Below are 1,153,433 nucleotides of genomic sequence, written 5' to 3' on the forward strand. Positions count from 1 at the left end.
TTTTCGTACGGATAAGTGCCCAGTGAACGGTTCGTTTAGCTTTATATATTGTTCCGGGTGGGCGTTGTTTTGGTTTTTCGGAAGTGTTAGACCTGTAAGAGAAAAATTTAAATGGTTGGGAAAGGCCATGGGATGTAGAAATATTTTTTCACATTTACTTCCTTGTAAAAACAGGTAAATCAATAGGGTTTTTCGTACGGATAAGTACCCAGTGAACGGTTCGTTTAGCTTTATATATTGTTCCGGGTGGGCGTTGTATTGGTTTTTCAGAAGTGTTAGACCTGTAAGAGAAAAATTTAAATGGTTGGGAAAGGCCATGGGATGTAGAAATATTTTTTTCACATTTACTTCCTTGTAAAAACAGGTAAATCAATAGGGTTTTTCGTACGGATAAGTGACCAGTGAACGGTTCGTTTAGCTTTATATATTGTTCCGGGTGGGCGTTGTTTTGGTTTTTCGGAAGTGTTAGACCTGTAAGAGAAAAATTTAAATGGTTGGGAACGGCCATGGGATGTAGAAATATTTTTTTCACATATACTTCCTTGTAAAAACAGGTAAATCAATAGGGTTTTTCGTACGGATAAGTACCCAGTGAACGGTTCGTTTAGCTTTATATATTGTTCCGGGTGGGCGTTGTATTGGTTTTTCGGAAGTGTTAGACCTGTAAGAGAAAAATTTAAATGGTTGGGAAAGGCCATGGGATGTAGAAATATTTTTTTCACATTTACTTCCTTGTAAAAACAGGTAAAGCAATAGGGTTTTTCGTACGGATAAGTACCTAGTGAACGGTTCGTTGAGCTTTATATATTGTTCCGGGTGGGCGTTGTATTGCTTTTTCAGAAGTGTTAGACCTGTAAAAGAAAAATTTAAATGGTTGGGAAAGGCCATGGGATGTAGAAATATTTTTTTCACATTTACTTCCTTGTAAAAACAGGTAAATCAATAGGGTTTTTCGTACGGATAAGTACCCAGTGAACGGTTCGTTTAGCTTTATATATTGTTCCGGGTGGGCGTTGTATTGGTTTTTTGGAAGTGTTAAACCTGTAAGAGAAAAATCTAAATGGTTGGGAAAGGCCATGGGATGTAGAAATATTTTTTTCACATTTTATTTCCTTTTAAAAACTGGTAACTCAATAGGGATTTTCGTACGGATAATTACCCAGTGAACGGTTCGTTTAGCTTTATATATTGTTCCGGGTGGGCGTTGTATTGGTTTTTTGGAAGTGTTAGACCTGTAAGAGAAAAATTTAAGTGGTTGGGAAAGGCCATGGGATGTAGAAATATTTTTTTCACTTTTACTTCCTTGTAAAAACAGGTAAATCAATAGGGTTTTTCGTACGGATAAGTACCCAGTGAACGGTTCGTTTAGCTTTATATATTGTTCCGGGTGGGCGTTGTTTTGGTTTTTCGGAAGTGTTGGACCTGTAAGAAAAAAATTTAAACGGTTGGGAAAGGCCATGGGATGTAGAAATATTTTTTTCACATTTTATTTCCTTGTAAAAACAGGTAAATCAATAGGGTTTTTTGTACGGATAAGTGCCCAGTGAACGGTTTGTTTAGCTTTATACATTGTTCCGGGTGGGCGTTGTATTGGTTTTTTGGAAGTGTTAGACATGTAAGAGAAAAATTTAAATGGTTGGGAAAGGCCATGGGATGTAGAAATATTTTTTTCACATTTTACTTCCTTATAAAAACAGGAAAATCAATAGGGATTTTCGTACGGATATGTACCCAGTGAACGGTTCGTTTAGCTTTATATATTGTTCCGGGTGGGCGTTGTATTGGTTTTTCGGAAGCGTTAGACCTGTAAGAAAAAAATTTAAACGGTTGGGAAAGGCCATGGGATGTAGAAATATTTTTTTCACATTTTATTTCCTTGTAAAAACAGGTAAATCAATAGGGTTTTTTGTACGGATAAGTGCCCAGTGAACGGTTTGTTTAGCTTTATACATTGTTCCGGGTGGGCGTTGTATTGTTTTTTCGGAAGTGTTAGACCTGTAAGAGAAAAATTTAAATGGTTGGGAAAGGCCATGGGATGTAGAAATATTTTTTTCACATTTTACTTCCTTGTAAAAACAGGAAAATCGATAGGGATTTTCATACGGATAAGTACCCAGTGAACCGTTCGTTTAGCTTTATATATTGTTCCAGGTGGGCGTTGTTTTGGTTTTTCGGAAGTGTTAGACCTGTAAGAGAAAAATTTAAAAGGTTGGGAAAGGCCATGGGATGTAGAAATATTTTTTTCACATTTACTTCCTTGTAAAAACAGGTAAATCAATAGGGTTTTTCGTACGGATAAGTACCCAGTGAACCGTTCGTTTAGCTTTATATATTGTTCCGGGTGGGCGTTGTATTGTTTTTTCGGAAGTGTTAGACCTGTAAGAGAAAAATTTAAATGGTTGGGAAAGGCCATGGGATGTAGAAATATTTTTTTCACATTTTACTTCCTTGTAAAAACAGGAAAATCAATAGGGATTTTCGTACGGATAAGTACCCAGTGAACCGTTCGTTTAGCTTTATATATTGTTCCGGGTGGGCGTTGTTTTGGTTTTTCGGAAGTGTTAGACCTGTAAGAGAAAAATTTAAATGGTTGGGAAAGGCCAAGGGATGTAGAAATATTTTTTTCACATTTTATTTCCTTGTAATACAGGTAAATCAATAGGGTTTTTCGTACGGATAAGTGCCCAGTGAACGGTTCGTTTAGCTTTATATATTGTTCCGGGTGGGCGTTGTTTTGGTTTTTAGGAAGTGTTAGACCTGTAAGAGAAAAATTTAAATGGTTGGGAAAGGCCATGGGATGTAGAAATATTTTTTTCACATATACTTCCTTGTAAAAACAGGTAAATCAATAGGGTTTTTTGTACGGATAAGTACCCAGTGAACGGTTCGTTTAGCTTTATATATTGTTCCGGGTGGGCGTTGTATTGGTTTTTCGGAAGTGTTAGACCTGTAAGAGAAAAATTTAAATGCTTGGGAAAGGCCATGGGATGTAGAAATATTTTTTTCACATTTACTTCCTTGTAAAAACAGGTAAATCAATAGGGTTTTTCGTACGGATAAGTACCCAGTGAACGGTTCGTTTAGCTTTATATATTGTTCCGGGTAGGCGTTGTATTGGGTTTTCAGAAGTGTTAGACCTGTAAGAGAAAAATTTAAATGGTTGGGAAAGGCCATGGGATGTAGAAATATTTTTTTCACATTTTATTTCCTTTTAAAAACAGGTAAATCAATAGAGATTTTCGTACGGATAAGTACCCAGTGAACGGTTCGTTTAGCTTTATATATTTTTCCGGGTGGGCGTTGTATTGGTTTTTTGGAAGTGTTAGACCTGTAAGAGAAAAATTTAAATGGTTGGGAAAGGCCATGGGATGTAGAAATATTTTTTTCACATTTACTTCCTTGTAAAAACAGGTAAATCAATAGGGTTTTTCGTACGGATAAGTACCCAGTGAACGGTTCGTTTAGCTTTATATATTGTTCCAGGTGGGCGTTGTATTGGTTTTTCAGAAGTGTTAGACCTGTAAGAGAAAAATTTAAATGGTTGGGAAAGGCCATGGGATGTAGAAATATTTTTTCACATTTTATTTCCTTTTAAAAACAGGTAAATCAATAGGGATTTTCCTACGGATAATTACCCAGTGAACGGTTCGTTTAGCTCTATATATTGTTCCGTGTGGGCGTTGTATTGGTTTTTTGGAAGTGTTAGACATGTAAGAGAAAAATTTAAATGGTTGGGAAAGGCCATGGGATGTAGAAATATTTTTTCACATTTTACTTCCTTATAAAAACAGGAAAATCAATAGGGATTTTCGTACGGATATGTACCCAGTGAACGGTTCGTTTAGCTTTATATATTGTTCCGGGTGGGCGTTGTATTGGTTTTTCAGAAGCGTTAGACCTGTAAGAAAAAAATTTAAATGGTTAGGAAAGGCCATGGGATGTAGAAATATTTTTTTCACATTTTATTTCCTTGTAAAAACAGGTAAATCAATAGGGTTTTTTGTACGGATAAGTGCCCAGTGAACGGTTTGTTTAGCTTTATACATTGTTCCGGGTGGGCGTTGTATTGTTTTTTCGGAAGTGTTAGACCTGTAAGAGAAAAATTTAAATGGTTGGGAAAGGCCATGGGATGTAGAAATATTTTTTTCACATTTTACTTCCTTGTAAAAACAGGAAAATCGATAGGGATTTTCATACGGATAAGTACCCTGTGAACCGTTCGTTTAGCTTTATATATTGTTCCGGGTGGGCGTTGTTTTGGTTTTTCGGAAGTGTTAGACCTGTAAGAGAAAAATTTAAATGGTTGGGAAAGGCCATGGGATGTAGAAATATTTTTTTCACATTTTATTTCCTTGTAATACAGGTAAATCAATAGGGTTTTTCGTACGGATAAGTGCCCAGTGAACGGTTCGTTTAGCTTTATATATTGTTCCGGGTGGGCGTTGTTTTGGTTTTTCGGAAGTGTTGGACCTGTAAGAGAAAAATTTAAATGGTTGGGAAAGGCCATGGGATGTAGAAATATTTTTTTCACTTATACTTCCTTGTAAGAACAGGTAAATCAATAGGGTTTTTCGTACGGATAAGTACCCAGTGAACGGTTCGTTTAGCTTTATATATTGTTCCGGGTGGGCGTTGTATTGTTTTTTCGGAAGTGTTAGACCTGTAAGAGAAAAATTTAAATGGTTGGGAAAGGCCATGGGATGTAGAAATATTTTTTTCACATTTTACTTCCTTGTAAAAACAGGAAAATCGATAGGGATTTTCATACGGATAAGTACCCAGTGAACCGTTCGTTTAGCTTTATATATTGTTCCAGGTGGGCGTTGTTTTGGTTTTTCGGAAGTGTTAGACCTGTAAGAGAAAAATTTAAAAGGTTGGGAAAGGCCATGGGATGTAGAAATATTTTTTTCACATTTACTTCCTTGTAAAAACAGGTAAATCAATAGGGTTTTTCGTACGGATAAGTACCCAGTGAAAGGTTCGTTTAGCTTTATATATTGTTCCGGGTGGGCGTTGTATTGGTTTTTCGGAAGTGTTAGACCTGTAAGAGAAAAATTTAAATGGTTGGGAAAGGCCATGGGATGTAGAAATATTTTTTTCACATTTACTTCCTTGTAAAAACAGGTAAATCAATAGGGTTTTTCGTACGGATAAGTACCCAGTGAACGGTTCGTTTAGCTTTATATATTGTTCCGGGTGGGCGTTGTATTGGTTTTTCGGAAGTGTTAGACCTGTAAGAGAAAAATTTAAATGGTTGGGAAAGGCCATGGGATGTAGAAATATTTTTTTCACATTTACTTCCTTGTAAAAACAGGTAAATCAATAGGGTGTTTCGTACGGATAAGTACCCAGTGAACCGTTCGTTTAGCTTTATATATTGTTCCGGGTGGGCGTTGTATTGTTTTTTCGGAAGTGTTAGACCTGTAAGAGAAAAATTTAAATGGTTGGGAAAGGCCATGGGATGTAGAAATATTTTTTTCACATTTTACTTCCTTGTAAAAACAGGAAAATCAATAGGGATTTTCGTACGGATAAGTACCCAGTGAACCGTTCGTTTAGCTTTATATATTGTTCCGGGTGGGCGTTGTTTTGGTTTTTCGGAAGTGTTAGACCTGTAAGAGAAAAATTTAAATGGTTGGGAAAGGCCATGGGATGTAGAAATATTTTTTTCACATTTTATTTCCTTGTAATACAGGTAAATCAATAGGGTTTTTCGTACGGATAAGTGCCCAGTGAACGGTTCGTTTAGCTTTATATATTGTTCCGGGTGGGCGTTGTTTTGGTTTTTCAGAAGTGTTAGACCTGTAAGAGAAAAATTTAAATGGTTGGGAAAGGCCATGGGATGTAGAAATATTTTTTTCACATATACTTCCTTGTAAAAACAGGTAAATCAATAGGGTTTTTCGTACGGATAAGTACCCAGTGAACGGTTCGTTTAGCTTTATATATTGTTCCGGGTGGGCGTTGTATTGGTTTTTCGGAAGTGTTAGACCTGTACGAGAAAAATTTAAATGCTTGGGAAAGGCCATGGGATGTAGAAATATTTTTTTCACATGTACTTCCTTGTAAAAACAGGTAAATCAATAGGGTTTTTCGTACGGATAAGTACCCAGTGAACGGTTCGTTTAGCTTTATATATTGTTCCGGGTGGGCGTTGTATTGGGTTTTCAGAAGTGTTAGACCTGTAAGAGAAAAATTTAAATGGTTGGGAAAGGCCATGGGATGTAGAAATATTTTTTTCACATTTTATTTCCTTTTAAAAACAGGTAAATCAATAGGGATTTTCGTACGGATAAGTACGCAGTGAACGGTTCGTTTAGCTTTATATATTTTTCCGGGTGGGCGTTGTATTGGTTTTTTGGAAGTGTTAGACCTGTAAGAGAAAAATTTAAATGGTTGGGAAAGGCCATGGGATGTAGAAATATTTTTTTCACATTTTACTTCCTTGTAAAAACAGGAAAATCGATAGGGATTTTCATACGGATAAGTACCCAGTGAACCGTTCGTTTAGCTTTATATATTGTTCCAGGTGGGCGTTGTTTTGGTTTTTCGGAAGTGTTAGACCTGTAAGAGAAAAATTTAAAAGGTTGGGAAAGGCCATGGGATGTAGAAATATTTTTTTCACATTTACTTCCTTGTAAAAACAGGTAAATCAATAGGGTTTTTCGTACGGATAAGTACCCAGTGAAAGGTTCGTTTAGCTTTATATATTGTTCCGGGTGGGCGTTGTATTGGTTTTTCGGAAGTGTTAGACCTGTAAGAGAAAAATTTAAATGGTTGGGAAAGGCCATGGGATGTAGAAATATTTTTTTCACATTTACTTCCTTGTAAAAACAGGTAAATCAATAGGGTTTTTCGTACGGATAAGTACCCAGTGAACGGTTCGTTTAGCTTTATATATTGTTCCGGGTGGGCGTTGTATTGGTTTTTCGGAAGTGTTAGACCTGTAAGAGAAAAATTTAAATGGCTGGGAAAGGCCATGGGATGTAGAAATATTTTTTTCACATTTACTTCCTTGTAAAAACAGGTAAATCAATAGGGTGTTTCGTACGGATAATTACCCAGTGAACCGTTCGTTTAGCTTTATATATTGTTCCGGGTGGGCGTTGTATTGTTTTTTCGGAAGTGTTAGACCTGTAAGAGAAAAATTTAAATGGTTGGGAAAGGCCATGGGATGTAGAAATATTTTTTTCACATTTTACTTCCTTGTAAAAACAGGAAAATCAATAGGGATTTTCGTACGGATAAGTACCCAGTGAACCGTTCGTTTAGCTTTATATATTGTTCCGGGTGGGCGTTGTTTTGGTTTTTCGGAAGTGTTAGACCTGTAAGAGAAAAATTTAAATGGTTGGGAAAGGCCATGGGATGTAGAAATATTTTTTTCACATTTTATTTCCTTGTAATACAGGTAAATCAATAGGGTTTTTCGTACGGATAAGTGCCCAGTGAACGGTTCGTTTAGCTTTATATATTGTTCCGGGTGGGCGTTGTTTTGGTTTTTCGGAAGTGTTAGACCTGTAAGAGAAAAATTTAAATGGTTGGGAAAGGCCATGGGATGTAGAAATATTTTTTTCACATATACTTCCTTGTAAAAACAGGTAAATCAATAGGGTTTTTCGTACGGATAAGTACCCAGTGAACGGTTCGTTTAGCTTTATATATTGTTCCGGGTGGGCGTTGTATTGGTTTTTCGGAAGTGTTAGACCTGTAAGAGAAAAATTTAAATGCTTGGGAAAGGCCATGGGATGTAGAAATATTTTTTTCACATTTACTTCCTTGTAAAAACAGGTAAATCAATAGGGTTTTTCGTACGGATAAGTACCCAGTGAACGGTTCGTTTAGCTTTATATATTGTTCCGGGTGGGCGTTGTATTGGGTTTTCAGAAGTGTTAGACCTGTAAGAGAAAAATTTAAATGGTTGGGAAAGGCCATGGGATGTAGAAATATTTTTTTCACATTTTATTTCCTTTTAAAAACAGGTAAATCAATAGGGATTTTCGTACGGATAAGTACCCAGTGAACGGTTCGTTTAGCTTTATATATTTTTCCGGGTGGGCGTTGTATTGGTTTTTTGGAAGTGTTAGACCTGTAAGAGGAAAATTTAAATGGTTGGGAAAGGCCATGGGATGTAGAAATATTTTTTTCACATTTACTTCCTTGTAAAAACAGGTAAATCAATAGGGTTTTTCGTACGGATAAGTACCAAGTGAACGGTTCGTTTAGCTTTATATATTGTTCCGGGTGGGCGTTGTATTGGTTTTTCAGAAGTGTTAGACCTGTAAGAGAAAAATTTAAATGGTTGGGAAAGGCCATGGGATGTAGAAATATTTTTTCACATTTTATTTCCTTTTAAAAACAGGTAAATCAATAGGGATTTTCCTACGGATAATTACCCAGTGAACGGTTCGTTTAGCTCTATATATTGTTCCGGGTGGGCGTTGTATTGGTTTTTTGGAAGTGTTAGACATGTAAGAGAAAAATTTAAATGGTTGGGAAAGGTCATGGGATGTAGAAATATTTTTTTCACATTTTACTTCCTTATAAAAACAGGAAAATCAATAGGGATTTTCGTACGGATATGTACCCAGTGAACGGTTCGTTTAGCTTTATATATTGTTCCGGGTGGGCGTTGTATTGGTTTTTCGGAAGCGTTAGACCTGTAAGAAAAAAATTTAAATGGTTGGGAAAGGCCATGGGATGTAGAAATATTTTTTTCACATTTTATTTCCTTGTAAAAACAGGTAAATCAATAGGGTTTTTTGTACGGATAAGTGCCCAGTGAACGGTTTGTTTAGCTTTATACATTGTTCCGGGTGGGCGTTGTATTGTTTTTTCGGAAGTGTTAGACCTGTAAGAGAAAAATTTAAATGGTTGGGAAAGGCCATGGGATGTAGAAATATTTTTTTCACATTTTACTTCCTTGTAAAAACAGGAAAATCGATAGGGATTTTCATACGGATAAGTACCCTGTGAACCGTTCGTTTAGCTTTATATATTGTTCCGGGTGGGCGTTGTTTTGGTTTTTCGGAAGTGTTAGACCTGTAAGAGAAAAATTTAAATGGTTGGGAAAGGCCATGGGATGTAGAAATATTTTTTTCACATTTTATTTCCTTGTAATACAGGTAAATCAATAGGGTTTTTCGTACGGATAAGTACCCTGTGAACCGTTCGTTTAGCTTTATATATTGTTCCGGGTGGGCGTTGTTTTGGTTTTTCGGAAGTGTTAGACCTGTAAGAGAAAAATTTAAATGGTTGGGAAAGGCCATGGGATGTAGAAATATTTTTTTCACATTTTATTTCCTTGTAATACAGGTAAATCAATAGGGTTTTTCGTACGGATAAGTGCCCAGTGAACGGTTCGTTTAGCTTTATATATTGTTCCGGGTGGGCGTTGTTTTGGTTTTTCGGAAGTGTTGGACCTGTAAGAGAAAAATTTAAATGGTTGGGAAAGGCCATGGGATGTAGAAATATTTTTTTCACTTATACTTCCTTTTAAGAACAGGTAAATCAATAGGGTTTTTCGTACGGATAAGTACCCAGTGAACGGTTCGTTTAGCTTTATATATTGTTCCGGGTGGGCGTTGTATTGGTTTTTCGGAAGTGTTAGACCTGTAAGAGAAAAATTTAAATGGTTGGGAAAGGCCATGGGATGTAGAAATATTTTTTTCACATTTTATTTCCTTGTAAAAACAGGTAAATCAATAGGGTTTTTTGTACGGATAAGTGCCCAGTGAACGGTTTGTTTAGCTTTATACATTGTTCCGGGTGGGCGTTGTATTGTTTTTTCGGAAGTGTTAGACCTGTAAGAGAAAAATTTAAATGGTTGGGAAAGGCCATGGGATGTAGAAATATTTTTTTCACATTTTATTTCCTTGTAATACAGGTAAATCAATAGGGTTTTTCGTACGGATAAGTGCCCAGTGAACGGTTCGTTTAGCTTTATATATTGTTCCGGGTGGGCGTTGTTTTGGTTTTTCGGAAGTGTTGGACCTGTAAGAGAAAAATTTAAATGGTTGGGAAAGGCCATGGGATGTAGAAATATTTTTTTCACTTATACTTCCTTTTAAGAACAGGTAAATCAATAGGGTTTTTCGTACGGATAAGTACCCAGTGAACGGTTCGTTTAGCTTTATATATTGTTCCGGGTGGGCGTTGTATTGGTTTTTCGGAAGTGTTAGACCTGTAAGAGAAAAATTTAAATGGTTGGGAAAGGCCATGGGATGTAGAAATATTTTTTTCACATTTACTTCCTTGTAAAAACAGGTAAATCAATAGGGTGTTTCGTACGGATAAGTACCCAGTGAACCGTTCGTTTAGCTTTATATATTGTTCCGGGTGGGCGTTGTATTGTTTTTTCGGAAGTGTTAGACCTGTAAGAGAAAAATTTAAATGGTTGGGAAAGGCCATGGGATGTAGAAATATTTTTTTCACATTTTACTTCCTTGTAAAAACAGGAAAATCAATAGGGATTTTCGTACGGATAAGTACCCAGTGAACCGTTCGTTTAGCTTTATATATTGTTCCGGGTGGGCGTTGTTTTGGTTTTTCGGAAGTGTTAGACCTGTAAGAGAAAAATTTAAATGGTTGGGAAAGGCCATGGGATGTAGAAATATTTTTTTCACATATACTTCCTTGTAAAAACAGATAAATCAATAGGGTTTTTCGTACGGATAAGTACCCAGTGAACGGTTCGTTTAGCTTTATATATTGTTCCGGGTGGGCGTTGTATTGGTTTTTCGGAAGTGTTAGACCTGTAAGAGAAAAATTTAAATGCTTGGGAAAGGCCATGGGATGTAGAAATATTTTTTCACATTTACTTCCTTGTAAAAACAGGTAAATCAATAGGGTTTTTCGTACGGATAAGTACCCAGTGAACGGTTCGTTTAGCTTTATATATTGTTCCGGGTGGGCGTTGTATTGGTTTTTCAGAAGTGTTAGACCTGTAAGAGAAAAATTTAAATGGTTGGGAAAGGCCATGGGATGTAGAAATATTTTTTTCACATTTACTTCCTTGTAAAAACAGGTAAATCAATAGGGTGTTTCGTACGGATAAGTACCCAGTGAACCGTTCGTTTAGCTTTATATATTGTTCCGGGTGGGCGTTGTATTGTTTTTTCGGAAGTGTTAGACCTGTAAGAGAAAAATTTAAATGGTTGGGAAAGGCCATGGGATGTAGAAATATTTTTTTCACATTTTACTTCCTTGTAAAAACAGGAAAATCAATAGGGATTTTCGTACGGATAAGTACCCAGTGACCCGTTCGTTTAGCTTTATATATTGTTCCGGGTGGGCGTTGTTTTGGTTTTTCGGAAGTGTTAGACCTGTAAGAGAAAAATTTAAATGGTTGGGAAAGGCCATGGGATGTAGAAATATTTTTTTCACATTGTATTTCCTTGTAATACAGGTAAATCAATAGGGTTTTTCGTACGGATAAGTGCCCAGTGAACGGTTCGTTTAGCTTTATATATTGTTCCGGGTGGGCGTTGTTTTGGTTTTTCGGAAGTGTTAGACCTGTAAGAGAAAAATTTAAATGCTTGGGAAAGGCCATGGGATGTAGAAATATTTTTTTCACATATACTTCCTTGTAAAAACAGATAAATCAATAGGGTTTTTCGTACGGATAAGTACCCAGTGAACGGTTCGTTTAGCTTTATATATTGTTCCGGGTGGGCGTTGTATTGGTTTTTCGGAAGTGTTAGACCTGTAAGAGAAAAATTTAAATGCTTGGGAAAGGCCATGGGATGTAGAAATATTTTTTTCACATTTACTTCCTTGTAAAAACAGGTAAATCAATAGGGTTTTTCGTACGGATAAGTACCCAGTGAACGGTTCGTTTAGCTTTATATATTGTTCCGGGTGGGCGTTGTATTGGGTTTTCGGAAGTGTTAGACCTGTAAGAGAAAAATTTAAATGGTTGGGAAAGGCCATGGGATGTAGAAATATTTTTTTCACATTTTATTTCCTTTTAAAAACAGGTAAATCAATAGGGATTTTCGTACGGATAAGTACCCAGTGAACGGTTCGTTTAGCTTTATATATTTTTCCGGGTGGGCGTTGTATTGGTTTTTTGGAAGTGTTAGACCTGTAAGAGAAAAATTTAAATGGTTGGGAAAGGCCATGGGATGTAGAAATATTTTTTTCACATTTACTTCCTTGTAAAAACAGGTAAATCAATAGGGTTTTTCGTACGGATAAGTACCCAGTGAACGGTTCGTTTAGCTTTATATATTGTTCCGGGTGGGCGTTGTATTGGTTTTTCAGAAGTGTTAGACCTGTAAGAGAAAAATTTAAATGGTTGGGAAAGGCCATGGGATGTAGAAATATTTTTTCACATTTTATTTCCTTTTAAAAACAGGTAAATCAATAGGGATTTTCCTACGGATAATTACCCAGTGAACGGTTCGTTTAGCTCTATATATTGTTCCGGGTGGGCGTTGTATTGGTTTTTTGGAAGTGTTAGACCTGTAAGAGAAAAATTTAAATGGTTCGGAAAGGCCATGGGATGTAGAAATATTTTTTTCACATTTTACTTCCTTATAAAAACAGGAAAATCAATAGGGATTTTCGTACGGATATGTACCCAGTGAACGGTTCGTTTAGCTTTATATATTGTTCCGGGTGGGCGTTGTATTGGTTTTTCGGAAGCGTTAGACCTGTAAGAAAAAAATTTAAATGGTTGGGAAAGGCCATGGGATGTAGAAATATTTTTTTCACATTTATTTCCTTGTAAAAACAGGTAAATCAATAGGGTTTTTTGTACGGATAAGTGCCCAGTGAACGGTTTGTTTAGCTTTATACATTGTTCCGGGTGGGCGTTGTATTGTTTTTTCGGAAGTGTTAGACCTGTAAGAGAAAAATTTAAATGGTTGGGAAAGGCCATGGGATGTAGAAATATTTTTTTCACATTTTACTTCCTTGTAAAAACAGGAAAATCGATAGGGATTTTCATACGGATAAGTACCCTGTGAACCGTTCGTTTAGCTTTATATATTGTTCCGGGTGGGCGTTGTTTTGGTTTTTCGGAAGTGTTAGACCTGTAAGAGAAAAATTTAAATGGTTGGGAAAGGCCATGGGATGTAGAAATATTTTTTTCACATTTTATTTCCTTGTAATACAGGTAAATCAATAGGGTTTTTCGTACGGATAAGTGCCCAGTGAACGGTTCGTTTAGCTTTATATATTGTTCCGGGTGGGCGTTGTTTTGGTTTTTCGGAAGTGTTGGACCTGTAAGAGAAAAATTTAAATGGTTGGGAAAGGCCATGGGATGTAGAAATATTTTTTTCACTTATACTTCCTTGTAAGAACAGGTAAATCAATAGGGTTTTTCGTACGGATAAGTACCCAGTGAACGGTTCGTTTAGCTTTATATATTGTTCCGGGTGGGCGTTGTATTGGTTTTTCGGAAGTGTTAGACCTGTAAGAGAAAAATTTAAATGGTTGGGAAAGGCCATGGGATGTAGAAATATTTTTTTCACATTTACTTCCTTGTAAAAACAGGTAAATCAATAGGGTTTTTCGTACGGATAAGTACCCAGTGAAAGGTTCGTTTAGCTTTATATATTGTTCCGGGTGGGCGTTGTATTGGTTTTTCGGAAGTGTTAGACCTGTAAGAGAAAAATTTAAATGGTTGGGAAAGGCCATGGGATGTAGAAATATTTTTTTCACATTTTACTTCCTTGTAAAAACAGGAAAATCGATAGGGATTTTCATACGGATAAGTACCCTGTGAACCGTTCGTTTAGCTTTATATATTGTTCCGGGTGGGCGTTGTTTTGGTTTTTCGGAAGTGTTGGACCTGTAAGAGAAAAATTTAAATGGTTGGGAAAGGCCATGGGATGTAGAAATATTTTTTTCACTTATACTTCCTTGTAAAAACAGGTAAATCAATAGGGTTTTTCGTACGGATAAGTACCCAGTGAACGGTTCGTTTAGCTTTATATATTGTTCCGGGTGGGCGTTGTATTGGTTTTTTGGAAGTGTTAGACCTGTAAGAGAAAAATTTAAATGGTTGGGAAAGGCCATGGGATGTAGAAATATTTTTTTCACATTTACTTCCTTGTAAAAACAGGTAAATCAATAGGGTTTTTCGTACGGATAAGTACCCAGTGAAAGGTTCGTTTAGCTTTATATATTGTTCCGGGTGGGCGTTGTATTGGTTTTTCGGAAGTGTTAGACCTGTAAGAGAAAAATTTAAATGGTTGGGAAAGGCCATGGGATGTAGAAATATTTTTTTCACATTTACTTCCTTGTAAAAACAGGTAAATCAATAGGGTTTTTCGTACGGATAAGTACCCAGTGAACGGTTCGTTTAGCTTTATATATTGTTCCGGGTGGGCGTTGTATTGGTTTTTCAGAAGTGTTTGACCTGTAAGAGAAAAATTTAAATGGTTGGGAAAGGCCATGGGATGTAGAAATATTTTTTTCACATTTACTTCAATGTAAAAACAGGTAAATCAATAGGGTTTTTCGTACGGATAAGTACCCAGTGAACGGTTCGTTTAGCTTTATATATTGTTCCGGGTGGGCGTTGTATTGGTTTTTCAGAAGTGTTAGACCTGTAAGAGAAAAATTTAAATGGTTGGGAAAGGCCATGGGATGTAGAAATATTTTTTTCACATTTTATTTCCTTGTAAAAACAGGTAACTCAATAGGGTTTTTCGTACGGATAAGTGCCCAGTGAACGGTTTGTTTAGCTTTATACATTGTTCCGGGTGGGCGTTGTATTGTTTTTTCGGAAGTGTTAGACCTGTAAGAGAAAAATTTAAATGGTTGGGAAAGGCCATGGTATGTAGAAATATTTTTTTTCACATTTTACTTCCTTGTAAAAACAGGAAAATCGATAGGGATTTTCATACGGATAAGTACCCTGTGAACCGTTCGTTTAGCTTTATATATTGTTCCGGGTGGGCGTTGTTTTGGTTTTTCGGAAGTGTTAGACCTGTAAGAGAAAAATTTAAATGGTTGGGAAAGGCCATGGGATGTAGAAATATTTTTTTCACATTTTATTTCCTTGTAATACAGGTAAATCAATAGGGTTTTTCGTACGGATAAGTGCCCAGTGAACGGTTCGTTTAGCTTTATATATTGTTCCGGGTGGGCGTCTTTTTGGTTTTTCGGAAGTGTTGGACCTGTAAGAGAAAAATTTAAATGGTTGGGAAAGGCCATGGGATGTAGAAATATTTTTTTCACTTATACTTCCTTGTAAAAACAGGTAAATCAATAGGGTTTTTCGTACGGATAAGTACCCAGTGAACGGTTCGGTTAGCTTTATATATTGTTCCGGGTGGGCGTTGTATTGGTTTTTCGGAAGTGTTAGACCTGTAAGAGAAAAATTTAAATGGTTGGGAAAGGCCATGGGATGTAGAAATATTTTTTTCACATTTACTTCCTTGTAAAAACAGGTAAATCAATAGGGTTTTTCGTACGGATAAGTACCCAGTGAAAGGTTCGTTTAGCTTTATATATTGTTCCGGGTGGGCGTTGTATTGGTTTTTCGGAAGTGTTAGACCTGTAAGAGAAAAATTTAAATGGTTGGGAAAGGCCATGGGATGTAGAAATATTTTTTTCACATTTACTTCCTTGTAAAAACAGGTAAATCAATAGGGTTTTTCGTACGGATAAGTACCCAGTGAACGGTTCGTTTAGCTTTATATATTGTTCCGGGTGGGCGTTGTATTGGTTTTTCAGAAGTGTTTGACCTGTAAGAGAAAAATTTAAATGGTTGGGAAAGGCCATGGGATGTAGAAATATTTTTTTCACATTTACTTCCTTGTAAAAACAGGTAAATCAATAGGGTTTTTCGTACGGATAAGTACCCAGTGAACGGTTCGTTTAGCTTTATATATTGTTCCGGGTGGGCGTTGTATTGGTTTTTCAGAAGTGTTAGACCTGTAAGAGAAAAATTTAAATGGTTGGGAAAGGCCATGGGATGTAGAAATATTTTTTTCACATTTTATTTCCTTGTAAAAACAGGTAACTCAATAGGGTTTTTCGTACGGATAAGTGCCCAGTGAACGGTTTGTTTAGCTTTATACATTGTTCCGGGTGGGCGTTGTATTGTTTTTTCGGAAGTGTTAGACCTGTAAGAGAAAAATTTAAATGGTTGGGAAAGGCCATGGGATGTAGAAATATTTTTTTCACATTTTACTTCCTTGTAAAAACAGGAAAATCGATAGGGATTTTCATACGGATAAGTACCCTGTGAACCGTTCGTTTAGCTTTATATATTGTTCCGGGTGGGCGTTGTATTGGTTTTTCGGAAGTGTTAGACCTGTAAGAGAAAAATTTAAATGGTTGGGAAAGGCCATGGGATGTAGAAATATTTTTTTCACATATACTTCCTTGTAAAAAAAGGTAAATCAATAGGGTTTTTCGTACGGATAAGTACGCAGTGAACGGTTCGTTTAGCTTTATATATTGTTCCGGGTGGGCGTTGTATTGGTTTTTCGGAAGTGTTAGACCTGTAAGAGAAAAATTTAAATGGTTGGGAAAGGCCATGGGATGTAGAAATATTTTTTTCACATTTTATTTCCTTTTAAAAACAGGTAAATCAATAGGGATTTTCGTACGGATAATTACCAAGTGAACGGTTCGTTTAGCTTTATATATTGTTCCGGGTGGGCGTTGTATTGGTTTTTTGGAAGGGTTAGACATGTAAGAGAAAAATTTAAATGGCTGGGAAAGGCCATGGGATGTAGAAATATTTTGTTCACATTTTACTTCCTTATAAAAACAGGAAAATCAATAGGGATTTTGGTACGGATATGTACCCAGTGAACGGTTCGTTTAGCTTTATATATTGGTCCGGGTGGGCGTTGTATTGGTTTTTCGGAAGCGTTAGACCTGTAAGAGAAAAATTTAAATGGTTGGGAAAGGCCATGGGATGTAGAAATATTTTTTCACATTTTATTTCCTTTTAAAAACAGGTAAATCAATAGGGATTTTCCTACGGATAATTACCCAGTGAACGGTTCGTTTAGCTTTATATATTGTTCCGGGTGGGCGTTGTATTGGTTTTTTGGAAGTGTTAGACATGTAAGAGAAAAATTTAAATGGTTGGGAAAGGCCATGGGATGTAGAAATATTTTTTTCACATTTTACTTCCTTATAAAAACAGGAAAATCAATAGGGATTTTCGTACGGATATGTACCCAGGGAACGGTTCGTTTAGCTTTATATATTGTTCCGGGTGGGCGTTGTATTGGTTTTTCGGAAGCATTAGACCTGTAAGAAAAAAATTTAAATGGTTGGGAAAGGCCATGGGATGTAGAAATATTTTTTTCACATTTTACTTCCTTGTAAAAACAGGAAAATCGATAGGGATTTTCATACGGATAAGTACCCTGTGAACCGTTCGTTTAGCTTTATATATTGTTCCGGGTGGGCGTTGTTTTGGTTTTTCGGAAGTGTTAGACCTGTAAGAGAAAAATTTAAATGGTTGGGAAAGGCCATGGGATGTAGAAATATTTTTTTCACATTTTATTTCCTTGTAATACAGGTAAATCAATAGGGTTTTTCGTACGGATAAGTACCCAGTGACCCGTTCGTTTAGCTTTATATATTGTTCCGGGTGGGCGTTGTTTTGGTTTTTCGGAAGTGTTGGACCTGTAAGAGAAAAATTTAAATGGTTGGGAAAGGCCATGGGATGTAGAAATATTTTTTTCACTTATACTTCCTTGTAAAAACAGGTAAATCAATAGGGTTTTTCGTACGGATAAGTACCCAGTGAACGGTTCGTTTAGCTTTATATATTGTTCCGGGTGGGCGTTGTTTTGGTTTTTCGGAAGTGTTAGACCTGTAAGAGAAAAATTTAAATGGTTGGGAAAGGCCATGGGATGTAGAAATATTTTTTTCACATTTTATTTCCTTGTAATACAGGTAAATCAATAGGGTTTTTCGTACGGATAAGTGCCCAGTGAACGGTTCGTTTAGCTTTATATATTGTTCCGGGTGGGCGTTGTATTGGTTTTTCAGAAGTGTTAGACCTGTAAGAGAAAAATTTAAATGGTTGGGAAAGGCCATGGGATGTAGAAATATTTTTTTCACATTTACTTCCTTGTAAAAACAGGTAAATCAATAGGGTTTTTCGTACGGATAAGTACCCAGTGAAAGGTTCGTTTAGCTTTATATATTGTTCCGGGTGGGCGTTGTATTGGTTTTTCGGAAGTGTTAGACCTGTAAGAGAAATATTTAAATGGTTGGGAAAGGCCATGGGATGTAGAAATATTTTTTTCACATTTACTTCCTTGTAAAAACAGGTAAATCAATAGGGTTTTTCGTACGGATAAGTACCCAGTGAACGGTTCGTTTAGCTTTATATATTTTTCCGGGTGGGCGTTGTATTGGTTTTTCGGAAGTGTTAGACCTGTAAGAGAAAAATTTAAATGGTTGGGAAAGGCCATGGGATGTAGAAATATTTTTTTCACATTTACTTCCTTGTAAAAACAGGTAAATCAATAGGGTTTTTCGTACGGATAAGTACCCAGTGAACGGTTCGTTTAGCTTTATATATTGTTCCGGGTGGGCGTTGTATTGGTTTTTCAGAAGTGTTAGACCTGTAAGAGAAAAATTTAAATGGTTGGGAAAGGCCATGGGATGTAGAAATATTTTTTTCACATTTACTTCCTTGTAAAAACAGGTAAATCAATAGGGTGTTTCGTACGGATAAGTACCCAGTGAACCGTTCGTTTAGCTTTATATATTGTTCCGGGTGGGCGTTGTATTGTTTTTTCGGAAGTGTTAGACCTGTAAGAGAAAAATTTAAATGGTTGGGAAAGGCCATGGGATGTAGAAATATTTTTTTCACATTTTACTTCCTTGTAAAAACAGGAAAATCAATAGGGATTTTCGTACGGATAAGTACCCAGTGAACCGTTCGTTTAGCTTTATATATTGTTCCGGGTGGGCGTTGTATTGGTTTTTCGGAAGTGTTAGACCTGTAAGAGAAAAATTTAAATGGTTGGGAAAGGCCATGGGATGTAGAAATATTTTTTTCACATTGTATTTCCTTGTAATACAGGTAAATCAATAGGGTTTTTCGTACGGATAAGTGCCCAGTGAACGGTTCGTTTAGCTTTATATATTGTTCCGGGTGGGCGTTGTTTTGGTTTTTCGGAAGTGTTAGACCTGTAAGAGAAAAATTTAAATGGTTGGGAAAGGCCATGGATGTAGAAATATTTTTTTCACATATACTTCCTTGTAAAAACAGGTAAATCAATAGGGTTTTTCGTACGGATAAGTACCCAGTGAACGGTTCGTTTAGCTTTATATATTGTTCCGGGTGGGCGTTGTATTGGTTTTTCGGAAGTGTTAGACCTGTAAGAGAAAAATTTAAATGCTTGGGAAAGGCCATGGGATGTAGAAATATTTTTTTCACATTTACTTCCTTGTAAAAACAGGAAAATCGATAGGGATTTTCGTACGGATAAGTACCCAGTGAACGGTTCGTTTAGCTTTATATATTGTTCCGGGTGGGCGTTGTATTGGGTTTTCAGAAGTGTTAGACCTGTAAGAGAAAAATTTAAATGGTTGGGAAAGGCCATGGGATGTAGAAATATTTTTTTCACATTTTATTTCCTTTTAAAAACAGGTAAATCAATAGGGATTTTCGTACGGATAAGTACCCAGTGAACGGTTCGTTTAGCTTTATATATTTTTCCGGGTGGGCGTTGTATTGGTTTTTTGGAAGTGTTAGACCTGTAAGAGAAAAATTGAAATGGTTGGGAAAGGCCATGGGATGTAGAAATATTTTTTTCACATTTACTTCCTTGTAAAAACAGGTAAATCAATAGGGTTTTTCGTACGGATAAGTACCCAGTGAACGGTTCGTTTAGCTTTATATATTGTTCCGGGTGGGCGTTGTATTGGTTTTTCAGAAGTGTTAGACCTGTAAGAGAAAAATTTAAATGGTTGGGAAAGGCCATGGGATGTAGAAATATTTTTTCACATTTTATTTCCTTTTAAAAACAGGTAAATCAATAGGGATTTTCCTACGGATAATTACCCAGTGAACGGTTCGTTTAGCTCTATATATTGTTCCGGGTGGGCGTTGTATTGGTTTTTTGGAAGTGTTAGACCTGTAAGAGAAAAATTTAAATGGTTCGGAAAGGCCATGGGATGTAGAAATATTTTTTTCACATTTTACTTCCTTATAAAAACAGGAAAATCAATAGGGATTTTCGTACGGATATGTACCCAGTGAACGGTTCGTTTAGCTTTATATATTGTTCCGGGTGGGCGTTGTATTGGTTTTTCGGAAGCGTTAGACCTGTAAGAAAAAAATTTAAATGGTTGGGAAAGGCCATGGGATGTAGAAATATTTTTTTCACATTTTATTTTCTTGTAAAAACAGGTAAATCAATAGGGTTTTTTGTACGGATAAGTGCCCAGTGAACGGTTTGTTTAGCTTTATACATTGTTCCGGGTGGGCGTTGTATTGTTTTTTCGGAAGTGTTAGACCTGTAAGAGAAAAATTTAAATGGTTGGGAAAGGCCATGGGATGTAGAAATATTTTTTTCACATTTTACTTCCTTGTAAAAACAGGAAAATCGATAGGGATTTTCATACGGATAAGTACCCTGTGAACCGTTCGTTTAGCTTTATATATTGTTCCGGGTGGGCGTTGTTTTGGTTTTTCGGAAGTGTTAGACCTGTAAGAGAAAAATTTAAATGGTTGGGAAAGGCCATGGGATGTAGAAATATTTTTTTCACTTATACTTCCTTGTAAGAACAGGTAAATCAATAGGGTTTTTCGTACGGATAAGTACCCAGTGAACGGTTCGTTTAGCTTTATATATTGTTCCGGGTGGGCGTTGTATTGGTTTTTCGGAAGTGTTAGACCTGTAAGAGAAAAATTTAAATGGTTGGGAAAGGCCATGGGATGTAGAAATATTTTTTTCACATTTACTTCCTTGTAAAAACAGGTAAATCAATAGGGTTTTTCGTACGGATAAGTACCCAGTGAAAGGTTCGTTTAGCTTTATATATTGTTCCGGGTGGGCGTTGTATTGGTTTTTCGGAAGTGTTAGACCTGTAAGAGAAAAATTTAAATTTTTGGGAAAGGCCATGGGATGTAGAAATATTTTTTTCACATTTACTTCCTTGTAAAAACAGGTAAATCAATAGGGTTTTTCGTACGGATAAGTACCCAGTGAACGGTTCGTTTAGCTTTATATATTTTTCCGGGTGGGCGTTGTATTGGTTTTTCGGAAGTGTTAGACCTGTAAGAGAAAAATTTAAATGGTTGGGAAAGGCCATGGGATGTAGAAATATTTTTTTCACATTTACTTCCTTGTAAAAACAGGTAAATCAATAGGGTTTTTCGTACGGATAAGTACCCAGTGAACGGTTCGTTTAGCTTTATATATTGTTCCGGGTGGGCGTTGTATTGGTTTTTCAGAAGTGTTAGACCTGTAAGAGAAAAATTTAAATGGTTGGGAAAGGCCATGGGATGTAGAAATATTTTTTTCACATTTACTTCCTTGTAAAAACAGGTAAATCAATAGGGTGTTTCGTACGGATAAGTACCCAGTGAACCGTTCGTTTAGCTTTATATATTGTTCCGGGTGGGCGTTGTATTGTTTTTTCGGAAGTGTTAGACCTGTAAGAGAAAAATTTAAATGGTTGGGAAAGGCCATGGGATGTAGAAATATTTTTTTCACATTTTACTTCCTTGTAAAAACAGGAAAATCAATAGGGATTTTCGTACGGATAAGTACCCAGTGAACCGTTCGTTTAGCTTTATATATTGTTCCGGGTGGGCGTTGTTTTGGTTTTTCGGAAGTGTTAGACCTGTAAGAGAAAAATTTAAATGGTTGGGAAAGGCCATGGGATGTAGAAATATTTTTTTCACATTGTATTTCCTTGTAATACAGGTAAATCAATAGGGTTTTTCGTACGGATAAGTGCCCAGTGAACGGTTCGTTTAGCTTTATATATTGTTCCGGGTGGGCGTTGTTTTGGTTTTTCGGAAGTGTTAGACCTGTAAGAGAAAAATTTAAATGCTTGGGAAAGGCCATGGGATGTAGAAATATTTTTTTCACATATACTTCCTTGTAAAAACAGGTAAATCAATAGGGTTTTTCGTACGGATAAGTACCCAGTGAACGGTTCGTTTAGCTTTATATATTGTTCCGGGTGGGCGTTGTATTGGTTTTTCGGAAGTGTTAGACCTGTAAGAGAAAAATTTAAATGCTTGGGAAAGGCCATGGGATGTAGAAATATTTTTTTCACATTTACTTCCTTGTAAAAACAGGTAAATCAATAGGGTTTTTCGTACGGATAAGTACCCAGTGAACGGTTCGTTTAGCTTTATATATTGTTCCGGGTGGGCGTTGTATTGGGTTTTCAGAAGTGTTAGACCTGTAAGAGAAAAATTTAAATGGTTGGGAAAGGCCATGGGATGTAGAAATATTTTTTTCACATTTTATTTCCTTTTAAAAACAGGTAAATCAATAGGGATTTTCGTACGGATAAGTACCCAGTGAACGGTTCGTTTAGCTTTATATATTTTTCCGGGTGGGCGTTTTATTGGTTTTTTGGAAGTGTTAGACCTGTAAGAGAAAAATTTAAATGGTTGGGAAAGGCCATGGGATGTAGAAATATTTTTTTCACATTTACTTCCTTGTAAAAACAGGTAAATCAATAGGGTTTTTCGTACGGATAAGTACCCAGTGAACGGTTCGTTTAGCTTTATATATTGTTCCGGGTGGGCGTTGTATTGGTTTTTCAGAAGTGTTAGACCTGTAAGAGAAAAATTTAAATGGTTGGGAAAGGCCATGGGATGTAGAAATATTTTTTTCACATTTACTTCCTTGTAAAAACAGGTAAATCAATAGGGTTTTTCGTACGGATAAGTACCCAGTGAACGGTTCGTTTAGCTTTATATATTGTTCCGGGTGGGCGTTGTATTGGTTTTTCAGAAGTGTTAGACCTGTAAGAGAAAAATTTAAATGGTTGGGAAAGGCCATGGGATGTAGAAATATTTTTTTCACATTTTATTTCCTTGTAAAAACAGGTAACTCAATAGGGTTTTTCGTACGGATAAGTGCCCAGTGAACGGTTTGTTTAGCTTTATACATTGTTCCGGGTGGGCGTTGTATTGTTTTTTCGGAAGTGTTAGACCTGTAAGAGAAAAATTTAAATGGTTGGGAAAGGCCATGGGATGTAGAAATATTTTTTTCACATATACTTCCTTGTAAAAACAGATAAATCAATAGGGTTTTTCGTACGGATAAGTACCCAGTGAACGGTTCGTTTAGCTTTATATATTGTTCCGGGTGGGCGTTGTATTGTTTTTTCGGAAGTGTTAGACCTGTAAGAGAAAAATTTAAATGCTTGGGAAAGGCCATGGGATGTAGAAATATTTTTTTCACATTTACTTCCTTGTAAAAACAGGTAAATCAATAGGGTTTTTCGTACGGATAAGTACCCAGTGAACGGTTCGTTTAGCTTTATATATTGTTCCGGGTGGGCGTTGTATTGGGTTTTCAGAAGTGTTAGACCTGTAAGAGAAAAATTTAAATGGTTGGGAAAGGCCATGGGATGTAGAAATATTTTTTTCACATTTTATTTCCTTTTAAAAACAGGTAAATCAATAGGGATTTTCGTACGGATAAGTACCCAGTGAACGGTTCGTTTAGCTTTATATATTTTTCCGGGTGGGCGTTGTATTGGTTTTTTGGAAGTGTTAGACCTGTAAGAGAAAAATTTAAATGGTTGGGAAAGGCCATGGGATGTAGAAATATTTTTTTCACATTTACTTCCTTGTAAAAACAGGTAAATCAATAGGGTTTTTCGTACGGATAAGTACCCAGTGAACGGTTCGTTTAGCTTTATATATTGTTCCGGGTGGGCGTTGTATTGGTTTTTCAGAAGTGTTAGACCTGTAAGAGAAAAATTTAAATGGTTGGGAAAGGCCATGGGATGTAGAAATATTTTTTCACATTTTATTTCCTTTTAAAAACAGGTAAATCAATAGGGATTTTCCTACGGATAATTACCCAGTGAACGGTTCGTTTAGCTCTATATATTGTTCCGGGTGGGCGTTGTATTGGTTTTTTGGAAGTGTTAGACCTGTAAGAGAAAAATTTAAATGGTTCGGAAAGGCCATGGGATGTAGAAATATTTTTTTCACATTTTACTTCCTTATAAAAACAGGAAAATCAATAGGGATTTTCGTACGGATATGTACCCAGTGAACGGTTCGTTTAGCTTTATATATTGTTCCGGGTGGGCGTTGTATTGTTTTTTCGGAAGCGTTAGACCTGTAAGAAAAAAATTTAAATGGTTGGGAAAGGCCATGGGATGTAGAAATATTTTTTTCACATTTATTTCCTTGTAAAAACAGGTAAATCAATAGGGTTTTTTGTACGGATAAGTGCCCAGTGAACGGTTTGTTTAGCTTTATACATTGTTCCGGGTGGGCGTTGTATTGTTTTTTCGGAAGTGTTAGACCTGTAAGAGAAAAATTTAAATGGTTGGGAAAGGCCATGGGATGTAGAAATATTTTTTTCACATTTTACTTCCTTGTAAAAACAGGAAAATCGATAGGGATTTTCATACGGATAAGTACCCTGTGAACCGTTCGTTTAGCTTTATATATTGTTCCGGGTGGGCGTTGTTTTGGTTTTTCGGAAGTGTTAGACCTGTAAGAGAAAAATTTAAATGGTTGGGAAAGGCCATGGGATGTAGAAATATTTTTTTCACATTTTATTTCCTTGTAATACAGGTAAATCAATAGGGTTTTTCGTACGGATAAGTGCCCAGTGAACGGTTCGTTTAGCTTTATATATTGTTCCGGGTGGGCGTTGTTTTGGTTTTTCGGAAGTGTTGGACCTGTAAGAGAAAAATTTAAATGGTTGGGAAAGGCCATGGGATGTAGAAATATTTTTTTCACTTATACTTCCTTGTAAGAACAGGTAAATCAATAGGGTTTTTCGTACGGATAAGTACGCAGTGAACGGTTCGTTTAGCTTTATATATTGTTCCGGGTGGGCGTTGTATTGGTTTTTCGGAAGTGTTAGACCTGTAAGAGAAAAATTTAAATGGTTGGGAAAGGCCATGGGATGTAGAAATATTTTTTTCACATTTACTTCCTTGTAAAAACAGGTAAATCAATAGGGTTTTTCGTACGGATAAGTACCCAGTGAAAGGTTCGTTTAGCTTTATATATTGTTCCGGGTGGGCGTTGTATTGGTTTTTCGGAAGTGTTAGACCTGTAAGAGAAAAATTTAAATGGTTGGGAAAGGCCATGGGATGTAGAAATATTTTTTTCACATTTACTTCCTTGTAAAAACAGGTAAATCAATAGGGTTTTTCGTACGGATAAGTACCCAGTGAACGGTTCGTTTAGCTTTATATATTGTTCCGGGTGGGCGTTGTATTGGTTTTTCAGAAGTGTTAGACCTGTAAGAGAAAAATTTAAATGGTTGGGAAAGGCCATGGGATGTAGAAATATTTTTTTCACATTTTATTTCCTTGTAAAAACAGGTAACTCAATAGGGTTTTTCGTACGGATAAGTGCCCAGTGAACGGTTTGTTTAGCTTTATACATTGTTCCGGGTGGGCGTTGTATTGTTTTTTCGGAAGTGTTAGACCTGTAAGAGAAAAATTTAAATGGTTGGGAAAGGCCATGGGATGTAGAAATATTTTTTTCACATTTTACTTCCTTGTAAAAACAGGAAAATCGATAGGGATTTTCATACGGATAAGTACCCAGTGAACGGTTCGTTTATCTTTATATATTGTTCCGGGTGGGCGTTGTATTGGTTTTTCGGAAGTGTTAGACCTGTAAGAGAAAAATTTAAATGGTTGGGAAAGGCCATGGGATGTAGAAATATTTTTTTCACATTTACTTCCTTGTAAAAACAGGTAAATCAATAGGGTTTTTCGTACGGATAAGTACCCAGTGAAAGGTTCGTTTAGCTTTATATATTGTTCCGGGTGGGCGTTGTATTGGTTTTTCGGAAGTGTTAGACCTGTAAGAGAAAAATATAAATGGTTGGGAAAGGCCATGGGATGTAGAAATATTTTTTTCACATTTACTTCCTTGTAAAAACAGGTAAATCAATAGGGTTTTTCGTACGGATAAGTACCCAGTGAACGGTTCGTTTAGCTTTATATATTGTTCCGGGTGGGCGTTGTATTGGTTTTTCAGAAGTGTTAGACCTGTAAGAGAAAAATTTAAATGGTTGGGAAAGGCCATGGGATGTAGAAATATTTTTTTCACATTTACTTCCTTGTAAAAACAGGTAAATCAATAGGGTTTTTCGTACGGATAAGTACCCAGTGAACGGTTCGTTTAGCTTTATATATTGTTCCGGGTGGGCGTTGTATTGGTTTTTCAGAAGTGTTAGACCTGTAAGAGAAAAATTTAAATGGTTGGGAAAGGCCATGGGATGTAGAAATATTTTTTTCACATTTTATTTCCTTGTAAAAACAGGTAACTCAATAGGGTTTTTCGTACGGATAAGTGCCCAGTGAACGGTTTGTTTAGCTTTATACATTGTTCCGGGTGGGCGTTGTATTGTTTTTTCGGAAGTGTTAGACCGGTAAGAGAAAAATTTAAATGGTTGGGAAAGGCCATGGGATGTAGAAATATTTTTTTCACATTTTACTTCCTTGTAAAAACAGGAAAATCGATAGGGATTTTCATACGGATAAGTACCCAGTGAACGGTTCGTTTATCTTTATATATTGTTCCGGGTGGGCGTTGTTTTGGTTTTTCGGAAGTGTTAGACCTGTAAGAGAAAAATTTAAATGGTTGGGAAAGGCCATGGGATGTAGAAATATTTTTTTCACATATACTTCCTTGTAAAAAAAGGTAAATCAATAGGGTTTTTCGTACGGATAAGTACGCAGTGAACGGTTCGTTTAGCTTTATATATTGTTCCGGGTGGGCGTTGTATTGGTTTTTCGGAAGTGTTAGACCTGTAAGAGAAAAATTTAAATGGTTGGGAAAGGCCATGGGATGTAGAAATATTTTTTTCACATTTTATTTCCTTTTAAAAACAGGTAAATCAATAGGGATTTTCGTACGGATAATTACCAAGTGAACGGTTCGTTTAGCTTTATATATTGTTCCGGGTGGGCGTTGTATTGGTTTTTTGGAAGGGTTAGACATGTAAGAGAAAAATTTAAATGGCTGGGAAAGGCCATGGGATGTAGAAATATTTTTTTCACATTTTACTTCCTTATAAAAACAGGAAAATCAATAGGGATTTTGGTACGGATATGTACCCAGTGAACGGTTCGTTTAGCTTTATATATTGGTCCGGGTGGGCGTTGTATTGGTTTTTCGGAAGCGTTAGACCTGTAAGAAAAAAATTTAAATGGTTGGGAAAGGCCATGGGATGTAGAAATATTTTTTTCACATTTTATTTCCTTGTAAAAACAGGTAAATCAATAGGGTTTTTCGTACGGATAAGTGCCCAGTGAACGGTTCGTTTAGCTTTATATATTGTTCCGGGTGGGCGTTGTTTTGGTTTTTCGGAAGTGTTAGACCTGTAAGAGAAAAATTTAAATGCTTGGGAAAGGCCATGGGATGTAGAAATATTTTTTTCACATATACTTCCTTGTAAAAACAGGTAAATCAATAGGGTTTTTCGTACGGATAAGTACCCAGTGAACGGTTCGTTTAGCTTTATATATTGTTCCGGGTGGGCGTTGTATTGGTTTTTCGGAAGTGTTAGACCTGTAAGAGAAAAATTTAAATGCTTGGGAAAGGCCATGGGATGTAGAAATATTTTTTTCACATTTACTTCCTTGTAAAAACAGGTAAATCAATAGGGTTTTTCGTACGGATAAGTACCCAGTGAACGGTTCGTTTAGCTTTATATATTGTTCCGGGTGGGCGTTGTATTGGGTTTTCAGAAGTGTTAGACCTGTAAGAGAAAAATTTAAATGGTTGGGAAAGGCCATGGGATGTAGAAATATTTTTTTCACATTTTATTTCCTTTTAAAAACAGGTAAATCAATAGGGATTTTCGTACGGATAAGTACCCAGTGAACGGTTCGTTTAGCTTTATATATTTTTCCGGGTGGGCGTTTTATTGGTTTTTTGGAAGTGTTAGACCTGTAAGAGAAAAATTTAAATGGTTGGGAAAGGCCATGGGATGTAGAAATATTTTTTTCACATTTACTTCCTTGTAAAAACAGGTAAATCAATAGGGTTTTTCGTACGGATAAGTACCCAGTGAACGGTTCGTTTAGCTTTATATATTGTTCCGGGTGGGCGTTGTATTGGTTTTTCAGAAGTGTTAGACCTGTAAGAGAAAAATTTAAATGGTTGGGAAAGGCCATGGGATGTAGAAATATTTTTTCACATTTTATTTCCTTTTAAAAACAGGTAAATCAATAGGGATTTTCCTACGGATAATTACCCAGTGAACGGTTCGTTTAGCTCTATATATTGTTCCGGGTGGGCGTTGTATTGGTTTTTTGGAAGTGTTAGACCTGTAAGAGAAAAATTTAAATGGTTCGGAAAGGCCATGGGATGTAGAAATATTTTTTTCACATTTTACTTCCTTATAAAAACAGGAAAATCAATAGGGATTTTCGTACGGATATGTACCCAGTGAACGGTTCGTTTAGCTTTATATATTGTTCCGGGTGGGCGTTGTATTGGTTTTTCGGAAGCGTTAGACCTGTAAGAAAAAAATTTAAATGGTTGGGAAAGGCCATGGGATGTAGAAATATTTTTTTCACATTTATTTCCTTGTAAAAACAGGTAAATCAATAGGGTTTTTTGTACGGATAAGTGCCCAGTGAACGGTTTGTTTAGCTTTATACATTGTTCCGGGTGGGCGTTGTATTGTTTTTTCGGAAGTGTTAGACCTGTAAGAGAAAAATTTAAATGGTTGGGAAAGGCCATGGGATGTAGAAATATTTTTTTCACATTTTACTTCCTTGTAAAAACAGGAAAATCGATAGGGATTTTCATACGGATAAGTACCCTGTGAACCGTTCGTTTAGCTTTATATATTGTTCCGGGTGGGCGTTGTTTTGGTTTTTCGGAAGTGTTAGACCTGTAAGAGAAAAATTTAAATGGTTGGGAAAGGCCATGGGATGTAGAAATATTTTTTTCACATTTTATTTCCTTGTAATACAGGTAAATCAATAGGGTTTTTCGTACGGATAAGTGCCCAGTGAACGGTTCGTTTAGCTTTATATATTGTTCCGGGTGGGCGTTGTTTTGGTTTTTCGGAAGTGTTGGACCTGTAAGAGAAAAATTTAAATGGTTGGGAAAGGCCATGGGATGTAGAAATATTTTTTTCACTTATACTTCCTTGTAAGAACAGGTAAATCAATAGGGTTTTTCGTACGGATAAGTACCCAGTGAACGGTTCGTTTAGCTTTATATATTGTTCCGGGTGGGCGTTGTATTGGTTTTTCGGAAGTGTTAGACCTGTAAGAGAAAAATTTAAATGGTTGGGAAAGGCCATGGGATGTAGAAATATTTTTTTCACATTTACTTCCTTGTAAAAACAGGTAAATCAATAGGGTTTTTCGTACGGATAAGTACCCAGTGAAAGGTTCGTTTAGCTTTATATATTGTTCCGGGTGGGCGTTGTATTGGTTTTTCGGAAGTGTTAGACCTGTAAGAGAAAAATATAAATGGTTGGGAAAGGCCATGGGATGTAGAAATATTTTTTTCACATTTACTTCCTTGTAAAAACAGGTAAATCAATAGGGTTTTTCGTACGGATAAGTACCCAGTGAACGGTTCGTTTAGCTTTATATATTGTTCCGGGTGGGCGTTGTATTGGTTTTTCAGAAGTGTTAGACCTGTAAGAGAAAAATTTAAATGGTTGGGAAAGGCCATGGGATGTAGAAATATTTTTTTCACATTTACTTCCTTGTAAAAACAGGTAAATCAATAGGGTTTTTCGTACGGATAAGTACCCAGTGAACGGTTCGTTTAGCTTTATATATTGTTCCGGGTGGGCGTTGTATTGGTTTTTCAGAAGTGTTAGACCTGTAAGAGAAAAATTTAAATGGTTGGGAAAGGCCATGGGATGTAGAAATATTTTTTTCACATTTTATTTCCTTGTAAAAACAGGTAACTCAATAGGGTTTTTCGTACGGATAAGTGCCCAGTGAACGGTTTGTTTAGCTTTATACATTGTTCCGGGTGGGCGTTGTATTGTTTTTTCGGAAGTGTTAGACCGGTAAGAGAAAAATTTAAATGGTTGGGAAAGGCCATGGGATGTAGAAATATTTTTTTCACATTTTACTTCCTTGTAAAAACAGGAAAATCGATAGGGATTTTCATACGGATAAGTACCCAGTGAACGGTTCGTTTATCTTTATATATTGTTCCGGGTGGGCGTTGTTTTGGTTTTTCGGAAGTGTTAGACCTGTAAGAGAAAAATTTAAATGGTTGGGAAAGGCCATGGGATGTAGAAATATTTTTTTCACATATACTTCCTTGTAAAAAAAGGTAAATCAATAGGGTTTTTCGTACGGATAAGTACGCAGTGAACGGTTCGTTTAGCTTTATATATTGTTCCGGGTGGGCGTTGTATTGGTTTTTCGGAAGTGTTAGACCTGTAAGAGAAAAATTTAAATGGTTGGGAAAGGCCATGGGATGTAGAAATATTTTTTTCACATTTTATTTCCTTTTAAAAACAGGTAAATCAATAGGGATTTTCGTACGGATAATTACCAAGTGAACGGTTCGTTTAGCTTTATATATTGTTCCGGGTGGGCGTTGTATTGGTTTTTTGGAAGGGTTAGACATGTAAGAGAAAAATTTAAATGGCTGGGAAAGGCCATGGGATGTAGAAATATTTTTTTCACATTTTACTTCCTTATAAAAACAGGAAAATCAATAGGGATTTTGGTACGGATATGTACCCAGTGAACGGTTCGTTTAGCTTTATATATTGGTCCGGGTGGGCGTTGTATTGGTTTTTCGGAAGCGTTAGACCTGTAAGAAAAAAATTTAAATGGTTGGGAAAGGCCATGGGATGTAGAAATATTTTTTTCACATTTTATTTCCTTGTAAAAACAGGTAAATCAATAGGGTTTTTCGTACGGATAAGTGCCCAGTGAACGGTTTGTTTAGCTTTATACATTGTTCCGGGTGGGCGTTGTATTGTTTTTTCGGAAGTGTTAGACCTGGAAGAGAAAAATTTAAATGGTTGGGAAAGGCCATGGGATGTAGAAATATTTTTTTCACATTTTACTTCCTTGTAAAAACAGGAAAATCGATAGGGATTTTCATACGGATAAGTACCCAGTGAACGGTTCGTTTATCTTTATATATTCTTCCGGGTGGGCGTTGTATTGGTTTTTCGGATGTGTTAGACCTGTAAGAGAAAAATTTAAATGGTTGGGAAAGGCCATGGGATGTAGAAATATTTTTTTCACATTTTATTTCCTTGTAATACAGGTAAATCAATAGGGTTTTTCGTACGGATAAGTGCCCAGTGAATGGTTCGTTTAGCTTTATATTGTTCCGGGTGGGCGTTGTATTGGTTTTTCGGAAGCGTTAGACCTGTAAGAAAAAAATTTAAATGGTTGGGAAAGGCCATGGGATGTAGAAATATTTTTTTCACATTTTATTTCCTTGTAAAAACAGGTAAATCAATAGGGTTTTTTGTACGGATAAGTGCCCAGTGAACGGTTTGTTTAGCTTTATACATTGTTCCGGGTGGGCGTTGTATTGTTTTTTCGGAAGTGTTAGACCTGTAAGAGAAAAATTTAAATGGTTGGGAAAGGCCATGGGATGTAGAAATATTTTTTTCACATTTTAATTCCTTGTAAAAACAGGAAAATCGATAGGGATTTTCATACGGATAAGTACCCTGTGAACCGTTCGTTTAGCTTTATATATTGTTCCGGGTGGGCGTTGTTTTGGTTTTTCGGAAGTGTTAGACCTGTAAGAGAAAAATTTAAATGGTTGGGAAAGGCCATGGGATGTAGAAATATTTTTTCACATTTTATTTCCTTTTAAAAACAGGTAAATCAATAGGGATTTTCCTACGGATAATTACCCAGTGAACGGTTCGTTTAGCTCTATATATTGTTCCGGGTGGGCGTTGTATTGGTTTTTTGGAAGTGTTAGACATGTAAGAGAAAAATTTAAATGGTTGGGAAAGGCCATGGGATGTAGAAATATTTTTTTCACATTTTACTTCCTTATAAAAACAGGAAAATCAATAGGGATTTTCGTACGGATATGTACCCAGTGAACGGTTCGTTTAGCTTTATATATTGTTCCGGGTGGGCGTTGTATTGGTTTTTCGGAAGCGTTAGACCTGTAAGAAAAAAATTTAAATGGTTGGGAAAGGCCATGGGATGTAGAAATATTTTTTTCACATTTTATTTCCTTGTAAAAACAGGTAAATCAATAGGGTTTTTTGTACGGATAAGTGCCCAGTGAACGGTTTGTTTAGCTTTATACATTGTTCCGGGTGGGCGTTGTATTGTTTTTTCGGAAGTGTTAGACCTGTAAGAGAAAAATTTAAATGGTTGGGAAAGGCCATGGGATGTAGAAATATTTTTTTCACATTTTACTTCCTTGTAAAAACAGGAAAATCGATAGGGATTTTCATACGGATAAGTACCCTGTGAACCGTTCGTTTAGCTTTATATATTGTTCCGGGTGGGCGTTGTTTTGGTTTTTCGGAAGTGTTAGACCTGTAAGAGAAAAATTTAAATGGTTGGGAAAGGCCATGGGATGTAGAAATATTTTTTTCACATTTTATTTCCTTGTAATACAGGTAAATCAATAGGGTTTTTCGTACGGATAATTGCCCAGTGAACGGTTCGTTTAGCTTTATATATTGTTCCGGGTGGGCGTTGTTTTGGTTTTTCGGAAGTGTTGGACCTGTAAGAGAAAAATTTAAATGGTTGGGAAAGGCCATGGGATGTAGAAATATTTTTTTCACTTATACTTCCTTGTAAGAACAGGTAAATCAATAGGGTTTTTCGTACGGATAAGTACCCAGTGAACGGTTCGTTTAGCTTTATATATTGTTCCGGGTGGGCGTTGTATTGGTTTTTCGGAAGTGTTAGACCTGTAAGAGAAAAATTTAAATGGTTGGGAAAGGCCATGGGATGTAGAAATATTTTTTTCACATTTACTTCCTTGTAAAAACAGGTAAATCAATAGGGTTTTTCGTACGGATAAGTACCCAGTGAACGGTTCGTTTAGCTTTATATATTTTTCCGGGTGGGCGTTGTATTGGTTTTTCGGAAGTGTTAGACCTGTAAGAGAAAAATTTAAATGGTTGGGAAAGGCCATGGGATGTAGAAATATTTTTTTCACATTTACTTCCTTGTAAAAACAGGTAAATCAATAGGGTTTTTCGTACGGATAAGTACCCAGTGAACGGTTCGTTTAGCTTTATATATTGTTCCGGGTGGGCGTTGTATTGGTTTTTCAGAAGTGTTAGACCTGTAAGAGAAAAATTTAAATGGTTGGGAAAGGCCATGGGATGTAGAAATATTTTTTTCACATTTACTTCCTTGTAAAAACAGGTAAATCAATAGGGTGTTTCGTACGGATAAGTACCCAGTGAACCGTTCGTTTAGCTTTATATATTGTTCCGGGTGGGCGTTGTATTGTTTTTTCGGAAGTGTTAGACCTGTAAGAGAAAAATTTAAATGGTTGGGAAAGGCCATGGGATGTAGAAATATTTTTTTCACATTTTACTTCCTTGTAAAAACAGGAAAATCAATAGGGATTTTCGTACGGATAAGTACCCAGTGAACCGTTCGTTTAGCTTTATATATTGTTCCGGGTGGGCGTTGTATTGGTTTTTCGGAAGTGTTAGACCTGTAAGAGAAAAATTTAAATGGTTGGGAAAGGCCATGGGATGTAGAAATATTTTTTTCACATTGTATTTCCTTGTAATACAGGTAAATCAATAGGGTTTTTCGTACGGATAAGTGCCCAGTGAACGGTTCGTTTAGCTTTATATATTGTTCCGGGTGGGCGTTGTTTTGGTTTTTCGGAAGTGTTAGACCTGTAAGAGAAAAATTTAAATGGTTGGGAAAGGCCATGGATGTAGAAATATTTTTTTCACATATACTTCCTTGTAAAAACAGGTAAATCAATAGGGTTTTTCGTACGGATAAGTACCCAGTGAACGGTTCGTTTAGCTTTATATATTGTTCCGGGTGGGCGTTGTATTGGTTTTTCGGAAGTGTTAGACCTGTAAGAGAAAAATTTAAATGCTTGGGAAAGGCCATGGGATGTAGAAATATTTTTTTCACATTTACTTCCTTGTAAAAACAGGTAAATCAATAGGGTTTTTCGTACGGATAAGTACCCAGTGAACGGTTCGTTTAGCTTTATATATTGTTCCGGGTGGGCGTTGTATTGGGTTTTCAGAAGTGTTAGACCTGTAAGAGAAAAATTTAAATGGTTGGGAAAGGCCATGGGATGTAGAAATATTTTTTTCACATTTTATTTCCTTTTAAAAACAGGTAAATCAATAGGGATTTTCGTACGGATAAGTACCCAGTGAACGGTTCGTTTAGCTTTATATATTTTTCCGGGTGGGCGTTGTATTGGTTTTTTGGAAGTGTTAGACCTGTAAGAGAAAAATTGAAATGGTTGGGAAAGGCCATGGGATGTAGAAATATTTTTTTCACATTTACTTCCTTGTAAAAACAGGTAAATCAATAGGGTTTTTCGTACGGATAAGTACCCAGTGAACGGTTCGTTTAGCTTTATATATTGTTCCGGGTGGGCGTTGTATTGGTTTTTCAGAAGTGTTAGACCTGTAAGAGAAAAATTTAAATGGTTGGGAAAGGCCATGGGATGTAGAAATATTTTTTCACATTTTATTTCCTTTTAAAAACAGGTAAATCAATAGGGATTTTCCTACGGATAATTACCCAGTGAACGGTTCGTTTAGCTCTATATATTGTTCCGGGTGGGCGTTGTATTGGTTTTTTGGAAGTGTTAGACCTGTAAGAGAAAAATTTAAATGGTTCGGAAAGGCCATGGGATGTAGAAATATTTTTTTCACATTTTACTTCCTTATAAAAACAGGAAAATCAATAGGGATTTTCGTACGGATATGTACCCAGTGAACGGTTCGTTTAGCTTTATATATTGTTCCGGGTGGGCGTTGTATTGGTTTTTCGGAAGCGTTAGACCTGTAAGAAAAAAATTTAAATGGTTGGGAAAGGCCATGGGATGTAGAAATATTTTTTTCACATTTTATTTTCTTGTAAAAACAGGTAAATCAATAGGGTTTTTTGTACGGATAAGTGCCCAGTGAACGGTTTGTTTAGCTTTATACATTGTTCCGGGTGGGCGTTGTATTGTTTTTTCGGAAGTGTTAGACCTGTAAGAGAAAAATTTAAATGGTTGGGAAAGGCCATGGGATGTAGAAATATTTTTTTCACATTTTACTTCCTTGTAAAAACAGGAAAATCGATAGGGATTTTCATACGGATAAGTACCCTGTGAACCGTTCGTTTAGCTTTATATATTGTTCCGGGTGGGCGTTGTTTTGGTTTTTCGGAAGTGTTAGACCTGTAAGAGAAAAATTTAAATGGTTGGGAAAGGCCATGGGATGTAGAAATATTTTTTTCACATTTTATTTCCTTGTAATACAGGTAAATCAATAGGGTTTTTCGTACGGATAAGTGCCCAGTGAACGGTTCGTTTAGCTTTATATATTGTTCCGGGTGGGCGTTGTTTTGGTTTTTCGGAAGTGTTGGACCTGTAAGAGAAAAATTTAAATGGTTGGGAAAGGCCATGGGATGTAGAAATATTTTTTTCACTTATACTTCCTTGTAAGAACAGGTAAATCAATAGGGTTTTTCGTACGGATAAGTACCCAGTGAACGGTTCGTTTAGCTTTATATATTGTTCCGGGTGGGCGTTGTATTGGTTTTTCGGAAGTGTTAGACCTGTAAGAGAAAAATTTAAATGGTTGGGAAAGGCCATGGGATGTAGAAATATTTTTTTCACATTTACTTCCTTGTAAAAACAGGTAAATCAATAGGGTTTTTCGTACGGATAAGTACCCAGTGAACGGTTCGTTTAGCTTTATATATTGTTCCGGGTGGGCGTTGTATTGGTTTTTCAGAAGTGTTAGACCTGTAAGAGAAAAATTTAAATGGTTGGGAAAGGCCATGGGATGTAGAAATATTTTTTTCACATTTACTTCCTTGTAAAAACAGGTAAATCAATAGGGTTTTTCGTACGGATAAGTACCCAGTGAACGGTTCGTTTAGCTTTATATATTGTTCCGGGTGGGCGTTGTATTGGTTTTTCGGAAGTGTTTGACCTGTAAGAGAAAAATTTAAATGGTTGGGAAAGGCCATGGGATGTAGAAATATTTTTTTCACATTTACTTCCTTGTAAAAACAGGTAAATCAATAGGGTTTTTCGTACGGATAAGTACCCAGTGAACGGTTCGTTTAGCTTTATATATTGTTCCGGGTGGGCGTTGTATTGGTTTTTCAGAAGTGTTAGACCTGTAAGAGAAAAATTTAAATGGTTGGGAAAGGCCATGGGATGTAGAAATATTTTTTTCACATTTTATTTCCTTGTAAAAACATGTAACTCAATAGGGTTTTTCGTACGGATAAGTGCCCAGTGAACGGTTTGTTTAGCTTTATACATTGTTCCGGGTGGGCGTTGTATTGTTTTTTCGGAAGTGTTAGACCTGTAAGAGAAAAATTTAAATGGTTGGGAAAGGCCATGGGATGTAGAAATATTTTTTTCACATTTTACTTCCTTGTAAAAACAGGAAAATCGATAGGGATTTTCATACGGATAAGTACCCAGTGAACTGTTCGTTTATCTTTATATATTGTTCCGGGTGGGCGTTGTTTTGGTTTTTCGGAAGTGTTAGACCTGTAAGAGAAAAATTTAAATGGTTGGGAAAGGCCATGGGATGTAGAAATATTTTTTTCACATATACTTCCTTGTAAAAAAAGGTAAATCAATAGGGTTTTTCATACGGATAAGTACGCAGTGAACGGTTCGTTTAGCTTTATATATTGTTCCGGGTGGGCGTTGTATTGGTTTTTCGGAAGTGTTAGACCTGTAAGAGAAAAATTTAAATGGTTGGGAAAGGCCACGGGATGTAGAAATATTTTTTTCACATTTTATTTCCTTTTAAAAACAGGTAAATCAATAGGGATTTTCGTACGGATAATTACCAAGTGAACGGTTTGTTTAGCTTTATATATTGTTCCGGGTGGGCGTTGTATTGGTTTTTTGGAAGGGTTAGACATGTAAGAGAAAAATTTAAATGGCTGGGAAAGGCCATGGGATGTAGAAATATTTTTTTCACATTTTACTTCCTTATAAAAACAGGAAAATCAATAGGGATTTTGGTACGGATATGTACCCAGTGAACGGTTCGTTTAGCTTTATATATTGGTCCGGGTGGGCATTGTATTGGTTTTTCGGAAGCGTTAGACCTGTATGAAAAAAATTTAAATGGTTGGGAAAGGCCATGGGATGTAGAAATATTTTTTTCACATTTTATTTCCTTGTAAAAACAGGTAAATCAATAGGGTTTTTCGTACGGATAAGTGCCCAGTGAACGGTTTGTTTAGCTTAATACATTGTTCCGGGTGGGCGTTGTATTGTTTTTTCGGAAGTGTTAGACCTGTAAGAGAAAAATTTAAATGGTTGGGAAAGGCCATGGGATGTAGAAATATTTTTTTCACATTTTATTTCCTTTTAAAAACAGGTAAATCAATAGGGATTTTCGTACGGATAATTACCAAGTGAACGGTTCGTTTAGCTTTATATATTGCTCCGGGTGGGCGTTGTATTGGTTTTTTGGAAGGGTTAGACATGTAAGAGAAAAATTTAAATGGCTGGGAAAGGCCATGGGATGTAGAAATATTTTGTTCACATTTTACTTCCTTATAAAAACAGGAAAATCAATAGGGATTTTGGTACGGCTATGTACCCAGTGAACGGTTCGTTTAGCTTTATATATTGGTCCGGGTGGGCGTTGTATTGGTTTTTCGGAAGCGTTAGACCTGTAAGAGAAAAATTTAAATGGTTGGGAAAGGCCATGGGATGTAGAAATATTTTTTCACATTTTATTTCCTTTTAAAAACAGGTAAATCAATAGGGATTTTCCTACGGATAATTACCCAGTGAACGGTTCGTTTAGCTTTATATATTGTTCCGGGTGGGCGTTGTATTGGTTTTTTGGAAGTGTTAGACATGTAAGAGAAAAATTTAAATGGTTGGGAAAGGCCATGGGATGTAGAAATATTTTTTTCACATTTTACTTCCTTATAAAAACAGGAAAATCAATAGGGATTTTCGTACGGATATGTACCCAGGGAACGGTTCGTTTAGCTTTATATATTGTTCCGGGTGGGCGTTGTATTGGTTTTTCGGAAGCATTAGACCTGTAAGAAAAAAATTTAAATGGTTGGGAAAGGCCATGGGATGTAGAAATATTTTTTTCACATTTTATTTCCTTGTAAAAACAGGTAAATCAATAGGGTTTTTTGTACGGATAAGTGCCCAGTGAACGGTTTGTTTAGCTTTATATATTGTTCCGGGTGGGCGTTGTTTTGGTTTTTCGGAAGTGTTAGACCTGTAAGAGAAAAATTTAAATGGTTGGGAAAGGCCATGGGATGTAGAAATATTTTTTTCACATTTTATTTCCTTGTAATACAGGTAAATCAATAGGGTTTTTCGTACGGATAAGTGCCCAGTGAACGGTTCGTTTAGCTTTATATATTGTTCCGGGTGGGCGTCTTTTTGGTTTTTCGGAAGTGTTGGACCTGTAAGAGAAAAATTTAAATGGTTGGGAAAGGCCATGGGATGTAGAAATATTTTTTTCACTTATACTTCCTTGTAAAAACAGGTAAATCAATAGGGTTTTTCGTACGGATAAGTACCCAGTGAACGGTTCGGTTAGCTTTATATATTGTTCCGGGTGGGCGTTGTATTGGTTTTTCGGAAGTGTTAGACCTGTAAGAGAAAAATTTAAATGGTTGGGAAAGGCCATGGGATGTAGAAATATTTTTTTCACATTTACTTCCTTGTAAAAACAGGTAAATCAATAGGGTTTTTCGTACGGATAAGTACCCAGTGAAAGGTTCGTTTAGCTTTATATATTGTTCCGGGTGGGCGTTGTATTGGTTTTTCGGAAGTGTTAGACCTGTAAGAGAAAAATTTAAATGGTTGGGAAAGGCCATGGGATGTAGAAATATTTTTTTCACATTTACTTCCTTGTAAAAACAGGTAAATCAATAGGGTTTTTCGTACGGATAAGTACCCAGTGAACGGTTCGTTTAGCTTTATATATTGTTCCGGGTGGGCGTTGTATTGGTTTTTCAGAAGTGTTTGACCTGTAAGAGAAAAATTTAAATGGTTGGGAAAGGCCATGGGATGTAGAAATATTTTTTTCACATTTACTTCCTTGTAAAAACAGGTAAATCAATAGGGTTTTTCGTACGGATAAGTACCCAGTGAACGGTTCGTTTAGCTTTATATATTGTTCCGGGTGGGCGTTGTATTGGTTTTTCAGAAGTGTTAGACCTGTAAGAGAAAAATTTAAATGGTTGGGAAAGGCCATGGGATGTAGAAATATTTTTTTCACATTTTATTTCCTTGTAAAAACAGGTAACTCAATAGGGTTTTTCGTACGGATAAGTGCCCAGTGAACGGTTTGTTTAGCTTTATACATTGTTCCGGGTGGGCGTTGTATTGTTTTTTCGGAAGTGTTAGACCTGTAAGAGAAAAATTTAAATGGTTGGGAAAGGCCATGGGATGTAGAAATATTTTTTTCACATTTTACTTCCTTGTAAAAACAGGAAAATCGATAGGGATTTTCATACGGATAAGTACCCAGTGAACGGTTCGTTTATCTTTATATATTGTTCCGGGTGGGCGTTGTATTGGTTTTTCGGAAGTGTTAGACCTGTAAGAGAAAAATTTAAATGGTTGGGAAAGGCCATGGGATGTAGAAATATTTTTTTCACATATACTTCCTTGTAAAAAAAGGTAAATCAATAGGGTTTTTCGTACGGATAAGTACGCAGTGAACGGTTCGTTTAGCTTTATATATTGTTCCGGGTGGGCGTTGTATTGGTTTTTCGGAAGTGTTAGACCTGTAAGAGAAAAATTTAAATGGTTGGGAAAGGCCATGGGATGTAGAAATATTTTTTTCACATTTTATTTCCTTTTAAAAACAGGTAAATCAATAGGGATTTTCGTACGGATAATTACCAAGTGAACGGTTCGTTTAGCTTTATATATTGTTCCGGGTGGGCGTTGTATTGGTTTTTTGGAAGGGTTAGACATGTAAGAGAAAAATTTAAATGGCTGGGAAAGGCCATGGGATGTAGAAATATTTTGTTCACATTTTACTTCCTTATAAAAACAGGAAAATCAATAGGGATTTTGGTACGGATATGTACCCAGTGAACGGTTCGTTTAGCTTTATATATTGGTCCGGGTGGGCGTTGTATTGGTTTTTCGGAAGCGTTAGACCTGTAAGAGAAAAATTTAAATGGTTGGGAAAGGCCATGGGATGTAGAAATATTTTTTCACATTTTATTTCCTTTTAAAAACAGGTAAATCAATAGGGATTTTCCTACGGATAATTACCCAGTGAACGGTTCGTTTAGCTTTATATATTGTTCCGGGTGGGCGTTGTATTGGTTTTTTGGAAGTGTTAGACATGTAAGAGAAAAATTTAAATGGTTGGGAAAGGCCATGGGATGTAGAAATATTTTTTTCACATTTTACTTCCTTATAAAAACAGGAAAATCAATAGGGATTTTCGTACGGATATGTACCCAGGGAACGGTTCGTTTAGCTTTATATATTGTTCCGGGTGGGCGTTGTATTGGTTTTTCGGAAGCATTAGACCTGTAAGAAAAAAATTTAAATGGTTGGGAAAGGCCATGGGATGTAGAAATATTTTTTTCACATTTTACTTCCTTGTAAAAACAGGAAAATCGATAGGGATTTTCATACGGATAAGTACCCTGTGAACCGTTCGTTTAGCTTTATATATTGTTCCGGGTGGGCGTTGTTTTGGTTTTTCGGAAGTGTTAGACCTGTAAGAGAAAAATTTAAATGGTTGGGAAAGGCCATGGGATGTAGAAATATTTTTTTCACATTTTATTTCCTTGTAATACAGGTAAATCAATAGGGTTTTTCGTACGGATAAGTGCCCAGTGAACGGTTCGTTTAGCTTTATATATTGTTCCGGGTGGGCGTTGTTTTGGTTTTTCGGAAGTGTTGGACCTGTAAGAGAAAAATTTAAATGGTTGGGAAAGGCCATGGGATGTAGAAATATTTTTTTCACTTATACTTCCTTGTAAAAACAGGTAAATCAATAGGGTTTTTCGTACGGATAAGTACCCAGTGAACGGTTCGTTTAGCTTTATATATTGTTCCGGGTGGGCGTTGTATTGGTTTTTCGGAAGTGTTAGACCTGTAAGAGAAAAATTTAAATGGTTGGGAAAGGCCATGGGATGTAGAAATATTTTTTTCACATTTACTTCCTTGTAAAAACAGGTAAATCAATAGGGTTTTTCGTACGGATAAGTACCCAGTGAAAGGTTCGTTTAGCTTTATATATTGTTCCGGGTGGGCGTTGTATTGGTTTTTCGGAAGTGTTAGACCTGTAAGAGAAAAATTTAAATGGTTGGGAAAGGCCATGGGATGTAGAAATATTTTTTTCACATTTACTTCCTTGTAAAAACAGGTAAATCAATAGGGTTTTTCGTACGGATAAGTACCCAGTGAACGGTTCGTTTAGCTTTATATATTGTTCCGGGTGGGCGTTGTATTGGTTTTTCAGAAGTGTTAGACCTGTAAGAGAAAAATTTAAATGGTTGGGAAAGGCCATGGGATGTAGAAATATTTTTTTCACATTTTATTTCCTTGTAAAAACAGGTAACTCAATAGGGTTTTTCGTACGGATAAGTGCCCAGTGAACGGTTTGTTTAGCTTTATACATTGTTCCGGGTGGGCGTTGTATTGTTTTTTCGGAAGTGTTAGACCTGTAAGAGAAAAATTTAAATGGTTGGGAAAGGCCATGGGATGTAGAAATATTTTTTTCACATTTTACTTCCTTGTAAAAACAGGAAAATCGATAGGGATTTTCATACGGATAAGTACCCAGTGAACTGTTCGTTTATCTTTATATATTGTTCCGGGTGGGCGTTGTTTTGGTTTTTCGGAAGTGTTAGACCTGTAAGAGAAAAATTTAAATGGTTGGGAAAGGCCATGGGATGTAGAAATATTTTTTTCACATATACTTCCTTGTAAAAAAAGGTAAATCAATAGGGTTTTTCATACGGATAAGTACGCAGTGAACGGTTCGTTTAGCTTTATATATTGTTCCGGGTGGGCGTTGTATTGGTTTTTCGGAAGTGTTAGACCTGTAAGAGAAAAATTTAAATGGTTGGGAAAGGCCACGGGATGTAGAAATATTTTTTTCACATTTTATTTCCTTTTAAAAACAGGTAAATCAATAGGGATTTTCGTACGGATAATTACCAAGTGAACGGTTTGTTTAGCTTTATATATTGTTCCGGGTGGGCGTTGTATTGGTTTTTTGGAAGGGTTAGACATGTAAGAGAAAAATTTAAATGGCTGGGAAAGGCCATGGGATGTAGAAATATTTTTTTCACATTTTACTTCCTTATAAAAACAGGAAAATCAATAGGGATTTTGGTACGGATATGTACCCAGTGAACGGTTCGTTTAGCTTTATATATTGGTCCGGGTGGGCATTGTATTGGTTTTTCGGAAGCGTTAGACCTGTATGAAAAAAATTTAAATGGTTGGGAAAGGCCATGGGATGTAGAAATATTTTTTTCACATTTTATTTCCTTGTAAAAACAGGTAAATCAATAGGGTTTTTCGTACGGATAAGTGCCCAGTGAACGGTTTGTTTAGCTTAATACATTGTTCCGGGTGGGCGTTGTATTGTTTTTTCGGAAGTGTTAGACCTGTAAGAGAAAAATTTAAATGGTTGGGAAAGGCCATGGGATGTAGAAATATTTTTTTCACATTTTATTTCCTTTTAAAAACAGGTAAATCAATAGGGATTTTCGTACGGATAATTACCAAGTGAACGGTTCGTTTAGCTTTATATATTGCTCCGGGTGGGCGTTGTATTGGTTTTTTGGAAGGGTTAGACATGTAAGAGAAAAATTTAAATGGCTGGGAAAGGCCATGGGATGTAGAAATATTTTGTTCACATTTTACTTCCTTATAAAAACAGGAAAATCAATAGGGATTTTGGTACGGCTATGTACCCAGTGAACGGTTCGTTTAGCTTTATATATTGGTCCGGGTGGGCGTTGTATTGGTTTTTCGGAAGCGTTAGACCTGTAAGAGAAAAATTTAAATGGTTGGGAAAGGCCATGGGATGTAGAAATATTTTTTCACATTTTATTTCCTTTTAAAAACAGGTAAATCAATAGGGATTTTCCTACGGATAATTACCCAGTGAACGGTTCGTTTAGCTTTATATATTGTTCCGGGTGGGCGTTGTATTGGTTTTTTGGAAGTGTTAGACATGTAAGAGAAAAATTTAAATGGTTGGGAAAGGCCATGGGATGTAGAAATATTTTTTTCACATTTTACTTCCTTATAAAAACAGGAAAATCAATAGGGATTTTCGTACGGATATGTACCCAGGGAACGGTTCGTTTAGCTTTATATATTGTTCCGGGTGGGCGTTGTATTGGTTTTTCGGAAGCATTAGACCTGTAAGAAAAAAATTTAAATGGTTGGGAAAGGCCATGGGATGTAGAAATATTTTTTTCACATTTTATTTCCTTGTAAAAACAGGTAAATCAATAGGGTTTTTTGTACGGATAAGTGCCCAGTGAACGGTTTGTTTAGCTTTATACATTGTTCCGGGTGGGCGTTGTATTGTTTTTTCGGAAGTGTTAGACCTGTAAGAGAAAAATTTAAATGGTTGGGAAAGGCCATGGGATGTAGAAATATTTTTTTCACATTTTACTTCCTTGTAAAAACAGGAAAATCGATAGGGATTTTCATACGGATAAGTACCCTGTGAACCGTTCGTTTAGCTTTATATATTGTTCCGGGTGGGCGTTGTTTTGGTTTTTCGGAAGTGTTAGACCTGTAAGAGAAAAATTTAAATGGTTGGGAAAGGCCATGGGATGTAGAAATATTTTTTTCACATTTTATTTCCTTGTAATACAGGTAAATCAATAGGGTTTTTCGTACGGATAAGTGCCCAGTGAACGGTTCGTTTAGCTTTATATATTGTTCCGGGTGGGCGTTGTTTTGGTTTTTCGGAAGTGTTGGACCTGTAAGAGAAAAATTTAAATGGTTGGGAAAGGCCATGGGATGTAGAAATATTTTTTTCACTTATACTTCCTTGTAAAAACAGGTAAATCAATAGGGTTTTTCGTACGGATAAGTACCCAGTGAACGGTTCGTTTAGCTTTATATATTGTTCCGGGTGGGCGTTGTATTGGTTTTTCAGAAGTGTTTGACCTGTAAGAGAAAAATTTAAATGGTTGGGAAAGGCCATGGGATGTAGAAATATTTTTTTCACATTTACTTCCTTGTAAAAACAGGTAAATCAATAGGGTTTTTCGTACGGATAAGTACCCAGTGAACGGTTCATTTAGCTTTATATATTGTTCCGGGTGGGCGTTGTATTGGTTTTTCAGAAGTGTTAGACCTGTAAGAGAAAAATTTAAATGGTTGGGAAAGGCCATGGGATGTAGAAATATTTTTTTCACATTTTATTTCCTTGTAAAAACAGGTAACTCAATAGGGTTTTTCGTACGGATAAGTGCCCAGTGAACGGTTTGTTTAGCTTTATACATTGTTCCGGGTGGGCGTTGTATTGTTTTTTCGGAAGTGTTAGACCTGTAAGAGAAAAATTTAAATGGTTGGGAAAGGCCATGGGATGTAGAAATATTTTTTTCACATTTTACTTCCTTGTAAAAACAGGAAAATCGATAGGGATTTTCATACGGATAAGTACCCAGTGAACGGTTCGTTTATCTTTATATATTGTTCCGGGTGGGCGTTGTTTTGGTTTTTCGGAAGTGTTAGACCTGTAAGAGAAAAATTTAAATGGTTGGGAAAGGCCATGGGATGTAGAAATATTTTTTTCACATATACTTCCTTGTAAAAAAAGGTAAATCAATAGGGTTTTTCGTACGGATAAGTACGCAGTGAACGGTTCGTTTAGCTTTATATATTGTTCCGGGTGGGCGTTGTATTGGTTTTTCGGAAGTGTTAGACCTGTAAGAGAAAAATTTAAATGGTTGGGAAAGGCCACGGGATGTAGAAATATTTTTTTCACATTTTATTTCCTTTTAAAAACAGGTAAATCAATAGGGATTTTCGTACGGATAATTACCAAGTGAACGGTTCGTTTAGCTTTATATATTGTTCCGGGTGGGCGTTGTATTGGTTTTTTGGAAGGGTTAGACATGTAAGAGAAAAATTTAAATGGCTGGGAAAGGCCATGGGATGTAGAAATATTTTTTTCACATTTTACTTCCTTATAAAAACAGGAAAATCAATAGGGATTTTGGTACGGATATGTACCCAGTGAACGGTTCGTTTAGCTTTATATATTGGTCCGGGTGGGCATTGTATTGGTTTTTCGGAAGCGTTAGACCTGTATGAAAAAAATTTAAATGGTTGGGAAAGGCCATGGGATGTAGAAATATTTTTTTCACATTTTATTTCCTTGTAAAAACAGGTAAATCAATAGGGTTTTTCGTACGGATAAGTGCCCAGTGAACGGTTTGTTTAGCTTAATACATTGTTCCGGGTGGGCGTTGTATTGTTTTTTCGGAAGTGTTAGACCTGTAAGAGAAAAATTTAAATGGTTGGGAAAGGCCATGGGATGTAGAAATATTTTTTTCACATTTTACTTCCTTGTAAAAACAGGAAAATCGATAGGGATTTTCATACGGATAAGTACCCAGTGAACGGTTCGTTTATCTTTATATATTCTTCCGGGTGGGCGTTGTATTGGTTTTTCGGATGTGTTAGACCTGTAAGAGAAAAATTTAAATGGTTGGGAAAGGCCATGGGATGTAGAAATATTTTTTTTCACATTTACTTCCTTGTAAAAACAGGTAAATCAATAGGGTTTTTCGTACGGATAAGTACCCAGTGAACTGTTCGTTTAGCTTTATATATTGTTCCGGGTGGGCGTTATATTGTTTTTTCGGAAGTGTTAGACCTGTAAGAGAAAAATTTAAATGGTTGGGAAAGGCCATGGGATGTAGAAATATTTTTTTCACATTTTACTTCCTTGTAAAAACAGGTAAATCAATAGGGATTTTCGTACGGATATGTACCCAGTGAACTGTTCGTTTAGCTTTATATATTGTTCCGGGTGGGCATTGTATTGGTTTTTCGGAAGCGTTAGACCTGTAAGAAAAAAATTTAAATGGTTGGGAAAGGCCATGGGATGTAGAAATATTTTTTTCACATTTTATTTCCTTGTAAAAACAGGTAAATCAATAGGGTTTTTCGTACGGATAAGTGCCCAGTGAACGGTTTGTTTAGCTTTATACATTGTTCCGGGTGGGCTATTGTTTTTTCAGAAGTGTTAGACCTGTAAGAGAAAAATTTAAATGGTTGGGAAAGGCCATGGGATGTAGAAATATTTTTTTCACATTTTACTTCCTTGTAAAAACAGGAAAATCGATAGGGATTTTCATACGGATAAGTACCCAGTGAACGGTTCGTTTATCTTTATATATTCTTCCGGGTGGGCGTTGTATTGTTTTTTCGGAAGTGTTAGACCTGTAAGAGAAAAATTTAAATGGTTGGGAAAGGCCATGGGATGTAGAAATATTTTTTTCACATTTTACTTCCTTGTAAAAACAGGAAAATCAATAGGGATTTTCGTACGGATAAGTACCCAGTGAACCGTTCGTTTAGCTTTATATATTGTTCCGGGTGGGCGTTGTTTTGGTTTTTCGGAAGTGTTAGACCTGTAAGAGAAAAATTTAAATGGTTGGGAAAGGCCATGGGATGTAGAAATATTTTTTTCACATTTTATTTCCTTGTAATACAGGTAAATCAATAGGGTTTTTCGTACGGATAAGTGCCCAGTGAACGGTTCGTTTAGCTTTATATATTGTTCCGGGTGGGAGTTGTTTTGGTTTTTCGGAAGTGTTAGACCTGTAAGAGAAAAATTTAAATGGTTGGGAAAGGCCATGGGAGGTAGAAATATTTTTTTCACATATACTTCCTTGTAAAAACAGGTAAATCAATAGGGTTTTTCGTACGGATAAGTACGCAGTGAACGGTTCGTTTAGCTTTATATATTGTTCCGGGTGGGCGTTGTATTGGTTTTTCGGAAGTGTTAGACCTGTAAGAGAAAAATTTAAATGGTTGGGAAAGGCCATGGGATGTAGAAATATTTTTTTCACATTTTATTTCCTTTTAAAAACAGGTAAATCAATAGGGATTTTCGTACGGATAATTACCAAGTGAACGGTTCGTTTAGCTTTATATATTTTTCCGGGTGGGCGTTGTATTGGTTTTTTGGAAGGGTTAGACATGTAAGAGAAAAATTTAAATGGCTGGGAAAGGCCATGGGATGTAGAAATATTTTTTTCACATTTTACTTCCTTATAAAAACAGGAAAATCAATAGGGATTTTGGTACGGATATGTACCCAGTGAACGGTTCGTTTAGCTTTATATATTGGTCCGGGTGGGCGTTGTATTGGTTTTTCGGAAGCGTTAGACCTGTATGAAAAAAATTTAAATGTTTGGGAAAGGCCATGGGATGTAGAAATATTTCTTTCACATTTTATTTCCTTGTAAAAACAGGTAAATCAATAGGGTTTTTCGTACGGATAAGTGCCCAGTGAACAGTTTGTTTAGCTTTATACATTGTTCCGGGTGGGCGTTGTATTGTTTTTTCGGAAGTGTTAGACCTGTAAGAGAAAAATTTAAATGGTTGGGAAAGGCCATGGGATGTAGAAATATTTTTTTCACATTTTACTTCCTTGTAAAAACAGGAAAATCGATAGGGATTTTCATACGGATAAGTACCCAGTGAACGGTTCGTTTATCTTTATATATTCTTCCGGGTGGGCGTTGTATTGGTTTTTCGGATGTGTTAGACCTGTAAGAGAAAAATTTAAATGGTTGGGAAAGGCCATGGGATGTAGAAATATTTTTTTCACATTTACTTCCTTGTAAAAACAGGTAAATCAATAGGGTTTTTCGTACGGATAAGTACCCAGTGAACTGTTCGTTTAGCTTTATATATTGTTCCGGGTGGGCGTTATATTGTTTTTTCGGAAGTGTTAGACCTGTAAGAGAAAAATTTAAATGGTTGGGAAAGGCCATGGGATGTAGAAATATTTTTTTCACATTTTACTTCCTTGTAAAAACAGGTAAATCAATAGGGATTTTCGTACGGATATGTACCCAGTGAACTGTTCGTTTAGCTTTATATATTGTTCCGGGTGGGCATTGTATTGGTTTTTCAGAAGTGTTAGACCTGTAAGAGAAAAATTTAAATGGTTGGGAAAGGCCATGGGATGTAGAAATATTTTTTCACATTTTATTTCCTTTTAAAAACAGGTAAATCAATAGGGATTTTCCTACGGATAATTACCCAGTGAACGGTTCGTTTAGCTTTATATATTGTTCCGGGTGGGCGTTGTATTGGTTTTTTGGAAGTGTTAGACATGTAAGAGAAAAATTTAAATGGTTGGGAAAGGCCATGGGATGTAGAAATATTTTTTTCACATTTTACTTCCTTATAAAAACAGGAAAATCAATAGGGATTTTCGTACGGATATGTACCCAGTGAACTGTTCGTTTAGCTTTATATATTGTTCCGGGTGGGCATTGTATTGGTTTTTCAGAAGTGTTAGACCTGTAAGAGAAAAATTTAAATGGTTGGGAAAGGCCATGGGATGTAGAAATATTTTTTCACATTTTATTTCCTTTTAAAAACAGGTAAATCAATAGGGATTTTCCTACGGATAATTACCCAGTGAACGGTTCGTTTAGCTTTATATATTGTTCCGGGTGGGCGTTGTATTGGTTTTTTGGAAGTGTTAGACATGTAAGAGAAAAATTTAAATGGTTGGGAAAGGCCATGGGATGTAGAAATATTTTTTTCACATTTTATTTCCTTGTAATACAGGTAAATCAATAGGGTTTTTCGTACGGATAAGTGCCCAGTGAACGGTTCGTTTAGCTTTATATATTGTTCCGGGTGGGCGTTGTTTTGGTTTTTCGGAAGTGTTGGACCTGTAAGAGAAAAATTTAAATGGTTGGGAAAGGCCATGGGATGTAGAAATATTTTTTTCACTTATACTTCCTTGTAAGAACAGGTAAATCAATAGGGTTTTTCGTACGGATAAGTACCCAGTGAACGGTTCGTTTAGCTTTATATATTGTTCCGGGTGGGCGTTGTATTGGTTTTTCGGAAGTGTTAGACCTGTAAGAGAAAAATTTAAATGGTTGGGAAAGGCCATGGGATGTAGAAATATTTTTTTCACATTTTATTTCCTTGTAAAAACAGGTAAATCAATAGGGTTTTTTGTACGGATAAGTGCCCAGTGAACGGTTTGTTTAGCTTTATACATTGTTCCGGGTGGGCGTTGTATTGTTTTTTCGGAAGTGTTAGACCTGTAAGAGAAAAATTTAAATGGTTGGGAAAGGCCATGGGATGTAGAAATATTTTTTTCACATTTTACTTCCTTGTAAAAACAGGAAAATCGATAGGGATTTTCATACGGATAAGTACCCTGTGAACCGTTCGTTTAGCTTTATATATTGTTCCGGGTGGGCGTTGTTTTGGTTTTTCGGAAGTGTTAGACCTGTAAGAGAAAAATTTAAATGGTTGGGAAAGGCCATGGGATGTAGAAATATTTTTTTCACATTTTATTTCCTTGTAATACAGGTAAATCAATAGGGTTTTTCGTACGGATAAGTGCCCAGTGAACGGTTCGTTTAGCTTTATATATTGTTCCGGGTGGGCGTTGTTTTGGTTTTTCGGAAGTGTTGGACCTGTAAGAGAAAAATTTAAATGGTTGGGAAAGGCCATGGGATATAGAAATATTTTTTTCACATTTACTTCCTTGTAAAATCAGGTAAATCAATAGGGTGTTTTGTACGGATAAGTACCCAGTGAACCGTTCGTTTAGCTTTATATATTGTTCCAGGTGGGCGTTGTATTGTTTTTTCGGAAGTGTTAGACCTGTAAGAGAAAAATTTAAATGGTTGGGAAAGGCCATCGGATGTAGAAATATTTTTTTCACATTTTACTTCCTTGTAAAAACAGGAAAATCAATAGGGATTTTCGTACGGATAAGTACCCAGTGAACCGTTCGTTTAGCTTTATATATTGTTCCGGGTGGGCGTTGTTTTGGTTTTTCGGAAGTGTTAGACCTGTAAGAGAAAAATTTAAATGGTTGGGAAAGGCCATGGGATGTAGAAATATTTTTTTCACATTTTATTTCCTTGTAATACAGGTAAATCAATAGGGTTTTTCGTACGGATAAGTGCCCAGTGAACGGTTCGTTTAGCTTTATATATTGTTCCGGGTGGGCGTTGTTTTGGTTTTTCAGAAGTGTTAGACCTGTAATAGAAAAATTTAAATGTTTGGGAAAGGCCATGGGATGTAGAAATATTTTTTTCACATATACTTCCTTGTAAAAACAGGTAAATCAATAGGGTTTTTCGTACGGATAAGTACCCAGTGAACGGTTCGTTTAGCTTTATATATTGTTCCGGGTGGGCGTTGTATTGGTTTTTCGGAAGTGTTAGACCTGTAAGAGAAAAATTTAAATGCTTGGGAAAGGCCATGGGATGTAGAAATATTTTTTTCATATTTACTTCCTTGTAAAAACAGGTAAATCAATAGGGTTTTTCGTACGGATAAGTACCCAGTGAACGGTTCGTTTAGCTTTATATATTGTTCCGGGTGGGCGTTGTATTGGGTTTTCAGAAGTGTTAGACCTGTAAGAGAAAAATTTAAATGGTTGGGAAAGGCCATGGGATGTAGAAATATTTTTTTCACATTTTATTTCCTTTTAAAAACAGGTAAATCAATAGGGATTTTCGTACGGATAAGTACCCAGTGAACGGTTCGTTTAGCTTTATATATTTTTCCGGGTGGGCGTTGTATTGGTTTTTTGGAAGTGTTAGACCTGTAAGAGAAAAATTTAAATGGTTGGGAAAGGCCATGGGATGTAGAAATATTTTTTTCACATTTACTTCCTTGTAAAAACAGGTAAATCAATAGGGTTTTTCGTACGGATAAGTACCCAGTGAACGGTTCGTTTAGCTTTATATATTGTTCCGGGTGGGCGTTGTATTGGTTTTTCAGAAGTGTTAGACCTGTAAGAGAAAAATTTAAATGGTTGGGAAAGGCCATGGGATGTAGAAATATTTTTTCACATTTTATTTCCTTTTAAAAACAGGTAAATCAATAGGGATTTTCCTACGGATAATTACCCAGTGAACGGTTCGTTTAGCTCTATATATTGTTCCGGGTGGGCGTTGTATTGGTTTTTTGGAAGTGTTAGACATGTAAGAGAAAAATTTAAATGGTTGGGAAAGGCCATGGGATGTAGAAATATTTTTTTCACATTTTACTTCCTTATAAAAACAGGAAAATCAATAGGGATTTTCGTACGGATATGTACCGAGTGAACGGTTCGTTTAGCTTTATATATTGTTCCGGGTGGGCGTTGTATTGGTTTTTCGGAAGCGTTAGACCTGTAAGAGAAAAATTTAAATGGTTGGGAAAGGCCATGGGATGTAGAAATATTTTTTTCACATTTTATTTCCTTGTAAAAACAGGTAAATCAATAGGGTTTTTTGTACGGATAAGTGCCCAGTGAACGGTTTGTTTAGCTTTATACATTGTTCCGGGTGGGCGTTGTATTGTTTTTTCGGAAGTGTTAGACCTGTAAGAGAAAAATTTAAATGGTTGGGAAAGGCCATGGGATGTAGAAATATTTTTTTCACATTTTACTTCCTTGTAAAAACAGGAAAATCGATAGGGATTTTCATACGGATAAGTACCCTGTGAACCGTTCGTTTAGCTTTATATATTGTTCCGGGTTGGCGTTGTTTTGGTTTTTCGGAAGTGTTAGACCTGTAAGAGAAAAATTTAAATGGTTGGGAAAGGCCATGGGATGTAGAAATATTTTTTTCACATTTTATTTCCTTGTAATACAGGTAAATCAATAGGGTTTTTCGTACGGATAAGTGCCCAGTGAACGGTTCGTTTAGCTTTATATATTGTTCCGGGTGGGCGTTGTTTTGGTTTTTCGGAAGTGTTGGACCTGTAAGAGAAAAATTTAAATGGTTGGGAAAGGCCATGGGATGTAGAAATATTTTTTTCACTTATACTTCCTTGTAAGAACAGGTAAATCAATAGGGTTTTTCGTACGGATAAGTACCCAGTGAACGGTTCGTTTAGCTTTATATATTGTTCCGGGTGGGCGTTGTATTGGTTTTTTGGAAGTGTTAGACATGTAAGAGAAAAATTTAAATGGTTGGGAAAGGCCATGGGATGTAGAAATATTTTTTTCACATTTTACTTCCTTATAAAAACAGGAAAATCAATAGGGATTTTCGTACGGATATGTACCCAGTGAACGGTTCGTTTAGCTTTATATATTGTTCCGGGTGGGCGTTGTATTGGTTTTTCGGAAGCGTTAGACCTGTAAGAAAAAAATTTAAATGGTTGGGAAAGGCCATGGGATGTAGAAATATTTTTTTCACATTTTATTTCCTTGTAAAAACAGGTATATCAATAGGGTTTTTTGTACGGATAAGTGCCCAGTGAACGGTTTGTTTAGCTTTATACATTGTTCCGGGTGGGCGTTGTATTGTTTTTTCGGAAGTGTTAGACCTGTAAGAGAAAAATTTAAATGGTTGGGAAAGGCCATGGGATGTAGAAATATTTTTTTCACATTTTACTTCCTTGTAAAAACAGGAAAATCGATAGGGATTTTCATACGGATAAGTACCCAGTGAACCGTTCGTTTAGCTTTATATATTGTTCCAGGTGGGCGTTGTTTTGGTTTTTCGGAAGTGTTAGACCTGTAAGAGAAAAATTTAAAAGGTTGGGAAAGGCCATGGGATGTAGAAATATTTTTTTCACATTTACTTCCTTGTAAAAACAGGTAAATCAATAGGGTTTTTCGTACGGATAAGTACCCAGTGAAAGGTTCGTTTAGCTTTATATATTGTTCCGGGTGGGCGTTGTATTGGTTTTTCGGAAGTGTTAGACCTGTAAGAAAAAAATTTAAATGGTTGGGAAAGGCCATGGGATGTAGAAATATTTTTTTCACATTTACTTCCTTGTAAAAACAGGTAAATCAATAGGGTTTTTCGTACGGATAAGTACCCAGTGAACGGTTTGTTTAGCTTTATATATTGTTCCGGGTGGGCGTTGTATTGGTTTTTCGGAAGTGTTAGACCTGTAAGAGAAAAATTTAAATGGTTGGGAAAGGCCATGGGATGTAGAAATATTTTTTTCACATTTACTTCCTTGTAAAAACAGGTAAATCAATAGGGTTTTTCGTACGGATAAGTACCCAGTGAACGGTTCGTTTAGCTTTATATATTGTTCCGGGTGGGCGTTGTATTGGTTTTTCAGAAGTGTTAGACCTGTAAGAGAAAAATTTAAATGGTTGGGAAAGGCCATGGGATGTAGAAATATTTTTTTCACATTTACTTCCTTGTAAAAACAGGTAAATCAATAGGGTTTTTCGTACGGATAAGTACCCAGTGAACGGTTCGTTTAGCTTTATATATTGTTCCGGGTGGGCGTTGTATTGGTTTTTCAGAAGTGTTAGACCTGTAAGAGAAAAATTTAAATGGTTGGGAAAGGCCATGGGATGTAGAAATATTTTTTCACATTTTATTTCCTTTTAAAAACAGGTAAATCAATAGGGATTTTCCTACGGATAATTACCCAGTGAACGGTTCGTTTAGCTCTATATATTGTTCCGGGTGGGCGTTGTATTGGTTTTTTGGAAGTGTTAGACATGTAAGAGAAAAATTTAAATGGTTGGGAAAGGCCATGGGATGTAGAAATATTTTTTTCACATTTTACTTCCTTATAAAAACAGGAAAATCAATAAGGATTTTCGTACGGATATGTACCGAGTGAACGGTTCGTTTAGCTTTATATATTGTTCCGGGTGGGCGTTGTATTGGTTTTTCGGAAGCGTTAGACCTGTAAGAAAAAAATTTAAATGGTTGGGAAAGGCCATGGGATGTAGAAATATTTTTTTCACATTTTATTTCCTTGTAAAAACAGGTAAATCAATAGGGTTTTTTGTACGGATAAGTGCCCAGTGAACGGTTTGTTTAGCTTTATACATTGTTCCGGGTGGGCGTTGTATTGTTTTTTCGGAAGTGTTAGACCTGTAAGAGAAAAATTTAAATGGTTGGGAAAGGCCATGGGATGTAGAAATATTTTTTTCACATTTTACTTCCTTGTAAAAACAGGAAAATCGATAGGGATTTTCATACGGATAAGTACCCTGTGAACCGTTCGTTTAGCTTTATATATTGTTCCGGGTTGGCGTTGTTTTGGTTTTTCGGAAGTGTTAGACCTGTAAGAGAAAAATTTAAATGGTTGGGAAAGGCCATGGGATGTAGAAATATTTTTTTCACATTTTATTTCCTTGTAATACAGGTAAATCAATAGGGTTTTTCGTACGGATAAGTGCCCAGTGAACGGTTCGTTTAGCTTTATATATTGTTCCGGGTGGGCGTTGTTTTGGTTTTTCGGAAGTGTTGGACCTGTAAGAGAAAAATTTAAATGGTTGGGAAAGGCCATGGGATGTAGAAATATTTTTTTCACTTATACTTCCTTGTAAGAACAGGTAAATCAATAGGGTTTTTCGTACGGATAAGTACCCAGTGAACGGTTCGTTTAGCTTTATATATTGTTCCGGGTGGGCGTTGTATTGGTTTTTTGGAAGTGTTAGACATGTAAGAGAAAAATTTAAATGGTTGGGAAAGGCCATGGGATGTAGAAATATTTTTTTCACATTTTACTTCCTTATAAAAACAGGAAAATCAATAGGGATTTTCGTACGGATATGTACCCAGTGAACGGTTCGTTTAGCTTTATATATTGTTCCGGGTGGGCGTTGTATTGGTTTTTCGGAAGCGTTAGACCTGTAAGAAAAAAATTTAAATGGTTGGGAAAGGCCATGGGATGTAGAAATATTTTTTTCACATTTTATTTCCTTGTAAAAACAGGTATATCAATAGGGTTTTTTGTACGGATAAGTGCCCAGTGAACGGTTTGTTTAGCTTTATACATTGTTCCGGGTGGGCGTTGTATTGTTTTTTCGGAAGTGTTAGACCTGTAAGAGAAAAATTTAAATGGTTGGGAAAGGCCATGGGATGTAGAAATATTTTTTTCACATTTTACTTCCTTGTAAAAACAGGAAAATCGATAGGGATTTTCATACGGATAAGTACCCAGTGAACCGTTCGTTTAGCTTTATATATTGTTCCAGGTGGGCGTTGTTTTGGTTTTTCGGAAGTGTTAGACCTGTAAGAGAAAAATTTAAAAGGTTGGGAAAGGCCATGGGATGTAGAAATATTTTTTTCACATTTACTTCCTTGTAAAAACAGGTAAATCAATAGGGTTTTTCGTACGGATAAGTACACAGTGAAAGGTTCGTTTAGCTTTATATATTGTTCCGGGTGGGCGTTGTATTGGTTTTTCGGAAGTGTTAGACCTGTAAGAGAAAAATTTAAATGGTTGGGAAAGGCCATGGGATGTAGAAATATTTTTTTCACATTTACTTCCTTGTAAAAACAGGTAAATCAATAGGGTTTTTCGTACGGATAAGTACCCAGTGAACGGTTCGTTTAGCTTTATATATTGTTCCGGGTGGGCGTTGTATTGGTTTTTCGGAAGTGTTAGACCTGTAAGAGAAAAATTTAAATGGTTGGGAAAGGCCATGGGATGTAGAAATATTTTTTTCACATTTACTTCCTTGTAAAAACAGGTAAATCAATAGGGTTTTTCGTACGGATAAGTACCCAGTGAACCGTTCGTTTAGCTTTATATATTGTTCCGGGTGGGCGTTGTATTGGTTTTTCAGAAGTGTTAGACCTGTAAGAGAAAAATTTAAATGGTTGGGAAAGGCCATGGGATGTAGAAATATTTTTTTCACATTTACTTCCTTGTAAAAACAGGTAAATCAATAGGGTGTTTCGTACGGATAAGTACCCAGTGAACCGTTCGTTTAGCTTTATATATTGTTCCGGGTGGGCGTTGTATTGTTTTTTCGGAAGTGTTAGACCTGTAAGAGAAAAATTTAAATGGTTGGGAAAGGCCATGGGATGTAGAAATATTTTTTTCACATTTTATTTCCTTGTAATACAGGTAAATCAATAGGGTTTTTCGTACGGATAAGTGCCCAGTGAACGGTTCGTTTAGCTTTATATATTGTTCCGGGTGGGCGTTGTTTTGGTTTTTCGGAAGTGTTAGACCTGTAAGAGAAAAATTTAAATGGTTGGGAAAGGCCATGGGATGTAGAAATATTTTTTTCACATATACTTCCTTGTAAAAACAGGTAAATCAATAGGGTTTTTCGTATGGATAAGTACCCAGTGAACGGTTCGTTTAGCTTTATATATTGTTCCGGGTGGGCGTTGTATTGGTTTTTCGGAAGTGTTAGACGTGTAAGAGAAAAATTTAAATGCTTGGGAAAGGCCATGGGATGTAGAAATATTTTTTTCACATTTACTTCCTTGTAAAAACAGGTAAATCAATAGGGTTTTTCGTACGGATAAGTACCCAGTCAACGGTTCGTTTAGCTTTATATATTGTTCCGGGTGGGCGTTGTATTGGGTTTTCAGAAGTGTTAGACCTGTAAGAGAAAAATTTAAATGGTTGGGAAAGGCCATGGGATGTAGAAATATTTTTTTCACATTTTATTTCCTTTTAAAAACAGGTAAATCAATAGGGATTTTCGTACGGATAAGTACCCAGTGAACGGTTCGTTTAGCTTTATATATTTTTCCGGGTGGGCGTTGTATTGGTTTTTTGGAAGTGTTAGACCTGTAAGAGAAAAATTTAAATGGTTGGGAAAGGCCATGGGATGTAGAAATATTTTTTTCACATTTACTTCCTTGTAAAAACAGGTAAATCAATAGGGTTTTTCGTACGAATAAGTACCCAGTGAACGGTTCGTTTAGCTTTATATATTGTTCCGGGTGGGCGTTGTATTGGTTTTTCAGAAGTGTTAGACCTGTAAGAGAAAAATTTAAATGGTTGGGAAAGGCCATGGGATGTAGAAATATTTTTTCACATTTTATTTCCTTTTAAAAACAGGTAAATCAATAGGGATTTTCCTACGTATAATTACCCAGTGAACGGTTCGTTTAGCTCTATATATTGTTCCGGGTGGGCGTTGTATTGGTTTTTTGGAAGTGTTAGACATGTAAGAGAAAAATTTAAATGGTTGGGAAAGGCCATGGGATGTAGAAATATTTTTTTCACATTTTACTTCCTTATAAAAACAGGAAAATCAATAGGGATTTTCGTACGGATATGTACCCAGTGAACGGTTCGTTTAGCTTTATATATTGTTCCGGGTGGGCGTTGTATTGGTTTTTCGGAAGCGTTAGACCTGTAAGAAAAAAATTTAAATGGTTGGGAAAGGCCATGGGATGTAGAAATATTTTTTTCACATTTTATTTCCTTGTAAAAACAGGTAAATCAATAGGGTTTTTTGTACGGATAAGTGCCCAGTGAACGGTTTGTTTAGCTTTATACATTGTTCCGGGTGGGCGTTGTATTGTTTTTTCGGAAGTGTTAGACCTGTAAGAGAAAAATTTAAATGGTTGGGAAAGGCCATGGGATGTAGAAATATTTTTTTCACATTTTACTTCCTTGTAAAAACAGGAAAATCGATAGGGATTTTCATACGGATAAGTACCCTGTGAACCGTTCGTTTAGCTTTATATATTGTTCCGGGTGGGCGTTGTTTTGGTTTTTCGGAAGTGTTAGACCTGTAAGAGAAATATTTAAATGGTTGGGAAAGGCCATGGGATGTAGAAATATTTTTTTCACATTTTATTTCCTTGTAATACAGGTAAATCAATAGGGTTTTTCGTACGGATAAGTACCCAGTGAACGGTTCGTTTAGCTTTATATATTGTTCCGGGTGGGCGTTGTATTGGTTTTTCAGAAGTGTTAGACCTGTAAGAGAAAAATTTAAATGGTTGGGAAAGGCCATGGGATGTAGAAACATTTTTTCACATTTTATTTCCTTGTAAAAACAGGTAAATCAATAGGGATTTTCCTACGGATAATTACCCAGTGAACGGTTCGTTTAGCTCTATATATTGTTCCGGGTGGGCGTTGTATTGGTTTTTTGGAAGTGTTAGACATGTAAGAGAAAAATTTAAATGGTTGGGAAAGGCCATGGGATGTAGAAATATTTTTTTCACATTTTACTTCCTTATAAAAACAGGAAAATCAATAGGGATTTTCGTACGGATATGTACCCAGTGAACGGTTCGTTTAGCTTTATATATTGTTCCGGGTAGGCGTTGTATTGGTTTTTCGGAAGCGTTAGACCTGTAAGAAAAAAATTTAAATGGTTGGGAAAGGCCATGGGATGTAGAAATATTTTTTTCACATTTTATTTCCTTGTAAAAACAGGTAAATCAATAGGGTTTTTTGTACGGATAAGTGCCCAGTGAACGATTTGTTTAGCTTTATACATTGTTCCGGGTGGGCGTTGTATTGTTTTTTCGGAAGTGTTAGACCTGTAAGAGAAAAATTTAAATGGTTGGGAAAGGCCATGGGATGTAGAAATATTTTTTTCACATTTTACTTCCTTGTAAAAACAGGAAAATCGATAGGGATTTTCATACGGATAAGTACCCTGTGAACCGTTCGTTTAGCTTTATATATTGTTCCGGGTGGGCGTTGTTTTGGTTTTTCGGAAGTGTTAGACCTGTAAGAGAAAAATTTAAATGGTTGGGAAAGGCCATGGGATGTAGAAATATTTTTTTCACATTTTATTTCCTTGTAATACAGGTAAATCAATAGGGTTTTTCGTACGGATAAGTGCCCAGTGAACGGTTCGTTTAGCTTTATATATTGTTCCGGGTGGGCGTTGTTTTGGTTTTTCGGAAGTGTTGGACCTGTAAGAGAAAAATTTAAATGGTTGGGAAAGGCCATGGGATGTAGAAATATTTTTTTCACTTATACTTCCTTGTAAGAACAGGTAAATCAATAGGGTTTTTCGTACGGATAAGTACCCAGTGAACGGTTCGTTTAGCTTTATATATTGTTCCGGGTGGGCGTTGTATTGGTTTTTCGGAAGTGTTAGACCTGTAAGAGAAAAATTTAAATGGTTGGGAAAGGCCATGGGATGTAGAAATATTTTTTTCACATTTACTTCCTTGTAAAAACAGGTAAATCAATAGGGTTTTTCGTACGGATAAGTACCCAGTGAAAGGTTCGTTTAGCTTTATATATTGTTCCGGGTGGGCGTTGTATTGGTTTTTCGGAAGTGTTAGACCTGTAAGAGAAAAATTTAAATGGTTGGGAAAGGCCATGGGATGTAGAAATATTTTTTTCACATTTACTTCCTTGTAAAAACAGGTAAATCAATAGGGTTTTTCGTACGGATAAGTACCCAGTGAACGGTTCGTTTAGCTTTATATATTGTTCCGGGTGGGCGTTGTATTGGTTTTTCGGAAGTGTTAGACCTGTAAGAGAAAAATTTAAATGGTTGGGAAAGGCCATGGGATGTAGAAATATTTTTTTCACATTTACTTCCTTGTAAAAACAGGTAAATCAATAGGGTTTTTCGTACGGATAAGTACCCAGTGAACGGTTCGTTTAGCTTTATATATTGTTCCGGGTGGGCGTTGTATTGGTTTTTCAGAAGTGTTAGACCTGTAAGAGAAAAATTTAAATGGTTGGGAAAGGCCATGGGATGTAGAAATATTTTTTTCACATTTACTTCCTTGTAAAAACAGGTAAATCAATAGGGTGTTTCGTACGGATAAGTACCCAGTGAACCGTTCGTTTAGCTTTATATATTGTTCCGGGTGGGCGTTGTATTGTTTTTTCGGAAGTGTTAGACCTGTAAGAGAAAAATTTAAATGGTTGGGAAAGGCCATGGGATGTAGAAATATTTTTTTCACATTTTACTTCCTTGTAAAAACAGGAAAATCAATAGGGATTTTCGTACGGATAAGTACCCAGTGAACCGTTCGTTTAGCTTTATATATTGTTCCGGGTGGGCGTTGTTTTGGTTTTTCGGAAGTGTTAGACCTGTAAGAGAAAAATTTAAATGGTTGGGAAAGGCCATGGGATGTAGAAATATTTTTTTCACATTGTATTTCCTTGTAATACAGGTAAATCAATAGGGTTTTTCGTACGGATAAGTGCCCAGTGAACGGTTCGTTTAGCTTTATATATTGTTCCGGGTGGGCGTTGTTTTGGTTTTTCGGAAGTGTTAGACCTGTAAGAGAAAAATTTAAATGCTTGGGAAAGGCCATGGGATGTAGAAATATTTTTTTCACATATACTTCCTTGTAAAAACAGGTAAATCAATAGGGTTTTTCGTACGGATAAGTACCCAGTGAACGGTTCGTTTAGCTTTATATATTGTTCCGGGTGGGCGTTGTATTGGTTTTTCGGAAGTGTTAGACCTGTAAGAGAAAAATTTAAATGCTTGGGAAAGGCCATGGGATGTAGAAATATTTTTTTCACATTTACTTCCTTGTAAAAACAGGTAAATCAATAGGGTTTTTCGTACGGATAAGTACCCAGTGAACGGTTCGTTTAGCTTTATATATTGTTCCGGGTGCGCGTTGTATTGGGTTTTCAGAAGTGTTAGACCTGTAAGAGAAAAATTTAAATGGTTGGGAAAGGCCATGGGATGTAGAAATATTTTTTTCACATTTTATTTCCTTTTAAAAACAGGTAAATCAATAGGGATTTTCGTACGGATAAGTACCCAGTGAACGGTTCGTTTAGCTTTATATATTTTTCCGGGTGGGCGTTGTATTGGTTTTTTGGAAGTGTTAGACCTGTAAGAGAAAAATTTAAATGGTTGGGAAAAGCCATGGGATGTAGAAATATTTTTTTCACATTTACTTCCTTGTAAAAACAGGTAAATCAATAGGGTTTTTCGTATGGATAAGTACCCAGTGAACGGTTCGTTTAGCTTTATATATTGTTCCGGGTGGGCGTTGTATTGGTTTTTCAGAAGTGTTAGACCTGTAAGAGAAAAATTTAAATGGTTGGGAAAGGCCATGGGATGTAGAAATATTTTTTCACATTTTATTTCCTTTTAAAAACAGGTAAATCAATAGGGATTTTCCTACGGATAATTACCCAGTGAACGGTTCGTTTAGCTCTATATATTTTTCCGGGTGGGCGTTGTATTGGTTTTTTTGGAAGTGTTAGACATGTAAGAGAAAAATTTAAATGGTTGGGAAAGGCCATGGGATGTAGAAATATTTTTTTCACATTTTACTTCCTTATAAAATCAGGAAAATCAATAGGGATTTTCGTACGGATATGTACCCAGTGAACGGTTCGTTTAGCTTTATATATTGTTCCGGGTGGGCGTTGTATTGGTTTTTCGGAAGCGTTAGACCTGTAAGAAAAAAATTTAAATGGTTGGGAAAGGCCATGGGATGTAGAAATATTTTTTTCACATTTTATTTCCTTGTAAAAACAGGTAAATCAATAGGGTTTTTTGTACGGATAAGTGCCCAGTGAACGGTTTGTTTAGCTTTATACATTGTTCCGGGTGGGCGTTGTATTGTTTTTTCGGAAGTGTTAGACCTGTAAGAGAAAAATTTAAATGGTTGGGAAAGGCCATGGGATGTAGAAATATTTTTTTCACATTTTACTTCCTTGTAAAAACAGGAAAATCGATAGGGATTTTCATACGGATAAGTACCCTGTGAACCGTTCGTTTAGCTTTATATATTGTTCCGGGTGGGCGTTGTTTTGGTTTTTCGGAAGTGTTAGACCTGTAAGAGAAAAATTTAAATGGTTGGGAAAGGCCATGGGATGTAGAAATATTTTTTTCACATTTTATTTCCTTGTAATACAGGTAAATCAATAGGGTTTTTCGTACGGATAAGTGCCCAGTGAACGGTTCGTTTAGCTTTATATATTGTTCCGGGTGGGCGTTGTTTTGGTTTTTCGGAAGTGTTGGACCTGTAAGAGAAAAATTTAAATGGTTGGGAAAGGCCATGGGATGTAGAAATATTTTTTTCATTTATACTTCCTTGTAAGAACAGGTAAATCAATAGGGTTTTTCGTACGGATAAGTACCCAGTGAACGGTTCGTTTAGCTTTATATATTGTTCCGGGTGGGCGTTGTATTGGTTTTTTGGAAGTGTTAGACATGTAAGAGAAAAATTTAAATGGTTGGGAAAGGCCATGGGATGTAGAAATATTTTTTTCACATTTTACTTCCTTATAAAAACAGGAAAATCAATAGGGATTTTCGTACGGATATGTACCCAGTGAACGGTTCGTTTAGCTTTATATATTGTTCCGGGTGGGCGTTGTATTGGTTTTTCGGAAGCGTTAGACCTGTAAGAAAAAAATTTAAATGGTTGGGAAAGGCCATGGGATGTAGAAATATTTTTTTCACATTTTATTTCCTTGTAAAAACAGGTAAATCAATAGGGTTTTTTGTACGGATAAGTGCCCAGTGAACGGTTTGTTTAGCTTTATACATTGTTCCGGGTGGGCGTTGTATTGTTTTTTCGGAAGTGTTAGACCTGTAAGAGAAAAATTTAAATGGTTGGGAAAGGCCATGGGATGTAGAAATATTTTTTTCACATTTTACTTCCTTGTAAAAACAGGAAGATCGATAGGGATTTTCGTACGGATAAGTACCCAGTGAACGGTTCGTTTAGCTTTATATATTTTTCCGGGTGGGCGTTGTATTGGTTTTTTGGAAGTGTTAGACCTGTAAGAGAAAAATTTAAATGGTTGGGAAAGGCCATGGGATGTAGAAATATTTTTTTCACATTTACTTCCTTGTAAAAACAGGTAAATCAATAGGGTTTTTCGTACGGATAAGTACCCAGTGAACGGTTCGTTTAGCTTTATATATTGTTCCGGGTGGGCGTTGTATTGGTTTTTCAGAAGTGTTAGACCTGTAAGAGAAAAATTTAAATGGTTGGGAAAGGCCATGGGATGTAGAAATATTTTTTCACATTTTATTTCCTTTTAAAAACAGGTAAATCAATAGGGATTTTCCTATGGATTATTACCCAGTGAACGGTTCGTTTAGCTCTATATATTGTTCCGGGTGGGCGTTGTATTGGTTTTTTGGAAGTGTTAGACATGTAAGAGAAAAATTTAAATGGTTGGGAAAGGCCATGGGATGTAGAAATATTTTTTTCACATTTTACTTCCTTATAAAAACAGGAAAATCAATAGGGATTTTCGTACGGATATGTACCCAGTGAACGGTTCGTTTAGCTTTATATATTGTTCCGGGTGGGCGTTGTATTGGTTTTTCGGAAGCGTTAGACCTGTAAGAAAAAAATTTAAATGGTTGGGAAAGGCCATGGGATGTAGAAATATTTTTTTCACATTTTATTTCCTTGTAAAAACAGGTAAATCAATAGGGTTTTTTGTACGGATAAGTGCCCAGTGAACGGTTTGTTTAGCTTTATACATTGTTCCGGGTGGGCGTTGTATTGTTTTTTCGGAAGTGTTAGACCTGTAAGAGAAAAATTTAAATGGTTGGGAAAGGCCATGGGATGTAGAAATATTTTTTTCACATTTTACTTCCTTGTAAAAACAGGAAAATCGATAGGGATTTTCATACGGATAAGTACCCTGTGAACCGTTCGTTTAGCTTTATATATTGTTCCGGGTGGGCGTTGTTTTGGTTTTTCGGAAGTGTTAGACGTGTAAGAGAAAAATTTAAATGGTTGGGAAAGGCCATGGGATGTAGAAATATTTTTTTCACATTTTATTTCCTTGTAATACAGGTAAATCAATAGGGTTTTTCGTACGGATAAGTACCCAGTGAACGGTTCGTTTAGCTTTATATATTGTTCCGGGTGGGCGTTGTATTGGTTTTTCAGAAGTGTTAGACCTGTAAGAGAAAAATTTAAATGGTTGGGAAAGGCCATGGGATGTAGAAATATTTTTTCACATTTTATTTCCTTTTAAAAACAGGTAAATCAATAGGGATTTTCCTACGGATAATTACCCAGTGAACGGTTCGTTTAGCTCTATATATTGTTCCGGGTGGGCGTTGTATTGGTTTTTTGGAAGTGTTAGACATGTAAGAGAAAAATTTAAATGGTTGGGAAAGGCCATGGGATGTAGAAATATTTTTTTCACATTTTACTTCCTTATAAAAACAGGAAAATCAATAGGGATTTTCGTACGGATATGTACCCAGTGAACGGTTCGTTTAGCTTTATATATTTTTCCGGGTGGGCGTTGTATTGGTTTTTTGGAAGTGTTAGACCTGTAAGAGAAAAATTTAAATGGTTGGGAAAGGCCATGGGATGTAGAAATATTTTTTTCACATTTACTTCCTTGTAAAAACAGGTAAATCAATAGGGTTTTTCGTACGGATAAGTACCCAGTGAACGGTTCGTTTAGCTTTATATATTGTTCCGGGTGGGCGTTGTATTGGTTTTTCAGAAGTGTTAGACCTGTAAGAGAAAAATTTAAATGGTTGGGAAAGGCCATGGGATGTAGAAATATTTTTTCACATTTTATTTCCTTTTAAAAACAGGTAAATCAATAGGGCTTTTCCTACGGATAATTACCCAGTGAACGGTTCGTTTAGCTCTATATATTGTTCCGGGTGGGCGTTGTATTGGTTTTTTGGAAGTGTTAGACATGTAAGAGAAAAATTTAAATGGTTGGGAAAGGCCATGGGATGTAGAAATATTTTTTTCACATTTTACTTCCTTATAAAAACAGGAAAATCAATAGGGATTTTCGTACGGATATGTACCCAGTGAACGGTTCGTTTAGCTTTATATATTGTTCCGGGTGGGCGTTGTATTGGTTTTTCGGAAGCGTTAGACCTGTAAGAAAAAAATTTAAATGGTTGGGAAAGGCCATGGGATGTAGAAATATTTTTTTCACATTTTATTTCCTTGTAAAAACAGGTAAATCAATAGGGTTTTTTGTACGGATAAGTGCCCAGTGAACGGTTTGTTTAGCTTTATACATTGTTCCGGGTGGGCGTTGTATTGTTTTTTCGGAAGTGTTAGACCTGTAAGAGAAAAATTTAAATGGTTGGGAAAGGCCATGGGATGTAGAAATATTTTTTTCACATTTTACTTCCTTGTAAAAACAGGAAAATCGATAGGGATTTTCATACGGATAAGTACCCTGTGAACCGTTCGTTTAGCTTTATATATTGTTCCGGGTGGGCGTTGTTTTGGTTTTTCGGAAGTGTTAGACCTGTAAGAGAAAAATTTAAATGGTTGGGAAAGGCCATGGGATGTAGAAATATTTTTTTCACATTTTATTTCCTTGTAATACAGGTAAATCAATAGGGTTTTTCGTACGGATAAGTACCCAGTGAACGGTTCGTTTAGCTTTATATATTGTTCCGGGTGGGCGTTGTATTGGTTTTTCAGAAGTGTTAGACCTGTAAGAGAAAAATTTAAATGGTTGGGAAAGGCCATGGGATGTAGAAATATTTTTTCACATTTTATTTCCTTTTAAAAACAGGTAAATCAATAGGGATTTTCCTACGGATAATTACCCAGTGAACGGTTCGTTTAGCTCTATATATTGTTCCGGGTGGGCGTTGTATCGGTTTTTTGGAAGTGTTAGACATGTAAGAGAAAAATTTAAATGGTTGGGAAAGGCCATGGGATGTAGAAATATTTTTTTCACATTTTACTTCCTTATAAAAACAGGAAAATCAATAGGGATTTTCGTACGGATATGTACCCAGTGAACGGTTCGTTTAGCTTTATATATTGTTCCGGGTAGGCGTTGTATTGGTTTTTCGGAAGCGTTAGACCTGTAAGAAAAAAATTTAAATGGTTGGGAAAGGCCATGGGATGTAGAAATATTTTTTTCACATTTTATTTCCTTGTAAAAACAGGTAAATCAATAGGGTTTTTTGTACGGATAAGTGCCCAGTGAACGGTTTGTTTAGCTTTATACATTGTTCCGGGTGGGCGTTGTATTGTTTTTTCGGAAGTGTTAGACCTGTAAGAGAAAAATTTAAATGGTTGGGAAAGGCCATGGGATGTAGAAATATTTTTTTCACATTTTACTTCCTTGTAAAAACAGGAAAATCGATAGGGATTTGCATACGGATAAGTACACTGTGAACCGTTCGTTTAGCTTTATATATTGTTCCGGGTGGGCGTTGTTTTGGTTTTTCGGAAGTGTTAGACCTGTAAGAGAAAAATTTAAATGGTTGGGAAAGGCCATGGGATGTAGAAATATTTTTTTCACATTTTATTTCCTTGTAATACAGGTAAATCAATAGGGTTTTTCGTACGGATAAGTGCCCAGTGAACGGTTCGTTTAGCTTTATATATTGTTCCGGGTGGGCGTTGTTTTGGTTTTTCGGAAGTGTTGGACCTGTAAGAGAAAAATTTAAATGGTTGGGAAAGGCCATGGGATGTAGAAATATTTTTTTCACTTATACTTCCTTGTAAGAACAGGTAAATCAATAGGGTTTTTCGTACGGATAAGTACCCAGTGAACGGTTCGTTTAGCTTTATATATTGTTCCGGGTGGGCGTTGTATTGGTTTTTCGGAAGTGTTAGACCTGTAAGAGAAAAATTTAAATGGTTGGGAAAGGCCATGGGATGTAGAAATATTTTTTTCACATTTACTTCCTTGTAAAAACAGGTAAATCAATAGGGTTTTTCGTACGGATAAGTACCCAGTGAAAGGTTCGTTTAACTTTATATATTGTTCCGGGTGGGCGTTGTATTGGTTTTTCGGAAGTGTTAGACTTGTAAGAGAAAAATTTAAATTGTTGGGAAAGGCCATGGGATGTAGAAATATTTTTTTCACATTTACTTCCTTGTAAAAACAGGTAAATCAATAGGGTTTTTCGTACGGATAAGTACCCAGTGAACGGTTCGTTTAGCTTTATATATTGTTCCGGGTGGGCGTTGTATTGGTTTTTCGGAAGTGTTAGACCTGTAAGAGAAAAATTTAAATGGTTGGGAAAGGCCATGGGATGTAGAAATATTTTTTTCACATTTACTTCCTTGTAAAAACAGGTAAATCAATAGGGTTTTTCGTACGGATAAGTACCCAGTGAACGGTTCGTTTAGCTTTATATATTGTTCCGGGTGGGCGTTGTATTGGTTTTTCAGAAGTGTTAGACCTGTAAGAGAAAAATTTAAATGGTTGGGAAAGGCCATGGGATGTAGAAATATTTTTTTCACATTTACTTCCTTGTAAAAACAGGTAAATCAATAGGGTGTTTCGTACGGATAAGTACCCAGTGAACCGTTCGTTTAGCTTTATATATTGTTCCGGGTGGGCGTTGTATTGTTTTTTCGGAAGTGTTAGACCTGTAAGAGAAAAATTTAAATGGTTGGGAAAGGCCATGGGATGTAGAAATATTTTTTTCACATTTTACTTCCTTGTAAAAACAGGAAAATCAATAGGGATTTTCGTACGGATAAGTACCCAGTGAACCGTTCGTTTAGCTTTATATATTGTTCCGGGTGGGCGTTGTTTTGGTTTTTCGGAAGTGTTAGACCTGTAAGAGAAAAATTTAAATGGTTGGGAAAGGCCATGGGATGTAGAAATATTTTTTTCACATATACTTCCTTGTAAAAACAGGTAAATCAATAGGGTTTTTCGTACGGATAAGTACCCAGTGAACGGTTCGTTTAGCTTTATATATTGTTCCGGGTGGGCGTTGTATTGGTTTTTCGGAAGTGTTAGACCTGTAAGAGAAAAATTTAAATGCTTGGGAAAGGCCATGGGATGTAGAAATATTTTTTTCACATTTACTTCCTTGTAAAAACAGGTAAATCAATAGGGTTTTTCGTACGGATAAGTACCCAGTGAACGGTTCGTTTAGCTTTATATATTGTTCCGGGTGGGCGTTGTATTGGTTTTTCAGAAGTGTTAGACCTGTAAGAGAAAAATTTAAATGGTTGGGAAAGGCCATGGGATGTAGAAATATTTTTTTCACATTTACTTCCTTGTAAAAACAGGTAAATCAATAGGGTGTTTCGTACGGATAAGTACCCAGTGAACCGTTCGTTTAGCTTTATATATTGTTCCGGGTGGGCGTTGTATTGTTTTTTCGGAAGTGTTAGACCTGTAAGAGAAAAATTTAAATGGTTGGGAAAGGCCATGGGATGTAGAAATATTTTTTTCACATTTTACTTCCTTGTAAAAACAGGAAAATCAATAGGGATTTTCGTACGGATAAGTACCCAGTGAACCGTTCGTTTAGCTTTATATATTGTTCCGGGTGGGCGTTGTATTGTTTTTTCGGAAGTGTTAGACCTGTAAGAGAAAAATTTAAATGGTTGGGAAAGGCCATGGGATGTAGAAATATTTTTTTCACATTTTACTTCCTTGTAAAAACAGGAAAATCAATAGGGATTTTCGTACGGATAAGTACCCAGTGAACCGTTCGTTTAGCTTTATATATTGTTCCGGGTGGGCGTTGTTTTGGTTTTTCGGAAGTGTTAGACCTGTAAGAGAAAAATTTAAATGGTTGGGAAAGGCCATGGGATGTAGAAATATTTTTTTCACATTGTATTTCCTTGTAATACAGGTAAATCAATAGGGTTTTTCGTACGGATAAGTGCCCAGTGAACGGTTCGTTTAGCTTTATATATTGTTCCGGGTGGGCGTTGTTTTGGTTTTTCGGAAGTGTTAGACCTGTAAGAGAAAAATTTAAATGCTTGGGAAAGGCCATGGGATGTAGAAATATTTTTTTCACATATACTTCCTTGTAAAAACAGGTAAATCAATAGGGTTTTTCGTACGGATAAGTACCCAGTGAACGGTTCGTTTAGCTTTATATATTGTTCCGGGTGGGCGTTGTATTGGTTTTTCGGAAGTGTTAGACCTGTAAGAGAAAAATTTAAATGCTTGGGAAAGGCCATGGGATGTAGAAATATTTTTTTCACATTTACTTCCTTGTAAAAACAGGTAAATCAATAGGGTTTTTCGTACGGATAAGTACCCAGTGAACGGTTCGTTTAGCTTTATATATTGTTCCGGGTGCGCGTTGTATTGGGTTTTCAGAAGTGTTAGACCTGTAAGAGAAAAATTTAAATGGTTGGGAAAGGCCATGGGATGTAGAAATATTTTTTTCACATTTTATTTCCTTTTAAAAACAGGTAAATCAATAGGGATTTTCGTACGGATAAGTACCCAGTGAACGGTTCGTTTAGCTTTATATATTTTTCCGGGTGGGCGTTGTATTGGTTTTTTGGAAGTGTTAGACCTGTAAGAGAAAAATTTAAATGGTTGGGAAAGGCCATGGGATGTAGAAATATTTTTTTCACATTTACTTCCTTGTAAAAACAGGTAAATCAATAGGGTTTTTCGTATGGATAAGTACCCAGTGAACGGTTCGTTTAGCTTTATATATTGTTCCGGGTGGGCGTTGTATTGGTTTTTCAGAAGTGTTAGACCTGTAAGAGAAAAATTTAAATGGTTGGGAAAGGCCATGGGATGTAGAAATATTTTTTCACATTTTATTTCCTTTTAAAAACAGGTAAATCAATAGGGATTTTCCTACGGATAATTACCCAGTGAACGGTTCGTTTAGCTCTATATATTTTTCCGGGTGGGCGTTGTATTGGTTTTTTTGGAAGTGTTAGACATGTAAGAGAAAAATTTAAATGGTTGGGAAAGGCCATGGGATGTAGAAATATTTTTTTCACATTTTACTTCCTTATAAAATCAGGAAAATCAATAGGGATTTTCGTACGGATATGTACCCAGTGAACGGTTCGTTTAGCTTTATATATTGTTCCGGGTGGGCGTTGTATTGGTTTTTCGGAAGCGTTAGACCTGTAAGAAAAAAATTTAAATGGTTGGGAAAGGCCATGGGATGTAGAAATATTTTTTTCACATTTTATTTCCTTGTAAAAACAGGTAAATCAATAGGGTTTTTTGTACGGATAAGTGCCCAGTGAACGGTTTGTTTAGCTTTATACATTGTTCCGGGTGGGCGTTGTATTGTTTTTTCGGAAGTGTTAGACCTGTAAGAGAAAAATTTAAATGGTTGGGAAAGGCCATGGGATGTAGAAATATTTTTTTCACATTTTACTTCCTTGTAAAAACAGGAAAATCGATAGGGATTTTCATACGGATAAGTACCCTGTGAACCGTTCGTTTAGCTTTATATATTGTTCCGGGTGGGCGTTGTTTTGGTTTTTCGGAAGTGTTAGACCTGTAAGAGAAAAATTTAAATGGTTGGGAAAGGCCATGGGATGTAGAAATATTTTTTTCACATTTTATTTCCTTGTAATACAGGTAAATCAATAGGGTTTTTCGTACGGATAAGTGCCCAGTGAACGGTTCGTTTAGCTTTATATATTGTTCCGGGTGGGCGTTGTTTTGGTTTTTCGGAAGTGTTGGACCTGTAAGAGAAAAATTTAAATGGTTGGGAAAGGCCATGGGATGTAGAAATATTTTTTTCATTTATACTTCCTTGTAAGAACAGGTAAATCAATAGGGTTTTTCGTACGGATAAGTACCCAGTGAACGGTTCGTTTAGCTTTATATATTGTTCCGGGTGGGCGTTGTATTGGTTTTTTGGAAGTGTTAGACATGTAAGAGAAAAATTTAAATTGTTTGGAAAGGCCATGGGATGTAGAAATATTTTTTTCACATTTTACTTCCTTATAAACACAGGAAAATCAATAGGGATTTTCGTACGGATATGTACCCAGTGAACGGTTCGTTTAGCTTTATATATTGTTCCGGGTGGGCGTTGTATTGGTTTTTCGGAAGCGTTAGACCTGTAAGAAAAAAATTTAAATGGTTGGGAAAGGCCATGGGATGTAGAAATATTTTTTTCACATTTTATTTCCTTGTAAAAACAGGTAAATCAATAGGGTTTTTTGTACGGATAAGTGCCCAGTGAACGGTTTGTTTAGCTTTATACATTGTTCCGGGTGGGCGTTGTATTGTTTTTTCGGAAGTGTTAGACCTGTAAGAGAAAAATTTAAATGGTTGGGAAAGGCCATGGGATGTAGAAATATTTTTTTCACATTTTACTTCCTTGTAAAAACAGGAAAATCGATAGGGATTTTCGTACGGATAAGTACCCAGTGAACGGTTCGTTTAGCTTTATATATTTTTCCGGGTGGGCGTTGTATTGGTTTTTTGGAAGTGTTAGACCTGTAAGAGAAAAATTTAAATGGTTGGGAAAGGCCATGGGATGTAGAAATATTTTTTTCACATTTACTTCCTTGTAAAAACAGGTAAATCAATAGGGTTTTTCGTACGGATAAGTACCCAGTGAACGGTTCGTTTAGCTTTATATATTGTTCCGGGTGGGCGTTGTATTGGTTTTTCAGAAGTGTTAGACCTGTAAGAGAAAAATTTAAATGGTTGGGAAAGGCCATGGGATGTAGAAATATTTTTTCACATTTTATTTCCTTTTAAAAACAGGTAAATCAATAGGGATTTTCCTACGGATAATTACCCAGTGAACGGTTCGTTTAGCTCTATATATTGTTCCGGGTGGGCGTTGTATTGGTTTTTTGGAAGTGTTAGACATGTAAGAGAAAAATTTAAATGGTTGGGAAAGGCCATGGGATGTAGAAATATTTTTTTCACATTTTACTTCCTTATAAAAACAGGAAAATCAATAGGGATTTTCGTACGGATATGTACCCAGTGAACGGTTCGTTTAGCTTTATATATTGTTCCGGGTGGGCGTTGTATTGGTTTTTCGGAAGCGTTAGACCTGTAAGAAAAAAATTTAAATGGTTGGGAAAGGCCATGGGATGTAGAAATATTTTTTTCACATTTTATTTCCTTGTAAAAACAGGTAAATCAATAGGGTTTTTTGTACGGATAAGTGCCCAGTGAACGGTTTGTTTAGCTTTATACATTGTTCCGGGTGGGCGTTGTATTGTTTTTTCGGAAGTGTTAGACCTGTAAGAGAAAAATTTAAATGGTTGGGAAAGGCCATGGGATGTAGAAATATTTTTTTCACATTTTACTTCCTTGTAAAAACAGGAAAATCGATAGGGATTTTCATACGGATAAGTACCCTGTGAACCGTTCGTTTAGCTTTATATATTGTTCCGGGTGGGCGTTGTTTTGGTTTTTCGGAAGTGTTAGACCTGTAAGAGAAAAATTTAAATGGTTGGGAAAGGCCATGGGATGTAGAAATATTTTTTTCACATTTTATTTCCTTGTAATACAGGTAAATCAATAGGGTTTTTCGTACGGATAAGTACCCAGTGAACGGTTCGTTTAGCTTTATATATTGTTCCGGGTGGGCGTTGTATTGGTTTTTCAGAAGTGTTAGACCTGTAAGAGAAAAATTTAAATGGTTGGGAAAGGCCATGGGATGTAGAAATATTTTTTCACATTTTATTTCCTTTTAAAAACAGGTAAATCAATAGGGATTTTCCTACGGATAATTACCCAGTGAACGGTTCGTTTAGCTCTATATATTGTTCCGGGTGGGCGTTGTATTGGTTTTTTGGAAGTGTTAGACATGTAAGAGAAAAATTTAAATGGTTGGGAAAGGCCATGGGATGTAGAAATATTTTTTTCACATTTTACTTCCTTATAAAAACAGGAAAATCAATAGGGATTTTCGTACGGATATGTACCCAGTGAACGGTTCGTTTAGCTTTATATATTGTTCCGGGTAGGCTTTGTATTGGTTTTTCGGAAGCGTTAGACCTGTAAGAAAAAAATTTAAATGGTTGGGAAAGGCCATGGGATGTAGAAATATTTTTTTCACATTTTATTTCCTTGTAAAAACAGGTAAATCAATAGGGTTTTTTGTACGGATAAGTGCCCAGTGAACGGTTTGTTTAGCTTTATACATTGTTCCGGGTGGGCGTTGTATTGTTTTTTCGGAAGTGTTAGACCTGTAAGAGAAAAATTTAAATGGTTGGGAAAGGCCATGGGATGTAGAAATATTTTTTTCACATTTTACTTCCTTGTAAAAACAGGAAAATCGATAGGGATTTGCATACGGATAAGTACACTGTGAACCGTTCGTTTAGCTTTATATATTGTTCCGGGTGGGCGTTGTTTTGGTTTTTCGGAAGTGTTAGACCTGTAAGAGAAAAATTTAAATGGTTGGGAAAGGCCATGGGATGTAGAAATATTTTTTTCACATTTTATTTCCTTGTAATACAGGTAAATCAATAGGGTTTTTCGTACGGATAAGTGCCCAGTGAACGGTTCGTTTAGCTTTATATATTGTTCCGGGTGGGCGTTGTTTTGGTTTTTCGGAAGTGTTGGACCTGTAAGAGAAAAATTTAAATGGTTGGGAAAGGCCATGGGATGTAGAAATATTTTTTTCACTTATACTTCCTTGTAAGAACAGGTAAATCAATAGGGTTTTTCGTACGGATAAGTACCCAGTGAACGGTTCGTTTAGCTTTATATATTGTTCCGGGTGGGCGTTGTATTGGTTTTTCGGAAGTGTTAGACCTGTAAGAGAAAAATTTAAATGGTTGGGAAAGGCCATGGGATGTAGAAACATTTTTTTCACATTTACTTCCTTGTAAAAACAGGTAAATCAATAGGGTTTTTCGTACGGATAAGTACCCAGTGAAAGGTTCGTTTAACTTTATATATTGTTCCGGGTGGGCGTTGTATTGGTTTTTCAGAAGTGTTAGACCTGTAAGAGAAAAATTTAAATGGTTGGGAAAGGCCATGGGATGTAGAAATATTTTTTTCACATTTACTTCCTTGTAAAAACAGGTAAATCAATAGGGTGTTTCGTACGGATAAGTACCCAGTGAACCGTTCGTTTAGCTTTATATATTGTTCCGGGTGGGCGTTGTATTGTTTTTTCGGAAGTGTTAGACCTGTAAGAGAAAAATTTAAATGGTTGGGAAAGGCCATGGGATGTAGAAATATTTTTTTCACATTTTACTTCCTTGTAAAAACAGGAAAATCAATAGGGATTTTCGTACGGATAAGTACCCAGTGAACCGTTCGTTTAGCTTTATATATTGTTCCGGGTGGGCGTTGTTTTGGTTTTTCGGAAGTGTTAGACCTGTAAGAGAAAAATTTAAATGGTTGGGAAAGGCCATGGGATGTAGAAATATTTTTTTCACATTTTATTTCCTTGTAATACAGGTAAATCAATAGGGTTTTTCGTACGGATAAGTGCCCAGTGAACGGTTCGTTTAGCTTTATATATTGTTCCGGGTGGGCGTTGTTTTGGTTTTTCGGAAGTGTTGGACCTGTAAGAGAAAAATTTAAATGGTTGGGAAAGGCCATGGGATGTAGAAATATTTTTTTCACTTATACTTCCTTGTAAGAACAGGTAAATCAATAGGGTTTTTCGTACGGATAAGTACCCAGTGAACGGTTCGTTTAGCTTTATATATTGTTCCGGGTGGGCGTTGTATTGGTTTTTCGGAAGTGTTAGACCTGTAAGAGAAAAATTTAAATGGTTGGGAAAGGCCATGGGATGTAGAAACATTTTTTTCACATTTACTTCCTTGTAAAAACAGGTAAATCAATAGGGTTTTTCGTACGGATAAGTACCCAGTGAAAGGTTCGTTTAACTTTATATATTGTTCCGGGTGGGCGTTGTATTGGTTTTTCGGAAGTGTTAGACTTGTAAGAGAAAAATTTAAATTGTTGGGAAAGGCCATGGGATGTAGAAATATTTTTTTCACATTTACTTCCTTGTAAAAACAGGTAAATCAATAGGGTTTTTCGTACGGATAAGTACCCAGTGAACGGTTCGTTTAGCTTTATATATTGTTCCGGGTGGGCGTTGTATTGGTTTTTCGGAAGTGTTAGACCTGTAAGAGAAAAATTTAAATGGTTGGGAAAGGCCATGGGATGTAGAAATATTTTTTTCACATTTACTTCCTTGTAAAAACAGGTAAATCAATAGGGTTTTTCGTACGGATAAGTACCCAGTGAACGGTTCGTTTAGCTTTATATATTGTTCCGGGTGGGCGTTGTATTGGTTTTTCAGAAGTGTTAGACCTGTAAGAGAAAAATTTAAATGGTTGGGAAAGGCCATGGGATGTAGAAATATTTTTTTCACATTTACTTCCTTGTAAAAACAGGTAAATCAATAGGGTGTTTCGTACGGATAAGTACCCAGTGAACCGTTCGTTTAGCTTTATATATTGTTCCGGGTGGGCGTTGTATTGTTTTTTCGGAAGTGTTAGACCTGTAAGAGAAAAATTTAAATGGTTGGGAAAGGCCATGGGATGTAGAAATATTTTTTTCACATTTTACTTCCTTGTAAAAACAGGAAAATCAATAGGGATTTTCGTACGGATAAGTACCCAGTGAACCGTTCGTTTAGCTTTATATATTGTTCCGGGTGGGCGTTGTTTTGGTTTTTCGGAAGTGTTAGACCTGTAAGAGAAAAATTTAAATGGTTGGGAAAGGCCATGGGATGTAGAAATATTTTTTTCACATATACTTCCTTGTAAAAACAGGTAAATCAATAGGGTTTTTCGTACGGATAAGTACCCAGTGAACGGTTCGTTTAGCTTTATATATTGTTCCGGGTGGGCGTTGTATTGGTTTTTCGGAAGTGTTAGACCTGTAAGAGAAAAATTTAAATGCTTGGGAAAGGCCATGGGATGTAGAAATATTTTTTTCACATTTACTTCCTTGTAAAAACAGGTAAATCAATAGGGTTTTTCGTACGGATAAGTACCCAGTGAACGGTTCGTTTAGCTTTATATATTGTTCCGGGTGGGCGTTGTATTGGTTTTTCAGAAGTGTTAGACCTGTAAGAGAAAAATTTAAATGGTTGGGAAAGGCCATGGGATGTAGAAATATTTTTTTCACATTTACTTCCTTGTAAAAACAGGTAAATCAATAGGGTGTTTCGTACGGATAAGTACCCAGTGAACCGTTCGTTTAGCTTTATATATTGTTCCGGGTGGGCGTTGTATTGTTTTTTCGGAAGTGTTAGACCTGTAAGAGAAAAATTTAAATGGTTGGGAAAGGCCATGGGATGTAGAAATATTTTTTTCACATTTTACTTCCTTGTAAAAACAGGAAAATCAATAGGGATTTTCGTACGGATAAGTACCCAGTGAACCGTTCGTTTAGCTTTATATATTGTTCCGGGTGGGCGTTGTTTTGGTTTTTCGGAAGTGTTAGACCTGTAAGAGAAAAATTTAAATGGTTGGGAAAGGCCATGGGATGTAGAAATATTTTTTTCACATATACTTCCTTGTAAAAACAGGTAAATCAATAGGGTTTTTCGTACGGATAAGTACCCAGTGAACGGTTCGTTTAGCTTTATATATTGTTCCGGGTGGGCGTTGTATTGGTTTTTCGGAAGTGTTAGACCTGTAAGAGAAAAATTTAAATGCTTGGGAAAGGCCATGGGATGTAGAAATATTTTTTTCACATTTACTTCCTTGTAAAAACAGGTAAATAAATAGGGTTTTTCGTACGGATAAGTACCCAGTGAACGGTTCGTTTAGCTTTATATATTGTTCCGGGTGGGCGTTGTATTGGGTTTTCAGAAGTGTTAGACCTGTAAGAGAAAAATGTAAATGGTTGGGAAAGGCCATGGGATGTAGAAATATTTTTTTCACATTTTATTTCCTTTTAAAAACAGGTAAATCAATAGGGATTTTCGTACGGATAAGTACCCAGTGAACGGTTCGTTTAGATTTATATATTTTTCCGGGTGGGCGTTGTATTGGTTTTTTGGAAGTGTTAGACCTGTAAGAGAAAAATTTAAATGGTTGGGAAAGGCCATGGGATGTAGAAATATTTTTTTCACATTTACTTCCTTGTAAAAACAGGTAAATCAATAGGGTTTTTCGTACGGATAAGTACCCAGTGAACGGTTCGTTTAGCTTTATATATTGTTCCGGGTGGGCGTTGTATTGGTTTTTCAGAAGTGTTAGACCTGTAAGAGAAAAATTTAAATGGTTGGGAAAGGCCATGGGATGTAGAAATATTTTTTCACATTTTATTTCCTTTTAAAAACAGGTAAATCAATAGGGATTTTCCTACGGATAATTACCCAGTGAACGGTTCGTTTAGCTCTATATATTGTTCCGGGTGGGCGTTGTATTGGTTTTTTGGAAGTGTTAGACATGTAAGAGAAAAATTTAAATGGTTGGGAAAGACCATGGGATGTAGAAATATTTTTTTCACATTTTACTTCCTTATAAAAACAGGAAAATCAATAGGGATTTTCGTACGGATATGTACCCAGTGAACGGTTCGTTTAGCTTTATATATTGTTCCGGGTGGGCGTTGTATTGGTTTTTCGGAAGCGTTAGACCTGTAAGAAAAAAATTTAAATGGTTGGGAAAGGCCTTGGGATGTAGAAATATTTTTTTCACATTTTATTTCCTTGTAAAAACAGGTAAATCAATAGGGTTTTTTGTACGGATAAGTACCCTGTGAACCGTTCGTTTAGCTTTATATATTGTTCCGGGTGGGCGTTGTTTTGGTTTTTCGGAAGTGTTAGACCTGTAAGAGAAAAATTTAAATGGTTGGGAAAGGCCATGGGATGTAGAAATATTTTTTTCACATTTTATTTCCTTGTAATACAGGTAAATCAATAGGGTTTTTCGTACGGATAAGTGCCCAGTGAACGGTTCGTTTAGCTTTATATATTGTTCCGGGTGGGCGTTGTTTTGGTTTTTCGGAAGTGTTGGACCTGTAAGAGAAAAATTTAAATGGTTGGGAAAGGCCATGGGATGTAGAAATATTTTTTTCACTTATACTTCCTTGTAAGAACAGGTAAATCAATAGGGTTTTTCGTACGGATAAGTACCCAGTGAACGGTTCGTTTAGCTTTATATATTGTTCCGGGTGGGCGTTGTATTGGTTTTTCGGAAGTGTTAGACCTGTAAGAGAAAAATTTAAATGGTTGGGAAAGGCCATGGGATGTAGAAATATTTTTTTCACATTTACTTCCTTGTAAAAACAGGTAAATCAATAGGGTTTTTCGTACGGATAAGTACCCAGTGAAAGGTTCGTTTAGCTTTATATATTGTTCCGGGTGGGCGTTGTATTGGTTTTTCAGAAGTGTTAGACCTGTAAGAGAAAAATTTAAATGGTTGGGAAAGGCCATGGGATGTAGAAATATTTTTTTCACATTTTCTTTCCTTGTAAAAACAGGTAAATCAATAGGGTTTTTTGTACGGATAAGTGCCCAGTGAACGGTTTGTTTAGCTTTATACATTGTTCCGGGTGGGCGTTGTATTGTTTTTTCGGAAGTGTTAGACCTGTAAGAGAAAAATTTAAATGGTTGGGAAAGGCCATGGGATGTAGAAATATTTTTTTCACATTTTACTTCCTTGTAAAAACAGGAAAATCGATAGGGATTTTCATACGGATAAGTACCCAGTGAACGGTTCGTTTATCTTTATATATTGTTCCGGGTGGGCGTTGTTTTGGTTTTTCGGAAGTGTTAGACCTGTAAGAGAAAAATTTAAATGGTTGGGAAAGGCCATGGGATGTAGAAATATTTTTTTCACATATACTTCCTTGTAAAAAAAGGTAAATCAATAGGGTTTTTCGTACGGATAAGTACGCAGTGAACGGTTCGTTTAGCTTTATATATTGTTCCGGGTGGGCGTTGTATTGGTTTTTCGGAAGTGTTAGACCTGTAAGAGAAAAATTTAAATGGTTGGGAAAGGCCATGGGATGTAGAAATATTTTTTTCACATTTTATTTCCTTTTAAAAACAGGTAAATCAATAGGGATTTTCGTACGGATAATTACCAAGTGAACGGTTCGTTTAGCTTTATATATTGTTCCGGGTGGGCGTTGTATTGGTTTTTCGGAAGTGTTAGACCTGTAAGAGAAAAATTTAAATGGTTGGGAAAGGCCATGGGATGTAGAAATATTTTTTTCACATTTTACTTCCTTGTAAAAACAGGAAAATCGATAGGGATTTTCATACGGATAAGTACCCAGTGAACGGTTCGTTTATCTTTATATATTCTTCCGGGTGGGCGTTGTATTGGTTTTTCGGATGTGTTAGACCTGTAATAGAAAAATTTAAATGGTTGGGAAAGGCCATGGGATGTAGAAATATTTTTTTCACATTTTATTTCCTTGTAATACAGGTAAATCAATAGGGTTTTTCGTACGGATAAGTGCCCAGTGAATGGTTCGTTTAGCTTTATATATTGTTCCGGGTGGGCGTTGTTTTGGTTTTTCGGAAGTGTTAGACCTGTAAGAGAAAAATTTAAATGGTTGGGAAAGGCCATGGGATGTAGAAATATTTTTTTCACATATACTTCCTTGTAAAAACAGGTAAATCTATAGGGTTTTTCGTACGGATAAGTACCCAGTGAACGGTTCGTTTAGCTTTATATATTGTTCCGGGTGGGCGTTGTATTGGTTTTTCGGAAGTGTTAGACCTGTAAGAGAAAAATTTAAATGCTTGGGAAAGGCCATGGGATGTAGAAATATTTTTTTCACATTTACTTCCTTGTAAAAACAGGTAAATCAATAGGGTTTTTCGTACGGATAAGTACCCAGTGAACGGTTCGTTTAGCTTTATATATTGTTCCGGGTGGGCGTTGTATTGGGTTTTCAGAAGTGTTAGACCTGTAAGAGAAAAATTTAAATGGTTGGGAAAGGCCATGGGATGTAGAAATATTTTTTTCACATTTTATTTCCTTTTAAAAACAGGTAAATCAATAGGGATTTTCGTACGGATAAGTACCCAGTGAACGGTTCGTTTAGCTTTATATATTTTTCCGGGTGGGCGTTGTATTGGTTTTTCGGATGTGTTAGACCTGTAAGAGAAAAATTTAAATGGTTGGGAAAGGCCATGGGATGTAGAAATATTTTTTTCACATTTTACTTCCTTGTAAAAAGAGGAAAATCGATAGGGATTTTCATACGGATAAGTACCCTGTGAACCGTTCGTTTAGCTTTATATATTGTTCCGGGTGGGCGTTGTTTTGGTTTTTCGGAAGTGTTAGACCTGTAAGAGAAAAATTTAAATGGTTGGGAAAGGCCATGGGATGTAGAAATATTTTTTTCACATTTTATTTCCTTGTAATACAGGTAAATCAATAGGGTTTTTCGTACGGATAAGTGCCCAGTGAACGGTTCGTTTAGCTTTATATATTCTTCCGGGTGGGCGTTGTATTGGTTTTTCGGATGTGTTAGACCTGTAAGAGAAAAATTTAAATGGTTGGGAAAGACCATGGGATGTAGAAATATTTTTTTCACATTTTATTTCCTTGTAATACAGGTAAATCAATAGGGTTTTTCGTACGGATAAGTACCCAGTGAACGGTTCGTTTAGCTTTATATATTGTTCCGGGTGGGCGTTGTATTGGTTTTTCAGAAGTGTTAGACCTGTAAGACAAAAATTTAAATGGTTGGGAAAGGCCATGGGATGTAGAAATATTTTTTCACATTTTATTTCCTTTTAAAAACAGGTAAATCAATAGGGATTTTCCTACGGATAATTACCCAGTGAACGGTTCGTTTAGCTTTATATATTGTTCCGGGTGGGCGTTGTATTGGTTTTTTGGAAGTGTTAGACATGTAAGAGAAAAATTTAAATGGTTGGGAAAGGCCATGGGATGTAGAAATATTTTTTTCACATTTTACTTCCTTATAAAAACAGGAAAATCAATAGGGATTTTCGTACGGATATGTACCCAGTGAACGGTTCGTTTAGCTTTATATATTGTTCCGGGTGGGCGTTGTATTGGTTTTTCGGAAGCGTTAGACCTGTAAGAAAAAAATTTAAATGGTTGGGAAAGGCCATGGGATGTAGAAATATTTTTTTCACATTTTATTTCCTTGTAAAAACAGGTAAATCAATAGGGTTTTTTGTACGGATAAGTGCCCAGTGAACGGTTTGTTTAGCTTTATACATTGTTCCGGGTGGGCGTTGTATTGTTTTTTCGGAAGTGTTAGACCTGTAAGAGAAAAATTTAAATGGTTGGGAAAGGCCATGGGATGTAGAAATATTTTTTTCACATTTTACTTCCTTGTAAAAAGAGGAAAATCGATAGGGATTTTCATACGGATAAGTACCCTGTGAACCGTTCGTTTAGCTTTATATATTGTTCCGGGTGGGCGTTGTTTTGGTTTTTCGGAAGTGTTAGACCTGTAAGAGAAAAATTTAAATGGTTGGGAAAGGCCATGGGATGTAGAAATATTTTTTCACATTTTATTTCCTTGTAATACAGGTAAATCAATAGGGTTTTTCGTACGGATAAGTGCCCAGTGAACGGTTCGTTTAGCTTTATATATTGTTCCGGGTGGGCGTTGTTTTGGTTTTTCGGAAGTGTTGGACCTGTAAGAGAAAAATTTAAATGGTTGGGAAAGGCCATGGGATGTAGAAATATTTTTTTCACTTATACTTCCTTGTAAAAACAGGTAAATAAATAGGGTTTTTCGTACGGATAAGTACCCAGTGAACGGTTCGTTTAGCTTTATATATTGTTCCGGGTGGGCGTTGTATTGGTTTTTCGGAAGTGTTAGACCTGTAAGAGAAAAATTTAAATGGTTGGGAAAGGCCATGGGATGTAGAAATATTTTTTTCACATTTACTTCCTTGTAAAAACAGGTAAATCAATAGGGTTTTTCGTACGGATAAGTACCCAGTGAAAGGTTCGTTTAGCTTTATATATTGTTCCGGGTGGGCGTTGTATTGGTTTTTCGGAAGTGTTAGACCTGTAAGAGAAAAATTTAAATGGTTGGGAAAGGCCATGGGATGTAGAAATATTTTTTTCACATTTACTTCCTTGTAAAAACAGGTAAATCAATAGGGTTTTTCGTACGGATAAGTACCCAGTGAACGGTTCGTTTAGCTTTATATATTGTTCCGGGTGGGCGTTGTATTGGTTTTTCAGAAGTGTTTGACCTGTAAGAGAAAAATTTAAATGGTTGGGAAAGGCCATGGGATGTAGAAATATTTTTTTCACATTTACTTCCTTGTAAAAACAGGTAAATCAATAGGGTTTTTCGTACGGATAAGTACCCAGTGAACGGTTCGTTTAGCTTTATATATTGTTCCGGGTGGGCGTTGTATTGGTTTTTCAGAAGTGTTAGACCTGTAAGAGAAAAATTTAAATGGTTGGGAAAGGCCATGGGATGTAGAAATATTTTTTTCACATTTTATTTCCTTGTAAAAACAGGTAAATCAATAGCATTTTTCGTACGGATAAGTGCCCAGTGAACGGTTTGTTTAGCTTTATACATTGTTCCGGGTGGGCGTTGTATTGTTTTTTCGGAAGTGTTAGACCTGTAAGAGAAAAATTTAAATGGTTGGGAAAGGCCATGGGATGTAGAAATATTTTTTTCACATTTTACTTCCTTGTAAAAACAGGAAAATCGATAGGGATTTTCATACGGATAAGTACCCAGTGAACGGTTCGTTTATCTTTATATATTCTTCCGGGTGGGCGTTGTATTGGTTTTTCGGATGTGTTAGACCTGTAAGAGAAAAATTTAAATGGTTGGGAAAGGCCATGGGATGTAGAAATATTTTTTTCACATTTACTTCCTTGTAAAAACAGGTAAATCAATAGGGTTTTTCGTACGGATAAGTACCCAGTGAACTGTTCGTTTAGCTTTATATATTGTTCCGGGTAGGCGTTATATTGTTTTTTCGGAAGTGTTAGACCTGTAAGAGAAAAATTTAAATGGTTGGGAAAGGCCATGGGATGTAGAAATATTTTTTTCACATTTTACTTCCTTGTAAAAACAGGTAAATCAATAGGGATTTTCGTACGGATATGTACCCAGTGAACTGTTCGTTTAGCTTTATATATTGTTCCGGGTGGGCATTGTATTGGTTTTTCAGAAGTGTTAGACCTGTAAGAGAAAAATTTAAATGGTTGGGAAAGGCCATGGGATGTAGAAATATTTTTTCAAATTTATTTCCTTTTAAAAACAGGTAAATCAATAGGGATTTTCCTACGGATAATTACCCAGTGAACGGTTCGTTTAGCTTTATATATTGTTCCGGGTGGGCGTTGTATTGGTTTTTTGGAAGTGTTAGACATGTAAGAGAAAAATTTAAATGGTTGGGAAAGGCCATGGGATGTAGAAATATTTTTTTCACATTTTACTTCCTTATAAAAACAGGAAAATCAATAGGGATTTTCGTACGGATATGTACCCAGTGAACGGTTCGTTTAGCTTTATATATTGTTCCGGGTGGGCGTTGTATTGGTTTTTCGGAAGCATTAGACCTGTAAGAAAAAAATTTAAATGGTTGGGAAAGGCCATGGGATGTAGAAATATTTTTTTCACATTTTATTTCCTTGTAAAAACAGGTAAATCAATAGGGTTTTTTGTACGGATAAGTGCCCAGTGAACGGTTTGTTTAGCTTTATACATTGTTCCGGGTGGGCGTTGTATTGTTTTTTCGGAAGTGTTAGACCTGTAAGAGAAAAATTTAAATGGTTGGGAAAGGCCATGGGATGTAGAAATATTTTTTTCACATTTTACTTCCTTGTAAAAACAGGAAAATCGATAGGGATTTTCGTACGGATAAGTACCCAGTGAACCGTTCGTTTAGCTTTATATATTGTTCCGGGTGGGCGTTGTTTTGGTTTTTCGGAAGTGTTAGACCTGTAAGAGAAAAATTTAAATGGTTGGGAAAGGCCATGGGATGTAGAAATATTTTTTTCACATATACTTCCTTGTAAAAACAGGTAAATCAATAGGGTTTTTCGTACGGATAAGTACCCAGTGAACGGTTCGTTTAGCTTTATATATTGTTCCGGGTGGGCGTTGTATTGGTTTTTCGGAAGTGTTAGACCTGTAAGAGAAAAATTTAAATGCTTGGGAAAGGCCATGGGATGTAGAAATATTTTTTTCACATTTACTTCCTTGTAAAAACAGGTAAATCAATAGGGTTTTTCGTACGGATAAGTACCCAGTGAACGGTTCGTTTAGCTTTATATATTGTTCCGGGTGGGCGTTGTATTGGGTTTTCAGAAGTGTTAGACCTGTAAGAGAAAAATTTAAATGGTTGGGAAAGGCCATGGGATGTAGAAATATTTTTTTCACATTTTATTTCCTTTTAAAAACAGGTAAATCAATAGGGATTTTCGTACGGATAAGTACCCAGTGAACGGTTCGTTTAGCTTTATATATTTTTCCGGGTGGGCGTTGTATTGGTTTTTTGGAAGTGTTAGACCTGTAAGAGAAAAATTTAAATGGTTGGGAAAGGCCATGGGATGTAGAAATATTTTTTTCACATTTACTTCCTTGTAAAAACAGGTAAATCAATAGGGTTTTTCGTACGGATAAGTACCCAGTGAACGGTTCGTTTAGCTTTATATATTGTTCCGGGTGGGCGTTGTATTGGTTTTTCAGAAGTGTTAGACCTGTAAGAGAAAAATTTAAATGGTTGGGAAAGGCTATGGGATGTAGAAATATTTTTTCACATTTTATTTCCTTTTAAAAACAGGTAAATCGATAGGGATTTTCCTACGGATAATTACCCAGTGAACGGTTCGTTTAGCTCTATATATTGTTCCGGGTGGGCGTTGTATTGGTTTTTTGGAAGTGTTAGACATGTAAGAGAAAAATTTAAATGGTTGGGAAAGACCATGGGATGTAGAAATATTTTTTTCACATTTTACTTCCTTATAAAAACAGGAAAATCAATAGGGATTTTCGTACGGATATGTACCCAGTGAACGGTTCGTTTAGCTTTATATATTGTTCCGGGTGGGCGTTGTATTGGTTTTTCGGAAGCGTTAGACCTGTAAGAAAAAAATTTAAATGGTTGGGAAAGGCCATGGGATGTAGAAATATTTTTTTCACATTTTATTTCCTTGTAAAAACAGGTAAATCAATAGGGTTTTTTGTACGGATAAGTACCCTGTGAACCGTTCGTTTAGCTTTATATATTGTTCCGGGTGGGCGTTGTTTTGGTTTTTCGGAAGTGTTAGACCTGTAAGAGAAAAATTTAAATGGTTGGGAAAGGCCATGGGATGTAGAAATATTTTTTTCACATTTTATTTCCTTGTAATACAGGTAAATCAATAGGGTTTTTCGTACGGATAAGTGCCCAGTGAACGGTTCGTTTAGCTTTATATATTGTTCCGGGTGGGCGTTGTTTTGGTTTTTCGGAAGTGTTGGACCTGTAAGAGAAAAATTTAAATGGTTGGGAAAGGCCATGGGATGTAGAAATATTTTTTTCACTTATACTTCCTTGTAAGAACAGGTAAATCAATAGGGTTTTTCGTACGGATAAGTACCCAGTGAACGGTTCGTTTAGCTTTATATATTGTTCCGGGTGGGCGTTGTATTGGTTTTTCGGAAGTGTTAGACCTGTAAGAGAAAAATTTAAATGGTTGGGAAAGGCCATGGGATGTAGAAATATTTTTTTCACATTTACTTCCTTGTAAAAACAGGTAAATCAATAGGGTTTTTCGTACGGATAAGTACCCAGTGAAAGGTTCGTTTAGCTTTATATATTGTTCCGGGTGGGCGTTGTATTGGTTTTTCAGAAGTGTTAGACCTGTAAGAGAAAAATTTAAATGGTTGGGAAAGGCCATGGGATGTAGAAATATTTTTTTCACATTTTCTTTCCTTGTAAAAACAGGTAAATCAATAGGGTTTTTTGTACGGATAAGTACGCAGTGAACGGTTCGTTTAGCTTTATACATTGTTCCGGGTGGGCGTTGTATTGTTTTTTCGGAAGTGTTAGACCTGTAAGAGAAAAATTTAAATGGTTGGGAAAGGCCATGGGATGTAGAAATATTTTTTTCACATTTTATTTCCTTTTAAAAACAGGTAAATCAATAGGGATTTTCGTACGGATAATTACCAAGTGAACGGTTCGTTTAGCTTTATATATTGTTCCGGGTGGGCGTTGTATTGGTTTTTCGGAAGTGTTAGACCTGTAAGAGAAAAATTTAAATGGTTGGGAAAGGCCATGGGATGTAGAAATATTTTTTTCACATTTTACTTCCTTGTAAAAACAGGAAAATCGATAGGGATTTTCATACGGATAAGTACCCAGTGAACGGTTCGTTTATCTTTATATATTCTTCCGGGTGGGCGTTGTATTGGTTTTTCGGATGTGTTAGACCTGTAAGAGAAAAATTTAAATGGTTGGGAAAGGCCATGGGATGTAGAAATATTTTTTTCACATTTTATTTCCTTGTAATACAGGTAAATCAATAGGGTTTTTCGTACGGATAAGTGCCCAGTGAATGGTTCGTTTAGCTTTATATATTGTTCCGGGTGGGCGTTGTTTTGGTTTTTCGGAAGTGTTAGACCTGTAAGAGAAAAATTTAAATGGTTGGGAAAGGCCATGGGATGTAGAAATATTTTTTTCACATATACTTCCTTGTAAAAACAGGTAAATCTATAGGGTTTTTCGTACGGATAAGTACCCAGTGAACGGTTCGTTTAGCTTTATATATTGTTCCGGGTGGGCGTTGTATTGGTTTTTCGGAAGTGTTAGACCTGTAAGAGAAAAATTTAAATGCTTGGGAAAGGCCATGGGATGTAGAAATATTTTTTTCACATTTACTTCCTTGTAAAAACAGGTAAATCAATAGGGTTTTTCGTACGGATAAGTACCCAGTGAACGGTTCGTTTAGCTTTATATATTGTTCCGGGTGGGCGTTGTATTGGGTTTTCAGAAGTGTTAGACCTGTAAGAGAAAAATTTAAATGGTTGGGAAAGGCCATGGGATGTAGAAATATTTTTTTCACATTTTATTTCCTTTTAAAAACAGGTAAATCAATAGGGATTTTCGTACGGATAAGTACCCAGTGAACGGTTCGTTTAGCTTTATATATTTTTCCGGGTGGGCGTTGTATTGGTTTTTTGGAAGTGTTAGACCTGTAAGAGAAAAATTTAAATGGTTGGGAAAGGCAATGGGATGTAGAAATATTTTTTTCACATTTACTTCCTTGTAAAAACAGGTAAATCAATAGGGTTTTTCGTACGGATAAGTACCCAGTGAACGGTTCGTTTAGCTTTATATATTGTTCCGGGTGGGCGTTGTATTGGTTTTTCAGAAGTGTTAGACCTGTAAGACAAAAATTTAAATGGTTGGGAAAGGCCATGGGATGTAGAAATATTTTTTCACATTTTATTTCCTTTTAAAAACAGGTAAATCAATAGGGATTTTCCTACGGATAATTACCCAGTGAACGGTTCGTTTAGCTTTATATATTGTTCCGGGTGGGCGTTGTATTGGTTTTTTGGAAGTGTTAGACATGTAAGAGAAAAATTTAAATGGTTGGGAAAGGCCATGGGATGTAGAAATATTTTTTTCACATTTTACTTCCTTATAAAAACAGGAAAATCAATAGGGATTTTCGTACGGATATGTACCCAGTGAACGGTTCGTTTAGCTTTATATATTGTTCCGGGTGGGCGTTGTATTGGTTTTTCGGAAGTGTTAGACCTGTAAGAGAAAAATTTAAATGGTTGGGAAAGGCCATGGGATGTAGAAATATTTTTTTCACATTTTATTTCCTTGTAAAAACAGGTAAATCAATAGGGTTTTTTGTACGGATAAGTGCCCAGTGAACGGTTTGTTTAGCTTTATACATTGTTCCGGGTGGGCGTTGTATTGTTTTTTCGGAAGTGTTAGACCTGTAAGAGAAAAATTTAAATGGTTGGGAAAGGCCATGGGATGTAGAAATATTTTTTTCACATTTTACTTCCTTGTAAAAAGAGGAAAATCGATAGGGATTTTCATACGGATAAGTACCCTGTGAACCGTTCGTTTAGCTTTATATATTGTTCCGGGTGGGCGTTGTTTTGGTTTTTCGGAAGTGTTAGACCTGTAAGAGAAAAATTTAAATGGTTGGGAAAGGCCATGGGATGTAGAAATATTTTTTTCACATTTTATTTCCTTGTAATACAGGTAAATCAATAGGGTTTTTCGTACGGATAAGTGCCCAGTGAACGGTTCGTTTAGCTTTATATATTCTTCCGGGTGGGCGTTGTATTGGTTTTTCGGATGTGTTAGACCTGTAAGAGAAAAATTTAAATGGTTGGGAAAGGCCATGGGATGTAGAAATATTTTTTTCACATTTTATTTCCTTGTAATACAGGTAAATCAATAGGGTTTTTCGTACGGATAAGTACCCAGTGAACGGTTCGTTTAGCTTTATATATTGTTCCGGGTGGGCGTTGTATTGGTTTTTCAGAAGTGTTAGACCTGTAAGACAAAAATTTAAATGGTTGGGAAAGGCCATGGGATGTAGAAATATTTTTTCACATTTTATTTCCTTTTAAAAACAGGTAAATCAATAGGGATTTTCCTACGGATAATTACCCAGTGAACGGTTCGTTTAGCTTTATATATTGTTCCGGGTGGGCGTTGTATTGGTTTTTTGGAAGTGTTAGACATGTAAGAGAAAAATTTAAATGGTTGGGAAAGGCCATGGGATGTAGAAATATTTTTTTCACATTTTACTTCCTTATAAAAACAGGAAAATCAATAGGGATTTTCGTACGGATATGTACCCAGTGAACGGTTCGTTTAGCTTTATATATTGTTCCGGGTGGGCGTTGTATTGGTTTTTCGGAAGCGTTAGACCTATAAGAAAAAAATTTAAATGGTTGGGAAAGGCCATGGGATGTAGAAATATTTTTTTCACATTTTATTTCCTTGTAAAAACAGGTAAATCAATAGGGTTTTTTGTACGGATAAGTGCCCAGTGAACGGTTTGTTTAGCTTTATACATTGTTCCGGGTGGGCGTTGTATTGTTTTTTCGGAAGTGTTAGACCTGTAAGAGAAAAATTTAAATGGTTGGGAAAGGCCATGGGATGTAGAAATATTTTTTTCACATTTTACTTCCTTGTAAAAAGAGGAAAATCGATAGGGATTTTCATACGGATAAGTACCCTGTGAACCGTTCGTTTAGCTTTATATATTGTTCCGGGTGGGCGTTGTTTTGGTTTTTCGGAAGTGTTAGACCTGTAAGAGAAAAATTTAAATGGTTGGGAAAGGCCATGGGATGTAGAAATATTTTTTTCACATTTTATTTCCTTGTAATACAGGTAAATCAATAGGGTTTTTCGTACGGATAAGTGCCCAGTGAACGGTTCGTTTAGCTTTATATATTGTTCCGGGTGGGCGTTGTTTTGGTTTTTCGGAAGTGTTGGACCTGTAAGAGAAGAATTTAAATGGTTGGGAAAGGCCATGGGATGTAGAAATATTTTTTTCACTTATACTTCCTTGTAAAAACAGGTAAATAAATAGGGTTTTTCGTACGGATAAGTACCCAGTGAACGGTTCGTTTAGCTTTATATATTGTTCCGGGTGGGCGTTGTATTGGTTTTTCGGAAGTGTTAGACCTGTAAGAGAAAAATTTAAATGGTTGGGAAAGGCCATGGGATGTAGAAATATTTTTTTCACATTTACTTCCTTGTAAAAACAGGTAAATCAATAGGGTTTTTCGTACGGATAAGTACCCAGTGAAAGGTTCGTTTAGCTTTATATATTGTTCCGGGTGGGCGTTGTATTGGTTTTTCGGAAGTGTTAGACCTGTAAGAGAAAAATTTAAATGGTTGGGAAAGGCCATGGGATGTAGAAATATTTTTTTCACATTTACTTCCTTGTAAAAACAGGTAAATCAATAGGGTTTTTCGTACGGATAAGTACCCAGTGAACGGTTCGTTTAGCTTTATATATTGTTCCGGGTGGGCGTTGTATTGGTTTTTCAGAAGTGTTTGACCTGTAAGAGAAAAATTTAAATGGTTGGGAAAGGCCATGGGATGTAGAAATATTTTTTTCACATTTACTTCCTTGTAAAAACAGGTAAATCAATAGGGTTTTTCGTACGGATAAGTACCCAGTGAACGGTTCGTTTAGCTTTATATATTGTTCCGGGTGGGCGTTGTATTGGTTTTTCAGAAGTGTTAGACCTGTAAGAGAAAAATTTAAATGGTTGGGAAAGGCCATGGGATGTAGAAATATTTTTTTCACATTTTATTTCCTTGTAAAAACAGGTAACTCAATAGGGTTTTTCGTACGGATAAGTGCCCAGTGAACGGTTTGTTTAGCTTTATACATTGTTCCGGGTGGGCGTTGTATTGTTTTTTCGGAAGTGTTAGACTTGTAAGAGAAAAATTTAAATGGTTGGGAAAGGCCATGGGATGTAGAAATATTTTTTTCACATTTTACTTCCTTGTAAAAACAGGAAAATCGATAGGGATTTTCATACGGATAAGTACCCAGTGAACGGTTCGTTTATCTTTATATATTCTTCCGGGTGGGCGTTGTATTGGTTTTTCGGATGTGTTAGACCTGTAAGAGAAAAATTTAAATGGTTGGGAAAGGCCATGGGATGTAGAAATATTTTTTTCACATTTACTTCCTTGTAAAAACAGGTAAATCAATAGGGTTTTTCGTACGGATAAGTACCCAGTGAACTGTTCGTTTAGCTTTATATATTGTTCCGGGTAGGCGTTATATTGTTTTTTCGGAAGTGTTAGACCTGTAAGAGAAAAATTTAAATGGTTGGGAAAGGCCATGGGATGTAGAAATATTTTTTTCACATTTTACTTCCTTGTAAAAACAGGTAAATCAATAGGGATTTTCGTACGGATATGTACCCAGTGAACTGTTCGTTTAGCTTTATATATTGTTCCGGGTGGGCATTGTATTGGTTTTTCAGAAGTGTTAGACCTGTAAGAGAAAAATTTAAATGGTTGGGAAAGGCCATGGGATGTAGAAATATTTTTTCAAATTTATTTCCTTTTAAAAACAGGTAAATCAATAGGGATTTTCCTACGGATAATTACCCAGTGAACGGTTCGTTTAGCTTTATATATTGTTCCGGGTGGGCGTTGTATTGGTTTTTTGGAAGTGTTAGACATGTAAGAGAAAAATTTAAATGGTTGGGAAAGGCCATGGGATGTAGAAATATTTTTTTCACATTTTACTTCCTTATAAAAACAGGAAAATCAATAGGGATTTTCGTACGGATATGTACCCAGTGAACGGTTCGTTTAGCTTTATATATTGTTCCGGGTGGGCGTTGTATTGGTTTTTCGGAAGCATTAGACCTGTAAGAAAAAAATTTAAATGGTTGGGAAAGGCCATGGGATGTAGAAATATTTTTTTCACATTTTATTTCCTTGTAAAAACAGGTAAATCAATAGGGTTTTTTGTACGGATAAGTGCCCAGTGAACGGTTTGTTTAGCTTTATACATTGTTCCGGGTGGGCGTTGTATTGTTTTTTCGGAAGTGTTAGACCTGTAAGAGAAAAATTTAAATGGTTGGGAAAGGCCATGGGATGTAGAAATATTTTTTTCACATTTTACTTCCTTGTAAAAACAGGAAAATCGATAGGGTTTTTCGTACGGATAAGTACCCAGTGAACGGTTCGTTTAGCTTTATATATTGTTCCGGGTGGGCGTTGTATTGGTTTTTCAGAAGTGTTAGACCTGTAAGAGAAAAATTTAAATGGTTGGGAAAGGCCATGGGATGTAGAAATATTTTTTTTACATTTTATTTCCTTGTAAAAACAGGTAACTCAATAGGGTTTTTCGTACGGATAAGTGCCCAGTGAACGGTTTGTTTAGCTTTATACATTGTTCCGGGTGGGCGTTGTATTGTTTTTTCGGAAGTGTTAGACCTGTAAGAGAAAAATTTAAATGGTTGGGAAAGGCCATGGGATGTAGAAATATTTTTTTCACATTTTACTTCCTTGTAAAAACAGGAAAATCGATAGGGATTTTCATACGGATAAGTACCCAGTGAACGGTTCGTTTATCTTTATATATTGTTCCGGGTGGGCGTTGTTTTGGTTTTTCGGAAGTGTTAGACCTGTAAGAGAAAAATTTAAATGGTTGGGAAAGGCCATGGGATGTAGAAATATTTTTTTCACATATACTTCCTTGTAAAAAAAGGTAAATCAATAGGGTTTTTCGTACGGATAAGTACGCAGTGAACGGTTCGTTTAGATTTATATATTGTTCCGGGTGGGCGTTGTATTGGTTTTTCAGAAGTGTTAGACCTGTAAGAGAAAAATTTAAATGGTTGGGAAAGGCCATGGGATGTAGAAATATTTTTTTCACATTTTATTTCCTTTTAAAAACAGGTAAATCAATAGGGATTTTCGTACGGATAATTACCAAGTGAACGGTTCGTTTAGCTTTATATATTGTTCCGGGTGGGCGTTGTATTGGTTTTTTGGAAGGGTTAGACATGTAAGAGAAAAATTTAAATGGCTGGGAAAGGCCATGGGATGTAGAAATATTTTTTTCACATTTTACTTCCTTATAAAAACAGGAAAATCAATAGGGATTTTGGTACGGATATTTACCCAGTGAACGGTTCGTTTAGCTTTATATATTGGTCCGGGTGGGCGTTGTATTGGTTTTTCGGAAGCGTTAGACCTGTATGAAAAAAATTTAAATGGTTGGGAAAGGCCATGGGATGTAGAAATATTTTTTTCACATTTTTTTTCCTTGTAAAAACAGGTAAATCAATAGGGTTTTTCGTACGGATAAGTGCCCAGTGAACGGTTTGTTTAGCTTAATACATTGTTCCGGGTGGGCGTTGTATTGTTTTTTCGGAAGTGTTAGACCTGTAAGAGAAAAATTTAAATGGTTGGGAAAGGCCATGGGATGTAGAAATATTTTTTTCACATTTTACTTCCTTGTAAAAACAGGAAAATCGATAGGGATTTTCATACGGATAAGTACCCAGTGAACGGTTCGTTTATCTTTATATATTCTTCCGGGTAGGCGTTGTATTGGTTTTTCGGATGTGTTAGACCTGTAAGAGAAAAATTTAAATGGTTGGGAAAGGCCATGGGATGTAGAAATATTTTTTTCACATTTACTTCCTTGTAAAAACAGGTAAATCAATAGGGTTTTTCGTACGGATAAGTACCCAGTGAACTGTTCGTTTAGCTTTATATATTGTTCCGGGTGGGCGTTATATTGTTTTTTCGGAAGTGTTAGACCTGTAAGAGAAAAATTTAAATGGTTGGGAAAGGCCATGGGATGTAGAAATATTTTTTTCACATTTTACTTCCTTGTAAAAACAGGTAAATCAATAGGGATTTTCGTACGGATATGTACCCAGTGAACTGTTCGTTTAGCTTTATATATTGTTCCGGGTGGGCATTGTATTGGTTTTTCGGAAGCGTTAGACCTGTAAGAAAAAAATTTAAATGGTTGGGAAAGGCCATGGGATGTAGAAATATTTTTTTCACATTTTATTTCCTTGTAAAAACAGGTAAATCAATAGGGTTTTTCGTACGGATAAGTGCCCAGTGAACGGTTTGTTTAGCTTTATACATTGTTCCGGGTGGGCTATTGTTTTTTCGGAAGTGTTAGACCTGTAAGAGAAAAATTTAAATGGTTGGGAAAGGCCATGGGATGTAGAAATATTTTTTTCACATTTTACTTCCTTGTAAAAACAGGAAAATCGATAGGGATTTTCATACGGATAAGTACCCAGTGAACGGTTCGTTTATCTTTATATATTCTTCCGGGTGGGCGTTGTATTGTTTTTTCGGAAGTGTTAGACCTGTAAGAGAAAAATTTAAATGGTTGGGAAAGGCCATGGGATGTAGAAATATTTTTTTCACATTTTACTTCCTTGTAAAAACAGGAAAATCAATAGGGATTTTCGTACGGATAAGTACCCAGTGAACCGTTCGTTTAGCTTTATATATTGTTCCGGGTGGGCGTTGTTTTGGTTTTCCGGAAGTGTTAGACCTGTAAGAGAAAAATTGAAATGGTTGGGAAAGGCCATGGGATGTAGAAATATTTTTTTCACATTTTATTTCCTTGTAATACAGGTAAATCAATAGGGTTTTTCGTACGGATAAGTGCCCAGTGAACGGTTCGTTTAGCTTTATATATTGTTCCGGGTGGGCGTTGTATTGGTTTTTCGGAAGTGTTAGACCTGTAAGAGAAAAATTTAAATGGTTGGGAAAGGCCATGGGATGTAGAAATATTTTTTTCACATTTTATTTCCTTTTAAAAACAGGTAAATCAATAGGGATTTTCGTACGGATAATTACCAAGTGAACGGTTCATTTAGCTTTATATATTGTTCCGGGTGGGCGTTGTATTGGTTTTTTGGAAGGGTTAGACATGTAAGAGAAAAATTTAAATGGCTGGGAAAGGCCATGGGATGTAGAAATATTTTTTTCACATTTTACTTCCTTATAAAAACAGGAAAATCAATAGGGATTTTGGTACGGATATGTACCCAGTGAACGGTTCGTTTAGCTTTATATATTGGTCCGGGTGGGCGTTGTATTGGTTTTTCGGAAGCGTTAGACCTGTATGAAAAAAATTTAAATGTTTGGGAAAGGCCATGGGATGTAGAAATATTTTTTTCACATTTTATTTCCTTGTAAAAACAGGTAAATCAATAGGGTTTTTCGTACGGATAAGTACCCAGTGAACGGTTCGTTTATCTTTATATATTCTTCCGGGTGGGCGTTGTATTGGTTTTTCGGATGTGTTAGACCTGTAAGAGAAAAATTTAAATGGTTGGGAAAGGCCATGGGATGTAGAAATATTTTTTTCACATTTACTTCCTTGTAAAAACAGGTAAATCAATAGGGTTTTTCGTACGGATAAGTACCCAGTGAACTGTTCGTTTAGCTTTATATATTGTTCCGGGTGGGCGTTATATTGTTTTTTCGGAAGTGTTAGACCTGTAAGAGAAAAATTTAAATGGTTGGGAAAGGCCATGGGATGTAGAAATATTTTTTTCACATTTTACTTCCTTGTAAAAACAGGTAAATCAATAGGGAAAATCGATAGGGATTTTCATACGGATAAGTACCCAGTGAACGGTTCGTTTATCTTTATATATTCTTCCGGGTGGGCGTTGTATTGGTTTCGTACGGATATGTACCCAGTGAACTGTTCGTTTAGCTTTATATATTGTTCCGGGTGGGCGTTGTTTTGGTTTTTCGGAAGTGTTAGACCTGTAAGAGAAAAATTGAAATGGTTGGGAAAGGCCATGGGAGGTAGAAATATTTTTTTCACATATACTTCCTTGTAAAAACAGGTAAATCAATAGGGTTTTTCGTACGGATAAGTACGCAGTGAACGGTTCGTTTAGCTTTATATATTGTTCCGGGTGGGCGTTGTATTGGTTTTTCGGAAGTGTTAGACCTGTAAGAGAAAAATTTAAATGGTTGGGAAAGGCCATGGGATGTAGAAATATTTTTTTCACATTTTATTTCCTTTTAAAAACAGGTAAATCAATAGGGATTTTCGTACGGATAATTACCAAGTGAACGGTTCGTTTAGCTTTATATATTGTTCCGGGTGGGCGTTGTATTGGTTTTTTGGAAGGGTTAGACATGTAAGAGAAAAATTTAAATGGCTGGGAAAGGCCATGGGATGTAGAAATATTTTTTTCACATTTTACTTCCTTATAAAAACAGGAAAATCAATAGGGATTTTGGTACGGATATGTACCCAGTGAACGGTTCGTTTAGCTTTATATATTGGTCCGGGTGGGCGTTGTATTGGTTTTTCGGAAGCGTTAGACCTGTATGAAAAAAATTTAAATGTTTGGGAAAGGCCATGGGATGTAGAAATATTTTTTTCACATTTTATTTCCTTGTAAAAACAGGTAAATCAATAGGGTTTTTCGTACGGATAAGTGCCCAGTGAACGGTTTATTTAGCTTTATACATTGTTCCGGGTGGGCGTTGTATTGTTTTTTCGGAAGTGTTAGACCTGTAAGAGAAAAATTTAAATGGTTGGGAAAGGCCATGGGATGTAGAAATATTTTTTCACATTTTACTTCCTTGTAAAAACAGGAAAATCGATAGGGATTTTCATACGGATAAGTACCCAGTGAACGGTTCGTTTATCTTTATATATTCTTCCGGGTGGGCGTTGTATTGGTTTTTCGGATGTGTTAGACCTGTAAGAGAAAAATTTAAATGGTTGGGAAAGGCCATGGGATATAGAAATATTTTTTTCACATTTACTTCCTTGTAAAAACAGGTAAATCAATAGGGTTTTTCGTACGGATAAGTACCCAGTGAACTGTTCGTTTAGCTTTATATATTGTTCCGGGTGGGCGTTATATTGTTTTTTCGGAAGTGTTAGACCTGTAAGAGAAAAATTTAAATGGTTGGGAAAGGCCATGGGATGTAGAAATATTTTTTTCACATTTTACTTCCTTGTAAAAACAGGTAAATCAATAGGGATTTTCGTACGGATATGTACCCAGTGAACTGTTCGTTTAGCTTTATATATTGTTCCGGGTGGGCATTGTATTGGTTTTTCAGAAGTGTTAGACCTGTAAGAGAAAAATTTAAATGGTTGGGAAAGGCCATGGGATGTAGAAATATTTTTTCACATTTTATTTCCTTTTAAAAACAGGTAAATCAATAGGGATTTTCCTACGGATAATTACCCAGTGAACGGTTCGTTTAGCTTTATATATTGTTCCGGGTGGGCGTTGTATTGGTTTTTTGGAAGTGTTAGACATGTAAGAGAAAAATTTAAATGGTTGGGAAAGGCCATGGGATGTAGAAATATTTTTTTCACATTTTACTTCCTTATAAAAACAGGAAAATCAATAGGGATTTTCGTACGGATATGTACCCAGTGAACGGTTCGTTTAGCTTTATATATTGTTCCGGGTGGGCGTTGTATTGGTTTTTCGGAAGCGTTAGACCTGTAAGAAAAAAATTTAAATGGTTGGGAAAGGCCATGGGATGTAGAAATATTTTTTTCACATTTTATTTCCTTGTAAAAACAGGTAAATCAATAGGGTTTTTTGTACGGATAAGTGCCCAGTGAACGGTTTGTTTAGCTTTATACATTGTTCCGGGTGGGCGTTGTATTGTTTTTTCGGAAGTGTTAGACCTGTAAGAGAAAAATTTAAATGGTTGGGAAAGGCCATGGGATGTAGAAATATTTTTTTCACATTTTACTTCCTTGTAAAAACAGGAAAATCGAAAGGGATTTTCATACGGATAAGTACCCTGTGAACCGTTCGTTTAGCTTTATATATTGTTCCGGGTGGGCGTTGTTTTGGTTTTTCGGAAGTGTTAGACCTGTAAGAGAAAAATTTAAATGGTTGGGAAAGGCCATGGGATGTAGAAATATTTTTTTCACATTTTATTTCCTTGTAATACAGGTAAATCAATAGGGTTTTTCGTACGGATAAGTGCCCAGTGAACGGTTCGTTTAGCTTTATATATTGTTCCGGGTGGGCGTTGTTTTGGTTTTTCGGAAGTGTTGGACCTGTAAGAGAAAAATTTAAATGGTTGGGAAAGGCCATGGGATGTAGAAATATTTTTTTCACATTTACTTCCTTGTAAAAACAGGTAAATCAATAGGGTTTTTCGTACGGATAAGTACCCAGTGAACGGTTCGTTTAGCTTTATATATTGTTCCGGGTGGGCGTTGTATTGGTTTTTCAGAAGTGTTAGACCTGTAAGAGAAAAATTTAAATGGTTGGGAAAGGCCATGGGATGTAGAAATATTTTTTTCACATTTTGTTTCCTTGTAAAAACAGGTAAATCAATAGGGTTTTTTGTACGGATAAGTGCCCAGTGAACGGTTTGTTTAGCTTAATACATTGTTCCGGGTGGGCGTTGTATTGTTTTTTCGGAAGTGTTAGACCTGTAAGAGAAAAATTTAAATGGTTGGGAAAGGCCATGGGATGTAGAAATATTTTTTTCACATTTTACTTCCTTGTAAAAACAGGAAAATCGATAGGGATTTTCATACGGATAAGTACCCAGTGAACGGTTCGTTTATCTTTATATATTCTTCCGGGTGGGCGTTGTATTGGTTTTTCGGATGTGTTAGACCTGTAAGAGAAAAATTTAAATGGTTGGGAAAGGCCATGGGATGTAGAAATATTTTTTTCACATTTACTTCCTTGTAAAAACAGGTAAATCAATAGGGTTTTTCGTACGGATAAGTACCCAGTGAACTGTTCGTTTAGCTTTATATATTGTTCCGGGTGGGCGTTATATTGTTTTTTCGGAAGTGTTAGACCTGTAAGAGAAAAATTTAAATGGTTGGGAAAGGCCATGGGATGTAGAAATATTTTTTTCACATTTTACTTCCTTGTAAAAACAGGTAAATCAATAGGGATTTTCGTACGGATATGTACCCAGTGAACTGTTCGTTTAGCTTTATATATTGTTCCGGGTGGGCATTGTATTGGTTTTTCGGAAGCGTTAGACCTGTAAGAAAAAAATTTAAATGGTTGGGAAAGGCCATGGGATGTAGAAATATTTTTTTCACATTTTATTTCCTTGTAAAAACAGGTAAATCAATAGGGTTTTTCGTACGGATAAGTGCCCAGTGAACGGTTTGTTTAGCTTTATACATTGTTCCGGGTGGGCTATTGTTTTTTCGGAAGTGTTAGACCTGTAAGAGAAAAATTTAAATGGTTGGGAAAGGCCATGGGATGTAGAAATATTTTTTTCACATTTTACTTCCTTGTAAAAACAGGAAAATCGATAGGGATTTTCATACGGATAAGTACCCAGTGAACGGTTCGTTTATCTTTATATATTCTTCCGGGTGGGCGTTGTATTGTTTTTTCGGAAGTGTTAGACCTGTAAGAGAAAAATTTAAATGGTTGGGAAAGGCCATGGGATGTAGAAATATATTTTTCACATTTTACTTCCTTGTAAAAACAGGAAAATCAATAGGGATTTTCGTACGGATAAGTACCCAGTGAACCGTTCGTTTAGCTTTATATATTGTTCCGGGTGGGCGTTGTTTTGGTTTTTCGGAAGTGTTAGACCTGTAAGAGAAAAATTTAAATGGTTGGGAAAGGCCATGGGATGTAGAAATATTTTTTTCACATTTTATTTCCTTGTAATACAGGTAAATCAATAGGGTTTTTCGTACGGATAAGTGCCCAGTGAACGGTTCGTTTAGCTTTATATATTGTTCCGGGTGGGCGTTGTTTTGGTTTTTCGGAAGTGTTAGACCTGTAAGAGAAAAATTTAAATGGTTGGGAAAGGCCATGGGAGGTAGAAATATTTTTTTCACATATACTTCCTTGTAAAAACAGGAAAATCGATAGGGATTTTCATACGGATAAGTACCCTGTGAACCGTTCGTTTAGCTTTATATATTGTTCCGGGTGGTCGTTGTATTGGTTTTTCGGAAGTGTTAGACCTGTAAGAGAAAAATTTAAATGGTTGGGAAAGGCCATGGGATGTAGAAATATTTTTTTCACATTTACTTTCTTGTAAAAACAGGTAAATCAATAGGGTTTTTCGTACGGATAAGTACCCAGTGAAAGGTTCGTTTAGCTTTATATATTGTTCCGGGTGGGCGTTGTATTGGTTTTTCGGAAGTGTTAGACCTGTAAGAGAAAAATTTAAATGGTTGGGAAAGGCCATGGGATGTAGAAATATATTTTTCACATTTTACTTCCTTGTAAAAACAGGAAAATCAATAGGGTTTTTCGTACGGATAAGTACCCAGTGAACGGTTCGTTTATCTTTATATATTGTTCCGGGTGGGCGTTGTTTTGGTTTTTCGGAAGTGTTAGACCTGTAAGAGAAAAATTTAAATGGTTGGGAAAGGCCATGGGATGTAGAAATATTTTTTTCACATTTTATTTCCTTTTAAAAACAGGTAAATCAATAGGGATTTTCGTACGGATAATTACCAAGTGAACGGTTCGTTTAGCTTTATATATTGTTCCGGGTGGGCGTTGTATTGGTTTTTTGGAAGGGTTAGACATGTAAGAGAAAAATTTAAATGGCTGGGAAAGGCCATGGGATGTAGAAATATTTTTTTCACATTTTACTTCCTTATAAAAACAGGAAAATCAATAGGGATTTTGGTACGGATATGTACCCAGTGAACGGTTCGTTTAGCTTTATATATTGGTCCGGGTGGGCGTTGTATTGGTTTTTCGGAAGCGTTAGACCTGTATGAAAAAAATTTAAATGGTTGGGAAAGGCCATGGGATGTAGAAATATTTTTTTCACATTTTATTTCCTTGTAAAAACAGGTAAATCAAGAGGGTTTTTCGTACGGATAAGTGCCCAGTGAACGGTTTGTTTAGCTTAATACATTGTTCCGGGTGGGCGTTGTATTGTTTTTTCGGAAGTGTTAGACCTGTAAGAGAAAAATTTAAATGGTTGGGAAAGGCCATGGGATGTAGAAATATTTTTTTCACATTTTACTTCCTTGTAAAAACAGGAAAATCGATAGGGATTTTCATACGGATAAGTACCCAGTGAACGGTTCGTTTATCTTTATATATTCTTCCGGGTGGGCGTTGTATTGGTTTTTCGGATGTGTTAGACCTGTAAGAGAAAAATTTAAATGGTTGGGAAAGGCCATGGGATGTAGAAATATTTTTTTCACATTTACTTCCTTGTAAAAACAGGTAAATCAATAGGGTTTTTCGTACGGATAAGTACCCAGTGAACTGTTCGTTTAGCTTTATATATTGTTCCGGGTGGGCGTTATATTGTTTTTTCCGAAGTGTTAGACCTGTAAGAGAAAAATTTAAATGGTTGGGAAAGGCCATGGGATGTAGAAATATTTTTTTCACATTTTACTTCCTTGTAAAAACAGGTAAATCAATAGGGATTTTCGTACGGATATGTACCCAGTGAACTGTTCGTTTAGCTTTATATATTGTTCCGGGTGGGCATTGTATTGGTTTTTCGGAAGCGTTAGACCTGTAAGAAAAAAATTTAAATGGTTGGGAAAGGCCATGGGATGTAGAAATATTTTTTTCACATTTTATTTCCTTGTAAAAACAGGTAAATCAATAGGGTTTTTCGTACGGATAAGTGCCCAGTGAACGGTTTGTTTAGCTTTATACATTGTTCCGGGTGGGCTATTGTTTTTTCGGAAGTGTTAGACCTGTAAGAGAAAAATTTAAATGGTTGGGAAAGGCCATGGGATGTAGAAATATTTTTTTCACATTTTACTTCCTTGTAAAAACAGGAAAATCGATAGGGATTTTCATACGGATAAGTACCCAGTGAACGGTTCGTTTATCTTTATATATTCTTCCGGGTGGGCGTTGTATTGTTTTTTCGGAAGTGTTAGACCTGTAAGAGAAAAATTTAAATGGTTGGGAAAGGCCATGGGATGTAGAAATATATTTTTCACATTTTACTTCCTTGTAAAAACAGGAAAATCAATAGGGATTTTCGTACGGATAAGTACCCAGTGAACCGTTCGTTTAGCTTTATATATTGTTCCGGGTGGGCGTTGTTTTGGTTTTTCGGAAGTGTTAGACCTGTAAGAGAAAAATTTAAATGGTTGGGAAAGGCCATGGGATGTAGAAATATTTTTTTCACATTTTATTTCCTTGTAATACAGGTAAATCAATAGGGTTTTTCGTACGGATAAGTGCCCAGTGAACGGTTCGTTTAGCTTTATATATTGTTCCGGGTGGGCGTTGTTTTGGTTTTTCGGAAGTGTTAGACCTGTAAGAGAAAAATTTAAATGGTTGGGAAAGGCCATGGGAGGTAGAAATATTTTTTTCACATATACTTCCTTGTAAAAACAGGTAAATCAATAGGGTTTTTCGTACGGATAAGTACGCAGTGAACGGTTCGTTTAGCTTTATATATTGTTCCGGGTGGGCGTTGTATTGGTTTTTCGGAAGTGTTAGACCTGTAAGAGAAAAATTTAAATGGTTGGGAAAGGCCATGGGATGTAGAAATATTTTTTTCACATTTTATTTCCTTTTAAAAACAGGTAAATCAATAGGGATTTTCGTACGGATAATTACCAAGTGAACGGTTCGTTTAGCTTTATATATTGTTCCGGGTGGGCGTTGTATTGGTTTTTTGGAAGGGTTAGACATGTAAGAGAAAAATTTAAATGGCTGGGAAAGGCCATGGGATGTAGAAATATTTTTTTCACATTTTACTTCCTTATAAAAACAGGAAAATCAATAGGGATTTTGGTACGGATATGTACCCAGTGAACGGTTCGTTTAGCTTTATATATTGGTCCGGGTGGGCGTTGTATTGTTTTTCGGAAGCGTTAGACCTGTATGAAAAAAATTTAAATGTTTGGGAAAGGCCATGGGATGTAGAAATATTTTTTTCACATTTTATTTCCTTGTAAAAACAGGTAAATCAATAGCATTTTTCGTACGGATAAGTGCCCAGTGAACGGTTTGTTTAGCTTTATACATTGTTCCGGGTGGGCGTTGTATTGTTTTTTCGGAAGTGTTAGACCTGTAAGAGAAAAATTTAAATGGTTGGGAAACGCCATGGGATGTAGAAATATTTTTTTCACATTTTACTTCCTTGTAAAAACAGGAAAATCGATAGGGATTTTCATACGGATAAGTACCCAGTGAACGGTTCGTTTATCTTTATATATTCTTCCGGGTGGGCGTTGTATTGGTTTTTCGGATGTGTTAGACCTGTAAGAGAAAAATTTAAATGGTTGGGAAAGGCCATGGGATGTAGAAATATTTTTTTCACATTTACTTCCTTGTAAAAACAGGTAAATTAATAGGGTTTTTCGTACGGATAAGTACCCAGTGAACTGTTCGTTTAGCTTTATATATTGTTCCGGGTGGGCGTTATATTGTTTTTTCGGAAGTGTTAGACCTGTAAGAGAAAAATTTAAATGGTTGGGAAAGGCCATGGGATGTAGAAATATTTTTTTCACATTTTACTTCCTTGTAAAAACAGGTAAATCAATAGGGATTTTCGTACGGATATGTACCCAGTGAACTGTTCGTTTAGCTTTATATATTGTTCCGGGTGGGCATTGTATTGGTTTTTCAGAAGTGTTAGACCTGTAAGAGAAAAATTTAAATGGTTGGGAAAGGCCATGGGATGTAGAAATATTTTTTCACATTTTATTTCCTTTTAAAAACAGGTAAATCAATAGGGTTTTTCGTACGGATAAGTGCCCAGTGAACGGTTTGTTTAGCTTTATACATTGTTCCGGGTGGGCGTTGTATTGTTTTTTCGGAAGTGTTAGACCTGTAAGAGAAAAATTTAAATGGTTGGGAAAGGCCATGGGATGTAGAAATATTTTTTTCACATTTTACTTCCTTGTAAAAACAGGAAAATCGATAGGGATTTTCATACGGATAAGTACCCAGTGAACGGTTCGTTTATCTTTATATATTCTTCCGGGTGGGCGTTGTATTGGTTTTTCGGATGTGTTAGACCTGTAAGAGAAAAATTTAAATGGTTGGGAAAGGCCATGGGATGTAGAAATATTTTTTTCACATTTACTTCCTTGTAAAAACAGGTAAATCAATAGGGTTTTTCGTACGGATAAGTACCCAGTGAACTGTTCGTTTAGCTTTATATATTGTTCCGGGTGGGCGTTATATTGTTTTTTCGGAAGTGTTAGACCTGTAAGAGAAAAATTTAAATGGTTGGGAAAGGCCATGGGATGTAGAAATATTTTTTTCACATTTTACTTCCTTGTAAAAACAGGTAAATCAATAGGGATTTTCGAACGGATATGTACCCAGTGAACTGTTCGTTTAGCTTTATATATTGTTCCGGGTGGGCATTGTATTGGTTTTTCAGAAGTGTTAGACCTGTAAGAGAAAAATTTAAATGGTTGGGAAAGGCCATGGGATGTAGAAATATTTTTTCACATTTTATTTCCTTTTAAAAACAGGTAAATCAATAGGGATTTTCCTACGGATAATTACCCAGTGAACGGTTCGTTTAGCTTTATATATTGTTCCGGGTGGGCGTTGTATTGGTTTTTTGGAAGTGTTAGACATGTAAGAGAAAAATTTAAATGGTTGGGAAAGGCCATGGGATGTAGAAATATTTTTTTCACATTTTACTTCCTTATAAAAACAGGAAAATCAATAGGGATTTTCGTACGGATATGTACCCAGTGAACGGTTCGTTTAGCTTTATATATTGTTCCGGGTGGGCGTTGTTTTGGTTTTTCGGAAGTGTTGGACCTGTAAGAGAAAAATTTAAATGGTTGGGAAAGGCCATGGGATGTAGAAATATTTTTTTCACTTATACTTCCTTGTAAAAACAGGTAAATCAATAGGGTTTTTCGTACGGATAAGTACCCATTGAACGGTTCGTTTAGCTTTATATATTGTTCCGGGTGGGCGTTGTATTGGTTTTTCGGAAGTGTTAGACCTGTAAGAGAAAAATTTAAATGGTTGGGAAAGGCCATGGGAGGTAGAAATATTTTTTTCACATATACTTCCTTGTAAAAACAGGTAAATCAATAGGGTTTTTCGTACGGATAAGTACGCAGTGAACGGTTCGTTTAGCTTTATATATTGTTCCGGGTGGGCGTTGTATTGGTTTTTCGGAAGTGTTAGACCTGTAAGAGAAAAATTTAAATGGTTGGGAAAGGCCATGGGATGTAGAAATATTTTTTTCACATTTTATTTCCTTTTAAAAACAGGTAAATCAATAGGGATTTTCGTACGGATAATTACCAAGTGAACGGTTCGTTTAGCTTTATATATTGTTCCGGGTGGGCGTTGTATTGGTTTTTTGGAAGGGTTAGACATGTAAGAGAAAAATTTAAATGGCTGGGAAAGGCCATGGGATGTAGAAATATTTTTTTCACATTTTACTTCCTTATAAAAACAGGAAAATCAATAGGGATTTTGGTACGGATATGTACCCAGTGAACGGTTCGTTTAGCTTTATATATTGGTCCGGGTGGGCGTTGTATTGGTTTTTCGGAAGCGTTAGACCTGTATGAAAAAAATTTAAATGTTTGGGAAAGGCCATGGGATGTAGAAATATTTTTTTCACATTTTATTTCCTTGTAAAAACAGGTAAATCAATAGGGTTTTTCGTACGGATAAGTGCCCAGTGAACGGTTTATTTAGCTTTATACATTGTTCCGGGTGGGCGTTGTATTGTTTTTTCAGAAGTGTTAGACCTGTAAGAGAAAAATTTAAATGGTTGGGAAAGGCCATGGGATGTAGAAATATTTTTTTCACATTTTACTTCCTTGTAAAAACAGGAAAATCGATAGGGATTTTCATACGGATAAGTACCCAGTGAACGGTTCGTTTATCTTTATATATTCTTCCGGGTGGGCGTTGTATTGGTTTTTCGGATGTGTTAGACCTGTAAGAGAAAAATTTAAATGGTTGGGAAAGGCCATGGGATATAGAAATATTTTTTTCACATTTACTTCCTTGTAAAAACAGGTAAATCAATAGGGTTTTTCGTACGGATAAGTACCCAGTGAACTGTTCGTTTAGCTTTATATATTGTTCCGGGTGGGCGTTATATTGTTTTTTCGGAAGTGTTAGACCTGTAAGAGAAAAATTTAAATGGTTGGGAAAGGCCATGGGATGTAGAAATATTTTTTTCACATTTTACTTCCTTGTAAAAACAGGTAAATCAATAGGGATTTTCGTACGGATATGTACCCAGTGAACTGTTCGTTTAGCTTTATATATTGTTCCGGGTGGGCATTGTATTGGTTTTTCAGAAGTGTTAGACCTGTAAGAGAAAAATTTAAATGGTTGGGAAAGGCCATGGGATGTAGAAATATTTTTTCACATTTTATTTCCTTTTAAAAACAGGTAAATCAATAGGGATTTTCCTACGGATAATTACCCAGTGAACGGTTCGTTTAGCTTTATATATTGTTCCGGGTGGGCGTTGTATTGGTTTTTTGGAAGTGTTAGACATGTAAGAGAAAAATTTAAATGGTTGGGAAAGGCCATGGGATGTAGAAATATTTTTTTCACATTTTACTTCCTTATAAAAACAGGAAAATCAATAGGGATTTTCGTACGGATATGTACCCAGTGAACGGTTCGTTTAGCTTTATATATTGTTCCGGGTGGGCGTTGTATTGGTTTTTCGGAAGCGTTAGACCTGTAAGAAAAAAATTTAAATGGTTGGGAAAGGCCATGGGATGTAGAAATATTTTTTTCACATTTTATTTCCTTGTAAAAACAGGTAAATCAATAGGGTTTTTTGTACGGATAAGTGCCCAGTGAACGGTTTGTTTAGCTTTATACATTGTTCCGGGTGGGCGTTGTATTGTTTTTTCGGAAGTGTTAGACCTGTAAGAGAAAAATTTAAATGGTTGGGAAAGGCCATGGGATGTAGAAATATTTTTTTCACATTTTACTTCCTTGTAAAAACAGGAAAATCGATAGGGATTTTCATACGGATAAGTACCCTGTGAACCGTTCGTTTAGCTTTATATATTGTTCCGGGTGGGCGTTGTTTTGGTTTTTCGGAAGTGTTAGACCTGTAAGAGAAAAATTTAAATGGTTGGGAAAGGCCATGGGATGTAGAAATATTTTTTTCACATTTTATTTCCTTGTAATACAGGTAAATCAATAGGGTTTTTCGTACGGATAAGTGCCCAGTGAACGGTTCGTTTAGCTTTATATATTGTTCCGGGTGGGCGTTGTTTTGGTTTTTCGGAAGTGTTGGACCTGTAAGAGAAAAATTTAAATGGTTGGGAAAGGCCATGGGATGTAGAAATATTTTTTTCACATTTACTTCCTTGTAAAAACAGGTAAATCAATAGGGTTTTTCGTACGGATAAGTACCCAGTGAACGGTTCGTTTAGCTTTATATATTGTTCCGGGTGGGCGTTGTATTGGTTTTTCAGAAGTGTTAGACCTGTAAGAGAAAAATTTAAATGGTTGGGAAAGGCCATGGGATGTAGAAATATTTTTTTCACATTTACTTCCTTGTAAAAACAGGTAAATCAATAGGGTTTTTCGTACGGATAAGTACCCAGTGAACGGTTCGTTTAGCTTTATATATTGTTCCGGGTGGGCGTTGTATTGGTTTTTCAGAAGTGTTAGACCTGTAAGAGAAAAATTTAAAGGGTTGGGAAAGGCCATGGGATGTAGAAATATTTTTTTCACATTTACTTCCTTGTAAAAACAGGTAAATCAATAGGGTTTTTCGTACGGATAAGTACCCAGTGAACGGTTCGTTTAGCTTTATATATTGTTCCGGGTGGGCGTTATATTGTTTTTTCGGAAGTGTTAGACCTGTAAGAGAAAAATTTAAATGGTTGGGAAAGGCCATGGGATGTAGAAATATTTTTTTCACATTTTACTTCCTTGTAAAAACAGGTAAATCAATAGGGATTTTCGTACGGATATGTACCCAGTGAACTGTTCGTTTAGCTTTATATATTGTTCCGGGTGGGCGTTGTATTGGTTTTTCGGAAGCGTTAGACCTGTAAGAAAAAAATTTAAATGGTTGGGAAAGGCCATGGGATGTAGAAATATTTTTTTCACATTTTATTTCCTTGTAAAAACAGGTAAATCAATAGGGTTTTTCGTACGGATAAGTGCCCAGTGAACGGTTTGTTTAGCTTTATACATTGTTCCGGGTGGGCTATTGTTTTTTCGGAAGTGTTAGACCTGTAAGAGAAAAATTTAAATGGTTGGGAAAGGCCATGGGATGTAGAAATATTTTTTTCACATTTTACTTCCTTGTAAAAACAGGAAAATCGATAGGGATTTTCATACGGATAAGTACCCAGTGAACGGTTCGTTTATCTTTATATATTCTTCCTGGTGGGCGTTGTATTGTTTTTTCGGAAGTGTTAGACCTGTAAGAGAAAAATTTAAATGGTTGGGAAAGGCCATGGGATGTAGAAATATTTTTTTCACATTTTACTTCCTTGTAAAAACAGGAAAATCAATAGGGATTTTCGTACGGATAAGTACCCAGTGAACCGTTCGTTTAGCTTTATATATTGTTCCGGGTGGGCGTTGTTTTGGTTTTTCGGAAGTGTTAGACCTGTAAGAGAAAAATTTAAATGGTTGGGAAAGGCCATGGGATGTAGAAATATTTTTTTCACATTTTATTTCCTTGTAATACAGGTAAATCAATAGGGTTTTTCGTACGGATAAGTGCCCAGTGAACGGTTCGTTTAGCTTTATATATTGTTCCGGGTGGGCGTTGTTTTGGTTTTTCGGAAGTGTTAGACCTGTAAGAGAAAAATTTAAATGGTTGGGAAAGGCCATGGGAGGTAGAAATATTTTTTTCACATATACTTCCTTGTAAAAACAGGTAAATCAATAGGGTTTTTCGTACGGATAAGTACCCAGTGAACGGTTCGTTTAGCTTTATATATTGTTCCGGGTGGGCGTTGTATTGGTTTTTCGGAAGTGTTAGACCTGTAAGAGAAAAATTTAAATGGTTGGGAAAGGCCATGGGATGTAGAAATATTTTTTCACATTTACTTCCTTGTAAAAACAGGTAAATCAATAGGGTTTTTCGTACGGATAAGTACCCAGTGAACGGTTCGTTTAGCTTTATATATTGTTCCGGGTGGGCGTTGTATTGGTTTTTCAGAAGTGTTAGACCTGTAAGAGAAAAATTTAAATGGTTGGGAAAGGCCATGGGATGTAGAAATATTTTTTTCACATTTTATTTCCTTTTAAAAACAGGTAAATCAATAGGGATTTTCGTACGGATAATTACCAAGTGAACGGTTCGTTTAGCTTTATATATTGTTCCGGGTGGGCGTTGTATTGGTTTTTTGGAAGGGTTAGACATGTAAGAGAAAAATTTAAATGGCTGGGAAAGGCCATGGGATGTAGAAATATTTTTTTCACATTTTACTTCCTTATAAAAACAGGAAAATCAATAGGGATTTTGGTACGGATATGTACCCAGTGAACGGTTCGTTTAGCTTTATATATTGGTCCGGGTGGGCGTTGTATTGGTTTTTCGGAAGCGTTAGACCTGTATGAAAAAAATTTAAATGTTTGGGAAAGGCCATGGGATGTAGAAATATTTTTTTCACATTTTATTTCCTTGTAAAAACAGATAAATCAATAGGGTTTTTCGTACGGATAAGTGCCCAGTGAACGGTTTATTTAGCTTTATACATTGTTCCGGGTGGGCGTTGTATTGTTTTTTCGGAAGTGTTAGACCTGTAAGAGAAAAATTTAAATGGTTGGGAAAGGCCATGGGATGTAGAAATATTTTTTTCACATTTTACTTCCTTGTAAAAACAGGAAAATCGATAGGGATTTTCATACGGATAAGTACCCAGTGAACGGTTCGTTTATCTTTATATATTCTTCCGGGTGGGCGTTGTATTGGTTTTTCGAATGTGTTAGACCTGTAAGAGAAAAATTTAAATGGTTGGGAAAGGCCATGGGATGTAGAAATATTTTTTTCACATTTACTTCCTTGTAAAAACAGGTAAATCAATAGGGTTTTTCGTACGGATAAGTACCCAGTGAAGTGTTCGTTTAGCTTTATATATTGTTCCGGGTGGGCGTTATATTGTTTTTTCGGAAGTGTTAGACCTGTAAGAGAAAAATTTAAATGGTTGGGAAAGGCCATGGGATGTAGAAATATTGTTTTCACATTTTACTCCCTTATAAAAACAGGAAAATCAATAGGGATTTTCGTACGGATATGTACCCAGTGAACGGTTCGTTTAGCTTTATATATTGTTCCGGGTGGGCGTTGTATTGGTTTTTCGGAAGCGTTAGACCTGTAAGAAAAAAAATTTAAATGGTTGGGAAAGGCCATGGGATGTAGAAATATTTTTTTCACATTTTCTTTCCTTGTAAAAACAGGTAAATCAATAGGGTTTCTTGTACGGATAAGTGCCCAGTGAACGGTTTGTTTAGCTTTATACATTGTTCCGGGTGGGCGTTGTATTGTTTTTTCGGAAGTGTTAGACCTGTAAGAGAAAAATTTAAATGGTTGGGAAAGGCCATGGGATGTAGAAATATTTTTTTCACATTTTACTTCCTTGTAAAAACAGGAAAATCGATAGGGATTTTCATACGGATAAGTACCCTGTGAACCGTTCGTTTAGCTTTATATATTGTTCCGGGTGGGCGTTGTTTTGGTTTTTCGGAAGTGTTAGACCTGTAAGAGAAAAATTTAAATGGTTGGGAAAGGCCATGGGATGTAGAAATATTTTTTTCACATTTTATTTCCTTGTAATACAGGTAAATCAATAGGGTTTTTCGTACGGATAAGTGCCCAGTGAACGGTTCGTTTAGCTTTATATATTGTTCCGGGTGGGCGTTGTTTTGGTTTTTCGGAAGTGTTGGACCTGTAAGAGAAAAATTTAAATGGTTGGGAAAGGCCATGGGATGTAGAAATATTTTTTTCACTTATACTTCCTTGTAAAAACAGGTAAATCAATAGGGTTTTTCGTACGGATAAGTACCCAGTGAACGGTTCGTTTAGCTTTATATATTGTTCCGGGTGGGCGTTGTATTGGTTTTTCAGAAGTGTTAGACCTGTAAGAGAAAAATTTAAATGGTTGGGAAAGGCCATGGGATGTAGAAATATTTTTTTCACATTTACTTCCTTGTAAAAACAGGTAAATCAATAGGGTTTTTCGTACGGATAAGTACCCAGTGAACGGTTCGTTTAGCTTTATATATTGTTCCGGGTGGGCGTTGTATTGGTTTTTCGGAAGTGTTAGACCTGTAAGAGAAAAATTTAAATGGTTGGGAAAGGCCATGGGATGTAGAAATATTTTTTTCACATTTACTTCCTTGTAAAAACAGGTAAATCAATAGGGTTTTTCGTACGGATAAGTACCCAGTGAACGGTTCGTTTAGCTTTATATATTGTTCCGGGTGGGCGTTGTATTGGTTTTTCAGAAGTGTTTGACCTGTAAGAGAAAAATTTAAATGGTTGGGAAAGGCCATGGGATGTAGAAATATTTTTTTCACATTTACTTCCTTGTAAAAACAGGTAAATCAATAGGGTTTTTCGTACGGATAAGTACCCAGTGAACGGTTCGTTTAGCTTTATATATTGTTCCGGGTGGGCGTTGTATTGGTTTTTAAGAAGTGTTAGACCTGTAAGAGAAAAATTTAAATGGTTGGGAAAGGCCATGGGATGTAGAAATATTTTTTTCACATTTTATTTCCTGGTAAAAACAGGTAACTCAATAGGGTTTTTCGTACGGATAAGTGCCCAGTGAACGGTTTGTTTAGCTTTATACATTGTTCCGGGTGGGCGTTGTATTGTTTTTTCGGAAGTGTTAGACCTGTAAGAGAAAAATTTAAATGGTTGGGAAAGGCCATGGGATGTAGAAATATTTTTTTCACATTTTACTTCCTTGTAAAAACAGGAAAATCAATAGGGATTTTCGTACGGATAAGTACCCAGTGAACCGTTCGTTTAGCTTTATATATTGTTCCGGGTGGGCGTTGTTTTGGTTTTTCGGAAGTGTTAGACCTGTAAGAGAAAAATTTAAATGGTTGGGAAAGGCCATGGGATGTAGAAATATTTTTTTCACATTTTATTTCCTTGTAATACAGGTAAATCAATAGGGTTTTTCGTACGGATAAGTGCCCAGTGAACGGTTCGTTTAGCTTTATATATTGTTCCGGGTGGGCGTTGTTTTGGTTTTTCGGAAGTGTTAGACCTGTAAGAGAAAAATTTAAATGGTTGGGAAAGGCCATGGGATGTAGAAATATTTTTTTCACATTTACTTCCTTGTAAAAACAGGTAAATCAATAGGGATTTTCGTACGGATATGTACCCAGTGAACTGTTCGTTTAGCTTTATATATTGTTCCGGGTGGGCATTGTATTGGTTTTTCGGAAGCGTTAGACCTGTAAGAAAAAAATTTAAATGGTTGGGAAAGGCCATGGGATGTAGAAATATTTTTTTCACATTTTATTTCCTTGTAAAAACAGGTAAATCAATAGGGTTTTTCGTACGGATAAGTGCCCAGTGAACGGTTTGTTTAGCTTTATACATTGTTCCGGGTGGGCTATTGTTTTTTCGGAAGTGTTAGACCTGTAAGAGAAAAATTTAAATGGTTGGGAAAGGCCATGGGATGTAGAAATATTTTTTTCACATTTTACTTCCTTGTAAAAACAGGAAAATCGATAGGGATTTTCATACGGATAAGTACCCAGTGAACGGTTCGTTTATCTTTATATATTCTTCCGGGTGGGCGTTGTATTGGATTTTCGGAAGTGTTAGACCTGTAAGAGAAAAATTTAAATGGTTGGGAAAGGCCATGGGATGTAGAAATATTTTTTTCACATTTTATTTCCTTGTAATACAGGTAAATCAATAGGGTTTTTCGTACGGATAAGTGCCCAGTGAACGGTTCGTTTAGCTTTATATATTGTTCCGGGTGGGCGTTGTTTTGGTTTTTCGGAAGTGTTAGACCTGTAAGAGAAAAATTTAAATGGTTGGGAAAGGCCATGGGAGGTAGAAATATTTTTTTCACATATACTTCCTTGTAAAAACAGGTAAATCAATAGGGTTTTTCGTACGGATAAGTACCCAGTGAACGGTTCGTTTAGCTTTATATATTGTTCCGGGTGGGCGTTGTATTGGTTTTTCGGAAGTGTTAGACCTGTAAGAGAAAAATTTAAATGGTTGGGAAAGGCCATGGGATGTAGAAATATTTTTTCACATTTACTTCCTTGTAAAAACAGGTAAATCAATAGGGTTTTTCGTACGGATAAGTACCCAGTGAACGGTTCGTTTAGCTTTATATATTGTTCCGGGTGGGCGTTGTATTGGTTTTTCAGAAGTGTTAGACCTGTAAGAGAAAAATTTAAATGGTTGGGAAAGGCCATGGGATGTAGAAATATTTTTTTCACATTTTATTTCCTTTTAAAAACAGGTAAATCAATAGGGATTTTTGTACGGATAATTACCAAGTGAACGGTTCGTTTAGCTTTATATATTGTTCCGGGTGGGCGTTGTATTGGTTTTTTGGAAGGGTTAGACATGTAAGAGAAAAATTTAAATGGCTGGGAAAGGCCATGGGATGTAGAAATATTTTTTTCACATTTTACTTCCTTATAAAAACAGGAAAATCAATAGGGATTTTGGTACGGATATGTACCCAGTGAACGGTTCGTTTAGCTTTATATATTGGTCCGGGTGGGCGTTGTATTGGTTTTTCGGAAGCGTTAGACCTGTATGAAAAAAATTTAAATGTTTGGGAAAGGCCATGGGATGTAGAAATATTTTTTTCACATTTTATTTCCTTGTAAAAACAGGTAAATCAATAGGGTTTTTCGTACGGATAAGTGCCCAGTGAACGGTTTATTTAGCTTTATACATTGTTCCGGGTGGGCGTTGTATTGTTTTTTCGGAAGTGTTAGACCTGTAAGAGAAAAATTTAAATGGTTGGGAAAGGCCATGGGATGTAGAAATATTTTTTTCACATTTTACTTCCTTGTAAATACAGGAAAATCTATAGGGATTTTCATACGGATAAGTACCCAGTGAACGGTTCGTTTATCTTTATATATTCTTCCGGGTGGGCGTTGTATTGGTTTTTCGGATGTGTTAGACCTGTAAGAGAAAAATTTAAATGGTTGGGAAAGGCCATGGGATGTAGAAATATTTTTTTCACATTTACTTCCTTGTAAAAACAGGTAAATCAATAGGGTTTTTCGTACGGATAAGTACCCAGTGAACTGTTCGTTTAGCTTTATATATTGTTCCGGGTGGGCGTTATATTGTTTTTTCGGAAGTGTTAGACCTGTAAGAGAAAAATTTAAATGGTTGGGAAAGGCCATGGGATGTAGAAATATTTTTTTCACATTTTACTTCCTTGTAAAAACAGGTAAATCAATAGGGATTTTCGTACGGATATGTACCCAGTGAACTGTTCGTTTAGCTTTATATATTGTTCCGGGTGGGCATTGTATTGGTTTTTCAGAAGTGTTAGACCTGTAAGATAAAAATTTAAATGGTTGGGAAAGGCCATGGGATGTAGAAATATTTTTTCACATTTTATTTCCTTTTAAAAACAGGTAAATCAATAGGGATTTTCCTACGGATAATTACCCAGTGAACGGTTCGTTTAGCTTTATATATTGTTCCGGGTGGGCGTTGTATTGGTTTTTTGGAAGTGTTAGACCTATAAGAGAAAAATTTAAATGGTTGGGAAAGGCCATGGGATGTAGAAATATTTTTTTCACATTTTATTTCCTTGTAAAAACAGGTAACTCAATAGGGTTTTTCGTACGGATAAGTGCCCAGTGAACGGTTTGTTTAGCTTTATACATTGTTCCGGGTGGGCGTTGTATTGTTTTTTCGGAAGTGTTAGACCTGTAAGAGAAAAATTTAAATGGTTGGGAAAGGCCATGGGATGTAGAAATATTTTTTTCACATTTTACTTCCTTGTAAAAACAGGAAAATCGATAGGGATTTTCATACGGATAAGTACCCAGTGAACGGTTCGTTTATCTTTATATATTGTTCCGGGTGGGCGTTGTTTTGGTTTTTCGGAAGTGTTAGACCTGTAAGAGAAAAATTTAAATGGTTGGGAAAGGCCATGGGATGTAGAAATATTTTTTTCACATATACTTCCTTGTAAAAAAAGGTAAATCAATAGGGTTTTTCGTACGGATAAGTACGCAGTGAACGGTTCGTTTAGCTTTATATATTGTTCCGGGTGGGCGTTGTATTGGTTTTTCGGAAGTGTTAGACCTGTAAGAGAAAAATTTAAATGGTTGGGAAAGGCCATGGGATGTAGAAATATTTTTTTCACATTTTATTTCCTTTTAAAAACAGGTAAATCAATAGGGATTTTCGTACGGATAAGTACCCAGTGAACGGTTCGTTTATCTTTATATATTCTTCCGGGTGGGCGTTGTATTGGTTTTTCGGATGTGTTAGACCTGTAAGAGAAAAATTTAAATGGTTGGGAAAGGCCATGGGATGTAGAAATATTTTTTTCACATTTACTTCCTTGTAAAAACAGGTAAATCAATAGGGTTTTTCGTACGGATAAGTACCCAGTGAACTGTTCGTTTAGCTTTATATATTGTTCCGGGTGGGCGTTATATTGTTTTTTCGGAAGTGTTAGACCTGTAAGAGAAAAATTTAAATGGTTGGGAAAGGCCATGGGATGTAGAAATATTTTTTTCACATTTTACTTCCTTGTAAAAACAGGTAAATCAATAGGGATTTTCGTACGGATATGTACCCAGTGAACTGTTCGTTTAGCTTTATATATTGTTCCGGGTGGGCATTGTATTGGTTTTTCGGAAGCGTTAGACCTGTAAGAAAAAAATTTAAATGGTTGGGAAAGGCCATGGGATGTAGAAATATTTTTTTCACATTTTATTTCCTTGTAAAAACAGGTAAATCAATAGGGTTTTTCGTACGGATAAGTGCCCAGTGAACGGTTTGTTTAGCTTTATACATTGTTCCGGGTGGGCTATTGTTTTTTCGGAAGTGTTAGACCTGTAAGAGAAAAATTTAAATGGTTGGGAAAGGCCATGGGATGTAGAAATATTTTTTTCACATTTTACTTCCTTGTAAAAACAGGAAAATCGATAGGGATTTTCATACGGATAAGTACCCAGTGAACGGTTCGTTTATCTTTATATATTCTTCCGGGTGGGCGTTGTATTGTTTTTTCGGAAGTGTTAGACCTGTAAGAGAAAAATTTAAATGGTTGGGAAAGGCCATGGGATGTAGAAATATTTTTTTCACATTTTACTTCCTTGTAAAAACAGGAAAATCAATAGGGATTTTCGTACGGATAAGTACCCAGTGAACCGTTCGTTTAGCTTTATATATTGTTCCGGGTGGGCGTTGTTTTGGTTTTTCGGAAGTGTTAGACCTGTAAGAGAAAAATTTAAATGGTTGGGAAAGGCCATGGGATGTAGAAATATTTTTTTCACATTTTATTTCCTTGTAATACAGGTAAATCAATAGGGTTTTTCGTACGGATAAGTGCCCAGTGAACGGTTCGTTTAGCTTTATATATTGTTCCGGGTGGGCGTTGTTTTGGTTTTTCGGAAGTGTTAGACCTGTAAGAGAAAAATTTAAATGGTTGGGAAAGGCCATGGGAGGTAGAAATATTTTTTTCACATATACTTCCTTGTAAAAACAGGTAAATCAATAGGGTTTTTCGTACGGATAAGTACCCAGTGAACGGTTCGTTTAGCTTTATATATTGTTCCGGGTGGGCGTTGTATTGGTTTTTCGGAAGTGTTAGACCTGTAAGAGAAAAATTTAAATGGTTGGGAAAGGCCATGGGATGTAGAAATATTTTTTCACATTTACTTCCTTGTAAAAACAGGTAAATCAATAGGGTTTTTCGTACGGATAAGTACCCAGTGAACGGTTCGTTTAGCTTTATATATTGTTCCGGGTGGGCGTTGTATTGGTTTTTCAGAAGTGTTAGACCTGTAAGAGAAAAATTTAAATGGTTGGGAAAGGCCATGGGATGTAGAAATATTTTTTCACATTTTATTTCCTTTTAAAAACAGGTAAATCAATAGGGATTTTCCTACGGATAATTACCCAGTGAACGGTTCGTTTAGCTTTATATATTGTTCCGGGTGGGCGTTGTATTGGTTTTTTGGAAGTGTTAGACATGTAAGAGAAAAATTTAAATGGTTGGGAAAGGCCATGGGATGTAGAAATATTTTTTTCACATTTTACTTCCTTATAAAAACAGGAAAATCAATAGGGATTTTCGTACGGATATGTACCCAGTGAACGGTTCGTTTAGCTTTATATATTGTTCCGGGTGGGCGTTGTATTGGTTTTTCGGAAGCGTTAGACCTGTAAGAAAAAAATTTAAATGGTTGGGAAAGGCCATGGGATGTAGAAATATTTTTTTCACATTTTATTTCCTTGTAAAAACAGGTAAATCAATAGGGTTTTTTGTACGGATAAGTGCCCAGTGAACGGTTTGTTTAGCTTTATACATTGTTCCGGGTGGGCGTTGTATTGTTTTTTCGGAAGTGTTAGACCTGTAAGAGAAAAATTTAAATGGTTGGGAAAGGCCATGGGATGTAGAAATATTTTTTTCACATTTTATTTCCTTGTAAAAACAGGAAAATCGATAGGGATTTTCATACGGATAAGTACCCTGTGAACCGTTCGTTTAGCTTTATATATTGTTCCGGGTGGGCGTTGTTTTGGTTTTTCGGAAGTGTTAGACCTGTAAGAGAAAAATTTAAATGGTTGGGAAAGGCCATGGGATGTAGAAATATTTTTTTCACATTTTACTTCCTTGTAAAAACAGGTAAATCAATAGGGATTATCGTACGGATAATTACCCAGTGAACGGTTCGTTTAGCTTTATATATTGTTCCGGGTGGGCGTTGCATTGGTTTTTTGGAAGTGTTAGACATGTAAGAGAAAAATTTAAATGGTTGGGAAAGGCCATGGGATGTAGAAATATTTTTTTCACATTTTATTCCTTATAAAAACAGGAAAATCAATAGGGATTTTCGTACGGATATGTACCCAGTGAACGGTTCGTTTAGCTTTATATATTGTTCCGGTTGGGCGTTGTATTGGTTTTTCGGAAGCGTTAGACCTGTAAGAAAAAAATTTAAATGGTTGGGAAAGGCCATGGGATGTAGAAATATTTTTTTCACATTTTATTTCCTTGTAAAAATAGGTAAATCAATAGGGTTTTTCGTACGGATAAGTGCCCAGTGAACGGTTTGTTTAGCTTTATACATTGTTCCGTGTGGGCTATAGTTTTTTCGGAAGTGTTAGACCTGTAAGAGAAAAATTTAAAGGGTTGGGAAAGGCCATGGGATGTAGAAATATTTTTTTCACATTTTACTTCCTTGTAAAAACAGGAAAATCGATAGGGATTTTCATACGGATAAGTACCCAGTGAACGGTTCGTTTATCTTTATATATTCTTCCGGGTGGGCGTTGTATTGTTTTTTCGGAAGTGTTAGACCTGTAAGAGAAAAATTTAAATGGTTGGGAAAGGCCATGGGATGTAGAAATATTTTTTTCACATTTTACTTCCTTGTAAAAACAGGAAAATCAATAGGGATTTTCGTACGGATAAGTACCCAGTGAACCGTTCGTTTAGCTTTATATATTCTTCCGGGTGGGCGTTGTATTGGTTTTTTGGAAGGGTTAGACATGTAAGAGAAAAATTTAAATGGCTGGGAAAGGCCATGGGATGTAGAAATATTTTTTTCACATTTTACTTCCTTATAAAAACAGGAAAATCAATAGGGATTTTGGTACGGATATGTACCCAGTGAACGGTTCGTTTAGCTTTATATATTGGTCCGGGTGGGCGTTGTATTGGTTTTTCGGAAGCGTTAGACCTGTATGAAAAAAATTTAAATGTTTGGGAAAGGCCATGGGATGTAGAAATATTTTTTTCACATTTTATTTCCTTGTAAAAACAGGTAAATCAATAGGGTTTTTCGTACGGATAAGTGCCCAGTGAACGGTTTATTTAGCTTTATACATTGTTCCGGGTGGGCGTTGTATTGTTTTTTCGGAAGTGTTAGACCTGTAAGAGAAAAATTTAAATGGTTGGGAAAGGCCATGGGATGTAGAAATATTTTTTTCACATTTTACTTCCTTGTAAAAACAGGTAAATCAATAGGGTTTTTCGTACGGATAAGTGCCCAGTGAACGGTTTGTTTAGCTTTATATATTGTTCCGGGTGGGCGTTGTATTGTTTTTTCGGAAGTGTTAGACCTGTAAGAGAAAAATTTAAATGGTTGGGAAAGGCCATGGGATGTAGAAATATTTTTTTCACATTTTACTTCCTTGTAAAAACAGGAAAATCGATAGGGATTTTCGTACGGATAAGTACCCAGTGAACTGTTCGTTTAGCTTTATATATTGTTCCGGGTGGGCGTTGTATTGGTTTTTCCGATGTGTTAGACCTATAAGAGAATAATTTAAATGGTTGGGAAAGGCCATGGGATGTAGAAATATTTTTTTCACATTTACTTCCTTGTAAAAACAGGTAAATCAATAGGGTTTTTCGTACGGATAAGTACCCAGTGAACCGTTCGTTTAGCTTTATATATTGTTCCGGGTGGGCGTTGTATTGTTTTTTCGGAAGTGTTAGACCTGTAAGAGAAAAATTTAAATGGTTGGGAAAGGCCATGGGATGTAGAAATATTTTTTTCACATTTTACTTCCTTGTAAAAACAGGTAAATCTATAGGGCTTTTCGCACGGATAAGTACCCAGTGAACGGTTCATTTAGCTATATACATTGTTCCGGGTGGGCGTTGTATTGGTTTTTCGGAAGTGTTAGACCTGTAAGAGAAAAATTTAAATGGCTGGGAAAGGCAATGGGATGTAGAAATATTTTTTTCACATTTTATTTCCTTGTAAAAACAGGTAAATCAATAGGAATTTTCGTACGGATAAGTACCCAGTGAACGGCTGGTTTAGCTTTATATATTGTTCCGGGTGGGCGTTGTATTGGTTTTTCAGAAGTGTTAGACCTGTAAGAGAAAAATTTAAATGGTTGGGAAAGGCCATGGGATGTAGAAATATTTTTTTCACATTTTATTTCTTTGTAAAAACAGGTAAATCAATAGGGATTTTCGTATGGATTAGTACCCAGTGAACGGTTCGTTTAGCTTTATATATTGTTCCGGGAGGGCGTTGTATTGGTTTTTCGGACGTGTTAGACCTATAATAGAAAAGTTTAAATGGTTGGGTAAGGCCATGGGATGTAGAAATATTTTTTCACATTTTATTTCTTTGTAAAAACAGGTAAATCAATAGTGATTTTCGTACGTATAAGTACCCAGTGAACGGTTCGTTTAGCTTTATATATTGTTCCAGGTGGAAGTTGTATTGGTTTTTCGGAAGTGTTAGACATGTAAGAGAAAAATATAAATGGTTGGGAAAGGCCATGGGATGTAGAAATATTTTTTTCACATTTTATTTCCTTGTAAAAACAGGTAAATCAATAGGGATTTTCGTACGGATAAGTACCCACTGAACGGTTCGTTTAGCTTTATATATTGTTCCGGGTTGGCGTTGTATTGCTTTTTCGGAAGTGTTAGACCTGTAAGAGAAAAATTTAAATGGTTGGGAAAGGCCATGGGATGTAGAAATATTTTTTTCACATTTTATTTCCTTGTAAAAACAGGTAAATCAATAGGGATTTTCGTATGGATTAGTACCCAGTGAACGGTTCGTTTAGCTTTATATATTGTTCCGGGTGGGCGTTGTATTGGTTTTTTGGAAGTGTTAGACCTGTAAGAGAAAAATTTAAATGGCTGGGAAAAGCCATGGGATGTAGAAATATTTTTTTCACATTTTACTTCCTTGTAAAAACAGGTAAATCAATAGGGCTTTTCGCACGGATAAGTACCCAGTGAACGGTTCGTTTAGCTTTATATATTGTTCCGGATGGGCGTTGTATTGGTTTTTCGGAAGTGTTAGACCTGTAAGAGAAAAATTTAAATGGATGGGAAAGGCCATGGGATGTAGAAATATTTTTTTCACATTTTACTTCCTGTAAAAACAGGTAAATCAATAGGGATTTTCGTACGGATAAGTACCCAGTGAACGGTTCGTTTAGCTTTATATATTGTTCCGGGTGGGAGTTGTATTGGTTTTTCGGAAGTGTTAGACATGTAAGAGAAAAATATAAATGGTTGGGAAAGGCCATGGGATGTAGAAATATTTTTTTCACATTTTATTTCCTTGTAAAAACAGGTAAATCAATAGGGATTTTCGTACGGATAAGTACCCACTGAACGGTTCGTTTAGCTTTATATATTGTTCCGGGTTGGCGTTGTATTGGTTTTTCGGAAGTGTTAGACCTGTAAGAGAAAAATTTAAATGGCTGGGAAAGGCCATGGGATGTAGAAATATTTTTTTCACATTTTACTTCCTTGTAAAAACAGGTAAATCAATAGGGCTTTTCGCACGGATAAGTACCCAGTGAACGGTTCATTTAGCTTTATACATTGTTCCGGGTGGGCGTTGTATTGGTTTTTTGGAAGTGTTAGACATGTAAGAGAAAAATTTAAATGGTTGGTAAAGGCCATGGGATGTAGAAATATTTTTTTCACATTTTATTTCCTTGTAAAAACAGGTAAATCAATAGGGATTTTCGTATGGATTAGTACCCAGTGAACGGTTCGTTTAGCTTTATATATTGTTCCGGGTGGGCGTTGTATTGGTTTTTCGGAAGTGTTAGACCTGTAAGAGAATAGTTTAAATGGTTGGGAAAGGCCATGGGATGTAGAAATATTTTTTTCACATTTTATTTCCTTGTTAAAACAGGAAAATCAATAGGGATTTTTGTACGGATAAGTGCCCAGTGAACGGTTCGTATAGCTTTATATATTGTTTCGGTTGGCCGTTGTATTTGTTTTTCGGAAGTGTTAGACCTGTAATAGAAAAGTTTAAATGGTTGGGAAAGGCCATGGGATGTAGAAATATTTTTTTCACATTTGGTTTCCTTGTAAAAACAGGTAAATCAATAGGGATTTTCGTACGGATAAGTACCCAGTGAACGGTTCGATTAGCTTTATATACTGTTCCGGATGGGCGTTGTATTGGTTTTTCGGAAGTGTTAGACCTGTAAGAGAAAAATTTAAATGGATGGGAAAGGCCATGGGATGTAGAAATATTTTTTTCACATTTTACTTCCTTGTAAAAACAGGTAAATCAATAGGGATTTTCGTACGGATAAGTACCCAGTGAACGGTTCGTTTAGCTTTATATATTGTTCCGGGTGGGAGTTGTATTGGTTTTTCGGAAGTGTTAGACATGTAAGAGAAAAATATAAATGGATGGGAAAGGCCATGGGATGTAGAAATATTTTTTTCACATTTTATTTCCTTGTAAAAACAGGTAAATCAATAGGGATTTTCGTACGGATAAGTACCCAGTGAACGGTTCGTTTAGCTTTATATATTGTTCCGGGTTGGCGTTGTATTGGTTTTTCGGAAGTGTTAGACCTGTAAGAGAATAGTTTAAATGGTTGGGAAAGGCCATGGGATGTAGAAATATTTTTTTCACATTTTACTTCCTTGTAAAAACAGGTAAATCAATAGGGCTTTTCGCAAGGATAAGTACCCAGTGAACGGTTCATTTAGCTTTATATATTGTTCCGGGTGGGCGTTGTATTGGTTTTTTGGAAGTGTTAGACCTGTAAGAGAAAAATTTAAATGGCTGGGAAAGGCCATGGGATGTAGAAATATTTTTTTCACATTTTACTTCCTTGTAAAAACAGGTAAATCAATAGGGCTTTTCGCACGGATAAGTACCCAGTGAACGGTTCGTTTAGCTTTATATATTGTTCCGGGTGGGAGTTGTATTGGTTTTTCGGAAGTGTTAGACATGTAAGAGAAAAATATAAATGGTTGGGAAAGGCCATGGGATGTAGAAATATTTTTTTCACATTTTATTTCCTTGTAAAAACAGGTAAATCAATAGGGATTTTCGTACGGATAAGTACCCACTGAACGGTTCGTTTAGCTTTATATATTGTTCCGGGTTGGCGTTGTATTGGTTTTTCGGAAGTGTTAGACCTGTAAGAGAAAAATTTAAATGGCTGGGAAAGGCCATGGGATGTAGAAATAGTTTTTTTCACATTTTACTTCCTTGTAAAAACAGGTAAATCAATAGGGCTTTTCGCACGGATAAGTACCCAGTGAACGGTTCATTTAGCTTTATACATTGTTCCGGGTGGGCGTTGTATTGGTTTTTTGGAAGTGTTAGACATGTAAGAGAAAAATTTAAATGGTTGGTAAAGGCCATGGGATGTAGAAATATTTTTTTCACATTTTATTTCCTTGTAAAAACAGGTAAATCAATAGCGATTTTCGTATGGATTAGTACCCAGTGAACGGTTCGTTTAGCTTTATATATTGTTCCGGGTGGGCGTTGTATTGGTTTTTCGGAAGTGTTAGACCTGTAAGAGAATAGTTTAAATGGTTGGGCAGGCCATGGGATGTAGAAATATTTTTTTCACATTTTATTTCCTTGTTAAAACAGGAAAATCAATAGGAATTTTTGTACGGATAAGTGCCCAGTGAACGGTTCGTATAGCTTTATATATTGTTTCGGTTGGCCGTTGTATTTGTTTTTCGGAAGTGTTAGACCTGTAATAGAAAAGTTTAAATGGTTGGGAAAGGCCATGGGATGTAGAAATATTTTTTTCACATTTTGTTTCCTTGTAAAAACAGGTAAATCAATAGGGATTTTCGTACGGATAAGTACCCAGTGAACGGTTCGATTAGCTTTATATACTGTTCCGGATGGGCGTTGTATTGGTTTTTCGGAAGTGTTAGACCTGTAAGAGAAAAATTTAAATGGATGGGAAAGGCCATGGGATGTAGAAATATTTTTTTCACATTTTACTTCCTTGTAAAAACAGGTAAATCAATAGGGATTTTCGTACGGATAAGTACCCAGTGAACGGTTCGTTTAGCTTTATATATTGTTCCGGGTGGGAGTTGTATTGGTTTTTCGGAAGTGTTAGACATGTAAGAGAAAAATATAAATGGATGGGAAAGGCCATGGGATGTAGAAATATTTTTTTCACATTTTATTTCCTTGTAAAAACAGGTAAATCAATAGGGATTTTCGTACGGATAAGTACCCAGTGAACGGTTCGTTTAGCTTTATATATTGTTCCGGGTTGGCGTTGTATTGGTTTTTCGGAAGTGTTAGACCTGTAAGAGAATAGTTTAAATGGTTGGGAAAGGCCATGGGATGTAGAAATATTTTTTTCACATTTTACTTCCTTGTAAAAACAGGTAAATCAATAGGGCTTTTCGCAAGGATAAGTACCCAGTGAACGGTTCATTTAGCTTTATACGTTGTTCCGGGTGGGCGTTGTATTGGTTTTTCGGAAGTGTTAGACCTGTAAGAGAAAAATTTAAATGGCTGGGAAAGGCCATGGGATGTAGAAATATTTTTTTCACATTTTACTTCCTTGTAAAAAAAGGTAAATCAATAGGGCTTTTTGTACGGATAAGTACCCAGCGAACGGTTCGTTTAGCTTTATATGTTGTTCCGGGTGGGCGTTGTATTGGTTTTTCGGAAGTGTTAGACCTGTAAGAGAAAAATTTAAATGGCTGGGAAAGGCCATGGGATGTAGAAATATTTTTTTCACATTTTATTTCTTTGTAAAAACAGGTAAATCAATAGGGATTTTCGTATGGATTAGTACCCAGTGAACGGTTCGTTTAGCTTTATATATTGTTCCGGGAGGGCGTTGTATTGGTTTTTCGGAAGTGTTAGACCTATAATATAAAAGTTTAAATGGTTGGGTAAGGCCATGGGATGTAGAAATATTTTTTTCACATTTTATTTCCTTGTAAAAACAGGTAAATCAATAGTGATTTTCTTACGTATAAGTACCCAGTGAACGGTTCGTTTAGCTTTATATATTGTTCCGGATGGGCGTTGTATTGGTTTTTCGGAAGTGTTAGACCTGTAAGAGAAAAATTTAAATGGCTGGGAAAGGCCATGGGATGTAGAAATATTTTTTTCACATTTTACTTCCTTGTAAAAACAGGTAAATCAATAGGGCTTTTTGTACGGATAAGTACCCAGCGAACGGTTCGTTTAGCTTTATATGTTGTTCCGGGTGGGCGTTGTATTGGTTTTTCGGAAGTGTTAGACCTGTAAGAGAAAAATTTAAATGGCTGGGAAAGGCCATGGGATGTAGAAATATTTTTTTCACATTTTACTTCCTTGTAAAAACAGGTAAATCAATAGGGATTTTCGTACGGATAAGTACCCAGTGAACGGTTCGTTTAGCTTTATATATTGTTCCGGGAGGGCGTTGTATTGGTTTTTCGGAAGTGTTAGACCTGTAAGAGAATAGTTTAAATGGTTGGGAAAGGCCATGGGATGTAGAAATATTTTTTTCACATTTTACTTCCTTGTAAAAACAGGTAAATCAATAGGGCTTTTCGCACGGATAAGTACCCAGTGAACGGTTAATTTAGCTATATACATTGTTCCGGGTGGGCGTTGTATTGGTTTTTCGGAAGTGTTAGACCTGTAAGAGAAAAATTTAAATGGCTGGGAAAGGCCATGGGATGTAGAAATATTTTTTTCACATTTTATTTCCTTGTAAAAACAGGTAAATCAATAGGAATTTTCGTACGGATAAGTACCCAGTGAACGGCTGGTTTAGCTTTATATATTGTTCCGGGTGGGCGTTGTATTGGTTTTTCAGAAGTGTTAGACCTGTAAGAGAAAAATTTAAATGGTTGGGAAAGGCCATGGGATGTAGAAATATTTTTTTCACATTTAATTTCTTTGTAAAAACAGGTAAATCAATAGGGATTTTTGTATGGATTAGTACCCAGTGAACGGTTCGTTTAGCTTTATATATTGTTCCGGGAGGGCGTTGTATTGGTTTTTCGGACGTGTTAGACCTATAATAGAAAAGTTTAAATGGTTGGGTAAGGCCATGGGATGTAGAAATATTTTTTCACATTTTATTTCCTTGTAAAAACAGGTAAATCAATAGGGCTTTTTGTACGGATAAGTACCCAGCGAACGGTTCGTTTAGCTTTATATGTTGTTCCGGGTGGGCGTTGTATTGGTTTTTCGGAAGTGTTAGACCTGTAAGAGAAAAATTTAAATGGCTGGGAAAGGCCATGGGATGTAGAAATATTTTTTTCACATTTTACTTCCTTGTAAAAACAGGTAAATCAATAGGGATTTTCGTACGGATAAGTACCCAGTGAACGGTTCGTTTAGCTTTATATATTGTTCCGGGAGGGCGTTGTATTGGTTTTTCGGAAGTGTTAGACCTGTAAGAGAATAGTTTAAATGGTTGGGAAAGGCCATGGGATGTAGAAATATTTTTTTCACATTTTACTTCCTTGTAAAAACAGGTAAATCAATAGGGCTTTTCGCACGGATAAGTACCCAGTGAACGGTTAATTTAGCTATATACATTGTTCCGGGTGGGCGTTGTATTGGTTTTTCGGAAGTGTTAGACCTGTAAGAGAAAAATTTAAATGGCTGGGAAAGGCCATGGGATGTAGAAATATTTTTTTCACATTTTATTTCCTTGTAAAAACAGGTAAATCAATAGGAATTTTCGTACGGATAAGTACCCAGTGAACGGCTGGTTTAGCTTTATATATTGTTCCGGGTGGGCATTGTATTGGTTTTTCAGAAGTGTTAGACCTGTAAGAGAAAAATTTAAATGGTTGGGAAAGGCCATGGGATGTAGAAATATTTTTTTCACATTTTATTTCTTTGTAAAAACAGGTAAATCAATAGGGATTTTCGTATGGATTAGTACCCAGTGAACGGTTCGTTTAGCTTTATATATTGTTCCGGGAGGGCGTTGTATTGGCTTTTCGGACGTGTTAGACCTATAATAGAAAAGTTTAAATGGTTGGGTAAGGCCATGGGATGTAGAAATATTTTTTCACATTTTATTTCCTTGTAAAAACAGGTAAATCAATAGTGATTTTCGTACGTATAAGTACCCAGTGAACGGTTCGTTTAGCTTTATATATTGTTCCAGGTGGAAGTTGTATTGGTTTTTCGGAAGTGTTAGACATGTAAGAGAAAAATATAAATGGTTGGGAAAGGCCATGGGATGTAGAAATATTTTTTTCACATTTTATTTCCTTGTAAAAACAGGTAAATCAATAGGGATTTTCGTACGGATAAGTACCCACTGAACGGTTCGTTTAGCTTTATATACTGTTCCGGGTTGGCGTTGTATTGGTTTTTCGGAAGTGTTAGACCTGTAAGAGAAAAATTTAAATGGTTGGGAAAGGCCATGGGATGTAGAAATATTTTTTTCACATTTTATTTCCTTGTAAAAACAGGTAAATCAATAGGGATTTTCGTATGGATTAGTACCCAGTGAACGGTTCGTTTAGCTTTATATATTGTTCCGGGTGGGCGTTGTATTGGTTTTTTGGAAGTGTTAGACCTGTAAGAGAAAAATTTAAATGGCTGGGAAAGGCCATGGGATGTAGAAATATTTTTTTCACATTTTACTTCCTTGTAAAAACAGGTAAATCAATAGGGCTTTTCGCACGGATAAGTACCCAGTGAACGGTTCGTTTAGCTTTATATATTGTTCCGGATGGGTGTTGTATTGGTTTTTTGGAAGTGTTAGACCTGTAAGAGAAAAATTTAAATGGATGGGAAAGGCCATGGGATGTAGAAATATTTTTTTCACATTTTACTTCCTTGTAAAAACAGGTAAATCAATAGGGCTTTTCGCACGGATAAGTACCTAGTGAACGGTTCATTTAGCTTTATACATTGTTCCGGGTGGGCGTTGTATTGGTTTTTTGGAAGTGTTAGACATGTAAGAGAAAAATTTAAATGGTTGGGAAAGGCCATGGGATGTAGAAATATTTTTTTCACATTTTACTTCCTTGTAAAAACAGGTAAATCAATAGGGATTTTTGTACGGATAAGTACCCAGCGAACGGTTCGTTTAGCTTTATATGTTGTTCCGGGTGAGCGTTGTATTGGTTTTTCGGAAGTGTTAGACCTGTAAGAGAAAAATTTAAATGGCTGGGAAAGGCCATGGGATGTAGAAATATTTTTTTCACATTTTACTTCCTTGTAAAAACAGGTAAATCAATAGGGATTTTCGTACGGATAAGTACCCAGTGAACGGTTCGTTTAGCTTTATATATTGTTCCGGGAGGGCGTTGTATTGGTTTTTCGGAAGTGTTAGACCTGTAAGAGAATAGTTTAAATGGTTGGGAAAGGCCATGGGATGTAGAAATATTTTTTTCACATTTTACTTCCTTGTAAAAACAGGTAAATCAATAGGGCTTTTCGCACGGATAAGTACCCAGTGAACGGTTAATTTAGCTATATACATTGTTCCGGGTGGGCGTTGTATTGGTTTTTCGGAAGTGTTAGACCTGTAAGAGAAAAATTTAAATGGCTGGGAAAGGCCATGGGATGTAGAAATATTTTTTTCACATTTTATTTCCTTGTAAAAACAGGTAAATCAATAGGAATTTTCGTACGGATAAGTACCCAGTGAACGGCTGGTTTAGCTTTATATATTGTTCCGGGTGGGCGTTGTATTGGTTTTTCAGAAGTGTTAGACCTGTAAGAGAAAAATTTAAATGGTTGGGAAAGGCCATGGGATGTAGAAATATTTTTTTCACATTTAATTTCTTTGTAAAAACAGGTAAATCAATAGGGATTTTCGTATGGATTAGTACCCAGTGAACGGTTAGTTTAGCTTTATATATTGTTCCGGGAGGGCGTTGTATTGGTTTTTCGGACGTGTTAGACCTATAATAGAAAAGTTTAAATGGTTGGGTAAGGCCATGGGATGTAGAAATATTTTTTCACATTTTATTTCCTTGTAAAAACAGGTAAATCAATAGGGCTTTTTGTACGGATAAGTACCCAGCGAACGGTTCGTTTAGCTTTATATGTTGTTCCGGGTGGGCGTTGTATTGGTTTTTCGGAAGTGTTAGACATGTAAGAGAAAAATTTAAATGGCTGGGAAAGGCCATGGGATGTAGAAATATTTTTTTCACATTTTACTTCCTTGTAAAAACAGGTAAATCAATAGGGATTTTCGTACGGATAAGTACCCAGTGAACGGTTCGTTTAGCTTTATATATTGTTCCGGGAGGGCGTTGTATTGGTTTTTCGGAAGTGTTAGACCTGTAAGAGAATAGTTTAAATGGTTGGGAAAGGCCATGGGATGTAGAAATATTTTTTTCACATTTTACTTCCTTGTAAAAACAGGTAAATCAATAGGGCTTTTCGCACGGATAAGTACCCAGTGAACGGTTAATTTAGCTATATACATTGTTCCGGGTGGGCGTTGTATTGGTTTTTCGGAAGTGTTAGACCTGTAAGAGAAAAATTTAAATGGCTGGGAAAGGCCATGGGATGTAGAAATATTTTTTTCACATTTTATTTCCTTGTAAAAACAGGTAAATCAATAGGAATTTTCGTACGGATAAGTACCCAGTGAACGGCTGGTTTAGCTTTATATATTGTTCCGGGTGGGCGTTGTATTGGTTTTTCAGAAGTGTTAGACCTGTAAGAGAAAAATTTAAATGGTTGGGAAAGGCCATGGGATGTAGAAATATTTTTTTCACATTTTATTTCTTTGTAAAAACAGGTAAATCAATAGGGATTTTCGTATGGATTAGTACCCAGTGAACGGTTCGTTTAGCTTTATATATTGTTCCGGGAGGGCGTTGTATTGGTTTTTCGGACGTGTTAGACCTATAATAGAAAAGTTTAAATGGTTGGGTAAGGCCATGGGATGTAGAAATATTTTTTCACATTTTATTTCCTTGTAAAAACAGGTAAATCAATAGTGATTTTCGTACGTATAAGTACCCAGTGAACGGTTCGTTTAGCTTTATATATTGTTCCAGGTGGAAGTTGTATTGGTTTTTCGGAAGTGTTAGACATGTAAGAGAAAAATATAAATGGTTGGGAAAGGCCATGGGATGTAGAAATATTTTTTTCACATTTTATTTCCTTGTAAAAACAGGTAAATCAATAGGGATTTTCGTACGGATAAGTACCCACTGAACGGTTCGTTTAGCTTTATATACTGTTCCGGGTTGGCGTTGTATTGGTTTTTCGGAAGTGTTAGACCTGTAAGAGAAAAATTTAAATGGTTGGGAAAGGCCATGGGATGTAGAAATATTTTTTTCACATTTTATTTCCTTGTAAAAACAGGTAAATCAATAGGGATTTTCGTATGGATTAGTACCCAGTGAACGGTTCGTTTAGCTTTATATATTGTTCCGGGTGGGCGTTGTATTGGTTTTTTGGAAGTGTTAGACCTGTAAGAGAAAAATTTAAATGGCTGGGAAAGGCCATGGGATGTAGAAATATTTTTTTCACATTTTACTTCCTTGTAAAAACAGGTAAATCAATAGGGCTTTTCGCACGGATAAGTACCCAGTGAACGGTTCGTTTAGCTTTATATATTGTTCCGAATGGGTGTTGTATTGGTTTTTTGGAAGTGTTAGACCTGTAAGAGAAAAATTTAAATGGATGGGAAAGGCCATGGGATGTAGAAATATTTTTTTCACATTTTACTTCCTTGTAAAAACAGGTAAATCAATAGGGATTTTCGTACGGATAAGTACCCAGTGAACGGTTCGTTTAGCTTTATATATTGTTCCGGGTGGGAGTTGTATTGGTTTTTCAGAAGTGTTAGACATGTAAGAGAAAAATATAAATGGTTGGGAAAGGCCATGGGATGTAGAAATATTTTTTTCACATTTTATTTCCTTGTAAAAACAGGTAAATCAATAGGGATTTTCGTACGGATAAGTACCCACTGAACGGTTCGTTTAGCTTTATATATTGTTCCGGGTTGGCGTTGTATTGGTTTTTCGGAAGTGTTAGACCTGTAAGAGAAAAATTTAAATGGCTGGGAAAGGCCATGGGATGTAGAAATATTTTTTTCACATTTTACTTCCTTGTAAAAACAGGTAAATCAATAGGGCTTTTCGCACGGATAAGTACCTAGTGAACGGTTCATTTAGCTTTATACATTGTTCCGGGTGGGCGTTGTATTGGTTTTTTGGAAGTGTTAGACATGTAAGAGAAAAATTTAAATGGTTGGTAAAGGCCATGGGATGTAGAAATATTTTTTTCACATTTTATTTCCTTGTAAAAACAGGTAAATCAATAGGGATTTTCGTATGGATTAGTACCCAGTGAACGGTTCGTTTAGCTTTATATATTGTTCCGGGTGGGCGTTGTATTGGTTTTTCGGAAGTGTTAGACCTGTAAGAGAATAGTTTAAATGGTTGGGAAAGGCCATGGGATGTAGAAATATTTTTTTCACATTTTATTTCCTTGTTAAAACAGGAAAATCAATAGGGATTTTTGTACGGATAAGTGCCCAGTGAACGGTTCGTATAGCTTTATATATTGTTTCGGTTGGCCGTTGTATTTGTTTTTCGGAAGTGTTAGACCTGTAATAGAAAAGTTTAAATGGTTGGGAAAGGCCATGGGATGTAGAAATATTTTTTTCACATTTTGTTTCCTTGTAAAAACAGGTAAATCAATAGGGATTTTCGTACGGAAATGTACCCAGTGAACGGTTGGTTTAGCTTTATATATTGTTCCGGATGGGCGTTGTATTGGTTTTTCGGAAGTGTTAGACCTGTAAGAGAAAAATTTAAATGGATGGGAAAGGCCATGGGATGTAGAAATATTTTTTTCACATTTTATTTCCTTGTAAAAACAGGTAAATCAATAGGAATTTTCGTACGGATAAGTACCCAGTGAACGGCTGGTTTAGCTTTATATATTGTTCCGGGTGGGCGTTGTATTGGTTTTTCAGAAGTGTTAGACCTGTAAGAGAAAAATTGAAATGGTTGGGAAAGGCCATGGGATGTAGAAATATTTTTTTCACATTTTATTTCTTTGTAAAAACAGGTAAATCAATAGGGATTTTCGTATGGATTAGTACCCAGTGAACGGTTCGTTTAGCTTTATATATTGTTCCGGGAGGGCGTTGTATTGGTTTTTCGGAAGTGTTAGACCTATAATAGAAAAGTTTAAATGGTTGGGTAAGGCCATGGGATGTAGAAATATTTTTTCACATTTTATTTCCTTGTAAAAACAGGTAAATCAATAGTGATTTTCTTACGTATAAGTACCCAGTGAACGGTTCGTTTAGCTTTATATATTGTTGCGGATGGGCGTTGTATTGGTTTTTCGGAAGTGTTAGACCTGTAAGAGAAAAATTTAAATGGCTGGGAAAGGCCATGGGATGTAGAAATATTTTTTTCACATTTTACTTCCTTGTAAAAACAGGTAAATCAATAGGGCTTTTTGTACGGATAAGTACCCAGCGAACGGTTCGTTTAGCTTTATATATTGTTCCGGGAGGGCGTTGTATTGGTTTTTCGGAAGTGTTAGACCTGTAAGAGAATAGTTTAAATGGTTGGGAAAGGCCATGGGATGTAGAAATATTTTTTTCACATTTTACTTCCTTGTAAAAACAGGTAAATCAATAGGACTTTTCGCACGGATAAGTACCCAGTGAACGGTTAATTTAGCTATATACATTGTTCCGGGTGGGCGTTGTATTGGTTTTTCGGAAGTGTTAGACCTGTAAGAGAAAAATTTAAATGGCTGGGAAAGGCCATGGGATGTAGAAAAATTTTTTTCACATTTTATTTCCTTGTAAAAACAGGTAAATCAATAGGAATTTTCGTACGGATAAGTACCCAGTGAACGGCTGGTTTAGCTTTATATATTGTTCCGGGTGGGCATTGTATTGGTTTTTCAGAAGTGTTAGACCTGTAAGAGAAAAATTTAAATGGTTGGGAAAGGCCATGGGATGTAGAAATATTTTTTTCACATTTTATTTCTTTGTAAAAACAGGTAAATCAATAGGGATTTTCGTATGGATTAGTACCCAGTGAACGGTTCGTTTAGCTTTATATATTGTTCCGGGAGGGCGTTGTATTGGTTTTTCGGACGTGTTAGACCTATAATAGAAAAGTTTAAATGGTTGGGTAAGGCCATGGGATGTAGAAATATTTTTTCACATTTTATTTCCTTGTAAAAACAGGTAAATCAATAGGGCTTTTTGTACGGATAAGTACCCAGCGAACGGTTCGTTTAGCTTTATATGTTGTTCCGGGTGGGCGTTGTATTGGTTTTTCGGAAGTGTTAGACCTGTAAGAGAAAAATTTAAATGGCTGGGAAAGGCCATGGGATGTAGAAATATTTTTTTCACATTTTACTTCCTTGTAAAAACAGGTAAATCAATAGGGATTTTCGTACGGATAAGTACCCAGTGAACGGTTCGTTTAGCTTTATATATTGTTCCGGGAGGGCGTTGTATTGGTTTTTCGGAAGTGTTAGACCTGTAAGAGAATAGTTTAAATGGTTGGGAAAGGCCATGGGATGTAGAAATATTTTTTTCACATTTTACTTCCTTGTAAAAACAGGTAAATCAATAGGGCTTTTCGCACGGATAAGTACCCAGTGAACGGTTAATTTAGCTATATACATTGTTCCGGGTGGGCGTTGTATTGGTTTTTCGGAAGTGTTAGACCTGTAAGAGAAAAATTTAAATGGCTGGGAAAGGCCATGGGATGTAGAAATATTTTTTTCACATTTTATTTCCTTGTAAAAACAGGTAAATCAATAGGAATTTTCGTACGGATAAGTACCTAGTGAACGGCTGGTTTAGCTTTATATATTGTTCCGGGTGGGCGTTGTATTGGTTTTTCAGAAGTGTTAGACCTGTAAGAGAAAAATTTAAATGGTTGGGAAAGGCCATGGGATGTAGAAATATTTTTTTCACATTTTATTTCTTTGTAAAAACAGGTAAATCAATAGGGATTTTCGTATGGATTAGTACCCAGTGAACGGTTCGTTTAGCTTTATATATTGTTCCGGGAGGGCGTTGTATTGGTTTTTCGGACGTGTTAGACCTATAATAGAAAAGTTTAAATGGTTGGGTAAGGCCATGGGATGTAGAAATATTTTTTCACATTTTATTTCCTTGTAAAAACAGGTAAATCAATAGGGCTTTTTGTACGGATAAGTACCCAGCGAACGGTTCGTTTAGCTTTATATGTTGTTCCGGGTGGGCGTTGTATTGGTTTTTCGGAAGTGTTAGACCTGTAAGAGAAAAATTTAAATGGCTGGGAAAGGCCATGGGATGTAGAAATATTTTTTTCACATTTTACTTCCTTGTAAAAACAGGTAAATCAATAGGGATTTTCGTACGGATAAGTACCCAGTGAACGGTTCGTTTAGCTTTATATATTGTTCCGGGAGGGCGTTGTATTGGTTTTTCGGAAGTGTTAGACCTGTAAGAGAATAGTTTAAATGGTTGGGAAAGGCCATGGGATGTAGAAATATTTTTTTCACATTTTACTTCCTTGTAAAAACAGGTAAATCAATAGGGCTTTTCGCACGGATAAGTACCCAGTGAACGGTTAATTTAGCTATATACATTGTTCCGGGTGGGCGTTGTATTGGTTTTTCGGAAGTGTTAGACCTGTAAGAGAAAAATTTAAATGGCTGGGAAAGGCCATGGGATGTAGAAATATTTTTTTCACATTTTATTTCCTTGTAAAAACAGGTAAATCAATAGGAATTTTCGTACGGATAAGTACCTAGTGAACGGCTGGTTTAGCTTTATATATTGTTCCGGGTGGGCGTTGTATTGGTTTTTCAGAAGTGTTAGACCTGTAAGAGAAAAATTTAAATGGTTGGGAAAGGCCATGGGATGTAGAAATATTTTTTTCACATTTTATTTCTTTGTAAAAACAGGTAAATCAATAGGGATTTTCGTATGGATTAGTACCCAGTGAACGGTTCGTTTAGCTTTATATATTGTTCCGGGAGGGCGTTGTATTGGTTTTTCGGACGTGTTAGACCTATAATAGAAAAGTTTAAATGGTTGGGTAAGGCCATGGGATGTAGAAATATTTTTTCACATTTTATTTCCTTGTAAAAACAGGTAAATCAATAGTGATTTTCGTACGTATAAGTACCCAGTGAACGGTTCGTTTAGCTTTATATATTGTTCCAGGTGGAAGTTGTATTGGTTTTTCGGAAGTGTTAGACATGTAAGAGAAAAATATAAATGGTTGGGAAAGGCCATGGGATGTAGAAATATTTTTTTCACATTTTATTTCCTTGTAAAAACAGGTAAATCAATAGGGATTTTCGTACGGATAAGTACCCACTGAACGGTTCGTTTAGCTTTATATATTGTTCCGGGTTGGCGTTGTATTGGTTTTTCGGAAGTGTTAGACCTGTAAGAGAAAAATTTAAATGGTTGGGAAAGGCCATGGGATGTAGAAATATTTTTTCACATTTTATTTCCTTGTAAAAACAGGTAAATCAATAGGGATTTTCGTATGGATTAGTACCCAGTGAACGGTTCGTTTAGCTTTATATATTGTTCCGGGTGGGCGTTGTATTGGTTTTTTGGAAGTGTTAGACCTGTAAGAGAAAAATTTAAATGGCTGGGAAAGGCCATGGGATGTAGAAATATTTTTTTCACATTTTACTTCCTTGTAAAAACAGGTAAATCAATAGGGCTTTTCGCACGGATTAGTACCCAGTGAACGGTTCGTTTAGCTTTATATATTGTTCCGGATGGGCGTTGTATTGGTTTTTCGGAAGTGTTAGACCTGTAAGAGACAAATTTAAATGGCTGGGAAAGGCCATGGGATGTAGAAATATTTTTTTCACATTTTACTTCCTTGTAAAAACAGGTAAATCAATAGGGCTTTTCGCACGGATAAGTACCCAGTGAACGGTTCGTTTAGATTTATATATTGTTCCGGATGGGCGTTGTATTGGTTTTTCGGAAGTGTTAGACCTGTAAGAGAATAGTTTAAATGGTTGGGAAAGGCCATGGGATGTAGAAATATTTTTTTCACATTTTACTTCCTTGTAAAAACAGGTAAATCAATAGGGCTTTTCGCACGGATAAGTACCCAGTGAACGGTTCATTTAGCTTTATACATTGTTCCGGGTGGGCGTTGTATTGGTTTTTCGGAAGTGTTAGACATGTAAGAGAAAAATTTAAATGGTTGGGAAAGGCCATGGGATGTAGAAATATTTTTTTCACATTTTATTTCTTTGTAAAAACAGGTAAATCAATAGGGATTTTCGTATGGATTAGTACCCAGTGAACGGTTCGTTTAGCTTTATATATTGTTCCGGGAGGGCGTTGTATTGGTTTTTCGGACGTGTTAGACCTATAATAGAAAAGTTTAAATGGTTGGGTAAGGCCATGGGATGTAGAAATATTTTTTCACATTTTATTTCCTTGTAAAAACAGGTAAATCAATAGTGATTTTCGTACGTATAAGTACCCAGTGAACGGTTCGTTTAGCTTTATATATTGTTCCAGGTGGAAGTTGTATTGGTTTTTCGGAAGTGTTAGACATGTAAGAGAAAAATATAAATGGTTGGGAAAGGCCATGGGATGTAGAAATATTTTTTTCACATTTTATTTCCTTGTAAAAACAGGTAAATCAATAGGGATTTTCGTACGGATAAGTACCCACTGAACGGTTCGTTTAGCTTTATATATTGTTCCGGGTTGGCGTTGTATTGGTTTTTCGGAAGTGTTAGACCTGTAAGAGAAAAATTTAAATGGTTGGGAAAGGCCATGGGATGTAGAAATATTTTTTTCACATTTTATTTCCTTGTAAAAACAGGTAAATCAATAGGGATTTTCGTATGGATTAGTACCCAGTGAACGGTTCGTTTAGCTTTATATATTGTTCCGGGTGGGCGTTGTATTGGTTTTTTGGAAGTGTTAGACCTGTAAGAGAAAAATTTAAATGGCTGGGAAAGGCCATGGGATGTAGAAATATTTTTTTCACATTTTACTTCCTTGTAAAAACAGGTAAATCAATAGGGCTTTTCGCACGGATAAGTACCCAGTGAACGGTTCGTTTAGCTTTATATATTGTTCCGGAAGGGCGTTGTATTGGTTTTTCGGAAGTGTTAGACCTGTAAGAGAAAAATTTAAATGGATGGGAAAGGCCATGGGATGTAGAAATATTTTTTTCACATTTTACTTCCTTGTAAAAACAGGTAAATCAATAGGGATTTTCGTACGGATAAGTACCCAGTGAACGGTTCGTTTAGCTTTATATATTGTTCCGGGTGGGAGTTGTATTGGTTTTTCGGAAGTGTTAGACATGTAAGAGAAAAATATAAATGGTTGGGAAAGGCCATGGGATGTAGAAATATATTTTTCACATTTTATTTCCTTGTAAAAACAGGTAAATCAATAGGGTTTTTCGTACGGATAAGTGCCCAGTGAACGGTTTGTTTAGCTTTATACATTGTTCCGGGTGGGCGTTGTATTGTTTTTTCGGAAGTGTTAGACCTGTAAGAGAAAAATTTAAATGGTTGGGAAAGGCCATGGGATGTAGAAATATTTTTTTCACATTTTACTTCCTTGTAAAAACAGGAAAATCGATAGGGATTTTCATACGGATAAGTACCCAGTGAACGGTTCGTTTATCTTTATATATTGTTCCGGGTGGGCGTTGTTTTGGTTTTTCGGGAGTGTTAGACCTGTAAGAGAAAAATTTAAATGGTTGGGAAAGGCCATGGGATGTAGAAATATTTTTTTCACATATACTTCCTTGTAAAAAAAGGTAAATCAATAGGGTTTTTCGTACGGATAAGTACGCAGTGAACGGTTCGTTTAGCTTTATATATTGTTCCGGGTGGGCGTTGTATTGGTTTTTCGGAAGTGTTAGACCTGTAAGAGAAAAATTTAAATGGTTGGGAAAGGCCATGGGATGTAGAAATATTTTTTTCACATTTTATTTCCTTTTAAAAACAGGTAAATCAATAGGGATTTTCGTACGGATAATTACCAAGTGAACGGTTCGTTTAGCTTTATATATTGTTCCGGGTGGGCGTTGTATTGGTTTTTTGGAAGGGTTAGACATGTAAGAGAAAAATTTAAATGGCTGGGAAAGGCCATAGGATGTAGAAATATTTTTTTCACATTTTACTTCCTTATAAAAACAGGAAAATCAATAGGGATTTTGGTACGGATATGTACCCAGTGAACGGTTCGTTTAGCTTTATATATTGGTCCGGGTGGGCGTTGTATTGGTTTTTCGGAAGCGTTAGACCTGTATGAAAAAAATTTAAATGGTTGGGAAAGGCCATGGGATGTAGAAATATTTTTTTCACATTTTATTTCCTTGTAAAAACAGGTAAATCAATAGGGTTTTTCGTACGGATAAGTGCCCAGTGAACGGTTTGTTTAGCTTTATACATTGTTCCGGGTGGGCGTTGTATTGTTTTTTCGGAAGTGTTAGACCTGTAAGAGAAAAATTTAAATGGTTGGAAAGGCCATGGGATGTAGAAATATTTTTTTCACATTTTACTTCCTTGTAAAAACAGGAAAATCGATAGGGATTTTCATACGGATAAGTACCCAGTGAACGGTTCGTTTATCTTTATATATTCTTCCGGGTGGGCGTTGTATTGGTTTTTCGGATGTGTTAGACCTGTAAGAGAAAAATTTAAATGGTTGGGAAAGGCCATGGGATGTAGAAATATTTTTTTCACATTTACTTCCTTGTAAAAACAGGTAAATCAATAGGGTTTTTCGTACGGATAAGTACCCAGTGAACTGTTCGTTTAGCTTTATATATTGTTCCGGGTGGGCGTTATATTGTTTTTTCGGAAGTGTTAGACCTGTAAGAGAAAAATTTAAATGGTTGGGAAAGGCCATGGGATGTAGAAATATTTTTTTCACATTTTACTTCCTTGTAAAAACAGGTAAATCAATAGGGATTTTCGTACGGATATGTACCCAGTGAACTGTTCGTTTAGCTTTATATATTGTTCCGGGTGGGCATTGTATTGGTTTTTCGGAAGCGTTAGACCTGTAAGAAAAAAATTTAAATGGTTGGGAAAGGCCATGGGATGTAGAAATATTTTTTTCACATTTTATTTCCTTGTAAAAACAGGTAAATCAATAGGGTTTTTCGTACGGATAAGTGCCCAGTGAACGGTTTGTTTAGCTTTATACATTGTTCCGGGTGGGCTATTGTTTTTTCGGAAGTGTTAGACCTGTAAGAGAAAAATTTAAATGGTTGGGAAAGGCCATGGGATGTAGAAATATTTTTTTCACATTTTACTTCCTTTTAAAAACAGGAAAATCGATAGGGATTTTCATACGGATAAGTACCCAGTGAACGGTTCGTTTATCTTTATATATTCTTCCGGGTGGGCGTTGTATTGTTTTTTCGGAAGTGTTAGACCTGTAAGAGAAAAATTTAAATGGTTGGGAAAGGCCATGGGATGTAGAAATATTTTTTTCACATTTTACTTCCTTGTAAAAACAGGAAAATCAATAGGGATTTTCATACGGATAAGTACCCAGTGAACCGTTCGTTTAGCTTTATATATTGTTCCGGGTGGGCGTTGTTTTGGTTTTTCGGAAGTGTTAGACCTGTAAGAGAAAAATTTAAATGGTTGGGAAAGGCCATGGGAGGTAGAAATATTTTTTTCACATATACTTCCTTGTAAAAACAGGTAAATCAATAGGGTTTTTCGTACGGATAAGTACCCAGTGAACGGTTCGTTTAGCTTTATATATTGTTCCGGGTGGGCGTTGTATTGGTTTTTCGGAAGTGTTAGACCTGTAAGAGAAAAATTTAAATGGTTGGGAAAGGCCATGGGATGTAGAAATATTTTTTCACATTTACTTCCTTGTAAAAACAGGTAAATCAATAGGGTTTTTCGTACGGATAAGTACCCAGTGAACGGTTCGTTTAGCTTTATATATTGTTCCGGGTGGGCGTTGTATTGGTGTTTCAGAAGTGTTAGACCTGTAAGAGAAATATTTAAATGGTTGGGAAAGGCCATGGGATGTAGAAATATTTTTTTCACATTTTATTTCCTTTTAAAAACAGGTAAATCAATAGGGATTTTCGTACGGATAATTACCAAGTGAACGGTTCGTTTAGCTTTATATATTGTTCCGGGTGGGCGTTGTATTGGTTTTTGGAAGTGTTAGACATGTAAGAGAAATATTTAAATGGCTGGGAAAGGCCATGGGATGTAGAAATATTTTGTTCACATTTTACTTCCTTATAAAAACAGGAAAATCAATAGGGATTTTGGTACGGATATGTACCCAGTGAACGGTTCGTTTAGCTTTATATATTGTTCCGGGTGGGCGTTGTATTGGTTTTTCGGAAGCGTTAGACCTGTAAGAAAAAAATTTAAATGGTTGGGAAAGGCCATGGGATGTAGAAATATTTTTTTCACATTTTATTTCCTTGTAAAAACATGTAAATCAATAGGGTTTTTCGTACGGATAAGTGCCCAGTGAACGGTTTGTTTAGCTTTATACATTGTTCCGGGTGGGCGTTGTATTGTTTTTTCGGAAGTGTTAGACCTGTAAGAGAAAAATTTAAATGGTTGGGAAAGGCCATGGGATGTAGAAATATTTTTTTCACATTTTACTTCCTTGTAAAAACAGGAAAATCAATAGGGATTTTCATACGGATAAGTACCCAGTGAACCGTTCGTTTAGCTTTATATATTGTTCCGGGTGGGCGTTGTTTTGGTTTTTCGGAAGTGTTAGACCTGTAAGAGAAAAATTTAAATGGTTGGGAAAGGCCATGGGAGGTAGAAATATTTTTTTCACATATACTTCCTTGTAAAAACAGGTAAATCAATAGGGTTTTTCGTACGGATAAGTACCCAGTGAACGGTTCGTTTAGCTTTATATATTGTTCCGGGTGGGCGTTGTATTGGTTTTTCGGAAGTGTTAGACCTGTAAGAGAAAAATTTAAATGGTTGGGAAAGGCCATGGGATGTAGAAATATTTTTTCACATTTACTTCCTTGTAAAAACAGGTAAATCAATAGGGTTTTTCGTACGGATAAGTACCCAGTGAACGGTTCGTTTAGCTTTATATATTGTTCCGGGTGGGCGTTGTATTGGTGTTTCAGAAGTGTTAGACCTGTAAGAGAAATATTTAAATGGTTGGGAAAGGCCATGGGATGTAGAAATATTTTTTTCACATTTTATTTCCTTTTAAAAACAGGTAAATCAATAGGGATTTTCGTACGGATAATTACCAAGTGAACGGTTCGTTTAGCTTTATATATTGTTCCGGGTGGGCGTTGTATTGGTTTTTGGAAGTGTTAGACATGTAAGAGAAATATTTAAATGGCTGGGAAAGGCCATGGGATGTAGAAATATTTTGTTCACATTTTACTTCCTTATAAAAACAGGAAAATCAATAGGGATTTTGGTACGGATATGTACCCAGTGAACGGTTCGTTTAGCTTTATATATTGTTCCGGGTGGGCGTTGTATTGGTTTTTCGGAAGCGTTAGACCTGTAAGAAAAAAATTTAAATGGTTGGGAAAGGCCATGGGATGTAGAAATATTTTTTTCACATTTTATTTCCTTGTAAAAACATGTAAATCAATAGGGTTTTTCGTACGGATAAGTGCCCAGTGAACGGTTTGTTTAGCTTTATACATTGTTCCGGGTGGGCGTTGTATTGTTTTTTCGGAAGTGTTAGACCTGTAAGAGAAAAATTTAAATGGTTGGGAAAGGCCATGGGATGTAGAAATATTTTTTTCACATTTTACTTCCTTGTAAAAACAGGTAAATCAATAGGGATTATCGTACGGATAATTACCTAGTGAACGGTTCGTTTAGCTTTATATATTGTTCCGGGTGGGCGTTGCATTGGTTTTTTGGAAGTGTTAGACATGTAAGAGAAAAATTTAAATGGTTGGGAAAGGCCATGGGATGTAGAAATATTTTTTTCACATTTTATTCCTTATAAAAACAGGAAAATCAATAGGGATTTTCGTACGGATATGTACCCAGTGAACGGTTCGTTTAGCTTTATATATTGTTCCGGGTGGGCGTTGTATTGGTTTTTCGGAAGCGTTAGACCTGTAAGAAAAAAATTTAAATGGTTGGGAAAGGCCATGGGATGTAGAAATATTTTTTTCACATTTTATTTCCTTGTAAAAACAGGTAAATCAATAGGGTTTTTCGTACGGATAACTGCCCAGTGAACGGTTTGTTTAGCTTTATACATTGTTCCGTGTGGGCTATAGTTTTTTCGGAAGTGTTAGACCTGTAAGAGAAAAATTTAAAGGGTTGGGAAAGGCCATGGGATGTAGAAATATTTTTTTCACATTTTACTTCCTTGTAAAAACAGGAAAATCGATAGGGATTTTCATACGGATAAGTACCCAGTGAACGGTTCGTTTATCTTTATATATTCTTCCGGGTGGGCGTTGTATTGTTTTTTCGGAAGTGTTAGACCTGTAAGAGAAAAATTTTAATGGTTGGGAAAGGCCATGGGATGTAGAAATATTTTTTTCACATTTTACTTCCTTGTAAAAACAGGAAAATCAATAGGGATTTTCGTACGGATAAGTACCCAGTGAACCGTTCGTTTAGCTTTATATATTGTTCCGGGTGGGCGTTGTTTTGGTTTTTCGGAAGTGTTAGACCTGTAAGAGAAAAATTTAAATGGTTGGGAAAGGCCATGGGATGTAGAAATATTTTTTTCACATTTTATTTCCTTGTAATACAGGTAAATCAATAGGGTTTTTCGTACGGATAAGTGCCCAGTGAACGGTTCGTTTAGCTTTATATATTGTTCCGGGTGGGCGTTGTTTTGGTTTTTCGGAAGTGTTAGACCTGTAAGAGAAAAATTTAAATGGTTGGGAAAGGCCATGGGAGGTAGAAATATTTTTTTCACATATACTTCCTTGTAAAAACAGGTAAATCAATAGGGTTTTTCGTACGGATAAGTGCCCAGTGAACGGTTTGTTTAGCTTTATACATTGTTCCGTGTGGGCTATAGTTTTTTCGGAAGTGTTAGACCTGTAAGAGAAAAATTTAAAGGGTTGGGAAAGGCCATGGGATGTAGAAATATTTTTTTCACATTTTACTTCCTTGTAAAAACAGGAAAATCGATAGGGATTTTCATACGGATAAGTACCCAGTGAACGGTTCGTTTATCTTTATATATTCTTCCGGGTGGGCGTTGTATTGTTTTTTCGGAAGTGTTAGACCTGTAAGAGAAAAATTTAAATGGTTGGGAAAGGCCATGGGATGTAGAAATATTTTTTTCACATTTTACTTCCTTGTAAAAACAGGAAAATCAATAGGGATTTTCGTACGGATAAGTACCCAGTGAACCGTTCGTTTAGCTTTATATATTGTTCCGGGTGGGCGTTGTTTTGGTTTTTCGGAAGTGTTAGACCTGTAAGAGAAAAATTTAAATGGTTGGGAAAGGCCATGGGATGTAGAAATATTTTTTTCACATTTTATTTCCTTGTAATACAGGTAAATCAATAGGGTTTTTCGTACGGATAAGTGCCCAGTGAATGGTTCGTTTAGCTTTATATATTGTTCCGGGTGGGCGTTGTTTTGGTTTTTCGGAAGTGTTAGACCTGTAAGAGAAAAATTTAAATGGTTGGGAAAGGCCATGGGAGGTAGAAATATTTTTTTCACATATACTTCCTTGTAAAAACAGGTAAATCAATAGGGTTTTTTGTACGGATAAGTACCCAGTGAACGGTTCGTTTAGCTTTATATATTGTTCCGGGTGGGCGTTGTATTGGTTTTTCGGAAGTGTTAGACCTGTAAGAGAAAAATTTAAATGGTTGGGAAAGGCCATGGGATGTAGAAATATTTTTTCACATTTACTTCCTTGTAAAAACAGGTAAATCAATAGGGTTTTTCGTACGGATAAGTACCCAATGAACGGTTCGTTTAGCTTTATATATTGTTCCGGGCGGGCGTTGTATTGGTTTTTCAGAAGTGTTAGACCTGTAAGAGAAAAATTTAAATGGTTGGGAAAGGCGATGGGATGTAGAAATATTTTTTTCACATTTTATTTCCTTTTAAAAACAGGTAAATCAATAGGGATTTTCGTACGGATAATTACCAAGTGAACGGTTCGTTTAGCTTTATATATTGTTCCGGGTGGGCGTTGTATTGGTTTTTTGGAAGTGTTAGACATGTAAGAGAAAAATTTAAATGGCTGGGAAAGGCCATGGGATGTAGAAATATTTTTTTCACATTTTAATTCCTTATAAAAACAGGAAAATCAATAGGGATTTTGGTACGGATATGTACCCAGTGAACGGTTCGTTTAGCTTTATATATTGTTCCGGGTGGGCTTTGTATTGGTTTTTCGGAAGCGTTAGACCTGTAAGAAAAAAATTTAAATGGTTGGGAAAGGCCATGGGATGTAGAAATATTTTTTTCACATTTTATTTCCTTGTAAAAACAGGTAAATCAATAGGGTTTTTCGTACGGATAAGTGCCCAGTGAACGGTTTGTTTAGCTTTATACATTGTTCCGGGTGGGCGTTGTATTGTTTTTTCGGAAGTGTTAGACCTGTAAGAGAAAAATTTAAATGGTTGGGAAAGGCCATGGGATGTAGAAATATTTTTTTCACATTTTACTTCCTTGTAAAAACAGGAAAATCGATAGGGATTTTCATACGGATAAGTACCCAGTGAACGATTCGTTTATCTTTATATATTCTTCCGGGTGGGCGTTGTATTGGTTTTTCGGATGTGTTAGACCTGTAAGAGAAAAATTTAAATGGTTGGGAAAGGCCATGGGATGTAGAAATATTTTTTTCACATTTTATTTCCTTGTAAAAACAGGTAAATCAATAGGGTTTTTCGTACGGATAAGTGCCCAGTGAACGGTTTGTTTAGCTTTATACATTGTTCCGGGTGGGCGTTGTATTGTTTTTTCGGAAGTGTTAGACCTGTAAGAGAAAAATTTAAATGGTTGGGAAAGGCCATGGGATGTAGAAATATTTTTTTCACATTTTACTTCCTTGTAAAAACAGGAAAATCGATAGGGATTTTCATACGGATAAGTACCCAGTGAACGATTCGTTTATCTTTATATATTCTTCCGGGTGGGCGTTGTATTGGTTTTTCCGATGTGTTAGACCTATAAGAGAAAAATTTAAATGGTTGGGAAAGGCCATGGGATGTAGAAATATTTTTTTCACATTTACTTCCTTGTAAAAACAGGTAAATCAATAGGGTTTTTCGTACGGATAAGTACCCAGTGAACCGTTCGTTTAGCTTTATATATTGTTCCGGGTGGGCGTTGTATTGTTTTTTCGGAAGTGTTAGACCTGTAAGAGAAAAATTTAAATGGTTGGGAAAGGCCATGGGATGTAGAAATATTTTTTTCACATTTTACTTCCTTGTATAAACAGGTAAATCAATACGGATTTTCGTACGGATAATTACCCAGTGAACGGTTCGTTTAGCTTTATATATTGTTCCAGGTGGGCGTTGTATTGGTTTTTTGGAAGTGTTAGACATGTAAGAGAAAACTTTAAATGGTTGGGAAATGCCATGGGATGTAGAAATATTTTTTTCACATTTTACTTCCTTATAAAAACAGGAAAATCAATAGGGATTTTCATACGGATAAGTACCCAGTGAACGGTTCGTTTATCTTTATATATTCTTCCGGGTGGGCGTTGTATTGTTTTTTCGGAAGTGTTAGACCTGTAAGAGAAAAATTTAAATGGTTGGGAAAGGCCATGGGATGTAGAAATATTTTTTTCACATTTTACTTCCTTGTAAAAACAGGAAAATCAATAGGGATTTTCGTACGGATAAGTACCCAGTGAACCGTTCGTTTAGCTTTATATATTGTTCCGGGTGGGCGTTGTTTTGGTTTTTCGGAAGTGTTAGACCTGTAAGAGAAAAATTTAAATGGTTGGGAAAGGCCATGGGATGTAGAAATATTTTTTTCACATTTTATTTCCTTGTAATACAGGTAAATCAATAGGGTTTTTCGTACGGATAAGTGCCCAGTGAATGGTTCGTTTAGCTTTATATATTGTTCCGGGTGGGCGTTGTTTTGGTTTTTCGGAAGTGTTAGACCTGTAAGAGAAAAATTTAAATGGTTGGGAAAGGCCATGGGAGGTAGAAATATTTTTTTCACATATACTTCCTTGTAAAAACAGGTAAATCAATAGGGTTTTTTGTACGGATAAGTACCCAGTGAACGGTTCGTTTAGCTTTATATATTGTTCCGGGTGGGCGTTGTATTGGTTTTTCGGAAGTGTTAGACCTGTAAGAGAAAAATTTAAATGGTTGGGAAAGGCCATGGGATGTAGAAATATTTTTTCACATTTACTTCCTTGTAAAAACAGGTAAATCAATAGGGTTTTTCGTACGGATAAGTACCCAATGAACGGTTCGTTTAGCTTTATATATTGTTCCGGGCGGGCGTTGTATTGGTTTTTCAGAAGTGTTAGACCTGTAAGAGAAAAATTTAAATGGTTGGGAAAGGCGATGGGATGTAGAAATATTTTTTTCACATTTTATTTCCTTTTAAAAACAGGTAAATCAATAGGGATTTTCGTACGGATAATTACCAAGTGAACGGTTCGTTTAGCTTTATATATTGTTCCGGGTGGGCGTTGTATTGGTTTTTTGGAAGTGTTAGACATGTAAGAGAAAAATTTAAATGGCTGGGAAAGGCCATGGGATGTAGAAATATTTTTTTCACATTTTAATTCCTTATAAAAACAGGAAAATCAATAGGGATTTTGGTACGGATATGTACCCAGTGAACGGTTCGTTTAGCTTTATATATTGTTCCGGGTGGGCTTTGTATTGGTTTTTCGGAAGCGTTAGACCTGTAAGAAAAAAATTTAAATGGTTGGGAAAGGCCATGGGATGTAGAAATATTTTTTTCACATTTTATTTCCTTGTAAAAACAGGTAAATCAATAGGGTTTTTCGTACGGATAAGTGCCCAGTGAACGGTTTGTTTAGCTTTATACATTGTTCCGGGTGGGCGTTGTATTGTTTTTTCGGAAGTGTTAGACCTGTAAGAGAAAAATTTAAATGGTTGGGAAAGGCCATGGGATGTAGAAATATTTTTTTCACATTTTACTTCCTTGTAAAAACAGGAAAATCGATAGGGATTTTCATACGGATAAGTACCCAGTGAACGATTCGTTTATCTTTATATATTCTTCCGGGTGGGCGTTGTATTGGTTTTTCGGATGTGTTAGACCTGTAAGAGAAAAATTTAAATGGTTGGGAAAGGCCATGGGATGTAGAAATATTTTTTTCACATTTTATTTCCTTGTAAAAACAGGTAAATCAATAGGGTTTTTCGTACGGATAAGTGCCCAGTGAACGGTTTGTTTAGCTTTATACATTGTTCCGGGTGGGCGTTGTATTGTTTTTTCGGAAGTGTTAGACCTGTAAGAGAAAAATTTAAATGGTTGGGAAAGGCCATGGGATGTAGAAATATTTTTTTCACATTTTACTTCCTTGTAAAAACAGGAAAATCGATAGGGATTTTCATACGGATAAGTACCCAGTGAACGATTCGTTTATCTTTATATATTCTTCCGGGTGGGCGTTGTATTGGTTTTTCCGATGTGTTAGACCTATAAGAGAAAAATTTAAATGGTTGGGAAAGGCCATGGGATGTAGAAATATTTTTTTCACATTTACTTCCTTGTAAAAACAGGTAAATCAATAGGGTTTTTCGTACGGATAAGTACCCAGTGAACCGTTCGTTTAGCTTTATATATTGTTCCGGGTGGGCGTTGTATTGTTTTTTCGGAAGTGTTAGACCTGTAAGAGAAAAATTTAAATGGTTGGGAAAGGCCATGGGATGTAGAAATATTTTTTTCACATTTTACTTCCTTGTATAAACAGGTAAATCAATACGGATTTTCGTACGGATAATTACCCAGTGAACGGTTCGTTTAGCTTTATATATTGTTCCAGGTGGGCGTTGTATTGGTTTTTTGGAAGTGTTAGACATGTAAGAGAAAACTTTAAATGGTTGGGAAATGCCATGGGATGTAGAAATATTTTTTTCACATTTTACTTCCTTATAAAAACAGGAAAATCAATAGGGATTTTCGTACGGATATGTACCCAGTGAACGGTTCGTTTAGCTTTATATATTGTTCCGGGTGGGCGTTGTATTGGTTTTTCGGAAGCGTTAGACCTGTAAGAAAAAAATTTAAATGGTTGGGAAAGGCCATGGGATGTAGAAATATTTTTTTCACATTTTATTTCCTTGTAAAAACAGGTAAATCAATAGGGTTTTTCGTACGGATAAGTGCCCAGTGAACGGTTTGTTTAGCTTTATACATTGTTCCGGGTGGGCTATTTTTTTTCGGAAGTGTTAGACCTGTAAGAGAAAAATTTAAATGGTTGGGAAAGGCCATGGGATGTAGAAATATTTTTTTCACATTTTACTTCCTTGTAAAAACAGGAAAATCGATAGGGATTTTCATACGGATAAATACCCAGTGAACGGTTCGTTTATCTTTATATATTCTTCCGGGTGGGCGTTGTATTGTTTTTTCGGAAGTGTTAGACCTGTAAGAGAAAAATTTAAATGGTTGGGAAAGACCATGGGATGTAGAAATATTTTTTTCACATTTTACTTCCTTGTAAAAACAGGAAAATCAATAGGGATTTTCGTACGGATAAGTACCCAGTGAACCGTTCGTTTAGCTTTATATATTGTTCCGGGTGGGCGTTGTTTTGGTTTTTCGGAAGTGTTTGACCTGTAAGAGAAAAATTTAAATGGTTGGGAAAGGCCATGGGATGTAGAAATATTTTTTTCACATTTTATTTCCTTGTAATACAGGTAAATCAATAGGGTTTTTCGTACGGATAAGTGCCCAGTGAACGGTTCGTTTAGCTTTATATATTGTTCCGGGTGGGCGTTGTATTAGTTTTTTGGAAGTGTTAGACCTGTAAGAGAAAAATTTAAATGGTTGGGAAAGGCCATGGGATGTAGAAATATTTTTTTCACATTTACTTCCTTATAAAAACAGGAAAATCAATAGGGATTTTCGTACGGATATGTACCCAGTGAATGGTTCGTTTAGCTTTATATATTGTTCCGGGTGGGCGTTGTATTGGTTTTTTGGAAGCGTTAGTCCTGTAAGAAAAAAATTTAAATGGTTGGGAAAGGCCATGGGATGTAGAAATATTTTTTTCACATTTTACTTCCTTGTAAAAACAGGAAAATCGATAGGGATTTTCGTACGGATAAGTACCCAGTGAACGGTTCGTTTATCTTTATATATTCTTCCGGGTGGGCGTTGTATTGTTTTTTCGGAAGTGTTAGACCTGTAAGAGAAAAATTTAAACGGTTGGGAAAGGCCATGGGATGTACAAATATTTTTTTCACATTTTACTTCCTTGTAAAAACAGGAAAATCAATAGGGATTTTCGTACGGATAAGTACCCAGTGAACCGTTCGTTTAGCTTTATATATTGTTCCGGGTGGGCGTTGTATTGGTTTTTCAGAAGTGTTAGACCTGTAAGAGAAAAATTTAAATGGTTGGGAAAGGCCATGGGATGTAGAAATATTTTTTTCACATTTTACTTCCTTGTAAAAACAGGAAAATCGATAGGGATTTTCGTACGGATAAGTACCCAGTGAACCGTTCGTTTAGCTTTATATATTGTTCCGGGTGGGCGTTGTATTGGTTTTTCAGAAGTGTTAGACCTGTAAGAGAAAAATTTAAATGGTTGGGAAAGGCCATGGGATGTAGAAATATTTTTTTCACATTTTACTTCCTTATAAAAACAGGAAAATCAATAGGGATTTTCGTACGGATATGTACCCAGTGAACGGTTTGTTTAGCTTTATACATTGTTCCGGGTGGCCGTTGTATTGTTTTTTCGGAAGTGTTAGACCTGTAAGAGAAAAATTTAAATGGTTGGGAAAGGCCATGGGATGTAGAAATATTTTTTTCACATTTTATTTCCTTTTAAAAACAGGTAAATCAATAGGGATTTTCGTACGGATAATTACCAAGTGAACGGTTCGTTTAGCTTTATATATTGTTCCGGGTGGGCGTTGTATTAGTTTTTTGGAAGTGTTAGACCTGTAAGAGAAAAATTTAAATGGTTGGGAAAGGCCATGGGATGTAGAAATATTTTTTCACATTTACTTCCTTGTAAAAACAGGTAAATCAATAGGGTTTTTCGTACGGATAATTACCAAGTGAACGGTTCGTTTAGCTTTATATATTGTTCCGGGTGGGCGTTGTATTGGTTTTTTGGAAGTGTTAGACATGTAAGAGAAAAATTTAAATGGCTGGGAAAGGCCATGGGATGTAGAAATATTTTTTTCACATTTTAATTCCTTATAAAAACAGGAAAATCAATAGGGATTTTGGTACGGATATGTACCCAGTGAACGGTTCGTTTAGCTTTATATATTGTTCCGGGTGGGCTTTGTATTGGTTTTTCGGAAGCGTTAGACCTGTAAGAAAAAAATTTAAATGGTTGGGAAAGGCCATGGGATGTAGAAATATTTTTTCACATTTACTTCCTTGTAAAAACAGGTAAATCAATAGGGTTTTTCGTACGGATAAGTACCCAGTGAACGGTTCGTTTAGCTTTATATATTGTTCCGGGTGGGCGTTGTATTGGTGTTTCAGAAGTGTTAGACCTGTAAGAGAAATATTTAAATGGTTGGGAAAGGCCATGGGATGTAGAAATATTTTTTTCACATTTTATTTCCTTTTAAAAACAGGTAAATCAATAGGGATTTTCGTACGGATAATTACCAAGTGAACGGTTCGTTTAGCTTTATATATTGTTCCGGGTGGGCGTTGTATTGGTTTTTGGAAGTGTTAGACATGTAAGAGAAATATTTAAATGGCTGGGAAAGGCCATGGGATGTAGAAATATTTTGTTCACATTTTACTTCCTTATAAAAACAGGAAAATCAATAGGGATTTTGGTACGGATATGTACCCAGTGAACGGTTCGTTTAGCTTTATATATTGTTCCGGGTGGGCGTTGTATTGGTTTTTCGGAAGCGTTAGACCTGTAAGAAAAAAATTTAAATGGTTGGGAAAGGCCATGGGATGTAGAAATATTTTTTTCACATTTTATTTCCTTGTAAAAACATGTAAATCAATAGGGTTTTTCGTACGGATAAGTGCCCAGTGAACGGTTTGTTTAGCTTTATACATTGTTCCGGGTGGGCGTTGTATTGTTTTTTCGGAAGTGTTAGACCTGTAAGAGAAAAATTTAAATGGTTGGGAAAGGCCATGGGATGTAGAAATATTTTTTTCACATTTTACTTCCTTGTAAAAACAGGTAAATCAATAGGGATTATCGTACGGATAATTACCTAGTGAACGGTTCGTTTAGCTTTATATATTGTTCCGGGTGGGCGTTGCATTGGTTTTTTGGAAGTGTTAGACATGTAAGAGAAAAATTTAAATGGTTGGGAAAGGCCATGGGATGTAGAAATATTTTTTTCACATTTTATTCCTTATAAAAACAGGAAAATCAATAGGGATTTTCGTACGGATATGTACCCAGTGAACGGTTCGTTTAGCTTTATATATTGTTCCGGGTGGGCGTTGTATTGGTTTTTCGGAAGCGTTAGACCTGTAAGAAAAAAATTTAAATGGTTGGGAAAGGCCATGGAATGTAGAAATATTTTTTTCACATTTTATTTCCTTGTAAAAACAGGTAAATCAATAGGGTTTTTCGTACGGATAAGTGCCCAGTGAACGGTTTGTTTAGCTTTATACATTGTTCCGTGTGGGCTATAGTTTTTTCGGAAGTGTTAGACCTGTAAGAGAAAAATTTAAAGGGTTGGGAAAGGCCATGGGATGTAGAAATATTTTTTTCACATTTTACTTCCTTGTAAAAACAGGAAAATCGATAGGGATTTTCATACGGATAAGTACCCAGTGAACGGTTCGTTTATCTTTATATATTCTTCCGGGTGGGCGTTGTATTGTTTTTTCGGAAGTGTTAGACCTGTAAGAGAAAAATTTTAATGGTTGGGAAAGGCCATGGGATGTAGAAATATTTTTTTCACATTTTACTTCCTTGTAAAAACAGGAAAATCAATAGGGATTTTCGTACGGATAAGTACCCAGTGAACCGTTCGTTTAGCTTTATATATTGTTCCGGGTGGGCGTTGTTTTGGTTTTTCGGAAGTGTTAGACCTGTAAGAGAAAAATTTAAATGGTTGGGAAAGGCCATGGGATGTAGAAATATTTTTTTCACATTTTATTTCCTTGTAATACAGGTAAATCAATAGGGTTTTTCGTACGGATAAGTGCCCAGTGAACGGTTCGTTTAGCTTTATATATTGTTCCGGGTGGGCGTTGTTTTGGTTTTTCGGAAGTGTTAGACCTGTAAGAGAAAAATTTAAATGGTTGGGAAAGGCCATGGGAGGTAGAAATATTTTTTTCACATATACTTCCTTGTAAAAACAGGTAAATCAATAGGGTTTTTCGTACGGATAAGTGCCCAGTGAACGGTTTGTTTAGCTTTATACATTGTTCCGTGTGGGCTATAGTTTTTTCGGAAGTGTTAGACCTGTAAGAGAAAAATTTAAAGGGTTGGGAAAGGCCATGGGATGTAGAAATATTTTTTTCACATTTTACTTCCTTGTAAAAACAGGAAAATCGATAGGGATTTTCATACGGATAAGTACCCAGTGAACGGTTCGTTTATCTTTATATATTCTTCCGGGTGGGCGTTGTATTGTTTTTTCGGAAGTGTTAGACCTGTAAGAGAAAAATTTAAATGGTTGGGAAAGGCCATGGGATGTAGAAATATTTTTTTCACATTTTACTTCCTTGTAAAAACAGGAAAATCAATAGGGATTTTCGTACGGATAAGTACCCAGTGAACCGTTCGTTTAGCTTTATATATTGTTCCGGGTGGGCGTTGTTTTGGTTTTTCGGAAGTGTTAGACCTGTAAGAGAAAAATTTAAATGGTTGGGAAAGGCCATGGGATGTAGAAATATTTTTTTCACATTTTATTTCCTTGTAATACAGGTAAATCAATAGGGTTTTTCGTACGGATAAGTGCCCAGTGAATGGTTCGTTTAGCTTTATATATTGTTCCGGGTGGGCGTTGTTTTGGTTTTTCGGAAGTGTTAGACCTGTAAGAGAAAAATTTAAATGGTTGGGAAAGGCCATGGGAGGTAGAAATATTTTTTTCACATATACTTCCTTGTAAAAACAGGTAAATCAATAGGGTTTTTTGTACGGATAAGTACCCAGTGAACGGTTCGTTTAGCTTTATATATTGTTCCGGGTGGGCGTTGTATTGGTTTTTCGGAAGTGTTAGACCTGTAAGAGAAAAATTTAAATGGTTGGGAAAGGCCATGGGATGTAGAAATATTTTTTCACATTTACTTCCTTGTAAAAACAGGTAAATCAATAGGGTTTTTCGTACGGATAAGTACCCAATGAACGGTTCGTTTAGCTTTATATATTGTTCCGGGCGGGCGTTGTATTGGTTTTTCAGAAGTGTTAGACCTGTAAGAGAAAAATTTAAATGGTTGGGAAAGGCGATGGGATGTAGAAATATTTTTTTCACATTTTATTTCCTTTTAAAAACAGGTAAATCAATAGGGATTTTCGTACGGATAATTACCAAGTGAACGGTTCGTTTAGCTTTATATATTGTTCCGGGTGGGCGTTGTATTGGTTTTTTGGAAGTGTTAGACATGTAAGAGAAAAATTTAAATGGCTGGGAAAGGCCATGGGATGTAGAAATATTTTTTTCACATTTTAATTCCTTATAAAAACAGGAAAATCAATAGGGATTTTGGTACGGATATGTACCCAGTGAACGGTTCGTTTAGCTTTATATATTGTTCCGGGTGGGCTTTGTATTGGTTTTTCGGAAGCGTTAGACCTGTAAGAAAAAAATTTAAATGGTTGGGAAAGGCCATGGGATGTAGAAATATTTTTTTCACATTTTATTTCCTTGTAAAAACAGGTAAATCAATAGGGTTTTTCGTACGGATAAGTGCCCAGTGAACGGTTTGTTTAGCTTTATACATTGTTCCGGGTGGGCGTTGTATTGTTTTTTCGGAAGTGTTAGACCTGTAAGAGAAAAATTTAAATGGTTGGGAAAGGCCATGGGATGTAGAAATATTTTTTTCACATTTTACTTCCTTGTAAAAACAGGAAAATCGATAGGGATTTTCATACGGATAAGTACCCAGTGAACGATTCGTTTATCTTTATATATTCTTCCGGGTGGGCGTTGTATTGGTTTTTCGGATGTGTTAGACCTGTAAGAGAAAAATTTAAATGGTTGGGAAAGGCCATGGGATGTAGAAATATTTTTTTCACATTTTATTTCCTTGTAAAAACAGGTAAATCAATAGGGTTTTTCGTACGGATAAGTGCCCAGTGAACGGTTTGTTTAGCTTTATACATTGTTCCGGGTGGGCGTTGTATTGTTTTTTCGGAAGTGTTAGACCTGTAAGAGAAAAATTTAAATGGTTGGGAAAGGCCATGGGATGTAGAAATATTTTTTTCACATTTTACTTCCTTGTAAAAACAGGAAAATCGATAGGGATTTTCATACGGATAAGTACCCAGTGAACGATTCGTTTATCTTTATATATTCTTCCGGGTGGGCGTTGTATTGGTTTTTCCGATGTGTTAGACCTATAAGAGAAAAATTTAAATGGTTGGGAAAGGCCATGGGATGTAGAAATATTTTTTTCACATTTACTTCCTTGTAAAAACAGGTAAATCAATAGGGTTTTTCGTACGGATAAGTACCCAGTGAACCGTTCGTTTAGCTTTATATATTGTTCCGGGTGGGCGTTGTATTGTTTTTTCGGAAGTGTTAGACCTGTAAGAGAAAAATTTAAATGGTTGGGAAAGGCCATGGGATGTAGAAATATTTTTTTCACATTTTACTTCCTTGTATAAACAGGTAAATCAATACGGATTTTCGTACGGATAATTACCCAGTGAACGGTTCGTTTAGCTTTATATATTGTTCCAGGTGGGCGTTGTATTGGTTTTTTGGAAGTGTTAGACATGTAAGAGAAAACTTTAAATGGTTGGGAAATGCCATGGGATGTAGAAATATTTTTTTCACATTTTACTTCCTTATAAAAACAGGAAAATCAATAGGGATTTTCATACGGATAAGTACCCAGTGAACGGTTCGTTTATCTTTATATATTCTTCCGGGTGGGCGTTGTATTGTTTTTTCGGAAGTGTTAGACCTGTAAGAGAAAAATTTAAATGGTTGGGAAAGGCCATGGGATGTAGAAATATTTTTTTCACATTTTACTTCCTTGTAAAAACAGGAAAATCAATAGGGATTTTCGTACGGATAAGTACCCAGTGAACCGTTCGTTTAGCTTTATATATTGTTCCGGGTGGGCGTTGTTTTGGTTTTTCGGAAGTGTTAGACCTGTAAGAGAAAAATTTAAATGGTTGGGAAAGGCCATGGGATGTAGAAATATTTTTTTCACATTTTATTTCCTTGTAATACAGGTAAATCAATAGGGTTTTTCGTACGGATAAGTGCCCAGTGAATGGTTCGTTTAGCTTTATATATTGTTCCGGGTGGGCGTTGTTTTGGTTTTTCGGAAGTGTTAGACCTGTAAGAGAAAAATTTAAATGGTTGGGAAAGGCCATGGGAGGTAGAAATATTTTTTTCACATATACTTCCTTGTAAAAACAGGTAAATCAATAGGGTTTTTTGTACGGATAAGTACCCAGTGAACGGTTCGTTTAGCTTTATATATTGTTCCGGGTGGGCGTTGTATTGGTTTTTCGGAAGTGTTAGACCTGTAAGAGAAAAATTTAAATGGTTGGGAAAGGCCATGGGATGTAGAAATATTTTTTCACATTTACTTCCTTGTAAAAACAGGTAAATCAATAGGGTTTTTCGTACGGATAAGTACCCAATGAACGGTTCGTTTAGCTTTATATATTGTTCCGGGCGGGCGTTGTATTGGTTTTTCAGAAGTGTTAGACCTGTAAGAGAAAAATTTAAATGGTTGGGAAAGGCGATGGGATGTAGAAATATTTTTTTCACATTTTATTTCCTTTTAAAAACAGGTAAATCAATAGGGATTTTCGTACGGATAATTACCAAGTGAACGGTTCGTTTAGCTTTATATATTGTTCCGGGTGGGCGTTGTATTGGTTTTTTGGAAGTGTTAGACATGTAAGAGAAAAATTTAAATGGCTGGGAAAGGCCATGGGATGTAGAAATATTTTTTTCACATTATAATTCCTTATAAAAACAGGAAAATCAATAGGGATTTTGGTACGGATATGTACCCAGTGAACGGTTCGTTTAGCTTTATATATTGTTCCGGGTGGGCTTTGTATTGGTTTTTCGGAAGCGTTAGACCTGTAAGAAAAAAATTTAAATGGTTGGGAAAGGCCATGGGATGTAGAAATATTTTTTTCACATTTACTTCCTTGTAAAAACAGGTAAATCAATAGGGTTTTTCGTACGGATAAGTACCCAGTGAACCGTTCGTTTAGCTTTATATATTGTTCCGGGTGGGCGTTGTATTGTTTTTTCGGAAGTGTTAGACCTGTAAGAGAAAAATTTAAATGGTTGGGAAAGGCCATGGGATGTAGAAATATTTTTTTCACATTTTACTTCCTTGTATAAACAGGTAAATCAATACGGATTTTCGTACGGATAATTACCCAGTGAACGGTTCGTTTAGCTTTATATATTGTTCCAGGTGGGCGTTGTATTGGTTTTTTGGAAGTGTTAGACATGTAAGAGAAAACTTTAAATGGTTGGGAAATGCCATGGGATGTAGAAATATTTTTTTCACATTTTACTTCCTTATAAAAACAGGAAAATCAATAGGGATTTTCATACGGATAAGTACCCAGTGAACGGTTCGTTTATCTTTATATATTCTTCCGGGTGGGCGTTGTATTGTTTTTTCGGAAGTGTTAGACCTGTAAGAGAAAAATTTAAATGGTTGGGAAAGGCCATGGGATGTAGAAATATTTTTTTCACATTTTACTTCCTTGTAAAAACAGGAAAATCAATAGGGATTTTCGTACGGATAAGTACCCAGTGAACCGTTCGTTTAGCTTTATATATTGTTCCGGGTGGGCGTTGTTTTGGTTTTTCGGAAGTGTTAGACCTGTAAGAGAAAAATTTAAATGGTTGGGAAAGGCCATGGGATGTAGAAATATTTTTTTCACATTTTATTTCCTTGTAATACAGGTAAATCAATAGGGTTTTTCGTACGGATAAGTGCCCAGTGAATGGTTCGTTTAGCTTTATATATTGTTCCGGGTGGGCGTTGTTTTGGTTTTTCAGAAGTGTTAGACCTGTAAGAGAAAAATTTAAATGGTTGGGAAAGGCCATGGGAGGTAGAAATATTTTTTTCACATATACTTCCTTGTAAAAACAGGTAAATCAATAGGGTTTTTTGTACGGATAAGTACCCAGTGAACGGTTCGTTTAGCTTTATATATTGTTCCGGGTGGGCGTTGTATTGGTTTTTCGGAAGTGTTAGACCTGTAAGAGAAAAATTTAAATGGTTGGGAAAGGCCATGGGATGTAGAAATATTTTTTCACATATACTTCCTTGTAAAAACAGGTAAATCAATAGGGTTTTTTGTACGGATAAGTGCCCAGTGAACGGTTTGTTTAGCTTTATACATTGTTCCGGGTGGGCGTTGTATTGTTTTTTCGGAAGTGTTAGACCTGTAAGAGAAAAATTTAAATGGTTGGGAAAGGCCATGGGATGTAGAAATATTTTTTTCACATTTTACTTCCTTGTAAAAACAGGAAAATCGATAGGGATTTTCATACGGATAAGTACCCAGTGAACGATTCGTTTATCTTTATATATTCTTCCGGGTGGGCGTTGTATTGGTTTTTCGGATGTGTTAGACCTGTAAGAGAAAAATTTAAATGGTTGGGAAAGGCCATGGGATGTAGAAATATTTTTTTCACATTTTATTTCCTTGTAAAAACAGGTAAATCAATAGGGTTTTTCGTACGGATAAGTGCCCAGTGAACGGTTTGTTTAGCTTTATACATTGTTCCGGGTGGGCGTTGTATTGTTTTTTCGGAAGTGTTAGACCTGTAAGAGAAAAATTTAAATGGTTGGGAAAGGCCATGGGATGTAGAAATATTTTTTTCACATTTTACTTCCTTGTAAAAACAGGAAAATCGATAGGGATTTTCATACGGATAAGTACCCAGTGAACGATTCGTTTATCTTTATATATTCTTCCGGGTGGGCGTTGTATTGGTTTTTCCGATGTGTTAGACCTATAAGAGAAAAATTTAAATGGTTGGGAAAGGCCATGGGATGTAGAAATATTTTTTTCACATTTACTTCCTTGTAAAAACAGGTAAATCAATAGGGTTTTTCGTACGGATAAGTACCCAGTGAACCGTTCGTTTAGCTTTATATATTGTTCCGGGTGGGCGTTGTATTGTTTTTTCGGAAGTGTTAGACCTGTAAGAGAAAAATTTAAATGGTTGGGAAAGGCCATGGGATGTAGAAATATTTTTTTCACATTTTACTTCCTTGTATAAACAGGTAAATCAATACGGATTTTCGTACGGATAATTACCCAGTGAACGGTTCGTTTAGCTTTATATATTGTTCCAGGTGGGCGTTGTATTGGTTTTTTGGAAGTGTTAGACATGTAAGAGAAAACTTTAAATGGTTGGGAAATGCCATGGGATGTAGAAATATTTTTTTCACATTTTACTTCCTTATAAAAACAGGAAAATCAATAGGGATTTTCGTACGGATATGTACCCAGTGAACGGTTCGTTTAGCTTTATATATTGTTCCGGGTGGGCGTTGTATTGGTTTTTCGGAAGCGTTAGACCTGTAAGAAAAAAATTTAAATGGTTGGGAAAGGCCATGGGATGTAGAAATATTTTTTTCACATTTTATTTCCTTGTAAGAACAGGTAAATCAATAGGGTTTTTCGTACGGATAAGTGCCCAGTGAACGGTTTGTTTAGCTTTATACATTGTTCCGGGTGGGCTATTTTTTTTCGGAAGTGTTAGACCTGTAAGAGAAAAATTTAAATGGTTGGGAAAGGCCATGGGATGTAGAAATATTTTTTTCACATTTTACTTCCTTGTAAAAACAGGAAAATCGATAGGGATTTTCATACGGATAAATACCCAGTGAACGGTTCGTTTATCTTTATATATTCTTCCGGGTGGGCGTTGTATTGTTTTTTCGGAAGTGTTAGACCTGTAAGAGAAAAATTTAAATGGTTGGGAAAGACCATGGGATGTAGAAATATTTTTTTCACATTTTACTTCCTTGTAAAAACAGGAAAATCAATAGGGATTTTCGTACGGATAAGTACCCAGTGAACCGTTCGTTTAGCTTTATATATTGTTCCGGGTGGGCGTTGTTTTGGTTTTTCGGAAGTGTTTGACCTGTAAGAGAAAAATTTAAATGGTTGGGAAAGGCCATGGGATGTAGAAATATTTTTTTCACATTTTATTTCCTTGTAATACAGGTAAATCAATAGGGTTTTTCGTACGGATAAGTGCCCAGTGAACGGTTCGTTTAGCTTTATATATTGTTCCGGGTGGGCGTTGTATTAGTTTTTTGGAAGTGTTAGACCTGTAAGAGAAAAATTTAAATGGTTGGGAAAGGCCATGGGATGTAGAAATATTTTTTTCACATTTACTTCCTTATAAAAACAGGAAAATCAATAGGGATTTTCGTACGGATATGTACCCAGTGAATGGTTCGTTTAGCTTTATATATTGTTCCGGGTGGGCGTTGTATTGGTTTTTTGGAAGCGTTAGTCCTGTAAGAAAAAAATTTAAATGGTTGGGAAAGGCCATGGGATGTAGAAATATTTTTTTCACATTTTACTTCCTTGTAAAAACAGGAAAATCGATAGGGATTTTCGTACGGATAAGTACCCAGTGAACGGTTCGTTTATCTTTATATATTCTTCCGGGTGGGCGTTGTATTGTTTTTTCGGAAGTGTTAGACCTGTAAGAGAAAAATTTAAACGGTTGGGAAAGGCCATGGGATGTACAAATATTTTTTTCACATTTTACTTCCTTGTAAAAACAGGAAAATCAATAGGGATTTTCGTACGGATAAGTACCCAGTGAACCGTTCGTTTAGCTTTATATATTGTTCCGGGTGGGCGTTGTATTGGTTTTTCAGAAGTGTTAGACCTGTAAGAGAAAAATTTAAATGGTTGGGAAAGGCCATGGGATGTAGAAATATTTTTTTCACATTTTACTTCCTTGTAAAAACAGGAAAATCGATAGGGATTTTCGTACGGATAAGTACCCAGTGAACCGTTCGTTTAGCTTTATATATTGTTCCGGGTGGGCGTTGTATTGGTTTTTCAGAAGTGTTAGACCTGTAAGAGAAAAATTTAAATGGTTGGGAAAGGCCATGGGATGTAGAAATATTTTTTTCACATTTTACTTCCTTATAAAAACAGGAAAATCAATAGGGATTTTCGTACGGATATGTACCCAGTGAACGGTTTGTTTAGCTTTATACATTGTTCCGGGTGGCCGTTGTATTGTTTTTTCGGAAGTGTTAGACCTGTAAGAGAAAAATTTAAATGGTTGGGAAAGGCCATGGGATGTAGAAATATTTTTTTCACATTTTATTTCCTTTTAAAAACAGGTAAATCAATAGGGATTTTCGTACGGATAATTACCAAGTGAACGGTTCGTTTAGCTTTATATATTGTTCCGGGTGGGCGTTGTATTAGTTTTTTGGAAGTGTTAGACCTGTAAGAGAAAAATTTAAATGGTTGGGAAAGGCCATGGGATGTAGAAATATTTTTTCACATTTACTTCCTTGTAAAAACAGGTAAATCAATAGGGTTTTTCGTACGGATAAGTACCCAATGAACGGTTCGTTTAGCTTTATATATTGTTCCGGGCGGGCGTTGTATTGGTTTTTCAGAAGCGTTAGACCTGTAAGAGAAAAATTTAAATGGTTGGGAAAGGCGATGGGATGTAGAAATATTTTTTTCACATTTTATTTCCTTTTAAAAACAGGTAAATCAATAGGGATTTTCGTACGGATAATTACCAAGTGAACGGTTCGTTTAGCTTTATATATTGTTCCGGGTGGGCGTTGTATTGGTTTTTTGGAAGTGTTAGACATGTAAGAGAAAAATTTAAATGGCTGGGAAAGGCCATGGGATGTAGAAATATTTTTTTCACATTTTAATTCCTTATAAAAACAGGAAAATCAATAGGGATTTTGGTACGGATATGTACCCAGTGAACGGTTCGTTTAGCTTTATATATTGTTCCGGGTGGGCTTTGTATTGGTTTTTCGGAAGCGTTAGACCTGTAAGAAAAAAATTTAAATGGTTGGGAAAGGCCATGGGATGTAGAAATATTTTTTTCACATTTTATTTCCTTGTAAAAACAGGTAAATCAATAGGGTTTTTCGTACGGATAAGTGCCCAGTGAACGGTTTGTTTAGCTTTATACATTGTTCCGGGTGGGCGTTGTATTGTTTTTTCGGAAGTGTTAGACCTGTAAGAGAAAAATTTAAATGGTTGGGAAAGGCCATGGGATGTAGAAATATTTTTTTCACATTTTACTTCCTTGTAAAAACAGGAAAATCGATAGGGATTTTCATACGGATAAGTACCCAGTGAACGATTCGTTTATCTTTATATATTCTTCCGGGTGGGCGTTGTATTGGTTTTTCGGATGTGTTAGACCTGTAAGAGAAAAATTTAAATGGTTGGGAAAGGCCATGGGATGTAGAAATATTTTTTTCACATTTTATTTCCTTGTAAAAACAGGTAAATCAATAGGGTTTTTCGTACGGATAAGTGCCCAGTGAACGGTTTGTTTAGCTTTATACATTGTTCCGGGTGGGCGTTGTATTGTTTTTTCGGAAGTGTTAGACCTGTAAGAGAAAAATTTAAATGGTTGGGAAAGGCCATGGGATGTAGAAATATTTTTTTCACATTTTACTTCCTTGTAAAAACAGGAAAATCGATAGGGATTTTCATACGGATAAGTACCCAGTGAACGATTCGTTTATCTTTATATATTCTTCCGGGTGGGCGTTGTATTGGTTTTTCCGATGTGTTAGACCTATAAGAGAAAAATTTAAATGGTTGGGAAAGGCCATGGGATGTAGAAATATTTTTTTCACATTTACTTCCTTGTAAAAACAGGTAAATCAATAGGGTTTTTCGTACGGATAAGTACCCAGTGAACCGTTCGTTTAGCTTTATATATTGTTCCGGGTGGGCGTTGTATTGTTTTTTCGGAAGTGTTAGACCTGTAAGAGAAAAATTTAAATGGTTGGGAAAGGCCATGGGATGTAGAAATATTTTTTTCACATTTTACTTCCTTGTAAAAACAGGTAAATCAATACGGATTTTCGTACGGATAATTACCCAGTGAACGGTTCGTTTAGCTTTATATATTGTTCCAGGTGGGCGTTGTATTGGTTTTTTGGAAGTGTTAGACATGTAAGAGAAAACTTTAAATGGTTGGGAAATGCCATGGGATGTAGAAATATTTTTTTCACACTTTACTTCCTTATAAAAACAGGAAAATCAATAGGGATTTTCGTACGGATATGTACCCAGTGAACGGTTCGTTTAGCTTTATATATTGTTCCGGGTGGGCGTTGTATTGGTTTTTCGGAAGCGTTAGACCTGTAAGAAAAAAATTTAAATGGTTGGGAAAGGCCATGGGATGTAGAAATATTTTTTTCACATTTTATTTCCTTGTAAAAACAGGTAAATCAATAGGGTTTTTCGTACGGATAAGTGCCCAGTGAACGGTTTGTTTAGCTTTATACATTGTTCCGGGTGGGCTATTTTTTTTCGGAAGTGTTAGACCTGTAAGAGAAAAATTTAAATGGTTGGGAAAGGCCATGGGATGTAGAAATATTTTTTTCACATTTTACTTCCTTGTAAAAACAGGAAAATCGATAGGGATTTTCATACGGATAAATACCCAGTGAACGGTTCGTTTATCTTTATATATTCTTCCGGGTGGGCGTTGTATTGTTTTTTCGGAAGTGTTAGACCTGTAAGAGAAAAATTTAAATGGTTGGGAAAGACCATGGGATGTAGAAATATTTTTTTCACATTTTACTTCCTTGTAAAAACAGGAAAATCAATAGGGATTTTCGTACGGATAAGTACCCAGTGAACCGTTCGTTTAGCTTTATATATTGTTCCGGGTGGGCGTTGTTTTGGTTTTTTGGAAGTGTTTGACCTGTAAGAGAAAAATTTAAATGGTTGGGAAAGGCCATGGGATGTAGAAATATTTTTTTCACATTTTATTTCCTTGTAATACAGGTAAATCAATAGGGTTTTTCGTACGGATAAGTGCCCAGTGAACGGTTCGTTTAGCTTTATATATTGTTCCGGGTGGGCGTTGTATTAGTTTTTTGGAAGTGTTAGACCTGTAAGAGAAAAATTTAAATGGTTGGGAAAGGCCATGGGATGTAGAAATATTTTTTTCATATTTACTTCCTTATAAAAACAGGAAAATCAATAGGGATTTTCGTACGGATATGTACCCAGTGAATGGTTCGTTTAGCTTTATATATTGTTCCGGGTGGGCGTTGTATTGGTTTTTTGGAAGCGTTAGTCCTGTAAGAAAAAAATTTAAATGGTTGGGAAAGGCCATGGGATGTAGAAATATTTTTTTCACATTTTACTTCCTTGTAAAAACAGGAAAATCGATAGGGATTTTCGTACGGATAAGTACCCAGTGAACGGTTCGTTTATCTTTATATATTCTTCCGGGTGGGCGTTGTATTGTTTTTTCGGAAGTGTTAGACCTGTAAGAGAAAAATTTAAACGGTTGGGAAAGGCCATGGGATGTACAAATATTTTTTTCACATTTTACTTCCTTGTAAAAACAGGAAAATCAATAGGGATTTTCGTACGGATAAGTACCCAGTGAACCGTTCGTTTAGCTTTATATATTGTTCCGGGTGGGCGTTGTATTGGTTTTTCAGAAGTGTTAGACCTGTAAGAGAAAAATTTAAATGGTTGGGAAAGGCCATGGGATGTAGAAATATTTTTTTCACATTTACTTCCTTGTAAAAACAGGAAAATCGATAGGGATTTTCGTACGGATAAGTACCCAGTGAACGGTTCGTTTAGCTTTATATATTGTTCCGGGTGGGCGTTGTATTGGTTTTTCAGAAGTGTTAGGCCTGTAAGAGAAAAATTTAAATGGTTGGGAAAGGCCATGGGATGTAGAAATATTTTTTTCACATTTTACTTCCTTATAAAAACAGGAAAATCAATAGGGATTTTCGTACGGATATATACCCAGTGAACGGTTTGTTTAGCTTTATACATTGTTCCGGGTGGCCGTTGTATTGTTTTTTCGGAAGTGTTAGACCTGTAAGAGAAAAATTTAAATGGTTGGGAAAGGCCATGGGATGTAGAAATATTTTTTTCACATTTTATTTCCTTTTAAAAACAGGTAAATCAATAGGGATTTTCGTACGGATAATTACCAAGTGAACGGTTCGTTTAGCTTTATATATTGTTCCGGGTGGGCGTTGTATTGGTTTTTTGGAAGTGTTAGACATGTAAGAGAAAAATTTAAATGGCTGGGAAAGGCCATGGGATGTAGAAATATTTTTTTCACATTCACTTCCTTGTAAAAACAGGTAAATCACTAGGGTTTTTCGTACGGATAAGTACCCAGTGAACGGTTCGTTTAGCTTTATATATTGTTCCGGGTGGGCGTTGTATTGGTTTTTCGGAAGTGTTAGACCTGTAAGAGAAAAATTTAAATGGTTGGGAAAGGCCATGGTATGTAGAAATATTTTTTTCACATTTTACTTCCTTGTAAAAACAGGAAAATCAATAGGGATTTTCGTACGGATATGTACCCAGTGAACTGTTCGTTTAGCTTTATATATTGTTCCGGGTGGGCGTTGTATTGGTTTTTCGGATGTGTTAGACCTGTAAGAGAAGAATTTAAATGGTTGGGAAAGGCCATGGGATGTAGAAATATTTTTTTCACATTTTATTTCCTTGTAAAAACAGGTAAATCAATAGGGTTTTTCGTACGGATAAGTGCCCAGTGAACGGTTCGTTTAGCTTTATATATTGTTCCAGGTGGGCGTTGTATTGGTTTTTCGGAAGTGTTAGACCTGTAAGAGAAAAATTTAAATGGTTGGGAAAGGCCATGGGATGTAGAAATATTTTTTCACATTTTACTTCCTTGTAAAAACAGGAAAATCGATAGGGATTTTCATACGGATAAGTACCCAGTGAACGGTTCGTTTATCTTTATATATTCTTCCGGGTGGGCGTTGTATTGGTTTTTCAGAAGTGTTAGACCTGTAAGAGAAAAATTTAAATGGTTGGGAAAGGCCATGGGATGTAGAAATATTTTTTTCACATTTACTTCCTTGTAAAAGCAGGTAAATCAATAGGGTTTTTCGTACGGATAAGTACCCAGTGAACCGTTCGTTTAGCTTTATATATTGTTCCGGGTGGGCGTTGTATTGTTTTTTCGGAAGTGTTAGACCTGTAAGAGAAAAATTTAAATGGTTGGGAAAGGCCATGGGATGTAGAAATATTTTTTTCACATTTTACTTCCTTGTAAAAACAGGAAAATCAATAGGGATTTTCGTACGGATAAGTACCCAGTGAACCGTTCGTTTAGCTTTATATATATTTCGGGGTGGGAGTTGTATTGGATTTTCGGAAGTGTTAGACCTGTAAGAGAATAATTTAAATGGTTGGGAAATGCCATGGGATGTAGAAATATTTTTTTCACATTTTACTCCCTTGTAAAAACAGGAAAATCGATAGGGATTTTCGGACGGATAAGTACCTAGTGAACGGTTCGTTTATCTTTATATATTGTTCGGGGTGGGCGTTGTATTGGATTTTCGGAAGTGTTAGACCTGTAAGAGAAAAATTTAAATGGTTAGGAAAGGCCATGGGATGTAGAAATATTTTTTTCACATTCACTTCCTTGTAAAAACAGGTAAATCAATAGGGTTTTTCGTACGGATAAGTACCCAGTGAACGGTTCGTTTAGCTTTATATATTGTTCCGGGTGGGCGTTGTATTGGTTTTTCGGAAGTGTTAGACCTGTAAGAGAAAAATTTAAATGGTTGGGAAAGGCCATGGTATGTAGAAATATTTTTTTCACATTTTACTTCCTTGTAAAAACAGGAAAATCAATAGGGATTTTCGTACGGATATGTACCCAGTGAACTGTTCGTTTAGCTTTATATATTGTTCCGGGTGGGCGTTGTATTGGTTTTTCGGATGTGTTAGACCTGTAAGAGAAGAATTTAAATGGTTGGGAAAGGCCATGGGATGTAGAAATATTTTTTTCACATTTTATTTCCTTGTAAAACAGGTAAATCAATAGGGTTTTTCGTACGGATAAGTGCCCAGTGAACGGTTCGTTTAGCTTTATATATTGTTCCGGGTGGGCGTTGTTTTGGTTTTTCGGAAGTGTTAGACCTGTAAGAGAAAAATTTAAATGGTTGGAAAAGGCCATGGGATGTAGAAATATTTTTTTCACATTTTACTACCTTGTAAAAACAGGAAAATCGATAGGGATTTTCGTACGGATAAGTACCCAGTGAACGGTTCGTTTATCTTAATATATTATTCCGGGTGGGCGTTGTATTCGTTTTTCGGAAGTGTTAGACCTGTAAGAGAAAAATTTAAACGGTTGGGAAAGGCCATGGGATGTAGAAATATTTTTTTCACATTTTACTTCCTTGTAAAAACAGGAAAATCGATAGGGATTTTCGGACGGATAAGTACCTAGTGAACGGTTCGTTTATCTTTATATATTGTTCGGGGTGGGCGTTGTATTGGATTTTCGGAAGTGTTAGACCTGTAAGAGAAAAATTTAAATGTTTGGGAAAGGCCATGGGATGTAGAAATATTTTTTTCACATTTACTTCCTTGTAAAAACAGGTAAATCAATAGGGTTTTTCGTACGGATAAGTACCCAGTGAACGGTTCGTTTAGCTTTATATATTGTTCCGGGTGGGCGTTGTATTGGTTTTTCGGAAGTGTTAGACCTGTAAGAGAAAAATTTAAATGGTTGGGAAAGGCCATGGGATGTAGAAATATTTTTTTCACATTTACTTCCTTGTAAAAACAGGTAAATCAATAGGGTTTTTCGTACGGTTAAGTACCCAGTGAACGGTCCGTTTAGCTTTATATATTGTTCCGGGTGGGCGTTGTATTGGTTTTTCAGAAGTGTTAGACCTGTAAGAGAATAATTTAAATGGTTGGGAAAGGCCATGGGATGTAGAAATATTTTTTTCACATTTTATTTCCTTTTAAAAACAGGTAAATCAATAGGGATTTTCGTACGGATAAGTACCCATTGAACGGTTCGTTTAGCTTTATATATTGTTCCGGGTGGGCGTTGTATTGGTTTTTTGAAAGTGTTAGACCTGTAAGAGAAAAATTTAAATGGTTGGGAAAGGCCATGGGATGTAGAAATATTTTTTTCACATTTACTTCCTTGTAAAAACAGGTAAATCAATAGGGTTTTTCGTACGGATAAGTACCCAGTGAACCGTTCGTTTAGCTTTATATATATTTCGGGGTGGGCGTTGTATTGGATTTTCGGAAGTGTTAGACCTATAAGAGAAAAATTTAAATGGTTGGGAAAGGCCATGGGATGTAGAAATATTTTTTTCACATTTTACTCCCTTGTAAAAACAGGAAAATCGATAGGGATTTTCGGACGGATAAGTACCTAGTGAACGGTTCGTTTATCTTTATATATTGTTCGGGGTGGGCGTTGTATTGGATTTTCGGAAGTGTTAGACCTGTAAGAGAAATATTTAAATGGTTAGGAAAGGCCATGGGATGTAGAAATATTTTTTTCACATTCACTTCCTTGTAAAAACAGGTAAATCAATAGGGTTTTTCGTACGGATAAGTACCCAGTGAACGGTTCGTTTAGCTTTATATATTGTTCCGGGTGGGCGTTGTATTGGTTTTTCGGAAGTGTTAGACCTGTAAGAGAAAAATTTAAATGGTTGGGAAAGGCCATGGGATGTAGAAATATTTTTTTCACATTTTACTTCCTTGTAAAAACAGGAAAATCAATAGGGATTTTCGTACGGATATGTACCCAGTGAACTGTTCGTTTAGCTTTATATATTGTTCCGGGTGGGCGTTGTATTGGCTTTTCGGATGTGTTAGAACTGTAAGAGAAGAATTTAAATGGTTGGGAAAGGCCATGGGATGTAGAAATATTTTTTTCACATTTTATTTCCTTGTAAAACAGGTAAATCAATAGGGTTTTTCGTACGGATAAGTGCCCAGTGAACGGTTCGTTTAGCTTTATATATTGTTCCGGGTGGGCGTTGTTTTGGTTTTTCGGAAGTGTTAGACCTGTAAGAGAAAAATTTAAATGGTTGGAAAAGGCCATGGGATGTAGAAATATTTTTTTCACATTTTACTACCTTGTAAAAACAGGAAAATCGATAGGGATTTTCGTACGGATAAGTACCCAGTGAACGGTTCGTTTATCTTAATATATTATTCCGGGTGGGCGTTGTATTCGTTTTTCGGAAGTGTTAGACCTGTAAGAGAAAAATTTAAACGGTTGGGAAAGGCCATGGGATGTAGAAATATTTTTTTCACATTTTACTTCCTTGTAAAAACAGGAAAATCGATAGGGATTTTCGGACGGATAAGTACCTAGTGAACGGTTCGTTTATCTTTATATATTGTTCGGGGTGGGCGTTGTATTGGATTTTCGGAAGTGTTAGACCTGTAAGAGAAAAATTTAAATGGTTGGGAAAGGCCATGGGATGTAGAAATATTTTTTTCACATTTACTTCCTTGTAAAAACAGGTAAATCAATAGGGTTTTTCGTACGGATAAGTACCCAGTGAACGGTTCGTTTAGCTTTATATATTGTTCCGGGTGGGCGTTGTATTGGTTTTTCGGAAGTGTTAGACCTGTAAGAGAAAAATTTAAATGGTTGGGAAAGGCCATGGGATGTAGAAATATTTTTTTCACATTTACTTCCTTGTAAAAACAGGTAAATCAATAGGGTTTTTCGTACGGTTAAGTACCCAGTGAACGGTCCGTTTAGCTTTATATATTGTTCCGGGTGGGCGTTGTATTGGTTTTTCAGAAGTGTTAGACCTGTAAGAGAATAATTTAAATGGTTGGGAAAGGCCATGGGATGTAGAAATATTTTTTTCACATTTTATTTCCTTGTAAAAACAGGTAAATCAATAGGGATTTTCGTACGGATAAGTACCCAGTGAACGGTTCGTTTAGCTTTATATATTGTTCCGGGTGGGCGTTGTATTGGTTTTTTGAAAGTGTTAGACCTGTAAGAGAAAAATTTAAATGGTTGGGAAAGGCCATGGGATGTAGAAATATTTTTTCACATTTACTTCCTTGTAAAAACAGGTAAATCAATAGGATTTTTCGTACGGATAAGTACCCAGTGAACGGTTCGTTTAGCTTTATATATTGTTCCGGGTGGGCGTTGTATTGGTTTTTTGGAAGTGTTAGACCTGTAAGAGAAAAATTTAAATGGTTGGGAAAGGCCATGGGATGTAGAAATATTTTTTTCACATTTTACTTCCTTATAAAAACAGGAAAATCAATAGGGATTTTCGTACGGATATGTACCCAGTGAACGGTTCGTTTAGCTTTATATATTGTTCCGGGTGGGCGTTGTATCGGTTTTTCGGAAGCGTTAGACCTGTAAGAGAAAAATTTAAATGGTTGGGAAAGGCCATGGGATGTAGAAATATTTTTTTCACATTTTATTTCCTTGTAAAAACAGGTAAATCAATAGGGTTTTTCGTACGGATAAGTGCCCAGTGAACGGTTCGTTTAGCTTTATATATTGTTCCGGGTGGGCGTTGTATTGGTTTTTCGGAAGTGTTAGACCTGTAAGAGAAAAATTTAAACGGTTGGAAAAGGCCATGGGATGTAGAAATATTTTTTCACATTTTACTTCCTTGTAAAAACAGGAAAATCGATAGCGATTTTCATACGGATAAGTACCCAGTGAACGGTTCGTTTACCTTTATATATTCTTCCGGGTGGGCGTTGTATTGGTTTTTCGGAAGTGTTAGACCTGTAAGAGAAAAATTTAAATGGTTGGGAAAGGCCATGGGATGTAGAAATATTTTTTTCACATTTTATTTCCTTGTAAAAACAGGTAAATCAATAGGGTTTTTCGTACGGATAAGTGCCCAGTGAACGGTTCGTTTAGCTTTATATATTGTTCCGGGTGGGCGTTGTATTGGTTTTTCGGAAGTGTTAGACCTGTAAGAGAAAAATTTAAATGGTTGGAAAAGGCCATGGGATGTAGAAATATTTTTACACATTTTACTTCGTTGTAAAAACAGGAAAATCGATAGGGATTTTCATACGGATAAGTACCCAGTGAACGGTTCGTTTATCTTTATATATTCTTCCGGGTGGGCGTTGTATTGGTTTTTCAGAAGTGTTAGACCTGTAAGAGAAAAATTTAAATGGTTGGGAAAGGCCATGGGATGTAGAAATATTTTTTCACATTTTATTTCCTTGTAAAAACAGGTAAATCAATAGGGTTTTTCGTACGGATAAGTGCCCAGTGAACGGTTCATACAGCTTTATATATTGTTCCGGGTGGGCGTTGTATTGTTTTTTCGTAAGTGTTAGACCTGTAAGAGAAAAATTTAAATGGTTGGGAAAGGCCATGGGATGTAGAAATATTTTTTCACATTTTACTTCCTTGTAAAAACAGGAAAATCGATAGGGATTTTCATACGGATAAGTGCCCAGTGAACGGTTCGTTTAGCTTTATATATTGTTCCGGGTGGGCGTTGTATTGGTTTTTCGGAAGTGTTAGACCTGTAAGAGAAAAATTTAAATGGCTGGAAAAGGCCATGGGATGTAGAAATATTTTTTCACATTTTACTTCCTTGTAAAAACAGGAAAATCGATAGGGATTTTCATACGGATAAGTACCCAGTGAACGGTTCGTTTATCTTTATATATTCTTCCGGGTGGGCGTTGTATTGGTTTTTCGGAAGTGTTAGACCTGTAAGAGAAAAATTTAAATGGTTGGGAAAGGCCATGGGATGAAGAAATATTTTTTTCACATTTTATTTCCTTGTAAAAACAGGTAAATCAATAGGGTTTTTCGTACGGATAAGTGCCCAGTGAACGGTTCGTTTAGCTTTATATATTGTTCCGGGTGGGCGTTGTATTGGTTTTTCGGAAGTGTTAGACCTGTAAGAGAAAAATTTAAACGGTTGGAAAAGGCCATGGGATGTAGAAATATTTTTTCACATTTTACTTCCTTGTAAAAACAGGAAAATCGATAGCGATTTTCATACGGATAAGTACCCAGTGAACGGTTCGTTTACCTTTATATATTCTTCCGGGTGGGCGTTGTATTGGTTTTTCGGAAGTGTTAGACCTGTAAGAGAAAAATTTAAATGGTTGGGAAAGGCCATGGGATGTAGAAATATTTTTTTCACATTTTATTTCCTTGTAAAAACAGGTAAATCAATAGGGTTTTTCGTACGGATAAGTGCCCAGTGAACGGTTCGTTTAGCTTTATATATTGTTCCGGGTGGGCGTTGTATTGGTTTTTCGGAAGTGTTAGACCTGTAAGAGAAAAATTTAAATGGTTGGAAAAGGCCATGGGATGTAGAAATATTTTTTCACATTTTACTTCGTTGTAAAAACAGGAAAATCGATAGGGATTTTCATACGGATAAGTACCCAGTGAACGGTTCGTTTATCTTTATATATTCTTCCGGGTGGGCGTTGTATTGGTTTTTCAGAAGTGTTAGACCTGTAAGAGAAAAATTTAAATGGTTGGGAAAGGCCATGGGATGTAGAAATATTTTTTCACATTTTATTTCCTTGTAAAAACAGGTAAATCAATAGGGTTTTTCGTACGGATAAGTGCCCAGTGAACGGTTCATACAGCTTTATATATTGTTCCGGGTGGGCGTTGTATTGTTTTTTCGTAAGTGTTAGACCTGTAAGAGAAAAATTTAAATGGTTGGGAAAGGCCATGGGATGTAGAAATATTTTTTCACATTTTACTTCCTTGTAAAAACAGGAAAATCGATAGGGATTTTCATACGGATAAGTGCCCAGTGAACGGTTCGTTTAGCTTTATATATTGTTCCGGGTGGGCGTTGTATTGGTTTTTCGGAAGTGTTAGACCTGTAAGAGAAAAATTTAAATGGCTGGAAAAGGCCATGGGATGTAGAAATATTTTTTCACATTTTACTTCCTTGTAAAAACAGGAAAATCGATAGGGATTTTCATACGGATAAGTACCCAGTGAACGGTTCGTTTATCTTTATATATTCTTCCGGGTGGGCGTTGTATTGGTTTTTCGGAAGTGTTAGACCTGTAAGAGAAAAATTTAAATGGTTGGGAAAGGCCATGGGATGAAGAAATATTTTTTTCACATTTTATTTCCTTGTAAAAACAGGTAAATCAATAGGGTTTTTCGTACGGATAAGTGCCCAGTGAACGGTTCATACAGCTTTATATATTGTTCCGGGTGGGCGTTGTATTGTTTTTTCGGAAGTGTTAGACCTGTAAGAGAAAAATTTAAATGGTTGGGAAAGGCCATGGGATGTAGAAATATTTTTTCACATTTTACTTCCTTGTAAAAACAGGAAAATCGATAGGGATTTTCATACGGATAAGTACCCAGTGAACGGTTCGTTTATCTTTATATATTCTTCCGGGTGGGCGTTGTATTGGTTTTTCGGAAGTGTTAGACCTGTAAGAGAAAAATTTAAATGGTTGGGAAAGGCCATGGGATGTAGAAATATTTTTTTCACATTTTATTTCCTTGTAAAAACAGGTAAATCAATAGGGTTTTTCGTACGGATAAGTGCCCAGTGAACGGTTCGTTTAACTTTATATATTGTTCCGGGTGGGCGTTGTTTTGGATTTTCGGAAGTGTTAGACCTGTAAGAGAAAAATTTAAATGGTTGGGAAAGGCCATGGGATGTAGAAATATTTTTTCACATTTTACTTCCTTGTAAAAACAGGAAAATCGATAGGGATTTTCATACGGATAAGTACCCAGTGAACGGTTCGTTTATCTTTATATATTCTTCCGGGTGGGCGTTGTATTGGTTTTTCAGAAGTGTTAGACCTGTAAGAGAAAAATTTAAATGGTTGGGAAAGGCCATGGGATGTAGAAATATTTTTTTCACATTTACTTCCTTGTAAAAGCAGGTAAATCAATAGGGTTTTTCGTACGGATAAGTACCCAGTGAACCGTTCGTTTAGCTTTATATATTGTTCCGGGTGGGCGTTGTATTGGATTTTCGGAAGTGTTAGACCTGTAAGAGAAAAATTTAAATGGTTGGGAAATGCCATGGGATGTAGAAATATTTTTTTCACATTTTACTTCCTTGTAAAAACAGGAAAATCGATAGGGATTTTCGGACGGATAAGTACCTAGTGAACGGTTCGTTTATCTTTATATATTGTTCGGGGTGGGCGTTGTATTGGATTTTCGGAAGTGTTAGACCTGTAAGAGAAAAATTTAAATGGTTGGGAAAGGCCATGGGATGTAGAAATATTTTTTTCACATTTTACTCCCTTGTAAAAACAGGAAAATCGATAGGGATTTTCGGACGGATAAGTACCTAGTGAACGGTTCGTTTATCTTTATATATTGTTCGGGGTGGGCGTTGTATTGGATTTTCGGAAGTGTTAGACCTGTAAGAGAAAAATTTAAATGGTTAGGAAAGGCCATGGGATGTAGAAATATTTTTTTCACATTCACTTCCTTGTAAAAACAGGTAAATCAATAGGGTTTTTCGTACGGATAAGTACCCAGTGAACGGTTCGTTTAGCTTTATATATTGTTCCGGGTGGGCGTTGTATTGGTTTTTCGGAAGTGTTAGACCTGTAAGAGAAAAATTTAAATGGTTGGGAAAGGCCATGGTATGTAGAAATATTTTTTTCACATTTTACTTCCTTGTAAAAACAGGAAAATCAATAGGGATTTTCGTACGGATATGTACCCAGTGAACTGTTCGTTTAGCTTTATATATTGTTCCGGGTGGGCGTTGTATTGGTTTTTCGGATGTGTTAGACCTGTAAGAGAAGAATTTAAATGGTTGGGAAAGGCCATGGGATGTAGAAATATTTTTTTCACATTTTATTTCCTTGTAAAAACAGGTAAATCAATAGGGTTTTTCGTACGGATAAGTGCCCAGTGAACGGTTCGTTTAGCTTTATATATTGTTCCAGGTGGGCGTTGTATTGGTTTTTCGGAAGTGTTAGACCTGTAAGAGAAAAATTTAAATGGTTGGGAAAGGCCATGGGATGTAGAAATATTTTTTCACATTTTACTTCCTTGTAAAAACAGGAAAATCGATAGGGATTTTCATACGGATAAGTACCCAGTGAACGGTTCGTTTATCTTTATATATTCTTCCGGGTGGGCGTTGTATTGGTTTTTCAGAAGTGTTAGACCTGTAAGAGAAAAATTTAAATGGTTGGGAAAGGCCATGGGATGTAGAAATATTTTTTTCACATTTACTTCCTTGTAAAAGCAGGTAAATCAATAGGGTTTTTCGTACGGATAAGTACCCAGTGAACCGTTCGTTTAGCTTTATATATTGTTCCGGGTGGGCGTTGTATTGTTTTTTCGGAAGTGTTAGACCTGTAAGAGAAAAATTTAAATGGTTGGGAAAGGCCATGGGATGTAGAAATATTTTTTTCACATTTTATTTCCTTGTAAAAACAGGAAAATCAATAGGGATTTTCGTACGGATAAGTACCCAGTGAACCGTTCGTTTAGCTTTATATATATTTCGGGGTGGGAGTTGTATTGGATTTTCGGAAGTGTTAGACCTGTAAGAGAAAAATTTAAATGGTTGGGAAAGGCCATGGGATGTAGAAATATTTTTTTCACATTTTACTCCCTTGTAAAAACAGGAAAATCGATAGGGATTTTCGGACGGATAAGTACCTAGTGAACGGTTTGTTTATCTTTATATATTGTTCGGGGTGGGCGTTGTATTGGATTTTCGGAAGTGTTAGACCTGTAAGAGAAAAATTTAAATGGTTAGGAAAGGCCATGGGATGTAGAAATATTTTTTTCACATTCACTTCCTTGTAAAAACAGGTAAATCAATAGGGTTTTTCGTACGGATAAGAACCCAGTGAACGGTTCGTTTAGCTTTATATATTGTTCCGGGTGGGCGTTGTATTGGTTTTTCGGAAGTGTTAGACCTGTAAGAGAAAAATTTAAATGGTTGGGAAAGGCCATGGTATGTAGAAATATTTTTTTCACATTTTACTTCCTTGTAAAAACAGGAAAATCAATAGGGATTTTCGTACGGATATGTACCCAGTGAACTGTTCGTTTAGCTTTATATATTGTTCCGGGTGGGCGTTGTATTGGTTTTTCGGATGTGTTAGACCTGTAAGAGAAGAATTTAAATGGTTGGGAAAGGCCATGGGATGTAGAAATATTTTTTTCACATTTTATTTCCTTGTAAAACAGGTAAATCAATAGGGTTTTTCGTACGGATAAGTGCCCAGTGAACGGTTCGTTTAGCTTTATATATTGTTCCGCGTGGGCGTTGTTTTGGTTTTTCGGAAGTGTTAGACCTGTAAGAGAAAAATTTAAATGGTTGGAAAAGGCCATGGGATGTAGAAATATTTTTTTCACATTTTACTACCTTGTAAAAACAGGAAAATCGATAGGGATTTTCGTACGGATAAGTACCCAGTGAACGGTTCGTTTATCTTAATATATTATTCCGGGTGGGCGTTGTATTCGTTTTTCGGAAGTGTTAGACCTGTAAGAGAAAAATTTAAACGGTTGGGAAAGGCCATGGGATGTAGAAATATTTTTTTCACATTTTACTTCCTTGTAAAAACAGGAAAATCGATAGGGATTTTCGGACGGATAAGTACCTAGTGAACGGTTCGTTTATCTTTATATATTGTTCGGGGTGGGCGTTGTATTGGATTTTCGGAAGTGTTAGACCTGTAAGAGAAAAATTTAAATGGTTGGGAAAGGCCATGGGATGTAGAAATATTTTTTTCACATTTACTTCCTTGTAAAAACAGGTAAATCAATAGGGTTTTTCGTACGGATAAGTACCCAGTGAACGGTTCGTTTAGCTTTATATATTGTTCCGGGTGGGCGTTGTATTGGTTTTTCGGAAGTGTTAGACCTGTAAGAGAAAAATTTAAATGGTTGGGAAAGGCCATGGGATGTAGAAATATTTTTTTCACATTTACTTCCTTGTAAAAACAGGTAAATCAATAGGGTTTTTCGTACGGTTAAGTACCCAGTGAACGGTCCGTTTAGCTTTATATATTGTTCCGGGTGGGCGTTGTATTGGTTTTTCAGAAGTGTTAGACCTGTAAGAGAATAATTTAAATGGTTGGGAAAGGCCATGGGATGTAGAAATATTTTTTTCACATTTTATTTCCTTTTAAAAACAGGTAAATCAATAGGGATTTTCGTACGGATAAGTACCCAGTGAACGGTTCGTTTAGCTTTATATATTGTTCCGGGTGGGCGTTGTATTGGTTTTTTGAAAGTGTTAGACCTGTAAGAGAAAAATTTAAATGGTTGGGAAAGGCCATGGGATGTAGAAATATTTTTTTTCACATTTACTTCCTTGTAAAAACAGGTAAATCAATAGGGTTTTTCGTACGGATAAGTACCCAGTGAACCGTTCGTTTAGCTTTATATATATTTCGGGGTGGGCGTTGTATTGGATTTTCGGAAGTGTTAGACCTGTAAGAGAAAAATTTAAATGGTTGGGAAAGGCCATGGGATGTAGAAATATTTTTTTCACATTTTACTCCCTTGTAAAAACAGGAAAATCGATAGGGATTTTCGGACGGATAAGTACCTAGTGAACGGTTCGTTTATCTTTATATATTGTTCGGGGTGGGCGTTGTATTGGATTTTCGGAAGTGTTAGACCTGTAAGAGAAATATTTAAATGGTTAGGAAAGGCCATGGGATGTAGAAATATTTTTTTCACATTCACTTCCTTGTAAAAACAGGTAAATCAATAGGGTTTTTCGTACGGATAAGTACCCAGTGAACGGTTCGTTTAGCTTTATATATTGTTCCGGGTGGGCGTTGTATTGGTTTTTCGGAAGTGTTAGACCTGTAAGAGAAAAATTTAAATGGTTGGGAAAGGCCATGGGATGTAGAAATATTTTTTTCACATTTTACTTCCTTGTAAAAACAGGAAAATCAATAGGGATTTTCGTACGGATATGTACCCAGTGAACTGTTCGTTTAGCTTTATATATTGTTCCGGGTGGGCGTTGTATTGGCTTTTCGGATGTGTTAGAACTGTAAGAGAAGAATTTAAATGGTTGGGAAAGGCCATGGGATGTAGAAATATTTTTTTCACATTTTATTTCCTTGTAAAACAGGTAAATCAATAGGGTTTTTCGTACGGATAAGTGCCCAGTGAACGGTTCGTTTAGCTTTATATATTGTTCCGGGTGGGCGTTGTTTTGGTTTTTCGGAAGTGTTAGACCTGTAAGAGAAAAATTTAAATGGTTGGAAAAGGCCATGGGATGTAGAAATATTTTTTTCACATTTTACTACCTTGTAAAAACAGGAAAATCGATAGGGATTTTCGTACGGATAAGTACCCAGTGAACGGTTCGTTTATCTTAATATATTATTCCGGGTGGGCGTTGTATTCGTTTTTCGGAAGTGTTAGACCTGTAAGAGAAAAATTTAAACGGTTGGGAAAGGCCATGGGATGTAGAAATATTTTTTTCACATTTTACTTCCTTGTAAAAACAGGAAAATCGATAGGGATTTTCGGACGGATAAGTACCTAGTGAACGGTTCGTTTATCTTTATATATTGTTCGGGGTGGGCGTTGTATTGGATTTTCGGAAGTGTTAGACCTGTAAGAGAAAAATTTAAATGGTTGGGAAAGGCCATGGGATGTAGAAATATTTTTTTCACATTTACTTCCTTGTAAAAACAGGTAAATCAATAGGGTTTTTCGTACGGATAAGTACCCAGTGAACGGTTCGTTTAGCTTTATATATTGTTCCGGGTGGGCGTTGTATTGGTTTTTCGGAAGTGTTAGACCTGTAAGAGAAAAATTTAAATGGTTGGGAAAGGCCATGGGATGTAGAAATATTTTTTCACATTTTACTTCCTTGTAAAAACAGGAAAATCGATAGGGATTTTCATACGGATAAGTACCCAGTGAACGGTTCGTTTATCTTTATATATTCTTCCGGGTGGGCGTTGTATTGGTTTTTCAGAAGTGTTAGACCTGTAAGAGAATAATTTAAATGGTTGGGAAAGGCCATGGGATGTAGAAATATTTTTTTCACATTTTATTTCCTTGTAAAAACAGGTAAATCAATAGGGATTTTCGTACGGATAAGTACCCAGTGAACGGTTCGTTTAGCTTTATATATTGTTCCGGGTGGGCGTTGTATTGGTTTTTTGAAAGTGTTAGACCTGTAAGAGAAAAATTTAAATGGTTGGGAAAGGCCATGGGATGTAGAAATATTTTTTTCACATTTACTTCCTTGTAAAAACAGGTAAATCAATAGGGTTTTTCGTACGGATAAGTACCCAGTGAACGGTTCGTTTAGCTTTATATATTGTTCCGGGTGGGCGTTGTATTGGTTTTTTTGAAGTGTTAGACCTGTAAGAGAAAAATTTAAATGGTTGGGAAAGGCCATGGGATGTAGAAATATTTTTTTCACATTTTACTTCCTTATAAAAACAGGAAAATCAATAGGGATTTTCGTACGGATATGTACCCAGTGAACAGTTCGTTTAGCTTTATATATTGTTCCGGGTGGGCGTTGTATCGGTTTTTCGGAAGCGTTAGACCTGTAAGAGAAAAATTTAAATGGTTGGGAAAGGCCATGTGATGTAGAAATATTTTTTTCACATTTTATTTCCTTGTAAAAACAGGTAAATCAATAGGGTTTTTCGTACGGATAAGTGCCCAGTGAACGGTTCGTTTAGCTTTATATATTGTTCCGGGTGGGCGTTGTATTGGTTTTTCGGAAGTGTTAGACCTGTAAGAGAAAAATTTAAATGGCTGGAAAAGGCCATGGGATGTAGAAATATTTTTTCACATTTTACTTCCTTGTAAAAACAGGAAAATCGATAGGGATTTTCATAAGGATAAGTACCCAGTGAACGGTTCGTTTATCTTTATATATTCTTCCGGGTGGGCGTTGTATTGGTTTTTCGGAAGTGTTAGACCTGTAAGAGAAAAATTTAAATGGTTGGGAAAGGCCATGGGATGTAGAAATATTTTTTTCACATTTTATTTCCTTGTAAAAACAGGTAAATCAATAGGGTTTTTCGTACGGATAAGTGCCCAGTGAACGGTTCATACAGCTTTATATATTGTTCCGGGTGGGCGTTGTATTGTTTTTTCGGAAGTGTTAGACCTGTAAGAGAAAAATTTAAATGGTTGGGAAAGGCCATGGGATGTAGAAATATTTTTTCACATTTTACTTCCTTGTAAAAACAGGAAAATCGATAGGGATTTTCATACGGATAAGTACCCAGTGAACGGTTCGTTTATCTTTATATATTCTTCCGGGTGGGCGTTGTATTGGTTTTTCAGAAGTGTTAGACCTGTAAGAGAATAATTTAAATGGTTGGGAAAGGCCATGGGATGTAGAAATATTTTTTTCACATTTTATTTCCTTGTAAAAACAGGTAAATCAATAGGGATTTTCGTACGGATAAGTACCCAGTGAACGGTTCGTTTAGCTTTATATATTGTTCCGGGTGGGCGTTGTATTGGTTTTTTGAAAGTGTTAGACCTGTAAGAGAAAAATTTAAATGGTTGGGAAAGGCCATGGGATGTAGAAATATTTTTTTCACATTTACTTCCTTGTAAAAACAGGTAAATCAATAGGGTTTTTCGTACGGATAAGTACCCAGTGAACGGTTCGTTTAGCTTTATATATTGTTCCGGGTGGGCGTTGTATTGGTTTTTTGGAAGTGTTAGACCTGTAAGAGAAAAATTTAAATGGTTGGGAAAGGCCATGGGATGTAGAAATATTTTTTTCACATTTTACTTCCTTATAAAAACAGGAAAATCAATAGGGATTTTCGTACGGATATGTACCCAGTGAACGGTTCGTTTAGCTTTATATATTGTTCCGGGTGGGCGTTGTATCGGTTTTTCGGAAGCGTTAGACCTGTAAGAGAAAAATTTAAATGGTTGGGAAAGGCCATGGGATGTAGAAATATTTTTTTCACATTTTATTTCCTTGTAAAAACAGGTAAATCAATAGGGTTTTTCGTACGGATAAGTGCCCAGTGAACGGTTCGTTTAGCTTTATATATTGTTCCGGGTGGGCGTTGTATTGGTTTTTCGGAAGTGTTAGACCGGTAAGAGAAAAATTTAAACGGTTGGAAAAGGCCATGGGATGTAGAAATATTTTTTCACATTTTACTTCCTTGTAAAAACAGGAAAATCGATAGCGATTTTCATACGGATAAGTACCCAGTGAACGGTTCGTTTATCTTTATATATTCTTCCGGGTGGGCGTTGTATTGGTTTTTCGGAAGTGTTAGACCTGTAAGAGAAAAATTTAAATGGTTGGGAAAGGCCATGGGATGTAGAAATATTTTTTTCACATTTTATTTCCTTGTAAAAACAGGTAAATCAATAGGGTTTTTCGTACGGATAAGTGCCCAGTGAACGGTTCGTTTAGCTTTATATATTGTTCCGGGTGGGCGTTGTATTGGTTTTTCGGAAGTGTTAGACCTGTAAGAGAAAAATTTAAATGGTTGGAAAAGGCCATGGGATGTAGAAATATTTTTTCACATTTTACTTCGTTGTAAAAACAGGAAAATCGATAGGGATTTTCATACGGATAAGTACCCAGTGAACGGTTCGTTTATCTTTATATATTCTTCCGGGTGGGCGTTGTATTGGTTTTTCGGAAGTGTTAGACCTGTAAGAGAAAAATTTAAATGGTTGGGAAAGGCCATGGGATGTAGAAATATTTTTTCACATTTTATTTCCTTGTAAAAACAGGTAAATCAATAGGGTTTTTCGTACGGATAAGTGCCCAGTGAACGGTTCATACAGCTTTATATATTGTTCCGGGTGGGCGTTGTATTGTTTTTTCGGAAGTGTTAGACCTGTAAGAGAAAAATTTAAATGGTTGGGAAAGGCCATGGGATGTAGAAATATTTTTTCACATTTTACTTCCTTGTAAAAACAGGAAAATCGATAGGGATTTTCATACGGATAAGTGCCCAGTGAACGGTTCGTTTAGCTTTATATATTGTTCCGGGTGGGCGTTGTATTGGTTTTTCGGAAGTGTTAGACCTGTAAGAGAAAAATTTAAATGGCTGGAAAAGGCCATGGGATGTAGAAATATTTTTTCACATTTTACTTCCTTGTAAAAACAGGAAAATCGATAGGGATTTTCATACGGATAAGTACCCAGTGAACGGTTCGTTTATCTTTATATATTCTTCCGGGTGGGCGTTGTATTGGTTTTTCGGAAGTGTTAGACCTGTAAGAGAAAAATTTAAATGGTTGGGAAAGGCCATGGGATGTAGAAATATTTTTTTCACATTTTATTTCCTTGTAAAAACAGGTAAATCAATAGGGTTTTTCGTACGGATAAGTGCCCAGTGAACGGTTCATACAGCTTTATATATTGTTCCGGGTGGGCGTTGTATTGTTTTTTCGGAAGTGTTAGACCTGTAAGAGAAAAATTTAAATGGTTGGGAAAGGCCATGGGATGTAGAAATATTTTTTCACATTTTACTTCCTTGTAAAAACAGGAAAATCGATAGGGATTTTCATACGGATAAGTACCCAGTGAACGGTTCGTTTATCTTTATATATTCTTCCGGGTGGGCGTTGTATTGGTTTTTCGGAAGTGTTAGACCTGTAAGAGAAAAATTTAAATGGTTGGGAAAGGCCATGGGATGTAGAAATATTTTTTTCACATTTTATTTCCTTGTAAAAACAGGTAAATCAATAGGGTTTTTCGTACGGATAAGTGCCCAGTGAACGGTTCGTTTAACTTTATATATTGTTCCGGGTGGGCGTTGTTTTGGATTTTCGGAAGTGTTAGACCTGTAAGAGAAAAATTTAAATGGTTGGGAAAGGCCATGGGATGTAGAAATATTTTTTTCACATTTACTTCCTTGTAAAAACAGGTAAATCAATAGGGTTTTTCGTACGGATAAGTACCCAGTGAACGGTTCGTTTAGCTTTATATATTGTTCCGGGTGGGCGTTGTATTGGTTTTTCGGAAGTGTTAGACCTGTAAGAGAAAAATTTAAATGGTTGGGAAAGGCCATGGGATGTAGAAATATTTTTTTCACATTTACTTCCTTGTAAAAACAGGTAAATCAATAGGGTTTTTCGTACGGATAAGTACCCAGTGAACGGTCCGTTTAGCTTTATATATTGTTCCGGGTGGGCGTTGTATTGGTTTTTCAGAAGTGTTAGACCTGTAAGAGAATAATTTAAATGGTTGGGAAAGGCCATGGGATGTAGAAATATTTTTTTCACATTTTATTTCCTTTTAAAAACAGGTAAATCAATAGGGATTTTCGTACGGATAAGTACCCAGTGAACGGTTCGTTTAGCTTTATATATTGTTCCGGGTGGGCGTTGTATTGGTTTTTTGAAAGTGTTAGACCTGTAAGAGAAAAATTTAAATGGTGGGGAAAGGCCATGGGATGTAGAAATATTTTTTTCACATTTACTTCCTTGTAAAAACAGGTAAATCAATAGGTTTTTTCGTACGGATAAGTACCCAGTGAACGGTTCGTTTAGCTTTATATATTGTTCCGGGTGGGCGTTGTATTGGTTTTTTGGAAGTGTTAGACCTGTAAGAGAAAAATTTAAATGGTTGGGAAAGGCCATGGGATGTAGAAATATTTTTTTCACATTTTACTTCCTTATAAAAACAGGAAAATCAATAGGGTTTTTCGTACGGATAAGTGCCCAGTGAACGGTTCGTTTAGCTTTATATATTGTTCCGCGTGGGCGTTGTATTGGTTTTTGGGAAGTGTTAGACCTGTAAGAGAAAAATTTAAATGGTTGGAAAAGGCCATGGGATGTAGAAATATTTTTTCACATTTTACTTCCTTGTAAAAACAGGAAAATCGATAGCGATTTTCATACGGATAAGTACCCAGTGAACGGTTCGTTTATCTTTATATATTCTTCCGGGTGGGCGTTGTATTGGTTTTTCGGAAGTGTTAGACCTGTAAGAGAAAAATTTAAATGGTTGGGAAAGGCCATGGGATGTAGAAATATTTTTTTCACATTTTATTTCCTTGTAAAAACAGGTAAATCAATAGGGTTTTTCGTACGGATAAGTGCCCAGTGAACGGTTCGTTTAGCTTTATATATTGTTCCGGGTGGGCGTTGTATTGGTTTTTCGGAAGTGTTAGACCTGTAAGAGAAAAATTTAAATGGTTGGAAAAGGCCATGGGATGTAGAAATATTTTTTCACATTTTACTTCCTTGTAAAAACAGGAAAATCGATAGGGATTTTCATACGGATAAGTACCCAGTGAACGGTTCGTTTATCTTTATATATTCTTCCGGGTGGGAGTTGTATTGGTTTTTCGGAAATGTTAGACCTGTAAGAGAAAAATTTAAATGGTTGGGAAAGGCCATGGGATGTAGAAATATTTTTTTCACATTTTATTTCCTTGTAAAAACAGGTAAATCAATAGGGTTTTTCGTACGGATAAGTGCCCAGTGAACGGTTCATACAGCTTTATATATTGTTCCGGGTGGGCGTTGTATTGTTTTTTCGGAAGTGTTAGACCTGTAAGAGAAAAATATAAATGGTTGGGAAAGGCCATGGGATGTAGAAATATTTTTTCACATTTTACTTCCTTGTAAAAACAGGAAAATCGATAGGGATTTTCATACGGATAAGTGCCCAGTGAACGGTTCGTTTAGCTTTATATATTGTTCCGGGTGGGCGTTGTATTGGTTTTTCGGAAGTGTTAGACCTGTAAGAGAAAAATTTAAATGGTTGGAAAAGGCCATGGGATGTAGAAATATTTTTTCACATTTTACTTCCTTGTAAAAACAGGAAAATCGATAGGGATTTTCATACGGATAAGTACCCAGTGAACGGTTCATTTATCTTTATATATTCTTCCGGGTGGGCGTTGTATTGGTTTTTCGGAAGTGTTAGACCTGTAAGAGAAAAATTTAAATGGTTGGGAAAGGCCATGGGATGTAGAAATATTTTTTTCACATTTTATTTCCTTGTAAAAACAGGTAAATCAATAGGGTTTTTCGTACGGATAAGTGCCCAGTGAACGGTTCATACAGCTTTATATATTGTTCCGGGTGGGCGTTGTATTGTTTTTTCGGAAGTGTTAGACCTGTAAGAGAAAAATTTAAATGGTTGGGAAAGGCCATGGGATATAGAAATATTTTTTCACATTTTACTTCCTTGTAAAAACAGGAAAATCGATAGGGATTTTCATACGGATAAGTACCCAGTGAACGGTTCGTTTATCTTTATATATTCTTCCGGGTGGGCGTTGTATTGGTTTTTCGGAAGTGTTAGACCTGTAAGAGAAAAATTTAAATGGTTGGGAAAGGCCATGGGATGTAGAAATATTTTTTTCACATTTTATTTCCTTGTAAAAACAGGTAAATCAATAGGGTTTTTCGTACGGATAAGTGCCCAGTGAACGGTTCGTTTAGCTTTATATATTGTTCCGGGTGGGCGTTGTTTTGGTTTTTCAGAAGTGTTAGACCTGTAAGAGAAAAATTTAAATGGTTGGGAAAGGCCATGGGATGTAGAAATATTTTTTTCACATTTTACTTCCTTGTAAAAACAGGAAAATCGATAGGGATTTTCGGACGGATAAGTACCTAGTGAACGGTTCGTTTATCTTTATATATTGTTCGGGGTGGGCGTTGTATTGGATTTTCGGAAGTGTTAGACCTGTAAGAGAAAAATTTAAATGGTTGGGAAAGGCCATAGGATGTAGAAATATTTTTTTCACATTTACTTCCTTGTAAAAACAGGTAAATCAATAGGGTTTTTCGTACGGATAAGTACCCAGTGAACGGTTCGTTTAGCTTTATATATTGTTCCTGGTGGGCGTTGTATTGGTTTTTCAGAAGTGTTAGACCTGTAAGAGAAAAATTTAAATGGTTGGGAAAGGCCATGGGATGTAGAAATATTTTTTTCACATTTACTTCCTTGTAAAAACAGGTAAATCAATAGGGTTTTTCGTACGGATAAGTACCCAGTGAACGGTTCGTTTAGCTTTATATATTGTTCCGGGTGGGCGTTGTATTGGTTTTTCAGAAGTGTTAGACCTGTAAGAGAATAATTTAAATGGTTGGGAAAGGCCATGGGATGTAGAAAGATTTTTTTCACATTTTATTTCCTTTTAAAAACAGGTAAATCAATAGGGATTTTCGTACGGATAAGTACCCAGTGAACGGTTCGTTTAGCTTTATATATTGTTCCGGGTGGGCGTTGTATTGGTTTTTTGAAAGTGTTAGACCTGTAAGAGAAAAATTTAAATGGTTGGGAAAGGCCATGGGATGTAGAAATATTTTTTTCACATTTTACTTCCTTATAAAAACAGGAAAATCAATAGGGATTTTCGTACGGATATGTACCCAGTGAACGGTTCGTTTAGCTTTATATATTGTTCCGGGTGGGCGTTGTATTGGTTTTTCGGAAGCGTTAGACCTGTAAGAGAAAAATTTAAATGGTTGGGAAAGGCCATGGGATGTAGAAATATTTTTTCACATTTTACTTCCTTGTAAAAACAGGAAAATCGATAGGGATTTTCATACGGATAAGTACCCAGTGAACGGTTCGTTTATCTTTATATATTCTTCCGGGTGGGCGTTGTATTGGTTTTTCGGAAGTGTTAGACCTGTAAGAGAAAAATTTAAATGGTTGGGAAAGGCCATGGGATGCAGAAATATTTTTTTCACATTTTATTTCCTTGTAAAAACAGGTAAATCAATAGGGTTTTTCGTACGGATAAGTGCCCAGTGAACGGTTCATACAGCTTTATATATTGTTCCGGGTGGGCGTTGTATTGTTTTTTCGGAAGTGTTAGACCTGTAAGAGAAAAATTTAAATGGTTGGGAAAGGCCATGGGATGTAGAAATATTTTTTCACATTTTACTTCCTTGTAAAAACAGGAAAATCGATAGGGATTTTCATTCGGATAAGTACCCAGTGAACGGTTCGTTTATCTTTATATATTCTTCCGGGTGGGCGTTGTATTGGTTTTTCGGAAGTGTTAGACCTGTAAGAGAAAAATTTTAATGGTTGGGAAAGGCCATGGGATGTAGAAATATTTTTTTCACATTTTATTTCCTTGTAAAAACAGGTAAATCAATAGGGTTTTTCGTACGGATAAGTGCCCAGTGAACGGTTCGTTTAGCTTTATATATTGTTCCGGGTGGGCGTTGTTTTGGTTTTTCAGAAGTGTTAGACCTGTAAGAGAAAAATTTAAATGGTTGGGAAAGGCCATGGGATGTAGAAATATTTTTTTCACATTTTACTTCCTTGTAAAAACAGGAAAATCGATAGGGATTTTCGGACGGATAAGTACCTAGTGAACGGTTCGTTTATCTTTATATATTGTTCGGGGTGGGCGTTGTATTGGATTTTCGGAAATGTTAGACCTGTAAGAGAAAAATTTAAATGGTTGGGAAAGGCCATGGGATGTAGAAATATTTTTTTCACATTTACTTCCTTGTAAAAACAGGTAAATCAATAGGGTTTTTCGTACGGATAAGTACCCAGTGAACGGTTCGTTTAGCTTTATATATTGTTCCGGGTGGGCGTTGTATTGGTTTTTCGGAAGTGTTAGACCTGTAAGAGAAAAATTTAAATGGTTGGGAAAGGCCATGGGATGTAGAAATATTTTTTTCACATTTACTTCCTTGTAAAAACAGGTAAATCAATAGGGTTTTTCGTACGGATAAGTACCCAGTGAACGGTTCGTTTAGCTTTATATATTGTTCCGGGTGGGCGTTGTATTGGTTTTTCAGAAGTGTTAGACCTGTAAGAGACTAATTTAAATGGTTGGGAAAGGCCATGGGATGTAGAAATATTTTTTTCACATTTTATTTCCTTTTAAAAACAGGTAAATCAATAGGGATTTTCGTACGGATAAGTACCCAGTGAACGGTTCGTTTAGCTTTATATATTGTTCCGGGTGGGCGTTGTATTGGTTTTTTGAAAGTGTTAGACCTGTAAGAGAAAAATTTAAATGGTTGGGAAAGGCCATGGGATGTAGAAATATTTTTTTCACATTTTACTTCCTTATAAAAACAGGAAAATCAATAGGGATTTTCGTACGGATATGTACCCAGTGAACGGTTCGTTTAGCTTTATATATTGTTCCGGGTGGGCGTTGTATTGGTTTTTCGGAAGCGTTAGACCTGTAAGAGAAAAATTTAAATGGTTGGGAAAGGCCATGGGATGTAGAAATATTTTTTTCACATTTTATTTCCTTGTATAAACAGGTAAATCAATAGGTTTTTTCGTACGGATAAGTGCCCAGTGAACGGTTCGTTTAGCTTTATATATTGTTCCGGGTGGGCGTTGTATTGGTTTTTCGGAAGTGTTAGACCTGTAAGAGAAAAATTTAAATGGTTGGGAAAGGCCATGGGATGTAGAAATATTTTTTTCACATTTTACTTCCTTGTAAAAACAGGAAAATCAATAGGGATTTTCGTACGGATAAGTACCCAGTGAACCGTTCGTTTAGCTTTATATATTGTTCGGGGTGGGCGTTGTATTGGATTTTCGGAAGTGTTAGACCTGTAAGAGAAAAATTTAAATGGTTGGGAAAGGCCATGGGATGTAGAAATATTTTTTTCACATTTTACTTCCTTGTAAAAACAGGAAAATCGATAGGGATTTTTGGACGGATAAGTACCTAGTGAACGGTTCGTTTATCTTTATATATTGTTCGGGGTGGGCGTTGTATTGGATTTTCGGAAGTGTTAGACCTGTAAGAGAAAAATTTAAATGGTTGGGAAAGGCCATGGAATGTAGAAATATTTTTTTCACATTTACTTCCTTGTAAAAACAGGTAAATCAATAGGGTTTTTCGTACGGATAAGTACCCAATGAACGGTTCGTTTAGCTTTATATATTGTTCCGGGTGAGCGTTGTATTGGTTTTTCGGAAGTGTTAGACCTGTAAGAGAAAAATTTAAATGGTTGGGAAAGGCCATGGGATGTAGAAATATTTTTTTCACATTTTACTTCCTTGTAAAAACAGGAAAATCAATACGGATTTTCGTACGGATATGTACCCAGTGAACGGTTCGTTTAGCTTTATATATTGTTCCGGGTGGGCGTTGTATTGGTTTTTCGGATGTGTTAGACCTGTAAGAGAAGAATTTAAATGGTTGGGAAAGGCCATGGGATGTAGAAATATTTTTTTCACATTTTATTTCCTTGTAAAACAGGTAAATCAAAAGGGTTTTTCGTACGGATAAGTACCCAGTGAACGGTTCGTTTAGCTTTATATATTGTTCCGGGTGGGCGTTGTATTGGTTTTTCAGAAGTGTTAGACCTGTAAGAGAAAAATTTAAATGGTTGGGAAAGGCCATGGGATGTAGAAATATTTTTTTCACATTTACTTCCTTGTAAAAACAGGTAAATCAATAGGGTTTTTCGTACGGATAAGTACCCAGTGAACGGTTCGTTTAGCTTTATATATTGTTCCGGGTGGGCGTTGTATTGGTTTTTCAGAAGTGTTAGACCTGTAAGAGAATAATTTAAATGGTTGGGAAAGGCCATGGGATGTAGAAAGATTTTTTTCACATTTTATTTCCTTTTAAAAACAGGTAAATCAATAGGGATTTTCGTACGGATAAGTACCCAGTGAACGGTTCGTTTAGCTTTATATATTGTTCCGGGTGGGCGTTGTATTGGTTTTTTGAAAGTGTTAGACCTGTAAGAGAAAAATTTAAATGGTTGGGAAAGGCCATGGGATGTAGAAATATTTTTTTCACATTTTACTTCCTTATAAAAACAGGAAAATCAATAGGGATTTTCGTACGGATATGTACCCAGTGAACGGTTCGTTTAGCTTTATATATTGTTCCGGGTGGGCGTTGTATTGGTTTTTCGGAAGCGTTAGACCTGTAAGAGAAAAATTTAAATGGTTGGGAAAGGCCATGGGATGTAGAAATATTTTTTCACATTTTACTTCCTTGTAAAAACAGGAAAATCGATAGGGATTTTCATACGGATAAGTACCCAGTGAACGGTTCGTTTATCTTTATATATTCTTCCGGGTGGGCGTTGTATTGGTTTTTCGGAAGTGTTAGACCTGTAAGAGAAAAATTTAAATGGTTGGGAAAGGCCATGGGATGCAGAAATATTTTTTTCACATTTTATTTCCTTGTAAAAACAGGTAAATCAATAGGGTTTTTCGTACGGATAAGTGCCCAGTGAACGGTTCATACAGCTTTATATATTGTTCCGGGTGGGCGTTGTATTGTTTTTTCGGAAGTGTTAGACCTGTAAGAGAAAAATTTAAATGGTTGGGAAAGGCCATGGGATGTAGAAATATTTTTTCACATTTTACTTCCTTGTAAAAACAGGAAAATCGATAGGGATTTTCATTCGGATAAGTACCCAGTGAACGGTTCGTTTATCTTTATATATTCTTCCGGGTGGGCGTTGTATTGGTTTTTCGGAAGTGTTAGACCTGTAAGAGAAAAATTTTAATGGTTGGGAAAGGCCATGGGATGTAGAAATATTTTTTTCACATTTTATTTCCTTGTAAAAACAGGTAAATCAATAGGGTTTTTCGTACGGATAAGTGCCCAGTGAACGGTTCGTTTAGCTTTATATATTGTTCCGGGTGGGCGTTGTTTTGGTTTTTCAGAAGTGTTAGACCTGTAAGAGAAAAATTTAAATGGTTGGGAAAGGCCATGGGATGTAGAAATATTTTTTTCACATTTTACTTCCTTGTAAAAACAGGAAAATCGATAGGGATTTTCGGACGGATAAGTACCTAGTGAACGGTTCGTTTATCTTTATATATTGTTCGGGGTGGGCGTTGTATTGGATTTTCGGAAATGTTAGACCTGTAAGAGAAAAATTTAAATGGTTGGGAAAGGCCATGGGATGTAGAAATATTTTTTTCACATTTACTTCCTTGTAAAAACAGGTAAATCAATAGGGTTTTTCGTACGGATAAGTACCCAGTGAACGGTTCGTTTAGCTTTATATATTGTTCCGGGTGGGCGTTGTATTGGTTTTTCGGAAGTGTTAGACCTGTAAGAGAAAAATTTAAATGGTTGGGAAAGGCCATGGGATGTAGAAATATTTTTTTCACATTTACTTCCTTGTAAAAACAGGTAAATCAATAGGGTTTTTCGTACGGATAAGTACCCAGTGAACGGTTCGTTTAGCTTTATATATTGTTCCGGGTGGGCGTTGTATTGGTTTTTCAGAAGTGTTAGACCTGTAAGAGACTAATTTAAATGGTTGGGAAAGGCCATGGGATGTAGAAATATTTTTTTCACATTTTATTTCCTTTTAAAAACAGGTAAATCAATAGGGATTTTCGTACGGATAAGTACCCAGTGAACGGTTCGTTTAGCTTTATATATTGTTCCGGGTGGGCGTTGTATTGGTTTTTTGAAAGTGTTAGACCTGTAAGAGAAAAATTTAAATGGTTGGGAAAGGCCATGGGATGTAGAAATATTTTTTTCACATTTTACTTCCTTATAAAAACAGGAAAATCAATAGGGATTTTCGTACGGATATGTACCCAGTGAACGGTTCGTTTAGCTTTATATATTGTTCCGGGTGGGCGTTGTATTGGTTTTTCGGAAGCGTTAGACCTGTAAGAGAAAAATTTAAATGGTTGGGAAAGGCCATGGGATGTAGAAATATTTTTTTCACATTTTATTTCCTTGTATAAACAGGTAAATCAATAGGTTTTTTCGTACGGATAAGTGCCCAGTGAACGGTTCGTTTAGCTTTATATATTGTTCCGGGTGGGCGTTGTATTGGTTTTTCGGAAGTGTTAGACCTGTAAGAGAAAAATTTAAATGGTTGGGAAAGGCCATGGGATGTAGAAATATTTTTTTCACATTTTACTTCCTTGTAAAAACAGGAAAATCAATAGGGATTTTCGTACGGATAAGTACCCAGTGAACCGTTCGTTTAGCTTTATATATTGTTCGGGGTGGGCGTTGTATTGGATTTTCGGAAGTGTTAGACCTGTAAGAGAAAAATTTAAATGGTTGGGAAAGGCCATGGGATGTAGAAATATTTTTTTCACATTTTACTTCCTTGTAAAAACAGGAAAATCGATAGGGATTTTTGGACGGATAAGTACCTAGTGAACGGTTCGTTTATCTTTATATATTGTTCGGGGTGGGCGTTGTATTGGATTTTCGGAAGTGTTAGACCTGTAAGAGAAAAATTTAAATGGTTGGGAAAGGCCATGGAATGTAGAAATATTTTTTTCACATTTACTTCCTTGTAAAAACAGGTAAATCAATAGGGTTTTTCGTACGGATAAGTACCCAATGAACGGTTCGTTTAGCTTTATATATTGTTCCGGGTGAGCGTTGTATTGGTTTTTCGGAAGTGTTAGACCTGTAAGAGAAAAATTTAAATGGTTGGGAAAGGCCATGGGATGTAGAAATATTTTTTTCACATTTTACTTCCTTGTAAAAACAGGAAAATCAATACGGATTTTCGTACGGATATGTACCCAGTGAACGGTTCGTTTAGCTTTATATATTGTTCCGGGTGGGCGTTGTATTGGTTTTTCGGATGTGTTAGACCTGTAAGAGAAGAATTTAAATGGTTGGGAAAGGCCATGGGATGTAGAAATATTTTTTTCACATTTTATTTCCTTGTAAAACAGGTAAATCAAAAGGGTTTTTCGTATGGATAAGTGCCCAGTGAACGGTTCGTTTAGCTTTATATATTGTTCCGGGTGGGCATTGTTTTGGTTTTTCGGAAGTGTTAGACCTGTAAGAGAAAAATTTAAATGGTTGGGAAAGGCCATGGGATGTAGAATTATTTTTTTCACATTTTACTTCCTTGTAAAAACAGGAAAATCGATAGGGATTTTCGTACGGATAAGTCCCCAGTGAACCGTTCGTTTAGCTTTATATATTGTTCGGGGTGGGCGTTGTATTGGATTTTCGGAAGTGTTAGACCTGTAAGAGAAAAATTTAAATGGTTGGGAAAGGCCATGGGATGTAGAAATATTTTTTTCACATTTTACTTCCTTGTAAAAACAGGAAAATCAATAGGGATTTCCGGACGGATAAGTACCTAGTGAACGGTTCGTTTATCTTTATATATTGTTCGGGGTGGGCGTTGTATTGGATTTTCGGAAGTGTTAGACCTGTAAGAGAAAAATTTAAATGGTTGGGAAAGGCCATGGGATGTAGAAATATTTTTTTCACATTTACTTCCTTGTAAAAACAGGTATATCAATAGGGTTTTTCGTACGGATAAGTACCCAGTGAACGGTTCGTTTAGCTTTATATATTGTTCCGGGTGGGCGTTGTATTGGTTTTTCGGATGTGTTAGACCTGTAAGAGAAGAATTTAAATGGTTGGGAAAGGCCATGGGATGTAGAAATATTTTTTTCACATTTTATTTCCTTGTAAAACAGGTAAATCAAAAGGGTTTTTCGTATGGATAAGTGCCCAGTGAACGGTTCGTTTAGCTTTATATATTGTTCCGGGTGGGCATTGTTTTGGTTTTTCGGAAGTGTTAGACCTGTAAGAGAAAAATTTAAATGGTTGGGAAAGGCCATGGGATGTAGAATTATTTTTTTCACATTTTACTTCCTTGTAAAAACAGGAAAATCGATAGGGATTTTCGTACGGATAAGTCCCCAGTGAACCGTTCGTTTAGCTTTATATATTGTTCGGGGTGGGCGTTGTATTGGATTTTCGGAAGTGTTAGACCTGTAAGAGAAAAATTTAAATGGTTGGGAAAGGCCATGGGATGTAGAAATATTTTTTTCACATTTTACTTCCTTGTAAAAACAGGAAAATCAATAGGGATTTTCGGACGGATAAGTACCTAGTGAACGGTTCGTTTATCTTTATATATTGTTCGGGGTGGGTGTTGTATTGGATTTTCGGAAGTGTTAGACCTGTAAGAGAAAAATTTAAATGGTTGGGAAAGGCCATGGGATGTAGAAATATTTTTTTCACATTTACTTCCTTGTAAAAACAGGTAAATCAATAGGGTTTTTCGTACGGATAAGTACCCAGTGAACGGTTCGTTTAGCTTTATATATTGTTCTGGGTGGGCGTTGTATTGGTTTTTCGGAAGTGTTAGACCTGTAAGAGAAAAATTTAAATGGTTGGGAAAGGCCATGGGATGTAGAAATATTTTTTTCACATTTTACTTCCTTGTAAAAACAGGAAAAACAATAGGGATTTTCGTACGGATATGTACCCAGTGAACGGTTCGTTTAGCTTTATATATTGTTCCGGGTGGGCGTTGTATTGGTTTTTCGGATGTGTTAGACCTGTAAGAGAAGAATTTAAATGGTTGGGAAAGGCCATGGGATGTAGAAATATTTTTTTCACATTTTATTTCCTTGTAAAACTGGTAAATCAATAGGGTTTTTCGTACGGATAAGTGCCCAGTGAACGGTTCGTTTAGCTTTATATATTGTTCCGGGTGGGCATTGTTTTGGTTTTTCGGGAGTGTTAGACCTGTAAGAGAAAAATTTAAATGGTTGGGAAAGGCCATGGGATGTAGAAATATTTTTTTCACATTTTATTTCCTTGTAAAAACAGGTAAATCAATAGGGTTTTTCGTACGGATAAGTGCCCAGTGAACGGTTCGTTTAGCTTTATATATTGTTCCGGGTGGGCGTTGTTTTGGTTTTTCGGAAGTGTTAGACCTGTAAGAGAAAAATTTAAATGGTTGGGAAAGGCCATGGGATGTAGAATTATTTTTTTGACATTTTACTTCCTTGTAAAAACAGGAAAATCGATAGGGATTTTCGTACGGATAAGTACCCAGTGAACGGTTCGTTTAGCTTTATATATTGTTCCGGGTGGATGTTGTATTGGTTTTTCGGAAGTGTTAGACCTGTAAGAGAAAAATTTAAATGGTTGGGAAAGGCCATGGTATGTAGAAATATTTTTTTCACATTTTATTTCCTTGTAAATACAGGTAAAACGATAGGGATTTTCGTACGGATAAGTGCCCAGTGAAAGCTTCATTTAGCTTTATATATTGTTCCGGGTGGGCGTTGTTTTGGTTTTTCGGGAGTGTTAGACCTGTAAGAGAAAAATTTAAATGGTTGGGAAAGGCCATGGGATGTAGAAATATTTTTTTCACATTTTATTTCCTTGTAAAAACAGGTAAATCAATAGGGTTTTTCGTACGGATAAGTGCCCAGTGAACGGTTCGTTTAGCTTTATATATTGTTCCGGGTGGGCGTTGTTTTGGTTTTTCGGAAGTGTTAGACCTGTAAGAGAAAAATTTAAATGGTTGGGAAAGGCCATGGGATGTAGAATTATTTTTTTGACATTTTACTTCCTTGTAAAAACAGGAAAATCGATAGGGATTTTCGTACGGATAAGTACCCAGTGAACGGTTCGTTTAGCTTTATATATTGTTCCGGGTGGATGTTGTATTGGTTTTTCGGAAGTGTTAGACCTGTAAGAGAAAAATTTAAATGGTTGGGAAAGGCCATGGTATGTAGAAATATTTTTTTCACATTTTATTTCCTTGTAAATACAGGTAAAACGATAGGGATTTTCGTACGGATAAGTGCCCAGTGAAAGCTTCATTTAGCTTTATATATTGTTCCGGGTGGGCGTTGTTTTGGTTTTTCGGGAGTGTTAGACCTGTAAGAGAAAAATTTAAATGGTTGGGAAAGGCCATGGGATGTAGAAATATTTTTTTCACATTTTATTTCCTTGTAAAAACAGGTAAATCAATAGGGTTTTTCGTACGGATAAGTACCCAGTGAACGGTTCGTTTAGCTTTATATATTGTTCCGGGTGGGCGTTGTATTGGTTTTTCGGATGTGTTAGACCTGTAAGAGAAGAATTTAAATGGTTGGGAAAGGCCATGGGATGTAGAAATATTTTTTTCACATTTTATTTCCTTGTAAAACAGGTAAATCAAAAGGGTTTTTCGTATGGATAAGTGCCCAGTGAACGGTTCGTTTAGCTTTATATATTGTTCCGGGTGGGCATTGTTTTGGTTTTTCGGAAGTGTTAGACCTGTAAGAGAAAAATTTAAATGGTTGGGAAAGGCCATGGGATGTAGAATTATTTTTTTCACATTTTACTTCCTTGTAAAAACAGGAAAATCGATAGGGATTTTCGTACGGATAAGTCCCCAGTGAACCGTTCGTTTAGCTTTATATATTGTTCGGGGTGGGCGTTGTATTGGATTTTCGGAAGTGTTAGACCTGTAAGAGAAAAATTTAAATGGTTGGGAAAGGCCATGGGATGTAGAAATATTTTTTTCACATTTTACTTCCTTGTAAAAACAGGAAAATCAATAGGGATTTTCGGACGGATAAGTACCTAGTGAACGGTTCGTTTATCTTTATATATTGTTCGGGGTGGGTGTTGTATTGGATTTTCGGAAGTGTTAGACCTGTAAGAGAAAAATTTAAATGGTTGGGAAAGGCCATGGGATGTAGAAATATTTTTTTCACATTTACTTCCTTGTAAAAACAGGTAAATCAATAGGGTTTTTCGTACGGATAAGTACCCAGTGAACGGTTCGTTTAGCTTTATATATTGTTCTGGGTGGGCGTTGTATTGGTTTTTCGGAAGTGTTAGACCTGTAAGAGAAAAATTTAAATGGTTGGGAAAGGCCATGGGATGTAGAAATATTTTTTTCACATTTTACTTCCTTGTAAAAACAGGAAAAACAATAGGGATTTTCGTACGGATATGTACCCAGTGAACGGTTCGTTTAGCTTTATATATTGTTCCGGGTGGGCGTTGTATTGGTTTTTCGGATGTGTTAGACCTGTAAGAGAAGAATTTAAATGGTTGGGAAAGGCCATGGGATGTAGAAATATTTTTTTCACATTTTATTTCCTTGTAAAACTGGTAAATCAATAGGGTTTTTCGTACGGATAAGTGCCCAGTGAACGGTTCGTTTAGCTTTATATATTGTTCCGGGTGGGCATTGTTTTGGTTTTTCGGGAGTGTTAGACCTGTAAGAGAAAAATTTAAATGGTTGGGAAAGGCCATGGGATGTAGAAATATTTTTTTCACATTTTATTTCCTTGTAAAAACAGGTAAATCAATAGGGTTTTTCGTACGGATAAGTGCCCAGTGAACGGTTCGTTTAGCTTTATATATTGTTCCGGGTGGGCGTTGTTTTGGTTTTTCGGAAGTGTTAGACCTGTAAGAGAAAAATTTAAATGGTTGGGAAAGGCCATGGGATGTAGAATTATTTTTTTGACATTTTACTTCCTTGTAAAAACAGGAAAATCGATAGGGATTTTCGTACGGATAAGTACCCAGTGAACGGTTCGTTTAGCTTTATATATTGTTCCGGGTGGATGTTGTATTGGTTTTTCGGAAGTGTTAGACCTGTAAGAGAAAAATTTAAATGGTTGGGAAAGGCCATGGTATGTAGAAATATTTTTTTCACATTTTATTTCCTTGTAAATACAGGTAAAACGATAGGGATTTTCGTACGGATAAGTGCCCAGTGAAAGCTTCATTTAGCTTTATATATTGTTCCGGGTGGGCGTTGTTTTGGTTTTTCGGGAGTGTTAGACCTGTAAGAGAAAAATTTAAATGGTTGGGAAAGGCCATGGGATGTAGAAATATTTTTTTCACATTTTATTTCCTTGTAAAAACAGGTAAATCAATAGGGTTTTTCGTACGGATAAGTGCCCAGTGAACGGTTCGTTTAGCTTTATATATTGTTCCGGGTGGGCGTTGTTTTGGTTTTTCGGAAGTGTTAGACCTGTAAGAGAAAAATTTAAATGGTTGGGAAAGGCCATGGGATGTAGAATTATTTTTTTGACATTTTACTTCCTTGTAAAAACAGGAAAATCGATAGGGATTTTCGTACGGATAAGTACCCAGTGAACGGTTCGTTTAGCTTTATATATTGTTCCGGGTGGGCATTGTTTTGGTTTTTCGGGAGTGTTAGACCTGTAAGAGAAAAATTTCAATGGTTGGGAAAGGCCATGGGATGTAGAAATATTTTTTTCACATTTTATTTCCTTGTAAAAACAGGTAAATCAATAGGGTTTTTCGTACGGATAAGTGCCCAGTGAACGGTTCGTTTAGCTTTATATATTGTTCCGGGTGGGCGTTGTTTTGGTTTTTCGGAAGTGTTAGACCTGTAAGAGAAAAATTTAAATGGTTGGGAAAGGCCATGGGATGTAGAAATATTTTTTTCACATTTTACTTCCTTGTAAAATCAGGAAAATCGATAGGGATTTTCGTACGGATAAGTACCCAGTGAACGGTTCGTTTAGCTTTATATATTGTTCCGGGTGGATGTTGTATTGGTTTTTCGGAAGTGTTAGACCTGTAAGAGAAAAATTTAAATGGTTGGGAAAGGCCATGGTATGTAGAAATATTTTTTTCACATTTTATTTCCTTGTAAATACAGGTAAAACGATAGGGATTTTCGTACGGATAAGTGCCCAGTGAACGGTTCGTTTAGCTTTATATATTGTTCCGGGTGGGCGTTGTTTTGGTTTTTCGGAAGTGTTAGACCTGTAAGAGAAAAATTTCAATGGTTGGGAAAGGCCATGGTATGTAGAAATATTTTTTTCTCATTTTACTTCCTTGTAAAAACAGGAAAATCGATAGGGATTTTCGTACGGATAAGTAGCTAGTGAACGGTTCGTTTATCTTTATATATTCTTCCGGGTGGGCGTTGTATTTGATTTTCGGAAGTGTTAGACCTGTAAGAGAAACATTTAAATGGTTGGGAAAGGCCATGGGATGTAGAAATATTTTTTTCACATTTACTTCCTTGTAAAAACAGGTAAATCAATAGGGTTTTTCGTACGGATAATTACCCAGTGAACGGTTCGTTTAGCTTTATATATTGTTCCGGGTGGGCGTTGTATGGGTTTTTCGGAAGTGTTAGAACTGTAAGAGAAAAATTTAAATGGTTGGGAAAGGCCATGGGATGTAGAAATATTTTTTTCACATTTTATTTCCTTTTAAAAACAGGTAAATCAATAGGGATTTTCGTACGGATAAGTACCCAGTGAACGGTTCGTATAGCTTTATATATTGTTCCGGGTGGGTGTTGTATTGGTTTTTCGCAAGTGTTAGACCTGTAAGAGAAAAATTTAAATGGTTGGGAAAGGGCATGGGATGTAGAAATATTTTTTACACATTTACTTCCTTGTAAAAAGAGGTAAATCAATAGGGTTTTTTGTACGGATAAGTGCCCAGTGAACGGTTCGTTTAGCTTTATATATTGTTCCGGGTGGGCGTTGTATTGGTTTTTCGGAAGTGTTAGACCTGTAAGAGAAAAATTTAAATGGTTGGGAAAGGCCATGGGATATAGAAATATTTTTTTCACATTTTATTTCCGTTTAAAAACAGGTAAATCAATAGTGATTTTCGTACGGATAAGTACCCAGTGAACGGTTCGTTTAGCTTTATATATTGTTCCGGGTGGGCGTTGTATTGGTTTTTCGGAAGCGTTAGACCTGTAAGAGAAAAATTTAAATGGTTGGGAAAGGCCATGGGATGTAGAAATATTTTTTTCACATTTTATTTCCTTGTAAAAACAGGTAAATCAATAGGGTTTTTCGTACGGATAAGTACCCAGTGAACGGTTCGTTTAGCTTTATATATTGTTCCGGGTGGGCGTTGTATTGGTTTTTCAGAAGTGTTAGACCTGTAAGAGAAAAATTTAAATGGTTGGGAAAGGCCATGGGATGTAGAAATATTTTTTCACATTTTACTTCCTTGTAAAAACAGGAAAATCAATAGGGATTTTCGTACGGATATGTACCCAGTGAACGGTTCGTTTAACTTTTTATATTGTTCCGGGTGGGCGTTGTATTGGTTTTTCGGAAGCGTTAGACCTGTAAGAGAAAAATTTAAATGGTTGGGAAAGGCCATGGGATGTAGAAATATTTTTTTCACATTTTATTTCCTTGTAAAAACAGGTAAATCAATAGGGATTTTCGTACGGATAAGTGCCCAGTGAACGGTTTGTTTAGCTTTATACATTGTTCCGGGTGGGCGTTGTATTAGTTTTTCGGAAGTGTTAGACCTGTAAGAGAAAAATTTAAATGGTTGGGAAAGGCCATGGGATGTAGAAATGTTTTTTTCACATTTACTTCCTTGTAAAAACAGGTAAATCAATAGGGTTTTTCGTACGGATAAGTACCCAGTGAACGGTTCATTTAGCTTTATATATTGTTCCGGGTGGGCGTTGTATTGGTTTTTCGGAAGCGTTAGACCTGTAAGAGAAAAATTTAAAGGGTTGGGAAAGGCCATGGGATGTAGAAATATTTTTTTCACATTTACTTCCTTGTAAAAACAGGTTAATGAATAGGGTTTTTCGTACGGATAAGTACCCAGTGAACGGTTCGTTTAGCTTTATATATTGTTCCGGGTGGGCGTTGTATTGGTTTTTCGGAAGTGTTAGACCTGTAAGAGAAAAATTTAAATGGTTGGGAAAGGCCATGGGATGTAGATATATTTTTTTCACATTTTATTTCCTTTTAAAAACAGGTAAATCAATAGGGATCTTCGTACGGATAAGTGCCCAGTGAACGGTTCGTTTAGCTTTATATATTGTTCCGGGTGGGCATTGTTTTGGTTTTTCGGAAGTGTTAGACCTGTAAGAGAAAAATTTAAATGGTTGGGAAAGGCCATGGGATGTAGAAATATTTTTTTCACATTTTATTTCCTTGTAAAAACAGGTAAATCAATAGGGTTTTTCGTACGGATAAGTGCCCAGTGAACGGTTCGTTTAGCTTTATATATTGTTCCGGGTGGGCGTTGTTTTGGTTTTTCGGAAGTGTTAGACCTGTAAGAGAAAAATTTAAATGGTTGGGAAAGGCCATGGGATGTAGAAATATTTTTTTCACATTTTACTTCCTTGTAAAATCAGGAAAATCGATAGGGATTTTCGTACGGATAAGTGCCCAGTGAACGGTTCGTTTAGCTTTATATATTGTTCCGGGTGGGTGTTGTTTTGGTTTTTCGGAAGTGTTAGACCTGTAAGAGAAAAATTTCAATGGTTGGGAAAGGCCATGGGATGTAGAAATATTTTTTTCACATTTTACTTCCTTGTAAAAACAGGAAAATCGATAGGGATTTTCGTACGGATAAGTCGCTAGTGAACGGTTCGTTTATCTTTATATATTCTTCCGGGTGGGCGTTGTATTCGATTTTCGGAAGTGTTAGACCTGTAAGAGAAAAATTTAAATGGTTGGGAAAGGCCATGGGATGTAGAAATATTTTTTTCACATTTACTTCCTTGTAAAAACAGGTAAATCAATAGGGTTTTTCGTACGGATAAGTACCCAGTGAACGGTTCGTTTAGCTTTATATATTGTTCCGGGTGGGCGTTGTATGGGTTTTTCGGAAGTGTTAGAACTGTAAGAGAAAAATTTAAATGGTTGGGAAAGGCCATGGGATGTAGAAATATTTTTTTCACATTTTATTTCCTTTTAAAAACAGGTAAATCAATAGGGATTTTCGTACGGATCAGTACCCAGTGAACGGTTCGTATAGCTTTATATATTGTTCCGGGTGGGCGTTGTATTGGTTTTTCGCAAGTGTTAGACCTGTAAGAGAAAAATTTAAATGGTTGGGAAAGGGCATTGGATGTAGAAATATTTTTTACACATTTACTTCCTTGTAAAAAGAGGTAAATCAATAGGGTTTTTCGTACGGATAAGTGCCCAGTGAACGGTTCGTTTAGCTTTATATATTGTTCCGGGTGGGCGTTGTATGGGTTTTTCGGAAGTGTTAGAACTGTAAGAGAAAAATTTAAATGGTTGGGAAAGGCCATGGGATGTAGAAATATTTTTTTCACATTTTATTTCCTTTTAAAAACAGGTAAATCAATAGGGATTTTCGTACGGAGAAGTACCCAGTGAACGGTTCGTATAGCTTTATATATTGTTCCGGGTGGGCGTTGTATTGGTTTTTCGCAAGTGTTAGACCTGTAAGAGAAAAATTTAAATGGTTGGGAAAGGGCATTGGATGTAGAAATATTTTTTACACATTTACTTCCTTGTAAAAAGAGGTAAATCAATAGGGTTTTTCGTACGGATAAGTGCCCAGTGAACTGTTCGTTTAGCTTTATATATTGTTCCGGGTGGGCGTTGTATTGGTTTTTAGGAAGTGTTAGACCTGTAAGAGAAAAATTTAAATGGTTGGGAAAGGCCATGGGATATAGAAATATTTTTTTCACATTTTATTTCCGTTTAAAAACAGGTAAATCAATAGTGATTTTCGTACGGATAAGTACCCAGTGAACGGTTCGTTTAGCTTTATATATTGTTCCGGGTGGGCGTTGTATTGGTTTTTCGGAAGCGTTAGACCTGTAAGAGAAAAATTTAAATGGTTGGGAAAGGCCATGGGATATAGAAATATTTTTTTCACATTTTATTTCCTTGTAAAAACAGGTAAATCAATAGGGTTTTTCGTACGGATAAGTGCCCAGTGAACGGTTCGTTTAGCTTTATATATTGTTCCGGGTGGGCGTTGTATTGGTTTTTCAGAAGTGTTAGACCTGTAAGAGAAAAATTTAAATGGTTGGGAAAGGCCATGGGATGTAGAAATATTTTTTCACATTTTACTTCCTTGTAAAAACAGGAAAATCAATAGGGATTTTCGTACGGATATGTACCCAGTGAACGGTTCGTTTAACTTTATATATTGTTCCGGGTGGGCGTTGTATTGGTTTTTCGGAAGCGTTAGACCTGTAAGAAAAAAATTTAAATGGTTGGGAAAGGCCATGGGATGTAGAAATATTTTTTTCACATTTTATTTCCTTGTAAAAACAGGTAAATCAATAGGGTTTTTCGTACGGATAAGTGCCCAGTGAACGGTTTGTTTAGCTTTATACATTGTTCCGGGTGGGCGTTGTATTGTTTTTTCAGAAGTGTTAGGCCTGTAAGAGAAAAATTTAAATGGTTGGGAAAGTCCATGGGATGTAGAAATATTTTTTTCACATTTTACTTCCTTGTAAAAACAGGAAAATCGATAGGGATTTTCATACGGATAAGTACCCAGTGAACGGTTCGTTTATCTTTATATATTCTTCCGGGTGGGCGTTGTATTGGTTTTTCGGAAGTGTTAGACCTGTAAGAGAAAAATTTAAATGGTTGGGAAAGGCCATGGGATGTAGAAATATTTTTTTCACATTTACTTCCTTGTAAAAACAGGTAAATCAATAGGGTTTTTCGTACGGATAAGTGCCCAGTGAACGGTTAGTTTAGCTTTATATATTGGTCCGGGTGGGCGTTGTTTTGGTTTTTCGGAAGTGTTAGACCTGTAAGAGAAAAATTTAAATGGTTGGAAAAGGCCATGGGATGTAGAAATATTTTTTTCACATTTTACTTCCTTGTAAAAACAGGAAAATCGATAGGGATTTTCGTACGGATAAGTAGCTAGTGAACGGTTCGTTTATCTTTATATATTCTTCCGGGTGGGCGTTGTATTCGATTTTCGGAAGTGTTAGACCTGTAAGAGAAAAATTTAAATGGTTGGGAAAGGCCATGGGATGTAGAAATATTTTTTTCACATTTACTTCCTTGTAAAAACAGGTAAATCAATAGGGTTTTTCGTACGGATAAGTACCCAGTGAACGGTTCGTTTAGCTTTATATATTGTTCCGGGTGGGCGTTGTATGGGTTTTTCGGAAGTGTTAGAACTGTAAGAGAAAAATTTAAATGGTTGGGAAAGGCCATGGGATGTAGAAATATTTTTTTCACATTTTATTTCCTTTTAAAAACAGGTAAATCAATAGGGATTTTCGTACGGATCAGTACCCAGTGAACGGTTCGTATAGCTTTATATATTGTTCCGGGTGGGCGTTGTATTGGTTTTTCGCAAGTGTTAGACCTGTAAGAGAAAAATTTAAATGGTTGGGAAAGGGCATTGGATGTAGAAATATTTTTTACACATTTACTTCCTTGTAAAAAGAGGTAAATCAATAGGGTTTTTCGTACGGATAAGTGCCCAGTGAACGGTTCGTTTAGCTTTATATATTGTTCCGGGTGGGCGTTGTATGGGTTTTTCGGAAGTGTTAGAACTGTAAGAGAAAAATTTAAATGGTTGGGAAAGGCCATGGGATGTAGAAATATTTTTTTCACATTTTATTTCCTTTTAAAAACAGGTAAATCAATAGGGATTTTCGTACGGAGAAGTACCCAGTGAACGGTTCGTATAGCTTTATATATTGTTCCGGGTGGGCGTTGTATTGGTTTTTCGCAAGTGTTAGACCTGTAAGAGAAAAATTTAAATGGTTGGGAAAGGGCATTGGATGTAGAAATATTTTTTACACATTTACTTCCTTGTAAAAAGAGGTAAATCAATAGGGTTTTTCGTACGGATAAGTGCCCAGTGAACGGTTCGTTTAGCTTTATATATTGTTCCGGGTGGGCGTTGTATTGGTTTTTAGGAAGTGTTAGACCTGTAAGAGAAAAATTTAAATGGTTGGGAAAGGCCATGGGATATAGAAATATTTTTTTCACATTTTATTTCCGTTTAAAAACAGGTAAATCAATAGTGATTTTCGTACGGATAAGTACCCAGTGAACGGTTCGTTTAGCTTTATATATTGTTCCGGGTGGGCGTTGTATTGGTTTTTCGGAAGCGTTAGACCTGTAAGAGAAAAATTTAAATGGTTGGGAAAGGCCATGGGATGTAGAAATATTTTTTCACATTTTACTTCCTTGTAAAAACAGGAAAATCAATAGGGATTTTCGTACGGATATGTACCCAGTGAACGGTTCGTTTAACTTTATATATTGTTCCGGGTGGGCGTTGTATTGGTTTTTCGGAAGCGTTAGACCTGTAAGAAAAAAATTTAAATGGTTGGGAAAGGCCATGGGATGTAGAAATATTTTTTTCACATTTTATTTCCTTGTAAAAACAGGTAAATCAATAGGGTTTTTCGTACGGATAAGTGCCCAGTGAACGGTTTGTTTAGCTTTATACATTGTTCCGGGTGGGCGTTGTATTGTTTTTTCAGAAGTGTTAGGCCTGTAAGAGAAAAATTTAAATGGTTGGGAAAGTCCATGGGATGTAGAAATATTTTTTTCACATTTTACTTCCTTGTAAAAACAGGAAAATCGATAGGGATTTTCATACGGATAAGTACCCAGTGAACGGTTCGTTTATCTTTATATATTCTTCCGGGTGGGCGTTGTATTGGTTTTTCGGAAGTGTTAGACCTGTAAGAGAAAAATTTAAATGGTTGGGAAAGGCCATGGGATGTAGAAATATTTTTTTCACATTTTATTTCCGTTTAAAAACAGGTAAATCAATAGTGATTTTCGTACGGATAAGTACCCAGTGAACGGTTCGTATAGCTTTATATATTGTTCCGGGTGGGTGTTGTATTGGTTTTTCGCAAGTGTTAGACCTGTAAGAGAAAAATTTAAATGGTTGGGAAAGGGCATGGGATGTAGAAATATTTTTTACACATTTACTTCCTTGTAAAAAGAGGTAAATCAATAGGGTTTTTCGTACGGATAAGTACCCAGTGAACGGTTCATTTAGCTTTATATATTGTTCCGGGTGGGCGTTGTATTGGTTTTTCGGAAGCGTTAGACCTGTAAGAGAAAAATTTAAAGGGTTGGGAAAGGCCATGGGATGTAGAAATATTTTTTTCACATTTACTTCCTTGTAAAAACAGGTTAATGAATAGGGTTTTTCGTACGGATAAGTACCCAGTGAACGGTTCGTTTAGCTTTATATATTGTTCCGGGTGGGCGTTGTATTGGTTTTTCGGAAGTGTTAGACCTGTAAGAGAAAAATTTAAATGGTTGGGAAAGGCCATGGGATGTAGATATATTTTTTTCACATTTTATTTCCTTTTAAAAACAGGTAAATCAATAGGGATCTTCGTACGGATAAGTGCCCAGTGAACGGTTCGTTTAGCTTTATATATTGTTCCGGGTGGGCATTGTTTTGGTTTTTCGGAAGTGTTAGACCTGTAAGAGAAAAATTTAAATGGTTGGGAAAGGCCATGGGATGTAGAAATATTTTTTTCACATTTTATTTCCTTGTAAAAACAGGTAAATCAATAGGGTTTTTCGTACGGATAAGTGCCCAGTGAACGGTTCGTTTAGCTTTATATATTGTTCCGGGTGGGCGTTGTTTTGGTTTTTCGGAAGTGTTAGACCTGTAAGAGAAAAATTTAAATGGTTGGGAAAGGCCATGGGATGTAGAAATATTTTTTTCACATTTTACTTCCTTGTAAAATCAGGAAAATCGATAGGGATTTTCGTACGGATAAGTGCCCAGTGAACGGTTCGTTTAGCTTTATATATTGTTCCGGGTGGGTGTTGTTTTGGTTTTTCGGAAGTGTTAGACCTGTAAGAGAAAAATTTCAATGGTTGGGAAAGGCCATGGGATGTAGAAATATTTTTTTCACATTTTACTTCCTTGTAAAAACAGGAAAATCGATAGGGATTTTCGTACGGATAAGTCGCTAGTGAACGGTTCGTTTATCTTTATATATTCTTCCGGGTGGGCGTTGTGTTCGATTTTCGGAAGTGTTAGACCTGTAAGAGAAAAATTTAAATGGTTGGGAAAGGCCATGGGATGTAGAAATATTTTTTTCACATTTACTTCCTTGTAAAAACAGGTAAATCAATAGGGTTTTTCGTACGGATAAGTACCCAGTGAACGGTTCGTTTAGCTTTATATATTGTTCCGGGTGGGCGTTGTATGGGTTTTTCGGAAGTGTTAGAACTGTAAGAGAAAAATTTAAATGGTTGGGAAAGGCCATGGGATGTAGAAATATTTTTTTCACATTTTATTTCCTTTTAAAAACAGGTAAATCAATAGGGATTTTCGTACGGATCAGTACCCAGTGAACGGTTCGTATAGCTTTATATATTGTTCCGGGTGGGCGTTGTATTGGTTTTTCGCAAGTGTTAGACCTGTAAGAGAAAAATTTAAATGGTTGGGAAAGGGCATTGGATGTAGAAATATTTTTTACACATTTACTTCCTTGTAAAAAGAGGTAAATCAATAGGGTTTTTCGTACGGATAAGTGCCCAGTGAACGGTTCGTTTAGCTTTATATATTGTTCCGGGTGGGCGTTGTATGGGTTTTTCGGAAGTGTTAGAACTGTAAGAGAAAAATTTAAATGGTTGGGAAAGGCCATGGGATGTAGAAATATTTTTTTCACATTTTATTTCCTTTTAAAAACAGGTAAATCAATAGGGATTTTCGTACGGAGAAGTACCCAGTGAACGGTTCGTATAGCTTTATATATTGTTCCGGGTGGGCGTTGTATTGGTTTTTCGCAAGTGTTAGACCTGTAAGAGAAAAATTTAAATGGTTGGGAAAGGGCATTGGATGTAGAAATATTTTTTACACATTTACTTCCTTGTAAAAAGAGGTAAATCAATAGGGTTTTTCGTACGGATAAGTGCCCAGTGAACTGTTCGTTTAGCTTTATATATTGTTCCGGGTGGGCGTTGTATTGGTTTTTAGGAAGTGTTAGACCTGTAAGAGAAAAATTTAAATGGTTGGGAAAGGCCATGGGATATAGAAATATTTTTTTCACATTTTATTTCCGTTTAAAAACAGGTAAATCAATAGTGATTTTCGTACGGATAAGTACCCAGTGAACGGTTCGTTTAGCTTTATATATTGTTCCGGGTGGGCGTTGTATTGGTTTTTCGGAAGCGTTAGACCTGTAAGAGAAAAATTTAAATGGTTGGGAAAGGCCATGGGATATAGAAATATTTTTTTCACATTTTATTTCCTTGTAAAAACAGGTAAATCAATAGGGTTTTTCGTACGGATAAGTGCCCAGTGAACGGTTCGTTTAGCTTTATATATTGTTCCGGGTGGGCGTTGTATTGGTTTTTCAGAAGTGTTAGACCTGTAAGAGAAAAATTTAAATGGTTGGGAAAGGCCATGGGATGTAGAAATATTTTTTCACATTTTACTTCCTTGTAAAAACAGGAAAATCAATAGGGATTTTCGTACGGATATGTACCCAGTGAACGGTTCGTTTAACTTTATATATTGTTCCGGGTGGGCGTTGTATTGGTTTTTCGGAAGCGTTAGACCTGTAAGAAAAAAATTTAAATGGTTGGGAAAGGCCATGGGATGTAGAAATATTTTTTTCACATTTTATTTCCTTGTAAAAACAGGTAAATCAATAGGGTTTTTCGTACGGATAAGTGCCCAGTGAACGGTTTGTTTAGCTTTATACATTGTTCCGGGTGGGCGTTGTATTGTTTTTTCAGAAGTGTTAGGCCTGTAAGAGAAAAATTTAAATGGTTGGGAAAGTCCATGGGATGTAGAAATATTTTTTTCACATTTTACTTCCTTGTAAAAACAGGAAAATCGATAGGGATTTTCATACGGATAAGTACCCAGTGAACGGTTCGTTTATCTTTATATATTCTTCCGGGTGGGCGTTGTATTGGTTTTTCGGAAGTGTTAGACCTGTAAGAGAAAAATTTAAATGGTTGGGAAAGGCCATGGGATGTAGAAATATTTTTTTCACATTTACTTCCTTGTAAAAACAGGTAAATCAATAGGGTTTTTCGTACGGATAAGTGCCCAGTGAACGGTTAGTTTAGCTTTATATATTGGTCCGGGTGGGCGTTGTTTTGGTTTTTCGGAAGTGTTAGACCTGTAAGAGAAAAATTTAAATGGTTGGAAAAGGCCATGGGATGTAGAAATATTTTTTTCACATTTTACTTCCTTGTAAAAACAGGAAAATCGATAGGGATTTTCGTACGGATAAGTAGCTAGTGAACGGTTCGTTTATCTTTATATATTCTTCCGGGTGGGCGTTGTATTCGATTTTCGGAAGTGTTAGACCTGTAAGAGAAAAATTTAAATGGTTGGGAAAGGCCATGGGATGTAGAAATATTTTTTTCACATTTACTTCCTTGTAAAAACAGGTAAATCAATAGGGTTTTTCGTACGGATAAGTACCCAGTGAACGGTTCGTTTAGCTTTATATATTGTTCCGGGTGGGCGTTGTATGGGTTTTTCGGAAGTGTTAGAACTGTAAGAGAAAAATTTAAATGGTTGGGAAAGGCCATGGGATGTAGAAATATTTTTTTCACATTTTATTTCCTTTTAAAAACAGGTAAATCAATAGGGATTTTCGTACGGATCAGTACCCAGTGAACGGTTCGTATAGCTTTATATATTGTTCCGGGTGGGCGTTGTATTGGTTTTTCGCAAGTGTTAGACCTGTAAGAGAAAAATTTAAATGGTTGGGAAAGGGCATTGGATGTAGAAATATTTTTTACACATTTACTTCCTTGTAAAAAGAGGTAAATCAATAGGGTTTTTCGTACGGATAAGTGCCCAGTGAACGGTTCGTTTAGCTTTATATATTGTTCCGGGTGGGCGTTGTATGGGTTTTTCGGAAGTGTTAGAACTGTAAGAGAAAAATTTAAATGGTTGGGAAAGGCCATGGGATGTAGAAATATTTTTTTCACATTTTATTTCCTTTTAAAAACAGGTAAATCAATAGGGATTTTCGTACGGAGAAGTACCCAGTGAACGGTTCGTATAGCTTTATATATTGTTCCGGGTGGGCGTTGTATTGGTTTTTCGCAAGTGTTAGACCTGTAAGAGAAAAATTTAAATGGTTGGGAAAGGGCATTGGATGTAGAAATATTTTTTACACATTTACTTCCTTGTAAAAAGAGGTAAATCAATAGGGTTTTTCGTACGGATAAGTGCCCAGTGAACGGTTCGTTTAGCTTTATATATTGTTCCGGGTGGGCGTTGTATTGGTTTTTAGGAAGTGTTAGACCTGTAAGAGAAAAATTTAAATGGTTGGGAAAGGCCATGGGATATAGAAATATTTTTTTCACATTTTATTTCCGTTTAAAAACAGGTAAATCAATAGTGATTTTCGTACGGATAAGTACCCAGTGAACGGTTCGTTTAGCTTTATATATTGTTCCGGGTGGGCGTTGTATTGGTTTTTCGGAAGCGTTAGACCTGTAAGAGAAAAATTTAAATGGTTGGGAAAGGCCATGGGATGTAGAAATATTTTTTCACATTTTACTTCCTTGTAAAAACAGGAAAATCAATAGGGATTTTCGTACGGATATGTACCCAGTGAACGGTTCGTTTAACTTTATATATTGTTCCGGGTGGGCGTTGTATTGGTTTTTCGGAAGCGTTAGACCTGTAAGAAAAAAATTTAAATGGTTGGGAAAGGCCATGGGATGTAGAAATATTTTTTTCACATTTTATTTCCTTGTAAAAACAGGTAAATCAATAGGGTTTTTCGTACGGATAAGTGCCCAGTGAACGGTTTGTTTAGCTTTATACATTGTTCCGGGTGGGCGTTGTATTGTTTTTTCAGAAGTGTTAGGCCTGTAAGAGAAAAATTTAAATGGTTGGGAAAGTCCATGGGATGTAGAAATATTTTTTTCACATTTTACTTCCTTGTAAAAACAGGAAAATCGATAGGGATTTTCATACGGATAAGTACCCAGTGAACGGTTCGTTTATCTTTATATATTCTTCCGGGTGGGCGTTGTATTGGTTTTTCGGAAGTGTTAGACCTGTAAGAGAAAAATTTAAATGGTTGGGAAAGGCCATGGGATGTAGAAATATTTTTTTCACATTTACTTCCTTGTAAAAACAGGTAAATCAATAGGGTTTTTCGTACGGATAAGTGCCCAGTGAACGGTTCGTTTATCTTAATATATTCTTCCGGGTGGGCGTTGTATTGGTTTTTCGGAAGTGTTAGACCTGTAAGAGAAAAATTTAAATGGTTGGGAAAGGCCATGGGATGTAGAAATATTTTTTTCACATTTACTTCCTTGTAAAAACAGGTAAATCTATAGGGTTTTTCGTACGGATAAGTACCCAGTGAACCGTTCGTTTAGCTTTATATATTGTTCCGGGTGGGCGTTGTATTGGTTTTTCGGAAGTGTTAGACCTGTAAGAGAAAAATTTAAATGGTTGGGAAAGTCCATGGGATGTAGAAATATTTTTTTCACATTTTATTTCCTTTTAAAAACAGGTAAATCAATAGGGATTTTCGTACGGATAAGTACCCAGTGAACGGTTCGTTTAGCTTTATATATTGTTCCGGGTGGGCGTTGTGTTGGTTTTTTGGAAGTGTTAGACCTGTAAGAGAAAAATTTAAATGGTTGGGAAAGGCCATGGGATATAGAAATATTTTTTTCACATTTTATTTCCGTTTAAAAACAGGTAAATCAATAGTGATTTTCGTACGGATAAGTACGCAGTGAACGGTTCGTTTAGCTATATATATTGTTCCGGGTGGGCGTTGTATTGGTTTTTCGCAAGTGTTAGACCTGTAAGAGAAAAATTTAAATGGTTGGGAAAGGGCATGGGATGTAGAAATATTTTTTACACATTTACTTCCTTGTAAAAAGAGGTAAATCAATAGGGTTTTTCGTACGGATAAGTGCCCAGTGAACGGTTCGTTTAGCTTTATATATTGTTCCGGGTGGGCGTTGTATTGGTTTTTCAGAAGTGTTAGACCTGTAAGAGAAAAATTTAAATGGTTGGGAAAGGCCATGGGATGTAGAAATATTTTTTCACATTTTACTTCCTTGTAAAAACAGGAAAATCAATAGGGATTTTCGTACGGATATGTACCCAGTGAACGGTTCGTTTAACTTTATATATTGTTCCGGGTGGGCGTTGTATTGGTTTTTCGGAAGCGTTAGACCTGTAAGAAAAAAATTTAAATGGTTGGGAAAGGCCATGGGATGTAGAAATATTTTTTTCACATTTTATTTCCTTGTAAAAACAGGTAAATCAATAGGGTTTTTCGTACGGATAAGTGCCCAGTGAACAGTTTGTTTAGCTTTATACATTGTTCCGGGTGGGCGTTGTATGGTTTTTTCAGAAGTGTTAGGCCTGTAAGAGAAAAATTTAAATGGTTGGGAAAGTCCATGGGATGTAGAAATATTTTTTTCACATTTTACTTCCTTGTAAAAACAGGAAAATCGATAGGGATTTTCATACGGATAAGTACCCAGTGAACGGTTCGTTTATCTTTATATATTCTTCCGGGTGGGCGTTGTATTGGTTTTTCGGAAGTGTTAGACCTGTAAGAGAAAAATTTAAATGGTTGGGAAAGGCCATGGGATGTAGAAATATTTTTTTCACATTTACTTCCTTGTAAAAACAGGTAAATCAATAGGGTTTTTCGTACGGATAAGTGCCCAGTGAACGGTTCGTTTATCTTAATATATTCTTCCGGGTGGGCGTTGTATTGGTTTTTCGGAAGTGTTAGACCTGTAAGAGAAAAATTTAAATGGTTGGGAAAGTCCATGGGATGTAGAAATATTTTTTTCACATTTTATTTCCTTTTAAAAACAGGTAAATCAATAGGGATTTTCGTACGGATAAGTACCCAGTGAACGGTTCGTTTAGCTTTATATATTGTTCCGGGTGGGCGTTGTGTTGGTTTTTTGGAAGTGTTAGACCTGTAAGAGAAAAATTTAAATGGTTGGGAAAGGCCATGGGATATAGAAATATTTTTTTCACATTTTATTTCCGTTTAAAAACAGGTAAATCAATAGTGATTTTCGTACGGATAAGTACGCAGTGAACGGTTCGTTTAGCTATATATATTGTTCCGGGTGGGCGTTGTATTGGTTTTTCGCAAGTGTTAGACCTGTAAGAGAAAAATTTAAATGGTTGGGAAAGGGCATGGGATGTAGAAATATTTTTTACACATTTACTTCCTTGTAAAAAGAGGTAAATCAATAGGGTTTTTCGTACGGATAAGTGCCCAGTGAACGGATCGTTTAGCTTTATATATTGTTCCGGGTGGGCGTTGTATTGGTTTTTCAGAAGTGTTAGACCTGTAAGAGAAAAATTTAAATGGTTGGGAAAGGCCATGGGATGTAGAAATATTTTTTCACATTTTACTTCCTTGTAAAAACAGGAAAATCAATAGGGATTTTCGTACGGATATGTACCCAGTGAACGGTTCGTTTAACTTTATATATTGTTCCGGGTGGGCGTTGTATTGGTTTTTCGGAAGCGTTAGACCTGTAAGAAAAAAATGTAAATGGTTGGGAAAGGCCATGGGATGTAGAAATATTTTTTCACATTTTATTTCCTTGTAAAAACAGGTAAATCAATAGGGTTTTTCTTACGGATAAGTGCCCAGTGAACGGTTTGTTTAGCTTTATACATTGTTCCGGGTGGGCGTTGTATTGTTTTTTCGGAAGTGTTAGGCCTGTAAGAGAAAAATTAATAGGTTGGGAAAGGCCATGGGATGTAGAAATATTTTTTTCACATTTTACTTCCTTGTAAAAACAGGAAAATCGATAGGGATTTTCATACGGATAAGTACCCAGTGAACGGTTCGTTTATCTTTATATATTCTTCCGGGTGGGCGTTGTATTGGTTTTTCGGAAGTGTTAGACCTGTAAGAGAAAAATTTAAATGGTTGGGAAAGGCCATGGGATGTAGAAATATTTTTTTCACATTTACTTCCTTGTAAAAACAGGTAAATCAATAGGGTTTTTCGTACGGATAAGTGCCCAGTGAACGGTTCGTTTATCTTAATATATTCTTCCGGGTGGGCGTTGTATTGGTTTTTCGGAACTGTTAGACCTGTAAGAGAAAAATTTAAATGGTTTGGAAAGGCCATGGGATGTAGAAATATTTTTTTCACATTTTATTTTCTTTTAAAAACAGGTAAATCAATAGGGATTTCCGTACGGATAAGTACCCAGTGAACGGTTCGTTTAGCTTTATATTTTGTTCCGGGTGGGCGTTGTATTGGTTTTTCGGAAGTGTTAGACCTGTAAGAGAAATATTTTAATGGTTGAGAAAGGCCATGGGATGTAGAAATATTTTTTCACATTTTACTTCCTTGTAAAAACAGGAAAATCAATAGGGATTTTCGTACGGATATGTACCCAGTGAACGGTTCGTTTAGCTTTATATATTGTTCCGGGTGGGCGTTGTATTGGTTTTTCGGAAGTGTTAGACCTGTAAGAGAAAAATTTAAATGGTTGGGAAAGGCCATGGGATGTAGAAATATTTTTTTCACATTTTATTTCCTTGTAAAAATAGGTAAATCAATAGGGTTTTTCGTACGGATAAGTGCCCAGTGAACGGTTAGTTTAGCTTTATATATTGGTCCGGGTGGGCGTTGTTTTGGTTTTTCGGAAGTGTTAGACCTGTAAGAGAAAAATTTAAATGGTTGGAAAAGGCCATGGGATGTAGAAATATTTTTTTCACATTTTACTTCCTTGTAAAAACAGGAAAATCGATAGGGATTTTCGTACGGATAAGTCCCCTGTGAACGGTTCGTTTATCTTAATATATTCTTCCGGGTGGGTGTTGTATTGGTTTTTCGGAAGTGTTAGACCTGTAAGAGAAAAATTTAAATGGTTGGGAAAGGCCATGGGATGTAGAAATATTTTTTTCACATTTACTTCCTTGTAAAAACAGGTAAATCAATAGGGTTTTTCGTACGGATAAGTACCCAGTGAACCGTTCGTTTAGCTTTATATATTGTTCCGGGTGGGCGTTGTATTGGTTTTTCGGAAGTGTTAGACCTGTAAGAGAAAAATTTAAATGGTTGGGAAAGGCCATGGGATGTAGAAATATTTTTTTCACATTTACTTCCTTGTAAAAACAGGTAAATCAATAGGGTTTTTCGTACGGATAAGTAGCTAGTGAACGGTTCGTTTAGCTTTATATATTGTTCCGGGTGGGCGTTGTATTGGATTTTCGGAAGTGTTAGACCTGTAAGAGAAAAATTTCAATGGTTGGGAAAGGCCATGGGATGTAGAAATATTTTTTTCACATTTACTTCCTTGTAAAAACAGGTAAATCAATAGGGTTTTTCGTACGGATAAGTGCCCAGTGAACGGTTCGTTTATCTTAATATATTCTTCCGGGTGGGCGTTGTGTTGGTTTTTCGGAAGTGTTAGACCTGTAAGAGAAAAATTTAAATGGTTGGGAAAGGCCATGGGATGTAGAAATATTTTTTTCACATTTACTTCCTTGTAAAAACAGGTAAATCTATAGGGTTTTTCATACGGATAAGTACCCAGTGAACCGTTCGTTTAGCTTTATATATTGTTCCGGGTGGGTGTTGTATTGGTTTTTCGGAAGTGTTAGACCTGTAAGAGAAAAATTTAAATGGTTGGGAAAGTCCATGGGATGTAGAAATATTTTTTTCACATTTTATTTCCTTTTAAAAACAGGTAAATCAATAGGGATTTTCGTACGGATAAGTACCCAGTGAACGGTTCGTTTAGCTTTATATATTGTTCCGGGTGGGTGCTGTGTTGGTTTTTTGGAAGTGTTAGACCTGTAAGAGAAAAATTTAAATGGTTGGGAAAGTCCATGGGATGTAGAAATATTTTTTTCACATTTTACTTCCTTGTAAAAACAGGAAAATTGATAGGGTTTTTCGTACGGATAAGTAGCTAGTGAACGGTTCCTTTATCTTTATATATTCTTCTGGGTGGGCGTTGTATTGGATTTTCGGAAGTGTTAGACCTGTAAGAGAAAAATTTAAATGGTTGGGAAAGGCCATGGGATGTAGAAATATTTTTTTCACATTTACTTCCTTGTAAAAACAGGTAAATCAATAGGGTTTTTCGTACGGATAAGTACCCAGTGAACGGTTCGTTTAGCTTTATATATTGTTCCGGGTGGGCGTTGTATTGGTTTTTCAGAAGTGTTAGACCTGTAAGAGAAAAATTTAAATGGTTGGGAAAGGCCATGGGATGTAGAAATATTTTTTTCACATTTTATTTCCTTTTAAAAACAGGTAAATCAATAGGGATTTTCGTACGGATAAGTACCCAGTGAACCGTTCGTTTAGCTTTATATATTGTTCCGGGTGGGCGTTGTATTGGTTTTTCGGAAGTGTTAGACCTGTAAGAGAAAAATTTAAATGGTTGGGAAAGTCCATGGGATGTAGAAATATTTTTTTCACATTTTATTTCCTTTTAAAAACAGGTAAATCAATAGGGATTTTCGTACGGATAAGTACCCAGTGAACGGTTCGTTTAGCTGTATATATTGTTCCGGGTGGGCGTTGTGTTGGTTTTTTGGAAGTGTTAGACATGTAAGAGAAAAATTTAAATGGTTGGGAAAGGCCATGGGATATAGAAATATTTTTTTCACATTTTATTTCCGTTTAAAAACAGGTAAATCAATAGTGATTTTCGTACGGATAAGTACCCAGTGAACGGTTCGTTTAGCTTTATATATTGTTCCGGGTGGGCGTTGTTTTGGTGTTTCAGAAGTGTTAGACCTGTAAGAGAAAAATGTAAATGGTTGGGAAAGTCCATGGGATGTAGAAATATTTTTTTCACATTTTACTTCCTTGTAAAAACAGGTAAATCTATAGGGTTTTTCGTACGGATAAGTACCCAGTGAACCGTTCGTTTAGCTTTATATATTGTTCCGGGTGGGCGTTGTATTGGTTTTTCGGAAGTGTTAGACCTGTAAGAGAAAAATTTAAATGGTTGGGAAAGTCCATGGGATGTAGAAATATTTTTTTCACATTTTATTTCCTTTTAAAAACAGGTAAATCAATAGGGTTTTTCGTACGGATAAGTACCCAGTGAACGGTGAGTTTAGCTTTATATATTGTTCCGGGTGGGCGTTGTATTGGTTTTTCAGAAGTGTTAGACCTGTAAGAGAAAAATTTAAATGGTTGGGAAAGGCCATGGGATGTAGAAATATTTTTTTCACATTTTATTTCCTTTTAAAAACAGGTAAATCAATAGGGATTTTCGTACGGATAAGTACCCAGTGAACCGTTCGTTTAGCTTTATATATTGTTCCGGGTGGGCGTTGTATTGGTTTTTCGGAAGTGTTAGACCTGTAAGAGAAAAATTTAAATGGTTGGGAAAGTCCATGGGATGTAGAAATATTTTTTTCACATTTTATTTCCTTTTAAAAACAGGTAAATCAATAGGGATTTTCGTACGGATAAGTACCCAGTGAACGGTTCGTTTAGCTTTATATATTGTTCCGGGTGGGCGTTGTGTTGGTTTTTTGGAAGTGTTAGACCTGTAAGAGAAAAATTTAAATGGTTGGGAAAGGCCATGGGATATAGAAATATTTTTTTCACATTTTATTTCCGTTTAAAAACAGGTAAATCAATAGTGATTTTCGTACGGATAAGTACCCAGTGAACGGTTCGTTTAGCTTTATATATTGTTCCGGGTGGGCGTTGTTTTGGTTTTTCAGAAGTGTTAGACCTGTAAGAGAAAAATTTAAATGGTTGGGAAAGTCCATGGGATGTAGAAATATTTTTTTCACATTTTATTTCCTTTTAAAAACAGGTAAATCAATAGGGATTTTCGTACGGATAAGTACCCAGTGAACGGTTCGTTTAGCTTTATATATTGTTCCGGGTGGGTGTTGTGTTGGTTTTTTGGAAGTGTTAGACCTGTAAGAGAAAAATTTAAATGGTTGGGAAAGGCCATGGGATATAGAAATATTTTTTTCACATTTTATTTCCGTTTAAAAACAGGTAAATCATTAGTGATTTTCGTACGGATAAGTACCCAGTGAACGGTTCGTTTAGCTTTATTTATTGTTCCGGGTGGGCGTTGTTTTGGTTTTTCAGAAGTGTTAGACCTGTAAGAGAAAAATTTAAATGGTTGGGAAAGTCCATGGGATGTAGAAATATTTTTTTCACATTTTACTTCCTTGTAAAAACAGGAAAATTGATAGGGTTTTTCGTACGGATAAGTAGCTAGTGAACGGTTCCTTTATCTTTATATATTCTTCTGGGTGGGCGTTGTATTGGATTTTCGGAAGTGTTAGACCTGTAAGAGAAAAATTTAAATGGTTGGGAAAGGCCATGGGATGTAGAAATATTTTTTTCACATTTACTTCCTTGTAAAAACAGGTAAATCAATAGGGTTTTTCGTACGGATAAGTACCCAGTGAACGGTTCGTTTAGCTTTATATATTGTTCCGGGTGGGCGTTGTATTGGTTTTTCAGAAGTGTTAGACCTGTAAGAGAAAAATTTAAATGGTTGGGAAAGGCCATGGGATGTAGAAATATTTTTTTCACATTTTATTTCCTTTTAAAAACAGGTAAATCAATAGGGATTTTCGTACGGATAAGTACCCAGTGAACCGTTCGTTTAGCTTTATATATTGTTCCGGGTGGGCGTTGTATTGGTTTTTCGGAAGTGTTAGACCTGTAAGAGAAAAATTTAAATGGTTGGGAAAGTCCATGGGATGTAGAAATATTTTTTTCACATTTTATTTCCTTTTAAAAACAGGTAAATCAATAGGGATTTTCGTACGGATAAGTACCCAGTGAACGGTTCGTTTAGCTTTATATATTGTTCCGGGTGGGCGTTGTGTTGGTGTTTTGGAAGTGTTAGACCTGTAAGAGAAAAATTTAAATGGTTGGGAAAGGCCATGGGATATAGAAATATTTTTTTCACATTTTATTTCCGTTTAAAAATAGGTAAATCAATAGTGATTTTCGTACGGATAAGTACCCAGTGAACGGTTCGTTTAGCTTTATATATTGTTCCGGGTGGGCGTTGTTTTGGTTTTTCAGAAGTGTTAGACCTGTAAGAGAAAAATTTAAATGGTTGGGAAAGTCCATGGGATGTAGAAATATTTTTTTCACATTTTACTTCCTTGTAAAAACAGGAAAATTGATAGGGTTTTTCGTACGGATAAGTAGCTAGTGAACGGTTCGTTTAGCTTTATATATTGTTCCGGGTGGGCGTTGTGTTGGTTTTTTGGAAGTGTTAGACCTGTACGAGAAAAATTTAAATGGTTGGGAAAGGCCATGGGATGTAGAAATATTTTTTTCACATTTACTTCCTTGTAAAAACAGGTAAATCAATAGGGTTTTTCGTACGGATAAGTACCCAGTGAACGGTTCGTTTAGCTTTATATATTGTTCCGGGTGGGCGTTGTATTGGTTTTTCAGAAGTGTTAGACCTGTAAGAGAAAAATTTAAATGGTTGGGAAAGGCCATGGGATGTAGAAATATTTTTTTCACATTTTATTTCCTTTTAAAAACAGGTAAATCAATAGGGATTTTCGTACGGATAAGTACCCAGTGAACGGTTCGTTTAGCTTTATATTTTGTTCCGGGTGGGCGTTGTATTGGTTTTTCGGAAGTGTTAGACCTGTAAGAGAAAAATTTAAATGGTTGAGAAAGGCCATGGGATGTAGAAATATTTTTTTCACATTTTACTTCCTTGTAAAAACAGGAAAATCAATAGGGATTTTCGTACGGATATGTACCCAGTGAACGGTTCATTTAGCTTTAGATATTGTTCCGGGTGGGCGTTGTATTGGTTTTTCGGAAGCGTTAGACCTGTAAGAGAAAAATTTAAATGGTTGGGAAAGGCCATGGGATGTAGAAATATTTTTTTCACATTTTATTTCCTTGTAAAAACAGGTAAATCAATAGGGTTTTTCGTACGGATAAGTGCCCAGTGAACGGTTAGTTTAGCTTTATATATTGTTCCGGGTGGGCGTTGTTTTGGTTTTTCGGAAGTGTTAGACCTGTAAGAGAAAAATTTAAATGGTTGGAAAAGGCCATGGGATGTAGAAATATTTTTTTCACATTTTACTTCCTTGTAAAAACAGGAAAATTGATAGGGTTTTTCGTACGGATAAGTAGCTAGTGAACGGTTCCTTTATCTTTATATATTCTTCTGGGTGGGCGTTGTATTGGGTTTTCGGAAGTGTTAGACCTGTAAGAGAAAAATTTAAATGGTTGGGAAAGGCCATGGGATGTAGAAATATTTTTTTCACATTTACTTCCTTGTAAAAACAGGTAAATCAATAGGGTTTTTCGTACGGATAAGTACCCAGTGAACGGTTCGTTTAGCTTTATATATTGTTCCGGGTGGGCGTTGTATTGGTTTTTCAGAAGTGTTAGACCTGTAAGAGAAAAATTTAAATGGTTGGGAAAGGCCATGGGATGTAGAAATATTTTTTTCACATTTTATTTCCTTTTAAAAACAGGTAAATCAATAGGGATTTTCGTACGGATAAGTACCCAGTGAACCGTTCGTTTAGCTTTATATATTGTTCCGGGTGGGCGTTGTATTGGTTTTTCGGAAGTGTTAGACCTGTAAGAGAAAAATTTAAATGGTTGGGAAAGTCCATGGGATGTAGAAATATTTTTTTCACATTTTATTTCCTTTTAAAAACAGGTAAATCAATAGGGATTTTCGTACGGATAAGTACCCAGTGAACGGTTCGTTTAGCTTTATATATTGTTCCGGGTGGGCGTTGTGTTGGTTTTTTGGAAGTGTTAGACCTGTAAGAGAAAAATTTAAATGGTTGGGAAAGGCCATGGGATATAGAAATATTTTTTTCACATTTTATTTCCGTTTAAAAACAGGTAAATCAATAGTGATTTTCGTACGGATAAGTACCCAGTGAACGGTTCGTTTAGCTTTATATATTGTTCCGGGTGGGCGTTGTTTTGGTTTTTCGGAAGTGTTAGACCTGTAAGAGAAAAATTTAAATGGTTGGGAAAGGCCATGGGATGTAGAAATATTTTTTTCACATTTACTTCCTTGTAAAAACAGGTAAATCAATAGGGTTTTTCGTACGGATAAGTACCCAGTGAACGGTTCGTTTAGCTTTATATATTGTTCCGGGTGGGCGTTGTATTGGTTTTTCAGAAGTGTTAGACCTGTAAGAGAAAAATTTAAATGGTTGGGAAAGGCCATGGGATGTAGAAATATTTTTTTCACATTTTATTTCCTTTTAAAAACAGGTAAATCAATAGGGATTTTCGTACGGATAAGTACCCAGTGAACCGTTCGTTTAGCTTTATATATTGTTCCGGGTGGGCGTTGTATTGGTTTTTCGGAAGTGTTAGACCTGTAAGAGAAAAATTTAAATGGTTGGGAAAGTCCATGGGATGTAGAAATATTTTTTTCACATTTTATTTCCTTTTAAAAACAGGTAAATCAATAGGGATTTTCGTACGGATAAGTACCCAGTGAACGGTTCGTTTAGCTTTATATATTGTTCCGGGTGGGCGTTGTGTTGGTTTTTTGGAAGTGTTAGACATGTAAGAGAAAAATTTAAATGGTTGGGAAAGGCCATGGGATATAGAAATATTTTTTTCACATTTTATTTCCGTTTAAAAACAGGTAAATCAATAGTGATTTTCGTACGGATAAGTACCCAGTGAACGGTTCGTTTAGCTTTATATATTGTTCCGGGTGGGCGTTGTTTTGGTGTTTCAGAAGTGTTAGACCTGTAAGAGAAAAATGTAAATGGTTGGGAAAGTCCATGGGATGTAGAAATATTTTTTTCACATTTTACTTCCTTGTAAAAACAGGTAAATCTATAGGGTTTTTCGTACGGATAAGTACCCAGTGAACCGTTCGTTTAGCTTTATATATTGTTCCGGGTGGGCGTTGTATTGGTTTTTCGGAAGTGTTAGACCTGTAAGAGAAAAATTTAAATGGTTGGGAAAGTCCATGGGATGTAGAAATATTTTTTTCACATTTTATTTCCTTTTAAAAACAGGTAAATCAATAGGGTTTTTCGTACGGATAAGTACCCAGTGAACGGTGAGTTTAGCTTTATATATTGTTCCGGGTGGGCGTTGTATTGGTTTTTCAGAAGTGTTAGACCTGTAAGAGAAAAATTTAAATGGTTGGGAAAGGCCATGGGATGTAGAAATATTTTTTTCACATTTTATTTCCTTTTAAAAACAGGTAAATCAATAGGGATTTTCGTACGGATAAGTACCCAGTGAACCGTTCGTTTAGCTTTATATATTGTTCCGGGTGGGCGTTGTATTGGTTTTTCGGAAGTGTTAGACCTGTAAGAGAAAAATTTAAATGGTTGGGAAAGTCCATGGGATGTAGAAATATTTTTTTCACATTTTATTTCCTTTTAAAAACAGGTAAATCAATAGGGATTTTCGTACGGATAAGTACCCAGTGAACGGTTCGTTTAGCTTTATATATTGTTCCGGGTGGGCGTTGTGTTGGTTTTTTGGAAGTGTTAGACCTGTAAGAGAAAAATTTAAATGGTTGGGAAAGGCCATGGGATATAGAAATATTTTTTTCACATTTTATTTCCGTTTAAAAACAGGTAAATCAATAGTGATTTTCGTACGGATAAGTACCCAGTGAACGGTTCGTTTAGCTTTATATATTGTTCCGGGTGGGCGTTGTTTTGGTTTTTCAGAAGTGTTAGACCTGTAAGAGAAAAATTTAAATGGTTGGGAAAGTCCATGGGATGTAGAAATATTTTTTTCACATTTTATTTCCTTTTAAAAACAGGTAAATCAATAGGGATTTTCGTACGGATAAGTACCCAGTGAACGGTTCGTTTAGCTTTATATATTGTTCCGGGTGGGTGTTGTGTTGGTTTTTTGGAAGTGTTAGACCTGTAAGAGAAAAATTTAAATGGTTGGGAAAGGCCATGGGATATAGAAATATTTTTTTCACATTTTATTTCCGTTTAAAAACAGGTAAATCATTAGTGATTTTCGTACGGATAAGTACCCAGTGAACGGTTCGTTTAGCTTTATTTATTGTTCCGGGTGGGCGTTGTTTTGGTTTTTCAGAAGTGTTAGACCTGTAAGAGAAAAATTTAAATGGTTGGGAAAGTCCATGGGATGTAGAAATATTTTTTTCACATTTTACTTCCTTGTAAAAACAGGAAAATTGATAGGGTTTTTCGTACGGATAAGTAGCTAGTGAACGGTTCCTTTATCTTTATATATTCTTCTGGGTGGGCGTTGTATTGGATTTTCGGAAGTGTTAGACCTGTAAGAGAAAAATTTAAATGGTTGGGAAAGGCCATGGGATGTAGAAATATTTTTTTCACATTTACTTCCTTGTAAAAACAGGTAAATCAATAGGGTTTTTCGTACGGATAAGTACCCAGTGAACGGTTCGTTTAGCTTTATATATTGTTCCGGGTGGGCGTTGTATTGGTTTTTCAGAAGTGTTAGACCTGTAAGAGAAAAATTTAAATGGTTGGGAAAGGCCATGGGATGTAGAAATATTTTTTTCACATTTTATTTCCTTTTAAAAACAGGTAAATCAATAGGGATTTTCGTACGGATAAGTACCCAGTGAACCGTTCGTTTAGCTTTATATATTGTTCCGGGTGGGCGTTGTATTGGTTTTTCGGAAGTGTTAGACCTGTAAGAGAAAAATTTAAATGGTTGGGAAAGTCCATGGGATGTAGAAATATTTTTTTCACATTTTATTTCCTTTTAAAAACAGGTAAATCAATAGGGATTTTCGTACGGATAAGTACCCAGTGAACGGTTCGTTTAGCTTTATATATTGTTCCGGGTGGGCGTTGTGTTGGTGTTTTGGAAGTGTTAGACCTGTAAGAGAAAAATTTAAATGGTTGGGAAAGGCCATGGGATATAGAAATATTTTTTTCACATTTTATTTCCGTTTAAAAATAGGTAAATCAATAGTGATTTTCGTACGGATAAGTACCCAGTGAACGGTTCGTTTAGCTTTATATATTGTTCCGGGTGGGCGTTGTTTTGGTTTTTCAGAAGTGTTAGACCTGTAAGAGAAAAATTTAAATGGTTGGGAAAGTCCATGGGATGTAGAAATATTTTTTTCACATTTTACTTCCTTGTAAAAACAGGAAAATTGATAGGGTTTTTCGTACGGATAAGTAGCTAGTGAACGGTTCGTTTAGCTTTATATATTGTTCCGGGTGGGCGTTGTGTTGGTTTTTTGGAAGTGTTAGACCTGTACGAGAAAAATTTAAATGGTTGGGAAAGGCCATGGGATGTAGAAATATTTTTTTCACATTTACTTCCTTGTAAAAACAGGTAAATCAATAGGGTTTTTCGTACGGATAAGTACCCAGTGAACGGTTCGTTTAGCTTTATATATTGTTCCGGGTGGGCGTTGTATTGGTTTTTCAGAAGTGTTAGACCTGTAAGAGAAAAATTTAAATGGTTGGGAAAGGCCATGGGATGTAGAAATATTTTTTTCACATTTTATTTCCTTTTAAAAACAGGTAAATCAATAGGGATTTTCGTACGGATAAGTACCCAGTGAACGGTTCGTTTAGCTTTATATTTTGTTCCGGGTGGGCGTTGTATTGGTTTTTCGGAAGTGTTAGACCTGTAAGAGAAAAATTTAAATGGTTGAGAAAGGCCATGGGATGTAGAAATATTTTTTTCACATTTTACTTCCTTGTAAAAACAGGAAAATCAATAGGGATTTTCGTACGGATATGTACCCAGTGAACGGTTCATTTAGCTTTAGATATTGTTCCGGGTGGGCGTTGTATTGGTTTTTCGGAAGCGTTAGACCTGTAAGAGAAAAATTTAAATGGTTGGGAAAGGCCATGGGATGTAGAAATATTTTTTTCACATTTTATTTCCTTGTAAAAACAGGTAAATCAATAGGGTTTTTCGTACGGATAAGTGCCCAGTGAACGGTTAGTTTAGCTTTATATATTGTTCCGGGTGGGCGTTGTTTTGGTTTTTCGGAAGTGTTAGACCTGTAAGAGAAAAATTTAAATGGTTGGAAAAGGCCATGGGATGTAGAAATATTTTTTTCACATTTTACTTCCTTGTAAAAACAGGAAAATTGATAGGGTTTTTCGTACGGATAAGTAGCTAGTGAACGGTTCCTTTATCTTTATATATTCTTCTGGGTGGGCGTTGTATTGGGTTTTCGGAAGTGTTAGACCTGTAAGAGAAAAATTTAAATGGTTGGGAAAGGCCATGGGATGTAGAAATATTTTTTTCACATTTACTTCCTTGTAAAAACAGGTAAATCAATAGGGTTTTTCGTACGGATAAGTACCCAGTGAACGGTTCGTTTAGCTTTATATATTGTTCCGGGTGGGCGTTGTATTGGTTTTTCAGAAGTGTTAGACCTGTAAGAGAAAAATTTAAATGGTTGGGAAAGGCCATGGGATGTAGAAATATTTTTTTCACATTTTATTTCCTTTTAAAAACAGGTAAATCAATAGGGATTTTCGTACGGATAAGTACCCAGTGAACCGTTCGTTTAGCTTTATATATTGTTCCGGGTGGGCGTTGTATTGGTTTTTCGGAAGTGTTAGACCTGTAAGAGAAAAATTTAAATGGTTGGGAAAGTCCATGGGATGTAGAAATATTTTTTTCACATTTTATTTCCTTTTAAAAACAGGTAAATCAATAGGGATTTTCGTACGGATAAGTACCCAGTGAACGGTTCGTTTAGCTTTATATATTGTTCCGGGTGGGCGTTGTGTTGGTTTTTTGGAAGTGTTAGACCTGTAAGAGAAAAATTTAAATGGTTGGGAAAGGCCATGGGATATAGAAATATTTTTTTCACATTTTATTTCCGTTTAAAAACAGGTAAATCAATAGTGATTTTCGTACGGATAAGTACCCAGTGAACGGTTCGTTTAGCTTTATATATTGTTCCGGGTGGGCGTTGTTTTGGTTTTTCAGAAGTGTTAGACCTGTAAGAGAAAAATTTAAATGGTTGGGAAAGTCCATGGGATGTAGAAATATTTTTTTCACATTTTACTTCCTTGTAAAAACAGGTAAATCTATAGGGTTTTTCGTATGGATAAGTACCCAGTGAACCGTTCGTTTAGCTTTATATATTGTTCCGGGTGGGCGTTGTATTGGTTTTTCGGAAGTGTTAGACCTGTAAGAGAAAAATTTAAATGGTTGGGAAAGTCCATGGGATGTAGAAATATTTTTTTCACATTTTATTTCCTTTTAAAAACAGGTAAATCAATAGGGATTTTCGTACGGATAAGTACCCAGTGAACGGTTCGTTTAGCTTTATATATTGTTCCGGGTGGGTGTTGTGTTGGTTTTTTGGAAGTGTTAGACCTGTAAGAGAAAAATTTAAATGGTTGGGAAAGGCCATGGGATATAGAAATATTTTTTTCACATTTTATTTCCGTTTAAAAACAGGTAAATCAATAGTGATTTTCGTACGGATAAGTACCCAGTGAACGGTTCGTTTAGCTTTATTTATTGTTCCGGGTGGGCGTTGTTTTGGTTTTTCAGAAGTGTTAGACCTGTAAGAGAAAAATTTAAATGGTTGGGAAAGTCCATGGGATGTAGAAATATTTTTTTCACATTTTACTTCCTTGTAAAAACAGGAAAATTGATAGGGTTTTTCGTACGGATAAGTAGCTAGTGAACGGTTCCTTTATCTTTATATATTCTTCTGGGTGGGCGTTGTATTGGATTTTCGGAAGTGTTAGACCTGTAAGAGAAAAATTTAAATGGTTGGGAAAGGCCATGGGATGTAGAAATATTTTTTTCACATTTACTTCCTTGTAAAAACAGGTAAATCAATAGGGTTTTTCGTACGGATAAGTACCCAGTGAACGGTTCGTTTAGCTTTATATATTGTTCCGGGTGGGCGTTGTATTGGTTTTTCAGAAGTGTTAGACCTGTAAGAGAAAAATTTAAATGGTTGGGAAAGGCCATGGGATGTAGAAATATTTTTTTCACATTTTATTTCCTTTTAAAAACAGGTAAATCAATAGGGATTTTCGTACGGATAAGTACCCAGTGAACCGTTCGTTTAGCTTTATATATTGTTCCGGGTGGGCGTTGTATTGGTTTTTCGGAAGTGTTAGACCTGTAAGAGAAAAATTTAAATGGTTGGGAAAGTCCATGGGATGTAGAAATATTTTATTCACATTTTATTTCCTTTTAAAAACAGGTAAATCAATAGGGATTTTCGTACGGATAAGTACCCAGTGAACGGTTCGTTTAGCTTTATATATTGTTCCGGGTGGGCGTTGTGTTGGTTTTTTGGAAGTGTTAGACCTGTAAGAGAAAAATTTAAATGGTTGGGAAAGTCCATGGGATGTAGAAATATTTTTTTCACATTTTACTTCCTTGTAAAAACAGGAAAATTGATAGGGTTTTTCGTACGGATAAGTAGCTAGTGAACGGTTCCTTTATCTTTATATATTCTTCTGGGTGGGCGTTGTATTGGATTTTCGGAAGTGTTAGACCTGTAAGAGAAAAATTTAAATGGTTGGGAAAGGCCATGGGATGTAGAAATATTTTTTTCACATTTTATTTCCTTTTAAAAACAGGTAAATCAATAGGGATTTTCGTACGGATAAGTACCCAGTGAACCGTTCGTTTAGCTTTATATATTGTTCCGGGTGGGCGTTGTATTGGTTTTTCGGAAGTGTTAGACCTGTAAGAGAAAAATTTAAATGGTTGGGAAAGTCCATGGGATGTAGAAATATTTTTTTCACATTTTATTTCCTTTTAAAAACAGGTAAATCAATAGGGATTTTCGTACGGATAAGTACCCAGTGAACGGTTCGTTTAGCTTTATATATTGTTCCGGGTGGGCGTTGTGTTGGTTTTTTGGAAGTGTTAGACCTGTAAGAGAAAAATTTAAATGGTTGGGAAAGGCCATGGGATATAGAAATATTTTTTTCACATTTTATTTCCGTTTAAAAATAGGTAAATCAATAGTGATTTTCATACGGATAAGTACCCAGTGAACGGTTCGTTTAGCTTTATATATTGTTCCGGGTGGGCGTTGTTTTGGTTTTTCAGAAGTGTTAGACCTGTAAGAGAAAAATTTAAATGGTTGGGAAAGTCCATGGGATGTAGAAATATTTTTTTCACATTTTACTTCCTTGTAAAAACAGGAAAATTGATAGGGTTTTTCGTACGGATAAGTAGCTAGTGAACGGTTCGTTTAGCTTTATATATTGTTCCGGGTGGGCGTTGTGTTGGTTTTTTGGAAGTGTTAGACCTGTACGAGAAAAATTTAAATGGTTGGGAAAGGCCATGGGATGTAGAAATATTTTTTTCACATTTACTTCCTTGTAAAAACAGGTAAATCAATAGGGTTTTTCGTACGGATAAGTACCCAGTGAACGGTTCGTTTAGCTTTATATATTGTTCCGGGTGGGCGTTGTATTGGTTTTTCAGAAGTGTTAGACCTGTAAGAGAAAAATTTAAATGGTTGGGAAAGGCCATGGGATGTAGAAATATTTTTTTCACATTTTATTTCCTTTTAAAAACAGGTAAATCAATAGGGATTTTCGTACGGATAAGTACCCAGTGAACGGTTCGTTTAGCTTTATATTTTGTTCCGGGTGGGCGTTGTATTGGTTTTTCGGAAGTGTTAGACCTGTAAGAGAAAAATTTAAATGGTTGAGAAAGGCCATGGGCTGTAGAAATATTTTTTTCACATTTTACTTCCTTGTAAAAACAGGAAAATCAATAGGGATTTTCGTACGGATATGTACCCAGTGAACGGTTCATTTAGCTTTAGATATTGTTCCGGGTGGGCGTTGTATTGGTTTTTCGGAAGCGTTAGACCTGTAAGAGAAAAATTTAAATGGTTGGGAAAGGCCATGGGATGTAGAAATATTTTTTTCACATTTTATTTCCTTGTAAAAACAGGTAAATCAATAGGGTTTTTCGTACGGATAAGTGCCCAGTGAACGGTTAGTTTAGCTTTATATATTGTTCCGGGTGGGCGTTGTTTTGGTTTTTCGGAAGTGTTAGACCTGTAAGAGAAAAATTTAAATGGTTGGAAAAGGCCATGGGATGTAGAAATATTTTTTTCACATTTTACTTCCTTGTAAAAACAGGAAAATCGATAGGGATTTTCGTACGGATAAGTAGCGAGTTAACGGTTCCTTTATCTTTATATATTCTTCTGGGTGGGCGTTGTATTGGATTTTCGGAAGTGTTAGACCTGTAAGAGAAAAATTTAAATGGTTGGGAAAGGCCATGGGATGTAGAAATATTTTTTTCACATTTACTTCCTTGTAAAAACAGGTAAATCAATAGGGTTTTTCGTACGGATAAGTAGCTAGTGAACGGTTCGTTTAGCTTTATATATTGTTCCGGGTGGGCGTTGTATTGGATTTTCGGAAGTGTTAGACCTGTAAGAGAAAAATTTAAATGGTTGGGAAAGGCCATGGGATGTAGAAATATTTTTTTCACATTTACTTCCTTGTAAAAACAGGTAAATCAATAGGGTTTTTCGTACGGATATGTACCCAGTGAACGGTTCATTTAGCTTTATATATTGTTCCGGGTGGGCGTTGTATTGGTTTTTCGGAAGCGTTAGACCTGTAAGAGAAAAATTTAAATGGTTGGGAAAGGCCATGGGATGTAGAAATATTTTTTTCACATTTTATTTCCTTGTAAAAACAGGTAAATCAATAGGGTTTTTCGTACGGATAAGTGCCCAGTGAACGGTTGGTTTAGCTTTATATATTGTTCCGGGTGGGCGTTGTTTTGGTTTTTCGGAAGTGTTAGACCTGTAAGAGAAAAATTTAAATGGTTGGGAAAGGCCATGGGATGTAGAATTATTTTTTTCACATTTTACTTCCTTTTAAAAACAGGAAAATCAATAGGGATTTTCGTACGGATATGTACCCAGGGAACGGTTCATTTAGCTTTATATATTGTTCCGGGTGGGCGTTGTATTGGTTTTTCGGAAGCGTTAGACCTGTAAGAGAAAAATTTAAATGGTTGGGAAAGGCCATGGGATGTAGAAATATTTTTTTCACATTTTATTTCCTTGTAAAAACAGGTAAATCAATAGGGTTTTTCGTACGGATAAGTGCCCAGTGAACGGTTCGTTTAGCTTCATATATTGTTCCGGGTGGGCGTTGTTTTGGTTTTTCGGAAGTGTTAGACCTGTAAGAGAAAAATTTAAATGGTTGGGAAAGGCCATGGGATGTAGAAATATTTTTTTCACATTTTACTTCCTTGTAAAAACAGGAAGATCGATAGGGATTTTCGGACGGATAAGTACCTAGTGAACGGTTCGTTTATCTTTATATATTGTTCGGGGTGGGCGTTGTATTGGATTTTCGGAAGTGTTAGACCTGTAAGAGAAAAATTTAAATGGTTGGGAAAGGTCATGGGATGTAGAAATATTTTTTTCACATTTACTTCCTTGTAAAAACAGGTAAATCAATAGGGTTTTCCTACGGATAAGTACCCAGTGAACGGTTCGTTTAGCTTTATATATTGTTCCGGGTGGGCGTTGTATTGGTTTTTCGGAAGTGTTAGACCTTTAAGAGAAAAATTTAAATGGTTGGGAAAGGCCATGGGATGTAGAAATATTTTTTTCACATTTACTTCCTTGTAAAAACAGGTAAATCAATAGGGTTTTTCGTACGGATAAGTACCCAGTGAACGGTTCGTTTAGCTTTATATATTGTTCCGGGTGGGCGTTGTTTTGGTTTTTCGGAAGCGTTAGACCTGTAAGAGAAAAATTTAAATGGTTGGGAAAGGCCATGGGATGTAGAAATATTTTTTTCACATTTTATTTCCTTGTAAAGACAGGTAAATCAATAGGGTTTTTCGTACGGATAAGTGCCCAGTGAACGGTTAGTTTAGCTTTATATATTGTTCCGGGTGGGCGTTGTTTTGGTTTTTCGGAAGTGTTAGACCTGTAAGAGAAAAATTTAAATGGTTGGAAAAGGCCATGGGAAGTAGAAATATTTTTTTCACATTTTACTTCCTTGTAAAAACAGGAAAATCGATAGGGATTTTCGTACGGATAAGTACCCAGTGAACGGTTCGTTTATCTTAATATATTCTTCCGGGTGGGCGTTGTATTGGTTTTTCGGAAGTGTTAGACCTGTAAGAGAAAAATTTAAATGGTTGGGAAAGGCCATGGGATGTAGAAATATTTTTTTCACATTTACTTCCTTGTAAAAACAGGTAAATCAATAGGGTTTTTCGTACGGATAAGTACCCAGTGAACCGTTCGTTTAGCTTTATTTATTGTTCCGGGTGGGCGTTGTTTTGGTTTTTCGGAAGTGTTAGACCTGTAAGAGAAAAATTTAAATGGTTGGGAAAGGCCATGGGATGTAGAAATATTTTTTTCACATTTTATTTCCTTTTAAAAACAGGTAAATCAATAGGGATTTTCGTACGGATAAGTACCCAGTGAACGGTTCGTTTAGCTTTATATATTGTTCCGGGTGGGCGTTGTATTGGTTTTTTGGATGTGTTAGACCTGTAAGAGAAAAATTTAAATGGTTGGGAAAGGCCATGGGATATAGAAATATTTTTTTCACATTTTATTTCCGTTTAAAAACAGGTAAACCAATAGTGATTTTCGTACGGATAAGTACCCAGTGAACGGTTCGTTTAGCTTTATATATTGTTCCGGGTGGGCGTTGTTTTGGTTTTTCAGAAGTGTTAGACCTGTAAGAGAAAAATTTAAATGGTTGGGAAAGGCCATGGGATATAGAAATATTTTTTTCACATTTTATTTCCGTTTAAAAACAGGAAAATCGATAGGGATTTTCGTACGGATAAGTAGCTAGTGAACGGTTCGTTTAGCTTTATATATTGTTCCGGGTGGGCGTTGTTTTGGTTTTTCGGAAGTGTTAGACCTGTAAGAGAAAAATTTAAATGGTTGGGAAAGGCCATGGGATGTAGAAATATTTTTTTCACATTTTACTTCCTTGTAAAAACAGGAAAATCGATAGGGATTTTCGGACGGATAAGTACCTAGTGAACGGTTCGTTTATCTTTATATATTGTTCGGGGTGGGCGTTGTATTGGATTTTCGGAAGTGTTAGACCTGTAAGAGAAAAATTTAAATGGTTGGGAAAGGTCATGGGATGTAGAAATATTTTTTTCACATTTACTTCCTTGTAAAAACAGGTAAATCAATAGGGTTTTCCTACGGATAAGTACCCAGTGAACGGTTCGTTTAGCTTTATATATTGTTCCGGGTGGGCGTTGTATTGGTTTTTCGGAAGTGTTAGACCTTTAAGAGAAAAATTTAAATGGTTGGGAAAGGCCATGGGATGTAGAAATATTTTTTTCACATTTACTTCCTTGTAAAAACAGGTAAATCAATAGGGTTTTTCGTACGGATAAGTACCCAGTGAACGGTTCGTTTAGCTTTATATATTGTTCCGGGTGGGCGTTGTTTTGGTTTTTCGGAAGCGTTAGACCTGTAAGAGAAAAATTTAAATGGTTGGGAAAGGCCATGGGATGTAGAAATATTTTTTTCACATTTTATTTCCTTGTAAAAACAGGTAAATCAATACGGTTTTTCGTACGGATAAGTGCCCAGTGAACGGTTAGTTTAGCTTTATATATTGTTCCGGGTGGGCGTTGTTTTGGTTTTTCGGAAGTGTTAGACCTGTAAGAGAAAAATTTAAATGGTTGGAAAAGGCCATGGGAAGTAGAAATATTTTTTTCACATTTTACTTCCTTGTAAAAACAGGAAAATCGATAGGGATTTTCGTACGGATAAGTACCCAGTGAACGGTTCGTTTATCTTAATATATTCTTCCGGGTGGGCGTTGTATTGGTTTTTCGGAAGTGTTAGACCTGTAAGAGAAAAATTTAAATGGTTGGGAAAGGCCATGGGATGTAGAAATATTTTTTTCACATTTACTTCCTTGTAAAAACAGGTAAATCAATAGGGTTTTTCGTACGGATAAGTACCCAGTGAACCGTTCGTTTAGCTTTATTTATTATTCCGGGTGGGCGTTGTTTTGGTTTTTCGGAAGTGTTAGACCTGTAAGAGAAAAATTTAAATGGTTGGGAAAGGCCATGGGATGTAGAAATATTTTTTTCACATTTTATTTCCTTGTAAAAACAGGTAAATCAATAGGGTTTTTCGTACGGATAAGTGCCCAGTGAACGGTTCGTTTAGCTTCATATATTGTTCCGGGTGGGCGTTGTTTTGGTTTTTCGGAAGTGTTAGACCTGTAAGAGAAAAATTTAAATGGTTGGGAAAGGCCATGGGATGTAGAAATATTTTTTTCACATTTTACTTCCTTGTAAAAACAGGAAAATCGATAGGGATTTTCGGACGGATAAGTACCTAGTGAACGGTTCGTTTATCTTTATATATTGTTCGGGGTGGGCGTTGTATTGGATTTTCGGAAGTGTTAGACCTGTAAGAGAAAAATTTAAATGGTTGGGAAAGGTCATGGGATGTAGAAATATTTTTTTCACATTTACTTCCTTGTAAAAACAGGTAAATCAATAGGGTTTTCCTACGGATAAGTACCCAGTGAACGGTTCGTTTAGCTTTATATATTGTTCCGGGTGGGCGTTGTATTGGTTTTTCGGAAGTGTTAGACCTTTAAGAGAAAAATTTAAATGGTTGGGAAAGGCCATGGGATGTAGAAATATTTTTTTCACATTTACTTCCTTGTAAAAACAGGTAAATCAATAGGGTTTTTCGTACGGATAAGTACCCAGTGAACGGTTCGTTTAGCTTTATATATTGTTCCGGGTGGGCGTTGTTTTGGTTTTTCGGAAGCGTTAGACCTGTAAGAGAAAAGTTTAAATGGTTGGGAAAGGCCATGGGATGTAGAAATATTTTTTTCACATTTTATTTCCTTGTAAAAACAGGTAAATCAATAGGGTTTTTCGTACGGATAAGTGCCCAGTGAACGGTTAGTTTAGCTTTATATATTGTTCCGGGTGGGCGTTGTTTTGGTTTTTCGGAAGTGTTAGACCTGTAAGAGAAAAATTTAAATGGTTGGAAAAGGCCATGGGAAGTAGAAATATTTTTTTCACATTTTACTTCCTTGTAAAAACAGGAAAATCGATAGGGATTTTCGTACGGATAAGTACCCAGTGAACGGTTCGTTTATCTTAATATATTCTTCCGGGTGGGCGTTGTATTGGTTTTTCGGAAGTGTTAGACCTGTAAGAGAAAAATTTAAATGGTTGGGAAAGGCCATGGGATGTAGAAATATTTTTTTCACATTTTACTTCCTTGTAAAAACAGGAAAATCGATAGGGATTTTCGTACGGATAAGTAGCTAGTGAACGGTTCCTTTATCTTTATATATTCTTCTGGGTGGGCGTTGTATTGGTTTTTCGGAAGTGTTAGACCTGTAAGAGAAAAATTTAAATGGTTGGGAAAGGCCATGGGATGTAGAAATATTTTTTTCACATTTTATTTCCTTTTAAAAACAGGTAAATCAATAGGGATTTTCGTACGGATAAGTACCCAGTGAACGGTTCGTTTAGCTTTATATATTGTTCCGGGTGGGCGTTGTATTGGTTTTTTGGATGTGTTAGACCTGTAAGAGAAAAATTTAAATGGTTGGGAAAGGCCATGGGATATAGAAATATTTTTTTCACATTTTATTTCCGTTTAAAAACAGGTAAACCAATAGTGATTTTCATACGGATAAGTACCCAGTGAACGGTTCGTTTAGCTTTATATATTGTTCCGGGTGGGCGTTGTTTTGGTTTTTCAGAAGTGTTAGACCTGTAAGAGAAAAATTTAAATGGTTGGGAAAGGCCATGGGATGTAGAAATATTTTTTTCACATTTTACTTCCTTGTAAAAACAGGAAAATCGATAGGGATTTTCGTACGGATAAGTAGCTAGTGAACGGTTCCTTTATCTTTATATATTCTTCTGGGTGGGCGTTGTATTGGATTTTCGGAAGTGTTAGACCTGTAAGAGAAAAATTTAAATGGTTGGGAAAGGCCATGGGATGTAGAAATATTTTTTTCACATTTACTTCCTTGTAAAAACAGGTAAATCAATAGGGTTTTTCGTACGGATAAGTAGCTAGTGAACGGTTCGTTTAGCTTTATATATTGTTCCGGGTGGGCGTTGTATTGGATTTTCGGAAGTGTTAGACCTGTAAGAGAAAAATTTAAATGGTTGGGAAAGGCCATGGGATGTAGAAATATTTTTTTCACATTTACTTCCTTGTAAAAACAGGTAAATCAATAGGGTTTTTCGTACGGATAAGTGCCCAGTGAACGGTTCGTTTAGCTTCATATATTGTTCCGGGTGGGCGTTGTTTTGGTTTTTCGGAAGTGTTAGACCTGTAAGAGAAAAATTTAAATGGTTGGGAAAGGCCATGGGATGTAGAAATATTTTTTTCACATTTTACTTCCTTGTAAAAACAGGAAAATCGATAGGGATTTTCGGACGGATAAGTACCTAGTGAACGGTTCGTTTATCTTTATATATTGTTCGGGGTGGGCGTTGTATTGGATTTTCGGAAGTGTTAGACCTGTAAGAGAAAAATTTAAATGGTTGGGAAAGGTCATGGGATGTAGAAATATTTTTTTCACATTTACTTCCTTGTAAAAACAGGTAAATCAATAGGGTTTTCCTACGGATAAGTACCCAGTGAACGGTTCGTTTAGCTTTATATATTGTTCCGGGTGGGCGTTGTATTGGTTTTTCGGAAGTGTTAGACCTTTAAGAGAAAAATTTAAATGGTTGGGAAAGGCCATGGGATGTAGAAATATTTTTTTCACATTTACTTCCTTGTAAAAACAGGTAAATCAATAGGGTTTTTCGTACGGATAAGTACCCAGTGAACGGTTCGTTTAGCTTTATATATTGTTCCGGGTGGGCGTTGTTTTGGTTTTTCGGAAGCGTTAGACCTGTAAGAGAAAAATTTAAATGGTTGGGAAAGGCCATGGGATGTAGAAATATTTTTTTCACATTTTATTTCCTTGTAAAAACAGGTAAATCAATAGGGTTTTTCGTACGGATAAGTGCCCAGTGAACGGTTAGTTTAGCTTTATATATTGTTCCGGGTGGGCGTTGTTTTGGTTTTTCGGAAGTGTTAGACCTGTAAGAGAAAAATTTAAATGGTTGGAAAAGGCCATGGGAAGTAGAAATATTTTTTTCACATTTTACTTCCTTGTAAAAACAGGAAAATCGATAGGGATTTTCGTACGGATAAGTACCCAGTGAACGGTTCGTTTATCTTAATATATTCTTCCGGGTGGGCGTTGTATTGGTTTTTCGGAAGTGTTAGACCTGTAAGAGAAAAATTTAAATGGTTGGGAAAGGCCATGGGATGTAGAAATATTTTTTTCACATTTACTTCCTTGTAAAAACAGGTAAATCAATAGGGTTTTTCGTACGGATAAGTACCCAGTGAACCGTTCGTTTAGCTTTATTTATTGTTCCGGGTGGGCGTTGTTTTGGTTTTTCGGAAGTGTTAGACCTGTAAGAGAAAAATTTAAATGGTTGGGAAAGGCCATGGGATGTAGAAATATTTTTTTCACATTTTATTTCCTTTTAAAAACAGGTAAATCAATAGGGATTTTCGTACGGATAAGTACCCAGTGAACGGTTCGTTTAGCTTTATATATTGTTCTGGGTGGGCGTTGTATTGGTTTTTTGGATGTGTTAGACCTGTAAGAGAAAAATTTAAATGGTTGGGAAAGGCCATGGGATATAGAAATATTTTTTTCACATTTTATTTCCGTTTAAAAACAAGTAAACCAATAGTGATTTTCGTACGGATAAGTACCCAGTGAACGGTTCGTTTAGCTTTATATATTGTTCCGGGTGGGCGTTGTTTTGGTTTTTCAGAAGTGTTAGACCTGTAAGAGAAAAATTTAAATGGTTGGGAAAGGCCATGGGATGTAGAAATATTTTTTTCACATTTTACTTCCTTGTAAAAACAGGAAAATCGATAGGGATTTTCGTACGGATAAGTAGCTAGTGAACGGTTCCTTTATCTTTATATATTCTTCTGGGTGGGCGTTGTATTGGATTTTCGGAAGTGTTAGACCTGTAAGAGAAAAATTTAAATGGTTGGGAAAGGCCATGGGATGTAGAAATATTTTTTTCACATTTACTTCCTTGTAAAAACAGGTAAATCAATAGGGTTTTTCGTACGGATAAGTAGCTAGTGAACGGTTCGTTTAGCTTTATATATTGTTCCGGGTGGGCGTTGTATTGGATTTTCGGAAGTGTTAGACCTGTAAGAGAAAAATTTAAATGGTTGGGAAAGGCCATGGGATGTAGAAATATTTTTTTCACATTTACTTCCTTGTAAAAACAGGTAAATCAATAGGGTTTTTCGTACGGATATGTACCCAGTGAACGGTTCATTTAGCTTTATATATTGTTCCGGGTGGGCGTTGTATTGGTTTTTCGGAAGCGTTAGACCTGTAAGAGAAAAATTTAAATGGTTGGGAAAGGCCATGGGATGTAGAAATATTTTTTTCACATTTTATTTCCTTGTAAAAACAGGTAAATCAATAGGGTTTTTCGTACGGATAAGTGCCCAGTGAACGGTTGGTTTAGCTTTATATATTGTTCCGGGTGGGCGTTGTTTTGGTTTTTCGGAAGTGTTAGACCTGTAAGAGAAAAATTTAAATGGTTGGGAAAGGCCATGGCATGTAGAATTATTTTTTTCACATTTTACTTCCTTGTAAAAACAGGAAAATCAATAGGGATTTTCGTACGGATATGTACCCAGGGAACGGTTCATTTAGCTTTATATATTCTTCCGGGTGGGCGTTGTATTGGTTTTTCGGAAGCGTTAGACCTGTAAGAGAAAAATTTAAATGGTTGGGAAAGGCCATGGGATGTAGAAATATTTTTTTCACATTTTATTTCCTTGTAAAAACAGGTAAATCAATAGGGTTTTTCGTACGGATAAGTGCCCAGTGAACGGTTCGTTTAGCTTTATATATTGTTCCGGGTGGGCGTTGTTTTGGTTTTTCGGAAGTGTTAGACCTGTAAGAGAAAAATTTAAATGGTTGGGAAAGGCCATGGGATGTAGAAATATTTTTTTCACATTTTACTTCCTTGTAAAAACAGGAAAATCGATAGGGATTTTCGGACGGATAAGTACCTAGTGAACGGTTCGTTTATCTTTATATATTGTTCGGGGTGGGCGTTGTATTGGATTTTCGGAAGTGTTAGACCTGTAAGAGAAAAATTTAAATGGTTGGGAAAGGTCATGGGATGTAGAAATATTTTTTTCACATTTACTTCCTTGTTAAAAGAGGTAAATCAATAGGGTTTTCCTACGGATAAGTACCCAGTGAACGGTTCGTTTAGCTTTATATATTGTTCCGGGTGGGCGTTGTATTGGTTTTTCGGAAGTGTTAGACCTTTAAGAGAAAAATTTAAATGGTTGGGAAAGGCCATGGGATGTAGAAATATTTTTTTCACATTTACTTCCTTGTAAAAACAGGTAAATCAATAGGGTTTTTCGTACGGATAAGTACCCAGTGAACGGTTCGTTTAGCTTTATATATTGTTCCGGGTGGGCGTTGTTTTGGTTTTTCGGAAGCGTTAGACCTGTAAGAGAAAAATTTAAATGGTTGGGAAAGGCCATGGGATGTAGAAATATTTTTTTCACATTTTATTTCCTTGTAAAAACAGGTAAATCAATAGGGTTTTTCGTACGGATAAGTGCCCAGTGAACGGTTAGTTTAGCTTTATATATTGTTCCGGGTGGGCGTTGTTTTGGTTTTTCGGAAGTGTTAGACCTGTAAGAGAAAAATTTAAATGGTTGGAAAAGGCCATGGGAAGTAGAAATATTTTTTTCACATTTTACTTCCTTGTAAAAACAGGAAAATCGATAGGGATTTTCGTACGGATAAGTACCCAGTGAACGGTTCGTTTATCTTAATATATTCTTCCGGGTGGGCGTTGTATTGGTTTTTCGGAAGTGTTAGACCTGTAAGAGAAAAATTTAAATGGTTGGGAAAGGCCATGGGATGTAGAAATATTTTTTTCACATTTACTTCCTTGTAAAAACAGGTAAATCAATAGGGTTTTTCGTACGGATAAGTACCCAGTGAACCGTTCGTTTAGCTTTATTTATTGTTCCGGGTGGGCGTTGTTTTGGTTTTTCGGAAGTGTTAGACCTGTAAGAGAAAAATTTAAATGGTTGGGAAAGGCCATGGGATATAGAAATATTTTTTTCACATTTTATTTCCGTTTAAAAACAGGTAAACCAATAGTGATTTTCGTACGGATAAGTACCCAGTGAACGGTTCGTTTAGCTTTATATATTGTTCCGGGTGGGCGTTGTTTTGGTTTTTCAGAAGTGTTAGACCTGTAAGAGAAAAATTTAAATGGTTGGGAAAGGCCATGGGATGTAGAAATATTTTTTTCACATTTTACTTCCTTGTAAAAACAGGAAAATCGATAGGGATTTTCGTACGGATAAGTAGCTAGTGAACGGTTCCTTTATCTTTATATATTCTTCCGGGTGGGCGTTGTATTGGATTTTCGGAAGTGTTAGACCTGTAAGAGAAAAATTTAAATGGTTGGGAAAGGCCATGGGATGTAGAAATATTTTTTTCACATTTACTTCCTTGTAAAAACAGGTAAATCAATAGGGTTTTTCGTACGGATAAGTACCCAGTGAACCGTTCGTTTAGCTTTATTTATTGTTCCGGGTGGGCGTTGTTTTGGTTTTTCGGAAGTGTTAGACCTGTAAGAGAAAAATTTAAATGGTTGGGAAAGGCCATGGGATGTAGAAATATTTTTTTCACATTTTATTTCCTTTTAAAAACAGGTAAATCAATAGGGATTTTCGTACGGATAAGTACCCAGTGAACGGTTCGTTTAGCTTTATATATTGTTCCGGGTGGGCGTTGTATTGGTTTTTTGGATGTGTTAGACCTGTAAGAGAAAAATTTAAATGGTTGGGAAAGGCCATGGGATATAGAAATATTTTTTTCACATTTTATTTCCGTTTAAAAACAAGTAAACCAATAGTGATTTTCGTACGGATAAGTACCCAGTGAACGGTTCGTTTAGCTTTATATATTGTTCCGGGTGGGCGTTGTTTTGGTTTTTCAGAAGTGTTAGACCTGTAAGAGAAAAATTTAAATGGTTGGGAAAGGCCATGGGATGTAGAAATATTTTTTTCACATTTTACTTCCTTGTAAAAACAGGAAAATCGATAGGGATTTTCGTACGGATAAGTAGCTAGTGAACGGTTCCTTTATCTTTATATATTCTTCTGGGTGGGCGTTGTATTGGATTTTCGGAAGTGTTAGACCTGTAAGAGAAAAATTTAAATGGTTGGGAAAGGCCATGGGATGTAGAAATATTTTTTTCACATTTACTTCCTTGTAAAAACAGGTAAATCAATAGGGTTTTTCGTACGGATAAGTAGCTAGTGAACGGTTCGTTTAGCTTTATATATTGTTCCGGGTGGGCGTTGTATTGGATTTTCGGAAGTGTTAGACCTGTAAGAGAAAAATTTAAATGGTTGGGAAAGGCCATGGGATGTAGAAATATTTTTTTCACATTTACTTCCTTGTAAAAACAGGTAAATCAATAGGGTTTTTCGTACGGATATGTACCCAGTGAACGGTTCATTTAGCTTTATATATTGTTCCGGGTGGGCGTTGTATTGGTTTTTCGGAAGCGTTAGACCTGTAAGAGAAAAATTTAAATGGTTGGGAAAGGCCATGGGATGTAGAAATATTTTTTTCACATTTTATTTCCTTGTAAAAACAGGTAAATCAATAGGGTTTTTCGTACGGATAAGTGCCCAGTGAACGGTTGGTTTAGCTTTATATATTGTTCCGGGTGGGCGTTGTTTTGGTTTTTCGGAAGTGTTAGACCTGTAAGAGAAAAATTTAAATGGTTGGGAAAGGCCATGGCATGTAGAATTATTTTTTTCACATTTTACTTCCTTGTAAAAACAGGAAAATCAATAGGGATTTTCGTACGGATATGTACCCAGGGAACGGTTCATTTAGCTTTATATATTCTTCCGGGTGGGCGTTGTATTGGTTTTTCGGAAGCGTTAGACCTGTAAGAGAAAAATTTAAATGGTTGGGAAAGGCCATGGGATGTAGAAATATTTTTTTCACATTTTATTTCCTTGTAAAAACAGGTAAATCAATAGGGTTTTTCGTACGGATAAGTGCCCAGTGAACGGTTCGTTTAGCTTTATATATTGTTCCGGGTGGGCGTTGTTTTGGTTTTTCGGAAGTGTTAGACCTGTAAGAGAAAAATTTAAATGGTTGGGAAAGGCCATGGGATGTAGAAATATTTTTTTCACATTTTACTTCCTTGTAAAAACAGGAAAATCGATAGGGATTTTCGGACGGATAAGTACCTAGTGAACGGTTCGTTTATCTTTATATATTGTTCGGGGTGGGCGTTGTATTGGATTTTCGGAAGTGTTAGACCTGTAAGAGAAAAATTTAAATGGTTGGGAAAGGTCATGGGATGTAGAAATATTTTTTTCACATTTACTTCCTTGTTAAAAGAGGTAAATCAATAGGGTTTTCCTACGGATAAGTACCCAGTGAACGGTTCGTTTAGCTTTATATATTGTTCCGGGTGGGCGTTGTATTGGTTTTTCGGAAGTGTTAGACCTTTAAGAGAAAAATTTAAATGGTTGGGAAAGGCCATGGGATGTAGAAATATTTTTTTCACATTTACTTCCTTGTAAAAACAGGTAAATCAATAGGGTTTTTCGTACGGATAAGTACCCAGTGAACGGTTCGTTTAGCTTTATATATTGTTCCGGGTGGGCGTTGTTTTGGTTTTTCGGAAGCGTTAGACCTGTAAGAGAAAAATTTAAATGGTTGGGAAAGGCCATGGGATGTAGAAATATTTTTTTCACATTTTATTTCCTTGTAAAAACAGGTAAATCAATAGGGTTTTTCGTACGGATAAGTGCCCAGTGAACGGTTAGTTTAGCTTTATATATTGTTCCGGGTGGGCGTTGTTTTGGTTTTTCGGAAGTGTTAGACCTGTAAGAGAAAAATTTAAATGGTTGGAAAAGGCCATGGGAAGTAGAAATATTTTTTTCACATTTTACTTCCTTGTAAAAACAGGAAAATCGATAGGGATTTTCGTACGGATAAGTACCCAGTGAACGGTTCGTTTATCTTAATATATTCTTCCGGGTGGGCGTTGTATTGGTTTTTCGGAAGTGTTAGACCTGTAAGAGAAAAATTTAAATGGTTGGGAAAGGCCATGGGATGTAGAAATATTTTTTTCACATTTACTTCCTTGTAAAAACAGGTAAATCAATAGGGTTTTTCGTACGGATAAGTACCCAGTGAACCGTTCGTTTAGCTTTATTTATTGTTCCGGGTGGGCGTTGTTTTGGTTTTTCGGAAGTGTTAGACCTGTAAGAGAAAAATTTAAATGGTTGGGAAAGGCCATGGGATATAGAAATATTTTTTTCACATTTTATTTCCGTTTAAAAACAGGTAAACCAATAGTGATTTTCGTACGGATAAGTACCCAGTGAACGGTTCGTTTAGCTTTATATATTGTTCCGGGTGGGCGTTGTTTTGGTTTTTCAGAAGTGTTAGACCTGTAAGAGAAAAATTTAAATGGTTGGGAAAGGCCATGGGATGTAGAAATATTTTTTTCACATTTTACTTCCTTGTAAAAACAGGAAAATCGATAGGGATTTTCGTACGGATAAGTAGCTAGTGAACGGTTCCTTTATCTTTATATATTCTTCCGGGTGGGCGTTGTATTGGATTTTCGGAAGTGTTAGACCTGTAAGAGAAAAATTTAAATGGTTGGGAAAGGCCATGGGATGTAGAAATATTTTTTTCACATTTACTTCCTTGTAAAAACAGGTAAATCAATAGGGTTTTTCGTACGGATAAGTAGCTAGTGAACGGTTCGTTTAGCTTTATATATTGTTCCGGGTGGGCGTTGTATTGGATTTTCGGAAGTGTTAGACCTGTAAGAGAAAAATTTAAATGGTTGGGAAAGGCCATGGGATGTAGAAATATTTTTTTCACATTTACTTCCTTGTAAAAACAGGTAAATCAATAGGGTTTTTCGTACGGATAAGTGCCCAGTGAACAGTTCGTTTAGTTTTATATATTGTTCCGGGTGGGCGTTGTTTTGGTTTTTCGGAAGTGTTAGACCTGTAAGAGAAAAATTTAAATGGTTGGGAAAGGCCATGGGATGTAGAATTATTTTTTTCACATTTTACTTGCTTGTAAAAACAGGAAAATCAATAGGGATTTTCGTACGGATATGTACCCAGGGAACGGTTCATTTAGTTTTATATATTGTTCCGGGTGGGCGTTGTATTGGTTTTTCGGAAGCGTTAGACCTGTAAGAGAAAAATTTAAATGGTTGGGAAAGGCCATGGGATATAGAAATATTTTTTTCACATTTTATTTCCTTGTAAAAACAGGTAAATCAATAGGGTTTTTCGTACGGATAAGTGCCCAGTGAACGGTTCGTTTAGCTTTATATATTGTTCCGGGTGGGCGTTGTTTTGGTTTTTCGGAAGTGTTAGACCTGTAAGAGAAAAATTTAAATGGTTGGGAAAGGCCATGGGATGTAGAAATATTTTTTTCACATTTTACTTCCTTGTAAAAACAGGAAAATCGATAGGGATTTTCGGACGGATAAGTAGAAGAAGAAGAAGAAGAAGAAGAGTTGGTTCTTATATGCCGCTTTTCCCTACCCGAAGGAGGCTCAAAGCGGCTTACAGTCGTCTTCCCATTCCTCCCCCCACAACAGACACCCTGTGGGGTGGGTGAGGCTGAGAGAGCACTGATATCACTGCCCGGTCAGAACAGTTTTATCAGTGCCGTGGCGAGCCCAAGGTCACCCAGCTGGTTGCATGTGGGGGAGCGCAGAATCGAACCTGGCATGCCAGATTACAAGTCCGCACTCCTAACCACTACACCAAACTGGCTCTCAGTGAACGGTTCGTTTAGCTTTATATATTGTTCCAGGTGGGCGTTGTATTGGTTTTTCGGATTTGTTAGACCTGTAAGAGAAAAATTTAAATGGTTGGGAAAGGCCATGGGATGTAGACATATTTTTTTCACATTTTATTTCCTTGTAAAAACAGGTAAATCAATAGGGTTTTTCGTACGGATAAGTGCCCAGTGAACGGTTCGTTTAGCTTTATATATTGTTCCGGGTGGGCGTTGTTTTGGTTTTTCGGAAGTGTTAGACCTGTAAGAGAAAAATTTAAATGGTTGGGAAAGGCCATGGGATGTAGAATTATTTTTTTCACATTTTACTTCCTTGTAAAACAGGTAAATCAATAGGGTTTTTCGTACGGATAAGTGCCCAGTGAACGGTTCGTTTAGCTTTATATATTGTTCCGGGTGGGCGTTGTTTTGGTTTTTCGGAAGTGTTAGACCTGTAAGAGAAAAATTTAAATGGTTGGAAAAGGCCATGGGATGTAGAAATATTTTTTTTCACATTTTGCTTCCTTGTAAAAACAGGAAAATCGATAGGGATTTTCGTACTGATAAGTACCCAGTGAACGGTTCGTTTATCTTAATATATTCTTCCGGGTGGGCGTTGTATTGGTTTTTCGGAAGTGTTAGACCTGTAAGAGAAAAATTTAAACCATTGGGAAAGGCAATGGGATGTAGAAATATTTTTTTTCACATTTACTTCCTTGTAAAAACAGGTAAATCAATAGGGTTTTTCGTACGGATAAGTACCCAGTGAACGGTTCGTTTAGCTTTATATATTGTTCCGGGTGGGCGTTGTATTGGTTTTTCAGAAGTGTTAGACCTGTAAGAGAAAAATTTAAATGGTTGGGAAAGGCCATGGGATGTAGAAATATTTTTTTCACATTTTATTTCCTTTTAAAAACAGATAAATCAATAGGGATTTTCGTACGGATAAGTGCCCAGTGAACGGTTCGTTTAGCTTTATATATTGTTCCAGGTGGGCGTTGTATTGGTTTTTCGGAAGTGTTAGACCTGTAAGAGAAAAATTTAAATGGTTGGGAAAGGCCATGGGATGTAGACATATTTTTTTCACATTTTATTTCCTTGTAAAAACAGGTAAATCAATAGGGTTTTTCGTATGGATAAGTGCCCAGTGAACGGTTCGTTTAGCTTTATATATTGTTCCGGGTGGGCGTTGTTTTGGTTTTTCGGAAGTGTTAGACCTGTAAGAGAAAAATTTAAATGGTTGGAAAAGGCCATGGGATGTAGAAATATTTTTTTCACATTTTGCTTCCTTGTAAAAACAGGAAAATCGATAGGGATTTTCGTACTGATAAGTACCCAGTGAACGGTTCGTTTATCTTAATATATTCTTCCGGGTGGGCGTTGTATTGGTTTTTCGGAAGTGTTAGACCTGTAAGAGAAAAATTTAAACCATTGGGAAAGGCAATGGGATGTAGAAATATTTTTTTTCACATTTACTTCCTTGTAAAAACAGGTAAATCAATAGGGTTTTTCGTACGGATAAGTACCCAGTGAACGGTTCGTTTAGCTTTATATATTGTTCCGGGTGGGCGTTGTATTGGTTTTTCAGAAGTGTTAGACCTGTAAGAGAAAAATTTAAATGGTTGGGAAAGGCCATGGGATGTAGAAATATTTTTTTCACATTTTATTTCCTTTTAAAAACAGATAAATCAATAGGGATTTTCGTACGGATAAGTGCCCAGTGAACGGTTCGTTTAGCTTTATATATTGTTCCAGGTGGGCGTTGTATTGGGTTTTCGGAAGTGTTAGACCTGTAAGAGAAAAATTTAAATGGTTGGGAAAGGCCATGGGATGTAGACATATTTTTTTCACATTTTATTTCCTTGTAAAAACAGGTAAATCAATAGGGTTTTTCGTACGGATAAGTGCCCAGTGAACGGTTCGTTTAGCTTTATATATTGTTCCGGGTGGGCGTTGTTTTGGTTTTTCGGAAGTGTTAGACCTGTAAGAGAAAAATTTAAATGGTTGGGAAAGGCCATGGGATGTAGAATTATTTTTTTCACATTTTACTTCCTTGTAAAACAGGTAAATCAATAGGGTTTTTCGTACGGATAAGTGCCCAGTGAACGGTTCGTTTAGCTTTATATATTGTTCCGGGTGGGCGTTGTTTTGGTTTTTCGGAAGTGTTAGACCTGTAAGAGAAAAATTTAAATGGTTGGAAAAGGCCATGGGATGTAGAAATATTTTTTTCACATTTTGCTTCCTTGTAAAAACAGGAAAATCGATAGGGATTTTCGTACTGATAAGTACCCAGTGAACGGTTCGTTTAGCTTTATATATTGTTCCGGGTGGGCGTTGTATTGGTTTTTCGGAAGCGTTAGACCTGTAAGAGAAAAATTTAAATGGTTGGGAAAGGCCATGGGATGTAGAAATATTTTTTTCACATTTTATTTCCTTTTAAAAACAGGTAAATCAATAGGGATTTTCGTACGGATAAGTACCCAGTGAACGGTTCGTTTAGCTTTATATATTGTTCCGGGTGGGCGTTGTATTGGTTTTTTGGAAGTGTTAGACCTGTAAGAGAAAAATTTAAATGGTTGGGAAAGGCCATGGGATGTAGAATTATTTTTTTCACATTTTACTTCCTTGTAAAAACAGGAAAATCAATAGGGATTTTCGTACGGATATGTACCCAGGGAACGGTTCATTTAGCTTTATATATTGTTCCGGGTGGGCGTTGTATTGGTTTTTCGGAAGCGTTAGACATGTAAGAGAAAAATTTAAATGGTTGGGAAAGGCCATGGGATGTAGAAATATTTTTTTCACATTTTATTTCCTTGTAAAAACAGGTAAATCAATAGGGTTTTTCGTACGGATAAGTGCCCAGTGAACGGTTCATATAGCTTTATATATTGTTCCGGGTGGGCGTTGTATTGTTTTTTCGGAAGTGTTAGACCTGTAAGAGAAAAATTTAAATGGTTGGGAAAGGCCATGGGATGTAGAAATATTTTTTCACATTTTACTTCCTTGTAAAAACAGGAAAATCGATAGGGATTTTCATACGGATAAGTACCCAGTGAACGGTCCGTTTATCTTTATATATTCTTCCGGGTGGGCGTTGTTTTGGTTTTTCGGAAGTGTTAGACCTGTAAGAGAAAAATTTAAATGGTTGGAAAAGGCCATGGGATGTAGAAATATTTTTTTCACATTTTGCTTCCTTGTAAAAACAGGAAAATCGATAGGGATTTTCGTACGGATAAGTACCCAGTGAACGGTTCGTTTATCTTAATATATTCTTCCGGGTGGGCGTTGTATTGGTTTTTCGGAAGTGTTAGACCTGTAAGAGAAAAATTTAAACGATTGGGAAAGGCCATGGGATGTAGAAATATTTTTTTCACATTTACTTCCTTGTAAAAACAGGTAAATCAATAGGGTTTTTCGTACGGATAAGTACCCAGTGAACCGTTCGTTTAGCTTTATATATTGTTCCGGGTGGGCGTTGTATTGGTTTTTCGGAAGTGTTAGACCTGTAAGAGAAAAATTTAAATGGTTGGGAAAGGCCATGGGATGTAGAAATATTTTTTTCACATTTTATTTCCTTTTAAAAACAGGTAAATCAATAGGGATTTTCGTACGGATAAGTACCCAGTGAACGGTTCGTTTAGCTTTATATATTGTTCCGGGTGGGCGTTGTATTGGTTTTTTGGAAGCGTTAGACCAATAAGAGAAAAATTTAAATGGTTGGGAAAGGCCATGGGATGTAGAATTATTTTTTTCACATTTTACTTCCTTGTAAAAACAGGAAAATCAATAGGGATTTTCGTACGGATATGTACCCAGTGAACGGTTCATATAGCTTTATATATTGTTCCGGGTGGACGTTGTATTGTTTTTTCGGAAGTGTTAGACCTGTAAGAGAAAAATTTAAATGGTTGGGAAAGGCCATGGGATGTAGAAATATTTTTTCACATTTTACTTCCTTGTAAAAACAGGAAAATCGATAGGGATTTTCATACGGATAAGTACCCAGTGAACGGTCCGTTTATCTTTATATATTCTTCCGGGTGGGCGTTGTATTGGTTTTTCGGAAGTGTTAGACCTGTAAGAGAAAAATTTAAACGGTTGGGAAAGGCCATGGGATGTAGAAATATTTTTTTCACATTTTATTTCCTTGTAAAAACAGGTAAATCAATAGGGTTTTTCGTACGGATAAGTGCCCAGTGAACGGTTCGTTTAGCTTTATATATTGTTCCGGGTGGGCGTTGTTTTGGTTTTTCGGAAGTGTTAGACCTGTAAGAGAAAAATTTAAATGGTTGGGAAAGGCCATGGGATGTAGAAATATTTTTTTCACATTTTACTTCCTTGTAAAAACAGGAAAATCGATAGGGATTTTCGGACGGATAAGTACCTAGTGAACGGTTCGTTTATCTTTATATATTGTTCGGGGTGGGCGTTGTATTGGATTTTCAGAAGTGTTAGACCTGTAAGAGAAAAATTTAAATGGTTGGGAAAGGGCATGGGATGTAGAAATATTTTTTTCACATTTACTTCCTTGTAAAAACAGGAAAATCAATAGGGATTTTCGTACGGATATGTACCCAGTGAACGGTTCATATAGCTTTATATATTGTTCCGGGTGGGCGTTGTATTGTTTTTTCGGAAGTGTTAGACCTGTAAGAGAAAAATTTAAATGGTTGGGAAAGGCCATGGGATGTAGAAATATTTTTTCACATTTTACTTCCTTGTAAAAACAGGAAAATCGATAGGGATTTTCATACGGATAAGTACCCAGTGAACGGTCCGTTTATCTTTATATATTCTTCCGGGTGGGCGTTGTATTGGTTTTTCGGAAGTGTTAGACCTGTAAGAGAAAAATTTAAACGGTTGGGAAAGGCCATGGGATGTAGAAATATTTTTTTCACATTTTATTTCCTTGTAAAAACAGGTAAATCAATAGGGTTTTTCGTACGGATAAGTGCCCAGTGAACGGTTCGTTTAGCTTTATATATTGTTCCGGGTGGGCGTTGTTTTGGTTTTTCGGAAGTGTTAGACCTGTAAGAGAAAAATTTAAATGGTTGGGAAAAGCCATGGGATGTAGAAATATTTTTTTCACATTTTACTTCCTTGTAAAAACAGGAAAATCGATAGGGATTTTCGGACGGATAAGTACCTAGTGAACGGTTCGTTTATCTTTATATATTGTTCGGGGTGGGCGTTGTATTGGATTTTCGGAAGTGTTAGACCTGTAAGAGAAAAATTTAAATGGTTGGGAAAGGGCATGGGATGTAGAAATATTTTTTTCACATTTACTTCCTTGTAAAAACAGGTAAATCAATAGGGTTTTTCGTACGGATAAGTACCCAGTGAACGGTTCGTTTAGCTTTATATATTGTTCCGGGTGGGCGTTGTATTGGTTTTTCGGAAGTGTTAGACCTGTAAGAGAAAAATTTAAATGGTTGGGAAAGGCCATGGGATGTAGAAATATTTTTTTCACATTTACTTCCTTGTAAAAACAGGTAAATCAATAGGGTTTTTCGTACGGATAAGTACCCAGTGAACGGTTCGTTTAGCTTTATATATTGTTCCGGGTGGGCGTTGTATTGGTTTTTCAGAAGTGTTAGACCTGTAAGAGAATAATTTAAATGGTTGGGAAAGGCCATGGGATGTAGAAATATTTTTTTCACATTTTACTTCCTTGTAAAAACAGGAAAATCAATAGGGATTTTCGTACGGATAAGTACCCAGTGAACCGTTCGTTTAGCTTTATATATTGTTCGGGGTGGGCGTTGTATTGGAATTTCGGAAGTGTTAGACCTGTAAGAGAAAAATTTAAATGGTTGGGAAAGGCCATGGGATGTAGAAATATTTTTTTCACATTTTACTTCCTTGTAAAAACAGGAAAATCGATAGGGATTTTCGGACGTTTAAGTACCTAGTGAACGGTTCGTTTATCTTTATATATTGTTCGGGGTGGGCGTTGTATTGGATTTTCGGAAGTGTTAGACCTGTAAGAGAAAAATTTAAATGGTTGGGAAAGGCCATGGGATGTAGAAATATTTTTTTCACATTTACTTCCTTTTAAAAACAGGTAAATCAATAGGGTTTTTCGTACGGATAAGTACCCAGTGAACGGTTCGTTTAGCTTTATATATTGTTCCGGGTGGGCGTTGTATTGGTTTTTCGGAAGTCTTAGACCTGTAAGAGAAAAATTTAAATGGTTGGGAAAGGCCATGGGATGTAGAAATATTTTTTTCACATTTTACTTCCTTGTAAAAACAGGAAAATCAATAGGGATTTTCGTACGGATATGTACCCAGTGAACGGTTCGTTTAGCTTTATATATTGTTCCGGGTGGGCGTTGTATTGGTTTTTCGGATGTGTTAGACCTGTAAGAGAAAAATTTAAATGGTTGGGAAAGGCCATGGGATGTAGAAATATTTTTTTCACATTTTATTTCCTTGTAAAACAGGTAAATCAATAGGGTTTTTCGGACGGATAAGTGCCCAGTGAACGGTTCGTTTAGCTTTATATATTGTTCGGGGTGGGCGTTGTATTGGATTTTCGGAAGTGTTAGACCTGTAAGAGAAAAATTTAAATGGTTAGGAAAGGCCATGGGATGTAGAAATATATTTTTCACATTTACTTCCTTGTAAAAACAGGTAAATCAATAGGGTTTTTCGTACGGATAAGTACCCAGTGAACGGTTCGTTTACCTTTATATATTGTTCCGGGTGGGCGTTGTATTGTTTTTTCGGAAGTGTTAGACCTGTAAGAGAAAAATTTAAATGGTTGGGAAAGGCCATGGGATGTAGAAATATTTTTTTCACATTTTATTTCCTTGTAAAACAGGTAAATCAATAGGGTTTTTCATACGGATAAGTACCCAGTGAACGGTTCGTTTATCTTAATATATTCTTCCGGGTGGGCGTTGTATTGGTTTTTCGGAAGTGTTAGACCTGTAAGAGAAAAATTTAAACGGTTGGGAAAGGCCATGGGATGTAGAAATATTTTTTTCACATTTACTTCCTTGTAAAAACAGGTAAATCAATAGGGTTTTTCGTACGGATAAGTACCCAGTGAACCGTTCGTTTAGCTTTATATATTGTTCCGGGTGGGCGTTGTATTGGTTTTTCGAAAGTGTTAGACCTGTAAGAGAAAAATTTAAATGGTTGGGAAAGGCCATGGGATGTAGAAATATTTTTTCACATTTTACTTCCTTGTAAAAACAGGAAAATCGATAGGGATTTTCATACGGATAAGTACCCAGTGAACGGTTCATTGAGCTTTATATATTGTTCCGGGTGGGCGTTGTTTTGGTTTTTCGGAAGTGTTAGACCTGTAAGAGAAAAATTTAAATGGTTGGAAAAGGCCATGGGATGTAGAAATATTTTTTTCACATTTTACTTCCTTGTAAAAACAGGAAAATCGATAGCGATTTTTGTACGGATAAGTACCCAGTGAACGGTTCGTTTATCTTAATATATTCTTCCGGGTGGGCGTTGTATTGGTTTTTCGTAAGTGTTAGACCTGTAAGAGAAAAATTTAAACGGTTGGGAAAGGCCATGGGATGTAGAAATATTTTTTTCACATTTACTTCCTTGTAAAAACAGGTAAATCAATAGGGTTTTTCGTACGGATAAGTACCCAGTGAACCGTTCGTTTAGCTTTATATATTGTTCCGGGTGGGCGTTGTATTGGTTTTTCGGAAGTGTTAGACCTGTAAGAGAAAAATTTAAATGGTTGGGAAAGGCCATGGGATGTAGAATTATTTTTTTCACATTTTACTTCCTTGTAAAAACAGGAAAATCAATAGGGATTTTCGTACGGATATGTACCCAGGGAACGGTTCATTTAGCTTTATATATTGTTCCGGGTGGGCGTTGTATTGGTTTTTCGGAAGCGTTAGACCTGTAAGAGAAAAATTTAAATGGTTGGGAAAGGCCATGGGATGTAGAAATATTTTTTTCACATTTTATTTCCTTGTAAAAACAGGTAAATCAATAGGGTTTTTTGTACGGATAAGTGCCCAGTGAACGGTTCATATAGCTTTATATATTGTTCCGGGTGGGCGTTGTATTGTTTTTTCGGAAGTGTTAGACCTGTAAGAGAAAAATTTAAATGGCTGGGAAAGGCCATGGGATGTAGAAATATTTTTTCACATTTTACTTCCTTGTAAAAACAGGAAAATCGATAGGGATTTTCATACGGATAAGTACCCAGTGAACGGTTCGTTTAGCTTTATATATTGTTCCGGGTGGGCGTTGTTTTGGTTTTTTGGAAGTGTTAGACCTGTAAGAGAAAAATTTAAATGGTTGGGAAAGGCCATGGGATGTAGAAATATTTTTTTCACATTTTACTTCCTTGTAAAAACAGGAAAATCGATAGGGATTTTCGGACGGATAAGTACCTAGTGAACGGTTCGTTTATCTTTATATATTGTTCGGGGTGGGCGTTGTATTGGATTTTCGGAAGTGTTAGACCTGTAAGAGAAAAATTTAAATGGTTGGGAAAGGCCATGGGATGTAGAAATATTTTTTTCACATTTACTTCCTTGTAAAAACAGGTAAATCAATAGGGTTTTTCGTACGGATAAGTACCCAGTGAACGGTTCGTTTAGCTTTATATATTGTTCCGGGTGGGCGTTGTATTGGTTTTTCGGAAGTGTTAGACCTGTAAGAGAAAAATTTAAAGGGTTGGGAAAGGCCATGGGATGTAGAAATATTTTTTTCACATTTACTTCCTTGTAAAAACAGGTAAATCAATAGGGTTTTTCGTACGGATAAGTACCCAGTGAACGGTTCGTTTAGCTTTTTATATTGTTCCGGGTGGGCGTTGTATTGGTTTTTCAGAAGTGTTAGACCTGTAAGAGAAAAATTTAAATGGTTGGGAAAGGCCATGGGATGTAGAAATATTTTTTTCACATTTTACTTCCTTGTAAAAACAGGAAAATCGATAGGGATTTTGGGACGGATAAGTACCTAGTGAACGGTTCGTTTATCTTTATATATTGTTCGGGGTGGGCGTTGTATTGGATTTTCCGAAGTGTTAGACCTGTAAGAGAAAAATTTAAATGGTTGGGAAAGGCCATGGGATGTAGAAATATTTTTTTCACATTTACTTCCTTGTAAAAACAGGTAAATCAATAGGGTTTTTCGTACGGATAAGTACCCAGTGAACGGTTCGTTTAGCTTTATATATTGTTCCGGGTGGGTGTTGTATTGGTTTTTCGGAAGTCTTAGACCTGTAAGAGAAAAATTTAAATGGTTGGGAAAGGCCATGGGATGTAGAAATATTTTTTTCACATTTTACTTCCTTGTAAAAACAGGAAAATCAATAGGGATTTTCGTACGGATATGTACCCAGTGAACGGTTCGTTTAGCTTTATATATTGTTCCGGGTGGGCGTTGTATTGGTTTTTCGGATGTGTTAGACCTGTAAGAGAAGAATTTAAATGGTTGGGAAAGGCCATGGGATGTAGAAATATTTTTTTCACATTTTATTTCCTTGTAAAACAGGTAAATCAATAGGGTTTTTCGGACGGATAAGTGCCCAGTGAACGGTTCGTTTAGCTTTATATATTGTTCCGGGTGGGCATTGTTTTGGTTTTTCGGAAGTGTTAGACCTGTAAGAGAAAAATTTAAATGGTTGGGAAAGGCCATGGGATGTAGAAATATTTTTTTCACATTTTATTTCCTTGTAAAAACAGGTAAATCAATAGGGTTTTTCATACGGATAAGTGCCCAGTGAACGGTTCGTTTAGCTTTATATATTGTTCCGGGTGGGCGTTGTTTTGGTTTTTCGGAAGTGTTAGACCTGTAAGAGAAAAATTTAAATGGTTGGGAAAGGCCATGGGATGTAGAATTATTTTTTTTACATTTTACTTCCTTGTAAAAACAGGAAAATCGATAGGGATTTTCGAACGGATAAGTACCCAGTGAACCGTTCGTTTAGGTTTATATATTGTTCGGGGTGGGCGTTGTATTGGATTTTCGGAAGTGTTAGACCTGTAAGAGAAAAATTTAAATGGTTAGGAAAGGCCATGGGATGTAGAAATATTTTTTTCACATTTACTTCCTTGTAAAAACAGGAAAATCAATAGGGATTTTCGTACGGATATGTACCCAGTGAACGGTTCGTTTAGCTTTATATATTGTTCCGGGTGGGCGTTGTATTGGTTTTTCGGATTTGTTAGACCTGTAAGAGTATAATTTAAATGGTTGGGAAAGGCCATGGGATGTGGAAATATTTTTTTCACATTTTATTTCCTTGTAAAACAGGTAAATCAATAGGGTTTTTCATACGGATAAGTGCCCAGTGAACGGTTCGTTTAGCTTTATATATTGTTCCGGGTGGGCGTTGTTTTGGTTTTTCAGAAGTGTTAGACCTGTAAGAGAAAAATTTAAATGGTTGGGAAAGGCCATGGGATGTAGAATTTTTTTTTTTCACATTTTAATTCCTTGTAAAACAGGTAAATCAATAGGGTTTTTCGTACGGATAAGTGCCCAGTGAACGGTTCGTTTAGCTTTATATATTGTTCCGGGTGGGCGTTGTTTTGGTTTTTCGGAAGTGTTAGACCTGTAAGAGAAAAATTTAAATGGTTGGAAAAGGCCATGGGATGTAGAAATATTTTTTTCACATTTTACTTCCTTGTAAAAACAGGAAAATCGATAGGGATTTTCGTACGGATAAGTACCCAGTGAACGGTTCGTTTATCTTAATATATTCTTCCAGGTGGGTGTTGTATTGGTTTTTCGGAAGTGTTAGACCTGTAAGAGAAAAATTTAAACGGTTGGGAAAGGCCATGGGATGTAGAAATATTTTTTTCACATTTACTTCCTTGTAAAAACAGGTAAATCAATAGGGTTTTTCGTACGGATAAGTACCCAGTGAACCGTTCGTTTAGCTTTATATATTGTTCCGGGTGGGCGTTGTATTGGTTTTTCGGAAGTGTTAGACCTGTAAGAGAAAAATTTAAATGGTTGGGAAAGGCCATGGGATGTAGAATTATTTTTTTCACATTTTACTTCCTTGTAAAAACAGGAAAATCAATAGGGATTTTCGTACGGATATGTACCCAGGGAACGGTTCATTTAGCTTTATATATTGTTCCGGGTGGGCGTTGTATTGGTTTTTCGGAAGCGTTAGACCTGTAAGAGAAAAATTTAAATGGTTGGGAAAGGCCATGGGATGTAGAAATATTTTTTTCACATTTTATTTCCTTGTAAAAACAGGTAAATCAATAGGGTTTTTCGTACGGATAAGTGCCCAGTGAACGGTTCATATAGCTTTATATATTGTTCCGGGTGGGCGTTGTATTGTTTTTTCGGAAGTGTTAGACCTGTAAGAGAAAAATTTAAATGGTTGGGAAAGGCCATGGGATGTAGAAATATTTTTTCACATTTTACTTCCTTGTAAAAACAGGAAAATCGATAGGGATTTTCATACGGATAAGTACCCAGTGAACGGTTCGTTTATCTTTATATATTCTTCCGGGTGGGCGTTGTATTGGTTTTTCGGAAGTGTTAGACCTGTAAGAGAAAAATTTAAATGGTTGGGAAATTCCATGGGATGTAGAAATATTTTTTTCACATTTTATTTCCTTGTAAAAACAGGTAAATCAATAGGGTTTTTCGTACGGATAAGTGCCCAGTGAACGGTTCGTTTAGCTTTATATATTGTTCCGGGTGGGCGTTGTTTTGGTTTTTCGGAAGTGTTAGGCCTGTAAGAGAAAAATTTAAATGGTTGGGAAAGGCCATGGGATGTAGAAATATTTTTTTCACATTTTACTTCCTTGTAAAAACAGGAAAATCGATAGGGATTTTCGGACGGATAAGTACCTAGTGAACGGTTCGTTTATCTTTATATATTGTTCGGGGTGGGCGTTGTATTGGATTTTCGGAAGTGTTAGACCTGTAAGAGAAAAATTTAAATGGTTGGGAAAGGCCATGGGATGTAGAAATATTTTTTTCACATTTACTTCCTTGTAAAAACAGGTAAATCAATAGGGTTTTTCGTACGGATAAGTACCCAGTGAACGGTTCGTTTAGCTTTATATATTGTTCCGGGTGGGCGTTGTATTGGTTTTTCGGAAGTGTTAGCCCTGTAAGAGAAAAATTTAAATGGTTGGGAAAGGCCATGGGATGTAGAAATATTTTTTTCACATTTACTTCCTTGTAAAAACAGGTAAATCAATAGGGTTTTTCGTACGGATAAGTACACAGTGAACGGTTCGTTTAGCTTTATATATTGTTCCGGGTGGGCGTTGTATTGGTTTTTCAGAAGTGTTAGACCTGTAAGAGAATAATTTAAATGGTTGGGAAAGGCCATGGGATGTAGAAATATTTTTTTCACATTTTATTTCCTTTTAAAAACAGGTAAATCAATAGGGATTTTCGTACGGATAAGTACCCAGTGAACGGTTCGTTTAGCTTTATATATTGTTCCGGGTGGGTGTTGTATTGGTTTTTTGAAAGTGTTAGACCTGTAAGAGAAAAATTTAAATGGTTGGGAAAGGCCATGGGATGTAGAAATATTTTTTTCACATTTACTTCCTTGTAAAAACAGGTAAATCAATAGGGTTTTTCGTACGGATAAGTACCCAGTGAACGGTTCGTTTAGCTTTATATATTGTTCCGGGTGGGCGTTGTATTGGTTTTTTGGAAGTGTTAGACCTGTAAGAGAAAAATTTAAATGGTTGGGAAAGGCCATGGGATGTAGAAATATTTTTTTCACATTTTACTTCCTTATAAAAACAGGAAAATCAATAGGGATTTTCGTACGGATATGTAGCCAGTGAACGGTTCGTTTAGCTTTATATATTGTTCCGGGTGGGCGTTGTATTGGTTTTTCGGAAGCGTTAGACCTGTAAGAAAAAAATTTAAATGGTTGGGAAAGGCCATGGGATGTAGAAATATTTTTTTCACATTTTATTTCCTTGTAAAAACAGGTAAATCAATAGGGTTTTTCGTACGGATAAGTGCCCAGTGAACGGTTCGTTTAGCTTTATATATTGTTCCGGGTGGGCGTTGTTTTGGTTTTTCGGAAGTGTTAGACCTGTAAGAGAAAAATTTAAATGGTTGGGAAAGGCCATGGGATGTAGAAATATTTTTTTCACATTTTACTTCCTTGTAAAAACAGGAAAATCGATAGGGATTTTCGGACGGATAAGTACCTAGTGAACGGTTCGTTTATCTTTATATATTGTTCGGGGTGGGCGTTGTATTGGATTTTTGGAAGTGTTAGACCTGTAAGAGAAAAATTTAAATGGTTGGGAAAGGCCATGGGATGTAGAAATATTTTTTTCACATTTACTTCCTTGTAAAAACAGGTAAATCAATAGGGTTTTTCGTACGGATAAGTACCCAGTGAACGGTTCGTTTAGCTTTATATATTGTTCCGGGTGGGCGTTGTATTGGTTTTTCGGAAGTGTTAGACCTGTAAGAGAAAAATTTAAATGGTTGGGAAAGGCCATGGGATGTAGAAATATTTTTTTCACATTTACTTCCTTGTAAAAACAGGTAAATCAATAGGGTTTTTCGTACGGAGAAGTACCCAGTGAACGGTTCGTTTAGCTTTATATATTGTTCCGGGTGGGCGTTGTATTGGTTTTTCAGAAGTGTTAGTCCTGTAAGAGAATAATTTAAATGATTGGGAAAGGCCATGGGATGTAGAAATATTTTTTTCACATTTTATTTCCTTTTAAAAACAGGTAAATCAATAGGGATTTTCGTACGGATAAGTACCCAGTGAACGGTTCGTTTAGCTTTATATATTGTTCCGGGTGGGCGTTGTATTGGTTTTTTGAAAGTGTTAGACCTATAGAAGAAAAATTTAAATGGTTGGGAAAGGCCATGGGATGTAGAAATATTTTTTTCACATTTACTTCCTTGTAAAAACAGGAAAATCGATAGGGATTTTCGTACGGATAAGTACCCAGTGAACGGTTCGTTTATCTTAATATATTCTTCCGGGTGGGCGTTGTATTGGTTTTTCGGAAGTGTTAGACCTGTAAGAGAAAAATTTAAACGGTTGGGAAAGGCCATGGGATGTAGAAATATTTTTTTCACATTTACTTCCTTGTAAAAACAGGTAAATCAATAGGGTTTTTCGTACGGATAAGTACCCAGTGAACCGTTCGTTTAGCTTTATATATTGTTCCGGGTGGGCGTTGTATTGGTTTTTCGGAAGTGTTAGACCTGTAAGAGAAAAATTTAAATGGTTGGGAAAGGCCATGGGATGTAGAATTATTTTTTTCACATTTTACTTCCTTGTAAAAACAGGAAAATCAATAGGGATTTTCGTACGGATATGTACCCAGGGAACGGTTCATTTAGCTTTATATATTGTTCCGGGTGGGCGTTGTATTGGTTTTTCGGAAGCGTTAGACCTGTAAGAGAAAAATTTAAATGGTTGGGAAAGGCCATGGGATGTAGAAATATTTTTTTCACATTTTATTTCCTTTTAAAAACAGGTAAATCAATAGGGATTTTCGTACGGATAAGTACCCAGTGAACGGTTCGTTTAGCTTTATATATTGTTCCGGGTGGGCGTTGTATTGGTTTTTTGAAAGTGTTAGACCTGTAGAAGAAAAATTTAAATGGTTGGGAAAGGCCATGGGATGTAGAAATATTTTTTTCACATTTACTTCCTTGTAAAAACAGGAAAATCGATAGGGATTTTCGTACGGATAAGTACCCAGTGAACGGTTCGTTTATCTTAATATATTCTTCCGGGTGGGCGTTGTATTGGTTTTTCGGAAGTGTTAGACCTGTAAGAGAAAAATTTAAACGGTTGGGAAAGGCCATGGGATGTAGAAATATTTTTTTCACATTTACTTCCTTGTAAAAACAGGTAAATCAATAGGGTTTTTCGTACGGATAAGTACCCAGTGAACCGTTCGTTTAGCTTTATATATTGTTCCGGGTGGGCGTTGTATTGGTTTTTCGGAAGTGTTAGACCTGTAAGAGAAAAATTTAAATGGTTGGGAAAGGCCATGGGATGTAGAATTATTTTTTTCACATTTTACTTCCTTGTAAAAACAGGAAAATCAATAGGGATTTTCGTACGGATATGTACCCAGGGAACGGTTCATTTAGCTTTATATATTGTTCCGGGTGGGCGTTGTATTGGTTTTTCGGAAGCGTTAGACCTGTAAGAGAAAAATTTAAATGGTTGGGAAAGGCCATGGGATGTAGAAATATTTTTTTCACATTTTATTTCCTTGTAAAAACAGGTAAATCAATAGGGTTTTTCGTACGGATAAGTGCCCAGTGAACGGTTCATATAGCTTTATATATTGTTCCGGGTGGGCGTTGTATTGTTTTTTCGGAAGTGTTAGACCTGTAAGAGAAAAATTTAAATGGTTGGGAAAGGCCATGGGATGTAGAAATATTTTTTCACATTTTACTTCCTTGTAAAAACAGGAAAATCGATAGGGATTTTCATACGGATAAGTACCCAGTGAACGGTTCGTTTATCTTTATATATTCTTCCGGGTGGGCGTTGTTTTGGTTTTTCGGAAGTGTTAGACCTGTAAGAGAAAAATTTAAATGGTTGGGAAAGGCCATGGGATGTAGAAATATTTTTTTCACATTTTATTTCCTTGTAAAAACAGGTAAATCAATAGGGTTTTTCGTACGGATAAGTGCCCAGTGAACGGTTCGTTTAGCTTTATATATTGTTCCGGGTGGGCGTTGTTTTGGTTTTTCGGAAGTGTTAGGCCTGTAAGAGAAAAATTTAAATGGTTGGGAAAGGCCATGGGATGTAGAAATATTTTTTTCACATTTTACTTCCTTGTAAAAACAGGAAAATCGATAGGGATTTTCGGACGGATAAGTACCTAGTGAACGGTTCGTTTATCTTTATATATTGTTCGGGGTGGGCGTTGTATTGGATTTTCGGAAGTGTTAGACCTGTAAGAGAAAAATTTAAATGGTTGGGAAAGGCCATGGGATGTAGAAATATTTTTTTCACATTTACTTCCTTGTAAAAACAGGTAAATCAATAGGGTTTTTCGTACGGATAAGTACCCAGTGAACGGTTCGTTTAGCTTTATATATTGTTCCGGGTGGGCGTTGTATTGGTTTTTCGGAAGTGTTAGCCCTGTAAGAGAAAAGTTTAAATGGTTGGGAAAGGCCATGGGATGTAGAAATATTTTTTTCACATTTACTTCCTTGTAAAAACAGGTAAATCAATAGGGTTTTTCGTACGGATAAGTACACAGAGAACGGTTCGTTTAGCTTTATATATTGTTCCGGGTGGGCGTTGTATTGGTTTTTCAGAAGTGTTAGACCTGTAAGAGAATAATTTAAATGGTTGGGAAAGGCCATGGGATGTAGAAATATTTTTTTCACATTTTATTTCCTTTTAAAAACAGGTAAATCAATAGGGATTTTCGTTACGGATAAGTACCCAGTGAACGGTTCGTTTAGCTTTATATATTGTTCCGGGTGGGTGTTGTATTGGTTTTTTGAAAGTGTTAGACCTGTAAGAGAAAAATTTAAATGGTTGGGAAAGGCCATGGGATGTAGAAATATTTTTTTCACATTTACTTCCTTGTAAAAACAGGTAAATCAATAGGGTTTTTCGTACGGATAAGTACCCAGTGAACGGTTCGTTTAGCTTTATATATTGTTCCGGGTGGGCGTTGTATTGGTTTTTTGGAAGTGTTAGACCTGTAAGAGAAAAATTTAAATGGTTGGGAAAGGCCATGGGATGTAGAAATATTTTTTTCACATTTTACTTCCTTATAAAAACAGGAAAATCAATAGGGATTTTCGTACGGATATGTAGCCAGTGAACGGTTCGTTTAGCTTTATATATTGTTCCGGGTGGGCGTTGTATTGGTTTTTCGGAAGCGTTAGACCTGTAAGAAAAAAATTTAAATGGTTGGGAAAGGCCATGGGATGTAGAAATATTTTTTTCACATTTTATTTCCTTGTAAAAACAGGTAAATCAATAGGGTTTTTCGTACGGATAAGTGCCCAGTGAACGGTTCGTTTAGCTTTATATATTGTTCCGGGTGGGCGTTGTTTTGGTTTTTCGGAAGTGTTAGACCTGTAAGAGAAAAATTTAAATGGTTGGGAAAGGCCATGGGATGTAGAAATATTTTTTTCACATTTTACTTCCTTGTAAAAACAGGAAAATCGATAGGGATTTTCGGACGGATAAGTACCTAGTGAACGGTTCGTTTATCTTTATATATTGTTCGGGGTGGGCGTTGTATTGGATTTTCGGAAGTGTTAGACCTGTAAGAGAAAAATTTAAATGGTTGGGAAAGGCCATGGGATGTAGAAATATTTTTTTCACATTTACTTCCTTGTAAAAACAGGTAAATCAATAGTGTTTTTCGTACGGATAAGTACCCAGTGAACGGTTCGTTTAGCTTTATATATTGTTCCGGGTGGGCGTTGTATTGGTTTTTCGGAAGTGTTAGACCTGTAAGAGAAAAATTTAAATGGTTGGGAAAGGCCATGGGATGTAGAAATATTTTTTTCACATTTACTTCCTTGTAAAAACAGGAAAATCAATAGGGATTTTCGTACGGATATGTACCCAGGGAACGGTTCATTTAGCTTTATATATTGTTCCGGGTGGGCGTTGTATTGGTTTTTCGGAAGCGTTAGACCTGTAAGAGAAAAATTTAAATGGTTGGGAAAGGCCATGGGATGTAGAAATATTTTTTTCACATTTTATTTCCTTTTAAAAACAGGTAAATCAATAGGGATTTTCGTACGGATAAGTACCCAGTGAACGGTTCGTTTAGCTTTATATATTGTTCCGGGTGGGCGTTGTATTGGTTTTTTGAAAGTGTTAGACCTGTAGAAGAAAAATTTAAATGGTTGGGAAAGGCCATGGGATGTAGAAATATTTTTTTCACATTTACTTCCTTGTAAAAACAGGAAAATCGATAGGGATTTTCGTACGGATAAGTACCCAGTGAACGGTTCGTTTATCTTAATATATTCTTCCGGGTGGGCGTTGTATTGGTTTTTCGGAAGTGTTAGACCTGTAAGAGAAAAATTTAAACGGTTGGGAAAGGCCATGGGATGTAGAATTATTTTTTTCACATTTTACTTCCTTGTAAAAACAGGAAAATCAATAGGGATTTTCGTACGGATATGTACCCAGGGAACGGTTCATTTAGCTTTATATATTGTTCGATTCTGCGCTCCCCCACATGCATCCAGCTGGGTGACCTTGGGCTCGCCACGGCACTGATAAAATTGTTCTGACCGAGCAGTGATATCAGGGCTCTCTCAGCCTCACCCACCCCACAGGGTGTCTGTTGTGGGGAGAGGAATGTGAAGGCGACTGTAAGCCGCTTTGAGCCTCCTTCGGGTAGGGAAAAGCGGCATATAAGAACCAACTCTTCTTCTTCTTCTTCTTGTAAAAACAGGAAAATCGATAGGGATTTTCGGACGGATAAGTACCTAGTGAACGGTTCGTTTATCTTTATATATTGTTCGGGGTGGGCGTTGTATTGGATTTACGGAAGTGTTAGACCTGTAAGAGAAAAATTTAAATGGTTGGGAAAGGCCATGGGATGTAGAAATATTTTTTTCACATTTACTTCCTTGTAAAAACAGGTAAATCAATAGGGTTTTTCGTACGGATAAGTACCCAGTGAACGGTTCGTTTAGCATTATATATTGTTCCGGGTGGGCGTTGTATTGGTTTTTCGGAAGTGTTAGCCCTGTAAGAGAAAAGTTTAAATGGTTGGGAAAGGCCATGGGATGTAGAAATATTTTTTTCACATTTACTTCCTTGTAAAAACAGGTAAATCAATAGGGTTTTTCGTACGGATAAGTACACAGTGAACGGTTCGTTTAGCTTTATATATTGTTCCGGGTGGGCGTTGTATTGGTTTTTCAGAAGTGTTAGACCTGTAAGAGAATAATTTAAATGGTTGGGAAAGGCCATGGGATGTAGAAATATTTTTTTCACATTTTATTTCCTTTTAAAAACAGGTAAATCAATAGGGATTTTCGTACGGATAAGTACCCAGTGAACGGTTCGTTTAGCTTTATATATTGTTCCGGGTGGGTGTTGTATTGGTTTTTTGAAAGTGTTAGACCTGTAAGAGAAAAATTTAAATGGTTGGGAAAGGCCATGGGATGTAGAAATATTTTTTTCACATTTACTTCCTTGTAAAAACAGGTAAATCAATAGGGTTTTTCGTACGGATAATTACCCAGTGAACGGTTCGTTTAGCTTTATATATTGTTCCGGGTGGGCGTTGTATTGGTTTTTTGGAAGTGTTAGACCTGTAAGAGAAAAATTTAAATGGTTGGGAAAGGCCATGGGATGTAGAAATATTTTTTTCACATTTTACTTCCTTATAAAAACAGGAAAATCAATAGGGATTTTCGTACGGATATGTAGCCAGTGAACGGTTCGTTTAGCTTTATATATTGTTCCGGGTGGGCGTTGTATTGGTTTTTCGGAAGCGTTAGACCTGTAAGAAAAAAATTTAAATGGTTGGGAAAGGCCATGGGATGTAGAAATATTTTTTTCACATTTTATTTCCTTGTAAAAACAGGTAAATCAATAGGGTTTTTCGTACGGATAAGTGCCCAGTGAACGGTTCGTTTAGCTTTATATATTGTTCCGGGTGGGCGTTGTTTTGGTTTTTCGGAAGTGTTAGACCTGTAAGAGAAAAATTTAAATGGTTGGGAAAGGCCATGGGATGTAGAAATATTTTTTTCACATTTTACTTCCTTGTAAAAACAGGAAAATCGATAGGGATTTTCGGACGGATAAGTACCTAGTGAACGGTTCGTTTATCTTTATATATTGTTCGGGGTGGGCGTTGTATTGGATTTTCGGAAGTGTTAGACCTGTAAGAGAAAAATTTAAATGGTTGGGAAAGGCCATGGGATGTAGAAATATTTTTTTCACATTTACTTCCTTGTAAAAACAGGAAAATCGATAGGGATTTTCGTACGGATAAGTACCCAGTGAACGGTTCGTTTATCTTAATATATTCTTCCGGGTGGGCGTTGTATTGGTTTTTCGGAAGTGTTAGACCTGTAAGAGAAAAATTTAAACGGTTGGGAAAGGCCATGGGATGTAGAATTATTTTTTTCACATTTTACTTCCTTGTAAAAACAGGAAAATCAATAGGGATTTTCGTACGGATATGTACCCAGGGAACGGTTCATTTAGCTTTATATATTGTTCCGGGTGGGCGTTGTATTGGTTTTTCGGAAGCGTTAGACCTGTAAGAGAAATATTTAAATGGTTGGGAAAGGCCATGGGATGTAGAAATATTTTTTTCACATTTTATTTCCTTGTAAAAACAGGTAAATCAATAGGGTTTTTCGTACGGATAAGTGCCCAGTGAACGGTTCATATAGCTTTATATATTGTTCCGGGTGGGCGTTGTATTGTTTTTTCGGAAGTGTTAGACCTGTAAGAGAAAAATTTAAATGGTTGGGAAAGGCCATGGGATGTAGAAATATTTTTTCACATTTTACTTCCTTGTAAAAACAGGAAAATCGATAGGGATTTTCATACGGATAAGTACCCAGTGAACGGTTCGTTTATCTTTATATATTCTTCCGGGTGGGCGTTGTTTTGGTTTTTCGGAAGTGTTAGACCTGTAAGAGAAAAATTTAAATGGTTGGGAAAGGCCATGGGATGTAGAAATATTTTTTTCACATTTTATTTCCTTGTAAAAACAGGTAAATCAATAGGGTTTTTCGTACGGATAAGTGCCCAGTGAACGGTTCGTTTAGCTTTATATATTGTTCCGGGTGGGCGTTGTTTTGGTTTTTCGGAAGTGTTAGGCCTGTAAGAGAAAAATTTAAATGGTTGGGAAAGGCCATGGGATGTAGAAATATTTTTTTCACATTTTACTTCCTTGTAAAAACAGGAAAATCGATAGGGATTTTCGGACGGATAAGTACCTAGTGAACGGTTCGTTTATCTTTATATATTGTTCGGGGTGGGCGTTGTATTGGATTTACGGAAGTGTTAGACCTGTAAGAGAAAAATTTAAATGGTTGGGAAAGGCCATGGGATGTAGAAATATTTTTTTCACATTTACTTCCTTGTAAAAACAGGTAAATCAATAGGGTTTTTCGTACGGATAAGTACCCAGTGAACGGTTCGTTTAGCATTATATATTGTTCCGGGTGGGCGTTGTATTGGTTTTTCGGAAGTGTTAGCCCTGTAAGAGAAAAGTTTAAATGGTTGGGAAAGGCCATGGGATGTAGAAATATTTTTTTCACATTTACTTCCTTGTAAAAACAGGTAAATCAATAGGGTTTTTCGTACGGATAAGTACACAGTGAACGGTTCGTTTAGCTTTATATATTGTTCCGGGTGGGCGTTGTATTGGTTTTTCAGAAGTGTTAGACCTGTAAGAGAATAATTTAAATGGTTGGGAAAGGCCATGGGATGTAGAAATATTTTTTTCACATTTTATTTCCTTTTAAAAACAGGTAAATCAATAGGGATTTTCGTACGGATAAGTACCCAGTGAACGGTTCGTTTAGCTTTATATATTGTTCCGGGTGGGTGTTGTATTGGTTTTTTGAAAGTGTTAGACCTGTAAGAGAAAAATTTAAATGGTTGGGAAAGGCCATGGGATGTAGAAATATTTTTTTCACATTTACTTCCTTGTAAAAACAGGTAAATCAATAGGGTTTTTCGTACGGATAATTACCCAGTGAACGGTTCGTTTAGCTTTATATATTGTTCCGGGTGGGCGTTGTATTGGTTTTTTGGAAGTGTTAGACCTGTAAGAGAAAAATTTAAATGGTTGGGAAAGGCCATGGGATGTAGAAATATTTTTTTCACATTTTACTTCCTTATAAAAACAGGAAAATCAATAGGGATTTTCGTACGGATATGTAGCCAGTGAACGGTTCGTTTAGCTTTATATATTGTTCCGGGTGGGCGTTGTATTGGTTTTTCGGAAGCGTTAGACCTGTAAGAAAAAAATTTAAATGGTTGGGAAAGGCCATGGGATGTAGAAATATTTTTTTCACATTTTATTTCCTTGTAAAAACAGGTAAATCAATAGGGTTTTTCGTACGGATAAGTGCCCAGTGAACGGTTCGTTTAGCTTTATATATTGTTCCGGGTGGGCGTTGTTTTGGTTTTTCGGAAGTGTTAGACCTGTAAGAGAAAAATTTAAATGGTTGGGAAAGGCCATGGGATGTAGAAATATTTTTTTCACATTTTACTTCCTTGTAAAAACAGGAAAATCGATAGGGATTTTCGGACGGATAAGTACCTAGTGAACGGTTCGTTTATCTTTATATATTGTTCGGGGTGGGCGTTGTATTGGATTTTCGGAAGTGTTAGACCTGTAAGAGAAAAATTTAAATGGTTGGGAAAGGCCATGGGATGTAGAAATATTTTTTTCACATTTACTTCCTTGTAAAAACAGGTAAATCAATAGGGTTTTTCGTACGGATAAGTACCCAGTGAACGGTTCGTTTAGCTTTATATATTGTTCCGGGTGGGCGTTGTATTGGTTTTTCGGAAGTGTTAGACCTGTAAGAGAAAAATTTAAATGGTTGGGAAAGGCCATGGGATGTAGAAATATTTTTTTCACATTTACTTCCTTGTAAAAACAGGTAAATCAATAGGGTTTTTCGTACGGAGAAGTACCCAGTGAACGGTTCGTTTAGCTTTATATATTGTTCCGGGTGGGCGTTGTATTGGTTTTTCAGAAGTGTTAGTCCTGTAAGAGAATAATTTAAATGATTGGGAAAGGCCATGGGATGTAGAAATATTTTTTTCACATTTTATTTCCTTTTAAAAACAGGTAAATCAATAGGGATTTTCGTACGGATAAGTACCCAGTGAACGGTTCGTTTAGCTTTATATATTGTTCCGGGTGGGCGTTGTATTGGTTTTTTGAAAGTGTTAGACCTGTAGAAGAAAAATTTAAATGGTTGGGAAAGGCCATGGGATGTAGAAATATTTTTTTCACATTTACTTCCTTGTAAAAACAGGTAAATCATTAGGGTTTTTCGTACGGATAAGTACCCAGTGAACGGTTCGTTTAGCTTTATATATTGTTCCGGGTGGGCGTTGTATTGGTTTTTTGGAAGTGTTAGACCTGTAAGAGAAAAATTTAAATGGTTGGGAAAGGCCATGGGATGTAGAAATATTTTTTTCACATTTTACTTCCTTATAAAAACAGGAAAATCAATAGGGATTTTCGTACGGATAAGTGCCCAGTGAACGGTTCGTTTAGCTTTATATATTGTTACGGGTGGGCGTTGTATTGGTTTTTCGGAAGCGTTAGACCTGTAAGAGAAAAATTTAAATGGTTGGGAAAGGCCATGGGATGTAGAAATATTTTTTCACATTTTACTTCCTTGTAAAAATAGGAAAATCGATAGGGATTTTCATACGGATAAGTACCCAGTGAACGGTTCATTTAGCTTTATATATTGTTCCGGGTGGGCGTTGTTTTGGTTTTTCGGAAGTGTTAGACCTGTAAGAGAAAAATTTAAATGGTTGGAAAAGGCCATGGGATGTAGAAATATTTTTTTCACATTTTACTTCCTTGTAAAAACAGGAAAATCGATAGGGATTTTTGTACGGATAAGTACCCAGTGAACGGTTCGTTTAGCTTTATATATTGTTCCGGGTGGGCGTTGTATTGGTTTTTCGGAAGTGTTAGATCTGTAAGAGAAAAATTTGAATGGTTGGGAAAGGCCATGGGATGTAGAAATATTTTTTTCACATTTACTTCCTTGTAAAAACAGGTAAATCAATAGGGTTTTTCGTACGGATAAGTACCCAGTGAACCGTTCGTTTAGCTTTATATATTGTTCCTGGTGGGCGTTGTATTGGTTTTTCGGAAGTGTTAGACCTGTAAGAGAAAAATTTAAATGGTTGGGAAAGGCCATGGGATGTAGAATTATTTTTTTCACATTTTATTTCCTTGTAAAAACAGGAAAATCAATAGGGATTTTCGTACGGATATGTACCCAGGGAACGGTTCATTTAGCTTTATATATTGTTCCGGGTGGGAGTTGTATTGGTTTTTCGGAAGCGTTAGACCTGTAAGAGAAAAATTTAAAAGGTTGGGAAAGGCCATGGGATGTAGAAATATTTTTTTCACATTTTATTTCCTTGTAAAAACAGGTAAATCAATAGGGTTTTTCGTACGGATAAGTGCCCAGTGAACGGTTCATATAGCTTTATATATTGTTCCGGGTGGGCGTTGTATTGTTTTTTCGGAAGTGTTAGACCTGTAAGAGAAAAATTTAAATGGTTGGGAAAGGCCATGGGATGTAGAAATATTTTTTCACATTTTACTTCCTTGTAAAAACAGGAAAATCGATAGGGATTTTCATACGGATAAGTACCCAGTGAACGGTTCGTTTAGCTTTATATATTGTTCCGGGTGGGCGTTGTTTTGGTTTTTCGGAAGTGTTAGACCTGTAAGAGAAAAATTTAAATGGTTGGGAAAGGCCATGGGATGTAGAAATATTTTTTTCACATTTTACTTCCTTGTAAAAACAGGAAAATCGATAGGGATTTTCGGACGGATAAGTACCTAGTGAACGGTTCGTTTATCTTTATATATTGTTCGGGGTGGGCGTTGTATTGGATTTTCGGAAGTGTTAGACCTGTAAGAGAAAAATTTAAATGGTTGGGAAAGGCCATGGGATGTAGAAATATTTTTTTCACATTTACTTCCTTGTAAAAACAGGTAAATCAATTGGGTTTTTCGTACGGATAAGTACCCAGTGAACGGTTCGTTTAGCTTTATATATTGTTCCGGGTGGGCGTTGTATTGGTTTTTCGGAAGTGTTAGACCTGTAAGAGAAAAATTTAAATGGTTGGGAAAGGCCATGGGATGTAGAAATATTTTTTTCACATTTTATTTCCTTGTAGGAACAGGTAAATCAATAGGGTTTTTCGTACGGATAAGTGCCCAGTGAACGGTTCATATAGCTTTATATATTGTTCCGGGTGGGCGTTGTATTGTTTTTTCAGAAGTGTTAGACCTGTAAGAGAAAAATTTAAATGGTTGGGAAAGGCCATGGGATGTAGAAATATTTTTTCACATTTTACTTCCTTGTAAAAACAGGAAAATCGATAGGGATTTTCATACGGATAAGTACCCAGTGAACGGTTCGTTTAGCTTTATATATTGTTCGGGGTGGGCGTTGTATTGGATTTTCGGAAGTGTTAGACCTGTAAGAGAAAAATTTAAATGGTTGGGAAAGGCCATGGGATGTAGAAATATTTTTTTCACATTTACTTCCTTGTAAAAACAGGTAAATCAATTGGGTTTTTCGTACGGATAAGTACCCAGTGAACGGTTCGTTTAGCTTTATATATTGTTCCGGGTGGGCGTTGTATTGGTTTTTCGGAAGTGTTAGACCTGTAAGAGAAAAATTTAAATGGTTGGGAAAGGCCATGGGATGTAGAAATATTTTTTTCACATTTACTTCCTTGTAAAAACAGGTAAATCAATAGGGTTTTTCGTACGGATAAGTACCCAGTGAACGGTTCGTTTAGCTTTATATATTGTTCCGGGTGGGCGTTGTATTGGTTTTTCAGAAGTGTTAGACCGCTAAGAGAATAATTTAAATGGTTGGGAAAGGCCATGGGATGTAGAAATATTTTTTTCACATTTTACTTCCTTGTAAAAACAGGAAAATCAATAGGGATTTTCGTACGGATAAGTACCCAGTGATCCGTTCGTTTAGCTTTATATATTGTTCGGGGTGGGTGTTGTATTGGAATTTCGGAAGTGTTAGATCTGTAAGAGAAAAATTTAAATGGTTGGGAAAGGCCATGGGATGTAGAAATATTTTTTTCACATTTTACTTCCTTGTAAAAACAGGAAAATCGATAGGGATTTTCGGACGGATAAGTACCTAGTTAACGGTTCGTTTATCTTTATATATTGTTCGGGGTGGGCGTTGTATTGGATTTTCCGAAGTGTTAGACCTGTAAGAGAAAAATTTAAATGGTTGGGAAAGGCCATGGGATGTAGAAATATTTTTTTCACATTTACTTCCTTGTAAAAACAGGTAAATCAATAGGGTTTTTCGTACGGATAAGTACCCAGTGAACGGTTCGTTTAGCTTTATATATTGTTCCGGGTGGGTGTTGTATTGGTTTTTCGGAAGTCTTAGACCTGTAAGAGAAAAATTTAAATGGTTGGGAAAGGCCATGGGATGTAGAAATATTTTTTTCACATTTTACTTCCTTGTAAAAACAGGAAAATCAATAGGGATTTTCGTACGGATATGTACCCAGTGAACGGTTCGTTTAGCTTTATATATTGTTCCGGGTGGGTGTTGTATTGGTTTTTCGGATGTGTTAGACCTGTAAGAGAAGAATTTAAATGGTTGGGAAAGGCCATGGGATGTAGAAATATTTTTTTCACATTTTATTTCCTTGTAAAACAGGTAAATCAATAGGGTTTTTCGGACGGATAAGTGCCCAGTGAACGGTTCGTTTAGCTTTATATATTGTTCCGGGTGGGCATTGTTTTGGTTTTTCGGAAGTGTTAGACCTGTAAGAGAAAAATTTAAATGGTTGGGAAAGGCCATGGGATGTAGAAATATTTTTTTCACATTTTATTTCCTTGTAAAAACAGGTAAATCAATAGGGTTTTTCGTACGGATAAGTGCCCAGTGAACGGTTCGTTTAGCTTTATATATTGTTCCGGGTGGGCGTTGTTTTGGTTTTTCGGAAGTGTTAGACCTGTAAGAGAAAAATTTAAATGGTTGGGAAAGGCCATGGGATGTAGAATTATTTTTTTTACATTTTACTTCCTTGTAAAAACAGGAAAATCGATAGGGATTTTCGAACGGATAAGTACCCAGTGAACCGTTCGTTTAGGTTTATATATTGTTCGGGGTGGGCGTTGTATTGGATTTTCGGAAGTGTTAGACCTGTAAGAGAAAAATTTAAATGGTTGGGAAAGGCCATGGGATGTAGAAATATTTTTTTCACATTTTACTTCCTTGTAAAAACAGGAAAATCGATAGGGATTTTCGGACGGATAAGTACCTAGTGAAGGGTTCGTTTATCTTTATATATTGTTCGGGGTCGGCGTTGTATTGGATTTTCAGAAGTGTTAGACCTGTAAGAGAAAAATTTAAATGGTTAGGAAAGGCCATGGGATGTAGAAATATTTTTTTCACATTTACTTCCTTGTAAAAACAGGTAAATCAATAGGGTTTTTCGTACGGATAAGTACCCAGTGAACGGTTCGTTTAGCTTTATATATTGTTCCGGGTGGGCGTTGTATTGGTTTTTCGGAAGTGTTAGACCTGTAAGAGAAAAATTTAAATGGTTGGGAAAGGCCATGGGATGTAGAAATATTTTTTTCACATTTACTTCCTTGTAAAAACAGGTAAATCAATAGGGTTTTTCGTACGGATAAGTACCCAGTGAACGGTTCGTTTAGCTTTATATATTGTTCCGGGTGGGCGTTGTATTGGTTTTTCAGAAGTGTTAGTCCTGTAAGAGAATAATTTAAATGGTTGGGAAAGGCCATGGGATGTAGAAATATTTTTTTCACATTTTATTTCCTTTTAAAAACAGGTAAATCAATAGGGATTTTCGTACGGATAAGTACCCAGTGAACGGTTCGTTTAGCTTTATATATTGTTCCGGGTGGGCGTTGTATTGGTTTTTTGAAAGTGTTAGACCTGTAGAAGAAAAATTTAAATGGTTGGGAAAGGCCATGGGATGTAGAAATATTTTTTTCACATTTACTTCCTTGTAAAAACAGGTAAATCAATAGGGTTTTTCGTACGGATAAGTACCCAGTGAACGGTTCGTTTAGCTTTATATATTGTTCCGGGTGGGCGTTGTATTGGTTTTTTGGAAGTGTTAGACCTGTAAGAGAAATATTTAAATGGTTGGGAAAGGCCATGGGATGTAGAAATATTTTTTTCACATTTTACTTCCTTATAAAAACAGGAAAATCAATAGGGATTTTCGTACGGATAAGTGCCCAGTGAACGGTTCGTTTAGCTTTATATATTGTTCCGGGTGGGCGTTGTATTGGTTTTTCGGAAGCGTTAGACCTGTAAGAGAAAAATTTAAATGGTTGGGAAAGGCCATGGGATGTAGAAATATTTTTTTCACATTTTATTTCATTGTAAAAACAGGTAAATCAATAGGGTTTTTCGTACGGATAAGTGCCCAGTGAACGGTTCGTTTAGCTTTATATATTGTTCCGGGTGGGCGTTGTATTGGTTTTTCGAAAGTGTTAGACCTGTAAGAGAAAAATTTAAATGGTTGGGAAAGGCCATGGGATGTAGAAATATTTTTTCACATTTTACTTCCTTGTAAAAACAGGAAAATCGATAGGGATTTTCATACGGATAAGTACCCAGTGAACGGTTCGTTTATCTTTATATATTCTTCCGGGTGGGCGTTGTATTGGTTTTTCGGAAGTGTTAGACCTGTAAGAGAAAAATTTAAATGGTTGGGAAAGGCCATGGGATGTAGAAATATTTTTTTCACATTTACTTCCTTGTAAAAACAGGTAAATCAATAGGGTTTTTCGTACGGATAAGTGCCCAGTGAACGGTTCGTTTAGCTTTATATATTGTTCCGGGTGGGCGTTGTTTTGGTTTTTCGGAAGTGTTAGACCTGTAAGAGAAAAATTTAAATGGTTGAGAAAGGCAATGGGATGTAGAAATATTTTTTTCACATTTTACTTCCTTGTAAAAACAGGAAAATCGATAGGGATTTTCGGACGGATAAGTACCTAGTGAACGGTTCGTTTATCTTTATATATTGTTCGGGGTGGGCGTTGTATTGGATTTTCGGAAGTGTTAGACCTGTAAGAGAAAAATTTAAATGGTTGGGAAAGGCCATGGGATGTAGAAATATTTTTTTCACATTTACTTCCTTGTAAAAACAGGTAAATCAATAGGGTTTTTCGTACGGATAAGTACCCAGTGAACGGTTCGTTTAGCTTTATATATTGTTCCGGGTGGGCGTTGTATTGGTTTTTCGGAAGTGTTAGACCTGTAAGAGAAAAATTTAAATGGTTGGGAAAGGCCATGGGATGTAGAAATATTTTTTTCACATTTACATCCTTGTAAAAACAGGTAAATCAATAGGGTTTTTCGTACGGATAAGTACCCAGTGAACGGTTCGTTTAGCTTTATATATTGTTCCGGGTGGGCGTTGTATTGGTTTTTTGAAAGTGTTAGACCTGTAAGAGAAAAATTTAAATGGTTGGGAAAGGCCATGGGATGTAGAAATATTTTTTTCACATTTACTTCCTTGTAAAAACAGGTAAATCAATAGGGTTTTTCGTACGGATAAGTACCCAGTGAACGGTTCGTTTAGCTTTATATATTGTTCCGGGTGGGCGTTGTATTGGTTTTTCGGAAGTGTTAGACCTTTAAGAGAAAAATTTAAATGGTTGGGAATGGCCATGTGATGTAGAAAAATTTTTTCAAATTTTACTTCCTTGTAAAAACAGGAAAATCAATAGGGATTTTCGGACGGATATGTACCCAGTGAACGGTTCGTTTAGCTTTATATATTGTTCCGGGTGGGCGTTGTATTGGTTTTTCGGATGTGTTAGACCTGTAAGAGAAGAATTTAAATGGTTGGGAAATGCCATGGGATGTAGAAATATTTTTTTTACATTTTATTTCCTTGTAAAACAGGTAAATCAATAGGGTTTTTCGTACGGATAAGTGCCCAGTGAACGGTTCGTTTAGCTTTATATATTGTTCCGCGTGGGCATTGTTTTGGTTTTTCAGAAGTGTTAGACCTCTAAGAGAAAAATTTAAATGGTTGGGAAAGGCCATGGGATGTAGAAATATTTTAATCACATTTTATTTCCTTGTAAAAACAGGTAAATCAATAGGGTTTTTCGTACGGATAAGTTCCCAGTGAACGGTTCGTTTAGCTTTATATATTGTTCCGGGTGGGCGTTGTTTTGGTTTTTCGGAAGTGTTAGACCTGTAAGAGAAAAATTTAAATGGTTGGGAAAGGCCATGGGATGTAGAAATATTTTTTTCACATTTTATTTCCTTGTAAAAACAGGTAAATCAATAGGGTTTTTCGTACGGATAAGTGCCCAGTGAACGGTTCGTTTAGCTTTATATATTGTTCCGGGTGGGCGTTGTTTTGGTTTTTCGGAAGTGTTAGACCTGTAAGAGAAAAATTTAAATGGTTGGGAAAGGCCATGGGATGTAGAAATATTTTTTTCACATTTTACTTCCTTGTAAAAACAGGAAAATCGATAGGGATTTTCGGACGGATAAGTACCTAGTGAACGGTTCGTTTATCTTTATCTTTATATATTGTTCGGGGTGGGCGTTGTATTGGATTTTCGGAAGTGTTAGACCTGTAAGAGAAAAATTTAAATGGTTGGGAAAGGCCATGGGATGTAGAAATATTTTTTTCACATTTACTTCCTTGTAAAAACAGGTAAATCAATAGGGTTTTTCGTACGGATAAGTACCCAGTGAACGGTTCGTTTAGCTTTATATATTGTTCCGGGTGGGCGTTGTATTGGTTTTTCGGAAGTGTTAGACCTGTAAGAGAAAAATTTAAATGGTTGGGAAAGGCCATGGGATGTAGAAATATTTTTTTCACATTTACTTCCTTGTAAAAACAGGTAAATCAATAGGGTTTTTCGTACGGATAAATACCCAGTGAACGGTTCGTTTAGCTTTATATATTGTTCCGGGTGGGCGTTGTATTGGTTTTTCAGAAGTGTTAGTCCTGTAAGAGAATAATTTAAATGGTTGGGAAAGGCCATGGGATGTAGAAATATTTTTTTCACATTTTATTTCCTTGTAAAAACAGGTAAATCAATAGGGTTTTTCGTACGGATAAGTGCCCAGTGAACGGTTCGTTTAGCTTTATATATTGTTCCGGGTGGGCGTTGTTTTGGTTTTTCGGAAGTGTTAGACCTGTAAGAGAAAAATTTAAATGGTTGGGAAAGGCCATGGGATGTAGAAATATTTTTTTCACATTTTATTTCCTTGTAAAAACAGGTAAATCAATAGGGTTTTTCGTACGGATAAGTGCCCAGTGAACGGTTCGTTTAGCTTTAAATATTGTTCCGGGTGGGCGTTGTTTTGGTTTTTCGGAAGTGTTGGACCTGTAAGAGAAAAATTTAAATGGTTGGGAAAGGCCATGGGATGTAGAAATATTTTTTTCACATTTTACTTCCTTGTAAAAACAGGAAAATCGATAGGGATTTTCGGACGGATAAGTACCTAGTGAACGGTTCGTTTATCTTTATATATTGTTCGGGGTGGGCGTTGTATTGGATTTTCGGAAGTGTTAGACCTGTAAGAGAAAAATTTAAATGGTTGGGAAAGGCCATGGGATGTAGAAATATTTTTTTCACATTTACTTCCTTGTAAAAACAGGTAAATCAATAGGGTTTTTCGTACGGATAAGTACCCAATGAACGGTTCGTTTAGCTTTATATATTGTTCCGGGTGGGCGTTGTATTGGTTTTTCGGAAGTGTTAGACCTGTAAGAGAAAAATTTAAATGGTTGGGAAAGGCCATGGGATGTAGAAATATTTTTTTCACATTTACTTCCTTGTAAAAACAGGTAAATCAATAGGGTTTTTCGTACGGATAAATACCCAGTGAACGGTTCGTTTAGCTTTATATATTGTTCCGGGTGGGCGTTGTATTGGTTTTTCAGAAGTGTTAGTCCTGTAAGAGAATAATTTAAATGGTTGGGAAAGGCCATGGGATGTAGAAATATTTTTTTTCACATTTTATTTCCTTTTAAAAACAGGTAAATCAATAGGGATTTTCGTACGGATAAGTACCCAGTGAACGGTTCGTTTAGCTTTATATATTGTTCCGGGTGGGCGTTGTATTGGTTTTTTGAAAGTGTTAGACCTGTAGAAGAAAAATTTAAATGGTTGGGAAAGGCCATGGGATGTAGAAATATTTTTTTCACATTTACTTCCTTGTAAAAACAGGTAAATCAATAGGGTTTTTCGTACGGATAAGTACCCAGTGAACGGTTCGTTTAGCTTTATATATTGTTCCGGGTGGGCGTTGTATTGGTTTTTTGGAAGTGTTAGACCTGTAAGAGAAAAATTTAAATGGTTGGGAAAGGCCATGGGATGTAGAAATGTTTTTTTCACATTTTACTTCCTTATAAAAACAGGAAAATCAATAGGGATTTTCGTACGGATAAGTGCCCAGTGAACGGTTCGTTTAGCTTTATATATTGTTCCGGATGGGCGTTGTATTGGTTTTTCGGAAGCGTTAGACCTATTAGAGAAAAATTTAAATGGTTGGGAAAGGCCATGGGATGTAGAAATATTTTTTTCACATTTTATTTCCTTGTAAAAACAGGTAAATCAATAGGGTTTTTCGTACGGATAAGTGCCCAGTGAACGGTTCGTTTAGCTTTATATATTGTTCCGGGTGGGCGTTGTATTGGTTTTTCGAAAGTGTTAGACCTGTAAGAGAAAAATTTAAATGGTTGGGAAAGGCCATGGGATGTAGAAATATTTTTTCACATTTTACTTCCTTGTAAAAACAGGAAAATCGATAGGGATTTTCATACGGATAAGTACCCAGTGAACGGTTCGTTTATCTTTATATATTCTTCCGGGTGGGCGTTGTATTGGTTTTTCGGAAGTGTTAGACCTGTAAGAGAAAAATTTAAATGGTTGGGAAAGGCCATGGGATGTAGAAATATTTTTTTCACATTTACTTCCTTGTAAAAACAGGTAAATCAATAGGGTTTTTCGTACGTATAAGTACCCAGTGAACCGTTAGTTTAGCTTTATATATTGTTCCGGGTGGGCGTTGTATTGTTTTTTCGGAAGTGTTAGACCTGTAAGAGAAAAATTTAAATGGTTGGGAAAGGCCATGGGATGTAGAAATATTTTTTTCACATTTTACTTCCTTGTAAAAACAGGAAAATCAATAGGGATTTTCGTACGGATAAGTACCCAGTGAACCGTTCGTTTAGCTTTATATATTGTTCGGGGTGGGCGTTGTATGGGATTTTCGGAAGTGTTAGACCTGTAAGAGAAAAATTTAAATGGTTGGGAAAGGCCATGGGATGTAGAAATATTTTTTTCACATTTTACCTCCTTGTAAAAACAGGAAAATCGATAGGGATTTTCGGACGGATAAGTACCTAGTGAACGGTTCGTTTATCTTTATATATTGTTCGGGGTGGGCGTTGTATTGGATTTTCGGAAGTGTTAGACCTGTAAGAGAAAAATTTAAATGGTTGGGAAAGGCCATGGGATGTAGAAATATTTTTTTCACATTTACTTCCTTGTAAAAACAGGTAAATCAATAGGGTTTTTCGTACGGATAAGTACCCAGTGAACGGTTCGTTTAGCTTTATATATTGTTCCGGGTGGGCGTTGTATCGGTTTTTCGGAAGTGTTAGACCTGTAAGAGAAAAATTTAAATGGTTGGGAAAGGCCATGGGATGCAGAAATATTTTTTCACATTTTATTTCCTTGTAAAAACAGGTAAATCAATAGGGATTTTCATACGGATAAGTACCCAGTGAACGGTTCGTTTATCTTTATATATTCTTCCGGGTGGGCGTTGTATTGGTTTTTCGGAAGTGTTAGACCTGTAAGAGAAAAATTTAAATGGTTGAGAAAGGCCATGGGATGTAGAAATATTTTTTTCACATTTTATTTCCTTGTAAAAACAGGTAAATAAATAGGGTTTTTCGTACGGATAAGTGCCCAGTGAACGGTTCGTTTAGCTTTATATATTGTTCCGGGTGGGCGTTGTTTTGGTTTTTCGGAAGTGTTAGACCTGTAAGAGAAAAATTTAAATGGTTGAGAAAGGCAATGGGATGTAGAAATATTTTTTTCACATTTTACTTCCTTGTAAAAACAGGAAAATCGATAGGGATTTTCGGACGGATAAGTACCTAGTGAACGGTTCGTTTATCTTTATATATTGTTCGGGGTGGGCGTTGTATTGGATTTTCGGAAGTGTTAGACCTGTAAGAGAAAAATTTAAATGGTTGGGAAAGGCCATGGGATGTAGAAATATTTTTTTCACATTTACTTCCTTGTAAAAACAGGTAAATCAATAGGGTTTTTCGTACGGATAAGTACCCAGTGAACGGTTCGTTTAGCTTTATATATTGTTCCGGGTGGGCGTTGTATTGGTTTTTCGGAAGTGTTAGACCTGTAAGAGAAAAATTTAAATGGTTGGGAAAGGCCATGGGATGTAGAAATATTTTTTTCACATTTACTTCCTTGTAAAAACAGGTAAATCAATAGGGTTTTTCGTACGGATAAGTACCCAGTGAACGGTTCGTTTAGCTTTATATATTGTTCCGGGTGGGCGTTGTATTGGTTTTTTGAAAGTGTTAGACCTGTAAGAGAAAAATTTAAATGGTTGGGAAAGGCCATGGGATGTAGAAATATTTTTTTCACATTTACTTCCTTGTAAAAACAGGTAAATCAATAGGGTTTTTCGTACGGATAAGTACCCAGTGAACGGTTCGTTTAGCTTTATATATTGTTCCGGGTGGGCGTTGTATTGGTTTTTTGGAAGTGTTAGACCTGTAAGAGAAAAATTTAAATGGTTGGGAAAGGCCATGGGATGTAGAAATATTTTTTTCACATTTTACTTCCTTATAAAACAGGAAAATCAATAGGGATTTTCGTACGGATATGTACCCAGTGAACGGTTCGTTTAGCTTTATATATTGTTCCGGGTGGGCGTTGTATTGGTTTTTCGGAAGCGTTAGACCTGTAAGAGAAAAATTTAAATGGTTGGGAAAGGCCATGGGATGTAGAAATATTTTTTTCACATTTTACTTCCTTGTAAAAACAGGAAAATCAATAGGGATTTTCGTACGGATAAGTACCCAGTGAACCGTTCGTTTAGCTTTATATATTGTTCGGGGTGGGCGTTGTATTGGATTTTCGGAAGTGTTAGACCTGTAAGAGAAAAATTTAAATGGTTGGGAAAGGCCATGGGATGTAGAAATATTTTTTTCACATTTTACTTCCTTGTAAAAACGGGAAAATCGATAGGGATTTTCGAACGGATAAGTACCTAGTGAACGGTTCGTTTATCTTTATATATTGTTCGGGGTGGGCGTTGTATTGGATTTTCGGAAGTGTTAGACCTGTAAGAGAAAAATTTAAATGGTTGGGAAAGGCCATGGGATGTAGAAATATTTTTTTCACATTTACTTCCTTGTAAAAACAGGTAAATCAATAGGGTTTTTCGTACGGATAAGTACCCAGTGAACGGTTCGTTTAGCTTTATATATTGTTCCGGGTGGGCGTTGTATTGGTTTTTCGGAAGTGTTAGACCTGTAAGAGAAAAATTTAAATGGTTGGGAATGGCCATGTGATGTAGAAAATTTTTTTCAAATTTTACTTCCTTGTAAAAACAGGAAAATCAATAGGGATTTTCGGACGGATATGTACCCAGTGAACGGTTCGTTTAGCTTTATATATTGTTCCGGGTGGGCGTTGTATTGGTTTTTCGGATGTGTTAGACCTGTAAGAGAAAAATTTAAATGGTTGGGAAAGACCATGGGATGTAGAAATATTTTTTTCACATTTACTTCCTTGTAAAAACAGGTAAATCAATAGGGTTTTTCGTACGGATAAGTACCCAGTGAACGGTTCGTTTAGCTTTATATATTGTTCCGGGTGGGCGTTGTATTGGTTTTTTGAAAGTGTTAGACCTGTAAGAGAAAAATTTAAATGGTTGGGAAAGGCCATGGGATGTAGAAATATTTTTTTCACATTTACTTCCTTGTAAAAACAGGAAAATCAATAGGGTTTTTCGTACGGATAAGTACCCAGTGAACGGTTCGTTTAGCTTTATATATTGTTCCGGGTGGGCGTTGTTTTGGTTTTTCGGAAGTGTTAGACCTGTAAGAGAAAAATTTAAATGGTTGGGAAAGGCCATGGGATGTAGAAATATTTTTTTCACATTTTACTTCCTTATAAAAACAGGAAAATCAATAGGGATTTTCGTACGGATATGTACCCATTGAACGGTTCTTTTAGCTTTATATATTGTTCCGGGTGGGCGTTGTATTGGTTTTTCGGAAGCGTTAGACCTGTAAGAGAAAAATTTAAATGGTTGGGAAAGGCCATGGGATGTAGAAATATTTTTTTCACATTTTACTTCCTTGTAAAAACAGGAAAATCAATAGGGATTTTCGTACGGATAAGTACCCAGTGAACCGTTCGTTTAGCTTTATATATTGTTCGGGGTGGGCGTTGTATTGGATTTTCGGAAGTGTTAGACCTGTAAGAGAAAAATTTAAATGGTTGGGAAAGGCCATGGGATGTAGAAATATTTTTTTCACATTTTACTTCCTTGTAAAAACAGGAAAATCGATAGGGATTTTCGGACGGATAAGTACCTAGTGAACGGTTCGTTTATCTTTATATATTGTTCGGGGTGGGCGTTGTATTGGATTTTCGGAAGTGTTAGACCTGTAAGAGAAAAATTTAAATGGTTGGGAAAGGCCATGGGATGTAGAAATATTTTTTTCACATTTACTTCCTTGTAAAAACAGGTAAATCAATAGGGTTTTTCGTACGGATAAGTACCCAGTGAACGGTTCGTTTAGCTTTATATATTGTTCCGGGTGGGCGTTGTATTGGTTTTTCGGAAGTGTTAGACCTGTAAGAGAAAAATTTAAATGGTTGGGAAAGGCCATGTGATGTAGAAAAATTTTTTCAAATTTTACTTCCTTGTAAAAACAGGAAAATCAATAAGGATTTTCGGACGGATATGTACCCAGTGAACGGTTCGTTTAGCTTTATATATTGTTCCGGGTGGGCGTTGTATTGGTTTTTCGGATGTGTTAGACCTGTAAGAGAAGAATTTAAATGGTTGGGAAAGGCCATGGGATGTAGAAATATTTTTTTCACATTTTATTTCCTTGTAAAACAGGTAAATCAATAGGGTTTTTCGTACAGATAAGTGCCCAGTGAACGGTTCGTTTAGCTTTATATATTGTTCCGGGTGGGCATTGTTTTGGTTTTTCGGAAGTGTTAGACCTGTAAGAGAAAAATTTAAATGGTTGGGAAAGGCCATGGGATGTAGAAATATTTTTTTCACATTTTATTTCCTTGTAAAAACAGGTAAATCAATAGGGTTTTTCGTACGGATAAGTGCCCAGTGAACGGTTCGTTTAGCTTTATATATTGTTCCGGGTGGGCGTTGTTTTGGTTTTTCGGAAGTGTTAGACCTGTAAGAGAAAAATTTAAATGGTTGGGAAAGGCCATGGGATGTAGAAATATTTTTTTCACATTTTATTTCCTTGTAAAAACAGGTAAATCAATAGGGTTTTTCGTACGGATAAGTGCCCAGTGAACGGTTCGTTTAGCTTTATATATTGTTCCGGGTGGGCGTTGTTTTGGTTTTTCGGAAGTGTTAGACCTGTAAGAGAAAAATTTAAATGGTTGGGAAAGGCCATGGGATGTAGAAATATTTTTTTCACATTTTATTTCCTTGTAAAAACATGTAAATCAATAGGGTTTTTCGTACGGATAAGTGCCCAGTGAACGGTTCGTTTAGCTTTATATATTGTTCCGGGTGGGCGTTGTTTTGGTTTTTCGGAAGTGTTAGACCTGTAAGAGAAAAATTTAAATGGTTGGGAAAGGCCATGGTATGTAGAAATATTTTTTTCACATTTTATTTCCTTGTAAAAACAGGTAAATCAATGGGGTTTTTCGTACGGATAAGTGCCCAGTGAACGGTTCGTTTAGCTTTATATATTGTTCCGGGTGGGCGTTGTTTTGGTTTTTCGGAAGTGTTAGACCTGTAAGAGAAAAATTTAAATGGTTGGGAAAGGCCATGGGATGTAGAATTATTTTTTTCACATTTTACTTCCTTGTAAAAACAGGAAAATCGATAGGGATTTTCGTACGGATAAGTACCCAGTGAACGGTTCGTTTAGCTTTATATATTGTTCCGGGTGGATGTTGTATTGGTTTTTCGGAAGTGTTAGACCTGTAAGAGAAAAATTTAAATGTTTGGGAAACGCCATGGTATGTAGAAATATTTTTTTCACATTTTATTTCCTTGTAAATACAGGTAAAACGATAGGGATTTTCGTACGGATAAGTGCCCAGTGAACGCTTCGTTTAGCTTTATATATTGTTCCGGGTGGGCGTTGTTTTGGTTTTTCGGAAGTGTTAGACCTGTAAGAGAAAAATGTCAATGGTTGGGAAAGGCCATGGGATGTAGAAATATTTTTTTCACATTTTACTTCCTTGTAAAAACAGGAAAATCGATAGGGATTTTCGTACGGATAAGTAGCTAGTGAACCGTTGGTTTAGCTTTATATATTCTTCCGGGTGGGCGTTGTATTCGATTTTCGGAAGTGTTAGACCTGTATGAGAAAAATTTAAATGGTTGGGAAAGGCCATGGGATGTAGAAATATTTTTTTCACATTTACTTCCTTGTAAAAACAGGTAAATCAATAGGGTTTTTCATACGGATAAGTACCCAGTGAACGGTTCGTTTATCTTTATATATTGTTCCGGGTAGGCGTTGTATTGGTTTTTCGGAAGTGTTAGACATGTAAGTGAAAAATTTAAATGATTGGGAAAGGCCATGGGATGTAGAAATATTTTTTTCACATTTTACTTCCTTGTAAAAACAGGAAAATCTATAGGGATTTTCGTACAGATATGTACCCAGTGAACGGTTCGTTTAGCTTTATATATTGTTCCGGGTGGGCGTTGTATTGGATTTTCGGAAGTGTTAGACCTGTAAGAGAAAAATTTAAATGGTTGGGAAAGGCCATGGGATGTAGAAATATTTTTTTCACATTTACTTCCTTGTAAAAACAGGTAAATCAATAGGGTTTTTCGTACGGATAAGTACCCAGTGAACGGTTCGTTTAGCTTTATATATTGTTCCGGGTGGGCGTTGTATTGGTTTTTCGGAAGTGTTAGACCTGTAAGAGAAAAATTTAAATGGTTGGGAATGGCCATGTGATGTAGAAAAATTTTTTCAAATTTTACTTCCTTGTAAAAACAGGAAAATCAATAGGGATTTTCGTACGGATATGTACCCAGTGAACGGTTCGTTTAGCTTTATATATTGTTCCGGGTGGCCTTGTATTGGTTTTTCGGATGTGTTAGACCTGTAAGAGAAGAATTTAAATGGTTGGGAAAGGCCATGGGATGTAGAAATATTTTTTTCACATTTTATTTCCTTGTAAAACAGGTAAATCAATAGGGTTTTTCGTACGGATAAGTGCCCAGTGAACGGTTCGTTTAGCTTTATATATTGTTCCGCGTGGGCATTGTTTTGGTTTTTCGGAAGTGTTAGACCTGTAAGAGAAAAATTTAAATGGTTGGGAAAGTCCATGGGATGTAGAAATATTTTAATCACATTTTATTTCCTTGTAAAAACAGGTAAATCAATAGGGTTTTTCGTACGGATAAGTGCCCAGTGAACGGTTCGTTTAGCTTTATATATTGTTCCGGGTGGGCGTTGTTTTGGTTTTTCGGAAGTGTTAGACCTGTAAGAGAAAAATTTAAATGGTTGGGAAAGGCCATGGGATGTAGAATTATTTTTTTCACATTTTACGTCCTTGTAAAAACAGGAAAATCAATAGGGTTTTTCGTACGGATAAGTGCCCAGTGAACGCTTCGTTTAGCTTTATATATTGTTCCGGGTGGGCATTGTTTTGGTTTTTCGGAAGTGTTAGACCTGTAAGAGAAAAATTTAAATGGTTGGGAAAGGCCATGGGATGTAGAAATATTTTTTTCACATTTTACTTCCTTGTAAAAACAGGAAAATCGATAGGGATTTTCGGACGGATAAGTACCTAGTGAACGGTTCGTTTATCTTTATATATTGTTCGGGGTCGGCGTTGTATTGGATTTTCGGAAGTGTTAGACCTGTAAGAGAAAAATTTAAATGGTTGGGAAAGGCCATGGGATGTAGAAATATTTTTTTCACATTTACTTCCTTGTAAAAACAGGTAAATCAATAGGGTTTTTCGTACGGATAAGTACCCAGTGAACGGTTCGTTTAGCTTTATATATTGTTCCGGGTGGGCGTTGTATTGGTTTTTCGGATGTGTTAGACCTGTAAGAGAAGAATTTAAATGGTTGGGAAAGGCCATGGGATGTAGAAATATTTTTTTCACATTTACTTCCTTGTAAAAACAGGTAAATCCATAGGGTTTTTCGTACGGATAAGTACCCAGTGAACGGTTCGTTTAGCTTTATATATTGTTCCGGGTGGGCGTTGTATTGGTTTTTCGGAAGTGTTAGACCTGTAAGAGAAAAATTTAAATGGTTGGGAAAGGCCATGGGATGTAGAAATATTTTTTTCACATTTTAATTCCTTGTAAAAACAGGAAAATCAATAGGGATTTTCGTACGGATATGTACCCAGTGATCGGTTCGTTTAGCTTTATATATTGTTCCGGGTGGGCGTTGTATTGGTTTTTCGGATGTGTTAGACCTGTAAGAGAAGAATTTAAGTGGTTGGGAAAAGCCATGGGATGTAGAAATATTTTTTTCACATTTTATTTCCTTGTAAAACAGGTAAATCAATAGGGTTTTTCGTACAGATAAGTGCCCAGTGAACGGTTCGTTTAGCTTTATATATTGTTCCGGGTGGGCATTGTTTTGGTTTTTCGGAAGTGTTAGACCTGTAAGAGAAAAATTTAAATGGTTGGGAAAGGCCATGGGATGTAGAAATATTTTTTTCACATTTTATTTCCTTGTAAAAACAGGTAAATCAATAGGGTTTTTCGTACGGATAAGTGCCCAGTGAACGGTTCGTTTAGCTTTATATATTGTTCCGGGTGGACGTTGTTTTGGTTTTTCGGAACTGTTAGACCTGTAAGAGAAAAATTTAAATGGTTGGGAAAGGCCATGGAATGTAGAATTATTTTTTTCACATTTTACTTCCTTGTAAAAACAGGAAAATCGATAGGGATTTTCGTACGGATAAGTACCCAGTGAACGGTTCGTTTAGCTTTATATATTGTTCCGGGTGGATGTTGTATTGGTTTTTCGGAAGTGTTAGACCTGTAAGAGAAAAATTTAAATGGTTGGGAAAGGCCATGGTATGTAGAAATATTTTTTTCACATTTTATTTCCTTGTAAATACAGGTAAAACGATAGGGATTTTCGTACGGATAAGTGCCCAGTGAACGCTTCGTTTAGCTTTATATATTGTTCCGGGTGGGCGTTGTTTTGGTTTTTCGGAAGTGTTAGACCTGTAAGAGAAAAATGTCAATGGTTGGGAAAGGCCATGGGATGTAGAAATATTTTTTTCACATTTTACTTCCTTGTAAAAACAGGAAAATCGATAGGGATTTTCGTACGGATAAGTAGCTAGTGAACCGTTGGTTTAGCTTTATATATTCTTCCGGGTGGGCGTTGTATTCGATTTTCGGAAGTGTTAGACCTGTAAGAGAAAAATTTAAATGGTTGGAAAAGGCCATGGGATGTAGAAATATTTTTTTCACATTTACTTCCTTGTAAAAACAGGTAAATCAATAGGGTTTTTCATACGGATAAGTACCCAGTGAACGGTTCGTTTATCTTTATATATTGTTCCGGGTGGGCGTTGTATTGGTTTTTCGGAAGTGTTAGACATGTAAGAGAAAAATTTAAATGGTTGGGAAAGGCCATGGGATGTAGAAATATTTTTTTCACATTTTACTTCCTTGTAAAAACAGGAAAATCTATAGGGATTTTCGTACGGATATGTACCCAGTGAACGGTTCGTTTAGCTTTATATATTGTTCCGGGTGGGCATTGTTTTGGTTTTTCGGAAGTGTTAGACCTGTAAGAGAAAAATTTAAATGGTTGGGAAAGGCCATGGGATGTAGAAATATTTTTTTCACATTTTATTTCCTTGTAAAAACAGGTAAATCAATAGGGTTTTTCGTACGGATAAGTGCCCAGTGAACGGTTCGTTTAGCTTTATATATTGTTCCGGGTGGGCGTTGTTTTGGTTTTTCGGAACTGTTAGACCTGTAAGAGAAAAATTTAAATGGTTGGGAAAAGCCATGGAATGTAGAATTATTTTTTTCACATTTTACTTCCTTGTAAAAACAGGAAAATCGATAGGGATTTTCGTACGGATAAGTACCCAGTGGACGGTTCGTTTAGCTTTATATATTGTTCCGGGTGGATGTTGTATTGGTTTTTCGGAAGTGTTAGACCTGTAAGAGAAAAATTTAAATGGTTGGGAAAGGCCATGGTATGTAGAAATATTTTTTTCACATTTTATTTCCTTGTAAATACAGGTAAAACGATAGGGATTTTCGTACGGATAAGTGCCCAGTGAACGCTTCGTTTAGCTTTATATATTGTTCCGGGTGGGCGTTGTATTGGTTTTTCGGAAGTGTTAGACCTGTAAGAGAAAAATGTCAATGGTTGGGAAAGGCCATGGGATGTAGAAATATTTTTTTCACATTTTACTTCCTTGTAAAAACAGGAAAATCGATAGGGATTTTCGTACGGATAAGTAGCTAGTGAACCGTTGGTTTAGCTTTATATATTCTTCCGGGTGGGCGTTGTATTCGATTTTCGGAAGTGTTAGACCTGTAAGAGAAAAATTTAAATGGTTGGAAAAGGCCATGGGATGTAGAAATATTTTTTTCACATTTTACTTCCTTGTAAAAACAGGAAAATCTATAGGGATTTTCGTACGGATATGTACCCAGTGAACGCTTCGTTTAGCTTTATATATTGTTCCGGGTGGGCGTTGTTTTGGTTTTTCGGAAGTGTTAGACCTGTAAGAGAATAATGTCAATGGTTGGGAAAGGCCATGGGATGTAGAAATATTTTTTTCACATTTTACTTCCTTGTAAAAACAGGAAAATCGATAGGGATTTTCGTACGGATAAGTAGCTAGTGAACCGTTGGTTTAGCTTTATATATTCTTCCGGGTGGGCGTTGTATTCGATTTTCGGAAGTGTTAGACCTGTAAGAGAAAAATTTAAATGGTTAGAAAAGGCCATGGGATGTAGAAATATTTTTTTCACATTTACTTCCTTGTAAAAACAGGTAAATCAATAGGGTTTTTCATACGGATAAGTACCCAGTGAACGGTTCGTTTATCTTTATATATTGTTCCGGTTGGGCGTTGTATTGGTTTTTCGGAAGTGTTAGACATGTAAGAGAAAAATTTAAATGGTTGGGAAAGGCCATGGTATGTAGAAATATTTTTTTCACATTTTACTTCCTTGTAAAAACAGGAAAATCTATAGGGATTTTCGTACGGATATGTACCCAGTGAACGGTTCGTTTAGCTTTATATATTGTTCCGGGTGGGCGTTGTATTGGTTTTTCGGATGTGTTAGACCGGTAAGAGAAGAATTTAAATGGTTGGGAAAGGCCATGGGATGTAGAAATATTTTTTTCACATTTACTTCCTTGTAAATACAGGTAAAATGATAGGGATTTTCGTACGGATAAGTGCCCAGTGAACGCTTCGTTTAGCTTTATATATTGTTCCGGGTGGGCGTTGTTTTGGTTTTTCGGAAGTGTTAGACCTGTAAGAGAAAAATGTCAATGGTTGGGAAAGGCCATGGGATGTAGAAATATTTTTTTCACATTTACTTCCTTGTAAAAACAGGTAAATCAATAGGGTTTTTCATATGGATAAGTACCCAGTGAACGGTTCGTTTATCTTTATATATTGTTCCGGTTGGGCGTTGTATTGGTTTTTCGGAAGTGTTAGACATGTAAGAGAAAAATTTAAATGGTTGGGAAAGGCCATGGGATGTAGAAATATTTTTTTCACATTTTACTTCCTTGTAAAAACAGGAAAATCTATAGGGATTTTCGTACGGATATGTACCCAGTGAACGGTTCGTTTAGCTTTATATATTGTTCCGGGTGGGCGTTGTATTGGTTTTTCGGATGTGTTAGACCGGTAAGAGAAGAATTTAAATGGTTGGGAAAGGCCATGGGATGTAGAAATATTTTTTTCACATTTTATTTCCTTGTAAAAACAGGTAAATCAATAGGGTTTTTCGTACGGATAAGTGCCCAGTGAACGGTTCGTTTAGCTTTATATATTGTTCCGGGTGGGCATTGTTTTGGTTTTTCGGAAGTGTTAGACCTGTAAGAGAAAAATTTAAATGGTTGGGAAAGGCCATGGGATGTAGAAACATTTTTTTCACATTTTATTTCCTTGTAAAAACAGGTAAATCAATAGGGTTTTTCGTACGGATAAGTGCCCAGTGAACGGTTCGTTTAGCTTTATATATTGTTCCGGGTGGGCGTTGTTTTGGTTTTTCGGAAGTGTTAGAACTGTAAGAGAAAAATTTAAATGGTTGGGAAAGGCCATGGGATGTAGAAATATTTTTTTCACATTTTATTTCCTTTTAAAAACAGGTAAATCAATAGGGATTTTCGTACGGATAAGTACCCAGTGAACGGTTCGTTTAGCTTTATATATGGTTCCGGGTGGGCGTTGTATTGGTTTTTCGCAAGTGTTAGACCTGTAAGAGAAAAATTTAAATGGTTGGGAAAGGCCATGGGATGTAGAAATATTTTTTTCACATTTTACTTCCTTGTAAAAACAGGAAAATCGATAGGGATTTTTGGACGGATAAGTACCTAGTGAACGGTTCGTTTATCTTTATATATTCTTCCGGGTGGGCGTTGTATTGGATTTTCGGAAGTGTTAGACCTGTAAGAGAAAAATTTAAATGGTTGGGAAAGGCCATGGGATGTAGAAATATTTTTTTCACATTTACTTCCTTGTAAAAACAGGTAAATCAATAGGGTTTTTCGTACGGATAAGTACCCAGTGAACGGTTCGTTTAGCTTTATATATTGTTCCGGGTGGGCGTTGTATTGGTTTTTCGGAAGTGTTAGACCTGTAAGAGAAAAATTTAAATGGTTGGGAAAGGCCATGGGATGTAGAAATATTTTTTTCACATTTTATTTCCTTGTAAAAACAGGTAAATCAATAGGGTTTTTCGTACGGATAAGTGCCCAGTGAACGGTTCGTTTAGCTTTATATATTGTTCCGGGTGGGCGTTGTTTTGGTTTTTCGGAAGTGTTAGACCTGTAAGAGAAAAATTTAAATGTTTGGGAAAGGCCATGGGATGTAGAAATATTTTTTTCACATTTTACTTCCTTGTAAAATCAGGAAAATCGATAGGGATTTTCGTACGGATAAGTACCCAGTGAACGGTTCGTTTAGCTTTATATATTGTTCCGGGTGGATGTTGTATTGGTTTTTCGGAAGTGTTAGACCTGTAAGAGAAAAATTTAAATGGTTGGGAAAGGCCATGGTATGTAGAAATATTTTTTTCACATTTTACTTCCTTGTAAAAACAGGAAAATCGATAGGGATTTTCGTACAGATAAGTAGCTAGTGAACGGTTCGTTTATCTTTATATATTCTTCCGGGTGGGCGTTGTATTCGATTTTCGGAAGTGTTAGACCTGTAAGAGAAACATTTAAATGGTTGGGAAAGGCCATGGGATGTAGAAATATTTTTTTCACATTTTACTTCCTTGTAAAAACAGGAAAATCGATAGGGATTTTCGTACAGATAAGTAGCTAGTGAACGGTTCGTTTATCTTTATATATTCTTCCGGGTGGGCGTTGTATTCGATTTTCGGAAGTGTTAGACCTGTAAGAGAAACATTTAAATGGTTGGGAAAGGCCATGGGATGTAGAAATATTTTTTTCACATTTACTTCCTTGTAAAAACAGGTTAATCAATAGGGTTTTTCGTACGGATAAGTACCCAGTGAACGGTTCGTTTAGCTTTATATATTGTTCCGGGTGGGCGTTGTATGGGGTTTTCAGAAGTGTTAGACCTGTAAGAGAAAAATTTAAATGGTTGGGAAAGGCCATGGGATGTAGAAATATTTTTTTCACATTTTATTTCCTTGTAAAAACAGGTAAATCAATAGGGTTTTTCGTACGGATAAGTGCCCAGTGAACGGTTCGTTTAGCTTTATATATTGTTCCGGGTGGGCGTTGTTTTGGTTTTTCGGAAGTGTTAGACCTGTAAGAGAAAAATTTAAATGGTTGGGAAAGGCCATGGGATGTAGAATTATTTTTTTCACATTTTACTTCCTTGTAAAAACAGGAAAATCGATAGGGATTTTCGTACAGATAAGTACCCAGTGAACGGTTCGTTTAGCTTTATATATTGTTCCGGGTGGATGTTGTATTGGTTTTTCGGAAGTGTTAGACCTGTAAGAGAAAAATTTAAATGGTTGGGAAAGGCCATGGTATGTAGAAATATTTTTTTCACATTTTATTTCCTTGTAAATACAGGTAAAACGATAGGGATTTTCGTATGGATAAGTGCCCAGTGAACGCTTCGTTTAGCTTTATATATTGTTCCGGGTGGGCGTTGTTTTGGTTTTTCGGAAGTGTTAGACCTGTAAGAGAAAAATGTCAATGGTTGGGAAAGGCCATGGGATGTAGAAATATTTTTTTCACATTTTACTTCCTTGTAAAAACAGGAAAATCGATAGGGATTTTCGTACGGATAAGTAGCTAGTGAACCGTTCGTTTAGCTTTATATATTCTTCCGGGTGGGCGTTGTATTCGATTTTCGGAAGTGTTAGACCTGTAAGAGAAAAATTTAAATGGTTGGGAAAGGCCATGGGATGTAGAAATATTTTTTTCACATTTACTTCCTTGTAAAAACAGGTAAATCAATAGGGTTTTTCATACGGATAAGTCCCCAGTGAACGGTTCGTTTATCTTTATATATTGTTCCGGGTGGGCGTTGTATTGGTTTTTCGGAAGTGTTAGACATGTAAGAGAAAAATTTAAATGGTTGGGAAAGGCCATGGGATGTAGAAATATTTTTTTCACATTTTACTTCCTTGTAAAAACAGGAAAATCTATAGGGATTTTCGTACGGATATGTACCCAGTGAACGGTTCGTTTAGCTTTATATATTGTTCCGGGTGGGCGTTGTATTGGTTTTTCGGATGTGTTAGACCGGTAAGAGAAGAATTTAAATGGTTGGGAAAGGCCATGGGATGTAGAAATATTTTTTTCACATTTTATTTCCTTGTAAAAACAGGTAAATCAATAGGGTTTTTCGTACGGATAAGTGCCCAGTGAACGGTTCGTTTAGCTTTATATATTGTTCCGGGTGGGCATTGTTTTGGTTTTTCGGAAGTGTTAGACCTGTAAGAGAAAAATTTAAATGGTTGGGAAAGGCCATGGGATGTAGAAATATTTTTTTCACATTTTATTTCCTTGTAAAAACAGGTAAATCAATAGGGATTTTCGTACGGATAAGTACCCAGTGAACGGTTCGTTTAGCTTTATATATGGTTCCGGGTGGGCGTTGTATTGGTTTTTCGGAAGTGTTAGACCTGTAAGAGAAAAATTTAAATGGTTGGGAAAGGCCATGGTATGTAGAAATATTTTTTTCACATTTTATTTCCTTGTAAATACAGGTAAAACTATAGGGATTTTCGTACGGATAAGTGCCCAGTGAACGCTTCGTTTAGCTTTATATATTGTTCCGGGTGGGCGTTGTTTTGGTTTTTCGGAAGTGTTAGACCTGTAAGAGAAAAATGTCAATGGTTGGGAAAGGCCATGGGATGTAGAAATATTTTTTTCACATTTTACTTCCTTGTAAAAACAGGAAAATCGATAGGGATTTTCGTACGGATAAGTAGCTAGTGAACCGTTCGTTTAGCTTTATATATTCTTCCGGGTGGGCGTTGTATTCGATTTTCGGAAGTGTTAGACCTGTAAGAGAAAAATTTAAATGGTTGGGAAAGGCCATGGGATGTAGAAATATTTTTTTCACATTTACTTCCTTGTAAAAACAGGTAAATCAATAGGGTTTTTCATACGGATAAGTCCCCAGTGAACGGTTCGTTTATCTTTATATATTGTTCCGGGTGGGCGTTGTATTGGTTTTTCGGAAGTGTTAGACATGTAAGAGAAAAATTTAAATGGTTGGGAAAGGCCATGGGATGTAGAAATATTTTTTTCACATTTTACTTCCTTGTAAAAACAGGAAAATCTATAGGGATTTTCGTACGGATATGTACCCAGTGAACGGTTCGTTTAGCTTTATATATTGTTCCGGGTGGGCGTTGTATTGGTTTTTCGGATGTGTTAGACCGGTAAGAGAAGAATTTAAATGGTTGGGAAAGGCCATGGGATGTAGAAATATTTTTTTCACATTTTATTTCCTTGTAAAAACAGGTAAATCAATAGGGTTTTTCGTACGGATAAGTGCCCAGTGAACGGTTCGTTTAGCTTTATATATTGTTCCGGGTGGGCATTGTTTTGGTTTTTCGGAAGTGTTAGACCTGTAAGAGAAAAATTTAAATAGTTGGGAAAGGCCATGGGATGTAGAAATATTTTTTTCACATTTTATTTCCTTGTAAAAACAGGTAAATCAATAGGGATTTTCGTACGGATAAGTACCCAGTGAACGGTTCGTTTAGCTTTATATATGGTTCCGGGTGGGCGTTGTATTGGTTTTTCGCAAGTGTTAGACCTGTAAGAGAAAAATTTAAATGGTTGGGAAAGGCCATGGGATGTAGAAATATTTTTTTCACATTTTACTTCCTTGTAAAAACAGGAAAATCGATAGGGATTTTTGGACGGATAAGTACCTAGTGAACGGTTCGTTTATCTTTATATATTCTTCCGGGTGGGCGTTGTATTGGATTTTCGGAAGTGTTAGACCTGTAAGAGAAAAATTTAAATGGTTGGGAAAGGCCATGGGATGTAGAAATATTTTTTTCACCTTTACTTCCTTGTAAAAACAGGTAAATCAATAGGGTTTTTCGTACGGATAAGTACCCAGTGAACGGTTCGTTTAGCTTTATATATTGTTCCGGGTGGGCGTTGTATTGGTTTTTCGGAAGTGTTAGACCTGTAAGAGAAAAATTTAAATGGTTGGGAAAGGCCATGGGATGTAGAAATATTTTTTTCACATTTTATTTCCTTTTAAAAACAGGTAAATCAATAGGGATCTTCGTACGGATAAGTGCCCAGTGAACGGTTCGTTTAGCTTTATATATTGTTCCGTGTGGGCGTTGTTTTGGTTTTTCAGAAGTGTTAGACCTGTAAGAGAAAAATTTAAATGTTTGGGAAAGGCCATGGGATGTAGAAATATTTTTTTCACATTTTACTTCCTTGTAAAATCAGGAAAATCGATAGGGATTTTCGTACGGATAAGTAGCTAGTGAACCGTTCGTTTAGCTTTATATATTCTTCCGGGTGGGCGTTGTATTCGATTTTCGGAAGTGTTAGACCTGTAAGAGAAAAATTTAAATGGTTGGGAAAGACCATGGGATGTAGAAATATTTTTTTCACATTTACTTCCTTGTAAAAACAGGTAAATCAATAGGGTTTTTCATACGGATAAGTACCCAGTGAACGGTTCGTTTATCTTTATATATTGTTCCGGGTGGGCGTTGTATTGGTTTTTCGGAAGTGTTAGACATGTAAGAGAAAAATTTAAATGGTTGGGAAAGGCCATGGGATGTAGAAATATTTTTTTCACATTTTACTTCCTTGTAAAAACAGGAAAATCTATAGGGATTTTCGTACGGATATGTACCCAGTGAACGGTTCGTTTAGCTTTATATATTGTTCCGGGTGGGCGTTGTATTGGTTTTTCGGATGTGTTAGACCGGTAAGAGAAGAATTTAAATGGTTGGGAAAGGCCATGGGATGTAGAAATATTTTTTTCACATTTTATTTCCTTGTAAAAACAGGTAAATCAATAGGGTTTTTCGTACGGATAAGTGCCCAGTGAACGGTTCGTTTAGCTTTATATATTGTTCCGGGTGGGCATTGTTTTGGTTTTTCGGAAGTGTTCGACCTGTAAGAGAAAAATTTAAATGGTTGGGAAAGGCCATGGGATGTAGAAATATTTTTTTCACATTTTATTTCCTTGTAAAAACAGGTAAATCAATAGGGTTTTTCGTACGGATAAGTGCCCAGTGAACGGTTCGTTTAGCTTTATATATTGTTCCGGGTGGGCGTTGTTTTGGTTTTTCGGAAGTGTTAGACTTGTAAGAGAAAAATTTAAATGGTTGGGAAAGGCCATGGGATGTAGAAATATTTTTTTCACATTTTATTTCCTTTTAAAAACAGGTAAATCAATAGGGATTTTCGTACGGATAAGTACCCAGTGAACGGTTCGTTTAGCTTTATATATGGTTCCGGGTGGGCGTTGTATTGGTTTTTCGCAAGTGTTAGACCTGTAAGAGAAAAATTTAAATGGTTGGGAAAGGCCATGGGATGTAGAAATATTTTTTTCACATTTTACTTCCTTGTAAAAACAGGAAAATCGATAGGGATTTTTGGACGGATAAGTACCTAGTGAACGGTTCGTTTATCTTTATATATTCTTCCGGGTGGGCTTTGTATTGGATTTTCGGAAGTGTTAGACCTGTAAGAGAAAAATTTAAATGGTTGGGAAAGGCCATGGGATGTAGAAATATTTTTTTCACCTTTACTTCCTTGTAAAAACAGGTAAATCAATAGGGTTTTTCGTACGGATAAGTACCCAGTGAACGGTTCGTTTAGCTTTATATATTGTTCCGGGTGGGCGTTGTATTGGTTTTTCGGAAGTGTTAGACCTGTAAGAGAAAAATTTAAATGGTTGGGAAAGGCCATGGGATGTAGAAATATTTTTTTCACATTTTATTTCCTTTTAAAAACAGGTAAATCAATAGGGTTTTTCGTACGGATAAGTGCCCAGTGAACGGTTCGTTTAGCTTTATATATTGTTCCGGGTGGGCATTGTTTTGGTTTTTCGGAAGTGTTAGACCTGTAAGAGAAACATTTAAATGGTTGGGAAAGGCCATGGGATGTAGAAATATTTTTTTCACCTTTACTTCCTTGTAAAAACAGGTAAATCAATAGGGTTTTTCGTACGGATAAGTACCCAGTGAACGGTTCGTTTAGCTTTATATATTGTTCCGGGTGGGCATTGTTTTGGTTTTTCGGAAGTGTTAGACCTGTAAGAGAAAAATTTAAATGGTTGGGAAAGGCCATGGGATGTAGAAATATTTTTTTCACATTTTATTTCCTTGTAAAAACAGGTAAATCAATAGGGTTTTTCGTAGGGATAAGTGCCCAGTGAACGGTTCGTTTAGCTTTATATATTGTTCCGGGTGGGCGTTGTTTTGGTTTTTCGGAAGTGTTAGACCTGTAAGAGAAAAATTTAAATGGTTGGGAAAGGCCATGGTATGTAGAAATATTTTTTTCACATTTTATTTCCTTGTAAATACAGGTAAAACGATAGGGATTTTCGTACGGATAAGTGCCCAGTGAACGGTTCGTTTAGCTTTATATATTGTTCCGGGTGGGCGTTGTTTTGGTTTTTCGGAAGTGTTAGACCTGTAAAAGAAAAATTTCAATGGTTGGGAAAGGCCATGGGATGTAGAAATATTTTTTTCACATTTTACTTCCTTGTAAAAACAGGAAAATCGATAGGGATTTTCGTACGGATAAGTAGCTAGTGAACGGTTCGTTTATCTTTATATATTCTTCCGGGTGGGCGTTGTATTCGATTTTCGGAAGTGTTAGACCTGTAAGAGAAACATTTAAATGGTTGGGAAAGGCCATGGGATGTAGAAATATTTTTTTCACCTTTACTTCCTTGTAAAAACAGGTAAATCAATAGGGTTTTTCGTACGGATAAGTACCCAGTGAACGGTTCGTTTAGCTTTATATATTGTTCCGGGTGGGCATTGTTTTGGTTTTTCGGAAGTGTTAGACCTGTAAGAGAAAAATTTAAACGGTTGGGAAAGGCCATGGGATGTAGAAATATTTTTTTCACATTTTATTTCCTTGTAAAAACAGGTAAATCAATAGGGTTTTTCGTACAGATAAGTGCCCAGTGAACGGTTCGTTTAGCTTTATATATTGTTCCGGGTGGGCATTGTTTTGGTTTTTCGGAAGTGTTAGACCTGTAAGAGAAAAATTTAAATGGTTGGGAAAGGCCATGGGATGTAGAAATATTTTTTTCACATTTTATTTCCTTTTAAAAACAGGTAAATCAATAGGGTTTTTCATACGGATAAGTGCCCAGTGAACGGTTCGTTTAGCTTTATATATTGTTCCGGGTGGGCATTGTTTTGGTTTTTCGGAAGTGTTAGACCTGTAAGAGAAAAATTTAAACGGTTGGGAAAGGCCATGGGATGTAGAAATATTTTTTTCACATTTTATTTCCTTGTAAAAACAGGTAAATCAATAGGGTTTTTCGTACGGATAAGTGCCCAGTGAACGGTTCGTTTAGCTTTATATATTGTTCCGGGTGGGCGTTGTTTTGGTTTTTCGGAAGTGTTAGACCTGTAAGAGAAAAATTTAAATGGTTGGGAAAGGCCATGGGATGTAGAAATATTTTTTTCACATTTTATTTCCTTTTAAAAACAGGTAAATCAATAGGGATTTTCGTACGGATAAGTACCCAGTGAACGGTTCGTTTAGCTTTATATATGGTTCCGGGTGGGCGTTGTATTGGTTTTTCGCAAGTGTTAGACCTGTAAGAGAAAAATTTAAATGGTTGGAAAAGGCCATGGGATGTTGAAATATTTTTTTCACCTTTACTTCCTTGTAAAATCAGGTAAATCAATAGGGTTTTTCGTACGGATAAGTACCCAGTGAACGGTTCGTTTAGCTTTATATATTGTTCCGGGTGGGCGTTGTATTGGTTTTTCGGAAGTGTTAGACCTGTAAGAGAAAAATTTAAATGGTTGGGAAAGGCCATGGGATGTAGAAATATTTTTTTCACATTTTATTTCCTTTTAAAAACAGGTAAATCAATAGGGTTTTTCGTACGGATAAGTGCCCAGTGAACGGTTCGTTTAGCTTTATATATTGTTCCGGGTGGGCATTGTTTTGGTTTTTCGGAAGTGTTAGACCTGTAAGAGAAAAATTTAAATGGTTGGGAAAGGCCATGGGATGTAGAAATATTTTTTTCACATTTTATTTCCTTGTAAAAACAGGTAAATCAATAGGGTTTTTCGTACGGATAAGTGCCCAGTGAACGGTTCGTTTAGCTTTATATATTGTTCCGGGTGGGCGTTGTTTTGGTTTTTCAGAAGTGTTAGACCTGTAAGAGAAAAATTTAAATGTTTGGGAAAGGCCATGGGATGTAGAAATATTTTTTTCACATTTTACTTCCTTGTAAAATCAGGAAAATCGATAGGGATTTTCGTACGGATAAGTACCCAGTGAACGGTTCGTTTAGCTTTATATATTGTTCCGGGTGGATGTTGTATTGGTTTTTCGGAAGTGTTAGACCTGTAAGAGAAAAATTTAAATGGTTGGGAAAGGCCATGGTATGTAGAAATATTTTTTTCACATTTTATTTCCTTGTAAATACAGGTAAAACGATAGGGATTTTCGTACGGATAAGTGCCCAGTGAACGGTTCGTTTAGCTTTATATATTGTTCCGGGTGGGCGTTGTTTTGGTTTTTCAGAAGTGTTAGACCTGTAAAAGAAAAATTTCAATGGTTGGGAAAGGCCATGGGATGTAGAAATATTTTTTTCACATTTTACTTCCTTGTAAAAACAGGAAAATCGATAGGGATTTTCGTACGGATAAGTAGCTAGTGAACGGTTCGTTTATCTTTATATATTCTTCCGGGTGGGCGTTGTATTCGATTTTCGGAAGTGTTAGACCTGTAAGAGAAACATTTAAATGGTTGGGAAAGGCCATGGGATGTAGAAATATTTTTTTCACATTTTATTTCCTTTTAAAAACAGGTAAATCAATAGGGATTTTCGTACGGATAAGTACCCAGTGAACGGTTCGTTTAGCTTTATATATTGTTCCGGGTGGGCGTTGTATAGGTTTTTCGCAAGTGTTAGACCTGTAAGATAAAAATTTAAATGGTTGGGAAAGGGCATGGGATGTAGAAATATTTTTTACACATTTACTTCCTTGTAAAAAGAGGTAAATCAATAGGGTTTTTCGTACGGATAAGTGCCCAGTGAACGGTTCGTTTAGCTTTATATATTGTTCCGGGTGGGTGTTGTATTGGTTTTTCGGAAGTGTTAGACCTGTAAGAGAAAAATTTAAATGGTTGGGAAAGGCCATGGGATATAGAAATATTTTTTTCACATTTTATTTCCGTTTAAAAACAGGTAAATCAATAGTGATTTTCGTACGGATAAGTACCCAGTGAACGGTTCGTTTAGCTTTATATATTGTTCCGGGTGGGCGTTGTATTGGTTTTTCGGAAGCGTTAGACCTGTAAGAGAAAAATTTAAATGGTTGGGAAAGGCCATGGGATGTAGAAATATTTTTTTCACATTTTATTTCCTTGTAAAAACAGGTAAATCAATAGGGTTTTTCGTACGGATAAGTGCCCAGTGAACGGTTCGTTTAGCTTTATATATTGTTCCGGGTGGGCGTTGTATTGGTTTTTCGGAAGTGTTAGACCTGTAAGAGAAAAATTTAAATGGTTGGGAAAGGCCATGGGATATAGAAATATTTTTTTCACATTTTATTTCCGTTTAAAAACAGGTAAATCAATAGTGATTTTCGTACGGATAAGTACCCAGTGAACGGTTCGTTTAGCTTTATATATTGTTCCGGGTGGGCGTTGTATTGGTTTTTCGGAAGCGTTAGACCTGTAAGAGAAAAATTTAAATGGTTGGGAAAGGCCATGGGATGTAGAAATATTTTTTTCACATTTTATTTCCTTGTAAAAACAGGTAAATCAATAGGGTTTTTCGTACGGATAAGTGCCCAGTGAACGGTTCGTTTAGCTTTATATATTGTTCCGGGTGGGCGTTGTATTGGTTTTTCAGAAGTGTTAGACCTGTAAGAGAAAAATTTAAATGGTTGGGAAAGGCCATGGGATGTAGAAATATTTTTTCACATTTTACTTCCTTGTAAAAACAGGAAAATCAATAGGGATTTTCGTACGGATATGTACCCAGTGAACGGTTCGTTTAACTTTATATATTGTTCCGGGTGGGCGTTGTATGGGTTTTTCGGAAGCGTTAGACCTGTAAGAAAAAAATTTAAATGGTTGGGAAAGGCCATGGGATATAGAAATATTTTTTTCACATTTTATTTCCTTGTAAAAACAGGTAAATCAATAGGGTTTTTCGTACGGATAAGTGCCCAGTGAACGGTTTGTTTAGCTTTATACATTCTTCCGGGTGGGCGTTGTATTGTTTTTTCGGAAGTGTTAGGCCTGTAAGAGAAAAATTTAAATGGTTGGGAAAGGCCATGGGATGTAGAAATATTTTTTTCACATTTTACTTCCTTGTAAAAACAGGAAAATCGATAGGGATTTTCATACGGATAAGTACCCAGTGAACGGTTCGTTTATCTTTATATATTCTTCCGGGTGGGCGTTGTATTGGTTTTTCAGAAGTGTTAGACCTGTAAGAGAAAAATTTAAATGGTTGGGAAAGGCCATGGGATGTAGAAATATTTTTTTCACATTTACTTCCTTGTAAAAACAGGTAAATCAATAGGGTTTTTCGTACGGATAAGTGCCCAGTGAACGGTTCGTTTATCTTAATATATTCTTCCGGGTGGGCGTTGTATTGGTTTTTCGGAAGTGTTAGACCTGTAAGAGAAAAATTTAAATGGTTGGGAAAGGCCATGGGATGTAGAAATATTTTTTTCACATTTACTTCCTTGTAAAAACAGGTAAATCTATAGGGTTTTTCGTACGGATAAGTACCCAGTGAACCGTTCGTTTAGCTTTATAAATTGTTCCGGGTGGGCGTTGTATTGGTTTTTCGGAAGTGTTAGACCTGTAAGAGAAAAATTTAAATGGTTGGGAAAGTCCATGGGATGTAGAAATATTTTTTTCACATTTTATTTCCTTTTAAAAACAGGTAAATCAATAGGGATTTTCGTACGGATAAGTACCCAGTGAACGGTTCGTTTAGCTTTATATATTGTTCCGGGTGGGCGTTGTGTTGGTTTTTTGGAAGTGTTAGACCTGTAAGAGAAAAATTTAAATGGTTGGGAAAGGCCATGGGATATAGAAATATTTTTTTCACATTTTATTTCCGTTTAAAAACAGGTAAATCAATAGTGATTTTCGTACGGATAAGTACCCAGTGAACGGTTCGTTTATCTTTATATATTGTTCCGGGTGGGCGTTGTTTTGGTTTTTCAGAAGTGTTAGACCTGTAAGAGAAAAATTTAAATGGTTGGGAAAGGCCATGGGATGTAGAAATATTTTTTTCACATTTTACTTCCTTGTAAAAACAGGAAAATCGATAGGGTTTTTCGTACGGATAAGTAGCTAGTGAACGGTTCCATTATCTTTATATATTCTTCTGGGTGGGCGTTGTATTGGATTTTCGGAAGTGTTAGACCTGTAAGAGAAAAATTTAAATGGTTGGGAAAGGCCATGGGATGTAGAAATATTTTTTTCACATTTACTTCCTTGTAAAAACAGGTAAATCAATAGGGTTTTTCGTACGGATAAGTACCCAGTGAACGGTTCGTTTAGCTTTATATATTGTTCCGGGTGGGCGTTGTATTGATTTTTCAGAAGTGTTAGACCTGTAAGAGAAAAATTTAAATGGTTGGGAAAGGCCATGGGATGTAGAAATATTTTTTTCACATTTTATTTCCTTTTAAAAACAGGTAAATCATTAGGGATTTTCGTACGGATAAGTACCCAGTGAACGGTTCGTTTAGCTTTATATTTTGTTCCGGGTGAGCGTTGTATTGGTTTTTCGGAAGTGTTAGACCTGTAAGAGAAAAATTTAAATGGTTGAGAAAGGCCATGGGATGTAGAAATATTTTTTTCACATTTTACTTCCTTGTAAAAACAGGAAAATCAATAGGGATTTTCGTACGGATATGTACCCAGTGAACGGTTCATTTAGCTTTAGATATTGTTCCGGGTGGGCGTTGTATTGGTTTTTCGGAAGCGTTAGACCTGTAAGAGAAAAATTTAAATGGTTGGGAAAGGCCATGGGATGTAGAAATATTTTTTTCACATTTTATCTCCTTGTAAAAACAGGTAAATCAATAGGGTTTTTCGTACGGATAAGTGCCCAGTGAACGGTTAGTTTAGCTTTATATATTGTTCCGGGTGGGCGTTGTTTTGGTTTTTCGGAAGTGTTAGACCTGTAAGAGAAAAATTTAAATGGTTGGAAAAGGCCATGGGATGTAGAAATATTTTTTGCACATTTTACTTCCTTGTAAAAACAGGAAAATCGATAGGGATTTTCGTACGGATAAGTACCCAGTGAACGGTTCGTTTATCTTAATATATTCTTCCGGGTTGGCGTTGTATTGGTTTTTCGGAAGTGTTAGACCTGTAAGAGAAAAATTTAAATGGTTGGGAAAGGCCATGGGATGTAGAAATATTTTTTTCACATTTACTTCCTTGTAAAAACAGGTAAATCAATAGGGTTTTTCGTACGGATAAGTACCCAGTGAACCGTTCGTTTAGCTTTATATATTGTTCCGGGTGGGCGTTGTATTGGTTTTTCGGAAGTGTTAGACCTGTAAGAGAAAAATTTTAATGGTTGGGAAAGGCCATGGGATGTAGAAATATTTTTTCACATTTTATTTCCTTTTAAAAACAGGTAAATCAATAGGGATTTTCGTACGGATAAGTACCCAGTGAACGGTTCGTTTAGCTTTATATATTGTTCCGGGTGGGCGTTGTATTGGTTTTTTGGAAGTGTTAGACCTGTAAGAGAAAAATTTAAATGGTTGGGAAAGGCCATGGGATATAGAAATATTTTTTTCACATTTTATTTCCGTTTAAAAACAGGTAAATCAATAGTGATTTTCGTACGGATAAGTACCCAGTGAACGGTTCGTTTAGCTTTATATATTGTTCCGGGTGGGCGTTGTTTTGGTTTTTCAGAAGTGTTAGACCTGTAAGAGAAAAATTTAAATGGTTGGGAAAGGCCATGGGATGTAGAAATATTTTTTTCACATTTTACTTCCTTGTAAAAACAGGAAAATCGATAGGGATTTTCGTACGGATAAGTAGCTAGTGAACGGTTCCTTTATCTTTATATATTCTTCTGGGTGGGCGTTGTATTGGATTTTCGGAAGTGTTAGACCTGTAAGAGAAAAATTTAAATGGTTGGGAAAGGCCATGGGATGTAGAAATATTTTTTTCACATTTACTCCCTTGTAAAAACAGGTAAATCAATAGGGTTTTTCGTACGGATAAGTGCCCAGTGAACGGTTCGTTTATCTTAATATATTCTTCCGGGTGGGCGTTGTATTGGTTTTTCGGAAGTGTTAGACCTGTAAGAGAAAAATTTAAATGGTTGGGAAAGGCCATGGGATGTAGAAATATTTTTTTCACATTTACTTCCTTGTAAAAACAGGTAAATCTATAGGGTTTTTCGTACGGATAAGTACCCAGTGAACGGTTCGTTTAGCTTTATATATTGTTCCGGGTGGGCGTTGTATTGGTTTTTCGGAAGTGTTAGACCTGTAAGAGAAAAATTTAAATGGTTGGGAAAGGCCATGGGATGTAGAAATATTTTTTTCACATTTACTTCCTTGTAAAAACAGGTAAATCAATAGGGATTTTCGTACGGATAAGTACCCAGTGAACGGTTCGTTTAGCTTTATATATTGTTCCGGGTGGGCGTTGTATTGGTTTTTTGGAAGTGTTAGACCTGTAAGAGAAAAATTTAAATGGTTGGGAAAGGCCATGGGATATAGAAATATTTTTTTCACATTTTATTTCCGTTTAAAAACAGGTAAATCAATAGTGATTTTCGTACGGATAAGTACCCAGTGAACGGTTCGTTTAGCTTTATATATTGTTCCGGGTGGGCGTTGTTTTGGTTTTTCAGAAGTGTTAGACCTGTAAGAGAAAAATTTAAATGGTTGGGAAAGGCCATGGGATGTAGAAATATTTTTTTCACATTTTACTTCCTTGTAAAAACAGGAAAATCGATAGGGATTTTCGTACGGATAAGTAGCTAGTGAACGGTTCCTTTATCTTAATATATTCTTCTGGGTGGGCGTTGTATTGGATTTTCGGAAGTGTTAGACCTGTAAGAGAAAAATTTAAATGGTTGGGAAAGGCCATGGGATGTAGAAATATTTTTTTCACATTTACTTCCTTGTAAAAACAGGTAAATCAATAGGGTTTTTCGTACGGTCAAGTACCCAGTGAACGGTTCGTTTAGCTTTATATATTGTTCCGGGTGGGCGTTGTATTGGTTTTTCGGAAGTGTTAGACCTGTAAGAGAAAAATGTAAATGGTTGGGAAAGGCCATGGGATGTAGAAATATTTTTTTCACATTTTATTTCCTTTTAAAAACAGGTAAATCAATAGGGATTTTCGTACGGATAAGTACCCAGTGAACGGTTCGTTTAGCTTTATATTTTGTTCCGGGTGGGCGTTGTATTGGTTTTTCAGAAGTGTTAGACCTGTAAGAGAAAAATATAAATGGTTGGGAAAGGCCATGGGATGTAGAAATATTTTTTTCACATTTTATTTCCTTGTAAAAACAGGTAAATCAATAGGGTTTTTCGTACGGATAAGTGCCCAGTGAACCGTTTGTTTAGCTTTATACATTGTTCCGGGTGGGCGTTGTATTGGTTTTTCGGAAGTGTTAGACCTGTAAGAGAAAAATTTAAATGGTTGGGAAAGGCCATGGGATGTAGAAATATTTTTTTCACATTTACTTCCTTGTAAAAACAGGTAAATCTATAGGGTTTTTCGTACGGATAAGTACCCAGTGAACCGTTCGTTTAGCTTTATATATTGTTCCGGGTGGGCGTTGTATTGGTTTTTCGGAAGTGTTAGACCTGTAAGAGAAAAATTTAAATGGTTGGGAAAGTCCATGGGATGTAGAAATATTTTTTTCACATTTTATTTCCTTTTAAAAACAGGTAAATCAATAGGGATTTTCGTACGGATAAGTACCCAGTGAACGGTTCGTTTAGCTTTATATATTGTTCCGGGTGGGCGTTGTGTTGGTTTTTTGGAAGTGTTAGACCTGTAAGAGAATAATTTAAATGGTTGGGAAAGGCCATGGGATATAGAAATATTTTTTTCACATTTTATTTCCGTTTAAAAACAGGTAAATCAATAGTGATTTTCGTACGGATAAGTACCCAGTGAACGGTTCGTTTAGCTTTATATATTGTTCCGGGTGGGCGTTGTTTTGGTTTTTCAGAAGTGTTAGACCTGTAAGAGAAAAATTTAAATGGTTGGGAAAGGCCATGGGATGTAGAAATATTTTTTTCACATTTTACTTCCTTGTAAAAACAGGAAAATCGATAGGGTTTTTCGTACGGATAAGTAGCTAGTGAACGGTTCCTTTATCTTTATATATTCTTCTGGGTGGGCGTTGTATTGGATTTTCGGAAGTGTTAGACCTGTAAGAGAAAAATGTAAATGGTTGGGAAAGGCCATGGGATGTAGAAATATTTTTTTCACATTTACTCCCTTGTAAAAACAGGTAAATCAATAGGGTTTTTCGTACGGATAAGTGCCCAGTGAACGGTTCGTTTATCTTAATATATTTTTCCGGGTGGGCGTTGTATTGGTTTTTCGGAAGTGTTAGACCTGTAAGAGAAAAATTTAAATGGTTGGGAAAGGCCATGGGATGTAGAAATATTTTTTTCACATTTACTTCCTTGTAAAAACAGGTAAATCTATAGGGTTTTTCGTACGGATAAGTACCCAGTGAACCGTTCGTTTAGCTTTATATATTGTTCCGGGTGGGCGTTGTATTGGTTTTTCGGAAGTGTTAGACCTGTAAGAGAAAAATTTAAATGGTTGGGAAAGTCCATGGGATGTAGAAATATTTTTTTCACATTTTATTTCCTTTTAAAAACAGGTAAATCAATAGGGATTTTCGTACGGATAAGTACCCAGTGAACGGTTCGTTTAGCTTTATATATTGTTCCGGGTGGGCGTTGTATTGGTTTTTTGGAAGTGTTAGACCTGTAAGAGAAAAATTTAAATGGTTGGGAAAGGCCATGGGATATAGAAATATTTTTTTCACATTTTATTTCCGTTTAAAAACAGGTAAATCAATAGTGATTTTCGTACGGATAAGTACCCAGTGAACGGTTCGTTTAGCTTTATATATTGTTCCGGGTGGGCGTTGTTTTGGTTTTTCAGAAGTGTTAGACCTGTAAGAGAAAAATTTAAATGGTTGGGAAAGGCCATGGGATGTAGAAATATTTTTTTCACATTTTACTTCCTTGTAAAAACAGGAAAATCGATAGGGATTTTCGTACGGATAAGTAGCTAGTGAACGGTTCCTTTATCTTAATATATTCTTCTGGGTGGGCGTTGTATTGGATTTTCGGAAGTGTTAGACCTGTAAGAGAAAAATTTAAATGGTTGGGAAAGGCCATGGGATGTAGAAATATTTTTTTCACATTTACTTCCTTGTAAAAACAGAGCCTCTTGTGGCGCAGAGTGGTAAGGCAGCCGCCTGAAAGCTTTGCTCATGAGGTTGGGAGTTCGATCCCAGCAGCCGGCTCAAGGTTGACTCAGCCTTCCATCCTTCCGAGGTCGGTAAAATGAGTACCCAGCTTGCTGCTGGGGGGTAAACGGTCATGACTGGGGAAGGCACTGGCAAACCACCCCGTATTGAGTCTGCCATGAAAACGCTGGAGGGCGTCACCCCAAGGGTCAGACATGACTCGGTGCTTGCACAGGGGATACCTTTACCTTTACCTTTAAAAACAGGTAAATCAATAGGGTTTTTCGTACGGATAAGTACCCAGTGAACGGTTCGTTTAGCTTAATATATTGTTCCGGGTGGGCGTTGTATTGGTTTTTCGGAAGTGTTAGACCTGTAAGAGAAAAATTTAAATGGTTGGGAAAGGCCATGGGATGTAGAAATATTTTTTTCACATTTTATTTCCTTTTAAAAACAGGTAAATCAATAGGGATTTTCGTACGGATAAGTACCCAGTGAACGGTTCGTTTAGCTTTATATTTTGTTCCGGGTGGGCGTTGTATTGGTTTTTCAGAAGTGTTAGACCTGTAAGAGAAAAATATAAATGGTTGGGAAAGGCCATGGGATGTAGAAATATTTTTTTCACATTTTATTTCCTTGTAAAAACAGGTAAATCAATAGGGTTTTTCGTACGGATAAGTGCCCAGTGAACGGTTTGTTTAGCTTTATAGATTGTTCCGGGTGGGCGTTGTATTGTTTTTTCGGAAGTGTTAGGCCTGTAAGAGAAAAATTTAAATGGTTGGGAAAGGCCATGGGATGTAGAAATATTTTTTTCACATTTTACTTCCTTGTAAAAACAGGAAAATCGATAGGGATTTTCATACGGATAAGTACCCAGTGAACGGTTCGTTTATCTTTATATATTCTTCCGGGTGGGCGTTGTATTGGTTTTTCAGAAGTGTTAGACCTGTAAGAGAAAAATTTAAATGGTTGGGAAAGGCCATGTGATGTAGAAATATTTTTTTCACATTTACTTCCTTGTAAAAACAGGTAAATCAATAGGGTTTTTCGTACGGATAAGTGCCCAGTGAACGGTTCGTTTATCTTAATATATTCTTCCGGGTGGGCGTTGTATTGGTTTTTCGGAAGTGTTAGACCTGTAAGAGAAAAATTTAAATGGTTGGGAAAGGCCATGGGATGTAGAAATATTTTTTTCACATTTACTTCCTTGTAAAAACAGGTAAATCTATAGGGTTTTTCGTACGGATAAGTACCCAGTGAACCGTTCGTTTAGCTTTATATATTGTTCCGGGTGGGCGTTGTATTGGTTTTTCGGAAGTGTTAGACCTGTAAGAGAAAAATTTAAATGGTTGGGAAAGTCCATGGGATGTAGAAATATTTTTTTCACATTTTATTTCCTTTTAAAAACAGGTAAATCAATAGGGATTTTCGTACGGATAAGTACCCAGTGAACGGTTCGTTTAGCTTTATATATTGTTCCGGGTGGGCGTTGTGTTGGTTTTTTGGAAGTGTTAGACCTGTAAGAGAAAAATTTAAATGGTTGGGAAAGGCCATGGGATATAGAAATATTTTTTTCACATTTTATTTCCGTTTAAAAACAGGTAAATCAATAGTGATTTTCGTACGGATAAGTACCCAGTGAACGGTTCGTTTAGCTTTATATATTGTTCCGGGTGGGCGTTGTATTGGTTTTTCGGAAGTGTTAGACCTGTAAGAGAAAAATTTAAATGGTTGGGAAAGGCCATGGGATGTAGAAATATTTTTTTCACATTTTACTTCCTTGTAAAAACAGGAAAATCGATAGGGTTTTTCGTACGGATAAGTAGCTAGTGAACGGTTCCTTTATCTTTATATATTCTTCTGGGTGGGCGTTGTATTGGATTTTCGGAAGTGTTAGACCTGTAAGAGAAAAATTTAAATGGTTGGGAAAGGCCATGGGATGTAGAAATATTTTTTTCACATTTACTTCCTTGTAAAAACAGGTAAATCAATAGGGTTTTTCGTACGGATAAGTACCCAGTGAACGGTTCGTTTAGCTTTATATATTGTTCCGGGTGGGCGTTGTATTGATTTTTCAGAAGTGTTAGACCTGTAAGAGAAAAATTTAAATGGTTGGGAAAGGCCATGGGATGTAGAAATATTTTTTTCACATTTTATTTCCTTTTAAAAACAGGTAAATCATTAGGGATTTTCGTACGGATAAGTACCCAGTGAACGGTTCGTTTAGCTTTATATTTTGTTCCGGGTGAGCGTTGTATTGGTTTTTCGGAAGTGTTAGACCTGTAAGAGAAAAATTTAAATGGTTGAGAAAGGCCATGGGATGTAGAAATATTTTTTTCACATTTTACTTCCTTGTAAAAACAGGAAAATCAATAGGGATTTTCGTACGGATAAGTACCCAGTGAACGGTTCATTTAGCTTTAGATATTGTTCCGGGTGGGCGTTGTATTGGTTTTTCGGAAGCGTTAGACCTGTAAGAGAAAAATTTAAATGGTTGGGAAAGGCCATGGGATGTAGAAATATTTTTTTCACATTTTATCTCCTTGTAAAAACAGGTAAATCAATAGGGTTTTTCGTACGGATAAGTGCCCAGTGAACGGTTAGTTTAGCTTTATATATTGTTCTGGGTGGGCGTTGTTTTGGTTTTTCGGAAGTGTTAGACCTGTAAGAGAAAAATTTAAATGGTTGGAAAAGGCCATGGGATGTAGAAATATTTTTTTCACATTTTACTTCCTTGTAAAAACAGGAAAATCGATAGGGATTTTCATACGGATAAGTACCCAGTGAACGGTTCGTTTATCTTAATATATTCTTCCGGGTTGGCGTTGTATTGGTTTTTCGGAAGTGTTAGACCTGTAAGAGAAAAATTTAAATGGTTGGGAAAGGCCATGGGATGTAGAAATATTTTTTTCACATTTACTTCCTTGTAAAAACAGGTAAATCAATAGGGTTTTTCGTACGGATAAGTACCCAGTGAACGGTTCGTTTATCTTAATATATTCTTCCGGGTTGGCGTTGTATTGGTTTTTCGGAAGTGTTAGACCTGTAAGAGAAAAATTTAAATGGTTGGGAAAGTCCATGGGATGTAGAAATATTTTTTTTACATTTTATTTCCTTTTAAAAACAGGTAAATCAATAGGGATTTTCGTACGGATAAGTACCCAGTGAACGGTTCGTTTAGCTTTATATATTGTTCCGGGTGGGCGTTGTATTGGTTTTTTGGAAGTGTTAGACCTGTAAGAGAAAAATTTAAATGGTTGGGAAAGGCCATGGGATATAGAAATATTTTTTTCACATTTTATTTCCGTTTAAAAACAGGTAAATCAATAGTGATTTTCGTACGGATAAGTACCCAGTGAACGGTTCGTTTAGCTTTATATATTGTTCCGGGTGGGCGTTGTTTTGGTTTTTCAGAAGTGTTAGACCTGTAAGAGAAAAATTTAAATGGTTGGGAAAGGCCATGGGATGTAGAAATATTTTTTTCACATTTTACTTCCTTGTAAAAACAGGAAAATCGATAGGGATTTTCGTACGGATAAGTAGCTAGTGAACGGTTCCTTTATCTTAATATATTCTTCTGGGTGGGCGTTGTATTGGATTTTCGGAAGTGTTAGACCTGTAAGAGAAAAATTTAAATGGTTGGGAAAGGCCATGGGATGTAGAAATATTTTTTTCACATTTACTTCCTTGTAAAAACAGGTAAATCAATAGGGTTTTTCGTACGGTCAAGTACCCAGTGAACGGTTCGTTTAGCTTTATATATTGTTCCGGGTGGGCGTTGTATTGGTTTTTCGGAAGTGTTAGACCTGTAAGAGAAAAATTTAAATGGTTGGGAAAGGCCATGGGATGTAGAAATATTTTTTTCACATTTTATTTCCTTTTAAAAACAGGTAAATCAATAGGGATTTTCGTACGGATAAGTACCCAGTGAACGGTTCGTTTAGCTTTATATTTTGTTCCGGGTGGGCGTTGTATTGGTTTTTCAGAAGTGTTAGACCTGTAAGAGAAAAATATAAATGGTTGGGAAAGGCCATGGGATGTAGAAATATTTTTTTCACATTTTATTTCCTTGTAAAAACAGGTAAATCAATAGGGTTTTTCGTACGGATAAGTGCCCAGTGAACCGTTTGTTTAGCTTTATACATTGTTCCGGGTGGGCGTTGTATTGGTTTTTCGGAAGTGTTAGACCTGTAAGAGAAAAATTTAAATGGTTGGGAAAGGCCATGGGATGTAGAAATATTTTTTTCACATTTACTTCCTTGTAAAAACAGGTAAATCTATAGGGTTTTTCGTACGGATAAGTACCCAGTGAACCGTTCGTTTAGCTTTATATATTGTTCCGGGTGGGCGTTGTATTGGTTTTTCGGAAGTGTTAGACCTGTAAGAGAAAAATTTAAATGGTTGGGAAAGTCCATGGGATGTAGAAATATTTTTTTCACATTTTATTTCCTTTTAAAAACAGGTAAATCAATAGGGATTTTCGTACGGATAAGTACCCAGTGAACGGTTCGTTTAGCTTTATATATTGTTCCGGGTGGGCGTTGTGTTGGTTTTTTGGAAGTGTTAGACCTGTAAGAGAATAATTTAAATGGTTGGGAAAGGCCATGGGATATAGAAATATTTTTTTCACATTTTATTTCCGTTTAAAAACAGGTAAATCAATAGTGATTTTCGTACGGATAAGTACCCAGTGAACGGTTCGTTTAGCTTTATATATTGTTCCGGGTGGGCGTTGTTTTGGTTTTTCAGAAGTGTTAGACCTGTAAGAGAAAAATTTAAATGGTTGGGAAAGGCCATGGGATGTAGAAATATTTTTTTCACATTTTACTTCCTTGTAAAAACAGGAAAATCGATAGGGTTTTTCGTACGGATAAGTAGCTAGTGAACGGTTCCTTTATCTTTATATATTCTTCTGGGTGGGCGTTGTATTGGATTTTCGGAAGTGTTAGACCTGTAAGAGAAAAATGTAAATGGTTGGGAAAGGCCATGGGATGTAGAAATATTTTTTTCACATTTACTCCCTTGTAAAAACAGGTAAATCAATAGGGTTTTTCGTACGGATAAGTGCCCAGTGAACGGTTCGTTTATCTTAATATATTTTTCCGGGTGGGCGTTGTATTGGTTTTTCGGAAGTGTTAGACCTGTAAGAGAAAAATTTAAATGGTTGGGAAAGGCCATGGGATGTAGAAATATTTTTTTCACATTTACTTCCTTGTAAAAACAGGTAAATCTATAGGGTTTTTCGTACGGATAAGTACCCAGTGAACCGTTCGTTTAGCTTTATATATTGTTCCGGGTGGGCGTTGTATTGGTTTTTCGGAAGTGTTAGACCTGTAAGAGAAAAATTTAAATGGTTGGGAAAGTCCATGGGATGTAGAAATATTTTTTTCACATTTTATTTCCTTTTAAAAACAGGTAAATCAATAGGGATTTTCGTACGGTTAAGTACCCAGTGAACGGTTCGTTTAGCTTTATATATTGTTCCGGGTGGGCGTTGTATTGGTTTTTTGGAAGTGTTAGACCTGTAAGAGAAAAATTTAAATGGTTGGGAAAGGCCATGGGATATAGAAATATTTTTTTCACATTTTATTTCCGTTTAAAAACAGGTAAATCAATAGTGATTTTCGTACGGATAAGTACCCAGTGAACGGTTCGTTTAGCTTTATATATTGTTCCGGGTGGGCGTTGTTTTGGTTTTTCAGAAGTGTTAGACCTGTAAGAGAAAAATTTAAATGGTTGGGAAAGGCCATGGGATGTAGAAATATTTTTTTCACATTTTACTTCCTTGTAAAAACAGGAAAATCGATAGGGATTTTCGTACGGATAAGTAGCTAGTGAACGGTTCCTTTATCTTAATATATTCTTCTGGGTGGGCGTTGTATTGGATTTTCGGAAGTGTTAGACCTGTAAGAGAAAAATTTAAATGGTTGGGAAAGGCCATGGGATGTAGAAATATTTTTTTCACATTTACTTCCTTGTAAAAACAGGTAAATCAATAGGGTTTTTCGTACGGATAAGTACCCAGTGAACGGTTCGTTTAGCTTTATATATTGTTCCGGGTGGGCGTTGTATTGGTTTTTCGGAAGTGTTAGACCTGTAAGAGAAAAATTTAAATGGTTGGGAAAGGCCATGGGATGTAGAAATATTTTTTTCACATTTTATTTCCTTGTAAAAACAGGTAAATCAATAGGGTTTTTCGTACGTATAAGTGCCCAGTGAACGGTTTGTTTAGCTTTATAGATTGTTCCGGGTGGGCGTTGTATTGTTTTTTCGGAAGTGTTAGGCCTGTAAGAGAAAAATTTAAATGGTTGGGAAAGGCCATGGGATGTAGAAATATTTTTTTCACATTTTACTTCCTTGTAAAAACAGGAAAATCGATAGGGATTTTCATACGGATAAGTACCCAGTGAACGGTTCGTTTATCTTTATATATTCTTCCGGGTGGGCGTTGTATTGGTTTTTCAGAAGTGTTAGACCTGTAAGAGAAAAATTTAAATGGTTGGGAAAGGCCATGTGATGTAGAAATATTTTTTTCACATTTACTTCCTTGTAAAAACAGGTAAATCAATAGGGTTTTTCGTACGGATAAGTGCCCAGTGAACGGTTCGTTTATCTTAATATATTCTTCCGGGTGGGCGTTGTATTGGTTTTTCGGAAGTGTTAGACCTGTAAGAGAAAAATTTAAATGGTTGGGAAAGGCCATGGGATGTAGAAATATTTTTTTCACATTTACTTCCTTGTAAAAACAGGTAAATCTATAGGGTTTTTCGTACGGATAAGTACCCAGTGAACCGTTCGTTTAGCTTTATATATTGTTCCGGGTGGGCGTTGTATTGGTTTTTCGGAAGTGTTAGACCTGTAAGAGAAAAATTTAAATGGTTGGGAAAGTCCATGGGATGTAGAAATATTTTTTTCACATTTTATTTCCTTTTAAAAACAGGTAAATCAATAGGGATTTTCGTACGGATAAGTACCCAGTGAACGGTTCGTTTAGCTTTATATATTGTTCCGGGTGGGCGTTGTGTTGGTTTTTTGGAAGTGTTAGACCTGTAAGAGAAAAATTTAAATGGTTGGGAAAGGCCATGGGATATAGAAATATTTTTTTCACATTTTATTTCCGTTTAAAAACAGGTAAATCAATAGTGATTTTCGTACGGATAAGTACCCAGTGAACGGTTCGTTTAGCTTTATATATTGTTCCGGGTGGGCGTTGTATTGGTTTTTCGGAAGTGTTAGACCTGTAAGAGAAAAATTTAAATGGTTGGGAAAGGCCATGGGATGTAGAAATATTTTTTTCACATTTTACTTCCTTGTAAAAACAGGAAAATCGATAGGGTTTTTCGTACGGATAAGTAGCTAGTGAACGGTTCCTTTATCTTTATATATTCTTCTGGGTGGGCGTTGTATTGGATTTTCGGAAGTGTTAGACCTGTAAGAGAAAAATTTAAATGGTTGGGAAAGGCCATGGGATGTAGAAATATTTTTTTCACATTTACTTCCTTGTAAAAACAGGTAAATCAATAGGGTTTTTCGTACGGATAAGTACCCAGTGAACGGTTCGTTTAGCTTTATATATTGTTCCGGGTGGGCGTTGTATTGATTTTTCAGAAGTGTTAGACCTGTAAGAGAAAAATTTAAATGGTTGGGAAAGGCCATGGGATGTAGAAATATTTTTTTCACATTTTATTTCCTTTTAAAAACAGGTAAATCATTAGGGATTTTCGTACGGATAAGTACCCAGTGAACGGTTCGTTTAGCTTTATATTTTGTTCCGGGTGAGCGTTGTATTGGTTTTTCGGAAGTGTTAGACCTGTAAGAGAAAAATTTAAATGGTTGAGAAAGGCCATGGGATGTAGAAATATTTTTTTCACATTTTACTTCCTTGTAAAAACAGGAAAATCAATAGGGATTTTCGTACGGATAAGTACCCAGTGAACGGTTCATTTAGCTTTAGATATTGTTCCGGGTGGGCGTTGTATTGGTTTTTCGGAAGCGTTAGACCTGTAAGAGAAAAATTTAAATGGTTGGGAAAGGCCATGGGATGTAGAAATATTTTTTTCACATTTTATCTCCTTGTAAAAACAGGTAAATCAATAGGGTTTTTCGTACGGATAAGTGCCCAGTGAACGGTTAGTTTAGCTTTATATATTGTTCCGGGTGGGCGTTGTTTTGGTTTTTCGGAAGTGTTAGACCTGTAAGAGAAAAATTTAAATGGTTGGAAAAGGCCATGGGATGTAGAAATATTTTTTTCACATTTTACTTCCTTGTAAAAACAGGAAAATCGATAGGGATTTTCATACGGATAAGTACCCAGTGAACGGTTCGTTTATCTTAATATATTCTTCCGGGTTGGCGTTGTATTGGTTTTTCGGAAGTGTTAGACCTGTAAGAGAAAAATTTAAATGGTTGGGAAAGGCCATGGGATGTAGAAATATTTTTTTCACATTTACTTCCTTGTAAAAACAGGTAAATCAATAGGGTTTTTCGTACGGATAAGTACCCAGTGAACCGTTCGTTTAGCTTTATATATTGTTCCGGGTGGGCGTTGTTTTGGTTTTTCAGAAGTGTTAGACCTGTAAGAGAAAAATTTAAATGGTTGGGAAAGGCCATGGGATGTAGAAATATTTTTTTCACATTTTACTTCCTTGTAAAAACAGGAAAATGGATAGGGATTTTCGTACGGATAAGTAGCTAGTGAACGGTTCCTTTATCTTTATATATTCTTCTGGGTGGGCGTTGTATTGGATTTTCGGAAGTGTTAGACCTGTAAGAGAAAAATTTAAATGGTTGGGAAAGGCCATGGCATGTAGAAATATTTTTTTCACATTTACTCCCTTGTAAAAACAGGTAAATCAATAGGGTTTTTCGTACGGATAAGTGCCCAGTGAACGGTTCGTTTAGCTTTATATATTGTTCCGGGTGGGCGTTGTATTGGTTTTTCGGAAGTGTTAGACCTGTAAGAGAAAAATTTAAATGGTTGGGAAAGGCCATGGGATGTAGAAATATTTTTTTCACATTTTATTTCCTTTTAAAAACAGGTAAATCAATAGGGATTTTCGTACGGATAAGTACCCAGTGAACGGTTCGTTTAGCTTTATATTTTGTTCCGGGTGGGCGTTGTATTGGTTTTTCAGAAGTGTTAGACCTGTAAGAGAAAAATATAAATGGTTGGGAAAGGCCATGGGATGTAGAAATATTTTTTTCACATTTTATTTCCTTGTAAAAACAGGAAAATCAATAGGGATTTTCGTACGGATAAGTACCCAGTGAACGGTTCGTTTAGCTTTATATATTGTTCCGGGTGGGCGTTGTATTGGTTTTTTGGAAGTGTTAGACCTGTAAGAGAAAAATTTAAATGGTTGGGAAAGTCCATGGGATGTAGAATTATTTTTTTCACATTTTACTTCCTTGTAAAAACAGGAAAATCAATAGGGATTTTCCTACGGATATGTACCCAGTGAACGGTTCATTTAGCTTTATATATTGTTCCGGGTGGGCGTTGTATTGGTTTTTCGGAAGCGTTAGACCTGTAAGAGAAAAATTTAAATGGTTGGGAAAGGCCATGGGATGTAGAAATATTTTTTTCACATTTTATTTCCTTGTAAAAACAGGTAAATAAATAGGGTTTTTCGTACGGATAAGTGCCCAGTGAACGGTTCATATAGCTTTATATATTGTTCCGGGTGGGCGTTGTATTGTTTTTTCGGAAGTGTTAGACCTGTAAGAGAAAAATTTAAATGGTTGGGAAAGGCCATGGGATGTAGAAATATTTTTTCACATTTTACTTCCTTGTAAAAACAGGAAAATCGATAGGGATTTTCATACGGATAAGTACCCAGTGAACGGTTCGTTTATCGTTATATATTCTTCCGGGTGGGCGTTGTATTGATTTTTCGGAAGTGTTAGACCTGTAAGAGAAAAATTTAAATGGTTGGGAAAGGCCATGGGATGTAGAAATATTTTTTTCACATTTACTTCCTTGTAAAAACAGGTAAATCAATAGGGTTTTTCGTACGGATAAGTACCCAGTGAACCATTCGTTTAGCTTTATATATTGTTCCGGGTGGGCGTTGTATTGGTTTTTCGGAAGTGTTAGACCTGTAAGAGAAAAATTTAAATGGTTGGGAAAGGCCATGGGATGTAGAAATATTTTTTTCACATTTTACTTCCTTGTAAAAACAGGAAAATCGATAGGGGTTTTCATACGGATAAGTACCCAGTGAACGGTTCGTTTATCTTAATATATTCTTCCGGGTTGGCGTTGTATTGGTTTTTCGGAAGTGTTAGACCTGTAAGAGAAAAATTTAAATGGTTGGGAAAGGCCATGGGATGTAGAAATATTTTTTTCACATTTACTTCCTTGTAAAAACAGGTAAATCAATAGGGTTTTTCGTACGGATAAGTACCCAGTGAACCGTTCGTTTAGCTTTATATATTGTTCCGGGTGGGCGTTGTATTGGTTTTTCGGAAGTGTTAGACCTGTAAGAGAAAAATTTTAATGGTTGGGAAAGGCCATGGGATGTAGAAATATTTTTTCACATTTTATTTCCTTTTAAAAACAGGTAAATCAATAGGGATTTTCGTACGGATAAGTACCCAGTGAACGGTTCGTTTAGCTTTATATATTGTTCCGGGTGGGCGTTGTATTGGTTTTTTGGAAGTGTTAGACCAGTAAGAGAAAAATTTAAATGGTTGGGAAAGGCCATGCGATATAGAAATATTTTTTTCACATTTTATTTCCGTTTAAAAACAGGTAAATCAATAGTGATTTTCGTACGGATAAGTACCCAGTGAACGGTTCGTTTAGCTTTATATATTGTTCCGGGTGGGCGTTGTTTTGGTTTTTCAGAAGTGTTAGACCTGTAAGAGAAAAATTTAAATGGTTGGGAAAGGCCATGGGATGTAGAAATATTTTTTTCACATTTTACTTCCTTGTAAAAACAGGAAAATGGATAGGGATTTTCGTACGGATAAGTAGCTAGTGAACGGTTCCTTTATCTTTATATATTCTTCTGGGTGGGCGTTGTATTGGATTTTCGGAAGTGTTAGACCTGTAAGAGAAAAATTTAAATGGTTGGGAAAGGCCATGGGATGTAGAAATATTTTTTTCACATTTACTCCCTTGTAAAAACAGGTAAATCAATAGGGTTTTTCGTACGGATAAGTGCCCAGTGAACGGTTCGTTTATCTTTATATATTCTTCCGGGTGGGCGTTGTATTGGATTTTCAGAAGAGTTAGACCTGTAAGAGAAAAATTTAAATTGTTGGGAAAGGACATGGGATGTAGAAATATTTTTTTCACATTTACTTCCTTGTAAAAACAGGTAAATCAATAGGGTTTTTCGTACGGATAATTACCCAGTGAACGGTTCGTTTAGCTTTATATATTGTTCCGGGTGGGCGTTGTATTGGTTATTCGGAAGTGTTAGACCTGTAAGAGAAAAATTTAAATGGTTGGGAAAGGCCATGGGATGTAGAAATATTTTTTTCACATTTTATTTCCTTTAAAAAACAGGTAAATAAATAGGGATTTTCGTACGGATAAGTACCCAGTGAACGGTTCGTTTAGCTTTATATATTGTTCCGGGTGGGCGTGGTATTGGTTTTTCGGAAGTGTTAGACCTGTAAGAGAAAAATTTAAATGGTTGGGAAAGGCCATGGGATGTAGAAATATTTTTTTCACATTTTACTTCCTTGTAAAAACAGGAAAATCGATAGGGATTTTCGGATCGATAAGTACCTAGTGAACGGTTCGTTTATCTTTATATATTCTTCCGGGTGGACGTTGTATTGGATTTTCGGAAGCGTTAGACCTATAAGAGAAAAATTTAAATGGTTGGGAAAGGCCATGGGATGTAGAAATATTTTTTTCACATTTACTTCCTTGTAAAAACAGGTAAATCAATAGGGTTTTTCGTACGGATAAGTACCCAGTGAACGGTTCGTTTAGCTTTATATTTTGTTCCGGGTGGGCGTTGTATTGGTTTTTCGGAAGTGTTAGACCTGTAAGAGAAAAATTTAAATGGTTGGGAAAGGCCATGGGATGTAGAAATATTTTTTTCACATTTTACTTCCTTGTAAAAACAGGAAAATCGATAGGGATTTTCGGACGGATAAGTACCTAGTGAACAGTTCGTTTATCTTTATATATTCTTCCGGGTGGGCGTTGTGTTGGATTTTCGGAAGTGTTAGACCTGTAAGAGAAAAATTTAAATGGTTGGGAAAGGCCATGGGATGTAGAAATATTTTTTTCACATTTACTTCCTTGTAAAAACAGGTAAATCAATAGGGTTTTTCGTACGGATAAGTACCCAGTGAACGGTTCGTTTAGCTTTATATTTTGTACCGGGTGGGCGTTGTATTGGTTTTTCGGAAGTGTTAGACCTGTAAGAGAAAAATTTAAATGGTTGGGAAAGGCCATGGGATGTAGAAATATTTTTTTCACATTTTACTTCCTTGTAAAAACAGGAAAATCAATAGGGATTTTCGTACGGATATGTACCCAGTGAACGGTTCGTTTAGCTTTATATATTGTTCCGGGTGGGCGTTGTATTGGTTTTTCGGAAGTGTTAGACCTGTAAGAGAAAAATTTAAATGGTTGGGAAAGGCCATGAGATATAGAAATATTTTTTTCACATTTTAGTTCCGTTTAAAAACAGGTAAATCAATAGTGATTTTCGTACGGATAAGTACCCAGTGAACGGTTCGTTTAGCTTTATATATTGTTCCGGGTGGGCGTTGTATTGGTTTTTCGGAAGTGTTAGACCTGTAAGAGAAAAATTAAATGGTTGGGAAAGGCCATGGGATGTAGAAATATTTTTTTCACATTTTACTTCCTTGTAAAAACAGGAAAATCGATCGGGATTTTCGGACGGATAAGTACCTAGTGAACGGTTCGTTTATCTTTATATATTCTTCCGGGTGTGCGTTGTATTGGATTTTCGGAAGTGTTAGACCTGTAAGAGAATAATTTAAATGGATGGGAAAGGCCATGGGATGTAGAAATATTTTTTTCACATTTTATTTTTTTTTAAAAACAGGTAAATCAATAGGGATTTTCGTACGGATAAGTACCCAGTGAACGGTTCGTTTAGCTTTATATATTGTTCCAGGTGGGCGTGGTATTGGTTTTTCAGAAGTGTTAGACCTGTAAGAGAAAAATTTAAATGGTTGGGAAAGGCCATGGTATGTAGAAATATTTTTTTCACATTTTATTTCCTTGTAAATACAGGTAAAACGATAGGGATTTTCGTACGGATAAGTGCCCAGTTAACGGTTCGTTTAGCTTTATATATTGTTCCGGGTGGGCGTTGTTTTGGTTTTTCGGAAGTGTTAGACCTGTAAGAGAAAAATTTCAATGGTTGGGAAATGCCATGGGATGTAGAAATATTTTTTTCACATTTTACTTCCTTGTAAAAACAGGAAAATCGATAGGGATTTTCGTACGGATAAGTAGCTAGTGAACGGTTCGTTTATCTTTATATATTCTTCCGGGTGGGCGTTGTATTCGATTTTCGGAAGTGTTAGACTTGTAAGAGAAAAATTTAAATGGTTGGGAAAGGCCATGGGATGTAGAAATATTTTTTTCACATTTACTTCCTTGTAAAAACAGGTAAATCAATAGGGTTTTTCGTACGGATAAGTTCCCAGTGAACGGTTCGTTTAGCTTTATATATTGTTCCGGGTGGGCGTTGTATTGGTTTTTCGGAAGTGTTAGACCTGTAAGAGAAAAATTTAAATGGTTGGGAAAGGCCATGGGATGTAGAAATATTTTTTTTCACATTTTATTTCCTTTTAAAAACAGGTAAATCAATAGGGATTTTCATAAGGATAAGTACCCAGTGAACGGTTCGTTTAGCTTTATATATTGTTCCGGGTCGGCGTGGTATTGGTTTTTCGGAAGTGTTAGACCTGTAAGAGAAAAATTTAAATGGTTGGGAAAGGCCATGGGATGTAGAAATATTTTTTCACATTTTACTTCCTTGTAAAAACAGGAAAATCAATAGGGATTTTCGTACGGATATGTACCCAGTGAACGGTTCGTTTAGCTTTATATATTGTTCCGGGTGGGCGTTTTTTTGGTTTTTCGGAAGTGTTAGACCTGTAAGAGAAAAATTTAAATGGTTGGGAAAGGCCATGGAATGTAGAAATATTTTTTTCACATTTTATTTCCTTGTAAAAACAGGTAAATCAATAGGGTTTTTCGTACGGATAAGTGCCCAGTGACCGGTTCGTTTAGCTTTATATATTGGTGCGGGTGGGCGTTGTTTTGGCTTTTCGGAAGTGTTACACCTGTAAGAGAAAAATTTAAATGGTTGGGAAAGGCCATGGGATGTAGAAATATTTTTTTCACATTTTATTTCCTTGTAAAAACCGGAAAATCGGTAGGGATTTTCGTACGGATAAGTACCCAGTCAACGGTTCGTTTAGCTTTATATATTGTTCCGGGTGGGCGTTGTTTTGGTTTTTCGGAAGTGTTAGACCTGTAAGAGAAAAATTTAAATGGTTGGGAAAGGCCATGAGATATAAAAATATTTTTTTCACATTTTAGTTCCGTTTAAAAACAGGTAAATCAATAGTGATTTTCGTACGGATAAGTACCCAGTGAACGGTTCGTTTAGCTTTATATATTGTTCCGGGTGGGCGTTGTATTGGTTTATCGGAAGTGTTAGACCTGTAAGAGAAAAATTTAAATGGTTGGGAAAGGCCATGGTATGTAGAAATATTTTTTTCACATTTTATTTCCTTGTAAATACAGGTAAAACGATAGGGATTTTCGTACGGATAAGTGCCCAGTTAACGGTTCGTTTAGCTTTATATATTGTTCCGGGTGGGCGTTGTTTTGGTTTTTCGGAAGTGTTAGACCTGTAAGAGAAAAATTTCAATGGTTGGGAAAGGCCATGGGATGTAGAAATATTTTTTTCACATTTTACTTCCTTGTAAAAACAGGAAAATCGATAGGGATTTTCGTACGGATAAGTAGCTAGTGAACGGTTCGTTTATCTTTATATATTCTTCCGGGTGGGCGTTGTATTCGATTTTCGGAAGTGTTAGACTTGTAAGAGAAAAATTTAAATGGTTGGGAAAGGCCATGGGATGTAGAAATATTTTTTTCACATTTATTTCCTTGTAAAAACAGGTAAATCAATAGGGTTTTTCGTACGGATAAGTTCCCAGTGAACGGTTCGTTTAGCTTTATATATTGTTCCGGGTGGGCGTTGTATTGGTTTTTCGGAAGTGTTAGACCTGTAAGAGAAAAATTTAAATGGTTGGGAAAGGCCATGGGATGTAGAAATATTTTTTTTCACATTTTATTTCCTTTTAAAAACAGGTAAATCAATAGGGATTTTTGTAAGGATAAGTACCCAGTGAACGGTTCGTTTAGCTTTATATATTGTTCCGGGTCGGCGTGGTATTGGTTTTTCGGAAGTGTTAGACCTGTAAGAGAAAAATTTAAATGGTTGGGAAAGGCCATGGGATGTAGAAATATTTTTTCACATTTTACTTCCTTGTAAAAACAGGAAAATCAATAGGGATTTTCGTACGGATATGTACCCAGTGAACGGTTCGTTTAGCTTTATATATTGTTCCGGGTGGGCGTTGTATTGCTTTTTCGGATGTGTTAGACCTGTAAGAGAAGAATTTAAATGGTTGGGATAGGCCATGGGATGTAGAAATATTTTTTTCACATTTTATTTCCGTTTAAAAACAGGTAAATCAATAGGGTTTTTCGTACGGATAAGTGCCCAGTGAACGGTTCGTTTAGCTTTATATATTGTTCCGGGTGGGCATTGTTTTGGTTTTTCGGAAGTGTTAGACCTGTAAGAGAAAAATTTAAATGGTTGGGAAAGGCCATGGAATGTAGAAATATTTTTTTCACATTTTATTTCCTTGTAAAAACCGGAAAATCGGTAGGGATTTTCGTACGGATAAGTACCCAGTCAACGGTTCGTTTAGCTTTATATATTGTTCCGGGTGGGCGTTGTTTTGGTTTTTCGGAAGTGTTAGACCTGTAAGAGAAAAATTTAAATGGTTGGGAAAGGCCATGAGATATAGAAATATTTTTTTCACATTTTAGTTCCGTTTAAAAACAGGTAAATCAATAGTGATTTTCGTACGGATAAGTACCCAGTGAACGGTTCGTTTAGCTTTATATATTGTTCCGGGTGGGCGTTGTATTGGTTTTTCGGAAGTGTTAGACCTGTAAGAGAAAAATTTAAATGGTTGGGAAAGGCCATGGGATGTAGAAATATTTTTTTCACATTTTACTTCCTTGTAAAAACAGGAAAATCGATCGGGATTTTCGGACGGATAAGTACCTAGTGAACGGTTCGTTTATCTTTATATATTCTTCCGGGTGGGCGTTGTATTGGATTTTCGGAAGCGTTAGACCTGTAAGAGAAAAATTTAAATGGTTGGGAAAGGCCATGGGATGTAGAAATATTTTTTTCACATTTACTTCCTTGTAAAAACAGGTAAATCAATAGGGTTTTTCGTACGGATAAGTACCCAGTGAACGGTTCGTTTAGCTTTATATTTTGTTCCGGGTGGGCGTTGTATTGGTTTTTCGGAAGTGTTAGACCTGTAAGAGAAAAATTTAAATGGTTGGGAAAGGCCATGGGATGTAGAAATATTTTTTTCACATTTTACTTCCTTGTAAAAACAGGAAAATCGATAGGTATTTTCGGACGGATAAGTACCTAGTGAACAGTTCGTTTATCTTTATATATTCTTCCGGGTGGGCGTTGTATTGGATTTTCGGAAGTGTTAGACCTGTAAGAGAAAAATTTAAATGGTTGGGAAAGGCCATGGGATGTAGAAATATTTTTTTCACATTTACTTCCTTGTAAAAACAGGTAAATCAATAGGGTTTTTCGTACGGATAAGTACCCAGTGAACGGTTCGTTTAGCTTTATATTTTGTCCGGGTGGGCGTTGTATTGGTTTTTCGGAAGTGTTAGACCTGTAAGAGAAAAATTTAAATGGTTGGGAAAGGCCATGGGATGTAGAAATATTTTTTTCACATTTTACTTCCTTGTAAAAACAGGAAAATCGATAGGGATTTTCGGACGGATAAGTACCTAGTGAACAGTTCGTTTATCTTAATATATTCTTCCGGGTGGGCGTTGTATTGGATTTTCGGAAGTGTTAGACCTGTAAGAGAAAAATTTAAATGGTTGGGAAAGGCCATGGGATGTAGAAATATTTTTTTCACATTTACTTCCTTGTAAAAACAGGTAAATCAATAGGGGTTTTCGTACGGATAAGTACCCAGTGAACGGTTCGTTTAGCTTTATATTTTGTACCGGGTGGGCGTTGTATTGGTTTTTCGGAAGTGTTAGACTTGTAAGAGAAAAATTTAAATGGTTGGGAAAGGCCATGGGATGTAGAAATATTTTTTTCACATTTTACTTCCTTGTAAAAACAGGAAAATCAATAGGGATTTTCGTAATGATATGTACCCAGTGAACGGTTCGTTTAGCTTTATATATTGTTCCGGGTGGGCGTTGTATTGGTTTTTCGGAAGTGTTAGACCTGTAAGAGAAAAATTTAAATGGTTGGGAAAGGCCATGAGATATAGAAATATTTTTTTCACATTTTAGTTCCGTTTAAAAACAGGTAAATCAATAGTGATTTTCGTACGGATAAGTACCCAGTGAACGGTTCGTTTAGCTTTATATATTGTTCCGGGTGGGCGTTGTATTGGTTTTTCGGAAGTGTTAGACCTGTAAGAGAAAAATTTAAATGGTTGGGAAAGGCCATGGGATGTAGAAATATTTTTTTCACATTTTACTTCCTTGTAAAAACAGGAAAATCGATCGGGATTTTCGGACGGATAAGTACCTAGTGAACGGTTCGTTTATCTTTATATATTCTTCCGGGTGGGCGTTGTATTGGATTTTCGGAAGTGTTAGACCTGTAAGAGAAAAATTTAAATGGATGGGAAAGGCCATGGGATGTAGAAATATTTTTTTCACATTTTATTTCCTTTTAAAAACAGGTAAATCAATAGGGATTTTCGTACGGATAAGTACCCAGTGAACGGTTCGTTTAGCTTTATATATTGTTCCAGGTGGGCGTGGTATTGGTTTTTCGGAAGTGTTAGACCTGTAAGAGAAAAATTTAAATGGTTGGGAAAGGCCATGGTATGTAGAAATATTTTTTTCACATTTTATTTCCTTGTAAATACAGGTAAAACGATATGGATTTTCGTATGGATAAGTGCCCAGTTAACGGTTCGTTTAGCTTTATATATTGTTCCGGGTGGGCGTTGTTTTGGTTTTTCGGAAGTGTTAGACCTGTAAGAGAAAAATTTCAATGGTTGGGAAAGGCCATGGGATGTAGAAATATTTTTTTCACATTTTACTTCCTTGTAAAAACAGGAAAATCGATAGGGATTTTCGTACGGATAAGTAGCTAGTGAACGGTTCGTTTATCTTTATATATTCTTCCGGGTGGGCGTTGTATTCGATTTTCGGAAGTGTTAGACTTGTAAGAGAAAAATTTAAATGGTTGGGAAAGGCCATGGGATGTAGAAATATTTTTTTCACATTTACTTCCTTGTAAAAACAGGTAAATCAATAGGGTTTTTCGTACGGATAAGTACCCAGTGAACGGTTCGTTTAGCTTTATATATTGTTCCGGGTGGGCGTGGTATTGGTTTTTCGGAAGTGTTAGACCTGTAAGAGAAAAATTTAAATGGTTGGGAAAGGCCATGGGATGTAGAAATATTTTTTCACATTTTACTTCCTTGTAAAAACAGGAAAATCGATAGGGATTTTCATACTGATAAGTACCCAGTGAACGGTTCGTTTATCTTTATATATTCTTCCGGGTGGGCGTTGTATTGGTTTTTCGGAAGTGTTAGACCTGTAAGAGAAAAATTTAAATGGTTGGGAAAGGCCATGGGATGTAGAAATATTTTTTTCACATTTTATTTCCTTTTAAAAACAGGTAAATCAATAGGGATTTTCGTACGGATAAGTACCCAGTGAACGGTTCGTTTAGCTTTATATTTTGTTCCGGGTGGGCGTTGTATTGGTTTTTCAGAAGTGTTAGACCTGTAAGAGAAAAATTTAAATGGTTGGGAAAGGCCATGGGATGTAGAAATATTTTTTTCACATTTTATTTCCTTGTAAAAACAGGAAAATCAATAGGGATTTTCGTACGGATATGTACCCAGTGAACGGTTCATTTAGCTTTATATATTGTTAAGGGTGGGCGTTGTATCGGTTTTTCGGAAGCGTTAGACCTGTAAGAGAAAAATTTAAATGGTTGGGAAAGGCCATGGGATGTAGAAATATTTTTTTCACATTTTACTTCCTTGTAAAAACAGGAAAATCAATAGGGATTTTCGTACGGATATGTACCCAGTGAACGGTTCATTTAGCTTTATATATTGTTCCGGGTGGGCGTTGTATTGGTTTTTCGGAAGCGTTAGACCTGTACGAGAAAAATTTAAACGGTTGGGAAAGGCCATGGGATGTAGAAATATTTTTTTCACATTTTATTTCCTTGTAAAAATAGGTAAATCAATAGGGTTTTTCGTACGGATATGTACCCAGTGAACGGTTCATTTAGCTTTATATATTGTTAAGGGTGGGCGTTGTATCGGTTTTTCGGAAGCGTTAGACCTGTAAGAGAAAAATTTAAATGGTTGGGAAAGGCCATGGGATGTAGAAATATTTTTTTCACATTTTAATTCCTTGTAAAAACAGGAAAATCAATAGGGATTTTCGTACGGATATGTACCCAGTGAACGGTTCATTTAGCTTTATATATTGTTCCGAGTGGGCGTTGTATTGGTTTTTCGGAAGCGTTAGACCTGTAAGAGAAAAATTTAAACGGTTGGGAAAGGCCATGGGATGTAGAAATATTTTTTTCACATTTTATTTCCTTGTAAAAATAGGTAAATCAATAGGGTTTTTCGTACGGATAAGTGCCCAATGAACGGTTCGTTTAGCTTTATATATTGTTCCGGGTGGGCGTTGTTTTGGTTTTTCGGAAGTGTTAGACCTGTAAGAGAAAAATTTAAATGGTTGGAAAAGGCCATGGGATGTAGAAATATTTTTTTCACATTTTACTTCCTTGTAAAAACAGGAAAATCGATAGGGATTTTCGTACGGATAAGTACCCAGTGAACGGTTCGTTTATCTTAATATATTGTTCCGGGTGGGCGTTGTGTTGGTTTTTTGGAAGTGTTAGACCTGTAAGAGAATAATTTAAACGGTTGGGAAAGGCCATGGGATGTAGAAATATTTTTTTCACATTTACTTCCTTGTAAAAACAGGTAAATCAATAGGGTTTTTCGTACGGATAAGTACCCAGTGAACGGTTCGTTTAGCTTTATATATTGTTCCGCGTGTGCGTTGTATTGGTTTTTCGGAAGTGTTAGACCTGTAAGAGAAAAATTTAAATGGTTGGGAAAGGCCATGGGATGTAGAAATATTTTTTTTCACATTTTATTTCCTTTTAAAAACAGGTAAATCAATAGGGATTTTCGTAAGGATAAGTACCCAGTGAACGGTTCGTTTAGCTTTATATATTGTTCCGGGTGGGCGTGGTATTGGTTTTTCGGAAGTGTTAGACCTGTAAGAGAAAAATTTAAATGGTTGGGAAAGGCCATGGGATGTAGAAATATTTTTTCACATTTTACTTCCTTGTAAAAACAGGAAAATCGATAGGGATTTTCATACTGATAAGTACCCAGTGAACGGTTCGTTTATCTTTATATATTCTTCCGGGTGGGCGTTGTATTGGTTTTTCGGATGTGTTAGACCTGTAAGAGAAAAATTTAAATGGTTGGGAAAGGCCATGGGATGTAGAAATATTTTTTTCACATTTACTTCCTTGTAAAAACAGGTAAATCAATAGGGTTTTTCGTACGGATAAGTACCCAGTGAACCATTCGTTTAGCTTTATATATTGTTCCGGGTGGGCGTTGTATTGGTTTTTCGGAAGTGTTAGACCTGTAAGAGAAAAATTTAAATGGTTGGGAAAGGCCATGGGATGTAGAAATATTTTTTTCACATTTTATTTCCTTTTAAAAACAGGTAAATCAATAGGGATTTTCGTACGGATAAGTACCCAGTGAACGGTTCGTTTAGCTTTATATTTTGTTCCGGGTGGGCGTTGTATTGGTTTTTCAGAAGTGTTAGACCTGTAAGAGAAAAATTTAAATGGTTGGGAAAGGCCATGGGATGTAGAAATATTTTTTTCACATTTTATTTCCTTGTAAAAACAGGAAAATCAATAGGGATTTTCGTACGGATATGTACCCAGTGAACGGTTCATTTAGCTTTATATATTGTTAAGGGTGGGCGTTGTATCGGTTTTTCGGAAGCGTTAGACCTGTAAGAGAAAAATTTAAATGGTTGGGAAAGGCCATGGGATGTAGAAATATTTTTTTCACATTTTAATTCCTTGTAAAAACAGGAAAATCAATAGGGATTTTCGTACGGATATGTACCCAGTGAACGGTTCATTTAGCTTTATATATTGTTCCGAGTGGGCGTTGTATTGGTTTTTCGGAAGCGTTAGACCTGTAAGAGAAAAATTTAAACGGTTGGGAAAGGCCATGGGATGTAGAAATATTTTTTTCACATTTTATTTCCTTGTAAAAATAGGTAAATCAATAGGGTTTTTCGTACGGATAAGTGCCCAATGAACGGTTCGTTTAGCTTTATATATTGTTCCGGGTGGGCGTTGTTTTGGTTTTTCGGAAGTGTTAGACCTGTAAGAGAAAAATTTAAATGGTTGGAAAAGGCCATGGGATGTAGAAATATTTTTTTCACATTTTACTTCCTTGTAAAAACAGGAAAATCGATAGGGATTTTCGTACGGATAAGTACCCAGTGAACGGTTCGTTTATCTTAATATATTGTTCCGGGTGGGCGTTGTGTTGGTTTTTTGGAAGTGTTAGACCTGTAAGAGAATAATTTAAACGGTTGGGAAAGGCCATGGGATGTAGAAATATTTTTTTCACATTTACTTCCTTGTAAAAACAGGTAAATCAATAGGGTTTTTCGTACGGATAAGTACCCAGTGAACCGTTCGTTTAGCTTTATATATTGTTCCGGGTGGGCGTTGTATTGGTTTTTCGGAAGTGTTAGACCTGTAAGAGAAAAATTTAAATGGTTGGGAAAGGCCATGGGATGTAGAATTATTTTTTTCACATTTTACTTCCTTGTAAAAACAGGAAAATCAATAGGGATTTTCATACGGATATGTACCCAGGGAACGGTTCATTTAGCTTTATATATTGTTCCGGGTGGGCGTTGTATTGGTTTTTCGGAAGCGTTAGACCTGTAAGAGAAAAATTTAAATGGTTGGGAAAGGCCATGGGATGTAGAAATATTTTTTTCACATTTTATTTCCTTGTAAAAACAGGTAAATCAATAGGGTTTTTCGTACGGATAAGTGCCCAGTGAACGGTTCATATAGCTTTATATATTGTTCCGGGTGGGCGTTGTATTGTTTTTTCGGAAGTGTTAGACCTGTAAGAGAAAAATTTAAATGGTTGGGAAAGGCCATGGGATGTAGAAATATTTTTTCACATTTTACTTCCTTGTAAAAACAGGAAAATCGATAGGGATTTTCATACGGATAAGTACCCAGTGAACGGTTCGTTTAGCTTTATATATTGTTCCGGGTGGGCGTTGTTTTGGTTTTTCGGAAGTGTTAGACCTGTAAGAGAAAAATTTAAATGGTTGGGAAAGGCCATGGGATGTAGAAATATTTTTTTCACATTTTACTTCCTTGTAAAAACAGGAAAATCGATAGGGATTTTCGGACGGATAAGTACCTAGTGAACGGTTCGTTTATCTTTATATATTGTTCGGGGTGGGCGTTGTATTGGATTTTCGGAAGTGTTAGACCTGTAAGAGAAAAATTTAAATGGTTGGGAAAGGCCATGGGATGTAGAAATATTTTTTTCACATTTACTTCCTTGTAAAAACAGGTAAATCAATAGGGTTTTTCGTACGGATAAGTACCCAGTGAACGGTTCGTTTAGCTTTATATATTGTTCCGGGTGGGCGTTGTTTTGGTTTTTCGGAAGTGTTAGACCTGTAAGAGAAAAATTTAAATGGTTGGGAAAGGCCATGGGATGTAGAAATATTTTTTTCACATTTACTTCCTTGTAAAAACAGGTAAATCAATCGGGTTTTTCGTACGGATAAGTACCCAGTGAACGGTTCGTTTAGCTTTATATATTGTTCCGGGTGGGCGTTGTATTGGTTTTTCAGAAGTGTTAGACCTGTAAGAGAAAAATTTAAATGGTTGGGAAAGGCCATGGGATGTAGAAATATTTTTTTCACATTTTACTTCCTTGTAAAAACAGGAAAATCGATAGGGATTTTGGGACGGATAAGTACCTAGTGAACGGTTCGTTTATCTTTATATATTGTTCGGGGTGGGCGTTGTATTGGATTTTCCGAAGTGTTAGACCTGTAAGAGAAAAATTTAAATGGTTGGGAAAGGCCATGGGATGTAGAAATATTTTTTTCACATTTACTTCCTTGTAAAAACAGGTAAATCAATAGGGTTTTTCGTACGGATAAGTACCCAGTGAACGGTTCGTTTAGCTTTATATATTGTTCCGGGTGGGTGTTGTATTGGTTTTTCGGAAGTCTTAGACCTGTAAGAGAAAAATTTAAATGGTTGGGAAAGGCCATGGGATGTAGAAAATTTTTTTTCACATTTTACTTCCTTGTAAAAACAGGAAAATCAATAGGGATTTTCGTACGGATATGTACCCAGTGAACGGTTCGTTTAGCTTTATATATTGTTCCGGGTGGGCGTTGTATTGGTTTTTCGGATGTGTTAGACCTGTAAGAGAAGAATTTAAATGGTTGGGAAAGGCCATGGGATGTAGAAATATTTTTTTCACATTTTATTTCCTTGTAAAACAGGTAAATCAATAGGGTTTTTCGGACGGATAAGTGCCCAGTGAACGGTTCGTTTAGCTTTATATATTGTTCCGGGTGGGCATTGTTTTGGTTTTTCGGAAGTGTTAGACCTGTAAGAGAAAAATTTAAATGGTTGGGAAAGGCCATGGGATGTAGAAATATTTTTTTCACATTTTATTTCCTTGTAAAAACAGGTAAATCAATAGGGTTTTTCGTACGGATAAGTGCCCAGTGAACGGTTCGTTTAGCTTTATATATTGTTCCGGGTGGGCGTTGTTTTGGTTTTTCGGAAGTGTTAGACCTGTAAGAGAAAAATTTAAATGGTTGGGAAAGGCCATGGGATGTAGAATTATTTTTTTTAAAATTTTACTTCCTTGTAAAAACAGGAAAATCAATAGGGATTTTCGTACGGATAAGTACCCAGTGAACCGTTCGTTTAGGTTTATATATTGTTCCGGGTGGGCGTTGTATTGGTTTTTCGGATTTGTTAGACCTGTAAGAGTATAATTTAAATGGTTGGGAAAGGCCATGGGATGTGGAAATATTTTTTTCACATTTTATTTCCTTGTAAAACAGGTAAATCAATAGGGTTTTTCATACGGATAAGTGCCCAGTGAACGGTTCGTTTAGCTTTATATATTGTTCCGGGTGGGCGTTGTTTTGGTTTTTCAGAAGTGTTAGACCTGTAAGAGAAAAATTTAAATGGTTGGGAAAGGCCATGGGATGTAGAATTTTTTTTTTCACATTTTAATTCCTTGTAAAACAGGTAAATCAATAGGGTTTTTCGTACGGATAAGTGCCCAGTGAACGATTCGTTTAGCTTTATATATTGTTCCGGGTGGGCGTTGTTTTGGTTTTTCGGAAGTGTTAGACCTGTAAGAGAAAAATTTAAATGGTTGGAAAAGGCCATGGGATGTAGAAATATTTTTTTCACATTTTACTTCCTTGTAAAAACAGGAAAATCGATAGGGATTTTCGTACGGATAAGTACCCAGTGAACGGTTCGTTTATCTTAATATATTCTTCCGGGTGGGCGTTGTATTGGTTTTTCGGAAGTGTTAGACCTGTAAGAGAAAAATTTAAACGGTTGGGAAAGGCCATGGGATGTAGAAATATTTTTTTCACATTTACTTCCTTGTAAAAACAGGTAAATCAATAGGGTTTTTCGTACGGATAAGTACCCAGTGAACCGTTCGTTTAGCTTTATATATTGTTCCGGGTGGGCGTTGTATTGGTTTTTCGGAAGTGTTAGACCTGTAAGAGAAAAATTCAAATGGTTGGGAAAGGCCATGGGATGTAGAATTATTTTTTTCACATTTTACTTCCTTGTAAAAACAGGAAAATCAATAGGGATTTTCGTACGGATATGTACCCAGGGAACGGTTCATTTAGCTTTATATATTGTTCCGGGTGGGCGTTGTATTGGTTTTTCGGAAGCGTTAGACCTGTAAGAGAAAAATTTAAATGGTTGGGAAAGGCCATGGGATGTAGAAATATTTTTTTCACATTTTATTTCCTTGTAAAAACAGGTAAATCAATAGGGTTTTTCGTACGGATAAGTGCCCAGTGAACGGTTCATATAGCTTTATATATTGTTCCGGGTGGGCGTTGTATTGTTTTTTCGGAAGTGTTAGACCTGTAAGAGAAAAATTTAAATGGTTGGGAAAGGCCATGGGATGTAGAAATATTTTTTCACATTTTACTTCCTTGTAAAAACAGGAAAATCGATAGGGATTTTCATACGGATAAGTACCCAGTGAACGGTTCGTTTATCTTTATATATTCTTCCGGGTGGGCGTTGTATTGGTTTTTCGGAAGTGTTAGACCTGTAAGAGAAAAATTTAAATGGTTGGGAAAGGCCATGGGATGTAGAAATATTTTTTTCACATTTTATTTCCTTGTAAAAACAGGTAAATCAATAGGGTTTTTCGTACGGATAAGTGCCCAGTGAACGGTTCGTTTAGCTTTATATATTGTTCCGGGTGGGCGTTGTATTGGTTTTTCGGAAGTGTTAGACCTGTAAGAGAAAAATTTAAATGGTTGGGAAAGGCCATGGGATGTAGAATTATTTTTTTCACATTTTACTTCCTTGTAAAAACAGGAAAATCAATAGGGATTTTCGTACGGATATGTACCCAGGGAACGGTTCATTTAGCTTTATATATTGTTCCGGGTGGGCGTTGTATTGGTTTTTCGGAAGCGTTAGACCTGTAAGAGAAAAATTTAAATGGTTGGGAAAGGCCATGGGATGTAGAAATATTTTTTTCACATTTTATTTCCTTGTAAAAACAGGTAAATCAATAGGGTTTTTCGTACGGATAAGTGCCCAGTGAACGGTTCATATAGCTTTATATATTGTTCCGGGTGGGCGTTGTATTGTTTTTTCGGAAGTGTTAGACCTGTAAGAGAAAAATTTAAATGGTTGGGAAAGGCCATGGGATGTAGAAATATTTTTTCACATTTTACTTCCTTGTAAAAACAGGAAAATCGATAGGGATTTTCATACGGATAAGTACCCAGTGAACGGTTCGTTTATCTTTATATATTCTTCCGGGTGGGCGTTGTATTGGTTTTTCGGAAGTGTTAGACCTGTAAGAGAAAAATTTAAATGGTTGGGAAAGGCCATGGGATGTAGAAATATTTTTTTCACATTTTATTTCCTTGTAAAAACAGGTAAATCAATAGGGTTTTTCGTACGGATAAGTGCCCAGTGAACGGTTCGTTTAGCTTTATATATTGTTCCGGGTGGGCGTTGTTTTGGTTTTTCGGAAGTGTTAGGCCTGTAAGAGAAAAATTTAAATGGTTGGGAAAGGCCATGGGATGTAGAAATATTTTTTTCACATTTTACTTCCTTGTAAAAACAGGAAAATCGATAGGGATTTTCGGACGGATAAGTACCTAGTGAACGGTTCGTTTATCTTTATATATTGTTCGGGGTGGGCGTTGTATTGGATTTTCGGAAGTGTTAGACCTGTAAGAGAAAAATTTAAATGGTTGGGAAAGGCCATGGGATGTAGAAATATTTTTTTCACATTTACTTCCTTGTAAAAACAGGTAAATCAATAGGGTTTTTCGTACGGATAAGTACCCAGTGAACGGTTCGTTTAGCTTTATATATTGTTCCGGGTGGGCGTTGTATTGGTTTTTCGGAAGTGTTAGCCCTGTAAGAGAAAAATTTAAATGGTTGGGAAAGGCCATGGGATGTAGAAATATTTTTTTCACATTTACTTCCTTGTAAAAACAGGTAAATCAATAGGGTTTTTCGTACGGATAAGTACACAGTGAACGGTTCGTTTAGCTTTATATATTGTTCCGGGTGGGCGTTGTATTGGTTTTTCAGAAGTGTTAGACCTGTAAGAGAATAATTTAAATGGTTGGGAAAGGCCATGGGATGTAGAAATATTTTTTTCACATTTTATTTCCTTTTAAAAACAGGTAAATCAATAGGGATTTTCGTACGGATAAGTACCCAGTGAACGGTTCGTTTAGCTTTATATATTGTTCCGGGTGGGTGTTGTATTGGTTTTTTGAAAGTGTTAGACCTGTAAGAGAAAAATTTAAATGGTTGGGAAAGGCCATGGGATGTAGAAATATTTTTTTCACATTTACTTCCTTGTAAAAACAGGTAAATCAATAGGGTTTTTCGTACGGATAAGTACCCAGTGAACGGTTCGTTTAGCTTTATATATTGTTCCGGGTGGGCGTTGTATTGGTTTTTTGGAAGTGTTAGACCTGTAAGAGAAAAATTTAAATGGTTGGGAAAGGCCATGGGATGTAGAAATATTTTTTTCACATTTTACTTCCTTATAAAAACAGGAAAATCAATAGGGATTTTCGTACGGATATGTAGCCAGTGAACGGTTCGTTTAGCTTTATATATTGTTCCGGGTGGGCGTTGTATTGGTTTTTCGGAAGCGTTAGATCTGTAAGAAAAAAATTTAAATGGTTGGGAAAGGCCATGGGATGTAGAAATATTTTTTTCACATTTTATTTCCTTGTAAAAACAGGTAAATCAATAGGGTTTTTCGTACGGATAAGTGCCCAGTGAACGGTTCGTTTAGCTTTATATATTGTTCCGGGGTGGGCGTTGTTTGGGTTTTTCGGAAGTGTTAGACCTGTAAGAGAAAAATTTAAATGGTTGGGAAAGGCCATGGGATGTAGAAATATTTTTTTCACATTTTACTTCCTTGTAAAAACAGGAAAATCGATAGGGATTTTCGGACGGATAAGTACCTAGTGAACGGTTCGTTTATCTTTATATATTGTTCGGGGTGGGCGTTGTATTGGATTTTCGGAAGTGTTAGACCTGTAAGAGAAAAATTTAAATGGTTGGGAAAGGCCATGGGATGTAGAAATATTTTTTTCACATTTACTTCCTTGTAAAAACAGGTAAATCAATAGGGTTTTTCGTACGGATAAGTACCCAGTGAACGGTTCGTTTAGCTTTATATATTGTTCCGGGTGGGCGTTGTATTGGTTTTTCGGAAGTGTTAGACCTGTAAGAGAAAAATTTAAATGGTTGGGAAAGGCCATGGGATGTAGAAATATTTTTTTCACATTTTAATTCCTTGTAAAAACAGGAAAATCAATAGGGATTTTCGTACGGATATGTACCCAGTGAACGGTTCGTTTAGCTTTATATATTGTTCCGGGTGGGCGTTGTATTGGTTTTTCGGAAGTGTTAGACCTGTAAGAGAAAAATTTAAATGGTTGGGAAAGGCCATGAGATATAGAAATATTTTTTTCACATTTTACTTCCTTGTAAAAACAGGAAAATCGATAGGGTTTTTCGTACGGATAAGTAGCTAGTGAACGGTTCCTTTATCTTTATATATTCTTCTGGGTGGGCGTTGTATTGGATTTTCGGAAGTGTTAGACCTGTAAGAGAAAAATGTAAATGGTTGGGAAAGGCCATGGGATGTAGAAATATTTTTTTCACATTTACTCCCTTGTAAAAACAGGTAAATCAATAGGGTTTTTCGTACGGATAAGTGCCCAGTGAACGGTTCGTTTATCTTAATATATTTTTCCGGGTGGGCGTTGTATTGGTTTTTCGGAAGTGTTAGACCTGTAAGAGAAAAATTTAAATGGTTGGGAAAGGCCATGGGATGTAGAAATATTTTTTTCACATTTTATTTCCTTGTAAAAACAGGTAAATCAATAGGGTTTTTCGTACGGATAAGTGCCCAGTGAACGGTTCGTTTAGCTTTATATATTGTTCCGGGTGGGCGTTGTTTTGGTTTTTCGGAAGTGTTAGGCCTGTAAGAGAAAAATTTAAATAGTTGGGAAAGGCCATGGGATGTAGAAATATTTTTTTCACATTTTACTTCCTTGTAAAAACAGGAAAATCGATAGGGATTTTCGGACGGATAAGTACCTAGTGAACGGTTCGTTTATCTTTATATATTGTTCGGGGTGGGCGTTGTATTGGATTTTCGGAAGTGTTAGACCTGTAAGAGAAAAATTTAAATGGTTGGGAAAGGCCATGGGATGTAGAAATATTTTTTTCACATTTACTTCCTTCTAAAAACAGGTAAATCAATAGGGTTTTTCGTACGGATAAGTACCCAGTGAACGGTTCGTTTAGCTTTATATATTGTTCCGGGTGGGCGTTGTATTGGTTTTTCGGAAGTGTTAGCCCTGTAAGAGAAAAATTTAAATGGTTGGGAAAGGCCATGGGATGTAGAAATATTTTTTTCACATTTACTTCCTTGTAAAAACAGGTAAATCAATAGGGTTTTTCGTACGGATAAGTACACAGTGAACGGTTCGTTTAGCTTTATATATTGTTCCGGGTGGGCGTTGTATTGGTTTTTCAGAAGTGTTAGACCTGTAAGAGAAAAATTTAAATGGTTGGGAAAGGCCATGGGATGTAGAAATATTTTTTTTCACATTTTACTTCCTTGTAAAAACAGGAAAATCGATAGGGATTTTCGGACGGATAAGTACCTAGTGAACGGTTCGTTTATCTTTATATATTGTTCGGGGTGGGCGTTGTATTGGATTTTCGGAAGTGTTAGACCTGTAAGAGAAAAATTTAAATGGTTGGGAAAGGCCATGGGATGTAGAAATATTTTTTTCACATTTACTTCCTTGTAAAAACAGGTAAATCAATAGGGTTTTTCGTACGGATAAGTACCCAGTGAACGGTTCGTTTAGCTTTATATATTGTTCCGGGTGGGCGTTGTAGTGGTTTTGCGGAAGTGTTAGACCTGTAAGAGAAAAATTTAAATGGTTGGGAAAGGCCATGGGATGTAGAAATATTTTTTTCACATTTTACTTCCTTGTAAAAACAGGAAAATCAATAGGGATTTTCGTACGGATATGTTCCCAGTGAACGGTTCGTTTAGCTTTATATATTGTTCCGGGTGGGCGTTGTATTGGTTTTTCGGAAGTGTTAGACCTGTAAGAGAAAAATTTAAATGGTTGGGAAAGGCCATGAGATATAGAAATATTTTTTTCACATTTTACTTCCTTGTAAAAACAGGAAAATCGATAGGGTTTTTCGTACGGATAAGTAGCTAGTGAACGGTTCCTTTATCTTTATATATTCTTCTGGGTGGGCGTTGTATTGGATTTTCGGAAGTGTTAGACCTGTAAGAGAAAAATGTAAATGGTTGGGAAAGGCCATGGGATGTAGAAATATTTTTTTCACATTTACTCCCTTGTAAAAACAGGTAAATCAATAGGGTTTTTCGTACGGATAAGTGCCCAGTGAACGGTTCGTTTATCTTAATATATTTTTCCGGGTGGGCGTTGTATTGGTTTTTCGGAAGTGTTAGACCTGTAAGAGAAAAATTTAAATGGTTGGGAAAGGCCATGGGATGTAGAAATATTTTTTTCACATTTACTTCCTTGTAAAAACAGGTAAATCTATAGGGTTTTTCGTACGGATAAGTACCCAGTGAACCGTTCGTTTAGCTTTATATATTGTTCCGGGTGGGCGTTGTATTGGTTTTTCGGAAGTGTTAGACCTGTAAGAGAAAAATTTAAATGGTTGGGAAAGGCCATGGGATGTAGAAATATTTTTTTCACATTTACTCCCTTGTAAAAACAGGTAAATCAATAGGGTTTTTCGTACGGATAAGTGCCCAGTGAACGGTTCGTTTAGCTTTATATATTGTTCCGGGTGGGCGTTGTATTGGTTTTTTGGATGTGTTAGACCTGTAAGAGAAAAATTTAAATGGTTGGGAAAGGCCATGGGATATAGAAATATTTTTTTCACATTTTATTTCCGTTTAAAAACAGGTAAACCAATAGTGATTTTCGTACGGATAAGTACCCAGTGAACGGTTCGTTTAGCTTTATATATTGTTCCGGGTGGGCGTTGTTTTGGTTTTTCGGAAGTGTTAGACCTGTAAGAGAAAAATTTAAATGGTTGGGAAAGTCCATGGGATGTAGAAATATTTTTTTCACATTTTATTTCCTTTTAAAATCAGGTAAATCAATAGGGATTTTCGTACGGATAAGTACCCAGTGAACGGTTCGTTTAGCTTTATATATTGTTCCGGGTGGGCGTTGTATTGGTTTTTTGGAAGTGTTAGACCTGTAAGAGAAAAATTTAAATGGTTGGGAAAGGCCATGGGATATAGAAATATTTTTTTCACATTTTATTTCCGTTTAAAAACAGGTAAATCAATAGTGATTTTCGTACGGATAAGTACCCAGTGAACGGTTCGTTTAGCTTTATATATTGTTCCGGGTGGGCGTTGTTTTGGTTTTTCAGAAGTGTTAGACCTGTAAGAGAAAAATTTAAATGGTTGGGAAAGGCCATGGGATGTAGAAATATTTTTTTCACATTTTACTTCCTTGTAAAAACAGGAAAATCAATAGGGATTTTCGTACGGATATGTACCCAGGGAACGGTTCATTTAGCTTTATATATTGTTACGGGTGGACGTTGTATTGGTTTTTCGGAAGCGTTAGACCTGTAAGAGAAAAATTTAAATGGTTGGGAAAGGCCATGGGATATAGAAATATTTTTTTCACATTTTATTTCCTTGTAAAAACAGGTAAATCAATAGGGTTTTTCGTACGGATAAGTGCCCAGTGAACGGTTCGTTTAGCTTTATATATTGTTCCGGGTGGGCGTTGTTTTGGTTTTTCGGAAGTGTTAGACCTGTAAGAGAAAAATTTAAATGGTTGGGAAAGGCCATGGGATGTAGAAATATTTTTTTCACATTTTACTTCCTTGTAAAAACAGGAAAATCGATAGGGATTTTCGGACGGATAAGTACCTAGTGAACGGTTCGTTTATCTTTATATATTGTTCGGGGTGGGCGTTGTATTGGATTTTCGGAAGTGTTAGACCTGTAAGAGAAAAATTTAAATGGTTGGGAAAGGCCATGGGATGTAGAAATATTTTTTTCACATTTTATTTCCTTGTAAAAACAGGTAAATCAATAGGGTTTTCCTATGGATAAGTACCCAGTGAACGGTTCGTTTAGCTTTATATATTGTTCCGGGTGGGCTTTGTATTGGTTTTTCGGAAGTGTTAGACATGTAAGAGAAAAATTTAAATGGTTGGGAAAGGCCATGGGATGTAGAAATATTTTTTTCACATTTACTTCCTTGTAAAAACAGGTAAATCAATAGGGTTTTTCGTACGGATAAGTACCCAGTGAACGGTTCGTTTAGCTTTATATATTGTTCCGGGTGGGCGTTGTATGGGTTTTTCAGAAGTGTTAGACGTGTAAGAGAATAATTTAAATGGTTGGGAAAGGCCATGGGATGTAGAAATATTTTTTTCACATTTTATTTCCTTTTAAAAACAGGTAAATCAATAGGGATTTTCGTACGGATAAGTACCCAGTGAACGGTTCATTTAGCTTTATATATTGTTCCGGGTGGGCGTTGTATTGGTTTTTTGAAAGTGTTAGACCTGTAAGAGAAAAATTTAAATGGTTGGGAAAGGCCATGGGATGTAGAAATATTTTTTTTCACATTTACTTCCTTGTAAAAACAGGTAAATCAATAGGGTTTTTCATACGGATAAGTACCCAGTGAACGGTTCGTTTAGCTTTATATATTGTTCCGGGTGGGCGTTGTATTGGTTTTTCAGAAGTGTTAGACCTGTAAGAGAAAAATTTAAATGGTTGGGAAAGGCCATGGGATGTAGAAATATTTTTTTCACATTTTATTTCCTTTTAAAAACAGATAAATCAATAGGGATTTTCGTACGGATAAGTGCCCAGTGAACGGTTCGTTTAGCTTTATATATTGTTCCAGGTGGGCGTTGTATTGGTTTTTCGGAAGTGTTAGACCTGTAAGAGAAAAATTTAAATGGTTGGGAAAGGCCATGGGATGTAGACATATTTTTTTCACATTTTATTTCCTTGTAAAAACAGGTAAATCAATAGGGTTTTTCGTACGGATAAGTGCCCAGTGAACGGTTCGTTTAGCTTTATATATTGTTCCGGGTGGGCGTTGTTTTGGTTTTTCGGAAGTGTTAGACCTGTAAGAGAAAAATTTAAATGGTTGGGAAAGGCCATGGGATGTAGAATTATTTTTTTCACATTTTACTTCCTTGTAAAACAGGTAAATCAATAGGGTTTTTCGTACGGATAAGTGCCCAGTGAACGGTTCGTTTAGCTTTATATATTGTTCCGGGTGGGCGTTGTTTTGGTTTTTCGGAAGTGTTAGACCTGTAAGAGAAAAATTTAAATGGTTGGAAAAGGCCATGGGATGTAGAAATATTTTTTTCACATTTTATTTCCTTGTAAAAACAGGTAAATCAATAGGGCTTTTCGTACGGATAAGTGCGCAGTGAACGGTTCGTTTAGCTGTATCTATTGTTCCGGGTGGGCGTTGTTTTGGTTTTTTGGAAGTGTTAGACATGTAAGAGAAAAATTTAAATGGTTGGGAAAGACCATGGGATGTAGAAATATTTTTTTCACATTTTATTTCCTTGTAAAAACAGGAAAATCAATAGGGTTTTTCGTACGGATAAGTGCCCAGTGAACGGTTCGTTTAGCTTTATATATTGTTCCGGGTGGGCGATGTTATGGTTTTTCGCAAGTGTTAGACCTGTAAGAGAAAAATTTAAATGGTTGGGAAAGGCCATGGGATGTAGAAATATTTTTTTCACATTTTACTTCCGTTTAAAAACAGGTAAATCAATAGGGATTTTCGTACGGATAAGTACCCAGTGAACGGTTCGTTTAGCTTTATATATTCTTCCGGGTGGGCTTTGTATTGGTTTTTCGCATGTGTTAGACCTGTGAGAGAAAAATTTAAGTAGTTGGGAAAGGCCATGGGATGTAGAAATATTTTTTTCACATTTTACTTCCTTGTAAAAACAGGTAAATCAATAGTGATTTTCCTACGGATAAGTACCCTGTGAACGGTTCGTTTAGCTTTATATATTGTTCCGGGTGGGCGTTATATTGGTTTTTTGGAAGTGTTAGACCTGTAAGAGAAAAATTTAAATGGTTGGGAAAGGCCATGGGATGTAGAAATATTTTTTTCACATTTACTTCCTTGTAAAAACAGGTAAATCAAAAGGGTTTTTCGTACGGATAAGTACCCAGTGAACGGTTCGTTTAGCTTTATATATTGTTCCGGGTGGGCGTTGTATTGGTTTTTCGGAAGTGTTACACCTCTAAGAGAAAAATTTAAATGGTTGGGAAAGGCCATGGGATGTAGAAATATTTTTTTCACATTTACTTTCTTGTAAAAACAGGTAAATCAATAGGGTTTTTCGTTCGGATAAGTACCCAGTGAACGGTTCGTTTAGCTTTATATATTGTTCCGGGTGGGCGTTGTATTGGTTTTTCGGAAGTGTTAGACCTGTAAGAGAAAAATTTAAATGGCTGGGAAAGACCATGGTATGTAGAAATATTTTTTTCACATTTTATTTCCTTGTAAATACAGGTAAATCGATAGGGATTTTCGTACGGATAAGTGCCCAGTGAACGGTTCGTTTAGCTTTATGTATTGTTCCGGGTGGGCGTTGTATTGGTTTTTCGGAAGTGTTAGACCTGTAAGGGAAAAATTTAAATGGTTGGGAAAGGCCATGGGATGTAGAAATATTTTTTTCACATTTTATTTCCTTGTAAAAACAGGTAAATCAATAGGGATTTTCGTACGGATAAGTGCCCAGTGAACGGTTCGTTTAGCTGTATCTATTGTTCCGGGTGGGCGTTGTTTTTGTTTTTCGGAAGTGTTAGACCTGTAAGAGAAAAATTTAAATGGTTGGGAAAGACCATGGGATGTAGAAATATTTTTTTCACATTTTATTTCCTTGTAAAAACAGGAAAATCAATAGGGTTTTTCGTACGGATAAGTGCCCAGTGAACGGTTCGTTTAGCTGTATCTATTGTTCCGGGTGGGCGTTGTTTTGGTTTTTCGGAAGTGTTAGACCTGTAAGAGAAAAATTTAAATGGTTGGGAAAGACCATGGGATGTAGAAATATTTTTTTCACATTTTATTTCCTTGTAAAAACAGGAAAATCAATAGGGTTTTTCGTACGGATAAGTGCCCAGTGAACGGTTCGTTTAGCTTTATATATTGTTCCGGGTGGGCGATGTATTGGTTTTTCGCATGTGTTAGACCTGTAAGAGAAAAATTTAAATGGTTGGGAAAGGCCATGGGATGTAGAAATATTTTTTTCACATTTTACTTCCTTGTAAAAACAGGTAAATCAATAGTGATTTTCGTACGGATAAGTACCCTGTGAATGGTTCGTTTAGCTTTATATATTGTTCCGGGTGGGCGTTGTATTGGTTTTTCGGAAGTGTTAGACCTGTAAGAGAAAAATTTAAATGGTTGGGAAAGGCCATGGGATGTAGAAATATTTTTTTCACATTTACTTCCTTGTAAAAACAGGTAAATCAATAGGGTTTTTCGTACGGATAAGTACCCAGTGAACGGTTCGTTTAGCTTTATATATTGTTCCGGGTGGGCGTTGTATTGGTTTTTCGGAAGTGTTACACCTGTAAGAGAAAAATTTAAATGGTTGGGAAAGGCCATGGGATATAGAAATATTTTTTTCACATTTTATTTCCTTGTAAAAACAGGTAAATCAATAGGGTTTTTCGTACGGATAAGTGCCCAGTGAATGGTTCGTTTAGCTTTATATATTGTTCCGGGTAGGCATTGTATTGGTTTTTCGGAAGTGTTAGACCTGTAAGAGAAAAATTTAAATGGTTGGGAAAGGCCATGGGATGTAGAAATATTTTTTTCACATTTACTTCCTTGTAAAAACAGGTAAATCAATAGGGTTTTTCGTACGGATAAGTACCCAGTGAACGGTTCGTTTAGCTTTATATATTGTTCCGGGTGGGCGTTGTATTGGTTTTTCGGAAGTGTTACACCTGTAAGAGAAAAATTTAAATGGTTGGGAAAGGCCATGGGATGTAGAAATATTTTTTTCACATTTTATATCCTTGTAAAAACAGGTAAATCAATAGGGTTTTTCGTACGGATAAGTGCCCAGTTAATGGTTCGTTTAGCTTTATATATTGTTCCGGGTAGGCTTTGTATTGGTTTTTCGGAAGTGTTAGACCTGTAAGAGAAAAATTTAAATGGTTGGGAAAGGCCATGGGATGTAGAAATATTTTTTTCACATTTTATTTCCTTGTAAATACAGGTAAATCGATAGGGATTTTCGTACGGATAAGTGCCCAGTGAACGGTTCGTTTAGCTTTATATATTCTTCCGGGTGGGCGTTGTATTGGTTTTTCGGAAGTGTTACACCTGTAAGAGAAAAATTTAAATGGTTGGGAAAGGCCATGGGATGTAGAAATATTTTTTCACATTTTACTTCCTTGTAAAAACAGGTAAATCAATAGTGATTTTCGTACGGATAAGTACCCAGTGAACGGTTCGTTTAGCTTTATATATTGTTCCGGGTGGGCGTTGTATTGGTTTTTCGGAAGTGTTAGACCTGTAAGGGAAAAATTTAAATGGTTGGGAAAGGCCATGGGATGTAGAAATATTTTTTTCACATTTTATTTCCTTGTAAAAACAGGTAAATCAATAGGGATTTTCGTACGGATAAGTGCCCAGTGAACGGTTCGTTTAGCTGTATCTATTGTTCCGGGTGGGCGTTGTTTTTGTTTTTCGGAAGTGTTAGACCTGTAAGAGAAAAATTTAAATGGTTGGGAAAGACCATGGGATGTAGAAATATTTTTTTCACATTTTATTTCCTTGTAAAAACAGGAAAATCAATAGGGTTTTTCGTACGGATAAGTGCCCAGTGAACGGTTCGTTTAGCTGTATCTATTGTTCCGGGTGGGCGTTGTTTTGGTTTTTCGGAAGTGTTAGACCTGTAAGAGAAAAATTTAAATGGTTGGGAAAGACCATGGGATGTAGAAATATTTTTTTCACATTTTATTTCCTTGTAAAAACAGGAAAATCAATAGGGTTTTTCGTACGGATAAGTGCCCAGTGAACGGTTCGTTTAGCTTTATATATTGTTCCGGGTGGGCGATGTATTGGTTTTTCGCATGTGTTAGACCTGTAAGAGAAAAATTTAAATGGTTGGGAAAGGCCATGGGATGTAGAAATATTTTTTTCACATTTTACTTCCTTGTAAAAACAGGTAAATCAATAGTGATTTTCGTACGGATAAGTACCCTGTGAATGGTTCGTTTAGCTTTATATATTGTTCCGGGTGGGCGTTGTATTGGTTTTTCGGAAGTGTTAGATCTGTAAGAGAAAAATTTAAATGGTTGGGAAAGGCCATGGGATGTAGAAATATTTTTTTCACATTTACTTCCTTGTAAAAACAGGTAAATCAATAGGGTTTTTCGTACGGATAAGTACCCAGTGAACGGTTCGTTTAGCTTTATATATTGTTCCGGGTGGGCGTTGTATTGGTTTTTCGGAAGTGTTACACCTGTAAGAGAAAAATTTAAATGGTTGGGAAAGGCCATGGGATATAGAAATATTTTTTTCACATTTTATTTCCTTGTAAAAACAGGTAAATCAATAGGGTTTTTCGTACGGATAAGTGCCCAGTGAATGGTTCGTTTAGCTTTATATATTGTTCCGGGTAGGCTTTGTATTGGTTTTTCGGAAGTGTTAGACCTGTAAGAGAAAAATTTAAATGGTTGGGAAAAGCCATGGGATGTAGAAATATTTTTTTCACATTTACTTCCTTGTAAAAACAGGTAAATCAATAGGGTTTTTCGTACGGATAAGTACCCAGTGAACGGTTCGTTTAGCTTTATATATTGTTCCGGGTGGGCGTTGTATTGGTTTTTCGGAAGTGTTACACCTGTAAGAGAAAAATTTAAATGGTTGGGAAAGGCCATGGGATGTAGAAATATTTTTTTCACATTTTATATCCTTGTAAAAACAGGTAAATCAATAGGGTTTTTCGTACGGATAAGTGCCCAGTTAATGGTTCGTTTAGCTTTATATATTGTTCCGGGTAGGCTTTGTATTGGTTTTTCGGAAGTGTTAGACCTGTAAGAGAAAAATTTAAATGGTTGGGAAAGGCCATGGGATGTAGAAATATTTTTTTCACATTTTATTTCCTTGTAAATACAGGTAAATCGATAGGGATTTTCGTACGGATAAGTGCCCAGTGAACGGTTCGTTTAGCTTTATATATTCTTCCGGGTGGGCGTTGTATTGGTTTTTCGGAAGTGTTACACCTGTAAGAGAAAAATTTAAATGGTTGGGAAAGGCCATGGGATGTAGAAATATTTTTTCACATTTTACTTCCTTGTAAAAACAGGTAAATCAATAGTGATTTTCGTACGGATAAGTACCCAGTGAACGGTTCGTTTAGCTTTATATATTGTTCCGGGTGGGCGTTGTATTGGTTTTTCGGAAGTGTTAGACCTGTAAGAGAAAAATTTAAATGGTTGGGAAAGGCCATATGATGTAGAAATATTTTTTTCACATTTTACTTCCTTGTAAAAACAGGTAAATCAATAGTGATTTTCGTACGGTTAAGTACCCAGTGAACGGTTCGTTTAGCTTTATATATTGTTCCGGGTGGGCGTTGTATAGGTTTTTCGGAAGTGTTAGACCTGTAAGAGAAAAATTTAAATGGTTGGGAAAGGCCATGGGATGTAGAAATATTTTTTCACATTTTATTTCCGTTTAAAAACAGGTAAATCAATAGGGATTTTCGTACGGATAAGTACCCAGTGAACGGTTCGTTTAGCTTTATATATTGTTCCGGGTGGGCGTTGTGTTGGTTTTTCGTAGGTGTTAGACCTGTAAGAGAAAAATTTAAATGGTTGGGAAAGGCCATGGGATGTAGAAATATTTCTTTCACATTTTACTTCCTTGTAAAAACAGGTAAATCAATAGGGTTTTTCGTACAGATAAGTGCCCAGTGAATGGTTCGTTTAGCTTTATATATTGTTCCGGGTAGGCTTTGTATTGGTTTTTCGGAAGTGTTAGACCTGTAAGAGAAAAATTTAAATGGTTGGGAAAGGCCATGGGATGTAGAAATATTTTTTTCACATTTTATTTCCTTGTAAATACAGGTAAATCGATAGGGATTTTCGTACGGATAAGTGCCCAGTGAACGGTTCGTTTAGCTTTATATATTCTTCCGGGTGTGCGTTGTATTGGTTTTTCGGAAGTGTTACACCTGTAAGAGAAAAATTTAAAAGTTTTGGAAAGGCCATGGGATTTAGAAATATTTTTTTCACATTTTATTTCCTTGTAAAAACAGGTAAATCAATAGGGATTTTCGTACGGATAAGTACCCAGTGAACGGTTCGTTTAGCTTTATATATTGTTCCGGGTGGGCGTTGTATTGGTTTTTCGCATGTGTTAGACCTGTAAGAGAAAAATTTAAATGGTTGGGAAAGGCCATGGGATGTAGAAATATTTCTTTCACATTTTACTTCCTTGTAAAAACAGGTAAATCAATAGGGTTTTTCGTACGGATAAGTGCCCAGTGAACGGTTCGTTTAGCTTTATATATTGTTCTGGGTTGGCGTTGTTTTGGTTTTTCGGAAGTGTTAGACCTGTAAGAGAAAAATTTAAATGGCTGGGAAAGGCCATGGGATGTAGAAATATTTTTTTCACATTTTACTTCCTTGTAAAAACAGGAAAATCGATAGGGATTTTTGTACGGATAAGTGCCCAGTGAACGGTGCATTTAGCTTTATATATTGTTCCGGGTGGGCATTGTATTGGTTTTTCGCAAGTGTTAGACCTGTAAGAGAAAAATTTAAATGGTTGGGAAAGTCCATGGGATGTATAAATATTTTTTTCACATTTACTTCCTTCTAAAAACAGGTAAATCAATAGGGTTTTTCGTACGGATAAGTGCCCAGAGAACGGTTCGTTTAGCTTTATATATTGTTCCGGGTGGGCGTTGTATTGGTTTTTCGGAAGTGTTAGACCTGTAAGAGAAAAATTTAAATGGTTGGGAAAGGCCATGGGATGTAGAAATATTTTTTCACATTTTATTTCCGTTTAAAAACAGGTAAATCAATAGGGATTTTCGTACGGATAAGTACCCAGTGAACGGTTCGTTTAGCTTTATATATTGTTCCGGGTGGGCGTTGTGTTGGTTTTTCGGAAGTGTTAGACCTGTAAGAGAAAAATTTAAATGGCTGGGAAAGGCCATGGGATGTAGAAATATTTTTTTTCACATTTTACTTCCTTGTAAAAACAGGAAAATCGATAGGGATTTTCGTACGGATAAGTGCCCAGTGAACGGTGCATTTAGCTTTATATATTGTTCCGGGTGGGCGTTGTATTGGTTTTTCGCAAGTGTTAGACCTGTAAGAGAAAAATTTAAATGGTTGGGAAAGGCCATGGGATGTATAAATATTTTTTCACATTTACTTCCTTGTAAAAACAGGTAAATCAATAGGGTTTTTCGTACGGATAAGTGCCCAGTGAACGGTTCGTTTAGCTTTATATATTGTTCCGGGTGGGCGTTGTATTGGTTTTTCGGAAGTGTTAGACCTGTAAGAGAAAAATTTAAATGGTTGGGAAAGGCCATGGGATGTAGAAATATTTTTTCACATTTTATTTCCGTTTAAAAACAGGTAAATCAATAGGGATTTTCGTACGGATAAGTACCCAGTGAACGGTTCGTTTAGCTTTATATATTGTTCCGGGTGGGCGTTGTATGGGTTTTTCGCATGTGTTAGACCTGTAAGAGAAAAATTTAAATGGTTGGGAAAGGCCATGGGATGTAGAAATATTTCTTTCACATTTTACTTCCTTGTAAAAACAGGTAAATCAATAGGGTTTTTCGTACGGATAAGTGCCCAGTGAACGGTTCGTTTAGCTTTATATATTGTTCTGGGTTGGCGTTGTTTTGGTTTTTCGGAAGTGTTAGACCTGTAAGAGAAAAATTTAAATGGCTGGGAAAGGCCATGGGATGTAGAAATATTTTTTTCACATTTTACTTCCTTGTAAAAACAGGAAAATCGATAGGGATTTTCGTACGGATAAGTGCCCAGTGAACGGTGCATTTAGCTTTATATATTGTTCCGGGTGGGCGTTGTATTGGTTTTTCGCAAGTGTTAGACCTGTAAGAGAAAAATTTAAATGGTTGGGAAAGTCCATGGGATGTATAAATATTTTTTTCACATTTACTTCCTTCTAAAAACAGGTAAATCAATAGGGTTTTTCGTACGGATAAGTGCCCAGAGAACGGTTCGTTTAGCTTTATATATTGTTACGGGTGGGCGTTGTATTGGTTTTTCGGAAGTGTTAGACCTGTAAGAGAAAAATTTAAATGGTTGGGAAAGGCCATGGGATGTAGAAATATTTTTTCACATTTTATTTCCGTTTAAAAACAGGTAAATCAATAGGGATTTTCGTACGGATAAGTACCCAGTGAACGGTTCGTTTAGCTTTATATATTCTTCCGGGTGGGCGTTGTATTGGTTTTTCGGAAGTGTTACACCTGTAAGAGAAAAATTTAAATGGCTGGGAAAGGCCATGGGATGAAGAAATATTTTTTTTCACATTTTACTTCCTTGTAAAAACAGGAAAATCGATAGGGATTTTCGTACGGATAAGTGCCCAGTGAACGGTTCGTTTAGCTTTATATATTCTTCCGGGTGGGCGTTGTATTGGTTTTTCGGATGTGTTACACCTGTAAGAGAAAAATTTAAATGGTTGGGAAAGGCCATGGGATGTAGAAATATTTTTTTCACATTTTACTTCCTTGTAAAAACAGGTAAATCAATAGGGTTTTTCGTACGGATAAGTGCCCAGTGAATGGTTCGTTTAGCTTTATATATTGTTCCGGGTAGGCTTTGTATTGGTTTTTCGGAAGTGTTAGACCTGTAAGAGAAAAATTTAAATGGTTGGGAAAGGCCATGGGATGTAGAAATATTTTTTCACATTTACTTCCTTGTAAAAACAGGTAAATCAATAGGGTTTTTCGTACGGATAAGTACCCAGTGACCGGTTCGTTTAGCTTTATGTATTGTTCCGGGTGGGCGTTGTATTGGTTTTTCGGAAGTGTTACACCTGTAAGAGAAAAATTTAAATGGTTGGGAAAGGCCATGGGATGTAGAAATATTTTTTTCACATTTTATATCCTTGTAAATACAGGTAAATCGATAGGGATTTTCGTACGGATAAGTGCCCAGTGAACGGTTCGTTTAGCTTTATATATTCTTCCGGGTGGGCGTTGTATTGGTTTTTCGGAAGTGTTACACCTGTAAGAGAAAAATTTAAATGGTTGGGAAAGGCCATGGGATGTAGAAATATTTTTTCACATTTTACTTCCTTGTAAAAACAGGTAAATCAATAGTGATTTTCGTACGGATAAGTACCCAGTGAACGGTTCGTTTAGCTTTATATATTGTTCCGGGTGGGCGTTGTATTGGTTTTTCGGAAGTGTTAGACCTGTAAGAGAAAAATTTAAATGGTTGGGAAAGGCCATATGATGTAGAAATATTTTTTTCACATTTTACTTCCTTGTAAAAACAGGTAAATCAATAGTGATTTTCGTACGGTTAAGTACCCAGTGAACGGTTCGTTTAGCTTTATATATTGTTCCGGGTGGGCGTTGTATTGTTTTTTCGGAAGTGTTAGACCTGTAAGAGAAAAATTTAAATGGTTGGGAAAGGCCATGGGATGTAGAAATATTTTTTCACATTTTATTTCCGTTTAAAAACAGGTAAATCAATAGGGATTTTCGTACGGATAAGTACCCAGTGAACGGTTCGTTTAGCTTTATATATTGTTCCGGGTGGGCGTTGTGTTGGTTTTTCGTAGGTGTTAGACCTGTAAGAGAAAAATTTAAATGGTTGGGAAAGGCCATGGGATGTAGAAATATTTTTTTCACATTTTATTTCCTTGTAAATACAGGTAAATCGATAGGGATTTTCGTACGGATAAGTGCCCAGTGAACGGTTCGTTTAGCTTTATATATTCTTCCGGGTGTGCGTTGTATTGGTTTTTCGGAAGTGTTACACCTGTAAGAGAAAAATTTAAAAGGTTTGGAAAGGCCATGGGATTTAGAAATATTTTTTTCACATTTTATTTCCTTGTAAAAACAGGTAAATCAATAGGGATTTTCGTACGGATAAGTACCCAGTGAACGGTTCGTTTAGCTTTATATATTGTTCCGGGTGGGCGTTGTATTGGTTTTTCGCATGTGTTAGACCTGTAAGAGAAAAATTTAAATGGTTGGGAAAGGCCATGGGATGTAGAAATATTTCTTTCACATTTTACTTCCTTGTAAAAACAGGTAAATCAATAGGGTTTTTCGTACGGATAAGTGCCCAGTGAACGGTTCGTTTAGCTTTATATATTGTTCTGGGTTGGCGTTGTTTTGGTTTTTCGGAAGTGTTAGACCTGTAAGAGAAAAATTTAAATGGCTGGGAAAGGCCATGGGATGTAGAAATATTTTTTTCACATTTTACTTCCTTGTAAAAACAGGAAAATTGATAGGGATTTTCGTACGGATAAGTGCCCAGTGACCGGTGCATTTAGCTTTATATATTGTTCCGGGTGGGCGTTGTATTGGTTTTTCGCAAGTGTTAGACCTGTAAGAGAAAAATTTAAATGGTTGGGAAAGGCCATGGGATGTAGAAATATTTTTTTCACATTTTATTTCCTTGTAAATACAGGTAAATCGATAGGGATTTTCGTACGGATAAGTGCCCAGTGAACGGTTCGTTTAGCTTTATATATTCTTCCGGGTGGGCGTTGTATTGGTTTTTCGGAAGTGTTACACCTGTAAGAGAAAAATTTAAATGGTTGGGAAAGGCCATGGGATGTAGAAATATTTTTTCACATTTTACTTCCTTGTAAAAACAGGTAAATCAATAGTGATTTTCGTACGGATAAGTACCCAGTGAACGGTTCGTTTAGCTTTATATATTGTTCCGGGTGGGCGTTGTATTGGTTTTTCGGAAGTGTTAGACCTGTAAGAGAAAAATTTAAATGGTTGGGAAAGGCCATATGATGTAGAAATATTTTTTTCACATTTTACTTCCTTGTAAAAACAGGTAAATCAATAGTGATTTTCGTACGGTTAAGTACCCAGTGAACGGTTCGTTTAGCTTTATATATTGTTCCGGGTGGGCGTTGTATTGGTTTTTCGGAAGTGTTAGACCTGTAAGAGAAAAATTTAAATGGTTGGGAAAGGCCATGGGATGTAGAAATATTTTTTCACATTTTATTTCCGTTTAAAAACAGGTAAATCAATAGGGATTTTCGTACGGATAAGTACCCAGTGAACGGTTCGTTTAGCTTTATATATTGTTCCGGGTGGGCGTTGTGTTGGTTTTTCGTAGGTGTTAGACCTGTAAGAGAAAAATTTAAATGGTTGGGAAAGGCCATGGGATGTAGAAATATTTCTTTCACATTTTACTTCCTTGTAAAAACAGGTAAATCAATAGGGTTTTTCGTACAGATAAATGCCCAGTGAATGGTTCGTTTAGCTTTATATATTGTTCCGGGTAGGCTTTGTATTGGTTTTTCGGAAGTGTTAGACCTGTAAGAGAAAAATTTAAATGGTTGGGAAAGGCCATGGGATGTAGAAATATTTTTTTCACATTTTATTTCCTTGTAAATACAGGTAAATCGATAGGGATTTTCGTACGGATAAGTGCCCAGTGAACGGTTCGTTTAGCTTTATATATTCTTCCGGGTGTGCGTTGTATTGGTTTTTCGGAAGTGTTACACCTGTAAGAGAAAAATTTAAAAGGTTTGGAAAGGCCATGGGATTTAGAAATATTTTTTTCACATTTTATTTCCTTGTAAAAACAGGTAAATCAATAGGGATTTTCGTACGGATAAGTACCCAGTGAACGGTTCGTTTAGCTTTATATATTGTTCCGGGTTGGCGTTGTATTGGTTTTTCGCATGTGTTAGACCTGTAAGAGAAAAATTTAAATGGTTGGGAAAGGCCATGGGATGTAGAAATATTTCTTTCACATTTTACTTCCTTGTAAAAACAGGTAAATCAATAGGGTTTTTCGTACGGATAAGTGCCCAGTGAACGGTTCGTTTAGCTTTATATATTGTTCTGGGTTGGCGTTGTTTTGGTTTTTCGGAAGTGTTAGACCTGTAAGAGAAAAATTTAAATGGCTGGGAAAGGCCATGGGATGTAGAAATATTTTTTTCACATTTTACTTCCTTGTAAAAACAGGAAAATTGATAGGGATTTTCGTACGGATAAGTGCCCAGTGACCGGTGCATTTAGCTTTATATATTGTTCCGGGTGGGCGTTGTATTGGTTTTTCGCAAGTGTTAGACCTGTAAGAGAAAAATTTAAATGGTTGGGAAAGGCCATGGGATGTAGAAATATTTTTTTCACATTTTATTTCCTTGTAAATACAGGTAAATCGATAGGGATTTTCGTACGGATAAGTGCCCAGTGAACGGTTCGTTTAGCTTTATATATTCTTCCGGGTGGGCGTTGTATTGGTTTTTCGGAAGTGTTACACCTGTAAGAGAAAAATTTAAATGGTTGGGAAAGGCCATGGGATGTAGAAATATTTTTTCACATTTTACTTCCTTGTAAAAACAGGTAAATCAATAGTGATTTTCGTACGGATAAGTACCCAGTGAACGGTTCGTTTAGCTTTATATATTGTTCCGGGTGGGCGTTGTATTGGTTTTTCGGAAGTGTTAGACCTGTAAGAGAAAAATTTAAATGGTTGGGAAAGGCCATATGATGTAGAAATATTTTTTTCACATTTTACTTCCTTGTAAAAACAGGTAAATCAATAGTGATTTTCGTACGGTTAAGTACCCAGTGAACGGTTCGTTTAGCTTTATATATTGTTCCGGGTGGGCGTTGTATTGGTTTTTCGGAAGTGTTAGACCTGTAAGAGAAAAATTTAAATGGTTGGGAAAGGCCATGGGATGTAGAAATATTTTTTCACATTTTATTTCCGTTTAAAAACAGGTAAATCAATAGGGATTTTCGTACGGATAAGTACCCAGTGAACGGTTCGTTTAGCTTTATATATTGTTCCGGGTGGGCGTTGTGTTGGTTTTTCGTAGGTGTTAGACCTGTAAGAGAAAAATTTAAATGGTTGGGAAAGGCCATGGGATGTAGAAATATTTCTTTCACATTTTACTTCCTTGTAAAAACAGGTAAATCAATAGGGTTTTTCGTACAGATAAGTGCCCAGTGAATGGTTCGTTTAGCTTTATATATTGTTCCGGGTAGGCTTTGTATTGGTTTTTCGGAAGTGTTAGACCTGTAAGAGAAAAATTTAAATGGTTGGGAAAGGCCATGGGATGTAGAAATATTTTTTTCACATTTTATTTCCTTGTAAATACAGGTAAATCGATAGGGATTTTCGTACGGATAAGTGCCCAGTGAACGGTTCGTTTAGCTTTATATATTCTTCCGGGTGTGCGTTGTATTGGTTTTTCGGAAGTGTTACACCTGTAAGAGAAAAATTTAAAAGGTTTGGAAAGGCCATGGGATTTAGAAATATTTTTTTCACATTTTATTTCCTTGTAAAAACAGGTAAATCAATAGGGATTTTCGTACGGATAAGTACCCAGTGAACGGTTCGTTTAGCTTTATATATTGTTCCGGGTGGGCGTTGTATTGGTTTTTCGCATGTGTTAGACCTGTAAGAGAAAAATTTAAATGGTTGGGAAAGGCCATGGGATGTAGAAATATTTCTTTCACATTTTACTTCCTTGTAAAAACAAGTAAATCAATAGGGTTTTTCGTACGGATAAGTGCCCAGTGAACGGTTCGTTTAGCTTTATATATTGTTCTGGGTTGGCGTTGTTTTGGTTTTTCGGAAGTGTTAGACCTGTAAGAGAAAAATTTAAATGGCTGGGAAAGGCCATGGGATGTAGAAATATTTTTTTCACATTTTACTTCCTTGTAAAAACAGGAAAATTGATAGGGATTTTCGTACGGATAAGTGCCCAGTGACCGGTGCATTTAGCTTTATATATTGTTCCGGGTGGGCGTTGTATTGGTTTTTCGCAAGTGTTAGACCTGTAAGAGAAAAATTTAAATGGTTGGGAAAGTCCATGGGATGTATAAATATTTTTTTCACATTTACTTCCTTCTAAAAACAGGTAAATCTATAGGGTTTTTCGTACGGATAAGTGCCCAGAGAACGGTTCGTTTAGCTTTATATATTGTTACGGGTGGGCGTTGTATTGGTTTTTCGGAAGTGTTAGACCTGTAAGAGAAAAATTTAAATGGTTGGGAAAGGCCATGGGATGTAGAAATATTTTTTCACATTTTATTTCCGTTTAAAAACAGGTAAATCAATAGGGATTTTCGTACGGATAAGTACCCAGTGAACGGTTCGTTTAGCTTTATATATTGTTCCGGGTGGGCGTTGTGTTGGTTTTTCGGAAGTGTTAGACCTGTAAGAGAAAAATTTAAATGGCTGGGAAAGGCCATGGGATGTAGAAATATTTTTTTTCACATTTTACTTCCTTGTAAAAACAGGAAAATCGATAGGGATTTTCGTACGGATAAGTGCCCAGTGAACGGTGCATTTAGCTTTATATATTGTTCCGGGTGGGCGTTGTATTGGTTTTTCGCAAGTGTTAGACCTGTAAGAGAAAAATTTAAATGGTTGGGAAAGGCCATGGGATGTATAAATATTTTTTCACATTTACTTCCTTGTAAAAACAAGTAAATCAATAGGGTTTTTCGTACGGATAAGTGCCCAGTGAACGGTTCGTTTAGCTTTATATATTGTTCCGGGTGGGCGTTGTATTGGTTTTTCGCAAGTGTTAGACCTGTAAGAGAAAAATTTAAATGGTTGGGAAAGGCCATATGATGTAGAAATATTTTTTTCACATTTTACTTCCTTGTAAAAACAGGTAAATCAATAGTGATTTTCGTACGGTTAAGTACCCAGTGAACGGTTCGTTTAGCTTTATATATTGTTCCGGGTGGGCGTTGTATTGGTTTTTCGGAAGTGTTAGACCTGTAAGAGAAAAATTTAAATGGTTGGGAAAAGCCATGGGATGTAGAAATATTTTTTCACATTTTATTTCCGTTTAAAAACAGGTAAATCAATAGGGATTTTCGTACGGTTAAGTACCCAGTGAACGGTTCGTTTAGCTTTATCTATTGTTCTGGGTTGGCGTTGTTTTGGTTTTTCGGAAGTGTTAGACCTGTAAGAGAAAAATTTAAATGGCTGGGAAAGGCCATGGGATGTAGAAATATTTTTTTCACATTTTACTTCCTTGTAAAAACAGGAAAATCGATAGGGATTTTCGTACGGATAAGTGCCCAGTGAACGGTTCGTTTAGCTTTATATATTGTTCCGGGTGGGCATTGTATTGGTTTTTCGGAAGTGTTACACCTGTAAGAGAAAAATTTAAATGGTTGGGAAAGGCCATGGGATGTAGAAATATTTTTTTCACATTTTATTTCCTTGTAAAAACAGGTAAATCAATAGGGTTTTTCGTACGGATAAGTGCCCAGTGAATGTTTCATTTAGCTTTATACATTGTTCTGGGTTGGCGTTGTTTTGGTTTTTCGGAAGTGTTAGACCTGTAAGAGAAAAATTTAAATGGCTGGGAAAGGCCATGGGATGTAGAAATATTTTTTTCACATTTTACTTCCTTGTAAAAACAGGAAAATCGATAGGGATTTTCGTACGGATAAGTGCCCAGTGAACGGTGCATTTAGCTTTATATATTGTTCCGGGTGGGCGTTGTATTGGTTTTTCGGAAGTGTTAGACCTGTAAGAGAAAAATTTAAATGGTTGTGAAACACCATGGGATGTATAAATATTTTTTTCACATTTACTTCCTTGTAAAAACAGGTAAATCAATAGGGTTTTTCGTACGGATAAGTGCCCAGTGAACAGTTCGTTTAGCTTTATATATTGTTCCGGGTGGGCGTTGTATTGGTTTTTCGGAAGTGTTAGACCTGTAAGAGAAAAATTTAAATGGTTGGGAAAGGCCATGGGATGTAGAAATATTTTTTCACATTTTATTTCCGTTTAAAAACAGGTAAATCAATAGGGATTTTCATACGGATAAGTACCCAGTTAACGGTTCGTTTAGCTTTATATATTCTTCCGGGTGGGCGTTGTATTGGTTTTTCGGAAGTGTTACACCTGTAAGAGAAAAATTTAAATGGTTTGGAAAGGCCATGGGATTTAGAAATATTTTTTTCACATTTTATTTCCTTGTAAAAACAGGTAAATCAATAGGGATTTTCGTACGGATAAGTACCCAGTGAAAGGTTCGTTAAGCTTTATATATTGTTCCGGGTGGGCGTTGTATTGGTTTTTCGCATGTGTTAGACCTGTAAGAGAAAAATTTAAAAGGTTGGGAAAGGCCATGGGATGTAGAAATATTTTTTTCACATTTTACTTCCTTGTAAAAACAGGTAAATCAATAGTGATTTTCGTACGGATTAGTACCCAGTGAACGGTTCGTTTAGCTTTATATATTGTTCCGGGTGGGCGTTGTATTGGTTTTTCAGAAGTGTTAGACCTGTAAGAGAAAAATTTAAATGGTTGGGAAAGGCCATGGTATGTAGAAATATTTTTTTCACATTTTATTTCCTTGTAAATACAGGTAAATCGATAGGGATTTTCGTACGGATAAGTGCCCAGTGAACGGTTCGTTTAGCTTTATATATTCTTCCGGGTGGGCGTTGTATTGGTTTTTCGGAAGTGTTACACCTGTAAGAGAAAAATTTAAATGGTTTGGAAAGGCCATGGGATTTAGAAATATTTTTTTCACATTTTATTTCCTTGTAAAAACAGGTAAATCAATAGGGATTTTCGTACGGATAAGTACCCAGTGAACGGTTCGTTTAGCTTTATATATTGTTCTGGGTGGGCATTGTATTGGTTTTTCGCATGTGTTAGACCTGTAAGAGAAAAATTTAGATGGTTGGGAAAGGCCATGGGATGTAGAAAAATTTTTTACACATTTTACTTCCTTGTAAAAACAGGAAAATCAATAGGGATTTTCGTACGGATAAGTACCCAGTGAACCGTTCGTTTAGCTTTATATATTGTTCCGGGTGGGCGTTGTATTGGATTTTCCGAAGTGTTAGACCTGTAAGAGAAAAATTTAAATGGTTGGGAAAGGCCATGGGATGTAGAAATATTTTTTTCACATTTACTTCCTTGTAAAAACAGGTAAATCAATAGGGTTTTTCGTACGGATAAGTACCCAGTGAAAGGTTCGTTTAGCTTTATATATTGTTCCGGGTGGGCGTTGTATTGGTTTTTCGGAAGTGTTAGACCTGTAAGAGAAAAATTTAAATGGTTGGGAAAGGCCATGGGATGTAGAAATATTTTTTTCACATTTACTTCCTTGTAAAAACAGGTAAATCAATAGGGTTTTTCATACGGATAGGTACCCAGTGAACGGTTCGTTTAGCTTTATATATTGTTCCGGGTGGGCGTTGTATTGGTTTTTGAGAAGTGTTAGACCTGTAAGAGAAAAATTTAAATGGTTGGGAAAGGCCATGGGATGTAGGAATATTTTTTTCACATTTTATTTCCTTTTAAAAACAGGTAAGTCAATAGGGATTTTCGTACAGATAAGTACCCAGTGAACGGTTCGTTTAGCTTTATATATTGTTCCGGGTGGGCGTTGTATTGGTTTTTTGGAAGTGTTAGACCTGTAAGAGAAAAATTTAAATGGTTGTGAAACACCATGGGATGTATAAATATTTTTTTCACATTTACTTCCTTGTAAAAACAGGTAAATCAATAGGGTTTTTCGTACGGATAAGTGCCCAGTGAACAGTTCGTTTAGCTTTATATATTGTTCCGGGTGGGCGTTGTTTTGGTTTTTCGGAAGTGTTAGACCTGTAAGAGAAAAATTTAAATGGTTGGGAAAGGCCATGGGATGTAGAAATATTTTTTTCACATTTTACTTCCTTGTAAAAACAGGAAAATCGATAGGGATTTTCATACGGATAAGTACCCAGTGAACGGTTCGTTTATCTTTATATATTCTTCCGGGTGGGCGTTGTTTTGGTTTTTCGGAAGTGTTTGACCTGTAAGAGAAAAATTTAAATGGTTGGGAAAGGCCATGGGATGTAGAAATATTTTTTTCACATTTTACTTCCTTGTAAAAACAGGTAAATCAATAGTGATTTTCGTACGGATAAGTACCCAGTGAACGGTTCGTTTAGCTTTATATATTGTTCCGGGTGGGCGTTGTATTGGTTTTTCAGAAGTGTTAGACCTGTAAGAGAAAAATTTAAATGGTTGGGAAAGGCCATGGGATGTAGAAATATTTTTTTCACATTTTATTTCCTTGTAAAAATAGGTAAATCAATAGGGTTTTTCGTACGGATAAGTGCCCAGTGAACGGTTCGTTTAGCTTTATATATTGTTCCGGGTGGGCGTTCTTTTGGTTTTTAGGAAGTGTTAGACCTGTAAGAGAAAAATTTAAATGGTTGGGAAAGGCCATGGGATGTAGAAATATTTTTTTCACATATACTTCCTTGTAAAAACAGGTAAATCAATAGGGTTTTTCGTACGGATAAGTACCCAGTGAACGGTTCGTTTAGCTTTATATATTGTTCCGGGTGGGCGTTGTATTGGTTTTTCGGAAGTGTTAGACCTGTAAGAGAAAAATTTAAATGGTTGGGAAAGGCCATGGGATGTAGAAATATTTTTTTCACATTTACTTCCTTGTAAAAACAGGTAAATCAATAGGGTTTTTCGTACGGATAACTACCCAGTGAACGGTTCGTTTAGCTTTATATATTGTTCCGGGTGGGCGTTGTATTGGTTTTTCAGAATTGTTAGACCTGTAAGAGAAAAATTTAAATGGTTGGGAAAGGCCATGGGATGTAGAAATATTTTTTTCACATTTTATTTCCTTTTAAAAACAGGTAAATCAATAGGGATTTTCGTACGGATAAGTACCCAGTGAACGGTTCGTTTAGCTTTATATATTGTTCCAGGTGGGCGTTGTATTGGTTTTTTGGAAGTGTTAGACCTGTAAGAGAAAAATTTAAATGGTTGGGAAAGGCCATGGGATGTAGAAATATTTTTTTCACGTTTACTTCCTTGTAAAAACAGGTAAATCAATAGGGTTTTTCGTACGGATAAGTACCCAGTGAACGGTTCGTTTAGCTTTATATATTGTTCCGGGTGGGCGTTGAATTGGTTTTTCAGAAGTGTTAGACCTGTAAGAGAAAAATTTAAATGGTTGGGAAAGGCCATGGGATGTAGAAATATTTTTTTCACATTTTATTTCCTTTTAAAAACAGGTAAATCAATAGGGATTTTCGTACGGATAAGTACCCAGTGAACGGTTCGTTTATCTTTATATATTCTTCCGGGTGGGCGTTGTATTGGTTTTTCGGAAGTGTTAGACCTGTAAGAGAAAAATTTAAATGGTTGGGAAAGGCCATGGGATGTAGAAATATTTTTTTCACATTTACTTCCTTGTAAAAACAGGTAAATCAATAGGGTTTTTCGTACGGATAAGTACCCAGTGAACCGTACGTTTAGCTTTATATATTGTTCCGGGTGGGCGTTGTATTGTTTTTTCGGAAGTGTTAGACCTGTAAGAGAAAAATTTAAATGGTTGGGAAAGGCCATGGGATGTAGAAATATTTTTTTCACATTTTATTTCCTTTTAAAAACAGGTAAATCAATAGGGATTTTCGTACGGATAAGTACCCAGTGAACGGTTCGTTTAGCTTTATATATTGTTCCAGGTGGGCGTTGTATTGGTTTTTTGGAAGTGTTAGACCTGTAAGAGAAAAATTTAAATGGTTGGGAAAGGCCATGGGATGTAGAAATATTTTTTTCACGTTTACTTCCTTGTAAAAACAGGTAAATCAATAGGGTTTTTCGTACGGATAAGTACCCAGTGAACGGTTCGTTTAGCTTTATATATTCTTCCGGGTGGGCGTTGAATTGGTTTTTCAGAAGTGTTAGACCTGTAAGAGAAATATTTAAATGGTTGGGAAAGGCCATGGGATGTAGAAATATTTTTTTCACATTTTATTTCCTTTTAAAAACAGGTAAATCAATAGGGATTTTCGTACGGATAAGTACCCAGTGAACGGTTCGTTTATCTTTATATATTCTTCCGGGTGGGCGTTGTATTGGTTTTTCGGAAGTGTTAGACCTGTAAGAGAAAAATTTAAATGGTTGGGAAAGGCCATGGGATGTAGAAATATTTTTTTCACATTTACTTCCTTGTAAAAACAGGTAAATCAATAGGGTTTTTCGTACGGATAAGTACCCAGTGAACCGTACGTTTAGCTTTATATATTGTTCCGGGTGGGCGTTGTATTGTTTTTTCGGAAGTGTTAGACCTGTAAGAGAAAAATTTAAATGGTTGGGAAAGGCCATGGGATGTAGAAATATTTTTTTCACATTTTACTTCCTTGTAAAAACAGGAAAATCAATAGGGATTTTCGTACGGATAAGTACCCAGTGAACCGTTCGTTTAGCTTTATATATTGTTCCGGGTGGGCGTTGTTTTGGTTTTTCGGAAGTGTTAGACCTGTAAGAGAAAAATTTAAATGGTTGGGAAAGGCCATGGGATGTAGAAATATTTTTTTCACATTTTACTTCCTTGTAAAAACAGGAAAATCGATAGGGATTTTCATACGGATAAGTACCCAGTGAACGGTTCGTTTATCTTTATATATTCTTCCGGGTGGGCGTTGTTTTGGTTTTTCGGAAGTGTTTGACCTGTAAGAGAAAAATTTAAATGGTTGGGAAAGGCCATGGGATGTAGAAATATTTTTTTCACATTTTACTTCCTTGTAAAAACAGGTACATCAATAGTGATTTTCGTACGGATAAGTACCCAGTGAACGGTTCGTTTAGCTTTATATATTGTTCCGGGTGGGCGTTGTATTGGTTTTTCAGAAGTGTTAGACCTGTAAGAGAAAAATTTAAATGGTTGGGAAAGGCCATGGGATGTAGAAATATTTTTTTCACATTTTATTTCCTTGTAAAAATAGGTAAATCAATAGGGTTTTTCGTACGGATAAGTGCCCAGTGAACGGTTCGTTTAGCTTTATATATTGTTCCGGGTGGGCGTTCTTTTGGTTTTTAGGAAGTGTTAGACCTGTAAGAGAAAAATTTAAATGGTTGGGAAAGGCCATGGGATGTAGAAATATTTTTTTCACATATACTTCCTTGTAAAAACAGGTAAATCAATAGGGTTTTTCGTACGGATAAGTACCCAGTGAACGGTTCGTTTAGCTTTATATATTGTTCCGGGTGGGCGTTGTATTGGTTTTTCGGAAGTGTTAGACCTGTAAGAGAAAAATTTAAATGGTTGGGAAAGGCCATGGGATGTAGAAATATTTTTTTCACATTTACTTCCTTGTAAAAACAGGTAAATCAATAGGGTTTTTCGTACGGATAAGTACCCAGTGAACGGTTCGTTTAGCTTTATATATTGTTCCGGGTGGGCGTTGTATTGGTTTTTCAGAATTGTTAGACCTGTAAGAGAAAAATTTAAATGGTTGGGAAAGGCCATGGGATGTAGAAATATTTTTTTCACATTTTATTTCCTTTTAAAAACAGGTAAATCAATAGGGATTTTCGTACGGATAAGTACCCAGTGAACGGTTCGTTTAGCTTTATATATTGTTCCGGGTGGGCGTTGTATTGGTTTTTTGGAAGTGTTAGACCTGTAAGAGAAAAATTTAAATGGTTGGGAAAGGCCATGGGATGTAGAAATATTTTTTTCACGTTTACTTCCTTGTAAAAACAGGTAAATCAATAGGGTTTTTCGTACGGATAAGTACCCAGTGAACGGTTCGTTTAGCTTTATATATTGTTCCGGGTGGGCGTGGAATTGGTTTTTCAGAAGTGTTAGACCTGCAAGAGAAAAATTTAAATGGTTGGGAAAGGCCATGGGATGTAGAAATATTTTTTTCACATTTTATTTCCTTTTAAAAACAGGTAAATCAATAGGGATATTCGTACGGATAAGTACCCAGTGAACGGTTCGTTTATCTTTATATATTCTTCCGGGTGGGCGTTGTATTGGTTTTTCGGAAGTGTTAGACCTGTAAGAGAAAAATTTAAATGGTTGGGTAAGGCCATGGGATGTAGAAATATTTTTTTCACATTTTACTTCCTTGTAAAAACAGGAAAATCAATAGGGATTTAAGTACGGATAAGTACACAGTGAACCGTTCGTTTAGCTTTATATATTGTTCCGGGTGGGCGTTGTTTTGGTTTTTCGGAAGTGTTAGACCTGTAAGAGAAAAATTTAAATGGTTGGGAAAGGCCATGGGATGTAGAAATATTTTTTTCACATTTTACTTCCTTGTAAAAACAGGAAAATCGATAGGGATTTTCATACGGATAAGTACCCAGTGAACGGTTCGTTTATCTTTATATATTCTTCCGGGTGGGCGTTGTATTGGTTTTTCGGAAGTGTTGGACCTGTAAGAGAAAAATTTAAATGGTTGGGAAAGGCCATGGGATGTAGAAATATTTTTTTCACATTTTACTTCCTTGTAAAAACAGGAAAATCAAAAGGGATTTTCGTACGGATAAGTACCCAGTGAACCGTTCGTTTAGCTTTATATATTGTTCCGGGTGGGCGTTGTTTTGGTTTTTCGGAAGTGTTAGACCTGTAAGAGAAAAATTTAAATGGTTGGGAAAGGCCATGGGATGTAGAAATATTTTTTTCACATTTTATTTCCTTGTAAAAACAGGTAAATCAATAGGGTTTTTCGTACGGATAAGTGCCCAGTGAACGGTTCGTTTAGCTTTATATATTGTTCCGGGTGGGCGTTGTTTTGGTTTTTAGGAAGTGTTAGACCTGTAAGAGAAAAATTTAAATGGTTGGGAAAGGCCATGGGATGTAGAAATATTTTTTTCACATATACTTCCTTGTAAAAACAGGTAAATCAATAGGGTTTTTTTACGGATAAGTACCCAGTGAACGGTTCGTTTAGCTTTATATATTGTTCCGGGTGGGCGTTGTATTGGTTTTTCGGAAGCGTTAGACCTGTAAGAGAAAAATTTAAATGGTTGGGAAAGGCCATGGGATGTAGAAATATTTTTTTCACATTTACTTCCTTGTAAAAACAGGTAAATCAATAGGGTTTTTCGTACGGATAAGTACCCAGTGAACGGTTCGTTTAGCTTTATATATTGTTCCGGGTGGGCGTTGTATTGGTTTTTCAGAAGTGTTAGACCTGTAAGAGAAAAATTTAAATGGTTGGGAAAGGCCATGGGATGTAGAAATATTTTTTTCACATTTTATTTCCTTTTAAAAACAGGTAAATCAATAGGGATTTTCGTACGGATAAGTACCCAGTGAACGGTTCGTTTAGCTTTATATATTGTTCCGGGTGGGCGTTGTATTGGTTTTTTGGAAGTGTTAGACCTGTAAGAGAAAAATTTAAATGGTTGGGAAAGGCCATGGGATGTAGAAATATTTTTTTCACATTTACTTCCTTGTAAAAACCGGTAAATCAATAGGGTTTTTCATACGGATAAGTACCCAGTGAACGGTTCGTTTAGCTTTATATATTGTTCTGGGTGGGCGTTGTATTGGTTTTTCGGAAGTGTTCCACCTGTAAGAGAAAAATTTAAACGGTTGGGAAAGGCCATGGGATGTAGAAATATTTTTTTCACGTTTACTTCCTTGTAAAAACAGGTAAATCAATAGGGTTTTTCGTACGGATAAGTGCCCAGTGAACGGTTCGTTTAGCTTTATATATTGTTCCGGGTGGGCGTTGTTTTGGTTTTTAGGAAGTGTTAGACCTGTAAGAGAAAAATTTAAATGGTTGGGAAAGGCCATGGGATGTAGAAATATTTTTTTCACATATACTTCCTTGTAAAAATAGGTAAATCAATAGGGTTTTTTTACGGATAAGTACCCAGTGAACGGTTCGTTTAGCTTTATATATTGTTCCGGGTGGGCGTTGTATTGGTTTTTCGGAAGTGTTAGACCTGTAAGAGAAAAATTTAAATGGTTGGGAAAGGCCATGGGATGTAGAAATATTTTTTTCACATTTACTTCCTTGTAAAAACAGGTAAATCAATAGGGTTTTTCGTACGGATAAGTACCCAGTGAACGGTTCGTTTAGCTTTATATATTGTTCCGGGTGGGCGTTGTATTGGTTTTTCAGAAGTGTTAGACCTGTAAGAGAAAAATTTAAATGGTTGGGAAAGGCCATGGGATGTAGAAATATTTTTTTCACATTTTATTTCCTTTTAAAAACAGGTAAATCAATAGGGATTTTCGTACGGATAAGTACCCAGTGAACGGTTCGTTTAGCTTTATATATTGTTCCGGGTGGGCGTTGTATTGGTTTTTTGGAAGTGTTAGACCTGTAAGAGAAAAATTTAAATGGTTGGGAAAGGCCATGGGATGTAGAAATATTTTTTTCACATTTACTTCCTTGTAAAAACCGGTAAATCAATAGGGTTTTTCGTACGGATAAGTACCCAGTGAACGGTTCGTTTAGCTTTATATATTGTTCTGGGTGGGCGTTGTATTGGTTTTTCGGAAGTGTTACACCTGTAAGAGAAAAATTTAAACGGTTGGGAAAGGCCATGGGATGTAGAAATATTTTTTTCACGTTTACTTCCTTGTAAAAACAGGTAAACCAATAGGGTTTTTCGTACGGATAAGTACCCAGTGAACGGTTCGTTTAGCTTTATATATTGTTCCGGGTGGGCGTTGAATTGGTTTTTCAGAAGTGTTAGACCTGTAAGAGAAAAATTTAAATGGTTGGGAAAGGCCATGGGATGTAGAAATATTTTTTTCACATTTTATTTCCTTTTAAAAACAGGTAAATCAATAGGGATTTTCGTACGGATAAGTACCCAGTGAACGGTTCGTTTATCTTTATATATTCTTCCGGGTGGGCGTTGTATTGGTTTTTCGGAAGTGTTAGACCTGTAAGAGAAAAATTTAAATGGTTGGGTAAGGCCATGGGATGTAGAAATATTTTTTTCACATTTTACTTCCTTGTAAAAACAGGAAAATCAATAGGGATTTAAGTACGGATAAGTACACAGTGAACCGTTCGTTTAGCTTTATATATTGTTCCGGGTGGGCGTTGTTTTGGTTTTTCGGAAGTGTTAGACCTGTAAGAGAAAAATTTAAATGGTTGGGAAAGGCCATGGGATGTAGAAATATTTTTTTCACATTTTACTTCCTTGTAAAAACAGGAAAATCGATAGGGATTTTCATACGGATAAGTACCCAGTGAACGGTTCGTTTATCTTTATATATTCTTCCGGGTGGGCGTTGTATTGGTTTTTCGGAAGTGTTAGACCTGTAAGAGAAAAATTTAAATGGTTGGGAAAGGCCATGGGATGTAGAAATATTTTTTTCACATTTTACTTCCTTGTAAAAACAGGAAAATCAATAGGGATTTTCGTACGGATAAGTACCCAGTGAACGGTTCGTTTAGCTTTATATATTCTTCCGGGTGGGCGTTGTATTGGTTTTTCGGAAGTGTTAGACCTGTAAGAGAAAAATTTAAATGGTTGGGTAAGGCCATGGGATGTAGAAATATTTTTTTCACATTTTACTTCCTTGTAAAAACAGGAAAATCAATAGGGATTTAAGTACGGATAAGTACACAGTGAACCGTTCGTTTAGCTTTATATATTGTTCCGGGTGGGCGTTGTTTTGGTTTTTCGGAAGTGTTAGACCTGTAAGAGAAAAATTTAAATGGTTGGGAAAGGCCATGGGATGTAGAAATATTTTTTTCACATTTTACTTCCTTGTAAAAACAGGAAAATCGATAGGGATTTTCATACGGATAAGTACCCAGTGAACGGTTCGTTTATCTTTATATATTCTTCCGGGTGGGCGTTGTATTGGTTTTTCGGAAGTGTTAGACCTGTAAGAGAAAAATTTAAATGGTTGGGAAAGGCCATGGGATGTAGAAATATTTTTTTCACATTTTACTTCCTTGTAAAAACAGGAAAATCAATAGGGATTTTCGTACGGATAAGTACCCAGTGAACCGTTCGTTTAGCTTTATATATTGTTCCGGGTGGGCGTTGTTTTGGTTTTTCGGAAGTGTTAGACCTGTAAGAGAAAAATTTAAATGGTTGGGAAAGGCCATGGGATGTAGAAATATTTTTTTCACATTTTATTTCCTTGTAAAAACAGGTAAATCAATAGGGTTTTTCGTACGGATAAGTGCCCAGTGAACGGTTCGTTTAGCTTTATATATTGTTCCGGGTGGGCGTTGTTTTGGTTTTTAGGAAGTGTTAGACCTGTAAGAGAAAAATTTAAATGGTTGGGAAAGGCCATGGGATGTAGAAATATTTTTTTCACATATACTTCCTTGTAAAAACAGGTAAATCAATAGGGTTTTTTTACGGATAAGTACCCAGTGAACGGTTCGTTTAGCTTTATATATTGTTCCGGGTGGGCGTTGTAATGGTTTTTCGGAAGTGTTAGACCTGTAAGAGAAAAATTTAAATGGTTGGGAAAGGCCATGGGATGTAGAAATATTTTTTTCACATTTACTTCCTTGTAAAAACAGGTAAATCAATAGGGTTTTTCGTATGGATAAGTACCCAGTGAACGGTTCGTTTAGCTTTATATATTGTTCCGGGTGGGCGTTGTATTGGTTTTTCAGAAGTGTTAGACCTGTAAGAGAAAAATTTAAATGGTTGGGAAAGGCCATGGGATGTAGAAATATTTTTTTCACATTTACTTCCTTGTAAAAACCGGTAAATCAATAGGGTTTTTCGTACGGATAAGTACCCAGTGAACGGTTCGTTTAGCTTTATATATTGTTCCGGGTGGGCGTTGTATTGGTTTTTCGGAAGTGTTACACCTGTAAGAGAAAAATTTAAATGGTTGGGAAAGGCCATGGGATGTAGAAATATTTTTTTCACATTTTATTTCCTTGTAAAAACAGGTAAATCAATAGGGTTTTTCGTACGGATAAGTGCCCAGTGAATGGTTCATTTAGCTTTATATATTGTTCTGGGTTGGCGTTGTTTTGGTTTTTCGGAAGTGTTAGACCTGTAAGAGAAAAATTTAAATGGCTGGGAAAGGCCATGGGATGTAGAAATATTTTTTTCACATTTTACTTCCTTGTAAAAACAGGAAAATCGATAGGGATTTTCGTACGGATAAGTGCCCAGTGAACGGTGCATTTAGCTTTATATATTGTTCCGGGTGGGCGTTGTATTGGTTTTTCGGAAGTGTTAGACCTGTAAGAGAAAAATTTAAATGGTTGTGAAAGGCCATGGGATGTATAAATATTTTTTTCACATTTACTTCCTTGTAAAAACAGGTAAATCAATAGGGTTTTTCGTACGGATAAGTGCCCAGTGAACAGTTCGTTTAGCTTTATATATTGTTCCGGGTGGGCGTTGTATTGGTTTTTCGGAAGTGTTAGACCTGTAAGAGAAAAATTTAAATGGTTGGGAAAGGCCATGGGATGTAGAAATATTTTTTCACATTTTATTTCCGTTTAAAAACAGGTAAATCAATAGGGATTTTCATACGGATAAGTACCCAGTTAACGGTTCGTTTAGCTTTATATATTCTTCCGGGTGGGCGTTGTATTGGTTTTTCGGAAGTGTTACACCTGTAAGAGAAAAATTTAAATGGTTTGGAAAGGCCATGGGATTTAGAAATATTTTTTTCACATTTTATTTCCTTGTAAAAACAGGTAAATCAATAGGGATTTTCGTACGGATAAGTACCCAGTGAAAGGTTCGTTTAGCTTTATATATTGTTCCGGGTGGGCGTTGTATTGGTTTTTCGCATGTGTTAGACCTGTAAGAGAAAAATTTAAAAGGTTGGGAAAGGCCATGGGATGTAGAAATATTTTTTTCACATTTTACTTCCTTGTAAAGACAGGTAGATCAATAGTGATTTTCGTACGGATAAGTACCCAGTGAACGGTTCGTTTAGCTTTATATATTGTTCCGGGTGGGCGTTGTATTGGTTTTTCAGAAGTGTTAGACCTGTAAGAGAAAAATTTAAATGGTTGGGAAAGGCCATGGTATGTAGAAATATTTTTCTCACATTTTATTTCCTTGTAAATACAGGTAAATCGATAGGGATTTTCGTACGGATAAGTGCCCAGTGAACGGTTCGTTTAGCTTTATATATTCTTCCGGGTGGGCGTTGTATTGGTTTTTCGGAAGTGTTACACCTGTAAGAGAAAAATTTAAATGGTTTGGAAAGGCCATGGGATTTAGAAATATTTTTTTCACATTTTATTTCCTTGTAAAAACAGGTAAATCAATAGGGATTTTCTTATGGATAAGTACCCAGTGAACGGTTCGTTTAGCTTTATATATTGTTCCGGGTGGGCATTGTATTGGTTTTTCGCATGTGTTAGACCTGTAAGAGAAAAATTTAAATGGTTGGGAAAGGCCATGGGATGTAGAAATATTTTTTTCACATTTTACTTCCTTGTAAAAACAGGAAAATCAATAGGGATTTTCGTACGGATAAGTACCCAGTGAACCGTTCGTTTAGCTTTATATATTGTTCCGGGTGGCGTTGTTTTGGTTTTTCGGAAGTGTTAGACCTGTAAGAGAAAAATTTAAATGGTTGGGAAAGGCCATGGGATGTAGAAATATTTTTTTCACATTTTATTTCCTTGTAAAAACAGGTAAATCAATAGGGTTTTTCGTACGGATAAGTGCCCAGTGAACGGTTCGTTTCGCTTTATATATTGTTCCGGGTGGGCGTTGTTTTGGTTTTTCGGAAGTGTTAGACCTGTAAGAGAAAAATTTAAATGGTTGGGAAAGGCCATGGGATGTAGAAATATTTTTTTCACATTTTACTTCCTTGTAAAAACAGGAAAATCGATAGGGATTTTCGGACGGATAAGTACCTAGTGAACGGTTCGTTTATCTTTATATATTGTTCGGGGTGGGCGTTGTATTGGATTTTCGGAATTGTTAGACCTGTAAGAGAAAAATTTAAATGGTTGGGAAAGGCCATGGGATGTAGAAATATTTTTTTCACATTTACTTCCTTGTAAAAACAGGTAAATCAATAGGGTTTTTCATACGGATAAGTACCCAGTGAACGGTTCGTTTAGCTTTTTATATTGTTCCGGGTGGGCGTTGTATTGGTTTTTGAGAAGTGTTAGACCTGTAAGAGAAAAATTTAAATGGTTGGGAAAGGCCATGGGATGTAGAAATATTTTTTTCACATTTTATTTCCTTTTAAAAACAGGTAAGTCAATAGGGATTTTCGTACAGATAAGTACCCAGTGAACGGTTCGTTTAGCTTTATATATTGTTCCGGGTGGGCGTTGTATTGGTTTTTTGGAAGTGTTAGACCTGTAAGAGAAAAATTTAAATGGTTGGGAAAGGCCATGGGATGTAGAAATATTTTTTTCACATTTACTTCCTTGTAAAAACAGGTAAATCAATAGGGTTTTTCGTACGGATAAGTACCCAGTGAACGGTTCGTTTAGCTTTATATATTGTTCCGGGTGGGCGTTGTATTGGTTTTTCGGAAGTGTTAGACCTGTAAGAGAAAAATTTAAATGGTTGGGAAAGGCCATGGGATTTAGAAATATTTTTTTCACATTTACTTCCTTGTAAAAACAGGTAAATCAATAGGGTTTTTCGTACGGATAAGTACCCAGTGAACCGTACGTTTAGCTTTATATATTGTTCCGGGTGGGCGTTGTATTGTTTTTTCGGAAGTGTTAGACCTGTAAGAGAAAAATTTAAATGGTTGGGAAAGGCCATGGGATGTAGAAATATTTTTTTCACATTTTACTTCCTTGTAAAAACAGGAAAATCGATAGGGATTTTCGGACGGATAAGTACCTAGTGAACGGTTCGTTTATCTTTATATATTGTTCGGGGTGGGCGTTGTATTGGATTTTCGGAATTGTTAGACCTGTAAGAGAAAAATTTAAATGGTTGGGAAAGGCCATGGGATGTAGAAATATTTTTTTCACATTTACTTCCTTGTAAAAACAGGTAAATCAATAGGGTTTTTCATACGGATAAGTACCCAGTGAACGGTTCGTTTAGCTTTTTATATTGTTCCGGGTGGGCGTTGTATTGGTTTTTGAGAAGTGTTAGACCTGTAAGAGAAAAATTTAAATGGTTGGGAAAGGCCATGGGATGTAGAAATATTTTTTTCACATTTTATTTCCTTTTAAAAACAGGTAAGTCAATAGGGATTTTCGTACAGATAAGTACCCAGTGAACGGTTCGTTTAGCTTTATATATTGTTCCGGGTGGGCGTTGTATTGGTTTTTTGGAAGTGTTAGACCTGTAAGAGAAAAATTTAAATGGTTGGGAAAGGCCATGGGATGTAGAAATATTTTTTTCACATTTACTTCCTTGTAAAAACAGGTAAATCAATAGGGTTTTTCGTACGGATAAGTACCCAGTGAACGGTTCGTTTAGCTTTATATATTGTTCCGGGTGGGCGTTGTATTGGTTTTTCGGAAGTGTTAGACCTGTAAGAGAAAAATTTAAATGGTTGGGAAAGGCCATGGGATTTAGAAATATTTTTTTCACATTTACTTCCTTGTAAAAACAGGTAAATCAATAGGGTTTTTCGTACGGATAAGTACCCAGTGAACCGTACGTTTAGCTTTATATATTGTTCCGGGTGGGCGTTGTATTGTTTTTTCGGAAGTGTTAGACCTGTAAGAGAAAAATTTAAATGGTTGGGAAAGGCCATGGGATGTAGAAATATTTTTTTCACACTTTACTTCCTTGTAAAAACAGGAAAATCAATAGGGATTTTCGTACGGATAAGTACACAGTGAACCGTTCGTTTAGCTTTATATATTGTTCCGGGTGGGCGTTGTTTTGGTTTTTCGGAAGTGTTAGACCTGTAAGAGAAAAATTTAAATGGTTGGGAAAGGCCATGGGATGTAGAAATATTTTTTTCACATTTTACTTCCTTGTAAAAACAGGAAAATCGATAGGGATTTTCATACGGATAAGTACCAAGTGAACGGTTCGTTTATCTTTACATATTCTTCCGGGTGGGCGTTGTATTGGTTTTTCGGAAGTGTTAGACCTGTAAGAGAAAAATTTAAATGGTTGGGAAAGGCCATGGGATGTAGAAATATTTTTTTCACATTTTACTTCCTTGTAAAAACAGGAAAATCAATAGGGATTTTCGTACGGATAAGTACCCAGTGAACCGTTTGTTTAGCTTTATATATTGTTCCGGGTGGGCGTTGTTTTGGTTTTTCGGAAGTGTTAGACCTGTAAGAGAAAAATTTAAATGGTTGGGAAAGGCCATGGGATGTAGAAATATTTTTTTCACATTTTACTTCCTTGTAAAAACAGGAAAATCGATAGGGATTTTCGTACGGATAAGTACCCAGTGAACGGTTCGTTTATCTTTATATATTCTTCCGGGTGGGCGTTGTTTTGGTTTTTCGGAAGTGTTTGACCTGTAAGAGAAAAATTTAAATGGTTGGGAAAGGCCATGGGATGTAGAAATATTTTTTTCACATTTTACGTCCTTGTAAAAACAGGTAAATCAATAGTGATTTTCGTACGGATAAGTACCCAGTGAACCGTTCGTTTAGCTTTATATATTGTTCCGGGTGGGCGTTGTTTTGGTTTTTCGGAAGTGTTAGACCTGTAAGAGAAAAATTTAAATGGTTGGGAAAGGCCATGGGATGTAGAAATATTTTTTTCACATTTTACTTCCTTGTAAAAACAGGAAAATCAATAGGGATTTTCGTACGGATAAGTACCCAGGGAACCGTTCGTTTACCTTTATATATTGTTCCGGGTGGGCGTTGTTTTGGTTTTTCGGAAGTGTTAGACCTGTAAGAGAAAAATTTAAATGGTTGGGAAAGGCCATGGGATGTAGAAATATTTTTTTCACATTTTACTTCCTTGTAAAAACAGGAAAATCAATAGGGATTTTCGTACGGATAAGTACCCAGTGAACCGTTCGTTTAGCTTTATATATTGTTCCGGGTGGGCGTTGTTTTGGTTTTTCGGAAGTGTTAGACCTGTAAGAGAAAAATTTAAATGGTTGGGAAAGGCCATGGGATGTAGAAATATTTTTTTCACATTTTATTTCCTTGTAAAAACAGGTAAATCGATAGGGATTTTCATACGGATATGTACCCAGTGAACGGTTCGTTTATCTTTATATATTCTTACGGGTGGGCGTTGTTTTGGTTTTTCGGAAGTGTTTGACCTGTAAGAGAAAAATTTAAATGGTTGGGAAAGGCCATGGGATGTAGAAATATTTTTTTCACATTTTACTTCCTTGTAAAAACAGGTAAATCAATAGTGATTTTCGTACGGATAAGTACCCAGTGAACCGTTCGTTTAGCTTTATATATTGTTCCGGGTGGGCGTTGTTTTGGTTTTTCGGAAGTGTTAGACCTGTAAGAGAAAAATTTAAATGGTTGGGAAAGGCCATGGGATGTAGAAATATTTTTTTCACATTTTACTTCCTTGTAAAAACAGGAAAATCAATAGGGATTTTCGTACGGATAAGTAGCCAGGGAACCGTTCGTTTACCTTTATATATTGTTCCGGGTGGGCGTTGTTTTGGTTTTTCGGAAGTGTTAGACCTGTAAGAGAAAAATTTAAATGGTTGGGAAATGCCATGGGATGTAGAAATATTTTTTTCACATTTTATTTCCTTGTAAAAACAGGTAAATCAATAGGGTTTTTCGTACGGATATGTACCCAGTGAACGGTTCGTTTAGCTTTATATATTGTTCCGGGTGGGCGTTGTTTTGGATTTTAGGAAGTGTTAGACCTGTAAGAGAAAAATTTAAATGGTTGGGAAAGGCCATGGGATGTAGAAATATTTTTTTCACATTTATTTCCTTTTAAAAACAGGTAAATCAATAGGGATTTTCGTACGGATAAGTACCCAGTGAACGGTTCGTTTAGATTTATATATTGTTCCGGGTGGGCGTTGTATTGGTTTTTTGGAAGTGTTAGACCTGTAAGAGAAAAATTTAAATGGTTGGGAAAGGCCATGGGATGTAGAAATATTTTTTTCACGTTTACTTCCTTGTAAAAACTGGTAAATCAATAGGGTTTTTCGTACGGATAAGTACCCAGTGAACGGTTCGTTTAGCTTTATATATTGTTCCGGGTGGGCGTTGAATTGGTTTTTCAGAAGTGTTAGACTTGTAAGAGAAAAATTTAAATGGTTGGGAAAGGCCATGGGATGTAGAAATATTTTTTTCACATTTTATTTCCTTTTAAAAACAGGTAAATCAATAGGGATTTTCGTACGGATAAGTACCCAGTGAACGGTTCGTTTATCTTTATATATTCTTCCGGGTGGGCGTTGTATTGGTTTTTCGGAAGTGTTAGACCTGTAAGAGAAAAATTTAAATGGTTGGGAAAGGCCATGGGATGTAGAAATATTTTTTTCACATTTTACTTCCTTGTAAAAACAGGAAAATCAATAGGGATTTTCGTACGGATAAGTACCCAGTGAACCGTTCGTTTAGCTTTATATATTGTTCCGGGTGGGCGTTGTTTTGGTTTTTCGGAAGTGTTAGACCTGTAAGAGAAAAATTTAAATGGTTGGGAAAGGCCATGGGATGTAGAAATATTTTTTTCACATTTTACTTCCTTGTAAAAACAGGAAAATCGATAGGGATTTTCATACGGATAAGTACCCAGTGAACGGTTCGTTTATCTTTATATATTCTTCCGGGTGGGCGTTGTATTGGTTTTTCGGAAGTGTTAGACCTGTAAGAGAAAAATTTAAATGGTTGGGAAAGGCCATGGGATGTAGAAATATTTTTTTCACATTTTACTTCCTTGTAAACACAGGAAAATCAATAGGGATTTTCGTACGGATAAGTACCCAGTGAACCGTTCATTTAGCTTTATATATTGTTCCGGGTGGGCGTTGTTTTGGTTTTTCGGAAGTGTTAGACCTGTAAGAGAAAAATTTAAATGGTTGGGAAAGGCCATGGGATGTAGAAATATTTTTTTCACATTTTATTTCCTTGTAAAAACAGGTAAATCAATAGGGTTTTTCGTACGGATAAGTGCCCAGTGAACGGTTCGTTTAGCTTTATATATTGTTCCGGGTGGGCGTTGTTTTGGTTTTTAGGAAGTGTTAGACCTGTAAGAGAAAAATTTAAATGGTTGGGAAAGGCCATGGGATGTAGAAATATTTTTTTCACATATACTTCCTTGTAAAAACAGGTAAATCAATAGGGTTTTTTTACGGATAAGTACCCAGTGAACGGTTCGTTTAGCTTTATATATTGTTCCGGGTGGGCGTTGTATTGGTTTTTCGGAAGTGTTAGACCTGTAAGAGAAAAATTTAAATGGTTGGGAAAGGCCATGGGATGTAGAAATATTTTTTTCACATTTTACTTCCTTGTAAAAACAGGAAAATCAATAGGGATTTTCGTACGGATAAGTACCCAGGGAACCGTTCGTTTAGCTTTATATATTGTTCCGGGTGGGCGTTGTTTTGGTTTTTCGGAAGTGTTAGACCTGTAAGAGAAAAATTTAAATGGTTGGGAAAGGCCATGAGATGTAGAAATATTTTTTTCACATTTTATTTCCTTGTAAAAACAGGTAAATCGATAGGGATTTTCATACGGATACGTACCCAGTGAACGGTTCGTTTATCTTTATATATTCTTCCGGGTGGGCGTTGTTTTGGTTTTTCGGAAGTGTTTGACCTGTAAGAGAAAAATTTAAATGGTTGGGAAAGGCCATGGGATATAGAAATATTTTTTTCACATTTTACTTCCTTGTAAAAACAGGTAAATCAATAGTGATTTTCGTACGGATAAGTACCCAGTGAACCGTTCGTTTAGCTTTATATATTGTTCCGGGTGGGCGTTGTTTCGGTTTTTCGGAAGTGTTAGACCTGTAAGAGAAAAATTTAAATGGTTGGGAAAGGCCATGGGATGTAGAAATATTTTTTTCACATTTTACTTCCTTGTAAAAACAGGAAAATCAATAGGGATTTTCGTACGGATAAGTACCCAGGGAACCGTTCGTTTACCTTTATATATTGTTCCGGGTGGGCGTTGTTTTGGTTTTTCGGAAGTGTTAGACCTGTAAGAGAAAAATTTAAATGGTTGGGAAATGCCATGGGATGTAGAAATATTTTTTTCACATTTTATTTCCTTGTAAAAACAGGTAAATCAATAGGGTTTTTCGTACGGATAAGTGCCCAGTGAACGGTTCGTTTAGCTTTATATATTGTTCCGGGTGGGCGTTGTTTTGGTTTTTAGGAAGTGTTAGACCTGTAAGAGAAAAATTTAAATGGTTGGGAAAGGCCATGGGATGTAGAAATATTTTTTTCACATTTTATTTCCTTGTAAAAACAGGTAAATCAATAGGGTTTTTCGTACGGATAAGTGCCCAGTGAACGGTTCGTTTAGCTTTATATATTGTTCCGGGTGGGCGTTGTTTTGGTTTTTAGGAAGTGTTAGACCTGTAAGAGAAAAATTTAAATGGTTGGGAAAGGCCATGGGATGTAGAAATATTTTTTTCACATTTATTTCCTTTTAAAAACAGGTAAATCAATAGGGATTTTCGTACGGATAAGTACCCAGTGAACGGTTCGTTTAGCTTTATATATTGTTCCGGGTGGGCGTTGTATTGGTTTTTTGGAAGTGTTAGACCTGTAAGAGAAAAATTTAAATGGTTGGGAAAGGCCATGGGATGTAGAAATATTTTTTTCACGTTTACTTCCTTGTAAAAACTGGTAAATCAATAGGGTTTTTCGTACGGATAAGTACCCAGTGAACGGTTCGTTTAGCTTTATATATTGTTCCGGGTGGGCGTTGAATTGGTTTTTCAGAAGTGTTAGACTTGTAAGAGAAAAATTTAAATGGTTGGGAAAGGCCATGGGATGTAGAAATATTTTTTTCACATTTTATTTCCTTTTAAAAACAGGTAAATCAATAGGGATTTTCGTACGGATAAGTACCCAGTGAACGGTTCGTTTATCTTTATATATTCTTCCGGGTGGGCGTTGTATTGGTTTTTCGGAAGTGTTAGACCTGTAAGAGAAAAATTTAAATGGTTGGGAAAGGCCATGGGATGTAGAAATATTTTTTTCACATTTTACTTCCTTGTAAAACCAGGAAAATCAATAGGGATTTTCGTACGGATAAGTACCCAGTGAACCGTTCGTTTAGCTTTATATATTGTTCCGGGTGGGCGTTGTTTTGGTTTTTCGGAAGTGTTAGACCTGTAAGAGAAAAATTTAAATGGTTGGGAAAGGCCATGGGATGTAGAAATATTTTTTTCACATTTTACTTCCTTGTAAAAACAGGAAAATCGATAGGGATTTTCATACGGATAAGTACCCAGTGAACGGTTCGTTTATCTTTATATATTCTTCCGGGTGGGCGTTGTATTGGTTTTTCGGAAGTGTTAGACCTGTAAGAGAAAAATTTAAATGGTTGGGAAAGGCCATGGGATGTAGAAATATTTTTTTCACATTTTACTTCCTTGTAAACACAGGAAAATCAATAGGGATTTTCGTACGGATAAGTACCCAGTGAACCGTTCGTTTAGCTTTATATATTGTTCCGGGTGGGCGTTGTTTTGGTTTTTCGGAAGTGTTAGACCTGTAAGAGAAAAATTTAAATGGTTGGGAAAGGCCATGGGATGTAGAAATATTTTTTTCACATTTTATTTCCTTGTAAAAACAGGTAAATCAATAGGGTTTTTCGTACGGATAAGTGCCCAGTGAACGGTTCGTTTAGCTTTATATATTGTTCCGGGTGGGCGTTGTTTTGGTTTTTAGGAAGTGTTAGACCTGTAAGAGAAAAATTTAAATGGTTGGGAAAGGCCATGGGATGTAGAAATATTTTTTTCACATATACTTCCTTGTAAAAACAGGTAAATCAATAGGGTTTTTCGTACGGATAAGTACCCAGGGAACCGTTCGTTTACCTTTATATATTGTTCAGGGTGGGCGTTGTTTTGGTTTTTCGGAAGTGTTAGACCTGTAAGAGAAAAATTTAAATGGTTGGGAAAGGCCATGGGATGTAGAAATATTTTTTTCACATTTTACTTCCTTGTAAAAACAGGAAAATCAATAGGGATTTTCGTACGGATAAGTACCCAGTGAACCGTTCGTTTAGCTTTATATATTGTTCCGGGTGGGCGTTGTTTTGGTTTTTCGGAAGTGTTAGACCTGTAAGAGAAAAATTTAAATGGTTGGGAAAGGCCATGGGATGTAGAAATATTTTTTTCACATTTTATTTCCTTGTAAAAACAGGTAAATCGATAGGGATTTTCATACGGATAAGTACCCAGTGAACGGTTCGTTTATCTTTATATATTCTTCCGGGTGGGCGTTGTTTTGGTTTTTCGGAAGTGTTTGACCTGTAAGAGAAAAATTTAAATGGTTGGGAAAGGCCATGGGATATAGAAATATTTTTTTCACATTTTACTTCCTTGTAAAAACAGGTAAATCAATAGTGATTTTCGTACGGATAAGTACCCAGTGAACCGTTCGTTTAGCTTTATATATTGTTCCGGGTGGGCGTTGTTTTGGTTTTTCGGAAGTGTTAGACCTGTAAGAGAAAAATTTAAATGGTTGGGAAAGGCCATGGGATGTAGAAATATTTTTTTCACATTTTACTTCCTTGTAAAAACAGGAAAATCAATAGGGATTTTCGTACGGATAAGTACCCAGGGAACCGTTCGTTTACCTTTATATATTGTTCCGGGTGGGCGTTGTTTTGGTTTTTCGGAAGTGTTAGACCTGTAAGAGAAAAATTTAAATGGTTGGGAAATGCCATGGGATGTAGAAATATTTTTTTCACATTTTATTTCCTTGTAAAAACAGGTAAATCAATAGGGTTTTTCGTACGGATAAGTGCCCAGTGAACGGTTCGTTTAGCTTTATATATTGTTCCGGGTGGGCGTTGTTTTGGTTTTTAGGAAGTGTTAGACCTGTAAGAGAAAAATTTAAATGGTTGGGAAAGGCCATGGGATGTAGAAATATTTTTTTCACATTTTATTTCCTTTTAAAAACAGGTAAATCAATAGGGATTTTCGTACGGATAAGTACCCAGTGAACGGTTCGTTTAGCTTTATATATTGTTCCGGGTGGGCGTTGTATTGGTTTTTTGGAAGTGTTAGACCTGTAAGAGAAAAATTTAAATGGTTGGGAAAGGCCATGGGATGTAGAAATATTTTTTTCACGTTTACTTCCTTGTAAAAACTGGTAAATCAATAGGGTTTTTCGTACGGATAAGTACCCAGTGAACGGTTCGTTTAGCTTTATATATTGTTCCGGGTGGGCGTTGAATTGGTTTTTCAGAAGTGTTAGACTTGTAAGAGAAAAATTTAAATGGTTGGGAAAGGCCATGGGATGTAGAAATATTTTTTTCACATTTTATTTCCTTTTAAAAACAGGTAAATCAATAGGGATTTTCAAACGGATAAGTACCCAGTGAACGGTTCGTTTATCTTTATATATTCTTCCGGGTGGGCGTTGTATTGGTTTTTCGGAAGTGTTAGACCTGTAAGAGAAAAATTTAAATGGTTGGGAAAGGCCATGGGATGTAGAAATATTTTTTTCACATTTTATTTCCTTGTAAAAACAGGTAAATCAATAGGGTTTTTCGTACGGATAAGTGCCCAGTGAACGGTTCGTTTAGCTTTATATATTGTTCCGGGTGGGCGTTGTTTTGGTTTTTAGGAAGTGTTAGACCTGTAAGAGAAAAATTTAAATGGTTGGGAAAGGCCATGGGATGTAGAAATATTTTTTTCACATTTTATTTCCTTTTAAAAACAGGTAAATCAATAGGGATTTTCGTACGGATAAGTACCCAGTGAACGGTTCGTTTAGCTTTATATATTGTTCCGGGTGGGCGTTGTATTGGTTTTTTGGAAGTGTTAGACCTGTAAGAGAAAAATTTAAATGGTTGGGAAAGGCCATGGGATGTAGAAATATTTTTTTCACGTTTACTTCCTTGTAAAAACTGGTAAATCAATAGGGTTTTTCGTACGGATAAGTACCCAGTGAACGGTTCGTTTAGCTTTATATATTGTTCCGGGTGGGCGTTGAATTGGTTTTTCAGAAGTGTTAGACTTGTAAGAGAAAAATTTAAATGGTTGGGAAAGGCCATGGGATGTAGAAATATTTTTTTCACATTTTATTTCCTTTTAAAAACAGGTAAATCAATAGGGATTTTCAAACGGATAAGTACCCAGTGAACGGTTCGTTTATCTTTATATATTCTTCCGGGTGGGCGTTGTATTGGTTTTTCGGAAGTGTTAGACCTGTAAGAGAAAAATTTAAATGGTTGGGAAAGGCCATGGGATGTAGAAATATTTTTTTCACATTTTACTTCCTTGTAAAAACAGGAAAATCAATAGGGATTTTCGTACGGATAAGTACCCAGTGAACCGTTCGTTTAGCTTTATATATTGTTCCGGGTGGGCGTTGTTTTGGTTTTTCGGAAGTGTTAGACCTGTAAGAGAAAAATTTAAATGGTTGGGAAAGGCCATGGGATGTAGAAATATTTTTTTCACATTTTACTTCCTTGTAAAAACAGGAAAATCGATAGGGATTTTCATACGGATAAGTACCCAGTGAACGGTTCGTTTATCTTTATATATTCTTCCGGGTGGGCGTTGTATTGGTTTTTCGGAAGTGTTAGACCTGTAAGAGAAAAATTTAAATGGTTGGGAAAGGCCATGGGATGTAGAAATATTTTTTTCACATTTTACTTCCTTGTAAAAACAGGAAAATCAATAGGGATTTTCGTACGGATAAGTACCCAGTGAACCGTTCGTTTAGCTTTATATATTGTTCCGGGTGGGCGTTGTTTTGGTTTTTCGGAAGTGTTAGACCTGTAAGAGAAAAATTTAAATGGTTGGGAAAGGCCATGGGATGTAGAAATATTTTTTTCACATTTTATTTCCTTGTAAAAACAGGTAAATCAATAGGGTTTTTCGTACGGATAAGTGCCCAGTGAACGGTTCGTTTAGCTTTATATATTGTTCCGGGTGGGCGTTGTTTTGGTTTTTAGGAAGTGTTAGACCTGTAAGAGAAAAATTTAAATGGTTGGGAAAGGCCATGGGATGTAGAAATATTTTTTTCACATATACTTCCTTGTAAAAACAGGTAAATCAATAGGGTTTTTTTACGGATAAGTACCCAGTGAACGGTTCGTTTAGCTTTATATATTGTTCCGGGTGGGCGTTGTATTGGTTTTTCGGAAGTGTTAGACCTGTAAGAGAAAAATTTAAATGGTTGGGAAAGGCCATGGGATGTAGAAATATTTTTTTCACATTTTATTTCCTTTTAAAAACAGGTAAATCAATAGGGATTTTCGTACGGATAAGTACCCAGTGAACGGTTCGTTTAGCTTTATATATTGTTCCGGGTGGGCGTTGTATTGGTTTTTTGGAAGTGTTAGACCTGTAAGAGAAAAATTTAAATGGTTGGGAAAGGCCATGGGATGTAGAAATATTTTTTTCACGTTTACTTCCTTGTAAAAACTGGTAAATCAATAGGGTTTTTCGTACGGATAAGTACCCAGTGAACGGTTCGTTTAGCTTTATATATTGTTCCGGGTGGGCGTTGAATTGGTTTTTCAGAAGTGTTAGACTTGTAAGAGAAAAATTTAAATGGTTGGGAAAGGCCATGGGATGTAGAAATATTTTTTTCACATTTTATTTCCTTTTAAAAACAGGTAAATCAATAGGGATTTTCAAACGGATAAGTACCCAGTGAACGGTTCGTTTATCTTTATATATTCTTCCGGGTGGGCGTTGTATTGGTTTTTCGGAAGTGTTAGACCTGTAAGAGAAAAATTTAAATGGTTGGGAAAGGCCATGGGATGTAGAAATATTTTTTTCACATTTTACTTCCTTGTAAAAACAGGAAAATCAATAGGGATTTTCGTACGGATAAGTACCCAGTGAACCGTTCGTTTAGCTTTATATATTGTTCCGGGTGGGCGTTGTTTTGGTTTTTCGGAAGTGTTAGACCTGTAAGAGAAAAATTTAAATGGTTGGGAAAGGCCATGGGATGTAGAAATATTTTTTTCACATTTTACTTCCTTGTAAAAACAGGAAAATCGATAGGGATTTTCATACGGATAAGTACCCAGTGAACGGTTCGTTTATCTTTATATATTCTTCCGGGTGGGCGTTGTATTGGTTTTTCGGAAGTGTTAGACCTGTAAGAGAAAAATTTAAATGGTTGGGAAAGGCCATGGGATGTAGAAATATTTTTTTCACATTTTACTTCCTTGTAAAAACAGGAAAATCAATAGGGATTTTCGTACGGATAAGTACCCAGTGAACCGTTCGTTTAGCTTTATATATTGTTCCGGGTGGGCGTTGTTTTGGTTTTTCGGAAGTGTTAGACCTGTAAGAGAAAAATTTAAATGGTTGGGAAAGGCCATGGGATGTAGAAATATTTTTTTCACATTTTATTTCCTTGTAAAAACAGGTAAATCAATAGGGTTTTTCGTACGGATAAGTGCCCAGTGAACGGTTCGTTTAGCTTTATATATTGTTCCGGGTGGGCGTTGTTTTGGTTTTTAGGAAGTGTTAGACCTGTAAGAGAAAAATTTAAATGGTTGGGAAAGGCCATGGGATGTAGAAATATTTTTTTCACATATACTTCCTTGTAAAAACAGGTAAATCAATAGGGTTTTTTTACGGATAAGTACCCAGTGAACGGTTCGTTTAGCTTTATATATTGTTCCGGGTGGGCGTTGTATTGGTTTTTCGGAAGTGTTAGACCTGTAAGAGAAAAATTTAAATGGTTGGGAAAGGCCATGGGATGTAGAAATATTTTTTTCACATTTACTTCCTTGTAAAAACAGGTAAATCAATAGGGTTTTTCGTACGGATAAGTACCCAGTGAACGGTTCGTTTAGCTTTATATATTGTTCCGGGTGGGCGTTGTATTGGTTTTTCAGAAGTGTTAGACTTGTAAGAGAAAAATTTAAATGGTTGGGAAAGGCCATGGGATGTAGAAATATTTTTTTCACATTTTATTTCCTTTTAAAAACAGGTAAATCAATAGGGATTTTCAAACGGATAAGTACCCAGTGAACGGTTCGTTTATCTTTATATATTCTTCCGGGTGGGCGTTGTATTGGTTTTTCGGAAGTGTTAGACCTGTAAGAGAAAAATTTAAATGGTTGGGAAAGGCCATGGGATGTAGAAATATTTTTTTCACATTTTACTTCCTTGTAAAAACAGGAAAATCAATAGGGATTTTCGTACGGATAAGTACCCAGTGAACCGTTCGTTTAGCTTTATATATTGTTACGGGTGGGCGTTGTTTTGGTTTTTCGGAAGTGTTAGACCTGTAAGAGAAAAATTTAAATGGTTGGGAAAGGCCATGGGATGTAGAAATATTTTTTTCACATTTTACTTCCTTGTAAAAACAGGAAAATCGATAGGGATTTTCATACGGATAAGTACCCAGTGAACGGTTCGTTTATCTTTATATATTCTTCCGGGTGGGCGTTGTATTGGTTTTTCGGAAGTGTTAGACCTGTAAGAGAAAAATTTAAATGGTTGGGAAAGGCCATGGGATGTAGAAATATTTTTTTCACATTTTACTTCCTTGTAAAAACAGGAAAATCAATAGGGATTTTCGTACGGATAAGTACCCAGTGAACCGTTCGTTTAGCTTTATATATTGTTCCGGGTGGGCGTTGTTTTGGTTTTTCGGAAGTGTTAGACCTGTAAGAGAAAAATTTAAATGGTTGGGAAAGGCCATGGGATGTAGAAATATTTTTTTCACATTTTATTTCCTTGTAAAAACAGGTAAATCAATAGGGTTTTTCGTACGGATAAGTGCCCAGTGAACGGTTCGTTTAGCTTTATATATTGTTCCGGGTGGGCGTTGTTTTGGTTTTTAGGAAGTGTTAGACCTGTAAGAGAAAAATTTAAATGGTTGGGAAAGGCCATGGGATGTAGAAATATTTTTTTCACATATACTTCCTTGTAAAAACAGGTAAATCAATAGGGTTTTTTTACGGATAAGTACCCAGTGAACGGTTCGTTTAGCTTTATATATTGTTCCGGGTGGGCGTTGTATTGGTTTTTCGGAAGTGTTAGACCTGTAAGAGAAAAATTTAAATGGTTGGGAAAGGCCATGGGATGTAGAAATATTTTTTTCACATTTACTTCCTTGTAAAAACAGGTAAATCAATAGGGTTTTTCGTACGGATAAGTACCCAGTGAACGGTTCGTTTAGCTTTATATATTGTTCCGGGTGGGCGTTGTATTGGTTTTTCAGAAGTGTTAGACCTGTAAGAGAAAAATTTAAATGGTTGGGAAAGGCCATGGGATGTAGAAATATTTTTTTCACATTTTATTTCCTTTTAAAAACAGGTAAATCAATAGGGATTTTCGTACGGATAAGTACCCAGTGAACGGTTCGTTTAGCTTTATATATTGTTCCGGGTGGGGGTTGTATTGGTTTTTTGGAAGTGTTAGACCTGTAAGAGAAAAATTTAAATGGTTGGGAAAGGCCATGGGATGTAGAAATATTTTTTTCACGTTTACTTCCTTGTAAAAACAGGTAAATCAATAGGGTTTTTCGTACGGATAAGTACCCAGTGAACGGTTCGTTTAGCTTTATATATTGTTCCGGGTGGGCGTTGAATTGGTTTTTCAGAAGTGTTAGACCTGTAAGAGAAAAATTTAAATGGTTGGGAAAGGCCATGGGATGTAGAAATATTTTTTTCACATTTTATTTCCTTTTAAAAACAGGTAAATCAATATGGATTTTCGTACGGATAAGTACCCAGTGAACGGTTCGTTTATCTTTATATATTCTTCCGGGTGGGCGTTGTATTGGTTTTTCGGAAGTGTTAGACCTGTAAGAGAAAAATTTAAATGGTTGGGTAAGGCCATGGGATGTAGAAATATTTTTTTCACATTTTATTTCCTTGTAAAAACAGGAAAATCAATAGGGATTTTCGTACGGATAAGTACCCAGTGAACCGTTCGTTTAGCTTTATATATTGTTCCGGGTGGGCGTTGTTTTGGTTTTTCGGAAGTGTTAGACCTGTAAGAGAAAAATTTAAATGGTTGGGAAAGGCCATGGGATGTAGAAATATTTTTTCACATTTTATTTCCTTGTAAAAACAGGTAAATCAATAGGGATTTTCGTACGGATAAGTACCCAGTGAACGGTTCGTTTAGCTTTATATATTGTTCCGGGTGGGCGTTGTTTTGGTTTTTCGGAAGTGTTAGACCTGTAAGAGAAAAATTTAAATGGTTGGGAAAGGCCATGGGATGTAGAAATATTTTTTTCACATATACTTCCTTGTAAAAACAGGTAAATCAATAGGGTTTTTTTACGGATAAGTACCCAGTGAACGGTTCGTTTAGCTTTATATATTGTTCCGGGTGGGCGTTGTATTGGTTTTTCGGAAGTGTTAGACCTGTAAGAGAAAAATTTAAATGGTTGGGAAAGGCCATGGGATGTAGAAATATTTTTTTCACATTTTATTTCCTTTTAAAAACAGGTAAATCAATAGGGATTTTCGTACGGATAAGTACCCAGTGAACGGTTCGTTTAGCTTTATATATTGTTCCGGGTGGGCGTTGTATTGGTTTTTTGGAAGTGTTAGACCTGTAAGAGAAAAATTTAAATGGTTGGGAAAGGCCATGGGATGTAGAAATATTTTTTTCACGTTTACTTCCTTGTAAAAACTGGTAAATCAATAGGGTTTTTCGTACGGATAAGTACCCAGTGAACGGTTCGTTTAGCTTTATATATTGTTCCGGGTGGGCGTTGAATTGGTTTTTCAGAAGTGTTAGACTTGTAAGAGAAAAATTTAAATGGTTGGGAAAGGCCATGGGATGTAGAAATATTTTTTTCACATTTTATTTCCTTTTAAAAACAGGTAAATCAATAGGGATTTTCAAACGGATAAGTACCCAGTGAACGGTTCGTTTATCTTTATATATTCTTCCGGGTGGGCGTTGTATTGGTTTTTCGGAAGTGTTAGACCTGTAAGAGAAAAATTTAAATGGTTGGGAAAGGCCATGGGATGTAGAAATATTTTTTTCACATTTTACTTCCTTGTAAAAACAGGAAAATCATTAGGGATTTTCGTACGGATAAGTACCCAGTGAACCGTTCGTTTAGCTTTATATATTGTTCCGGGTGGGCGTTGTTTTGGTTTTTCGGAAGTGTTAGACCTGTAAGAGAAAAATTTAAATGGTTGGGAAAGGCCATGGGATGTAGAAATATTTTTTTCACATTTTACTTCCTTGTAAAAACAGGAAAATCGATAGGGATTTTCATACGGATAAGTACCCAGTGAACGGTTCGTTTATCTTTATATATTCTTCCGGGTGGGCGTTGTATTGGTTTTTCGGAAGTGTTAGACCTGTAAGAGAAAAATTTAAATGGTTGGGAAAGGCCATGGGATGTAGAAATATTTTTTTCACATTTTACTTCCTTGTAAAAACAGGAAAATCAATAGGGATTTTCGTACGGATAAGTACCCAGTGAACCGTTCGTTTAGCTTTATATATTGTTCCGGGTGGGCGTTGTTTTGGTTTTTCGGAAGTGTTAGACCTGTAAGAGAAAAATTTAAATGGTTGGGAAAGGCCATGGGATGTAGAAATATTTTTTTCACATTTTATTTCCTTGTAAAAACAGGTAAATCAATAGGGTTTTTCGTACGGATAAGTGCCCAGTGAACGGTTCGTTTAGCTTTATATATTGTTCCGGGTGGGCGTTGTTTTGGTTTTTAGGAAGTGTTAGACCTGTAAGAGAAAAATTTAAATGGTTGGGAAAGGCCATGGGATGTAGAAATATTTTTTTCACATATACTTCCTTGTAAAAACAGGTAAATCAATAGGGTTTTTTTACGGATAAGTACCCAGTGAACGGTTCGTTTAGCTTTATATATTGTTCCGGGTGGGCGTTGTATTGGTTTTTCGGAAGTGTTAGACCTGTAAGAGAAAAATTTAAATGGTTGGGAAAGGCCATGGGATGTAGAAATATTTTTTTCACATTTTCTTCCTTGTAAAAACAGGTAAATCAATAGGGTTTTTCGTACGGATAAGTACCCAGTGAACGGTTCGTTTAGCTTTATATATTGTTCCGGGTGGGCGTTGTATTGGTTTTTCAGAAGTGTTAGACTTGTAAGAGAAAAATTTAAATGGTTGGGAAAGGCCATGGGATGTAGAAATATTTTTTTCACATTTTATTTCCTTTTAAAAACAGGTAAATCAATAGGGATTTTCAAACGGATAAGTACCCAGTGAACGGTTCGTTTATCTTTATATATTCTTCCGGGTGGGCGTTGTATTGGTTTTTCGGAAGTGTTAGACCTGTAAGAGAAAAATTTAAATGGTTGGGAAAGGCCATGGGATGTAGAAATATTTTTTTCACATTTTACTTCCTTGTAAAAACAGGAAAATCAATAGGGATTTTCGTACGGATAAGTACCCAGTGAACCGTTCGTTTAGCTTTATATATTGTTCCGGGTGGGCGTTGTTTTGGTTTTTCGGAAGTGTTAGACCTGTAAGAGAAAAATTTAAATGGTTGGGAAAGGCCATGGGATGTAGAAATATTTTTTTCACATTTTACTTCCTTGTAAAAACAGGAAAATCGATAGGGATTTTCATACGGATAAGTACCCAGTGAACGGTTCGTTTATCTTTATATATTCTTCCGGGTGGGCGTTGTATTGGTTTTTCGGAAGTGTTAGACCTGTAAGAGAAAAATTTAAATGGTTGGGAAAGGCCATGGGATGTAGAAATATTTTTTTCACATTTTACTTCCTTGTAAAAACAGGAAAATCAATAGGGATTTTCGTACGGATAAGTACCCAGTGAACCGTTCGTTTAGCTTTATATATTGTTCCGGGTGGGCGTTGTTTTGGTTTTTCGGAAGTGTTAGACCTGTAAGAGAAAAATTTAAATGGTTGGGAAAGGCCATGGGATGTAGAAATATTTTTTTCACATTTTATTTCCTTGTAAAAACAGGTAAATCAATAGGGTTTTTCGTACGGATAAGTGCCCAGTGAACGGTTCGTTTAGCTTTATATATTGTTCCGGGTGGGCGTTGTTTTGGTTTTTAGGAAGTGTTAGACCTGTAAGAGAAAAATTTAAATGGTTGGGAAAGGCCATGGGATGTAGAAATATTTTTTTCACATATACTTCCTTGTAAAAACAGGTAAATCAATAGGGTTTTTTTACGGATAAGTACCCAGTGAACGGTTCGTTTAGCTTTATATATTGTTCCGGGTGGGCGTTGTATTGGTTTTTCGGAAGTGTTAGACCTGTAAGAGAAAAATTTAAATGGTTGGGAAAGGCCATGGGATGTAGAAATATTTTTTTCACATTTACTTCCTTGTAAAAACAGGTAAATCAATAGGGTTTTTCGTACGGATAAGTACCCAGTGAACGGTTCGTTTAGCTTTATATATTGTTCCGGGTGGGCGTTGTATTGGTTTTTCAGAAGTGTTAGACCTGTAAGAGAAAAATTTAAATGGTTGGGAAAGGCCATGGGATGTAGAAATATTTTTTTCACATTTTATTTCCTTTTAAAAACAGGTAAATCAATAGGGATTTTCGTACGGATAAGTACCCAGTGAACGGTTCGTTTAGCTTTATATATTGTTCCGGGTGGGGGTTGTATTGGTTTTTTGGAAGTGTTAGACCTGTAAGAGAAAAATTTAAATGGTTGGGAAAGGCCATGGGATGTAGAAATATTTTTTTCACGTTTACTTCCTTGTAAAAACAGGTAAATCAATAGGGTTTTTCGTACGGATAAGTACCCAGTGAACGGTTCGTTTAGCTTTATATATTGTTCCGGGTGGGCGTTGAATTGGTTTTTCAGAAGTGTTAGACCTGTAAGAGAAAAATTTAAATGGTTGGGAAAGGCCATGGGATGTAGAAATATTTTTTTCACATTTTATTTCCTTTTAAAAACAGGTAAATCAATATGGATTTTCGTACGGATAAGTACCCAGTGAACGGTTCGTTTATCTTTATATATTCTTCCGGGTGGGCGTTGTATTGGTTTTTCGGAAGTGTTAGACCTGTAAGAGAAAAATTTAAATGGTTGGGTAAGGCCATGGGATGTAGAAATATTTTTTTCACATTTTATTTCCTTGTAAAAACAGGAAAATCAATAGGGATTTTCGTACGGATAAGTACCCAGTGAACCGTTCGTTTAGCTTTATATATTGTTCCGGGTGGGCGTTGTTTTGGTTTTTCGGAAGTGTTAGACCTGTAAGAGAAAAATTTAAATGGTTGGGAAAGGCCATGGGATGTAGAAATATTTTTTCACATTTTATTTCCTTGTAAAAACAGGTAAATCAATAGGGATTTTCGTACGGATAAGTACCCAGTGAACGGTTCGTTTAGCTTTATATATTGTTCCGGGTGGGCGTTGTTTTGGTTTTTCGGAAGTGTTAGACCTGTAAGAGAAAAATTTAAATGGTTGGGAAAGGCCATGGGATGTAGAAATATTTTTTTCACATTTTATTTCCTTTTAAAAACAGGTAAATCAATAGGGATTTTCGTACGGATAAGTACCCAGTGAACGGTTCGTTTAGCTTTATATATTGTTCCGGGTGGGCGTTGTATTGGTTTTTTGGAAGTGTTAGACCTGTAAGAGAAAAATTTAAATGGTTGGGAAAGGCCATGGGATGTAGAAATATTTTTTTCACGTTTACTTCCTTGTAAAAACTGGTAAATCAATAGGGTTTTTCGTACGGATAAGTACCCAGTGAACGGTTCGTTTAGCTTTATATATTGTTCCGGGTGGGCGTTGAATTGGTTTTTCAGAAGTGTTAGACTTGTAAGAGAAAAATTTAAATGGTTGGGAAAGGCCATGGGATGTAGAAATATTTTTTTCACATTTTATTTCCTTTTAAAAACAGGTAAATCAATAGGGATTTTCAAACGGATAAGTACCCAGTGAACGGTTCGTTTATCTTTATATATTCTTCCGGGTGGGCGTTGTATTGGTTTTTCGGAAGTGTTAGACCTGTAAGAGAAAAATTTAAATGGTTGGGAAAGGCCATGGGATGTAGAAATATTTTTTTTCACATTTTACTTCCTTGTAAAAACAGGAAAATCAATAGGGATTTTCGTACGGATAAGTACCCAGTGAACCGTTCGTTTAGCTTTATATATTGTTCCGGGTGGGCGTTGTTTTGGTTTTTCGGAAGTGTTAGACCTGTAAGAGAAAAATTTAAATGGTTGGGAAAGGCCATGGGATGTAGAAATATTTTTTTCACATTTTACTTCCTTGTAAAAACAGGAAAATCGATAGGGATTTTCATACGGATAAGTACCCAGTGAACGGTTCGTTTATCTTTATATATTCTTCCGGGTGGGCGTTGTATTGGTTTTTCGGAAGTGTTAGACCTGTAAGAGAAAAATTTAAATGGTTGGGAAAGGCCATGGGATGTAGAAATATTTTTTTCACATTTTACTTCCTTGTAAAAACAGGAAAATCAATAGGGATTTTCGTACGGATAAGTACCCAGTGAACCGTTCGTTTAGCTTTATATATTGTTCCGGGTGGGCGTTGTTTTGGTTTTTCGGAAGTGTTAGACCTGTAAGAGAAAAATTTAAATGGTTGGGAAAGGCCATGGGATGTAGAAATATTTTTTTCACATTTTATTTCCTTGTAAAAACAGGTAAATCAATAGGGTTTTTCGTACGGATAAGTGCCCAGTGAACGGTTCGTTTAGCTTTATATATTGTTCCGGGTGGGCGTTGTTTTGGTTTTTAGGAAGTGTTAGACCTTTAAGAGAAAAATTTAAATGGTTGGGAAAGGCCATGGGATGTAGAAATATTTTTTTCACATATACTTCCTTGTAAAAACAGGTAAATCAATAGGGTTTTTTTACGGATAAGTACCCAGTGAACGGTTCGTTTAGCTTTATATATTGTTCCGGGTGGGCGTTGTATTGGTTTTTCGGAAGTGTTAGACCTGTAAGAGAAAAATTTAAATGGTTGGGAAAGGCCATGGGATGTAGAAATATTTTTTTCACATTTACTTCCTTGTAAAAACAGGTAAATCAATAGGGTTTTTCGTACGGATAAGTACCCAGTGAACGGTTCGTTTAGCTTTATATATTGTTCCGGGTGGGCGTTGTATTGGTTTTTCAGAAGTGTTAGACCTGTAAGAGAAAAATTTAAATGGTTGGGAAAGGCCATGGGATGTAGAAATATTTTTTTCACATTTTATTTCCTTTTAAAAACAGGTAAATCAATAGGGATTTTCGTACGGATAAGTACCCAGTGAACGGTTCGTTTAGCTTTATATATTGTTCCGGGTGGGCGTTGTATTGGTTTTTTGGAAGTGTTAGACCTGTAAGAGAAAAATTTAAATGGTCGGGAAAGGCCATGGGATGTAGAAATATTTTTTTCACGTTTACTTCCTTGTAAAAACAGGTAAATCAATAGGGTTTTTCGTACGGATAAGTACCCAGTGAACGGTTCGTTTAGCTTTATATATTGTTCCGGGTGGGCGTTGAATTGGTTTTTCAGAAGTGTTAGACCTGTAAGAGAAAAATTTAAATGGTTGGGAAAGGCCATGGGATGTAGAAATATTTTTTTCACATTTTATTTCCTTTTAAAAACAGGTAAATCAATATGGATTTTCGTACGGATAAGTACCCAGTGAACGGTTCGTTTATCTTTATATATTCTTCCGGGTGGGCGTTGTATTGGTTTTTCGGAAGTGTTAGACCTGTAAGAGAAAAATTTAAATGGTTGGGTAAGGCCATGGGATGTAGAAATATTTTTTTCACATTTTATTTCCTTGTAAAAACAGGAAAATCAATAGGGATTTTCGTACGGATAAGTACCCAGTGAACCGTTCGTTTAGCTTTATATATTGTTCCGGGTGGGCGTTGTTTTGGTTTTTCGGAAGTGTTAGACCTGTAAGAGAAAAATTTAAATGGTTGGGAAAGGCCATGGGATGTAGAAATATTTTTTTCACATTTTATTTCCTTGTAAAAACAGGTAAATCAATAGGGTTTTTCGTACGGATAAGTGCCCAGTGAACGGTTCGTTTAGCTTTATATATTGTTCCGGGTGGGCGTTGTTTTGGTTTTTCGGAAGTGTTAGACCTGTAAGAGAAAAATTTAAATGGTTGGGAAAGGCCATGGGATGTAGAAATATTTTTTTCACATATACTTCCTTGTAAAAACAGGTAAATCAATAGGGTTTTTCGTACGGATAAGTACCCAGTGAACGGTTCGTTTAGCTTTATATATTGTTCCGGGTGGGCGTTGTATTGGTTTTTCGGAAGTGTTAGACCTGTAAGAGAAAAATTTAAATGGTTGGGAAAGGCCATGGGATGTAGAAATATTTTTTTCACATTTACTTCCTTGTAAAAACAGGTAAATCAATAGGGTTTTTCGTACGGATAAGTACCCAGTGAACGGTTCGTTTAGCTTTATATATTGTTCCGGGTGGGCGTTGTATTGGTTTTTCGGAAGCGTTAGACCTGTAAGAAAAAAATTTAAATGGTTGGGAAAGGCCATGAGATGTAGAAATATATTTTTCACATTTTATTTCCTTGTAAAAACAGGTAAATCAATAGGGTTTTTCGTACGGATAAGTGCCCAGTGAACGGTTTGTTTAGCTTTATACATTGTTCCGGGTGGGCGTTGTATTGTTTTTTCGGAAGTGTTAGACCTGTAAGAGAAAAATTTAAATGGTTGGGAAAGGCCATGGGATGTAGAAATATTTTTTTCACATTTTACTTCCTTGTAAAAACAGGAAAATCGATAGGGATTTTCATACGGATAAGTACCCAGTGAACGGTTCGTTTATCTTTATATATTCTTCCGGGTGGGCGTTGTATTGGTTTTTCTGAAGTGTTAGACCTGTAAGAGAAAAATTTAAATGGTTGGGAAAGGCCATGGGATGTAGAAATATTTTTTTCACATTTACTTCCTTGTAAAAACAGGTAAATCGATAGGGATTTTCATACGGATAAGTACCCAGTGAACGGTTCGTTTATCTTTATATATTCTTCCGGGTGGGCGTTGTATTGGTTTTTCTGAAGTGTTAGACCTGTAAGAGAAAAATTTAAATGGTTGGGAAAGGCCATGGGATGTAGAAATATTTTTTTCACATTTACTTCCTTGTAAAAACAGGTAAATCAATAGGGTTTTTCGTACGGATAAGTACCCAGTGAACCGTTCGTTTAGCTTTATATATTGTTCCGGGTGGGCGTTGTTTTGGTTTTTCGGAAGTGTTAGACCTGTAAGAGAAAAATTTAAATGGTTGGGAAAGGCCATGGGATGTAGAAATATTTTTTTCACATTTTACTTCCTTGTAAAAACAGGAAAATCGATAGGGATTTTCATACGGATAAGTACCCAGTGAACGGTTCGTTTATCTTTATATATTCTTCCGGGTGGGCGTTGTATTGGTTTTTCGGAAGTGTTAGACCTGTAAGAGAAAAATTTAAATGGTTGGGAAAGGCCATGGGATGTAGAAATATTTTTTTCACATTTTACTTCCTTGTAAAAACAGGAAAAACAATAGGGATTTTCGTACGGATAAGTACCCAGTGAACCGTTCGTTTAGCTTTATATATTGTTCCGGGTGGGCGTTGTTTTGGTTTTTCGGAAGTGTTAGACCTGTAAGAGAAAAATTTAAATGGTTGGGAAAGGCCATGGGATGTAGAAATATTTTTTTCACATTTTATTTCCTTGTAAAAACAGGTAAATCAATAGGGTTTTTCGTACGGATAAGTGCCCAGTGAACGGTTCGTTTAGCTTTATATATTGTTCCGGGTGGGCGTTGTTTTGGTTTTTAGGAAGTGTTAGACCTGTAAGAGAAAAATTTAAATGGTTGGGAAAGGCCATGGGATGTAGAAATATTTTTTTCACATATACTTCCTTGTAAAAACAGGTAAATCAATAGGGTTTTTTTACGGATAAGTACCCAGTGAACGGTTCGTTTAGCTTTATATATTGTTCCGGGTGGGCGTTGTATTGGTTTTTCGGAAGTGTTAGACCTGTAAGAGAAAAATTTAAATGGTTGGGAAAGGCCATGGGATGTAGAAATATTTTTTTCACATTTACTTCCTTGTAAAAACAGGTAAATCAATAGGGTTTTTCGTACGGATAAGTACCCAGTGAACGGTTCGTTTAGCTTTATATATTGTTCCGGGTGGGCGTTGTATTGGTTTTTCAGAAGTGTTAGACCTGTAAGAGAAAAATTTAAATGGTTGGGAAAGGCCATGGGATGTAGAAATATTTTTTTCACATTTTATTTCCTTTTAAAAACAGGTAAATCAATAGGGATTTTCGTACGGATAAGTACCCAGTGAACGGTTCGTTTAGCTTTATATATTGTTCCGGGTGGGCGTTGTATTGGTTTTTTGGAAGTGTTAGACCTGTAAGAGAAAAATTTAAATGGTTGGGAAAGGCCATGGGATGTAGAAATATTTTTTTCACGTTTACTTCCTTGTAAAAACAGGTAAATCAATAGGGTTTTTCGTACGGATAAGTACCCAGTGAACGGTTCGTTTAGCTTTATATATTGTTCCGGGTGGGCGTTGAATTGGTTTTTCAGAAGTGTTAGACCTGTAAGAGAAAAATTTAAATGGTTGGGAAAGGCCATGGGATGTAGAAATATTTTTTTCACATTTTATTTCCTTTTAAAAACAGGTAAATCAATATGGATTTTCGTACGGATAAGTACCCAGTGAACGGTTCGTTTATCTTTATATATTCTTCCGGGTGGGCGTTGTATTGGTTTTTCGGAAGTGTTAGACCTGTAAGAGAAAAATTTAAATGGTTGGGTAAGGCCATGGGATGTAGAAATATTTTTTTCACATTTTATTTCCTTGTAAAAACAGGAAAATCAATAGGGATTTTCGTACGGATAAGTACCCAGTGAACCGTTCGTTTAGCTTTATATATTGTTCCGGGTGGGCGTTGTTTTGGTTTTTCGGAAGTGTTAGACCTGTAAGAGAAAAATTTAAATGGTTGGGAAAGGCCATGGGATGTAGAAATATTTTTTTCACATTTTATTTCCTTGTAAAAACAGGTAAATCAATAGGGTTTTTCGTACGGATAAGTGCCCAGAGAACGGTTCGTTTAGCTTTATATATTGTTCCGGGTGGGCGTTGTTTTGGTTTTTCGGAAGTGTTAGACCTGTAAGAGAAAAATTTAAATGGTTGGGAAAGGCCATGGGATGTAGAAATATTTTTTTCACATATACTTCCTTGTAAAAACAGGTAAATCAATAGGGTTTTTCGTACGGATAAGTACCCAGTGAACGGTTCGTTTAGCTTTATATATTGTTCCGGGTGGGCGTTGTATTGGTTTTTCGGAAGTGTTAGACCTGTAAGAGAAAAATTTAAATGGTTGGGAAAGGCCATGGGATGTAGAAATATTTTTTTCACATTTACTTCCTTGTAAAAACAGGTAAATCAATAGGGTTTTTCGTACGGATAAGTACCCAGTGAACGGTTCGTTTAGCTTTATATATTGTTCCGGGTGGGCGTTGTATTGGTTTTTCGGAAGCGTTAGACCTGTAAGAAAAAAATTTAAATGGTTGGGAAAGGCCATGAGATGTAGAAATATATTTTTCACATTTTATTTCCTTGTAAAAACAGGTAAATCAATAGGGTTTTTCGTACGGATAAGTGCCCAGTGAACGGTTTGTTTAGCTTTATACATTGTTCCGGGTGGGCGTTGTATTGTTTTTTCGGAAGTGTTAGACCTGTAAGAGAAAAATTTAAATGGTTGGGAAAGGCCATGGGATGTAGAAATATTTTTTTCACATTTTACTTCCTTGTAAAAACAGGAAAATCGATAGGGATTTTCATACGGATAAGTACCCAGTGAACGGTTCGTTTATCTTTATATATTCTTCCGGGTGGGCGTTGTATTGGTTTTTCTGAAGTGTTAGACCTGTAAGAGAAAAATTTAAATGGTTGGGAAAGGCCATGGGATGTAGAAATATTTTTTTCACATTTACTTCCTTGTAAAAACAGGTAAATCAATAGGGTTTTTCGTACGGATAAGTACCCAGTGAACCGTTCGTTTAGCTTTATATATTGTTCCGGGTGGGCGTTGTATTGTTTTTTCGGAAGTGTTAGACCTGTAAGAGAAAAATTTAAATGGTTGGGAAAGGCCATGGGATGTAGAAATATTTTTTTCACATTTACTTCCTTGTAAAAACAGGTAAATCAATAGGGTTTTTCGTACGGATAAGTACCCAGTGAACGGTTCGTTTAGCTTTATATATTGTTCCGGGTGGGCGTTGTATTGGTTTTTCGGAAGCGTTAGACCTGTAAGAAAAAAATTTAAATGGTTGGGAAAGGCCATGAGATGTAGAAATATTTTTTTCACATTTTATTTCCTTGTAAAAACAGGTAAATCAATAGGGTTTTTCGTACGGATAAGTGCCCAGTGAACGGTTTGTTTAGCTTTATACATTGTTCCGGGTGGGCGTTGTATTGTTTTTTCGGAAGTGTTAGACCTGTAAGAGAAAAATTTAAATGGTTGGGAAAGGCCATGGGATGTAGAAATATTTTTTTCACATTTTACTTCCTTGTAAAAACAGGAAAATCGATAGGGATTTTCATACGGATAAGTACCCAGTGAACGGTTCGTTTATCTTTATATATTGTTCCGGGTGGGCGTTGTATTGGTTTTTCGGAAGTGTTAGACCTGTAAGAGAAAAATTTAAATGGTTGGGAAAGGCCATGGGATGTAGAAATATTTTTTTCACATTTACTTCCTTGTAAAAACAGGTAAATCAATAGGGTTTTTCGTACGGATAAGTACCCAGTGAACCGTTCGTTTAGCTTTATATATTGTTCCGGGTGGGCGTTGTATTGTTTTTTCGGAAGTGTTAGACCTGTAAGAGAAAAATTTAAATGGTTGGGAAAGGCCATGGGATGTAGAAATATTTTTTTCACATTTACTTCCTTGTAAAAACAGGTAAATCAATAGGGTTTTTCGTACGGATAAGTACCCAGTGAACGGTTCGTTTAGCTTTATATATTGTTCCGGGTGGGCGTTGTATTGGTTTTTCGGAAGCGTTAGACCTGTAAGAAAAAAATTTAAATGGTTGGGAAAGGCCATGAGATGTAGAAATATTTTTTTCACATTTTATTTCCTTGTAAAAACAGGTAAATCAATAGGGTTTTTCGTACGGATAAGTGCCCAGTGAACGGTTTGTTTAGCTTTATACATTGTTCCGGGTGGGCGTTGTATTGTTTTTTCGGAAGTGTTAGACCTGTAAGAGAAAAATTTAAATGGTTGGGAAAGGCCATGGGATGTAGAAATATTTTTTTCACATTTTACTTCCTTGTAAAAACAGGAAAATCGATAGGGATTTTCATACGGATAAGTACCCAGTGAACGGTTCGTTTATCTTTATATATTGTTCCGGGTGGGCGTTGTATTGGTTTTTCGGAAGTGTTAGACCTGTAAGAGAAAAATTTAAATGGTTGGGAAAGGCCATGGGATGTAGAAATATTTTTTTCACATTTTATTTCCTTGTAAAAACAGGTAAATCAATAGGGTTTTTCGTACGGATAAGTGCCCAGTGAACGGTTCGTTTAGCTTTATATATTGTTCCGGGTGGGCGTTGTTTTGGTTTTTAGGAAGTGTTAGACCTGTAAGAGAAAAATTTAAATGGTTGGGAAAGGCCATGGGATGTAGAAATATTTTTTTCACATATACTTCCTTGTAAAAACAGGTAAATCAATAGGGTTTTTTTACGGATAAGTACCCAGTGAACGGTTCGTTTAGCTTTATATATTGTTCCGGGTGGGCGTTGTATTGGTTTTTCGGAAGTGTTAGACCTGTAAGAGAAAAATTTAAATGGTTGGGAAAGGCCATGGGATGTAGAAATATTTTTTTCACATTTACTTCCTTGTAAAAACAGGTAAATCAATAGGGTTTTTCGTACGGATAAGTACCCAGTGAACGGTTCGTTTAGCTTTATATATTGTTCCGGGTGGGCGTTGTATTGGTTTTTCAGAAGTGTTAGACCTGTAAGAGAAAAATTTAAATGGTTGGGAAAGGCCATGGGATGTAGAAATATTTTTTTCACATTTTATTTCCTTTTAAAAACAGGTAAATCAATAGGGATTTTCGTACGGATAAGTACCCAGTGAACGGTTCGTTTAGCTTTATATATTGTTCCGGGTGGGCGTTGTATTGGTTTTTTGGAAGTGTTAGACCTGTAAGAGAAAAATTTAAATGGTTGGGAAAGGCCATGGGATGTAGAAATATTTTTTTCACGTTTACTTCCTTGTAAAAACAGGTAAATCAATAGGGTTTTTCGTACGGATAAGTACCCAGTGAACGGTTCGTTTAGCTTTATATATTGTTCCGGGTGGGCGTTGAATTGGTTTTTCAGAAGTGTTAGACCTGTAAGAGAAAAATTTAAATGGTTGGGAAAGGCCATGGGATGTAGAAATATTTTTTTCACATTTTATTTCCTTTTAAAAACAGGTAAATCAATATGGATTTTCGTACGGATAAGTACCCAGTGAACGGTTCGTTTATCTTTATATATTCTTCCGGGTGGGCGTTGTATTGGTTTTTCGGAAGTGTTAGACCTGTAAGAGAAAAATTTAAATGGTTGGGTAAGGCCATGGGATGTAGAAATATTTTTTTCACATTTTACTTCCTTGTAAAAACAGGAAAATCAATAGGGATTTTCGTACGGATAAGTACCCAGTGAACCGTTCGTTTAGCTTTATATATTGTTCCGGGTGGGCGTTGTTTTGGTTTTTCGGAAGTGTTAGACCTGTAAGAGAAAAATTTAAATGGTTGGGAAAGGCCATGGGATGTAGAAATATTTTTTTCACATTTTATTTCCTTGTAAAAACAGGTAAATCAATAGGGTTTTTCGTACGGATAAGTGCCCAGTGAACGGTTCGTTTAGCTTTATATATTGTTCCGGGTGGGCGTTGTTTTGGTTTTTCGGAAGTGTTAGACCTGTAAGAGAAAAATTTAAATGGTTGGGAAAGGCCATGGGATGTAGAAATATTTTTTTCACATATACTTCCTTGTAAAAACAGGTAAATCAATAGGGTTTTTCGTACGGATAAGTACCCAGTGAACGGTTCGTTTAGCTTTATATATTGTTCCGGGTGGGCGTTGTATTGGTTTTTCGGAAGTGTTAGACCTGTAAGAGAAAAATTTAAATGGTTGGGAAAGGCCATGGGATGTAGAAATATTTTTTTCACATTTACTTCCTTGTAAAAACAGGTAAATCAATAGGGTTTTTCGTACGGATAAGTACCCAGTGAACGGTTCGTTTAGCTTTATATATTGTTCCGGGTGGGCGTTGTATTGGTTTTTCGGAAGCGTTAGACCTGTAAGAAAAAAATTTAAATGGTTGGGAAAGGCCATGAGATGTAGAAATATTTTTTTCACATTTTATTTCCTTGTAAAAACAGGTAAATCAATAGGGTTTTTCGTACGGATAAGTGCCCAGTGAACGGTTTGTTTAGCTTTATACATTGTTCCGGGTGGGCGTTGTATTGTTTTTTCGGAAGTGTTAGACCTGTAAGAGAAAAATTTAAATGGTTGGGAAAGGCCATGGGATGTAGAAATATTTTTTTCACATTTTACTTCCTTGTAAAAACAGGAAAATCGATAGGGATTTTCATACGGATAAGTACCCAGTGAACGGTTCGTTTATCTTTATATATTCTTCCGGGTGGGCGTTGTATTGGTTTTTCTGAAGTGTTAGACCTGTAAGAGAAAAATTTAAATGGTTGGGAAAGGCCATGGGATGTAGAAATATTTTTTTCACATTTACTTCCTTGTAAAAACAGGTAAATCAATAGGGTTTTTCGTACGGATAAGTACCCAGTGAACCGTTCGTTTAGCTTTATATATTGTTCCGGGTGGGCGTTGTATTGTTTTTTCGGAAGTGTTAGACCTGTAAGAGAAAAATTTAAATGGTTGGGAAAGGCCATGGGATGTAGAAATATTTTTTTCACATTTACTTCCTTGTAAAAACAGGTAAATCAATAGGGTTTTTCGTACGGATAAGTACCCAGTGAACGGTTCGTTTAGCTTTATATATTGTTCCGGGTGGGCGTTGTATTGGTTTTTCGGAAGCGTTAGACCTGTAAGAAAAAAATTTAAATGGTTGGGAAAGGCCATGAGATGTAGAAATATTTTTTTCACATTTTATTTCCTTGTAAAAACAGGTAAATCAATAGGGTTTTTCGTACGGATAAGTGCCCAGTGAACGGTTTGTTTAGCTTTATACATTGTTCCGGGTGGGCGTTGTATTGTTTTTTCGGAAGTGTTAGACCTGTAAGAGAAAAATTTAAATGGTTGGGAAAGGCCATGGGATGTAGAAATATTTTTTTCACATTTTACTTCCTTGTAAAAACAGGAAAATCGATAGGGATTTTCATACGGATAAGTACCCAGTGAACGGTTCGTTTATCTTTATATATTCTTCCGGGTGGGCGTTGTATTGGTTTTTCTGAAGTGTTAGACCTGTAAGAGAAAAATTTAAATGGTTGGGAAAGGCCATGGGATGTAGAAATATTTTTTTCACATTTACTTCCTTGTAAAAACAGGTAAATCAATAGGGTTTTTCGTACGGATAAGTACCCAGTGAACCGTTCGTTTAGCTTTATATATTGTTCCGGGTGGGCGTTGTATTGTTTTTTCGGAAGTGTTAGACCTGTAAGAGAAAAATTTAAATGGTTGGGAAAGGCCATGGGATGTAGAAATATTTTTTTCACATTTTACTTCCTTGTAAAAACAGGAAAATCAATAGGGATTTTCGTACGGATACGTACCCAGTGAACCGTTCGTTTAGCTTTATATATTGTTCCGGGTGGGCGTTGTTTTGGTTTTTCGGAAGTGTTAGACCTGTAAGAGAAAAATTTAAATGGTTGGGAAAGGCCATGGGATGTAGAAATATTTTTTTCACATTTTACTTCCTTGTAAAAACAGGAAAATCCATAGGGATTTTCATACGGATAAGTACCCAGTGAACAGTTCGTTTATCTTTATATATTCTTCCGGGTAGGCGTGGTATTGGTTTTTCGGAAGTGTTAGACCTGTAAGAGAAAAATTTAAATGGTTGGGAAAGGCCATGGGATGTAGAAATATTTTTTTCACATTTTATTTCCTTGTAAAAACAGGTAAATCAATAGGGTTTTTCGTACGGATAAGTGCCCAGTGAACGGTTCGTTTAGCTTTATATATTGTTCCGGGTGGGCGTTGTTTTGGTTTTTCGGAAGTGTTAGACCTGTAAGAGAAAAATTTAAATGGTTGGGAAAGGCCATGGGATGTAGAAATATTTTTTTCACATATACTTCCTTGTAAAAACAGGTAAATCAATAGGGTTTTTCGTACGGATAAGTACCCAGTGAACGGTTCGTTTAGCTTTATATATTCTTCCGGGTGGGCGTTGTATTGGTTTTTCGGAAGTGTTAGACCTGTAAGAGAAAAATTTAAATGGTTGGGAAAGGCCATGGGATGTAGAAATATTTTTTTCACATTTACTTCCTTGTAAAAACAGGTAAATCAATAGGGTTTTTCGTACGGATAAGTACCCAGTGAACCGTTCGTTTAGCTTTATATATTGTTCCGGGTGGGCGTTGTATTGTTTTTTCGGAAGTGTTAGACCTGTAAGAGAAAAATTTAAATGGTTGGGAAAGGCCATGGGATGTAGAAATATTTTTTTCACATTTTACTTCCTTGTAAAAACAGGAAAATCAATAGGGATTTTCGTACGGATACGTACCCAGTGAACCGTTCGTTTAGCTTTATATATTGTTCCGGGTGGGCGTTGTTTTGGTTTTTCGGAAGTGTTAGACCTGTAAGAGAAAAATTTAAATGGTTGGGAAAGGCCATGGGATGTAGAAATATTTTTTTCACATTTTACTTCCTTGTAAAAACAGGAAAATCCATAGGGATTTTCATACGGATAAGTACCCAGTGAACAGTTCGTTTATCTTTATATATTCTTCCGGGTAGGCGTGGTATTGGTTTTTCGGAAGTGTTAGACCTGTAAGAGAAAAATTTAAATGGTTGGGAAAGGCCATGGGATGTAGAAATATTTTTTTCACATTTTATTTCCTTGTAAAAACAGGTAAATCAATAGGGTTTTTCGTACGGATAAGTGCCCAGTGAACGGTTCGTTTAGCTTTATATATTGTTCCGGGTGGGCGTTGTTTTGGTTTTTCGGAAGTGTTAGACCTGTAAGAGAAAAATTTAAATGGTTGGGAAAGGCCATGGGATGTAGAAATATTTTTTTCACATATACTTCCTTGTAAAAACAGGTAAATCAATAGGGTTTTTCGTACGGATAAGTACCCAGTGAACGGTTCGTTTAGCTTTATATATTGTTCCGGGTGGGCGTTGTATTGGTTTTTCGGAAGTGTTAGACCTGTAAGAGAAAAATTTAAATGGTTGGGAAAGGCCATGGGATGTAGAAATATTTTTTTCACATTTACTTCCTTGTAAAAACAGGTAAATCAATAGGGTTTTTCGTAAGGATAAGTACCCAGTGAACGGTTCGTTTAGCTTTATATATTGTTCCGGGTGGGCGTTGTATTGGTTTTTCAGAAGTGTTAGACCTGTAAGAGAAAAATTTAAATGGTTGGGAAAGGCCATGAGATGTAGAAATATTTTTTTCACATTTACTTCCCTGTAAAAACCGGTAAATCAATAGGGTTTTTCGTACGGATAAGTACCCAGTGAACGGTTCGTTTAGTTTTATATATTGTTCCGGGTGGGCGTTGTATTGGTTTTTCAGAAGTGTTAGACCTGTAAGAGAAAAATTTAAATGGTTGGGAAAGGCCATGGGATGTAGAAATATTTTTTTCACATTTACTTCCTTGTAAAAACCGGTAAATCAATAGGGTTTTTCGTACGGATAAGTACCCAGTGAACGGTTCGTTTAGCTTTATATATTGTTCCGGGTGGGCGTTGTATTGGTTTTTCAGAAGTGTTAGACCTGTAAAAGAAAAATTTAAATGGTTGGGAAAGGCAATGGGATGTAGAAATATTTTTTTCACATTTTATTTCCTTTTAAAAACAGGTAAATCAAAAGGGATTTTCGTACGGATAAGTACCCAGTGAACCGTTCGTTTAGCTTTATATATTGTTCCGGGTGGGCGTTGTTTTGGTTTTTCGGAAGTGTTAGACCTGTAAGAGAAAAATTTAAATGGTTGGGAAAGGCCATGGGATGTAGAAATATTTTTTTCACGTTTTACTTCCTTGTAAAAACAGGAAAATCCATAGGGATTTTCATACGGATAAGTACCCAGTGAACGGTTCGTTTATCTTTATATATTCTTCCGGGTGGGCGTTGTATTGGTTTTTCGGAAGTGTTAGACCTGTAAGAGAAAAATTTAAATGGTTGGGAAAGGCCATGGGATGTAGAAATATTTTTTCACATTTTATTTCCTTGTAAAAACAGGAAAATCAATAGGGATTTTCGTACGGATAAGTACCCAGTGAACCGTTCGTTTAGCTTTATATATTGTTCCGGGTGGGCGTTGTTTTGATTTTTCAGAAGTGTTAGACCTGTAAGAGAAAAATTTAAATGGTTGGGAAAGGCCATGGGATGTAGAAATATTTTTTTCACATTTTATTTCCTTGTAAAAACAGGTAAATCAATAGGGTTTTTCATACGGATAAGTGCCCAGTGAACGGTTCGTTTAGCTTTATATATTGTTCCGGGTAGGCGTTGTTTTGGTTTTTCGGAAGTGTTAGACCTGTAAGAGAAAAATTTAAATGGTTGGGAAAGGCCATGGGATGTAGAAATATTTTTTTCACATATACTTCCTTGTAAAAACAGGAAAATCATTAAGGATTTTCGTACGGATAAGTACCCAGTGAACCGTTCGTTTAGCTTTATATATTGTTCCGGGTGGGCGTTGTTTTGGTTTTTCGGAAGTGTTAGACCTGTAAGAGAAAAATTTAAACGGTTGGGAAAGGCCATGGGATGTAGAAATATTTTTTTCACATTTTATTTCCTTGTAAAAACAGGTAAATCAATAGGGTTTTTCGTACGGATAAGTGCCCAGTGAACGGTTCGTTTAGCTTTATATATTGTTCCGGGTGGGCGTTGTATTGGTTTTTCAGAAGTGTTAGACCTGTAAAAGAAAAATTTAAATGGTTGGGAAAGGCCATGGGATGTAGAAATATTTTTTTCACATTTTATTTCCTTTTAAAAACAGGTAAATCAATAGGGATTTTCGTACGGATAAGTACCCAGTGAACGGTTCGTTTAGCTTTATATATTGTTCCGGGTGGGCGTTGTATTGGTTTTTCGGAAGTGTTAGACCTGTAAGAGAAAAATTTAAATGGTTGGGAAAGGCCATGGGATGTAGAAATATTTTTTTCACATTTACTTCCTTGTAAAAACAGGTAAATCAATAGGGTTTTTCGTACGGATAAGTACCCAGTGAACGGTTCGTTTAGCTTTATATATTGTTCCGGGTGGGCGTTGTATTGGTTTTTCAGAAGTGTTGGACCTGTAAGAGAAAAATTTAAATGGTTGGGAAAGGCCATGGGATGTAGAAATATTTTTTTCACATTTTATTTCCTTTTAAAAACAGGTAAATCAATAGGGATTTTCGTACGGATAAGTACCCAATGAACGGTTCGTTTAGCTTTATATATTGTTCCGGGTGGGCGTTGTATCGGTTTTTTGGAAGTGTTAGACCTGTAAGAGAAAAATTGAAATGGTTGGGAAAGGCCATGGGATGTAGAAATATTTTTTTCACATTTACTTCCTTGTAAAAACAGGTAAATCAATAGGGTTTTTCGTACGGATAAGTACCCAGTGAACGGTTCGTTTAGCTTTATATATTGTTCCGGGTGGGCGTTGTATTGGTTTTTCAGAAGTGTTAGACCTGTAAGAGAAAAATTTAAATGGTTGGGAAAGGCAATGGGATGTAGAAATATTTTTTTCACATATACTTCCTTGTAAAAACAGGTAAATCAATAGGGTTTTTCGTACGGATAAGTACCCAGTGAACGGTTCGTTTAGCTTTATATATTGTTCCGGGTGGGCGTTGTATTGGTTTTTCAGAAGTGTTAGACCTGTAAGAGAAAAATTTAAATGGTTGGGAAAGGCCATGGGATGTAGAAATATTTTTTTCACATTTACTTCCTTGTAAAAACCGGTAAATCAATAGGGTTTTTCGTACGGATAAGTACCCAGTGAACGGTTCGTTTAGCTTTATATATTGTTCCGGGTGGGCGTTGTATAGGTTTTTCAGAAGTGTTAGACCTGTAAGAGAAAAATTTAAATGGTTGGGAAAGGCCATGGGATGTAGAAATATTTTTTTCACATTTACTTCCTTGTAAAAACCGGTAAATCAATAGGGTTTTTCGTACGGATAAGTACCCAGTGAACGGTTCGTTTAGCTTTATATATTGTTCCGGGTGGGCGTTGTATTGGTTTTTCAGAAGTGTTAGACTTGTAAAAGAAAAATTTAAATGGTTGGGAAAGGCAATGGGATGTAGAAATATTTTTTTCACATTTTATTTCCTTTTAAAAACAGGTAAATCAAAAGGGATTTTCGTACGGATAAGTACCCAGTGAACGGTTCGTTTAGCTTTATATATTGTTCCGGGTGGGCGTTGTATTGGTTTTTCAGAAGTGTTAGACCTGTAAGAGAAAAATGTAAATGGTTGGGAAAGGCCATGGGATGTAGAAATATTTTTTTCACATTTACTTCCTTGTAAAAACCGGTAAATCAATAGGGTTTTTCGTACGGATAAGTACCCAGTGAACGGTTCGTTTAGCTTTATATATTGTTCCGGGTGGGCGTTGTATTGGTTTTTCAGAAGTGTTAGACCTGTAAAAGAAAAATTTAAATGGTTGGGAAAGGCAATGGGATGTAGAAATATTTTTTTCACATTTTATTTCCTTTTAAAAACAGGTAAATCAAAAGGGATTTTCGTACGGATAAGTACCCAGTGAACCGTTCGTTTAGCTTTATATATTGTTCCGGGTGGGCGTTGTTTTGGTTTTTCGGAAGTGTTAGACCTGTAAGAGAAAAATTTAAATGGTTGGGAAAGGCCATGGGATGTAGAAATATTTTTTTCACGTTTTACTTCCTTGTAAAAACAGGAAAATCCATAGGGATTTTCATACGGATAAGTACCCAGTGAACGGTTCGTTTATCTTTATATATTCTTCCGGGTGGGCGTTGTATTGGTTTTTCGGAAGTGTTAGACCTGTAAGAGAAAAATTTAAATGGTTGGGAAAGGCCATGGGATGTAGAAATATTTTTTCACATTTTATTTCCTTGTAAAAACAGGAAAATCAATAGGGATTTTCGTACGGATAAGTACCCAGTGAACCGTTCGTTTAGCTTTATATATTGTTCCGGGTGGGCGTTGTTTTGATTTTTCAGAAGTGTTAGACCTGTAAGAGAAAAATTTAAATGGTTGGGAAAGGCCATGGGATGTAGAAATATTTTTTTCACATTTTATTTCCTTGTAAAAACAGGTAAATCAATAGGGTTTTTCATACGGATAAGTGCCCAGTGAACGGTTCGTTTAGCTTTATATATTGTTCCGGGTAGGCGTTGTTTTGGTTTTTCGGAAGTGTTAGACCTGTAAGAGAAAAATTTAAATGGTTGGGAAAGGCCATGGGATGTAGAAATATTTTTTTCACATATACTTCCTTGTAAAAACAGGAAAATCATTAAGGATTTTCGTACGGATAAGTACCCAGTGAACCGTTCGTTTAGCTTTATATATTGTTCCGGGTGGGCGTTGTTTTGGTTTTTCGGAAGTGTTAGACCTGTAAGAGAAAAATTTAAACGGTTGGGAAAGGCCATGGGATGTAGAAATATTTTTTTCACATTTTATTTCCTTGTAAAAACAGGTAAATCAATAGGGTTTTTCGTACGGATAAGTGCCCAGTGAACGGTTCGTTTAGCTTTATATATTGTTCCGGGTGGGCGTTGTATTGGTTTTTCGGAAGTGTTAGACCTGTAAAAGAAAAATTTAAATGGTTGGGAAAGGCCATGGGATGTAGAAATATTTTTTTCACATTTTATTTCCTTGTAAAAACAGGTAAATCAATAGGGTTTTTCGTACGGATAAGTGCCCAGTGAACGGTTCGTTTAGCTTTATATATTGTTCCGGGTGGGCGTTGTTTTGGTTTTTCGGAAGTGTTAGACCTGTAAGAGAAAAATTTAAATGGTTGGGAAAGGCCATGAGATGTAGAAATATTTTTTTCACATATACTTCCTTGTAAAAACAGGTAAATCAATAGGGTTTTTCGTACGGATAAGTGCCCAGTGAACGGTTTGTTTAGCTTTATACATTGTTCCGGGTGGGCGTTGTATTGTTTTTTCGGTAGTGTTAGACCTGTAAGAGAAAAATTTAAATGGTTGGGAAAGGCCATGGGATGTAGAAATATTTTTTTCACATTTTACTTCCTTGTAAAAACAGGAAAATTGATAGGGATTTTCATACGGATAAGTACCCAGTGAACGGTTCGTTTATCTTTATATATTCTTCCGGGTGGGCGTTGTATTGGTTTTTCTGAAGTGTTAGACCTGTAAGAGAAAAATTTAAATGGTTGGGAAAGGCCATGGGATGTAGAAATATTTTTTTCACATTTACTTCCTTGTAAAAACAGGTAAATCAATAGGGTTTTTCGTACGGATAAGTACCCAGTGAACCGTTCGTTTAGCTTTATATATTGTTCCGGGTGGGCGTTGTTTTGGTTTTTCGGAAGTGTTAGACCTGTAAGAGAAAAATTTAAATGGTTGGGAAAGGCCATGGGATGTAGAAATATTTTTTTCACATTTTACTTCCTTGTAAAAACAGGAAAATCAATAGGGATTTTCGTACGGATAAGTACCCAGTGAACCGTTCGTTTACCTTTATATATTGTTCCGGGTGGGCGTTGTTTTGGTTTTTCGGAAGTGTTAGACCTGTAAGAGAAAAATTTAAATGGTTGGGAAAGGCCATGGGATGTAGAAATATTTTTTTCACATTTTACTTCCTTGTAAAAACAGGAAAATCAATAGGGATTTTCGTACGGATAAGTACCCAGTGAACCGTTCGTTTAGCTTTATATATTGTTCCGGGTGGGCGTTGTTTTGGTTTTTCGGAAGTGTTAGACCTGTAAGAGAAAAATTTAAATGGTTGGGAAAGGCCATGGGATGTAGAAATATTTTTTTCACATTTTATTTTCTTGTAAAAACAGGTAAATCAATAGGGTTTTTCGTACGGATAAGTGCCCAGTGAACGGTTCGTTTAGCTTTATATATTGTTCCGGGTGGGCGTTGTTTTGGTTTTTAGGAAGTGTTAGACCTGTAAGAGAAAAATTTAAATGGTTGGGAAAGGCCATGGGATGTAAAAATATTTTTTTCACATTTTATTTCCTTTTAAAAACAGGTAAATCAATAGGGATTTTCGTACGGATAAGTACCCAGTGAACGGTTCGTTTAGCTTTATATATTGTTCCGGGTGGGCGTTGTATTGGTTTTTTGGAAGTGTTAGACCTGTAAGAGAAAAATTTAAATGGTTGGGAAAGGCCATGGGATGTAGAAATATTTTTTTCACGTTTACTTCCTTGTAAAAACAGGTAAATCAATAGGGTTTTTCGTACGGATAAGTACCCAGTGAACGGTTCGTTTAGCTTTATATATTGTTCCGGGTGGGCGTTGAATTGGTTTTTCAGAAGTGTTAGACCTGTAAGAGAAAAATTTAAATGGTTGGGAAAGGCAATGGGATGTAGAAATATTTTTTTCACATTTTATTTCCTTTTAAAAACAGGTAAATCAAAAGGGATTTTCGTACGGATAAGTACCCAGTGAACCGTTCGTTTAGCTTTATATATTGTTCCGGGTGGGCGTTGTTTTGGTTTTTCGGAAGTGTTAGACCTGTAAGAGAAAAATTTAAATGGTTGGGAAAGGCCATGGGATGTAGAAATATTTTTTTCACATTTTACTTCCTTGTAAAAACAGGAAAATCCATAGGGATTTTCATACGGATAAGTACCCAGTGAACGGTTCGTTTATCTTTATATATTCTTCCGGGTGGGCGTTGTATTGGTTTTTCGGAAGTGTTAGACCTGTAAGAGAAAAATTTAAATGGTTGGGAAAGGCCATGGGATGTAGAAATATTTTTTCACATTTTATTTCCTTGTAAAAACAGGAAAATCAATAGGGATTTTCGTACGGATACGTACCCAGTGAACCGTTCGTTTAGCTTTATATATTGTTCCGGGTGGGCGTTGTTTTGATTTTTCAGAAGTGTTAGACCTGTAAGAGAAAAATTTAAATGGTTGGGAAAGGCCATGGGATGTAGAAATATTTTTTTCACATTTTATTTCCTTGTAAAAACAGGTAAATCAATAGGGTTTTTCGTACGGATAAGTGCCCAGTGAACGGTTCGTTTAGCTTTATATATTGTTCCGGGTAGGCGTTGTTTTGGTTTTTCGGAAGTGTTAGACCTGTAAGAAAAATATTTAAATGGTTGGGAAAGGCCATGGGATGTAGAAATATTTTTTTCACATATACTTCCTTGTAAAAACAGGAAAATCATTAGGGATTTTCGTACGGATAAGTACCCAGTGAACCGTTCATTTAGCTTTATATATTGTTCCGGGTGGGCGTTGTTTTGGTTTTTCGGAAGTGTTAGACCTGTAAGAGAAAAATTTAAATGGTTGGGAAAGGCCATGGGATGTAGAAATATTTTTTTCACATTTTATTTCCTTGTAAAAACAGGTAAATCAATAGGGTTTTTCGTACGGATAAGTGCCCAGTGAAAGGTTCGTTTAGCTTTATATATTGTTCCGGGTGGGCGTTGTATTGGTTTTTCAGAAGTGTTAGACCTGTAAAAGAAAAATTTAAATGGTTGGGAAAGGCCATGGGATGTAGAAATATTTTTTTCACATTTTATTTCCTTTTAAAAACAGGTAAATCAATAGGGATTTTCGTACGGATAAGTACCCAGTGAACGGTTCGTTTAGCTTTATATATTGTTCCGGGTGGGCGTTTTATTGGTTTTTCGGAAGTGTTAGACCTGTAAGAGAAAAATTTAAATGGTTGGGAAAGGCCATGGGATGTAGAAATATTTTTTTCACATTTACTTCCTTGTAAAAACAGGTAAATCAATAGGGTTTTTCGTACGGATAAGTACCCAGTGAACGGTTTGTTTAGCTTTATACATTGTTCCGGGTGGGCGTTGTATTGTTTTTTCGGTAGTGTTAGACCTGTAAGAGAAAAATTTAAATGGTTGGGAAAGGCCATGGGATGTAGAAATATTTTTTTCACATTTTACTTCCTTGTAAAAACAGGAAAATTGATAGGGATTTTCATACGGATAAGTACCCAGTGAACGGTTCGTTTATCTTTATATATTCTTCCGGGTGGGCGTTGTATTGGTTTTTCTGAAGTGTTAGACCTGTAAGAGAAAAATTTAAATGGTTGGGAAAGGCCATGGGATGTAGAAATATTTTTTTCACATTTACTTCCTTGTAAAAACAGGTAAATCAATAGGGTTTTTCGTACGGATAAGTACCCAGTGAACCGTTCGTTTAGCTTTATATATTGTTCCGGGTGGGCGTTGTTTTGGTTTTTCGGAAGTGTTAGACCTGTAAGAGAAAAATTTAAATGGTTGGGAAAGGCCATGGGATGTAGAAATATTTTTTTCACATTTTACTTCCTTGTAAAAACAGGAAAATCAATAGGGATTTTCGTACGGATAAGTACCCAGTGAACCGTTCGTTTACCTTTATATATTGTTCCGGGTGGGCGTTGTTTTGGTTTTTCGGAAGTGTTAGACCTGTAAGAGAAAAATTTAAATGGTTGGGAAAGGCCATGGGATGTAGAAATATTTTTTTCACATTTTACTTCCTTGTAAAAACAGGAAAATCAATAGGGATTTTCGTACGGATAAGTACCCAGTGAACCGTTCGTTTAGCTTTATATATTGTTCCGGGTGGGCGTTGTTTTGGTTTTTCGGAAGTGTTAGACCTGTAAGAGAAAAATTTAAATGGTTGGGAAAGGCCATGGGATGTAGAAATATTTTTTTCACATTTTATTTTCTTGTAAAAACAGGTAAATCAATAGGGTTTTTCGTACGGATAAGTGCCCAGTGAACGGTTCGTTTAGCTTTATATATTGTTCCGGGTGGGCGTTGTTTTGGTTTTTAGGAAGTGTTAGACCTGTAAGAGAAAAATTTAAATGGTTGGGAAAGGCCATGGGATGTAAAAATATTTTTTTCACATTTTATTTCCTTTTAAAAACAGGTAAATCAATAGGGATTTTCGTACGGATAAGTACCCAGTGAACGGTTCGTTTAGCTTTATATATTGTTCCGGGTGGGCGTTGTATTGGTTTTTTGGAAGTGTTAGACCTGTAAGAGAAAAATTTAAATGGTTGGGAAAGGCCATGGGATGTAGAAATATTTTTTTCACGTTTACTTCCTTGTAAAAACAGGTAAATCAATAGGGTTTTTCGTACGGATAAGTACCCAGTGAACGGTTCGTTTAGCTTTATATATTGTTCCGGGTGGGCGTTGAATTGGTTTTTCAGAAGTGTTAGACCTGTAAGAGAAAAATTTAAATGGTTGGGAAAGGCAATGGGATGTAGAAATATTTTTTTCACATTTTATTTCCTTTTAAAAACAGGTAAATCAAAAGGGATTTTCGTACGGATAAGTACCCAGTGAACCGTTCATTTAGCTTTATATATTGTTCCGGGTGGGCGTTGTTTTGGTTTTTCGGAAGTGTTAGACCTGTAAGAGAAAAATTTAAATGGTTGGGAAAGGCCATGGGATGTAGAAATATTTTTTTCACATTTTACTTCCTTGTAAAAACAGGAAAATCCATAGGGATTTTCATACGGATAAGTACCCAGTGAACGGTTCGTTTATCTTTATATATTCTTCCGGGTGGGCGTTGTATTGGTTTTTCGGAAGTGTTAGACCTGTAAGAGAAAAATTTAAATGGTTGGGAAAGGCCATGGGATGTAGAAATATTTTTTCACATTTTATTTCCTTGTAAAAACAGGAAAATCAATAGGGATTTTCGTACGGATAAGTACCCAGTGAACCGTTCGTTTAGCTTTATATATTGTTCCGGGTGGGCGTTGTTTTGATTTTTCAGAAGTGTTAGACCTGTAAGAGAAAAATTTAAATGGTTGGGAAAGGCCATGGGATGTAGAAATATTTTTTTCACATTTTATTTCCTTGTAAAAACAGGTAAATCAATAGGGTTTTTCGTACGGATAAGTGCCCAGTGAACGGTTCGTTTAGCTTTATATATTGTTCCGGGTAGGCGTTGTTTTGGTTTTTCGGAAGTGTTAGACCTGTAAGAGAAATATTTAAATGGTTGGGAAAGGCCATGGGATGTAGAAATATTTTTTTCACATATACTTCCTTGTAAAAACAGGAAAATCATTAGGGATTTTCGTACGGATAAGTACCCAGTGAACCGTTCGTTTAGCTTTATATATTGTTCCGGGTGGGCGTTGTTTTGGTTTTTCGGAAGTGTTAGACCTGTAAGAGAAAAATTTAAATGGTTGGGAAAGGCCATGGGATGTAGAAATATTTTTTTCACATTTTATTTCCTTGTAAAAACAGGTAAATCAATAGGGTTTTTCGTACGGATAAGTGCCCAGTGAACGGTTCGTTTAGCTTTATATATTGTTCCGGGTGGGCGTTGTATTGGTTTTTCAGAAGTGTTAGACCTGTAAAAGAAAAATTTAAATGGTTGGGAAAGGCCATGGGATGTAGAAATATTTTTTTCACATTTTATTTCCTTTTAAAAACAGGTAAATCAATAGGGATTTTCGTACGGATAAGTACCCAGTGAACGGTTCGTTTAGCTTTATATATTGTTCCGGGTGGGCGTTTTATTGGTTTTTCGGAAGTGTTAGACCTGTAAGAGAAAAATTTAAATGGTTGGGAAAGGCCATGGGATGTAGAAATATTTTTTTCACATTTACTTCCTTGTAAAAACAGGTAAATCAATAGGGTTTTTCGTACGGATAAGTACCCAGTGAACGGTTTGTTTAGCTTTATATATTGTTCCGGGTGGGCGTTGTATTGGTTTTTCAGAAGTGTTGGACCTGTAAGAGAAAAATTTAAATGGTTGGGAAAGGCCATGGGATGTAGAAATATTTTTTTCACATTTTATTTCCTTTTAAAAACAGGTAAATCAATAGGGATTTTCGTACGGATAAGTACCCAATGAACGGTTCGTTTAGCTTTATATATTGTTCCAGGTGGGCGTTGTATCGGTTTTTTGGAAGTGTTAGACCTGTAAGAGAAAAATTTAAATGGTTGGGAAAGGCCATGGGATGTAGAAATATTTTTTTCACATTTACTTCCTTGTAAAAACAGGTAAATCAATAGGGTTTTTCGTACGGATAAGTACCCAGTGAACGGTTCGTTTAGCTTTATATATTTTTCCGGGTGGGCGTTGTATTGGTTTTTCAGAAGTGTTAGACCTGTAAGAGAAAAATTTAAATGGTTGGGAAAGGCCATGGGATGTAGAAATATTTTTTCACATTTTATTTCCTTGTAAAAACAGGAAAATCAATAGGGATTTTCGTACGGATAAGTACCCAGTGAACCGTTCGTTTAGCTTTATATATTGTTCCGGGTGGACGTTGTTTTGATTTTTCAGAAGTGTTAGACCTGTAAGAGAAATATTTAAATGGTTGGGAAAGGCCATGGGATGTAGAAATATTTTTTTCACATATACTTCCTTGTAAAAACAGGAAAATCATTAGGGATTTTCGTACGGATAAGTACCCAGTGAACCGTTCGTTTAGCTTTATATATTGTTCCGGGTGGGCGTTGTTTTGGTTTTTCGGAAGTGTTAGACCTGTAAGAGAAAAATTTAAATGGTTGGGAAAGGCCATGGGATGTAGAAATATTTTTTTCACATTTTATTTCCTTGTAAAAACAGGAAAATCAATAGGGTTTTTCGTACGGATAAGTGCCCAGTGAACGGTTCGTTTAGCTTTATATATTGTTCCGGGTGGGCGTTGTATTGGTTTTTCAGAAGTGTTAGACCTGTAAAAGAAAAATTTAAATGGTTGGGAAAGGCCATGGGATGTAGAAATATTTTTTTCACATTTTATTTCCTTTTAAAAACAGGTAAATCAATAGGGATTTTCGTACGGATAAGTACCCAGTGAACGGTTCGTTTAGCTTTATATATTGTTCCGGGTGGGCGTTGTATTGGTTTTTCGGAAGTGTTAGACCTGTAAGAGAAAAATTTAAATGGTTGGGAAAGGCCATGGGATGTAGAAATATTTTTTTCACATTTACTTCCTTGTAAAAACAGGTAAATCAATAGGGTTTTTCGTACGGATAAGTACCCAGTGAACGGTTCGTTTAGCTTTATATATTGTTCCGGGTGGGCGTTGTATTGGTTTTTCAGAAGTGTTGGACCTGTAAGAGAAAAATTTAAATGGTTGGGAAAGGCCATGGGATGTAGAAATATTTTTTCACATTTTATTTCCTTTTAAAAACAGGTAAATCAATAGGGATTTTCGTACGGATAAGTACCCAATGAACGGTTCGTTTAGCTTTATATATTGTTCCGGGTGGGCGTTGTATCGGTTTTTTGGAAGTGTTAGACCTGTAAGAGAAAAATTTAAATGGTTGGGAAAGGCCATGGGATGTAGAAATATTTTTTTCACATTTACTTCCTTGTAAAAACAGGTAAATCAATAGGGTTTTTCGTACGGATAAGTACCCGGTGAACGGTTCGTTTAGCTTTATATATTTTTCCGGGTGGGCGTTGTATTGGTTTTTCAGAAGTGTTAGACCTGTAAGAGAAAAATTTAAATGGTTGGGAAAGGCCATGGGATGTAGAAATATTTTTTTGACATTTTATTTCCTTTTAAAAACAGGTAAATCAATAGGGATTTTTGTACGGATAAGTACCCAGTGAACGGTTCGTTTAGCTTTATATATTGTTCCGGGTGGGCGTTGTATTGGTTTTTTGGAAGTGTTAGACCTGTAAGAGAAAAATTTAAATGGTTGGGAAAGGCCATGGGATGTAGAAATATTTTTTTCACATTTTACTTCCTTATAAAAACAGGAAAATCAATAGGGATTTTCGTACGGATATGTACCCAGTGAACGGTTCGTTTAGCTTTATATATTGTTCCGGGTGGGCGTTGTATTGGTTTTTCGGAAGCATTAGACCTGTAAGAAAAAAATTTAAATGGTTGGGAAAGGCCATGGGATGTAGAAATATTTTTTCACATTTTATTTCCTTGTAAAAACAGGTAAATCAATAGGGTTTTTCGTACGGATAAGTGCGCAGTGAACGGTTCGTTTAGCTTTATATATTGTTCCGGGTGGGCGTTGTTTTGGTTTTTCGGAAGTGTTAGACCTGTAAGAGAAAAATTTAAATGGTTGGGAAAGGCCATGGGATGTAGAAATATTTTTTTCACATATACTTCCTTGTAAAAACAGGTAAATCAATAGGGTTTTTCGTACGGATAAGTGCCCAGTGAACGGTTTGTTTAGCTTTATACATTGTTCCGGGTGGGCGTTGTATTGTTTTTTCGGAAGTGTTAGACCTGTAAGAGAAAAATTTAAATGGTTGGGAAAGGCCATGGGATGTAGAAATATTTTTTTCACATTTTACTTCCTTGTAAAAACAGGAAAATCGATAGGGATTTTCATACGGATAAGTACCCAGTGAACGGTTCGTTTATCTTTATATATTCTTCCGGGTGGGCGTTGTATTGGTTTTTCTGAAGTGTTAGACCTGTAAGAGAAAAATTTAAATGGTTGGGAAAGGCCATGGGATGTAGAAATATTTTTTTCACATTTACTTCCTTGTAAAAACAGGTAAATCAATAGGGTTTTTCGTACGGATAAGTACCCAGTGAACCGTTCGTTTAGCTTTATATATTGTTCCGGGTGGGCGTTGTTTTGGTTTTTCGGAAGTGTTAGACCTGTAAGAGAAAAATTTAAATGGTTGGGAAAGGCCATGGGATGTAGAAATATTTTTTTCACATTTTACTTCCTTGTAAAAACAGGAAAATCAATAGGGATTTTCGTACGGATAAGTACCCAGTGAACCGTTCGTTTACCTTTATATATTGTTCCGGGTGGGCGTTGTTTTGGTTTTTCGGAAGTGTTAGACCTGTAAGAGAAAAATTTAAATGGTTGGGAAAGGCCATGGGATGTAGAAATATTTTTTTCACATTTTACTTCCTTGTAAAAACAGGAAAATCGATAGGGATTTTCATACGGATAAGTACCCAGTGAACGGTTCGTTTATCTTTATATATTCTTCAGGGTGGGCGTTGTATTGGTTTTTCGGAAGTGTTAGACCTGTAAGAGAAAAATTTAAATGGTTGGGAAAGGCCATGGGATGTAGAAATATTTTTTTCACATTTACTTCCTTGTAAAAACAGGAAAATCAATAGGGATTTTCGTACGGATAAGTACCCAGTGAACCGTTCGTTTACCTTTATATATTGTTCCGGGTGGGCGTTGTTTTGGTTTTTCGGAAGTGTTAGACCTGTAAGAGAAAAATTTAAATGGTTGGGAAAGGCCATGGGATGTAGAAATATTTTTTTCACATTTTACTTCCTTGTAAAAACAGGAAAATCGATAGGGATTTTCATACGGATAAGTACCCAGTGAACGGTTCGTTTATCTTTATATATTCTTCAGGGTGGGCGTTGTATTGGTTTTTCCAAGTGTTAGACCTGTAAGAGAAAAATTTAAATGGTTGGGAAAGGCCATGGGATGTAGAAATATTTTTTTCACATTTACTTCCTTGTAAAAACAGGTAAATCAATAGGGTTTTTCGTACGGATAAGTACCCAGTGAACCGTTCGTTTAGCTTTATATATTGTTCCGGGTTTGCGTTGTTTTGGTTTTTCGGAAGTGTTAGACCTGTAAGAGAAAAATTTAAATGGTTGGGAAAGGCCATGGGATGTAGAAATATTTTTTTCACATTTTATTTCCTTGTAAAAACAGGTAAATCAATAGGGTTTTTCGTACGGATAAGTGCCCAGTGAATGGTTCGTTTAGCTTTATATATTGTTCCGGGTGGGCGTTGTTTTGGTTTTTCAGAAGTGTTAGACCTGTAAGAGAAAAATTTAAATGGTAGGGAAAGGCCATGGGATGTAGAAATATTTTTTTCACATATACTTCCTTGTTAAAACAGGTAAATCAATAGGGTTTTTCGTACGGATAAGTACCCAGTGAACGGTTCGTTTAGCTTTATATATTGTTCCGGGTGGGCGTTGTATTGGTTTTTCGGAAGTGTTAGACCTGTAAGAGAAAAATTTAAATGGTTGGGAAAGGCCATGGGATGTAGAAATATTTTTTTCACATTTACTTCCTTGTAAAAACAGGTAAATCAATAGGGTTTTTCGTACGGATAAGTACCCAGTGAACGGTTCGTTTAGCTTTATATATTGTTCCGGGTGGGCGTTGTATTGGTTTTTCGGAAGTGTTAGACGTGTAAGAGAAAGATTTAAATGGTTGGGAAAGGCCATGGGATGTAGAAATATTTTTTTCACATTTACTTCCTTGTAAAAACAGGTAAATCAATAGGGTTTTTCGTACGGATAAGTACCCAGTGAACGGTTCGTTTAGCTTTATATATTGTTCCGGGTGGGCGTTGTATTGGTTTTTCAGAAGTGTTAGACCTGTAAAAGAAAAATTTAAATGGTTGGGAAAGGCCATGGGATGTAGAAATATTTTTTTCACATTTTATTTCCTTTTTAAAACAGGTAAATCAATAGGGATTTTCGTACGGATAAGTACCCAGTGAACGGTTCGTTTAGCTTTATATATTGTTCCGGGTGGGCGTTGTATTGGTTTTTTGGAAGTGTTAGACCTGTAAGAGCAAAATTTGAATGGTTGGGAAAGGCCATGGGATGTAGAAATATTTTTTTCACATTTACTTCCTTGTAAAAACAGGTAAATCAATAGGGTTTTTCGTACGGATAAGTACCCAGTGAACGGTTCGTTTAGCTTTATATATTGTTCCGGGTGGGCGTTGTATTGGTTTTTCAGAAGTGTTAGACCTGTAAGAGAAAAATTTAAATGGTTGGGAAAGGCCATGGTATGTAGAAATATTTTTTTCACATTTTATTTCCTTTTAAAAACAGGTAAATCAATAGGGATTTTCGTACGGATATTTAGCCAGTGAACGGTTCGTTTAGCTTTATATATTGTTCCGGTTGGGCGTTGTATTGGTTTTTCAGAAGTGTTGGACCTGTAAGAGAAAAATTTAAATGGTTGGGAAAGGCCATGGGATGTAGAAATATTTTTTTCACATTTTACTTCCTTGTAAAAACAGGAAAATCGATAGGGATATTCGTACGGATAAGTACCCAGTGAACGGTTCGTTTATCTTTATATATTCTTCCGGGTGGGCGTTGTATTGGTTTTTCAGAAGTGTTAGACCTGTAAGAGAAAAATTTAAATGGTTGGGAAAGGCCATGGGATGTAGAAATATTTTTTTCACATTTACTTCCTTGTAAAAACAGGTAAATCGATAGGGTTTTTCGTACGGATAAGTACCCAGTGAACGGTTCGTTTAGCTTTATATATTGTTCCGGGTGGGCGTTGTATTGGTTTTTTGGAAGTGTTAGACCTGTAAGAGCAAAATTTGAATGGTTGGGAAAGGCCATGGGATGTAGAAATATTTTTTTCACATTTACTTCCTTGTAAAAACAGGTAAATCAATAGGGTTTTTCGTACGGATAAGTACCCAGTGAACGGTTCGTTTAGCTTTATATATTGTTCCGGGTGGGCGTTGTATTGGTTTTTCAGAAGTGTTAGACCTGTAAGAGAAAAATTTAAATGGTTGGGAAAGGCCATGGTATGTAGAAATATTTTTTTCACATTTTATTTCCTTTTAAAAACAGGTAAATCAATAGGGATTTTCGTACGGATATTTAGCCAGTGAACGGTTCGTTTAGCTTTATATATTGTTCCGGGTGGGCGTTGTATTGGTTTTTTGGAAGTGTTAGACCTGTAAGAGAAAAATTTAAATGGTTGGGAAAGGCCATGGGATGTAGAAATATTTTTTTCACATTTTACTTCCTTGTAAAAACAGGAAAATCGATAGGGATATTCGTACGGATAAGTACCCAGTGAACGGTTCGTTTATCTTTATATATTCTTCCGGGTGGGCGTTGTATTGGTTTTTCAGAAGTGTTAGACCTGTAAGAGAAAAATTTAAATGGTTGGGAAAGGCCATGGGATGTAGAAATATTTTTTTCACATTTACTTCCTTGTAAAAACAGGTAAATCGATAGGGTTTTTCGTACGGATAAGTACCCAGTGAACGGTTCGTTTAGCTTTATATATTGTTCCGGGTGGGCGTTGTATTGGTTTTTTGGAAGTGTTAGACCTGTAAGAGCAAAATTTGAATGGTTGGGAAAGGCCATGGGATGTAGAAATATTTTTTTCACATTTACTTCCTTGTAAAAACAGGTAAATCAATAGGGTTTTTCGTACGGATAAGTACCCAGTGAACGGTTCATTTAGCTTTATATATTGTTCCGGGTGGGCGTTGTATTGGTTTTTCAGAAGTGTTGGACCTGTAAGAGAAAAATTTAAATGGTTGGGAAAGGCCATGGTATGTAGAAATATTTTTTTCACATTTTATTTCCTTTTAAAAACAGGTAAATCAATAGGGATTTTCGTACGGATATTTACCCAGTGAACGGTTCGTTTAGCTTTATATATTGTTCCGGGTGGGCGTTGTATTGGTTTTTCGGAAGTGTTAGACCTGTAAGAGAAAAATTTAAATGGTTGGGAAAGGCCATGGGATGTAGAAATATTTTTTTCACATTTACTTCCTTGTAAAAACAGGTAAATCAATAGGGTTTTTCGTACGGATAAGTACCCAGTGAACGGTTCGTTTAGCTTTATATATTGTTCCGGGTGGGCGTTGTATTGGTTTTTCAGAAGTGTTAGACCTGTAAGAGAAAAATTTAAATGGTTGGGAAAGGCCATGGTATGTAGAAATATTTTTTTCACATTTTATTTCCTTTTAAAAACAGGTAAATCAATAGGGATTTTCGTACGGATATTTAGCCAGTGAACGGTTCGTTTAGCTTTATATATTGTTCCGGGTGGGCGTTGTATTGGTTTTTTGGAAGTGTTAGACCTGTAAGAGAAAAATTTAAATGGTTGGGAAAGGCCATGGGATGTAGAAATATTTTTTTCACATTTTACTTCCTTGTAAAAACAGGAAAATCGATAGGGATATTCGTACGGATAAGTACCCAGTGAACGGTTCGTTTATCTTTATATATTCTTCCGGGTGGGCGTTGTATTGGTTTTTCAGAAGTGTTAGACCTGTAAGAGAAAAATTTAAATGGTTGGGAAAGGCCATGGGATGTAGAAATATTTTTTTCACATTTACTTCCTTGTAAAAACAGGTAAATCGATAGGGTTTTTCGTACGGATAAGTACCCAGTGAACGGTTCGTTTAGCTTTATATATTGTTCCGGGTGGGCGTTGTATTGGTTTTTTGGAAGTGTTAGACCTGTAAGAGCAAAATTTGAATGGTTGGGAAAGGCCATGGGATGTAGAAATATTTTTTTCACATTTACTTCCTTGTAAAAACAGGTAAATCAATAGGGTTTTTCGTACGGATAAGTACCCAGTGAACGGTTCATTTAGCTTTATATATTGTTCCGGGTGGGCGTTGTATTGGTTTTTCAGAAGTGTTGGACCTGTAAGAGAAAAATTTAAATGGTTGGGAAAGGCCATGGTATGTAGAAATATTTTTTTCACATTTTATTTCCTTTTAAAAACAGGTAAATCAATAGGGATTTTCGTACGGATATTTACCCAGTGAACGGTTCGTTTAGCTTTATATATTGTTCCGGGTGGGCGTTGTATTGGTTTTTCGGAAGTGTTAGACCTGTAAGAGAAAAATTTAAATGGTTGGGAAAGGCCATGGGATGTAGAAATATTTTTTTCACATTTACTTCCTTGTAAAAACAGGTAAATCAATAGGGTTTTTCGTACGGATAAGTACCCAGTGAACGGTTCATTTAGCTTTATATATTGTTCCGGGTGGGCGTTGTATTGGTTTTTCAGAAGTGTTGGACCTGTAAGAGAAAAATTTAAATGGTTGGGAAAGGCCATGGGATGTAGAAATATTTTTTTCACATTTTACTTCCTTGTAAAAACAGGAAAATCGATAGGGATATTCGTACGGATAAGTACCCAGTGAACGGTTCGTTTATCTTTATATATTCTTCCGGGTGGGCGTTGTATTGGTTTTTCAGAAGTGTTAGACCTGTAAGAGAAAAATTTAAATGGTTGGGAAAGGCCATGGGATGTAGAAATATTTTTTTCACATTTACTTCCTTGTAAAAACAGGTAAATCGATAGGGTTTTTCGTACGGATAAGTACCCAGTGAACGGTTCGTTTAGCTTTATATATTGTTCCGGGTGGGCGTTGTATTGGTTTTTTGGAAGTGTTAGACCTGTAAGAGCAAAATTTGAATGGTTGGGAAAGGCCATGGGATGTAGAAATATTTTTTTCACATTTACTTCCTTGTAAAAACAGGTAAATCAATAGGGTTTTTCGTACGGATAAGTACCCAGTGAACGGTTCGTTTAGCTTTATATATTGTTCCGGGTGGGCGTTGTATTGGTTTTTCAGAAGTGTTAGACCTGTAAGAGAAAAATTTAAATGGTTGGGAAAGGCCATGGTATGTAGAAATATTTTTTTCACATTTTATTTCCTTTTAAAAACAGGTAAATCAATAGGGATTTTCGTACGGATATTTAGCCAGTGAACGGTTCGTTTAGCTTTATATATTGTTCCGGGTGGGCGTTGTATTGGTTTTTTGGAAGTGTTAGACCTGTAAGAGAAAAATTTAAATGGTTGGGAAAGGCCATGGGATGTAGAAATATTTTTTTCACATTTTACTTCCTTGTAAAAACAGGAAAATCGATAGGGATATTCGTACGGATAAGTACCCAGTGAACGGTTCGTTTATCTTTATATATTCTTCCGGGTGGGCGTTGTATTGGTTTTTCAGAAGTGTTAGACCTGTAAGAGAAAAATTTAAATGGTTGGGAAAGGCCATGGGATGTAGAAATATTTTTTTCACATTTACTTCCTTGTAAAAACAGGTAAATCGATAGGGTTTTTCGTACGGATAAGTACCCAGTGAACGGTTCGTTTAGCTTTATATATTGTTCCGGGTGGGCGTTGTATTGGTTTTTTGGAAGTGTTAGACCTGTAAGAGAAAAATTTAAATGGTTGGGAAAGGCCATGGGATGTAGAAATATTTTTTTCACATTTTACTTCCTTGTAAAAACAGGAAAATCGATAGGGATATTCGTACGGATAAGTACCCAGTGAACGGTTCGTTTATCTTTATATATTCTTCCGGGTGGGCGTTGTATTGGTTTTTCAGAAGTGTTAGACCTGTAAGAGAAAAATTTAAATGGTTGGGAAAGGCCATGGGATGTAGAAATATTTTTTTCACATTTACTTCCTTGTAAAAACAGGTAAATCGATAGGGTTTTTCGTACGGATAAGTACCCAGTGAACGGTTCGTTTAGCTTTATATATTGTTCCGGGTGGGCGTTGTATTGGTTTTTTGGAAGTGTTAGACCTGTAAGAGCAAAATTTGAATGGTTGGGAAAGGCCATGGGATGTAGAAATATTTTTTTCACATTTACTTCCTTGTAAAAACAGGTAAATCAATAGGGTTTTTCGTACGGATAAGTACCCAGTGAACGGTTCGTTTAGCTTTATATATTGTTCCGGGTGGGCGTTGTATTGGTTTTTCAGAAGTGTTAGACCTGTAAGAGAAAAATTTAAATGGTTGGGAAAGGCCATGGTATGTAGAAATATTTTTTTCACATTTTATTTCCTTTTAAAAACAGGTAAATCAATAGGGATTTTCGTACGGATATTTAGCCAGTGAACGGTTCGTTTAGCTTTATATATTGTTCCGGGTGGGCGTTGTATTGGTTTTTTGGAAGTGTTAGACCTGTAAGAGAAAAATTTAAATGGTTGGGAAAGGCCATGGGATGTAGAAATATTTTTTCACATTTTATTTCCTTTTAAAAACAGGTAAATCAATAGGGATTTTCGTACGGATAATTACCCAGTGAACGGTTCGTGTAGCTTTATATATTGTTCCGGGTGGGCGTTGTTTTGGTTTTTCGGAAGTGTTAGACCTGTAAGAGAAAAATTTTTATGGTTGGGAAAGGCCATGGGATGTAGAAATATTTTTTTCATATTTTATTTCCTTGTAAAAACAGGTAAATCATTAGGGTTTTTCGTACGGATAAGTGCCCAGTGAACGGTTCGTTTAGCTTTATATATTGTTCCGGGTGGGCGTTGTTTTGGTTTTTCGGAAGTGTTAGACCTGTAAGAGAAAAATTTAAATGGTTGGGAAAGGCCATGGGATGTAGAAATATTTTTTTCACATATACTTCCTTGTAAAAACAGGAAAATCAATAGGGATTTTCGTACGGATAAGTACCCAGTGAACCGTTCGTTTAGCTTTATATATTGTTCCGGGTGGGCGTTGTTTTGTTTTTTCGGAAGTGTTAGACCTGTAAGAGAAAAAATTAAATGGTTGGGAAAGGCCATGGGATGTAGAAATATTTTTTTCACATTTTATTTCCTTGTAAAAACAGGTAAATCAATAGGGTTTTTCGTACGGATAAGTGCCCAGTGAACGGTTCGTTTAGCTTTATATATTGTTCCGGGTGGGCGTTGTATTGGTTTTTCAGAAGTGTTAGACCTGTAAAAGAAAAATTTAAATGGTTGGGAAAGGCCATGGGATGTAGAAATATTTTTTTCACATTTTATTTCCTTTTAAAAACAGGTAAATCAATAGGGATTTTCGTACGGATAAGTACCCAGTGAACGGTTCGTTTAGCTTTATATATTGTTCCGGGTGGGCGTTGTATTGGTTTTTCGGAAGTGTTAGACCTGTAAGAGAAAAATTTAAATGGTTGGGAAAGGCCATGGGATGTAGAAATATTTTTTTCACATTTACTTCCTTGTAAAAACAGGTAAATCAATAGGGTTTTTCGTACGGATAAGTACCCAGTGAACGGTTCATTTAGCTTTATATATTGTTCCGGGTGGGCGTTGTATTGGTTTTTCAGAAGTGTTGGACCTGTAAGAGAAAAATTTAAATGGTTGGGAAAGGCCATGGTATGTAGAAATATTTTTTTCACATTTTATTTCCTTTTAAAAACAGGTAAATCAATAGGGATTTTCGTACGGATATTTACCCAGTGAACGGTTCGTTTAGCTTTATATATTGTTCCGGGTGGGCGTTGTATTGGTTTTTTGGAAGTGTTAGACCTGTAAGAGAAAAATTTAAATGGTTGGGAAAGGCCATGGTATGTAGAAATATTTTTTTCACATTTTATTTCCTTTTAAAAACAGGTAAATCAATAGGGATTTTCGTACGGATAAGTACCCAGTGAACGGTTCGTTTAGCTTTATATATTGTTCCGGGTGGGCGTTGTATTGGTTTTTCGGAAGTGTTAGACCTGTAAGAGAAAAATTTAAATGGTTGGGAAAGGCCATGGGATGTAGAAATATTTTTTTCACATTTACTTCCTTGTAAAAACAGGTAAATCAATAGGGTTTTTCGTACGGATAAGTACCCAGTGAACGGTTCATTTAGCTTTATATATTGTTCCGGGTGGGCGTTGTATTGGTTTTTCAGAAGTGTTGGACCTGTAAGAGAAAAATTTAAATGGTTGGGAAAGGCCATGGGATGTAGAAATATTTTTTTCACATTTTACTTCCTTGTAAAAACAGGAAAATCGATAGGGATATTCGTACGGATAAGTACCCAGTGAACGGTTCGTTTATCTTTATATATTCTTCCGGGTGGGCGTTGTATTGGTTTTTCAGAAGTGTTAGACCTGTAAGAGAAAAATTTAAATGGTTGGGAAAGGCCATGGGATGTAGAAATATTTTTTTCACATTTACTTCCTTGTAAAAACAGGTAAATCGATAGGGTTTTTCGTACGGATAAGTACCCAGTGAACGGTTCGTTTAGCTTTATATATTGTTCCGGGTGGGCGTTGTATTGGTTTTTTGGAAGTGTTAGACCTGTAAGAGCAAAATTTGAATGGTTGGGAAAGGCCATGGGATGTAGAAATATTTTTTTCACATTTACTTCCTTGTAAAAACAGGTAAATCAATAGGGTTTTTCGTACGGATAAGTACCCAGTGAACGGTTCGTTTAGCTTTATATATTGTTCCGGGTGGGCGTTGTATTGGTTTTTCAGAAGTGTTAGACCTGTAAGAGAAAAATTTAAATGGTTGGGAAAGGCCATGGTATGTAGAAATATTTTTTTCACATTTTATTTCCTTTTAAAAACAGGTAAATCAATAGGGATTTTCGTACGGATATTTAGCCAGTGAACGGTTCGTTTAGCTTTATATATTGTTCCGGGTGGGCGTTGTATTGGTTTTTTGGAAGTGTTAGACCTGTAAGAGAAAAATTTAAATGGTTGGGAAAGGCCATGGGATGTAGAAATATTTTTTTCACATTTTATTTCCTTTTAAAAACAGGTAAATCGATAGGGATTTTCGTACGGATAATTACCCAGTGAACGGTTCGTGTAGCTTTATATATTGTTCCGGGTGGGCGTTGTTTTGGTTTTTCGGAAGTGTTAGACCTGTAAGAGAAAAATTTTTATGGTTGGGAAAGGCCATGGGATGTAGAAATATTTTTTTCATATTTTATTTCCTTGTAAAAACAGGTAAATCAATAGGGTTTTTCGTACGGATAAGTGCCCAGTGAACGGTTCGTTTAGCTTTATATATTGTTCCGGGTGGGCGTTGTTTTGGTTTTTCGGAAGTGTTAGACCTGTAAGAGAAAAATTTAAATGGTTGGGAAAGGCCATGGGATGTAGAAATATTTTTTTCACATATACTTCCTTGTAAAAACAGGAAAATCAATAGGGATTTTCGTACGGATAAGTACCCAGTGAACCGTTCGTTTAGCTTTATATATTGTTCCGGGTGGGCGTTGTTTTGGTTTTTCGGAAGTGTTAGACCTGTAAGAGAAAAAATTAAATGGTTGGGAAAGGCCATGGGATGTAGAAATATTTTTTTCACATTTTATTTCCTTGTAAAAACAGGTAAATCAATAGGGTTTTTCGTACGGATAAGTGCCCAGTGAACGGTTCGTTTAGCTTTATATATTGTTCCGGGTGGGCGTTGTATTGGTTTTTCAGAAGTGTTAGACCTGTAAAAGAAAAATTTAAATGGTTGGGAAAGGCCATGGGATGTAGAAATATTTTTTTCACATTTTATTTCCTTTTAAAAACAGGTAAATCAATAGGGATTTTCGTACGGATAAGTACCCAGTGAACGGTTCGTTTAGCTTTATATATTGTTCCGGGTGGGCGTTGTATTGGTTTTTCGGAAGTGTTAGACCTGTAAGAGAAAAATTTAAATGGTTGGGAAAGGCCATGGGATGTAGAAATATTTTTTTCACATTTACTTCCTTGTAAAAACAGGTAAATCAATAGGGTTTTTCGTACGGATAAGTACCCAGTGAACGGTTCATTTAGCTTTATATATTGTTCCGGGTGGGCGTTGTATTGGTTTTTCAGAAGTGTTGGACCTGTAAGAGAAAAATTTAAATGGTTGGGAAAGGCCATGGGATGTAGAAATATTTTTTCACATTTTATTTCCTTTTAAAAACAGGTAAATCTATAGGGATTTTCGTACGGATAAGTACCCAGTGAACGGTTCGTTTAGCTTTATATATTGTTCCGGGTAGGCGTTGTATTGGTTTTTCAGAAGTGTTAGACCTGTAAGAGAAAAATTTATATGGTTTGGAAAGGCCATGGGATGTAGAAATATTTTTTTCACATTTTATTTCCTTGTAAAAACAGGTAATTCAATAGGGTTTTTCATACGGATAAGTGCCGAGTGAACGGTTCGTTTAGCTTTATATATTCTTCCGGGTGGGCGTTGTTTTGGTTTTTCGGAAGTGTTAGACCTGTAAGAGAAAAATTTAAATGGTTGGGAAAGGCCATGGGATGTAGAAATATTTTTTTCACATTTTACTTCCTTGTAAAAACAGGAAAATCGATAGGGATATTCGTACGGATAAGTACCCAGTGAACGGTTCGTTTATCTTTATATATTCTTCCGGGTGGGCGTTGTATTGGTTTTTCAGAAGTGTTAGACCTGTAAGAGAAAAATTTAAATGGTTGGGAAAGGCCATGGGATGTAGAAATATTTTTTTCACATTTACTTCCTTGCAAAAACAGGTAAATCGATAGGGTTTTTCGTACGGATAAGTACCCAGTGAACGGTTCGTTTAGCTTTATATATTGTTCCGGGTGGGCGTTGTATTGGTTTTTTGGAAGTGTTAGACCTGTAAGAGCAAAATTTGAATGGTTGGGAAAGGCCATGGGATGTAGAAATATTTTTTTCACATTTACTTCCTTGTAAAAACAGGTAAATCAATAGGGTTTTTCGTACGGATAAGTACCCAGTGAACGGTTCGTTTAGCTTTATATATTGTTCCGGGTGGGCGTTGTATTGGTTTTTCAGAAGTGTTAGACCTGTAAGAGAAAAATTTAAATGGTTGGGAAAGGCCATGGTATGTAGAAATATTTTTTTCACATTTTATTTCCTTTTAAAAACAGGTAAATCAATAGGGATTTTCGTACGGATAAGTACCCAGTGAACCGTTCGTTTAGCTTTATATATTGTTCCGGGTGGGCGTTGTTTTGGTTTTTCGGAAGTGTTAGACCTGTAAGAGAAAAAATTAAATGGTTGGGAAAGGCCATGGGATGTAGAAATATTTTTTTCACATTTTATTTCCTTGTAAAAACAGGTAAATCAATAGGGTTTTTCGTACGGATAAGTGCCCAGTGAACGGTTCGTTTAGCTTTATATATTGTTCCGGGTGTGCGTTGTATTGGTTTTTCAGAAGTGTTAGACCTGTAAAAGAAAAATTTAAATGGTTGGGAAAGGCCATGGGATGTAGAAATATTTTTTTCACATTTTATTTCCTTTTAAAAACAGGTAAATCAATAGGGATTTTCGTACGGATAAGTACCCAGTGAACGGTTCGTTTAGCTTTATATATTGTTCCGGGTGGGCGTTGTATTGGTTTTTCGGAAGTGTTAGACCTGTAAGAGAAAAATTTAAATGGTTGGGAAAGGCCATGGGATGTAGAAATATTTTTTTCACATTTACTTCCTTGTAAAAACAGGTAAATCAATAGGGTTTTTCGTACGGATAAGTACCCAGTGAACGGTTCATTTAGCTTTATATATTGTTCCGGGTGGGCGTTGTATTGGTTTTTCAGAAGTGTTGGACCTGTAAGAGAAAAATTTAAATGGTTGGGAAAGGCCATGGTATGTAGAAATATTTTTTTCACATTTTATTTCCTTTTAAAAACAGGTAAATCAATAGGGATTTTCGTACGGATATTTACCCAGTGAAAGGTTCGTTTAGCTTTATATATTGTTCCGGGTGGGCGTTGTATTGGTTTTTTGGAAGTGTTAGACCTGTAAGAGAAAAATTTAAATGGTTGGGAAAGGCCATGGGATGTAGAAATATTTTTTTCACATTTTATTTCCTTTTAAAAACAGGTAAATCAATAGGGATTTTCGTACGGATAATTACCCAGTGAACGGTTCGTGTAGCTTTATATATTGTTCCGGGTGGGCGTTGTTTTGGTTTTTCGGAAGTGTTAGACCTGTAAGAGAAAAATTTATATGGTTGGGAAAGGCCATGGGATGTAGAAATATTTTTTTCATATTTTATTTCCTTGTAAAAACAGGTAAATCAATAGGGTTTTTCGTACGGATAAGTGCCCAGTGAACGGTTCGTTTAGCTTTATATATTGTTCCGGGTGGGCGTTGTTTTGGTTTTTCGGAAGTGTTAGACCTGTAAGAGAAAAATTTAAATGGTTGGGAAAGGCCATGGGATGTAGAAATATTTTTTTCACATATACTTCCTTGTAAAAACAGGAAAATCAATAGGGATTTTCGTACGGATAAGTACCCAGTGAACCGTTCGTTTAGCTTTATATATTGTTCCGGGTGGGCGTTGTTTTGGTTTTTCGGAAGTGTTAGACCTGTAAGAGAAAAATTTAAATGGTTGGGAAAGGCCATGGGATGTAAAAATATTTTTTTTCACATTTTACTTCCTTGTAAAAACAGGAAAATCTGTAGGGATTTTCGTACGGATAAGTACCCAGTGAACGGTTCGTTTATCTTTATATATTCTTCCGGGTGGGCGTTGTATTGGTTTTTCGGAAGTGTTAGACCTGTAAGAGAAAAATTTAAATGGTTGGGAAAGGCCATGGGATGTAGAAACATTTTTTTACATTTACTTCCTTGTAAAAACAGGAAAATCAATAGGGATTTTCGTACGGATAAGTACCCAGAGAACGGTTCGTTTAGCTTTATTTATTGTTCCGGGTGGGCGTTGTATTGTTTTTTCGGAAGTGTTAGACCTGTAAGAGAAAAATTTAAATGGTTGGGAAAGGCCATGGGATGTAGAAATATTTGTTTCACATTTTACTTCCTTGTAAAAACAGGAAAATCAATAGGGATTTTCGTACGGATAAGTGCCCAGTGAACGGTTCGTTTAGCTTTATATATTGTTCCGGGTGGGCGTAGTTTGGGTTTTTCGGAAGTGTTAGACCTGTAAGAGAAAAATTTAAATGGTTGGGAAAGGCCATGGGATGTAGAAATATTTTTTTCACATTTACTTCCTTGTAAAAACAGGTAAATCGATAGGGTTTTTCGTACGGATAAGTACCCAGTGAACGGTTCGTTTAGCTTTATATATTGTTCCGGGTGGGCGTTGTATTGGTTTTTCGGAAGTGTTAGACTTGTAAGAAAAAAATTTAAATGGTTGGGAAAGGCCATGGGATGTAGAAATATTTTTTCACATTTTATTTCCTTTTAAAAACAGGTAAATCTATAGGGATTTTCGTACGGATAAGTACCCAGTGAACGGTTCGTTTAGCTTTATATATTGTTCCGGGTAGGCGTTGTATTGGTTTTTCAGAAGTGTTAGACCTGTAAGAGAAAAATTTATATGGTTTGGAAAGGCCATGGGATGTAGAAATATTTTTTTCACATTTTATTTCCTTGTAAAAACAGGTAATTCAATAGGGTTTTTCATACGGATAAGTGCCGAGTGAACGGTTCGTTTAGCTTTATATATTCTTCCGGGTGGGCGTTGTTTTGGTTTTTCGGAAGTGTTAGACCTGTAAGAGAAAAATTTAAATGGTTGGGAAAGGCCATGGGATGTAGAAATATTTTTTTCACATTTTACTTCCTTGTAAAAACAGGAAAATCGATAGGGATATTCGTACGGATAAGTACCCAGTGAACGGTTCGTTTATCTTTATATATTCTTCCGGGTGGGCGTTGTATTGGTTTTTCAGAAGTGTTAGACCTGTAAGAGAAAAATTTAAATGGTTGGGAAAGGCCATGGGATGTAGAAATATTTTTTTCACATTTACTTCCTTGTAAAAACAGGTAAATCGATAGGGTTTTTCGTACGGATAAGTACCCAGTGAACGGTTCGTTTAGCTTTATATATTGTTCCGGGTGGGCGTTGTATTGGTTTTTTGGAAGTGTTAGACCTGTAAGAGCAAAATTTGAATGGTTGGGAAAGGCCATGGGATGTAGAAATATTTTTTTCACATTTACTTCCTTGTAAAAACAGGTAAATCAATAGGGTTTTTCGTACGGATAAGTACCCAGTGAACGGTTCGTTTAGCTTTATATATTGTTCCGGGTGGGCGTTGTATTGGTTTTTCAGAAGTGTTAGACCTGTAAGAGAAAAATTTAAATGGTTGGGAAAGGCCATGGTATGTAGAAATATTTTTTTCACATTTTATTTCCTTTTAAAAACAGGTAAATCAATAGGGATTTTCGTACGGATATTTAGCCAGTGAACGGTTCGTTTAGCTTTATATATTGTTCCGGGTGGGCGTTGTATTGGTTTTTTGGAAGTGTTAGACCTGTAAGAGAAAAATTTAAATGGTTGGGAAAGGCCATGGGATGTAGAAATATTTTTTTCACATTTTATTTCCTTTTAAAAACAGGTAAATCAATAGGGATTTTCGTACGGATAATTACCCAGTGAACGGTTCGTGTAGCTTTATATATTGTTCCGGGTGGGCGTTGTTTTGGTTTTTCGGAAGTGTTAGACCTGTAAGAGAAAAATTTTTATGGTTGGGAAAGGCCATGGGATGTAGAAATATTTTTTTCATATTTTATTTCCTTGTAAAAACAGGTAAATCAATAGGGTTTTTCGTACGGATAAGTGCCCAGTGAACGGTTCGTTTAGCTTTATATATTGTTCCGGGTGGGCGTTGTTTTGGTTTTTCGGAAGTGTTAGACCTGTAAGAGAAAAATTTAAATGGTTGGGAAAGGCCATGGGATGTAGAAATATTTTTTTCACATATACTTCCTTGTAAAAACAGGAGAATCAATAGGGATTTACGTACGGATAAGTACCCAGTGAACCGTTCGTTTAGCTTTATATATTGTTCCGGGTGGGCGTTGTTTTGGTTTTTCGGAAGTGTTAGACCTGTAAGAGAAAAAATTAAATGGTTGGGAAAGGCCATGGGATGTAGAAATATTTTTTTCACATTTTATTTCCTTGTAAAAACAGGTAAATCAATAGGGTTTTTCGTACGGATAAGTGCCCAGTGAACGGTTCGTTTAGCTTTATATATTGTTCCGGGTGGGCGTTGTATTGGTTTTTCAGAAGTGTTAGACCTGTAAAAGAAAAATTTAAATGGTTGGGAAAGGCCATGGGATGTAGAAATATTTTTTTCACATTTTATTTCCTTTTAAAAACAGGTAAATCAATAGGGATTTTCGTACGGATAAGTACCCAGTGAACGGTTCGTTTAGCTTTATATATTGTTCCGGGTGGGCGTTGTATTGGTTTTTCGGAAGTGTTAGACCTGTAAGAGAAAAATTTAAATGGTTGGGAAAGGCCATGTGATGTAGAAATATTTTTTTCACATTTACTTCCTTGTAAAAACAGGTAAATCAATAGGGTTTTTCGTACGGATAAGTACCCAGTGAACGGTTCATTTAGCTTTATATATTGTTCCGGGTGGGCGTTGTATTGGTTTTTCAGAAGTGTTGGACCTGTAAGAGAAAAATTTAAATGGTTGGGAAAGGCCATGGTATGTAGAAATATTTTTTTCACATTTTATTTCCTTTTAAAAACAGGTAAATCAATAGGGATTTTCGTACGGATATTTACCCAGTGAACGGTTCGTTTAGCTTTATATATTGTTCCGGGTGGGCGTTGTATTGGTTTTTTGGAAGTGTTAGACCTGTAAGAGAAAAATTTAAATGGTTGGGAAAGGCCATGGGATGTAGAAATATTTTTTTCACATTTTATTTCCTTTTAAAAACAGGTAAATCAATAGGGATTTTCGTACGGATAATTACCCAGTGAACGGTTCGTGTAGCTTTATATATTGTTCCGGGTGGGCGTTGTTTTGGTTTTTCGGAAGTGTTAGACCTGTAAGAGAAAAATTTATATGGTTGGGAAAGGCCATGGGATGTAGAAATATTTTTTTCATATTTTATTTCCTTGTAAAAACAGGTAAATCAATAGGGTTTTTCGTACGGATAAGTGCCCAGTGAACGGTTCGTTTAGCTTTATATATTGTTCCGGGTGGGCGTTGTTTTGGTTTTTCGGAAGTGTTAGACCTGTAAGAGAAAAATTTAAATGGTTGGGAAAGGCCATGGGATGTAGAAATATTTTTTTCACATATACTTCCTTGTAAAAACAGGAAAATCAATAGGGATTTTCGTACGGATAAGTACCCAGTGAACCGTTCGTTTAGCTTTATATATTGTTCCGGGTGGGCGTTGTTTTGGTTTTTCGGAAGTGTTAGACCTGTAAGAGAAAAATTTAAATGGTTGGGAAAGGCCATGGGATGTAGAAATATTTTTTTCACATTTTATTTCCTTGTAAAAACAGGTAAATCAATAGGGTTTTTCGTACGGATAAGTGCCCAGTGAACGGTTCGTTTAGCTTTATATATTGTTCCGGGTGGGCGTTGTATTGGTTTTTCAGAAGTGTTAGACCTGTAAAAGAAAAATTTAAATGGTTGGGAAAGGCCATGGGATGTAGAAATATTTTTTTCACATTTTATTTCCTTTTAAAAACAGGTAAATCAATAGGGATTTTCGTACGGATAAGTACCCAGTGAACGGTTCGTTTAGCTTTATATATTGTTCCGGGTGGGCGTTGTATTGGTTTTTCGGAAGTGTTAGACCTGTAAGAGAAGAATTTAAATGGTTGGGAAAGGCCATGGGATGTAGAAATATTTTTTTCACATTTACTTCCTTGTAAAAACAGGTAAATCAATAGGGTTTTTCGTACGGATAAGTACCCAGTGAACGGTTCGTTTAGCTTTATATATTGTTCCGGGTGGGCGTTGTATTGGTTTTTCAGAAGTGTTGGACCTGTAAGAGAAAAATTTAAATGGTTGGGAAAGGCCATGGGATGTAGAAATATTTTTTTCACATTTTATTTCCTTTTAAAAACAGGTAAATCAATTGGGATTTTCGTACAGATAAGTACCCAATGAACGGTTCGTTTAGCTTTATATATTGTTCCGGGTGGGCGTTGTATCGGTTTTTTGGAAGTGTTAGACCTGTAAGAGAAAAATTTAAATGGTTGGGAAAGGCCATGGGATGTAGAAATATTTTTTTCACATTTACTTCCTTGTAAAAACAGGTAAATCAATAGGGTTTTTCGTACGGATAAGTACCCAGTGAACGGTTCGTTTAGCTTTATATATTGTTCCGGGTGGGCGTTGTATTGGTTTTTCGGAAGTGTTAGACTGTAAGAGAAAAATGTAAATGGTTGAGAAAGGCCATGGGATGTAGAAATATTTTTTTCACATTTACTTCCTTGTAAATACAGGTAAATCAATAGGGTTTTTCGTACGGATAAGTACCCAGTGAACGGTTCGTTTAGCTTTATATATTGTTCCGGGTGGGCGTTGTATTGGCTTTCGGAAGTGTTAGACCTGTAAGAGAAAAATTTAAATGGTTGGGAAAGGCCATGGGATGTAGAAATATTTTTTTCACATTTTATTTCCTTGTAAAAACAGGTAAATCAATAGGGTTCTTCGGACGGATAAGTGCCCAGTGAACGGTTCGTTTAGCTTTATATATTGTTCCGGGTGGGCGTTGTATTGGTTTTTCGGAAGTGTTAGACCTGTAAGAGAAAAATTTAAATGGTTGGGAAAGGCCATGGGATGTAGAAATATTTTTTTCACATTTTACTTCCTTGTAAAAACAGGTAAATCAATAGTGATTTTCGTACGGATAAGTACCCAGTTAACGGTTCGTTTAGCTTTATATATTGTTCCGGGTGGGCGTTGTATTGGTTTTTCGGAAGTGTTAGACCTGTAAGAGAAAAATTTAAATGGTTTGGAAAGGCCATGGGATTTAGAAATATTTTTTTTCACATTTTACTTCCTTGTAAAAACAGGTAAATCAATAGGGATTTTCGTACGGATAAGTACCCAGTGAACGGTTCGTTTAGCTTTATATATTGTTCCCGGTGGGTGTTGTATCGGTTTTTCGCATGTGTTAGACCTGTAAGAGAAAAATTTAAATGGTTGGGAAAGGCCATGGGATGTAGAAATATTTTTTTCACATTTTACTTCCTTGTAAAAACAGGTAAATCAATAGTGATTTTCGTACGGATAAGTACCCAGTTAACGGTTCGTTTAGCTTTATATATTGTTCCGGGTGGGCGTTGTATTGGTTTTTCGGAAGTGTTAGACCTGTAAGAGAAAAATTTAAATGGTTGGGAAAGGCCATGGTATGTAGAAATATTTTTTTCACATTTTATTTCCTTGTAAATACCGGTAAATCGATAGGGATTTTCGTACGGATAAGTGCCCAGTGAACGGTTCGTTTAGCTTTATATATTGTTCCGGGTGGGTGTTGTATAGGTTTTTCGGAAGTGTTAGACCTGTAAGAGAAAAATTTAAATGGTTGGGAAAGGCCATGGGATGTAGAAATATTTTTTTCACATTTTATTTCCTTGTAAAAACAGGTAAATCAATAGGGTTTTTCGTACGGATAAGTGCCCAGTGAACGGTTCGTTTAGCTTTATATATTGTTCCGGGTGGGCGTTGTTTTGGTTTTTCGGAAGTGTTAGACATGTAAGAGACAAATTTAAATGGTTGGGAAAGTCCATGGGATGTAGAAATATTTTTTTCACATTTTATTTCCTTGTAAATACAGGTAAATCAATAGGGTTTTTCATACGGATAAGTGCCCAGTGAACGGTTCGTTTAGCATTATATATTGTTCCGGGTGGGCGTTGTATTGGTTTTTCGGAAGTGTTAGACCTGTAAGAGAAAAATTTAAATGGTTGGGAAAAGCCATGGGATGTAGAAATATTTTTTTCACAGTTTATTTCCTTGTAAAAACAGGTAAATCAATATGGTTTTTCGTACGGATAAGTGCCCAGTGAACGGTTCGTTTAGCTTTATATATTGTTCCGGGTGGGCGTTGTTTTGGTTTTTCGGAAGTGTTAGACCTGTAAGAGAAAAATTTAAATGGTTGGGAAAGGCCATGGGATGTAGAAATATTTTTTTCACATTTTATTTCCGTTTAAAAACAGGTAAATCTATAGGGATTTTCGTACGGATAAGTGCCCAGTGAACGGTTCGTTTAGCTTTATATATTGTTCCGGGTGGGCGTTGTATTGGTTTTTCGGAAGTGTTAGACCTGTAAGAGACAAATTTAAATGGTTGGGAAAGGCCATGGGATGTAGAAATATTTTTTTCACAGTTTATTTCCTTGTAAAAACAGGTAAATCAATAGGGTTTTTCATACGGATAAGTGCCCAGTGAACGGTTCGTTTAGCTTTATATATTCTTCCGGGTGGGCGTTGTATTGGTTTTTCAGAAGTGTTAGACCTGTAAGAGAAAAATTTAAATCGTTGGGAAAGGCCATGGGATGTAGAAATATTTTTTTCACATTTACTTCCTTGTAAAAACAAGAAAATCGATAGGGATTTTCGTACGGATAAGTACCCAGTGAACGGTTCGTTTATCTTTATATATACTTCCGGGTGGGCGTTGTATTGGTTTTTCGGAAGTGTTAGACCTGTAAGAGAAAAATTTAAATGGTTGGGAAAGGCCATGGGATGTAGAAACATTTTTTTCACATTTTATTTCCTTGTAAAAACAGGTAAATCGATACGGATTTTCGTACGGATAAGTGCCCAGTGAACGGTTCGTTTAGCTTTATATATTCTTCCGGGTGGGCGTTGTATTGGTTTTTCGGAAGTGTTAGACCTGTAATAGAAAAATTTAAATGGTTGGGACAGGCCATGGGATGTAGAAATATTTTTTTCACATTTACTTCCTTGTAAAAACAGGTAAATCAATAGGGTTTTTCGTACTGATAAGTACCCAGTGAACGGTCCGTTTAGCTTTATATATTGTTCCGGGTGGGCGTTGTTTTGGTTTTTCGGAAGGGTTAGACCTGTAAGAGAAAAATTTAAATGGTTGGGAAAGGCCATGGGATGTAGAAATATTTTTTTCACATTTTATTTCCTTGTAAAAACAGGCAAATCAAAAGGGTTTTTCGTACGGATAAGTGCCCGGTGAACGGTTCGTTTAGCTTTATATATTCTTCCGGGTGGGCGTTGTATTGGTTTTTCGGAAGTGTTAGACCTGTAAGAGAAAAATTTAAATGGTTGGGAAAGGCCATGGGATGTAGAAATATTTTTTTCACATTTTACTTCCTTGTATAAACATGTAAATCAATAGTGATTTTCGTACGGATAAGTACCCAGTGAACGGTTCGTTTAGCTTTATATATTGTTCCGGGTGGGCGTTGTTTTGGTTTTTCGGAAGTGTTAGACCTGTAAGAGAAAAATTTAAATGGTTGGGAAAGGCCATGGGATGTAGAAATATTTTTTTCACATTTTACTTCCTTGTAAAAACAGGTAAATCAATAGGGATTTTCGTACGGATAAGTACCCAGTGAACGGTTCGTTTAGCTTTATATATTGTTCCGGGTGGGCGTTGTATTGGTTTTTCGCATGTGTTAGACCTGTAAGAGAAAAATTTAAATGGTTGGGAAAGGCCATGGGATGTAGAAATATTTTTTTCACATTTTACTTCCTTGTAAAAACAGGTAAATCAATAGTGATTTTCGTACGGATAAGTACCCAGTGAATGGTTCGTTTAGCTTTATATATTGTTCCGGGTGGGCGTTGTATTGGTTTTTCGGAAGTGTTAGACCTGTAAGAGAAAAATTTAAATGGTTGGGAAAGGCCATGGTATGTAGAAATATTTTTTTCACATTTTATTTCCTTGTAAATACAGGTAAATCGATAGGGATTTTCGTACGGATAAGTGCCCAGTGAACGGTTCGTTTAGCTTTATATATTGTTCCGGGTGGGCGTTGTATTGGTTTTTCGGAAGTGTTAGACCTGTAAGGGAAAAATTTAAATGGTTGGGAAAGGCCATGGTATGTAGAAATATTTTTTTCACATTTTATTTCCTTGTAAATACAGGTAAATCGATAGGGATTTTCGTACGGATAAGTGCCCAGTGAACGGTTCGTTTAGCTTTATATATTGTTCCGGGTGGGCGTTGTATTGGTTTTTCAGAAGTGTTAGACCTGTAAGAGAAAAATTTAAATGGTTGGGAAAGGCCATGGTATGTAGAAATATTTTTTTCACATTTTATTTCCTTTTAAAAACAGGTAAATCAATAGGGATTTTCGTACGGATATTTACCCAGTGAACGGTTCGTTTAGCTTTATATATTGTTCCGGGTGGGCGTTGTATTGGTTTTTTGGAAGTGTTAGACCTGTAAGAGAAAAATTTAAATGGTTGGGAAAGGCCATGGGATGTAGAAATATTTTTTTCACATTTTATTTCCTTTTAAAAACAGGTAAATCAATAGGGATTTTCGTACGAATAATTACCCAGTGAACGGTTCGTGTAGCTTTATATATTGTTCCGGGTGGGCGTTGTATTGGTTTTTTGTAAGTGTTAGACCTGTAAGAGAAAAATTTAAATGGTTGGGAAAGGCCATGGGATGTAGAAATATTTTTTTCACATTTTACTTCCTAATAAAAACTGGAATATCAATAGGGATTTTCATACGGATATGTACCCAGTGAACGGTTCGTTTAGCTTTATATATTGTTCCGGGTGGGCGTTGCATTGGTTTTTCGGAAACGTTAGACCTGTAAGAAAAAAATTTAAATGGTTGGGAAAGGCCATCGGATGTAGAAATATTTTTTTCACATTTTATTTCCTTGTAAAAACAGGTAAATCAATAGGGTTTTTCGTACGGATAAATGCCCAGTGAACGGTTTGTTTAGCTTTATACATTGTTCCGGGTGGGCGTTGTATTGTTTTTTCGGAAGTTTTAGACCTGTAAGAGAAAAATTTAAATGGTTGGGAAAGGCCATGGGATGTAGAAATATTTTTTTCACATTTTACTTCCTTGTAAAAACAGGAAAATCGATAGGGATTTTCATACGGATAAGTACCCAGTGAACGGTTCGTTTATCTTTATATATTCTTCCGGGTGGGCGTTGTATTGGTTTTTCTGAAGTGTTAGACCTGTAAGAGAAAAATTTAAATTGTTGGGAAAGGCCATGGGATGTAGAAATATTTTTTTCACATTTACTTCCTTGTAAAAACAGGTAAATCAATAGGGTTTTTCGTACGGATAAGTACCCAGTGAACCGTTCGTTTAGCTTTATATATTGTTCCGGGTGGGCGTTGTATTGTTTTTTCGGAAGTGTTAGACCTGTAAGAGAAAAATTTAAATGGTTGGGAAAGGCCATGGGATGTAGAAATATTTTTTTCACATTTTACTTCCTTGTAAAAACAGGAAAATCAATAGGGATTTTCGTACGGATAAGTACCCAGTGAACCGTTCGTTTACCTTTATATATTGTTCCGGGTGGGCGTTGTTTTGGTTTTTCGGAAGTGTTAGACCTGTAAGAGAAAAATTTAAATGGTTGGGAAAGGCCATGGGATGTAGAAATATTTTTTTCACATTTTACTTCCTTGTAAAAACAGGAAAATCGATAGGGATTTTCGTACGGATAACTACCCAGTGAACCGTTCGTTTACCTTTATATATTGTTCCGGGTGGGCGTTGTTTTGGTTTTTCGGAAGTGTTAGACCTGTAAGAGAAAAATTTAAATGGTTGGGAAAGGCCATGGGATGTAGAAATATTTTTTTCACATTTACTTCCTTGTAAAAACAGGTAAATCAATAGGGTTTTTCGTACGGATAAGTACCCAGTGAACCGTTCGTTTGGCTTTTTATATTGTTCCGGGTGGGCGTTGTATTGTTTTTTCGGAAGTTTTAGACCTGTAAGAGAAAAATTTAAATGGTTGGGAAAGGCCATGGGATGTAGAAATATTTTTTTCACATTTTACTTCCTTGTAAAAACAGGAAAATCAATACGGATTTTCGTACGGATAAGTACCCAGTGAACCGTTCGTTTAGCTTTATATATTGTTCCAGGTGGGCGTTGGTTTGGTTTTTCGGAAGTGTTAGACCTGTAAGAGAAAAATTTAAATGGTTGGGAAAGGCCATGGGATGTAGAAATATTTTTTTCACATTTTAATTCCTTGTAAAAACAGGTAAATCAATAGGGTTTTTCGAACGGATAAGTGCCCAGTGAACGGTTCGTTTAGCTTTATATATTGTTCCGGGTGGGCGTTGTTTTGGTTTTTCAGAAGTGTTAGACCTGTAAGAGAAAAATTTAAATGGTTGGGAAAGGCCATGGGATGTAGAAATATTTTTTTCACATTTTACTTCCTTGTAAAAACAGGAAAATCGATAGGGATTTTCATACGGATAAGTACCCAGTGAACGGTTCGTTTATCTTTATATATTCTTCCGGGTGGGCGTTGTATTGGTTTTTCTGAAGTGTTAGACCTGTAAGAGAAAAATTTAAATTGTTGGGAAAGGCCATGGGATGTAGAAATATTTTTTTCACATTTACTTCCTTGTAAAAACAGGTAAATCAATAGGGTTTTTCGTACGGATAAGTACCCAGTGAACCGTTCGTTTAGCTTTATATATTGTTCCGGGTGGGCGTTGTATTGTTTTTTCGGAAGTGTTAGACCTGTAAGAGAAAAATTTAAATGGTTGGGAAAGGCCATGGGATGTAGAAATATTTCTTTCACATTTTACTTCCTTGTAAAAACAGGAAAATCAATAGGGATTTTCGTACGGATAAGTACCCAGTGAACCGTTCGTTTACCTTTATATATTGTTCCGGGTGGGCGTTGTTTTGGTTTTTCGGAAGTGTTAGACCTGTAAGAGAAAAATTTAAATGGTTGGGAAAGGCCATGGGATGTAGAAATATTTTTTTCACATTTTACTTCCTTGTAAAAACAGGAAAATCGATAGGGATTTTCATACGGATAAGTACCCAGTGAACGGTTCGTTTATCTTTATATATTCTTCCGGGTGGGCGTTGTATTGGTTTTTCGGAAGTGTTAGACCTGTAAGAGAAAAATTTAAATGGTTGGGAAAGGCCATGGGATGTAGAAATATTTTTTTCACATTTACTTCCTTGTAAAAACAGGTAAATCAATAGGGTTTTTCGTACGGATAAGTACCCAGTGAACCGTTCGTTCAGCTTTATATGTTGTTCCGGGTGGGCGTTGTTTTGGTTTTTCGGAAGTGTTAGACCTGTAAGAGAAAAATTTAAATGGTTGGGAAAGGCCATGGGATGTAGAAATATTTTTTTCACATTTTACTTCCTTGTAAAAACAGGTAAATCGATAGGGTTTTTCGTACGGATAAGTACCCAGTGAACGGTTCGTTGAGCTTTATATATTGTTCCGGGTGGGCGTTGTATTGGTTTTTCAGAAGTGTTAGACCTGTAAAAGAAAAATTTAAATGGTTGGGAAAGGCCATGGGATGTAGAAATATTTTTTTCACATTTTATTTCCTTTTAAAAACAGGTAAATCAATAGGGATTTTCGTACGGATAAGTACCCAGTGAACGGTTCGTTTAGCTTTATATATTGTTCTGGGTGGGCGTTGTATTGGTTTTTTGGAAGTGTTAGACCTGTAAGAGAAAAATTTAAATGGTTGGGAAAGGCCATGGGATGTAGAAATATTTTTTTCACATTTACTTCCTTGTAAAAACAGGTAAATCAATAGGGTTTTTCGTACGGATAAGTACCCAGTGAACGGTTCGTTTAGCTTTATATATTGTTCCGGGTGGGCGTTGTATTGGTTTTTTGGAAGTGTTAGACCTGTAAGAGAAAAATTTAAATGGTTGGGAAAGGCCATGGGATGTAGAAATATTTTTTTCACATTTTATTTCCTTTTAAAAACAGGTAACTCAATAGGGATTTTCGTACGGATAATTACCCAGTGAACGGTTCGTTTAGCTTTATATATTGTTCCGGGTGGGCGTTGTATTGGTTTTTTGGAAGTGTTAGACCTGTAAGAGAAAAATTTAAGTGGTTGGGAAAGGCCATGGGATGTAGAAATATTTTTTTCACATTTTACTTCCTAATAAAAACTGGAAAATCAATAGGGATTTTCGTACGGATATGTACCCAGTGAACGGTTCGTTTAGCTTTATATATTGTTCCGGGTGGGCGTTGTATTTGTTTTTCGGAAGCGTTAGACCTGTAAGAAAAAAATTTAAATGGTTGGGAAAGGCCATGGGATGTAGAAATATTTTTTTCACATTTACTTCCTTGTAAAAACAGGTAAATCAATAGGGTTTTTCGTACGGATAAGTACCCAGTGAACCGTTCGTTTAGCTTTATATATTGTTCCGGGTGGGCGTTGTATTGTTTTTTCAGAAGTGTTAGACCTGTAAGAGAAAAATTTAAATGGTTGGGAAAGGCCATGGGATGTAGAAATATTTTTTTCACATTTTACTTCCTTGTAAAAACAGGAAAATCAATAGGGATTTTCGTACGGATAAGTACCCCGTGAACCGTTCGTTTAGCTTTATATATTGTTCCGGGTGGGCGTTGTTTTGGTTTTTCGGAAGTGTTAGACCTGTAAGAGAAAAATTTAAATGGTTGGGAAAGGCCATGGGATGTAGAAATATTTTTTTCACATTTACTTCCTTGTAAAAACAGGTAAATCAATAGGGTTTTTCATACGGATAAGTACCCAGTGAACGGTTCGTTTATCTTTATATATTCTTCCGGGTGAGCGTTGTATTGGTTTTTCAGAAGTGTTAGACCTGTAAGAGAAAAATTTAAATGGTTGGGAAAGGCCATGGGATGTAGAAATATTTTTTTCACATTTACTTCCTTGTAAAAACAGGTAAATCAATAGGGTTTTTCGTACGGATAAGTACCCAGTGAACCGTTCGTTTAGCTTTATATATTGTTCCGGGTGGGCGTTGTATTGTTTTTTTGGAAGTGTTAGACCTGTAAGAGAAAAATTTAAATGGTTGGGAAAGGCCATGGGATGTAGAAATATTTTTTTCACATTTTACTTCCTTGTAAAAACAGGAAAATCAATAGGGATTTTCGTACGGATAAGTACCCAGTGAACCGTTCGTTTAGCTTTATATATTGTTCCGGGTGGGCGTTGTTTTGGTTTTTCAGAAGTGTTAGACCTGTAAGAGAAAAATTTAAATGGTTGGGAAAGGCCATGGGATGTAGAAATATTTTTTTCACATTTTATTTCCTTGTAATACAGGTAAATCAATAGGGTTTTTCGTACGGATAATTGCCCAGTGAACGGTTCGTTTAGCTTTATATATTGTTCCGGGTGGGCATTGTTTTGGTTTTTCAGAAGTGTTAGACCTGTAAGAGAAAAATTTAAATGGTTGGGAAAGGCCATGGGATGTAGAAATATTTTCTTCACATATACTTCCTTGTAAAAACAGGTAAATCAATAGGGTTTTTCGTACGGATAAGTACCCAGTGAACGGTTCGTTTAGCTTTATATATTGTTCCGGGTGGGCGTTGTATTGGTTTTTCGGAAGTGTTAGACCTGTAAGAGAAAAATTTAAATGGTTGGGAAAGGCCATGGGATGTAGAAATATTTTTTTCACATTTACTTCCTTTTAAAAACAGGTATATCAATAGGGTTTTTCGTACGGATAAGTACCCAGTGAACGGTTCGTTTAGCTTTATATATTGTTCCGGGTGGGCGTTGTATTGGTTTTTTGGAAGTGTTAGACCTGTAAGAGAAAAATTTAAATGGTTGGGAAAGGCCATGGGATGTAGAAATATTTTTTTCACATTTTATTTCCTTTTAAAAACAGGTAACTCAATAGGGATTTTCGTACGGATAATTACCCAGTGAACGGTTCGTTTAGCTTTATATATTGTTCCGGGTGGGCGTTGTATTGGTTTTTTGGAAGTGTTAGACCTGTAAGAGAAAAATTTAAGTGGTTGGGAAAGGCCATGGGATGTAGAAATATTTTTTTCACATTTTACTTCCTTGTAAAAACAGGTAAATCAATAGGGTTTTTCGTACGGATAAGTACCCAGTGAAAGGTTCGTTTAGCTTTATATATTGTTCCGGGTGGGCGTTGTATTGGTTTTTCGGAAGTGTTAGACCTGTAAGAGAAAAATTTAAATGGTTGGGAAAGGCCATGGGATGTAGAAATATTTTTTTCACATTTACTTCCTTGTAAAAACAGGTAAATCAATAGGGTTTTTCGTACGGATAAGTACCCAGTGAACGGTTCGTTTAGCTTTATATATTGTTCCGGGTGGGCGTTGTATTGGTTTTTCAGAAGTGTTAGACCTGTAAGAGAAAAATTTAAATGGTTGGGAAAGGCCATGGGATGTAGAAATATTTTTTTCACATTTACTTCCTTGTAAAAACAGGTAAATCAATAGGGTTTTTCGTACGGATAAGTGCCCAGTGAACGGTTCGTTTAGCTTTATATATTGTTCCGGGTAGGCGTTGTTTTGGTTTTTCGGAAGTGTTAGACCTGTAAGAGAAAAATTTAAATGGTTGGGAAAGGCCATGGGATGTAGAAATATTTTCTTCACATATACTTCCTTGTAAAAACAGGTAAATCAATAGGGTTTTTCGTACGGATAAGTACCCAGTGAACGGTTCGTTTAGCTTTATATATTGTTCCGGGTGGGCGTTGTATTGGTTTTTCGGAAGTGTTAGACCTGTAAGAGAAAAATTTAAATGGTTGGGAAAGGCCCTGGGATGTAGAAATATTTTTTTCACATTTACTTCCTTGTAAAAACAGGTAAATCAATAGGGTTTTTCGTACGGATAAGTACCCAGTGAACGGTTCGTTTAGCTTTATATATTGTTCCGGGTGGGCGTTGTATTGGTTTTTCAGAAGTGTTAGACCTGTAAGAGAAAAATTTAAATGGTTGGGAAAGGCCATGGGATGTAGAAATATTTTTTTCACATTTTACTTCCTTGTAAAAACAGGAAAATCAATAGGGATTTTCGTACGGATAAGTACCCAGTGAACCGTTCGTTTAGCTTTATATATTGTTCCGGGTGGGCGTTGTTTTGGTTTTTCAGAAGTGTTAGACCTGTAAGAGAAAAATTTAAATGGTTGGGAAAGGCCATGGGATGTAGAAATATTTTTTTCACATTTTATTTCCTTGTAATACAGGTAAATCAATAGGGTTTTTCGTACGGATAATTGCCCAGTGAACGGTTCGTTTAGCTTTATATATTGTTCCGGGTGGGCATTGTATTGGTTTTTCGGAAGTGTTAGACCTGTAAGAGAAAAATATAAATGGTTGGGAAAGGCCATGGGATGTAGAAATATTTTTTTCACATTTACTTCCTTGTAAAAACAGGTAAATCAATAGGGTTTTTCGTACGGATAAGTACCCAGTGAACGGTTCGTTTAGCTTTATATATTGTTCCGGGTGGGCGTTGTATTGGTTTTTTGGAAGTGTTAGACCTGTAAGAGAAAAATTTAAATGGTTGGGAAAGGCCATGGGATGTAGAAATATTTTTTTCACATTTTATTTCCTTTTAAAAACAGGTAACTCAATAGGGATTTTCGTACGGATAATTACCCAGTGAACGGTTCGTTTAGCTTTATATATTGTTCCGGGTGGGCGTTGTATTGGTTTTTTGGAAGTGTTAGACCTGTAAGAGAAAAATTTAAGTGGTTGGGAAAGGCCATGGGATGTAGAAATATTTTTTTCACATTTTACTTCCTTGTAAAAACAGGTAAATCAATAGGGTTTTTCGTACGGATAAGTACCCAGTGAAAGGTTCGTTTAGCTTTATATATTGTTCCGGGTGGGCGTTGTATTGGTTTTTCGGAAGTGTTAGACCTGTAAGAGAAAAATTTAAATGGTTGGGAAAGGCCATGGGATGTAGAAATATTTTTTTCACATTTACTTCCTTGTAAAAACAGGTAAATCAATAGGGTTTTTCGTACGGATAAGTACCCAGTGAACGGTTCGTTTAGCTTTATATATTGTTCCGGGTGGGCGTTGTATTGGTTTTTCAGAAGTGTTAGACCTGTAAGAGAAAAATTTAAATGGTTGGGAAAGGCCATGGGATGTAGAAATATTTTTTTCACATTTACTTCCTTGTAAAAACAGGTAAATCAATAGGGTTTTTCGTACGGATAAGTGCCCAGTGAACGGTTCGTTTAGCTTTATATATTGTTCCGGGTGGGCGTTGTTTTGGTTTTTCGGAAGTGTTAGACCTGTAAGAGAAAAATTTAAATGGTTGGGAAAGGCCATGGGATGTAGAAATATTTTCTTCACATATACTTCCTTGTAAAAACAGGTAAATCAATAGGGTTTTTCGTACGGATAAGTACCCAGTGAACGGTTCGTTTAGCTTTATATATTGTTCCGGGTGGGCGTTGTATTGGTTTTTCGGAAGTGTTAGACCTGTAAGAGAAAAATTTAAATGGTTGGGAAAGGCCATGGGATGTAGAAATATTTTTTTCACATTTACTTCCTTGTAAAAACAGGTAAATCAATAGGGTTTTTCGTACGGATAAGTACCCAGTGAACGGTTCGTTTAGCTTTATATATTGTTCCGGGTGGGCGTTGTATTGGTTTTTCAGAAGTGTTAGACCTGTAAGAGAAAAATTTAAATGGTTGGGAAAGGCCATGGGATGTAGAAATATTTTTTTCACATTTACTTCCTTGTAAAAACAGGTAAATCAATAGGGTTTTTCGTACGGATAAGTGCCCAGTGAACGGTTCGTTTAGCTTTATATATTGTTCCGGGTGGGCGTTGTTTTGGTTTTTCGGAAGTGTTAGACCTGTAAGAGAAAAATTTAAATGGTTGGGAAAGGCCATGGGATGTAGAAATATTTTTTCACATTTACTTCCTTGTAAAAACAGGTAAATCAATAGGGTTTTTCGTACGGATAAGTACCCAGTGAACGGTTCGTTTAGCTTTATATATTGTTCCGGGTGGGCGTTGTATTGGTTTTTCAGAAGTGTTAGACCTGTAAGAGAAAAATTTAAATGGTTGGGAAAGGCCATGGGATGTAGAAATATTTTTTTCACATTTACTTCCTTGTAAAAACAGGTAAATCAATAGGGTTTTTCGTACGGATAAGTGACCAGTGAACGGTTCGTTTAGCTTTATATATTGTTCCGGGTGGGCGTTGTTTTGGTTTTTCGGAAGTGTTAGACCTGTAAGAGAAAAATTTAAATGGTTGGGAACGGCCATGGGATGTAGAAATATTTTTCTCACATATACTTCCTTGTAAAAACAGGTAAATCAATAGGGTTTTTCGTACGGATAAGTACCCAGTGAACGGTTCGTTTAGCTTTATATATTGTTCCGGGTGGGCGTTGTATTGGTTTTTCGGAAGTGTTAGACCTGTAAGAGAAAAATTTAAATGGTTGGGAAAGGCCATGGGATGTAGAAATATTTTTTTCACATTTACTTCCTTGTAAAAACAGGTAAAGCAATAGGGTTTTTCGTACGGATAAGTACCTAGTGAACGGTTCGTTGAGCTTTATATATTGTTCCGGGTGGGCGTTGTATTGCTTTTTCAGAAGTGTTAGACCTGTAAAAGAAAAATTTAAATGGTTGGGAAAGGCCATGGGATGTAGAAATATTTTTTTCACATTTACTTCCTTGTAAAAACAGGTAAATCAATAGGGTTTTTCGTACGGATAAGTACCCAGTGAACGGTTCGTTTAGCTTTATATATTGTTCCGGGTGGGCGTTGTATTGGTTTTTTGGAAGTGTTAAACCTGTAAGAGAAAAATCTAAATGGTTGGGAAAGGCCATGGGATGTAGAAATATTTTTTTCACATTTTATTTCCTTTTAAAAACAGGTAACTCAATAGGGATTTTCGTACGGATAATTACCCAGTGAACGGTTCGTTTAGCTTTATATATTGTTCCGGGTGGGCGTTGTATTGGTTTTTTGGAAGTGTTAGACCTGTAAGAGAAAAATTTAAGTGGTTGGGAAAGGCCATGGGATGTAGAAATATTTTTTTCACTTTTACTTCCTTGTAAAAACAGGTAAATCAATAGGGTTTTTCGTACGGATAAGTACCCAGTGAACGGTTCGTTTAGCTTTATATATTGTTCCGGGTGGGCGTTGTTTTGGTTTTTCGGAAGTGTTGGACCTGTAAGAAAAAAATTTAAACGGTTGGGAAAGGCCATGGGATGTAGAAATATTTTTTTCACATTTTATTTCCTTGTAAAAACAGGTAAATCAATAGGGTTTTTTGTACGGATAAGTGCCCAGTGAACGGTTTGTTTAGCTTTATACATTGTTCCGGGTGGGCGTTGTATTGGTTTTTTGGAAGTGTTAGACATGTAAGAGAAAAATTTAAATGGTTGGGAAAGGCCATGGGATGTAGAAATATTTTTTTCACATTTTACTTCCTTATAAAAACAGGAAAATCAATAGGGATTTTCGTACGGATATGTACCCAGTGAACGGTTCGTTTAGCTTTATATATTGTTCCGGGTGGGCGTTGTATTGGTTTTTCGGAAGCGTTAGACCTGTAAGAAAAAAATTTAAACGGTTGGGAAAGGCCATGGGATGTAGAAATATTTTTTTCACATTTTATTTCCTTGTAAAAACAGGTAAATCAATAGGGTTTTTTGTACGGATAAGTGCCCAGTGAACGGTTTGTTTAGCTTTATACATTGTTCCGGGTGGGCGTTGTATTGTTTTTTCGGAAGTGTTAGACCTGTAAGAGAAAAATTTAAATGGTTGGGAAAGGCCATGGGATGTAGAAATATTTTTTTCACATTTTACTTCCTTGTAAAAACAGGAAAATCGATAGGGATTTTCATACGGATAAGTACCCAGTGAACCGTTCGTTTAGCTTTATATATTGTTCCAGGTGGGCGTTGTTTTGGTTTTTCGGAAGTGTTAGACCTGTAAGAGAAAAATTTAAAAGGTTGGGAAAGGCCATGGGATGTAGAAATATTTTTTTCACATTTACTTCCTTGTAAAAACAGGTAAATCAATAGGGTTTTTCGTACGGATAAGTACCCAGTGAACCGTTCGTTTAGCTTTATATATTGTTCCGGGTGGGCGTTGTATTGTTTTTTCGGAAGTGTTAGACCTGTAAGAGAAAAATTTAAATGGTTGGGAAAGGCCATGGGATGTAGAAATATTTTTTTCACATTTTACTTCCTTGTAAAAACAGGAAAATCAATAGGGATTTTCGTACGGATAAGTACCCAGTGAACCGTTCGTTTAGCTTTATATATTGTTCCGGGTGGGCGTTGTTTTGGTTTTTCGGAAGTGTTAGACCTGTAAGAGAAAAATTTAAATGGTTGGGAAAGGCCAAGGGATGTAGAAATATTTTTTTCACATTTTATTTCCTTGTAATACAGGTAAATCAATAGGGTTTTTCGTACGGATAAGTGCCCAGTGAACGGTTCGTTTAGCTTTATATATTGTTCCGGGTGGGCGTTGTTTTGGTTTTTAGGAAGTGTTAGACCTGTAAGAGAAAAATTTAAATGGTTGGGAAAGGCCATGGGATGTAGAAATATTTTTTTCACATATACTTCCTTGTAAAAACAGGTAAATCAATAGGGTTTTTTGTACGGATAAGTACCCAGTGAACGGTTCGTTTAGCTTTATATATTGTTCCGGGTGGGCGTTGTATTGGTTTTTCGGAAGTGTTAGACCTGTAAGAGAAAAATTTAAATGCTTGGGAAAGGCCATGGGATGTAGAAATATTTTTTTCACATTTACTTCCTTGTAAAAACAGGTAAATCAATAGGGTTTTTCGTACGGATAAGTACCCAGTGAACGGTTCGTTTAGCTTTATATATTGTTCCGGGTAGGCGTTGTATTGGGTTTTCAGAAGTGTTAGACCTGTAAGAGAAAAATTTAAATGGTTGGGAAAGGCCATGGGATGTAGAAATATTTTTTTCACATTTTATTTCCTTTTAAAAACAGGTAAATCAATAGAGATTTTCGTACGGATAAGTACCCAGTGAACGGTTCGTTTAGCTTTATATATTTTTCCGGGTGGGCGTTGTATTGGTTTTTTGGAAGTGTTAGACCTGTAAGAGAAAAATTTAAATGGTTGGGAAAGGCCATGGGATGTAGAAATATTTTTTTCACATTTACTTCCTTGTAAAAACAGGTAAATCAATAGGGTTTTTCGTACGGATAAGTACCCAGTGAACGGTTCGTTTAGCTTTATATATTGTTCCAGGTGGGCGTTGTATTGGTTTTTCAGAAGTGTTAGACCTGTAAGAGAAAAATTTAAATGGTTGGGAAAGGCCATGGGATGTAGAAATATTTTTTCACATTTTATTTCCTTTTAAAAACAGGTAAATCAATAGGGATTTTCCTACGGATAATTACCCAGTGAACGGTTCGTTTAGCTCTATATATTGTTCCGTGTGGGCGTTGTATTGGTTTTTTGGAAGTGTTAGACATGTAAGAGAAAAATTTAAATGGTTGGGAAAGGCCATGGGATGTAGAAATATTTTTTCACATTTTACTTCCTTATAAAAACAGGAAAATCAATAGGGATTTTCGTACGGATATGTACCCAGTGAACGGTTCGTTTAGCTTTATATATTGTTCCGGGTGGGCGTTGTATTGGTTTTTCAGAAGCGTTAGACCTGTAAGAAAAAAATTTAAATGGTTAGGAAAGGCCATGGGATGTAGAAATATTTTTTTCACATTTTATTTCCTTGTAAAAACAGGTAAATCAATAGGGTTTTTTGTACGGATAAGTGCCCAGTGAACGGTTTGTTTAGCTTTATACATTGTTCCGGGTGGGCGTTGTATTGTTTTTTCGGAAGTGTTAGACCTGTAAGAGAAAAATTTAAATGGTTGGGAAAGGCCATGGGATGTAGAAATATTTTTTTCACATTTTACTTCCTTGTAAAAACAGGAAAATCGATAGGGATTTTCATACGGATAAGTACCCTGTGAACCGTTCGTTTAGCTTTATATATTGTTCCGGGTGGGCGTTGTTTTGGTTTTTCAGAAGTGTTAGACCTGTAAGAGAAAAATTTAAATGGTTGGGAAAGGCCATGGGATGTAGAAATATTTTTTTCACATTTTATTTCCTTGTAATACAGGTAAATCAATAGGGTTTTTCGTACGGATAAGTGCCCAGTGAACGGTTCGTTTAGCTTTATATATTGTTCCGGGTGGGCGTTGTTTTGGTTTTTCGGAAGTGTTGGACCTGTAAGAGAAAAATTTAAATGGTTGGGAAAGGCCATGGGATGTAGAAATATTTTTTTCACTTATACTTCCTTGTAAGAACAGGTAAATCAATAGGGTTTTTCGTACGGATAAGTACCCAGTGAACGGTTCGTTTAGCTTTATATATTGTTCCGGGTGGGCGTTGTATTGTTTTTTCGGAAGTGTTAGACCTGTAAGAGAAAAATTTAAATGGTTGGGAAAGGCCATGGGATGTAGAAATATTTTTTTCACATTTTACTTCCTTGTAAAAACAGGAAAATCGATAGGGATTTTCATACGGATAAGTACCCAGTGAACCGTTCGTTTAGCTTTATATATTGTTCCAGGTGGGCGTTGTTTTGGTTTTTCGGAAGTGTTAGACCTGTAAGAGAAAAATTTAAAAGGTTGGGAAAGGCCATGGGATGTAGAAATATTTTTTTCACATTTACTTCCTTGTAAAAACAGGTAAATCAATAGGGTTTTTCGTACGGATAAGTACCCAGTGAAAGGTTCGTTTAGCTTTATATATTGTTCCGGGTGGGCGTTGTATTGGTTTTTCGGAAGTGTTAGACCTGTAAGAGAAAAATTTAAATGGTTGGGAAAGGCCATGGGATGTAGAAATATTTTTTTCACATTTACTTCCTTGTAAAAACAGGTAAATCAATAGGGTTTTTCGTACGGATAAGTACCCAGTGAACGGTTCGTTTAGCTTTATATATTGTTCCGGGTGGGCGTTGTATTGGTTTTTCGGAAGTGTTAGACCTGTAAGAGAAAAATTTAAATGGTTGGGAAAGGCCATGGGATGTAGAAATATTTTTTTCACATTTACTTCCTTGTAAAAACAGGTAAATCAATAGGGTGTTTCGTACGGATAAGTACCCAGTGAACCGTTCATTTAGCTTTATATATTGTTCCGGGTGGGCGTTGTATTGTTTTTTCGGAAGTGTTAGACCTGTAAGAGAAAAATTTAAATGGTTGGGAAAGGCCATGGGATGTAGAAATATTTTTTTCACATTTTACTTCCTTGTAAAAACAGGAAAATCAATAGGGATTTTCGTACGGATAAGTACCCAGTGAACCGTTCGTTTAGCTTTATATATTGTTCCGGGTGGGCGTTGTTTTGGTTTTTCGGAAGTGTTAGACCTGTAAGAGAAAAATTTAAATGGTTGGGAAAGGCCATGGGATGTAGAAATATTTTTTTCACATTTTATTTCCTTGTAATACAGGTAAATCAATAGGGTTTTTCGTACGGATAAGTGCCCAGTGAACGGTTCGTTTAGCTTTATATATTGTTCCGGGTGGGCGTTGTTTTGGTTTTTCAGAAGTGTTAGACCTGTAAGAGAAAAATTTAAATGGTTGGGAAAGGCCATGGGATGTAGAAATATTTTTTTCACATATACTTCCTTGTAAAAACAGGTAAATCAATAGGGTTTTTCGTACGGATAAGTACCCAGTGAACGGTTCGTTTAGCTTTATATATTGTTCCGGGTGGGCGTTGTATTGGTTTTTCGGAAGTGTTAGACCTGTACGAGAAAAATTTAAATGCTTGGGAAAGGCCATGGGATGTAGAAATATTTTTTTCACATGTACTTCCTTGTAAAAACAGGTAAATCAATAGGGTTTTTCGTACGGATAAGTACCCAGTGAACGGTTCGTTTAGCTTTATATATTGTTCCGGGTGGGCGTTGTATTGGGTTTTCAGAAGTGTTAGACCTGTAAGAGAAAAATTTAAATGGTTGGGAAAGGCCATGGGATGTAGAAATATTTTTTTCACATTTTATTTCCTTTTAAAAACAGGTAAATCAATAGGGATTTTCGTACGGATAAGTACGCAGTGAACGGTTCGTTTAGCTTTATATATTTTTCCGGGTGGGCGTTGTATTGGTTTTTTGGAAGTGTTAGACCTGTAAGAGAAAAATTTAAATGGTTGGGAAAGGCCATGGGATGTAGAAATATTTTTTTCACATTTTACTTCCTTGTAAAAACAGGAAAATCGATAGGGATTTTCATACGGATAAGTACCCAGTGAACCGTTCGTTTAGCTTTATATATTGTTCCAGGTGGGCGTTGTTTTGGTTTTTCGGAAGTGTTAGACCTGTAAGAGAAAAATTTAAAAGGTTGGGAAAGGCCATGGGATGTAGAAATATTTTTTTCACATTTACTTCCTTGTAAAAACAGGTAAATCAATAGGGTTTTTCGTACGGATAAGTACCCAGTGAAATGTTCGTTTAGCTTTATATATTGTTCCGGGTGGGCGTTGTATTGGTTTTTCGGTAGTGTTAGACCTGTAAGAGAAAAATTTAAATGGTTGGGAAAGGCCATGGGATGTAGAAATATTTTTTTCACATTTACTTCCTTGTAAAAACAGGTAAATCAATAGGGTTTTTCGTACGGATAAGTACCCAGTGAACGGTTCGTTTAGCTTTATATATTGTTCCGGGTGGGCGTTGTATTGGTTTTTCGGAAGTGTTAGACCTGTAAGAGAAAAATTTAAATGGCTGGGAAAGGCCATGGGATGTAGAAATATTTTTTTCACATTTACTTCCTTGTAAAAACAGGTAAATCAATAGGGTGTTTCGTACGGATAATTACCCAGTGAACCGTTCGTTTAGCTTTATATATTGTTCCGGGTGGGCGTTGTATTGTTTTTTCGGAAGTGTTAGACCTGTAAGAGAAAAATTTAAATGGTTGGGAAAGGCCATGGGATGTAGAAATATTTTTTTCACATTTTACTTCCTTGTAAAAACAGGAAAATCAATAGGGATTTTCGTACGGATAAGTACCCAGTGAACCGTTCGTTTAGCTTTATATATTGTTCCGGGTGGGCGTTGTTTTGGTTTTTCGGAAGTGTTAGACCTGTAAGAGAAAAATTTAAATGGTTGGGAAAGGCCATGGGATGTAGAAATATTTTTTTCACATTTTATTTCCTTGTAATACAGGTAAATCAATAGGGTTTTTCGTACGGATAAGTGCCCAGTGAACGGTTCGTTTAGCTTTATATATTGTTCCGGGTGGGCGTTGTTTTGGTTTTTCGGAAGTGTTAGACCTGTAAGAGAAAAATTTAAATGGTTGGGAAAGGCCATGGGATGTAGAAATATTTTTTTCACATATACTTCCTTGTAAAAACAGGTAAATCAATAGGGTTTTTCGTACGGATAAGTACCCAGTGAACGGTTCGTTTAGCTTTATATATTGTTCCGGGTGGGCGTTGTATTGGTTTTTCGGAAGTGTTAGACCTGTAAGAGAAAAATTTAAATGCTTGGGAAAGGCCATGGGATGTAGAAATATTTTTTTCACATTTACTTCCTTGTAAAAACAGGTAAATCAATAGGGTTTTTCGTACGGATAAGTACCCAGTGAACGGTTCGTTTAGCTTTATATATTGTTCCGGGTGGGCGTTGTATTGGGTTTTCAGAAGTGTTAGACCTGTAAGAGAAAAATTTAAATGGTTGGGAAAGGCCATGGGATGTAGAAATATTTTTTTCACATTTTATTTCCTTTTAAAAACAGGTAAATCAATAGGGATTTTCGTACGGATAAGTACCCAGTGAACGGTTCGTTTAGCTTTATATATTTTTCCGGGTGGGCGTTGTATTGGTTTTTTGGAAGTGTTAGACCTGTAAGAGGAAAATTTAAATGGTTGGGAAAGGCCATGGGATGTAGAAATATTTTTTTCACATTTACTTCCTTGTAAAAACAGGTAAATCAATAGGGTTTTTCGTACGGATAAGTACCAAGTGAACGGTTCGTTTAGCTTTATATATTGTTCCGGGTGGGCGTTGTATTGGTTTTTCAGAAGTGTTAGACCTGTAAGAGAAAAATTTAAATGGTTGGGAAAGGCCATGGGATGTAGAAATATTTTTTCACATTTTATTTCCTTTTAAAAACAGGTAAATCAATAGGGATTTTCCTACGGATAATTACCCAGTGAACGGTTCGTTTAGCTCTATATATTGTTCCGGGTGGGCGTTGTATTGGTTTTTTGGAAGTGTTAGACATGTAAGAGAAAAATTTAAATGGTTGGGAAAGGTCATGGGATGTAGAAATATTTTTTTCACATTTTACTTCCTTATAAAAACAGGAAAATCAATAGGGATTTTCGTACGGATATGTACCCAGTGAACGGTTCGTTTAGCTTTATATATTGTTCCGGGTGGGCGTTGTATTGGTTTTTCGGAAGCGTTAGACCTGTAAGAAAAAAATTTAAATGGTTGGGAAAGGCCATGGGATGTAGAAATATTTTTTTCACATTTTATTTCCTTGTAAAAACAGGTAAATCAATAGGGTTTTTTGTACGGATAAGTGCCCAGTGAACGGTTTGTTTAGCTTTATACATTGTTCCGGGTGGGCGTTGTATTGTTTTTTCGGAAGTGTTAGACCTGTAAGAGAAAAATTTAAATGGTTGGGAAAGGCCATGGGATGTAGAAATATTTTTTTCACATTTTACTTCCTTGTAAAAACAGGAAAATCGATAGGGATTTTCATACGGATAAGTACCCTGTGAACCGTTCGTTTAGCTTTATATATTGTTCCGGGTGGGCGTTGTTTTGGTTTTTCGGAAGTGTTAGACCTGTAAGAGAAAAATTTAAATGGTTGGGAAAGGCCATGGGATGTAGAAATATTTTTTTCACATTTTATTTCCTTGTAATACAGGTAAATCAATAGGGTTTTTCGTACGGATAAGTACCCTGTGAACCGTTCGTTTAGCTTTATATATTGTTCCGGGTGGGCGTTGTTTTGGTTTTTCGGAAGTGTTAGACCTGTAAGAGAAAAATTTAAATGGTTGGGAAAGGCCATGGGATGTAGAAATATTTTTTTCACATTTTATTTCCTTGTAATACAGGTAAATCAATAGGGTTTTTCGTACGGATAAGTGCCCAGTGAACGGTTCGTTTAGCTTTATATATTGTTCCGGGTGGGCGTTGTTTTGGTTTTTCGGAAGTGTTGGACCTGTAAGAGAAAAATTTAAATGGTTGGGAAAGGCCATGGGATGTAGAAATATTTTTTTCACTTATACTTCCTTTTAAGAACAGGTAAATCAATAGGGTTTTTCGTACGGATAAGTACCCAGTGAACGGTTCGTTTAGCTTTATATATTGTTCCGGGTGGGCGTTGTATTGGTTTTTCGGAAGTGTTAGACCTGTAAGAGAAAAATTTAAATGGTTGGGAAAGGCCATGGGATGTAGAAATATTTTTTTCACATTTTATTTCCTTGTAAAAACAGGTAAATCAATAGGGTTTTTTGTACGGATAAGTGCCCAGTGAACGGTTTGTTTAGCTTTATATATTGTTCCGGGTGGGCGTTGTATTGTTTTTTCGGAAGTGTTAGACCTGTAAGAGAAAAATTTAAATGGTTGGGAAAGGCCATGGGATGTAGAAATATTTTTTTCACATTTTATTTCCTTGTAATACAGGTAAATCAATAGGGTTTTTCGTACGGATAAGTGCCCAGTGAACGGTTCGTTTAGCTTTATATATTGTTCCGGGTGGGCGTTGTTTTGGTTTTTCGGAAGTGTTGGACCTGTAAGAGAAAAATTTAAATGGTTGGGAAAGGCCATGGGATGTAGAAATATTTTTTTCACTTATACTTCCTTTTAAGAACAGGTAAATCAATAGGGTTTTTCGTACGGATAAGTACCCAGTGAACGGTTCGTTTAGCTTTATATATTGTTCCGGGTGGGCGTTGTATTGGTTTTTCGGAAGTGTTAGACCTGTAAGAGAAAAATTTAAATGGTTGGGAAAGGCCATGGGATGTAGAAATATTTTTTTCACATTTACTTCCTTGTAAAAACAGGTAAATCAATAGGGTGTTTCGTACGGATAAGTACCCAGTGAACCGTTCGTTTAGCTTTATATATTGTTCCGGGTGGGCGTTGTATTGTTTTTTCGGAAGTGTTAGACCTGTAAGAGAAAAATTTAAATGGTTGGGAAAGGCCATGGGATGTAGAAATATTTTTTTCACATTTTACTTCCTTGTAAAAACAGGAAAATCAATAGGGATTTTCGTACGGATAAGTACCCAGTGAACCGTTCGTTTAGCTTTATATATTGTTCCGGGTGGGCGTTGTTTTGGTTTTTCGGAAGTGTTAGACCTGTAAGAGAAAAATTTAAATGGTTGGGAAAGGCCATGGGATGTAGAAATATTTTTTTCACATTTTATTTCCTTGTAATACAGGTAAATCAATAGGGTTTTTCGTACGGATAAGTGCCCAGTGAACGGTTCGTTTAGCTTTATATATTGTTCCGGGTGGGCGTTGTTTTGGTTTTTCAGAAGTGTTAGACCTGTAATAGAAAAATTTAAATGTTTGGGAAAGGCCATGGGATGTAGAAATATTTTTTTCACATATACTTCCTTGTAAAAACAGGTAAATCAATAGGGTTTTTCGTACGGATAAGTACCCAGTGAACGGTTCGTTTAGCTTTATATATTGTTCCGGGTGGGCGTTGTATTGGTTTTTCGGAAGTGTTAGACCTGTAAGAGAAATATTTAAATGCTTGGGAAAGGCCATGGGATGTAGAAATATTTTTTTCACATTTACTTCCTTGTAAAAACAGGTAAATCAATAGGGTTTTTCGTACGGATAAGTACCCAGTGAACGGTTCGTTTAGCTTTATATATTGTTCCGGGTGGGCGTTGTATTGGGTTTTCAGAAGTGTTAGACCTGTAAGAGAAAAATTTAAATGGTTGGGAAAGGCCATGGGATGTAGAAATATTTTTTTCACATTTTATTTCCTTTTAAAAACAGGTAAATCAATAGGGATTTTCGTACGGATAAGTACCCAGAGAACGGTTCGTTTAGCTTTATATATTTTTCCGGGTGGGCGTTGTATTGGTTTTTTGGAAGTGTTAGACCTGTAAGAGAAAAATTTAAATGGTTGGGAAAGGCCATGGGATGTAGAAATATTTTTTTCACATTTACTTCCTTGTAAAAACAGGTAAATCAATAGGGTTTTTCGTACGGATAAGTACCCAGTGAACGGTTCGTTTAGCTTTATATATTGTTCCGGGTGGGCGTTGTATTGGTTTTTCAGAAGTGTTAGACCTGTAAGAGAAAAATTTAAATGGTTGGGAAAGGCCATGGGATGTAGAAATATTTTTTCACATTTTATTTCCTTTTAAAAACAGGTAAATCAATAGGGATTTTCCTACGGATAATTACCCAGTGAACGGTTCGTTTAGCTCTATATATTGTTCCGGGTGGGCGTTGTATTGGTTTTTTGGAAGTGTTAGACATGTAAGAGAAAAATTTAAATGGTTGGGAAAGGCCATGGGATGTAGAAATATTTTTTTCACATTTTACTTCCTTATAAAAACAGGAAAATCAATAGGGATTTTCGTACGGATATGTACCCAGTGAACGGTTCGTTTAGCTTTATATATTGTTCTGGGTGGGCGTTGTATTGGTTTTTCGGAAGCGTTAGACCTGTAAGAAAAAAATTTAAATGGTTGGGAAAGGCCATGGGATGTAGAAATATTTTTTTCACATTTTATTTCCTTGTAAAAACAGGTAAATCAATAGGGTTTTTTGTACGGATAAGTGCCCAGTGAATGGTTTGTTTAGCTTTATACATTGTTCCGGGTGGGCGTTGTATTGTTTTTTCGGAAGTGCTAGACCTGTAAGAGAAAAATTTAAATGGTTGGGAAAGGCCATGGGATGTAGAAATATTTTTTTCACATTTTACTTCCTTGTAAAAACAGGAAAATCGATAGGGATTTTCATACGGATAAGTACCCTGTGAACCGTTCGTTTAGCTTTATATATTGTTCCGGGTGGGCGTTGTTTTGGTTTTTCGGAAGTGTTAGACCTGTAAGAGAAAAATTTAAATGGTTGGGAAAGGCCATGGGATGTAGAAATATTTTTTTCACATTTTATTTCCTTGTAATACAGGTAAATCAATAGGGTTTTTCGTACGGATAAGTGCCCAGTGAACGGTTCGTTTAGCTTTATATATTGTTCCGGGTGGGCGTTGTTTTGGTTTTTCGGAAGTGTTGGACCTGTAAGAGAAAAATTTAAATGGTTGGGAAAGGCCATGGGATGTAGAAATATTTTTTTCACTTATACTTCCTTGTAAGAACAGGTAAATCAATAGGGTTTTTCGTACGGATAAGTACCCAGTGAACGGTTCGTTTAGCTTTATATATTGTTCCGGGTGGGCGTTGTATTGGTTTTTCGGAAGTGTTAGACCTGTAAGAGAAAAATTTAAATGGTTGGGAAAGGCCATGGGATGTAGAAATATTTTTTTCACATTTTATTTCCTTGTAATACAGGTAAATCAATAGGGTTTTTCGTACGGATAAGTGCCCAGTGAACGGTTCGTTTAGCTTTATATATTGTTCCGGGTGGGCGTTGTTTTGGTTTTTCGGAAGTGTTGGACCTGTAAGAGAAAAATTTAAATGGTTGGGAAAGGCCATGGGATGTAGAAATATTTTTTTCACATTTACTTCCTTGTAAAAACAGGTAAATCAATAGGGTGTTTCGTACGGATAAGTACCCAGTGAACCGTTCGTTTAGCTTTATATATTGTTCCGGGTGGGCGTTGTTTTGGTTTTTCGGAAGTGTTAGACCTGTAAGAGAAAAATTTAAATGGTTGGGAAAGGCCATGGGATGTAGAAATATTTTTTTCACATTTTATTTCCTTGTAATACAGGTAAATCAATAGGGTTTTTCGTACGGATAAGTGCCCAGTGAACGGTTCGTTTAGCTTTATATATTGTTCCGGGTGGGCGTTGTTTTGGTTTTTCAGAAGTGTTAGACCTGTAATAGAAAAATTTAAATGGTTGGGAAAGGCCATGGGATGTAGAAATATTTTTTTCACATATACTTCCTTGTAAAAACAGGTAAATCAATAGGGTTTTTCGTACGGATAAGTACCCAGTGAACGGTTCGTTTAGATTTATATATTGTTCCGGGTGGGCGTTGTATTGGTTTTTCGGAAGTGTTAGACCTGTAAGAGAAAAATTTAAATGCTTGGGAAAGGCCATGGGATGTAGAAATATTTTTTTCACATTTACTTCCTTGTAAAAACAGGTAAATCAATAGGGTTTTTCGTACGGATAAGTACCCAGTGAACGGTTCGTTTAGCTTTATATATTGTTCCGGGTGGGCGTTGTATTGGGTTTTCAGAAGTGTTAGACCTGTAAGAGAAAAATTTAAATGGTTGGGAAAGGCCATGGGATGTAGAAATATTTTTTTCACATTTTATTTCCTTTTAAAAACAGGTAAATCAATAGGGATTTTCGTACGGATAAGTACCCAGAGAACGGTTCGTTTAGCTTTATATATTTTTCCGGGTGGGCGTTGTATTGGTTTTTTGGAAGTGTTAGACCTGTAAGAGAAAAATTTAAATGGTTGGGAAAGGCCATGGGATGTAGAAATATTTTTTTCACATTTACTTCCTTGTAAAAACAGGTAAATCAATAGGGTTTTTCGTACGGATAAGTACCCAGTGAACGGTTCGTTTAGCTTTATATATTGTTCCGGGTGGGCGTTGTATTGGTTTTTCAGAAGTGTTAGACCTGTAAGAGAAAAATTTAAATGGTTGGGAAAGGCCATGGGATGTAGAAATATTTTTTCACATTTTATTTCCTTTTAAAAACAGGTAAATCAATAGGGATTTTCCTACGGATAATTACCCAGTGAACGGTTCGTTTAGCTCTATATATTGTTCCGGGTGGGCGTTGTATTGGTTTTTTGGAAGTGTTAGACATGTAAGAGAAAAATTTAAATGGTTGGGAAAGGCCATGGGATGTAGAAATATTTTTTTCACATTTTACTTCCTTATAAAAACAGGAAAATCAATAGGGATTTTCGTACGGATATGTACCCAGTGAACGGTTCGTTTAGCTTTATATATTGTTCCGGGTGGGCGTTGTATTGGTTTTTCGGAAGCGTTAGACCTGTAAGAAAAAAATTTAAATGGTTGGGAAAGGCCATGGGATGTAGAAATATTTTTTTCACATTTTATTTCCTTGTAAAAACAGGTAAATCAATAGGGTTTTTTGTACGGATAAGTGCCCAGTGAATGGTTTGTTTAGCTTTATACATTGTTCCGGGTGGGCGTTGTATTGTTTTTTCGGAAGTGCTAGACCTGTAAGAGAAAAATTTAAATGGTTGGGAAAGGCCATGGGATGTAGAAATATTTTTTTCACATTTTACTTCCTTGTAAAAACAGGAAAATCGATAGGGATTTTCATACGGATAAGTACCCTGTGAACCGTTCGTTTAGCTTTATATATTGTTCCAGGTGGGCGTTGTTTTGGTTTTTCGGAAGTGTTAGACCTGTAAGAGAAAAATTTAAATGGTTGGGAAAGGCCATGGGATGTAGAAATATTTTTTTCACATTTTATTTCCTTGTAATACAGGTAAATCAATAGGGTTTTTCGTACGGATAAGTGCCCAGTGAACGGTTCGTTTAGCTTTATATATTGTTCCGGGTGGGCGTTGTTTTGGTTTTTCGGAAGTGTTGGACCTGTAAGAGAAAAATTTAAATGGTTGGGAAAGGCCATGGGATGTAGAAATATTTTTTTCACTTATACTTCCTTGTAAGAACAGGTAAATCAATAGGGTTTTTCGTACGGATAAGTACCCAGTGAACGGTTCGTTTAGCTTTATATATTGTTCCGGGTGGGCGTTGTATTGGTTTTTTGGAAGTGTTAGACCTGTAAGAGAAAAATTTAAATGGTTGGGAAAGGCCATGGGATGTAGAAATATTTTTTTCACATTTTATTTCCTTTTAAAAACAGGTAAATCAATAGGGATTTTCGTACGGATAAGTACCCAGTGAACGGTTCGTTTAGCTTTATATATTTTTCCGGGTGGGCGTTGTATTGGTTTTTTGGAAGTGTTAGACCTGTAAGAGAAAAATTTAAATGGTTGGGAAAGGCCATGGGATGTAGAAATATTTTTTTCACATTTACTTCCTTGTAAAAACAGGTAAATCAATAGGGTTTTTCGTACGGATAAGTACCCAGTGAACGGTTCGTTTAGCTTTATATATTGTTCCGGGTGGGCGTTGTATTGGTTTTTCAGAAGTGTTAGACCTGTAAGAGAAAAATTTAAATGGTTGGGAAAGGCCATGGGATGTAGAAATATTTTTTCACATTTTATTTCCTTTTAAAAACAGGTAAATCAATAGGGTTTTTTGTACGGATAAGTGCCCAGTGAATGGTTTGTTTAGCTTTATACATTGTTCCGGGTGGGCGTTGTATTGTTTTTTCGGAAGTGTTAGACCTGTAAGAGAAAAATTTAAATGGTTGGGAAAAACCATGGGATGTAGAAATATTTTTTTCACATTTTACTTCCTTGTAAAAACAGGAAAATCGATAGGGATTTTCATACGGATAAGTACCCTGTGAACCGTTCGTTTAGCTTTATATATTGTTCCGGGTGGGCGTTGTTTTGGTTTTTCGGAAGTGTTAGACCTGTAAGAGAAAAATTTAAATGGTTGGGAAAGGCCATGGGATGTAGAAATATTTTTTTCACATTTTATTTCCTTGTAATACAGGTAAATCAATAGGGTTTTTCGTACGGATAAGTGCCCAGTGAACGGTTCGTTTAGCTTTATATATTGTTCCGGGTGGGCGTTGTTTTGGTTTTTCGGAAGTGTTGGACCTGTAAGAGAAAAATTTAAATGGTTGGGAAAGGCCATGGGATGTAGAAATATTTTTTTCACATTTTACTTCCTTGTAAAAACAGGAAAATCGATAGGGATTTTCATACGGATAAGTACCCAGTGAACCGTTCGTTTAGCTTTATATATTGTTCCAGGTGGGCGTTGTTTTGGTTTTTCGGAAGTGTTAGACCTGTAAGAGAAAAATTTAAAAGGTTGGGAAAGGCCATGGGATGTAGAAATATTTTTTTCACATTTACTTCCTTGTAAAAACAGGTAAATCAATAGGGTTTTTCGTACGGATAAGTACCCAGTGAAAGGTTCGTTTAGCTTTATATATTGTTCCGGGTGGGCGTTGTATTGGTTTTTCGGAAGTGTTAGACCTGTAAGAGAAAAATTTAAATGGTTGGGAAAGGCCATGGGATGTAGAAATATTTTTTTCACATTTACTTCCTTGTAAAAACAGGTAAATCAATAGGGTTTTTCGTACGGATAAGTACCCAGTGAACGGTTCGTTTAGCTTTATATATTGTTCCGGGTGGGCGTTGTATTGGTTTCTCAGAAGTGTTAGACCTGTAAGAGAAAAATTTAAATGGTTGGGAAAGGCCATGGGATGTAGAAATATTTTTTTCACATTTACTTCCTTGTAAAAACAGGTAAATCAATAGGGTTTTTCGTACGGATAAGTACCCAGTGAACGGTTCGTTTAGCTTTATATATTGTTCCGGGTGGGCGTTGTATTGGTTTTTCAGAAGCGTTAGACCTGTAAGAGAAAAATTTAAATGGTTGGGAAAGGCCATGGGATGTAGAAATATTTTTTTCACATTTACTTCCTTGTAAAAACAGGTAAATCAATAGGGTTTTTCGTACGGATAAGTACCCAGTGAACGGTTCGTTTAGCTTTATATATTGTTCCGGGTGGGCGTTGTTTTGGTTTTTCGGAAGTGTTAGACCTGTAAGAGAAAAATTTAAATGGTTGGGAAAGGCCATGGGATGTAGAAATATTTTTTTCACATATACTTCCTTGTAAAAACAGGTAAATCAATAGGGTTTTCGGTACGGATAAGTACCCAGTGAACGGTTCGTTTAGCTTTATATATTGTTCCGGGTGGGCGTTGTATTGGTTTTTCGGAAGTGTTAGACCTGTAAGAGAAAAATTTAAATGCTTGGGAAAGGCCATGGGATGTAGAAATATTTTTTTCACATTTACTTCCTTGTAAAAACAGGTAAATCAATAGGGTTTTTCGTACGGATAAGTACCCAGTGAACGGTTCGTTTAGCTTTATATATTGTTCCGGGTGGGCGTTGTATTGGGTTTTCAGAAGTGTTAGACCTGTAAGAGAAAAATTTAAATGGTTGGGAAAGGCCATGGGATGTAGAAATATTTTTTTCACATTTTATTTCCTTTTAAAAACAGGTAAATCAATAGGGATTTTCGTACGGATAAGTACCCAGTGAACGGTTCGTTTAGCTTTATATATTTTTCCGGGTGGGCGTTGTATTGGTTTTTTGGAAGTGTTAGACCTGTAAGAGAAAAATTTAAATGGTTGGGAAAGGCCATGGGATGTAGAAATATTTTTTTCACATTTACTTCCTTGTAAAAACAGGTAAATCAATAGGGTTTTTCGTACGGATAAGAACCCAGTGAACGGTTCGTTTAGCTTTATATATTGTTCCGGGTGGGCGTTGTATTGGTTTTTCAGAAGTGTTAGACCTGTAAGAGAAAATTTTAAATGGTTGGGAAAGGCCATGGGATGTAGAAATATTTTTTCACATTTTATTTCCTTTTAAAAACAGGTAAATCAATAGGGATTTTCCTACGGATAATTACCCAGTGAACGGTTCGTTTAGCTCTATATATTGTTCCGGGTGGGCGTTGTATTGGTTTTTTGGAAGTGTTAGACATGTAAGAGAAAAATTTAAATGGTTGGGAAAGGCCATGGGATGTAGAAATATTTTTTTCACATTTTACTTCCTTATAAAAACAGGAAAATCAATAGGGATTTTCGTACGGATATGTACCCAGTGAACGGTTCGTTTAGCTTTATATATTGTTCCGGGTGGGCGTTGTATTGGTTTTTCGGAAGCGTTAGACCTGTAAGAAAAAAAATTAAATGGTTGGGAAAGGCCATGGGATGTAGAAATATTTTTTTCACATTTTATTTCCTTGTAAAAACAGGTAAATCAATAGGGTTTTTTGTACGGATAAGTGCCCAGTGAACGGTTTGTTTAGCTTTATACATTGTTCCGGGTGGGCGTTGTATTGTTTTTTCGGAAGTGTTAGACCTGTAAGAGAAAAATTTAAATGGTTGGGAAAGGCCATGGGATGTAGAAATATTTTTTTCACATTTTAATTCCTTGTAAAAACAGGAAAATCGATAGGGATTTTCATACGGATAAGTACCCTGTGAACCGTTCGTTTAGCTTTATATATTGTTCCGGGTGGGCGTTGTTTTGGTTTTTCGGAAGTGTTAGACCTGTAAGAGAAAAATTTAAATGGTTGGGAAAGGCCATGGGATGTAGAAATATTTTTTTCACATTTTATTTCCTTGTAATACAGGTAAATCAATAGGGTTTTTCGTACGGATAAGTACCCAGTGAACGGTTCGTTTAGCTTTATATATTGTTCCGGGTGGGCGTTGTATTGGTTTTTCAGAAGTGTTAGACCTGTAAGAGAAAAATTTAAATGGTTGGGAAAGGCCATGGGATGTAGAAATATTTTTTTCACATTTTACTTCCTTATAAAAACAGGAAAATCAATAGGGATTTTCGTACGGATATGTACCCAGTGAACGGTTCGTTTAGCTTTATATATTGTTCCGGGTGGGCGTTGTATTGGTTTTTCGGAAGCGTTAGACCTGTAAGAAAAAAATTTAAATGGTTGGGAAAGGCCATGGGATGTAGAAATATTTTTTTCACATTTTATTTCCTTGTAAAAACAGGTAAATCAATAGGGTTTTTTGTACGGATAAGTGCCCAGTGAACGGTTTGTTTAGCTTTATACATTGTTCCGGGTGGGCGTTGTATTGTTTTTTCGGAAGTGTTAGACCTGTAAGAGAAAAATTTAAATGGTTGGGAAAGGCCATGTGATGTAGAAATATTTTTTTCACATTTTACTTCCTTGTAAAAACAGGAAAATCGATAGGGATTTTCATACGGATAAGTACCCTGTGAACCGTTCGTTTAGCTTTATATATTGTTCCGGGTGGGCGTTGTTTTGGTTTTTCGGAAGTGTTAGACCTGTAAGAGAAAAATTTAAATGGTTGGGAAAGGCCATGGGATGTAGAAATATTTTTTTCACATTTTATTTCCTTGTAATACAGGTAAATCAATAGGGTTTTTCGTACGGATAAGTGCCCAGTGAACGGTTCGTTTAGCTTTATATATTGTTCCGGGTGGGCGTTGTTTTGGTTTTTCGGAAGTGTTGGACCTGTAAGAGAAAAATTTAAATGGTTGGGAAAGGCCATGGGATGTAGAAATATTTTTTTCACTTATACTTCCTTGTAAGAACAGGTAAATCAATAGGGTTTTTCGTACGGATAAGTACCCAGTGAACGGTTCGTTTAGCTTTATATATTGTTCCGGGTGGGCGTTGTATTGGTTTTTCGGAAGTGTTAGACCTGTAAGAGAAAAATTTAAATGGTTGGGAAAGGCCATGGGATGTAGAAATATTTTTTTCACATTTACTTCCTTGTAAAAACAGGTAAATCAATAGGGTTTTTCGTACGGATAAGTACCCAGTGAAAGGTTCGTTTAGCTTTATATATTGTTCCGGGTGGGCTTTGTATTGGTTTTTCGGAAGTGTTAGACCTGTAAGAGAAAAATTTAAATTTTTGGGAAAGGCCATGGGATGTAGAAATATTTTTTTCACATTTACTTCCTTGTAAAAACAGGTAAATCAATAGGGTTTTTCGTACGTATAAGTACCCAGTGAACGGTTCGTTTAGCTTTATATATTTTTCCGGGTGGGCGTTGTATTGGTTTTTCGGAAGTGTTAGACCTGTAAGAGAAAAATTTAAATGGTTGGGAAAGGCCATGGGATGTAGAAATATTTTTTTCACATTTACTTCCTTGTAAAAACAGGTAAATCAATAGGGTTTTTCGTACGGATAAGTACCCAGTGAACGGTTCGTTTAGCTTTATATATTGTTCCGGGTGGGCGTTGTATTGGTTTTTCAGAAGTGTTAGACCTGTAAGAGAAAAATTTAAATGGTTGGGAAAGGCCATGGGATGTAGAAATATTTTTTTCACATTTACTTCCTTGTAAAAACAGGTAAATCAATAGGGTGTTCCGTACGGATAAGTACCCAGTGAACCGTTCGTTTAGCTTTATATATTGTTCCGGGTGGGCGTTGTATTGTTTTTTCGGAAGTGTTAGACCTGTAAGAGAAAAATTTAAATGGTTGGGAAAGGCCATGGGATGTAGAAATATTTTTTTCACATTTTACTTCCTTGTAAAAACAGGAAAATCAATAGGGATTTTCGTACGGATAAGTACCCAGTGACCCGTTCGTTTAGCTTTATATATTGTTCCGGGTGGGCGTTGTTTTGGTTTTTCGGAAGTGTTAGACCTGTAAGAGAAAAATTTAAATGGTTGGGAAAGGCCATGGGATGTAGAAATATTTTTTTCACATTGTATTTCCTTGTAATACAGGTAAATCAATAGGGTTTTTCGTACGGATAAGTGCCCAGTGAACGGTTCGTTTAGCTTTATATATTGTTCCGGGTGGGCGTTGTTTTGGTTTTTCGGAAGTGTTAGACCTGTAAGAGAAAAATTTAAATGCTTGGGAAAGGCCATGGGATGTAGAAATATTTTTTTCACATATACTTCCTTGTAAAAACAGATAAATCAATAGGGTTTTTCGTACGGATAAGTACCCAGTGAACGGTTCGTTTAGCTTTATATATTGTTCCGGGTGGGCGTTGTATTGGTTTTTCGGAAGTGTTAGACCTGTAAGAGAAAAATTTAAATGCTTGGGAAAGGCCATGGGATGTAGAAATATTTTTTCACATTTACTTCCTTGTAAAAACAGGTAAATCAATAGGGTTTTTCGTACGGATAAGTACCCAGTGAACGGTTCGTTTAGCTTTATATATTGTTCCGGGTGGGCGTTGTATTGGTTTTTCAGAAGTGTTAGACCTGTAAGAGAAAAATTTAAATGGTTGGGAAAGGCCATGGGATGTAGAAATATTTTTTTCACATTTACTTCCTTGTAAAAACAGGTAAATCAATAGGGTGTTTCGTACGGATAAGTACCCAGTGAACCGTTCGTTTAGCTTTATATATTGTTCCGGGTGGGCGTTGTATTGTTTTTTCGGAAGTGTTAGACCTGTAAGAGAAAAATTTAAATGGTTGGGAAAGGCCATGGGATGTAGAAATATTTTTTTCACATTTTACTTCCTTGTAAAAACAGGAAAATCAATAGGGATTTTCGTACGGATAAGTACCCAGTGACCCGTTCGTTTAGCTTTATATATTGTTCCGGGTGGGCGTTGTTTTGGTTTTTCGGAAGTGTTAGACCTGTAAGAGAAAAATTTAAATGGTTGGGAAAGGCCATGGGATGTAGAAATATTTTTTTCACATTGTATTTCCTTGTAATACAGGTAAATCAATAGGGTTTTTCGTACGGATAAGTGCCCAGTGAACGGTTCGTTTAGCTTTATATATTGTTCCGGGTGGGCGTTGTTTTGGTTTTTCGGAAGTGTTAGACCTGTAAGAGAAAAATTTAAATGCTTGGGAAAGGCCATGGGATGTAGAAATATTTTTTTCACATATACTTCCTTGTAAAAACAGATAAATCAATAGGGTTTTTCGTACGGATAAGTACCCAGTGAACGGTTCGTTTAGCTTTATATATTGTTCCGGGTGGGCGTTGTATTGGTTTTTCGGAAGTGTTAGACCTGTAAGAGAAAAATTTAAATGCTTGGGAAAGGCCATGGGATGTAGAAATATTTTTTTCACATTTACTTCCTTGTAAAAACAGGTAAATCAATAGGGTTTTTCGTACGGATAAGTACCCAGTGAACGGTTCGTTTAGCTTTATATATTGTTCCGGGTGGGCGTTGTATTGGGTTTTCGGAAGTGTTAGACCTGTAAGAGAAAAATTTAAATGGTTGGGAAAGGCCATGGGATGTAGAAATATTTTTTTCACATTTTATTTCCTTTTAAAAACAGGTAAATCAATAGGGATTTTCGTACGGATAAGTACCCAGTGAACGGTTCGTTTAGCTTTATATATTTTTCCGGGTGGGCGTTGTATTGGTTTTTTGGAAGTGTTAGACCTGTAAGAGAAAAATTTAAATGGTTGGGAAAGGCCATGGGATGTAGAAATATTTTTTTCACATTTACTTCCTTGTAAAAACAGGTAAATCAATAGGGTTTTTCGTACGGATAAGTACCCAGTGAACGGTTCGTTTAGCTTTATATATTGTTCCGGGTGGGCGTTGTATTGGTTTTTCAGAAGTGTTAGACCTGTAAGAGAAAAATTTAAATGGTTGGGAAAGGCCATGGGATGTAGAAATATTTTTTCACATTTTATTTCCTTTTAAAAACAGGTAAATCAATAGGGATTTTCCTACGGATAATTACCCAGTGAACGGTTCGTTTAGCTCTATATATTGTTCCGGGTGGGCGTTGTATTGGTTTTTTGGAAGTGTTAGACCTGTAAGAGAAAAATTTAAATGGTTCGGAAAGGCCATGGGATGTAGAAATATTTTTTTCACATTTTACTTCCTTATAAAAACAGGAAAATCAATAGGGATTTTCGTACGGATATGTACCCAGTGAACGGTTCGTTTAGCTTTATATATTGTTCCGGGTGGGCGTTGTATTGGTTTTTCGGAAGCGTTAGACCTGTAAGAAAAAAATTTAAATGGTTGGGAAAGGCCATGGGATGTAGAAATATTTTTTTCACATTTATTTCCTTGTAAAAACAGGTAAATCAATAGGGTTTTTTGTACGGATAAGTGCCCAGTGAACGGTTTGTTTAGCTTTATACATTGTTCCGGGTGGGCGTTGTATTGTTTTTTCGGAAGTGTTAGACCTGTAAGAGAAAAATTTAAATGGTTGGGAAAGGCCATGGGATGTAGAAATATTTTTTTCACATTTTACTTCCTTGTAAAAACAGGAAAATCGATAGGGATTTTCATACGGATAAGTACCCTGTGAACCGTTCGTTTAGCTTTATATATTGTTCCGGGTGGGCGTTGTTTTGGTTTTTCGGAAGTGTTAGACCTGTAAGAGAAAAATTTAAATGGTTGGGAAAGGCCATGGGATGTAGAAATATTTTTTTCACATTTTATTTCCTTGTAATACAGGTAAATCAATAGGGTTTTTCGTACGGATAAGTGCCCAGTGAACGGTTCGTTTAGCTTTATATATTGTTCCGGGTGGGCGTTGTTTTGGTTTTTCGGAAGTGTTGGACCTGTAAGAGAAAAATTTAAATGGTTGGGAAAGGCCATGGGATGTAGAAATATTTTTTTCACTTATACTTCCTTGTAAGAACAGGTAAATCAATAGGGTTTTTCGTACGGATAAGTACCCAGTGAACGGTTCGTTTAGCTTTATATATTGTTCCGGGTGGGCGTTGTATTGGTTTTTCGGAAGTGTTAGACCTGTAAGAGAAAAATTTAAATGGTTGGGAAAGGCCATGGGATGTAGAAATATTTTTTTCACATTTACTTCCTTGTAAAAACAGGTAAATCAATAGGGTTTTTCGTACGGATAAGTACCCAGTGAAAGGTTCGTTTAGCTTTATATATTGTTCCGGGTGGGCGTTGTATTGGTTTTTCGGAAGTGTTAGACCTGTAAGAGAAAAATTTAAATGGTTGGGAAAGGCCATGGGATGTAGAAATATTTTTTTCACATTTACTTCCTTGTAAAAACAGGTAAATCAATAGGGTTTTTCGTACGGATAAGTACCCAGTGAACGGTTCGTTTAGCTTTATATATTGTTCCGGGTGGGCGTTGTATTGGTTTTTCAGAAGTGTTAGACCTGTAAGAGAAAAATTTAAATGGTTGGGAAAGGCCATGGGATGTAGAAATATTTTTTTCACATTTACTTCCTTGTAAAAACAGGTAAATCAATAGGGTTTTTCGTACGGATAAGTACCCAGTGAACGGTTCGTTTAGCTTTATATATTGTTCCGGGTGGGCGTTGTATTGGTTTTTCAGAAGTGTTAGACCTGTAAGAGAAAAATTTAAATGGTTGGGAAAGGCCATGGGATGTAGAAATATTTTTTTCACATTTTATTTCCTTGTAAAAACAGGTAACTCAATAGGGTTTTTCGTACGGATAAGTGCCCAGTGAACGGTTTGTTTAGCTTTATACATTGTTCCGGGTGGGCGTTGTATTGTTTTTTCGGAAGTGTTAGACCTGTAAGAGAAAAATTTAAATGGTTGGGAAAGGCCATGGGATGTAGAAATATTTTTTTCACATATACTTCCTTGTAAAAACAGATAAATCAATAGGGTTTTTCGTACGGATAAGTACCCAGTGAACGGTTCGTTTAGCTTTATATATTGTTCCGGGTGGGCGTTGTATTGGTTTTTCGGAAGTGTTAGACCTGTAAGAGAAAAATTTAAATGCTTGGGAAAGGCCATGGGATGTAGAAATATTTTTTTCACATTTACTTCCTTGTAAAAACAGGTAAATCAATAGGGTTTTTCGTACGGATAAGTACCCAGTGAACGGTTCGTTTAGCTTTATATATTGTTCCGGGTGGGCGTTGTATTGGGTTTTCAGAAGTGTTAGACCTGTAAGAGAAAAATTTAAATGGTTGGGAAAGGCCATGGGATGTAGAAATATTTTTTTCACATTTTATTTCCTTTTAAAAACAGGTAAATCAATAGGGATTTTCGTACGGATAAGTACCCAGTGAACGGTTCGTTTAGCTTTATATATTTTTCCGGGTGGGCGTTGTATTGGTTTTTTGGAAGTGTTAGACCTGTAAGAGAAAAATTTAAATGGTTGGGAAAGGCCATGGGATGTAGAAATATTTTTTTCACATTTACTTCCTTGTCAAAACAGGTAAATCAATAGGGTTTTTCGTACGGATAAGTACCCAGTGAACGGTTCGTTTAGCTTTATATATTGTTCCGGGTGGGCGTTGTATTGGTTTTTCAGAAGTGTTAGACCTGTAAGAGAAAAATTTAAATGGTTGGGAAAGGCCATGGGATGTAGAAATATTTTTTCACATTTTATTTCCTTTTAAAAACAGGTAAATCAATAGGGATTTTCCTACGGATAATTACCCAGTGAACGGTTCGTTTAGCTCTATATATTGTTCCGGGTGGGCGTTGTATTGGTTTTTTGGAAGTGTTAGACCTGTAAGAGAAAAATTTAAATGGTTCGGAAAGGCCATGGGATGTAGAAATATTTTTTTCACATTTTACTTCCTTATAAAAACAGGAAAATCAATAGGGATTTTCGTACGGATATGTACCCAGTGAACGGTTCGTTTAGCTTTATATATTGTTCCGGGTGGGCGTTGTATTGGTTTTTCGGAAGCGTTAGACCTGTAAGAAAAAAATTTAAATGGTTGGGAAAGGCCATGGGATGTAGAAATATTTTTTTCACATTTATTTCCTTGTAAAAACAGGTAAATCAATAGGGTTTTTTGTACGGATAAGTGCCCAGTGAACGGTTTGTTTAGCTTTATACATTGTTCCGGGTGGGCGTTGTATTGTTTTTTCGGAAGTGTTAGACCTGTAAGAGAAAAATTTAAATGGTTGGGAAAGGCCATGGGATGTAGAAATATTTTTTTCACATTTTACTTCCTTGTAAAAACAGGAAAATCGATAGGGATTTTCATACGGATAAGTACCCTGTGAACCGTTCGTTTAGCTTTATATATTGTTCCGGGTGGGCGTTGTTTTGGTTTTTCGGAAGTGTTAGACCTGTAAGAGAAAAATTTAAATGGTTGGGAAAGGCCATGGGATGTAGAAATATTTTTTTCACATTTTATTTCCTTGTAATACAGGTAAATCAATAGGGTTTTTCGTACGGATAAGTGCCCAGTGAACGGTTCGTTTAGCTTTATATATTGTTCCGGGTGGGCGTTGTTTTGGTTTTTCGGAAGTGTTGGACCTGTAAGAGAAAAATTTAAATGGTTGGGAAAGGCCATGGGATGTAGAAATATTTTTTTCACTTATACTTCCTTGTAAGAACAGGTAAATCAATAGGGTTTTTCGTACGGATAAGTACCCAGTGAACGGTTCGTTTAGCTTTATATATTGTTCCGGGTGGGCGTTGTATTGGTTTTTCGGAAGTGTTAGACCTGTAAGAGAAAAATTTAAATGGTTGGGAAAGGCCATGGGATGTAGAAATATTTTTTTCACATTTACTTCCTTGTAAAAACAGGTAAATCAATAGGGTTTTTCGTACGGATAAGTACCCAGTGAAAGGTTCGTTTAGCTTTATATATTGTTCCGGGTGGGCGTTGTATTGGTTTTTCGGAAGTGTTAGACCTGTAAGAGAAAAATTTAAATGGTTGGGAAAGGCCATGGGATGTAGAAATATTTTTTTCACATTTACTTCCTTGTAAAAACAGGTAAATCAATAGGGTTTTTCGTACGGATAAGTACCCAGTGAACGGTTCGTTTAGCTTTATATATTGTTCCGGGTGGGCGTTGTATTGGTTTTTCAGAAGTGTTAGACCTGTAAGAGAAAAATTTAAATGGTTGGGAAAGGCCATGGGATGTAGAAATATTTTTTTCACATTTACTTCCTTGTAAAAACAGGTAAATCAATAGGGTTTTTCGTACGGATAAGTACCCAGTGAACGGTTCGTTTAGCTTTATATATTGTTCCGGGTGGGCGTTGTATTGGTTTTTCAGAAGTGTTAGACCTGTAAGAGAAAAATTTAAATGGTTGGGAAAGGCCATGGGATGTAGAAATATTTTTTTCACATTTTATTTCCTTGTAAAAACAGGTAACTCAATAGGGTTTTTCGTACGGATAAGTGCCCAGTGAACGGTTTGTTTAGCTTTATACATTGTTCCGGGTGGGCGTTGTATTGTTTTTTCGGAAGTGTTAGACCTGTAAGAGAAAAATTTAAATGGTTGGGAAAGGCCATGGGATGTAGAAATATTTTTTTCACATTTTACTTCCTTGTAAAAACAGGAAAATCGATAGGGATTTTCATACGGATAAGTACCCAGTGAACGGTTCGTTTATCTTTATATATTGTTCCGGGTGGGCGTTGTTTTGGTTTTTCGGAAGTGTTAGACCTGTAAGAGAAAAATTTAAATGGTTGGGAAAGGCCATGGGATGTAGAAATATTTTTTTCACATATACTTCCTTGTAAAAAAAGGTAAATCAATAGGGTTTTTCGTACGGATAAGTACGCAGTGAACGGTTCGTTTAGCTTTATATATTGTTCCGGGTGGGCGTTGTATTGGTTTTTCGGAAGTGTTAGACCTGTAAGAGAAAAATTTAAATGGTTGGGAAAGGCCATGGGATGTAGAAATATTTTTTTCACATTTTATTTCCTTTTAAAAACAGGTAAATCAATAGGGATTTTCGTACGGATAATTACCAAGTGAACGGTTCGTTTAGCTTTATATATTGTTCCGGGTGGGCGTTGTATTGGTTTTTTGGAAGGGTTAGACATGTAAGAGAAAAATTTAAATGGCTGGGAAAGGCCATGGGATGTAGAAATATTTTTTTCACATTTTACTTCCTTATAAAAACAGGAAAATCAATAGGGATTTTGGTACGGATATGTACCCAGTGAACGGTTCGTTTAGCTTTATATATTGGTCCGGGTGGGCGTTGTATTGGTTTTTCGGAAGCGTTAGACCTGTAAGAAAAAAATTTAAATGGTTGGGAAAGGCCATGGGATGTAGAAATATTTTTTTCACATTTTATTTCCTTGTAAAAACAGGTAAATCAATAGGGTTTTTCGTACGGATAAGTGCCCAGTGAACGGTTTGTTTAGCTTTATACATTGTTCCGGGTGGGCGTTGTATTGTTTTTTTGGAAGTGTTAGACCTGGAAGAGAAAAATTTAAATGGTTGGGAAAGGCCATGGGATGTAGAAATATTTTTTTCACATTTTACTTCCTTGTAAAAACAGGAAAATCGATAGGGATTTTCATACGGATAAGTACCCAGTGAACGGTTCGTTTATCTTTATATATTCTTCCGGGTGGGCGTTGTATTGGTTTTTCGGATGTGTTAGACCTGTAAGAGAAAAATTTAAATGGTTGGGAAAGGCCATGGGATGTAGAAATATTTTTTTCACATTTTATTTCCTTGTAATACAGGTAAATCAATAGGGTTTTTCGTACGGATAAGTGCCCAGTGAATGGTTCGTTTAGCTTTATATATTGTTCCGGGTGGGCGTTGTATTGGTTTTTCGGAAGCGTTAGACCTGTAAGAAAAAAATTTAAATGGTTGGGAAAGGCCATGGGATGTAGAAATATTTTTTTCACATTTTATTTCCTTGTAAAAACAGGTAAATCAATAGGGTTTTTTGTACGGATAAGTGCCCAGTGAACGGTTTGTTTAGCTTTATACATTGTTCCGGGTGGGCGTTGTATTGTTTTTTCGGAAGTGTTAGACCTGTAAGAGAAAAATTTAAATGGTTGGGAAAGGCCATGGGATGTAGAAATATTTTTTTCACATTTTAATTCCTTGTAAAAACAGGAAAATCGATAGGGATTTTCATACGGATAAGTACCCTGTGAACCGTTCGTTTAGCTTTATATATTGTTCCGGGTGGGCGTTGTTTTGGTTTTTCGGAAGTGTTAGACCTGTAAGAGAAAAATTTAAATGGTTGGGAAAGGCCATGGGATGTAGAAATATTTTTTTCACATTTTATTTCCTTGTAATACAGGTAAATCAATAGGGTTTTTCGTACGGATAAGTACCCAGTGAACGGTTCGTTTAGCTTTATATATTGTTCCGGGTGGGCGTTGTATTGGTTTTTCAGAAGTGTTAGACCTGTAAGAGAAAAATTTAAATGGTTGGGAAAGGCCATGGGATGTAGAAATATTTTTTCACATTTTATTTCCTTTTAAAAACAGGTAAATCAATAGGGATTTTCCTACGGATAATTACCCAGTGAACGGTTCGTTTAGCTCTATAAATTGTTCCGGGTGGGCGTTGTATTGGTTTTTTGGAAGTGTTAGACATGTAAGAGAAAAATTTAAATGGTTGGGAAAGGCCATGGGATGTAGAAATATTTTTTTCACATTTTACTTCATTATAAAAACAGGAAAATCAATAGGGATTTTCGTACGGATATGTACCCAGTGAACGGTTCGTTTAGCTTTATATATTGTTCCGGGTGGGCGTTGTATTGGTTTTTCGGAAGCGTTAGACCTGTAAGAAAAAAATTTAAATGGTTGGGAAAGGCCATGGGATGTAGAAATATTTTTTTCACATTTTATTTCCTTGTAAAAACAGGTAAATCAATAGGGTTTTTTGTACGGATAAGTGCCCAGTGAACGGTTTGTTTAGCTTTATACATTGTTCCGGGTGGGCGTTGTATTGTTTTTTCGGAAGTGTTAGACCTGTAAGAGAAAAATTTAAATGGTTGGGAAAGGCCATGGGATGTAGAAATATTTTTTTCACATTTTACTTCCTTGTAAAAACAGGAAAATCGATAGGGATTTTCATACGGATAAGTACCCTGTGAACCGTTCGTTTAGCTTTATATATTGTTCCGGGTGGGCGTTGTTTTGGTTTTTCGGAAGTGTTAGACCTGTAAGAGAAAAATTTAAATGGTTGGGAAAGGCCATGGGATGTAGAAATATTTTTTTCACATTTTATTTCCTTGTAATACAGGTAAATCAATAGGGTTTTTCGTACGGATAAGTGCCCAGTGAACGGTTCGTTTAGCTTTATATATTGTTCCGGGTGGGCGTTGTTTTGGTTTTTCGGAAGTGTTGGACCTGTAAGAGAAAAATTTAAATGGTTGGGAAAGGCCATGGGATGTAGAAATATTTTTTTCACTTATACTTCCTTGTAAGAACAGGTAAATCAATAGGGTTTTTCGTACGGATAAGTACCCAGTGAACGGTTCGTTTAGCTTTATATATTGTTCCGGGTGGGCGTTGTATTGGTTTTTCGGAAGTGTTAGACCTGTAAGAGAAAAATTTAAATGGTTGGGAAAGGCCATGGGATGTAGAAATATTTTTTTCACATTTACTTCCTTGTAAAAACAGGTAAATCAATAGGGTTTTTCGTACGGATAAGTACCCAGTGAACCGTTCGTTTAGCTTTATATATTGTTCCGGGTGGGCGTTGTATTGGTTTTTCAGAAGTGTTAGACCTGTAAGAGAAAAATTTAAATGGTTGGGAAAGGCCATGGGATGTAGAAATATTTTTTCACATTTTATTTCCTTTTAAAAACAGGTAAATCAATAGGGATTTTCCTACGGATAATTACCCAGTGAACGGTTCGTTTAGCTCTATATATTGTTCCGGGTGGGCGTTGTATTGGTTTTTTGGAAGTGTTAGACATGTAAGAGAAAAATTTAAATGGTTGGGAAAGGCCATGGGATGTAGAAATATTTTTTTCACATTTTACTTCATTATAAAAACAGGAAAATCAATAGGGATTTTCGTACGGATATGTACCCAGTGAACGGTTCGTTTAGCTTTATATATTGTTCCGGGTGGGCGTTGTATTGGTTTTTCGGAAGCGTTAGACCTGTAAGAAAAAAATTTAAATGGTTGGGAAAGGCCATGGGATGTAGAAATATTTTTTTCACATTTTATTTCCTTGTAAAAACAGGTAAATCAATAGGGTTTTTTGTACGGATAAGTGCCCAGTGAACGGTTTGTTTAGCTTTATACATTGTTCCGGGTGGGCGTTGTATTGTTTTTTCGGAAGTGTTAGACCTGTAAGAGAAAAATTTAAATGGTTGGGAAAGGCCATGGGATGTAGAAATATTTTTTTCACATTTTACTTCCTTGTAAAAACAGGAAAATCGATAGGGATTTTCATACGGATAAGTACCCTGTGAACCGTTCGTTTAGCTTTATATATTGTTCCGGGTGGGCGTTGTTTTGGTTTTTCGGAAGTGTTAGACCTGTAAGAGAAAAATTTAAATGGTTGGGAAAGGCCATGGGATGTAGAAATATTTTTTTCACATTTTATTTCCTTGTAATACAGGTAAATCAATAGGGTTTTTCGTACGGATAAGTGCCCAGTGAACGGTTCGTTTAGCTTTATATATTGTTCCGGGTGGGCGTTGTTTTGGTTTTTCGGAAGTGTTGGACCTGTAAGAGAAAAATTTAAATGGTTGGGAAAGGCCATGGGATGTAGAAATATTTTTTTCACATTTTACTTCATTATAAAAACAGGAAAATCAATAGGGATTTTCGTACGGATATGTACCCAGTGAACGGTTCGTTTAGCTTTATATATTGTTCCGGGTGGGCGTTGTATTGGTTTTTCGGAAGCGTTAGACCTGTAAGAAAAAAATTTAAATGGTTGGGAAAGGCCATGGGATGTAGAAATATTTTTTTCACATTTTATTTCCTTGTAAAAACAGGTAAATCAATAGGGTTTTTTGTACGGATAAGTGCCCAGTGAACGGTTTGTTTAGCTTTATACATTGTTCCGGGTGGGCGTTGTATTGTTTTTTCGGAAGTGTTAGACCTGTAAGAGAAAAATTTAAATGGTTGGGAAAGGCCATGGGATGTAGAAATATTTTTTTCACATTTTACTTCCTTGTAAAAACAGGAAAATCGATAGGGATTTTCATACGGATAAGTACCCTGTGAACCGTTCGTTTAGCTTTATATATTGTTCCGGGTGGGCGTTGTTTTGGTTTTTCGGAAGTGTTAGACCTGTAAGAGAAAAATTTAAATGGTTGGGAAAGGCCATGGGATGTAGAAATATTTTTTTCACATTTTATTTCCTTGTAATACAGGTAAATCAATAGGGTTTTTCGTACGGATAAGTGCCCAGTGAACGGTTCGTTTAGCTTTATATATTGTTCCGGGTGGGCGTTGTTTTGGTTTTTCGGAAGTGTTGGACCTGTAAGAGAAAAATTTAAATGGTTGGGAAAGGCCATGGGATGTAGAAATATTTTTTTCACTTATACTTCCTTGTAAGAACAGGTAAATCAATAGGGTTTTTCGTACGGATAAGTACCCAGTGAACGGTTCGTTTAGCTTTATATATTGTTCCGGGTGGGCGTTGTATTGGTTTTTCGGAAGTGTTAGACCTGTAAGAGAAAAATTTAAATGGTTGGGAAAGGCCATGGGATGTAGAAATATTTTTTTCACATTTACTTCCTTGTAAAAACAGGTAAATCAATAGGGTTTTTCGTACGGATAAGTACCCAGTGAAAGGTTCGTTTAGCTTTATATATTGTTCCGGGTGGGCGTTGTATTGGTTTTTCGGAAGTGTTAGACCTGTAAGAGAAAAATTTAAATTTTTGGGAAAGGCCATGGGATGTAGAAATATTTTTTTCACATTTACTTCCTTGTAAAAACAGGTAAATCAATAGGGTTTTTCGTACGGATAAGTACCCAGTGAACGGTTCGTTTAGCTTTATATATTTTTCCGGGTGGGCGTTGTATTGGTTTTTCGGAAGTGTTAGACCTGTAAGAGAAAAATTTAAATGGTTGGGAAAGGCCATGGGATGTAGAAATATTTTTTTCACATTTACTTCCTTGTAAAAACAGGTAAATCAATAGGGTTTTTCGTACGGATAAGTACCCAGTGAACGGTTCGTTTAGCTTTATATATTGTTCCGGGTGGGCGTTGTATTGGTTTTTCAGAAGTGTTAGACCTGTAAGAGAAAAATTTAAATGGTTGGGAAAGGCCATGGGATGTAGAAATATTTTTTTCACATTTACTTCCTTGTAAAAACAGGTAAATCAATAGGGTGTTTCGTACGGATAAGTACCCAGTGAACCGTTCGTTTAGCTTTATATATTGTTCCGGGTGGGCGTTGTATTGGTTTTTCAGAAGTGTTAGACCTGTAAGAGAAAAATTTAAATGGTTGGGAAAGGCCATGGGATGTAGAAATATTTTTTCACATTTTATTTCCTTTTAAAAACAGGTAAATCAATAGGGATTTTCCTACGGATAATTACCCAGTGAACGGTTCGTTTAGCTCTATATATTGTTCCGGGTGGGCGTTGTATTGGTTTTTTGGAAGTGTTAGACATGTAAGAGAAAAATTTAAATGGTTGGGAAAGGCCATGGGATGTAGAAATATTTTTTTCACATTTTACTTCATTATAAAAACAGGAAAATCAATAGGGATTTTCGTACGGATATGTACCCAGTGAACGGTTCGTTTAGCTTTATATATTGTTCCGGGTGGGCGTTGTATTGGTTTTTCGGAAGCGTTAGACCTGTAAGAAAAAAATTTAAATGGTTGGGAAAGGCCATGGGATGTAGAAATATTTTTTTCACATTTTATTTCCTTGTAAAAACAGGTAAATCAATAGGGTTTTTTGTACGGATAAGTGCCCAGTGAACGGTTTGTTTAGCTTTATACATTGTTCCGGGTGGGCGTTGTATTGTTTTTTCGGAAGTGTTAGACCTGTAAGAGAAAAATTTAAATGGTTGGGAAAGGCCATGGGATGTAGAAATATTTTTTTCACATTTTACTTCCTTGTAAAAACAGGAAAATCGATAGGGATTTTCATACGGATAAGTACCCTGTGAACCGTTCGTTTAGCTTTATATATTGTTCCGGGTGGGCGTTGTTTTGGTTTTTCGGAAGTGTTAGACCTGTAAGAGAAAAATTTAAATGGTTGGGAAAGGCCATGGGATGTAGAAATATTTTTTTCACATTTTATTTCCTTGTAATACAGGTAAATCAATAGGGTTTTTCGTACGGATAAGTGCCCAGTGAACGGTTCGTTTAGCTTTATATATTGTTCCGGGTGGGCGTTGTTTTGGTTTTTCGGAAGTGTTGGACCTGTAAGAGAAAAATTTAAATGGTTGGGAAAGGCCATGGGATGTAGAAATATTTTTTTCACTTATACTTCCTTGTAAGAACAGGTAAATCAATAGGGTTTTTCGTACGGATAAGTACCCAGTGAACGGTTCGTTTAGCTTTATATATTGTTCCGGGTGGGCGTTGTATTGGTTTTTCGGAAGTGTTAGACCTGTAAGAGAAAAATTTAAATGGTTGGGAAAGGCCATGGGATGTAGAAATATTTTTTTCACATTTACTTCCTTGTAAAAACAGGTAAATCAATAGGGTTTTTCGTACGGATAAGTACCCAGTGAAAGGTTCGTTTAGCTTTATATATTGTTCTGGGTGGGCGTTGTATTGGTTTTTCGGAAGTGTTAGACCTGTAAGAGAAAAATTTAAATTTTTGGGAAAGGCCATGGGATGTAGAAATATTTTTTTCACATTTACTTCCTTGTAAAAACAGGTAAATCAATAGGGTTTTTCGTACGGATAAGTACCCAGTGAACGGTTCGTTTAGCTTTATATATTTTTCCGGGTGGGCGTTGTATTGGTTTTTCGGAAGTGTTAGACCTGTAAGAGAAAAATTTAAATGGTTGGGAAAGGCCATGGGATGTAGAAATATTTTTTTCACATTTACTTCCTTGTAAAAACAGGTAAATCAATAGGGTTTTTCGTACGGATAAGTACCCAGTGAACGGTTCGTTTAGCTTTATATATTGTTCCGGGTGGGCGTTGTATTGGTTTTTCAGAAGTGTTAGACCTGTAAGAGAAAAATTTAAATGGTTGGGAAAGGCCATGGGATGTAGAAATATTTTTTTCACATTTACTTCCTTGTAAAAACAGGTAAATCAATAGGGTGTTTCGTACGGATAAGTACCCAGTGAACCGTTCGTTTAGCTTTATATATTGTTCCGGGTGGGCGTTGTATTGTTTTTTCGGAAGTGTTAGACCTGTAAGAGAAAAATTTAAATGGTTGGGAAAGGCCATGGGATGTAGAAATATTTTTTTCACATTTTACTTCCTTGTAAAAACAGGAAAATCAATAGGGATTTTCGTACGGATAAGTACCCAGTGAACCGTTCGTTTAGCTTTATATATTGTTCCGGGTGGGCGTTGTTTTGGTTTTTCGGAAGTGTTAGACCTGTAAGAGAAAAATTTAAATGGTTGGGAAAGGCCATGGGATGTAGAAATATTTTTTTCACATTGTATTTCCTTGTAATACAGGTAAATCAATAGGGTTTTTCGTACGGATAAGTGCCCAGTGAACGGTTCGTTTAGCTTTATATATTGTTCTGGGTGGGCGTTGTTTTGGTTTTTCGGAAGTGTTAGACCTGTAAGAGAAAAATTTAAATGCTTGGGAAAGGCCATGGGATGTAGAAATATTTTTTTCACATATACTTCCTTGTAAAAACAGGTAAATCAATAGGGTTTTTCGTACGGATAAGTACCCAGTGAACGGTTCGTTTAGCTTTATATATTGTTCCGGGTGGGCGTTGTATTGGTTTTTCGGAAGTGTTAGACCTGTAAGAGAAAAATTTAAATGCTTGGGAAAGGCCATGGGATGTAGAAATATTTTTTTCACATTTACTTCCTTGTAAAAACAGGTAAATCAATAGGGTTTTTCGTACGGATAAGTACCCAGTGAACGGTTCGTTTAGCTTTATATATTGTTCCGGGTGGGCGTTGTATTGGGTTTTCAGAAGTGTTAGACCTGTAAGAGAAAAATTTAAATGGTTGGGAAAGGCCATGGGATGTAGAAATATTTTTTTCACATTTTATTTCCTTTTAAAAACAGGTAAATCAATAGGGATTTTCGTACGGATAAGTACCCAGTGAACGGTTCGTTTAGCTTTATATATTTTTCCGGGTGGGCGTTTTATTGGTTTTTTGGAAGTGTTAGACCTGTAAGAGAAAAATTTAAATGGTTGGGAAAGGCCATGGGATGTAGAAATATTTTTTTCACATTTACTTCCTTGTAAAAACAGGTAAATCAATAGGGTTTTTCGTACGGATAAGTACCCAGTGAACGGTTCGTTTAGCTTTATATATTGTTCCGGGTGGGCGTTGTATTGGTTTTTCAGAAGTGTTAGACCTGTAAGAGAAAAATTTAAATGGTTGGGAAAGGCCATGGGATGTAGAAATATTTTTCACATTTTATTTCCTTTTAAAAACAGGTAAATCAATAGGGATTTTCCTACGGATAATTACCCAGTGAACGGTTCGTTTAGCTCTATATATTGTTCCGGGTGGGCGTTGTATTGTTTTTTCGGAAGTGTTAGACCTGTAAGAGAAAAATTTAAATGGTTGGGAAAGGCCATGGGATGTAGAAATATTTTTTTCACATTTTAATTCCTTGTAAAAACAGGAAAATCGATAGGGATTTTCATACGGATAAGTACCCTGTGAACCGTTCGTTTAGCTTTATATATTGTTCCGGGTGGGCGTTGTTTTGGTTTTTCGGAAGTGTTAGACCTGTAAGAGAAAAATTTAAATGGTTGGGAAAGGCCATGGGATGTAGAAATATTTTTTTCACATTTTATTTCCTTGTAATACAGGTAAATCAATAGGGTTTTTCGTACGGATAAGTACCCAGTGAACGGTTCGTTTAGCTTTATATATTGTTCCGGGTGGGCGTTGTATTGGTTTTTCAGAAGTGTTAGACCTGTAAGAGAAAAATTTAAATGGTTGGGAAAGGCCATGGGATGTAGAAATATTTTTTCACATTTTATTTCCTTTTAAAAACAGGTAAATCAATAGGGATTTTCCTACGGATAATTACCCAGTGAACGGTTCGTTTAGCTCTATATATTGTTCCGGGTGGGCGTTGTATTGGTTTTTTGGAAGTGTTAGACATGTAAGAGAAAAATTTAAATGGTTGGGAAAGGCCATGGGATGTAGAAATATTTTTTTCACATTTTACTTCCTTATAAAAACAGGAAAATCAATAGGGATTTTCGTACGGATATGTACCCAGTGAACGGTTCGTTTAGCTTTATATATTGTTCCGGGTGGGCGTTGTATTGGTTTTTCGGAAGCGTTAGACCTGTAAGAAAAAAATTTAAATGGTTGGGAAAGGCCATGGGATGGAGAAATATTTTTTTCACATTTTATTTCCTTGTAAAAACAGGTAAATCAATAGGGTTTTTTGTACGGATAAGTGCCCAGTGAACGGTTTGTTTAGCTTTATACATTGTTCCGGGTGGGCGTTGTATTGTTTTTTCGGAAGTGTTAGACCTGTAAGAGAAAAATTTAAATGGTTGGGAAAGGCCATGGGATGTAGAAATATTTTTTTCACATTTTACTTCCTTGTAAAAACAGGAAAATCGATAGGGATTTTCATACGGATAAGTACCCTGTGAACCGTTCGTTTAGCTTTATATATTGTTCCGGGTGGGCGTTGTTTTGGTTTTTCGGAAGTGTTAGACCTGTAAGAGAAAAATTTAAATGGTTGGGAAAGGCCATGGGATGTAGAAATATTTTTTTCACATTTTATTTCCTTGTAATACAGGTAAATCAATAGGGTTTTTCGTACGGATAAGTGCCCAGTGAACGGTTCGTTTAGCTTTATATATTGTTCCGGGTGGGCGTTGTTTTGGTTTTTCGGAAGTGTTGGACCTGTAAGAGAAAAATTTAAATGGTTGGGAAAGGCCATGGGATGTAGAAATATTTTTTTTCACTTATACTTCCTTGTAAGAACAGGTAAATCAATAGGGTTTTTCGTACGGATAAGTACCCAGTGAACGGTTCGTTTAGCTTTATATATTGTTCCGGGTGGGCGTTGTATTGGTTTTTCGGAAGTGTTAGACCTGTAAGAGAAAAATTTAAATGGTTGGGAAAGGCCATGGGATGTAGAAATATTTTTTTCACATTTACTTCCTTGTAAAAACAGGTAAATCAATAGGGTTTTTCGTACGGATAAGTACCCAGTGAAAGGTTCGTTTAGCTTTATATATTGTTCCGGGTGGGCGTTGTATTGGTTTTTCGGAAGTGTTAGACCTGTAAGAGAAAAATTTAAATTTTTGGGAAAGGCCATGGGATGTAGAAATATTTTTTTCACATTTACTTCCTTGTAAAAACAGGTAAATCAATAGGGTTTTTCGTACGGATAAGTACCCAGTGAACGGTTCGTTTAGCTTTATATATTTTTCCGGGTGGGCGTTGTATTGGTTTTTCGGAAGTGTTAGACCTGTAAGAGAAAAATTTAAATGGTTGGGAAAGGCCATGGGATGTAGAAATATTTTTTTCACATTTACTTCCTTGTAAAAACAGGTAAATCAATAGGGTTTTTCGTACGGATAAGTACCCAGTGAACGGTTCGTTTAGCTTTATATATTGTTCCGGGTGGGCGTTGTATTGGTTTTTCAGAAGTGTTAGACCTGTAAGAGAAAAATTTAAATGGTTGGGAAAGGCCATGGGATGTAGAAATATTTTTTTCACATTTACTTCCTTGTAAAAACAGGTAAATCAATAGGGTGTTTCGTACGGATAAGTACCCAGTGAACCGTTCGTTTAGCTTTATATATTGTTCCGGGTGGGCGTTGTATTGTTTTTTCGGAAGTGTTAGACCTGTAAGAGAAAAATTTAAATGGTTGGGAAAGGCCATGGGATGTAGAAATATTTTTTTCACATTTTACTTCCTTGTAAAAACAGGAAAATCAATAGGGATTTTCGTACGGATAAGTACCCAGTGAACCGTTCGTTTAGCTTTATATATTGTTCCGGGTGGGCGTTGTTTTGGTTTTTCGGAAGTGTTAGACCTGTAAGAGAAAAATTTAAATGGTTGGGAAAGGCCATGGGATGTAGAAATATTTTTTTCACATTGTATTTCCTTGTAATACAGGTAAATCAATAGGGTTTTTCGTACGGATAAGTGCCCAGTGAACGGTTCGTTTAGCTTTATATATTGTTCCGGGTGGGCGTTGTTTTGGTTTTTCGGAAGTGTTAGACCTGTAAGAGAAAAATTTAAATGCTTGGGAAAGGCCATGGGATGTAGAAATATTTTTTTCACATATACTTCCTTGTAAAAACAGGTAAATCAATAGGGTTTTTCGTACGGATAAGTACCCAGTGAACGGTTCGTTTAGCTTTATATATTGTTCCGGGTGGGCGTTGTATTGGTTTTTCGGAAGTGTTAGACCTGTAAGAGAAAAATTTAAATGCTTGGGAAAGGCCATGGGATGTAGAAATATTTTTTTCACATTTACTTCCTTGTAAAAACAGGTAAATCAATAGGGTTTTTCGTACGGATAAGTACCCAGTGAACGGTTCGTTTAGCTTTATATATTGTTCCGGGTGGGCGTTGTATTGGGTTTTCAGAAGTGTTAGACCTGTAAGAGAAAAATTTAAATGGTTGGGAAAGGCCATGGGATGTAGAAATATTTTTTTCACATTTTATTTCCTTTTAAAAACAGGTAAATCAATAGGGATTTTCGTACGGATAAGTACCCAGTGAACGGTTCGTTTAGCTTTATATATTTTTCCGGGTGGGCGTTTTATTGGTTTTTTGGAAGTGTTAGACCTGTAAGAGAAAAATTTAAATGGTTGGGAAAGGCCATGGGATGTAGAAATATTTTTTTCACATTTACTTCCTTGTAAAAACAGGTAAATCAATAGGGTTTTTCGTACGGATAAGTACCCAGTGAACGGTTCGTTTAGCTTTATATATTGTTCCGGGTGGGCGTTGTATTGGTTTTTCAGAAGTGTTAGACCTGTAAGAGAAAAATTTAAATGGTTGGGAAAGGCCATGGGATGTAGAAATATTTTTTCACATTTTATTTCCTTTTAAAAACAGGTAAATCAATAGGGATTTTCCTACGGATAATTACCCAGTGAACGGTTCGTTTAGCTCTATATATTGTTCCGGGTGGGCGTTGTATTGGTTTTTTGGAAGTGTTAGACCTGTAAGAGAAAAATTTAAATGGTTCGGAAAGGCCATGGGATGTAGAAATATTTTTTTCACATTTTACTTCCTTATAAAAACAGGAAAATCAATAGGGATTTTCGTAAGGATATGTACCCAGTGAACGGTTCGTTTAGCTTTATATATTGTTCCGGGTGGGCGTTGTATTGGTTTTTCGGAAGCGTTAGACCTGTAAGAAAAAAATTTAAATGGTTGGGAAAGGCCATGGGATGTAGAAATATTTTTTTCACATTTATTTCCTTGTAAAAACAGGTAAATCAATAGGGTTTTTTGTACGGATAAGTGCCCAGTGAACGGTTTGTTTAGCTTTATACATTGTTCCGGGTGGGCGTTGTATTGTTTTTTCGGAAGTGTTAGACCTGTAAGAGAAAAATTTAAATGGTTGGGAAAGGCCATGGGATGTAGAAATATTTTTTTCACATTTTACTTCCTTGTAAAAACAGGAAAATCGATAGGGATTTTCATACGGATAAGTACCCTGTGAACCGTTCGTTTAGCTTTATATATTGTTCCGGGTGGGCGTTGTTTTGGTTTTTCGGAAGTGTTAGACCTGTAAGAGAAAAATTTAAATGGTTGGGAAAGGCCATGGGATGTAGAAATATTTTTTTCACATTTTATTTCCTTGTAATACAGGTAAATCAATAGGGTTTTTCGTACGGATAAGTGCCCAGTGAACGGTTCGTTTAGCTTTATATATTGTTCCGGGTGGGCGTTGTTTTGGTTTTTCGGAAGTGTTGGACCTGTAAGAGAAAAATTTAAATGGTTGGGAAAGGCCATGGGATGTAGAAATATTTTTTTCACTTATACTTCCTTGTAAGAACAGGTAAATCAATAGGGTTTTTCGTACGGATAAGTACCCAGTGAACGGTTCGTTTAGCTTTATATATTGTTCCGGGTGGGCGTTGTATTGGTTTTTCGGAAGTGTTAGACCTGTAAGAGAAAAATTTAAATGGTTGGGAAAGGCCATGGGATGTAGAAATATTTTTTTCACATTTACTTCCTTGTAAAAACAGGTAAATCAATAGGGTTTTTCGTACGGATAAGTACCCAGTGAAAGGTTCGTTTAGCTTTATATATTGTTCCGGGTGGGCGTTGTATTGGTTTTTCGGAAGTGTTAGACCTGTAAGAGAAAAATATAAATGGTTGGGAAAGGCCATGGGATGTAGAAATATTTTTTTCACATTTACTTCCTTGTAAAAACAGGTAAATCAATAGGGTTTTTCGTACGGATAAGTACCCAGTGAACGGTTCGTTTAGCTTTATATATTGTTCCGGGTGGGCGTTGTATTGGTTTTTCAGAAGTGTTAGACCTGTAAGAGAAAAATTTAAATGGTTGGGAAAGGCCATGGGATGTAGAAATATTTTTTTCACATTTACTTCCTTGTAAAAACAGGTAAATCAATAGGGTTTTTCGTACGGATAAGTACCCAGTGAACGGTTCGTTTAGCTTTATATATTGTTCCGGGTGGGCGTTGTATTGGTTTTTCAGAAGTGTTAGACCTGTAAGAGAAAAATTTAAATGGTTGGGAAAGGCCATGGGATGTAGAAATATTTTTTTCACATTTTATTTCCTTGTAAAAACAGGTAACTCAATAGGGTTTTTCGTACGGATAAGTGCCCAGTGAACGGTTTGTTTAGCTTTATACATTGTTCCGGGTGGGCGTTGTATTGTTTTTTCGGAAGTGTTAGACCGGTAAGAGAAAAATTTAAATGGTTGGGAAAGGCCATGGGATGTAGAAATATTTTTTTCACATTTTACTTCCTTGTAAAAACAGGAAAATCGATAGGGATTTTCATACGGATAAGTACCCAGTGAACGGTTCGTTTATCTTTATATATTGTTCCGGGTGGGCGTTGTTTTGGTTTTTCGGAAGTGTTAGACCTGTAAGAGAAAAATTTAAATGGTTGGGAAAGGCCATGGGATGTAGAAATATTTTTTTCACATATACTTCCTTGTAAAAAAAGGTAAATCAATAGGGTTTTTCGTACGGATAAGTACGCAGTGAACGGTTCGTTTAGCTTTATATATTGTTCCGGGTGGGCGTTGTATTGGTTTTTCGGAAGTGTTAGACCTGTAAGAGAAAAATTTAAATGGTTGGGAAAGGCCATGGGATGTAGAAATATTTTTTTCACATTTTATTTCCTTTTAAAAACAGGTAAATCAATAGGGATTTTCGTACGGATAATTACCAAGTGAACGGTTCGTTTAGCTTTATATATTGTTCCGGGTGGGCGTTGTATTGGTTTTTTGGAAGGGTTAGACATGTAAGAGAAAAATTTAAATGGCTGGGAAAGGCCATGGGATGTAGAAATATTTTTTTCACATTTTACTTCCTTATAAAAACAGGAAAATCAATAGGGATTTTGGTACGGATATGTACCCAGTGAACGGTTCGTTTAGCTTTATATATTGGTCCGGGTGGGCGTTGTATTGGTTTTTCGGAAGCGTTAGACCTGTAAGAAAAAAATTTAAATGGTTGGGAAAGGCCATGGGATGTAGAAATATTTTTTTCACATTTTATTTCCTTGTAAAAACAGGTAAATCAATAGGGTTTTTCGTACGGATAAGTGCCCAGTGAACGGTTCGTTTAGCTTTATATATTGTTCCGGGTGGGCGTTGTTTTGGTTTTTCGGAAGTGTTAGACCTGTAAGAGAAAAATTTAAATGCTTGGGAAAGGCCATGGGATGTAGAAATATTTTTTTCACATATACTTCCTTGTAAAAACAGGTAAATCAATAGGGTTTTTCGTACGGATAAGTACCCAGTGAACGGTTCGTTTAGCTTTATATATTGTTCCGGGTGGGCGTTGTATTGGTTTTTCGGAAGTGTTAGACCTGTAAGAGAAAAATTTAAATGCTTGGGAAAGGCCATGGGATGTAGAAATATTTTTTTCACATTTACTTCCTTGTAAAAACAGGTAAATCAATAGGGTTTTTCGTACGGATAAGTACCCAGTGAACGGTTCGTTTAGCTTTATATATTGTTCCGGGTGGGCGTTGTATTGGGTTTTCAGAAGTGTTAGACCTGTAAGAGAAAAATTTAAATGGTTGGGAAAGGCCATGGGATGTAGAAATATTTTTTTCACATTTTATTTCCTTTTAAAAACAGGTAAATCAATAGGGATTTTCGTACGGATAAGTACCCAGTGAACGGTTCGTTTAGCTTTATATATTTTTCCGGGTGGGCGTTTTATTGGTTTTTTGGAAGTGTTAGACCTGTAAGAGAAAAATTTAAATGGTTGGGAAAGGCCATGGGATGTAGAAATATTTTTTTCACATTTACTTCCTTGTAAAAACAGGTAAATCAATAGGGATTTTCGTACGGATAAGTACCCAGTGAACGGTTCGTTTAGCTTTATATATTGTTCCGGGTGGGCGTTGTATTGGTTTTTCAGAAGTGTTAGACCTGTAAGAGAAAAATTTAAATGGTTGGGAAAGGCCATGGGATGTAGAAATATTTTTTCAGATTTTATTTCCTTTTAAAAACAGGTAAATCAATAGGGATTTTCCTACGGATAATTACCCAGTGAACGGTTCGTTTAGCTCTATATATTGTTCCGGGTGGGCGTTGTATTGGTTTTTTGGAAGTGTTAGACCTGTAAGAGAAAAATTTAAATGGTTCGGAAAGGCCATGGGATGTAGAAATATTTTTTTCACATTTTACTTCCTTATAAAAACAGGAAAATCAATAGGGATTTTCGTACGGATATGTACCCAGTGAACGGTTCGTTTAGCTTTATATATTGTTCCGGGTGGGCGTTGTATTGGTTTTTCGGAAGCGTTAGACCTGTAAGAAAAAAATTTAAATGGTTGGGAAAGGCCATGGGATGTAGAAATATTTTTTTCACATTTATTTCCTTGTAAAAACAGGTAAATCAATAGGGTTTTTTGTACGGATAAGTGCCCAGTGAACGGTTTGTTTAGCTTTATACATTGTTCCGGGTGGGCGTTGTATTGTTTTTTCGGAAGTGTTAGACCTGTAAGAGAAAAATTTAAATGGTTGGGAAAGGCCATGGGATGTAGAAATATTTTTTTCACATTTTACTTCCTTGTAAAAACAGGAAAATCGATAGGGATTTTCATACGGATAAGTACCCTGTGAACCGTTCGTTTAGCTTTATATATTGTTCCGGGTGGGCGTTGTTTTGGTTTTTCGGAAGTGTTAGACCTGTAAGAGAAAAATTTAAATGGTTGGGAAAGGCCATGGGATGTAGAAATATTTTTTTCACATTTTATTTCCTTGTAATACAGGTAAATCAATAGGGTTTTTCGTACGGATAAGTGCCCAGTGAACGGTTCGTTTAGCTTTATATATTGTTCCGGGTGGGCGTTGTTTTGGTTTTTCGGAAGTGTTGGACCTGTAAGAGAAAAATTTAAATGGTTGGGAAAGGCCATGGGATGTAGAAATATTTTTTTCACTTATACTTCCTTGTAAGAACAGGTAAATCAATAGGGTTTTTCGTACGGATAAGTACCCAGTGAACGGTTCGTTTAGCTTTATATATTGTTCCGGGTGGGCGTTGTATTGGTTTTTCGGAAGTGTTAGACCTGTAAGAGAAAAATTTAAATGGTTGGGAAAGGCCATGGGATGTAGAAATATTTTTTTCACATTTACTTCCTTGTAAAAACAGGTAAATCAATAGGGTTTTTCGTACGGATAAGTACCCAGTGAAAGGTTCGTTTAGCTTTATATATTGTTCCGGGTGGGCGTTGTATTGGTTTTTCGGAAGTGTTAGACCTGTAAGAGAAAAATATAAATGGTTGGGAAAGGCCATGGGATGTAGAAATATTTTTTTCACATTTACTTCCTTGTAAAAACAGGTAAATCAATAGGGTTTTTCGTACGGATAAGTACCCAGTGAACGGTTCGTTTAGCTTTATATATTGTTCCGGGTGGGCGTTGTATTGGTTTTTCAGAAGTGTTAGACCTGTAAGAGAAAAATTTAAATGGTTGGGAAAGGCCATGGGATGTAGAAATATTTTTTTCACATTTACTTCCTTGTAAAAACAGGTAAATCAATAGGGTTTTTCGTACGGATAAGTACCCAGTGAACGGTTCGTTTAGCTTTATATATTGTTCCGGGTGGGCGTTGTATTGGTTTTTCAGAAGTGTTAGACCTGTAAGAGAAAAATTTAAATGGTTGGGAAAGGCCATGGGATGTAGAAATATTTTTTTCACATTTTATTTCCTTGTAAAAACAGGTAACTCAATAGGGTTTTTCGTACGGATAAGTGCCCAGTGAACGGTTTGTTTAGCTTTATACATTGTTCCGGGTGGGCGTTGTATTGTTTTTTCGGAAGTGTTAGACCGGTAAGAGAAAAATTTAAATGGTTGGGAAAGGCCATGGGATGTAGAAATATTTTTTTCACATTTTACTTCCTTGTAAAAACAGGAAAATCGATAGGGATTTTCATACGGATAAGTACCCAGTGAACGGTTCGTTTATCTTTATATATTGTTCCGGGTGGGCGTTGTTTTGGTTTTTCGGAAGTGTTAGACCTGTAAGAGAAAAATTTAAATGGTTGGGAAAGGCCATGGGATGTAGAAATATTTTTTTCACATATACTTCCTTGTAAAAAAAGGTAAATCAATAGGGTTTTTCGTACGGATAAGTACGCAGTGAACGGTTCGTTTAGCTTTATATATTGTTCCGGGTGGGCGTTGTATTGGTTTTTCGGAAGTGTTAGACCTGTAAGAGAAAAATTTAAATGGTTGGGAAAGGCCATGGGATGTAGAAATATTTTTTTCACATTTTATTTCCTTTTAAAAACAGGTAAATCAATAGGGATTTTCGTACGGATAATTACCAAGTGAACGGTTCGTTTAGCTTTATATATTGTTCCGGGTGGGCGTTGTATTGGTTTTTTGGAAGGGTTAGACATGTAAGAGAAAAATTTAAATGGCTGGGAAAGGCCATGGGATGTAGAAATATTTTTTTCACATTTTACTTCCTTATAAAAACAGGAAAATCAATAGGGATTTTGGTACGGATATGTACCCAGTGAACGGTTCGTTTAGCTTTATATATTGGTCCGGGTGGGCGTTGTATTGGTTTTTCGGAAGCGTTAGACCTGTAAGAAAAAAATTTAAATGGTTGGGAAAGGCCATGGGATGTAGAAATATTTTTTTCACATTTTATTTCCTTGTAAAAACAGGTAAATCAATAGGGTTTTTCGTACGGATAAGTGCCCAGTGAACGGTTTGTTTAGCTTTATACATTGTTCCGGGTGGGCGTTGTATTGTTTTTTCGGAAGTGTTAGACCTGGAAGAGAAAAATTTAAATGGTTGGGAAAGGCCATGGGATGTAGAAATATTTTTTTCACATTTTACTTCCTTGTAAAAACAGGAAAATCGATAGGGATTTTCATACGGATAAGTACCCAGTGAACGGTTCGTTTATCTTTATATATTCTTCCGGGTGGGCGTTGTATTGGTTTTTCGGATGTGTTAGACCTGTAAGAGAAAAATTTAAATGGTTGGGAAAGGCCATGGGATGTAGAAATATTTTTTTCACATTTTATTTCCTTGTAATACAGGTAAATCAATAGGGTTTTTCGTACGGATAAGTGCCCAGTGAATGGTTCGTTTAGCTTTATATTGTTCCGGGTGGGCGTTGTATTGGTTTTTCGGAAGCGTTAGACCTGTAAGAAAAAAATTTAAATGGTTGGGAAAGGCCATGGGATGTAGAAATATTTTTTTCACATTTTATTTCCTTGTAAAAACAGGTAAATCAATAGGGTTTTTTGTACGGATAAGTGCCCAGTGAACGGTTTGTTTAGCTTTATACATTGTTCCGGGTGGGCGTTGTATTGTTTTTTCGGAAGTGTTAGACCTGTAAGAGAAAAATTTAAATGGTTGGGAAAGGCCATGGGATGTAGAAATATTTTTTTCACATTTTAATTCCTTGTAAAAACAGGAAAATCGATAGGGATTTTCATACGGATAAGTACCCTGTGAACCGTTCGTTTAGCTTTATATATTGTTCCGGGTGGGCGTTGTTTTGGTTTTTCGGAAGTGTTAGACCTGTAAGAGAAAAATTTAAATGGTTGGGAAAGGCCATGGGATGTAGAAATATTTTTTCACATTTTATTTCCTTTTAAAAACAGGTAAATCAATAGGGATTTTCCTACGGATAATTACCCAGTGAACGGTTCGTTTAGCTCTATATATTGTTCCGGGTGGGCGTTGTATTGGTTTTTTGGAAGTGTTAGACATGTAAGAGAAAAATTTAAATGGTTGGGAAAGGCCATGGGATGTAGAAATATTTTTTTCACATTTTACTTCCTTATAAAAACAGGAAAATCAATAGGGATTTTCGTACGGATATGTACCCAGTGAACGGTTCGTTTAGCTTTATATATTGTTCCGGGTGGGCGTTGTATTGGTTTTTCGGAAGCGTTAGACCTGTAAGAAAAAAATTTAAATGGTTGGGAAAGGCCATGGGATGTAGAAATATTTTTTTCACATTTTATTTCCTTGTAAAAACAGGTAAATCAATAGGGTTTTTTGTACGGATAAGTGCCCAGTGAACGGTTTGTTTAGCTTTATACATTGTTCCGGGTGGGCGTTGTATTGTTTTTTCGGAAGTGTTAGACCTGTAAGAGAAAAATTTAAATGGTTGGGAAAGGCCATGGGATGTAGAAATATTTTTTTCACATTTTACTTCCTTGTAAAAACAGGAAAATCGATAGGGATTTTCATACGGATAAGTACCCTGTGAACCGTTCGTTTAGCTTTATATATTGTTCCGGGTGGGCGTTGTTTTGGTTTTTCGGAAGTGTTAGACCTGTAAGAGAAAAATTTAAATGGTTGGGAAAGGCCATGGGATGTAGAAATATTTTTTTCACATTTTATTTCCTTGTAATACAGGTAAATCAATAGGGTTTTTCGTACGGATAAGTGCCCAGTGAACGGTTCGTTTAGCTTTATATATTGTTCCGGGTGGGCGTTGTTTTGGTTTTTCGGAAGTGTTGGACCTGTAAGAGAAAAATTTAAATGGTTGGGAAAGGCCATGGGATGTAGAAATATTTTTTTCACTTATACTTCCTTGTAAGAACAGGTAAATCAATAGGGTTTTTCGTACGGATAAGTACCCAGTGAACGGTTCGTTTAGCTTTATATATTGTTCCGGGTGGGCGTTGTATTGGTTTTTCGGAAGTGTTAGACCTGTAAGAGAAAAATTTAAATGGTTGGGAAAGGCCATGGGATGTAGAAATATTTTTTTCACATTTACTTCCTTGTAAAAACAGGTAAATCAATAGGGTTTTTCGTACGGATAAGTACCCAGTGAACGGTTCGTTTAGCTTTATATATTTTTCCGGGTGGGCGTTGTATTGGTTTTTCGGAAGTGTTAGACCTGTAAGAGAAAAATTTAAATGGTTGGGAAAGGCCATGGGATGTAGAAATATTTTTTTCACATTTACTTCCTTGTAAAAACAGGTAAATCAATAGGGTTTTTCGTACGGATAAGTACCCAGTGAACGGTTCGTTTAGCTTTATATATTGTTCCGGGTGGGCGTTGTATTGGTTTTTCAGAAGTGTTAGACCTGTAAGAGAAAAATTTAAATGGTTGGGAAAGGCCATGGGATGTAGAAATATTTTTTTCACATTTACTTCCTTGTAAAAACAGGTAAATCAATAGGGTGTTTCGTACGGATAAGTACCCAGTGAACCGTTCGTTTAGCTTTATATATTGTTCCGGGTGGGCGTTGTATTGTTTTTTCGGAAGTGTTAGACCTGTAAGAGAAAAATTTAAATGGTTGCGAAAGGCCATGGGATGTAGAAATATTTTTTTCACATTTTACTTCCTTGTAAAAACAGGAAAATCAATAGGGATTTTCGTACGGATAAGTACCCAGTGAACCGTTCGTTTAGCTTTATATATTGTTCCGGGTGGGCGTTGTATTGGTTTTTCGGAAGTGTTAGACCTGTAAGAGAAAAATTTAAATGGTTGGGAAAGGCCATGGGATGTAGAAATATTTTTTTCACATTGTATTTCCTTGTAATACAGGTAAATCAATAGGGTTTTTCGTACGGATAAGTGCCCAGTGAACGGTTCGTTTAGCTTTATATATTGTTCCGGGTGGGCGTTGTTTTGGTTTTTCGGAAGTGTTAGACCTGTAAGAGAAAAATTTAAATGGTTGGGAAAGGCCATGGATGTAGAAATATTTTTTTCACATATACTTCCTTGTAAAAACAGGTAAATCAATAGGGTTTTTCGTACGGATAAGTACCCAGTGAACGGTTCGTTTAGCTTTATATATTGTTCCGGGTGGGCGTTGTATTGGTTTTTCGGAAGTGTTAGACCTGTAAGAGAAAAATTTAAATGCTTGGGAAAGGCCATGGGATGTAGAAATATTTTTTTCACATTTACTTCCTTGTAAAAACAGGTAAATCAATAGGGTTTTTCGTACGGATAAGTACCCAGTGAACGGTTCGTTTAGCTTTATATATTGTTCCGGGTGGGCGTTGTATTGGGTTTTCAGAAGTGTTAGACCTGTAAGAGAAAAATTTAAATGGTTGGGAAAGGCCATGGGATGTAGAAATATTTTTTTCACATTTTATTTCCTTTTAAAAACAGGTAAATCAATAGGGATTTTCGTACGGATAAGTACCCAGTGAACGGTTCGTTTAGCTTTATATATTTTTCCGGGTGGGCGTTGTATTGGTTTTTTGGAAGTGTTAGACCTGTAAGAGAAAAATTGAAATGGTTGGGAAAGGCCATGGGATGTAGAAATATTTTTTTCACATTTACTTCCTTGTAAAAACAGGTAAATCAATAGGGTTTTTCGTACGGATAAGTACCCAGTGAACGGTTCGTTTAGCTTTATATATTGTTCCGGGTGGGCGTTGTATTGGTTTTTCAGAAGTGTTAGACCTGTAAGAGAAAAATTTAAATGGTTGGGAAAGGCCATGGGATGTAGAAATATTTTTTCACATTTTATTTCCTTTTAAAAACAGGTAAATCAATAGGGATTTTCCTACGGATAATTACCCAGTGAACGGTTCGTTTAGCTCTATATATTGTTCCGGGTGGGCGTTGTATTGGTTTTTTGGAAGTGTTAGACCTGTAAGAGAAAAATTTAAATGGTTCGGAAAGGCCATGGGATGTAGAAATATTTTTTTCACATTTTACTTCCTTATAAAAACAGGAAAATCAATAGGGATTTTCGTACGGATATGTACCCAGTGAACGGTTCGTTTAGCTTTATATATTGTTCCGGGTGGGCGTTGTATTGGTTTTTCGGAAGCGTTAGACCTGTAAGAAAAAAATTTAAATGGTTGGGAAAGGCCATGGGATGTAGAAATATTTTTTTCACATTTTATTTTCTTGTAAAAACAGGTAAATCAATAGGGTTTTTTGTACGGATAAGTGCCCAGTGAACGGTTTGTTTAGCTTTATACATTGTTCCGGGTGGGCGTTGTATTGTTTTTTCGGAAGTGTTAGACCTGTAAGAGAAAAATTTAAATGGTTGGGAAAGGCCATGGGATGTAGAAATATTTTTTTCACATTTTACTTCCTTGTAAAAACAGGAAAATCGATAGGGATTTTCATACGGATAAGTACCCTGTGAACCGTTCGTTTAGCTTTATATATTGTTCCGGGTGGGCGTTGTTTTGGTTTTTCGGAAGTGTTAGACCTGTAAGAGAAAAATTTAAATGGTTGGGAAAGGCCATGGGATGTAGAAATATTTTTTTCACATTTTATTTCCTTGTAATACAGGTAAATCAATAGGGTTTTTCGTACGGATAAGTGCCCAGTGAACGGTTCGTTTAGCTTTATATATTGTTCCGGGTGGGCGTTGTTTTGGTTTTTCGGAAGTGTTGGACCTGTAAGAGAAAAATTTAAATGGTTGGGAAAGGCCATGGGATGTAGAAATATTTTTTTCACTTATACTTCCTTGTAAGAACAGGTAAATCAATAGGGTTTTTCGTACGGATAAGTACCCAGTGAACGGTTCGTTTAGCTTTATATATTGTTCCGGGTGGGCGTTGTATTGGTTTTTCGGAAGTGTTAGACCTGTAAGAGAAAAATTTAAATGGTTGGGAAAGGCCATGGGATGTAGAAATATTTTTTTCACATTTACTTCCTTGTAAAAACAGGTAAATCAATAGGGTTTTTCGTACGGATAAGTACCCAGTGAACGGTTCGTTTAGCTTTATATATTGTTCCGGGTGGGCGTTGTATTGGTTTTTCAGAAGTGTTAGACCTGTAAGAGAAAAATTTAAATGGTTGGGAAAGGCCATGGGATGTAGAAATATTTTTTTCACATTTACTTCCTTGTAAAAACAGGTAAATCAATAGGGTTTTTCGTACGGATAAGTACCCAGTGAAAGGTTCGTTTAGCTTTATATATTGTTCCGGGTGGGCGTTGTATTGGTTTTTCGGAAGTGTTAGACCTGTAAGAGAAAAACTTAAATGGTTGGGAAAGGCCATGGGATGTAGAAATATTTTTTTCACATTTACTTCCTTGTAAAAACAGGTAAATCAATAGGGTTTTTCGTACGGATAAGTACCCAGTGAACGGTTCGTTTAGCTTTATATATTTTTCCGGGTGGGCGTTGTATTGGTTTTTCGGAAGTGTTAGACCTGTAAGAGAAAAATTTAAATGGTTGGGAAAGGCCATGGGATGTAGAAATATTTTTTTCACATTTACTTCCTTGTAAAAACAGGTAAATCAATAGGGTTTTTCGTACGGATAAGTACCCAGTGAACGGTTCGTTTAGCTTTATATATTGTTCCGGGTGGGCGTTGTATTGGTTTTTCAGAAGTGTTAGACCTGTAAGAGAAAAATTTAAATGGTTGGGAAAGGCCATGGGATGTAGAAATATTTTTTTCACATTTACTTCCTTGTAAAAACAGGTAAATCAATAGGGTGTTTCGTACGGATAAGTACCCAGTGAACCGTTCGTTTAGCTTTATATATTGTTCCGGGTGGGCGTTGTATTGTTTTTTCGGAAGTGTTAGACCTGTAAGAGAAAAATTTAAATGGTTGGGAAAGGCCATGGGATGTAGAAATATTTTTTTCACATTTTACTTCCTTGTAAAAACAGGAAAATCAATAGGGATTTTCGTACGGATAAGTACCCAGTGAACCGTTCGTTTAGCTTTATATATTGTTCCGGGTGGGCGTTGTATTGGTTTTTCGGAAGTGTTAGACCTGTAAGAGAAAAATTTAAATGGTTGGGAAAGGCCATGGGATGTAGAAATATTTTTTTCACATTGTATTTCCTTGTAATACAGGTAAATCAATAGGGTTTTTCGTACGGATAAGTGCCCAGTGAACGGTTCGTTTAGCTTTATATATTGTTCCGGGTGGGCGTTGTTTTGGTTTTTCGGAAGTGTTAGACCTGTAAGAGAAAAATTTAAATGGTTGGGAAAGGCCATGGATGTAGAAATATTTTTTTCACATATACTTCCTTGTAAAAACAGGTAAATCAATAGGGTTTTTCGTACGGATAAGTACCCAGTGAACGGTTCGTTTAGCTTTATATATTGTTCCGGGTGGGCGTTGTATTGGTTTTTCGGAAGTGTTAGACCTGTAAGAGAAAAATTTAAATGCTTGGGAAAGGCCATGGGATGTAGAAATATTTTTTTCACATTTACTTCCTTGTAAAAACAGGTAAATCAATAGGGTTTTTCGTACGGATAAGTACCCAGTGAACGGTTCGTTTAGCTTTATATATTGTTCCGGGTGGGCGTTGTATTGGGTTTTCAGAAGTGTTAGACCTGTAAGAGAAAAATTTAAATGGTTGGGAAAGGCCATGGGATGTAGAAATATTTTTTTCACATTTTATTTCCTTTTAAAAACAGGTAAATCAATAGGGATTTTCGTACGGATAAGTACCCAGTGAACGGTTCGTTTAGCTTTATATATTTTTCCGGGTGGGCGTTGTATTGGTTTTTTGGAAGTGTTAGACCTGTAAGAGAAAAATTGAAATGGTTGGGAAAGGCCATGGGATGTAGAAATATTTTTTTCACATTTACTTCCTTGTAAAAACAGGTAAATCAATAGGGTTTTTCGTACGGATAAGTACCCAGTGAACGGTTCGTTTAGCTTTATATATTGTTCCGGGTGGGCGTTGTATTGGTTTTTCAGAAGTGTTAGACCTGTAAGAGAAAAATTTAAATGGTTGGGAAAGGCCATGGGATGTAGAAATATTTTTTCACATTTTATTTCCTTTTAAAAACAGGTAAATCAATAGGGATTTTCCTACGGATAATTACCCAGTGAACGGTTCGTTTAGCTCTATATATTGTTCCGGGTGGGCGTTGTATTGGTTTTTTGGAAGTGTTAGACCTGTAAGAGAAAAATTTAAATGGTTCGGAAAGGCCATGGGATGTAGAAATATTTTTTTCACATTTTACTTCCTTATAAAAACAGGAAAATCAATAGGGATTTTCGTACGGATATGTACCCAGTGAACGGTTCGTTTAGCTTTATATATTGTTCCGGGTGGGCGTTGTATTGGTTTTTCGGAAGCGTTAGACCTGTAAGAAAAAAATTTAAATGGTTGGGAAAGGCCATGGGATGTAGAAATATTTTTTTCACATTTTATTTTCTTGTAAAAACAGGTAAATCAATAGGGTTTTTTGTACGGATAAGTGCCCAGTGAACGGTTTGTTTAGCTTTATACATTGTTCCGGGTGGGCGTTGTATTGTTTTTTCGGAAGTGTTAGACCTGTAAGAGAAAAATTTAAATGGTTGGGAAAGGCCATGGGATGTAGAAATATTTTTTTCACATTTTACTTCCTTGTAAAAACAGGAAAATCGATAGGGATTTTCATACGGATAAGTACCCTGTGAACCGTTCGTTTAGCTTTATATATTGTTCCGGGTGGGCGTTGTTTTGGTTTTTCGGAAGTGTTAGACCTGTAAGAGAAAAATTTAAATGGTTGGGAAAGGCCATGGGATGTAGAAATATTTTTTTCACATTTTATTTCCTTGTAATACAGGTAAATCAATAGGGTTTTTCGTACGGATAAGTGCCCAGTGAACGGTTCGTTTAGCTTTATATATTGTTCCGGGTGGGCGTTGTTTTGGTTTTTCGGAAGTGTTGGACCTGTAAGAGAAAAATTTAAATGGTTGGGAAAGGCCATGGGATGTAGAAATATTTTTTTCACTTATACTTCCTTGTAAGAACAGGTAAATCAATAGGGTTTTTCGTACGGATAAGTACCCAGTGAACGGTTCGTTTAGCTTTATATATTGTTCCGGGTGGGCGTTGTATTGGTTTTTCAGAAGTGTTAGACCTGTAAGAGAAAAATTTAAATGGTTGGGAAAGGCCATGGGATGTAGAAATATTTTTTTCACATTTACTTCCTTGTAAAAACAGGTAAATCAATAGGGTTTTTCGTACGGATAAGTACCCAGTGAACGGTTCGTTTAGCTTTATATATTGTTCCGGGTGGGCGTTGTATTGGTTTTTCAGAAGTGTTAGACCTGTAAGAGAAAAATTTAAATGGTTGGGAAAGGCCATGGGATGTAGAAATAGTTTTTTCACATTTACTTCCTTGTAAAAACAGGTAAATCAATAGGGTTTTTCGTACGGATAAGTACCCAGTGAACGGTTCGTTTAGCTTTATATATTGTTCCGGGTGGGCGTTGTATTGGTTTTTCAGAAGTGTTAGACCTGTAAGAGAAAAATTTAAATGGTTGGGAAAGGCCATGGGATGTAGAAATATTTTTTTCACATTTTATTTCCTTGTAAAAACAGGTAACTCAATAGGGTTTTTCGTACGGATAAGTGCCCATGAACGGTTTGTTTAGCTTTATACATTGTTCCGGGTGGGCGTTGTATTGTTTTTTCGAAAGTGTTAGACCTGTAAGAGAAAAATTTAAATGGTTGGGAAAGGCCATGGGATGTAGAAATATTTTTTTCACATTTTACTTCCTTGTAAAAACAGGAAAATCGATAGGGATTTTCATACGGATAAGTACCCAGTGAACGGTTCGTTTATCTTTATATATTGTTCCGGGTGGGCGTTGTTTTGGTTTTTCGGAAGTGTTAGACCTGTAAGAGAAAAATTTAAATGGTTGGGAAAGGCCATGGGATGTAGAAATATTTTTTTCACATATACTTCCTTGTAAAAAAAGGTAAATCAATAGGGTTTTTCGTACGGATAAGTACGCAGTGAACGGTTCGTTTAGCTTTATATATTGTTCCGGGTGGGCGTTGTATTGGTTTTTCGGAAGTGTTAGACCTGTAAGAGAAAAATTTAAATGGTTGGGAAAGGCCATGGGATGTAGAAATATTTTTTTCACATTTTATTTCCTTTTAAAAACAGGTAAATCAATAGGGATTTTCGTACGGATAATTACCAAGTGAACGGTTCGTTTAGCTTTATATATTGTTCCGGGTGGGCGTTGTATTGTTTTTTCGGAAGTGTTAGACCTGGAAGAGAAAAATTTAAATGGTTGGGAAAGGCCATGGGATGTAGAAATATTTTTTTCACATTTTACTTCCTTGTAAAAACAGGAAAATCGATAGGGATTTTCATACGGATAAGTACCCAGTGAACGGTTCGTTTATCTTTATATATTCTTCCGGGTGGGCGTTGTATTGGTTTTTCGGATGTGTTAGACCTGTAAGAGAAAAATTTAAATGGTTGGGAAAGGCCATGGGATGTAGAAATATTTTTTTCACATTTTATTTCCTTGTAATACAGGTAAATCAATAGGGTTTTTCGTACGGATAAGTGCCCAGTGAACGGTTCGTTTAGCTTTATATATTGTTCCGTGTGGGCGTTGTATTGGTTTTTCGGAAGTGTTAGACCTGTAAGAGAAAAATTTAAATGCTTGGGAAAGGCCATGGGATGTAGAAATATTTTTTTCACATTTACTTCCTTGTAAAAACAGGTAAATCAATAGGGTTTTTCGTACGGATAAGTACCCAGTGAACGGTTCGTTTAGCTTTATATATTGTTCCGGGTGGGCGTTGTATTGGGTTTTCAGAAGTGTTAGACCTGTAAGAGAAAAATTTAAATGGTTGGGAAAGCCCATGGGATGTAGAAATATTTTTTCACATTTTATTTCCTTTTAAAAACAGGTAAATCAATAGGGATTTTCCTACGGATAATTACCCAGTGAACGGTTCGTTTAGCTTTATATATTGTTCCGGGTGGGCGTTGTATTGGTTTTTTGGAAGTGTTAGACATGTAAGAGAAAAATTTAAATGGTTGGGAAAGGCCATGGGATGTAGAAATATTTTTTTCACATTTTACTTCCTTATAAAAACAGGAAAATCAATAGGGATTTTCGTACGGATATGTACCCAGTGAACGGTTCGTTTAGCTTTATATATTGTTCCGGGTGGGCGTTGTATTGGTTTTTCGGAAGCGTTAGACCTGTAAGAAAAAAATTTAAATGGTTGGGAAAGGCCATGGGATGTAGAAATATTTTTTTCACATTTTATTTCCTTGTAAAAACAGGTAAATTAATAGGGTTTTTTGTACGGATAAGTGCCCAGTGAACGGTTTGTTTAGCTTTATACATTGTTCCGGGTGGGCGTTGTATTGTTTTTTCGGAAGTGTTAGACCTGTAAGAGAAAAATTTAAATGGTTGGGAAAGGCCATGGTATGTAGAAATATTTTTTTCACATTTTACTTCCTTGTAAAAACAGGAAAATCGATAGGGATTTTCATACGGATAAGTACCCTGTGAACCGTTCGTTTAGCTTTATATATTGTTCCGGGTGGGCGTTGTTTTGGTTTTTCGGAAGTGTTGGACCTGTAAGAGAAAAATTTAAATGGTTGGGAAAGGCCATGGGATGTAGAAATATTTTTTTCACTTATACTTCCTTGTAAAAACAGGTAAATCAATAGGGTTTTTCGTACGGATAAGTACCCAGTGAACGGTTCGTTTAGCTTTATATATTGTTCCGGGTGGGCGTTGTATTGGTTTTTTGGAAGTGTTAGACCTGTAAGAGAAAAATTTAAATGGTTGGGAAAGGCCATGGGATGTAGAAATATTTTTTTCACATTTACTTCCTTGTAAAAACAGGTAAATCAATAGGGTTTTTCGTACGGATAAGTACCCAGTGAAAGGTTCGTTTAGCTTTATATATTGTTCCGGGTGGGCGTTGTATTGGTTTTTCGGAAGTGTTAGACCTGTAAGAGAAAAATTTAAATGGTTGGGAAAGGCCATGGGATGTAGAAATATTTTTTTCACATTTACTTCCTTGTAAAAACAGGTAAATCAATAGGGTTTTTCGTACGGATAAGTACCCAGTGAACGGTTCGTTTAGCTTTATATATTGTTCCGGGTGGGCGTTGTATTGGTTTTTCAGAAGTGTTTGACCTGTAAGAGAAAAATTTAAATGGTTGGGAAAGGCCATGGGATGTAGAAATATTTTTTTCACATTTACTTCAATGTAAAAACAGGTAAATCAATAGGGTTTTTCGTACGGATAAGTACCCAGTGAACGGTTCGTTTAGCTTTATATATTGTTCCGGGTGGGCGTTGTATTGGTTTTTCAGAAGTGTTAGACCTGTAAGAGAAAAATTTAAATGGTTGGGAAAGGCCATGGGATGTAGAAATATTTTTTTCACATTTTATTTCCTTGTAAAAACAGGTAACTCAATAGGGTTTTTCGTACGGATAAGTGCCCAGTGAACGGTTTGTTTAGCTTTATACATTGTTCCGGGTGGGCGTTGTATTGTTTTTTCGGAAGTGTTAGACCTGTAAGAGAAAAATTTAAATGGTTGGGAAAGGCCATGGTATGTAGAAATATTTTTTTTCACATTTTACTTCCTTGTAAAAACAGGAAAATCGATAGGGATTTTCATACGGATAAGTACCCTGTGAACCGTTCGTTTAGCTTTATATATTGTTCCGGGTGGGCGTTGTTTTGGTTTTTCGGAAGTGTTAGACCTGTAAGAGAAAAATTTAAATGGTTGGGAAAGGCCATGGGATGTAGAAATATTTTTTTCACATTTTATTTCCTTGTAATACAGGTAAATCAATAGGGTTTTTCGTACGGATAAGTGCCCAGTGAACGGTTCGTTTAGCTTTATATATTGTTCCGGGTGGGCGTCTTTTTGGTTTTTCGGAAGTGTTGGACCTGTAAGAGAAAAATTTAAATGGTTGGGAAAGGCCATGGGATGTAGAAATATTTTTTTCACTTATACTTCCTTGTAAAAACAGGTAAATCAATAGGGTTTTTCGTACGGATAAGTACCCAGTGAACGGTTCGGTTAGCTTTATATATTGTTCCGGGTGGGCGTTGTATTGGTTTTTCGGAAGTGTTAGACCTGTAAGAGAAAAATTTAAATGGTTGGGAAAGGCCATGGGATGTAGAAATATTTTTTTCACATTTACTTCCTTGTAAAAACAGGTAAATCAATAGGGTTTTTCGTACGGATAAGTACCCAGTGAAAGGTTCGTTTAGCTTTATATATTGTTCCGGGTGGGCGTTGTATTGGTTTTTCGGAAGTGTTAGACCTGTAAGAGAAAAATTTAAATGGTTGGGAAAGGCCATGGGATGTAGAAATATTTTTTTCACATTTACTTCCTTGTAAAAACAGGTAAATCAATAGGGTTTTTCGTACGGATAAGTACCCAGTGAACGGTTCGTTTAGCTTTATATATTGTTCCGGGTGGGCGTTGTATTGGTTTTTCAGAAGTGTTTGACCTGTAAGAGAAAAATTTAAATGGTTGGGAAAGGCCATGGGATGTAGAAATATTTTTTTCACATTTACTTCCTTGTAAAAACAGGTAAATCAATAGGGTTTTTCGTACGGATAAGTACCCAGTGAACGGTTCGTTTAGCTTTATATATTGTTCCGGGTGGGCGTTGTATTGGTTTTTCAGAAGTGTTAGACCTGTAAGAGAAAAATTTAAATGGTTGGGAAAGGCCATGGGATGTAGAAATATTTTTTTCACATTTTATTTCCTTGTAAAAACAGGTAACTCAATAGGGTTTTTCGTACGGATAAGTGCCCAGTGAACGGTTTGTTTAGCTTTATACATTGTTCCGGGTGGGCGTTGTATTGTTTTTTCGGAAGTGTTAGACCTGTAAGAGAAAAATTTAAATGGTTGGGAAAGGCCATGGGATGTAGAAATATTTTTTTCACATTTTACTTCCTTGTAAAAACAGGAAAATCGATAGGGATTTTCATACGGATAAGTACCCAGTGAACGGTTCGTTTATCTTTATATATTGTTCCGGGTGGGCGTTGTATTGGTTTTTCGGAAGTGTTAGACCTGTAAGAGAAAAATTTAAATGGTTGGGAAAGGCCATGGGATGTAGAAATATTTTTTTCACATATACTTCCTTGTAAAAAAAGGTAAATCAATAGGGTTTTTCGTACGGATAAGTACGCAGTGAACGGTTCGTTTAGCTTTATATATTGTTCCGGGTGGGCGTTGTATTGGTTTTTCGGAAGTGTTAGACCTGTAAGAGAAAAATTTAAATGGTTGGGAAAGGCCATGGGATGTAGAAATATTTTTTTCACATTTTATTTCCTTTTAAAAACAGGTAAATCAATAGGGATTTTCGTACGGATAATTACCAAGTGAACGGTTCGTTTAGCTTTATATATTGTTCCGGGTGGGCGTTGTATTGGTTTTTTGGAAGGGTTAGACATGTAAGAGAAAAATTTAAATGGCTGGGAAAGGCCATGGGATGTAGAAATATTTTGTTCACATTTTACTTCCTTATAAAAACAGGAAAATCAATAGGGATTTTGGTACGGATATGTACCCAGTGAACGGTTCGTTTAGCTTTATATATTGGTCCGGGTGGGCGTTGTATTGGTTTTTCGGAAGCGTTAGACCTGTAAGAGAAAAATTTAAATGGTTGGGAAAGGCCATGGGATGTAGAAATATTTTTTCACATTTTATTTCCTTTTAAAAACAGGTAAATCAATAGGGATTTTCCTACGGATAATTACCCAGTGAACGGTTCGTTTAGCTTTATATATTGTTCCGGGTGGGCGTTGTATTGGTTTTTTGGAAGTGTTAGACATGTAAGAGAAAAATTTAAATGGTTGGGAAAGGCCATGGGATGTAGAAATATTTTTTTCACATTTTACTTCCTTATAAAAACAGGAAAATCAATAGGGATTTTCGTACGGATATGTACCCAGGGAACGGTTCGTTTAGCTTTATATATTGTTCCGGGTGGGCGTTGTATTGGTTTTTCGGAAGCATTAGACCTGTAAGAAAAAAATTTAAATGGTTGGGAAAGGCCATGGGATGTAGAAATATTTTTTTCACATTTTACTTCCTTGTAAAAACAGGAAAATCGATAGGGATTTTCATACGGATAAGTACCCTGTGAACCGTTCGTTTAGCTTTATATATTGTTCCGGGTGGGCGTTGTTTTGGTTTTTCGGAAGTGTTAGACCTGTAAGAGAAAAATTTAAATGGTTGGGAAAGGCCATGGGATGTAGAAATATTTTTTTCACATTTTATTTCCTTGTAATACAGGTAAATCAATAGGGTTTTTCGTACGGATAAGTGCCCAGTGAACGGTTCGTTTAGCTTTATATATTGTTCCGGGTGGGCGTTGTTTTGGTTTTTCGGAAGTGTTGGACCTGTAAGAGAAAAATTTAAATGGTTGGGAAAGGCCATGGGATGGAGAAATATTTTTTTCACTTATACTTCCTTGTAAAAACAGGTAAATCAATAGGGTTTTTCGTACGGATAAGTACCCAGTGAACGGTTCGTTTAGCTTTATATATTGTTCCGGGTGGGCGTTGTATTGGTTTTTCGGAAGTGTTAGACCTGTAAGAGAAAAATTTAAATGGTTGGGAAAGGCCATGGGATGTAGAAATATTTTTTTCACATTTACTTCCTTGTAAAAACAGGTAAATCAATAGGGTTTTTCGTACGGATAAGTACCCAGTGAAAGGTTCGTTTAGCTTTATATATTGTTCCGGGTGGGCGTTGTATTGGTTTTTCGGAAGTGTTAGACCTGTAAGAGAAAAATTTAAATGGTTGGGAAAGGCCATGGGATGTAGAAATATTTTTTTCACATTTACTTCCTTGTAAAAACAGGTAAATCAATAGGGTTTTTCGTACGGATAAGTACCCAGTGAACGGTTCGTTTAGCTTTATATATTGTTCCGGGTGGGCGTTGTATTGGTTTTTCAGAAGTGTTTGACCTGTAAGAGAAAAATTTAAATGGTTGGGAAAGGCCATGGGATGTAGAAATATTTTTTTCACATTTACTTCCTTGTAAAAACAGGTAAATCAATAGGGTTTTTCGTACGGATAAGTACCCAGTGAACGGTTCGTTTAGCTTTATATATTGTTCCGGGTGGGCGTTGTATTGGTTTTTCAGAAGTGTTAGACCTGTAAGAGAAAAATTTAAATGGTTGGGAAAGGCCATGGGATGTAGAAATATTTTTTTCACATTTTATTTCCTTGTAAAAACAGGTAACTCAATAGGGTTTTTCGTACGGATAAGTGCCCAGTGAACGGTTTGTTTAGCTTTATACATTGTTCCGGGTGGGCGTTGTATTGTTTTTTCGGAAGTGTTAGACCTGTAAGAGAAAAATTTAAATGGTTGGGAAAGGCCATGGGATGTAGAAATATTTTTTTCACATTTTACTTCCTTGTAAAAACAGGAAAATCGATAGGGATTTTCATACGGATAAGTACCCAGTGAACTGTTCGTTTATCTTTATATATTGTTCCGGGTGGGCGTTGTTTTGGTTTTTCGGAAGTGTTAGACCTGTAAGAGAAAAATTTAAATGGTTGGGAAAGGCCATGGGATGTAGAAATATTTTTTTCACATATACTTCCTTGTAAAAAAAGGTAAATCAATAGGGTTTTTCATACGGATAAGTACGCAGTGAACGGTTCGTTTAGCTTTATATATTGTTCCGGGTGGGCGTTGTATTGGTTTTTCGGAAGTGTTAGACCTGTAAGAGAAAAATTTAAATGGTTGGGAAAGGCCACGGGATGTAGAAATATTTTTTTCACATTTTATTTCCTTTTAAAAACAGGTAAATCAATAGGGATTTTCGTACGGATAATTACCAAGTGAACGGTTTGTTTAGCTTTATATATTGTTCCGGGTGGGCGTTGTATTGGTTTTTTGGAAGGGTTAGACATGTAAGAGAAAAATTTAAATGGCTGGGAAAGGCCATGGGATGTAGAAATATTTTTTTCACATTTTACTTCCTTATAAAAACAGGAAAATCAATAGGGATTTTGGTACGGATATGTACCCAGTGAACGGTTCGTTTAGCTTTATATATTGTTCCGGGTGGGCATTGTATTGGTTTTTCGGAAGCGTTAGACCTGTATGAAAAAAATTTAAATGGTTGGGAAAGGCCATGGGATGTAGAAATATTTTTTTCACATTTTATTTCCTTGTAAAAACAGGTAAATCAATAGGGTTTTTCGTACGGATAAGTGCCCAGTGAACGGTTTGTTTAGCTTAATACATTGTTCCGGGTGGGCGTTGTATTGTTTTTTCGGAAGTGTTAGACCTGTAAGAGAAAAATTTAAATGGTTGGGAAAGGCCATGGGATGTAGAAATATTTTTTTCACATTTTATTTCCTTTTAAAAACAGGTAAATCAATAGGGATTTTCGTACGGATAATTACCAAGTGAACGGTTCGTTTAGCTTTATATATTGCTCCGGGTGGGCGTTGTATTGGTTTTTTGGAAGGGTTAGACATGTAAGAGAAAAATTTAAATGGCTGGGAAAGGCCATGGGATGTAGAAATATTTTGTTCACATTTTACTTCCTTATAAAAACAGGAAAATCAATAGGGATTTTGGTACGGCTATGTACCCAGTGAACGGTTCGTTTAGCTTTATATATTGGTCCGGGTGGGCGTTGTATTGGTTTTTCGGAAGCGTTAGACCTGTAAGAGAAAAATTTAAATGGTTGGGAAAGGCCATGGGATGTAGAAATATTTTTTCACATTTTATTTCCTTTTAAAAACAGGTAAATCAATAGGGATTTTCCTACGGATAATTACCCAGTGAACGGTTCGTTTAGCTTTATATATTGTTCCGGGTGGGCGTTGTATTGGTTTTTTGGAAGTGTTAGACATGTAAGAGAAAAATTTAAATGGTTGGGAAAGGCCATGGGATGTAGAAATATTTTTTTCACATTTTACTTCCTTATAAAAACAGGAAAATCAATAGGGATTTTCGTACGGATATGTACCCAGGGAACGGTTCGTTTAGCTTTATATATTGTTCCGGGTGGGCGTTGTATTGGTTTTTCGGAAGCATTAGACCTGTAAGAAAAAAATTTAAATGGTTGGGAAAGGCCATGGGATGTAGAAATATTTTTTTCACATTTTATTTCCTTGTAAAAACAGGTAAATCAATAGGGTTTTTTGTACGGATAAGTGCCCAGTGAACGGTTTGTTTAGCTTTATACATTGTTCCGGGTGGGCGTTGTATTGTTTTTTCGGAAGTGTTAGACCTGTAAGAGAAAAATTTAAATGGTTGGGAAAGGCCATGGGATGTAGAAATATTTTTTTCACATTTTACTTCCTTGTAAAAACAGGAAAATCGATAGGGATTTTCATACGGATAAGTACCCTGTGAACCGTTCGTTTAGCTTTATATATTGTTCCGGGTGGGCGTTGTTTTGGTTTTTCGGAAGTGTTAGACCTGTAAGAGAAAAATTTAAATGGTTGGGAAAGGCCATGGGATGTAGAAATATTTTTTTCACATTTTATTTCCTTGTAATACAGGTAAATCAATAGGGTTTTTCGTACGGATAAGTGCCCAGTGAACGGTTCGTTTAGCTTTATATATTGTTCCGGGTGGGCGTTGTTTTGGTTTTTCGGAAGTGTTGGACCTGTAAGAGAAAAATTTAAATGGTTGGGAAAGGCCATGGGATGTAGAAATATTTTTTTCACTTATACTTCCTTGTAAAAACAGGTAAATCAATAGGGTTTTTCGTACGGATAAGTACCCAGTGAACGGTTCGTTTAGCTTTATATATTGTTCCGGGTGGGCGTTGTATTGGTTTTTCAGAAGTGTTTGACCTGTAAGAGAAAAATTTAAATGGTTGGGAAAGGCCATGGGATGTAGAAATATTTTTTTCACATTTACTTCCTTGTAAAAACAGGTAAATCAATAGGGTTTTTCGTACGGATAAGTACCCAGTGAACGGTTCGTTTAGCTTTATATATTGTTCCGGGTGGGCGTTGTATTGGTTTTTCAGAAGTGTTAGACCTGTAAGAGAAAAATTTAAATGGTTGGGAAAGGCCATGGGATGTAGAAATATTTTTTTCACATTTTATTTCCTTGTAAAAACAGGTAACTCAATAGGGTTTTTCGTACGGATAAGTGCCCAGTGAACGGTTTGTTTAGCTTTATACATTGTTCCGGGTGGGCGTTGTATTGTTTTTTCGGAAGTGTTAGACCTGTAAGAGAAAAATTTAAATGGTTGGGAAAGGCCATGGGATGTAGAAATATTTTTTTCACATTTTACTTCCTTGTAAAAACAGGAAAATCGATAGGGATTTTCATACGGATAAGTACCCAGTGAACGGTTCGTTTATCTTTATATATTGTTCCGGGTGGGCGTTGTTTTGGTTTTTCGGAAGTGTTAGACCTGTAAGAGAAAAATTTAAATGGTTGGGAAAGGCCATGGGATGTAGAAATATTTTTTTCACATATACTTCCTTGTAAAAAAAGGTAAATCAATAGGGTTTTTCGTACGGATAAGTACGCAGTGAACGGTTCGTTTAGCTTTATATATTGTTCCGGGTGGGCGTTGTATTGGTTTTTCGGAAGTGTTAGACCTGTAAGAGAAAAATTTAAATGGTTGGGAAAGGCCACGGGATGTAGAAATATTTTTTTCACATTTTATTTCCTTTTAAAAACAGGTAAATCAATAGGGATTTTCGTACGGATAATTACCAAGTGAACGGTTCGTTTAGCTTTATATATTGTTCCGGGTGGGCGTTGTATTGGTTTTTTGGAAGGGTTAGACATGTAAGAGAAAAATTTAAATGGCTGGGAAAGGCCATGGGATGTAGAAATATTTTTTTCACATTTTACTTCCTTATAAAAACAGGAAAATCAATAGGGATTTTGGTACGGATATGTACCCAGTGAACGGTTCGTTTAGCTTTATATATTGGTCCGGGTGGGCATTGTATTGGTTTTTCGGAAGCGTTAGACCTGTATGAAAAAAATTTAAATGGTTGGGAAAGGCCATGGGATGTAGAAATATTTTTTTCACATTTTATTTCCTTGTAAAAACAGGTAAATCAATAGGGTTTTTCGTACGGATAAGTGCCCAGTGAACGGTTTGTTTAGCTTAATACATTGTTCCGGGTGGGCGTTGTATTGTTTTTTCGGAAGTGTTAGACCTGTAAGAGAAAAATTTAAATGGTTGGGAAAGGCCATGGGATGTAGAAATATTTTTTTCACATTTTACTTCCTTGTAAAAACAGGAAAATCGATAGGGATTTTCATACGGATAAGTACCCAGTGAACGGTTCGTTTATCTTTATATATTCTTCCGGGTGGGCGTTGTATTGGTTTTTCGGATGTGTTAGACCTGTAAGAGAAAAATTTAAATGGTTGGGAAAGGCCATGGGATGTAGAAATATTTTTTTTCACATTTACTTCCTTGTAAAAACAGGTAAATCAATAGGGTTTTTCGTACGGATAAGTACCCAGTGAACTGTTCGTTTAGCTTTATATATTGTTCCGGGTGGGCGTTATATTGTTTTTTCGGAAGTGTTAGACCTGTAAGAGAAAAATTTAAATGGTTGGGAAAGGCCATGGGATGTAGAAATATTTTTTTCACATTTTACTTCCTTGTAAAAACAGGTAAATCAATAGGGATTTTCGTACGGATATGTACCCAGTGAACTGTTCGTTTAGCTTTATATATTGTTCCGGGTGGGCATTGTATTGGTTTTTCGGAAGCGTTAGACCTGTAAGAAAAAAATTTAAATGGTTGGGAAAGGCCATGGGATGTAGAAATATTTTTTTCACATTTTATTTCCTTGTAAAAACAGGTAAATCAATAGGGTTTTTCGTACGGATAAGTGCCCAGTGAACGGTTTGTTTAGCTTTATACATTGTTCCGGGTGGGCTATTGTTTTTTCAGAAGTGTTAGACCTGTAAGAGAAAAATTTAAATGGTTGGGAAAGGCCATGGGATGTAGAAATATTTTTTTCACATTTTACTTCCTTGTAAAAACAGGAAAATCGATAGGGATTTTCATACGGATAAGTACCCAGTGAACGGTTCGTTTATCTTTATATATTCTTCCGGGTGGGCGTTGTATTGTTTTTTCGGAAGTGTTAGACCTGTAAGAGAAAAATTTAAATGGTTGGGAAAGGCCATGGGATGTAGAAATATTTTTTTCACATTTTACTTCCTTGTAAAAACAGGAAAATCAATAGGGATTTTCGTACGGATAAGTACCCAGTGAACCGTTCGTTTAGCTTTATATATTGTTCCGGGTGGGCGTTGTTTTGGTTTTTCGGAAGTGTTAGACCTGTAAGAGAAAAATTTAAATGGTTGGGAAAGGCCATGGGATGTAGAAATATTTTTTTCACATTTTATTTCCTTGTAATACAGGTAAATCAATAGGGTTTTTCGTACGGATAAGTGCCCAGTGAACGGTTCGTTTAGCTTTATATATTGTTCCGGGTGGGAGTTGTTTTGGTTTTTCGGAAGTGTTAGACCTGTAAGAGAAAAATTTAAATGGTTGGGAAAGGCCATGGGAGGTAGAAATATTTTTTTCACATATACTTCCTTGTAAAAACAGGTAAATCAATAGGGTTTTTCGTACGGATAAGTACGCAGTGAACGGTTCGTTTAGCTTTATATATTGTTCCGGGTGGGCGTTGTATTGGTTTTTCGGAAGTGTTAGACCTGTAAGAGAAAAATTTAAATGGTTGGGAAAGGCCATGGGATGTAGAAATATTTTTTTCACATTTTATTTCCTTTTAAAAACAGGTAAATCAATAGGGATTTTCGTACGGATAATTACCAAGTGAACGGTTCGTTTAGCTTTATATATTTTTCCGGGTGGGCGTTGTATTGGTTTTTTGGAAGGGTTAGACATGTAAGAGAAAAATTTAAATGGCTGGGAAAGGCCATGGGATGTAGAAATATTTTTTTCACATTTTACTTCCTTATAAAAACAGGAAAATCAATAGGGATTTTGGTACGGATATGTACCCAGTGAACGGTTCGTTTAGCTTTATATATTGGTCCGGGTGGGCGTTGTATTGGTTTTTCGGAAGCGTTAGACCTGTATGAAAAAAATTTAAATGTTTGGGAAAGGCCATGGGATGTAGAAATATTTCTTTCACATTTTATTTCCTTGTAAAAACAGGTAAATCAATAGGGTTTTTCGTACGGATAAGTGCCCAGTGAACAGTTTGTTTAGCTTTATACATTGTTCCGGGTGGGCGTTGTATTGTTTTTTCGGAAGTGTTAGACCTGTAAGAGAAAAATTTAAATGGTTGGGAAAGGCCATGGGATGTAGAAATATTTTTTTCACATTTTACTTCCTTGTAAAAACAGGAAAATCGATAGGGATTTTCATACGGATAAGTACCCAGTGAACGGTTCGTTTATCTTTATATATTCTTCCGGGTGGGCGTTGTATTGGTTTTTCGGATGTGTTAGACCTGTAAGAGAAAAATTTAAATGGTTGGGAAAGGCCATGGGATGTAGAAATATTTTTTTCACATTTACTTCCTTGTAAAAACAGGTAAATCAATAGGGTTTTTCGTACGGATAAGTACCCAGTGAACTGTTCGTTTAGCTTTATATATTGTTCCGGGTGGGCGTTATATTGTTTTTTCGGAAGTGTTAGACCTGTAAGAGAAAAATTTAAATGGTTGGGAAAGGCCATGGGATGTAGAAATATTTTTTTCACATTTTACTTCCTTGTAAAAACAGGTAAATCAATAGGGATTTTCGTACGGATATGTACCCAGTGAACTGTTCGTTTAGCTTTATATATTGTTCCGGGTGGGCATTGTATTGGTTTTTCAGAAGTGTTAGACCTGTAAGAGAAAAATTTAAATGGTTGGGAAAGGCCATGGGATGTAGAAATATTTTTTCACATTTTATTTCCTTTTAAAAACAGGTAAATCAATAGGGATTTTCCTACGGATAATTACCCAGTGAACGGTTCGTTTAGCTTTATATATTGTTCCGGGTGGGCGTTGTATTGGTTTTTTGGAAGTGTTAGACATGTAAGAGAAAAATTTAAATGGTTGGGAAAGGCCATGGGATGTAGAAATATTTTTTTCACATTTTACTTCCTTATAAAAACAGGAAAATCAATAGGGATTTTCGTACGGATATGTACCCAGTGAACTGTTCGTTTAGCTTTATATATTGTTCCGGGTGGGCATTGTATTGGTTTTTCAGAAGTGTTAGACCTGTAAGAGAAAAATTTAAATGGTTGGGAAAGGCCATGGGATGTAGAAATATTTTTTCACATTTTATTTCCTTTTAAAAACAGGTAAATCAATAGGGATTTTCCTACGGATAATTACCCAGTGAACGGTTCGTTTAGCTTTATATATTGTTCCGGGTGGGCGTTGTATTGGTTTTTTGGAAGTGTTAGACATGTAAGAGAAAAATTTAAATGGTTGGGAAAGGCCATGGGATGTAGAAATATTTTTTTCACATTTTATTTCCTTGTAATACAGGTAAATCAATAGGGTTTTTCGTACGGATAAGTGCCCAGTGAACGGTTCGTTTAGCTTTATATATTGTTCCGGGTGGGCGTTGTTTTGGTTTTTCGGAAGTGTTGGACCTGTAAGAGAAAAATTTAAATGGTTGGGAAAGGCCATGGGATGTAGAAATATTTTTTTCACTTATACTTCCTTGTAAGAACAGGTAAATCAATAGGGTTTTTCGTACGGATAAGTACCCAGTGAACGGTTCGTTTAGCTTTATATATTGTTCCGGGTGGGCGTTGTATTGGTTTTTCGGAAGTGTTAGACCTGTAAGAGAAAAATTTAAATGGTTGGGAAAGGCCATGGGATGTAGAAATATTTTTTTCACATTTTATTTCCTTGTAAAAACAGGTAAATCAATAGGGTTTTTTGTACGGATAAGTGCCCAGTGAACGGTTTGTTTAGCTTTATACATTGTTCCGGGTGGGCGTTGTATTGTTTTTTCGGAAGTGTTAGACCTGTAAGAGAAAAATTTAAATGGTTGGGAAAGGCCATGGGATGTAGAAATATTTTTTTCACATTTTACTTCCTTGTAAAAACAGGAAAATCGATAGGGATTTTCATACGGATAAGTACCCTGTGAACCGTTCGTTTAGCTTTATATATTGTTCCGGGTGGGCGTTGTTTTGGTTTTTCGGAAGTGTTAGACCTGTAAGAGAAAAATTTAAATGGTTGGGAAAGGCCATGGGATGTAGAAATATTTTTTTCACATTTTATTTCCTTGTAATACAGGTAAATCAATAGGGTTTTTCGTACGGATAAGTGCCCAGTGAACGGTTCGTTTAGCTTTATATATTGTTCCGGGTGGGCGTTGTTTTGGTTTTTCGGAAGTGTTGGACCTGTAAGAGAAAAATTTAAATGGTTGGGAAAGGCCATGGGATATAGAAATATTTTTTTCACATTTACTTCCTTGTAAAATCAGGTAAATCAATAGGGTGTTTTGTACGGATAAGTACCCAGTGAACCGTTCGTTTAGCTTTATATATTGTTCCAGGTGGGCGTTGTATTGTTTTTTCGGAAGTGTTAGACCTGTAAGAGAAAAATTTAAATGGTTGGGAAAGGCCATCGGATGTAGAAATATTTTTTTCACATTTTACTTCCTTGTAAAAACAGGAAAATCAATAGGGATTTTCGTACGGATAAGTACCCAGTGAACCGTTCGTTTAGCTTTATATATTGTTCCGGGTGGGCGTTGTTTTGGTTTTTCGGAAGTGTTAGACCTGTAAGAGAAAAATTTAAATGGTTGGGAAAGGCCATGGGATGTAGAAATATTTTTTTCACATTTTATTTCCTTGTAATACAGGTAAATCAATAGGGTTTTTCGTACGGATAAGTGCCCAGTGAACGGTTCGTTTAGCTTTATATATTGTTCCGGGTGGGCGTTGTTTTGGTTTTTCAGAAGTGTTAGACCTGTAATAGAAAAATTTAAATGTTTGGGAAAGGCCATGGGATGTAGAAATATTTTTTTCACATATACTTCCTTGTAAAAACAGGTAAATCAATAGGGTTTTTCGTACGGATAAGTACCCAGTGAACGGTTCGTTTAGCTTTATATATTGTTCCGGGTGGGCGTTGTATTGGTTTTTCGGAAGTGTTAGACCTGTAAGAGAAAAATTTAAATGCTTGGGAAAGGCCATGGGATGTAGAAATATTTTTTTCATATTTACTTCCTTGTAAAAACAGGTAAATCAATAGGGTTTTTCGTACGGATAAGTACCCAGTGAACGGTTCGTTTAGCTTTATATATTGTTCCGGGTGGGCGTTGTATTGGGTTTTCAGAAGTGTTAGACCTGTAAGAGAAAAATTTAAATGGTTGGGAAAGGCCATGGGATGTAGAAATATTTTTTTCACATTTTATTTCCTTTTAAAAACAGGTAAATCAATAGGGATTTTCGTACGGATAAGTACCCAGTGAACGGTTCGTTTAGCTTTATATATTTTTCCGGGTGGGCGTTGTATTGGTTTTTTGGAAGTGTTAGACCTGTAAGAGAAAAATTTAAATGGTTGGGAAAGGCCATGGGATGTAGAAATATTTTTTTCACATTTACTTCCTTGTAAAAACAGGTAAATCAATAGGGTTTTTCGTACGGATAAGTACCCAGTGAACGGTTCGTTTAGCTTTATATATTGTTCCGGGTGGGCGTTGTATTGGTTTTTCAGAAGTGTTAGACCTGTAAGAGAAAAATTTAAATGGTTGGGAAAGGCCATGGGATGTAGAAATATTTTTTCACATTTTATTTCCTTTTAAAAACAGGTAAATCAATAGGGATTTTCCTACGGATAATTACCCAGTGAACGGTTCGTTTAGCTCTATATATTGTTCCGGGTGGGCGTTGTATTGGTTTTTTGGAAGTGTTAGACATGTAAGAGAAAAATTTAAATGGTTGGGAAAGGCCATGGGATGTAGAAATATTTTTTTCACATTTTACTTCCTTATAAAAACAGGAAAATCAATAGGGATTTTCGTACGGATATGTACCGAGTGAACGGTTCGTTTAGCTTTATATATTGTTCCGGGTGGGCGTTGTATTGGTTTTTCGGAAGCGTTAGACCTGTAAGAGAAAAATTTAAATGGTTGGGAAAGGCCATGGGATGTAGAAATATTTTTTTCACATTTTATTTCCTTGTAAAAACAGGTAAATCAATAGGGTTTTTTGTACGGATAAGTGCCCAGTGAACGGTTTGTTTAGCTTTATACATTGTTCCGGGTGGGCGTTGTATTGTTTTTTCGGAAGTGTTAGACCTGTAAGAGAAAAATTTAAATGGTTGGGAAAGGCCATGGGATGTAGAAATATTTTTTTCACATTTTACTTCCTTGTAAAAACAGGAAAATCGATAGGGATTTTCATACGGATAAGTACCCTGTGAACCGTTCGTTTAGCTTTATATATTGTTCCGGGTTGGCGTTGTTTTGGTTTTTCGGAAGTGTTAGACCTGTAAGAGAAAAATTTAAATGGTTGGGAAAGGCCATGGGATGTAGAAATATTTTTTTCACATTTTATTTCCTTGTAATACAGGTAAATCAATAGGGTTTTTCGTACGGATAAGTGCCCAGTGAACGGTTCGTTTAGCTTTATATATTGTTCCGGGTGGGCGTTGTTTTGGTTTTTCGGAAGTGTTGGACCTGTAAGAGAAAAATTTAAATGGTTGGGAAAGGCCATGGGATGTAGAAATATTTTTTTCACTTATACTTCCTTGTAAGAACAGGTAAATCAATAGGGTTTTTCGTACGGATAAGTACCCAGTGAACGGTTCGTTTAGCTTTATATATTGTTCCGGGTGGGCGTTGTATTGGTTTTTTGGAAGTGTTAGACATGTAAGAGAAAAATTTAAATGGTTGGGAAAGGCCATGGGATGTAGAAATATTTTTTTCACATTTTACTTCCTTATAAAAACAGGAAAATCAATAGGGATTTTCGTACGGATATGTACCCAGTGAACGGTTCGTTTAGCTTTATATATTGTTCCGGGTGGGCGTTGTATTGGTTTTTCGGAAGCGTTAGACCTGTAAGAAAAAAATTTAAATGGTTGGGAAAGGCCATGGGATGTAGAAATATTTTTTTCACATTTTATTTCCTTGTAAAAACAGGTATATCAATAGGGTTTTTTGTACGGATAAGTGCCCAGTGAACGGTTTGTTTAGCTTTATACATTGTTCCGGGTGGGCGTTGTATTGTTTTTTCGGAAGTGTTAGACCTGTAAGAGAAAAATTTAAATGGTTGGGAAAGGCCATGGGATGTAGAAATATTTTTTTCACATTTTACTTCCTTGTAAAAACAGGAAAATCGATAGGGATTTTCATACGGATAAGTACCCAGTGAACCGTTCGTTTAGCTTTATATATTGTTCCAGGTGGGCGTTGTTTTGGTTTTTCGGAAGTGTTAGACCTGTAAGAGAAAAATTTAAAAGGTTGGGAAAGGCCATGGGATGTAGAAATATTTTTTTCACATTTACTTCCTTGTAAAAACAGGTAAATCAATAGGGTTTTTCGTACGGATAAGTACCCAGTGAAAGGTTCGTTTAGCTTTATATATTGTTCCGGGTGGGCGTTGTATTGGTTTTTCGGAAGTGTTAGACCTGTAAGAAAAAAATTTAAATGGTTGGGAAAGGCCATGGGATGTAGAAATATTTTTTTCACATTTACTTCCTTGTAAAAACAGGTAAATCAATAGGGTTTTTCGTACGGATAAGTACCCAGTGAACGGTTTGTTTAGCTTTATATATTGTTCCGGGTGGGCGTTGTATTGGTTTTTCGGAAGTGTTAGACCTGTAAGAGAAAAATTTAAATGGTTGGGAAAGGCCATGGGATGTAGAAATATTTTTTTCACATTTACTTCCTTGTAAAAACAGGTAAATCAATAGGGTTTTTCGTACGGATAAGTACCCAGTGAACGGTTCGTTTAGCTTTATATATTGTTCCGGGTGGGCGTTGTATTGGTTTTTCAGAAGTGTTAGACCTGTAAGAGAAAAATTTAAATGGTTGGGAAAGGCCATGGGATGTAGAAATATTTTTTTCACATTTACTTCCTTGTAAAAACAGGTAAATCAATAGGGTTTTTCGTACGGATAAGTACCCAGTGAACGGTTCGTTTAGCTTTATATATTGTTCCGGGTGGGCGTTGTATTGGTTTTTCAGAAGTGTTAGACCTGTAAGAGAAAAATTTAAATGGTTGGGAAAGGCCATGGGATGTAGAAATATTTTTTCACATTTTATTTCCTTTTAAAAACAGGTAAATCAATAGGGATTTTCCTACGGATAATTACCCAGTGAACGGTTCGTTTAGCTCTATATATTGTTCCGGGTGGGCGTTGTATTGGTTTTTTGGAAGTGTTAGACATGTAAGAGAAAAATTTAAATGGTTGGGAAAGGCCATGGGATGTAGAAATATTTTTTTCACATTTTACTTCCTTATAAAAACAGGAAAATCAATAAGGATTTTCGTACGGATATGTACCGAGTGAACGGTTCGTTTAGCTTTATATATTGTTCCGGGTGGGCGTTGTATTGGTTTTTCGGAAGCGTTAGACCTGTAAGAAAAAAATTTAAATGGTTGGGAAAGGCCATGGGATGTAGAAATATTTTTTTCACATTTTATTTCCTTGTAAAAACAGGTAAATCAATAGGGTTTTTTGTACGGATAAGTGCCCAGTGAACGGTTTGTTTAGCTTTATACATTGTTCCGGGTGGGCGTTGTATTGTTTTTTCGGAAGTGTTAGACCTGTAAGAGAAAAATTTAAATGGTTGGGAAAGGCCATGGGATGTAGAAATATTTTTTTCACATTTTACTTCCTTGTAAAAACAGGAAAATCGATAGGGATTTTCATACGGATAAGTACCCTGTGAACCGTTCGTTTAGCTTTATATATTGTTCCGGGTTGGCGTTGTTTTGGTTTTTCGGAAGTGTTAGACCTGTAAGAGAAAAATTTAAATGGTTGGGAAAGGCCATGGGATGTAGAAATATTTTTTTCACATTTTATTTCCTTGTAATACAGGTAAATCAATAGGGTTTTTCGTACGGATAAGTGCCCAGTGAACGGTTCGTTTAGCTTTATATATTGTTCCGGGTGGGCGTTGTTTTGGTTTTTCGGAAGTGTTGGACCTGTAAGAGAAAAATTTAAATGGTTGGGAAAGGCCATGGGATGTAGAAATATTTTTTTCACTTATACTTCCTTGTAAGAACAGGTAAATCAATAGGGTTTTTCGTACGGATAAGTACCCAGTGAACGGTTCGTTTAGCTTTATATATTGTTCCGGGTGGGCGTTGTATTGGTTTTTTGGAAGTGTTAGACATGTAAGAGAAAAATTTAAATGGTTGGGAAAGGCCATGGGATGTAGAAATATTTTTTTCACATTTTACTTCCTTATAAAAACAGGAAAATCAATAGGGATTTTCGTACGGATATGTACCCAGTGAACGGTTCGTTTAGCTTTATATATTGTTCCGGGTGGGCGTTGTATTGGTTTTTCGGAAGCGTTAGACCTGTAAGAAAAAAATTTAAATGGTTGGGAAAGGCCATGGGATGTAGAAATATTTTTTTCACATTTTATTTCCTTGTAAAAACAGGTATATCAATAGGGTTTTTTGTACGGATAAGTGCCCAGTGAACGGTTTGTTTAGCTTTATACATTGTTCCGGGTGGGCGTTGTATTGTTTTTTCGGAAGTGTTAGACCTGTAAGAGAAAAATTTAAATGGTTGGGAAAGGCCATGGGATGTAGAAATATTTTTTTCACATTTTACTTCCTTGTAAAAACAGGAAAATCGATAGGGATTTTCATACGGATAAGTACCCAGTGAACCATTCGTTTAGCTTTATATATTGTTCCAGGTGGGCGTTGTTTTGGTTTTTCGGAAGTGTTAGACCTGTAAGAGAAAAATTTAAAAGGTTGGGAAAGGCCATGGGATGTAGAAATATTTTTTCACATTTACTTCCTTGTAAAAACAGGTAAATCAATAGGGTTTTTCGTACGGATAAGTACACAGTGAAAGGTTCGTTTAGCTTTATATATTGTTCCGGGTGGGCGTTGTATTGGTTTTTCGGAAGTGTTAGACCTGTAAGAGAAAAATTTAAATGGTTGGGAAAGGCCATGGGATGTAGAAATATTTTTTTCACATTTACTTCCTTGTAAAAACAGGTAAATCAATAGGGTTTTTCGTACGGATAAGTACCCAGTGAACGGTTCGTTTAGCTTTATATATTGTTCCGGGTGGGCGTTGTATTGGTTTTTCGGAAGTGTTAGACCTGTAAGAGAAAAATTTAAATGGTTGGGAAAGGCCATGGGATGTAGAAATATTTTTTTCACATTTACTTCCTTGTAAAAACAGGTAAATCAATAGGGTTTTTCGTACGGATAAGTACCCAGTGAACGGTTCGTTTAGCTTTATATATTGTTCCGGGTGGGCGTTGTATTGGTTTTTCAGAAGTGTTAGACCTGTAAGAGAAAAATTTAAATGGTTGGGAAAGGCCATGGGATGTAGAAATATTTTTTTCACATTTACTTCCTTGTAAAAACAGGTAAATCAATAGGGTGTTTCGTACGGATAAGTACCCAGTGAACCGTTCGTTTAGCTTTATATATTGTTCCGGGTGGGCGTTGTATTGTTTTTTCGGAAGTGTTAGACCTGTAAGAGAAAAATTTAAATGGTTGGGAAAGGCCATGGGATGTAGAAATATTTTTTTCACATTTTATTTCCTTGTAATACAGGTAAATCAATAGGGTTTTTCGTACGGATAAGTGCCCAGTGAACGGTTCGTTTAGCTTTATATATTGTTCCGGGTGGGCGTTGTTTTGGTTTTTCGGAAGTGTTAGACCTGTAAGAGAAAAATTTAAATGGTTGGGAAAGGCCATGGGATGTAGAAATATTTTTTTCACATTTACTTCCTTGTAAAAACAGGTAAATCAATAGGGTTTTTCGTACGGATAAGTACCCAGTGAACGGTTCGTTTAGCTTTATATATTGTTCCGGGTGGGCGTTGTATTGGTTTTTCAGAAGTGTTAGACCTGTAAGAGAAAAATTTAAATGGTTGGGAAAGGCCATGGGATGTAGAAATATTTTTTTCACATTTACTTCCTTGTAAAAACAGGTAAATCAATAGGGTTTTTCGTACGGATAAGTACCCAGTGAACGGTTCGTTTAGCTTTATATATTGTTCCGGGTGGGCGTTGTATTGGTTTTTCAGAAGTGTTAGACCTGTAAGAGAAAAATTTAAATGGTTGGGAAAGGCCATGGGATGTAGAAATATTTTTTCACATTTTATTTCCTTTTAAAAACAGGTAAATCAATAGGGATTTTCCTACGGATAATTACCCAGTGAACGGTTCGTTTAGCTCTATATATTGTTCCGGGTGGGCGTTGTATTGGTTTTTTGGAAGTGTTAGACATGTAAGAGAAAAATTTAAATGGTTGGGAAAGGCCATGGGATGTAGAAATATTTTTTTCACATTTTACTTCCTTATAAAAACAGGAAAATCAATAAGGATTTTCGTACGGATATGTACCGAGTGAACGGTTCGTTTAGCTTTATATATTGTTCCGGGTGGGCGTTGTATTGGTTTTTCGGAAGCGTTAGACCTGTAAGAAAAAAATTTAAATGGTTGGGAAAGGCCATGGGATGTAGAAATATTTTTTTCACATTTTATTTCCTTGTAAAAACAGGTAAATCAATAGGGTTTTTTGTACGGATAAGTGCCCAGTGAACGGTTTGTTTAGCTTTATACATTGTTCCGGGTGGGCGTTGTATTGTTTTTTCGGAAGTGTTAGACCTGTAAGAGAAAAATTTAAATGGTTGGGAAAGGCCATGGGATGTAGAAATATTTTTTTCACATTTTACTTCCTTGTAAAAACAGGAAAATCGATAGGGATTTTCATACGGATAAGTACCCTGTGAACCGTTCGTTTAGCTTTATATATTGTTCCGGGTTGGCGTTGTTTTGGTTTTTCGGAAGTGTTAGACCTGTAAGAGAAAAATTTAAATGGTTGGGAAAGGCCATGGGATGTAGAAATATTTTTTTCACATTTTATTTCCTTGTAATACAGGTAAATCAATAGGGTTTTTCGTACGGATAAGTGCCCAGTGAACGGTTCGTTTAGCTTTATATATTGTTCCGGGTGGGCGTTGTTTTGGTTTTTCGGAAGTGTTGGACCTGTAAGAGAAAAATTTAAATGGTTGGGAAAGGCCATGGGATGTAGAAATATTTTTTTCACTTATACTTCCTTGTAAGAACAGGTAAATCAATAGGGTTTTTCGTACGGATAAGTACCCAGTGAACGGTTCGTTTAGCTTTATATATTGTTCCGGGTGGGCGTTGTATTGGTTTTTTGGAAGTGTTAGACATGTAAGAGAAAAATTTAAATGGTTGGGAAAGGCCATGGGATGTAGAAATATTTTTTTCACATTTTACTTCCTTATAAAAACAGGAAAATCAATAGGGATTTTCGTACGGATATGTACCCAGTGAACGGTTCGTTTAGCTTTATATATTGTTCCGGGTGGGCGTTGTATTGGTTTTTCGGAAGCGTTAGACCTGTAAGAAAAAAATTTAAATGGTTGGGAAAGGCCATGGGATGTAGAAATATTTTTTTCACATTTTATTTCCTTGTAAAAACAGGTATATCAATAGGGTTTTTTGTACGGATAAGTGCCCAGTGAACGGTTTGTTTAGCTTTATACATTGTTCCGGGTGGGCGTTGTATTGTTTTTTCGGAAGTGTTAGACCTGTAAGAGAAAAATTTAAATGGTTGGGAAAGGCCATGGGATGTAGAAATATTTTTTTCACATTTTACTTCCTTGTAAAAACAGGAAAATCGATAGGGATTTTCATACGGATAAGTACCCAGTGAACCGTTCGTTTAGCTTTATATATTGTTCCAGGTGGGCGTTGTTTTGGTTTTTCGGAAGTGATAGACCTGTAAGAGAAAAATTTAAAAGGTTGGGAAAGGCCATGGGATGTAGAAATATTTTTTTCACATTTACTTCCTTGTAAAAACAGGTAAATCAATAGGGTTTTTCGTACGGATAAGTACACAGTGAAAGGTTCGTTTAGCTTTATATATTGTTCCGGGTGGGCGTTGTATTGGTTTTTCGGAAGTGTTAGACCTGTAAGAGAAAAATTTAAATGGTTGGGAAAGGCCATGGGATGTAGAAATATTTTTTTCACATTTACTTCCTTGTAAAAACAGGTAAATCAATAGGGTTTTTCGTACGGATAAGTACCCAGTGAACGGTTCGTTTAGCTTTATATATTGTTCCGGGTGGGCGTTGTATTGGTTTTTCGGAAGTGTTAGACCTGTAAGAGAAAAATTTAAATGGTTGGGAAAGGCCATGGGATGTAGAAATATTTTTTTCACATTTACTTCCTTGTAAAAACAGGTAAATCAATAGGGTTTTTCGTACGGATAAGTACCCAGTGAACGGTTCGTTTAGCTTTATATATTGTTCCGGGTGGGCGTTGTATTGGTTTTTCAGAAGTGTTAGACCTGTAAGAGAAAAATTTAAATGGTTGGGAAAGGCCATGGGATGTAGAAATATTTTTTTCACATTTACTTCCTTGTAAAAACAGGTAAATCAATAGGGTGTTTCGTACGGATAAGTACCCAGTGAACCGTTCGTTTAGCTTTATATATTGTTCCGGGTGGGCGTTGTATTGTTTTTTCGGAAGTGTTAGACCTGTAAGAGAAAAATTTAAATGGTTGGGAAAGGCCATGGGATGTAGAAATATTTTTTTCACATTTTATTTCCTTGTAATACAGGTAAATCAATAGGGTTTTTCGTACGGATAAGTGCCCAGTGAACGGTTCGTTTAGCTTTATATATTGTTCCGGGTGGGCGTTGTTTTGGTTTTTCGGAAGTGTTAGACCTGTAAGAGAAAAATTTAAATGGTTGGGAAAGGCCATGGGATGTAGAAATATTTTTTTCACATATACTTCCTTGTAAAAACAGGTAAATCAATAGGGTTTTTCGTACGGATAAGTACCCAGTGAACGGTTCGTTTAGCTTTATATATTGTTCCGGGTGGGCGTTGTATTGGTTTTTCGGAAGTGTTAGACGTGTAAGAGAAAAATTTAAATGCTTGGGAAAGGCCATGGGATGTAGAAATATTTTTTTCACATTTACTTCCTTGTAAAAACAGGTAAATCAATAGGGTTTTTCGTACGGATAAGTACCCAGTCAACGGTTCGTTTAGCTTTATATATTGTTCCGGGTGGGCGTTGTATTGGGTTTTCAGAAGTGTTAGACCTGTAAGAGAAAAATTTAAATGGTTGGGAAAGGCCATGGGATGTAGAAATATTTTTTTCACATTTTATTTCCTTTTAAAAACAGGTAAATCAATAGGGATTTTCGTACGGATAAGTACCCAGTGAACGGTTCGTTTAGCTTTATATATTTTTCCGGGTGGGCGTTGTATTGGTTTTTTGGAAGTGTTAGACCTGTAAGAGAAAAATTTAAATGGTTGGGAAAGGCCATGGGATGTAGAAATATTTTTTTCACATTTACTTCCTTGTAAAAACAGGTAAATCAATAGGGTTTTTCGTACGAATAAGTACCCAGTGAACGGTTCGTTTAGCTTTATATATTGTTCCGGGTGGGCGTTGTATTGGTTTTTCAGAAGTGTTAGACCTGTAAGAGAAAAATTTAAATGGTTGGGAAAGGCCATGGGATGTAGAAATATTTTTTCACATTTTATTTCCTTTTAAAAACAGGTAAATCAATAGGGATTTTCCTACGTATAATTACCCAGTGAACGGTTCGTTTAGCTCTATATATTGTTCCGGGTGGGCGTTGTATTGGTTTTTTGGAAGTGTTAGACATGTAAGAGAAAAATTTAAATGGTTGGGAAAGGCCATGGGATGTAGAAATATTTTTTTCACATTTTACTTCCTTATAAAAACAGGAAAATCAATAGGGATTTTCGTACGGATATGTACCCAGTGAACGGTTCGTTTAGCTTTATATATTGTTCCGGGTGGGCGTTGTATTGGTTTTTCGGAAGCGTTAGACCTGTAAGAAAAAAATTTAAATGGTTGGGAAAGGCCATGGGATGTAGAAATATTTTTTTCACATTTTATTTCCTTGTAAAAACAGGTAAATCAATAGGGTTTTTTGTACGGATAAGTGCCCAGTGAACGGTTTGTTTAGCTTTATACATTGTTCCGGGTGGGCGTTGTATTGTTTTTTCGGAAGTGTTAGACCTGTAAGAGAAAAATTTAAATGGTTGGGAAAGGCCATGGGATGTAGAAATATTTTTTTCACATTTTACTTCCTTGTAAAAACAGGAAAATCGATAGGGATTTTCATACGGATAAGTACCCTGTGAACCGTTCGTTTAGCTTTATATATTGTTCCGGGTGGGCGTTGTTTTGGTTTTTCGGAAGTGTTAGACCTGTAAGAGAAATATTTAAATGGTTGGGAAAGGCCATGGGATGTAGAAATATTTTTTTCACATTTTATTTCCTTGTAATACAGGTAAATCAATAGGGTTTTTCGTACGGATAAGTACCCAGTGAACGGTTCGTTTAGCTTTATATATTGTTCCGGGTGGGCGTTGTATTGGTTTTTCAGAAGTGTTAGACCTGTAAGAGAAAAATTTAAATGGTTGGGAAAGGCCATGGGATGTAGAAACATTTTTTCACATTTTATTTCCTTGTAAAAACAGGTAAATCAATAGGGATTTTCCTACGGATAATTACCCAGTGAACGGTTCGTTTAGCTCTATATATTGTTCCGGGTGGGCGTTGTATTGGTTTTTTGGAAGTGTTAGACATGTAAGAGAAAAATTTAAATGGTTGGGAAAGGCCATGGGATGTAGAAATATTTTTTTCACATTTTACTTCCTTATAAAAACAGGAAAATCAATAGGGATTTTCGTACGGATATGTACCCAGTGAACGGTTCGTTTAGCTTTATATATTGTTCCGGGTAGGCGTTGTATTGGTTTTTCGGAAGCGTTAGACCTGTAAGAAAAAAATTTAAATGGTTGGGAAAGGCCATGGGATGTAGAAATATTTTTTTCACATTTTATTTCCTTGTAAAAACAGGTAAATCAATAGGGTTTTTTGTACGGATAAGTGCCCAGTGAACGATTTGTTTAGCTTTATACATTGTTCCGGGTGGGCGTTGTATTGTTTTTTCGGAAGTGTTAGACCTGTAAGAGAAAAATTTAAATGGTTGGGAAAGGCCATGGGATGTAGAAATATTTTTTTCACATTTTACTTCCTTGTAAAAACAGGAAAATCGATAGGGATTTTCATACGGATAAGTACCCTGTGAACCGTTCGTTTAGCTTTATATATTGTTCCGGGTGGGCGTTGTTTTGGTTTTTCGGAAGTGTTAGACCTGTAAGAGAAAAATTTAAATGGTTGGGAAAGGCCATGGGATGTAGAAATATTTTTTTCACATTTTATTTCCTTGTAATACAGGTAAATCAATAGGGTTTTTCGTACGGATAAGTGCCCAGTGAACGGTTCGTTTAGCTTTATATATTGTTCCGGGTGGGCGTTGTTTTGGTTTTTCGGAAGTGTTGGACCTGTAAGAGAAAAATTTAAATGGTTGGGAAAGGCCATGGGATGTAGAAATATTTTTTTCACTTATACTTCCTTGTAAGAACAGGTAAATCAATAGGGTTTTTCGTACGGATAAGTACCCAGTGAACGGTTCGTTTAGCTTTATATATTGTTCCGGGTGGGCGTTGTATTGGTTTTTCGGAAGTGTTAGACCTGTAAGAGAAAAATTTAAATGGTTGGGAAAGGCCATGGGATGTAGAAATATTTTTTTCACATTTACTTCCTTGTAAAAACAGGTAAATCAATAGGGTTTTTCGTACGGATAAGTACCCAGTGAAAGGTTCGTTTAGCTTTATATATTGTTCCGGGTGGGCGTTGTATTGGTTTTTCGGAAGTGTTAGACCTGTAAGAGAAAAATTTAAATGGTTGGGAAAGGCCATGGGATGTAGAAATATTTTTTTCACATTTACTTCCTTGTAAAAACAGGTAAATCAATAGGGTTTTTCGTACGGATAAGTACCCAGTGAACGGTTCGTTTAGCTTTATATATTGTTCCGGGTGGGCGTTGTATTGGTTTTTCGGAAGTGTTAGACCTGTAAGAGAAAAATTTAAATGGTTGGGAAAGGCCATGGGATGTAGAAATATTTTTTTCACATTTACTTCCTTGTAAAAACAGGTAAATCAATAGGGTTTTTCGTACGGATAAGTACCCAGTGAACGGTTCGTTTAGCTTTATATATTGTTCCGGGTGGGCGTTGTATTGGTTTTTCAGAAGTGTTAGACCTGTAAGAGAAAAATTTAAATGGTTGGGAAAGGCCATGGGATGTAGAAATATTTTTTTCACATTTACTTCCTTGTAAAAACAGGTAAATCAATAGGGTGTTTCGTACGGATAAGTACCCAGTGAACCGTTCGTTTAGCTTTATATATTGTTCCGGGTGGGCGTTGTATTGTTTTTTCGGAAGTGTTAGACCTGTAAGAGAAAAATTTAAATGGTTGGGAAAGGCCATGGGATGTAGAAATATTTTTTTCACATTTTACTTCCTTGTAAAAACAGGAAAATCAATAGGGATTTTCGTACGGATAAGTACCCAGTGAACCGTTCGTTTAGCTTTATATATTGTTCCGGGTGGGCGTTGTTTTGGTTTTTCGGAAGTGTTAGACCTGTAAGAGAAAAATTTAAATGGTTGGGAAAGGCCATGGGATGTAGAAATATTTTTTTCACATTGTATTTCCTTGTAATACAGGTAAATCAATAGGGTTTTTCGTACGGATAAGTGCCCAGTGAACGGTTCGTTTAGCTTTATATATTGTTCCGGGTGGGCGTTGTTTTGGTTTTTCGGAAGTGTTAGACCTGTAAGAGAAAAATTTAAATGCTTGGGAAAGGCCATGGGATGTAGAAATATTTTTTTCACATATACTTCCTTGTAAAAACAGGTAAATCAATAGGGTTTTTCGTACGGATAAGTACCCAGTGAACGGTTCGTTTAGCTTTATATATTGTTCCGGGTGGGCGTTGTATTGGTTTTTCGGAAGTGTTAGACCTGTAAGAGAAAAATTTAAATGCTTGGGAAAGGCCATGGGATGTAGAAATATTTTTTTCACATTTACTTCCTTGTAAAAACAGGTAAATCAATAGGGTTTTTCGTACGGATAAGTACCCAGTGAACGGTTCGTTTAGCTTTATATATTGTTCCGGGTGCGCGTTGTATTGGGTTTTCAGAAGTGTTAGACCTGTAAGAGAAAAATTTAAATGGTTGGGAAAGGCCATGGGATGTAGAAATATTTTTTTCACATTTTATTTCCTTTTAAAAACAGGTAAATCAATAGGGATTTTCGTACGGATAAGTACCCAGTGAACGGTTCGTTTAGCTTTATATATTTTTCCGGGTGGGCGTTGTATTGGTTTTTTGGAAGTGTTAGACCTGTAAGAGAAAAATTTAAATGGTTGGGAAAGGCCATGGGATGTAGAAATATTTTTTTCACATTTACTTCCTTGTAAAAACAGGTAAATCAATAGGGTTTTTCGTATGGATAAGTACCCAGTGAACGGTTCGTTTAGCTTTATATATTGTTCCGGGTGGGCGTTGTATTGGTTTTTCAGAAGTGTTAGACCTGTAAGAGAAAAATTTAAATGGTTGGGAAAGGCCATGGGATGTAGAAATATTTTTTCACATTTTATTTCCTTTTAAAAACAGGTAAATCAATAGGGATTTTCCTACGGATAATTACCCAGTGAACGGTTCGTTTAGCTCTATATATTTTTCCGGGTGGGCGTTGTATTGGTTTTTTTGGAAGTGTTAGACATGTAAGAGAAAAATTTAAATGGTTGGGAAAGGCCATGGGATGTAGAAATATTTTTTTCACATTTTACTTCCTTATAAAATCAGGAAAATCAATAGGGATTTTCGTACGGATATGTACCCAGTGAACGGTTCGTTTAGCTTTATATATTGTTCCGGGTGGGCGTTGTATTGGTTTTTCGGAAGCGTTAGACCTGTAAGAAAAAAATTTAAATGGTTGGGAAAGGCCATGGGATGTAGAAATATTTTTTTCACATTTTATTTCCTTGTAAAAACAGGTAAATCAATAGGGTTTTTTGTACGGATAAGTGCCCAGTGAACGGTTTGTTTAGCTTTATACATTGTTCCGGGTGGGCGTTGTATTGTTTTTTCGGAAGTGTTAGACCTGTAAGAGAAAAATTTAAATGGTTGGGAAAGGCCATGGGATGTAGAAATATTTTTTTCACATTTTACTTCCTTGTAAAAACAGGAAAATCGATAGGGATTTTCATACGGATAAGTACCCTGTGAACCGTTCGTTTAGCTTTATATATTGTTCCGGGTGGGCGTTGTTTTGGTTTTTCGGAAGTGTTAGACCTGTAAGAGAAAAATTTAAATGGTTGGGAAAGGCCATGGGATGTAGAAATATTTTTTTCACATTTTATTTCCTTGTAATACAGGTAAATCAATAGGGTTTTTCGTACGGATAAGTGCCCAGTGAACGGTTCGTTTAGCTTTATATATTGTTCCGGGTGGGCGTTGTTTTGGTTTTTCGGAAGTGTTGGACCTGTAAGAGAAAAATTTAAATGGTTGGGAAAGGCCATGGGATGTAGAAATATTTTTTTCATTTATACTTCCTTGTAAGAACAGGTAAATCAATAGGGTTTTTCGTACGGATAAGTACCCAGTGAACGGTTCGTTTAGCTTTATATATTGTTCCGGGTGGGCGTTGTATTGGTTTTTTGGAAGTGTTAGACATGTAAGAGAAAAATTTAAATGGTTGGGAAAGGCCATGGGATGTAGAAATATTTTTTTCACATTTTACTTCCTTATAAAAACAGGAAAATCAATAGGGATTTTCGTACGGATATGTACCCAGTGAACGGTTCGTTTAGCTTTATATATTGTTCCGGGTGGGCGTTGTATTGGTTTTTCGGAAGCGTTAGACCTGTAAGAAAAAAATTTAAATGGTTGGGAAAGGCCATGGGATGTAGAAATATTTTTTTCACATTTTATTTCCTTGTAAAAACAGGTAAATCAATAGGGTTTTTTGTACGGATAAGTGCCCAGTGAACGGTTTGTTTAGCTTTATACATTGTTCCGGGTGGGCGTTGTATTGTTTTTTCGGAAGTGTTAGACCTGTAAGAGAAAAATTTAAATGGTTGGGAAAGGCCATGGGATGTAGAAATATTTTTTTCACATTTTACTTCCTTGTAAAAACAGGAAGATCGATAGGGATTTTCGTACGGATAAGTACCCAGTGAACGGTTCGTTTAGCTTTATATATTTTTCCGGGTGGGCGTTGTATTGGTTTTTTGGAAGTGTTAGACCTGTAAGAGAAAAATTTAAATGGTTGGGAAAGGCCATGGGATGTAGAAATATTTTTTTCACATTTACTTCCTTGTAAAAACAGGTAAATCAATAGGGTTTTTCGTACGGATAAGTACCCAGTGAACGGTTCGTTTAGCTTTATATATTGTTCCGGGTGGGCGTTGTATTGGTTTTTCAGAAGTGTTAGACCTGTAAGAGAAAAATTTAAATGGTTGGGAAAGGCCATGGGATGTAGAAATATTTTTTCACATTTTATTTCCTTTTAAAAACAGGTAAATCAATAGGGATTTTCCTACGGATAATTACCCAGTGAACGGTTCGTTTAGCTCTATATATTGTTCCGGGTGGGCGTTGTATTGGTTTTTTGGAAGTGTTAGACATGTAAGAGAAAAATTTAAATGGTTGGGAAAGGCCATGGGATGTAGAAATATTTTTTTCACATTTTACTTCCTTATAAAAACAGGAAAATCAATAGGGATTTTCGTACGGATATGTACCCAGTGAACGGTTCGTTTAGCTTTATATATTGTTCCGGGTGGGCGTTGTATTGGTTTTTCGGAAGCGTTAGACCTGTAAGAAAAAAATTTAAATGGTTGGGAAAGGCCATGGGATGTAGAAATATTTTTTTCACATTTTATTTCCTTGTAAAAACAGGTAAATCAATAGGGTTTTTTGTACGGATAAGTGCCCAGTGAACGGTTTGTTTAGCTTTATACATTGTTCCGGGTGGGCGTTGTATTGTTTTTTCGGAAGTGTTAGACCTGTAAGAGAAAAATTTAAATGGTTGGGAAAGGCCATGGGATGTAGAAATATTTTTTTCACATTTTACTTCCTTGTAAAAACAGGAAAATCGATAGGGATTTTCATACGGATAAGTACCCTGTGAACCGTTCGTTTAGCTTTATATATTGTTCCGGGTGGGCGTTGTTTTGGTTTTTCGGAAGTGTTAGACCTGTAAGAGAAAAATTTAAATGGTTGGGAAAGGCCATGGGATGTAGAAATATTTTTTTCACATTTTATTTCCTTGTAATACAGGTAAATCAATAGGGTTTTTCGTACGGATAAGTACCCAGTGAACGGTTCGTTTAGCTTTATATATTGTTCCGGGTGGGCGTTGTATTGGTTTTTCAGAAGTGTTAGACCTGTAAGAGAAAAATTTAAATGGTTGGGAAAGGCCATGGGATGTAGAAATATTTTTTCACATTTTATTTCCTTTTAAAAACAGGTAAATCAATAGGGATTTTCCTACGGATAATTACCCAGTGAACGGTTCGTTTAGCTCTATATATTGTTCCGGGTGGGCGTTGTATTGGTTTCTTGGAAGTGTTAGACATGTAAGAGAAAAATTTAAATGGTTGGGAAAGGCCATGGGATGTAGAAATATTTTTTTCACATTTTACTTCCTTATAAAAACAGGAAAATCAATAGGGATTTTCGTACGGATATGTACCCAGTGAACGGTTCGTTTAGCTTTATATATTTTTCCGGGTGGGCGTTGTATTGGTTTTTTGGAAGTGTTAGACCTGTAAGAGAAAAATTTAAATGGTTGGGAAAGGCCATGGGATGTAGAAATATTTTTTTCACATTTACTTCCTTGTAAAAACAGGTAAATCAATAGGGTTTTTCGTACGGATAAGTACCCAGTGAACGGTTCGTTTAGCTTTATATATTGTTCCGGGTGGGCGTTGTATTGGTTTTTCAGAAGTGTTAGACCTGTAAGAGAAAAATTTAAATGGTTGGGAAAGGCCATGGGATGTAGAAATATTTTTTCACATTTTATTTCCTTTTAAAAACAGGTAAATCAATAGGGCTTTTCCTACGGATAATTACCCAGTGAACGGTTCGTTTAGCTCTATATATTGTTCCGGGTGGGCGTTGTATTGGTTTTTCGGAAGCGTTAGACCTGTAAGAAAAAAATTTAAATGGTTGGGAAAGGCCATGGGATGTAGAAATATTTTTTTCACATTTTATTTCCTTGTAAAAACAGGTAAATCAATAGGGTTTTTTGTACGGATAAGTGCCCAGTGAACGGTTTGTTTAGCTTTATACATTGTTCCGGGTGGGCGTTGTATTGTTTTTTCGGAAGTGTTAGACCTGTAAGAGAAAAATTTAAATGGTTGGGAAAGGCCATGGGATGTAGAAATATTTTTTTCACATTTTACTTCCTTGTAAAAACAGGAAAATCAATAGGGATTTTCATACGGATAAGTACCCTGTGAACCGTTCGTTTAGCTTTATATATTGTTCCGGGTGGGCGTTGTTTTGGTTTTTCGGAAGTGTTAGACCTGTAAGAGAAAAATTTAAATGGTTGGGAAAGGCCATGGGATGTAGAAATATTTTTTTCACATTTTATTTCCTTGTAATACAGGTAAATCAATAGGGTTTTTCGTACGGATAAGTACCCAGTGAACGGTTCGTTTAGCTTTATATATTGTTCCGGGTGGGCGTTGTATTGGTTTTTCAGAAGTGTTAGACCTGTAAGAGAAAAATTTAAATGGTTGGGAAAGGCCATGGGATGTAGAAATATTTTTTCACATTTTATTTCCTTTTAAAAACAGGTAAATCAATAGGGATTTTCCTACGGATAATTACCCAGTGAACGGTTCGTTTAGCTCTATATATTGTTCCGGGTGGGCGTTGTATTGGTTTTTTGGAAGTGTTAGACATGTAAGAGAAAAATTTAAATGGTTGGGAAAGGCCATGGGATGTAGAAATATTTTTTTCACATTTTACTTCCTTATAAAAACAGGAAAATCAATAGGGATTTTCGTACGGATATGTACCCAGTGAACGGTTCGTTTAGCTTTATATATTGTTCCGGGTAGGCGTTGTATTGGTTTTTCGGAAGCGTTAGACCTGTAAGAAAAAAATTTAAATGGTTGGGAAAGGCCATGGGATGTAGAAATATTTTTTTCACATTTTATTTCCTTGTAAAAACAGGTAAATCAATAGGGTTTTTTGTACGGATAAGTGCCCAGTGAACGGTTTGTTTAGCTTTATACATTGTTCCGGGTGGGCGTTGTATTGTTTTTTCGGAAGTGTTAGACCTGTAAGAGAAAAATTTAAATGGTTGGGAAAGGCCATGGGATGTAGAAATATTTTTTTCACATTTTACTTCCTTGTAAAAACAGGAAAATCGATAGGGATTTGCATACGGATAAGTACACTGTGAACCGTTCGTTTAGCTTTATATATTGTTCCGGGTGGGCGTTGTTTTGGTTTTTCGGAAGTGTTAGACCTGTAAGAGAAAAATTTAAATGGTTGGGAAAGGCCATGGGATGTAGAAATATTTTTTTCACATTTTATTTCCTTGTAATACAGGTAAATCAATAGGGTTTTTCGTACGGATAAGTGCCCAGTGAACGGTTCGTTTAGCTTTATATATTGTTCCGGGTGGGCGTTGTTTTGGTTTTTCGGAAGTGTTGGACCTGTAAGAGAAAAATTTAAATGGTTGGGAAAGGCCATGGGATGTAGAAATATTTTTTTCACTTATACTTCCTTGTAAGAACAGGTAAATCAATAGGGTTTTTCGTACGGATAAGTACCCAGTGAACGGTTCGTTTAGCTTTATATATTGTTCCGGGTGGGCGTTGTATTGGTTTTTCGGAAGTGTTAGACCTGTAAGAGAAAAATTTAAATGGTTGGGAAAGGCCATGGGATGTAGAAATATTTTTTTCACATTTACTTCCTTGTAAAAACAGGTAAATCAATAGGGTTTTTCGTACGGATAAGTACCCAGTGAAAGGTTCGTTTAACTTTATATATTGTTCCGGGTGGGCGTTGTATTGGTTTTTCGGAAGTGTTAGCCTTGTAAGAGAAAAATTTAAATTGTTGGGAAAGGCCATGGGATGTAGAAATATTTTTTTCACATTTACTTCCTTGTAAAAACAGGTAAATCAATAGGGTTTTTCGTACGGATAAGTACCCAGTGAACGGTTCGTTTAGCTTTATATATTGTTCCGGGTGGGCGTTGTATTGGTTTTTCGGAAGTGTTAGACCTGTAAGAGAAAAATTTAAATGGTTGGGAAAGGCCATGGGATGTAGAAATATTTTTTTCACATTTACTTCCTTGTAAAAACAGGTAAATCAATAGGGTTTTTCGTACGGATAAGTACCCAGTGAACGGTTCGTTTAGCTTTATATATTGTTCCGGGTGGGCGTTGTATTGGTTTTTCAGAAGTGTTAGACCTGTAAGAGAAAAATTTAAATGGTTGGGAAAGGCCATGGGATGTAGAAATATTTTTTTCACATTTACTTCCTTGTAAAAACAGGTAAATCAATAGGGTGTTTCGTACGGATAAGTACCCAGTGAACCGTTCGTTTAGCTTTATATATTGTTCCGGGTGGGCGTTGTATTGTTTTTTCGGAAGTGTTAGACCTGTAAGAGAAAAATTTAAATGGTTGGGAAAGGCCATGGGATGTAGAAATATTTTTTTCACATTTTACTTCCTTGTAAAAACAGGAAAATCAATAGGGATTTTCGTACGGATAAGTACCCAGTGAACCGTTCGTTTAGCTTTATATATTGTTCCGGGTGGGCGTTGTTTTGGTTTTTCGGAAGTGTTAGACCTGTAAGAGAAAAATTTAAATGGTTGGGAAAGGCCATGGGATGTAGAAATATTTTTTTCACATATACTTCCTTGTAAAAACAGGTAAATCAATAGGGTTTTTCGTACGGATAAGTACCCAGTGAACGGTTCGTTTAGCTTTATATATTGTTCCGGGTGGGCGTTGTATTGGTTTTTCGGAAGTGTTAGACCTGTAAGAGAAAAATTTAAATGCTTGGGAAAGGCCATGGGATGTAGAAATATTTTTTTCACATTTACTTCCTTGTAAAAACAGGTAAATCAATAGGGTTTTTCGTACGGATAAGTACCCAGTGAACGGTTCGTTTAGCTTTATATATTGTTCCGGGTGGGCGTTGTATTGGTTTTTCAGAAGTGTTAGACCTGTAAGAGAAAAATTTAAATGGTTGGGAAAGGCCATGGGATGTAGAAATATTTTTTTCACATTTACTTCCTTGTAAAAACAGGTAAATCAATAGGGTGTTTCGTACGGATAAGTACCCAGTGAACCGTTCGTTTAGCTTTATATATTGTTCCGGGTGGGCGTTGTATTGTTTTTTCGGAAGTGTTAGACCTGTAAGAGAAAAATTTAAATGGTTGGGAAAGGCCATGGGATGTAGAAATATTTTTTTCACATTTTACTTCCTTGTAAAAACAGGAAAATCAATAGGGATTTTCGTACGGATAAGTACCCAGTGAACCGTTCGTTTAGCTTTATATATTGTTCCGGGTGGGCGTTGTATTGTTTTTTCGGAAGTGTTAGACCTGTAAGAGAAAAATTTAAATGGTTGGGAAAGGCCATGGGATGTAGAAATATTTTTTTCACATTTTACTTCCTTGTAAAAACAGGAAAATCAATAGGGATTTTCGTACGGATAAGTACCCAGTGAACCGTTCGTTTAGCTTTATATATTGTTCCGGGTGGGCGTTGTTTTGGTTTTTCGGAAGTGTTAGACCTGTAAGAGAAAAATTTAAATGGTTGGGAAAGGCCATGGGATGTAGAAATATTTTTTTCACATTGTATTTCCTTGTAATACAGGTAAATCAATAGGGTTTTTCGTACGGATAAGTGCCCAGTGAACGGTTCGTTTAGCTTTATATATTGTTCCGGGTGGGCGTTGTTTTGGTTTTTCGGAAGTGTTAGACCTGTAAGAGAAAAATTTAAATGCTTGGGAAAGGCCATGGGATGTAGAAATATTTTTTTCACATATACTTCCTTGTAAAAACAGGTAAATCAATAGGGTTTTTCGTACGGATAAGTACCCAGTGAACGGTTCGTTTAGCTTTATATATTGTTCCGGGTGGGCGTTGTATTGGTTTTTCGGAAGTGTTAGACCTGTAAGAGAAAAATTTAAATGCTTGGGAAAGGCCATGGGATGTAGAAATATTTTTTTCACATTTACTTCCTTGTAAAAACAGGTAAATCAATAGGGTTTTTCGTACGGATAAGTACCCAGTGAACGGTTCGTTTAGCTTTATATATTGTTCCGGGTGCGCGTTGTATTGGGTTTTCAGAAGTGTTAGACCTGTAAGAGAAAAATTTAAATGGTTGGGAAAGGCCATGGGATGTAGAAATATTTTTTTCACATTTTATTTCCTTTTAAAAACAGGTAAATCAATAGGGATTTTCGTACGGATAAGTACCCAGTGAACGGTTCGTTTAGCTTTATATATTTTTCCGGGTGGGCGTTGTATTGGTTTTTTGGAAGTGTTAGACCTGTAAGAGAAAAATTTAAATGGTTGGGAAAGGCCATGGGATGTAGAAATATTTTTTTCACATTTACTTCCTTGTAAAAACAGGTAAATCAATAGGGTTTTTCGTATGGATAAGTACCCAGTGAACGGTTCGTTTAGCTTTATATATTGTTCCGGGTGGGCGTTGTATTGGTTTTTCAGAAGTGTTAGACCTGTAAGAGAAAAATTTAAATGGTTGGGAAAGGCCATGGGATGTAGAAATATTTTTTCACATTTTATTTCCTTTTAAAAACAGGTAAATCAATAGGGATTTTCCTACGGATAATTACCCAGTGAACGGTTCGTTTAGCTCTATATATTTTTCCGGGTGGGCGTTGTATTGGTTTTTTTGGAAGTGTTAGACATGTAAGAGAAAAATTTAAATGGTTGGGAAAGGCCATGGGATGTAGAAATATTTTTTTCACATTTTACTTCCTTATAAAATCAGGAAAATCAATAGGGATTTTCGTACGGATATGTACCCAGTGAACGGTTCGTTTAGCTTTATATATTGTTCCGGGTGGGCGTTGTATTGGTTTTTCGGAAGCGTTAGACCTGTAAGAAAAAAATTTAAATGGTTGGGAAAGGCCATGGGATGTAGAAATATTTTTTTCACATTTTATTTCCTTGTAAAAACAGGTAAATCAATAGGGTTTTTTGTACGGATAAGTGCCCAGTGAACGGTTTGTTTAGCTTTATACATTGTTCCGGGTGGGCGTTGTATTGTTTTTTCGGAAGTGTTAGACCTGTAAGAGAAAAATTTAAATGGTTGGGAAAGGCCATGGGATGTAGAAATATTTTTTTCACATTTTACTTCCTTGTAAAAACAGGAAAATCGATAGGGATTTTCATACGGATAAGTACCCTGTGAACCGTTCGTTTAGCTTTATATATTGTTCCGGGTGGGCGTTGTTTTGGTTTTTCGGAAGTGTTAGACCTGTAAGAGAAAAATTTAAATGGTTGGGAAAGGCCATGGGATGTAGAAATATTTTTTTCACATTTTATTTCCTTGTAATACAGGTAAATCAATAGGGTTTTTCGTACGGATAAGTGCCCAGTGAACGGTTCGTTTAGCTTTATATATTGTTCCGGGTGGGCGTTGTTTTGGTTTTTCGGAAGTGTTGGACCTGTAAGAGAAAAATTTAAATGGTTGGGAAAGGCCATGGGATGTAGAAATATTTTTTTCATTTATACTTCCTTGTAAGAACAGGTAAATCAATAGGGTTTTTCGTACGGATAAGTACCCAGTGAACGGTTCGTTTAGCTTTATATATTGTTCCGGGTGGGCGTTGTATTGGTTTTTTGGAAGTGTTAGACATGTAAGAGAAAAATTTAAATGGTTGGGAAAGGCCATGGGATGTAGAAATATTTTTTTCACATTTTACTTCCTTATAAACACAGGAAAATCAATAGGGATTTTCGTACGGATATGTACCCAGTGAACGGTTCGTTTAGCTTTATATATTGTTCCGGGTGGGCGTTGTATTGGTTTTTCGGAAGCGTTAGACCTGTAAGAAAAAAATTTAAATGGTTGGGAAAGGCCATGGGATGTAGAAATATTTTTTTCACATTTTATTTCCTTGTAAAAACAGGTAAATCAATAGGGTTTTTTGTACGGATAAGTGCCCAGTGAACGGTTTGTTTAGCTTTATACATTGTTCCGGGTGGGCGTTGTATTGTTTTTTCGGAAGTGTTAGACCTGTAAGAGAAAAATTTAAATGGTTGGGAAAGGCCATGGGATGTAGAAATATTTTTTTCACATTTTACTTCCTTGTAAAAACAGGAAAATCGATAGGGATTTTCGTACGGATAAGTACCCAGTGAACGGTTCGTTTAGCTTTATATATTTTTCCGGGTGGGCGTTGTATTGGTTTTTTGGAAGTGTTAGACCTGTAAGAGAAAAATTTAAATGGTTGGGAAAGGCCATGGGATGTAGAAATATTTTTTTCACATTTACTTCCTTGTAAAAACAGGTAAATCAATAGGGTTTTTCGTACGGATAAGTACCCAGTGAACGGTTCGTTTAGCTTTATATATTGTTCCGGGTGGGCGTTGTATTGGTTTTTCAGAAGTGTTAGACCTGTAAGAGAAAAATTTAAATGGTTGGGAAAGGCCATGGGATGTAGAAATATTTTTTCACATTTTATTTCCTTTTAAAAACAGGTAAATCAATAGGGATTTTCCTACGGATAATTACCCAGTGAACGGTTCGTTTAGCTCTATATATTGTTCCGGGTGGGCGTTGTATTGGTTTTTTGGAAGTGTTAGACATGTAAGAGAAAAATTTAAATGGTTGGGAAAGGCCATGGGATGTAGAAATATTTTTTTCACATTTTACTTCCTTATAAAAACAGGAAAATCAATAGGGATTTTCGTACGGATATGTACCCAGTGAACGGTTCGTTTAGCTTTATATATTGTTCCGGGTGGGCGTTGTATTGGTTTTTCGGAAGCGTTAGACCTGTAAGAAAAAAATTTAAATGGTTGGGAAAGGCCATGGGATGTAGAAATATTTTTTTCACATTTTATTTCCTTGTAAAAACAGGTAAATCAATAGGGTTTTTTGTACGGATAAGTGCCCAGTGAACGGTTTGTTTAGCTTTATACATTGTTCCGGGTGGGCGTTGTATTGTTTTTTCGGAAGTGTTAGACCTGTAAGAGAAAAATTTAAATGGTTGGGAAAGGCCATGGGATGTAGAAATATTTTTTTCACATTTTACTTCCTTGTAAAAACAGGAAAATCGATAGGGATTTTCATACGGATAAGTACCCTGTGAACCGTTCGTTTAGCTTTATATATTGTTCCGGGTGGGCGTTGTTTTGGTTTTTCGGAAGTGTTAGACCTGTAAGAGAAAAATTTAAATGGTTGGGAAAGGCCATGGGATGTAGAAATATTTTTTTCACATTTTATTTCCTTGTAATACAGGTAAATCAATAGGGTTTTTCGTACGGATAAGTACCCAGTGAACGGTTCGTTTAGCTTTATATATTGTTCCGGGTGGGCGTTGTATTGGTTTTTCAGAAGTGTTAGACCTGTAAGAGAAAAATTTAAATGGTTGGGAAAGGCCATGGGATGTAGAAATATTTTTTCACATTTTATTTCCTTTTAAAAACAGGTAAATCAATAGGGATTTTCCTACGGATAATTACCCAGTGAACGGTTCGTTTAGCTCTATATATTGTTCCGGGTGGGCGTTGTATTGGTTTTTTGGAAGTGTTAGACATGTAAGAGAAAAATTTAAATGGTTGGGAAAGGCCATGGGATGTAGAAATATTTTTTTCACATTTTACTTCCTTATAAAAACAGGAAAATCAATAGGGATTTTCGTACGGATATGTACCCAGTGAACGGTTCGTTTAGCTTTATATATTGTTCCGGGTAGGCTTTGTATTGGTTTTTCGGAAGCGTTAGACCTGTAAGAAAAAAATTTAAATGGTTGGGAAAGGCCATGGGATGTAGAAATATTTTTTTCACATTTTATTTCCTTGTAAAAACAGGTAAATCAATAGGGTTTTTTGTACGGATAAGTGCCCAGTGAACGGTTTGTTTAGCTTTATACATTGTTCCGGGTGGGCGTTGTATTGTTTTTTCGGAAGTGTTAGACCTGTAAGAGAAAAATTTAAATGGTTGGGAAAGGCCATGGGATGTAGAAATATTTTTTTCACATTTTACTTCCTTGTAAAAACAGGAAAATCGATAGGGATTTGCATACGGATAAGTACACTGTGAACCGTTCGTTTAGCTTTATATATTGTTCCGGGTGGGCGTTGTTTTGGTTTTTCGGAAGTGTTAGACCTGTAAGAGAAAAATTTAAATGGTTGGGAAAGGCCATGGGATGTAGAAATATTTTTTTCACATTTTATTTCCTTGTAATACAGGTAAATCAATAGGGTTTTTCGTACGGATAAGTGCCCAGTGAACGGTTCGTTTAGCTTTATATATTGTTCCGGGTGGGCGTTGTTTTGGTTTTTCGGAAGTGTTGGACCTGTAAGAGAAAAATTTAAATGGTTGGGAAAGGCCATGGGATGTAGAAATATTTTTTTCACTTATACTTCCTTGTAAGAACAGGTAAATCAATAGGGTTTTTCGTACGGATAAGTACCCAGTGAACGGTTCGTTTAGCTTTATATATTGTTCCGGTTGGGCGTTGTATTGGTTTTTCGGAAGTGTTAGACCTGTAAGAGAAAAATTTAAATGGTTGGGAAAGGCCATGGGATGTAGAAACATTTTTTTCACATTTACTTCCTTGTAAAAACAGGTAAATCAATAGGGTTTTTCGTACGGATAAGTACCCAGTGAAAGGTTCGTTTAACTTTATATATTGTTCCGGGTGGGCGTTGTATTGGTTTTTCGGAAGTGTTAGACTTGTAAGAGAAAAATTTAAATTGTTGGGAAAGGCCATGGGATGTAGAAATATTTTTTTCACATTTACTTCCTTGTAAAAACAGGTAAATCAATAGGGTTTTTCGTACGGATAAGTACCCAGTGAACGGTTCGTTTAGCTTTATATATTGTTCCGGGTGGGCGTTGTATTGGTTTTTCGGAAGTGTTAGACCTGTAAGAGAAAAATTTAAATGGTTGGGAAAGGCCATGGGATGTAGAAATATTTTTTTCACATTTACTTCCTTGTAAAAACAGGTAAATCAATAGGGTTTTTCGTACGGATAAGTACCCAGTGAACGGTTCGTTTAGCTTTATATATTGTTCCGGGTGGGCGTTGTATTGGTTTTTCAGAAGTGTTAGACCTGTAAGAGAAAAATTTAAATGGTTGGGAAAGGCCATGGGATGTAGAAATATTTTTTTCACATTTACTTCCTTGTAAAAACAGGTAAATCAATAGGGTGTTTCGTACGGATAAGTACCCAGTGAACCGTTCGTTTAGCTTTATATATTGTTCCGGGTGGGCGTTGTATTGTTTTTTCGGAAGTGTTAGACCTGTAAGAGAAAAATTTAAATGGTTGGGAAAGGCCATGGGATGTAGAAATATTTTTTTCACATTTTACTTCCTTGTAAAAACAGGAAAATCAATAGGGATTTTCGTACGGATAAGTACCCAGTGAACCGTTCGTTTAGCTTTATATATTGTTCCGGGTGGGCGTTGTTTTGGTTTTTCGGAAGTGTTAGACCTGTAAGAGAAAAATTTAAATGGTTGGGAAAGGCCATGGGATGTAGAAATATTTTTTTCACATATACTTCCTTGTAAAAACAGGTAAATCAATAGGGTTTTTCGTACGGATAAGTACCCAGTGAACGGTTCGTTTAGCTTTATATATTGTTCCGGGTGGGCGTTGTATTGGTTTTTCGGAAGTGTTAGACCTGTAAGAGAAAAATTTAAATGCTTGGGAAAGGCCATGGGATGTAGAAATATTTTTTTCACATTTACTTCCTTGTAAAAACAGGTAAATCAATAGGGTTTTTCGTACGGATAAGTACCCAGTGAACGGTTCGTTTAGCTTTATATATTGTTCCGGGTGGGCGTTGTATTGGTTTTTCAGAAGTGTTAGACCTGTAAGAGAAAAATTTAAATGGTTGGGAAAGGCCATGGGATGTAGAAATATTTTTTTCACATTTACTTCCTTGTAAAAACAGGTAAATCAATAGGGTGTTTCGTACGGATAAGTACCCAGTGAACCGTTCGTTTAGCTTTATATATTGTTCCGGGTGGGCGTTGTATTGTTTTTTCGGAAGTGTTAGACCTGTAAGAGAAAAATTTAAATGGTTGGGAAAGGCCATGGGATGTAGAAATATTTTTTTCACATTTTACTTCCTTGTAAAAACAGGAAAATCAATAGGGATTTTCGTACGGATAAGTACCCAGTGAACCGTTCGTTTAGCTTTATATATTGTTCCGGGTGGGCGTTGTTTTGGTTTTTCGGAAGTGTTAGACCTGTAAGAGAAAAATTTAAATGGTTGGGAAAGGCCATGGGATGTAGAAATATTTTTTTCACATATACTTCCTTGTAAAAACAGGTAAATCAATAGGGTTTTTCGTACGGATAAGTACCCAGTGAACGGTTCGTTTAGCTTTATATATTGTTCCGGGTGGGCGTTGTATTGGTTTTTCGGAAGTGTTAGACCTGTAAGAGAAAAATTTAAATGCTTGGGAAAGGCCATGGGATGTAGAAATATTTTTTTCACATTTACTTCCTTGTAAAAACAGGTAAATAAATAGGGTTTTTCGTACGGATAAGTACCCAGTGAACGGTTCGTTTAGCTTTATATATTGTTCCGGGTGGGCGTTGTATTGGGTTTTCAGAAGTGTTAGACCTGTAAGAGAAAAATGTAAATGGTTGGGAAAGGCCATGGGATGTAGAAATATTTTTTTCACATTTTATTTCCTTTTAAAAACAGGTAAATCAATAGGGATTTTCGTACGGATAAGTACCCAGTGAACGGTTCGTTTAGCTTTATATATTTTTCCGGGTGGGCGTTGTATTGGTTTTTTGGAAGTGTTAGACCTGTAAGAGAAAAATTTAAATGGTTGGGAAAGGCCATGGGATGTAGAAATATTTTTTTCACATTTACTTCCTTGTAAAAACAGGTAAATCAATAGGGTTTTTCGTACGGATAAGTACCCAGTGAACGGTTCGTTTAGCTTTATATATTGTTCCGGGTGGGCGTTGTATTGGTTTTTCAGAAGTGTTAGACCTGTAAGAGAAAAATTTAAATGGTTGGGAAAGGCCATGGGATGTAGAAATATTTTTTCACATTTTATTTCCTTTTAAAAACAGGTAAATCAATAGGGATTTTCCTACGGATAATTACCCAGTGAACGGTTCGTTTAGCTCTATATATTGTTCCGGGTGGGCGTTGTATTGGTTTTTTGGAAGTGTTAGACATGTAAGAGAAAAATTTAAATGGTTGGGAAAGACCATGGGATGTAGAAATATTTTTTTCACATTTTACTTCCTTATAAAAACAGGAAAATCAATAGGGATTTTCGTACGGATATGTACCCAGTGAACGGTTCGTTTAGCTTTATATATTGTTCCGGGTGGGCGTTGTATTGGTTTTTCGGAAGCGTTAGACCTGTAAGAAAAAAATTTAAATGGTTGGGAAAGGCCTTGGGATGTAGAAATATTTTTTTCACATTTTATTTCCTTGTAAAAACAGGTAAATCAATAGGGTTTTTTGTACGGATAAGTACCCTGTGAACCGTTCGTTTAGCTTTATATATTGTTCCGGGTGGGCGTTGTTTTGGTTTTTCGGAAGTGTTAGACCTGTAAGAGAAAAATTTAAATGGTTGGGAAAGGCCATGGGATGTAGAAATATTTTTTTCACATTTTATTTCCTTGTAATACAGGTAAATCAATAGGGTTTTTCGTACGGATAAGTGCCCAGTGAACGGTTCGTTTAGCTTTATATATTGTTCCGGGTGGGCGTTGTTTTGGTTTTTCGGAAGTGTTGGACCTGTAAGAGAAAAATTTAAATGGTTGGGAAAGGCCATGGGATGTAGAAATATTTTTTTCACTTATACTTCCTTGTAAGAACAGGTAAATCAATAGGGTTTTTCGTACGGATAAGTACCCAGTGAACGGTTCGTTTAGCTTTATATATTGTTCCGGGTGGGCGTTGTATTGGTTTTTCGGAAGTGTTAGACCTGTAAGAGAAAAATTTAAATGGTTGGGAAAGGCCATGGGATGTAGAAATATTTTTTTCACATTTACTTCCTTGTAAAAACAGGTAAATCAATAGGGTTTTTCGTACGGATAAGTACCCAGTGAAAGGTTCGTTTAGCTTTATATATTGTTCCGGGTGGGCGTTGTATTGGTTTTTCAGAAGTGTTAGACCTGTAAGAGAAAAATTTAAATGGTTGGGAAAGGCCATGGGATGTAGAAATATTTTTTTCACATTTTCTTTCCTTGTAAAAACAGGTAAATCAATAGGGTTTTTTGTACGGATAAGTGCCCAGTGAACGGTTTGTTTAGCTTTATACATTGTTCCGGGTGGGCGTTGTATTGTTTTTTCGGAAGTGTTAGACCTGTAAGAGAAAAATTTAAATGGTTGGGAAAGGCCATGGGATGTAGAAATATTTTTTTCACATTTTACTTCCTTGTAAAAACAGGAAAATCGATAGGGATTTTCATACGGATAAGTACCCAGTGAACGGTTCGTTTATCTTTATATATTGTTCCGGGTGGGCGTTGTTTTGGTTTTTCGGAAGTGTTAGACCTGTAAGAGAAAAATTTAAATGGTTGGGAAAGGCCATGGGATGTAGAAATATTTTTTTCACATATACTTCCTTGTAAAAAAAGGTAAATCAATAGGGTTTTTCGTACGGATAAGTACGCAGTGAACGGTTCGTTTAGCTTTATATATTGTTCCGCGTGGGCGTTGTATTGGTTTTTCGGAAGTGTTAGACCTGTAAGAGAAAAATTTAAATGGTTGGGAAAGGCCATGGGATGTAGAAATATTTTTTTCACATTTTATTTCCTTTTAAAAACAGGTAAATCAATAGGGATTTTCGTACGGATAATTACCAAGTGAACGGTTCGTTTAGCTTTATATATTGTTCCGGGTGGGCGTTGTATTGGTTTTTCGGAAGTGTTAGACCTGTAAGAGAAAAATTTAAATGGTTGGGAAAGGCCATGGGATGTAGAAATATTTTTTTCACATTTTACTTCCTTGTAAAAACAGGAAAATCGATAGGGATTTTCATACGGATAAGTACCCAGTGAACGGTTCGTTTATCTTTATATATTCTTCCGGGTGGGCGTTGTATTGGTTTTTCGGATGTGTTAGACCTGTAATAGAAAAATTTAAATGGTTGGGAAAGGCCATGGGATGTAGAAATATTTTTTTCACATTTTATTTCCTTGTAATACAGGTAAATCAATAGGGTTTTTCGTACGGATAAGTGCCCAGTGAATGGTTCGTTTAGCTTTATATATTGTTCCGGGTGGGCGTTGTTTTGGTTTTTCGGAAGTGTTAGACCTGTAAGAGAAAAATTTAAATGGTTGGGAAAGGCCATGGGATGTAGAAATATTTTTTTCACATATACTTCCTTGTAAAATCAGGTAAATCTATAGGGTTTTTCGTACGGATAAGTACCCAGTGAACGGTTCGTTTAGCTTTATATATTGTTCCGGGTGGGCGTTGTATTGGTTTTTCGGAAGTGTTAGACCTGTAAGAGAAAAATTTAAATGCTTGGGAAAGGCCATGGGATGTAGAAATATTTTTTTCACATTTACTTCCTTGTAAAAACAGGTAAATCAATAGGGTTTTTCGTACGGATAAGTACCCAGTGAACGGTTCGTTTAGCTTTATATATTGTTCCGGGTGGGCGTTGTATTGGGTTTTCAGAAGTGTTAGACCTGTAAGAGAAAAATTTAAATGGTTGGGAAAGGCCATGGGATGTAGAAATATTTTTTTCACATTTTATTTCCTTTTAAAAACAGGTAAATCAATAGGGATTTTCGTACGGATAAGTACCCAGTGAACGGTTCGTTTAGCTTTATATATTTTTCCGGGTGGGCGTTGTATTGGTTTTTCGGATGTGTTAGACCTGTAAGAGAAAAATTTAAATGGTTGGGAAAGGCCATGGGATGTAGAAATATTTTTTTCACATTTTACTTCCTTGTAAAAAGAGGAAAATCGATAGGGATTTTCATACGGATAAGTACCCTGTGAACCGTTCGTTTAGCTTTATATATTGTTCCGGGTGGGCGTTGTTTTGGTTTTTCGGAAGTGTTAGACCTGTAAGAGAAAAATTTAAATGGTTGGGAAAGGCCATGGGATGTAGAAATATTTTTTTCACATTTTATTTCCTTGTAATACAGGTAAATCAATAGGGTTTTTCGTACGGATAAGTGCCCAGTGAACGGTTCGTTTAGCTTTATATATTCTTCCGGGTGGGCGTTGTATTGGTTTTTCGGATGTGTTAGACCTGTAAGAGAAAAATTTAAATGGTTGGGAAAGACCATGGGATGTAGAAATATTTTTTTCACATTTTATTTCCTTGTAATACAGGTAAATCAATAGGGTTTTTCGTACGGATAAGTACCCAGTGAACGGTTCGTTTAGCTTTATATATTGTTCCGGGTGGGCGTTGTATTGGTTTTTCAGAAGTGTTAGACCTGTAAGACAAAAATTTAAATGGTTGGGAAAGGCCATGGGATGTAGAAATATTTTTTCACATTTTATTTCCTTTTAAAAACAGGTAAATCAATAGGGATTTTCCTACGGATAATTACCCAGTGAACGGTTCGTTTAGCTTTATATATTGTTCCGGGTGGGCGTTGTATTGGTTTTTTGGAAGTGTTAGACATGTAAGAGAAAAATTTAAATGGTTGGGAAAGGCCATGGGATGTAGAAATATTTTTTTCACATTTTACTTCCTTATAAAAACAGGAAAATCAATAGGGATTTTCGTACGGATATGTACCCAGTGAACGGTTCGTTTAGCTTTATATATTGTTCCGGGTGGGCGTTGTATTGGTTTTTCGGAAGCGTTAGACCTGTAAGAAAAAAATTTAAATGGTTGGGAAAGGCCATGGGATGTAGAAATATTTTTTTCACATTTTATTTCCTTGTAAAAACAGGTAAATCAATAGGGTTTTTTGTACGGATAAGTGCCCAGTGAACGGTTTGTTTAGCTTTATACATTGTTCCGGGTGGGCGTTGTATTGTTTTTTCGGAAGTGTTAGACCTGTAAGAGAAAAATTTAAATGGTTGGGAAAGGCCATGGGATGTAGAAATATTTTTTTCACATTTTACTTCCTTGTAAAAAGAGGAAAATCGATAGGGATTTTCATACGGATAAGTACCCTGTGAACCGTTCGTTTAGCTTTATATATTGTTCCGGGTGGGCGTTGTTTTGGTTTTTCGGAAGTGTTAGACCTGTAAGAGAAAAATTTAAATGGTTGGGAAAGGCCATGGGATGTAGAAATATTTTTTTCACATTTTATTTCCTTGTAATACAGGTAAATCAATAGGGTTTTTCGTACGGATAAGTGCCCAGTGAACGGTTCGTTTAGCTTTATATATTGTTCCGGGTGGGCGTTGTTTTGGTTTTTCGGAAGTGTTGGACCTGTAAGAGAAAAATTTAAATGGTTGGGAAAGGCCATGGGATGTAGAAATATTTTTTTCACTTATACTTCCTTGTAAAAACAGGTAAATAAATAGGGTTTTTCGTACGGATAAGTACCCAGTGAACGGTTCGTTTAGCTTTATATATTGTTCCGGGTGGGCGTTGTATTGGTTTTTCGGAAGTGTTAGACCTGTAAGAGAAAAATTTAAATGGTTGGGAAAGGCCATGGGATGTAGAAATATTTTTTTCACATTTACTTCCTTGTAAAAACAGGTAAATCAATAGGGTTTTTCGTACGGATAAGTACCCAGTGAAAGGTTCGTTTAGCTTTATATATTGTTCCGGGTGGGCGTTGTATTGGTTTTTCGGAAGTGTTAGACCTGTAAGAGAAAAATTTAAATGGTTGGGAAAGGCCATGGGATGTAGAAATATTTTTTTCACATTTACTTCCTTGTAAAAACAGGTAAATCAATAGGGTTTTTCGTACGGATAAGTACCCAGTGAACGGTTCGTTTAGCTTTATATATTGTTCCGGGTGGGCGTTGTATTGGTTTTTCAGAAGTGTTTGACCTGTAAGAGAAAAATTTAAATGGTTGGGAAAGGCCATGGGATGTAGAAATATTTTTTTCACATTTACTTCCTTGTAAAAACAGGTAAATCAATAGGGATTTTCGTACGGATATGTACCCAGTGAACTGTTCGTTTAGCTTTATATATTGTTCCGGGTGGGCATTGTATTGGTTTTTCAGAAGTGTTAGACCTGTAAGAGAAAAATTTAAATGGTTGGGAAAGGCCATGGGATGTAGAAATATTTTTTCAAATTTATTTCCTTTTAAAAACAGGTAAATCAATAGGGATTTTCCTACGGATAATTACCCAGTGAACGGTTCGTTTAGCTTTATATATTGTTCCGGGTGGGCGTTGTATTGGTTTTTTGGAAGTGTTAGACATGTAAGAGAAAAATTTAAATGGTTGGGAAAGGCCATGGGATGTAGAAATATTTTTTTCACATTTTACTTCCTTATAAAAACAGGAAAATCAATAGGGATTTTCGTACGGATATGTACCCAGTGAACGGTTCGTTTAGCTTTATATATTGTTCCGGGTGGGCGTTGTATTGGTTTTTCGGAAGCATTAGACCTGTAAGAAAAAAATTTAAATGGTTGGGAAAGGCCATGGGATGTAGAAATATTTTTTTCACATTTTATTTCCTTGTAAAAACAGGTAAATCAATAGGGTTTTTTGTACGGATAAGTGCCCAGTGAACGGTTTGTTTAGCTTTATACATTGTTCCGGGTGGGCGTTGTATTGTTTTTTCGGAAGTGTTAGACCTGTAAGAGAAAAATTTAAATGGTTGGGAAAGGCCATGGGATGTAGAAATATTTTTTTCACATTTTACTTCCTTGTAAAAACAGGAAAATCGATAGGGATTTTCGTACGGATAAGTACCCAGTGAACCGTTCGTTTAGCTTTATATATTGTTCCGGGTGGGCGTTGTTTTGGTTTTTCGGAAGTGTTAGACCTGTAAGAGAAAAATTTAAATGGTTGGGAAAGGCCATGGGATGTAGAAATATTTTTTTCACATATACTTCCTTGTAAAAACAGGTAAATCAATAGGGTTTTTCGTACGGATAAGTACCCAGTGAACGGTTCGTTTAGCTTTATATATTGTTCCGGGTGGGCGTTGTATTGGTTTTTCGGAAGTGTTAGACCTGTAAGAGAAAAATTTAAATGCTTGGGAAAGGCCATGGGATGTAGAAATATTTTTTTCACATTTACTTCCTTGTAAAAACAGGTAAATCAATAGGGTTTTTCGTACGGATAAGTACCCAGTGAACGGTTCGTTTAGCTTTATATATTGTTCCGGGTGGGCGTTGTATTGGGTTTTCAGAAGTGTTAGACCTGTAAGAGAAAAATTTAAATGGTTGGGAAAGGCCATGGGATGTAGAAATATTTTTTTCACATTTTATTTCCTTTTAAAAACAGGTAAATCAATAGGGATTTTCGTACGGATAAGTACCCAGTGAACGGTTCGTTTAGCTTTATATATTTTTCCGGGTGGGCGTTGTATTGGTTTTTTGGAAGTGTTAGACCTGTAAGAGAAAAATTTAAATGGTTGGGAAAGGCCATGGGATGTAGAAATATTTTTTTCACATTTACTTCCTTGTAAAAACAGGTAAATCAATAGGGTTTTTCGTACGGATAAGTACCCAGTGAACGGTTCGTTTAGCTTTATATATTGTTCCGGGTGGGCGTTGTATTGGTTTTTCAGAAGTGTTAGACCTGTAAGAGAAAAATTTAAATGGTTGGGAAAGGCTATGGGATGTAGAAATATTTTTTCACATTTTATTTCCTTTTAAAAACAGGTAAATCGATAGGGATTTTCCTACGGATAATTACCCAGTGAACGGTTCGTTTAGCTCTATATATTGTTCCGGGTGGGCGTTGTATTGGTTTTTTGGAAGTGTTAGACATGTAAGAGAAAAATTTAAATGGTTGGGAAAGACCATGGGATGTAGAAATATTTTTTTCACATTTTACTTCCTTATAAAAACAGGAAAATCAATAGGGATTTTCGTACGGATATGTACCCAGTGAACGGTTCGTTTAGCTTTATATATTGTTCCGGGTGGGCGTTGTATTGGTTTTTCGGAAGCGTTAGACCTGTAAGAAAAAAATTTAAATGGTTGGGAAAGGCCATGGGATGTAGAAATATTTTTTTCACATTTTATTTCCTTGTAAAAACAGGTAAATCAATAGGGTTTTTTGTACGGATAAGTACCCTGTGAACCGTTCGTTTAGCTTTATATATTGTTCCGGGTGGGCGTTGTTTTGGTTTTTCGGAAGTGTTAGACCTGTAAGAGAAAAATTTAAATGGTTGGGAAAGGCCATGGGATGTAGAAATATTTTTTTCACATTTTATTTCCTTGTAATACAGGTAAATCAATAGGGTTTTTCGTACGGATAAGTGCCCAGTGAACGGTTCGTTTAGCTTTATATATTGTTCCGGGTGGGCGTTGTTTTGGTTTTTCGGAAGTGTTGGACCTGTAAGAGAAAAATTTAAATGGTTGGGAAAGGCCATGGGATGTAGAAATATTTTTTTCACTTATACTTCCTTGTAAGAACAGGTAAATCAATAGGGTTTTTCGTACGGATAAGTACCCAGTGAACGGTTCGTTTAGCTTTATATATTGTTCCGGGTGGGCGTTGTATTGGTTTTTCGGAAGTGTTAGACCTGTAAGAGAAAAATTTAAATGGTTGGGAAAGGCCATGGGATGTAGAAATATTTTTTTCACATTTACTTCCTTGTAAAAACAGGTAAATCAATAGGGTTTTTCGTACGGATAAGTACCCAGTGAAAGGTTCGTTTAGCTTTATATATTGTTCCGGGTGGGCGTTGTATTGGTTTTTCAGAAGTGTTAGACCTGTAAGAGAAAAATTTAAATGGTTGGGAAAGGCCATGGGATGTAGAAATATTTTTTTCACATTTTCTTTCCTTGTAAAAACAGGTAAATCAATAGGGTTTTTTGTACGGATAAGTACGCAGTGAACGGTTCGTTTAGCTTTATACATTGTTCCGGGTGGGCGTTGTATTGTTTTTTCGGAAGTGTTAGACCTGTAAGAGAAAAATTTAAATGGTTGGGAAAGGCCATGGGATGTAGAAATATTTTTTTCACATTTTATTTCCTTTTAAAAACAGGTAAATCAATAGGGATTTTCGTACGGATAATTACCAAGTGAACGGTTCGTTTAGCTTTATATATTGTTCCGGGTGGGCGTTGTATTGGTTTTTCGGAAGTGTTAGACCTGTAAGAGAAAAATTTAAATGGTTGGGAAAGGCCATGGGATGTAGAAATATTTTTTTCACATTTTACTTCCTTGTAAAAACAGGAAAATCGATAGGGATTTTCATACGGATAAGTACCCAGTGAACGGTTCGTTTATCTTTATATATTCTTCCGGGTGGGCGTTGTATTGGTTTTTCGGATGTGTTAGACCTGTAAGAGAAAAATTTAAATGGTTGGGAAAGGCCATGGGATGTAGAAATATTTTTTTCACATTTTATTTCCTTGTAATACAGGTAAATCAATAGGGTTTTTCGTACGGATAAGTGCCCAGTGAATGGTTCGTTTAGCTTTATATATTGTTCCGGGTGGGCGTTGTTTTGGTTTTTCGGAAGTGTTAGACCTGTAAGAGAAAAATTTAAATGGTTGGGAAAGGCCATGGGATGTAGAAATATTTTTTTCACATATACTTCCTTGTAAAAACAGGTAAATCTATAGGGTTTTTCGTACGGATAAGTACCCAGTGAACGGTTCGTTTAGCTTTATATATTGTTCCGGGTGGGCGTTGTATTGGTTTTTCGGAAGTGTTAGACCTGTAAGAGAAAAATTTAAATGCTTGGGAAAGGCCATGGGATGTAGAAATATTTTTTTCACATTTACTTCCTTGTAAAAACAGGTAAATCAATAGGGTTTTTCGTACGGATAAGTACCCAGTGAACGGTTCGTTTAGCTTTATATATTGTTCCGGGTGGGCGTTGTATTGGGTTTTCAGAAGTGTTAGACCTGTAAGAGAAAAATTTAAATGGTTGGGAAAGGCCATGGGATGTAGAAATATTTTTTTCACATTTTATTTCCTTTTAAAAACAGGTAAATCAATAGGGATTTTCGTACGGATAAGTACCCAGTGAACGGTTCGTTTAGCTTTATATATTTTTCCGGGTGGGCGTTGTATTGGTTTTTTGGAAGTGTTAGACCTGTAAGAGAAAAATTTAAATGGTTGGGAAAGGCCATGGGATGTAGAAATATTTTTTTCACATTTACTTCCTTGTAAAAACAGGTAAATCAATAGGGTTTTTCGTACGGATAAGTACCCAGTGAACGGTTCGTTTAGCTTTATATATTGTTCCGGGTGGGCGTTGTATTGGTTTTTCAGAAGTGTTAGACCTGTAAGACAAAAATTTAAATGGTTGGGAAAGGCCATGGGATGTAGAAATATTTTTTCACATTTTATTTCCTTTTAAAAACAGGTAAATCAATAGGGATTTTCCTACGGATAATTACCCAGTGAACGGTTCGTTTAGCTTTATATATTGTTCCGGGTGGGCGTTGTATTGGTTTTTTGGAAGTGTTAGACATGTAAGAGAAAAATTTAAATGGTTGGGAAAGGCCATGGGATGTAGAAATATTTTTTTCACATTTTACTTCCTTATAAAAACAGGAAAATCAATAGGGATTTTCGTACGGATATGTACCCAGTGAACGGTTCGTTTAGCTTTATATATTGTTCCGGGTGGGCGTTGTATTGGTTTTTCGGAAGCGTTAGACCTGTAAGAAAAAAATTTAAATGGTTGGGAAAGGCCATGGGATGTAGAAATATTTTTTTCACATTTTATTTCCTTGTAAAAACAGGTAAATCAATAGGGTTTTTTGTACGGATAAGTGCCCAGTGAACGGTTTGTTTAGCTTTATACATTGTTCCGGGTGGGCGTTGTATTGTTTTTTCGGAAGTGTTAGACCTGTAAGAGAAAAATTTAAATGGTTGGGAAAGGCCATGGGATGTAGAAATATTTTTTTCACATTTTACTTCCTTGTAAAAAGAGGAAAATCGATAGGGATTTTCATACGGATAAGTACCCTGTGAACCGTTCGTTTAGCTTTATATATTGTTCCGGGTGGGCGTTGTTTTGGTTTTTCGGAAGTGTTAGACCTGTAAGAGAAAAATTTAAATGGTTGGGAAAGGCCATGGGATGTAGAAATATTTTTTTCACATTTTATTTCCTTGTAATACAGGTAAATCAATAGGGTTTTTCGTACGGATAAGTGCCCAGTGAACGGTTCGTTTAGCTTTATATATTCTTCCGGGTGGGCGTTGTATTGGTTTTTCGGATGTGTTAGACCTGTAAGAGAAAAATTTAAATGGTTGGGAAAGGCCATGGGATGTAGAAATATTTTTTTCACATTTTATTTCCTTGTAATACAGGTAAATCAATAGGGTTTTTCGTACGGATAAGTACCCAGTGAACGGTTCGTTTAGCTTTATATATTGTTCCGGGTGGGCGTTGTATTGGTTTTTCAGAAGTGTTAGACCTGTAAGACAAAAATTTAAATGGTTGGGAAAGGCCATGGGATGTAGAAATATTTTTTCACATTTTATTTCCTTTTAAAAACAGGTAAATCAATAGGGATTTTCCTACGGATAATTACCCAGTGAACGGTTCGTTTAGCTTTATATATTGTTCCGGGTGGGCGTTGTATTGGTTTTTTGGAAGTGTTAGACATGTAAGAGAAAAATTTAAATGGTTGGGAAAGGCCATGGGATGTAGAAATATTTTTTTCACATTTTAATTCCTTATAAAAACAGGAAAATCAATAGGGATTTTCGTACGGATATGTACCCAGTGAACGGTTCGTTTAGCTTTATATATTGTTCCGGGTGGGCGTTGTATTGGTTTTTCGGAAGCGTTAGACCTATAAGAAAAAAATTTAAATGGTTGGGAAAGGCCATGGGATGTAGAAATATTTTTTTCACATTTTACTTCCTTGTAAAAAGAGGAAAATCGATAGGGATTTTCATACGGATAAGTACCCTGTGAACCGTTCGTTTAGCTTTATATATTGTTCCGGGTGGGCGTTGTTTTGGTTTTTCGGAAGTGTTAGACCTGTAAGAGAAAAATTTAAATGGTTGGGAAAGGCCATGGGATGTAGAAATATTTTTTTCACATTTTATTTCCTTGTAATACAGGTAAATCAATAGGGTTTTTCGTACGGATAAGTGCCCAGTGAACGGTTCGTTTAGCTTTATATATTGTTCCGGGTGGGCGTTGTTTTGGTTTTTCGGAAGTGTTGGACCTGTAAGAGAAAAATTTAAATGGTTGGGAAAGGCCATGGGATGTAGAAATATTTTTTTCACTTATACTTCCTTGTAAAAACAGGTAAATAAATAGGGTTTTTCGTACGGATAAGTACCCAGTGAACGGTTCGTTTAGCTTTATATATTGTTCCGGGTGGGCGTTGTATTGGTTTTTCGGAAGTGTTAGACCTGTAAGAGAAAAATTTAAATGGTTGGGAAAGGCCATGGGATGTAGAAATATTTTTTTCACATTTTACTTCCTTGTAAAAACAGGAAAATCAATAGGGTTTTTCGTACGGATAAGTACCCAGTGAACGGTTCGTTTATCTTTATATATTGTTCCGGGTGGGCGTTGTTTTGGTTTTTCGGAAGTGTTAGACCTGTAAGAGAAAAATTTAAATGGTTGGGAAAGGCCATGGGATGTAGAAATATTTTTTTCACATTTTATTTCCTTTTAAAAACAGGTAAATCAATAGGGATTTTCGTACGGATAATTACCAAGTGAACGGTTCGTTTAGCTTTATATATTGTTCCGGGTGGGCGTTGTATTGGTTTTTTGGAAGGGTTAGACATGTAAGAGAAAAATTTAAATGGCTGGGAAAGGCCATGGGATGTAGAAATATTTTTTTCACATTTTACTTCCTTATAAAAACAGGAAAATCAATAGGGATTTTGGTACGGATATGTACCCAGTGAACGGTTCGTTTAGCTTTATATATTGGTCCGGGTGGGCGTTGTATTGGTTTTTCGGAAGCGTTAGACCTGTATGAAAAAAATTTAAATGGTTGGGAAAGGCCATGGGATGTAGAAATATTTTTTTCACATTTTATTTCCTTGTAAAAACAGGTAAATCAATAGGGTTTTTCGTACGGATAAGTGCCCAGTGAACGGTTTGTTTAGCTTAATACATTGTTCCGGGTGGGCGTTGTATTGTTTTTTCGGAAGTGTTAGACCTGTAAGAGAAAAATTTAAATGGTTGGGAAAGGCCATGGGATGTAGAAATATTTTTTTCACATTTTACTTCCTTGTAAAAACAGGAAAATCGATAGGGTTTTTCGTACGGATAAGTACCCAGTGAACGGTTCGTTTAGCTTTATATATTGTTCCGGGTGGGCGTTGTATTGGTTTTTCAGAAGTGTTAGACCTGTAAGAGAAAAATTTAAATGGTTGGGAAAGGCCATGGGATGTAGAAATATTTTTTTTACATTTTATTTCCTTGTAAAAACAGGTAACTCAATAGGGTTTTTCGTACGGATAAGTGCCCAGTGAACGGTTTGTTTAGCTTTATACATTGTTCCGGGTGGGCGTTGTATTGTTTTTTCGGAAGTGTTAGACCTGTAAGAGAAAAATTTAAATGGTTGGGAAAGGCCATGGGATGTAGAAATATTTTTTTCACATTTTACTTCCTTGTAAAAACAGGAAAATCGATAGGGATTTTCATACGGATAAGTACCCAGTGAACGGTTCGTTTATCTTTATATATTGTTCCGGGTGGGCGTTGTTTTGGTTTTTCGGAAGTGTTAGACCTGTAAGAGAAAAATTTAAATGGTTGGGAAAGGCCATGGGATGTAGAAATATTTTTTTCACATATACTTCCTTGTAAAAAAAGGTAAATCAATAGGGTTTTTCGTACGGATAAGTACGCAGTGAACGGTTCGTTTAGATTTATATATTGTTCCGGGTGGGCGTTGTATTGGTTTTTCGGAAGTGTTAGACCTGTAAGAGAAAAATTTAAATGGTTGGGAAAGGCCATGGGATGTAGAAATATTTTTTTCACATTTTATTTCCTTTTAAAAACAGGTAAATCAATAGGGATTTTCGTACGGATAATTACCAAGTGAACGGTTCGTTTAGCTTTATATATTGTTCCGGGTGGGCGTTGTATTGGTTTTTTGGAAGGGTTAGACATGTAAGAGAAAAATTTAAATGGCTGGGAAAGGCCATGGGATGTAGAAATATTTTTTTCACATTTTACTTCCTTATAAAAACAGGAAAATCAATAGGGATTTTGGTACGGATATTTACCCAGTGAACGGTTCGTTTAGCTTTATATATTGGTCCGGGTGGGCGTTGTATTGGTTTTTCGGAAGCGTTAGACCTGTATGAAAAAAATTTAAATGGTTGGGAAAGGCCATGGGATGTAGAAATATTTTTTTCACATTTTTTTTCCTTGTAAAAACAGGTAAATCAATAGGGTTTTTCGTACGGATAAGTGCCCAGTGAACGGTTTGTTTAGCTTAATACATTGTTCCGGGTGGGCGTTGTATTGTTTTTTCGGAAGTGTTAGACCTGTAAGAGAAAAATTTAAATGGTTGGGAAAGGCCATGGGATGTAGAAATATTTTTTTCACATTTTACTTCCTTGTAAAAACAGGAAAATCGATAGGGATTTTCATACGGATAAGTACCCAGTGAACGGTTCGTTTATCTTTATATATTCTTCCGGGTAGGCGTTGTATTGGTTTTTCGGATGTGTTAGACCTGTAAGAGAAAAATTTAAATGGTTGGGAAAGGCCATGGGATGTAGAAATATTTTTTTCACATTTACTTCCTTGTAAAAACAGGTAAATCAATAGGGTTTTTCGTACGGATAAGTACCCAGTGAACTGTTCGTTTAGCTTTATATATTGTTCCGGGTGGGCGTTATATTGTTTTTTCGGAAGTGTTAGACCTGTAAGAGAAAAATTTAAATGGTTGGGAAAGGCCATGGGATGTAGAAATATTTTTTTCACATTTTACTTCCTTGTAAAAACAGGTAAATCAATAGGGATTTTCGTACGGATATGTACCCAGTGAACTGTTCGTTTAGCTTTATATATTGTTCCGGGTGGGCATTGTATTGGTTTTTCGGAAGCGTTAGACCTGTAAGAAAAAAATTTAAATGGTTGGGAAAGGCCATGGGATGTAGAAATATTTTTTTCACATTTTATTTCCTTGTAAAAACAGGTAAATCAATAGGGTTTTTCGTACGGATAAGTGCCCAGTGAACGGTTTGTTTAGCTTTATACATTGTTCCGGGTGGGCTATTGTTTTTTCGGAAGTGTTAGACCTGTAAGAGAAAAATTTAAATGGTTGGGAAAGGCCATGGGATGTAGAAATATTTTTTTCACATTTTACTTCCTTGTAAAAACAGGAAAATCGATAGGGATTTTCATACGGATAAGTACCCAGTGAACGGTTCGTTTATCTTTATATATTCTTCCGGGTGGGCGTTGTATTGTTTTTTCGGAAGTGTTAGACCTGTAAGAGAAAAATTTAAATGGTTGGGAAAGGCCATGGGATGTAGAAATATTTTTTTCACATTTTACTTCCTTGTAAAAACAGGAAAATCAATAGGGATTTTCGTACGGATAAGTACCCAGTGAACCGTTCGTTTAGCTTTATATATTGTTCCGGGTGGGCGTTGTTTTGGTTTTCCGGAAGTGTTAGACCTGTAAGAGAAAAATTGAAATGGTTGGGAAAGGCCATGGGATGTAGAAATATTTTTTTCACATTTTATTTCCTTGTAATACAGGTAAATCAATAGGGTTTTTCGTACGGATAAGTGCCCAGTGAACGGTTCGTTTAGCTTTATATATTGTTCCGGGTGGGCGTTGTATTGGTTTTTCGGAAGTGTTAGACCTGTAAGAGAAAAATTTAAATGGTTGGGAAAGGCCATGGGATGTAGAAATATTTTTTTCACATTTTATTTCCTTTTAAAAACAGGTAAATCAATAGGGATTTTCGTACGGATAATTACCAAGTGAACGGTTCATTTAGCTTTATATATTGTTCCGGGTGGGCGTTGTATTGGTTTTTTGGAAGGGTTAGACATGTAAGAGAAAAATTTAAATGGCTGGGAAAGGCCATGGGATGTAGAAATATTTTTTTCACATTTTACTTCCTTATAAAAACAGGAAAATCAATAGGGATTTTGGTACGGATATGTACCCAGTGAACGGTTCGTTTAGCTTTATATATTGGTCCGGGTGGGCGTTGTATTGGTTTTTCGGAAGCGTTAGACCTGTATGAAAAAAATTTAAATGTTTGGGAAAGGCCATGGGATGTAGAAATATTTTTTTCACATTTTATTTCCTTGTAAAAACAGGTAAATCAATAGGGTTTTTCGTACGGATAAGTACCCAGTGAACGGTTCGTTTATCTTTATATATTCTTCCGGGTGGGCGTTGTATTGGTTTTTCGGATGTGTTAGACCTGTAAGAGAAAAATTTAAATGGTTGGGAAAGGCCATGGGATGTAGAAATATTTTTTTCACATTTACTTCCTTGTAAAAACAGGTAAATCAATAGGGTTTTTCGTACGGATAAGTACCCAGTGAACTGTTCGTTTAGCTTTATATATTGTTCCGGGTGGGCGTTATATTGTTTTTTCGGAAGTGTTAGACCTGTAAGAGAAAAATTTAAATGGTTGGGAAAGGCCATGGGATGTAGAAATATTTTTTTCACATTTTACTTCCTTGTAAAAACAGGTAAATCAATAGGGAAAATCGATAGGGATTTTCATACGGATAAGTACCCAGTGAACGGTTCGTTTATCTTTATATATTCTTCCGGGTGGGCGTTGTATTGGTTTCGTACGGATATGTACCCAGTGAACTGTTCGTTTAGCTTTATATATTGTTCCGGGTGGGCGTTGTTTTGGTTTTTCGGAAGTGTTAGACCTGTAAGAGAAAAATTGAAATGGTTGGGAAAGGCCATGGGAGGTAGAAATATTTTTTTCACATATACTTCCTTGTAAAAACAGGTAAATCAATAGGGTTTTTCGTACGGATAAGTACGCAGTGAACGGTTCGTTTAGCTTTATATATTGTTCCGGGTGGGCGTTGTATTGGTTTTTCGGAAGTGTTAGACCTGTAAGAGAAAAATTTAAATGGTTGGGAAAGGCCATGGGATGTAGAAATATTTTTTTCACATTTTATTTCCTTTTAAAAACAGGTAAATCAATAGGGATTTTCGTACGGATAATTACCAAGTGAACGGTTCGTTTAGCTTTATATATTGTTCCGGGTGGGCGTTGTATTGGTTTTTTGGAAGGGTTAGACATGTAAGAGAAAAATTTAAATGGCTGGGAAAGGCCATGGGATGTAGAAATATTTTTTTCACATTTTACTTCCTTATAAAAACAGGAAAATCAATAGGGATTTTGGTACGGATATGTACCCAGTGAACGGTTCGTTTAGCTTTATATATTGGTCCGGGTGGGCGTTGTATTGGTTTTTCGGAAGCGTTAGACCTGTATGAAAAAAATTTAAATGTTTGGGAAAGGCCATGGGATGTAGAAATATTTTTTTCACATTTTATTTCCTTGTAAAAACAGGTAAATCAATAGGGTTTTTCGTACGGATAAGTGCCCAGTGAACGGTTTATTTAGCTTTATACATTGTTCCGGGTGGGCGTTGTATTGTTTTTTCGGAAGTGTTAGACCTGTAAGAGAAAAATTTAAATGGTTGGGAAAGGCCATGGGATGTAGAAATATTTTTTCACATTTTACTTCCTTGTAAAAACAGGAAAATCGATAGGGATTTTCATACGGATAAGTACCCAGTGAACGGTTCGTTTATCTTTATATATTCTTCCGGGTGGGCGTTGTATTGGTTTTTCGGATGTGTTAGACCTGTAAGAGAAAAATTTAAATGGTTGGGAAAGGCCATGGGATATAGAAATATTTTTTTCACATTTACTTCCTTGTAAAAACAGGTAAATCAATAGGGTTTTTCGTACGGATAAGTACCCAGTGAACTGTTCGTTTAGCTTTATATATTGTTCCGGGTGGGCGTTATATTGTTTTTTCGGAAGTGTTAGACCTGTAAGAGAAAAATTTAAATGGTTGGGAAAGGCCATGGGATGTAGAAATATTTTTTTCACATTTTACTTCCTTGTAAAAACAGGTAAATCAATAGGGATTTTCGTACGGATATGTACCCAGTGAACTGTTCGTTTAGCTTTATATATTGTTCCGGGTGGGCATTGTATTGGTTTTTCAGAAGTGTTAGACCTGTAAGAGAAAAATTTAAATGGTTGGGAAAGGCCATGGGATGTAGAAATATTTTTTCACATTTTATTTCCTTTTAAAAACAGGTAAATCAATAGGGATTTTCCTACGGATAATTACCCAGTGAACGGTTCGTTTAGCTTTATATATTGTTCCGGGTGGGCGTTGTATTGGTTTTTTGGAAGCGTTAGACATGTAAGAGAAAAATTTAAATGGTTGGGAAAGGCCATGGGATGTAGAAATATTTTTTTCACATTTTACTTCCTTATAAAAACAGGAAAATCAATAGGGATTTTCGTACGGATATGTACCCAGTGAACGGTTCGTTTAGCTTTATATATTGTTCCGGGTGGGCGTTGTATTGGTTTTTCGGAAGCGTTAGACCTGTAAGAAAAAAATTTAAATGGTTGGGAAAGGCCATGGGATGTAGAAATATTTTTTTCACATTTTATTTCCTTGTAAAAACAGGTAAATCAATAGGGTTTTTTGTACGGATAAGTGCCCAGTGAACGGTTTGTTTAGCTTTATACATTGTTCCGGGTGGGCGTTGTATTGTTTTTTCGGAAGTGTTAGACCTGTAAGAGAAAAATTTAAATGGTTGGGAAAGGCCATGGGATGTAGAAATATTTTTTTCACATTTTACTTCCTTGTAAAAACAGGAAAATCGAAAGGGATTTTCATACGGATAAGTACCCTGTGAACCGTTCGTTTAGCTTTATATATTGTTCCGGGTGGGCGTTGTTTTGGTTTTTCGGAAGTGTTAGACCTGTAAGAGAAAAATTTAAATGGTTGGGAAAGGCCATGGGATGTAGAAATATTTTTTTCACATTTTATTTCCTTGTAATACAGGTAAATCAATAGGGTTTTTCGTACGGATAAGTGCCCAGTGAACGGTTCGTTTAGCTTTATATATTGTTCCGGGTGGGCGTTGTTTTGGTTTTTCGGAAGTGTTGGACCTGTAAGAGAAAAATTTAAATGGTTGGGAAAGGCCATGGGATGTAGAAATATTTTTTTCACATTTACTTCCTTGTAAAAACAGGTAAATCAATAGGGTTTTTCGTACGGATAAGTACCCAGTGAACGGTTCGTTTAGCTTTATATATTGTTCCGGGTGGGCGTTGTATTGGTTTTTCAGAAGTGTTAGACCTGTAAGAGAAAAATTTAAATGGTTGGGAAAGGCCATGGGATGTAGAAATATTTTTTTCACATTTTGTTTCCTTGTAAAAACAGGTAAATCAATAGGGTTTTTTGTACGGATAAGTGCCCAGTGAACGGTTTGTTTAGCTTTATACATTGTTCCGGGTGGGCGTTGTATTGTTTTTTCGGAAGTGTTAGACCTGTAAGAGAAAAATTTAAATGGTTGGGAAAGGCCATGGGATGTAGAAATATTTTTTTCACATTTTACTTCCTTGTAAAAACAGGAAAATCGATAGGGATTTTCATACGGATAAGTACCCTGTGAACCGTTCGTTTAGCTTTATATATTGTTCCGGGTGGTCGTTGTATTGGTTTTTCGGAAGTGTTAGACCTGTAAGAGAAAAATTTAAATGGTTGGGAAAGGCCATGGGATGTAGAAATATTTTTTTCACATTTACTTCCTTGTAAAAACAGGTAAATCAATAGGGTTTTTCGTACGGATAAGTACCCAGTGAAAGGTTCGTTTAGCTTTATATATTGTTCCGGGTGGGCGTTGTATTGGTTTTTCGGAAGTGTTAGACCTGTAAGAGAAAAATTTAAATGGTTGGGAAAGGCCATGGGATGTAGAAATATTTTTTTCACATTTTACTTCCTTGTAAAAACAGGAAAATCAATAGGGTTTTTCGTACGGATAAGTACCCAGTGAACGGTTCGTTTATCTTTATATATTGTTCCGGGTGGGCGTTGTTTTGGTTTTTCGGAAGTGTTAGACCTGTAAGAGAAAAATTTAAATGGTTGGGAAAGGCCATGGGATGTAGAAATATTTTTTTCACATTTTATTTCCTTTTAAAAACAGGTAAATCAATAGGGATTTTCGTACGGATAATTACCAAGTGAACGGTTCGTTTAGCTTTATATATTGTTCCGGGTGGGCGTTGTATTGGTTTTTTGGAAGGGTTAGACATGTAAGAGAAAAATTTAAATGGCTGGGAAAGGCCATGGGATGTAGAAATATTTTTTTCACATTTTACTTCCTTATAAAAACAGGAAAATCAATAGGGATTTTGGTACGGATATGTACCCAGTGAACGGTTCGTTTAGCTTTATATATTGGTCCGGGTGGGCGTTGTATTGGTTTTTCGGAAGCGTTAGACCTGTATGAAAAAAATTTAAATGGTTGGGAAAGGCCATGGGATGTAGAAATATTTTTTTCACATTTTATTTCCTTGTAAAAACAGGTAAATCAATAGGGTTTTTCGTACGGATAAGTGCCCAGTGAACGGTTTGTTTAGCTTAATACATTGTTCCGGGTGGGCGTTGTATTGTTTTTTCGGAAGTGTTAGACCTGTAAGAGAAAAATTTAAATGGTTGGGAAAGGCCATGGGATGTAGAAATATTTTTTTCACATTTTACTTCCTTGTAAAAACAGGAAAATCGATAGGGATTTTCATACGGATAAGTACCCAGTGAACGGTTCGTTTATCTTTATATATTCTTCCGGGTGGGCGTTGTATTGGTTTTTCGGATGTGTTAGACCTGTAAGAGAAAAATTTAAATGGTTGGGAAAGGCCATGGGATGTAGAAATATTTTTTTCACATTTACTTCCTTGTAAAAACAGGTAAATCAATAGGGTTTTTCGTACGGATAAGTACCCAGTGAACTGTTCGTTTAGCTTTATATATTCTTCCGGGTGGGCGTTGTATTGGTTTTTCGGATGTGTTAGACCTGTAAGAGAAAAATTTAAATGGTTGGGAAAGGCCATGGGATGTAGAAATATTTTTTTCACATTTTATTTCCTTGTAATACAGGTAAATCAATAGGGTTTTTCGTACGGATAAGTGCCCAGTGAACGGTTCGTTTAGCTTTATATATTGTTCCGGGTGGGCGTTGTTTTGGTTTTTCGGAAGTGTTGGACCTGTAAGAGAAAAATTTAAATGGTTGGGAAAGGCCATGGGATGTAGAAATATTTTTTTCACATTTACTTCCTTGTAAAAACAGGTAAATCAATAGGGTTTTTCGTACGGATAAGTACCCAGTGAACGGTTCGTTTAGCTTTATATATTGTTCCGGGTGGGCGTTGTATTGGTTTTTCAGAAGTGTTAGACCTGTAAGAGAAAAATTTAAATGGTTGGGAAAGGCCATGGGATGTAGAAATATTTTTTTCACATTTTGTTTCCTTGTAAAAACAGGTAAATCAATAGGGTTTTTTGTACGGATAAGTGCCCAGTGAACGGTTTGTTTAGCTTTATACATTGTTCCGGGTGGGCGTTGTATTGTTTTTTCGGAAGTGTTAGACCTGTAAGAGAAAAATTTAAATGGTTGGGAAAGGCCATGGGATGTAGAAATATTTTTTTCACATTTTACTTCCTTGTAAAAACAGGAAAATCGATAGGGATTTTCATACGGATAAGTACCCTGTGAACCGTTCGTTTAGCTTTATATATTGTTCCGGGTGGTCGTTGTATTGGTTTTTCGGAAGTGTTAGACCTGTAAGAGAAAAATTTAAATGGTTGGGAAAGGCCATGGGATGTAGAAATATTTTTTTCACATTTACTTCCTTGTAAAAACAGGTAAATCAATAGGGTTTTTCGTACGGATAAGTACCCAGTGAAAGGTTCGTTTAGCTTTATATATTGTTCCGGGTGGGCGTTGTATTGGTTTTTCGGAAGTGTTAGACCTGTAAGAGAAAAATTTAAATGGTTGGGAAAGGCCATGGGATGTAGAAATATTTTTTTCACATTTTACTTCCTTGTAAAAACAGGAAAATCAATAGGGTTTTTCGTACGGATAAGTACCCAGTGAACGGTTCGTTTATCTTTATATATTGTTCCGGGTGGGCGTTGTTTTGGTTTTTCGGAAGTGTTAGACCTGTAAGAGAAAAATTTAAATGGTTGGGAAAGGCCATGGGATGTAGAAATATTTTTTTCACATTTTATTTCCTTTTAAAAACAGGTAAATCAATAGGGATTTTCGTACGGATAATTACCAAGTGAACGGTTCGTTTAGCTTTATATATTGTTCCGGGTGGGCGTTGTATTGGTTTTTTGGAAGGGTTAGACATGTAAGAGAAAAATTTAAATGGCTGGGAAAGGCCATGGGATGTAGAAATATTTTTTTCACATTTTACTTCCTTATAAAAACAGGAAAATCAATAGGGATTTTGGTACGGATATGTACCCAGTGAACGGTTCGTTTAGCTTTATATATTGGTCCGGGTGGGCGTTGTATTGGTTTTTCGGAAGCGTTAGACCTGTATGAAAAAAATTTAAATGGTTGGGAAAGGCCATGGGATGTAGAAATATTTTTTTCACATTTTATTTCCTTGTAAAAACAGGTAAATCAATAGGGTTTTTCGTACGGATAAGTGCCCAGTGAACGGTTTGTTTAGCTTAATACATTGTTCCGGGTGGGCGTTGTATTGTTTTTTCGGAAGTGTTAGACCTGTAAGAGAAAAATTTAAATGGTTGGGAAAGGCCATGGGATGTAGAAATATTTTTTTCACATTTTACTTCCTTGTAAAAACAGGAAAATCGATAGGGATTTTCATACGGATAAGTACCCAGTGAACGGTTCGTTTATCTTTATATATTCTTCCGGGTGGGCGTTGTATTGGTTTTTCGGATGTGTTAGACCTGTAAGAGAAAAATTTAAATGGTTGGGAAAGGCCATGGGATGTAGAAATATTTTTTTCACATTTACTTCCTTGTAAAAACAGGTAAATCAATAGGGTTTTTCGTACGGATAAGTACCCAGTGAACTGTTCGTTTAGCTTTATATATTGTTCCGGGTGGGCGTTATATTGTTTTTTCGGAAGTGTTAGACCTGTAAGAGAAAAATTTAAATGGTTGGGAAAGGCCATGGGATGTAGAAATATTTTTTTCACATTTTACTTCCTTGTAAAAACAGGTAAATCAATAGGGATTTTCGTACGGATATGTACCCAGTGAACTGTTCGTTTAGCTTTATATATTGTTCCGGGTGGGCATTGTATTGGTTTTTCGGAAGCGTTAGACCTGTAAGAAAAAAATTTAAATGGTTGGGAAAGGCCATGGGATGTAGAAATATTTTTTTCACATTTTATTTCCTTGTAAAAACAGGTAAATCAATAGGGTTTTTCGTACGGATAAGTGCCCAGTGAACGGTTTGTTTAGCTTTATACATTGTTCCGGGTGGGCTATTGTTTTTTCGGAAGTGTTAGACCTGTAAGAGAAAAATTTAAATGGTTGGGAAAGGCCATGGGATGTAGAAATATTTTTTTCACATTTTACTTCCTTGTAAAAACAGGAAAATCGATAGGGATTTTCATACGGATAAGTACCCAGTGAACGGTTCGTTTATCTTTATATATTCTTCCGGGTGGGCGTTGTATTGTTTTTTCGGAAGTGTTAGACCTGTAAGAGAAAAATTTAAATGGTTGGGAAAGGCCATGGGATGTAGAAATATATTTTTCACATTTTACTTCCTTGTAAAAACAGGAAAATCAATAGGGATTTTCGTACGGATAAGTACCCAGTGAACCGTTCGTTTAGCTTTATATATTGTTCCGGGTGGGCGTTGTTTTGGTTTTTCGGAAGTGTTAGACCTGTAAGAGAAAAATTTAAATGGTTGGGAAAGGCCATGGGATGTAGAAATATTTTTTTCACATTTTATTTCCTTGTAATACAGGTAAATCAATAGGGTTTTTCGTACGGATAAGTGCCCAGTGAACGGTTCGTTTAGCTTTATATATTGTTCCGGGTGGGCGTTGTTTTGGTTTTTCGGAAGTGTTAGACCTGTAAGAGAAAAATTTAAATGGTTGGGAAAGGCCATGGGAGGTAGAAATATTTTTTTCACATATACTTCCTTGTAAAAACAGGAAAATCGATAGGGATTTTCATACGGATAAGTACCCTGTGAACCGTTCGTTTAGCTTTATATATTGTTCCGGGTGGTCGTTGTATTGGTTTTTCGGAAGTGTTAGACCTGTAAGAGAAAAATTTAAATGGTTGGGAAAGGCCATGGGATGTAGAAATATTTTTTTCACATTTACTTCCTTGTAAAAACAGGTAAATCAATAGGGTTTTTCGTACGGATAAGTACCCAGTGAAAGGTTCGTTTAGCTTTATATATTGTTCCGGGTGGGCGTTGTATTGGTTTTTCGGAAGTGTTAGACCTGTAAGAGAAAAATTTAAATGGTTGGGAAAGGCCATGGGATGTAGAAATATATTTTTCACATTTTACTTCCTTGTAAAAACAGGAAAATCAATAGGGTTTTTCGTACGGATAAGTACCCAGTGAACGGTTCGTTTATCTTTATATATTGTTCCGGGTGGGCGTTGTTTTGGTTTTTCGGAAGTGTTAGACCTGTAAGAGAAAAATTTAAATGGTTGGGAAAGGCCATGGGATGTAGAAATATTTTTTTCACATTTTATTTCCTTTTAAAAACAGGTAAATCAATAGGGATTTTCGTACGGATAATTACCAAGTGAACGGTTCGTTTAGCTTTATATATTGTTCCGGGTGGGCGTTGTATTGGTTTTTTGGAAGGGTTAGACATGTAAGAGAAAAATTTAAATGGCTGGGAAAGGCCATGGGATGTAGAAATATTTTTTTCACATTTTACTTCCTTATAAAAACAGGAAAATCAATAGGGATTTTGGTACGGATATGTACCCAGTGAACGGTTCGTTTAGCTTTATATATTGGTCCGGGTGGGCGTTGTATTGGTTTTTCGGAAGCGTTAGACCTGTATGAAAAAAATTTAAATGGTTGGGAAAGGCCATGGGATGTAGAAATATTTTTTTCACATTTTATTTCCTTGTAAAAACAGGTAAATCAATAGGGTTTTTCGTACGGATAAGTGCCCAGTGAACGGTTTGTTTAGCTTAATACATTGTTCCGGGTGGGCGTTGTATTGTTTTTTCGGAAGTGTTAGACCTGTAAGAGAAAAATTTAAATGGTTGGGAAAGGCCATGGGATGTAGAAATATTTTTTTCACATTTTACTTCCTTGTAAAAACAGGAAAATCGATAGGGATTTTCATACGGATAAGTACCCAGTGAACGGTTCGTTTATCTTTATATATTCTTCCGGGTGGGCGTTGTATTGGTTTTTCGGATGTGTTAGACCTGTAAGAGAAAAATTTAAATGGTTGGGAAAGGCCATGGGATGTAGAAATATTTTTTTCACATTTACTTCCTTGTAAAAACAGGTAAATCAATAGGGTTTTTCGTACGGATAAGTACCCAGTGAACTGTTCGTTTAGCTTTATATATTGTTCCGGGTGGGCGTTATATTGTTTTTTCGGAAGTGTTAGACCTGTAAGAGAAAAATTTAAATGGTTGGGAAAGGCCATGGGATGTAGAAATATTTTTTTCACATTTTACTTCCTTGTAAAAACAGGTAAATCAATAGGGATTTTCGTACGGATATGTACCCAGTGAACTGTTCGTTTAGCTTTATATATTGTTCCGGGTGGGCATTGTATTGGTTTTTCGGAAGCGTTAGACCTGTAAGAAAAAAATTTAAATGGTTGGGAAAGGCCATGGGATGTAGAAATATTTTTTTTCACATTTTATTTCCTTGTAAAAACAGGTAAATCAATAGGGTTTTTCGTACGGATAAGTGCCCAGTGAACGGTTTGTTTAGCTTTATACATTGTTCCGGGTGGGCTATTGTTTTTTCGGAAGTGTTAGACCTGTAAGAGAAAAATTTAAATGGTTGGGAAAGGCCATGGGATGTAGAAATATTTTTTTCACATTTTACTTCCTTGTAAAAACAGGAAAATCGATAGGGATTTTCATACGGATAAGTACCCAGTGAACGGTTCGTTTATCTTTATATATTCTTCCGGGTGGGCGTTGTATTGTTTTTTCGGAAGTGTTAGACCTGTAAGAGAAAAATTTAAATGGTTGGGAAAGGCCATGGGATGTAGAAATATATTTTTCACATTTTACTTCCTTGTAAAAACAGGAAAATCAATAGGGATTTTCGTACGGATAAGTACCCAGTGAACCGTTCGTTTAGCTTTATATATTGTTCCGGGTGGGCGTTGTTTTGGTTTTTCGGAAGTGTTAGACCTGTAAGAGAAAAATTTAAATGGTTGGGAAAGGCCATGGGATGTAGAAATATTTTTTTCACATTTTATTTCCTTGTAATACAGGTAAATCAATAGGGTTTTTCGTACGGATAAGTGCCCAGTGAACGGTTCGTTTAGCTTTATATATTGTTCCGGGTGGGCGTTGTTTTGGTTTTTCGGAAGTGTTAGACCTGTAAGAGAAAAATTTAAATGGTTGGGAAAGGCCATGGGAGGTAGAAATATTTTTTTCACATATACTTCCTTGTAAAAACAGGTAAATCAATAGGGTTTTTCGTACGGATAAGTACGCAGTGAACGGTTCGTTTAGCTTTATATATTGTTCCGGGTGGGCGTTGTATTGGTTTTTCGGAAGTGTTAGACCTGTAAGAGAAAAATTTAAATGGTTGGGAAAGGCCATGGGATGTAGAAATATTTTTTTCACATTTTATTTCCTTTTAAAAACAGGTAAATCAATAGGGATTTTCGTACGGATAATTACCAAGTGAACGGTTCGTTTAGCTTTATATATTGTTCCGGGTGGGCGTTGTATTGGTTTTTTGGAAGGGTTAGACATGTAAGAGAAAAATTTAAATGGTTGGGAAAGGCCATGGGATGTAGAAATATATTTTTCACATTTTACTTCCTTGTAAAAACAGGAAAATCAATAGGGATTTTCGTACGGATAAGTACCCAGTGAACCGTTCGTTTAGCTTTATATATTGTTCCGGGTGGGCGTTGTTTTGGTTTTTCGGAAGTGTTAGACCTGTAAGAGAAAAATTTAAATGGTTGGGAAAGGCCATGGGATGTAGAAATATTTTTTTCACATTTTATTTCCTTGTAATACAGGTAAATCAATAGGGTTTTTCGTACGGATAAGTGCCCAGTGAACGGTTCGTTTAGCTTTATATATTGTTCCGGGTGGGCGTTGTTTTGGTTTTTCGGAAGTGTTAGACCTGTAAGAGAAAAATTTAAATGGTTGGGAAAGGCCATGGGAGGTAGAAATATTTTTTTCACATATACTTCCTTGTAAAAACAGGAAAATCGATAGGGATTTTCATACGGATAAGTACCCTGTGAACCGTTCGTTTAGCTTTATATATTGTTCCGGGTGGTCGTTGTATTGGTTTTTCGGAAGTGTTAGACCTGTAAGAGAAAAATTTAAATGGTTGGGAAAGGCCATGGGATGTAGAAATATTTTTTTCACATTTACTTCCTTGTAAAAACAGGTAAATCAATAGGGTTTTTCGTACGGATAAGTACCCAGTGAAAGGTTCGTTTAGCTTTATATATTGTTCCGGGTGGGCGTTGTATTGGTTTTTCGGAAGTGTTAGACCTGTAAGAGAAAAATTTAAATGGTTGGGAAAGGCCATGGGATGTAGAAATATATTTTTCACATTTTACTTCCTTGTAAAAACAGGAAAATCAATAGGGTTTTTCGTACGGATAAGTACCCAGTGAACGGTTCGTTTATCTTTATATATTGTTCCGGGTGGGCGTTGTTTTGGTTTTTCGGAAGTGTTAGACCTGTAAGAGAAAAATTTAAATGGTTGGGAAAGGCCATGGGATGTAGAAATATTTTTTTCACATTTTATTTCCTTTTAAAAACAGGTAAATCAATAGGGATTTTCGTACGGATAATTACCAAGTGAACGGTTCGTTTAGCTTTATATATTGTTCCGGGTGGGCGTTGTATTGGTTTTTTGGAAGGGTTAGACATGTAAGAGAAAAATTTAAATGGCTGGGAAAGGCCATGGGATGTAGAAATATTTTTTTCACATTTTACTTCCTTATAAAAACAGGAAAATCAATAGGGATTTTGGTACGGATATGTACCCAGTGAACGGTTCGTTTAGCTTTATATATTGGTCCGGGTGGGCGTTGTATTGGTTTTTCGGAAGCGTTAGACCTGTATGAAAAAAATTTAAATGGTTGGGAAAGGCCATGGGATGTAGAAATATTTTTTTCACATTTTATTTCCTTGTAAAAACAGGTAAATCAATAGGGTTTTTCGTACGGATAAGTGCCCAGTGAACGGTTTGTTTAGCTTAATACATTGTTCCGGGTGGGCGTTGTATTGTTTTTTCGGAAGTGTTAGACCTGTAAGAGAAAAATTTAAATGGTTGGGAAAGGCCATGGGATGTAGAAATATTTTTTTCACATTTTACTTCCTTGTAAAAACAGGAAAATCGATAGGGATTTTCATACGGATAAGTACCCAGTGAACGGTTCGTTTATCTTTATATATTCTTCCGGGTGGGCGTTGTATTGGTTTTTCGGATGTGTTAGACCTGTAAGAGAAAAATTTAAATGGTTGGGAAAGGCCATGGGATGTAGAAATATTTTTTTCACATTTACTTCCTTGTAAAAACAGGTAAATCAATAGGGTTTTTCGTACGGATAAGTACCCAGTGAACTGTTCGTTTAGCTTTATATATTGTTCCGGGTGGGCGTTATATTGTTTTTTCGGAAGTGTTAGACCTGTAAGAGAAAAATTTAAATGGTTGGGAAAGGCCATGGGATGTAGAAATATTTTTTTCACATTTTACTTCCTTGTAAAAACAGGTAAATCAATAGGGATTTTCGTACGGATATGTACCCAGTGAACTGTTCGTTTAGCTTTATATATTGTTCCGGGTGGGCATTGTATTGGTTTTTCGGAAGCGTTAGACCTGTAAGAAAAAAATTTAAATGGTTGGGAAAGGCCATGGGATGTAGAAATATTTTTTTTCACATTTTATTTCCTTGTAAAAACAGGTAAATCAATAGGGTTTTTCGTACGGATAAGTGCCCAGTGAACGGTTTGTTTAGCTTTATACATTGTTCCGGGTGGGCTATTGTTTTTTCGGAAGTGTTAGACCTGTAAGAGAAAAATTTAAATGGTTGGGAAAGGCCATGGGATGTAGAAATATTTTTTTCACATTTTACTTCCTTGTAAAAACAGGAAAATCGATAGGGATTTTCATACGGATAAGTACCCAGTGAACGGTTCGTTTATCTTTATATATTCTTCCGGGTGGGCGTTGTATTGTTTTTTCGGAAGTGTTAGACCTGTAAGAGAAAAATTTAAATGGTTGGGAAAGGCCATGGGATGTAGAAATATATTTTTCACATTTTACTTCCTTGTAAAAACAGGAAAATCAATAGGGATTTTCGTACGGATAAGTACCCAGTGAACCGTTCGTTTAGCTTTATATATTGTTCCGGGTGGGCGTTGTTTTGGTTTTTCGGAAGTGTTAGACCTGTAAGAGAAAAATTTAAATGGTTGGGAAAGGCCATGGGATGTAGAAATATTTTTTTCACATTTTATTTCCTTGTAATACAGGTAAATCAATAGGGTTTTTCGTACGGATAAGTGCCCAGTGAACGGTTCGTTTAGCTTTATATATTGTTCCGGGTGGGCGTTGTTTTGGTTTTTCGGAAGTGTTAGACCTGTAAGAGAAAAATTTAAATGGTTGGGAAAGGCCATGGGAGGTAGAAATATTTTTTTCACATATACTTCCTTGTAAAAACAGGTAAATCAATAGGGTTTTTCGTACGGATAAGTACGCAGTGAACGGTTCGTTTAGCTTTATATATTGTTCCGGGTGGGCGTTGTATTGGTTTTTCGGAAGTGTTAGACCTGTAAGAGAAAAATTTAAATGGTTGGGAAAGGCCATGGGATGTAGAAATATTTTTTTCACATTTTATTTCCTTTTAAAAACAGGTAAATCAATAGGGATTTTCGTACGGATAATTACCAAGTGAACGGTTCGTTTAGCTTTATATATTGTTCCGGGTGGGCGTTGTATTGGTTTTTTGGAAGGGTTAGACATGTAAGAGAAAAATTTAAATGGCTGGGAAAGGCCATGGGATGTAGAAATATTTTTTTCACATTTTACTTCCTTATAAAAACAGGAAAATCAATAGGGATTTTGGTACGGATATGTACCCAGTGAACGGTTCGTTTAGCTTTATATATTGGTCCGGGTGGGCGTTGTATTGTTTTTCGGAAGCGTTAGACCTGTATGAAAAAAATTTAAATGTTTGGGAAAGGCCATGGGATGTAGAAATATTTTTTTCACATTTTATTTCCTTGTAAAAACAGGTAAATCAATAGCATTTTTCGTACGGATAAGTGCCCAGTGAACGGTTTGTTTAGCTTTATACATTGTTCCGGGTGGGCGTTGTATTGTTTTTTCGGAAGTGTTAGACCTGTAAGAGAAAAATTTAAATGGTTGGGAAACGCCATGGGATGTAGAAATATTTTTTTCACATTTTACTTCCTTGTAAAAACAGGAAAATCGATAGGGATTTTCATACGGATAAGTACCCAGTGAACGGTTCGTTTATCTTTATATATTCTTCCGGGTGGGCGTTGTATTGGTTTTTCGGATGTGTTAGACCTGTAAGAGAAAAATTTAAATGGTTGGGAAAGGCCATGGGATGTAGAAATATTTTTTTCACATTTACTTCCTTGTAAAAACAGGTAAATCAATAGGGTTTTTCGTACGGATAAGTACCCAGTGAACTGTTCGTTTAGCTTTATATATTGTTCCGGGTGGGCGTTATATTGTTTTTTCGGAAGTGTTAGACCTGTAAGAGAAAAATTTAAATGGTTGGGAAAGGCCATGGGATGTAGAAATATTTTTTTCACATTTTACTTCCTTGTAAAAACAGGTAAATCAATAGGGATTTTCGTACGGATATGTACCCAGTGAACTGTTCGTTTAGCTTTATATATTGTTCCGGGTGGGCATTGTATTGGTTTTTCAGAAGTGTTAGACCTGTAAGAGAAAAATTTAAATGGTTGGGAAAGGCCATGGGATGTAGAAATATTTTTTCACATTTTATTTCCTTTTAAAAACAGGTAAATCAATAGGGTTTTTCGTACGGATAAGTGCCCAGTGAACGGTTTGTTTAGCTTTATACATTGTTCCGGGTGGGCGTTGTATTGTTTTTTCGGAAGTGTTAGACCTGTAAGAGAAAAATTTAAATGGTTGGGAAAGGCCATGGGATGTAGAAATATTTTTTTCACATTTTACTTCCTTGTAAAAACAGGAAAATCGATAGGGATTTTCATACGGATAAGTACCCAGTGAACGGTTCGTTTATCTTTATATATTCTTCCGGGTGGGCGTTGTATTGGTTTTTCGGATGTGTTAGACCTGTAAGAGAAAAATTTAAATGGTTGGGAAAGGCCATGGGATGTAGAAATATTTTTTTCACATTTACTTCCTTGTAAAAACAGGTAAATCAATAGGGTTTTTCGTACGGATAAGTACCCAGTGAACTGTTCGTTTAGCTTTATATATTGTTCCGGGTGGGCGTTATATTGTTTTTTCGGAAGTGTTAGACCTGTAAGAGAAAAATTTAAATGGTTGGGAAAGGCCATGGGATGTAGAAATATTTTTTTCACATTTTACTTCCTTGTAAAAACAGGTAAATCAATAGGGATTTTCGTACGGATATGTACCCAGTGAACTGTTCGTTTAGCTTTATATATTGTTCCGGGTGGGCATTGTATTGGTTTTTCAGAAGTGTTAGACCTGTAAGAGAAAAATTTAAATGGTTGGGAAAGGCCATGGGATGTAGAAATATTTTTTCACATTTTATTTCCTTTTAAAAACAGGTAAATCAATAGGGATTTTCCTACGGATAATTACCCAGTGAACGGTTCGTTTAGCTTTATATATTGTTCCGGGTGGGCGTTGTATTGGTTTTTTGGAAGTGTTAGACATGTAAGAGAAAAATTTAAATGGTTGGGAAAGGCCATGGGATGTAGAAATATTTTTTTCACATTTTACTTCCTTATAAAAACAGGAAAATCAATAGGGATTTTCGTACGGATATGTACCCAGTGAACGGTTCGTTTAGCTTTATATATTGTTCCGGGTGGGCGTTGTTTTGGTTTTTCGGAAGTGTTGGACCTGTAAGAGAAAAATTTAAATGGTTGGGAAAGGCCATGGGATGTAGAAATATTTTTTTCACTTATACTTCCTTGTAAAAACAGGTAAATCAATAGGGTTTTTCGTACGGATAAGTACCCATTGAACGGTTCGTTTAGCTTTATATATTGTTCCGGGTGGGCGTTGTATTGGTTTTTCGGAAGTGTTAGACCTGTAAGAGAAAAATTTAAATGGTTGGGAAAGGCCATGGGAGGTAGAAATATTTTTTTCACATATACTTCCTTGTAAAAACAGGTAAATCAATAGGGTTTTTCGTACGGATAAGTACGCAGTGAACGGTTCGTTTAGCTTTATATATTGTTCCGGGTGGGCGTTGTATTGGTTTTTCGGAAGTGTTAGACCTGTAAGAGAAAAATTTAAATGGTTGGGAAAGGCCATGGGATGTAGAAATATTTTTTTCACATTTTATTTCCTTTTAAAAACAGGTAAATCAATAGGGATTTTCGTACGGATAATTACCAAGTGAACGGTTCGTTTAGCTTTATATATTGTTCCGGGTGGGCGTTGTATTGGTTTTTTGGAAGGGTTAGACATGTAAGAGAAAAATTTAAATGGCTGGGAAAGGCCATGGGATGTAGAAATATTTTTTTCACATTTTACTTCCTTATAAAAACAGGAAAATCAATAGGGATTTTGGTACGGATATGTACCCAGTGAACGGTTCGTTTAGCTTTATATATTGGTCCGGGTGGGCGTTGTATTGGTTTTTCGGAAGCGTTAGACCTGTATGAAAAAAATTTAAATGTTTGGGAAAGGCCATGGGATGTAGAAATATTTTTTTCACATTTTATTTCCTTGTAAAAACAGGTAAATCAATAGGGTTTTTCGTACGGATAAGTGCCCAGTGAACGGTTTATTTAGCTTTATACATTGTTCCGGGTGGGCGTTGTATTGTTTTTTCGGAAGTGTTAGACCTGTAAGAGAAAAATTTAAATGGTTGGGAAAGGCCATGGGATGTAGAAATATTTTTTTCACATTTTACTTCCTTGTAAAAACAGGAAAATCGATAGGGATTTTCATACGGATAAGTACCCAGTGAACGGTTCGTTTATCTTTATATATTCTTCCGGGTGGGCGTTGTATTGGTTTTTCGGATGTGTTAGACCTGTAAGAGAAAAATTTAAATGGTTGGGAAAGGCCATGGGATATAGAAATATTTTTTTCACATTTACTTCCTTGTAAAAACAGGTAAATCAATAGGGTTTTTCGTACGGATAAGTACCCAGTGAACTGTTCGTTTAGCTTTATATATTGTTCCGGGTGGGCGTTATATTGTTTTTTCGGAAGTGTTAGACCTGTAAGAGAAAAATTTAAATGGTTGGGAAAGGCCATGGGATGTAGAAATATTTTTTTTCACATTTTACTTCCTTGTAAAAACAGGTAAATCAATAGGGATTTTCGTACGGATATGTACCCAGTGAACTGTTCGTTTAGCTTTATATATTGTTCCGGGTGGGCATTGTATTGGTTTTTCAGAAGTGTTAGACCTGTAAGAGAAAAATTTAAATGGTTGGGAAAGGCCATGGGATGTAGAAATATTTTTTCACATTTTATTTCCTTTTAAAAACAGGTAAATCAATAGGGATTTTCCTACGGATAATTACCCAGTGAACGGTTCGTTTAGCTTTATATATTGTTCCGGGTGGGCGTTGTATTGGTTTTTTGGAAGTGTTAGACATGTAAGAGAAAAATTTAAATGGTTGGGAAAGGCCATGGGATGTAGAAATATTTTTTTCACATTTTACTTCCTTATAAAAACAGGAAAATCAATAGGGATTTTCGTACGGATATGTACCCAGTGAACGGTTCGTTTAGCTTTATATATTGTTCCGGGTGGGCGTTGTATTGGTTTTTCGGAAGCGTTAGACCTGTAAGAAAAAAATTTAAATGGTTGGGAAAGGCCATGGGATGTAGAAATATTTTTTTCACATTTTATTTCTTTGTAAAAACAGGTAAATCAATAGGGTTTTTTGTACGGATAAGTGCCCAGTGAACGGTTTGTTTAGCTTTATACATTGTTCCGGGTGGGCGTTGTATTGTTTTTTCGGAAGTGTTAGACCTGTAAGAGAAAAATTTAAATGGTTGGGAAAGGCCATGGGATGTAGAAATATTTTTTTCACATTTTACTTCCTTGTAAAAACAGGAAAATCGATAGGGATTTTCATACGGATAAGTACCCTGTGAACCGTTCGTTTAGCTTTATATATTGTTCCGGGTGGGCGTTGTTTTGGTTTTTCGGAAGTGTTAGACCTGTAAGAGAAAAATTTAAATGGTTGGGAAAGGCCATGGGATGTAGAAATATTTTTTTCACATTTTATTTCCTTGTAATACAGGTAAATCAATAGGGTTTTTCGTACGGATAAGTGCCCAGTGAACGGTTCGTTTAGCTTTATATATTGTTCCGGGTGGGCGTTGTTTTGGTTTTTCGGAAGTGTTGGACCTGTAAGAGAAAAATTTAAATGGTTGGGAAAGGCCATGGGATGTAGAAATATTTTTTTCACATTTACTTCCTTGTAAAAACAGGTAAATCAATAGGGTTTTTCGTACGGATAAGTACCCAGTGAACGGTTCGTTTAGCTTTATATATTGTTCCGGGTGGGCGTTGTATTGGTTTTTCAGAAGTGTTAGACCTGTAAGAGAAAAATTTAAATGGTTGGGAAAGGCCATGGGATGTAGAAATATTTTTTTCACATTTACTTCCTTGTAAAAACAGGTAAATCAATAGGGTTTTTCGTACGGATAAGTACCCAGTGAACGGTTCGTTTAGCTTTATATATTGTTCCGGGTGGGCGTTGTATTGGTTTTTCAGAAGTGTTAGACCTGTAAGAGAAAAATTTAAAGGGTTGGGAAAGGCCATGGGATGTAGAAATATTTTTTTCACATTTACTTCCTTGTAAAAACAGGTAAATCAATAGGGTTTTTCGTACGGATAAGTACCCAGTGAACGGTTCGTTTAGCTTTATATATTGTTCCGGGTGGGCGTTATATTGTTTTTTCGGAAGTGTTAGACCTGTAAGAGAAAAATTTAAATGGTTGGGAAAGGCCATGGGATGTAGAAATATTTTTTTCACATTTTACTTCCTTGTAAAAACAGGTAAATCAATAGGGATTTTCGTACGGATATGTACCCAGTGAACTGTTCGTTTAGCTTTATATATTGTTCCGGGTGGGCGTTGTATTGGTTTTTCGGAAGCGTTAGACCTGTAAGAAAAAAATTTAAATGGTTGGGAAAGGCCATGGGATGTAGAAATATTTTTTTCACATTTTATTTCCTTGTAAAAACAGGTAAATCAATAGGGTTTTTCGTACGGATAAGTGCCCAGTGAACGGTTTGTTTAGCTTTATACATTGTTCCGGGTGGGCTATTGTTTTTTCGGAAGTGTTAGACCTGTAAGAGAAAAATTTAAATGGTTGGGAAAGGCCATGGGATGTAGAAATATTTTTTTCACATTTTACTTCCTTGTAAAAACAGGAAAATCGATAGGGATTTTCATACGGATAAGTACCCAGTGAACGGTTCGTTTATCTTTATATATTCTTCCTGGTGGGCGTTGTATTGTTTTTTCGGAAGTGTTAGACCTGTAAGAGAAAAATTTAAATGGTTGGGAAAGGCCATGGGATGTAGAAATATTTTTTTCACATTTTACTTCCTTGTAAAAACAGGAAAATCAATAGGGATTTTCGTACGGATAAGTACCCAGTGAACCGTTCGTTTAGCTTTATATATTGTTCCGGGTGGGCGTTGTTTTGGTTTTTCGGAAGTGTTAGACCTGTAAGAGAAAAATTTAAATGGTTGGGAAAGGCCATGGGATGTAGAAATATTTTTTTCACATTTTATTTCCTTGTAATACAGGTAAATCAATAGGGTTTTTCGTACGGATAAGTGCCCAGTGAACGGTTCGTTTAGCTTTATATATTGTTCCGGGTGGGCGTTGTTTTGGTTTTTCGGAAGTGTTAGACCTGTAAGAGAAAAATTTAAATGGTTGGGAAAGGCCATGGGAGGTAGAAATATTTTTTTCACATATACTTCCTTGTAAAAACAGGTAAATCAATAGGGTTTTTCGTACGGATAAGTACCCAGTGAACGGTTCGTTTAGCTTTATATATTGTTCCGGGTGGGCGTTGTATTGGTTTTTCGGAAGTGTTAGACCTGTAAGAGAAAAATTTAAATGGTTGGGAAAGGCCATGGGATGTAGAAATATTTTTTCACATTTACTTCCTTGTAAAAACAGGTAAATCAATAGGGTTTTTCGTACGGATAAGTACCCAGTGAACGGTTCGTTTAGCTTTATATATTGTTCCGGGTGGGCGTTGTATTGGTTTTTCAGAAGTGTTAGACCTGTAAGAGAAAAATTTAAATGGTTGGGAAAGGCCATGGGATGTAGAAATATTTTTTTCACATTTTATTTCCTTTTAAAAACAGGTAAATCAATAGGGATTTTCGTACGGATAATTACCAAGTGAACGGTTCGTTTAGCTTTATATATTGTTCCGGGTGGGCGTTGTATTGGTTTTTTGGAAGGGTTAGACATGTAAGAGAAAAATTTAAATGGCTGGGAAAGGCCATGGGATGTAGAAATATTTTTTTCACATTTTACTTCCTTATAAAAACAGGAAAATCAATAGGGATTTTGGTACGGATATGTACCCAGTGAACGGTTCGTTTAGCTTTATATATTGGTCCGGGTGGGCGTTGTATTGGTTTTTCGGAAGCGTTAGAACTGTATGAAAAAAATTTAAATGTTTGGGAAAGGCCATGGGATGTAGAAATATTTTTTTCACATTTTATTTCCTTGTAAAAACAGATAAATCAATAGGGTTTTTCGTACGGATAAGTGCCCAGTGAACGGTTTATTTAGCTTTATACATTGTTCCGGGTGGGCGTTGTATTGTTTTTTCGGAAGTGTTAGACCTGTAAGAGAAAAATTTAAATGGTTGGGAAAGGCCATGGGATGTAGAAATATTTTTTTCACATTTTACTTCCTTGTAAAAACAGGAAAATCGATAGGGATTTTCATACGGATAAGTACCCAGTGAACGGTTCGTTTATCTTTATATATTCTTCCGGGTGGGCGTTGTATTGGTTTTTCGAATGTGTTAGACCTGTAAGAGAAAAATTTAAATGGTTGGGAAAGGCCATGGGATGTAGAAATATTTTTTTCACATTTACTTCCTTGTAAAAACAGGTAAATCAATAGGGTTTTTCGTACGGATAAGTACCCAGTGAACTGTTCGTTTAGCTTTATATATTGTTCCGGGTGGGCGTTATATTGTTTTTTCGGAAGTGTTAGACCTGTAAGAGAAAAATTTAAATGGTTGGGAAAGGCCATGGGATGTAGAAATATTGTTTTCACATTTTACTCCCTTATAAAAACAGGAAAATCAATAGGGATTTTCGTACGGATATGTACCCAGTGAACGGTTCGTTTAGCTTTATATATTGTTCCGGGTGGGCGTTGTATTGGTTTTTCGGAAGCGTTAGACCTGTAAGAAAAAAATTTAAATGGTTGGGAAAGGCCATGGGATGTAGAAATATTTTTTTCACATTTTCTTTCCTTGTAAAAACAGGTAAATCAATAGGGTTTCTTGTACGGATAAGTGCCCAGTGAACGGTTTGTTTAGCTTTATACATTGTTCCGGGTGGGCGTTGTATTGTTTTTTCGGAAGTGTTAGACCTGTAAGAGAAAAATTTAAATGGTTGGGAAAGGCCATGGGATGTAGAAATATTTTTTTCACATTTTACTTCCTTGTAAAAACAGGAAAATCGATAGGGATTTTCATACGGATAAGTACCCTGTGAACCGTTCGTTTAGCTTTATATATTGTTCCGGGTGGGCGTTGTTTTGGTTTTTCGGAAGTGTTAGACCTGTAAGAGAAAAATTTAAATGGTTGGGAAAGGCCATGGGATGTAGAAATATTTTTTTCACATTTTATTTCCTTGTAATACAGGTAAATCAATAGGGTTTTTCGTACGGATAAGTGCCCAGTGAACGGTTCGTTTAGCTTTATATATTGTTCCGGGTGGGCGTTGTTTTGGTTTTTCGGAAGTGTTGGACCTGTAAGAGAAAAATTTAAATGGTTGGGAAAGGCCATGGGATGTAGAAATATTTTTTTCACTTATACTTCCTTGTAAAAACAGGTAAATCAATAGGGTTTTTCGTACGGATAAGTACCCAGTGAACGGTTCGTTTAGCTTTATATATTGTTCCGGGTGGGCGTTGTATTGGTTTTTCAGAAGTGTTAGACCTGTAAGAGAAAAATTTAAATGGTTGGGAAAGGCCATGGGATGTAGAAATATTTTTTTCACATTTACTTCCTTGTAAAAACAGGTAAATCAATAGGGTTTTTCGTACGGATAAGTACCCAGTGAACGGTTCGTTTAGCTTTATATATTGTTCCGGGTGGGCGTTGTATTGGTTTTTCGGAAGTGTTAGACCTGTAAGAGAAAAATTTAAATGGTTGGGAAAGGCCATGGGATGTAGAAATATTTTTTTCACATTTACTTCCTTGTAAAAACAGGTAAATCAATAGGGTTTTTCGTACGGATAAGTACCCAGTGAACGGTTCGTTTAGCTTTATATATTGTTCCGGGTGGGCGTTGTATTGGTTTTTCAGAAGTGTTTGACCTGTAAGAGAAAAATTTAAATGGTTGGGAAAGGCCATGGGATGTAGAAATATTTTTTTCACATTTACTTCCTTGTAAAAACAGGTAAATCAATAGGGTTTTTCGTACGGATAAGTACCCAGTGAACGGTTCGTTTAGCTTTATATATTGTTCCGGGTGGGCGTTGTATTGGTTTTTAAGAAGTGTTAGACCTGTAAGAGAAAAATTTAAATGGTTGGGAAAGGCCATGGGATGTAGAAATATTTTTTTCACATTTTATTTCCTGGTAAAAACAGGTAACTCAATAGGGTTTTTCGTACGGATAAGTGCCCAGTGAACGGTTTGTTTAGCTTTATACATTGTTCCGGGTGGGCGTTGTATTGTTTTTTCGGAAGTGTTAGACCTGTAAGAGAAAAATTTAAATGGTTGGGAAAGGCCATGGGATGTAGAAATATTTTTTTCACATTTTACTTCCTTGTAAAAACAGGAAAATCAATAGGGATTTTCGTACGGATAAGTACCCAGTGAACCGTTCGTTTAGCTTTATATATTGTTCCGGGTGGGCGTTGTTTTGGTTTTTCGGAAGTGTTAGACCTGTAAGAGAAAAATTTAAATGGTTGGGAAAGGCCATGGGATGTAGAAATATTTTTTTCACATTTTATTTCCTTGTAATACAGGTAAATCAATAGGGTTTTTCGTACGGATAAGTGCCCAGTGAACGGTTCGTTTAGCTTTATATATTGTTCCGGGTGGGCGTTGTTTTGGTTTTTCGGAAGTGTTAGACCTGTAAGAGAAAAATTTAAATGGTTGGGAAAGGCCATGGGATGTAGAAATATTTTTTTCACATTTACTTCCTTGTAAAAACAGGTAAATCAATAGGGATTTTCGTACGGATATGTACCCAGTGAACTGTTCGTTTAGCTTTATATATTGTTCCGGGTGGGCATTGTATTGGTTTTTCGGAAGCGTTAGACCTGTAAGAAAAAAATTTAAATGGTTGGGAAAGGCCATGGGATGTAGAAATATTTTTTTCACATTTTATTTCCTTGTAAAAACAGGTAAATCAATAGGGTTTTTCGTACGGATAAGTGCCCAGTGAACGGTTTGTTTAGCTTTATACATTGTTCCGGGTGGGCTATTGTTTTTTCGGAAGTGTTAGACCTGTAAGAGAAAAATTTAAATGGTTGGGAAAGGCCATGGGATGTAGAAATATTTTTTTCACATTTTACTTCCTTGTAAAAACAGGAAAATCGATAGGGATTTTCATACGGATAAGTACCCAGTGAACGGTTCGTTTATCTTTATATATTCTTCCGGGTGGGCGTTGTATTGGATTTTCGGAAGTGTTAGACCTGTAAGAGAAAAATTTAAATGGTTGGGAAAGGCCATGGGATGTAGAAATATTTTTTTCACATTTTATTTCCTTGTAATACAGGTAAATCAATAGGGTTTTTCGTACGGATAAGTGCCCAGTGAACGGTTCGTTTAGCTTTATATATTGTTCCGGGTGGGCGTTGTTTTGGTTTTTCGGAAGTGTTAGACCTGTAAGAGAAAAATTTAAATGGTTGGGAAAGGCCATGGGAGGTAGAAATATTTTTTTCACATATACTTCCTTGTAAAAACAGGTAAATCAATAGGGTTTTTCGTACGGATAAGTACCCAGTGAACGGTTCGTTTAGCTTTATATATTGTTCCGGGTGGGCGTTGTATTGGTTTTTCGGAAGTGTTAGACCTGTAAGAGAAAAATTTAAATGGTTGGGAAAGGCCATGGGATGTAGAAATATTTTTTCACATTTACTTCCTTGTAAAAACAGGTAAATCAATAGGGTTTTTCGTACGGATAAGTACCCAGTGAACGGTTCGTTTAGCTTTATATATTGTTCCGGGTGGGCGTTGTATTGGTTTTTCAGAAGTGTTAGACCTGTAAGAGAAAAATTTAAATGGTTGGGAAAGGCCATGGGATGTAGAAATATTTTTTTCACATTTTATTTCCTTTTAAAAACAGGTAAATCAATAGGGATTTTTGTACGGATAATTACCAAGTGAACGGTTCGTTTAGCTTTATATATTGTTCCGGGTGGGCGTTGTATTGGTTTTTTGGAAGGGTTAGACATGTAAGAGAAAAATTTAAATGGCTGGGAAAGGCCATGGGATGTAGAAATATTTTTTTCACATTTTACTTCCTTATAAAAACAGGAAAATCAATAGGGATTTTGGTACGGATATGTACCCAGTGAACGGTTCGTTTAGCTTTATATATTGGTCCGGGTGGGCGTTGTATTGGTTTTTCGGAAGCGTTAGACCTGTATGAAAAAAATTTAAATGTTTGGGAAAGGCCATGGGATGTAGAAATATTTTTTTCACATTTTATTTCCTTGTAAAAACAGGTAAATCAATAGGGTTTTTCGTACGGATAAGTGCCCAGTGAACGGTTTATTTAGCTTTATACATTGTTCCGGGTGGGCGTTGTATTGTTTTTTCGGAAGTGTTAGACCTGTAAGAGAAAAATTTAAATGGTTGGGAAAGGCCATGGGATGTAGAAATATTTTTTTCACATTTTACTTCCTTGTAAATACAGGAAAATCTATAGGGATTTTCATACGGATAAGTACCCAGTGAACGGTTCGTTTATCTTTATATATTCTTCCGGGTGGGCGTTGTATTGGTTTTTCGGATGTGTTAGACCTGTAAGAGAAAAATTTAAATGGTTGGGAAAGGCCATGGGATGTAGAAATATTTTTTTCACATTTACTTCCTTGTAAAAACAGGTAAATCAATAGGGTTTTTCGTACGGATAAGTACCCAGTGAACTGTTCGTTTAGCTTTATATATTGTTCCGGGTGGGCGTTATATTGTTTTTTCGGAAGTGTTAGACCTGTAAGAGAAAAATTTAAATGGTTGGGAAAGGCCATGGGATGTAGAAATATTTTTTTCACATTTTACTTCCTTGTAAAAACAGGTAAATCAATAGGGATTTTCGTACGGATATGTACCCAGTGAACTGTTCGTTTAGCTTAATATATTGTTCCGGGTGGGCATTGTATTGGTTTTTCAGAAGTGTTAGACCTGTAAGAGAAAAATTTAAATGGTTGGGAAAGGCCATGGGATGTAGAAATATTTTTTCACATTTTATTTCCTTTTAAAAACAGGTAAATCAATAGGGATTTTCCTACGGATAATTACCCAGTGAACGGTTCGTTTAGCTTTATATATTGTTCCGGGTGGGCGTTGTATTGGTTTTTTGGAAGTGTTAGACCTATAAGAGAAAAATTTAAATGGTTGGGAAAGGCCATGGGATGTAGAAATATTTTTTTCACATTTTATTTCCTTGTAAAAACAGGTAACTCAATAGGGTTTTTCGTACGGATAAGTGCCCAGTGAACGGTTTGTTTAGCTTTATACATTGTTCCGGGTGGGCGTTGTATTGTTTTTTCGGAAGTGTTAGACCTGTAAGAGAAAAATTTAAATGGTTGGGAAAGGCCATGGGATGTAGAAATATTTTTTTCACATTTTACTTCCTTGTAAAAACAGGAAAATCGATAGGGATTTTCATACGGATAAGTACCCAGTGAACGGTTCGTTTATCTTTATATATTGTTCCGGGTGGGCGTTGTTTTGGTTTTTCGGAAGTGTTAGACCTGTAAGAGAAAAATTTAAATGGTTGGGAAAGGCCATGGGATGTAGAAATATTTTTTTCACATATACTTCCTTGTAAAAAAAGGTAAATCAATAGGGTTTTTCGTACGGATAAGTACGCAGTGAACGGTTCGTTTAGCTTTATATATTGTTCCGGGTGGGCGTTGTATTGGTTTTTCGGAAGTGTTAGACCTGTAAGAGAAAAATTTAAATGGTTGGGAAAGGCCATGGGATGTAGAAATATTTTTTTCACATTTTATTTCCTTTTAAAAACAGGTAAATCAATAGGGATTTTCGTACGGATAAGTACCCAGTGAACGGTTCGTTTATCTTTATATATTCTTCCGGGTGGGCGTTGTATTGGTTTTTCGGATGTGTTAGACCTGTAAGAGAAAAATTTAAATGGTTGGGAAAGGCCATGGGATGTAGAAATATTTTTTTCACATTTACTTCCTTGTAAAAACAGGTAAATCAATAGGGTTTTTCGTACGGATAAGTACCCAGTGAACTGTTCGTTTAGCTTTATATATTGTTCCGGGTGGGCGTTATATTGTTTTTTCGGAAGTGTTAGACCTGTAAGAGAAAAATTTAAATGGTTGGGAAAGGCCATGGGATGTAGAAATATTTTTTTCACATTTTACTTCCTTGTAAAAACAGGTAAATCAATAGGGATTTTCGTACGGATATGTACCCAGTGAACTGTTCGTTTAGCTTTATATATTGTTCCGGGTGGGCATTGTATTGGTTTTTCGGAAGCGTTAGACCTGTAAGAAAAAAATTTAAATGGTTGGGAAAGGCCATGGGATGTAGAAATATTTTTTTCACATTTTATTTCCTTGTAAAAACAGGTAAATCAATAGGGTTTTTCGTACGGATAAGTGCCCAGTGAACGGTTTGTTTAGCTTTATACATTGTTCCGGGTGGGCTATTGTTTTTTCGGAAGTGTTAGACCTGTAAGAGAAAAATTTAAATGGTTGGGAAAGGCCATGGGATGTAGAAATATTTTTTTCACATTTTACTTCCTTGTAAAAACAGGAAAATCGATAGGGATTTTCATACGGATAAGTACCCAGTGAACGGTTCGTTTATCTTTATATATTCTTCCGGGTGGGCGTTGTATTGTTTTTTCGGAAGTGTTAGACCTGTAAGAGAAAAATTTAAATGGTTGGGAAAGGCCATGGGATGTAGAAATATTTTTTTCACATTTTACTTCCTTGTAAAAACAGGAAAATCAATAGGGATTTTCGTACGGATAAGTACCCAGTGAACCGTTCGTTTAGCTTTATATATTGTTCCGGGTGGGCGTTGTTTTGGTTTTTCGGAAGTGTTAGACCTGTAAGAGAAAAATTTAAATGGTTGGGAAAGGCCATGGGATGTAGAAATATTTTTTTCACATTTTATTTCCTTGTAATACAGGTAAATCAATAGGGTTTTTCGTACGGATAAGTGCCCAGTGAACGGTTCGTTTAGCTTTATATATTGTTCCGGGTGGGCGTTGTTTTGGTTTTTCGGAAGTGTTAGACCTGTAAGAGAAAAATTTAAATGGTTGGGAAAGGCCATGGGAGGTAGAAATATTTTTTTCACATATACTTCCTTGTAAAAACAGGTAAATCAATAGGGTTTTTCGTACGGATAAGTACCCAGTGAACGGTTCGTTTAGCTTTATATATTGTTCCGGGTGGGCGTTGTATTGGTTTTTCGGAAGTGTTAGACCTGTAAGAGAAAAATTTAAATGGTTGGGAAAGGCCATGGGATGTAGAAATATTTTTTCACATTTACTTCCTTGTAAAAACAGGTAAATCAATAGGGTTTTTCGTACGGATAAGTACCCAGTGAACGGTTCGTTTAGCTTTATATATTGTTCCGGGTGGGCGTTGTATTGGTTTTTCAGAAGTGTTAGACCTGTAAGAGAAAAATTTAAATGGTTGGGAAAGGCCATGGGATGTAGAAATATTTTTTCACATTTTATTTCCTTTTAAAAACAGGTAAATCAATAGGGATTTTCCTACGGATAATTACCCAGTGAACGGTTCGTTTAGCTTTATATATTGTTCCGGGTGGGCGTTGTATTGGTTTTTTGGAAGTGTTAGACATGTAAGAGAAAAATTTAAATGGTTGGGAAAGGCCATGGTATGTAGAAATATTTTTTTCACATTTTACTTCCTTATAAAAACAGGAAAATCAATAGGGATTTTCGTACGGATATGTACCCAGTGAACGGTTCGTTTAGCTTTATATATTGTTCCGGGTGGGCGTTGTATTGGTTTTTCGGAAGCGTTAGACCTGTAAGAAAAAAATTTAAATGGTTGGGAAAGGCCATGGGATGTAGAAATATTTTTTTCACATTTTATTTCCTTGTAAAAACAGGTAAATCAATAGGGTTTTTTGTACGGATAAGTGCCCAGTGAACGGTTTGTTTAGCTTTATACATTGTTCCGGGTGGGCGTTGTATTGTTTTTTCGGAAGTGTTAGACCTGTAAGAGAAAAATTTAAATGGTTGGGAAAGGCCATGGGATGTAGAAATATTTTTTTCACATTTTATTTCCTTGTAAAAACAGGAAAATCGATAGGGATTTTCATACGGATAAGTACCCTGTGAACCGTTCGTTTAGCTTTATATATTGTTCCGGGTGGGCGTTGTTTTGGTTTTTCGGAAGTGTTAGACCTGTAAGAGAAAAATTTAAATGGTTGGGAAAGGCCATGGGATGTAGAAATATTTTTTTCACATTTTACTTCCTTGTAAAAACAGGTAAATCAATAGGGATTATCGTACGGATAATTACCCAGTGAACGGTTCGTTTAGCTTTATATATTGTTCCGGGTGGGCGTTGCATTGGTTTTTTGGAAGTGTTAGACATGTAAGAGAAAAATTTAAATGGTTGGGAAAGGCCATGGGATGTAGAAATATTTTTTTCACATTTTATTCCTTATAAAAACAGGAAAATCAATAGGGATTTTCGTACGGATATGTACCCAGTGAACGGTTCGTTTAGCTTTATATATTGTTCCGGTTGGGCGTTGTATTGGTTTTTCGGAAGCGTTAGACCTGTAAGAAAAAAATTTAAATGGTTGGGAAAGGCCATGGGATGTAGAAATATTTTTTTCACATTTTATTTCCTTGTAAAAATAGGTAAATCAATAGGGTTTTTCGTACGGATAAGTGCCCAGTGAACGGTTTGTTTAGCTTTATACATTGTTCCGTGTGGGCTATAGTTTTTTCGGAAGTGTTAGACCTGTAAGAGAAAAATTTAAAGGGTTGGGAAAGGCCATGGGATGTAGAAATATTTTTTTCACATTTTACTTCCTTGTAAAAACAGGAAAATCGATAGGGATTTTCATACGGATAAGTACCCAGTGAACGGTTCGTTTATCTTTATATATTCTTCCGGGTGGGCGTTGTATTGTTTTTTCGGAAGTGTTAGACCTGTAAGAGAAAAATTTAAATGGTTGGGAAAGGCCATGGGATGTAGAAATATTTTTTTCACATTTTACTTCCTTGTAAAAACAGGAAAATCAATAGGGATTTTCGTACGGATAAGTACCCAGTGAACCGTTCGTTTAGCTTTATATATTCTTCCGGGTGGGCGTTGTATTGGTTTTTTGGAAGGGTTAGACATGTAAGAGAAAAATTTAAATGGCTGGGAAAGGCCATGGGATGTAGAAATATTTTTTTCACATTTTACTTCCTTATAAAAACAGGAAAATCAATAGGGATTTTGGTACGGATATGTACCCAGTGAACGGTTCGTTTAGCTTTATATATTGGTCCGGGTGGGCGTTGTATTGGTTTTTCGGAAGCGTTAGACCTGTATGAAAAAAATTTAAATGTTTGGGAAAGGCCATGGGATGTAGAAATATTTTTTTCACATTTTATTTCCTTGTAAAAACAGGTAAATCAATAGGGTTTTTCGTACGGATAAGTGCCCAGTGAACGGTTTATTTAGCTTTATACATTGTTCCGGGTGGGCGTTGTATTGTTTTTTCGGAAGTGTTAGACCTGTAAGAGAAAAATTTAAATGGTTGGGAAAGGCCATGGGATGTAGAAATATTTTTTTCACATTTTACTTCCTTGTAAAAACAGGTAAATCAATAGGGTTTTTCGTACGGATAAGTGCCCAGTGAACGGTTTGTTTAGCTTTATATATTGTTCCGGGTGGGCGTTGTATTGTTTTTTCGGAAGTGTTAGACCTGTAAGAGAAAAATTTAAATGGTTGGGAAAGGCCATGGGATGTAGAAATATTTTTTTCACATTTTACTTCCTTGTAAAAACAGGAAAATCGATAGGGATTTTCGTACGGATAAGTACCCAGTGAACTGTTCGTTTAGCTTTATATATTGTTCCGGGTGGGCGTTGTATTGGTTTTTCCGATGTGTTAGACCTATAAGAGAATAATTTAAATGGTTGGGAAAGGCCATGGGATGTAGAAATATTTTTTTCACATTTACTTCCTTGTAAAAACAGGTAAATCAATAGGGTTTTTCGTACGGATAAGTACCCAGTGAACCGTTCGTTTAGCTTTATATATTGTTCCGGGTGGGCGTTGTATTGTTTTTTCGGAAGTGTTAGACCTGTAAGAGAAAAATTTAAATGGTTGGGAAAGGCCATGGGATGTAGAAATATTTTTTTCACATTTTACTTCCTTGTAAAAACAGGTAAATCTATAGGGCTTTTCGCACGGATAAGTACCCAGTGAACGGTTCATTTAGCTATATACATTGTTCCGGGTGGGCGTTGTATTGGTTTTTCGGAAGTGTTAGACCTGTAAGAGAAAAATTTAAATGGCTGGGAAAGGCAATGGGATGTAGAAATATTTTTTTCACATTTTATTTCCTTGTAAAAACAGGTAAATCAATAGGAATTTTCGTACGGATAAGTACCCAGTGAACGGCTGGTTTAGCTTTATATATTGTTCCGGGTGGGCGTTGTATTGGTTTTTCAGAAGTGTTAGACCTGTAAGAGAAAAATTTAAATGGTTGGGAAAGGCCATGGGATGTAGAAATATTTTTTTCACATTTTATTTCTTTGTAAAAACAGGTAAATCAATAGGGATTTTCGTATGGATTAGTACCCAGTGAACGGTTCGTTTAGCTTTATATATTGTTCCGGGAGGGCGTTGTATTGGTTTTTCGGACGTGTTAGACCTATAATAGAAAAGTTTAAATGGTTGGGTAAGGCCATGGGATGTAGAAATATTTTTTCACATTTTATTTCTTTGTAAAAACAGGTAAATCAATAGTGATTTTCGTACGTATAAGTACCCAGTGAACGGTTCGTTTAGCTTTATATATTGTTCCAGGTGGAAGTTGTATTGGTTTTTCGGAAGTGTTAGACATGTAAGAGAAAAATATAAATGGTTGGGAAAGGCCATGGGATGTAGAAATATTTTTTTCACATTTTATTTCCTTGTAAAAACAGGTAAATCAATAGGGATTTTCGTACGGATAAGTACCCACTGAACGGTTCGTTTAGCTTTATATATTGTTCCGGGTTGGCGTTGTATTGCTTTTTCGGAAGTGTTAGACCTGTAAGAGAAAAATTTAAATGGTTGGGAAAGGCCATGGGATGTAGAAATATTTTTTTCACATTTTATTTCCTTGTAAAAACAGGTAAATCAATAGGGATTTTCGTATGGATTAGTACCCAGTGAACGGTTCGTTTAGCTTTATATATTGTTCCGGGTGGGCGTTGTATTGGTTTTTTGGAAGTGTTAGACCTGTAAGAGAAAAATTTAAATGGCTGGGAAAAGCCATGGGATGTAGAAATATTTTTTTCACATTTTACTTCCTTGTAAAAACAGGTAAATCAATAGGGCTTTTCGCACGGATAAGTACCCAGTGAACGGTTCGTTTAGCTTTATATATTGTTCCGGATGGGCGTTGTATTGGTTTTTCGGAAGTGTTAGACCTGTAAGAGAAAAATTTAAATGGATGGGAAAGGCCATGGGATGTAGAAATATTTTTTTCACATTTTACTTCCTGTAAAAACAGGTAAATCAATAGGGATTTTCGTACGGATAAGTACCCAGTGAACGGTTCGTTTAGCTTTATATATTGTTCCGGGTGGGAGTTGTATTGGTTTTTCGGAAGTGTTAGACATGTAAGAGAAAAATATAAATGGTTGGGAAAGGCCATGGGATGTAGAAATATTTTTTTCACATTTTATTTCCTTGTAAAAACAGGTAAATCAATAGGGATTTTCGTACGGATAAGTACCCACTGAACGGTTCGTTTAGCTTTATATATTGTTCCGGGTTGGCGTTGTATTGGTTTTTCGGAAGTGTTAGACCTGTAAGAGAAAAATTTAAATGGCTGGGAAAGGCCATGGGATGTAGAAATATTTTTTTCACATTTTACTTCCTTGTAAAAACAGGTAAATCAATAGGGCTTTTCGCACGGATAAGTACCCAGTGAACGGTTCATTTAGCTTTATACATTGTTCCGGGTGGGCGTTGTATTGGTTTTTTGGAAGTGTTAGACATGTAAGAGAAAAATTTAAATGGTTGGTAAAGGCCATGGGATGTAGAAATATTTTTTTCACATTTTATTTCCTTGTAAAAACAGGTAAATCAATAGGGATTTTCGTATGGATTAGTACCCAGTGAACGGTTCGTTTAGCTTTATATATTGTTCCGGGTGGGCGTTGTATTGGTTTTTCGGAAGTGTTAGACCTGTAAGAGAATAGTTTAAATGGTTGGGAAAGGCCATGGGATGTAGAAATATTTTTTTCACATTTTATTTCCTTGTTAAAACAGGAAAATCAATAGGGATTTTTGTACGGATAAGTGCCCAGTGAACGGTTCGTATAGCTTTATATATTGTTTCGGTTGGCCGTTGTATTTGTTTTTCGGAAGTGTTAGACCTGTAATAGAAAAGTTTAAATGGTTGGGAAAGGCCATGGGATGTAGAAATATTTTTTTCACATTTTGTTTCCTTGTAAAAACAGGTAAATCAATAGGGATTTTCGTACGGATAAGTACCCAGTGAACGGTTCGATTAGCTTTATATACTGTTCCGGATGGGCGTTGTATTGGTTTTTCGGAAGTGTTAGACCTGTAAGAGAAAAATTTAAATGGATGGGAAAGGCCATGGGATGTAGAAATATTTTTTTCACATTTTACTTCCTTGTAAAAACAGGTAAATCAATAGGGATTTTCGTACGGATAAGTACCCAGTGAACGGTTCGTTTAGCTTTATATATTGTTCCGGGTGGGAGTTGTATTGGTTTTTCGGAAGTGTTAGACATGTAAGAGAAAAATATAAATGGATGGGAAAGGCCATGGGATGTAGAAATATTTTTTTCACATTTTATTTCCTTGTAAAAACAGGTAAATCAATAGGGATTTTCGTACGGATAAGTACCCAGTGAACGGTTCGTTTAGCTTTATATATTGTTCCGGGTTGGCGTTGTATTGGTTTTTCGGAAGTGTTAGACCTGTAAGAGAATAGTTTAAATGGTTGGGAAAGGCCATGGGATGTAGAAATATTTTTTTCACATTTTACTTCCTTGTAAAAACAGGTAAATCAATAGGGCTTTTCGCAAGGATAAGTACCCAGTGAACGGTTCATTTAGCTTTATATATTGTTCCGGGTGGGCGTTGTATTGGTTTTTTGGAAGTGTTAGACCTGTAAGAGAAAAATTTAAATGGCTGGGAAAGGCCATGGGATGTAGAAATATTTTTTTCACATTTTACTTCCTTGTAAAAACAGGTAAATCAATAGGGCTTTTCGCACGGATAAGTACCCAGTGAACGGTTCGTTTAGCTTTATATATTGTTCCGGGTGGGAGTTGTATTGGTTTTTCGGAAGTGTTAGACATGTAAGAGAAAAATATAAATGGTTGGGAAAGGCCATGGGATGTAGAAATATTTTTTTCACATTTTATTTCCTTGTAAAAACAGGTAAATCAATAGGGATTTTCGTACGGATAAGTACCCACTGAACGGTTCGTTTAGCTTTATATATTGTTCCGGGTTGGCGTTGTATTGGTTTTTCGGAAGTGTTAGACCTGTAAGAGAAAAATTTAAATGGCTGGGAAAGGCCATGGGATGTAGAAATAGTTTTTTTCACATTTTACTTCCTTGTAAAAACAGGTAAATCAATAGGGCTTTTCGCACGGATAAGTACCCAGTGAACGGTTCATTTAGCTTTATACATTGTTCCGGGTGGGCGTTGTATTGGTTTTTTGGAAGTGTTAGACATGTAAGAGAAAAATTTAAATGGTTGGTAAAGGCCATGGGATGTAGAAATATTTTTTTCACATTTTATTTCCTTGTAAAAACAGGTAAATCAATAGCGATTTTCGTATGGATTAGTACCCAGTGAACGGTTCGTTTAGCTTTATATATTGTTCCGGGTGGGCGTTGTATTGGTTTTTCGGAAGTGTTAGACCTGTAAGAGAATAGTTTAAATGGTTGGGCAGGCCATGGGATGTAGAAATATTTTTTTCACATTTTATTTCCTTGTTAAAACAGGAAAATCAATAGGAATTTTTGTACGGATAAGTGCCCAGTGAACGGTTCGTATAGCTTTATATATTGTTTCGGTTGGCCGTTGTATTTGTTTTTCGGAAGTGTTAGACCTGTAATAGAAAAGTTTAAATGGTTGGGAAAGGCCATGGGATGTAGAAATATTTTTTTCACATTTTGTTTCCTTGTAAAAACAGGTAAATCAATAGGGATTTTCGTACGGATAAGTACCCAGTGAACGGTTCGATTAGCTTTATATACTGTTCCGGATGGGCGTTGTATTGGTTTTTCGGAAGTGTTAGACCTGTAAGAGAAAAATTTAAATGGATGGGAAAGGCCATGGGATGTAGAAATATTTTTTTCACATTTTACTTCCTTGTAAAAACAGGTAAATCAATAGGGATTTTCGTACGGATAAGTACCCAGTGAACGGTTCGTTTAGCTTTATATATTGTTCCGGGTGGGAGTTGTATTGGTTTTTCGGAAGTGTTAGACATGTAAGAGAAAAATATAAATGGATGGGAAAGGCCATGGGATGTAGAAATATTTTTTTCACATTTTATTTCCTTGTAAAAACAGGTAAATCAATAGGGATTTTCGTACGGATAAGTACCCAGTGAACGGTTCGTTTAGCTTTATATATTGTTCCGGGTTGGCGTTGTATTGGTTTTTCGGAAGTGTTAGACCTGTAAGAGAATAGTTTAAATGGTTGGGAAAGGCCATGGGATGTAGAAATATTTTTTTCACATTTTACTTCCTTGTAAAAACAGGTAAATCAATAGGGCTTTTCGCAAGGATAAGTACCCAGTGAACGGTTCATTTAGCTTTATACGTTGTTCCGGGTGGGCGTTGTATTGGTTTTTCGGAAGTGTTAGACCTGTAAGAGAAAAATTTAAATGGCTGGGAAAGGCCATGGGATGTAGAAATATTTTTTTCACATTTTACTTCCTTGTAAAAAAAGGTAAATCAATAGGGCTTTTTGTACGGATAAGTACCCAGCGAACGGTTCGTTTAGCTTTATATGTTGTTCCGGGTGGGCGTTGTATTGGTTTTTCGGAAGTGTTAGACCTGTAAGAGAAAAATTTAAATGGCTGGGAAAGGCCATGGGATGTAGAAATATTTTTTTCACATTTTATTTCTTTGTAAAAACAGGTAAATCAATAGGGATTTTCGTATGGATTAGTACCCAGTGAACGGTTCGTTTAGCTTTATATATTGTTCCGGGAGGGCGTTGTATTGGTTTTTCGGAAGTGTTAGACCTATAATATAAAAGTTTAAATGGTTGGGTAAGGCCATGGGATGTAGAAATATTTTTTTCACATTTTATTTCCTTGTAAAAACAGGTAAATCAATAGTGATTTTCTTACGTATAAGTACCCAGTGAACGGTTCGTTTAGCTTTATATATTGTTCCGGATGGGCGTTGTATTGGTTTTTCGGAAGTGTTAGACCTGTAAGAGAAAAATTTAAATGGCTGGGAAAGGCCATGGGATGTAGAAATATTTTTTTCACATTTTACTTCCTTGTAAAAACAGGTAAATCAATAGGGCTTTTTGTCCGGATAAGTACCCAGCGAACGGTTCGTTTAGCTTTATATGTTGTTCCGGGTGGGCGTTGTATTGGTTTTTCGGAAGTGTTAGACCTGTAAGAGAAAAATTTAAATGGCTGGGAAAGGCCATGGGATGTAGAAATATTTTTTTCACATTTTACTTCCTTGTAAAAACAGGTAAATCAATAGGGATTTTCGTACGGATAAGTACCCAGTGAACGGTTCGTTTAGCTTTATATATTGTTCCGGGAGGGCGTTGTATTGGTTTTTCGGAAGTGTTAGACCTGTAAGAGAATAGTTTAAATGGTTGGGAAAGGCCATGGGATGTAGAAATATTTTTTTCACATTTTACTTCCTTGTAAAAACAGGTAAATCAATAGGGCTTTTCGCACGGATAAGTACCCAGTGAACGGTTAATTTAGCTATATACATTGTTCCGGGTGGGCGTTGTATTGGTTTTTCGGAAGTGTTAGACCTGTAAGAGAAAAATTTAAATGGCTGGGAAAGGCCATGGGATGTAGAAATATTTTTTTCACATTTTATTTCCTTGTAAAAACAGGTAAATCAATAGGAATTTTCGTACGGATAAGTACCCAGTGAACGGCTGGTTTAGCTTTATATATTGTTCCGGGTGGGCGTTGTATTGGTTTTTCAGAAGTGTTAGACCTGTAAGAGAAAAATTTAAATGGTTGGGAAAGGCCATGGGATGTAGAAATATTTTTTTCACATTTAATTTCTTTGTAAAAACAGGTAAATCAATAGGGATTTTCGTATGGATTAGTACCCAGTGAACGGTTCGTTTAGCTTTATATATTGTTCCGGGAGGGCGTTGTATTGGTTTTTCGGACGTGTTAGACCTATAATAGAAAAGTTTAAATGGTTGGGTAAGGCCATGGGATGTAGAAATATTTTTTCACATTTTATTTCCTTGTAAAAACAGGTAAATCAATAGGGCTTTTTGTACGGATAAGTACCCAGCGAACGGTTCGTTTAGCTTTATATGTTGTTCCGGGTGGGCGTTGTATTGGTTTTTCGGAAGTGTTAGACCTGTAAGAGAAAAATTTAAATGGCTGGGAAAGGCCATGGGATGTAGAAATATTTTTTTCACATTTTACTTCCTTGTAAAAACAGGTAAATCAATAGGGATTTTCGTACGGATAAGTACCCAGTGAACGGTTCGTTTAGCTTTATATATTGTTCCGGGAGGGCGTTGTATTGGTTTTTCGGAAGTGTTAGACCTGTAAGAGAATAGTTTAAATGGTTGGGAAAGGCCATGGGATGTAGAAATATTTTTTTCACATTTTACTTCCTTGTAAAAACAGGTAAATCAATAGGGCTTTTCGCACGGATAAGTACCCAGTGAACGGTTAATTTAGCTATATACATTGTTCCGGGTGGGCGTTGTATTGGTTTTTCGGAAGTGTTAGACCTGTAAGAGAAAAATTTAAATGGCTGGGAAAGGCCATGGGATGTAGAAATATTTTTTTCACATTTTATTTCCTTGTAAAAACAGGTAAATCAATAGGAATTTTCGTACGGATAAGTACCCAGTGAACGGCTGGTTTAGCTTTATATATTGTTCCGGGTGGGCATTGTATTGGTTTTTCAGAAGTGTTAGACCTGTAAGAGAAAAATTTAAATGGTTGGGAAAGGCCATGGGATGTAGAAATATTTTTTTCACATTTTATTTCTTTGTAAAAACAGGTAAATCAATAGGGATTTTCGTATGGATTAGTACCCAGTGAACGGTTCGTTTAGCTTTATATATTGTTCCGGGAGGGCGTTGTATTGGCTTTTCGGACGTGTTAGACCTATAATAGAAAAGTTTAAATGGTTGGGTAAGGCCATGGGATGTAGAAATATTTTTTCACATTTTATTTCCTTGTAAAAACAGGTAAATCAATAGTGATTTTCGTACGTATAAGTACCCAGTGAACGGTTCGTTTAGCTTTATATATTGTTCCAGGTGGAAGTTGTATTGGTTTTTCGGAAGTGTTAGACATGTAAGAGAAAAATATAAATGGTTGGGAAAGGCCATGGGATGTAGAAATATTTTTTTCACATTTTATTTCCTTGTAAAAACAGGTAAATCAATAGGGATTTTCGTACGGATAAGTACCCACTGAACGGTTCGTTTAGCTTTATATACTGTTCCGGGTTGGCGTTGTATTGGTTTTTCGGAAGTGTTAGACCTGTAAGAGAAAAATTTAAATGGTTGGGAAAGGCCATGGGATGTAGAAATATTTTTTTCACATTTTATTTCCTTGTAAAAACAGGTAAATCAATAGGGATTTTCGTATGGATTAGTACCCAGTGAACGGTTCGTTTAGCTTTATATATTGTTCCGGGTGGGCGTTGTATTGGTTTTTTGGAAGTGTTAGACCTGTAAGAGAAAAATTTAAATGGCTGGGAAAGGCCATGGGATGTAGAAATATTTTTTTCACATTTTACTTCCTTGTAAAAACAGGTAAATCAATAGGGCTTTTCGCACGGATAAGTACCCAGTGAACGGTTCGTTTAGCTTTATATATTGTTCCGGATGGGTGTTGTATTGGTTTTTTGGAAGTGTTAGACCTGTAAGAGAAAAATTTAAATGGATGGGAAAGGCCATGGGATGTAGAAATATTTTTTTCACATTTTACTTCCTTGTAAAAACAGGTAAATCAATAGGGCTTTTCGCACGGATAAGTACCTAGTGAACGGTTCATTTAGCTTTATACATTGTTCCGGGTGGGCGTTGTATTGGTTTTTTGGAAGTGTTAGACATGTAAGAGAAAAATTTAAATGGTTGGGAAAGGCCATGGGATGTAGAAATATTTTTTTCACATTTTACTTCCTTGTAAAAACAGGTAAATCAATAGGGATTTTTGTACGGATAAGTACCCAGCGAACGGTTCGTTTAGCTTTATATGTTGTTCCGGGTGAGCGTTGTATTGGTTTTTCGGAAGTGTTAGACCTGTAAGAGAAAAATTTAAATGGCTGGGAAAGGCCATGGGATGTAGAAATATTTTTTTCACATTTTACTTCCTTGTAAAAACAGGTAAATCAATAGGGATTTTCGTACGGATAAGTACCCAGTGAACGGTTCGTTTAGCTTTATATATTGTTCCGGGAGGGCGTTGTATTGGTTTTTCGGAAGTGTTAGACCTGTAAGAGAATAGTTTAAATGGTTGGGAAAGGCCATGGGATGTAGAAATATTTTTTTCACATTTTACTTCCTTGTAAAAACAGGTAAATCAATAGGGCTTTTCGCACGGATAAGTACCCAGTGAACGGTTAATTTAGCTATATACATTGTTCCGGGTGGGCGTTGTATTGGTTTTTCGGAAGTGTTAGACCTGTAAGAGAAAAATTTAAATGGCTGGGAAAGGCCATGGGATGTAGAAATATTTTTTTCACATTTTATTTCCTTGTAAAAACAGGTAAATCAATAGGAATTTTCGTACGGATAAGTACCCAGTGAACGGCTGGTTTAGCTTTATATATTGTTCCGGGTGGGCGTTGTATTGGTTTTTCAGAAGTGTTAGACCTGTAAGAGAAAAATTTAAATGGTTGGGAAAGGCCATGGGATGTAGAAATATTTTTTTCACATTTAATTTCTTTGTAAAAACAGGTAAATCAATAGGGATTTTCGTATGGATTAGTACCCAGTGAACGGTTAGTTTAGCTTTATATATTGTTCCGGGAGGGCGTTGTATTGGTTTTTCGGACGTGTTAGACCTATAATAGAAAAGTTTAAATGGTTGGGTAAGGCCATGGGATGTAGAAATATTTTTTCACATTTTATTTCCTTGTAAAAACAGGTAAATCAATAGGGCTTTTTGTACGGATAAGTACCCAGCGAACGGTTCGTTTAGCTTTATATGTTGTTCCGGGTGGGCGTTGTATTGGTTTTTCGGAAGTGTTAGACATGTAAGAGAAAAATTTAAATGGCTGGGAAAGGCCATGGGATGTAGAAATATTTTTTTCACATTTTACTTCCTTGTAAAAACAGGTAAATCAATAGGGATTTTCGTACGGATAAGTACCCAGTGAACGGTTCGTTTAGCTTTATATATTGTTCCGGGAGGGCGTTGTATTGGTTTTTCGGAAGTGTTAGACCTGTAAGAGAATAGTTTAAATGGTTGGGAAAGGCCATGGGATGTAGAAATATTTTTTTCACATTTTACTTCCTTGTAAAAACAGGTAAATCAATAGGGCTTTTCGCACGGATAAGTACCCAGTGAACGGTTAATTTAGCTATATACATTGTTCCGGGTGGGCGTTGTATTGGTTTTTCGGAAGTGTTAGACCTGTAAGAGAAAAATTTAAATGGCTGGGACAGGCCATGGGATGTAGAAATATTTTTTTCACATTTTATTTCCTTGTAAAAACAGGTAAATCAATAGGAATTTTCGTACGGATAAGTACCCAGTGAACGGCTGGTTTAGCTTTATATATTGTTCCGGGTGGGCGTTGTATTGGTTTTTCAGAAGTGTTAGACCTGTAAGAGAAAAATTTAAATGGTTGGGAAAGGCCATGGGATGTAGAAATATTTTTTTCACATTTTATTTCTTTGTAAAAACAGGTAAATCAATAGGGATTTTCGTATGGATTAGTACCCAGTGAACGGTTCGTTTAGCTTTATATATTGTTCCGGGAGGGCGTTGTATTGGTTTTTCGGACGTGTTAGACCTATAATAGAAAAGTTTAAATGGTTGGGTAAGGCCATGGGATGTAGAAATATTTTTTCACATTTTATTTCCTTGTAAAAACAGGTAAATCAATAGTGATTTTCGTACGTATAAGTACCCAGTGAACGGTTCGTTTAGCTTTATATATTGTTCCAGGTGGAAGTTGTATTGGTTTTTCGGAAGTGTTAGACATGTAAGAGAAAAATATAAATGGTTGGGAAAGGCCATGGGATGTAGAAATATTTTTTTCACATTTTATTTCCTTGTAAAAACAGGTAAATCAATAGGGATTTTCGTACGGATAAGTACCCACTGAACGGTTCGTTTAGCTTTATATACTGTTCCGGGTTGGCGTTGTATTGGTTTTTCGGAAGTGTTAGACCTGTAAGAGAAAAATTTAAATGGTTGGGAAAGGCCATGGGATGTAGAAATATTTTTTTCACATTTTATTTCCTTGTAAAAACAGGTAAATCAATAGGGATTTTCGTATGGATTAGTACCCAGTGAACGGTTCGTTTAGCTTTATATATTGTTCCGGGTGGGCGTTGTATTGGTTTTTTGGAAGTGTTAGACCTGTAAGAGAAAAATTTAAATGGCTGGGAAAGGCCATGGGATGTAGAAATATTTTTTTCACATTTTACTTCCTTGTAAAAACAGGTAAATCAATAGGGCTTTTCGCACGGATAAGTACCCAGTGAACGGTTCGTTTAGCTTTATATATTGTTCCGAATGGGTGTTGTATTGGTTTTTTGGAAGTGTTAGACCTGTAAGAGAAAAATTTAAATGGATGGGAAAGGCCATGGGATGTAGAAATATTTTTTTCACATTTTACTTCCTTGTAAAAACAGGTAAATCAATAGGGATTTTCGTACGGATAAGTACCCAGTGAACGGTTCGTTTAGCTTTATATATTGTTCCGGGTGGGAGTTGTATTGGTTTTTCGGAAGTGTTAGACATGTAAGAGAAAAATATAAATGGTTGGGAAAGGCCATGGGATGTAGAAATATTTTTTTCACATTTTATTTCCTTGTAAAAACAGGTAAATCAATAGGGATTTTCGTACGGATAAGTACCCACTGAACGGTTCGTTTAGCTTTATATATTGTTCCGGGTTGGCGTTGTATTGGTTTTTCGGAAGTGTTAGACCTGTAAGAGAAAAATTTAAATGGCTGGGAAAGGCCATGGGATGTAGAAATATTTTTTTCACATTTTACTTCCTTGTAAAAACAGGTAAATCAATAGGGCTTTTCGCACGGATAAGTACCTAGTGAACGGTTCATTTAGCTTTATACATTGTTCCGGGTGGGCGTTGTATTGGTTTTTTGGAAGTGTTAGACATGTAAGAGAAAAATTTAAATGGTTGGTAAAGGCCATGGGATGTAGAAATATTTTTTTCACATTTTATTTCCTTGTAAAAACAGGTAAATCAATAGGGATTTTCGTATGGATTAGTACCCAGTGAACGGTTCGTTTAGCTTTATATATTGTTCCGGGTGGGCGTTGTATTGGTTTTTCGGAAGTGTTAGACCTGTAAGAGAATAGTTTAAATGGTTGGGAAAGGCCATGGGATGTAGAAATATTTTTTTCACATTTTATTTCCTTGTTAAAACAGGAAAATCAATAGGGATTTTTGTACGGATAAGTGCCCAGTGAACGGTTCGTATAGCTTTATATATTGTTTCGGTTGGCCGTTGTATTTGTTTTTCGGAAGTGTTAGACCTGTAATAGAAAAGTTTAAATGGTTGGGAAAGGCCATGGGATGTAGAAATATTTTTTTTACATTTTGTTTCCTTGTAAAAACAGGTAAATCAATAGGGATTTTCGTACGGAAATGTACCCAGTGAACGGTTGGTTTAGCTTTATATATTGTTCCGGATGGGCGTTGTATTGGTTTTTCGGAAGTGTTAGACCTGTAAGAGAAAAATTTAAATGGATGGGAAAGGCCATGGGATGTAGAAATATTTTTTTCACATTTTATTTCCTTGTAAAAACAGGTAAATCAATAGGAATTTTCGTACGGATAAGTACCCAGTGAACGGCTGGTTTAGCTTTATATATTGTTCCGGGTGGGCGTTGTATTGGTTTTTCAGAAGTGTTAGACCTGTAAGAGAAAAATTTAAATGGTTGGGAAAGGCCATGGGATGTAGAAATATTTTTTTCACATTTTATTTCTTTGTAAAAACAGGTAAATCAATAGGGATTTTCGTATGGATTAGTACCCAGTGAACGGTTCGTTTAGCTTTATATATTGTTCCGGGAGGGCGTTGTATTGGTTTTTCGGAAGTGTTAGACCTATAATAGAAAAGTTTAAATGGTTGGGTAAGGCCATGGGATGTAGAAATATTTTTTCACATTTTATTTCCTTGTAAAAACAGGTAAATCAATAGTGATTTTCTTACGTATAAGTACCCAGTGAACGGTTCGTTTAGCTTTATATATTGTTGCGGATGGGCGTTGTATTGGTTTTTCGGAAGTGTTAGACCTGTAAGAGAAAAATTTAAATGGCTGGGAAAGGCCATGGGATGTAGAAATATTTTTTTCACATTTTACTTCCTTGTAAAAACAGGTAAATCAATAGGGCTTTTTGTACGGATAAGTACCCAGCGAACGGTTCGTTTAGCTTTATATATTGTTCCGGGAGGGCGTTGTATTGGTTTTTCGGAAGTGTTAGACCTGTAAGAGAATAGTTTAAATGGTTGGGAAAGGCCATGGGATGTAGAAATATTTTTTTCACATTTTACTTCCTTGTAAAAACAGGTAAATCAATAGGACTTTTCGCACGGATAAGTACCCAGTGAACGGTTAATTTAGCTATATACATTGTTCCGGGTGGGCGTTGTATTGGTTTTTCGGAAGTGTTAGACCTGTAAGAGAAAAATTTAAATGGCTGGGAAAGGCCATGGGATGTAGAAAAATTTTTTTCACATTTTATTTCCTTGTAAAAACAGGTAAATCAATAGGAATTTTCGTACGGATAAGTACCCAGTGAACGGCTGGTTTAGCTTTATATATTGTTCCGGGTGGGCATTGTATTGGTTTTTCAGAAGTGTTAGACCTGTAAGAGAAAAATTTAAATGGTTGGGAAAGGCCATGGGATGTAGAAATATTTTTTTCACATTTTATTTCTTTGTAAAAACAGGTAAATCAATAGGGATTTTCGTATGGATTAGTACCCAGTGAACGGTTCGTTTAGCTTTATATATTGTTCCGGGAGGGCGTTGTATTGGTTTTTCGGACGTGTTAGACCTATAATAGAAAAGTTTAAATGGTTGGGTAAGGCCATGGGATGTAGAAATATTTTTTCACATTTTATTTCCTTGTAAAAACAGGTAAATCAATAGGTCTTTTTGTACGGATAAGTACCCAGCGAACGGTTCGTTTAGCTTTATATGTTGTTCCGGGTGGGCGTTGTATTGGTTTTTCGGAAGTGTTAGACCTGTAAGAGAAAAATTTAAATGGCTGGGAAAGGCCATGGGATGTAGAAATATTTTTTTCACATTTTACTTCCTTGTAAAAACAGGTAAATCAATAGGGATTTTCGTACGGATAAGTACCCAGTGAACGGTTCGTTTAGCTTTATATATTGTTCCGGGAGGGCGTTGTATTGGTTTTTCGGAAGTGTTAGACCTGTAAGAGAATAGTTTAAATGGTTGGGAAAGGCCATGGGATGTAGAAATATTTTTTTCACATTTTACTTCCTTGTAAAAACAGGTAAATCAATAGGGCTTTTCGCACGGATAAGTACCCAGTGAACGGTTAATTTAGCTATATACATTGTTCCGGGTGGGCGTTGTATTGGTTTTTCGGAAGTGTTAGACCTGTAAGAGAAAAATTTAAATGGCTGGGAAAGGCCATGGGATGTAGAAATATTTTTTTCACATTTTATTTCCTTGTAAAAACAGGTAAATCAATAGGAATTTTCGTACGGATAAGTACCTAGTGAACGGCTGGTTTAGCTTTATATATTGTTCCGGGTGGGCGTTGTATTGGTTTTTCAGAAGTGTTAGACCTGTAAGAGAAAAATTTAAATGGTTGGGAAAGGCCATGGGATGTAGAAATATTTTTTTCACATTTTATTTCTTTGTAAAAACAGGTAAATCAATAGGGATTTTCGTATGGATTAGTACCCAGTGAACGGTTCGTTTAGCTTTATATATTGTTCCGGGAGGGCGTTGTATTGGTTTTTCGGACGTGTTAGACCTATAATAGAAAAGTTTAAATGGTTGGGTAAGGCCATGGGATGTAGAAATATTTTTTCACATTTTATTTCCTTGTAAAAACAGGTAAATCAATAGGGCTTTTTGTACGGATAAGTACCCAGCGAACGGTTCGTTTAGCTTTATATGTTGTTCCGGGTGGGCGTTGTATTGGTTTTTCGGAAGTGTTAGACCTGTAAGAGAAAAATTTAAATGGCTGGGAAAGGCCATGGGATGTAGAAATATTTTTTTCACATTTTACTTCCTTGTAAAAACAGGTAAATCAATAGGGATTTTCGTACGGATAAGTACCCAGTGAACGGTTCGTTTAGCTTTATATATTGTTCCGGGAGGGCGTTGTATTGGTTTTTCGGAAGTGTTAGACCTGTAAGAGAATAGTTTAAATGGTTGGGAAAGGCCATGGGATGTAGAAATATTTTTTTCACATTTTACTTCCTTGTAAAAACAGGTAAATCAATAGGGCTTTTCGCACGGATAAGTACCCAGTGAACGGTTAATTTAGCTATATACATTGTTCCGGGTGGGCGTTGTATTGGTTTTTCGGAAGTGTTAGACCTGTAAGAGAAAAATTTAAATGGCTGGGAAAGGCCATGGGATGTAGAAATATTTTTTTCACATTTTATTTCCTTGTAAAAACAGGTAAATCAATAGGAATTTTCGTACGGATAAGTACCTAGTGAACGGCTGGTTTAGCTTTATATATTGTTCCGGGTGGGCGTTGTATTGGTTTTTCAGAAGTGTTAGACCTGTAAGAGAAAAATTTAAATGGTTGGGAAAGGCCATGGGATGTAGAAATATTTTTTTCACATTTTATTTCTTTGTAAAAACAGGTAAATCAATAGGGATTTTCGTATGGATTAGTACCCAGTGAACGGTTCGTTTAGCTTTATATATTGTTCCGGGAGGGCGTTGTATTGGTTTTTCGGACGTGTTAGACCTATAATAGAAAAGTTTAAATGGTTGGGTAAGGCCATGGGATGTAGAAATATTTTTTCACATTTTATTTCCTTGTAAAAACAGGTAAATCAATAGTGATTTTCGTACGTATAAGTACCCAGTGAACGGTTCGTTTAGCTTTATATATTGTTCCAGGTGGAAGTTGTATTGGTTTTTCGGAAGTGTTAGACATGTAAGAGAAAAATATAAATGGTTGGGAAAGGCCATGGGATGTAGAAATATTTTTTTCACATTTTATTTCCTTGTAAAAACAGGTAAATCAATAGGGATTTTCGTACGGATAAGTACCCACTGAACGGTTCGTTTAGCTTTATATATTGTTCCGGGTTGGCGTTGTATTGGTTTTTCGGAAGTGTTAGACCTGTAAGAGAAAAATTTAAATGGTTGGGAAAGGCCATGGGATGTAGAAATATTTTTTTCACATTTTATTTCCTTGTAAAAACAGGTAAATCAATAGGGATTTTCGTATGGATTAGTACCCAGTGAACGGTTCGTTTAGCTTTATATATTGTTCCGGGTGGGCGTTGTATTGGTTTTTTGGAAGTGTTAGACCTGTAAGAGAAAAATTTAAATGGCTGGGAAAGGCCATGGGATGTAGAAATATTTTTTTCACATTTTACTTCCTTGTAAAAACAGGTAAATCAATAGGGCTTTTCGCACGGATTAGTACCCAGTGAACGGTTCGTTTAGCTTTATATATTGTTCCGGATGGGCGTTGTATTGGTTTTTCGGAAGTGTTAGACCTGTAAGAGACAAATTTAAATGGCTGGGAAAGGCCATGGGATGTAGAAATATTTTTTTCACATTTTACTTCCTTGTAAAAACAGGTAAATCAATAGGGCTTTTCGCACGGATAAGTACCCAGTGAACGGTTCGTTTAGATTTATATATTGTTCCGGATGGGCGTTGTATTGGTTTTTCGGAAGTGTTAGACCTGTAAGAGAATAGTTTAAATGGTTGGGAAAGGCCATGGGATGTAGAAATATTTTTTTCACATTTTACTTCCTTGTAAAAACAGGTAAATCAATAGGGCTTTTCGCACGGATAAGTACCCAGTGAACGGTTCATTTAGCTTTATACATTGTTCCGGGTGGGCGTTGTATTGGTTTTTCGGAAGTGTTAGACATGTAAGAGAAAAATTTAAATGGTTGGGAAAGGCCATGGGATGTAGAAATATTTTTTTCACATTTTATTTCTTTGTAAAAACAGGTAAATCAATAGGGATTTTCGTATGGATTAGTACCCAGTGAACGGTTCGTTTAGCTTTATATATTGTTCCGGGAGGGCGTTGTATTGGTTTTTCGGACGTGTTAGACCTATAATAGAAAAGTTTAAATGGTTGGGTAAGGCCATGGGATGTAGAAATATTTTTTCACATTTTATTTCCTTGTAAAAACAGGTAAATCAATAGTGATTTTCGTACGTATAAGTACCCAGTGAACGGTTCGTTTAGCTTTATATATTGTTCCAGGTGGAAGTTGTATTGGTTTTTCGGAAGTGTTAGACATGTAAGAGAAAAATATAAATGGTTGGGAAAGGCCATGGGATGTAGAAATATTTTTTTCACATTTTATTTCCTTGTAAAAACAGGTAAATCAATAGGGATTTTCGTACGGATAAGTACCCACTGAACGGTTCGTTTAGCTTTATATATTGTTCCGGGTTGGCGTTGTATTGGTTTTTCGGAAGTGTTAGACCTGTAAGAGAAAAATTTAAATGGTTGGGAAAGGCCATGGGATGTAGAAATATTTTTTTCACATTTTATTTCCTTGTAAAAACAGGTAAATCAATAGGGATTTTCGTATGGATTAGTACCCAGTGAACGGTTCGTTTAGCTTTATATATTGTTCCGGGTGGGCGTTGTATTGGTTTTTTGGAAGTGTTAGACCTGTAAGAGAAAAATTTAAATGGCTGGGAAAGGCCATGGGATGTAGAAATATTTTTTTCACATTTTACTTCCTTGTAAAAACAGGTAAATCAATAGGGCTTTTCGCACGGATAAGTACCCAGTGAACGGTTCGTTTAGCTTTATATATTGTTCCGGAAGGGCGTTGTATTGGTTTTTCGGAAGTGTTAGACTTGTAAGAGAAAAATTTAAATGGATGGGAAAGGCCATGGGATGTAGAAATATTTTTTTCACATTTTACTTCCTTGTAAAAACAGGTAAATCAATAGGGATTTTCGTACGGATAAGTACCCAGTGAACGGTTCGTTTAGCTTTATATATTGTTCCGGGTGGGAGTTGTATTGGTTTTTCGGAAGTGTTAGACATGTAAGAGAAAAATATAAATGGTTGGGAAAGGCCATGGGATGTAGAAATATTTTTTTCACATTTTATTTCCTTGTAAAAACAGGTAAATCAATAGGGTTTTTCGTACGGATAAGTGCCCAGTGAACGGTTTGTTTAGCTTTATACATTGTTCCGGGTGGGCGTTGTATTGTTTTTTCGGAAGTGTTAGACCTGTAAGAGAAAAATTTAAATGGTTGGGAAAGGCCATGGGATGTAGAAATATTTTTTTCACATTTTACTTCCTTGTAAAAACAGGAAAATCGATAGGGATTTTCATACGGATAAGTACCCAGTGAACGGTTCGTTTATCTTTATATATTGTTCCGGGTGGGCGTTGTTTTGGTTTTTCGGGAGTGTTAGACCTGTAAGAGAAAAATTTAAATGGTTGGGAAAGGCCATGGGATGTAGAAATATTTTTTTCACATATACTTCCTTGTAAAAAAAGGTAAATCAATAGGGTTTTTCGTACGGATAAGTACGCAGTGAACGGTTCGTTTAGCTTTATATATTGTTCCGGGTGGGCGTTGTATTGGTTTTTCGGAAGTGTTAGACCTGTAAGAGAAAAATTTAAATGGTTGGGAAAGGCCATGGGATGTAGAAATATTTTTTTCACATTTTATTTCCTTTTAAAAACAGGTAAATCAATAGGGATTTTCGTACGGATAATTACCAAGTGAACGGTTCGTTTAGCTTTATATATTGTTCCGGGTGGGCGTTGTATTGGTTTTTTGGAAGGGTTAGACATGTAAGAGAAAAATTTAAATGGCTGGGAAAGGCCATAGGATGTAGAAATATTTTTTTCACATTTTACTTCCTTATAAAAACAGGAAAATCAATAGGGATTTTGGTACGGATATGTACCCAGTGAACGGTTCGTTTAGCTTTATATATTGGTCCGGGTGGGCGTTGTATTGGTTTTTCGGAAGCGTTAGACCTGTATGAAAAAAATTTAAATGGTTGGGAAAGGCCATGGGATGTAGAAATATTTTTTTCACATTTTATTTCCTTGTAAAAACAGGTAAATCAATAGGGTTTTTCGTACGGATAAGTGTCCAGTGAACGGTTTGTTTAGCTTTATACATTGTTCCGGGTGGGCGTTGTATTGTTTTTTCGGAAGTGTTAGACCTGTAAGAGAAAAATTTAAATGGTTGGGAAAGGCCATGGGATGTAGAAATATTTTTTTCACATTTTACTTCCTTGTAAAAACAGGAAAATCGATAGGGATTTTCATACGGATAAGTACCCAGTGAACGGTTCGTTTATCTTTATATATTCTTCCGGGTGGGCGTTGTATTGGTTTTTCGGATGTGTTAGACCTGTAAGAGAAAAATTTAAATGGTTGGGAAAGGCCATGGGATGTAGAAATATTTTTTTCACATTTACTTCCTTGTAAAAACAGGTAAATCAATAGGGTTTTTCGTACGGATAAGTACCCAGTGAACTGTTCGTTTAGCTTTATATATTGTTCCGGGTGGGCGTTATATTGTTTTTTCGGAAGTGTTAGACCTGTAAGAGAAAAATTTAAATGGTTGGGAAAGGCCATGGGATGTAGAAATATTTTTTTCACATTTTACTTCCTTGTAAAAACAGGTAAATCAATAGGGATTTTCGTACGGATATGTACCCAGTGAACTGTTCGTTTAGCTTTATATATTGTTCCGGGTGGGCATTGTATTGGTTTTTCGGAAGCGTTAGACCTGTAAGGAAAAAAATTTAAATGGTTGGGAAAGGCCATGGGATGTAGAAATATTTTTTTCACATTTTATTTCCTTGTAAAAACAGGTAAATCAATAGGGTTTTTCGTACGGATAAGTGCCCAGTGAACGGTTTGTTTAGCTTTATACATTGTTCCGGGTGGGCTATTGTTTTTTCGGAAGTGTTAGACCTGTAAGAGAAAAATTTAAATGGTTGGGAAAGGCCATGGGATGTAGAAATATTTTTTTCACATTTTACTTCCTTTTAAAAACAGGAAAATCGATAGGGATTTTCATACGGATAAGTACCCAGTGAACGGTTCGTTTATCTTTATATATTCTTCCGGGTGGGCGTTGTATTGTTTTTTCGGAAGTGTTAGACCTGTAAGAGAAAAATTTAAATGGTTGGGAAAGGCCATGGGATGTAGAAATATTTTTTTCACATTTTACTTCCTTGTAAAAACAGGAAAATCAATAGGGATTTTCATACGGATAAGTACCCAGTGAACCGTTCGTTTAGCTTTATATATTGTTCCGGGTGGGCGTTGTTTTGGTTTTTCGGAAGTGTTAGACCTGTAAGAGAAAAATTTAAATGGTTGGGAAAGGCCATGGGAGGTAGAAATATTTTTTTCACATATACTTCCTTGTAAAAACAGGTAAATCAATAGGGTTTTTCGTACGGATAAGTACCCAGTGAACGGTTCGTTTAGCTTTATATATTGTTCCGGGTGGGCGTTGTATTGGTTTTTCGGAAGTGTTAGACCTGTAAGAGAAAAATTTAAATGGTTGGGAAAGGCCATGGGATGTAGAAATATTTTTTCACATTTACTTCCTTGTAAAAACAGGTAAATCAATAGGGTTTTTCGTACGGATAAGTACCCAGTGAACGGTTCGTTTAGCTTTATATATTGTTCCGGGTGGGCGTTGTATTGGTGTTTCAGAAGTGTTAGACCTGTAAGAGAAATATTTAAATGGTTGGGAAAGGCCATGGGATGTAGAAATATTTTTTTCACATTTTATTTCCTTTTAAAAACAGGTAAATCAATAGGGATTTTCGTACGGATAATTACCAAGTGAACGGTTCGTTTAGCTTTATATATTGTTCCGGGTGGGCGTTGTATTGGTTTTTGGAAGTGTTAGACATGTAAGAGAAATATTTAAATGGCTGGGAAAGGCCATGGGATGTAGAAATATTTTGTTCACATTTTACTTCCTTATAAAAACAGGAAAATCAATAGGGATTTTGGTACGGATATGTACCCAGTGAACGGTTCGTTTAGCTTTATATATTGTTCCGGGTGGGCGTTGTATTGGTTTTTCGGAAGCGTTAGACCTGTAAGAAAAAAATTTAAATGGTTGGGAAAGGCCATGGGATGTAGAAATATTTTTTTCACATTTTATTTCCTTGTAAAAACATGTAAATCAATAGGGTTTTTCGTACGGATAAGTGCCCAGTGAACGGTTTGTTTAGCTTTATACATTGTTCCGGGTGGGCGTTGTATTGTTTTTTCGGAAGTGTTAGACCTGTAAGAGAAAAATTTAAATGGTTGGGAAAGGCCATGGGATGTAGAAATATTTTTTTCACATTTTACTTCCTTGTAAAAACAGGTAAATCAATAGGGATTATCGTACGGATAATTACCTAGTGAACGGTTCGTTTAGCTTTATATATTGTTCCGGGTGGGCGTTGCATTGGTTTTTTGGAAGTGTTAGACATGTAAGAGAAAAATTTAAATGGTTGGGAAAGGCCATGGGATGTAGAAATATTTTTTTCACATTTTATTCCTTATAAAAACAGGAAAATCAATAGGGATTTTCGTACGGATATGTACCCAGTGAACGGTTCGTTTAGCTTTATATATTGTTCCGGGTGGGCGTTGTATTGGTTTTTCGGAAGCGTTAGACCTGTAAGAAAAAAATTTAAATGGTTGGGAAAGGCCATGGGATGTAGAAATATTTTTTTCACATTTTATTTCCTTGTAAAAACAGGTAAATCAATAGGGTTTTTCGTACGGATAACTGCCCAGTGAACGGTTTGTTTAGCTTTATACATTGTTCCGTGTGGGCTATAGTTTTTTCGGAAGTGTTAGACCTGTAAGAGAAAAATTTAAAGGGTTGGGAAAGGCCATGGGATGTAGAAATATTTTTTTCACATTTTACTTCCTTGTAAAAACAGGAAAATCGATAGGGATTTTCATACGGATAAGTACCCAGTGAACGGTTCGTTTATCTTTATATATTCTTCCGGGTGGGCGTTGTATTGTTTTTTCGGAAGTGTTAGACCTGTAAGAGAAAAATTTTAATGGTTGGGAAAGGCCATGGGATGTAGAAATATTTTTTTCACATTTTACTTCCTTGTAAAAACAGGAAAATCAATAGGGATTTTCGTACGGATAAGTACCCAGTGAACCGTTCGTTTAGCTTTATATATTGTTCCGGGTGGGCGTTGTTTTGGTTTTTCGGAAGTGTTAGACCTGTAAGAGAAAAATTTAAATGGTTGGGAAAGGCCATGGGATGTAGAAATATTTTTTTCACATTTTATTTCCTTGTAATACAGGTAAATCAATAGGGTTTTTCGTACGGATAAGTGCCCAGTGAACGGTTCGTTTAGCTTTATATATTGTTCCGGGTGGGCGTTGTTTTGGTTTTTCGGAAGTGTTAGACCTGTAAGAGAAAAATTTAAATGGTTGGGAAAGGCCATGGGAGGTAGAAATATTTTTTTCACATATACTTCCTTGTAAAAACAGGTAAATCAATAGGGTTTTTCGTACGGATAAGTGCCCAGTGAACGGTTTGTTTAGCTTTATACATTGTTCCGTGTGGGCTATAGTTTTTTCGGAAGTGTTAGACCTGTAAGAGAAAAATTTAAAGGGTTGGGAAAGGCCATGGGATGTAGAAATATTTTTTTCACATTTTACTTCCTTGTAAAAACAGGAAAATCGATAGGGATTTTCATACGGATAAGTACCCAGTGAACGGTTCGTTTATCTTTATATATTCTTCCGGGTGGGCGTTGTATTGTTTTTTCGGAAGTGTTAGACCTGTAAGAGAAAAATTTAAATGGTTGGGAAAGGCCATGGGATGTAGAAATATTTTTTTCACATTTTACTTCCTTGTAAAAACAGGAAAATCAATAGGGATTTTCGTACGGATAAGTACCCAGTGAACCGTTCGTTTAGCTTTATATATTGTTCCGGGTGGGCGTTGTTTTGGTTTTTCGGAAGTGTTAGACCTGTAAGAGAAAAATTTAAATGGTTGGGAAAGGCCATGGGATGTAGAAATATTTTTTTCACATTTTATTTCCTTGTAATACAGGTAAATCAATAGGGTTTTTCGTACGGATAAGTGCCCAGTGAATGGTTCGTTTAGCTTTATATATTGTTCCGGGTGGGCGTTGTTTTGGTTTTTCGGAAGTGTTAGACCTGTAAGAGAAAAATTTAAATGGTTGGGAAAGGCCATGGGAGGTAGAAATATTTTTTTCACATATACTTCCTTGTAAAAACAGGTAAATCAATAGGGTTTTTTGTACGGATAAGTACCCAGTGAACGGTTCGTTTAGCTTTATATATTGTTCCGGGTGGGCGTTGTATTGGTTTTTCGGAAGTGTTAGACCTGTAAGAGAAAAATTTAAATGGTTGGGAAAGGCCATGGGATGTAGAAATATTTTTTCACATTTACTTCCTTGTAAAAACAGGTAAATCAATAGGGTTTTTCGTACGGATAAGTACCCAATGAACGGTTCGTTTAGCTTTATATATTGTTCCGGGCGGGCGTTGTATTGGTTTTTCAGAAGTGTTAGACCTGTAAGAGAAAAATTTAAATGGTTGGGAAAGGCGATGGGATGTAGAAATATTTTTTTCACATTTTATTTCCTTTTAAAAACAGGTAAATCAATAGGGATTTTCGTACGGATAATTACCAAGTGAACGGTTCGTTTAGCTTTATATATTGTTCCGGGTGGGCGTTGTATTGGTTTTTTGGAAGTGTTAGACATGTAAGAGAAAAATTTAAATGGCTGGGAAAGGCCATGGGATGTAGAAATATTTTTTTCACATTTTAATTCCTTATAAAAACAGGAAAATCAATAGGGATTTTGGTACGGATATGTACCCAGTGAACGGTTCGTTTAGCTTTATATATTGTTCCGGGTGGGCTTTGTATTGGTTTTTCGGAAGCGTTAGACCTGTAAGAAAAAAATTTAAATGGTTGGGAAAGGCCATGGGATGTAGAAATATTTTTTTCACATTTTATTTCCTTGTAAAAACAGGTAAATCAATAGGGTTTTTCGTACGGATAAGTGCCCAGTGAACGGTTTGTTTAGCTTTATACATTGTTCCGGGTGGGCGTTGTATTGTTTTTTCGGAAGTGTTAGACCTGTAAGAGAAAAATTTAAATGGTTGGGAAAGGCCATGGGATGTAGAAATATTTTTTTCACATTTTACTTCCTTGTAAAAACAGGAAAATCGATAGGGATTTTCATACGGATAAGTACCCAGTGAACGATTCGTTTATCTTTATATATTCTTCCGGGTGGGCGTTGTATTGGTTTTTCGGATGTGTTAGACCTGTAAGAGAAAAATTTAAATGGTTGGGAAAGGCCATGGGATGTAGAAATATTTTTTTCACATTTTATTTCCTTGTAAAAACAGGTAAATCAATAGGGTTTTTCGTACGGATAAGTGCCCAGTGAACGGTTTGTTTAGCTTTATACATTGTTCCGGGTGGGCGTTGTATTGTTTTTTCGGAAGTGTTAGACCTGTAAGAGAAAAATTTAAATGGTTGGGAAAGGCCATGGGATGTAGAAATATTTTTTTCACATTTTACTTCCTTGTAAAAACAGGAAAATCGATAGGGATTTTCATACGGATAAGTACCCAGTGAACGATTCGTTTATCTTTATATATTCTTCCGGGTGGGCGTTGTATTGGTTTTTCCGATGTGTTAGACCTATAAGAGAAAAATTTAAATGGTTGGGAAAGGCCATGGGATGTAGAAATATTTTTTTCACATTTACTTCCTTGTAAAAACAGGTAAATCAATAGGGTTTTTCGTACGGATAAGTACCCAGTGAACCGTTCGTTTAGCTTTATATATTGTTCCGGGTGGGCGTTGTATTGTTTTTTCGGAAGTGTTAGACCTGTAAGAGAAAAATTTAAATGGTTGGGAAAGGCCATGGGATGTAGAAATATTTTTTTCACATTTTACTTCCTTGTATAAACAGGTAAATCAATACGGATTTTCGTACGGATAATTACCCAGTGAACGGTTCGTTTAGCTTTATATATTGTTCCAGGTGGGCGTTGTATTGGTTTTTTGGAAGTGTTAGACATGTAAGAGAAAACTTTAAATGGTTGGGAAATGCCATGGGATGTAGAAATATTTTTTTCACATTTTACTTCCTTATAAAAACAGGAAAATCAATAGGGATTTTCATACGGATAAGTACCCAGTGAACGGTTCGTTTATCTTTATATATTCTTCCGGGTGGGCGTTGTATTGTTTTTTCGGAAGTGTTAGACCTGTAAGAGAAAAATTTAAATGGTTGGGAAAGGCCATGGGATGTAGAAATATTTTTTTCACATTTTACTTCCTTGTAAAAACAGGAAAATCAATAGGGATTTTCGTACGGATAAGTACCCAGTGAACCGTTCGTTTAGCTTTATATATTGTTCCGGGTGGGCGTTGTTTTGGTTTTTCGGAAGTGTTAGACCTGTAAGAGAAAAATTTAAATGGTTGGGAAAGGCCATGGGATGTAGAAATATTTTTTTCACATTTTATTTCCTTGTAATACAGGTAAATCAATAGGGTTTTTCGTACGGATAAGTGCCCAGTGAATGGTTCGTTTAGCTTTATATATTGTTCCGGGTGGGCGTTGTTTTGGTTTTTCGGAAGTGTTAGACCTGTAAGAGAAAAATTTAAATCGTTGGGAAAGGCCATGGGAGGTAGAAATATTTTTTTCACATATACTTCCTTGTAAAAACAGGTAAATCAATAGGGTTTTTTGTACGGATAAGTACCCAGTGAACGGTTCGTTTAGCTTTATATATTGTTCCGGGTGGGCGTTGTATTGGTTTTTCGGAAGTGTTAGACCTGTAAGAGAAAAATTTAAATGGTTGGGAAAGGCCATGGGATGTAGAAATATTTTTTCACATTTACTTCCTTGTAAAAACAGGTAAATCAATAGGGTTTTTCGTACGGATAAGTACCCAATGAACGGTTCGTTTAGCTTTATATATTGTTCCGGGCGGGCGTTGTATTGGTTTTTCAGAAGTGTTAGACCTGTAAGAGAAAAATTTAAATGGTTGGGAAAGGCGATGGGATGTAGAAATATTTTTTTCACATTTTATTTCCTTTTAAAAACAGGTAAATCAATAGGGATTTTCGTACGGATAATTACCAAGTGAACGGTTCGTTTAGCTTTATATATTGTTCCGGGTGGGCGTTGTATTGGTTTTTTGGAAGTGTTAGACATGTAAGAGAAAAATTTAAATGGCTGGGAAAGGCCATGGGATGTAGAAATATTTTTTTCACATTTTAATTCCTTATAAAAACAGGAAAATCAATAGGGATTTTGGTACGGATATGTACCCAGTGAACGGTTCGTTTAGCTTTATATATTGTTCCGGGTGGGCTTTGTATTGGTTTTTCGGAAGCGTTAGACCTGTAAGAAAAAAATTTAAATGGTTGGGAAAGGCCATGGGATGTAGAAATATTTTTTTCACATTTTATTTCCTTGTAAAAACAGGTAAATCAATAGGGTTTTTCGTACGGATAAGTGCCCAGTGAACGGTTTGTTTAGCTTTATACATTGTTCCGGGTGGGCGTTGTATTGTTTTTTCGGAAGTGTTAGACCTGTAAGAGAAAAATTTAAATGGTTGGGAAAGGCCATGGGATGTAGAAATATTTTTTTCACATTTTACTTCCTTGTAAAAACAGGAAAATCGATAGGGATTTTCATACGGATAAGTACCCAGTGAACGATTCGTTTATCTTTATATATTCTTCCGGGTGGGCGTTGTATTGGTTTTTCGGATGTGTTAGACCTGTAAGAGAAAAATTTAAATGGTTGGGAAAGGCCATGGGATGTAGAAATATTTTTTTCACATTTTATTTCCTTGTAAAAACAGGTAAATCAATAGGGTTTTTCGTACGGATAAGTGCCCAGTGAACGGTTTGTTTAGCTTTATACATTGTTCCGGGTGGGCGTTGTATTGTTTTTTCGGAAGTGTTAGACCTGTAAGAGAAAAATTTAAATGGTTGGGAAAGGCCATGGGATGTAGAAATATTTTTTTCACATTTTACTTCCTTGTAAAAACAGGAAAATCGATAGGGATTTTCATACGGATAAGTACCCAGTGAACGATTCGTTTATCTTTATATATTCTTCCGGGTGGGCGTTGTATTGGTTTTTCCGATGTGTTAGACCTATAAGAGAAAAATTTAAATGGTTGGGAAAGGCCATGGGATGTAGAAATATTTTTTTCACATTTACTTCCTTGTAAAAACAGGTAAATCAATAGGGTTTTTCGTACGGATAAGTACCCAGTGAACCGTTCGTTTAGCTTTATATATTGTTCCGGGTGGGCGTTGTATTGTTTTTTCGGAAGTGTTAGACCTGTAAGAGAAAAATTTAAATGGTTGGGAAAGGCCATGGGATGTAGAAATATTTTTTTCACATTTTACTTCCTTGTATAAACAGGTAAATCAATACGGATTTTCGTACGGATAATTACCCAGTGAACGGTTCGTTTAGCTTTATATATTGTTCCAGGTGGGCGTTGTATTGGTTTTTTGGAAGTGTTAGACATGTAAGAGAAAACTTTAAATGGTTGGGAAATGCCATGGGATGTAGAAATATTTTTTTCACATTTTACTTCCTTATAAAAACAGGAAAATCAATAGGGATTTTCGTACGGATATGTACCCAGTGAACGGTTCGTTTAGCTTTATATATTGTTCCGGGTGGGCGTTGTATTGGTTTTTCGGAAGCGTTAGACCTGTAAGAAAAAAATTTAAATGGTTGGGAAAGGCCATGGGATGTAGAAATATTTTTTCACATTTACTTCCTTGTAAAAACAGGTAAATCAATAGGGTTTTTCGTACGGATAAGTACCCAATGAACGGTTCGTTTAGCTTTATATATTGTTCCGGGCGGGCGTTGTATTGGTTTTTCAGAAGTGTTAGACCTGTAAGAGAAAAATTTAAATGGTTGGGAAAGGCGATGGGATGTAGAAATATTTTTTTCACATTTTATTTCCTTTTAAAAACAGGTAAATCAATAGGGATTTTCGTACGGATAATTACCAAGTGAACGGTTCGTTTAGCTTTATATATTGTTCCGGGTGGGCGTTGTATTGGTTTTTTGGAAGTGTTAGACATGTAAGAGAAAAATTTAAATGGCTGGGAAAGGCCATGGGATGTAGAAATATTTTTTTCACATTTTAATTCCTTATAAAAACAGGAAAATCAATAGGGATTTTGGTACGGATATGTACCCAGTGAACGGTTCGTTTAGCTTTATATATTGTTCCGGGTGGGCTTTGTATTGGTTTTTCGGAAGCGTTAGACCTGTAAGAAAAAAATTTAAATGGTTGGGAAAGGCCATGGGATGTAGAAATATTTTTTTCACATTTTATTTCCTTGTAAAAACAGGTAAATCAATAGGGTTTTTCGTACGGATAAGTGCCCAGTGAACGGTTTGTTTAGCTTTATACATTGTTCCGGGTGGGCGTTGTATTGTTTTTTCGGAAGTGTTAGACCTGTAAGAGAAAAATTTAAATGGTTGGGAAAGGCCATGGGATGTAGAAATATTTTTTTCACATTTTACTTCCTTGTAAAAACAGGAAAATCGATAGGGATTTTCATACGGATAAGTACCCAGTGAACGATTCGTTTATCTTTATATATTCTTCCGGGTGGGCGTTGTATTGGTTTTTCGGATGTGTTAGACCTGTAAGAGAAAAATTTAAATGGTTGGGAAAGGCCATGGGATGTAGAAATATTTTTTTCACATTTTATTTCCTTGTAAAAACAGGTAAATCAATAGGGTTTTTCGTACGGATAAGTGCCCAGTGAACGGTTTGTTTAGCTTTATACATTGTTCCGGGTGGGCGTTGTATTGTTTTTTCGGAAGTGTTAGACCTGTAAGAGAAAAATTTAAATGGTTGGGAAAGGCCATGGGATGTAGAAATATTTTTTTCACATTTTACTTCCTTGTAAAAACAGGAAAATCGATAGGGATTTTCATACGGATAAGTACCCAGTGAACGATTCGTTTATCTTTATATATTCTTCCGGGTGGGCGTTGTATTGGTTTTTCCGATGTGTTAGACCTATAAGAGAAAAATTTAAATGGTTGGGAAAGGCCATGGGATGTAGAAATATTTTTTTCACATTTACTTCCTTGTAAAAACAGGTAAATCAATAGGGTTTTTCGTACGGATAAGTACCCAGTGAACCGTTCGTTTAGCTTTATATATTGTTCCGGGTGGGCGTTGTATTGTTTTTTCGGAAGTGTTAGACCTGTAAGAGAAAAATTTAAATGGTTGGGAAAGGCCATGGGATGTAGAAATATTTTTTTCACATTTTACTTCCTTGTATAAACAGGTAAATCAATACGGATTTTCGTACGGATAATTACCCAGTGAACGGTTCGTTTAGCTTTATATATTGTTCCAGGTGGGCGTTGTATTGGTTTTTTGGAAGTGTTAGACATGTAAGAGAAAACTTTAAATGGTTGGGAAATGCCATGGGATGTAGAAATATTTTTTTCACATTTTACTTCCTTATAAAAACAGGAAAATCAATAGGGATTTTCGTACGGATATGTACCCAGTGAACGGTTCGTTTAGCTTTATATATTGTTCCGGGTGGGCGTTGTATTGGTTTTTCGGAAGCGTTAGACCTGTAAGAAAAAAATTTAAATGGTTGGGAAAGGCCATGGGATGTAGAAATATTTTTTTCACATTTTATTTCCTTGTAAAAACAGGTAAATCAATAGGGTTTTTCGTACGGATAAGTGCCCAGTGAACGGTTTGTTTAGCTTTATACATTGTTCCGGGTGGGCTATTTTTTTTCGGAAGTGTTAGACCTGTAAGAGAAAAATTTAAATGGTTGGGAAAGGCCATGGGATGTAGAAATATTTTTTTCACATTTTACTTCCTTGTAAAAACAGGAAAATCGATAGGGATTTTCATACGGATAAATACCCAGTGAACGGTTCGTTTATCTTTATATATTCTTCCGGGTGGGCGTTGTATTGTTTTTTCGGAAGTGTTAGACCTGTAAGAGAAAAATTTAAATGGTTGGGAAAGACCATGGGATGTAGAAATATTTTTTTCACATTTTACTTCCTTGTAAAAACAGGAAAATCAATAGGGATTTTCGTACGGATAAGTACCCAGTGAACCGTTCGTTTAGCTTTATATATTGTTCCGGGTGGGCGTTGTTTTGGTTTTTCGGAAGTGTTTGACCTGTAAGAGAAAAATTTAAATGTTTGGGAAAGGCCATGGGATGTAGAAATATTTTTTTCACATTTTATTTCCTTGTAATACAGGTAAATCAATAGGGTTTTTCGTACGGATAAGTGCCCAGTGAACGGTTCGTTTAGCTTTATATATTGTTCCGGGTGGGCGTTGTATTAGTTTTTTGGAAGTGTTAGACCTGTAAGAGAAAAATTTAAATGGTTGGGAAAGGCCATGGGATGTAGAAATATTTTTTTCACATTTACTTCCTTATAAAAACAGGAAAATCAATAGGGATTTTCGTACGGATATGTACCCAGTGAATGGTTCGTTTAGCTTTATATATTGTTCCGGGTGGGCGTTGTATTGGTTTTTTGGAAGCGTTAGTCCTGTAAGAAAAAAATTTAAATGGTTGGGAAAGGCCATGGGATGTAGAAATATTTTTTTCACATTTTACTTCCTTGTAAAAACAGGAAAATCGATAGGGATTTTCGTACGGATAAGTACCCAGTGAACGGTTCGTTTATCTTTATATATTCTTCCGGGTGGGCGTTGTATTGTTTTTTCGGAAGTGTTAGACCTGTAAGAGAAAAATTTAAACGGTTGGGAAAGGCCATGGGATGTACAAATATTTTTTTCACATTTTACTTCCTTGTAAAAACAGGAAAATCAATAGGGATTTTCGTACGGATAAGTACCCAGTGAACCGTTCGTTTAGCTTTATATATTGTTCCGGGTGGGCGTTGTATTGGTTTTTCAGAAGTGTTAGACCTGTAAGAGAAAAATTTAAATGGTTGGGAAAGGCCATGGGATGTAGAAATATTTTTTTCACATTTTACTTCCTTGTAAAAACAGGAAAATCGATAGGGATTTTCGTACGGATAAGTACCCAGTGAACCGTTCGTTTAGCTTTATATATTGTTCCGGGTGGGCGTTGTATTGGTTTTTCAGAAGTGTTAGACCTGTAAGAGAAAAATTTAAATGGTTGGGAAAGGCCATGGGATGTAGAAATATTTTTTTCACATTTTACTTCCTTATAAAAACAGGAAAATCAATAGGGATTTTCGTACGGATATGTACCCAGTGAACGGTTTGTTTAGCTTTATACATTGTTCCGGGTGGCCGTTGTATTGTTTTTTCGGAAGTGTTAGACCTGTAAGAGAAAAATTTAAATGGTTGGGAAAGGCCATGGGATGTAGAAATATTTTTTTCACATTTTATTTCCTTTTAAAAACAGGTAAATCAATAGGGATTTTCGTACGGATAATTACCAAGTGAACGGTTCGTTTAGCTTTATATATTGTTCCGGGTGGGCGTTGTATTAGTTTTTTGGAAGTGTTAGACCTGTAAGAGAAAAATTTAAATGGTTGGGAAAGGCCATGGGATGTAGAAATATTTTTTCACATTTACTTCCTTGTAAAAACAGGTAAATCAATAGGGTTTTTCGTACGGATAAGTACCCAATGAACGGTTCGTTTAGCTTTATATATTGTTCCGGGCGGGCGTTGTATTGGTTTTTCAGAAGTGTTAGACCTGTAAGAGAAAAATTTAAATGGTTGGGAAAGGCGATGGGATGTAGAAATATTTTTTTCACATTTTATTTCCTTTTAAAAACAGGTAAATCAATAGGGATTTTCGTACGGATAATTACCAAGTGAACGGTTCGTTTAGCTTTATATATTGTTCCGGGTGGGCGTTGTATTGGTTTTTTGGAAGTGTTAGACATGTAAGAGAAAAATTTAAATGGCTGGGAAAGGCCATGGGATGTAGAAATATTTTTTTCACATTTTAATTCCTTATAAAAACAGGAAAATCAATAGGGATTTTGGTACGGATATGTACCCAGTGAACGGTTCGTTTAGCTTTATATATTGTTCCGGGTGGGCTTTGTATTGGTTTTTCGGAAGCGTTAGACCTGTAAGAAAAAAATTTAAATGGTTGGGAAAGGCCATGGGATGTAGAAATATTTTTTCACATTTACTTCCTTGTAAAAACAGGTAAATCAATAGGGTTTTTCGTACGGATAAGTACCCAGTGAACGGTTCGTTTAGCTTTATATATTGTTCCGGGTGGGCGTTGTATTGGTGTTTCAGAAGTGTTAGACCTGTAAGAGAAATATTTAAATGGTTGGGAAAGGCCATGGGATGTAGAAATATTTTTTTCACATTTTATTTCCTTTTAAAAACAGGTAAATCAATAGGGATTTTCGTACGGATAATTACCAAGTGAACGGTTCGTTTAGCTTTATATATTGTTCCGGGTGGGCGTTGTATTGGTTTTTGGAAGTGTTAGACATGTAAGAGAAATATTTAAATGGCTGGGAAAGGCCATGGGATGTAGAAATATTTTGTTCACATTTTACTTCCTTATAAAAACAGGAAAATCAATAGGGATTTTGGTACGGATATGTACCCAGTGAACGGTTCGTTTAGCTTTATATATTGTTCCGGGTGGGCGTTGTATTGGTTTTTCGGAAGCGTTAGACCTGTAAGAAAAAAATTTAAATGGTTGGGAAAGGCCATGGGATGTAGAAATATTTTTTTCACATTTTATTTCCTTGTAAAAACATGTAAATCAATAGGGTTTTTCGTACGGATAAGTGCCCAGTGAACGGTTTGTTTAGCTTTATACATTGTTCCGGGTGGGCGTTGTATTGTTTTTTCGGAAGTGTTAGACCTGTAAGAGAAAAATTTAAATGGTTGGGAAAGGCCATGGGATGTAGAAATATTTTTTTCACATTTTACTTCCTTGTAAAAACAGGTAAATCAATAGGGATTATCGTACGGATAATTACCTAGTGAACGGTTCGTTTAGCTTTATATATTGTTCCGGGTGGGCGTTGCATTGGTTTTTTGGAAGTGTTAGACATGTAAGAGAAAAATTTAAATGGTTGGGAAAGGCCATGGGATGTAGAAATATTTTTTTCACATTTTATTCCTTATAAAAACAGGAAAATCAATAGGGATTTTCGTACGGATATGTACCCAGTGAACGGTTCGTTTAGCTTTATATATTGTTCCGGGTGGGCGTTGTATTGGTTTTTCGGAAGCGTTAGACCTGTAAGAAAAAAATTTAAATGGTTGGGAAAGGCCATGGGATGTAGAAATATTTTTTTCACATTTTATTTCCTTGTAAAAACAGGTAAATCAATAGGGTTTTTCGTACGGATAAGTGCCCAGTGAACGGTTTGTTTAGCTTTATACATTGTTCCGTGTGGGCTATAGTTTTTTCGGAAGTGTTAGACCTGTAAGAGAAAAATTTAAAGGGTTGGGAAAGGCCATGGGATGTAGAAATATTTTTTTCACATTTTACTTCCTTGTAAAAACAGGAAAATCGATAGGGATTTTCATACGGATAAGTACCCAGTGAACGGTTCGTTTATCTTTATATATTCTTCCGGGTGGGCGTTGTATTGTTTTTTCGGAAGTGTTAGACCTGTAAGAGAAAAATTTTAATGGTTGGGAAAGGCCATGGGATGTAGAAATATTTTTTTCACATTTTACTTCCTTGTAAAAACAGGAAAATCAATAGGGATTTTCGTACGGATAAGTACCCAGTGAACCGTTCGTTTAGCTTTATATATTGTTCCGGGTGGGCGTTGTTTTGGTTTTTCGGAAGTGTTAGACCTGTAAGAGAAAAATTTAAATGGTTGGGAAAGGCCATGGGATGTAGAAATATTTTTTTCACATTTTATTTCCTTGTAATACAGGTAAATCAATAGGGTTTTTCGTACGGATAAGTGCCCAGTGAACGGTTCGTTTAGCTTTATATATTGTTCCGGGTGGGCGTTGTTTTGGTTTTTCGGAAGTGTTAGACCTGTAAGAGAAAAATTTAAATGGTTGGGAAAGGCCATGGGAGGTAGAAATATTTTTTTCACATATACTTCCTTGTAAAAACAGGTAAATCAATAGGGTTTTTCGTACGGATAAGTGCCCAGTGAACGGTTTGTTTAGCTTTATACATTGTTCCGTGTGGGCTATAGTTTTTTCGGAAGTGTTAGACCTGTAAGAGAAAAATTTAAAGGGTTGGGAAAGGCCATGGGATGTAGAAATATTTTTTTCACATTTTACTTCCTTGTAAAAACAGGAAAATCGATAGGGATTTTCATACGGATAAGTACCCAGTGAACGGTTCGTTTATCTTTATATATTCTTCCGGGTGGGCGTTGTATTGTTTTTTCGGAAGTGTTAGACCTGTAAGAGAAAAATTTAAATGGTTGGGAAAGGCCATGGGATGTAGAAATATTTTTTTCACATTTTACTTCCTTGTAAAAACAGGAAAATCAATAGGGATTTTCGTACGGATAAGTACCCAGTGAACCGTTCGTTTAGCTTTATATATTGTTCCGGGTGGGCGTTGTTTTGGTTTTTCGGAAGTGTTAGACCTGTAAGAGAAAAATTTAAATGGTTGGGAAAGGCCATGGGATGTAGAAATATTTTTTTCACATTTTATTTCCTTGTAATACAGGTAAATCAATAGGGTTTTTCGTACGGATAAGTGCCCAGTGAATGGTTCGTTTAGCTTTATATATTGTTCCGGGTGGGCGTTGTTTTGGTTTTTCGGAAGTGTTAGACCTGTAAGAGAAAAATTTAAATGGTTGGGAAAGGCCATGGGAGGTAGAAATATTTTTTTCACATATACTTCCTTGTAAAAACAGGTAAATCAATAGGGTTTTTTGTACGGATAAGTACCCAGTGAACGGTTCGTTTAGCTTTATATATTGTTCCGGGTGGGCGTTGTATTGGTTTTTCGGAAGTGTTAGACCTGTAAGAGAAAAATTTAAATGGTTGGGAAAGGCCATGGGATGTAGAAATATTTTTTCACATTTACTTCCTTGTAAAAACAGGTAAATCAATAGGGTTTTTCGTACGGATAAGTACCCAATGAACGGTTCGTTTAGCTTTATATATTGTTCCGGGCGGGCGTTGTATTGGTTTTTCAGAAGTGTTAGACCTGTAAGAGAAAAATTTAAATGGTTGGGAAAGGCGATGGGATGTAGAAATATTTTTTTCACATTTTATTTCCTTTTAAAAACAGGTAAATCAATAGGGATTTTCGTACGGATAATTACCAAGTGAACGGTTCGTTTAGCTTTATATATTGTTCCGGGTGGGCGTTGTATTGGTTTTTTGGAAGTGTTAGACATGTAAGAGAAAAATTTAAATGGCTGGGAAAGGCCATGGGATGTAGAAATATTTTTTTCACATTTTAATTCCTTATAAAAACAGGAAAATCAATAGGGATTTTGGTACGGATATGTACCCAGTGAACGGTTCGTTTAGCTTTATATATTGTTCCGGGTGGGCTTTGTATTGGTTTTTCGGAAGCGTTAGACCTGTAAGAAAAAAATTTAAATGGTTGGGAAAGGCCATGGGATGTAGAAATATTTTTTTCACATTTTATTTCCTTGTAAAAACAGGTAAATCAATAGGGTTTTTCGTACGGATAAGTGCCCAGTGAACGGTTTGTTTAGCTTTATACATTGTTCCGGGTGGGCGTTGTATTGTTTTTTCGGAAGTGTTAGACCTGTAAGAGAAAAATTTAAATGGTTGGGAAAGGCCATGGGATGTAGAAATATTTTTTTCACATTTTACTTCCTTGTAAAAACAGGAAAATCGATAGGGATTTTCATACGGATAAGTACCCAGTGAACGATTCGTTTATCTTTATATATTCTTCCGGGTGGGCGTTGTATTGGTTTTTCGGATGTGTTAGACCTGTAAGAGAAAAATTTAAATGGTTGGGAAAGGCCATGGGATGTAGAAATATTTTTTTCACATTTTATTTCCTTGTAAAAACAGGTAAATCAATAGGGTTTTTCGTACGGATAAGTGCCCAGTGAACGGTTTGTTTAGCTTTATACATTGTTCCGGGTGGGCGTTGTATTGTTTTTTCGGAAGTGTTAGACCTGTAAGAGAAAAATTTAAATGGTTGGGAAAGGCCATGGGATGTAGAAATATTTTTTTCACATTTTACTTCCTTGTAAAAACAGGAAAATCGATAGGGATTTTCATACGGATAAGTACCCAGTGAACGATTCGTTTATCTTTATATATTCTTCCGGGTGGGCGTTGTATTGGTTTTTCCGATGTGTTAGACCTATAAGAGAAAAATTTAAATGGTTGGGAAAGGCCATGGGATGTAGAAATATTTTTTTCACATTTACTTCCTTGTAAAAACAGGTAAATCAATAGGGTTTTTCGTACGGATAAGTACCCAGTGAACCGTTCGTTTAGCTTTATATATTGTTCCGGGTGGGCGTTGTATTGTTTTTTCGGAAGTGTTAGACCTGTAAGAGAAAAATTTAAATGGTTGGGAAAGGCCATGGGATGTAGAAATATTTTTTTCACATTTTACTTCCTTGTATAAACAGGTAAATCAATACGGATTTTCGTACGGATAATTACCCAGTGAACGGTTCGTTTAGCTTTATATATTGTTCCAGGTGGGCGTTGTATTGGTTTTTTGGAAGTGTTAGACATGTAAGAGAAAACTTTAAATGGTTGGGAAATGCCATGGGATGTAGAAATATTTTTTTCACATTTTACTTCCTTATAAAAACAGGAAAATCAATAGGGATTTTCATACGGATAAGTACCCAGTGAACGGTTCGTTTATCTTTATATATTCTTCCGGGTGGGCGTTGTATTGTTTTTTCGGAAGTGTTAGACCTGTAAGAGAAAAATTTAAATGGTTGGGAAAGGCCATGGGATGTAGAAATATTTTTTTCACATTTTACTTCCTTGTAAAAACAGGAAAATCAATAGGGATTTTCGTACGGATAAGTACCCAGTGAACCGTTCGTTTAGCTTTATATATTGTTCCGGGTGGGCGTTGTTTTGGTTTTTCGGAAGTGTTAGACCTGTAAGAGAAAAATTTAAATGGTTGGGAAAGGCCATGGGATGTAGAAATATTTTTTTCACATTTTATTTCCTTGTAATACAGGTAAATCAATAGGGTTTTTCGTACGGATAAGTGCCCAGTGAATGGTTCGTTTAGCTTTATATATTGTTCCGGGTGGGCGTTGTTTTGGTTTTTCGGAAGTGTTAGACCTGTAAGAGAAAAATTTAAATGGTTGGGAAAGGCCATGGGAGGTAGAAATATTTTTTTCACATATACTTCCTTGTAAAAACAGGTAAATCAATAGGGTTTTTTGTACGGATAAGTACCCAGTGAACGGTTCGTTTAGCTTTATATATTGTTCCGGGTGGGCGTTGTATTGGTTTTTCGGAAGTGTTAGACCTGTAAGAGAAAAATTTAAATGGTTGGGAAAGGCCATGGGATGTAGAAATATTTTTTCACATTTACTTCCTTGTAAAAACAGGTAAATCAATAGGGTTTTTCGTACGGATAAGTACCCAATGAACGGTTCGTTTAGCTTTATATATTGTTCCGGGCGGGCGTTGTATTGGTTTTTCAGAAGTGTTAGACCTGTAAGAGAAAAATTTAAATGGTTGGGAAAGGCGATGGGATGTAGAAATATTTTTTTCACATTTTATTTCCTTTTAAAAACAGGTAAATCAATAGGGATTTTCGTACGGATAATTACCAAGTGAACGGTTCGTTTAGCTTTATATATTGTTCCGGGTGGGCGTTGTATTGGTTTTTTGGAAGTGTTAGACATGTAAGAGAAAAATTTAAATGGCTGGGAAAGGCCATGGGATGTAGAAATATTTTTTTCACATTTTAATTCCTTATAAAAACAGGAAAATCAATAGGGATTTTGGTACGGATATGTACCCAGTGAACGGTTCGTTTAGCTTTATATATTGTTCCGGGTGGGCTTTGTATTGGTTTTTCGGAAGCGTTAGACCTGTAAGAAAAAAATTTAAATGGTTGGGAAAGGCCATGGGATGTAGAAATATTTTTTTCACATTTTATTTCCTTGTAAAAACAGGTAAATCAATAGGGTTTTTCGTACGGATAAGTGCCCAGTGAACGGTTTGTTTAGCTTTATACATTGTTCCGGGTGGGCGTTGTATTGTTTTTTCGGAAGTGTTAGACCTGTAAGAGAAAAATTTAAATGGTTGGGAAAGGCCATGGGATGTAGAAATATTTTTTTCACATTTTACTTCCTTGTAAAAACAGGAAAATCGATAGGGATTTTCATACGGATAAGTACCCAGTGAACGATTCGTTTATCTTTATATATTCTTCCGGGTGGGCGTTGTATTGGTTTTTCGGATGTGTTAGACCTGTAAGAGAAAAATTTAAATGGTTGGGAAAGGCCATGGGATGTAGAAATATTTTTTTCACATTTTATTTCCTTGTAAAAACAGGTAAATCAATAGGGTTTTTCGTACGGATAAGTGCCCAGTGAACGGTTTGTTTAGCTTTATACATTGTTCCGGGTGGGCGTTGTATTGTTTTTTCGGAAGTGTTAGACCTGTAAGAGAAAAATTTAAATGGTTGGGAAAGGCCATGGGATGTAGAAATATTTTTTTCACATTTTACTTCCTTGTAAAAACAGGAAAATCGATAGGGATTTTCATACGGATAAGTACCCAGTGAACGATTCGTTTATCTTTATATATTCTTCCGGGTGGGCGTTGTATTGGTTTTTCCGATGTGTTAGACCTATAAGAGAAAAATTTAAATGGTTGGGAAAGGCCATGGGATGTAGAAATATTTTTTTCACATTTACTTCCTTGTAAAAACAGGTAAATCAATAGGGTTTTTCGTACGGATAAGTACCCAGTGAACCGTTCGTTTAGCTTTATATATTGTTCCGGGTGGGCGTTGTATTGTTTTTTCGGAAGTGTTAGACCTGTAAGAGAAAAATTTAAATGGTTGGGAAAGGCCATGGGATGTAGAAATATTTTTTTCACATTTTACTTCCTTGTATAAACAGGTAAATCAATACGGATTTTCGTACGGATAATTACCCAGTGAACGGTTCGTTTAGCTTTATATATTGTTCCAGGTGGGCGTTGTATTGGTTTTTTGGAAGTGTTAGACATGTAAGAGAAAACTTTAAATGGTTGGGAAATGCCATGGGATGTAGAAATATTTTTTTCACATTTTACTTCCTTATAAAAACAGGAAAATCAATAGGGATTTTCGTACGGATATGTACCCAGTGAACGGTTCGTTTAGCTTTATATATTGTTCCGGGTGGGCGTTGTATTGGTTTTTCGGAAGCGTTAGACCTGTAAGAAAAAAATTTAAATGGTTGGGAAAGGCCATGGGATGTAGAAATATTTTTTTCACATTTTATTTCCTTGTAAAAACAGGTAAATCAATAGGGTTTTTCGTACGGATAAGTGCCCAGTGAACGGTTTGTTTAGCTTTATACATTGTTCCGGGTGGGCTATTTTTTTTCGGAAGTGTTAGACCTGTAAGAGAAAAATTTAAATGGTTGGGAAAGGCCATGGGATGTAGAAATATTTTTTTCACATTTTACTTCCTTGTAAAAACAGGAAAATCGATAGGGATTTTCATACGGATAAATACCCAGTGAACGGTTCGTTTATCTTTATATATTCTTCCGGGTGGGCGTTGTATTGTTTTTTCGGAAGTGTTAGACCTGTAAGAGAAAAATTTAAATGGTTGGGAAAGACCATGGGATGTAGAAATATTTTTTTCACATTTTACTTCCTTGTAAAAACAGGAAAATCAATAGGGATTTTCGTACGGATAAGTACCCAGTGAACCGTTCGTTTAGCTTTATATATTGTTCCGGGTGGGCGTTGTTTTGGTTTTTCGGAAGTGTTTGACCTGTAAGAGAAAAATTTAAATGGTTGGGAAAGGCCATGGGATGTAGAAATATTTTTTTCACATTTTATTTCCTTGTAATACAGGTAAATCAATAGGGTTTTTCGTACGGATAAGTGCCCAGTGAACGGTTCGTTTAGCTTTATATATTGTTCCGGGTGGGCGTTGTATTAGTTTTTTGGAAGTGTTAGACCTGTAAGAGAAAAATTTAAATGGTTGGGAAAGGCCATGGGATGTAGAAATATTTTTTTCACATTTACTTCCTTATAAAAACAGGAAAATCAATAGGGATTTTCGTACGGATATGTACCCAGTGAATGGTTCGTTTAGCTTTATATATTGTTCCGGGTGGGCGTTGTATTGGTTTTTTGGAAGCGTTAGTCCTGTAAGAAAAAAATTTAAATGGTTGGGAAAGGCCATGGGATGTAGAAATATTTTTTTCACATTTTACTTCCTTGTAAAAACAGGAAAATCGATAGGGATTTTCGTACGGATAAGTACCCAGTGAACGGTTCGTTTATCTTTATATATTCTTCCGGGTGGGCGTTGTATTGTTTTTTCGGAAGTGTTAGACCTGTAAGAGAAAAATTTAAACGGTTGGGAAAGGCCATGGGATGTACAAATATTTTTTTCACATTTTACTTCCTTGTAAAAACAGGAAAATCAATAGGGATTTTCGTACGGATAAGTACCCAGTGAACCGTTCGTTTAGCTTTATATATTGTTCCGGGTGGGCGTTGTATTGGTTTTTCAGAAGTGTTAGACCTGTAAGAGAAAAATTTAAATGGTTGGGAAAGGCCATGGGATGTAGAAATATTTTTTTCACATTTTACTTCCTTGTAAAAACAGGAAAATCGATAGGGATTTTCGTACGGATAAGTACCCAGTGAACCGTTCGTTTAGCTTTATATATTGTTCCGGGTGGGCGTTGTATTGGTTTTTCAGAAGTGTTAGACCTGTAAGAGAAAAATTTAAATGGTTGGGAAAGGCCATGGGATGTAGAAATATTTTTTTCACATTTTACTTCCTTATAAAAACAGGAAAATCAATAGGGATTTTCGTACGGATATGTACCCAGTGAACGGTTTGTTTAGCTTTATACATTGTTCCGGGTGGCCGTTGTATTGTTTTTTCGGAAGTGTTAGACCTGTAAGAGAAAAATTTAAATGGTTGGGAAAGGCCATGGGATGTAGAAATATTTTTTTCACATTTTATTTCCTTTTAAAAACAGGTAAATCAATAGGGATTTTCGTACGGATAATTACCAAGTGAACGGTTCGTTTAGCTTTATATATTGTTCCGGGTGGGCGTTGTATTAGTTTTTTGGAAGTGTTAGACCTGTAAGAGAAAAATTTAAATGGTTGGGAAAGGCCATGGGATGTAGAAATATTTTTTCACATTTACTTCCTTGTAAAAACAGGTAAATCAATAGGGTTTTTCGTACGGATAAGTACCCAATGAACGGTTCGTTTAGCTTTATATATTGTTCCGGGCGGGCGTTGTATTGGTTTTTCAGAAGTGTTAGACCTGTAAGAGAAAAATTTAAATGGTTGGGAAAGGCGATGGGATGTAGAAATATTTTTTTCACATTTTATTTCCTTTTAAAAACAGGTAAATCAATAGGGATTTTCGTACGGATAATTACCAAGTGAACGGTTCGTTTAGCTTTATATATTGTTCCGGGTGGGCGTTGTATTGGTTTTTTGGAAGTGTTAGACATGTAAGAGAAAAATTTAAATGGCTGGGAAAGGCCATGGGATGTAGAAATATTTTTTTCACATTTTAATTCCTTATAAAAACAGGAAAATCAATAGGGATTTTGGTACGGATATGTACCCAGTGAACGGTTCGTTTAGCTTTATATATTGTTCCGGGTGGGCTTTGTATTGGTTTTTCGGAAGCGTTAGACCTGTAAGAAAAAAATTTAAATGGTTGGGAAAGGCCATGGGATGTAGAAATATTTTTTTCACATTTTATTTCCTTGTAAAAACAGGTAAATCAATAGGGTTTTTCGTACGGATAAGTGCCCAGTGAACGGTTTGTTTAGCTTTATACATTGTTCCGGGTGGGCGTTGTATTGTTTTTTCGGAAGTGTTAGACCTGTAAGAGAAAAATTTAAATGGTTGGGAAAGGCCATGGGATGTAGAAATATTTTTTTCACATTTTACTTCCTTGTAAAAACAGGAAAATCGATAGGGATTTTCATACGGATAAGTACCCAGTGAACGATTCGTTTATCTTTATATATTCTTCCGGGTGGGCGTTGTATTGGTTTTTCGGATGTGTTAGACCTGTAAGAGAAAAATTTAAATGGTTGGGAAAGGCCATGGGATGTAGAAATATTTTTTTCACATTTTATTTCCTTGTAAAAACAGGTAAATCAATAGGGTTTTTCGTACGGATAAGTGCCCAGTGAACGGTTTGTTTAGCTTTATACATTGTTCCGGGTGGGCGTTGTATTGTTTTTTCGGAAGTGTTAGACCTGTAAGAGAAAAATTTAAATGGTTGGGAAAGGCCATGGGATGTAGAAATATTTTTTTCACATTTTACTTCCTTGTAAAAACAGGAAAATCGATAGGGATTTTCATACGGATAAGTACCCAGTGAACGATTCGTTTATCTTTATATATTCTTCCGGGTGGGCGTTGTATTGGTTTTTCCGATGTGTTAGACCTATAAGAGAAAAATTTAAATGGTTGGGAAAGGCCATGGGATGTAGAAATATTTTTTTCACATTTACTTCCTTGTAAAAACAGGTAAATCAATAGGGTTTTTCGTACGGATAAGTACCCAGTGAACCGTTCGTTTAGCTTTATATATTGTTCCGGGTGGGCGTTGTATTGTTTTTTCGGAAGTGTTAGACCTGTAAGAGAAAAATTTAAATGGTTGGGAAAGGCCATGGGATGTAGAAATATTTTTTTCACATTTTACTTCCTTGTAAAAACAGGTAAATCAATACGGATTTTCGTACGGATAATTACCCAGTGAACGGTTCGTTTAGCTTTATATATTGTTCCAGGTGGGCGTTGTATTGGTTTTTTGGAAGTGTTAGACATGTAAGAGAAAACTTTAAATGGTTGGGAAATGCCATGGGATGTAGAAATATTTTTTTCACATTTTACTTCCTTATAAAAACAGGAAAATCAATAGGGATTTTCGTACGGATATGTACCCAGTGAACGGTTCGTTTAGCTTTATATATTGTTCCGGGTGGGCGTTGTATTGGTTTTTCGGAAGCGTTAGACCTGTAAGAAAAAAATTTAAATGGTTGGGAAAGGCCATGGGATGTAGAAATATTTTTTTCACATTTTATTTCCTTGTAAAAACAGGTAAATCAATAGGGTTTTTCGTACGGATAAGTGCCCAGTGAACGGTTTGTTTAGCTTTATACATTGTTCCGGGTGGGCTATTTTTTTTCGGAAGTGTTAGACCTGTAAGAGAAAAATTTAAATGGTTGGGAAAGGCCATGGGATGTAGAAATATTTTTTTCACATTTTACTTCCTTGTAAAAACAGGAAAATCGATAGGGATTTTCATACGGATAAATACCCAGTGAACGGTTCGTTTATCTTTATATATTCTTCCGGGTGGGCGTTGTATTGTTTTTTCGGAAGTGTTAGACCTGTAAGAGAAAAATTTAAATGGTTGGGAAAGACCATGGGATGTAGAAATATTTTTTTCACATTTTACTTCCTTGTAAAAACAGGAAAATCAATAGGGATTTTCGTACGGATAAGTACCCAGTGAACCGTTCGTTTAGCTTTATATATTGTTCCGGGTGGGCGTTGTTTTGGTTTTTTGGAAGTGTTTGACCTGTAAGAGAAAAATTTAAATGGTTGGGAAAGGCCATGGGATGTAGAAATATTTTTTTCACATTTTATTTCCTTGTAATACAGGTAAATCAATAGGGTTTTTCGTACGGATAAGTGCCCAGTGAACGGTTCGTTTAGCTTTATATATTGTTCCGGGTGGGCGTTGTATTAGTTTTTTGGAAGTGTTAGACCTGTAAGAGAAAAATTTAAATGGTTGGGAAAGGCCATGGGATGTAGAAATATTTTTTTCATATTTACTTCCTTATAAAAACAGGAAAATCAATAGGGATTTTCGTACGGATATGTACCCAGTGAATGGTTCGTTTAGCTTTATATATTGTTCCGGGTGGGCGTTGTATTGGTTTTTTGGAAGCGTTAGTCCTGTAAGAAAAAAATTTAAATGGTTGGGAAAGGCCATGGGATGTAGAAATATTTTTTTCACATTTTACTTCCTTGTAAAAACAGGAAAATCGATAGGGATTTTCGTACGGATAAGTACCCAGTGAACGGTTCGTTTATCTTTATATATTCTTCCGGGTGGGCGTTGTATTGTTTTTTCGGAAGTGTTAGACCTGTAAGAGAAAAATTTAAACGGTTGGGAAAGGCCATGGGATGTACAAATATTTTTTTCACATTTTACTTCCTTGTAAAAACAGGAAAATCAATAGGGATTTTCGTACGGATAAGTACCCAGTGAACCGTTCGTTTAGCTTTATATATTGTTCCGGGTGGGCGTTGTATTGGTTTTTCAGAAGTGTTAGACCTGTAAGAGAAAAATTTAAATGGTTGGGAAAGGCCATGGGATGTAGAAATATTTTTTTCACATTTACTTCCTTGTAAAAACAGGAAAATCGATAGGGATTTTCGTACGGATAAGTACCCAGTGAACGGTTCGTTTAGCTTTATATATTGTTCCGGGTGGGCGTTGTATTGGTTTTTCAGAAGTGTTAGGCCTGTAAGAGAAAAATTTAAATGGTTGGGAAAGGCCATGGGATGTAGAAATATTTTTTTCACATTTTACTTCCTTATAAAAACAGGAAAATCAATAGGGATTTTCGTACGGATATATACCCAGTGAACGGTTTGTTTAGCTTTATACATTGTTCCGGGTGGCCGTTGTATTGTTTTTTCGGAAGTGTTAGACCTGTAAGAGAAAAATTTAAATGGTTGGGAAAGGCCATGGGATGTAGAAATATTTTTTTCACATTTTATTTCCTTTTAAAAACAGGTAAATCAATAGGGATTTTCGTACGGATAATTACCAAGTGAACGGTTCGTTTAGCTTTATATATTGTTCCGGGTGGGCGTTGTATTGGTTTTTTGGAAGTGTTAGACATGTAAGAGAAAAATTTAAATGGCTGGGAAAGGCCATGGGATGTAGAAATATTTTTTTCACATTTTAATTCCTTATAAAAACAGGAAAATCAATAGGGATTTTGGTACGGATATGTACCCAGTGAACGGTTCGTTTAGCTTTATATATTGTTCCGGGTGGGCTTTGTATTGGTTTTTCGGAAGCATTAGACCTGTAAGAAAAAAATTTAAATGGTTGGGAAAGGCCATGGGATGTAGAAATATTTTTTTCACATTTTATTTCCTTGTAAAAACAGGTAAATCAATAGGGTTTTTCGTACGGATAAGTGCCCAGTGAACGGTTTGTTTAGCTTTATACATTGTTCCGGGTGGGCGTTGTATTGTTTTTTCGGAAGTGTTAGACCTGTAAGAGAAAAATTTAAATGGTTGGGAAAGGCCATGGGATGTAGAAATATTTTTTTCACATTTTACTTCCTTGTAAAAACAGGAAAATCGATAGGGATTTTCATACGGATAAGTACCCAGTGAACGATTCGTTTATCTTTATATATTCTTCCGGGTGGGCGTTGTATTGGTTTTTCGGATGTGTTAGACCTGTAAGAGAAAAATTGAAATGGTTGGGAAAGGCCATGGGATGTAGAAATATTTTTTTCACATTTTATTTCCTTGTAAAAACAGGTAAATCAATAGGGTTTTTCGTACGGATAAGTGCCCAGTGAACGGTTTGTTTAGCTTTATACATTGTTCCGGGTGGGCGTTGTATTGTTTTTTCGGAAGTGTTAGACCTGTAAGAGAAAAATTTAAATGGTTGGGAAAGGCCATGGGATGTAGAAATATTTTTTTCACATTTTACTTCCTTGTAAAAACAGGAAAATCGATAGGGATTTTCATACGGATAAGTACCCAGTGAACGATTCGTTTATCTTTATATATTCTTCCGGGTGGGCGTTGTATTGGTTTTTCCGATGTGTTAGACCTATAAGAGAAAAATTTAAATGGTTGGGAAAGGCCATGGGATGTAGAAATATTTTTTTCACATTTACTTCCTTGTAAAAACAGGTAAATCAATAGGGTTTTTCGTACGGATAAGTACCCAGTGAACCGTTCGTTTAGCTTTATATATTGTTCCGGGTGGGCGTTGTATTGTTTTTTCGGAAGTGTTAGACCTGTAAGAGAAAAATTTAAATGGTTGGGAAAGGCCATGGGATGTAGAAATATTTTTTTCACATTTTACTTCCTTGTAAAAACAGGTAAATCAATAGGGATTTTCGTACGGATAATTACCCAGTGAACGGTTCGTTTAGCTTTATATATTGTTCCGGGTGGGCGTTGTATTGGTTTTTTGGAAGTGTTAGACATGTAAGAGAAAACTTTAAATGGTTGGGAAATGCCATGAGATGTAGAAATATTTTTTTCACATTTTACTTCCTTATAAAAACAGGAAAATCAATAGGGATTTTCGTACGGATATGTACCCAGTGAACGGTTCGTTTAGCTTTATATATTGTTCCGGGTGGGCGTTGTATTGGTTTTTCGGAAGCGTTAGACCTGTAAGAAAAAAATTTAAATGGTTGGGAAAGGCCATGGGATGTAGAAATATTTTTTTCACATTTTATTTCCTTGTAAAAACAGGTAAATCAATAGGGTTTTTCGTACGGATAAGTGCCCAGTGAACGGTTTGTTTAGCTTTATACATTGTTCCGGGTGGGCTATTTTTTTTCGGAAGTGTTAGACCTGTAAGAGAAAAATTTAAATGGTTGGGAAAGGCCATGGGATGTAGAAATATTTTTTTCACATTTTACTTCCTTGTAAAAACAGGAAAATCGATAGGGATTTTCATACGGATAAATACCCAGTGAACGGTTCGTTTATCTTTATATATTCTTCCGGGTGGGCGTTGTATTGTTTTTTCGGAAGTGTTAGAACTGTAAGAGAAAAATTTAAATGGTTGGGAAAGACCATGGGATGTAGAAATATTTTTTTCACATTTTACTTCCTTGTAAAAACAGGAAAATCAATAGGGATTTTCGTACGGATAAGTACCCAGTGAACCGTTCGTTTAGCTTTATATATTGTTCCGGGTGGGCGTTGTTTTGGTTTTTCGGAAGTGTTTGACCTGTAAGAGAAAAATTTAAATGGTTGGGAAAGGCCATGGGATGTAGAAATATTTTTTTCACATTTTATTTCCTTGTAATACAGGTAAATCAATAGGGTTTTTCGTACGGATAAGTGCCCAGTGAACGGTTCGTTTAGCTTTATATATTGTTCCGGGTGGGCGTTGTTTTGGTTTTTCGGAAGTGTTAGACCTGTAAGAGAAAAATTTAAATGGTTGGGAAAGGCCATGGGATGTAGAAATATTTTTTCACATTTACTTCCTTGTAAAAACAGGTAAATCAATAGGGTTTTTCGTACGGATAAGTACCCAGTGAACGGTTCGTTTAGCTTTATATATTGTTCCGGGTGGGCGTTGTATTAGTTTTTTGGAAGTGTTAGACCTGTAAGAGAAAAATTTAAATGGTTGGGAAAGGCCATGTGATGTAGAAATATTTTTTTCACATTTACTTCCTTATAAAAACAGGAAAATCAATAGGGATTTTCGTACGGATATGTACCCAGTGAATGGTTCGTTTAGCTTTATATATTGTTCCGGGTGGGCGTTGTATTGGTTTTTTGGAAGCGTTAGTCCTGTAAGAAAAAAATTTAAATGGTTGGGAAAGGCCATGGGATGTAGAAATATTTTTTTCACATTTTACTTCCTTGTAAAAACAGGAAAATCGATAGGGATTTTCGTACGGATAAGTACCCAGTGAACGGTTCGTTTATCTTTATATATTCTTCCGGGTGGGCGTTGTATTGTTTTTTCGGAAGTGTTAGACCTGTAAGAGAAAAATTTAAACGGTTGGGAAAGGCCATGGGATGTACAAATATTTTTTTCACATTTTACTTCCTTGTAAAAACAGGAAAATCAATAGGGATTTTCGTACGGATAAGTACCCAGTGAACCGTTCGTTTAGCTTTATATATTGTTCCGGGTGGGCGTTGTATTGGTTTTTCAGAAGTGTTAGACCTGTAAGAGAAAAATTTAAATGGTTGGGAAAGGCCATGGGATGTAGAAATATTTTTTTCACATTTTACTTCCTTGTAAAAACAGGAAAATCGATAGGGATTTTCATACGGATAAGTACCCAGTGAACGGTTCGTTTATCTTTATATATTCTTCCGGGTGGGCGTTGTATTGTTTTTTCGGAAGTGTTAGACCTGTAAGAGAAAAATTTAAATGGTTGGGAAAGGCCATGGGATGTACAAATATTTTTTTCACATTTTACTTCCTTGTAAAAACAGGAAAATCAATAGGGATTTTCGTACGGATAAGTACCCAGTGAACCGTTCGTTTAGCTTTATACATTGTTCCGGCTGGCCGTTGTATTGTTTTTTGGAAGTGTTAGACATGTAAGAGAAATATTTAAATGGCTGGGAAAGGCCATGGGATGTAGAAATATTTTTTTCACATTTTACTTCCTTGTAAAAACAGGTAAATCAATAGGGTTTTTCGTACGGATAAGTACCCAGTGAACGGTTCGTTTAGCTTTATATATTGTTCCGGGTGGGCATTGTATAGGTTTTTCAGAAGTGTTAGACCTGTAAGAGAAAAATTTAAATGGTTGGGAAAGGCCATGGGATGTAGAAATATTTTTTTCACATTTTATTTCCTTTTAAAAACAGGTAAATCAATAGGGATTTTCGTACGGATAATTACCAAGTGAACGGTTCGTTTAGCTTTAAATATTGTTCCGGGTGGGTGTTGTATTGGTTTTTGGAAGTGTTAGACATGTAAGAGAAATATTTAAATGGCTGGGAAAGGCCATGGGATGTAGAAATATTTTTTTCACATTTTACTTCCTTATAAAAACAGGAAAATCAATAGGGATTTTGGTACGGATATGTACCCTATGAACGGTTCGTTTAGCTTTATATATTGTTCCGGGTGGGCGTTTTATTGGTTTTTCGGAAGCGTTAGACCTGTAAGAAAAAAATTTAAATGGTTGGGAAAGGCCATGGGATGTAGAAATAATTTTTTCACATTTTATTTCCTTGTAAAAACATGTAAATCAATAGGGTTTTTCGTACGGATAAGTGCCCAGTGAACGGTTTGTTTAGCTTTATACATTGTTCCGGGTGGGCGTTGTATTGTTTTTTCGGAAGTGTTAGACCTGTAAGAGAAAAATTTAAATGGTTGGGAAAGGCCATGGGATGTAGAAATATTTTTTTCACATTTTACTTCCTTGTAAAAACATGTAAATCAATAGGGATTATCGTACGGATAATTACCCAGTGAACGGTTCGTTTAGCTTTATATATTGTTCCGGGTGGGCGTTGCATTGGTTTTTTGGAAGTGTTAGACATGTAAGAGAAAAATTTAAATGGTTGGGAAAGGCCATGGGATGTAGAAATATTTTTTTCACATTTTATTCCTTATAAAAACAGGAAAATCAATAGGGATTTTCGTACGGATATGTACCCAGTGAACGGTTCGTTTAGCTTTATATATTGTTCCGGGTGGGCGTTGTATTGGTTTTTCGGAAGCGTTAGACCTGTAAGAAAAAAATTTAAATGGTTGGGAAAGGCCATGGGATGTAGAAATATTTTTTTCACATTTTATTTCCTTGTAAAAACAGGTAAATCAATAGGGTTTTTCGTACGGATAAGTGCCCAGTGAACGGTTTGTTTAGCTTTATACATTGTTCCGTGTGGGCTATAGTTTTTTCGGAAGTGTTAGACCTGTAAGAGAAAAATTTAAAGGGTTGGGAAAGGCCATGGGATGTAGAAATATTTTTTTCACATTTTACTTCCTTGTAAAAACAGGAAAATCGATAGGGATTTTCATACGGATAAGTACCCAGTGAACGGTTCGTTTATCTTTATATATTCTTCCGGGTGGGCGTTGTATTGTTTTTTCGGAAGTGTTAGACCTGTAAGAGAAAAATTTTAATGGTTGGGAAAGGCCATGGGATGTAGAAATATTTTTTTCACATTTTACTTCCTTGTAAAAACAGGAAAATCAATAGGGATTTTCGTACGGATAAGTACCCAGTGAACCGTTCGTTTAGCTTTATATATTGTTCCGGGTGGGGGTTGTTTTGGTTTTTCGGAAGTGTTAGACCTGTAAGAGAAAAATTTAAATGGTTGGGAAAGGCCATGGGATGTAGAAATATTTTTTTCACATTTTATTTCCTTGTAATACAGGTAAATCAATAGGGTTTTTCGTACGGATAAGTGCCCAGTGAACGGTTCGTTTAGCTTTATATATTGTTCCGGGTGGGCGTTGTTTTGGTTTTTCGGAAGTGTTAGACCTGTAAGAGAAAAATTTAAATGGTTGGGAAAGGCCATGGGAGGTAGAAATATTTTTTTCACATATACTTCCTTGTAAAAACAGGTAAATCAATAGGGTTTTTCGTACGGATAAGTGCCCAGTGAACGGTTTGTTTAGCTTTATAAATTGTTCCGTGTGGGCTATAGTTTTTTCGGAAGTGTTAGACCTGTAAGAGAAAAATTTAAAGGGTTGGGAAAGGCCATGGGATGTAGAAATATTTTTTTCACATTTTACTTCCTTGTAAAAACAGGAAAATCGATAGGGATTTTCATACGGATAAGTACCCAGTGAACGGTTCGTTTATCTTTATATATTCTTCCGGGTGGGCGTTGTATTGTTTTTTCGGAAGTGTTAGACCTGTAAGAGAAAAATTTAAATGGTTGGGAAAGGCCATGGGATGTAGAAATATTTTTTTCACATTTTATTTCCTTGTAATACAGGTAAATCAATAGGGTTTTTCGTACGGATAAGTGCCCAGTGAATGGTTCGTTTAGCTTTATATATTGTTCCGGGTGGGCGTTGTTTTGGTTTTTCGGAAGTGTTAGACCTGTAAGAGAAAAATTTAAATGGTTGGGAAAGGCCATGGGAGGTAGAAATATTTTTTTCACATATACTTCCTTGTAAAAACAGGTAAATCAATAAGGTTTTTCGTACGGATAAGTACCCAGTGAACGGTTCGTTTAGCTTTATATATTGTTCCGGGTGGGCGTTGTATTGGTTTTTCGGAAATGTTAGACCTGTAAGAGAAAAATTTAAATGGTTGGGAAAGGCCATGGGATGTAGAAATATTTTTTTCACATTTTATTTCCTTTTAAAAACAGGTAAATCAATAGGGATTTTCGTACGGATAATTACCAAGTGAACGGTTCGTTTAGCTTTATATATTGTTCCGGGTGGGCGTTGTATTGGTTTTTTGGAAGTGTTAGACATGTAAGAGAAAAATTTAAATGGCTGGGAAAGGCCATGGGATGTAGAAATATTTTTTTCACATTTTAATTCCTTATAAAAACAGGAAAATCAATAGGGATTTTGGTACGGATATGTACCCAGTGAACGGTTCGTTTAGCTTTATATATTGTTCCGGGTGGGCTTTGTATTGGTTTTTCGGAAGCGTTAGACCTGTAAGAAAAAAATTTAAATGGTTGGGAAAGGCCATGGGATGTAGAAATATTTTTTTCACATTTTATTTCCTTGTAAAAACAGGTAAATCAATAGGGTTTTTCGTACGGATAAGTGCCCAGTGAACGGTTTGTTTAGCTTTATACATTGTTCCGGGTGGGCGTTGTATTGTTTTTTCGGAAGTGTTAGACCTGTAAGAGAAAAATTTAAATGGTTGGGAAAGGCCATGGGATGTAGAAATATTTTTTTCACATTTTACTTCCTTGTAAAAACAGGAAAATCGATAGGGATTTTCATACGGATAAGTACCCAGTGAACGATTCGTTTATCTTTATATATTCTTCCGGGTGGGCGTTGTATTGGTTTTTCGGATGTGTTAGACCTGTAAGAGAAAAATTTAAATGGTTGGGAAAGGCCATGGGATGTAGAAATATTTTTTTCACATTTTATTTCCTTGTAAAAACAGGTAAATCAATAGGGTTTTTCGTACGGATAAGTGCCCAGTGAACGGTTTGTTTAGCTTTATACATTGTTCCGGGTGGGCGTTGTATTGTTTTTTCGGAAGTGTTAGACCTGTAAGAGAAAAATTTAAATGGTTGGGAAAGGCCATGGGATGTAGAAATATTTTTTTCACATTTTACTTCCTTGTAAAAACAGGAAAATCGATAGGGATTTTCATACGGATAAGTACCCAGTGAACGATTCGTTTATCTTTATATATTCTTCCGGGTGGGCGTTGTATTGGTTTTTCCGATGTGTTAGACCTATAAGAGAAAAATTTAAATGGTTGGGAAAGGCCATGGGATGTAGAAATATTTTTTTCACATTTACTTCCTTGTAAAAACAGGTAAATCAATAGGGTTTTTCGTACGGATAAGTACCCAGTGAACCGTTCGTTTAGCTTTATATATTGTTCCGGGTGGGCGTTGTATTGTTTTTTCGGAAGTGTTAGACCTGTAAGAGAAAAATTTAAATGGTTGGGAAAGGCCATGGGATGTAGAAATATTTTTTTCACATTTTACTTCCTTGTAAAAACAGGAAAATCGATAGGGATTTTCATACGGATAAATACCCAGTGAACGGTTCGTTTATCTTTATATATTCTTCCGGGTGGGCGTTGTATTGTTTTTTCGGAAGTGTTAGACCTGTAAGAGAAAAATTTAAATGGTTGGGAAAGACCATGGGATGTAGAAATATTTTTTTCACATTTTACTTCCTTGTAAAAACAGGAAAATCAATAGGGATTTTCGTACGGATAAGTACCCAGTGAACCGTTCGTTTAGCTTTATATATTGTTCCGGGTGGGCGTTGTTTTGGTTTTTCGGAAGTGTTTGACCTGTAAGAGAAAAATTTAAATGGTTGGGAAAGGCCATGGGATGTAGAAATATTTTTTTCACATTTTATTTCCTTGTAATACAGGTAAATCAATAGGGTTTTTCGTACGGATAAGTGCCCAGTGAACGGTTCGTTTAGCTTTATATATTGTTCCGGGTGGGCGTTGTTTTGGTTTTTCGGAAGTGTTAGACCTGTAAGAGAAAAATTTAAATGGTTGGGAAAGGCCATGGGATGTAGAAATATTTTTTCACATTTACTTCCTTGTAAAAACAGGTAAATCAATAGGGTTTTTCGTACGGATAAGTACCCAGTGAACGGTTCGTTTAGCTTTATATATTGTTCCGGGTGGGCGTTGTATTAGTTTTTTGGAAGTGTTAGACCTCTAAGAGAAAAATTTAAATGGTTGGGAAAGGCCATGGGATGTAGAAATATTTTTTTCACATTTACTTCCTTATAAAAACAGGAAAATCAATAGGGATTTTCGTACGGATATGTACCCAGTGAATGGTTCGTTTAGCTTTATATATTGTTCCGGGTGGGCGTTGTATTGGTTTTTTGGAAGCGTTAGTCCTGTAAGAAAAAAATTTAAATGGTTGGGAAAGGCCATGGGATGTAGAAATATTTTTTTCACATTTTACTTCCTTGTAAAAACAGGAAAATCGATAGGGATTTTCGTACGGATAAGTACCCAGTGAACGGTTCGTTTATCTTTATATATTCTTCCGGGTGGGCGTTGTATTGTTTTTTCGGAAGTGTTAGACCTGTAAGAGAAAAATTTAAACGGTTGGGAAAGGCCATGGGATGTACAAATATTTTTTTCACATTTTACTTCCTTGTAAAAACAAGAAAATCAATAGGGATTTTCGTACGGATAAGTACCCAGTGAACCATTCGTTTAGCTTTATATATTGTTCCGGGTGGGCGTTGTATTGGTTTTTCAGAAGTGTTAGACCTGTAAGAGAAAAATTTAAATGGTTGGGAAAGGCCATGGGATGTAGAAATATTTTTTTCACATTTTACTTCCTTGTAAAAACAGGAAAATCGATAGGGATTTTCATACGGATAAGTACCCAGTGAACGGTTCGTTTATCTTTATATATTCTTCCGGGTGGGCGTTGTATTGTTTTTTCGGAAGTGTTAGACCTGTAAGAGAAAAATTTAAACGGTTGGGAAAGGCCATGGGATGTAGAAATATTTTTTTCACATTTTATTTCCTTGTAAAAACAGGAAAACCAATAGGGATTTTCGTACGGATATGTACCCAGTGAACGGTTTGTTTAGCTTTATACATTGTTCCGGGTGGCCGTTGTATTGTTTTTTCGGAAGTGTTAGACCTGTAAGAGAAAAATTTAAATGGTTGGGAAAGGCCATGGGATGTAGAAATATTTTTTTCACATTTTACTTCCTTGTAAAAACAGGTAAATCAATAGGGTTTTTCGTACGGATAAGTACCCAGTGAACGGTTCGTTTAGCTTTATATATTGTTCCGGGTGGGCGTTGTATAGGTTTTTCAGAAGTGTTAGACCTGTAAGAGAAAAATTTAAATGGTTGGGAAAGGCCATGGGATGTAGAAATATTTTTTTCACATTTTACTTCCTTGTAAAAACAGGAAAATCGATAGGGATTTTCATACGGATAAGTACCCAGTGAACGGTTCGTTTATCTTTATATATTCATCCGGGTGGGCGTTGTATTGTTTTTTCGGAAGTGTTAGACCTGTAAGAGAAAAATTTAAACGGTTGGGAAAGGCCATGGGATGTAGAAATATTTTTTTCACATTTTACTTCCTTGTAAAAACAGGAAAACCAATAGGGATTTTCGTACGGATAAGTACCCAGTGAACCGTTCGTTTAGCTTTATATATTGTTCCGGGTGGGCGTTGTATTGTTTTTTCGGAAGTGTTAGACCTGTAAGAGAAAAATTTAAATGGTTGGGAAAGGCCATGGGATGTAGAAATATTTTTTTCACATTTTACTTCCTTGTAAAAACAGGAAAATCGATAGGGATTTTCATACGGATAAATACCCAGTGAACGGTTCGTTTATCTTTATATATTCTTCCGGGTGGGCGTTGTATTGTTTTTTCGGAAGTGTTAGACCTGTAAGAGAAAAATTTAAATGGTTGGGAAAGACCATGGGATGTAGAAATATTTTTTTCACATTTTACTTCCTTGTAAAAACAGGAAAATCAATAGGGATTTTCGTACGGATAAGTACCCAGTGAACCGTTCGTTTAGCTTTATATATTGTTCCGGGTGGGCGTTGTTTTGGTTTTTCGGAAGTGTTTGACCTGTAAGAGAAAAATTTAAATGGTTGGGAAAGGCCATGGGATGTAGAAATATTTTTTTCACATTTTATTTCCTTGTAATACAGGTAAATCAATAGGGTTTTTCGTACGGATAAGTGCCCAGTGAACGGTTCGTTTAGCTTTATATATTGTTCCGGGTGGGCGTTGTTTTGGTTTTTCGGAAGTGTTAGACCTGTAAGAGAAAAATTTAAATGGTTGGGAAAGGCCATGGGATGTAGAAATATTTTTTCACATTTACTTCCTTGTAAAAACAGGTAAATCAATAGGGTTTTTCGTACGGATAAGTACCCAGTGAACGGTTCGTTTAGCTTTATATATTGTTCCGGGTGGGCGTTGTATTAGTTTTTTGGAAGTGTTAGACCTCTAAGAGAAAAATTTAAATGGTTGGGAAAGGCCATGGGATGTAGAAATATTTTTTTCACATTTACTTCCTTATAAAAACAGGAAAATCAATAGGGATTTTCGTACGGATATGTACCCAGTGAATGGTTCGTTTAGCTTTATATATTGTTCCGGGTGGGCGTTGTATTGGTTTTTTGGAAGCGTTAGTCCTGTAAGAAAAAAATTTAAATGGTTGGGAAAGGCCATGGGATGTAGAAATATTTTTTTCACATTTTACTTCCTTGTAAAAACAGGAAAATCGATAGGGATTTTCGTACGGATAAGTACCCAGTGAACGGTTCGTTTATCTTTATATATTCTTCCGGGTGGGCGTTGTATTGTTTTTTCGGAAGTGTTAGACCTGTAAGAGAAAAATTTAAACGGTTGGGAAAGGCCATGGGATGTACAAATATTTTTTTCACATTTTACTTCCTTGTAAAAACAAGAAAATCAATAGGGATTTTCGTACGGATAAGTACCCAGTGAACCGTTCGTTTAGCTTTATATATTGTTCCGGGTGGGCGTTGTATTGGTTTTTCAGAAGTGTTAGACCTGTAAGAGAAAAATTTAAATGGTTGGGAAAGGCCATGGGATGTAGAAATATTTTTTTCACATTTTACTTCCTTGTAAAAACAGGAAAATCGATAGGGATTTTCATACGGATAAGTACCCAGTGAACGGTTCGTTTATCTTTATATATTCTTCCGGGTGGGCGTTGTATTGTTTTTTCGGAAGTGTTAGACCTGTAAGAGAAAAATTTAAACGGTTGGGAAAGGCCATGGGATGTAGAAATATTTTTTTCACATTTTATTTCCTTGTAAAAACAGGAAAACCAATAGGGATTTTCGTACGGATATGTACCCAGTGAACGGTTTGTTTAGCTTTATACATTGTTCCGGGTGGCCGTTGTATTGTTTTTTCAGAAGTGTTAGACCTGTAAGAGAAAAATTTAAATGGTTGGGAAAGGCCATGGGATGTAGAAATATTTTTTTCACATTTTACTTCCTTGTAAAAACAGGTAAATCAATAGGGTTTTTCGTACGGATAAGTACCCAGTGAACGGTTCGTTTAGCTTTATATATTGTTCCGGGTGGGCGTTGTATAGGTTTTTCAGAAGTGTTAGACCTGTAAGAGAAAAATTTAAATGGTTGGGAAAGGCCATGGGATGTAGAAATATTTTTTTCACATTTTACTTCCTTGTTAAAACAGGAAAATCGATAGGGATTTTCATACGGATAAGTACCCAGTGAACGGTTCGTTTATCTTTATATATTCATCCGGGTGGGCGTTGTATTGTTTTTTCGGAAGTGTTAGACCTGTAAGAGAAATATTTAAACGGTTGGGAAAGGCCATGGGATGTAGAAATATTTTTTTCACATTTTACTTCCTTGTAAAAACAGGAAAACCAATAGGGATTTTCGTACGGATAAGTACCCAGTGAACCGTTCGTTTAGCTTTATATATTGTTCCGGGTGGGCGTTGTTTTGGTTTTTCGGAAATGTTAGACCTGTAAGAGAAAAATTTAAATGGTTGGGAAAGGCCATGGGATGTAGAAATATTTTTTTCACATTTTATTTCCTTGTAATACAGGTAAATCAATAGGGTTTTTCGTACGGATAAGTGCCCAGTGAACGGTTCGTTTAGCTTTATATATTGTTCCGGGTGGGCGTTGTTTTGGTTTTTCGGAAGTGTTAGACCTGTAAGAGAAAAATTTAAATGGTTGGGAAAGACCATGGGATGTAGAAATATTTTTTTCACATTTTACTTCCTTGTAAAAACAGGAAAATCAATAGGGATTTTCGTACGGATAAGTACCCAGTGAACCGTTCGTTTAGCTTTATATATTGTTCCGGGTGGGCGTTGTTTTGGTTTTTCGGAAGTGTTTGACCTGTAAGAGAAAAATTTAAATGGTTGGGAAAGGCCATGGGATGTAGAAATATTTTTTTCACATTTTATTTCCTTGTAATACAGGTAAATCAATAGGGTTTTTCGTACGGATAAGTGCCCAGTGAACGGTTCGTTTAGCTTTATATATTGTTCCGGGTGGGCGTTGTATTAGTTTTTTGGAAGTGTTAGACCTGTAAGAGAAAAATTTAAATGGTTGGGAAAGGCCATGGGATGTAGAAATATTTTTTTCACATTTACTTCCTTATAAAAACAGGAAAATCAATAGGGATTTTCGTACGGATATGTACCCAGTGAATGGTTCGTTTAGCTTTATATATTGTTCCGGGTGGGCGTTGTATTGTTTTTTCGGAAGTGTTAGACCTGTAAGAGAAAAATTTAAATGGTTGGGAAAGGCCATGGGATGTACAAATATTTTTTTCACATTTTACTTCCTTGTAAAAACACGAAAATCAATAGGGATTTTCGTACGGATAAGTACCCAGTGAACCGTTCGTTTAGCTTTATATATTGTTCCGGGTGGGCGTTGTATTGGTTTTTCAGAAGTGTTAGACCTGTAAGAGAAAAATTTAAATGGTTGGGAAAGGCCATGGGATGTAGAAATATTTTTTTCACATTTTACTTCCTTATAAAAACAGGAAAATCAATAGGGATTTTCGTACGGATATGTACCCAGTGAACGGTTTGTTTAGCTTTATACATTGTTCCGGGTGGCCGTTGTATTGTTTTTTCGGAAGTGTTAGACCTGTAAGAGAAAAATTTAAATGGTTGGGAAAGGCCATGGGATGTAGAAATATTTTTTTCACATTTTACTTCCTTGTAAAAACAGGTAAATCAATAGGGTTTTTCGTACGGATAAGTACCCAGTGAACGGTTCGTTTAGCTTTATATATTGTTCCGGGTGGGCGTTGTATAGGTTTTTCAGAAGTGTTAGACCTGTAAGAGAAAAATTTAAATGGTTGGGAAAGGCCATGGGATGTAGAAATATTTTTTTCACATTTTACTTCCTTGTAAAAACAGGAAAATCGATAGGGATTTTCATACGGATAAGTACCCAGTGAACGGTTCGTTTATCTTTATATATTCTTCCGGGTGGGCGTTGTATTGTTTTTTCGGAAGTGTTAGACCTGTAAGAGAAAAATTTAAACGGTTGGGAAAGGCCATGGGATGTAGAAATATTTTTTTCACATTTTACTTCCTTGTAAAAACAGGAAAACCAATAGGGATTTTCGTACGGATAAGTACCCAGTGAACTGTTCGTTTAGCTTTATATATTGTTCCGGGTGGGCGTTGTTTTGGTTTTTCGGAAATGTTAGACCTGTAAGAGAAAAATTTAAATGGTTGGGAAAGGCCATGGGATGTAGAAATATTTTTTTCACATTTTACTTCCTTATAAAAACAGGAAAATCAATAGGGATTTTCGTACGGATATGTACCCAGTGAACGGTTTGTTTAGCTTTATACATTGTTCCGGGTGGCCGTTGTATTGTTTTTTCGGAAGTGTTAGACCTGTAAGAGAAAAATTTAAATGGTTGGGAAAGGCCATGGGATGTAGAAATATTTTTTTCACATTTTACTTCCTTGTAAAAACAGGTAAATCAATAGGGTTTTTCGTACGGATAAGTACCCAGTGAACGGTTCGTTTAGCTTTATATATTGTTCCGGGTGGGCGTTGTATAGGTTTTTCAGAAGTGTTAGACCTGTAAGAGAAAAATTTAAATGGTTGGGAAAGGCCATGGGATGTAGAAATATTTTTTTCACATTTTACTTCCTTGTAAAAACAGGAAAATCGATAGGGATTTTCATACGGATAAGTACCCAGTGAACGGTTCGTTTATCTTTATATATTCTTCCGGGTGGGCGTTGTATTGTTTTTTCGGAAGTGTTAGACCTGTAAGAGAAAAATTTAAACGGTTGGGAAAGGCCATGGGATGTAGAAATATTTTTTTCACATTTTACTTCCTTGTAAAAACAGGAAAACCAATAGGGATTTTCGTACGGATAAGTACCCAGTGAACTGTTCGTTTAGCTTTATATATTGTTCCGGGTGGGCGTTGTTTTGGTTTTTCGGAAATGTTAGACCTGTAAGAGAAAAATTTAAATGGTTGGGAAAGGCCATGGGATGTAGAAATATTTTTTTCACATTTTATTTCCTTGTAATACAGGTAAATCAATAGTGTTTTTCGTACGGATATGTACCCAGTGAACGGTTTGTTTAGCTTTATACATTGTTCCGGGTGGCCGTTGTATTGTTTTTTCGGAAGTGTTAGACCTGTAAGAGAAAAATTTAAATGGTTGGGAAAGGCCATGGGATGTAGAAATATTTTTTTCACATTTTACTTCCTTGTAAAAACAGGTAAATCAATAGGGTTTTTCGTACGGATAAGTACCCAGTGAACGGTTCGTTTAGCTTTATATATTGTTCCGGGTGGGCGTTGTATAGGTTTTTCAGAAGTGTTAGACCTGTAAGAGAAAAATTTAAATGGTTGGGAAAGGCCATGGGACGTAGAAATATTTTTTTCACATTTTACTTCCTTGTAAAAACAGGAAAATCGATAGGGATTTTCAAACGGATAAGTACCCAGTGAACGGTTCGTTTATCTTTATATATTCATCCGGGTGGGCGTTGTATTGTTTTTTCGGAAGTGTTAGACCTGTAAGAGAAAAATTTAAACGGTTGGGAAAGGCCATGGGATGTAGAAATATTTTTTTCACATTTTACTTCCTTGTAAAAACAGGAAAACCAATAGGGATTTTCGTACGGATAAGTACCCAGTGAACCGTTCGTTTAGCTTTATATATTCATCCGGGTGGGCGTTGTATTGTTTTTTCGGAAGTGTTAGACCTGTAAGAGAAAAATTTAAACGGTTGGGAAAGGCCATGGGATGTAGAAATATTTTTTTCACATTTTACTTCCTTGTAAAAACAGGAAAACCAATAGGGATTTTCGTACGGATAAGTACCCAGTGAACCGTTCGTTTAGCTTTATATATTGTTCCGGGTGGGCGTTGTTTTGGTTTTTCGGAAATGTTAGACCTGTAAGAGAAAAATTTAAATGGTTGGGAAAGGCCATGGGATGTAGAAATATTTTTTTCACATTTTACTTCCTTATAAAAACAGGAAAATCAATAGGGATTTTCGTACGGATATGTACCCAGTGAACGGTTTGTTTAGCTTTATACATTGTTCCGGGTGGCCGTTGTATTGTTTTTTCGGAAGTGTTAGACCTGTAAGAGAAAAATTTAAATGGTTGGGAAAGGCCATGGGATGTAGAAATATTTTTTTCACATTTTACTTCCTTGTAAAAACAGGTAAATCAATAGGGTTTTTCGTACGGATAAGTACCCAGTGAACGGTTCGTTTAGCTTTATATATTGTTCCGGGTGGGCGTTGTATAGGTTTTTCAGAAGTGTTAGACCTGTAAGAGAAAAATTTAAATGGTTGGGAAAGGCCATGGGATGTAGAAATATTTTTTTCACATTTTACTTCCTTGTAAAAACAGGAAAATCGATAGGGATTTTCATACGGATAAGTACCCAGTGAACGGTTCGTTTATCTTTATATATTCTTCCGGGTGGGCGTTGTATTGTTTTTTCGGAAGTGTTAGACCTGTAAGAGAAAAATTTAAACGGTTGGGAAAGGCCATGGGATGTAGAAATATTTTTTTCACATTTTACTTCCTTGTAAAAACAGGAAAACCAATAGGGATTTTCGTACGGATAAGTACCCAGTGAACTGTTCGTTTAGCTTTATATATTGTTCCGGGTGGGCGTTGTTTTGGTTTTTCGGAAATGTTAGACCTGTAAGAGAAAAATTTAAATGGTTGGGAAAGGCCATGGGATGTAGAAATATTTTTTTCACATTTTATTTCCTTGTAATACAGGTAAATCTATAGTGTTTTTCGTACGGATATGTACCCAGTGAACGGTTTGTTTAGCTTTATACATTGTTCCGGGTGGCCGTTGTATTGTTTTTTCGGAAGTGTTAGACCTGTAAGAGAAAAATTTAAATGGTTGGGAAAGGCCATGGGATGTAGAAATATTTTTTTCACATTTTACTTCCTTGTAAAAACAGGTAAATCAATAGGGTTTTTCGTACGGATAAGTACCCAGTGAACGGTTCGTTTAGCTTTATATATTGTTCCGGGTGGGCGTTGTATAGGTTTTTCAGAAGTGTTAGACCTGTAAGAGAAAAATTTAAATGGTTGGGAAAGGCCATGGGACGTAGAAATATTTTTTTCACATTTTACTTCCTTGTAAAAACAGGAAAATCGATAGGGATTTTCAAACGGATAAGTACCCAGTGAACGGTTCGTTTAGCTTTATATATTCATCCGGGTGGGCGTTGTATTGTTTTTTCGGAAGTGTTAGACCTGTAAGAGAAAAATTTAAACGGTTGGGAAAGGCCATGGGATGTAGAAATATTTTTTTCACATTTTACTTCCTTGTAAAAACAGGAAAACCAATAGGGATTTTCGTACGGATAAGTACCCAGTGAACCGTTCGTTTAGCTTTATATATTGTTCCGGGTGGGCGTTGTTTTGGTTTTTCGGAAATGTTAGACCTGTAAGAGAAAAATTTAAATGGTTGGGAAAGGCCATGGGATGTAGAAATATTTTTTTCACATTTTATTTCCTTGTAATACAGGTAAATCAATAGGGTTTTTCGTACGGATAAGTGCCCAGTGAACGGTTCGTTTAGCTTTATATATTGTTCCGGGTGGGCGTTGTTTTGGTTTTTCGGAAGTGTTAGACCTGTAAGAGAAAAATTTAAATGGTTGGGAAAGACCATGGGATGTAGAAATATTTTTTTCACATTTTACTTCCTTGTAAAAACAGGAAAATCAATAGGGATTTTCGTACGGATAAGTACCCAGTGAACCGTTCGTTTAGCTTTATATATTGTTCCGGGTGGGCGTTGTTTTGGTTTTTCGGAAGTGTTTGACCTGTAAGAGAAAAATTTAAATGGTTGGGAAAGGCCATGGGATGTAGAAATATTTTTTTCACATTTTATTTCCTTGTAATACAGGTAAATCAATAGGGTTTTTCGTACGGATAAGTACCCAGTGAACGGTTCGTTTAGCTTTATATATTGTTCCGGGTGGGCGTTGTATTAGTTTTTTGGAAGTGTTAGACCTGTAAGAGAAAAATTTAAATGGATGGGAAAGGCCATGGGATGTAGAAATATTTTTTTCACATTTACTTCCTTATAAAAACAGGAAAATCAATAGGGATTTTCGTACGGATATGTACCCAGTGAATGGTTCGTTTAGCTTTATATATTGTTCCGGGTGGGCGTTGTATTGGTTTTTTGGAAGCGTTAGTCCTGTAAGAAAAAAATTTAAATGGTTGGGAAAGGCCATGGGATGTAGAAATATTTTTTTCACATTTTACTTCCTTGTAAAAACAGGAAAATCGATAGGGATTTTCGTACGGATAAGTACCCAGTGAACGGTTCGTTTATCTTTATATATTCTTCCGGGTGGGCGTTGTATTGTTTTTTCGGAAGTGTTAGACCTGTAAGAGAAAAATTTAAACGGTTGGGAAAGGCCATGGGATGTACAAATATTTTTTTCACATTTTACTTCCTTGTAAAAACAGGAAAATCAATAGGGATTTTCATACGGATAAGTACCCAGTGAACGGTTCGTTTATCTTTATATATTCTTCCGGGTGGGCGTTGTATTGTTTTTTCGGAAGTGTTAGACCTGTAAGAGAAAAATTTAAACGGTTGGGAAAGGCCATGGGATGTAGAAATATTTTTTTCACATTTTACTTCCTTGTAAAAACAGGAAAACCAATAGGGATTTTCGTACGGATAAGTACCCAGTGAACTGTTCGTTTAGCTTTATATATTGTTCCGGGTGGGCGTTGTTTTGGTTTTTCGGAAATGTTAGACCTGTAAGAGAAAAATTTAAATGGTTGGGAAAGGCCATGGGATGTAGAAATATTTTTTTCACATTTTATTTCCTTGTAATACAGGTAAATCAATAGTGTTTTTCGTACGGATATGTACCCAGTGAACGGTTTGTTTAGCTTTATACATTGTTCCGGGTGGCCGTTGTATTGTTTTTTCGGAAGTGTTAGACCTGTAAGAGAAAAATTTAAATGGTTGGGAAAGGCCATGGGATGTAGAAATATTTTTTTCACATTTTACTTCCTTGTAAAAACAGGTAAATCAATAGGGTTTTTCGTACGGATAAGTACCCAGTGAACGGTTCGTTTAGCTTTATATATTGTTCCGGGTGGGCGTTGTATAGGTTTTTCAGAAGTGTTAGACCTGTAAGAGAAAAATTTAAATGGTTGGGAAAGGCCATGGGACGTAGAAATATTTTTTTCACATTTTACTTCCTTGTAAAAACAGGAAAATCGATAGGGATTTTCATACGGATAAGTACCCAGTGAACGGTTCGTTTATCTTTATATATTCATCCGGGTGGGCGTTGTATTGTTTTTTCGGAAGTGTTAGACCTGTAAGAGAAAAATTTAAACGGTTGGGAAAGGCCATGGGATGTAGAAATATTTTTTTCACATTTTACTTCCTTGTAAAAACAGGAAAACCAATAGGGATTTTCGTACGGATAAGTACCCAGTGAACCGTTCGTTTAGCTTTATATATTGTTCCGGGTGGGCGTTGTTTTGGTTTTTCGGAAATGTTAGACCTGTAAGAGAAAAATTTAAATGGTTGGGAAAGGCCATGGGATGTAGAAATATTTTTTTCACATTTTATTTCCTTGTAATACAGGTAAATCAATAGGGTTTTTCGTACGGATAAGTGCCCAGTGAACGGTTCGTTTAGCTTTATATATTGTTCCGGGTGGGCGTTGTTTTGGTTTTTCGGAAGTGTTAGACCTGTAAGAGAAAAATTTAAATGGTTGGGAAAGACCATGGGATGTAGAAATATTTTTTTCACATTTTACTTCCTTGTAAAAACAGGAAAATCAATAGGGATTTTCGTACGGATAAGTACCCAGTGAACCGTTCGTTTAGCTTTATATATTGTTCCGGGTGGGCGTTGTTTTGGTTTTTCGGAAGTGTTTGACCTGTAAGAGAAAAATTTAAATGGTTGGGAAAGGCCATGGGATGTAGAAATATTTTTTTCACATTTTATTTCCTTGTAATACAGGTAAATCAATAGGGTTTTTCGTACGGATAAGTACCCAGTGAACGGTTCGTTTAGCTTTATATATTGTTCCGGGTGGGCGTTGTATTAGTTTTTTGGAAGTGTTAGACCTGTAAGAGAAAAATTTAAATGGTTGGGAAAGGCCATGGGATGTAGAAATATTTTTTTCACATTTACTTCCTTATAAAAACAGGAAAATCAATAGGGATTTTCGTACGGATATGTACCCAGTGAATGGTTCGTTTAGCTTTATATATTGTTCCGGGTGGGCGTTGTATTGGTTTTTTGGAAGCGTTAGTCCTGTAAGAAAAAAATTTAAATGGTTGGGAAAGGCCATGGGATGTAGAAATATTTTTTTCACATTTTACTTCCTTGTAAAAACAGGAAAATCGATAGGGATTTTCGTACGGATAAGTACCCAGTGAACGGTTCGTTTATCTTTATATATTCTTCCGGGTGGGCGTTGTATTGTTTTTTCGGAAGTGTTAGACCTGTAAGAGAAAAATTTAAATGGTTGGGAAAGGCCATGGGATGTACAAATATTTTTTTCACATTTTACTTCCTTGTAAAAACAGGAAAATCAATAGGGATTTTCGTACGGATAAGTACCCAGTGAACCGTTCGTTTAGCTTTATATATTGTTCCGGGTGGGCGTTGTATTGGTTTTTCAGAAGTGTTAGACCTGTAAGAGAAAAATTTAAATGGTTGGGAAAGGCCATGGGATGTAGAAATATTTTTTTCACATTTTACTTCCTTGTAAAAACAGGAAAATCGATAGGGATTTTCATACGGATAAGTACCCAGTGAACGGTTCGTTTATCTTTATATATTCTTCCGGGTGGGCGTTGTATTGTTTTTTCGGAAGTGTTAGACCTATAAGAGAAAACTTTAAATGGTTGGGAAAGGCCATGGGATGTACAAATATTTTTTTCACATTTTACTTCCTTGTAAAAACACGAAAATCAATAGGGATTTTCGTACGGATAAGTACCCAGTGAACCGTTCGTTTAGCTTTATATATTGTTCCGGGTGGGCGTTGTATTGGTTTTTCAGAAGTGTTAGACCTGTAAGAGAAAAATTTAAATGGTTGGGAAAGGCCATGGGATGTAGAAATATTTTTTTCACATTTTACTTCCTTATAAAAACAGGAAAATCAATAGGGATTTTCGTACGGATATGTACCCAGTGAACGGTTTGTTTAGCTTTATACATTGTTCCGGGTGGCCGTTGTATTGTTTTTTCGGAAGTGTTAGACCTGTAAGAGAAAAATTTAAATGGTTGGGAAAGGCCATGGGATGTAGAAATATTTTTTTCACATTTTACTTCCTTGTAAAAACAGGAAAATTGATAGGGATTTTCATACGGATAAGTACCCAGTGAACGGTTCGTTTATCTTTATATATTCTTCCGGGTGGGCGTTGTATTGTTTTTTCGGAAGTGTTAGACCTGTAAGAGAAAAATTTAAACGGTTGGGAAAGGCCATGGGATGTAGAAATATTTTTTTCACATTTTACTTCCTTGTAAAAACAGGAAAACCAATAGGGATTTTCGTACGGATAAGTACCCAGTGAACTGTTCGTTTAGCTTTATATATTGTTCCGGGTGGGCGTTGTTTTGGTTTTTCGGAAATGTTAGACCTGTAAGAGAAAAATTTAAATGGTTGGGAAAGGCCATGGGATGTAGAAATATTTTTTTCACATTTTATTTCCTTGTAATACAGGTAAATCAATAGTGTTTTTCGTACGGATAAGTGCCCAGTGAACGGTTCGTTTAGCTTTATATATTGTTCCGGGTGGGTGTTGTTTTGGTTTTTCGGAAGTGTTAGACCTGTAAGAGAAAAATTTAAATGGTTGGGAAAGGCCATGGGAGGTAGAAATATTTTTTTCACATATACTTCCTTGTAAAAACAGGTAAATCAATAGGGTTTTTCGTACGGATAAGTACCCAGTGAACGGTTCGTTTAGCTTTATATATTGTTCCGGGTGGGCGTTGTATTGGTTTTTCGGAAGTGTTAGACCTGTAAGAGAAAAATTTAAATGGTTGGGAAAGGCCATGGGATGTAGAAATATTTTTTTCACATTTACTTCCTTGTAAAAACAGGTAAATCAATAGGGTTTTTCGTACGGATAAGTACCCAGTGAACGGTTCGTTTAGCTTTATATATTGTTCCGGGTGGGCGTTGTATTGTTTTTTCAGAAGTGTTAGACCTGTAAGAGAAAAATTTAAATGGTTGGGAAAGGCCATGGGATGTAGAAATATTTTTTTCACATTTACTTCCTTGTAAAAACAGGTAAATCAATAGGGTTTTTCGTACGGATAAGTACCCAGTGAACGGTTCGTTTAGCTTTATATATTGTTCCGGGTGGGCGTTGTATTGTTTTTTCAGAAGTGTTAGACCTGTAAGAGAAAAATTTAAATGGTTGGGAAAGGCCATGGGATGTAGAAATATTTTTTTCACATTTTACTTCCTTGTAAAAACAGGTAAATCAATAGGGTTTTTCGTACGGATAAGTACCCAGTGAACGGTTCGCTTAGCTTTATATATTGTTCCGGGTGGGCGTTGTATAGGTTTTTCAGAAGTGTTAGACCTGTAAGAGAAAAATTTAAATGGTTGGGAAAGACCATGGGATGTAGAAATATTTTTTTCACATTTTACTTCCTTGTAAAAACAGGAAAATCAATAGGGATTTTCGTACGGATAAGTACCCAGTGAACCGTTCGTTTAGCTTTATATATTGTTCCGGGTGGGCGTTGTTTTGGTTTTTCGGAAATGTTAGACCTGTAAGAGAAAAATTTAAATGGTTGGGAAAGGCCATGGGATGTAGAAATATTTTTTTCACATTTTATTTCCTTGTAATACAGGTAAATCAATAGGGTTTTTCGTACGGATAAGTGCCCAGTGAACGGTTCGTTTAGCTTTATATATTGTTCCGGGTGGGCGTTGTTTTGGTTTTTCGGAAGTGTTAGACCTGTAAGAGAAAAATTTAAATGGTTGGGAAAGACCATGGGATGTAGAAATATTTTTTTCACATTTTACTTCCTTGTAAAAACAGGAAAATCAATAGGGATTTTCGTACGGATAAGTACCCAGTGAACCGTTCGTTTAGCTTTATATATTGTTCCGGGTGGGCGTTGTTTTGGTTTTTCGGAAGTGTTTGACCTGTAAGAGAAAAATTTAAATGGTTGGGAAAGGCCATGGGATGTAGAAATATTTTTTTCACATTTTATTTCCTTGTAATACAGGTAAATCAATAGGGTTTTTCGTACGGATAAGTACCCAGTGAACGGTTCGTTTAGCTTTATATATTGTTCCGGGTGGGCGTTGTATTAGTTTTTTGGAAGTGTTAGACCTGTAAGAGAAAAATTTAAATGGTTGGGAAAGGCCATGGGATGTAGAAATATTTTTTTCACATTTACTTCCTTATAAAAACAGGAAAATCAATAGGGATTTTCGTACGGATATGTACCCAGTGAATGGTTCGTTTAGCTTTATATATTGTTCCGGGTGGGCGTTGTATTGGTTTTTTGGAAGCGTTAGTCCTGTAAGAAAAAAATTTAAATGGTTGGGAAAGGCCATGGGATGTAGAAATATTTTTTTCACATTTTACTTCCTTGTAAAAACAGGAAAATCGATAGGGATTTTCGTACGGATAAGTACCCAGTGAACGGTTCGTTTATCTTTATATATTCTTCCGGGTGGGCGTTGTATTGTTTTTTCGGAAGTGTTAGACCTGTAAGAGAAAAATTTAAATGGTTGGGAAAGGCCATGGGATGTACAAATATTTTTTTCACATTTTACTTCCTTGTAAAAACAGGAAAATCAATAGGGATTTTCGTACGGATAAGTACCCAGTGAACCGTTCGTTTAGCTTTATATATTGTTCCGGGTGGGCGTTGTATTGGTTTTTCAGAAGTGTTAGACCTGTAAGAGAAAAATTTAAATGGTTGGGAAAGGCCATGGGATGTAGAAATATTTTTTTCACATTTTACTTCCTTGTAAAAACAGGAAAATCGATAGGGATTTTCATACGGATAAGTACCCAGTGAACGGTTCATTTATCTTTATATATTCTTCCGGGTGGGCGTTGTATTGTTTTTTCGGAAGTGTTAGACCTGTAAGAGAAAACTTTAAATGGTTGGGAAAGGCCATGGGATGTACAAATATTTTTTTCACATTTTACTTCCTTGTAAAAACACGAAAATCAATAGGGATTTTCGTACGGATAAGTACCCAGTGAACCGTTCGTTTAGCTTTATATATTGTTCCGGGTGGGCGTTGTATAGGTTTTTCAGAAGTGTTAGACCTGTAAGAGAAAAATTTAAATGGTTGGGAAAGACCATGGGATGTAGAAATATTTTTTTCACATTTTACTTCCTTGTAAAAACAGGAAAATCAATAGGGATTTTCGTACGGATAAGTACCCAGTGAACCGTTCGTTTAGCTTTATATATTGTTCCGGGTGGGCGTTGTTTTGGTTTTTCGGAAATGTTAGACCTGTAAGAGAAAAATTTAAATGGTTGGGAAAGGCCATGGGATGTAGAAATATTTTTTTCACATTTTATTTCCTTGTAATACAGGTAAATCAATAGGGTTTTTCGTACGGATAAGTGCCCAGTGAACGGTTCGTTTAGCTTTATATATTGTTCCGGGTGGGCGTTGTTTTGGTTTTTCGGAAGTGTTAGACCTGTAAGAGAAAAATTTAAATGGTTGGGAAAGACCATGGGATGTAGAAATATTTTTTTCACATTTTACTTCCTTGTAAAAACAGGAAAATCAATAGGGATTTTCGTACGGATAAGTACCCAGTGAACCGTTCGTTTAGCTTTATATATTGTTCCGGGTGGGCGTTGTTTTGGTTTTTCGGAAGTGTTTGACCTGTAAGAGAAAAATTTAAATGGTTGGGAAAGGCCATGGGATGTAGAAATATTTTTTTCACATTTTATTTCCTTGTAATACAGGTAAATCAATAGGGTTTTTCGTACGGATAAGTACCCAGTGAACGGTTCGTTTAGCTTTATATATTGTTCCGGGTGGGCGTTGTATTAGTTTTTTGGAAGTGTTAGACCTGTAAGAGAAAAATTTAAATGGTTGGGAAAGGCCATGGGATGTAGAAATATTTTTTTCACATTTACTTCCTTATAAAAACAGGAAAATCAATAGGGATTTTCGTACGGATATGTACCCAGTGAATGGTTCGTTTAGCTTTATATATTGTTCCGGGTGGGCGTTGTATTGGTTTTTTGGAAGCGTTAGTCCTGTAAGAAAAAAATTTAAATGGTTGGGAAAGGCCATGGGATGTAGAAATATTTTTTTCACATTTTACTTCCTTGTAAAAACAGGAAAATCGATAGGGATTTTCGTACGGATAAGTACCCAGTGAACGGTTCGTTTATCTTTATATATTCTTCCGGGTGGGCGTTGTATTGTTTTTTCGGAAGTGTTAGACCTGTAAGAGAAAAATTTAAATGGTTGGGAAAGGCCATGGGATGTACAAATATTTTTTTCACATTTTACTTCCTTGTAAAAACAGGAAAATCAATAGGGATTTTCGTACGGATAAGTACCCAGTGAACCGTTCGTTTAGCTTTATATATTGTTCCGGGTGGGCGTTGTATTGGTTTTTCAGAAGTGTTAGACCTGTAAGAGAAAAATTTAAATGGTTGGGAAAGGCCATGGGATGTAGAAATATTTTTTTCACATTTTACTTCCTTGTAAAAACAGGAAAATCGATAGGGATTTTCATACGGATAAGTACCCAGTGAACGGTTCATTTATCTTTATATATTCTTCCGGGTGGGCGTTGTATTGTTTTTTCGGAAGTGTTAGACCTGTAAGAGAAAACTTTAAATGGTTGGGAAAGGCCATGGGATGTACAAATATTTTTTTCACATTTTACTTCCTTGTAAAAACACGAAAATCAATAGGGATTTTCGTACGGATAAGTACCCAGTGAACCGTTCGTTTAGCTTTATATATTGTTCCGTGTGGGCGTGTTATTGGTTTTTCAGAAGTGTTAGACCTGTAAGAGAAAAATTTAAATGGTTGGGAAAGGCCATGGGATGTAGAAATATTTTTTTCACATTTTACTTCCTTATAAAAACAGGAAAATCAATAGGGATTTTCGTACGGATATGTACCCAGTGAACGGTTTGTTTAGCTTTATACATTGTTCCGGGTGGCCGTTGTATTGTTTTTTCGGAAGTGTTAGACCTGTAAGAGAAAAATTTAAATGGTTGGGAAAGGCCATGGGATGTAGAAATATTTTTTTCACATTTTACTTCCTTGTAAAAACAGGAAAATTGATAGGGATTTTCATACGGATAAGTACCCAGTGAACGGTTCGTTTATCTTTATATATTCTTCCGGGTGGGCGTTGTATTGTTTTTTCGGAAGTGTTAGACCTGTAAGAGAAAAATTTAAACGGTTGGGAAAGGCCATGGGATGTAGAAATATTTTTTTCACATTTTACTTCCTTGTAAAAACAGGAAAACCAATAGGGATTTTCGTACGGATAAGTACCCAGTGAACTGTTCGTTTAGCTTTATATATTGTTCCGGGTGGGCGTTGTTTTGGTTTTTCGGAAATGTTAGACCTGTAAGAGAAAAATTTAAATGGTTGGGAAAGGCCATGGGATGTAGAAATATTTTTTTCACATTTTATTTCCTTGTAATACAGGTAAATCAATAGTGTTTTTCGTACGGATAAGTGCCCAGTGAACGGTTCGTTTAGCTTTATATATTGTTCCGGGTGGGTGTTGTTTTGGTTTTTCGGAAGTGTTAGACCTGTAAGAGAAAAATTTAAATGGTTGGGAAAGGCCATGGGAGGTAGAAATATTTTTTTCACATATACTTCCTTGTAAAAACAGGTAAATCAATAGGGTTTTTCGTACGGATAAGTACCCAGTGAACGGTTCGTTTAGCTTTATATATTGTTCCGGGTGGGCGTTGTATTGGTTTTTCGGAAGTGTTAGACCTGTAAGAGAAAAATTTAAATGGTTGGGAAAGGCCATGGGATGTAGAAATATTTTTTTCACATTTACTTCCTTGTAAAAACAGGTAAATCAATAGGGTTTTTCGTACGGATAAGTACCCAGTGAACGGTTCGTTTAGCTTTATATATTGTTCCGGGTGGGCGTTGTATTGTTTTTTCAGAAGTGTTAGACCTGTAAGAGAAAAATTTAAATGGTTGGGAAAGGCCATGGGATGTAGAAATATTTTTTTCACATTTACTTCCTTGTAAAAACAGGTAAATCAATAGGGTTTTTCGTACGGATAAGTACCCAGTGAACGGTTCGTTTAGCTTTATATATTGTTCCGGGTGGGCGTTGTATTGTTTTTTCAGAAGTGTTAGACCTGTAAGAGAAAAATTTAAATGGTTGGGAAAGGCCATGGGATGTAGAAATATTTTTTTCACATTTTATTTCCTTTTAAAAACAGGTAAATCAATAGGGATTTTCGTACGGATAAGTGCCCAATGAAGGATGCATTTAGCTTTATATATTGTTCCGGGTGGGCGTTGTATTGGTTTTTTGGAAGTGTTAGACATGTAAGAGAAAAATTTAAATGGTTGGGAAAGGCCATGGGATGTAGAAATATTTTTTTCACATTTTACTTCCTTATAAAAACAGGAAAATCAATAGGGATTTTCGTACGGATATGTACCCAGTGAACGGTTCGTTTAGCTTTATATATTGTTCCGGGTGGGCGTTGTATTGGTTTTTCGGAAGCGTTAGACCTGTAAGAAAAAAATTTAAATGGTTGGGAAAGGCCATGGGATGTAGAAATATTTTTTTCACATTTTATTTCCTTGTAAAAACAGGTAAATCAATAGGGATTTTCGTACGGATAAGTGCCCAATGAAGGATGCATTTAGCTTTATATATTGTTCCGGGTGGGCGTTGTATTGGTTTTTCAGAAGTGTTAGACCTGTAAAAGAAAAATTTAAATGGTTGGGAAAGGCCATGGGATGTAGAAATATTTTTTTCACATTTTATTTTCTTTTAAAAACAGGTAAATCAATAGGGATTTTCGTACGGATAAGTACCCAGTGAACGGTTCGTTTAGCTTTATATATTGTTCCGGGTGGGCGTTGTATTGGTTTTTTGGAAGTGTTAGACCTGTAAGAGCAAAATTTAAATGGTTGGGAAAGGCCATGGGATGTAGAAATATTTTTTTCACATTTACTTCCTTGTAAAAACAGGTAAATCAATAGGGTTTTTCGTACGGATAAGTACCCAGTGAACGGTTCGTTTAGCTTTATATATTGTTCCGGGTGGGCGTTGTATTGGTTTTTCAGAAGTGTTAGACCTGTAAGAGAAAAATTAAATGGTTGGGAAAGGCCATGGTATGTAGAAATATTTTTTTCACATTTTATTTCCTTTTAAAAACAGGTAAATCAATAGGGATTTTCGTACGGATATTTACCCAGTGAACGGTTCGTTTAGCTTTATATATTGTTCAGGGTGGGCGTTGTATTGGTTTTTTGGAAGTGTTAGACCTGTAAGAGAAAAATTTAAATGGTTGGGAAAGGCCATGGGATGTAGAAATATTTTTTTCACATTTTATTTCCTTTTAAAAACAGGTAAATCAATAGGGATTTTCGTACGGATAATTACCCAGTGAACGGTTCGTGTAGCTTTATATATTGTTCCGGGTGGGCGTTGTTTTGGTTTTTCGGAAGTGTTAGACCTGTAAGAGAAAAATTTAAATGGTTGGGAAAGGCCATGGGATGTAGAAATATTTTTTTCACATTTTATTTCCTTGTAAAAACAGGTAAATCAATAGGGTTTTTCGTACGGATAAGTGCCCAGTGAACGGTTCGTTTAGCTTTATATATTGTTCCGGGTGGGCGTTGTTTTGGTTTTTCGGAAGTGTTAGACCTGTAAGAGAAAAATTTAAATAGTTGGGAAAGGCCATGGGATGTAGAAATATTTTTTTCACATATATTTCCTTGTAAAAACAGGAAAATCAAGAGGGATTTTCGTACGGATAAGTACCCAGTGAACCGTTCGTTTAGCTTTATATATTGTTCCGGGTGGGCGTTGTTTTGTTTTTTCGGAAGTGTTAGACCTGTAAGAGAAAAATTTAAATGGTTGGGAAAGGCCATGGGATGTAGAAATATTTTTTTCACATTTTATTTCCTTGTAAAAACAGGTAAATCAATAGGGATTTTCGTACGGATAAGTGCCCAGTGAACGGTTCGTTTAGCTTTATATATTGTTCCGGGTGGGCGTTGTATTGATTTTTCAGAAGTGTTAGACCTGTAAAAGAAAAATTTAAATGGTTGGGAAAGGCCATGGGATGTAGAAATATTTTTTTCACATTTTATTTCCTTTTAAAAACAGGTAAATCAATAGGGATTTTCGTACGGATAAGTACCCAGTGAACGGTTCGTTTAGCTTTATATATTGTTCCGGGTGGGCGTTGTATTGGTTTTTCGGAAGTGTTAGACCTGTAAGAGAAAAATTTAAATGGTTGGGAAAGGCCATGGGATGTAGAAATATTTTTTTCACATTTTATTTCCTTTTAAAAACAGGTAAATCAATAGGGATTTTCGTACGGATAAGTACCCAATGAACGGTTTTTTTAGCTTTATATATTGTTCCGGGTGGGCGTTGTATCGGTTTTTTGGAAGTGTTAGACCTGTAAGAGAAAAATTTAAACGGTTGGGAAAGGCCATGGGATGTAGAAATATTTTTTTCACATTTACTTCCTTGTAAAAACAGGTAAATCAATAGGGTTTTTCGTACGGATAAGTACCCAGTGAACGGTTCGTTTAGCTTTATATATTGTTCCGGGTGGGCGTTGTATTGGTTTTTCAGAAGTGTTAGACCTGTAAGAGAAAAATTTAAATGGTTGGGAAAGGCCATGGGATGTAGAAATATTTTTTACACATTTTATTTCCTTTTAAAAACAGGTAAATCAATAGGGATTTTTGTACGGATAAGTACCCAGTGAACGGTTCGTTTAGCTTTATATATTGTTCCGGGTGGGCGTTGTATTGGTTTTTTGGAAGTGTTAGACCTGTAAGAGAAAAATTTAAATGGTTGGGAAAGGCCATGGGATGTAGAAATATTTTTTTCACATTTTACTTCCTTATAAAAACAGGAAAATCAATAGGGATTTTCGTACGGATATGTACCCAGTGAACGGTTCGTTTAGCTTTATATATTGTTCCGGGTGGGCGTTGTATTGCTTTTTCGGAAGCGTTAGACCTGTAAGAAAAAAATTTAAATGGTTGGGAAAGGCCATGGGATGTAGAAATATTTTTTTCACATTTTATTTCCTTGTAAAAACAGGTAAATCAATAGGGTTTTTCGTACGGATAAGTGCCCAGTGAACGGTTCGTTTAGCTTTATATATTGTTCCGGGTGGGCGTTGTTTTGGTTTTTCGGAAGTGTTAGACCTGTAAGAGAAAAATGTAAATGGTTGGGAAAGGCCATGGGATGTAGAAATATTTTTTTCACATATACTTCCTTGTAAAAACAGGAAAATCAATAGGGATTTTCGTACGGATAAGTACCCAGTGAACCGTTCGTTTAGCTTTATATATTGTTCCGGGTGGGCGTTGTATTGGTTTTTCAGAAGTGTTAGACCTGTAAGAGAAAAATTTAAATGGTTGGGAAAGGCCATGGGATGTAGAAATATTTTTTTCACATTTTACTTCCTTATAAAAACAGGAAAATCAATAGGGATTTTCGTACGGATATGTACCCAGTGAACGGTTTGTTTAGCTTTATACATTGTTCCGGGTGGCCGTTGTATTGTTTTTTCGGAAGTGTTAGACCTGTAAGAGAAAAATTTTAATGGTTGGGAAAGGCCATGGGATGTAGAAATATTTTTTTCACATTTTACTTCCTTGTAAAAACAGGTAAATCAATAGGGTTTTTCGTACGGATAAGTACCCAGTGAACGGTTCGTTTAGCTTTATATATTGTTCCGGGTGGGCGTTGTATAGGTTTTTCAGAAGTGTTAGACCTGTAAGAGAAAAATTTAAATGGTTGGGAAAGGCCATGGGATGTAGAAATATTTTTTTCACATTTTACTTCCTTGTAAAAACAGGAAAATCGATAGGGATTTTCATACGGATAAGTACCCAGTGAACGGTTCGTTTATCTTTATATATTCTTCCGGGTGGGCGTTGTATTGTTTTTTCGGAAGTGTTAGACCTGTAAGAGAAAAATTTAAACGGTTGGGAAAGGCCATGGGATGTAGAAATATTTTTTTCACATTTACTTCCTTGTAAAAACAGGTAAATCAATAGGGTTTTTCGTACGGATAAGTACCCAGTGAACGGTTCGTTTAGCTTTATATATTGTTCCGGGTGGGCGTTGTATTGGTTTTTCAGAAGTGTTAGACCTGTAAGAGAAAAATTTAAATGGTTGGGAAAGGCCATGGGATGTAGAAATATTTTTTACACATTTTATTTCCTTTTAAAAACAGGTAAATCAATAGGGATTTTTGTACGGATAAGTACCCAGTGAACGGTTCGTTTAGCTTTATATATTGTTCCGGGTGGGCGTTGTATTGGTTTTTTGGAAGTGTTAGACCTGTAAGAGAAAAATTTAAATGGTTGGGAAAGGCCATGGGATGTAGAAATATTTTTTTCACATTTTACTTCCTTATAAAAACAGGAAAATCAATAGGGATTTTCGTACGGATATGTACCCAGTGAACGGTTCGTTTAGCTTTATATATTGTTCCGGGTGGGCGTTGTATTGCTTTTTCGGAAGCGTTAGACCTGTAAGAAAAAAATTTAAATGGTTGGGAAAGGCCATGGGATGTAGAAATATTTTTTTCACATTTTATTTCCTTGTAAAAACAGGTAAATCAATAGGGTTTTTCGTACGGATAAGTGCCCAGTGAACGGTTCGTTTAGCTTTATATATTGTTCCGGGTGGGCGTTGTTTTGGTTTTTCGGAAGTGTTAGACCTGTAAGAGAAAAATGTAAATGGTTGGGAAAGGCCATGGGATGTAGAAATTTTTTTTTCACATATACTTCCTTGTAAAAACAGGAAAATCAATAGGGATTTTCGTACGGATAAGTACCCAGTGAACCGTTCGTTTAGCTTTATATATTGTTCCGGGTGGGCGTTGTATTGGTTTTTCAGAAGTGTTAGACCTGTAAGAGAAAAATTTAAATGGTTGGGAAAGGCCATGGGATGTAGAAATATTTTTTTCACATTTTACTTCCTTATAAAAACAGGAAAATCAATAGGGATTTTCGTACGGATATGTACCCAGTGAACGGTTTGTTTAGCTTTATACATTGTTCCGGGTGGCCGTTGTATTGTTTTTTTGGAAGTGTTAGACCTGTAAGAGAAAAATTTAAATGGTTGGGAAAGGCCATGGGATGTAGAAATATTTTTTTCACATTTTACTTCCTTGTAAAAACAGGTAAATCAATAGGGTTTTTCGTACGGATAAGTACCCAGTGAACGGTTCGTTTAGCTTTATATATTGTTCCGGGTGGGCGTTGTATAGGTTTTTCAGAAGTGTTAGACCTGTAAGAGAAAAATTTAAATGGTTGGGAAAGGCCATGGGATGTAGAAATATTTTTTTCACATTTTACTTCCTTGTAAAAACAGGAAAATCGATAGGGATTTTCATACGGATAAGTACCCAGTGAACGGTTCGTTTATCTTTATATATTCTTCCGGGTGGGCGTTGTATTGTTTTTTCGGAAGTGTTAGACCTGTAAGAGAAAAATTTAAACGGTTGGGAAAGGCCATGGGATGTAGAAATATTTTTTTCACATTTTATTTCCTTGTAAAAACAGGAAAACCAATAGGGATTTTCGTACGGATAAGTACCCCGTGAACCGTTCGTTTAGCTTTATATATTGTTCCGGGTGGGCGTTGTTTTGGTTTTTCGGAAGTGTTAGACCTGTAAGAGAAAAATTTAAATGGTTGGGAAAGGCCATGGGATGTAGAAATATTTTTTTCACATTTTATTTCCTTGTAATACAGGTAAATCAATAGGGTTTTTGGTACGGATAAGTGCCCAGTGAACGGTTCGTTTAGCTTTATATATTGTTCCGGGTGGGCGTTGTTTTGGTTTTTCGGAAGTGTTAGACCTGTAAGAGAAAAATTTAAATGGTTGGGAAAGGCCATGGGAGGTAGAAATATTTTTTTCACATATACTTCCTTGTAAAAACAGGTAAATCAATAGGGTTTTTCGTACGGATAAGTACCCAGTGAACGGTTCGTTTAGCTTTATATATTGTTCCGGGTGGGCGTTGTATTGGTTTTTCGGAAGTGTTAGACCTGTAAGAGAAAAATTTAAATGGTTGGGAAAGGCCATGGGATGTAGAAATATTTTTTTCACATTTACTTCCTTGTAAAAACAGGTAAATCAATAGGGTTTTTCGTACGGATAAGTACCCAGTGAACGGTTCGTTTAGCTTTATATATTGTTCCGGGTGGGCGTTGTATTGTTTTTTCAGAAGTGTTAGACCTGTAAGAGAAAAATTTAAATGGTTGGGAAAGGCCATGGGATGTAGAAATATTTTTTTCACATTTACTTCCTTGTAAAAACAGGTAAATCAATAGGGTTTTTCGTACGGATAAGTACCCAGTGAACGGTTCGTTTAGCTTTATATATTGTTCCGGGTGGGCGTTGTATTGTTTTTTCAGAAGTGTTAGAGCTGTAAGAGAAAAATTTAAATGGTTGGGAAAGGCCATGGGATGTAGAAATATTTTTTTCACATTTTATTTCCTTGTAAAAACAGGTAAATCAATAGGGATTTTTGTACGGATATTTACCCAGTGAACGGTTCGTTTAGCTTTATATATTGTTCAGGGTGGGCGTTGTATTGGTTTTTTGGAAGTGTTAGACCTGTAAGAGAAAAATTTAAATGGTTGGGAAAGGCCATGGGATGTAGAAATATTTTTTTCACATTTTATTTCCTTTTAAAAACAGGTAAATCAATAGGGATTTTCGTACGGATAATTACCCAGTGAACGGTTCGTGTAGCTTTATATATTGTTCCGGGTGGGCGTTGTTTTGGTTTTTCGGAAGTGTTAGACCTGTAAGAGAAAAATTTAAATGGTTGGGAAAGGCCATGGGATGTAGAAATATTTTTTTCACATTTACTTCCTTGTAAAAACAGGTAAATCAATAGGGTTTTTCGTACGGATAAGTGCCCAGTGAACGGTTCGTTTAGCTTTATATATAGTTCCGGGTGGGCGTTGTTTTGGTTTTTCGGAAGTGTTACACCTGTAAGAGAAAAATTTAAATGGTTGGGAAAGGCCATGGGATGTAGAAATATTTTTTTCACATATACTTCCTTGTAAAAACAGGAAAATCAAGAGGGATTTTCGTACGGATAAGTACCCAGTGAACCGTTCGTTTAGCTTTATATATTGTTCCGGGTGGGCGTTGTTTTGTTTTTTCGGAAGTGTTAGACCTGTAAGAGAAAAATTTAAATGGTTGGGAAAGGCCATGGGATGTAGAAATATTTTTTTCACATTTTATTTCCTTGTAAAAACAGGTTAATCAATAGGGATTTTCGTACGGATAAGTGCCCAGTGAACGGTTCGTTTAGCTTTATATATTGTTCCGGGTGGGCGTTGTATTGGTTTTTCAGAAGTGTAAGACCTGTAAGAGAAAAATTTAAATGGTTGGAAAAGGCCATGGGATGTAGAAATATTTTTTTCACATTTACTTCCTTGTAAAAACAGGTAAATCAATAGGGTTTTTCGTACGGATAAGTACCCAGTGAACTGTTCGTTTAGCTTTATATATTGTTCCGGGTGGGCGTTGTATCGGTTTTTCAGAAGTGTTGGACCTGTAAGAGAAAAATTTAAATGGTTGGGAAAGGCCATGGGATGTAGAAATATTTTTTTCACATTTTATTTCCTTTTAAAAACAGGTAAATCAATAGGGATTTTCGTACGGATAAGTACCCAATGAACGGTTTTTTTAGCTTTATATATTGTTCCGGGTGGGCGTTGTATCGGTTTTTTGGAAGTGTTAGACCTGTAAGAGAAAAATTTAAATGGTTGGGAAAGGCCATGGGATGTAGAAATATTTTTTTCACATTTACTTCCTTGTAAAAACAGGTAAATCAATAGGGTTTTTCGTACGGATAAGTACCCAGTGAACGGTTCGTTTAGCTTTATATATTGTTCCGGGTGGGCGTTGTATTGGTTTTTCAGAAGTGTTAGACCTGTAAGAGGAAAATTTAAATGGTTGGGAAAGGCCATGGGATGTAGAAATATTTTTTACACATTTTATTTCCTTTTAAAAACAGGTAAATCAATAGGGATTTTTGTACGGATAAGTACCCAGTGAACGGTTCGTTTAGCTTTATATATTGTTCCGGGTGGGCATTGTATTGGTTTTTTGGAAGTGTTAGACCTGTAAGAGAAAAATTTAAATGGTTGGGAAAGGCCATGGGATGTAGAAATATTTTTTTCACATTTTACTTCCTTATAAAAACAGGAAAATCAATAGGGATTTTTGTACGGATATGTACCCAGTGAACGGTTCGTTTAGCTTTATATATTGTTCCGGGTGGGCGTTGTATTGCTTTTTCGGAAGCGTTAGACCTGTAAGAAAAAAATTTAAATGGTTGGGAAAGGCCATGGGATGTAGAAATATTTTTTTCACATTTTATTTCCTTGTAAAAACAGGTAAATCAATAGGGTTTTTCGTACGGATAAGTGCCCAGTGAACGGTTCGTTTAGCTTTATATATTGTTCCGGGTGGGCGTTGTTTTGGTTTTTCGGAAGTGTTAGACCTGTAAGAGAAAAATGTAAATGGTTGGGAAAGGCCATGGGATGTAGAAATATTTTTTTCACATATACTTCCTTGTAAAAACAGGTAAATCAATAGGGTTTTTCGTACGGATAAGTACCCAGTGAACGGTTCGTTTAGCTTTATATATTGTTCCGGGTGGGAGTTGTATTGGTTTTTCGTAAGTGTTAGACCTGTAAGAGAAAAATTTAAATGGTTGGGAAAGGCCATGGGATGTAGAAATATTTTTTTCACATTTACTTCCTTGTAAAAACAGGTAAATCAATAGGGTTTTTTGTACGGATAAGTACCCAGTGAACGGTTCGTTTAGCTTTATATATTGTTCCGGGTGGGCGTTGTATTGGTTTTTCAGAAGTGTTAGACCTGTAAAAGAAAATTTTAAATGGTTGGGAAAGGCCATGGGATGTAGAAATATTTTTTTCACATTTTCTTTCCTTGTAAAAACAGGTAAATCAATAGGGTTTTTCGTACGGATAAGTGCCCAGTGAACGGTTTGTTTAGCTTTATACATTGTTCCGGGTGGGCGTTGTATTGTTTTTTCGGAAGTGTTAGACCTGTAAGAGAAAAATTTAAATGGTTGGGAAAGGCCATGGGATGTAGAAATATTTTTTTCACATTTTACTTCCTTGTAAAAACAGGAAAATCGATAGGGATTTTCGTACGGATAAGTACCCAGTGAACCGTTCGTTTAACTTTATATATTGTTCCGGGTGGGCGTTGTTTTGGTTTTTCGGAAGTGTTAGACCTGTAAGAGAAAAATTTAAATGGTTGGGAAAGGCCATGGGATGTAGAAATATTTTTTTCACATTTTACTTCCTTGTAAAAACAGGAAAATCGATAGGGATTTTCGTACGGATAAGTACCCAGTGAACCGTTCGTTTACCTTTATATATTGTTCTGGGTGGGCGTTGTTTTGGTTTTTCGGAAGTGTTAGACCTGTAAGAGAAAAATTTAAATGGTTGGGAAAGGCCATGGGATGTAGAAATACTTTTTTCACATTTACTTCCTTGTAAAAACAGGTAAATCAATAGGGTTTTTCGTACGGATAAGTACCCAGTGAACCCATCGTTTAGCTTTATATATTGTTACGGGTGGGCGTTGTATTGTTTTTTCGGAAGTGTTAGACCTGTAAGAGAAAAATTTAAATGGTTGGGAAAGGCCATGGGATGTAGAAATATTTTTTTCACATTTTACTTCCTTGTAAAAACAGGTAAATCAATAGGGATTTTCGTACGGATAATTACCCAGTGAACGGTTCGTTTAGCTTTATATATTGTTCCGGGTGGGCGTTGTATTGGTTTTTTGGAAGTGTTAGACATGTAAGAGAAAAATTTAAATGGTTGGGAAAGGCCATGGGATGTAGAAATATTTTTTTCACATTTTACTTACTTATAAAAACAGGAAAATCAATAGGGATTTTCGTACGGATATGTACCCAGTGAACGGTTCGTTTAGCTTTATATATTGTTCCGGGTGGGCGTTGTATTGGTTTTTCGGAAGCGTTAGACCTGTAAGAAAAAAATTTAAATGGTTGGGAAAGGCCATGGGATGTAGAAATATTTTTTTTCACATTTTATTTCCTTGTAAAAACAGGTAAATCAATAGGGATTTTCGTACGGATAAGTGCCCAATGAAGGATGCATTTAGCTTTATATATTGTTCCGGGTGGGCGTTGTATTGGTTTTTCAGAAGTGTTAGACCTGTAAAAGAAAAATTTAAATGGTTGGGAAAGGCCATGGGATGTAGAAATATTTTTTTAACATTTTATTTCCTTTTAAAAACAGGTAAATCAATAGGGATTTTCGTACGGATAAGTACCCAGTGAACGGTTCGTTTAGCTTTATATATTGTTCCGGGTGGGCGTTGTATTGGTTTTTTGGAAGTGTTAGACCTGTAAGAGCAAAATTTAAATGGTTGGGAAAGGCCATGGGATGTAGAAATATTTTTTTCACATTTACTTCCTTGTTAAAACAGGTAAATCAATAGGGTTTTTCGTACGGATAAGTACCCAGTGAACGGTTCGTTTAGATTTATATATTGTTCCGGGTGTGCGTTGTATTGTTTTTTCAGAAGTTTTAGACCTGTAAGAGAAAAATTTAAATGGTTGGGAAAGGCCATGGTATGTAGAAATATTTTTTTCACATTTTATTTCCTTTTAAAAACAGGTAAATCAATAGGGATTTTCGTACGGATAATTACCCAGTGAACGGTTCGTGTAGCTTTATATATTGTTCCGGGTGGGCGTTGTTTTGGTTTTTCGGAAGTGTTAGACCTGTAAGAGAAAAATTTAAATGGTTGGGAAAGGCCATGGGATGTAGAAATATTTTTTTCACATTTACTTCCTTGTAAAAACAGGTAAATCAATAGGGTTTTTCGTACGGATAAGTACCCAGTGAACGGTTCGTTTAGCTTTATATATTGTTCCGGGTGGGCGTTGTATTGGTTTTTCAGAAGTGTTGGACCTGTAAGAGAAAAATTTAAATGGTTGGGAAAGGCCATGGGATGTAGAAATATTTTTTTCACATTTTATTTCCTTTTAAAAACAGGTAAATCAATAGGGATTTTCGTACGGATAAGTACCCAATGAACGGTTCGTTTAGCTTTATATATTGTTCCGGGTTGGCGTTGTTTTGGTTTTTCGGAAGTGTTAGACCTGTAAGAGAAAAATTTAAATGGTTGGGAAAGGCCATGGGATGTAGAAATATTTTTTCACATTTTATTTCCTTGTAAAAACAGGTAAATCAATAGGGTTTTTCGTACGGATAAGTGCATAGTGAACGGTTCGTTTAGCTTTATATATTGTTCCGGGTGGGCGTTGTATTGGTTTTTCGGAAGTTTTAGACCTGTAAGAGAAAAATTTAAATGGTTGGGAAAGGCCATGGGATGTAGAAATATTTTTTTTCACATTTTATTTCTTTGTAAAAACAGGTAAATCAATAGGGTTTTTCGTACGGATAAGTGCCCAGTGAACGGTTCGTTTAGCTTTATATATTGTTCCGGGTGGGCGTTGTTTTGGTTTTTTGGAAGTGTTAGACTTGTAAGAGAAAAATTTAAATGGTTGGGAAAGGCCATGGGATGTAGAAATATTTTTTTCACATATACTTCCTTGTAAAAACAGGTAAATCAATAGGGTTTTTCGTACGGATAAGTACCCAGTGAACGGTTCGTTTAGCTTTATATATTGTTCCTGGTGGGCGTTGTATTGGTTTTTCGTAAGTGTTAGACCTGTAAGAGAAAAATTTAAATGGTTGGGAAAGGCCATGGGATGTAGAAATATTTTTTTCACATTTACTTCCTTGTAAAAACAGGTAAATCAATAGGGTTTTTCGTACGGATAAGTACCCAGTGAACGGTTCGTTTAGCTTTATATATTGTTCCGGGTGGGCGTTGTATTGGTTTTTCAGAAGTGTTAGACCTTTAAAAGAAAATTTTAAATGGTTGGGAAAGGCCATGGGATGTAGAAATATTTTTTTCACATTTTATTTCCTTGTAAAAACAGGTAAATCAATAGGGTTTTTCGTACGGATAAGTGCCCAGTGAACGGTTTGTTTAGCTTTATACATTGTTCCGGGTGGGCGTTGTATTGTTTTTTCGGAAGTGTTAGACCTGTAAGAGAAAAATTTAAATGGTTGGGAAAGGCCATGGGATGTAGAAATATTTTTTTCACATTTTACTTCCTTGTAAAAACAGGAAAATCGATAGGGATTTTCATACGGATAAGTACCCAGTGAACGGTTCGTTTATCTTTATATATTCTTCCGGGTGGGCGTTGTATTGGTTTTTCTGAAGTGTTAGACCTGTAAGAGAAAAATTTAAATGGTTGGGACAGGCCATGGGATGTAGAAATATTTTTTTCACATTTACTTCCTTGTAAAAACAGGTAAATCAATAGGGTTTTTCGTACGGATAAGTACCCAGTGAACCGTTCGTTTAGCTTTATATATTGTTCCGGGTGGGCGTTGTTTTGGTTTTTCAGAAGTGTTAGACCTGTAAGAGAAAAATTTAAATGGTTGGGAAAGGCCATGGGATGTAGAAATATTTTTTTCACATTTTATTTCTTTGTAAAAACAGGTAAATCAATAGGGTTTTTCGTACGGATAAGTGCCCAGTGAACGGTTCGTTTAGCTTTATATATTGTTCCGGGTGGGCGTTGTTTTGGTTTTTCGGAAGTGTTAGACCTGTAAGAGAAAAATTTAAATGGTTGGGAAAGGCCATGGGATGTAGAAATATTTTTTTCACATATACTTCCTTGTAAAAACAGGTAAATCAATAGGGTTTTTCGTACGGATAAGTACCCAGTGAACGGTTCGTTTAGCTTTATATATTGTTCCGGGTGGGCGTTGTATTGGTTTTTCGTAAGTGTTAGACCTGTAAGAGAAAAATTTAAATGGTTGGGAAAGGCCATGGGATGTAGAAATATTTTTTTCACATTTACTTCCTTGTAAAAACAGGTAAATCAATAGGGTTTTTCGTACGGATAAGTACCCAGTGAACGGTTCGTTTAGCTTTATATATTGTTCCGGGTGGGCATTGTATTGGTTTTTCAGAAGTGTTAGACCTTTAAAAGAAAATTGTAAATGGTTGGGAAAGGCCATGGGATGTAGAAATATTTTTTTCACATTTTATTTCCTTGTAAAAACAGGTAAATCAATAGGGTTTTTCGTACGGATAAGTGCCCAGTGAACGGTTTGTTTAGCTTTATACATTGTTCCGGGTGGGCGTTGTATTGTTTTTTCGGAAGTGTTAGACCTGTAAGAGAAAAATTTAAATGGTTGGGAAAGGCCATGGGATGTAGAAATATTTTTTTCACATTTACTTCCTTGTAAAAACAGGTAAATCAATAGGGTTTTTCGTACGGATAAGTACCCAGTGAACCGTTCGTTTAGCTTTATATATTGTTCCGGGTGGGCGTTGTTTTGGTTTTTCAGAAGTGTTAGACCTGTAAGAGAAAAATTTAAATGGTTGGGAAAGGCCATGGGATGTAGAAATATTTTTTTCACATTTTACTTCCTTGTAAAAACAGGAAAATCAATAGGGATTTTCGTACGGATAAGTACCCAGTGAACCGTTCGTTTACCTTTATATTTTGTTCTGGGTGGGCGTTGTTTTGGTTTTTCGGAAGTGTTAGACCTGTAAGAGAAAAATTTAAATGGTTGGGAAAGGCCATGGGATGTAGAAATATTTTTTTCACATTTTACTTCCTTGTAAAAACAGGAAAATCGATAGGGATTTTCCTACGGATAAGTACCCAGTGAACGGTTCGTTTATCTTTATATATTCTTCCGGGTGGGCGTTGTATTGGTTTTTCTGAAGTGTTAGACCTGTAAGAGAAAAATTTAAATGGTTTGGAAAGGCCATGGGATGTAGAAATATTTTTTTCACATTTACTTCCTTGTAAAAACAGGTAAATCAATAGGGTTTTTTGTACGGATAAGTGCCCAGTGAACGGTTTATTTAGCTTTATACATTGTTCCGGGTGGGCGTTGTATTGTTTTTTCGGAAGTGTTAGACCTGTAAGAGAAAAATTTAAATGGTTGGGAAAGGCCATGGGATGTAGAAATATTTTTTTCACATTTTACTTCCTTGTAAAAACAGGAAAATCGATAGGGATTTTCATACGGATAAGTACCCAGTGAACGGTTCGTTTATCTTTATATATTCTTCCGGGTGGGCGTTGTATTGGTTTTTCTGAAGTGTTAGACCTGTAAGAGAAAAATTTAAATGGTTGGGAAAGGCCATGGGATGTAGAAATATTTTTTTCACATTTACTTCCTTGTAAAAACAGGTAAATCAATAGGGTTTTTCGTACGGATAAGTACCCAGTGAACCGTTCGTTTAGCTTTATATATTGTTCCGGGTGGGCGTTGTTTTGGTTTTTCAGAAGTGTTAGACCTGTAAGAGAAAAATTTAAATGGTTGGGAAAGGCCATGGGATGTAGAAATATTTTTTTCACATTTTACTTCCTTGTAAAAACAGGAAAATCAATAGGGATTTTCGTACGGATAAGTACCCAGTGAACCGTTCGTTTACCTTTATATATTGTTCTGGGTGGGCGTTGTTTTGGTTTTTCGGAAGTGTTAGACCTGTAAGAGAAAAATTTAAATGGTTGGGAAAGGCCATGGGATGTAGAAATATTTTTTTCACATTTTACTTCCTTGTAAAAACAGGAAAATCGATAGGGATTTTCATACGGATAAGTACCCAGTGAACCGTTCGTTTAGCTTTATATATTGTTCCGGGTGGGCGTTGTTTTGGTTTTTCGGAAGTGTTAGACCTGTAAGAGAAAAATTTAAATGGTTGGGAAAGGCCATGGGATGTAGAAATATTTTTTTCACATTTTACTTCCTTGTAAAAACAGGAAAATCGATAGGTATTTTCATACGGATAAGTACCCAGTGAACGGTTCGTTTATCTTTATATATTCTTCCGGGTGGGCGTTGTATTGGTTTTTCGGAAGTGTTAGACCTGTAAGAGAAAAATTTAAATGGTTGGGAAAGGCCATGGGATGTAGAAATATTTTTTTCACATTTACTTCCTTGTAAAAACAGGTAAATCAATAGGGTTTTTCGTACGGATAAGTACCCAGTGAACCGTTCGTTTAGCTTTATATATTGTTCCGGGTGGGCGTTGTATTGTTTTTTCGGAAGTGTTAGACCTGTAAGAGAAAAATTTAAATGGTTGGGAAAGGCCATGGGATGTAGAAATATTTTTTTCACATTTTACTTCCTTGTAAAAACAGGAAAATCAATAGGGATTTTCGTACGGATAAGTACCCAGTGAACCGTTCGTTTACCTTTATATTTTGTTCTGGGTGGGCGTTGTTTTGGTTTTTCGGAAGTGTTAGACCTGTAAGAGAAAAATTTAAATGGTTGGGAAAGGCCATGGGATGTAGAAATATTTTTTTCACATTTTACTTCCTTGTAAAAACAGGAAAATCGATAGGGATTTTCCTACGGATAAGTACCCAGTGAACGGTTCGTTTATCTTTATATATTCTTCCGGGTGGGCGTTGTATTGGTTTTTCAGAAGTGTTAGACCTGTAAGAGAAAAATTTAAATGGTTGGGAAAGGCCATGGGATGTAGAAATATTTTTTTCACATTTACTTCCTTGTAAAAACAGGTAAATCAATAGGGTTTTTCGTACGGATAAGTGCCCAGTGAACGGTTTATTTAGCTTTATACATTGTTCCGGGTGGGCGTTGTATTGTTTTTTCGGAAGTGTTAGACCTGTAAGAGAAAAATTTAAATGGTTGGGAAAGGCCATGGGATGTAGAAATATTTTTTTCACATTTTACTTCCTTGTAAAAACAGGAAAATCGATAGGGATTTTCATACGGATAAGTACCCAGTGAACGGTTCGTTTATCTTTATATATTCTTCCGGGTGGGCGTTGTATTGGTTTTTCTGAAGTGTTAGACCTGTAAGAGAAAAATTTAAATGGTTGGGAAAGGCCATGGGATGTAGAAATATTTTTTTCACATTTACTTCCTTGTAAAAACAGGTAAATCAATAGGGTTTTTCGTACGGATAAGTACCCAGTGAACCGTTCGTTTAGCTTTATATATTGTTCCGGGTGGGCGTTGTTTTGGTTTTTCAGAAGTGTTAGACCTGTAAGAGAAAAATTTAAATGGTTGGGAAAGGCCATGGGATGTAGAAATATTTTTTTCACATTTTACTTCCTTGTAAAAACAGGAAAATCAATAGGGATTTTCGTACGGATAAGTACCCAGTGAACCGTTCGTTTACCTTTATATATTGTTCTGGGTGGGCGTTGTTTTGGTTTTTCGGAAGTGTTAGACCTGTAAGAGAAAAATTTAAATGGTTGGGAAAGGCCATGGGATGTAGAAATATTTTTTTCACATTTTACTTCCTTGTAAAAACAGGAAAATCGATAGGGATTTTCATACGGATAAGTACCCAGTGAACCGTTCGTTTAGCTTTATATATTGTTCCGGGTGGGCGTTGTTTTGGTTTTTCGGAAGTGTTAGACCTGTAAGAGAAAAATGTAAATGGTTGGGAAAGGCCATGGGATGTAGAAATATTTTTTTCACATTTTACTTCCTTGTAAAAACAGGAAAATCGATAGGTATTTTCATACGGATAAGTACCCAGTGAACGGTTCGTTTATCTTTATATATTCTTCCGGGTGGGCGTTGTATTGGTTTTTCGGAAGTGTTAGACCTGTAAGAGAAAAATTTAAATGGTTGGGAAAGGCCATGGGATGTAGAAATATTTTTTTCACATTTACTTCCTTGTAAAAACAGGTAAATCAATAGGGTTTTTCGTACGGATAAGTACCCAGTGAACCGTTCGTTTAGCTTTATATATTGTTCCGGGTGGGCGTTGTATTGTTTTTTCGGAAGTGTTAGACCTGTAAGAGAAAAATTTAAATGGTTGGGAAAGGCCATGGGATGTAGAAATATTTTTTTCACATTTTATTTCCTTGTAAAAACAGGTAAATCAATAGGGTTTTTCGTACGGATAAGTGCCCAGTGAACGGTTCGTTTAGCTTTATATATTGTTCCGGGTGGGCGTTGTTTTGGTTTTTCGGAAGTGTTAGACCTGTAAGAGAAAAATTTAAATGGTAGGGAAAGGCAATGGGATGTAGAAATATTTTTTTCACATATACTTCCTTGTTAAAACAGGTAAATCAATAGGGTTTTTCGTACGGATAAGTACCCAGTGAACGGTTCGTTTAGCTTTATGTATTGTTCCGGGTGGGCGTTGTATTGGTTTTTCGGAAGTGTTAGACCTGTAAGAGAAAAATTTAAATGGTTGGGAAAGGCCATGGGATGTAGAAATATTTTTTTCACATTTACTTCCTTGTAAAAACAGGAAAATCAATAGGGATTTTCGTACGGATAAGTACCCAGTGAACCGTTCGTTTAGCTTTATATATTGTTCCGGGTGGGCGTTGTATTGGTTTTTTGGAAGTGTTAGACCTGTAAGAGCAAAATTTAAATGGTTGGGAAAGGCCATGGGATGTAGAAATATTTTTTTCACATTTACTTCCTTGTAAAAACAGGTAAATCAATAGGGTTTTTCGTACGGATAAGTACCCAGTGAACGGTTCGTTTAGCTTTATATATTGTTCCGGGTGGGCGTTGTATTGGTTTTTCAGAAGTGTTAGACCTGTAAGAGAAAAATTTAAATGGTTGGGAAAGGCCATGGTATGTAGAAATATTTTTTTCACATTTTATTTCCTTTTAAAAACAGGTAAATCAATAGGGATTTTCGTACGGATATTTACCCAGTGAACGGTTCGTTTAGCTTTATATATTGTTCCGGGTGGGCGTTGTATTGGTTTTTTGGAAGTGTTAGACCTGTAAGAGAAAAATTTAAATGGTTGGGAAAGGCCATGGGATGTAGAAATATTTTTTTCACATTTTATTTCCTTTTAAAAACAGGTAAATCAATAGGGATTTTCGTACGGATAATTACCCAGTGAACGGTTCGTGTAGCTGTATATATTGTTCCGGGTGGGCGTTGTATTGGTTTTTTGTAAGTGTTAGACCTGTAAGAGAAAAATTTAAATGTTTGGGAAAGGCCATGGGATGTAGAAATTTTTTTTTCACATTTTAATTCCTAATAAAAACTGGAAAATCAATAGGGATTTTCATACGGATATGTACCCAGTGAACGGTTCGTTTAGCTTTATATATTGTTCCGGGTGGGCGTTGTATTGGTTTTTCAGAAGTGTTAGACCGGTAAGAGAAAAATTTAAATGGTTGGGAAAGGCCATGGGATGTAGAAATATTTTTTTCACATTTTATTTCCTTGTAAAAACAGGTAAATCAATAGGGTTTTTCGTACGGATAAGTGCCCAGTGAACGGTTTGTTTAGCTTTATACATTGTTCCGGGTGGGCGTTGTATTGTTTTTTCGGAAGTGTTAGACCTGTAAGAGAAAAATTTAAATGGTTGGGAAAGGCCATGGGATGTAGAAATATTTTTTTCACATTTTATTTCCTTTTAAAAACAGGTAAATCAATAGGGATTTTCGTACGGATAATTACCCAGTGAACGGTTCGTGTAGCTGTATATATTGTTCCGGGTGGGCGTTGTATTGGTTTTTTGTAAGTGTTAGACCTGTAAGAGAAAAATTTAAATGTTTGGGAAAGGCCATGGGATGTAGAAATATTTTTTTCACATTTTAATTCCTAATAAAAACTGGAAAATCAATAGGGATTTTCATACGGATATGTACCCAGTGAACGGTTCGTTTAGCTTTATATATTGTTCCGGGTGGGCGTTGTATTGGTTTTTCAGAAGTGTTAGACCGGTAAGAGAAAAATTTAAATGGTTGGGAAAGGCCATGGGATGTAGAAATATTTTTTTCACATTTTATTTCCTTGTAAAAACAGGTAAATCAATAGGGTTTTTCGTACGGATAAGTGCCCAGTGAACGGTTTGTTTAGCTTTATACATTGTTCCGGGTGGGCGTTGTATTGTTTTTTCGGAAGTGTTAGACCTGTAAGAGAAAAATTTAAATGGTTGGGAAAGGCCATGGGATGTAGAAATATTTTTTTCACATTTACTTCCTTGTAAAAACAGGTAAATCAATAGGGTTTTTCGTACGGATAAGTACCCAGTGAACCGTTCGTTTAGCTTTATATATTGTTCCGGGTGGGCGTTGTATTGTTTTTTCGGAAGTGTTAGACCTGTAAGAGAAAAATATAAATGGTTGGGAAAGGCCATGGGATGTAGAAATATTTTTTTCACATTTTACTTCCTTGTAAAAACAGGAAAATCAATAGGGATTTTCGTACGGATAAGTACCCAGTGAACCGTTCGTTTAGCTTTATATATTGTTCCGGGTGGGCGTTGTTTTGGTTTTTCGGAAGTGTTAGACCTGTAAGAGAAAAATTTAAATGGTTGGGAAAGGCCATGGGATGTAGAAATATTTTTTTCACATTTTACTTCCTTGTAAAAACAGGAAAATCGATAGGGATTTTCATACGGATAAGTACCCAGTGAACGGTTCGTTTATCTTTATATATTGTTCCGGGTGGGCGTTGTATTGGTTTTTCTGAAGTGTTAGACCTGTAAGAGAAAAATTTAAATGGTTGGGAAAGGCCATGGGATGTAGAAATATTTTTTTCACATTTACTTCCTTGTAAAAACAGGTAAATCAATAGGGTTTTTCGTACGGATAAGTACCCAGTGAACCGTTCGTTTAGCTTTATATATTGTTCCGGGTGGGCGTTGTATTGTTTTTTCGGAAGTGTTAGACATGTAAGAGAAAAATTTAAACGGTTGGGAAAGGCCATGGGATGTAGAAATATTTTTTTCACATTTTACTTCCTTGTAAAAACAGGAAAATCAATAGGGATTTTCGTACGGATAAGTACCCAGTGAACCGTTCGTTTACCTTTATATATTGTTCCGGGTGGGCGTTGTTTTGGTTTTTCGGAAGTGTTAGACCTGTAAGAGAAAAATTTAAATGGTTGGGAAAGGCCATGGGATGTAGAAATATTTTTTTCACATTTACTGCCTTGTAAAAACAGGTAAATCAATAGGGTTTTTCGTACGGATAAGTACCCAGTGAACCGTTCGTTTAGCTTTATATATTGTTCCGGGTGGGCGTTGTATTGTTTTTTCGGAAGTGTTAGACCTGTAAGAGAAAAATTTAAATGGTTGGGAAAGGCCATGGGATGTAGAAATATTTTTTTCACATTTTACTTCCTTGTAAAAACAGGAAAATCAATAGGGATTTTCGTACGGATAAGTACCCAGTGAACCGTTCGTTTAGCTTTATATATTGTTCCGGGTGGGCGTTGTTTTGGTTTTTCGGAAGTGTTAGACCTGTAAGAGAAAAATTTAAATGGTTGGGAAAGGCCATGTGATGTAGAAATATTTTTTTCACATTTTAATTCCTTGTAAAAACAGGAAAATCAATAGGGATTTTCGTACGGATAAGTACCCAGTGAACCGTTCGTTTACCTTTATATATTGTTCCGGGTGGGCGTTGTTTTGGTTTTTCGGAAGTGTTAGACCTGTAAGAGAAAAATTTAAATGGTTGGGAAAGGCCATGGGATGTAGAAATATTTTTTTCACATTTACTTCCTTGTAAAAACAGGTAAATCAATAGGGTTTTTCGTACGGATAAGTACCCAGTGAACCGTTCGTTTAGCTTTATATATTGTTCCGGGTGGGCGTTGTATTGTTTTTTCGGAAGTGTTAGACCTGTAAGAGAAAAATTTAAATGGTTGGGAAAGGCCATGGGATGTAGAAATATTTTTTTCACATTTTACTTCCTTGTAAAAACAGGAAAATCAATAGGGATTTTCGTACGGATAAGTACCCAGTGAACCGTTCGTTTAGCTTTATATATTGTTCCGGGTGGGCGTTGTTTTGGTTTTTCGGAAGTGTTAGACCTGTAAGAGAAAAATTTAAATGGTTGGGAAAGGCCATGGGATGTAGAAATATTTTTTTCACATTTTATTTCCTTGTAAAAACAGGTAAATCAATAGGGTTTTTCGTACGGATAAGTGCCCGGTGAACGGTTCGTTTAGCTTTATATATTGTTCCGGGTGGGCGTTGTTTTGGTTTTTCGGAAGTGTTAGACCTGTAAGAGAAAAATTTAAATGGTTGGGAAAGGCCATGGGATGTAGAAATATTTTTTTCACATTTTACTTCCTTGTAAAAACAGGAAAATCGATAGGGATTTTCATACGGATAAGTACCCAGTGAACAGTTCGTTTATCTTTATATATTCTTCCGGGTGGGCGTTGTATTGGTTTTTCTGAAGTGTTAGACCTGTAAGAGAAAAATTTAAATTGTTGGGAAAGGCCATGGGATGTAGAAATATTTTTTTCACATTTACTTCCTTGTAAAAACAGGTAAATCAATAGGGTTTTTCGTACGGATAAGTACCCAGTGAACCGTTCGTTTAGCTTTATATATTGTTCCGGGTGGGCGTTGTATTGTTTTTTCGGAAGTGTTAGACCTGTAAGAGAAAAATTTAAATGGTTGGGAAAGGCCATGGGATGTAGAAATATTTTTTTCACATTTTACTTCCTTGTAAAAACAGGTAAATCAATAGGGATTTTCGTACGGATAAGTACCCAGTGAACCGTTCGTTTACCTTTATATATTGTTCCGGGTGGGCGTTGTTTTGGTTTTTCGGAAGTGTTAGACCTGTAAGAGAAAAATTTAAATGGTTGGGAAAGGCCATGGGATGTAGAAATATTTTTTTCACATTTTACTTCCTTGTAAAAACAGGAAAATCGATAGGGATTTTCATACGGATAAGTACCCAGTGAACGGTTCGTTTATCTTTATATATTCTTCCGGGTGGGCGTTGTATTGGTTTTTCGGAAGTGTTAGACCTGTAAGTGAAAAATTTAAATGGTTGGGAAAGGCCATGGGATGTAGAAATATTTTTTTCACATATACTTCCTTGTAAAAACAGGTAAATCAATAGGGTTTTTCGTACGGATAAGTACCCAGTGAACGGTTCGTTTAGCTTTATATATTGTTCCGGGTGGGTGTTGTATTGGTTTTTCAGAAGTGTTAGACCTGTAAAAGAAAAATTTAAACGGTTGGGAAAGGCCATGGGATGTAGAAATATTTTTTTCACATTTTATTTCCTTTTAAAAACAGGTAAATCAATAGGGATTTTCGTACGGATAAGTACCCAGTGAACGGTTCGTTTAGCTTTATATATTGTTCCTGGTGGGCGTTGTATTGGTTTTTTGGAAGTGTTAGACCTGTAAGAGAAAAATTGAAATGGTTGGGAAAGGCCATGGGATGTAGAAATATTTTTTTCACATTTACTTCCTTGTAAAAACAGGTAAATCAATAGGGTTTTTCGTACGGATAAGTACCCAGTGAACGGTTCGTTTAGCTTTATATATTGTTCCGGGTGGGCGTTGTATTGGTTTTTCAGAAGTGTTAGACCTTTAAGAGAAAAATTTAAATGGTTGGGAAAGGCCATGGGATGTAGAAATATTTTTTTCACATTTTATTTCCTTTTAAAAACAGGTAAATCAATAGGGATTTTCGTACGGATAATTACCCAGTGAACGGTTCGTTGAGCTTTATATATTGTTCCGGGTGGGCGTTGTATTGGTTTTTTGGAAGTGTTAGACCTGTAAGAGAAAAATTTAAATGGTTGGGAAAGGCCATGGGATGTAGAAATATTTTTTTCACTTATACTTCCTTTTAAAAACAGGTAAATCAATAGGGATTTTCGTACGGATAAGTACCCAGTGAACGGTTCGTTTAGCTTTATATATTGTTCCGGGTGGGCGTTGTATTGTTTTTTCGGAAGTGTTAGACCTGTAAGAGAAAAATTTAAATGGTTTGGAAAGGCCATGGGATGTAGAAATATTTTTTTCACATTTTACTTCCTTGTAAAAACAGGAAAATCGATAGGGATTTTCATACGGATAAGTACCCAGTGAACGGTTCGTTTATCTTTATATATTCTTCCGGGTGGGCGTTGTATTGTTTTTTCGGAAGTGTTAGACCTGTAAGAGAAAAATTTAAACGGTTGGGAAAGGCCATGGGATGTAGAAATATTTTTTTCACATTTTACTTCCTTGTAAAAACAGGAAAATCAATAGGGATTTTCGTACGGATAAGTACCCAGTGAACCGTTCGTTTAGCTTTATATATTGTTCCGGGTGGGCGTTGTTTTGGTTTTTCGGAAGTGTTAGACCTGTAAGAGAAAAATTTAAATGGTTTGGAAAGGCCATGGGATGTAGAAATATTTTTTTCACATTTTATTTCCTTGTAATACAGGTAAATCAATAGGGTTTTTCGTACGGATAAGTGCCCAGTGAACGGTTCGTTTAGCTTTATATATTGTTCCGGGTGGGCGTTGTTTTGGTTTTTCGGAAGTGTTAGACCTGTAAGAGAAAAATTTAAATGGTTGGGAAAGGCCATGGGATGTAGAAATATTTTTTTCACATATACTTCCTTGGAAAAACAGGTAAATCAATAGGGTTTTTCGTACGGATAAGTACGCAGTGAACGGTTCGTTTAGCTTTATATATTGTTCCGGGTGGGCGTTGTATTGGTTTTTCGGAAGTGTTAGACCTGTAAGAGAAAAATTTAAATGGTTGGGAAAGGCCATGGGATGTAGAAATATTTTTTTCACATTTACTTCCTTGTAAAAACAGGTAAATCAATAGGGTTTTTCGTACGGATAAGTACCCAGTGAACGGTTCGTTTAGCTTTATATATTGTTCCGGGTGGGCGTTGTATTGGTTTTTCAGAAGTGTTAGACCTGTAAGAGAAAAATTTAAATGGTTGGGAAAGGCCATGGGATGTAGAAATATTTTTTTCACATTTACTTCCTTGTAAAAACAGGTAAATCAATAGGGTTTTTCGTACGGATAAGTACCCAGTGAACGGTTCGTTTAGCTTTATATATTGTTCCGGGTGGGCGTTGTATTGGTTTTTCAGAAGTGTTAGACCTGTAAGAGAAAAATTTAAATGGTTGGGAAAGGCCATGGGATGTAGAAATATTTATTTCACATTTTATTTCCTTGTAAAAACAGGTAAATCAATAGGGTTTTTCGTACGGATAAGTGCCCAGTGAACGGTTTGTTTAGCTTTATACATTGTTCCGGGTGGGCGTTGTATTGTTTTTTCGGAAGTGTTAGACCTGTAAGAGAAAAATTTAAATGGTTGGGAAAGGCCATGGGATGTAGAATTATTTTTTTCACATTTTACTTCCTTGTAAAAACAGGAAAATCGATAGGGATTTTCATACGGATAAGTACCCAGTGAACGGTTCGTTTATCTTTATATATTCTTCCGGGTGGGCGTTGTATTGGTTTTTCGGATGTGTTAGAACTGTAAGAGAAAAATTTAAATGGTTGGGAAAGGCCATGGGATGTAGAAATATTTTTTTCACATTTACTTCCTTGTAAAAACAGGTAAATCAATAGGGTTTTTCGTACGGATAAGTACCCAGTGAACCGTTCGTTTAGCTTTATATATTGTTCCGGGTGGGCGTTGTATTGTTTTTTCGGAAGTGTTAGACCTGTAAGAGAAAAATTTAAATGGTTGGGAAAGGCCATGGGATGTAGAAATATTTTTTTCACATTTTACTTCCTTGTAAAAACAGGTAAATCAATAGGGATTTTCGTACGGATAATTACCCAGTGAACGGTTCGTTTAGCTTTATATATTGTTCCGGGTGGGCGTTGTATTGGTTTTTCGGAAGTGTTAGACATGTAAGAGAAAAATTTAAATGGTTGGGAAAGGCCATGGGATGTAGAAATATTTTTTTCACATTTTACTTCCTTATAAAAACAGGAAAATCAATAGGGATTTTCGTACGGATATGTACCCAGTGAACGGTTCGTTTAGCTTTATATATTGTTCCGGGTGGGCGTTGTATTGGTTTTTCGGAAGCGTTAGACCTGTAAGAAAAAAATTTAAATGGTTGGGAAAGGCCATGGGATGTAGAAATATTTTTTTCACATTTTATTTCCTTGTAAAAACAGGTAAATCAATAGGGTTTTTCGTACGGATAAGTGCCCAGTGAACGGTTTGTTTAGCTTTATACATTGTTCCGGGTGGGCGTTGTATTGTTTTTTCGGAAGTGTTAGACCTGTAAGAGAAAAATTTAAATGGTTGGGAAAGGCCATGGGATGTAGAAATATTTTTTTCACATTTTACTTCCTTGTAAAAACAGGAAAATCGATAGGGATTTTCATACGGATAAGTACCCAGTGAATGGTTCGTTTATCTTTATATATTCTTCCGGGTGGGCGTTGTATTGGTTTTTCGGATGTGTTAGACCTGTAAGAGAAAAATTTAAATGGTTGGGAAAGGCCATGGGATGTAGAAATATTTTTTTCACATTTACTTCCTTGTAAAAACAGGTAAATCAATAGGGTTTTTCGTACGGATAAGTACCCAGTGAACCGTTCGTTTAGCTTTATATATTGTTCCGGGTGGGCGTTGTATTGTTTTTTCGGAAGTGTTAGACCTGTAAGAGAAAAATTTAAATGGTTGGGAAAGGCCATGGGATGTAGAAATATTTTTTTCACATTTTACTTCCTTGTAAAAACAGGTAAATCAATAGGGATTTTCGTACGGATAATTACCCAGTGAACGGTTCGTTTAGCTTTATATATTGTTCCGGGTGGGCGTTGTATTGGTTTTTTGGAAGTGTTAGACATGTAAGAGAAAAATTTAAATGGTTGGGAAAGGCCATGGGATGTAGAAATATTTTTTTCACATTTTACTTCCTTATAAAAACAGGAAAATCAATAGGGATTTTCGTACGGATATGTACCCAGTGAACGGTTCGTTTAGCTTTACATATTGTTCCGGGTGGGCGTTGTATTGGTTTTTCGGAAGCGTTAGACCTGTAAGAAAAAAATTTAAATGGTTGGGAAAGGCCATGGGATGTAGAAATATTTTTTTCACATTTTATTTCCTTGTAAAAACAGGTAAATCAATAGGGTTTTTCGTACGGATAAGTGCCCAGTGAACGGTTTGTTTAGCTTTATACATTGTTCCGGGTGGGCGTTGTATTGTTTTTTCGGAAGTGTTAGACCTGTAAGAGAAAAATTTAAATGGTTGGGAAAGGCCATGGGATGTAGAAATATTTTTTTCACATTTTACTTCCTTGTAAAAACAGGAAAATCGATAGGGATTTTCATACGGATAAGTACCCAGTGAACGGTTCGTTTATCTTTATATATTCTTCCGGGTGGGCGTTGTATTGTTTTTTCGGAAGTGTTAGACCTGTAAGAGAAAAATTTAAACGGTTGGGAAAGGCCATGGGATGTAGAAATATTTTTTTTCACATTTTACTTCCTTGTAAAAACAGGAAAATCAATAGGGATTTTCGTACGGATAAGTACCCAGTGAACCGTTCGTTTAGCTTTATATATTGTTCCGGGTGGGCGTTGTTTTGGTTTTTCGGAAGTGTTAGACCTGTAAGAGAAAAATTTAAATGGTTGGGAAAGGCCATGGGATGTAGAAATATTTTTTTCACATTTTATTTCCTTGTAATACAGGTAAATCAATAGGGTTTTTCGTTTGGATAAGTGCCCAGTGAACAGTTCGTTTAGCTTTATATATTGTTCCGGGTGGGCGTTGTTTTGGTTTTTCGGAAGAGTTAGACCTGTAAGAGAAAAATTTAAATGGTTGGGAAAGGCCATGGGATGTAGAAATATTTTTTTCACATATACTTCCTTGTAAAAACAGGTAAATCAATAGGGTTTTTCGTACGGATAAGTACGCAGTGAACGGTTCGTTTAGCTTTATATATTGTTCCGGGTGGGCGTTGTATTGGTTTTTCGGAAGTGTTAGACCTGTAAGAGAAAAATTTAAATGGTTGGGAAAGGCCATGGGATGTAGAAATATTTTTTTCACATATACTTCCTTGTAAAAACAGGTAAATCAATAGGGTTTTTCGTACGGATAAGTACGCAGTGAACGGTTCGTTTAGCTTTATATATTGTTCCGGGTGGGCGTTGTTTTGGTTTTTCGGAAGTGTTAGACCTGTAAGAGAAAAATTTAAATGGTTGGGAAAGGCCATGGGATGTAGAAATATTTTTTTCACATATACTTCCTTGTAAAAACAGGTAAATCAATAGGGTTTTTCGTACGGATAAGTACGCAGTGAACGGTTCGTTTAGCTTTATATATTGTTCCGGGTGGGCGTTGTATTGGTTTTTCGGAAGTGTTAGACCTGTAAGAGAAAAATTTAAATGGTTGGGAAAGGCCATGGGATGTAGAAATATTTTTTTCACATATACTTCCTTGTAAAAACAGGTAAATCAATAGGGATTTTCGTACGGATAAGTACCCAGTGAACGGTTCGTTTAGCTTTATATATTGTTCCGGGTGGGCGTTGTATTGGTTTTTCAGAAGTGTTAGACCTGTAAGAGAAAAATTTAAATGGTTGGGAAAGGCCATGGGATGTAGAAATATTTTTTTCACATTTACTTCCTTGTAAAAACAGGTAAATCAATAGGGTTTTTCGTACGGATAAGTGCCCAGTGAACGGTTTGTTTAGCTTTATACATTGTTCCGGGTGGGCGTTGTATTGTTTTTTCGGAAGTGTTAGACCTGTAAGAGAAAAATTTAAATGGTTGGGAAAGGCCATGGGATGTAGAATTATTTTTTTCACATTTTACTTCCTTGTAAAAACAGGAAAATCGATAGGGATTTTCATACGGATAAGTACCCAGTGAACGGTTCGTTTATCTTTATATATTCTTCCGGGTGGGCGTTGTATTGGTTTTTCGGATGTGTTAGACCTGTAAGAGAAAAATTTAAATGGTTGGGAAAGGCCATGGGATGTAGAAATATTTTTTTCACATTTACTTCCTTGTAAAAACAGGTAAATCAATAGGGTTTTTCGTACGGATAAGTACCCAGTGAACCGTTCGTTTAGCTTTATATATTGTTCCGGGTGGGCGTTGTATTGTTTTTTCGGAAGTGTTAGACCTGTAAGAGAAAAATTTAAATGGTTGGGAAAGGCCATGGGATGTAGAAATATTTTTTTCACATTTTACTTCCTTGTAAAAACAGGTAAATCAATAGGGATTTTCGTACGGATAATTACCCAGTGAACGGTTCGTTTAGCTTTATATATTGTTCCGGGTGGGCGTTGTATTGGTTTTTCGGAAGTGTTAGACATGTAAGAGAAAAATTTAAATGGTTGGGAAAGGCCATGGGATGTAGAAATATTTTTTTCACATTTTACTTCCTTATAAAAACAGGAAAATCAATAGGGATTTTCGTACGGATATGTACCCAGTGAACGGTTCGTTTAGCTTTATATATTGTTCCGGGTGGGCGTTGTATTGGTTTTTCGGAAGCGTTAGACCTGTAAGAAAAAAATTTAAATGGTTGGGAAAGGCCATGGGATGTAGAAATATTTTTTTCACATTTTATTTCCTTGTAAAAACAGGTAAATCAATAGGGTTTTTCGTACGGATAAGTGCCCAGTGAACGGTTTGTTTAGCTTTATACATTGTTCCGGGTGGGCGTTGTATTGTTTTTTCGGAAGTGTTAGACCTGTAAGAGAAAAATTTAAATGGTTGGGAAAGGCCATGGGATGTAGAAATATTTTTTTCACATTTTACTTCCTTGTAAAAACAGGTAAATCAATAGGGATTTTCATACGGATAAGTACCCAGTGAATGGTTCGTTTATCTTTATATATTCTTCCGGGTGGGCGTTGTATTGGTTTTTCGGATGTGTTAGACCTGTAAGAGAAAAATTTAAATGGTTGGGAAAGGCCATGGGATGTAGAAATATTTTTTTCACATTTACTTCCTTGTAAAAACAGGTAAATCAATAGGGTTTTTCGTACGGATAAGTACCCAGTGAACCGTTCGTTTAGCTTTATATATTGTTCCGGGTGGGCGTTGTATTGTTTTTTCGGAAGTGTTAGACCTGTAAGAGAAAAATTTAAATGGTTGGGAAAGGCCATGGGATGTAGAAATATTTTTTTCACATTTTACTTCCTTGTAAAAACAGGTAAATCAATAGGGATTTTCGTACGGATAATTACCCAGTGAACGGTTCGTTTAGCTTTATATATTGTTCCGGGTGGGCGTTGTATTGGTTTTTTGGAAGTGTTAGACATGTAAGAGAAAAATTTAAATGGTTGGGAAAGGCCATGGGATGTAGAAATATTTTTTTCACATTTTACTTCCTTATAAAAACAGGAAAATCAATAGGGATTTTCGTACGGATATGTACCCAGTGAACGGTTCGTTTAGCTTTACATATTGTTCCGGGTGGGCGTTGTATTGGTTTTTCGGAAGCGTTAGACCTGTAAGAAAAAAATTTAAATCGTTGGGAAAGGCCATGGGATGTAGAAATATTTTTTTCACATTTTATTTCCTTGTAAAAACAGGTAAATCAATAGGGTTTTTCGTACGGATAAGTGCCCAGTGAACGGTTTGTTTAGCTTTATACATTGTTCCGGGTGGGCGTTGTATTGTTTTTTCGGAAGTGTTAGACCTGTAAGAGAAAAATTTAAATGGTTGGGAAAGGCCATGGGATGTAGAAATATTTTTTTCACATTTTACTTCCTTGTAAAAACAGGAAAATCGATAGGGATTTTCATACGGATAAGTACCCAGTGAACGGTTCGTTTATCTTTATATATTCTTCCGGGTGGGCGTTGTATTGTTTTTTCGGAAGTGTTAGACCTGTAAGAGAAAAATTTAAACGGTTGGGAAAGGCCATGGGATGTAGAAATATTTTTTTTCACATTTTACTTCCTTGTAAAAACAGGAAAATCAATAGGGATTTTCGTACGGATAAGTACCCAGTGAACCGTTCGTTTATCTTTATATATTGTTCCGGGTGGGCGTTGTTTTGGTTTTTCGGAAGTGTTAGACCTGTAAGAGAAAAATTTAAATGGTTGGGAAAGGCCATGGGATGTAGAAATATTTTTTTCACATTTTATTTCCTTGTAATACAGGTAAATCAATAGGGTTTTTCGTTTGGATAAGTGCCCAGTGAACAGTTCGTTTAGCTTTATATATTGTTCCGGGTGGGCGTTGTTTTGGTTTTTCGGAAGAGTTAGACCTGTAAGAGAAAAATTTAAATGGTTGGGAAAGGCCATGGGATGTAGAAATATTTTTTTCACATATACTTCCTTGTAAAAACAGGTAAATCAATAGGGTTTTTCGTACGGATAAGTACGCAGTGAACGGTTCATTTAGCTTTATATATTGTTCCGGGTGGGCGTTGTATTGGTTTTTCGGAAGTGTTAGACCTGTAAGAGAAAAATTTAAATGGTTGGGAAAGGCCATGGGATGTAGAAATATTTTTTTCACATATACTTCCTTGTAAAATCAGGTAAATCAATAGGGTTTTTCGTACGGATAAGTACGCAGTGAACGGTTCGTTTAGCTTTATATATTGTTCCGGGTGGGCGTTGTTTTGGTTTTTCGGAAGTGTTAGACCTGTAAGAGAAAAATTTAAATGGTTGGGAAAGGCCATGGGATGTAGAAATATTTTTTTCACATATACTTCCTTGTAAAAACAGGTAAATCAATAGGGTTTTTCGTACGGATAAGTACGCAGTGAACGGTTCGTTTAGCTTTATATATTGTTCCGGGTGGGCGTTGTATTGGTTTTTCGGAAGTGTTAGACCTGTAAGAGAAAAATTTAAATGGTTGGGAAAGGCCATGGGATGTAGAAATATTTTTTTCACATATACTTCCTTGTAAAAACAGGTAAATCAATAGGGTTTTTCGTACGGATAAGTACGCAGTGAACGGTTCGTTTAGCTTTATATATTGTTCCGGGTGGGCGTTGTTTTGGTTTTTCGGAAGTGTTAGACCTGTAAGAGAAAAATTTAAATGGTTGGGAAAGGCCATGGGATGTAGAAATATTTTTTTCACATTTACTTCCTTGTAAAAACAGGTAAATCAATAGGGTTTTTCGTACGGATAAGTACCCAGTGAACGGTTCGTTTAGCTTTATATATTGTTCCGGGTGGGCGTTGTATTGGTTTTTCAGAAGTGTTAGACCTGTAAGAAAAAAATTTAAATGGTTGGGAAAGGCCATGGGATGTAGAAATATTTTTTTCACATTTACTTCCTTGTAAAAACAGGTAAATCAATAGGGTTTTTCGTACGGATAAGTACCCAGTGAACGGTTCGTTTAGCTTTATATATTGTTCCGGGTGGGAGTTGTATTGGTTTTTCAGAAGTGTTAGACCTGTAAGAGAAAAATTTAAATGGTTGGGAAAGGCCATGGGATGTAGAAATATTTTTTTCACATTTTATTTCCTTTTAAAAACAGGTAAATCAATAGGGATTTTCGTACGGATAATTACCAAGTGAACGGTTCGTTTAGCTTTATATATTGTTCCGGGTGGGCGTTGTATTGGTTTTTTGGAAGTGTTAGACATGTAAGAGAAAAATTTAAATGGCTGGGAAAGGCCATGGGATGTAGAAATATTTTTTTCACATTTTACTTCCTTATAAAAACAGGAAAATCAATAGGGATTTTGGTACGGATATGTACCCAGTGAACGGTTCGTTTAGCTTTATATATTGTTCCGGGTGGGCGTTGTATTGGTTTTTCGGAAGCGTTAGACCTGTAAGAAAAAAATTTAAATGGTTGGGAAAGGCCATGGGATGTAGAAATATTTTTTTCACATTTTATTTCCTTGTAAAAACAGGTAAATCAATAGGGTTTTTCGTACGGATAAGTGCCCAGTGAACGGTTTGTTTAGCTTTATACATTGTTCCGGGTGGGCGTTGTATTGTTTTTTCGGAAGTGTTAGACCTGTAAGTGAAAAATTTAAATGGTTGGGAAAGGCCATGGGATGTAGAAATATTTTTTTCACATTTTACTTCCTTGTAAAAACAGGAAAATCGATAGGGATTTTCATACGGATAAGTACCCAGTGAACGGTTCGTTTATCTTTATATATTCTTCCGGGTGGGCGTTGTATTGGTTTTTCGGATGTGTTAGACCTGTAAGAGAAAAATTTAAATGGTTGGGAAAGGCCATGGGATGTAGAAATATTTTTTTCACATTTACTTCCTTGTAAAAACAGGTAAATCAATAGGGTTTTTCGTACGGATAAGTACCCAGTGAACCGTTCGTTTAGCTTTATATATTGTTCCGGGTGGGCGTTGTATTGTTTTTTCGGAAGTGTTAGACCTGTAAGAGAAAAATTTAAATGGTTGGGAAAGGCCATGGGATGTAGAAATATTTTTTTCACATTTTACTTCCTTGTAAAAACAGGTAAATCAATAGGGATTTTCGTACGGATAATTACCCAGTGAACGGTTCGTTTAGCTTTATATATTGTTCCGGGTGGGGGTTGTATTGGTTTTTTGGAAGTGTTAGACATGTAAGAGAAAAATTTAAATGGTTGGGAAAGGCCATGGGATGTAGAAATATTTTTTTCACATTTTACTTCCTTATAAACACAGGAAAATCAATAGGGATTTTCGTACGGATATGTACCCAGTGAACGGTTCGTTTAGCTTTATATATTGTTCCGGGTGGGCGTTGTATTGGTTTTTTGGAAGTGTTAGACATGTAAGAGAAAAATTTAAATGGTTGGGAAAGGCCATGGGATGTAGAAATATTTTTTTCACATTTTACTTCCTTATAAAAACAGGAAAATCAATAGGGATTTTCGTACGGATATGTACCCAGTGAACGGTTCGTTTAGCTTTATATATTGTTCCGGGTGGGCGTTGTTTTGGTTTTTCGGAAGTGTTAGACCTGTAAGAGAAAAATTTAAATGGTTGGGAAAGGCCATGGGATGTAGAAATATTTTTTTCACATATACTTCCTTGTAAAAACAGGTAAATCAATAGGGTTTTTCGTACGGATAAGTACGCAGTGAACGGTTCGTTTAGCTTTATATATTGTTCCGGGTGGGCGTTGTATTGGTTTTTCGGAAGTGTTAGACCTGTAAGAGAAAAATTTAAAGGGTTGGGAAAGGCCATGGGATGTAGAAATATTTTTTTCACATTTACTTCCTTGTAAAAACAGGTAAATCAATAGGGTTTTTCGTACGGATAAGTACCCAGTGAACGGTTCGTTTAGCTTTATATATTGTTCCGGGTGGGCGTTGTATTGGTTTTTCAGAAGTGTTAGACCTGTAAGAGAAAAATTTAAATGGTTGGGAAAGGCCATGGGATGTAGAAATATTTTTTTCACATTTACTTCCTTGTAAAAACAGGTAAATCAATAGGGTTTTTCGTACGGATAAGTACCCAGTGAACGGTTCGTTTAGCTTTATATATTGTTCCGGGTGGGCGTTGTATTGGTTTTTCAGAAGTGTTAGACCTGTAAGAGAAAAATTTAAATGGTTGGGAAAGTCCATGGGATGTAGAAATATTTTTTTCACATTTTATTTCCTTTTAAAAACAGGTAAATCAAGAGGGATTTTCGTACGGATAATTACCAAGTGAACGGTTCGTTTAGCTTTATATATTGTTCCGGGTGGGCGTTGTATTGGTTTTTTTGGAAGTGTTAGACATGTAAGAGAAAAATTTAAATGGCTGGGAAAGGCCATGGGATGTAGAAATATTTTTTTCACATTTTACTTCCTTATAAAAACAGGAAAATCAATAGGGATTTTGGTACGGATATGTACCCAGTGAACGGTTCGTTTAGCTTTATATATTGTTCCGGGTGGGCGTTGTTTTGGTTTTTCGGAAGTGTTAGACCTGTAAGAGAAAAATTTAAATGGTTGGGAAAGGCCATGGGATGTAGAAATATTTTTTTCACATATACTTCCTTGTAAAAACAGGTAAATCAATAGGGTTTTTCGTACGGATAAGTACGCAGTGAACGGTTCGTTTAGCTTTATATATTGTTCCGGGTGGGCGTTGTATTGGTTTTTCGGAAGTGTTAGACCTGTAAGAGAAAAATTTATAGGGTTGGGAAAGGCCATGGGATGTAGAAATATTTTTTTCACATTTACTTCCTTGTAAAAACAGGTAAATCAATAGGGTTTTTCGTACGGATAAGTACCCAGTGAACGGTTCGTTTAGCTTTATATATTGTTCCGGGTGGGCGTTGTATTGGTTTTTCAGAAGTGTTAGACCTGTAAGAGAAAAATTTAAATGGTTGGGAAAGGCCATGGGATGTAGAAATATTTTTTTCACATTTACTTCCTTGTAAAAACAGGTAAATCAATAGGGTTTTTCGTACGGATAAGTACCCAGTGAACGGTTCGTTTAGCTTTATATATTGTTCCGGGTGGGCGTTGTATTGGTTTTTCAGAAGTGTTAGACCTGTAAGAGAAAAATTTAAATGGTTGGGAAAGGCCATGGGATGTAGAAATATATTTTCACATTTTATTTCCTTTTAAAAACAGGTAAATCAAGAGGGATTTTCGTACGGATAATTACCAAGTGAACGGTTCGTTTAGCTTTATATATTGTTCCGGGTGGGCGTTGTATTGGTTTTTTGGAAGTGTTAGACATGTAAGAGAAAAATTTAAATGGCTGGGAAAGGCCATGGGATGTAGAAATATTTTTTTCACATTTTACTTCCTTATAAAAACAGGAAAATCAATAGGGATTTTGGTACGGATATGTACCCAGTGAACGGTTCGTTTAGCTTTATATATTGTTCCGGGTGGGCGTTGTATTGGTTTTTCGGAAGCGTTAGACCTGTAAGAAAAAAATTTAAATGGTTGGGAAAGGCCATGGGATGTAGAAATATTTTTTTCACATTTTATTTCCTTGTAAAAACAGGTAAATCAATAGGGTTTTTCGTACGGATAAGTGCCCAGTGAACGGTTTGTTTAGCTTTATACATTGTTCCGGGTGGGCGTTGTATTGTTTTTTCGGAAGTGTTAGACCTGTAAGAGAAAAATTTAAATGGTTGGGAAAGGCCATGGGATGTAGAAATATTTTTTTCACATTTTACTTCCTTGTAAAAACAGGAAAATCGATAGGGATTTTCATACGGATAAGTACCCAGTGAACGGTTCGTTTATCTTTATATATTCTTCCGGGTGGGCGTTGTATTGGTTTTTCGGAAGTGTTAGACCTGTAAGAGAAAAATTTAAATGGTTGGGAAAGGCCATGGGATGTAGAAATATTTTTTTCACATATACTTCCTTGTAAAAACAGGTAAATCAATAGGGTTTTTCGTACGGATAAGTACGCAGTGAACGGTTCGTTTAGCTTTATATATTGTTCCGGGTGGGCGTTGTATTGGTTTTTCGGAAGTGTTAGACCTGTAAGAGAAAAATTTAAAGGGTTGGGAAAGGCCATGGGATGTAGAAATATTTTTTTCACATTTACTTCCTTGTAAAAACAGGTAAATCAATAGGGTTTTTCGTACGGATAAGTACCCAGTGAACGGTTCGTTTAGCTTTATATATTGTTCCGGGTGGGCGTTGTATTGGTTTTTCAGAAGTGTTAGACCTGTAAGAAAAAAATTTAAATGGTTGGGAAAGGCCATGGGATGTAGAAATATTTTTTTCACATTTACTTCCTTGTAAAAACAGGTAAATCAATAGGGTTTTTCGTACGGATAAGTACCCAGTGAACGGTTCGTTTAGCTTTATATATTGTTCCGGGTGGGCGTTGTATTGGTTTTTCAGAAGTGTTAGACCTGTAAGAGAAAAATTTAAATGGTTGGGAAAGGCCATGGGATGTAGAAATATTTTTTTCACATTTTATTTCCTTGTAAAAACAGGTAAATCAATAGGGATTTTCGTACGGATAATTACCCAGTGAACGGTTCGTTTAGCTTTATATATTGTTCCGGGTGGGCGTTGTATTGGTTTTTTGGAAGTGTTAGACATGTAAGAGAAAAATTTAAATGGTTGGGAAAGGCCATGGGATGTAGAAATATTTTTTTCACATTTTATTTCCTTGTAAAAACAGGTAAATCAATAGGGATTTTCGTACGGATATGTACCCAGTGAACGGTTTGTTTAGCTTTATATATTGTTCCGGGTGGGCGTTGTATTGGTTTTTCGGAAGTGTTAGACCTGTAAGAGAAAAATTTAAATGGTTGGGAAAGGCCATGGGATGTAGAAATATTTTTTTCACATTTTACTTCCTTGTAAAAACAGGAAAATCGATAGGGATTTTCATACGGATAAGTACCGAGTGAACGGTTCGTTTATCTTTATATATTCTTCCGGGTGGGCGTTGTATTGGTTTTTCGGATGTGTTAGACCTGTAAGAGAAAAATTTAAATGGTTGGGAAAGGCCATGGGATGTAGAAATATTTTTTTCACATTTACTTCCTTGTAAAAACAGGTAAATCAATAGGGTTTTTCGTACGGATAAGTACCCAGTGAACCGTTCGTTTAGCTTTATATATTGTTCCGGGTGGGCGTTGTATTGTTTTTTCGGAAGTGTTAGACCTGTAAGAGAAAAATTTAAATGGTTGGGAAAGGCCATGGGATGTAGAAATATTTTTTTCACATTTTACTTCCTTGTAAAAACAGGTAAATCAATAGGGATTTTCGTACGGATAATTACCCAGTGAACGGTTCGTTTAGCTTTATATATTGTTCCGGGTGGGCGTTGTATTGGTTTTTTGGAAGTGTTAGACATGTAAGAGAAAAATTTAAATGGTTGGGAAAGGCCATGGGATGTAGAAATATTTTTTTCACATTTTACTTCCTTATAAAAACAGGAAAATCAATAGGGATTTTCGTACGGATATGTACCCAGTGAATGGTTCGTTTAGCTTTATATATTGTTCCGGGTGGGCGTTGTATTGGTTTTTTGGAAGTGTTAGACATGTAAGAGAAAAATTTAAATGGTTCCGAAAGGCCATGGGATGTAGAAATATTTTTTTCACATTTTACTTCCTTATAAAAACAGGAAAATCAATAGGGATTTTCGTACGGATATGTACCCAGTGAACGGTTCGCTTAGCTTTATATATTGTTCCGGGTGGGCGTTGTTTTGGTTTTTCGGAAGTGTTAGACCTGTAAGAGAAAAATTTAAATGGTTGGGAAAGGCCATGGGATGTAGAAATATTTTTTTCACATATACTTCCTTGTAAAAACAGGTAACTCAATAGGGTTTTTCGTACGGATAAGTACGCAGTGAACGGTTCGTTTAGCTTTATATATTGTTCCGGGTGGGCGTTGTATTGGTTTTTCGGAAGTGTTAGACCTTTAAGAGAAAAATTTAAAGGGTTGGGAAAGGCCATGGGATGAAGAAATATTTTTTTCACATTTACTTCCTTGTAAAAACAGGTAAATCAATAGGGTTTTTCGTACGGATAAGTACCCAGTGAACGGTTCGTTTAGCTTTATATATTGTTCCGGGTGGGCGTTGTATTGGTTTTTCAGAAGTGTTAGACCTGTAAGAGAAAAATTTAAATGGTTGGGAAAGGCCATGGGATGTAGAAATATTTTTTTCACATTTACTTCCTTGTAAAAACAGGTAAATCAATAGGGTTTTTCGTACGGATAAGTACCCAGTGAACGGTTCGTTTAGCTTTATATATTGTTCCGGGTGGGCGTTGTATTGGTTTTTCAGAAGTGTTAGACCTGTAAGAGAAAAATTTAAATGGTTGGGAAAGGCCATGGGATGTAGAAATATTTTTTTCACATTTTATTTCCTTTTAAAAACAGGTAAATCAAGAGGGATTTTCGTACGGATAATTACCAAGTGAACGGTTCGTTTAGCTTTATATATTGTTCCGGGTGGGCGTTGTATTGGTTTTTTGGAAGTGTTAGACATGTAAGAGAAAAATTTAAATGGCTGGGAAAGGCCATGGGATGTAGAAATATTTTTTTCACATTTTACTTCCTTATAAAAACAGGAAAATCAATAGGGATTTTGGTACGGATATGTACCCAGTGAACGGTTCGTTTAGCTTTATATATTGTTCCGGGTGGGCGTTGTATTGGTTTTTCGGAAGCGTTAGACCTGTAAGAAAAAAATTTAAATGGTTGGGAAAGGCCATGGGATGTAGAAATATTTTTTTCACATTTTATTTCCTTGTAAAAACAGGTAAATCAATAGGGTTTTTCGTACGGATAAGTGCCCAGTGAACGGTTTGTTTAGCTTTATACATTGTTCCGGGTGGGCGTTGTATTGTTTTTTCGGAAGTGTTAGACCTGTAAGAGAAAAATTTAAATGGTTGGGAAAGGCCATGGGATGTAGAAATATTTTTTTCACATTTTACTTCCTTGTAAAAACAGGAAAATCGATAGGGATTTTCATACGGATAAGTACCCAGTGAACGGTTCGTTTATCTTTATATATTCTTCCGGGTGGGCGTTGTATTGGTTTTTCGGATGTGTTAGACCTGTAAGAGAAAAATTTAAATGGTTGGGAAAGGCCATGGGATGTAGAAATATTTTTTTCACATTTACTTCCTTGTAAAAAGAGGTAAATCAATAGGGTTTTTCGTACGGATAAGTACCCAGTGAACCGTTCGTTTAGCTTTATATATTGTTCCGGGTGGGCGTTGTATTGTTTTTTCGGAAGTGTTAGACCTGTAAGAGAAAAATTTAAATGGTTGGGAAAGGCCATGGGATGTAGAAATATTTTTTTCACATTTTACTTCCTTGTAAAAACAGATAAATCAATAGGGATTTTCGTACGGATAATTACCCAGTGAACGGTTCGTTTAGCTTTATATATTGTTCCGGGTGGGCGTTGTATTGGTTTTTTGGAAGTGTTAGACATGTAAGAGAAAAATTTAAATGGTTGGGAAAGGCCATGGGATGTAGAAATATTTTTTTCACATTTTACTTCCTTATAAAAACAGGAAAATCAATAGGGATTTTCGTACGGATATGTACCCAGTGAACGGTTCGTTTAGCTTTATATATTGTTCTGGGTGGGCGTTGTATTGGTTTTTCGGAAGCGTTAGACCTGTAAGAAAAAAATTTAAATGGTTGGGAAAGGCCATGGGATGTAGAAATATTTTTTTCACATTTTATTTCCTTGTAAAAACAGGTAAATCAATAGGGTTTTTTGTACGGATAAGTGCCCAGTGAACGGTTTGTTTAGCTTTATACATTGTTCCGGGTGGGCTATTGTTTTTTCGGAAGTGTTAGACCTGTAAGAGAAAAATTTAAATGGTTGGGAAAGGCCATGGGATGTAGAAATATTTTTTTCACATTTTACTTCCTTGTAAAAACAGGAAAATCGATAGGGATTTTCGTACGGATAAGTACCCAGTGAACGGTTCGTTTATCTTTATATATTCTTCCGGGTGGGCGTTGTATTGTTTTTTCGGAAGTGTTAGACCTGTAAGAGAAAAATTTAAACGGTTGGGAAAGGCCATGGGATGTAGAAATATTTTTTTCACATTTTACTTCCTTGTAAAAACGGGAAAATCAATAGGGATTTTCGTACGGATAAGTACCCAGTGAACCGTTCGTTTAGCTTTATATATTGTTCCGGGTGGGCGTTGTATTGGTTTTTCAGAAGTGTTAGACCTGTAAGAGAAAAATTTAAATGGTTGGGAAAGGCCATGGGATGTAGAAATATTTTTTTCACATTTACTTCCTTGTAAAAACAGGTAAATCAATAGGGTTTTTCGTACGGATAAGTACCCAGTGAACGGTTCGTTTAGCTTTATATATTGTTCCGGGTGGGCGTTGTATTGGTTTTTCAGAAGTGTTAGACCTGTAAGAGAAAAATTTAAATGGTTGGGAAAGGCCATGGGATGTAGAAATATTTTTTTCACATTTTATTTCCTTTTAAAAACAGGTAAATCAAGAGGGATTTTCGTACGGATAATTACCAAGTGAACGGTTCGTTTAGCTTTATATATTGTTCCGGGTGGGCGTTGTATTGGTTTTTTGGAAGTGTTAGACATGTAAGAGAAAAATTTAAATGGCTGGGAAAGGCCATGGGATGTAGAAATATTTTTTTCACATTTTACTTCCTTATAAAAACAGGAAAATCAATAGGGATTTTGGTACGGATATGTACCCAGTGAACGGTTCGTTTAGCTTTATATATTGTTCCGGGTGGGCGTTGTATTGGTTTTTCGGAAGCGTTAGACCTGTAAGAAAAAAATTTAAATGGTTGGGAAAGGCCATGGGATGTAGAAATATTTTTTTCACATTTTATTTCCTTGTAAAAACAGGTAAATCAATAGGGTTTTTCGTACGGATAAGTGCCCAGTGAACGGTTTGTTTAGCTTTATACATTGTTCCGGGTGGGCGTTGTATTGTTTTTTCGGAAGTGTTAGACCTGTAAGAGAAAAATTTAAATGGTTGGGAAAGGCCATGGGATGTAGAAATATTTTTTTCACATTTTACTTCCTTGTAAAAACAGGAAAATCGATAGGGATTTTCATACGGATAAGTACCCAGTGAACGGTTCGTTTATCTTTATATATTCTTCCGGGTGGGCGTTGTATTGGTTTTTCGGATGTGTTAGACCTGTAAGAGAAAAATTTAAATGGTTGGGAAAGGCCATGGGATGTAGAAATATTTTTTTCACATTTACTTCCTTGTAAAAACAGGTAAATCAATAGGGTTTTTCGTACGGATAAGTACCCAGTGAACCGTTCGTTTAGCTTTATATATTGTTCCGGGTGGGCGTTGTATTGTTTTTTCGGAAGTGTTAGACCTGTAAGAGAAAAATTTAAATGGTTGGGAAAGGCCATGGGATGTAGAAATATTTTTTTCACATTTTACTTCCTTGTAAAAACAGATAAATCAATAGGGATTTTCGTACGGATAATTACCCAGTGAACGGTTCGTTTAGCTTTATATATTGTTCCGGGTGGGCGTTGTATTGGTTTTTTGGAAGTGTTAGACATGTAAGAGAAAAATTTAAATGGTTGGGAAAGGCCATGGGATGTAGAAATATTTTTTTCACATTTTACTTCCTTATAAAAACAGGAAAATCAATAGGGATTTTCGTACGGATATGTACCCAGTGAACGGTTCGTTTAGCTTTATATATTGTTCTGGGTGGGCGTTGTATTGGTTTTTCGGAAGCGTTAGACCTGTAAGAAAAAAATTTAAATGGTTGGGAAAGGCCATGGGATGTAGAAATATTTTTTTCACATTTTATTTCCTTGTAAAAACAGGTAAATCAATAGGGTTTTTTGTACGGATAAGTGCCCAGTGAACGGTTTGTTTAGCTTTATACATTGTTCCGGGTGGGCTATTGTTTTTTCGGAAGTGTTAGACCTGTAAGAGAAAAATTTAAATGGTTGGGAAAGGCCATGGGATGTAGAAATATTTTTTTCACATTTTACTTCCTTGTAAAAACAGGAAAATCGATAGGGATTTTCGTACGGATAAGTACCCAGTGAACGGTTCGTTTATCTTTATATATTCTTCCGGGTGGGCGTTGTATTGTTTTTTCGGAAGTGTTAGACCTGTAAGAGAAAAATTTAAACGGTTGGGAAAGGCCATGGGATGTAGAAATATTTTTTTCACATTTTACTTCCTTGTAAAAACGGGAAAATCAATAGGGATTTTCGTACGGATAAGTACCCAGTGAACCGTTCGTTTAGCTTTATATATTGTTCCGGGTGGGCGTTGTTTTGGTTTTTCGGAAGTGTTAGACCTGTAAGAGAAAAATTTAAATGGTTGGGAAAGGCCATGGGATGTAGAAATTTTTCTTTCACATTTTATTTCCTTGTAATACAGGTAAATCAATAGGGTATTTCGTACGGATAAGTGCCCAGTGAACGGTTCGTTTAGCTTTATATATTGTTCCGGGTGGGCGTTGTTTTGGTTTTTCGGAAGTGTTAGACCTGTAAGAGAAAAATTTAAATGGTTGGGAAAGGCCATGGGATGTAGAAATATTTTTTTCACATATACTTCCTTGTAAAAACAGGTAAATCAATAGGGTTTTTCGTACGGATAAGTACGCAGTGAACGGTTCGTTTAGCTTTATATATTGTTCCGGGTGGGCGTTGTATTGGTTTTTCGGAAGTGTTAGACCTGTAAGAGAAAAATTTAAAGGGTTGGGAAAGGCCATGGGATGTAGAAATATTTTTTTCACATTTACTTCCTTGTAAAAACAGGTAAATCAATAGGGTTTTTCGTACGGATAAGTACCCAGTGAACGGTTCATTTAGCTTTATATATTGTTCCGGGTGGGCGTTGTATTGGTTTTTCAGAAGTGTTAGACCTGTAAGAGAAAAATTTAAATGGTTGGGAACGGCCATGGGATGTAGAAATATTTTTTTCACATTTACTTCCTTGTAAAAACAGGTAAATCAATAGGGTTTTTCGTACGGATAAGTACGCAGTGAACGGTTCGTTTAGCTTTATATATTGTTCCGGGTGGGCGTTGTATTGGTTTTTCGGAAGTGTTAGACCTGTAAGAAAAAATCTAAAGGGTTGGGAAAGGCCATGGGATGTAGAAATATTTTTTTCACATTTACTTCCTTGTAAAAACAGGTAAATCAATAGGGTTTTTCGTACGGATAAGTACCCAGTGAACGGTTCGTTTAGCTTTATATATTGTTCCGGGTGGGCGTTGTATTGGTTTTTCAGAAGTGTTAGACCTGTAAGAGAAAAATTTAAATGGTTGGGAAAGGCCATGGGATGTAGAAATATTTTTTTCACATTTACTTCCTTGTAAAAACAGGTAAATCAATAGGGTTTTTCGTACGGATAAGTACCCAGTGAACGGTTCGTTTAGCTTTATATATTGTTCCGGGTGGGCGTTGTATTGGTTTTTCAGAAGTGTTAGACCTGTAAGAGAAAAATTTAAATGGTTGGGAAAGGCCATGGGATGTAGAAATATTTTTTTCACATTTTACTTCCTTATAAAAACAGGAAAATCAATAGGGATTTTGGTACGGATATGTACCCAGTGAACGGTTCGTTTAGCTTTATATATTGTTCCGGGTTGGCGTTGTATTGGTTTTTCGGAAGCATTAGACCTGTATGAAAAAAATTTAAATGGTTGGGAAAGGCCATGGGATGTAGAAATATTTTTTTCACATTTTATTTCCTTGTAAAAACAGGTAAATCAATAGGGTTTTTCGTACGGATAAGTGCCCAGTGAACGGTTTGTTTAGCTTTATACATTGTTCCGGGTGGGCGTTGTATTGTTTTTTCGGAAGTGTTAGACTTGTAAGAGAAAAATTTAAATGGTTGGGAAAGGCCATGGGATGTAGAAATATTTTTTTCACATTTTACTTCCTTGTAAAAACAGGAAAATCGATAGGGATTTTCATACGGATAAGTACCCAGTGAACGGTTCGTTTATCTTTATATATTGTTCCGGGTGGGCGTTGTATTGGTTTTTCGGATGTGTTAGACCTGTAAGAGAAAAATTTAAATGGTTGGGAAAGGCCATGGGATGTAGAAATATTTTTTTCACATTTACTTCCTTGTAAAAACAGGTAAATCAATAGGGTTTTTCGTACGGATAAGTACCCAGTGAACCGTTCGTTTAGCTTTATATATTGTTCCGGGTGGGCGTTGTATTGTTTTTTCGGAAGTGTTAGACCTGTAAGAGAAAAATTTAAATGGTTGGGAAAGGCCATGGGATGTAGAAATATTTTTTTCACATTTTACTTCCTTGTAAAAACAGGTAAATCAATAGGGATTTTCGTACGGATAATTACCCAGTGAACGGTTCGTTTAGCTTTATATATTGTTCCGGGTGGGCGTTGTATTGGTTTTTTGGAAGTGTTAGACATGTAAGAGAAAAATTTAAATGGTTGGGAAAGGCCATGGGATGTAGAAATATTTTTTTCACATTTTACTTCCTTATAAAAACAGGAAAATCAATAGGGATTTTCGTACGGATATGTACCCAGTGAACGGTTCGTTTAGCTTTATATATTGTTCCGGGTGGGCGTTGTATTGGTTTTTCGGAAGCGTTAGACCTGTAAGAAAAAAATTTAAATGGTTGGGAAAGGCCATGGGATGTAGAAATATTTTTTTCACATTTTATTTCCTTGTAAAAACAGGTAAATCAATAGGGTTTTTCGTACGGATAAGTGCCCAGTGAACGGTTTGTTTAGCTTTATACATTGTTCCGGGTGGGCTATTGTTTTTTCGGAAGTGTTAGACCTGTAAGAGAAAAATTTAAATGGTTGGGAAAGGCCATGGGATGTAGAAATATTTTTTTCACATTTTACTTCCTTGTAAAAAAAGGAAAATCGATAGGGATTTTCGTACGGATAAGTACCCAGTGAACGGTTCGTTTATCTTTATATATTCTTCCGGGTGGGCGTTGTATTGTTTTTTCGGAAGTGTTAGACCTGTAAGAGAAAAATTTAAACGGTTGGGAAAGGCCATGGGATGTAGAAATATTTTTTTCACATTTTACTTCCTTGTAAAAACGGGAAAATCAATAGGGATTTTCGTACGGATAAGTACCCAGTGAACCGTTCGTTTAGCTTTATATATTGTTCCGGGTGGGCGTTGTTTTGGTTTTTCGGAAGTGTTAGACCTGTAAGAGAAAAATTTAAATGGTTGGGAAAGGCCATGGGATGTAGAAATATTTTTTTCACATTTTATTTCCTTGTAATACAGGTAAATCAATAGGGTATTTCGTACGGATAAGTGCCCAGTGAACGGTTCGTTTAGCTTTATATATTGTTCCGGGTGGGCGTTGTTTTGGTTTTTCGGAAGTGTTAGACCTGTAAGAGAAAAATTTAAATGGTTGGGAAAGGCCATGGGATGTAGAAATATTTTTTTCACATTTTACTTCCTTGTAAAAACGGGAAAATCAATAGGGATTTTCGTACGGATAAGTACCCAGTGAACCGTTCGTTTAGCTTTATATATTGTTCCGGGTGGGCGTTGTTTTGGTTTTTCGGAAGTGTTAGACCTGTAAGAGAAAAATTTAAATGGTTGGGAAAGGCCATGGGATGTAGAAATATTTTTTTCACATTTTATTTCCTTGTAATACAGGTAAATCAATAGGGTATTTTGTACGGATAAGTGCCCAGTGAACGGTTCGTTTAGCTTTATATATTGTTCCGGGTGGGCGTTGTTTTGGTTTTTCGGAAGTGTTAGACCTGTAAGAGAAAAATTTAAATGGTTGGGAAAGGCCATGGGATGTAGAAATATTTTTTTCACATATACTTCCTTGTAAAAACAGGTAAATCAATAGGGTTTTTCGTACGGATAAGTACGCAGTGAACGGTTCGTTTAGCTTTATATATTGTTCCGGGTGGGCGTTGTATTGGTTTTTCGGAAGTGTTAGACCTGTAAGAGAAAAATTTAAAGGGTTGGGAAAGGCCATGGGATGTAGAAATATTTTTTTCACATTTACTTCCTTGTAAAAACAGGTAAATCAATAGGGTTTTTCGTACGGATAAGTACCCAGTGAACGGTTCGTTTAGCTTTATATATTGTTCCGGGTGGGCGTTGTATTGGTTTTTCAGAAGTGTTAGACCTGTAAGAGAAAAATTTAAATGGTTGGGAAAGGCCATGGGATGTAGAAATATTTTTTTCACATTTACTTCCTTGTAAAAACAGGTAAATCAATAGGGTTTTTCGTACGGATAAGTACGCAGTGAACGGTTCGTTTAGCTTTATATATTGTTCCGGGTGGGCGTTGTATTGGTTTTTCGGAAGTGTTAGACCTGTAAGAAAAAATTTAAAGGGTTGGGAAAGGCCATGGGATGTAGAAATATTTTTTTCACATTTACTTCCTTGTAAAAACAGGTAAATCAATAGGGTTTTTCGTACGGATAAGTACCCAGTGAACGGTTCGTTTAGCTTTATATATTGTTCCGGGTGGGCGTTGTATTGGTTTTTCAGAAGTGTTAGACCTGTAAGAGAAAAATTTAAATGGTTGGGAAAGGCCATGGGATGTAGAAATATTTTTTTCACATTTACTTCCTTGTAAAAACAGATAAATCAATAGGGTTTTTCGTACGGATAAGTACCCAGTGAACGGTTCGTTTAGCTTTATATATTGTTCCGGGTGGGCGTTGTATTGGTTTTTCAGAAGTGTTAGACCTGTAAGAGAAAAATTTAAATGGTTGGGAAAGGCCATGGGATGTAGAAATATTTTTTTCACATTTTATTTCCTTTTAAAAACAGGTAAATCAATAGGGATTTTCGTACGGATAATTACCAAGTGAACGGTTCGTTTAGCTTTATATATTGTTCCGGGTGGGCGTTGTATTGGTTTTTTGGAAGTGTTAGACATGTAAGAGAAAAATTTAAATGGCTGGGAAAGGCCATGGGATGTAGAAATATTTTTTTCACATTTTACTTCCTTATAAAAACAGGAAAATCAATAGGGATTTTGGTACGGATATGTACCCAGTGAACGGTTCGTTTAGCTTTATATATTGTTCCGGGTGGGCGTTGTATTGGTTTTTCGGAAGCCTTAGACCTGTAAGAAAAAAATTTAAATGGTTGGGAAAGGCCATGGGATGTAGAAATATTTTTTTCACATTTTATTTCCTTGTAAAAACAGGTAAATCAATAGGGTTTTTCGTACGGATAAGTGCCCAGTGAACGGTTTGTTTAGCTTTATACATTGTTCCGGGTGGGCGTTGTATTGTTTTTTCGGAAGTGTTAGACTTGTAAGAGAAAAATTTAAATGGTTGGGAAAGGCCATGGGATGTAGAAATATTTTTTTCACATTTTACTTCCTTGTAAAAACAGGAAAATCGATAGGGATTTTCATACGGATAAGTACCCAGTGAACGGTTCGTTTATCTTTATATATTGTTCCGGGTGGGCGTTGTATTGGTTTTTCGGATGTGTTAGACCTGTAAGAGAAAAATTTAAATGGTTGGGAAAGGCCATGGGATGTAGAAATATTTTTTTCACATTTACTTCCTTGTAAAAACAGGTAAATCAATAGGGTTTTTCGTACGGATAAGTACCCAGTGAACCGTTCGTTTAGCTTTATATATTGTTCCGGGTGGGCGTTGTATTGTTTTTTCGGAAGTGTTAGACCTGTAAGAGAAAAATTTAAATGGTTGGGAAAGGCCATGGGATGTAGAAATATTTTTTTCACATTTTACTTCCTTATAAAAACAGGAAAATCAATAGGGATTTTCGTACGGATATGTACCCAGTGAACGGTTCGTTTAGCTTTATATATTGTTCCGGGTGGGCGTTGTATTGGTTTTTCGGAAGCGTTAGACCTGTAAGAAAAAAATTTAAATGGTTGGGAAAGGCCATGGGATGTAGAAATATTTTTTTCACATTTTATTTCCTTGTAAAAACAGGTAAATCAATAGGGTTTTTCGTACGGATAAGTGCCCAGTGAACGGTTTGTTTAGCTTTATACATTGTTCCAGGTGGGCTATTGTTTTTTCGGAAGTGTTAGACCTGTAAGAGAAAAATTTAAATGGTTGGGAAAGGCCATGGGATGTAGAAATATTTTTTTCACATTTTACTTCCTTGTAAAAACAGGAAAATCGATAGGGATTTTCGTACGGATAAGTACCCAGTGAACGGTTCGTTTATCTTTATATATTCTTCCGGGTGGGCGTTGTATTGTTTTTTCGGAAGTGTTAGACCTGTAAGAGAAAAATTTAAACGGTTGGGAAAGGCCATGGGATGTAGAAATATTTTTTTCACATTTTACTTCCTTGTAAAAACGGGAAAATCAATAGGGATTTTCGTACGGATAAGTACCCAGTGAACGGTTCGTTTATCTTTATATATTGTTCCGGGTGGGCGTTGTTTTGGTTTTTCGGAAGTGTTAGACCTGTAAGAGAAAAATTTAAATGGTTGGGAAAGGCCATGGGATGTAGAAATATTTTTTTCACATTTTATTTCCTTGTAATACAGGTAAATCAATAGGGTATTTCGTACGGATAAGTGCCCAGTGAACGGTTCGTTTAGCTTTATATATTGTTCCGGGTGGGCGTTGTTTTGGTTTTTCGGAAGTGTTAGACCTGTAAGAGAAAAATTTAAATGGTTGGGAAAGGCCATGGGATGTAGAAATATTTTTTTCACATATACTTCCTTGTAAAAACAGGTAAATCAATAGGGTTTTTCGTACGGATAATTACGCAGTGAACGGTTCGTTTAGCTTTATATATTGTTCCGGGTGGGCGTTGTATTGGTTTTTCGGAAGTGTTAGACCTGTAAGAGAAAAATTTAAAGGGTTGGGAAAGGCCATGGGATGTAGAAATATTTTTTTCACATTTACTTCCTTGTAAAAACAGGTAAATCAATAGGGTTTTTCGTACGGATAAGTACCCAGTGAACGGTTCGTTTAGCTTTATATATTGTTCCGGGTGGGCGTTGTATTGGTTTTTCAGAAGTGTTAGACCTGTAAGAGAAAAATTTAAATGGTTGGGAAAGGCCATGGGATGTAGAAATATTTTTTTCACATTTACTTCCTTGTAAAAACAGGTAAATCAATAGGGTTTTTCGTACGGATAAGTACCCAGTGAACGGTTCGTTTAGCTTTATATATTGTTCCGGGTGGGCGTTGTATTGGTTTTTCGGAAGTGTTAGACATGTAAGAGAAAAATTTAAATGGTTGGGAAAGGCCATGGGATGTAGAAATATTTTTTTCACATTTTATTTCCTTTTAAAAACAGGTAAATCAATAGGGATTTTCGTACGGATAATTACCAAGTGAACGGTTCGTTTAGCTTTATATATTGTTCCGGGTTGGCGTTGTATTGGTTTTTTGGAAGTGTTAGACATGTAAGAGAAAAATTTAAATGGCTGGGAAAGGCCATGGGATGTAGAAATATTTTTTTCACATTTTACTTCCTTATAAAAACAGGAAAATCAATAGGGATTTTGGTACGGATATGTACCCAGTGAACGGTTCGTTTAGCTTTATATATTGTTCTGGGTGGGCGTTGTATTGGTTTTTCGGAAGCGTTAGACCTGTAAGAAAAAAATTTAAATGGTTGGGAAAGGCCATGGGATGTAGAAATATTTTTTTCACATTTTATTTCCTTGTAAAAACAGGTAAATCAATAGGGTTTTTCGTACGGATAAGTGCCCAGTGAACGGTTTGTTTAGCTTTATACATTGTTCCGGGTGGGCGTTGTATTGTTTTTTCGGAAGTGTTAGACCTGTAAGAGAAAAATTTAAATGGTTGGGAAAGGCCATGGGATGTAGAAATATTTTTTTCACATTTTACTTCCTTGTAAAAACAGGAAAATCGATAGGGATTTTCATACGGATAAGTACCCAGTGAACGGTTCGTTTATCTTTATATATTCTTCCGGGTGGGCGTTGTATTGGTTTTTCGGATGTGTTAGACCTGTAAGAGAAAAATTTAAATGGTTGGGAAAGGCCATGGGATGTAGAAATATTTTTTTCACATTTACTTCCTTGTAAAAACAGGTAAATCAATAGGGATATTCGTACGGATAAGTACCCAGTGAACCGTTCGTTTAGCTTTATATATTGTTCCGGGTGGGCGTTGTATTGGTTTTTTGGAAGTGTTAGACATGTAAGAGAAAAATTTAAATGGTTGGGAAAGGCCATGGGATGTAGAAATATTTTTTTCACATTTTACTTCCTTATAAAAACAGGAAAATCAATAGGGATTTTCGTACGGATATGTACCCAGTGAACGGTTCGTTTAGCTTTATATATTGTTCCGGGTGGGCGTTGTATTTTTTTTTCGGAAGCGTTAGACCTGTAAGAAAAAAATTTAAATGGTTGGGAAAAGCCATGGGATGTAGAAATATTTTTTTCACATTTTATTTCCTTGTAAAAACAGGTAAATCAATAGGGTTTTTCGTACGGATAAGTGCCCAGTGAACGGTTTGTTTAGCTTTATACATTGTTCCGGGTGGGCTATTGTTCTTTCGGAAGTGTTAGACCTGTAAGAGAAAAATTTAAATGGTTGGGAAAGGCCATGGGATGTAGAAATATTTTTTTCACATTTTACTTCCTTGTAAAAACAGGAAAATCGATAGGAATTTTCATACGGATAAGTACCCAGTGAACGGTTCGTTTATCTTTATATATTCTTCCGGGTGGGCGTTGTATTGTTTTTTCAGAAGTGTTAGACCTGTAAGAGAAAAATTTAAACGGTTGGGAAAGGCCATGGGATGTAGAAATATTTTTTTCACATTTTACTTCCTTGTAAAAACGGGAAAATCAATAGGGATTTTCGTACGGATAAGTACCCAGTGAACCGTTCGTTTAGCTTTATATATTGTTCCGGGTGGGCGTTGTTTTGGTTTTTCGGAAGTGTTAGACCTGTAAGAGAAAAATTTAAATGGTTGGGAAAGGCCATGGGATGTAGAAATATTTTTTTCACATTTTATTTCCTTGTAATACAGGTAAATCAATAGGGTATTTCGTACGGATAAGTGCCCAGTGAACGGTTCGTTTAGCTTTATATATTGTTCCGGGTGGGCGTTGTTTTGGTTTTTCGGAAGTGTTAGACCTGTAAGAGAAAAATTTAAATGGTTGGGAAAGGCCATGGGATGTAGAAATATTTTTTCACATATACTTCCTTGTAAAAACAGGTAAATCAATAGGGTTTTTCGTACGGATAAGTACGCAGTGAACGGTTCGTTTAGCTTTATATATTGTTCCTGGTGGGCGTTGTATTGGTTTTTCGGAAGTGTTAGACCTGTAAGAGAAAAATTTAAAGGGTTGGGAAAGGCCATGGGATGTAGAAATATTTTTTTCACATTTACTTCCTTGTAAAAACAGGTAAATCAATAGGGTTTTTCGTACGGATAAGTACCCAGTGAACGGTTCGTTTAGCTTTATATATTGTTCCGGGTGGGCGTTGTATTGGTTTTTCGGAAGTGTTAGACCTGTAAGAGAAAAATTTAAATGGTTGGGAAAGGCCATGGGATGTAGAAATATTTTTTCACATTTACTTCCTTGTAAAAACAGGTAAATCAATAGGGTTTTTCGTACGGATAAGTACCCAGTGAACGGTTCGTTTAGCTTTATATATTGTTCCGGGTGGGCGTTGTATTGGTTTTTCAGAAGTGTTAGACCTGTAAGAGAAAAATTTAAATGGTTGGGAAAGGCCATGGGATGTAGAAATATTTTTTTCACATTTTATTTCCTTTTAAAAACAGGTAAATCAATAGGGATTTTCGTACGGATAATTACCAAGTGAACGGTTCGTTTAGCTTTATATATTGTTCCGGGTGGGCGTTGTATTGGTTTTTTGGAAGTGTTAGACATGTAAGAGAAAAATGTAAACGGCTGGGAAAGGCCATGGGATGTAGAAATATTTTTTTCACATTTTACTTCCTTATAAAAACAGGAAAATCAATAGGGATTTTGGTACGGATATGTACCCAGTGAACGGTTCGTTTAGCTTTATATATTGTTCCGGGTGGGCGTTGTATTGGTTTTTCGGAAGCGTTAGACCTGTAAGAAAAATATTTAAATGGTTAGGAAAAGCCATGGGATGTAGAAATATTTTTTTCACATTTTATTTCCTTGTAAAAACAGGTAAATCAATAGGGTTTTTCGTACGGATAAGTGCCCAGTGAACGGTTTGTTTAGCTTTATACATTGTTCAGGGTGGGCGTTGTATTGGTTTTTCGGATGTGTTAGACCTGTAAGAGAAAAATTTAAATGGTTGGGAAAGGCCATGGGATGTAGAAATATTTTTTTCACATTTTACTTCCTTGTAAAAACAGGAAAATCGATAGGGATTTTCATACGGATAAGTACCCAGTGAACGGTTCGTTTATCTTTATATATTCTTCCGGGTGGGCGTTGTATTGTTTTTTCGGAAGTGTTAGACCTGTAAGAGAAAAATTTAAATGGTTGGGAAAGGCCATGGGATGTAGAAATATTTTTTTCACATTTTACTTCCTTGTAAAAACAGGAAAATCAATAGGGATTTTCGTACGGATAAGTACCCAGTGAACCGTTCGTTTAGCTTTATATATTGTTCCGGGTGGGCGTTGTTTTGGTTTTTCGGAAGTGTTAGACCTGTAAGAGAAAAATTTAAATGGTTGGGAAAGGCCATGGGATGTAGAAATATTTTTTTCACATTTTATTTCCTTGTAATACAGGTAAATCAATAGGGTTTTTCGTACGGATAAGTGCCCAGTGAACGGTTCGTTTAGCTTTATATATTGTTCCGGGTGGGCGTTGTTTTGGTTTTTCGGAAGTGTTAGACCTGTAAGAGAAAAATTTAAATGGTTGGGAAAGGCCATGGGATGTAGAAATATTTTTTCACATTTACTTCCTTGTAAAAACAGGTAAATCAATAGGGTTTTTCGTACGGATAAGTACCCAGTGAATGGTTCGTTTAGCTTTATATATTGTTCCGGGTGGGCGTTGTATTGGTTTTTCAGAAGTGATAGACCTGTAAGAGAAAAATTTAAATGGTTGGGAAAGGCCATGGGATGTAGAAATATTTTTTTCACATTTTATTTCCTTTTAAAAACAGGTAAATCAATAGGGATTTTCGTACGGATAATTACCAAGTGAACGGTTCGTTTAGCTTTATATATTGTTCCGGGTGGGCGTTGTATTGGTTTTTTGGAAGTGTTAGACATGTAAGAGAAAAATGTAAATGGCTGGGAAAGGCCATGGGATGTAGAAATATTTTTTTCACATTTTACTTCCTTATAAAAACAGGAAAATCAATAGGGATTTTGGTACGGATATGTACCCAGTGAACGGTTCGTTTAGCTTTATATATTGTTCCGGGTGGGCGTTGTATTGGTTTTTCGGAAGCGTTAGACCTGTAAGAAAAATATTTAAATGGTTGGGAAAGGCCATGGGATGTAGAAATATTTTTTTCACATTTTATTTCCTTGTAAAAACAGGTAAATCAATAGGGTTTTTCGTACGGTTAAGTGCCCAGTGAACGGTTTGTTTAGCTTTATACATTGTTCCGGGTGGGCGTTGTATTGTTTTTTCGGAAGTGTTAGACCTGTAAGAGAAAAATTTAAATGGTTGGGAAAGGCCATGGGATGTAGAAATATTTTTTTCACATTTTACTTCCTTGTAAAAACAGGAAAATCGATAGGGATTTTCATACGGATAAGTACCGAGTGAACGGTTCGTTTATCTTTATATATTCTTCCGGGTGGGCGTTGTATTGGTTTTTCGGATGTGTTAGACCTGTAAGAGAAAAATTTAAATGGTTGGGAAAGGCCATGGGATGTAGAAATATTTTTTTCACATTTACTTCCTTGTAAAAACAGGTAAATCAATAGGGTTTTTCGTACGGATAAGTACCCAGTGAACGGTTCGTTTAGCTTTATATATTGTTCCGGGTGGGCGTTGTATTGGTTTTTCAGAAGTGTTAGACCTGTAAGAGAAAAATTTAAATGGTTGGGAAAGGCCATGGGATGTAGAAATATTTTTTTCACATTTACTTCCTTGTAAAAACAGATAAATCAATAGGGTTTTTCGTACGGATAAGTACCCAGTGAACGGTTCGTTTAGCTTTATATATTGTTCCGGGTGGGCGTTGTATTGGTTTTTCAGAAGTGTTAGACCTGTAAGAGAAAAATTTAAATGGTTGGGAAAGGCCATGGGATGTAGAAATATTTTTTTCACATTTTATTTCCTTTTAAAAACAGGTAAATCAATAGGGATTTTCGTACGGATAATTACCAAGTGAACGGTTCGTTTAGCTTTATATATTGTTCCGGGTGGGCGTTGTATTGGTTTTTTGGAAGTGTTAGACATGTAAGAGAAAAATTTAAATGGCTGGGAAAGGCCATGGGATGTAGAAATATTTTTTTCACATTTTACTTCCTTATAAAAACAGGAAAATCAATAGGGATTTTGGTACGGATATGTACCCAGTGAACGGTTCGTTTAGCTTTATATATTGTTCCGGGTGGGCGTTGTATTGGTTTTTCGGAAGCCTTAGACCTGTAAGAAAAAAATTTAAATGGTTGGGAAAGGCCATGGGATGTAGAAATATTTTTTTCACATTTTATTTCCTTGTAAAAACAGGTAAATCAATAGGGTTTTTCGTACGGATAAGTGCCCAGTGAACGGTTTGTTTAGCTTTATACATTGTTCCGGGTGGGCGTTGTATTGTTTTTTCGGAAGTGTTAGACTTGTAAGAGAAAAATTTAAATGGTTGGGAAAGGCCATGGGATGTAGAAATATTTTTTTCACATTTTACTTCCTTGTAAAAACAGGAAAATCGATAGGGATTTTCATACGGATAAGTACCCAGTGAACGGTTCGTTTATCTTTATATATTGTTCCGGGTGGGCGTTGTATTGGTTTTTCGGATGTGTTAGACCTGTAAGAGAAAAATTTAAATGGTTGGGAAAGGCCATGGGATGTAGAAATATTTTTTTCACATTTACTTCCTTGTAAAAACAGGTAAATCAATAGGGTTTTTCGTACGGATAAGTACCCAGTGAACCGTTCGTTTAGCTTTATATATTGTTCCGGGTGGGCGTTGTATTGTTTTTTCGGAAGTGTTAGACCTGTAAGAGAAAAATTTAAATGGTTGGGAAAGGCCATGGGATGTAGAAATATTTTTTTCACATTTTACTTCCTTATAAAAACAGGAAAATCAATAGGGATTTTCGTACGGATATGTACCCAGTGAACGGTTCGTTTAGCTTTATATATTGTTCCGGGTGGGCGTTGTATTGGTTTTTCGGAAGCGTTAGACCTGTAAGAAAAAAATTTAAATGGTTGGGAAAGGCCATGGGATGTAGAAATATTTTTTTCACATTTTATTTCCTTGTAAAAACAGGTAAATCAATAGGGTTTTTCGTACGGATAAGTGCCCAGTGAACGGTTTGTTTAGCTTTATACATTGTTCCGGGTGGGCTATTGTTTTTTCGGAAGTGTTAGACCTGTAAGAGAAAAATTTAAATGGTTGGGAAAGGCCATGGGATGTAGAAATATTTTTTTCACATTTTACTTCCTTGTAAAAACAGGAAAATCGATAGGGATTTTCGTACGGATAAGTACCCAGTGAACGGTTCGTTTATCTTTATATATTCTTCCGGGTGGGCGTTGTATTGTTTTTTCGGAAGTGTTAGACCTGTAAGAGAAAAATTTAAACGGTTGGGAAAGGCCATGGGATGTAGAAATATTTTTTTCACATTTTACTTCCTTGTAAAAACGGGAAAATCAATAGGGATTTTCGTACGGATAAGTACCCAGTGAACGGTTCGTTTATCTTTATATATTGTTCCGGGTGGGCGTTGTTTTGGTTTTTCGGAAGTGTTAGACCTGTAAGAGAAAAATTTAAATGGTTGGGAAAGGCCATGGGATGTAGAAATATTTTTTTCACATTTTATTTCCTTGTAATACAGGTAAATCAATAGGGTATTTCGTACGGATAAGTGCCCAGTGAACGGTTCGTTTAGCTTTATATATTGTTCCGGGTGGGCGTTGTTTTGGTTTTTCGGAAGTGTTAGACCTGTAAGAGAAAAATTTAAATGGTTGGGAAAGGCCATGGGATGTAGAAATATTTTTTTCACATATACTTCCTTGTAAAAACTGGTAAATCAATAGGGTTTTTCGTACGGATAATTACGCAGTGAACGGTTCGTTTAGCTTTATATATTGTTCCGGGTGGGCGTTGTATTGGTTTTTCGGAAGTGTTAGACCTGTAAGAGAAAAATTTAAAGGGTTGGGAAAGGCCATGGGATGTAGAAATATTTTTTTCACATTTACTTCCTTGTAAAAACAGGTAAATCAATAGGGTTTTTCGTACGGATAAGTACCCAGTGAACGGTTCGTTTAGCTTTATATATTGTTCCGGGTGGGCGTTGTATTGGTTTTTCAGAAGTGTTAGACCTGTAAGAGAAAAATTTAAATGGTTGGGAAAGGCCATGGGATGTAGAAATATTTTTTTCACATTTACTTCCTTGTAAAAACAGGTAAATCAATAGGGTTTTTCGTACGGATAAGTACCCAGTGAACGGTTCGTTTAGCTTTATATATTGTTCCGGGTGGGCGTTGTATTGGTTTTTCGGAAGTGTTAGACATGTAAGAGAAAAATTTAAATGGTTGGGAAAGGCCATGGGATGTAGAAATATTTTTTTCACATTTTATTTCCTTTTAAAAACAGGTAAATCAATAGGGATTTTCGTACGGATAATTACCAAGTGAACGGTTCGTTTAGCTTTATATATTGTTCCGGGTTGGCGTTGTATTGGTTTTTTGGAAGTGTTAGACATGTAAGAGAAAAATTTAAATGGCTGGGAAAGGCCATGGGATGTAGAAATATTTTTTTCACATTTTACTTCCTTATAAAAACAGGAAAATCAATAGGGATTTTGGTACGGATATGTACCCAGTGAACGGTTCGTTTAGCTTTATATATTGTTCTGGGTGTGCGTTGTATTGGTTTTTCGGAAGCGTTAGACCTGTAAGAAAAAAATTTAAATGGTTGGGAAAGGCCATGGGATGTAGAAATATTTTTTTCACATTTTATTTCCTTGTAAAAACAGGTAAATCAATAGGGTTTTTCGTACGGATAAGTGCCCAGTGAACGGTTTGTTTAGCTTTATACATTGTTCCGGGTGGGCGTTGTATTGTTTTTTCGGAAGTGTTAGACCTGTAAGAGAAAAATTTAAATGGTTGGGAAAGGCCATGGGATGTAGAAATATTTTTTTCACATTTTACTTCCTTGTAAAAACAGGAAAATCGATAGGGATTTTCATACGGATAAGTACCCAGTGAACGGTTCGTTTATCTTTATATATTCTTCCGGGTGGGCGTTGTATTGGTTTTTCGGATGTGTTAGACCTGTAAGAGAAAAATTTAAATGGTTGGGAAAGGCCATGGGATGTAGAAATATTTTTTTCACATTTACTTCCTTGTAAAAACAGGTAAATCAATAGGGATATTCGTACGGATAAGTACCCAGTGAACCGTTCGTTTAGCTTTATATATTGTTCCGGGTGGGCGTTGTATTGGTTTTTTGGAAGTGTTAGACATGTAAGAGAAAAATTTAAATGGTTGGGAAAGGCCATGGGATGTAGAAATATTTTTTTCACATTTTACTTCCTTATAAAAACAGGAAAATCAATAGGGATTTTCGTACGGATATGTACCCAGTGAACGGTTCGTTTAGCTTTATATATTGTTCCGGGTGGGCGTTGTATTTTTTTTTCGGAAGCGTTAGACCTGTAAGAAAAAAATTTAAATGGTTGGGAAAAGCCATGGGATGTAGAAATATTTTTTTCACATTTTATTTCCTTGTAAAAACAGGTAAATCAATAGGGTTTTTCGTACGGATAAGTGCCCAGTGAACGGTTTGTTTAGCTTTATACATTGTTCCGGGTGGGCTATTGTTCTTTCGGAAGTGTTAGACCTGTAAGAGAAAAATTTAAATGGTTGGGAAAGGCCATGGGATGTAGAAATATTTTTTTCACATTTTACTTCCTTGTAAAAACAGGAAAATCGATAGGAATTTTCATACGGATAAGTACCCAGTGAACGGTTCGTTTATCTTTATATATTCTTCCGGGTGGGCGTTGTATTGTTTTTTCGGAAGTGTTAGACCTGTAAGAGAAAAATTTAAACGGTTGGGAAAGGCCATGGGATGTAGAAATATTTTTTTCACATTTTACTTCCTTGTAAAAACGGGAAAATCAATAGGGATTTTCGTACGGATAAGTACCCAGTGAACCGTTCATTTAGCTTTATATATTGTTCCGGGTGGGCGTTGTTTTGGTTTTTCGGAAGTGTTAGACCTGTAAGAGAAAAATTTAAATGGTTGGGAAAGGCCATGGGATGTAGAAATATTTTTTTCACATTTTATTTCCTTGTAATACAGGTAAATCAATAGGGTATTTCGTACGGATAAGTGCCCAGTGAACGGTTCGTTTAGCTTTATATATTGTTCCGGGTGGGCGTTGTTTTGGTTTTTCGGAAGTGTTAGACCTGTAAGAGAAAAATTTAAATGGTTGGGAAAGGCCATGGGATGTAGAAATATTTTTTTCACATATACTTCCTTGTAAAAACAGGTAAATCAATAGGGTTTTTCGTACGGATAAGTACGCAGTGAACGGTTCGTTTAGCTTTATATATTGTTCCTGGTGGGCGTTGTATTGGTTTTTCGGAAGTGTTAGACCTGTAAGAGAAAAATTTAAAGGGTTGGGAAAGGCCATGGGATGTAGAAATATTTTTTTCACATTTACTTCCTTGTAAAAACAGGTAAATCAATAGGGTTTTTCGTACGGATAAGTACCCAGTGAACGGTTCGTTTAGCTTTATATATTGTTCCGGGTGGGCGTTGTATTGGTTTTTCGGAAGTGTTAGACCTGTAAGAGAAAAATTTAAATGGTTGGGAAAGGCCATGGGATGTAGAAATATTTTTTCACATTTACTTCCTTGTAAAAACAGGTAAATCAATAGGGTTTTTCGTACGGATAAGTACCCAGTGAACGGTTCGTTTAGCTTTATATATTGTTCCGGGTGGGCGTTGTATTGGTTTTTCAGAAGTGTTAGACCTGTAAGAGAAAAATTTAAATGGTTGGGAAAGGCCATGGGATGTAGAAATATTTTTTTCACATTTTATTTCCTTTTAAAAACAGGTAAATCAATAGGGATTTTCGTACGGATAATTACCAAGTGAACGGTTCGTTTAGCTTTATATATTGTTCCGGGTGGGCGTTGTATTGGTTTTTTGGAAGTGTTAGACATGTAAGAGAAAAATGTAAACGGCTGGGAAAGGCCATGGGATGTAGAAATATTTTTTTCACATTTTACTTCCTTATAAAAACAGGAAAATCAATAGGGATTTTGGTACGGATATGTACCCAGTGAACGGTTCGTTTAGCTTTATATATTGTTCCGGGTGGGCGTTGTATTGGTTTTTCGGAAGCGTTAGACCTGTAAGAAAAATATTTAAATGGTTAGGAAAAGCCATGGGATGTAGAAATATTTTTTTCACATTTTATTTCCTTGTAAAAACAGGTAAATCAATAGGGTTTTTCGTACGGATAAGTGCCCAGTGAACGGTTTGTTTAGCTTTATACATTGTTCAGGGTGGGCGTTGTATTGGTTTTTCGGATGTGTTAGACCTGTAAGAGAAAAATTTAAATGGTTGGGAAAGGCCATGGGATGTAGAAATATTTTTTTCACATTTACTTCATTGTAAAAACAGGTAAATCAATAGGGTTTTTCGTACGGATAAGTACCCAGTGAACCGTTCGTTTAGCTTTATATATTGTTCCGGGTGGGCGTTGTATTGTTTTTTCGGAAGTGTTAGACCTGTAAGAGAAAAATTTAAATGGTTGGGAAATGCCATGGGATGTAGAAATATTTTTTTCACATTTTACTTCCTTGTAAAAACAGGTAAATCAATAGGGATTTTCGTACGGATAATTACCCAGTGAACGGTTCGTTTAGCTTTATATATTGTTCCGGGTGGGCGTTGTATTGGTTTTTTGGAAGTGTTAGACATGTAAGAGAAAAATTTAAATGGTTGGGAAAGGCCATGGGATGTAGAAATATTTTTTTCACATTTTACTTCCTTGTAAAAACAGGAAAATCGATAGGGATTTTCATACGGATAAGTACCCAGTGAACGGTTCGTTTATCTTTATATATTCTTCCGGGTGGGCGTTGTATTGTTTTTTCGGAAGTGTTAGACCTGTAAGAGAAAAATTTAAATGGTTGGGAAAGGCCATGGGATGTAGAAATATTTTTTTCACATTTTACTTCCTTGTAAAAACAGGAAAATCAATAGGGATTTTCGTACGGATAAGTACCCAGTGAACCGTTCGTTTAGCTTTATATATTGTTCCGGGTGGGCGTTGTTTTGGTTTTTCGGAAGTGTTAGACCTGTAAGAGAAAAATTTAAATGGTTGGGAAAGGCCATGGGATGTAGAAATATTTTTTTCACATTTTATTTCCTTGTAATACAGGTAAATCAATAGGGTTTTTCGTACGGATAAGTGCCCAGTGAACGGTTCGTTTAGCTTTATATATTGTTCCGGGTGGGCGTTGTTTTGGTTTTTCGGAAGTGTTAGACCTGTAAGAGAAAAATTTAAATGGTTGGGAAAGGCCATGGGATGTAGAAATATTTTTTCACATTTACTTCCTTGTAAAAACAGGTAAATCAATAGGGTTTTTCGTACGGATAAGTACCCAGTGAATGGTTCGTTTAGCTTTATATATTGTTCCGGGTGGGCGTTGTATTGGTTTTTCAGAAGTGATAGACCTGTAAGAGAAAAATTTAAATGGTTGGGAAAGGCCATGGGATGTAGAAATATTTTTTTCACATTTTATTTCCTTTTAAAAACAGGTAAATCAATAGGGATTTTCGTACGGATAATTACCAAGTGAACGGTTCGTTTAGCTTTATATATTGTTCCGGGTGGGCGTTGTATTGGTTTTTTGGAAGTGTTAGACATGTAAGAGAAAAATGTAAATGGCTGGGAAAGGCCATGGGATGTAGAAATATTTTTTTCACATTTTACTTCCTTATAAAAACAGGAAAATCAATAGGGATTTTGGTACGGATATGTACCCAGTGAACGGTTCGTTTAGCTTTATATATTGTTCCGGGTGGGCGTTGTATTGGTTTTTCGGAAGCGTTAGACCTGTAAGAAAAATATTTAAATGGTTGGGAAAGGCCATGGGATGTAGAAATATTTTTTTCACATTTTATTTCCTTGTAAAAACAGGTAAATCAATAGGGTTTTTCGTACGGTTAAGTGCCCAGTGAACGGTTTGTTTAGCTTTATACATTGTTCCGGGTGGGCGTTGTATTGTTTTTTCGGAAGTGTTAGACCTGTAAGAGAAAAATTTAAATGGTTGGGAAAGGCCATGGGATGTAGAAATATTTTTTTCACATTTTACTTCCTTGTAAAAACAGGAAAATCGATAGGGATTTTCATACGGATAAGTACCGAGTGAACGGTTCGTTTATCTTTATATATTCTTCCGGGTGGGCGTTGTATTGGTTTTTCGGATGTGTTAGACCTGTAAGAGAAAAATTTAAATGGTTGGGAAAGGCCATGGGATGTAGAAATATTTTTTTCACATTTACTTCATTGTAAAAACAGGTAAATCAATAGGGTTTTTCGTACGGATAAGTACCCAGTGAACCGTTCGTTTAGCTTTATATATTGTTCCGGGTGGGCGTTGTATTGGTTTTTTGGAAGTGTTAGACATGTAAGAGAAACATTTAAATGGTTGGGAAAGGCCATGGGATGTAGAAATATTTTTTTCACATTTTACTTCCTTATAAAAACAGGAAAATCAATAGGGATTTTCGTACGGATATGTACCCAGTGAACGGTTTGTTTAGCTTTATACATTGTTCTGGGTGGGCTATTGTTTTTTCGGAAGTGTTAGACCTGTAAGAGAAAAATTTAAATGGTTGGGAAAGGCCATGGGATGTAGAAATATTTTTTTCACATTTTACTTCCTTGTAAAAACAGGAAAATCGATAGGGATTTTCATACGGATAAGTACCCAGTGAACGGTTCATTTATCTTTATATATTCTTCCGGGTGGGCGTTGTATTGTTTTTTCGGAAGTGTTAGACCTGTAAGAGAAAAATTTAAATGGTTGGGAAAGGCCATGGGATGTAGAAATATTTTTTTCACATTTTACTTCCTTGTAAAAACAGGAAAATCAATAGGGATTTTCGTACGGATAAGTACCCAGTGAACCGTTCGTTTAGCTTTATATATTGTTCCGGGTGGGCGTTTTTTTGGTTTTTCGGAAGTGTTAGACCTGTAAGAGAAAAATTTAAATGGTTGGGAACGGCCATGGGATGTAGAAATATTTTTTTCACATTTACTTCATTGTAAAAACAGGTAAATCAATAGGGTTTTTCGTACGGATAATTACCCAGTGAACCGTTCTTTTAGCTTTATATATTGTTCCGGGTGGGCGTTGTATTGGTTTTTTGGAAGTGTTAGACATGTAAGAGAAAAATTTAAATGGTTGGGAAAGGCCATGGGATGTAGAAATATTTTTTTCACATTTTACTTCCTTATAAAAACAGGAAAATCAATAGGGATTTTCGTACGGATATGTACCCAGTGAACGGTTTGTTTAGCTTTATACATTGTTCTGGGTGGGCTATTGTTTTTTCGGAAGTGTTAGACCTGTAAGAGAAAAATTTAAATGGTTGGGAAAGGCCATGGGATGTAGAAATATTTTTTTCACATTTTACTTCCTTGTAAAAACAGGAAAATCAATAGGGATTTTCGTACGGATAAGTACCCAGTGAACCGTTCGTTTAGCTTTATATATTGTTCCGGGTGGGCGTTGTTTTGGTTTTTCGGAAGTGTTAGACCTTTAAGAGAAAAATTTAAATGGTTGGGAAAGGCCATGGGATGTAGAAATATTTTTTTCACATTTTATTTCCTTGTAATACAGGTAAATCAATAGGGTTTTTCGTACGGATAAGTGCCCAGTGAACGGTTCGTTTAGCTTTATATATTGTTCCGGGTGGGCGTTGTTTTGGTTTTTCGGAAGTGTTAGACCTGTAAGAGAAAAATTTAAATGGTTGGGAAAGGCCATGGGATGTAGAAATATTTTTTCACATTTACTTCCTTGTAAAAACAGGTAAATCAATAGGGATTTTCGTACGGATAAGTACCCAGTGAACCGTTCGTTTAGCTTTATATATTGTTCCGGGTGGGCGTTGTTTTGGTTTTTCGGAAGTGTTAGACCTTTAAGAGAAAAATTTAAATGGTTGGGAAAGGCCATGGGATGTAGAAATATTTTTTTCACATTTTATTTCCTTGTAATACAGGTAAATCAATAGGGTTTTTCGTACGGATAAGTGCCCAGTGAACGGTTCGTTTAGCTTTATATATTGTTCCGGGTGGGCGTTGTTTTGGTTTTTCGGAAGTGTTAGACCTGTAAGAGAAAAATTTAAATGGTTGGGAAAGGCCATGGGATGTAGAAATATTTTTTCACATTTACTTCCTTGTAAAAACAGGTAAATCAATAGGGTTTTTCGTACGGATAATTACCCAGTGAACGGTTCGTTTAGCTTTATATATTGTTCCGGGTGGGCGTTGTATTGGTTTTTCAGAAGTGTTAGACGTGTAAGAGAAAAATTTAAATGGTTGGGAAAGGCCATGGGATGTAGAAATATTTTTTTCACATTTTATTTCCTTTTAAAAACAGGTAAATCAATAGGGATTTTCGTACGGATAATTACCAAGTGAACGGTACGTTTAGCTTTATATATTGTTCCGGGTGGGCGTTGTATTGGTTTTTTGGAAGTGTTAGACATGTAAGAGAAAAATTTAAATGGCTGGGAAAGGCCATGGGATGTAGAAATATTTTTTTCACATTTTACTTCCTTATAAAAACAGGAAAATCAATAGGGATTTTGGTACGGATATGTACCCAGTGAACGGTTCGTTTAGCTTTATATATTGTTCCGGGTGGGCGTTGTATTGGTTTTTCGGAAGCGTTAGACCTGTAAGAAAAAAATTTAAATGGTTGGGAAAGGCCATGGGATGTAGAAATATTTTTTTCACATTTTATTTCCTTGTAAAAACAGGTAAATCAATAGGGTTTTTCGTACGGATAAGTGCCCAGTGAACGGTTTGTTTAGCTTTATACATTGTTCCGGGTGGGCGTTGTATTGTTTTTTCGGAAGTGTTAGACCTGTAAGAGAAAAATTTAAATGGTTGGGAAAGGCCATGGGATGTAGAAATATTTTTTTCACATTTTACATCCTTGTAAAAACAGGAAAATCGATAGGGATTTTCATACGGATAAGTACCCAGTGAACGGTTCATTTATCTTTATATATTCTTCCGGGTGGGCGTTGTATTGTTTTTTCGGAAGTGTTAGACCTGTAAGAGAAAAATTTAAATGGTTGGGAAAGGCCATGGGATGTAGAAATATTTTTTTCACATTTTACTTCCTTGTAAAAACAGGAAAATCAATAGGGATTTTCGTACGGATAAGTACCCAGTGAACCGTTCGTTTAGCTTTATATATTGTTCCGGGTGGGCGTTGTTTTGGTTTTTCGGAAGTGTTAGACCTTTAAGAGAAAAATTTAAATGGTTGGGAAAGGCCATGGGATGTAGAAATATTTTTTTCACATTTTATTTCCTTGTAATACAGGTAAATCAATAGGGTTTTTCGTACGGATAAGTGCCCAGTGAACGGTTCGTTTAGCTTTATATATTGTTCCGGGTGGGCGTTGTTTTGGTTTTTCGGAAGTGTTAGACCTGTAAGAGAAAAATTTAAATGGTTGGGAAAGGCCATGGGATGTAGAAATATTTTTTCACATTTACTTCCTTGTAAAAACAGGTAAATCAATAGGGTTTTTCGTACGGATAATTACCCAGTGAACGGTTCGTTTAGCTTTATATATTGTTCCGGGTGGGCGTTGTATTGGTTTTTCAGAAGTGTTAGACCTGTAAGAGAAAAATTTAAATGGTTGGGAAAGGCCATGGGATGTAGAAATATTTTTTTCACATTTTATTTCCTTTTAAAAACAGGTAAATCGATAGGGATTTTCGTACGGATAATTACCAAGTGAACGGTACGTTTAGCTTTATATATTGTTCCGGGTGGGCGTTGTATTGGTTTTTTGGAAGTGTTAGACATGTAAGAGAAAAATTTAAATGGCTGGGAAAGGCCATGGGATGTAGAAATATTTTTTTCACATTTTACTTCCTTATAAAAACAGGAAAATCAATAGGGATTTTGGTACGGATATGTACCCAGTGAACGGTTCGTTTAGCTTTATATATTGTTCCGGGTGGGCGTTGTATTGGTTTTTCGGAAGCGTTAGACCTGTAAGAAAAAAATTTAAATGGTTGGGAAAGGCCATGGGATGTAGAAATATTTTTTTCACATTTTATTTCCTTGTAAAAACAGGTAAATCAATAGGGTTTTTCGTACGGATAAGTGCCCAGTGAACGGTTTGTTTAGCTTTATACATTGTTCCGGGTGGGCGTTGTATTGTTTTTTCGGAAGTGTTAGACCTGTAAGAGAAAAATTTAAATGGTTGGGAAAGGCCATGGGATGTAGAAATATTTTTTTCACATTTTACTTCCTTGTAAAAACAGGAAAATCGATAGGGATTTTCATACGGATAAGTACCCAGTGAACGGTTCATTTATCTTTATATATTCTTCCGGGTGGGCGTTGTATTGTTTTTTCGGAAGTGTTAGACCTGTAAGAGAAAAATTTAAATGGTTGGGAAAGGCCATGGGATGTAGAAATATTTTTTTCACATTTTACTTCCTTGTAAAAACAGGAAAATCAATAGGGATTTTCGTACGGATAAGTACCCAGTGAACCGTTCGTTTAGCTTTATATATTGTTCCGGGTGGGCGTTGTTTTGGTTTTTCGGAAGTGTTAGACCTGTAAGAGAAAAATTTAAATGGTTGGGAACGGCCATGGGATGTAGAAATATTTTTTTCACATTTACTTCATTGTAAAAACAGGTAAATCAATAGGGTTTTTCGTACGGATAAGTACCCAGTGAACCGTTCGTTTAGCTTTATATATTGTTCCGGGTGGGCGTTGTATTGTTTTTTCGGAAGTGTTAGACCTGTAAGAGAAAAATTTAAATGGTTGGGAAATGCCATGGGATGTAGAAATATTTTTTTCACATTTTACTTCCTTGTAAAAATAGGTAAATCAATAGGGATTTTCGTACGGATAATTACCCAGTGAACGGTTCGTTTAGCTTTATATATTGTTCCGGTTGGGCGTTGTATTGGTTTTTTGGAAGTGTTAGACATGTAAGAGAAAAATTTAAATGGTTGGGAAAGGCCATGGGATGTAGAAATATTTTTTTCACATTTTACTTCCTTATAAAAACAGGGAAATCAATAGGGATTTTCGTACGGATAAGTACCCAGTGAACCGTTCGTTTAGCTTTATATATTGTTCCGGGTGGGCGTTGTTTTGGTTTTTCGGAAGTGTTAGACCTTTAAGAGAAAAATTTAAATGGTTGGGAAAGGCCATGGGATGTAGAAATATTTTTTTCACATTTTATTTCCTTGTAATACAGGTAAATCAATAGGGTTTTTCGTACGGATAAGTGCCCAGTGAACGGTTCGTTTAGCTTTATATATTGTTCCGGGTGGGCGTTGTTTTGGTTTTTCGGAAGTGTTAGACCTGTAAGAGAAAAATTTAAATGGTTGGGAAAGGCCATGGGATGTAGAAATATTTTTTCACATTTACTTCCTTGTAAAAACAGGTAAATCAATAGGGTTTTTCGTACGGATAATTACCCAGTGAACGGTTCGTTTAGCTTTATATATTGTTCCGGGTGGGCGTTGTATTGGTTTTTCAGAAGTGTTAGACCTGTAAGAGAAAAATTTAAATGGTTGGGAAAGGCCATGGGATGTAGAAATATTTTTTTCACATTTTATTTCCTTTTAAAAACAGGTAAATCGATAGGGATTTTCGTACGGATAATTACCAAGTGAACGGTACGTTTAGCTTTATATATTGTTCCGGGTGGGCGTTGTATTGGTTTTTTGGAAGTGTTAGACATGTAAGAGAAAAATTTAAATGGCTGGGAAAGGCCATGGGATGTAGAAATATTTTTTTCACATTTTACTTCCTTATAAAAACAGGAAAATCAATAGGGATTTTGGTACGGATATGTACCCAGTGAACGGTTCGTTTAGCTTTATATATTGTTCCGGGTGGGCGTTGTATTGGTTTTTCGGAAGCGTTAGACCTGTAAGAAAAAAATTTAAATGGTTGGGAAAGGCCATGGGATGTAGAAATATTTTTTTCACATTTTATTTCCTTGTAAAAACAGGTAAATCAATAGGGTTTTTCGTACGGATAAGTGCCCAGTGAACGGTTTGTTTAGCTTTATACATTGTTCCGGGTGGGCGTTGTATTGTTTTTTCGGAAGTGTTAGACCTGTAAGAGAAAAATTTAAATGGTTGGGAAAGGCCATGGGATGTAGAAATATTTTTTTCACATTTTACTTCCTTGTAAAAACAGGAAAATCGATAGGGATTTTCATACGGATAAGTACCCAGTGAACGGTTCATTTATCTTTATATATTCTTCCGGGTGGGCGTTGTATTGTTTTTTCGGAAGTGTTAGACCTGTAAGAGAAAAATTTAAATGGTTGGGAAAGGCCATGGGATGTAGAAATATTTTTTTCACATTTTACTTCCTTGTAAAAACAGGAAAATCAATAGGGATTTTCGTACGGATAAGTACCCAGTGAACCGTTCGTTTAGCTTTATATATTGTTCCGGGTGGGCGTTGTTTTGGTTTTTCGGAAGTGTTAGACCTTTAAGAGAAAAATTTAAATGGTTGGGAAAGGCCATGGGATGTAGAAATATTTTTTTCACATTTTATTTCCTTGTAATACAGGTAAATCAATAGGGTTTTTCGTACGGATAAGTGCCCAGTGAACGGTTCGTTTAGCTTTATATATTGTTCCGGGTGGGCGTTGTTTTGGTTTTTCGGAAGTGTTAGACCTGTAAGAGAAAAATTTAAATGGTTGGGAAAGGCCATGGGATGTAGAAATATTTTTTCACATTTACTTCCTTGTAAAAACAGGTAAATCAATAGGGTTTTTCGTACGGATAATTACCCAGTGAACGGTTCGTTTAGCTTTATATATTGTTCCGGGTGGGCGTTGTATTGGTTTTTCAGAAGTGTTAGACCTGTAAGAGAAAAATTTAAATGGTTGGGAAAGGCCATGGGATGTAGAAATATTTTTTTCACATTTTATTTCCTTTTAAAAACAGGTAAATCGATAGGGATTTTCGTACGGATAATTACCAAGTGAACGGTACGTTTAGCTTTATATATTGTTCCGGGTGGGCGTTGTATTGGTTTTTTGGAAGTGTTAGACATGTAAGAGAAAAATTTAAATGGCTGGGAAAGGCCATGGGATGTAGAAATATTTTTTTCACATTTTACTTCCTTATAAAAACAGGAAAATCAATAGGGATTTTGGTACGGATATGTACCCAGTGAACGGTTCGTTTAGCTTTATATATTGTTCCGGGTGGGCGTTGTATTGGTTTTTCGGAAGCGTTAGACCTGTAAGAAAAAAATTTAAATGGTTGGGAAAGGCCATGGGATGTAGAAATATTTTTTTCACATTTTATTTCCTTGTAAAAACAGGTAAATCAATAGGGTTTTTCGTACGGATAAGTGCCCAGTGAACGGTTTGTTTAGCTTTATACATTGTTCCGGGTGGGCGTTGTATTGTTTTTTCGGAAGTGTTAGACCTGTAAGAGAAAAATTTAAATGGTTGGGAAAGGCCATGGGATGTAGAAATATTTTTTTCACATTTTACTTCCTTGTAAAAACAGGAAAATCGATAGGGATTTTCATACGGATAAGTACCCAGTGAACGGTTCATTTATCTTTATATATTCTTCCGGGTGGGCGTTGTATTGTTTTTTCGGAAGTGTTAGACCTGTAAGAGAAAAATTTAAATGGTTGGGAAAGGCCATGGGATGTAGAAATATTTTTTTCACATTTTACTTCCTTGTAAAAACAGGAAAATCAATAGGGATTTTCGTACGGATAAGTACCCAGTGAACCGTTCGTTTAGCTTTATATATTGTTCCGGGTGGGCGTTGTTTTGGTTTTTCGGAAGTGTTAGACCTGTAAGAGAAAAATTTAAATGGTTGGGAACGGCCATGGGATGTAGAAATATTTTTTTCACATTTACTTCATTGTAAAAACAGGTAAATCAATAGGGTTTTTCGTACGGATAAGTACCCAGTGAACCGTTCGTTTAGCTTTATATATTGTTCCGGGTGGGCGTTGTATTGTTTTTTCGGAAGTGTTAGACCTGTAAGAGAAAAATTTAAATGGTTGGGAAATGCCATGGGATGTAGAAATATTTTTTTCACATTTTACTTCCTTGTAAAAATAGGTAAATCAATAGGGATTTTCGTACGGATAATTACCCAGTGAACGGTTCGTTTAGCTTTATATATTGTTCCGGTTGGGCGTTGTATTGGTTTTTTGGAAGTGTTAGACATGTAAGAGAAAAATTTAAATGGTTGGGAAAGGCCATGGGATGTAGAAATATTTTTTTCACATTTTACTTCCTTATAAAAACAGGGAAATCAATAGGGATTTTCGTACGGATAAGTACCCAGTGAACCGTTCGTTTAGCTTTATATATTGTTCCGGGTGGGCGTTGTTTTGGTTTTTCGGAAGTGTTAGACCTTTAAGAGAAAAATTTAAATGGTTGGGAAAGGCCATGGGATGTAGAAATATTTTTTTCACATTTTATTTCCTTGTAATACAGGTAAATCAATAGGGTTTTTCGTACGGATAAGTGCCCAGTGAACGGTTCGTTTAGCTTTATATATTGTTCCGGGTGGGCGTTGTTTTGGTTTTTCGGAAGTGTTAGACCTGTAAGAGAAAAATTTAAATGGTTGGGAAAGGCCATGGGATGTAGAAATATTTTTTCACATTTACTTCCTTGTAAAAACAGGTAAATCAATAGGGTTTTTCGTACGGATAATTACCCAGTGAACGGTTCGTTTAGCTTTATATATTGTTCCGGGTGGGCGTTGTATTGGTTTTTCAGAAGTGTTAGACCTGTAAGAGAAAAATTTAAATGGTTGGGAAAGGCCATGGGATGTAGAAATATTTTTTTCACATTTTATTTCCTTTTAAAAACAGGTAAATCGATAGGGATTTTCGTACGGATAATTACCAAGTGAACGGTACGTTTAGCTTTATATATTGTTCCGGGTGGGCGTTGTATTGGTTTTTTGGAAGTGTTAGACATGTAAGAGAAAAATTTAAATGGCTGGGAAAGGCCATGGGATGTAGAAATATTTTTTTCACATTTTACTTCCTTATAAAAACAGGAAAATCAATAGGGATTTTGGTACGGATATGTACCCAGTGAACGGTTCGTTTAGCTTTATATATTGTTCCGGGTGGGCGTTGTATTGGTTTTTCGGAAGCGTTAGACCTGTAAGAAAAAAATTTAAATGGTTGGGAAAGGCCATGGGATGTAGAAATATTTTTTTCACATTTTATTTCCTTGTAAAAACAGGTAAATCAATAGGGTTTTTCGTACGGATAAGTGCCCAGTGAACGGTTTGTTTAGCTTTATACATTGTTCCGGGTGGGCGTTGTATTGTTTTTTCGGAAGTGTTAGACCTGTAAGAGAAAAATTTAAATGGTTGGGAAAGGCCATGGGATGTAGAAATATTTTTTTCACATTTTACTTCCTTGTAAAAACAGGAAAATCGATAGGGATTTTCATACGGATAAGTACCCAGTGAACGGTTCATTTATCTTTATATATTCTTCCGGGTGGGCGTTGTATTGTTTTTTCGGAAGTGTTAGACCTGTAAGAGAAAAATTTAAATGGTTGGGAAAGGCCATGGGATGTAGAAATATTTTTTTCACATTTTACTTCCTTGTAAAAACAGGAAAATCAATAGGGATTTTCGTACGGATAAGTACCCAGTGAACCGTTCGTTTAGCTTTATATATTGTTCCGGGTGGGCGTTGTTTTGGTTTTTCGGAAGTGTTAGACCTGTAAGAGAAAAATTTAAATGGTTGGGAACGGCCATGGGATGTAGAAATATTTTTTTCACATTTACTTCATTGTAAAAACAGGTAAATCAATAGGGTTTTTCGTACGGATAAGTACCCAGTGAACCGTTCGTTTAGCTTTATATATTGTTCCGGGTGGGCGTTGTATTGTTTTTTCGGAAGTGTTAGACCTGTAAGAGAAAAATTTAAATGGTTGGGAAATGCCATGGGATGTAGAAATATTTTTTTCACATTTTACTTCCTTGTAAAAATAGGTAAATCAATAGGGATTTTCGTACGGATAATTACCCAGTGAACGGTTCGTTTAGCTTTATATATTGTTCCGGTTGGGCGTTGTATTGGTTTTTTGGAAGTGTTAGACATGTAAGAGAAAAATTTAAATGGTTGGGAAAGGCCATGGGATGTAGAAATATTTTTTTCACATTTTACTTCCTTATAAAAACAGGGAAATCAATAGGGATTTTCGTACGGATATGTACCCAGTGAACGGTTTGTTTAGCTTTATACATTGTTCTGGGTGGGCTATTGTTTTTTCGGAAGTGTTAGACCTGTAAGAGAAAAATTTAAATGGTTGGGAAAGGCCATGGGATGTAGAAATATTTTTTTCACATTTTATTTCCTTTTAAAAACAGGTAAATCAATAGGGATTTTCGTACGGATAATTACCAAGTGAACGGTACGTTTAGCTTTATATATTGTTCCGGGTGGGCGTTGTATTGGTTTTTTGGAAGTGTTAGACATGTAAGAGAAAAATTTAAATGGCTGGGAAAGGCCATGGGATGTAGAAATATTTTTTTCACATTTTACTTCCTTATAAAAACAGGAAAATCAATAGGGATTTTGGTACGGATATGTACCCAGTGAACGGTTCGTTTAGCTTTATATATTGTTCCGGGTGGGCGTTGTATTGGTTTTTCGGAAGCGTTAGACCTGTAAGAAAAAAATTTAAATGGTTGGGAAAGGCCATGGGATGTAGAAATATTTTTTTCACATTTTATTTCCTTGTAAAAACAGGTAAATCAATAGGGTTTTTCGTACGGATAAGTGCCCAGTGAACGGTTTGTTTAGCTTTATACATTGTTCCGGGTGGGCGTTGTATTGTTTTTTCGGAAGTGTTAGACCTGTAAGAGAAAAATTTAAATGGTTGGGAAAGGCCATGGGATGTAGAAATATTTTTTTCACATTTTACTTCCTTGTAAAAACAGGAAAATCGATAGGGATTTTCATACGGATAAGTACCCAGTGTACGGTTCGTTTATCTTTATATATTCTTCCGGGTGGGCGTTGTATTGGTTTTTCGGATGTGTTAGACCTGTAAGAGAAAAATTTAAATGGTTGGGAAAGGCCATGGGATGTAGAAATATTTTTTTCACATTTACTTCCTTGTAAAAACAGGTAAATCAATAGGGATTTTCGTACGGATAAGTACCCAGTGAACGGTTCGTTTATCTTTATATATTCTTCCGGGTGGGCGTTGTATTGTTTTTTCGGAAGTGTTAGACCTGTAAGAGAAAAATTTAAATGGTTGGGAAAGGCCATGGGATGTAGAAATATTTTTTTCACATTTTACTTCCTTGTAAAAACAGGTAAATCAATAGGGATTTTCGTACGGATAATTACCCAGTGAACGGTTCGTTTAGCTTTATATATTGTTCCGGGTGGGCGTTGTATTGGTTTTTTGGAAGTGTTAGACATGTAAGAGAAAAATTTAAATGGTTGGGAAAGGCCATGGGATGTAGAAATATTTTTTTCACGTTTTACTTCCTTATAAAAACAGGTAAATCAATAGGGATTTTCGTACGGATATGTACCCAGTGAACGGTTCGTTTAGCTTTATATATTGTTCCGGGTGGGCGTTGTATTGGTTTTTCGGAAGCGTTAGACCTGTAAGAAAAAAATTTAAATGGTTGGGAAAGGCCATGGGATGTAGAAATATTTTTTTCACATTTTATTTCCTTGTAAAAACAGGTAAATCAATAGGGTTTTTCGTACGGATAAGTGCCCAGTGAACGGTTTGTTTAGCTTTATACATTGTTCCGGGTGGGCGTTGTATTGTTTTTTCGGAAGTGTTAGACCTGTAATAGAAAAATTTAAATGGTTGGGAAAGGCCATGGGATGTAGAAATATTTTTTTCACATTTTACTTCCTTGTAAAAACAGGAAAATCGATAGGGATTTTCATATGGATAAGTACCCAGTGTTCGGTTCGTTTATCTTTATATATTCTTCCGGGTGGGCGTTGTATTGTTTTTTCGGAAGCGTTAGACCTGTAAGAGAAAAATTTAAATGGTTGGGAAAGGCCATGGGATGTAGAAATATTTTTTTCACATTTTACCTCCTTGTAAAAACAGGAAAATCAATAGGGATTTTCGTACGGATAAGTACCCAGTGAACCGTTCGTTTAGCTTTATATATTGTTCCGGGTGGGCGTTGTTTTGGTTTTTCGGAAGTGTTAGACCTGTAAGAGAAAAATTTAAATGGTTGGGAAAGGCCATGGGATGTAGAAATATTTTTTTCACATTTTATTTCCTTGTAATACAGGTAAATCAATAGGGTTTTTCGTACGGATAAGTGCCCAGTAAACGGTTCGTTTAGCTTTATATATTGTTCCGGGTGGGCGTTGTTTTGGTTTTTCGGAAGTGTTAGACCTGTAAGAGAAAAATTTAAATGGTTGGGAAAGGCCATGGGATGTAGAAATATTTTTTTCACATATACTTCCTTGTAAAAACAGGTAAATCAATAGGGTTTTTCGTACGGATAAGTACCAGTGAACGGTTCGTTTAGCTTTATATATTGTTCCGGGTGGGCGTTGTATTGGTTTTTCGGAAGTGTTAGACCTGTAAGAGAAAAATTTAAATGGTTGGGAAAGGCCATGGGATGTAGAAATATTTTTTCACATTTACTTCCTTGTAAAAACAGGTAAATCAATAGGGTTTTTCGTACGGATAAGTAACCAGTGAACGGTTCGTTTAGCTTTATATATTGTTCCGGGTGGGCGTTGTATTGGTTTTTCAGAAGTGTTAGACCTGTAAGAGAAAAATTTAAATGGTTGGGAAAGGCCATGGGATGTAGAAATATTTTTTTCACATTTTATTTCCTTTTAAAAACAGGTAAATCAATAGGGATTTTCGTACAGATAAGTACCCAGTGAACGGTTCGTTTAGCTTTATATATTGTTCCGGGTGGGCGTTGTATTGGTTTTTTGGAAGTGTTAGACCTGTAAGAGAAAAATTTAAATGGTTGGGAAAGGCCATGGGATGTAGAAATATTTTTTTCACATTTACTTCCTTGTAAAAACAGGTAAATCAATAGGGTTTTTCGTACGGATAAGTACCTAGTGAACGGTTCGTTTAGCTTTATATATTGTTCCGGGTGGGCGTTGTATTGGTTTTTCAGAAGTGTTAGACCTGTAAGAGAAAAATTTAAATGGTTGGGAAAGGCCATGGGATGTAGAAATATTTTTTTCACATTTTAATTCCTTATAAAAACAGGAAAATCAATAGGGATTTTCGTACGGATATGTACCCAGTGAACGGTTCGTTTAGCTTTATATATTGTTCCGGGTGGGCGTTGTATTGGTTTTTCGGAAGCGTTAGACCTGTAAGAAAAAAATTTAAATGGTTGGGAAAGGCCATGGGATGTAGAAATATTTTTTTCACATTTTATTTCCTTGTAAAAACAGGTAAATCAATAGGGTTTTTCGTACGGATAAGTGCCCAGTGAACGGTTTGTTTAGCTTTATACATTGTTCCGGGTGGGCGTTGTATTGGTTTTTCGGAAGTGTTAGACCTGTAAGAGAAAAATTTAAATGGTTGGGAAAGGCCATGGGATGTAGAAATATTTTTTCACATTTACTTCCTTGTAAAAACAGGTAAATCAATAGGGTTTTTCGTACGGATAAGTACCCAGTGAACGGTTCGTTTAGCTTTATATATTGTTCCGGGTGGGCGTTGTATTGGTTTTTCAGAAGTGTTAGACCTGTAAGAGAAAAATTTAAATGGTTGGGAAAGGCCATGGGATGTAGAAATATTTTTTTCACATTTTATTTCCTTTTAAAAACAGGTAAATCAATAGGGATTTTCGTACAGATAAGTACCCAGTGAACGGTTCGTTTAGCTTTATATATTGTTCCGGGTGGGCGTTGTATTGGTTTTTTGGAAGTGTTAGACCTGTAAGAGAAAAATTTAAATGGTTGGGAAAGGCCATGGGATGTAGAAATATTTTTTTCACATTTACTTCCTTGTAAAAACAGGTAAATCAATAGGGTTTTTCGTACGGATAAGTACCTAGTGAACGGTTCGTTTAGCTTTATATATTGTTCCGGGTGGGCGTTGTATTGGTTTTTCAGAAGTGTTAGACCTGTAAGAGAAAAATTTAAATGGTTGGGAAAGGCCATGGGATGTAGAAATATTTTTTTCACATTTTAATTCCTTATAAAAACAGGAAAATCAATAGGGATTTTCGTACGGATATGTACCCAGTGAACGGTTCGTTTAGCTTTATATATTGTTCCGGGTGGGCGTTGTATTGGTTTTTCGGAAGCGTTAGACCTGTAAGAAAAAAATTTAAATGGTTGGGAAAGGCCATGGGATGTAGAAATATTTTTTTCACATTTTATTTCCTTGTAAAAACAGGTAAATCAATAGGGTTTTTCGTACGGATAAGTGCCCAGTGAACGGTTTGTTTAGCTTTATACATTGTTCCGGGTGGCCGTTGTATTGTTTTTTCGGAAGTGTTAGACCTGTAAGAGAAAAATTTAAATGGTTGGGAAAGGCCATGGGATGTAGAAATATTTTTTTCACATTTTAATTCCTTGTAAAAACAGGTAAATCAATAGGGTTTTTCGTACGGATAAGTACCCAGTGAACGGTTCGTTTAGCTTTATATATTGTTCCGGGTGGGCGTTGTGTTGGTTTTTCAGAAGTGTTAGACCTGTAAGAGAAAAATTTAAATGGTTGGGAAAGGCCATGGGATGTAGAAATATTTTTTTCACATTTTATTTCCTTATAAAAACAGGAAAATCAATAGGGATTTTCGTACGGAAATGTACCCAGTGAACAGTTCGTTTAGCTTTATATATTGTTCCGGGTGGGCGTTGTATTGGTTTTTCGGAAGCGTTAGTCCTGTAAGAGAAAAATTTAAATGGTTGGGAAAGGCCATGGGATGTAGAAATATTTTTTTCACATTTTACTTCCTTGTAAAAACAGGAAAATCGATAGGGATTTTCATACGGATAAGTACCCAGTGAACGGTTCGTTTATCTTTATATATTCTTCCGGGTGGGCGTTGTATTGTTTTTTCGGAAGTGTTAGACCTGTAAGAGAAAAATTTAAACGGTTGGGAAAGGCCATGGGATGGAGAAATATTTTTTTCACATTTTACTTCCTTGTAAAAACAGGAAAATCAATAGGGATTTTCGTACGGATAAGTACCCAGTGAACCGTTCGTTTAGCTTTATATATTGTTCCGGGTGGGCGTTGTTTTGGTTTTTCGGAAGTGTTAGACCTGTAAGAGAAAAATTTAAATGGTTGGGAAAGGCCATGGGATGTAGAAATATTTTTTTCACATTTTATTTCCTTGTAATACAGGTAAATCAATAGGGTTTTTCGTACGGATAAGTGCCCAGTGAACGGTTCGTTTAGCTTTATATATTGTTCCGGGTGGGCGTTGTTTTGGTTTTTCGGAAGTGTTAGACCTGTAAGAGAAAGATTTAAATGGTTGGGAAAGGCCATGGGATGTAGAAATATTTTTTTCACATATACTTCCTTGTAAAAACAGGTAAATCAATAGGGTTTTTCGTACGGATAAGTAGGCAGTGAACGGTTCGTTTAGCTTTATATATTGTTCCGGGTGGGCGTTGTATTGGTTTTTTGGAAGTGTTAGACCTGTAAGAGAAAAATTTAAATGGTTGGGAAAGGCCATGGGATGTAGAAATATTTTTTTCACATTTACTTCCTTGTAAAAACAGGTAAATCAATAGGGTTTTTCGTACGGATAAGTACCTAGTGAACGGTTCGTTTAGCTTTATATATTGTTCCGGGTGGGCGTTGTATTGGTTTTTCAGAAGTGTTAGACCTGTAAGAGAAAAATTTAAATGGTTGGGAAAGGCCATGGGATGTAGAAATATTTTTTTCACATTTTAATTCCTTATAAAAACAGGAAAATCAATAGGGATTTTCGTACGGATATGTACCCAGTGAACGGTTCGTTTAGCTTTATATATTGTTCCGGGTGGGCGTTGTATTGGTTTTTCGGAAGCGTTAGACCTGTAAGAAAAAAATTTAAATGGTTGGGAAAGGCCATGGGATGTAGAAATATTTTTTTCACATTTTATTTCCTTGTAAAAACAGGTAAATCAATAGGGTTTTTCGTACGGATAAGTGCCCAGTGAACGGTTTGTTTAGCTTTATACATTGTTCCGGGTGGCCGTTGTATTGTTTTTTCGGAAGTGTTAGACCTGTAAGAGAAAAATTTAAATGGTTGGGAAAGGCCATGGGATGTAGAAATATTTTTTTCACATTTTACTTCCTTGTAAAAACAGGTAAATCAATAGGGTTTTTCGTACGGATAAGTACCCAGTGAACGGTTCGTTTAGCTTTATATATTGTTCCGGGTGGGCGTTGTATTTGTTTTTCAGAAGTGTTAGACCTGTAAGAGAAAAATTTAAATGGTTGGGAAAGGCCATGGGATGTAGAAATATTTTTTTCACATTTTATTTCCTTATAAAAACAGGAAAATCAATAGGGATTTTCGTACGGAAATGTACCCAGTGAACAGTTCGTTTAGCTTTATATATTGTTCCGGGTGGGCGTTGTATTGGTTTTTCGGAAGCGTTAGTCCTGTAAGAGAAAAATTTAAATGGTTGGGAAAGGCCATGGGATGTAGAAATATTTTTTTCACATTTTACTTCCTTGTAAAAACAGGAAAATCGATAGGGATTTTCATACGGATAAGTACCCAGTGAACGGTTCGTTTATCTTTATATATTCTTCCGGGTGGGCGTTGTATTGTTTTTTCGGAAGTGTTAGACCTGTAAGAGAAAAATTTAAACGGTTGGGAAAGGCCATGGGATGTAGAAATATTTTTTTCACATTTTACTTCCTTGTAAAAACAGGAAAATCAATAGGGATTTTCGTACGGATAAGTACCCAGTGAACCGTTCGTTTAGCTTTATATATTGTTCCGGGTGGGCGTTGTTTTGGTTTTTCGGAAGTGTTAGACCTGTAAGAGAAAAATTTAAATGGTTGGGAAAGGCCATGGGATGTAGAAATATTTTTTTCACATTTTATTTCCTTGTAATACAGGTAAATCAATAGGGTTTTTCGTACGGATAAGTGCCCAGTGAACGGTTTGTTTAGCTTTATACATTGTTCCGGGTGGCCGTTGTATTGTTTTTTCGGAAGTGTTAGACCTGTAAGAGAAAGATTTAAATGGTTGGGAAAGGCCATGGGATGTAGAAATATTTTTTTCACATATACTTCCTTGTAAAAACAGGTAAATCAATAGGGTTTTTCGTACGGATAAGTAGGCAGTGAACGGTTCGTTTAGCTTTATATATTGTTCCGGGTGGGCGTTTTATTGGTTTTTCGGAAGTGTTAGACTTGTAAGAGAAAAATTTAAATGGTTGGGAAAGGCCATGGGATGTAGAAATATTTTTTTCACATTTACTTCCTTGTAAAAACAGGTAAATCAATAGGGTTTTTCGTACGGATTACCCAGTGAACGGTTCGTTTAGCTTTATATATTGTTCCGGGTGGGCGTTGTTTTGGTTTTTCAGAAGTGTTAGACCTGTAAGAGAAAAATTTAAATGGTTGGGAAAAGCCATGGGATGTAGAAATATTTTTTTCACATTTACTTCCTTGTAAAAACAGGTAAATCAATAGGGTTTTTCGTACGGATAAGTACCCAGTGAACGGTTCGTTTAGCTTTATATATTGTTCCGGGTGGGCGTTGTATTGGTTTTTTGGAAGTGTTAGACATGTATGAGAAAAATTTAAATGGCTGGGAAAGGCCATGGGATGTAGAAATATTTTTTTCACATTTTACTTCCTTATAAAAACAGGAAAATCAATAGGGATTTTGGTACGGATATGTACCCAGTGAACGGTTCGTTTAGCTTTATATATTGTTCCGGGTGGGCGTTGTATTGGTTTTTCGGAAGCGTTAGACCTGTAAGAAAAAAATTTAAATGGTTGGGAAAGGCCATGGGATGTAGAAATATTTTTTTCACATTTTATTTCCTTGTAAAAACAGGTAAATCAATAGGGTTTTTCGTACGGATAAGTGCCCAGTGAACGGTTTGTTTTGCTTTATACATTGTTCCGGGTGGGCGTTGTATTGTTTTTTCGGAAGTGTTAGACCTGTAAGAGAAAAATTTAAATGGTTGGGAAAGGCCAAGGGATGTAGAAATATTTTTTTCACATTTTACTTCCTTGTAAAAACAGGAAAATCAATAGGGATTTTCGTACGGATAAGTACCCAGTGAACGGTTCGTTTAGCTTTATATATTGTTCCGGGTGGGCGTTGTTTTGGTTTTTCGGAAGTGTTAGACCTGTAAGAGAAAAATTTAAATGGTTGGGAAAGGCCATGGGATGTAGAAATATTTTTTTCACATATACTTCCTTGTAAAAACAGGTAAATCAATAGGGTTTTTCGTACGGATAAGTAGGCAGTGAACGGTTCGTTTAGCTTTATATATTGTTCCGGGTGGGCGTTGTATTGGTTTTTCGGAAGTGTTAGACCTGTAAGAGAAAAATTTAAATGGTTGGGAAAGGCCATGGGATGTAGAAATATTTTTTTCACATTTACTTCCTTGTAAAAACAGGTAAATCAATAGGGTTTTTCGTACGGATAAGTACCCAGTGAACGGTTCGTTTAGCTTTATATATTGTTCCGGGTGGGCGTTGTATTGGTTTTTCAGAAGTGTTAGACCTGTAAGAGAAAAATTTAAATGGTTGGGAAAGGCCATGGGATGTAGAAATATTTTTTTCACATTTACTTCCTTGTAAAAACAGGTAAATCAATAGGGTTTTTCGTACGGATAAGTACCCAGTGAACGGTTCGTTTAGCTTTATATATTGTTCCGGGTGGGCGTTGTATTGGTTTTTTGGAAGTGTTAGACATGTATGAGAAAAATTTAAATGGCTGGGAAAGGCCATGGGATGTAGAAATATTTTTTTCACATTTTACTTCCTTATAAAAACAGGAAAATCAATAGGGATTTTGGTACGGATATGTACCCAGTGAACGGTTCGTTTAGCTTTATATATTGTTCCGGGTGGGCGTTGTATTGGTTTTTCGGAAGCGTTAGACCTGTAAGAAAAAAATTTAAATGGTTGGGAAAGGCCATGGGATGTAGAAATATTTTTTTCACATTTTATTTCCTTGTAAAAACAGGTAAATCAATAGGGTTTTTCGTACGGATAAGTGCCCAGTGAACGGTTTGTTTAGCTTTATACATTGTTCCGGGTGGGCGTTGTATTGTTTTTTCGGAAGTGTTAGACCTGTAAGAGAAAAATTTAAATGGTTGGGAAAGGCCATGGGATGTAGAAATATTTTTTTCACATTTTACTTCCTTGTAAAAACAGGAAAATCGATAGGAATTTTCATACGGATAAGTACCCAGTGAACGGTTCGTTTATCTTTATATATTCTTCCGGGTGGGCGTTGTATTGGTTTTTCGGATGTGTTAGACCTGTAAGAGAAAAATTTAAATGGTTGGGAAAGGCCATGGGATGTAGAAATATTTTTTTCACATTTACTTCCTTGTAAAAACAGGTAAATCAATAGGGTTTTTCGTACGGATAAGTACCCAGTGAACGGTTCGTTTAGCTTTATATATTGTTCCGGGTGGGCGTTGTATTGTTTTTTCGGAAGTGTTAGACCTGTAAGAGAAAAATTTAAATGGTTGGGAAAGGCCATGGGATGTAGAAATATTTTTTTCACATTTTACTTCCTTGTAAAAACAGGTAAATCAATAGGGATTTTCGTACGGATAATTACCCAGTGAACGGTTCGTTTAGCTTTATATATTGTTCCGGGTGGGCGTTGTATTGGTTTTTTGGAAGTGTTAGACATGTAAGAGAAAAATTTAAATGGTTGGGAAAGGCCATGGGATGTAGAAATATTTTTTTCACATTTTACTTCCTTATAAAAACAGGAAAATCAATAGGGATTTTCGTACGGATATGTACCCAGTGAACGGTTCGTTTAGCTTTATATATTGTTCCGGGTGGGCGTTGTATTGGTTTTTCGGAAGCGTTAGACCTGTAAGAAAAAAATTTAAATGGTTGGGAAAGGCCATGGGATGTAGAAATATTTTTTTCACATTTTATTTCCTTGTAAAAACAGGTAAATCAATAGGGTTTTTCGTACGGATAAGTGCCCAGTGAACGGTTTGTTTAGCTTTATACATTGTTCCGGGTGGGCGTTGTATTGTTTTTTCGGAAGTGTTAGACCTGTAAGAGAAAAATTTAAATGGTTGGGAAAGGCCATGGGATGTAGAAATATTTTTTTCACATTTTACTTCCTTGTAAAAACAGGAAAATCGATAGGGATTTTCGCACGGATAAGTACCCAGTGAACGGTTCGTTTATCTTTATATATTCTTCCGGGTGGGCGTTGTATTGTTTTTTCGGAAGTGTTAGACCTGTAAGAGAAAAATTTAAACGGTTGGGAAAGGCCATGGGATGTAGAAATATTTTTTTCACATTTTACTTCCTTGTAAAAACAGGAAAATCAATAGGGATTTTCGTACGGATAAGTACCCAGTGAACCGTTCGTTTAGCTTTATATATTGTTCCGGGTGGGCGTTGTTTTGGTTTTTCGGAAGTGTTAGACCTGTAAGAGAAAAATTTAAATGGTTGGGAAAGGCCATGGGATGTAGAAATATTTTTTTCACATTTTATTTCCTTGTAATACAGGTAAATCAATAGGGTTTTTCGTACGGATAAGTGCCCAGTGAACGGTTCGTTTAGCTTTATATATTGTTCCGGGTGGGCGTTGTTTTGGTTTTTCGGAAGTGTTAGACCTGTAAGAGAAAAATTTAAATGGTTGGGAAAGGCCATGGGATGTAGAAATATTTTTTTCACATATACTTCCTTGTAAAAACAGGTAAATCAATAGGGTTTTTCGTACGGATAAGTACGCAGTGAACGGTTCGTTTAGCTTTATATATTGTTCTGGGTGGGCGTTGTATTGGTTTTTCGGAAGTGTTAGACCTGTAAGAGAAAAATTTAAATGGTTGGGAAAGGCCATGGGATGTAGAAATATTTTTTTCACATTTACTTCCTTGTAAAAACAGGTAAATCAATAGGGTTTTTCGTACGGATAAGTACCCAGTGAACGGTTCGTTTAGCTTTATATATTGTTCCGGGTGGGCGTTGTATTGGTTTTTCAGAAGTGTTAGACCTGTAAGAGAAAAATTTAAATGGTTGGGAAAGGCCATGGGATGTAGAAATATTTTTTTCACATTTACTTCCTTGTAAAAACAGGTAAATCAATAGGGTTTTTCGTACGGATAAGTACCCAGTGAACGGTTCGTTTAGCTTTATATATTGTTCCGGGTGGGCGTTGTATTGGTTTTTCAGAAGTGTTAGACCTGTAAGAGAAAAATTTAAATGGTTGGGAAAGGCCATGGGATGTAGAAATATTTTTTTCACATTTTATTTCCTTTTACAAACAGGTAAATCAATAGGGATTTTCGTACGGATAATTACCAAGTGAACGGTTCGTTTAGCTTTATATATTGTTCCGGGTGGGCGTTGTTTTGGTTTTTCGGAAGTGTTAGACCTGTAAGAGAAAAATTTAAATGGTTGGGAAAGGCCATGGGATGTAGAAATATTTTTTTCACATATACATCCTTGTAAAAACAGGTAAATCAATAGGGTTTTTCGTACGGATAAGTAGGCAGTGAACGGTTCGTTTAGCTTTATATATTGTTCCGGGTGGGCGTTGTATTGGTTTTTCGGAAGTGTTAGACCTGTAAGAGAAAAATTTAAATGGTTGGGAAAGGCCATGGGATGTAGAAATATTTTTTTCACATTTACTTCCTTGTAAAAACAGGTAAATCAATAGGGTTTTTCGTACGGATAAGTACCCAGTGAACGGTTCGTTTAGCTTTATATATTGTTCCGGGTGGGCGTTGTATTGGTTTTTTGGAAGTGTTAGACATGTATGAGAAAAATTTAAATGGCTGGGAAAGGCCATGGGATGTAGAAATATTTTTTTCACATTTTACTTCCTTGTAAAAACAGGAAAATCGATAGGGATTTTCATACGGATATGTACCCAGTGAACGGTTCGTTTATCTTTATATATTCTTCCGGGTGGGCGTTGTATTGGTTTTTCGGATGTGTTAGACCTGTAAGAGAAAAATTTAAATGGTTGGGAAAGGCCATGGGATGTAGAAATATTTTTTTCACATTTACTTCCTTGTAAAAACAGGTAAATCAATAGGGTTTTTCGTACGGATAAGTACCCAGTGAACCGTTCGTTTAGCTTTATATATTGTTCCGGGTGGGCGTTGTATTGTTTTTTCGGAAGTGTTAGACCTGTAAGAGAAAAATTTAAATGGTTGGGAAAGGCCATGGGATGTAGAAATATTTTTTTCACATTTTACTTCCTTGTAAAATCAGGTAAATCAATAGGGATTTTCGTACGGATAATTACCCAGTGAACAGTTCGTTTAGCTTTATATATTGTTCCGGGTGGGCGTTGTATTGGTTTTTTGGAAGTGTTAGACATTTATGAGAAAAATTTAAATGGCTGGGAAAGGCCATGGGATGTAGAAATATTTTTTTCACATTTTACTTCCTTATAAAAACAGGAAAATCAATAGGGATTTTGGTACGGATATGTACCCAGTGAACGGTTCGTTTAGCTTTATATATTGTTCCGGGTGGGCGTTGTATTGGTTTTTCGGAAGCGTTAGACCTGTAAGAAAAAAATTTAAATGGTTGGGAAAGGCCATGGGATGTAGAAATATTTTTTTCACATTTTATTTCCTTGTAAAAACAGGTAAATCAATAGGGTTTTTCGTACGGATAAGTGCCCAGTGAACGGTTTGTTTAGCTTTATACATTGTTCCGGGTGGGCGTTGTATTGTTTTTTCGGAAGTGTTAGACCTGTAAGAGAAAAATTTAAATGGTTGGGAAAGGCCATGGGATGTAGAAATATTTTTTTCACATTTTACTTCCTTGTAAAAACAGGAAAATCGATAGGGATTTTCATACGGATAAGTACCCAGTGAACGGTTCGTTTATCTTTATATATTCTTCCGGGTGGGCGTTGTATTGGTTTTTCGGATGTGTTAGACCTGTAAGAGAAAAATTTAAATGGTTGGGAAAGGCCATGGGATGTAGAAATATTTTTTTCACATTTACTTCCTTGTAAAAACAGGTAAATCAATAGGGTTTTTCGTACGGATAAGTACCCAGTGAACCGTTCGTTTAGCTTTATATATTGTTCCGGGTGGGCGTTGTATTGGTTTTTCAGAAGTGTTAGACCTGTAAGAGAAAAATTTAAATGGTTGGGAAAGGCCATGGGATGTAGAAATATTTTTTTCACATTTCATTTCCTTTTAAAAACAGGTAAATCAATAGGGATTTTCGTACGGATAAGTACCCAGTGAACGGTTCGTTTAGCTATATATATTGTTCCGGGTGGGCGTTGTATTGGTTTTTCGGAAGAGTTAGACCTGTAAGAGAAAAATTTAAATGGTTGGGAAAGGCCATGGGATGTAGAAATATTTTTTCACATTTTACTTCCTTGTAAAAACAGGAAAATCAATAGGGATTTTCGTACGGATATGTACCCAGTGAACGGTTCGTTTAGCTTTATATATTGTTCCGGGTGGGCGTTGTATTGGTTTTTCGGAAGCGTTAGACCTGTAAGAAAAAAATTTAAATGGTTGTGAAAGGCCATGGGATGTAGAAATATTTTTTTCACATTTTATTTCCTTGTAAAAACAGGTAAAACAATAGGGTTTTTCGTACGGATAAGTGCCCAGTGAACGGTTTGTTTAGCTTTATACATTGTTCCGGGTAAGCGTTGTATTGTTTTTTCGGAAGTGTTAGACCTGTAAGAGAAAAATTAAAATGGTTGGGAAAGGCCATGGGATGTAGAAATATTTTTTTCACATTTTAATTCCTTGTAAAAACAGGAAAATCGATAGGGATTTTCATACGGATAAGTACCCAGTGAACGGTTCGTTTATCTTTATATATTCTTCCGGGTGGGCGTTGTATTGTTTTTTCGGAAGTGTTAGACCTGTAAGAGAAAAATTTAAACGGTTGGGAAAGGCCATGGGATGTAGAAATATTTTTTTCACATTTTACTTCCTTGTAAAAACAGGAAAATCAATAGGGATTTTCGTACGGATAAGTACCCAGTGAACCGTTCGTTTAGCTTTATATATTGTTCCGGGTGGGCGTTGTTTTGGTTTTTCGGAAGTGTTAGACCTGTAAGAGAAAAATTTAAATGGTTGGGAAAGGCCATGGGATGTAGAAATATTTTTTTCACATTTTATTTCCTTGTAATACAGGTAAATCAATAGGGTTTTTCGTACGGATAAGTGCCCAGTGAACGGTTCGTTTAGCTTTATATATTGTTCCGGGTGGGCGTTGTATTGGTTTTTCGGAAGTGTTAGACCTGTAAGAGAAAAATTTAAATGGTTGGGAAAGGCCATGGGATGTAGAAATATTTTTTTCACATATACTTCCTTGTAAAAACAGGTAAATCAATAGGGTTTTTCGTACGGATAAGTACGCAGTGAACGGTTCGTTTAGCTTTATATATTGTTCCGGGTGGGCGTTGTATTGGTTTTTCGGAAGTGTTAGACCTGTAAGAGAAAAATTTAAATGGTTGGGAAAGGCCATGGGATGTAGAAATATTTTTTTCACATTTACTTCCTTGTAAAAACAGGTAAATCAATAGGGTTTTTCGTACGGATAAGTACCCAGTGAACGGTTCGTTTAGCTTTATATATTGTTCCGGGTGGGCGTTGTATTGGTTTTTCAGAAGTGTTAGACCTGTAAGAGAAAAATTTAAATGGTTGGGAAAGGCCATGGGATGTAGAAATATTTTTTTCACATTTACTTCCTTGTAAAAACAGGTAAATCAATAGGGTTTTTCGTACGGATAAGTACCCAGTGAATGGTTCGTTTAGCTTTATATATTGTTCCGGGTGGGCGTTGTATTGGTTTTTCAGAAGTGTTAGACCTGTAAGAGAAAAATTTAAATGGTTGGGAAAGGCCATGGGATGTAGAAATATTTTTTTCACATTTTATTTCCTTTTAAAAACATGTAAATTAATAGGGATTTTCGTACGGATAATTACCAAGTGAACGGTTCGTTTAGCTTTATATATTGTTCCGGGTGGGCGTTGTATTGGTTTTTTGGAAGTGTTAGACATGTAAGAGAAAAATTTAAATGGCTGGGAAAGGCCATGGGATGTAGAAATATTTTTTTCACATTTTACTTCCTTATAAAATCAGGAAAATCAATAGGGATTTTGGTACGGATATGTACCCAGTGAACGGTTCGTTTAGCTTTATATATTGTTCCGGGTGGGCGTTGTATTGGTTTTTCGAAAGCGTTAGACGTGTAAGAGAAAAATTTAAATGGTTGGGAAAGGCCATGGGATGTAGAAATATTTTTTTCACATTTACTTCCTTGTAAAAACAGGTAAATCAATAGGGTTTTTCGTACGGATAATTACCCAGTGAACGGTTCGTTTAGCTTTATATATTGTTCCGGGTGGGCGTTGTATTGGTTTTTTGGAAGTGTTAGACATGTAAGAGAAAAATTTAAATGGTTGGGAAAGGCCATGGGATGTAGAAATATTTTTTTCACATTTTACTTCCTTATAAAAACAGGAAAATCAATAGGGATTTTCGTACGGATATGTACCCAGTGAACGGTTCGTTTAGCTTTATATATTGTTCCGGGTGGGCGTTGTATTGGTTTTTCGGAAGCGTTAGACCTGTAAGAAAAAAATTTAAATGGTTGGGAAAGGCCATGGGATGTAGAAATATTTTTTTCACATTTTATTTCCTTGTAAAAACAGGTAAATCAATAGGGTTTTTCGTACGGATAAGTGCCCAGTGAACGGTTTGTTTAGCTTTATACATTGTTCCGGGTGGGCGTTGTATTGTTTTTTCGGAAGTGTTAGACCTGTAAGAGAAAAATTTAAATGGTTGGGAAAGGCCATGGGATGTAGAAATATTTTTTTCACATTTTACTTCCTTGTAAAAACAGGAAAATCGATAGGGATTTTCGCACGGATAAGTACCCAGTGAACGGTTCGTTTATCTTTATATATTCTTCCGGGTGGGCGTTGTATTGTTTTTTCGGAAGTGTTAGACCTGTAAGAGAAAAATTTAAACGGTTGGGAAAGGCCATGGGATGTAGAAATATTTTTTTCACATTTTACTTCCTTGTAAAAACAGGAAAATCAATAGGGATTTTCGTACGGATAAGTACCAAGTGAACCGTTCGTTTAGCTTTATATATTGTTCCGGGTGGGCGTTGTTTTGGTTTTTCGGAAGTGTTAGACCTGTAAGAGAAAAATTTAAATGGTTGGGAAAGGCCATGGGATGTAGAAATATTTTTTTCACATTTTATTTCCTTGTAATACAGGTAAATCAATAGGGTTTTTCGTACGGATAAGTGCCCAGTGAACGGTTCGTTTAGCTTTATATATTGTTCCGGGTGGGCGTTGTTTTGGTTTTTCGGAAGTGTTAGACCTGTAAGAGAAAAATTTAAATGGTTGGGAAAGGCCATGGGATGTAGAAATATTTTTTTCACATATACTTCCTTGTAAAAACAGGTAAATCAATAGGGTTTTTCGTACGGATAAGTACGCAGTGAACGGTTCGTTTAGCTTTATATATTGTTCTGGGTGGGCGTTGTATTGGTTTTTCGGAAGTGTTAGACCTGTAAGAGAAAAATTTAAATGGTTGGGAAAGGCCATGGGATGTAGAAATATTTTTTTCACATTTACTTCCTTGTAAAAACAGGTAAATCAATAGGGTTTTTCGTACGGATAAGTACCCAGTGAACGGTTCGTTTAGCTTTATATATTGTTCCGGGTGGGCGTTGTATTGGTTTTTCAGAAGTGTTAGACCTGTAAGAGAAAAATTTAAATGGTTGGGAAAGGCCATGGGATGTAGAAATATTTTTTTCACATTTACTTCCTTGTAAAAACAGGTAAATCAATAGGGTTTTTCGTACGGATAAGTACCCAGTGAACGGTTCGTTTAGCTTTATATATTGTTCCGGGTGGGCGTTGTATTGGTTTTTCAGAAGTGTTAGACCTGTAAGAGAAAAATTTAAATGGTTGGGAAAGGCCATGGGATGTAGAAATATTTTTTTCACATTTTATTTCCTTTTACAAACAGGTAAATCAATAGGGATTTTCGTACGGATAATTACCAAGTGAACGGTTCGTTTAGCTTTATATATTGTTCCGGGTGGGCGTTGTTTTGGTTTTTCGGAAGTGTTAGACCTGTAAGAGAAAAATTTAAATGGTTGGGAAAGGCCATGGGATGTAGAAATATTTTTTTCACATATACTTCCTTGTAAAAACAGGTAAATCAATAGGGTTTTTCGTACGGATAAGTAGGCAGTGAACGGTTCGTTTAGCTTTATATATTGTTCCGGGTGGGCGTTGTATTGGTTTTTCGGAAGTGTTAGACCTGTAAGAGAAAAATTTAAATGGTTGGGAAAGGCCATGGGATGTAGAAATATTTTTTTCACATTTACTTCCTTGTAAAAACAGGTAAATCAATAGGGTTTTTCGTACGGATAAGTACCCAGTGAACGGTTCGTTTAGCTTTATATATTGTTCCGGGTGGGCGTTGTATTGGTTTTTCAGAAGTGTTAGACCTGTAAGAGAAAAATTTAAATGGTTGGGAAAGGCCATGGGATGTAGAAATATTTTTTTCACATTTACTTCCTTGTAAAAACAGGTAAATCAATAGGGTTTTTCGTACGGATAAGTACCCAGTGAACGGTTCGTTTAGCTTTATATATTGTTCCGGGTGGGCGTTGTATTGGTTTTTTGGAAGTGTTAGACATGTATGAGAAAAATTTAAATGGCTGGGAAAGGCCATGGGATGTAGAAATATTTTTTTCACATTTTACTTCCTTGTAAAAACAGGAAAATCGATAGGGATTTTCATACGGATATGTACCCAGTGAACGGTTCGTTTATCTTTATATATTCTTCCGGGTGGGCGTTGTATTGGTTTTTCGGATGTGTTAGACCTGTAAGAGAAAAATTTAAATGGTTGGGAAAGGCCATGGGATGTAGAAATATTTTTTTCACATTTACTTCCTTGTAAAAACAGGTAAATCAATAGGGTTTTTCGTACGGATAAGTACCCAGTGAACCGTTCGTTTAGCTTTATATATTGTTCCGGGTGGGCGTTGTATTGTTTTTTCGGAAGTGTTAGACCTGTAAGAGAAAAATTTAAATGGTTGGGAAAGGCCATGGGATGTAGAAATATTTTTTTCACATTTTACTTCCTTGTAAAAACAGGTAAATCAATAGGGATTTTCGTACGGATAATTACCCAGTGAACAGTTCGTTTAGCTTTATATATTGTTCCGGGTGGGCGTTGTATTGGTTTTTTGGAAGTGTTAGACATGTATGAGAAAAATTTAAATGGCTGGGAAAGGCCATGGGATGTAGAAATATTTTTTTCACATTTTACTTCCTTATAAAAACAGGAAAATCAATAGGGATTTTGGTACGGATATGTACCCAGTGAACGGTTCGTTTAGCTTTATATATTGTTCCGGGTGGCGTTGTATTGGTTTTTCGGAAGCGTTAGACCTGTAAGAAAAAAATTTAAATGGTTGGGAAAGGCCATGGGATGTAGAAATATTTTTTTCACATTTTATTTCCTTGTAAAAACAGGTAAATCAATAGGGTTTTTCGTACGGATAAGTGCCCAGTGAACGGTTTGTTTAGCTTTATACATTGTTCCGGGTGGGCGTTGTATTGTTTTTTCGGAAGTGTTAGACCTGTAAGAGAAAAATTTAAATGGTTGGGAAAGGCCATGGGATGTAGAAATATTTTTTTCACATTTTACTTCCTTGTAAAAACAGGAAAATCGATAGGGATTTTCATACGGATAAGTACCCAGTGAACGGTTCGTTTATCTTTATATATTCTTCCGGGTGGGCGTTGTATTGGTTTTTCGGATGTGTTAGACCTGTAAGAGAAAAATTTAAATGGTTGGGAAAGGCCATGGGATGTAGAAATATTTTTTTCACATTTACTTCCTTGTAAAAACAGGTAAATCAATAGGGTTTTTCGTACGGATAAGTACCCAGTGAACGGTTCGTTTAGGTTTATATATTGTTCCGGGTGGGCGTTGTATTGGTTTTTCAGAAGTGTTAGACCTGTAAGAGAAAAATTTAAATGGTTGGGAAAGGCCATGGGATGTAGAAATATTTTTTTCACATTTCATTTCCTTTTAAAAACAGGTAAATCAATAGGGATTTTCGTACGGATAAGTACCCAGTGAACGGTTCGTTTAGCTATATATATTGTTCCGGGTGGGCGTTGTATTGGTTTTTCGGAAGAGTTAGACCTGTAAGAGAAAAATTTAAATGGTTGGGAAAGGCCATGGGATGTAGAAATATTTTTTCACATTTTACTTCCTTGTAAAAACAGGAAAATCAATAGGGATTTTCGTACGGATATGTACCCAGTGAACGGTTCGTTTAGCTTTATATATTGTTCCGGGTGGGCGTTGTATTGGTTTTTCGGAAGCGTTAGACCTGTAAGAAAAAAATTTAAATGGTTGTGAAAGGCCATGGGATGTAGAAATATTTTTTTCACATTTTATTTCCTTGTAAAAACAGGTAAAACAATAGGGTTTTTCGTACGGATAAGTGCCCAGTGAACGGTTTGTTTAGCTTTATACATTGTTCCGGGTAGGCGTTGTATTGTTTTTTCGGAAGTGTTAGACCTGTAAGAGAAAAATTAAAATGGTTGGGAAAGGCCATGGGATGTAGAAATATTTTTTTCACATTTTAATTCCTTGTAAAAACAGGAAAATCGATAGGGATTTTCATACGGATAAGTACCCAGTGAACGGTTCATTTATCTTTATATATTCTTCCGGGTGGGCGTTGTATTGTTTTTTCGGAAGTGTTAGACCTGTAAGAGAAAAATTTAAACGGTTGGGAAAGGCCATGGGATGTAGAAATATTTTTTTCACATTTTACTTCCTTGTAAAAACAGGAAAATCAATAGGGATTTTCGTACGGATAAGTACCCAGTGAACCGTTCGTTTAGCTTTATATATTGTTCCGGGTGGGCGTTGTTTTGGTTTTTCGGAAGTGTTAGACCTGTAAGAGAAAAATTTAAATGGTTGGGAAAGGCCATGGGATGTAGAAATATTTTTTTCACATTTTATTTCCTTGTAATACAGGTAAATCAATAGGGTTTTTCGTACGGATAAGTGCCCAGTGAACGGTTCGTTTAGCTTTATATATTGTTCCGGGTGGGCGTTGTATTGGTTTTTCGGAAGTGTTAGACCTGTAAGAGAAAAATTTAAATGGTTGGGAAAGGCCATGGGATGTAGAAATATTTTTTTCACATATACTTCCTTGTAAAAACAGGTAAATCAATAGGGTTTTTCGTACGGATAAGTACGCAGTGAACGGTTCGTTTAGCTTTATATATTGTTCCGGGTGGGCGTTGTATTGGTTTTTCGGAAGTGTTAGACCTGTAAGAGAAAAATTTAAATGGTTGGGAAAGGCCATGGGATGTAGAAATATTTTTTTCACATTTACTTCCTTGTAAAAACAGGTAAATCAATAGGGTTTTTCGTACGGATAAGTACCCAGTGAACGGTTCGTTTAGCTTTATATATTGTTCCGGGTGGGCGTTGTATTGGTTTTTCAGAAGTGTTAGACCTGTAAGAGAAAAATTTAAATGGTTGGGAAAGGCCATGGGATGTAGAAATATTTTTTTCACATTTACTTCCTTGTAAAAACAGGTAAATCAATAGGGTTTTTCGTACGGATAAGTACCCAGTGAATGGTTCGTTTAGCTTTATATATTGTTCCGGGTGGGCGTTGTATTGGTTTTTCAGAAGTGTTAGACCTGTAAGAGAAAAATTTAAATGGTTGGGAAAGGCCATGGGATGTAGAAATATTTTTTTCACATTTTATTTCCTTTTAAAAACATGTAAATTAATAGGGATTTTCGTACGGATAATTACCAAGTGAACGGTTCGTTTAGCTTTATATATTGTTCCGGGTGGGCGTTGTATTGGTTTTTTGGAAGTGTTAGACATGTAAGAGAAAAATTTAAATGGCTGGGAAAGGCCATGGGATGTAGAAATATTTTTTTCACATTTTACTTCCTTATAAAATCAGGAAAATCAATAGGGATTTTGGTACGGATATGTACCCAGTGAACGGTTCGTTTAGCTTTATATATTGTTCCGGGTGGGCGTTGTATTGGTTTTTCGAAAGCGTTAGACGTGTAAGAGAAAAATTTAAATGGTTGGGAAAGGCCATGGGATGTAGAAATATTTTTTTCACATTTACTTCCTTGTAAAAACAGGTAAATCAATAGGGTTTTTCGTACGGATAAGTACCCAGTGAACGGTTCGTTGAGGTTTATATATTGTTCCGGGTGGGCGTTGTATTGGTTTTTCAGAAGTGTTAGACCTGTAAGAGAAAAATTTAAATGGTTGGGAAAGGCCATGGGATGAAGAAATATTTTTTTCACATTTCATTTCCTTTTAAAAACAGGTAAATCAATAGGGATTTTCGTACGGATAAGTACCCAGTGAACGGTTCGTTTAGCTTTATATATTGTTCCGGGTGGGCGTTGTATTGGTTTTTCGGAAGAGTTAGACCTGTAAGAGAAAAATTTAAATGGTTGGGAAAGGCCATGGGATGTAGAAATATTTTTTCACATTTTACTTCCTTGTAAAAACAGGAAAATCAATAGGGATTTTCGTACGGATATGTACCCAGTGAACGGTTCGTTTAGCTTTATATATTGTTCCGGGTGGGCGTTGTATTGGTTTTTCGGAAGCGTTAGACCTGTAAGAAAAAAATTTAAATGGTTGTGAAAGGCCATGGGATGTAGAAATATTTTTTTCACATTTTATTTCCTTGTAAAAACAGGTAAAACAATAGGGTTTTTCGTACGGATAAGTGCCCAGTGAACGGTTTGTTTAGCTTTATATATTGTTCCGGGTAGGCGTTGTATTGTTTTTTCGGAAGTGTTAGACCTGTAAGAGAAAAATTAAAATGGTTGGGAAAGGCCATGGGATGTAGAAATATTTTTTTCACATTTTAATTCCTTGTAAAAACAGGAAAATCGATAGGGATTTTCATACGGATAAGTACCCAGTGAACGGTTTGTTTATCTTTATATATTCTTCCGGGTGGGCGTTGTATTGTTTTTTCGGAAGTGTTAGACCTGTAAGAGAAAAATTTAAACGGTTGGGAAAGGCCATGGGATGTAGAAATATTTTTTTCACATTTTACTTCCTTGTAAAAACAGGAAAATCAATAGGGATTTTCGTACGGATAAGTACCCAGTGAACCGTTCGTTTAGCTTTATATATTGTTCCGGGTGGGCGTTGTTTTGGTTTTTCGGAAGTGTTAGACCTGTAAGAGAAAAATTTAAATGGTTGGGAAAGGCCATGGGATGTAGAAATATTTTTTTCACATTTTATTTCCTTGTAATACAGGTAAATCAATAGGGTTTTTCGTACGGATAAGTGCCCAGTGAACGGTTCGTTTAGCTTTATATATTGTTCCGGGTGGGCGTTGTATTGGTTTTTCGGAAGTGTTAGACCTGTAAGAGAAAAATTTAAATGGTTGGGAAAGGCCATGGGATGTAGAAATATTTTTTTCACATTTACTTCCTTGTAAAAACAGGTAAATCAATAGGGTTTTTCGTACGGATAAGTACCCAGTGAACGGTTCGTTTAGCTTTATATATTGTTCCGGGTGGGCGTTGTATTGGTTTTTCAGAAGTGTTAGACCTGTAAGAGAAAAATTTAAATGGTTGGGAAAGGCCATGGGATGTAGAAATATTTTTTTCACATTTACTTCCTTGTAAAAACAGGTAAATCAATAGGGTTTTTCGTACGGATAAGTACCCAGTGAACGGTTCGTTTAGCTTTATATATTGTTCCGGGTGGGCGTTGTATTGGTATTTCGGAAGCGTTAGACCTGTAAGAAAAAAATTTAAATGGTTGGGAAAGGCCATGGGATGTAGAAATATTTTTTTCACATTTTACTTCCTTGTAAAAACAGGAAAATCGATAGGGTTTTTCGTACGGATAAGTGCCCAGTGAACGGTTCGTTTAGCTTTATATATTGTTCCGGGTGGGCGTTGTATTGGTTTTTCGGAAGTTTTAGACCTGTAAGAGAAAAATTTAAATGGTTGGGAAAGGCCATGGGATGTAGAAATATTTTTTTCACATTTTACTTCCTTGTAAAAACAGGAAAATCAATAGGGATTTTCGTACGGATATGTAACCAGTGAACGGTTCGTTTAGCTTTATATATTGTTCCGGGTGGGCGTTGTATTGGTTTTTCGGAAGCGTTAGACGTGTAATAGAAAAATTTAAATGGTTGGGAAAGGCCATGGGATGTAGAAATATTTTTTTCACATTTTACTTCCTTGTAAAAACAGGAAAATCAATAGGGATTTTCGTACGGATATGTACCCAGTGAACGGTTCGTTTAGCTTTATATATTGTTCCGGGTGGGCGTTGTATTGGTTTTTCGGAAGCGTTAGACGTGTAAGAGAAAAATTTAAATGGTTGGGAAAGGCCATGGGATGTAGAAATATTTTTTTCACATTTACTTCCTTGTAAAAACAGGTAAATCAATAGGGTTTTTCGTACGGATAAGTACCCAGTGAACGGTTCGTTTAGCTTTATATATTGTTCCGGGTGGGCGTTGTATTGGTTTTTCAGAAGTGTTAGACCTGTAAGAGAAAAATTTAAATGGTTGGGAAAGGCCATGGGATGTAGAAATATTTTTTTCACATTTCATTTCCTTTTAAAAACAGGTAAATCAATAGGGATTTTCGTACGGATAAGTACCCAGTGAACGGTTCGTTAAGCTTTATATATTGTTCCGGGTGTCCGTTGTATTGGTTTTTCGGAAGAGTTAGACCTGTAAGAGAAAAATTTAAATGGTTGGGAAAGGCCATGGCATGTAGAAATATTTTTTCACATTTTACTTCCTTGTAAATACAGGAAAATCAATAGGGATTTTCGTACGGATATGTACCCAGTGAACGGTTCGTTTAGCTTTATATATTGTTCCGGGTGGGCGTTGTATTGGTTTTTCGGAAGCGTTAGACCTGTAAGAAAAAAATTTAAATGGTTGTGAAAGGCCATGGGATGTAGAAATATTTTTTTCACATTTTATTTCCTTGTAAAAACAGGTAAAACAATAGGGTTTTTCGTACGGATAAGTGCCCAGTGAACGGTTTGTTTAGCTTTATACATTGTTCCGGGTAGGCGTTGTATTGTTTTTTCGGAAGTGTTAGACCTGTAAGAGAAAAATTTAAATGGTTGGGAAAGGCCATGGGATGTAGAAATATTTTTTTCACATTTTAATTCCTTGTAAAAACAGGAAAATCGATAGGGATTTTCCGTACGGATAAGTACCCAGTGAACGGTTCGTTTATCTTTATATATTCTTCCGGGTGGGCGTTGTATTGTTTTTTCGGAAGTGTTAGACCTGTAAGAGAAAAATTTAAACGGTTGGGAAAGGCCATGGGATGTAGAAATATTTTTTTCACATTTTACTTCCTTGTAAAAACAGGAAAATCAATAGGGATTTTCGTACGGATAAGTACCCAGTGAACCGTTCGTTTAGCTTTATATATTGTTCCGGGTGGGCGTTGTTTTGGTTTTTCAGAAGTGTTAGACCTGTAAGAGAAAAATTTAAATGGTTGGGAAAGCCATGGGATGTAGAAATATTTTTTTCACATTTTATTTCCTTGTAAAAACAGGTAAATCAATAGAAATAGAAAAATAGAAATATTTTTTTCACATTTTACTTCCTTGTAAAAACAGGAAAATCAATAGGGATTTTCGTACGGATAAGTACCCAGTGAACCGTTCGTTTAGCTTTATATATTGTTCCGGGTGGGCGTTGTTTTGGTTTTTCAGAAGTGTTAGACCTGTAAGAGAAAAATTTAAATGGTTGGGAAAGGCCATGGGATGTAGAAATATTTTTTTCACATTTACTTCCTTGTAAAAACAGGTAAATCAATAGGGTTTTTCGTACGGATAAGTACCCAGTGAACGGTTCGTTTAGCTTTATATATTGTTCCGGGTGGGCGTTGTATTGGTTTTTCAGAAGTGTTAGACCTGTAAGAGAAAAATTTAAATGGTTGGGAAAGGCCATGGGATGTAGAAATATTTTTTTCACATTTCATTTCCTTTTAAAAACAGGTAAATCAATAGGGATTTTCGTACGGATAAGTACCCAGTGAACGGTTCGTTTAGCTTTATATATTGTTCCGGGTGGGCGTTGTATTGGTTTTTCGGAAGAGTTAGACCTGTAAGAGAAAAATTTAAATGGTTGGGAAAGGCCATGGCATGTAGAAATATTTTTTCACATTTTACTTCCTTGTAAAAACAGGAAAATCAATAGGGATTTTCGTACGGATATGTACCCAGTGAACGGTTCGTTTAGCTTTATATATTGTTCCGGGTGGGCGTTGTATTGGTTTTTCGGAAGCGTTAGACCTGTAAGAAAAAAATTTAAATGGTTGTGAAAGGCCATGGGATGTAGAAATATTTTTTTCACATTTTATTTCCTTGTAAAAACAGGTAAAACAATAGGGTTTTTCGTACGGATAAGTGCCCAGTGAACGGTTTGTTTAGCTTTATACATTGTTCCGGGTAGGCGTTGTATTGTTTTTTCGGAAGTGTTAGACCTGTAAGAGAAAAATTAAAATGGTTGGGAAAGGCCATGGGATGTAGAAATATTTTTTTCACATTTTAATTCCTTGTAAAAACAGGAAAATCGATAGGGATTTTCCGTACGGATAAGTACCCAGTGAACGGTTCGTTTATCTTTATATATTCTTCCGGGTGGGCGTTGTATTGTTTTTTCGGAAGTGTTAGACCTGTAAGAGAAAAATTTAAACGGTTGGGAAAGGCCATGGGATGTAGAAATATTTTTTTCACATTTTACTTCCTTGTAAAAACAGGAAAATCAATAGGGATTTTCGTACGGATAAGTACCCAGTGAACCGTTCGTTTAGCTTTATATATTGTTCCGGGTGGGCGTTGTTTTGGTTTTTCAGAAGTGTTAGACCTGTAAGAGAAAAATTTAAATGGTTGGGAAAGCCATGGGATGTAGAAATATTTTTTTCACATTTTATTTCCTTGTAAAAACAGGTAAATCAATAGAAATAGAAAAATAGAAATATTTTTTTCACATTTTACTTCCTTGTAAAAACAGGAAAATCAATAGGGATTTTCGTACGGATAAGTACCCAGTGAACCGTTCGTTTAGCTTTATATATTGTTCCGGGTGGGCGTTGTTTTGGTTTTTCAGAAGTGTTAGACCTGTAAGAGAAAAATTTAAATGGTTGGGAAAGGCCATGGGATGTAGAAATATTTTTTTCACATTTTATTTCCTTGTAATACAGGTAAATCAATAGGGTTTTTCGTACGGATAAGTACCCAGTGAATGGTTCGTTTAGCTTTATATATTGTTCCGGGTGGGCGTTGTATTGGTTTTTCGGAAGTGTTAGACCTGTAAGAGAAAAATTTAAATGGTTGGGAAAGGCCATGGGATGTAGAAATATTTTTTTCACATATACTTCCTTGTAAAAACAGGTAAATCAATAGGGTTTTTCGTACGGATAATTACGCAGTGAACGGTTCGTTTAGCTTTATATATTGTTCCGGGTGGGCGTTTTATTGGTTTTTCGGAAGTGTTAGACCTGTAAGAGAAAAATTTAAATGGTTGGGAAAGGCCATGGGATGTAGAAATATTTTTTTCACATTTTATTTCCTTTTAAAAACAGGTAAATCAATAGGGATTTTCGTACGGATAAGTACCCAGTGAACGGTTCGTTTAGCTTTATATATTGTTCCGGGTGGGCGTTGTATTGGTTTTTCGGAAGAGTTAGACCTGTAAGAGAAAAATTTAAATGGTTGGGAAAGGCCATGGGATGTAGAAATATTTTTTCACATTTTACTTCCTTGTAAAAACAGGAAAATCAATAGGGATTTTCGTACGGATATGTACCCAGTGAACGGTTCGTTTAGCTTTATATATTGTTCCGGGTGGGCGTTGTATTGGTTTTTCGGAAGCGTTAGACCTGTAAGAAAAAAATTTAAATGGTTGTGAAAGGCCATGGGATGTAGAAATATTTTTTTCACATTTTATTTCCTTGTAAAAACAGGTAAAACAATAGGGTTTTTCGTACGGATAAGTGCCCAGTGAACGGTTTGTTTAGCTTTATACATTGTTCCGGGTAGGCGTTGTATTGTTTTTTCGGAAGTGTTAGACCTGTAAGAGAAAAATTAAAATGGTTGGGAAAGGCCATGGGATGTAGAAATATTTTTTTCACATTTTAATTCCTTGTAAAAACAGGAAAATCGATAGGGATTTTCATACGGATAAGTACCCAGTGAACGGTTCGTTTATCTTTATATATTCTTCCGGGTGGGCGTTGTATTGTTTTTTCGGAAGTGTTAGACCTGTAAGAGAAAAATTTAAACGGTTGGGAAAGGCCATGGGATGTAGAAATATTTTTTTCACATTTTACTTCCTTGTAAAAACAGGAAAATCAATAGGGATTTTCGTACGGATAAGTACCCAGTGAACCGTTCGTTTAGCTTTATATATTTTTCCGGGTGGGCGTTGTTTTGGTTTTTCGGAAGTGTTAGACCTGTAAGAGAAAAATTTAAATGGTTGGGAAAGGCCATGGGATGTAGAAATATTTTTTTCACATTTTATTTCCTTGTAATACAGGTAAATCAATAGGGTTTTTCGTACGGATAAGTGCCCAGTGAACGGTTCGTTTAGCTTTATATATTGTTCCGGGTGGGCGTTGTATTGGTTTTTCGGAAGTGTTAGACCTGTAAGAGAAAAATTTAAATGGTTGGGAAAGGCCATGGGATGTAGAAATATTTTTTTCACATTTACTTCCTTGTAAAAACAGGTAAATCAATAGGGTTTTTCGTACGGATAAGTACCCAGTGAACGGTTCGTTTAGCTTTATATATTGTTCCGGGTGGGCGTTGTATTGGTTTTTCAGAAGTGTTAGACCTGTAAGAGAAAAATTTAAATGGTTGGGAAAGGCCATGGGATGTAGAAATATTTTTTTCACATTTACTTCCTTGTAAAAACAGGTAAATCAATAGGGTTTTTCGTACGGATAAGTACCCAGTGAATGGTTCGTTTAGCTTTATATATTGTTCCGGGTGGGCGTTGTATTGGTTTTTCAGAAGTGTTAGACCTGTAAGAGAAAAATTTAAATGGTTGGGAAAGGCCATGGGATGTAGAAATATTTTTTTCACATTTTATTTCCTTTTAAAAACAGGTAAATCAATAGGGATTTTCGTACGGATAATTACCAAGTGAACGGTTCGTTTAGCTTTATATATTGTTCCGGGTGGGCGTTGTATTGGTTTTTTGGAAGTGTTAGACATGTAAGAGAAAAATTTAAATGGCTGGGAAAGGCCATGGGATGTAGAAATATTTTTTTCACATTTTACTTCCTTATAAAATCAGGAAAATCAATAGGGATTTTGGTACGGATATGTACCCAGTGAACGGTTCGTTTAGCTTTATATATTGTTCCGGGTGGGCGTTGTATTGGTTTTTCGGAAGCGTTAGACCTGTAAGAAAAAAATTTAAATGGTTGGGAAAGGCCATGGGATGTAGAAATATTTTTTTCACATTTTATTTCCTTGTAAAAACAGGTAAATCAATAGGGTTTTTCGTACGGATAAGTGCCCAGTGAACGGTTTGTTTAGCTTTATACATTGTTCCGGGTGGGCGTTGTATTGTTTTTTTGGAAGTGTTAGACCTGTAAGAGAAATATTTAAATGGTTGGGAAAGGCCATGGGATGTAGAAATATTTTTTTCACATTTTACTTCCTTGTAAAAACAGGAAAATCGATAGGGATTTTCATACGGATAAGTACCCAGTGAACGGTTCGTTTATCTTTATATATTCTTCCGGGTGGGCGTTGTATTGGTTTTTCGGATGTGTTAGACCTGTAAGAGAAAAATTTAAATGGTTGGGAAAGGCCATGGGATGTAGAAATATTTTGTTCACATTTACTTCCTTGTAAAAACAGGTAAATCAATAGGGTTTTTCGTACGGATAAGTACCCAGTGAACCGTTCGTTTAGCTTTATATATTGTTCCGGGTGGGCGTTGTATTGTTTTTTCGGAAGTGTTAGACCTGTAAGAGAAAAATTTAAATGGTTGGGAAAGGCCATGGGATGTAGAAATATTTTTTTCACATTTTACTTCCTTGTAAAAACAGGTAAATCAATAGGGATTTTCGTAGGGATAATTACCCATTGAACGGTTCGTTTAGCTTTATATATTGTTCCGGGTGGGCGTTGTATTGGTTTTTTGGAAGTGTTAGACATGTAAGAGAAAAATTTAAATGGTTGGGAAAGGCCATGGGATGTAGAAATATTTTTTTCACATTTTACTTCCTTGTAAAAACAGGTAAATCAATACGGATTTTCGTACGGATAATTACCCAGTGAACGGTTCGTTTAGCTTTATATATTGTTCCGGGTGGGCATTGTATTGGTTTTTTGGAAGTGTTAGACATGTAAGAGAAAAATTTAAATGGTTGGGAAAGGCCATGGGATGTAGAAATATTTTTTTCACATTTTACTTCCTTATAAAAACAGGAAAATCAATAGGGATTTTCGTACGGATATGTACCCAGTGAACGGTTCGTTTAGCTTTATATATTGTTCCGGGTGGGCGTTGTATTGGTATTTCGGAAGCGTTAGACCTGTAAGAAAAAAATTTAAATGGTTGGGAAAGGCCATGGGATGTAGAAATATTTTTTTCACATTTTATTTCCTTGTAAAAACAGGTAAATCAATAGGGTTTTTCGTACGGATAAGTGCCCAGTGAACGGTTTGTTTAGCTTTATACATTGTTCCGGGTGGGCGTTGTATTGTTTTTTCGGAAGTGTTAGACCTGTAAGAGAAAAATTTAAATGGTTGGGAAAGGCCATGGGATGTAGAAATATTTTTTTCACATTTACTTCCTTGTAAAAACAGGTAAATCAATAGGGTTTTTCGTACGGATAAGTACCCAGTGAACGGTTCGTTTAGCTTTATATATTGTTCCGGGTGGGCGTTGTATTGGTTTTTCAGAAGTGTTAGACCTGTAAGAGAAAAATTTAAATGGTTGGGAAAGGCCATGGGATGTAGAAATATTTTTTTCACATTTACTTCCTTGTAAAAACAGGTAAATCAATAGGGTTTTTCGTACGGATAAATACCCAGTGAACGGTTCGTTGAGGTTTATATATTGTTCCGGGTGGGCGTTGTATTGGTTTTTCAGAAGTGTTAGACCTGTAAGAGAAAAATTTAAATGGTTGGGAAAGGCCATGGGATGTAGAAATATTTTTTTCACATTTTATTTCCTTTTAAAAACAGGTAAATCAATAGGGATTTTCGTACGGATAAGTACCCAGTGAACGGTTCGTTTAGCTTTATATATTGTTCCGGGTGGGCGTTGTATTGGTTTTTCGGAAGAGTTAGACCTGTAAGAGAAAAATTTAAATGGTTGGGAAAGGCCATGGGATGTAGAAATATTTTTTCACATTTTACTTCCTTGTAAAAACAGGAAAATCAATAGGGATTTTCGTACGGATATGTACCCAGTGAACGGTTCGTTTAGCTTTATATATTGTTCCGGGTGGGCGTTGTATTGGTTTTTCGGAAGCGTTAGACCTGTAAGAAAAAAATTTAAATGGTTGTGAAAGGCCATGGGATGTAGAAATATTTTTTTCACATTTTATTTCCTTGTAAAAACAGGTAAAACAATAGGGTTTTTCGTACGGATAAGTGCCCAGTGAACGGTTTGTTTAGCTTTATACATTGTTCCGGGTAGGCATTGTATTGTTTTTTCGGAAGTGTTAGACCTGTAAGAGAAAAATTAAAATGGTTGGGAAAGGCCATGGGATGTAGAAATATTTTTTTCACATTTTAATTCCTTGTAAAAACAGGAAAATCGATAGGGATTTTCATACGGATAAGTACCCAGTGAACGGTTCGTTTATCTTTATATATTCTTCCGGGTGGGCGTTGTATTGTTTTTTCGGAAGTGTTAGACCTGTAAGAGAAAAATTTAAACGGTTGGGAAAGGCCATGGGATGTAGAAATATTTTTTTCACATTTTACTTCCTTGTAAAAACAGGAAAATCAATAGGGATTTTCGTACGGATAAGTACCCAGTGAACCGTTCGTTTAGCTTTATATATTGTTCCGGGTGGGCGTTGTTTTGGTTTTTCGGAAGTGTTAGACCTGTAAGAGAAAAATTTAAATGGTTGGGAAAGGCCATGGGATGTAGAAATATTTTTTTCACATTTTATTTCCTTGTAATACAGGTAAATCAATAGGGTTTTTCGTACGGATAAGTGCCCAGTGAACGGTTCGTTTAGCTTTATATATTGTTCCGGGTGGGCGTTGTATTGGTTTTTCGGAAGTGTTAGACCTGTAAGAGAAAAATTTAAATGGTTGGGAAAGGCCATGGGATGTAGAAATATTTTTTTCACATTTACTTCCTTGTAAAAACAGGTAAATCAATAGGGTTTTTCGTACGGATAAGTACCCAGTGAACGGTTCGTTTAGCTTTATATATTGTTCCGGGTGGGCGTTGTATTGGTTTTTCAGAAGTGTTAGACCTGTAAGAGAAAAATTTAAATGGTTGGGAAAGGCCATGGGATGTAGAAATATTTTTTTCACATTTACTTCCTTGTAAAAACAGGTAAATCAATAGGGTTTTTCGTACGGATAAGTACCCAGTGAATGGTTCGTTTAGCTTTATATATTGTTCCGGGTGGGCGTTGTATTGGTTTTTCAGAAGTGTTAGACCTGTAAGAGAAAAATTTAAATGGTTGGGAAAGGCCATGGGATGTAGAAATATTTTTTTCACATTTTATTTCCTTTTAAAAACAGGTAAATCAATAGGGATTTTCGTACGGATAATTACCAAGTGAACGGTTCGTTTAGCTTTATATATTGTTCCGGGTGGGCGTTGTATTGGTTTTTTGGAAGTGTTAGACATGTAAGAGAAAAATTTAAATGGCTGGGAAAGGCCATGGGATGTAGAAATATTTTTTTCACATTTTACTTCCTTATAAAATCAGGAAAATCAATAGGGATTTTGGTACGGATATGTACCCAGTGAACGGTTCGTTTAGCTTTATATATTGTTCCGGGTGGGCGTTGTATTGGTTTTTCGGAAGCGTTAGACCTGTAAGAGAAAAATTTAAATGGTTGGGAAAGGCCATGGGATGTAGAAATATTTTTTTCACATTTTACTTCCTTGTAAAAACAGGTAAATCAATAGGGATTTTCGTAGGGATAATTACCCATTGAACGGTTCGTTTAGCTTTATATATTGTTCCGGGTGGGCGTTGTATTGGTTTTTTGGAAGTGTTAGACATGTAAGAGAAAAATTTAAATGGTTGGGAAAGGCCATGGGATGTAGAAATATTTTTTTCACATTTTACTTCCTTGTAAAAACAGGTAAATCAATACGGATTTTCATACGGATAATTACCCAGTGAACGGTTCGTTTAGCTTTATATATTGTTCCGGGTGGGCATTGTATTGGTTTTTTGGAAGTGTTAGACATGTAAGAGAAAAATTTAAATGGTTGGGAAAGGCCATGGGATGTAGAAATATTTTTTTCACATTTTACTTCCTTATAAAAACAGGAAAATCAATAGGGATTTTCGTACGGATATGTACCCAGTGAACGGTTCTTTTAGCTTTATATATTGTTCCGGGTGGGCGTTGTATTGGTATTTCGGAAGCGTTAGACCTGTAAGAAAAAAATTTAAATGGTTGGGAAAGGCCATGGGATGTAGAAATATTTTTTTCACATTTTATTTCCTTGTAAAAACAGGTAAATCAATAGGGTTTTTCGTACGGATAAGTGCCCAGTGAACGGTTTGTTTAGCTTTATACATTGTTCCGGGTGGGCGTTGTATTGTTTTTTCGGAAGTGTTAGACCTGTAAGAGAAAAATTTAAATGGTTGGGAAAGGCCATGGGATGTAGAAATATTTTTTTCACATTTTATTTCCTTGTAAAAACAGGTAAATCGATAGGGTTTTTCGTACGGATAAGTGCCCAGTGAACGGTTCGTTTAGCTTTATATATTGTTCCGGGTGGGCGTTGTATTGGTTTTTCGGAAGTTTTAGACCTGTAAGAGAAAAATTTAAATGGTTGGGAAAGGCCATGGGATGTAGAAATATTTTTTTCACATTTTATTTCCTTGTAAAAACAGGTAAATCGATAGGGTTTTTCGTACGGATAAGTACCCAGTGAACGGTTCGTTTAGCTTTATATATTGTTCCGGGTGGGCGTTGTATTGGTTTTTCGGAAGCGTTAGACGTGTAAGAGAAAAATTTAAATGGTTGGGAAAGGCCATGGGATGTAGAAATATTTTTTTCACATTTACTTCCTTGTAAAAACAGGTAAATCAATAGGGTTTTTCGTACGGATAAGTACCCAGTGAACGGTTCGTTTAGCTTTATATATTGTTCCGGGTGGGCGTTGTATTGGTTTTTCAGAAGTGTTAGACCTGTAAGAGAAAAATTTAAATGGTTGGGAAAGGCCATGGGATGTAGAAATATTTTTTTCACATTTCATTTCCTTTTAAAAACAGGTAAATCAATAGGGATTTTCGTACGGATAAGTACCCAGTGAACGGTTCGTTTAGCTTTATATATTGTTCCGGGTGGGCGTTGTATTGGTTTTTCGGAAGAGTTAGACCTGTAAGAGAAAAATTTAAATGGTTGGGAAAGGCCATGGCATGTAGAAATATTTTTTCACATTTTACTTCCTTGTAAAAACAGGAAAATCAATAGGGTTTTTCGTACGGATAAGTACCCAGTGAACCGTTCGTTTAGCTTTATATATTGTTCCGGGTGGGCGTTGTATTGTTTTTTCGGAAGTGTTAGACCTGTAAGAGAAAAATTTAAATGGTTGGGAAAGGCCATGGGATGTAGAAATATTTTTTTCACATTTTACTTCCTTGTAAAAACAGGTAAATCAATAGGGATTTTCGTAGGGATAATTACCCATTGAACGGTTCGTTTAGCTTTATATATTGTTCCGGGTGGGCGTTGTATTGGTTTTTTGGAAGTGTTAGACATGTAAGAGAAAAATTTAAATGGTTGGGAAAGGCCATGGGATGTAGAAATATTTTTTTCACATTTTACTTCCTTGTAAAAACAGGTAAATCAATACGGATTTTCGTACGGATAATTACCCAGTGAACGGTTCGTTTAGCTTTATATATTGTTCCGGGTGGGCATTGTATTGGTTTTTTGGAAGTGTTAGACATGTAAGAGAAAAATTTAAATGGTTGGGAAAGGCCATGGGATGTAGAAATATTTTTTTCACATTTTACTTCCTTATAAAAACAGGAAAATCAATAGGGATTTTCGTACGGATATGTACCCAGTGAACGGTTCTTTTAGCTTTATATATTGTTCCGGGTGGGCGTTGTATTGGTATTTCGGAAGCGTTAGACCTGTAAGAAAAAAATTTAAATGGTTGGGAAAGGCCATGGGATGTAGAAATATTTTTTTCACATTTTATTTCCTTGTAAAAACAGGTAAATCAATAGGGTTTTTCGTACGGATAAGTGCCCAGTGAACGGTTTGTTTAGCTTTATACATTGTTCCGGGTGGGCGTTGTATTGTTTTTTCGGAAGTGTTAGACCTGTAAGAGAAAAATTTAAATGGTTGGGAAAGGCCATGGGATGTAGAAATATTTTTTTCACATTTTATTTCCTTGTAAAAACAGGTAAATCGATAGGGTTTTTCGTACGGATAAGTGCCCAGTGAACGGTTCGTTTAGCTTTATATATTGTTCCGGGTGGGCGTTGTATTGGTTTTTCGGAAGTTTTAGACCTGTAAGAGAAAAATTTAAATGGTTGGGAAAGGCCATGGGATGTAGAAATATTTTTTTCACATTTTATTTCCTTGTAAAAACAGGTAAATCGATAGGGTTTTTCGTACGGATAAGTACCCAGTGAACGGTTCGTTTAGCTTTATATATTGTTCCGGGTGGGCGTTGTATTGGTTTTTCGGATGTGTTAGACCTGTAAGAGAAAAATTTAAATGGTTGGGAAAGGCCATGGGATGTAGAAATATTTTTTTCACATTTACTTCCTTGTAAAAACAGGTAAATCAATAGGGTTTTTCGTACGGATAAGTACCCAGTGAACGGTTCGTTTAGCTTTATATATTGTTCCGGGTGGGCGTTGTATTGGTTTTTCAGAAGTGTTAGACCTGTAAGAGAAAAATTTAAATGGTTGGGAAAGGCCATGGGATGTAGAAATATTTTTTTCACATTTTACTTCCTTGTAAAAACAGGTAAATCAATAGGGATTTTCGTAGGGATAATTACCCATTGAACGGTTCGTTTAGCTTTATATATTGTTCCGGGTGGGCGTTGTATTGGTTTTTTGGAAGTGTTAGACATGTAAGAGAAAAATTTAAATGGTTGGGAAAGGCCATGGGATGTAGAAATATTTTTTTCACATTTTACTTCCTTGTAAAAACAGGTAAATCAATACGGATTTTCGTACGGATAATTACCCAGTGAATGGTTCGTTTAGCTTTATATATTGTTCCGGGTGGGCATTGTATTGGTTTTTTGGAAGTGTTAGACATGTAAGAGAAAAATTTAAATGGTTGGGAAAGGCCATGGGATGTAGAAATATTTTTTTCACATTTTACTTCCTTATAAAAACAGGAAAATCAATAGGGATTTTCGTACGGATATGTACCCAGTGAACGGTTCGTTTAGCTTTATATATTGTTCCGGGTGGGCGTTGTATTGGTATTTCGGAAGCGTTAGACCTGTAAGAAAAAAATTTAAATGGTTGAGAAAGGCCATGGGATGTAGAAATATTTTTTTCACATTTTATTTCCTTGTAAAAACAGGTAAATCAATAGGGTTTTTCGTACAGATAAGTGCCCAGTGAACGGTTTGTTTAGCTTTATACATTGTTCCGGGTGGGCGTTGTATTGTTTTTTCGGAAGTGTTAGACCTGTAAGAGAAAAATTTAAATGGTTGGGAAAGGCCATGGGATGTAGAAATATTTTTTTCACATTTTATTTCCTTGTAAAAACAGGTAAATCGATAGGGTTTTTCGTACGGATAAGTGCCCAGTGAACGGTTCGTTTAGCTTTATATATTGTTCCGGGTGGGCGTTGTATTGGTTTTTCGGAAGTTTTAGACCTGTAAGAGAAAAATTTAAATGGTTGGGAAAGGCCATGGGATGTAGAAATATTTTTTTCACATTTTACTTCCTTGTAAAAACAGGAAAATCAATAGGGATTTTCGTACGGATATGTACCCAGTGAACGGTTCGTTTAGCTTTATATATTGTTCCGGGTGGGCGTTGTATTGGTTTTTCGGAAGCGTTAGACGTGTAAGAGAAAAATTTAAATGGTTGGGAAAGGCCATGGGATGTAGAAATATTTTTTTCACATTTACTTCCTTGTAAAAACAGGTAAATCAATAGGGTTTTTCGTACGGATAAGTACCCAGTGAACGGTTCGTTTAGCTTTATATATTGTTCCGGGTGGGCGTTGTATTGGTTTTTCAGAAGTGTTAGACCTGTAAGAGAAAAATTTAAATGGTTGGGAAAGGCCATGGGATGTAGAAATATTTTTTTCACATTTCATTTCCTTTTAAAAACAGGTAAATCAATAGGGATTTTCGTACGGATAAGTACCCAGTGAACGGTTCGTTTAGCTTTATATATTGTTCCGGGTGGGCGTTGTATTGGTTTTTCGGAAGAGTTAGACCTGTAAGAGAAAAATTTAAATGGTTGGGAAAGGCCATGGCATGTAGAAATATTTTTTCACATTTTACTTCCTTGTAAAAACAGGAAAATCAATAGGGATTTTCGTACGGATATGTACCCAGTGAACGGTTCGTTTAGCTTTATATATTGTTCCGGGTGGGCGTTGTATTGGTTTTTCGGAAGCGTTAGACCTGTAAGAAAAAAATTTAAATGGTTGTGAAAGGCCATGGGATGTAGAAATATTTTTTTCACATTTTATTTCCTTGTAAAAACAGGTAAAACAATAGGGTTTTTCGTACGGATAAGTGCCCAGTGAACGGTTTGTTTAGCTTTATACATTGTTCCGGGTAGGCGTTGTATTGTTTTTTCGGAAGTGTTAGACCTGTAAGAGAAAAATTAAAATGGTTGGGAAAGGCCATGGGATGTAGAAATATTTTTTTCACATTTTAATTCCTTGTAAAAACAGGAAAATCGATAGGGATTTTCCGTACGGATAAGTACCCAGTGAACGGTTCGTTTATCTTTATATATTCTTCCGGGTGGGCGTTGTATTGTTTTTTCGGAAGTGTTAGACCTGTAAGAGAAAAATTTAAACGGTTGGGAAAGGCCATGGGATGTAGAAATATTTTTTTCACATTTTATTTCCTTGTAATACAGGTAAATCAATAGGGTTTTTCGTACGGATAAGTGCCCAGTGAACGGTTCGTTTAGCTTTATATATTGTTCCGGGTGGGCGTTGTATTGGTTTTTCGGAAGTGTTAGACCTGTAAGAGAAAAATTTAAATGGTTGGGAAAGGCCATGGGATGTAGAAATATTTTTTTCACATATACTTCCTTGTAAAAACAGGTAAATCAATAGGGTTTTTCGTACGGATAAGTACGCAGTGAACGGTTCGTTTAGCTTTATATATTGTTCCGGGTGGGCGTTGTATTGGTTTTTCGGAAGTGTTAGACCTGTAAGAGAAAAATTTAAATGGTTGGGAAAGGCCATGGGATGTAGAAATATTTTTTTCACATTTACTTCCTTGTAAAAACAGGTAAATCAATAGGGTTTTTCGTACGGATAAGTACCCAGTGAACGGTTCGTTTAGCTTTATATATTGTTCCGTGTGGGCGTTGTATTGGTTTTTCAGAAGTGTTAGACCTGTAAGAGAAAAATTTAAATGGTTGGGAAAGGCCATGGGATGTAGAAATATTTTTTTCACATTTACTTCCTTGTAAAAACAGGTAAATCAATAGGGTTTTTCGTACGGATAAGTACCCAGTGAATGGTTCGTTTAGCTTTATATATTGTTCCGGGTGGGCGTTGTATTGGTTTTTCAGAAGTGTTAGACCTGTAAGAGAAAAATTTAAATGGTTGTGAAAGGCCATGGGATGTAGAAATATTTTTTTCACATTTTATTTCCTTTTAAAAACAGGTAAATCAATAGGGATTTTCGTACGGATAATTACCAAGTGAACGGTTCGTTTAGCTTTATATATTGTTCCGGGTGGGCGTTGTATTGGTTTTTTGGAAGTGTTAGACATGTAAGAGAAAAATTTAAATGGCTGGGAAAGGCCATGGGATGTAGAAATATTTTTTTCACATTTTACTTCCTTATAAAATCAGGAAAATCAATAGGGATTTTGGTACGGATATGTACCCAGTGAACGGTTCGTTTAGCTTTATATATTGTTCCGGGTGGGCGTTGTATTGGTTTTTCGGAAGCGTTAGACCTGTAAGAAAAAAATTTAAATGGTTGGGAAAGGCCATGGGATGTAGAAATATTTTTTTCACATTTTATTTCCTTGTAAAAACAGGTAAATCAATAGGGTTTTTCGTACGGATAAGTGCCCAGTGAACGGTTTGTTTAGCTTTATACATTGTTCCGGGTGGGCGTTGTATTGTTTTTTTGGAAGTGTTAGACCTGTAAGAGAAAAATTTAAATGGTTGGGAAAGGCCATGGGATGTAGAAATATTTTTTTCACATTTTACTTCCTTGTAAAAACAGGAAAATCGATAGGGATTTTCATACGGATAAGTACCCAGTGAACGGTTCGTTTATCTTTATATATTCTTCCGGGTGGGCGTTGTATTGGTTTTTCGGATGTGTTAGACCTGTAAGAGAAAAATTTAAATGGTTGGGAAAGGCCATGGGATGTAGAAATATTTTTTTCACATTTACTTCCTTGTAAAAACAGGTAAATCAATAGGGTTTTTCGTACGGATAAGTACCCAGTGAACCGTTCGTTTAGCTTTATATATTGTTCCGGGTGGGTGTTGTATTGTTTTTTCGGAAGTGTTAGACCTGTAAGAGAAAAATTTAAATGGTTGGGAAAGGCCATGGGATGTAGAAATATTTTTTTCACATTTTACTTCCTTGTAAAAACAGGTAAATCAATAGGGATTTTCATACGGATAATTACCCATTGAACGGTTCGTTTAGCTTTATATATTGTTCCGGGTGGGCGTTGTATTGGTTTTTTGGAAGTGTTAGACCTGTAAGAGAAAAATTTAAACGGTTGGGAAAGGCCATGGGATGTAGAAATATTTTTTTCACATTTTACTTCCTTGTAAAAACAGGAAAATCAATAGGGATTTTCGTACGGATAAGTACCGAGTGAACCGTTCGTTTAGCTTTATATATTGTTCCGGGTGGGTGTTGTTTTGGTTTTTCGGAAGTGTTAGACCTGTAAGAGAAAAATTTAAATGGTTGGGAAAGGCCATGGGATGTAGAAATATTTTTTTCACATCTTATTTCCTTGTAATACAGGTAAATCAATAGGGTTTTTCGTACGGATAAGTGCCCAGTGAACGGTTCGTTTAGCTTTATATATTGTTCCGGGTGGGCGTTGTTTTGGTTTTTCGGAAGTGTTAGACCTGTAAGAGAAAAATTTAAATGGTTGGGAAAGGCCATGGGATGTAGAAATATTTTTTTCACATTTTACTTCCTTGTAAAAACAGGAAAATCGATAGGGATTTTCATACGGATAAGTACCCAGTGAACGGTTCGTTTATCTTTATATATTCTTCCGGGTGGGCGTTGTATTGGTTTTTCGGATGTGTTAGACCTGTAAGAGAAAAATTTAAATGGTTGGGAAAGGCCATGGGATGTAGAAATATTTTTTTCACATTTACTTCCTTGTAAAAACAGGTAAATCAATAGGGTTTTTCGTACGGATAAGTACCCAGTGAACCGTTCGTTTAGCTTTATATATTGTTCCGGGTGGGTGTTGTATTGTTTTTTCGGAAGTGTTAGACCTGTAAGAGAAAAATTTAAATGGTTGGGAAAGGCCATGGGATGTAGAAATATTTTTTTCACATTTTACTTCCTTGTAAAAACAGGTAAATCAATAGGGATTTTCATACGGATAATTACCCATTGAACGGTTCGTTTAGCTTTATATATTGTTCCGGGTGGGCGTTGTATTGGTTTTTTGGAAGTGTTAGACCTGTAAGAGAAAAATTTAAACGGTTGGGAAAGGCCATGGGATGTAGAAATATTTTTTTCACATTTTACTTCCTTGTAAAAACAGGAAAATCAATAGGGATTTTCGTACGGATAAGTACCGAGTGAACCGTTCGTTTAGCTTTATATATTGTTCCGGGTGGGTGTTGTTTTGGTTTTTCGGAAGTGTTAGACCTGTAAGAGAAAAATTTAAATGGTTGGGAAAGGCCATGGGATGTAGAAATATTTTTTTCACATCTTATTTCCTTGTAATACAGGTAAATCAATAGGGTTTTTCGTACGGATAAGTGCCCAGTGAACGGTTCGTTTAGCTTTATATATTGTTCCGGGTGGGCGTTGTTTTGGTTTTTCGGAAGTGTTAGACCTGTAAGAGAAAAATTTAAATGGTTGGGAAAGGCCATGGGATGTAGAAATATTTTTTTCACATTTTACTTCCTTGTAAAAACAGGAAAATCAATAGGGATTTTCGTACGGATATGTACCCAGTGAACGGTTCGTTTAGCTTTATATATTGTTCCGGGTGGGCGTTGTATTGGTTTTTCGGAAGCGTTAGACGTGTAAGAGAAAAATTTAAATGGTTGGGAAAGGCCATGGGATGTAGAAATATTTTTTTCACATTTACTTCCTTGTAAAAACAGGTAAATCAATAGGGTTTTTCGTACGGATAAGTACCCAGTGAACGGTTCGTTTAGCTTTATATATTGTTCCGGGTGGGCGTTGTATTGGTTTTTCAGAAGTGTTAGACCTGTAAGAGAAAAATTTAAATGGTTGGGAAAGGCCATGGGATGTAGAAATATTTTTTTCACATTTCATTTCCTTTTAAAAACAGGTAAATCAATAGGGATTTTCGTACGGATAAGTACCCAGTGAACGGTTCGTTTAGCTTTATATATTGTTCCGGGTGGGCGTTGTATTGGTTTTTCGGAAGAGTTAGACCTGTAAGAGAAAAATTTAAATGGTTGGGAAAGGCCATGGGATGTAGAAATATTTTTTCACATTTTACTTCCTTGTAAAAACAGGAAAATCAATAGGGATTTTCGTACGGATATGTACCCAGTGAACGGTTCGTTTAGCTTTATATATTGTTCCGGGTGGGCGTTGTATTGGTTTTTCGGAAGCGTTAGACCTGTAAGAAAAAAATTTAAATGGTTGTGAAAGGCCATGGGATGTAGAAATATTTTTTTCACATTTTATTTCCTTGTAAAAACAGGTAAAACAATAGGGTTTTTCGTACGGATAAGTGCCCAGTGAACGGTTTGTTTAGCTTTATACATTGTTCCGGGTAGGCGTTGTATTGTTTTTTCGGAAGTGTTAGACCTGTAAGAGAAAAATTAAAATGGTTGGGAAAGGCCATGGGATGTAGAAATATTTTTTTCACATTTTAATTCCTTGTAAAAACAGGAAAATCGATAGGGATTTTCCGTACGGATAAGTACCCAGTGAACGGTTCGTTTATCTTTATATATTCTTCCGGGTGGGCGTTGTATTGTTTTTTCGGAAGTGTTAGACCTGTAAGAGAAAAATTTAAACGGTTGGGAAAGGCCATGGGATGTAGAAATATTTTTTTCACATTTTACTTCCTTGTAAAAACAGGAAAATCAATAGGGATTTTCGTACGGATAAGTACCCAGTGAACGGTTTGTTTAGCTTTATACATTGTTCCGGGTGGGCGTTGTATTGGTTTTTCGGAAGTGTTAGACCTGTAAGAGAAAAATTTAAATGGTTGGGAAAGGCCATGGGATGTAGAAATATTTTTTTCACATTTTATTTCCTTGTAAAAACAGGTAAATCGATAGGGTTTTTCGTACGGATAAGTGCCCAGTGAACGGTTCGTTTAGCTTTATATATTGTTCCGGGTGGGCGTTGTATTGGTTTTTCGGAAGTTTTAGACCTGTAAGAGAAAAATTTAAATGGTTGGGAAAGGCCATGGGATGTAGAAATATTTTTTTCACATTTTACTTCCTTGTAAAAACAGGAAAATCAATAGGGATTTTCGTACGGATATGTACCCAGTGAACGGTTCGTTTAGCTTTATATATTGTTCCGGGTGGGCGTTGTATTGGTTTTTCGGAAGCGTTAGACGTGTAAGAGAAAAATTTAAATGGTTGGGAAAGGCCATGGGATGTAGAAATATTTTTTTCACATTTACTTCCTTGTAAAAACAGGTAAATCAATAGGGTTTTTCGTACGGATAAGTACCCAGTGAACGGTTCGTTTAGCTTTATATATTGTTCCGGGTGGGCGTTGTATTGGTTTTTCAGAAGTGTTAGACCTGTAAGAGAAAAATTTAAATGGTTGGGAAAGGCCATGGGATGTAGAAATATTTTTTTCACATTTCATTTCCTTTTAAAAACAGGTAAATCAATAGGGATTTTCGTACGGATAAGTACCCAGTGAACGGTTCGTTTAGCTTTATATATTGTTCCGGGTGGGCGTTGTATTGGTTTTTCGGAAGAGTTAGACCTGTAAGAGAAAAATTTAAATGGTTGGGAAAGGCCATGGGATGTAGAAATATTTTTTCACATTTTACTTCCTTGTAAAAACAGGAAAATCAATAGGGATTTTCGTACGGATATGTACCCAGTGAACGGTTCGTTTAGCTTTATATATTGTATCGGGTGGGCGTTGTATTGGTTTTTCGGAAGCGTTAGACCTGTAAGAAAAAAATTTAAATGGTTGTGAAAGGCCATGGGATGTAGAAATATTTTTTTCACATTTTATTTCCTTGTAAAAACAGGTAAAACAATAGGGTTTTTCGTACGGATAAGTGCCCAGTGAACGGTTTGTTTAGCTTTATACATTGTTCCGGGTAGGCGTTGTATTGTTTTTTCGGAAGTGTTAGACCTGTAAGAGAAAAATTAAAATGGTTGGGAAAGGCCATGGGATGTAGAAATATTTTTTTCACATTTTAATTCCTTGTAAAAACAGGAAAATCGATAGGGATTTTCCGTACGGATAAGTACCCAGTGAACGGTTCGTTTATCTTTATATATTCTTCCGGGTGGGCGTTGTATTGTTTTTTCGGAAGTGTTAGACCTGTAAGAGAAAAATTTAAACGGTTGGGAAAGGCCATGGGATGTAGAAATATTTTTTTCACATTTTACTTCCTTGTAAAAACAGGAAAATCAATAGGGATTTTCGTACGGATAAGTACCCAGTGAACCGTTCGTTTAGCTTTATATATTGTTCCGGGTGGGCGTTGTTTTGGTTTTTCAGAAGTGTTAGACCTGTAAGAGAAAAATTTAAATGGTTGGGAAAGGCCATGGGATGTAGAAATATTTTTTTCACATTTTATTTCCTTGTAATACAGGTAAATCAATAGGGTTTTTCGTACGGATAAGTGCCCAGTGAACGGTTCGTTTAGCTTTATATATTGTTCCGGGTGGGCGTTGTATTGGTTTTTCGGAAGTGTTAGACCTGTAAGAGAAAAATTTAAATGGTTGGGAAAGGCCATGGGATGTAGAAATATTTTTTTCACATATACTTCCTTGTAAAAACAGGTAAATCAATAGGGTTTTTCGTACGGATAAGTACGCAGTGAACGGTTCGTTTAGCTTTATATATTGTTCCGGGTGGGCGTTGTATTGGTTTTTCGGAAGTGTTAAACCTGTAAGAGAAAAATTTAAATAGTTGGGAAAGGCCATGGGATGTAGAAATATTTTTTTCACATTTACTTCCTTTTAAAAACAGGTAAATCAATAGGGATTTTCGTACGGATAAGTACCCAGTGAACGGTTCGTTTAGCTTTATATATTGTTCCGGGTGGGCGTTGTATTGGTTTTTCGGAAGAGTTAGACCTGTAAGAGAAAAATTTAAATGGTTGGGAAAGGCCATGGGATGTAGAAATATTTTTTCACATTTTACTTCCTTGTAAAAACAGGAAAATCAATAGGGATTTTCGTACGGATATGTACCCAGTGAACGGTTCGTTTAGCTTTATATATTGTATCGGGTGGGCGTTGTATTGGTTTTTCGGAAGCGTTAGACCTGTAAGAAAAAAATTTAAATGGTTGTGAAAGGCCATGGGATGTAGAAATATTTTTTTCACATTTTATTTCCTTGTAAAAACAGGTAAAACAATAGGGTTTTTCGTACGGATAAGTGCCCAGTGAACGGTTTGTTTAGCTTTATACATTGTTCCGGGTAGGCGTTGTATTGTTTTTTCGGAAGTGTTAGACCTGTAAGAGAAAAATTAAAATGGTTGGGAAAGGCCATGGGATGTAGAAATATTTTTTTCACATTTTAATTCCTTGTAAAAACAGGAAAATCGATAGGGATTTTCCGTACGGATAAGTACCCAGTGAACGGTTCGTTTATCTTTATATATTCTTCCGGGTGGGCGTTGTATTGTTTTTTCGGAAGTGTTAGACCTGTAAGAGAAAAATTTAAACGGTTGGGAAAGGCCATGGGATGTAGAAATATTTTTTTCACATTTTACTTCCTTGTAAAAACAGGAAAATCAATAGGGATTTTCGTACGGATAAGTACCCAGTGAACCGTTCGTTTAGCTTTATATATTGTTCCGGGTGGGCGTTGTTTTGGTTTTTCAGAAGTGTTAGACCTGTAAGAGAAAAATTTAAATGGTTGGGAAAGGCCATGGGATGTAGAAATATTTTTTTCACATTTTATTTCCTTGTAATACAGGTAAATCAATAGGGTTTTTCGTACGGATAAGTGCCCAGTGAACGGTTCGTTTAGCTTTATATATTGTTCCGGGTGGGCGTTGTATTGGTTTTTCGGAAGTGTTAGACCTGTAAGAGAAAAATTTAAATGGTTGGGAAAGGCCATGGGATGTAGAAATATTTTTTTCACATATACTTCCTTGTAAAAACAGGTAAATCAATAGGGTTTTTCGTACGGATAAGTACGCAGTGAACGGTTCGTTTAGCTTTATATATTGTTCCGGGTGGGCGTTGTATTGGTTTTTCGGAAGTGTTAAACCTGTAAGAGAAAAATTTAAATAGTTGGGAAAGGCCATGGGATGTAGAAATATTTTTTTCACATTTACTTCCTTGTAAAAACAGGTAAATCAATAGGGTTTTTCGTACGGATAAGTACCCAGTGAACGGTTCGTTTAGCTTTATATATTGTTCCGGGTGGGCGTTGTATTGGTTTTTCAGAAGTGTTAGACCTGTAAGAGAAAAATTTAAATGGTTGGGAAAGGCCATGGGATGTAGAAATATTTTTTTCACATTTACTTCCTTGTAAAAACAGGTAAATCAATAGGGTTTTTCGTACGGATAAGTACCCAGTGAATGGTTCGTTTAGCTTTATATATTGTTCCGGGTGGGCGTTGTATTGGTTTTTCAGAAGTGTTAGACCTGTAAAAGAAAAATTTAAATGGTTGGGAAAGGCCATGGGATGTAGAAATATTTTTTTCACATTTTATTTCCTTTTAAAAACAGGTAAATCAATAGGGATTTTCGTACGGATAATTACCAAGTGAACGGTTCGTTTAGCTTTATATATTGTTCCGGGTGGGCGTTGTATTGGTTTTTTGGAAGTGTTAGACATGTAAGAGAAAAATTTAAATGGCTGGGAAAGGCCATGGGATGTAGAAATATTTTTTTCACATTTTACTTCCTTATAAAATCAGGAAAATCAATAGGGATTTTGGTACGGATATGTACCCAGTGAACGGTTCGTTTAGCTTTATATATTGTTCCGGGTGGGCGTTGTATTGGTTTTTCGGAAGCGTTAGACCTGTAAGAAAAAAATTTAAATGGTTGGGAAAGGCCATGGGATGTAGAAATATTTTTTTCACATTTTATTTCCTTGTAAAAACAGGTAAATCAATAGGGTTTTTCGTACGGATAAGTGCCCAGTGAACGGTTTGTTTAGCTTCATACATTGTTCCGGGTGGGCGTTGTATTGTTTTTTTGGAAGTGTTAGACCTGTAAGAGAAAAATTTAAATGGTTGGGAAAGGCCATGGGATGTAGAAATATTTTTTTCACATTTTACTTCCTTGTAAAAACAGGAAAATCGATAGGGATTTTCATACGGATAAGTACCCAGTGAACGGTTCGTTTATATTTATATATTCTTCCGGGTGGGCGTTGTATTGGTTTTTCGGATGTGTTAGACCTGTAAGAGAAAAATTTAAATGGTTGGGAAAGGCCATGGGATGTAGAAATATTTTTTTCACATTTACTTCCTTGTAAAAACAGGTAAATCAATAGGGTTTTTCGTACGGATAAGTACCCAGTGAACCGTTCGTTTAGCTTTATATATTGTTCCGGGTGGGTGTTGTATTGTTTTTTCGGAAGTGTTAGACCTGTAAGAGAAAAATTTAAATGGTTGGGAAAGGCCATGGGATGTAGAAATATTTTTTTCACATTTTACTTCCTTGTAAAAACAGGTAAATCAATAGGGATTTTCATACGGATAATTACCCATTGAACGGTTCGTTTAGCTTTATATATTGTTCCGGGTGGGTGTTGTTTTGGTTTTTCGGAAGTGTTAGACCTGTAAGAGAAAAATTTAAATGGTTGGGAAAGGCCATGGGATGTAGAAATATTTTTTTCACATCTTATTTCCTTGTAATACAGGTAAATCAATAGGGTTTTTCGTACGTATAAGTGCCCAGTGAACGGTTTGTTTAGCTTTATACATTGTTCCGGGTGGGCGTTGTATTGTTTTTTTGGAAGTGTTAGACCTGTAAGAGAAAAATTTAAATGGTTGGGAAAGGCCATGGGATGTAGAAATATTTTTTTCACATTTTACTTCCTTGTAAAAACAGGAAGATCGATAGGGATTTTCATACGGATAAGTACCCAGTGAACGGTTCGTTTATCTTTATATATTCTTCCGGGTGGGCGTTGTATTGGTTTTTCGGATGTGTTAGACCTGTAAGAGAAAAATTTAAATGGTTGGGAAAGGCCATGGGATGTAGAAATATTTTTTTCACATTTACTTCCTTGTAAAAACAGGTAAATCAATAGGGTTTTTCGTACGGATAAGTACCCAGTGAACCGTTCGTTTAGCTTTATATATTGTTCCGGGTGGGCGTTGTATTGTTTTTTCGGAAGTGTTAGACCTGTAAGAGAAAAATTTAAATGGTTGGGAAAGGCCATGGGATGTAGAAATATTTTTTTCACATTTTACTTCCTTGTAAAAACAGGTAAATCAATAGGGATTTTCGTACGGATAATTACCCATTGAACGGTTCGTTTAGCTTTATATATTGTTCCGGGTGGGCGTTGTATTGGTTTTTTGGAAGTGTTAGACATGTAAGAGAAAAATTTAAATGGTTGGGAAAGGCCATGGGATGTAGAAATATTTTTTTCACATTTTACTTCCTTGTAAAAACAGGTAAATCAATACGGATTTTCGTACGGATAATTACCCAGTCAACGGTTCGTTTAGCTTTATATATTGTTCCGGGTGGGCATTGTATTGGTTTTTTGGAAGTGTTAGACATGTAAGAGAAAAATTTAAATGGTTGGGAAAGGCCATGGGATGTAGAAATATTTTTTTCACATTTTACTTCCTTATAAAAACAGGAAAATCAATAGGGATTTTCGTACGGATATGTACCCAGTGAACAGTTCGTTTAGCTTTATATATTGTTCCGGGTGGGCGTCGTATTGGTTTTTCGGAAGCGTTAGACCTGTAAGAAAAAAATTTAAATGTTTGGGAAAGGCCATGGGATGTAGAAATATTTTTTTCACATTTTATTTCCTTGTAAAAACAGGTAAATCAATAGGGTTTTTCGTACGGATAAGTGCCCAGTGAACGGTTTGTTTAGCTTTATACATTGTTCCGGGTGGGCGTTGTATTGTTTTTTCGGAAGTGTTAGACCTGTAAGAGAAAAATTTAAACGGTTGGGAAAGGCCATGGGATGTAGAAATATTTTTTTCACATTTTACTTCCTTTTAAAAACAGGAAAATCAATAGGGATTTTCGTACGGATAAGTACCGAGTGAACCGTTCGTTTAGCTTTATATATTGTTCCGGGTGGGCGTTGTTTTGGTTTTTCGGAAGTGTTAGACCTGTAAGAGAAAAATTTAAATGGTTGGGAAAGGCCATGGGATGTAGAAATATTTTTTTCACATTTTATTTCCTTGTAATACAGGTAAATCAATAGGGTTTTTCGTACGGATAAGTGCCCAGTGAACGGTTCGTTTAGCTTTATATATTGTTCCGGGAGGGCGTTGTATTGGTTTTTTGGAAGTGTTAGACATGTAAGAGAAAAATTTAAATGGCTGGGAAAGGCCATGGGATGTAGAAATATTTTTTTCACATTTTACTTCCTTATAAAAACAGGAAAATCAATAGGGATTTTGGTACGGATATGTACCCAGTGAACGGTTCGTTTAGCTTTATATATTCTTCCGGGTGGGCGTTGTATTGTTTTTTCGGAAGCGTTAGACCTGTAAGAAAAAAATTTAAATGGTTGGGAAAGGCCATGGGATGTAGAAATATTTTTTTCACATTTTACTTCCTTGTAAAAACAGGTAAATCAATAGGGATTTTCGTACGGATAAGTACCCAGTGAACCGTTCGTTTAGCTTTATATATTGTTCCGGGTGGGCGTTGTTTTGGTTTTTCGGAAGTGTTAGACCTGTAAGAGAAAAATTTAAATGGTTGGGAAAGGCCATGGGATGTAGAAATATTTTTTTCACATTTTATTTCCTTGTAATAAAGGAAAATCAATAGGGATTTTCGTACGGATATGTACCCAGTGAACGGTTCGTTTAGCTTTATATATTGTTCCGGGTGGGCGTTGTATTGGTTTTTCGGAAGTGTTAGACCTGTAAGAGAAAAATTTAAATGGTTGGGAAAGGCCATGGGATGTAGAAATATTTTTTCACATTTACTTCCTTGTAAAAACAGGAAAATCAATAGGGTTTTTCGTACGGATAAGTACCCAGTGAACGGTTCGTTTATCTTTATATATTCTTCCGGGTGGGCGTTGTATTGGTTTTTCAGAAGTGTTAGACCTGTAAGAGAAAAATTTAAATGGTTGGGAAAGGCCATGGGATGTAGAAATATTTTTTTCACATTTTATTTCCTTTTAAAAACAGGTAAATCAATAGGGATTTTCGTACGGATAAGTACCCAGTGAACGGTTCGTTTAGCTTTATATATTGTTCCGGGTGGGCGTTGTATTGGTTTTTTGGAAGTGTTAGACCTGTAAGAGAAAAATTTAAATGGTTGGGAAAGGCCATGGGATGTAGAAATATTTTTTTCACATTTACTTCCTTGTAAAAACAGGTAAATCAATAGGGTTTTCGTACGGATAAGTACCCAGTGAACGTTTCGTTTAGCTTTATATATTGTTCCGGGTGGGCGTTGTATTGGTTTATCGGAAGCGTTAGACCTGTAAGAAAAAAATTTAAATGGTTGGGAAAGGCCATGGGATGTAGAAATATTTTTTTCACATTTTATTTCCTTGTAAAAACAGGTAAATCAATAGGGTTTTTCGTACGGATAAGTGCCCAGTGAACGGTTTGTTTAGCTTTATACATTGTTCCGGGTGGCCGTTGTATTGTTTTTTCGGAAGTGTTAGACCTGTAAGAGAAAAATTTAAATGGTTGGGAAAGGCCATGGGATGTAGAAATATTTTTTTCACATTTTACTTCCTTGTAAAAACAGGAAAATCGATAGGGATTTTCATACGGATAAGTACCCAGTGAACGGTTCGTTTATCTTTATATATTCTTCCGGGTGGGCGTTGTATTGTTTTTTCGGAAGTGTTAGACCTGTAAGAGAAAAATTTAAATGGTTGGGAAAGGCCATGGGATGTAGAAATATTTTTTTCACATTTACTTCCTTGTAAAAACAGGTAAATCAATAGGGTTTTTCGTACGGATAAGTACCCAGTGAACGGTTCCTTTAGCTTTATATATTGTTCCGGGTGGGCGTTGTATTGGTTTTTCAGAAGTGTTAGACCTGTAAGAGAAAAATTTAAATGGTTGGGAAAGGCCATGGGATGTAGAAATATTTTTTTCACATTTACTTCCTTGTAAAAACAGGTAAATCAATAGGGTTTTTCGTACGGATAAGTACCCAGTGAATGGTTCGTTTAGCTTTATATATTGTTCCGGGTGGGCGTTGTATTGGTTTTTCAGAAGTGTTAGACCTGTAAGAGAAAAATTTAAATGGTTGGGAAAGGCCATGGGATGTAGAAATATTTTTTTCACATTTTATTTCCTTTTAAAAACAGGTAAATCAATAGGGATTTTCGTACGGATAATTACCAAGTGAACGGTTCGTTTAGCTTTATATATTGTTCCGGGTGGGCGTTGTATTGGTTTTTCGGAAGCGTTAGACCTGTAAGAAAAAAATTTAAATGGTTGGGAAAGGCCATGGGATGTAGAAATATTTTTTTCACATTTTATTTCCTTGTAAAAACAGGTAAATCAATAGGGTTTTTCGTACGGATAAGTGCCCAGTGAACGGTTTGTTTAGCTTTATACATTGTTCCGGGTGGGCGTTGTATTGTTTTTTTGGAAGTGTTAGACCTGTAAGAGAAAAATTTAAATGGTTGGGAAAGGCCATGGGATGTAGAAATATTTTTTTCACATTTTACTTCCTTGTAAAAACAGGAAAATCGATAGGGATTTTCATACGGATAAGTACCCAGTGAACGGTTCGTTTATCTTTATATATTCTTCCGGGTTGGCGTTGTATTGGTTTTTCGGATGTGTTAGACCTGTAAGAGAAAAATTTAAATGGTTGGGAAAGGCCATGGGATGTAGAAATATTTTTTTCACATTTACATCCTTGTAAAAACAGGTAAATCAATAGGGTTTTTCGTACGGATAAGTACCCAGTGAACCGTTCGTTTAGCTTTATATATTTTTCAGGGTGGGTGTTGTATTGTTTTTTCGGAAGTGTTAGACCTGTAAGAGAAAAATTTAAATGGTTGGGAAAGGCCATGGGATGTAGAAATATTTTTTTCACATTTTACTTCCTTGTAAAAACAGGTAAATCAATAGGGATTTTCATACGGATAATTACCCATTGAACGGTTCGTTTAGCTTTATATATTGTTCCGGGTGGGCGTTGTATTGGTTTTTTGGAAGTGTTAGACCTGTAAGAGAAAAATTTAAACGGTTGGGAAAGGCCATGGGATGTAGGAATATTTTTTTCACATTTTACTTCCTTGTAAAAACAGGAAAATCAATAGGGATTTTCGTACGGATAAGTACCGAGTGAACCGTTCGTTTAGCTTTATATATTGTTCCGGGTGGGCGATGTTTTGGTTTTTCGGAAGTGTTAGACCTGTAAGAGAAAAATTTAAATGGTTGGGAAAGGCCATGGGATGTAGAAATATTTTTTTCACATTTTACTTCCTTGTAAAAACAGGAAAATCAATAGGGATTTTCGTACGGATAAGTACCCAGTGAACCGTTCGTTTAGCTTTATATATTGTTCCGGGTGGGCGTTGTTTTGGTTTTTCGGAAGTGTTAGACCTCTAAGAGAAAAATTTAAATGGTTGGGAAAGGCCATGGGATGTAGAAATATTTTTTTCACATTTTATTTCCTTGTAATACAGGTAAATCAATAGGGTTTTTCGTACGGATAAGTGCCCAGTGAACGGTTCGTTTAGCTTTATATATTGTTCCGGGTGGGCGTTGTATTGGTTTTTCGGAAGTGTTAGACCTGTAAGAGAAAAATTTAAATGGTTGGGAAAGGCCATGGGATGTAGAAATATTTTTTTCACATATACTTCCTTGTAAAAACAGGTAAATCAATAGGGTTTTTCGTACGGATAAGTACGCAGTGAACGGTTCGTTTAGCTTTATATATTGTTCCGGGTGGGCGTTGTATTGGTTTTTCGGAAGTGTTAAACCTGTAAGAGAAAAATTTAAATGGTTGGGAAAGGCCATGGGATGTAGAAATATTTTTTTCACATTTACTTCCTTGTAAAAACAGGTAAATCAATAGGGTTTTTCGTACGGATAAGTACCCAGTGAACGGTTCCTTTAGCTTTATATATTGTTCCGGGTGGGCGTTGTATTGGTTTTTCAGAAGTGTTAGACCTGTAAGAGAAAAATTTAAATGGTTGGGAAAGGCCATGGGATGTAGAAATATTTTTTTCACATTTACTTCCTTGTAAAAACAGGTAAATCAATAGGGTTTTTCGTACGGATAAGTACCCAGTGAATGGTTCGTTTAGCTTTATATATTGTTCCGGGTGGGCGTTGTATTGGTTTTTCAGAAGTGTTAGACCTGTAAGAGAAAAATTTAAATGGTTGGGAAAGGCTATGGGATGTAGAAATATTTTTTTCACATTTTATTTCCTTTTAAAAACAGGTAAATCAATAGGGATTTTCGTACGGATAATTACCAAGTGAACGGTTCGTTTAGCTTTATATATTGTTCCGGGTGGGCGTTGTATTGGTTTTTTGGAAGTGTTAGACATGTAAGAGAAAAATTTAAATGGCTGGGAAAGGCCATGGGATGTAGAAATATTTTTTTCACATTTTACTTCCTTATAAAATCAGGAAAATCAATAGGGATTTTGGTACGGATATGTACCCAGTGAACGGTTCGTTTAGCTTTATATATTGTTCCGGGTGGGCGTTGTATTGGTTTTTCGGAAGCGTTAGACCTGTAAGAAAAAAATTTAAATGGTTGGGAAAGGCCATGGGATGTAGAAATATTTTTTTCACATTTTATTTCCTTGTAAAAACAGGTAAATCAATAGGGTTTTTCGTACGGATAAGTGCCCAGTGAACGGTTTGTTTAGCTTTATACATTGTTCCGGGTGGGCGTTGTATTGTTTTTTTGGAAGTGTTAGACCTGTAAGAGAAAAATTTAAATGGTTGGGAAAGGCCATGGGATGTAGAAATATTTTTTTCACATTTTACTTCCTTGTAAAAACAGGAAAATCGATAGGGATTTTCATACGGATAAGTACCCAGTGAACGGTTCGTTTATCTTTATATATTCTTCCGGGTGGGCGTTGTATTGGTTTTTCGGATGTGTTAGACCTGTAAGAGAAAAATTTAAATGGTTGGGAAAGGCCATGGGATGTAGAAATATTTTTTTCACATTTACATCCTTGTAAAAACAGGTAAATCAATAGGGTTTTTCGTACGGATAAGTACCCAGTGAACCGTTCGTTTAGCTTTATATATTGTTCAGGGTGGGTGTTGTATTGTTTTTTCGGAAGTGTTAGACCTGTAAGAGAAAAATTTAAATGGTTGGGAAAGGCCATGGGATGTAGAAATATTTTTTTCACATTTTACTTCCTTGTAAAAACAGGTAAATCAATAGGGATTTTCATACGGATAATTACCCATTGAACGGTTCGTTTAGCTTTATATATTGTTCCGGGTGGGCGTTGTATTGGTTTTTTGGAAGTGTTAGACCTGTAAGAGAAAAATTTAAACGGTTGGGAAAGGCCATGGGATGTAGGAATATTTTTTTCACATTTTACTTCCTTGTAAAAACAGGAAAATCAATAGGGATTTTCGTACGGATAAGTACCGAGTGAACCGTTCGTTTAGCTTTATATATTGTTCCGGGTGGGCGTTGTTTTGGTTTTTCGGAAGTGTTAGACCTGTAAGAGAAAAATTTAAATGGTTGGGAAAGGCCATGGGATGTAGAAATATTTTTTTCACATCTTATTTCCTTGTAATACAGGTAAATCAATAGGGTTTTTCGTACGTATAAGTGCCCAGTGAACGGTTTGTTTAGCTTTATACATTGTTCCGGGTGGGCGTTGTATTGTTTTTTTGGAAGTGTTAGACCTGTAAGAGAAAAATTTAAATGGTTGGGAAAGGCCATGGGATGTAGAAATATTTTTTTCACATTTTACTTCCTTGTAAAAACAGGAAAATCAATAGGGATTTTCATACGGATAAGTACCCAGTGAACGGTTCGTTTATCTTTATATATTCTTCCGGGTGGGCGTTGTATTGGTTTTTCGGATGTGTTAGACCTGTAAGAGAAAAATTTAAATGGTTGGGAAAGGCCATGGGATGTAGAAATATTTTTTTCACATTTACTTCCTTGTAAAAACAGGTAAATCAATAGGGTTTTTCGTACGGATAAGTACCCAGTGAACCGTTCGTTTAGCTTTATATATTGTTCCGGGTGGGCGTTGTATTGTTTTTTCGGAAGTGTTAGACCTGTAAGAGAAAAATTTAAATGGTTGGGAAAGGCCATGGGATGTAGAAATATTTTTTTCACATTTTACTTCCTTGTAAAAACAGGTAAATCAATAGGGATTTTCGTACGGATAATTACCCATTGAACGGTTCGTTTAGCTTAATATATTGTTCCGGGTGGGCGTTGTATTGGTTTTTTGGAAGTGTTAGACATGTAAGAGAAAAATTTAAATGGTTGGGAAAGGCCATGGGATGTAGAAATATTTTTTTCACATTTTACTTCCTTGTAAAAACAGGTAAATCAATACGGATTTTCGTACGGATAATTACCCAGTCAACGGTTCGTTTAGCTTTATATATTGTTCCGGGTGGGCATTGTATTGGTTTTTCGGAAGTGTTAGACCTGTAAGAGAAAAATTTAAATGGTTGGGAAAGGCCATGGGATGTAGAAATATTTTTTTCACATTTTATTTCCTTGTAATACAGGTAAATCAATAGGGTTTTTCGTACGGATAAGTGCCCAGTGAACGGTTCGTTTAGCTTTATATATTGTTCCGGGTGGGCGTTGTATTGGTTTTTTGGAAGTGTTAGACATGTAAGAGAAAAATTTAAATGGCTGGGAAAGGCCATGGGATGTAGAAATATTTTTTTCACATTTTATTCCTTATAAAAACAGGAAAATCAATAGGGATTTTGGTACGGATATGTACCCAGTGAACGGTTCGTTTAGCTTTATATATTCTTCCGGGTGGGCGTTGTATTGTTTTTTCGGAAGCGTTAGACCTGTAAGAAAAAAATTTAAATGGTTGTGAAAGGCCATGGGATGTAGAAATATTTTTTTCACATTTTACTTCCTTGTAAAAACAGGTAAATCAATAGGGATTTTCGTACGGATAAGTACCCAGTGAACCGTTCGTTTAGCTTTATATATTGTTCCGGGTGGGCGTTGTTTTGGTTTTTCGGAAGTGTTAGACCTGTAAGAGAAAAATTTAAATGGTTGGGAAAGGCCATGGGATGTAGAAATATTTTTTTCACATTTTATTTCCTTGTAATACAGGAAAATCAATAGGGATTTTCGTACGGATATGTACCCAGTGAACGGTTCGTTTAGCTTTATATATTGTTCCGGGTGGGCGTTGTATTGGTTTTTCGGAAGCGTTAGACCTGTAAGAAAAAAATTTAAATGGTTGGGAAAGGCCATGGGATGTAGAAATATTTTTTTCACATATACTTCCTTGTAAAAACAGGTAAATCAATAGGGTTTTTCGTACGGATAAGTACCCAGTGAACGGTTCGTTTAGCTTTATATATTGTTCCGGGTGGGCGTTGTATTGGTTTTTCGGAAGTGTTAGACCTGTAAGAGAAAAATTTAAATGGTTGGGAAAGGCCATGGGATGTAGAAATATTTTTTCACATTTACTTCCTTGTAAAAACAGGAAAATCAATAGGGTTTTTCGTACGGATAAGTACCCAGTGAACGGTTCGTTTATCTTTATATATTCTTCCGGGTGGGCGTTGTATTGGTTTTTCAGAAGTGTTAGACCTGTAAGAGAAAAATTTAAATGGTTGGGAAAGGCCATGGGATGTAGAAATATTTTTTTCACATTTTATTTCCTTTTAAAAACAGGTAAATCAATAGGGATTTTCGTACGGATAAGTACCCAGTGAACGGTTCGTTTAGCTTTATATATTGTTCCGGGTGGGCGTTGTATTGGTTTTTTGGAAGTGTTAGACCTGTAAGAGAAAAATTTAAATGGTTGGGAAAGGCCATGGGATGTAGAAATATTTTTTTCACATTTTACTTCCTTGTAAAAACAGGAAAATCGATAGGGATTTTCATACGGATAAGTACCCAGTGAACGGTTCGTTTATCTTTATATATTCTTCCGGGTGGGCGTTGTATTGTTTTTTCGGAAGTGTTAGACCTGTAAGAGAAAAATTTAAACGGTTGGGAAAGGCCATGGGATGTAGAAATATTTTTTTCACATTTTACTTCCTTGTAAAAACAGGAAAATCAATAGGGATTTTCGTACGGATAAGTACCCAGTGAACCGTTCGTTTAGCTTTATATATTGTTCCGGGTGGGCGTTGTTTTGGTTTTTCGGAAGTGTTAGACCTGTAAGAGAAAAATTTAAATGGTTGGGAAAGGCCATGGGATGTAGAAATATTTTTTTCACATTTTATTTCCTTGTAATACAGGTAAATCAATAGGGTTTTTCGTACGGATAAGTGCCCAGTGAACGGTTCGTTTAGCTTTATATATTGTTCCGGGTGGGCGTTGTATTGGTTTTTCGGAAGTGTTAGACCTGTAAGAGAAAAATTTAAATGGTTGGGAAAGGCCATGGGATGTAGAAATATTTTTTTCACATATACTTCCTTGTAAAACCAGGTAAATCAATAGGGTTTTTCGTACGGATAAGTACGCAGTGAACGGTTCGTTTAGCTTTATATATTGTTCCGGGTGGGCGTTGTATTGGTTTTTCGGAAGTGTTAAACCTGTAAGAGAAAAATTTAAATGGTTGGGAAAGGCCATGGGATGTAGAAATATTTTTTTCACATTTACTTCCTTGTAAAAACAGGTAAATCAATAGGGTTTTTCGTACGGATAAGTACCCAGTGAACGGTTCGTTTAGCTTTATATATTGTTCCGGGTGGGCGTTGTATTGGTTTTTCAGAAGTGTTAGACCTGTAAGAGAAAAATTTAAATGGTTGGGAAAGGCCATGGGATGTAGAAATATTTTTTTCACATTTACTTCCTTGTAAAAACAGGTAAATCAATAGGGTTTTTCGTACGGATAAGTACCCAGTGAATGGTTCGTTTAGCTTTATATATTGTTCCGGGTGGGCGTTGTATTGGTTTTTCAGAAGTGTTAGACCTGTAAGAGAAAAATTTAAATGGTTGGGAAAGGCCATGGGATGTAGAAATATTTTTTTCACATTTTATTTCCTTTTAAAAACAGGTAAATCAATAGGGATTTTCGTACGGATAATTACCAAGTGAACGGTTCGTTTAGCTTTATATATTGTTCCGGGTGGGCGTTGTATTGGTTTTTTGGAAGTGTTAGACATGTAAGAGAAAAATTTAAATGGCTGGGAAAGGCCATGGGATGTAGAAATATTTTTTTCACATTTTACTTCCTTATAAAATCAGGAAAATCAATAGGGATTTTGGTACGGATATGTACCCAGTGAACGGTTCGTTTAGCTTTATATATTGTTCCGGGTGGGCGTTGTATTGGTTTTTCGGAAGCGTTAGACCTGTAAGAAAAAAATTTAAATGGTTGGGAAAGGCCATGGGATGTAGAAATATTTTTTTCACATTTTATTTCCTTGTAAAAACAGGTAAATCAATAGGGTTTTTCGTACGGATAAGTGCCCAGTGAACGGTTTGTTTAGCTTTATACATTGTTCCGGGTGGGCGTTGTATTGTTTTTTTGGAAGTGTTAGACCTGTAAGAGAAAAATTTAAATGGTTGGGAAAGGCCATGGGATGTAGAAATATTTTTTTCACATTTAACTTCCTTGTAAAAACAGGAAAATCGATAGGGATTTTCATACGGATAAGTACCCATTGAACGGTTCGTTTATCTTTATATATTCTTCCGGGTGGGCGTTGTATTGGTTTTTCGGATGTGTTAGACCTGTAAGAGAAAAATTTAAATGGTTGGGAAAGGCCATGGGATGTAGAAATATTTTTTTCACATTTACTTCCTTGTAAAAACAGGTAAATCAATAGGGTTTTTCGTACGGATAAGTACCCAGTGAACCGTTCGTTTAGCTTTATATATTGTTCCGGGTGGGTGTTGTATTGTTTTTTCGGAAGTGTTAGACCTGTAAGAGAAAAATTTAAACGGTTGGGAAAGGCCATGGGATGTAGGAATATTTTTTTCACATTTTACTTCCTTGTAAAAACAGGAAAATCAATAGGGATTTTCGTACGGATAAGTACCGAGTGAACCGTTCGTTTAGCTTTATATATTGTTCCGGGTGGGCGTTGTTTTGGTTTTTCGGAAGTGTTAGACCTGTAAGAGAAAAATTTAAATGGTTGGGAAAGGCCATGGGATGTAGAAATATTTTTTTCACATCTTATTTCCTTGTAATACAGGTAAATCAATAGGGTTTTTCGTACGTATAAGTGCCCAGTGAACGGTTTGTTTAGCTTTATACATTGTTCCGGGTGGGCGTTGTATTGTTTTTTTGGAAGTGTTAGACCTGTAAGAGAAAAATTTAAATGGTTGGGAAAGGCCATGGGATGTAGAAATATTTTTTTCACATTTTACTTCCTTGTAAAAACAGGAAAATCGATAGGGATTTTCATACGGATAAGTACCCAGTGAACGGTTCGTTTATCTTTATATATTCTTCCGGGTGGGCGTTGTATTGGTTTTTCGGATGTGTTAGACCTGTAAGAGAAAAATTTAAATGGTTGGGAAAGGCCATGGGATGTAGAAATATTTTTTTCACATTTACTTCCTTGTAAAAACAGGTAAATCAATAGGGTTTTTCGTACGGATAAGTACCCAGTGAACCGTTCGTTTAGCTTTATATATTGTTCCGGGTGGGCGTTGTATTGTTTTTTCGGAAGTGTTAGACCTGTAAGAGAAAAATTTAAATGGTTGGGAAAGGCCATGGGATGTAGAAATATTTTTTTCACATTTTACTTCCTTGTAAAAACAGGTAAATCAATAGGGATTTTCGTACGGATAATTACCCATTGAACGGTTCGTTTAGCTTAATATATTGTTCCGGGTGGGCGTTGTATTGGTTTTTTGGAAGTGTTAGACATGTAAGAGAAAAATTTAAATGGTTGGGAAAGGCCATGGGATGTAGAAATATTTTTTTCACATTTTACTTCCTTGTAAAAACAGGTAAATCAATACGGATTTTCGTACGGATAATTACCCAGTCAACGGTTCGTTTAGCTTTATATATTGTTCCGGGTGGGCATTGTATTGGTTTTTCGGAAGTGTTAGACCTGTAAGAGAAAAATTTAAATGGTTGGGAAAGGCCATGGGATGTAGAAATATTTTTTTCACATTTTATTTCCTTGTAATACAGGTAAATCAATAGGGTTTTTCGTACGGATAAGTGCCCAGTGAACGGTTCGTTTAGCTTTATATATTGTTCCGGGTGGGCGTTGTATTGGTTTTTTGGAAGTGTTAGACATGTAAGAGAAAAATTTAAATGGCTGGGAAAGGCCATGGGATGTAGAAATATTTTTTTCACATTTTATTCCTTATAAAAACAGGAAAATCAATAGGGATTTTGGTACGGATATGTACCCAGTGAACGGTTCGTTTAGCTTTATATATTCTTCCGGGTGGGCGTTGTATTGTTTTTTCGGAAGCGTTAGACCTGTAAGAAAAAAATTTAAATGGTTGGGAAAGGCCATGGGATGTAGAAATATTTTTTTCACATTTTACTTCCTTGTAAAAACAGGTAAATCAATAGGGATTTTCGTACGGATAAGTACCCAGTGAACCGTTCGTTTAGCTTTATATATTGTTCCGGGTGGGCGTTGTTTTGGTTTTTCGGAAGTGTTAGACCTGTAAGAGAAAAATTTAAATGGTTGGGAAAGGCCATGGGATGTAGAAATATTTTTTTCACATTTTATTTCCTTGTAATACAGGAAAATCAATAGGGATTTTCGTACGGATATGTACCCAGTGAACGGTTCGTTTAGCTTTATATATTGTTCCGGGTGGGCGTTGTATTGGTTTTTCGGAAGCGTTAGACCTGTAAGAAAAAAATTTAAATGGTTGGGAAAGGCCATGGGATGTAGAAATATTTTTTTCACATATACTTCCTTGTAAAAACAGGTAAATCAATAGGGTTTTTCGTACGGATAAGTACCCAGTGAACGGTTCGTTTAGCTTTATATATTGTTCCGGGTGGGCGTTGTATTGGTTTTTCGGAAGTGTTAGACCTGTAAGAGAAAAATTTAAATGGTTGGGAAAGGCCATGGGATGTAGAAATATTTTTTCACATTTACTTCCTTGTAAAAACAGGAAAATCAATAGGGTTTTTCGTACGGATAAGTACCCAGTGAACGGTTCGTTTATCTTTATATATTCTTCCGGGTGGGCGTTGTATTGGTTTTTCAGAAGTGTTAGACCTGTAAGAGAAAAATTTAAATGGTTGGGAAAGGCCATGGGATGTAGAAATATTTTTTTCACATTTTATTTCCTTTTAAAAACAGGTAAATCAATAGGGATTTTCGTACGGATAAGTACCCAGTGAACGGTTCGTTTAGCTTTATATATTGTTCCGGGTGGGCGTTGTATTGGTTTTTTGGAAGTGTTAGACCTGTAAGAGAAAAATTTAAATGGTTGGGAAAGGCCATGGGATGTAGAAATATTTTTTTCACATTTACTTCCTTGTAAAAACAGGTAAATCAATAGGGTTTTTCGTACGGATAAGTACCCAGTGAACGGTTCGTTTATCTTTATATATTCTTCCGGGTGGGCGTTGTATTGGTTTTTCAGAAGTGTTTGACCTGTAAGAGAAAAATTTAAATGGTTGGGAAAGGCCATGGGATGTAGAAATATTTTTTTCACATTTTATTTCCTTTTAAAAACAGGTAAATCAATAGGGATTTTCGTACGGATAAGTACCCAGTGAACGGTTCGTTTAGCTTTATATATTGTTCCGGGTGGGCGTTGTATTGGTTTTTTGGAAGTGTTAGACCTGTAAGAGAAAAATTTAAATGGTTGGGAAAGGCCATGGGATGTAGAAATATTTTTTTCACATTTACTTCCTTGTAAAAACAGGTAAATCAATAGGGTTTTCGTACGGATAAGTACCTAGTGAACGGTTCGTTTAGCTTTATATATTGTTCCGGGTGGGCGTTGTATTGGTTTTTCAGAAGTGTTAGACCTGTAAGAGAAAAATTTAAATGGTTGGGAAAGGCCATGGGATGTAGAAATATTTTTTTCACATTTTACTTCCTTATAAAAACAGGAAAATCAATAGGGATTTTCGTACGGATATGTACCCAGTGAACGTTTCGTTTAGCTTTATATATTGTTCCGGATGGGCGTTGTATTGGTTTATCGGAAGCGTTAGACCTGTAAGAAAAAAATTTAAATGGTTGGGAAAGGCCATGGGATGTAGAAATATTTTTTTCACATTTTATTTCCTTGTAAAAACAGGTAAATCAATAGGGTTTTTCGTACGGATAAGTGCCCAGTGAACGGTTTGTTTAGCTTTATACATTGTTCCGGGTGGCCGTTGTATTGTTTTTTCGGAAGTGTTAGACCTGTAAGAGAAAAATTTAAAAGGTTGGGAAAGTCCATGGGATGTAGAAATATTTTTTTCACATTTTACTTCCTTGTAAAAACAGGAAAATCGATAGGGATTTTCATACGGATAAGTACCCAGTGAACGGTTCGTTTATCTTTATATATTCTTCCGGGTGGGCGTTGTATTGGTTTTTCGGAAGTGTTAGACCTGTAAGAGAAAAATTTAAATGGTTGGGAAAGGCCATGGGATGTAGAAATATTTTTTCACATTTACTTCCTTGTAAAAACAGGTAAATCATTAGGGTTTTTCGTATGGATAAGTACCCAGTGAACCGTTCGTTTAGCTTTATATATTGTTCCGGGTGGGCGTTGTATTGTTTTTTCGGAAGTGTTAGACCTGTAAGAGAAAAATTTAAATGGTTGGGAAAGGCCATGGGATATAGAAATATTTTTTTCACATTTTACTTCCTTGTAAAAACAGGAAAATCAATAGGGATTTTCGTACGGATAAGTACCCAGTGAACCGTTCGTTTAGCTTTATATATTGTTCCGGGTGGGCGTTGTTTTGGTTTTTCGGAAGTGTTAGACCTGTAAGAGAAAAATTTAAATGGTTGGGAAAGGCCATGGGATGTAGAAATATTTTTTTCACATTTTACTTCCTTGTAAATACAGGAAAATCGATAGGGATTTTCATACGGATAAGTACTCAGTGAACGGTTCGTTTATCTTTATATATTCTTCCGGGTGGGCGTTGTATTGGTTTTTTGGAAGTGTTAGACCTGTAAGAGAAAAATTTAAATGGTTGGGAAAGGCCATGGGATGTAGAAATATTTTTTTCACATTTACTTCCTTTTAAAAACAGGTAAATCAATAGGGTTTTTCGTACAGATAAGTACCCAGTGAACCGTTCGTTTAGCTTTATATATTGTTCCGGGTGGGCGTTGTATTGTTTTTTCGGAAGTGTTAGACCTGTAAGAGAAAATTTTAAATGGTTGGGAAAGGCCATGGGATGTAGAAATATTTTTTTCACATTTTACTTCCTTGTAAAAACAGGAAAATCAATAGGGATTTTCGTACGCATAAGTACCCAGTGAACCGTTCGTTTAGCTTTATATATTGTTCCGGGTGGGCGTTGTTTTGGTTTTTCGGAAGTGTTAGACCTGTAAGAGAAAAAATTAAATGGTTGGGAAAGGCCATGGGATGTAGAAATATTTTTTTCACATTTTATTTCCTTGTAAAAACAGGTAAATCAATAGGGTTTTTCGTACGGATAAGTGCCCAGTGAATGGTTCGTTTAGCTTTATATATTGTTCCGGGTGGGCGTTGTTTTGGTTTTTCGGAAGTGTTACACCTGTAAGAGAAAAATTTAAATGGTTGGGAAAGGCCATGGGACGTAGAAATATTTTTTTCACATATACTTCCTTGTAAAAACAGGTAAATCAATAGTGTTTTTCGTACGGATAAGTACCCAGTGAACGGTTCGTTTAGCTTTATATATTGTTCCGGGTGGGCGTTGTATTGGTTTTTCAGAAGTGTTAGACCTGTAAGAGAAAAATTTAAATGGTTGGGAAAGGCCATGGGATGTAGAAATATTTTTTTCACATTTTATTTCCTTGTAAAAACAGGTAAATCAATAGGGATTTTCGTACGGATAAGTACTTATCTCCTTTAAATGGTTGGATAAGTACTTATCTCCTTTAAATGGTTGGGAAAGGCCATGGGATGTAGAAATATTTTTTTCACATTTTACTTCCTTGTAAAAACAGGAAAATCAATAGGGATTTTCGTACGCATAAGTACCCAGTGAACGGTTCGTTTAGCTTTATATATTGTTCCGGGTGGGCGTTGTATTGCTTTTTGAAAGTGTTAGACCTGTAAGAGAAAAATTTAAATGGTTGGGAAAGGCCATGGGATGTAGAAATATTTTTTTCACATTTACTTCCTTGTAAAAACAGGTAAATCAATAGGGTTTTTCGTACGGATAAGTACCCAGTGAACGGTTCGTTTAGCTTTATATATTGTTCCGGGTGGGCGTTGTATTGGTTTTTCAGAAGTGTTAGACCTGTAAGAGAAAAATTTAAATGGTTGGGAAAGGCCATGGGATGTAGAAATATTTTTTTCACATTTTATTTCCTTTTAAAAACAGGTAAATCAATAGGGATTTTCGTACGGATAAGTACCCAGTGAACGGTTCGTTTAGCTTTATATATTGTTCCGGGTGGGCGTTGTATTGGTTTTTTGGAAGTGTTAGACCTGTAAGAGAAAAATTTAAATGGTTGGGAAAGGCCATGGGATGTAGAAATATTTTTTTCACATTTTACTTCCTTGTAAAAACAGGAAAATCAATAGGGATTTTCGTACGGATAAGTACCCAGTGAACCGTTAGTTTAGCTTTATATATTGTTCCGGGTGGGCGTTGTTTTGGTTTTTCGGAAGTGTTAGACCTGTAAGAGAAAAATTTAAATGGTTGGGAAAGGCCATGGGATGTAGAAATATTTTTTTCACATTTTACTTCCTTGTAAATACAGGAAAATCGATAGGGATTTTCATACGGATAAGTACCCAGTGAACGGTTCGTTTATCTTTATATATTCTTCCGGGTGGGCGTTGTATTGGTTTTTTGGAAGTGTTAGACCTGTAAGAGAAAAATTTAAATGGTTGGGAAAGGCCATGGGATGTAGAAATATTTTTTTCACATTTACTTCCTTGTAAAAACAGGTAAATCAATAGGGTTTTTCGTACAGATAAGTACCCAGTGAACCGTTCGTTTAGCTTTATATATTGTTCCGGGTGGGCGTTGTATTGTTTTTTCAGAAGTGTTAGACCTGTAAGAGAAAAATTTAAATGGTTGGGAAAGGCCATGGGATGTAGAAATATTTTTTTCACATTTTACTTCCTTGTAAAAACAGGAAAATCAATAGGGATTTTCGTACGCATAAGTACCCAGTGAACGGTTCGTTTAGCTTTATATATTGTTCCGGGTGGGCGTTGTATTGGTTTTTCGGAAGTGTTAGACCTGTAAGAGAAAAATTTAAATGGTTGGGAAAGGCCATGGGATGTAGAAATATTTTTTTCACATTTACTTCCTTGTAAAAACAGGTAAATCAATAGGGTTTTTCGTACGGATAAGTACCCAGTGAACGGTTCGTTTAGCTTTATATATTGTTGCGGGTGGGCGTTGTATTGGTTTTTCAGAAGTGTTAGACCTGTAAGAGAAAAATTTAAATGGTTGGGAAAGGCCATGGGATGTAGAAATATTTTTTTCACATTTACTTCCTTGTAAAAACAGGTAAATCAATAGGGTTTTTCGTACGGATAAGTACCCAGTGAACGGTTCGTTTAGCTTTATATATTGTTCCGGGTGGGCGTTGTATTGGTTTTTCAGAAGTGTTAGACCTGTAAGAGAAAAATTTAAATGGTTGGGAAAGGCCATGGGATGTAGAAATATTTTTTTCACATTTTATTTCCTTTTAAAAACAGGTAAATCAATAGGGATTTTCGTACGGATAAGTACCCAGTGAACGGTTCGTTTAGCTTTATATATTGTTCCGGGTGGGCGTTGTATTGGTTTTTTGGAAGTGTTAGACCTGTAAGAGAAAAATTTAAATGGTTGGGAAAGGCCATGGGATGTAGAAATATTTTTTTCACATTTTACTTCCTTATAAAAACAGGAAAATCAATAGGGATTTTCGTACGGATATGTACCCAGTGAACGTTTCGTTTAGCTTTATATATTGTTCCGGGTGGGCGTTGTATTGGTTTTTCGGAAGCGTTAGACCTGTAAGAGAAAAATTTAAATGGTTGGGAAAGGCCATGGGATGTAGAAATATTTTTTTCACATTTTATTTCCTTGTAAAAACAGGTAAATCAATAGGGTTTTTCATACGGATAAGTGCCCAGTGAACGGTTCGTTTAGCTTTATATATTGTTCCGGGTGGGCGTTGTATTGGTTTTTCGGAAGCGTTAGACGTGTAAGAAAAAAATTTAAATGGTTGGGAAAGGCCATGGGATGTAGAAATATTTTTTTCACATTTTACTTCCTTATAAAAACAGGAAAATCAATAGGGATTTTCGTACGGATATACTACCCAGTGAACGGTTCGTTTAGCTTTATATATTGTTCCGGGTGGGCGTTGTATTGGTTTTTCGGAAGCGTTAGACCTGTAAGAGAAAAATTTAAATGGTTGGGAAAGGCCATGGGATGTAGAAATATTTTTTTCACATTTTACTTCCTTATAAAAACAGGAAAATCAATAGGGATTTTCGTACGGATATGTACCCAGTGAACGTTTCGTTTAGCTTTATATATTGTTCCGGGTGGGCGTTGTATTGGTTTTTCGGAAGCGTTAGACCTGTAAGAGAAAAATTTAAATGGTTGGGAAAGGCCATGGGATGTAGAAATATTTTTTTCACATTTACTTCCTTTTAAAAACAGGTAAATCAATAGGGTTTTTCGTACAGATAAGTACCCAGTGAACCGTTCGTTTAGCTTTATATATTGTTCCGGGTGGGCGTTGTATTGTTTTTTCGGAAGTGTTAGACCTGTAAGAGAAAATTTTAAATGGTTGGGAAAGGCCATGGGATGTAGAAATATTTTTTTCACATTTTACTTCCTTGTAAAAACAGGAAAATCAATAGGGATTTTCGTACGCATAAGTACCCAGTGAACCGTTCGTTTAGCTTTATATATTGTTCCGGGTGGGCGTTGTTTTGGTTTTTCGGAAGTGTTAGACCTGTAAGAGAAAAAATTAAATGGTTGGGAAAGGCCATGGGATGTAGAAATATTTTTTTCACATTTTATTTCCTTGTAAAAACAGGTAAATCAATAGGGTTTTTCGTACGGATAAGTGCCCAGTGAATGGTTCGTTTAGCTTTATATATTGTTCCGGGTGGGCGTTGTTTTGGTTTTTCGGAAGTGTTACACCTGTAAGAGAAAAATTTAAATGGTTGGGAAAGGCCATGGGATGTAGAAATATTTTTTTCACATTTTATTTCCTTTTAAAAACAGGTAAATCAATAGGGATTTTCGTACGGATAAGTACCCAGTGAACGGTTCGTTTAGCTTTATATATTGTTCCGGGTGGGCGTTGTATTGGTTTTTTGGAAGTGTTAGACCTGTAAGAGAAAAATTTAAATGGTTGGGAAAGGCCATGGGATGTAGAAATATTTTTTTCACATTTTACTTCCTTGTAAAAACAGGAAAATCAATAGGGATTTTCGTACGGATAAGTACCCAGTGAACCGTTAGTTTAGCTTTATATATTGTTCCGGGTGGGCGTTGTTTTGGTTTTTCGGAAGTGTTAGACCTGTAAGAGAAAAATTTAAATGGTTGGGAAAGGCCATGGGATGTAGAAATATTTTTTTCACATTTTACTTCCTTGTAAATACAGGAAAATCGATAGGGATTTTCATACGGATAAGTACCCAGTGAACGGTTCGTTTATCTTTATATATTCTTCCGGGTGGGCGTTGTATTGGTTTTTTGGAAGTGTTAGACCTGTAAGAGAAAAATTTAAATGGTTGGGAAAGGCCATGGGATGTAGAAATATTTTTTTCACATTTACTTCCTTGTAAAAACAGGTAAATCAATAGGGTTTTTCGTACAGATAAGTACCCAGTGAACCGTTCGTTTAGCTTTATATATTGTTCCGGGTGGGCGTTGTATTGTTTTTTCAGAAGTGTTAGACCTGTAAGAGAAAAATTTAAATGGTTGGGAAAGGCCATGGGATGTAGAAATATTTTTTTCACATTTTACTTCCTTGTAAAAACAGGAAAATCAATAGGGATTTTCGTACGCATAAGTACCCAGTGAACGGTTCGTTTAGCTTTATATATTGTTCCGGGTGGGCGTTGTATTGGTTTTTCGGAAGTGTTAGACCTGTAAGAGAAAAATTTAAATGGTTGGGAAAGGCCATGGGATGTAGAAATATTTTTTTCACATTTACTTCCTTGTAAAAACAGGTAAATCAATAGGGTTTTTCGTACGGATAAGTACCCAGTGAACGGTTCGTTTAGCTTTATATATTGTTGCGGGTGGGCGTTGTATTGGTTTTTCAGAAGTGTTAGACCTGTAAGAGAAAAATTTAAATGGTTGGGAAAGGCCATGGGATGTAGAAATATTTTTTTCACATTTACTTCCTTGTAAAAACAGGTAAATCAATAGGGTTTTTCGTACGGATAAGTACCCAGTGAACGGTTCGTTTAGCTTTATATATTGTTCCGGGTGGGCGTTGTATTGGTTTTTCAGAAGTGTTAGACCTGTAAGAGAAAAATTTAAATGGTTGGGAAAGGCCATGGGATGTAGAAATATTTTTTTCACATTTTATTTCCTTTTAAAAACAGGTAAATCAATAGGGATTTTCGTACGGATAAGTACCCAGTGAACGGTTCGTTTAGCTTTATATATTGTTCCGGGTGGGCGTTGTATTGGTTTTTTGGAAGTGTTAGACCTGTAAGAGAAAAATTTAAATGGTTGGGAAAGGCCATGGGATGTAGAAATATTTTTTTCACATTTTACTTCCTTATAAAAACAGGAAAATCATTAGGGATTTTCGTACGGATATGTACCCAGTGAACGTTTCGTTTAGCTTTATATATTGTTCCGGGTGGGCGTTGTATTGGTTTTTCGGAAGCGTTAGACCTGTAAGAGAAAAATTTAAATGGTTGGGAAAGGCCATGGGATGTAGAAATATTTTTTTCACATTTTATTTCCTTGTAAAAACAGGTAAATCAATAGGGTTTTTCATACGGATAAGTGCCCAGTGAACGGTTCGTTTAGCTTTATATATTGTTCCGGGTGGGCGTTGTATTGGTTTTTCGGAAGCGTTAGACGTGTAAGAAAAAAATTTAAATGGTTGGGAAAGGCCATGGGATGTAGAAATATTTTTTTCACATTTTACTTCCTTATAAAAACAGGAAAATCAATAGGGATTTTCGTACGGATATACTACCCAGTGAACGGTTCGTTTAGCTTTATATATTGTTCCGGGTGGGCGTTGTATTGGTTTTTCGGAAGCGTTAGACCTGTAAGAGAAAAATTTAAATGGTTGGGAAAGGCCATGGGATGTAGAAATATTTTTTTCACATTTTACTTCCTTATAAAAACAGGAAAATCAATAGGGATTTTCGTACGGATATGTACCCAGTGAACGTTTCGTTTAGCTTTATATATTGTTCCGGGTGGGCGTTGTATTGGTTTTTCGGAAGCGTTAGACCTGTAAGAGAAAAATTTAAATGGTTGGGAAAGGCCATGGGATGTAGAAATATTTTTTTCACATTTTATTTCCTTTTAAAAACAGGTAAATCAATAGGGATTTTCGTACGGATAAGTACCCAGTGAACGGTTCGTTTAGCTTTATATATTGTTCCGGGTGGGCGTTGTATTGGTTTTTCGGAAGTGTTAGACCTGTAAGAGAAAAATTTAAATGGTTGGGAAAGGCCATGGGATGTAGAAATATTTTTTTCACATTTTACTTCCTTATAAAAACAGGAAAATCAATAGGGATTTTCGTACGGATATGTACCCAGTGAACGTTTCGTTTAGCTTTATATATTGTTCCGGGTGGGCGTTGTATTGGTTTTTCGGAAGCGTTAGACCTGTAAGAGAAAAATTTAAATGGTTGGGAAAGGCCATGGGATGTAGAAATATTTTTTTCACATTTTATTTCCTTGTAAAAACAGGTAAATCAATAGGGTTTTTCATACGGATAAGTGCCCAGTGAACGGTTCGTTTAGCTTTATATATTGTTCCGGGTGGGCGTTGTATTGGTTTTTCGGAAGCGTTAGACGTGTAAGAAAAAAATTTAAATGGTTGGGAAAGGCCATGGGATGTAGAAATATTTTTTTCACATTTTACTTCCTTATAAAAACAGGAAAATCAATAGGGATTTTCGTACGGATATACTACCCAGTGAACGGTTCGTTTAGCTTTATATATTGTTCCGGGTGGGCGTTGTATTGGTTTTTCGGAAGCGTTAGACCTGTAAGAGAAAAATTTAAATGGTTGGGAAAGGCCATGGGATGTAGAAATATTTTTTTCACATTTTACTTCCTTATAAAAACAGGAAAATCAATAGGGATTTTCGTACGGATATGTACCCAGTGAACGTTTCGTTTAGCTTTATATATTGTTCCGGGTGGGCGTTGTATTGGTTTTTCGGAAGCGTTAGACCTGTAAGAGAAAAATTTAAATGGTTGGGAAAGGCCATGGGATGTAGAAATATTTTTTTCACATTTACTTCCTTTTAAAAACAGGTAAATCAATAGGGTTTTTCGTACAGATAAGTACCCAGTGAACCGTTCGTTTAGCTTTATATATTGTTCCGGGTGGGCGTTGTATTGTTTTTTCGGAAGTGTTAGACCTGTAAGAGAAAATTTTAAATGGTTGGGAAAGGCCATGGGATGTAGAAATATTTTTTTCACATTTTACTTCCTTGTAAAAACAGGAAAATCAATAGGGATTTTCGTACGCATAAGTACCCAGTGAACCGTTCGTTTAGCTTTATATATTGTTCCGGGTGGGCGTTGTTTTGGTTTTTCGGAAGTGTTAGACCTGTAAGAGAAAAAATTAAATGGTTGGGAAAGGCCATGGGATGTAGAAATATTTTTTTCACATTTTATTTCCTTGTAAAAACAGGTAAATCAATAGGGTTTTTCGTACGGATAAGTGCCCAGTGAATGGTTCGTTTAGCTTTATATATTGTTCCGGGTGGGCGTTGTTTTGGTTTTTCGGAAGTGTTACACCTGTAAGAGAAAAATTTAAATGGTTGGGAAAGGCCATGGGATGTAGAAATATTTTTTTCACATTTTATTTCCTTTTAAAAACAGGTAAATCAATAGGGATTTTCGTACGGATAAGTACCCAGTGAACGGTTCGTTTAGCTTTATATATTGTTCCGGGTGGGCGTTGTATTGGTTTTTTGGAAGTGTTAGACCTGTAAGAGAAAAATTTAAATGGTTGGGAAAGGCCATGGGATGTAGAAATATTTTTTTCACATTTTACTTCCTTGTAAAAACAGGAAAATCAATAGGGATTTTCGTACGGATAAGTACCCAGTGAACCGTTAGTTTAGCTTTATATATTGTTCCGGGTGGGCGTTGTTTTGGTTTTTCGGAAGTGTTAGACCTGTAAGAGAAAAATTTAAATGGTTGGGAAAGGCCATGGGATGTAGAAATATTTTTTTCACATTTTACTTCCTTGTAAATACAGGAAAATCGATAGGGATTTTCATACGGATAAGTACCCAGTGAACGGTTCGTTTATCTTTATATATTCTTCCGGGTGGGCGTTGTATTGGTTTTTTGGAAGTGTTAGACCTGTAAGAGAAAAATTTAAATGGTTGGGAAAGGCCATGGGATGTAGAAATATTTTTTTCACATTTACTTCCTTGTAAAAACAGGTAAATCAATAGGGTTTTTCGTACAGATAAGTACCCAGTGAACCGTTCGTTTAGCTTTATATATTGTTCCGGGTGGGCGTTGTATTGTTTTTTCAGAAGTGTTAGACCTGTAAGAGAAAAATTTAAATGGTTGGGAAAGGCCATGGGATGTAGAAATATTTTTTTCACATTTTACTTCCTTGTAAAAACAGGAAAATCAATAGGGATTTTCGTACGCATAAGTACCCAGTGAACGGTTCGTTTAGCTTTATATATTGTTCCGGGTGGGCGTTGTATTGGTTTTTCGGAAGTGTTAGACCTGTAAGAGAAAAATTTAAATGGTTGGGAAAGGCCATGGGATGTAGAAATATTTTTTTCACATTTACTTCCTTGTAAAAACAGGTAAATCAATAGGGTTTTTCGTACGGATAAGTACCCAGTGAACGGTTCGTTTAGCTTTATATATTGTTGCGGGTGGGCGTTGTATTGGTTTTTCAGAAGTGTTAGACCTGTAAGAGAAAAATTTAAATGGTTGGGAAAGGCCATGGGATGTAGAAATATTTTTTTCACATTTACTTCCTTGTAAAAACAGGTAAATCAATAGGGTTTTTCGTACGGATAAGTACCCAGTGAACGGTTCGTTTAGCTTTATATATTGTTCCGGGTGGGCGTTGTATTGGTTTTTCAGAAGTGTTAGACCTGTAAGAGAAAAATTTAAATGGTTGGGAAAGGCCATGGGATGTAGAAATATTTTTTTCACATTTTATTTCCTTTTAAAAACAGGTAAATCAATAGGGATTTTCGTACGGATAAGTACCCAGTGAACGGTTCGTTTAGCTTTATATATTGTTCCGGGTGGGCGTTGTATTGGTTTTTTGGAAGTGTTAGACCTGTAAGAGAAAAATTTAAATGGTTGGGAAAGGCCATGGGATGTAGAAATATTTTTTTCACATTTTACTTCCTTATAAAAACAGGAAAATCATTAGGGATTTTCGTACGGATATGTACCCAGTGAACGTTTCGTTTAGCTTTATATATTGTTCCGGGTGGGCGTTGTATTGGTTTTTCGGAAGCGTTAGACCTGTAAGAGAAAAATTTAAATGGTTGGGAAAGGCCATGGGATGTAGAAATATTTTTTTCACATTTTATTTCCTTGTAAAAACAGGTAAATCAATAGGGTTTTTCATACGGATAAGTGCCCAGTGAACGGTTCGTTTAGCTTTATATATTGTTCCGGGTGGGCGTTGTATTGGTTTTTCGGAAGCGTTAGACGTGTAAGAAAAAAATTTAAATGGTTGGGAAAGGCCATGGGATGTAGAAATATTTTTTTCACATTTTACTTCCTTATAAAAACAGGAAAATCAATAGGGATTTTCGTACGGATATACTACCCAGTGAACGGTTCGTTTAGCTTTATATATTGTTCCGGGTGGGCGTTGTATTGGTTTTTCGGAAGCGTTAGACCTGTAAGAGAAAAATTTAAATGGTTGGGAAAGGCCATGGGATGTAGAAATATTTTTTTCACATTTTACTTCCTTATAAAAACAGGAAAATCAATAGGGATTTTCGTACGGATATGTACCCAGTGAACGTTTCGTTTAGCTTTATATATTGTTCCGGGTAGGCGTTGTATTGGTTTTTCGGAAGCGTTAGACCTGTAAGAGAAAAATTTAAATGGTTGGGAAAGGCCATGGGATGTAGAAATATTTTTTTCACATTTTATTTCCTTTTAAAAACAGGTAAATCAATAGGGATTTTCGTACGGATAAGTACCCAGTGAACGGTTCGTTTAGCTTTATATATTGTTCCGGGTGGGCGTTGTATTGGTTTTTCGGAAGTGTTAGACCTGTAAGAGAAAAATTTAAAAGGTTGGGAAAGGCCATGGGATGTAGAAATATTTTTTTCACATTTTACTTCCTTGTAAAAACAGGAAAATCGATAGGGATTTTCGGACGGATAAGTACCTAGTGAACGGTTCGTTTATCTTTATATATTTTTCCGGGTGGGCGTTGTATTGGTTTTTCGGAAGTGTTAGACCTGTAAGAGAAAAATTTAAATGGTTGGGAAAGGCCATGGGATGTAGAAATATTTTTTTCACATTTACTTCCTTGTAAAAACAGGTAAATCAATAGGGTTTTTCGTACGGATAAGTACCCAGTGAACGGTTCGTTTAGCTTTATATATTGTTCCGGGTGGGCGTTGTATTGGTTTTTCAGAAGTGTTAGACCTCTAAGAGAAAAATTTAAATGGTTGGGAAAGGCCATGGGATGTAGAAATATTTTTTTCACATTTTACTTCCTTGTAAAAACAGAAAAATCGATAGGGATTTTCATACGGATAAGTACCCAGTGAACGGTTCGTTTATCTTTATATATTCTTCCAGGTGGGCGTTGTATTGGTTTTTCAGAAGTGTTAGACCTGTAAGAGAAAAATTTAAATGGTTGGGAAAGGCCATGGGATGTAGAAATATTTATTTCACATTTACTTCCTTGTAAAAACAGGTAAATCAATAGGGTTTTTCGTACGGATAAGTACCCAGTGAACGGTTCATTTAGCTTTATATATTGTTCCGGGTGGGCGTTGTATTGGTTTTTCGGAAGTGTTAGACCTATAAGAGAAAAATTTAAGTGGTTGGGAAAGGCCATGGGATGTAGAAATATTTTTTTCACATTTTACTTCCTTGTAAAAACAGGAAAATCAATAGGGATTTTCGTACGGATATGTACCCAGTGAACGGTTCATTTAGCTTTATATATTGTTCCGGGTGGGCGTTGTATTGGTTTTTCGGAAGTGTTAGACCTGTAAGAGAAAAATTTAAATGGTTGGAAAAGGCCATGGGATGTAGAAATATTTTTTTCACATTTTACTTCCTTGTAAAAACAGGAAAATCAATAGGGATTATCGTACGGATATGTACCCAGTGAACGGTTCATTTAGCTTTATATATTGTTCCGGGTGGGCGTTGTATTGGTTTTTCGGAAGCGTTAGACCTGTAAGAGAAAAATTTAAATGGTTGGGAAAGGCCATGGGATGTAGAAATATTTTTTTCACATTTTATTTCCTTGTAAAAACAGGTAAATCAATAGGGTTTTTCGTACGGATAAGTGCCCAGTGAACGGTTCGTTTAGCTTTATATATTGTTCCGGGTGGGCGTTGTATTGGTTTTTCAGAAGTGTTAGACCTGTAAGAGAAAAATTTAAATGGTTGGGAAAGGCCATGGGATGTAGAAATATTTTTTTCACATTTTATTTCCTTGTAAAAACAGGTAAATCAATAGGGTTTTTCGTACGGATAAGTGCCCAGTGAACGGTTCGTTTAGCTTTATATATTGTTCCGGGTGGGCGTTGTATTGGTTTTTCAGAAGTGTTAGACCTGTAAGAGAAAAATTTAAATGGTTGGGAAAGGCCATGGGATGTAGAAATATTTTTTTCACATTTTATTTCCTTTTAAATACAGGTAAATCAATAGGGATTTTCGTACGGATAAGTACCCAGTGAACGGTTCGTTTAGCTTTATATATTGTTCCGGGTGGGCGTTGTATTGGTTTTTTGGAAGTGTTAGACCTGTAAGAGAAAAATTTAAAAGGTTGGGAAAGGCCATGGGATGTAGAAATATTTTTTTCACATTTTACTTCCTTGTAAAAACAGGAAAATCGATAGGGATTTTCGGACGGATAAGTACCTAGTGAACGGTTCGTTTATCTTTATATATTGTTCGGGGTGGGCGTTGTATTGGTTTTTCGGAAGTGTTAGACCTGTAAGAGAAAAATTTAAATGGTTGGGAAAGGCCATGGGATGTAGAAATATTTTTTTCACATTTACTTCCTTGTAAAAACAGGTAAATCAATAGGGTTTTTCGTACGGATAAGTACCCAGTGAACGGTTCGTTTAGCTTTATATATTTTTCCGGGTGGGCGTTGTATTGGTTTTTCGGAAGTGTTAGACCTGTAAGAAAAAAATTTAAATGGTTGTGAAAGGCCATGGGATGTAGAAATATTTTTTTCACATTTTATTTCCTTGTAAAAACCGGTAAAACAATAGGGTTTTTCGTACGGATAAGTGCCCAGTGAACGGTTTGTTTAGCTTTATACATTGTTCCGGGTGGGCGTTGTATTGTTTTTTCGGAAGTGTTAGACCTGTAAGAGAAAAATTAAAATGGTTGGGAAAGGCCATGGGATGTAGAAATATTTTTTTCACATTTTACTTCCTTGTAAAAACAGGAAAATCGATAGGGATTTTCATACGGATAAGTACCCAGTGAACGGTTCGTTTATCTTTATATATTCTTCTGGGTGGGCGTTGTATTGTTTTTTCGGAAGTGTTAGACCTGTAAGAGAAAAATTTAAACGGTTGGGAAAGGCCATGGGATGTAGAAATATTTTTTTCACATTTTACTTCCTTGTAAAAACAGGAAAATCAATAGGGATTTTCGTACGGATAAGTACCCAGTGAACCGTTCGTTTAGCTTTATATATTGTTCCGGGTGGGCGTTGTTTTGGTTTTTCGGAAGTGTTAGACCTGTAAGAGAAATATTTAAATGGTTGGGAAAGGCCATGGGATGTAGAAATATTTTTTTCACATTTTATTTCCTTGTAATACAGGTAAATCAATAGGGTTTTTCGTACGGATAAGTGCCCAGTGAACGGTTCGTTTAGCTTTATATATTGTTCCGGGTGGGCGTTGTATTGGTTTTTCGGAAGTGTTAGACCTGTAAGAGAAAAATTTAAATGGTTGGGAAAGGCCATGGGATGTAGAAATATTTTTTTCACATATACTTCCTTGTAAAAACAGGTAAATCAATAGGGTTTTTCGTACGGATAAGTACGCAGTGAACGGTTCGTTTAGCTTTATATATTGTTCCGGGTGGGCGTTGTATTGGTTTTTCGGAAGTGTTAGACCTGTAAGAGAAAAATTTAAATGGTTGGGAAAGGCCATGGGATGTAGAAATATTTTTTTCACATTTACTTCCTTGTAAAAACAGGTAAATCAATAGGGTTTTTCGTACGGATAAGTACCCAGTGAACGGTTCGTTTAGCTTTATATATTGTTCCGGGTGGGCGTTGTATTGGTTTTTCAGAAGTGTTAGACCTGTAAGAGAAAAATTTAAATGGTTGGGAAAGGCCATGGGATGTAGAAATATTTTTTTCACATTTACTTCCTTGTAAAAACAGGTAAATCAATAGGGTTTTTCGTACGGATAAGTACCCAGTGAACGGTTCGTTTAGCTTTATATATTGTTCCGGGTGGGCGTTGTATTGGTTTTTCAGAAGTGTTAGACCTGTAAGAGAAAAATTTAAATGGTTGGGAATGGCCATGGGATGTAGAAATATTTTTTTCACATTTTATTTCCTTGTAAAAACAGCTAAATCAATAGGGATTTTCGTACAGATAAGTGCCCAGTGAACGGTTCGTTTAGCTTTATATATTGTTCCGGGTGGGCGTTGTATTGGTTTTTCGGAAGTGTTAGACCTGTAAGAAAAAATTTAAATGGTTGGGAAAGGCCATGGGATGGAGAAATATTTTTTTCACATTTTATTTCCTTTTAAAAACAGGTAAATCAATAGGGATTTTCGTACGGATAATTACCAAGTGAACGGTTCGTTTAGCTTTATATATTGTTCCGGGTGGGCGTTGTATTGGTTTTTTGGAAGTGTTAGACATGTAAGAGAAAAATTTAAATGGCTGGGAAAGGCCATGGGATGTAGAAATATTTTTTTCACATTTTACTTCCTTATAAAAACAGGAAAATCAATAGGGATTTTGGTACGGATATGTACCCAGTGAACGGTTCGTTTAGCTTTATATATTGTTCCGGGTGGGCGTTGTATTGGTTTTTCGGAAGCGTTAGACCTGTAAGAAAAAAATTTAAATGGTTGGGAAAGGCCATGGGATGTAGAAATATTTTTTTCACATTTTATTTCCTTGTAAAAACAGGTAAATCAATAGGGTTTTTCGTACGGATAAGTGCCCAGTGAACGGTTTGTTTAGCTTTATACATTGTTCCGGGTGGGCGTTGTATTGTTTTTTCCGAAGTGTTAGACCTGTAAGAGAAAAATTTAAATGGTTGGGAAAGGCCATGGGATGTAGAAATATTTTTTTCACATTTTACTTCCTTGTAAAAACAGGAAAATCGATAGGAATTTTCATACGGATAAGTACCCAGTGAACGGTTCGTTTATCTTTATATATTCTTCCGGGTGGGCGTTGTATTGGTTTTTCGGATGTGTTAGACGTGTAAGAGAAAAATTTAAATGGTTGGGAAAGGCCATGGGATGTAGAAATATTTTTTTCACATTTACTTCCTTGTAAAAACAGGTAAATCAATAGGGTTTTTCGTACGGATAAGTACCCAGTGAACCGTTCGTTTAGCTTTATATATTGTTCCGGGTGGGCGTTGTATTGTTTTTTCGGAAGTGTTAGACCTGTAAGAGAAAAATTTAAATGGTTGGGAAAGGCCATGGGATGTAGAAATATTTTTTTCACATTTTACTTCCTTGTAAAAACAGGTAAATCAATAGGGATTTTCGTACGGATAATTACCCAGTGAACGGTTCGTTTAGCTTTATATATTGTTCCGGGTGGGCGTTGTATTGGTTTTTTGGAAGTGTTAGACATGTAAGAGAAAAATTTAAATGGTTGGGAAAGGCCATGGGATGTAGAAATATTTTTTTCACATTTTACTTCCTTGTAAAAACAGGTAAATCAATACGGATTTTCGTACGGATAATTACCCAGTGAACGGTTCGTTTAGCTTTATATATTGTTCCGGGTGGGCGTTGTATTGGTTTTTTGGAAGTGTTAGACATGTAAGAGAAAAATTTAAATGGTTGGGAAAGGCCATGGGATGTAGAAATATTTTTTTCACATTTTACTTCCTTATAAAAACAGGAAAATCAATAGGGATTTTCGTACGGATATGTACCCAGTGAACGGTTCGTTTAGCTTTATATATTGTTCCGGGTGGGCGTTGTATTGGTTTTTCGGAAGCGTTAGACCTGTAAGAAAAAAATTTAAATGGTTGGGAAAGGCCATGGGATGTAGAAATATTTTTTTCACATTTTATTTCCTTGTAAAAACAGGTAAATCAATAGGGTTTTTCGTACGGATAAGTGCCCAGTGAACTGTTTGTTTAGCTTTATACATTGTTCCGGGTGGGCGTTGTATTGTTTTTTCCGAAGTGTTAGACCTGTAAGAGAAAAATTTAAATGGTTGGGAAAGGCCATGGGATGTAGAAATATTTTTTTCACATTTTACTTCCTTGTAAAAACAGGAAAATCGATAGGAATTTTCATACGGATAAGTACCCAGTGAACGGTTCGTTTATCTTTATATATTCTTCCGGGTGGGCGTTGTATTGGTTTTTCGGATGTGTTAGACGTGTAAGAGAAAAATTTAAATGGTTGGGAAAGGCCATGGGATGTAGAAATATTTTTTTCACATTTACTTCCTTGTAAAAACAGGTAAATCAATAGGGTTTTTCGTACGGATAAGTACCCAGTGAACCGTTCGTTTAGCTTTATATATTGTTCCGGGTGGGCGTTGTATTGTTTTTTCGGAAGTGTTAGACCTGTAAGAGAAAAATTTAAATGGTTGGGAAAGGCCATGGGATGTAGAAATATTTTTTTCACATTTTACTTCCTTGTAAAAACAGGTAAATCAATAGGGATTTTCGTACGGATAATTACCCAGTGAACGGTTCGTTTAGCTTTATATATTGTTCCGGGTGGGCGTTGTATTGGTTTTTTGGAAGTGTTAGACATGTAAGAGAAAAATTTAAATGGTTGGGAAAGGCCATGGGATGTAGAAATATTTTTTTCACATTTTACTTCCTTGTAAAAACAGGTAAATCAATACGGATTTTCGTACGGATAATTACCCAGTGAACGGTTCGTTTAGCTTTATATATTGTTCCGGGTGGGCGTTGTATTGGTTTTTTGGAAGTGTTAGACATGTAAGAGAAAAATTTAAATGGTTGGGAAAGGCCATGGGATGTAGAAATATTTTTTTCACATTTTACTTCCTTATAAAAACAGGAAAATCAATAGGGATTTTCGTACGGATATGTACCCAGTGAACGGTTCGTTTAGCTTTATATATTGTTCCGGGTGGGCGTTGTATTGGTTTTTCGGAAGCGTTAGACCTGTAAGAAAAAAATTTAAATGGTTGGGAAAGGCCATGGGATGTAGAAATATTTTTTTCACATTTTATTTCCTTGTAAAAACAGGTAAATCAATAGGGTTTTTCGTACGGATAAGTGCCCAGTGAACGGTTTGTTTAGCTTTATACATTGTTCCGGGTGGGCGTTGTATTGTTTTTTCGGAAGTGTTAGACCTGTAAGAGAAAAATTTAAACGGTTGGGAAAGGCCATGGGATGTAGAAATATTTTTTTCACATTTTACTTCCTTGTAAAAACAGGAAAATCAATAGGGATTTTCGTACGGATAAGTACCCAGTGAACCGTTCGTTTAGCTTTATATATTGTTCCGGGTGGGTTTTTTTTTGGTTTTTCGGAAGTGTTAGACCTGTAAGAGAAAAATTTAAATGGTTGGGAAAGGCCATGGGATGTAGAAATATTTTTTTCACATTTTATTTCCTTGTAATACAGGTAAATCAAAAGGGTTTTTCGTACGGATAAGTGCCCAGTGAACGGTTCGTTTAGCTTTATATATTGTTCCGGGTGGGCGTTGTTTTGGTTTTTCGGAAGTGTTAGACCTGTAAGAGAAAAATTTAAATGGTTGGGAAAGGCCATGGGATGTAGAAATATTTTTTTCACATATACTTCCTTGTAAAAACAGGTAAATCAATAGGGTTTTTCGTACGGATATGTACCCAGTGAACGGTTCGTTTAGCTTTATATATTGTTCCGGGTGGGCGTTGTATTGGTTTTTCGGAAGCGTTAGACCTGTAAGAAAAAAATTTAAATGGTTGGGAAAGGCCATGGGATGTAGAAATATTTTTTTCACATTTTATTTCCTTGTAAAAACAGGTAAATCAATAGGGTTTTTCGTACGGATAAGTGCCCAGTGAACGGTTTGTTTAGCTTTATACATTGTTCCGGGTGGGCGTTGTATTGTTTTTTCGGAAGTGTTAGACCTGTAAGAGAAAAATTTAAATGGTTGGGAAAGGCCATGGGATGTAGAAATATTTTTTTCACATTTTACTTCCTTGTAAAAACAGGAAAATCGATAGGAATTTTCATACAGATAAGTACCCAGTGAACGGTTCGTTTATCTTTATATATTCTTCCGGGTGGGCGTTGTATTGGTTTTTCGGATGTGTTAGACCTGTAAGAGAAAAATTTAATTGGTTGGGAAAGGCCATGGGATGTAGAAATATTTTTTTCACATTTACTTCCTTGTAAAAACAGGTAAATCAATAGGGTTTTTCGTACGGATAAGTACCCAGTGAACCGTTCGTTTAGCTTTATATATTGTTCCGGGTGGGCGTTGTATTGTTTTTTCGGAAGTGTTAGACCTGTAAGAGAAAAATTTAAATGGTTGGGAAAGGCCATGGGATGTAGAAATATTTTTTTCACATTTTACTTCCTTGTAAAAACAGGTAAATCAATAGGGATTTTCGTACGGATAATTACCCAGTGAACGGTTCGTTTAGCTTTATATATTGTTCCGGGTGGGCGTTGTATTGGTTTTTTGGAAGTGTTAGACATGTAAGAGAAAAATTTAAATGGTTGGGAAAGGCCATGGGATGTAGAAATATTTTTTTCACATTTTACTTCCTTGTAAAAACAAGTAAATCAATACGGATTTTCGTACGGATAATTACCCAGTGAACGGTTCGTTTAGCTTTATATATTGTTCCGGGTGGGCGTTGTATTGGTTTTTTGGAAGTGTTAGACATGTAAGAGAAAAATTTAAATGGTTGGGAAAGGCCATGGGATGTAGAAATATTTTTTTCACATTTTACTTCCTTATAAAAACAGGAAAATCAATAGGGATTTTCGTACGGATATGTACCCAGTGAACGGTTCGTTTAGCTTTATATATTGTTCCGGGTGGGCGTTGTATTGGTTTTTCGGAAGCGTTAGACCTGTAAGAAAAAAATTTAAATGGTTGGGAAAGGCCATGGGATGTAGAAATATTTTTTTCACATTTTATTTCCTTGTAAAAACAGGTAAATCAATAGGGTTTTTCGTACGGATAAGTGCCCAGTGAACGGTTTGTTTAGCTTTATACATTGTTCCGGGTGGGCGTTGTATTATTTTTTCGGAAGTGTTAGACCTGTAAGAGAAAAATTTAAACGGTTGGGAAAGGCCATGGGATGTAGAAATATTTTTTTCACATTTTACTTCCTTGTAAAAACAGGAAAATCAATAGGGATTTTCGTACGGATAAGTACCCAGTGAACCGTTCGTTTAGCTTTATATATTGTTCCGGGTGGGCGTTGTTTTGGTTTTTCGGAAGTGTTAGACCTGTAAGAGAAAAATTTAAATGGTTGGGAAAGGCCATGGGATGTAGAAATATTTTTTTCACATTTTATTTCCTTGTAAAAACAGGTAAATCAATAGGGTTTTTCGTACGGATATGTACCCAGTGAACGGTTCGTTTAGCTTTATATATTGTTCCGGGTGGGCGTTGTATTGGTTTTTCGGAAGCGTTAGACCTGTAAGAAAAAAATTTAAATGGTTGGGAAAGGCCATGGGATGTAGAAATATTTTTTTCACATTTTATTTCCTTGTAAAAACAGGTAAATCAATAGGGTTTTTCGTACGGATAAGTGCCCAGTGAACGGTTTGTTTAGCTTTATACATTGTTCCGGGTGGGCGTTGTATTGTTTTTTCGGAAGTGTTAGACCTGTAAGAGAAAAATTTAAATGGTTGGTAAAGGCCATGGGATGTAGAAATATTTTTTTCACATTTTACTTCCTTGTAAAAACAGGAAAATCGATAGGAATTTTCATACAGATAAGTACCCAGTGAACGGTTCGTTTATCTTTATATATTCTTCCGGGTGGGCGTTGTATTGGTTTTTCGGATGTGTTAGACCTGTAAGAGAAAAATTTAAATGGTTGGGAAAGGCCATGGGATGTAGAAATATTTTTTTCACATTTACTTCCTTGTAAAAACAGGTAAATCAATAGGGTTTTTCGTACGGATAAGTACCCAGTGAACCGTTCGTTTAGCTTTATATATTGTTCCGGGTGGGCGTTGTATTGTTTTTTCGGAAGTGTTAGACCTGTAAGAGAAAAATTTAAATGGTTGGGAAAGGCCATGGGATGTAGAAATATTTTTTTCACATTTTACTTCCTTGTAAAAACAGGTAAATCAATAGGGATTTTCGTACGGATAATTACCCAGTGAACGGTTCGTTTAGCTTTATATATTGTTCCGGGTGGGCGTTGTATTGGTTTTTTGGAAGTGTTAGACATGTAAGAGAAAAATTTAAATGGTTGGGAAAGGCCATGGGATGTAGAAATATTTTTTTCACATTTTACTTCCTTGTAAAAACAGGTAAATCAATACGGATTTTCGTACGGATAATTACCCAGTGAACGGTTCGTTTAGCTTTATATATTGTTCCGGGTGGGCGTTGTATTGGTTTTTTGGAAGTGTTAGACATGTAAGAGAAAAATTTAAATGGTTGGGAAAGGCCATGGGATGTAGAAATATTTTTTTCACATTTTACTTCCTTATAAAAACAGGAAAATCAATAGGGATTTTCGTACGGATATGTACCCAGTGAACGGTTCGTTTAGCTTTATATATTGTTCCGGGTGGGCGTTGTATTGGTTTTTCGGAAGCGTTAGACCTGTAAGAAAAAAATTTAAATGGTTGGGAAAGGCCATGGGATGTAGAAATATTTTTTTCACATTTTATTTCCTTGTAAAAACAGGTAAATCAATAGGGTTTTTCGTACGGATAAGTGCCCAGTGAACGGTTTGTTTAGCTTTATACATTGTTCCGGGTGGGCGTTGTATTGTTTTTTCGGAAGTGTTAGACCTGTAAGAGAAAAATTTAAACGGTTGGGAAAGGCCATGGGATGTAGAAATATTTTTTTCACATTTTACTTCCTTGTAAAAACAGGAAAATCAATAGGGATTTTCGTACGGATAAGTACCCAGTGAACCGTTCGTTTAGCTTTATATATTGTTCCGGGTGGGCGTTGTTTTGGTTTTTCGGAAGTGTTAGACCTGTAAGAGAAAAATTTAAATGGTTGGGAAAGGCCATGGGATGTAGAAATATTTTTTTCACATTTTATTTCCTTGTAATACAGGTAAATCAAAAGGGTTTTTCGTACGGATAAGTGCCCAGTGAACGGTTCGTTTAGCTTTATATATTGTTCCGTGTGGGCGTTGTTTTGGTTTTTCGGAAGTGTTAGACCTGTAAGAGAAAAATTTAAATGGTTGGGAAAGGCCATGGGATGTAGAAATATTTTTTTCACATATACTTCCTTGTAAAAACAGGTAAATCAATAGGGTTTTTCGTACGGATAAGTACGCAGTGAACGGTTCGTTTAGCTTTATATATTGTTCTGGGTGGGCGTTGTATTGGTTTTTCGGAAGTGTTAGACCTGTAAGAGAAAAATTTAAATGGTTGGGAAAGGCCATGGGATGTAGAAATATTTTTTTCACATTTACTTCCTTGTAAAAACAGGTAAATCAATAGGGTTTTTCGTACGGATAAGTACCCAGTGAACGGTTCGTTTAGCTTTATATATTGTTCCGGGTGGGCGTTGTATTGGTTTTTCAGAAGTGTTAGACCTGTAAGAGAAAAATTTAAATGGTTGGGAAAGGCCATGGGATGTAGAAATATTTTTTTCACATTTACTTCCTTGTAAAAACATGTAAATCAATAGGGTTTTTCGTACGGATAAGTACCCAGTGAACGGTTCGTTTAGCTTTATATATTGTTCCGTGTGGGCGTTGTTTTGGTTTTTCGGAAGTGTTAGACCTGTAAGAGAAAAATTTAAATGGTTGGGAAAGGCCATGGGATGTAGAAATATTTTTTTCACATATACTTCCTTGTAAAAACAGGTAAATCAATAGGGTTTTTCGTACGGATAAGTACGCAGTGAACGGTTCGTTTAGCTTTATATATTGTTCTGGGTGGGCGTTGTATTGGTTTTTCGGAAGTGTTAGACCTGTAAGAGAAAAATTTAAATGGTTGGGAAAGGCCATGGGATGTAGAAATATTTTTTTCACATTTACTTCCTTGTAAAAACAGGTAAATCAATAGGGTTTTTCGTACGGATAAGTACCCAGTGAACGGTTCGTTTAGCTTTATATATTGTTCCGGGTGGGCGTTGTATTGGTTTTTCAGAAGTGTTAGACCTGTAAGAGAAAAATTTAAATGGTTGGGAAAGGCCATGGGATGTAGAAATATTTTTTTCACATTTACTTCCTTGTAAAAACATGTAAATCAATAGGGTTTTTCGTACGGATAAGTACCCAGTGAACGGTTCGTTTAGCTTTATATATTGTTCCGGGTGGGCGTTGTATTGGTTTTTCAGAAGTGTTAGACCTGTAAGAGAAAAATTTAAATGGTTGGGAAAGGCCATGGGATGTAGAAATATTTTTTTCACATTTTACTTCCTTGTAAAAACAGGTAAATCAATAGGGATTTTCGTACGGCTAATTACCCAGTGAACGGTTCGTTTAGCTTTATATATTGTTCCGGGTGGGCGTTGTATTGGTTTTTTGGAAGTGTTAGACATGTAAGAGAAAAATTTAAATGGTTGGGAAAGGCCATGGGATGTAGAAATATTTTTTTCACATTTTACTTCCTTGTAAAAACAGGTAAATCAATAGGGATTTTCGTACGGATAATTACCCAGTGAACGGTTCGTTTAGCTTTATATATTGTTCCGGGTGGGCGTTGTATTGGTTTTTTGGAAGTGTTAGACATGTAAGAGAAAAATTTAAATGGTTGGGAAAGGCCATGGGATGTAGAAATATTTTTTTCACATTTTACTTCCTTATAAAAACAGGAAAATCAATAGGGATTTTCGTACGGATATGTACCCAGTGAACGGTTCGTTTAGCTTTATATATTGTTCCGGGTGGGCGTTGTATTGGTTTTTCGGAAGCGTTAGACCTGTAAGAAAAAAATTTAAATGGTTGGGAAAGGCCATGGGATGTAGAAATATTTTTTTCACATTTTATTTCCTTGTAAAAACAGGTAAATCAATAGGGTTTTTCGTACGGATAAGTGCCCAGTGAACGGTTTGTTTAGCTTTATACATTGTTCCGGGTGGGCGTTGTATTGTTTTTTCGGAAGTGTTAGACCTGTAAGAGAAAAATTTAAACGGTTGGGAAAGGCCATGGGATGTAGAAATATTTTTTTCACATTTTACTTCCTTGTAAAAACAGGAAAATCAATAGGGATTTTCGTACGGATAAGTACCCAGTGAACCGTTCGTTTAGCTTTATATATTGTTCCGGGTGGGCGTTGTTTTGGTTTTTCGGAAGTGTTAGACCTGTAAGAGAAAAATTTAAATGGTTGGGAAAGGCCATGGGATGTAGAAATATTTTTTTCACATTTTATTTCCTTGTAATACAGGTAAATCAAAAGGGTTTTTCGTACGGATAAGTGCCCAGTGAACGGTGCGTTTAGCTTTATATATTGTTCCGGGTGGGCGTTGTTTTGGTTTTTCGGAAGTGTTAGACCTGTAAGAGAAAAATTTAAATGGTTGGGAAAGGCCATGGGATGTAGAAATATTTTTTTCACATTTACTTCCTTGTAAAAACAGGTAAATCAATAGGGTTTTTCGTACGGATAAGTACCCAGTGAACGGTTCGTTTAGCTTTATATATTGTTCCGGGTGGGCGTTGTATTGGTTTTTCAGAAGTGTTAGACCTGTAAGAGAAAAATTTAAATGGTTGGGAAAGGCCATGGGATGTAGAAATATTTTTTTCACATTTTACTTCCTTGTAAAAACAGGTAAATCAATAGGGATTTTCGTACGGATAATTACCCAGTGAACGGTTCGTTTAGCTTTATATATTGTTCCGGGTGGGCGTTGTATTGGTTTTTTGGAAGTGTTAGACATGTAAGAGAAAAATTTAAATGGTTGGGAAAGGCCATGGGATGTAGAAATATTTTTTTCACATTTTACTTCCTTGTAAAAACAGGTAAATCAATACGGATTTTCGTACGGATAATTACCCAGTGAACGGTTCGTTTAGCTTTATATATTGTTCCGGGTGGGCGTTGTATTGGTTTTTTGGAAGTGTTAGACATGTAAGAGAAAAATTTAAATGGTTGGGAAAGGCCATGGGATGTAGAAATATTTTTTTCACATTTTACTTCCTTATAAAAACAGGAAAATCAATAGGGATTTTCGTACGGATATGTACCCAGTGAACGGTTCGTTTAGCTTTATATATTGTTCCGGGTGGGCGTTGTATTGGTTTTTCGGAAGCGTTAGACCTGTAAGAAAAAAATTTAAATGGTTGGGAAAGGCCATGGGATGTAGAAATATTTTTTTCACATTTTATTTCCTTGTAAAAACAGGTAAATCAATAGGGTTTTTCGTACGGATAAGTGCCCAGTGAACGGTTTGTTTAGCTTTATACATTGTTCCGGGTGGGCGTTGTATTGTTTTTTCGGAAGTGTTAGACCTGTAAGAGAAAAATTTAAACGGTTGGGAAAGGCCATGGGATGTAGAAATATTTTTTTCACATTTTACTTCCTTGTAAAAACAGGAAAATCAATAGGGATTTTCGTACGGATAAGTACCCAGTGAACCGTTCGTTTAGCTTTATATATTGTTCCGGGTGGGCGTTGTTTTGGTTTTTCGGAAGTGTTAGACCTGTAAGAGAAAAATTTAAATGGTTGGGAAAGGCCATGGGATGTAGAAATATTTTTTTCACATTTTATTTCCTTGTAATACAGGTAAATCAAAAGGGTTTTTCGTACGGATAAGTGCCCAGTGAACGGTTCGTTTAGCTTTATATATTGTTCCGGGTGGGCGTTGTTTTGGTTTTTCGGAAGTGTTAGACCTGTAAGAGAAAAATTTAAATGGTTGGGAAAGGCCATGGGATGTAGAAATATTTTTTTCACATATACTTCCTTGTAAAAACAGGTAAATCAATAGGGTTTTTCGTACGGATATGTACCCAGTGAACGGTTCGTTTAGCTTTATATATTGTTCCGGGTGGGCGTTGTATTGGTTTTTCGGAAGCGTTAGACCTGTAAGAAAAAAATTTAAATGGTTGGGAAAGGCCATGGGATGTAGAAATATTTTTTTCACATTTTATTTCCTTGTAAAAACAGGTAAATCAATAGGGTTTTTCGTACGGATAAGTGCCCAGTGAACGGTTTGTTTAGCTTTATACATTGTTCCGGGTGGGCGTTGTATTGTTTTTTCGGAAGTGTTAGACCTGTAAGAGAAAAATTTAAATGGTTGGGAAAGGCCATGGGATGTAGAAATATTTTTTTCACATTTTACTTCCTTGTAAAAACAGGAAAATCGATAGGAATTTTCATACAGATAAGTACCCAGTGAACGGTTCGTTTATCTTTATATATTCTTCCGGGTGGGCGTTGTATTGGTTTTTTGGATGTGTTAGACCTGTAAGAGAAAAATTTAATTGGTTGGGAAAGGCCATGGGATGTAGAAATATTTTTTTCACATTTACTTCCTTGTAAAAACAGGTAAATCAATAGGGTTTTTCGTACGGATAAGTACCCAGTGAACCGTTCGTTTAGCTTTATATATTGTTCCGGGTGGGCGTTGTATTGTTTTTTCGGAAGTGTTAGACCTGTAAGAGAAAAATTTAAATGGTTGGGAAAGGCCATGGGATGTAGAAATATTTTTTTCACATTTTACTTCCTTGTAAAAACATGTAAATCAATAGGGATTTTCGTACGGATAATTACCCAGTGAACGGTTCGTTTAGCTTTATATATTGTTCCGGGTGGGCGTTGTATTGGTTTTTTGGAAGTGTTAGACATGTAAGAGAAAAATTTAAATGGTTGGGAAAGGCCATGGGATGTAGAAATATTTTTTTCACATTTTACTTCCTTATAAAAACAGGAAAATCAATAGGGATTTTCGTACGGATATGTACCCAGTGAACGGTTCGTTTAGCTTTATATATTGTTCCGGGTGGGCGTTGTATTGGTTTTTCGGAAGCGTTAGACCTGTAAGAAAAAAATTTAAATGGTTGGGAAAGGCCATGGGATGTAGAAATATTTTTTTCACATTTTATTTCCTTGTAAAAACAGGTAAATCAATAGGGTTTTTCGTACGGATAAGTGCCCAGTGAACGGTTTGTTTAGCTTTATACATTGTTCCGGGTGGGCGTTGTATTGTTTTTTCGGAAGTGTTAGACCTGTAAGAGAAAAATTTAAACGGTTGGGAAAGGCCATGGGATGTAGAAATATTTTTTTCACATTTTACTTCCTTGTAAAAACAGGTAAATCAATAGGGTTTTTCGTACGGATATGTACCCAGTGAACGGTTCGTTTAGCTTTATATATTGTTCCGGGTGGGCGTTGTATTGGTTTTTCGGAAGCGTTAGACCTGTAAGAAAAAAATTTAAATGGTTGGGAAAGGCCATGGGATGTAGAAATATTTTTTTCACATTTTATTTCCTTGTAAAAACAGGTAAATCAATAGGGTTTTTCGTACGGATAAGTGCCCAGTGAACGGTTTGTTTAGCTTTATACATTGTTCCGGGTGGGCGTTGTATTGTTTTTTCGGAAGTGTTAGACCTGTAAGAGAAAAATTTAAATGGTTGGGAAAGGCCATGGGATGTAGAAATATTTTTTTCACATTTTACTTCCTTGTAAAAACAGGAAAATCGATAGGAATTTTCATACAGATAAGTACCCAGTGAACGGTTCGTTTATCTTTATATATTCTTCCGGGTGGGCGTTGTATTGGTTTTTCGGATGTGTTAGACCTGTAAGAGAAAAATTTAAATGGTTGGGAAAGGCCATGGGATGTAGAAATATTTTTTTCACATTTACTTCCTTGTAAAAACAGGTAAATCAATAGGGTTTTTCGTACGGATAAGTACCCAGTGAACCGTTCGTTTAGCTTTATATATTGTTCCGGGTGGGCGTTGTATTGTTTTTTCGGAAGTGTTAGACCTGTAAGAGAAAAATTTAAATGGTTGGGAAAGGCCATGGGATGTAGAAATATTTTTTTCACATTTTACTTCCTTGTAAAAACAGGTAAATCAATACGGATTTTCGTACGGATAATTACCCAGTGAACGGTTCGTTTAGCTTTATATATTGTTCCGGGTGGGCGTTGTATTGGTTTTTTGGAAGTGTTAGACATGTAAGAGAAAAATTTAAATGGTTGGGAAAGGCCATGGGATGTAGAAATATTTTTTTCACATTTTACTTCCTTGTAAAAACAGGTAAATCAATAGGGTTTTTCGTACGGATAAGTGCCCAGTGAACGGTTTGTTTAGCTTTATACATTGTTCCGGGTGGGCGTTGTATTGTTTTTTCGGAAGTGTTAGACCTGTAAGAGAAAAATTTAAACGGTTGGGAAAGGCCATGGGATGTAGAAATATTTTTTTCACATTTTACTTCCTTGTAAAAACAGGAAAATCAATAGGGATTTTCGTACGGATAAGTACCCAGTGAACCGTTCGTTTAGCTTTATATATTGTTCCGGGTGGGCGTTGTTTTGGTTTTTCGGAAGTGTTAGACCTGTAAGAGAAAAATTTAAATGGTTGGGAAAGGCCATGGGATGTAGAAATATTTTTTTCACATTTTATTTCCTTGTAATACAGGTAAATCAAAAGGGTTTTTCGTACGGATAAGTGCCCAGTGAACGGTTCGTTTAGCTTTATATATTGTTCCGGGTGGGCGTTGTTTTGGTTTTTCGGAAGTGTTAGACCTGTAAGAGAAAAATTTAAATGGTTGGGAAAGGCCATGGGATGTAGAAATATTTTTTTCACATATACTTCCTTGTAAAAACAGGTAAATCAATAGGGTTTTTCGTACGGATAAGTACGCAGTGAACGGTTCGTTTAGCTTTATATATTGTTCTGGGTGGGCGTTGTATTGGTTTTTCGGAAGTGTTAGACCTGTAAGAGAAAAATTTAAATGGTTGGGAAAGGCCATGGGATGTAGAAATATTTTTTTCACATTTACTTCCTTGTAAAAACAGGTAAATCAATAGGGTTTTTCGTACGGATAAGTACCCAGTGAACGGTTCGTTTAGCTTTATATATTGTTCCGAGTGGGCGTTGTATTGGTTTTTCAGAAGTGTTAGACCTGTAAGAGAAAAATTTAAATGGTTGGGAAAGGCCATGGGATGTAGAAATATTTTTTTCACATTTACTTCCTTGTAAAAACATGTAAATCAATAGGGTTTTTCGTACGGATAAGTACCCAGTGAACGGTTAGTTTAGCTTTATATATTGTTCCGGGTGGGCGTTGTATTGGTTTTTCAGAAGTGTTAGACCTGTAAGAGAAAAATTTAAATGGTTGGGAAAGGCCATGGGATGTAGAAATATTTTTTTCACATTTTACTTCCTTGTAAAAACAGGTAAATCAATAGGGATTTTCGTACGGATAATTACCCAGTGAACGGTTCGTTTAGCTTTATATATTGTTCCGGGTGGGCGTTGTATTGGTTTTTTGGAAGTGTTAGACATGTAAGAGAAAAATTTAAATGGTTGGGAAAGGCCATGGGATGTAGAAATATTTTTTTCACATTTTACTTCCTTATAAAAACAGGAAAATCAATAGGGATTTTCGTACGGATATGTACCCAGTGAACGGTTCGTTTAGCTTTATATATTGTTCCGGGTGGGCGTTGTATTGGTTTTTCGGAAGCGTTAGACCTGTAAGAAAAAAATTTAAATGGTTGGGAAAGGCCATGGGATGTAGAAATATTTTTTTCACATTTTATTTCCTTGTAAAAACAGGTAAATCAATAGGGTTTTTCGTACGGATAAGTGCCCAGTGAACGGTTTGTTTAGCTTTATACATTGTTCCGGGTGGGCGTTGTATTGTTTTTTCGGAAGTGTTAGACCTGTAAGAGAAAAATTTAAACGGTTGGGAAAGGCCATGGGATGTAGAAATATTTTTTTCACATTTTACTTCCTTGTAAAAACAGGAAAATCAATAGGGATTTTCGTACGGATAAGTACCCAGTGAACCGTTCGTTTAGCTTTATATATTGTTCCGGGTGGGCGTTGTTTTGGTTTTTCGGAAGTGTTAGACCTGTAAGAGAAAAATTTAAATGGTTGGGAAAGGCCATGGGATGTAGAAATATTTTTTTCACATTTTATTTCCTTGTAATACAGGTAAATCAAAAGGGTTTTTCGTACGGATAAGTGCCCAGTGAACGGTGCGTTTAGCTTTATATATTGTTCCGGGTGGGCGTTGTTTTGGTTTTTCGGAAGTGTTAGACCTGTAAGAGAAAAATTTAAATGGTTGGGAAAGGCCATGGGATGTAGAAATATTTTTTTCACATTTACTTCCTTGTAAAAACAGGTAAATCAATAGGGTTTTTCGTACGGATAAGTACCCAGTGAACGGTTCGTTTAGCTTTATATATTGTTCCGGGTGGGAGTTGTATTGGTTTTTCAGAAGTGTTAGACCTGTAAGAGAAAAATTTAAATGGTTGGGAAAGGCCATGGGATGTAGAAATATTTTTTTCACATTTACTTCCTTGTAAAAACAGGTAAATCAATAGGGTTTTTCGTACGGATAAGTACCCAGTGAACGGTTCGTTTAGCTTTATATATTGTTCCGGGTGGGCGTTGTATTGGTTTTTCAGAAGTGTTAGACCTGTAAGAGAAAAATTTAAATGGTTGGGAAAGGCCATGGGATGTAGAAATATTTTTTTCACATTTTATTTCCTTTTAAAAACAGGTAAATCAATAGGGATTTTCGTACGGATAATTACCAAGTGAACGGTTCGTTTAGCTTTATATATTGTTCCGGGTGGGCGTTGTATTGGTTTTTTGGAAGTGTTAGACATGTAAGAGAAAAATTTAAATGGCTGGGAAAGGCCATGGGATGTAGAAATATTTTTTTCACATTTTACTTCCTTATAAAAACAGGAAAATCAATAGGGATTTTGGTACGGATATGTACCCAGTGAACGGTTCGTTTAGCTTTATATATTGTTCCGGGTGGGCGTTGTATTGGTTTTTCGGAAGCGTTAGACCTGTAAGAAAAAAATTTAAATGGTTGGGAAAGGCCATGGGATGTAGAAATATTTTTTTCACATTTTACTTCCTTGTAAAAACAGGTAAATCAATAGGGATTTTCGTACGGATAATTACCCAGTGAACGGTTCGTTTAGCTTTATATATTGTTCCGGGTGGGCGTTGTATTGGTTTTTTGGAAGTGTTAGACATGTAAGAGAAAAATTTAAATGGTTGGGAAAGGCCATGGGATGTAGAAATATTTTTTTCACATTTTACTTCCTTGTAAAAACAGGTAAATCAATACGGATTTTCGTACGGATAATTACCCAGTGAACGGTTCGTTTAGCTTTATATATTGTTCCGGGTGGGCGTTGTATTGGTTTTTTGGAAGTGTTAGACATGTAAGAGAAAAATTTAAATGGTTGGGAAAGGCCATGGGATGTAGAAATATTTTTTTCACATTTTACTTCCTTATAAAAACAGGAAAATCAATAGGGATTTTCGTACGGATATGTACCCAGTGAACGGTTCGTTTAGCTTTATATATTGTTCCGGGTGGGCGTTGTATTGGTTTTTCGGAAGCGTTAGACCTGTAAGAAAAAAATTTAAATGGTTGGGAAAGGCCATGGGATGTAGAAATATTTTTTTCACATTTTATTTCCTTGTAAAAACAGGTAAATCAATAGGGTTTTTCGTACGGATAAGTGCCCAGTGAACGGTTTGTTTAGCTTTATACATTGTTCCGGGTGGGCGTTGTATTGTTTTTTCGGAAGTGTTAGACCTGTAAGAGAAAAATTTAAACGGTTGGGAAAGGCCATGGGATGTAGAAATATTTTTTTCACATTTTACTTCCTTGTAAAAACAGGAAAATCAATAGGGATTTTCGTACGGATAAGTACCCAGTGAACCGTTCGTTTAGCTTTATATATTGTTCCGGGTGGGCGTTGTTTTGGTTTTTCGGAAGTGTTAGACCTGTAAGAGAAAAATTTAAATGGTTGGGAAAGGCCATGGGATGTAGAAATATTTTTTTCACATTTTATTTCCTTGTAATACAGGTAAATCAAAAGGGTTTTTCGTACGGATAAGTGCCCAGTGAACGGTGCGTTTAGCTTTATATATTGTTCCGGGTGGGCGTTGTTTTGGTTTTTCGGAAGTGTTAGACCTGTAAGAGAAAAATTTAAATGGTTGGGAAAGGCCATGGGATGTAGAAATATTTTTTTCACATTTACTTCCTTGTAAAAACAGGTAAATCAATAGGGTTTTTCGTACGGATAAGTACCCAGTGAACGGTTCGTTTAGCTTTATATATTGTTCCGGGTGGGCGTTGTATTGGTTTTTCAGAAGTGTTAGACCTGTAAGAGAAAAATTTAAATGGTTGGGAAAGGCCATGGGATGTAGAAATATTTTTTTCACATTTACTTCCTTGTAAAAACAGGTAAATCAATAGGGTTTTTCGTACGGATAAGTACCCAGTGAACGGTTCGTTTAGCTTTATATATTGTTCCGGGTGGGCGTTGTATTGGTTTTTCAGAAGTGTTAGACCTGTAAGAGAAAAATTTAAATGGTTGGGAAAGGCCATGGGATGTAGAAATATTTTTTTCACATTTTATTTCCTTTTAAAAACAGGTAAATCAATAGGGATTTTCGTACGGATAATTACCAAGTGAACGGTTCGTTTAGCTTTATATATTGTTCCGGGTGGGCGTTGTATTGGTTTTTTGGAAGTGTTAGACATGTAAGAGAAAAATTTAAATGGCTGGGAAAGGCCATGGGATGTAGAAATATTTTTTTCACATTTTACTTCCTTATAAAAACAGGAAAATCAATAGGGATTTTGGTACGGATATGTACCCAGTGAACGGTTCGTTTAGCTTTATATATTGTTCCGGGTGGGCGTTGTATTGGTTTTTCGGAAGCGTTAGACCTGTAAGAAAAAAATTTAAATGGTTGGGAAAGGCCATGGGATGTAGAAATATTTTTTTCACATTTTACTTCCTTGTAAAAACAGGTAAATCAATAGGGATTTTCGTACGGATAATTACCCAGTGACCGGTTCGTTTAGCTTTATATATTGTTCCGGGTGGGCGTTGTATTGGTTATTGGAAGTGTTAGACATGTAAGAGAAAAATTTAAATGGTTGGGAAAGGCCATGGGATGTAGAAATATTTTTTTCACATTTTACTTCCTTATAAAAACAGGAAAATCAATAGGGATTTTCGTACGGATATGTACCCAGTGAACGGTTCGTTTAGCTTTATATATTGTTCCGGGTGGGCGTTGTATTGGTTTTTCGGAAGCGTTAGACCTGTAAGAAAAAAATTTAAATGGTTGGGAAAGGCCATGGGATGTAGAAATATTTTTTTCACATTTTATTTCCTTGTAAAAACAGGTAAATCAATAGGGTTTTTCGTACGGATAAGTGCCCAGTGAACGGTTTGTTTATCTTTATACATGGTTCCGGGTGGGCGTTGTATTGTTTTTTCGGAAGTGTTAGACCTGTAAGAGAAAAATTTAAATGGTTGGGAAAGGCCATGGGATGTAGAAATATTTTTTTCACATTTTACTTCCTTGTAAAAACAGGAAAATCGATATGGATTTTCATACGGATAAGTACCCAGTGAACGGTTCGTTTATCTTTATATATTCTTCCGGGTGGGCGTTGTATTGTTTTTTCGGAAGTGTTAGACCTGTAAGAGAAAAATTTAAACGGTTGGGAAAGGCCATGGGATGTAGAAATATTTTTTTCACATTTTACTTCCTTGTAAAAACAGGAAAATCAATAGGGATTTTCGTACGGATAAGTACCCAGTGAACCGTTCGTTTAGCTTTATATATTGTTCTGGGTGGGCGTTGTTTTGGTTTTTCGGAAGTGTTAGACCTGTAAGAGAAAAATTTAAATGGTTGGGAAAGGCCATGGGATGTAGAAATATTTTTTTCACATTTTATTTCCTTGTAATACAGGTAAATCAATAGGGTTTTTCGTACGGATAAGTGCCCAGTGAACGGTTCGTTTAGCTTTATATATTGTTCCGGGTGGGTGTTGTTTTGGTTTTTCGGAAGTGTTAGACCTGTAAGAGAAAAATTTAAATGGTTGGGAAAGGCCATGGGATGTAGAAATATTTTTTTCACATATACTTCCTTGTAAAAACAGGTAAATCAATAGGGTTTTTCGTACGGATAAGTACGCAGTGAACGGTTCGTTTAGCTTTATATATTGTTCTGGGTGGGCGTTGTATTGGTTTTTCGGAAGTGTTAGACCTGTAAGAGAAAAATTTAAATGGTTGGGAAAGGCCATGGGATGTAGAAATATTTTTTTCACATTTACTTCCTTGTAAAAACAGGTAAATCAATAGGGTTTTTCGTACGGATAAGTACCCAGTGAACGGTTCGTTTAGCTTTATATATTGTTCCGGGTGGGCGTTGTATTGGTTTTTCAGAAATGTTAGACCTGTAAGAGAAAAATTTAAATGGTTGGGAAAGGCCATGGGATGTAGAAATATTTTTTTCACATTTACTTCCTTGTAAAAACAGGTAAATCAATAGGGTTTTTCGTACGGATAAGTACCCAGTGAACGGTTCGTTTAGCTTTATATATTGTTCCGGGTGGGCGTTGTATTGGTTTTTCAGAAGTGTTAGACCTGTAAGAGAAAAATTTAAATGGTTGGGAAAGGCCATGGGATGTAGAAATATTTTTTTCACATTTTATTTCCTTTTAAAAACAGGTAAATCAATAGGGATTTTCATACGGATAATTACCAAGTGAACGGTTCGTTTAGCTTTATATATTGTTCCGGGTGGGCGTTGTATTGGTTTTTTGGAAGTGTTAGACATGTAATAGAAAAATTTAAATGGCTGGGAAAGGCCATGGGATGTAGAAATATTTTTTTCACATTTTATTTCCTTATAAAAACAGGAAAATCAATAGGGATTTTGGTACGGATATGTACCCAGTGAACGGTTCGTTTAGCTTTATATATTGTTCCGGGTGGGCGTTGTATTGGTTTTTCGGAAGCGTTAGACCTGTAAGAAAAAAATTTAAATGGTTGGGAAAGGCCATGGGATGTAGAAATATTTTTTTCACATTTTATTTCCTTGTAAAAACAGGTAAATCAATAGGGTTTTTCGTACGGATAAGTGCCCAGTGAACGGTTTGTTTAGCTTTATACATTGTTCCGGGTGGGCGTTGTATTGTTTTTTCGGAAGTGTTAGACCTGTAAGAGAAAAATTTAAATGGTTGGGAAAGGCCATGGGATGTAGAAATATTTTTTTCACATTTTACTTCCTTGTAAAAACAGGAAAATCGATAGGGATTTTCATACGGATAAGTACCCAGTGAACGGTTCGTTTATCTTTATATATTCTTCCGGGTGGGCGTTGTATTGGTTTTTCGGATGTGTTAGACCTGTAAGAGAAAAATTTAAATGGTTGGGAAAGGCCATGGGATGTAGAAATATTTTTTTCACATTTACTTCCTTGTAAAAACAGGTAAATCAATAGGGTTTTTCGTACGGATAAGTACCCAGTGAACCGTTCGTTTAGCTTTATATATTGTTCCGGGTGGGCGTTGTATTGTTTTTTCGGAAGTGTTAGACCTGTAAGAGAAAAATTTAAATGGTTGGGAAAGGCCATGGGATGTAGAAATATTTTTTTCACATTTTACTTCCTTGTAAAAACAGGTAAATCAATCGGGATTTTCATACGGATAATTACCCAGTGAACGGTTCGTTTAGCTTTATATATTGTTCCGGGTGGGCGTTGTATTGGTTTTTCAGAAGTGTTAGACCTGTAAGAGAAAAATTTAAATGGTTGGGAAAGGCCATGGGATGTAGAAATATTTTTTTCACATTTACTTCCTTGTAAAAACAGGTAAATCAATAGGGTTTTTCGTACGGATAAGTACCCAGTGAACGGTTCGTTTAGCTTTATATATTGTTCCGGGTGGGCGTTGTATTGGTTTTTCAGAAGTGTTAGACCTGTAAGAGAAAAATTTAAATGGTTGGGAAAGGCCATGGGATGTAGAAATATTTTTTTCACATTTTATTTCCTTTTAAAAACAGGTAAATCAATTGGGATTTTCGTACGGATAATTACCAAGTGAACGGTTCGTTTAGCTTTATATATTGTTCCGGGTGGGCGTTGTATTGGTTTTTTGGAAGTGTTAGACCTGTAAGAGAAAAATTTAAATGGTTGGGAAAGGCCATGGGATGTAGAAATATTTTTTTCACATTTTATTTCCTTGTAAAAACAGGTAAATCAATAGGGTTTTTCGTACGGATAAGTGCCCAGTGAACGGTTTGTTTAGCTTTATACATTGTTCCGGGTGGGCGTTGTATTGTTTTTTCGGAAGTGTTAGACCTGTAAGAGAAAAATTTAAATGGTTGGGAAAGGCCATGGGATGTAGAAATATTTTTTTCACATTTTACTTCCTTGTAAAAACAGGAAAATCGATAGGGATTTTCATACGGATAAGTACCCAGTGAACGGTTCGTTTATCTTTATATATTCTTCCGGGTGGGCGTTGTATTGGTTTTTCGGATGTGTTAGACCTGTAAGAGAAAAATTTAAATGGTTGGGAAAGGCCATGGGATGTAGAAATATTTTTTTCACATTTACTTCCTTGTAAAAACAGGTAAATCAATAGGGTTTTTCGTACGGATAAGTACCCAGTGAACCGTTCGTTTAGCTTTATATATTGTTCCGGGTGGGCGTTGTATTGTTTTTTCGGAAGTGTTAGACCTGTAAGAGAAAAATTTAAATGGTTGGGAAAGGCCATGGGATGTAGAAATATTTTTTTCACATTTTACTTCCTTGTAAAAACAGGTAAATCAATCGGGATTTTCATACGGATAATTACCCAGTGAACGGTTCGTTTAGCTTTATATATTGTTCCGGGTGGGCGTTGTATTGGTTTTTCAGAAGTGTTAGACCTGTAAGAGAAAAATTTAAATGGTTGGGAAAGGCCATGGGATGTAGAAATATTTTTTTCACATTTACTTCCTTGTAAAAACAGGTAAATCAATAGGGTTTTTCGTACGGATAAGTACCCAGTGAACGGTTCGTTTAGCTTTATATATTGTTCCGGGTGGGCGTTGTATTGGTTTTTCAGAAGTGTTAGACCTGTAAGAGAAAAATTTAAATGGTTGGGAAAGGCCATGGGATGTAGAAATATTTTTTTCACATTTTATTTCCTTTTAAAAACAGGTAAATCAATTGGGATTTTCGTACGGATAATTACCAAGTGAACGGTTCGTTTAGCTTTATATATTGTTCCGGGTGGGCGTTGTATTGGTTTTTTGGAAGTGTTAGACATGTAAGAGAAAAATTTAAATGGCTGGGAAAGGCCATGGGATGTAGAAATATTTTTTTCACATTTTACTTCCTTATAAAAACAGGAAAATCAATAGGGATTTTGGTACGGATATGTACCCAGTGAACGGTTCGTTTAGCTTTATATATTGTTCCGGGTGGGCGTTGTATTGGTTTTTCGGAAGCGTTAGACCTGTAAGAAAAAAATTTAAATGGTTGGGAAAGGCCATGGGATGTAGAAATATTTTTTTCACATTTTACTTCCTTGTAAAAACAGGTAAATCAATAGGGATTTTCGTACGGATAATTACCCAGTGACCGGTTCGTTTAGCTTTATATATTGTTCCGGGTGGGCGTTGTATTGGTTATTGGAAGTGTTAGACATGTAAGAGAAAAATTTAAATGGTTGGGAAAGGCCATGGGATGTAGAAATATTTTTTTCACATTTTACTTCCTTATAAAAAAAAGGAAAATCAATAGGGATTTTCGTACGGATATGTACCCAGTGAACGGTTCGTTTAGCTTTATATATTGTTCCGGGTGGGCGTTGTATTGGTTTTTCGGAAGCGTTAGACCTGTAAGAAAAAAATTTAAATGGTTGGGAAAGGCCATGGGATGTAGAAATATTTTTTTCACATTTTATTTCCTTGTAAAAACAGGTAAATCAATAGGGTTTTTCGTACGGATAAGTGCCCAGTGAACGGTTTGTTTAGCTTTATACATTGTTCCGGGTGGGCGTTGTATTGTTTTTTCGGAAGTGTTAGACCTGTAAGAGAAAAATTTAAATGGTTGGGAAAGGCCATGGGATGTAGAAATATTTTTTTCACATTTTACTTCCTTGTAAAAACAGGAAAATCGATAGGGATTTTCATACGGATAAGTACCCAGTGAACGGTTCGTTTATCTTTATATATTCTTCCGGGTGGGCGTTGTATTGGTTTTTCGGATGTGTTAGACCTGTAAGAGAAAAATTTAAATGGTTGGGAAAGGCCATGGGATGTAGAAATATTTTTTTCACATTTACTTCCTTGTAAAAACAGGTAAATCAATAGGGTTTTTCGTACGGATAAGTACCCAGTGAACCGTTCGTTTAGCTTTATATATTGTTCCGGGTGGGCGTTGTATTGTTTTTTCGGAAGTGTTAGACCTGTAAGAGAAAAATTTAAATGGTTGGGAAAGGCCATGGGATGTAGAAATATTTTTTTCACATTTTACTTCCTTGTAAAAACAGGTAAATCAATAGGGATTTTCATACGGATAATTACCCAGTGAACGGTTCGTTTAGCTTTATATATTGTTCCGGGTGGGCGTTGTATTGGTTTTTCAGAAGTGTTAGACCTGTAAGAGAAAAATTTAAATGGTTGGGAAAGGCCATGGGATGTAGAAATATTTTTTTCACATTTACTTCCTTGTAAAAACAGGTAAATCAATAGGGTTTTTCGTACGGATAAGTACCCAGTGAACGGTTCGTTTAGCTTTATATATTGTTCCGGGTGGGCGTTGTATTGGTTTTTCAGAAGTGTTAGACCTGTAAGAGAAAAATTTAAATGGTTGGGAAAGGCCATGGGATGTAGAAATATTTTTTTCACATTTTATTTCCTTTTAAAAACAGGTAAATCAATTGGGATTTTCGTACGGATAATTACCAAGTGACCGGTTCGTTTAGCTTTATATATTGTTCCGGGTGGGCGTTGTATTGGTTATTGGAAGTGTTAGACATGTAAGAGAAAAATTTAAATGGTTGGGAAAGGCCATGGGATGTAGAAATATTTTTTTCACATTTTACTTCCTTATAAAAAAAAGGAAAATCAATAGGGATTTTCGTACGGATATGTACCCAGTGAACGGTTCGTTTAGCTTTATATATTGTTCCGGGTGGGCGTTGTATTGGTTTTTCGGAAGCGTTAGACCTGTAAGAAAAAAATTTAAATGGTTGGGAAAGGCCATGGGATGTAGAAATATTTTTTTCACATTTTATTTCCTTGTAAAAACAGGTAAATCAATAGGGTTTTTCGTACGGATAAGTGCCCAGTGAACGGTTTGTTTAGCTTTATACATTGTTCCGGGTGGGCGTTGTATTGTTTTTTCGGAAGTGTTAGACCTGTAAGAGAAAAATTTAAATGGTTGGGAAAGGCCATGGGATGTAGAAATATTTTTTTCACATTTTACTTCCTTGTAAAAACAGGAAAATCGATATGGATTTTCATACGGATAAGTACCCAGTGAACGGTTCGTTTATCTTTATATATTCTTCCGGGTGGGCGTTGTATTGTTTTTTCGGAAGTGTTAGACCTGTAAGAGAAAAATTTAAACGGTTGGGAAAGGCCATGGGATGTAGAAATATTTTTTTCACATTTTACTTCCTTGTAAAAACAGGAAAATCAATAGGGATTTTCGTACGGATAAGTACCCAGTGAACCGTTCGTTTAGCTTTATATATTGTTCTGGGTGGGCGTTGTTTTGGTTTTTCGGAAGTGTTAGACCTGTAAGAGAAAAATTTAAATGGTTGGGAAAGGCCATGGGATGTAGAAATATTTTTTTCACATTTTATTTCCTTGTAATACAGGTAAATCAATAGGGTTTTTCGTACGGATAAGTGCCCAGTGAACGGTTCGTTTAGCTTTATATATTGTTCCGGGTGGGCGTTGTTTTGGTTTTTCGGAAGTGTTAGACCTGTAAGAGAAAAATTTAAATGGTTGGGAAAGGCCATGGGATGTAGAAATATTTTTTTCACATATACTTCCTTGTAAAAACAGGTAAATCAATAGGGTTTTTCGTACGGATAAGTACGCAGTGAACGGTTCGTTTAGCTTTATATATTGTTCTGGGTGGGCGTTGTATTGGTTTTTCGGAAGTGTTAGACCTGTAAGAGAAAAATTTAAATGGTTGGGAAAGGCCATGGGATGTAGAAATATTTTTTTCACATTTACTTCCTTGTAAAAACAGGTAAATCAATAGGGTTTTTCGTACGGATAAGTACCCAGTGAACGGTTCGTTTAGCTTTATATATTGTTCCGGGTGGGCGTTGTATTGGTTTTTCAGAAATGTTAGACCTGTAAGAGAAAAATTTAAATGGTTGGGAAAGGCCATGGGATGTAGAAATATTTTTTTCACATTTTACTTCCTTGTAAAAACAGGTAAATCAATAGGGTTTTTCGTACGGATAAGTACCCAGTGAACGGTTCGTTTAGCTTTATATATTGTTCCGGGTGGGCGTTGTATTGGTTTTTCAGAAGTGTTAGACCTGTAAGAGAAAAATTTAAATGGTTGGGAAAGGCCATGGGATGTAGAAATATTTTTTTCACATTTTATTTCCTTTTAAAAACAGGTAAATCAATAGGGATTTTCGTACGGATAATTACCAAGTGAACGGTTCGTTTAGCTTTATATATTGTTCCGGGTGGGCGTTGTATTGGTTTTTTGGAAGTGTTAGACATGTAATAGAAAAATTTAAATGGCTGGGAAAGGCCATGGGATGTAGAAATATTTTTTTCACATTTTATTTCCTTATAAAAACAGGAAAATCAATAGGGACTTTGGTACGGATATGTACCCAGTGAACGGTTCGTTTAGCTTTATATATTGTTCCGGGTGGGCGTTGTATTGGTTTTTCGGAAGCGTTAGACCTGTAAGAAAAAAATTTAAATGGTTGGGAAAGGCCATGGGATGTAGAAATATTTTTTTCACATTTTATTTCCTTGTAAAAACAGGTAAATCAATAGGGTTTTTCGTACGGATAAGTGCCCAGTGAACGGTTTGTTTAGCTTTATACATTGTTCCGGGTGGGCGTTGTATTGTTTTTTCGGAAGTGTTAGACCTGTAAGAGAAAAATTTAAATGGTTGGGAAAGGCCATGGGATGTAGAAATATTTTTTTCACATTTTACTTCCTTGTAAAAACAGGAAAATCGATAGGGATTTTCATACGGATAAGTACCCAGTGAACGGTTCGTTTATCTTTATATATTCTTCCGGGTGGGCGTTGTATTGGTTTTTCGGATGTGTTAGACCTGTAAGAGAAAAATTTAAATGGTTGGGAAAGGCCATGGGATGTAGAAATATTTTTTTCACATTTACTTCCTTGTAAAAACAGGTAAATCAATAGGGTTTTTCGTACGGATAAGTACCCAGTGAACCGTTCGTTTAGCTTTATATATTGTTCCGGGTGGGCGTTGTATTGTTTTTTCGGAAGTGTTAGACCTGTAAGAGAAAAATTTAAATGGTTGGGAAAGGCCATGGGATGTAGAAATATTTTTTTCACATTTTACTTCCTTGTAAAAACAGGTAAATCAATAGGGATTTTCATACGGATAATTACCCAGTGAACGGTTCGTTTAGCTTTATATATTGTTCCGGGTGGGCGTTGTATTGGTTATTGGAAGTGTTAGACATGTAAGAGAAAAATTTAAATGGTTGGGAAAGGCCATGGGATGTAGAAATATTTTTTTCACATTTTACTTCCTTATAAAAACAGGAAAATCAATAGGGATTTTCGTACGGATATGTACCCAGTGAACGGTTCGTTTAGCTTTATATATTGTTCCGGGTGGGCGTTGTATTGGTTTTTCGGAAGCGTTAGACCTGTAAGAAAAAAATTTAAATGGTTGGGAAAGGCCATGGGATGTAGAAATATTTTTTTCACATTTTATTTCCTTGTAAAAACAGGTAAATCAATAGGGTTTTTCGTACGGATAAGTGCCCAGTGAACGGTTTGTTTAGCTTTATACATTGTTCCGGGTGGGCTATTGTTTTTTCGGAAGTGTTAGACCTGTAAGAGAAAAATTTAAATGGTTGGGTAAGGCCATGGGATGTAGAAATATTTTTTTCACATTTTACTTCCTTGTAAAAACAGGAAAATCGATAGGGATTTTCATATGGATAAGTACCCAGTGAACGGTTCGTTTATCTTTATATATTCTTCCGGGTGGGCGTTGTATTGGTTTTTCGGATGTGTTAGACTTGTAAGAGAAAAATTTAAATGGTTGGGAAAGGCCATGGGATGTAGAAATATTTTTTTCACATTTACTTCCTTGTAAAAACAGGTAAATCAATAGGGTTTTTCGTACGGATAAGTACCCAGTGAACCGTTCGTTTAGCTTTATATATTGTTCCGGGTGGGCGTTGTATTGTTTTTTCGGAAGTGTTAGACCTGTAAGAGAAAAATTTAAATGGTTGGGAAAGGCCATGGGATGTAGAAATATTTTTTTCACATTTTACTTCCTTGTAAAAACAGGTAAATCAATAGGGATTTTCGTACGGATAATTACCCAGTGAACGGTTCGTTTAGCTTTATATATTGTTCCGGGTGGGCGTTGTATTGGTTATTGGAAGTGTTAGACATGTAAGAGAAAAATTTAAATGGTTGGGAAAGGCCATGGGATGTAGAAATATTTTTTTCACATTTTATTACCTTATAAAAACAGGAAAATCAATAGGGATTTTCGTACGGATATGTACCCAGTGAACGGTTCGTTTAGCTTTATATATTGTTCCGGGTGGGCGTTGTATTGGTTTTTCGGAAGCGTTAGACATGTAAGAAAAAAATTTAAATGGTTGGGAAAGGCCATGGGATGTAGAAATATTTTTTTCACATTTTATTTCCTTGTAAAAACAGGTAAATCAATAGGGTTTTTCGTACGGATAAGTGCCCAGTGAACGGTTTGTTTAGCTTTATATATTGTTCCGGGTGGGCGTTGTATTGGTTTTTCGGAAGTGTTAGACCTGTAAGAGAAAAATTTAAATGGTTGGGAAAGGCCATGGGATGTAGAAATATTTTTTTCACATTTTACTTCCTTGTAAAAACAGGAAAATCGATAGGGATTTTCATATGGATAAGTACCCAGTGAACGGTTCGTTTATCTTTATATATTCTTCCGGGTGGGCGTTGTATTGTTTTTTCGGAAGTGTTAGACCTGTAAGAGAAAAATTTAAATGGTTGGGAAAGGCCATGGGATGTAGAAATATTTTTTTCACATTTTACTTCCTTGTAAAAACAGGAAAATCAATAGGGATTTTCGTACGGATAAGTACCCAGTGAACCGTTCGTTTAGCTTTATATATTGTTCCGGGTGGGCGTTGTTTTGGTTTTTTGGAAGTGTTAGACCTGTAAGAGAAAAATTTAAATGGTTGGGAAAGGCCATGGGATGTAGAAATATTTTTTTCACATTTTACTTCCTTGTAAAAACAGGAAAATCGATAGGGATTTTCATACGGATAAGTACCCAGTGAACGGTTCGTTTATCTTTATATATTCTTCCGGGTGGGCGTTGTATTGTTTTTTTGGAAGTGTTAGACCTGTAAGAGAAAAATTTAAACGGTTGGGAAAGGCCATGGGATGTAGAAATATTTTTTTCACATTTTACTTCCTTGTAAAAACAGGAAAATCAATAGGGATTTTCGTACGGATAAGTACCCAGTGAACCGTTCGTTTAGCTTTATATATTGTTCTGGGTGGGCGTTGTTTTGGTTTTTCGGAAGTGTTAGACCTGTAAGAGAAAAATTTAAATGGTTGGGAAAGGCCATGGGATGTAGAAATATTTTTTTCACATTTTATTTCCTTGTAATACAGGTAAATCAATAGGGTTTTTCGTACGGATAAGTGCCCAGTGAACGGTTCGTTTAGCTTTATATATTGTTCCGGGTGGGCGTTGTTTTGGTTTTTCGGAAGTGTTAGACCTGTAAGAGAAAAATTTAAATGGTTGGGAAAGGCCATGGGATGTAGAAATATTTTTTTCACATATACTTCCTTGTAAAAACAGGTAAATCAATAGGGTTTTTCGTACGGATAAGTACGCAGTGAACGGTTCGTTTAGCTTTATATATTGTTCTGGGTGGGCGTTGTATTGGTTTTTCGGAAGTGTTAGACCTGTAAGAGAAAAATTTAAATGGTTGGGAAAGGCCATGGGATGTAGAAATATTTTTTTCACATTTACTTCCTTGTAAAAACAGGTAAATCAATAGGGTTTTTCGTACGGATAAGTACCCAGTGAACGGTTCGTTTAGCTTTATATATTGTTCCGGGTGGGCGTTGTATTGGTTTTTCAGAAGTGTTAGACCTGTAAGAGAAAAATTTAAATGGTTGGGAAAGGCCATGGGATGTAGAAATATTTTTTTCACATTTTATTTCCTTTTAAAAACAGGTAAATCAATAGGGATTTTCGTACGGATAATTACCAAGTGAACGGTTCGTTTAGCTTTATATATTGTTCCGGGTGGGCGTTGTATTGGTTTTTTGGAAGTGTTAGACATGTAAGAGAAAAATTTAAATGGCTGGGAAAGGCCATGGGATGTAGAAATATTTTTTTCACATTTTATTTCCTTATAAAAACAGGAAAATCAATAGGGATTTTGGTACGGATATGTACCCAGTGAACGGTTCGTTTAGCTTTATATATTGTTCCGGGTGGGCGTTGTATTGGTTTTTCGGAAGCGTTAGACCTGTAAGAAAAAAATTTAAATGGTTGGGAAAGGCCATGGGATGTAGAAATATTTTTTTCACATTTTATTTCCTTGTAAAAACAGGTAAATCAATAGGGTTTTTCGTACGGATAAGTGCCCAGTGAACGGTTTGTTTAGCTTTATACATTGTTCCGGGTGGGCGTTGTATTGTTTTTTCGGAAGTGTTAGACCTGTAAGAGAAAAATTTAAATGGTTGGGAAAGGCCATGGGATGTAGAAATATTTTTTTCACATTTTACTTCCTTGTAAAAACAGGAAAATCGATAGGGATTTTCATTCGGATAAGTACCCAGTGAACGGTTCGTTTATCTTTATATATTCTTCCGGGTGGGCGTTGTATTGGTTTTTCGGATGTGTTAGACCTGTAAGAGAAAAATTTAAATGGTTGGGAAAGGCCATGGGATGTAGAAATATTTTTTTCACATTTACTTCCTTGTAAAAACAGGTAAATCAATAGGGTTTTTCGTACGGATAAGTACCCAGTGAACCGTTCGTTTAGCTTTATATATTGTTCCGGGTGGGCGTTGTATTGTTTTTTCGGAAGTGTTAGACATGTAAGAGAAAAATTTAAATGGTTGGGAAAGGCCATGGGATGTAGAAATATTTTTTTCACATTTTACTTCCTTGTAAAAACAGATAAATCAATAGGGATTTTCATACGGATAATTACCCAGTGAACGGTTCGTTTAGCTTTATATATTGTTCCGGGTGGGCGTTGTATTGGTTATTGGAAGTGTTAGACATGTAAGAGAAAAATTTAAATGGTTGGGAAAGGCCATGGGATGTAGAAATATTTTTTTCACATTTTACTTCCTTATAAAAACAGGAAAATCAATAGGGATTTTCGTACGGATATGTACCCAGTGAACGGTTCGTTTAGCTTTATATATTGTTCCGGGTGGGCGTTGTATTGGTTTTTCGGAAGCGTTAGACCTGTAAGAAAAAAATTTAAATGGTTGGGAAAGGCCATGGGATGTAGAAATATTTTTTTCACATTTTATTTCCTTGTAAAAACAGGTAAATCAATAGGGTTTTTCGTACGGATAAGTGCCCAGTGAACGGTTTGTTTAGCTTTATACATTGTTCCGGGTGGGCTATTGTTTTTTCGGAAGTGTTAGACCTGTAAGAGAAAAATTTAAATGGTTGGGTAAGGCCATGGGATGTAGAAATATTTTTTTCACATTTTACTTCCTTGTAAAAACAGGAAAATCGATAGGGATTTTCATATGGATAAGTACCCAGTGAACGGTTCGTTTATCTTTATATATTCTTCCGGGTGGGCGTTGTATTGGTTTTTCGGATGTGTTAGACCTGTAAGAGAAAAATTTAAATGGTTGGGAAAGGCCATGGGATGTAGAAATATTTTTTTCACATTTACTTCCTTGTAAAAACAGGTAAATCAATAGGGTTTTTCGTACGGATAAGTACCCAGTGAACCGTTCGTTTAGCTTTATATATTGTTCCGGGTGGGCGTTGTATTGTTTTTTCGGAAGTGTTAGACCTGTAAGAGAAAAATTTAAATGGTTGGGAAAGGCCATGGGATGTAGAAATATTTTTTTCACATTTTACTTCCTTGTAAAAACAGGTAAATCAATAGGGATTTTCGTACGGATAATTACCCAGTGAACGGTTCGTTTAGCTTTATATATTGTTCCGGGTGGGCGTTGTATTGGTTATTGGAAGTGTTAGACATGTAAGAGAAAAATTTAAATGGTTGGGAAAGGCCATGGGATGTAGAAATATTTTTTTCACATTTTACTTCCTTATAAAAACAGGAAAATCAATAGGGATTTTCGTACGGATATGTACCCAGTGAACGGTTCGTTTAGCTTTATATATTGTTCCGGGTGGGCGTTGTATTGGTTTTTCGGAAGCGTTAGACCTGTAAGAAAAAAATTTAAATGGTTGGGAAAGGCCATGGGATGTAGAAATATTTTTTTCACATTTTATTTCCTTGTAAAAACAGGTAAATCAATAGGGTTTTTCGTACGGATAAGTGCCCAGTGAACGGTTTGTTTAGCTTTATACATTGTTCCGGGTGGGCTATTGTTTTTTCGGAAGTGTTAGACCTGTAAGAGAAAAATTTAAATGGTTGGGAAAGGCCATGGGATGTAGAAATATTTTTTTCACATTTTACTTCCTTGTAAAAACAGGAAAATCGATAGGGATTTTCATATGGATAAGTACCCAGTGAACGGTTCGTTTATCTTTATATATTCTTCCGGGTGGGCGTTGTATTGTTTTTTCGGAAGTGTTAGACCTGTAAGAGAAAAATTTAAATGGTTGGGAAAGGCCATGGGATGTAGAAATATTTTTTTCACATTTTACTTCCTTGTAAAAACAGGAAAATCAATAGGGATTTTCGTACGGATAAGTACCCATTGAACCGTTCGTTTAGCTTTATATATTGTTCCGGGTGGGCGTTGTATTGGTTTTTTGGAAGTGTTAGACCTGTAAGAGAAAAATTTAAATGGTTGGGAAAGGCCATGGGATGTAGAAATATTTTTTTCACATTTACTTCCTTGTAAAAACAGGTAAATCAATAGGGTTTTTCGTACGGATAAGTACCTAGTGAACGGTTCGTTTAGCTTTATATATTGTTCCGGGTGGGCGTTGTATTGGTTTTTCAGAAGTGTTAGACCTGTAAGAGAAAAATTTAAATGGTTGGGAAAGGCCATGGGTTGTAGAAATATTTTTTTCACATTTTACTTCCTTGTAAAAACAGGAAAATCGATAGGGATTTTCATACGGATAAGTACCCAGTGAACGGTTCGTTTATCTTTATATATTCTTCCGGGTGGGCGTTGTATTGGTTTTTCGGGAGTGTTAGACCTGTAAGAGAAAAATTTAAATGGTTGTGAAAGGCCATGGGATGTAGAAATATTTTTTTCACATTTACTTCCTTGTAAAAACAGGTAAATCAATAGGGTTTTTCGTATGGATAAGTACCCAGTGAACCGTTCGTTTAGCTTTATATATTGTTCCGGGTGGGCGTTGTATTGTTTTTTCGGAAGTGTTAGACCTGTAAGAGAAAAATTTAAATGGTTGGGAAAGGCCATGGGATGTAGAAATAATTTTTTCACATTTTACTTCCTTGTAAAAACAGGAAAATCAATAGGGATTTTCGTACGCATAAGTACCCAGTGAACCGTTCATTTAGCTTTATATATTGTTCCGGGTGGGCGTTGTTTTGGTTTTTCGGAAGTGTTAGACCTGTAAGAGAAAAATTTAAATGGTTGGGAAAGGCCATGGGATGTAGAAATATTTTTTTCACATATACTTCCTTGTAAAAACAGGTAAATCAATAGTGTTTTTCGTAAGGATAAGTACCCAGTGAACGGTTCGTTTAGCTTTATATATTGTTCCGGGTGGGCGTTGTATTGGTTTTTCGGAAGTGTTAGACCTGTAAGAGAAAAATTTAAATGTTTGGGAAAGGCCATGGGATGTAGAAATATTTTTTTCACATTTTCTTCCTTGTAAAAACAGGTAAATCAATAGGGTTTTTCGTACGGATAAGTACCCAGTGAACGGTTCGTTTAGCTTTATAGATTGTTCCGGGTGGGCGTTGTATTGGTTTTTCAGAAGTGTTAGACCTGTAAAAGAAAAATTTAAATGGTTGGGAAAGGCCATGGGATGTAGAAATATTTTTTTCACATTTTATTTCCTTTTAAAAACAGGTAAATCAATAGGGATTTTCGTACGGATAAGTACCCAGTGAACGGTTCGTTTAGCTTTATATATTGTTCCGGGTGGGCGTTGTATTGGTTTTTCAGAAGTGTTAGACCTGTAAGAGAAAAATTTAAATGGTTGGGAAAGGCCATGGGATGTAGAAATATTTTTTTCACATTTTATTTCCTTTTAAAAACAGGTAAATCAATAGGGATTTAAGTACGGATAAGTACCCAGTGAACGGTTCGTTTAGCTTTATATATTGTTCCGGGTGGGCGTTGTATTGGTTTTTTGGAAGTGTTAGACCTGTAAGAGAAAAATTTAAATGGTTGGGAAAGGCCATGGGATGTAGAAATATTTTTTTCACATTTACTTCCTTGTAAAAACAGGTAAATCAATAGGGTTTTTCGTACGGATAAGTACCTTGAGAACGGTTCGTTTAGCTTTATATATTGTTCCGGGTGGGCGTTGTATTGGTTTTTCAGAAGTGTTAGACCTGTAAGAGAAAAATTTAAATGGTTGCGAAAGGCCATGGGATGTAGAAATATTTTTTTCACATTTTACTTCCTTATAAAAACAGGAAAATCAATAGGGATTTTCGTACGGATATGTACCCAGTGAACGGTTCGTTTAGCTTTATATATTGTTCCGGGTGGGCGTTGTATTGGTTTTTCGGAAGCGTTAGACCTGTAAGAAAAAAATTTAAATGGTTGGGAAAGGCCATGGGATGTAGAAATATTTTTTCACATTTTATTTCCTTGTAAAAACAGGTAAATCAATAGGGTTTTTCGTACGGATAAGTACCCAGTGAACGGTTTGTTTAGCTTTATACATTGTTCCGGGTGGGCGTTGTATTGTTTTTTCGGAAGTGTTAGACCTGTAAGAGAAAAATTTAAATGGTTGGGAAAGGCCATGGGTTGTAGAAATATTTTTTTCACATTTTACTACCTTGTAAAAACAGGAAAATCGATAGGGATTTTCATACGGATAAGTACCCAGTGAACGGTTCGTTTATCTTTATATAGTCTTCCGGGTGGGCGTTGTATTGGTTTTTCGGAAGTGTTAGACCTGTAAGAGAAAAATTTAAATGGTTGGGAAAGGCCATGGGATGTAGAAATATTTTTTTCACATTTTACTTCCTTGTAAAAACAGGAAAATCAATAGGGATTTTCGTACGGATAAGTACCCAGTGAACCGTTCGTTTAGCTTTATATATTGTTCCGGGTGGGCGTTGTTTTGGTTTTTCGGAAGTGTTAGACCTGTAAGAGAAAAATTTAAATGGTTGGGAAAGGCCATGGGATGTAGAAATATTTTTTTCACATTTTACTTCCTTGTAAAAACAGGAAAATCGATAGGGATTTTCGGACGGATAAGTACCTAGTGAACGGTTCGTTTATCTTTATATATTGTTCGGGGTGGGCGTTGTATTGGATTTTCGGAATTGTTAGACCTGTAAGAGAAAAATTTAAATGGTTGGGAAAGGCCATGGGATGTACAAATATTTTTTTCACATTTACTTCCTTGTAAAAACAGGTAAATCAATAGGGTTTTTCGTACGGATAAGTACCCAGTGAACGGTTCGTTTAGCTTTATATATTGTTCCGGGTGGGCGTTGTATTGGTTTTTCGGAAGTGTTAGACCTGTAAGAGAAAAATTTAAATGGTTGGGAAAGGCCATGGGATGTAGAAATATTTTTTTCAAATTTACTTCCTTGTAAAAACAGGTAAATCAATAGGGTTTTTCGTACGGATAAGTACCCAGTGAACGGTTCGTTTAGCTTTATATATTGTTCCGGGTGGGCGTTGTATTGGTTTTTCAGAAGTGTTAGACCTGTAAGAGAAAAATTTAAATGGTTGGGAAAGGCCATGGGATGTAGAAATATTTTTTTCACATTTTATTTCCTTGTAAAAACTGGTAAATCAATAGGGATTTTCGTACGGATATGTACCCAGTGAACGGTTCGTTTAGCTTTATATATTGTTCCGGGTGGGCGTTGTATTGGTTTTTCGGAAGCGTTAGACCTGTAAGAAAAAAATTTAAATGGTTGGGAAAGGCCATGGGATGTAGAAATATTTTTTCACATTTTATTTCCTTGTAAAAACAGGTAAATCAATAGGGTTTTTCGTACGGATAAGTACCCAGTGAACGGTTTGTTTAGCTTTATACATTTTTCCGGGTGGGCGTTGTATTGTTTTTTCGGAAGTGTTAGACCTGTAAGAGAAAAATTTAAATGGTTGGGAAAGGCCATGGGTTGTAGAAATATTTTTTTCACATTTTACTACCTTGTAAAAACAGGAAAATCGATAGGGATTTTCATACGGATAAGTACCCAGTGAACGGTTCGTTTATCTTTATATAGTCTTCCGGGTGGGCGTTGTATTGGTTTTTCGGAAGTGTTAGACCTGTAAGAGAAAAATTTAAATGGTTGGGAAAGGCCATGGGATGTAGAAATATTTTTTTCACATTTTACTTCCTTGTAAAAACAGGAAAATCAATAGGGATTTTCGTACGGATAAGTACCCAGTGAACCGTTCGTTTAGCTTTATATATTGTTCCGGGTGGGCGTTGTTTTGGTTTTTCGGAAGTGTTAGACCTGTAAGAGAAAAATTTAAATGGTTGGGAAAGGCCATGGGATGTAGAAATATTTTTTTCACATTTTACTTCCTTGTAAAAACAGGAAAATCGATAGGGATTTTCGGACGGATAAGTACCTAGTGAACGGTTCGTTTATCTTTATATATTGTTCGGGGTGGGCGTTGTATTGGATTTTCGGAATTGTTAGACCTGTAAGAGAAAAATTTAAATGGTTGGGAAAGGCCATGGGATGTACAAATATTTTTTTCACATTTACTTCCTTGTAAAAACAGGTAAATCAATAGGGTTTTTCGTACGGATAAGTACCCAGTGAACGGTTCGTTTAGCTTTATATATTGTTCCGGGTGGGCGTTGTATTGGTTTTTCGGAAGTGTTAGACCTGTAAGAGAAAAATTTAAATGGTTGGGAAAGGCCATGGGATGTAGAAATATTTTTTTCACATTTACTTCCTTGTAAAAACAGGTAAATCAATAGGGTTTTTCGTACGGATAAGTACCCAGTGAACGGTTCGTTTAGCTTTATATATTGTTCCGGGTGGGCGTTGTATTGGTTTTTCAGAAGTGTTAGACCTGTAAGAGAAAAATTTAAATGGTTGGGAAAGGCCATGGGATGTAGAAATATTTTTTTCACATTTTATTTCCTTGTAAAAACTGGTAAATCAATAGGGATTTTCGTACGGATAAGTACCCAGTGAACGGTTCGTTTAGCTTTATATATTGTTCCGGGTGGGCGTTGTATTGGTTTTTTGAAAGTGTTAGACCTGTAAGAGAAAAATTTAAATGGTTGGGAAAGGCCATGGGATGTAGAAATATTTTTTTCACATTTACTTCCTTGTAAAAACAGGTAAATCAATAGGGTTTTTCGTACGGATAAGTACCTTGAGAACGGTTCGTTTAGCTTTATATATTGTTCCGGGTGGGCGTTGTATTGGTTTTTCAGAAGTGTTAGACCTGTAAGAGAAAAATTTAAATGGTTGCGAAAGGCCATGGGATGTAGAAATATTTTTTTCACATTTTACTTCCTTATAAAAACAGGAAAATCAATAGGGATTTTCGTACGGATATGTACCCAGTGAACGGTTCGTTTAGCTTTATATATTGTTCCGGGTGGGCGTTGTATTGGTTTTTCGGAAGCGTTAGACCTGTAAGAAAAAAATTTAAATGGTTGGGAAAGGCCATGGGATGTAGAAATATTTTTTCACATTTTATTTCCTTGTAAAAACAGGTAAATCAATAGGGTTTTTCGTACGGATAAGTACCCAGTGAACGGTTTGTTTAGCTTTATACATTGTTCCGGGTGGGCGTTGTATTGTTTTTTCGGAAGTGTTAGACCTGTAAGAGAAAAATTTAAATGGTTGGGAAAGGCCATGGGTTGTAGAAATATTTTTTTCACATTTTACTACCTTGTAAAAACAGGAAAATCGATAGGGATTTTCATACGGATAAGTACCCAGTGAACGGTTCGTTTATCTTTATATAGTCTTCCGGGTGGGCGTTGTATTGGTTTTTCGGAAGTGTTAGACCTGTAAGAGAAAAATTTAAATGGTTGGGAAAGGCCATGGGATGTAGAAATATTTTTTTCACATTTTACTTCCTTGTAAAAACAGGAAAATCAATAGGGATTTTCGTACGGATAAGTACCCAGTGAACCGTTCGTTTAGCTTTATATATTGTTCCGGGTGGGCGTTGTTTTGGTTTTTCGGAAGTGTTAGACCTGTAAGAGAAAAATTTAAATGGTTGGGAAAGGCCATGGGATGTAGAAATATTTTTTTCACATTTTACTTCCTTGTAAAAACAGGAAAATCGATAGGGATTTTCGGACGGATAAGTACCTAGTGAACGGTTCGTTTATCTTTATATATTGTTCGGGGTGGGCGTTGTATTGGATTTTCGGAATTGTTAGACCTGTAAGAGAAAAATTTAAATGGTTGGGAAAGGCCATGGGATGTACAAATATTTTTTTCACATTTACTTCCTTGTAAAAACAGGTAAATCAATAGGGTTTTTCGTACGGATAAGTACCCAGTGAACGGTTCGTTTAGCTTTATATATTGTTCCGGGTGGGCGTTGTATTGGTTTTTCGGAAGTGTTAGACCTGTAAGAGAAAAATTTAAATGGTTGGGAAAGGCCATGGGATGTAGAAATATTTTTTTCAAATTTACTTCCTTGTAAAAACAGGTAAATCAATAGGGTTTTTCGTACGGATAAGTACCCAGTGAACGGTTCGTTTAGCTTTATATATTGTTCCGGGTGGGCGTTGTATTGGTTTTTCAGAAGTGTTAGACCTGTAAGAGAAAAATTTAAATGGTTGGGAAAGGCCATGGGATGTAGAAATATTTTTTTCACATTTTATTTCCTTGTAAAAACAGGTAAATCAATAGGGATTTTCGTACGGATATGTACCCAGTGAACGGTTCGTTTAGCTTTATATATTGTTCCGGGTGGGCGTTGTATTGGTTTTTCGGAAGCGTTAGACCTGTAAGAAAAAAATTTAAATGGTTGGGAAAGGCCATGGGATGTAGAAATATTTTTTCACATTTTATTTCCTTGTAAAAACAGGTAAATCAATAGGGTTTTTCGTACGGATAAGTACCCAGTGAACGGTTTGTTTAGCTTTATACATTTTTCCGGGTGGGCGTTGTATTGTTTTTTCGGAAGTGTTAGACCTGTAAGAGAAAAATTTAAATGGTTGGGAAAGGCCATGGGTTGTAGAAATATTTTTTTCACATTTTACTACCTTGTAAAAACAGGAAAATCGATAGGGATTTTCATACGGATAAGTACCCAGTGAACGGTTCGTTTATCTTTATATAGTCTTCCGGGTGGGCGTTGTATTGGTTTTTCGGAAGTGTTAGACCTGTAAGAGAAAAATTTAAATGGTTGGGAAAGGCCATGGGATGTAGAAATATTTTTTTCACATTTTACTTCCTTGTAAAAACAGGAAAATCAATAGGGATTTTCGTACGGATAAGTACCCAGTGAACCGTTCGTTTAGCTTTATATATTGTTCCGGGTGGGCGTTGTTTTGGTTTTTCGGAAGTGTTAGACCTGTAAGAGAAAAATTTAAATGGTTGGGAAAGGCCATGGGATGTAGAAATATTTTTTTCACATTTTACTTCCTTGTAAAAACAGGAAAATCGATAGGGATTTTCGGACGGATAAGTACCTAGTGAACGGTTCGTTTATCTTTATATATTGTTCGGGGTGGGCGTTGTATTGGATTTTCGGAATTGTTAGACCTGTAAGAGAAAAATTTAAATGGTTGGGAAAGGCCATGGGATGTACAAATATTTTTTTCACATTTACTTCCTTGTAAAAACAGGTAAATCAATAGGGTTTTTCGTACGGATAAGTACCCAGTGAACGGTTCGTTTAGCTTTATATATTGTTCCGGGTGGGCGTTGTATTGGTTTTTCGGAAGTGTTAGACCTGTAAGAGAAAAATTTAAATGGTTGGGAAAGGCCATGGGATGTAGAAATATTTTTTTCACATTTACTTCCTTGTAAAAACAGGTAAATCAATAGGGTTTTTCGTACGGATAAGTACCCAGTGAACGGTTCGTTTAGCTTTATATATTGTTCCGGGTGGGCGTTGTATTGGTTTTTCAGAAGTGTTAGACCTGTAAGAGAAAAATTTAAATGGTTGGGAAAGGCCATGGGATGTAGAAATATTTTTTTCACATTTTATTTCCTTGTAAAAACTGGTAAATCAATAGGGATTTTCGTACGGATAAGTACCCAGTGAACGGTTCGTTTAGCTTTATATATTGTTCCGGGTGGGCGTTGTATTGGTTTTTTGAAAGTGTTAGACCTGTAAGAGAAAAATTTAAATGGTTGGGAAAGGCCATGGGATGTAGAAATATTTTTTTCACATTTACTTCCTTGTAAAAACAGGTAAATCAATAGGGTTTTTCGTACGGATAAGTACCCAGTGAACGGTTCGTTTAGCTTTATATATTGTTCCGGGTGGGCGTTGTATTGGTTTTTTGGAAGTGTTAGACCTGTAAGAGAAAAATTTAAATGGTTGGGAAAGGCCATGGGATGTAGAAATATTTTTTTCACATTTTACTTCCTTATAAAAACAGGAAAATCAATAGGGATTTTCGTACGGATATACTACCCAGTGAACGGTTCGTTTAGCTTTATATATTGTTCCGGGTGGGCGTTGTATTGGTTTTTCGGAAGCGTTAGAGCTGTAAGAGAAAAATTTAAATGGTTGGGAAAGGCCATGGGATGTAGAAATATTTTTTTCACATTTTATTTCCTTGTAAAAACAGGTAAATCAATAGGGTTTTTCGTACGGATAAGTGCCCAGTGAACGGTTCGTTTAGCTTTATATATTGTTCCGGGTGGGCGTTGTATTGGTTTTTCGGAAGTGTTAGTCCTGTAAGAGAAAAATTTAAATGGTTGGGAAAGGCCATGGATGTAGAAATATTTTTTTCACATTTTACTTCCTTGTAAAAACAGGAAAATCAATAGGGATTTTCGTACGGATATGTACCCAGTGAACGGTTCGTTTAGCTTTATATATTGTTCCGGGTGGGCGTTGTACTGGTTTTTTGAAAGTGTTAGACCTGTAAGAGAAAAATTTAAATGGTTGGGAAAGGCCATGGGATGTAGAAATATTTTTTTCACATTTACTTCCTTGTAAAAACAGGTAAATCAATAGGGTTTTTCGTATGGATAAGTACCCAGTGAACGGTTCGTTTAGCTTTATATATTGTTCCGGGTGGGCGTTGTATTGGTTTTTCAGAAGTGTTAGACCTGTAAGAGAAAAATTTAAATGGTTGGGAAAGGCCATTGGATGTAGAAATATTTTTTTCACATTTTATTTCCTTTTAAAAACAGCTAAATCAATAGGGATTTTCGTACGGATAAGTACCCAGTAAACGGTTCGTTTAGCTTTATATATTGTTCCGGGTGGGCGTTGTATTGGTTTTTTGGAAGTGTTAGACCTGTAAGAGAAAAATTTAAATGGTTGGGAAAGGCCATGGGATGTAGAAATATTTTTTTCACATTTTACTTCCTTATAAAAACAGGAAAATCAATAGGGATTTTCGTACGGATATGTACCCAGTGAACGTTTCGTTTAGCTTTATATATTGTTCCGGGTGGGCGTTGTATTGGTTTATCGGAAGCGTTAGACCTGTAAGAAAAAAATTTAAATGGTTGGGAAAGGCCATGGGATGTAGAAATATTTTTTTCACATTTTATTTCCTTGTAAAAACAGGTAAATCAATAGGGTTTTTCGTACGGATAAGTGCCCAGTGAACGGTTTGTTTAGCTTTATACATTGTTCCGGGTGGCCGTTGTATTGTTTTTTCGGAAGTGTTAGACCTGTAAGAGAAAAATTTAAATGGTTGGGAAAGGCCATGGGATGTAGAAATATTTTTTTCACATTTTACTTCCTTGTAAAAACAGGAAAATCGATAGGGATTTTCATACGGATAAGTACCCAGTGAACGGTTCGTTTATCTTTATATATTCTTCCGGGTGGGCGTTGTATTGGTTTTTCGGAAGTGTTAGACCTGTAAGAGAAAAATTTAAATGGTTGGGAAAGGCCATGGGATGTAGAAATATTTTTTCACATTTACTTCCTTGTAAAAACAGGTAAATCAATAGGGTTTTTCGTATGGATAAGTACCCAGTGAACCGTTCGTTTAGCTTTATATATTGTTCCGGGTGGGCGTTGTATTGTTTTTTCGGAAGTGTTAGACCTGTAAGAGAAAAATTTAAATGGTTGGGAAAGGCCATGGAATGTAGAAATATTTTTTTCACATTTTACTTCCTTGTAAAAACAGGAAAATCAATAGGGATTTTCGTACGGATAAGTACCCAGTGAACGGTTCGTTTAGCTTTATATATTGTTCCGGGTGGGCGTTGTATTGGTTTTTTGGAAGTGTTAGACCTGTAAGAGAAAAATTTAAATGGTTGGGAAAGGCCATGGGATGTAGAAATATTTTTTTCACATTTACTTCCTTGTAATACAGGTAAATCAATAGGGTTTTTCGTACGGATAAGTACCTTGAGAACGGTTCGTTTAGCTTTATATATTGTTCCGGGTGGGCGTTGTATTGGTTTTTCAGAAGTGTTAGACCTGTAAGAGAAAAATTTAAATGGTTGGGAAAGGCCATGGGATGTAGAAATATTTTTTTCACATTTTACTTCTTTATAAAAACAGGAAAATCAATAGGGATTTTCGTACGGATATGTACCCAGTGAACGGTTCGTTTAGCTTTATATATTGTTCCGGGTGGGCGTTGTATTGGTTTTTCGGAAGCGTTAGACCTGTAAGAAAAAAATTTAAATGGTTGGGAAAGGCCATGGGATGTAGAAATATTTTTTTCACATTTTATTTCCTTGTAAAAACAGGTAAATCAATAGGGTTTTTCGTACGGATAAGTGCCCAGTGAACGGTTTGTTTAGCTTTATACATTGTTCCGGGTGGGCGTTGTATTGTTTTTTCGGAAGTGTTAGACCTGTAAGAGAAAAATTTAAATGGTTGGGAAAGGCCATGGGTTGAAGAAATATTTTTTTCACATTTTACTACCTTGTAAAAACAGGAAAATCGATAGGGATTTTCATACGGATAAGTACCCAGTGAACGGTTCGTTTATCTTTATATATTCTTCCGGGTGGGCGTTGTATTGGTTTTTCGGAAGTGTTAGACCTGTAAGAGAAAAATTTAAATGGTTGGGAAAGGCCATGGGATGTAGCAATATTTTTTTCACATTTTACTTCCTTGTAAAAACAGGAAAATCAATAGGGATTTTCGTACGGATAAGTACCCAGTGAACCGTTCGTTTAGCTTTATATATTGTTCCGGGTGGGCGTTGTTTTGGTTTTTCGGAAGTGTTAGACCTGTAAGAGAAAAATTTAAATGGTTGGGAAAGGCCATTGGATGTAGAAATATTTTTTTCACATTTTACTTCCTTGTAAAAACAGGAAAATCGATAGGGATTTTCGGACGGATAAGTACCTAGTGAACGGTTCGTTTATCTTTATATATTGTTCGGGGTGGGCGTTGTATTGGATTTTCGGAATTGTTAGACCTGTAAGAGAAAAATTTAAATGGTTGGGAAAGGCCATGGGATGTAGAAATATTTTTTTCACATTTACTTCCTTGTAAAAACAGGTAAATCAATAGGGTTTTACGTACGGATAAGTACCCAGTGAACGGTTCGTTTAGCTTTATATATTGTTCCGGGTGGGCGTTGTATTGGTTTTTCAGAAGTGTTAGACCTGTAAGAGAAAAATTTAAATGGTTGGGAAAGGCCATGGGATGTAGAAATATTTTTTTCACATTTTATTTCCTTTTAAAAACTGGTAAATCAATAGGGATTTTCGTACGGATAAGTACCCAGTGAACGGTTCGTTTAGCTTTATATATTGTTCCGGGTGGGCGTTGTATTGGTTTTTTGAAAGTGTTAGACCTGTAAGAGAAAAATTTAAATGGTTGGGAAAGGCCATGGGATGTAGAAATATTTTTTTCACATTTACTTCCTTGTAAAAACAGGTAAATCAATAGGGTTTTTCGTACGGATAAGTACCCAGTAAACGGTTCGTTTAGCTTTATATATTGTTCCGGGTGGGCGTTGTATTGGTTTTTTGGAAGTGTTAGACCTGTAAGAGAAAAATTTAAATGGTTGGGAAAGGCCATGGGATGTAGAAATATTTTTTTCACATTTTACTTCCTTATAAAAACAGGAAAATCAATAGGGATTTTCGTACGGATATGTACCCAGTGAACGTTTCGTTTAGCTTTATATATTGTTCCGGGTGGGCGTTGTATTGGTTTATCGGAAGCGTTAGACCTGTAAGAAAAAAATTTAAATGGTTGGGAAAGGCCATGGGATGAAGAAATATTTTTTTCACATTTTACTACCTTGTAAAAACAGGAAAATCGATAGGGATTTTCATACGGATAAGTACCCAGTGAACGGTTCGTTTATCTTTATATATTCTTCCGGGTGGGCGTTGTATTGGTTTTTCGGAAGTGTTAGACCTGTAAGAGAAAAATTTAAATGGTTGGGAAAGGCCATGGGATGTAGAAATATTTTTTCACATTTACTTCCTTGTAAAAACAGGTAAATCAATAGGGTTTTTCGTATGGATAAGTACCCAGTGAACCGTTCGTTTAGCTTTATATATTGTTCCGGGTGGGCGTTGTATTGTTTTTTCGGAAGTGTTAGACCTGTAAGAGAAAAATTTAAATGGTTGGGAAAGGCCATGGGATGTAGAAATATTTTTTTCACATTTTACTTCCTTGTAAAAACAGGAAAATCAATAGGGATTTTCGTACGGATAAGTACCCAGTGAACGGTTCGTTTAGCTTTATATATTGTTCCGGGTGGGCGTTGTATTGGTTTTTTGGAAGTGTTAGACCTGTAAGAGAAAAATTTAAATGGTTGGGAAAGGCCATGGGATGTAGAAATATTTTTTTCACATTTACTTCCTTGTAATACAGGTAAATCAATAGGGTTTTTCGTACGGATAAGTACCTTGAGAACGGTTCGTTTAGCTTTATATATTGTTCCGGGTGGGCGTTGTATTGGTTTTTCAGAAGTGTTAGACCTGTAAGAGAAAAATTTAAATGGTTGGGAAAGGCCATGGGATGTAGAAATATTTTTTTCACATTTTACTTCTTTATAAAAACAGGAAAATCAATAGGGATTTTCGTACGGATATGTACCCAGTGAACGGTTCGTTTAGCTTTATATATTGTTCCGGGTGGGCGTTGTATTGGTTTTTCGGAAGCGTTAGACCTGTAAGAAAAAAATTTAAATGGTTGGGAAAGGCCATGGGATGTAGAAATATGTTTTTCACATTTTATTTCCTTGTAAAAACAGGTAAATCAATAGGGTTTTTCGTACGGATAAGTGCCCAGTGAACGGTTTGTTTAGCTTTATACATTGTTCCGGGTGGGCGTTGTATTGTTTTTTCGGAAGTGTTAGACCTGTAAGAGAAAAATTTAAATGGTTGGGAAAGGCCATGGGTTGAAGAAATATTTTTTTCACATTTTACTACCTTGTAAAAACAGGAAAATCGATAGGGATTTTCATACGGATAAGTACCCAGTGAACGGTTCGTTTATCTTTATATATTCTTCCGGGTGGGCGTTGTATTGGTTTTTCGGAAGTGTTAGACCTGTAAGAGAAAAATTTAAATGGTTGGGAAAGGCCATGGGATGTAGCAATATTTTTTTCACATTTTACTTCCTTGTAAAAACAGGAAAATCAATAGGGATTTTCGTACGGATAAGTACCCAGTGAACCGTTCGTTTAGCTTTATATATTGTTCCGGGTGGGCGTTGTTTTGGTTTTTCGGAAGTGTTAGACCTGTAAGAGAAAAATTTAAATGGTTGGGAAAGGCCATTGGATGTAGAAATATTTTTTTCACATTTTACTTCCTTGTAAAAACAGGAAAATCGATAGGGATTTTCGGACGGATAAGTACCTAGTGAACGGTTCGTTTATCTTTATATATTGTTCGGGGTGGGCGTTGTATTGGATTTTCGGAATTGTTAGACCTGTAAGAGAAAAATTTAAATGGTTGGGAAAGGCCATGGGATGTAGAAATATTTTTTTTACATTTACTTCCTTGTAAAAACAGGTAAATCAATAGGGTTTTACGTACGGATAAGTACCCAGTGAACGGTTCGTTTAGCTTTATATATTGTTCCGGGTGGGCGTTGTATTGGTTTTTCAGAAGTGTTAGACCTGTAAGAGAAAAATTTAAATGGTTGGGAAAGGCCATGGGATGTAGAAATATTTTTTTCACATTTTATTTCCTTTTAAAAACTGGTAAATCAATAGGGATTTTCGTACGGATAAGTACCCAGTGAACGGTTCGTTTAGCTTTATATATTGTTCCGGGTGGGCGTTGTATTGGTTTTTTGAAAGTGTTAGACCTGTAAGAGAAAAATTAAATGGTTGGGAAAGGCCATGGGATGTAGAAATATTTTTTTCACATTTACTTCCTTGTAAAAACAGGTAAATCAATAGGGTTTTTCGTACGGATAAGTACCCAGTAAACGGTTCGTTTAGCTTTATATATTGTTCCGGGTGGGCGTTGTATTGGTTTTTTGGAAGTGTTAGACCTGTAAGAGAAAAATTTAAATGGTTGGGAAAGGCCATGGGATGTAGAAATATTTTTTTCACATTTTACTTCCTTATAAAAACAGGAAAATCAATAGGGATTTTCGTACGGATATGTACCCAGTGAACGTTTCGTTTAGCTTTATATATTGTTCCGGGTGGGCGTTGTATTGGTTTATCGGAAGCGTTAGACCTGTAAGAAAAAAATTTAAATGGTTGGGAAAGGCCATGGGATGAAGAAATATTTTTTTCACATTTTACTACCTTGTAAAAACAGGAAAATCGATAGGGATTTTCATACGGATAAGTACCCAGTGAACGGTTCGTTTATCTTTATATATTCTTCCGGGTGGGCGTTGTATTGGTTTTTCGGAAGTGTTAGACCTGTAAGAGAAAAATCTAAATGGTTGGGAAAGGCCATGGGATGTAGAAATATATTTTTCACATTTTACTTCCTTGTAAAAACAGGAAAATCAATAGGGATTTTCGTACGGATAAGTACCCAGTGAACCGTTCGTTTAGCTTTATATATTGTTCCGGGTGGGCGTTGTTTTGGTTTTTCGGAAGTGTTAGACCTGTAAGAGAAATATTTAAATGGTTGGGAAAGGCCATGGGATGTAGAAATATTTTTTTCACATTTACTTCCTTGTAAAAACAGGTAAATCAATAGGGTTTTTCGTACGGATAAGTACCCAGTGAACGGTTCGTTTAGCTTTATATATTGTTCCGGGTGGGCGTTGTATTGGTTTTTCGGAAGTGTTAGACCTGTAAGAGAAAAATTTAAATGGTTGGGAAAGGCCATGGGATGTAGAAATATTTTTTTCACATTTACTTCCTTGTAAAAACAGGTAAATCAATAGGGTTTTACGTACGGATAAGTACCCAGTGAACGGTTCGTTTAGATTTATATATTGTTCCGGGTGGGCGTTGTATTGGTTTTTCAGAAGTGTTAGACCTGTAAGAGAAAAATTTAAATGGTTGGGAAAGGCCATGGGATGTAGAAATATTTTTTTCACATTTTATTTCCTTTTAAAAACTGGTAAATCAATAGGGATTTTCGTACGGATAAGTACCCAGTGAACGGTTCGTTTAGCTTTATATATTGTTCCGGGTGGGCGTTGTATTGGTTTTTTGAAAGTGTTAGACCTGTAAGAGAAAAATTTAAATGGTTGGGAAAGGCCATGGGATGTAGAAATATTTTTTTCACATTTACTTCCTTGTAAAAACAGGTAAATCAATAGGGTTTTTCGTACGGATAAGTACCCAGTAAACGGTTCGTTTAGCTTTATATATTGTTCCAGGTGGGCGTTGTATTGGTTTTTTGGAAGTGTTAGACCTGTAAGAGAAAAATTTAAATGGTTGGGAAAGGCCATGGGATGTAGAAATATTTTTTTCACATTTTACTTCCTTATAAAAACAGGAAAATCAATAGGGATTTTCGTACGGATATGTACCCAGTGAACGTTTCGTTTAGCTTTATATATTGTTCCGGGTGGGCGTTGTATTGGTTTATCGGAAGCGTTAGACCTGTAAGAAAAAAATTTAAATGGTTGGGAAAGGCCATGGGATGTAGAAATATTTTTTTCACATTTTATTTCCTTGTAAAAACAGGTAAATCAATAGGGTTTTTCGTACGGATAAGTGCCCAGTGAACGGTTTGTTTAGCTTTATACATTGTTCCGGGTGGCCGTTGTATTGTTTTTTCGGAAGTGTTAGACCTGTAAGAGAAAAATTTAAATGGTTGGGAAAGGCCATGGGATGTAGAAATATTTTTTTCACATTTTACTTCCTTGTAAAAACAGGAAAATCGATAGGGATTTTCATACGGATAAGTACCCAGTGAACGGTTCGTTTATCTTTATATATTCTTCCGGGTGGGCGTTGTATTGGTTTTTCGGAAGTGTTAGACCTGTAAGAGAAAAATTTAAATGGTTGGGAAAGGCCATGGGATGTAGAAATATTTTTTCACATTTACTTCCTTGTAAAAACAGGTAAATCAATAGGGTTTTTCGTATGGATAAGTACCCAGTGAACCGTTCGTTTAGCTTTATATATTGTTCCGGGTGGGCGTTGTATTGTTTTTTCGGAAGTGTTAGACCTGTAAGAGAAAAATTTAAATGGTTGGGAAAGGCCATGGGATGTAGAAATATTTTTTTTCACATTTTACTTCCTTGTAAAAACAGGAAAATCAATAGGGATTTTCGTACGGATAAGTACCCAGTGAACCGTTCGTTTAGCTTTATATATTGTTCCGGGTGGGCGTTGTTTTCGTTTTTCGGAAGTGTTAGACCTGTAAGAGAAAAATTTAAATGGTTGGGAAAGGCCATGGGATGTAGAAATATTTTTTTCACATTTTACTTCCTTGTAAATACAGGAAAATCGATAGGGATTTTCATACGGATAAATACCCAGTGAACGGTTCGTTTATCTTTATATATTCTTCCGGGTGGGCGTTGTATTGGTTTTTTGGAAGTGTTAGACCTGTAAGAGATAAATTTAAATGGTTGGGAAAGGCCATGGGATGTAGAAATATTTTTTTCACATTTACTTCCTTGTAAAAACAGGTAAATCAATAGGGTTTTTCGTACAGATAAGTACCCAGTGAACCGTTCGTTTAGATTTATATATTGTTCCGGGTGGGCGTTGTATTGTTTTTTCGGAAGTGTTAGACCTGTAAGAGAAAATTTTAAATGGTTGGGAAAGGCCATGGGATGTAGAAATATTTTTTTCACATTTTACTTCCTTGTAAAAACAGGAATATCAATAGGGATTTTCGTACGCATAAGTACCCAGTGAACCGTTCGTTTAGCTTTATATATTGTTCCGGGTGGGGGTTGTTTTGGTTTTTCGGAAGTGTTAGACCTGTAAGAGAAAAATTTAAATGGTTGGGAAAGGCCATGGGATGTAGAAATATTTTTTTCACATTTTATTTCCTTGTAAAAACAGGTAAATCAATAGGGTTTTTCGTACGGATAAGTGCCCAGTGAACGGTTCGTTTAGCTTTATATATTGTTCCGGGTGGGCGTTGTTTTGGTTTTTCGGAAGTGTTACACCTGTAAGAGAAAAATTTAAATGGTTGGGAAAGGCCATGGGACGTAGAAATATTTTTTTCACATTTTATTTCCTTGTAAAAACAGGTAAATCAATAGGGATTTTCGTACGGATAAGTACCCAGTGAACGGTTCGTTTAGCTTTATATATTGTTCCGGGTGGGCGTTGTATTGGTTTTTTGGAAGTGGTAGACCTGTAAGAGAAAAATTTAAATGGTTGGGAAAGGCCATGGGATGTAGAAATATTTTTTTCACATTTTATTTCCTTGTAAAAACAGGTAAATCAATAGGGATTTTCGTACGGATAAGTACCCAGTGAACGGTTCGTTTAGCTTTATATATTGTTCCGGGTGGGCGTTGTTTTGGTTTTTCGGAAGTGTTAGACCTGTAAGAGAAAAATTTAAATGGTTGGGAAAGGCCATGGGATGTAGAAATATTTTTTTCACATTTTATTTCCTTGTAAAAACAGGTAAATCAATAGGGATTTTCGTACGGATAAGTACCCAGTGAACGGTTCGTTTAGCTTTATATATTGTTCCGGGTGGGCGTTGTTTTGGTTTTTCGGAAGTGTTAGACCTGTAAGAGAAAAATTTAAATGGTTGGGAAAGGCCATTGGATGTAGAAATATTTTTTTCACATTTTACTTCCTTGTAAAAACAGGAAAATCGATAGGGATTTTCGGACGGATAAGTACCTAGTGAACGGTTCGTTTATCTTTATATATTGTTCGGGGTGGGCGTTGTATTGGATTTTCGGAATTGTTAGACCTGTAAGAGAAAAATTTAAATGGTTGGGAAAGGCCATGAGATGTAGAAATATTTTTTTCACATTTACTTCCTTGTAAAAACAGGTAAATCAATAGGGTTTTTCGTACGGATAAGTACCCAGTGAACGGTTCGTTTAGCTTTATATATTGTTCCGGGTGGGCATTGTATTGGTTTTTCGGAAGTGTTAGACCTGTAAGAGAAAAATTTAAATGGTTGGGAAAGGCCATGGGATGTAGAAATATTTTTTTCACATTTACTTCCTTGTAAAAACAGGTAAATCAATAGGGTTTTACGTACGGATAAGTACCCAGTGAACGGTTCGTTTAGCTTTATATATTGTTCCGGGTGGGCGTTGTATTGGTTTTTCAGAAGTGTTAGACCTGTAAGAGAAAAATTTAAATGGTTGGGAAAGGCCATGGGATGTAGAAATATTTTTTTCACATTTTATTTCCTTTTAAAAACTGGTAAATCAATAGGGATTTTCGTACGGATAAGTACCCAGTGAACGGTTCGTTTAGCTTTATATATTGTTCCGGGTGGGCGTTGTATTGGTTTTTTGAAAGTGTTAGACCTGTAAGAGAAAAATTTAAATGGTTGGGAAAGGCCATGGGATGTAGAAATATTTTTTTCACATTTACTTCCTTGTAAAAACAGGTAAATCAATAGGGTTTTTCGTACGGATAAGTACCCAGTAAACGGTTCGTTTAGCTTTATATATTGTTCCGGGTGGGCGTTGTATTGGTTTTTTGGAAGTGTTAGACCTGTAAGAGAAAAATTTAAATGGTTGGGAAAGGCCATGGGATGTAGAAATATTTTTTTCACATTTTATTTCCTTTTAAAAACTGGTAAATCAATAGGGATTTTCGTACGGATAAGTACCGAGTGAACGGTTCATTTAGCTTTATATATTGTTCCGGGTGGGCGTTGTATTGGTTTTTTGAAAGTGTTAGACCTGTAAGAGAAAAATTTAAATGGTTGGGAAAGGCCATGGGATGTAGAAATATTTTTTTCACATTTACTTCCTTGTAAAAACAGGTAAATCAATAGGGTTTTTCGTACGGATAAGTACCCAGTAAACGGTTCGTTTAGCTTTATATATTGTTCCGGGTGGGCGTTGTATTGGTTTTTTGGAAGTGTTAGACCTGTAAGAGAAAAATTTAAATGGTTGGGAAAGGCCATGGGATGTAGAAATATTTTTTTCACATTTTACTTCCTTATAAAAACAGGAAAATCAATAGGGATTTTCGTACGGATATGTACCCAGTGAACGTTTCGTTTAGCTTTATATATTGTTCCGGGTGGGCGTTGTATTGGTTTATCGGAAGCGTTAGACCTGTAAGAAAAAAATTTAAATGGTTGGGAAAGGCCATGGGATGTAGAAATATTTTTTTCACATTTTATTTCCTTGTAAAAACAGGTAAATCAATAGGGTTTTTCGTACGGATAAGTGCCCAGTGAACGGTTTGTTTAGCTTTATACATTGTTCCGGGTGGCCGTTGTATTGTTTTTTCGGAAGTGTTAGACCTGTAAGAGAAAAATTTAAATGGTTGGGAAAGGCCATGGGATGTAGAAATATTTTTTTCACATTTTACTTCCTTGTAAAAACAGGAAAATCGATAGGGATTTTCATACGGATAAGTACCCAGTGAACGGTTCGTTTATCTTTATATATTCTTCCGGGTGGGCGTTGTATTGGTTTTTCGGAAGTGTTAGACCTGTAAGAGAAAAATTTAAATGGTTGGGAAAGGCCATGGGATGTAGAAATATTTTTTCACATTTACTTCCTTGTAAAAACAGGTAAATCAATAGGGTTTTTCGTATGGATAAGTACCCAGTGAACCGTTCGTTTAGCTTTATATATTGTTCCGGGTGGGCGTTGTATTGTTTTTTCGGAAGTGTTAGACCTGTAAGAGAAAAATTTAAATGGTTGGGAAAGGCCATGGGATGTAGAAATATTTTTTTCACATTTTACTTCCTTGTAAAAACAGGAAAATCAATAGGGATTTTCGTACGGATAAGTACCCAGTGAACCGTTCGTTTAGCTTTATATATTGTTCCGGGTGGGCGTTGTTTTGGTTTTTCGGAAGTGTTAGACCTGTAAGAGAAAAATTTAAATGGTTGGGAAAGGCCATGGGATGTAGAAATATTTTTTTCACATTTTACTTCCTTGTAAATACAGGAAAATCGATAGGGATTTTCATACGGATAAGTACCCAGTGAACGGTTCGTTTATCTTTATATATTCTTCCGGGTGGGCGTTGTATTGGTTTTTTGGAAGTGTTAGACCTGTAAGAGATAAATTTAAATGGTTGGGAAAGGCCATGGGATGTAGAAATATTTTTTTCACATTTACTTCCTTGTAAAAACAGGTAAATCAATAGGGTTTTTCGTACAGATAAGTACCCAGTGAACCGTTCGTTTAGCTTTATATATTGTTCCGGGTGGGCGTTGTATTGTTTTTTCGGAAGTGTTAGACCTGTAAGAGAAAATTTTAAATGGTTGGGAAAGGCCATGGGATGTAGAAATATTTTTTTCACATTTTACTTCCTTGTAAAAACAGGAATATCAATAGGGATTTTCGTACGCATAAGTACCCAGTGAACCGTTCGTTTAGCTTTATATATTGTTCCGGGTGGGCGTTGTTTTGGTTTTTCGGAAGTGTTAGACCTGTAAGAGAAAAATTTAAATGGTTGGGAAAGGCCATGGGATGTAGAAATATTTTTTTCACATTTTATTTCCTTGTAAAAACAGGTAAATCAATAGGGTTTTTCGTACGGATAAGTGCCCAGTGAACGGTTCGTTTAGCTTTATATATTGTTCCGGGTAGGCGTTGTTTTGGTTTTTCGGAAGTGTTACACCTGTAAGAGAAAAATTTAAATGGTTGGGAAAGGCCATGGGACGTAGAAATATTTTTTTCACATTTTATTTCCTTGTAAAAACAGGTAAATCAATAGGGATTTTCGTACGGATAAGTACCCAGTGAACGGTTCGTTTAGCTTTATATATTGTTCCGGGTGGGCGTTGTATTGGTTTTTCGGAAGTGGTAGACCTGTAAGAGAAAAATTTAAATGGTTGGGAAAGGCCATGGGATGTAGAAATATTTTTTTCACATTTACTTCCTTGTAAAAACAGGTAAATCAATAGGGTTTTTCGTACGGATAAGTACCTTGAGAACGGTTCGTTTAGCTTTATATATTGTTCCGGGTGGGCGTTGTATTGGTTTTTCAGAAGTGTTAGACCTGTAAGAGAAAAATTTAAATGGTTGGGAAAGGCCATGGGATGTAGAAATATTTTTTTCACATTTTACTTCCTTATAAAAACAGGAAAATCAATAGGGATTTTCGTACGGATAAGTACCCAGTGAACGGTTCGTTTAGCTTTATATATTGTTCCGGGTGGGCGTTGTATTGGTTTTTCGGAAGCGTTAGACCTGTAAGAAAAAAATTTAAATGGTTGGGAAAGGCCATGGGATGTAGAAATATTTTTTTCACATTTTATTGCCTTGTAAAAACAGGTAAATCAATAGGGTTTTTCGTACGGATAAGTGCCCAGTGAACGGTTTGTTTAGCTTTATACATTGTTCCGGGTGGCCGTTGTATTGTTTTTTCGGAAGTGTTAGACCTGTAAGAGAAAAATTTAAATGGTTGGGGAAAGGCCATGGGATGTAGAAATATTTTTTTCACATTTTACTTCCTTGTAAAAACAGGAAAATCGATAGGGATTTTCATACGGATAAGTACCCAGTGAACGGTTCGTTTATCTTTATATATTCTTCCGGGTGGGCGTTGTATTGGTTTTTCGGAAGTGTTAGACCTGTAAGAGAAAAATTTAAATGGTTGGGAAAGGCCATGGGATGTAGAAATATTTTTTTCACATTTACTTCCTTGTAAAAACAGGTAAATCAATAGGGTTTTTCGTATGGATAAGTACCCAGTGAACCGTTCGTTTAGCTTTATATATTGTTCCGGGTGGGCGTTGTATTGTTTTTTCGGAAGTGTTAGACCTGTAAGAGAAAAATTTAAATGGTTGGGAAAGGCCATGGGATGTAGAAATATTTTTTTCACATTTTACTTCATTGTAAAAACAGGAAAATCAATAGGGATTTTCGTACGGATAAGTACCCAGTGAACCGTTCGTTTAGCTTTATATATTGTTCCGGGTGGGCGTTGTTTTGGTTTTTCGGAAGTGTTAGACCTGTAAGAGAAAAATTTAAATGGTTGGGAAAGGCCATGGGATGTAGAAATATTTTTTTCACATTTTACTTCCTTGTAAATACAGGAAAATCGATAGGGATTTTCATACGGATAAGTACCCAGTGAACGGTTCGTTTATCTTTATATATTGTTCCGGGTGGGCGTTGTATTGTTTTTTCGGAAGTGTTAGACCTGTAAGAGAAAAATTTAAATGGTTGGGAAAGGCCATGGGATGTAGAAATATTTTTTTCACATTTTACTTCCTTGTAAAAACAGGAAAATCGATAGGGATTTTCATACGGATAAGTACCCAGTGAACGGTTCGTTTATCTTTATATATTCTTCCGGGTGGGCGTTGTATAGGTTTTTCGGAAGTGTTAGACCTGTAAGAGAAAAATTTAAATGGTTGGGAAAGGCCATGGGATGTAGAAATATTTTTTTCACATTTTACTTCCTTGTAAATACAGGCAAATCGGTTGGGATTTTCATACGGATAAGTACCCAGTGAACGGTTCGTTTATCTTTATATATTCTTCCGGGTGGGCGTTGTATTGGTTTTTTGGAAGTGTTAGACCTGTAAGAGAAAAATTTAAATGGTTGGGAAAGGCCATGGGATGTAGAAATATTTTTTTCACATTTACTTCCTTGTAAAAACAGGTAAATCAATAGGGTTTTTCGTACAGATAAGTACCCAGTGAACCGTTCGTTTAGCTTTATATATTGTTCCGGGTGGGCGTTGTTTTGGTTTTTCGGAAGTGTTAGACCTGTAAGAGAAAAATTTAAATGGTTGGGAAAGGCCATGGGATGTAGAAATATTTTTTTCACATTTTACTTCCTTGTAAATACAGGAAAATCGATAGGGATTTTCATACGGATAAGTACCCAGTGAACGGTTCGTTTATCTTTATATATTGTTCCGGGTGGGCGTTGTATTGTTTTTTCGGAAGTGTTAGACCTGTAAGAGAAAAATTTAAATGGTTGGGAAAGGCCATGGGATGTAGAAATATTTTTTTCACATTTTACTTCCTTGTAAAAACAGGAAAATCGATAGGGATTTTCATACGGATAAGTACCCAGTGAACGGTTCGTTTATCTTTATATTTTCTTCCGGGTGGGCGTTGTATTGGTTTTTCGTAAGTGTTAGACCTGTAAGAGAAAAATTTAAATGGTTGGGAAAGGCCATGGGATGTAGAAATATTTTTTTCACATTTACTTCCTTGTAAAAACAGGTAAATCAATAGGGTTTTTCGTATGGATAAGTACCCAGTGAACCGTTCGTTTAGCTTTCTATATTGTTCCGGGTGTGCGTTGTATTGTTTTTTCGGAAGTGTTAGACCTGTAAGAGAAAAATTTAAATGGTTGGGAAAGGCCATGGGATGTAGAAATATTTTTTTCACATTTTACTTCCTTGTAAAAACAGGAAAATCGATAGGGATTTTCATACGGATAAGTACCCAGTGAACGGTTCGTTTATCTTTATATATTCTTCCGGGTGGGCGTTGTATTGGTTTTTCGGAAGTGTTAGACCTGTAAGAGAAAAATTTAAATGGTTGGGAAAGGCCATGGGATGTAGAAATATTTTTTTCACATTTTACTTCCTTGTAAATACAGGAAAATCGGTAGGGATTTTCATACGGATAAGTACCCAGTGAACGGTTCGTTTATCTTTATATATTCTTCCGGGTGGGCGTTGTATTGGTTTTTTGGAAGTGTTAGACCTGTAAGAGAAAAATTTAAATGGTTGGGAAAGGCAATGGGATGTAGAAATATTTTTTTCACATTTACTTCCTTGTAAAAACAGGTAAATCAATAGGGTTTTTCGTACAGATAAGTACCCAGTGAACCGTTCGTTTAGCTTTATATATTGTTCCGGGTGGGCGTTGTATTGTTTTTTCGGAAGTGTTAGACCTGTAAGAGAAAAATTTAAATGGTTGGGAAAGGCCATGGGATGTAGAAATATTTTTTTCACATTTTACTTCCTTGTAAAAACAGGAAAATCAATAGGGATTTTCGTACGCATAAGTACCCAGTGAACCGTTCGTTTAGCTTTATATATTGTTCCGGGTGGGCGTTGTTTTGGTTTTTCGGAAGTGTTAGACCTGTAAGAGAAAAATTTAAATGGTTGGGAAAGGCCATGGGATGTAGAAATATTTTTTTCACATTTTATTTCCTTGTAAAAACAGGTAAATCAATAGGGTTTTTCGTACGGATAAGTGCCCAGTGAACGGTTCGTTTAGCTTTATATATTGTTCCGGGTGGGCGTTGTTTTGGTTTTTCGGAAGTGTTACCCCTGTAAGAGAAAAATTTAAATGGTTGGGAAAGGCCATGGGACGTAGAAATATTTTTTTCACATATACTTCCTTGTAAAAACAGGTAAATCAATAGTGTTTTTCGTACGGATAAGTACCCAGTGAACGGTTCGTTTAGCTTTATATATTGTTCCGGGTGGGCGTTGTATTGGTTTTTCAGAAGTGTTAGACCTGTAAGAGAAAAATTTAAATGGTTGGGAAAGGCCATGGGACGTAGAAATATTTTTTTCACATATACTTCCTTGTAAAAACATGTAAATCAATAGTGTTTTTCGTACGGATAAGTACCCAGTGAACGGTTCGTTTAGCTTTATATATTGTTCCGGGTGGGCGTTGTATTGGTTTTTCAGAAGTGTTAGACCTGTAAGAGAAAAATTTAAATGGTTGGGAAAGGCCATGGGATGTAGAAATATTTTTTTCACATTTTATTTCCTTTTAAAAACAGGTAAATCAGTAGGGATTTTCGTACGGATAAGTACCCAGTGAACGGTTCGTTTAGCTTTATATATTGTTCCGGGTGGGCATTGTATTGGTTTTTTGGAAGTGTTAGACCTGTAAGAGAAAAATTTAAATGGTTGGGAAAGGCCATGGGATGTAGAAATATTTTTTTCACATTTACTTCCTTGTAAAAACAGGTAAATCAATAGGGTTTTTCGTACGGATAAGTACCTTGAGAACGGTTCGTTTAGCTTTATATATTGTTCCGGGTGGGCGTTGTATTGGTTTTTCAGAAGTGTTAGACCTGTAAGATAAAAATTTAAATGGTTGGGAAAGGCCATGGGATGTAGAAATATTTTTTTCACATTTTATTTCCTTGTAAAAACAGGTAAATCAATAGGGTTTTTCGTACGGATAAGTGCCCAGTGAACGGTTTGTTTAGCTTTATACATTGTTCCGGGTGGCCGTTGTATTGTTTTTTCGGAAGTGTTAGACCTGTAAGAGAAAAATTTAAATGGTTGGGAAAGGCCATGGGATGTAGAAATATTTTTTTCACATTTTACTTCCTTGTAAAAACAGGAAAATCGATAGGGATTTTCATACGGATAAGTACCCAGTGAACGGTTCGTTTATCTTTATGTATTCTTCCGGGTGGGCGTTGTATTGGTTTTTCGGAAGTGTTAGACCTGTAAGAGAAAAATTTAAATGGTTGGGAAAGGCCATGGGATGTAGAAATATTTTTTTCACATTTACTTCCTTGTAAAAACAGGTAAATCAATAGGGTTTTTCGTAAGGATAAGTACCCAGTGAACCGTTCGTTTAGCTTTATATATTGTTCCGGGTGGGCGTTGTTTTGGTTTTTCGGAAGTGTTAGACCTGTAAGAGAAAAATTTTAATGGTTGGGAAAGGCCATGGGATGTAGAAATATTTTTTTCACATTTTACTTCCTTGTAAATACAGGAAAATCGATAGGGATTTTCATACGGATAAGTACCCAGTGAACGGTTCGTTTATCTTTATATATTCTTCCGGGTGGGCGTTGTATTGGTTTTTTGGAAGTGTTAGACCTGTAAGAGAAAAATTTAAATGGTTGGGAAAGGCCATGGGATGTAGAAATATTTTTTTCACATTTACTTCCTTGTAAAAACAGGTAAATCAATAGGGTTTTTCGTACAGATAAGTACCCAGTGAACCGTTCGTTTAGCTTTATATATTGTTCCGGGTGGGCGTTGTATTGTTTTTTCGGAAGTGTTAGACCTGTAAGAGAAAAATTTAAATGGTTGGGAAAGGCCATGGGATGTAGAAATATTTTTTTCACATTTTACTTCCTTGTAAAAACAGGAAAATCAATAGGGATTTTCGTACGCATAAGTACCCAGTGAACCGTTCGTTTAGCTTTATATATTGTTCCGGGTGGGCGTTGTTTTGGTTTTTCGGAAGTGTTAGACCTGTAAGAGAAAAATTTAAATGGTTGGGAAAGGCCATGGGATGTAGAAATATTTTCTTCACATTTTATTTCCTTGTAAAAACAGGTAAATCAATAGGGTTTTTCGTACGGATAAGTGCCCAGTGAACGGTTCGTTTAGCTTTATATATTGTTCCGGGTGGGCGTTGTTTTGGTTTTTCGGAAGTGTTACACCTGTAAGAGAAAAATTTAAATGGTTGGGAAAGGCCATGGGACGTAGAAATATTTTTTTCACATATACTTCCTTGTAAAAACAGGTAAATCAATAGTGTTTTTCGTACGGATAAGTACCCAGTGAACGGTTCGTTTAGCTTTATATATTGTTCCGGGTGGGCGTTGTATTGGTTTTTCAGAAGTGTTAGACCTGTAAGAGAAAAATTTAAATGGTTGGGAAAGGCCATGGGATGTAGAAATATTTTTTTCACATTTTATTTCCTTTTAAAAACAGGTAAATCAATAGGGATTTTCGTACGGATAAGTACCCAGTGAACGGTTCGTTTAGCTTTATATATTGTTCCGGGTGGGCGTTGTATTGGTTTTTTGGAAGTGTTAGACCTGTAAGAGAAAAATTTAAATGGTTGGGAAAGGCCATGGGATGTAGAAATATTTTTTTCACATTTACTTCCTTGTAAAAACAGGTAAATCAATAGGGTTTTTCGTACGGATAAGTACCTTGAGAACAGTTCGTTTAGCTTTATATATTGTTCCGGGTGGGCGTTGTATTGGTTTTTCAGAAGTGTTAGACCTGTAAGAGAAAAATTTAAATGGTTGGGAAAGGCCATGGGATGTAGAAATATTTTTTTCACATTTTACTTCCTTATAAAAACAGGAAAATCAATAGGGATTTTCGTACGGATATGTACCCAGTGAACGGTTCGTTTAGCTTTATATATTGTTCCGGGTGGGCGTTGTATTGGTTTTTCGGAAGCGTTAGACCTGTAAGAGAAAAATTTAAATGGTTGGGAAAGGCCATGGGATGTAGAAATATTTTTTTCACATTTTATTTCCTTGTAAAAACAGGAAAATCAATAGGGATTTTCGTACGGATAAGTACCCAGTGAACCGTTCGTTTAGCTTTATATATTGTTCCGGGTTGGCGTTGTTTTGGTTTTTCGGAAGTGTTAGACCTGTAAGAGAAAAATTTAAATGTTTGGGAAAGGCCATGGGATGTAGAAATATTTTTTTCACATTTTACTTCCTTGTAAAAACAGGAAAATCGATAGGGATTTTCGGACGGATAAGTACCTAGTGAACGGTTCGTTTATCTTTATATATTGTTCGGGGTGGGCGTTGTATTGGATTTTCGGAATTGTTAGACCTGTAAGAGAAAAATTTAAATGGTTGGGAAAGGCCATGGGATGTAGAAATATTTTTTTCACATTTTACTTCCTTATAAAAACAGGAAAATCAATAGGGATTTTCGTACGGATATGTACCCAGTGAACGGTTCGTTTAGCTTTATATATTGTTCCGGGTGGGCGTTGTATTGGTTTTTCGGAAGCGTTAGACCTGTAAGAGAAAAATTTAAATGGTTGGGAAAGGCCATGGGATGTAGAAATATTTTTTTCACATTTTATTTCCTTGTAAAAACAGGAAAATCAATAGGGATTTTCGTACGGATAAGTACCCAGTGAACCGTTCGTTTAGCTTTATATATTGTTCCGGGTTGGCGTTGTTTTGGTTTTTCGGAAGTGTTAGACCTCTAAGAGAAAAATTTAAATGTTTGGGAAAGGCCATGGGATGTAGAAATATTTTTTTCACATTTTACTTCCTTGTAAAAACAGGAAAATCGATAGGGATTTTCGGACGGATAAGTACCTTGTGAACGGTTCGTTTATCTTTATATATTGTTCGGGGTGGGCGTTGTATTGGATTTTCGGAATTGTTAGACCTGTAAGAGAAAAATTTAAATGGTTGGGAAAGGCCATGGGATGTAGAAATATTTTTTTCACATTTACTTCCTTGTAAAAACAGGTAAATCAATAGGGTTTTTCGTACGGATAAGTACCCAGTGAACGGTTCGTTTAGCTTTATATATTGTTCCGGGTGGGCGTTGTATTGGTTTTTTGGAAGTGTTAGACCTGTAAGAGAAAAATTTAAATGGTTGGGAAAGGCCATGGGATGTAGAAATATTTTTTTCACATTTTACTTCCTTATAAAAACAGGAAAATCAATAGGGATTTTCGTACGGATATGTACCCAGTGAACGTTTCGTTTAGCTTTATATATTGTTCCGGGTGGGCGTTGTATTGGTTTTTCGGAAGCGTTAGACCTGTAAGAGAAAAATTTAAATGGTTGGGAAAGGCCATGGGATGTAGAAATATTTTTTTCACATATTACTTCCTTTTAAAAACTGGTAAATCAATAGGGATTTTCGTACGGATAAGTACCCAGTGAACGGTTCGTTTAGCTTTATATATTGTTCCGGGTGGGCGTTGTATTGGTTTTTTGAAAGTGTTAGACCTGTAAGAGAAAAATTTAAATGGTTGGAAAAGGCCATGGGATGTAGAAATATTTTTTTCACATTTACTTCCTTGTAAAAACAGGTAAATCAATAGGGTTTTTCGTACGGATAAGTACCCAGTGAACGGTTCGTTTAGCTTTATATATTGTTCCTGGTGGGCGTTGTATTGGTTTTTCAGAAGTGTTAGACCTCTAAGAGAAAAATTGAAATGGTTGGGAAAGGCCATGGGATGTAGAAATATTTTTTTCACATTTTATTTCCTTTTAAAAACAGGTAAATCAATAGGGATTTTCGTACGCATAAGTACCCAGCGAACGGTTCGTTTAGCTTTATATATTGTTCCGGGTGGGCGTAGTATTGGTTTTTTGGAAGTGTTAGACCTGTAAGAGAAAAATTTAAATGGTTGGGAAATGCCATGGGATGTAGAAATATTTTTTTCACATTTTACTTCCTTATAAAAACAGGAAAATCAATAGGGATTTTCGTACGGATATACTACCCAGTGAACGGTTCGTTTAGCTTTATATATTGTTCCGGGTGGGCGTTGTATTGGTTTTTCGGACGCGTTAGACCTGTAAGAGAAAAATTTAAATGGTTGGGAAAGGCCATGGGATGTAGAAATATTTTTTTCACATTTTATTTCCTTGTAAAAACAGGTAAATCAATAGGGTTTTTCGTACGGATAAGTGCCCAGTGAACGGTTCGTTTAGCTTTATATATTGTTCCGGGTGGGCGTTGTATTGGTTTTTCGGAAGTGTTAGACCTGTAAGAGAAAAATTTAAATGGTTGGGAAAGGCCATGGGAGGTAGAAATATTTTTTTCACATTTTACTTCCTTGTAAAAACAGGAAAATCAATAGGGATTTTCGTACGGATATGTACCCAGTGAACGGTTCGTTTAGCTTTATATATTGTTCCGGGTGGGCGTTGTATTGCTTTTTTGAAAGTGTTAGACCTGTAACAGAAAAATTTTAATGGTTGGGAAAGGCCATGGGATGTAGAAATATTTTTTTCACATTTACTTCCTTGTAAAAACAGGTAAATCAATAGGGTTTTTCGTATGGATAAGTACCCAGTGAACGGTTCGTTTAGCTTTATATATTGTTCCGGGTGGGCGTTGTATTGGTTTTTCGGAAGTGTTAGACCTGTAAGAGAAAAATTTAAATGGTTGGGAAAGGCCATGGGATGTAGAAATATTTTTTTCACATTTACTTCCTTGTAAAAACAGGTAAATCAATAGGGTTTTTCGTATGGATAAGTACCCAGTGAACGGTTCGTTTAGCTTTATATATTGTTCCGGGTGGGCGTTGTATTGGTTTTTCAGAAGTGTTAGACCTGTAAGAGAAAAATTTAAATGGTTGGGAAAGGCCATGGGATGTAGAAATATTTTTTTCACATTTTACTTCCTTATAAAAAAAGGAAAATCAATAGGGATTTTCGTACGGATATGTACCCAGTGAACGTTTCGTTTAGCTTTATATATTGTTCCGGGTGGGCGTTGTATTGGTTTTTCGGAAGCGTTAGACCGGTAAGAGAAAAATTTAAATGGTTGGGAAAGGCCATGGGATGTAGAAATATTTTTTTCACATATTACTTCCTTTTAAAAACTGGTAAATCAATAGGGATTTTCGTACGGATAAGTACCCAGTGAACGGTTCGTTTAGCTTTATATATTGTTCCGGGTGGGCGTTGTATTGGTTTTTTGGAAGTGTTAGACCTGTAAGAGAAAAATTTAAATGGTTGGGAAATGCCATGGGATGTAGAAATATTTTTTTCACATTTTACTTCCTTATAAAAACAGGAAAATCAATAGGGATTTTCGTACGGATATACTACCCAGTGAACAGTTCGTTTAGCTTTATATATTGTTCCGGGTGGGCGTTGTATTGGTTTTTCGGACGCGTTAGACCTGTAAGAGAAAAATTTAAATGGTTGGGAAAGGCCATGGGATGTAGAAATATTTTTTTCACATTTTATTTCCTTGTAAAAACAGGTAAATCAATAGGGTTTTTCGTACGTATAAGTGCCCAGTGAACGGTTCGTTTAGCTTTATATATTGTTCCCGGTGGGCGTTGTATTGGTTTTTCGGAAGTGTTAGACCTGTAAGAGAAAAATTTAAATGGTTGGGAAAGGCCATGGGATGTAGAAATATTTTTTTCACATTTTACTTCCTTGTAAAAACAGGAAAATCAATAGGGATTTTCGTACGGATATGTACCCAGTGAACGGTTCGTTTAGCTTTATATATTGTTCCGGGTGGGCGTTGTATTGCTTTTTTGAAAGTGTTAGACCTGTAAGAGAAAAATTTAAATGGTTGGGAAAGGCCATGGGATGTAGAAATATTTTTTTCACATTTACTTCCTTGTAAAAACAGGTAAATCAATAGGGTTTTTCGTATGGATAAGTACCCAGTGAACGGTTCGTTTAGCTTTATATATTGTTCCGGGTGGGCGTTGTATTGGTTTTTCAGAAGTGTTAGACCTGTAAGAGAAAAATTTAAATGGTTGGGAAAGGCCATGGGATGTAGAAATATTTTTTTCACATTTTATTTCCTTTTAAAAACAGGTAAATCAATAGGGATTTTCATACGGATAAGTACCCAGTGAACGGTTCGTTTAGCTTTATATATTGTTCCGGGTGGGCGTTGTATTGGTTTTTTGGAAGTGTTAGACCTGTAAGAGAAAAATTTAAATGGTTGGGAAAGGCCATGGGATGTAGAAATATTTTTTTCACATTTTACTTCCTTATAAAAACAGGAAAATCAATAGGGATTTTCGTACAGATATGTACCCAGTGAACGTTTCGTTTAGCTTTATATATTGTTCCGGGTGGGCGTTGTATTGGTTTTTCGGAAGCGTTAGACCTGTAAGAGAAAAATTTAAATGGTTGGGAAAGGCCATGGGATGTAGAAATATTTTTTTCACAGTTTATTTCCTTGTAAAAACAGGTAAATCAATAGGGTTTTTCGTACGGATAAGTGCCCAGTGAACGGTTCGTTTAGCTTTATATATTGTTCCGGGTGGGCGTTGTATTGGTTTTTTGGAAGTTTTAGACCTGTAAGAGAAAAATTTAAATGGTTGGGAAAGGCCATGGGATGTAGAAATATTTTTTTCACATTTTACTTCCTTGTAAAAACAGGAAAATCAATAGGGATTTTCGTACGGATATGTACCCAGTGAACGGTTCGTTTAGCTTTATATATTGTTCCGGGTGGGCGTTGTATTGGTTTTTCAGAAGCGTTAGACGTGTAAGAAAAAAATTTAAATGGTTGGAAAAGGCCATGGGATGTAGAAATATTTTTTCACATTTTATTTCCTTGTAAAAACAGGAAAATCAATAGGGTTTTTTGTACGGATAAGTGCCCAGTGAACGGTTCGTTTAGCTTTATATATTGTTCCGGGTGGGCGTTGTATTGCTTTTTTGAAAGTGTTAGACCTGTAAGAGAAAAATTTAAATGGTTGGGAAAGGCCATGGGATGTAGAAATATTTTTTTCACATTTACTTCCTTGTAAAAACAGGTAAATCAATAGGGTTTTTCGTATGGATAAGTACCCAGTGAACGGTTCGTTTAGCTTTATATATTGTTCCGGGTGGGCTTTGTATTGGTTTTTCAGAAGTGTTAGACCTGTAAGAGAAAAATTTAAATGGTTGGAAAGGCCATGGGATGTAGAAATATTTTTTTCACATTTTATTGCCTTTTAAAAACAGGTAAATCAATAGGGATTTTCGTACGGATAAGTACCAAGTGAACGGTTCGTTTAGCTTTATATATTGTTCCGGGTGGGCGTTGTATTGGTTTTTCGGAAGTTTTAGAACTGTAAGAGAAAAATTTAAATGGTTGGGAAAGGCCATGGGATGTAGAAATATATTTTTCACATTTTATATCCTTGTAAAAACAGGAAAATCAATAGGGATTTTCGTACGGATATGTACGCAGTGAACGGTTCGTTTAGCTTTATATATTGTTCCGGGTGGGCGTTGTATTGGTTTTTCGGAAGCGTTAGACGTGTAAGAAAAAAATTTAAATGGTTGGAAAAGGCCATGGGATGTAGAAATATTTTTTCACATTTTATTTCCTTGTAAAAACAGGAAAATCAATAGGGATTTTCGTACGGATATGTACCCAGTGAACGGTTCGTTTAGCTTTATATATTGTTCCGGGTGGGCGTTGTATTGGTTTTTCGGAAGCGTTAGACCTGTAAGAAAAAAATTTAAATGGTTGGAAAAGGCCATGGGATGTAGAAATATTTTTTCACATTTTATTTCCTTGTAAAAACAGGTAAATCAATAGGGTTTTTCGTACGGATAAGTGCCCAGTGAACGGTTCGTTTAGCTTTATATATTGTTCCGGGTGGGCGTTGTATTGCTTTTTTGAAAGTGTTAGACCTGTAAGAGAAAAATTTAAATGGTTGGGAAAGGCCATGGGATGTAGAAATATTTTTTTCACATTTACTTCCTTGTAAAAACAGGTAAATCAATAGGGTTTTTCGTATGGATAAGTACCCAGTGAACGGTTCGTTTAGCTTTATATATTGTTCCGGGTGGGCGTTGTATTGGTTTTTCAGAAGTGTTAGACCTGTAAGAGAAAAATTTAAATGGTTGGAAAGGCCATGGGATGTAGAAATATTTTTTTCACATTTTATTGCCTTTTAAAAACAGGTAAATCAATAGGGATTTTCGTACGGATAAGTACCCAGTGAACGGTTCGTTTAGCTTTATATATTGTTCCGGGTGGGCGTTGTATTGGTTTTTCGGAAGTTTTAGACCTGTAAGAGAAAAATTTAAATGGTTGGTAAAGGCCATGGGATGTAGAAATATATTTTTCACATTTTACTTCCTTGTAAAAACAGGAAAATCAATAGGGATTTTCGTACGGATATGTACGCAGTGAACGGTTCGTTTAGCTTTATATATTGTTCCGGGTGGGCGTTGTATTGGTTTTTCGGAAGCGTTAGACGTGTAAGAAAAAAATTTAAATGGTTGGAAAAGGCCATGGGATGTAGAAATATTTTTTCACATTTTATTTCCTTGTAAAAACAGGTAAATCAATAGGGTTTTTCGTACGGATAAGTGCCCAGTGAACGGTTTGTTTAGCTTTATACATTGTTCAGGGTGGGCGTTGTATTGTTTTTTCGGAAGTGTTAGACCTGTAAGAGAAAAATTTAAATGGTTGGGAAAGGCCATGGGATGTAGAAATATTTTTTTCACATTTTACTTCCTTGTAAAAACAGGTAAATCAATAGGGTTTTTCGTACGTATAAGTGCCCAGTGAACGGTTCGTTTAGCTTTATATATTGTTCCGGGTGGGCGTTGTATTGGTTTTTCGGAAGTGTTAGACCTGTAAGAGAAAAATTTAAATGGTTGGGAAAGGCCATGGGATGTAGAAATATTTTTTTCACATTTTACTTCCTTGTAAAAACAGGAAAATCAATAGGGATTTTCGTACGGATATGTACCCAGTGAACGGTTCGTTTAGCTTTATATATTGTTCCGGGTGGGCGTTGTATTGCTTTTTTGAAAGTGTTAGACCTGTAAGAGAAAAATTTAAATGGTTGGGAAAGGCCATGGGATGTAGAAATATTTTTTTCACATTTACTTCCTTGTCAAAACAGGTAAATCAATAGGGTTTTTCGTATGGATAAGTACCCAGTGAACGGTTCGTTTAGCTTTATATATTGTTCCGGGTGGGCGTTGTATTGGTTTTTCAGAAGTGTTAGACCTGTAAGAGAAAAATTTAAATGGTTGGGAAAGGCCATGGGATGTAGAAATATTTTTTTCACATTTTATTTCCTTTTAAAAACAGGTAAATCAATAGGGATTTTCGTACGGATAAGTACCCAGTGAACGGTTCGTTTAGCTTTATATATTGTTCCGGGTGGGCGTTGTATTGGTTTTTTGGAAGTGTTAGACCTGTAAGAGAAAAATTTAAATGGTTGGGAAAGGCCATGGGATGTAGAAATATTTTTTTCACATTTTACTTCCTTATAAAAACAGGAAAATCAATAGGGATTTTCGTACGGATATGTACCCAGTGAACGTTTCGTTTAGCTTTATATATTGTTCCGGGTGGGCGTTGTATTGCTTTTTTGAAAGTGTTAGACCTGTAAGAGAAAAATTTAAATGGTTGGGAAAGGCCATGGGATGTAGAAATATTTTTTTCACATTTACTTCCTTGTAAAAACAGGTAAATCAATAGGGTTTTTCGTACGGATAAGTGCCCAGTGAACGGTTCGTTTAGCTTTATATATTGTTCCGGGTGGGCGTTGTATTGGTTTTTCGGAAGTGTTAGAACTGTAAGAGAAAAATTTAAATGGTTGGGAAAGGCCATGGGATGTAGAAATATATTTTTCACATTTTATATCCTTGTAAAAACAGGAAAATCAATAGGGATTTTCGTACGGATATGTACGCAGTGAACGGTTCGTTTAGCTTTATATATTGTTCCGGGTGGGCGTTGTATTGGTTTTTCGGAAGCGTTAGACGTGTAAGAAAAAAATTTAAATGGTTGGAAAAGGCCATGGGATGTAGAAATATTTTTTCACATTTTATTTCCTTGTAAAAACAGGAAAATCAATAGGGATTTTCGTACGGATATGTACCCAGTGAACGGTTCGTTTAGCTTTATATATTGTTCCGGGTGGGCGTTGTATTGGTTTTTCGGAAGCGTTAGACGTGTAAGAAAAAAATTTAAATGGTTGGAAAAGGCCATGGGATGTAGAAATATTTTTTCACATTTTATTTCCTTGTAAAAACAGGTAAATCAATAGGGTTTTTCGTACGGATAAGTGCCCAGTGAACGGTTCGTTTAGCTTTATATATTGTTCCGGGTGGGCGTTGTATTGCTTTTTTGAAAGTGTTAGACCTGTAAGAGAAAAATTTAAATGGTTGGGAAAGGCCATGGGATGTAGAAATATTTTTTTCACATTTACTTCCTTGTAAAAACAGGTAAATCAATAGGGTTTTTCGTATGGATAAGTACCCAGTGAACGGTTCGTTTAGCTTTATATATTGTTCCGGGTGGGCGTTGTATTGGTTTTTCAGAAGTGTTAGACCTGTAAGAGAAAAATTTAAATGGTTGGAAAGGCCATGGGATGTAGAAATATTTTTTTCACATTTTATTGCCTTTTAAAAACAGGTAAATCAATAGGGATTTTCGTACGGATAAGTACCCAGTGAACGGTTCGTTTAGCTTTATATATTGTTCCGGGTGGGCGTTGTATTGGTTTTTCGGAAGTTTTAGACCTGTAAGAGAAAAATTTAAATGGTTGGTAAAGGCCATGGGATGTAGAAATATATTTTTCACATTTTACTTCCTTGTAAAAACAGGAAAATCAATAGGGATTTTCGTACGGATATGTACGCAGTGAACGGTTCGTTTAGCTTTATATATTGTTCCGGGTGGGCGTTGTATTGGTTTTTCGGAAGCGTTAGACGTGTAAGAAAAAAATTTAAATGGTTGGAAAAGGCCATGGGATGTAGAAATATTTTTTCACATTTTATTTCCTTGTAAAAACAGGTAAATCAATAGGGTTTTTCGTACGGATAAGTGCCCAGTGAACGGTTTGTTTAGCTTTATACATTGTTCAGGGTGGGCGTTGTATTGTTTTTTCGGAAGTGTTAGACCTGTAAGAGAAAAATTAAGTGGTTGGGATGTAGAAATATTTTTTTCACATTTTACTTCCTTGTAAAAACAGGTAAATCAATAGGGTTTTTCGTACGTATAAGTGCCCAGTGAACGGTTCGTTTAGCTTTATATATTGTTCCGGGTGGGCGTTGTATTGGTTTTTCGGAAGTGTTAGACCTGTAAGAGAAAAATTTAAATGGTTGGGAAAGGCCATGGGATGTAGAAATATTTTTTTCACATTTTACTTCCTTGTAAAAACAGGAAAATCAATAGGGATTTTCGTACGGATATGTACCCAGTGAACGGTTCGTTTAGCTTTATATATTGTTCCGGGTGGGCGTTGTATTGCTTTTTTGAAAGTGTTAGACCTGTAAGAGAAAAATTTAAATGGTTGGGAAAGGCCATGGGATGTAGAAATATTTTTTTCACATTTACTTCCTTGTCAAAACAGGTAAATCAATAGGGTTTTTCGTATGGATAAGTACCCAGTGAACGGTTCGTTTAGCTTTATATATTGTTCCGGGTGGGCGTTGTATTGGTTTTTCAGAAGTGTTAGACCTGTAAGAGAAAAATTTAAATGGTTGGGAAAGGCCATGGGATGTAGAAATATTTTTTTCACATTTTATTTCCTTTTAAAAACAGGTAAATCAATAGGGATTTTCGTACGGATAAGTACCCAGTGAACGGTTCGTTTAGCTTTATATATTGTTCCGGGTGGGCATTGTATTGGTTTTTTGGAAGTGTTAGACCTGTAAGAGAAAAATTTAAATGGTTGGGAAAGGCCATGGGATGTAGAAATATTTTTTTCACATTTTACTTCCTTATAAAAACAGGAAAATCAATAGGGATTTTCGTACGGATATGTACCCAGTGAACGTTTCGTTTAGCTTTATATATTGTTCCGGGTGGGCGTTGTATTGCTTTTTTGAAAGTGTTAGACCTGTAAGAGAAAAATTTAAATGGTTGGGAAAGGCCATGGGATGTAGAAATATTTTTTTCACATTTACTTCCTTGTAAAAACAGGTAAATCAATAGGGTTTTTCGTACGGATAAGTGCCCAGTGAATGGTTCGTTTAGCTTTATATATTGTTCCGGGTGGGCGTTGTATTGGTTTTTCGGAAGTGTTAGACCTGTAAGAGAAAAATTTAAATGGTTGGGAAAGGCCATGGGATGTAGAAATATTTTTTTCACATTTTACTTCCTTGTAAAAACAGGAAAATCAATAGGGATTTTCGTACGGATATGTACCCAGTGAACGGTTCGTTTAGCTTTATATATTGTTCCGGGTGGGCGTTGTATTGGTTTTTCAGAAGTGTTAGACCTGTAAGAGAAAAATTTAAATGGTTGGGAAAGGCCATGGGATGTAGAAATATTTTTTTCACATTTTACTTCCTTGTAAAAACAGGAAAATCAATAGGGATTTTCGTACGGATATGTACCCAGTGAACGGTTCGTTTAGCTTTATATATTGTTCTGGGTGGGCGTTGTATTGGTTTTTCGGAAGCGTTAGACCTGTAAGAAAAATATTTAAATGGTTGGGAAAGGCCATGGGATGTAGAAATATTTTTTCACATTTTATTTCCTTGTAAAAACAGGTAAATCAATAGGGTTTTTCGTACGGATAAGTACCCAGTGAACGGTTCGTTTAGCTTTATATATTGTTCCGGGTGGGCGTTGTATAGGTTTTTCAGAAGTGTTAGACCTGTAAGAGAAAAATTTAAATGGTTGGGAAAGGCCATGGGATGTAGAAATATTTTTTTCACATTTACTTCCTTGTAAAAACAGGTAAATCAATAGGGTTTTTCGTACGGATAAGTACCCAGTGAACGGTTCGTTTAGCTTTATATATTGTTCCGGGTGGGCGTTGTATTGGTTTTTCAGAAGTGTTAGACCTGTAAGAGAAAAATTTAAATGGTTGGGAAAGGCCATGGGATGTAGAAATATTTTTTTCACATTTTATTTCCTTTTAAAAACTGGTAAATCAATAGGGATTTTCGTACGGATAAGTACCCAGTGAACGGTTCGTTTAGCTTTATATATTGTTCCGGGTGGGCGTTGTATTGGTTTTTCGGAAGTGTTAGACCTGTAAGAGAAAAATTTAAATGGTTGGGAAAGGCCATGGGATGTAGAAATATTTTTTTCACATTTTATTTCCTTTTAAAAACAGGTAAATCAATAGGAATTTTCGTACGGATAAGTACCCAGTGAACGGTTCGTTTAGCTTTATATTTTGTTCCGGGTGGGCGTTGTATTGGTTTTTCGGAAGTGTTAGACCTGTAAGAGAAAAATTTAAATGGTTGGGAAAGGCCATGGGATGTAGAAATATTTTTTTCACATTTTACTTCCTTGTAAAAACAGGAAAATCAATAGGGATTTTCGTACGGATATGTACCCAGTGAACGGTTCATTTAGCTTTATATATTGTTCCGGGTGGGCGTTGTATTGGTTTTTCGGAAGCGTTAGACCTGTAAGAGAAAAATTTAAATGGTTGGGAAAGGCCATGGGATGTAGAAATATTTTTTTCACATTTTACTTCCTTGTAAAAACAGGAAAATCAATAGGGATTTCCGTACGGATAAGTACCCAGTGAACGGTTCGTTTAGCTTTATATATTGTTCCGGTGGGCGTTGTATTGGTTTTTCAGAAGTGTTAGACCTGTAAGAGAAAAATTTAAATGGTTGGGAAAGGCCATGGGATGTAGAAATATTTTTTTCACATTTTACTTCCTTGTAAAAACAGGAAAATCAATAGGGATTTTCGTACGGATATGTACCCAGTGAACGGTTCGTTTAGCTTTATATATTGTTCTGGGTGGGCGTTGTATTGGTTTTTCGGAAGCGTTAGACCTGTAAGAAAAATATTTAAATGGTTGGGAAAGGCCATGGGATGTAGAAATATTTTTTCACATTTTATTTCCTTGTAAAAACAGGTAAATCAATAGGGTTTTTCGTACGGATAAGTACCCAGTGAACGGTTCGTTTAGCTTTATATATTGTTCCGGGTGGGCGTTGTATTGGTTTTTCAGAAGTGTTAGACCTGTAAGAGAAAAATTTAAATGGTTGGGAAAGGCCATGGGATGTAGAAATATTTTTTTCACATTTACTTCCTTGTAAAAACAGGTAAATCAATAGGGTTTTTCGTACGGATAAGTACCCAGTGAACGGTTCGTTTAGCTTTATATATTGTTCCGGCTGGGCGTTGTATTGGTTTTTCAGAAGTGTTAGACCTGTAAGAGAAAAATTTAAATGGTTGGGAAAGGCCATGGGATGTAGAAATATTTTTTTCACATTTTATTTCCTTTTAAAAACTGGTAAATCAATAGGGTTTTTCGTACGGATAAGTACCCAGTGAACGGTTCGTTTAGCTTTATATATTGTTCCGGGTGGGCGTTGTATTGGTTTTTCAGAAGTGTTAGACCTGTAAGAGAAAAATTTAAATGGTTGGGAAAGGCCATGGGATGTAGAAATATTTTTTTCACATTTTATTTCCTTTTAAAAACAGGTAAATCAATAGGGATTTTCGTACGGATAAGTACCCAGTGAACGGTTGGTTTAGCTTTATATATTGTTCCGGGTGGGCGTTGTATTGGTTTTTTGGAAGTGTTAGACCTGTAAGAGAAAAATTTAAAAGGTTGGGAAAGGCCATGGGATGTAGAAATATTTTTTTCACATTTTACTTCCTTGTAAAAACAGGAAAATCGATAGGGATTTTCGGACGGATAAGTACCCAGTGAACGGTTCGTTTAGCTTTATATATTGTTCCGGGTGGGCGTTGTATTGGTTTTTTGGAAGTGTTAGACCTGTAAGAGAAAAATTTAAAAGGTTGGGAAAGGCCATGGGATGTAGAAATATTTTTTTCACATTTTACTTCCTTGTAAAAACAGGAAAATCGATAGGGATTTTCGGACGGATAAGTACCCAGTGAACGGTTCGTTTATCTTTATATATTGTTCGGGGTGGGCGTTGTATTGGTTTTTCGGAAGTGTTAGACCTGTAAGAGAAAAATTTAAATGGTTGGGAAAGGCCATGGGATGTAGAAATATTTTTTTCACATTTACTTCCTTGTAAAAACAGGTAAATCAATAGGGTTTTTCGTACGGATAAGTACCCAGTGAACGGTTCGTTTAGCTTTATATATTTTTCCGGGTGGGCGTTGTATTGGTTTTTCGGAAGTGTTAGACCTGTAAGAGAAAAATTTAAATGGTTGGGAAAGGCCATGGGATGTAGAAATATTTTTTTCACATTTACTTCCTTGTAAAAACAGGTAAATCAATAGGGTTTTTCGTACGGATAAGTACCCAGTGAACGGTTCGTTTAGCTTTATATATTGTTCCGGGTGGGCGTTGTATTGGTTTTTCAGAAGTGTTAGACCTGTAAGAGAAAAAATTAAAATGGTTGGGAAAGGCCATGGGATGTAGAAATATTTTTTTCACATTTCATTTCCTTTTAAAAACAGGTAAAGCAATAGGGATTTTCGTACGGATAAGTACCCAGTGAACGGTTCGTTTAGCTTTATATATTGTTCCGGGTGGGCGTTGTATTGGTTTTTTGGAAGTGTTAGACCTGTAAGAGAAAAATTTAAAAGGTTGGGAAAGGCCATGGGATGTAGAAATATTTTTTTCACATTTTACTTCCTTGTAAAAACAGGAAAATCGATAGGGATTTTCGGACGGATAAGTACCCAGTGAACGGTTCGTTTAGCTTTATATATTGTTCCGGGTGGGCGTTGTATTGGTTTTTTGGAAGTGTTAGACCTGTAAGAGAAAAATTTAAAAGGTTGGGAAAGGCCATGGGATGTAGAAATATTTTTTTCACATTTTACTTCCTTGTAAAAACAGGAAAATCGATAGGGATTTTCGGACGGATAAGTACCCAGTGAACGGTTCGTTTATCTTTATATATTGTTCCGGGTGGGCGTTGTATTGGTTTTTCAGAAGTGTTAGACCTGTAAGAGAAAAAATTTAAATGGTTGGGAAAGGCCATGGGTTGTAGAAATATTTTTTTCACATTTACTTCCTTGTAAAAACAGGTAAATCAATAGGGTTTTTCGTACGGATAAGTACCCAGTGAACGGTTCATTTAGCTTTATATATTGTTCCGGGTGGGCGTTGTATTGGTTTTTCAGAAGTGTTAGACCTGTAAGAGAAAAAATTTAAATGGTTGGGAAAGGCCATGGGATGTAGAAATATTTTTTTAACATTTCATTTCCTTTAAAAAACAGGTAAAGCAATAGGGATTTTCGTACGGATAAGTACCCAGTGAACGGTTCGTTTAGCTTTATATATTGTTCCGGGTGGGCGTTGTATTGGTTTTTCGGAAGCGTTAGACCTGTAAGAAAAAAATTTAAATGGTTGGGAAAGGCCATGGGATGTAGAAATATTTTTTTCACATTTTATTTCCTTGTAAAAACAGGTAAATCGATAGGGTTTTTCGTACGGATAAGTGCCCAGTGAACGGTTTGTTTAGCTTTATACATTGTTCCGGGTGGGCGTTGTATTGGTTTTTCGGATGTGTTAGACCTGTAAGAGAAAAATTTAAATGGTTGGGAAAGGCCATGGGATGTAGAAATATTTTTTTCACATTTACTTCCTTGTAAAAACAGGAAAATCAATAGGGTTTTTCGTACGGATAAGTACCCAGTGAACCGTTCGTTTAGCTTTATATATTGTTCCGGGTAGGCGTTGTATTGTTTTTTCGGAAGTGTTAGACCTGTAAGAGAAAAATTTAAATGGTTGGGAAAGGCCATGGGATGTAGAAATATTTTTTTCACATTTTACTTCCTTGTAAAAACAGGTAAATCAATAGGGATTTTCGTACGGATAATTACCCAGTGAACGGTTCGTTTAGCTTTATATATTGTTCCGGGTGGGCGTTGTATTGGTTTTTTGGAAGTGTTAGACATGTAAGAGAAAAATTTAAATGGTTGGGAAAGGCCATGGGATGTAGAAATATTTTTTTCACATTTTACTTCCTTATAAAAACAGGAAAATCAATAGGGATTTTCGTACGGATATGTACCCAGTGAACGGTTCGTTTAGCTTTATATATTGTTCCGGGTGGGCGTTGTATTGGTTTTTCGGAAGCGTTAGACCTGTAAGAAAAAAATTTAAATGGTTGGGAAAGGCCATGGGATGTAGAAATATTTTTTTCACATTTAATTTCCTTGTAAAAACAGGTAAATCAATAGGGTTTTTCGTACGGATAAGTGCCCAGTGAACGGTTTGTTTAGCTTTATACATTGTTCCGGGTGGGCGTTGTATTGTTTTTTCGGAAGTGTTAGACCTGTAAGAGAAAAATTTAAATGGTTGGGAAAGGCCATGGGATGTAGAAATATTTTTTTCACATTTTACTTCCTTGTAAAAACAGGAAAATCGATAGGGATTTTCATACGGATAAGTACCCAGTGAACGGTTCGTTTATCTTTATATATTCTTCCGGGTGGGCGTTGTATTGTTTTTTCGGAAGTGTTAGTCCTGTAAGAGAAAAATTTAAACGGTTGGGAAAGGATATGGGATGTAGAAATATTTTTTTCACATTTTACTTCCTTGTAAAAACAGGAAAATCAATAGGGATTTTCGTACGGATAAGTACCCAGTGAACCGTTCGTTTAGCTTTATATATTGTTCCGGGTGGGCGTTGTTTTGGTTTTTCGGAAGTGTTAGACCTGTAAGAGAAAAATTTAAATGGTTGGGAAAGGCCATGGGATGTAGAAATATTTTTTTCACATATACTTCCTTGTAAAAACAGGTAAATCAATAGGGTTTTTCGTACGGATAAGTACCCAGTGAACGGTTCGTTTAGCTTCATATATTGTTCCGGGTGGGCGTTGTATTGGTTTTTCGGAAGTGTTAGACCTGTAAGAGAAAAATTTAAATGGTTGGGAAAGGCCATGGGATGTAGAAATATTTTTTTCACATTTACTTCCTTGTAAAAACAGGTAAATCAATAGGGTTTTTCGTACGGATAAGTACCCAGTGAATGGTTCGTTTAGCTTTATATATTGTTCCGGGTGGGCGTTGTATTGGTTTTTCAGAAGTGTTAGACCTGTAAGACAAAAATTTAAATGGTTGGGAAAGGCCATGGGATGTAGAAATATTTTTTTCACATTTACTTCCTTGTAAAAACAGGTAAATCAATAGGGTTTTTCGTATGGATAAGTACCCAGTGAACGGTTCGTTTAGCTTTATATATTGTTCCGGGTGGGCGTTGTATTGGTTTTTCGGAAGCGTTAGACCTGTAAGAAAAAAATTTAAATGGTTGGGAAAGGCCATGGGATGTAGAAATATTTTTTTCACATTTTATTTCCTTGTAAAAACAGGTAAATCAATAGGGTTTTTCGTACGGATAAGTGCCCAGTGAACGGTTTGTTTAGCTTTATACATTGTTCCGGGTGGGCGTTGTATTGTTTTTTCGGAAGTGTTAGACCTGTAAGAGAAAAATTTAAATGGTTGGGAAAGGCCATGGGATGTAGAAATATTTTTTTCACATTTTACTTCCTTGTAAAAACAGGAAAATCGATAGGGATTTTCATACGGATAAGTACCCAGTGAACCGTTCGTTTAGCTTTATATATTGTTCCGGGTGGGCGTTGTTTTGGTTTTCGGAAGTGTTAGACCTGTAAGAGAAAAATTTAAAAGGTTGGGAAAGGCCATGGGATGTAGAAATATTTTTTCACATTTTATTTCCTTGTAAAAACAGGTAAATCAATAGGGTTTTTCGTACGGATAAGTGCCCTGTGAACGGTTCGTTTAGCTTTATATATTGTTCCGGGTGGGCGTTGTTTTGGTTTTTCGGAAGTGTTACACCTGTAAGAGAAAAATTTAAATGGTTGGGAAAGGCCATGGGATGTAGAAATATTTTTTTCACATTTTACTTCCTTGTAAAAACAGGAAAATCAATAGGGATTTTCGTACGGATAAGTACCCAGTGAACCGTTCGTTTAGCTTTATATATTGTTCCGGGTGGGCGTTGTTTTGGTTTTTCGGAAGTGTTAGACCTGTAAGAGAAAAATTTAAATGGTTGGGAAAGGCCATGGGATGTAGAAATATTTTTTTCACATATACTTCCTTGTAAAAACAGGTAAATCAATAGGGTTTTTCGTACGGATAAGTACCCAGTGAACGGTTCGTTTAGCTTTATATATTGTTCCGGGTGGGCGTTGTATTGGTTTTTCGGAAGTGTTAGACCTGTAAGAGAAAAATTTAAATGGTTGGGAAAGGCCATGGGATGTAGAAATATTTTTTTCACATTTACTTCCTTGTAAAAACAGGTAAATCAATAGGGTTTTTCGTGCGGATAAGTACCCAGTGAACGGTTCGTTTAGCTTTATATATTGTTCCGGGTGGGCGTTGTATTGGTTTTTCAGAAGTGTTAGAACTGTAAGAGAAAAATTTAAATGGTTGGGAAAGGCCATGGGATGTAGAAATATTTTTTTCACATTTACTTCCTTGTAAAAACAGGTAAATCAATAGGGTTTTTCGTACGGATAAGTACCCAGTGAACGGTTCGTTTAGCTTTATATATTGTTCCGGGTGGGCGTTGTATTGGTTTTTCGGAAGCGTTAGACCTGTAAGAAAAAAATTTAAATGGTTGGGAAAGGCCATGGGATGTAGAAATATTTTTTTCACATTTTATTTCCTTGTAAAAACAGGTAAATCAATAGGGTTTTTCGTACGGATAAGTGCCCAGTGAACGGTTTGTTTAGCTTTATACATTGTTCCGGGTGGGCGTTGTATTGTTTTTTCGGAAGTGTTAGACCTGTAAGAGAAAAATTTAAATGGTTGGGAAAGGCCATGGGATGTAGAAATATTTTTTTCACATTTTACTTCCTTGTAAAAACAGGAAAATCGATAGGGATTTTCATACGGATAAGTACCCAGTGAACGGTTCGTTTATCTTTATATATTCTTCCGGGTGGGCGTTGTATTGGTTTTTCGGATGTGTTAGACCTGTAAGAGAAAAATTTAAATGGTTGGGAAAGGCCATGGGATGTAGAAATATTTTTTTCACATTTACTTCCTTGTAAAAACTGGTAAATCAATAGGGTTTTTCGTACAGATAAGTACCCAGTGAACCGTTCGTTTAGCTTTATATATTGTTCCGGGTGGGCGTTGTATTGTTTTTTCGGAAGTGTTAGACCTGTAAGAGAAAAATTTAAATGGTTGGGAAAGGCCATGGGATGTAGAAATATTTTTTTCACATTTTACTTCCTTGTAAAAACAGGAAAATCGATAGGGATTTTCATATGGATAAGTACCCAGTGAATGGTTCGTTTATCTTTATATATTCTTCCGGGTGGGCGTTGTATTGTTTTTTCGGAAGTGTTAGACCTGTAAGAGAAAAATTTAAACGGTTGGGAAAGGCCATGGGATGTAGAAATATTTTTTTCACATTTTACTTCCTTGTAAAAACAGGAAAATCAATAGGGATTTTCGTACGGATAAGTACCCAGTGAACCGTTCGTTTAGCTTTATATATTGTTCCGGGTGGGCGTTGTTTTGGTTTTTCGGAAGTGTTAGACCTGTAAGAGAAAAATTTAAATGGTTGGGAAAGGCCATGGGATGTAGAAATATTTTTTTCACATTTACTTCCTTGTAAAAACAGGTAAATCAATAGGGTTTTTCGTACGGATAAGTACCCAGTGAACGGTTCGTTTAGCTTTATATATTGTTCCGGTTGGGCGTTGTATTGGTTTTTCAGAAGTGTTAGACCTGTAAGAGAAAAATCTAAATGGTTGGGAAAGGCCATGGGATGTAGAAATATTTTTTTCACATTTACTTCCTTGTAAAAACAGGTAAATCAATAGGGTTTTTCGTACGGATAAGTACCCAGTGAACGGTTCGTTTAGCTTTATATATTGTTCCGGGTGGGCGTTGTATTGGTTTTTCGGAAGCGTTAGACCTGTAAGAAAAAAATTTAAATGGTTGGGAAAGGCCATGGGATGTAGAAATATTTTTTTCACATTTTATTTCCTTGTAAAAACAGGTAAATCAATAGGGTTTTTCGTACGGATAAGTGCCCAGTGAACGGTTTGTTTAGCTTTATACATTGTTCCGGGTGGGCGTTGTATTGTTTTTTCGAAAGTGTTAGACCTGTAAGAGAAAAATTTAAATGGTTGGGAAAGGCCATGGGATGTAGAAATATTTTTTTCACATTTTACTTCCTTGTAAAAACAGGAAAATCGATAGGGATTTTCATACGGATAAGTACCCAGTGAACGGTTCGTTTATCTTTATATATTCTTCCGGGTGGGCGTTGTATTGGTTTTTCGGATGTGTTAGACCTGTAAGAGAAAAATTTAAATGGTTGGGAAAGGCCATGGGATGTAGAAATATTTTTTTCACATTTACTTCCTTGTAAAAACTGGTAAATCAATAGGGTTTTTCGTATAGATAAGTACCCAGTGAACCGTTCGTTTAGCTTTATATATTGTTCCGGGTGGGCGTTGTATTGTTTTTTCGGAAGTGTTAGACCTGTAAGAGAAAAATTTAAATGGTTGGGAAAGGCCATGGGATGTAGAAATATTTTTTTCACATTTTACTTCCTTGTAAAAACAGGAAAATCAATAGGGATTTTCGTACGGATAAGTACCCAGTGAACCGTTCGTTTAGCTTTATATATTGTTCCAGGTGGGCGTTGTTTTGGTTTTTCGGAAGTGTTAGACCTGTAAGAGAAAAATTTAAAAGGTTGGGAAAGGCCATGGGATGTAGAAATATTTTTTCACATTTTATTTCCTTGTAAAAACAGGTAAATCAATAGGGTTTTTCGTACGGATAAGTGCCCTGTGAACGGTTCGTTTAGCTTTATATATTGTTCCGGGTGGGCGTTGTTTTGGTTTTTCGGAAGTGTTACACCTGTAAGAGAAAAATTTAAATGGTTGGGAAAGGCCATGGGATGTAGAAATATTTTTTTCACATATACTTCCTTGTAAAAACAGGTAAATCAATAGTGTTTTTCGTACGGATAAGTACCCAGTGAACGGTTCGTTTAGCTTTATATATTGTTCCGGGTGGGCGTTGTATTGGTTTTTCGGAAGTGTTCGACCGGTAAGAGAAAAATTTAAATGGTTGGGAAAGGCCATGGGATGTAGAAATATTTTTTCACATTTTACTTCCTTATAAAAACAGGAAAATCAATAGGGATTTTCGTACGGATATGTACCCAGTGAACGTTTCGTTTAGCTTTATATATTGTTCCGGGTGGGCGTTGTATTGGTTTTTCGGAAGCGTTAGACCTGTAAGAGAAAAATTTAAATGGTTGGGAAAGGCCATGGGATGTAGAAATATTTTTTTCACATTTTATTTTCTTGTAAAAACAGGTAAATCAATAGGGTTTTTCGTACGGATAAGTACCCAATGAACGGTTCGTTTAGCTTTATATAATGTTCCGGGTGGGCGTTGTATTGGTTTTTTGGAAGTGTTAGACCTGTAAGAGAAAAATTTAAATGGTTGGGAAAGGCCATTACTTCCTTGTAAAAACAGGTAAATCAATAGGGTTTTTCGTACGGATAAGTACCCAGTGAACGGTTCGTTTAGCTTTATATATTGTTCCTGGTGGGCGTTGTATTGGTTTTTCAGAAGTGTTAGACCTCTAAGAGAAAAATTTAAATGGTTGGGAAAGGCCATGGGATGTAGAAATATTTTTTTCACATTTTATTTCCTTTTAAAAACAGGTAAATCAATAGGGATTTTCGTACGGATAAGTACCCAGTGAACGGTTCGTTTAGCTTTATATATTGTTCCGGGTGGGCGTTGTATTGGTTTTTTGGAAGTGTTAGACCTGTAAGAGAAAAATTTAAATGGTTGGGAAAGGCCATGGGATGTAGAAATATTTTTTTCACATTTTACTTCCTTATAAAAACTGGAAAATCAATAGGGATTTTCGTACGGATATACTACCCAGTGAACGGTTCGTTTAGCTTTATATATTGTTCCGGGTGGGCGTTATATTGGTTTTTCGGAAGCGTTAGACCTGTAAGAGAAAAATTTAAATGGTTGGGAAAGGCCATGGGATGTAGAAATATTTTTTTCACATTTTATTTCCTTGTAAAAACAGGTAAATCAATAGGGTTTTTCGTACGGATAAGTGCCCAGTGAACGGTTCATTTAGCTTTATATATTGTTCCGGGTGGGCGTTGTATTGGTTTTTCGGAAGTGTTAGACCTATAAGAGAAAAATTTAAATGGTTGGGAAAGGCCATGGATGTAGAAATATTTTTTTCACATTTTACTTCCTTGTAAAAACAGGAAAATCAATAGGGATTTTCGTACGGATATGTCCCCAGTGAACGGTTCGTTTAGCTTTATATATTGTTCCGGGTGGGCGTTGTATTGCTTTTTTGAAAGTGTTAGACCTGTAAGAGAAAAATTTAAATGGTTGGGAAAGGCCATGGGATGTAGAAATATTTTTTTCACATTTACTTCCTTGTAAAAACAGGTAAATCAATAGGGTTTTTCGTACGGATAAGTGCCCAGTGAACGGTTCGTTTAGCTTTATATATTGTTCCGGGTGGGCGTTGTATTGGTTTTTCAGAAGTGTTAGACCTGTAAGAGAAAAATTTAAATGGATGGGAAAGGCCATGGGATGTAGAAATATTTTTTTCACATTTTATTTCCTTTTAAAAACAGGTAAATCAATAGGGATTTTCGTACGGATAATTACCCAGTGAACGGTTCGTTTAGCTTGATATATTGTTCCGGGTGGGCGTTGTATTGGTTTTTTGGAAGTGTTAGACCTGTAAGAGAAATATTTAAATGGTTGGGAAAGGCCATGGGATGTAGAAATATTTTTTTCACATTTTACTTCCTTATAAAAACAGGAAAATCAATAGGGATTTTCGTACGGATAAACTACCCAGTGAACGGTTCGTTTAGCTTTATATATTGTTCCGGGTGGGCGTTGTATTGGTTTTTCGGAAGCGTTAGACCTGTAAGAGAAAAATTTAAATGGTTGGGAAAGGCCATGGGATGTAGAAATATTTTTTTCACATTTTATTTCCTTGTAAAAACAAGTAAATCAATAGGGTTTTTCGTACGGATAAGTGCCCAGTGAACGGTTCGTTTAGCTTTATATATTGTTCCGGGTGGGCGTTGTATTGGTTTTTCGGAAGTGTTAGACCTGTAAGAGAAAAATTTAAATGGTTGGGAAAGGCCATGGATGTAGAAATATTTTTTTCACATTTTACTTCCTTGTAAAAACAGGAAAATCAATAGGGATTTTCGTACGAATATGTCCCCAGTGAACGGTTCGTTTAGCTTTATATATTGTTCCGGGTGGGCGTTGTATTGCTTTTTTGAAAGTGTTAGACCTGTAAGAGAAAAATTTAAATGGTTGGGAAAGGCCATGGGATGTAGAAATATTTTTTTCACATTTTACTTCCTTGTAAAAACAGGAAAATCGATAGGGATTTTCATACGGATAAGTACCCAGTGAACGGTTCGTTTATCTTTATATATTCTTCCGGGTGGGCGTTGTATTGGTTTTTCGGATGTGTTAGACCTGTAAGAGAAAAATTTAAATGGTTGGGAAAGGCCATGGGATGTAGAAATATTTTTTTCACATTTACTTCCTTGTAAAAACTGTTAAATCAATAGGGTTTTTCGTATAGATAAGTACCCAGTGAACCGTTCGTTTAGCTTTATATATTGTTCCGGGTGGGCGTTGTATTGTTTTTTCGGAAGTGTTAGACCTGTAAGAGAAAAATTTAAATGGTTGGGAAAGGCCATGGGATGTAGAAATATTTTTTTCACATTTTACTTCCTTGTAAAAACAGGAAAATCAATAGGGATTTTCGTACGGATAAGTACCCAGTGAACCGTTCGTTTAGCTTTATATATTGTTCCGGGTGGGCGTTGTTTTGGTTTTTCGGAAGTGTTAGACCTGTAAGAGAAAAATTTAAAAGGTTGGGAAAGGCCATGGGATGTAGAAATATTTTTTCACATTTTATTTCCTTGTAAAAACAGGTAAATCAATAGGGTTTTTCGTACGGATAAGTGCCCTGTGAACGGTTCGTTTAGCTTTATATATTGTTCCGGGTGGGCGTTGTTTTGGTTTTTCGGAAGTGTTACACCTGTAAGAGAAAAATTTAAATGGTTGGGAAAGGCCATGGGATGTAGAAATATTTTTTTCACATATACTTCCTTGTAAAAACAGGTAAATGAATAGTGTTTTTCGTACGGATAAGTACCCAGTGAACGGTTCGTTTAGCTTTATATATTGTTCCGGGTGGGCGTTGTATTGGTTTTTCGGAAGTGTTCGACCTGTAAGAGAAAAATTTAAATGGTTGGGAAAGGCCATGGGATGTAGAAATATTTTTTCACATTTTACTTCCTTATAAAAACAGGAAAATCAATAGGGATTTTCGTACGGATATGTACCCAGTGAACGTTTCGTTTAGCTTTATATATTGTTCCGGGTGGGCGTTGTATTGGTTTTTCGGAAGCGTTAGACCTGTAAGAGAAAAATTTAAATGGTTGGGAAAGGCCATGGGATGTAGAAATATTTTTTTCACATTTTATTTTCTTGTAAAAACAGGTAAATCAATAGGGTTTTTCGTACGGATAAGTACCCAATGAACGGTTCGTTTAGCTTTATATAATGTTCCGGGTGGGCGTTGTATTGGTTTTTTGGAAGTGTTAGACCTGTAAGAGAAAAATTTAAATGGTTGGGAAAGGCCATTACTTCCTTGTAAAAACAGGTAAATCAATAGGGTTTTTCGTACGGATAAGTACCCAGTGAACGGTTCGTTTAGCTTTATATATTGTTCCTGGTGGGCGTTGTATTGGTTTTTCAGAAGTGTTAGACCTCTAAGAGAAAAATTTAAATGGTTGGGAAAGGCCATGGGATGTAGAAATATTTTTTTCACATTTTATTTCCTTTTAAAAACAGGTAAATCAATAGGGATTTTCGTACGGATAAGTACCCAGTGAACGGTTCGTTTAGCTTTATATATTGTTCCGGGTGGGCGTTGTATTGGTTTTTTGGAAGTGTTAGACCTGTAAGAGAAAAATTTAAATGGTTGGGAAAGGCCATGGGATGTAGAAATATTTTTTTCACATTTTACTTCCTTATAAAAACTGGAAAATCAATAGGGATTTTCGTACGGATATACTACCCAGTGAACGGTTCGTTTAGCTTTATATATTGTTCCGGGTGGGCGTTGTATTGGTTTTTCGGAAGCGTTAGACCTGTAAGAGAAAAATTTAAATGGTTGGGAAAGGCCATGGGATGTAGAAATATTTTTTTCACATTTTATTTCCTTGTAAAAACAGGTAAATCAATACGGTTTTTCGTACGGATAAGTGCCCAGTGAACGGTTCATTTAGCTTTATATATTGTTCCGGGTGGGCGTTGTATTGGTTTTTCGGAAGTGTTAGACCTATAAGAGAAAAATTTAAATGGTTGGGAAAGGCCATGGATGTAGAAATATTTTTTTCACATTTTACTTCCTTGTAAAAACAGGAAAATCAATAGGGATTTTCGTACGGATATGTCCCCAGTGAACGGTTCGTTTAGCTTTATATATTGTTCCGGGTGGGCGTTGTATTGCTTTTTTGAAAGTGTTAGACCTGTAAGAGAAAAATTTAAATGGTTGGGAAAGGCCATGGGATGTAGAAATATTTTTTTCACATTTACTTCCTTGTAAAAACAGGTAAATCAATAGGGTTTTTCGTACGGATAAGTGCCCAGTGAACGGTTCGTTTAGCTTTATATATTGTTCCGGGTGGGCGTTGTATTGGTTTTTCAGAAGTGTTAGACCTGTAAGAGAAAAATTTAAATGGATGGGAAAGGCCATGGGATGTAGAAATATTTTTTTCACATTTTATTTCCTTTTAAAAACAGGTAAATCAATATGGATTTTCGTACGGATAATTACCCAGTGAACGGTTCGTTTAGCTTGATATATTGTTCCGGGTGGGCGTTGTATTGGTTTTTTGGAAGTGTTAGACCTGTAAGAGAAATATTTAAATGGTTGGGAAAGGCCATGGGATGTAGAAATATTTTTTTCACATTTTACTTCCTTATAAAAACAGGAAAATCAATAGGGATTTTCGTACGGATATACTACCCAGTGAACGGTTCGTTTAGCTTTATATATTGTTCCGGGTGGGCGTTGTATTGGTTTTTCGGAAGCGTTAGACCTGTAAGAGAAAAATTTAAATGGTTGGGAAAGGCCATGGGATGTAGAAATATTTTTTTCACATTTTATTTCCTTGTAAAAACAAGTAAATCAATAGGGTTTTTCGTACGGATAAGTGCCCAGTGAACGGTTCGTTTAGCTTTATATATTGTTCCGGGTGGGCGTTGTATTGGTTTTTCGGAAGTGTTAGACCTGTAAGAGAAAAATTTAAATGGTTGGGAAAGGCCATGGATGTAGAAATATTTTTTTCACATTTTACTTCCTTGTAAAAACAGGAAAATCAATAGGGATTTTCGTACGAATATGTCCCCAGTGAACGGTTCGTTTAGCTTTATATATTGTTCCGGGTGGGCGTTGTATTGCTTTTTTGAAAGTGTTAGACCTGTAAGAGAAAAATTTAAATGGTTGGGAAAGGCCATGGGATGTAGAAATATTTTTTTCACATCTACTTCCTTGTAAAAACAGGTAAATCAATAGGGTTTTTCGTATGGATAAGTACCCAGTGAACGGTTCGTTTAGCTTTATATATTGTTCCGGGTGGGCGTTGTATTGGTTTTTCAGAAGTGTTAGACCTGTAAGAGAAAAATTCAAATGGTTGGGAAAGGCCATGGGATGTAGAAATATTTTTTTCACATTTTATTTCCTTTTAAAAACAGCTAAATCAATAGGGATTTTCGTACGGATAAGTACCCAGTGAACGGTTCGTTTAGCTTTATATATTGTTCCGGGTGGGCGTTGTATTGGTTTTTTGGAAGTGTTAGACCTGTAAGAGAAAAATTTAAATGGTTGGGAAAGGCCATGGGATGTAGAAATATTTTTTTCACATTTTATTTTCTTGTAAAAACAGGTAAATCAATAGGGTTTTTCGTACGGATAAGTGCCCAGTGAACGGTTCGTTTAGCTTTATATATTGTTCCGGGTGGGCGTTGTATTGGTTTTTCAGAAGTGTTAGACCTGTAAGAGAAAAATTTAAATGGATGGGAAAGGCCATGGGATGTAGAAATATTTTTTTCACATTTTATTTCCTTTTAAAAACAGGTAAATCAATAGGGATTTTCGTACGGATAATTACCCAGTGAACGGTTTGTTTAGCTTTATATATTGTTCCGGGTGGGCTTGTATTGGTTTTTTGGAAGTGTTAGACCTGTAAGAGAAAAATTTAAATGGTTGGGAAAGGCTATGGGATGTAGAAATATTTTTTTCACATTTTAATTCCTTATAAAAACAGGAAAATCAATAGGGATTTTCGTACGGATATGTACCCAGTGAACGGTTCGTTTAGCTTTATATATTGTTCCGGGTGGGCGTTTTATTGGTTTTTCGGAAGCGTTAGACTTGTAAGAAAAATATTTAAATGGTTGGGAAAGGCCATGGGATGTAGAAATATTTTTTTCACATTTTACTTCCTTGTAAAAACAGGAAAATCGATAGGGATTTTCATACGGAAAAAGTACCCAGTGAACGGTTCGTTTATCTTTATATATTCTTCCGGGTGGGCGTTGTATTGGTTTTTCGGAAGTGTTAGACCTGTAAGAGAAAAATTTAAATGGTTGGGAAAGGCCATGGGATGTAGAAATATTTTTTTCACATTTTACTTCCTTGTAAAAACAGGAAAATCAATAGGGATTTTCGTACGGATAAGTACCCAGTGAACCGTTCGTTTAGCATTATATATTGTTCCGGGTGGGCGTTGTTTTGGTTTTTCAGAAGTGTTAGACCTGTAAGAGAAAAATTTAAATGGTTGGGAAAGGCCATGGGATGTAGAAATATTTTTTTCACATTTTATTTCCTTGTAAAAACAGGTAAATCAATAGGGTTTTTCGTACGGATAAGTGCCCAGTGAACGGTTCGTTTAGCTTTATATATTGTTCCGGGTGGGCATTGTTTTGGTTTTTCGGAAGTGTTAGACCTGTAAGAGAAAAATTTAAATGGTTGGGAAAGGCCATGGGATGTAGAAATATTTTTTTCACATTTTACTTCCGTGTAAAAACAGGAAAATCGATAGGGATTTTCGGACGGATAAGTACCTAGTGAACGGTTCGTTTAGCTTTATATATTGTTCCGGGTGGGCGTTGTATTGGTTTTTCGGAAATGTTAGACCTGTAAGAGAAAAATTTAAATGGTTGGGAAAGGCCATGGATGTAGAAATATTTTTTTCACATTTTACTTCCTTGTAAAAACAGGAAAATCAATAGGGATTTTCGTACGGATATGTCCCCAGCGAACGGTTCGTTTAGCTTTATATATTGTTCCGGGTGGGCGATGTATTGCTTTTTTGAAAGTGTTAGACCTGTAAGAGAAAAATTTAAATGGTTGGGAAAGGCCATGGGATGTAGAAATATTTTTTTCACATTTACTTCCTTGTAAAAACAGGTAAATCAATAGGGTTTTTCGTATGGATAAGTACCCAGTGAACGGTTCGTTTAGCTTTATATATTGTTCCGGGTGGGCGTTGTATTGGTTTTTCAGAAGTGTTAGACCTGTAAGAGAAAAATTTAAATGGTTGGGAAAGGCCATGGGATGTAGAAATATTTTTTTCACATTTTATTTCCTTTTAAAAACAGCTAAATCAATAGGGATTTTCGTACGGATAAGTACCCAGTAAACGGTTCGTTTAGCTTTATATATTGTTCTGGGTGGGCGTTGTATTGGTTTTTTGGAAGTGTTAGACCTGTAAGAGAAAAATTTAAATGGTTGGGAAAGACCATGGGATGTAGAAATATTTTTTTCACATTTTACTTCCTTATAAAAACCGAAAAATCAATAGGGATTTTCGTACGGATATGTACCCAGTGAACGTTTCGTTTAGCTTTATTTATTGTTCCGGGTGGGCGTTGTATTGGTTTTTCGGAAGCGTTAGACCTGTAAGAGAAAAAATTAAATGGTTGGGAAAGGCCATGGGATGTAGAAATATTTTTTTCACATTTTATTTTCTTGTAAAAACAGGTAAATCAATAGGGTTTTTCGTACGGATAAGTACCCAGTGAACGGTTCGTTTAGCTTTATATATTGTTCCGGGTGGGCGTTGTATTGGTTTTTCAGAAGTGTTAGACCTGTAAGAGAAAAATTTAAATGGTTGGGAAAGGCCATGGGATGTAGAAATATTTTTTTCACATTCTATTTCCTTTTAAAAACAGGTAAATCAATAGGGATTTTCGTACGGATATGTACCCAGTGAACGGTTCGTTTAGCTTTATATATTGTTCCGGGTGGGCGTTGATATGGTTTTTCAGAAGCGTTAGACTTGTAAGAAAAAAATTTAAATGGTTGGGAAAGGCCATGGGATGTAGAAATATTTTATTCACATTTTATTTCCTTGTAAAAACAGGTAAATCAATAGGGTTTTTCGTACGGATAAGTGCCCAGTGAACGGTTTGTTTAGCTTTAAACATTGTTCCGGGTGGGCGTTGTATTGGTTTTTCGGAAGTGTTAGACCTGTAAGAGAAAAATTTAAATGGTTGGGAAAGGCCATGGGTTGTAGAAATATTTTTTTCATATTTTACTTCCTTGTAAAACAGGAAAATCGATAGGGATTTTCATACGGATAAGTACCCAGTGAACAGTTCGTTTATCTTTATATATTCTTCCGGGTGGGCGTTGTATTGGTTTTTCGGAAGTGTTAGACCTGTAAGAGAAAAATTTAAATGGTTGGGAAAGGCCATGGGATGTAGAAATATTTTTTTCACATTTTATTTCCTTGTAAAAACAGGTAAATCAATAGGGTTTTTCGTACGGATAAGTGCCCAGTGAACGGTTCGTTTAGCTTTATATATTGTTCCGGGTGGGCATTGTTTTGGTTTTTCGGAAGTGTTAGACCTGTAAGAGAAAAATTTAAATGGTTTGGAAAGGCCATGGGATGTAGAAATATTTTTTTCACATTTTACTTCCTTGTAAAAACAGGAAAATCGATAGGGATTTTTGGACGGATAAGTACCTAGTGAACGGTTCGTTTATCTTTATATATTGTTCGGGGTGGGCGTTGTATTGGATTTTCGGAATTGTTAGACCTGTAAGAGAAAAATTTAAATGGTTGGGAAAGGCCATGGGATGTAGAAATATTTTTTTCACATTTACTTCCTGGTAAAAACAGGTAAATCAATAGAGTTTTTCGTACGGATAAGTACCCAGTGAACGGTTCGTTTAGCTTTATATATTGTTCCGGGTGGGCGTTGTATTGGTTTTTCGGAAGTGTTAGACCTGTAAGAGAAAAATTTAAATGGTTGGGAAAGGCCATGGGATGTAGAAATATTTTTTTCACATTTTATTTCCTTGTAAAAACAGGTAAATCAATAGGGTTTTTCGTACGGATAAGTGCCCAGTGAACGGTTCGTTTAGATTTATATATTGTTCCGGGTGGGCATTGTATTGGTTTTTCAGAAGTGTTAGACCTGTAAGAGAAAAATTTAAATGGTTGGGAAAGGCCATGGGATGTAGAAATATTTTTTTCACATTTTATTTCCTTTTAAAAACAGGTAAATCAATAGGGATTTTCGTACGGATAATTTCCCAGTGAACGGTTTGTTTAGCTTTATATATTGTTCCGGGTGGGCGTTGTATTGGTTTTTTGGAAGTGTTAGACCTGTAAGAGAAAAATTTAAATGGTTGGGAAAGGCCATGGGATGTAGAAATATTTTTTTCACATTTTACTTCCTTATAAAAACAGGAAAATCAATAGGGATTTTCGTACGGATATGTACCCAGTGAACGGTTTGTTTAGCTTTATACATTGTTCCGGGTGGGCGTTGTATTGTTTTTTCGGAAGTGTTAGACCTGTAAGAGAAAAATTTCAATGGTTGGGAAAGGCCAAGGGATGTAGAAATATTTTTTTCACATTTTACTTCCTTGTAAAAACAGGAAAATCGATAGGGATTTTCATACGGATAAGTACCCAGTGAACGGTTCGTTTATCTTTATATATTCTTCCGGGTGGGCGTTGTATTGGTTTTTCGGAAGTGTTAGACCTGTAAGAGAAAAATTTAAATGGTTGGGAAAGGCCATGGGATGTAGAAATATTTTTTTCACATTTTACTTCCTTGTAAAAACAGGAAAATCAATAGGGATTTTCGTACGGATAAGTACCCAGTGAACCCTTCGTTTAGCTTTATATATTGTTCCGGGTGGGCGTTGTTTTGGTTTTTCGGAAGTGTTAGACCTGTAAGAGAAAAATTTAAATGGTTGGGAAAGGCCATGGGATGTAGAAATATTTTTTTCACATTTTATTTCCTTGTAAAAACAAGTAAATCAATAGGGTTTTTCGTACGGATAAGTGCCCAGTGAACGGTTCGTTTAGCTTTATATATTGTTCCGGGTGGGCGTTGTATTGGTTTTTCGGAAGTGTTAGACCTGTAAGAGAAAAATTTAAATGGTTGGGAAAGGCCATGGATGTAGAAATATTTTTTTCACATTTTACTTCCTTGTAAAAACAGGAAAATCAATAGGGATTTTCGTACGAATATGTCCCCAGTGAACGGTTCGTTTAGCTTTATATATTGTTCCGGGTGGGCGTTGTATTGCTTTTTTGAAAGTGTTAGACCTGTAAGAGAAAAATTTAAATGGTTGGGAAAGGCCATGGGATGTAGAAATATTTTTTTCACATCTACTTCCTTGTAAAAACAGGTAAATCAATAGGGTTTTTCGTATGGATAAGTACCCAGTGAACGGTTCGTTTAGCTTTATATATTGTTCCGGGTGGGCGTTGTATTGGTTTTTCAGAAGTGTTAGACCTGTAAGAGAAAAATTCAAATGGTTGGGAAAGGCCATGGGATGTAGAAATATTTTTTTCACATTTTATTTCCTTTTAAAAACAGCTAAATCAATAGGGATTTTCGTACGGATAAGTACCCAGTGAACGGTTCGTTTAGCTTTATATATTGTTCCGGGTGGGCGTTGTATTGGTTTTTTGGAAGTGTTAGACCTGTAAGAGAAAAATTTAAATGGTTGGGAAAGGCCATGGGATGTAGAAATATTTTTTTCACATTTTATTTTCTTGTAAAAACAGGTAAATCAATAGGGTTTTTCGTACGGATAAGTGCCCAGTGAACGGTTCGTTTAGCTTTATATATTGTTCCGGGTGGGCGTTGTATTGGTTTTTCAGAAGTGTTAGACCTGTAAGAGAAAAATTTAAATGGATGGGAAAGGCCATGGGATGTAGAAATATTTTTTTCACATTTTATTTCCTTTTAAAAACAGGTAAATCAATAGGGATTTTCGTACGGATAATTACCCAGTGAACGGTTTGTTTAGCTTTATATATTGTTCCGGGTGGGCTTGTATTGGTTTTTTGGAAGTGTTAGACCTGTAAGAGAAAAATTTAAATGGTTGGGAAAGGCTATGGGATGTAGAAATATTTTTTTCACATTTTAATTCCTTATAAAAACAGGAAAATCAATAGGGATTTTCGTACGGATATGTACCCAGTGAACGGTTCGTTTAGCTTTATATATTGTTCCGGGTGGGCGTTTTATTGGTTTTTCGGAAGCGTTAGACTTGTAAGAAAAATATTTAAATGGTTGGGAAAGGCCATGGGATGTAGAAATATTTTTTTCACATTTTACTTCCTTGTAAAAACAGGAAAATCGATAGGGATTTTCATACGGATAAGTACCCAGTGAACGGTTCGTTTATCTTTATATATTCTTCCGGGTGGGCGTTGTATTGGTTTTTCGGAAGTGTTAGACCTGTAAGAGAAAAATTTAAATGGTTGGGAAAGGCCATGGGATGTAGAAATATTTTTTTCACATTTTACTTCCTTGTAAAAACAGGAAAATCAATAGGGATTTTCGTACGGATAAGTACCCAGTGAACCGTTCGTTTAGCATTATATATTGTTCCGGGTGGGCGTTGTTTTGGTTTTTCAGAAGTGTTAGACCTGTAAGAGAAAAATTTAAATGGTTGGGAAAGGCCATGGGATGTAGAAATATTTTTTTCACATTTTATTTCCTTGTAAAAACAGGTAAATCAATAGGGTTTTTCGTACGGATAAGTGCCCAGTGAACGGTTCGTTTAGCTTTATATATTGTTCCGGGTGGGCATTGTTTTGGTTTTTCGGAAGTGTTAGACCTGTAAGAGAAAAATTTAAATGGTTGGGAAAGGCCATGGGATGTAGAAATATTTTTTTCACATTTTACTTCCGTGTAAAAACAGGAAAATCGATAGGGATTTTCGGACGGATAAGTACCTAGTGAACGGTTCGTTTAGCTTTATATATTGTTCCGGGTGGGCGTTGTATTGGTTTTTCGGAAATGTTAGACCTGTAAGAGAAAAATTTAAATGGTTGGGAAAGGCCATGGATGTAGAAATATTTTTTTCACATTTTACTTCCTTGTAAAAACAGGAAAATCAATAGGGATTTTCGTACGGATATGTCCCCAGCGAACGGTTCGTTTAGCTTTATATATTGTTCCGGGTGGGCGTTGTATTGCTTTTTTGAAAGTGTTAGACCTGTAAGAGAAAAATTTAAATGGTTGGGAAAGGCCATGGGATGTAGAAATATTTTTTTCACATTTACTTCCTTGTAAAAACAGGTAAATCAATAGGGTTTTTCGTATGGATAAGTACCCAGTGAACGGTTCGTTTAGCTTTATATATTGTTCCGGGTGGGCGTTGTATTGGTTTTTCAGAAGTGTTAGACCTGTAAGAGAAAAATTTAAATGGTTGGGAAAGGCCATGGGATGTAGAAATATTTTTTTCACATTTTATTTCCTTTTAAAAACAGCTAAATCAATAGGGATTTTCGTACGGATAAGTACCCAGTGAACGGTTCGTTTAGCTTTATATATTGTTCTGGGTGGGCGTTGTATTGGTTTTTTGGAAGTGTTAGACCTGTAAGAGAAAAATTTAAATGGTTGGGAAAGACCATGGGATGTAGAAATATTTTTTTCACATTTTACTTCCTTATAAAAACCGAAAAATCAATAGGGATTTTCGTACGGATATGTACCCAGTGAACGTTTCGTTTAGCTTTATTTATTGTTCCGGGTGGGCGTTGTATTGGTTTTTCGGAAGCGTTAGACCTGTAAGAGAAAAAATTAAATGGTTGGGAAAGGCCATGGGATGTAGAAATATTTTTTTCACATTTTATTTTCTTGTAAAAACAGGTAAATCAATAGGGTTTTTCGTACGGATAAGTACCCAGTGAACGGTTCGTTTAGCTTTATATATTGTTCCGGGTGGGCGTTGTATTGGTTTTTCAGAAGTGTTAGACCTGTAAGAGAAAAATTTAAATGGTTGGGAAAGGCCATGGGATGTAGAAATATTTTTTTCACATTCTATTTCCTTTTAAAAACAGGTAAATCAATAGGGATTTTCGTACGGATATGTACCCAGTGAACGGTTCGTTTAGCTTTATATATTGTTCCGGGTGGGCGTTGATATGGTTTTTCAGAAGCGTTAGACTTGTAAGAAAAAAATTTAAATGGTTGGGAAAGGCCATGGGATGTAGAAATATTTTATTCACATTTTATTTCCTTGTAAAAACAGGTAAATCAATAGGGTTTTTCGTACGGATAAGTGCCCAGTGAACCGTTTGTTTAGCTTTAAACATTGTTCCGGGTGGGCGTTGTATTGGTTTTTCGGAAGTGTTAGACCTGTAGGAGAAAAATTTAAATGGTTGGGAAAGGCCATGGGTTGTAGAAATATTTTTTTCATATTTTACTTCCTTGTAAAACAGGAAAATCGATAGGGATTTTCATACGGATAAGTACCCAGTGAACAGTTCGTTTATCTTTATATATTCTTCCGGGTGGGCGTTGTATTGGTTTTTCGGAAGTGTTAGACCTGTAAGAGAAAAATTTAAATGGTTGGGAAAGGCCATGGGATGTAGAAATATTTTTTTCACATTTTATTTCCTTGTAAAAACAGGTAAATCAATAGGGTTTTTCGTACGGATAAGTGCCCAGTGAACGGTTCGTTTAGCTTTATATATTGTTCCGGGTGGGCATTGTTTTGGTTTTTCGGAAGTGTTAGACCTGTAAGAGAAAAATTTAAATGGTTTGGAAAGGCCATGGGATGTAGAAATATTTTTTTCACATTTTACTTCCTTGTAAAAACAGGAAAATCGATAGGGATTTTTGGACGGATAAGTACCTAGTGAACGGTTCGTTTATCTTTATATATTGTTCGGGGTGGGCGTTGTATTGGATTTTCGGAATTGTTAGACCTGTAAGAGAAAAATTTAAATGGTTGGGAAAGGCCATGGGATGTAGAAATATTTTTTTCACATTTACTTCCTGGTAAAAACAGGTAAATCAATAGAGTTTTTCGTACGGATAAGTACCCAGTGAACGGTTCGTTTAGCTTTATATATTGTTCCGGGTGGGCGTTGTATTGGTTTTTCGGAAGTGTTAGACCTGTAAGAGAAAAATTTAAATGGTTGGGAAAGGCCATGGGATGTAGAAATATTTTTTTCACATTTTATTTCCTTGTAAAAACAGGTAAATCAATAGGGTTTTTCGTACGGATAAGTGCCCAGTGAACGGTTCGTTTAGATTTATATATTGTTCCGGGTGGGCATTGTATTGGTTTTTCAGAAGTGTTAGACCTGTAAGAGAAAAATTTAAATGGTTGGGAAAGGCCATGGGATGTAGAAATATTTTTTTCACATTTTATTTCCTTTTAAAAACAGGTAAATCAATAGGGATTTTCGTACGGATAATTACCCAGTGAACGGTTTGTTTAGCTTTATATATTGTTCCGGGTGGGCGTTGTATTGGTTTTTTGGAAGTGTTAGACCAGTAAGAGAAAAATTTAAATGGTTGGGAAAGGCCATGGGATGTAGAAATATTTTTTTCACATTTTACTTCCTTATAAAAACAGGAAAATCAATAGGGATTTTCGTACGGATATGTAACCAGTGAACGGTTTGTTTAGCTTTATACATTGTTCCGGGTGGGCGTTGTATTGTTTTTTCGGAAGTGTTAGACCTGTAAGAGAAAAATTTAAATGGTTGGGAAAGGCCAAGGGATGTAGAAATATTTTTTTCACATTTTACTTCCTTGTAAAAACAGGAAAATCGATAGGGATTTTCATACGGATAAGTACCCAGTGAACGGTTCGTTTATCTTTATATATTCTTCCGGGTGGGCGTTGTATTGGTTTTTCGGAAGTGTTAGACCTGTAAGAGAAAAATTTAAATGGTTGGGAAAGGCCATGGGATGTAGAAATATTTTTTTCACATTTTACTTCCTTGTAAAAACAGGAAAATCAATAGGGATTTTCGTACGGATAAGTACCCAGTGAACCCTTCGTTTAGCTTTATATATTGTTCCGGGTGGGCGTTGTTTTGGTTTTTCGGAAGTGTTAGACCTGTAAGAGAAAAATTTAAATGGTTGGGAAAGGCCATGGGATGTAGAAATATTTTTTTCACATTTTATTTCCTTGTAAAAACAGGTAAATCAATAGGGTTTTTCGTACGGATAAGTGCCCAGTGAACGGTTCGTTTAGCTTTATATATTGTTCCGGGTGGGCATTGTTTTGGTTTTTCGGAAGTGTTAGACCTGTAAGAGAAAAATTTAAATGGTTGGGAAAGGCCATGGGATGTAGAAATATTTTTTTCACATTTTACTTCCTTGTAAAAACAGGAAAAACGATAGGGATTTTCGGACGGATAAGTACCTAGTGAACGGTTCGTTTATCTTTATATATTGTTCGGGGTGGGCGTTGTATTGGATTTTCGGAATTGTTAGACCTGTAAGAGAAAAATTTAAATGGTTGGGAAAGGCCATGGGATGTAGAAATATTTTTTTCACATTTACTTCCTGGTAAAAACAGGTAAATCAATAGGGTTTTTCGTACGGATAAGTACCCAGTGAACGGTTCGTTTAGCTTTATATATTGTTCCGGGTGGGCGTTGTATTGGTTTTTCGGAAGTGTTAGACCTGTAAGAGAAAAATTTAAATGGTTGGGAAAGGCCATGGGATGTAGAAATATTTTTTTCACATTTACTTCCTTGTAAAAACAGGTAAATCAATAGGGTTTTTCGTACGGATAAGTACCCAGTGAACGGTTCGTTTAGCTTTATATATTGTTCCGGGTGGGCGTTGTATTGGTTTTTCAGAAGTGTTAGACCTGTAAGAGAAAAATTTAAATGGTTGGGAAAGGCCATGGGATGTAGAAATATTTTTTTCACATTTTATTTCCTTTTAAAAACTCGTAAATCAATAGGGATTTTCGTACGGATAAGTACCCAGTGAACGGTTCGTTTAGCTTTATATATTGTTGCGGGTGGGCGTTGTATTGGTTTTTTGAAAGTGTTAGACCTGTAAAAGAAAAATTTAAATGGTTGGGAAAGGCCATGGGATGTAGAAATATTTTTTTCACATTTACTTCCTTGTAAAAACAGGTAAATCAATAGGGTTTTTCGTACGGATAAGTACCCAGTGAACGGTTCGTTTAGCTTTATATATTGTTCCGGGTGGGCGTTGTATTGGTTTTTCAGAAGTGTGAGACCTCTAAGAGAAAAATTTAAATGGTTGGGAAAGGCCATGGGATGTAGAAATATTTTTTTCACATTTTACTTCCTTGTAAAAACAGGAAAATCGATAGGGATTTTCATACGGATAAGTACCCAGTGAACGGTTCGTTTATCTTTATATATTCTTCCGGGTGGGCGTTGTATTGGTTTTTCGGAAGTGTTAGACCTGTAAGAGAAAAATTTAAATGGTTGGGAAAGGCCATGGGATGTAGAAATATTTTTTTCACATTTTACTTCCTTGTAAAAACAGGAAAATCAATAGGGATTTTCGTACGGATAAGTACCCAGTGAACCGTTCGTTTAGCTTTATATATTGTTCCGGGTGGGCGTTGTTTTGGTTTTTCGGAAGTGTTAGACCTGTAAGAGAAAAATTTAAATGGTTGGGAAAGGCCATGGGATGTAGAAATATTTTTTTCACATTTTATTTCCTTGTAAAAACAGGTAAATCAATAGGGTTTTTCGTACGGATAAGTGCCCAGTGAACGTTTCGTTTAGCTTTATATATTGTTCCGGGTGGGCATTGTTTTGGTTTTTCGGAAGTGTTAGACCTGTAAGAGAAAAATTTAAATGGTTGGGAAAGGCCATGGGATGTAGAAATATTTTTTTCACATTTTACTTCCTTGTAAAAACAGGAAAAACGATAGGGATTTTCGGACGGATAAGTACCTAGTGAACGGTTCGTTTATCTTTATATATTGTTTGGGGTGGGCGTTGTATTGGATTTTCGGAATTGTTAGACCTGTAAGAGAAAAATTTAAATGGTTGGGAAAGGCCATGGGATGTAGAAATATTTTTTTCACATTTACTTCCTGGTAAAAACAGGTAAATCAATAGGGTTTTTCGTACGGATAAGTACCCAGTGAACGGTTCGTTTAGCTTTATATATTGTTCCGGGTGGGCGTTGTATTGGTTTTTCGGAAGTGTTAGACCTGTAAGAGAAAAATTTAAATGGTTGGGAAAGGCCATGGGATGTAGAAATATTTTTTTCACATTTACTTCCTTGTAAAAACAGGTAAATCAATAGGGTTTTTCGTACGGATAAGTACCCAGTGAACGGTTCGTTTAGCTTTATATATTGTTCCGGGTGGGCGTTGTATTGGTTTTTCAGAAGTGTTAGACCTGTAAGAGAAAAATTTAAATGGTTGGGAAAGGCCATGGGATGTAGAAATATTTTTTTCACATTTTATTTCCTTTTAAAAACTCGTAAATCAATAGGGATTTTCGTACGGATAAGTACCCAGTGAACGGTTCGTTTAGCTTTATATATTGTTGCGGGTGGGCGTTGTATTGGTTTTTTGAAAGTGTTAGACCTGTAAAAGAAAAATTTAAATGGTTGGGAAAGGCCATGGGATGTAGAAATATTTTTTTCACATTTACTTCCTTGTAAAAACAGGTAAATCAATAGGGTTTTTCGTACGGATAAGTACCCAGTGAACGGTTCGTTTAGCTTTATATATTGTTCCGGGTGGGCGTTGTATTGGTTTTTCAGAAGTGTGAGACCTCTAAGAGAAAAATTTAAATGGTTGGGAAAGGCCATGGGATGTAGAAATATTTTTTTCACATTTTACTTCCTTATAAAAACAGGAAAATCAATAGGGATTTTCGTACGGATATGTACCCAGTGAACGGTTCGTTTAGCTTTATATATTGTTCCGGGTGGGCGTTGTATTGGTTTTTCGGAAGCGTTAGACTTGTAAGAAAAAAATTTAAATGGTTGGGAAAGGCCATGGGATGTAGAAATATTTTTTTCACATTTTACTTCCTTGTAAAAACAGGAAAATCGATAGGGATTTTCATACGGATAAGTACCCAGTGAACGGTTCGTTTATCTTTATATATTCTTCCGGGTGGGCGTTGTATTGGTTGTTTGAAAGTGTTAGACCTGTAAAAGAAAAATTTAAATGGTTGGGAAAGGCCATGGGATGTAGAAATATTTTTTTCACATTTACTTCCTTGTAAAAACAGGTAAATCAATAGGGTTTTTCGTACGGATAAGTACCCAGTGAACGGTTCGTTTAGCTTTATATATTGTTCCGGGTGGGCGTTGTATTGGTTTTTCAGAAGTGTGAGACCTCTAAGAGAAAAATTTAAATGGTTGGGAAAGGCCATGGGATGTAGAAATATTTTTTTCACATTTTATTTCCTTTTAAAAACAAGTAAATCAATAGGGATTTTCGTACGGATAAGTACCCAGTGAACGGTTCGTTTAGCTTTATATATTGTTCCGGGTGGGCGTTGTATTGGTTTTTTGGAAGTGTTAGACCTGTAAGAGAAAAATTTAAATGGTTGGGAAAGGCCATGGGATGTAGAAATATTTTTTTCACATTTTACTTCCTTATAAAAACAGGAAAATCAATAGGGATTTTCGTACGGATATACTACCCAGTGAACGGTTCGTTTAGCTTTATATATTGTTCCGGGTGGGCGTTGTATTGGTTTTTCGGAAGTGTTAGACCTGTAAGAGAAAAATTTAAATGGTTGGGAAAGGCCATGGATGTAGAAATATTTTTTTCACATTTTACTTCCTTGTAAAAACAGGAAAATGAATAGGGATTTTCGTATGGATATGTCCCCAGTGAATGGTTCGTTTAGCTTTATATATTGTTCCGGGTGGGCGTTGTATTGGTTTTTCGGAAGTGTTAGACCTGTAAGAGAAAAATTTAAATGGTTGGGAAAGGCCATGGGATGTAGAAATATTTTTTTCACATTTTATTTCCTTGTAAAAACAGGTAAATCAATAGGGTTTTTCGTACGGATAAGTGCCCAGTGAACGGTTCGTTTAGCTTTATATATTGTTCCGGGTGGGCATTGTTTTGGTTTTTCGGAAGTGTTAGACCTGTAAGAGAAAAATTTAAATGGTTGGGAAAGGCCATGGGATGTAGAAATATTTTTTTCACATTTTACTTCCGTGTAAAAACAGGAAAATCGATAGGGATTTTCGGACGGATAAGTACCTAGTGAACGGTTCGTTTAGCTTTATATATTGTTCCGGGTGGGCGTTGTATTGGTTTTTCGGAAATGTTAGACCTGTAAGAGAAAAATTTAAATGGTTGGGAAAGGCCATGGATGTAGAAATATTTTTTTCACATTTTACTTCCTTGTAAAAACAGGAAAATCAATAGGGATTTTCGTACGGATATGTCCCCAGCGAACGGTTCGTTTAGCTTTATATATTGTTCCGGGTGGGCGTTGTATTGCTTTTTTGAAAGTGTTAGACCTGTAAGAGAAAAATTTAAATGGTTGGGAAAGGCCATGGGATGTAGAAATATTTTTTTCACATTTACTTCCTTGTAAAAACAGGTAAATCAATAGGGTTTTTCGTATGGATAAGTACCCAGTGAACGGTTCGTTTAGCTTTATATATTGTTCCGGGTGGGCGTTGTATTGGTTTTTCAGAAGTGTTAGACCTGTAAGAGAAAAATTTAAATGGTTGGGAAAGGCCATGGGATGTAGAAATATTTTTTTCACATTTTATTTCCTTTTAAAAACAGCTAAATCAATAGGGATTTTCGTACGGATAAGTACCCAGTGAACGGTTCGTTTAGCTTTATATATTGTTCTGGGTGGGCGTTGTATTGGTTTTTTGGAAGTGTTAGACCTGTAAGAGAAAAATTTAAATGGTTGGGAAAGACCATGGGATGTAGAAATATTTTTTTCACATTTTACTTCCTTATAAAAACCGAAAAATCAATAGGGATTTTCGTACGGATATGTACCCAGTGAACGTTTCGTTTAGCTTTATTTATTGTTCCGGGTGGGCGTTGTATTGGTTTTTCGGAAGCGTTAGACCTGTAAGAGAAAAAATTAAATGGTTGGGAAAGGCCATGGGATGTAGAAATATTTTTTTCACATTTTATTTTCTTGTAAAAACAGGTAAATCAATAGGGTTTTTCGTACGGATAAGTACCCAGTGAACGGTTCGTTTAGCTTTATATATTGTTCCGGGTGGGCGTTGTATTGGTTTTTCAGAAGTGTTAGACCTGTAAGAGAAAAATTTAAATGGTTGGGAAAGGCCATGGGATGTAGAAATATTTTTTTCACATTCTATTTCCTTTTAAAAACAGGTAAATCAATAGGGATTTTCGTACGGATATGTACCCAGTGAACGGTTCGTTTAGCTTTATATATTGTTCCGGGTGGGCGTTGATATGGTTTTTCAGAAGCGTTAGACTTGTAAGAAAAAAATTTAAATGGTTGGGAAAGGCCATGGGATGTAGAAATATTTTATTCACATTTTATTTCCTTGTAAAAACAGGTAAATCAATAGGGTTTTTCGTACGGATAAGTGCCCAGTGAACGGTTTGTTTAGCTTTAAACATTGTTCCGGGTGGGCGTTGTATTGGTTTTTCGGAAGTGTTAGACCTGTAAGAGAAAAATTTAAATGGTTGGGAAAGGCCATGGGTTGTAGAAATATTTTTTTCACATTTACTTCCTTGTAAAAACAGGTAAATCAATAGGGTTTTTCGTATGGATAAGTACCCAGTGAACGGTTCGTTTAGCTTTATATATTGTTCCGGGTGGGCGTTGTATTGGTTTTTCAGAAGTGTTAGACCTGTAAGAGAAAAATTTAAATGGTTGGGAAAGGCCATGGGATGTAGAAATATTTTTTTCACATTTTATTTCCTTTTAAAAACAGCTAAATCAATAGGGATTTTCGTACGGATAAGTACCCAGTGAACGGTTCGTTTAGCTTTATATATTGTTCTGGGTGGGCGTTGTATTGGTTTTTTGGAAGTGTTAGACCTGTAAGAGAAAAATTTAAATGGTTGGGAAAGACCATGGGATGTAGAAATATTTTTTTCACATTTTACTTCCTTATAAAAACCGAAAAATCAATAGGGATTTTCGTACGGATATGTACCCAGTGAACGTTTCGTTTAGCTTTATTTATTGTTCCGGGTGGGCGTTGTATTGGTTTTTCGGAAGCGTTAGACCTGTAAGAGAAAAAATTAAATGGTTGGGAAAGGCCATGGGATGTAGAAATATTTTTTTCACATTTTATTTTCTTGTAAAAACAGGTAAATCAATAGGGTTTTTCGTACGGATAAGTACCCAGTGAACGGTTCGTTTAGCTTTATATATTGTTCCGGGTGGGCGTTGTATTGGTTTTTCAGAAGTGTTAGACCTGTAAGAGAAAAATTTAAATGGTTGGGAAAGGCCATGGGATGTAGAAATATTTTTTTCACATTCTATTTCCTTTTAAAAACAGGTAAATCAATAGGGATTTTCGTACGGATATGTACCCAGTGAACGGTTCGTTTAGCTTTATATATTGTTCCGGGTGGGCGTTGATATGGTTTTTCAGAAGCGTTAGACTTGTAAGAAAAAAATTTAAATGGTTGGGAAAGGCCATGGGATGTAGAAATATTTTATTCACATTTTATTTCCTTGTAAAAACAGGTAAATCAATAGGGTTTTTCGTACGGATAAGTGCCCAGTGAACGGTTTGTTTAGCTTTAAACATTGTTCCGGGTGGGCGTTGTATTGGTTTTTCGGAAGTGTTAGACCTGTAAGAGAAAAATTTAAATGGTTGGGAAAGGCCATGGGTTGTAGAAATATTTTTTTCATATTTTACTTCCTTGTAAAACAGGAAAATCGATAGGGATTTTCATACGGATAAGTACCCAGTGAACAGTTCGTTTATCTTTATATATTCTTCCGGGTGGGCGTTGTATTGGTTTTTCGGAAGTGTTAGACCTGTAAGAGAAAAATTTAAATGGTTGGGAAAGGCCATGGGATGTAGAAATATTTTTTTCACATTTTATTTCCTTGTAAAAACAGGTAAATCAATAGGGTTTTTCGTACGGATAAGTGCCCAGTGAACGGTTCGTTTAGCTTTATATATTGTTCCGGGTGGGCATTGTTTTGGTTTTTCGGAAGTGTTAGACCTGTAAGAGAAAAATTTAAATGGTTTGGAAAGGCCATGGGATGTAGAAATATTTTTTTCACATTTTACTTCCTTGTAAAAACAGGAAAATCGATAGGGATTTTTGGACGGATAAGTACCTAGTGAACGGTTCGTTTATCTTTATATATTGTTCGGGGTGGGCGTTGTATTGGATTTTCGGAATTGTTAGACCTGTAAGAGAAAAATTTAAATGGTTGGGAAAGGCCATGGGATGTAGAAATATTTTTTTCACATTTACTTCCTGGTAAAAACAGGTAAATCAATAGAGTTTTTCGTACGGATAAGTACCCAGTGAACGGTTCGTTTAGCTTTATATATTGTTCCGGGTGGGCGTTGTATTGGTTTTTCGGAAGTGTTAGACCTGTAAGAGAAAAATTTAAATGGTTGGGAAAGGCCATGGGATGTAGAAATATTTTTTTCACATTTTATTTCCTTGTAAAAACAGGTAAATCAATAGGGTTTTTCGTACGGATAAGTGCCCAGTGAACGGTTCGTTTAGATTTATATATTGTTCCGGGTGGGCATTGTATTGGTTTTTCAGAAGTGTTAGACCTGTAAGAGAAAAATTTAAATGGTTGGGAAAGGCCATGGGATGTAGAAATATTTTTTTCACATTTTATTTCCTTTTAAAAACAGGTAAATCAATAGGGATTTTCGTACGGATAATTACCCAGTGAACGGTTTGTTTAGCTTTATATATTGTTCCGGGTGGGCGTTGTATTGGTTTTTTGGAAGTGTTAGACCTGTAAGAGAAAAATTTAAATGGTTGGGAAAGGCCATGGGATGTAGAAATATTTTTTTCACATTTTACTTCCTTATAAAAACAGGAAAATCAATAGGGATTTTCGTACGGATATGTACCCAGTGAACGGTTTGTTTAGCTTTATACATTGTTCCGGGTGGGCGTTGTATTGTTTTTTCGGAAGTGTTAGACCTGTAAGAGAAAAATTTAAATGGTTGGGAAAGGCCAAGGGATGTAGAAATATTTTTTTCACATTTTACTTCCTTGTAAAAACAGGAAAATCGATAGGGATTTTCATACGGATAAGTACCCAGTGAACGGTTCGTTTATCTTTATATATTCTTCCGGGTGGGCGTTGTATTGGTTTTTCGGAAGTGTTAGACCTGTAAGAGAAAAATTTAAATGGTTGGGAAAGGCCATGGGATGTAGAAATATTTTTTTCACATTTTACTTCCTTGTAAAAACAGGAAAATCAATAGGGATTTTCGTACGGATAAGTACCCAGTGAACCCTTCGTTTAGCTTTATATATTGTTCCGGGTGGGCGTTGTTTTGGTTTTTCGGAAGTGTTAGACCTGTAAGAGAAAAATTTAAATGGTTGGGAAAGGCCATGGGATGTAGAAATATTTTTTTCACATTTTATTTCCTTGTAAAAACAGGTAAATCAATAGGGTTTTTCGTACGGATAAGTGCCCAGTGAACGGTTCGTTTAGCTTTATATATTGTTCCGGGTGGGCATTGTTTTGGTTTTTCGGAAGTGTTAGACCTGTAAGAGAAATATTTAAATGGTTGGGAAAGGCCATGGGATGTAGAAATATTTTTTTCACATTTTACTTCCTTGTAAAAACAGGAAAAACGATAGGGATTTTCGGACGGATAAGTACCTAGTGAACGGTTCGTTTATCTTTATATATTGTTCGGGGTGGGCGTTGTATTGGATTTTCGGAATTGTTAGACCTGTAAGAGAAAAATTTAAATGGTTGGGAAAGGCCATGGGATGTAGAAATATTTTTTTCACATTTACTTCCTGGTAAAAACAGGTAAATCAATAGGGTTTTTCGTACGGATAAGTACCCAGTGAACGGTTCGTTTAGCTTTATATATTGTTCCGGGTGGGCGTTGTATTGGTTTTTCGGAAGTGTTAGACCTGTAAGAGAAAAATTTAAATGGTTGGGAAAGGCCATGGGATGTAGAAATATTTTTTTCACATTTACTTCCTTGTAAAAACAGGTAAATCAATAGGGTTTTTCGTACGGATAAGTACCCAGTGAACGGTTCGTTTAGCTTTATATATTGTTCCGGGTGGGCGTTGTATTGGTTTTTCAGAAGTGTTAGACCTGTAAGAGAAAAATTTAAATGGTTGGGAAAGGCCATGGGATGTAGAAATATTTTTTTCACATTTTATTTCCTTTTAAAAACTCGTAAATCAATAGGGATTTTCGTACGGATAAGTACCCAGTGAACGGTTCGTTTAGCTTTATATATTGTTGCGGGTGGGCGTTGTATTGGTTTTTTGAAAGTGTTAGACCTGTAAAAGAAAAATTTAAATGGTTGGGAAAGGCCATGGGATGTAGAAATATTTTTTTCACATTTACTTCCTTGTAAAAACAGGTAAATCAATAGGGTTTTTCGTACGGATAAGTACCCAGTGAACGGTTCGTTTAGCTTTATATATTGTTCCGGGTGGGAGTTGTATTGGTTTTTCAGAAGTGTGAGACCTCTAAGAGAAAAATTTAAATGGTTGGGAAAGGCCATGGGATGTAGAAATATTTTTTTCACATTTTACTTCCTTGTAAAAACAGGAAAATCGATAGGGATTTTCATACGGATAAGTACCCAGTGAACGGTTCGTTTATCTTTATATATTCTTCCGGGTGGGCGTTGTATTGGTTTTTCAGAAGTGTTAGACCTGTAAGAGAAAAATTTAAATGGTTGGGAAAGGCCATGGGATGTAGAAATATTTTTTTCACATTTTACTTCCTTGTAAAAACAGGAAAATCAATAGGGATTTTCGTACGGATAAGTACCCAGTGAACCGTTCGTTTAGCTTTATATATTGTTCCGGGTGGGCGTTGTTTTGGTTTTTCGGAAGTGTTAGACCTGTAAGAGAAAAATTTAAATGGTTGGGAAAGGCCATGGGATGTAGAAATATTTTTTTCACATTTTATTTCCTTGTAAAAACAGGTAAATCAATAGGGTTTTTCGTACGGATAAGTGCCCAGTGAACGGTTCGTTTAGCTTTATATATTGTTCCGGGTGGGCATTGTTTTGGTTTTTCGGAAGTGTTAGACCTGTAAGAGAAAAATTTAAATGGTTGGGAAAGGCCATGGGATGTAGAAATATTTTTTTCACATTTTACTTCCTTGTAAAAACAGGAAAAACGATAGGGATTTTCGGACGGATAAGTACCTAGTGAACGGTTCGTTTATCTTTATATATTGTTTGGGGTGGGCGTTGTATTGGATTTTCGGAATTGTTAGACCTGTAAGAGAAAAATTTAAATGGTTGGGAAAGGCCATGGGATGTAGAAATATTTTTTTCACATTTACTTCCTGGTAAAAACAGGTAAATCAATAGGGTTTTTCGTACGGATAAGTACCCAGTGAACGGTTCGTTTAGCTTTATATATTGTTCCGGGTGGGCGTTGTATTGGTTTTTCGGAAGTGTTAGACCTGTAAGAGAAAAATTTAAATGGTTGGGAAAGGCCATGGGATGTAGAAATATTTTTTTCACATTTACTTCCTTGTAAAAACAGGTAAATCAATAGGGTTTTTCGTACGGATAAGTACCCAGTGAACGGTTCGTTTAGCTTTATATATTGTTCCGGGTGGGCGTTGTATTGGTTTTTCAGAAGTGTTAGACCTGTAAGAGAAAAATTTAAATGGTTGGGAAAGGCCATGGGATGTAGAAATATTTTTTTCACATTTTATTTCCTTTTAAAAACTCGTAAATCAATAGGGATTTTCGTACGGATAAGTACCCAGTGAACGGTTCGTTTAGCTTTATATATTGTTGCGGGTGGGCGTTGTATTGGTTTTTTGAAAGTGTTAGACCTGTAAAAGAAAAATTTAAATGGTTGGGAAAGGCCATGGGATGTAGAAATATTTTTTTCACATTTACTTCCTTGTAAAAACAGGTAAATCAATAGGGTTTTTCGTACGGATAAGTACCCAGTGAACGGTTCGTTTAGCTTTATATATTGTTCCGGGTGGGCGTTGTATTGGTTTTTCAGAAGTGTGAGACCTCTAAGAGAAAAATTTAAATGGTTGGGAAAGGCCATGGGATGTAGAAATATTTTTTTCACATTTTACTTCCTTATAAAAACAGGAAAATCAATAGGGATTTTCGTACGGATATGTACCCAGTGAACGGTTCGTTTAGCTTTATATATTGTTCCGGGTGGGCGTTGTATTGGTTTTTCGGAAGCGTTAGACTTGTAAGAAAAAAATTTAAATGGTTGGGAAAGGCCATGGGATGTAGAAATATTTTTTTCACATTTTACTTCCTTGTAAAAACAGGAAAATCGATAGGGATTTTCATACGGATAAGTACCCAGTGAACGGTTCGTTTATCTTTATATATTCTTCCGGGTGGGCGTTGTATTGGTTGTTTGAAAGTGTTAGACCTGTAAAAGAAAAATTTAAATGGTTGGGAAAGGCCATGGGATGTAGAAATATTTTTTTCACATTTACTTCCTTGTAAAAACAGGTAAATCAATAGGGTTTTTCGTACGGATAAGTACCCAGTGAACGGTTCGTTTAGCTTTATATATTGTTCCGGGTGGGCGTTGTATTGGTTTTTCAGAAGTGTGAGACCTCTAAGAGAAAAATTTAAATGGTTGGGAAAGGCCATGGGATGTAGAAATATTTTTTTCACATTTTATTTCCTTTTAAAAACAAGTAAATCAATAGGGATTTTCGTACGGATAAGTACCCAGTGAACGGTTCGTTTAGCTTTATATATTGTTCCGGGTGGGCGTTGTATTGGTTTTTTGGAAGTGTTAGACCTGTAAGAGAAAAATTTAAATGGTTGGGAAAGGCCATGGGATGTAGAAATATTTTTTTCACATTTTACTTCCTTATAAAAACAGGAAAATCAATAGGGATTTTCGTACGGATATACTACCCAGTGAACGGTTCGTTTAGCTTTATATATTGTTCCGGGTGGGCGTTGTATTGGTTTTTCGGAAGCGTTAGACGTGTAAGAGAAAAATTTAAATGGTTGGGAAAGGCCATGGGATGTAGAAATATTTTTTTCACATTTTATTTCCTTGTAAAAACAGGTAAATCAATAGGGTTTTTCGTACGGATAAGTGCCCAGTGAACGGTTCGTTTAGCTTTATATATTGTTCCGGGTGGGCGTTGTATTGGTTTTTCGGAAGTGTTAGACCTGTAAGAGAAAAATTTAAATGGTTGGGAAAGGCCATGGATGTAGAAATATTTTTTTCACATTTTACTTCCTTGTAAAAACAGGAAAATGAATAGGGATTTTCGTATGGATATGTCCCCAGTGAATGGTTCGTTTAGCTTTATATATTGTTCCGGGTGGGCGTTGTATTGGTTTTTTGAAAGTGTTAGACCTGTAAGAGAAAAATTTAAATGGTTGGGAAAGGCCATGGGATGTAGAAATATTTTTTTCACATTTACTTCCTTGTAAAAACAGGTAAATCAATAGGGTTTTTCGTATGGATAAGTACCCAGTGAACGGTTCGTTTAGCTTTATATATTGTTCCGGGTGGGCGTTGTATTGGTTTTTCAGAAGTGTTAGACCTGTAAGAGAAAAATTTAAATGGTTGGGAAAGGCCATGGGATGTAGAAATATTTTTTTCACATTTTATTTCCTTTTAAAAACAGCTAAATCAATAGGGATTTTCGTACGGATAAGTACCCAGTGAACGGTTTGTTTAGCTTTATATATTGTTCTGGGTGGGCGTTGTATTGGTTTTTTGGAAGTGTTAGACCTGTAAGAGAAAAATTTAAATGGTTGGGAAAGGCCATGGGATGTAGAAATATTTTTTTCACATTTTACTTCCTTATAAAAACAGGAAAATCAATAGGGATTTTCGTACGGATATGTACCCAGTGAACGTTTCGTTTAGCTTTATATATTGTTCCGGGTGGGCGTTGTATTGGTTTTTCGGAAGCGTTAGACCTGTAAGAGAAAAATTTAAATGGTTGGGAAAGGCCATGGGATGTAGAAATATTTTTTTCACATTTTATTTTCTTGTAAAAACAGGTAAATCAATAGGGTTTTTCGTACGGATAAGTACCCAGTGAACGGTTCGTTTAGCTTTATATATTGTTCCGGGTGGGCGTTGTATTGGTTTTTTGGAAGTGTTAGACATGTAAGAGAAAAATTTAAATGGTTGGGAAAGGCCATGGGATGTAGAAATATTTTTTTCACATTTACTTCCTTGTAAAAACAGGTAAATCAATAGGGTTTTTCGTACGGATAAGTACCCAGTGAACGGTTCGTTTAGCTTTATATATTGTTCCGGGTGGGCGTTGTATTGGGTTTTCAGAAGTGTGAGACCTCTAAGAGAAAAATTTAAATGGTTGGGAAAGGCCATGGGATGTAGAAATATTTTTTTCACATTATACTTCCTTATAAAAACAGGAAAATCAATAGGGATTTTCGTACGGATATGTACCCAGTGAACGGTTCGTTTAGCTTTATATATTGTTCCGGGTGGGCGTTGTATTGGTTTTTCGGAAGCGTTAGACTTGTAAGAAAAAAATTTAAATGGTTGGGAAAGGCCATGGGATGTAGAAATATTTTTTTCACATTTTATTTCCTTGTAAAAAGAGGTAAATCAATAGGGTTTTTCGTACGGATAAGTGCCCAGTGAACGGTTTGTTTAGCTTTATACATTGTTCCGGGTGGGCGTTGTATTGTTTTTTCGGAAGTGTTAGACCTGTAAGAGAAAAATTTAAATGGTTGGGAAAGGCCATGGGATGTAGAAATATTTTTTTCACATTTTACTTCCTTGTAAAAACAGGAAAATCGATAGGGATTTTCATACGGATAAGTACCCAGTGAACGGTTCGTTTATCTTTATATATTCTTCCGGGTGGGCGTTGTATTGGTTGTTTGAAAGTGTTAGACCTGTAAAAGAAAAATTTAAATGGTTGGGAAAGGCCATGGGATGTAGAAATATTTTTTTCACATTTACTTCCTTGTAAAAACAGGTAAATCAATAGGGTTTTTCGTACGGATAAGTACCCAGTGAACGGTTCGTTTAGCTTTATATATTGTTCCGGGTGGGCGTTGTATTGCTTTTTCAGAAGTGTGAGACCTCTAAGAGAAAAATTTAAATGGTTGGGAAAGGCCATGGGATGTAGAAATATTTTTTTCACATTTTATTTCCTTTTAAAAACAAGTAAATCAATAGGGATTTTCGTACGGATAAGTACCCAGTGAACGGTTCGTTTAGCTTTATATATTGTTCCGGGTGGGCGTTGTATTGGTTTTTTGGAAGTGTTAGACCTGTAAGAGAAAAATTTAAATGGTTGGGAAAGGCCATGGGATGTAGAAATATTTTTTTCACATTTTACTTCCTTATAAAAACAGGAAAATCAATAGGGATTTTCGTACGGATATACTACCCAGTGAACGGTTCGTTTAGCTTTATATATTGTTCCGGGTGGGCGTTGTATTGGTTTATCGGAAGCGTTAGACGTGTAAGAGAAAAATTTAAATGGTTGGGAAAGGCCATGGGATGTAGAAATATTTTTTTCACATTTTATTTCCTTGTAAAAACAGGTAAATCAATAGGGTTTTTCGTACGGATAAGTGCCCAGTGAACGGTTCGTTTAGCTTTATATATTGTTCCGGGTGGGCGTTGTATTGGTTTTTCGGAAGTGTTAGACCTGTACGAGAAAAATTTAAATGGTTGGGAAAGGCCATGGATGTAGAAATATTTTTTTCACATTTTACTTCCTTGTAAAAACAGGAAAATCAATAGGGATTTTCGTACGGATATGTCCCCAGTGAATGGTTCGTTTAGCTTTATATATTGTTCCGGGTTGGCGTTGTATTGGTTTTTTGAAAGTGTTAGACCTGTAAGAGAAAAATTTAAATGGTTGGGAAAGGCCATGGGATGTAGAAATATTTTTTTCACATTTACTTCCTTGTAAAAACTGGTAAATCAATAGGGTTTTTCGTATGGATAAGTACCCAGTGAACGGTTCGTTTAGCTTTATATATTGTTCCGGGTGGGCGTTGTATTGGTTTTTCAGAAGTGTTAGACCTGTAAGAGAAAAATTTAAATGGTTGGGAAAGGCCATGGGATGTAGAAATATTTTTTTCACATTTTATTTCCTTTTAAAAACAGCTAAATCAATAGGGATTTTCGTACGGATAAGTACCCAGTGAACGGTTTGTTTAGCTTTATATATTGTTCTGGGTGGGCGTTGTATTGGTTTTTTGGAAGTGTTAGACCTGTAAGAGAAAAATTTAAATGGTTGGGAAAGGCCATGGGATGTAGAAATATTTTTTTCACATTTTACTTCCTTATAAAAACAGGAAAATCAATAGGGATTTTCGTACGGATATGTACCCAGTGAACGTTTCGTTTAGCTTTATATATTGTTCCGGGTGGGCGTTGTATTGGTTTTTCGGAAGCGTTAGACCTGTAAGAGAAAAATTTAAATGGTTGGGAAAGGCCATGGGATGTAGAAATATTTTTTTCACATTTTATTTTCTTGTAAAAACAGGTAAATCAATAGGGTTTTTCGTACGGATAAGTACCCAGTGAACGGTTCGTTTAGCTTTATATATTGTTCCGGGTGGGCGTTGTATTGGTTTTTTGGAAGTGTTAGACATGTAAGAGAAAATTTTAAATGGTTGGGAAAGGCCATGGGATGTAGAAATATTTTTTTCACATTTTACTTCCTTATAAAAACAGGAAAATCAATAAGGATTTTCGTACGGATATGTACCCAGTGAACGTTTCGTTTAGCTTTATATATTGTTCCGGGTGGGCGTTGTATTGGTTTTTCGGAAGCGTTAGAGCTGTAAGAGAAAAATTTAAATGGTTGGGAAAGGCCATGGGATGTAGAAATATTTTTTCACATTTTATTTTCTTGTAAAAACAGGTAAATCAATAGGGTTTTTCATACGGATAAGTGCCCAGTGAACGGTTCGTTTAGCTTTATATATTGTTCCGGGTGGGCGTTGTATTGGTTTTTCGGAAGTGTTAGACCTGTAAGAGAAAAATTTAAATGGTTGGGAAAGGCCATGGGATGTAGAAATATTTTTTTCACATTTACTTCCTTGTAAAAACAGGTAAATCAATAGGGTTTTTCGTACGGATAAGTACCCAGTGAACGGTTCGTTTAGCTTTATATATTGTTCCGGGTGGGCGTTGTATTGGTTTTTCAGAAGTGTGAGACCTCTAAGAGAAAAATTTAAATGGTTGGGAAAGGCCATGGGATGTAGAAATATTTTTTTCACATTTTACTTCCTTATAAAAACAGGAAAATCAATAGGGATTTTCGTACGGATATGTACCCAGTGAACGGTTCGTTTAGCTTTATATATTGTTCCGGGTGGGCATTGTATTGGTTTTTCGGAAGCGTTAGACTTGTAAGAAAAAAATTTAAATGGTTGGGAAAGGCCATGGGATGTAGAAATATTTTTTTCACATTTTATTTCCTTGTAAAAACAGGTAAATCAATAGGGTTTTTCGTACGGATAAGTGCCCAGTGAACGGTTTGTTTAGCTTTATACATTGTTCCGGGTGGGCGTTGTATTGTTTTTTCGGAAGTGTTAGACCTGTAAGAGAAAAATTTAAATGGTTGGGAAAGGCCATGGGATGTAGAAATATTTTTTTCACATTTTACTTCCTTGTAAAAACAGGAAAATCGATAGGGATTTTCATACGGATAAGTACCCAGTGAACGGTTCGTTTATCTTTATATATTCTTCCGGGCGGGCGTTGTATTGGTTGTTTGAAAGTGTTAGACCTGTAAAAGAAAAATTTAAATGGTTGGGAAAGGCCATGGGATGTAGAAATATTTTTTTCACATTTACTCCCTTGTAAAAACAGGTAAATCAATAGGGTTTTTCGTACGGATAAGTACCCAGTGAACGGTTCGTTTAGCTTTATATATTGTTCCGGGTGGGCGTTGTATTGGTTTTTCAGAAGTGTGAGACCTCTAAGAGAAAAATTTAAATGGTTGGGAAAGGCCATGGGATGTAGAAATATTTTTTTCACATTTTATTTCCTTTTAAAAACAGGTAAATCAATAGGGATTTTCGTACGGATAAGTACCCAGTGAACGGTTCGTTTAGCTTTATATATTGTTCCGGGTGGGCGTTGTATTGGTTTTTTGGAAGTGTTAGACCTGTAAGAGAAAAATTTAAATGGTTGGGAAAGGCCATGGGATGTAGAAATATTTTTTTCACATTTTACTTCCTTATAAAAACAGGAAAATCAATAGGGATTTTCGTACGGATATACTACCCAGTGAACGGTTCGTTTAGCTTTATATATTGTTCCGGGTGGGCGTTGTATTGGTTTTTCGGAAGCGTTAGACGTGTAAGAGAAAAATTTAAATGGTTGGGAAAGGCCATGGGATGTAGAAATATTTTTTTCACATTTTATTTCCTTGTAAAAACAGGTAAATCAATAGGGTTTTTCGTACGGATAAGTGCCCAGTGAACGGTTCGTTTAGCTTTATATATTGTTCCGGGTGGGCGTTGTATTGGTTTTTCGGAAGTGTTAGACCTGTAAGAGAAAAATTTAAATGGTTGGGAAAGGCCATGGATGTAGAAATATTTTTTTCACATTTTACTTCCTTGTAAAAACAGGAAAATCAATAGGGATTTTCGTACGGATATGTCCCCAGTGAATGGTTCGTTTAGCTTTATATATTGTTCCGGGTGGGCGTTGTATTGGTTTTTTGAAAGTGTTAGACCTGTAAGAGAAAAATTTAAATGGTTGGGAAAGGCCATGGGATGTAGAAATATTTTTTTCACATTTACTTCCTTGTAAAAACAGGTAAATCAATAGGGTTTTTCGTATGGATAAGTACCCAGTGAACGGTTCGTTTAGCTTTATATATTGTTCCGGGTGGGCGTTGTATTGGTTTTTCAGAAGTGTTAGACCTGTAAGAGAAAAATTTAAATGGTTGGGAAAGGCCATGGGATGTAGAAATATTTTTTTCACATTTTATTTCCTTTTAAAAACAGCTAAATCAATAGGGATTTTCGTACGGATAAGTACCCAGTGAACGGTTTGTTTAGCTTTATATATTGTTCTGGGTGGGCGTTGTATTGGTTTTTTGGAAGTGTTAGACCTGTAAGAGAAAAATTTAAATGGTTGGGAAAGGCCATGGGATGTAGAAATATTTTTTTCACATTTTAATTCCTTATAAAAACAGGAAAATCAATAGGGATTTTCGTACGGATATGTACCCAGTGAACGTTTCGTTTAGCTTTATATATTGTTCCGGGTGGGCGTTGTATTGGTTTTTCGGAAGCGTTAGACCTGTAAGAGAAAAATTTAAATGGTTGGGAAAGGCCATGGGATGTAGAAATATTTTTTTCACATTTTATTTTCTTGTAAAAACAGGTAAATCAATAGGGTTTTTCGTACGGATAAGTACCCAGTGAACGGTTCGTTTAGCTTTATATATTGTTCCGGGTGGGCGTTGTATTGGTTTTTTGGAAGTGTTAGACATGTAAGAGAAAAATTTAAATGGTTGGGAAAGGCCATGGGATGTAGAAATATTTTTTTCACATTTTACTTCCTTATAAAAACAGGAAAATCAAAAAGGATTTTCGTACGGATATGTACCCAGTGAACGTTTCGTTTAGCTTTATATATTGTTCCGGGTGGGCCTTGTATTGGTTTTTCGGAAGCGTTAGAGCTGTAAGAGAAAAATTTAAATGGTTGGGAAAGGCCATGGGATGTAGAAATATTTTTTCACATTTTATTTTCTTGTAAAAACAGGTAAATCAATAGGGTTTTTCGTACGGATAAGTGCCCAGTGAACGGTTCGTTTAGCTTTATATATTGTTCCGGGTGGGCGTTGTATTGGTTTTTCGGAAGTGTTAGACCTGTAAGAGAAAAATTTAAATGGTTGGGAAAGGCCATGGGATGTAGAAATATTTTTTTCACATTTTACTTCCTTTTAAAAACTGGTAAATCAATAGGGATTTTCGTACGGATAAGTACCCAGTGAACGGTTCGTTTAGCTTTATATATTTTTCCGGGTGGGCGTTGTATTGGTGTTTTGAAAGTGTTAGACCTGTAAGAGAAAAATTTAAATGGTTGGGAAAGGCCATGGGATGTAGAAATATTTTTTTCACATTTACTTCCTTGTAAAAACAGGTAAATCAATAGGGTTTTTCGTACGGATAAGTACCCAGTGAACGGTTCGTTTAGCTTTATATATTGTTCCTGGTGGGCATTGTATTGGTTTTTCAGAAGTGTTAGACCTCTAAGAGAAAAATTTAAATGGTTGGGAAAGGCCATGGGATGTAGAAATATTTTTTTCACATTTTATTTCCTTTTAAAAACAGGTAAATCAATAGGGATTTTCGTACGGATAAGTACCCAGTGAACGGTTCGTTTAGCTTTATATATTGTTCCGGGTGGGCGTTGTATTGGTTTTTTGGAAGTGTTAGACCTGTAAGAGAAAAATTTAAATGGTTGGGAAAGGCCATGGGATGTAGAAATATTTTTTTCACATTTTATTTCCTTTTAAAAACAGCTAAATCAATAGAGATTTTCGTACGGATAAGTACCCAGTGAACGGTTCGTTTAGCTTTATATATTGTTCCGGGTGGGCGTTGTATTGGTTTTTTGGAAGTGTTAGACCTGTAAGAGAAAAATTTAAATGGTTGGGAAAGGCCATGGGATGTAGAAATATTTTTTTCACATTTTACTTCCTTGTAAAAACAGGTAAATCAATACGGATTTTCGTACGGATAATTACCCAGTGAACGGTTCGTTTAGCTTTATATATTGTTCCGGGTGGGCATTGTATTGGTTTTTTGGAAGTGTTAGACATGTAAGAGAAAAATTTAAATGGTTGGGAAAGGCCATGGGATGTAGAAATATTTTTTTCACATTTTACTTCCTTATAAAAACAGGAAAACCAATAGGGATTTTCGTACGGATATGTACCCAGTGAACGGTTCGTTTAGCTTTATATATTGTTCCGGGTGGGCGTTGTATTGGTTTTTCGGAAGCGTTAGACCTGTAAGAAAAAAATTTAAATGGTTGGGAAAGGCCATGGGATGTAGAAATATTTTTTTCACATTTTATTTCCTTGTAAAAACAGGTAAATCAATAGGGTTTTTCGTACGGATAAGTGCCCAGTGAACGGTTTGTTTAGCTTTATACATTGTTCCGGGTGGGCGTTGTATTGTTTTTTCGGAAGTGTTAGACCTGTAAGAGAAAAATTTAAATGGTTGGGAAAGGCCATGGGATGTAGAAATATTTTTTTCACATTTTACTTCCTTGTAAAAACAGGAAAATCGATAGGGATTTTCATACGGATAAGTACCCAGTGAACGGTTCGTTTATCTTTATATATTCTTCCGGGTGGGCGTTGTATTGTTTTTTCGGAAGTGTTAGACCTGTAAGAGAAAAATTTAAACGGTTGGGAAAGGCCATGGGATGTAGAAATATTTTTTTCACATTTTACTTCCTTGTAAAAACAGGAAAATCAATAGGGATTTTCGTACGGATAAGTACCGAGTGAACCGTTCGTTTAGCTTTATATATTGTTCCGGGTGGGCGTTGTTTTGGTTTTTCGGAAGTGTTAGACCTGTAAGAGAAAAATTTAAATGGTTGGGAAAGGCCATGGGATGTAGAAATATTTTTTTCACATTTTATTTCCTTGTAATACAGGTAAATCAATAGGGTTTTTCGTACGGATAAGTGCCCAGTGAACGGTTCGTTTAGCTTTATATATTGTTCCGGGTGGGCGTTGTTTTGGTTTTTCGGAAGTGTTAGACCTGTAAGAGAAAAATTTAAATGGTTGGGAAAGGCCATGGGATGTAGAAATATTTTTTTCACATTTACTTCCTTGTAAAAACAGGTAAATCAATAGGGTTTTTCGTACGGATAAGTACGCAGTGAACGGTTCGTTTAGCTTTATATATTGTTCTGGGTGGGCGTTGTATTGGTTTTTCGGAAGTGTTAGACCTGTAAGAGAAAAATTTAAATGGTTGGGAAAGGCCATGGGATGTAGAAATATTTTTTTCACATTTTATTTCCTTGTAATACAGGTAAATCAATAGGGTTTTTCGTACGGATAAGTGCCCAGTGAACGGTTCGTTTAGCTTTATATATTGTTCCGGGTGGGCGTTGTTTTGGTTTTTCGGAAGTGTTAGACCTGTAAGAGAAAAATTTAAATGGTTGGGAAAGGCCATGGGATGTAGAAATATTTTTTTCACATTTACTTCCTTGTAAAAACAGGTAAATCAATAGGGTTTTTCGTACGGATAAGTACGCAGTGAACGGTTCGTTTAGCTTTATATATTGTTCTGGGTGGGCGTTGTATTGGTTTTTCGGAAGTGTTAGACCTGTAAGAGAAAAATTTAAATGGTTGGGAAAGGCCATGGGATGTAGAAATATTTTTTTCACATTTACTTCCTTGTAAAAACAGGTAAATCACTAGGGTTTTTCGTACGGATAAGTACCCAGTGAACGGTTCGTTTAGCTTTATATATTGTTCCGGGTGGGCGTTGTATTGGTTTTTCAGAAGTGTTAGACCTGTAAGAGAAAAATTTAAATGGTTGGGAAAGGCCATGGGATGTAGAAATATTTTTTTCACATTTACTTCCTTGTAAAAACAGGTAAATCAATAGGGTTTTTCGTACGGATAAGTACCCAGTGAATGGTTCGTTTAGCTTTATATATTGTTCCGGGTGGGCGTTGTATTGGTTTTTCAGAAGTGTTAGACCTGTAAGAGAAAAATTTAAATGGTTGGGAAAGGCCATGGGATGTAGAAATATTTTTTTCACATTTTATTTCCTTTTAAAAACAGGTAAATCAATAGGGATTTTCGTACGGATAATTACCAAGTGAACGGTTCGTTTAGCTTTATATATTGTTCCGGGTGGGCGTTGTATTGGTTTTTTGGAAGTGTTAGACATGTAAGAGAAAAATTTAAATGGCTGGGAAAGGCCATGGGATGTAGAAATATTTTTTTCACATTTTACTTCCTTATAAAAACAGGAAAATCAATAGGGATTTTGGTACGGATATGTACCCAGTGAACGGTTCGTTTAGCTTTATATATTGTTCCGGGTGGGCGTTGTATTGGTTTTTCGGAAGCGTTAGACCTGTAAGAAAAAAATTTAAATGGTTGGGAAAGGCCATGGGATGTAGAAATATTTTTTTCACATTTTATTTCCTTGTAAAAACAGGTAAATCAATAGGGTTTTTCGTACGTATAAGTGCCCAGTGAACGGTTTGTTTAGCTTTATACATTGTTCCGGGTGGGCGTTGTATTGTTTTTTTGGAAGTGTTAGACCTGTAAGAGAAAAATTTAAATGGTTGGGAAAGGCCATGGGATGTAGAAATATTTTTTTCACATTTTACTTCCTTGTAAAAACAGGAAAATCGATAGGGATTTTCATACGGATAAGTACCCAGTGAACGGTTCGTTTATCTTTATATATTCTTCCGGGTGGGCGTTGTATTGGTTTTTCGGATGTGTTAGACCTGTAAGAGAAAAATTTAAATGGTTGGGAAAGGCCATGGGATGTAGAAATATTTTTTTCACATTTACTTCCTTGTAAAAACAGGTAAATCAATAGGGTTTTTCGTACGGATAAGTACCCAGTGAACCGTTCGTTTAGCTTTATATATTGTTCCGGGTGGTCATTGTATTGGTTTTTGGAAGTGTTAGACATGTAAGAGAAAAATTTAAATGGTTGGGAAAGGCCATGGGATGTAGAAATATTTTTTTCACATTTTACTTCCTTATAAAAACAGGAAAATCAATAGGGATTTTCGTACGGATATGTACCCAGTGAACGGTTCGTTTAGCTTTATATATTGTTCCGGGTGGGCGTTGTATTGGTTTTTCGGAAGCGTTAGACCTGTAAGAAAAAAATTTAAATGGTTGGGAAAGGCCATGGGATGTAGAAATATTTTTTTCACATTTTATTTCCTTGTAAAAACAGGTAAATCAATAGGGTTTTTCTTACGGATAAGTGCCCAGTGAACGGTTTGTTTAGCTTTATACATTGTTCCGGGTGGGCGTTGTATTGTTTTTTCGGAAGTGTTAGACCTGTAAGAGAAAAATTTAAATGGTTGGGAAAGGCCATGGGATGTAGAAATATTTTTTTCACATTTTACTTCCTTGTAAAAACAGGAAAATCGATAGGGATTTTCATACGGATAAGTACCCAGTGAACGGTTCGTTTATCTGTATATATTCTTCCGGGTGGGCGTTGTATTGTTTTTTCGGAAGTGTTAGACCTGTAAGAGAAAAATTTAAACGGTTGGGAAAGGCCATGGGATGTAGAAATATTTTTTTCACATTTTATTTCCTTGTAATACAGGTAAATCAATAGGGTTTTTCGTACGGATAAGTGCCCAGTGAACGGTTCGTTTAGCTTTATATATTGTTCCGGGTGGGCGTTGTTTTGGTTTTTCGGAAGTGTTAGACCTGTAAGAGAAAAATTTAAATGGTTGGGAAAGGCCATGGGATGTAGAAATATTTTTTTCACATATACTTCCTTGTAAAAACAGGTTAATCAATAGGGTTTTTCGTACGGATAAGTACGCAGTGAACGGTTCGTTTAGCTTTATATATTGTTCTGGGTGGGCGTTGTATTGGTTTTTCGGAAGTGTTAGACCTGTAAGAGAAAAATTTAAATGGTTGGGAAAGGCCATGGGATGTAGAAATATTTTTTTCACATTTACTTCCTTGTAAAAACAGGTAAATCAATAGGGTTTTTCGTACGGATAAGTACCCAGTGAACGGTTCGTTTAGCTTTATATATTGTTCCGGGTGGGCGTTGTATTGGTTTTTCAGAAGTGTTAGACCTGTAAGAGAAAAATTTAAATGGTTGGGAAAGGCCATGGGATGTAGAAATATTTTTTTCACATTTACTTCCTTGTAAAAACAGGTAAATCAATAGGGTTTTTCGTACGGATAAGTACCCAGTGAACGGTTCGTTTAGCTTTATATATTGTTCCGGGTGGGCGTTGTATTGGTTTTTCAGAAGTGTTAGACCTGTAAGAGAAAAATTTAAATGGTTGGGAAAGGCCATGGGATGTAGAAATATTTTTTTCACATTTTATTTCCTTGTAATACAGGAAAATCAATAGGGATTTTCGTACGGATATGTACCCAGTGAACGGTTCGTTTAGCTTTATATATTGTTCCGGGTGGGCGTTGTATTGGTTTTTCGGAAGCGTTAGACCTGTAAGAAAAAAATTTAAATGGTTGGGAAAGGCCATGGGATGTAGAAATATTTTTTTCACATATACTTCCTTGTAAAAACAGGTAAATCAATAGGGATTTTCGTACGGATAAGTACCCAGTGAACCGTTCGTTTAGCTTTATTTATTGTTCCGGGTGGGCGTTGTTTTGGTTTTTCGGAAGTGTTAGACCTGTAAGAGAAAAATTTAAATGGTTGGGAAAGGCCATGGGATGTAGAAATATTTTTTTCACATTTTATTTCCTTGTAATACAGGAAAATCAATAGGGATTTTCGTACGGATATGTACCCAGTGAACGGTTCGTTTAGCTTTATATATTGTTCCGGGTGGGCGTTGTATTGGTTTTTCGGAAGCGTTAGACCTGTAAGAAAAAAATTTAAATGGTTGGGAAAGGCCATGGGATGTAGAAATATTTTTTTCACATATACTTCCTTGTAAAAACAGGTAAATCAATAGGGTTTTTCGTACGGATAAGTACCCAGTGAACGGTTCGTTTAGCTTTATATATTGTTCCGGGTGGGCGTTGTATTGGTTTTTCGGAAGTGTTAGACCTGTAAGAGAAAAATTTAAATGGTTGGGAAAGGCCATGGGATGTAGAAATATTTTTTCACATTTACTTCCTTGTAAAAACAGGAAAATCAATAGGGTTTTTCGTACGGATAAGTACCCAGTGAACGGTTCGTTTATCTTTATATATTCTTCCGGGTGGGCGTTGTATTGGTTTTTCAGAAGTGTTAGACCTGTAAGAGAAAAATTTAAATGGTTGGGAAAGGCCATGGGATGTAGAAATATTTTTTTCACATTTTATTTCCTTTTAAAAACAGGTAAATCAATAGGGATTTTCGTACGGATAAGTACCCAGTGAACGGTTCGTTTAGCTTTATATATTGTTCCGGGTGGGCGGTGTATTGGTTTTTTGGAAGTGTTAGACCTGTAAGAGAAAAATTTAAATGGTTGGGAAAGGCCATGGGATGTAGAAATATTTTTTTCACATTTACTTCCTTGTAAAAACAGGTAAATCAATAGGGTTTTTCGTACGGATAAGTACCTAGTGAACGGTTCGTTTAGCTTTATATATTCTTCCGGGTGGGCGTTGTATTGGTTTTTCGGAAGTGTTAGACCTGTAAGAGAAAAATTTAAATGGTTGGGAAAGGCCATGGGATGTAGAAATATTTTTTCACATTTACTTCCTTGTAAAAACAGGTAAATCAATAGGGTTTTTCGTATGGATAAGTACCCAGTGAACCGTTCGTTTAGCTTTATATATTGTTCCGGGTGGGCGTTGTATTGTTTTTTCGGAAGTGTTAGACCTGTAAGAGAAAAATTTAAATGGTTGGGAAAGGCCATGGGATGTAGAAATATTTTTTTCACATTTTACTTCCTTGTAAAAACAGGAAAATCAATAGGGATTTTCGTACGGATAAGTACCCAGTGAACCGTTCGTTTAGCTTTATATATTGTTCCGGGTGGGCGTTGTTTTGGTTTTTCGGAAGTGTTAGACCTGTAAGAGAAAAATTTAAATGGTTGGGAAAGGCCATGGGATGTAGAAATATTTTTTTCACATTTTACTTCCTTGTAAATACAGGAAAATCGATAGGGATTTTCATACGGATAAGTACCCAGTGAACGGTTCGTTTATCTTTATATATTCTTCCGGGTGGGCGTTGTATTGGTTTTTTGGAAGTGTTAGACCTGTAAGAGAAAAATTTAAATGGTTGGGAAAGGCCATGGGATGTAGAAATATTTTTTTCACATTTACTTCCTTGTAAAAACAGGAAAATCAATAGGGATTTTCGTACGGATAAGTACCCAGTGAACCGTTCGTTTAGCTTTATATATTGTTCCGGGTGGGCGTTGTTTTGGTTTTTCGGAAGTGTTAGACCTGTAAGAGAAAAATTTAAATGGTTGGGAAAGGCCATGGGATGTAGAAATATTTTTTTCACATTTACTTCCTTTTAAAAACAGGTAAATCAATAGGGTTTTTCGTACAGATAAGTACCCAGTGAACCGTTCGTTTAGCTTTATATATTGTTCCGGGTGGGCGTTGTATTGTTTTTTCGGAAGTGTTAGACCTGTAAGAGAAAATTTTAAATGGTTGGGAAAGGCCATGGGATGTAGAAATATTTTTTTCACATTTTACTTCCTTGTAAAAACAGGAAAATCAATAGGGATTTTCGTACGCATAAGTACCCAGTGAACCGTTCGTTTAGCTTTATATATTGTTCCGGGTGGGCGTTGTTTTGGTTTTTCGGAAGTGTTAGACCTGTAAGAGAAAAATTTAAATGGTTGGGAAAGGCCATGGGATGTAGAAATATTTTTTTCACATTTTATTTCCTTGTAAAAACAGGTAAATCAATAGGGTTTTTCGTACGGATAAGTGCCCAGTGAACGGTTCGTTTAGCTTTATATATTGTTCCGGGTGGGCGTTGTTTTGGTTTTTCGGAAGTGTTACACCTGTAAGAGAAAAATTTAAATGGTTGGGAAAGGCCATGGGACGTAGAAATATTTTTTTCACATATACTTCCTTGTAAAAACAGGTAAATCAATAGTGTTTTTCGTACGGATAAGTACCCAGTGAACGGTTCGTTTAGCTTTATATATTGTTCCGGGTGGGCGTTGTATTGGTTTTTCAGAAGTGTTAGACCTGTAAGAGAAAAATTTAAATGGTTGGGAAAGGCCATGGGATGTAGAAATATTTTTTTCACATTTTATTTCCTTGTAAAAACAGGTAAATGAATAGGGATTTTCGTACGGATAAGTACTTATCTCCTTTAAATGGTTGGATAAGTACTTATCTCCTTTAAATGGTTGGGAAAGGCCATGGGATGTAGAAATATTTTTTTCACATTTTACTTCCTTGTAAAAACAGGAAAATCAATAGGGATTTTCGTACGCATAAGTACCCAGTGAACGGTTCGTTTAGCTTTATATATTGTTCCGGGTGGGCGTTGTATTGGTTTTTTGGAAGTGTTAGACCTGTAAGAGAAAAATTTAAATGGTTGGGAAAGGCCATGGGATGTAGAAATATTTTTTTCACATTTTACTTCCTTATAAAAACAGGAAAATCAATAGGGATTTTCGTACGGATAAGTACCCAGTGAACGGTTCGTTTAGCTTTATATATTGTTCCGGGTGGGCGTTGTATTGGTTTTTTGGAAGTGTTAGACCTGTAAGAGAAAAATTTAAATGGTTGGGAAAGGCCATGGGATGTAGAAATATTTTTTTCACATTTTACTTCCTTATAAAAACAGGAAAATCAATAGGGATTTTCGTACGGATAAGTGCCCAGTGAACGGTTTGTTTAGCTTTATACATTGTTCAGGGTGGGCGTTGTATTGTTTTTTCGGAAGTGTTAGACCTGTAAGAGAAAAATTTAAATGGTTGGGAAAGGCCATGGGATGTAGAAATATTTTTTTCACATTTTACTTCCTTGTAAAAACAGGAAAATCAATAGGGTTTTTCGTACGGATAAGTACCCAGTGAACGGTTCGTTTAGCTTTATATATTGTTCCGGGTGGGCGTTGTATTGGTTTTTCGGAAGTGTTAGACCTGTAAGAGAAAAATTTAAATGGTTGGGAAAGGCCATGGGATGTAGAAATATTTTTTTCACATTTACTTCCTTGTAAAAACAGGTAAATCAATAGGGTTTTTCGTACGGATAAGTACCCAGTGAACGGTTCGTTTAGCTTTATATATTGTTCCGGGTGGGCGTTGTATTGGTTTTTCAGAAGTGTTAGACCTCTAAGAGAAAAATTTAAATGGTTGGGAAAGGCCATGGGATGTAGAAATATTTTTTTCACATTTTATTTCCTTTTAAAAAAAGGTAAATCAATAGGGATTTTCGTACGGATAAGTACCCAGTGAACGGTTCGTTTAGCTTTATATATTGTTCCGGGTGGGCGTTGTATTGGTTTTTTGGAAGTGTTAGACCTGTAAGAGAAAAATTTAAATGGTTGGGAAAGGCCATGGGATGTAGAAATATTTTTTTCACATTTTACTTCCTTATAAAAACAGGAAAATCAATAGGGATTTTCGTACGGATATACGACCCAGTGAACGGTTCGTTTAGCTTTATATATTGTTCCGGGTGGGCGTTGTATTGGTTTTTCGGAAGCGTTAGACCTGTAAGAGAAAAATTTAAATGGTTGGGAAAGGCCATGGGATGTAGAAATATTTTTTTCACATTTTATTTCCTTGTAAAAACAGGTAAATCAATAGGGTTTTTCGTACGGATAAGTGCCCAGTGAACGGTTCGTTTAGCTTTATATATTGTTCCGGGTGGGCGTTGTATTGGTTTTTCGGAAGTGTTAGACCTGTAAGAGAAAAATTTAAATGGTTGGGAAAGGCCATGGATGTAGAAATATTTTTTTCACATTTTACTTCCTTTTAAAAACAGGTAAATCAATAGGGATTTTCGTACGGATAAGTACCCAGTGAACGGTTCGTTTAGCTTTATATATTGTTCCGGGTGGGCGTTGTATTGGTTTTTTGGAAGTGTTAGACCTGTAAGAGAAAAATTTAAATGGTTGGGAAAGGCCATGGGATGTAGAAATATTTTTTTCACATTTTACTTCCTTATAAAAACAGGAAAATCAATAGGGATTTTCGTACGGATATGTACCCAGTGAACGTTTCGTTTAGCTTTATATATTGTTCCGGGTGGGAGTTGTGTTGGTTTTTCGGAAGCGTTAGACCTGTAAGAGAAAAATTTAAATGGTTGGGAAAGGCCATGGGATGTAGAAATATTTTTTTCACATTTTATTTCCTTTTAAAAACAGGTAAATCAATAGGGATTTTCGTACGGATAAGTACCCAGTGAACGGTTCGTTTAGCTTTATATATTGTTCCGGGTGGGCGTTGTATTGGTTTTTCGGAAGTGTTAGACCTGTAAGAGAAAAATTTAAAAGGTTGGGAAAGGCCATGGGATGTAGAAATATTTTTTTCACATTTTACTTCCTTGTAAAAACAGGAAAATCGATAGGGATTTTCGTACGGATAAGTACCCAGTGAACGGTTCGTTTAGCTTTATATATTGTTCCGGGTGGGCGTTGTATTGGTTTTTTGGAAGTGTTAGACCTGTAAGAGAAAAATTTAAATGGTTGGGAAAGGCCATGGGATGTAGAAATATTTTTTTCACATTTTACTTCCTTATAAAAACAGGAAAATCAATAGGGATTTTCGTACGGATATACGACCCAGTGAACGGTTCGTTTTGCTTTATATATTGTTCCGGGTGGGCGTTGTATTGGTTTTTCGGAAGCGTTAGACCTGTAAGAGAAAAATTTAAATGGTTGGGAAAGGCCATGGGATGTAGAAATATTTTTTTCACATTTTATTTCCTTTTAAAAACAGGTAAATCAATAGGGATTTTCGTACGGATAAGTACCCAGTGAACGGTTCGTTTAGCTTTATATATTGTTCCGGGTGGGCGTTGTATTGGTTTTTCGGAAGTGTTAGACCTGTAAGAGAAAAATTTAAAAGGTTGGGAAAGGCCATGGGATGTAGAAATATTTTTTTCACATTTTACTTCCTTGTAAAAACAGGAAAATCGATAGGGATTTTCGGACGGATAAGTACCTAGTGAACGGTTCGTTTATCTTTATATATTTTTCCGGGTGGGCGTTGTATTGGTTTTTCGGAAGTGTTAGACCTGTAAGAGAAAAATTTAAATGGTTGGGAAAGGCCATGGGATGTAGAAATATTTTTTTCACATTTACTTCCTCGTAAAAACAGGTAAATCAATAGGGTTTTTCGTACGGATAAGTACCCAGTGAACGGTTCGTTTAGCTTTATATATTGTTCCGGGTGGGCGTTGTATTGGTTTTTCAGAAGTGTTAGACCTGTAAGAGAAAAATTTAAATGGTTGGGAAAGGCCATGGGATGTAGAAATATTTTTTTCACATTTACTTCCTTGTAAAAACAGATAAATCAATAGGGTTTTTCGTACGGATAAATACCCAGTGAACGGTTCGTTTAGCTTTATATATTGTTCCGGGTGGGCGTTGTATTGGTTTTTCAGAAGTGTTAGACCTCTAAGAGAAAAATGTAAATGGTTGGGAAAGGCCATGGGATGTAGAAATATTTTTTTCACATTTTACTTCCTTGTAAAAACAGGAAAATCGATAGGGATTTTCATACGGATAAGTACCCAGTGAACGTTTCGTTTATCTTTATATATTCTTCCGGGTGGGCATTGTATTGGTTTTTCAGAAGTGTTAGACCTGTAAGAGAAAAATTTAAATGGTTGGGAAAGGCCATGGGATGTAGAAATATTTATTTCACATTTACTTCCTTGTAAAAACAGGTAAATCAATAGGGTTTTTCGTACGGATAAGTACCCAGTGAACGGTTCGTTTAGCTTTATATATTGTTCCGGGTGGGCGTTGTATTGGTTTTTCGGAAGTGTTAGACCTATAAGAGAAAAATTTAAATGGTTGGGAAAGGCCATGGGATGTAGAAATATTTTTTTCACATTTTACTTCCTTGTAAAAACAGGAAAATCAATAGGGATTTTCGTACGGATATGTACCCAGTGAACGGTTCATTTAGCTTTATATATTGTTCCGGGTGGGCGTTGTATTGGTTTTTCGGAAGTGTTAGACTTGTAAGAGAAAAATTTAAATGGTTGGAAAAGGCCATGGGATGTAGAAATATTTTTTTCACATTTTACTTCCTTGTAAAAACAGGAAAATCAATAGGGATTTTCGTACGGATATGTACCCAGTGAACGGTTCATTTAGCTTTATATATTGTTCCGGGTGGGCGTTGTATTGGTTTTTCGGAAGCGTTAGACCTGTAAGAGAAAAATTTAAATGGTTGGGAAAGGCCATGGGATGTATAAAAAATTTTTTCACATTTTATTTCCTTGTAAAAACAGGTAAATCAATAGGGTTTTTCGTACGGATAAGTGCCCAGTGAACGGTTCGTTGAGCTTTATATATTGTTCCGGGTGGGCGTTGTTTTGGTTTTTCAGAAGTGTTAGACCTGTAAGAGAAAAATTTAAATGGTTGGAAAAGGCCATGGGATGTAGAAATACGTTTTTCACATTTTACTTCCTTGTAAAAACAGGAAAATCGATAGGGATTTCCGTACGGATAACTACCCAGTGAACGGTTCGTTTAGCTTTATATATTGTTCCGGGTGGGCGTTGTAATGGTTTTTCAGAAGTGTTAGACCTGTAAGAGAAAAATTTAAATGGTTGGGAAAGGCCATGGGATGTAGAAATATTTTTTTCACATTTACTTCCTTGTAAAAACAGGTAAATCAATAGGGTTTTTCGTATGGATAAGTACCCAGTGAACGGTTCGTTTAGCTTTATATATTGTTCCGGGTGGGCGTTGTATTGGTTTTTCAGAAGTGTTAGACCTGTAAGAGAAAAATTTAAATGGTTGGGAAAGGCCATGGGATGTAGAAATATTTTTTTCACATTTTATTTCCTTGTAAAAACAGGTAAATCAATAGGGTTTTTCGTACGGATAAGTGCCCAGTGAACGGTTCGTTTAGCTTTATGTATTGTTCCGGGTGGGCGTTGTTTTGGTTTTTCAGAAGTGTTAGACCTGTAAGAGAAAAATTTAAATGGTTGGAAAAGGCCATGGGATGTAGAAATACGTTTTTCACATTTTACTTCCTTGTAAAAACAGGAAAATCGATAGGGATTTCCGTACGGATAAGTACCCAGTGAACGGTTCGTTTAGCTTTATATATTGTTCCGGGTGGGCGTTGTAATGGTTTTTCAGAAGTGTTAGACCTGTAAGAGAAAAATTTAAATGGTTGGGAAAGGCCATGGGATGTAGAAATATTTTTTTCACATTTACTTCCTTGTAAAAACAGGTAAATCAATAGGGTTTTTCGTACGGATAAGTACCCAGTGAACGGTTCGTTTAGCTTTATATATTGTTCCGGGTGGGCGTTGTATTGGTTTTTCAGAAGTGTTAGACCTGTAAGAGAAAAATTTAAATGGTTGGGAAAGGCCATGGGATGTAGAAATATTTTTTTCACATTTTATTTCCTTTTAAATACAGGTAAATCAATAGGGATTTTCGTACGGATAAGTACCCAGTGAACGGTTCGTTTAGCTTTATATATTGTTCCGGGTGGGCGTTGTATTGGTTTTTTGGAAGTGTTAGACCTGTAAGAGAAAAATTTAAAAGGTTGGGAAAGGCCATGGGATGTAGAAATATTTTTTTCACATTTTACTTCCTTGTAAAAACAGGAAAATCGATAGGGATTTTCGGACGGATAAGTACCTAGTGAACGGTTCGTTTATCTTTATATATTGTTCGGGGTGGGCGTTGTATTGGTTTTTCGGAAGTGTTAGACCTGTAAGAGAAAAATTTAAATGGTTGGGAAAGGCCATGGGATGTAGAAATATTTTTTTCACATTTACTTCCTTGTAAAAACAGGTAAATCAATAGGGTTTTTCGTACGGATAAGTGCCCAGTGAACGGTTTGTTTAGCTTTATACATTGTTCCGGGTGGGCGTTGTATTGTTTTTTCGGAAGTGTTAGACCTGTAAGAGAAAAATTTAAATGGTTGGGAAAGGCCATGGGATGTAGAAATATTTTTTTCACATTTTACTTCCTTGTAAAAACAGGAAAATCGATAGGAATTTTCATACGGATAAGTACCCAGTGAACGGTTCGTTTATCTTTATATATTCTTCCGGGTGGGCGTTGTATTGGTTTTTCGGATGTGTTAGACCTGTAAGAGAAAAATTTAAATGGTTGGGAAAGGCCATGGGATGTAGAAATATTTTTTTCACATTTACTTCGTTGTAAAAACAGGTAAATCAATAGGGTTTTTCGTACGGATAAGTACCCAGTGAACCGTTCGTTTAGCTTTATATATTGTTCCGGGTGGGCGTTGTACTGTTTTTTCGGAAGTGTTAGACCTGTAAGAGAAAAATTTAAATGGTTGGGAAAGGCCATGGGATGTAGAAATATTTTTTTCACATTTTACTTCCTTGTAAAAACAGGTAAATCAATAGGGATTTTCGTACGGATAATTACCCAGTGAACGGTTCGTTTAGCTTTATATATTGTTCCGGGTGGGCGTTGTATTGGTTTTTTGGAAGTGTTAGACATGTAAGAGAAAAATTTAAATGGTTGGGAAAGGCCATGGGATGTAGAAATATTTTTTTCACATTTTACTTCCTTGTAAAAACAGGTAAATCAATACGGATTTTCGTACGGATAATTACCCAGTCAACGGTTCGTTTAGCTTTATATATTGTTCCGGGTGGGCGTTGTATTGGTTTTTTGGAAGTGTTAGACATGTAAGAGAAAAATTTAAATGGTTGGGAAAGGCCATGGGATGTAGAAATATTTTTTTCACATTTTACTTCCTTATAAAAACAGGAAAATCAATAGGGATATTCGTACGGATATGTACCCAGTGAACGGTTCGTTTAGCTTTATATATTGTTCCGGGTGGGCGTTGTATTGGTTTTTCGGAAGCGTTAGACCTGTAAGAAAAAAATTTAAATGGTTGGGAAAGGCCATGGGATGTAGAAATATTTTTTTCACATTTTATTTCCTTGTAAAAACAGGTAAATCAATAGGGTTTTTCGTACGGATAAGTGCCCAGTGAACGGTTTGTTTAGCTTTATACATTGTTCCGGGTGGGCGTTGTATTGTTTTTTCGGAAGTGTTAGACCTGTAAGAGAAAAATTTAAACGGTTGGGAAAGGCCATGGGATGTAGAAATATTTTTTTCACATTTTACTTCCTTGTAAAAACAGGAAAATCAATAGGGATTTTCGTACGGATATGTACCCAGTGAACCGTTCGTTTAGCTTTATATATTGTTCGGGGTGGGCGTTGTTTTGGTTTTTCGGAAGTGTTAGACCTGTAAGAGAAAAATTTAAATGGTTGGGAAAGGCCATGGGATGTAGAAATATTTTTTTCACATTTTATTTCCTTGTAATACAGGTAAATCAATAGGGTTTTTCGTACGGATAAGTGCCCAGTGAACGGTTCGTTTAGCTTTATATATTGTTCCGGGTGGGCGTTGTTTTGGTTTTTCGGAAGTGTTAGACCTGTAAGAGAAAAATTTAAATGGTTGGGAAAGGCCATGGGATGTAGAAATATTTTTTTCACATATACTTCCTTGTAAAAACAGGTAAATCAATAGGGTTTTTCGTACGGATAAGTACGCAGTGAACGGTTCGTTTAGCTTTATATATTGTTCTGGGTGGGCATTGTATTGGTTTTTCGGAAGTGTTAGACCTGTAAGAGAAAAATTTAAATGGTTGGGAAAGGCCATGGGATGTAGAAATATTTTTTTCACATTTACTTCCTTGTAAAAACAGGTAAATCAATAGGGTTTTTCGTACGGATAAGTACCCAGTGAACGGTTCGTTTAGCTTTATATATTGTTCCGGGTGGGCGTTGTATTGGTTTTTCAGAAGTGTTAGACCTGTAAGAGAAAAATTTAAATGGTTGGGAAAGGCCATGGGATGTAGAAATATTTTTTTCACATTTACTTCCTTGTAAAAACAGGTAAATCAATAGGGTTTTTCGTACGGATAAGTACCCAGTGAACGGTTCGTTTAGCTTTATATATTGTTCCGGGTGGGCGTTGTATTGGTTTTTCAGAAGTGTTAGACCTGTAAGAGAAAAATTTAAATGGTTGGGAAAGGCCATGGGATGTAGAAATATTTTTTTCACATTTACTTCCTTGTAAAAACAGGTAAATCAATAGGGTTTTTCGAATATGTACCCAGTGAACGGTTCGTTTAGCTTTATATATTGTTCCGGGTGGGCGTTGTATTGGTTTTTCGGAAGCGTTAGACCTGTAAGAAAAAAATTTAAATGGTTGGGAAAGGCCATGGGATGTAGAAATATTTTTTTCACATTTTATTTCCTTGTAAAAACAGGTAAATCAATAGGGTTTTTCGTACGGATAAGTGCCCAGTGAACGGTTTGTTTAGCTTTATACATTGTTCCGGGTGGGCTATTGTTTTTTCGGAAGTGTTAGACCTGTAAGAGAAAAATTTAAATGGTTGGGAAAGGCCATGGGATGTAGAAATATTTTTTTCACATTTTACTTCCTTGTAAAAACAGGAAAATCGATAGGGATTTTCATATGGATAAGTACCCAGTGAACGGTTCGTTTATCTTTATATATTCTTCCGGGTGGGCGTTGTATTGTTTTTTCGGAAGTGTTAGACCTGTAAGAGAAAAATTTAAATGGTTGGGAAAGGCCATGGGATGTAGAAATATTTTTTTCACATTTTACTTCCTTGTAAAAACAGGAAAATCAATAGGGATTTTCGGACGGATAAGTACCTAGTGAACGGTTCGTTTATCTTTATATATTGTTCGGGGTGGGCGTTGTATTGGTTTTTCGGAAGTGTTAGACCTGTAAGAGAAAAATTTAAATGGTTGGGAAAGGCCATGGGATGTAGAAATATTTTTTTCACATTTTACTTCCTTATAAAAACAGGAAAATCAATAGGGATTTTCGTACGGATATGTACCCAGTGAACGGTTCGTTTAGCTTTATATATTGTTCCGGGTGGGCGTTGTATTGGTTTTTCGGAAGCGTTAGACCTGTAAGAAAAAAATTTAAATGGTTGGGAAAGGCCATGGGATGTAGAAATATTTTTTTCACATTTTATTTCCTTGTAAAAACAGGTAAATCAATAGGGTTTTTCGTACGGATAAGTGCCCAGTGAACGGTTTGTTTAGGTTTATACATTGTTCCGGGTGGGCGTTGTATTGTTTTTTCGGAAGTGTTAGACCTGTAAGAGAAAAATTTAAATGGTTGGAAAGGCCATGGGATGTAGAAATATTTTTTTCACATTTTACTTCCTTATAAAAACAGGAAAATCAATAGGGATTTTCGTACGGATATGTACCCAGTGAACGGTTCGTTTAGCTTTATATATTGTTCCGGGTGGGCGTTGTATTGGTTTTTCGGAAGCGTTAGACCTGTAAGAAAAAAATTTAAATGGTTGGGAAAGGCCATGGGATGTAGAAATATTTTTTTCACATTTTATTTCCTTGTAAAAACAGGTAAATCAATAGGGTTTTTCGTACGGATAAGTGCCCAGTGAACGGTTTGTTTAGGTTTATACATTGTTCCGGGTGGGCGTTGTATTGTTTTTTCGGAAGTGTTAGACCTGTAAGAGAAAAATTTAAATGGTTGGAAAGGCCATGGGATGTAGAAATATTTTTTTCACATTTTACTTCCTTGTAAAAACAGGAAAATCAATAGGGATTTTCGTACGGATATGTACCCAGTGAACGGTTCGTTTAGCTTTATATATTGTTCCGGGTGGGCGTTGTATTGGTTTTTCGGAAGCGTTAGACCTGTAAGAAAAAAATTTAAATGGTTGGAAAGGCCATGGGATGTAGAAATATTTTTTTCACATTTTACTTCCTTGTAAAAACAGGAAAATCGATAGGGATTTTCATACGGATAAGTACCCAGTGAACGGTTCGTTTATCTTTATATATTCTTCCGGGTGGGCGTTGTATTGGTTTTTCGGATGTGTTAGACCTGTAAGAGAAAAATTTAAATGGTTGGGAAAGGCCATGGGATGTAGAAATATTTTTTTCACATTTACTTCCTTGTAAAAACAGGTAAATCAATAGGGTTTTTCGTACGGATAAGTACCCAGTGAACCGTTCGTTTAGCTTTATATATTGTTCCGGGTGGGCGTTGTACTGTTTTTTCGGAAGTGTTAGACCTGTAAGAGAAAAATTTAAATGGTTGGGAAAGGCCATGGGATGTAGAAATATTTTTTTCACATTTTACTTCCTTGTAAAAACAGGTAAATCAATAGGGATTTTCGTACGGATAATTACCCAGTGAACGGTTCGTTTAGCTTTATATATTGTTCCGGGTGGGCGTTGTATTGGTTTTTTGGAAGTGTTAGACATGTAAGAGAAAAATTTAAATGGTTGGGAAAGGCCATGGGATGTAGAAATATTTTTTTCACATTTTACTTCCTTGTAAAAACAGGTAAATCAATACGGATTTTCGTACGGATAATTACCCAGTCAACGGTTCGTTTAGCTTTATACATTGTTCCGGGTGGGCGTTGTATTGTTTTTTCGGAAGTGTTAGACCTGTAAGAGAAAAATTTAAACGGTTGGGAAAGGCCATGGGATGTAGAAATATTTTTTTCACATTTTACTTCCTTGTAAAAACAGGAAAATCAATAGGGATTTTCGTACGGATATGTACCCAGTGAACCGTTCGTTTAGCTTTATATATTGTTCGGGGTGGGCGTTGTTTTGGTTTTTCGGAAGTGTTAGACCTGTAAGAGAAAAATTTAAATGGTTGGGAAAGGCCATGGGATGTAGAAATATTTTTTTCACATTTTATTTCCTTGTAATACAGGTAAATCAATAGGGTTTTTCGTACGGATAAGTGCCCAGTGAACGGTTCGTTTAGCTTTATATATTGTTCCGGGTGGGCGTTGTTTTGGTTTTTCGGAAGTGTTAGACCTGTAAGAGAAAAATTTAAATGGTTGGGAAAGGCCATGGGATGTAGAAATATTTTTTTCACATATACTTCCTTGTAAAAACAGGTAAATCAATAGGGTTTTTCGTACGGATAAGTACGCAGTGAACGGTTCGTTTAGCTTTATATATTGTTCTGGGTGGGCATTGTATTGGTTTTTCGGAAGTGTTAGACCTGTAAGAGAAAAATTTAAATGGTTAGGAAAGGCCATGGGATGTAGAAATATTTTTTTCACATTTACTTCCTTGTAAAAACAGGTAAATCAATAGGGTTTTTCGTACGGATAAGTACCCAGTGAACGGTTCGTTTAGCTTTATATATTGTTCCGGGTGGGCGTTGTATTGGTTTTTCAGAAGTGTTAGACCTGTAAGAGAAAAATTTAAATGGTTGGGAAAGGCCATGGGATGTAGAAATATTTTTTTCACATTTACTTCCTTGTAAAAACAGGTAAATCAATAGGGTTTTTCGTACGGATAAGTACCCAGTGAACGGTTCGTTTAGCTTTATATATTGTTCCGGGTGGGCGTTGTATTGGTTTTTCAGAAGTGTTAGACCTGTAAGAGAAAAATTTAAATGGTTGGGAAAGGCCATGGGATGTAGAAATATTTTTTTCACATTTACTTCCTTGTAAAAACAGGTAAATCAATAGGGTTTTTCATACGAATATGTACCCAGTGAACGGTTCGTTTAGCTTTATATATTGTTCCGGGTGGGCGTTGTATTGGTTTTTCGGAAGCGTTAGACCTGTAAGAAAAAAATTTAAATGGTTGGGAAAGGCCATGGGATGTAGAAATATTTTTTTCACATTTTATTTCCTTGTAAAAACAGGTAAATCAATAGGGTTTTTCGTACGGATAAGTGCCCAGTGAACGGTTTGTTTAGCTTTATACATTGTTCCGGGTGGGCTATTGTTTTTTCGGAAGTGTTAGACCTGTAAGAGAAAAATTTAAATGGTTGGGAAAGGCCATGGGATGTAGAAATATTTTTTTCACATTTTACTTCCTTGTAAAAACAGGAAAATCGATAGGGATTTTCATATGGATAAGTACCCAGTGAACCGTTCGTTTATCTTTATATATTCTTCCGGGTGGGCGTTGTATTGTTTTTTCGGAAGTGTTAGACCTGTAAGAGAAAAATTTAAATGGTTGGGAAAGGCCATGGGATGTAGAAATATTTTTTTCACATTTTACTTCCTTGTAAAAACAGGAAGGGCGATCGGGACTTACCCCGGGCGCATTTGCCGCTGCGGGGAAGCCCTCGCCAGGAAGAGGCTGCCTGGAACTTCAAGTCCCATGATCCTGTGGGGGCTCTGTTGCTGGGGAAGACCTGGGAGGGAGGGAGTTCAGGCCTCTCCTCCCAGGCTCCTCAGCGTTGCCCATTTAGGGAGAGGGAAAAGAGGTGCGAGTCTCTTTCCCTCTTCCCTGCAGCCGAGGTTGGAGCTGCCGTGAGGGAGCTCTGCCTTGGCCTTCAGGAGCGGCCTAGGGCTTGGTTTTATAAAAAGGAAAGAAAGGGAGATAAAATCGGAGCGGTTTCGCTTGATTGCGATCAATTAAAAAAAAAAAAAGTTCCTTTTGCCTCAGCAGGGAAGATGGGCAGAGGATGGCCCCGCGGAGACGCGCTGCGGCCTGGGGTGGGGCTGTGGGGCCCGTAGGGGCATCGGGACCATGGCGGGCAGCTGATTCAGCCCAGTGAGTGGGGCAGGGCCGTGGAGCTCAGGGGCCTGGTCACGCTGCGAATCAAGCGCATGGCAGGCCTGCTCCACGTGCCGCTGTGGGGGCTGTTTTACAGACAAGCTCAGGGCTGGGGAGCCAGCCAGTTCAGCCTCCTTATGGGACAAGGGGGGCTAGGAGACGAGAGCGTGAGAGGCTGCAGGCTGCGGCAGTTGGCTCCCCTCCTATGGGGTCTGTTATGGAGGGTAGTGGTCAGCAGAGGGCTACTAGCCCATCCAGTGCGGGGATTGGGCAATGGGGGAGAGTAATACCACAATACCCCCCTCTGGCAGAGCCACATCAGGCACAGGGGCAGGGGGGGATGGCACCCCCTGCATCTGTGGGACCTGGACAGGCAATTTTAGCTGGGTTGGCACTTGGCAGGGAGATTCCAAGCAGGGTGGCCAGCCCAGGTAGAGGATGGGGTCCAGGCTGGGGGGCACCCCCAACTTCATACTGGCCTCTTGGGGCAGATCTTAACTCTTGGCAAGGGGGGAATGGTCAGGCATTTTGGCCCCACTCTGGCCAACTTCATGGTCAGCAAATGGTTTGGCCTTTAAGAAGGCAGTTCTCTGGCCAGCAGGGGGCATGGCCCCAAGTGGGACTGTCCGTTGGTCCGCAGGTGGCAGGGCCCCAATCTAGGCAACACGTCACTTGGGCCTCTAATGGGGCACAGGCCTCCTGGGCAGATGCAAGAGCTGGGACTGGGGGGAGTTCATTTCCTCCTCAGAAATGTTACATGCAAACTCCGGGTGGGCACCTCAGCTTGGCAGCTGGTACTAGAGGTGCTGGGGTTATGCCAGATGGTCATATGCCAGTCTCTTCTACAGTTTCTAGCAATGTAAAAAGGGGGGCCTCATTACAGGCAGAGTCATCAGAAATGGGGTCAACCTCTAGTGGGGCTGAAGAACTCAGGGATGCCGCCTGCCCTGGCGGCAGGTTTTAGCCGGGCATCTTTGGGGGGCAGCTGGGTTTAATTCTTGATATGGCTCAGGGGAACTCGGTGCAGCCTGGCCTTAGCTGCACCAAAGGGCATCCGCCAATGGCACAGCTTGATTTAACACCAGCAGTGATTGAGGTCCAGGCAGCACAACCTGGTCCGGCTGCTGCTGTTGGATCCATTCCTTCGGCTTGAGGCGAGCTGGTCACCCCTACAGATAAGGGCAAGAAGCGCCGGAAGCACAGTCGGAGCTAGCGCTCCCAGGCACGGCATTTGGCATGACATTGAGTCCTCTTCATCTGAGGATGACACTGTGATGGCGAGTCAGGGGGATGTAGCATATTGGATAAAGAGGGCCTTGGTCCCAGGCCTTCCCTCGTGGCTGGCTTGCTACAGGGAGGCAACAAGGTTGTATTACAGTGAAGGTTTGGGGGTGGGAAAACCTACTCAGCCTCCAATGGGTTTCCCAGCAGGGGATGACCCTCCTGGTACTCATTTATCCACGAGGCAGAGGACAAAGGCTTTGACTGGATATTATGTGGATGTCTTTGATTTTGTACGCCCTGAGGATGAAGCCCCCAAGACGGGCTCCAAGAGGGGGAGGGTACGAAAAAGCCACAACGTGGTGGAGCGGAATTTCACCAACTGGATTAGAGGTTTTGGGGAATATATGTGTTTGGTGGCAGGTGCATTCCCAAAAAGGGGGTGGCACTTGATCAGACACTTTACCAACGTGATGGAGGCCACAGTGTTATCAGGGGACACCGCAGCAATTGCGTATGATAAAAAAGCTAGGGAGAAGGCTTCCAACAATGACCAGGCCAGATGGGACTTAAAAGAGCGTGACTCTTGGATGGTCAAAGTGGGCCCCTATGTTCAGAGAACTGAATACGAGAGGCGAGAGGCAGGCTACGACTAGCCCAAATTTAAAATCGGCAATAAAAATGCCTGAAGTAGTGGCCGAAAAGATTAAAAAAAAAAAAAAAGAATGTTTAGAGAGTCGGATGGCTAGCCCTTGCTGTCGTCCTCCCCTTCAGAACCTTAGAGTTTCTCAATTGGGTGTAGTGCCTAAAAAAGTACCAGGACAGTATAGACCATTCATCATCTGTCCTACCCAAAGGGATCTTCTGTGAATGACAGGATTGCTCTGGAGCTTTGCTCGGTTAAATATGCATCCTTAGACCATGCAATAGTTTGGTACGGGACTGTGGCCCGGGTGCTTTGATGACAAAATGTGATGTGCAATCAGCCTTTCGGCTGTTGCTTGTGCGTCCAGAAGAATTTTGTTTTTTGGGCTGTCATTTCCAGGATCTCTGGTATGTGGACAAGGCTATGCCTATGGGATGTTCCATTTCCTGTTTTGCTTTTGAGTCCTTCAGTACCTTTCTAAAATGGGAGGCCAAAAACCAGAGCGGGGAGTCCGCATATCACGCACTACCTGGATGAATTTTTGTTTATTGGTTCATCAGCCTACGCAGACAAACTAGCGGTTTTCTAGTCCTTAGTGGAGGAAGTTGGGGTTCCGCTAGCAGCGGAAAAAACTGAAGGTTTTTCAACAAGGTTGAGCTACTTAGACATATTGTTAGATTCTGACTTCGGCTTATCAAAGTTACCTGAAGATAAGGTCATAACACTAGGGAACCGGATGGAGGGCTTATTGGCAATACGAAAATGTACACTGAGGGAGATGCAGAGTCTCCTGGGACACTTAAAATTTTGCCTGCAAAGCAGTTTCACCAGGGTGTGCCTTTTGTGCAAGGTTAGCAAGGGCAACTGCGGGGGTAACCTCACCACACCATCACATTAGATTGTCAAGGTCTTTGAAGGAGGACCTTCAAGTGTGGAGGGAGTTCATAGAAGGATACTCCGGGGTGACTATGTGGCAGACGCCACTGTCCCCAGAATCATCCCTTCAGGTTCATTTGGATGCATCAGGCAGCCTGGGTTTTGGGGTATTTTACCGAAACAGATGGTGAGCTGAAAAATGGCCACATTCGTGGGCGGTGTCTGGGATCCTTAGGGATCTCACTTTTCCAGAGCTTTTTCCAGTAGTGGTAGCGGTGGAGATATGGCAAGAATTGTTCCTCAATAGCAGGGTATTGTTTTGCGGCGACAACCAAGCTGTAGTGCGTATCATTAACAGCCAGTCCAGCAAGTCCTTAAGGGTAATGCGCTTAGTGCGCAGGTTGGTGAGGGCCTGCTTGGGGAGCAACATTACGTTTTGGGCTAGACATGTGCCAGGCGCCTCTAATGTTATTGCGGACGCTCTGTCTTCCTTTCAGGAGCAGAGATTTCGCCAGTTGGCACCGGTGGTGTGTCAGTTTCTGGACCGGTTCCTGGAGGAATTGTGGATGCTTGGCTTGGACCCATCATAGAGGCTGTGAACAATTCATTGGCACCGGCAACTCGTCGATCTTATTCAGCTGCTATTCGGGGTTATGCTGACTTCATCGGGACAGTGCCTGGCCCTCCACTGAGGAGTCTGTTTTTAAGATATTTTATACAGCTAAGGTCGCAGGGGTTATCACCTCGGACAATGGGAGTCCACATGGCATGCTTATCTTTTTTGTGTAAAGCAATGGGGAATGCAGACCCAACTTCATCATTCCTAGTCCGCAAGGCCCTAGCGGGTTGGAAGAGGCTTAGTCCGGCTGTAGCGGACGCAAGGCAGCCGATTTCTCTGGCCATACTTCAAGGCCTATTGCAACAGCTGCCCACTGTATGTTCTAGTTGTTACGAAGCAGTTTTATTGGGAGCGGCTTTTACGCTTGCTTTTTTTGGGGGGGGCTTTCCGATGTGGGGAATTGTTGGCTGACACCCGTTCAAGTCCGGGGGACAGGGCATTAGCAAAGGAGGATGTGCAGGTATCAGAAGAGGGTCTGCACATACTCCTTCACCGATTGAAGTCAGACCAATTGGGCCGAGGTTCACTTGTGGTTTTACGTGCTGCCCCACTGGGCGGTCCTTGCCCGGTCCGAGCTACGAGAGCCTTTTTGGAGGTTCGGCCAGACATATCTGGTCCATTGCTGATACATTTGAACGGAATGTGTCTGTCTGGGTACCAATTTGGTTCGGTTTTGAAGTGTGCATTGAGAAGCTCGGGCTTACCAGCCGAGCAATTTAGTACCCACTCCTTCCGTATTGGGGCAGCCGCGGAAGCGGCAAATTCAGGGTTGCCTTCCGATGACATTAAGGCAGCCCGGGCTTGGTGTTATAACTATATCGTGTGCCATTCAATTGCAGATCGATGCTCGGAAGTGCCGAAAGTACTGGTCATCGGGCACATTATTGTCCACTGGGCGGCCCGCTATTCTTTACGGTCCGGATGGACCTGCAACTTGGGTCTGGAAGATCACTACCGAATTGCCTGGGCTGGTCGGCGTGGTATGTGTTGGGCTTCGCTAGATGATTTAACAGCTGTGAGGCGAACTGGTGCCGGATATTTTAGTCATTCAACTGGGAGAAAACGACATCACCAGCATGAAGGCTCTCGGTTTGGCAGAGTCCATGAAGTTGGACCTTGGCAGAGTCCATGAAGTTGGACCTTGAGAAGATTACATCAGGATTTCCAGGCATTAGAATATGGTGGTCGGCACTTCTCGAGCGTCGAAATTGGAGAGGGGCAGTTTCCCCCAAGAAAGTTGACATTTTGTGCAAGAAAATAATGAAGCAATTGCAAAGTGGTTGGCAAAGGCAGGCGGTCGTTATATTCCGCACCCTGATATCTGCCACAGTTTTTGGGCTCTATACAGAGCAGATGGAGTCCATCTGTCAGAATGGGGGATGGACTGCTGGTTACATGATTTGCGTTATGCATGGTTTGAGGCTGCAGGTGGTGGAAGCGTTGGCGGGAGCTGGGGGATGGGGGCTCCCATTCCCCGCTCTGTGGCGGAATTTGGGCATGGGGGAGGAACCATATGGGAGCAGACCCAGCCTGCGTGCGGGCCTGCTATAGAAAGGGGGCCTCCATAAGAGGCTGTGTGTACGCGGTGCCGGGCGGCCATCCCTCATGGAGGAGGAGCCTTGCCGGCAAAATCCGCATTTCCGGGTGACTAGGGAACTCGGAAGAGGTTCACGCCTCAACGAGTTCTCAAAATGGGGGTCACCTCCCTGGACACCCAACAGGCCATTGGGGGCTCGGGGAGCCCGGCAGGATGCCGGAGGGCCCCGGGCATGCCTGTTGGAGTAATGCTTGGCTTCCTTGTGGCCGGTGGGCCACGAGATGGCTGGTTCCTTCACCCCATGCTCTCCAACGCTTGGTTATGGTTATAATAAAGTTGTGGCCTATTTAAACGCCAACAGTTGTCTGGGTGTCTTTATGGCGACAGGTATTCACCTGCAAGGCAAAATCAATAGGGATTTTCGGACGGATAAGTACCTAGTGAACGGTTCGTTTATCTTAATATATTGTTCGGGGTGGGCGTTGTATTGGTTTTTCGGAAGTGTTAGACCTGTAAGAGAAAAATTTAAATGGTTGGGAAAGGCCATGGGATGTAGAAATATTTTTTTCACATTTTACTTCCTTATAAAAACAGGAAAATCAATAGGGATTTTCGTACGGATATGTACCCAGTGAACGGTTCGTTTAGCTTTATATATTGTTCCGGGTGGGCGTTGTATTGGTTTTTCGGAAGCGTTAGACCTGTAAGAAAAAAATTTAAATGGTTGGGAAAGGCCATGGGATGTAGAAATATTTTTTTCACATTTTATTTCCTTGTAAAAACAGGTAAATCAATAGGGTTTTTCGTACGGATAAGTGCCCAGTGAACGGTTTGTTTAGGTTTATACATTGTTCCGGGTGGGCGTTGTATTGTTTTTTCGGAAGTGTTAGACCTGTAAGAGAAAAATTTAAATGGTTGGAAAGGCCATGGGATGTAGAAATATTTTTTTCACATTTTACTTCCTTGTAAAAACAGGAAAATCAATAGGGATTTTCGTACGGATATGTACCCAGTGAACGGTTCGTTTAGCTTTATATATTGTTCCGGGTGGGCGTTGTATTGGTTTTTCGGAAGCGTTAGACCTGTAAGAAAAAAATTTAAATGGTTGGAAAGGCCATGGGATGTAGAAATATTTTTTTCACATTTTACTTCCTTGTAAAAACAGGAAAATCGATAGGGATTTTCATACGGATAAGTACCCAGTGAACGGTTCGTTTATCTTTATATATTCTTCCGGGTGGGCGTTGTATTGGTTTTTCGGATGTGTTAGACCTGTAAGAGAAAAATTTAAATGGTTGGGAAAGGCCATGGGATGTAGAAATATTTTTTTCACATTTACTTCCTTGTAAAAACAGGTAAATCAATAGGGTTTTTCGTACGGATAAGTACCCAGTGAACCGTTCGTTTAGCTTTATATATTGTTCCGGGTGGGCGTTGTACTGTTTTTTCGGAAGTGTTAGACCTGTAAGAGAAAAATTTAAATGGTTGGGAAAGGCCATGGGATGTAGAAATATTTTTTTCACATTTTACTTCCTTGTAAAAACAGGTAAATCAATAGGGATTTTCGTACGGATAATTACCCAGTGAACGGTTCGTTTAGCTTTATATATTGTTCCGGGTGGGCATTGTATTGGTTTTTTGGAAGTGTTAGACATGTAAGAGAAAAATTTAAATGGTTGGGAAAGGCCATGGGATGTAGAAATATTTTTTTCACATTTTACTTCCTTGTAAAAACAGGTAAATCAATACGGATTTTCGTACGGATAATTACCCAGTCAACGGTTCGTTTAGCTTTATATATTGTTCCGGGTGTGCGTTGTATTGTTTTTTCGGAAGTGTTAGACCTGTAAGAGAAAAATTTAAATGGTTGGAAAGGCCATGGGATGTAGAAATATTTTTTTCACATTTTACTTCCTTGTAAAAACAGGAAAATCAATAGGGATTTTCGTACGGATATGTACCCAGTGAACGGTTCGTTTAGCTTTATATATTGTTCCGGGTGGGCGTTGTATTGGTTTTTCGGAAGCGTTAGACCTGTAAGAAAAAAATTTAAATGGTTGGAAAGGCCATGGGATGTAGAAATATTTTTTTCACATTTTACTTCCTTGTAAAAACAGGAAAATCGATAGGGATTTTCATACGGATAAGTACCCAGTGAACGGTTCGTTTATCTTTATATATTCTTCCGGGTGGGCGTTGTATTGGTTTTTCGGATGTGTTAGACCTGTAAGAGAAAAATTTAAATGGTTGGGAAAGGCCATGGGATGTAGAAATATTTTTTTCACATTTACTTCCTTGTAAAAACAGGTAAATCAATAGGGTTTTTCGTACGGATAAGTACCCAGTGAACCGTTCGTTTAGCTTTATATATTGTTCCGGGTGGGCGTTGTACTGTTTTTTCGGAAGTGTTAGACCTGTAAGAGAAAAATTTTAATGGTTGGGAAAGGCCATGGGATGTAGAAATATTTTTTTCACATTTTACTTCCTTGTAAAAACAGGTAAATCAATAGGGATTTACGTACGGATAATTACCCAGTGAACGGTTCGTTTAGCTTTATATGTTGTTCCGGGTGGGCGTTGTATTGGTTTTTTGGAAGTGTTAGACATGTAAGAGAAAAATTTAAATGGTTGGGAAAGGCCATGGGATGTAGAAATATTTTTTTCACATTTTACTTCCTTGTAAAAACAGGTAAATCAATACGGATTTTCGTACGGATAATTACCCAGTCAACGGTTCGTTTAGCTTTATATATTGTTCCGGGTGGGCGTTGTATTGGTTTTTTGGAAGTGTTAGACATGTAAGAGAAAAATTTAAATGGTTGGGAAAGGCCATGGGATGTAGAAATATTTTTTTCACATTTTACTTCCTTATAAAAACAGGAAAATCAATAGGGATTTTCGTACGGATATGTACCCAGTGAACGGTTCGTTTAGCTTTATATATTGTTCCGGGTGGGCGTTGTATTGGTTTTTCGGAAGCGTTAGACCTGTAAGAAAAAAATTTAAATGGTTGGGAAAGGCCATGGGATGTAGAAATATTTTTTTCACATTTTATTTCCTTGTAAAAACAGGTAAATCAATAGGGTTTTTCGTACGGATAAGTGCCCAGTGAACGGTTTGTTTAGCTTTATACATTGTTCCGGGTGGGCGTTGTATTGTTTTTTCGGAAGTGTTAGACCTGTAAGAGAAAAATTTAAACGGTTGGGAAAGGCCATGGGATGTAGAAATATTTTTTTCACATTTTACTTCCTTGTAAAAACAGGAAAATCAATAGGGATTTTCGTACGGATATGTACCCAGTGAACCGTTCGTTTAGCTTTATATATTGTTCGGGGTGGGCGTTGTTTTGGTTTTTCGGAAGTGTTAGACCTGTAAGAGAAAAATTTAAATGGTTGGGAAAGGCCATGGGATGTAGAAATATTTTTTTCACATTTTATTTCCTTGTAATACAGGTAAATCAATAGGGTTTTTCGTACGGATAAGTGCCCAGTGAACGGTTCGTTTAGCTTTATATATTGTTCCGGGTGGGCGTTGTTTTGGTTTTTCGGAAGTGTTAGACCTGTAAGAGAAAAATTTAAATGGTTGGGAAAGGCCATGGGATGTAGAAATATTTTTTTCACATTTTATTTCCTTGTAATACAGGTAAATCAATAGGGTTTTTCGTACGGATAAGTGCCCAGTGAACGGTTCGTTTAGCTTTATATATTGTTCCGGGTGGGCGTTGTTTTGGTTTTTCGGAAGTGTTAGACCTGTAAGAGAAAAATTTAAATGGTTGGGAAAGGCCATGGGATGTAGAAATATTTTTTTCACATTTTACTTCCTTGTAAATACAGGAAAATCGATAGGGATTTTCATACGGATAAGTACCCAGTGAACAGTTCGTTTATCTTTATATATTGTTCCGGGTGGGCGTTGTTTTGGTTTTTCGGAAGTGTTAGACCTGTAAGAGAAAAATTTAAATGGTTGGGAAAGGCCATGGGATGTAGAAATATTTTTTTCACATTTTACTTCCTTGTAAAAACAGGAAAATCAATAGGGATTTTCGTACGCATAAGTACCCAGTGAACCGTTCGTTTAGCTTTATTTATTGTTCCGGGTGGGCGTTGTTTTGGTTTTTCGGAAGTGTTAGACCTGTAAGAGAAAAATTTAAATGGTTGGGAAAGGCCATGGGATGTAGAAATATTTTTTTCACATTTTATTTCCTTGTAATACAGGAAAATCAATAGGGATTTTCGTACGGATAAGTGCCCAGTGAACGGTTCGTTTATCTTTATATATTGTTCCGGGTGGGCGTTGTTTTGGTTTTTCGGAAGTGTTAGACCTGTAAGAGAAAAATTTAAATGGTTGGGAAAGGCCATGGGATGTAGAAATATTTTTTTCACATTTTACTTCCTTGTAAAAACAGGAAAATCAATAGGGATTTTCGTACGCATAAGTACCCAGTGAACCGTTCGTTTAGCTTTATATATTGTTCGGGGTGGGCGTTGTTTTGGTTTTTCGGAAGTGTTAGACCTGTAAGAGAAAAATTTAAATGGTTGGGAAAGGCCATGGGATGTAGAAATATTTTTTTCACATTTTATTTCCTTGTAATACAGGTAAATCAATAGGGTTTTTCGTACGGATAAGTGCCCAGTGAACGGTTCGTTTAGCTTTATATATTGTTCCGGGTGGGCGTTGTTTTGGTTTTTCGGAAGTGTTAGACCTGTAAGAGAAAAATTTAAATGGTTGGGAAAGGCCATGGGATGTAGAAATATTTTTTTCACATTTTACTTCCTTGTAAAAACAGGTAAATCAATAGGGATTTTCGTACGGATAAGTACCCAGTGAACCGTTCGTTTAGCTTTATTTATTGTTCCGGGTGGGCGTTGTTTTGGTTTTTCGGAAGTGTTAGACCTGTAAGAGAAAAATTTAAATGGTTGGGAAAGGCCATGGGATGTAGAAATATTTTTTTCACATTTTATTTCCTTGTAATACAGGAAAATCAATAGGGATTTTCGTACGGATATGTACCCAGTGAACGGTTCGTTTAGCTTTATATATTGTTCCGGGTGGGCGTTGTATTGTTTTTTCGGAAGCGTTAGACCTGTAAGAAAAAAATTTAAATGGTTGGGAAAGGCCATGGGATGTAGAAATATTTTTTTCACATATACTTCCTTGTAAAAACAGGTAAATCAATAGGGTTTTTCGTACGGATAAGTACCCAGTGAACGGTTCGTTTAGCTTTATATATTGTTCCGGGTGGGCGTTGTATTGGTTTTTCGGAAGTGTTAGACCTGTAAGAGAAAAATTTAAATGGTTGGGAAAGGCCATGGGATGTAGAAATATTTTTTCACATTTACTCCCTTGTAAAAACAGGAAAATCAATAGGGTTTTTCGTACGGATAAGTACCCAGTGAACGGTTCGTTTATCTTTATATATTCTTCCGGGTGGGCGTTGTATTGGTTTTTCAGAAGTGTTAGACCTGTAAGAGAAAAATTTAAATGGTTGGGAAAGGCCATGGGATGTAGAAATATTTTTTTCACATTTTATTTCCTTTTAAAAACAGGTAAATCAATAGGGATTTTCGTACGGATAAGTACCCAGTGAACGGTTCGTTTAGCTTTATATATTGTTCCGGGTGGGCGGTGTATTGGTTTTTTGGAAGTGTTAGACCTGTAAGAGAAAAATTTAAATGGTTGGGAAAGGCCATGGGATGTAGAAATATTTTTTTCACATTTACTTCCTTGTAAAAACAGGTAAATCAATAGGGTTTTTCGTACGGATAAGTACCTAGTGAACGGTTCGTTTAGCTTTATATATTCTTCCGGGTGGGCGTTGTATTGGTTTTTCGGAAGTGTTAGACCTGTAAGAGAAAAATTTAAATGGTTGGGAAAGGCCATGGGATGTAGAAATATTTTTTCACATTTACTTCCTTGTAAAAACAGGTAAATCAATAGGGTTTTTCGTATGGATAAGTACCCAGTGAACCGTTCGTTTAGCTTTATATATTGTTCCGGGTGGGCGTTGTATTGTTTTTTCGGAAGTGTTAGACTTGTAAGAGAAAAATTTAAATGGTTGGGAAAGGCCATGGGATGTAGAAATATTTTTTTCACATTTTACTTCCTTGTAAAAACAGGAAAATCAATAGGGATTTTCGTACGGATAAGTACCCAGTGAACCGTTCGTTTAGCTTTATATATTGTTCCGGGTGGGCGTTGTTTTGGTTTTTCGGAAGTGTTAGACCTGTAAGAGAAAAATTTAAATGGTTGGGAAAGGCCATGGGATGTAGAAATATTTTTTTCACATTTTACTTCCTTGTAAATACAGGAAAATCGATAGGGATTTTCATACGGATAAGGACCCAGTGAACGGTTCGTTTATCTTTATATATTCTTCCGGGTGGGCGTTGTATTGGTTTTTTGGAAGTGTTAGACCTGTAAGAGAAAAATTTAAATGGTTGGGAAAGGCCATGGGATGTAGAAATATTTTTTTCACATTTACTTCCTTGTAAAAACAGGAAAATCAATAGGGATTTTCGTACGGATAAGTACCCAGTGAACCGTTCGTTTAGCTTTATATATTGTTCCGGGTGGGCGTTGTTTTGGTTTTTCGGAAGTGTTAGACCTGTAAGTGAAAAATTTAAATGGTTGGGAAAGGCCATGGGATGTAGAAATATTTTTTTCACATTTTACTTCCTTGTAAATACAGGAAAATCGATAGGGATTTTCATACGGATAAGTACCCAGTGAACGGTTCGTTTATCTTTATATATTCTTCCGGGTGGGCGTTGTATTGGTTTTTTGGAAGTGTTAGACCTGTAAGAGAAAAATTTAAATGGTTGGGAAAGGCCATGGGATGTAGAAATATTTTTTTCACATTTACTTCCTTTTAAAAACAGGTAAATCAATAGGGTTTTTCGTACAGATAAGTACCCAGTGAACCGTTCGTTTAGCTTTATATATTGTTCCGGGTGGGCGTTGTATTGTTTTTTCGGAAGTGTTAGACCTGTAAGAGAAAATTTTAAATGGTTGGGAAAGGCCATGGGATGTAGAAATATTTTTTTCACATTTTACTTCCTTGTAAAAACAGGAAAATCAATAGGGATTTTCGTACGCATAAGTACCCAGTGAACCGTTCGTTTAGCTTTATATATTGTTCCGGGTGGGCGTTGTTTTGGTTTTTCGGAAGTGTTAGACCTGTAAGAGAAAAATTTAAATGGTTGGGAAAGGCCATGGGATGTAGAAATATTTTTTTCACATTTTATTTCCTTGTAAAAACAGGTAAATCAATAGGGTTTTTCGTACGGATAAGTGCCCAGTGAACGGTTCGTTTAGCTTTATATATTGTTCCGGGTGGGCGTTGTTTTGGTTTTTCGGAAGTGTTACACCTGTAAGAGAAAAATTTAAATGGTTGGGAAAGGCCATGGGACGTAGAAATATTTTTTTCACATATACTTCCTTGTAAAAACAGGTAAATCAATAGTGTTTTTCGTACGGATAAGTACCCAGTGAACGGTTCGTTTAGCTTTATATATTGTTCCGGGTGGGCGTTGTATTGGTTTTTCAGAAGTGTTAGACCTGTAAGAGAAAAATTTAAATGGTTGGGAAAGGCCATGGGATGTAGAAATATTTTTTTCACATTTTATTTCCTTGTAAAAACAGGTAAATGAATAGGGATTTTCGTACGGATAAGTACTTATCTCCTTTAAATGGTTGGATAAGTACTTATCTCCTTTAAATGGTTGGGAAAGGCCATGGGATGTAGAAATATTTTTTTCACATTTTATTTCCTTTTAAAAACAGGTAAATCAATAGGGATTTTCGTACGGATAAGTACCCAGTGAACGGTTCGTTTAGCTTTATATATTGTTCCGGGTGGGCGTTGTATTGGTTTTTTGGAAGTGTTAGACCTGTAAGAGAAAAATTTAAATGGTTGGGAAAGGCCATGGGATGTAGAAATATTTTTTTCACATTTTACTTCCTTGTAAAAACAGGAAAATCAATAGGGATTTTCGTACGGATAAGTACCCAGTGAACCGTTCGTTTAGCTTTATATATTGTTCCGGGTGGGCGTTGTTTTGGTTTTTCGGAAGTGTTAGACCTGTAAGAGAAAAATTTAAATGGTTGGGAAAGGCCATGGGATGTAGAAATATTTTTTTCACATTTTACTTCCTTGTAAATACAGGAAAATCGATAGGGATTTTCATACGGATAAGTACCCAGTGAACGGTTCGTTTATCTTTATATATTCTTCCGGGTGGGCGTTGTATTGGTTTTTTGGAAGTGTTAGACCTGTAAGAGAAAAATTTAAAAGGTTGGGAAAGGCCATGGGATGTAGAAATATTTTTTTCACATTTACTTCCTTGTAAAAACAGGTAAATCAATAGGGTTTTTCGTACAGATAAGTACCCAGTGAACCGTTCGTTTAGCTTTATATATTGTTCCGGGTGGGCGTTGTATTGTTTTTTCGGAAGTGTTAGACCTGTAAGAGAAAAATTTAAATGGTTGGGAAAGGCCATGGGATGTAGAAATATTTTTTTCACATTTTACTTCCTTGTAAAAACAGGAAAATCAATAGGGATTTTCGTACGCATAAGTACCCAGTGAACCGTTCGTTTAGCTTTATATATTGTTCCGGGTGGGCGTTGTATTGGTTTTTCGGAAGTGTTAGACCTGTAAGAGAAAAATTTAAATGGTTGGGAAAGGCCATGGGATGTAGAAATATTTTTTTCACATTTTATTTCCTTTTAAAAACAGGTAAATCAATAGGGATTTTCGTACGGATAAGTACCCAGTGAACGGTTCGTTTAGCTTTATATATTGTTCCGGGTGGGCGTTGTATTGGTTTTTTGGAAGTGTTAGACCTGTAAGAGAAAAATTTAAATGGTTGGGAAAGGCCATGGGATGTAGAAATATTTTTTTCACATTTTACTTCCTTATAAAAACAGGAAAATCAATAGGGATTTTCGTACGGATATGTACCCAGTGAACGTTTCGTTTAGCTTTATATATTGTTCCGGGTGGGCGTTGTATTGGTTTTTCGGAAGCGTTAGACCTGTAAGAGAAAAATTTAAATGGTTGGGAAAGGCCATGGGATGTAGAAATATTTTTTTCACATTTTATTTCCTTGTAAAAACAGGTAAATCAATAGGGTTTTTCATACGGATAAGTGCCCAGTGAACGGTTCGTTTAGCTTTATATATTGTTCCTGGTGGGCGTTGTATTGGTTTTTCGGAAGTTTTAGACCTGTAAGAGAAAAATTTAAATGGTTGGGAAAGGCCATGGGATGTAGAAATATTTTTTTCACATTTTACTTCCTTGTAAAAACAGGAAAATCAATAGGGATTTTCGTACGGATATGTACCCAGTGAACGGTTCGTTTAGCTTTATATATTGTTCCGGGTGGGCGTTGTATTGGTTTTTCGGAAGCGTTAGACGTGTAAGAAAAAAATTTAAATGGTTGGAAAAGGCCATGGGATGTAGAAATATTTTTTCACATTTTATTTCCTTGTAAAAACAGGTAAATCAATAGGGTTTTTCGTACGGATAAGTGCCCAGTGAACGGTTTGTTTAGCTTTATACATTGTTCAGGGTGGGCGTTGTATTGTTTTTTCGGAAGTGTTAGACCTGTAAGAGAAAAATTTAAATGGTTGGGAAAGGCCATGGGATGTAGAAATATTTTTTTCACATTTTACTTCCTTGTAAAAACAGGAAAATCAATAGGGTTTTTCGTACGGATAAGTACCCAGTGAACGGTTCGTTTATCTTTATATATTCTTCCGGGTGGGCGTTGTATTGGTTTTTTGGAAGTGTTAGACCTGTAAGAGAAAAATTTAAAAGGTTGGGAAAGGCCATGGGATGTAGAAATATTTTTTTCACATTTACTTCCTTGTAAAAACAGGTAAATCAATAGGGTTTTTCGTACAGATAAGTACCCAGTGAACCGTTCGTTTAGCTTTATATATTGTTCCGGGTGGGCGTTGTATTGTTTTTTCGGAAGTGTTAGACCTGTAAGAGAAAAATTTAAATGGTTGGGAAAGGCCATGGGATGTAGAAATATTTTTTTCACATTTTACTTCCTTGTAAAAACAGGAAAATCAATAGGGATTTTCGTACGCATAAGTACCCAGTGAACCGTTCGTTTAGCTTTATATATTGTTCCGGGTGGGCGTTGTATTGGTTTTTCGGAAGTGTTAGACCTGTAAGAGAAAAATTTAAATGGTTGGGAAAGGCCATGGGATGTAGAAATATTTTTTTCACATTTTATTTCCTTTTAAAAACAGGTAAATCAATAGGGATTTTCGTACGGATAAGTACCCAGTGAACGGTTCGTTTAGCTTTATATATTGTTCCGGGTGGGCGTTGTATTGGTTTTTTGGAAGTGTTAGACCTGTAAGAGAAAAATTTAAATGGTTGGGAAAGGCCATGGGATGTAGAAATATTTTTTTCACATTTTACTTCCTTGTAAAAACAGGAAAATCAATAGGGATTTTCGTACGGATATGTACCCAGTGAACGGTTCGTTTAGCTTTATATATTGTTCCGGGTGGGCGTTGTATTGGTTTTTCGGAAGCGTTAGACGTGTAAGAAAAAAATTTAAATGGTTGGAAAAGGCCATGGGATGTAGAAATATTTTTTTACATTTTATTTCCTTGTAAAAACAGGTAAATCAATAGGGTTTTTCGTACGGATAAGTGCCCAGTGAACGGTTTGTTTAGCTTTATACATTGTTCAGGGTGGGCGTTGTATTGTTTTTTCGGAAGTGTTAGACCTGTAAGAGAAAAATTTAAATGGTTGGGAAAGGCCATGGGATGTAGAAATATTTTTTTCACATTTTACTTCCTTGTAAAAACAGGAAAATCAATAGGGTTTTTCGTACGGATAAGTACCCAGTGAACGGTTCGTTTAGCTTTATATATTGTTCCGGGTGGGCGTTGTATTGGTTTTTCGGAAGTGTTAGACCTGTAAGAGAAAAATTTAAATGGTTGGGAAAGGCCATGGGATGTAGAAATATTTTTTTCACATTTACTTCCTTGTAAAAACAGGTAAATCAATAGGGTTTTTCGTACGGATAAGTACCCAGTGAACGGTTCGTTTAGCTTTATATATTGTTCCGGGTGGGCGTTGTATTGGTTTTTCAGAAGTGTTAGACCTCTAAGAGAAAAATTTAAATGGTTGGGAAAGGCCATGGGATGTAGAAATATTTTTTTCACATTTTATTTCCTTTTAAAAAAAGGTAAATCAATAGGGATTTTCGTACGGATAAGTACCCAGTGAACGGTTCGTTTAGCTTTATATATTGTTCCGGGTGGGCGTTGTATTGGTTTTTTGGAAGTGTTAGACCTGTAAGAGAAAAATTTAAATGGTTGGGAAAGGCCATGGGATGTAGAAATATTTTTTTCACATTTTACTTCCTTATAAAAACAGGAAAATCAATAGGGATTTTCGTACGGATATACGACCCAGTGAACGGTTCGTTTAGCTTTATATATTGTTCCGGGTGGGCGTTGTATTGGTTTTTCGGAAGCGTTAGACCTGTAAGAGAAAAATTTAAATGGTTGGGAAAGGCCATGGGATGTAGAAATATTTTTTTCACATTTTATTTCCTTGTAAAAACAGGTAAATCAATAGGGTTTTTCGTACGGATAAGTGCCCAGTGAACGGTTCGTTTAGCTTTATATATTGTTCCGGGTGGGCGTTGTATTGGTTTTTCGGAAGTGTTAGACCTGTAAGAGAAAAATTTAAATGGTTGGGAAAGGCCATGGATGTAGAAATATTTTTTTCACATTTTACTTCCTTTTAAAAACAGGTAAATCAATAGGGATTTTCGTACGGATAAGTACCCAGTGAACGGTTCGTTTAGCTTTATATATTGTTCCGGGTGGGCGTTGTATTGGTTTTTTGGAAGTGTTAGACCTGTAAGAGAAAAATTTAAATGGTTGGGAAAGGCCATGGGATGTAGAAATATTTTTTTCACATTTTACTTCCTTATAAAAACAGGAAAATCAATAGGGATTTTCGTACGGATATGTACCCAGTGAACGTTTCGTTTAGCTTTATATATTGTTCCGGGTGGGCGTTGTATTGGTTTTTCGGAAGCGTTAGACCTGTAAGAGAAAAATTTAAATGGTTGGGAAAGGCCATGGGATGTAGAAATATTTTTTTCACATTTTATTTCCTTTTAAAAACAGGTAAATCAATAGGGATTTTCGTACGGATAAGTACCCAGTGAACGGTTCGTTTAGCTTTATATATTGTTCCGGGTGGGCGTTGTATTGGTTTTTCGGAAGTGTTAGACCTGTAAGAGAAAAATTTAAATGGTTGGGAAAGGCCATGGATGTAGAAATATTTTTTTCACATTTTACTTCCTTTTAAAAACAGGTAAATCAATAGGGATTTTCGTACGGATAAGTACCCAGTGAACGGTTCGTTTAGCTTTATATATTGTTCCGGGTGGGCGTTGTATTGGTTTTTTGGAAGTGTTAGACCTGTAAGAGAAAAATTTAAATGGTTGGGAAAGGCCATGGGATGTAGAAATATTTTTTTCACATTTTACTTCCTTATAAAAACAGGAAAATCAATAGGGATTTTCGTACGGATATGTACCCAGTGAACGTTTCGTTTAGCTTTATATATTGTTCCGGGTGGGCGTTGTATTGGTTTTTCGGAAGCGTTAGACCTGTAAGAGAAAAATTTAAATGGTTGGGAAAGGCCATGGGATGTAGAAATATTTTTTTCACATTTTATTTCCTTTTAAAAACAGGTAAATCAATAGGGATTTTCGTACGGATAAGTACCCAGTGAACGGTTCGTTTAGCTTTATATATTGTTCCGGGTGGGCGTTGTATTGGTTTTTTGGAAGTGTTAGACCTGTAAGAGAAAAATTTAAATGGTTGGGAAAGGCCATGGGATGTAGAAATATTTTTTTCACATTTTACTTCCTTATAAAAACAGGAAAATCAATAGGGATTTTCGTACGGATATACGACCCAGTGAACGGTTCGTTTAGCTTTATATATTGTTCCGGGTGGGCGTTGTATTGGTTTTTTGGAAGTGTTAGACCTGTAAGAGAAAAATTTAAATGGTTGGGAAAGGCCATGGGATGTAGAAATATTTTTTTCACATTTTACTTCCTTATAAAAACAGGAAAATCAATAGGGATTTTCGTACGGATATGTACCCAGTGAACGTTTCGTTTAGCTTTATATATTGTTCCGGGTGGGCGTTGTATTGGTTTTTCGGAAGCGTTAGACCTGTAAGAGAAAAATTTAAATGGTTGGGAAAGGCCATGGGATGTAGAAATATTTTTTTCACATTTTATTTCCTTTTAAAAACAGGTAAATCAATAGGGATTTTCGTACGGATAAGTACCCAGTGAACGGTTCGTTTAGCTTTATATATTGTTCCGGGTGGGCGTTGTATTGGTTTTTCGGAAGTGTTAGACCTGTAAGAGAAAAATTTTAAAGGTTGGGAAAGGCCATGGGATGTAGAAATATTTTTTTCACATTTTACTTCCTTGTAAAAACAGGAAAATCGATAGGGATTTTCGGACGGATAAGTACCTAGTGAACGGTTCGTTTATCTTTATATATTTTTCCGGGTGGGCGTTGTATTGGTTTTTCGGAAGTGTTAGACCTGTAAGAGAAAAATTTAAATGGTTGGGAAAGGCCATGGGATGTAGAAATATTTTTTTCACATTTACTTCCTCGTAAAAACAGGTAAATCAATAGGGGTTTTCGTACGGATAAGTACCCAGTGAACGGTTCGTTTAGCTTTATATATTGTTCCGGGTGGGCGTTGTATTGGTTTTTCAGAAGTGTTAGACCTGTAAGAGAAAAATTTAAATGGTTGGGAAAGGCCATGGGATGTAGAAATATTTTTTTCACATTTACTTCCTTGTAAAAACAGGTAAATCAATAGGGTTTTTCGTACGGATAAATACCCAGTGAACGGTTCGTTTAGCTTTATATATTGTTCCGGGTGGGCGTTGTATTGGTTTTTCAGAAGTGTTAGACTTCTAAGAGAAAAATTTAAATGGTTGGGAAAGGCCATGGGATGTAGAAATATTTTTTTCACATTTTACTTCCTTGTAAAAACAGGAAAATCGATAGGGATTTTCATACGGATAAGTACCCAGTGAACGTTTCGTTTATCTTTATATATTCTTCCGGGTGGGCGTTGTATTGGTTTTTCAGAAGTGTTAGACCTGTAAGAGAAAAATTTAAATGGTTGGGAAAGGCCATGGGATGTAGAAATATTTATTTCACATTTACTTCCTTGTAAAAACAGGTAAATCAATAGGGTTTTTCGTACGGATAAGTACCCAGTGAACGGTTCGTTTAGCTTTATATATTGTTCCGGGTGGGCGTTGTATTGGTTTTTCGGAAGTGTTAGACCTATAAGAGAAAAATTTAAATGGTTGGGAAAGGCCATGGGATGTAGAAATATTTTTTTCACATTTTACTTCCTTGTAAAAACAGGAAAATCAATAGGGATTTTCGTACGGATATGTACCCAGTGAACGGTTCATTTAGCTTTATATATTGTTCCGGGTGGGCGTTGTATTGGTTTTTCGGAAGTGTTAGACCTGTAAGAGAAAAATTTAAATGGTTGGAAAAGGCCATGGGATGTAGAAATATTTTTTTCACATTTTACTTCCTTGTAAAAACAGGAAAATCAATAGGGATTTTCGTACGGATATGTACCCAGTGAACGGTTCATTTAGCTTTATATATTGTTCCGGGTGGGCGTTGTATTGGTTTTTCGGAAGCGTTAGACCTGTAAGAGAAAAATTTAAATGGTTGGGAAAGGCCATGGGATGTATAAAAATTTTTTTCACATTTTATTTCCTTGTAAAAACAGGTAAATCAATAGGGTTTTTCGTACGGATAAGTGCCCAGTGAACGGTTCGTTTAGCTTTATATATTGTTCCGGGTGGGCGTTGTTTTGGTTTTTCAGAAGTGTTAGACCTGTAAGAGAAAAATTTAAATGGTTGGAAAAGGCCATGGGATGTAGAAATACGTTTTTCACATTTTACTTCCTTGTAAAAACAGGAAAATCGATAGGGATTTCCGTACGGATAACTACCCAGTGAACGGTTCGTTTAGCTTTATATATTGTTCCGGGTGGGCGTTGTATTGGTTTTTCGGAAGTGTTAGACCTGTAAGAGAAAAATTTAAATGGTTGGGAAAGGCCATGGGATGTAGAAATATTTTTTTCACATTTACTTCCTTGTAAAAACAGGTAAATCAATAGGGTTTTTCGTACGGATAAATACCCAGTGAACGGTTCGTTTAGCTTTATATATTGTTCCGGGTGGGCGTTGTATTGGTTTTTCAGAAGTGTTAGACCTCTAAGAGAAAAATTTAAATGGTTGGGAAAGGCCATGGGATGTAGAAATATTTTTTTCACATTTTACTTCCTTGTAAAAACAGGAAAATCGATAGGGATTTTCATACGGATAAGTACCCAGTGAACGTTTCGTTTATCTTTATATATTCTTCCGGGTGGGCGTTGTATTGGTTTTTCAGAAGTGTTAGACCTGTAAGAGAAAAATTTAAATGGTTGGGAAAGGCCATGGGATGTAGAAATATTTATTTCACATTTACTTCCTTGTAAAAACAGGTAAATCAATAGGGTTTTTCGTACGGATAAGTACCCAGTGAACGGTTCGTTTAGCTTTATATATTGTTCCGGGTGGGCGTTGTATTGGTTTTTCGGAAGTGTTAGACCTATAAGAGAAAAATTTAAATGGTTGGGAAAGGCCATGGGATGTAGAAATATTTTTTTCACATTTTACTTCCTTGTAAAAACAGGAAAATCAATAGGGATTTTCGTACGGATATGTACCCAGTGAACGGTTCATTTAGCTTTATATATTGTTCCGGGTGGGCGTTGTATTGGTTTTTCGGAAGTGTTAGACCTGTAAGAGAAAAATTTAAATGGTTGGAAAAGGCCATGGGATGTAGAAATATTTTTTTCACATTTTACTTCCTTGTAAAAACAGGAAAATCAATAGGGATTTTCGTACGGATATGTACCCAGTGAACGGTTCATTTAGCTTTATATATTGTTCCGGGTGGGCGTTGTATTGGTTTTTCGGAAGCGTTAGACCTGTAAGAGAAAAATTTAAATGGTTGGGAAAGGCCATGGGATGTATAAAAAATTTTTTCACATTTTATTTCCTTGTAAAAACAGGTAAATCAATAGGGTTTTTCGTACGGATAAGTGCCCAGTGAACGGTTCGTTTAGCTTTATATATTGTTCCGGGTGGGCGTTGTTTTGGTTTTTCAGAAGTGTTAGACCTGTAAGAGAAAAATTTAAATGGTTGGAAAAGGCCATGGGATGTAGAAATACGTTTTTCACATTTTACTTCCTTGTAAAAACAGGAAAATCGATAGGGATTTCCGTACGGATAACTACCCAGTGAACGGTTCGTTTAGCTTTATATATTGTTCCGGGTGGGCGTTGTAATGGTTTTTCAGAAGTGTTAGACCTGTAAGAGAAAAATTTAAATGGTTGGGAAAGGCCATGGGATGTAGAAATATTTTTTTCACATTTACTTCCTTGTAAAAACAGGTAAATCAATAGGGTTTTTCGTATGGATAAGTACCCAGTGAACGGTTCGTTTAGCTTTATATATTGTTCCGGGTGGGCGTTGTATTGGTTTTTCAGAAGTGTTAGACCTGTAAGAGAAAAATTTAAATGGTTGGGAAAGGCCATGGGATGTAGAAATATTTTTTTCACATTTTATTTCCTTGTAAAAACAGGTAAATCAATAGGGTTTTTCGTACGGATAAGTGCCCAGTGAACGGTTCGTTTAGCTTTATATATTGTTCCGGGTGGGCGTTGTTTTGGTTTTTCAGAAGTGTTAGACCTGTAAGAGAAAAATTTAAATGGTTGGAAAAGGCCATGGGATGTAGAAATACGTTTTTCACATTTTACTTCCTTGTAAAAACAGGAAAATCGATAGGGATTTCCGTACGGATAAGTACCCAGTGAACGGTTCGTTTAGCTTTATATATTGTTCCGGGTGGGCGTTGTAATGGTTTTTCAGAAGTGTTAGACCTGTAAGAGAAAAATTTAAATGGTTGGGAAAGGCCATGGGATGTAGAAATATTTTTTTCACATTTACTTCCTTGTAAAAACAGGTAAATCAATAGGGTTTTTCGTACGGATAAGTACCCAGTGAACGGTTCGTTTAGCTTTATATATTGTTCCGGGTGGGCGTTGTATTGGTTTTTCAGAAGTGTTAGACCTGTAAGAGAAAAATTTAAATGGTTGGGAAAGGCCATGGGATGTAGAAATATTTTTTTCACATTTTATTTCCTTTTAAATACAGGTAAATCAATAGGGATTTTCGTACGGATAAGTACCCAGTGAACGGTTCGTTTAGCTTTATATATTGTTCCGGGTGGGCGTTGTATTGGTTTTTTGGAAGTGTTAGACCTGTAAGAGAAAAATTTAAATGGTTGGGAAAGGCCATGGGATGTAGAAATATTTTTTTCACATTTCATTTCCTTTTAAAAACAGGTAAATCAATAGGGATTTTCGTACGGATATGTACCCAGTGAACGGTTCGTTTAGCTTTATATATTGTTCCGGGTGGGCGTTGTATTGGTTTTTCGGAAGCGTTAGACCTGTAAGAAAAAGATTTAAATGGTTGTGAAAGGCCATGGGATGTAGAAATATTTTTTTCACATTTTATTTCCTTGTAAAAACAGGTAAAACAATAGGGTTTTTCGTACGGATAAGTGCCCAGTGAACGGTTTGTTTAGCTTTATACATTGTTCCGGGTGGGCGTTGTATTGTTTTTTCGGAAGTGTTAGACCTGTAAGAGAAAAATTAAAATGGTTGGGAAAGGCCATGGGATGTAGAAATATTTTTTTCACATTTTACTTCCTTGTAAAAACAGGAAAATCGATAGGGATTTTCATACGGATAAGTACCCAGTGAACGGTTCGTTTATCTTTATATATTCTTCCGGGTGGGCGTTGTATTGTTTTTTCGGAAGTGTTAGACCTGTAAGAGAAAAATTTAAACGGTTGGGAAAGGCCATGGGATGTAGAAATATTTTTTTCACATTTTACTTCCTTGTAAAAACAGGAAAATCAATAGGGATTTTCGTACGGATAAGTACCCAGTGAACCGTTCGTTTAGCTTTATATATTGTTCCGGGTGGGCGTTGTTTTGGTTTTTCGGAAGTGTTAGACCTGTAAGAGAAAAATTTAAATGGTTGGGAAAGGCCATGGGATGTAGAAATATTTTTTTCACATTTTATTTCCTTGTAATACAGGTAAATCAATAGGGTTTTTCGTACGGATAAGTGCCCAGTGAACGGTTCGTTTAGCTTTATATATTGTTCCGGGTGGGCGTTGTATTGGTTTTTCGGAAGTGTTAGACATGTAAGAGAAAAATTTAAATGGTTGGGAAAGGCCATGGGATGTAGAAATATTTTTTTCACATATACTTCCTTGTAAAAACAGGTAAATCAATAGGGTTTTTCGTACGGATAAGTACGCAGTGAACGGTTCGTTTAGCTTTATATATTGTTCCGGGTGGGCGTTGTATTGGTTTTTCGGAAGTGTTAGACCTGTAAGAGAAAAATTTAAATGGTTGGGAAAGGCCATGGGATGTAGAAATATTTTTTTCACATTTACTTCCTTGTAAAAACAGGTAAATCAATAGGGTTTTTCGTACGGATAAGTACCCAGTGAACGGTTCGTTTAGCTTTATATATTGTTCCGGGTGGGCGTTGTATTGGTTTTTCAGAAGTGTTAGACCTGTAAGAGAAAAATTTAAATGGTTGGGAAAGGCCATGGGATGTAGAAATATTTTTTTCACATTTACTTCCTTGTAAAAACAGGTAAATCAATAGGGTTTTTCGTACGGATAAGTACCCAGTGAACGGTTTGTTTAGCTTTATATATTGTTCCGGGTGGGCGTTGTATTGGTTTTTCAGAAGTGTTAGACCTGTAAGAGAAAAATTTAAATGGTTGGGAAAGGCCATGGGATGTAGAAATATTTTTTTCACATTTTATTTCCTTTTAAAAACAGGTAAATCAATAGGGATTTTCGTACGGATAATTACCAAGTGAACGGTTCGTTTAGCTTTATATATTGTTCCGGGTGGGCGTTGTATTGGTTTTTTGGAAGTGTTAGACATGTAAGAGAAAAATTTAAATGGCTGGGAAAGGCCATGGGATGTAGAAATATTTTTTTCACATTTTACTTCCTTATAAAAACAGGAAAATCAATAGGGATTTTGGTACGGATATGTACCCAGTGAACGGTTCGTTTAGCTTTATATATTGTTCCGGGTGGGCGTTGTATTGGTTTTTCGGAAGCGTTAGACCTGTAAGAAAAAAATTTAAATGGTTGGGAAAGGCCATGGGATGTAGAAATATTTTTTTCACATTTTATTTCCTTGTAAAAACAGGTAAATCAATAGGGTTTTTCGTACGGATAAGTGCCCAGTGAACGGTTCGTTTAGCTTTATACATTGTTCCGGGTGGGCGTTGTATTGTTTTTTCGGAAGTGTTAGACCTGTAAGAGAAAAATTTAAATGGTTGGGAAAGGCCATGGGATGTAGAAATATTTTTTTCACATTTTACTTCCTTGTAAAAACAGGAAAATCGATAGGAATTTTCATACGGATAAGTACCCAGTGAACGGTTCGTTTATCTTTATATATTCTTCCGGGTGGGCGTTGTATTGGTTTTTCGGATGTGTTAGACCTGTAAGAGAAAAATTTAAATGGTTGGGAAAGGCCATGGGATGTAGAAATATTTTTTTCACATTTACTTCCTTGTAAAAACAGGTAAATCAATAGGGTTTTTCGTACGGATAAGTACCCAGTGAACCGTTCGTTTAGCTTTATATATTGTTCCGGGTGGGCGTTGTACTGTTTTTTCGGAAGTGTTAGACCTGTAAGAGAAAAATTTAAATGGTTGGGAAAGGCCATGGGATGTAGAAATATTTTTTTCACATTTTACTTCCTTGTAAAAACAGGTAAATCAATAGGGATTTTCGTACGGATAATTACCCAGTGAACGGTTCGTTTAGCTTTATATATTGTTCCGGGTGGGCGTTGTATTGGTTTTTTGGAAGTGTTAGACATGTAAGAGAAAAATTTAAATGGTTGGGAAAGGCCATGGGATGTAGAAATATCTTTTTCACATTTTACTTCCTTGTAAAAACAGGTAAATCAATACGGATTTTCGTACGGATAATTACCCAGTCAACGGTTCGTTTAGCTTTATATATTGTTCCGGGTGGGCGTTGTATTGGTTTTTTGGAAGTGTTAGACATGTAAGAGAAAAATTTAAATGGTTGGGAAAGGCCATGGGATGTAGAAATATTTTTTTCACATTTTACTTCCTTATAAAAACAGGTAAATCAATAGGGTTTTTCGTACGGATAAGTACCCAGTGAACGGTTCGTTTAGCTTTATATATTGTTCCGGGTGGGCGTTGTATTGGTTTTTCAGAAGTGTTAGACCTGTAAGAGAAAAATTTAAATGGTTGGGAAAGGCCATGGGATGTAGAAATATTTTTTTCACATTTACTTCCTTGTAAAAACAGGTAAATCAATAGGGTTTTTCGTACGGATAAGTACCCAGTGAACGGTTTGTTTAGCTTTATATATTGTTCCGGGTGGGCGTTGTATTGGTTTTTCAGAAGTGTTAGACCTGTAAGAGAAAAATTTAAATGGTTGGGAAAGGCCATGGGATGTAGAAATATTTTTTTCACATTTTATTTCCTTTTAAAAACAGGTAAATCAATAGGGATTTTCGTACGGATAATTACCAAGTGAACGGTTCGTTTAGCTTTATATATTGTTCCGGGTGGGCGTTGTATTGGTTTTTTGGAAGTGTTAGACATGTAAGAGAAAAATTTAAATGGCTGGGAAAGGCCATGGGATGTAGAAATATTTTTTTCACATTTTACTTCCTTATAAAAACAGGAAAATCAATAGGGATTTTGGTACGGATATGTACCCAGTGAACGGTTCGTTTAGCTTTATATATTGTTCCGGGTGGGCGTTGTATTGGTTTTTCGGAAGCGTTAGACCTGTAAGAAAAAAATTTAAATGGTTGGGAAAGGCCATGGGATGTAGAAATATTTTTTTCACATTTTATTTCCTTGTAAAAACAGGTAAATCAATAGGGTTTTTCGTACGGATAAGTGCCCAGTGAACGGTTTGTTTAGCTTTATACATTGTTCCGGGTGGGCGTTGTATTGTTTTTTCGGAAGTGTTAGACCTGTAAGAGAAAAATTTAAATGGTTGGGAAAGGCCATGGGATGTAGAAATATTTTTTTCACATTTTACTTCCTTGTAAAAACAGGAAAATCGATAGGAATTTTCATACGGATAAGTACCCAGTGAACGGTTCGTTTATCTTTATATATTCTTCCGGGTGGGCGTTGTATTGGTTTTTCGGATGTGTTAGACCTGTAAGAGAAAAATTTAAATGGTTGGGAAAGGCCATGGGATGTAGAAATATTTTTTTCACATTTACTTCCTTGTAAAAACAGGTAAATCAATAGGGTTTTTCGTACGGATAAGTACCCAGTGAACCGTTCGTTTAGCTTTATATATTGTTCCGGGTGGGCGTTGTACTGTTTTTTCGGAAGTGTTAGACCTGTAAGAGAAAAATTTAAATGGTTGGGAAAGGCCATGGGATGTAGAAATATTTTTTTCACATTTTACTTCCTTGTAAAAACAGGTAAATCAATAGGGATTTTCGTACGGATAATTACCCAGTGAACGGTTCGTTTAGCTTTATATATTGTTCTGGGTGGGCGTTGTATTGGTTTTTTGGAAGTGTTAGACATGTAAGAGAAAAATTTAAATGGTTGGGAAAGGCCATGGGATGTAGAAATATTTTTTTCACATTTTACTTCCTTGTAAAAACAGGTAAATCAATACGGATTTTCGTACGGATAATTACCCAGTCAACGGTTCGTTTAGCTTTATATATTGTTCCGGGTGGGCGTTGTATTGGTTTTTTGGAAGTGTTAGACATGTAAGAGAAAAATTTAAATGGTTGGGAAAGGCCATGGGATGTAGAAATATTTTTTTCACATTTTACTTCCTTATAAAAACAGGAAAATCAATAGGGATATTCGTACGGATATGTACCCAGTGAACGGTTCGTTTAGCTTTATATATTGTTCCGGGTGGGCGTTGTATTGGTTTTTCGGAAGTGTTAGACCTGTAAGAAAAAAATTTAAATGGTTGGGAAAGGCCATGGGATGTAGAAATATTTTTTTCACATTTTATTTCCTTGTAAAAACAGGTAAATCAATAGGGTTTTTCGTACGGATAAGTGCCCAGTGAACGGTTTGTTTAGCTTTATACATTGTTCCGGGTGGGCGTTGTATTGTTTTTTCGGAAGTGTTAGACCTGTAAGAGAAAAATTTAAACGGTTGGGAAAGGCCATGGGATGTAGAAATATTTTTTTCACATTTTACTTCCTTGTAAAAACAGGAAAATCAATAGGGATTTTCGTACGGATATGTACCCAGTGAACCGTTCGTTTAGCTTTATATATTGTTCGGGGTGGGCGTTGTTTTGGTTTTTCGGAAGTGTTAGACCTGTAAGAGAAAAATTTAAATGGTTGGGAAAGGCCATGGGATGTAGAAATATTTTTTTCACATTTTATTTCCTTGTAATACAGGTAAATCAATAGGGTTTTTCGTACGGATAAGTGCCCAGTGAACGGTTCGTTTAGCTTTATATATTGTTCCGGGTGGGCGTTGTTTTGGTTTTTCGGAAGTGTTAGACCTGTAAGAGAAAAATTTAAATGGTTGGGAAAGGCCATGGGATGTAGAAATATTTTTTTCACATATACTTCCTTGTAAAAACAGGTAAATCAATAGGGTTTTTCGTACGGATAAGTACGCAGTGAACGGTTCGTTTAGCTTTATATATTGTTCCGGGTGGGCATTGTATTGGTTTTTCGGAAGTGTTAGACCTGTAAGAGAAAAATTTAAATGGTTGGGAAAGGCCATGGGATGTAGAAATATTTTTTTCACATTTTACTTCCTTGTAAAAACAGGTAAATCAATAGGGATTTTCGTACGGATAATTACCCAGTGAACGGTTCGTTTAGCTTTATATATTGTTCCGGGTGGGCGTTGTATTGGTTTTTTGGAAGTGTTAGACATGTAAGAGAAAAATTTAAATGGTTGGGAAAGGCCATGGGATGTAGAAATATTTTTTTCACATTTTACTTCCTTGTAAAAACAGGTAAATCAATACGGATTTTCGTACGGATAATTACCCAGTCAACGGTTCGTTTAGCTTTATATATTGTTCCGGGTGGGCGTTGTATTGGTTTTTTGGAAGTGTTAGACATGTAAGAGAAAAATTTAAATGGTTGGGAAAGGCCATGGGATGTAGAAATATTTTTTTCACATTTTACTTCCTTATAAAAACAGGAAAATCAATAGGGATATTCGTACGGATATGTACCCAGTGAACGGTTCGTTTAGCTTTATATATTGTTCCGGGTGGGCGTTGTATTGGTTTTTCGGAAGTGTTAGACCTGTAAGAAAAAAATTTAAATGGTTGGGAAAGGCCATGGGATGTAGAAATATTTTTTTCACATTTTATTTCCTTGTAAAAACAGGTAAATCAATAGGGTTTTTTGTACGGATAAGTGCCCAGTGAACGGTTTGTTTAGCTTTATACATTGTTCCGGGTGGGCGTTGTATTGTTTTTTCGGAAGTGTTAGACCTGTAAGAGAAAAATTTAAACGGTTGGGAAAGGCCATGGGATGTAGAAATATTTTTTTCACATTTTACTTCCTTGTAAAAACAGGAAAATCAATAGGGATTTTCGTACGGATATGTACCCAGTGAACCGTTCGTTTAGCTTTATATATTGTTCGGGGTGGGCGTTGTTTTGGTTTTTCGGAAGTGTTAGACCTGTAAGAGAAAAATTTAAATGGTTGGGAAAGGCCATGGGATGTAGAAATATTTTTTTCACATTTTATTTCCTTGTAATACAGGTAAATCAATAGGGTTTTTCGTACGGATAAGTGCCCAGTGAACGGTTCGTTTAGCTTTATATATTGTTCCGGGTGGGCGTTGTTTTGGTTTTTCGGAAGTGTTAGACCTGTAAGAGAAAAATTTAAATGGTTGGGAAAGGCCATGGGATGTAGAAATATTTTTTTCACATATACTTCCTTGTAAAAACAGGTAAATCAATAGGGTTTTTCGTACGGATAAGTACGCAGTGAACGGTTCGTTTAGCTTTATATATTGTTCTGGGTGGGCATTGTATTGGTTTTTCGGAAGTGTTAGACCTGTAAGAGAAAAATTTAAATGGTTGGGAAAGGCCATGGGATGTAGAAATATTTTTTTCACATTTACTTCCTTGTAAAAACAGGTAAATCAATAGGGTTTTTCGTACGGATAAGTACCCAGTGAACGGTTCGTTTAGCTTTATATATTGTTCCGGGTGGGCGTTGTATTGGTTTTTCAGAAGTGTTAGACCTGTAAGAGAAAAATTTAAATGGTTGGGAAAGGCCATGGGATGTAGAAATATTTTTTTCACATTTACTTCCTTGTAAAAACAGGTAAATCAATAGGGTTTTTCGTACGGATAAGTACCCAGTGAACGGTTCGTTTAGCTTTATATATTGTTCCGGGTGGGCGTTGTATTGGTTTTTCAGAAGTGTTAGACCTGTAAGAGAAAAATTTAAATGGTTGGGAAAGGCCATGGGATGTAGAAATATTTTTTTCACATTTACTTCCTTGTAAAAACAGGTAAATCAATAGGGTTTTTCGTACGAATATGTACCCAGTGAACGGTTCGTTTAGCTTAATATAATGTTCCGGGTGGGCGTTGTATTGGTTTTTCGGAAGCGTTAGACCTGTAAGAAAAAAATTTAAATGGTTGGGAAAGGCCATGGGATGTAGAAATATTTTTTTCACATTTTATTTCCTTGTAAAAACAGGTAAATCAATAGGGTTTTTCGTACGGATAAGTGCCCAGTGAACGGTTCGTTTATCTTTATATATTCTTCCGGGTGGGCGTTGTATTGTTTTTTCGGAAGTGTTAGACCTGTAAGAGAAAAATTTAAATGGTTGGGAAAGGCCATGGGATGTAGAAATATTTTTTTCACATTTTACTTCCTTGTAAAAACAGGAAAATCAATAGGGATTTTCGGACGGATAAGTACCTAGTGAACGGTTCGTTTATCTTTATATATTGTTCGGGGTGGGCGTTGTATTGGTTTTTCGGAAGTGTTAGACCTGTAAGAGAAAAATTTAAATGGTTGGGAAAGGCCATGGGATGTAGAAATATTTTTTTCACATTTTACTTCCTTATAAAAACAGGAAAATCAATAGGGATTTTCGTACGGATATGTACCCAGTGAACGGTTCGTTTAGCTTTATATATTGTTCCGGGTGGGCGTTGTATTGGTTTTTCGGAAGCGTTAGACCTGTAAGAAAAAAATTTAAATGGTTGGGAAAGGCCATGGGATGTAGAAATATTTTTTTCACATTTTATTTCCTTGTAAAAACAGGTAAATCAATAGGGTTTTTCGTACGGATAAGTGCCCAGTGAACGGTTTGTTTAGGTTTATATATTCTTCCGTGTGGGCGTTGTATTGGTTTTTCGGATGTGTTAGACCTGTAAGAGAAAAATTTAAATGGTTGGGAAAGGCCATGGGATGTAGAAATATTTTTTTCACATTTACTTCCTTGTAAAAACAGGTAAATCAATAGGGTTTTTCGTACGGATAAGTACCCAGTGAACCGTTCGTTTAGCTTTATATATTGTTCCGGGTGGGCGTTGTACTGTTTTTTCGGAAGTGTTAGACCTGTAAGAGAAAAATTTAAATGGTTGGGAAAGGCCATGGGATGTAGAAATATTTTTTTCACATTTTACTTCCTTGTGAAAACAGGTAAATCAATAGGGATTTTCGTACGGATAATTACCCAGTGAACGGTTCGTTTAGCTTTATATATTGTTCCGGGTGGGCGTTGTATTGGTTTTTTGGAAGTGTTAGACATGTAAGAGAAAAATTTAAATGGTTGGGAAAGGCCATGGGATGTAGAAATATTTTTTTCACATTTTACTTCCTTGTAAAAACAGGTAAATCAATACGGATTTTCGTACGGATAATTACCCAGTCAACGGTTCGTTTAGCTTTATATATTGTTCCGGGTGGGCGTTGTATTGGTTTTTTGGAAGTGTTAGACATGTAAGAGAAAAATTTAAATGGTTGGGAAAGGCCATGGGATGTAGAAATATTTTTTTCACATTTTACTTCCTTATAAAAACAGGAAAATCAATAGGGATTTTCGTACGGATATGTACCCAGTGAACGGTTCGTTTAGCTTTATATATTGTTCCGGGTGGGCGTTGTATTGGTTTTTCGGAAGCGTTAGACCTGTAAGAAAAAAATTTAAATGGTTGGGAAAGGCCATGGGATGTAGAAATATTTTTTTCACATTTTATTTCCTTGTAAAAACAGGTAAATCAATAGGGTTTTTCGTACGGATAAGTGCCCAGTGAACGGTTTGTTTAGCTTTATACATTGTTCCGGGTGGGCGTTGTATTGTTTTTTCGGAAGTGTTAGACCTGTAAGAGAAAAATTTAAACGGTTGGGAAAGGCCATGGGATGTAGAAATATTTTTTTCACATTTTACTTCCTTGTAAAAACAGGAAAATCAATAGGGATTTTCGTACGGATATGTACCCAGTGAACCGTTCGTTTAGCTTTATATATTGTTCGGGGTGGGCGTTGTTTTGGTTTTTCGGAAGTGTTAGACCTGTAAGAAAAAAATTTAAATGGTTGGGAAGGGCCATGGGATGTAGAAATATTTTTTTCACATTTTATTTCCTTGTAATACAGGTAAATCAATAGGGTTTTTCGTACGGATAAGTGCCCAGTGAACGGTTCGTTTAGCTTTATATATTGTTCCGGGTGGGCGTTGTTTTGGTTTTTCGGAAGTGTTAGACCTGTAAGAGAAAAATTTAAATGGTTGGGAAAGGCCATGGGATGTAGAAATATTTTTTTCACATATACTTCCTTGTAAAAACAGGTAAATCAATAGGGTTTTTCGTACGGATAAGTACGCAGTGATCGGTTCGTTTAGCTTTATATATTGTTCTGGGTGGGCGTTGTATTGGTTTTTCGGAAGTGTTAGACCTGTAAGAGAAAAATTTAAATGGTTGGGAAAGGCCATGGGATGTAGAAATATTTTTTTCACATTTACTTCCTTGTAAAAACAGGTAAATCAATAGGGTTTTTCGTACGGATAAGTACCCAGTGAACGGTTCGTTTAGCTTTATATATTGTTCCGGGTGGGCGTTGTATTGGTTTTTCAGAAGTGTTAGACCTGTAAGAGAAAAATTTAAATGGTTGGGAAAGGCCATGGGATGTAGAAATATTTTTTTCACATTTACTTCCTTGTAAAAACAGGTAAATCAATAGGGTTTTTCGTACGGATAAGTACCCAGTGAACGGTTCGTTTAGCTTTATATATTGTTCCGGGTGGGCGTTGTATTGGTTTTTCAGAAGTGTTAGACCTGTAAGAGAAAAATTTAAATGGTTGGGAAAGGCCATGGGATGTAGAAATATTTTTTTCACATTTACTTCCTTGTAAAAACAGGTAAATCAATAGGGTTTTTCGTACGGATATGTACCCAGTGAACGGTTCGTTTAGCTTTATATATTGTTCCGGGTGGGCGTTGTATTGGTTTTCGGAAGCGTTAGACCTGTAAGAAAAAAATTTAAATGGTTGGGAAAGGCCATGGGATGTAGAAATATTTTTTTCACATTTTATTTCCTTGTAAAAACAGGTAAATCAATAGGGTTTTTCGTACGGATAAGTGCCCAGTGAACGGTTTGTTTAGCTTTATACATTGTTCCGGGTGGGCTATTGTTTTTTCGGAAGTGTTAGACCTGTAAGAGAAAAATTTAAATGGTTGGGAAAGGCCATGGGATGTAGAAATATTTTTTTCACATTTTACTTCCTTGTAAAAACAGGAAAATCGATAGGGATTTTCATATGGATAAGTACCCAGTGAACGGTTCGTTTATCTTTATATATTCTTCCGGGTGGGCGTTGTATTGTTTTTTCGGAAGTGTTAGACCTGTAAGAGAAAAATTTAAATGGTTGGGAAAGGCCATGGGATGTAGAAATATTTTTTTCACATTTTACTTCCTTGTAAAAACAGGAAAATCAATAGGGATTTTCGGACGGATAAGTACCTAGTGAACGGTTCGTTTATCTTTATATATTGTTCGGGGTGGGCGTTGTATTGGTTTTTCGGAAGTGTTAGACCTGTAAGAGAAAAATTTAAATGGTTGGGAAAGGCCATGGGATGTAGGAATATTTTTTTCACATTTTACTTCCTTATAAAAACAGGAAAATCAATAGGGATTTTCGTACGGATATGTACCCAGTGAACGGTTCGTTTAGCTTTATATATTGTTCCGGGTGGGCGTTGTATTGGTTTTTCGGAAGCGTTAGACCTGTAAGAAAAAAATTTAAATGGTTGGGAAAGGCCATGGGATGTAGAAATATTTTTTTCACATTTTATTTCCTTGTAAAAACAGGTAAATCAATAGGGTTTTTCGTACGGATAAGTGCCCAGTGAACGGTTTGTTTAGGTTTATACATTGTTCCGGGTGGGCGTTGTATTGTTTTTTCGGAAGTGTTAGACCTGTAAGAGAAAAATTTAAATGGTTGGAAAGGCCATGGGATGTAGAAATATTTTTTTCACATTTTACTTCCTTGTAAAAACAGGAAAATCAATAGGGATTTTCGTACGGATATGTACCCAGTGAACGGTTCGTTTAGCTTTATATATTGTTCCGGGTGGGCGTTGTATTGGTTTTTCGGAAGCGTTAGACCTGTAAGAAAAAAATTTAAATGGTTGGAAAGGCCATGGGATGTAGAAATATTTTTTTCACATTTTACTTCCTTGTAAAAACAGGAAAATCGATAGGGATTTTCATACGGATAAGTACCCAGTGAACGGTTCGTTTATCTTTATATATTCTTCCGGGTGGGCGTTGTATTGTTTTTTCGGAAGTGTTAGACCTGTAAGAGAAAAATTTAAACGGTTGGGAAAGGCCATGGGATGTAGAAATATTTTTTTCACATTTTACTTCCTTGTAAAAACAGGAAAATCAATAGGGATTTTCGTACGGATAAGTACCCAGTGAACCGTTCGTTTAGCTTTATATATTGTTCCGGGTGGGCGTTGTTTTGGTTTTTCGGAAGTGTTAGACCTGTAAGAGAAAAATTTAAATGGTTGGGAAAGGCCATGGGATGTAGAAATATTTTTTTCACATATACTTCCTTGTAAAAACAGGTAAATCAATAGGGTTTTTCGTACGGATAAGTACGCAGTGAACGGTTCGTTTAGCTTTATATATTGTTCTGGGTGGGCGTTGTATTGGTTTTTCGGAAGTGTTAGACCTGTAAGAGAAAAATTTAAATGGTTGGGAAAGGCCATGGGATGTAGAAATATTTTTTTCACATTTACTTCCTTGTAAAAACAGGTAAATCAATAGGGTTTTTCGTACGGATAAGTACCCAGTGAACGGTTCGTTTAGCTTTATATATTGTTCCGGGTGGGCGTTGTATTGGTTTTTCAGAAATGTTAGACCTGTAAGAGAAAAATTTAAATGGTTGGGAAAGGCCATGGGATGTAGAAATATTTTTTTCACATTTACTTCCTTGTAAAAACAGGTAAATCAATAGGGTTTTTCGTACGGATAAGTACCCAGTGAACGGTTCGTTTAGCTTTATATATTGTTCCGGGTGGGCGTTGTATTGGTTTTTCAGAAGTGTTAGACCTGTAAGAGAAAAATATAAATGGTTGGGAAAGGCCATGGGATGTAGAAATATTTTTTTCACATTTTATTTCCTTTTAAAAACAGGTAAATCAATAGGGATTTTCGTACGGATAATTACCAAGTGAACGGTTCGTTTAGCTTTATATATTGTTCCGGGTGGGCGTTGTATTGGTTTTTTGGAAGTGTTAGACATGTAAGAGAAAAATTTAAATGGCTGGGAAAGGCCATGGGATGTAGAAATATTTTTTTCACATTTTATTTCCTTATAAAAACAGGAAAATCAATAGGGATTTTGGTACGGATATGTACCCAGTGAACGGTTCGTTTAGCTTTATATATTGTTCCGGGTGGGCATTGTATTGGTTTTTCGGAAGCGTTAGACCTGTAAGAAAAAAATTTAAATGGTTGGGAAAGGCCATGGGATGTAGAAATATTTTTTTCACATTTTATTTCCTTGTAAAAACAGGTAAATCAATAGGGTTTTTCGTACGGATAAGTGCCCAGTGAACGGTTTGTTTAGCTTTATACATTGTTCCGGGTGGGCGTTGTATTGTTTTTTCGGAAGTGTTAGACCTGTAAGAGAAAAATTTAAATGGTTGGGAAAGGCCATGGGATGTAGAAATATTTTTTTCACATTTTACTTACTTGTAAAAACAGGAAAATCGATAGGGATTTTCATACGGATAAGTACCCAGTGAACGGTTCGTTTATCTTTATATATTCTTCCGGGTGGGCGTTGTATTGGTTTTTCGGATGTGTTAGACCTGTAAGAGAAAAATTTAAATGGTTGGGAAAGGCCATGGGATGTAGAAATATTTTTTTCACATTTACTTCCTTGTAAAAACAGGTAAATCAATAGGGTTTTTCGTACGGATAAGTACCCAGTGAACCGTTCGTTTAGCTTTATATATTGTTCCGGGTGGGCGTTGTATTGTTTTTTCGGAAGTGTTAGACCTGTAAGAGAAAAATTTAAATGGTTGGGAAAGGCCATGGGATGTAGAAATATTTTTTTCACATTTTACTTCCTTGTAAAAACAGGTAAATCAATAGGGATTTTCATACGGATAATTACCCAGTGAACGGTTCGTTTAGCTTTATATATTGTTCCGGGTGGGCGTTGTATTGGTTATTGGAAGTGTTAGACATGTAAGAGAAAAATTTAAATGGTTGGGAAAGGCCATGGGATGTAGAAATATTTTTTTCACATTTTACTTCCTTATAAAAACAGGAAAATCAATAGGGATTTTCGTACGGATATGTACCCAGTGAACGGTTCGTTTAGCTTTATATATTGTTCCGGGTGGGCGTTGTATTGGTTTTTCGGAAGCGTTAGACCTGTAAGAAAAAAATTTAAATGGTTGGGAAAGGCCATGGGATGTAGAAATATTTTTTTCACATTTTATTTCCTTGTAAAAACAGGTAAATCAATAGGGTTTTTCGTACGGATAAGTGCCCAGTGAACGGTTTGTTTAGCTTTATACATTGTTCCGGGTGGGCTATTGTTTTTTCGGAAGTGTTAGACCTGTAAGAGAAAAATTTAAATGGTTGGGAAAGGCCATGGGATGTAGAAATATTTTTTTCACATTTTACTTCCTTGTAAAAACAGGAAAATCGATAGGGATTTTCATATGGATAAGTACCCAGTGAACGGTTCGTTTATCTTTATATATTCTTCCGGGTGGGCGTTGTATTGGTTTTTTGGAAGTGTTAGACATGTAAGAGAAAAATTTAAATGGCTGGGAAAGGCCATGGGATGTAGAAATATTTTTTTCACATTTTACTTCCTTATAAAAACAGGAAAATCAATAGGGATTTTGGTACGGATATGTACCCAGTGAACGGTTCGTTTAGCTTTATATATTGTTCCGGGTGGGCGTTGTATTGGTTTTTCTGAAGCGTTAGACCTGTAAGAAAAAAATTTAAATGGTTGGGAAAGGCCATGGGATGTAGAAATATTTTTTTCACATTTTATTTCCTTGTAAAAACAGGTAAATCAATAGGGTTTTTCGTACGGATAAGTGCCCAGTGAACGGTTTGTTTAGCTTTATACATTGTTCCGGGTGGGCGTTGTATTGTTTTTTCGGAAGTGTTAGACCTGTAAGAGAAAAATTTAAATGGTTGGGAAAGGCCATGGGATGTAGAAATATTTTTTTCACATTTTACTTCCTTGTACAAACAGGAAAATCGATAGGGATTTTCATACGGATAAGTACCCAGTGAACGGTTCGTTTATCTTTATATATTCTTCCGGGTGGGCGTTGTATTGGTTTTTCGGATGTGTTAGACCTGTAAGAGAAAAATTTAAATGGTTGGGAAAGGCCATGGGATGTAGAAATATTTTTTTCACATTTACTTCCTTGTAAAAACAGGTAAATCAATAGGGTTTTTCGTACGGATAAGTACCCAGTGAACCGTTCGTTTAGCTTTATATATTGTTCCGGGTGGGCGTTGTATTGTTTTTTCGGAAGTGTTAGACCTGTAAGAGAAAAATTTAAATGGTTGGGAAAGGCCATGGGATGTAGAAATATTTTTTTCACATTTTACTTCCTTGTAAAAACAGGTAAATCAATAGGGATTTTCGTACGGATAATTACCCAGTGAACGGTTCGTTTAGCTTTATATATTGTTCCGGGTGGGCGTTGTATTGGTTATTGGAAGTGTTAGACATGTAAGAGAAAAATTTAAATGGTTGGGAAAGGCCATGGGATGTAGAAATATTTTTTTCACATTTTACTTCCTTATAAAAACAGGAAAATCAATAGGGATTTTCGTACGGATATGTACCCAGTGAACGGTTCGTTTAGCTTTATATATTGTTCCGGGTGGGCGTTGTATTGGTTTTTCGGAAGCGTTAGACCAGTAAGAAAAAAATTTAAATGGTTGGGAAAGGCCATGGGATGTAGAAATATTTTTTTCACATTTTATTTCCTTGTAAAAACAGGTAAATCAATACGGTTTTTCGTACGGATAAGTGCCCAGTGAACGGTTTGTTTAGCTTTATACATTGTTCCGGGTGGGCTATTGTTTTTTCGGAAGTGTTAGACCTGTAAGAGAAAAATTTAAATGGTTGGGAAAGGCCATGGGATGTAGAAATATTTTTTTCACATTTTACTTCCTTGTAAAAACAGGAAAATCGATAGGGATTTTCATATGGATAAGTATCCAGTGAACGGTTCGTTTATCTTTATATATTCTTCCGGGTGGGCGTTGTATTGTTTTTTCGGAAGTGTTAGACCTGTAAGAGAAAAATTTAAATGGTTGGGAAAGGCCATGGGATGTAGAAATATTTTTTTCACATTTTACTTCCTTGTAAAAACAGGAAAATCAATAGGGATTTTCGTACGGATAAGTGCCCAGTGAACGGTTTGTTTAGCTTTATACATTGTTCCGGGTGGGCTATTGTTTTTTCGGAAGTGTTAGACATGTAAGAGAAAAATTTAAATGGTTGGGAAAGGCCATGGGATGTAGAAATATTTTTTTCACATTTTACTTCCTTGTAAAAACAGGAAAATCGATAGGGATTTTCATATGGATAAGTACCCAGTGAACGGTTCGTTTATCTTTATATATTCTTCCGGGTGGGCGTTGTATTGGTTTTTTGGAAGTGTTAGACATGTAAGAGAAAAATTTAAATGGCTGGGAAAGGCCATGGGATGTAGAAATAATTTTTTCACATTTTACTTCCTTATAAAAACAGGAAAATCAATAGGGATTTTGGTACGGATATGTACCCAGTGAACGGTTCGTTTAGCTTTATATATTGTTCCGGGTGGGCGTTGTATTGGTTTTTCTGAAGCGTTAGACCTGTAAGAAAAAAATTTAAATGGTTGGGAAAGGCCATGGGATGTAGAAATATTTTTTTCACATTTTATTTCCTTGTAAAAACAGGTAAATCAATAGGGTTTTTCGTACGGATAAGTGCCCAGTGAACGGTTTGTTTAGCTTTATACATTGTTCCGGGTGGGCGTTGTATTGTTTTTTCGGAAGTGTTAGACCTGTAAGAGAAAAATTTAAATGGTTGGGAAAGGCCATGGGATGTAGAAATATTTTTTTCACATTTTACTTCCTTGTACAAACAGGAAAATCGATAGGGATTTTCATACGGATAAGTACCCAGTGAACGGTTTGTTTATCTTTATATATTCTTCCGGGTGGGCGTTGTATTGGTTTTTCGGATGTGTTAGACCTGTAAGAGAAAAATTTAAATGGTTGGGAAAGGCCATGGGATGTAGAAATATTTTTTTCACATTTACTTCCTTGTAAAAACAGGTAAATCAATAGGGTTTTTCGTACGGATAAGTACCCAGTGAACCGTTCGTTTAGCTTTATATATTGTTCCGGGTGGGCGTTGTATTGTTTTTTCGGAAGTGTTAGACCTGTAAGAGAAAAATTTAAATGGTTGGGAAAGGCCATGGGATGTAGAAATATTTTTTTCACATTTTACTTCCTTGTAAAAACAGGTAAATCAATAGGGATTTTCGTACGGATAATTACCCAGTGAACGGTTCGTTTAGCTTTATATATTGTTCCGGGTGGGCGTTGTATTGGTTATTGGAAGTGTTAGACATGTAAGAGAAAAATTTAAATGGTTGGGAAAGGCCATGGGATGTAGAAATATTTTTTTCACATTTTACTTCCTTATAAAAACAGGAAAATCAATAGGGATTTTCGTACGGATATGTACCCAGTGAACGGTTCGTTTAGCTTTATATATTGTTCCGGGTGGGCGTTGTATTGGTTTTTCGGAAGCGTTAGACCAGTAAGAAAAAAATTTAAATGGTTGGGAAAGGCCATGGGATGTAGAAATATTTTTTTCACATTTTATTTCCTTGTAAAAACAGGTAAATCAATACGGTTTTTCGTACGGATAAGTGCCCAGTGAACGGTTTGTTTAGCTTTATACATTGTTCCGGGTGGGCTATTGTTTTTTCGGAAGTGTTAGACCTGTAAGAGAAAAATTTAAATGGTTGGGAAAGGCCATGGGATGTAGAAATATTTTTTTCACATTTTACTTCCTTGTAAAAACAGGAAAATCGATAGGGATTTTCATATGGATAAGTACCCAGTGAACGGTTCGTTTATCTTTATATATTCTTCCGGGTGGGCGTTGTATTGTTTTTTCGGAAGTGTTAGACCTGTAAGAGAAAAATTTAAATGGTTGGGAAAGGCCATGGGATGTAGAAATATTTTTTTCACATTTTACTTCCTTGTAAAAACAGGAAAATCAATAGGGATTTTCGTACGGATAAGTACCCAGTGAACCGTTCGTTTAGCTTTATATATTGTTCCGGGTGGGCGTTGTTTTGGTTTTTCGGAAGTGTTAGACCTGTAAGAGAAAAATTTAAATGGTTGGGAAAGGCCATGGGATGTAGAAATATTTTTTTCACATTTTATTTCCTTGTAATACAGGTAAATCAATAGGGTTTTTCGTACGGATAAGTGCCCAGTGAACGGTTCGTTTAGCTTTATATATTGTTCCGGGTGGGCGTTGTTTTGGTTTTTCGGAAGTGTTAGACCTGTAAGAGAAAAATTTAAATGGTTGGGAAAGGCCATAGGATGTAGAAATATTTTTTTCACATATACTTCCTTGTAAAAACAGGTAAATCAATAGGGTTTTTCGTACGGATAAGTACCCAGTGAACGGTTCGTTTAGCTTTATATATTCTTCCGGGTGGGCGTTGTATTGGTTTTTCGGAAGTGTTAGACCTGTAAGAGAAAAATTTAAATGGTTGGGAAAGGCCATAGGATGTAGAAATATTTTTTTCACATTTACTTCCTTGTAAAAACAGGTAAATCAATAGGGTTTTTCGTATGGTTAAGTACCCAGTGAACCGTTCTTTCAGCTTTACATATTGTTCCGGGTGGGCGTTGTATTGTTTTTTCGGAAGTGTTAGACCTGTAAGAGAAAAATTTAAACGGTTGGGAAAGGCCATGGGATGTAGAAATATTTTTTTCACATTTTACTTCCTTGTAAAAACAGGAAAATCAATAGGGATTTTCGTACGGATAAGTACCCAGTGAACGGTTTGTTTAGCTTTATACATTGTTCCGGGTGGGCTATTGTTTTTTCGGAAGTGTTAGACATGTAAGAGAAAAATTTAAATGGTTGGGAAAGGCCATGGGATGTAGAAATATTTTTTTCACATTTTACTTCCTTGTAAAAACAGGAAAATCGATAGGGATTTTCATATGGATAAGTACCCAGTGAACGGTTCGTTTATCTTTATATATTCTTCCGGGTGGGCGTTGTATTGGTTTTTTGGAAGTGTTAGACATGTAAGAGAAAAATTTAAATGGCTGGGAAAGGCCATGGGATGTAGAAATAATTTTTTCACATTTTACTTCCTTATAAAAACAGGAAAATCAATAGGGATTTTGGTACGGATATGTACCCAGTGAACGGTTCGTTTAGCTTTATATATTGTTCCGGGTGGGCGTTGTATTGGTTTTTCTGAAGCGTTAGACCTGTAAGAAAAAAATTTAAATGGTTGGGAAAGGCCATGGGATGTAGAAATATTTTTTTCACATTTTATTTCCTTGTAAAAACAGGTAAATCAATAGGGTTTTTCGTACGGATAAGTGCCCAGTGAACGGTTTGTTTAGCTTTATACATTGTTCCGGGTGGGCGTTGTATTGTTTTTTCGGAAGTGTTAGACCTGTAAGAGAAAAATTTAAATGGTTGGGAAAGGCCATGGGATGTAGAAATATTTTTTTCACATTTTACTTCCTTGTACAAACAGGAAAATCGATAGGGATTTTCATACGGATAAGTACCCAGTGAACGGTTTGTTTATCTTTATATATTCTTCCGGGTGGGCGTTGTATTGGTTTTTCGGATGTGTTAGACCTGTAAGAGAAAAATTTAAATGGTTGGGAAAGGCCATGGGATGTAGAAATATTTTTTTCACATTTACTTCCTTGTAAAAACAGGTAAATCAATAGGGTTTTTCGTACGGATAAGTACCCAGTGAACCGTTCGTTTAGCTTTATATATTGTTCCGGGTGGGCGTTGTATTGTTTTTTCGGAAGTGTTAGACCTGTAAGAGAAAAATTTAAATGGTTGGGAAAGGCCATGGGATGTAGAAATATTTTTTTCACATTTTACTTCCTTGTAAAAACAGGTAAATCAATAGGGATTTTCGTACGGATAATTACCCAGTGAACGGTTCGTTTAGCTTTATATATTGTTCCGGGTGGGCGTTGTATTGGTTATTGGAAGTGTTAGACATGTAAGAGAAAAATTTAAATGGTTGGGAAAGGCCATGGGATGTAGAAATATTTTTTTCACATTTTACTTCCTTATAAAAACAGGAAAATCAATAGGGATTTTCGTACGGATATGTACCCAGTGAACGGTTCGTTTAGCTTTATATATTGTTCCGGGTGGGCGTTGTATTGGTTTTTCGGAAGCGTTAGACCAGTAAGAAAAAAATTTAAATGGTTGGGAAAGGCCATGGGATGTAGAAATATTTTTTTCACATTTTATTTCCTTGTAAAAACAGGTAAATCAATACGGTTTTTCGTACGGATAAGTGCCCAGTGAACGGTTTGTTTAGCTTTATACATTGTTCCGGGTGGGCTATTGTTTTTTCGGAAGTGTTAGACCTGTAAGAGAAAAATTTAAATGGTTGGGAAAGGCCATGGGATGTAGAAATATTTTTTTCACATTTTACTTCCTTGTAAAAACAGGAAAATCGATAGGGATTTTCATATGGATAAGTACCCAGTGAACGGTTCGTTTATCTTTATATATTCTTCCGGGTGGGCGTTGTATTGTTTTTTCGGAAGTGTTAGACCTGTAAGAGAAAAATTTAAATGGTTGGGAAAGGCCATGGGATGTAGAAATATTTTTTTCACATTTTACTTCCTTGTAAAAACAGGAAAATCAATAGGGATTTTCGTACGGATAAGTACCCAGTGAACCGTTCGTTTAGCTTTATATATTGTTCCGGGTGGGCGTTGTTTTGGTTTTTCGGAAGTGTTAGACCTGTAAGAGAAAAATTTAAATGGTTGGGAAAGGCCATGGGATGTAGAAATATTTTTTTCACATTTTATTTCCTTGTAATACAGGTAAATCAATAGGGTTTTTCGTACGGATAAGTGCCCAGTGAACGGTTCGTTTAGCTTTATATATTGTTCCGGGTGGGCGTTGTTTTGGTTTTTCGGAAGTGTTAGACCTGTAAGAGAAAAATTTAAATGGTTGGGAAAGGCCATAGGATGTAGAAATATTTTTTTCACATATACTTCCTTGTAAAAACAGGTAAATCAATAGGGTTTTTCGTACGGATAAGTACCCAGTGAACGGTTCGTTTAGCTTTATATATTCTTCCGGGTGGGCGTTGTATTGGTTTTTCGGAAGTGTTAGACCTGTAAGAGAAAAATTTAAATGGTTGGGAAAGGCCATAGGATGTAGAAATATTTTTTTCACATTTACTTCCTTGTAAAAACAGGTAAATCAATAGGGTTTTTCGTATGGTTAAGTACCCAGTGAACCGTTCTTTCAGCTTTACATATTGTTCCGGGTGGGCGTTGTATTGTTTTTTCGGAAGTGTTAGACCTGTAAGAGAAAAATTTAAACGGTTGGGAAAGGCCATGGGATGTAGAAATATTTTTTTCACATTTTACTTCCTTGTAAAAACAGGAAAATCAATAGGGATTTTCGTACGGATAAGTACCCAGTGAACCGTTCGTTTAGCTTTATATATTGTTCCGGGTGGGCGTTGTTTTGGTTTTTCGGAAGTGTTAGACCTGTAAGAGAAAAACTTAAATGGTTGGGAAAGGCCATGGGATGTAGAAATATTTTTTTCACATTTTACTTCCTTGTAAATACAGGAAAATCAATAGGGATTTTCATACGGATAAGTACCCAGTGAACAGTTCGTTTATCTTTATATATTCTTCCGGGTGGGCGTTGTATTGGTTTTTTGGAAGTGTTAGACCTGTAAGAGAAAAATTTAAATGGTTGGGAAAGGCCATGGGATGTAGAAATCTTTTTTTCACATTTACTTCCTTGTAAAAACAGGTAAATCAATAGGGTTTTTCGTACAGATAAGTACCCAGTGAATCGTTCGTTTAGCTTTATATATTGCTCCGGGTGGGCGTTGTATTGTTTTTTCGCAAGTGTTAGACCTGTAAGAGAAAAATTTAAATGGTTGGGAAAGGCCATGGGATGTAGAAATATTTTTTTCACATTTTACTTCCTTGTTAAAACAGGAAAATCAATAGGGATTTTCGTACGCATAAGTACCCAGTGAACCGTTCGTTTAGCTTTATATATTGTTCCGGGTGGGCGTTGTTTTGGTTTTTCGGAAGTGTTAGACCTGTAAGAGAAAAATTTAAATGGTTGGGAAAGGCCATGGGATGTAGAAATATTTTTTTCACATTTTATTTCCTTGTAAAAACAGGTAAATCAATAGGGTTTTTCGTACGGATAAGTGCCCAGTGAACGGTTCGTTTAGCTTTATATATTGTTCCGGGTGGGCGTTGTTTTGGTTTTTCGGAAGTGTTACACCTGTAAGAGAAAAATTTAAATGGTTGGGAAAGGCCATGGGATGTAGAAATATTTTTTTCACATATACTTCCTTGTAAAAACAGGTAAATCAATAGTGTTTTTCGTAAGGATAAGTACCCAGTGAACGGTTCGTTTAGCTTTATATATTGTTCCGGGTGGGCGTTGTATTGGTTTTTCGGAAGTGTTAGACCTGTAAGAGAAAAATTTAAATGGTTGGGAAAGGCCATGGGATGTAGAAATATTTTTTTCACATTTTCTTCCTTGTAAAAACAGGTAAATCAATAGGGTTTTTCGTACGGATAAGTACCCAGTGAACGGTTCGTTTAGCTTTATAGATTGTTCCGGGTGGGCGTTGTATTGGTTTTTCAGAAGTGTTAGACCTGTAAAAGAAAAATTTAAATGGTTGGGAAAGGCCATGGGATGTAGAAATATTTTTTTCACATTTTATTTCCTTTTAAAAACAGGTAAATCAATAGGGATTTTCGTACGGATAAGTACCCAGTGAACGGTTCGTTTAGCTTTATATATTGTTCCGGGTGGGCGTTGTATTGGTTTTTCAGAAGTGTTAGACCTGTAAGAGAAAAATTTAAATGGTTGGGAAAGGCCATGGGATGTAGAAATATTTTTTTCACATTTTATTTCCTTGTAATACAGGTAAATCAATAGGGTTTTTCGTACGGATAAGTGCCCAGTGAACGGTTCGTTTAGCTTTATATATTGTTCCGGGTGGGCGTTGTTTTGGTTTTTCAGAAGTGTTAGACCTGTAAGAGAAAAATTTAAATGGTTGGGAAAGGCCATAGGATGTAGAAATATTTTTTTCACATATACTTCCTTGTAAAAACAGGTAAATCAATAGGGTTTTTCGTACGGATAAGTACCCAGTGAACGGTTCGTTTAGCTTTATATATTGTTCCGGGTGGGCGTTGTATTGGTTTTTCGGAAGTGTTAGACCTGTAAGAGAAAAATTTAAATGGTTGGGAAAGGCCATGGGATGTAGAAATATTTTTTCACATTTACTTCCTTGTAAAAACAGGTAAATCAATAGGGTTTTTCGTACGGATAAGTACCCAGTGAACGGTTCGTTTAGCTTTATATATTGTTCCGGGTGGGCGTTGTATTGGTTTTTCAGAAGTGTTAGACCTGTAAGAGAAAAATTTAAATGGTTGGGAAAGGCCATGGGATGTAGAAATATTTTTTTCACATTTTATTTCCTTTTAAAAACAGGTAAATCAATAGGGATTTTCGTACGGATAAGTACCCAGTGAACGGTTCGTTTAGCTTTATATATTGTTCCGGGTGGGCGTTGTATTGGTTTTTTGGAAGTGTTAGACCTGTAAGAGAAAAATTTAAATGGTTGGGAAAGGCCATGGGATGTAGAAATATTTTTTTCACATTTACTTCCTTGTAAAAACAGGTAAATCAATAGGGTTTTTCGTACGAATAAGTACCCAGTGAACGGTTCGTTTAGCTTTATATATTGTTCCGGGTGGGCGTTGTATTGGTTTTTCGGAAGCGTTAGACCTGTAAGAAAAAAATTTAAATGGTTGGGAAAGGCCATGGGATGTAGAAATATTTTTTTCACATTTTATTTCCTTGTAAAAACAGGTAAATCAATAGGGTTTTTCGTACGGATAAGTGCCCAGTGAACGGTTTGTTTAGGTTTATACATTGTTCCGGGTGGCCGTTGTATTGTTTTTTCGGAAGTGTTAAACCTGTAAGAGAAAAATTTAAATGGTTGGGAAAGGCCATGGGTTGTAGAAATATTTTTTTCACATTTTACTTCCTTGTAAAAACAGGAAAATCGATAGGGATTTTCATACGGATAAGTACCCAGTGAACGGTTCGTTTATCTTTATATATTCTTCCGGGTGGGCGTTGTATTGGTTTTTCGGAAGTGTTAGACCTGTAAGAGAAAAATTTAAATGGTTGTGAAAGGCCATGGGATGTAGAAATATTTTTTTCACATTTACTTCCTTGTAAAAACAGGTAAATCAATAGGGTTTTTCGTATGGATAAGTACCCAGTGAACCGTTCTTTCAGCTTTACATATTGTTCCGGGTGGGCGTTGTATTGTTTTTTCGGAAGTGTTAGACCTGTAAGAGAAAAATTTAAACGGTTGGGAAAGGCCATGGGATGTAGAAATATTTTTTTCACATTTTACTTCCTTGTAAAAACAGGAAAATCAATAGGGATTTTCGTACGGATAAGTACCCAGTGAACCGTTCGTTTAGCTTTATATATTGTTCCGGGTGGGCGTTGTTTTGGTTTTTCGGAAGTGTTAGACCTGTAAGAGAAAAACTTAAATGGTTGGGAAAGGCCATGGGATGTAGAAATATTTTTTTCACATTTTACTTCCTTGTAAATACAGGAAAATCGATAGGGATTTTCATACGGATAAGTACCCAGTGAACAGTTCGTTTATCTTTATATATTCTTCCGGGTGGGCGTTGTATTGGTTTTTTGGAAGTGTTAGACCTGTAAGAGAAAAATTTAAATGGTTGGGAAAGGCCATGGGATGTAGAAATCTTTTTTTCACATTTACTTCCTTGTAAAAACAGGTAAATCAATAGGGTTTTTCGTACAGATAAGTACCCAGTGAATCGTTCGTTTAGCTTTATATATTGTTCCGGGTGGGCGTTGTATTGTTTTTTCGCAAGTGTTAGACCTGTAAGAGAAAAATTTAAATGGTTGGGAAAGGCCATGGGATGTAGAAATATTTTTTTCACATTTTACTTCCTTGTTAAAACAGGAAAATCAATAGGGATTTTCGTACGCATAAGTACCCAGTGAACCGTTCGTTTAGCTTTATATATTGTTCCGGGTGGGCGTTGTTTTGGTTTTTCGGAAGTGTTAGACCTGTAAGAGAAAAATTTAAATGGTTGGGAAAGGCCATGGGATGTAGAAATATTTTTTTCACATTTTATTTCCTTGTAAAAACAGGTAAATCAATAGGGTTTTTCGTACGGATAAGTGCCCAGTGAACGGTTCGTTTAGCTTTATATATTGTTCCGGGTGGGCGTTGTTTTGGTTTTTCGGAAGTGTTACACCTGTAAGAGAAAAATTTAAATGGTTGGGAAAGGCCATGGGATGTAGAAATATTTTTTTCACATATACTTCCTTGTAAAAACAGGTAAATCAATAGTGTTTTTCGTAAGGATAAGTACCCAGTGAACGGTTCGTTTAGCTTTATATATTGTTCCGGGTGGGCGTTGTATTGGTTTTTCGGAAGTGTTAGACCTGTAAGAGAAAAATTTAAATGGTTGGGAAAGGCCATGGGATGTAGAAATATTTTTTTCACATTTTCTTCCTTGTAAAAACAGGTAAATCAATAGGGTTTTTCGTACGGATAAGTACCCAGTGAACGGTTCGTTTAGCTTTATAGATTGTTCCGGGTGGGCGTTGTATTGGTTTTTCAGAAGTGTTAGACCTGTAAAAGAAAAATTTAAATGGTTGGGAAAGGCCATGGGATGTAGAAATATTTTTTTCACATTTTATTTCCTTTTAAAAACAGGTAAATCAATAGGGATTTTCGTACGGATAAGTACCCAGTGAACGGTTCGTTTAGCTTTATATATTGTTCCGGGTGGGCGTTGTATTGGTTTTTCAGAAGTGTTAGACCTGTAAGAGAAAAATTTAAATGGTTGGGAAAGGCCATGGGATGTAGAAATATTTTTTTCACATTTTATTTCCTTTTAAAAACAGGTAAATCAATAGGGATTTAAGTACGGATAAGTACCCAGTGAACGGTTCGTTTAGCTTTATATATTGTTCCGGGTGGGCGTTGTATTGGTTTTTTGGAAGTGTTAGACCTGTAAGAGAAAAATTTAAATGGTTGGGAAAGGCCATGGGATGTAGAAATATTTTTTTCACATTTACTTCCTTGTAAAAACAGGTAAATCAATAGGGTTTTTCGTACGGATAAGTACCTTGAGAACGGTTCGTTTAGCTTTATATATTGTTCCGGGTGGGCGTTGTATTGGTTTTTCAGAAGTGTTAGACCTGTAAGAGAAAAATTTAAATGGTTGGGAAAGGCCATGGGATGTAGAAATATTTTTTTCACATTTTATTTCCTTGTAAAAACAGGTAAATCAATAGGGTTTTTCGTACGGATAAGTACCCAGTGAACGGTTTGTTTAGCTTTATACATTGTTCCGGGTGGGCGTTGTATTGTTTTTTCGGAAGTGTTAGACCTGTAAGAGAAAAATTTAAATGGTTGGGAAAGGCCATGGGTTGTAGAAATATTTTTTTCACATTTTACTACCTTGTAAAAACAGGAAAATCGATAGGGATTTTCATACGGATAAGTACCCAGTGAACGGTTCGTTTATCTTTATATATTCTTCCGGGTGGGCGTTGTATTGGTTTTTCGGAAGTGTTAGACCTGTAAGAGAAACATTTAAATGGTTGGGAAAGGCCATGGGATGTAGAAATATTTTTTTCACATTTTACTTCCTTGTAAAAACAGGAAAATCAATAGGGATTTTCGTACGGATAAGTACCCAGTGAACCGTTCGTTTAGCTTTATATATTGTTCCGGGTGGGCGTTGTTTTGGTTTTTCGGAAGTGTTAGACCTGTAAGAGAAAAATTTAAATGGTTGGGAAAGGCCATGGGATGTAGAAATATTTTTTTCACATTTTACTTCCTTGTAAAAACAGGAAAATCGATAGGGATTTTCGGACGGATAAGTACCTAGTGAACGGTTCGTTTATCTTTATATATTGTTCGGGGTGGGCGTTGTATTGGTTTTTCGGAAGCGTTAGACCTGTAAGAGAAAAATTTAAATGGTTGGGAAAGGCCATGGGATGTAGAAATATTTTTTTCACATTTACTTCCTTGTAAAAACAGGTAAATCAATAGGGTTTTTCGTACGGATAAGTACCCAGTGAACGGTTCGTTTAGCTTTATATATTGTTCCGGGTGGGCGTTGTATTGGTTTTTCGGAAGTGTTAGACCTGTAAGAGAAAAATTTAAATGGTTGGGAAAGGCCATGGGATGTAGAAATATTTTTTTCACATTTACTTCCTTATAAAAACAGGAAAATCAATAGGGATTTTCGTACGGATAAGTACCCAGTGAACGGTTCGTTTAGCTTTATATATTGTTCCGGGTGGGCGTTGTATTGGTTTTTCGGAAGCGTTAGACCGGTAAGAGAAAAATTTAAATGGTTGGGAAAGGCCATGGGATGTAGAAATATTTTTTTCACATTTTATTTCCTTGTAAAAACAGGTAAATCAATAGGGATTTTCGTACGGATAAGTACCCAGTGAACGGTTCGTTTAGCTTTATATATTGTTCCGGGTGGGCGTTGTATTGGTTTTTTGAAAGTGTTAGACCTGTAAGAGAAAAATTTAAATGGTTGGGAAAGGCCATGGGATGTAGAAATATTTTTTTCACATTTACTTCCTTGTAAAAACAGGTAAATCAATAGGGTTTTTCGTACGGATAAGTACCCAGTGAATGGTTAGTTTAGCTTTATATATTGTTCCGGGTGGGCGTTATATTGGTTTTTCGGAAGTGTTAGACCTCTAAGAGAAAAATTTAAATGGTTGGGAAAGGCCATGGGATGTAGAAATATTTTTTTCACATTTTATTTCCTTTTAAAAACAGGTAAATCAATAGGGATTTTCATACGGATAAGTACCCAGTGAACGGTTCGTTTAGCTTTATATATTGTTCCGGGTGGGCGTTGTATTGGTTTTTTGGAAGTGTTAGACCTGTAAGAGAAAAATTTAAATGGTTGGGAAAGGCCATGGGATGTAGAAATATTTTTTTCACATTTACTTCCTTATAAAAACAGGAAAATCAATAGGGATTTTCGTACGGATAAGTACCCAGTGAACGGTTCGTTTAGCTTTATATATTGTTCCGGGTGGGCGTTGTATTGGTTTTTCGGAAGCGTTAGACCGGTAAGAGAAAAATTTAAATGGTTGGGAAAGGCCATGGGATGTAGAAATATTTTTTTCACATTTTATTTCCTTGTAAAAACAGGTAAATCAATAGGGATTTTCGTACGGATAAGTACCCAGTGAACGGTTCGTTTAGCTTTATATATTGTTCCGGGTGGGCGTTGTATTGGTTTTTTGAAAGTGTTAGACCTGTAAGAGAAAAATTTAAATGGTTGGGAAAGGCCATGGGATGTAGAAATATTTTTTTCACATTTACTTCCTTGTAAAAACAGGTAAATCAATAGGGTTTTTCGTACGGATAAGTACCCAGTGAATGGTTAGTTTAGCTTTATATATTGTTCCGGGTGGGCGTTATATTGGTTTTTCGGAAGTGTTAGACCTCTAAGAGAAAAATTTAAATGGTTGGGAAAGGCCATGGGATGTAGAAATATTTTTTTCACATTTTATTTCCTTTTAAAAACAGGTAAATCAATAGGGATTTTCATACGGATAAGTACCCAGTGAACGGTTCGTTTAGCTTTATATATTGTTCCGGGTGGGCGTTGTATTGGTTTTTTGGAAGTGTTAGACCTGTAAGAGAAAAATTTAAATGGTTGGGAAAGGCCATGGGATGTAGAAATAATTTTTCACATTTTACTTCCTTATAAAAACAGGAAAATCAATAGGGATTTTCGTACGGATATACTACCCAGTGAACGGTTCGTTTAGCTTTATATATTGTTCCTGGTGGGCGTTGTATTGGTTTTTCGGAAGTGTTAGACCTGTAAGAGAAAAATTTAAATGGTTGGGAAAGGCCATGGGATGTAGAAATATTTTTTTCACATTTTATTTCCTTGTAAAAACAGGTAAATCAATAGGGTTTTTCGTACGGATAAGTGCCCAGTGAACGTTTCGTTTAGCTTCATATATTGTTCCGGGTGGGCGTAGTATTGGTTTAACGTAAGCGTTAGACCTGTAAGAAAAAAATTTAAATGGTTGGGAAAGGCCATGGGATGTAGAAATATTTTTTTCACATTTTATTTCCTTGTAAAAACAGGTAAATCAATAGGGTTTTTCGTACGGATAAGTGCCCAGTGAACGGTTTGTTTAGCTTTATACATTGTTCCGGGTGGCCGTTGTATTGTTTTTTCGGAAGTGTTAGACCTGTAAGAGAAAAATTTAAATGGTTGGGAAAGGCCATGGGATGTAGAAATATTTTTTTCACATTTTACTTCCTTGTAAAAACAGGAAAATCGATAGGGATTTTCATACGGATAAGTACCCAGTGAACGGTTCGTTTATCTTTATATATTCTTCCGGGTGGGCGTTGTATTGGTTTTTCGGAAGTGTTAGACCTGTAAGAGAAAAATTTAAATGGTTGGGAAAGGCCATGGGATGTAGAAATATTTTTTCACATTTACTTCCTTGTAAAAACAGGTAAATCAATAGGGTTTTTCGTATGGATAAGTACCCAGTGAACGGTTCGTTTAGCTTTATATATTGTTCCGGGTGGGCGTTGTATTGGTTTTTTGAAAGTGTTAGACCTGTAAGAGAAAAATTTAAATGGTTGGGAAAGGCCATGGGATGTAGAAATATTTTTTTCACATTTACTTCCTTGTAAAAACAGGTAAATCAATAGGGTTTTTCGTACGGATAAGTACCCAGTGAATGGTTAGTTTAGCTTTATATATTGTTCCGGGTGGGCGTTATATTGGTTTTTCGGAAGTGTTAGACCTCTAAGAGAAAAATTTAAATGGTTGGGAAAGGCCATGGGATGTAGAAATATTTTTTTCATATTTTATTTCCTTTTAAAAACAGGTAAATCAATAGGGATTTTCGTACGGATAAGTACCCAGTGAACGGTTCGTTTAGCTTTATATATTGTTCCGGGTGGGCGTTGTATTGGTTTTTTGGAAGTGTTAGACCTGTAACAGAAAAATTTAAATGGTTGGGAAAGGCCATGGGATGTAGAAATATTTTTTTCACATTTTACTTCCTTATAAAAACAGGAAAATCAATAGGGATTTTCATACGGATATACTACCCAGTGAACGGTTCGTTTAGCTTTATATATTGTTCCGGGTGGGCGTTGTATTGGTTTTTCGGAAGCGTTAGACCTGTAAGAGAAAAATTTAAATGGTTGGGAAAGGCCATGGGATGTAGAAATATTTTTTTCACTTTTTATTTCCTTGTAAAAACAGGTAAATCAATAGGGTTTTTCGTACGGATAAGTGCCCAGTGAACGGTTCGTTTAGCTTTATATATTGTTCCGGGTGGGCGTTGTATTGGTTTTTCGGAAGTGTTAGTCCTGTAAGAGAAAAATTTAAATGGTTGGGAAAGGCCATGGATGTAGAAATATTTTTTTCACATTTTACTTCCTTGTAAAAACAGGAAAATCAATAGGGATTTTCGTACGGAAATGTACACAGTGAACGGTTCGTTTAGCTTTATATATTGTTCCGGGTGGGCGTTGTACTGGTTTTTTGAAAGTGTTAGACCTGTAAGAGAAAAATTTAAATGGTTGGGAAAGGCCATGGGATGTAGAAATATTTTTTTCACATTTACTTCCTTGTAAAAACAGGTAAATCAATAGGGTTTTTCGTATGGATAAGTACCCAATGAACGGTTCGTTTAGCTTTATATATTGTTCCGGGTGGGCGTTGTATTGGTTTTTCAGAAGTGTTAGACCTGTAAGAGAAAAATTTAAATGGTTGGGAAAGGCCATGGGATGTAGAAATATTTTTTTCACATTTTATTTCCTTTTAAAAACAGCTAAATCAATAGGGATTTTCGTACGGATAAGTACCCAGTAAACGGTTCGTTTAGCTTTATATATTGTTCCGGGTGGGCGTTGTATTGGTTTTTTGGAAGTGTTAGACCTGTAAGAGAAAAATTTAAATGGTTGGGAAAGGCCCTGGGATGTAGAAATATTTTTTTCACATTTTACTTCCTTATAAAAACAGGAAAATCAATAGGGATTTTCGTACGGATATGTACCCAGTGAACGTTTCGTTTAGCTTTATATATTGTTCCGGGTGGGCGTTGTATTGGTTTATCGGAAGCGTTAGACCTGTAAGAAAAAAATTTAAATGGTTGGGAAAGGCCATGGGATGTAGAAATATTTTTTTCACATTTTATTTCCTTGTAAAAACAGGTAAATCAATAGGGTTTTTCGTACGGATAAGTGCCCAGTGAACGGTTTGTTTAGCTTTATACATTGTTCCGGGTGGCCGTTGTATTGTTTTTTCGGAAGTGTTAGACCTGTAAGAGAAAAATTTAAATGGTTGGAAAAGGCCATGGGATGTAGAAATATTTTTTTCACATTTTACTTCCTTGTAAAAACAGTAAAATCGATAGGGATTTTCATAGGGATAAGTACCCAGTGAACGGTTCGTTTATCTTTATATATTCTTCCGGGTGGGCGTTGTATTGGTTTTTCGGAAGTGTTAGACCTGTAAGAGAAAAATTTAAATGGTTGGGAAAGGCCATGGGATGTAGAAATATTTTTTCACATTTACTTCCTTGTAAAAACAGGTAAATCAATAGGGTTTTTCGTATGGATAAGTACCCAGTGAACCGTTCGTTTAGCTTTATATATTGTTCCGGGTGGGCGTTGTATTGTTTTTTCGGAAGTGTTAGACCTGTAAGAGAAAAATTTAAATGGTTGGGAAAGGCCATGGGATGTAGAAATATTTTTTTCACATTTTACTTCCTTGTAAAAACAGGAAAATCAATAGGGATTTTCGTACGGATAAGTACCCAGTGAACCGTTCGTTTAGCTTTATATATTGTTCCGGGTGGGCGTTGTTTTGGTTTTTCGGAAGTGTTAGACCTGTAAGAGAAAAATTTAAATGGTTGGGAAAGGCCATGGGATGTAGAAATATTTTTTTCACATTTACTTCCTTATAAAAACAGGAAAATCAATAGGGATTTTCGTACGGATATACTACCCAGTGAACGGTTCGTTTAGCTTTATATATTGTTCCGGGTGGGCGTTGTATTGGTTTTTTGAAAGTGTTAGACCTGTAAGAGAAAAATTTAAATGGTTGGGAAAGGCCATGGGATGTAGAAATATGGATAAGTACCCAGTGAACCGTTCGTTTAGCTTTATATATTGTTCCGGGTGGGCGTTGTATTGTTTTTTCGGAAGTGTTAGACCTGTAAGAGAAAAATTTAAATGGTTGGGAAAGGCCATGGGATGTAGAAATATTTTTTTCACATTTTACTTCCTTGTAAAAACAGGAAAATCAATAGGGATTTTCGTACGGATAAGTACCCAGTGAACCGTTCGTTTAGCTTTATATATTGTTCCGGGTGGGCGTTGTTTTGGTTTTTCGGAAGTGTTAGACCTGTAAGAGAAAAATTTAAATGGTTGGGAAAGGCCATGGGATGTAGAAATATTTTTTTCACATTTACTTCCTTATAAAAACAGGAAAATCAATAGGGATTTTCGTACGGATATACTACCCAGTGAACGGTTCGTTTAGCTTTATATATTGTTCCGGGTGGGCGTTGTATTGGTTTTTTGAAAGTGTTAGACCTGTAAGAGAAAAATTTAAATGGTTGGGAAAGGCCATGGGATGTAGAAATATTTTTTTCACATTTACTTCCTTGTAAAAACAGGTAAATCAATAGGGATTTTCGTACGGATAAGTACCCAGTGAACGGTTCGTTTAGCTTTATATATTGTTCAGGGTGGGCGTTGTATTGGTTTTTCGGAAGTGTTAGACCTGTAAGAGAAAAATTTAAATGGCTGGGAAAGGCCATGGGATGTAGAAATATTTTTTTTCACATTTTATTTCCTTGTAAAAACAGGTAAATCAATAGGGATTTTCGTACAGATAAGTACCCAGTGAACGGTTCGTTTAGCTTTATATATTGTTCCGGGTGGGCGTTGTATTGGTTTTTCGATAGTGTTAGACCTGTAAGAGAAAAATTTAAATGGCTGGGAAAGGCCATGGGATGTAGAAATATTTTTTTTCACATTTTATTTCCTTGTAAAAACAGGTAAATCAATAGGGATTTTCATACGGATATACTACCCAGTGAACGGTTCGTTTAGCTTTATATATTGTTCCGGGTGGGCGTTGTATTGGTTTTTCGGAAGCGTTAGACCTGTAAGAGAAAAATTTAAATGGTTGGGAAAGGCCATGGGATGTAGAAATATTTTTTTCACATTTTATTTCCTTGTAAAAACAGGTAAATCAATAGGGTTTTTCGTACGGATAAGTGCCCAGTGAACGGTTCGTTTAGCTTTATATATTGTTCCGGGTGGGCGTTGTATTGGTTTTTCGGAAGTGTTAGTCCTGTAAGAGAAAAATTTAAATGGTTGGGAAAGGCCATGGATGTAGAAATATTTTTTTCACATTTTACTTCCTTGTAAAAACAGGAAAATCAATAGGGATTTTCGTACGGAAATGTACACAGTGAACGGTTCGTTTAGCTTTATATATTGTTCCGGGTGGGCGTTGTACTGGTTTTTTGAAAGTGTTAGACCTGTAAGAGAAAAATTTAAATGGTTGGGAAAGGCCATGGGATGTAGAAATATTTTTTTCACATTTACTTCCTTGTAAAAACAGGTAAATCAATAGGGTTTTTCGTATGGATAAGTACCCAATGAACGGTTCGTTTAGCTTTATATATTGTTCCGGGTGGGCGTTGTATTGGTTTTTCAGAAGTGTTAGACCTGTAAGAGAAAAATTTAAATGGTTGGGAAAGGCCATGGGATGTAGAAATATTTTTTTCACATTTTATTTCCTTTTAAAAACAGCTAAATCAATAGGGATTTTCGTACGGATAAGTACCCAGTAAACGGTTCGTTTAGCTTTATATATTGTTCCGGGTGGGCGTTGTATTGGTTTTTTGGAAGTGTTAGACCTGTAAGAGAAAAATTTAAATGGTTGGGAAAGGCCCTGGGATGTAGAAATATTTTTTTCACATTTTACTTCCTTATAAAAACAGGAAAATCAATAGGGATTTTCGTACGGATATGTACCCAGTGAACGTTTCGTTTAGCTTTATATATTGTTCCGGGTGGGCGTTGTATTGGTTTATCGGAAGCGTTAGACCTGTAAGAAAAAAATTTAAATGGTTGGGAAAGGCCATGGGATGTAGAAATATTTTTTTCACATTTTATTTCCTTGTAAAAACAGGTAAATCAATAGGGTTTTTCGTACGGATAAGTGCCCAGTGAACGGTTTGTTTAGCTTTATACATTGTTCCGGGTGGCCGTTGTATTGTTTTTTCGGAAGTGTTAGACCTGTAAGAGAAAAATTTAAATGGTTGGAAAAGGCCATGGGATGTAGAAATATTTTTTTCACATTTTACTTCCTTGTAAAAACAGTAAAATCGATAGGGATTTTCATAGGGATAAGTACCCAGTGAACGGTTCGTTTATCTTTATATATTCTTCCGGGTGGGCGTTGTATTGGTTTTTCGGAAGTGTTAGACCTGTAAGAGAAAAATTTAAATGGTTGGGAAAGGCCATGGGATGTAGAAATATTTTTTCACATTTACTTCCTTGTAAAAACAGGTAAATCAATAGGGTTTTTCGTATGGATAAGTACCCAGTGAACCGTTCGTTTAGCTTTATATATTGTTCCGGGTGGGCGTTGTATTGTTTTTTCGGAAGTGTTAGACCTGTAAGAGAAAAATTTAAATGGTTGGGAAAGGCCATGGGATGTAGAAATATTTTTTTCACATTTTACTTCCTTGTAAAAACAGGAAAATCAATAGGGATTTTCGTACGGATAAGTACCCAGTGAACCGTTCGTTTAGCTTTATATATTGTTCCGGGTGGGCGTTGTTTTGGTTTTTCGGAAGTGTTAGACCTGTAAGAGAAAAATTTAAATGGTTGGGAAAGGCCATGGGATGTAGAAATATTTTTTTCACATTTACTTCCTTATAAAAACAGGAAAATCAATAGGGATTTTCGTACGGATATACTACCCAGTGAACGGTTCGTTTAGCTTTATATATTGTTCCGGGTGGGCGTTGTATTGGTTTTTTGAAAGTGTTAGACCTGTAAGAGAAAAATTTAAATGGTTGGGAAAGGCCATGGGATGTAGAAATATGGATAAGTACCCAGTGAACCGTTCGTTTAGCTTTATATATTGTTCCGGGTGGGCGTTGTATTGTTTTTTCGGAAGTGTTAGACCTGTAAGAGAAAAATTTAAATGGTTGGGAAAGGCCATGGGATGTAGAAATATTTTTTTCACATTTTACTTCCTTGTAAAAACAGGAAAATCAATAGGGATTTTCGTACGGATAAGTACCCAGTGAACCGTTCGTTTAGCTTTATATATTGTTCCGGGTGGGCGTTGTTTTGGTTTTTCGGAAGTGTTAGACCTGTAAGAGAAAAATTTAAATGGTTGGGAAAGGCCATGGGATGTAGAAATATTTTTTTCACATTTACTTCCTTATAAAAACAGGAAAATCAATAGGGATTTTCGTACGGATATACTACCCAGTGAACGGTTCGTTTAGCTTTATATATTGTTCCGGGTGGGCGTTGTATTGGTTTTTTGAAAGTGTTAGACCTGTAAGAGAAAAATTTAAATGGTTGGGAAAGGCCATGGGATGTAGAAATATTTTTTTCACATTTACTTCCTTGTAAAAACAGGTAAATCAATAGGGATTTTCGTACGGATAAGTACCCAGTGAACGGTTCGTTTAGCTTTATATATTGTTCAGGGTGGGCGTTGTATTGGTTTTTCGGAAGTGTTAGACCTGTAAGAGAAAAATTTAAATGGCTGGGAAAGGCCATGGGATGTAGAAATATTTTTTTTCACATTTTATTTCCTTGTAAAAACAGGTAAATCAATAGGGATTTTCGTACAGATAAGTACCCAGTGAACGGTTCGTTTAGCTTTATATATTGTTCCGGGTGGGCGTTGTATTGGTTTTTCGATAGTGTTAGACCTGTAAGAGAAAAATTTAAATGGCTGGGAAAGGCCATGGGATGTAGAAATATTTTTTTTCACATTTTATTTCCTTGTAAAAACAGGTAAATCAATAGGGATTTTCGTACAGATAAGTACCCAGTGAACGGTTCGTTTAGCTTTATATATTGTTACGGGTGGGAGTTGTATCGGTTTTTCGATAGTGTTAGACCTGTAAGATAAAAATTTAAACGTTTGGGAAAGGCCATGGGACGTAGAAATATTTTTTTCACATTTTATTTCCTTGTAAAAACAGGTAAATCAATAGGGATTTTCGTACGTATAAGTACCCAGTGAACGGTTCGTTTAGCTTTATATATTGTTCCGGGTGGGCGTTGTATGGGTTTTTCGGAAGTGTTAGACCTGTAAGAGAAAAATTTAAATGGTTGGGAAAGGCCATGGGATGTAGAAATATTTTTTTCACATTTTATTTCCTTGTAAAAACAGGTAAATCAATAGGGATTTTCGTACGGATAAGTACCCAGTGAACGGTTCGTTTAGCTTTATATATTGTTCCGGGTGGGCGTTGTATTGGTTTTTCAGAAGTGTTAGACCTGTAAGAGAAAAATTTAAATGGCTGGGAAAGGCCATGGGATGTAGAAATATTTTTTTTCACATTTTATTTCCTTGTAAAAACAGGTAAATCAATAGGGATTTTCGTACAGATAAGTACCCAGTGAACGGTTCGTTTAGCTTTATATATTGTTCCGGGTGGGCGTTGTATTGGTTTTTCGGAAGTGTTAGACCTGTAAGAGAAAAATTTAAATGGCTGGGAAAGGCCATGGGATGTAGAAATATTTTTTTCACATTTTATTTCCTTGTAAAAACAGGTAAATCAATAGGGATTTTCGTACGGATAAGTACCCAGCGAACGGTTCGTTTAGCTTTATATATTGTTACGGGTGGGAGTTGTATCGGTTTTTCGATAGTGTTAGACCTGTAAGAGAAAAATTTAAATGTTTGGGAAAGGCCATGGGATGTAGAAATATTTTTTTCACATTTTATTTCCTTGTAAAAATAGGAAAATCAATAGGGATTTTTGTACGGATAAGTGCCCAGTGAACGGTTCGTTTAGCTTTATATATTGTTCCGGGTGGCCGTTGTATGGGTTTTTCGGAAGTGTTAGACATGTAAGAGAAAAATTTAAATGGTTGGGAAAGGCCATGGGATGTAGAAATATTTTTTTCCCATTTTATTTCCTTGTAAAAACAGGTAAATCAATAGGGATTTTCGTACGGATAAGTACCCAGTGAACGGTTCGTTTAGCTTTATATATTGTTCCGGGCAGGCGTTGTATTGGTTTTTCGGAAGTGTTAGACCTGTAAGAGAAAAATTTAAATGGCTGGGAAAGGCCATGGGATGTAGAAATATTTTTTTCACATTTTACTTCCTTGTAAAAACAGGTAAATCAATAGGGCTTTTCGCACGTATAAGTACCCAGTGAACGGTTCGTTTAGCTTTATATATTGTTCCAGGTGGGCGTTGTATTGGTTTTTCGGAAGTGTTAGACCTGTAAGAGAAAAATTTAAATGGTTGGGAAAGGCCATGGGATGTAGAAATATTTTTTTCCCATTTTACGTCCTTGTAAAAACAGGGAAATCAGTAGGGCTTTTCGCACGGATAAGTACCCAGTGAACGGTTCGTTTAGCTTTATACATTGTTCCGGGTGGGCGTTGTATGGGTTTTTCGGAAGTGTTAGACCTGTAAGAGAAAAATTTAAATGGTTGGGAAAGGCCAAGGGATGTAGAAATATTTTTTTCACATTTTATTTCCTTGTAAAAACAGGTAAATCAATAGGGATTTTCGTACGGATAAGTACCCAGTGAACGGTTCGTTTAGCTTTATATATTGTTCCGGGTGGGCGTTGTATTGGTTTTTCGGAAGTGTTAGACCTGTAAGAGAAAAATTTAAATGGCTGGGAAAGGCCATGGGATGTAGAAATATTTTTTTTCACATTTTATTTCCTTGTAAAAACAGGTAAATCAATAGGGATTTTCGTACAGATAAGTACCCAGTGAACGGTTCGTTTAGCTTTATATATTGTTACGGGTGGGAGTTGTATCAGTTTTTCGATAGTGTTAGACCTGTAAGATAAAAATTTAAATGTTTGGGAAAGGCCATGGGATGTAGAAATATTTTTTTCACATTTTATTTCCTTGTAAAAACAGGTAAATCAATAGGGATTTTCGTACGTATAAGTACCCAGTGAACGGTTCGTTTAGCTTTATATATTGTTCCGGGTGGGCGTTGTATGGGTTTTTCGGAAGTGTTAGACCTGTAAGAGAAAAATTTAAATGGTTGGGAAAGGCCATGGGATGTAGAAATATTTTTTTCCCATTTTATTTCCTTGTAAAAACAGGTAAATCAATAGGGATTTTTGTAGGGATAAGTACCCAGTGAACGGTTCGTTTAGCTTTATATATTGTTCCGGGTGGGCGTTGTATTGGTTTTTCGGAAGTGTTAGACCTGTAAGAGAAAAATTTAAATGGCTGGGAAAGGCCATGGGATGTAGAAATATTTTTTTCACATTTTATTTCCTTGTAAAAACAGGTAAATCAATAGGGATTTTCGTACGGATAAGTACCCAGTGAACGGTTCGTTTAGCTTTATATATTGTTACGGGTGGGAGTTGTATCGGTTTTTCGATAGTGTTAGACCTGTAAGAGAAAAATTTAAATGTTTGGGAAAGGCCATGGGATGTAGAAATATTTTTTTCACATTTTATTTCCTTGTAAAAATAGGAAAATCAATAGGGATTTTTGTACGGATAAGTGCCCAGTGAACGGTTCGTTTAGCTTTATATATTGTTCCGGGTGGCCGTTGTATGGGTTTTTCGGAAGTGTTAGACATGTAAGAGAAAAATTTAAATGGTTGGGAAAGGCCATGGGATGTAGAAATATTTTTTTCCCATTTTATTTCCTTGTAAATACAGGTAAATCAATAGGGATTTTCGTACGGATAAGTACCCAGTGAACGGTTCGTTTAGCTTTATATATTGTTCCGGGTGGGCGTTGTATTGGTTTTTCGGAAGTGTTAGACCTGTAAGAGAAAAATTTAAATGGCTGGGAAAGGCCATGGGATGTAGAAATATTTTTTTCACATTTTACTTCCTTGTAAAAACAGGTAAATCAATAGGGCTTTTCGCACGTATAAGTACCCAGTGAACGGTTCGTTTAGCTTTATATATGGTTCCGGGTGGGCGTTGTATTGGTTTTTCGGAAGTGTTAGACCTGTAAGAGAAAAATTTAAATGGTTGGGAAAGGCCATGGGATGTAGAAATATTTTTTTCACATTTTATTTCCTTGTAAAAACAGGTAAATCAATAGGGATTTTCGTACGGATAAGTACCCAGTGAACGTTTCGTTTAGCTTTATATATTGTTCCGGGTGGGCGTTGTATTGGTTTTTCGGAAGTGTTAGACCTGTAAGAGAAAAATTTAAATGGCTGGGAAAGGCCATGGGATGTAGAAATATTTTTTTTCACATTTTATTTCCTTGTAAAAACAGGTAAATCAATAGGGATTTTCGTACAGATAAGTACCCAGTGAACGGTTCGTTTAGCTTTATATATTGTTACGGGTGGGAGTTGTATCGGTTTTTCGATAGTGTTAGACCTGTAAGATAAAAATTTAAATGTTTGGGAAAGGCCATGGGATGTAGAAATATTTTTTTCACATTTTATTTCCTTGTAAAAACAGGTAAATCAATAGGGATTTTCGTACGTATAAGTACCCAGTGAACGGTTCGTTTAGCTTTATATATTGTTCCGGGTGGGCGTTGTATGGGTTTTTCGGAAGTGTTAGACCTGTAAGAGAAAAATTTAAATGGTTGGGAAAGGCCATGGGATGTAGAAATATTTTTTTCCCATTTTATTTCCTTGTAAAAACAGGTAAATCAATAGGGATTTTCGTACGGATAAGTACCCAGTGAACGGTTCGTTTAGCTTCATATATTGTTCCGGGTGGGCGTTGTATTGGTTTTTCAGAAGTGTTAGACCTGTAAGAGAAAAATTTAAATGGCTGGGAAAGGCCATGGGATGTAGAAATATTTTTTTTCACATTTTATTTCCTTGTAAAAACAGGTAAATCAATAGGGATTTTCGTACAGATAAGTACCCAGTGAACGGTTCATTTAGCTTTATATATTGTTCCGGGTGGGCGTTGTATTGGTTTTTCGGAAGTGTTAGACCTGTAAGAGAAAAATTTAAATGCTTGGGAAAGGCCATGGGATGTAGAAATATTTTTTTCACATTTTATTTCCTTGTAAAAACAGGTAAATCAATAGGGATTTTCGTACACATAAGTACCCAGTGAACGGTTCGTTTAGCTTTATATATTGTTCCGGGTGGGCGTTGTATTGGTTTTTCGGAAGTGTTAGACCTGTAAGAGAAAAATTTAAATGGCTGGGAAAGGCCATGGGATGTAGAAATATTTTTTTCACATTTTATTTCCTTGTAAAAACAGGTAAATCAATAGGGATTTTCGTACGGATAAGTACCCAGTGAACGGTTCGTTTAGCTTTATATATTGTTACGGGTGGGAGTTGTATCGGTTTTTCGATAGTGTTAGACCTGTAAGAGAAAAATTTAAATGTTTGGGAAAGGCCATGGGATGTAGAAATATTTTTTTCACATTTTATTTCCTTGTAAAAATAGGAAAATCAATAGGGATTTTTGTACGGATAAGTGCCCAGTGAACGGTTCGTTTAGCTTTATATATTGTTCCGGGTGGCCGTTGTATGGGTTTTTCGGAAGTGTTAGACATGTAAGAGAAAAATTTAAATGGTTGGGAAAGGCCATGGGATGTAGAAATATTTTTTTCCCATTTTATTTCCTTGTAAAAACAGGTAAATCAATAGGGATTTTCGTACGGATAAGTACCCAGTGAACGGTTCGTTTACCTTTATATATTGTTCCGGGTAGGCGTTGTATTGGTTTTTCGGAAGTGTTAGACCTGTAAGAGAAAAATTTAAATGGCTGGGAAAGGCCATGGGATGTAGAAATATTTTTTTCACATTTTACTTCCTTGTAAAAACAGGTAAATCAATAGGGCTTTTCGCACGTATAAGTACCCAGTGAACGGTTCGTTTAGATTTATATATTGTTCCGGGTGGGCGTTGTATTGGTTTTTCGGAAGTGTTAGACCTGTAAGAGAAAAATTTAAATGGTTGGGAAAGGCCATGGGATGTAGAAATATTTTTTTCCCATTTTACGTCCTTGTAAAAACAGGGAAATCAGTAGGGCTTTTCGCACGGATAAGTACCCAGTGAACGGTTCGTTTAGCTTTATACATTGTTCCGGGTGGGCGTTGTATGGGTTTTTCGGAAGTGTTAGACCTGTAAGAGAAAAATTTAAATGGTTGGGAAAGGCCAAGGGATGTAGAAATATTTTTTTCACATTTTATTTCCTTGTAAAAACAGGTAAATCAATAGGGATTTTCGTACGGATAAGTACCCAGTGAACGGTTCGTTTAGCTTTATATATTGTTCCGGGTGGGCGTTGTATTGGTTTTTCGGAAGTGTTAGACCTGTAAGAGAAAAATTTAAATGGCTGGGAAAGGCCATGGGATGTAGAAATATTTTTTTTCACATTTTATTTCCTTGTAAAAACAGGTAAATCAATAGGGATTTTCGTACAGATAAGTACCCAGTGAACGGTTCGTTTAGCTTTATATATTGTTACGGGTGGGAGTTGTATCGGTTTTTCGATAGTGTTAGACCTGTAAGATAAAAATTTAAATGTTTGGGAAAGGCCATGGGATGTAGAAATATTTTTTTCACATTTTATTTCCTTGTAAAAACAGGTAAATCAATAGGGATTTTCGTACGTATAAGTACCCAGTGAACGGTTCGTTTAGCTTTATATATTGTTCCGGGTGGGCGTTGTATGGGTTTTTCGGAAGTGTTAGACCTGTAAGAGAAAAATTTAAATGGTTGGGAAAGGCCATGGGATGTAGAAATATTTTTTTCCCATTTTATTTCCTTGTAAAAACAGGTAAATCAATAGGGATTTTCGTACGGATAAGTACCCAGTGAACGGTTCGTTTAGCTTTATATATTGTTCCGGGTGGGCGTTGTATTGGTTTTTCAGAAGTGTTAGACCTGTAAGAGAAAAATTTAAATGGCTGGGAAAGGCCATGGGATGTAGAAATATTTTTTTTCACATTTTATTTCCTTGTAAAAACAGGTAAATCAATAGGGATTTTCGTACAGATAAGTACCCAGTGAACGGTTCGTTTAGCTTTATATATTGTTCCGGGTGGGCGTTGTATTGGTTTTTCGGAAGTGTTAGACCTGTAAGAGAAAAATTTAAATGGCTGGGAAAGGCCATGGGATGTAGAAATATTTTTTTCACATTTTATTTCCTTGTAAAAACAGGTAAATCAATAGGGATTTTCGTACGGATAAGTACCCCGCGAACGGTTCGTTTAGCTTTATATATTGTTACGGGTGGGAGTTGTATCGGTTTTTCGATAGTGTTAGACCTGTAAGAGAAAAATTTAAATGTTTGGGAAAGGCCATGGGATGTAGAAATATTTTTTTCACATTTTATTTCCTTGTAAAAATAGGAAAATCAATAGGGATTTTTGTACGGATAAGTGCCCAGTGAACGGTTCGTTTAGCTTTATATATTGTTCCGGGTGGCCGTTGTATGGGTTTTTCGGAAGTGTTAGACATGTAAGAGAAAAATTTAAATGGTTGGGAAAGGCCATGGGATGTAGAAATATTTTTTTCCCATTTTATTTCCTTGTAAAAACAGGTAAATCAATAGGGATTTTCGTACGGATAAGTACCCAGTGAACGCTTCGTTTAGCTTTATATATTGTTCCGGGCAGGCGTTGTATTGGTTTTTCGGAAGTGTTAGACCTGTAAGAGAAAAATTTAAATGGCTGGGAAAGGCCATGGGATGTAGAAATATTTTTTTCACATTTTACTTCCTTGTAAAAACAGGTAAATCAATAGGGCTTTTCGCACGTATAAGTACCCAGTGAACGGTTCGTTTAGCTTTATATATTGTTCCAGGTGGGCGTTGTACGGGTTTTTCGGAAGTGTTAGACCTGTAAGAGAAAAATTTAAATGGTTGGGAAAGGCCAAGGGATGTAGAAATATTTTTTTCACATTTTATTTCCTTGTAAAAACAGGTAAATCAATAGGGATTTTCGTACGGATAAGTACCCAGTGAACGGTTCGTTTAGCTTTATATATTGTTCCGGGTGGGCGTTGTATTGGTTTTTCGGAAGTGTTAGACCTGTAAGAGAAAAATTTAAATGGCTGGGAAAGGCCATGGGATGTAGAAATATTTTTTTTCACATTTTATTTCCTTGTAAAAACAGGTAAATCAATAGGGATTTTCGTACAGATAAGTACCCAGTGAACGGTTCGTTTAGCTTTATATATTGTTACGGGTGGGAGTTGTATCAGTTTTTCGATAGTGTTAGACCTGTAAGATAAAAATTTAAATGTTTGGGAAAGGCCATGGGATGTAGAAATATTTTTTTCACATTTTATTTCCTTGTAAAAACAGGTAAATCAATAGGGATTTTCGTACGTATAAGTACCCAGTGAACGGTTCGTTTAGCTTTATATATTGTTCCGGGTGGGCGTTGTATGGGTTTTTCGGAAGTGTTAGACCTGTAAGAGAAAAATTTAAATGGTTGGGAAAGGCCATGGGATGTAGAAATATTTTTTTCCCATTTTATTTCCTTGTAAAAACAGGTAAATCAATAGGGATTTTCGTAGGGATAAGTACCCAGTGAACGGTTCGTTTAGCTTTATATATTGTTCCGGGTGGGCGTTGTATTGGTTTTTCGGAAGTGTTAGACCTGTAAGAGAAAAATTTAAATGGCTGGGAAAGGCCATGGGATGTAGAAATATTTTTTTCACATTTTATTTCCTTGTAAAAACAGGTAAATCAATAGGGATTTTCGTACGGATAAGTACCCAGTGAACGGTTCGTTTAGCTTTATATATTGTTACGGGTGGGAGTTGTATCGGTTTTTCGATAGTGTTAGACCTGTAAGAGAAAAATTTAAATGTTTGGGAAAGGCCATGGGATGTAGAAATATTTTTTTCACATTTTATTTCCTTGTAAAAATAGGAAAATCAATAGGGATTTTTGTACGGATAAGTGCCCAGTGAACGGTTCGTTTAGCTTTATATATTGTTCCGGGTGGCCGTTGTATGGGTTTTTCGGAAGTGTTAGACATGTAAGAGAAAAATTTAAATGGTTGGGAAAGGCCATGGGATGTAGAAATATTTTTTTCCCATTTTATTTCCTTGTAAATACAGGTAAATCAATAGGGATTTTCGTACGGATAAGTACCCAGTGAACGGTTCGTTTAGCTTTATATATTGTTCCGGGTGGGCGTTGTATTGGTTTTTCGGAAGTGTTAGACCTGTAAGAGAAAAATTTAAATGGCTGGGAAAGGCCATGGGATGTAGAAATATTTTTTTCACATTTTACTTCCTTGTAAAAACAGGTAAATCAATAGGGCTTTTCGCACGTATAAGTACCCAGTGAACGGTTCGTTTAGCTTTATATATGGTTCCGGGTGGGCGTTGTATTGGTTTTTCGGAAGTGTTAGACCTGTAAGAGAAAAATTTAAATGGTTGGGAAAGGCCATGGGATGTAGAAATATTTTTTTCACATTTTATTTCCTTGTAAAAACAGGTAAATCAATAGGGATTTTCGTACGGATAAGTACCCAGTGAACGTTTCGTTTAGCTTTATATATTGTTCCGGGTGGGCGTTGTATTGGTTTTTCGGAAGGGTTAGAAATGTAAGAGAAAAATTTAAATGGCTGGGAAAGGCCATGGGATGTAGAAATATTTTTTTTCACATTTTATTTCCTTGTAAAAACAGGTAAATCAATAGGGATTTTCGTACAGATAAGTACCCAGTGAACGGTTCGTTTAGCTTTATATATTGTTACGGGTGGGAGTTGTATCGGTTTTTCGATAGTGTTAGACCTGTAAGATAAAAATTTAAATGTTTGGGAAAGGCCATGGGATGTAGAAATATTTTTTTCACATTTTATTTCCTTGTAAAAACAGGTAAATCAATAGGGATTTTCGTACGTATAAGTACCCAGTGAACGGTTCGTTTAGCTTTATATATTGTTCCGGGTGGGCGTTGTATGGGTTTTTCGGAAGTGTTAGACCTGTAAGAGAAAAATTTAAATGGTTGGGAAAGGCCATGGGATGTAGAAATATTTTTTTCCCATTTTATTTCCTTGTAAAAACTGGTAAATCAATAGGGATTTTCGTACGGATAAGTACCCAGTGAACGGTTCGTTTAGCTTCATATATTGTTCCGGGTGGGCGTTGTATTGGTTTTTCAGAAGTGTTAGACCTGTAAGAGAAAAATTTAAATGGCTGGGAAAGGCCATGGGATGTAGAAATATTTTTTTCACATTTTATTTCCTTGTAAAAACAGGTAAATCAATAGGGATTTTCGTACAGATAAGTACCCAGTGAACGGTTCGTTTAGCTTTATATATTGTTCCGGGTGGGCGTTGTATTGGTTTTTCGGAAGTGTTAGACCTGTAAGAGAAAAATTTAAATGGCTGGGAATGGCCATGGGATGTAGAAATATTTTTTTCACATTTTATTTCCTTGTAAAAACAGGTAAATCAATAGGGATTTTCGTACGGATAAGTACCCAGTGAACGGTTCGTTTAGCTTTATATATTGTTACGGGTGGGAGTTGTATCGGTTTTTCGATAGTGTTAGACCTGTAAGAGAAAAATTTAAATGTTTGGGAAAGGCCATGGGATGTAGAAATATTTTTTTCACATTTTATTTCCTTGTAAAAATAGGAAAATCAATAGGGATTTTTGTACGGATAAGTGCCCAGTGAACGGTTCGTTTAGCTTTATATATTGTTCCGGGTGGCCGTTGTATGGGTTTTTCGGAAGTGTTAGACATGTAAGAGAAAAATTTAAATGGTTGGGAAAGGCCATGGGATGTAGAAATATTTTTTTCCCATTTTATTTCCTTGTAAAAACAGGTAAATCAATAGGGATTTTCGTACGGATAAGTACCCAGTGAACGGTTCGTTTACCTTTATATATTGTTCCGGGTAGGCGTTGTATTGGTTTTTCGGAAGTGTTAGACCTGTAAGAGAAAAATTTAAATGGCTGGGAAAGGCCATGGGATGTAGAAATATTTTTTTCACATTTTACTTCCTTGTAAAAACAGGTAAATCAATAGGGCTTTTCGCACGTATAAGTACCCAGTGAACGGTTCGTTTAGATTTATATATTGTTCCGGGTGGGCGTTGTATTGGTTTTTCGGAAGTGTTAGACCTGTAAGAGAAAAATTTAAATGGTTGGGAAAGGCCATGGGATGTAGAAATATTTTTTTCCCATTTTACGTCCTTGTAAAAACAGGGAAATCAGTAGGGCTTTTCGCACGGATAAGTACCCAGTGAACGGTTCGTTTAGCTTTATACATTGTTCCGGGTGGGCGTTGTATGGGTTTTTCGGAAGTGTTAGACCTGTAAGAGAAAAATTTAAATGGTTGGGAAAGGCCAAGGGATGTAGAAATATTTTTTTCACATTTTATTTCCTTGTAAAAACAGGTAAATCAATAGGGATTTTCGTACGGATAAGTACCCAGTGAACGGTTCGTTTAGCTTTATATATTGTTCCGGGTGGGCGTTGTATCGGTTTTTCGATAGTGTTAGACCTGTAAGATAAAAATTTAAATGTTTGGGAAAGGCCATGGGATGTAGAAATATTTTTTTCACATTTTATTTCCTTGTAAAAACAGGGAAATCAATAGGGATTTTCGTACGTATAAGTACCCAGTGAACGGTTCGTTTAGCTTTATATATTGTTCCGGGTGGGCGTTGTATGGGTTTTTCGGAAGTGTTAGACCTGTAAGAGAAAAATTTAAATGGTTGGGAAAGGCCATGGGATGTAGAAATATTTTTTTCCCATTTTATTTCCTTGTAAAAACAGGTAAATCAATAGGGATTTTCGTACGGATAAGTACCCAGTGAACGGTTCGTTTAGCTTTATATATTGTTCCGGGTGGGCGTTGTATTGGTTTTTCAGAAGTGTTAGACCTGTAAGAGAAAAATTTAAATGGCTGGGAAAGGCCATGGGATGTAGAAATATTTTTTTTCACATTTTATTTCCTTGTAAAAACAGGTAAATCAATAGGGATTTTCGTACAGATAAGTACCCAGTGAACGGTTCGTTTAGCTTTATATATTGTTCCGGGTGGGCGTTGTATTGGTTTTTCGGAAGTGTTAGACCTGTAAGAGAAAAATTTAAATGGTTGGGAAAGGCCATGGGATGTAGAAATATTTTTTTCACATTTTATTTCCTTGTAAAAACAGGTAAATCAATAGGGATTTTCGTACACATAAGTACCCAGTGAACGGTTCGTTTAGCTTTATATATTGTTCCGGGTGGGCGTTGTATTGGTTTTTCGGAAGTGTTAGACCTGTAAGAGAAAAATTTAAAAGGCTGGGAAAGGCCATGGGATGTAGAAATATTTTTTTCACATTTTATTTCCTTGTAAAAACAGGTAAATCAATAGGGATTTTCGTACGGATAAGTACCCAGTGAACGGTTCGTTTAGCTTTATATATTGTTACGGGTGGGAGTTGTATCGTGTTTTCGATAGTGTTAGACCTGTAAGAGAAAAATTTAAATGTTTGGGAAAGGCCATGGGATGTAGAAATATTTTTTTCACATTTTATTTCCTTGTAAAAATAGGAAAATCAATAGGGATTTTTGTACGGATAAGTGCCCAGTGAACGGTTCGTTTAGCTTTATATATTGTTCCGGGTGGCCGTTGTATGGGTTTTTCGATAGTGTTAGACCTGTAAGAGAAAAATTTAAATGTTTGGGAAAGGCCATGGGATGTAGAAATATTTTTTTCACATTTTATTTCCTTGTAAAAATAGGAAAATCAATAGGGATTTTTGTACGGATAAGTGCCCAGTGAACGGTTCGTTTAGCTTTATATATTGTTACGGGTGGGAGTTGTATCGGTTTTTCGATAGTGTTAGACCTGTAAGATAAAAATTTAAATGTTTGGGAAAGGCCATGGGATGTAGAAATATTTTTTTCACATTTTATTTCCTTGTAAAAACAGGTAAATCAATAGGGATTTTCGTACGTATAAGTACCCAGTGAACGGTTCGTTTAGCTTTATATATTGTTCCGGGTGGGCGTTGTATGGGTTTTTCGGAAGTGTTAGACCTGTAAGAGAAAAATTTAAATGGTTGGGAAAGGCCATGGGATGTAGAAATATTTTTTTCCCATTTTATTTCCTTGTAAAAACAGGTAAATCAATAGGGATTTTCGTACGGATAAGTACCCAGTGAACGGTTCGTTTAGCTTTATATATTGTTCCGGGTGGGCGTTGTATTGGTTTTTCAGAAGTGTTAGACCTGTAAGAGAAAAATTTAAATGGCTGGGAAAGGCCATGGGATGTAGAAATATTTTTTTTCACATTTTATTTCCTTGTAAAAACAGGTAAATCAATAGGGATTTTCGTACAGATAAGTACCCAGTGAACGGTTCGTTTAGCTTTATATATTGTTCCGGGTGGGCGTTGTATTGGTTTTTCGGAAGTGTTAGACCTGTAAGAGAAAAATTTAAATGGTTGGGAAAGGCCATGGGATGTAGAAATATTTTTTTCACATTTTATTTCCTTGTAAAAACAGGTAAATCAATAGGGATTTTCGTACACATAAGTACCCAGTGAACGGTTCGTTTAGCTTTATATATTGTTCCGGGTGGGCGTTGTATTGGTTTTTCGGAAGTGTTAGACCTGTAAGAGAAAAATTTAAAAGGCTGGGAAAGGCCATGGGATGTAGAAATATTTTTTTCACATTTTATTTCCTTGTAAAAACAGGTAAATCAATAGGGATTTTCGTACGGATAAGTACCCAGTGAACGGTTCGTTTAGCTTTATATATTGTTACGGGTGGGAGTTGTATCGTGTTTTCGATAGTGTTAGACCTGTAAGAGAAAAATTTAAATGTTTGGGAAAGGCCATGGGATGTAGAAATATTTTTTTCACATTTTATTTCCTTGTAAAAATAGGAAAATCAATAGGGATTTTTGTACGGATAAGTGCCCAGTGAACGGTTCGTTTAGCTTTATATATTGTTCCGGGTGGCCGTTGTATGGGTTTTTCGGAAGTGTTAGACATGTAAGAGAAAAATGTAAATGGTTGGGAAAGGCCATGGGATGTAGAAATATTTTTTTCCCATTTTATTTCCTTGTAAAAACAGGTAAATCAATAGGGATTTTCGTACGGATAAGTACCCAGTGAACGGTTCGTTTAGCTTTATATATTGTTCCGGGTGGGCGTTGTATTGGTTTTTCGGAAGTGTTAGACCTGTAAGAGAAAAATTTAAATGGCTGGGAAAGGCCATGGGATGTAGAAATATTTTTTTCACATTTTACTTCCTTGTAAAAACAGGTAAATCAATAGGGCTTTTCGCACGTATAAGTACCCAGTGAACGGTTCGTTTAGCTTTATATATTGTTCCGGGTGGGCGTTGTATTGGTTTTTCGGAAGTGTTAGACCTGTAAGAGAAAAATTTAAATGGTTGGGAAAGGCCATGGGATGTAGAAATATTTTTTTCCCATTTTACGTCCTTGTAAAAACAGGGAAATCAGTAGGGCTTTTCGCACGGATAAGTACCCAGTGAACGGTTCGTTTAGCTTTATACATTGTTCCGGGTGGGCGTTGTATGGGTTTTTCGGAAGTGTTAGACCTGTAAGAGAAAAATGTAAATGGTTGGGAAAGGCCATGGGATGTAGAAATATTTTTTTCCCATTTTATTTCCTTGTAAAAACAGGTAAATCAATAGGGATTTTCGTACGGATAAGTACCCAGTGAACGGTTCGTTTAGCTTTATATATTGTTCCGGGTGGGCGTTGTATTGGTTTTTCGGAAGTGTTAGACCTGTAAGAGAAAAATTTAAATGGCTGGGAAAGGCCATGGGATGTAGAAATATTTTTTTCACATTTTACTTCCTTGTAAAAACAGGTAAATCAATAGGGCTTTTCGCACGTATAAGTACCCAGTGAACGGTTCGTTTAGCTTTATATATTGTTCCGGGTGGGCGTTGTATTGGTTTTTCGGAAGTGTTAGACCTGTAAGAGAAAAATTTAAATGGTTGGGAAAGGCCATGGGATGTAGAAATATTTTTTTCCCATTTTACGTCCTTGTAAAAACAGGGAAATCAGTAGGGCTTTTCGCACGGATAAGTACCCAGTGAACGGTTCGTTTAGCTTTATACATTGTTCCGGGTGGGCGTTGTATGGGTTTTTCGGAAGTGTTAGACCTGTAAGAGAAAAATTTAAATGGCTGGGAAAGGCCATGGGATATAGAAATATTTTTTTCACATTTTATTTCCTTGTAAAAACAGGTAAATCAATAGGGATTTTCGTACGGATAAGTACCCAGTGAACGGTTCGTTTAGCTTTATATATTGTTATGGGTGGGAGTTGTATCGGTTTTTCGATAGTGTTAGACCTGTAAGATAAAAATTTAAATGTTTGGGAAAGGCCATGGGATGTAGAAATATTTTTTTCACATTTTATTTCCTTGTAAAAATAGGAAAATCAATAGGGATTTTTGTACGGATAAGTGCCCAGTGAACGGTTCGTTTAGCTTTATATATTGTTCCGGGTGGCCGTTGTATTGGTTTTTCGGAAGTGTTAGACCTGTAAGAGAAAAGTTGAAATGGTTGGGAAAGGCCATGGGATGTAGAAATATTTTTTTCACATTTTATTTCCTTGTAAAAACAGGTAAATCAATAGGGATTTTCGTACGTATAAGTACCCAGTGAACGGTTCGTTTAGCTTTATATATTGTTCCGGGTGGGCGTTGTATGGGTTTTTCGGAAGTGTAAGACCTGTAAGAGAAAAATTTAAATGGTTGGGAAAGGCCATGGGATGTAGAAATATTTTTTTCCCATTTTATTTCCTTGTAAAAACAGGTAAATCAATAGGGATTTTCGTACGGATAAGTACCCAGTGAACGGTTCGTTTAGCTTTATATATTGTTCCGGGTGGGCGTTGTATTGGTTTTTCAGAAGTGTTAGACCTGTAAGAGAAAAATTTAAATGGCTGGGAAAGGCCATGGGATGTAGAAATATTTTTTTTCACATTTTATTTCCTTGTAAAAACAGGTAAATCAATAGGGATTTTCGTACAGATAAGTACCCAGTGAACGGTTCGTTTAGCTTTATATATTGTTCCGGGTGGGCGTTGTATTGGTTTTTCGGAAGTGTTAGACCTGTAAGAGAAAAATTTAAATGGTTGGGAAAGGCCATGGGATGTAGAAATATTTTTTTCACATTTTATTTCCTTGTAAAAACAGGTAAATCAATAGGGATTTTCGTACACATAAGTACCCAGTGAACGGTTCGTTTAGCTTTATATATTGTTCCGGGTGGGCGTTGTATTGGTTTTTCGGAAGTGTTAGACCTGTAAGAGAAAAATTTAAAAGGCTGGGAAAGGCCATGGGATGTAGAAATATTTTTTTCACATTTTATTTCCTTGTAAAAACAGGTAAATCAATAGGGATTTTCGTACGGATAAGTACCCAGTGAACGGTTCGTTTAGCTTTATATATTGTTACGGGTGGGAGTTGTATCGTGTTTTGGATAGTGTTAGACCTGTAAGAGAAAAATTTAAATGTTTGGGAAAGGCCATGGGATGTAGAAATATTTTTTTCACATTTTATTTCCTTGTAAAAATAGGAAAATCAATAGGGATTTTTGTACGGATAAGTGCCCAGTGAACGGTTCGTTTAGCTTTATATATTGTTCCGGGTGGCCGTTGTATGGGTTTTTCGGAAGTGTTAGACATGTAAGAGAAAAATGTAAATGGTTGGGAAAGGCCATGGGATGTAGAAATATTTTTTTCCCATTTTATTTCCTTGTAAAAACAGGTAAATCAATAGGGATTTTCGTACGGATAAGTACCCAGTGAACGGTTCGTTTAGCTTTATATATTGTTCCGGGTGGGCGTTGTATTGGTTTTTCGGAAGTGTTAGACCTGTAAGAGAAAAATTTAAATGGCTGGGAAAGGCCATGGGATGTAGAAATATTTTTTTCACATTTTACTTCCTTGTAAAAACAGGTAAATCAATAGGGCTTTTCGCACGTATAAGTACCCAGTGAACGGTTCGTTTAGCTTTATATATTGTTCCGGGTGGGCGTTGTATTGGTTTTTCGGAAGTGTTAGACCTGTAAGAGAAAAATTTAAATGGTTGGGAAAGGCCATGGGATGTAGAAATATTTTTTTCCCATTTTTACGTCCTTGTAAAAACAGGGAAATCAGTAGGGCTTTTCGCACGGATAAGTACCCAGTGAACGGTTCGTTTAGCTTTATACATTGTTCCGGGTGGGCGTTGTATGGTTTTTTCGGAAGTGTTAGACCTGTAAGAGAAAAATTTAAATGGCTGGGAAAGGCCATGGGATATAGAAATATTTTTTTCACATTTTATTTCCTTGTAAAAACAGGTAAATCAATAGGGATTTTCGTACGGATAAGTACCCAGTGAACGGTTCGTTTAGCTTTATATATTGTTATGGGTGGGAGTTGTATCGGTTTTTCGATAGTGTTAGACCTGTAAGATAAAAATTTAAATGTTTGGGAAAGGCCATGGGATGTAGAAATATTTTTTTCACATTTTATTTCCTTGTAAAAATAGGAAAATCAATAGGGATTTTTGTACGGATAAGTGCCCAGTGAACGGTTCGTTTAGCTTTATATATTGTTCCGGGTGGCCGTTGTATTGGTTTTTCGGAAGTGTTAGACCTGTAAGAGAAAAGTTGAAATGGTTGGGAAAGGCCATGGGATGTAGAAATATTTTTTTCACATTTTATTTCCTTGTAAAAACAGGTCAATCAATAGGGATTTTCGTACAGATAAGTACCCAGTGAACGGTTCGTTTAGCTTTATATATTGTTCCGGGTGGGCGTTGTATGGGTTTTTCGGAAGTGTTAGACATGTAAGAGAAAAATTTAAATGGTTGGGAAAGGCCATGGGATGTAGAAATATTTTTTTCCCATTTTATTTCCTTGTAAAAACAGGTAAATCAATAGGGATTTTCGTACGGATAAGTACCCAGTGAACGGTTCGTTTAGCTTTATATATTGTTCCGGGTGGGCGTTGTATTGGTTTTTCGGAAGTGTTAGACCTGTAAGAGAAAAATTTAAATGGCTGGGAAAGGCCATGGGATGTAGAAATATTTTTTTCCCATTTTACTTCCTTGTAAAAACAGGTAAATCAATAGGGATTTTCGTACGGATAAGTACCCAGTGAACGGTTCGTTTAGCTTTATATATTGTTCCGGGTGGGCGTTGTATGGGTTTTTCGGAAGTGTTAGACATGTAAGAGAAAAATTTAAATGGTTGGGAAAGGCCATGGGATGTAGAAATATTTTTTTCCCATTTTATTTCCTTGTAAAAACAGGTAAATCAATAGGGATTTTCGTACGGATAAGTACCCAGTGAACGGTTCGTTTAGCTTTATATATTGTTCCGGGTGGGCGTTGTATTGGTTTTTCGGAAGTGTTAGACCTGTAAGAGAAAAATTTAAATGGCTGGGAAAGGCCATGGGATGTAGAAATATTTTTTTCACATTTTACTTCCTTGTAAAAACAGGTAAATCAATAGGGCTTTTCGCACGTATAAGTACCCAGTGAACGGTTCGTTTAGCTTTATATATTGTTCCGGGTGGGCGTTGTATTGGTTTTTCGGAAGTGTTAGACCTGTAAGAGAAAAATTTAAATGGTTGGGAAAGGCCATGGGATGTAGAAATATTTTTTTCCCATTTTACGTCCTTGTAAAAACAGGGAAATCAGTAGGGCTTTTCGCACGGATAAGTACCCAGTGAACGGTTCGTTTAGCTTTATATATTGTTCCGGGTGGCCGTTGTAATGGTTTTTCGGAAGTGTTAGACCTGTAAGAGAAAAGTTTAAATGGTTGGGAAATGCCATGGGATGTAGAAATATTTTTTTCACATTTTATTTCCTTGTAAAAACAGGTAAATCAATAGGGATTTTCGTACGTATAAGTACCCAGTGAACGGTTCGTTTAGCTTTATATATTTTTCCGGGTGGGCGTTGTATTGGTTTTTCAGAAGTGTTAGACCTGTAAGAGAAAAATTTAAATGGCTGGGAAAGGCCATGGGATGTAGAAATATTTTTTTCACATTTTATTTCCTTGTAAAAACAGGTAAATCAATAGGGATTTTCGTACGTATAAGTACCCAGTGAACGGTTCGTTTAGCTTTATATATTTTTCCGGGTGGGCGTTGTATTGGTTTTTCAGAAGTGTTAGACCTGTAAGAGAAAAATTTAAATGGCTGGGAAAGGCCATGGGATGTAGAAATATTTTTTTTCACATTTTATTTCCTTGTAAAAACAGGTAAATCAATAGGGATTTTCGTACAAATAAGTACCCAGTGAACGGTTCGTTTAGCTTTAAATATTGTTCCGGGTGGCGTTTTATTGGTTTTTCGAAGTGTTAGACCTGTAAGAGAAAAATTTAAATGGTTGGGAAAGGCCATGGGATGTAGAAATATTTTTTTCACATTTTATTTCATTGTAAAAACAGGTAAATCAATAGGGATTTTCGTACGGATAAGTACCCAGTGAACGGTTCGTTTAGCTTTATATATTGTTCCGGGTGGGCGTTGTATTGGTTTTTCGGAAGTGTTAGACCTGTAAGAGAAAAATTTAAATGGCTGGGAAAGGCCATGGGATGTAGAAATATTTTTTTTCACATTTTATTTCCTTGTAAAAACAGGTAAATCAATAGGGATTTTCGTACAGATAAGTACCCAGTGAACGGTTCGTTTAGCTTTATATATTGTTACGGGTGGGAGTTGTATCGGTTTTTCGATAGTGTTAGACCTGTAAGATAAAAATTTAAATGTTTGGGAAAGGCCATGGGATGTAGAAATATTTTTTTTCACATTTTATTTCCTTGTAAAAACAGGTAAATCAATAGGGATTTTCGTACGTATAAGTACCCAGTGAACGGTTCGTTTAGCTTTATATATTGTTCCGGGTGGGCGTTGTATGGGTTTTTCGGAAGTGTTAGACCTGTAAGAGAAAAATTTAAATGGTTGGGAAAGTCCATGGGATGTAGAAATATTTTTTTCCCATTTTATTTCCTTGTAAAAACAGGTAAATCAATAGGGATTTTCGTACGGATAAGTACCCAGTGAACGGTTCGTTTAGCTTTATATATTGTTCCGGGTGGGCGTTGTATTGGTTTTTCGGAAGTGTTAGACCTGTAAGAGAAATATTTAAATGGCTGGGAAAGGCCATGGGATGTAGAAATATTTTTTTCACATTTTATTTCCTTGTAAAAACAGGTAAATCAATAGGGATTTTCGTATGGATTAGTACCCAGTGAACGGTTCATTTAGCTTTATATATTTTTCCGGGTGGGCGTTGTATTGGTTTTTCGCAACAGTTAGACCTGTTATAGAAAAATTTAAATGGTTGGGAAAGGCCATGGGATGTAGAAATATTTTTTTCACATTTTACTTCCTTATAAAAACAGGTAAATCAATAGGGCTTTTCGCACGGATAAGTACCCAGTGAACGGTTCGTTTAGCTTTATACATTGTTCCGGGTGGGCGTTGTATTGGTTTTTCGCAACTGTTAGACCTGTAAGAGAAAAATTTAAATGGCTGGGAAAGGCCATGGGATGTAGAAATATTTTTTTCACATTTTATTTCCTTGTAAAAACAGGTAAATCAATAGGGATTTTCGCACGGATAAGTACCCAGTGAACGGTTCGTTTAGCTTTATATATTGGTCCGGGTGGGCGTTGTATTGGTTTTTCGGAAGTGTTAGAACTGTAAGAGAAAAGTTGAAATGGTTGGGAAAGGCCATGGGATGTAGAAATATTTTTTTCACATTTTATTTCCTTGTAAAAACAGGTAAATCAATAGGGATTTTCGTACGGATAAGTACCCAGTGAACGGTTCGTTTAGCTTTATATATTGTTCCGGGTGGGCGTTGTATTTGTTTTTCGGAAGTGTTAGACATGTAAGAGAATAGTTTAAATGGTTGGGAAAGGCCATGGGATGTAGAAATATTTTTTTCACATTTTATTTCCTTGTAAAAACAGGTAAATCAATAGGGATTTTCGTACGGATAAGTACCCAGTGAACGGTTCGTTTAGCTTTATATATTGTTCCGGGTGGGCGTTGTATTGGTTTTTCGGAAGTGTTAGACATGTAAGAGAATAGTTTAAATGGTTGGGAAAGGCCATGGGATGTAGAAATATTTTTTTCACATTTTATTTCCTTGTAAAAACAGGTAAATCAATAGGGATTTTCGTACGTATAAGTACCCAGTGAACGGTTCGTTTAGCTTTATATATTGTTCCGGGTGGGCGTTGTATTGGTTTTTCGGAAGTGTTAGACCTGTAAGAGAAAAATTTAAATGGCTGGGAAAGGCCATGGGATGTAGAAATATTTTTTTTCACATTTTATTTCCTTGTAAAAACAGGTAAATCAATAGGGATTTTCGTACGGATAAGTACCCAGTGAACGGTTCGTTTAGCTTTATATATTGTTCCGGGTGGGCGTTGTAATGGTTTTTCGGAAGTGTTAGACCTGTAAGAGAATAGTTTAAATGGTTGGGAAAGGCCATGGGATGTAGAAATATTTTTTTCCCATTTTACGTCCTTGTAAAAACAGGGAAATCAGTAGGGCTTTTCGCACGGATAAGTGCCCAGTGAACGGTTCGTTTAGCTTTATACATTGTTCCGGGTGGGCGTTGTATTGGTTTTTCGGAAGTGTTAGACCTGTAAGAGAAAAGTTTAAATGGTTGGGAAAGGCCATGGGATGTAGAAATATTTTTTTCACATTTTATTTCCTTGTAAAAACAGGTAAATCAATAGGGATTTTCGTACGTATAAGTACCCAGTGAACGGTTCGTTTAGCTTTATATATTTTTCCGGGTGGGCGTTGTATTGGTTTTTCAGAAGTGTTAGACCTGTAAGAGAAAAATTTAAATGGCTGGGAAAGGCCATGGGATGTAGAAATATTTTTTTTCACATTTTATTTCCTTATAAAAACAGGTAAATCAATAGGGATTTTCGTACAGATAAGTACCCAGTGAACGGTTCGTTTAGCTTTATATATTGTTCCGGGTGGGCGTTGTATTGGTTTTTCGGAAGTGTTAGACCTGTAAGAGAAAAATTTAAATGGTTGGGAAAGGCCATGGGATGTAGAAATATTTTTTTCACATTTTATTTCCTTGTAAAAACAGGTAAATCAATAGGGATTTTCGTACACATAAGTACCCAGTGAACGGTTCGTTTAGCTTTATATATTGTTCCGGGTGGGCGTTGTATTGTTTTTTCGGAAGTGTTAGACCTGTAAGAGAAATATTTAAGTGGCTGGGAAAGGCCATGGGATGTAGAAATATTTTTTTCACATTTTATTTCCTTGTAAAAACAGGTAAATCAATAGGGATTTTCGTATGGATTAGTACCCAGTGAACGGTTCGTTTAGCTTTATACATTGTTCCGGGTGGGCGTTGTATTGGTTTTTCGCAACTGTTAGACCTGTAAGAGAAAAATTTAAATGGCTGGGAAAGGCCATGGGATGTAGAAATATTTTTTTCACATTTTATTACCTTGTAAAAACAAGTAAATCAATAGGGATTTTCGCACGGATAAGTACCCAGTGAACGGTTCGTTTAGCTTTATATATTGGTCCGGGTGGGCGTTGTATTGGTTTTTCGGAAGTGTTAGACCTGTAAGAGAAAAGTTGAAATGGTTGGGAAAGGCCATGGGATGTAGAAATATTTTTTTCACATTTTATTTCCTTGTAAAAACAGGTAAATCAATAGGGATTTTCGTACGGATAAGTACCCAGTGAACGGTTCGTTTAGCTTTATATATTGTTCCGGGTGGGCGTTGTATTGGTTTTTCGGAAGTGTTAGACATGTAAGAGAATAGTTTAAATGGTTGGGAAAGGCCATGGGATGTAGAAATATTTTTTTCACATTTTATTTCCTTGTAAAAACAGGTAAATCAATAGGGATTTTCGTACGTATAAGTACCCAGTGAACGGTTCGTTTAGCTTTATATATTGTTCCGGGTGGGCGTTGTATTGGTTTTTCGGAAGTGTTAGACCTGTAAGAGAAAAATTTAAATGGCTGGGAAAGGCCATGGGATGTAGAAATATTTTTTTTCACATTTTATTTCCTTGTAAAAACAGGTAAATCAATAGGGATTTTTGCACGGATAAGTACCCAGTGAACGGTTCGTTTAGCTTTATATATTGGTCCGGGTGGGCGTTGTATTGGTTTTTCGGAAGTGTTAGACCTGTAAGAGAAAAGTTGAAATGGTTGGGAAAGGCCATGGGATGTAGAAATATTTTTTTCACATTTTATTTCCTTGTAAAAACAGGTAAATCAATAGGGATTTTCATACGGATAAGTACCCAGTGAACGGTTCGTTTAGCTTTATATATTGTTCCGGGTGGGCGTTGTATTGGTTTTTCGGAAGTGTTAGACATGTAAGAGAATAGTTTAAATGGTTGGGAAAGGCCATGGGATGTAGAAATATTTTTTTCACATTTTATTTCCTTGTAAAAACAGGTAAATCAATAGGGATTTTCGTACGTATAAGTACCCAGTGAACGGTTCGTTTAGCTTTATATATTGTTCCGGGTGGGCGTTGTATTGGTTTTTCGGAAGTGTTAGACCTGTAAGAGAAAAATTTAAATGGCTGGGAAAGGCCATGGGATGTAGAAATATTTTTTTTCACATTTTATTTCCTTGTAAAAACAGGTAAATCAATAGGGATTTTCGTACGGATAAGTACCCAGTGAACGGTTCGTTTAGCTTTATATATTGTTCCGGGTGGGCGTTGTAATGGTTTTTCGGAAGTGTTAGACCTGTAAGAGAATAGTTTAAATGGTTGGGAAAGGCCATGGGATGTAGAAATATTTTTTTCCCATTTTACGTCCTTGTAAAAACAGGGAAATCAGTAGGGCTTTTCGCACGGATAAGTGCCCAGTGAACGGTTCGTTTAGCTTTATACATTGTTCCGGGTGGGCGTTGTATTGGTTTTTCGGAAGTGTTAGACCTGTAAGAGAAAAGTTTAAATGGTTGGGAAATGCCATGGGATGTAGAAATATTTTTTTCACATTTTATTTCCTTGTAAAAACAGGTAAATCAATAGGGATTTTCGTACGTATAAGTACCCAGTGAACGGTTCATTTAGCTTTATATATTTTTCCGGGTGGGCGTTGTATTGGTTTTTCAGAAGTGTTAGACCTGTAAGAGAAAAATTTAAATGGCTGGGAAAGGCCATGGGATGTAGAAATATTTTTTTTCACATTTTATTTCCTTATAAAAACAGGTAAATCAATAGGGATTTTCGTACAGATAAGTACCCAGTGAACGGTTCGTTTAGCTTTATATATTGTTCCGGGTGGGCGTTGTATTGGTTTTTCGGAAGTGTTAGACCTGTAAGAGAAAAATTTAAATGGCTGGGAAAGGCCATGGGATGTAGAAATATTTTTTTCACATTTTATTTCCTTGTAAAAACAGGTAAATCAATAGGGATTTTCGTACACATAAGTACCCAGTGAACGGTTCATTTAGCTTTATATATTTTTCCGGGTGGGCGTTGTATTGGTTTTTCGCAACAGTTAGACCTGTTATAGAAAAATTTAAATGGTTGGGAAAGGCCATGGGATGTAGAAATATTTTTTTCACATTTTACTTCCTTGTAAAAACAGGTAAATCAATAGGGCTTTTCGCACGGATAAGTACCCAGTGAACGGTTCGTTTAGCTTTATACATTGTTCCGGGTGGGCGTTGTATTGGTTTTTCGCAACTGTTAGACCTGTAAGAGAAAAATGTAAATGGCTGGGAAAGGCCATGGGATGTAGAAATATTTTGTTCACATTTTATTTCCTTGAAAAAACAGGTAAATCAATAGGGATTTTCGCAAGGATAAGTACCCAGTGAACGGTTCATTTAGCTTTATATATTGGTCCGGGTGGGCGTTGTATTGGTTTTTCGGAAGTGTTAGACCTGTAAGAGAAAAGTTGAAATGGTTGGGAAAGGCCATGGGATGTAGAAATATTTTTTTCACATTTTATTTCCTTGTAAAAACAGGTAAATCATTAGGGATTTTAGTACGGATAAGTACCCAGTGAACGGTTCGTTTAGCTTTATATATTGTTCCGGGTGGGCGTTGTATTGGTTTTTCGGAAGTGTTAGACCTGTAAGAGAAAAATTTAAATGGCTGGGAAAGGCCATGGGATGTAGAAATATTTTTTTTCACATTTTATTTCCTTGTAAAAACAGGTAAATCAATAGGGATTTTCGTATGGATTAGTACCCAGTGAACGGTTCATTTAGCTTTATATATTTTTCCGGGTGGGCGTTGTATTGGTTTTTCGCAACAGTTAGACCTGTTATAGAAAAATTTAAATGGTTGGGAAAGGCCATGGGATGTAGAAATATTTTTTTCACATTTTACTTCCTTGTAAAAACAGGTAAATCAATAGGGCTTTTCGCACGGATAAGTACCCAGTGAACGGTTCGTTTAGCTTTATACATTGTTCCGGGTGGGCGTTGTATTGGTTTTTCGGAAGTGTTAGACCTGTAAGAGAAAAATTTAAATGGCTGGGAAAGGCCATGGGATGTAGAAATATTTTTTTCACATTTTATTTCCTTGTAAAAACAGGTAAATCAATAGGGATTTTCGCACGGATAAGTACCCAGTGAACGGTTCGTTTAGCTTTATATATTGGTCCGGGTGGGCGTTGTATTGGTTTTTCGGAAGTGTTAGACCTGTAAGAGAAAAATTTAAATGGCTGGGAAAGGCCATGGGATGTAGAAATATTTTTTTCACATTTTATTTCCTTGTAAAAACAGGTAAATCAATAGGGATTTTCGTACGGATAAGTACCCAGTGAACGGTTCGTTTAGCTTTATATATTTTTCCGCGTGGGCGTTGTATTGGTTTTTCGGAAGTGTTAGACCTGTAAGAGAAAAATTGAAATGGTTGGGAAATGCCATGCGATGTAGAAATATTTTTTTCACATTTTATTTCCTTGTAAAAACAGGTAAATCAATAGGGATTTTCGTACGTATAACTACCCAGTGAACGGTTCGTTTAGCTTTATATATTGTTCCGGGAGGGAGTTGTATTGGTTTTTCGGTAGTGTTAGACCTGTAAGATAAAAATTTAAAAGGTTGGGAAAGGCCATGGGATGTAGAAATATTTTTTTCACATTTTATTTCCTTGTAAAAACAGGAAAATCAATAGGGATTTTCGTACGGATTAGTACCCAGTGAACGGTTCGTTTAGCTTTATATATTTTTCCGGGTGGGCGTTGTATTGGTTTTTTGCAACTGTTAGACCTGTAACAGAAAAATTTAAATGGTTGGGAAAGGCCATGGGATGTAGAAATATTTTTTTCACATTTTACTTCCTTGTAAAAACAGGTAAATCAATAGGGCTTTTCGCACGGATATGTACCCAGTGAACGGTTCGTTTAGCTTTATATATTTTTCCGGGTGGGCGTTGTATTGGTTTTTCGGAAGTGTTAGACCTGTAAGAGAAAAATTTAAATGGTTGGGAAAGGCCATGGGATGTAGAAATATTTTTTTCACATTTTATTTCCTTGTAAAAACAGGTAAATCAATAGGGATTTTCGTACACATAAGTACCCAGTGAACGGTTCGTTTAGCTTTATATATTGTTCCGGGTGGGCGTTGTATTGGTTTTTCGGAAGTGTTAGACCTGTAAGAGAAAAATTTAAATGGCTGGGAAAGGCCATGGGATGTAGAAATATTTTTTTCACATTTTACTTCCTTGTAAAAACAGGTAAATCAATAGGGCTTTTCGCACGGATAAGTACCCAGTGAACGGTTCGTTTAGCTTTATACATTGTTCCGGGTGGGCGTTGTATTGGTTTTTCGCAACTGTTAGACCTGTAAGAGAAAAATGTAAATGGCTGGGAAAGGCCATGGGATGTAGAAATATTTTTTTCACATTTTATTTCCTTGAAAAAACAGGTAAATCAATAGGGATTTTCGCAAGGATAAGTACCCAGTGAACGGTTCGTTTAGCTTTATATATTGGTCCGGGTGGGCGTTGTATTGGTTTTTCGGAAGTGTTAGACCTGTAAGAGAAAAGTTGAAATGGTTGGGAAAGGCCATGGGATGTAGAAATATTTTTTTCACATTTTATTTCCTTGTAAAAACAGGTAAATCATTAGGGATTTTCGTACGGATAAGTACCCAGTGAACGGTTCGTTTAGCTTTATATATTGTTCCGGGTGGGCGTTGTATTGGTTTTTCGGAAGTGTTAGACCTGTAAGAGAAAAATTTAAATGGCTGGGAAAGGCCATGGGATGTAGAAATATTTTTTTCACATTTTATTTCCTTGTAAAAACAGGTAAATCAATAGGGATTTTCGTATGGATTAGTACCCAGTGAACGGTTCATTTAGCTTTATATATTTTTCCGGGTGGGCGTTGTATTGGTTTTTCGCAACAGTTAAACCTGTTATAGAAAAATTTAAATGGTTGGGAAAGGCCATGGGATGTAGAAATATTTTTTTCACATTTTACTTCCTTGTAAAAACAGGTAAATCAATAGGGCTTTTCGCACGGATAAGTACCCAGTGAACGGTTCGTTTAGCTTTATACATTGTTCCGGGTGGGCGTTGTATTGGTTTTTCGGAAGTGTTAGACCTGTAAGAGAAAAATTTAAATGGCTGGGAAAGGCCATGGGATGTAGAAATATTTTTTTCACATTTTATTTCCTTGTAAAAACAGGTAAATCAATAGGGATTTTCGCACGGATAAGTACCCAGTGAACGGTTCGTTTAGCTTTATATATTGGTCCGGGTGGGCGTTGTATTGGTTTTTCGGAAGTGTTAGACCTGTAAGAGAAAAGTTGAAATGGTTGGGAAAGGCCATGGGATGTAGAAATATTTTTTTCACATTTTATTTCCTTGTAAAAACAGGAAAATCAATAGGGATTTTCGTACGGATAAGTACCCAGTGAACGGTTCGTTTAGCTTTATACATTGTTCCGGGTGGGTGTTGTATTGGTTTTTCGGAAGTGTTAGACCTGTAAGAGAAAAATTTAAATGGCTGGGAAAGGCCATGGGATGTAGAAATATTTTTTTCACATTTTATTTCTTTGTAAAAACAGGTAAATCAATAGGGATTTTCGTACGGATAAGTACCCAGTGAACGGTTCGTTTAGCTTTATATATTTTTCCGCGTGGGCGTTGTATTGGTTTTTCGGAAGTGTTAGACCTGTAAGAGAAAAATTGAAATGGTTGGGAAATGCCATGGGATGTAGAAATATTTTTTTCACATTTTATTTCCTTGTAAAAACAGGTAAATCAATAGGGATTTTCGTACGTATAACTACCCAGTGAACGGTTCGTTTAGCTTTATATATTGTTCCGGGAGGGAGTTGTATTGGTTTTTCGGTAGTGTTAGACCTGTAAGATAAAAATTTAAAAGGTTGGGAAAGGCCATGGGATGTAGAAATATTTTTTTCACATTTTATTTCCTTGTAAAAACAGGAAAATCAATAGGGATTTTCGTACGGATTAGTACCCAGTGAACGGTTCGTTTAGCTTTATATATTTTTCCGGGTGGGCGTTGTATTGGTTTTTTGCAACTGTTAGACCTGTAAGAGAAAAATTTAAATGGTTGGGAAAGGCCATGGGATGTAGAAATATTTTTTTCACATTTTACTTCCTTGTAAAAACAGGTAAATCAATAGGGCTTTTCGCACGGATATGTACCCAGTGAACGGTTCGTTTAGCTTTATATATTTTTCCGGGTGGGCGTTGTATTGGTTTTTCGGAAGTGTTAGACCTGTAAGAGAAAAGTTTAAATGGTTGGGAAATGCCATGGGATGTAGAAATATTTTTTTCACATTTTATTTCCTTGTAAAAACAGGTAAATCAATAGGGATTTTCGTACGTATAAGTACCCAGAGAACGGTTCGTTTAGCTTTATATATTTTTCCGGGTGGGCGTTGTATTGGTTTTTCAGAAGTGTTAGACCTGTAAGAGAAAAATTTAAATGGCTGGGAAAGGCCATGGGATGTAGAAATATTTTTTTTCACATTTTATTTCCTTATAAAAACAGGTAAATCAATAGGGATTTTCGTACAGATAAGTACCCAGTGAACGGTTCGTTTAGCTTTATATATTGTTCCGGGTGGGCGTTGTATTGGTTTTTCGGAAGTGTTAGACCTGTAAGAGAAAAATTTAAATGGTTGGGAAAGGCCATGGGATGTAGAAATATTTTTTTCACATTTTATTTCCTTGTAAAAACAGGTAAATCAATAGGGATTTTCGTACACATAAGTACCCAGTGAACGGTTCGTTTAGCTTTATATATTGTTCCGGGTGGGCGTTGTATTGGTTTTTCGGAAGTGTTAGACCTGTAAGAGAAATATTTAAATGGCTGGGAAAGGCCATGGGATGTAGAAATATTTTTTTCACATTTTATTTCCTTGTAAAAACAGGTAAATCAATAGGGATTTTCGTATGGATTAGTACCCAGTGAACGGTTCATTTAGCTTTATATATTGTTCCGGGTGGGCGTTGTATTGGTTTTTCGCAACAGTTAGACCTGTTATAGAAAAATTTAAATGGTTGGGAAAGGCCATGGGATGTAGAAATATTTTTTTCACATTTTACTTCCTTATAAAAACAGGTAAATCAATAGGGCTTTTCGCACGGATAAGTACCCAGTGAACGGTTCGTTTAGCTTTATACATTGTTCCGGGTGGGCGTTGTATTGGTTTTTCGCAACTGTTAGACCTGTAAGAGAAAAATTTAAATGGCTGGGAAAGGCCATGGGATGTAGAAATATTTTTTTCACATTTTATTTCCTTGTAAAAACAGGTAAATCAATAGGGATTTTCGCACGGATAAGTACCCAGTGAACGGTTCGTTTAGCTTTATATATTGGTCCGGGTGGGCGTTGTATTGGTTTTTCGGAAGTGTTAGACCTGTAAGAGAAAAGTTGAAATGGTTGGGAAAGGCCATGGGATGTAGAAATATTTTTTTCACATTTTATTTCCTTGTAAAAACAGGTAAATCAATAGGGATTTTCGTACGGATAAGTACCCAGTGAACGGTTCGTTTAGCTTTATATATTGTTCCGGGTGGGCGTTGTATTGGTTTTTCGGAAGTGTTAGACATGTAAGAGAATAGTTTAAATGGTTGGGAAAGGCCATGGGATGTAGAAATATTTTTTTCACATTTTATTTCCTTGTAAAAACAGGTAAATCAATAGGGATTTTCGTACGGATAAGTACCCAGTGAACGGTTCGTTTAGCTTTATATATTGTTCCGGGTGGGCGTTGTATTGGTTTTTCGGAAGTGTTAGACATGTAAGAGAATAGTTTAAATGGTTGGGAAAGGCCATGGGATGTAGAAATATTTTTTTCACATTTTATTTCCTTGTAAAAACAGGTAAATCAATAGGGATTTTCGTACGGATAAGTACCCAGTGAACGGTTCGTTCAGCTTTATATATTGTTCCGGGTGGGCGTTGTATTGGTTTTTCGGAAGTGTTAGACCTGTAAGAGAAAAATTTAAATGGCTGGGAAAGGCCATGGGATGTAGAAATATTTTTTTTCACATTTTATTTCCTTGTAAAAACAGGTAAATCAATAGGGATTTTCGTACGGATAAGTACCCAGTGAACGGTTCGTTTAGCTTTATATATTGTTCCGGGTGGGCGTTGTAATGGTTTTTCGGAAGTGTTAGACCTGTAAGAGAATAGTTTAAATGGTTGGGAAAGGCCATGGGATGTAGAAATATTTTTTTCCCATTTTACGTCCTTGTAAAAACAGGGAAATCAGTAGGGCTTTTCGCACGGATAAGTGCCCAGTGAACGGTTCGTTTAGCTTTATACATTGTTCCGGGTGGGCGTTGTATTGGTTTTTCGGAAGTGTTAGACCTGTAAGAGAAAAGTTTAAATGGTTGGGAAATGCCATGGGATGTAGAAATATTTTTTTCACATTTTATTTCCTTGTAAAAACAGGTAAATCAATAGGGATTTTCGTACGTATAAGTACCCAGTGAACGGTTCGTTTAGCTTTATATATTTTTCCGGGTGGGCGTTGTATTGGTTTTTCAGAAGTGTTAGACCTGTAAGAGAAAAATTTAAATGGCTGGGAAAGGCCATGGGATGTAGAAATATTTTTTTTCACATTTTATTTCCTTATAAAAACAGGTAAATCAATAGGGATTTTCGTACAGATAAGTACCCAGTGAACGGTTCGTTTAGCTTTATATATTGTTCCGGGTGGGCGTTGTATTGGTTTTTCGGAAGTGTTAGACCTGTAAGAGAAAAATTTAAATGGTTGGGAAAGGCCATGGGATGTAGAAATATTTTTTTCACATTTTATTTCCTTGTAAAAACAGGTAAATCAATAGGGATTTTCGTACACATAAGTACCCAGTGAACGGTTCGTTTAGCTTTATATATTGTTCCGGGTGGGCGTTGTATTGGTTTTTCGGAAGTGTTAGACCTGTAAGAGAAAAATTTAAATGGCTGGGAAAGGCCATGGGATGTAGAAATATTTTTTTCACATTTTATTTCCTTGTAAAAACAGGTAAATCAATAGGGATTTTCGTATGGATTAGTACCCAGTGAACGGTTCATTTAGCTTTATATATTTTTCCGGGTGGGCGTTGTATTGGTTTTTCGCAACAGTTAGACCTGTTATAGAAAAATTTAAATGGTTGGGAAAGGCCATGGGATGTAGAAATATTTTTTTCACATTTTACTTCCTTGTAAAAACAGGTAAATCAATAGGGCTTTTCGCACGGATAAGTACCCAGTGAACGGTTCGTTTAGCTTTATACATTGTTCCGGGTGGGCGTTGTATTGGTTTTTCGCAACTGTTAGACCTGTAAGAGAAAAATGTAAATGGCTGGGAAAGGCCATGGGATGTAGAAATATTTTTTTCACATTTTATTTCCTTGAAAAAACAGGTAAATCAATAGGGATTTTCGCAAGGATAAGTACCCAGTGAACGGTTCGTTTAGCTTTATATATTGGTCCGGGTGGGCGTTGTATTGGTTTTTCTCGGAAGTGTTAGACCTGTAAGAGAAAAGTTGAAATGGTTGGGAAAGGCCATGGGATGTAGAAATATTTTTTTCACATTTTATTTCCTTGTAAAAACAGGTAAATCATTAGGGATTTTCGTACGGATAAGTACCCAGTGAACGGTTCGTTTAGCTTTATATATTGTTCCGGGTGGGCGTTGTATTGGTTTTTCGGAAGTGTTAGACCTGTAAGAGAAAAATTTAAATGGCTGGGAAAGGCCATGGGATGTAGAAATATTTTTTTCACATTTTATTTCCTTGTAAAAACAGGTAAATCAATAGGGATTTTCGTATGGATTAGTACCCAGTGAACGGTTCATTTAGCTTTATATATTTTTCCGGGTGGGCGTTGTATTGGTTTTTCGCAACAGTTAGACCTGTTATAGAAAAATTTAAATGGTTGGGAAAGGCCATGGGATGTAGAAATATTTTTTTCACATTTTACTTCCTTGTAAAAACAGGTAAATCAATAGGGCTTTTCGCACGGATAAGTACCCAGTGAATGGTTCGTTTAGCTTTATACATTGTTCCGGGTGGGCGTTGTATTGGTTTTTCGGAAGTGTTAGACTTGTAAGAGAAAAATTTAAATGGCTGGGAAAGGCCATGGGATGTAGAAATATTTTTTTCACATTTTATTTCCTTGTAAAAACAGGTAAATCAATAGGGATTTTCGCACGGATAAGTACCCAGTGAACGGTTCGTTTAGCTTTATATATTGGTCCGGGTGGGCGTTGTATTGGTTTTTCGGAAGTGTTAGACCTGTAAGAGAAAAGTTGAAATGGTTGGGAAAGGCCATGGGATGTAGAAATATTTTTTTCACATTTTATTTCCTTGTAAAAACAGGAAAATCAATAGGGATTTTCGTACGGATAAGTACCCAGTGAACGGTTCGTTTAGCTTTATACATTGTTCCGGGTGGGTGTTGTATTGGTTTTTCGGAAGTGTTAGACCTGTAAGAGAAAAATTTAAATGGCTGGGAAAGGCCATGGGATGTAGAAATATTTTTTTCACATTTTATTTCCTTGTAAAAACAGGTAAATCAATAGGGATTTTCGTACGGATAAGTACCCAGTGAACGGTTCGTTTAGCTTTATATATTTTTCCGCGTGGGCGTTGTATTGGTTTTTCGGAAGTGTTAGACCTGTAAGAGAAAAATTGAAATGGTTGGGAAATGCCATGGGATGTAGAAATATTTTTTTCACATTTTATTTCCTTGTAAAAACAGGTAAATCAATAGGGATTTTCGTACGTATAACTACCCAGTGAACGGTTCGTTTAGCTTTATATATTGTTCCGGGAGGGAGTTGTATTGGTTTTTCGGTAGTGTTAGACCTGTAAGATAAAAATTTAAAAGGTTGGGAAAGGCCATGGGATGTAGAAATATTTTTTTCACATTTTATTTCCTTGTAAAAACAGGAAAATCAATAGGGATTTTCGTACGGATTAGTACCCAGTGAACGGTTCGTTTAGCTTTATATATTTTTCCGGGTGGGCGTTGTATTGGTTTTTTGCAACTGTTAGACCTGTAAGAGAAAAATTTAAATGGTTGGGAAAGGCCATGGGATGTAGAAATATTTTTTTCACATTTTACTTCCTTGTAAAAACAGGTATATCAATAGGGCTTTTCGCACGGATATGTACCCAGTGAACGGTTCGTTTAGCTTTATATATTTTTCCGGGTGGGCGTTGTATTGGTTTTTCGCAACTGTTAGACCCGTAAGAGAAAAATTTAAATGGTTGGGAAAGGCCATGGGATGTAGAAATATTTTTTTCATATTTTATTTCCTTGTAAAAACAGGTAAATCAATAGGGTTTTTCATACGTATAAGTACGCAGTGAACGGTTCGTTTAGCTTTATATATTGTTCCGGGTGGGCGTTGTATTGGTTTTTCGGAAGTGTTAGACATGTAAGAGAAAAATTTAAATGGTTGGGAAAGGCCATGGGATGTAGAAATATTTTTTTCACATTTTACTTCCTTGTAAAAACAGGTAAATCAATAGGGCTTTTCGCACGGATAAGTACCCAGTGAACGGTTCGTTTAGCTTTATACATGGTTCCGGGTGGGCGTTGTATTGGTTTTTCGGAAGTGTTAGACCTGTAAGAGAAAAATTTAAATGGCTGGGAAAGGCCATGGGATGTAGAAATATTTTTTTCACATTTAATTTCCTTGTAAAAACAGGAAAATCAGTAGGGCTTTTCGCATGGATAAGTACCCAGTGAACGGTTCGTTTAGCTTTATACATTGTTCCGGGTGGGCGTTGTATGGGTTTTTCGGAAATGTTAGACCTGTAAGAGAAAAATTTAAATGGCTGGGAAAGGCCATGGGATGTAGAAATATTTTTTTCACATTTTATTTCCTTGTAAAAACATGTAAATCAATAGGGATTTTCGTACGGATTAGTACCCAGTGAACGGTTCGTTTAGCTTTATATATTGTTCCGGGTGGGCGTTGTATTGGTTTTTCGGAAGTGTTAGACCTGTAAGAGAAAAATTTAAATGGTTGGGAAAGGCCATGGGATGTAGAACTATTTTTTTCACATTTTATTTCCTTGTAAAAACAGGTAAATCAATAGGGATTTTCATACGTATAAGTACGCAGTGAACGGTTCGTTTAGCTTTATATATTGTTCCGGGTGGGCGTTGTATTGGTTTTTCGGAAGTGTTAGACATGTAAGAGAAAAATTTAAATGGTTGGGAAAGGCCATGGGATGTAGAAATATTTTTTTCACATTTTACTTCCTTGTAAAAACAGGTAAATCAATAGGGCTTTTCGCACGGATAAGTACCCAGTGAACGGTTCGTTTAGCTTTATACATGGTTCCGGGTGGGCGTTGTATTGGTTTTTAGGAAGTGTTAGACCTGTAAGAGAAAAATTTAAATGGCTGGGAAAGGCCATGGGATGTAGAATTATTTTTTTCACATTTAATTTCCTTGTAAAAACAGGAAAATCAGTAGGGCTTTTCGCATGGATAAGTACCCAGTGAACGGTTCGTTTAGCTTTATACATTGTTCCGGGTGGGCGTTGTATGGGTTTTTCGGAAATGTTAGACCTGTAAGAGAAAAATTTAAATGGCTGGGAAAGGCCATGGGATGTAGAAATATTTTTTTCACATTTTATTTCCTTGTAAAAACATGTAAATCAATAGGGATTTTCGTACGGATTAGTACCCAGTGAACGGTTCGTTTAGCTTTATATATTGTTCCGGGTGGGCGTTGTATTGGTTTTTCGGAAGTGTTAGACCTGTAAGAGAAAAATTTAAATGGTTGGGAAAGGCCATGGGATGTAGAACTATTTTTTTCACATTTTATTTCCTTGTAAAAACAGGTAAATCAATAGGGATTTTCGTATGGATTAGTACCCAGTGAACGGTTCGTTTAGCTTTATATATTTTTCCGGGTGGGCGTTGTATTGGTTTTTCGCAACAGTTAGACCTGTAAGAGAAAAATTTAAATGGTTGGGAAAGGCCATGGGATGTAGAACTATTTTTTTCACATTTTACTTCCTTGTAAAAACATGTAAATCAATAGGGCTTTTCGCACGGATAAGTACCCAGTGAACGGTTCGCTTAGCTTTATACATTGTTCCGGGTGGGCATTGTATTGGTTTTTCGCAACTGTTAGAACTGTAAGAGAAAAATTTAAATGGCTGGGAAAGGCCATGGGATGTAGAACTATTTTTTTCACATTTTATTTCCTTGTAAAAACAGGTAAATCAATAGGGATTTTCGTACGGATTAGTACCCAGTGAACGGTTCGTTTAGCTTTATATATTGTTCCGGGTGGGCGTTGTATTGGTTTTTCGGAAGTGTTAGACCTGTAAGAGAAAAATTTAAATGGTTGGGAAAGGCCATGGGATGTAGAACTATTTTTTTCACATTTTATTTCCTTGTAAAAACAGGTAAATCAATAGGGATTTTCGTATGGATTAGTACCAAGTGAACGGTTCGTTTAGCTTTATATATTTTTCCGGGTGGGCGTTGTATTGGTTTTTCGCAACAGTTAGACCTGTAAGAGAAAAATTTAAATGGTTGGGAAAGGCCATGGGATGTAGAACTATTTTTTTCACATTTTACTTCCTTGTAAAAACATGTAAATCAATAGGGCTTTTCGCACGGATAATTACCCAGTGAACGGTTCGCTTAGCTTTATACATTGATCCGGGTGGGCATTGTATTGGTTTTTCGCAACTGTTAGACCTGTAAGAGAGAAATTTAAATGGCTGGGAAAGGCCATGGGATGTAGAACTATTTTTTTCACATTTTATTTCCTTGTAAAAACAGGTAAATCAATAGGGCTTTTCGTACGTATAAGTACCCAGTGAACGGTTCGTTTAGCTTTATATATTGTTCCGGGTGGGAGTTGTATTGGTTTTTCGGTAGTGTTAGACCTGTAAGAGAAAAATTTAAATGGCTGGGAAAGGCCATGGGATGTAGAAATATTTTTTTCACATTTTATTTCCTTGTAAAAACAGGTAAATCAATAGGGATTTTCGTAGGGATAAGTACCCAGTGAACGGTTCTTTTAGCTTTATATATTGTTCCGGGTGGGCGTTGTATTGGTTTTTCGGAAGCGTTAGACCTGTAAGAGAAAAATTTAAATGGTTGGGAAAGGCCATGGGATGTAGAAATATTTTTTTCACATTTTATTTCCTTGTAAAAACAGGAAAATCAATAGGGATTTTCGTACGGATAAGTGCCCAGTGAACGGTTCGTTTAGCTTTATATATTTTTCCGCGTGGGCGTTGTATTGGTTTTTCGGAAGTGTTAGACCTGTAAGAGAAAAATTTAAATGGCTGGGAAAGGCCATGGGATGTAGAAATATTTTTTTCACATTTAATTTCCTTGTAAAAACAGGAAAATCAGTAGGGCTTTTCGCATGGATAAGTACCCAGTGAACGGTTCGTTTAGCTTTATACATTGTTCCGGGTGGGCGTTGTATGGGTTTTTCGGAAATGTTAGACCTGTAAGAGAAAAATTTAAATGGTTGGGAAAGGCCATGGGATGTAGAAATATTTTTTTCACATTTTATTTCCTTGTAAAAACAGGTAAATCAATTGGGATTTTCGTACGGATAAGTACCCAGTGAACGGTTCGCTTAGCTTTATACATTGTTCCGGGTGGGCATTGTATTGGTTTTTCGCAACTGTTAGAACTGTAAGAGAAAAATTTAAATGGCTGGGAAAGGCCATGGGATGTAGAACTATTTTTTTCACATTTTATTTCCTTGTAAAAACAGGTAAATCAATAGGGATTTTCGTACGGATTAGTACCCAGTGAACGGTTCGTTTAGCTTTATATATTGTTCCGGGTGGGCGTTGTATTGGTTTTTCGGAAGTGTTAGACCTGTAAGAGAAAAATTTAAATGGTTGGGAAAGGCCATGGGATGTAGAACTATTTTTTTCACATTTTATTTCCTTGTAAAAACAGGTAAATCAATAGGGATTTTCGTATGGATTAGTACCAAGTGAACGGTTCGTTTAGCTTTATATATTTTTCCGGGTGGGCGTTGTATTGGTTTTTCGCAACAGTTAGACCTGTAAGAGAAAAATTTAAATGGTTGGGAAAGGCCATGGGATGTAGAACTATTTTTTTCACATTTTACTTCCTTGTAAAAACATGTAAATCAATAGGGCTTTTCGCACGGATAATTACCCAGTGAACGGTTCGCTTAGCTTTATACATTGATCCGGGTGGGCATTGTATTGGTTTTTCGCAACTGTTAGACCTGTAAGAGAAAAATTTAAATGGCTGGGAAAGGCCATGGGATGTAGAACTATTTTTTTCACATTTTATTTCCTTGTAAAAACAGGTAAATCAATAGGGCTTTTCGTACGTATAAGTACCCAGTGAACGGTTCGTTTAGCTTTATATATTGTTCCGGGTGGGAGTTGTATTGGTTTTTCGGTAGTGTTAGACCTGTAAGAGAAAAATTTAAATGGCTGGGAAAGGCCATGGGATGTAGAAATATTTTTTTCACATTTTATTTCCTTGTAAAAACAGGTAAATCAATAGGGATTTTCGTAGGGATAAGTACCCAGTGAACGGTTCTTTTAGCTTTATATATTGTTCCGGGTGGGCGTTGTATTGGTTTTTCGGAAGCGTTAGACCTGTAAGAGAAAAATTTAAATGGTTTGGAAAGGCCATGGGATGTAGAAATATTTTTTTCACATTTTATTTCCTTGTAAAAACAGGTAAATCAATTGGGATTTTCGTACGGATAAGTACCCAGTGAATGGTTCGTTTAGCTTTATATATTTTTCCGCGTGGGCGTTGTATTGGTTTTTCGGAAGTGTTAGACCTGTAAGAGAAAAATTTAAATGGTTGGGAAAGGCCATGGGATAGAGAAATATTTTTTTCACATTTTATTTCCTTGTAAAAACAGGTAAATGAATAGGGATTTTCGTACGTATAATTACCCAGTGAACGGTTCGTTTAGCTTTATACATTTTTCGGGGTGGGCGTTGTATTGGTTTTTCGCAACAGTTAGACATGTAAGAGAAAAATTTAAATGGTTGGGAAAGGCCATGGGATGTAGAAATATTTTTTTCACATTTTATTTCCTTGTAAAAACAGGAAAATCAATAGGGATTTTCGTACGGATAAGTGCCCAGTGAACGGTTCGTTTAGCTTTATATATTGTACCGGGTGGCCGTTGTATTGGTTTTTCGGAAGTGTTAGACCTGTAAGAGAAAAATTTAAATGGCTGGGAAAGGCCATGGGATGTAGAAATATTTTTTTCACATTTAATTTCCTTGTAAAAACAGGAAAATCAGTAGGGCTTTTCGCATGGATAAGTACCCAGTGAACGGTTCGTTTAGCTTTATACATTGTTCCGGGTGGGCGTTGTATGGGTTTTTCGGAAATGTTAGACCTGTAAGAGAAAAATTTAAATGGCTGGGAAAGGCCATGGGATGTAGAAATATTTTTTTCACATTTTATTTCCTTGTAAAAACATGTAAATCAATAGGGATTTTCGTACGGATTAGTACCCAGTGAACGGTTCGTTTAGCTTTATATATTGTTCCGGGTGGGCGTTGTATTGGTTTTTCGGAAGTGTTAGACCTGTAAGAGAAAAATTTAAATGGTTGGGAAAGGCCATGGGATGTAGAACTATTTTTTTCACATTTTATTTCCTTGTAAAAACAGGTAAATCAATAGGGATTTTCATACGTATAAGTACGCAGTGAACGGTTCGTTTAGCTTTATATATTGTTCCGGGTGGGCGTTGTATTGGTTTTTCGGAAGTGTTAGACATGTAAGAGAAAAATTTAAATGGTTGGGAAAGGCCATGGGATGTAGAAATATTTTTTTCACATTTTACTTCCTTGTAAAAACAGGTAAATCAATAGGGCTTTTCGCACGGATAAGTACCCAGTGAACGGTTCGTTTAGCTTTATACATGGTTCCGCGTGGGCGTTTTATTGGTTTTTCGCAACTGTTAGACCTGTAAGAGAAAAATTTAAATGGCTGGGAAAGGCCATGGGATGTAGAACTATTTTTTTCACATTTTATTTCCTTGTAAAAACAGGTAAATCAATAGGGCTTTTCGTACGTATAAGTACCCAGTGAACGGTTCGTTTAGCTTTATATATTGTTCCGGGTGGGAGTTGTATTGGTTTTTCGGTAGTGTTAGACCTGTAAGAGAAAAATTTAAATGGCTGGGAAAGGCCATGGGATGTAGAAATATTTTTTTCACATTTTATTTCCTTTTAAAAACAGGTAAATCAATAGGGATTTTCGTAGGGATAAGTACCCAGTGAACGGTTCTTTTAGCTTTATATATTGTTCCGGGTGGGCGTTGTATTGGTTTTTCGGAAGTGTTAGACCTGTAAGAGAAAAATTTAAATGGTTGGGAAAGGCCATGGGATGTAGAAATATTTTTTTCACATTTTATTTCCTTGTAAAAACAGGTAAATCAATTGGGATTTTCGTACGGATAAGTACCCAGTGAATGGTTCGTTTAGCTTTATATATTTTTCCGCGTGGGCGTTGTATTGGTTTTTCGGAAGTGTTAGACCTGTAAGAGAAAAATTTAAATGGTTGGGAAAGGCCATGGGATAGAGAAATATTTTTTTCACATTTTATTTCCTTGTAAAAACAGGTAAATGAATAGGGATTTTCGTACGTATAATTACCCAGTGAACGGTTCGTTTAGCTTTATACATTTTTCGGGGTGGGCGTTGTATTGGTTTTTCGCAACAGTTAGACATGTAAGAGAAAAATTTAAATGGTTGGGAAAGGCCATGGGATGTAGAAATATTTTTTTCACATTTTATTTCCTTGTAAAAACAGGAAAATCAATAGGGATTTTCGTACGGATAAGTGCCCAGTGAACGGTTCGTTTAGCTTTATATATTGTACCGGGTGGCCGTTGTATTGGTTTTTCGGAAGTGTTAGACCTGTAAGAGAAAAATTTAAATGGCTGGGAAAGGCCATGGGATGTAGAAATATTTTTTTCACATTTAATTTCCTTGTAAAAACAGGAAAATCAGTAGGGCTTTTCGCATGGATAAGTACCCAGTGAACGGTTCGTTTAGCTTTATACATTGTTCCGGGTGGGCGTTGTATGGGTTTTTCGGAAATGTTAGACCTGTAAGAGAAAAATTTAAATGGCTGGGAAAGGCCATGGGATGTAGAAATATTTTTTTCACATTTTATTTCCTTGTAAAAACATGTAAATCAATAGGGATTTTCGTACGGATTAGTACCCAGTGAACGGTTCGTTTAGCTTTATATATTGTTCCGGGTGGGCGTTGTATTGGTTTTTCGGAAGTGTTAGACCTGTAAGAGAAAAATTTAAATGGTTGGGAAAGGCCATGGGATGTAGAACTATTTTTTTCACATTTTATTTCCTTGTAAAAACAGGTAAATCAATAGGGATTTTCATACGTATAAGTACGCAGTGAACGGTTCGTTTAGCTTTATATATTGTTCCGGGTGGGCGTTGTATTGGTTTTTCGGAAGTGTTAGACATGTAAGAGAAAAATTTAAATGGTTGGGAAAGGCCATGGGATGTAGAAATATTTTTTTCACATTTTACTTCCTTGTAAAAACAGGTAAATCAATAGGGCTTTTCGCACGGATAAGTACCCAGTGAACGGTTCGTTTAGCTTTATACATGGTTCCGCGTGGGCGTTTTATTGGTTTTTCGGAAGTGTTAGACCTGTAAGAGAAAAATTTAAATGGCTGGGAAAGGCCATGGGATGTAGAATTATTTTTTTCACATTTAATTTCCTTTTAAAAACAGGAAAATCAGTAGTGTTTTTCGCATGGATAAGTACCCAGTGAACGGTTCGTTTAGCTTTATACATTGTTCCGGGTGGGCGTTGTATGGGTTTTTCGGAAATGTTAGACCTGTAAGAGAAAAATTTAAATGGCTGGGAAAGGCCATGGGATGTAGAAATATTTTTTTCACATTTTATTTCCTTGTAAAAACATGTAAATCAATAGGGATTTTCGTACGGATTAGTACCCAGTGAACGGTTCGTTTAGCTTTATATATTGTTCCGGGTGGGCGTTGTATTGGTTTTTTGGAAGTGTTAGACCTGTAAGAGAAAAATTTAAATGGTTGGGAAAGGCCATGGGATGTAGAACTATTTTTTTCCATTTTATTTCCTTGTAAAAACAGGTAAATCAATAGGGATTTTCGTATGGATTAGTACCCAGTGAACGGTTCGTTTAGCTTTATATATTTTTCCGGGTGGGCGTTGTATTGGTTTTTCGCAACAGTTAGACCTGTAAGAGAAAAATTTAAATGGTTGGGAAAGGCCATGGGATGTAGAACTATTTTTTTCACATTTTACTTCCTTGTAAAAACATGTAAATCAATAGGGCTTTTCGCACGGATAAGTACCCAGTGAACGGTTCGCTTAGCTTTATACATTGTTCCGGGTGGGCATTGTATTGGTTTTTCGCAACTGTTAGACCTGTAAGAGAAAAATTTAAATGGCTGGGAAAGGCCATGGGATGTAGAACTATTTTTTTCACATTGTATTTCCTTGTAAAAACAGGTAAATCAATAGGGCTTTTCGTACGTATAAGTACCCAGTGAACGGTTCGTTTAGCTTTATATATTGTTCCGGGTGGGAGTTGTATTGGTTTTTCGGTAGTGTTAGACCTGTAAGAGAAAAATTTAAATGGCTGGGAAAGGCCATGGGATGTAGAAATATTTTTTTCACATTTTATTTCCTTGTAAAAACAGGTAAATCAATAGGGATTTTCGTAGGGATAAGTACCCAGTGAACGGTTCTTTTAGCTTTATATATTGTTCCGGGTGGGCGTTGTATTGGTTTTTCGGAAGTGTTAGACCTGTAAGAGAAAAATTTAAATGGTTGGGAAAGGCCATGGGATGTAGAAATATTTTTTTCACATTTTATTTCCTTGTAAAAACAGGTAAATCAATTGGGATTTTCGTACGGATAAGTACCCAGTGAATGGTTCGTTTAGCTTTATATATTTTTCCACGTGGGCGTTGTATTGGTTTTTCGGAAGTGTTAGACCTGTAAGAGAAAAATTTAAATGGTTGGGAAAGGCCATGGGATAGAGAAATATTTTTTTCACATTTTATTTCCTTGTAAAAACAGGTAAATGAATAGGGATTTTCGTACGTATAATTACACAGTGAACGGTTCGTTTAGCTTTATACATTTTTCGGGGTGGGCGTTGTATTGGTTTTTCGCAACAGTTAGACATGTAAGAGAAAAATTTAAATGGTTGGGAAAGGCCATGGGATGTAGAAATATTTTTTTCACATTTTATTTCCTTGTAAAAACAGGAAAATCAATAGGGATTTTCGTACGGATAAGTGCCCAGTGAACGGTTCGTTTAGCTTTATATATTGTACCGGGTGGCCGTTGTATTGGTTTTTCGGAAGTGTTAGACCTGTAAGAGAAAAGTTTAAATGGTTGGGAAAGGCCATGGGATGTAGAAATATTTTTTTCACATTTTATTTCCTTGTAAGAACATGTAAACCAATAGGGATTTTCGTATGGATAAGTACCCAGTGAACGGTTCGTTTAGCTTTATATATTGTTCCGGGTGGGCGTTGTATTGGTTTTTCGGAAGTGTTAGACCTGTAAGAGAATAATTTAAATGGTTGGGAAAGGCCATGGGATGTAGAAATATTTTTTTCACATTTTATTTCCTTGTAAAAACAGGTAAATCAATAGGGATTTTCGTATGGATTAGTACCCAGTGAACGGTTCGTTTAGCTTTATATATTTTTCCGGGTGGGCGTTGTATTGGTTTTTTGCAACTGTTAGACCTGTAAGAGAAAAATTTAAATGGTTGGGAAAGGCCATGGGATGTAGAAATATTTTTTTCACATTTTATTTACTTGTAAAAACAGGTAAATCAATTGGGATTTTCGTACGGATTAGTACCCAGTGAACGGTTCGTTTACCTTTATATATTTTTCCGGGTGGGCGTTGTATTGGTTTTTCGCAACTGTTAGACCTGTAAGAGAAAAATTTAAATGGTTGGGAAAGGCCATAGGATGTAGAAATATTTTTTTCACATTTTACTTCCTTGTAAAAACAGGTAAATCAATAGGGCTTTTCGCACGGATAAGTACCCAGTGAACGGTTCGTTTAGCTTTATACATTGTTCCGGGTGGGTGTTGTATTGGTTTTTCGGAAGTGTTAGACCTGTAAGAGAAAAATTTAAATGGCTGGGAAAGGCCATGGGATGTAGAAATATTTTTTTCACATTTTATTTCCTTGTAAAAACAGGTAAATCAATAGGGATTTTCGTACGGATAAGTACCCAGTGAACGGTTCGTTTAGCTTTATATATTTTTCCGCGTGGGCGTTGTATTGGTTTTTCGGAAGTGTTAGACCTGTAAGAGAAAAATTTAAATGGTTGGGAAAGGCCATGGGATAGAGAAATATTTTTTTCACATTTCATTTCCTTGTAAAAACAGGTAAATCAATAGGGATTTTCGTACGTATAATTACCCAGTGAACGGTTCGTTTAGCTTTATACATTTTTCGGGGTGGGCATTGTATTGGTTTTTCGCAACAGTTAGTCATGTAAGAGAAAAATTTAAATGGTTGGGAAAGGCCATGGGATGTAGAAATATTTTTTTCACATTTTATTTCCTTGTAAAAACAGGAAAATCAATAGGGATTTTCGTACGGATAAGTGCCCAGTGAACGGTTCGTTTAGCTTTATATATTGTACCGGGTGGCCGTTGTATTGGTTTTTCGGAAGTGTTAGACCTGGAAGAGAAAAGTTTAAATGGTTGGGAAAGGCCATGGGATGTAGAAATATTTTTTTCACATTTTATTTCCTTGTAAAAACAGGTAAATCAATAGGGATTTTCGTACGTATAAGTACCCAGTGAACGGTTCGTTTAGCTTTATATATTTTTCCGGGTGGGCGTTGTATTGGTTTTTCGGAAGTGTTAGACATGTAAGAGAAAAATTTACATGGTTGGGAAAGGCCATGGGATGTAGAAATATTTTTTTCACATTTTATTTCCTTGTAAGAACATGTAAATCAATAGGGATTTTCGTATGGATAAGTACCCAGTGAACGGTTCGTTTAGCTTTATATATTGTTCCGGGTGGGCGTTGTATTGGTTTTTCGGAAGTGTTAGACCTGTAAGAGAAAAATTTAAATGGTTGGGAAAGGCCATGGGATGTAGAAATATTTTTTTCACATTTTATTTCCTTGTAAAACCAGGTAAATCAATAGGGATTTTCGTATGGATTAGTACCCAGTGAACGGTTCGTTTAGCTTTATATATTTTTCCGGGTGGGCGTTGAATTGGTTTTTTGCAACTGTTAGACCTGTAAGAGAAAAATTTAAATGGTTGGGAAAGGCCATGGGATGTAGAAATATTTTTTTCACATTTTATTTCCTTGTAAAAACAGGTAAATCAATAGGGATTTTCGTACGGATAAGTACCCAGTGAACGGTTCGTTTAGCTTTATATATTGTTCCGTGTGGGAGTTGTATTGGTTTTTCGGTAGTGTTAGACCTGTAAGATAAAAATTTAAATGGTTGGGAAATGCCATGGGATGTAGAAATATTTTTTTCACATTTTATTTCCTTGTAAAAACAGGAAAATCAATAGGGATTTTCGTACGGATAAGTGCCCAGTGAACGGTTCGTTTAGCTTTATATATTGTACCGGGTGGCCGTTGTATTGGTTTTTCGGAAGTGTTAGACCTGAAAGAGAAAAGTTTAAATGGTTGGGAAAGGCCATGGGATGTAGAAATATTTTTTTCACATTTTATTTCCTTGTAAAAACAGGTAAATCAATAGGGATTTTCGTATGGATTAGTACCCAGTGAACGGTTCGTTTAGCTTTATATATTTTTCCGGGTGGGCGTTGTATTGGTTTTTTGCAACTGTTAGACCTGTAAGAGAAAAATTTAAATGGTTGGGAAAGGCCATGGGATGTAGAAATATTTTTTTCACATTTTACTTCCTTGTAAAAACAGGTAAATCAATAGGGCTTTTCGCACAGATAAGTACCCAGTGAACGGTTCGTTTAGCTTTATACATTGTTCCGGGTGGGCGTTGTATTGGTTTTTCAGAAGTGTTAGAACTGTAAGAGAAAAATTTAAATGGCTGGGAAAGGCCATGGGATGTAGAAATATTTTTTTCACAATTTATTTCCTTGCAAAAACAGGTAAATCAATAGGGATTTTCGTACGGATAAGTACCCAGTGAATGGTTCGTTTAGCTTTATATATTTGTCCGGGTGGGCGTTGTATTGGTTTTTTGCAACTGTTAGACCTGTAAGAGAAAAATTTAAATGGTTGGGAAAGGCCATGGGATGTAGAAATATTTTTTTCACATTTTACTTCCTTGTAAAAACAGGTAAATCAATAGGGCTTTTCGCACGGATAAGTACCCAGTGAACGGTTTGTTTAGCTTTATACATTGTTCCGGGTGGGCGTTGTATTGGTTTTTCGGAAGTGTTAGAACTGTAAGAGAAAAATTTAAATGGCTGGGAAAGGCCATGGGATGTAGAAATATTTTTTTCACAATTTATTTCCTTGTAAAAACAGGTAAATCAATAGGGATTTTCGTACGGATAAGTACCCAGTGAATGGTTCGTTTAGCTTTATATATTTTTCCGGGTGGGCGTTGTATTGGTTTTTTGCAACTGTTAGACCTGTAAGAGAAAAATTTAAATGGTTGGGAAAGGCCATGGGATGTAGAAATATTTTTTTCACATTTTATTTCCTTGTAAAAACAGGTAAATCAATAGGGATTTTAGTACGGATAAGTACCCAGTGAACGGTTCGTTTAGATTTATATATTGTTCCGGGTGGGAGTTGTATTGGTTTTTCGGTAGTGTTAGACCTGTAAGATAAAAATTTAAATGGTTGGGAAAGGCCATGGGATGTAGAAATATTTTTTTCACATTTTATTTCCTTGTAAAAACAGGAAAATCAATAGGGATTTTCGTACTGATAAGTGCCCAGTGAACGGTTCGTTTAGCTTTATATATTGTACCGGGTGGCCGTTGTATTGGTTTTTTGCAACTGTTAGACCTGTAAGAGAAAAATTTAAATGGTTGGGAAAGGCCATGGGATGTAGAAATATTTTTTTCACATTTTACTTCCTTGTAAAAACAGGTAAATCAATAGGGCTTTTCGCACGGATATGTACCCAGTGAACGGTTCGTTTAGCTTTATACATTGTTCCGGGTGGGCGTTGTATTGGTTTTTCGGAAGTGTTAGACCTGTAAGAGAAAAATTTAAATGGCTGGGAAAGGCCATGGGATGTAGAAATATTTTTTTCACATTTTATTTCCTTGTAAAAACAGGTAAATCAATAGGGATTTTCGTATGGATTAGTACCCAGTGAACGGTTCGTTTAGCTTTATATATTTTTCCGGGTGGGCGTTGTATTGGTTTTTTGCAACTGTTAGACCTGTAAGAGAAAAATTTAAATGGTTGGGAAAGGCCATGGGATGTAGAAATATTTTTTTCACATTTTACTTCCTTGTAAAAACAGGTAAATCAATAGGGCTTTTCGCACGGATAAGTACCCAGTGAACGGTTCGTTTAGCTTTATACATTGTTCCGGGTGGGCGTTGTATTGGTTTTTCGGAAGTGTTAGAACTGTAAGAGAAAAATTTAAATGGCTGGGAAAGGCCATGGGATGTAGAAATATTTTTTTCACAATTTATTTCCTTGTAAAAACAGGTAAATCAATAGGGATTTTCGTACGGATAAGTACCCAGTGAATGGTTCGTTTAGCTTTATATATTTTTCCGGGTGGGCGTTGTATTGGTTTTTTGCAACTGTTAGACCTGTAAGAGAAAAATTTAAATGGTTGGGAAAGGCCATGGGATGTAGAAATATTTTTTTCACATTTTACTTCCTTGTAAAAACAGGTAAATCAATAGGGCTTTTCGCACGGATAAGTACCCAGTGAACGGTTCGTTTAGCTTTATACATTGTTCCGGGTGGGCGTTGTATTGGTTTTTCGGAAGTGTTAGAACTGTAAGAGAAAAATTTAAATGGCTGGGAAAGGCCATGGGATGTAGAAATATTTTTTTCACAATTTATTTCCTTGTAAAAACAGGTAAATCAATAGGGATTTTCGTACGGATAAGTACCCAGTGAATGGTTCGTTTAGCTTTATATATTTTTCCGGGTGGGCGTTGTATTGGTTTTTTGCAACTGTTAGACCTGTAAGAGAAAAATTTAAATGGTTGGGAAAGGCCATGGGATGTAGAAATATTTTTTTCACATTTTATTTCCTTGTAAAAACAGGTAAATCAATAGGGATTTTAGTACGGATAAGTACCCAGTGAACGGTTCGTTTAGATTTATATATTGTTCCGGGTGGGAGTTGTATTGGTTTTTCGGTAGTGTTAGACCTGTAAGATAAAAATTTAAATGGTTGGGAAAGGCCATGGGATGTAGAAATATTTTTTTCACATTTTATTTCCTTGTAAAAACAGGAAAATCAATAGGGATTTTCGTACTGATAAGTGCCCAGTGAACGGTTCGTTTAGCTTTATATATTGTACCGGGTGGCCGTTGTATTGGTTTTTCGGAAGTGTTAGACATGTAAGAGAAAAATTTAAATGGTTGGGAAAGGCCATGGGATGTAGAAATATTTTTTTCACATTTTACTTCCTTGTAAAAACAGGTAAATCAATAGGGATTTTCGTATGGATTAGTACCCAGTGAACGGTTCGTTTAGCTTTATATATTTTTCCGGGTGGGCGTTGTATTGGTTTTTTGCAACTGTTAGACCTGTAAGAGAAAAATTTAAATGGTTGGGAAAGGCCATGGGATGTAGAAATATTTTTTTCACATTTTACTTCCTTGTAAAAACAGGTAAATCAATAGGGCTTTTCGCACGGATATGTACCCAGTGAACGGTTCGTTTAGCTTTATACATTGTTCCGGGTGGGCGTTGTATTGGTTTTTCGGAAGTGTTAGACCTGTAAGAGAAAAATTTAAATGGCTGGGAAAGGCCATGGGATGTAGAAATATTTTTTTCACATTTTATTTCCTTGTAAAAACAGGTAAATCAATAGGGATTTTCGTACGGATAAGTACCCAGTGAAAGGTTCGTTTAGCTTTATATATTTTTCCGGGTGGGCGTTGTATTGGTTTTTCGCAACTGTTAGACCTGTAAGAGAAAAATTTAAATGGTTGGGAAAGGCCATGGGATGTAGAAATATTTTTTTCACATTTTATTTCCTTGTAAAAACAGGTAAATCAACAGGGATTTTCGTACGTATAAGTACCCAGTGAACGGTTCGTTTAGCTTTATATATTGTTCCGGGTGGGCGTTGTATTGGTTTTTCGGAAGTGTTAGACATGTAAGAGAAAAATTTAAATGGTTGGGAAAGGCCATGGGATGTAGAAATATTTTTTTCACATTTTATTTCCTTGTAAAAACAGGAAAATCAATAGGGATTTTCGTACGGATAAGTGCCCAGTGAACGGTTCGTTTAGCTTTATATATTGTACCGGGTGGCCGTTGTATTGGTTTTTCGGAAGTGTTAGACATGTAAGAGAAAAATTTAAATGGTTGGGAAAGGCCATGGGATGTAGAAATATTTTTTTCACATTTTACTTCCTTGTAAAAACAGGTAAATCAATAGGGATTTTCGTATGGATTAGTACCCAGTGAACGGTTCGTTTAGCTTTATATATTTTTCCGGGTGGGCGTTGTATTGGTTTTTTGCAACTGTTAGACCTGTAAGAGAAAAATTTAAATGGTTGGGAAAGGCCATGGGATGTAGAAATATTTTTTTCACATTTTACTTCCTTGTAAAAACAGGTAAATCAATAGGGCTTTTCGCACGGATATGTACCCAGTGAACGGTTCGTTTAGCTTTATACATTGTTCCGGGTGGGCGTTGTATTGGTTTTTCGGAAGTGTTAGACCTGTAAGAGAAAAATTTAAATGGCTGGGAAAGGCCATGGGATGTAGAAATATTTTTTTCACATTTTATTTCCTTGTAATAACAGGTAAATCAATAGGGATTTTCGAACGGATAAGTACCCAGTGAATGGTTCGTTTAGCTTTATATATTTTTCCGGGTGGGCGTTGTATTGGTTTTTCGCAACTGTTAGACCTGTAAGAGAAAAATTTAAATGGTTGGGAAAGGCCATGGGATGTAGAAATATTTTTTTCACATTTTATTTCCTTGTAAAAACAGGTAAATCAATAGGGATTTTCGTACGTATAAGTACCCAGTGAACGGTTCGTTTAGCTTTATATATTGTTCCGGGTGGGCGTTGTATTGGTTTTTCGGAAGTGTTAGACCTGTAAGAGAAAAATTTAAATGGTTGGGAAAGGCCATGGAATGTAGAAATATTTTTTTCACATTTTACTTCCTTGTAAAAACAGGTAAATCAATAGGGCTTTTCGCACGGATATGTACCCAGTGAACGGTTCGTTTAGCTTTATACATTGTTCCGGGTGGGCGTTGTATTGGTTTTTCGGGAGTGTTAGACCTGAAAGAGAAAAATTTAAATGGCTGGGAAAGGCCATGGGATGTAGAAATATTTTTTTTCACATTTTACTTCCTTGTAAAAACAGGTAAATCAATAGGGCTTTTCGCACGGATATGTACCCAGTGAACGGTTCGTTTAGCTTTATACATTGTTCCGGGTGGGCGTTGTATTGGTTTTTCGGAAGTGTTAGACCTGAAAGAGAAAAATTTAAATGGCTGGGAAAGGCCATGGGATGTAGAAATATTTTTTTCACATTTTATTTCCTTGTAAAAACAGGTAAATCAACAGGGATTTTCGTACGTATAAGTACCCAGTGAACGGTTCGTTTAGCTTTATATATTGTTCCGGGTGGGCGTTGTATTGGTTTTTCGGAAGTGTTAGACATGTAAGAGAAAAATTTAAATGGTTGGGAAAGGCCATGGGATGTAGAAATATTTTTTTCACATTTTATTTCCTTGTAAAAACAGGAAAATCAATAGGGATTTTCGTACTGATAAGTGCCCAGTGAACGGTTCGTTTAGCATTATATATTGTACCGGGTGGCCGTTGTATTGGTTTTTCGGAAGTGTTAGACATGTAAGAGAAAAATTTAAATGGTTGGGAAAGGCCATGGGATGTAGAAATATTTTTTTCACATTTTACTTCCTTGTAAAAACAGGTAAATCAATAGGGATTTTCGTATGGATTAGTACCCAGTGAACGGTTCGTTTAGCTTTATATATTTTTCCGGGTGGGCGTTGTATTGGTTTTTTGCAACTGTTAGACCTGTAAGAGAAAAATTTAAATGGTTGGGAAAGGCCATGGGATGTAGAAATATTTTTTTCACATTTTACTTCCTTGTAAAAACAGGTAAATCAATAGGGCTTTTCGCACGGATATGTACCCAGTGAACGGTTCGTTTAGCTTTATACATTGTTCCGGGTGGGCGTTGTATTGGTTTTTCGGAAGTGTTAGACCTGTAAGAGAAAAATTTAAATGGCTGGGAAAGGCCATGGGATGTAGAAATATTTTTTTCACATTTTATTTCCTTGTAATAACAGGTAAATCAATAGGGATTTTCGAACGGATAAGTACCCAGTGAATGGTTCGTTTAGCTTTATATATTTTTCCGGGTGGGCGTTGTATTGGTTTTTCGCAACTGTTAGACCTGTAAGAGAAAAATTTAAATGGTTGGGAAAGGCCATGGGATGTAGAAATATTTTTTTCACATTTTATTTCCTTGTAAAAACAGGTAAATCAATAGGGATTTTCGTACGTATAAGTACCCAGTGAACGGTTCGTTTAGCTTTATATATTGTTCCGGGTGGGCGTTGTATTGGTTTTTCGGAAGTGTTAGACCTGTAAGAGAAAAATTTAAATGGTTGGGAAAGGCCATGGAATGTAGAAATATTTTTTTCACATTTTACTTCCTTGTAAAAACAGGTAAATCAATAGGGCTTTTCGCACGGATATGTACCCAGTGAACGGTTCGTTTAGCTTTATACATTGTTCCGGGTGGGCGTTGTATTGGTTTTTCGGAAGTGTTAGACCTGAAAGAGAAAAATTTAAATGGCTGGGAAAGGCCATGGGATGTAGAAATATTTTTTTCACATTTTACTTCCTTGTAAAAACAGGTAAATCAATAGGGCTTTTCGCACGGATATGTACCCAGTGAACGGTTCGTTTAGCTTTATACATTGTTCCGGGTGGGCGTTGTATTGGTTTTTCGGAAGTGTTAGACCTGAAAGAGAAAAATTTAAATGGCTGGGAAAGGCCATGGGATGTAGAAATATTTTTTTCACATTTTATTTCCTTGTAAAAACAGGTAAATCAACAGGGATTTTCGTACGTATAAGTACCCAGTGAACGGTTCGTTTAGCTTTATATATTGTTCCGGGTGGGCGTTGTATTGGTTTTTCGGAAGTGTTAGACATGTAAGAGAAAAATTTAAATGGTTGGGAAAGGCCATGGGATGTAGAAATATTTTTTTCACATTTTATTTCCTTGTAAAAACAGGAAAATCAATAGGGATTTTCGTACTGATAAGTGCCCAGTGAACGGTTCGTTTAGCATTATATATTGTACCGGGTGGCCGTTGTATTGGTTTTTCGGAAGTGTTAGACATGTAAGAGAAAAATTTAAATGGTTGGGAACGGCCATGGGATGTAGAAATATTTTTTTCACATTTTACTTCCTTGTAAAAACAGGTAAATCAATAGGGATTTTCGTATGGATTAGTACCCAGTGAACGGTTCGTTTAGCTTTATATATTTTTCCGGGTGGGCGTTGTATTGGTTTTTTGCAACTGTTAGACCTGTAAGAGAAAAATTTAAATGGTTGGGAAAGGCCATGGGATGTAGAAATATTTTTTTCACATTTTACTTCCTTGTAAAAACAGGTAAATCAATAGGGCTTTTCGCACGGATATGTACCCAGTGAACGGTTCGTTTAGCTTTATACATTGTTCCGGGTGGGCGTTGTATTGGTTTTTCGGAAGTGTTAGACCTGTAAGAGAAAAATTTAAATGGCTGGGAAAGGCCATGGGATGTAGAAATATTTTTTTCACATTTTATTTCCTTGTAATAACAGGTAAATCAATAGGGATTTTCGAACGGATAAGTACCCAGTGAATGGTTCGTTTAGCTTTATATATTTTTCCGGGTGGGCGTTGTATTGGTTTTTCGCAACTGTTAGACCTGTAAGAGAAAAATTTAAATGGTTGGGAAAGGCCATGGGATGTAGAAATATTTTTTTCACATTTTATTTCCTTGTAAAAACAGGTAAATCAATAGGGATTTTCGTACGTATAAGTACCCAGTGAACGGTTCGTTTAGCTTTATATATTGTTCCGGGTGGGCGTTGTATTGGTTTTTCGGAAGTGTTAGACCTGTAAGAGAAAAATTTAAATGGTTGGGAAAGGCCATGGGATGTAGAAATATTTTTTTCACATTTTACTTCCTTGTAAAAACAGGTAAATCAATAGGGCTTTTCGTACGTATAAGTACCCAGTGAACGGTTCGTTTAGCTTTATACATTGTTCCGGGTGGGCGTTGTATTGGTTTTTCGGAAGTGTTAGACCTGAAAAAGAAAAATTTAAATGGCTGGGAAAGGCCATGGGATGTAGAAATATTTTTTTCACATTTTACTTCCTTGTAAAAACAGGTAAATCAATAGGGCTTTTCGCACGGATAAGTACCCAGTGAACGGTTCGTTTAGCTTTATACATTGTTCCGGGTGGGCGTTGTATTGGTTTTTCGGAAGTGTTAGAACTGTAAGAGAAAAATTTAAATGGCTGGGAAAGGCCATGGGATGTAGAAATATTTTTTTCACAATTTACTTCCTTGTAAAAACAGGTAAATCAATAGGGCTTTTCGCACGGATATGTACCCAGTGAACGGTTCGTTTAGCTTTATACATTGTTCCGGGTGGGCGTTGTATTGGTTTTTCGGAAGTGTTAGACCTGTAAGAGAAAAATTTAAATGGCTGGGAAAGGCCATGGGATGTAGAAATATTTTTTTCACATTTTATTTCCTTGTAATAACAGGTAAATCAATAGGGATTTTCGAACGGATAAGTACCCAGTGAATGGTTCGTTTAGCTTTATATATTTTTCCGGGTGGGCGTTGTATTGGTTTTTCGCAACTGTTAGACCTGTAAGAGAAAAATTTAAATGGTTGGGAAAGGCCATGGGATGTAGAAATATTTTTTTCACATTTTATTTCCTTGTAAAAACAGGTAAATCAATAGGGATTTTCGTACGGATAAGTACCCAGTGAACGGTTCGTTTAGCTTTATATATTGTTCCGGGTGGGAGTTGTATTGGTTTTTCGGTAGTGTTAGACCTGTAAGATAAAAATTTAAATGGTTGGGAAAGGCCATGGGATGTAGAAATATTTTTTTCACATTTTATTTCCTTGTAAAAACAGGAAAATCAATAGGGATTTTCGTACTGATAAGTGCCCAGTGAACGGTTCGTTTAGCTTTATATATTGTACCGGGTGGCCGTTGTATTGGTTTTTCGGAAGTGTTAGACATGTAAGAGAAAAATTTAAATGGTTGGGAAAGGCCATGGGATGTAGAAATATTTTTTTCACATTTTACTTCCTTGTAAAAACAGGTAAATCAATAGGGATTTTCGTATGGATTAGTACCCAGTGAACGGTTCGTTTAGCTTTATATATTTTTCCGGGTGGGCGTTGTATTGGTTTTTTGCAACTGTTAGACCTGTAAGAGAAAAATTTAAATGGTTGGGAAAGGCCATGGGATGTAGAAATATTTTTTTCACATTTTACTTCCTTGTAAAAACAGGTAAATCAATAGGGCTTTTCGCACGGATATGTACCCAGTGAACGGTTCGTTTAGCTTTATACATTGTTCCGGGTGGGCGTTGTATTGGTTTTTCGGAAGTGTTAGACCTGTAAGAGAAAAATTTAAATGGCTGGGAAAGGCCATGGGATGTAGAAATATTTTTTTCACATTTTATTTCCTTGTAAAAACAGGTAAATCAATAGGGATTTTCGTACGGATAAGTACCCAGTGAAAGGTTCGTTTAGCTTTATATATTTTTCCGGGTGGGCGTTGTATTGGTTTTTCGCAACTGTTAGACCTGTAAGAGAAAAATTTAAATGGTTGGGAAAGGCCATGGGATGTAGAAATATTTTTTTCACATTTTATTTCCTTGTAAAAACAGGTAAATCAACAGGGATTTTCGTACGTATAAGTACCCAGTGAACGGTTCGTTTAGCTTTATATATTGTTCCGGGTGGGCGTAGTTTTGGTTTTTCGGAAGTGTTAGACATGTAAGAGAAAAATTTAAATGGTTGGGAAAGGCCATGGGATGTAGAAATATTTTTTTCACATTTTATTTCCTTGTAAAAACAGGAAAATCAATAGGGATTTTCGTACTGATAAGTGCCCAGTGAACGGTTCGTTTAGCTTTATATATTGTACCGGGTGGCCGTTGTATTGGTTTTTCGGAAGTGTTAGACATGTAAGAGAAAAATTTAAATGGTTGGGAAAGGCCATGGGATGTAGAAATATTTTTTTCACATTTTACTTCCTTGTAAAAACAGGTAAATCAATAGGGATTTTCGTATGGATTAGTACCCAGTGAACGGTTCGTTTAGCTTTATATATTTTTCCGGGTGGGCGTTGTATTGGTTTTTTGCAACTGTTAGACCTGTAAGAGAAAAATTTAAATGGTTGGGAAAGGCCATGGGATGTAGAAATATTTTTTTCACATTTTACTTCCTTGTAAAAACAGGTAAATCAATAGGGCTTTTCGCACGGATATGTACCCAGTGAACGGTTCGTTTAGCTTTATACATTGTTCCGGGTGGGCGTTGTATTGGTTTTTCGGAAGTGTTAGACCTGTAAGAGAAAAATTTAAATGGCTGGGAAAGGCCATGGGATGTAGAAATATTTTTTTCACATTTTATTTCCTTGTAATAACAGGTAAATCAATAGGGATTTTCGAACGGATAAGTACCCAGTGAATGGTTCGTTTAGCTTTATATATTTTTCCGGGTGGGCGTTGTATTGGTTTTTCGCAACTGTTAGACCTGTAAGAGAAAAATTTAAATGGTTGGGAAAGGCCATGGGATGTAGAAATATTTTTTTCACATTTTATTTCCTTGTAAAAACAGGTAAATCAATAGGGATTTTCGGACGTATAAGTACCCAGTGAACGGTTCGTTTAGCTTTATATATTGTTCCGGGTGGGCGTTGTATTGGTTTTTCGGAAGTGTTAGACATGTAAGAGAAAAATTTAAATGGTTGGGAAAGGCCATGGGATGTAGAAATATTTTTTTCACAATTTATTTCCTTGTAAGAACATGTAAATCAATAGGGATTTTCTTACGGATAAGTACCCAGTGAACGGTTCGTTTAGCTTTATATATTGTTCCGGGTGGGCGTTGTATTGGTTTTTTGCAACTGTTAGACCTGTAAGAGAAAAATTTAAATGGTTGGGAAAGGCCATGGGATGTAGAAATATTTTTTTCACATTTTACTTCCTTGTAAACACAGGTAAATCAATAGGGCTTTTCGCACGGATATGTACCCAGTGAACGGTTCGTTTAGCTTTATACATTGTTCCGGGTGGGCGTTGTATTGGTTTTTCGGAAGTGTTAGACCTGTAAGAGAAAAATTTAAATGGCTGGGAAAGGACATGGGATGTAGAAATATTTTTTTCACATTTTATTTCCTTGTAAAAACAGGTAAATCAATAGGGATTTTCGTACGGATAAGTACCCAGTGAATGGTTCGTTTAGCTTTATATATTTTTCCGGGTGGGCGTTGTATTGGTTTTTCGCAACTGTTAGACCTGTAAGAGAAAAATTTAAATGGTTGGGAAAGGCCATGGGATGTAGAAATATTTTTTTCACATTTTATTTCCTTGTAAAAACAGGTAAATCAACAGGGATTTTCGTACGTATAAGTACCCAGTGAACGGTTCGTTTAGCTTTATATATTGTTCCGGGTGGGCGTTGTATTGGTTTTTCGGAAGTGTTAGACATGTAAGAGAAAAATTTAAATGGTTGGGAAAGGCCATGGGATGTAGAAATATTTTTTTCACATTTTATTTCCTTGTAAAAACAGGAAAATCAATAGGGATTTTCGTACTGATAAGTGCCCAGTGAACGGTTCGTTTAGCTTTATATATTGTACCGGGTGGCCGTTGTATTGGTTTTTCGGAAGTGTTAGACATGTAAGAGAAAAATTTAAATGGTTGGGAAAGGCCATGGGATGTAGAAATATTTTTTTCACATTTTACTTCCTTGTAAAAACAGGTAAATCAATAGGGATTTTCGTATGGATTAGTACCCAGTGAACGGTTCGTTTAGCTTTATATATTTTTCCGGGTGGGCGTTGTATTGGTTTTTTGCAACTGTTAGACCTGTAAGAGAAAAATTTAAATGGTTGGGAAAGGCCATGGGATGTAGAAATATTTTTTTCACATTTTACTTCCTTGTAAAAACAGGTAAATCAATAGGGCTTTTCGCACGGATATGTACCCAGTGAACGGTTCGTTTAGCTTTATACATTGTTCCGGGTGGGCGTTGTATTGGTTTTTCGGAAGTGTTAGACCTGTAAGAGAAAAATTTAAATGGCTGGGAAAGGCCATGGGATGTAGAAATATTTTTTTCACATTTTATTTCCTTGTAATAACAGGTAAATCAATAGGGATTTTCGTACGGATAAGTACCCAGTGAATGGTTCGTTTAGCTTTATATATTTTTCCGGGTGGGCGTTGTATTGGTTTTTCGCAACTGTTAGACCTGTAAGATAAAAATTTAAATGGTTGGGAAAGGCCATGGGATGTAGAAATATTTTTTTCACATTTTATTTCCTTGTAAAAACAGGTAAATCAATAGGGATTTTCTTATGGATAAGTACCCAGTGAATGGTTCGTTTAGCTTTATATATTTTTCCGGGTGGGCGTTGTATTGGTTTTTCGCAACTGTTAGACCTGTAAGAGAAAAATTTAAATGGTTGGGAAAGGCCATGGGATGTAGAAATATTTTTTTCACATTTTATTTCCTTGTAAAAACAGGTAAATCAACAGGGATTTTCGTACGTATAAGTACCCAGTGAACGGTTCGTTTAGCTTTATATATTGTTCCGGGTGGGCGTTGTATTGGTTTTTCGGAAGTGTTAGACATGTAAGAGAAAAATTTAAATGGTTGGGAAAGGCCATGGGATGTAGAAATATTTTTTTCACATTTTATTTCCTTGTAAAAACAGGAAAATCAATAGGGATTTTCGTACTGATAAGTGCCCAGTGAACGGTTCGTTTAGCTTTATATATTGTACCGGGTGGCCGTTGTATTGGTTTTTCGGAAGTGTTAGACATGTAAGAGAAAAATTTAAATGGTTGGGAAAGGCCATGGGATGTAGAAATATTTTTTTCACATTTTACTTCCTTGTAAAAACAGGTAAATCAATAGGGATTTTCGTATGGATTAGTACCCAGTGAACGGTTCGTTTAGCTTTATATATTTTTCCGGGTGGGCGTTGTATTGGTTTTTTGCAACTGTTAGACCTGTAAGAGAAAAATTTAAATGGTTGGGAAAGGCCATGGGATGTAGAAATATTTTTTTCACATTTTACGTCCTTGTAAAAACAGGTAAATCTATAGGGCTTTTCGCACGGATATGTACCCAGTGAACGGTTCGTTTAGCTTTATACATTGTTCCGGGTGGGCGTTGTATTGGTTTTTCGGAAGTGTTAGACCTGTAAGAGAAAAATTTAAATGGCTGGGAAAGGCCATGGGATGTAGAAATATTTTTTTCACATTTTATTTCCTTGTAAAAACAGGTAAATCAATAGGGATTTTCGTACGTATAAGTACCCAGTGAACGGTTCGTTTAGCTTTATATATTGTTCCGGGTGGGCGTTGTATTGGTTTTTCGGAAGTGTTAGACATGTAAGAGAAAAATTTAAATGGTTGGGAAAGGCCATGGGATGTAGAAATATTTTTTTCACATTTTATTTCCTTGTAAGAACATGTAAATCAATAGGGATTTTCTTATGGATAAGTACCCAGTGAACGGTTCGTTTAGCTTTATATATTGTTCCGGGTGGGCGTTGTATTGGTTTTTTGCAACTGTTAGACCTGTAAGAGAAAAATTTAAATGGTTGGGAAAGGCCATGGGATGCAGAAATATTTTTTTCACATTTTACTTCCTTGTAAAAACAGGTAAATCAATAGGGCTTTTCGCACGGATATGTACCCAGTGAACGGTTCGTTTAGCTTTATACATTGTTCCGGGTGGGCGTTGTATTGGTTTTTCGGAAGTGTTAGACCTGTAAGAGAAAAATTTAAATGGCTGGGAAAGGCCATGGGATGTAGAAATATTTTTTTCACATTTTATTTCCTTGTAAAAACAGGTAAATCAATAGGGATTTTCGTACGGATAAGTACCCAGTTAATGGTTCGTTTAGCTTTATATATTTTTCCGGGTGGGCGTTGTATTGGTTTTTCGCAACTGTTAGACCTGTAAGAGAAAAATTTAAATGGTTGGGAAAGGCCATGGGATGTAGAAATATTTTTTTCACATTTTATTTCCTTGTAAAAACAGGTAAATCAACAGGGATTTTCGTACGTATAAGTACCCAGTGAACGGTTCGTTTAGCTTTATATATTGTTCCGGGTGGGCGTTGTATTGGTTTTTCGGAAGTGTTAGACATGTAAGAGAAAAATTTAAATGGTTGGGAAAGGCCATGGGATGTAGAAATATTTTTTTCACATTTTATTTCCTTGTAAAAACAGGAAAATCAATAGGGATTTTCGTACTGATAAGTGCCCGGTGAACGGTTCGTTTAGCTTTATATATTGTACCGGGTGGCCGTTGTATTGGTTTTTCGGAAGTGTTAGACATGTAAGAGAAAAATTTAAATGGTTGGGAAAGGCCATGGGATGTAGAAATATTTTTTTCACATTTTACTTCCTTGTAAAAACAGGTAAATCAATAGGGATTTTCGTATGGATTAGTACCCAGTGAACGGTTCGTTAAGTACCCAGTGAACGGTTCGTTCAGTTTTATATATTGTTCCGGGTGGGCGTTGTATTGGTTTTTCGCATGTGTTAGACCTGTAAGAGAAAAATTTAAATGGTTGGGAAAGGCCATGGGATGTAGAAATATTTTTTTCACATTTTACTTCCTTGTAAAAACAGGAAAATCGATAGGGATTTTCGTACGGATAAGTACCCAGTGAACGGTTCCTTTATCTTTATATATTCTTCCGGGTGGGCGTTGTATTGGTTTTTCAGAAGTGTTAGACCTGTAAGAGAAAAATTTAAATGGTTGGGAAAGGCCATGGGATGTAGAAATATTTTTTTCACATTTACTTCCTTGTAAAAACAAGAAAATCGATAGGGATTTTCGTACGGATAAGTACCCAGTGAACGGTTCGTTTATCTTTATATATTGTTCTGGGTGGGCGTTGTATTGGTTTTTCGGAAGTGTTAGACCTGTAAGAGAAAAATTTAAATGGTTGGGAAAGGCCATGGGATGTAGAAATATTTTTTTCACATTTTATTTCCTTGTAAATTCAGGTAAATCAATAGGGTTTTTCATACGGATAAGTGCCCAGTGAACGGTTCGTTTAGCTGTATCTATTGTTCCGGTTGGGCGTTGTTTTGGTTTTTCGGAAGTGTTAGACCTGTAAGAGAAAAATTTAAATGGTTGGGAAAGACCATGGGATGTAGAAATATTTTTTTCACATTTTATTTCCTTGTAAAAACAGGAAAATCAATAGGGTTTTTCGTACGGATAAGTGCCCAGTGAACGGTTCGTTTAGCTTTATATATTGTTCCGGGTGGGCGATGTATTGGTTTTTCGCATGTGTTAGACCTGTAAGAGAAAAATTTAAATGGTTGGGAAAGGCCATGGGATGTAGAAATATTTTTTTCACATTTTACTTCCTTGTAAAAACAGGTAAATCAATAGTGATTTTCGTACGGATAAGTACCCTGTGAACGGTTCGTTTAGCTTTATATATTGTTCCGGGTGGGCGTTGTATTGGTTTTTCGGAAGTGTTAGACCTGTAAGAGAAAAATTTAAATGGTTGGGAAAGGCCATGGGATGTAGAAATATTTTTTTCACATTTACTTCCTTGTAAAAACAGGTAAATCAATAGGGTTTTTCGTACGGATAAGTACCCAGTGAACGGTTCGTTTAGCTTTATATATTGTTCTGGGTGGGCGTTGTATTAGTTTTTCGGAAGTGTTACACCTGTAAGAGAAAAATTTAAATGGTTGGGAAAGGCCATGGGATGTAGAAATATTTTTTTCACATTTACTTCCTTGTAAAAACAAGAAAATCGATAGGGATTTTCGTACGGATAAGTACCCAGTGAACGTTTCGTTTATCTTTATATATTGTTCTGGGTGGGCGTTGTATTGGTTTTTCGGAAGTGTTAGACCTGTAAGAGAAAAATTTAAATGGTTGGGAAAGGCCATGGGATGTAGAAATATTTTTTTCACATTTTATTTCCTTGTAAATACAGGTAAATCAATAGGGTTTTTCATACGGATAAGTGCCCAGTGAACGGTTCGTTTAGCTGTATCTATTGTTCCGGGTGGGCGTTGTTTTGGTTTTTCGGAAGTGTTAGACCTGTAAGAGAAAAATTTAAATGGTTGGGAAAGACCATGGGATGTAGAAATATTTTTTTCACATTTTATTTCCTTGTAAAAACAGGAAAATCAATAGGGTTTTTCGTACGGATAAGTGCCCAGTGAACGGTTCGTTTAGCTTTATATATTGTTCCGGGTGGGCGATGTATTGGTTTTTCGCATGTGTTAGACCTGTAAGAGAAAAATTTAAACGGTTGGGAAAGGCCATGGGATGTAGAAATATTTTTTTCACATTTTATTTCCTTGTAAAAACAGGTAAATCAATAGGGTTTTTCGTACGGATAAGTGCCCAGTGAATGGTTCGTTTAGCTTTATATATTGTTCCGGGTAGGCTTTGTATTGGTTTTTCGGAAGTGTTAGACCTGTAAGAGAAAAATTTAAATGGTTGGGAAAGGCCATGGGATGTAGAAATATTTTTTTCACATTTACTTCCTTGTAAAAACAGGTAAATGAATAGGGTTTTTCGTACGGATAAGTACCCAGTGAACGGTTCGTTTAGCTTTATATATTGTTCCGGGTGGGCGTTGTATTGGTTTTTCGGAAGTGTTAGACCTGTAAGAGAAAAATTTAAATGGTTGGGAAAGGCCATGGGATGTAGAAATATTTTTTTCACATTTTATTTCCTTGTAAAAACAGGTAAATCAATATGGTTTTTCGTACGGATAAGTGCCCAGTGAACGGTTCCATTATCTTTATATATTCTTCCGGGTGGGCGTTGTATTGGTTTTTCGGAAGTGTTAGACCTGTAAGAGAAAAATTTAAATGGTTGGGAAAGGCCATGGGATGTAGAAATATTTTTTTCACATTTACTTCCTTGTAAAAACAAGAAAATCGATAGGGATTTTCGTACGGATAAGTACCCAGTGAACGGTTCGTTTATCTTTATATATTCTTCCGGGTGGGCGTTGTATTGGTTTTTCGGAAGTGTTAGACCTGTAAGAGAAAAATTTAAATGGTTGGGAAAGGCCATGGGATGTAGAAATATTTTTTTCACATTTACTTCCTTGTAAAAACAGGTAAATCAATAGGGTTTTTCGTACTGATAAGTACCCAGTGAACGGTCCGTTTAGCTTTATATATTGTTCCGGGTGGGCGTTGTTTTGGTTTTTCGGAAGTGTTAGACCTGTAAGAGAAAAATTTAAATGGTTGGGAAAGGCCATGGGATGTAGAAATATTTTTTTCACATTTTACTTCCTTGTAAAAACAGGAAAATCGATAGGGATTTTCGTACGGATAAGTACCCAGTGAACGGTTCCTTTATCTTTATATATTCTTCCGGGTGGGCGTTGTATTGGTTTTTCGGAAGTGTTAGACCTGTAAGAGAAAAATTTAAATGGTTGGGAAAGGCCATGGGATGTAGAAATATTTTTTTCACATTTACTTCCTTGTAAAAACAAGAAAATCGATAGGGATTTTCATACGGATAAGTACCCAGTGAACGGTTCGTTTATCTTTATATATTCTTCCGGGTGGGCGTTGTATTGGTTTTTCGGAAGTGTTAGACCTGTAAGAGAAAAATTTAAATGGTTGGGAAAGGCCATGGGATGTAGAAATATTTTTTTCACATTTACTTCCTTGTAAAAACAGGTAAATCAATAGGGTTTTTCGTAGTGATTAGTACCCAGTGAACGGTCCGTTTAGCTTTATATATTGTTCTGGGTGGGCGTTGTTTCGGTTTTTCGGAAGTGTTAGACCTGTAAGAGAAAAATTTAAATGGTTGGGAAAGGCCATGGGATGTAGAAATATTTTTTTCACATTTTATTTCCTTGTAAAAACAGGCAAATCAAAAGGGTTTTTCGTACGGATAAGTGCCCAGTGAACGGTTCGTTTAGCTTTATATATTGTTCCGGGTGGGCGTTGTATTGGTGTTTCGGAAGTGTTAGACCTGTACGAGAAAAATTTAAATGGTTTGGAAAGGCCATGGGATGTAGAAATATTTTTTTCACATTTTATTTCCTTGTAAGAACAGGTAAATCAATAGGGATTTTCGTACGGATAAGTACCCAGTTAACGGTTCGTTTAGCTTTATACATTGTTCCGGGTGGGCGTTGTATTGGTTTTTCGGAAGTGTTAGACCAGTAAGAGAAAAATTTAAATGGTTGGGAAAGGCCATGGTATGTAGAAATATTTTTTTCACATTTTATTTCCTTGTAAATACAGGTAAATCGATAGGGATTTTCGTACGGATAAGTGCCCAGTGAACGGTTCGTTTAGCTTTATATATTGTTCCGGGTGGGCGTTGTATTGGTTTTTCGGAAGTGTTAGACATGTAAGAGAAAAATTTAAATGGTTGGGAAAGGCCATGGGATGTAGAAATATTTTTTTCACATTTTACTTCCTTGTAAAAACAGGTAAATCAATAGTGATTTTCGTACGGATAATTACCCAGTGAACGGTTCGTTTAGCTTTATATATTGTTCCGGGTGGGCGTTGTATTGGTTTTTCGGAAGTGTTAGACATGTAAGAGAAAAATTTAAATGGTTGGGAAAGGCCATGGGATGTAGAAATATTTTTTTCACATTTTACTTCCTTGTAAAAACAGGAAAATCGATAGGGATTTTCGTACGGATAAGTACCCAGTGAACGGTTCCTTTATCTTTATATATTCTTCCGGGTGGGCGTTGTATTGGTTTTTCGGAAGTGTTAGACCTGTAAGAGAAAAATTTAAATGGTTGGGAAAGGCCATGGGATGTAGAAATATTTTTTTCACATTTACTTCCTTGTAAAAACAAGAAAATCGATAGGGATTTTCGTACGGATAAGTACCCAGTGAACGGTTCGTTTATCTTTATATATTGTTCCGGGTGGGCGTTGTATTGGTTTTTCGCAACTGTTAGACCTGTAAGAGAAAAATTTAAATGGTTGGGAAAGGCCATGGGATGTAGAAATATTTTTTTCACATTTTATTTCCTTGTAAAAACAGGTAAATCAATAGGGTTTTTCGTACGGATAAGTGCCCAGTGAACGGTTCGTTTAGCTGTATCTATTGTTCCGGGTGGGCGTTGTTTTGGTTTTTCGGAAGTGTTAGACCTGTAAGAGAAAAATTTAAATGGTTGGGAAAGACCATGGGATGTAGAAATATTTTTTTCACATTTTATTTCCTTGTAAAAACAGGAAAATCAATAGGGTTTTTCGTACGGATAAGTGCCCAGTGAACGGTTCGTTTAGCTTTATATATTGTTCCGGGTGGGCGATGTATTGGTTTTTCGCATGTGTTAGACCTGTAAGAGAAAAATTTAAATGGTTGGGAAAGGCCATGGGATGTAGAAATATTTTTTTCACATTTTACTTCCTTGTAAAAACAGGTAAATCGATAGGGATTTTCGTACGGATAAGTGCCCAGTGAACGGTTCGTTTAGCTTTATATATTGTTCCGGGTGGGCGTTGTATTGGTTTTTCGGAAGTGTTAGACCTGTAAGAGAAAAATTTAAATGGTTGGGAAAGGCCATGGGATGTAGAAATATTTTTTTCACATTTACTTCCTTGTAAAAACAAGAAAATCGATAGGGATTTTCGTACGGATAAGTACCCAGTGAACGGTTCGTTTATCTTTATATATTGTTCCGGGTGGGCGTTGTATTGGTTTTTCGCAACTGTTAGACCTGTAAGAGAAAAATTTAAATGGTTGGGAAAGGCCATGGGATGTAGAAATATTTTTTTCACATTTTATTTCCTTGTAAAAACAGGTAAATCAATAGGGTTTTTCGTACGGATAAGTGCCCAGTGAACGGTTCGTTTAGCTGTATCTATTGTTCCGGGTGGGCGTTGTTTTGGTTTTTCGGAAGTGTTAGACCTGTAAGAGAAAAATTTAAATGGTTGGGAAAGACCATGGGATGTAGAAATATTTTTTTCACATTTTATTTCCTTGTAAAAACAGGAAAATCAATAGGGTTTTTCGTACGGATAAGTGCCCAGTGAACGGTTCGTTTAGCTTTATATATTGTTCCGGGTGGGCGATGTATTGGTTTTTCGCATGTGTTAGACCTGTAAGAGAAAAATTTAAATGGTTGGGAAAGGCCATGGGATGTAGAAATATTTTTTTCACATTTTACTTCCTTGTAAAAACAGGTAAATCGATAGGGATTTTCGTACGGATAAGTGCCCAGTGAACGGTTCGTTTAGCTTTATATATTGTTCCGGGTGGGCGTTGTATTGGTTTTTCGGAAGTGTTAGACATGTAAGAGAAAAATTTAAATGGTTGGGAAAGGCCATGGGATGTAGAAATATTTTTTTCACATTTTACTTCCTTGTAAAAACAGGTAAATCAATAGTGATTTTCGTACGGATAATTACCCAGTGAACGGTTCGTTTAGCTTTATATATTGTTCCGGGTGGGCGTTGTATTGGTTTTTCGGAAGTGTTAGACATGTAAGAGAAAAATTTAAATGGTTGGGAAAGGCCATGGGATGTAGAAATATTTTTTTCACATTTTACTTCCTTGTAAAAACAGGAAAATCGATAGGGATTTTCGTACGGATAAGTACCCAGTGAACGCTTCCTTTATCTTTATATATTCTTCCGGGTGGGCGTTGTATTGGTTTTTCGGAAGTGTTAGACCTGTAAGAGAAAAATTTAAACGGTTGGGAAAGGCCATGGGATGTAGAAATATTTTTTTCACATTTACTTCCTTGTAAAAACAAGAAAATCGATAGGGATTTTCGTACGGATAAGTACCCAGTGAACGGTTCGTTTATCTTTATATATTGTTCCGGGTGGGCGTTGTATTGGTTTTTCGCAACTGTTAGACCTGTAAGAGAAAAATTTAAATGGTTGGGAAAGGCCATGGGATGTAGAAATATTTTTTTCACATTTTATTTCCTTGTAAAAACAGGTAAATCAATAGGGTTTTTCGTACGGATAAGTGCCCAGTGAACGGTTCGTTTAGCTGTATCTATTGTTCCGGGTGGGCGTTGTTTTGGTTTTTCGGAAGTGTTAGACCTGTAAGAGAAAAATTTAAATGGTTGGGAAAGACCATGGGATGTAGAAATATTTTTTTCACATTTTATTTCCTTGTAAAAACAGGAAAATCAATAGGGTTTTTCGTACGGATAAGTGCCCAGTGAACGGTTCGTTTAGCTGTATCTATTGTTCCGGGTGGGCGTTGTATTGGTTTTTCGCAACTGTTAGACCTGTAAGAGAAAAATTTAAATGGTTGGGAAAGGCCATGGGATGTAGAAATATTTTTTTCACATTTACTTCCTTGTAAAAACAAGAAAATCGATAGGGATTTTCGTACGGATAAGTACCCAGTGAACGGTTCGTTTATCTTTATATATTGTTCCGGGTGGGCGTTGTATTGGTTTTTCGCAACTGTTAGACCTGTAAGAGAAAAATTTAAATGGTTGGGAAAGGCCATGGGATGTAGAAATATTTTTTTCACATTTTATTTCCTTGTAAAAACAGGTAAATCAATAGGGTTTTTCGTACGGATAAGTGCCCAGTGAACGGTTCGTTTAGCTGTATCTATTGTTCCGGGTGGGCGTTGTTTTGGTTTTTCGGAAGTGTTAGACCTGTAAGAGAAAAATTTAAATGGTTGGGAAAGACCATGGGATGTAGAAATATTTTTTTCACATTTTATTTCCTTGTAAAAACAGGAAAATCAATAGGGTTTTTCGTACGGATAAGTGCCCAGTGAACGGTTCGTTTAGCTTTATATATTGTTCCGGGTGGGCGATGTATTGGTTTTTCGCATGTGTTAGACCTGTAAGAGAAAAATTTAAATGGTTGGGAAAGGCCATGGGATGTAGAAATATTTTTTTCACATTTTACTTCCTTGTAAAAACAGGTAAATCAATAGGGATTTTCGTACGGATAAGTGCCCAGTGAACGGTTCGTTTAGCTTTATATATTGTTCCGGGTGGGCGTTGTATTGGTTTTTCGGAAGTGTTAGACATGTAAGAGAAAAATTTAAATGGTTGGGAAAGGCCATGGGATGTAGAAATATTTTTTTCACATTTACTTCCTTGTAAAAACAAGAAAATCGATAGGGATTTTCGTACGGATAAGTACCCAGTGAACGGTTCGTTTATCTTTATATATTGTTCCGGGTGGGCGTTGTATTGGTTTTTCGCAACTGTTAGACCTGTAAGAGAAAAATTTAAATGGTTGGGAAAGGCCATGGGATGTAGAAATATTTTTTTCACATTTTATTTCCTTGTAAAAACAGGTAAATCAATAGGGTTTTTCGTACGGATAAGTGCCCAGTGAACGGTTCGTTTAGCTGTATCTATTGTTCCGGGTGGGCGTTGTTTTGGTTTTTCGGAAGTGTTAGACCTGTAAGAGAAAAATTTAAAAGGTTGGGAAAGACCATGGGATGTAGAAATATTTTTTTCACATTTTATTTCCTTGTAAAAACAGGAAAATCAATAGGGTTTTTCGTACGGATAAGTGCCCAGTGAACGGTTCGTTTAGCTTTATATATTGTTCCGGGTGGGCGATGTATTGGTTTTTCGCATGTGTTAGACCTGTAAGAGAAAAATTTAAATGGTTGGGAAAGGCCATGGGATGTAGAAATATTTTTTTCACATTTTACTTCCTTGTAAAAACAGGTAAATCGATAGGGATTTTCGTACGGATAAGTGCCCAGTGAACGGTTCGTTTAGCTTTATATATTGTTCCGGGTGGGCGTTGTATTGGTTTTTCGGAAGTGTTAGACATGTAAGAGAAAAATTTAAATGGTTGGGAAAGGCCATGGGATGTAGAAATATTTTTTTCACATTTTACTTCCTTGTAAAAACAGGTAAATCAATAGTGATTTTCGTACGGATAATTACCCAGTGAACGGTTCGTTTAGCTTTATATATTGTTCCGGGTGGGCGTTGTATTGGTTTTTCGGAAGTGTTAGACATGTAAGAGAAAAATTTAAATGGTTGGGAAAGGCCATGGGATGTAGAAATATTTTTTTCACATTTTACTTCCTTGTAAAAACAGGAAAATCGATAGGGATTTTCGTACGGATAAGTACCCAGTGAACGGTTCCTTTATCTTTATATATTCTTCCGGGTGGGCGTTGTATTGGTTTTTCGGAAGTGTTAGACCTGTAAGAGAAAAATTTAAACGGTTGGGAAAGGCCATGGGATGTAGAAATATTTTTTTCACATTTACTTCCTTGTAAAAACAAGAAAATCGATAGGGATTTTCGTACGGATAAGTACCCAGTGAACGGTTCGTTTATCTTTATATATTGTTCCGGGTGGGCGTTGTATTGGTTTTTCGCAACTGTTAGACCTGTAAGAGAAAAATTTAAATGGTTGGGAAAGGCCATGGGATGTAGAAATATTTTTTTCACATTTTATTTCCTTGTAAAAACAGGTAAATCAATAGGGTTTTTCGTACGGATAAGTGCCCAGTGAACGGTTCGTTTAGCTGTATCTATTGTTCCGGGTGGGCGTTGTTTTGGTTTTTCGGAAGTGTTAGACCTGTAAGAGAAAAATTTAAATGGTTGGGAAAGACCATGGGATGTAGAAATATTTTTTTCACATTTTATTTCCTTGTAAAAACAGGAAAATCAATAGGGTTTTTCGTACGGATAAGTGCCCAGTGAACGGTTCGTTTAGCTTTATATATTGTTCCGGGTGGGCGATGTATTGGTTTTTCGCATGTGTTAGACCTGTAAGAGAAAAATTTAAATGGTTGGGAAAGGCCATGGGATGTAGAAATATTTTTTTCACATTTTACTTCCTTGTAAAAACAGGTAAATCAATAGTGATTTTCGTACGGATAAGTACCCTGTGAACGGTTCGTTTAGCTTTATATATTGTTCCGGGTGGGCGTTGTATTGGTTTTTCGGAAGTGTTAGACCTGTAAGAGAAAAATTTAAATGGTTGGGAAAGGCCATGGGATGTAGAAATATTTTTTTCACATTTACTTCCTTGTAAAAACATGTAAATCAATAGGGTTTTTCGTACGGATAAGTACCCAGTGAACGGTTCGTTTAGCTTTATATATTGTTCCGGGTGGGCGTTGTATTGGTTTTTCGGAAGTGTTACACCTGTAAGAGAAAAATTTAAATGGTTGGGAAAGGCCATGGGATGTAGAAATATTTTTTTCACATTTTATTTCCTTGTAAAAACAGGTAAATCAATAGGGTTTTTCGTTCAGATAAGTACCCAGTGAACGGTTCCTTTATCTTTATATATTCTTCCGGGTGGGCGTTGTATTGGTTTTTCAGAAGTGTTAGACCTGTAAGAGAAAAATTTAAATGGTTGGGAAAGGCCATGGGATGTAGAAATATTTTTTTCACATTTACTTCCTTGTAAAAACAAGAAAATCGATAGGGATTTTCGTACGGATAAGTACCCAGTGAACGGTTCGTTTATCTTTATATATTGTTCCGGGTGGGCGTTGTATTGGTTTTTCGGAAGTGTTAGACCTGTAAGAGAAAAATTTAAATGGTTGGGAAAGGCCATGGGATGTAGAAATATTTTTTTCACATTTTATTTCCTTGTAAAAACAGGTAAATCAATATGGTTTTTCGTACGGATAAGTGCCCAGTGAACGGTTCCATTATCTTTATATATTCTTCCGGGTGGGCGTTGTATTGGTTTTTCGGAAGTGTTAGACCTGTAAGAGAAAAATTTAAATGGTTGGGAAAGGCCATGGGATGTAGAAATATTTTTTTCACATTTACTTCCTTGTAAAAACAAGAAAATCGATAGGGATTTTCGTACGGATAAGTACCCAGTGAACGGTTCGTTTATCTTTATATATTCTTCCGGGTGGGCGTTGTATTGGTTTTTCGGAAGTGTTAGACCTGTAAGAGAAAAATTTAAATGGTTGGGAAAGGCCATGGGATGTAGAAATATTTTTTTCACATTTACTTCCTTGTAAAAACAGGTAAATCAATAGGGTTTTTCGTACTGATAAGTACCCAGTGAACGGTCCGTTTAGCTTTATATATTGTTCCGGGTGGGCGTTGTTTTGGTTTTTCGGAAGTGTTAGACCTGTAAGAGAAAAATTTAAATGGTTGGGAAAGGCCATGGGATGTAGAAATATTTTTTTCACATTTTACTTCCTTGTAAAAACAGGAAAATCGATAGGGATTTTCGTACGGATAAGTACCCAGTGAACGGTTCCTTTATCTTTATATATTCTTCCGGGTGGGCGTTGTATTGGTTTTTCGGAAGTGTTAGACCTGTAAGAGAAAAATTTAAATGGTTGGGAAAGGCCATGGGATGTAGAAATATTTTTTTCACATTTACTTCCTTGTAAAAACAAGAAAATCGATAGGGATTTTCATACGGATAAGTACCCAGTGAACGGTTCGTTTATCTTTATATATTCTTCCGGGTGGGCGTTGTATTGGTTTTTCGGAAGTGTTAGACCTGTAAGAGAAAAATTTAAATGGTTGGGAAAGGCCATGGGATGTAGAAATATTTTTTTCACATTTACTTCCTTGTAAAAACAGGTAAATCAATAGGGTTTTTCGTAGTGATTAGTACCCAGTGAACGGTCCGTTTAGCTTTATATATTGTTCTGGGTGGGCGTTGTTTTGGTTTTTCGGAAGTGTTAGACCTGTAAGAGAAAAATTTAAATGGTTGGGAAAGGCCATGGGATGTAGAAATATTTTTTTCACATTTTATTTCCTTGTAAAAACAGGCAAATCAAAAGGGTTTTTCGTACGGATAAGTGCCCAGTGAACGGTTCGTTTAGCTTTATATATTGTTCCGGGTGGGCGTTGTATTGGTGTTTCGGAAGTGTTAGACCTGTACGAGAAAAATTTAAATGGTTTGGAAAGGCCATGGGATGTAGAAATATTTTTTTCACATTTTATTTCCTTGTAAGAACAGGTAAATCAATAGGGATTTTCGTACGGATAAGTACCCAGTTAACGGTTCGTTTAGCTTTATACATTGTTCCGGGTGGGCGTTGTATTGGTTTTTCGGAAGTGTTAGACCAGTAAGAGAAAAATTTAAATGGTTGGGAAAGGCCATGGTATGTAGAAATATTTTTTTCACATTTTATTTCCTTGTAAATACAGGTAAATCGATAGGGATTTTCGTACGGATAAGTGCCCAGTGAACGGTTCGTTTAGCTTTATATATTGTTCCGGGTGGGCGTTGTATTGGTTTTTCGGAAGTGTTAGACATGTAAGAGAAAAATTTAAATGGTTGGGAAAGGCCATGGGATGTAGAAATATTTTTTTCACATTTTACTTCCTTGTAAAAACAGGTAAATCAATAGTGATTTTCGTACGGATAATTACCCAGTGAACGGTTCGTTTAGCTTTATATATTGTTCCGGGTGGGCGTTGTATTGGTTTTTCGGAAGTGTTAGACATGTAAGAGAAAAATTTAAATGGTTGGGAAAGGCCATGGGATGTAGAAATATTTTTTTCACATTTTACTTCCTTGTAAAAACAGGAAAATCGATAGGGATTTTCGTACGGATAAGTACCCAGTGAACGGTTCCTTTATCTTTATATATTCTTCCGGGTGGGCGTTGTATTGGTTTTTCGGAAGTGTTAGACCTGTAAGAGAAAAATTTAAATGGTTGGGAAAGGCCATGGGATGTAGAAATATTTTTTTCACATTTACTTCCTTGTAAAAACAAGAAAATCGATAGGGATTTTCGTACGGATAAGTACCCAGTGAACGGTTCGTTTATCTTTATATATTGTTCCGGGTGGGCGTTGTATTGGTTTTTCGCAACTGTTAGACCTGTAAGAGAAAAATTTAAATGGTTGGGAAAGGCCATGGGATGTAGAAATATTTTTTTCACATTTTATTTCCTTGTAAAAACAGGTAAATCAATAGGGTTTTTCGTACGGATAAGTGCCCAGTGAACGGTTCGTTTAGCTGTATCTATTGTTCCGGGTGGGCGTTGTTTTGGTTTTTCGGAAGTGTTAGACCTGTAAGAGAAAAATTTAAATGGTTGGGAAAGACCATGGGATGTAGAAATATTTTTTTCACATTTTATTTCCTTGTAAAAACAGGAAAATCAATAGGGTTTTTCGTACGGATAAGTGCCCAGTGAACGGTTCGTTTAGCTTTATATATTGTTCCGGGTGGGCGATGTATTGGTTTTTCGCATGTGTTAGACCTGTAAGAGAAAAATTTAAATGGTTGGGAAAGGCCATGGGATGTAGAAATATTTTTTTCACATTTTACTTCCTTGTAAAAACAGGTAAATCGATAGGGATTTTCGTACGGATAAGTGCCCAGTGAACGGTTCGTTTAGCTTTATATATTGTTCCGGGTGGGCGTTGTATTGGTTTTTCGGAAGTGTTAGACATGTAAGAGAAAAATTTAAATGGTTGGGAAAGGCCATGGGATGTAGAAATATTTTTTTCACATTTACTTCCTTGTAAAAACAAGAAAATCGATAGGGATTTTCGTACGGATAAGTACCCAGTGAACGGTTCGTTTATCTTTATATATTGTTCCGGGTGGGCGTTGTATTGGTTTTTCGCAACTGTTAGACCTGTAAGAGAAAAATTTAAATGGTTGGGAAAGGCCATGGGATGTAGAAATATTTTTTTCACATTTTATTTCCTTGTAAAAACAGGTAAATCAATAGGGTTTTTCGTACGGATAAGTGCCCAGTGAACGGTTCGTTTAGCTGTATCTATTGTTCCGGGTGGGCGTTGTTTTGGTTTTTCGGAAGTGTTAGACCTGTAAGAGAAAAATTTAAATGGTTGGGAAAGACCATGGGATGTAGAAATATTTTTTTCACATTTTATTTCCTTGTAAAAACAGGAAAATCAATAGGGTTTTTCGTACGGATAAGTGCCCAGTGAACGGTTCGTTTAGCTTTATATATTGTTCCGGGTGGGCGATGTATTGGTTTTTCGCATGTGTTAGACCTGTAAGAGAAAAATTTAAATGGTTGGGAAAGGCCATGGGATGTAGAAATATTTTTTTCACATTTTACTTCCTTGTAAAAACAGGTAAATCGATAGGGATTTTCGTACGGATAAGTGCCCAGTGAACGGTTCGTTTAGCTTTATATATTGTTCCGGGTGGGCGTTGTATTGGTTTTTCGGAAGTGTTAGACATGTAAGAGAAAAATTTAAATGGTTGGGAAAGGCCATGGGATGTAGAAATATTTTTTTCACATTTTACTTCCTTGTAAAAACAGGTAAATCAATAGTGATTTTCGTACGGATAATTACCCAGTGAACGGTTCGTTTAGCTTTATATATTGTTCCGGGTGGGCGTTGTATTGGTTTTTCGGAAGTGTTAGACATGTAAGAGAAAAATTTAAATGGTTGGGAAAGGCCATGGGATGTAGAAATATTTTTTTCACATTTTACTTCCTTGTAAAAACAGGAAAATCGATAGGGATTTTCGTACGGATAAGTACCCAGTGAACGGTTCCTTTATCTTTATATATTCTTCCGGGTGGGCGTTGTATTGGTTTTTCGGAAGTGTTAGACCTGTAAGAGAAAAATTTAAACGGTTGGGAAAGGCCATGGGATGTAGAAATATTTTTTTCACATTTACTTCCTTGTAAAAACAAGAAAATCGATAGGGATTTTCGTACGGATAAGTACCCAGTGAACGGTTCGTTTATCTTTATATATTGTTCCGGGTGGGCGTTGTATTGGTTTTTCGCAACTGTTAGACCTGTAAGAGAAAAATTTAAATGGTTGGGAAAGGCCATGGGATGTAGAAATATTTTTTTCACATTTTATTTCCTTGTAAAAACAGGTAAATCAATAGGGTTTTTCGTACGGATAAGTGCCCAGTGAACGGTTCGTTTAGCTGTATCTATTGTTCCGGGTGGGCGTTGTTTTGGTTTTTCGGAAGTGTTAGACCTGTAAGAGAAAAATTTAAATGGTTGGGAAAGACCATGGGATGTAGAAATATTTTTTTCACATTTTATTTCCTTGTAAAAACAGGAAAATCAATAGGGTTTTTCGTACGGATAAGTGCCCAGTGAACGGTTCGTTTAGCTTTATATATTGTTCCGGGTGGGCGATGTATTGGTTTTTCGCATGTGTTAGACCTGTAAGAGAAAAATTTAAATGGTTGGGAAAGGCCATGGGATGTAGAAATATTTTTTTCACATTTTACTTCCTTGTAAAAACAGGTAAATCAATAGTGATTTTCGTACGGATAAGTACCCTGTGAACGGTTCGTTTAGCTTTATATATTGTTCCGGGTGGGCGTTGTATTGGTTTTTCGGAAGTGTTAGACCTGTAAGAGAAAAATTTAAATGGTTGGGAAAGGCCATGGGATGTAGAAATATTTTTTTCACATTTACTTCCTTGTAAAAACATGTAAATCAATAGGGTTTTTCGTACGGATAAGTACCCAGTGAACGGTTCGTTTAGCTTTATATATTGTTCCGGGTGGGCGTTGTATTGGTTTTTCGGAAGTGTTACACCTGTAAGAGAAAAATTTAAATGGTTGGGAAAGGCCATGGGATGTAGAAATATTTTTTTCACATTTTATTTCCTTGTAAAAACAGGTAAATCAATAGGGTTTTTCGTTCAGATAAGTACCCAGTGAACGGTTCCTTTATCTTTATATATTCTTCCGGGTGGGCGTTGTATTGGTTTTTCAGAAGTGTTAGACCTGTAAGAGAAAAATTTAAATGGTTGGGAAAGGCCATGGGATGTAGAAATATTTTTTTCACATTTACTTCCTTGTAAAAACAAGAAAATCGATAGGGATTTTCGTACGGATAAGTACCCAGTGAACGGTTCGTTTATCTTTATATATTGTTCCGGGTGGGCGTTGTATTGGTTTTTCGGAAGTGTTAGACCTGTAAGAGAAAAATTTAAATGGTTGGGAAAGGCCATGGGATGTAGAAATATTTTTTTCACATTTTATTTCCTTGTAAAAACAGGTAAATCAATAGGGTTTTTCGTACGGATAAGTGCCCAGTGAACGGTTCGTTTAGCTGTATCTATTGTTCCGGGTGGGCGTTGTTTTGGTTTTTCGGAAGTGTTAGACCTGTAAGAGAAAAATTTAAATAGTTGGGAAAGACCATGGGATGTAGAAATATTTTTTTCACATTTTATTTCCTTGTAAAAACAGGAAAATCAATAGGGTTTTTCGTACGGATAAGTGCCCAGTGAACGGTTCGTTTAGCTTTATATATTGTTCCGGGTGGGCGATGTATTGGTTTTTCGCATGTGTTAGACCTGTAAGAGAAAAATTTAAATGGTTGGGAAAGGCCATGGGATGTAGAAATATTTTTTTCACATTTTACTTCCTTGTAAAAACAGGTAAATCAATAGTGATTTTCGTACGGATAAGTACCCAGTGAACGGTTCGTTTATCTTTATATATTCTTCCGGGTGGGCGTTGTATTGGTTTTTCGCATGTGTTAGACCTGTAAGAGAAAAATTTATATGGTTGGGAAAGGCCATGGGATGTAGAAATATTTTTTTCACATTTTACTTCCTTGTAAAAACAGGAAAATCGATAAGGATTTTCGTACGGATAAGTACCCAGTGAACGGTTCCTTTATCTTTATATATTCTTCCGGGTGGGCGTTGTATTTGTTTTTCGGAAGTGTTAGACCTGTAAGAGAAAAATTTAAATGGTTGGGAAAGGCCATGGGATGTAGAAATATTTTTTTCACATTTACTTCCTTGTAAAAACAAGAAAATCGATAGGGATTTTCGTACGGATAAGTACCCAGTGAACGGTTCGTTTATCTTTCTATATTGTTCCGGGTGGGCGTTGTATTGGTTTTTCGGAAGTGTTAGACCTGTAAGAGAAAAATTTAAATGGTTGGGAAAGGCCATGGGATGTAGAAATATTTTTTTCACATTTTATTTCCTTGTAAAAACAGGTAAATCAATAGGGTTTTTCGTTCAGATAAGTACCCAGTGAACGGTTCCTTTATCTTTATATATTCTTCCGGGTGGGCGTTGTATTGGTTTTTCAGAAGTGTTAGACCTGTAAGAGAAAAATTTAAATGGTTGGGAAAGGCCATGGGATGTAGAAATATTTTTTTCACATTTACTTCCTTGTAAAAACAAGAAAATCGATAGGGATTTTCGTACGGATAAGTACCCAGTGAACGGTTCGTTTATCTTTATATATTGTTCCGGGTGGGCGTTGTATTGGTTTTTCGGAAGTGTTAGACCTGTAAGAGAAAAATTTAAATGGTTGGGAAAGGCCATGGGATGTAGAAATATTTTTTTCACATTTTATTTCCTTGTAAAAACAGGTAAATCAATAGGGTTTTTCGTACGGATAAGTGCCCAGTGAACGGTTCGTTTAGCTGTATCTATTGTTCCGGGTGGGCGTTGTTTTGGTTTTTCGGAAGTGTTAGACCTGTAAGAGAAAAATTTAAATAGTTGGGAAAGACCATGGGATGTAGAAATATTTTTTTCACATTTTATTTCCTTGTAAAAACAGGAAAATCAATAGGGTTTTTCGTACGGATAAGTGCCCAGTGAACGGTTCGTTTAGCTTTATATATTGTTCCGGGTGGGCGATGTATTGGTTTTTCGCATGTGTTAGACCTGTAAGAGAAAAATTTAAATGGTTGGGAAAGGCCATGGGATGTAGAAATATTTTTTTCACATTTTACTTCCTTGTAAAAACAGGTAAATCAATAGTGATTTTCGTACGGATAAGTACCCAGTGAACGGTTCGTTTAGCTTTATATATTGTTCCGGGTGGGCGTTGTATTGGTTTTTCGCATGTGTTAGACCTGTAAGAGAAAAATTTATATGGTTGGGAAAGGCCATGGGATGTAGAAATATTTTTTTCACATTTTACTTCCTTGTAAAAACAGGAAAATCGATAAGGATTTTCGTACGGATAAGTACCCAGTGAACGGTTCCTTTATCTTTATATATTCTTCCGGGTGGGCGTTGTATTTGTTTTTCGGAAGTGTTAGACCTGTAAGAGAAAAATTTAAATGGTTGGGAAAGGCCATGGGATGTAGAAATATTTTTTTCACATTTACTTCCTTGTAAAAACAAGAAAATCGATAGGGATTTTCGTACGGATAAGTACCCAGTGAACGGTTCGTTTATCTTTCTATATTGTTCCGGGTGGGCGTTGTATTGGTTTTTCGGAAGTGTTAGACCTGTAAGAGAAAAATTTAAATGGTTGGGAAAGGCCATGGGATGTAGAAATATTTTTTTCACATTTTATTTCCTTGTAAAAACAGGTAAATCAATAGTGATTTTCGTACGGATAAGTACCCAGTGAACGGTTCGTTTATCTTTCTATATTGTTCCGGGTGGGCGTTGTATTGGTTTTTCGGAAGTGTTAGACCTGTAAGAGAAAAATTTAAATGGTTGGGAAAGGCCATGGGATGTAGAAATATTTTTTTCACATTTTACTTCCTTGTAAAAACAGGTAAATCAATAGTGATTTTCGTACGGATAAGTACCCTGTGAACGGTTCGTTTAGCTTTATATATTGTTCCGGGTGGGCGTTGTATTGGTTTTTCGGAAGTGTTAGACCTCTAAGAGAAAAATTTAAATGGTTGGGAAAGGCCATGGGTTGTAGAAATATTTTTTTCACATTTACTTCCTTGTAAAAACAGGTAAATCAATATGGTTTTTCGTACGGATAAGTACCCAGTGAACGGTTCGTTTAGCTTTATATATTGTTCCGGGTGGGCGTTGTATTGGTTTTTCGGAAGTGTTACACCTGTAAGAGAAAAATTTAAATGGTTGGGAAAGGCCATGGGATGTAGAAATATTTTTTTCACATTTTATTTCCTTGTAAAAACAGGTAAATCAATAGGGTTTTTCGTACGGATAAGTGCCCAGTGAATGGTTCGTTTAGCTTTATATATTGTTCCGGGTAGGCTTTGTATTGGTTTTTCGGAAGTGTTAGACCTGTAAGAGAAAAATTTAAATGGTTGGGAAAGGCCATGGGATGTAGAAATAGTTTTTTCACATTTACTTCCTTGTAAAAACAGGTAAATGAATAGGGTTTTTCGTACGGATAAGTACCCAGTGAACGGTTCGTTTAGCTTTATACATTGTTCCGGGTGGGCGTTGTATTGGTTTTTCGGAAGTGTTACACCTGTAAGAGAAATATTTAAATGGTTGGGAAAGGCCATGGGATGTAGAAATATTTTTTTCACATTTTATTTCCTTGTAAAAACAGGTAAATCAATATGGTTTTTCGTACGGATAAGTGCCCAGTGAATGGTTCGTTTAGCTTTATATATTGTTCCGGGTAGGCTTTGTATTGGTTTTTCGGAAGTGTTAGACCTGTAAGAGAAAAATTTAAATGGTTTGGAAAGGCCATGGGATTTAGAAATATTTTTTTCACATTTTACTTCCTTGTAAAAACAGGTAAATCAATAGGGATTTTCGTACGGATAAGTACCCAGTGAACGGTTCGTTTAGCTTTATATATTGTTCCCGGTGGGCGTTGTATCGGTTTTTCGCATGTGTTAGACATGTAAGAGAAAAATTTAAATGGTTGGGAAAGGCCATGGGATGTAGAAATATTTTTTCACATTTTACTTCCTTGTAAAAACAGGTAAATCAATAGTGATTTTCGTACGGATAAGTACCCAGTTAACGGTTCGTTTAGCTTTATATATTGTTCCGGGTGGGCGTTGTATTAGTTTTTCGGAAGTGTTAGACATGTAAGAGAAAAATTTAAATGGTTGGGAAAGGCCATGGGATGTAGAAATATTTTTTTCACATTTTACTTCCTTGTAAAAACAGGTAAATCAATAGTCATTTTCGTACGGATAAGTACCCAGTGAACGGTTCGTTTAGCTTTATATATTGTTCCGGGTGGGCGTTGTATTGGTTTTTCGCATGTGTTAGACCTGTAAGAGAAAAATTTAAATGGTTGGGAAAGGCCATGGGATTTAGAAATATTTTTTTCACATTTTACTTCCTTGTAAAAACAGGAAAATCGATAGGGATTTTCGTACGGATAAGTACCCAGTGAACGGTTCCTTTATCTTTATATATTCTTCCGGGTGGGCGTTGTATTGGTTTTTCGGAAGTGTTAGACCTGTAAGAGAAAAATTTAAATGGTTGGGAAAGGCCATGGGATGTAGAAATATTTTTTTCACATTTACTTCCTTGTAAAAACAAGAAAATCGATAGGGATTTTCGTACGGATAAGTACCCAGTGAACGGTTCGTTTATCTTTATATATTGTTCCGGGTGGGCATTGTATTGGTTTTTCAGAAGTGTTAGACCTGTAAGAGAAAAATTTAAATGGTTGGGAAAGACCATGGGATGTAGAAATATTTTTTTCACATTTTATTTCCTTGTAAAAACAGGAAAATCAATAGGGTTTTTCGTACGGATAAGTGCCCAGTGAACGGTTCGTTTAGCTTTATATATTGTTCCGGGTGGGCGATGTATTGGTTTTTCGCATGTGTTAGACCTGTAAGAGAAAAATTTAAATGGTTGGGAAAGGCCATGGGATGTAGAAATATTTTTTTCACATTTTACTTCCTTGTAAAAACAGGTAAATCAATAGTGATTTTCGTACGGATAAGTACCCTGTGAACGGTTCGTTTAGCTTTATATATTGTTCCGGGTGGGCGTTGTATTGGTTTTTCGGACTTGTTAGACCTGTAAGAGAAAAATTTAAATGGTTGGGAAAGGCCATGGGATGTAGAAATATTTTTTTCACATTTACTTTCTTGTAAAAACAGGTAAATCAATAGGGTTTTTCGTTCGGATAAGTACCCAGTGAACGGTTCGTTTAGCTTTATATATTGTTCCGGGTGGGCGTTGTATTGGTTTTTCGGAAGTGTTACACCTGTAAGAGAAAAATTTAAATGGTTGGGAAAGGCCATGGGATGTAGAAATATTTTTTTCACATTTTACTTCCTTGTAAAAACAGGTAAATCAATAGGGTTTTTCGTACGGATAAGTGCCCAGTGAATGGTTCGTTTAGCTTTATATATTGTTCCGGGTAGGCTTTGTATTGGTTTTTCGGAAGTGTTAGACCTGTAAGAGAAAAATTTAAATGGTTAGGAAAGGCCATGGGATGTAGAAATATTTTTTTCACATTTACTTCTTTGTAAAAACAGGTAAATCAATAGGGTTTTTCGTACGGATAAGTACCCAGTGAACGGTTCGTTTAGCTTTATATATTGTTCCGGGTGGGCGTTGTATTGGTTTTTCGGAAGTGTTACACCTGTAAGAGAAATATTTAAATGGTTGGGAAAGGCCATGGGATGTAGAAATATTTTTTTCACATTTTATTTCCTTGTAAAAACAGGTAAATCAATATGGTTTTTCGTACGGATAAGTGCCCAGTGAATGGTTCGTTTAGCTTTATATATTGTTCCGGGTAGGCTTTGTATTGGTTTTTCGGAAGTGTTAGACCTGTAAGAGAAAAATTTAAATGGTTGGGAAAGGCCATGGGATGTAGAAATATTTTTTTCACATTTTACTTCCTTGTAAAAACAGGAAAATCGATAGGGATTTTCGTACGGATAAGTGCCCAGTGAACGGTGCATTTAGCTTTATATATTGTTTCGGGTGGGCGTTGTATTGGTTTTTCGCAAGTGTTAGACCTGTAAGAGAAAAATTTAAATGGTTGGGAAAGTCCATGGGATGTAGAAATATTTTTTTCACATTTTACTTCCTTGTAAAAACAGGTAAATCAATAGGGTTTTTCGTACGGATAAGTGCCCAGTGAACGGTTCGTTTAGCTTTATATATTGTCCCCGGTGGGCGTTGTATTGGTTTTTCGCATGTGTTAGACCTGTAAGAGAAAAATTTAAATGGTTGGGAAAGGCCATGGGATGTAGAAATATTTTTTTCACATTTTACTTCCTTGTAAAAACAGGTAAATCAATAGTGATTTTCGTACGGATAAGTACCCAGTGAACGGTTCGTTTAGCTTTATATATTGTTCCGGGTGGGCGTTGTTTTGGTTTTTCGGAAGTGTTAGACCTGTAAGAGAAAAATTTAAATGGTTGGGAAAGGCCATGGGATGTAGAAATATTTTTTTCACATTTTACTTCCTTGTAAAAACAGGAAAATCGATAGGGATTTTCGTACGGATAAGTATCCAGTGAACGGTTCCTTTATCTTTATATATTCTTCCGGGTGGGCGTTGTATTGGTTTTTCGGAAGTGTTAGACCTGTAAGAGAAAAATTTAAATGGTTGGGAAAGGCCATGGGATGTAGAAATATTTTTTTCACATTTACTTCCTTGTAAATACAGGTAAATCGATAGGGATTTTCGTACGGATAAGTGCCCAGAGAACGGTTCGTTTAGCTTTATATATTGTTCCGGGTTGGCGTTGTATTGGTTTTTCGCATGTGTTAGACCTGTAAGGGAAAAATTTAAATGGTTGGGAAAGGCCATGGGATGTAGAAATATTTTTTTCACATTTTATTTCCTTGTAAAAACAGGTAAATCAATAGGGCTTTTCGTACGGATAAGTGCGCAGTGAACGGTTCGTTTAGCTGTATCTATTGTTCCGGGTGGCCGTTGTTTTGGTTTTTTGGAAGTGTTAGACCTGTAAGAGAAAAATTTAAATGGTTGGGAAAGGCCATGGGATGTAGAAATATTTTTTTCACATTTTATTTCCTTGTAAAAACAGGAAAATCAATAGGGTTTTTCGTACGGATAAGTGCCCAGTGAACGGTTCGTTTAGCTTTATATATTGTTCCGGGTGGGCGATGTTATGGTTTTTCGCAAGTGTTAGACCTGTAAGAGAAAAATTTAAATGGTTGGGAAAGGCCATGGGATGTAGAAATATTTTTTTCACATTTTACTTCCGTTTAAAAACAGGTAAATCAATAGGGATTTTCGTACGGATAAGTACCCAGTGAACGGTTCGTTTAGCTTTATATATTCTTCCGGGTGGGCGTTGTATTGGTTTTTCGCATGTGTTAGACCTGTGAGAGAAAAATTTAAATGGTTGGGAAAGGCCATGGGATTTAGAAATATTTTTTTCACATTTTACTTCCTTGTAAAAACAGGAAAATCGATAGGGATTTTCGTACGGATAAGTACCCAGTGAACGGTTCCTTTATCTTTATATATTCTTCCGGGTGGGCGTTGTATTGGTTTTTCGGAAGTGTTAGACCTGTAAGAGAAAAATTTAAATGGTTGGGAAAGGCCATGGGATGTAGAAATATTTTTTTCACATTTACTTCCTTGTAAAAACAAGAAAATCGATAGGGATTTTCGTACGGATAAGTACCCAGTGAACGGTTCGTTTATCTTTATATATTGTTCCGGGTGGGCGTTGTATTGGTTTTTCAGAAGTGTTAGACCTGTAAGAGAAAAATTTAAATGGTTGGGAAAGACCATGGGATGTAGAAATATTTTTTTCACATTTTATTTCCTTGTAAAAACAGGAAAATCAATAGGGTTTTTCGTACGGATAAGTGCCCAGTGAACGGTTCGTTTAGCTTTATATATTGTTCCGGGTGGGCGATGTATTGGTTTTTCGCATGTGTTAGACCTGTAAGAGAAAAATTTAAATGGTTGGGAAAGGCCATGGGATGTAGAAATATTTTTTTCACATTTTACTTCCTTGTAAAAACAGGTAAATCAATAGTGATTTTCGTACGGATAAGTACCCTGTGAACGGTTCGTTTAGCTTTATATATTGTTCCGGGTGGGCGTTGTATTGGTTTTTCGGACTTGTTAGACCTGTAAGAGAAAAATTTAAATGGTTGGGAAAGGCCATGGGATGTAGAAATATTTTTTTCACATTTACTTTCTTGTAAAAACAGGTAAATCAATAGGGTTTTTCGTACGGATAAGTGCCCAGTGAATGGTTCGTTTAGCTTTATATATTGTTCCGGGTAGGCTTTGTATTGGTTTTTCGCAAGTGTTAGACCTGTAAGAGAAAAATTTAAATGGTTGGGAAAGGCCATGGGATGTAGAAATATTTTTTTCACATTTTACTTCCTTGTAAAAACAGGAAAATCGATAGGGATTTTCGTACGGATAAGTGCCCAGTGAACGGTGCATTTAGCTTTATATATTGTTCCGGGTGGGCGTTGTATTGGTTTTTCGCAAGTGTTAGACCTGTAAGAGAAAAATTTAAATGGTTGGGAAAGTCCATGGGATGTAGAAATATTTTTTTCACATTTTACTTCCTTGTAAAAACAGGTAAATCAATAGGGTTTTTCGTACGGATAAGTGCCCAGTGAACGGTTCGTTTAGCTTTATATATTGTCCCCGGTGGGCGTTGTATTGGTTTTTCGCATGTGTTAGACCTGTAAGAGAAAAATTTAAATGGTTGGGAAAGGCCATGGGATGTAGAAATATTTTTTTCACATTTTACTTCCTTGTAAAATCAGGTAAATCAATAGGGATTTTCGTACGGATAAATATCCAGTGAACGGTTCCTTTATCTTTATATATTCTTCCGGGTGGGCGTTGTATTGGTTTTTCGGAAGTGTTAGACCTGTAAGAGAAAAATTTAAATGGTTGGGAAAGGCCATGGGATGTAGAAATATTTTTTTCACATTTACTTCCTTGTAAATACAGGTAAATCGATAGGGATTTTCGTACGGATAAGTGCCCAGAGAACGGTTCGTTTAGCTTTATATATTGTTCCGGGTTGGCGTTGTATTGGTTTTTCGCATGTGTTAGACCTGTAAGGGAAAAATTTAAATGGTTGGGAAAGGCCATGGGATGTAGAAATATTTTTTTCACATTTTATTTCCTTGTAAAAACAGGTAAATCAATAGGGCTTTTCGTACGGATAAGTGCGCAGTGAACGGTTCGTTTAGCTGTATCTATTGTTCCGGGTGGCCGTTGTTTTGGTTTTTTGGAAGTGTTAGACCTGTAAGAGAAAAATTTAAATGGTTGGGAAAGGCCATGGGATGTAGAAATATTTTTTTCACATTTTATTTCCTTGTAAAAACAGGAAAATCAATAGGGTTTTTCGTACGGATAAGTGCCCAGTGAACGGTTCGTTTAGCTTTATATATTGTTCCGGGTGGGCGATGTTATGGTTTTTCGCAAGTGTTAGACCTGTAAGAGAAAAATTTAAATGGTTGGGAAAGGCGATGGGATGTAGAAATATTTTTTTCACATTTTACTTCCGTTTAAAAACAGGTAAATCAATAGGGATTTTCGTACGGATAAGTACCCAGTGAACGGTTCGTTTAGCTTTATATATTCTTCCGGGTGGGCGTTGTATTGGTTTTTCGCATGTGTTAGACCTGTGAGAGAAAAATTTAAGTAGTTGGGAAAGGCCATGGGATGTAGAAATATTTTTTTCACATTTTACTTCCTTGTAAAAACAGGTAAATCAATAGTGATTTTCGTACGGATAAGTACCCTGTGAACGGTTCGTTTAGCTTTATATATTGTTCCGGGTGGGCGTTGTATTGGTTTTTTGGAAGTGTTAGACCTGTAAGAGAAAAATTTAAATGGTTGGGAAAGGCCATGGGATGTAGAAATATTTTTTTCACATTTACTTCCTTGTAAAAACAGGTAAATCAAAAGGGTTTTTCGTACGGATAAGTACCCAGTGAACGGTTCGTTTAGCTTTATATATTGTTCCGGGTGGGCGTTGTATTGGTTTTTCGGAAGTGTTACACCTGTAAGAGAAAAATTTAAATGGTTGGGAAAGGCCATGGGATGTAGAAATATTTTTTTCACATTTACTTTCTTGTAAAAACAGGTAAATCAATAGGGTTTTTCGTTCGGATAAGTACCCAGTGAACGGTTCGTTTAGCTTTATATATTGTTCCGGGTGGGCGTTGTATTGGTTTTTCGGAAGTGTTACACCTGTAAGAGAAAAATTTAAATGGTTGGGAAAGGCCATGGGATGTAGAAATATTTTTTTCACATTTTATTTCCTTGTAAAAACAGGTAAATCAATAGGGTTTTTCGTATGGATAAGTGCCTAGTGAATGGTTCGTTTAGCTTTATATATTGTTCTGTGTTGGCGTTGTTTTGGTTTTTCGGAAGTGTTAGACGTGTAAGAGAAAAATTTAAATGGCTGGGAAAGGCCATGGGATGTAGAAATATTTTTTTCACATATTACTTCCTTGTAAAAACAGGAAAATCAATAGGGTTTTTCGTACGGATAAGTGCCCAGTGAACGGTTCGTTTAGCTTTATATATTGTTCTGGGTTGGCGTTGTTTTGGTTTTTCGGAAGTGTTAGACCTGTAAGAGAAAAATTTAAATGGCTGGGAAAGACCATGGTATGTAGAAATATTTTTTTCACATTTTATTTCCTTGTAAATACAGGTAAATCGATAGGGATTTTTGTACGGATAAGTGCCCAGTGAACGGTTCGTTTAGCTTTATATATTGTTCCGGGTGGGCGTTGTATTGGTTTTTCGGAAGTGTTAGACCTGTAAGGGAAAAATTTAAATGGTTGGGAAAGGCCATGGGATGTAGAAATATTTTTTTCACATTTTATTTCCTTGTAAAAACAGGTAAATCAATAGGGATTTTCGTACGGATAAGTGCCCAGTGAACGGTTCGTTTAGCTGTATCTATTGTTCCGGGTGGGCGTTGTTTTTGTTTTTCGGAAGTGTTAGACCTGTAAGAGAAAAATTTAAATGGTTGGGAAAGACCATGGGATGTAGAAATATTTTTTTCACATTTTATTTCCTTGTAAAAACAGGAAAATCAATAGGGTTTTTCGTACGGATAAGTGCCCAGTGAACGGTTCGTTTAGCTGTATCTATTGTTCCGGGTGGGCGTTGTTTTGGTTTTTCGGAAGTGTTAGACCTGTAAGAGAAAAATTTAAATGGTTGGGAAAGACCATGGGATGTAGAAATATTTTTTTCACATTTTATTTCCTTGTAAAAACAGGAAAATCAATAGGGTTTTTCGTACGGATAAGTGCCCAGTGAACGGTTCGTTTAGCTTTATATATTGTTCCGGGTGGGCGATGTATTGGTTTTTCGCATGTGTTAGACCTGTAAGAGAAAAATTTAAATGGTTGGGAAAGGCCATGGGATGTAGAAATATTTTTTTCACATTTTACTTCCTTGTAAAAACAGGTAAATCAATAGTGATTTTCGTACGGATAAGTACCCTGTGAATGGTTCGTTTAGCTTTATATATTGTTCCGGGTGGGCGTTGTATTGGTTTTTCGGAAGTGTTAGACCTGTAAGAGAAAAATTTAAATGGTTGGGAAAGGCCATGGGATGTAGAAATATTTTTTTCACATTTACTTCCTTGTAAAAACAGGTAAATCAATAGGGTTTTTCGTACGGATAAGTACCCAGTGAACGGTTCGTTTAGCTTTATATATTGTTCCGGGTGGGCGTTGTATTGGTTTTTCGGAAGTGTTACACCTGTAAGAGAAAAATTGAAATGGTTGGGAAAGGCCATGGGATATAGAAATATTTTTTTCACATTTTATTTCCTTGTAAAAACAGGTAAATCAATAGGGTTTTTCGTACGGATAAGTGCCCAGTGAATGGTTCGTTTAGCTTTATATATTGTTCCGGGTAGGCTTTGTATTGGTTTTTCGGAAGTGTTAGACCTGTAAGAGAAAAATTTAAATGGTTGGGAAAGGCCATGGGATGTAGAAATATTTTTTTTCACATTTTACTTCCTTGTAAAAACAGGTAAATCAATAGTGATTTTCGTACGGATAAGTACCCAGTGAACGGTTCGTTTAGCTTTATATATTGTTCCGGGTGGGCGTTGTTTTGGTTTTTCGGAAGTGTTAGACCTGTAAGAGAAAAATTTAAATGGTTGGGAAAGGCCATGGGATGTAGAAATATTTTTTTCACATTTTACTTCCTTGTAAAAACAGGAAAATCGATAGGGATTTTCGTACGGATAAGTATCCAGTGAACGGTTCCTTTATCTTTATATATTGTTCCGGGTGGGCGTTGTATTGGTTTTTCGGAAGTGTTACACCTGTAAGAGAAAAATTTAAATGGTTGGGAAAGGCCATGGGATGTAGAAATATTTTTTTCACATTTACTTCCTTGTAAATACAGGTAAATCGATAGGGATTTTCGTACGGATAAGTGCCCAGTGAACGGTTCGTTTAGCTTTATATATTGTTCCGGGTGGGCGTTGTATTGGTTTTTCGCATGTGTTAGACCTGTAAGGGAAAAATTTAAATGGTTGGGAAAGGCCATGGGATGTAGAAATATTTTTTTCACATTTTATTTCCTTGTAAAAACAGGTAAATCAATAGGGCTTTTCGTACGGATAAGTGCGCAGTGAACGGTTCGTTTAGCTGTATCTATTGTTCCGGGTGGGCGTTGTTTTGGTTTTTTGGAAGTGTTCGACATGTAAGAGAAAAATTTAAATGGTTGGGAAAGACCATGGGATGTAGAAATATTTTTTTCACATTTTATTTCCTTGTAAAAACAGGAAAATCAATAGGGTTTTTCGTACGGATAAGTGCCCAGTGAACGGTTCGTTTAGCTTTATATATTGTTCCGGGTGGGCGATGTTATGGTTTTTCGCAAGTGTTAGACCTGTAAGAGAAAAATTTAAATGGTTGGGAAAGGCCATGGGATGTAGAAATATTTTTTTCACATTTTACTTCCGTTTAAAAACAGGAAAATCAATAGGGATTTTCGTACGGATAAGTACCCAGTGAACGGTTCGTTTAGCTTTATATATTCTTCCGGGTTGGCTTTGTATTGGTTTTTCGCATGTGTTAGACCTGTGAGAGAAAAATTTAAGTAGTTGGGAAAGGCCATGGGATGTAGAAATATTTTTTTCACATTTTACTTCCTTGTAAAAACAGGTAAATCAATAGTGATTTTCGTACGGATAAGTACCCTGTGAACGGTTCGTTTAGCTTTATATATTGTTCCGGGTGGGCGTTGTATTGGTTTTTTGGAAGTGTTAGACCTGTAAGAGAAAAATTTAAATGGTTGGGAAAGGCCATGGGATGTAGAAATATTTTTTTCACATTTACTTCCTTGTAAAAACAGGTAAATCAAAAGGGTTTTTCGTACGGATAAGTACCCAGTGAACGGTTCGTTTAGCTTTATATATTGTTCCGGGTGGGCGTTGTATTGGTTTTTCAGAAGTGTTACACCTCTAAGAGAAAAATTTAAATGGTTGGGAAAGGCCATGGGATGTAGAAATATTTTTTTCACATTTACTTTCTTGTAAAAACAGGTAAATCAATAGGGTTTTTCGTTCGGATAAGTACCCAGTGAACGGTTCGTTTAGCTTTATATATTGTTCCGGGTGGGCATTGTATTGGTTTTTCGGAAGTGTTAGACCTGTAAGAGAAAAATTTAAATGGCTGGGAAAGACCATGGTATGTAGAAATATTTTTTTCACATTTTATTTCCTTGTAAATACAGGTAAATCGATAGGGATTTTCGTACGGATAAGTGCCCAGTGAACGGTTCGTTTAGCTTTATATATTGTTCCGGGTGGGCGTTGTATTGGTTTTTCGGAAGTGTTAGACCTGTAAGGGAAAAATTTAAATGGTTGGGAAAGGCCATGGGATGTAGAAATATTTTTTTCACATTTTATTTCCTTGTAAAAACAGGTAAATCAATAGGGATTTTCGTACGGATAAGTGCCCAGTGAACGGTTCGTTTAGCTGTATCTATTGTTCCGGGTGGGCGTTGTTTTTGTTTTTCGGAAGTGTTAGACCTGTAAGAGAAAAATTTAAATGGTTGGGAAAGACCATGGGATGTAGAAATATTTTTTTCACATTTTATTTCCTTGTAAAAACAGGAAAATCAATAGGGTTTTTCGTACGGATAAGTGCCCAGTGAACGGTTCGTTTAGCTGTATCTATTGTTCCGGGTGGGCGTTGTTTTGGTTTTTCGGAAGTGTTAGACGTGTAAGAGAAAAATTTAAATGGTTGGGAAAGACCATGGGATGTAGAAATATTTTTTTCACATTTTATTTCCTTGTAAAAACAGGAAAATCAATAGGGTTTTTCGTACGGATAAGTGCCCAGTGAACGGTTCGTTTAGCTTTATATATTGTTCCGGGTGGGCGATGTATTGGTTTTTCGCATGTGTTAGACCTGTAAGAGAAAAATTTAAATGGTTGGGAAAGGCCATGGGATGTAGAAATATTTTTTTCACATTTTACTTCCTTGTAAAAACAGGTAAATCAATAGTGATTTTCGTACGGATAAGTACCCTGTGAACGGTTCGTTTAGCTTTATATATTGTTCCGGGTGGGCGTTGTATTGGTTTTTCGGAAGTGTTAGACCTGTAAGAGAAAAATTTAAATGGTTGGGAAAGGCCATGGAATTTAGAAATATTTTTTTCACATTTACTTCCTTGTAAAAACAGGTAAATCAATAGGGTTTTTCGTACGGATAAGTACCCAGTGAACGGTTCGTTTAGCTTTATATATTGTTCCGGGTGGGCGTTGTATTGGTTTTTCGGAAGTGTTACACCTGTAAGAGAAAAATTTAAATGGTTGGGAAAGGCCATGGGATATAGAAATATTTTTTTCACATTTTATTTCCTTGTAAAAACAGGTAAATCAATAGGGTTTTTCGTACGGATAAGTGCCCAGTGAATGGTTCGTTTAGCTTTATATATTGTTCCGGGTAGGCTTTGTATTGGTTTTTCGGAAGTGTTAGACCTGTAAGAGAAAAATTTAAATGGTTGGGAAAGGCCATGGGATGTAGAAATATTTTTTTCACATTTACTTCCTTGTAAAAACAGGTAAATCAATAGGGTTTTTCGTACGGATAAGTACCCAGTGAACGGTTCGTTTAGCTTTATATATTGTTCCGGGTGGGCGTTGTATTGGTTTTTCGGAAGTGTTACACCTGTAAGAGAAAAATTTAAATGGTTGGGAAAGGCCATGGGATGTAGAAATATTTTTTTCACATTTTATATCCTTGTAAAAACAGGTAAATCAATAGGGTTTTTCGTACGGATAAGTGCCCAGTTAATGGTTCGTTTAGCTTTATATATTGTTCCGGGTAGGCTTTGTATTGGTTTTTCGGAAGTGTTAGACCTGTAAGAGAAAAATTTAAATGGTTGGGAAAGGCCATGGGATGTAGAAATATTTTTTTCACATTTTATTTCCTTGTAAATACAGGTAAATCGATAGGGATTTTCGTACGGATAAGTGCCCAGTGAACGGTTCGTTTAGCTTTATATATTCTTCCGGGTGGGCGTTGTATTGGTTTTTCGGAAGTGTTACACCTGTAAGAGAAAAATTTAAATGGTTGGGAAAGGCCATGGGATGTAGAAATATTTTTTCACATTTTACTTCCTTGTAAAAACAGGTAAATCAATAGTGATTTTCGTACGGATAAGTACCCAGTGAACGGTTCGTTTAGCTTTATATATTGTTCCGGGTGGGCGTTGTATTGGTTTTTCGGAAGTGTTAGACCTGTAAGAGAAAAATTTAAATGGTTGGGAAAGGCCATATGATGTAGAAATATTTTTTTCACATTTTACTTCCTTGTAAAAACAGGTAAATCAATAGTGATTTTCGTACGGTTAAGTACCCAGTGAACGGTTCGTTTAGCTTTATATATTGTTCCGGGTGGGCGTTGTATAGGTTTTTCGGAAGTGTTAGACCTGTAAGAGAAAAATTTAAATGGTTGGGAAAGGCCATGGGATGTAGAAATATTTTTTCACATTTTATTTCCGTTTAAAAACAGGTAAATCAATAGGGATTTTCGTACGGATAAGTACCCAGTGAACGGTTCGTTTAGCTTTATATATTGTTCCGGGTGGGCGTTGTGTTGGTTTTTCGTAGGTGTTAGACCTGTAAGAGAAAAATTTAAATGGTTGGGAAAGGCCATGGGATGTAGAAATATTTCTTTCACATTTTACTTCCTTGTAAAAACAGGTAAATCAATAGGGTTTTTCGTACAGATAAGTGCCCAGTGAATGGTTCGTTTAGCTTTATATATTGTTCCGGGTAGGCTTTGTATTGGTTTTTCGGAAGTGTTAGACCTGTAAGAGAAAAATTTAAATGGTTGGGAAAGGCCATGGGATGTAGAAATATTTTTTTCACATTTTATTTCCTTGTAAATACAGGTAAATCGATAGGGATTTTCGTACGGATAAGTGCCCAGTGAACGGTTCGTTTAGCTTTATATATTCTTCCGGGTGTGCGTTGTATTGGTTTTTCGGAAGTGTTACACCTGTAAGAGAAAAATTTAAAAGGTTTGGAAAGGCCATGGGATTTAGAAATATTTTTTTCACATTTTATTTCCTTGTAAAAACAGGTAAATCAATAGGGATTTTCGTACAGATAAGTACCCAGTGAACGGTTCGTTTAGCTTTATATATTGTTCCGGGTGGGCGTTGTATTGGTTTTTCGCATGTGTTAGACCTGTAAGAGAAAAATTTAAATGGTTGGGAAAGGCCATGGGATGTAGAAATATTTCTTTCACATTTTACTTCCTTGTAAAAACAGGTAAATCAATAGGGTTTTTCTAACGGATAAGTGCCCAGTGAACGGTTCGTTTAGCTTTATATATTGTTCTGGGTTGGCGTTGTTTTGGTTTTTCGGAAGTGTTAGACCTGTAAGAGAAAAATTTAAATGGCTGGGAAAGGCCATGGGATGTAGAAATATTTTTTTCACATTTTACTTCCTTGTAAAAACAGGAAAATCGATAGGGATTTTTGTACGGATAAGTGCCCAGTGAACGGTGCATTTAGCTTTATATATTGTTCCGGGTGGGCGTTGTATTGGTTTTTCGCAAGTGTTAGACCTGTAAGAGAAAAATTTAAATGGTTGGGAAAGTCCATGGGATGTATAAATATTTTTTTCACATTTACTTCCTTCTAAAAACAGGTAAATCAATAGGGTTTTTCGTACGGATAAGTGCCCAGAGAACGGTTCGTTTAGCTTTATATATTGTTCCGGGTGGGCGTTGTATTGGTTTTTCGGAAGTGTTAGACCTGTAAGAGAAAAATTTAAATGGTTGGGAAAGGCCATGGGATGTAGAAATATTTTTTCACATTTTATTTCCGTTTAAAAACAGGTAAATCAATAGGGATTTTCGTACGGATAAGTACCCAGTGAACGGTTCGTTTAGCTTTATATATTGTTCCGGGTGGGCGTTGTGTTGGTTTTTCGGAAGTGTTAGACCTGTAAGAGAAAAATTTAAATGGCTGGGAAAGGCCATGGGATGTAGAAATATTTTTTTTCACATTTTACTTCCTTGTAAAAACAGGAAAATCGATAGGGATTTTCGTACGGATAAGTGCCCAGTGAACGGTGCATTTAGCTTTATATATTGTTCCGGGTGGGCGTTGTATTGGTTTTTCGCAAGTGTTAGACCTGTAAGAGAAAAATTTAAATGGTTGGGAAAGGCCATGGGATGTATAAATATTTTTTCACATTTACTTCCTTGTAAAAACAGGTAAATCAATAGGGTTTTTCGTACGGATAAGTGCCCAGTGAACGGTTCGTTTAGCTTTATATATTGTTCCGGGTGGGCGTTGTATTGGTTTTTCGGAAGTGTTAGACCTGTAAGAGAAAAATTTAAATGGTTGGGAAAGGCCATGGGATGTAGAAATATTTTTTCACATTTTATTTCCGTTTAAAAACAGGTAAATCAATAGGGATTTTCGTACGGATAAGTACCCAGTGAACGGTTCGTTTAGCTTTATATATTGTTCCGGGTGGGCGTTGTATGGGTTTTTCGCATGTGTTAGACCTGTAAGAGAAAAATTTAAATGGTTGGGAAAGGCCATGGGATGTAGAAATATTTCTTTCACATTTTACTTCCTTGTAAAAACAGGTAAATCAATAGGGTTTTTCGTACGGATAAGTGCCCAGTGAACGGTTCGTTTAGCTTTATATATTGTTCTGGGTTGGCGTTGTTTTGGTTTTTCGGAAGTGTTAGACCTGTAAGAGAAAAATTTAAATGGCTGGGAAAGGCCATGGGATGTAGAAATATTTTTTTCACATTTTACTTCCTTGTAAAAACAGGAAAATCGATAGGGATTTTCGTACGGATAAGTGCCCAGTGAACGGTGCATTTAGCTTTATATATTGTTCCGGGTGGGCGTTGTATTGGTTTTTCGCAAGTGTTAGACCTGTAAGAGAAAAATTTAAATGGTTGGGAAAGTCCATGGGATGTATAAATATTTTTTTCACATTTACATCCTTCTAAAAACAGGTAAATCAATAGGGTTTTTCGTACGGATAAGTGCCCAGAGAACGGTTCGTTTAGCTTTATATATTGTTACGGGTGGGCGTTGTATTGGTTTTTCGGAAGTGTTAGACCTGTAAGAGAAAAATTTAAATGGTTGGGAAAGGCCATGGGATGTAGAAATATTTTTTCACATTTTATTTCCATTTAAAAACAGGTAAATCAATAGGGATTTTCGTACGGATAAGTACCCAGTGAACGGTTCGTTTAGCTTTATATATTGTTCCGGGTGGGCGTTGTGTTGGTTTTTCGGAAGTGTTAGACCTGTAAGAGAAAAATTTAAATGGCTGGGAAAGGCCATGGGATGTAGAAATATTTTTTTTCACATTTTACTTCCTTGTAAAAACAGGAAAATCGATAGGGATTTTCGTACGGATAAGTGCCCAGTGAACGGTGCATTTAGCTTTATATATTGTTCCGGGTGGGCGTTGTATTGGTTTTTCGCAAGTGTTAGACCTGTAAGAGAAAAATTTAAATGGTTGGGAAAGGCCATGGGATGTATAAATATTTTTTCACATTTACTTCCTTGTAAAAACAGGTAAATCAATAGGGTTTTTCGTACGGATAAGTGCCCAGTGAACGGTTCGTTTAGCTTTATATATTGTTCCGGGTGGGCGTTGTATTGGTTTTTCGGAAGTGTTAGACCTGTAAGAGAAAAATTTAAATGGTTGGGAAAGGCCATGGGATGTAGAAATATTTTTTCACATTTTATTTCCGTTTAAAAACAGGTAAATCAATAGGGATTTTCGTACGGATAAGTACCCAGTGAACGGTTCGTTTAGCTTTATATATTCTTCCGGGTGGGCGTTGTATTGGTTTTTCGGAAGTGTTACACCTGTAAGAGAAAAATTTAAATGTCTGGGAAAGGCCATGGGATGAAGAAATATTTTTTTTCACATTTTACTTCCTTGTAAAAACAGGAAAATCGATAGGGATTTTCGTACGGATAAGTGCCCAGTGAACGGTTCGTTTAGCTTTATATATTCTTCCGGGTGGGCGTTGTATTGGTTTTTCGGAAGTGTTACACCTGTAAGAGAAAAATTTAAATGGTTGGGAAAGGCCATGGGATGTAGAAATATTTTTTCACATTTTACTTCCTTGTAAAAACAGGTAAATCAATAGGGTTTTTCGTACGGATAAGTGCCCAGTGAATGGTTCGTTTAGCTTTATATATTGTTCCGGGTAGGCTTTGTATTGGTTTTTCGGAAGTGTTAGACCTGTAAGAGAAAAATTTAAATGGTTGGGAAAGGCCATGGGATGTAGAAATATTTTTTTCACATTTACTTCCTTGTAAAAACAGGTAAATCAATAGGGTTTTTCGTACGGATAAGTACCCAGTGACCGGTTCGTTTAGCTTTATATATTGTTCCGGGTGGGCGTTGTATTGGTTTTTCGGAAGTGTTACACCTGTAAGAGAAAAATTTAAATGGTTGGGAAAGGCCATGGGATGTAGAAATATTTTTTTCACATTTTATATCCTTGTAAAAACAGGTAAATCAATAGGGTTTTTCGTACGGATAAGTGCCCAGTTAATGGTTCGTTTAGCTTTATATATTGTTCCGGGTAGGCTTTGTATTGGTTTTTCGGAAGTGTTAGACCTGTAAGAGAAAAATTTAAATGGTTGGGAAAGGCCATGGGATGTAGAAATATTTTTTTCACATTTTATTTCCTTGTAAATACAGGTAAATCGATAGGGATTTTCGTACGGATAAGTGCCCAGTGAACGGTTCGTTTAGCTTTATATATTCTTCCGGGTGGGCGTTGTATTGGTTTTTCGGAAGTGTTACACCTGTAAGAGAAAAATTTAAATGGTTGGGAAAGGCCATGGGATGTAGAAATATTTTTTCACATTTTACTTCCTTGTAAAAACAGGTAAATCAATAGTGATTTTCGTACGGATAAGTACCCAGTGAACGGTTCGTTTAGCTTTATATATTGTTCCGGGTTCGCGTTGTATTGGTTTTTCGGAAGTGTTAGACCTGTAAGAGAAAAATTTAAATGGTTGGGAAAGGCCATATGATGTAGAAATATTTTTTTCACATTTTACTTCCTTGTAAAAACAGGTAAATCAATAGTGATTTTCGTACGGTTAAGTACCCAGTGAACGGTTCGTTTAGCTTTATATATTGTTCCTGGTGGGCGTTGTATTGGTTTTTCGGAAGTGTTAGACCTGTAAGAGAAAAATTTAAATGGTTGGGAAAGGCCATGGGATGTAGAAATATTTTTTCACATTTTATTTCCGTTTAAAAACAGGTAAATCAATAGGGATTTTCGTACGGATAAGTACCCAGTGAACGGTTCGTTTAGCTTTATATATTGTTCCGGGTGGGCGTTGTGTTGGTTTTTCGTAGGTGTTAGACCTGTAAGAGAAAAATTTAAATGGTTGGGAAAGGCCATGGGATGTAGAAATATTTCTTTCACATTTTACTTCCTTGTAAAAACAGGTAAATCAATAGGGTTTTTCGTACAGATAAGTGCCCAGTGAATGGTTCGTTTAGCTTTATATATTGTTCCGGGTAGGCTTTGTATTGGTTTTTCGGAAGTGTTAGACCTGTAAGAGAAAAATTTAAATGGTTGGGAAAGGCCATGGGATGTAGAAATATTTTTTTCACATTTTATTTCCTTGTAAATACAGGTAAATCGATAGGGATTTTCGTACGGATAAGTACCCAGTGACCGGTTCGTTTAGCTTTATATATTGTTCCGGGTGGGCGTTGTATTGGTTTTTCGGAAGTGTTACACCTGTAAGAGAAAAATTTAAATGGTTGGGAAAGGCCATGGGATGTAGAAATATTTTTTTCACATTTTATATCCTTGTAAAAACAGGTAAATCAATAGGGTTTTTCGAACGGATAAGTGCCCAGTTAATGGTTCGTTTAGCTTTATATATTGTTCCGGGTAGGCTTTGTATTGGTTTTTCGGAAGTGTTAGACCTGTAAGAGAAAAATTTAAATGGTTGGGAAAGGCCATGGGATGTAGAAATATTTTTTTCACATTTTATTTCCTTGTAAATACAGGTAAATCGATAGGGATTTTCGTACGGATAAGTGCCCAGTGAACGGTTCGTTTAGCTTTATATATTCTTCCGGGTGGGCGTTCTATTGGTTTTTCGGAAGTGTTACACCTGTAAGAGAAAAATTTAAATGGTTGGGAAAGGCCATGGGATGTAGAAATATTTTTTCACATTTTACTTCCTTGTAAAAACAGGTAAATCAATAGTGATTTTCGTACGGATAAGTACCCAGTGAACGGTTCGTTTAGCTTTATATATTGTTCCGGGTTCGCGTTGTATTGGTTTTTCGGAAGTGTTAGACCTGTAAGAGAAAAATTTAAATGGTTGGGAAAGGCCATATGATGTAGAAATATTTTTTTCACATTTTAATTCCTTGTAAAAACAGGTAAATCAATAGTGATTTTCGAACGGTTAAGTACCCAGTGAACGGTTCGTTTAGCTTTATATATTGTTCCGGGTGGGCGTTGTATTGGTTTTTCGGAAGTGTTAGACCTGTAAGAGAAAAATTTAAATGGTTGGGAAAGGCCATGGGATGTAGAAATATTTTTTCACATTTTATTTCCGTTTAAAAACAGGTAAATCAATAGGGATTTTCGTACGGATAAGTACCCAGTGAACGGTTCGTTTAGCTTTATATATTGTTCCGGGTGGGCGTTGTGTTGGTTTTTCGTAGGTGTTAGACCTGTAAGAGAAAAATTTAAATGGTTGGGAAAGGCCATGGGATGTAGAAATATTTCTTTCACATTTTACTTCCTTGTAAAAACAGGTAAATCAATAGGGTTTTTCGTACAGATAAGTGCCCAGTGAATGGTTCGTTTAGCTTTATATATTGTTCCGGGTAGGCTTTGTATTGGTTTTTCGGAAGTGTTAGACCTGTAAGAGAAAAATTTAAATGGTTGGGAAAGGCCATGGGATGTAGAAATATTTTTTTCACATTTTATTTCCTTGTAAATACAGGTAAATCGATAGGGATTTTCGTACGGATAAGTGCCCAGTGAACGGTTCGTTTAGCTTTATATATTCTTCCGGGTGTGCGTTGTATTGGTTTTTCGCAAGTGTTAGACCTGTAAGAGAAAAATTTAAATGGTTGGGAAAGGCCATGGGATGTATAAATATTTTTTCACATTTACTTCCTTGTAAAAACAGGTAAATCAATAGGGTTTTTCGTACGGATAAGTGCCCAGTGAACGGTTCGTTTAGCTTTATATATTGTTCCGGGTGGGCGTTGTATTGGTTTTTCGGAAGTGTTAGACCTGTAAGAGAAAAATTTAAATGGTTGGGAAAGGCCATGGGATGTAGAAATATTTTTTCACATTTTATTTCCGTTTAAAAACAGGTAAATCAATAGGGATTTTCGTACGGATAAGTACCCAGTGAACGGTTCGTTTAGCTTTATATATTCTTCCGGGTGGGCGTTGTATTGGTTTTTCGGAAGTGTTACACCTGTAAGAGAAAAATTTAAATGTCTGGGAAAGGCCATGGGATGAAGAAATATTTTTTTTCACATTTTACTTCCTTGTAAAAACAGGAAAATCGATAGGGATTTTCGTACGGATAAGTGCCCAGTGAACGGTTCGTTTAGCTTTATATATTCTTCCGGGTGGGCGTTGTATTGGTTTTTCGGAAGTGTTACACCTGTAAGAGAAAAATTTAAATGGTTGGGAAAGGCCATGGGATGTAGAAATATTTTTTCACATTTTACTTCCTTGTAAAAACAGGTAAATCAATAGGGTTTTTCGTACGGATAAGTGCCCAGTGAATGGTTCGTTTAGCTTTATATATTGTTCCGGGTAGGCTTTGTATTGGTTTTTCGGAAGTGTTAGACCTGTAAGAGAAAAATTTAAATGGTTGGGAAAGGCCATGGGATGTAGAAATATTTTTTTCACATTTACTTCCTTGTAAAAACAGGTAAATCAATAGGGTTTTTCGTACGGATAAGTACCCAGTGACCGGTTCGTTTAGCTTTATATATTGTTCCGGGTGGGCGTTGTATTGGTTTTTCGGAAGTGTTACACCTGTAAGAGAAAAATTTAAATGGTTGGGAAAGGCCATGGGATGTAGAAATATTTTTTTCACATTTTATATCCTTGTAAAAACAGGTAAATCAATAGGGTTTTTCGTACGGATAAGTGCCCAGTTAATGGTTCGTTTAGCTTTATATATTGTTCCGGGTAGGCTTTGTATTGGTTTTTCGGAAGTGTTAGACCTGTAAGAGAAAAATTTAAATGGTTGGGAAAGGCCATGGGATGTAGAAATATTTTTTTCACATTTTATTTCCTTGTAAATACAGGTAAATCGATAGGGATTTTCGTACGGATAAGTGCCCAGTGAACGGTTCGTTTAGCTTTATATATTCTTCCGGGTGGGCGTTGTATTGGTTTTTCGGAAGTGTTACACCTGTAAGAGAAAAATTTAAATGGTTGGGAAAGGCCATGGGATGTAGAAATATTTTTTCACATTTTACTTCCTTGTAAAAACAGGTAAATCAATAGTGATTTTCGTACGGATAAGTACCCAGTGAACGGTTCGTTTAGCTTTATATATTGTTCCGGGTTCGCGTTGTATTGGTTTTTCGGAAGTGTTAGACCTGTAAGAGAAAAATTTAAATGGTTGGGAAAGGCCATATGATGTAGAAATATTTTTTTCACATTTTACTTCCTTGTAAAAACAGGTAAATCAATAGTGATTTTCGTACGGTTAAGTACCCAGTGAACGGTTCGTTTAGCTTTATATATTGTTCCTGGTGGGCGTTGTATTGGTTTTTCGGAAGTGTTAGACCTGTAAGAGAAAAATTTAAATGGTTGGGAAAGGCCATGGGATGTAGAAATATTTTTTCACATTTTATTTCCGTTTAAAAACAGGTAAATCAATAGGGATTTTCGTACGGATAAGTACCCAGTGAACGGTTCGTTTAGCTTTATATATTGTTCCGGGTGGGCGTTGTGTTGGTTTTTCGTAGGTGTTAGACCTGTAAGAGAAAAATTTAAATGGTTGGGAAAGGCCATGGGATGTAGAAATATTTCTTTCACATTTTACTTCCTTGTAAAAACAGGTAAATCAATAGGGTTTTTCGTACAGATAAGTGCCCAGTGAATGGTTCGTTTAGCTTTATATATTGTTCCGGGTAGGCTTTGTATTGGTTTTTCGGAAGTGTTAGACCTGTAAGAGAAAAATTTAAATGGTTGGGAAAGGCCATGGGATGTAGAAATATTTTTTTCACATTTTATTTCCTTGTAAATACAGGTAAATCGATAGGGATTTTCGTACGGATAAGTACCCAGTGACCGGTTCGTTTAGCTTTATATATTGTTCCGGGTGGGCGTTGTATTGGTTTTTCGGAAGTGTTACACCTGTAAGAGAAAAATTTAAATGGTTGGGAAAGGCCATGGGATGTAGAAATATTTTTTTCACATTTTATATCCTTGTAAAAACAGGTAAATCAATAGGGTTTTTCGTACGGATAAGTGCCCAGTTAATGGTTCGTTTAGCTTTATATATTGTTCCGGGTAGGCTTTGTATTGGTTTTTCGGAAGTGTTAGACCTGTAAGAGAAAAATTTAAATGGTTGGGAAAGGCCATGGGATGTAGAAATATTTTTTTCACATTTTATTTCCTTGTAAATACAGGTAAATCGATAGGGATTTTCGTACGGATAAGTGCCCAGTGAACGGTTCGTTTAGCTTTATATATTCTTCCGGGTGGGCGTTCTATTGGTTTTTCGGAAGTGTTACACCTGTAAGAGAAAAATTTAAATGGTTGGGAAAGGCCATGGGATGTAGAAATATTTTTTCACATTTTACTTCCTTGTAAAAACAGGTAAATCAATAGTGATTTTCGTACGGATAAGTACCCAGTGAACGGTTCGTTTAGCTTTATATATTGTTCCGGGTTCGCGTTGTATTGGTTTTTCGGAAGTGTTAGACCTGTAAGAGAAAAATTTAAATGGTTGGGAAAGGCCATATGATGTAGAAATATTTTTTTCACATTTTACTTCCTTGTAAAAACAGGTAAATCAATAGTGATTTTCGAACGGTTAAGTACCCAGTGAACGGTTCGTTTAGCTTTATATATTGTTCCGGGTGGGCGTTGTATTGGTTTTTCGGAAGTGTTAGACCTGTAAGAGAAAAATTTAAATGGTTGGGAAAGGCCATGGGATGTAGAAATATTTTTTCACATTTTATTTCCGTTTAAAAACAGGTAAATCAATAGGGATTTTCGTACGGATAAGTACCCAGTGAACGGTTCGTTTAGCTTTATATATTGTTCCGGGTGGGCGTTGTGTTGGTTTTTCGTAGGTGTTAGACCTGTAAGAGAAAAATTTAAATGGTTGGGAAAGGCCATGGGATGTAGAAATATTTCTTTCACATTTTACTTCCTTGTAAAAACAGGTAAATCAATAGGGTTTTTCGTACAGATAAGTGCCCAGTGAATGGTTCGTTTAGCTTTATATATTGTTCCGGGTAGGCTTTGTATTGGTTTTTCGGAAGTGTTAGACCTGTAAGAGAAAAATTTAAATGGTTGGGAAAGGCCATGGGATGTAGAAATATTTTTTTCACATTTTATTTCCTTGTAAATACAGGTAAATCGATAGGGATTTTCGTACGGATAAGTGCCCAGTGAACGGTTCGTTTAGCTTTATATATTCTTCCGGGTGTGCGTTGTATTGGTTTTTCGCAAGTGTTAGACCTGTAAGAGAAAAATTTAAATGGTTGGGAAAGGCCATGGGATGTATAAATATTTTTTCACATTTACTTCCTTGTAAAAACAGGTAAATCAATAGGGTTTTTCGTACGGATAAGTGCCCAGTGAACGGTTCGTTTAGCTTTATATAGTGTTCCGGGTGGGCGTTGTATTGGTTTTTCGGAAGTGTTAGACCTGTAAGAGAAAAATTTAAATGGTTGGGAAAGGCCATGGGATGTAGAAATATTTTTTCACATTTTATTTCCGTTTAAAAACAGGTAAATCAATAGGGATTTTCGTACGGATAAGTACCCAGTGAACGGTTCGTTTAGCTTTATTTATTGTTCTGGGAGGGCATTGTATTGGTTTTTCGGAAGTGTTACACCTGTAAGAGAAAAATTTAAATGGCTGGGAAAGGCCATGGGATGAAGAAATATTTTTTTTCACATTTTACTTCCTTGTAAAAACAGGTAAATCAATAGGGATTTTCGTACGGTTAAGTACCCAGTGAACGGTTCGTTTAGCTTTATCTATGGTTCTGGGTTGGCGTTGTTTTGGTTTTTCGGAAGTGTTAGACCTGTAAGAGAAAAATTTAAATGGCTGGGAAAGGCCATGGGATGTAGAAATATTTTTTTCACATTTTACTTCCTTGTAAAAACAGGAAAATCGATAGGGATTTTCGTACGGATAAGTGCCCAGTGAACGGTTCGTTTAGCTTTATATATTGTTCCGGGTGGGCGTTGTATTGGTTTTTCGGAAGTGTTACACCTGTAAGAGAAAAATTTAAATGGTTGGGAAAGGCCATGGGATGTAGAAATATTTTTTTCACATTTTATTTCCTTGTAAAAACAGGTAAATCAATAGGGTTTTTCGTACGGATAAGTGCCCAGTGAATGTTTCATTTAGCTTTATACATTGTTCTGGGTTGGCGTTGTTTTGGTTTTTCGGAAGTGTTAGACCTGTAAGAGAAAAATTTAAATGGCTGGGAAAGGCCATGGGATGTAGAAATATTTTTTTCACATTTTACTTCCTTGTAAAAACAGGAAAATCGATAGGGATTTTCGTACGGATAAGTGCCCAGTGAACGGTGCATTTAGCTTTATATATTGTTCCAGGTGGGCGTTGTATTGGTTTTTCGGAAGTGTTAGACCTGTAAGAGAAAAATTTAAATGGTTGGGAAAGGCCATGGGATGTAGAAATATTTTTTCACATTTTATTTCCGTTTAAAAACAGGTAAATCAATAGGGATTTTCATACGGATAAGTACCCAGTTAACGGTTCGTTTAGCTTTATATATTCTTCCGGGTGGGCGTTGTATTGGTTTTTCGGAAGTGTTACACCTGTAAGAGAAAAATTTAAATGGTTTGGAAAGGCCATGGGATTTAGAAATATTTTTTTCACATTTTATTTCCTTGTAAAAACAGGTAAATCAATAGGGATTTTCGTACGGATAAGTACCCAGTGAAAGGTTCGTTTAGCTTTATATATTGTTCCGGGTGGGCGTTGTATTGGTTTTTCGCATGTGTTAGACCTGTAAGAGAAAAATTTAAAAGGTTGGGAAAGGCCATGGGATGTAGAAATATTTTTTTCACATTTTACTTCCTTGTAAAAACAGGTAAATCAATAGTGATTTTCGTACGGATTAGTACCCAGTGAACGGTTCGTTTAGCTTTATATATTGTTCCGGGTGGGCGTTGTATTGGTTTTTCAGAAGTGTTAGACCTGTAAGAGAAAAATTTAAATGGTTGGGAAAGGCCATGGTATGTAGAAATATTTTTTTCACATTTTATTTCCTTGTAAATACAGGTAAATCGATAGGGATTTTCGTACGGATAAGTGCCCAGTGAACGGTTCGTTTAGCTTTATATATTCTTCCGGGTGGGCGTTGTATTGGTTTTTCGGAAGTGTTACACCTGTAAGAGAAAAATTTAAATGGTTTGGAAAGGCAATGGGATTTAGAAATATTTTTTTCACATTTTATTTACTTGTAAAAACAGGTAAATCAATAGGGATTTTCGTACGGATAAGTACCCAGTGAACGGTTCGTTTAGCTTTATATATTGTTCCGGGTGGGCATTGTATTGGTTTTTCGCATGTGTTAGACCTGTAAGAGAAAAATTTAAATGGTTGGGAAAGGCCATGGGATGTAGAAATATTTTTTTCACATTTTACTTCCTTGTAAAAACAGGAAAATCAATAGGGATTTTCGTACGGATAAGTACCCAGTGAACCGTTCGTTTAGCTTTATATATTGTTCCGGGTGGGCGTTGTATTGGATTTTCCGAAGTGTTAGACCTGTAAGAGAAAAATTTAAATGGTTGGGAAAGGCCATGGGATGTAGAAATATTTTTTTCACATTTACTTCCTTGTAAAAACAGGTAAATCAATAGGGTTTTTCGTACGGATAAGTACCCAGTGAACGGTTCGTTTAGCTTTATATATTGTTCCGGGTGGGCGTTGTATTGGTTTTTCGGAAGTGTTAGACCTGTAAGAGAAAAATTTAAATGGTTGGGAAAGGCCATGGGATGTAGAAATATTTTTTTCACATTTACTTCCTTGTAAAAACAGGTAAATCAATAGGGTTTTTCATACGGATAGGTACCCAGTGAACGGTTCGTTTAGCTTTATATATTGTTCCGGGTGGGCGTTGTATTGGTTTTTGAGAAGTGTTAGACCTGTAAGAGAAAAATTTAAATGGTTGGGAAAGGCCATGGGATGTAGGAATATTTTTTTCACATTTTATTTCCTTTTAAAAACAGGTAAGTCAATAGGGATTTTCGTACAGATAAGTACCCAGTGAACGGTTCGTTTAGCTTTATATATTGTTCCGGGTGGGCGTTGTATTGGTTTTTTGGAAGTGTTAGACCTGTAAGAGAAAAATTTAAATGGTTGGGAAAGGCCATGGGATGTAGAAATATTTTTTTCACATTCACTTCCTTGTAAAAACAGGTAAATCAATAGGGTTTTTCGTACGGATAAGTACCCAGTGAACGGTTCGTTTAGGTTTACATATTGTTCCCGGTGGGCGTTGTATTGGTATTTCGGAAGTGTTAGACCTGTAAGAGAAAAATTTAAATGGTTGGGAAAGGCCATGGGATGTAGAAATATTTTTTTCACATTTACTTCCTTGTAAAAACAGGAAAATCAATAGGGATTTTCGTACGGATAAGTACCCAGTGAACCGTTCTTTTAGCTTTATATATTGTTCCGGGTGGGCGTTGTTTTGGTTTTTCGGAAGTGTTAGACCTGTAAGAGAAAAATTTAAATGGTTGGGAAAGGCCATGGGATGTAGAAATATTTTTTTCACATTTTACTTCCTTGTAAAAACAGGAAAATCGATAGGGATTTTCATACGGATAAGTACCCAGTGAACGGTTCGTTTAACTTTACGTATTCTTCCGGGTGGGCGTTGTATTGGTTTTTCGGAAGTGTTAGACCTGTAAGAGAAAAATTTAAATGGTTGGGAAAGGCCATGGGATGTAGAAATATTTTTTTCACATTTACTTCCTTGTAAAAACAGGTAAATCAATAGGGTTTTTCGTACGGATAAGTACCCAGTGAACCGTACGTTTAGCTTTATATATTGTTCCGGGTGGGCGTTGTATTGTTTTTTCGGAAGTGTTAGACCTGTAAGAGAAAAATTTAAATGGTTGGGAAAGGCCATGGGATGTAGAAATATTTTTTTCACATTTTACTTCCTTGTAAAAACAGGAAAATCAATAGGGATTTTCGTACGGATAAGTACCCAGTGAACCGTTCGTTTAGCTTTATATATTGTTCCGGGTGGGCGTTGTTTTGGTTTTTTGGAAGTGTTAGACCTGTAAGAGAAAAATTTAAATGGTTGGGGAAGGCCATGGGATGTAGAAATATTTTTTTCACATTTTACTTCCTTGTAAAAACAGGAAAATCGATAGGGATTTTCATACGGATAAGTACCCAGTGAACGGTTCGTTTATCTTTATATATTCTTCCGGGTGGGCGTTGTTTTGGTTTTTCGGAAGTGTTTGACCTGTAAGAGAAAAATTTAAATGGTTGGGAAAGGCCATGGGATGTAGAAATATTTTTTTCACATTTTACTTCCTTGTAAAAACAGGAAAATCAATAGGGATTTTCGTACGGATAAGTACCCAGTGAACCGTTCGTTTAGCTTTATATATTGTTCCGGGTGGGCGTTGTATTGGATTTTCCGAAGTGTTAGACCTGTAAGAGAAAAATTTAAATGGTTGGGAAAGGCCATGGGATGTAGAAATATTTTTTTCACATTTACTTCCTTGTAAAAACAGGTAAATCAATAGGGTTTTTCGTACGGATAAGTACCCAGTGAACGGTTCGTTTAGCTTTATATATTGTTCCGGGTGGGCGTTGTATTGGTTTTTCGGAAGTGTTAGACCTGTAAGAGAAAAATTTAAATGGTTGGGAAAGGCCATGGGATGTAGAAATATTTTTTTCACATTTACTTCCTTGTAAAAACAGGTAAATCAATAGGGTTTTTCATACGGATAGGTACCCAGTGAACGGTTCGTTTAGCTTTATATATTGTTCCGGGTGGGCGTTGTATTGGTTTTTGAGAAGTGTTAGACCTGTAAGAGAAAAATTTAAATGGTTGGGAAAGGCCATGGGATGTAGGAATATTTTTTTCACATTTTATTTCCTTTTAAAAACAGGTAAGTCAATAGGGATTTTCGTACAGATAAGTACCCAGTGAACGGTTCGTTTAGCTTTATATATTGTTCCGGGTGGGCGTTGTATTGGTTTTTCGGAAGTGTTAGACCTGTAAGAGAAAAATTTAAATGGTTGGGAAAGGCCATGGGATGTAGAAATATTTTTTTCACATTTACTTCCTTGTAAAAACAGGTAAATCAATAGGGTTTTTCATACGGATAGGTACCCAGTGAACGGTTCGTTTAGCTTTATATATTGTTCCGGGTGGGCGTTGTATTGGTTTTTGAGAAGTGTTAGACCTGTAAGAGAAAAATTTAAATGGTTGGGAAAGGCCATGGGATGTAGGAATATTTTTTTCACATTTTATTTCCTTTTAAAAACAGGTAAGTCAATAGGGATTTTCGTACAGATAAGTACCCAGTGAACGGTTCGTTTAGCTTTATATATTGTTCCGGGTGGGCGTTGTATTGGTTTTTTGGAAGTGTTAGACCTGTAAGAGAAAAATTTAAATGGTTGGGAAAGGCCATGGGATGTAGAAATATTTTTTTCACATTTACTTCCTTGTAAAAACAGGTAAATCAATAGGGTTTTTCGTACGGATAAGTACCCAGTGAACGGTTCGTTTAGCTTTATATATTGTTCCGGGTGGGCGTTGTATTGGTTTTTCGGAAGTGTTAGACCTGTAAGAGAAAAATTTAAATGGTTGGGAAAGGCCATGGGATGTAGAAATATTTTTTTCACATTTACTTCCTTGTAAAAACAGGTAAATCAATAGGGTTTTTCGTACGGATAAGTACCCAGTGAACCGTACGTTTAGCTTTATATATTGTTCCGGGTGGGCGTTGTATTGTTTTTTCGGAAGTGTTAGACCTGTAAGAGAGAAATTTAAATGGTTGGGAAAGGCCATGGGATGTAGAAATATTTTTTTCACATTTTACTTCCTTGTAAAAACAGGAAAATCAATAGGGATTTTCGTACGGATAAGTACCCAGTGAACCGTTCTTTTAGCTTTATATATTGTTCCGGGTGGGCGTTGTTTTGGTTTTTCGGAAGTGTTAGACCTGTAAGAGAAAAATTTAAATGGTTGGGAAAGGCCATGGGATGTAGAAATATTTTTTTCACATTTTACTTCCTTGTAAAAACAGGAAAATCGATAGGGATTTTCATACGGATAAGTACCCAGTGAACGGTTCGTTTATCTTTACGTATTCTTCCGGGTGGGCGTTGTATGGGTTTTTCGGAAGTGTTAGACCTGTAAGAGAAAAATTTAAATGGTTGGGAAAGGCCATGGGATGTAGAAATATTTTTTTCACATTTACTTCCTTGTAAAAACAGGTAAATCAATAGGGTTTTTCGTACGGATAAGTACCCAGTGAACCGTTCGTTTAGCTTTATATATTGTTCCGGGTGGGCGTTGTATTGTTTTTTCGGAAGTGTTAGACCTGTAAGAGAAAAATTTAAATGGTTGGGAAAGGCCATGGGATGTAGAAATATTTTTTTCACATTTTACTTCCTTGTAAAAACAGGAAAATCAATAGGGATTTTCGTACGGATAAGTACCCAGTGAACCGTTCGTTTAGCTTTATATATTGTTCCGGGTGGGCGTTGTTTTGGTTTTTCGGAAGTGTTAGACCTGTAAGAGAAAAATTTAAATGGTTGGGAAAGGCCATGGGATGTAGAAATATTTTTTTCACATTTACTTCCTTGTAAAAACAGGTAAATCAATAGGGTTTTTCGTACGGATAAGTACCCAGTGAACGGTTCGTTTAGCTTTATATATTGTTCCGGGTGGGCGTTGTATTGGTTTTTGAGAAGTGTTAGACCTGTAAGAGAAAAATTTAAATGGTTGGGAAAGGCCATGGGATGTAGGAATATTTTTTTCACATTTTATTTCCTTTTAAAAACAGGTAAGTCAATAGGGATTTTCGTACAGATAAGTACCCAGTGAACGGTTCGTTTAGCTTTATATATTGTTCCGGGTGGGCGTTGTATTGGTTTTTTGGAAGTGTTAGACCTGTAAGAGAAAAATTTAAATGGTTGGGAAAGGCCATGGGATGTAGAAATATTTTTTTCACATTTACTTCCTTGTAAAAACAGGTAAATCAATAGGGTTTTTCGTACGGATAAGTACCCAGTGAACGGTTCGTTTAGCTTTATATATTGTTCCGGGTGGGCGTTGTATTGGTTTTTCGGAAGTGTTAGACCTGTAAGAGAAAAATTTAAATGGTTGGGAAAGGCCATGGGATGTAGAAATATTTTTTTCACATTTACTTCCTTGTAAAAACAGGTAAATCAATAGGGTTTTTCGTACGGATAAGTACCCAGTGAACCGTACGTTTAGCTTTATATATTGTTCCGGGTGGGCGTTGTATTGTTTTTTCGGAAGTGTTAGACCTGTAAGAGAGAAATTTAAATGGTTGGGAAAGGCCATGGGATGTAGAAATATTTTTTTCACATTTTACTTCCTTGTAAAAACAGGAAAATCAATAGGGATTTTCGTACGGATAAGTACCCAGTGAACCGTTCTTTTAGCTTTATATATTGTTCCGGGTGGGCGTTGTTTTGGTTTTTCGGAAGTGTTAGACCTGTAAGAGAAAAATTTAAATGGTTGGGAAAGGCCATGGGATGTAGAAATATTTTTTTCACATTTTACTTCCTTGTAAAAACAGGAAAATCGATAGGGATTTTCATACGGATAAGTACCCAGTGAACGGTTCGTTTATCTTTACGTATTCTTCCGGGTGGGCGTTGTATGGGTTTTTCGGAAGTGTTAGACCTGTAAGAGAAAAATTTAAATGGTTGGGAAAGGCCATGGGATGTAGAAATATTTTTTTCACATTTACTTCCTTGTAAAAACAGGTAAATCAATAGGGTTTTTCGTACGGATAAGTACCCAGTGAACCGTTCGTTTAGCTTTATATATTGTTCCGGGTGGGCGTTGTATTGTTTTTTCGGAAGTGTTAGACCTGTAAGAGAAAAATTTAAATGGTTGGGAAAGGCCATGGGATGTAGAAATATTTTTTTCACATTTTACTTCCTTGTAAAAACAGGAAAATCAATAGGGATTTTCGTACGGATTAATACCCAGTGAACCGTTCGTTTAGCTTTATATATTGTTCCGGGTGGGCGTTGTTTTGGTTTTTCGGAAGTGTTAGACCTGTAAGAGAAAAATTTAAATGGTTGGGGAAGGCCATGGGATGTAGAAATATTTTTTTCACATTTTACTTCCTTGTAAAAACAGGAAAATCGATAGGGATTTTCATACGGATAAGTACCCAGTGAACGGTTCGTTTATCTTTATATATTCTTCCGGGTGGGCGTTGTTTTGGTTTTTCGGAAGTGTTTGACCTGTAAGAGAAAAATTTAAATGGTTGGGAAAGGCCATGGGATGTAGAAATATTTTTTTCACATTTTACTTCCTTGTAAAAACAGGAAAATCAATAGGGATTTTCGTACGGATAAGTACCCAGTGAACCGTTCGTTTAGCTTTATATATTGTTCCGGGTGGGCGTTGTATTGGATTTTCCGAAGTGTTAGACCTGTAAGAGAAAAATTTAAATGGTTGGGAAAGGCCATGGGATGTAGAAATATTTTTTTCACATTTTACTTCCTTGTAAAAACAGGAAAATCAATAGGGATTTTCGTACGGATAAGTACCCAGTGAACCGTTCTTTTAGCTTTATATATTGTTCCGGGTGGGCGTTGTTTTGGTTTTTCGGAAGTGTTAGACCTGTAAGAGAAAAATTTAAATGGTTGGGAAAGGCCATGGGATGTAGAAATATTTTTTTCACATTTTACTTCCTTGTAAAAACAGGAAAATCGATAGGGATTTTCATACGGATAAGTACCCAGTGAACGGTTCGTTTATCTTTACGTATTCTTCCGGGTGGGCGTTGTATGGGTTTTTCGGAAGTGTTAGACCTGTAAGAGAAAAATTTAAATGGTTGGGAAAGGCCATGGGATGTAGAAATATTTTTTTCACATTTACTTCCTTGTAAAAACAGGTAAATCAATAGGGTTTTTCGTACGGATAAGTACCCAGTGAACCGTTCGTTTAGCTTTATATATTGTTCCGGGTGGGCGTTGTATTGTTTTTTCGGAAGTGTTATACCTGTAAGAGAAAAATTTAAATGGTTGGGAAAGGCCATGGGATGTAGAAATATTTTTTTCACATTTTACTTCCTTGTAAAAACAGGAAAATCAATAGGGATTTTCGTACGGATTAATACCCAGTGAACCGTTCGTTTAGCTTTATATATTGTTCCGGGTGGGCGTTGTTTTGGTTTTTCGGAAGTGTTAGACCTGTAAGAGAAAAATTTAAATGGTTGGGGAAGGCCATGGGATGTAGAAATATTTTTTTCACATTTTACTTCCTTGTAAAAACAGGAAAATCGATAGGGATTTTCATACGGATAAGTACCCAGTGAACGGTTCGTTTATCTTTATATATTCTTCCGGGTGGGCGTTGTTTTGGTTTTTCGGAAGTGTTTGACCTGTAAGAGAAAAATTTAAATGGTTGGGAAAGGCCATGGGATGTAGAAATATTTTTTTCACATTTTACTTCCTTGTAAAAACAGGAAAATCAATAGGGATTTTCGTACGGATAAGTACCCAGTGAACCGTTCGTTTAGCTTTATATATTGTTCCGGGTGGGCGTTGTATTGGATTTTCCGAAGTGTTAGACCTGTAAGAGAAAAATTTAAATGGTTGGGAAAGGCCATGGGATGTAGAAATATTTTTTTCACATTTTACTTCCTTGTAAAAACAGGAAAATCAATAGGGATTTTCGTACGGATAAGTACCCAGTGAACCGTTCTTTTAGCTTTATATATTGTTCCGGGTGGGCGTTGTTTTGGTTTTTCGGAAGTGTTAGACCTGTAAGAGAAAAATTTAAATGGTTGGGAAAGGCCATGGGATGTAGAAATATTTTTTTCACATTTTACTTCCTTGTAAAAACAGGAAAATCGATAGGGATTTTCATACGGATAAGTACCCAGTGAACGGTTCGTTTATCTTTACGTATTCTTCCGGGTGGGCGTTGTATGGGTTTTTCGGAAGTGTTAGACCTGTAAGAGAAAAATTTAAATGGTTGGGAAAGGCCATGGGATGTAGAAATATTTTTTTCACATTTACTTCCTTGTAAAAACAGGTAAATCAATAGGGTTTTTCGTACGGATAAGTACCCAGTGAACCGTACGTTTAGCTTTATATATTGTTCCGGGTGGGCGTTGTATTGTTTTTTCGGAAGTGTTAGACCTGTAAGAGAAAAATTTAAATGGTTGGGAAAGGCCATGGGATGTAGAAATATTTTTTTCACATTTTACTTCCTTGTAAAAACAGGAAAATCAATAGGGATTTTCGTACGGATTAATACCCAGTGAACCGTTCGTTTAGCTTTATATATTGTTCCGGGTGGGCGTTGTTTTGGTTTTTCGGAAGTGTTAGACCTGTAAGAGAAAAATTTAAATGGTTGGGGAAGGCCATGGGATGTAGAAATATTTTTTTCACATTTTACTTCCTTGTAAAAACAGGAAAATCGATAGGGATTTTCATACGGATAAGTACCCAGTGAACGGTTCGTTTATCTTTATATATTCTTCCGGGTGGGCGTTGTTTTGGTTTTTCGGAAGTGTTTGACCTGTAAGAGAAAAATTTAAATGGTTGGGAAAGGCCATGGGATGTAGAAATATTTTTTTCACATTTTACTTCCTTGTAAAAACAGGTAAATCAATAGTGATTTTCGTACGGATAAGTACCCAGTGAACGGTTCGTTTAGCTTTATATATTGTTCCGGGTGGGCGTTGTATTGGTTTTTCAGAAGTGTTAGACCTGTAAGAGAAAAATTTAAATGGTTGGGAAAGGCCATGGGATGTAGAAATATTTTTTTCACATTTTATTTCCTTATAAAAATAGGTAAATCAATAGGGTTTTTCGTACGGATAAGTGCCCAGTGAACGGTTCGTTTAGCTTTATATATTGTTCCGGGTGGGCGTTCTTTTGGTTTTTAGGAAGTGTTAGACCTGTAAGAGAAAAATTTAAATGGTTGGGAAAGGCCATGGGATGTAGAAATATTTTTTTCACATATACTTCCTTGTAAAAACAGGTAAATCAATAGGGTTTTTCGTACGGATAAGTACCAAGTGAACGGTTCGTTTAGCTTTATATATTGTTCCGGGTGGGCGTTGTATTGGTTTTTCGGAAGTGTTAGACCTGTAAGAGAAAAATTTAAATGGTTGGGAAAGGCCATGGGATGTAGAAATATTTTTTTCACATTTACTTCCTTGTAAAAACAGGTAAATCAATAGGGTTTTTCGTACGGATAAGTACCCAGTGAACGGTTCGTTTAGCTTTATATATTGTTCCGGGTGGGCGTTGTATTGGTTTTTCAGAATTGTTAGACCTGTAAGAGAAAAATTTAAATGGTTGGGAAAGGCCATGGGATGTAGAAATATTTTTTTCACATTTTATTTCCTTTTAAAAACAGGTAAATCAATAGGGATTTTCGTACGGATAAGTACCCAGTGAACGGTTCGTTTAGCTTTATATATTGTTCCAGGTGGGCGTTGTATTGGTTTTTTGGAAGTGTTAGACCTGTAAGAGAAAAATTTAAATGGTTGGGAAAGGCCATGGGATGTAGAAATATTTTTTTCACGTTTACTTCCTTGTAAAAACAGGTAAATCAATAGGGTTTTTCGTACGGATAAGTACCCAGTGAACGGTTCGTTTAGCTTTATATATTGTTCCGGGTGGGCGTTGAATTGGTTTTTCAGAAGTGTTAGACCTGTAAGAGAAAAATTTAAATGGTTGGGAAAGGCCATGGGATGTAGAAATATTTTTTTCACATTTTATTTCCTTTTAAAAACAGGTAAATCAATAGGGATTTTCGTACGGATAAGTACCCAGTGAACGGTTCGTTTAGCTTTATCTATTGTTCTGGGTTGGCGTTGTTTTGGTTTTTCGGAAGTGTTAGACCTGTAAGAGAAAAATTTAAATGGCTGGGAAAGGCCATGGGATGTAGAAATATTTTTTTCACATTTTACTTCCTTGTAAAAACAGGAAAATCGATAGGGATTTTCGTACGGATAAGTGCCCAGTGAACGGTGCATTTAGCTTTATATATTGTTCCGGGTGGGCGTTGTATTGGTTTTTCGGAAGTGTTAGACCTGTAAGAGAAAAATTTAAATGGTTGGGAAAGGCCATGGGATGTAGAAATATTTTTTCACATTTTATTTCCGTTTAAAAACAGGTAAATCAATAGGGATTTTCATACGGATAAGTACCCAGTTAACGGTTCGTTTAGCTTTATATATTCTTCCGGGTGGGCGTTGTATTGGTTTTTCGGAAGTGTTACACCTGTAAGAGAAAAATGTAAATGGTTTGGAAAGGCCATGGGATTTAGAAATATTTTTTTCACATTTTATTTCCTTGTAAAAACAGGTAAATCAATAGGGATTTTTGTACGGATAAGTACCCAGTGAAAGGTTCGTTTAGCTTTATATATTGTTCCGGGTGGGCGTTGTATTGGTTTTTCGCATGTGTTAGACCTGTAAGAGAAAAATTTAAAAGGTTGGGAAAGGCCATGGGATGTAGAAATGTTTTTTTCACATTTTACTTCCTTGTAAAAACAGGTAAATCAATAGGGTTTTTCGTACGGATAAGTGCCCAGTTAATGGTTCGTTTAGCTTTATATATTGTTCCGGGTAGGCTTTGTATTGGTTTTTCGGAAGTGTTAGACCTGTAAGAGAAAAATTTAAATGGTTGGGAAAGGCCATGGGATGTAGAAATATTTTTTTCACATTTTATTTCCTTGTAAATACAGGTAAATCGATAGGGATTTTCGTACGGATAAGTGCCCAGTGAACGGTTCGTTTAGCTTTATATATTCTTCCGGGTGGGCGTTCTATTGGTTTTTCGGAAGTGTTACACCTGTAAGAGAAAAATTTAAATGGTTGGGAAAGGCCATGGGATGTAGAAATATTTTTTCACATTTTACTTCCTTGTAAAAACAGGTAAATCAATAGTGATTTTCGTACGGATAAGTACCCAGTGAACGGTTCGTTTAGCTTTATATATTGTTCCGGGTTCGCGTTGTATTGGTTTTTCGGAAGTGTTAGACCTGTAAGAGAAAAATTTAAATGGTTGGGAAAGGCCATATGATGTAGAAATATTTTTTTCACATTTTACTTCCTTGTAAAAACAGGTAAATCAATAGTGATTTTCGAACGGTTAAGTACCCAGTGAACGGTTCGTTTAGCTTTATATATTGTTCCGGGTGGGCGTTGTATTGGTTTTTCGGAAGTGTTAGACCTGTAAGAGAAAAATTTAAATGGTTGGGAAAGGCCATGGGATGTAGAAATATTTTTTTACATTTTATTTCCGTTTAAAAACAGGTAAATCAATAGGGATTTTCGTACGGATAAGTACCCAGTGAACGGTTCGTTTAGCTTTATATATTGTTCCGGGTGGGCGTTGTGTTGGTTTTTCGTAGGTGTTAGACCTGTAAGAGAAAAATTTAAATGGTTGGGAAAGGCCATGGGATGTAGAAATATTTCTTTCACATTTTACTTCCTTGTAAAAACAGGTAAATCAATAGGGTTTTTCGTACAGATAAGTGCCCAGTGAATGGTTCGTTTAGCTTTATATATTGTTCCGGGTAGGCTTTGTATTGGTTTTTCGGAAGTGTTAGACCTGTAAGAGAAAAATTTAAATGGTTGGGAAAGGCCATGGGATGTAGAAATATTTTTTTCACATTTTATTTCCTTGTAAATACAGGTAAATCGATAGGGATTTTCGTACGGATAAGTGCCCAGTGAACGGTTCGTTTAGCTTTATATATTCTTCCGGGTGTGCGTTGTATTGGTTTTTCGCAAGTGTTAGACCTGTAAGAGAAAAATTTAAATGGTTGGGAAAGGCCATGGGATGTATAAATATTTTTTCACATTTACTTCCTTGTAAAAACAGGTAAATCAATAGGGTTTTTCGTACGGATAAGTGCCCAGTGAACGGTTCGTTTAGCTTTATATAGTGTTCCGTGTGGGCGTTGTATTGGTTTTTCGGAAGTGTTAGACCTGTAAGAGAAAAATTTAAATGGTTGGGAAAGGCCATGGGATGTAGAAATATTTTTTCACATTTTATTTCCGTTTAAAAACAGGTAAATCAATAGGGATTTTCGTACGGATAAGTACCCAGTGAACGGTTCGTTTAGCTTTATTTATTGTTCTGGGAGGGCATTGTATTGGTTTTTCGGAAGTGTTACACCTGTAAGAGAAAAATTTAAATGGCTGGGAAAGGCCATGGGATGAAGAAATATTTTTTTTCACATTTTACTTCCTTGTAAAAACAGGAAAATCGATAGGGATTTTCGTACGGATAAGTGCCCAGTGAACGGTGCATTTAGCTTTATATATTGTTCCGGGTGGGCGTTGTATTGGTTTTTCGCAAGTGTTAGACCTGTAAGAGAAAAATTTAAATGGTTGGGAAAGGCCATGGGATGTATAAATATTTTTTCACATTTACTTCCTTGTAAAAACAGGTAAATCAATAGGGTTTTTCGTACGGATAAGTGCCCAGTGAACGGTTCGTTTAGCTTTATATATTGTTCCGGGTGGGCGTTGTATTGGTTTTTCAGAAGTGTTAGACCTGTAAGAGAAAAATTTAAATGGTTGGGAAAGGCCATATGATGTAGAAATATTTTTTTCACATTTTACTTCCTTGTAAAAACAGGTAAATCAATAGTGATTTTCGTACGGTTAAGTACCCAGTGAACGGTTCGTTTAGCTTTATATATTGTTCCGGGTGGGCGTTGTATTGGTTTTTCGGAAGTGTTAGACCTGTAAGAGAAAAATTTAAATGGTTGGGAAAGGCCATGGGATGTAGAAATATTTTTTCACATTTTATTTCCGTTTAAAAACAGGTAAATCAATAGGGATTTTCGTACGGTTAAGTACCCAGTGAACGGTTCGTTTAGCTTTATCTATGGTTCTGGGTTGGCGTTGTTTTGGTTTTTCGGAAGTGTTAGACCTGTAAGAGAAAAATTTAAATGGCTGGGAAAGGCCATGGGATGTAGAAATATTTTTTTCACATTTTACTTCCTTGTAAAAACAGGAAAATCGATAGGGATTTTCGTACGGATAAGTGCCCAGTGAACGGTTCGTTTAGCTTTATATATTGTTCCGGGTGGGCGTTGTATTGGTTTTTCGGAAGTGTTACACCTGTAAGAGAAAAATTTAAATGGTTGGGAAAGGCCATGGGATGTAGAAATATTTTTTTCACATTTTATTTCCTTGTAAAAACAGGTAAATCAATAGGGTTTTTCGTACGGATAAGTGCCCAGTGAATGTTTCATTTAGCTTTATACATTGTTCTGGGTTGGCGTTGTTTTGGTTTTTCGGAAGTGTTAGACCTGTAAGAGAAAAATTTAAATGGCTGGGAAAGGCCATGGGATGTAGAAATATTTTTTTCACATTTTACTTCCTTGTAAAAACAGGAAAATCGATAGGGATTTTCGTACGGATAAGTGCCCAGTGAACGGTGCATTTAGCTTTATATATTGTTCCAGGTGGGCGTTGTATTGGTTTTTCGGAAGTGTTAGACCTGTAAGAGAAAAATTTAAATGGTTGGGAAAGGCCATGGGATGTAGAAATATTTTTTCACATTTTATTTCCGTTTAAAAACAGGTAAATCAATAGGGATTTTCATACGGATAAGTACCCAGTTAACGGTTCGTTTAGCTTTATATATTCTTCCGGGTGGGCGTTGTATTGGTTTTTCGGAAGTGTTAGACCTGTAAGAGAAAAATTTAAATGGTTTGGAAAGGCCATGGGATTTAGAAATATTTTTTTCACATTTTATTTCCTTGTAAAAACAGGTAAATCAATAGGGATTTTCGTACGGATAAGTACCCAGTGAAAGGTTCGTTTAGCTTTATATATTGTTCCGGGTGGGCGTTGTATTGGTTTTTCGCATGTGTTAGACCTGTAAGAGAAAAATTTAAAAGGTTGGGAAAGGCCATGGGATGTAGAAATATTTTTTTCACATTTTACTTCCTTGTAAAAACAGGTAAATCAATAGTGATTTTCGTACGGATTAGTACCCAGTGAACGGTTCGTTTAGCTTTATATATTGTTCCGGGTGGGCGTTGTATTGGTTTTTCAGAAGTGTTAGACCTGTAAGAGAAAAATTTAAATGGTTGGGAAAGGCCATGGTATGTAGAAATATTTTTTTCACATTTTATTTCCTTGTAAATACAGGTAAATCGATAGGGATTTTCGTACGGATAAGTGCCCAGTGAACGGTTCGTTTAGCTTTATATATTCTTCCGGGTGGGCGTTGTATTGGTTTTTCGGAAGTGTTACACCTGTAAGAGAAAAATTTAAATGGTTTGGAAAGGCAATGGGATTTAGAAATATTTTTTTCACATTTTATTTCCTTGTAAAAACAGGTAAATCAATAGGGATTTTCGTACGGATAAGTACCCAGTGAACGGTTCGTTTAGCTTTATATATTGTTCCGGGTGGGCATTGTATTGGTTTTTCGCATGTGTTAGACCTGTAAGAGAAAAATTTAAATGGTTGGGAAAGGCCATGGGATGTAGAAATATTTTTTTCACATTTTACTTCCTTGTAAAAACAGGAAAATCAATAGGGATTTTCGTACGGATAAGTACCCAGTGAACCGTTCGTTTAGCTTTATATATTGTTCCGGGTGGGCGTTGTATTGGATTTTCCGAAGTGTTAGACCTGTAAGAGAAAAATTTAAATGGTTGGGAAAGGCCATGGGATGTAGAAATATTTTTTTCACATTTACTTCCTTGTAAAAACAGGTAAATCAATAGGGTTTTTCGTACGGATAAGTACCCAGTGAACGGTTCGTTTAGCTTTATATATTGTTCCGGGTGGGCGTTGTATTGGTTTTTCGGAAGTGTTAGACCTGTAAGAGAAAAATTTAAATGGTTGGGAAAGGCCATGGGATGTAGAAATATTTTTTTCACATTTACTTCCTTGTAAAAACAGGTAAATCAATAGGGTTTTTCATACGGATAGGTACCCAGTGAACGGTTCGTTTAGCTTTATATATTGTTCCGGGTGGGCGTTGTATTGGTTTTTGAGAAGTGTTAGACCTGTAAGAGAAAAATTTAAATGGTTGGGAAAGGCCATGGGATGTAGGAATATTTTTTTCACATTTTATTTCCTTTTAAAAACAGGTAAGTCAATAGGGATTTTCGTACAGATAAGTACCCAGTGAACGGTTCGTTTAGCTTTATATATTGTTCCGGGTGGGCGTTGTATTGGTTTTTTGGAAGTGTTAGACCTGTAAGAGAAAAATTTAAATGGTTGGGAAAGGCCATGGGATGTAGAAATATTTTTTTCACATTTACTTCCTTGTAAAAACAGGTAAATCAATAGGGTTTTTCGTACGGATAAGTACCCAGTGAACGGTTCGTTTAGGTTTATATATTGTTCCGGGTGGGCGTTGTATTGGTATTTCGGAAGTGTTAGACCTGTAAGAGAAAAATTTAAATGGTTGGGAAAGGCCATGGGATGTAGAAATATTTTTTTCACATTTACTTCCTTGTAAAAACAGGAAAATCAATAGGGATTTTCGTACGGATAAGTACCCAGTGAACCGTTCTTTTAGCTTTATATATTGTTCCGGGTGGGCGTTGTTTTGGTTTTTCGGAAGTGTTAGACCTGTAAGAGAAAAATTTAAATGGTTGGGAAAGGCCATGGGATGTAGAAATATTTTTTTCACATTTTACTTCCTTGTAAAAACAGGAAAATCGATAGGGATTTTCATACGGATAAGTACCCAGTGAACGGTTCGTTTAACTTTACGTATTCTTCCGGGTGGGCGTTGTATTGGTTTTTCGGAAGTGTTAGACCTGTAAGAGAAAAATTTAAATGGTTGGGAAAGGCCATGGGATGTAGAAATATTTTTTTCACATTTACTTCCTTGTAAAAACAGGTAAATCAATAGGGTTTTTCGTACGGATAAGTACCCAGTGAACCGTACGTTTAGCTTTATATATTGTTCCGGGTGGGCGTTGTATTGTTTTTTCGGAAGTGTTAGACCTGTAAGAGAAAAATTTAAATGGTTGGGAAAGGCCATGGGATGTAGAAATATTTTTTTCACATTTTACTTCCTTGTAAAAACAGGAAAATCAATAGGGATTTTCGTACGGATAAGTACCCAGTGAACCGTTCGTTTAGCTTTATATATTGTTCCGGGTGGGCGTTGTTTTGGTTTTTCGGAAGTGTTAGACCTGTAAGAGAAAAATTTAAATGGTTGGGGAAGGCCATGGGATGTAGAAATATTTTTTTCACATTTTACTTCCTTGTAAAAACAGGAAAATCGATAGGGATTTTCATACGGATAAGTACCCAGTGAACGGTTCGTTTATCTTTATATATTCTTCCGGGTGGGCGTTGTTTTGGTTTTTCGGAAGTGTTTGACCTGTAAGAGAAAAATTTAAATGGTTGGGAAAGGCCATGGGATGTAGAAATATTTTTTTCACATTTTACTTCCTTGTAAAAACAGGAAAATCAATAGGGATTTTCGTACGGATAAGTACCCAGTGAACCGTTCGTTTAGCTTTATATATTGTTCCGGGTGGGCGTTGTATTGGATTTTCCGAAGTGTTAGACCTGTAAGAGAAAAATTTAAATGGTTGGGAAAGGCCATGGGATGTAGAAATATTTTTTTCACATTTACTTCCTTGTAAAAACAGGTAAATCAATAGGGTTTTTCGTACGGATAAGTACCCAGTGAACGGTTCGTTTAGCTTTATATATTGTTCCGGGTGGGCGTTGTATTGGTTTTTCGGAAGTGTTAGACCTGTAAGAGAAAAATTTAAATGGTTGGGAAAGGCCATGGGATGTAGAAATATTTTTTTCACATTTACTTCCTTGTAAAAACAGGTAAATCAATAGGGTTTTTCATACGGATAGGTACCCAGTGAACGGTTCGTTTAGCTTTATATATTGTTCCGGGTGGGCGTTGTATTGGTTTTTGAGAAGTGTTAGACCTGTAAGAGAAAAATTTAAATGGTTGGGAAAGGCCATGGGATGTAGGAATATTTTTTTCACATTTTATTTCCTTTTAAAAACAGGTAAGTCAATAGGGATTTTCGTACAGATAAGTACCCAGTGAACGGTTCGTTTAGCTTTATATATTGTTCCGGGTGGGCGTTGTATTGGTTTTTCGGAAGTGTTAGACCTGTAAGAGAAAAATTTAAATGGTTGGGAAAGGCCATGGGATGTAGAAATATTTTTTTCACATTTACTTCCTTGTAAAAACAGGTAAATCAATAGGGTTTTTCATACGGATAGGTACCCAGTGAACGGTTCGTTTAGCTTTATATATTGTTCCGGGTGGGCGTTGTATTGGTTTTTGAGAAGTGTTAGACCTGTAAGAGAAAAATTTAAATGGTTGGGAAAGGCCATGGGATGTAGGAATATTTTTTTCACATTTTATTTCCTTTTAAAAACAGGTAAGTCAATAGGGATTTTCGTACAGATAAGTACCCAGTGAACGGTTCGTTTAGCTTTATATATTGTTCCGGGTGGGCGTTGTATTGGTTTTTTGGAAGTGTTAGACCTGTAAGAGAAAAATTTAAATGGTTGGGAAAGGCCATGGGATGTAGAAATATTTTTTTCACATTTACTTCCTTGTAAAAACAGGTAAATCAATAGGGTTTTTCGTACGGATAAGTACCCAGTGAACGGTTCGTTTAGCTTTATATATTGTTCCGGGTGGGCGTTGTATTGGTTTTTCGGAAGTGTTAGACCTGTAAGAGAAAAATTTAAATGGTTGGGAAAGGCCATGGGATGTAGAAATATTTTTTTCACATTTACTTCCTTGTAAAAACAGGTAAATCAATAGGGTTTTTCGTACGGATAAGTACCCAGTGAACCGTACGTTTAGCTTTATATATTGTTCCGGGTGGGCGTTGTATTGTTTTTTCGGAAGTGTTAGACCTGTAAGAGAGAAATTTAAATGGTTGGGAAAGGCCATGGGATGTAGAAATATTTTTTTCACATTTTACTTCCTTGTAAAAACAGGAAAATCAATAGGGATTTTCGTACGGATAAGTACCCAGTGAACCGTTCTTTTAGCTTTATATATTGTTCCGGGTGGGCGTTGTTTTGGTTTTTCGGAAGTGTTAGACCTGTAAGAGAAAAATTTAAATGGTTGGGAAAGGCCATGGGATGTAGAAATATTTTTTTCACATTTTACTTCCTTGTAAAAACAGGAAAATCGATAGGGATTTTCATACGGATAAGTACCCAGTGAACGGTTCGTTTATCTTTACGTATTCTTCCGGGTGGGCGTTGTATGGGTTTTTCGGAAGTGTTAGAACTGTAAGAGAAAAATTTAAATGGTTGGGAAAGGCCATGGGATGTAGAAATATTTTTTTCACATTTACTTCCTTGTAAAAACAGGTAAATCAATAGGGTTTTTCGTACGGATAAGTACCCAGTGAACCGTTCGTTTAGCTTTATATATTGTTCCGGGTGGGCGTTGTATTGTTTTTTCGGAAGTGTTAGACCTGTAAGAGAAAATTTTAAATGGTTGGGAAAGGCCATGGGATGTAGAAATATTTTTTTCACATTTTACTTCCTTGTAAAAACAGGAAAATCAATAGGGATTTTCGTACGGATTAATACCCAGTGAACCGTTCGTTTAGCTTTATATATTGTTCCGGGTGGGCGTTGTTTTGGTTTTTCGGAAGTGTTAGACCTGTAAGAGAAAAATTTAAATGGTTGGGGAAGGCCATGGGATGTAGAAATATTTTTTTCACATTTTACTTCCTTGTAAAAACAGGAAAATCGATAGGGATTTTCATACGGATAAGTACCCAGTGAACGGTTCGTTTATCTTTATATATTCTTCCGGGTGGGCGTTGTTTTGGTTTTTCGGAAGTGTTTGACCTGTAAGAGAAAAATTTAAATGGTTGGGAAAGGCCATGGGATGTAGAAATATTTTTTTCACATTTTACTTCCTTGTAAAAACAGGAAAATCAATAGGGATTTTCGTACGGATAAGTACCCAGTGAACCGTTCGTTTAGCTTTATATATTGTTCCGGGTGGGCGTTGTATTGGATTTTCCGAAGTGTTAGACCTGTAAGAGAAAAATTTAAATGGTTGGGAAAGGCCATGGGATGTAGAAATATTTTTTTCACATTTTACTTCCTTGTAAAAACAGGAAAATCAATAGGGATTTTCGTACGGATAAGTACCCAGTGAACCGTTCTTTTAGCTTTATATATTGTTCCGGGTGGGCGTTGTTTTGGTTTTTCGGAAGTGTTAGACCTGTAAGAGAAAAATTTAAATGGTTGGGAAAGGCCATGGGATGTAGAAATATTTTTTTCACATTTTACTTCCTTGTAAAAACAGGAAAATCGATAGGGATTTTCATACGGATAAGTACCCAGTGAACGGTTCGTTTATCTTTACGTATTCTTCCGGGTGGGCGTTGTATGGGTTTTTCGGAAGTGTTAGACCTGTAAGAGAAAAATTTAAATGGTTGGGAAAGGCCATGGGATGTAGAAATATTTTTTTCACATTTACTTCCTTGTAAAAACAGGTAAATCAATAGGGTTTTTCGTACGGATAAGTACCCAGTGAACCGTTCGTTTAGCTTTATATATTGTTCCGGGTGGGCGTTGTATTGTTTTTTCGGAAGTGTTAGACCTGTAAGAGAAAAATTTAAATGGTTGGGAAAGGCCATGGGATGTAGAAATATTTTTTTCACATTTTACTTCCTTGTAAAAACAGGAAAATCAATAGGGATTTTCGTACGGATTAATACCCAGTGAACCGTTCGTTTAGCTTTATATATTGTTCCGGGTGGGCGTTGTTTTGGTTTTTCGGAAGTGTTAGACCTGTAAGAGAAAAATTTAAATGGTTGGGGAAGGCCATGGGATGTAGAAATATTTTTTTCACATTTTACTTCCTTGTAAAAACAGGAAAATCGATAGGGATTTTCATACGGATAAGTACCCAGTGAACGGTTCGTTTATCTTTATATATTCTTCCGGGTGGGCGTTGTTTTGGTTTTTCGGAAGTGTTTGACCTGTAAGAGAAAAATTTAAATGGTTGGGAAAGGCCATGGGATGTAGAAATATTTTTTTCACATTTTACTTCCTTGTAAAAACAGGAAAATCAATAGGGATTTTCGTACGGATAAGTACCCAGTGAACCGTTCGTTTAGCTTTATATATTGTTCCGGGTGGGCGTTGTATTGGATTTTCCGAAGTGTTAGACCTGTAAGAGAAAAATTTAAATGGTTGGGAAAGGCCATGGGATGTAGAAATATTTTTTTCACATTTTACTTCCTTGTAAAAACAGGAAAATCAATAGGGATTTTCGTACGGATAAGTACCCAGTGAACCGTTCTTTTAGCTTTATATATTGTTCCGGGTGGGCGTTGTTTTGGTTTTTCGGAAGTGTTAGACCTGTAAGAGAAAAATTTAAATGGTTGGGAAAGGCCATGGGATGTAGAAATATTTTTTTCACATTTTACTTCCTTGTAAAAACAGGAAAATCGATAGGGATTTTCATACGGATAAGTACCCAGTGAACGGTTCGTTTATCTTTACGTATTCTTCCGGGTGGGCGTTGTATGGGTTTTTCGGAAGTGTTAGACCTGTAAGAGAAAAATTTAAATGGTTGGGAAAGGCCATGGGATGTAGAAATATTTTTTTCACATTTACTTCCTTGTAAAAACAGGTAAATCAATAGGGTTTTTCGTACGGATAAGTACCCAGTGAACCGTACGTTTAGCTTTATATATTGTTCCGGGTGGGCGTTGTATTGTTTTTTCGGAAGTGTTAGACCTGTAAGAGAAAAATTTAAATGGTTGGGAAAGGCCATGGGATGTAGAAATATTTTTTTCACATTTTACTTCCTTGTAAAAACAGGAAAATCAATAGGGATTTTCGTACGGATTAATACCCAGTGAACCGTTCGTTTAGCTTTATATATTGTTCCGGGTGGGCGTTGTTTTGGTTTTTCGGAAGTGTTAGACCTGTAAGAGAAAAATTTAAATGGTTGGGGAAGGCCATGGGATGTAGAAATATTTTTTTCACATTTTACTTCCTTGTAAAAACAGGAAAATCGATAGGGATTTTCATACGGATAAGTACCCAGTGAACGGTTCGTTTATCTTTATATATTCTTCCGGGTGGGCGTTGTTTTGGTTTTTCGGAAGTGTTTGACCTGTAAGAGAAAAATTTAAATGGTTGGGAAAGGCCATGGGATGTAGAAATATTTTTTTCACATTTTACTTCCTTGTAAAAACAGGTAAATCAATAGTGATTTTCGTACGGATAAGTACCCAGTGAACGGTTCGTTTAGCTTTATATATTGTTCCGGGTGGGCGTTGTATTGGTTTTTCAGAAGTGTTAGACCTGTAAGAGAAAAATTTAAATGGTTGGGAAAGGCCATGGGATGTAGAAATATTTTTTTCACATTTTATTTCCTTATAAAAATAGGTAAATCAATAGGGTTTTTCGTACGGATAAGTGCCCAGTGAACGGTTCGTTTAGCTTTATATATTGTTCCGGGTGGGCGTTCTTTTGGTTTTTAGGAAGTGTTAGACCTGTAAGAGAAAAATTTAAATGGTTGGGAAAGGCCATGGGATGTAGAAATATTTTTTTCACATATACTTCCTTGTAAAAACAGGTAAATCAATAGGGTTTTTCGTACGGATAAGTACCCAGTGAACGGTTCGTTTAGCTTTATATATTGTTCCGGGTGGGCGTTGTATTGGTTTTTCGGAAGTGTTAGACCTGTAAGAGAAAAATTTAAATGGTTGGGAAAGGCCATGGGATGTAGAAATATTTTTTTCACATTTACTTCCTTGTAAAAACAGGTAAATCAATAGGGTTTTTCGTACGGATAAGTACCCAGTGAACGGTTCGTTTAGCTTTATATATTGTTCCGGGTGGGCGTTGTATTGGTTTTTCAGAATTGTTAGACCTGTAAGAGAAAAATTTAAATGGTTGGGAAAGGCCATGGGATGTAGAAATATTTTTTTCACATTTTATTTCCTTTTAAAAACAGGTAAATCAATAGGGATTTTCGTACGGATAAGTACCCAGTGAACGGTTCGTTTAGCTTTATATATTGTTCCAGGTGGGCGTTGTATTGGTTTTTTGGAAGTGTTAGACCTGTAAGAGAAAAATTTAAATGGTTGGGAAAGGCCATGGGATGTAGAAATATTTTTTTCACATTTTACTTCCTTGTAAAAACAGGAAAATCAATAGGGATTTTCGTACGGATTAATACCCAGTGAACCGTTCGTTTAGCTTTATATATTGTTCCGGGTGGGCGTTGTTTTGGTTTTTCGGAAGTGTTAGACCTGTAAGAGAAAAATTTAAATGGTTGGGGAAGGCCATGGGATGTAGAAATATTTTTTTCACATTTTACTTCCTTGTAAAAACAGGAAAATCGATAGGGATTTTCATACGGATAAGTACCCAGTGAACGGTTCGTTTATCTTTATATATTCTTCCGGGTGGGCGTTGTTTTGGTTTTTCGGAAGTGTTTGACCTGTAAGAGAAAAATTTAAATGGTTGGGAAAGGCCATGGGATGTAGAAATATTTTTTTCACATTTTACTTCCTTGTAAAAACAGGTAAATCAATAGTGATTTTCGTACGGATAAGTACCCAGTGAACGGTTCGTTTAGCTTTATATATTGTTCCGGGTGGGCGTTGTATTGGTTTTTCAGAAGTGTTAGACCTGTAAGAGAAAAATTTAAATGGTTGGGAAAGGCCATGGGATGTAGAAATATTTTTTTCACATTTTATTTCCTTATAAAAATAGGTAAATCAATAGGGTTTTTCGTACGGATAAGTGCCCAGTGAACGGTTCGTTTAGCTTTATATATTGTTCCGGGTGGGCGTTCTTTTGGTTTTTAGGAAGTGTTAGACCTGTAAGAGAAAAATTTAAATGGTTGGGAAAGGCCATGGGATGTAGAAATATTTTTTTCACATATACTTCCTTGTAAAAACAGGTAAATCAATAGGGTTTTTCGTACGGATAAGTACCCAGTGAACGGTTCGTTTAGCTTTATATATTGTTCCGGGTGGGCGTTGTATTGGTTTTTCGGAAGTGTTAGACCTGTAAGAGAAAAATTTAAATGGTTGGGAAAGGCCATGGGATGTAGAAATATTTTTTTCACATTTACTTCCTTGTAAAAACAGGTAAATCAATAGGGTTTTTCGTACGGATAAGTACCCAGTGAACGGTTCGTTTAGCTTTATATATTGTTCCGGGTGGGCGTTGTATTGGTTTTTCAGAATTGTTAGACCTGTAAGAGAAAAATTTAAATGGTTGGGAAAGGCCATGGGATGTAGAAATATTTTTTTCACATTTTATTTCCTTTTAAAAACAGGTAAATCAATAGGGATTTTCGTACGGATAAGTACCCAGTGAACGGTTCGTTTAGCTTTATATATTGTTCCAGGTGGGCGTTGTATTGGTTTTTTGGAAGTGTTAGACCTGTAAGAGAAAAATTTAAATGGTTGGGAAAGGCCATGGGATGTAGAAATATTTTTTTCACGTTTACTTCCTTGTAAAAACAGGTAAATCAATAGGGTTTTTCGTACGGATAAGTACCCAGTGAACGGTTCGTTTAGCTTTATATATTGTTCCGGGTGGGCGTTGAATTGGTTTTTCAGAAGTGTTAGACCTGTAAGAGAAAAATTTAAATGGTTGGGAAAGGCCATGGGATGTAGAAATATTTTTTTCACATTTTATTTCCTTTTAAAAACAGGTAAATCAATAGGGATTTTCGTACGGATAAGTACCCAGTGAACGGTTCGTTTAGCTTTATCTATTGTTCTGGGTTGGCGTTGTTTTGGTTTTTCGGAAGTGTTAGACCTGTAAGAGAAAAATTTAAATGGCTGGGAAAGGCCATGGGATGTAGAAATATTTTTTTCACATTTTACTTCCTTGTAAAAACAGGAAAATCGATAGGGATTTTCGTACGGATAAGTGCCCAGTGAACGGTGCATTTAGCTTTATATATTGTTCCGGGTGGGCGTTGTATTGGTTTTTCGGAAGTGTTAGACCTGTAAGAGAAAAATTTAAATGGTTGGGAAAGGCCATGGGATGTAGAAATATTTTTTCACATTTTATTTCCGTTTAAAAACAGGTAAATCAATAGGGATTTTCATACGGATAAGTACCCAGTTAACGGTTCGTTTAGCTTTATATATTCTTCCGGGTGGGCGTTGTATTGGTTTTTCGGAAGTGTTACACCTGTAAGAGAAAAATGTAAATGGTTTGGAAAGGCCATGGGATTTAGAAATATTTTTTTCACATTTTATTTCCTTGTAAAAACAGGTAAATCAATAGGGATTTTTGTACGGATAAGTACCCAGTGAAAGGTTCGTTTAGCTTTATATATTGTTCCGGGTGGGCGTTGTATTGGTTTTTCGCATGTGTTAGACCTGTAAGAGAAAAATTTAAAAGGTTGGGAAAGGCCATGGGATGTAGAAATGTTTTTTTCACATTTTACTTCCTTGTAAAAACAGGTAAATCAATAGTGATTTTCGTACGGATTAGTACCCAGTGAACGGTTCGTTTAGCTTTATATATTGTTCCGGGTGGGCGTTGTATTGGTTTTTCAGAAGTGTTAGACCTGTAAGAGAAAAATTTAAATGGTTGGGAAAGGCCATGGTATGTAGAAATATTTTTTTCACATTTTATTTCGTTGTAAATACAGGTAAATCGATAGGGATTTTCGTACGGATAAGTGCCCAGTGAACGGTTCGTTTAGCTTTATATATTCTTCCGGGTGGGCGTTGTATTGGTTTTTCGGAAGTGTTACACCTGTAAGAGAAAAATTTAAATGGTTTGGAAAGGCCATGGGATTTAGAAATATTTTTTTCACATTTTATTTCCTTGTAAAAACACGTAAATCAATAGGGATTTTCGTACGGATAAGTACCCAGTGAACGGTTCGTTTAGCTTTATATATTGTTCCGGGTGGGCATTGTATTGGTTTTTCGCATGTGTTAGACCTGTAAGAGAAAAATTTAAATGGTTGGGAAAGGCCATGGGATGTAGAAATATTTTTTCACATTTTACTTCCTTGTAAAAACAGGTAAATCAATAGTGATTTTCGTACGGATAAGTACCCAGTGAACGGTTCGTTTAGCTTTATATATTGTTCCGGGTGGGCGTTGTATTGGTTTTTCGGAAGTGTTAGACCTGTAAGAGAAAAATTTAAATGGTTGGGAAAGGCCATATGATGTAGAAATATTTTTTTCACATTTTACTTCCTTGTAAAAACAGGTAAATCAATAGTGATTTTCGTACGGTTAAGTACCCAGTGAACGGTTCGTTTAGCTTTATATATTGTTCCGGGTGGGCGTTGTATAGGTTTTTCGGAAGTGTTAGACCTGTAAGAGAAAAATTTAAATGGTTGGGAAAGGCCATGGGATGTAGAAATATTTTTTTCACATTTACTTCCTTGTAAAAACAGGAAAATCAATAGGGATTTTCGTACGGATAAGTACCCAGTGAACCGTTCTTTTAGCTTTATATATTGTTCCGGGTGGGCGTTGTTTTGGTTTTTCGGAAGTGTTAGACCTGTAAGAGAAAAATTTAAATGGTTGGGAAAGGCCATGGGATGTAGAAATATTTTTTTCACATTTTACTTCCTTGTAAAAACAGGAAAATCGATAGGGATTTTCATACGGATAAGTACCCAGTGAACGGTTCGTTTATCTTTACGTATTCTTCCGGGTGGGCGTTGTATTGGTTTTTCGGAAGTGTTAGACCTGTAAGAGAAAAATTTAAATGGTTGGGAAAGGCCATGGTATGTAGAAATATTTTTTTCACATTTTATTTCGTTGTAAATACAGGTAAATCGATAGGGATTTTCGTACGGATAAGTGCCCAGTGAACGGTTCGTTTAGCTTTATATATTCTTCCGGGTGGGCGTTGTATTGGTTTTTCGGAAGTGTTACACCTGTAAGAGAAAAATTTAAATGGTTTGGAAAGGCCATGGGATTTAGAAATATTTTTTTCACATTTTATTTCCTTGTAAAAACACGTAAATCAATAGGGATTTTCGTACGGATAAGTACCCAGTGAACGGTTCGTTTAGCTTTATATATTGTTCCGGGTGGGCATTGTATTGGTTTTTCGCATGTGTTAGACCTGTAAGAGAAAAATTTAAATGGTTGGGAAAGGCCATGGGATGTAGAAATATTTTTTCACATTTTACTTCCTTGTAAAAACAGGTAAATCAATAGTGATTTTCGTACGGATAAGTACCCAGTGAACGGTTCGTTTAGCTTTATATATTGTTCCGGGTGGGCGTTGTATTGGTTTTTCGGAAGTGTTAGACCTGTAAGAGAAAAATTTAAATGGTTGGGAAAGGCCATATGATGTAGAAATATTTTTTTCACATTTTACTTCCTTGTAAAAACAGGTAAATCAATAGTGATTTTCGTACGGTTAAGTACCCAGTGAACGGTTCGTTTAGCTTTATATATTGTTCCGGGTGGGCGTTGTATAGGTTTTTCGGAAGTGTTAGACCTGTAAGAGAAAAATTTAAATGGTTGGGAAAGGCCATGGGATGTAGAAATATTTTTTTCACATTTACTTCCTTGTAAAAACAGGAAAATCAATAGGGATTTTCGTACGGATAAGTACCCAGTGAACCGTTCTTTTAGCTTTATATATTGTTCCGGGTGGGCGTTGTTTTGGTTTTTCGGAAGTGTTAGACCTGTAAGAGAAAAATTTAAATGGTTGGGAAAGGCCATGGGATGTAGAAATATTTTTTTCACATTTTACTTCCTTGTAAAAACAGGAAAATCGATAGGGATTTTCATACGGATAAGTACCCAGTGAACGGTTCGTTTATCTTTACGTATTCTTCCGGGTGGGCGTTGTATTGGTTTTTCGGAAGTGTTAGACCTGTAAGAGAAAAATTTAAATGGTTGGGAAAGGCCATGGGATGTAGAAATATTTTTTTCACATTTACTTCCTTGTAAAAACAGGTAAATCAATAGGGTTTTTCGTACGGATAAGTACCCAGTGAACCGTACGTTTAGCTTTATATATTGTTCCGGGTGGGCGTTGTATTGTTTTTTCGGAAGTGTTAGACCTGTAAGAGAAAAATTTAAATGGTTGGGAAAGGCCATGGGATGTAGAAATATTTTTTTCACATTTTACTTCCTTGTAAAAACAGGAAAATCAATAGGGATTTTCGTACGGATAAGTACCCAGTGAACCGTTCGTTTAGCTTTATATATTGTTCCGGGTGGGCGTTGTTTTGGTTTTTCGGAAGTGTTAGACCTGTAAGAGAAAAATTTAAATGGTTGGGGAAGGCCATGGGATGTAGAAATATTTTTTTCACATTTTACTTCCTTGTAAAAACAGGAAAATCGATAGGGATTTTCATACGGATAAGTACCCAGTGAACGGTTCGTTTATCTTTATATATTCTTCCGGGTGGGCGTTGTTTTGGTTTTTCGGAAGTGTTTGACCTGTAAGAGAAAAATTTAAATGGTTGGGAAAGGCCATGGGATGTAGAAATATTTTTTTCACATTTTACTTCCTTGTAAAAACAGGAAAATCAATAGGGATTTTCGTACGGATAAGTACCCAGTGAACCGTTCGTTTAGCTTTATATATTGTTCCGGGTGGGCGTTGTATTGGATTTTCCGAAGTGTTAGACCTGTAAGAGAAAAATTTAAATGGTTGGGAAAGGCCATGGGATGTAGAAATATTTTTTTCACATTTTACTTCCTTGTAAAAACAGGAAAATCAATAGGGATTTTCGTACGGATAAGTACCCAGTGAACCGTTCTTTTAGCTTTATATATTGTTCCGGGTGGGCGTTGTATTGGTTTTTCGGAAGTGTTAGACCTGTAAGAGAAAAATTTAAATGGTTGGGAAAGGCCATGGGATGTAGAAATATTTTTTTCACATTTACTTCCTTGTAAAAACAGGTAAATCAATAGGGTTTTTCATACGGATAGGTACCCAGTGAACGGTTCGTTTAGCTTTATATATTGTTCCGGGTGGGCGTTGTATTGGTTTTTGAGAAGTGTTAGACCTGTAAGAGAAAAATTTAAATGGTTGGGAAAGGCCATGGGATGTAGGAATATTTTTTTCACATTTTATTTCCTTTTAAAAACAGGTAAGTCAATAGGGATTTTCGTACAGATAAGTACCCAGTGAACGGTTCGTTTAGCTTTATATATTGTTCCGGGTGGGCGTTGTATTGGTTTTTTGGAAGTGTTAGACCTGTAAGAGAAAAATTTAAATGGTTGGGAAAGGCCATGGGATGTAGAAATATTTTTTTCACATTTACTTCCTTGTAAAAACAGGTAAATCAATAGGGTTTTTCGTACGGATAAGTACCCAGTGAACGGTTCGTTTAGCTTTATATATTGTTCCGGGTGGGCGTTGTATTGGTTTTTCGGAAGTGTTAGACCTGTAAGAGAAAAATTTAAATGGTTGGGAAAGGCCATGGGATGTAGAAATATTTTTTTCACATTTACTTCCTTGTAAAAACAGGTAAATCAATAGGGTTTTTCGTACGGATAAGTACCCAGTGAACCGTACGTTTAGCTTTATATATTGTTCCGGGTGGGCGTTGTATTGTTTTTTCGGAAGTGTTAGACCTGTAAGAGAGAAATTTAAATGGTTGGGAAAGGCCATGGGATGTAGAAATATTTTTTTCACATTTTACTTCCTTGTAAAAACAGGAAAATCAATAGGGATTTTCGTACGGATAAGTACCCAGTGAACCGTTCTTTTAGCTTTATATATTGTTCCGGGTGGGCGTTGTTTTGGTTTTTCGGAAGTGTTAGACCTGTAAGAGAAAAATTTAAATGGTTGGGAAAGGCCATGGGATGTAGAAATATTTTTTTCACATTTTACTTCCTTGTAAAAACAGGAAAATCGATAGGGATTTTCATACGGATAAGTACCCAGTGAACGGTTCGTTTATCTTTACGTATTCTTCCGGGTGGGCGTTGTATGGGTTTTTCGGAAGTGTTAGACCTGTAAGAGAAAAATTTAAATGGTTGGGAAAGGCCATGGGATGTAGAAATATTTTTTTCACATTTACTTCCTTGTAAAAACAGGTAAATCAATAGGGTTTTTCGTACGGATAAGTACCCAGTGAACCGTACGTTTAGCTTTATATATTGTTCCGGGTGGGCGTTGTATTGTTTTTTCGGAAGTGTTAGACCTGTAAGAGAAAAATTTAAATGGTTGGGAAAGGCCATGGGATGTAGAAATATTTTTTTCACATTTTACTTCCTTGTAAAAACAGGAAAATCAATAGGGATTTTCGTACGGATTAATACCCAGTGAACCGTTCGTTTAGCTTTATATATTGTTCCGGGTGGGCGTTGTTTTGGTTTTTCGGAAGTGTTAGACCTGTAAGAGAAAAATTTAAATGGTTGGGGAAGGCCATGGGATGTAGAAATATTTTTTTCACATTTTACTTCCTTGTAAAAACAGGAAAATCGATAGGGATTTTCATACGGATAAGTACCCAGTGAACGGTTCGTTTATCTTTATATATTCTTCCGGGTGGGCGTTGTTTTGGTTTTTCGGAAGTGTTTGACCTGTAAGAGAAAAATTTAAATGGTTGGGAAAGGCCATGGGATGTAGAAATATTTTTTTCACATTTTACTTCCTTGTAAAAACAGGAAAATCAATAGGGATTTTCGTACGGATAAGTACCCAGTGAACCGTTCGTTTAGCTTTATATATTGTTCCGGGTGGGCGTTGTATTGGATTTTCCGAAGTGTTAGACCTGTAAGAGAAAAATTTAAATGGTTGGGAAAGGCCATGGGATGTAGAAATATTTTTTTCACATTTTACTTCCTTGTAAAAACAGGAAAATCAATAGGGATTTTCGTACGGATAAGTACCCAGTGAACCGTTCTTTTAGCTTTATATATTGTTCCGGGTGGGCGTTGTTTTGGTTTTTCGGAAGTGTTAGACCTGTAAGAGAAAAATTTAAATGGTTGGGAAAGGCCATGGGATGTAGAAATATTTTTTTCACATTTTACTTCCTTGTAAAAACAGGAAAATCGATAGGGATTTTCATACGGATAAGTACCCAGTGAACGGTTCGTTTATCTTTACGTATTCTTCCGGGTGGGCGTTGTATGGGTTTTTCGGAAGTGTTAGACCTGTAAGAGAAAAATTTAAATGGTTGGGAAAGGCCATGGGATGTAGAAATATTTTTTTCACATTTACTTCCTTGTAAAAACAGGTAAATCAATAGGGTTTTTCGTACGGATAAGTACCCAGTGAACCGTACGTTTAGCTTTATATATTGTTCCGGGTGGGCGTTGTATTGTTTTTTCGGAAGTGTTAGACCTGTAAGAGAAAAATTTAAATGGTTGGGAAAGGCCATGGGATGTAGAAATATTTTTTTCACATTTTACTTCCTTGTAAAAACAGGAAAATCAATAGGGATTTTCGTACGGATTAATACCCAGTGAACCGTTCGTTTAGCTTTATATATTGTTCCGGGTGGGCGTTGTTTTGGTTTTTCGGAAGTGTTAGACCTGTAAGAGAAAAATTTAAATGGTTGGGGAAGGCCATGGGATGTAGAAATATTTTTTTCACATTTTACTTCCTTGTAAAAACAGGAAAATCGATAGGGATTTTCATACGGATAAGTACCCAGTGAACGGTTCGTTTATCTTTATATATTCTTCCGGGTGGGCGTTGTTTTGGTTTTTCGGAAGTGTTTGACCTGTAAGAGAAAAATTTAAATGGTTGGGAAAGGCCATGGGATGTAGAAATATTTTTTTCACATTTTACTTCCTTGTAAAAACAGGTAAATCAATAGTGATTTTCGTACGGATAAGTACCCAGTGAACGGTTCGTTTAGCTTTATATATTGTTCCGGGTGGGCGTTGTATTAGTTTTTCAGAAGTGTTAGACCTGTAAGAGAAAAATTTAAATGGTTGGGAAAGGCCATGGGATGTAGAAATATTTTTTTCACATTTTATTTCCTTGTAAAAATAGGTAAATCAATAGGGTTTTTCGTACGGATAAGTGCCCAGTGAACGGTTCGTTTAGCTTTATATATTGTTCCGGGTGGGCGTTCTTTTGGTTTTTAGGAAGTGTTAGACCTGTAAGAGAAAAATTTAAATGGTTGGGAAAGGCCATGGGATGTAGAAATATTTTTTTCACATATACTTCCTTGTAAAAACAGGTAAATCAATAGGGTTTTTCGTACGGATAAGTACCCAGTGAACGGTTCGTTTAGCTTTATATATTGTTCCGGGTGGGCGTTGTATTGGTTTTTCGGAAGTGTTAGACCTGTAAGAGAAAAATTTAAATGGTTGGGAAAGGCCATGGGATGTAGAAATATTTTTTTCACATTTACTTCCTTGTAAAAACAGGTAAATCAATAGGGTTTTTCGTACGGATAAGTACCCAGTGAACGGTTCGTTTAGCTTTATATATTGTTCCGGGTGGGCGTTGTATTGGTTTTTCAGAATTGTTAGACCTGTAAGAGAAAAATTTAAATGGTTGGGAAAGGCCATGGGATGTAGAAATATTTTTTTCACATTTTATTTCCTTTTAAAAACAGGTAAATCAATAGGGATTTTCGTACGGATAAGTACCCAGTGAACGGTTCGTTTAGCTTTATATATTGTTCCAGGTGGGCGTTGTATTGGTTTTTTGGAAGTGTTAGACCTGTAAGAGAAAAATTTAAATGGTTGGGAAAGGCCATGGGATGTAGAAATATTTTTTTCACGTTTACTTCCTTGTAAAAACAGGTAAATCAATAGGGTTTTTCGTACGGATAAGTACCCAGTGAACGGTTCGTTTAGCTTTATATATTGTTCCGGGTGGGCGTTGAATTGGTTTTTCAGAAGTGTTAGACCTGTAAGAGAAAAATTTAAATGGTTGGGAAAGGCCATGGGATGTAGAAATATTTTTTTCACATTTTATTTCCTTTTAAAAACAGGTAAATCAATAGGGATTTTCGTACGGATAAGTACCCAGTGAACGGTTCGTTTAGCTTTATCTATTGTTCTGGGTTGGCGTTGTTTTGGTTTTTCGGAAGTGTTAGACCTGTAAGAGAAAAATTTAAATGGCTGGGAAAGGCCATGGGATGTAGAAATATTTTTTTCACATTTTACTTCCTTGTAAAAACAGGAAAATCGATAGGGATTTTCGTACGGATAAGTGCCCAGTGAACGGTGCATTTAGCTTTATATATTGTTCCGGGTGGGCGTTGTATTGGTTTTTCGGAAGTGTTAGACCTGTAAGAGAAAAATTTAAATGGTTGGGAAAGGCCATGGGATGTAGAAATATTTTTTCACATTTTATTTCCGTTTAAAAACAGGTAAATCAATAGGGATTTTCATACGGATAAGTACCCAGTTAACGGTTCGTTTAGCTTTATATATTCTTCCGGGTGGGCGTTGTATTGGTTTTTCGGAAGTGTTACACCTGTAAGAGAAAAATGTAAATGGTTTGGAAAGGCCATGGGATTTAGAAATATTTTTTTCACATTTTATTTCCTTGTAAAAACAGGTAAATCAATAGGGATTTTCGTACGGATAAGTACCCAGTGAAAGGTTCGTTTAGCTTTATATATTGTTCCGGGTGGGCGTTGTATTGGTTTTTCGCATGTGTTAGACCTGTAAGAGAAAAATTTAAAAGGTTGGGAAAGGCCATGGGATGTAGAAATGTTTTTTTCACATTTTACTTCCTTGTAAAAACAGGTAAATCAATAGTGATTTTCGTACGGATTAGTACCCAGTGAACGGTTCGTTTAGCTTTATATATTGTTCCGGGTGGGCGTTGTATTGGTTTTTCAGAAGTGTTAGACCTGTAAGAGAAAAATTTAAATGGTTGGGAAAGGCCATGGTATGTAGAAATATTTTTTTCACATTTTATTTCCTTGTAAATACAGGTAAATCGATAGGGATTTTCGTACGGATAAGTACCCAGTGAAAGGTTCGTTTAGCTTTATATATTGTTCCGGGTGGGCGTTGTATTGGTTTTTCGGAAGTGTTACACCTGTAAGAGAAAAATTTAAATGGTTTGGAAAGGCCATGGGATTTAGAAATATTTTTTTCACATTTTATTTCCTTGTAAAAACACGTAAATCAATAGGGATTTTCGTACGGATAAGTACCCAGTGAACGGTTCGTTTAGCTTTATATATTGTTCCGGGTGGGCATTGTATTGGTTTTTCGCATGTGTTAGACCTGTAAGAGAAAAATTTAAATGGTTGGGAAAGGCCATGGGATGTAGAAATATTTTTTCACATTTTACTTCCGTGTAAAAAGAGGTAAATCAATAGTGATTTTCGTACGGATAAGTACCCAGTGAACGGTTCGTTTAGCTTTATATATTGTTCCGGGTGGGCGTTGTATTGGTTTTTCGGAAGTGTTAGACCTGTAAGAGAAAAATTTAAATGGTTGGGAAAGGCCATATGATGTAGAAATATTTTTTTCACATTTTACTTCCTTGTAAAAACAGGTAAATCAATAGTGATTTTCGTACGGTTAAGTACCCAGTGAACGGTTCGTTTAGCTTTATATATTGTTCCGGGTGGGCGTTGTATAGGTTTTTCGGAAGTGTTAGACCTGTAAGAGAAAAATTTAAATGGTTGGGAAAGGCCATGGGATGTAGAAATATTTTTTCACATTTTATTTCCGTTTAAAAACAGGTAAATCAATAGGGATTTTCGTACGGATAAGTACCCAGTGAACGGTTCGTTTAGCTTTATATATTGTTCCGGGTGGGCGTTGTGTTGTTTTTTCGTAGGTGTTAGACCTGTAAGAGAAAAATTTAAATGGTTGGGAAAGGCCATGGGATGTAGAAATATTTCTTTCACATTTTACTTCCTTGTAAAAACAGGTAAATCAATAGGGTTTTTCGTACAGATAAGTGCCCAGTGAATGGTTCGTTTAGCTTTATATATTGTTCCGGGTAGGCTTTGTATTGGTTTTTCGGAAGTGTTAGACCTGTAAGAGAAAAATTTAAATGGTTGGGAAAGGCCATGGGATGTAGAAATATTTTTTTCACATTTTATTTCCTTGTAAATACAGGTAAATCGATAGGGATTTTCGTACGGATAAGTGCCCAGTGAACGGTTCGTTTAGCTTTATATATTCTTCCGGGTGTGCGTTGTATTGGTTTTTCGGAAGTGTTACACCTGTAAGAGAAAAATTTAAATGGTTGGGAAAGTCCATGGGATGTATAAATATTTTTTTCACATTTACTTCCTTCTAAAAACAGGTAAATCAATAGGGTTTTTCGTACGGATAAGTGCCCAGAGAACGGTTCGTTTAGCTTTATATATTGTTCCGGGTGGGCGTTGTATTGGTTTTTCGGAAGTGTTAGACCTGTAAGAGAAAAATTTAAATGGTTGGGAAAGGCCATGGGATGTAGAAATATTTTTTCACATTTTATTTCCGTTTAAAAACAGGTAAATCAATAGGGATTTTCGTACGGATAAGTACCCAGTGAACGGTTCGTTTAGCTTTATATATTGTTCCGGGTGGGCGTTGTGTTGGTTTTTCGGAAGTGTTAGACCTGTAAGAGAAAAATTTAAATGGCTGGGAAAGGCCATGGGATGTAGAAATATTTTTTTTCACATTTTACTTCCTTGTAAAAACAGGAAAATCGATAGGGATTTTCGTACGGATAAGTGCCCAGTGAACGGTGCATTTAGCTTTATATATTGTTCCGGGTGGGCGTTGTATTGGTTTTTCGCAAGTGTTAGACCTGTAAGAGAAAAATTTAAATGGTTGGGAAAGGCCATGGGATGTATAAATATTTTTTCACATTTACTTCCTTGTAAAAACAGGTAAATCAATAGGGTTTTTCGTACGGATAAGTGCCCAGTGAACGGTTCGTTTAGCTTTATATATTGTTCCGGGTGGGCGTTGTATTGGTTTTTCGCATGTGTTAGACCTGTAAGAGAAAAATTTAAATGGTTGGGAAAGGCCATGGGATGTAGAAATATTTCTTTCACATTTTACTTCCTTGTAAAAACAGGTAAATCAATAGGGTTTTTCGTACGGATAAGTGCCCAGTGAACGGTTCGTTTAGCTTTATATATTGTTCTGGGTTGGCGTTGTTTTGGTTTTTCGGAAGTGTTAGACCTGTAAGAGAAAAATTTAAATGGCTGGGAAAGGCCATGGGATGTAGAAATATTTTTTTCACATTTTACTTCCTTGTAAAAACAGGAAAATCGATAGGGATTTTCGTACGGATAAGTGCCCAGTGAACGGTGCATTTAGCTTTATATATTGTTCCGGGTGGGCGTTGTATTGGTTTTTCGCAAGTGTTAGACCTGTAAGAGAAAAATTTAAATGTCTGGGAAAGGCCATGGGATGAAGAAATATTTTTTCACATTTTATTTCCGTTTAAAAACAGGTAAATCAATAGGGATTTTCGTACGGATAAGTACCCAGTGAACGGTTCGTTTAGCTTCATATATTGTTCCGGGTGGGCGTTGTATTGTTTTTTCGGAAGTGTTAGACCTGTAAGAGAGAAATTTAAATGGTTGGGAAAGGCCATGGGATGTAGAAATATTTTTTTCACATTTTACTTCCTTGTAAAAACAGGAAAATCAATAGGGATTTTCGTACGGATAAGTACCCAGTGAACCGTTCTTTTAGCTTTATATATTGTTCCGGGTGGGCGTTGTTTTGGTTTTTCGGAAGTGTTAGACCTGTAAGAGAAAAATTTAAATGGTTGGGAAAGGCCATGGGATGTAGAAATATTTTTTTCACATTTTACTTCCTTGTAAAAACAGGAAAATCGATAGGGATTTTCATACGGATAAGTACCCAGTGAACGGTTCGTTTAGCTTTATATATTGTTCCGGGTGGGCATTGTATTGGTTTTTCGCATGTGTTAGACCTGTAAGAGAAAAATTTAAATGGTTGGGAAAGGCCATGGGATGTAGAAATATTTTTTCACATTTTACTTCCTTGTAAAAACAGGAAAATCAATAGGGATTTTCGTACGGATAAGTACCCAGTGAACCGTTCGTTTAGCTTTATATATTGTTCCGGGTGGGCGTTGTATTGGATTTTCCGAAGTGTTAGACCTGTAAGAGAAAAATTTAAATGGTTGGGAAAGGCCATGGGATGTAGAAATATTTTTTTCACATTTACTTCCTTGGAAAAACAGGTAAATCAATAGGGTTTTTCGTACGGATAAGTACCCAGTGAACGGTTCGTTTAGCTTTATATATTGTTCCGGGTGGGCGTTGTATTGGTTTTTCGGAAGTGTTAGACCTGTAAGAGAAAAATTTAAATGGTTGGGAAAGGCCATGGGATGTAGAAATATTTTTTTCACATTTACTTCCTTGTAAAAACAGGTAAATCAATAGGGTTTTTCATACGGATAGGTACCCAGTGAACGGTTCGTTTAGCTTTATATATTGTTCCGGGTGGGCGTTGTATTGGTTTTTGAGAAGTGTTAGACCTGTAAGAGAAAAATTTAAATGGTTGGGAAAGGCCATGGGATGTAGGAATATTTTTTTCACATTTTATTTCCTTTTAAAAACAGGTAAGTCAATAGGGATTTTCGTACAGATAAGTACCCAGTGAACGGTTCGTTTAGCTTTATATATTGTTCCGGGTGGGCGTTGTATTGGTTTTTTGGAAGTGTTAGACCTGTAAGAGAAAAATTTAAATGGTTGGGAAAGGCCATGGGATGTAGAAATATTTTTTTCACATTTACTTCCTTGTAAAAACAGGTAAATCAATAGGGTTTTTCGTACGGATAAGTACCCAGTGAACGGTTCGTTTAGCTTTATATATTGTTCCGGGTGGGCGTTGTATTGGTTTTTCGGAAGTGTTAGACCTGTAAGAGAAAAATTTAAATGGTTGGGAAAGGCCATGGGATGTAGAAATATTTTTTTCACATTTACTTCCTTGTAAAAACAGGTAAATCAATAGGGTTTTTCGTACGGATAAGTACCCAGTGAACCGTACGTTTAGCTTTATATATTGTTCCGGGTGGGCGTTGTATTGTTTTTTCGGAAGTGTTAGACCTGTAAGAGAAAAATTTAAATGGTTGGGAAAGGCCATGGGATGTAGAAATATTTTTTTCACATTTACTTCCTTGTAAAAACAGGTAAATCAATAGGGTTTTTCGTACGGATAAGTACCCAGTGAACGGTTCGTTTAGCTTTATATATTGTTCCGGGTGGGCGTTGTATTGGTTTTTGAGAAGTGTTAGACCTGTAAGAGAAAAATTTAAATGGTTGGGAAAGGCCATGGGATGTAGGAATATTTTTTTCACATTTTATTTCCTTTTAAAAACAGGTAAGTCAATAGGGATTTTCGTACAGATAAGTACCCAGTGAACGGTTCGTTTAGCTTTATATATTGTTCCGGGTGGGCGTTGTATTGGTTTTTTGGAAGTGTTAGACCTGTAAGAGAAAAATTTAAATGGTTGGGAAAGGCCATGGGATGTAGAAATATTTTTTTCACATTTACTTCCTTGTAAAAACAGGTAAATCAATAGGGTTTTTCGTACGGATAAGTACCCAGTGAACGGTTCGTTTAGCTTTATATATTGTTCCGGGTGGGCGTTGTATTGGTTTTTCGGAAGTGTTAGACCTGTAAGAGAAAAATTTAAATGGTTGGGAAAGGCCATGGGATGTAGAAATATTTTTTTCACATTTACTTCCTTGTAAAAACAGGTAAATCAATAGGGTTTTTCATACGGATAGGTACCCAGTGAACGGTTCGTTTAGCTTTATATATTGTTCCGGGTGGGCGTTGTATTGGTTTTTGAGAAGTGTTAGACCTGTAAGAGAAAAATTTAAATGGTTGGGAAAGGCCATGGGATGTAGGAATATTTTTTTCACATTTTATTTCCTTTTAAAAACAGGTAAGTCAATAGGGATTTTCGTACAGATAAGTACCCAGTGAACGGTTCGTTTAGCTTTATATATTGTTCCGGGTGGGCGTTGTATTGGTTTTTTGGAAGTGTTAGACCTGTAAGAGAAAAATTTAAATGGTTGGGAAAGGCCATGGGATGTAGAAATATTTTTTTCACATTTACTTCCTTGTAAAAACAGGTAAATCAATAGGGTTTTTCGTACGGATAAGTACCCAGTGAACGGTTCGTTTAGCTTTATATATTGTTCCGGGTGGGCGTTGTATTGGTTTTTCGGAAGTGTTAGACCTGTAAGAGAAAAATTTAAATGGTTGGGAAAGGCCATGGGATGTAGAAATATTTTTTTCACATTTACTTCCTTGTAAAAACAGGTAAATCAATAGGGTTTTTCGTACGGATAAGTACCCAGTGAACCGTACGTTTAGCTTTATATATTGTTCCGGGTGGGCGTTGTATTGTTTTTTCGGAAGTGTTAGACCTGTAAGAGAGAAATTTAAATGGTTGGGAAAGGCCATGGGATGTAGAAATATTTTTTTCACATTTTACTTCCTTGTAAAAACAGGAAAATCAATAGGGATTTTCGTACGGATAAGTACCCAGTGAACCGTTCTTTTAGCTTTATATATTGTTCCGGGTGGGCGTTGTTTTGGTTTTTCGGAAGTGTTAGACCTGTAAGAGAAAAATTTAAATGGTTGGGAAAGGCCATGGGATGTAGAAATATTTTTTTCACATTTTACTTCCTTGTAAAAACAGGAAAATCGATAGGGATTTTCATACGGATAAGTACCCAGTGAACGGTTCGTTTATCTTTACGTATTCTTCCGGGTGGGCGTTGTATTGGTTTTTCGGAAGTGTTAGACCTGTAAGAGAAATATTTAAATGGTTGGGAAAGGCCATGGGATGTAGAAATATTTTTTTCACATTTACTTCCTTGTAAAAACAGGTAAATCAATAGGGTTTTTCGTACGGATAAGTACCCAGTGAACCGTACGTTTAGCTTTATATATTGTTCCGGGTGGGCGTTGTATTGTTTTTTCGGAAGTGTTAGACCTGTAAGAGAAAAATTTAAATGGTTGGGAAAGGCCATGGGATGTAAAAATATTTTTTTCACATTTTACTTCCTTGTAAAAACAGGAAAATCAATAGGGATTTTCGTACGGATAAGTACCCAGTGAACCGTTCGTTTAGCTTTATATATTGTTCCGGGTGGGCGTTGTTTTGGTTTTTCGGAAGTGTTAGACCTGTAAGAGAAAAATTTAAATGGTTGGGGAAGGCCATGGGATGTAGAAATATTTTTTTCACATTTTACTTCCTTGTAAAAACAGGAAAATCGATAGGGATTTTCATACGGATAAGTACCCAGTGAACGGTTCGTTTATCTTTATATATTCTTCCGGGTGGGCGTTGTTTTGGTTTTTCGGAAGTGTTTGACCTGTAAGAGAAAAATTTAAATGGTTGGGAAAGGCCATGGGATGTAGAAATATTTTTTTCACATTTTACTTCCTTGTAAAAACAGGTAAATCAATAGTGATTTTCGTACGGATAAGTACCCAGTGAACGGTTCGTTTAGCTTTATATATTGTTCCGGGTGGGCGTTGTATTGGTTTTTCAGAAGTGTTAGACCTGTAAGAGAAAAATTTAAATGGTTGGGAAAGGCCATGGGATGTAGAAATATTTTTTTCACATTTTATTTCCTTGTAAAAATAGGTAAATCAATAGGGTTTTTCGTACGGATAAGTGCCCAGTGAACGGTTCGTTTAGCTTTATATATTGTTCCGGGTGGGCGTTCTTTTGGTTTTTAGGAAGTGTTAGACCTGTAAGAGAAAAATTTAAATGGTTGGGAAAGGCCATGGGATGTAGAAATATTTTTTTCACATATACTTCCTTGTAAAAACAGGTAAATCAATAGGGTTTTTCGTACGGATAAGTACCCAGTGAACGGTTCGTTTAGCTTTATATATTGTTCCGGGTGGGCGTTGTATTGGTTTTTCGGAAGTGTTAGACCTGTAAGAGAAAAATTTAAATGGTTGGGAAAGGCCATGGGATGTAGAAATATTTTTTTCACATTTACTTCCTTGTAAAAACAGGTAAATCAATAGGGTTTTTCGTACGGATAAGTACCCAGTGAACGGTTCGTTTAGCTTTATATATTGTTCCGGGTGGGCGTTGTATTGGTTTTTCAGAATTGTTAGACCTGTAAGAGAAAAATTTAAATGGTTGGGAAAGGCCATGGGATGTAGAAATATTTTTTTCACATTTTATTTCCTTTTAAAAACAGGTAAATCAATAGGGATTTTCGTACGGATAAGTACCCAGTGAACGGTTCGTTTAGCTTTATATATTGTTCCAGGTGGGCGTTGTATTGGTTTTTTGGAAGTGTTAGACCTGTAAGAGAAAAATTTAAATGGTTGGGAAAGGCCATGGGATGTAGAAATATTTTTTTCACGTTTACTTCCTTGTAAAAACAGGTAAATCAATAGGGTTTTTCGTACGGATAAGTACCCAGTGAACGGTTCGTTTAGCTTTATATATTGTTCCGGGTGGGCGTTGAATTGGTTTTTCAGAAGTGTTAGACCTGTAAGAGAAAAATTTAAATGGTTGGGAAAGGCCATGGGATGTAGAAATATTTTTTTCACATTTTATTTCCTTTTAAAAACAGGTAAATCAATAGGGATTTTCGTACGGATAAGTACCCAGTGAACGGTTCGTTTATCTTTATATATTCTTCCGGGTGGGCGTTGTATTGGTTTTTCGGAAGTGTTAGACCTGTAAGAGAAAAATTTAAATGGTTGGGAAAGGCCATGGGATGTAGAAATATTTTTTTCACATTTACTTCCTTGTAAAAACAGGTAAATCAATAGGGTTTTTCGTACGGATAAGTACCCAGTGAACCGTACGTTTAGCTTTATATATTGTTCCGGGTGGGCGTTGTATTGTTTTTTCGGAAGTGTTAGACCTGTAAGAGAAAAATTTAAATGGTTGGGAAAGGCCATGGGATGTAGAAATATTTTTTTCACATTTTACTTCCTTGTAAAAACAGGAAAATCAATAGGGATTTTCGTACGGATAAGTACCCAGTGAACCGTTCGTTTAGCTTTATATATTGTTCCGGGTGGGCGTTGTTTTGGTTTTTCGGAAGTGTTAGACCTGTAAGAGAAAAATTTAAATGGTTGGGAAAGGCCATGGGATGTAGAAATATTTTTTTCACATTTTACTTCCTTGTAAAAACAGGAAAATCGATAGGGATTTTCATACGGATAAGTACCCAGTGAACGGTTCGTTTATCTTTATATATTCTTCCGGGTGGGCGTTGTTTTGGTTTTTCGGAAGTGTTTGACCTGTAAGAGAAAAATTTAAATGGTTGGGAAAGGCCATGGGATGTAGAAATATTTTTTTCACATTTTACTTCCTTGTAAAAACAGGTACATCAATAGTGATTTTCGTACGGATAAGTACCCAGTGAACGGTTCGTTTAGCTTTATATATTGTTCCGGGTGGGCGTTGTATTGGTTTTTCGGAAGTGTTAGACCTGTAAGAGAAAAATTTAAATGGTTGGGAAAGGCCATGGGATGTAGAAATATTTTTTTCACATTTTATTTCCTTGTAAAAATAGGTAATTCAATAGGGTTTTTCGTACGGATAAGTGCCCAGTGAACGGTTCGTTTATCTTTATATATTGTTCCGGGTGGGCGTTCTTTTGGTTTTTAGGAAGTGTTAGACCTGTAAGAGAAAAATTTAAATGGTTGGGAAAGGCCATGGGATGTAGAAATATTTTTTTCACATATACTTCCTTGTAAAAACAGGTAAATCAATAGGGTTTTTCGTACGGATAAGTACCCAGTGAACGGTTCGTTTAGCTTTATATATTGTTCCGGGTGGGCGTTGTATTGGTTTTTCGGAAGTGTTAGACCTGTAAGAGAAAAATTTAAATGGTTGGGAAAGGCCATGGGATGTAGAAATATTTTTTTCACATTTACTTCCTTGTAAAAACAGGTAAATCAATAGGGTTTTTCGTACGGATAAGTACCCAGTGAACGGTTCGTTTAGCTTTATATATTGTTCCGGGTGGGCGTTGTATTGGTTTTTCAGAATTGTTAGACCTGTAAGAGAAAAATTTAAATGGTTGGGAAAGGCCATGGGATGTAGAAATATTTTTTTCACATTTTATTTCCTTTTAAAAACAGGTAAATCAATAGGGATTTTCGTACGGATAAGTACCCAGTGAACGGTTCGTTTAGCTTTATATATTGTTCCGGGTGGGCGTTGTATTGGTTTTTTGGAAGTGTTAGACCTGTAAGAGAAAAATTTAAATGGTTGGGAAAGGCCATGGGATGTAGAAATATTTTTTTCACGTTTACTTCCTTGTAAAAACAGGTAAATCAATAGGGTTTTTCGTACGGATAAGTACCCAGTGAACGGTTCGTTTAGCTTTATATATTGTTCCGGGTGGGCGTTGACTTGGTTTTTCAGAAGTGTTAGACCTGTAAGAGAAAAATTTAAATGGTTGGGAAAGGCCATGGGATGTAGAAATATTTTTTTCACATTTTATTTCCTTTTAAAAACAGGTAAATCAATAGGGATTTTCGTACGGATAAGTACCCAGTGAACGGTTCGTTTATCTTTATATATTCTTCCGGGTGGGCGTTGTATTGGTTTTTCGGAAGTGTTAGACCTGTAAGAGAAAAATTTAAATGGTTGGGTAAGGCCATGGGATGTAGAAATATTTTTTTCACATTTTACTTCCTTGTAAAAACAGGAAAATCAATAGGGATTTAAGTACGGATAAGTACACAGTGAACCGTTCGTTTAGCTTTATATATTGTTCCGGGTGGGCGTTGTTTTGGTTTTTCGGAAGTGTTAGACCTGTAAGAGAAAAATTTAAATGGTTGGGAAAGGCCATGGGATGTAGAAATATTTTTTTCACATTTTACTTCCTTGTAAAAACAGGAAAATCGATAGGGATTTTCATACGGATAAGTACCCAGTGAACGGTTCGTTTATCTTTATATATTCTTCCGGGTGGGCGTTGTATTGGTTTTTCGGAAGTGTTAGACCTGTAAGAGAAAAATTTAAATGGTTGGGAAAGGCCATGGGATGTAGAAATATTTTTTTCACATTTTACTTCCTTGTAAAAACAGGAAAATCAATAGGGATTTTCGTACGGATAAGTACCCAGTGAACCGTTCGTTTAGCTTTATATATTGTTCCGGGTGGGCGTTGTTTTGGTTTTTCGGAAGTGTTAGACCTGTAAGAGAAAAATTTAAATGGTTGGGAAAGGCCATGGGATGTAGAAATATTTTTTTCACATTTTATTTCCTTGTAGAAACAGGTAAATCAATAGGGTTTTTCGTACGGATAAGTGCCCAATGAACGGTTCGTTTAGCTTTATATATTGTTCCGGGTGGGCGTTGTTTTGGTTTTTAGGAAGTGTTAGACCTGTAAGAGAAAAATTTAAATGGTTGGGAAAGGCCATGGGATGTAGAAATATTTTTTTCACATATACTTCCTTGTAAAAACAGGTAAATCAATAGGGTTTTTTTACGGATAAGTACCCAGTGAACGGTTCGTTTAGCTTTATATATTGTTCCGGGTGGGCGTTGTATTGGTTTTTCGGAAGTGTTAGACCTGTAAGAGAAAAATTTAAATGGTTGGGAAAGGCCATGGGATGTAGAAATATTTTTTTCACATTTACTTCCTTGTAAAAACAGGTAAATCAATAGGGTTTTTCGTACGGATAAGTACCCAGTGAACGGTTCGTTTAGCTTTATATATTGTTCCGGGTGGGCGTTGTATTGGTTTTTCAGAAGTGTTAGACCTGTAAGAGAAAAATTTAAATGGTTGGGAAAGGCCATGGGATGTAGAAATATTTTTTTCACATTTTATTTCCTTTTAAAAACAGGTAAATCAATAGGGATTTTCGTACGGATAAGTACCCAGTGAACGGTTCGTTTAGCTTTATATATTGTTCCGGGTGGGCGTTGTATTGGTTTTTTGGAAGTGTTAGACCTGTAAGAGAAAAATTTAAATGGTTGGGAAAGGCCATGGGATGTAGAAATATTTTTTTCACATTTACTTCCTTGTAAAAACCGGTAAATCAATAGGGTTTTTCGTACGGATAAGTACCCAGTGAACGGTTCGTTTAGCTTTATATATTGTTCCGGGTGGGCGTTGTATTGGTTTTTCGGAAGTGTTAGACCTGTAAGAGAAAAATTTAAATGGTTGGGTAAGGCCATGGGATGTAGAAATATTTTTTTCACATTTTACTTCCTTGTAAAAACAGGAAAATCAATAGGGATTTAAGTACGGATAAGTACACAGTGAACCGTTCGTTTAGCTTTATATATTGTTCCGGGTGGGCGTTGTTTTGGTTTTTCGGAAGTGTTAGACCTGTAAGAGAAAAATTTAAATGGTTGGGAAAGGCCATGGGATGTAGAAATATTTTTTTCACATTTTACTTCCTTGTAAAAACAGGAAAATCGATAGGGATTTTCATACGGATAAGTACCCAGTGAACGGTTCGTTTATCTTTATATATTCTTCCGGGTGGGCGTTGTATTGGTTTTTCGGAAGTGTTAGACCTGTAAGAGAAAAATTTAAATGGTTGGGAAAGGCCATGGGATGTAGAAATATTTTTTTCACATTTTACTTCCTTGTAAAAACAGGAAAATCAATAGGGATTTTCGTACGGATAAGTACCCAGTGATCCGTTCGTTTAGCTTTATATATTGTTCCGGGTGGGCGTTGTTTTGGTTTTTCGGAAGTGTTAGACCTGTAAGAGAAAAATTTAAATGGTTGGGAAAGGCCATGGGATGTAGAAATATTTTTTTCACATTTTATTTCCTTGTAGAAACTGGTAAATCAATAGGGTTTTTCGTACGGATAAGTGCCCAGTGAACGGTTCGTTTAGCTTTATATATTGTTCCGGGTGGGCGTTGTTTTGGTTTTTAGGAAGTGTTAGACCTGTAAGAGAAAAATTTAAATGGTTGGGAAAGGCCATGGGATGTAGAAATATTTTTTTCACATATACTTCCTTGTAAAAACAGGTAAATCAATAGGGTTTTTTTACGGATAAGTACCCAGTGAACGGTTCGTTTAGCTTTATATATTGTTCCGGGTGGGCGTTGTATTGGTTTTTCGGAAGTGTTAGACCTGTAAGAGAAAAATTTAAATGGTTGGGAAAGGCCATGGGATGTAGAAATATTTTTTTCACATTTACTTCCTTGTAAAAACAGGTAAATCAATAGGGTTTTTCGTACGGATAAGTACCCAGTGAACGGTTCGTTTAGCTTTATATATTGTTCCGGGTGGGCGTTGTATTGGTTTTTCAGAAGTGTTAGACCTGTAAGAGAAAAATTTAAATGGTTGGGAAAGGCCATGGGATGTAGAAATATTTTTTTCACATTTTATTTCCTTTTAAAAACAGGTAAATCAATAGGGATTTTCGTACGGATAAGTACCCAGTGAACGGTTCGTTTAGCTTTATATATTGTTCCGGGTGGGCGTTGTATTGGTTTTTTGGAAGTGTTAGACCTGTAAGAGAAAAATTTAAATGGTTGGGAAAGGCCATGGGATGTAGAAATATTTTTTTCACATTTACTTCCTTGTAAAAACCGGTAAATCAATAGGGTTTTTCGTACGGATAAGTACCCAGTGAACGGTTCGTTTAGCTTTATATATTGTTCCGGGTGGGCGTTGTATTGGTTTTTCGGAAGTGTTAGACCTGTAAGAGAAAAATTTAAATGGTTGGGAAAGGCCATGGGATGTAGAAATATTTTTTTCACATTTACTTCCTTGTAAAAACAGGTAAATCAATAGGGTTTTTCGTACGGATAAGTACCCAGTGAACCGTACGTTTAGCTTTATATATTGTTCCGGGTGGGCGTTGTATTGTTTTTTCGGAAGTGTTAGACCTGTAAGAGAGAAATTTAAATGGTTGGGAAAGGCCATGGGATGTAGAAATATTTTTTTCACATTTTACTTCCTTGTAAAAACAGGAAAATCAATAGGGATTTTCGTACGGATAAGTACCCAGTGAACCGTTCTTTTAGCTTTATATATTGTTCCGGGTGGGCGTTGTTTTGGTTTTTCGGAAGTGTTAGACCTGTAAGAGAAAAATTTAAATGGTTGGGAAAGGCCATGGGATGTAGAAATATTTTTTTCACATATACTTCCTTGTAAAAACAGGTAAATCAATAGGGTTTTTCGTACGGATAAGTACCCAGTGAACGGTTCGTTTAGCTTTATATATTGTTCCGGGTGGGCGTTGTATTGGTTTTTCAGAATTGTTAGACCTGTAAGAGAAAAATTTAAATGGTTGGGAAAGGCCATGGGATGTAGAAATATTTTTTTCACATTTTATTTCCTTTTAAAAACAGGTAAATCAATAGGGATTTTCGTACGGATAAGTACCCAGTGAACGGTTCGTTTAGCTTTATATATTGTTCCGGGTGGGCGTTGTATTGGTTTTTTGGAAGTGTTAGACCTGTAAGAGAAAAATTTAAATGGTTGGGAAAGGCCATGGGATGTAGAAATATTTTTTTCACGTTTACTTCCTTGTAAAAACAGGTAAATCAATAGGGTTTTTCGTACGGATAAGTACCCAGTGAACGGTTCGTTTAGCTTTATATATTGTTCCGGGTGGGCGTTGAATTGGTTTTTCAGAAGTGTTAAACCTGTAAGAGAAAAATTTAAATGGTTGGGAAAGGCCATGGGATGTAGAAATATTTTTTTCACATTTTATTTCCTTTTAAAAACAGGTAAATCAATAGGGATTTTCGTACGGATAAGTACCCAGTGAACGGTTCGTTTATCTTTATATATTCTTCCGGGTGGGCGTTGTATTGGTTTTTCGGAAGTGTTAGACCTGTAAGAGAAAAATTTAAATGGTTGGGTAAGGCCATGGGATGTAGAAATATTTTTTTCACATTTTACTTCCTTGTAAAAACAGGAAAATCAATAGGGATTTAAGTACGGATAAGTACACAGTGAACCGTTCGTTTAGCTTTATATATTGTTCCGGGTGGGCGTTGTTTTGGTTTTTCGGAAGTGTTAGACCTGTAAGAGAAAAATTTAAATGGTTGGGAAAGGCCATGGGATGTAGAAATATTTTTTTCACATATACTTCCTTGTAAAAACAGGTAAATCAATAGGGTTTTTCGTACGGATAAGTACCCAGTGAACGGTTCGTTTAGCTTTATATATTGTTCCGGGTGGGCGTTGTATTGGTTTTTCGGAAGTGTTAGACCTGTAAGAGAAAAATTTAAATGGTTGGGTAAGGCCATGGGATGTAGAAATATTTTTTTCACATTTTACTTCCTTGTAAAAACAGGAAAATCAATAGGGATTTAAGTACGGATAAGTACACAGTGAACCGTTCGTTTAGCTTTATATATTGTTCCGGGTGGGCGTTGTTTTGGTTTTTCGGAAGTGTTAGACCTGTAAGAGAAAAATTTAAATGGTTGGGAAAGGCCATGGGATGTAGAAATATTTTTTTCACATTTTATTTCCTTGTAAAAACAGGTAAATCAATAGGGTTTTTCGTACGGATAAGTGCCCAGTGAACGGTTCGTTTAGCTTTATATATTGTTCCGGGTGGGCGTTGTTTTGGTTTTTAGGAAGTGTTAGACCTGTAAGAGAAAAATTTAAATGGTTGGGAAAGGCCATGGGATGTAGAAATATTTTTTTCACATATACTTCCTTGTAAAAACAGGTAAATCAATAGGGTTTTTTTACGGATAAGTACCCAGTGAACGGTTCGTTTAGCTTTATATATTGTTCCGGGTGGGCGTTGTATTGGTTTTTCGGAAGTGTTAGACCTGTAAGAGAAAAATTTAAATGGTTGGGAAAGGCCATGGGATGTAGAAATATTTTTTTCACATTTACTTCCTTGTAAAAACAGGTAAATCAATAGGGTTTTTCGTACGGATAAGTACCCAGTGAACGGTTCGTTTAGCTTTATATATTGTTCCGGGTGGGCGTTGTATTGGTTTTTCAGAAGTGTTAGACCTGTAAGAGAAAAATTTAAATGGTTGGGAAAGGCCATGGGATGTAGAAATATTTTTTTCACATTTTATTTCCTTTTAAAAACAGGTAAATCAATAGGGATTTTCGTACGGATAAGTACCCAGTGAACGGTTCGTTTAGCTTTATATATTGTTCCGGGTGGGCGTTGTATTGGTTTTTTGGAAGTGTTAGACCTGTAAGAGAAAAATTTAAATGGTTGGGAAAGGCCATGGGATGTAGAAATATTTTTTTCACATTTACTTCCTTGTAAAAACCGGTAAATCAATAGGGTTTTTCGTACGGATAAGTACCCAGTGAACGGTTCGTTTAGCTTTATATATTGTTCCGGGTGGGCGTTGTATTGGTTTTTCGGAAGTGTTACACCTGTAAGAGAAAAATTTAAATGGTTGGGAAAGGCCATGGGATGTAGGAATATTTTTTTCACATTTTATTTCCTTTTAAAAACAGGTAAGTCAATAGGGATTTTCGTACAGATAAGTACCCAGTGAACGGTTCGTTTAGCTTTATATATTGTTCCGGGTGGGCGTTGTATTGGTTTTTTGGAAGTGTTAGACCTGTAAGAGAAAAATTTAAATGGTTGGGAAAGGCCATGGGATGTAGAAATATTTTTTTCACATTTACTTCCTTGTAAAAACAGGTAAATCAATAGGGTTTTTCGTACGGATAAGTACCCAGTGAACGGTTCGTTTAGCTTTATATATTGTTCCGGGTGGGCGTTGTATTGGTTTTTCGGAAGTGTTAGACCTGTAAGAGAAAAATTTAAATGGTTGGGAAAGGCCATGGGATGTAGAAATATTTTTTTCACATTTACTTCCTTGTAAAAACAGGTAAATCAATAGGGTTTTTCGTACGGATAAGTACCCAGTGAACGGTTCGTTTAGCTTTATATATTGTTCCGGGTGGGCGTTGTATTGGTTTTTCAGAATTGTTAGACCTGTAAGAGAAAAATTTAAATGGTTGGGAAAGGCCATGGGATGTAGAAATATTTTTTTCACATTTTATTTCCTTTTAAAAACAGGTAAATCAATAGGGATTTTCGTACGGATAAGTACCCAGTGAACGGTTCGTTTAGCTTTATATATTGTTCCGGGTGGGCGTTGTATTGGTTTTTTGGAAGTGTTAGACCTGTAAGAGAAAAATTTAAATGGTTGGGAAAGGCCATGGGATGTAGAAATATTTTTTTCACGTTTACTTCCTTGTAAAAACAGATAAATCAATAGGGTTTTTCGTACGGATAAGTACCCAGTGAACGGTTCGTTTAGCTTTATATATTGTTCCGGGTGGGCGTTGTATTGGTTTTTCGGAAGTGTTAGACCTGTAAGAGAAAAATTTAAATGGTTGGGAAAGGCCATGGGATGTAGAAATATTTTTTTCACATTTACTTCCTTGTAAAAACAGGTAAATCAATAGGGTTTTTCGTACGGATAAGTACCCAGTGAACGGTTCGTTTAGCTTTATATATTGTTCCGGGTGGGCGTTGTATTGGTTTTTCGGAAGTGTTAGACCTGTAAGAGAGAAATTTAAATGGTTGGGAAAGGCCATGGGATGTAGAAATATTTTTTTCACATTTTACTTCCTTGTAAAAACAGGAAAATCAATAGGGATTTTCGTACGGATAAGTACCCAGTGAACCGTTCTTTTAGCTTTATATATTGTTCCGGGTGGGCGTTGTTTTGGTTTTTCAGAAGTGTTAGACCTGTAAGAGAAAAATTTAAATGGTTGGGAAAGGCCATGGGATGTAGAAATATTTTTTTCACATATACTTCCTTGTAAAAACAGGTAAATCAATAGGGTTTTTCGTACGGATAAGTACCCAGTGAACGGTTCGTTTAGCTTTATATATTGTTCCGGGTGGGCGTTGTATTGGTTTTTCAGAATTGTTAGACCTGTAAGAGAAAAATTTAAATGGTTGGGAAAGGCCATGGGATGTAGAAATATTTTTTTCACATTTTATTTCCTTTTAAAAACAGGTAAATCAATAGGGATTTTCGTACGGATAAGTACCCAGTGAACGGTTCGTTTAGCTTTATATATTGTTCCGGGTGGGCGTTGTATTGGTTTTTTGGAAGTGTTAGACCTGTAAGAGAAAAATTTAAATGGTTGGGAAAGGCCATGGGATGTAGAAATATTTTTTTCACGTTTACTTCCTTGTAAAAACAGATAAATCAATAGGGTTTTTCGTACGGATAAGTACCCAGTGAACGGTTCGTTTAGCTTTATATATTGTTCCGGGTGGGCGTTGAATTGGTTTTTCAGAAGTGTTAGACCTGTAAGAGAAAAATTTAAATGGTTGGGAAAGGCCATGGGATGTAGAAATATTTTTTTCACATTTTATTTCCTTTTAAAAACAGGTAAATCAATAGGGATTTTCGTACGGATAAGTACCCAGTGAACGGTTCGTTTATCTTTATATATTCTTCCGGGTGGGCGTTGTATTGGTTTTTCGGAAGTGTTAGACCTGTAAGAGAAAAATTTAAATGGTTGGGTAAGGCCATGGGATGTAGAAATATTTTTTTCACATTTTACTTCCTTGTAAAAACAGGAAAATCAATAGGGATTTAAGTACGGATAAGTACACAGTGAACCGTTCGTTTAGCTTTATATATTGTTCCGGGTGGGCGTTGTTTTGGTTTTTCGGAAGTGTTAGACCTGTAAGAGAAAAATTTAAATGGTTGGGAAAGGCCATGGGATGTAGAAATATTTTTTTCACATTTTACTTCCTTGTAAAAACAGGAAAATCGATAGGGATTTTCATACGGATAAGTACCCAGTGAACGGTTCGTTTATCTTTATATATTCTTCCGGGTGGGCGTTGTATTGGTTTTTCGGAAGTGTTAGACCTGTAAGAGAAAAATTTAAATGGTTGGGAAAGGCCATGGGATGTAGAAATATTTTTTTCACATTTTACTTCCTTGTAAAAACAGGAAAATCAATAGGGATTTTCGTACGGATAAGTACCCAGTGAACCGTTCGTTTAGCTTTATATATTGTTCCGGGTGGGCGTTGTTTTGGTTTTTCGGAAGTGTTAGACCTGTAAGAGAAAAATTTAAATGGTTGGGAAAGGCCATGGGATGTAGAAATATTTTTTTCACATTTTATTTCCTTGTAAAAACAGGTAAATCAATAGGGTTTTTCGTACGGATAAGTGCCCAGTGAACGGTTCGTTTAGCTTTATATATTGTTCCGGGTGGGCGTTGTTTTGGTTTTTAGGAAGTGTTAGACCTGTAAGAGAAAAATTTAAATGGTTGGGAAAGGCCATGGGATGTAGAAATATTTTTTTCACATATACTTCCTTGTAAAAACAGGTAAATCAATAGGGTTTTTTTACGGATAAGTACCCAGTGACCGGTTCGTTTAGCTTTATATATTGTTCCGGGTGGGCGTTGTATTGGTTTTTCGGAAGTGTTAGACCTGTAAGAGAAAAATTTAAATGGTTGGGAAAGGCCATGGGATGTAGAAATATTTTTTTCACATTTACTTCCTTGTAAAAACAGGTAAATCAATAGGGTTTTTCGTACGGATAAGTACCCAGTGAACGGTTCGTTTAGCTTTATATATTGTTCCGGGTGGGCGTTGTATTGGTTTTTCAGAAGTGTTAGACCTGTAAGAGAAAAATTTAAATGGTTGGGAAAGGCCATGGGATGTAGAAATATTTTTTCACATTTTATTTCCTGTTAAAAACAGGTAAATCAATAGGGATTTTCGTACGGATAAGTACCCAGTGAACGGTTCGTTTAGCTTTATATATTGTTCCGGGTGGGCGTTGTATTGGTTTTTTGGAAGTGTTAGACCTGTAAGAGAAAAATTTAAATGGTTGGGAAAGGCCATGGGATGTAGAAATATTTTTTTCACATTTACTTCCTTGTAAAAACCGGTAAATCAATAGGGTTTTTCGTACGGATAAGTACCCAGTGAACGGTTCGTTTAGCTTTATATATTGTTCCGGGTGGGCGTTGTATTGGTTTTTCGGAAGTGTTACACCTGTAAGAGAAAAATTTAAATGGTTGGGAAAGGCCATGGGATGTAGGAATATTTTTTTCACATTTTATTTCCTTTTAAAAACAGGTAAGTCAATAGGGATTTTCGTACAGATAAGTACCCAGTGAACGGTTCGTTTAGCTTTATATATTGTTCCGGGTGGGCGTTGTATTGGTTTTTTGGAAGTGTTAGACCTGTAAGAGAAAAATTTAAATGGTTGGGAAAGGCCATGGGATGTAGAAATATTTTTTTCACATTTACTTCCTTGTAAAAACAGGTAAATCAATAGGGTTTTTCGTACGGATAAGTACCCAGTGAACGGTTCGTTTAGCTTTATATATTGTTCCGGGTGGGCGTTGTATTGGTTTTTCGGAAGTGTTAGACCTGTAAGAGAAAAATTTAAATGGTTGGGAAAGGCCATGGGATGTAGAAATATTTTTTTCACATTTACTTCCTTGTAAAAACAGGTAAATCAATAGGGTTTTTCGTACGGATAAGTACCCAGTGAACCGTACGTTTAGCTTTATATATTGTTCCGGGTGGGCGTTGTATTGTTTTTTCGGAAGTGTTAGACCTGTAAGAGAGAAATTTAAATTGTTGGGAAAGGCCATGGGATGTAGAAATATTTTTTTCACATTTTACTTCCTTGTAAAAACAGGAAAATCAATAGGGATTTTCGTACGGATAAGTACCCAGTGAACCGTTCTTTTAGCTTTATATATTGTTCCGGGTAGGCGTTGTTTTGGTTTTTCGGAAGTGTTAGACCTGTAAGAGAAAAATTTAAATGTTTGGGAAAGGCCATGGGATGTAGAAATATTTTTTTCACATTTTACTTCCTTGTAAAAACAGGAAAATCGATAGGGATTTTCATACGGATAAGTACCCAGTGAACGGTTCGTTTATCTTTACGTATTCTTCGGGTGGGCGTTGTATTGGTTTTTCGGAAGTGTTAGACCTGTAAGAGAAAAATTTAAATGGTTGGGAAAGGCCATGGGATGTAGAAATATTTTTTTCACATTTACTTCCTTGTAAAAACAGGTAAATCAATAGGGTTTTTCGTACGGATAAGTACCCAGTGAACCGTACGTTTAGCTTTATATATTGTTCCGGGTGGGCGTTGTATTGTTTTTTCGGAAGTGTTAGACCTGTAAGAGAAAAATTTAAATGGTTGGGAAAGGCAATGGGATGTAGAAATATTTTTTTCACATTTTACTTCCTTGTAAAAACAGGAAAATCAATAGGGATTTTCGTACGGATAAGTACCCAGTGAACCGTTCGTTTAGCTTTATATATTGTTCCGGGTGGGCGTTGTTTTGGTTTTTCGGAAGTGTTAGACCTGTAAGAGAAAAATTTAAATGGTTGGGGAAGGCCATGGGATGTAGAAATATTTTTTTCACATTTTACTTCCTTGTAAAAACAGGAAAATCGATAGGGATTTTCATACGGATAAGTACCCAGTGAACGGTTCGTTTATCTTTATATATTCTTCCAGGTGGGCGTTGTTTTGGTTTTTCGGAAGTGTTTGACCTGTAAGAGAAAAATTTAAATGGTTGGGAAAGGCCATGGGATGTAGAAATATTTTTTTCACATTTTACTTCCTTGTAAAAACAGGTAAATCAATAGTGATTTTCGTACGGATAAGTACCCAGTGAACGGTTCGTTTAGCTTTATATACTGTTCCGGGTGGGCGTTGTATTGGTTTTTCAGAAGTGTTAGACCTGTAAGAGAAAAATTTAAATGGTTGGGAAAGGCCATGGGATGTAGAAATATTTTTTTCACATTTTATTTCCTTGTAAAAATAGGTAAATCAATAGGGTTTTTCGTACGGATAAGTGCCCAGTGAACGGTTCATTTAGCTTTATATATTGTTCCGGGTGGGCGTTCTTTTGGTTTTTAGGAAGTGTTAGACCTGTAAGAGAAAAATTTATATGGTTGGGAAAGGCCATGGGATGTAGAAATATTTTTTTCACATATACTTCCTTGTAAAAACAGGTAAATCAATAGGGTTTTTCGTACGGATAAGTACCCAGTGAACGGTTCGTTTAGCTTTATATATTGTTCCGGGTGGGCGTTGTATTGGTTTTTCGGAAGTGTTAGACCTGTAAGAGAAAAATTTAAATGGTTGGGAAAGGCCATGGGATGTAGAAATATTTTTTTCACATTTACTTCCTTGTAAAAACAGGTAAATCAATAGGGTTTTTCGTACGGATAAGTACCCAGTGAACGGTTCGTTTAGCTTTATATATTGTTCCGGGTGGGCGTTGTATTGGTTTTTCAGAATTGTTAGACCTGTAAGAGAAAAATTTAAATGGTTGGGAAAGGCCATGGGATGTAGAAATATTTTTTTCACATTTTATTTCCTTTTAAAAACAGGTAAATCAATAGGGATTTTCGTACGGATAAGTACCCAGTGAACGGTTCGTTTAGCTTTATATATTGTTCCAGGTGGGCGTTGTATTGGTTTTTTGGAAGTGTTAGACCTATAAGAGAAAAATTTAAATGGTTGGGAAAGGCCATGGGATGTAGAAATATTTTTTTCACGTTTACTTCCTTGTAAAAACAGGTAAATCAATAGGGTTTTTCGTACGGATAAGTACCCAGTGAACGGTTCGTTTAGCTTTATATATTGTTCCGGGTGGGCGTTGAATTGGTTTTTCAGAAGTGTTAGACCTGTAAGAGAAAAATTTAAATGGTTGGGAAAGGCCATGGGATGTAGAAATATTTTTTTCACATTTTATTTCCTTTTAAAAACAGGTAAATCAATAGGGATTTTCGTACGGATAAGTACCCAGTGAACGGTTCGTTTATCTTTATATATTCTTCCGGGTGGGCGTTGTATTGGTTTTTCGGAAGTGTTAGACCTGTAAGAGAAAAATTTAAATGGTTGGGAAAGGCCATGGGATGTAGAAATATTTTTTTCACATTTACTTCCTTGTAAAAACAGGTAAATCAATAGGGTTTTTCGTACGGATAAGTACCCAGTGAACCGTACGTTTAGCTTTATATATTGTTCCGGGTGGGCGTTGTATTGTTTTTTCGGAAGTGTTAGACCTGTAAGAGAAAAATTTAAATGGTTGGGAAAGGCCATGGGATGTAGAAATATTTTTTTCACATTTTACTTCCTTGTAAAAACAGGAAAATCAATAGGGATTTTCGTACGGATAAGTACCCAGTGAACCGTTCGTTTAGCTTTATATATTGTTCCGGGTGGGCGTTGTTTTGGTTTTTCGGAAGTGTTAGACCTGTAAGAGAAAAATTTAAATGGTTGGGAAAGGCCATGGGATGTAGAAATATTTTTTTCACATTTTACTTCCTTGTAAAAACAGGAAAATCGATAGGGATTTTCATACGGATAAGTACCCAGTGAACGGTTCGTTTATCTTTATATATTCTTCCGGGTGGGCGTTGTTTTGGTTTTTCGGAAGTGTTTGACCTGTAAGAGAAAAATTTAAATGGTTGGGAAAGGCCATGGGATGTAGAAATATTTTTTTCACATTTTACTTCCTTGTAAAAACAGGTACATCAATAGTGATTTTCGTACGGATAAGTACCCAGTGAACGGTTCGTTTAGCTTTATATATTGTTCCGGGTGGGCGTTGTATTGGTTTTTCAGAAGTGTTAGACCTGTAAGAGAAAAATTTAAATGGTTGGGAAAGGCCATGGGATGTAGAAATATTTTTTTCACATTTTATTTCCTTGTAAAAATAGGTAAATCAATAGGGTTTTTCGTACGGATAAGTGCCCAGTGAACGGTTCGTTTAGCTTTATATATTGTTCCGGGTGGGCGTTCTTTTGGTTTTTAGGAAGTGTTAGACCTGTAAGAGAAAAATTTAAATGGTTGGGAAAGGCCATGGGATGTAGAAATATTTTTTTCACATATACTTCCTTGTAAAAACAGGTAAATCAATAGGGTTTTTCGTACGGATAAGTACCCAGTGAACGGTTCATTTAGCTTTATATATTGTTCCGGGTGGGCGTTGTATTGGTTTTTCGGAAGTGTTAGACCTGTAAGAGAAAAATTTAAATGGTTGGGAAAGGCCATGGGATGTAGAAATATTTTTTTCACATTTACTTCCTTGTAAAAACAGGTAAATCAATAGGGTTTTTCGTACGGATAAGTACCCAGTGAACGGTTCGTTTAGCTTTATATATTGTTCCGGGTGGGCG

This window comes from Paroedura picta, chromosome 11 (assembly GCF_049243985.1).
Source record: "Paroedura picta isolate Pp20150507F chromosome 11, Ppicta_v3.0, whole genome shotgun sequence".
Taxonomy (NCBI): domain Eukaryota; kingdom Metazoa; phylum Chordata; class Lepidosauria; order Squamata; family Gekkonidae; genus Paroedura; species Paroedura picta.